Source organism: Furipterus horrens, unplaced genomic scaffold (genome assembly GCF_987537825.1).
Source record: "Furipterus horrens unplaced genomic scaffold, mFurHor1.1.pri manual_scaffold_4, whole genome shotgun sequence".
Lineage (NCBI taxonomy): Eukaryota > Metazoa > Chordata > Mammalia > Chiroptera > Furipteridae > Furipterus > Furipterus horrens.
The window spans coordinates 145,226,159-146,379,591 of NW_028327174.1; the positions used below are offsets into that span (position 1 = coordinate 145,226,159).

General features: G+C 34.8%; 2 long non-coding RNA genes and 4 pseudogenes across 2 annotated transcripts; 4 read left to right on the plus strand and 2 right to left on the minus strand.

The window, feature by feature from the left end:
• Positions 1-69,049: 69,049 nt before the first annotated feature.
• LOC150013006 (uncharacterized) lies at positions 69,050-370,482 on the plus strand. Its single transcript, XR_016510791.1, has 2 exons — positions 69,050-69,104; positions 370,435-370,482. It is a non-coding gene; the product is annotated as an uncharacterized LOC150013006 (long non-coding RNA).
• On the plus strand, positions 349,404-351,291 carry LOC150013007 (nucleolar protein 56 pseudogene; annotated as a pseudogene).
• A 65,945-nt stretch (positions 370,483-436,427) lies between the features above and the next one.
• LOC150013008 (uncharacterized) lies at positions 436,428-929,550 on the plus strand. The gene is made up of 5 exons (XR_016510792.1): positions 436,428-436,522; positions 583,616-583,657; positions 615,193-615,231; positions 759,135-759,184; positions 929,516-929,550. It is a non-coding gene; the product is annotated as an uncharacterized LOC150013008 (long non-coding RNA).
• Positions 600,900-601,724, minus strand: LOC150013009 (TIP41-like protein pseudogene; annotated as a pseudogene).
• LOC150013010 (peroxiredoxin-2 pseudogene) lies at positions 698,498-699,334 on the plus strand (annotated as a pseudogene).
• Positions 751,617-752,549, minus strand: LOC150013011 (small ribosomal subunit protein uS5 pseudogene; annotated as a pseudogene).
• Positions 929,551-1,153,433: the final 223,883 nt, after the last annotated feature.

The window sequence follows — 1,153,433 nt, forward strand, 5'->3', positions numbered from 1 at the left end:
AGTTGCTTGAAATAGGCCTATTACATTTGATTCTAAGCATCATGGAGGATTTTTTTTTTTTAAATCCTCACCCACGCACATTTTCTCATGGCTTTTAGAGAGAGAAAAATATCGATGTTAGAGAGAAACATCGATCAGTTGGCTGCCTCCCACACACCCAGACGAGGGATCAAATCTGGTTGTCCTCTCCCAGTGGAGTTATAACCATGTTCATTTCCCCTAGCAATGGCATATAACAATATACTTGGAGTATTGCCAACCAAGGAAGCTCACCCAAGCCCTGAGGTCCAGGGTTTTTATTGGGGCCTCATCACATCTGCCTGAAATTTCCAGCCCCTCCACAAATTGAACTGATATTTCCTGGCTCAAAGCTCCCACTGTAAGTCCCATTGTTAGCATAGACTATCCAGTGTTGTCTAAAGGTCCCAAAGATAAAAAGATATTCTTCAGGCAGGATGTTCTAAGACTTAGAGATTACCTCGTAGGAGCTGAGGGCAAAAGCCAGACCTCTCTTTGAAGCAAGCTTAACACTTTACTACACACTGTTGAAAAATAACTTTGAATTAATGAAACAGACTTTTGAGTATAGACAAGCAGAAAGAGAAAGAGAGAGAATCAGGTCTCCCAAGGCTTAACATTGACTTAAGGTTCCACCGATCTTGATAATAAGAGAGATTATTACAGGAGATAAAATAAGGCCGTGAATCCAAGAAGTTCTGTTTGTAAGTTATGTTTAATACTATGATAAATAAAGGACTTTTATATTAATAAATTGAGATTGAAAATGTTATCACAAATTAATAGTTTTTTTGTTTTGTTTTGTATCATTTTGTTTTTTGCAATCCTTGCAATGTTTTCTGTCAGCGTCACTAGGCTGATTCGTCTAAAGCACAAGAAATAGAGAACACGAGCCATGCCTGTGGCCCACTCTCCCTTACCGTCTCAGGCTGCAAGAAGAAAGCTGATGAAAACAGAAATGGAATTATGAATTGTGATGAACTGCTTACAAATTTTCCGGCTTGCCTCAGGGAACAATTCTGAAAGCCATTCTGAAAGCTCGATCCAACATCTCAGGGAAGATGGCTCTTAGGAGCCTCTGTTTTCACCTAATAACCTGGTTCTCCTCAAAACAGAATCAGAGAGAAGTTGAGAAGTCTGTTTTAATTTTCTCATTGACTAGAAGCTCACTTTTAAAAAAAAATACTTATTGTGAGCAACTATAAAAATACACAAATGTATAATGGTAATACATCGTGTATGTTTCTAGGCAAGCAGAGGACAGCCAGAGAAATGCTGTTTTGACTTGTGAGATGTTAGAATAATGTAAAATTTGTTCCAGTTCAGTGAATATTTAATTTTTTACCTGCTGTTAATTAATACATATAGTTTCAAAACTGCCAGTTATGATTAATTATGTATTAGTTTTTTCTTTGTTTGCTCTTCAATAACAAAAGAGCTGAGCTCAGAATTATAATAGGCTTTAGCAGCAAAAGTAATAATAATACTACTAGGTACCAAGTACAAAGCTTTCATGCCCTAGGTATTTGATGGGACATTTACAGCACCATAAATATGTGACATATGTACTGTTACCATATCCATTATGCAGCTGAGAATACTGCAATACAAAGAGAGTAACTTGAATTAAGTAACATAAAATATTAACTGGTAGAGCTAGGGTACATGGCAGTTCTTGTCAATCTTTTAATTTGTTTCTATTTATATTTGTGGCCTTGTATAGAAAGATAACAAGCTTTTATACCTGTAAGAGAGGGACATGTTCTGGACTACAGTCAGCCAATGCAGTATTGGGACAAGTGGTATACATTTCTAATCTACTTGCAAGGTTGCCCCATACTGAGCTGTGGTTTCCCCTGGCACATGCTAGATGTGTGACCTGCAATTGTCAGAGACATTATTTGGCTGTATGTATCAACATCCTTATTCTAGTGCCTCAAGTATGAAGGAGGTGCCTACAGGGATAGCTATGTAATTTTGTTCTCAGCTCCCTTCAATCTGTGCTTGCCTCCCCACTGGGCCAATTTATACTGCCGTGTAAAGTAATGAACAGTTACAGTATCCCTGGGGAAAATCAGCAAGTTTTACTCAGTATTGCATTACAGACAATTGCTATGTAAACTTTCCCATTAGTCAGGGTGAGCAGACGTAAATGAAATCCACAGATATTTCCCAAATTTCATTAAGACATCACTTTACGCTTATTTCCAGCAAATCTTTTACTAGGTGCTAAGAGATAACCATATACATTGATTTTAGTTTTACTGTCCTTGTAATTCTTTCTCCAGAATCTGGAAGAGGGATTAATAGGATTAAAGCTTATTTGGAAAGAATTGGCAGCTGAATGAAACTAGGGGACAAAAATAAAACATGATTAATAATTTAGATAATTAGATCTTAAATAATCAACATGTTTCACATTCTTCCCCAGAAGTTCAAATCCAGTAGTCTGAGGGATCTTGAAGAGTTAGTCATGTGGTCTATTGCTCAGCCGTCTTCCACAGCCTTCCCCAGCATCCTCTCTGTTCAAAGCAGTTAATTTCTCCATCTTACCTGTGATCATATAATTTCAGGGAAATTAAAATAATATTGCTATTTCTGGTATAAAGTTTAGAAGCTCTTGTGATTCTTATTAGATCACATTTATTTTAATTGAAACTATTGTTTGCAAGTTTTTGATTTTTTTTTTTTTTAAAAAGAAGACCTTGCATTACCTAGAGTGAAAAGGGAGGGGGATATAGCAATCTGAAAACTTTTCATGGATAAGGATCCTGTCATGCTCCTGAGAGACTGGAACGTACGCTCCAAAAAGTTTGGAGGGGCCAAGAAATTATTTACTTTTCCCCTTCTTTCTCTTCATCTTCATCTCCCTTTGCCTTTCTAGAACCATAGTGTTTCCAGATCCTGTTACTCAACAGATAGCCAGTCCATTGATTTCTCCTGGGTATTGCACAGTTTCTACTGTCTTCTTTGCCTTTTTCTTCTGTTACTAAGCTCATTTTAGATTGCGCATGTTACTGGTTCAGTGAACTGTTGGATAGGTTATCTAGTTTTGGAAATATATTAGCATCATGATTGTTCATGGTGCTCATTGCATTCAGTCTGTTCTGTGCACTCTCATTTACTTTGTGTGGCAGTGAGTTTTACTGATGATGGAAGTTAAGCTTAAGGGGGTCAGATGCCTTTGACAAGATTATGTAGTTACTAAGTAAGAGTGTTAACCTTGTATACTCTTAATTAATAAGAAATTATTCATTTTTTTCCCAGTTATTCAGGGTAGGTGGTTAAGTCAGTTATTGAAATATTATAAGTAATTAACTAAATCTGGCTTTTAAACTTTCATTTGAAGGTCAGTCAAATGAAAAGATAATTTTATTCATATAAGACAAATTAACAAGTTAATATCTATTCAACTGTATGCTATAGTCAAGTGAAATGATCAGATTTGTGTTTATAATAAATGCTCTGGAAACCGTGAGGAGAATAATTAAAAATTCCAAGATTGCAATATTACTGAAAAAAAAGGACCATGGTAAAGAGTGCATTCACTAGGAAATGTAGCCCATTAAAAAAAAAAAAAAAACACCCTATTTTATATGATATTTTAAATAGGGCATACTTGGTAACTCACTTAATCAAATCCATGATAATAGCTTATTCAACCTTCACATATGTCACCATCAAGGCCCACTTTCCTTACTGATGCAAATGTGGATGGAAAACCTGCATCTCTTTTACTGTGTTTTATATCTCCAAAGAATTCTTATTTTGTGGTAGTAACTATGAAAAAAATGAACTTGAAAACAATAGCGATCAAGAAAGAAATGGATTATGTAACTAATAAAAATATCAAAATAAGTACCGTTTAACATCTGCCTAAATTTAAATTTTTAATCCCAGGGAATTCTAGAAAAGCATCAGTTCATTAACTAATTAGTAAGATAAAACATAAGAAGGAAGGGTTGCTGAATGCAGCAATATTGATTAGGCTTTCTTTCTCAATCTCAGCCTGTGCTAGTGCTTACAAACACAGAAATAAACAAAAGAAAATAAGAAACTGACTTCATCAGTTTTTATTTTATACACTTGTCTTTTCCTTCTGCATTTTCTTTGAAATCAAAGAGAAAACAATATAATGAATACAAATCATAACCCTGAAAGAAATGGACCTAATTTATTAATCTTATTATTAAACAGATGATAAGAAATATATACATATACATAGCTTCTGCTCCCTGTGGTTCTGGCCAGAAAAAACCTGAAACATTTGTTATTTCTTCTTTAATATATGTTTAATGATCATACCTATTTTCCTAAATGCTTCACCTCTGAGAGACTATCTTCATATTTAAATATTTTGTAATGAGCATATTGAGCATAGAGATAGAATAGCTGGTTTCTAATGGACATTTATGTCATATTGTAAACTACAAACCCTGTTGTGAAAGTAAAAGGTGAGCATCAGGGGTCCAGCGTGGGAGCATTGATACATCTGGTATGTTACTCAGTGGAAGGCTCACATTCTTATAGCTCCAACAGTGCCGCACAATCCAGACCTCACTGTATTGCACATCAGGTCCTGTCTACTCCTTTGCTGTAGACCTTCGTAATCTGCTCCATAGCCAGGATTTGCCCTTCTACTTGATGGCATCTTCCCAATCCTTTGTCTATCTCTCTGGTGAACTCCTATTCATTGATAAAGCCTCAAATTAGATATCACATCCTGGATCAATTCAGAGAACCCTTCACTGACTACCATAAAACAATTTCTGTAGATCCATGAGGCCATGTTCTTTCTGTTGTATCTTTTGGATCTATGTTCAGTAATTATTTTCTTTGAAGGAAGAATTTGGCCCTACTCTTCTTTATATTCATTGTGCCTCACAGAGGGCAGAGGTGATAAATTCTAAATAAATGTTAAATGAAAGGGTGAGTAATTACTGGGGTAAAATTCATGTAGTAGAGATTTTGTTGCTCAAGTTGATCTGTTTTGAAGTGGGGCTGACTCCCTTTTACACATAGTAATAAGGAGTTCTTATCTATTGAGGTGATATGAAATGGCCAATATTTTACAATCTTGCTTGCAGAAAGTTATTTCAAATAGTTCAAATAATAACACTTAATCATAGAATTAACCTAATCCTTATGTGGTAGTGACCAAACACATACTGTAGATATAGATTTATTCATGATAAAATGTTAACTAATTGCTAGAAAATGTTGTAAGCTCTGGAGAATGCAATGGTGGCCAAATAATTGTAGTGCCAAGTCCCATAAAATTTGCATTTTAGGAGAGGAGACAGAAAGTAAACAGATACTCACATAAATAATTTAAATCCAGTAGTGAAAAATGCTATAAAGAAGAAAAAAAGGCATGGTAGGGGAAATAAGAAGTGGAGAGAATAGTTTTGAGGAAGACTTTCCCAGCAAGTGAAAATCTGAACAGAGATCTGCGTTTAGTAAGGGGATGAGCTTTTGGGATGACCTGGAGAAAATGCACTCTTGACAGAAGATACAGCAACAACACAAAACCCAAGATGGCTTGTGTGGCAGTGGAAAAAAAAGTCTGAGAAATAGCCAAGAGTGAGATCGTGGTAAGGATTTTGGATAGTGTCCTGAGGATGATGGGAAGCTGTGGAATTTTGTGCACAGGAGACTTACATGATCTAATTTATTTTGGAAGAGATCACTCCAGCTGTTAAGTGGCAACAAAGCATTAGGGGACAGGGAAACCCGTTACAAACAGAGAGCCAGGTTGTTGTAGCACGGAGAGGTTTAAGATATGGTCAGAATCAGGGTATATTTTAAAGGACTTGCTCACAGATATTTGCTATTGACTCTATAGGCATTCATATCTGTCTCAGCTGCAAAAGAAGGACTAGCTAGTGACAGAAGGAAACAGGTCTAGGACTGTCACCTATGCCTTAGTGAAACATGGAGTTTCCCTGATGGTCACGGCTAGGCAGATGTTTGCATGTTGAGCATAAACAAGGTAAGAGAAGACCCACATCACATTAGGGCATTCTATGCTTATGACTGATCAAGACAAAAGAAGACCATTCTTTGTTTTTATGTCTTACATTTATTTGTTTTGTATATTTAAGAGTTAGAAACAGCAGAAAAGCATCCAAGTGACACACTGATATACAAAGCATTTTGAAGCATATTTGGCATATTCTAAATTGAGAGTGGAAGAGAAAATCTTCCCAGTATGTATAATTTTTATTGGATTTATTGGGGTGACACATCCAAATGCAGATAAAAACAGGATATTGTCCAACCATTCAAATGACAAAATGTCCCCCAATTCTGCTGTGTTTCTACTTTAAGAGACATAGCTTTAGTCTTGCTTTGTTCCTTCTTCCCTGCAGATAAGAATTATTCAGATACCTAAGAATAGAATCACCTGTTTTCTGACTACATCTGATCCAAAGAAAAGGCTTATGCTTTCCCAAAATAGTTTAATACAAGCCCTGATACTATTGTAAGTTCATTTCCACAAGGCTCTTACTGAGATAGCCCACAGTTCCACATGGTGAACATTCTCCTCTATTGCAGAGGCAATAACCAAACTTAGCTCAACTATATTATTTCTGGTGGCCTTTGGCTTGGGGCTTTGAGAGATATTGATAGTAGACCAAATCATTTTATAACACTTTGGGAAATTTGATTTTCTGTTTGAAGCCTGGAAATTTACAGCAAGATCCATATTAAATCTCATAGAAAAATATTTAATTTCAGCCCTGGGCAGGTAGTTCAGTTGGTTATAGCATTACCTCGATACCCCACTGTTGTGGGTTAAAACCCTGGTCAGAGCACCTACAAGAATCAACCAATGAATTCAGAAATAGGTGGAACAATAAATTAATCTCTCTCTCTCTCTCTCTCTCTCTCTCTCTCTCTCTCTCTCTCTCTCTCTCTCTCTCTCTCTCTCATACACACACACACACACACACACACACAATCAAGAAATAAAAAGTAAAAAAAATTAATTCCATACTTAAGTCCAGATTCTGCAGACATGAATCGTATGAATATATCAGGTGGAAACAGGCCTGGGTACAAATATAGTCCAAGGAATTTGCTATATTCCTATAAGTATTTAGTCCCAAGAACCCCCCTTATTTTCATACCCTAAATAAATTATTTTTTCATCTCAGAGATCAGACCTAAAAAATAAGTATTCTTTAATTATTACTTTTCCATGGAATTTCCTTAAACTTCATAGTCAAAATTTCATTACTCTGTTAAGATTACCTTAGGTTTCACACACAGTGTTTGCATTCTCTAGAAAATGCCCATTGTGTTGGCAAATCCTTAGGCAGAGATGAAGCTCCTATGAATAGTTTTCTGTAAAGGGTGTTGTTCAATTGCTTTTACCCACCCATGAAACCAAAGTCTTCACAGGATAATCCAGAGAAGGAGAGAGGAAGCTGTTCTTTTCCAGCTGAGTCTAACACAGATACCAAATATGTCAGGATGTGATACACTGACTATATTTAAGTGGAGGTGATGTGGTGAAAGTCAAGGGCTCGACAGAGCGTAAGAGCATGTTCTGTGATTTTGGGTATGTCTTTCAACCATTATAAATGATGTCCTTATCTGTAATGCAAGATAATTAAATAAAGTATATAGCATATGAAATAATATATGAAATTATATAGTATTTAAGCTATACTGTATATGTGTCCCTTACAGTTAAAACTACACTTAGCTTTCATGTTTGTTCCTAATGGTTAATTTATCTAAAATATAATTATAATTGTGAGCCACATAAAGTTATCTAAAGGAAAAGAAGAATAATTAACTCAAGCTCAAAGAATATTAGCTGTGCATTGACTGCAAAATCTATGGGTCCTCTAAATTAATAATGAAATAATTAAATCAAAGTAGCCCTTGTGAGCAATGGTGAGCTCTACCTGTTCTGTTCTTCCAAAGATGTTTTCAAAGACAAATGAAATTAGACAAAAGATGGATCTGAAACAGTCCACTGATTTAAAGTTAGATAGGAAAACTGAAAAACTAATGTGCACATATAATTTTCCAAAGTATTCCTTGATGTATTAACTAGAATGATGTAGAGGTGAAAACAATGATGTGTGATGTAGTGAAAGTCAAGGGTGTGGAGTCAGAACAGATTCCAAAGCTCTGTGCTCTGATTTGGGTTCAAGTCTTTTAACCATCTGAATGTTGACTTCTTTATCTGTACTGAAGAGATAAGTAAATACAGTACAAAAGATTTTAAATAATATATGTGAAATATTTTGTTTGTAAGTATTTATAGAAGAGTTCTAGTCTATGTGCTAAAGGGAACAGCACGTGTGTTGCCAATTTGCTCTGTGTGGATTTGGCCAGTGAAATGTTTAGCTCAAAGAGATTTCAGTTGAATTGGATGTTTTGAAAAATAGTTTGTAATGTTATATTAAAATAGTACTCTGATAGAAAGTAAGAGATCTAATATTGAGAATGTTCAATCTATTTTTAAGGAATAGTTCACACACTGGGAGAATCTCATTGTGTCAGTAATATTTAAATGATTCACTGTTATTTGTAAGCCTTTCATTGTGATAGCTAGCACAAAACAATATGTGAAAAACATGATTATATGGTTATCGCTCAGTTTAATAGGGTTTACAGACTCTATGTTCACATAGCAGCTGCTGGAGCAAGCCTGCAATTAATTTTACATAACAGGAGCAATTTTACACAATTACTTGAAAATCCTTGGCCATGTTCCATTTCTCTGACATAAACATATGGGCCAAAATCACAGGAAATGATTACTCCAATGAGATCTCTTATGATAATATTTATATTTTGGTTAATATTTTCCAGGTTAAATCTTTCAATTTCTATACAATCTCCCATGATATTTAAAAGTTATATTCACATGGTTAATACTTATTATTGGTTATTATTAAAGCTAACCTTTATTGTGTGCTTACTAAATTCTATACTCTCTGCTAATCAGTGCAAGACCTACTTTAATCCTCAGGCTTCCTAAAGAATTGGTTCCAAAATTATACTTTCTGTTAGGAGGAAACACATTTAGCAAGGTTAAGTAGCTTGTCCAGAGCCACAGTGGCAATAAGAAAAATAGATAAAACTCTAACACCATGCTGGCTGATGTCTAAAACTAATTTTCATGACCACAGAGCATCTGTTTTCTTTTTGTCACTATTCAATATGCTATTTATCAAAGCTAAATTCAATACAAAAATTTTTTCTAACTATAATTACAAATTACTTCAAAATGTACATGCTTTAGCAGCAACAATTAGTAATATCATTTAGGTACCGCTAGCTATTTTTTTGCTAATTATCCATTTAGACCATGGTTCTCAACCTGTGGGTCATGACCCCTTTGGGTGTTGAATGACCCTTTCACAGGGATCACCTAAGACCATTGGAAAACACATATATAATTACATATTGTTTTTGTGATTAATCACTATACTTTCATTATGTTCAATTTGTAACAATGAAAATACATCCTGCATATCAGATATTTACATTATGGTTCATAACAGTAGCACAATTACAGTTATGAAGCAGCAATGAAAATAATTTTATGGTTGGCGGTCACCACAACGTGAAAAACTGTATTAAAGGGTCACGGCATTAGTAAGGTTGAGAACCACTGATTTAGACATTCATTCCACAAGTATATATTAAGCACCTCCTATAGTGAAGCCTCTGTGCTTGAGTTGACATATTTAATTGCTCCTCCTGCCAAGAAATGCAGACACATATTCTCTAGTCAGGAAGTATGGTTCTTTCTAATCATTTTATCTCATAATGCATTTCCTTCCCATTTGAAAAAAAGATTAATTTTAGTTGAGTCCAGATTGTATATATAGCTAACATCTGAGTCTTTTAATCATACTTTTTTGTGTTATCTTCCTATTACCTTACATGACAAATGACCATATTATAGCATATATCATATTACATTGTATTTTCTACTTATTTACCCATTTGCCCTTTTAATCTATGAACTTCTTGAGGAAGGATATATCTTATTTATTTTTATATTTTCAGCATGTAGTTTATAATCATGTGTTTTAAGAATTGAATTGTCTGAAAGAAGAAATGAATATACAAATGGATGCGTGAAATTCTAGTGTACACCAGAGAATTTAGGATCAATATCTAAGAGAATTCTAGGAAGAAGATACAATTCTTATATTACTGTATTCAGCAACAGCTAGCTCAGCTGGAAATGACATAAATTGCCTCAAATGTGCTTAAGTTGTCATGCAAGGTGAGTCCTCTTTGAGGCTTTCACCTGCTATGTGCCAGACTCAGAGTGAATTGCACAATAACACAAACTATGGTTAAAGTAATAGGCCTTACTGGGAAAATGTACTGCTCAAGGATCACTAAAAGGAGAAAGTCTGGTTACTCTAATCTTCAATATCACTTCCCAAGGAGGTAAGATGAGGCCAGGTGCCTCTGTGGAACACCTTTTCTTACTATGTACACAGCCAGCCCTAGTAAGGCTGACATGGGGAAGTAAATGAGAATAAGGGGACCCATGCCTTCTGCTCTGATTGAATCTTGCATGTACATTTTCTCAATATAGCCTGCTCCTTAACCCTAATTTAGCCATAGTGTCTAACTTGAAGACTACAACACACTAACCATAGACAATATAAGAAGAAGAAAAAAGTGTGGCTTATTTCACTAAAAAGATCATAGACATATTTGAGAATTTATACAGAGTTACAACATTGTATTTCTTATGGCTGCTGTTATAATTTACTCCAAATTTAGTGACTTAAGACAATGTAAATTTATTATCTTATCTATCTGGGCATCAGAGGTCCAAAATGGGTCTTACTAGGTTAAAATCAAATTGTAGGTTGTAGACAGGACTGTGTGTCTTTCTAGAGGCTCTTGGGAACCATCTGTGTTTTTCTTTTATTTATTTAAAAAATTTTTTTTGAAATTTTCTAGTTTGTGAAAGCCATCCACATTCCTTAGCTTGTTGTCCCTTCCATCTTCCAAACCAGCAATGGTTGATGAAGTCATCCCCATATTGCATCACTCTGAAACAGACTCTCCTGCATCCCACTTCCATCTTTTAAGGACCCTTCTAATTACATCGAGCCCACCAGGATAATCTCCCTAATTTAAGATCAACTGATGAACAATCTTAATTTCACATGCAACCTTAAATCACTCTTACACTAACATTACATATCCACTGGTTCCGGGATTTTAATATGGATATCTTCAGGGATCTATTTTCTACTTACCACAGAGATGTCTTTCTCTTATCATCTTCTTTTGCCTCTCTTTAATTGTTTTAGAGCTTATTATTAAATTCTACAAGGCAGCAAGATGGCTGCCATCAGCTAATAGGCTACAGAATTCTGGGTTTAGCTTCCTTCAGGAAAGGAGAAAATCTCCTCCCTCCACTAGAGTGAACTTGGTTCCTGAGCCTATGATTTTCTTATTGTTTTATGTGCATAGTCTCTGTGGGCAGAAAAATAAAATGTTCTTTCCTCCTGGACCTTAGTTACACCTTCACCCCTGTGTGATGTATACTTAGGATCTGAGGAAGGAAGACACAGGGAAGGGGACTTTCCCCAGTATGCCAGATAAACAAAAAAATAAGGAAACCAGGAAACCAAAATGTCTGCTTTATAGCAAAGCTAGGGAGGAAAATCCTGTTCCTATAGGAAAGTGACTACTTGGGGAAAATAACATTTCTCCACATGTCAATGTTGGGGATCTTCCCACCCACAATAACTCAGAAATATAGACTCACTATAAAATTTGGATCTTAGCATATGTCTATATGTTTCATCATATATAATATATTTTAAATTCTGCATAATAAAAGTCTTTTGCTAAAATTGAATTTCATGCTTTAAGATTTTTTAAAATATTTTTTTTTACTTTTTCTTTTTAGAGAGAGGGGAAGGGAGGGAGAAGAAAGGGGGAGAAACATCAATATGTGGTTGCCTCATGCATGGCCCCATCTGGGGACCTATTTGGAGACCTGGCCTACAACCAAGGCCTGTCCCCTGACTGAGAATCAAAGCAGCTACCCTTTGGTTTTCCGACTGGCACTCAATCCACCTAGCCACACCAGCCAGGGCAAGTTTTATAATTAAATCATAAAGTTCAAAAACTAGGTTAGTTTACTTTTGTATCTTTCAAAGAAAAATAAAAATGGATCCCAAAGGTAAATACTATGCTGACTTAGATGGGTAAATAATTGAAATGTATTATTTTAAGAAAATGAAATATGTGTTCTCCCTGTCAGTTTTCATGTGTAAAAACTTAATTTTCTCTTGTAATCATAAGAGAATATTGTCCTAGGGTTTACTTTAAAGAAAACAAACCAACGTTCACCTTATTGGCTATCAACCTATCACAACGGAATTTCATAATAACCATCTGTTTGAGGCACCAGGCTAACCACTTCTGATATATTGGCCGTTTGTTCTTTATAATAAACTGTAAGTTAAGTGTTATCTGTATTTTATAAGTGAATGAACTAAAGCTTGAAGAGATTAATTCCTTCACATTACATAGCATTTAAATGGAAGGGAAGTCTCTCTGACAAAAAATAAAAAAATACCCTCCATATTCTGTAATAACGATACTCCTTAATTTTAGGCAAAAGGATACATTGAATGCAAATTCAGAACTCAAAATCTTCTAATTTAAATCAATAGTCACTGAAATGTATTTATTTTACTTGGTCCCTCAGCTTATAGATATTTTCTGAGTAAATAAAAGGGATATGTTATGTTTCCATCACTCACAGATTTGAGTACCCCTCCATAGGACACATGCTAGAGGCTACAGGAGGAAATCACTATTAACTCAACTTTAATACTTTTTGAAGAGTTAAACTTCAGTGGAAATGATAAGACACACACACACACACACACACACACACACTACTGTTGCCAGAAAGTATGTATTCTATTTTCCCAGAGAGAAACACAGAGAACTTTGAAAGAGAGAATGAATCCACTTTTGACTGCAGTGATGCCCTTTTTGAAGAAAATAGTATTGGTTGTTAATTTTGAAGGACACCAAATACTCCGATGTGTAGAAATGTGAGAAGGGGATATGCAAGTTTGAAAATCAGCTCGCAAGACCAGGAATGGTGAACAATGCAGGTGAAGAAGGAGAAAGCATTGTGAGCCACAGTAAACAGAAGGAGGAGAAGCCAAGAAAGGAGGTCTTTGAGACAAGACTGATTTAAAAAATCAAGGAAGAGACCACATTTAAATTTAAAATAGAAGTTCAAATTGTGGTTTAAGAAACAAAAGCAGCACTTTAACACTTCAATCAAAAGATTATCTTTTAGAAATTTTTAAAATTATAATTTACCACTTTAAGAAGAAAAAGCAGCCCTTCTAACAAATTTAGAGGCTTTTACTCCATTTTGTCAAAAATAACAAATTTATGTCATGCATGCTTAGAAGGGCTTTGCTTTTCAATTTTACCTTGACAAAGTTTCCTATTTCTTTAAATTATTTGTTTACTAATTTATCTTTTGTTATTAATTTTTCCCCCAGAAAATGATGTAGTCCCCCATTCTATTGACTAGGATCAGAGCCTTCTTTTCTATCTTTTTAATTTCATAGGGATGTACAGTTCTCTATATTTTCCTTAAAATTATATTACAGTGTATTTCTGAGACTTGATTTTACTCAAAATATATATTATTGATTCTATTACCATTTTGTTTCTATCTTTTTAAATCATGTAGCATGAGAAGGCTTTAAGGAATCCTAGAAAATTACGTGATACAGAATAATAAGAGTGATATCCACCCGTTTTAATGAAGGTTTAGAAATGATATTTTAAAGCCTCCTTAGTAGGCTAAACCTGAGATTAATACTCTTAAGATAGATAAAGTCTCTCTTTTGCTTATGCTGTGATTATTATTTGTTGATGTTCCCATTTCAAAATCATAATAGCTAATGTGTATTCTTCTAATACAATCTTTTCTATTTTATTAACTTTTGATTACAGCCAGACAGTTGAATGCCTATGTATCTTTCAAAGTCTGTAGAATGACTATGTCCTCAGATCTTATTACTAAAGATTTTGTCTTCTCATTTTCAATGAATTATGACTCATAAGTAGTGCAGATGAAACACATTCAACACTGTAACTCTGTTATACTGTGCTTTGATTATCTGATGTCATCCATTTTCAACATGTGACAAAAAAGAAAAGTGACTTAAAATGAGAACAGATAAAGATATAGACTAAATTGTGTTACAGAAACATAGTTCTTCTCATATGAAGTGAAGCATTAGCCTTATGCATCATATAATTTACATGGCACTTATTGTCAAGAAACCCTGCAGAGGAAAGGAGTACAGGGAACATGAAGTGTACTCACATTCCTTAAATGCCTTCTATATGAGAAAAAAAATAGGGCATGAGCATATGAACATTAATAAAAATGAACTTATTGAAAAATCTCTTTCCTCTAAAATTGCTTAGTTTTCAGGAATATTAAGTCTTTTAAGTTTGACAAATGTTTTAAAAATGACAGTAACATTTTACCTGATAATGTCGTTTTTAAAACAGGCACACTTAAAGGCCTTAATTAACAGACATTTTACCTGATTAGAATGTCTTAAAATAACCGAATAAGCAGAGGGTATTTAGGTTGAGGATAATGTCTGGTGGCCAACATTATGAAGTCTATAGTTCCTACCATTTGTAATGTAACTAAATATATATAAATCTAAACTAAGTGAGTGTGTTCACAATATGTTTATATGCCCCTCTTTCATATGGCATGTATTTAAAAATATAACCTATACCTTGAGGCGCATCACCAGCCTGTGAATACAAATGAGATCATATTAATAGTACAGGTCCAAGTATCACTGTTACTTGCTGTCTCCAATTTATTCAAAAGATCATCATTTCTGGGAGAACTGAACAAACTTTTCCTCTCCCTATGTCACACAACATGTCCATACCAGGGACCCAGGTCAGATCCTCTTAGAGGCTTTCATGTATAAATAAATAAATAAATAAAATAAATAAATCATTATAACACTTGGCATTCTGTGCAGGGGCCATCATCCTTGACAAAAGGCCATTCTGGTTTTTGTATGAATGTTAATCAATAGCTAGAAATAGATATCCTAAAATTGCCTGAAATACTGACTCTCTCAGACATATTTGTCTCAATTTTGTTTCAATTTGAGATCTACTTTCTACTATGTATACTAGCATGATGGTTAAAAAATTTATTCTAATCAGAGTAAATGCTCAGTGACTGTCCCATGGTGTATTAGCCATGAGTATATGATGGTGAACAAGTCATAATCTCTACCTTATACTGTCTTACTGCATGAAAACAGCGATACCCTGTTCAGATTCTGGCTCAAGAATTCTTCATACACAGGTGATATTTCAGTTGTGGAATTAAAAATGGTAATGGCTATTCAGTTCTTGTGAAATCTGTAAGTTCTAGGTAGACAATTACAATGAAGAGACACTGGAGTGAGAAGGAAAGCATATAGTATTAAGGTAACTCAAAATAATTCAGTGCAGCTAGAATGATGTGTGTGTGTGTGTGTGTGTGTGTGTGTGTGTGTACTTCTTAGTCTACAGGAGGAAGAACACAGCCAAAGCTTGGCAGAGATGAGCTTTGACTATCTTATTAGAAATGTGAAGATTTATGTGGAGTCACTAAAATTAAATGACAGGGTCAGATTTTAGTTATTAGAAAGATCAATCTGCCATCATTGCTGGGAATTGAAGCAGCCCAAACAGAGACTTAAGAGTCCAAATAAATATCAGTTTTCAAAATGACAGTGGTATTGGAGTGAAGAGATTAGGTGATTTACTGAGTTTGAATGATGAAGAGACGGTGAAAACAAGTAATATTTAGGTTTCTTATTTGTGAACAAGGAAGATGGTGGCACTATTTTATGAGATAAAACATAGAAGGGATAAATTTATATAAATTAAATATATTATAGTAACCTTTGGATTTAGGCCTTATTTTCATCATATTCTATGTGGGAAAACCTAAGAGCAACAGAGATTAATTAAATTATTTCCCTATAATTCCACTGGCAAGATATCTAGCTTCCATAATAAATCACCTCTGTCTGACCTACAACCTACCATCTTTCCTCCAAACCAATGCTATACTGATGTAATAAATAAAAATCAAACAGTCATGGCATCTACAGAAGATTACTCTGTATATGATAAACAGTATCCTAGTTTCCTGAAAGAGTTAATTACTTACAAAAAGTGGGAAGAGAATAGTGATTCCTCTTCAGTGCTAATGTGTGCTTTTGTTAGAGAGATAACAGATTAGATTACCAGAACTGAAAATAGAGGCTTAGTTTCACAGACTTTAGAATCTCAAGGAAATGATGCCCTGGACCATATTGTAAGGATGATAATTCTGTGCTTTAATTCTCTGTAAATGTTTGGCCCATTTCACAATAATGAACATGTCATATATATGGTAACAATCTAGTTGACTGCAATTAATCATTCTGTTGAAGGCTTCTTTAATACAGCAATGATGAATTTGGTTTACAGAGGAAATTTTGTGGTTAAATGAATTCCTGCTTTTGCAGTAAAACCTATGTTTGTTTCCCATGAAGCTACATACTTTAGAAATTGTAGCGGTTTAAATGGGAAAGTGCTCTACAACTAAAAAAAAAACAAACAAAACAAAACAAACCTTTTTTTTTTTTTTTTTAGTGTGACATGTGGCCAAACAATATTAAAATGAAAAAAAGGAATTATTTTACTGAATGAGTAATTGTCCATAATATGCAATTAAAAGCATTATTAAAAATAGTACAGGATTAGGGTGACTTCATTTTATCTTTTAATTTTAATTCTTTTTTATGTAGTTGATTTGATATTCTGTGTTTCACAATTATCAAATTGATCTTTCTACCAATCTCTTTCTGTTTTAAGCAGCTTGTGAATTTTTAAAATTCTCTACCATATGTCAATTCTCTTCAGAGTAACTGTCAGAGTGTGAAATCTACCTGTGAAAAACTATTTTCAATGTGTGAAGTGCATCTTTCAAACTGATAAAGATGTTAAAACTATTCTGATCATAGCATAATGGATAGACCTGTCACAATTGAATTCAAATATACTTATCACAGAATATCTGGAAATTGAACTAGAGAAAAAAGGAAGGTTGTTGGATTATTTGAGCTGTGACAACAAGGGTCTTAGAAAAAAGTTTACCATATTTATGTTAATTTTTAAATCTTCAAATTTTTATCAGAAATTACCAGTGCAGTTTGTTTCAATAAATTTCAGAACATTACAGTAATTTCTCGATCTTATAAAAAGTCCTAAATTAAATTGGATAAAACACAACTTTCTTTTTGAATAAAGACTACGACACACATGATGGCATTTTTTCCTCTTAGGCGATAGTAGGGGCATATTGTGGTGATTGGTGAAGGGTATCTTTCTCAAGGTACTTTGGTTTAAGGAGCTGCTAAACCCTTGTATGCAAGGTAGCTAAAAATATGCCTGAAATTCAAGTGGGTACAACATATTTGAAAACCATATTCAAAACCATCTTTGTTTCATCTTTTAATCTTTGATGTTTATATTGACCCAAAACCCAGTATGTATATTTTGTCCTCATGGACCACTGAATTCCACAGAGTGTCCATTAAATCTCATGTTCGCAGAGCAAAGCTTTTTAAGAAAGACAGTGTTTACCCTATTGATACCATACTGTAAGAAGTGCAACATCTCTATATGTTTCTTTGTGGTTCTTTTTTAAAAAATAATAATTAAAAACCAAATTGGCAAAATAACTTTACCAAAAAAAAAAGAGGGAAAGCAAGAAAGAAAATGATTCTCATATTTTCTACCAATATTTTGCCAATATAAATAGAAGTACTGTGATTAAAAAACAATGAGGCATAAAATATGTTCTCTATAACAACACAAATGTTATTTGGAAATTTCTAGATGGATTTATGAGCAATTTATCACATAGTTTAAATCATATTGCATTCTTGTAACATTACTTTTAGTGAATGAGCTAGAAAAACATAGAAGAATTTTAATGAACAACTCTTAAAGTAATGCAAAAAATTATTTATCGTGTTTAAGCAAATTAATTTGAACTCAGTTGCACTTTTAATACAGCACCAATTGATTGGACATTAAAATATCTTAATTTCTATAAACATTTCAACTAGAATTTTATGCATGTAATATATTTGAAAGTTGGAATATTTGCTGGATGTTGACAAGTTTCTATCAAATAAGCCAAAAAATGAAACCTGACCTAGCTGAACCTCAAGAATAATCATTTTTGAGGATTTACATAATCAAACTAAATTTGAGTAACATCTTATCTGACAGAAACAGTACGTGGCCCTGCATTTAAATTGCATCAAAGAATAAATCACTTCATTAGGTCATGTTGCCCTGTCTAAGAAAATTAAGTGGAAATTTTCTGTCCATCTTAATGTCAATAATAGATGCTTCTCCCAATCAACTGGTTTATTTATATGTTATGGACACACTAGGTAACCGATTGAGTTTCTCTTTTACACTGACTTCTTAAAAATTCAGAATTAAGTTTGAGGCCTACCTGTACAAATAATTAGAGTATCAAGGCATACATTTAATGTATTAACATTGCTTCTTAAATAACCTTATTTGTTCTATATTTTTCCTTTTGCTTTGATTTTCTTACACAGTTTATGTTCGTTCCTATATTAATTAGGATAGTCTATAGTAGCTTCACTGTTCAGACCCAAGGCTTCCAAGACTGATGCAACAGTGAAAGAAAGAGCATATAGTAAATGACATGAGCAACGTGGCTGAGTAAGACATCCTCCTCATGTCTCTTCCTCAACAAAAATTTGGCATGCATCTACAGACAAAAGTGCCTTTGTGGCAGCTATGCGATCCAGCACCATATGCTAAGGTTCTGGGGAAGTCTCATTTGCCTGTGTGTTGAGTAATAGGCATGCAGAACTCAGTTCTAGCTTTAGACCCATGAAACACCTATAGCCCCTCTCAGCTGTGGTACAGGAGCCACTGGAAAATGTCATCTTAACAATTACCCACAGATAGGAGAGCCTTTGTACAAGTCCAGGTTTCCGGTGGAGAAGTTCCAACATACCTTTGGAAACAAACAAACAAACAAACAATGAATGTGGACATATTGAGAGAGTAAGACACATAATTCAACATTACCCCTCTCCCTAGAGCAGTATAGCTCAGGGCTAATATTGATCTTCTGGGCCCTGACTTCTCCAAGAGGTGTTAGTGAGAGCATGTGTGTGAGCACTCAGCTTCCCCAACTGCGAGTGATGCTACCAAAAAAGCCTATTTTTCTCTTACTCCTTCCAGAGTACTGAATCATGTGCTACATGGTGGGTGGGGAGGGAAATGGCTGGGTGAGAAGTAGATAGGACTCTCAGAGAGTTGAAGGGATACAGAGCCTACTAACTGTGTTGTGGAGTCCATAAAGAAGCCCACCTATGAGCTACTGAGGACAATTAACTTGTGGATTCCCCTCTTAGCTGGTGGGCACTCCCAGGGACACACACACACACATACACCTGTGGCTGGCTCCTTGCATGTACTCTTGATGGGAGTGAGAATGAGCTTTGGCAAGTGGCTAGTGGCTACTTCAGGGTGTGAGTGTACCTCAGCAGCCCCCACTAGTCCCCTGAACCTTCTCCAGGACAGAGCAGGTCTTGCCCTGTGAGGTTTTGACCAACCCTTTTCTGAATGAGGGTGTGAAAGGGTGTCTGTATCTAGTGATACCTACACCCCAGGGCAGCTCACCGAAATCCAACAAGAATATATGGGTTATATAGAGACCAAAGACCTGAACTTTAGTGCCACCCTTGGGAAAACAAAGAGGAGGCTGTCAGAACTCAGAATACTATGTTGCCCAATTAAGAAAAGATATACAAGCTTACAAATACTACCACAAAAGTGAGCAATAAGTGTACATCAGGTATATCAAGAGAAGACCTGAAAAGGCCTCAGAATCCTTAGCAGAACTGATGGAAGCTCTTTCTCCCTTGAAAGAAGTCAGTAGAGACAAGTGTAGGTGACTGCTACTTCAAATATAAGACAGAAATTCACAACCTCATAAAACATGAAAAATCAAGGAATCATGGCACTGCGAAGAAATCACAGTACTCTTCCAGTAACTGATTCCAATTACATGGATTTGTAATTTATCTATACAGAATTAAAAATAGTTAGTTTATGGAAGCCCAATAAGCTACAAGAAAAGAGGCAAATCTGGAAAATGATATATGACTGAAATGGGAAGTTTAACAAACAGATAAAGATCATAAACACAGAACCAAAAAGAAATTCTGGAACTGGAGAATACAACAAATAAAATAAAATAAAAAAAAAATAGAATCATCAACAGAAAAATGGATCAAGCTGAAGAAAAGAATTTGGGAGTCATACAATAGGACCTCTTAATTATCCAATCAGAGAAGATCAAAGAAAAAAGAATAAAACAAGAGAAAAGTCTAAGTGATATATGAGATACCATCTAAAGAAACAAAATGAAATTAAGTTCTAGAAGAAAAAGGGAGGGAGAAGGGGGAAGAAAGCCTATTAAAAAATTATGGCTAAGAATGTTCCAAACCCGGGGAGATTTGAAATCCAAGTTCATGAAGCTAATAGGTAACCAATCACATTTAACATGATTAAGTCCTCTCCGAGACATTATAAAAAAATCTGTCAATAATCAAAGACAAAGAACAAACTTTAAAAGTGAGAGAGAAGTTTATAATTTTTAAGGGACCCCTATAAGGATATCATTGAATTTATCAGAAAAAGCTTCACCAGCCAGGAGAGAATGTGATAATGTATTCAAAGTGCTGGGAAAAAAAAACAAAACAAAACAAAAAAAACCCTGCAGACAACGAATACTTTACCTTGCAAAGCTGTCCTTCACAGTGAGGGATAGGCATTCTAAGACAAACTAAAACTGATGGAATTTATCATTACTAGACCTGCCTTAAATGAAATACTAAAAGAAGCTTTTCAATTTGAAATGAAAGGACTCTAATTAGTAACATAAAACCATATGAAAAGATGCAACATCTGGTAGAGATAAGTATATAGTCAAATTCAAAATACCTTAATACTATAACAGGATGGTATGTTAATCACTTAACTCTAGAATAAGATTAGGCCAATAACGTAAAAAGTAACTATATCTGCAATAATTTGTTAATGAATACACAATATAAACAGATAAACTGTGACATCAAAATTTAAGAGGAGTGTAAGGGTGGAGTTTTTGTATATAATCAAAGTTTAGTTGTTATCAGGCTAAAACAGTGTTATATTTATAAAATCTTTTATGTTAGCCTCATGATAAACACAAAACAAAAACTGACAGTAGATTCACATACAATAAAGAGAAGGGAATCAAAGCACATTACTACAGAAAATCATCAGCTCACAAAGAAGGTAGAAAGAGTGAAAGGAACAGAGAACTACAAAACAGCCAGGAAGCGACTAAAAATGGTAAGTCCTTTCCAATCAATAATTATTCAAAATGTAAATGGCTTAAATTCTTCAATGAAAAGGTATAGAGTGGCTAAATGGATAAAAAACATCCAACTATATGCTGCCTACAAGAGACTCACTTTATCTGTAAGGACACACGTAAGCTCAAAGTGAAGAAAAGGGTAAGATATTTAATTCAAGGTAAAACCAAAAGAGAGCAAGAAGAGCTAACTTACAAAAGATAAAATAGACTTTAAGCTAAAAATTGTTATAAAGAGGTAAAAAGGGCCATTATATAATGATAAAGGGGCCAATCCATCATGAGGATATAACAATTGTAAGTATATATGCACCCAACATTCAAGGACCAAAATATATTAAATATTGACTGATCTGATGGGAGAAATAGGAAACAACACCGTAATGGTAGAAGACTTTAAAACCTTATTTTCAACAATTGATAAATTATCCAGACAGAAAATCAAAAGAGAATGTTGGACTTGAACTATGCTCTAGATTAAATGGACCCAAAAGGCATATATAGAAAATTTTATCCAACAACAGCAGAACAGATTCTTTTTATATTTACATGGAAAATTCTTCAGCTAGATTGTGTTAGGCCACAAAATAAGTTTTAATAAATCTAAGAAGAATGAAATGATATTAAGCATCCATTTCAGCTGCAATGGTGTGAAACTAGAGATGAATAACAGAAGGAAAGTTTTAAAATTCACATAAATGTGAAATTTTAAAAAATACCTGAACAACTAATGGGTCAAAGAAGAAATTTAAAAATCATAAATGATAATGACGAGATAACATACAAAGCACATGGAATACTGCAATGCCAGTTTTTAAGGGAAACAATTTCTAGCAATAATTGCCTACCTCAAAAATTCTCAAATAAACAATCTAACTTACACCTCAAGGAACTAGAAAAAGAAGGACAAGCTAAGCCCCAAGTTCTCAGAAGGAAGGAGTAACAAAGTTCAGAGTGAAAATTTATGCAATAGACACAGAAAAACAATGGAAAGTTCAACAAAACCAAGAACTGTCATACAGATTATATAATATTATATATATAGAAAATTTTAAAGACCAGCCCAAAACTGTTAGAATCAAACAACTAAAATTGTAAGATAAAAAATCAACATACAAAAATCAGTTGTATTTCTATGCAATAATACAAAAAAATATCTGAAAAAGCAATAAAGAGAACAATTCTAGCATCAAAACATTTAAACATTCAGGAATAAGTTTAAACAAGGTGAAAATCTGTCTACTGAAAAGTATAAGACTTTGATTTAAAAAACAAATGGATCAATATCTTGTATTCATGGATCAGAAGAACTGATATTGTTAAAATTTTCACACTGTCTGAAGTCATCTATGGATTCATTGCAATTTCTATGAGGATTACAATGGCATTTTTTTTTCAGTGAAAAAATTCTAAAATTTTAATGGAACCACAAAAGACCCTGAATAGCCAAAGCAATACTGAAAAAGAACAAAGCTGGAGGGATCACACTTTGTGATTTCAAATTATATAACAAAACTACAGTAATCAAAACAGCATGCCACTGGCACAAAAATAGACACATAGGCCAAAAGAATAAAATAGGGAGTGCAGAAATAAACTCTCATGTATACTGTCAATTAATATTTGATAAGGGAACCAGTGATACTCAAGGGGGAAAATATAGTCTCTTCAATAAATGGTGTTGGGAAAATTGGATAACCACATTCAAAAGAAATAAATTGGACTCCTAATTAACAACACACAAAATAATCTTGAAGTAGATTAAAAACTTAAATATAACACCCAAGGCCAAAAACCTACTGAAGAAAATGTACAGAGACACATTTCTTGATATTAGTCTTGGCAGTGTCTTTTTTAGATATAACAATGAAAGTACAAGGAACAAAAGCAAAAATCGACAAGTGGCATGACATCACAGCTTCTCTACAACAAAATAAACAATCAACAAAATGAAAAGACAACCTGTGAAATGAAAGAAAATGTTTGGAATCTGTATTTAGAAAAAGGTTTAATATCCAAATATATAAAAAGCTCATACGACTTACCTGAAAACCAGACAATCTAATTTAAAAATGGAAAAGAGAAATGAATATATATTTTTCCAAAAATGCCATTTTAAAAAATGGCAAACAGGTACATGAAAAGATGCTCAACATCACCACTTATTAGAAAATACAATTCAATACCACTGTGAGATACCACGTCATACCTGTTGGAATGTCTACCATCAAAAAGAGAAGAGTGTTGGCAAGGATGTGGGGAAAAAAGGACTGTCATGCACCTTTGGTGGGAATGTAAATTGGTACAGCTGCTATGGAAAATAGTGTGGTGATTCCTCAAGAAAGTAAAAAGAGAAATGCCATATGATCCAACAGTTTCACTTCTAGCTATATATCCAGAGAAAATAAAACCAGGATCTTGAAGATTATATTAAAATATACATACAAATATATACATACATACATACCCACAATGGAAAATTATTCAGACATGAGAAAGAAGAAAATCCAGCTATTTGTGTCAACATGGATGAATTTTGATGGCTTTGTGTTAAGGAAATTAGTTAGACAGAGAAGGACATGTACTATATGATATCATTTGTATATGGAATCTAAAGAAGCTGTACTCACAGGAACAGAGTAAAGTGGTGATTACCAGGGGCGGATGGGTGAGGGAAATAAAGAGAAGTTAGTTAAAGTGTACAATAAGGGTAATAAGATGAATACATTCTGGGTAACTAATGCAGCATGGTGATTACAGTTAACGATACTCTATTCTTGATATTTGCTGAGAGGACCTTTTAATTCTCCCAACAACAACAACAAAAAAGGTAATTATTATGGTGAGATAAGTATTAACTAAATGTACACTGATAATAAATTTGCAGTGCATAAGTGCATCAAACCAACACCTTTTACACCTTAAACTTACACAATGTTAATGGCAATTTTATTTTAGTAAAGCTAGAGAAAAACAGAGAATACAGGTATGTATCTGTAATCTGATAGGCATAATAAGAGATTAATAAAATTAACAATAAAATAGAAAAATTATAATAATGCACTATAATATAAGTCGTATGAATTGTTTGGGGGACATTATTAAGTAAAGTAAGGGTTCATTAAACACAGGCACTGAGATATCATGACTGTTAATATAAAAGACATTACTAAGAAATTAATTTTGGCTTATCACACATAAGCTATAACTAGCCTCAATACCTCTGCCTAATTGCAATTTATTCTGAGAAATGTAGGAAAGCAAATGCAATATTTGGTGAGCATTACCTTCTCTGCCAATAAAGTCTCAATAAAGGACTCAGTAAAGTCTTCGGTGAAAATGTGCAAATAAGAGTCTGTGACATTGTAACAAAAGGCAGAGAGCCAATGTTAATGAAGGAATCCTAGGGTCTTAAGGCTCGTTAGTATGCAACAGATTTGAAATAAATAAAAGGATAAAATGCAAATTCAAAAGAGGGTATGATAAACTAATCTCAATATTTAGAACATTTTGACAAATAGTTGTTTCACATTTTGAACACTATCTCTTAATATCCTGAGGAGAATACCCAAGATTTCCAGTCACTAGGTAGAGAATCTCAAAGGTTTTTGAGAGAGTCTGTCATCACGTATTACTTTACAAATTCTTCTCCTTCAAGGGAAAGTAACAAAGCAGAATTATTCATTGGGGATCATGGTGATAAAATATTCACAGTTCCTATTAAAGTAATAATGTGCTAGTTTTTAAATTACTGAACTATTCTGTTATATCCAAGGAAATCTTATTAGCAAAGATAAAAAACGCTAACATGGTTTTGCTTTGGGATTCGTTGCATGTCTAATCAGAGAGTATTTAAAAATACATTTTGGTTATCTTCTCAGTTGCAATAAACAGGCTGAGATGGCAATCAAGTAGTGTCAGGGTTATAAAATTTGGAGGACATGAAGGGACTTTGTAACTTGTAAAACTGCACCACAATGTACATAACAATGTAGGCAGTAAAAAGAAATAAAGGGGTCAGAATTATACTTTTGAAATTGTGTGTGCATTGACTTATCCCTAAAAGCATTCTGGAAATAATTTTAGCACACAGTATCACTTTGGTCCAACAACATGGTAATGCAAGTCCAGGGATCTACTTAGAATGAAAACTTAGTCACTTGTCCATGGAATACTGCAGTTAACTTTGATCTGGCAATATCTTATCTTGTCAAGCAGAAAAACATATATTATTCTTTTCTCAAATTTTTGAACTTCAGTTATTGATTCTGCCAATTTACATAAAGAACCCAATTGATATAAGCAACTCAGGTCTTTATATCTGTACTTCCAGACATTAAAAAAAATGGTTTAACTAGTTCAATATTTCTTTAGTTTAAAATAATTACATAAAATAAATTTCCCATGTTGCTTCATCCCATTTTTTCACAGCATTCTCTAATTGTGGGGCACAGAGTGAATTTTCAGATCTTAAAAATTTAGTAACTGTTTATACTTAGTAAGAGCTCACACATTACATTAGTATTGATTTCAGATAGTCATATATACTAAAAATAATATCAACTGATAGTAAAATATGACTGTTCTAGTTATGAACTGTGGAGAGGTTCCTTTTTTAATCAAATCGGACCTAACCCAAGGAATGTGGAACTGGCAAGTATTTGGGGGGTGGGGCACAACATATTACCACCTCCCTCTTCTTTAAAATGAACAGATAGGAGGGAGAGGGTTCTGAACTCTGGCAGGATTAAGACTCTCATGTCTTCCTAAGCCAAGTATTGATCTGGCAGTATGTAAGGCCCTGCGGAATCTGTGGCCCAGCTCATCTGGTCAAGAGAGCGGCGGCAGTCGTTCAATGGGCAGGTTTCAGCAGGTGGAGCAGCATGAGTATGGGCCAGAATGCTTGTCTTGAATTACTGTTTCTATGAAAGGGGCCCCTTTTATGTAGTTAAAACATCCATCCAGTCATGATGTTTATCAGTAGCAAGCACATATTTATATGCACAATCATCTCTGGATAAAGCAACATCACTGAAACCAACTGCAGTATAACTCATATTGCCTTTACCCACACATTTAAACATCTATATTCTAATAAAATTGCCACCTTGTTTATGACTTAGAGGAAATAGTATCAACTAGTTTAAGAATCTCTTTTTTTTTTTTTTCCTCAATCCCTCCACTCGCTAGCCCTCCTCCCCCCTTAGCTGTTATCCTTCTCTGAAAAGGAAAAAGGACCCATGGCCACGGACAACGGTGTGGTGATTGCAGGAGAGGTGGGGAGGGGGGTATAAGAGGAAAAACATATTTAAAAAAAGAAAGCCCTTCTGGTGACCAGAAAGGGAAACTCTTTTAGCTGCATAAGAGTTAGTTGTATTGAAATATATTGTAATCACCAAATTAGATGAAGGAGTCTGTAAAACTGCAGAAAACGGGAAAGTTATTTAAAAACATAAGTTTTGGGTAGAGACTAAATTCACATCAGTACTCCAAATGAAATTTCATATTTGCACCTGTGAAGTTGAGTGCTTCAATCAAGTTTACTCACAATCTAATTTAGTTAACCTCATTTTTAACTTAGTAGATATGTACTACTTTATATCAAATTTGTATAAAGTATATCAACTTTAAATGATGACACTAAACATGATGTACGCTTTCAGTTCTACCTGTAGGCCTATAGCTAGTCATTTTGTATAATGAGATTTTATGGCTATAAACATTAATGGTAACATAAGCTTATTGAAAATTCATGAAATGACTAAAACTTACATTCATTTATTTTGTAACATGCTGCCTGTGTATTCACCATGAGCAGGCCTGTGTTGGGAGCTGAGTATCTAATGGAATATGTGCAGTCTTACATTGTGCTCTGTATAGAGTCAAAGGATAGGCAGCAAAGCAAAAGACAAAAGGAAAATGGCACAGGGGTGAAAAGTGTTAATGGCAGACAAAGTTGAATTCAAGGTAGAAAGTAGAAACAGGAATAAGAAGGCTTCCTTTACTAATAAGTGGTATGACTAAAATTCAGATAGGTATCATTAACTAATGAAATTTAGATTTCATTAAAAATAGATAAAAGTTTCTAAAAACAAGAAAAATGAACAGAAACCTGAGGACATATGAGACACTTTACACACTTATCAATAGCTGTCAATAATGTAAACACTAAAAGCACTGAGGACAATGACCTGAATAGTTGAACATTCAACACATTGCTATTACTAATAAGAATACATGGGTATCTATAAGTAAGCAGATAACGTGTTCATTACATTTAAAAATTTGTTTATACATTAGGGCACAAAGAGGTCACCATAAAATTTCAAAAAGACAAACACTTTTAAATGTATTTTAAGAAAAACAAATATCAACTACTAAATGTTTTAAAATTTTAATAGGTTATTCTAAGCCTTTATTCAGTTTAATTAATTAATTAATTTAATAATTCATTCACAAGCTATCTAACAGAAATAAAAAATGCTACTACTCTATATCAAAGCTTCTAGGATGCAACCAAGGTTGGATACAAGCACATTATAGCTTAAGTACTTTTCAATACCAACCAAGGAAGAACAAAAATAAGCAAGTTTTTACTAAAGAAACCAAAAACTCAACTAAAGAAACCAAAAATAAGTGGGTAGGACTATTTGAATAAAGCAGACGCATTAGTGCATTTCAAAATGGAAAAAAATAAAAAACTGAGTAGATTGTATTAAGATCAGTTTTTCCAATAAATAGTAAATTTAAAAATAAAGCTCTAGGCAAATCTTAAACCCTGAATATTGAAAATGTAGGAGCTTTACATTTATGAAATAAATTGAATAGTTTTCTCTGAATGCACACAAATCCACACATATACATACCCCTCTACAATGAGTTTCCAAAAGCTGCCAAACAATCTCAATTGATTTTTACCCCAAATGTTCCACTTCTAGTAATTTCTCAAATACTTTCTTTTCTCATTAATTTGATAACTGTTAAGACTTTTTTTTCCCTCATGAAGGTGGCTTTCTTGTAAATTTCTGTTTAGTATGTCCTTAGATATTAATATAGGTTCTAGCACTCATCTGAAACTAGCTTAACTAATAACAAAAATGGGGAGAACACATCTGGGCTGGAAGGACTATATTCAGGACTCAAACATTTTGGTCATCATTTTCTCCTCCTTCTCCCACCTTCCTCCTTTCTTCTTCTTTCTCTCTTTCTCTCTCTCTTTCCTCTCTCTCAATTTTTTAGTTCTGCTTCTGAAAATATTCTGTTGCCCACATATTCTCCCATCACCATGAGCTTCCAAGCTCCTCTCCTAGACCACCATTCCTCACAGTGAAGGCGGTTCATAAATGGCTGCTAAGCCATGAGTGTCACATCCTCCAACTAAGAGATAGTTGGGTCCTATTTATAACCTAAGAGATATAGTAGATAACACAACAGGGTTGGTAAATGAAATGGAATCAGATGTTTCACCAGCAACACTGAGAGGTAGAAAGCAGCAGGTATATAATTCTGGAATGGGCACCACATACTCTGGAAATATTCCAAGGAAACATTTTCTATCTTAAAGTTATATTGTCAGCCAAGTTTTGAATTAAGTAAAATGACCACTTTTCTGTGTGCTGTATTTACAAAGTTTACTCATTGTGCACCTTTCTCAGGATGATGTTCTGAGGTGTCTTCCATAAAAAATAAAGAGTTGAAAACAGAGGGAGAGGTGAATTCAGGGAACAAGGTCTCCATCAGAGAAGAGAGGAAAAGAAAATTTCTCAATAGAGCTAGAGAAATAACTAGGTCAGATTGGAGAATAATAATATATTCCAAAGGGATATACATACAGGGGGAAAAGGTAGATAACCAAGGGACTTTTAAGTGGTATCAGAAATTTTGGGACCAATTTAGTTTTTTAAATAATTTTTAAAAAGCAGGAAGAAAAATGTATAAAAAAAATACAATTATAGTACAGTCTGGCTCAGTTGTAAGCAACACTAATAGCATAAATACTGAATAGTCACCTGACATTACATCATGATGTATTGGCTGAATGGGGGAGATATATATATATGGTTGAATGTCTGTAAGATGTTTAAATATTTGTTTTTTATGTAATTTAATATACAATAATTTTAACATTAAAAATTAAAAAGAAGACTATAAGCTTCTCACTTAGAAATATGGCGATATGGAGATATGTATATGTATATTTACATACATGTATATGTATGTTTATATATGCACTAAAAGCATTGAAAAGTATGATCACTGAGAAGCATGAATTATATTGTTAGCTTGGATGACTGCTCTTTTTCAGTATCATTTTTATTATAAATTTAACTTTTACATGTCTTTCCCTATTTTATTTTAATAAAGACAAGTTAATTAATGCATGTTTTAAAAAGAGGTCATTTTTCTGCTAGCTCCATCAGACAAAAACACTGCCAGCAAAGATCACATGCCCAACTCCTCTGAATGCACAATCTGACCAGGGGGAGGGGTTATTGATTAGAGAGAAACTCATTATATGTCTGCATTTGTGATCGAAGAAAAGTGGAAGGCTCTTTTATGGAAAAACAGCAGGAAGGTGGGAGATGAGTTCCTTAGACTAATTTGAAAAAGAAGAGCATATAGGTGGAATATGGTTAATATTGAAGAAAATATGCTAGCTTCTTAATATATTAAGTGTTATTTAAACATAGACTATTTTTGAGGATTTAGAAATATAGTTAGATAAGTGAACCTATTCTGTGTACAGAAATTTTAAAGACAGACCTCATTGTATATTGATCCTTGTTTAATTATTGGTTTGATTAGTCCAAATTCAATAATTTTATAATTCTGTATAAATGTTTACCAAGGCCAAACATGTAGAAGTTCAGTAAAGCACTATTTCTTTTTTAGGTTGACATGGAACAATAAGCATTGTAGTATGTCAGTGGGTAGTGACATGAAGAATAGCTCCAGGAAAGTATTGGGTTGGCCAAAAAGTTCCTTATTTTTTTTCCATACGATGCTTCTAGTAGTGCTTAGTTGTCTTTAACTTCATTCAAGACAATTTTGTTTGACTGTATTGTGGCAGCTGCTATATCAGCATGCATTTAAAAAAAAAAAACTACAATTGGTGAATTTTTGTGCAGCAATTTTAACATTGAATATGAAAGAAAATAAGCAACATTTTCAGCATATTATGGTTTATTGTTTCAAGAAAGGTAAAAACAAAACCGAAATGCAAAAAAGCAAGTTTTGTGCAGTGTATGAAGAAGGTGCTGTGACTGATCGAAGCATCAAAAGTGATTGGAAGATTGCTTGATACTATTAACATTTTGGCCAAATAATTCTTTGCTGTGGGCTGTCTTATGCATTGGAAGATGTTTAGCAGAAACCCTGGCCTCTACACACTAGAAGCCAATAATGGAAGAGAGTCAACATATATTCAAAATATCCAAATCAATAAAGTGATTGGTAAAAATAAAAAAAAATATGTTTTTATTTTATGGAAAAAAAATGTAACGGAATTTTTGGTCAACCCAATAAAACATATCATGGTATTAGCAGTTTCCATTAAAATTAAATTAAAACATTAACTCTCAGTTGAAATTTTTAGTGAAAACGGTTATGTATCTTACTAGTGAACATGTGTTGTTAATATTTCTCTCATTGATTATTCTTATTTTTTGTAATGCATAGAAAAAAATTAAGCCAGAGGGTATAGAACAATGAAAATAAAGAATGTTTTGAAACATGTGACTTGATAGCACTCTCCTGAGAGGCAGCGTGGCATTATTGTTGGAGTCTCTTGTTCTAGTCCTGTCTTTGCCATTCTGAGCTGTAGGATTCAGTCAATTTCCTTGATTTCTCTTCACTTACATTTCAACACATGCAAGTTAGGAATTATATTAGTGTCTCTCACAGTGTGACTATGAATATTTCAGGAAATAATATGTGTCAAGTGTTAGGACAGTTCTTGGCCTATAATTAAACCCTAGCTTACTAGTAGTTATTATTACTGCTCTTAATACTTTTCATATGACTTGCTAAGTGTACTTTCTTATATCTTAACACAATTTTTTGTTGTACTTTTGAAAAGTTTCTGAAGTACTCTATAGCTCACTTATGCTATTGTTTTGGGTGGTATTGATGATTAATTTTTCATCTTTAGTGTCTGATCCAGAACCCTTTATTCCTGTGAAATATTAAGTTCATACAACCAGAGACTGGGGATGGGTAGGCAGCAGTTAATTGTTCGCACTTAAAATAAGTAAATTAAAGGAGCTCAGAAGAGAGGTGTTGATATTAACTATCTGTCTTAAAACATCTACTAAGCATCTGGGTTAAAATATCATCCACAGTCATTTCCACTAGCGTTGTTCTTAGACATATCAGTAAACTTGGCTTTCAAAGGCATTTTTAGGTGCTTTTATTTATTTATCTATTTTACTATACATGCAGCTCTTCATAGAAATAACAGCTAAATATAACCTGCTTTCTTTATTTTTCTTTCTTTCTCTCAAATCAGCCTTCCTGCCCCTCCCTTCCCCACCCCCCAATTGTCAGCTCACCACTGGGACAAGGACATGAGATCCAGGCTACACAAACAGAAACATACCTGTCACTTCAAATATATGCAATTTGCTAATTAAATGCAGTAAAGAAGATAATGGGATCCTAAAATATTAAAATTGCTAAGAATTTAGGTAGTATTTGCTGATGCCCAAATGCTTTCCAACAGGCCAAGTAGTTTGCACAATCTTGAATACCTAGTAAATAACAAAATCAGAAATAGTCGATGGATCTTTTGAATCCAACCTGAGCACAGTTTTTACCATGTTGCATACCAAAGTTGAGATATATAATACTATGGCTTTAATTGTTTTAATTTTATTAAGTATAACAAAAATAATTCATATTCTCTGCAACAAATACTACTTATTTGAATAAGATAACCATGTCTTTTTGTATTTTACTATTTAATCATATCCTTCTGTCTACTTATTTCTTTCAATAATCAAGAAAAGCACCAATATAATTAGGTAACAATTTGGGTGAAAATTCCTTCCTTGATTACATGAATTTTTATATCATGTGTCACATAAATACTTTCCTTGTCATTTCATTCTAGGTCCAAATTATGTCCAAGCTTTGATCTATAATTTGAGCATGATCGTACATCAGTTTACAGATTAGTCTAAGCTTAACTATAATGGTCTTTTCAGTTTCTAAAAAGTGAAACTAATATCAAGGGATCACAATCTAACTTGAAGAGAGCAAAAAATTTACTACTGAATTATAGCACTTTTTGTTCTTTCTAATGTATCTCTGTCGTGAATTAAAACCATATTACTTTAATCATATTGCTTTCATAGAAGCACCTCTAATTGATTATTTTAAATAAAATCTGTTGGATTGGATTTATTCCTTGGAAAGGTGAGAGATCAGTTTGCTGTCAATCATGTTATTTCATTTAGGTAGTTGAACTTAGAAAAGAAATAGAGGGAATACTGATATATATTCATTGTTACTGCATCCACAGCGGACAAGCCATTTCTAAATCTCCCATTACATATTTGTAGTAGATATTGAACATCTGGTACTTCCAAGCCACGTGATTTCCTTTTGTATTATACGTACTGTTCTTCATCCTTAGTGAATTGTAAAATGAGTCATTATTAGCCATATACATTCATGGAACATTATGTACAGAAGAAAAGTCACATTTTTATCTTAAATACTTTAGAGAAGATTTATCAATGTGTCAAAGACAGCTTTTACAGACTCTAACTACATTTTTCTATAAAGCTGAAAATGTATTTATTAACACCTGTATTAAATGTTAAATGTATTTAATAACCTTTTGTTTATTTCCAGGTACAGAAATAATACTAACAAGTAAAATAATAATAATAATAATAATAATAATAACTGTTACTAGTTGAGTACCAGCAGTGTGCTTTCATGTTACATGTCTTATCTCTAATAATGGAAATAGCTCTTTAAAAGTCATTCTTAATCCCATTTTACAAATATGTGAGCTAAAGTAAGAAGGTTAGGTACTTTCCTCAAAGTGTTAGTTAAGATCTGTCAGAATTTAAAGCAGGTACTCCATTTACTCCATTATATCTTTCTTGACATATAATAATTATTTGAATAATCTGGATGTTTAGAGGAGGGGAGAATAAATGGAGTAGTAAAGGAAGGCTTCTGGGGTCAGTGAGAAAAGCTTCTTATATACTCTGATCTCCCCACCTTCTCATTTACTTTTTTTAAAAAAATTGATTTATCTCCTTTATCTCATCCTACTTTTTCAGTGATCACACTTTTATTTTTCTTTGGCTTATTACTTATTCTCCTTGTGGGTTTCCAAGAAGTGGAACTTTAATCATTACTTCACTTCATCCCATAAAGCTGCATATCACTCAGTGCAAGAGGCTGGCTCAAGGACTACCACAGTAGATAAAGGTGTAGGGAAGTGGGTGGGGATGCTCTTTCTTCATCTTCCCACATCTCCCACTTAAAGATCAAAATGATTACTTTCTGAACATTTAAGTGCTTTTCTTGAGGGAAATGTCAAGGATCTCTGTGTAGGCCTTTGGGGCAACTGAATTTTCTCCTTAATTTCTTCCTAAATCTTGAAATCCAATTAAATATTCCCATCGTTCCTCTGTGTGATTCCAATAGTCAATAAGGAGGAGCTACTCCATAGTCTTAAGTTTATTTCTGTCAAGAGGCCACAATTTGTAAGATCTGTTCCCCTTTGCGGCTTGTCTTTTTCCCCTTTCTTGAAAATAAAATATCCGTACAGAAAAATACACAAATTAAAAGTCTATAACTTGATGAATTATAGGCAAGTAATATCTATGTATTCATACTAAGGTCAAGAAATAGGTCCAAGAAGATACCCTCTTGCTTCTTACTATATAGTACATTTTTAGTCTTCCCTGCAAAGGTTAATATATGTATAAATTCTCTCACAAAATTATTTTGTTAAATTATAAGGCTTTTATATATTTATATACATGGCATCAAAACATGTCACAGGTCGGTAGTGGTAAACATGAACAAGATCAATCATGCATTACATCACATACTTTACTTTTGAAATTATTTGAATTTCCATGATTTTATTTATTAAAATATCAGGTATAAATTGTTATTATATGTTTTTTTAGCATATATCAATAACAACACCATTTTGTGTTATATAGGTATAGTCAATCACTAGTTTATATTACAGATCTCCACTTTGCTCATCTCAAAACATCTAATGGATTTTCTTCCACTTTGTCTGGAATAGGGGCTCATTATACAATGCTTGGCTGTCTTGGGGAACAATGGAGCTAAAGTAGTACACATGCCAAACTAGTGCTACATCCCCATCTAGAGGTCGAGATGATAACTGCAAACTTCCTCACTTCAATGAGCCTTGCAAATCAATCTGAATATACAGAGCTGTTTATGTAAATGTGGAAAATAATCTGTCTGCTATCGTTTTCTATCCAGTTGAGTATACGGAAAGAGATTATAGCAAAAAGCAGGAACCACCTGTATTTACAGGTGACATGGGGAGCATAAATCATGGAGTCATATATCAGCAGTACTATAGCTTGTTTCTACCAAAGATGAGCCTCCTGCATGTCAGACATGTCAGACAAGCCATCTACATGAGGACCATGGCAGTGGCAATGTTTTTAAGCACATTCTTGATAATGAAATCTATGTTGAAATGAACAGGAGTGACTTTTATTTTCTCTTGGCACTCAACATCCTACACCAATTTATATTTAACTATTTAGATTAGCCTCTTTTCTGGGGAAGCATGACTATGGGAATAGAGCAGAAAATATTCTTGGGATTTATGAGACTGTTTATGTATTTGTACTCCCACTGTTCTACTAGCAACAAACAACATCCTTTTCATCAAAAGGGAGAAATCATTGACATAAGGTGTGTAAGATGAAATGTTGCGCTATTAATTATAGTAATTAATATTACTTATGCTAATTATTCAATTATTTAATTAGGTCCAAAATTATGAAATATATTATTAATGTGAAATCATTGGTTAAGCCCAATTATTTGTTTTTACCTTTTTTTATTCAGTAAATGTATAATGAACTCCTCCTATGTACCAAAAACTATGAGAGATTTTCTTACCTAATAGAAAGCCATAATTTAGAGTGACTCATACAAAGTATATTTGAAGTATAATAGGAAATCAGAGTGATGGAGTTTATTCTTCTTGGGAAGGTAGGAAAAAGTTTTGCGTATAAGGCATCATCTTAAAAGATGAATAAACATTGTCAAGCTAAAATGTTGACAAGGACATCCTGGACAGAACAAAAACATATTTATTAAGGTTTTAAAGGCATTGTTTGTTGGAGTAAGAAGGTTAGGTAGCTTCTTGAAAAATAAATAATTGGTTGACTGGTCTGGCTCAGTAGATTGAGTACTGGTCAGTGAATCAAAGGTTGCCAGTTACATTCTTCGTCAGGGCACATGCCTGGGTTGACGGCCAGGTCCCCAGCTGGGGGAGTGTGAAAGGCAACCAATAAATGTGTCTCTTGTGTGTTTTTCTCTCTCTCTTTCTCCCTCCCTTCCCCTCTCTCTAAAAAATAAATAAATAAAAGCTTAAAAGAAAAACATAAAAAAATTAACAGTTGAGTCTGTGACCTGAATCAATAGGATTAAATTAGAATGGCTTTACATACCTCACTAAGTAGTTTGGGCTTAAGTCTATAGCAGAGTGTAGACAATATGGGTCTTTAAACTAGCAAGTCTCTAGACTGTTTATATGTGCTTTAGAAAAGTAGGTCTGAGGAGATTATCAAAGAAAATTAGAGAAGTGAAAGTCAATAATTAGAGAAGAATAATTAGAGAAGTTAGGAGGGTACTATATTAGTACAGAAAGGATGAAGACTTCAGTTGATACTGCATGCTAAGGTACAATTAATATTAATTGATGTACAATTAAATATACTATGGATAAAACAGAGGACTGTTGAGAATGTCTTTGAGGTTCCTAATATATTAATGAGAAGATGATAATATTATTATCCAACACAGGACTTCAGGAGAAGGAATATTTTTGTGCAGGATTTTGACATGTTTGTTTTTCATCACCATTGTACAAAGCTGGGTGGGAACGTCTAATATATAATTTCATATATATATGGGAAATTTCAGGGACCTACAAAATGTACAGATATCATCTGATACAGAGGTAATAGATTAGTTTATTATAGCAGAGTATGCTCAGTGCAAAATAATGTGAATCCAGGAGACTACGTTAAAGAAGAAAGGCAGCCCTCCTTTGCTCACACCATGCCTAGCCCCCTTGACATTCTGAAGCACTAATAATTCTATATTGTAATTGTGTATGTATTTGCTACTTTTCTGTTTGTGATACTGTAAGTCACTGATATAAGTCTGATTCTTGTAGATAATTGAAAATATAGTTGAATAAAATATTTTAAATCTTTGGAAATGTTATATATATTTTTTCCTTAGAAATTCATAATGAAAGGCAGTTTTATACAGTGGCTAAAAGCACAGATTTAGAGGCCAAACTGCCTGGGTTTGACCCTGGTTACTCAATCAATATATGAGACCTTAGGTGACAAATTTAGTTTAGCTATACTTTGAAAGAGATACTAATAGTACTTATTTATTGATATGTTTGCATATTCGGCAAGCTAATATTCATATAACACAGAACAGTGTCTGGAACAAATTAAATGTATTAAGGGATTTTGCTAAATAAATACTGAGTGTTTTATTGTAGTTTTCCATGGCTTCTGTCAACATGCATGAAAGGAAGGGAATCCATTCTGATATTTTCATTGCAAAAATATAAAGAATCATTTCTGTTATTAGTTTATTTTGACAACTGTTACATATTTAAATCCTGGAGTGGTAAATGAATCCCCCAAATAAAAAATCGCGTGATGTTTCTGCATTCTTCATTCTAATCTTAACTATATGATAGCTTGCCTTTTAAAATTGTTAAATTTGTGTTTATTTGTGTTTAATTCACAGGGAAGGTCATAATAAAAACATTGACAGTTGGAGACATCCAAACAAAGTGTCATAGTATGTCCCCCAGTAAAACTTGAAGAATTTAACATCCCATGTGACAATCACTTCGGTAGCAGTAAGAAATGTCACTTTTCAGTTTGTCCTAAAATAATAACAACTGTGTAAATGAGAAGGGGGATGTGTAAAAAAATAGAATCATGATACACATACTGTTTATATTCTTTATTACTTGTTATGACTTTTAAGTCACTTTACTGAAATCTGAAAGCCACACATACCAGATGCTTATAAGACGTAGGTACTCCAAGTGGTCCCTAGTCCCACAGTCTTGACCTAAACAGGCTTCTTCCCAGACCCTCTGAATTACAGTCTGCATTTTAGGAAGATTCCCAAGTGATTTTTATAAATGCTAAAATTTGAGAGTAACTGAATAAGGACACCTGGAAATCACTAATAGATTAACAATAAATAAAGTTGTTGGAGAAGAAACACAAAACAAACAACCCTCCTTCTAGCTCCACCTCACTGAATTTCTGAAACAAACCTACTTTATAAGTATAAAAATTATACTTAATTTTATTCCACAAACATTAATTAAGAACTTATTTTGTGCTAGCCACTTTTTATGGGTTCTAAAGATACAGTGTAGAACAACATCAGCAAAGTTCTTCATAATTGCGGTGTTAATATTTTAATGCTTTCTGAAAGAGTTAGAGGAAATTTTATATTTAAGAGCAAAAGCTCAAGTAGGCTCCTCTAGACATGTAGAATTTTCCCTGAAGAACTAAAATTTTGTTTCTTGTATAACATTGCTTAGATTTAGTTGCTGCTTAGATTCTGGGACCAGACTGCCTGCGTTCAAATCCTTGCTCTATGACTTATGACAAAACATTCATCCTTTCTGTTCCTCAGTTTTCTCATATGAAAAGCAGAGGAAATGGTAGTGTCTATAATACGATATTGTTGTGAAAACCAGTAGCATTAATGTACACACAGTACTCAGAGTGGTTCCTGACGATTGGGGAGAACTGTGTAAGTGTGAGGGACTGTTACTCTTGTTGTTGTTGGTGAAAAATCATTAGTGGCACATTTCTCTTCTCTGAAAATCAGTTTTAAGAAGTTAGTTCAAATTTTGGAATTGTGGAAAGTCTGTGGTAAAAACCCATCACCAATGGATTTTCAAACATTTCCATTAGTTAAGCAATGGTCGGTGCTGACTAGATGTTGATGGAGGAGACAAACTTCCACAGATTTTATCCTGGGCTGAAAACCTGAATAGATTTTCAGATACAAATATTCAAACTCTTATTTTTTTCCTGAATTGTTCACAGTTACAGCTAATTTATTTTTTTGTGCTCTGCACGAAAAAAGTGTATGTGCCCATTTGATTTTCTTGGAGCCTCACAGATACCTTCAAGCTCTTATTCTTTAAATCAGCTTCCCCACTATTACAGTTTCTTGGTAAATGATCAGGATGTTAATTGTTGCTTACCTTGGTTTCTTTTCTAATCTTCCCATATGTTTTAGTGAAATTTCTCTGAGTGATGACTTTTTCCTTTTAAGTAGTATAATAATCAAAACCTAACAAAACCAGTGAAGCCATTGAAGTGATGATACAGTATTTCCTCACTTATCATGGGTATTATGTTCTAGACACCCCTCCCCCATGATAGGTGAAAATCCGTGAACTAGAAACCTTACATTTATTTTAGTATTTATATATATTTTAAGGCTTTATAAATCCTTCTCACACACTTATAAACCATCCCCAGTCCCTTATTAACCTTTCCCACTCCCTTATTAACCATTTCAACACTTTTATAAACACTACTTATGTTCTTAAACATATTCTACACTCTTAAACCTACATAACTTTAACAACACACATATACAGTACCACAAAATCCTGTGATATAGTGAAAAATCCACAATAAATAATTAAATATAATATTTTTTAAAATCCTGTGATACAGTGAGGCTGCGATAAGTAAACTGCAATATAGAGAAGGACTACTGTATAATGATTCCATATATAGAAAATGCTTTTTCTTCTTGTACAAGTAGAAACAGGATTTCTGTCAATTAATTCATATGCCTTATTTATTCTTCAAATATTTGGAATATTTGTTTCTGATGTAGCTTTTGTTTGAAATTAGTAACTTAAAGAATAATATGAACCAGATATGTAGTATATACAACTGTATGTATACAAGTCCACCATGGCCAAGGTTTGGCCAGCCAGGCCTCTATTACCTGCCCCCCTTCCACCTGGTCACTGTGAAATTCAGAGCACAGCATTTTGTATCTTATCCCCATACCATTGTCTACACCAGCCATTCTCAAAAGTGTAGTTTGCGGATGAAACCTTTTGAGGATATCTGTGAGGTCAAACCATTTTCATAACACAAGGGAGCTTCATGCCTTTCTCAATCTCATTTTCTTTTGAGTGTATGGTTAAGTTTTGAAAAGGATACATGTCACAATAGATCAAGAGCCAATATGGGAATACACCTGAAAACCATTACATCGGACATAAGAGATTTTTAAAAATGTAAAATAGTGTCATTCTCATTTCTTTTGTCTTTAAAAAGTTTTTCAATGAAAAATGTTTCTATGTTAGCGTTTAATGAAATTATTAATGCGTTAATAAAAATAAATGTTTTAAAAATGTTCTTAGTTAGAATTTATAGTCCAGTAAATATCATTAGATAAAAACCACGTAAACAAAAGCTTTTTGGGGTTCTCAGGAATTTTTAAGAGTGTACAGGGGTCCTAAGAACAAAATGACTAAAAACTTCTGGTCTACACTATTTCCTTGGTGTGAGTAGGACAAGGGAGAAGGCAGAGTTTGGCATGTAGTCATTCGTCTTGCATACTCTCTGACAATTACTTACCCTACCCAATATTTTGCCTTTGCAGGGTAGAACGGAAGGAGAGCAATAGAGTGGGCCAAAAAAAAATATGGTATGCTATGTGGATACATTTCTTCTTTCTAGATAATCAGGTGCCTACAGTATGGCACACAATGACATGACATTTTTTCTTGATACAGTAAAATAAATAGAATACCTAAATGAATTCAGTGTGATTGTGACTGATTTTGTGAAGTACTTCAAGGAACCTCTTTGAATTTTAAGGAATCCAAGTCTATTGCATTTTATGGCAAAGAAACTGAGGCAGGTCTTGATGATAGGACCTGCCCTGAGTCACTGTTCTCTTAGTGACCAAATCAAGAATCACAAATCAAGTTTTTGGTCCCTAGTTTTATTATACTGCTATGTACCTCACAGAAGTGAATATTTATCCATTTTCCAATCAGGATAAATTATGTCTATAATTATATAGAACAATATGTATAATACTACTTCTCTGACTAAAAGACTAAAATATGAACTAATAAACCTGGAAAGGAACATTGAAAAAATATAAATGCTGGTATTTGTCAAAAGATTAGGTAGAGAGTTTCAACTTTAACTTTCAAAATAACATACAATTTTGGCGAATTATTCTATTAGCCTATAACACCTTTCATTTGGGGATTTTAAGGGGCTTACAATTATATCTCAACTTTTAAAACCATATCATTATCCATTCAGTTAATAGAGTGTATTGATAAAATCACAGCATCCCCCGTTGTACACTAAAATTGTGAAGCAGAATAATTTAAGCAAATTACTTATAGAGTTAATATATGTTAAATATGTTTAATTACATTGCAGAACTTAGTTCACTGCAGCACACACAGAATTACTTTTAATTATAAAAACAGAACTTTGGGAGATTTTTGTCCAACCCATTGCACTGCTAGTTAATGCTACTTTTTTTTCATTGCTTCCAGAAATAAACTAAAGAAAACATATTAATTATTTGTGCCAGAATAGTCCCCTTACTGAAAACATTATGTATATTTTAATGTTAACATCCTCCAAGATTTAAAAACTACCCAAATCTTGTTGAGCCTTATTTAAAATACATACATTTTACCAAGAGATAGTAAGGAAACTAACAAATAATCAGCTTAAGATTCAATAATATTTACTTCTCAGTAGCAAAACTAGCGAGATAAAAAGGAGGACAGCAGACTTCTGGCCAAGATGGAGGCAGAGACAGACATGCTGCATCTCCTTCCACAACTACTTCAAAACTAGAGACAACCAGAAGTTCTAGAAAATCAAACTGCATGGAAGTCCAGCAAACAAAGATATAAAGAAGAAATACTCATCCAGAGAGGCAGGAGAGCCTGGGCAGAGAGGATGCAGCAAGCATGGTGGTGGCACAGCGGTGGCAGTGGCAGGCTGGCAGAAAGTGCAGTCACATGTTTTAAAAAGTCAGGAGGGACACCTGGAGAGTGTTCCCAGGTCCTCACTGGACCTCGCAGCACATGGTCCCGGCACTGGGGAAAAATCGATCCTCATTGCCTCACTCTGGGAACGACGAACAAGGCAGTAGCGCCAGTCCCATGCGGAAGTGGGAGAGGTGCCTGGGAAAGGTGTGAGTGCTGGGCAGGAGGCATTGTTCCCTCTTGGACCTTCTCCCACATACAGCACCACAACGTGGTGAAACAGGTCACCCTGTACTGAAGAATCTCTAAGGCTCCACCCCTTATAATGTAACAGGAGCGACAACTCTACCTGAGACACAGAGGCAAACAAACACAGGAGCCTGTCAGAATGAGGAGACAGAGAAGTATGGCCCAAAAGGGGAAATGGATCAAGGTTCCAGTGGGAGAACTAAGCAACAAGGAGATAGCCAACCTAACAGATGAGGGGACAGACAACCTAACAGATGAAGATTTCGAAACACTGGTGATAAAGATGCTCACAGGCTTGACAGATATGTTTGAGTATGGCAAATGCATAAGAAGTGAAGGCTATGTAAGTGAAACAAAGGGGAATCCACACAAAACCAATGGTGAAGGGAAGGAAACCAGGTTTCAAATCAATGATTAGGAATATAAGGCAGAAAACAAAAAAATAAACAGTCAACCAGTGCAGAATGAGGAAGCAAGAATCAAAAAAAAAAAAAAAAAAAAGAAAAAAGAAAAAAGAGGAAAACTTCCCAAATTTTGCAAAGGAGATGTACATACAGGTCTGGGAAGCACGGAGGGTCCCAGGCAAGCTGGACCCAGAGGGGCCACACCAGGACACATCATGACTGAGATGCCAAAGGTGGAAAATAGAGTCCTGGGGGCAGCAAGAAAGACGCGAAGAGTTGCCTACAGGGGGGTGCCTATAGAACTATCAGCTGATTTCTCAGAGGACACTTTGTAGGCAGGAAGGGACTGGCAAGCAGTACCTGTATTCAATGTGATGAAAGGTAACCTGCAACCAGGATTACTGTATCCAACAAAACTATCATTTGGAATGAAAAGGCAGATGAAGTGCTTCCCAGAAAAGGTAAAGCTAAAGGAGTTCATCATCCCCAAGCGTATGAAATATCAGAGGGACTTACTTAAGAAAAAGAAGATCAAAATTATGAACACTAAAATGACAACAAACTCACAACTATCAACAACTGAATCTATAAAATAAAAACAAAATCCAACTAAGCAAACCAGAATAGGAACAGAATCATAGGTATGGGGGTCATTTGGAAGATTATCAGCTGGAATGGGGGAGGGGGAGAAATGGGGAAATGGTGCAGGGACTAAGAAGCATAATCAGTTGGTACAAAATAGACAGAGGGATGTTAAGAATAATATAGGAAAGGGTGAAGCCAAAGAACTTATATGCAGGATCCATGGACATGAACTAAGTGGGGTGGGATTGCTGGAGGGAAGGGGAGTACTGGGCACAGGGGAGCAAAGGGGAAAAATATTGGAACTACTGTAACAATATAATCAATAAAATATACTTTAAAAAAAAGAACAGCAACTTCTGTTTTAATTATAAACTTTTCTTTATTTTTTGCTTTTTATTCATATAATCATCACTTTGAATAAAAATTAAATGTAAGAAAATTCAAACATACATATGAAATAATAAAGAATAGTGCTCACCCATAATCTATCTAGTACAACATATTTGTTATTTTGATTTATGTATAGAAAATATAGCTGGATAGCGAATGTTCAAATATTGAAGACAGATCTAATAATATAAATAAGCATAAGCATTTCCAGGTTCTAGGAAAAAAACATTCTTTTCATTGGTATTATTTTTTCGCATTGTGATATTAAGTACTGACTTTATAATATATAAACACATATGGGCTACAAAATCATATCTTAGCCAACACATTTCAATAATAATGAAGTGGTGAAGTGACTGTTTATGGCAAAGTGTAAGTTTACCAGTGGCATATGCATCTGCCTGTATACACCAAACCTCAGTCCTTGAAGTTGCAAGTCTGAATACTATACTAATTCAGAAAACAATAGACCCTATGATAGGAAAATGCATTACCTAATGAAGCTCAAAAATATGTAATTTGGTGGACTTTATTTAGTGACTTTATCCTACTATTAAATAAATAATTTTTTTAGAGCATAGAATGCATATTTTAGTAAATAAAATGTCAGATTAAAGAAATTTGTTTATGAAGCATGTTGTACATTTCTTAGTGTATACTGTATCAATGGTGGAATATAATAATCAAATTAATTATAAGATATTTTTATAAGTTTTATGTAATAAAATTGGTAGTGCTTTCAGTGCTGGGAATATACCTGAAGAATCTCAAAACACCAGTTTAAAAGAATTTATGCACCCCCATGTTCATAGAAGCACTATTTATAATAGCCAAGGTTTGGAAACAGCCTAAGAGCCTATCAGTAGATGAGTGGGTAAAAAAAACTGTGGTATATCTATACAATGGAGTACTACAGAGCAGAAAGAAAGAAGGAATCCCTGCCTTTTGTGACAGCATGGGTGGAACTGGAGAGTATTATGCTAACTGAAGTAAGCCAGTCAGTGAATGACAAATACCATATGATCTCACTTATAAGAGGAATCTAATGGACAAAATAAACTAATGAGCAAAATAAAACCAGAGGCATAGAATCATGGAACAGATTTACAGCTGTAAGAGAGGAGGAGGAGGTGGGTACTGAGTAAAAGAAGGTGAAGGGACTAGTCAATGAACATATTTGAATGATCCATGAACATGGACAAGTGTGGGGATTGACTTTGGAAGTAGAGGGCAAGCTGGGTGGAGGAGGACAAAGAGGGAAACATTGGGAAAACAATAATAGCATAAACAATAAAATATTTTTAAAAAAGAAAAGAATACTGAGCTGAAAACTACTTGAAGAAATAATGGCTCAAACTCCTCAAATTTGGTGAAAGATATAAACCTATGGATTCAAGAAGCTGAGTACACCCCAAATAGAACAAATTTCTAAAAATGAAAAGGAAAGAGAAATTTTTGAAAACAGAGAAAAACAATTAATTATCAATTAGGGAATAATGATTCAAATTACAAGAAATTTCTTCTCAGAAACTTGAGGGACAGAAGAAAGAGACAAACATATTCCAAGTCCTGAAAGAAAAGTGTTGTCAACCCAGAATTCTTTATCCAGCAAAATGTATTTTTTCAGGAAAGAGGTGAAGAAATGCTAAGAGAATTTGTCACCAGCAGATCTTCCTAAAAAATGGATAAATGAAGTTCTTTAGACAGAAAATGATAACAAAAGGACATTTGGACTATCACAAATGCAAAAAAAAAACTTCAGTGAAATTATCGTCGGCAGCCGTCCGTCTCGAGAGACGATGGTGTAGCTTCTTAAGAGTCTATCTGCACCGCCGAGAATGGCTGTGCAGTCCAACTCGGGAGTGACACGGCATCCGTCCCCTCCCGTGTTGAATCGACATCTTGCGATGACGCTGGAGTGTCCTCTCCAGTGAAGCTGAAGCTACAGAGCCTGGGCAGGGTGATATGGAGGGTCTGCTGTTGCCCATGCAGCAGACCCCCCCTCTCTTCGCAGCTGAAGGATCCAAGGGAAAGACGGAGTCAATACAGCTTGGCTTCAGGTGCGCCGCAGGAGTTGCCGGTGTTGACTACAACGTCAAACCGCCTTAGGGACTCCGGCTCCGGATTTTCTGTCGGGGTTTACTCCCTTAGCCTTTCCCCTGAAGAGGTATGCCGCAAGGCAGCGGAGGTTTTTTGGAATCAGAGTTTTCCTTCTCTGATGTGCCCTGACTGGAAGATCGAACCAGCGACACTTAGCTCGCAGGCCGACGCTCAATCCACTGAGCCAAACCAGCCAGGGTTACAGTGAAATTATATAGATGACATATTGTATAAAATTATCGAAGTGATAAAATTATAGTAATGGAATATAGATCAGTGATTGCAAGGGGGTCAGGTTGAGAGTGAGTATGATTATTAAAATGTACCCCGAAGGAAAAAAGTTTAAAAAAATAAATCTGTCTTTTCAGATAGATTGCTGTATTAATCATGATGCTATACACACAAATTTCTTAAAATTAACCCACAAACATTGCAACCATTAACTAAGGAAGTTTTATATTTAAAAGAATTCCAACTAAAGTAAATGTGCAATTTAATTGGATGTTAAAGTGCTTAAAGATTCCTTCAGCGATCAATGAAATTATAATATCCTACAAGAAGGAGGTTGTAAAAATAATAAAACTAGAACATTATTTATTTGCTGTATGTATCCCCAAGTAGATTTACCCTGAATTCTATTTATTCTACTTTGTATGATTAAAGATAGTTGATTTTTCTGTTTGAAGAATTTTTAAACAAAAGTATGATCTTTTGATGAAGACAAATCTGTAATAATCTGTTATGTGAAATCTCATCATCCCACCATTCTCTTTTGTTTTCTTTCCTATTTATTGATTTGTTGAATTTTATATTTTTTAAGAGGATTTTCTCATCTAATCCTCCACTGTAGTTGGGGCTTTTGACTACAGAACACCTGGAAATGATTTATTATTGTTATTGTGTCAGTTGGTCAATATTACTATGAACCCGGTTTTGGCATGGAAGTGTCTTTCTGAATTCTCTTCACATGATTGTTTCTTTTTAAATATAATTAAACACTAAATATGAACTTCTGATTAATGAAAAAATCTCCAATGATATCATGGGCCTCTACTGAATTATGTTATTTTAATGTCAAGGGGCTTTCTTTTTATTCTTGCATGGATTAAATGTTTTTATTAGTGTTTTGTGCATAGTAGGCATTTTTAAATTATTTCAAAACAATGTCCTCTTTCCAATTGTCACAAAATTATGTAATAATCCCGTGATTAGTAATAACTGATAGATTTGCAGCACTTACTATGTACCAAGCTCTACCTTAAGCACTTTGCATATATGTTAGCTGATTTGATCCTCACAACAACTCCCTGATGTAGATATTAATCTTATCACATTTTACAGGACCTGAGCAAAGAGAATAATTTGCTCAGATCTAAACAAATAGCAGCAATGTTTTGAAATCAGGCCATTGGACACTACAATTTATCTTATATAATACTGCCAATTTTCATTGAGGAATGAATCCTCCTGAAAATACCTCTAGTGGAGAGTACTCAGAAACCTAGTTTTGTGATGGTTAAGTCAAGTCAAACACAGAAACAAAATAAAATATACACACCCTCTTAAAGCAGTGTTCTCAAAAATGACTGTTGTACACCACAGAGATACATAAGATGAACCACTAGAGATAGAGGAAGAATATTAGAATTTCTTTTTCTATTCCTTAGTTCTGCCTTTTTAATTTTGAGGGTATTTTCTGTCATTTTTAAAAATAGGTAAAATGTGATATAGTATAGTAGTATGTTTATATGACTCCTAAATAAGTAATACACAAGTATGTGGTAGCTTTATATATTTAAAACATTTTATTAGTATATTAGTTATACAGTTTGGAAATAATCATTTATAGAAACTACCCAGAATTTATAGAAAAATAACATTTATAGCAATAAGGCATACGTCAGTCAGTCTCTGTTAGAACATGTAAGAGTAATTTTTTTCTGAATCTCCATTTCTTATCCATATAATGAGAATATTAAGTATTTTATAGTTTTATTGTGATGACTAAATTAATAAAATGTACGTGAATTTTTTAAAAGCATAGATCTACACAATGCCCAATTACTCAATTATTACTCTCCAACACTTTGAAATGGCATTTTGAGTGTCTGGGACAAGCCCATATGAGCTACATTTTTGCACAAGGGTAGCTTCTGGGCCCCTTTATGGTAAAGTCAGACAATTTCTAGGAGACAAATAATCTCCTAGAGGTACTGTCTCCTCCACTTTACTTCCTAATGCTGGTTATTTCTGAAGTGCATTAATAGACTTTTAAGAAGCCATACTAGCCTCTGGCCAGACAGATTTGAGCCTGGTACAAAACAAACAAACAAACCCATTTTTTAAAAATTTGAAAAAGAATAAAATAGTTTTTTTGTTTAAAGGTCCACTTTTGAAAATCAAAAAGAAAAATCAATTCTATTAATAATTTGACATGTGACTATATCCAGGTAATTGATATTAATGTTTTTTCTGAAAGCGTCTACAGAATTCCCAATGCACTTTTTAATTTATTCTCTAATGCAACTTTAGATTTAGCTTAGTAAGCATAATCAGTAAATTTCTACTAATATTAACCTATACTTTAATATCTCAAATCTGCATAATAATAAAGTAGATATAGAATAGTTCCTCCTATTTTATACTTTCTATAATTAAGTATAAAATATGTTCATACTAGCATATTATTGAACCTGAAAAATATGAGTATTTTGAATATTTCCCAAATTTATTTGACTAAGAAAACATTTTGGATTTTACTTGTTTGCTAACATAGCAAGAGACTGAATTTTACTAAATAGGATGGAAAATATCAAGGTACAAATTTCTCATTCATAAATTCTTCAATAACTAAAATCAGGTTATTAGAAAATACAAAAATAGAAATAAAATTTTTGCAGGTGTGTATTTTGGAAAAAAATAACTAGTTATTTTACCAAAATTTACTACAATATAAATATATAACTATATATAATTCTAAGATGCCTGGAATTGTTTTATGGATTTTTTAACAAATAGAAATAATATAATATATTCATAAGCCTTTCAAGAGAAATGGTACATCGATTTAATTAACAAACTTTTAAAATTGATCTTACCATACCCCCACTACATAACAGCGATATGTTAAGGTCAAAGGAATATACCATAGCTACAGACAAAAGTATGACAAAATTATGACATATTCTATACATACAAATCACACACATCACTCCCATGTCCTCTACACCTCTACCCAAATTATTTGATGTACATCCCATTCCTCAGTAAAAATGACCTGAGGATGGGGTTGACAAAGGAAAGGAGACATAATGTCAAACTAGCTGTAGCCTCATATGTCATCATCTTCATGAGTCCTTCCAACAATATTATAGACTAGGCATCTCAAACCACCTTCCCAATACAAACTGTATGCAAAACAATTGCTGAATGAAGTACAATAAACATTCTCATCAACTCATAGTTGAGAGTCTAAGAGTTTAAGGAAAATATAGACAAAATCTTGACAGAATATGGTCAATACCAGAAACCTAGAGACTTTGGGTTCTAAAAGTTTTAAAGAGAGTGGGAGACAATACTGTGGTATTTGGGGATTTCTATCCTTAGCTAGATTGACTCTCATATATACTCATACAAAAATGTACACATGAATACATTAGCATTTTAATAGTCCAAATTGGAGACATTCTCATCATAGCAACTTGTTGGGAATTATAATAACCTGAGGGGCTAAGAAGATAATGTAGTTTGAGAACATAATACAGCCAGTTTCAATTTTATTGATAAGGCTTTATTTTCAAACTGGATTGTAAGTATATTGAAGTTCACTTTATTATTTTTTGTTATGCTTTAGATATTTAATAATAAGTAAGTACATAATTCAATTCATCCCTGAAAAAGTCTGGTTCATTTAATTTTAATAGGCATTGATTGTGTTTGGGGGGTAAATTTACAATATAATTTTTAAAAAGTTACCAAATCATATTTTCTAATAAGTGATTACAGTTTTCTATTTTGGACATGAGTTAAAAACAAATAAATTAAGAATTTGATAAATAAAATTATGACATCATAAGGTTGTCACAAACTTTAATTTTAACGAGTGTGCTCTTATATTGTGATAGGGGAAAAGTCTGGATTTTTAGAGTGTAAGTTTATTTGGACCTTTTATTCTTTTTTATTTATTTATTTTAAAATTTTTACTGTATTTTTTCCATTACCATTTAGTCCCCTTAAACCTCTTACACCCCTAGAAATCACCACACTGTTGTCCATGCCCACGAGTTCTTTTTCCTTTTTGCTCAATCCCTCCAGCCCCTGACCCCACCCTGTTACTGTCAGCCTGCTCTCTATCTATGAGTCTGTCTCTCTTTTGCTTGTTAGTTCAGTTTGTTCATTAGATTCCACATGTGAGTGAAATCATGTGGTATTTGTCTTTCTCTGACAGGCTTATTTCACTTAGCATAATGTTCTACAATTCTATTCAAGCCATTGCAAAGGGTAAATGTTTTTATTTTTTATGGCCAAGTACTATTCTATTGTGTAAATGTCCCATTGTGTTTTATCCACTCATTTACTGATGGGCCCTTGGACTGCTTCCACATATTAGCTAATTGTAAATAATGCTGCAGTGAACATGGGGGTGCTTATGTTCTTTTGAACAGCATTTTTTGTTTCTTCAGATATATTCCCAGAAGTGGGATTGCTGGGGAAATTATAATTTTTTGTTATCTGACTTTTTAATTTGAACTTCATGTTTTAGAATAGTTTCAGTTTCATAGGAAAATTGAGCACACTAGGTAGGAAAGAATGTTACCATTGACCAACCTACCTTGACACATCATTATAATCCAAAGTCCATAGTTAACTTTCACTCTTGGTGTCATACATTCTTTGATGTGGATAAGTGTATTATGGTATGTATGTGTGTACTATTATTATACAGTCCTAACACTCCTCTATGTTCTGTCTATTCAGCACTTCATCCTCTTAGGTTGCTTTTGCAACCAAAGATTTTTTTCTACTATTTTAAATAGCTTTGCCTCCCAGAATGTCATATAGTTGGAATCATACAATATGCTTTTCAGATGGGGTCCTTTCACTTAGTAATATGCATTTAAAATTTCTCATGTCTGTTTATGGCCTTCTAACCCATTTCATTTTAGTGTTAAATAATAGTCCATTATCTGGATATACTATGGTTTAGTTATCTATTCACTTACTGAAGGACATCTTGGTTGCTTCCAAGTGTGTGCAATTGTTAATAGAGCTGCTATAATCCTCTATGTGCAGGTTTTGAGTGGACATAAGTAAATGTACAGCTCCTTTGGATAAAAACCAAGGAGTTCAATTGCTGACTCATGTAATAACAATAGTTTTATAATAAACTGTCAGTTTTCCCGAGTGTCTGTACCATTTTGCTTTCCTATTGGCAATTAATTTGAGATTTTCTGTTGCTACACATTCTCATCTGGGATTTTGCTATTCTAATAGGTATGTAATAATACCTCATTGTTATTCTAATTCACATTTTCTGATGACATATGAAGTGGACCAATATATATATTGGCTTAAGAAAGGTTTTAATCGCTTCTAGACTGACAATTTCACTCCTGTTAATATTGATTTTTCTATAATCTTACTTTCTTTTTTACTCTTCTCAAGTATATTTTGGGTGGAGGGGGTTCTGAAAGTCTTTTTTTTAAACTACTATTTAGTCCCCTTATACCCTCTCCCCTCTGCCATCACCACACTGTTGTCCATGTCCACGTGTCCTTTTTCTGTTTTGCTCAGTCAATGGAACAAATTTCTTATGCTTATTTACCACATGCATACCATCTTTAGTGAAGTGTCTATTCAGGTCAAAGGTCCAACATTTTTCAATCATTTTTATTATGGTAAAATATATATAACATAAAATTTACCATTTAATAGGTTTTAAGTGTGAAGTACAGTGGTTAAATAAATTTGTCATGATGTACAACATTTGAGCAGAAAGCTAAAGGAACCATGGATATGGGCATCACTGTGGTGATTTGAGGCGGATATAAGAGGACTAAGTGATAATGAGGGAAAAACAATAAAAAGAAAAATAAATAAATAGAATCAAAGAGTATGTAAAATAAAAATCACTACCCATTGCCATAACTCTTTTCATCTTGTAAAACTGAAACTATATACCTATTAAACAATAACTACCCATTCTCCCTCAACCTATCCTTTGGCAACCACAATTCTACTTTCCATCTCTGCGATTTTGACTGTTCTAAGTACCTCTTATAAGGGGAATCATACCGTATTTGTCTTTTCGTGACTGACTTATTTCACTTAGCAAAATATCTTTAAGCTTCATCCATGTTGTAGCATAATTTTAGAAGTTCCTTATTAAGGTTAAATTAAATTGCAGAATTTATTTTATCATTATAGCTGAATGATATTTTATCATATGTATACAATGGGGATGCCTTCAGAAACTGGAATTTAGTATTGAAAAATTGTATACTTATTCTTACATGTTTAAACTCCAATTACCTTCAAAGTACTCTCCATTTAATGTAATAAACCTATCAAGCCATTTTTCCACTGCCCAAAACAGTTTTTGAACTCGCTGATTTTTATATCTTTTAGTGTTTTTTATAATATTTTACCTCTTCCATATCGGCAAAATGTTTCCCATTGAGGGTTTTTTATTTTTTTATCCAGGGAAACAAACAAAAAAAGTCACTCAAAGTGAGAGCGGGTGAATAGGGAGGGTAGGCAGGTGCATTCGTAAATCACCCATCATAAAATGGGAAAACTGGTTGAAGGAGTCTTCAAAAAAATTTACTAAAGCCAAATGCAGCCTCTCACAATAGCACCAGCTGATACACTGATACAAATGGGTTCCTAGAACACTCACCTAGCAGAGGAAGCCTGTACTACAAGGGGCTAACCCTCCAGAAGATAATTCTGGGGTTTTTTTTGGTCCCTCCTTATATAGCATATTTTGTTTACCTATTTATCTGTTGATAAACATATGGATAGTTGCTACATTTTGCTACTGGAAATAAAGCTGCTATGAAAATGGGTGTACAAATATTTCTTTGAGACTCTTCTTTTAATTATTTTAGGTATACACTCAGAAGAGGAATTGTTAGATCACATGGAAATTCTATTTTTAATGTTTTAAGTTACTGCTGTACTATTTTCAACATCCGTTACATTATTTTACATTCCCAACAGTGTTCAAGGGTTTCAGTTTCTCTACAACCTTGCCAGCAATTGTTTTAATTTTTTTAAAGTAGCCATCTTAATAGGACTGAGATGATAACTCATTATAGTTCAAAATTATATTTCCCTAATGATTAGTAATCTTTAAGCATCTTTTCCGTGCTTATTGCACATTTAAATATCTGTTGTATTAAAATGTTTATTTAAGTCCTTTGCCCATTTTTGTATTGAGTTTCTTTTTTGTTGTTGTTGTTGTTATTATTATTAACTTTTAGGATTTCTCTATATATTCTGGATATTAATTTCTTATTAGATAATGTGATTTGAAATACTTTCTCCCATCTGTGGGTTGCCTCTACTCTGCTACCAGTATCGTTTGATGCATAACACTTTCTAATTTAATGATATTAAGGAAAATGCTTTTAGTTTTTCCCCTATGAGCAAGATGTTGGCTATTTGTTTGTTGTATATGGCCTTTATTATGTTGAGGTATATTCCTCCTAGTCCCACTTTGCTGAGTGTTTATCATTAAGTGCATGCTAGAATTGATCAAGTGTTCTTCCTGCATTTATTGATATTATCATGTAATTTTTATCCTTCATTTTGTTTATGTGATGTATCACATTAATAGGTTTGCAGATAGTGTACCATCCTTACATCCCAGAAATAAATTCTACTTGATGATGATGTATGATCTTTTTAAAGTATTGCTGGATTCAGTTTGTTGATATTTTGTTAAGGATTTTTGCATCTATGTTCATCAGGGATATTAACCTATAATTTTCTTTCTTTATAATGTCTTTGTCTGGTTTAGTATTAGGATAATGCTGGTCTGGGAAAATGAGCTTGGGAGTCTTCCTACCTCTTGAATTTTTGTAATAGTCCTGCCTGGCTTCTGGCTCTGGGGTCACACTTAGCACAGTGGTCTCTACCCCAAGATTATTGATACACATACTAAAAAGGCTTATTTTTCTTTTTTTCCCTATGATTAATCTCTGATCAATGTGGGATTTCCATTTAAAATAATCAAAATGCTATTCCTGATAAAAATTAACAAAATTATGTGACCGGACACAAAAAGGCTTCCATTGTAAGATTCCAATTATAGCAAATGGACAGAAAGCAGATAAGGGGTTGCCAGGGACAGGAGGAGTCAGGAGTGAGTCCTTCTGGTGCAGGGTTTCCTTTCAGGATGACAGAACATCCTGCAACTACACAGTGGTGATGATGCTTGCACAGCATTTTGAATGTACGTCATGCTTAGGAATGGCACAGTTTCATTACAGCAATAACTTTTATTACTTAAAATGAAACATGCTGTGGAAAAACAAATGATAAAAAGAGAAAAAAGTAAAGAATACAAGAACAATCTCCCCCCCCCCAAAAAAATGGAATCACACCATGGAGAAAAGGAAAACATAACAATAAAAGAAAATAGAAGAAAAAAGTTAAAGAATTAAGGTAAAACAAATTTTGATTGGAGAGGGAGAACAGTAGATTCAACAGGCAGCTCAAGAGCTGACCCTGCTGCATCTTCCAGAGGCAGCTCCTCCTCTGAGGCAGCAGCCAGGGCAGGTTCGAGGGAGGGCTCATCAGACATGGGTGGTGGGGCCTCAGTCAAGTCAGGAGACACTGCAGAGTTGAGCCTTGACTCCAGAGCTGTGGCTGGAGGGGGCTGCTGGAGGTGGCATAACCAATGGAGGTGGACAACCCTCCAGGTCTGGAGTGGCCTCCTGGTCTGTCCCTGCATAGAGCTCCTCGGGTTGTATGATCTGGGAAGGAGCTGGCTCTGCCTTCTGGGCTGGTGCTGGAGTAGCAAGAAAAGCAAAGATCACCCACGTGCCTGCATTTCCACCCCCCCCCCCAAAGACAGAACACAGCCAGAGCCCAGGACCCACCTCAGGACGTCCTTACCATGGGCAGTGCAGCACATAGGTGGTACGAGGCCAGTTTGTCCCTGGCCAGCCTCTGAGGGTGTTCACCTCCACCCAGAGTAAATGAGATTCACCTCCAGGGCTCTGGACAAACCCCAGGCAGAGGGAGCCACCCACATTCCACGTTCACCCACCAGCCTTGACCTGGGTGTAAATGTGAGGGGCCCACCCAGCTTCTGACCCCATCTCAGCCTGTTCCTACTTGGGCAGGCTCTCCCCACATGAACCCCCTTACACATGCTTGTGCACATACACACACACATACATGGGGAGGGGACATAGGGCTGCTCAGATGGGATCTGAATGGTAGCCTGCCTTGAACAACACCCCCCCCCCCGGGCCTCCCTGTGTTACCTCTGGGTCCTGCCATGAAAAGGAACACTGGTGTCTGGGATGAGCACGGATCCAGTGGCAGAACATACTATCTTCTGTCTCTTTTGAGGCCACAGCCTCTGGACACTGGCAGACAACAAGAAAACATCCTGTTGAGGGCAAACATCTGTAGCAAAATGAGCTGGCAAGGGACAGATTTAGAATGTGGCTGCCAGGTTATGACAGTTCCAAGTTCTACTGGGCTCCTTCATCAGGAAGGGAGGGCACTACTGGCTCCCCTACCTTAAGCCTCTCCTCAGACAAGAGCAGTGATGTTGCTTCTTTATTTTATTTTTGCACCATATTTTTCATTATTTTTTCCATTACCATTTAGCCCCCTTTTACCACCCCCCCACAGTCACCACATTGTTGTTCATGTTCATGATTCCTTTTCCATTTTGCTCAATTCCTCTACCTACTAACCGGACCCCATGGCTGCAATCTGCTCTCTATCTATGAGTCTGTCTCTATTTTGCTTATTAGTTTATTTTGTTCATTAGATTCTGCATGTGAGTAAAATCATATGGTGTTTGTCTCTCTGACTGGCTTATTTCACTCAGCATAACGTTATCCAGGTCTATCCATGCTGTCACAATGGGTAAAATTTTCTTCTTTTTTATGACTGAGTAGTATTACATTGTGTAAATATCCCATGGTTTTATCCATTCATCTACTGATGGACTCTTGGGCTGCTTCCATCTCTTGGCTGCAATGAATATAGGGGGTGCTTATATAGTTCTTTTGAATTAGTGTTTTGAGTTTCTTAGAATAAGTCCAACAATTGGGACCACTGGGTCAAAAGACAGATCCACTTTTATTTTTTTGAGGTATCGCCATACTGCTTTCCACAGTGGCTGCACCAGTCTGTGTTCCCACCAACAGTGCAAAAGTGTTACCCTTTATCCACATCCTAGTTAGCACTTGTTGTTTGTTGATTTATTGATGATGGCCATTCTGACAGCTGTGAGATGATATCTCATTGTGGTTTTAATTTGAATTTCTCTGACAATTAGTGTCATTGACCATCTTTTCATATGTCTGTTGGCCATCTGTATGTCCTCTTTGGAGAAGTGTCTATTCAGGTTCTTGGCCCATTTGTTAATTGGGTTGTTTTTTTTTTTTTTGGTTTTGAGTTTTATAAGTCTTTTATAAATTTTAGATATTAACTGCTTATTAGATGTATCAAGAGGCTTTATATTAATGACCTTAGAATGCTTCCTCTGGAATTTTTCACTCATCCCCCATACTCTTCAAACCAGCTCTTCTCTGATGCTGAGGTTGAAGGAAGTGATGAGAGTTTGTAGTATTGTTGAAGACAGAAGATAGTGGAATTAAAATAGTGTTTATTATAATCATGCAAATAAAGTGTTTGTTCAATTAATATTAATGACTGAAAGTTTTGTTAGGGAGTTAACAAGCCTGGGGATGGTCAAATTTTAAGGAACTTTTATTCTCAAATGAGGGTTTATTGTTATCTCCCTGATTGAGATTCACTGATATAAGTGTTTTTTGATAGATCATTGTGAAGGGCTTTAATGTCTGTTTTGGTTTAGTAGTGTAAAAGCCTGTAGATTATTTTTTAAAGTTTACCAGTAAAATAAGTGGGTTCATATGTTTGTCATCTTTGCAAGAAAACAATTTTAAAGCTCTCTAATTAGCATCAGCCTAAGCTGGGACTTACACAGAGGTTGACAAGGACAGAAAGAATGAATAAATAGAGGGGAAGAGTAAATCCCAAAGGCTGTGATGGAAGGAATAACAGTCTCAGGTATGAAGGACGATGCTTGAGAGGCCTGGGGCTTCCTCCTGCAGGGAATGAGGAGCCATCCCATTTGGGAAAGAGAGTCAAATACACACACTTGCAGCACAAATAGTTGATAATTTTGTATTTGAAGCACTGTGCTGGCTAGCATGGCAATGAAGAAGAAAGGGGTGGCAGAGGACACCAGAAGGAAGACTAATGGCAGTTGGTCCTTATTTGGGTCTCAGAAAGATCTAGAGTTTCTTCTTTGAGAATTATCAGAACAGTGGTGCCTTTCAAGTGGTGCATTGAGCGTCGGCCTGCGAGCTAAGTGTCGCTGGTTCGATCTTCCAGTCAGGGCACATCAGAGAAGGAAAACTCGGACTCCAAAAAACCTCCGCTGCCTTGCGGCATACCTCTTCAGGGGAAAGGCTAAGGGAGTAAACCCCGACAGAAAATCCGGAGCCGGAGTCCCTAAGGCGGTTTGACGTTGTAGTCAACACCGGCAACTCCTGCGGCGCACCTGAAGCCAAGCTGTATTGACTCCGTCTTTCCCTTGGACCCTTCAGCTGCGAAGAGAGGGGGGTCTGCTGCATGGGCAACAGCAGACCCTCCATATCACCCTGCCCAGGCTCTGTAGCTTCAGCTTCACTGGAGAGGACACTCCAGCGTCATCGCAAGATGTCGATTCAACACGGGAGGAGACAGATACCGTGTCACTCCCGAGTCGGACTGCACAGCCATTCTCGGCGGTGCAGATAGACTCTTAAGAAGCTACACCATCGTCTCTCGAGACGGACGGCTGCCAACGAGGATGGTCAAATGCCTGGCAAGGAAAAGCATTAGGCTTTGTCAATAGTGGTCCCATCAGTGTCATTGGACTATTACTACAATATTTTTACACTGTGTTTGGCAAAAATTTTGGGACTACTTTAGCAACATTAACATGACCACTATTCCTAAACCCTTATTTTGAGGGAAAGTGTTTTAATAGAGATTTTAAAGGGAGAGTTTCAAGTATAAAGTTGTAACATAGCTCAGCTATTGGAAATTATTTTCTCAAAGATAATTATAAAATTTTGGATTAAGTTTAATGGGCTGATAAATTGGGTGCAAATTAGATTTTAGGATATGTTTAAGGGTCGTTTAAAGGAAAATTGCAGTATATGTCTTCTCTCACATATACACTCTGTGTGGCCTATCAACTTTTAGAATATTTGACTCAATTCTAAGCTATGTTGAATATAAGTTAATCTTTCATGATTCAAAAGCCACCAAAAGATATTACAGCATTTAAGAATAAGTATTATGGATATTGTACAAGGGAAGTAGAGAAACAAGAGTTAATATAAATTTCTCTAGTTAAAATACTACATAAAATAGTTTTATTCCATTTTGTAAACTCTGTACTTACCTTCAGTCACTTAGATAAGACATTAAATATAAACATTATAGTGACTATGGTAATAGAAATGTGTCATTATTGTATAAATCAAATACTAATACATTGTGAGAAAGGTTTATTTCTAACACCTCAAAGGCCTGAAGGTGCAGTACAATTAATTGCAGTACATATGCTCTTGGAATTATAAATCCACACACTCAACACATGTATAGCTATTATTTCTTGTGATCCATATTTCATTCATTTAACCTTACGTGTAAGACAATTGTCTGTTTTATATGCAGGACCTCAACTGCTCTGTCTACCAAGGTGATGTAAAATCTCTTCTTGAATAGCAATAAATCATGTTAATTCAGCTCTAGTGAAATGAAACATGGTAGAGAGGATGAAGAATGAATAAGAATGAGAATGGTCAAAACACTATAAGAAGTGGCCCAGTTGAAGTGATGCACTATAATATTGGGTTAAGTGCTTCCAGTTATGACAATAATCTATTCAGAGCAAAACAGGATAAACCAGTTTTGTGTATTTTGATATTAGTACAGTGTTTTCTAAGAAATTCAGTGACTACAACTCAATTTGTTTCAAAATGAGGTGAAAATTGACCACCTACCAAAGGTTAATGAGGAACAAATGGCTTTTTTTGGCACTACAAGCAGAGCCCACAAATTGATGAAATAAGAACCCACCTCATTCAGTCCTCTTTTCATCATATTCTATTCTTAAAGTGAGACTTAGTGAAATACATAAGCTGCTAGTAATATTCACCTAAAGAATTTCTGATCCATCTTTGCAGGTCTGCATTTTTGACTCTCTACATTCACTATCAAAGTGCCATCTGGAAAATGAACATGTATATTGTTTTGAATGTTTCTTTGCATTTTTATGTCCCCAAATATTTGTTCCTCAAAAGGCTTAAGAAATTAATAAACAAAGGGATAAATATGTTGCTTTTTTTGTGCAAATGTAAAACAAAATTTTAAGAATCCTCTACTTGACAAATTAAATTTCAAACACCTGGGAGATGCTAACCCCTAGTTTCCCTGTATTATGTCTTGAATAAATTATAGCTTTTGATCCAAGTTTCTACACAGTAAAAGGCTAAGGGTCCCAGCTATGACTGAAATGACTGAACGCAACACAGCTATTTCATGCCCTGTATCAGTTCATGGCTTCAACACAATATCCTTTTTTAGTGGTGAATAAGAGTTTCTATTTGAACAAATCCAGCACTTTATTTATAGAAGTTTTGTGTGTGACTCTTAATCTTCATCAAAGTGTAATTGGGCACTGAGAGAAATAGATTGGTTATTGTTGACTGTATGATAGACACTGCAGAGAGCCAGGAAAAGACATGATTCATTGGTTTTAATAATGTTCAGATAAACTATCCCAGAGAATATCATGTAAAATAAATATTATGTAATATAAAGGAAGCATTTTAGATAACAGAATTGTTTTTGGAATGCCTAATTCCAAGATAAATTGACTTGGTTTTGAATGTTACTTTTTAGTTTATTTGACTGTATTTTAGTGTAAAAGGAAATAATTTGCTGTTTAATTGCTGAAACATTTATAAACTTACAAAACTTTCAAGGTACAGTTTTCCTATGATAAAGTATAAAAAGGGAAATAAGTATAGTCTGTAGGCCTAATGTAATAGGCCTATTTATTAATCCATAAAGTATTGTCTAATCCAACAATTTTCTACTGGTCTGCCATAAGAGGCAAATAGATGTGCCACAAAAAAATGTTAAAACATTCAATACCTGACTGAAAGGCATTGACCTCTTTTCCCTTAAATTGACAAATTTAAAAAATGACAACAGCAAAAACAATAGTTTTCCATTGTGGATGGATCAAAATTATACCTATATTTTGACAAGTTGGCAAAATTTTTTTTTCTGGAGTGCAACAGAGTTTTAGTGGTTACTTTATGTGTGTCATGAGATAAAAAAAAAGTTGAAAACCTCTGGTCTAATCCATACTGTGCCATAGCCTATGAACTTGTCCCATCTGACAGCTAATTCTACTTGGCCACTGGCCTTAACAAGCATCATTAGCATTTCCCTTTTCATTATTTGAAAGGTAAAGGAGCTGAATGCTGAGCTCCTTTGTAGCAACATGATACTGGAAATTTTCCAGTCTTACCAGGGTAAATTTCTAATGACATCCAAATCTCACCCACTTTTTTTTCCTTCAAAGTCCTCACCCTATTAAAGATGCAAGGTCTGTCCAGAAGGTATCCAGCCATGTAATATGAAAAATAGAGATATTTAATGAAGAAGATACAAGAACCATTGTACATAGAACAGTGACAACTCAGTCCCCTTCAAGGTAGTCACCTTGGGACTCACATAGTTCTTCCAATCACCATTAGCTGCCATATCATATTTTCCTGAATCTCATCAATGGTCTGAAATCTCTTCCCTTTCAAAGGTGGTTTCAGTTTTGGGAAAAGCCAAAAGTCATAGGGTGCCAAATCTGGGCTATAGGGTGACTGAGTCACCTGGGTGATTGATGTTTCACCAGAAATACTGCACAAGACATGATGCATGAGCAGGAGCATTGTTGTGATGAAGCTGCCCATCACCAGCTGCCCAAAGCTGCAACCTTCTGAACCATCCAAATAGTTTCCACAAAGGAATGTTCCAGCTTAATGCAAAATTAGATGCAGATTTGTTGTTTTACTCCCTCAGTCATTTTGAATACGAAGTCCAAACAGTACGAATTCTCACTCAACAGCATCTACTGCCCCCACTGACTAGCACAGTGAAGTTGTCATTGTTCATGCATGCACATTCTAGTCTGCTTTCCTTGGCTGCTAGTTTACAATGATGTCATACAAAATGTTCTTGTTACATTAACAATGGCTGGCTTTTTCTCAGACAGACCTCCATATGCATATTTATTCTCTATGAATGAAAGAATTATATTAAATAATATTCCCTCCATGAAAAAAAATCGATAGACTTGACTTCATTAAAATTCAAACATTTTTGCTCTGTGAATGTGTCAAAAGAATAAAAGACTAGCCACAAACTGGAAGAAAATATTTGCAAAAGACATCACAGATAACTGATAATATTTTAGACAGTTCAGACTGCTATAAAAGAATAAAACAGACTAGGTGATTTAGGCAGCAAGCATTTTTTATCCACAGTTCTGAAAGCTGGGAAGTCTAAGGTTACGGATCTCTTCCAGATTTCAGAAGGCCAACTTCTTGTTGTATCCTCAGATGACAGAAGGAGAGCTAGAAAACTCCCTGGGTATCTTTTATAAGGGCACTAATACCATTTGTAAGGGATCCATCTTCATGAAGTAATTATCTCTCAAAGGCTCCATCTTCTAATATTATCATAGTAGGGGTTAGGATTTTAATATATTAATTTTGGAGGGACACAAGAGTTCAGTCATTTCAGACTATTATTCAAAATATACAAGAACTCTTGAAACTCAACAGTAAGGAAGCAACACTATTAAAATAAGTCAAAATCCTTAAAAGATATCTCACAGAAGAATATATGCAGTTGGCCAATAAACATATGAAAAGATGTACTACATTATATGTTATCAGGGAAATGCAAATTAAAACAATAAAGGAAAATAAAAGAAATACCACTACACACCTATAGAATGGCCAAAACCCAGAATACTCATTTTATCTAGTGCCTATGAGGATGTGGAGCAATGGGAACTCTATTTCCTTGCTGGTGTGAATGCAAAATGGTACAGTTACTTGGGAAGATAGTTTTGCAGTTTCTTACAAAACAAATCATACTTTTACCATACTATGATCCAGCAATCATGCTTATTGGTTATCTACCTAAAGGAGGTGAAACTTTTATGTCCATATAAAATATGGACATAAATGTTTATAGCAGTTGTATTAATACTTTCCAAAACATGGAAGCCTCCAAGGTGTTCTTCAGTATGTGAATGGATAAATAAACTGTGATACACCCAGACAATATAATTATATTTAGTGCCAAAAAGAAATGGACTATCAAATCAAGGAAAGACATGGAGGAACTTTACATTCATATTACTAAAGAAAGAAATCAAACTAAATAGACTATATACTGTATTATTTTACCTTCTGAAAAAGGCAAAACTATGTACATAATAAAAAGATCAGTGGTTGCCAGGGGCCAGAGGGAGGGAGGTTTGCATAAGCTAAGCACTAAGAATATGTACAGCAATGTATTTTCTACTAAATTTTGCTGTGTACTGAATACATGCTAAACAAATTAAAAGTCTAATAAAAATTATAAATAACCTCTTTAAAAGTAAATAGTTATTATTAACTATTTTTAAAAAGATACTGAAAAAAAACAATATAAATTAAATTTAAAAAGAAGATATTGAAAATTGATGGAGGATTTGAATAGACATTTTTTCCAAAGAAGGTAAGCTAATGGCCAGTAAACACATGGGAAGATGCTCACATTATTAACCATTAGAGAAGTGCAAATCAAAACCGCAATGGGATACAATTATAGACCCACTAAAATGTTTATCATTGAAAAGACAGACAATAACAAGTATTCTTGAGGATGTGGAGATATTGAAATCCTCATACATTTGTTTATGAGAATGTATGGTACATCCACTTTGTAAAACAATTTAACAGTTTCTCTAAATGAATAACATAGAGTTACCATGTGATCCAGTGGTTTTATTCCTAAATTTACTCATGAGAAATGAAAACATATGTCCACAAATGTTTATAGCTTGGCTGCATTTCTTTCTGGGAGCTCTAGAGTAAATCTGTTTCCTTGTCTCTTTTAGTTTCTATAGGCTGGCTAAATTTCAGATGCACAACTCTAGCCTCAAAGCCAATAAAGATAATGGCTAGTAGAGCCTTTATTATTCAGATTCATACTATTCTACCTCTCTTTCTCACTTAAAAGGGCCCTTATAATTGTACTGGACAAACCTGAGTAATTCAGGATCATCTCCACCATCTCAAGTCAGCTGATTAGAAATTTAGTTCATTCTTTGCCATGGAACATATATACTCACGAGTTCTGGGATTTAGAACATTGACATCTTTAGGGAGGAATCATTCTGCCTACCAGAAATGATTCAGCCCTGGCTGGTGTGGCTCAGTGGATTAAGTACCAGCCTGCAAACCAAAAGGTTGCCAGTTCGATTCCCAGTCAGGGCACATGCCTGGGTTGTGGGCCAGGTCTCCACTTAGGGGCAAGCAAGAGGCAACCAAATATTGATGTTTGTCTCCCTCTCCTTCTCCCTCCCTTCCCTTCTCTCTAAAAATGAATAAATAAAATATTTTAAAAAAACCAAGGATGATTTATTTTTTCCATTCATTTTTATACTGTTGAAATTATTATTTTAAAATTAAGCCTCAACTCAACAGATGTTATTAAATTTAAATAACCATTTTCACTTTTTCATGTATTCAAATATCCATAAATTAATTTTAAAATTAATGAGCCACTTAAAAGACAGTCTAAAAATAGTTAAGCACATGGAAAAAACCATAATATATCAATATATATGCATTGTGTATAAGTGTTTGTGAATATTACTACTTAGTAACTTATTTATTGAGAAATAACAGATAGGAACATAGACAATAATGTTAGGTGGGATGATTTGACTTCAGGAACTGAAATTAAAACTAGGAAATATGTGTGTGTATGCATATCTGTGTGAATATATGCACATGTATATGTATGCTTTTCTACATTTCAGTAATTGAATTTCACTCTTATTGTTAGAAAAAATATTCAAGAGATTTTGAAATTGAAAAAATAATGCACTGAATGCCATATACAAATGAAGGCGGTAACCAATTTGTGTTTCCAATAGCATTTGTGAGAGGTATATTTTTAGTAAGGGATAAATGTTTGGTCTTGTGTGATATAACCGACCAAGAACATATTATTAAGAAGGATTCAGAAACCCTGTTGTTGCTCAGAGGGAAAGAATTATGACTGTGGGGCCATATTTTAGCAATTGCAGCCTGTGCTCTTTACTTCAGTTTTGAATCAGGAGGGTTCTAATTTATACTCCAAACACTATTTTCTAACACTCCTTTTGCCTAAAATTAAATGGTGCTTTTAAAAACCTAGATAACATTTTACATTAAGAAAGAGGATCATAAACATATGTGATTGGCAATTTTAGTTACTTTACAGTTAGAAGCTCAGGCTGATCTTAATATTGCCTCATAAAAAGTAATCAAAGAAAAAAAAAAACCTAGATAAAAAACAAAATGCACTCACGAAAAGGCAGGATTGGTCTGGACTAGCCCCAGCAAAAGGCATAACAGTGTAAAGAGAGGCAGGAGCAAGGCAGAGAATCCAAAAGCAACCAGGGTGGTCTATGGCTCATGAAAATAAAAATGGACAGAGGTTTTTAGGGTGAGTATATGCTACAGTGAGGAGGAAGAGAATCGTCTTTTCCCCCATGGCTAGGATTTGGCCACCTATCAGATATAAGTATTTATGATTTTTCTTTATTTAGATGACATCACAGTTATGCAGCACACGAAACTATAACTCTATTGCAGGATTTTAAGCAAATTGATAATCAGAGAGATGGACATACCCAGTTCAATCAGAGTGCAACAGCTGCTGCATGGCATCTGCAAAAACACACATTCTGTGGAATTATAGTACCTCTTGATTTCAGGTCCACATGTGTTCATCCTTTTTCACTATTGATTTCAGCAAATGTAACCCCAGGACCTGAAAGCAAGATGCTCCCACCTTTCACCAGGTCAGCTTACAGAGACAGACAAAAAGTGCTCTTAGGAACTATCTTCAACTCTAATCCATATGACACAATTTTGAATGGAAAAGGATAATGATTTGTCATGGAATTTTTTTAAACCTATCTATTCAGCTATACTTTATATTTCTGGAGTTCTTATATCACTTGTAGTTAGTGTTATATCATCATCTAATAAAACTAACACCTATGCATCCAATGCCATATTAATTTAAATTACTATATCATACACTTCATACTTGTCCAATCTTTATTTTTTATATCTTATACACTATACATTTTTAGACATATTGGATAAAGTTATTGATTGATTGATTTAAAACATGAACTGAATATTCATAATTAACAAAGTATTGTGTTGAATCCTGGGGATAACAAGCTCAATAGGATATATTTTGCTTTCAAGGACAATTTTTTAATTTCAGATGACATGAGCTAAGAGCTAGGGAATGGATCTTGCTCCTAATTTGTCTCTTCATAGTTATTTTCATGGACTTTTACTAATTTTTACATTGAAACATTTGTTTCAATATTTGATCTTAGAATCCTATTTTGCTCGCTAACAAGCTATCATTGATTCTAGTATTTCATGTTTTTTTTGTAAAATTTCTTTAATTTAGTATAGTTTTGTATTGTCACATATAACAGCTATTAAAATATTAGTCAAAATATTCAAAACATAGCCCTGGCTGGGTGGCTCAGTTGGTTAAAGCATCATCCTATACACCAAAAGGTTATATACTGGATCCCAGTCAGGGTTCATATCTAAGTTGCTGGTTTGATCTCCAGTCAGGGTGCGTATGGGAGGCAACCGATTGATATTTCTCACATAGATGTTTCTCTCTCTCTTTCTTTCTCTCTCCCTCTAATATTAATAAATGTATCCTTGGGTGAGGATTTAAAAAATTCTCAAAATATATTTCGTGTGTAAAGTCAGAATATATTATCATTTATAACTTATAATAATAATTTTGATTAGTTTCTTAATCCAAAAAATACTTATTGAGCACTTGCCATGTGTCAGAAACTCTGGTGAGCAATTGGAATTCATCAGTGGACAAAGAAAACAAAATATTAGTCTTTTTGGCTTTAATCTTCATAAACTTTCCAGGAGAGGCAGAAAATGGTGAGTAGGGCTCAGAACCAGAAAATTACGTAATCGTACTATAATAAGTATAATGGGAGATTTAGTGGGTATAACAGCACCTAAAATAAATACGTAGCATAAATATGAGACAACAGACAAGGCATGGCATCAGGGAATTTTTTATATAATTCTGAATCTGCTTGCTTTTTAAAATGAAAATTGTGGCATTTACAAGACATGTGGGGTAGAGCTATTTAAATGAGAAGAATGCTTCACTTTAAGACAGTGATGCCATATATATAATTATGCCTTTTGAGGAAACATGCTATTTTCATTTGTTTTTAAAATAAATTTTTGTAATCTAGTAGAAAAAATGCTTGTGAGTAAATACCTAGTGGAGGAAAAGATGTACAGATTATATGCCTTAATGAAATTTACAATCCAAAGGACTACTTAGATTACTTTACTTTAGACTTTACAAGCCTCATTTTATATACAGACATGTGTTGAAATTTATTACAAATAAAATACCACATTGAATAAAAAAAACTTAAGAATAAACAAAATTATGCTTTAGGTAAGCATACTTCTTTATTTGAAGACAAAATTTTGGCTTTTTAATGTATTATTCAATGAATGTGTCAGGAAATATACCTATCCTGTGTTTTTCTATTTTATAAATTAATTGTTTATATGTACTTTTATTTTGCTGTAATAATCATCCTTCTTTACTATGTTGGTGCCTTTGCCATTTCTGAATTAATGCATATTTTCATCTTAAATATATAGAAATAGGAAGAGAAGGAGGTTGGCAACAATACTGAAATTTTTAGAACATTTGTGTGCTTATTTACAATCATATTAAATTTATTCTATATTCCACTTTATTAAAATGATGACTGTATTCTTCAATAACAAAATAAACAAGTAAAGAGGTTTTTTCATGTGTAAATGACACAGAACAAAATCAAAGGCACACCCATGATGTGGACTGAAGTCAGTATAATCTGGTGGTCTCCCAATGAAAAGCATGTGAAGTCCATACTAATTAACTTATAAATCAGACTGATACTTGAGTTTATTTGGTCCAGAAAGACTACCTACTGTCAAGCCATCGAGCACTACCCCTTTAATTGCAATTTATTCCAACAACCAGAATTTATTGATCCAAACATACCCTTATGTCACAGCAGTATCATTATTTGACTTTATTTTAACAGCTTCAAAAGGTTAGAAAGTTAGAAACCACTGTGAAAGAGATCATTAAAAAGTTGACTTGCTAACATTGCTTCACATTTTATGCTGAACAATGTTACTATATATATATGGAATTATATTGTATATAAGGAGAAGAAAAAAGGAACTAGTATTTATTAAGCAATTAACATGATCTATTGCTTTCTTATACAGAATTGTACTTGAATCAAAAAAGCAAAGAAGGTCAATATAGTTATTTGCATTTTACAAATAAGCTGCAGCTTAGGATAAGTACATTTCCCAGAACTGTATATTTAAATGTTAAAATCATTTAACTCCAAATTACATGTTGAATTTCTTATATAATTTCTTGTAAGATTTTGGCACACTGACCATTCTACAATATTGTGATCATCTTGAAACACACTATGTGATATTGAAAGTGTAAAGACAGCTCATGTACATGAGTTTTGTGCTCATCACAGTCTTTAAAATGCAATACCTCAATACCTGATCAATCTCATTTGTTACTTGTATTACTTTGCATAAGTCAAGATATTTTTTTCTTTATTTACACGAGAGTCGTAGAATTTCACAGATAAATAATGTACACAACATACTTCGCAAGCTATAACTTTGACAGCGTCAAAGAAATTTTAAGAAATGTTTAGTTAATATAAAGAGTAGCTTAAAGTTTGGTATTTCCTTTATTTTTCTCCAAATTAGAACAGCTATACAACTTAATTTTTAGCAACTCACAATTACATATATTTAAAGTTACAAATTGAGAACTTGAAATACATAGTGAAATATTTACCACAATCAAGCTAATTAACATGTCTTTCCATCACTTCATATAGGTAGCACTTGTGTGTGTGTGTGTGTGTGTGTGTGTGTGTGTATGTGTGTGTGTGTATTGAGAACATTTAAGATTTACCTTTTTTGACAACTTTCAAGTCAGTAATACAGTATTAATTATAGCCACATTGTTGTGCATCACATCTTTAGAACATATTTATATTGCAAAAGTGAAACTCTGTATCCCTTGTATTTCACTCCCCCCAGTCTCTGCTAGTCATTATTCTATTCTGTTTCTATTATTTTGACATTTTGGTTTTTATATATAATTCAGACCGTGCTCTTTTTGTCCTCTGTTTCTGGCTTATTTCACTTAGCATAAAGTCTCCAGGTTTATCCATGTTGTCACAAATGGCAGGATTTCCTTCTTATTTTTTTAATGCATTCATTTGTCATTACAGAAAACAGTATGGAGGTTCCTCAAAAAATTTAAATAGAACTAACTTGTTGTGATCCAGTACCTCAATTCTGTATGTATATCCAAAGGATGCGAAATCAGGAACTTGAAAAGATATCTGCACTCCCATGATCATTTCAGTATTTTTTACAATAGCAAAGATATAGAATCAATCTAAACATTCCTTGATGGATGAATGGATAAAAATTGTCATTTCCTTGAGTAGGCCCATGTGACTGAATAGCTATCAAAATTCTTCATGACTCCTCCTTAAATCCCTGACTAGATTTAAGCCTGGTGTACAGGAAGGGTCCAACATATGGAGGCCCCAAACCTCCTCTTTGTATCATCAAGAATAGCTCTGCTTTCACTTTATTACAGCTATAAATTTTCATTTGCATAATAAATAGATAAGTCAATAAAATTTTAAAAATTAATTAAATTAAAAATAATAGATCTATTTCAATGTCCTCATTTTTGCAGGTGAAGAAATGGAGAATCAAAGAAGTAAAGAACCTGTCTCTGAGTCACACTGCTAGTAAGTAATGTCTGCATATCTAGAATGAGATGCTGGACTATCTGACCAAAGTTTTATTCATTGCATAATAGTTTCTCATTTCAGGCACAATGTTGAAAATTCTGTATGAAACTCTGTTTCCATCCCTGATTAGACCACATGTGGCCAATGGCACTAGTTGCATGTCACCTGTGTTCACTTCTGCTTTATACTTTGGAAGATATTTAGAAAATGAGTTACAGTGTGTTCTTTTTAAGAAGAAAGAACGTAGTTCATGAAATAATATAGCAAAAGAAGAAAGCTGGGATTCATTTGAAAGCTCTCCATGTGCTATGTCCTTAACATGAGTCATCCCATTTAATCTTCACAAAAATATTATAAGAGAGTTGGTTTTATCCGTGTTTTAGAAATATGCTAAAGCTGTGAGATGGTTGATAGTTTGTCCAAGTACAGAGAGCAATTTAATTAATATCAGACTTAGTTTCAAATCTAAATCTCTCTGAATTCAAGATTCCCCCTTTTTGTAATATAAAATACTCTACTTAAGCAGAGGCAGGGATTAATATAAATAGCACATAATTTGAAACTAGCGTGACATAACCAGTTGTATGATACCACACATTATTCAAGGTGCTAAGAGAAAACTAAGTAGTGGAAATCGATTTAGGTCGACACTGCACAGATTGATATGCTCTTGCTATTGACTCCCAACTAGCAATTCTTTAAAAGCTTGTTACTATGTAGATACTAGAAATAATGATACCTATAAATGAGTGGGAAAATATTGGCAGCACATATACATAGTGACACTACTGGTAGAGACTGATACCTTGTCAAGATAAATAGAATGAGAGTTTAAGAAAGAGGGAGGTTTTACTTTAGCAGTCAGCATATGAGATAGTTGCTAAACAAAGTAAATGGCATTTTGAGTTGGATGGGATATAGATGTGTGGATGTTGGATGAAGTTTTCTTTCAAGAGGAGAATATGAGAAGCATGGATCTAGAAATGAGCAGGAACACTTTAGCGATAGGGCATAAGGCTAAATCATAGAATATGATCAGAAAGAGTGAAACATTATTTCAGAAAGGTAGACTGGGATTTTCAGAAGTCTTTGAAGTCTGATCTAAAAATATATATTTTACCATATGAACAATAACTAGGCATTGATAGTGTTGGTCTTTCATTATTATTTTATATTTGTTTATTGTTTTCATCTGTACAATGCTATAGTCAGAACTATGGCTTAGGAAAATTATGATAGCATTATAATGGGGGAACTTTGCCCTGGCTGGTTTAGCTCAGTGGATTGAGCGTCGGCCTGCGAGCTAAGTGTCGCTGGTTCGATCTTCCAGTCAGGGTACATCAGAGAAGGAAAACTCTGACTCCAAAAAACCTCCGCTGCCTTGCGGCATACCTCTTCAGGGGAAAGGCTAAGGGAGTAAACCCCGACAGAAAATCCGGAGCCGGAGTCCCTAAGGCGGTTTGACGTTGTAGTCAACACCGGCAACTCCTGCGGCGCACCTGAACCCAAGCTGTATCGACTCCGTCTTTCCCTTGGACCCTTCAGCTGCGAAGAGAGGGGGGGTCTGCTGCATGGGCAACAGCAGACCCTCCATATTACCCTGCCCAGGCTCTGTAGCTTCAGCGTCATCACAAGATGTCGATTCAACACGGGAGGAGACAGATACCATGTCACTCCCGAGTCGGACTGCACAGCCATTCTCGGCGGTGCAGATAGACTCTTAAGAAGCTACACCATCGTCTCTCGAGACGGACGGCTGCCGACGATAATGGGGGAACTACATAGCTGAAAGTCAGAAGTGAGGAGACCAAGTAGTGGGTATAAAAAAGTAATAATGGCAAATGCCCCTACTTAATTTTTATCTCTTAAAGATAATAAGACATCTCCCCTTCCCAGCAGCTGTAAGCACTCAGATTTCTATGGTAACTTTTAGGAGAAAATGTTACTGAATGGATATCTTATTCCAAATTTTAGGTCAGTCTTTCCTCAAAGAAACAAACATAAAATTCCATAGATCCAACATTGATTTTCCCCCAATAGCTCTTTTACTGATAAACATTTGTTGAATAAGTAAATGCCTTTTTTATAGCAAATTACTTTAGTTTTAAATTCAATTTATTGGAGGAGATATTGGTTTATAAAATTATATTGGTTTCAAGGATATAATTCTCAAGTACATCATCTGTATATTGTATAAATTTCTTTTCAATCCGCCTCTTCGCCTAAAAATTTACGTTATGTAAGGGAGAGAATAGATACCATGAAAGTAGTTTTGTTATTTTTATTAATATTATTATTATTTATTATTATTGAATCCTAACTCTACCTAGAAGAGAAGCCTTTTTGAGTGAACATTTTCTTTGTGCTTTGAAGATCCCTGTTTACCTAATATTTGCCCTCAGGTAGAGGAAGGATAATAGTGAGGGAGACTTGCTTTTCTCCTGAGGCCTATAAATAAATAGGAAGTAGCTCTTATCCTAAAGCATTTTGCTGGGATAACAAAGGAACATTAGCAATGAAAAACTCCTTATGCAAATTAAGAATCATTTTGCTTATTAAAGGTCAACTGCTTGGATTGAACACCCATAGAGGGAGGAAAGAGCCCGGAAAGCTCCCTGTTCCCCTGTTAGATAAATGACTTGGGGCAGCTCCTGCTCTCAATTCCATTTTAAACAGCACTTTCCTCATTTTAGAAACCTTCCTCTTCCAAGAATTAAGTGCATCCATTAATGAGCAAGAACGATAACACTCCATACCCTGCAGCTTCCTAACTATGATCTCTCAAGAAATGGCAACTATACTCTGAACAGTTTTCTTTCTTCTTGCTCATTTGAATCCATACCTATGAAACTGTCTTCGGAATTATTTTGTCCTGCATTATATTTTTCTTCTTAGACCCCTTTTAAGAATTTACTTCTTTTAATTTATATTAGTTTACCTTTATGTAATACATGTATATCTGTTAAATTTATCCCTTCTATATTGGATCTTTCCTTAGCTTTTTTAGAGGAAAAAAATATTTTTTCTCTTGTTCCAACTATGGACCATCCCTCTCAAAAGCAAAATCTCTTCCATTAGAGATCTTTTTTGCCAAACTGATACACTTTAATATTTCTGAACTTCTAGGAAAGCAGCACTTTGATGTAGGGGCTATTCAAGTCAATTCTATATATAAGATTTGACATTTTGTTTGGCCAGGTATTTGCAATGAAAAGGTGAGTTAGTGTTTTGGGTGGGAAAGAAAGTAGCACTACACTTTTATTATAGATGTAATAAAAGTCAAAATAGGCCAGACTTGTGAGCATTGAAATCAATAAGTTTGTGTCTGCCACACAAAATATCATTTGTTGAGTGAATAGTGTATTGCTGGCTTGCAGTCAACAGTTCTTTTGTCCGTTCACTTGTCTGTTTGTGAATATGGTCTATCAATTAAAGGTTATATCCCTATGGATACATATCTAGGATTAGATTTTAGGCAACTGTCTCAAGAATTAGTCCTCTGCTTCCTTGAATGTCATTCGTTAGCCAAAAAAGGTGAGTCTGTACAGGGACTGAGTCCAAGTAGCCAATGTGCTGAGAACTAGATATGAACATGGCATTCTCAGCATCGTTTCTTGGTTATGACTATAATACTGTTAGCAAGACATATTGGTATCCCATTTATAGTTTTCATATGTTCCAAATTGGTCTTTGAGCTAAAAATAGAATGAGATTCATATAGTAGAGGTAAAGTGTTATTTCCCGAGTCTGTACTATCTGGCATGAAGAAATGAGGGAAAACATTTGCTTTGTTCCCAAGATGATAAATTAATCAATTTTATGATACTATGAAAATTTTAAAGCAAAAGCATTGTTAAAAACTTTTTAAATATAAACTATAGATTATATTATGGGAGGTAATTTTTCACAGAGATCAAGAGTATAGATTATGGGGAAACATAATATGTGTAAAATTATGAGTTCCATGTTTAGTTATTTGTATGACCTTTGAGAAGTTTGCAAATATTTCTGTGCCTCAGTTTCTTTCCCTGCAAAAACATCTAACTCATACAGTTGTTCTTAGTATTAAATAAATTAATGCATGTAAAGTTTCTGACACATACGCATAAACTTTTGTTTTAAAACTGTTAAAAAGTTCTCAGACTTAGTATTATTTAAATTACATGTAAAGTTTAGGTTTCTTGAGTACATATACAAAGTCTTGTTTTATATTTAAGTTTACAAGAGCGCAGCGTTTTTATATTAAAATATTATTAATTTGCTTAATACATATTCATTTATAATTTGCCTGATATTTTCAACATAAATGTCCTATTCAAAATTCACAGTAAGTTGACAGATACATATCTTTGTAACTATCTCTAAATTCACTTGGAATATGATATTAAAAAAAGTAAGGCATGTTATGTTGGAAGTATATCTAGAAATTTACAAGTCTATATTTTTAACCTAACTTACTAAGAATCTTTGAATTCAATTTTTATTTGAATTTATAAACAAATGTATACACATATAATATAATATTGAGGGGAAATTCTGTCTTATAAATGGTATTTATTAAAGAGATAAAGAGATTTACAAATACTTTTAATACAGAACATTTGCCAACATTAATAAGCCAATGGTAGGGCAGTAAGTTTTAAATTTATAAGATTGGAAAAGAAAGATCTCTTGTTCATTAAAAGAATTAAATACTCCAGCAAAGTTCAGTATATTCCTATACTTGCTGCTATTGTACTTGCAAACCAATTAATTCACCCACCCTTCCATTCCAAACCTTCTGGGTTGAATTTCTTCATTTCACATCAGGAAACATTTCATCTCTGTTTCTATGGAGAAGGACCTTCATTTCTGTCTCCAAATTCCAAAGCTCCAATGTCTTTTACAGTCTGGTTCAGTATTACTTTCCTGATTTCATCACTGTGACTCATTGTCTTCCCTCCCCCAATGCCTTAGTGTCTGTGTCTGGTATAGCTCTTGTCTATGACTGCTCTATAGTTATTTGTCAACTTTTTTTTGCAGAGGGGGAGGGGAGGAGGTCATGAATGAAAAAGAAAGTCTCTCTTTTTTTAATTTTTAAAACCTGCTATCATCTGGGGTAGACATAAAGATTGTCTGGACATAATTTTCTTAATTACGCACCCATGCCCACTGACCCCAGTTCCTCTCCATATTAAGTTCTTACTGGGACTGGATTTTAGCCAGTTGTAGAGAGTTAAAGTTATGTGTCCAACTTCTAGCCCAACCTAACTTCCCACACACAGCCCTCTAATCACTTTCCCTTTCTGTGATAATTTTGGGAACCACATAAAATTAGTGCTCTTCCAAAATTCTCCTGCTTTTTGTTTCCTTTCTCTGACTACTACTAATCTCCTTCCATCCAGAGGCTGTTATTCAGTCTTGGTTTTGCCTATTTTTTGGCTTAAAATTGATTAAAATTCTACAATATCTAGTTAGCATTATACATACCCTTTTAAATTACAAAAGCAAGAACCAAAAACCAAAACACAAATAATGAATGATGTCTCGCTAGCCTTTTGCTGAGTGCAGCACTTGTTTATTTATGCTTGCCTATTATATTTCCATGGAATTTTTATATGTACTTTTGATAAACTAGTTTTCTAAGAAGAGGAATCTACTAAATACTAAGTTCAGATGATGTTTAAGTGAGACTTCCTGCAGGGACAAAATTGAGGCAAATAAAATCAGGCAATTAGAAAGAGAAGGAATACTGAAACAAAAGCTTTTGAGTCAATAGCTTTAAAAAGGAAGGACAGGGAAATGTAATACTAGATAAGTTAAAAAAAAAAGTTAGAAGCATTTTCTTCAGATTGGGAAAAGTTACCTTTTAAATTTTGATTTAAAATAAAGCTCTATTTGCCTATCATTTATAACCTCTTTTTATAATTTTTATTAACTAAATCAATGACCTAATTTCATACTTTCTCCAGTCTTTACGTTACACTGACTTTTGTATAATACTTAGCTTTAGCACTTGGGCATGAATAACACACTAGTTGGCCCATAACCTAGGCATGTGCCCTGGACCAGGAATCCAACTGGTGACCTCCCTGTTTGCAGGACAACGCCCAACTTACTGAACCATACCTGTCAAGGCACCATGTTTTTTATCACCATGTAAACTGGCTGCTTTAGAAATCTAGTACAGTGGTACCTCAGTACTCATCATGTGTCGCTAATTTGTTTCCTAAGTCATGACAAGAATCATGAGTCACTTTCCCCTTTCCGAGCAGGATCATGACTCATACAAACTCTAGCAAGTGCAGTGAGTCCTGAGCAAGCACCGAGTACCGAAACATTATTTTTTCCTCATCAAAATGCAAAAATTACAGGGTTTGACAAGTTCTGAAGCTGACAGGTACCAAGGTATGACTATTTTACAAGCTGAAAAATACCAAGACACGACTGTATTTTATTTTATATGTTAAAAATGAAAACCAGAAAAACTTGAGTCAACTTTGATATAACTTTGTAACACTTGGTGGAAAAAGAAAAAAAATTTTTGCAATAACATCAAATATAAATGTCCGTGTACTTAATGCATTAGTTCCAATATTGAGAAAGCAACAAGGCTCAGTCAAGTGCACAGATACAGGAGCTGATTGCATAGCAAGCACAGAAACCTGGACACAGCAACCTTCAACTGTGCAGGAGAAAGGCTCAGACATGTATAACAGTGTTATGCTTCTTGCTATGATTTATTAGGAATAGCAAACCACTTCAGAGTAAACCTGACATAAAATAATGTAGCATTCCTATGGCAAGTAAAATTCAATCGACTAAAAGGCAGGCTGAACTGGAAGATAAACAATTATAACAAAGCCTTTGCAGGGACTGAGTGATCTTCATAGGTACCCTAATATGTGCCATGGAAGTGGTGGATCTTAATTAGAGAGGCTGAGTTTAATATCCCTCTTGAAGATTTTACCTTTTTCAATGGAAGTAAATGTTATCTTTCTTCCAGCCTCTCTGTATCTTACACCCCTTAAAAATTAAATTATAAAATAGCAGATTCCACCTCATCAGGGCAGCCAATTAAATGGCTGAGGGTGTCTGTTTCTGTGTCATTTTCAGAAACAATTTTATCATTAAACTGCTAAAATTGTAGTGTCAGCAGTAAATAGAGCAAATAGCTGCCAAAGGGAGAAAAAATATGAACCATGCAGCTACTTTGATGTCATCCTGACCTCCTTTACAGTGTCTGTTGCTGAACAAGCTACAGTCAAAATGTGAGGGAGCAAAGGCTTGTGTGTAGGAGTCTGGGTGACTTCAACCTCCCTCTCTGGGAGGCTCACACTGATGTCTCCAGCTTATACCTTAGGCAAATGGCATTGATCAGTCTTTCAGAACACAACTTCCACCATTCTGCCTCTGTTTTTCTCCAATTGCTGTTCACTTACAGAACGCACTCTCTCATCTCCTTCTTTAAAAATCTATTCATTTATTTATTAAACAAATAACCTATTGAACTCTTACCTTGTAGTAGATACAAATCCAGGCTAAGATACATCAGTGAACAAAATAGGCAGAAACCCCTGCCTTTAAGGAGATTGTTTGGAGGTAGCAGAAACAGGCAGTAAATTATGTACATCATAAGTCTGTCAATTAAATAGTTGGGTCAGGGAAATCAAGATTCAGGAGTTGCAATTTTTAATTAGGTAGTCAAAAATGTGAAAAGAAGTGTTTTATGTGGTTCCGAGAGGCCCTCTTTTGCCAGATTGCTGGGGTCTTTAATCCATCCATCTCTGTCACTTATTAGTTGTGTAATCCAGGAAACTTACTTTATTCCCCGAGAGCTCAATATCCCCATCTCTAACACAGGGACAATGTTAGTACCTAATGAGCCTTATTGTATGTAAAGGGTTTGGAACATAGTAGGTGGTACACATTACATAGCACTTGCAGTAAGTACACTGTGAATTTTCTCATTAACTCCTGAAAAGTATATGCCTCAATTAAAAAACATCTGAGAGCAAAAACCCCAAAATTTTGTTGATTCTTCCCATCCAAGAACATGGTATTTGCTTCCACTTATTTGTATCTTCCTTAATTTCTTTCTTCAATGTTATGTAATTTTCAGAGTACAGGTCTTTTATCTCTTTCATTAAGTTTACTCCTAGGTACTTTATTTTTCTTGTTGCTATAGTCAGTGGTATTTTCTTTTTTGTTTCTGTCTCTGATATTTTATTGTTGGTGTACAGAAATGCCTTAGATTTCTGTATATTTATTTTGTACCCTGCTATTTTGCCAAATTCACTTATTATATCGAGTAGTCTTTTAGTGGAGTTTTTAGGATTTTCTAGGTATACTATCATGTCATCTGCATATAATGAAAGTTTTACTTCCTCTTTCCCAATTTGGATGCCTTTTATTTCTTTTTCTTGTCTGATTGCTGTGGCTAGGACTTCCAACACTATGTTCATTGCAGCACTGTTTACAATAGCTAAGTGCTGGAAACAACCTAAGTGCCCATCTGTAGATGAGTGGATCAAAAAACTGTGGTACATTTACACAATGGAATACTATGTAGCAGAAAGAAAGAAGGAAGTCCTGCCATTTGCAACAACATGGATGGAACTAGAAAGAATTTTGCTTAGTGAAATAAGCCAGGCAAAGAAAGAAAAATACCATATGATATCACCTAATACAGGAAACTAAAGAACAACACAAACAAAAGAACTAAATAGAACAAAGAGCAGAATAGCAGTCAATAGAGGGGAGGGGGGAGGGAGAGAAGGGGGATAAGTAAGGGAAGGGTTTAGTCAAAGAACATATATAAATGACTCATGGACATGGACAACAGGGAGGGATATGATTGCGGGAGAGGGGGTGGGTTGGGTGGGGGAGAGAAATTGGGAGAAAAGGGGACAACTGTAATTGAAAAACCAATAAATAAATAAATAAATAAATAAATAAATAAAAAGAAAAATAGTTCATGTAAAAAAAAAAACCCAAATTTTTCTCTTTAGTAATCTGAATGTCAATTTTATGAGCATGAAAATTAAAAGAATTCCTACAATTTAGAGCTGTTGTCAAGATTATAACAACATTTTTATTATATATTCATAGGAGATCTTTGTTAAATGTCATGTTTTCTCCTCTCCTAGACCCAGTTGAAATGCTTTGATGTCTTCTCATATTATTTCAGCTAGTGAAAATTTTAACTCTCCTAATATCACTCATGTTGGTTATCACATACTAGTTTGTGCTACATTGCATTTTTTTCCATTCTAAAATATCAGGGATAATTACCCTGTTGATTTAATAGCAACTTTTCAAGGTGGGGTAAAGAAACAATTTCACATTAAGTGTGCCCTGATTTCATAATGGGAAAAATTAATGCATTATGGAATCAAGAAAATGTGTTTGTTTTTGTTTATATATCTCATTACTGCTACTGTGTAATTTACCATTCAGAAGCTATGTAATTCTTCATATCATTCTCTTTTCTTAACTCACTACCTGGCACATTGAAAGAGTTCAATAAATATTTCCTAGATGATTGAATGGATGGCTATATAATTTCTTGAACAAATGAACTGATTTAAGTTCATATATAAATATTGAATGAAAGTGGAACATGGTTTCTCAAGTAGGGGACATTCTTCATTCAAAATTTTATATAAATAGTAAGAATACACACACACACACACAAACAAACATATATATATATATATACACACACATATATATATAGATAGATACACACACACACACACACACACACATATATATATATATATATATATATATATATGTATGTATGTATGTATATATACGAGATCTGTTCAGAAGGTATCTAGTCAGGCAATATAAAAAAATAGAGACATTTATTGAAGGAGATACAAGATACAAGAAATATTGTACACAGGACAATGATACCTCAATCCCCTTCATAGTAGGCACCTTGGGACCTCACACAGTTCTCCCAATTGCCATCAGCTGCCCCTTCATATTTTCTTGAATCTCATTGATGCTCTGAAATCTCTTCCCTTTCAAAGGTGATTTTAGTTTTGGGAAAAGCCAGAAGTCGCAGGGCACCGAATCTGGTCTGTAGGGGGCTGAGTCACGTGAGTGATTTAATGTTTGGCCAAAAAACTCTGCCTGAGACATGATGCATGAGTGGGCACACTGTCATGATGAAGCTGCCAATCACCAGGTGCCCATAGCTGTGGCCTTTGTAATCATCCAAATAGTTTCTGCAGAGGAATGTTCAAGCTTAACACAAAATTTGATGCCAATCCAAAGCTCTATTCACTCAGTTATTTTGAATGTGATGGCCACACAGTACACATGCTTGCTCAAGGATGTCAACTGCCCCTGCCGACTAGTACAGTCAAGTCGTCATTGTTTACACATGCACATTGCAGTCCACTCTCCTTGGCTGGCAGTTCACATCTATGTCATGTAAACTGTTCTTCTTATATTAACAATGGCTCGACTTTTTCTGGAAAGACCTCATCAAATATAGATATATAGATATATCCTTACTATTTATATATGCATATATACATATACATGGGGTGAGGGGTAATTTTTTGAAAGCAATATACATGACAAACTTTAGAAAGTGTTTATTTCTGTTGATTGTATGATTGGTTAGGGCTCTTTAATTGTAAGTTAGTGAAACAAATTGTACTAATGAGTATAAAGGGGAGGTTTCTTTAAGCATAGAGGATTCTAGAAGCATAGTATAAAACTCAAGAGCAGGAAAGCGGATGCAACTCTGCGCCTGTTTCAGCACCAGTTTTATTTTATGAATCATCCCTTACTGAGAACAAACCACTCCTATCTGAGTGGCATAAAACAGCCTGTGGATCAGGATTTCAGACAGAGCACCGAAGGGCTGGTCTGGTGGCTCTGCTCAGCAGTGTTAGGATTCTCAGCTGGAAGATTTGAGCAGCCTGGCTTTAATTCATCTAGCTAAGGGCTGGCCTCTCTTTAAAACCTCACTGACAGCCTTCTTCAGGCTAGACAGGCTTCTGCTAATGGTCTTTTCAAGGCCCTTCGAGCTCTCTTCATCACTGGGCCTGAAGACATCACCATGTGGTTTAGGTTTTTATTGTAATAGTACTCATGTTCTATACCAATGTCCGTATCAATTTGTGTTTGGTCAGAGAAGCAAAATCACTGTGATGATATGGGATAAGAAATTTATTATAGGGATATTATGGAAGTTTGGGAGCTTGTGGGATCACTTATAGAAGGCTGCTGAGCCTGATGTTGCTATGTGTTGGTTGGACTATTAGTCAGATGACTGTGGAGTAGCAGAGAACAAGGACAAAACTGGAAACCACGAGGATAAACTGGGACCTTTGAAGATAAATTGGAACTCATGTCTGTCTCTTACCATACGGATGTTGGTGATACCCACAGCCTGCAGGACAAGTCGGCAGGGCCATGCCGCATTTAACCAAGTACAGAGAACCTGAAGTCAGACAGTCAGCGTAAGGACCTGTATGCTTCAGTGCTGCCCTGTGCCAACAAGGTAAGTCAGACGACCGGGGCCTGCGCAAGCCGCCCCAGAGACTGACATCCTGCACCCGCCATTAAGGAGAAAAGTGGCTGTCACTTCTCTGCTTACCACATCATGTGCAGGTTTCTCTTGCAACCTAACTGGAAACCATACAAGGAATGAAATGATGGGCAACGTAGTTCCAGCTTAGCTAAGGTGACTCAATAAAAGACACGACAAGGAATGTGAATCAAAAACTTTTAAAGTGGTCGTTTCCACTTTATAATAAGCTCTTAAAGTTACAGAAACCCAGTCTAGACAAATAAGGGTGGGGGACGGGGACCAGGATAAGGAATGCAGCAGATTTGCCTCAGGAATGAATCTCTATGAAAGTCCATGTCATAGTCTTTCTCTCTGCTCTGTTGCTGCTTTTCTCTGTAATTTGTTTTTATTTTTCCCTCTAACACCATCGTGTTTCCTCTGTACACACAGTCCATATGTTGGAACATACTACAGTTAGTGCTTGAGATTTACACAGTGGTACCACCCAGAACAGAGTAAGGTCATTATTCTTCAGTCTCAGTTAAAATATTTCAATAAAATATTTAAGTTTACTGTGACACAAGTCAAGTTCATGTAATACATACTGCCAGTTGCCATCTCAAGTATGTGGATGAAATAAGGAAAAGGCAATTTCCCCCCAAAAAGGTACAGAAATAGAGTTCAATAGATGTCTTCTAGAGTCCAAATTTTGTCCCTAACTCACTGATCTAAAATTACAAATATATATATATATATATATCAAAAAGACAGAAAGTGTAAATATTCAGTAGTCACTTAAGTAAATTGTAAAACATATGATATACAATTTTATGGATATTAAAATAGTTATGAGTTTTTAAATGATATAAGAATGCAAATTATATCATATTAAATGAGAAGAGTATATAAAGTGGTATATTCTGTATAAAATCAGTGATTAAAACAATATCAGTATAGTATTTGTGTCTGCATTGTAAGATTATTCTCTTTTCTGTTTTTATAATTAAAAAAAACAAACATGTATATAAATGGCTTAACTACAAAACATTAGGTGTACAGTGTGCTTATTTAGTTGTTTCTGATCAAAGCCAAGAGAGAAAGATCTGATTACCTTACCAATCAAAAGTCTAAGTAGAGAGAAAATATTCATGGACTTTATGATTTTATATTCTATCCAAGAACAGGTCAAATGACTAGTTTAAAACATATAATACTATACTAAAGATCTGTTCCAAAATAGCAATACTACTTTTGACTAATTCTAATTCTTTGGAATATGCAACTTATAAAAATTTCTTTTAATCCCCTCTTGACTCTCTTGAAATGTCGTGTATTGAACAAATAGCAAAGAGGGCAATGACAACTAAAAGAAACTTTAACCAAGTCAGATAAAAAACAAGCAATATCTTTTCAATTTATTAAATGATAAATGATATAAAGACTACAGTAATAGATTTATGAATTTGACATGAGCATTAAAATATTTTGAAATATTAAGGATACATGGGTAAGAAGCAAACAAAGCTTATAGTCAACTTCCTTCTTCAACAGAAAGCAACTATTTATTCTAATTATTAGGCTAGTGTTCTAAAATTATTATTTGTTAAATACTAGTGAGATTAATAAAATTATGACTTAATTTTATTATCAAAAAGCAGTAATTTGACTCTGAAGAGATAATATAGCATTCATTTTCCACAATGAAGCCATATTCTGTAGAAGCTAGAAAAGAACTCAAGCTACATCGATGAAGATGCAAAAGAACTAGTCTAGTCTGAGAATATCTATTTACATGCCATTTGACCTGACTTACAAAAGAATAGGATGGAAAAAAAAGGATTACCTTCTGATTTTAAAATTCTGTTAAATTGAATCTCTGTCGTCATAAATTTACCCTTGTTTGAAGGCCAGCACTCACAGATCATATAATGTCTAACTTTGAAGCCACAATTTCTGGATACTTGATTATAAAAGTGGCAGAAAACTTACAGATCATATAATCAAGTATTTTTCCAGATGCCTAACTTTCTAAAGCCTTACATCTAAGCATGCCTTTTAAAGTCTCATAGTAAAACTCTTGACAATCACTATGCTGGCTTTTTTCCAGGAGGTAAAGAGGCTCCATGCTAGAGAATTTTTCCTCCTCTTTATGTACTTGTCTAACTTACTAACAACTTTCTCTGGACAGAGAGAAGTCTGTGCATCTGTTGTGCATTTTACAAATGAGAGTGTCGTACTCACAAATCTTGAAAATAAATGTAAAAAGCCTGCCTTCTTCCCTTCTTTCCTGTACGTCTTTCTTCTATTTTTCCAGTTCTACAGTCTCTTGTGCATAAGCATTTTAAATTGCCAGGTGTAATTCAATAGACATTATTAAGAAACTGAGTTTGTGCCTTAATAAATAGCAATATAGCTTCTGGAATGGCCCCAGGCTAAATAAGTCACTGATTAATATGTTTGGCTCTTAATATTCCTTAAGATTTCTATTTTTTTCCTAATCTGTATAGGACTAATTAAAGTCCTATTTTATTCTTTATTTTTTTAGGGTTGTTTTGCTTTTAAAATGGAAGCTAATCTACAGAGACAGAGAGCTTATGTCAGGGAATGTAGAGATCCTTTCCTCTATCTCAGCTTAGTGGCAGGAAACTGTTATAATCAAGACTCCAGAAATTGTGGCTTCAAAGTAATATGCTCCCTGTTGCAAGGATTCAAGAGTCATTCTTCGAAGAGCTGTCGAAGAGCAAAGAGCAGGGCTGCATCTCTGCAGGGGCCCTGAAACAATCAGTCAATCACCAGTGGGAACCTTGACAAGGCACTGGATATTCATGTATTGACATAAAAGGACAGAAAAAAAAAGATTGATTATTCTCTCTCAAATCCTTTCTCATGAGGTTTGGAAAGGGGAAATTTAGTTTCAGACAACAGCTTTGGTAAATTTCCTGAGGTTTTGCAAATAAAATGCTTTTGTTTTCCTTCAAGATATAAGAAATGCTATAGCAATAATTACTTTTTGCTTGTCCAGCAAATGGTCTCTGAACCTATTATCATGATACACAACATTCTAGAGATTAGTGCAAACTAGAGTTAATTTTATTAAGTCTATGTAGTATATGTAAATTGAAGACTTGAAAATAATTTGTTATTATAAATAATTAGGAAATGATAGAGAATAATATGTAGGCAAATATACATTTTATAATGATTTATATTACAGCTTTGAGTTAACCCACTTAATAATTAATGATCTGGCTGTTTTTTTTAAGATAAACCAACTTTCATAGTATTTTATTTTAGGGGAAATGGTCATGTTAGCTCTAAATGAAAATAAAAATATTTTTTATTTTTTATTTACTGGGCTGTGAGAATTAGAGAAAAGTAACATGGTATCTTTATATATAGAGATATTTTATATCTATATATTTATATATAATATGTCTACAATATCTTAGTAATATCTTACACAACACATGTAATATATATAACCTATGTATTAAAATATATATAACATATATATATATACACACACACACATTTGCATGTTTTCCATACCTGCCAAATTGCCTATTAGAAAAAAAAAAGTCATTCTAATGAATTAAACATTATCTACTGCCATCACAAAACTCTGGGGTCATTTGAACATGTATTGCCATATGTGCAGATGTTTCTTTCCAGAGCGCTTATTGATGTTTGAATTCCCATAGTTATAATAATGTATTCTAACAAAACTTTAGGTTGAATGAATGGACATTGCATTATGGAACTCATTTATTGATATTCTCGTTATAGCCTTTGAAGAAGGGAGAGAGAGACATTGATGTGAGAAATATCAATGGTTTGATGCCCATATGCTCCTTGAACTGGGATCAAACCCCCAATCTAGGTATATTCCCTGGTCAGGAATCAAACCTGCAACCTTTTGGTGTATAGGATGATGCTCTAACCAATTAAGTCACATTGTCCAAGGCTCCAGTTATAATCTTAAACAGGAAATTGGCCTGAATACATTTTAAAGTAAAAAAAAAAAAGAATTTTAGCAGTATAGAGTACATGCTTTTATTTAGAAATAATCTAACACCACACATATAATGAAAGTGATGTTCTTCAGACAGTATAATTTATAGCTGACTTTTTTCTTCATACTTTTCTACATTCCTAAAGTTTCAGAAAGTACTGTGTTTTACTTTACAATAAATATGCTAATAAGACCAAAATGAGAGACTGTTTGAAAACAAAGAGTGGGCAGGAAATAAATTGTGAATCCTGTTAAAGAATGAATATAAGCAAAGCCAGGCTGAGCTAAAATATTTCAATGATATAACATTGAATTTGTCTTTAATCATTAGTATATAAGTCAGTAGTGGGAAATTAGAGCTCTACAAAGAAGATTTATCTTTTTAATACCAGGATCTCAATACTATGGTTGTAAACTGGTTTTCTATAGACAGATATTGAGGCTTGCTACAGTATCAACCAATCTATAATGTGCTCTTGTGAATTTTTTTATGAGCTCTAATAACAACAAAAATTCAAATTTGAGATTTGTCTACATTAGCATATTTTATAATATCCTATTAATTTTTGTTATTTTTAACTCTAAGTTCTCTAATATGAGAGTACATTGAATGTTAATAAATTATTTTTTCACAAGTAGAACATCAGATAAATGCCTTACAAATATATCCTTAGGTCTGTACATAATCAGATCTCTAACTGGCCAAATAAGCACAGAGTGTCTCCTTTTGGGGTCTTAGCATTTTACCCAAATTATTTGGCAGCTTTTTATTATTTGAGTCCGGCTGACAGCTTTCTTACTTGGACTAAGATTTAAAAACAAAATTTACAATCAAACATGGTAGATTACTTTTATATTTGCTTTGTTTGGTGTTTTTAACTTAGAGAAATGAGAAACTTTAGGAAGGGAAGGAATGTGTTTACTTTAGAATTAATCAGTGAATCAAATTCCAGGGTTGGACAAACTTTGGAATATTTGTTATGATAACTTTCCTCAATGTGAAATAAAAATTACTTCAAAGCAGTTTCTATCTGTTGCCTAAAAATTATGAAATGCTATGTTGTGAATTTCATATTTGCTCTTCCCAGTTAAACTAATGAAAAATATACTTAATATTTCATGAGAGTGGTACCATACATCAATAGTCAGTCTTTTACCTACAACATCCTCTTTAGTCATTATGTCTGATTAGACAACAATTAACAGATTATTATTAATGTGAGATTAATCTTATAGGTTGAAAACAATATACTCAGCTAGGAGTTTTGGTTGTTTCAAAAGTGCTTAAAAATATTTTTTGATGTTTCTTTTCTTTTCTTCGAGTTTCTTGTAATGAAGCTTCGAAAGTAGCAAAGAATTTCAACAATGTAAAAATCTAGGCTATTGTTTAGCAAAGTGCATTTCCTCACTTATTGACACCTCACTTTAATAATGGGATAAGATTATAGGGTAAAATTATATATAGCATAAAATAAAACCATTAATGTATACTTACTAAGAATGTATCTCCCCTAAAACAAAAGAACTATGGCCAGAATAGAGATTTAAGTGCTATATAAGTACAACATATCATTTTTTTAAATTATTTAATGTGTATTATCCTTGCATGTTAAAATCTGGCTAGGAGTATTACAAATGCTATTATTGTCATCTGGGAGTTTGTTAGAAATTCAAAATCACAGGCCCTACCCCAGATCTTAGGAGTCATAATCTATATTTCAACAAGACCCTCAAATGATTGGTGTACATTAAAGTTTGAGAAGCCCTGTTCTAGAATATCTGTTTCTTCATTTGGCACTGAGTCCTAGCTTAGAGATGAAGAAAGTATATTTGGAATCTAGAACCACTCTGGCCTAAGTATTGATTTGAATGCATAGTACCTAAATGTCATGTCATTTAATTAATCTGAGTCTCCTAGATAAATGCATTAATAACAAAACCCACCACAAGTGGTTGTTATGAGTCTTATTTAAGTAAAACATAAAAAAGTATTTTGTATATTAAGATTATAGGTATCTTAGTATAATTTGCAATCCAGATGTATTGTTGAATTGGATATTTTATTTTTGAATACAGTTTTGAGTAGGCCACATTCAGAATTCTGGTATGTAGATCTTACAGTTGTACCAGTAATGTACAGTATTTCAAAAGCTAGAAATATAAGTTATGTTTTCAAAATCTAATAACGGTCTGACAAAAAGACATTGAGTGCTTCTTTGAAAACAAAAATTCTCAAAAAGGTAATCCTGATTGCAGCAGATTGTATATAGTATTCCCTTCACTTATGGTTATTACATTCTAGATGTCCCCCCCCGCCGCGAAAATCCATGAAGTAGGAACCTTACATTTATTTTAGTATTTATATATATTTTAAGGCTTTATAAACCCTCCCCACACACTTATAAACTGTTCCCAGTCCCTTATTAACCTTTCCCACTCCCTTATTAAACTTTTCCACACTTTTATAAACGCTACTTATGTCCTTAAACATATTCTACACTCTTAAACCTACATAACTTTAACAACATACATATACATTACTGTAAAATTTTATATAGGTACTCACCAGTGAAGTATACTACAACCTAATGATGAAGATGATTAATTAGCTGTGCAGTACTGATGACGATGAAGTTGATGAAGTTGAGATAAATGTACTGCACAGCAAAGAAGAGCACTACAGCTCTTCTAAAGGCACCACTTCATCAGGCACTTCTTCAGGTGGTGCAGTAGTATCTTCAGCCTCATCATAACTTCTACTTCTGCTAAAGGCATAGGCGTAACCGACCTATTCATTCAAGTGATGAACATAGTTATGGGAAGTTGCTGGAACTTCTTCTTCTGATTGAAAATGTTTTAGTAAACTGACATGGCACTGTCAATTGAATTTGCAAACTGCAATGAATGAACCATATGTGGGTCCCATTCTTCAGCCACTTGTTGAAGTTCTTTGGCCATTCTGACCATGGTTGCAAGACCATCAAGTGTTAGGCCAACCTCCTCCTCTTCTGCAACCCATTGTTTGTCTTGTTCCTCATCCTCTTCTTGACTTTGCTGACTTAGTCAGCTCCTCCAGGTCTTTGTCCATCAACAGTGGACAGTGCACATTGATCAGGGTATTTACATCTTCAGTAGTCATGTCACTGAAGCCCTTTCCTCCCAGTATTTTTGCCAGTTTCATGGCCTTATCCACCGCAGAGTTATGGATTTCATTAGGAGAGAATCCCTTGTAATCATGGACCACTTCTGGACACAATTTTTTCCAGCTGGCATTCAAAGTCTCACTCTTCATCTCCTTTATGGCCTTTTGAATATTTTGGAGACGTGATGCAATTGTGTACTCATGCCAGTATGCCTTTAGTAAGAAGTCTTCATCCGAGTCCATAGCTTTAACAAGGTTTTGCAGGGCATTTTGGGTGTAGAGCACCTTAAAAGCATGAATAATACCTTGATCCATTGGCTGAATGAGTGATATGGTGTTTGGTGGCAAGAAGTCTATCTGGATGCCATCATACATCAGGTCAACAGCTTGGACTGCAGCACTGCCCATTATCAGAAGCACTTTGAAATCAAGGCCTTTCTTTGCCAGATAAACTTTAACCTCTGGGATAAAACATTGATGAAACCAATCAGTTGTGAGGAGTTTTGTGGTCCAAGCCTTAGGGTTGTGCATCCAGTACACAGGCAACACATTCTTATTTTTGTTTTCTAGGGCCCTCGGGTTCTTGGACTTACTAATAAGCCCTGGCTTTATCATAAAGCCTGCAGTGTTCCCACACATGATTAAAGTTACCCTATCTTTTTGGGCCTTGAAACCAGGGGCTTTTGCTTCTTTCTTCATAATGAAAGTGCAAGACAGCATCTGTTTCCAGAATAAGCCCATTTCATTCATGTTGAAAACTTGTTCAGGCTTACAGCCTCCTTCCTTGATGATGTCTTTGAACATGTTGTTCACGTACTCCTCAGTTCTGGCTTTATCCGCAGAGGCAGCCTCTCCATGCAGAGAAATGCTCTTGAGTCCAAAGAGTTTCTGAAATTTGTCAAACCAGCCCTTGCTGGCACTGAATGGGGTTGGTTTGGTTGAAGAAGCACTTGAAGGTCTTGCTTCAGCGTCATCATCGTCATCCTCTTCTTCATACTCATCACCGTCGTGATCATCCCTTTTTGCTGCTAAACGATCATACAGTTGCTTTGCCTTCATCCAGATGGTGTTTGTATCCAGTGAGATATTCTTTTTTCTGCAATCGTTTATCCACACAGCTAACGCAGCCTCCATCTTCACAATGGGGGAAGTAACCACCCTCTTTGCTGTTTTGTTGAGAGTCACTGATGCCGTAGACCTGATATTCTTCTCGTCCTTCTTTATATAGTGAATTGTAGACTCGTTGATCCCGTAACGGTGGCTAACAGATGCATAGTTTCTCCCTTCCTTCAACATGTCAAGAAATTCCACCTTCTCTTTTATGGTAAACATCTTCCTCTGGCACTTGGGTTCACTGCCAGAATCCTTAGAAGATGCAGAACGTTTGGGTGGCATCATAGGGCTTGCAATAAATTCAGTCTTTAAGGTAAATTTCACAAAACACAACACCACAGAGCAAAACTACACACAGCAATAAGAGGTAGGAGTGAAGTGGACAAGGCGAGATGCTGAACGTATGTGCACAGTGCGGGATAGCAGACAGACTAATGTTATGGTTACTGAGCCAATCAGCACCCAGGATACACTAGAGAATGCTCTGGTTGGCCGCCTTCCATCAATCAACGAATCATGTGCCGTGTACAACCTCACGTAGGCAAATAGCTCGAGCATACATATTGTTTTCAGTGTAATGTATGTGTTTATCTGCAAAAAAAATACATATTGTAAACAGTGTGCAGTATTTTATTTTGATTTAATATTATTTTAATGTAAGAATCATTTATATTTCAATATATTTTTTGAAAATTTTAGGCAAAAATTATTAAAATCATAAATACTACGCATATAACTACATGTACAATACTGTGAAATCTTGTGATATAGCAAAAAATCTGTGATAAATAATTAAATATAATATTTTTAAAAATCCCGTGATACAGTGAGGCCACGCTAAGTGAACCACGATATAGAGAGGGACTACTGTATCAGAAAACGTGTTGCATTGGGCAGAATACACTGTACTTATAAAGCCACTGGAGAAAACAGGGCCATCTGACTAAACAACTCAATCAGCTCAATCAACCATGGAATCTGTGGAGTGACAGCTCTCAGAGAAGTTCTGCATATTCATTTAATGTTGCTGATATTAGCAATAATAAAAACCTACCTATTGACCAAGCAGGAAATACACCTTGTCTTTGAGTTTTTTCTTGCTGTGAAATCATATCCGCTTAATTATCACTGATTATTTTTTACATTAAAAGTGAATGATATTTCCTAAACCTGGCATGGTCAAAATATTTGTTCAAATTAGTGTCAATGAGACATTGTGAGATATTTTTTAAAATCTACATTGATGCTGGTTTAAAAGTTGATTGATTTTTTTTTGCAACTTAGAAGAGGACCTATCAGGTATCTAATAACTGAACATTCTACCTGTAAGGGACTGTGTATTGATAAACTCCTTTTTCTTCTCTTTAGAAAAGAATCCATGAATTCCTAGGATTATAGGAAGGCTCTCATATTTTCACCTAAAATCTTAGGAAAGTGAGAAGAGAGGCATTATAATTCATCAAGAGCTTGCTTTGTTTATAGAAAGACTTGAATATCTTCCCATTTAAATGATTCATTTTTTGCTAACTTAATTCAGTGAAAGGCAATCATTGAATTTATTTCAAATTTCTGTTAAAAATTTATTACAAATGCATTCCCTGGAAGGTTTTTCCTCCTTGAAGAATAGATACTATTCTGTCTACCCCTCTACATAGAGTCTTAAAATAATTTTTTTGGTGGTTAGCTACAAGGTCACTTGTAAACATGTGTGTTCTCTCTGCTTTTTGGTACAATATAAAGTCACTGTTTATACTATGTTTGAAAGATTGGCCTAGGACAATAAAGTAATCCTTATTTTGTATTTGAAATAGTATAATTTGAGTGTTAGTGTGTAACCCCCTGATTCAGCCTACAATGATATCTCCCAAATATGGCTTATTTGATAACTAACTTTAGCTCTCAATTTTTGTTCTATTGTTTTCATCACTTTTATTTTTACATGCAATTAGGATGTACCAAAATTGCACTACTTTATCATGCATAATCATTTTTATGGGTCTGTCATGCATTAAACTGTTTGCAAGATGTTCATAGTCATGGTTGTGAAGAGTACATACTGGTTTTGCATAAACTGGTCAAATATTTAATGGGGTTTTGGTTGAGCTTGTTGGGAATAGTGATGCAATAACCCTCACACAATTTTTTCAGAGCATAAAGTTCTCTCACTTTGTCTTTGATATGGATGTATTTTGATTTCTGGGACATAGTCTTTTCCATCATTATATTTAAGACTTCAGTTATAGTAATATGCATCTATAGCTGAAAAATGTTCTTTCTTAGATTTTTTTGACACATTTATTTTAAAGCTAAAATGATTTAAAAAGTAAAGGGAATTGATTCATCTTTAGAAAAACTTGGAACATTTAATGTATAGTATTGTGTAATGTTTTTGCTATGATCCTGTGAGTACCTTAGGGGTTAACCATTTTAGTCAGGTGGGTCTTGATTCTATTTATCTACTTTCTTGGATGTCAACCTCAAACATATTTAGTAAATGAATATCCCATCAAAATTCCTTTTAAATTATTTAATAAACAAAAATAAATAAGACTTGCATTACTTTACTAGTTAAATATTATGTTTCTTCATACTCAACCACCATTTCTAATTTCCCACAAAGTCCGCTAACTGCTCTGATTTGGGTTGAAATCTGTAGTCTTAACCTTCTATATTCAACATTCTGTTTGATATTGCTCTGTCTCCAACATAATCTTATATCTCTTGTTTTCTAAAAAATGTTAAGCTTTTCTCAGTTTCTTTGATGCCCTCAATTTCTTTCAGTCTCTTTGTAACTCTATTTTGTTTGTTGCATCTGTGGTTCAATCTGCTTCCATGATAATTTCTTCAACCATTCTCTCAGCTAGTCTTCTTCCCCCTCTTCATATTCCATATTAAATGTTATTTCCTCAGAGTGTTTTTACTTTGAATCTACAGATTCTGTTAGAACTATATAGAATGTAATTTTACAGCAGTTGCTATTTTCTCTGTGGTGCCATTGTTATCATTGTAATTAATTGTTCACTTAAGTGATTATTAGTATAAAATTCATTATCTGACTAAAGTTACATGAGGGCTGATGTTGTCTGCCTTTTTTTTCCATCCAATATCTGAATTTTAACCATTACTCTTACATATTTTGTAAGTGAATAGATGAATGGAAGAACCTTCAAATAGATAGCCTAAGTAGTAGTTTCTAAAAACCCATAAAGATAAAACAATGTAATTTGCATTTTAACAATGTTATTAATATATGAGATCTCTGTGGTTTTAGTGTTGAATGCCTTTGTTGGTAATAAGCTGAATTTCTGTGCTAATAAAGGGATGATGCTATATCAAAAGATCCATGTTTTTTTGCAAAAGGTGTCTACCAAGCACATGACAAAGCAGTTGCTTAAAAAAATTAATCTTAACCTTTTAGAGGGAAAATTGGCCAAGCTTTGCTAAATTTGTTATCCTTATATTAATAAGGTTTCGTGTGATTAAGAGAGAGGATTTTCAGGCTTATATAGTCAGCTCTTTTTTCCTCAGCCATAGGAGTTGCTGACTTAAGCAAATCTGAGACATTATTTATCAATATTAAGTGCAGAACTGTTCAATTGATAGTTTTTCACAATGCAGTGTACATGTGTAACTGAAACTGTTATTTATAATTGAACTTGATTTTTTAGACATCCCTTGCTAAATAGCTGCATTGAGATGTAAATTATTCTGTAGAAAGTCAAGAGTTAGAACATAAAGCAGAAATCCATACGCTGTAAAGATTTTTAGAATCACAATCGACAAGCTACTTAATGGTCCACTAAAATGTCAGATAATGCATATCAGCCATTTTTATTAGAATTTCCATGGAAAATAACATTTTGTTGCTGGAAATAATTCACTGGAAAGTATACCTTTTAGGTTAGTACCAATGAACTGAGTGGGTTGATAATACGATGAATGAAATTATAAGAGAAAGGAAAATATGTGATTGCCAAATATTTCATCTAGAACCCCTGCCCTCACATGTTATAGTTCTGAGTTTTTGCATATTTTAGCTCTCCTTCATGATATCTCTTTAAATATGTTTTATTATTATAAAATACTTATTTTTTAAATGTAAAAACTCTTTATAACAGTGACACATTTTATATTATGTGTGACTTTACAAAATAATTAAAGAAAAATATCTGAATTCTACAACATGTTCCCCCTTGAATAGAGCATAATCCAAAAACATTCTAAATTAATCTGTTAACTGAGCTTGTAAATTGAGGTTCTAGAGAACACCCATAGAAGCTGTCGTTCATATAGTACAGTAAATAGGGCCTCACATATAAGTTTCAGATATGTTTGCAAGTTAAGGGAATTTCAAATGTGAAATCTAATGTAGTAACAGACTGTAAACCACAGTATGAAATGATCACTAATTTATCCACAAAGGGGAAGGCTAAGTGCAGTTGTTTGCAAGCTTGAAGAGACAGAATGAGAAGGTAATTACAGTTTCAGAGACAGATTAATAATGCATTACAGTTTAGGTAGGCGCTGTCCCCTGCCCATCCTTTCGAATCATCTTACAGTAGCTCATGCTGGTAGTTTGCCAATAGAAACAGTGTGCTTTACCACCTTGATTTTCATTTTTCTCTAACGAGTAATTTCTTAAGAGTTCATTATGAAATTCTAAAAATATAAGAAGTTAGAAGAGAAGAAAAAGCAGCAATGTTAGCCTGACTGATAGCTCTTAGATGTCTTCTTGTAAACTCAGCCCCACATCCAGATGTAGGAGTAAAATAACCATGGCAGGCAGTTATTGATAGATGCCTGACAAGGATATGTTCTCTCTTGCTACAAAATTCTGTCTTGTTTGGGGCAGCAATGTCCCCTTCCCAGACTGTCATATACCAAGTTTGGTCCTATAACATAGTTTAGCTTACTAGAAATGAGGGGACATGTAGTACATAGGGGTCCTGGTAAAACAGTTGATTTCCTGACTAAAAGAGACTATAACAATGTCTATGCTAGATCTTTCATCTTACTTCCTAACATCTTTGCTTCATATCTGAGGTGAAGTCGCAGTGTTGTAGTCACAACAATTACAAATTAAGGATAGTCCAGCATGAAACCTGATATAGCCTAGACCTCTGGTGACTTTCTGAGAGAACTCTTACTGTACATCTTCTGACTCATTGTTATGTGAGAAAATTACCTGCCTCTATCTTTAGGCCACTGTGGTTGTCCTAACCAAATGTAGCTACTTGTAATCCCCAGGAATGCAAACATGAGGAATGGAAAAACAGCAAATGCAGCAAATGTGCCACCGTTTTTTCAAAGGTCATGACTTATAAGCAGACACCTATTTTGTCAAACAATATACCAAACTTCACAAGTTTGGTTTAGTTCACTTGGGGAAAAGCAAGAGCAACTTAATAGGTACTAGATATGTGAAATTAATAAAGGCTAAGTTTTAGATAGTTCACCAAGGAAGGGATTTTTAAACAATGATTCAAATGCTACAATATATTGAAAATTAGAAAACAAAGGAGGAATTTAGAATATATTAGCTGCACGATATTGAAAATCATTGTTATATGTATATGTCACGTGCATGAGCCAAAAGTTAATTTTATAAATTAAATGGTATAGTCAGAGACTGTACAGTACCAGCTTGAAGGTCAAAAAGTGATTTTTAACTGGTTACTAACTTGTTTGTTTTTCATGTCTGTTACTTTTAACTTTATGGGAATAAGTTACATTATTTAAAAATCAACAGATTATATAAATCCAGGTATTTAAATTTTCTCTCAAAATATTAAAAGAGTGAGCAACACTGGGCCCATTTCCCAGTAAAGTTTAGCTGCAACTAAGCAACTACTACTTGTTATTTTTAGTTTATTTTATATAGTATCTTATATGACCTATTACTGTAAACTCTCTCTTGGTTCTGGCTCTGGTTTCCTAGACTGTTTTATTCACCTTGTTGGTTTATACAGACATCTCAAGCTACAAATTGTGTTTGCCAGATTAACTTCTTGCTTAAATGCGCTATTACTGTTTTGGCCTACATGATAACATAAAATTGAAATATTTAATAGTATAATCTTCAAGTTTTCACATTATCATTAAAACAGAAACTTATTCAAATCTAATTTTATTTTATTTTTTTAATGTGTTTTATTGATTATAATATTACATTTGTGCCAATTTCCCTTCCCTCTGCTACCCTCCACCCGGTGGCCCCCCTCCCTCCAGTTGTCCCCCCCTTTTAGATCATGTCCATTAGTTGTGCATACAGTTCTTCTCAACCTCTGTCTATTCCATTCCCTCCTACCATGATCCTTAATGCCTATATCATCTCCCTCCCTCTCCCCATTCCCCCTCCCTGTTGACCTCCCCCCAATATGTTCCTCGTATCTATAGTTCTTTTTCCAGTCTCGTTGCCTGTTTAGTTTGCCTTTGTTTCAATTCCCTAGCTTCTGTTGTTTCTTGTGATGCAGTTTTCATTTTAGATTTCATTGTCTTGATCCTCCTTTTTCTAAACCAGTCCCTTTAACATCTCATATAACAGTGGTTTGGATCTAATGAACTCTTTCAGTTTTATTTTGTCCTGGAAACACTTTCTCTGTCCTTCTATTCTGAATGACAATTTCGCTGGATAGAGTATTCGTGGTTGTAGGTTTTGGATTTTCATTACTTTGAATATTTCTTGCCAGTCCCTTCTTGCATGCAGGGTCTCCCTTGAGAAGTCAGCTGATAGTCTAATTGGGACCCCTTTGTACATAATTCTTTTCTTCTCTCTTGCTGCTTTTAAGATTCTCTCTTTATCTTTAATTTTTGACATTTTGATTATAATGTGTCTTGGAGTGGTTCTCCCTGGGTCCAGTTTTTCTGGAACTCTCTGTGCTTCCTGGACCTGTAAGTCCACTTCCTTCCCCAAGTCTGGGAAGTTCTCCTTTATTATATTTTCACTCAATTTTTCAAGTTCTAGTTCATCTTCCTCGCTCTCTGGCAAACCAATGATTCTTATGTTGGGCCTTTTATAGCTGTCCCAGAGGTTTCTGATCCTCTCATCGTTGCTTCCCATTTCCTCTCGCTGCATTGTTTGACTGCTTGTTCCTTCTCCATATTCCGGTTTGTTGAAATGAACTCTGGATTTTATTTCCTCACCATCTGTCTCGTATGTGGTTTTGTTCCTTTCGTTATGAGTGTTTTTCACTTCTTTCTCATCTTTTTCCAAATCTTTTGTGAATTCTGTAAGCCACCTGATAACAATGGCCCAGAACTGATCATCTGACAGGTTTCTTATCTGTTCATCTGTCAGGTTCTCCATCTGTTGCCTGGTGAGCTGCGCCACCGGGATTTCTATAGTTGTCTGCCTCATTTTGACAGATGCGTTTTGTTTTCTTGGGCCGGCTGTAGGGGGCAGTGCCTGTGTACTCGTCACAATCCAGCGACCGGTGCCTGTCCACGACCTATTTCGCAGCCCTGTGGCGCTTTCTTTGGGGGCGGGGGTCCAAGATGGATTCACACAGTTATTCCGCTAGGAGACCGGGATCCGTCCTCCCGCCCCCCTGGGCCTCACTGTTCAAGGCGATGTGGTGGCTGCTTTCCCCAGCGTTGGGGTCGCGAGCTGCCGGGGGTTCGACTGCAGCCGAGGTTGTTCTCCCCGCCGCTGTCCCAGGTGCGACCGCAAACAGCACCGCCCCCTTTCTCTCGTCCTACCTGCCCAAAGGGCGCCGCTGGTTTATAACTTCATATGTTGGGCTTCCGTGTAGTTTTATTTTCTGGAATTTCTAGTTATCCTTTGTTTTGAAGTAGTTGTATTCCTCTCTAGTTGTAGAGGGAGACCTAGCACGTCCGTCTAAGCCTCCATCTTGGCCGGAAGTCCACCTTTATCTCAAATCTAATTTTAAATAACAGTATAAAATTTAACTTAATACATTAGGAAGATAATTTTTATTGGGTTGGTTTTCCCCTCTACTTGTCAAAGTGCTGTATATAGCCTAGCTTTTTGCATTGAATCTTCTAAACAGCTCAAAATGTGAATTTCTGTAGCTAGTGTCAACAGGGAAATAAACCCATAGTATATAGAATTACATTTTTAAGTTATGGATTAGTAAATTAACATGGATTTTGTACAGAAAATAAAATGTCCTTGTCTTATGAATACATGCATGTATTGTTTTTTGTTTTGTTTTTGTTTTCTTAGATAGTTAGGGTATCTATAAAAGCACCTGGGATTAGGTTTAAAGTATTTAATTAAGACATTCATCACAATGTAGATTGTTAGATTCTTATTCACCTGAGAAATTATTTTCCTGTTTTTGAATCTATACATATGTTGCCAAGATTGAAAATATTCTAACTGCAGCACTGAGATTTTTTATACATTTAGAGTAATGTATTACTCATAACTTTGGTAGGAATTGCTGTTATTAGTGTGTGTGTGTGTGTGTGTGTGTGTGTGTAGGAAAGATGCATTAAAAAAGGATCTAATATAACATTTTGAGAAATGTATTGATATAAGAAAATATAATCTAATATATAATGTAATGACCTAATATAATTTAATTTTAACACAAAACAGTAGTAAATTTTCTAGAAAAAATAGACTAAAATAAAATCTTTCACAATTAAAACAATGATAAATATGATGAAAGACATAATTCTTAGTTCTCTATATACTTTTCTCATTCATATAAACATACACAATCTCACTTCTTTTTTTTCTATTTATTTTATGTTAATCATCTATATTACTTCATCTGCAGTTATGAAACATAGTATGTAAACCACCCATGTGGGAACTATTCCATGTTGGTATTTTTTTAAGTTGTTTTCACTTTAAGTACTATTATTTTTATTACCATGGCATTTGTATTTTTCTAAATTCCAAATCCCTTAATATCTATTGTTGAAGGTAATATACTTGTTGGCTAAATTATTGGAAATACTATAGTATTACTTTCCTGTTTTGTAAAATAATTCACAATGAACATCATCATACAAATTTGCCAAGTAGTTCTGTCTCTCTGCCTGCCTGTCTCTCTCTCTCTCTCTCTCTCTCTCTCTCTCTCTCTCTCTCTCTCTCTCCCTCTCTCTCACTTCTATAGGTCTAAAGGTGCCCTGTCTCCTATTTTTGGAATTGACCTGGGTTGGGTCCTTTTACATAATTTAGACAGATATGTCTCTGACCTATAGAAAAAAATATTAATTATTCGAGCTTTTATTTCAAAATGAAGCTTACTTTGAAAGTCTGACAATTATATTGGAACAATTAAGAAGTGTGATTAACAGTGCTTTAAATCAATCATAAAATATATATCGCCATTGTAGATTCAAAACCCCAATATTATGTTCAGCACATTTTGCATTTGAAACTCTCTCTTATTTTTTTATAAATTTCAGAGTGGCTTATCTGGACCCAGAAGTGATTCTGATGACAGTATTGTAAGTTTAGGAAAATCTGAAGAGGGAAATATTATGAAACACATGCAGTGTGAAGTTGTCCTGAGAAAGAATCAGCTCTGTTAATAAATTTCTAAAAATGGCATAAGCCACCAGCTCACAGCTGAGCCACATTCTGGGGAACAACCAACTTAAGTGCAAAATTGGGAGAGGCTATAGGAGGAAGGATAGTTCTCTATATTTCCATGGGGCCTATTGCTGTAGCCTGCAGAAATGTAAAGGGCAAATAGAATAAGGTGTGTTATATTTTTACACACAAATTATTTGGATTCCCTTATGGGGTAAAATTTGATGTCAAAAGAAATGCTATGGTAGTAAGCTTAAAACATAGAAATAGAATGAACGTACATTTTGGAAAATTCCAGAAATTGGTTTTGAATTATTTCTCTTTTACGTATTATAATTAAAAAATAAAAACTCCTATACTTTTAACACTTTAATTAAGTATCTTATATCAATAACCCTAGTTCCATGTATACATTATGATTTCAGAAGACATGTGTTGGTGAGTGTAATGGAGTCAGGCCATTATGGTGCTTGCAGCTAGATTTTGCAAAAGTAAAATAATTTTATCCTGCTTTGTATTTAGGTTTATCTCATCTTAACTTGTATGCATGCCATACATCAGACTTCCCAAATAATAGTTATACAGTAGTGTCATCTCAATACACCAATGTTGTGGGTTTGATCCCTGATCAGGGCATGTACAAGAATCAACTAATGAATACATGAATAAGTGGAACAACAAATTGATGTTTCTCTCTCTTTCTCTCCCCACACCTTCTTTTCTCTTTCTCTCTTTCTGTAAAAATCAATAAAAATTTTAATAAATTAAAAAATAATAAAAATATTTAAAGACATATTCTTGGGATGAATTTAAAAAGCTTAAACAATACGATTAACAGAAACATAAAGCCATTTATTCTGGATGTTTCATATAAAAATGAATTATAATTATACAATTTATTGCCATGAAAATTAACTACATGTGCATATATTTGAATGCAAAGTTGGTATTAGTCTTTCTTTTCCATATGTTTTCAAATCTTCTCTACCTACTAACTCTCACATAATTTTCAGATACATAGAAATGGCAAAGAATCAGAGTTAGACTGTTTGAGTTTCCATTAACCTGTCTCAGTACTTAGAAGTCCTCAAATTCTGTGGCAAACCTACAATTCTGAAAGGTGGGTATGACATTGTACCATGGGGTATTGTCAAAAGACAGAGAGCTTGGAATTCAAAGAGACAAATTCTAATTCTCTTTTAACCATTTATTTAAAATATTTTATTAATAATGAATGGCACCTTGGTAATTGGATAGTATTAATTATAGCTGTGCTCCTGAAGGTCTTCTCCCATGGCTTCTGTTACACTGTATACTGTAGTTCTTCACCTATTTACATTTATATCCCTTTATCTCTCTCATCTCTTTATAATTTCTCATTGCCACTATGAAAACTGTAATCCAATATATGTATATATGCACACACATATAATTCATAGTTACTTTATAATATAATGTGTGTGTACATATGTATTTCAGCCTTGAGTTCTCTCCCAAACTTTTGGAATGCATTTCCAGTTGTGTCCCAGTCTTCTCTAATAGTGCATGCCACTATAAACTCAAAGTTTCATTGACAAGAACTAAATCTGTCATCTGTTTTCCTGCTCAGCAGTCCCTGATTTTAATTTTTTACTTGATTCTGATATATTGTTATTCATTCAGACTCAAAATAAAGTCATTTTCTCTACTCTTTTAATTTCACCCTTCACATTTATTAAGATAAAGCCCATTGATTAAGTCTCTAAAACCTCTGGAAATTTTACCACTTTTTACACACAAACACAATGATTTATTAAAAATAAAACATAAAAGTGATTTTTGTGCATGCATATCCAAATTTCAGGCAAGGGATCCAAGTAAATTTCATAGAAAATGCTGTAGCTGGGTATCAACTCCTTACAAAGAAGTATATTAATCCTTACCCCAACCCCAACCCAGGTTTTGCTACAGAATCATCAATTTCACTCCTTTCCTACCCAAATAATACAAACTAAAACAAGACATTTTTTCTGCTATAAAAAAATGACCAAAATCTAAGTAATATATTTTTACTGTAATATTGTAATAATTCTCTATCTGGTCTTCACACATAATATCCTTTCCTATACAAATGAATCTTGGATGCATTAATATCTGCACAGGATGGTTATGATTATCTTTCCTCACTTTATAACATTCAGATTTTTCCCCACTAACCTCAAGATTAAAATGCAAACTCAGTTGGCTGAAATAAAGCTTTTTTCAACCTTATCACTAACTCAGAGGGTTCTGTGTCTACCACTCTACCTTCATCTTCACTTATAAAATCACCACAGCTCAAAGACCTACTGCTCTATGAACTTGGACCAAAAGCCACAGAAGTAAGACATGATCTGTCTAATCCGAACCACCAGAAGGTTTTGCCTATATCTTTTATGGCAGCTATCACAATGGTCCTTGCATATTATTTATAAACTCCCTTGCAGTGTAGGAAGATAAAGTATTATGGAAGGATCCCATTGGGAGGTGTTACTTTAGCTGAACTTTGATTGGTGATGAATTCAACATACAAAGAACATTGGTAGAAGCATATTGGACACAGAGGAAGCAATACTTGCAAATGCATCAGAGTGGCATGTTCTGGGACCCGGAACTAGATTTTGATGGCTTAAGTATGTGGATATGGTGGGAGTTGGTACAAAACTCTAACCTAGTAGCTACAAAGAGACAGCCTTGCATCTCTTGCTAAGAAATGTCTATTTCAAGTTATGAGCTATTTGAGGGATTTTAAAATTTGAAGTCTCATGATTAATAGCTGTATTTGGGAATAAAGACCAATAGCTGTTGTATTTTTAGAATAACCATGCTAATGACAGTATAAAGGAAGGTAAGCAAAATAAGCATTTGATATTTTTCCCATTTGGGGAGAGGTATGTGTATACTGCCCTGCCCCCTGTCTCAGTGTAACAGAACCCCTGGGCAGCTCTGATTGAAACAGAACCCACAAGCTGTTTAGTTAGGAGCCCGATTGCCTGCCGCCAGAATTATAACTCTCAATACCAGAGTTTAGTGAAAAGAAAAAGAATTGTTTATTTGCACATAGTTCTGCCTCCCCCTCCCAGACGTGGACAGTCTTAGGAAAGTCAGAAACACCGTTTCCCTACTTCATAGGCACAGTTCAGCTTTACCAGTAGCTGCCAATCACTCAGTTCTTTTTTTTTTTTTTTTTGGTTTTTCAATTACAGTTGTCCCCTTCTCCCCTAATTTCTCTCCCCCACCCATCCCACCCCCTCTCCCGCAATCATATCCCTCCCCGTTGTCCATGTCCATGAGTCTTTTATGCAGGTTCTTTGACTAAACCCTTCCCTTACTTATCCCCCTTCTCTCCCTCTCCCCTCCCCCCTATTGACTGCTATTCTGCTCTTTGTTCTATTTAGTTCCTTTGTTTGTGTTGTTCTTTAGTTTCCTGTATTAGGCGATACCATATGGTATTTTTCTTTCTTTGCCTGGCTTATTTCACTAAGCATAATTCTCTCTAGTTCCATCCATGTTGTTGCAAATGGCAGGAGTTCCTTCTTTCTTTCTGCTACATAGTATTCCATTGTGTAAATGTACCACAGTGTGGTGCCCTCCAGCTCTCAATGCAGAACTGCCTGGATTCTCAGCCTCCTTGTAAACTGCCTTCTTCCTGCAAACCGCAGGGGAGAGCCTCTTAAAGCTTCCCGGAGGCCTCCCTTAAAGCAGCCTGGAGACTCCCTCCTCCAAGCCACATGAAGGGAGCCCACGAGCTAAAATGTCCGCAGCTGCTTATATATCCTTGACTGCGTCTGATGCAGTGGGTGTTACAAACAGTTCTGACCATTCACAGAACCCTACACAGGCTCTGTAGGCTCCTTCTGTACCATCCCACTGTCCAAGTCCCCTCCCATCTTCCTGAGCCTTGGAAGTTTCAAAGCAGATCTTTGTGCAACAAAGTTTGCAGCCACTAGTCCCAGGCTTGCAAAGGCATCCTGAAAGCTGCTTCCTTTTTCCTATTTCCCAGCTGCAAACTCTGGGGTTTGTTTTTGGACTCCCCTGTTTCTGTAACATCAGAACATGTTATACATTTATATTTCCAGGTTATATCCTCTCTGTTCTTCAAATCTCTAATTATTAGCTACAGTAATCTGCATGATTTGTGCGATGGAGATACTATCTAGGCTATTCCTGTGAAACTGTGTATAAGCATCAGGATGGTTTCCTGGACTGGATTGTATAATGATGAAAATTCTGCTACTTAGCCTCTTCTTGAAGCACCTCCTCAAAACCCTGTCCCAATTTCCAGTCCAGAAATTTTCACCTATGGAGATTACAAGCAGTATAGCCAGTATAGGAGATGGGGAGAATGTAGAGGACACATATCCAGTCTGTATATAAAATCACAATATGGCTGTTTATCTTCAACTACCATGTATCAATCAACACCATTGACAGACTAACAGATAGGCCTTTTTTAAAAGATTTTGTACAAAAGTAATAAAAATGACAAGAAATTTTTATTTCATAAAATTAATTATAAACCTTTTACATTTATTCCTGAACTTCAGCACAAATGCAAAAAAAGAAAAATTCCTTTGGCCAAGGCCAGTTGAATTGTACCTTTGATTCCTATCCTTAGGCTGTTTTCTTGGTAACTTTTTTTTTGTCTTTCTCTGACCATATTCTGTTTGTATTTTTCTCAAGCTTTTATATTTGAATTGTTATATACTAGGATAAGGATATATACAAATTAGTTACATAAATGTAGCAAATAAGAATGCTATTGGTCATTCATTTCCATACTAGGTAAAAGAGATATTGAATAGATGAAACTTTAAAACTTAAATTTATAAATTTAAAACTTCTAAAACTAAGTTGTTATAAAATGCCTACTTAGAGTTTCTCTTTTGAAAATCCATTTCTAATCCAACAAAACTAGAAGGCAACTATGTACTCTACTTCTATTAGCCATGATCAATACCACCTTATTCCTATAATACTAAAATGCTGTTTTAATTGTATATGTGCTTACTTTATCAAGAACAGAATTGATCTTTTAAGATCAATGTTCTTTACAAAATAGGCTCAAGTGGATGAGGAAGAATGAATGGCACAAATATGCATAAAGAATTGACTTTACCATTTTATATCAATGTTAGTACAGGAGTATGTAATGAAAAATCAATTATAACATAAAACCTCATAACAGGCATTCAAGTGTTTTCCCATCAAATGACAGTACAAAACCAAGTCTGATGGCTGACTACATTCCATATCACAAGACTTCAGTTATTTTTCATTCCTTTAAGTAGGAGCAGATGTCAGAGGTACATAATAACAATGAGGCACATAAGACCTTCTTGTTGGTCATTGTGTGAGATATCCAGGTAAGCCACTGTCACAACCAGATGTGTCTCTGCATGTGGGAGGAAGTCATTCAGAGAAAGGAATGGTGAAATTCTGTAATATCTTTCCCAGTGGCCATTCCTGACAAAAGCATTTTGTTGTATCAGTATTATTATGAGTGGTTAACAATAAGGACTGGGAAGCCCCTTATTGTTAGCCTCGTTGTCCTTACATGGTAAACTAATTCTACTATATTATCTGAAGTAATATCCTATTATATAAGGAATGATACAATGCAACTACTCTCAGTAGCCTCTCTCTGCTGTCTCTCTCTCTGTGTGTCTTTCCCTCTGTCTCACATTTTTTCAATAGTCGCACAGTGATGGTTGTATTAATGCCTATGGGCAAGAAGTTGTAGTTGTAGTAGCAATATCTGATAAATGCATAACTCTTCACAGTTTGTAAGTTATATATGTTTTATTTTTATGTGATCTTCATACTCACAACCAATTAATGTCTTTCACACAGTAGGTACTCATTAAATAAGTGATACATTTATAAATAAATAATGAAATGATCATAAAACTATCCCAATGAGATAGTGTAATTGCATTTATCTTCATTTTGCAGATGTGTTGAGAGCAAAATGAATAGCAAGGCCAAAACTAATATTTAGGTTTACATTTCTAGAGCTTATTTCATTTATATTTAGATTTTCACCAATTTTTAAACCGTCATTTATCTTTCAGGTACATGTATTTATAAACTTTAGTTCTTTCATAATTATTATGATGATTTGCATTGAGTTTAGAAGAAGTCACTCTGAAAGCTAAATATTTCCCGTCCAAGTTTAGAATATTAAGAAGGGAAAAGTCAAGACAGTATAAGAAAAACCATTACCATGCACTATGGGAAATGGAAAACTAAGGACTGCATGCCAAATTTCAAGTATAATATCATCTACATAAAGCTTAAGCAAAATAAAAAGTAAAAAAAAAAAAAAACCAGCATACATGTACTAAATTTGAATATCCAAAATTGGATCTTGCACCCAATTTTATGGGAAAGAGGCCAAATGGAGTTTGCAGTAGAAAATGGTTCCCATTTGCCACACATGCTTCTTCTGTGACAAAGAGAGATTTGAAAATGGATGTACAGCAGGTGATTGGAAAAAGCAGCTTATTCTCAAAGCTGTTTTGTACTCAGCTGTTCTTTGCCCAAAGCGATAACATATTAATGGAGAGGCCATCATCGCAGTCTTTTGTGTTTAAGAATTATTCAGAATTGTCAAAATTCCAGTGTAGTTGCCTCTTGCTTGAAAACAATGTTACTATGATGTCTGTTCTGGAATTCATAAATATCTCAATGGCTTATTGACAAATGAGAGAGAATGGAGCTTCAGCCAAAAGCTTTGGAGTCCATTGGGGGTTGTGGAAATATTTTCTCCAAACAACTGGGGAAGATACAAACTTCTATTATCCTCTCCCTTTATAGCAACCAACATTTTTTCTGTTTAATTATCAGTGAATATGTCATTTCCCTTTCTTTTTTGCCACAGACACATAACTTTCTTCCTTATCCTGTTTCCTAAACTTGTGATTTATTTCTGGAACTTTAACCAATTGTGGATAATAATCATATAACAGTGATTTGGGTCTGATGAACTCCTTCAGTTTTACTTTGTCCTGGAAGCACTTTCTCTGCCCTTCTATTCTGAATGACAACTTTTCTGGATAGAGTAATCATGGTTGTAGGTTTTTGCTTTTCATTATTTTGAATATTTCTTGCCAGTCCCTTCTTGCCTGCAGAGTTTCTTTTGAAAAATCAGCTGATAGTCTTATTGGGACCCCTATGTATGCAATTCCCTCCTTCTCTCCTGTGGCCCCTAAGATTCTCTCTTTATCCTGAATTTTTGACATTTTGGTTATAATGTGTCTTGGTGTGGTTCTCCCTGGGTCCAGTTCCCTTGGAACTCTCTGTGCTTCCTGGACCTGTAAGTCTATTTTCTTCCCCAGGTTAGGGAAGTTATGCTTCATTATTTTTTTCATATAATTTTTCAATTTCTAGTTCTTCTTCATCTTCCGACAGCCCCATGATTCGGATGTTGGCCCGCTTATAGCTGTCCAATAAGTCTCTGAGCCTCTCCTAATTTTCCTCACTTCTCGTTTCCTCTTTCTGCACTGGTTGACTACTTGTTCCTTTCCTATGTTCTGATTTGTTGATTTGATCCCTGGTTTTCTTGCCCTCACCACTAGTTTTGTATGTGTTTTTGTTAATTTCAGCAGGACGAGCCTTCATTCCTTCCCTGTCTTGTTTAAGATCTGCTGTTATGTCTGTAAGCATTTTTATAACCAAAGCTGTGAACTGAGCCTCAGAAAGATTTCCTATCTGCTGAGCCCTTAGATTAGATATTTGCTGTCTGGTCAACTGTGTCACCAGAATCTCTATCATGATCTGTGCCATCCTGCTCATTTTGTGTTTACCTTTGCTTCCTGGGCAGGGCTGTCACACCTCCTAGGCTATAGGGAGCAGAGCCCCATGCACTCGTCACAACTGAGCGACCCATCTCATCATGCTGTGGCATTTTCTGCAGGGGTGGGGGTCCAAGATGAATTCCTGCCATTCACTCTCTACTGAGAGACCAGGAGCCTCCTCCTCCATCCCCACCCGCTCTGGGCCTCACATCCAAGGCAATGGAGGTCTGCCTTTCCTGGCTTTGGAATCTCAAGCTGTCGGGTCTGATCTGCAGCCAGGGGTGCTCTCCAGGCACTTCTTGCCTCCTCCTAAATGTGGGTGTCTGTGCTTACCACTGTCCTGCCTCTGTCATTGCTGCTGCTGCTGCGGACAGCACAGCTTGAACTCTCCTCTGCGGCTTCGCCCCTCCTACCTGTCTGGACAAGCACCATATCTTTATAACGTCATACATTGGACTTCCATTTATTTTCTGGAACTTCTGGTTATTTCTGGTTTTGTGATAGTTGTATTCCTTCTTAGTTGTGGAGGGAGATGGAATGTGTCAGTCTAGGCCTCCATCTTGGCCGGAAGTCTCCTGTGTTTGTTTGCTTCCATGTCCCAGGGAGAGCTGTTGCTCCTACTACATTGTAAGAGGCAGAGCCTTAGGTATTCCTCAGTAACAGGCAACCTGCTTCACCACGTTGTGGCACTGTATGTGAGGGAGGGGTCTGAGAAGGAACAATGCCAATTGCCCAGCACTCACCCCTTTCCCAGGCATTTCTCCCACTTCCACACCAGACTGGTGTCCCTCTAGCTGCTGCCCTGACCGTCGTTCCCAGAGTGGGTGGGTCTGCAGATGTTCTAGGTCCATGGGGGCCCTTTAAACAAGCAGACTCTGCTGAGAGACCAGCAGTTTCTGCCTCCGTCTCAACCCCCACTGGTTTGCACAGTCAAAGCAATGAGGCTTGATTTTCCCTGGTGCTGGGACAGTGAGCTGCGTGGTCTGGTGAGGAACTGGGAACGCTCCCCAGGTGTCCCTCCTGACTTTTTAAAATGTGTAACTGCACTTTCCGCTGGCCTGCTGCTGTTGCCACTGCTGCCGCCACCACACCATGTCCTCTCTGCCCTGGCTCCACCCCTCCTACCTGTCTGGATGAGTATTTCTTCTTTATATTTGTTTGCTGGACTTCCATGCACTTTGATTTTGTGGAACTTCTGGTTGTTTCTAGTTTTGAGGTAGTTGTATTCCTTCTTTGTTGTGGAGGGAGATGCAGCATGTGTGTCTACACCTCCATCTTGGCCGGAAGTTCGACATACTTATAATTTTCGAATCATGTTTTCTCTCTGTTTTTGTTTCAGTTAGCAGGAATTTGGAGAAGGTGTATAATGTTTTAACATTTCCCTGACTACACATTAGTGAATAACAACTTTTTTACTGATTCTTCTCCTAAATTCTACATACCTTTCTTCTCATACCATTTTTAGATTCCTGGGATTGACTCTAAAACAAATTCAAATAAACTAGCATTGATTTTACTGATTTACACTATTCTTGCTTTATTTTGAGCCTCATACATACTACATTTATTTTTAAAAAGAGAATAATTTGTAAGTAAAAGACTATTTCACCAATTGTGAAAAATTCCAAGTCTTAATTGTGTGAAATATCAAGGTATCTCTGTTTATCTCATAAGTATTAGACTCTCAACCTAATATTTCATTAAAAGCTTTATGCCATGAAATATTTTTGGAACAAAAGAAAGGTGACAAAATTAATATTACCTAGTGATAAGGTGTTAGCACAGCTTCCCCCAAACTTGTCAAATACAGTACTATGTTAGCCTATAAAATTATATCATTCTTAGTTTAAGTTTCTTCTTTTTCTTTTAAAAGTATCCATTTCCAATATTTTATAGATAAAATTAATGTCACATGCGCGCACATACACACACACACACACGGGCGCGCGCAGATGCATTTGGTTGAAAAAGCCCTTGTCAGAAAGGTATCAGCTGAACTTTGAAGGAAATACTTATGAAGTGGCTTTTCTAGAAAATGAAGTAATAATTTCTTTTGCTGTATGAACTTAGCAATTTGACTTATCAATTCTACTGCTGGGAATATACCCTAAGAATCCTGAAACATCAATTCAAAAGAACCTGTGCACTCTTATGTTCATAGCAGTGCTATTTACAATAGTCAAGTACTAGAAACAGCATAAGTGCCCATCAGTAGATGAGTGGATCAAAAAACTTGGTACATTTCCACAATGGAATAGTATGCAGCAGAAAGAGAGAAAGAAGTCCTACCTTTTGCAACAGAATGGATGGAACTGGAGAATATTATGTTAAGTGAAATAAGCTAGTTGATAAAAGACAAATACCATATGATCTCACCTATAAGAGGACTCTAATGGGCCTCTCTGGGATTTTATCAAAATCTTTACATTTTATTTATTATGTGATGCTAAAAATTAAGCATGTTGTCTAAACATTATTACACTTGAGTGAAAATATAAAATAAATGAGTGCACATAAGCAGAAGGCAAAGTTGCATTTAAAAATTTAGGCTGTAGAAATCCTCTTTGAACTTAACTAACATATCCCTTTATCATTATTGAAAATTGAATGCATGGCTTGGCAAGGAACATATCTGTAATATAATTGCAACCAAAGAACTTTAATTTGGCAAATAGTATTCCTTGTTGAATAATGGATCTTCTAGAGTCTATTGCTATTGAAACCTATAATAGATTCTTTTTTTTTAAAGATTTTATTTATTTATTTTTAGAGAGAGGGGAAGGGAAGGAGAAAGAGAGGGAAAGAAACATCAATGTATAATTGCCTTCAAGTACCCCCTACTGGGGACCTGGCCCACAACCCAGGTATGTGCCTCAACTGGGAATTGAACCAGTGACCCTTTGGATTGCAGGCCAGCACTCAATCCACTGAGCCACACCAGCCAGGGCACTTTAATGGATTTTTAAGTTTAACTTTTTTTAGGAGAGGAAACTTGCCTTCTATTTTAGGGTAGAAGCAGTTACTTTAGATGTTAGGATAAAAATCTATTAAGAACTATCACAAACAAACCAACTAAATAAATAAATAAATAAATAAAATTGTTATTTGATTTACTAGTGATGACAAAATAGTTTCATGAAATGTTTTCATCACTTTATAGTTTTTCTCTTTAGTGTAAGAACCCCCAAATTAAAAACAACTTCAGGCTGCCTTTTTTATTGTTGTTCCTTGCCTATACTTTGTTACTTTGGGAACCATCCTTCTGCCTAATTTTTTAGATCATTGCATTTTTTCATGTCTGCATTCTTTAGTCCTGCCTGCTTTGGAACTGTGCCTTAGGAAATGGCAACTGTGGCAATGAAACATTTTAATATGAAGGATGACTTGGACATGCCATATTCTATGTCTGAAAGGTTTCCAAATCATTGGAGTAAAACCCACATAACCAGAAGTAAATATTCAAGGAGATACTTCCCGCATCAAGATTGCTCTGTCACTTTCTCACTGCTCTAATTAAACAGCTAAGGTTGAAAGTCTTGGTTTTACCCTTAAAGTATAACCAAGTATTAGTTACACTCCCCCATATAAATCCAATTTATTGTCTGTCAAATTGATTATTGATTTACTTATTTATTTATACCTGAATTACTCTGGAATGTGCATCAGCAGCTTTTAGAGAATAATGTTTATAGAAGTGGGCTATTTCCAAAGTTCAAGAGAATAGCTGTTTGCAGAAGTAGGTTATTTCCAAACTTTAAGCATCAGTATTACTCAAGCTCACCCTCATGAACTCACTTTCTTACTGGAAGAAAATGTTTCCTGGCAGGAAAATCTAGCCCAGATACTATATGTTTGCCCAATCTTGCTTTTCTCTTAGACTTATAGGGCAACTACAAGAACATAGTCTAAGTCTATGCTTTGCACACTGGTGTGAGAGGGAGTATATAAAGCTGAAAAACAAAATGGAGCTCATTTTGAAATTTATTTTTATTTATAACATTCAATAATTAAGAAAAATAAAATTAAGATAATCCCACAAACTTAAAAAAAATAAGAAATGAAATAATTTTTCTCATGTACACTATCTTGAGATGTGTCCCAGATATTATGGGGCCTCAAATTCTCCACATTTTATTATTATGAGTGTATCAGTCAAAATATCATGTACTATTGATCTAAGAGGGTGGGCATTATCATCACATATTATTCCAATGAGGATGGGAAATACTACCAGATTAAATAATATAAGTAAAATAGGTAAAGTCAGTGATTTAGGAGAATGTAAAGAGATTAAAAACAGTTTAAGAATAAAGAAAGAATCAAAAACAGGTCACAATATTTATGTTCTCACTACCTCAGCAGCAAAGCCAGAGAAGACCATGTTTGGAAGTTGACCATATTAAACTGCAAGTTCCACAGAGGCTGACCTGCTTGTGTGTCACTCCCGACACCTGGGAGCAGGGCTCCTTCCTGTGCTAACAATATTATCTAATTAAGTAAATAGAAATGTACAGAATCTGGAAGTGACTTTTTTTGAGCAAGAAAGAAAGAGTGAAGTTGAGGATGAAATAGTTTGAGTTTGTCTGCAAATGAAGTTAGTTGAGTATGTACACTTTCAATCATCTGCATAAAGCATGAACTTACTGTTTCTCTTCTGTGGTTCAAGTTCAGCAGAGATAATCAGGCATATGGTTGTGTATTTATGTTGCTATGAGGTTCCATCCTTTAGAATCATTGGTTATAAGAAATCTTAGATGGAGAAGCTGCTGATTATTCTATTGGTAAATGTGGAAAGTTAGTCTGGGATCAAAGCAAGATGCTGATGGTTCTCTCTGCCCCGAGAATCAGCCTTGAAAGGTAGTGGCAATAGACATGTTAACACACCCAAGGATTTTCTAAACATAATCTGTTTGTTAATTTTGGTAATCTGAACATCACAAATCCAAGCTGTATCACTCTGGCTCCACTTAGATGTGCTTATATTTTTAAACTGTCCAGTTGTAACTGGGGTCTGATATCAGAAATACAATTGTATGTTAGCTCTCTATTAAAAGGATAATGTTCATGATGATATTCAATGCTGTTTATAATGGACCCTGTGTAAAAACAAATAAGCATGTTTCTTAATGATTTGGATAGTTTCCTACTTATGGGTGGTGAAAAATGTATAAGAAATTGTATTTTCTTTTTTGTTTTCACTGATAGAATACTCATGATAAATTTGGATTCAAAAATTATAACTTGGTTTTTCAAGTTAGGAATATGCTGTTCTTTTTATCCCAGTTTATACTTTTGTGTTGTTTGTTTCCATCTTTGGGTCTTATTTTATGTTGCTTTTATTGTAAATTATGTTATATCCTCTTTGAAAATAGATTATAAATAAATCAACTTAAGATAATATCAAGGGGGTAGATAACAGAGCATTATATTCAATCAATAAAGTTTATTGACCATCTCCTATGTGAAAAACACTGAGAGAGACCAAGGATATTATCATGAGTAAGAAATTATCTCTAACCATAAAGAAATACATCTGCTGGTATTCAGTGGTTTTTTTTTTTTTTTTTTTTTTTTTTTTTTTTTTTTTTTTTTTTTGTAAAGCTAAAGCTGGTTTTCTATGCTAGCATAACAAATTACCACAATACAAACTTATTATTTCTCAATTCTCTAGGTCAGAAGTGCGTGTTGGTTTGACTAGTTAGTTCATTTCCTTTGGGCCTCACAAGGCCAACATTAAAGCATTTGCCTATCTGGGCTCTTATATGGTGACTGTTGAGGAGAATCATCTTTCAAGCTTATTCAGATTGTTGGCAGAAGTTCCTTGGGGCTTTTGACCTGAGTTCTTTATTTTCTTCTGGCCATCTGCATTCCTACCCTTATAGTTCCCGCTCCTTCTTCAAAAGAGAAAAGAAGTATAGCCCTTATCACAATTCATGTTTCTTTCACTTCTACATCTCTTCTGCTTCAGCCAGAGAAAGTTTTCTGTACTAAGGGCTCATGTGATTAGATTGAGCCCATTCAGCTAAAAATAGTACAGGACAATCTCCATATTTTAAGGTCTATAACTTTACATCGGCAAAATCTCTTTGCCCTGTAAAGTAGCACCTTTGCAGGGTTCAAGATTTAGGGCAGGGATATATTGAGGAGTCATCCTACCTATTATATTAAAGTAAATTCAGGAAAAAACGTGTAGAACTGAAATAGCTTAAAAGAGGCTCATGTACAGAATTATTCATCATAGTAAATAGTAAGTAAAACTTCTAAATCCTTATAATGACATGATATGACAAGAACCTATTCTTGTTTTGGAGTGAACCTAAGAAAAATCATCTCTCAGGCAAGCTGGGGACATTGGGACTGTTTTTATATTATTCTCTTACAATGGCTGTAGTTGATTTCCTTACTAATTTATCTGTGTCATAAAGGTAATTAGCACAATTTTCAATGAATCTGGACATCAACTAAAGCTTAAATGAAATTGGTATATGTATGTTATAACTCATGTTTTTTTATAGTTACAAAACTAATTTTACATCTTTAACTATATATGTGAAGCGATAATTGAAATCTTCAAATACCTAAATTTATACAATGTTCTTTTCCTCTTTTCCAAGTATATTAAATAATGATAAATTTTTAAATTAAAATTAATCCAACTAGAATAATAGGTGAAAATCATTCAATATACTTACATAGTGTTACAAATCATATTCTCCATTGTTTTTATTAATTTACAGTTAGTAAGTACAAATGCAATTTATTACTTACAAAATATCCTTGGCTTTAATCTGAAAACAGGAATTAAAACTATCTCATTTCTGATACGTTCTAACTCCTTGTAAGCAATCTGAACACAGTTATATAGCTCTATAAAAGAGAGCATTAAATTAAATAATTTCTCAAGTATTTTCATACTATAAATATTTAGGATTTTATAATACAATAATGAAATGTCCTGGGAAATGTATGCATAAAAGAAAAGCAACTTGTTAGCTAAAGGATTTTTTAAGAGTTCAACTATTTTTCAGTTAAAAATGCAAACTGTTTTCAAACAAGGCTTTTAGAGTGAATTGACTTTCAGCCATTTTCATAAATGGGGAAAACGCCACATAAAGTAATTGTTCTTAATGGTTATTATACTTTAGCTTGTAACCACCCCCCGATAATGAGACTTTTCTTCCTATCTTTCTGCCTCTTTCAAGTTAGATGCTTTATCTTAATGGGATTTTTTTTCTTCTTGTGTTTTCAATAGATGGACATCTCCGTATTTATAACCACTGAATGTTATCAAATTCATTTGAGGTTTAGCCTGCCTTATATTGTCTCTAACTCTCCCTGGATAAATATGGGAAAACAGGGAAAAAGTGAAGCATGGATAATTTATTATCATGGCACCAAATTTTGGTCAAACTTTTCACTTATTTTGCAACAATATTCAGAGAGTTTCATAGATTCCTGGATACTTACAAACTTGATACTTAAGATAATATGCCACAAGTAATGATTATCTGTGAGAATACATAATTTTTAAAAACTGTGTGTTTACAGAAAGCAGATCACCGAGCAACCACCGTGAGAATGGCAGAAATAAAAAATCACCACAATATTGATTCCATGCTGTTCTTAAGAATGCAGAATATTCAAGATTTGGCAGATCTGTTGATGCTGAGGAAATCATGATCAGAGAGGGGCAGACAAATGACTTGAAAGAAGAGGTCAATAAATTGATTCAAGATAGCATTGAAAAAGACATAGAAAAGGCTTATCAATCTATTTAGCCACATCATGATGTCTTTGTTAGAAAAGTCAAGATGCTGAAGGCCAAGTTTGAACTGGGAAAACTCATGGAGCTCCAGGTGAAGGGAGCAGTTCTGGAGGAGCTACTGGATTGAGACAGGTTCTCAAACAGAACAAGATGATGGATATGAGCCCCCTGTTTGAAATTCAGACATTTAACGATGACAAATAAAAAGGCCTATTTATGATATTAAAATAAAAGAATGTAGAATATTCTGACTAGGTTAATACTAAGAGCTGTCTACCTCCATGTATCACCTTGGTGTCTCTGAAAAAGTCATCCTTGTGATGTGTATGGTTGTTGTCTCTACTAAAAGGAACTAGAGTCATATCTCAAAACATTCTGAGTCATATAATTTTCAGTGAATTTTCTATAATTTTGAAAATGAATGTGTATCTCCATTAAATGCTAACTTTGAGGAAAGATTTGTAAAGCCACTGCCCATTTTATGACAGAATACTTCCTTTCATTTTAATGTTAGATTTTATAAACATTTAAGGAGTGTCCTTAACCTAATGATGGAGCAAGAGTGAGTCAAAAAAATTTATGTAACATATTTTAATATTCTTCAAGCTTAACTTTTCAGCTCTTTTGTTTATTTCTATCTGAGGAGTCTAAACTAACTCTCTGGTAAAATGCTAGCTCCTTTACCACCAGAACTTTGATAACTGTGTATACCTTGAAACAATTGCATTTTCATTATGTTTTAACTGAAATATAGAGGACAAAATGCTACATGTTAATCTAGGAAAAATGAATTTTTTTTACAAGGCATTATTTCACTTTCTACATGATCTTGGCTATGCTAATTAAATTCTAATATTTAAACCGAGATGGATGTTTTCATCGGTTTAGGCAGCTGTAACAAAAATGCCATACACTAGGTGGCTTTGACAAAACATATTTATCCCTCACAGTTCTGGAGGTTGAAAATCAGAGATTAGAGTGCCACCATGATCGGGTTCTTGATGAGGATCCTCTTTCTGGTTTACAGACAGCTGCTCTCTTGCTATGTCTTCACAGAGCAGGGAGAGAAATCATCTCTCTCATATCTCTCCTTATAAGAAAACTGATCTTATTCATAAGGATTCCACTCTCATAACTTAATTATTTCCTAAGCCCTACTTCCATATACCAACATGTGAATTTGGGAGAAACACAAACCTTCAGTCCACAGAAACAGAATTTTTATTATTATTTGTTTTATATGTGATTCATGTGTCTAATTTGTGAGAAATCATTCACTCAGCAAACATTAAAATTAAATGAACACTTCATTATAAGCAAGAATATGTGGACTACGAAAATGGGTAGTCACTTATTCTTTCATATAATAATTAATGTAACATTAGTTTATATACATGCATAGTTGCTCTCAATAAGTGTTCCTCATTCATGTAACATTAAATGATAAAGACTCCATATTAGGTGTGAGGACTCAACAGTGAACCAAAGACATTTATGGAGTTTATATGCATGGGGAGAAAACCAAATTAATGAATGTATAATGTTAGGTGCTAAAAATGACAATAAAAAGGAATATTTTTGCCATATTTCCCTGTGTTTTATTAGATTTTGCCAGATAGCAGCCAGTGTTAAAATTTTCCAAAAATGAAGGTGGTTTTCTCTCTTGTGTTTCATATATCTGTGGGCATTTTGGGTCAGTTTCAGCTTTAGGCTTGTTCCTTCTTTATTCTGAAATACAGGCTACACAGTTCATGTGAACTTTTAGCCAATTTTGGAGATTTTTCTTTTATTCCAAGAGAGATTGGAAGATATTAACATTTTTTTGAGAGGAGGAGTGATATGATCCATTGCATGTTTTTAAAAGGCTCATTCTGCTTTCTGTGTAATAAGAGCAGTAGCAGGATGAACAGTTGCCAAGCTAACAGTATAGTGTAGATGAGAACAAAGTAGTGAGGATTAGGATAGTAGCACTGATAGTGGGGAGAAACAGTGGTCTGGTTTTGGAGATACTGAAGGCAGAGCTAAAAAATGTGCTGCGCTGACATATTATATGTTGCGGGGGGCAGGTGAGGCAAAAAATTCATTCAAGATGGTTCCCTGGTATCTTTCACTTGAGCAATTGAAAATATGGCATTACCTTTTATTGTTGATAGGTTTTAATATTAGTTACATGAAATTGTGATAAATGTTTTAATTTTTCCTGGGCTGACATCAGTACCTTAGAACTTCCAATAACATACAACTTAAATTTATTTAAATTAACGGGGTGTTTACTCTAAGGCTACATTTGCATGAAAATTTAGGACAAGATTCAGTAAAGTCATCAAAAATGACAATCTATTAAACAAACATTTACCAAAGGAAATAGTCACCAATGCCACTCAGGTAATCTACACATATACAGTACCTGGCACTTTTGTGCTTAAATGGTTCCAACACAGATTAATTTAATGGCTCATTCAAATCTTTGTATTAAGTTTCTATGGCTGCTACAAAAATATTTCCACAAGTCTAGTGGCTTAAAAAAACACAAATTTAATATTTTACAGTTCTGGAGGCCAGAAGTCTGAAATCAGTGTCACTGAGTAAAGTGAAGACAACTATAGGGACACCTTTCCTTCTGAGACTCTGCAGGAGAATTGGTTTCCTGCTATTTCAAGACTCTTCAGCTGTGTTACTTGCATTTCTTAGCCCCTGACTCCTTCCTCCATGTTCAAAGCCAGCACTGTAACATGTTTAAATCTTTCTGTGCTTCCTTCATATCACATTCTCCTTTCTGTGAAAAGATCTCCTCTGCCTCCTTCTTATAAAGACTCTTGGGATTACCTTACAGTCGACCCACATACTTTAGGATCATCTCCCCATTTCAGGATCCTAAATTTAATCATAGTTGAAAACTTTTGTCATGTAAGGAAGGTAACATTGAAAGGTCACAGGGATTAGAATATTGATGCCTACGTTACAACATTTCTACTCTGCCTTCCGCAGTCCAGAGGCATCACCAATCGAATGCCATCCATTGTGGCTGCATGAGGGCTGCATGATCCAGGAGGGACATGCAGGCATCGGTCTTCAGGGGACCAGAAGAGGCTCCCTCTGTGTTAAGTGTCTCTATTTATCAGCAAGGAAACCTTTACCAGATGACCCCCAGGGGAAGTGTAACTCAAGAGTAATCTCACTACATACTCATTCCTAAATAAATCACTAACTGGGAGCAATTAATGCAGATTTCCTGAACAATTGCATTTGTTAGAAAAAACAGGTCAGACTGTTAGATGTTGTCAGCATTAGGTAAACAACCAACACTTCTCTTATCTTTCTCTAGCATTAGCTTAGCATATCTATACCAAGAGAGTTTATTTCATATGCAAATGTATCTATATGATTTCCTTTGCAGAGCTCAGATATCATGAATGTATTTAAAATATATTTTGAAATAACACATCTCACATCTTCCTATGGTCCCATTATTTAAAACCTGGCTCAAATTAAGAGTGTTAGAAAGATTAATCCAATATAGAAATCTATAGTATAACTTATTTTCTTCATTAATTTATAATCGTAATTTAGTGGAATCTGTCATTTTAAACATATGGAAGAATGCTAAAAGAAGGTCTACAACTTTTTCAGGAATGCCATAATCTCAAAAACAAATGTCTGACATTCCCTTTCTTAACTTGGAAGCTGATTTATGGGTTTATGCCTCCCTCAATGCCTTCTTTAGATCATTGCAGTTTGAAAAAGAGTAAACCATCCAGTTTAAGATTGTCTTTGTTACAAGTTCTGGAAAAATAATAACCGGCCTGTCCTATAAAAGAAATAAGAAAGAAGAGGTATTGGAGGAAGAAAAATCTTGACTTCTCTTGAATAAATTAACAGTAGTTGGGATGCTTTATAATGTAAAATTTGTTGCTAGCAGCAACTAGTACTCAGTGTTTACTATTGTCCTCACACAGTTTTGGGGAGGCTACTAGATTTGATTAGAATATTGCAAGTTCAGGAATGTAACATGGCCATTTCATCACAAGAAAATATATGAATAAAGAATTAATCTACATTAATTACCAGGGGTGAAATGGACTGTCCCTGCCAGATTCTTCCACTTTTTCTTCAGATTTCAAAACCAAGTAAATTTGGCATTATCATGACTAAAGATGTTGTTTCAAAGAAAAGATTTGTACCATCCCTGATGTTAGTCATATCAATGCAAGCAAGGTTTATTTCTGAGCTCACCTTCGCATCTCCAACACTTAAACTGGAACTTGCTCGCACTCCATAGGTGTGTACTGAATAGAAGTGTTTTTACACTTCATAACATGGACTCTCTTAAAAGATAAACTGAAGGATATTAAAAATTTTAAGTTTATTCAAGCAAAAATCAATTTGCTGTGAGCAGCACCAAACTGTAAGTGGTTAGGGGTGCTCCAAAAACAGGAGCTCAGTAAGAAGCTTTTTAAAAAAAAATTTTTTTTATTTAGCTTTAGAGAGAGGGGAAGAGAGGGAGAGAGAGAGAGAGAAACATCAATGTGTGGTTGCTTCTAACATACCCCCAGTTGGGGACCTGGCTGGAGACCTGGCCTACAACCCAGGCATGTGCCCTGACTGGAAATCAAACTGGTGACCCTTTGATTCGCAGGCTGGCTCTCAATCCATTGAACCACCCCATCCAGGGCAGGAAGAAGCTTTTATAGAGAGAAGGTGAAGGGAACTACTAATTGGCTAGAGCTTAAAGTGGCATTGCTGTTTTCAGTTGGTTGTCTGTAGGTTTTGATTTCAAAAGCTCAAGGCATTTACTGACTAAACGTTTTGTTTGCTTATGGAGTCCCCACAGTACTAGCAATGCTTCAGTCTAATAGAGTGTTTAATTATTCTAACTACTCTTAAACGAGTCACGTCCTGGCAACTTTTCTTCATATTTGAAGCTAGCCTTTGTTTTTCCAGAGACTACAATAAATCAAACAGAAGATAACAAAAAATGTCCATCTTGATTCAGAGTAAGTCAGTGAGCAATGTTTTGGTTATTCCACATCACACACTCCTGATTTGTGCTTCATTGATGCCTTATTATATGGTCAGTTTCACTGAGTACAGAAAAAAGCAAGATTGAACCCACTATTATATATTTTCTTACAACCATATTTTAGCATCTCTGAAATAAATTCCACAGGAAGAAAAAAATGTTTTTAATTTCCCATTTCTAATCTGGGTTGTTGCCATATCTATATTTTAGAAATTGTAAAGTGAATGAGGCAATGATGAAGCTTTCATGCCAGAGATACTTTTAAATACCAAGCACATGTCATTACTGCTGAGTTCTGTTTTCCTCCTAATTCTTTAATTATGATAAGAACTACATCTCTTAAGCAAATTCCCCCGCTATTCTTTTCTGGCCCCCAGAGGATCCTGTATTTGTATGCATCATATTTTATTTGTAATGGACTTTCATTAATTGTAGGCTTTGTTCTTTCATATTATCCTTGAATTAGAAGTGAGTTCTATTTTCTATATTCCTAAAAATATGTTAAGTTGTGTTGCCTTATTTTTTTTTACTTCTGTCAGTAAGTTAACAGATGTACTGATTTTTTAAAATTCTTTAGAAAAAATAGAAGAAATAATCTTGTAATGTATTTGAGAATGAGCAGTTTAGAATTGTTTTTAAAACTAATGACCTAGGAACTAACTGAGGCATTAGAGACGACGAACAGAAAATTTTACTTCTAAAATAGTTTTAATAAAATAGTACAAACGGGTTTTTGTTTTTCCTTAAAATTTTCATGAAAGTTTTAATGTAATTTGTTTATTTTTTCTCTTAAGATGATGAAGGCAAAGTCAACCACTTTTCTCCATACAATGTTTTTCTAAGTGGAGATAATTTTGTCTTTCCATGTCTTCTAATAGATGTTTATGGTCAAATTACTAAAAATATTCTAAAGTCTTGAATTCTTAATTGATTCATAATTGTCTTCTAACTTTGAATATAGGATTGCTCTAGTCAATGTTGAATTTGAGGTTTCATAAGTTATTTAAATTTCTAAAAATATAAAGCATGCATCATAGTAACAGAAGAATGAAACTGAGAGTCAGGAAAAGAATGTCTCTTAGGAGAAAAAAATTTCCTCTCTATTGCAGAACATCCTGTTTGTTGTTTTGTCTGAGGCCTGTAGGATATTATACAGTCATCTAGAAGTGACAAGAAAATAAAGTTTCTCTGCCTAAGCAATATTCCTAAACTGGAATAATCACTTGTAAACTCATAAAGAATCGAAGGAAGGAGATCAAAGGGGAGAGGGAGAGGGCACAGGCACTTGGCAGAAATCAGAGCCCAAACAAAGGGTCACCAACAAAGACCTGTCCAGTGGAAGGTAGGACGACCTCCACCAGCACAATGCAGCTTCTTACTTCTCCCTGTGTTACTGCAGTTCTCCTGGTTCCTGCCTGGTGCCCGTATATACTCCCAAGGGAAGTGTGAAGCCTGAGTTAGGACATGTGTAGTAGCAGTGGGGGCATCAGCATGTAAATTTTGTTTTAATGGTGCTTAGAATCTCAATAGGGCACATAATCATTTAACCAGAAACAATCTCTGTGGAGCGTTGGATGCATGAGGAATATGGCATATTTAGAGACAACTCATTTCTGCTGACTGTGCAGGTAGGTATGACTATGCAGAGACACCAACTGAGTGGTCAAGTGGTTGCAAAAGTCAGTTTCGTTCCACCCACCAAGCCTTGTAGCAAGACCTAGGACTCTCTGCCTAGGCTTTGGGACAATTTCATTTTTTAAAAGTATATTTTATTGATTATCTTGTTACAGTAGTCCCAATTTTTTTTCCGTTTGCTCTCCTCTTCTCAGTAGCCCCTCTTCCCTCCAGAATCACACCCCCCTTACTTCATGTTCATGGGTCGTGCATATAGGTTCTTTGGCTTCACCCTTTCCTATATTATTCTTAACTTCCCCTTGTCTATTTTGTACCAAACAATTATGCTTCTTAATCTCTGCACCGTTTCCCCATTTCACCCCTTTCCCCCTTCCAGCTGATAACCCTCCAAATGATCCCCATATCTATGATTCTGTTCCTATTCTGGTTTGCCTAGTTGGATTTTGTTTTTAATTTTTAGATTCAGTTGTTGATATTTGTGAGTTTGTTGTCATTTTAATGTTCATAATTTTGATCTTTTTCTTAAGTAAGTCCCTTTGACATTTCATATAATAATAGCTTGGTGATGATGAACTCCTTTAGTTTTTCCTTGTCTGGGAAACACTTTATCTTCCCTTCCATTCTAAATGATAGCTTTGCTGGATAGAGTAATCTTGGTTGTAAGCCCTTGTTTTTCATCATGTTGAATACTTCTTACCAGTCCCTTCTTGTCTGCAAAGTTTCTTTTGAGAAATCAGCTGATAGTCTTATAGGCACCCCTTTGTAGATAACTCCCTGCTTTTATCTTGCTGCTTTTAAGATTCTCTCTTTATCTTGAACCTTTGGCATTTTAATCATGATGTGTCTTTCTGTGGTCCTCCCTGGGTCTAGCTTGTTTGGGACTCTCTGTGCTTCCTGGACATGTATGTCTATTTCCTTTGTCAAATTTGGAGAGTTTTCCTTCATTATTTTCTCACATAAGTTTTCAAATTTTTGCTCTTCCTCTTCTCCTTCTGGCACCCCTGTGGTTCTGATCTTGGCATGTTTAAAGTTGTCCCAGAGGTTCCTAAGCCTCTCCTCCTTTTTTTCAATTCTTGTTTCCTCATTCTGTACTGGTTGGCTGTTTTTTTTCTTCCTTATGTTCCAAATCATTGATTTGAACCCCGGTTTCCTTCCCTTCACCATTGGGTTTGTGGGTATTTTCCTTTGTTTCATTTAGCATAGCCTTCACTTCTTCCCTTATTCGTCTGCCATACTTAAGCATATCTGTCAAGTCTGTGAGCATCTTTATCACCACTGTTTTGGACTCTGTCTGATAAGTTGGCTATCTCCTCATTTGTTAGGTTGGCTATCTCCTCATCGCTTAGTTCTCCCACTGGAACCTAGATCTGTTCCCTCTTTTGGGCCATACTTCTCTGTCTCCTCTTCTTGACAGGCTCCTGTGTTTGTTTGCCTTTGTTTCTTAGGTAGAGCTGATGCACCTGTGACATTGTAAGGGGTGGAGCCTTAGGTATTCCTCAGTAAAGGGCAACCTGTTTAACCATGTTGTGGCACTGTATGTGGGGGAGGGGTCTGAGAGGAAACAATGCCACTTACTCAGCACTTGCCCCTTTTCCAGGCACTTCTCCCACTTTGTATGGGACTGGCGCCTCTTTAGCTGTTGCCCTGGCCATTGTTTTCAGAGTGGGTGAGTCTGTGGACATTCTAGGACTATGGGGGCCTTTTAAACAAGTGGACACCACTGAGAGACTGGCAGTTTCTTCCTCCACCCCAACCCCCACTGGTTTGTAGTCAGAAGCAATGAAGCTCTACTTTCTCCAGTGCTGGGATCGTGAGCTGGTCTAGTGCTGGAAACACTCTCCAGGTGTCCCTCCCAACTTCTTAAAATGTGTGACTGTGCTTTCTGCCGGCCTGCCGCTGCCACTGCTGCTGCCACTGCACCACATCCTCTCTGCCCTGGCTCCGCCCCTCCTACCTGTCTGGATGAATATTTCTTTTTTATGTCTTTGTTTGTTGGACTTCCATGCAGCTTGATTTTCTGGAACTTCTGGTTGTTTCTAGTTTTGAGGTAGTTGTATTCCTTCTTAGTTTTGAAGGGAGATGTAGCATGTCTGTGTATGTCTCCATCTTGGACGGAAGTCCTTTGGGATACTTTTATCTAAAGGTAGCACACACCACACCAGACCACACAATGTGCTAATCATAGCCCTGCCCTTGTTAACTACTACCTTAGGCCCAAATAAGTAATTTTCAGGCCTGAACCATAGAATATATGCTGTGCAATGAACAATTTACAAGCTCCTTGATTATATCAGTAGGCTGGTGACTGGGGTAAACACCCCTGATATAAGTACTGTTCCCTATATTTTCTCCTTTTTCTGACTCTTTTTTTGATAGCTGGCTAGCTTTACATTGATATAGATAGCTTGATATGTATGTGTACATATGTGGATATATAGATATAGGCATATGTATACACATATAATGCATATATATTTGTGTATTATGTGTATTTATAATGGTACACATGGCACAAAATAAAATTGCATGGAAGTAGCATTCACCCCAACAATTCTCTACTACTTTCCACAGGCAAATTTTGGTTTTCATTTTTTTCATGAGTTGCCAGTAAATAATAAGTATATACCTCTATTTCTCAATTTATCATCTTGAAGTAATAACTTTTGACTTTCACCTATGAAAAATAACTGCTACGAAATTATATTATCCTACTAACCTTCCTCATTCCTCTCAATATTTGCTAGAGGAGTACTTTTTGTAATTATTCTCTTGATTAATTTAGCATATTTACATGCTTCATTTGAATTTTGGTTTTTTGCACTGTCAATTTTTGCAGCATATTGAGAATCCCCACTACATTAAGTGAGAATACTAGTGTCCTTACTTTTTTCAACACTTTCTTCACTTACTAATCTTTACTTGCTACCCTTTACTTATTTTCTGGAAAACTTAACTTTGCTTTTACATTTCAGGTTTATTAAATATATATTCTGTGTTTCTACAATGTTTGAGTCATTAGCATTTTGTGTATATATTGATCCTAAGCATTAAAACAAATGTTCAGAGTAGTATTATAACATGAATATTATTATTTGCAGTAGGGTGTTTGAATGTGTACCCTATTCCACAGTTTCAAGGCTGGTAACCTTTTGCCTCAAGAATTTAAAAATATATATATAGTCATTATTTTTGTTCCTCTGTACTTTAATACTTCTTTAGGGATTTCATGTATACACACAAGTCTAAAATATAAATGTATAATGTTATGTTAATATTGATTAAAATATTTATATATTTTACACACACCCACACACACACTCCTCATGCCAAGCTCTTCTACATATGTAGAAACAAATTAATTATCAAGTTTAATCCTCTCTATAAGCCTATTGAGCTTGACATCTATTATGAAGATAATGAGACCCTTGAATGATAGGTAATATTTCCAATATTACAGAGCTGGTGGGTTAGAGATGGCACTGTGATTCAAACCCAGATGTCTTGCTCCAAATACTGTGATTTTGTTGATTATCATATAATGTTTCCTTAAGAATAATTAAATTTAGATTCATGTTAAGATATTATTTCTGGGTATTTCATCATAAAGAAAGCAATTCAGGTGTGATTATTTAACATCTGGACATACTGAATGACTACAAAGTACTTTATATCTATAATACAAGGGGAAATAAATCAAAACAGTCATTTTGCAGATATTTTCTTTTGGCACTTTTAATCTTTTTTACTCTCTCATGTGAAAACAAATATCTCTTTTGCCAATTCTGAGTTTTAAAACATTACATTCTTGTAACATCGTGTAGAACTAATAACAAAAAATAAGTATATTTGCAACTAGGTTATATATTTTTTATTTGAAGGCCTATTTCAAGAGGTACATAGAGTTAATAACTGACAAAAGCTTTATTACAGTAATGAGCCCAATTAAAATTAAAATATTCTAGTAAGTAGTTAAAATTAAAGATTAATAACTTTCATAAGTTGTTTAGATTGACAATTAAAATTAAACATTAATATTATTTAAAATATGTCAAAAACAAAGCTTTTATATAGCAAATTATTCAGATTATGTTGTAGACTGTGTATGAATGTGGTATACAGAATTTTGAGATGAACCTCAGTGCCCCACACCTTGTATAATATACTTCTCCTTCAGGATAAGTTGGGCCTATGAATGCTTCAATCCATTGAAGATAGCAAAGTGAAGATATTTTTATATTGATTAAAGTTCCTAATCAATTGGCTTTAAGTTAATCAAAAGGAAGGGTACTGGACCTGATCAGTTGGGGTTTTTAAAGATTTTATTTAATTATTTAGTTAGTTGTTTTTAGAGAGAGGGGAGCAGAGGGAGAGGGGAAGGAAGAGAAACATTGATTGGCTGCCTCTCTCACATATACCCCATCCAGGAGCCAAACCTGCAACCCAGGCACATGTCCTGACTGGCAATATAACCAACAACCCTTCACCTTGTGGAATGATGTCCTTTCAACTAAGCCACAATGCTCAAGGCCTGATCCGTTGGGATTTTAAAAAGGGCTCAAAAGGTGATAGGCACCTTCTGTCTCTTGCTGACCTGGAGAAACTAGATTTTATGAGTTGTCCAGCTAAAATGAAATGAATTCTGCTAACAACCACATGAAACTAGAAGATCCTGAGCCTCAAATGAAACTGAAACCCCAGCCAACACTTGGTTCCAGCCTTTTGAGACCCTAAGTTGAGAACCCAACTAAGCTATGCCTGTATTTCTGATACATTGGAACTGAGGTTAAAAAATGAGTATTATTTTAAGCCATGTCGAAAACTAACACAGTGAACTTTTTGTTAGGGAAAAAGTAAAATATTTTTAATAAAACTCATTTCCAACTTTGATAATGGTTTATCACATGCACAGACACACAAGTGCATGCATACATGTCTGCAATATGAATACACCTAACCCCTCAGAATTTGTCAGAAAACATCCAGTCTCAGTAATTATATATAAATAATCCTAATAATATGGAGTGTTGGAATTAAGAAGTAGTTGAGAGTACATATGGCCTGAACCCTTTGTTTTTCAGTTAAAAAATAAGAGCTGCAAAAGGAAGATGAAGCACTTTCTCAGGGTCGCACAAGCCTGCAGAGGAATTGCTGGGATAAGAGCCCAGGCTGTGTCTCCAGAACCAGACCTAGTTTCCTCCTGGTAAAGTTGCCAGAGGTATCTCGCAAAATCTAGTGAAATCGCACCTGACCAATGCAGAATGGTAGATGACTCATCTTTAGGATCTGTAGAAATAAGATCCTATAATCTTTCAATGAATAGAATTGAAAGGATTTTACTTCACAACATATACAAACCTAAAGATGTTAGGTCAATCAGCTGGGTTTTTTATTTTTATTCCTATATGTCAGTTCTCAATGATTAACTGTACATTTTGACACAAAGAAAATAGTTTTAATCTCACTCATGTCAATCAACACCCAATCTCGGTCTTCAGATGAATACACTGCAGTAGGTAAATGAGTCAGGATGATTATACCATAGTGAAACTAATTCACAGAAGAAATGCGTAATACCAATAGACTCATGAAAAGATGCTCTGCGTAAATAAGTACAAAGTAAAAATAACAAAGAGTATTTTTACTTTTCACTATTCAACAATTATTTATTAAATGCTTATTGTGTATTAAACACTTTGTGTTGCTTCTGAAGATAAATAGCAAAAATATTTTCTTGCTGTTTTGAACCTCACATTCTAATATTGAACAACAGATCACACAAATAAACCTAAAAACGAATTCATATTAAGTCCCATGGAAGAAAGGACCAGGAATCTATGTACACATACAGCATGATTTCTAACCTAATATTTAGGAATTCAAAGGAGGCTTTCTGAATTAGTGACTTTTAAAGATGAGATAGAAATTGAGAGGCAGGGGGTGAGGGAGAGAGAGAAACTGAGAATGTAATGGAAGGAAAGGTTTTAAATTTCATGATGAGATTTTGATCTTGGGAATTTGGAAAATGGAGGCTTAACAGATATATAAAAACCATGCTAAAGAACAGGCACTAATGAATGGAAATGAATTCCATTTTGAACAAACTGGGTTTGAAGGGGTTATGTGATATACAGGCAGATGGAAATAAAAGAATAGATTTTGGGTGAGGTAACTGAATGGATTCTGTGAAGTACAGAGAATCCTTCGCTGGAAAACCATGGATTTTTTAAGAGAATCTTTAGCTTGGGGGAAAAATGGGTTCTTGCTAAATCTGCTTTTAACTTCCCTTATATCTGAAGCACTTATAAGATCCCTTTTAGGTGTTCGTTGAAAACTCTACCTACAAGGTGGATCACCATGCAACTTAAAAAAATAAAATAAAGAAAGAAAACATTGATATTCAGATGGTACTCCACAAAGATTCTGATTTATTTTTGGGGTGTAAGTATTTTTTAAAGGCAATTGATTCTAATATTGAGAGCCAGAATTGAGAGCCACAGCCTTTAGCAATCTATTAGCTAACATTAGGGTAATTCATCTGGTGCAGAATTTTAATATACTTTAAATTGAGAATTTCTTGAATCAGCTATTTAGAATATAATAGAATAATAAATAAGTGCCCTGGGAAATCATCCAATTCAATTCCTACAATTTATAAATGAGTCTAAAGGATCATCTTGTCTAAGTAACTTATGGAGAGTGGAAAAGTAGCCTTGTTTCTTTTCAGTTAAACCTATTTTAAGCGTAGTGTGCATATGAAAATTCCATATTGAACAATTAAAACACATTCCCCAAAACATAAGTCAGTGTTCAGTATGAGACAGATTGCTCTAGGTCAGTTAAATCTAACTAATCCTATAAGGGAATTGTTGTAACTTCCATGTCAGAGATTCAAGGACATTAAGTACATTTTCTAAATCATGGAGCCAGTAGGTGTCAGGATTCAAACCCAGTTCTACCAGATTTGATAGCCATGGTCTTTCAGTGACTGCTCACAGGGGCTTATCTAATATTTCCTCATATATCTGTAATTATCTACCAGTTATTTTAGCTAATTCCTTCAACTTTTCCTCAGGACTTATTTTGCAACTTTTTAATTATTTTAATTGCTTAGAGTCCCAACATCTTTGTATATGTGCAATCATAAAATATTGTGTCCTCAGGAGTTTCAAAGGACTCAATAGCTGTAAAAGAGTTTGTATTATAGAACAAATTCAATAGGATTTTGATCCTTGTTCTCAAAAAATTCATAATGTTCACTTAAACAAATCTTTTGAGTCATTTTAAAAATTGTAATCTTGACCTTTAGTAAGTATTAAAAAGGTTTGTTCAAAATTTAATGAGGATGAGTTTTCACATGATAGTCATTTTAATTCAGAGGATTATGAAGGATTCAACAATTTTAGTATAAAATAGCAGAACGTGTTACATATGTATGCTTGAAGACTAGCTCAAGCTAAATTTGCACATCTATGGAGTCGAAAATTCAATTGGGATTCCACCCAATTTTTTGTTTAAGTGTTATAAGTAAAAGAAAATATATAGTCTAAAAAGAATCATGGTTGGAAACTCCACTCTCTTCTCTGCCCCCTTTTCTTTTAGAGTGTCTTCCCAAGAGCAAATTGAACTACTGTATATTAGGTGAACTTTAGAAACTGTGACAAAACAAAGGGGACAGAGTGAGCTGGCTTCCTTTTACCTCATCTCATCTACTAAGTGTATAAAATGTATACACTTAATTTGTAAATATCATTATTTCAAGAAGCAGTAAATTAATTAAAATAGAACATTGGTATAAATATTAAGCTTAGAGTTAAGTTAGCATCTAAACCAGTCACCATTTGCCACTAAAATATGTATTTCATTGTCTCGGTAACTTTACCTGTTATTATACCTGACTTGTTTTTATTCATTCACAGATGCTCTAAACAGTTTTTATTTATTATTCATTCATCAGTATTTTATACTTTTAAAGGTTTTATTTATTTATTTTTAGAGCAAGGGGAAGGGAGGAAGAGAGGGAGAGAAGCATCAATGTGTATTCGCTTCTCACACTCCTCCAACTGGGGACCTGGCCTGCAAACCAGGCATGTGCCTGCCCTGCCTGGGAATCAAATGCTGACCCTTTGGTTTGAAAACAGGCATGCAACCACTAATCCCACCAGCCAGGACTAACCTAGTACTTTATAAATGCATGTACATATACATATATATGCACAGCAATATACATATATATTTACATGAAATCAGTTCTGAGTTGGGGCCACTCCATGGCCATCTTAAAAATTAAAAGCATCATAACGGGCATATTAATGAAATAAACACTAAAATGCTTAGTACATAAAATAGGAAAGAGTTTAAATTTTGAACCTCCAAGGTAAATATATAAGAATCACCTGACTTATAATTTATTTTATTTAAAGAATTCACCAACAGACTTTATTTTTTCTATTTGTAGAAGATACTAAATTGAGAACATCCTGGAGATATGAAAGCTTCCAGAAATTTACTTTCTTTGGGAAAATGAAGTACCATAAGTGAAGAAAAAACTACCAGACAAATATGCTAACTTATATGTATAGTATTTTTTTTTTCAGATTAGTGGTTCACAAGTGTGATTCCTAAGTTGGCAGCTTCAGCATCATCTGGGAACTTGTTATAAATACATACAAGGGGTGGACCAAAAATTGGAATTTATTTATTAGAAACTGTGTGTTTTTTCTTATGTGTCTAAACTTCAGTCACCTTAGAAGTATTCTCTGTTTAATGCAATACATCTATCAATATTTTTTTCCACTGCTTAAAACAGTTTTGAACTCGTTGATTTTGATACCTTTTAATGCTTCTGCCATTTTTGTTTCACCTTTTCCAGACTGGCAAAATGTTTCCCTTTGAGGACTTATTTTGTCCAGAGGTGGGAGTTGCCTGGAGTAAGATTGGGTGCATAGGGAGGGTGGGACATGGGAGTCATTCCATTGATGGTCAAAAACTGCTGAACAGTCAGCATGGTGTGGGCAGGTGTGCTTGTAAATCCACCATCATGATATGGGAAAGAAAATGTGTTGAAAGAGTCTTCAAAAGAAATTTACTGAAGTGAAATGCAGCCTCTCACAACAATGCCAGCTGGCACACTGATACAGAAGGGTTCCTAGAACACTCACCTAAGCAGAGGAAGCCTGTACTACCGTGGTTCTCAACCTTCTTAATGCCGCGACCCTTTAATACAGTTCCTCATGTTGTCGTGACCCCCAACCATAAAATTATTTTTGTTGCTACTTCATAACTGTAATTTTGCTGCTGTCATGAATCATAATGTAAATATCTGATATGCAGGATGTATTTTCACTGTTACAAATTGAACATAATTAAAACATAGTGATTAATCACAAACACAATATGTAATTATATATGTGTTTTCCAATGGTCTTAGGCGACCCCTGTGAAAGGGTCGTTCGACCCCCAAAGGGGTCGCAACCCACAGGTTGAGAACCGCTGCTGTACTACAAGGGGCCTGCCTTCCGGGAGATAATTCTGTTTTTTCAGGTCCCCCCTAGTATTTTTAACCCCAATCCAGTCCTACTGAATGAAAAATTCTGGCAGAGGGATTGAGGAGCAGTATCTCTAGGTGATTCTTAAATAATGAAAGTTTGGGAATTTTAGGTCTTAACTTTCTCATTTCTATTATTTTAATTGTTATGAACTAATTTTCTCTATTTTTGAAATTGGTGAAGACTTACTGTATGATTTTTACAGCTTTATTTAGATATAATTGACATACAACACTATAAATTAAAGGTGTATAGCATCATGATTTGACTTACATATATTTTGAAATCATTACCACAATATTTAGTTAACATTCAGCATCTCACATAGAAAAAAAAAAGAAACAAAATGTTCCATGTTATGAGAACTCTAAAGATTTATTCTTTTACCAATTTTCATATGTGCCATAAAGCAGTGTTAACTATATTCATCATGAAATACATTACTTCTCTAGGATTTATTTTTGCTATTAACTGGAAGTTTGTACCTTTTGATTGCCATCATACAATTTCTCACCCTAAACCCTCACCTCTAGTAACCACCAATCTGTTCATTTTTCCTTTGACTTTTTTGTTTGCTTTGTTCTAATTTGTTCTTTAAGATTATACATGTAAATGAGATTATGTACTATTTGTCTTTCTCTGACTTATTTCACTTAGCACAGTGCCCCCACAATCCATTCATATTGTTGAAAATGGCAGGATCTTGTTCCTTTTATGGCTGAATAATTTTTCATTGTATATATGCATCAACTTCTTTATCCATTAACCTGGCAGTGGACACTTAGGTTGCTTCCATGTCTTGGCTGTGGTAAACAGTGATGCTGTGGACATGGGCATGTACATACCTCTTTGGCATAGTGTTTTTATTTCCAGATTCCCCAAAGTGGAACCGCTAAGTCATATTGTAGTTTTATGTTTAACGTTTTGAAGAACCTTCATACTCTTTTCCATAGTGGTTATAACAGTATATAATCTTATTAACAGTGCATAAGGAAGCTTTTCCTACACAAGCAAGCCAGTATTTGTTAAGTATTTGATGCTAGCCATTTTAATAGTCATGAGGTGATATCTCATTGTAATTTGGGTTAGTATATCTCTAATGGTCAGTGAGGTTAAGCAATTTTTCCTATACCTTTTGGCATTGCTATATGATTTTAGGGTCTTAGAATATATAAATATGTTCTTCTGCTTTATTTCCTTCTCATTGTCTCAACTATGTGTCTGTGAAATATAAAAAATCCAAAATCTCAGTTAATTGATAACCAGTGGATTTAACTAAGTTTACTCTTCATTAGAAAAATTCTGTATAATTCTAAAAGAAAACTTTACCTGGAGATAACAAATTCAAGGATTTTTAATCAGGTCCTCCTGACTCATTATGTCTATGTAACTGGTCATCATAATAAACATATATGTAACAATAAAAATTATATTAATTATAGAATGTGGCCTTCATTCTCATATTATCATAAAACACTGAAATTCAGGATAAAAAAAAACTGAATAATTAGGTCAAAGGATGTGGTCAGCTGGAGGATTGTGGATGGGATGGAATTTCTCTGCACTTCAAAAGTTAAGACACTCCACAGCCAAAGATAAGAGAACATTCCTAGGAAAGGGCATAACAATAAACTTATAAAAGTATCAAAGAGGAACACTTGTGGTAAATTTTTCACACTTGTTGATTATGACTAAGATTAATATATATATAGGCAGATTAGTCTATTTACACCACTGCAACAGAAATCTGAGAGATAAAAGATGTGTTGTAATTAATTCCTCATATATATTTTAATAACTTTTATGATATTTTTGTTTAGGATCTATAAAGAGACCAAAATGCCCTTTTAAAGTACCTCTAAGGCACTTTGACTGAGGACCAGTTGCCAGAAATCTTCTTGGAGAGGGATGTAGATTTCATTTAACTTCACTATGTAGATAATTCTTGGAAGATCAAGCAAGGATAAACAAAGTACAAAAATATCAACAGAGTGTCTTTTAGTTTAATCATGAGTATTTTTCTGCAGTAGGAATGGAATATAAAATAGAGCAACAAAAATGGGCCTGCTGGGGCACAGTGCTGCTCCGCAGTTGTTTTAGTTCCATTAGGATGGTGCCCTCTTCTCATTCCTGACCTTCACACTCACCGTGTAGCCCAGAATTTTGCATAGTGGAGGCACTCAACAAATGATTTGGAGTTTAATGAAGTGTCACATAGCGCTTTCTTGAACGTTATAAATGTATAGCTCTTTTTTTTCTATTGAAATGATAAGTGCAAGATACTACTCTAAAATGTCCATTTATAGTTTATAGAAAATGTCACCTATATGTAAAATTCTGTTATGTCTCCCTATAGTTTTACAAATGTGAAAATATACACATATATCTCACCTTGAACAATGTATAGATTGCTAAAATTTTGGAGAACCGAAGTTTTGTAAATCAATTTAAATAGCTCCCTTTTGCAAAAGTTAGTAAAATTTCTTGCCTGGATGTAGTTGGGTAAAGAATATCTGGTGGAACATACATTATCTTACAAGTTTTGTACACCTTTGATTCTAGTATATCTTAAATATTCTTATATAATGCCCATTTCAGCATTTTATTGTAGCCGAAACTTAAAAAACTATAATAAATCCATTAAAATATTATGTTTTTATATTCGATGTACAAAAATTACCCTTTTACTGTGTGTGAAACCAGTTTAAGTGAAAGTTTTTGTCAAGATTTTTTTCCTAAAAGTTTGTTTGAGTATATTGTGTACGGTTTTTGAAACTATCTTTCTGGAAATATCTCTTACAAAATATGGGCACAAATGATTACTAGGACAGCTTCCCTAAAATTTACTTGTTCAGATATGTGAGAAAATAACCTGCAAGTTAGTCAAGTCAGCTTTATACTTGGGTGGTGAACACTCACTAACACAGTATGCACCCGACCCAGAATTTGGTTCAGGTGTTAAGACCGCTGACACGACACACACACACATGTGCGCGTACCAGGCGTGTATAAGAATATTTATTACTTACAGAATGAGGTGAGGTAGAGCAGGGCAGCTTCTTTGACCCCAAATGGCTTGAGAGAGCACATAGAAGACATCAGCTTGGGTTTTCATTGTGGTTGGGGGAGGGGTAAGGTGAGAGTTATTGCCTTTGTAAGTCATGGCTGTGTGATTTGAAACACCCTTTGGTGCCAAAGCATGGAACACCCACGCCTTTTCTTTTCTGTGTGCCCAGATTGGGAAAAAAGCAAACAAGAAACTGGTAAGCCTTGACTCTATCATGTGTAAAATATCACAAAATGATTTTGGACTATTATACTTTTTCCCCCTCCTTTTTAAAATGAATAAAGCAGAAGCTTGTTTCTCCTTAAATTCTTGGCATTGAAACTTTGAGAGTTTTTTCTGATTCTCCATAATGGGTAGGAAAGAAAATCTCAGGATAAGTTAGTGAAAATCTATAGGTAATTATGTCAGGAGCAAGTTGTGATCAGGAAAATTACATTAAACAAACTCAGACAGCAGCACCTGTACGAGAACGTGAGATTTTCTAACTCCTCTGTGTGATCATAGTGTTAGCTCGCATGTATTAAGCATTCTGTATCAGACACACAGCTAATTAGTTTATATCATTATTTTATTCAAATTTATATGTTAGGTTGTATGATTATTCCCAATCTACAAGGAAACTGGTACTTAGAGAAGTAAAGGGATTTTCTTAAAGCTCACAATTGTGGGACAGATTGTCCAGGCTGGCCTCACATGAGTGCTATTAATCACTTTAATTTTCTGCCTTCTTAAATTCTGAATTCTGATGGAAAATAAAGAAATGCAGAAACATGGATTTAACTACCAGTAGAAAGTTCATTGCTCTAAATTTCTGGGACTTAAGCTAAGATACAATTTTGAAGTGAGAGAAATCTCTGTTATTTTATATTGTTCAGTATATTTATGATTCAGGGTTTTGATTATGTTGCTTTTTAAGGTTTATATAAACTACTCCAAGAGTTCAGCTTTATAAAACTTAAAGTGACATGGTATGAGATACTAAGCTTTGGGTCAGTTATAAAAGGGTTAGGAATACAATGAAACAGAACCCTTTGAATAGTACCTGGTTGATGGATGGCTCTCTGCTTCTTTTCCTTTTCAGCCCTTCTTCTATGCCCATCCCTTGAATGTGCCATGCTGAAAGAATTAAGCGCGTTATAATTTGTTTATTCTGCATTCTACCACATCCCACTGATATATTCTTATATTACATTTAGATTCTGATAAGACCTAACTTTGTAAATAACAGAGAGGGAAGATAGAGCAAAGAAGAGCAGAGACAGTCATGGTGATCTGGCCAACAACTGTAACTTGAAATGTCCCCACCCCCAATTTTAAACAGACCTACTATTTCCAAAGATGAAAATACTTTACTTTCCAGACATATGCCTGATACAATATATGTGTTTTTCAATTAATACAGTAAGTGTATGATATACAAGAGTAAATTTTATAGGCTTAAAATTCATACCTTTATCTGCTATGGACTTCATATTAGATTATAGAAGTACCAAGAGGTTAATGCAATGAATGTGTCTAAAGATTTGTTGCTCAAATGAATTTTTTTACAATAATTTTAATGACTTTGTCTTGATTTACCTAGGTACTGTGCTTACAGAGATCTGATCATTTCCCAAATGGCTGAAATTATCACTTTCACCTATGTTCTCTTTTAATGAGAAAATTAACTACTCTTTTCTTGCTTTGTCCTTGGGTGTAAGTGAAAGGGGCATCGAAGGAAGGACGGGAAGTCCTGAATTGTGCATTTCTGTCATGTAGTTGTTAATGAGCTGATCCATGACAGTACCCAAGGAAAATTAAATATGTAAATGAAGCAATGGCTGAATTAAAGCCTTTCCATGTGTTTAACATGAAATCCTCTGTAGAAACATTTTTTTAATTACTGTTTTTTAATATATTTTTTACTGCTGTTACTCATCTAGATGGCATTGCTGCAAAAGATTATTCAGAAGTTTAGTTGTCCCCTGCAAGTCTGTGTACTAAGCATGGTGTAGGGTCCCTAGGTCCAGTTGAAAGTGATAAGATTACTGGAAATCTGTCAAATGTTGAGTATGTTGATAAACATGTTCAGCTCTACCACCAAAGAGACAGAATAAACCACTTAATTTCTGTGTACCCCAAATTATATTGTCCCCAAAGCCCTATGTGCCATATTGATTTTGATGTTCTCTTCTCTAATTATAATATCCTTCATGGATTTTCTCTACTTGAACTATTTCAAAATATTCCTGAATCATGTTATACTTGTGGCTTTACTGTGTTCTGGCTCCAAAATGAATCTCTCTGATTTGTTAATGGGGTGCTTGTAATGCTTCTACCAATCATCCCCTGTAATTCTGGGAGAGGTGACCTTGACCTAAATGCCAGCAGATGCTATAACCTCTATGTGACCTTGAAGGAGAGGGAAGGGATGCTGCCTTCTTTATGGCACTCAATCCCAATAGTAAGGTAGAATCTTACCTTTATTTGTTCTCCCAAAAGGATACAGATCATAACACTATTTATTACCAACACCAGATAATAAAACCATTTCTGAAATAGTTAATGTGTGCAGGCTATATGATTCAATCTTCGAATAAACCTATAGCATAAGAACATTAAAGTCTTAAAGAGGTTAAATGAATTGTCTAAAGATTTGTTGCTTGAAAATAATATATCTCAGATTAAGACCCACTTCTAATCCATATGGTATCTTTGTGCAAATAGGAAAAACAATATACCTTATTTACTCAAGATACTTTTGTCTTTCAAAAAGTTAGTGGTAAATAAATACATATTTTTAAAATAAAAAGACACTTCCCTACCATCTTCAGGAAAGTTTTTTTTTTGTAATCTATAATCTATGATGGCTACCACATAGTGGTGTCTCCCAAGATATGCTATCCTTGTGAAGTCAAGAATTTACACTAACATATGTGGCAGCCCTTTGGGGAGGTGAACACAAGTGCTCTGAGCTTAGAGATCTTCTGCTTAATTGTGCCATAAACTCAGAAATATCTAAGTAAGACCTAGTCACATTGTTATATGTAAACTTTCTAGGTAAAACTGTTTAATGCTTTCTGCTCACATCCCTGGTCACTACAGTGCACAGCTATTTGCTAGTCCTCCATGGGGGCACATGCCTGTTGTTGCCATCCACCTCCTGAACATTATGAGGACAAAAGAAATTGTAGGGGAGATGACAAAATCAAGGAAATTAAGGCAAAATGTAAATATGACTTCTAAGTTATTTTAAAACTTTTAAATGAAATACCTTTTCTTTTTTCAAAACTCAGCACAAAATAGGAGAAAATAAAAACAAAATCAAACTCCATTATTCTTTAATCTACTGAACACTTGTAACTCTGAACAATGATATTTAAATATAGAGAATTCTTAAAAGGGCGGTAAATGCAAGCCCAATATTCAGTTGATATGGCATGTTTGTGTTTCTGCCAGAGCCACACTTATTAACTAATTTGAATATCAATGTATGTCACTCTAGTTCAAACCATATTCTCCTGAATTTAACTTGAAGAAGGTACATAAACAGGTGGTCACCGGAAACTATTTGGAGAATGTTGGTTTTGAAAATGTTGGTTTTGAGACACTATGTTTTGTTATAGTCTTCTATTGTCATTGCTCCTCTGATTGGACTACAACCATGAAACAAGTCAGTCATATGTTAATCACAACCCTTCGCCTCAGTGGAAATTCCTAACAAGGCAGTCCACTTTCATTTCCCCCAACCCACGTGCAAAAGCTATTTATAAATAACTCATATTGTATTTCTGTCTGGAATGAACAAATCTTAATATGACTTACATACCATCCATTTTTATACCATGCTATTCCCTGTGATTGAAGTATATCAGAGTTGGATACTTTAGAAGTAAATTGGTGACTAGAGATCTCATTTTACCATTGAAAGAGCAAAAACTAAGAGAAATTTAATAAGTTTCTCAAGACTAAAGTTCTTATAGAAGGACACAACTAGAAGTAGAGATTTGTCTTGTAACTTAAAGCATAGAATTTAAAAAATTTTCATTTTAAATTATAGTTTACAGTCAATATTGTTTTATATTAGTTGCAGGTATACATCATAATTGTTAGGGATATACTTTACCAAGTGATCCCCAATATTTCAAGTACCCACCTGACACCATACATAGTTATTACAATATAATTGACTATATTATCTATGCTGTACTTTAGATACACAGGAAAATTATTTAACTACCAATTTGTACTACTTAAGCTCTTCACTTTTTTCACCCAGCCCCAAAGCTCCCTTGCCTCTAGCAACTCTCAGTCTGTTCTCTATGTCTATGAGTCTGTTTCTGTTTTATTCATTTATTTTGTTCTTTGGAGTCTACATATAAGTGAAATCATATGGTATTTGTCTTTTCTAACTAATCTCACTTAACATAATACCCTCTAGGTCCATCCATACTGTTGCAAATGGTAAGATTTTATTCTTCTAATGGCCAAGTAATGTTCCATTTTATATATGCACCACCCCTTCATTATCCAATTGTCTATTGATGGGCAATTGGGCTTTGTTCATATCTTGGCTATTTTAAATAACACTGCAATCAATTTGAGTCTTTGGTTTCTTTGGATATATACTTAAAAGTAGAATCGCTGGGTTATAAGGCAGTTTCATCTTTAATTTTTTGAAGAATCTTTATATTGTTTTCGATAGTGGCTACATCCCTATCAATAGTACATGAAGGTTCCCTTTTCACTACATCTTCACCAGCACTTGTTGTCTGTTGATTTATTAATTATAGCCATTCTGATTGGTGTGAGGTGATACTTCATTGTGGTTTTAACTTGTATTTCTCTGACAAATCATTACATTGAACATCTGTTGGCCATCAATACGTCCTTTATGTAGAAGTGTCTATTTAGTTCCTCTACCTACTTTTTAATTGAATTGTTTTTCTTTTCTTAGTGTTGAATTTATGAGTTCTTTATTAATTTGGGATATTAAACCCTATCAGATATGTTATTGGTAAATATATTAACTATTGATTAGATTGTATTTTTGTTTTGTTGATGGTTTTCTTAGCTGTGTAAAAGCTTTTTAGTTTGATGTAGTCCCATTTGTTTATTTATTTTTCTTTTGTTTCCCTTGCCTGAGCAAATATATCAGAAATAACTATATTGCTAAGAGAAGTGTCAGATATTTTACTGAAAGCACAGAATTTTTAAAATTATATTGCATAGTTTTGTTTTCTTTAATTTTTAAAAGGAGCACCCTACATTTCTAAATAAATAGTGATAGCTCTAATAATATTCTCTTACCTTAATGCACTATATCAACATAACTTGCCTTTGTGTAGTCCTTTATAGTATACTACTAACCAGTAGCCATTATTAGTGCTACCAAGGAATTTCATCTTGACAACACAGTCAATCACACAATCATTCCCACGCTAGATATCAGCAGCATGTGTGTGACAGCTTGGTACATCATTCTCTTCTTCGTGATTCTCTAGATAAAAGAGTCATCTGCATTTTGATCAGCTCACTAGAACTATTTGGTAATGGACCAGATACTGCGGATTGTATATGACCTTTGTAAAATTTGATTTAACCTAGGAGCCCCACCGAGATGGTTTTGACAAAATAAAAGCATTTATACTGAATCCAATTTTTTTTAATTTGAAATTCAGTGAGGTTAAACATTAATTTATATGCTTCTACTGTTCTGCTTTTAATTTTTATATACTTCTAATATATCATATTTAATGTTGTCTGTCACTTTAAAAGTTCTAATTTCTACTATTATATTAAAATAACTTTCTTATAAGATTATAAAAAAACACTATTCTCCACAGTAGTCAATCAATAGGTATTTATTGTACTTAAAATCTATATGTGTCCCATGGTGTGGCAATATTAAATCAGGAATGTATAAATCGATGATCCAAGAGGGACACAAATATATTCTAGCACTATATTTGGTCTCAAAAGGGCACTTCCAAGCTCTCATGTGCATCATAGTTCTTTAATGATGATTCCCTTGTGGAATTCTGTATTATTACATTATGGTACATCATCTGAGAAAGGTGAGTTCTTCTCTGAATATCAGAATTGTAAATTAAAATAAAACATCTGCACATAAATTGTGCCAATCATCAGAGTATTTCTGAGGAAAGACAATTTTTCCTATGGGCTTGCTCATCAAATCTTCTTGAGTATGTTTGACAGTGACATCAGGCATTTTTCATTTCTGCTGAATTGAAACAGAATACTGATGGGTAGAATTTCAACTGCCCGTCCTACAGAAGAAAGACACTATTAGAAGTTAAGATAGAAAGAGTTCAAAGATTTCACACATAATATGTAATACTCTCTCAGTTTCTTAACCATATGTTAAATTTTTAAATAGCCAATATTTCTGTTTATAAATGTCAGGTTGAATAGAAGCTTACTTAATTTACTGATGTTTAAAACAGGGTCTCAGATTAAAAAAGGAGCTAAGCCACTACTCATTTGAATTCAAATACTGAAAGGGTTTGTAAAATGGAAAGCAAAAGTTGTTATTTGAAGTTATCTCTTAGAAACTTCATAAGAACAAAGCATAGTGTTTTCTCTTTAAAACAATGCAATTTTTCTCAGCTATTAAGACAATAGAAATTACATGAAAATAATAGGATACAATGTGTTTATCAGTGCAATCTTTTGTTTAAAAGAAAAAGAAAAAGAAAGAAGTCCACTCCTGGATATATACCCACAGGAAATGAAACATGTCTACACAAAAATGTAGACATAAATGTTCTCAGTAGAACTAGTCACATTAGCTAAAAAGTCAAAACAACTCAAATATCAATTTAGCATATGAGTGAATAAATTAAATGTGGTATATTCATAAAATGGAATATAGTTTTTGGTAATAAAATAAAATGAAGTGTCAATACATGCTACAACATGAATAAATCTTGAAAATATTATGCTAAGTAAGAGGTTAGTCACAAAATACCACATATTGTGTAATTCTTTTTATATGAAATGTCCAAAAAAGGGAAATAAATATAGACAGTTTAGTAAATTAGTGGATGCTTCTGACTGGAAAGGGTTTAAGGAGAAATAATAGGCAATGGATAAAGAATACAGCCTTTCTTTTGGGGGATGAAACTATTATAAAATGGACTGTGGTGACAGTTGCATAATTCTGTGAATATAGTAGAAAATACTGAATTGTATACTTTAAACGGGGTGAATTGTATGGTATAGGAATTATATCTCAATCAAGCTGTTATGAAAAAATATTATAAACAAGGGCAAGTTCATAAAATTAAAAAAACAAAAATAAAAAATAAACTAAAGAGGTATTTAAAATCATAAGAAATATTTGAGTTTATCGTTATTGGCTAGTGACTGCTTATTTATTCAGGAACAAACATTTGAGGTAATAATTATTAATCATTTGATTTTTATTTTTGAGAAATTTATTATTCTTAGTAGTATTGGATTTTCATAAGTTATGAGAGATTCTTATTAAGTTGCTCTTTATATATACATACATATATAGGTGCGTGTGTGTGTGTATTTTCAATTACAGTTTACTTCCAATATTATTCTGTATTACTTTCAGTTGTACAGTAGAGTGGTTGGACTATCAAACACCTTACAAAGTGTTTCCTTTGATATTCCAAAGTGTACCTAACTAGCACCTACATAGTTATTACAATATTGTTGACTGTATTCCTTATGCTGCACTTTACATCCCCATGACTATTTTGTAGCTGTCAACCAGTACTTTTTAATCCTTTCACTTCTTTCACCCAGTTCCCCAAACCCCTCCCTCTCAGGCAACCAACAGCTCTCTGTGTCTTTGAAGCTGAAATATGAACCATTTGTGACAAATTGGATCAACCTAGAGGGCATTATGCACAGTGAAATAAGTCATTCAGAGAAAGATAAGTACCACATGATTTCACATATATGTGGAATCTAAAGAACAAAATAAATGAATAAACAAAGAAAAATAGAGCAGGCTTTTTATATTTTAATTACTCTTAGGTCAACAGTAGATTTAATGTACATCTTGGATACTTTTCCAAGTGTCAAATAGTAATTGTAACTAATAAAAATACAATGCATACTTAAAAATAATTATTTTTAGACCATATATGAAATGTATGAAATTATATTTGAAATAAATTAAAAATAGCAAATATTTAAAGAGTTTAAAGCAATATGTTGAAAAATATGACTCAAGTATTACTATTCATAGCTTTATCTACCAAAATATTAGGCCCAAGAACTAGAGCAACTTTAGAAAAGCTTTAAAATATAAATTTTTTGTGAATATTTCATGGGATCATAGTCTTCATTCTAGCAGTATTTGAAAAAAATGCATTCAAGATAGATTCAATATGCATTAAATACATATTTTTATGCTCAAACTATTTCCATTTAAGGTAATTTGTCATTTTTAAGACTGAAATGTTTCCCATAGAGTTCAAGATAAAAAGATATGTCTGATATGGAAGTCAGGTTCTTATTTTGGTTTTTGTATGGCAGTTCTGCATTTTACATCTATTCAAATTAACTTTTCTCAATACCTGGCACAGCCCTCTCTGACAGATAAAAATTGCTTTGTAAAATTATAGGAAGCAGAAAACATACATACAACAAGGTTCATTTAGCTTTCTTTCAAACTCTTGAAAATCTCATTTAAAGTTGTGTTTTCTTGACTTGAGATTCACATCCTTAACCTGAAGTCTATTGCTTTATCACATTCTACTTTTAAAAATATGATGTAGTGAAAGTGCTAGATCATCATAATAAATTTTATTTCCAAAGTGTTGTAAAAATTAAAAAATATATATGTATATATGTGTATCACATATATAAACCCTTATGGATAATCTGATTAGGGAAATAAATTGAAAAAAATTAAATATATGTATAATTATAAAACTCTTCATAGGTTTATCTATGTTGCCAGACATTTATCACTATTTAAAACATGAACACATGAACAAATATGCACAAATATGCACATATAGAAACAAAATACTACTCATTAGAAATATAATTTTTACCATATTACATATCAGCAAAATATTTACCATAAGACCAACATAATTTATTTTCTCAAAAGTTTATGTTTAGTCTTTTATTCTATATTTTTCTATTGTGCTTTATGGTTCTCTCATAAAAACAAAACAAACAAGCAAAACCAAAACAGATTCATAGACATAGGCAACAAACTGGTGGTTGCCAGATGGGAAGGGTTTGGGAAGGAGTGTGAAAAACACGAAGGGGAACAAATGGTGTACATTTCTAGTTATACAGCTAATAAGTCTAGGGATGTAAGGTACAGCCTATGGAGTATAGTCAATAATATCATCATAACCTTGCATGGTGTTAGATAATTACTGGACTTATCATGATCACTTCGGTAGGTATATAAATGTCGAGTATCTGTGGTGTAAACCTGTAACTAATGTAATATTGCATATTAACTATATTTATAAAAATAAAATAAAATGGAAAAATATCGGATCTAGATGGGAAATTTAATGTTCCCTGATATCAAATGCACAGGACGCAAAGGTTACAGCGAAACATATCAATAATGCTGAAGTTGAAAAAATCTTCCTGAAATGAGAAAACATATTAACTTCCCCCTCTTTTTTTTTCCCCTTTTTTAGAAGCTGGTTGAAACTGTAGTTCCCTCTAAAGCCTAACTTGACCTGCAATTTTTGATGGCTATAACCCACATCCAGCCCTGTCCTCTACTCCATGCATATATATGCACTCTTAATGATATCAGTTCACTCTTTCACTAAAATGTTTCAGTTAATGACATTCATTAGATTTCTTTTGAGATATATTCTGTATAAATTAAAAGTGACTTATTTGAATTAAAATTATTCTCACATAGTATTAAAGGACACAGAATTATTTTAGAACCACCATGTTCCTCAACATCATGCCTTCTGTTCACGCTCATACTTCAGTTACACTTACAACTAACACATCATACAAAGGACCACGTTTGACACTCTGTAGTACATAATACATATAATATGCATAAGAAGATACTTGCAAATATTTTTTTCTTAATTAATCCTTAACATTTCTTAGATCAGTGATTTTATAATTTTGTTTAGCAGTTGTTCTCTTTAAAGCATACTTAACTAGTGATTTTAAAATTTTTATTCTGTGTGTATGAATGCATATGTGACACAGTATTGATCTCACAGGGCAAAAAAAAAAAAAAAGTGAGAGGTATTGAGTGAAATTTCAGCTATATTTACATTTCTAGATAACGTATTTGTAGTACTATAGCCGAAGCTTTAAGCACTCACTTGCACAAAAAATTGATTTGATTTGAAGAAAAACACGCATTTTATGTTCTATTCAGTGGTAAAATCTTACTTTTGTAGCAAATTAATGCTGATTAACTTACAATGTAAATTTTATTTACAGAATTGATCGATTTTCTCATTACTAAGTTCATCTTAATCAAGGTATCAGCTATCTTTTCCTATATAACAAACTACCCCAAAATATATTGGTTTAAAAGGCAAACTACTGACTGAGGAGCCAAATTTAAGTGTGTTTTTTTTTTTTTTCTTTTCTTTCCTTCCTTTCTTTTTTTTTTTCTGCCTGTTTTGTAAGTTGAGTTTTATTGGAGGACAGCCATACCCATGTATTTATACTATGGCTGCCTTTGTGTTGCAGCAACAGACTTGAGTGATTGTGTTAGAGAATGTATGGCTCATAAAGCCTAAAACATTTATTGTCTGGCTCTATACAGAAAACTTTGCTGACCGTTGGCAGAACATAGCAATCATTTGTTAGCTTACAATTGTATCTGTCAGCAATAAGGGCTGAACGCATCTGAGCAATCCTTCTGATGGCATTTCCTGGAGTCACTCATGCTTCTACAATCTGCTGGCCTCTTTCATATGTCTGAGAGTTAAGGCTGGTTGTCAGTCAACTGAGGCAGTGAGGATGACTGGGCCACATGCTTTCAAGAGGCTACCCTGGGACTATGGATAGTGTTGTGGTTGCAAGACTCCCAGAAGCAGCAAATGAAAGTAAGTCGGACCACTTTGGGGGTTATCATTGCAAAAATAGGCCATGGTCAGCTTCCTGGTTTTACACATGAGGAAAATGAGGCCCACAGAAGTAAAGCAACTTGCCCATGCTCATATAGCCAGCCATTGTATTTGACCTCAAATCTCCTGATTTCCAGTAGCAATGCATCTATTTCTTTTATTTTTTTTGAAATGCCCTTCGGCTCATTAAACAATTTTGTAGCCCACAGAGATAGTATATGTTAACTTGGGTTTTAGGCTTCAGTTTTGATATTGGCTTCACTACTCTAGGAAATTATGAACAGTGAACCATATCTTCTAAACCTATTTTTCTCCCTACATAAAGATAACAGAGCCTACCTCATGGCATATTTGATGAGTGAGATGAACTATGTAAGGTATTACTATAGTATCAACTTGGTATAAGTGCTCAAAATGCTAATTACATTTATGTTATTATTCCATTTCATATTTCACTATGCCTTTTGTGTATCAAATATATTGTTTGAACTTTAAAGTTTTTCATCATTTCTTTCAAACTCCAAAATTGATTTCTCTTTACTTTTACCTTTCTGGACCACTGATTTTTAAGTAACTTGGATTTTAGTTTTTATAGCCTATTTTGTATGTATATAACAGGTGGCCTTGCCATAATAAGTAACTTTTTTGGCCTTTGAATGTCATCTCTATTTGATCATGGCACATTTTCTAGAGGGAAGACATTATTTGTTCGATAGATAAATTCTCTAAAGGTACATATTTAATCTCAATATATTCCAGTGCAGCTACTGAGTTTCCTGGATTCTCAGAAGTACAGCTTATTTATTTATTTCCAGCAGGCCAGTAAACCTCAAGCCTCCCCCACTTATTCTGATATCTGGTGAAGAGACAGATCTGTTTTGTTTTTTCTATATATTCACTATTGCATCACTGTTATTATCACTCACTTCTTATAAAGGAGAATTGAGTTCAAGTAGTGAATCTGATTCCTTTTTAAAATGTTAAACCCTATTATTAATATAACTATTTTAGATTCTCTGGTTTGGTTTATTTAACTCTAGAAATCACACCTACCATTATAACAGTTGGGTAATAAGTAAATATACTAGAATATCTTCATGATAGCTTAGATTGAATCAAGGTAAATATTTTTAGTTATTTTACTGAAATTGTATATTATTTTATTTTTGCAAAGTTATGGTGTAATGTTCTTTCTTGAGTCTATATCTGATTTGAATGCGCTAGTTTCAGTTCTCTACTGAGGAAAATCAGTTTCACGTGTTTATGAAATTAGTAATAACAGTCATTGAGATCACTGACATATTATTTCCATGACATTTGGCTTTTATGTATTTTTCTTCTATTTGAGTATGCATGTGACGTATGAGCTGCAAGATAAATTTGTAAGCACATGTCTAGTTTCTAGAACCTCTAGATGCTTCCACTTGTTTTGACTTGTTTGAAATTGGTCTTTAAAGACTTAGTTTCATTTTAATAACAGAGGCTATGGCTTATTTAGAAAAATGACCATATGTATACACTAAGTAATATAATTCCCTTGAATACCTAAAAATTAAAAAGAGAAGCAGGAAATCACACTTACATTTTTAGTTTATAGTCTAAACTGCTGGCAAGGGACAAACCAGGCTATATTAGTATAGACTTATAATCATATATAGGATAATGCTGACCTCAAAAGAAATTTCCAAGTGCAAGTACTACTTTCCTTTCATTAACTATCTTAATAGGAGCATAAATGCTCTTTCTCTCTTATGAAAATCTGAGGGATATAGAATATTCTCATATTCCCAGGGTAAGTGTCACATTGTAGTGACATTCTCAGATGCACTAATTCGTGAATTCAGACTCCAGCATTTTTTAAGATCTCAGCGCTTCATGTCATGAGAGTAAGAGATTCAGGGATTTAGGCTTATGTGATAAAACATGGATTTATATTTAGGAATGCTAGATTTGAGGGAGAAATAAATCTTAGTTTGGAATAGAGTTTTAGACTTAAAAGACACCTTTGAAACCATCTTGTTGAACTCTATGTCTGTTCATGAAAAAAAAAATATATTTTGAGTAAAGTCTTTCACTAAATGTCAGGGGTAGTTACTAGTAAAAGAGGGACTCTATTAGTAGGACTAACAAGACTGGGATTTGAATATCAAAGTGTTCTCTTGGGTTGAATTAGGTTTTGATACTTCGCAAGGGATTCTGTTTATTTGGTGCTGGTTTACACTCTAGACACCACAACCTCTTGTCATTAACAAATCAAATTAACAAATAGAATCACAGAGTACCTTGTTAAATTTGCATTTCAGATACATAATTTGTTAGTATAACTGTCCCAATATAGGTCATATTATAACAGGTAGCTTTGAGATATGTTAGCCCTGAGTGTCTGAAAAAGGGTGCCAACAGGAAGCAAGCATGAGGTCAGGACCCAGATTACAATGGACAGTTTTATAACTTAATCAACAGGAAAGTTTGATGGGGACACTGAGGTAGATACTCACTTTTTATACATTAGGTCAAAAGTATGACCATTTAAAGCAGAATTATAATGAAAAGCTGTGAATTAGTTGATTGAAATAAAAATCATCACCAGATGGCATCGTGGACTTCTGACACAGTTTCCTCCCAGTTTCAATGGATCAAGAACTGAATGGGGCTGTTTCTAAAGGTAGAAAACAACTTAGCTCCCTAAGTCTGGGAATCAAGATTGCAGCAGAGAATATTGAGGCCCTTATATATAAAAGGCATTGTCTATGGGTTCCAGATTGAGGACAAAGAATGTCAGTCTTACTCTGTTGTCCTACAGATATTTTCAGTAATCTAAAAACATAAAGCTGAGTTTATCCATTCTCCATCATCGAGTAAATACTTTAGTGAATTATAAATTAAATATTTAATTACATTTTCCTACACTTTGAGTTCTTAAGCACAGATTGTTTTTCCTAAGTGTATGAAAGAGAGGAGAAAGGAAGAAACCAAGGGTGCATTCAATTACATATTTGTATACTTTCTACAAATTTTGGAATAAAAAATGTAGGTACAGATAAATATCCTGGAGTGAATATCCAGATGATTGTTGGCTTGTCAATATGATGCATGAAAATTATTGCTTACTTTACTGATGATTTTATGACCATTGTTAAATGAAAGTGTGTGCATAAAAAAAACCTAGATTGTTTCATATACTGCATCATTTAATGATGATCTAAGTACATTTAGCGGCCAATGCTATTTGATCAATGGAGGATCTTACAACCTCATATTCCTCTATTCTTTTACCTTAAAATATTCTACCTTTAGGCTTTTTCATGGCTCAGTCTGGTGAAACTACTCACCCTTCTGCAAACCCTCGACTCCCATGAAACCTATACAGGGAACTAAGTAGCAGAGCTGCCTAAGCAGAAATTAATCAGACCTGGGTCTAAATTAGGCCTTCAATTAATATTTGTATCCCACTTTGGTCTTTCTTTTCTCTCTTAACCCAACTACAAGTTATTGTACTGGTTTGAGCAAGAAGGGAGTATGTCACTGGGTTCACATATCCAGTCCTTGGAAAAGGCAGACATGGAACAGACTGAAGCATGGATGGAATTATGAGCAATTACAATCTGTTCTCTCTCCCTCTCTCTTTATCTCTCTGTCTCTCTGTCTCCCTCTCCAGTCCCTTTATTTGCATTTTACACACACAAACACACACACACACACACACACACACACACACCCTTCCCCTTCTATGCTTATGTATTTTGTGACTTTCTACTATAGAAAGCAAAAAGTGTTTTTATTTGTTTGTTTTGTTAATGACCAGTCAAGGTGGTTAGGCACTTAAATACCAATGGCTGGTCCAGGTGATCTTTCAGCTATTCTAGCAGAGGAGAGCATAGGAAGAAAGAATATATTATGCTCCCAGGTAAATCATTTTGAACTAGGGAGTCAACTTAAACTGTAACCCCTGTAATTCTCAGGGATATTTCTATTATTTCTCTTTCTCAGATTTCTGTGCTTGTCTAACCAGTTGGATGTCACGCATGCTGTTTTCCTCCTGGCTATAAATTAATATCTCTGATCATGATCATTATTCCTTGCCTTGGTGATTTTGCCCTGCAGAATGCCCCTGGTTTGTGGTAGCTCCCTGGGGGCTCTTCTCCACCTTAGTTGGAGACTTAACACTTAGTTATGTAAAGAATTGGGGGGAACCAGCAAAGTAACATGGCGCTTTGTGCCTATATACTTTAGGCAAGGTATGAGAGGGGAACTTCTGTTCTTGTATCTCAGGCAGGTGATTGAGAAACCAAAACACATTTATGTTAATACTTTCAGTTAGTACAATTTATCTTTATTAATAATGTATTGATAGAAATTATTATTGATTTATTGTTGACTTTAATAACACTTAGCAAACATTATATCAGCCGCTCTAGTAAATGGACAAAAATTAGCATTTTTCCTGTCCTTCTGGAGCTTTTAGTTGTGAGGAGATAAATAATCACCATAATTCACTTAATATAGATGTTGTAATGTATGAAATTTACTGATATGTGAGTATATTATATGTATTTATCATACTGTGAGCATAATAAGGAAAAGTGGTTGAGGAAGGAATTGAGCAGAGAAGAGGCAAAGATAGCGCAAAGGACGTAATAAGAAACACTAGACAAAGTGCCATTAAAAGCATCACTTCATTTAAAGTAGCAACATTTTGAGGCTAGCAGGGCCAGATGGAAAAGTTCTTCCTTTTTTGTCTGGCAAATTAAAGAGTCTTACTAATTGTTGTTTCTCCTTCCTTTTTGTATTATGTCTACCAGGTCATGTTTTCTCAAGACATACTATAGCTGCCAAGATTTTAATAAAGGACTTGTTTATTAAATAACAGAGTATAGAAAAACAAATGAATTTTTTTTTCAAGTCATCAAAGAAGGACAAATGCTTGGTCCTTTTGATCACCAGAGACATTGGCGATTCTCCTCAGGAGTCTCCTGGGAGACAAGCACCTGCCAGAATAACACATGTCCTTTGCAGAAATTCTGCCCATATGTGGGTCCTTGTGACTCCAGACCCAGAGAGAAAATGTTGTTAAGTTATGTGCTCAAAGGGATATCTCTAACCTCATTATTGTCTTTCTACATCTGGCTGTCAAAAGGATCCCCATTTTTCTGGAAATCTTTTAGTCTATTTGTAATACAAGAACCATAAAAATCATTGAAAGTCCTCAGAGATCTTGATTGCCACCAAACAAAACTTTCGTGAAACAGAACACTGTTGGAGCTAAACTATCTGCTTTATTCACTTGCCATATAGTAGAGATGTTAAAACACACCCACAGAAACGGCCATCAGCCTGGCAACAGTAAAAATAGATGGAGTCTTGGCTATTTGACAAACTCAAAGAACCACCCCTGAATAATAAGAAATTGGGCCAACTATTAAACAAATATATTTTATTATGTAGTTCATATTGTATATCACTAGGGAAAAGATTCAAAACACTATGAAGCACATTTTGGTAAATCAGCACCTTACTGTTATTACGTATGGATTAAAAATGACTGATTTTACATTGGGTTACTTACTGTTTTGTTTTTATATGATCCAATGAATGATTTACCAGCATCAATAAATATCTACTCATAAAGTAGATAAATAATTAACAATTTAGAACAGTGTGTGAGGGGAAGTATATGACTGTGAGTTGGATTTTTTCTCTGTGGACAGTGTGATGATTAAATAGAACCTTTCTTTAATTTGCTCAGATAAGATGCTTTATTTAGCATTAAGCTCAAATGGCAACATTTTATTATCTTCAACATAATTACATTTCTATAGCTATATAATTAGACTTAATTTATCTTATTTAAAGTTCTATTTTCTTTCCTTTGACATCTTTTAAAGCCAAATTGCTGGCAGGGGTAATATTCTGTTTTATAGAGTTACCATGGACTTCTTTCCTGATGGAAAAGCATTTTCTCAAAGGGACAGGAGAATTAGCCAATTCATTTCCTGTAAAAATTACAGGGTTTGTATAACCCTATAGTCAAAAGAATATCTCCTCTTCTTTTTCTCACCAAAGTTTTTAATGCAGTAAGCTTCTCTTTTTATAGAAGTCCACTTACAGGGCCTGGTATTAGCCAAGTAGATGCCACTCTTTCAGAGATCTTTCTTTCTTTGTTCAACAGATTGCTCTTGAAACAGTTAAAACTTTTAGCTTTTATATATAAAGCTGGGTAATGAAACTGAAGTACAATTCAACAGTTTGAATTCAGATAACATTACCATGTTTACATTGAAAGAGAAGGATTGGCTTTAGTTTTATGTGTTAAGAGTTGGTTGGTTACATTTCCCTGAGCATCTGAGCTCCTAAAATAATTAACCTCAGTGTACCTGGGCAGTTTGGGGGCTACATGTTTTGTCCTCTTTAAAAGTCAGAAGGTTTTCAAGATAACCCCATAGGAGGAAGAACAACAAATTCCTGGTACTATAGTAATTGATAATGAATGTGATCTCCTTCTCTTGAGCTTAGGCTCAAGCCCCTTAGGATACGGGTTGGTCCTTTTTGTTAACTATCTTATGCCAGATCTTGCTTAGAGTAGTGCTGGGTCATCCCTTTTTTTCTGGAGAGTAGAAAAATGAAATTTTTTGTGAAATGTAACTGTGGCTCTATGTATCTGTATAAGATCTATTTATTTAGAAGAAACAACATGCTTCAGCTTCATAAGCAGATTCAAAAAACATCAAACACATTTAGGAACATGCTTACTTAGCATACTTTTAGTAAAAAATGAAAGAAACCTGGTTATCTCCTGCTGTATAATAAACCATCCACCAAACAGTGGCTGAAAACAATAATGAAGGCTTGTTTGTAACTCTCGTCATTTGGGAGTGACCGGGCTCAGCTTGGTGGTTGGTTTCTGCTCAGAGTACCTCTTAAAATGGAGTCAAATAGTTGCTGTGGCTGGTGTTATTTCAAAAGATTTCTCACGTGTCACAAAGTTGATAATGGCTGTTGATTTGGGATTTAGCTGAAGTTTTAGCTAGGGAATGTTCACATAATCTGTACATATGTCTGATACAGCCTGGTGACTGGATTCAAACAGGTAGCATAGACAGATAGAGACAGAGACAGAGACAAAGGCGGAGACAGGCAGAGGCAGACAGAGGCTGACACTCTATCACCTTTTATGATCTAACTTGGAAAGTCACATCATAACTTCATTTCTATCAAGTTCTGTTCCTGTTACTGTCTCCATATTTCACCCAGCTTCAAGGAAGAAGACAGATTCTTTGATGGCAAGGTCATAGTGTGAAATGAGCATGTGGATTATTGCTTCGGCCATTTTAGGAAAATATAATCTGCCACAGTGACTCCCTAAGGATCAAAGATTGAGTCACTAGTAATATTAGATAACTTCTATTGTATACTTACCATGTGCTCTGTGATACCCTACACAATTTACATGCATTGTCATTCAGCTCTTACAACATTTATTCATTAAATATGAGTACTATTGTTTCCCCCCATTTTAAAGATTAAGAAACAGAGCTAACTTATTTAAGATTACACAGCTTGAACTGAAAATACATATACTAGGCTGTTAACCCCTGTCCTATACTGGATTTCACCATTAACAATAGATTGGGAAAAGTTTAGTATCTGAATTTAGAGGACTTACAGTTTAGCCATATGACCTTGATTTATTTACTTTCCATCTCTGAACCTTAGAGATCCATGTCTAAAAATCTGAATAGAGATACTGAACTTAAATCAGTGTTAATTTATAATGTACAAAAACAACAACAAAAACAACAGCAACTGCCTAGTATAGTGCGGGCCACATTATTGTTACCCAAAATAGAATGTTATTTCATCAAATTTTTTCATCAAATTCCTTTTTTAAATTGTTTTTCTATTAGTTTCAAGTCATTTGATATAGATATGGACAGTACTAAATGCTTTCTTTTTTTTCAAGGCTTTCTATTAAACCCTGCTAATTGAATTACATTGTTATTAATAGATGTCATAAATGATAATATAACCACTTACACTTCTGACAAGTGAAAAAATATTTTAGCATTAAACTTCAGTAAATCATTTTATAATCATATTTTTAAGGAATCATAAGTGTATAACATTTTTGTCTCTTTATATAATTAAATAATTTAATATGTTATATTTTAGGTGAAGTAATTATATATAAATATAGATATATTTTACACATACACAGTTTTTTCTTTGCCTCTCTTTTACTAGCATGTGTCAGACTTGACTTGAAGATGAAGAAGTTCATTTTTTTTTCTTGACCTAGTTTTTCTATTCTCCTGTGTTGTGTGCTCAATAAGAATTTGTTGATTGATCAAAGGATTCTAGGCTTGAGATTAAGCTTAAAGAGGGATTATTTCTTAATTGTCTCTTTCTAAATATCAATTTGAGAAGTGTTTGAAAATAACCAAGCCCTATTTAAGACTGCAGTTTTGATCTGGTACTAATCTAAACCTTATAAGACTTTCTAGGCCTTTGACATTACGGAATTTAGTCCCAGTACATCTTGTCTTGACAGGAAACCAAAAGTGTAAGAACTGTTCAGATGTCTTATAAAATTATTGAGGTTAATTTAAAATTTGGTTATATAAATGAATGAGAGGTCAGAGAACATACATGGCAAACATTTTATTATCCATAATCTGAACTTTGAAGGAAATTACTTGCTTTTTTATTTTTTAATAGACTCTTTTATCAGGATCTTCATTTCCCATCTCATGATGTTAATGCTTTAAAACAATAAATGTTCACTTTATGCTGTACTTAAGCTACCATAATCCTCAAGTAATAGATAATAAGTACTTCTATTCAAATAGAGTTTGACAAGTAAAGTAACTATAGAACAGCTGAGGTGTCTTTTTTCTTTTATCCCCCAACAATAGTCCTTTTATCCAAATCTATGAAATATTTAAAGACAGCCTTTATTTATTACAATGCACAAAAATAATAAAAATCAGCATTTTTTCCCTGAATTATCAGGTATAAGCCTGTGTTTACAGGGAAATTATGTTTAGAGAAAAATATTTAAGCACTATTTTTCAAGTGTGGCAGCCAATTTCCATAGCATATTGTAGGCCCTATCATTTGTAGACTTTGATGCTGATCCTAAATGTACTTGAATTTTTAGTTAGCTAAAAATGATATTTGTTAGCAATCTCTAAAATGCAAGACAACTGTATTTGCAATGACACCACTTAAATATTGCCTAATTTTAGAAACAGAAGTCCTTCATGTTAGTACTTCTCATAGAACAAATAAAATATGTTTGAAATAATGTGATGAAAATTAAAAATAAAATATTAATTTTTTGGATGTTTTATTGATTATGCTGTTATGGTTGTCCCAATTATTTCCCTTTGGTCCCCTCCATGCAGCACTCCTCTTCCCTCCAACAGTCCCTTTCTCCCTTAGTTCATTTCCATGGGTCATGCATATAAGTTCTTTGACTTTATCCTTTCCTGTACTTTTCTTAACATCCCCTTCTATTCTCCACCCTCCAACTATGTTTCTTAATCCCTGTATCATTTTGCTCCTTCTCCCCCTCCCACCTCCCAACTGACATATCTCCGCCAGTTCCCCACACATATAATTCGGTTTCCACTCTGGTTGTCTGCTTAGTTTTTTTTTTTTTTTTTTTTAGATTCTGTTGTTAGTTGTGATTTTGTTGTCATTTTAATGTTCATAGTTTTGATCTTCTTCTTTTATTAAATAAGTCCCTTTAACATGTCATATAATAATAGCTTGGCAATTATATATTCCCTTAGCTTACCTTGTCTTGGGAGCACTGTATCTGCCCTTCCGTTCTAAATGATAACTTTTCTGGAAAGTGTATTCTTGGTTATAGGTCCTTGCTTTTCATCACTTTAAATATTTCTTGCTAGTCCCTTCTTGCCTGCAAAGTTTCTTTTGAGAAATCTGCTGATAATCTCATAGGTACCCCTTTATAGGTAACTCTCTTCTCCCTTTCTGCTTTTAAGGTTCTCTCTTTGTCCTTAATCTTTAGTATTTTAATTATGATGTGTCTTGGTGTGGTCCTCCCTGGGTCTAGTTTGTTTGGGATTCTCTGTGCTTCCTGGACTTGTATGTCTATTTCCTTCCCCAAATGAGGGAAGTTTTCCTTCATTACTTTTTCACATAATTTTTCAATTTCTTGTTCTTCCTCTTCTCCTGGCACCCTTGTGATTTGGATGCTGACACATTTAAAGTTGTCCCAGAGGTTCCTAAGCCTCTCCTCATTTTTTTTTTCAATTCTTGTTTTCTACTTCCGTACTAGTTGACTATTTATTTATTCCTTATGTTCCAATTTGTTGATCTGAATCCTGGTTTCCTTTCCTTCACCATTAGTTCTGTGTGGATTGTCCCTCATTTCACTTAGTATAGGCTTTATTTCTTCCCTGTCCTGCATAATATTTTCTGTCAAGTCTGTGAACATCTTTATCACCAGTGCCTTAAACTATGCATCTGTTAGGTTCATTCATCTCCTCATCACTTAGTTCTCTTCCTGGAACCTCGATCTGCCCCCACTTTGGGACCAAACTTCTCTGTCTCCTCATCTTGACAGATTTCTTTGTTTTCCTCTGTGATTTAGATAGAATTGTCACATCTGTTATAAGAGGCGGAGCCTTAGGTGTTTGTTAGTGCTGGTGATCTGTTTCAACGCTTTGTGGCTCTGTATGTGGGAGAGGGGTCTGAGGGGGAACAATGCCACTTGCTCAGCACTCACCCCTTTTCCAGGCACTTCTCCCCATTCCTGTTCTAAACAAACTGCCTCCACTGAGAGACTGGCAGTTTCTTCCTCTGCCCCAACCTCCATTGGCTTTCATAGTCGGAAGCAATGTGGGTATTCTCCCTGGCACTGGAACCATGCGCTACATAGGTCTTGTCTGGGGCTCGGATTGGTCTGGTCTGGTCTGGTGCTAGGATTGCTTCCCAGTTTAAAATGTATGACTGTGCTTTTTACCGCAGCTACAGTCCCTGTGCTGCTGCCACTGTCACCAACCTGCTGCAGCTGCCAAGCTTCACCCCCGCAGCTGCTGCCACAGCCCTGCACCCTCTTCTCTCCATCCTGGCTCTGCCCCTTCTACGTTTCTGGCTGAATATTTCTTCTTTCTTTATTTTTTTTTGTTAAACTTTTATGTAGTTGGATTTTCTGGATCTTCTGTTTTGTTTTGTTTTTTAAGTTTTGAAGAGGTTGTAAATTCTTTCTTAAGTGTGAGGGAGATGCAGTATGTCTACCTATGCCTTCATCTTGGCCGGAAGTCATAAAATACTAATTTTATCTCTAGATCATGAATTTGGTTTTAAGCAAGTTCCTCTACCTATGTTATGCTTAGCCAAGTGCCTGGTTTTCAAGAGATCATCCTTTTCTATTGAGAGAGTAATTACCTAGACAGCTTGTTCTTACCTAACAGTATCAAAACCAGCCTCAAGAAAAGAACATTTGGAAGTTCAATCTTGGCTCTTACCAGGTCAAAATTTAACCTTTTTTATTTTTATGGTTCCTGTAAATTTTGGAAAAAAAAATAGAAGATGAGAACTACCATAGCTATTATTCCCCTTTAAAAAAAAAATCAAGCATAACAATGTCTCTTTTTTTAATTGCAAAGAGATTTCTGATTACATAGGAAAGAAGTCATTTACTTTCCATAAGGGGACAATCACTTGATCTTTTCCTCAGTGCCTCACAGCTGTACAGTTTTCCCTGACCACTCTTAGTGCAACATAGCAGGAGAGAGAAGAGCAGAGAGGTCATAAAATCACTTTTAATCTTATTTCGTGGTGAACATTTTACATACAGGTTAATTTTTCTGACCTCTGGTGGGGGAAGGGAGTATAAGGGAACTAAATGGTAATGGGAAAAAAAAAACTACAATAAAAATAAATTAATTACTTAGAATTAAATTTTTTTAAAGAATTAAATGCTAAAATCAACAACAACAATAACAAAAAATGATTTGCAAGATTTGCACAAAAGTAGTGGGTTGCATTTATTCCATGATTCAAAGACCAAGTGTATAGGCTATCACACATTACTATTCCCTTAGGAGTACAAATTCCCTGTAATAGATTAAAAAATTGAATTTGAATGGAAATTGAGTGTTAGCACTGCTAAAGAAGATAACATATTTCTGATGGACAAAAGTCATGTTTTAGTTATCTTTTAATCCCCTGACACAAGCTTTCTGAGCTAACACAAACTCCCCCAAACAATCTCAGAGGCTGTGGTGGGGTATAAGCTTAATTCTTTATGCATGTTCATAAGTGTGGGACATAATTGTGTAAGTTACCTAAGACCACCCCAGGAAATTGAGACTCAGAGTCTCAGTCCTCTCCCTGCCTCTTCTTGATACTACATAACCCTTACTGCTAGGTCTCTACTCTGCTACTTCCCATAATCTCCTCATTTTATGTCTTTGCCATATTCCTTCCTCTACCATCTGGAATATATTCCTCTCTTCTCTCTTGCCCTCTCCTCTCTTTTCTCTAGCTTCCAGAGAAGGCAGCCAAGACAGAATGCAAATAAATGTGAAAAACAGTGAGATGTATTATTTTGAAAAAATTTCTACAACCCCATAAACTAATATTAAAGTCACAAACAATGTTAGATCGTTTAGGGGAAAATATCTGTGGAAATAACAAATGTGACAGCAACTATAACTGGGAGTAATGCTCAATCCATAAAATGCTGTCTCATAAAATGTTCAGGGTATATGGTAATGTGTATGTAAATGATGGAAATAAAAATTCCACCAAAACATCGTTTAAAAGTTACTTGATAAAAATAGATTTTGTGCCCAACTTATTGTTTTGTGATTAACTTTTTAGAGAATTAATAGAGTTTTAATAGGGATCTTATTATTTTAATTTATCTAGGAAAACTATGCATAGCTTTCCTTCAGTTTTCTGCAGCATGGATCTTAATCATTTCTGATTAGGATTAGGTTGCAACTTTATGAAGTCTAACTCAGACAATATAATTTAGACATGAAAATTTGAGATGCTATTGTCTGTCTAGGTATATAGGTTTTTCATTAATAAGGACAATTGAAAATAATGACTAATGAGGGTACTTTTAATTTGAGTAACACCTTTTAATCAAACACTAAAAATGTTCAAATTTTCTAGTAAAAGTTTAGTTACATTTTATGCCTGCAAAGAGAAAATATCCTCTTAGAACAGTCTTGTGTCCCTACAGAGTACCCATGCAATTAATGAGTATTTATTTTGTGCTCACAGTATATCTACCAGCATTAACTGCCTAAAGGTAAATATTTGAAATAGCTTTAACTCTGGCATAGTGCAAATAAACAACTAATAAAGAGCAGAAAGATTATTAATTGATGATAATAGAAGAAAAAGATGGAGGAAGAGAATGGGGAGGAAGAACAGGAGGAGGAGGAGGAGGGGAGGAGGAAAGAAGGAAAAGAAAGGGAAGGAAAAATGCAAAGTAGCTACATGTTTAAAAGCTTTAGTTTGTGTCAGGAATCATTCATATATTTTTTAGATAATCCTTTAAACAACTGAGTTAAGTATTAGTCTTCCATTTTACATACAAATAAGGAGACATGCTTAAACAGATTAAATAAACCTCCACAGCTTGTATGTCTAGTAATTTGCATAGCATGTTTTAAACTTAGGTTATTCTTTTAATTACTATTGTGGCCACATAATTGTTGGAAGCAAGATCAGAGAGAAAGATGCTTAGGAGACCAAAGGAAATATAAAATAGAGAGTATCGATTTCTAATGTGGTTAATATTTCTTTAATATTCAATGCTTGAACTTCCTTTACTTCAAGTGTTAAATCACTGCTTTGACTTGCAATATCTGTTAAAATTTGACCCCTCAACATATCTCAAAGTCTTTTTTAAAAAAATTTCTCTCTGCCTTATTTGAACTTCCTTCATTTTGGGCCCTTTATAGAAACGAGGTCTGTCCAGAAGGTACCCAGCCATGAAATATGAAAAATAGAGACATTTATTGGAGAAGATACAAGATACAAGAAACATTGTACAAAGGACAATAGCACCTCAGTCCCCTTCAAAGTAGTCACTTTGAGGCCTCACACAGTTCCTCCAATTGCCATTGAAGGTCTGAAATCTCTTTCCTTTCAAAGGTGGTTTTAGTTTTGGGAAAAGCCAGAAGTCACATGGCACCAAATCTGGGCTGCAGGGGGGCTGAGTCACCTGGGTGATTTGATGTTTCACCAAAAATCTCTGCATGAGACATGATGTATGAGAGATGCATTGTCGTGATGAAGCTGACAATCACCAGATGCCCATAGCTGCAGCCTTCTGAATCCTATGAATAGTTTCCATGAAGGAACATTCAACCTTAGTGCAAAATTTGATGTAGATTTTTTTATCTACCTGCTCAGTCATTTTGAATGTGACAGCCATACAGTACACATGCTCACTCCACAGTGGCTACTGCTTCCACTGACTAGTACAGTGAAGTCATCATTGTTCATACATGCCCATTCTATTCCACTCTCCTTAGCTGCCAGGTTACATCAATGATGCACAAACGGTTCTTCTTATATTAATAATAGCCGGAATTTTTTCAGACAGACATCATACTGTCTCATCTACTTGATCAATCTCCCTGGCTCATTTCAGTCTTCCCACTCAACCCCTCCCCTTATGAAGAAGATTAAATACCTTGGTAGAAGTACTATTTCTTATTCCATGGTTTGCTCATTTATTTTATTATTCATTTATTCTTTTGTCTAACAAATGTACTAGCCACATACCTTTAAAAATCAAATCAGTCCTTTTTCTAGCAAAGTGTGTAATGGGAGAAAAGGGCTAGTTCACCAGTATTTATAGTACCTTGTCTATATGGTCACTTAGCACATCTTTTACATAGAGGCTATTGATGATTGCAAATTGAATAATTAGTTATGCCTCTTGTAAGAAATAATTTCACTGAAAATGCTATTGTAATCATACTTGAAAATCATAGTAGCATGTGTGTTTAAATATTTTAAATTATTATTTTGATTGTTATATTAAATATGAATCATATAACTTTCATTATAACCTCAGGTAATCCTGTACTTAAAGGGATATATATTTATTTTCCTTAATGATATTTCTACTATTCACAGGGTTCTATGACATATAACTAATGTATTCTAGGAAGAAAATAGACCTAGAGTACATTGAAATTTATATTTTTCTCAGCTGGGTTATGATGGAATTGCATTTTATTTTTCACTATGTTTAGAGTAATATGTTTGTCAATAAAGTGAAAAATGGCAAACCATAAATTATGTCATTATTAAAAATAACATTTCTGTTTGGGGAGTCAGGTGCACTGCATTAATGTTCTAACATGCTCTCATTAATACACTGTTTCATTTTTATTATGAATTATTAAATAACAAGAGGATGAGAAGAGTATCTCAATATACTTATAATCAAAACAAATCGTAATGAATTGTCAAGCAGACTTAAAGCACACGTCTGGAGTCTAAAGATTATGCCTTGGGCTTAGACAAGTCAATATAGAATGAGCTAGAAAGGAGGAGATTGCTTATAGAAGTAGAGCCCTGATAAGAAAGTCAAGCCTTCTAAAATCATTGATCCATTAAAGGAGCAGCAAACATAATTTTTCTCCCTGTTTTAAACATTGTTTGAATTTCATTCTCTTCACCCAAACTTTAATCATGTGGACCATTACATTTTCGCTAGCAGCTCTACAGTGTGAACTAGTTTGAAACAAAGTTTCCATTTTGTCTTTTGATGGGATGACCTTATTTATATCCAGAATTCAAGAGGGATTTTTATTGCTGTTCAATCTAAAAACCAGATTTGGTAAGGAAAAGAAAATCTATATTTATCACTAACTCAGATCTCTGTGCCAATATTTCTTTAATGTACACAGAAACTTACTCATCTGTGCTCTCTTGACACACACATCACTGTATTTGTAAAGATGCATCAGAATCTTGTATCTAACAGACATTTATTAGCTGTCTACCATAAACAGGGCATGGTGATTGGCAGAAGGGGTGTAGAACTACATAAATCAATATCTTTACTCTGAGGGAGATTGCAGGTTAATGAAAATGCTTTGAAACATATATTAGAGCACAGTGAAGGGTTAATGAAGATGTAGGTGTGGTATACTTTAAAAATGCAAGAATTGCATGACTAACCCTCTAAGGAGGGACAAGTAGAGATTCACCACGGAGGTTGCTTCAGAACTGGGGCTGAAGACATGAGAGGGATACCACTGGTCTACAGCAACAGTTATTAGTACTCAGCGATGGCTGAGGGCTTTCTGTATGTCAGTCTCGTTTCATGCACTTTGCACATTGGCCACATCCAACCCTTCTGAAGCAATGAAATTGCATAATAATTATTCCAATTTAAAAATGAGCAAACTGCAGGGAGATTAAGTAATTTACCCAGTCATACAGCAACTGACTAAATGTTGGTGTAAACTAAAGTTTTGTCATTTTAAATTGGGCAGTTTGGTACAAGGGCCTGAATCCAGACAGGGAAAAAAATAAAAAATTTGACTGAGGACACAAAGATAGGCCTGCATGTACAATGTGTTTATCTTTGGGATTATACATTCACAGGCTGAATGATTGGCAAATATGGCAGGTCAAGTAAGAGGCTGAAATTAGAGGTTGAGACCACATTGTGAAGGGTATTATATTCCATGTATTTGTATTTATTACTATTACTGGGCATATATTCATTGATGGTAAAAAATATAGAGTGGTTTTTTTTTTGTATTTTATAAGATTTCTGAAGGGAACTGAGTCAAAAGTGTGGTTTGTGGGTCTTACAGGGAAGAGAGTAGAGCATGTTGGTTGAAATCAGTCAAGTGAAACTATTGCAATTGTACATGGGAGGATATCAATAAGGACTCAAATTAAAGCAGTAAGCACAGCTCTGGTATTATGGAATACAAGATCCATTTAATAGAATGTACCTATGATCAAACCTCCATAGTCAAGAGCAAATTTTGTGATATACAAAGTAAATAAAATAATAAACCTAAAAAACACTAAAGTTTAACATGAAAAGAAAATTAAACATGTCTCAAAAACACTAGCCATTTCAGCTGTGGTCAAATGAATATACAAGGCAGAACATCAATGTGGAAACCATTTAGTTTTCTTAACAGAGAAAGCTATTATCCTCAAAGCAGTAACTTCAGGAAGAAATAAGCTTGACATCAGAGAAGCCTCTCTTAAAATAAGTTACTCTCCCACACTGTTGTCCATATCCATGGGTCATGCATACATGTCCTTTGTCTAGTGTGGGAATTGACTGTGGGAGTGAGGACAGTGGATGGGCAGAGGAGGGCAAGGGGGAAAAAATGGGGCAACTGTAATAGAATAACAATAAACAATGGTTTAATGTAAGTAAGTAAATAAATAAATATGTTACTCTCCAAAAGTGAATACCCTTGGATTTTTGACAGGTATCAAGTAAAACTGTTCACAAAGAATGGTAGCACACGGGGGAGTAAATTGCCTCAGGCTGTGCAAACAGAAGCTGGAGTTTAGAGGCAGAAATTTGTATATTTGTATAAGCTTTTAAACTTTACAGTTTTGAAACATAAACGTTTTTTAAAATTTCTTTGACTGCCTCTCCCTTCTTATATATATATATATGCATGTGTGTGTATTTCATTCTTTCTTTTGTTTTCTTTCTTTCTTTCCTTTTTTTTTTTTTTTTTTTTTACTCTAGCAGAGACATGGTGATATTTTGCCTACTCTGGCAATTTTCTGCTAGAGAAATGTCATGTCAAATCTCCTGATCACATCCAAAGAGAAATAGTAAGGTTGTAAAATATACAATCATCCACTCACTTAATTAGAGGTAAACTATGCCGTTTCCTCAACCTCCAGAGAGAAAAATATCCATTGATCCTGCTCAAACACTAAATGAGATATTATTTTAAATCAGGTAAGTCATCAAGCTGATTAATTGTATATGACACTAAAGAGGCAGCATGTTATAATCTATACTCATCACTGTATCCCATGATCTAACAGAGTGCCTGACACATAGTAGGGACTCATATTTCTGTTGCTTAAATAAATTAACTAAGTCTCAGTATTTGAACCTGTTATAATAAGTGATTGATTGTACTTAAATATATCTAAAATGAGTCTTGGTGCTGCTCTATTCTAACCTCTCATTAGGCTTAATATAGTCAAATGACTTCAACATTTCAGTCTGACATGTGCCACGATGGAATTTTAAATAAATCAAACAAATGAAAAGCATCATATTTGTTATTGAAAGGAGGTTAGAGAACTAAATATGAGTCTGTTTTTTGCCCTAATTACACCACACCAGATGTAGGTTTCTGGGGGGAAAGAGCAATTTGAAAGTTAATAATAGGGCAACATTTATTCCAGATAGTGCCTTCTTCTTGCACTAATATATTATGATTTTCTTCTTCGCAGATTATAGTCTCAAAATCAGAACCTCTTTCTCCCTCTCTCATTAGTTTCTATTAGACTTAAACTACAGTGAGAACATGAAAACAGTGTTTAAATAAATTTCCAACAAGGTGAGACAATTTGCAAATGAGAAATATAGCTACAGTTACATTAACCAATAGTTATAATAAATAGCTGACTCTTATCAATTTACCTTCATAGATAATTTTATAGCTTTATTGTAGTGTACTTGACAAAATAAAATTCCCCTATTTAAGGTGTACAGTTGAAAGAGTTTTAGCTTATGTATTCATCTATGAACTGTGCCCACATTAAGATAATGAATATATCCATCACCCCCTAAAGTTTCCTTGTGATCGTTTATAATTTCCCTTCCTGCCAAACCATGGTCCCCAGGCAAACACTGATCTGTCTTTGCTTACCATAAAGTAGTTATTTTTTTCTAGAATTTTATATTAATTGGATGATGGAATATGCCCTATATTTCTGTATAGTTTTTTTCTCTCATTATTTTAATATTTACCTAGGTTGTTATGAATGTAAATAGTCTATTACTTTTTAATTGTTGAGTAGTAGTTCATTGTATGGCTATAATATACAATCTTGCACCACTTAATGAGGAGGATACCTTCTGAGAAATATATTGTAGGGTGATCTAGTTGTTGCATGAACATCATAGAGCATACTTAACACATACCTAGGTGTGTAATAGGCTATATCATACTATACTATATGGTATATCCCATTGCTTATAGACTACAAACCTGTACAGCATGTTGCTGTATTGAATACTGTAGGAAACTGTAATGCAAATCTAAGTAATTATGTAATGCGTTGTTATGACAGCTATGAAGTCACTACTAGGCAACAGGATGTTGTCAGCTCCATGATAATATTGTGGGAATGCTGTCATATATGTGGCCCATCCTTGATTGAGATGCCTGTTATGTGGACATGGATATCATTTGTATGTCTTTTGTTAAAGTTATCTATGGGCATTTCATTTTCTAATTCTTTAATTTTATTATTTTGCTGTTTCAATCCTGATTGTTCATTGCTAACATATAGAAGTAAAGTTGATTTTTGTATTTAGATCATGTATCATGAAACCTTTCTAAACTCACTTATTAGATGTAGCTGTCTTATAGATTATCTGAAATTTTACATAGATGATCATATTGTCTGAACAAAAAAGACACTTTTATATCTTCATTTTTAGCCTATATGCATTTTACTTTCTCTTGCCTTATTATCAGTCTTTCTTTGTTAAGCATGCTCTTTAGGTAAAGTTGTTGTTGTTGTTGTTTATATTTTGCTGAGAGTTTTTATTATTAATGGATAAATTTTTACTATGATTTTAATGTATATTTTGAGACAATATAATGATCTTTTGTCTGCTAATACGGTGAATTGCATTATGAACTATATGGTGAATTGGTGCATGCCAAAGCAACCTCACATTTTTGCCATAAATCCATTGGGTCATGATGTATTATTTTTTTCATATATTGTTTTATATACTGTTATAGAGTTTCTAAATTTTCCTTGATAATATTATACCTGTGTTCACAGGGGATGTTGATTTGTAGTTTACTTTTCTTGTCATATTAAGGGCATTATTCAATAGGTGATCTTTTTAAATGCACTTTTAAGTCCCAGGTTCTATTCTCTGGACTTTACACATTTGCCCTCACATTTCTTCCCTGAAGGTCTTTTTTATAACTATTGCTTTCTATATTCTTTGGAATCAAAAGCCAACCTATTTCTTGAAGACTCATACCACTAAATTCTCATCAATGATAATGCATAGCAAGACGTCCAAACTATTATTACTAATCTGCTATAACAGCTGTTCTAAACTCTATTAGACCTGATGCATTTTATTTTTAAACACATGTTCTGTACCTCCCTTTCACTATCTGGAAATAGAATATAAGTTCATGTTTATGATTAGAAGCCCATTATGAAAATTGAAAGGAGAAATAAAGGGTGATAAATATATAGTAAAAAAGTTTTATTTTATTAATATTTGGGCTATACTATTATAAAGACCTAATAAAATAATCAATTGTTGACACTTATACATAGAATGTCTGTAATGGGCCAGCTACAAATACAGATTTATTAGACTTCAACACAAACATCATGAGCAGTATTCCCATGTAGATAATATGATTATGCCTAATAGAAAAGAACCATAAGTAAAAATAGTTTTTCTAAGTTTAGCTTTCTTAAGGCAAAGGTTGCTTTTTGGAAATTCAGTGCATACTTAAAATGTGCAAAATGCTCTGTGTTCACATGCTGAGGAGTGTTAAGTATTAGGCTCAGGTAACTATATATTTTCTTTCTCTTGATACCTTGATGCCATGGTGCCAAGCAGGACATTCAAAACAACAAGGTGGGGACCAACTGTGGGAATGAGGGAGAGAGCAGGGCAGGGAGAACAAAGGGGGGAAAGAACGAGACAACTGTAATAGAACAAAAACAAACAAACAAACAAAAACATACAAACTGTGCAGTCTTCTTTGTTGTGCAACACTGCCCTGCACTTTCAAGACTTTTCTGATTCTCCTTACTAAAATGTTCATATTGCCCTAAATCATTCTGATAACCAAAATACCCTGTCCTCCAAGTTTCAAAATCCTGTCTAGGAGGAGGTACTTGTTCTGTGGATTGTCACCAGCATGAAGTTTAAATAAAAATTACATTTGAACCTACATTACCCAATTATCTCCTTTTAATCATTTCTTCAAAGCTCAAAATTAACAAATTGAGTTTGGAGAAGAGTATTTCTAGACATAACAACATAGTTTGCTATATATTGTCATCCACTATGTTTAGATAAATTTTAGTATCTCGTATTAGTTCTATGAATATAAGTGAATTTGCCTTTTTAGGGATCCTGATGAGTTTTTATCAATTTAAAGAAAAGTCAGTGCTTTCGATAATGTTAAAACAAGTCTGTGTCTCATGTGAAGAAATACAAAATTTCTCCAATACCAGTTGTTGTTATTTGAGATAAAGAAACTGCATTTTAAAAATAAAGGAGTATTTGGTTCCTTTTCTATAATTAATAGGTTGTAATGTTGTAAATGCAGAGTTTTGGAATATAATTTAAAAATCAAGATTTTGCTAAATGTGATGAACTCTCAAAGGCTCTTTAGAAAGTATCTATTGAGATACAATTTGAATCTATTTAGAAATCTGGTCCCATATGCAAACTCAGTCAGAATGACCAGGCTCTGTTGCATCACTTTATGACTAAACTTCATTCTCTTCTGGATTTTTTTTTCCTGAGGTTAAAAAATAATTAAGTTTTTAATAGTGAATCATTTAGGAATTTTTTTAAGGTTGATGATAGATTTTAAATAAAATTAACATTTAACTATTATGATATCACATATAATTACTGAGTTATGCAGTATCCTTACATGAAATATATTATGAAAAATTTTAACTAAAATGGGGAGGATTATTGCAAAAAGAGGCATTAACTAAGTTTGAGAGATGTCACAGTTGAGTTTAAAATGTAGCAATAGATTTTCATTATATTCCAAATGCCTAAAGCTTCCAACTGCTAGATTTTACAGGGAGGTCTACCTTGTAGGAACAATAATAACAATAAATGTGGTGGAAATTTTTTCAAAGTTAAGTTCTAAGGGAAACCAAATAGACTGCACATGTAATTGAATATGCTGGGAAATGCAATTAAGAAAATTGTGGTAGTCAAGTATGCAAATATGTTCATCTGTTGAATAAACCCTTGGGATAACATGGAATTGATGGAGAGAATTGAATCACTTTCCAAGCATTCCTGTCAGAAGTCATAAATTTTAAGCTTAACTGTGAAGAAAGGAACACCTTCAAAAGATTTCTTAGTAAGCTGGAAACTTTCTCTGGTCTGGATGACTTAACAAGTCCAAAAGTTATACCAAGATTTAGAATAAAGTCAGGCCCATTTGTTTCACTAAATCTGCTTCAAAATTGAACCAATCCAGCCTTTGAAATGGCCTTGCCTATGGCTTAGCTTCCTGGAATTCTTTGTAGAGTGCAGACCTATCTACCAGATAGAGGTTAGTTAGGACATAATATCGGTTGTAGTAAGAAACTCTGGAGTTTTTAAAATGCTGCATTTTGAAAATGACTTTCAGGGCAGTATTGGTTGTAGTAAAGTTTTTATGATAGTGGAAACTGATATTATATTATAACTTTCCTTTTCTTGTTGCAGGTAAGGCAGTTACTATAGTTACTATAGTTGATAAGAAATATAGACCCTGAAAATCTGGAATACACAAGGATAATATCAAAGGTACATGTCAGTACACTAGGATAAAGATTTCCTTATCTTTTAAGAAGCATCACTGTGGGAAATTCTTATATTGAATTTTCAAGAGTAATACTGTATTAACAACTTAAGTATTCATAAATTTTTGGGATGCATTTGTTGTTATATAAGCTATAAAGTAGATAAGAGGGTTTAATGACAAATGGTTTTTGTCACATGTAGGACATTTTATGAAACTCTTAAGAGCTCATGAATGTTGACTACCAGATCCAGCTGGTGTTTGCCTCTTTTGGTAGCTCTCTTTTGTGCCTGAATTTAATTTTCTGAGGAAGTTCAGAAATTGGCTTACGTAATATGACAGGTGTCTTCTAATTTTATATTTCTCTACTTGTGCTAGTTAATGCTCAAATGGGGATTCACTACCTTCCTGGTCACACCCATTTTGACATGAGCACCAAGCTGTACTTTCCAATGCACTAAATCTTTCTGATGTACAACATGGAAATTGTCATTATTGAATGCAGCACAGTGATGATTACTTATTAGTAGTCCCAATACATTTTGACTCACTTAAATTATTTTACACTAGATTTAACACTTTATGTTATATTACATTGTTAAACTAAGGTCATGGAAATTCAGAGGTTTTTAGAAGAAAAATGTAATCTATTAAGGTATAATTCTTCACTATTAATCTACAATTAAGTAAATTACAACTTGCAGTATTTTTATCATTGAAGTAATACATATTCATTGTTAAAATAGAGAATATAAAAGAGACGAAACAAGGGGTAGATAGAAAGTGTAAAAATATTATCTCTATATAAATGATTTATTTTAAGTATTCTATGATCGACTAAATGTTTTTATACATATACATGTATATTCATATACCTACATCTGTTTCTTTTTCTATATCTCAATCTATATATCTGTATCTGCACACATAATAAGTTGTATTAAAGTATTTTAATGATCTAATTGTAACTATTATAACCTTGTTTTCATAAATTAGAGAAATATATCAAAGATTCCATCTAATGATAATTTCAGACTTTCAATCGTGAGTTATTTGATCTCTATACTCTATATAGAAACTTGTAGTGATAATTAAAGTATATTTCAGTTTGAGTCTCATTATTACTAAGACATAAACAATTAGGATTCACTCCATTTTCCAGTGAACCCCATCTTCATCCAAATAGTAGAAGAAAAGATTTGATTATGTATTTATTTAAACAATTTCTATCATTTAACAGCAATTGTAAATTTGAAATTCAATGGTACATTTTCAATTAAATTTTTGGACTGATTGTGTAAAATTTTCATTTTTCCTTGCTAATAATTTTTGTTATTAAATTTTTAACAATTTTGACAAATTCACAATCTGATTTTAGGGGTACATGTAAACTTAATTCTCTAGATCAACAAGCTAAAAATAAAATTATATGTCAGATATAATCTAGATGATGGGAGACATACATATATTAAGAAAAAAACAAACAAAAAAATTGATTTTTTGGGACCAGCAAAACCTGTTGAAATATTCCCACAATATGTGTTCTGGATGTCCCTGCATGTGGTTTTTGTGTGTCCTTTTTAATAATAATTGTACAATATAATTATTTGAAAATTATTTATTTATTTTAGAGTTAATATGTTTTTCTCAATGGAAACATGTATTGTCTCTAACAAAGATGTTCATAGCCAGATATTACTCAACACATTTAGAAGTTTAGAAGTTAACATTTGGTACTTTTTGACAAAGACACTCCCCATGGCAGAGATTCAATGAAGACTATTAGTATAGAAAAAGCATAAACTTCATTTGCAGTCTTTTTCCTCAAGGGAGTCCTTTCTTAGGCCTATTAAAATAAAGGTGCATACTTTCATTCAGTTCCTATTTATTATGATTATTATTATCAAATAACTCAGCTTTATATTCACTTTCCATTTTATTCATGCTTTCATTTATAAATGTCAAAAACCTATGTCTCAGAATTACACTGGGAATACAATGATTAGCAATGATTAAAAAAAAAAAAAAACTATGCTAAAGTGGCTTTGCTTTTTTGTTACACACTAATCTCTAGATTTCAAATATTAAGTGAAGCAGAAGTTGAATGAACCTGACAACAAAGGGATGGTGGGTGGGACACCCCTTGTTATATATGCCCCTTAGATCTTGATTTTACCTCATGTGTCCAATATCCTACAACAACCCTAACATGTGTACCCAGAGTTATTATAATGTGTGACATCCTCTTTTTTGCTTAGTCTAGTCCAGTACTTCTGAAAGTGAGTACCTAAACTATGGGAATTCAAAGGCAGGAGAAAAATCTGATTTGGACCTTCAGAGTTGCTTTATGTTGAAGAGGCCATTTCAACAAAGGCCATTGAGCCTAAAGGTTGAATGTATTTTGAGAAGTATAACAGAGTAGAGAAGCATTTTCAAGAAGAGGAAACAGAATGAAAAAAGGAAAGGAGGGAATAAAGCCTAGCACCCTGTGTTTGGAGAAAATCTCAGAGTGGGGCTCATTACAAATACAAGTGTGTGTGTGAAACAGTTGGACTTATGCTTCAAAACTTGTTTTAAGACCCTTGATAAGATAATAAGGAAAAACAGTAGAAATGCATGGACTGGTGAGTTTGGAGAGGGAAAGCAAGCAAGACAATTAAATATAAACATACATCTATTAGAAGAGAAAGAAGTTTGAGTCAGGATGAATAATTGGAAATTATATTAATTCTGATCATAGAAGAAGAAGTTTGGCCCTGAGCAAGACAAATAAGAGGCCTAGGTGAGGGTGTAGGGAGGACAGCCTTAGTCAGAGTCACAGATGTAGCCTTCAAAAGTGAATGTAGCTGAAGCTTGGAAGAACGATGGAAACTAAAGAACACATGGGAATTGTGCTTTGGTATCCATTCACACTATGTGTTCACAAAACTGAATTTCTTTCCAGTTATGTTTTTAGTAACTAATCCATTACTTTATTCAATGATTATATATTAAAACCCCCACTATATGCAAGACACTATTCTGAGAAGTGCTGATACAGCAGTGAAGAGAACATTAGACCCTGCCTTCATGGTACTTACATTCTAGATGGTTATTAAGAAAAAGGGAAATCAGAAAAATGTATATAGGCATCATTTTAATTAAAGGTAAACATCTGATTTGTCTCTGAGACCTCTTTCTATAGCCACCTCTTTTCAGTAAGGGACACTGATTCAAATTATGCTATTCTTTAATGTCCAGTACTTAAAAGTAGTACATATATTAGGTTTTCATCTATACTAATTCCAAGACTAAATATTATCATCTGAAAAAGTGTCTTAAAATGTCCTAGCATTCTTTCACATTCATGACAGGACTAATAATGTCTATATACTGAACTGTCAATTTTATGGGTAGCAAAATTCTCCTTGGCAAGTAAAATGTAATGAAAAAGATCTGTCCATTTCTTGGTAAATTTTTGTTCATAGCTTGGCTTTGCCGAACAAAAATGTTCGTATTTTATTTAATGTGATTTTTTTTTAAAGGGATGAAACCAAAAAAGGAAGAGAGAGAGAGATTTCAATCTGTTGGACTTTGAAATTTTGGCAGAGAATTAGTTCCTCTGAAACAAATTTGTTGGATGAGAATTCAAAACATCTGCCTCTTTAGCCCTATTCAGACATCTATCATGCTGCCTTAGAAAACACAAAACAGTGAAGGGCCAGGCTTATCCTACTGGGAAAATCATTTTAAATGTTGGCATGGAAGCAGAGAGAATTCTGGTGACTTCTGTGTATATCAAACCACCCACTTTCATTCTTAGACTTCAATTACTATCATTTCTATGAAACCACCAGAATTCTCGGCATTGATATGCAAATGAATGCGCCAACAGTAGCCACAGTATTCATTGTCCGTGTGCTTTGCAAGCCAGAATTCTCAAAGGCTTCCAGCATTTAATACACAGCACCTTCCATGAATTCACCTAAACAGTCCACCAGCTTCATATATACTAGAGTAGACTGTAGACCTTGACATATTCCTGAGGATTCTTTTGTTTTAAGTTTGTTAAATGCCACTGAGGATTGTTTTTAATGGATAAAAGTAGTGAGCAAAAACAGAATATTTAAAATCTTTATTTCTATGTATACTCTTTCAAACCACATAAAACGTATGGCATAGTTGACATTTGAGCTGTAAGATCAAATGAAACAGGTTGGCCCTGTTTTCTGTGAGCTGAATTTCTCTTTTAGCAGAGCAATTAAATTGTCCCTCCAGTGCAGACTACTGAAAATTGAAATGGGATCTGGAATATGATAATATATCTAAAAAGGAGGGGAAGAAGAAGGAATTTGCTCCTCTTCTTTTCTATTTTACTTCTCCCAGTTCTTAATATAGTTAGAAGACTCTGGAGATATGAACAACTTTATAATCTATGCAAAACGCCATCTGGTGGAAGCATATTTTGTAAACCTGCAGGGCCTGAATATGGAAAAAAAAAGATTCAGTAAAAGTGATGCTTTTCATACTGTTTATTTCCTCAAGTGCCAGGCTTTTCTATGGTGTCCCAGGAGCACTGTTTGTAAGAAACTAAAAGGGAAGCATGAAACATCTAGAAAGAGATTTGATGTCATACAGCCTCACTCTCTTGATTACTTTTTACTAATGCTCTAGAGCAAAGTATTGTTTCTAGATTAATGGATCATTCCAGTTATCTCATTAAAGAGGTTTCTTGTGATAATTTGCAAATCAGAACAAATTGAGTAACTGTGAATGTCTAACAAGAGGTCATTCAAACAGCATTTATTAAGCACTTATTGTTTGTCAGGCCATTTGAGGGAAGATACAAAGAAGGAAACACACAGGCAGACACATGCAGGCCCAAATGTACACATCTGTACACACATTCTTCGCACGAACACACACACACACACACACACACACACCACCCCCTAGCTAAGCAGAGAGTATATAATAATCATCTGAAACATGCAACCAAAATAATAACTTGTGTATGTCCTATTATACTTAGCTTGAATTTTTGTAAATTTTGTTTTTTGGTTTTTTTTTTTGCTTTTTTTCTACCTTACTTGACCTCTATTTAGTTATCCTTTTCATATATATTTTTTCTCTGAGTGTTTTTTCCCCTCATCTGCTCTGTCTGTTACACTTGCTATTCGTGTTGCTTCCTTTCCTCCTTTTTCTTCTCTTCTTATCTCAACCTTATAATTCTCCTTTTTCACTTTACATGAAAGCATTCATTTCTAAATTACACCTGTTTTAGGAAATTAAAAAATCTGCATTAGATTCAACTCTTACTTTTACTTTATAATTGATCTTCTCCAGGGTCTTTGCAATTTATCAGATTTAGCTTTTAAAGTTTCTCTATCTTCCATAGTATTATCTCTCTTTCATGAGTGTTTTGTAAGGCAAATGACCACTAGCCCCAAGGCTTCTTTGTGATCATTTTAGAGAATCAAGGGCACCTTAAGCAGATTAGATCTCTGATTATCTACCAAGATATATGACAGCCTGGGGTTTCCACATAAATATGTAAAATAAGCTTTAAACACTAGAATTACTGTCTGCTAAACAGTGCCCTTCCACAACTGACCTAAATAAGTAAAAATGATAGAAACTGAAAGCTTCTGTTAAATTTTGGTACCCATATTGAAAATGGTTTTACATCCTATCATTTAACTTAAAAACAAAACAAAACAAACAAAATTTCAGAGTAAGCCTTTAAATAACCAAACTTTGTCTGGATTTCAAAACTGAAAATAATCTGGTTTCCCTTAGTATTTAGGACATATTTATGAGATGCAAAAGAAGTTTAAATCTCAAGTCACAATGAACTTCATATAACTCTCAGATCCCAATGCTTTATAAAGGTTTCTATGAGTAGAACCATGTTATTGTCAGGAAGGAGCAAGATTAGGATGGTTCTCAATGTTACAAATCATATTAGTTTGCTAAGGCTGCCATAATGAAGTACTACTACAAAGTGAGTGTCTTAAAAAATGTATTGTCACATAGTTCTGGAGGCTAGAAGTTTGAGATCAAGGTGTTAGCAAGCTTCTTTCGGAGGGCTGTGAGGGAGACTCTGTTACAAACCCCACTCCTGGCTTGTTTGTTTGCTGGAATCTCACAATCCTAAATTTCTGCTGCTTCACCCCAACTTTGGCCTTTATCTTCACATGCTATTCTTTCTGTGCATGCCTTTGTTCAGCTTTTTCCTTTTAAGACACCAGGCATATTGGATTTGGGCTTCATTCTATTCCAGCATAACCTCATCTTAACTAATTGAATTTGCAACAACTCTATTTCCAATAAAGTCACGTCTGAGGTACAGGGAATTAGGAATCCAACGTGAATTTTGCAGGACACAATTCAACCATGACACACTTAGATTCCTGTACACCAGTTAAAAAGTCTGGAGTGGTATACATTTGGTTACACTGAAGACCTCATCACTTAGTGGAGAGTAAAAGCATCCGAGGACTTGTATCTACTGAACACACTGATGTCTCACCTCGAAAGTATTATCTATCAGGACATTGACTAATACTTTGGTTTATAAACAAAAGCCATTATTATTAAGAGCATGACTGGAGAATTGAAATGCATTTTTATTGTACAAAATGGGTCACCAGCCATAGGCAAACCCAAAATTGTACACCAATAAGTTAATTAGACAATATCAGAGTTTGTGAAATGCAATTAAAATCATCTTTGTCTTTTTCTGATGTCACAGTCATTGCTTAAAACTGATTGGTACTGATCTCAAGTAGCTGCAAAATATCAAGTTTTATTCTTAGTCTTTCTGAAATGTCAGCTACTCAGGAAATCTGCAAGAAACAATGCCTCTCCTCTATTCCTGTGTTCAGATTCCCACAGCAGTCATTATTTAGTAATTATAGTTTGAAAACAGTCTGATGCAAACATAAAGTTAACAGCATTTTCATTTGGAAATACTTTATTTGAAGATAAAGTTATATATGTGTAACATACACATATATGTATGTATATTTTATTTATGTACTACATAAATGTGTATATGTGATATACATAGAAAATCTATGCATCATATGTTTACATTTATATATTATGCAATATATAAAATTTATGTTTAATATATAACATATAAAATGCATATAAATGTATAACACAGATTTTATATAAAAGTATATTATCTTTGTAGAGAATATACATATATATTTTATATAATTTTAGCTTTTTTAAATCACCCCTTTTAATCAAAAAGAAATACAAAGTTCATTATAATGACAATGAAAAATTCTACCTCTAAAAACACTGATGACAGATATTTACTGTGCTCTAGGAGTAGCTTTAATGGATTTTGATATATTTGAAAAGTTACTTTCTATCTAACATGGTTAGCTTCATGGTTAGAGCTAATTATAGTTATTGAAGTTCTATGACAAAGCAATAGACTAATGCCCATTACTATCCAGATAACAATCGATATTAAACCGAAAGGCTGGCTAATGCTGAGTGTTTAATATAAACAAATATGCTGTGGATGTAGGAACATACCTTCTCAATGCAGAATGTGTCTTCCCTAATTGATTTAATGTGAAAACAAAACATCCAGACATTAGCAGGAAAGCTTCCTTGAGGTTTAATGTGGGAAACAAGCCCATTATTTGAATGGCAATTTCCACAGATGCACAGATCTTTTTCCTTCCTTGTGAATGAGTCATATTCCAAGATTTTACTTGAATGTAAGTTATTTGGAACTTGCAATATTTTCTCTATTTTTTTAAGTTTTAGATGTAGATTAAGTTTTAGATGTATATTTTAAGGCACCCCAAATCTTATTTCATTACCACCGTACTAGAAGTACAGCAAATGACCACCTACGTTACAACCAGAATTGTTGTTCTAACCATAAGGGGTTGTGGCAATATGAACAATTTCTAGACTTCTCTGAATGACCAGGAGGGTTTACATTATTTCTCAATTGTGAAGATTTGATTATGTGTAAGGAAATAGCTTGTCAGTTCTCAACCATGCAGGCCCAGGCAAGTTTAGTATTAACACTGGCCTGAAACAGAAAAGACATGCCCATGTCTTTCTCTCTCATTCATTCGTTCATTCAGTGTTTAATGAGTGTTTTCCATTTCCCAGACATACTAATAAACACACATGAAACAGAAACAAGCAAGTAAACAAAAAAACAAAAGCCTCAGATTATCTTTTGCCTGAAGTTGCTGAAAGCCAGGAAGAAGAGAGGATAATTTACAATATCATATCGGGTGCCAATACTGAATCAAAGATATGCTCCCAGGCAGCATTGAGGAGAAGCACCTTACTTCTTCTGAAAGTGGAGAATTGTGGTTAAGCAAAGTAAAGAGAAAGTGATTTTTGAGCCAAATCGCAGAGACCTTTTACCATGGAGGAAATGTGTAAGAAATTAAAAAAGCTTTTTGAAGAAGAAAATAATATATATTTAATTATAAAGTTAAAACTATTTTGATATAAATATGAAATTTGCCATACAACTTGTTTAAATTATTTCTGTTACACTCCTCTGAGGAGTATTTGAACATTGCTTTGTCCATTTGTTTAATGTCTTACAACATGATTTTAATCCAACACTGCCCTTGACTTTTTACTACTTCAGTGACTCTTTAGAAGCTATAACTTTCTACTTATTATACCATTTTTCTGTGAATTCCTAGACATGAAATTTTACTTCTTTCTAATTATACTGGTACAGAGATGATGGATTTATGATTTTCAGCTGAAAATGTCTCTACAGGTATCATGCAAACATTTGACAAGTTAAAATATTAGCTTCCATCTTGTAACTTTCCCTGTAAACTTCTCATGGTAGTCAATACTGAGCTTGATAACCTATGAAAAATGGAAAAATCATTGCCTATTTGCTGCTATGGCAGAGTTTTAACAGGTTGGCCAAGTGTTTTTATGTTTTACTATTCTTCCAAAACAAACTATATTCTTTATATCTATTTCTTATCCTAATTCCTTTCTATTTACTCCAAATAAATGAGTTGTAAGAATACACTGTAAAATATCTTGCATTAATTTTGGGTGATGGAAAAAACTTTGAGAGTTTTAGCTACCCATCCCACCCCTATTCCTACACACACATCCATTTTATCTCATGCTGACAAATGTGACTAGATAATATTGCCATCTGTAAAATGGCAACAGGGCTGACTTTGTGGGCATATTATGTCTTAGGGGAAATGAACATGCTCTGTTCCAACTCCTGCAGCTTCCCATGACCCTGAACCCTGGGATGGCTTCTCAGCTACCTCATCTATACTTGCCCTCCCATTCTGTAGCCCCTGCTATGTAACTGTGATGGCAACTGAAGAGAAGTCCAGATTCCAGTGACTGCCCTCTTTTCTCATTGGGGATCTAGGCATGAGTGCAGAGCAGGGAGGGGTTGAGCACATGCTTCTTAATGTTTCAGAGCACTGCAAGGCTTTGGCCCCCCACTCCTAGGCCGGCAACAATAGTGGACCTCTCACCCATTCTTACCCAGGGACTGAGTGCATTCCAATTAAGAGGTTGCAATCCTTTTTGGAGGCATTAATCCACCATGGATTGGGGTGACAAGCCAGAAGGAAGGGGGCATTGACTGTCCACCATAGCTGGAGCACCACATTTTCATTTTGCCTGGGACCCACAAGTTATGTAGCAGTTCCTGAATAGAAATGCAAAACTTAAAATGTGGTTGGAATTAAATGAAATACATGTGTAGTACTTAGCATAATGACTGGCATAAAGAGGTTCTCAGTAAAGTCACTGTTTTTCCCTAAGTCCCATTCATTTTCTTATTTGCCTCCATTAACTACATTAGCTAGATCTGTAGTACATGGATATAAATTTTTTATTCCAATCCATCCAAACTCATTCCCTAAATTGAAAATTATGAATATTAGCTCTTAAAAGGAGAATTGCATTATTTATTGAATTTGGTTAATACCTAAGTTGAGAATTATGAATATTAGCTTTTAAAAGGAGAATTACATTATTTATTGAATGTAGTTATTATATAAGAAATACTCACCATGGAGCCGTGAATATGACAGTAATGAATGGCATGGTGTTACTCTTGTACCATATTTTCATTGCTTTTAGATTCCCATATTCAATACCTTTTGCAAAAGGAATAAGCAAAGAATTGAATCAGGTTTCAGTGAAACCAACCAAATGGGCAGATTGATGTCACAGCAATCTCTGTCCATGGGATGTCCATTCCTCTCAAGATCCATATCATAGCCAGCAAAAGCAGTGCCTGCTCTTTACCCTTATAGAATTCTCCTATGTATTACAACAGAAACACAAGATCACTCATCATTAGTTTATTATCTCTCAAGATAGTCATTATAAGTGGACTGCCAATTAATACGACCTCTTAGGAAAGCTATCTTTATTAAACCTGGGAAACAAATTATGGTGGTCAGCACTTTAGACCTGTATAAAGTAGCTTGTTTTGTTGTATTAGTATACTTGAAATGTATAATTATGACAATTATAAAATCAAATTCTTTTTTTTCCAAAAAAAATTTCCTAAAATGTCTATTGATTATATGCTATTATTAAAATTCAATTATATATGACTCAATCTGTTTTGAAAATAACAATACAAATTTAAAGTTAATTTTTGTGACTTTCTGTTACAGATTCATGCTATAAATAGTTACAGTATTTTTTCTAAAAAGAAAAAATTAAAATTATATGAAAAACAAGTTAAATACAGATTTTAAAATACCACAAATGGAGAGGTATGGCACAAGTTTGATTATTCAATGAATCTTGAAGTAGAGAAATCATAGGATAATCTAAACCATGATGCTTTGTAGAATTTTAAATTTTGAACCTTTCTCTTATTTACAAGTAAATTCTGGAATTAATCAGATATTGATATGCATCTGTCCTCTAACTCTCACAATCCATATAACAACACATTGTGCAAACTCTTTATTTAAACAACTTGTTTATCTGTTATATCTACCTCTGAGGAGTTTTGTAAATGGGATAATGTAGAGAGTGCTTGGTATAATGTGAGCATTCAAAAAATAGAACGAGGTATGAGATTGTTCCCGAGAGATAACTGAAAGCAGCATTGTAGATTTACCATATATGAGGATTTTGCCAGTTATACTTGCTCTGCTTCAGAAAAGATGACTTAACCTATATTAACATTCAAATCCAATAATATCATTAGCCATATGCTAATAAGTTCTGCAGTAAGAAGTCCCTGGTCTTCACAGAGCCATTGTAAAATCTGGATCAGTACATATTTACTGTGATTAAGACAAGTGTGGCTAGATTAAAACAAATTTTTTTTTTTTTGCTTTTAGCTCTTTCCAGGATTTGCAAGAACATAGAAAATGATTATTATTACAAATAAATTCCAATTTGCTTTTGCTTCTAGTATCTAGATTTTTATTGTTTGCTTTAAGGAATAAAGTTGATTAACTCCTATAATAACCAAGATGTACAATTGAAGAACACCAGGTGGTTATAATTTTCAGTCTGGTATTATTAGTTTAGTGCCAGTATATGGACCCAAAAAGAGCAAGGGGGATGGGAAATTAGGAAAAGGGCATTCAAAAAAAAAGAGGCCAGGATGTGGAGAAAGGGGAACCCTTTTGCACTCACTGTTGGTGGGAATGCAGACTGGTGCAGCCACTGTGGGAAGCAGTATGGAGATATATCAAAAAATTAAAAATGGATCTGCCTTTTGACTCAGTGATCCAACTTCTGGGAATATATCCTAAGGAACTATAAACATTAATTCAAAAGGACATAAGCACCCCTATGTTCATTGTAGCCAAGCTATGGAAGCAACCCAAATGTCCATCCATAGATGAGTGGATAAAACAACTGTGGAACATTTACACAATGGAATTCTACTCAGCCATAAAAAGAAGAAAATGTTACCCTTTGCAACAGCATGGATGGACCTGGAGAACATTATGCTAAGTGAAATAAGCCAGTCAGAGAAAGACAGATACCATATGATTTCACTCAAATGTGGAATCTAATGAACTGAACTAACAAGCAAAATAGACACAGACTCATAGAGAGCAAGATAACAGCTATAGCAGGGAGGGTATAGGGTGGAGGGACTGAACAAACAGGCAAAAAGACTCATGGACAATAGTGTGGTGATTGCTGGGGGAGAGGGGTATAAGGGGACTAAATGGTAATGGAAAAATGTATAATAAAAATTAAAGAAAAATAAAGATTAAATTAAAAAAGAAGAAATAGACTAGAGAGAATTCACATTAGGAAAATGATATATGAAAAGCAAACACTCCAGTTTATAAAGAACAACTTTTCTGTCTAAATAAAGACATGTAGATCAAGTAAAGATGAAATGTCCTGCAGCTTATCTCCATATATTTTTACTGATAATTCCTTAAAAACCATTGGGAATTTTTATGTTTTATATGATATGTTTTCACAATTATGGGAATTATTTATGATACTTCATAAATAATCTAAAGTTTTTTTTCTATAAATCTAATATATTGAGTTTATACTCTTAAAACATTTTGCCTTATTTTCAATTTTTAGTATGTTTTCAGTAGTTATTGAATCAAATATTATCTGAATTCCTGGTGGATCTGAAATGTATGAATAGCTGTAATCCATAGTTACCCAAAACCTTTTCATTTTTGTGCATAGTTTCACCACATATTAAAACTTAAGAAGAATAAAAATGTTGCCAGAGACCCAAATTTAGTATTTTAAAATTAAGTATTGCTGATATAATGTGCAGTCAAGTTGTAATGAATTTATAGGATCTAAAGTAAAGTATCTAAATGGAGCAGGAGAAGTAATCCAAGATATGAAAAATTCAAACAATATTAATTAGTTTGTGAATGCTCTAGAGTTGAGAGAATTAAGTCAAATCGCTCCATTTAGAATAAATACATATTTGCTAAATGCTGTGTCCAGGAAATAAATGATATTAGTGTGTGGATAATTTGGAGACTCTTTAGACTCCTAAAATGAAACCCAACTTTAGTAAATAATTAAAAATTAATTTAATTAACAATTCTGTATATTTCTTTCTCCTCCTTTGAAGTGAAAAATATTACTTTTGCATGTTTTGTCTTTTTTACACTTATTCTTTATTGTTTTAAGAAAAATCTTTTTGGATATTTTTTGGAAAACATTTTTTTCAACATTGTGGTTTTAGAGAATGGATTGATTTGTGTTTCATATCCCAGCATGAGAAGTGTTGCAATTCTTACATTGGCTGTTGGAGTCGCATTTTAAACATTGAGGTTTAGAAGCAGTGTGTATTTCATCTGATCTGGAATAGTGACATTTGGAGAAAATGGAAAGATGAACTCTAGACTATTAAAATACAGCCTTCAAGCCTTAGAGTTTTCTGCCATGGGCTAATCCCCTACTAAAATACAAGGTCATTACCAATGGCTACCTTGCTATTGACAGGATAGCTTTGGAGTGATGGAGCTGCCCCTGGCTACCAGGAATTCATTCGACTATTCTTGGCTGTGTGAATCCTCAAAGTCAACCAAGTATATTTTGATTGACTAAATCAATTTTTATTCATATGTTCAGTTATTCCAGAAACATTGATATAGTGCTTACCATGTGATCTCCCTTATGTTAAAACTAAGGATTCATACTGATGAACAACATGTCTCTTCTCAAGATGCTTTGAATCTAGTATCTGAGATGCATAAGAAAAGACATTAAGTGTTTTTTCCTAAGGGACTGTGAGATAACAGTGAAAGAAAAATTCAGTTGTGAGGGCAGGTAAAGTGGTAAAAGCCAGGAAATAGGAGAACAGGATAGAGTCCGTAAATGCTTTTGGAGGTTATATCTTGAGAAAACTCAGAGTAATGTAACCAGAAGGACTTCTGTGATAACTTAATTAAATTTGCCATCATGATCTTTATAATAAGGTATATTTGAATTATCTTCTGTGAAGACCCAGTGAACTGTAAAATAAATAAAAAATGTGTAAATTCTAAGTAGATTCCTGAGGACTGATGCCTACTGAGTTCATAGGACATACCTCTATTCAGAGTTTATATCCAGATTGCTGTATTAAAATTATTCTCTTTGTTTCTAATGAAAGGGCATTTTGATTTTACTCACCATTTTGTGGCTCCTGTGTGGCTGATAATTATTAGACACATAAGGTAAAATAAATGAAGTGAAGCGAACTTCTTAAAAAGTCAATTTAGCAAAAGTTTGTTTCTAAACAATGTAGTAAAGACATTAAAATATGACTAGGTAGAGATTTGGAATTATTTGTGGGTTTATATATGGAAAAAAACCCTAGAGAATTAGTTTTTTTAATTAAATATTTTAAAAATAAATTTTATTAATAATAAATACAGAACCAATTAAGGAAAACTTTTTCTAAAAGCTTGCTATATAACTCCCTGAAGGAGTTAACTCTAGACAAATATATTGCTCCTTCCTCCTAGAATTTAAATTATATTTATTTGCTGGCAGAGAAATGAGAAGGGGGTAAACTCAATTAATGCCAGTGATTTCAGCATAAATACAAATTAGGCCCACATCTGAGGCTGGAAAAAGGATTTCAACAGACTCATATCTAAGGAACATTCCTATAAGAGCAGGCACAAATAAATATATGCATACAGGAATGCATAATGATAATGTTTAGAAAATATGCTGTAAAATTAGGATAGAATACTTTAAATACCTTTTTTTTCTTAACCTTAGCTATAAATATTTACACAATATTGAGAGTTTTATTAATTGCAGAATTTACTTGGACAGCCTAGATCAATTTGTTTTAACCTCAGTCCTTTTTTTTTTTTTTTTTTTTTTGCACTTGAGAGATAAATGAAGATGCCTATTGGACTTCTCTTCATTCTTTTCTAAGATATCATTATTTGGAAACATCTTTGACTAAGGAGTTCAGCTTCTAATACAGATTTTAATTTGAGCCTTAATCTTGCATGTGGTACCCCAGTCTGTTATTTAGCACAAGGTTAGTGGGAAAATAAAAATGCAGTGATATTTTTTGCTTTATTTTTAATGTTCTCTTTGTATATGATTAACTATGTCAAATGCAGCATTCTTACTATATTGTTTAACTTCAAGTTTTGTTTCTTAACACATATTTTATTTTGTTTCATATGAATAACTATTGTTTTTATAATAAATGTGTAACCATTGTAAATAATTCAAGAAACACATAAAAACAAACAGGAAAACATGTTATAAAGCTCTAAGAATGCCTATCCATAAGCAAACAGTGCATTTGCACTATGGTCATCACTCCAGCCATTTCTATATTCATACAGAAAGATTACACCCTCTAATTATTTTGTGAATAGATTCAAACTTAAATATTCTAGTGATTCACTTTAATGCAAAGTTGTATACACCGTATCTCTAAACAGGATTGACCTTGCTTACAAAAACCCTCAGAACCTGGCAACTCTATTGAATAATGTTTATAAAATCCATTGCCTAATTTAAATAAATAAATAAAAGCTAGAAATTTAAAAGTGAAAAAATAACTGCTCCCCCCACCACACATACCACATTTTAAAACCTTTATTTTACAACCAAAATTTAAAAAATAAAGGTAACCAAACTATTTATTTCAAATTTTTTGATTAGTATTAAAAGGAGAGTAGGTACAGGTAAAATAAGGAAGTTCATAAAGACAAGGTCAATGTTTGGGTTTTTTGTTTGTTTGTTTGCTTATTTGATCGATTTACATATCTATTACATTGTTAATATTTTAAAAATAATCTTTTACAAACACGTTATATGTAAAAAGAGTTTCAGGGGTGTATGCAAAGGCTACTTTCAGAAGCATGAACTCTCTGTTTTCCTTCTTTTATAAGGAAAAAAAAGTCATTCCTGGGCACAATAGAAGCTTCTTTATAACAACTAAATCAGTGAATTTATATTTCATTTAAAAATTAAAAATAACAAAAAAACCCATAGAGTTGGTAATATTGACTTGGTCAGATAATAAACCTTATGAACACGATCATCTGTGGAAAGAGTCAGCTTTCAAACCACTACTGCTGCTGGGAAACTACTTCTGCTAAAAAAAAAAAAAAACACAACAAAATAAATAAATGAACAAACAAACATCTTGGAAGCTCTTTAAACTGCTCTACGTTCTTAATTACAGCATTTCCACCACCTATATTTCCCTTGTGTGCCCTTCATAAATGAAGGCCTGTTTTGGCTAGCTCCCACTGACCTGGAACATAATATATCATTTTAAATATATAATATAATTTCTTACATGATGACTACTATGAAGCTTTGACTTGACCTGATAGAGAGACTAAGGATACTTAGTTCAATAAAGTTACCATTTTTTCATTGGTCAGAGAAGTCAATTAGGCTCTGTCAGGCACTAACTCAGATGAATTGGTGGTGACCCCCTGCTGTGCTTTTTTGAGAAGGGTTTTGATGCATTTTCATGGCTAAATGGAAAGAGTGCTGTGATCAATTCACAATGTTTGCTATGCTGGCAAAAGGTTAGCAGAAATACACTTGCCTTATGTTTATATCGCTGTTCCAGGTCCTCCACTTTGGGAGCCACATACAACACTCACTAACGTGCTTTTAAGATTGGAGAATGAGGTTGGTTTGATGTACTAATTTGTTTTCAGATCTAGAAGCTAACCTTTGTGCAATGCGTGTGTGTGCACGTGTGCACACAAGCGCAGGCATGCATATTTTGGCATGGAAGAGAATAATAAAATACAATGCCAACCTCAGATATGCCAATAGCAGAGTGTAACAAATCCAACCAATTTAATTTTTTTTCAAAAACAAATACAATTTGTATTGACATTTGGAATAAAGCAAAGAATAATCTGGTGGAAAGCCAGTTCAGTAATGAAAATTCTTTCAATGCTACTGGATAACAGAAATAATAAGAATAGAAATAAGAAACAAGACAGTCAAGTAAATGAGAAAGAAAAGGCTATCCTATGTTGTGATAGTTATTTTCCAAATTGTAATATTACAATTGCATGGCCATTAACAATAAAGAAGAAATAACCATATTGTGAATGTCTCTTTGATTTTTGTTCTTTTACCTAGTGGGGAAAAGAATGCAAAGCCATGGCTGGAATATCCCCATGGAAGTCAGAAATTGAATGAATGAAAGAATTTCATCCCTCCAATGAACATGGTGATTGCTGAATTTTATAATGAAATAGAAGAAGAGATAGAAATATTATATTTACATGTCACTGCTTTCAAGAATTTAGGAATTAATAAATCCCCAGTTGGAGTAAATGCATTCCCTATATTTCTAATTCCATCAGAAAATTTAAAGGAGGTTCTATTTTGCACAGAAATATGTTGAGTGTTTGAACATATTTAGAATATCTGTAGATTTTAAGAGTAAGCATTACAGTATTATATGCCTTTATGTTAGTGTCCTCCTAATATTGACCCCAAAAATATATAGTTGATATGTTAGATAATAGCTTATACTAGTTAATATATACATACTAAGGAATAGATTTGTAATAATTTGTAAAGCATATTTATAGCATATGCTTTAACCATAATTAATTTTTTAAATTTGTTTTGATTTTAATATGCATAAAAACTGTATATGAGCTATATGAACAGCTCAAAGAAAACTGTATATGAGCTATATGAACAGCTCAAAGAAAAATAATAAACATAGCTATACCTATGGCTCAGTGTAAGACATAAAATATCAGTATTTTTTGAAGCTCAACATGCCCTTTCTTTTATCTGTGGACCTTCCCAGAGCTGGAGTAAAAGTGAAGCAATGAGTCATATTCTTTAGGCCAAAATTTAAGGTGACACCAAAAAACTCAGTAATCAATGTAAATAATATTTTAATGCGATGTATTAACATAATCAAACAATTTAAAAAATCCATGCTGAAAAATACAGCAACATTTCAATAGACAGTTTCAGTAAAATAAGAAGTTATGAGAAATTTTGTTTTATAGTCATTTATTTACTTAAAAATTTGTCCTAAAATTTGTATTAATCATGCTTTAACTTTCCTTTCGAGAATGTTTCTCAATCTCAGTACTATTGACATTTATATTAGAAAATTATTTGTGGTGAAGGCTGTCTCGTGCCTTGTAGGATGTTTAGCAGCATCCCAGACTTCTGTCATATTTTTGAAACAGATATACATAAGACCATACTATATATACTTTTTTTAAACTTCAAATGGTGCTTTTTCAATTAATGTATGTTCATATGTGTAGTATTAAACATATATGTCTCAATTTAATTAGACTTTCTGATATTGACAGCCAATTGGATTATTGCCATTATTTAGTACAAACAAGTTTACTTTGAACACTCTTACATGTTCCTTGATGCATTTGTGCAAACCCTTTGTAGGGATAATTTCTGGGTAAGAGTATGTGTTTATGTTGTAAATAGCTAGATAATATCAAGTTATTTTTCAAAGTTGTTATTTCAGTTTTCATTCTCAGTGACACTAAAAGAGTCATTTATTGTTCTCTATTCTTGAATTAATTTTGTCAGGCTTTGCAAAATTATACCAATCTAATAGACTTTATTTTATTTTATTTTATTTTATTTTCAATCTGATGGATTTTAAAATGCATCTCATTGTACATGTCCCTGATGTCTAATGAAACTGCATGTCTTTTCATCTTTTAGTGTCCATCTTGATTCTTTTTCTGTGAAGTGTCTGTTGTGCTGAACGTCTACCCTATTATTGAATTTGTTGCTTCTTTTTCATCACGAGTTTTTTTGCACTTCTTTTCATATTCACTTTGTTTTTATAGTCTCTTGTTCCTTTGTTGTATCTTCACTTTGGGAGTTTTGATTATGTAGTTTTATTTATATTTTACTGACTCTCACATGTGGTACTTTTATTTCCTCATCTGTTTTGTGATTTTTGATGATGATAATAACTGCCTTAGAGTTATTGTGATGATTAAATCGGAAGATATATGCATAGATCATTAATGACACAAGGATTACATAGATGTTCAATTAATGTCATTTTTCCTCTCCTTCCTTCCCACTTCCTCAATAATACCTTTAAAACATAAGTATTCTATTATGAATACTATATCTATAAACTTAAGATATTTTAATGTCTCTACATTATACATGTTTCTAGAAATCCCATTTGTTCAATATGATTTATTCTGTTTTAATTAATACAAGTTACATTTTTGTTACATGACATTTACAAATGTCTGGTTAAAGTTTCTGAAAACAAGGTGAGGTTAAAGTATAAAAGTTTCATGCATGGGGATGTTCTATAATATTTTTATCATTTATGATCCATGTACTGTTTACATCTATACCTTTTGCTGCAGATCTACATTGGAATTTTAAGGTACAAAAGGCTGTTGTGCATGGAGGCTTTCAGAACAGAGTGTGGAATCAGCTTCTACCCACATTGTGCAGTATACAATTCCAATGTTGGATCATAACATCTCGTCCAACACTTGGCTATTTCCCTAGAGTTCTCCAAAGCTTAAACTTCTATAGTCATCCCTGGGGTTGAAAAAGCAAGATGGGAGTCCTTTTAGAGGAAGCCATCTGACCAGGTCTCTTTCGTGTGCAGTGGAAGAATATCCACCCTTCTTTCCCAGAAGTAAGAGACTCAGTTTAACATATTAGGTATACATGTATGTTGGCAAAGAAACTAATAAGAAAAAGGATAATGAAGGAAATCTTGGTACAGAAATGTTGCATTCTGGCAGCTCTAAGATGTGATTTTTCCTAAAACCTGCTTTCTTGCTGTAGGACTGAAGGATTTTATATAGACAGGCCTTGTATTAGGTGATCAGTGTGTGACTGGAAAGCCACAGTTAGAGCCAATTTCCTTAAGTAGAAACAAATTTTCTAGAAAGAATTAATAGTAAATGAAGAAGGTAGCAGGATGTCATTGATATCAGTAGATGAGACTTCCTATATTCTCTAGCCTGATTTAGCAACATAATATATACACTTAAAGATTGCATAGGATAAATTATAAATCAAAATAATGTTAACTAAGAAAAGTCCTTCAAATTAAAAAATAAGAATGTATTTGTTAAAAAAATATGCCTTTTACAAATATGCAAGTCTTATTGATGGTATTGATGCAAGTGGGCTTTTTCAGCTGGTGGCGGAGAATTGTGCAGTTGACGCAGGGAAAGAGGAAGCCATGCAGACAACAGGCTGCATGGGTAAACACATGCTATGAAACCTGTAGAATTTCATGTATTCCAAGTATTATAAAAATAAAAGGGATAATTTAAGAACTCCTTAAGTATATGGAAGGAGATGCATGCCATAAGATATAAGAGTTTTACCTGCATTTTGTTAACAACAACATGTTCAGATTTGTGATGTGCTCCAGGGCTTATTATTTCAAAGAAAAACATACCTGAGTAAGTAATATGAAGTCTAAAACACAGAGGGGAAAACAACAACAGCAACAACAAAAACCTTCTGTTATTCTCTGGTAAAATCTAAAAATAACAGCATTAAGCCAGGTTTATTAGAGAGATCTAAACTGCTTTAGCAAATAAATTTCAATGCATTATGTTTCCATTTTTCATTTTTACTGTTCTCACCTTTCCCTTAGATATATTAAATATAGGAATAGTGAAAATCATATACTGCTCTCATAACAATCTTTATTAGCAGATGGCTTTCCTTGGACACATGATCTTGATTCAGCCGTCCTTTAAACTCGAAGGTTTTCTGCAAACTGGGAAGGAGAACATGAAAGAAGTACAGAGGCTTCTTAAAAGTAGTGGCCTGGAAAGGACACACATCACTTGTCTTCAGGCCTCAGCTCCTCTGAAGCCTGGCTTGAGCCTCCAGGGCCACAACGATCCCTATGCTCTTAGCTCTTCCCGAGTAGTTGCTCATCACTCTCGTTTGCCCTGCTGTATTGACTCGTGTACTTTGTTCTCATCTTGACATCTCTAGTTTCACCGCCTATCCAAGCACCTTCAAACAATTCTGTCAAAACAAATACATAAACAGTCAATTTGTTTTTATAATATTTGATTTGGATCATTTAGCTATATGTATGTTTGTCTATATAAAGTCTCATCTGACCCTGACAATGACACTTGAGGATAAAATTTTTATTATATAAATTTTAATCAACTTTTATATGTAGTGGAGACTAAATTTGAAGTCAGTAGACACTAAAGTCACAAAATAATTGAGTGGTCCAATGAAAACATTAAATATTGTCTAAAACACCACTTATGACCCCCTAAGTCTCTATTTCCACACACTTCTCACAGAGCTTTCTTAAACTATTAGGAAAGTAACTGCCAGCACCAGCAATATTATTTTGAATTTCCCTTCACTGATGGGGTTGTTAAGTGGATACGAAGACGTACACATATACCTTTACCCATAAATGGTACATATCAACTTATTTAAAAGGTTGTCTCAAAAACTGAAAGGGGAAATAGTGACTCTTTAAAAAAAAATACCACAGTCTCTGGAGATTTGCAGTTCTATAAGCTAATTTGGGATGTCTTGGTGTTTCAATGACATTTTTAAAGTATACTTTCAGGAGACAAATTTAGTGTTATGTATTTTTTGTAGTACATAGAAACCTAAATGCTATTCTTTAATACTAGGACATATTGTTGAGAGGCTTATGAATTTAGAAGTACTTTGATAGTGCCATCTAGTGAATATAATACAGAAATCCCAGTGAAAAGAAATCTGTTTTGTTAAAAACTGTACAGTAACATTTTTTGTGATATAAAGAATTTATCTCTCTTTGCTGCCAAAAATGTATTATCACTTGAAAACTCATGTTGCTTTAATATGTTTTTCTTTGTTATGCATTTAATAGATTTTTAAAAGCCAAACAACAATTTAAGGGGTGACTCTTACAAAACAGTCGTTGAGCTTACACATTGTGCAAAATTTTAGTAATAACTTCATGGCATTCCTGAGAGCTGTCTGAGATAAATAGCTGTGTCATACACATCTGCTGGCATTGCTTAATATTCTCAGACATGCAATGACTCAAATAACTCAAGCCATGTGGTAAAGGAAGAGCAGGTTACAAAACTAGGCTTGTTGATCCTGTGGGTTGAAGCCTGGTAGGACTCTAGCAAAGCTCAGCTCTGTCTGCCTCTTGACAAGAACAAAGCTGTAAAATGCTTTGAAAGAGATTATTGATGGTGACCTGGATAATAGGGAAAGGACTATAATACATATCCATAAAATGATGAGAAGGGATTGCAAAACTTTTTTTCATGCAGTAATGAGTGATAGTGTATCTAATTATTGTCTTTAGAGATTTGAAGTGTTTAAACTAAAAGGGAATTATGAGGATGAGTAGAAAATTCTGCCAGTGGAATCAAGGAGTCCCTATGAAAAATAAATACCACATTAAGTTTAAATTTTATCTTTAATGTCATTTTCATACTGACCTGATAATAATAAACATATATATTCTGTTTTTGTTGTGCTAACAGTCTTTTTCATTATTATTTACTTCTCATAGAGACCTTTGACCATATGTTTATGCTCACCTGCTACCACTAATAAATTAAGGTGCCCTGATATCAATTGCCATGTGTTCTATTCCTTCATTGCCTCCTTTCTCCAGTCCCTTGTTGCTTTGCCTACACAAACAACTTACACCTATATTAATCTATGAAGACTAGTTGATCAAGGACTTACGGACATATTAAGTGAGTGTCAGAGCTGTCAAAGCCTTGGAAGTCATCACTGAGAGAATAGTACCACGTACAAATTAAATACTGGCTACTAGATCGAAGAGGAAAGGTTATTCCACTGACTACTGTCTGCTAAATCATTTTTAGCTTTGCTTATCAATGTCTACTCCTTAAATTACATCCTAAGGTGCAATAATAGTATATGCCAAAGGCAGCCTGCTGCATCTTTAACAGGGTGCTCTGATATTTTCTGCATCATCTCTATTGGCAGAGAGGGAGCAAAAGACAATGTGACGGAGCTGTTTCTTTCAGCATATGGACTGGGTGACATTTGCCTGTGATGCCTTACTGCTTCATCCAGAATCCACTGTCAAGAATTGCAGGTCCCAGGTCAGCGCTACATGACCAGCTGCATATTTTGAATTTAGGAAATCATTTTTGAAAGGGGAATTCAGGCTAACTCATGCGTGAAATTTTTCATCATTATAGATTTGTGCTCAGAAGCATTTGCCCTTGAAGATGCATTATTTATCTTTGTTTGGAAACTTTAGGCTTTTGTCTTTGAAGCACTCTTCAGGCACTTCATCAAAAACAGTTATTTCTGTTACTATGAACTTCTGTTTCTTCCACATATGGCATTATAATAAAAATGAGGGAAATAAAGAAATTACTTACCCCAAGGCATTAACTGTTTCCATTTTTCATTTTCACAGTTCTCTCCTTTTCTTTAGATACATTAAATATAGAGATAATTATATTCATATAATAATTACAAGATTATAGTCAGTGTCTTTCAAATAAATTATGTCATTAAATTTTGTCATGTGTACCCTGCTGGTCATTTTTTGTTTCTTTGTTTGTTTGCTGGGTATATAGGTCAGTTAGCACTGGACTTATAAATCTGGAAACATACACCATGCATAAGTTCAACCACTCACCTCAAAGTGAAAGTTAGTTTCATATATATATAAACTTATTGAAATTGAGAGTCTCAAAATATCTTCATATAATTAAATGAACAGCTCTGTTGATGCTTGATAGTTAATGGAAATGTGTGAAAAATATACAGAAAGCCCCCCTTCTTGGCATTTTCCCCCATTTCCCAAGAGCTGGAAGGTATTGATATAGTCTTCTAACTGGTTGATATAGGGTCTACAAGGTGCTACCTTAATTATTAATTTATGGATAATCAATAGTTTGTCTCCTTATTTTATGAACATCTACTCAAATGCCTGAGATATGTTTTTATATCATTTCTCCATCTCTTCTTACTTTTACCTAAATTATCCAACTTTTTTCTCTCCCTTCTGTATGGTTTTGTGAAGCAATCCCTATAGATGAGATTCACTTATTATTATTACTCTCTTAAATGACAATTGATAAATTCTCAATAATACAAGTTGTAAAAGGTACACCGTAGTTTTCACAATCATATTTTAATGTCTGACATAAAGATTATCTGAATTAGTAATTTACTTGAAATTTATTTAAATTTTTAGAAATTTATATTCTTCCTTAATTTTATTATAGGTTTTGCACAGATACATTTTTCACATTTTGTAGTTTTTTAAGAACAAATTTACTAAAATGAGTATTTAAAAGGTAGGTTGATTCTTTTTTTTTTTAAATTTATTTATTTTGATTCAAGAATGATATGTTTCTAGTGAAAAATGGTTCAATGTCTACTAACAAGAATAAACCACCAGGTAAACTAATATCTCTAAGTCTCATTTTCTCCTACACATTGGAGATGACATTTTTTATAAGAGTTAACAGAGCTCTACTGCTGTGTCTTTCCCATAGGAAATAATCAATTATAGCACCTGTCCCATCTTGCTCAGTTCATGAGACCAAGAATCTTAAGTCTAGAAATTCTAGCTCCTGCATCTTCTTTCTTTTTTCTTTCTTTTTTTCTGTTGGCATCTTTCTTTATTAAAAAAGATATTGTATCTTTTTCCATTAACATTTAGGCCCTTATAACCCCCTCTTCCTGCAGCCACCACACTGTTGTCCTTGTCCACGAGTCTTTTCTCCTAAAAGGAAGGTTGATTTCTTGACACTGATTATTACACTGCTTTTCAGGGAAGTTATACTTATCTGCTCTCTTCAAAATAAAAGTGTCAGATTTATGTCAACATTGATGATCTTTCATATTCTCTAATTTAGAAATTTATAAATATAAAAATGCATAGTTGTAAAATTATTAAAAATATTAACATTTTATTTGCATTCTTATGACTGATATGGAAAATGATTAGTTCCTAATTGTATTTCTGCATTTTTTGTTGTGGTTCCTGGTCTTTAAATGAATAAAATAAGTGAAAGGTATGAAATCAAAGGCACTATGTGCAACTATAAAATTAAATCCCAGTAAAATCACTTAGTACAAAAAATAGAAGAGTTACAACAACTTAAAATATAACCAACCGACAAAGCACCAACTGTAATTGTTATTGAATACAGTTTTATGTGAGAATGCAGCAGCACAAGGGAAAAGAAGAATTGATTAGACTACCCTAATGGCTCATTATCAAATTGCATAGATGAAGAAATTCAGTTGCCACTAATCTGAGCAGAAATAAAAATTGAGAGTTGAAAGGATAGGTCATCACAATGTCTTATAAGAAGACTTTCAAGTTTTACTTTTTATTTTCAAAATTTGGTGTTATATAGATTGGGTATAAACAGCTAATCAATTTATCAGTGTTTTCGTGTTTCTCTCTCTAGATCTTTTACCTGAAAACTTGCTATTACTGTGGACTCTGTAAAAATAGTGTATTGGCATATTGTTTGCAAAAGAACTTCATAAATAATATTTTAGCCATGTAGTTTCTAGTGGAAAAAATATGAACTGGAGAATCCAGAACACTTTTAAACATGAATGCCAGATTATTCCTTAGAAGAGCAGGTAAAATGAAGTAGTGTTCAAAATGTGAAAAACTACAATTTTGTTTTGACACCTTTTCCAGTGCACAAAATGTCTGTTGCGTAATAAATAAATAGTCTGGTAGGATAAAAGTTGTCTCTATTCTTCAAAGTTGGTGCAATGTGCCATGGTGCCTTGTCATCACCGTGACACATAGCCCACACTTAATTACAAAACATCTATTTCCTTTTTATACTTACTCAAGATGCTTAATTGTGTATTCTTGATTTTCTACTTATTTCTGCTAATAAAGAAATATTTTCTCCTTTTTATTCCTTCTAAAACAGCTTATATTGACAAAAATTCAGGGCATGTTTGTTAAACTAATATGGGGAAACAGACAATGCCAAAGAGTTTTGTAGTGCTACAAATTAAAAGATGAAATCACTTTTGGATATAACAAAATTGAATTGGATTGGATTTTAACCATTCACAATTTCTGTTCCTGTTCAAGAGGTTTTATTTTTTATTACATTACTGGATAAAGTATATCAAAAAATAGGGTTTGTGATAAATTACAAGATAGCACAATTGTTTCCCAGAGAAGATTTTAACAGCAAAAGCCCCCATTAAATAGGTTTTGTGGTTGTTACTCCTGGGAACCAGGGACTTTGACAGCCTGGAGCTATATTTAAGCTAATGATTGACAGCTTCTGATTCTCTATTTGAGTTGTATGTATGAAGGTCCAATGGGGAAAATGTTAATAATACAAAGCTTTTCCAGGGAAACAATTCCAAATGTATGGAGATTGATTTACTGTTGAAAGTAGCAACATAGGTAATTTATTTTTAAAACTAAATATTTTATTTTTCTATAAAAGAAGTTAGAAAATTCTTTTGTTAACATTTACTAATTTGGGGAATTTTTAAAAAAACTTTGTACCCACTCTTCTGAATCAAGTAATTGTCAGTCATTCAGTAAAATATAGATTATTATTATAGAGCAAAATATAAGATATAAGTGACAAATTAGTTGCTCTTTATCGAAGACTAAATTTGTAAAATTATAACTTAAAACTACTACACATTTATATTTTATGTCAAGTAATGATTTTAATTGAGATATTTTCATTAGAACACTATTACTATTTAGTTACAACTGAGCTTTTATGATATTGTTTATAAATAAAAATATGAAAGTGTGATAAAAATTTTATATTCTTAAAATGTAATAACATGCCTCAGTCTGTAGTTGTGGGTGTTTCCTGAGTTTCTAGTCTCTACTGCCCTCAGTCTCACCTCTTGTGTCTTTTTTTTAAATGTATTTTCATTGTATTTTTTCCATTATTTCCATCATTTCCACCCCCCCTTAGGCTCCCTCCAATCTGAAATCACCACACTGTTGTCCATGTCCATGATTCATTTTTTCTTTTTGCTTGATTCCTCCAACACCTAATTTCCAACCCCAGATCTGTCAGCCTGCTTTCTATATGAGTCTGCGTCCATTTTTCTTGTTAGTTCATTTTGTTCATTGCATTCAACATGAGGGAAATGATATGGTATGTGTCTTTCTCCGACTGGGTTATTTAACTTAGTATATGTCCTCCAGGTCTATCCTTTCTACACAAAGGGTAAACTTTTCTTCTCTCTTACAGCCAAGTTGTATTCCGTTGCGTAAATGTCCAATAGTTGATTTATCCACTCATCCGCTGACGGACACTTGGACTGTTTCCATATCTTGGCAATTGTAAATAATGCTTCAGTGAACATAGCAGTGCTTGTATTCTTTCAGATTAATGTTTTGGGTTTTTTTGGATATATTTCCAGAAGTGGAATCGCTGGGTTATAAGGCTATCCCATTTTTAATATTTTAGTCATCTCCACACTGCTCTCCACAGTGGTTGCACCAGTCTGCACTCCCACCCACAGTGCAGAAGGGTTTCCCTTCCTCCACATTCTTGCCAGGACTCATTGTTTGTTGATTTATTAATAATAGCCATTCTGACTGATGTGAGGTGATATTTCATTATGGTTTTAATTTGCATTTAGTGATGTTGGACATTTTTTCATATGTCTATTGGCCATCTTTATGTTTTCTTTGGAGACATGTCTATTTAGGTTCTTTGCCCATTTTTAATAGGATTTTTTTATGGGGTGTTCAGTTTTATAGGTTCTTTATAAATTTTGGTTATTAACCTCTTATCACATGTAACAGTGAATATGTTCTATGAATTCTTGGGCTGTATTTTAATTTTGCTGATGGTTTCCTTCACTGTGCAATAACTTTTTAGTTTGATGTAGTCCCCTTTCTTTTATTTTTATCTGTTTGTTTCCTTTGCCTGAGGAGATATATTAGATAAATTATTGCTATAAGCAATGTTCAAGATTTTACTCCCTATGTTTTCTTCTAGGATTTTTAAGGTTTCAGGTCTAACATTAAAGCCTTTAATCCATTTTGAATTTATGTCTGTGTGTGGCATAATAAGGTGGTTTAATTTCTTTCTTTCTTTTTCTTTTTTTGGACATATCTGTCCAATTTTTCCAACACCATTTATTGAATAAACTGTCTTTAGTCCATTGGATGTGCTTGTTTCCTCTGTCAAATATTAATTGACTATAAAGGTATGGTTTTATTTCTAGGCTCTGTCTTCTCTCCCATTGACCTATGTATCTGTGTTTATGCCAGCACTATGCTATTTTGATTACTATGGCCTTATAGTTTTATATTAGGTAGCATGATTTCTCCAACTTTGTTCTTCTGTCTCAAGATTGTTATTGCTATTTGGGGCCTTTGTGATTTCATATAGATTTTTAAAATATTTGCTCTAGTTCTGTGAAATACATCATTTGTATCTTGATAGAATATTGTTGAATCTATAGATCCCTTTGGATAACATGGACATTTTAATAATGTCATATCTTTCTATCCACGAACATGGTATGTGCTACCACTTATTTTTGTCTTCTTCAATGTCTTTATTTGGTGTCTTATAATTTTCTAAGTACAGATCTTTTACATCCTTTCACCATTTTTTTCTATTTTTATACCTTGTTCCAAATCTGTATATTAACTAATGACTTCTACGGGTGTGTATCCAACTAGAACTCTGTTCTGCAATTAGGACCTCAACACATTGAACTATCCAGTAGAAAATCCTCTATGAATATTACACATATAATTTAACCTGTGGACCTAAAACTCAGATCAACTGTCTTTGCCTGTCTCTGTCTTAGTGAATCGATTTATAATTCTCCATGTCTCCACTAAAGAAAACTTAAAGATGTTTCTTAGGTTCACTTTTTTACCTGATTTATATAAGATTTTCTAAGTTGTAGTAATTTTAACTTCAATAATATATTTTTTATTTACTTTATATTTCATTCATATTCACAAGGACTATTTCAATAGCCACAAACCTAGATCAGATCTACTTCATTCTCACCCACTACATATTTTTAATAGTGTGATATTCTAAAAGGTAAGTCTATTGTGAGGTGGCTTTGCTTGAGAATTCTAGGTGGTTACCCAATGCCTTCAGTGAAAAGGCTCATGTGCATTACCATTGGGAGGGAGAATAGCCTTAGAGTCTGCCATTTACCAACATGTCCTGCGCCCTGTTCTACTTGGCTTTTATGAAACTTGCACCTGAGGAAAACAAAACCCCTTCCAGTTTTCCAAACATGCTGTGTTATTTCATTCCTCTATACACATGCTATCTCTCATCTTCACAGTGCTGCCTACTCTTGCCTGCTTACAAACTACTGCTTTCTCTTTAAGACAAATTCATAGCTTTGCATGCTCTGTGATATCCTTCCTGGAATCTCTGATACTTCTTTTTTATCATAAAGCTAATTAGTGGAAGTATTGATTTATATATGTGTTCCTTACTCGATTATAAGCTCACTGCAAGGAGGTCTGTGTCTGAGTCACCTTTGTTTTCTCAGTATCTAGGACAGGAAAAGCATGGGTAATTCAATTGATATTCCTTGAGAAATTGCTGGATAGAACAAAACAAGAATAATGCAATTAACCTTATTTTATAAATTATGCAATTACATTTCACTTCAGGTTGTTTAAAATAGTTTGTTTAAAATTTATAGATATCTACTGTGTCATAAATACTGGTGACTATATGATGATTTTTGTGTTAAAACATGAATTTTCAGTTAAATAGATAAAAGCAAAATGTGGCCACAAAAATTAATGTTTCACAAATGTGTTATTTTAAAATATCTGAACTTTACAAATTCTCAATGTTTATTTATACTATTTAAACTTGAAGGTGTTATTATATATTTTGCAGTTGTAGAAAAATAGAAAAACACTTTTTTTTGAAATAACCTTTCATGGTAATTTCTAGGTCATAGATCAGCAGACTTTAATATTAAAAATTCTATAAACTTGATAAAAGATGTAGTTACAGGTACAGAGAATATGTATGTAAATAAATAAAAACAATGATGAATAAATATAGCATATGGATAATGAGTTCTGTAAAACAAGTACAAAGGTTCTTGAAAATAATGCAAAGCTTCCCAGAACTTGTTAGAAGACATTTAGAATTTGTGACACTCAAAGTAATACTTTGTCACTCACTAACTGTTCATTATTTTAAATCATCATTCAGTAAAGTAATTATATTAGGGATGGAGCTTCCCAGTTTCTAGCTTTAGTAGCCAATAATTATGGAGACAAGTTCTGGAATTGTCAAATATTGTATTGTACTCTACAGTCTTGCTTAAATTTGCTGATAGACTGTCTGATAAAATTAAATGTATTAACTGTTAATTTTGCTGAATATACACTTCGTTCTTCTTGGATTGCAGAAATTATTGCAACTAGTTCTTCTTCCAGTAATATAGTCTTGAGTATTTATTTCTTTTGGGTTATCACCAGTCTTGCCTTTGTCATAGTCATGTACAACATTATTTAGCTGGAAAAGAAAATTGAGTCTAAAATTAAAAAATAAGAACAAATGCTATGTTCTCTGTATTTATTGTACCAAAATTTATCACCTTGCTCTGTCTTTTTAATCAACAAACAGGGTGGGGCAACAGTAGGTTTATAATTGTTGAAAATAATATAATAATAAATAAATAATAATAAAAGAATGAACTCTGTATTTTGAAACTCACAACTCTAAACCTACTTTGCCCCACCTGGTATTTAATACTAACCAAGTAGATGACAGACTCCAACTGAGGCACTGGAAACACAGCAGAAAACTATATACTTTCTCAGATGGAAATGATAAAACTTTAGTTTTCAGGTATATAGCTTTTCTTTGTAGTATTTTACAAGGTCATAGGGTGGAAGGGATACCCTGAAATGAATGGTCAGGACTCAGTTGGTTCTGTAGAACATATACAAGCGGACAAACAGCAAATCCAAACAGATATTCATGTGGAGGAAAAAATATTTATGTAGCTGCTGTACATACTGGAAAAAAAAAAAAAAAAAGGTCACTAAGAAAAACAGAAAAGAGCATCCAAATCTCAGAGTGGTCAAGTTCTACAAAATTAGGCATAGGGAGGTCCAGGAGAAGGTCTAGAAAGCCAGAGAGTCAGAAGCAATGGCATAAGCTGGCAAATTCAAGATTTGCTTCCCCTGATCTAGAAACAACATTTTTTCTTTGCTATTTTATATGGAATTGGGGGAGGAGGAGGATGCATTTGTGTTAAAAGATTTTGTCATCAAATTCTTCACACAATTGAGGCAGGAATATAAATAATAGGATTACCTTCAATTTAGCCTCTGTGAAGTTTTTCCTACTCTTTATAATTTATGAGTTAGCAAAATAGCAGTGAAATCTAATTACTTAAGGTGAACTCATCTATTTTAATTATATGTTATTACCAAACTAGACTGAGACATTTATAATATGGAATGGTTCTGTCCTGTCAAAGACACACACAAAGGCAATTTTTCCCCATTTTAGGTCATGTGCATGTACTAAAGATGATTGTTCACAGTGAGGCAGAATCTGCTCCCTATCAGGGATATACTGTATATTTCTTAACCTGGTAAATAAGTGATAGAATTCTGTATTCACAGAGCATGTCTGGTCTCTTGTCTATGAACAAATAGCTGTCAATAAAAGTGTTTTTTAAATTACAAGATAGTAAGAAGCATCGATGAAGCATTTAAAAATATAGATTCTTTAACCTCTGCATTGGAGCTTCTGTTTCAGAATGTGGGTGTGACCTTTTCATCAATGATACTTTACCAAAACCTACACCAGGTATCCTGGGGTATAGCCAAAGTCACAAACCTAGTATAAAATATGATAAAGCTGACATTAGCTGATGTTATGTTTATTTCCTTGTGAACTCCAGGAAAGCTAATTAATTTTAAAGCAGCTTTTAATTTATTCAATGATTTATTGAGTGCTTCCTATGTGCTGGCACCAAGCTGTCAGGCATAAACTAACAACACATAAACTCTTCTTTCCAGAAGCTCAGAATCAGCAAGTAGAAAAATGGAAGAGAGAAAGGAGAAACTAAAATTCTCAGTAACTCGCTTGGATTTGATTCAATGGTATCTCTTCACTATGGTATATTTAGCAAATTAGAAGCCATTATCCAAAATATCATTGAATATATAGTGAGGTATATGGCTACATTTCATTTCATAGTCATTGAAAACTATTTCTCTTTTAGGTTTTAGGTTAAATTGCCTATAGAGCATTTAAAAGTGTCCATATTAACTCCTCACTAGTGTGCACATATACCCACATGAATTCGTATATATTGGAAACCAGGTGCTGTAGGATTCAAAGTGCTCTTCAATGCAACCCCTTTAACTCCCCAAATGAACATTTTAATCATGCAATTAAAGGATGATTTGAAGAAGTGTACATGCTATAAAAAATATCATCCTAAAAGTTAAATAAAGGAGTTCCAGTCAAAATGGAGGCATAGGTAGATATGAGTCACCTCCCTGTGCAACAATTAGAAGAATAGCAAATAACTTCAAAACAAAAAACACCCTAAACTGCCAGAAAACAAACTGTATGGAAGTTTGAAAACCAAGGATTTAAAGAAGCCATTTTGATGTAGATGGGTAGGAGGGGCAGAGACAGGGATCCAAGACAGAGAGCACGCAGTGTGGTGGCGGCGAGGTGGCAGTGGCAGCAAGGCAGTGGTGGCGGATGGTGGAATGGATGGTTCCATATTCATGTGTAATGGATAAAATTTGAGAGGGATATCTGCAGGGCGAGCCATCCCAGCCCCAGGACAGATTGCATAGCCCAGGTATCCAGTGCTGGGAAAATAACCCTCATAACTTCTGTCTGTAAAAACCAATGGAGGTTGGGGCAGTGGAAGAAACTGCCTGTCTCTCAGGAGAGTCTGTTTAAAAGACTTACACAGCCCTAGAATATACACAAACCCACCCACTCTAGGAACCACCACCAGGACAACAGGTAAAAGGGTGCCACCAGTTGCATATGGGAAGGGGGTGAAATGACTGGAAATGGAGCAAGTGCTGAGCAAGCCTTTAGTAGCCAAACAGTGGCACTGTCCCCTCTCCAACCGTCTCCCCCATACAGAGTCACAAAGCATTGAAATGGGTTGCCTGGCCCTGGCGAAGACCTAAGGCTCCGGCCCATAAAACTTAACAGGTGTGGTAAGACAGGGAGTCAAATAAGCTCTACCTAATACACAGAAACAAACACAGAGAGGCTGCCAAATTGAGGAGACAAAGAAATATGGCCCAAATAAAAGAACAGAAAATAAAACAAAATAAAACAGAAAAAGAACTAAACAAATTGGAAATGGCCAACATATCACATGCAGAGTTCAAACACTGGTGATTAGGATGTTCAGATAACCCAATGAGTACAGCAAAAATATAAGGGAAGAAATGAAGCCTACACTGAGTGAAATAAAGGAAAATCCACAGGGAACCAATGGTGAAGGGAAGGAAGCTGGAGTTCAAATCAACAATTTGGAATATAAGGTAGAAATAAATGTTCAACCAAAACAAAATGAACAAATAAGAGTTCAAAAAAAAATGAGGAGAGAATAAGAAGACTCTGGGACATCTCCAAAAGTACCAACATCCAAATATTAGAAATGACAGAAGGAAAAGAGGAAGAGCAAGAAATTGAAATTTTATTTGAAAAAATAATGAAAGAAAACTACCCTGATTTGACAAATAAAATAGACATACAAGTCCAGGAAGTGTAGAGAATCCCAAACAAGTTGGACCTAAAGAGGACCACACCAAGACATGTCATAGTTAAAATGCCAAAGGTAAAGAGAGAATCGTAAAAGCAAGAGTAAAGCAGAGAGTTACCTACAAAGGAGTCCCCATAAAACTATCAGCTTATTTCTCAAAAGACATTTTTCAGGCAAGAGGAGGATGGCAAGAAATATTCATAGTGATGAAAAGCAAGGATCTACAACCAAGATTACTCTATCCAGCACAGCTATCATTTAGAATGGAAGAGCAGAAAAAGTGATTTCCAGACAAAGTAAAGCTAAAAGAGTTCATCATCACCAAGACATTATTATACAAAATGTTAAAGGGACTTATTTAAGAAAAGAGGAAGATCAAAACAATGAACATTAAAATGACTACAAACTTACAACTATCAATAACTGAAGCTAAAAATCACAAATAAAAATAAAAGCAAACTAAGGAAACAACCAGAACAGGAATAAAATCATAGGTATGGGGATCATTTGGAGGGTTATCAGCAGAGAGCAGGAAGGGGGAGAATGGGGGAAAACTTACTGGGATTAAGAAGCATAATTGGTAGGTACAAAGTAGACAGGGATGTTAAGATAGTATAGGAATTGGAGAAGCCGAAGAATTTATATGCATGACCCATGGACATGAACAGAGGGGGTGTTGCTGAAGGGAAGAAGGATAATGAACAGAGGGAGGCCAAGGAGGAAAACTGGCACAGCTGTAATAGCATAATCAACAGAACATACTTTAAAAAATAGATGCTCCATTGTCTCTTAATTTTATTTAATATCACTTCTAAAGTCAGGCCTGTACTTACTGTAACACCTGGAAGTGAAAAGGGAATCTAAAGGTTACCTAGATTCAACTCCCCACCGAAAGCTGGTATCTGTTCAATAATATGACTGGCATATGATCAACAGCCTCTCTTTGAAACTTGGGGTTGTAAGGGGACTACCTAATTTTTAGGAAAGCTGAAGATGCCCTGGCAAGTTTATTGGAACATTCTTTTTGTATTGAGCCAAAAATCTTTCCATAAACTGTCTGTGGAGGCCGTGTTTTTGTCTTTAGGACAAGCATATATGTCACTACATTTCTTGGCATATAAAAGCACTGAAGAAATTTGAAGACAGTTATCATTTTTCTTATGCATCTTCTTTTCTACTCTAAAAATCCTTCTATTATTTGAAAACATCTACTTTTCTCACTGTCATGGATGGCTATCATTTGTTCGAACTCTGTCAGAAAACATCTGCCCAACAATTGAATATAAGTATTGCTCCTTATTGGCTTCGACACTGAAGGAGTGCCATTTACTCTCCATGCTTAAATGTCAAATATTATCCACATCTGAAGAATGAGGAAAATAGCATATATAACTTCTGAGTTGGTTGTGATAATCAAATTAAATGACCTGTGATGAGCCCCTGTCTGTTGCCTGATGCTTCATGGATTATCATTATGGTTATTTACTGTTCTACCCTTGACTTGAAGATAAAATAATAGTAGCTGATACCTAAAGTTTTCTTGATAGACTAGAAAACAGAGGAAGACAGGATCCTGTGGGTAATGTCAGACCTTTCTAAATATTCATCTGTCAATATTGCTTGTTTATAAGGTTCTGCTACCATTATGTATCATTGATTGTGAGGGATGGGAAGAGTAAAATAAATTACATACTATAAATATCTTTTATTACAAACAACTAATTATATACTATATAATCTATGGTAGGAAATGGAGTGCCTAAAACCATATATTGCTTTTAACAAATAAACAAGGAAATATAAGATAAATAAGAACAAGTTCAAATACGTGAACAGTACATCTGCTCTTACACAGTTCTAGAACCTGACCTCTGCTCTAAACTCAAAGAGGACTTGAAGGGCTAAAGGAAAAAGAAAAAGAAGTTGGAAAGAATAGGAAAAGGGAAAAATCTGTGTAGATATAATAGTTTATTTCAACATAATGGATTCTCTTCACGTAATTCTAAACTTTTATTTAGCTAAAACTGAACCAAAGGAACAACTGTAAAATAGTTACACTTATGGTTATTTAACATGATTTTTTATTGCTAAATTATATACGAGGATCAATTGAGCATAAATCTCACATTGTGCATTACATTGACAATAATAACATCCAAACCAATTTTGGAAACAAACATGTCATAGGGTAAAAAAAATGTTATTGGATATAATGCACTCATATAATTTACTTTTTGCTACTTCGGCATCCAGTTTTCTACCTTTGAGAATGAAAGAGTCATATTAATTTACTGGTGAATAGATGTATTGTTAAGTAAACCTTTCCCATTATTTTTCTACTTCTGAAGTTTTGATTAAGCACCATCAGTGAAAATGAAATTTCATTTTATCCTTTCAATGTTTCCTTTGTCCTTGCCTCTAACAGTTCTGTAACCAATACTGTCTCTCTTTTTTTTTTTCCAATTATTCCCATAATGCTAATGCCTTTAGGCATCAACTATCCTGTGATTCTTTTCTGACCCGTCTCTTCAGGCAATCATTACAGCATTCAGCTTCTATTACTGTACATCATTTGTTAGAGCTGATCATACTTGGCCATTGGTTTTAAGGTGCTGCTTAACTCTGTCTGCCTCTCAGGCACTGCCGTTCATGCCTGACCACTTATTCCTTTTGTCCACAGCATATAGTCTGATAATCAGCATTGCTCTGCTTGAAATTATTATACTGTACCTCTTCTTTTCCACAACTATATAGTAATACATTCATGGGAAATGCCTTCTTCCTATCAGTCATTCTATTTTTTGTTTTAATATTTGCATGAGGTTAATTCTTCCAAATATTTTTATCTTTAAGAAAAATAATGTGTATCAATACAATATAAGATTAAGTAATTATTTTAATATAACATATTCATTGTTCAAATCATCATTTTTTATTCAATTGAGTAATTTAAAATGTGGATAGAAGATACAAATAATTTCAAAAGATTGAAATTTCTGTAGATGGGGAATAAATAATTCTAATTTTAAGGATTTTTTTGAGGTTATGAAGTATAACTTTTATTTCATATAAATTTCAAGTCACATTTTATTGACATGAGATATCTTTAAGCTTCTCTGTATGTTATTTTTGGTCTTTGCTTATTTGTGTTCTCCTCTCCAGTTATTGCTTCTCTGTCCACTTTTCCTCTATGCCTTCTTTACAGACCCATTCCTAATGAGGCCTATTGGGCCTCTGATAAAAAGTTATTTTCCATGTCTTAATTTACCACTTGATCTACCCTATAAGCATTCAATCCTCTACTCTTTCTGAAGTTTGTTCCAAAGCAAATACTATCTACAGTAGTCCCTCTCTATATCACGGTTCACTTATCACAACCTCACTGTATTGCGGGATTTTTAAAAATATTATATTTAATTATTTATCGTGGATTTTTCACTATATCGTGGGATTTTGCAGTACTGTATATGTATGTTTTTAAAATTACATAGGTTTAAGAGTGTAGAATATGTTTAAGAACATAAGTAGTGTTTATAAAAGTGTGGAAAAGGTTAATAAGGGAGTGGGAAAGGTTAATAAGGGAATGGGAACGGTTATAAGTGTATGGGAAGGGTTTATAAAGCCTTAAAATACATATAAATACTAAAATAAATGTAAGTTTCCTACTTTGCAGATTTCACCTATCACAGGGGGACCTAGAACATGATACCCACGATAAGTGAAGGAATACTGTAGTATAGGTTTAATACTAATTTTTCACCTTATTCTCATGGGTTAACATTTTGCTTTTTTTAAAAAAAGAAAGTGATAAGACATTAAATGTTATCCAGATTCTACATAGAGAAGTACTAGATCAAATTTTGTATTTAAGGAACATTCAGGTCACCTAAGAATGGATTTAAGAGTGATAGTTGCAACACCTAACACCTCTAGTTCTTGTTTTGTGCCAAGCATGCTCTAAGTGTTAACTAATTTAATTCATAAAATAGAATTTCATGAGTGAGGTGCTCTTTTAGCTCCATTTTCAAGTGAGGAAATTGAGGCACAGAAAGATTAGGTGCCTTTTCCAAGGTCCTAAGTACTAAATGAGGGAACCAGGGAGAATGAATGTTTATATGACGACTGTTTTCCAGAACCCCGAGCAGAATAAGATGATTCTAAAGTGTAGATGATGATGATGGTCATCATTATTATTTTGCTCTAAATTGTAACCAGTAACTACCATAAATAATGTGAGCCCTCTACAAAGGGACTAAGGTATCATCTTGTGTAAAGCCAATCTGAATCAAAAAAAGGTATGTAGAAACTAGAGTGAACTTACAAAATGGTACCTGACCAAATTTATGTTGACAAGACCCAGTTGCAATCAAGAACTTTGGCCCTTGAGTAGATAAGTTTATATGTACTTTCTTGTGCACTCAGACAAAGGATGTCACTCTCCAGAGTTCTGAGTATATTTAAGTATATGATTTTAGACTGCTCCGTATCAATGAGTGAACAACCAAGTTACTAGTTATTTCTGCTTGAATGTTGTACCTAAAATTTGTTATTCATGTAACTTATATTGTGAAATATTTAATGGAAGATTACCAACCTCTGATATATTAATATGAACTGTATTTTTTAAGAGACACTGTTTTAACACCACTTCATTTCACTCCTGCCCAGATTATTTCTCTTCAGAGTATTTTTAAAGACATAAGATAAGATCTTATAACTAATTATAGTTTAATCTCTAGACTGAGTTTATAAAACTAAGAGGCAAATTGTTATTTTTAGTTAACTAAGGCTGCATGATAGAGTATATATTTGCATAAGTCATGGTTTTTGAAGTATTATTTACATTTAGTAAAATTCACCTTTTTTAGTTATATATAAACATACTGTATGTATATGCATATATACATTTCAATTATTTTTGGTAAATATATAGACTCATGAAAAAAAACTACTACAGTCAAGATATAACATCTGTTTTATCTTCCCATAGAGTTCTTTCTAGCTTTTCTGTAGTCAATTCCTCTCGTCGACGCCCAGCCTTTGGCAACCACTGATCTGATTTGTATCACTGGATTGCCTTTGCAACAGTGTCATAAAAGTGAAGGCATACATTAGGTAGCCTTTTGTGTCTGCCTATTTTCATTTAACATAATGCTTTTGAGATTCTTGCACACATAAGTAGTCTACCCTTTTTCATTTCTGAGTAGAATTTTATTGTATAGAATCTAGCTTAATTTTGATAACTAAAGTATTCTTCGTTATTTTCCCCTTCCTCTTAACTTCTTCACTGCTTACTATTTTACCTTTTTTTGTACCATACCTGTTTCGCAAATGATCTTGAATTACTTTTAGTGCAGGACAAAGCATAGATGGTTGGATGATAAAGGGATAACTTAAATCTTATAGTAAAATTGAACTGTAACAAGCAGTTGTAACACAATAAATAAAAACAAGGGGAACAACTTATTGTATGACATTGGGCATGTTACTTGACATTTCTATACTTCATTTTCCTCGTTTGGGAAAGAAGAAGAATAATTCTGTCTATTTATTTAGAGACTCCTTGTTGTTTTCCTCAATATCCTTTGTCGTCATCTCCCCTTTTGATAGGCCCCCAAACTTTATTTTAGTCAATTAAATGGCCCCCTGTAATGCATACTGTATTTCTCAGCGTTTCTGCTACATTTGTCCATGTGACTATCTTGAGACTAATGATACACAGAAACTTCTGGAAGCTTGAGTCTTTGACATCATACCATTCCTAGACCTCCTATCTCGATATTCACTCAATAGAGAAATAAATTTCCACATTGTACAAACTTTTTAAAAATTGTTATCAGTCACTGCTGAATTCAAGTCTAACTAATAAGTCACCTCATTAGAGCTGTGACTGTTGAGGAAAATGACCCATAGAAAGTATAGAAGAGTGGTTGAAAGACTGAGACCTTAATAAATGTCAACAGTTATTATCAATGAAGATTTTTTAAAAAACATAGAGTACTTTAATATTCTTTTTTAATTTCCATATATTTTGAACACAGTAGCCAATATAATGGCATGAGGACATTTTTAGCATTAGCTTTACATAGAGGAAATAATTTAAGTGGTCCTTTAGGATATGTGATGTGGCTGACGTGGGTATGAGTTTGGTTCATCTGTTCACTGATTGAAACAAAATTAATTAGTTTTAACAAATATCAGTTGCACATGATTTTGGTAAAGAATCTAACATCTCTTAAAATCAGTTTCCTGATCAATAAACATGATTTTACAGAGTTTTTATTGGAAAGTATATAAATATGAAATATTAATATAATTATACATGTATAGTAGACTATCAGCCCTGGCTGGTTTAGCTCAGTGGATTGAGCGTCGGCCTGCAAGCTAAGTGTCGCTGGTTCGATCTTCCAGTCAGGGTACATCAGAGAAGGAAAACTCTGACTCCAAAAAAAAAAACCTCCGCTGCCTTGCGGCATACCTCTTCAGGGGAAAGGCTAAGGGAGTAAACCCCGACAGAAAATCCGGAGCCGGAGTCCCTAAGGCGGTTTGACGTTGTGGTCAACACCGGCAACTCCTGCGGCGCACCTGAAGCCAAGCTGTATTGACTCCGTCTTTCCCTTGGACCCTTCAGCTGCGAAGAGAGGGGGGGTCTGCTGCATGGGCAACAGCAGACCCTCCTTATCACCCTGCCCAGGCTCTGTAGCTTCAGCGTCATCGCAAGATGTCGATTCAACACGGGAGGAGACAGATACTACCATGTCACTCCCGAGTCGGACTGCACGGCCATTCTCGGTGGTGCGGATGGACTCTTAAGAAGCTACACCATCGTCTCTCGAGAGGGACGGCTGCCGACGACCGACGAGTAGACTATCAGTAAATGACAGTTAATCTTGTTGCTATGGGTTGATATATCTGATTTCTTAAAAATGATAGTTAAATAAGGAAAATTTTTGCCAGTCCAAATTGAAGAGAGTAATTTGAGAAGCACTAGGTAGAGGCAACAATGACAACAGTGTAGAGACATGATAATGATATTGCTTTTATTATTCCAAAACTATATTCTAGATAAATTCTTCCCTTGAATACTGATTATGTGCTATCATTTTGTTTTAGATAATTTTTGGTGAAAATTCAAAATAGATTGTGAATAAGAGAATTTTTAGCTTGTTTGACTTTGTTTTACACTTAAGCACAGTAGTAATTGATTGCTTTAACAATTGGTAAATATTTCAAAGCATCTGATTAAGCATGTGATTCTATTACTTTAAAGATATTTTAAATAGTTTTAATTTATCTTTATCTTCTTCTTTAGTGTACATAGTAGTGTCAAACTTTTATTGTAAAGTCATAGAAGAATGTTTCCTTTTTATCTAAAAAATCCATAAATCATTTTCCAAAAGTTTATTTCAGATAATCTGGAAATTATTCAAAATAACAGTTTCTCTGCTACACAAAGATATACTAAATAATTTTAAAAATAAATTCTGTATGCAATTATTGGCATCCCAAAAGGATTCTTTTCAACTGTATTCATAAACACAGTTTCTTGACATTTTAAAGCTAACAACTCCCATACTGTGTCCTGTCACAAAATGCTGCCAATATTCAAATGTATCCATATTTTTACCCTGCTTTACATTTGTTTGCTTTAGGATAGTTACAATACACACATGATAGTACTTTATTTAATTGTGTACATCTCCCAGGTAATCACCAAGCCCCAGCACCAATGCACACATGGTCCTTAGATTTTAAGTATAATTTTGGAGCAAGGTATCTGAGTAGTGTTTTTCCCCCAAGATCAAATTATAAAAGTCATAAGTGAAGTAAAAATTTTGCCAAAAACAGCAGTAAGTTATTTCAATTTTGAAAGGAAAAAAAAGGAGGAGGAAGGAAGGAAGGAATGAAGGAAAGAAGGAAGGAAGGTCTGAAGAACGGATAATGTTTACCAATGCAGGGGGTCAATAGAGGACAGAGTGGGAGACTGAAGAATATCCATGAAAATAGCCAAAGCTATTTTAATGAACTTTCATTCTGAATAAGAAACAAAAAAATTGGCCTGTTAAAAGAGTAATTTTAATTTTATTAAAGGGAGAATAATACTAGAGAACGGTTTTCATGATGCCTTTGGAGTCCACTTCCATGGAACTCTTGAGAAATAAGGTAGATGTCTCTCTGCTTAGGGAGATTTAAATTCTTATCCTTCCTGGAATCATTAAGTATAGAGTCACAGATCTCTGTTGTACCATTTTGGTCTCGTGATTGGGAAATCCTCATTAACATTGCTTTCAGGCTAAGCTTTTTTCTCTCTACTGGGATTCATAGAAAATGGTTATGTCCCTGTTGCTGAGCTATTCCTTCCCAAGCATTTGTTTTCATGATCTGAGAAGCAAGATGAGGATTCAGAAACTGGTAAGGAATAAAAAACACCAGGTTCAATGTCTCAAGTTGTCTTATGTAAAACTTAGCCAGTTTGAGAGTGCATATCATTTGAATACTACAGAAGACATTTTTCTCTAAGCAGTGTTACTTTCTTCCTATTGAAACTATTAAGTCATTGGTCTTTATATAAGACTTTATATCATTATTTGGGGAGGAAATGTATTACTTATTACTTTTTATTTTTATATTTTTTCTAAATCACAACCTTTACAACACCTTGATTTCATGCTAGTGACACTACTAATTCAGGTTCTGGCCTCCAAACTGTGAAAGAATAAATTTCTGTTGTAGTAAACTACACAAGTTGTGGGAATTTTTTGAAACAGCCATACAAAACTAATACAGTGTTGATACAGTAACATCACAGGTAATTACATGAGCTGGGTTTATTTAATGAAACATTCCACAAATCTTTACTTCTTTTTGGAACATATACCTGCCTATTAAAAAACAAAAAACACAAACAGCTTACCCAACATAAGGGTCATCATTACTGTTGATATTTTTTTTCACAAAGCCTACCTTTAGCAAGAAACTCTCTTTTTCTTCTCAATCAACAAAAATTTCAGTTATAATGAAATAGGTATTACATACCTCACCACATAAAATAATGGTCTAAATTGTTTATCAGTCTTAATCTAGTATTCACTTTATTACACACTAAATAATTTATAATAGCTCGACAAACAACTGTAATTAGCTAACTAACCACTACCATGGGTACAGTTTGGTGTATCTTTGTTGACATGCACTTCGATATTTCTTCTAGAAACCATTTTGAAAAAAAGACTGTAAGTAGTCTCAATGAAGTAGAGTAGAAAAGAAAAATAAGCAAATCATCATAGAACAGTATAATTAGTGCTACTGCAGTTGTACATGAAAAATGGTATGGGACCACTGAGAAAGCCACTATGAGCCTGGGGAAATCAGGAAAGAACTCCAAGAGGAAGGGCCATGGGGAGTGGAACTAGAAGGGCAAGTAAGCATCACTGAGATTAGATCAAGTACATCCTGATGGACAGAGAGAGAGTACAATGGACAGGTTTTGTGGGGAACTTGTTTTCAATTCTTAGAAAATTTGATCTTAGAGTGTATGGCAGGATGCAAGGGAGGATTAGAAGTTGCAGATTTTTTTGTGTGTGTGTCATTGTGCTCAATTACTTTTATGATTCCTTCTTTCAGTATTGAAATGTGTAAAGTAGTATTTGCTTCTTTAGTAAACATTTAAGTTCTATGTTTTATTAGTAGCTGTTGTGGCAGTCATTAATACCACAGATTATCTCTATTATTTGTATCAAAGTCATATAACATTTGTTTTATAAGAATGAAAATAAAAGGATGTCTTTTTGTTTTTAAGACTATAGATTTTCTGATATTAAGAAACTTATGAGGGTTGATTAGGTAAAAATTACATTTCCATTTATTCCTGGTTTTTGCTCCTTTGCTTTTTCTGTTGGTTCCCCAAATGAGTGAAGCATCTCCTCCCACCCTCTGGATGAGCATAGATAATGATAAATAGTCTCATAAACCTTCAGCATTATGTTATTAAAAATCTAAGTTCTAAGGTTTTCTTAAAATTGCCAGCATTCAAAGGATTGAGAGGTCAATTATTATTCAGATATTTCAATATCCTTGATTATTTTCTCTAACATGGATCTTCACTCAACTTGGCTTTGTCCACTAAATAAAAGGATCTCATACTCCGTCATTGCTTTTTCTTATTCCATATGATAAAATTGAGCTGGTTCATTATTAGAACAACATTTATTCAATGACTACTTGATGGCAAGTCTGCTGGTCAGAAAAACTTCATGTCCTCTCCATTACATGGCAGTCTCTATACTTTGCTTCGGGACTCATAATTCTTACTCCGTGCTGGTACTACATACACCCAGATGGTTTTTTCTAAATCGCCGATCTGAATATCACATTGATTTTTCTAACCTTTTAGTAGCTTTTTCATTATACTCAGAGTTAAACTCTTTAATATAATTGCCATTGCTCTTCAGATTCTTGTGTCCTTTTTCTTTCCCCTGCCTCTATGTTGTGATCCTCCTATAAGGAAACAGTATCCTCCAGAATTTTGTAGAGTCTTTTGCTTCCAGGCCTTTGTGCATGCCCTGCAGTTCCTTTAATGTGGAAGACTCCTGCTCCCATCCTCCTGTGTTTTACCAAACTCTTATTCATTCTTTAGGACTCATTCCTTAGGAGTCAGATTTATCTGAGGGCCCACCAGATGCGTGCCCTGGGCCCTGACTTTTGAAGGGCCCCACAAGTTTACAACTTGTATGTAATTAAAATTGCACATGTGAAACCAAACTTGGTGTCATTAGAAAAAAGTGTAAAGTTGGGGTTTTGCAGGGCCCTTCAGAAGTAGGGGCCCAGAGCACACACCTGGTGCTCCCCATGCACCCATTGTTATATCCGCCTCTGCTAAGAGTCTCAGTTTATATTTTACTTTTCTAGGAGGAAGTTTATGATTTCACACTGGTCTAGGGAGATCCCCTGCTATCTAGTCTTAGAGTTCCCTATAATTGCTGCTTCTGAAATATTTTGGATAGAAGTCGCTTCTTTGCTTGCCTTTCTTCCTCACTGACTTTGTGAGGGCATCATTCATATTTGTTGTTGTGTTGTAGAAGATTGCAAAAGATGCTAAAAATTTCTCCCATGAGAACCTGGAAAAAAAATATTCATAGACATGGAAACAGTGTGGTGATTGCTGGGGGAAAGGGTATATAAGGGGACTAAATAGTAATGGAAAAAACATACAGTAAAGATCAAATAAAAAAAAAAAAAAACCCAGAAAACCCTTTTTCAAAATAATACCTCCTTAATTTAAAAGGTGAAATCTATTTTTCTACCCCATTGAATCTGGACTGGACTTATGACATGGTTTAACTTAAAAAAAAAAAATGCTGCAGAGATTATCATGATAAACTTTTAAAACTTTTACATAATCCATTCTCAACATTTTCTAACCTGAGACCCCCATATACATAGAACCTGGGGCTAGTTTCCTAGAGGATGAAAGACTCAAGGAGAGAGAGACTCAGCCAGTACAAACTCCATACATATGTGACTGAGACCACCTAAGACTCTCCAGCCGTAATCCAGCTGCCAGATAATTGCTGCAGCCTGAATGACCCCAGGCAAGACCAGTTAAGATCACTGAAGAACAGAATGAGTGAATACACTTATTGCTGTTTTCAGTCCAAGTTGTTAGGTTGTTTTGCATCAATAGGTAACTGATGTAATTGTATTCATAGTACCTGTCATGATTTCCTATCACAGGGTAGGATAAAAATTAATCGGACTTTTCCATTTCTGAGGAACGTTCTATCTTCATTTCCTGAATAAATCATACTCTGCAATGGCAATAGCAATTGTACCTATTGAAGTATGTATTTTCCAAAATTAGCTGCATTATTATCAAACTTGTGGATCACAGTTTTACTTTTGAAAATACATTGTTTCTCTATATATTATATAAGATGTTAAAATCCGTGTGAAAAAAATAGTTATTTCTTTAAAAGCTAAGTTGAATGATTTAAAAAGTTAAAGTAAAATGTTTTAAAGATGCTATATATTATGTGTATGCATGGTGATTACAAAGGATTGAGGGAAAAAATCACAAAATTTTTGAAGAATTCTACATTTAGATTGCTTTACAAGTAATTTATCATTCCTTTTTAAACCAGAACATATAGAGAATTATTATGGGTGGTGTTTATGCAAGAAGGACAGCTCAAAAATCCTGTTCAAAAAGAAGTCCTGGTTTACATCAACAAAAGATTCTGATGTAAATATAGATATCGTCGGCAGCCGTCCGTCTCGAGAGACGATGGCGTAGCTTCTTGAGAGTCTATCTGCACCGCCGAGAATGGCTGTGCAGTCCGACTCGGGAGTGACAATCCCTGCCGCACTTGGTACAGGTGAAGGCAGATGGCTGTTGTTGCTGCTGCTGACGCTGCTTCCGCCTCGATCTTTTCTGGGCCGCCTCCTCGTTGCGTGCAGCCTCTGCGCGTGACGTACCTTGCCTGACCGCGAGCCTCCAGGCTAGGCGGTCGTCTGCTTGAACTTCCCATGTGTTGAGATTGATGGAGCATTGTGTCATGTCCTTTTTGCAGATGTCTTTGAACCGCAGTTTTGGGCGCCCTGTCATCCTCTTGCCTTCTGCTAGCTCGCCGTAGAGGAGGTCTTTGGGAATACGGCCTGCATCCATTCTTTTGACATGGCCGAGCCACCTGAGGCGTCTCTCGCTAAGAACTGCATGCAAACTGCTCATGTTGGCTTGCTTCAGCACCTCGGTGTTGGGGACCTTATCCTGCCAGGCGACATGCAGGACGCGTCGCAGGCACCTCATGTGGAAGCTGTTGAGTTTCCTTTCGTGCCTTGCGTAGGTGGTCCACGTCTCGCTGCCATAGAGGAGAGTGCTGAGTACGCAGGCTTGGTAGATGCGCAGTCTGGTTTTCTCAGTGAGGCTGGAATTGTTCCACGCTCGCCGGTTCAGTCTGGCCATAACTGTGGCTGCCCTGGCGATTCTCCGGTTGACCTCCAAGTCGACTGACAGAGAGCTCGAGATGGTGGACCCGAGGTAAGTGAAGTCGTTGACAACCTCCAGGGTGTATCCGTCGATGGTGATGCATGGGGGAGTCCCCGTGCCTTGAGCCATAACATTCGTCTTCGTCAGGCTGATGGCTAGTCCGAACTCCTTGCATGCGTGGGAAAGGCAAATGACTAGATGCTGGAGTCCCTCTTCGGAGTGTGATGTCAAAGCTGCGTCGTCGGTGAAGAGCATCTCACGGATGAGCACCTCTTTGACTTTGGTCTTGGCTCGTAGACGGGCCAGGTTGTAGAGCTTGCCATCGGATCTGGTGTGAATGAAGACACCCTCGCTGCAGTCCTTAAAGGCGTATTGGAGGAGCATGGAGAAGAAGATTCCGAACAGCGTAGGCGCGAGGACGCAGCCCTGCTTTACTCCGCTGCTGACTGGGAAGGCCTCAGAGGTTGCGCCGTTGTAGGACACCGTGCTGTGCATGTTGTCGTGAAAGGACATGACCACAGCAAGCAGATGTGGTGGACAGCCAATCTTCCGTAGCAAGCTGAAGAGTCCGCTTCGACTGACCAGATCAAACGCCTTCGTGAGGTCAATAAAGGCGAGGTAGAGTGGTTTATGCTGCTCGTGACACTTCTCCTGCAGCTGGCGTAGGGAGAAGATCATGTCCACTGTTGATCGGCCAGCTCTGAAGCCACACTGGGACTCTGGGTAGACGCGGGAAGCAAGGGTCTGCAGGCGGGCAAGAGCGACCCGGGCGAATACTTTGCCGACGACGCTGAGGAGAGAGATGCCCCGGTAGTTGTTGCAGTCGCTGCGGTCTCCTTTGTTCTTGTACATGGTGATAATGTTGGCGTCTCTCATATCCTGGGGGATGTAACCCTCCTTCCAGCAGAGACAGAGTAGATGGTGGAGCGGCTGTAGCAGGACTGGTTTCCCGCTCTTTAGGATTTCTGGAGGGATTCCGTCGCTTCCTGGTGCTTTCCCGCAAGCGAGGCGGTCGATGGCTTTGCTGAGCTCTGCCGCAGTAGGTGGGGTGTCTAGCTCCTCCATGACTGGTAGGTCTGGGATGGCGTTAAGAGCAGTGTCTGTTACGGTGTTCTTCGTTGCGTACAGCTCGAGGTAGTGCTCGGTCCACCGCCGCATTTGCTGTTCCTGGTCAGTGATGACCTCACCTGTCTTGGACTTAAGGGGGGCGATCTTGGAGGGGATTGGGCCTGTTGCCTTCTTGATACCCTCATACATTCCTCGTGCGTTGCCTATATCGGCGGCTTCCTGAATGCTTCTGCACAGGTTTAGCCAATAGGTGTTGGCACAGTGGCGGGCGGTCTTCTGGACTTTGTTCCTGGCAGCCCGTAGAGCTTGAAGTGTACTGGGAGTGGGCGTGACCTTGTAAGCCAGTAGGGCCTTCCTCTTAGCCTCGATCATGGGTTCCATTTCTTCCCAGTGAGCCTCGTACCAGTCAGCGTTCTTCCGCTCTTTCTTCCCGTAAGCAATAATGGTGGAGTTGTATATGGCGTCGCGGAGACGTGGCCAATTGGATTCGATAATGTCATCTGCCGCCACTCCCTCACCGAGTGCATCTTCCATCTTGTTGATGAATTGCTGGGTCTTAACTGGGTTGCTGGCACAACTGGTGTTGATGCGTGGGCGACCCTTCATCTTGGAGTGGTGCAACCTCTTCGGCATTATGCGCACCTTGCTTACCACGAGGGCATGGTCCGTGTCGCAGTCTGCACTGTGGTAGCTGCGGGTGAGGAGGGTGCTGCCAATATCCGTTCTTCTGGTGATGACAAGGTCAAGCTGGTGCCAATGACGGGAGCGGGGGTGCCTCCATGACACCTGGTGGATCTCTTTGCACTTGAAGAATGTGTTTGTCACGCACAGGCCGTGGTGACACAAAAGCTCAAGCAGTCGCTGACCATTCTCATTGATCTTTCCTCTCCCAAAGTTTCCAAGGCAGGTGGGCCAGGCCATGTGGTCGGCTCCTACTCTTGCGTTGAAGTCTCCAAGGAGATAGAGAGCGTTACTTCTGGGAATCTTGGATAACGCTTCGTCCAGTGCATGGTAGAACTGTTCTTTCTCTTCGGTGGTGGCGCAGAGGGTTGGGGCATACGCGCTAAGAATGCTGACTGGGCCGAAAGTTGTTGACAATCGGAGGGTAAGTAATCTCTCTGTGCCTCCTGTGGGTGGCTCTATGGAGTTAACAAGCGTGTTCTTCACAGCGAACCCAACACCGTGCTGTCTTGGTTGGTCCGGAGACTTCCCTTGCCAGTAGAAGGTGTAGTTGGTTTCTCTGATAGTTCTGTTGTCGGCCAACCGGGTCTCCTGTAGAGCCGCAATGTCGATGTTTAGTCGTGCCAGTTCCCTATCGATGACGGCAGTTTTCCTGGCATCATTGATCCACGGAAGGTCTGCAGTAAGTCCGGGGCACATGGTCCTGATGTTCCAGCTAGCGAGGCGAAGAGCCGGAGGCTTCTTTCTTGTTGTTTGCTTGGAATTAACTGGTGCGGGTGTTTTGTGGCCCACTTTTCGAGAGGCGCCTCTCTGATCCCCACGCACCCAGTGGGGCAGGCGAGCCATGGCGAGACGGTAGCTGTCCAGTGAGGTGCGATGACCTCTCCCACCGTCAGAGGAGACCCCTGGCGCTCGTTTCCTTCGCCAATCGGATGAGCTTATAACCGGTATCTGTCTCCTCCCGTGTTGAGTCGACATCTTGCGATGACGCTGGAGTGTCCTCTCCAGCGAAGCTGAAGCTACAGAGCCTGGGCAGGGTGATATGGAGGGTCTGCTGTTGCCCATGCAGCAGACCCAAATATAGATATATAAGCTTTAAAATGAAATAAAATGTTTAAGTATGCCAGTATCATGCTTTTATGAATTCTGCTTTAATAGTTTTTCAGTTAACCAATCAGTGAACATCCCTATCATGTCATCTAACACTTGACTTACACATATATACATATTTATAACATGAATTAATATAGAGAGAATAGAGGATAAAAGATTGAATAGATTTTTTGGGTTGGGACAAACTGCAAAAATGAAGAAACTTCAGCAGAAAATGCCATGGGATTCCAAAATAATGTTAAATAATGTTAGCCAGCAGGGATCTAGATGATGAGTAGAAAGAGAGTCATAAAATATTTTCAGGAGGATGTATCAGAGCTTTTCTATAGAGATCTCTCTATGTCAAACTAGGAAGTTTAAAAATGAATCCCTAAAAAAATCAGCTTTTACTGATTTTTTAAAAGAAAACCAAATTGTCCCTGCTACATTTTAGGGAGATAATTCTAGCCATATTGTAGAGCACAAACAGTAAAACCAGGAGAGACCAGTGGGAGACATTTGCCATGATACAAGTGAAAGATGATGAAAACAGTTACGAATAACTTTTTTCATAGATATGGTAGAAGGACCCATGAAATTGGAAGCACATTTTTCTAAGGCACAGGAGCTCTGCTGCTGCTGGCCTTACACCCTTACCCCCAAAGCACTGGAGGGAGAGAAGCTTCGGTATTTGAGGAGAGTGTAACAGCTCCCTTTACTGTATCTTTTGGAAATCTGATGTTAATGATGATGCAGAAGTAGAGACTCATTGTCAGTTAAAACTGGAGATTTGAGGAGTCAAGCCTAAGACACTCCATTCACATTTTATTAAGAAGTGTTTATACAAATGCCTAATTGATGACATATTAGAAATTCCCAATGAAATATAAAATCAGGATACTAAAGATTTTCAAGTAATAATCAGAAAATTAAGTAATATTGGTTAAGTTCTTTATAAATGGCAGAAACCAAAAGCCCTATTACATTGCTAGATTGAAAGGCAAATGATAAAAATGACTCATCATATATATATATATATCCTACTTCAATTTTAAAATATATACATATACAGATACATATACATGTCCTCTTCCAGAGATGGTGCTGTGATGGATGCACTATTTTCCATCATAAAAGAGAAATAAAACTTAGCCAATCATATTAAAAACAATTTTTAAATGACAAGTTATTATTAACAACAAAAGGTTATATAAATTAAGTCAAACATATTAGAATTTTTTTTTCACCGAAAAAGCAGAATATATTTTCTTTCCCAGTATGGGATGGGCTATTAGGATCATTACTTCTCTCAGAAACAATAATGGAGATTCTTTTTTTTTTTTTTAACTGGGTCTTTATATTGGTTTCTTTTTTTTTAAGTATATTTTATTAATTATATTGTTACAATAGTTCCAATTTTTTCCTCTTTGCTCCCCTCTGCCCAGCACCACCCCTCCCCCAGCATTCCCACCTCCCCGCCCCCAGTCCATGCCCATGGGTCATACATACAAGTTCTCCGGCTTCACCCTTTCCTATATTATTCTTTAAAAAAAAAAAAAAACAATTAATTAATTAGTTAATTTTTTTAACAATAAAAAATAACAATCCTCCCCTCTCAGACTTAAGACCCTTTTATAATCTTATAGAGGGCAATGGGCGAAGGTCTCGAGCTCCTCTAGTTGCTTCAAGCTGGACATGGTCATCGTCCTACCTACCCTTGGGTCCAGAAATCCTTAATAAGAGTGGGGGTGTGGAGGGGAAGGTGGCCTTTCCACATGGGGAAGGATCTTGCAAGAAATCAGTGAATTTGCTAATTATGGAGTTATTTAACACAGATGTTAGTATCTTAGAGTTGTTTTGAGCAGTGGTCTTTCTCAAATATCAAAATGATCTGAAAAGTCAATTATCTGTATTGTGACAATAAGCTGGATCCTATCATAGAAATGATCCACACACTTGAGGACACCATTTTGTGTAGTGTTCTTGATGTGATTCTCAGTACTATATTTTTATAACATTTAGTGATTTTATTTATTCTACCAATGTTCTTTATGCACCAAAGCCTTTGTTGGCAACACTAGTCATTTTAGAATCCTTTCTGGAAATGATTCAGTGTTAATTTTGTTTAGGTGAGTATTTGTAAAAAGTGATAAATATATTGTGATATAATAATATCATCCTTTCATCTACCATATTGTTAAATCAAATTGCAAGTTTTGTGTTAATGTGACAATGTTTTTTATTTTTTTTTACTTTTTCTTTTAGTCAGTTAAGAATGAAGTTCCAATGAAAAAAAAATGTTGGACCTGAGTAAATAAGATTGCAAAATGTTTAATCTATAGACTAATAAATTAAAAGCAAAAGAATTGATAATATATACTTGAAGTCTCAAATTATGAGAATTCTAATACTTTGCATATAGGTCAGCTACAGCAAAAACGATTGCCTCTCAGGTTGAATTTACTTATGCTGAACTTTTCTGATAGTATGGTTCTTCACTCCCAAATTTTCATCACTAACAATGGCTATTTTTTACTTACAACACCTCCATCTCACACCATTTACATTTTCTAGTAGACAAATGAAAGAATTATTACTACACTGAAAACCTGAACCATTAGTTTGGGGAAGTAGTATTCAAGTTTTGACAGATAAATGGATCTGGTAGAAATTCCTCTGGAAATTCTCACCCTTTATTCTGAAACCATTTTATTGAATACTTATCATCCCCACAGGGAACAGACGTGGGAGGTTTTATTATCAATTCTTGCATTGTAATTCTGATAGAATGTTATAATGCTTCATAGGAAATGTGTTTGGTCGTAACCCACATATATATAGTCCATGAGCAGCAACAACAACAAAGAAAGAAAATCCCCAGTTCTACAGTGGATTATTTTTAATACATTACTTATAATCTATAATGTAGATATAAAAAGATCTAACTGACATTTAAAAAGCATAAGTTTTAGAATCAAATTAGCATGTGTTCTAATTGTTGTTTGGAATGTGTTAGCTATATAACCTTAAACAAATTATCAAATCACCCTAAAGTGTTGGTTAAACTCAGATAAAATCATTTCATAAACCTTCTATGAAGATTAACTGAGATAATTAATATCTATGAAGTGCCTAGAATATAGCTTACTGTAAAGGAGACATGTAATTTTCTTTCTCCCATTTCCTTCAGAAGGAATTACAAGACTCCTCAGAGCAGAAAGTAAATCTCCCATTTTAATGGAAAATTATTCATTATTCCAAACTAGAAAATATCATTAAATTATTGTTTCATATATTTAATGTTTTTTGTTTTCTTCTTTTGGTCTGAATTATATCCTGAAAATTGAAAATCATCTTGTGTAATCTTTCATTAAATGTAGAAAATTATAGTAAATCAGAGTTCATGAAACAGCTAAGACCTCATAGAGAAAACATTTAAATTTTGTAAAGATTAACAGTGAGAACATTCTTAATGCTGTTCTGGTAATAGTGTAATGAAAGAGTTAGTAGAGATAAAAAGTGAAATATTTTACCACTTTCATTCTGTTTGTATAGCATTAATCTGCTTGTCTTAAAAGATAAGGTCTCTGCATGTACTCACAGTCTTAAGGGTTATGAATGAAGGAACCACATTCACAATTACTGCTGCAGTTATAGACCTTTATTATATGCACTTTAAATATCACTGCCATTCAGGTATGATACCTAGAAAGGAAAGAAAGGAGCTCTCTCAGATTATGAAGTATCTACTCTTGTGTCAGACAGGATGTCAAGGGTCTCACATTCTCTTATCTGATACTCAGAAAACCTCAACTTTTATCATTTTGACTGACTGAGGAGAAATTCCTGGCCTTGCCCCCATGCATCAGTGCTTTTATAAGCCTGAAGAAATGTGAAAGCAACAAGGAAAATGGGGAAAGAAACTGAGAGTATTCAGCAGGGAAAGGGATGGACATACTTCTACTGCATAACACAGTACCTTTTAGAAGTTCTACATTACTCTCCAACTTAGGCAAACATTTGCCAAGCATACTCCTGTGTTCTACTTACTGTGCTAGGGCCTGGGGATTTACACACAAATGCATCCAAATTCTCATCTTAGAATTCTAGGGTCAAGGTTAGAGGATTTTAACTAGGATTTCTTTTTAATTTAAACCAGTGAATCATCTCATTACTAAAGGTTTTAGAATAATTCTTATTTTATCTTATGATTTTTTCTTTAATAATAAAATAACTTTAGTTCTAAAGGAGCTTTGAGAGTGACATACACATGAATGTGACTATATGTGTTAAACTGTGTCAAGTGTGAATTAAAAATATTTGAAGGTACTCAGAATTATTACATATAGATGAAAAGTTATCTTTTCTATGAACACTTCATAGGAACACGCTTATTTATAATAATCTCCCCTTGCTGTTTTCAGATTTTTACTTTTTAATATACTTTTGCATTTTATTGTTTGCTTACTAGTTTATTTACAGTAAAACAAGACTGACAAAAATGGTTTTCTTGGAAGTTTAAACCTCTTTCTTCTTAAAAAACAAAACAAAACAAAACTTTACAATTGTTTTCTGTGTCCTCCCTTTGACTTATTCACTTTTTTAGATTTTTCATCTGTCCTTTTTTTCCTTTTGTTTGTTCATACCAAACCTAGATAATCTGAGTTCTTGAGGAAAGGTCTAGAAAAAAAATGAATAAACTAAAACAGTTGCAACATTTTCTTTGCACATATTAACTCTGTCTTAAATAATTTCTAATGTGTATTTGATCAGTTTTTCTTAAAGATAATGTAGAAGGATACATTTTTAAAACATTAAGAGTTTCTGCAGTTCCTGACCACTTTGAGCATTCAAAGATATTCAGTCCTAATTTTCTTTTCTTTCTTTCTTTTTCTTTCTTTCTTTCTTTCTTTCTTTCTTTCTTTCTTTCTTTCTTTCTTTCTTTCTTTCTTTCTTTCTTCCTTTCTTTCTTTCTTTCTTTCTTTCTTTCTTTCTTTCTTTCTTTTTTCTCATTTGAATACTTCAGTTGCACAAAAGATTATAAGAATGCACTGATCATGAACTTAGATCATGGAACATTGTCATCATCTGTCCATGCAAAACAATTCTTATTATTGTTATTTATTTTTCCTCTTCCCTCGTTCTCAATCCCAGTCCTCATGGCACCCACTGTAATGTATTTAGTATAACTTGTTTGTGTTCAGGGATGATAAAATGTCTGTTGTCTTTAAAATAAAATGGGGACTATGAATTGAGTGCTTGCTATGTGTTACAATCTGAAAATATTTCATAATTTAAAAGCTGAACAACGCTAACAAATAGTACTATTACTTTCTCATCACCATTATTTTATTTTACCATTTTTGATATAGACACTGAGAAATTACAGTACCAGACTAAGTTCAAAAGCTAATATATGAAAAATACAGTATATGAACCCAAACAATTTGGTTGAGGTCTCTATTTTTACCCAATTATGATGCACTGCCTATGCTCTCTTAATAGTTCATTGCATAACAGTGCTAGGAAGGGAATTGCTGGTGTGTTTATGAACAGAGTGTCGTGAATTCGGGCCGGGCTGTTTCTAGGATGGCTGCACCCGTTCGCAGTCCCATTTGCAGTGTTTGAGGCCTCACCGCATCCATACCCAGAACTTAATATTTTCCTGTTTTGTATTTTTTGCTAAATTGATGTGTATAAAGTAGAAATCTATAGTTTTAATTTGCATTTATCTGTTTTCTAGTGTGTATGTTTGGCTCCTCAAAATACATATTAGTCACTTGATTGTCCTTTCTGGGAATTTTCTATTAATATTATTTATTAAGTAAATAAGTAGCAATTATAGTCATTACTGATGAATTATAAGGTCAACATCTGATATCATTATTGTTATAATTTTTTATATTTTCTATTTGATTTTCTGTATTTTTCCAGAGGATTTGAAGAAGTTACAAATTCCTATATTTTTAGACATTCCAAATATATTTCCTCAATCTCTCACTCAACTGTTTTTTTTTTCTATGATGCCCTTTGATTAAAAGAAACTATAATCTCAATATATTTTACTTTTTATTTTTAGTATCTATAACATAGTCATATCTAAGATAGTATTTCCTCCTCGGAGTTCAAAAAATACTGTAATATTTTAATTTTTGTTATATATTTAAACTGTTTGAATTTAATTTTCATATATGCTTGAAATTGGGATTTTTTTTCTCTGTGTAATGAGACAGTTTTTCTGACACTATCAGTTAAATAACTCATCTTTTTTGCATATATAGATCATATGTGTCTAGGACATCAATCATGATATTCTATTATATTTGACAGTAACTGCAAGTGTACAATGCTACATTTACTATTGCTTTATAATATGCTTTAATGTTTGGCAGGATTATTTTTCCCAGTTTTTTTCTCTTATATTTCATAACTGCTTACCTATTTATGGTATTTTTAAAGAATTGATAATGTTTATAAGGCTTCCTAAAAATGTCTGAAGTTCAGATTGGAGCTGCATTAACTTATAAGTAAACTTAGAAGCAAGCTTTTTGCAATGTTAAATCATTTCATATATGAACACACGATTTCCCTCTATATTTGGTGAGTACTTTTATATAATTTCATAGAGTTTTAAACTTCCATATCTGTAATTCACATTTTTATTAGGTTAATATATTTTAAAAGATTTTTTATATTTTCTCTTGATATTGTAAATGGTATATTATATTTTCTGGTTGTTACCTGCTCATACAATCAATAATATTAAGATGAGTAACATCCTCTACTTAGCTATAATGATTAGGTGGTTACCTTGAATTGTCTATATAAAAAGTCTTATAAATTAATAAATGCTACACTTGTATCCCTTAATTCCCAAATTGTTTGGTGCTTTTTTTCCTGCATGTATACTGCATTATCTATGACCTCAGTTCTGTGCTAAATAGTAATGATGATAAAGGACAAGCCTTATGTTGTTGTTCATTTAAAAAATCTCTCTGAAGTTTATTCATTGAGTATAATATTTACTTAGCTTTATAGTAGTAATCTTTACCAGTTATGGAAATGTAATTCTAATTTTCTTTTTAAATTCTGAGTGTATTTTAACTTCATAAAATCATTTTTTTCCTGCACAAATAAGATGATCATATGATTTGTATCCTTTGACTCATTAATATTTACATTTACATTTGGCATCCATTTGATAATATTGTCATTAAAAATAAGTGACTTTCATCTTTCAAACTTCTGAGACAATTTGTCATATTATATTGAAAAATTTGTTGGTATTTATCGGTAAAATCATTCAGCCAGAGATGTATCCATTTTATCTAGATTTTCACATTTGTTTGAACTGGCATGGCTCAAGTTGACTAAGGGAGAGAGCAGAAGGAAAGAAAGCCAGAGGGGAAAAAGAAGGGATGTTGTATATCATGTGAGCTTATTTTCTTTTTAGTTATTACTTTCAGAACATAGGCTGTTTTCTTCTTGACCTATTGATTCTTTTAGTTATATATTTTTCCTCAATTTTCTCTTTTCTTTAAATAAAATGTCTATCATAATTTTTATTTGATTAAAATACTTAAATATTTCCTGGTATTTTTAAAAAATTATTAATTTCAAAGAGAGAGAGAGAGATTGGTTTGTTGTTTCTTTTATTTGTGCATTCATTGATTAATTTTTGTACATGCTCTGACAGGGGAACAAACCCACAACCTTGGCTTGTTGGGACGATGCTCTAACCAACTGACCTATCTGGCCAGGGCTCTGGTATTTCAAAGGGGCTTTATTTTCAAATATTCTATATGTTCATTAACCTAAATTTGTATTACAAACAATGCCTTATTAAATCATGATTTGGATTTTTAACTTTAATTGAAAAGTCTATGTTTTATCGTTAGTGAATTTAGCTTATTAATATTTATTCTAATTACTATCATGTTATTTCTGATATTCCACTTTATATTTTCTGTATTTATCACCTTTTTTTTTTTACTGTCTTTTAATTATGAACCCTAAACTATCAAATTTAATTTATCACACTTGGACTAAATTGTTTTTTTTTTTTTTTTTTCTTCTATCACTGTCTAAATCTAATTAATAGTAGCATCTTCTAGTCATCCATGTGTTTACTGCCAAAGAGTGTCAGCTCTGCGGACAAAGGGCCTGGGTTGAATCCTAACCCTGTGACTTCGGCCAAGTTAATCAGAGCCTCTCTGCATCAGCATCCTCATTTGTAAACACAAAATAATAAGAGAAGCTACTTCATTATACTTCAGTGAGAATTATCTAACTTAATAGAAGTAAAGTCTTACATTTGGGAAGGTGCCTAACATGCAATAAACCCACAATAAGTGAGTTATTATTATTATGTCCCAAACAGCCTAAGAACTTGAATGCGCTCTTACCTTCCTGCCTAACCGCTCTTCCTCCAAATACTCCTCTCCCCATACAAAATGCATATTTTGTGTTGATATCACCATTATGGATTTTTAGGGATATTCTTCATTGTTAATCTTGCTCACTTAGACAATAGCAAATTTAGTAACACCTTCATCCACCTTACTTTCCATATTGTATTGCTTCCTCTTAGATCAATTGTTCTTGATGCAGACAATACCTTCTAAGAGTTATTTGAAGAGGATCTCTGTTGTGTATGACTTCTAAGACCTTTTATACCAAAGCAGACATATGTTTGACCTCAAATTTAATTGTTTTTCAGCTGAAAATAACACCCCTAGCTCTAAGTTATTTCTCTTCACCACTAAAAATAGTGTTGTACTGTCTTCCTGAATCCATTGCAATTTATGATATGATTAATACCTAACTTTTTCTTTAATTCTAGAAAATTCTTATTTTTAATTCTGTGTTTTCTCACCTCTATTTTTTTCTTTTCTTTCCTTTTTTTTTTTTTAAGACTCACAAAGGGAAGCTATTTACATTTGTATTTCTCTTATCCAGTTAGTGGTTCTCCATTAGGGCATTCCCCACCCCCAACCCCCACCTGGAACATTTGGAAATGTCTGAAGATTTTTGGTTGTTCCAGTGAAGGGTACGTAGGCATCTAGTGATTAGAGACCAGAGATGTTGCTAAGTATTTTGTAATGCAATAGAAGTCTTCATAACAACAATTATCTAGCGCAAGTATAAATAGTGTCAAGGTTGAACAATTATGATATATCTGAATTCTTCACTTATTATTTTTATCTTGATTCTCTGAAAGGTCCACAGATTTATCTTCCAACTTAAAAGTTTGTTTCTGCATGAGTATATTCTACTCCCTTATCCATCTACTGAAATCTCTAGTTCATCAGTTACTTTTTTCATATCTGTTTTTTTTTTTTTTGTAATCCTCCTGAAGGAATTAATTGTGTCCTAAAATTTTTCATTCTGCCCTACCAATTTTTGCTGGCCTAAATACATTATTCTTTCTTTTATACCTTTTTACTTAACCAGAGTTCTCAGTACCTCAGATGCTTTATATTTTTTCTCTGTGATTCTATCTTGTATTTATTTTCTTAATAGTATCAGTTGCCTGGCCTGGCAGTATGTGGGTGGAGAAAGTAGTGGAAGAGGTACAAAACCCAGGGATCTAGCTTTCATTTTTCCAAATGCATGTGAGGACTGGAGGTTTCTCTTCCATTCCTTAGTTTACCCTGTCCTTCTTTGCTCCCCACTCTCTTCCAAGCCAAGTGTCTATTCCACTTTGTAAACTCATATGGAAGCCAGCTGCTTACCTCGTAACCATCCCCTCTTTAGTTGCTGTTGTTCACTAATGAGGTCAAGGGATACAACAGGGGAGGTACAAGGAGGAAATATTTAGGGGCTGGGAAGCCCCATGACACCCACAGAGCAAAAAGCCATCCAATAGAAAGGAAAGAGAAAGATTACTAGAAAGTATACATGTCTCCTCCTGTTCAGCTCACAGTATCCACCTAGCTCTTCTCCCTTCCCTGTTTTATTTGCAATATAAACATATCCTGTACCTTGATTGTAATAGAAATAACAATTTTCTTAAACATAGGAGGAACTGTATAGTAGGTAACTACTTTTTAAAAATGTTCAACAAAAAGATCTATTGACTTAAAATTTACAGTTGAGCCAATATTTAAATTTGAAACTTGGTACAACAGTCAGAGCTAAGGGAAGAAAGAATTATGGTCAGTGAGGTCATATCACAATCTAAGGTTAACAATAAATTATCAAGTCTTCTTAATTCTAAACTTTAAAAATATATCTTTAATCCATTCACATATTTTTATTCCCTTTACATTAACTAATTTAAGCTACCGTAATATTTTACTTGAAATATGGGCTAACTTTCCAAATCTTCTTCTTTCCTCTGATCTTGCTGTCCTCTACCTATCTGTTTCCCACGCAACTACCAATGAGATCGTTCAGATTTGCAAGTTTCATCATATCACTTCATTTTTTTAAATCCTTACCCACGGATATGTTCATTGATTTTAAAGAGAGAAGAAGAGAAAGAGAGAGAGAGAGAGAGATGAGACACATGTGAGAGAGAAACATCCACCTGTAGGCACATGGATCATGGACCAAATCCACAACCTAGGCATGTGACCTGACCAAGGATTAAACCCCCAACCTTTTGGCGAATGAAACGACACTCCAACCAACCGGGACACCTGGTTGGGGCTATCCATTTCTTAAAAGAAAAAGAAAAAAAGAACAAATTTTTTTAACTTTTATTTGTCCTGAAGTTCAAATTCAACATTCGTGCATACACAGCACTTACAGTTTCTTTGGTTATCTGCCTCTCCTGTATCTTTGTCCTCTTTATGTTTGCCAGTCTGGATTTCTTAATTTGTCATTCTCTCTCTTTCTTCCCTGGGCTTTCATATTTATATTTCTTTCCTTAAACACTTTGCCTTTCATCCATCTCCCTTTGCAATTTCTTACTTATCTCTTAAGTCTTAGTTTAAATATAGGAAGCAGTCCATGATGAAACCAAGTATATTGCCCCTTAATAATATTTATCACAATGTGAAGTATCATTCTATTTCCATTTTTTCTGTCCTCTTTTACAGTTACAGATTAGTGAAGGCAGGGACTTAGACTTCTGTTACTCCAAGCACCTAACATAGTGGTCACAATATGGCCAGGTTAAATGAATGATTAAAAAAAAACCTGCATAAGAGCGCCCTATCCAATAGACACACTGTGCTTTCCTGCTTATTTGTATTTCTAAAAACGTATGCTAGTGAATAAATGAGATACCAAGCCATTTTTGTCAGATATTAAATATTTTGTTCATATCATACTACATTATATTAGCTTTTCTATTCAGTTTATTTCTTCGAATACAGCACTTATATAGTTTATTCAACTAGAGTTTGTGTTTTATAGAAATGATGGTGTGGCTCATAAATGGTTGAGAACGCTCTCTGGAGGCTAAATTAGTTCACTTCCTAAGCCCCTGTCACCACACAGAGATAATTGTATGATTTATGTGTTTTCAAAGAGCCTTTGTTCACGATAACCTTTTCCAATCACTTTTATTATGTAACTGTCACAGTACCTTGAGATTTGAGATCTTCCGCTGCTTTCGTGGATCCTCTGGTTTATTTACAGGTCTGATAATAGATGTGATTGTTTTTACATATATAGTTCAAAATATTGGCGTTTTTCTTCCCTTGGTTCTGAACAATTTTATGGGTGATCTGAATGGTTGGTTTGGGTGCTTGAAAGGAAACTGTCTAGACGTGTTTTGTTTTTTTAAATGCTTAAAATGTTACATTTTGAAAACATAGTTAGATTCCCACCAAATTGTCAGTAGAAATTATTTTTAAATTTAAACTCGTGCTGAAAACATTTACATAAAAACTATATGAAAAATAAAAATGATGTTTAAATAAAAAATGTATTCACATGTAATATTCAAAGATTAATGCAAACCATTTTTCTTATTTTGACTTAGATGTATTTAAAGTAATAAAACAATTCATGCTCCTCAAAGGAAAAATCTTTGCTTTTATGACCATTTTCCACTAAATAAAAGAAAATGTCTGTAACAAATATTGTTTGCACTACACTGCATTTCAAAGGAGTAGTTGGAACAATAACAAGCCATTTGCAGTTTAGTTTCATGTGTATTATGACTCTATTTTGCAGCCAAATAATATAAAAACACATTGCAAAATTCTATTAAAAATAACATTTTTGTTATGTTTTGTATTATTGGTGTTAAGATTTTTTTCTTTATTTTATCATTAGTTTTTTTTTTTTCCTTTTCCAATCCCAGGAGTTGTGTTAATGTGTTGAGTATTATGTTATTTATGACAATCACTTTATATCAAGGCCATATGTAATCATATGTTGTCCCATATTTTAACTAACTTAATGGGTTGCTTTTAAAGAATGTTTTGCAAAAATTGGAAACTTAATAACATATATATTTAACTGAAATATGTTGGATTTATATCCTATTATGACATTAGTTCCTAAATGAACCTATAATCTTGATACAAAGAATTGCAAGGTTTCCTGCTACATTCAAAGGCAAGAAACAAAAATCTTAAACCTACAATACAGCATAGTGCCTACAGCTAATACTACTGTACCTTATATTTAAAACTTTACTAGTATGGTAGATTTTGTATTAAGTGTCCTTATCACAAAACTTAATAGTATTGCTAATGTTAAATGAAGAGGGCAAGAGGAATATTTTGGAGGTCATAGACATATTAATGGCATAGATTGTGGTGATGGTTTCATGAATGTATATTTATCTCCCAAATCATCAAATTGTATATATTAAATATATATAGCTTTTTTTAACGTCAATAACACCTCAATAAAGTCATTAAATATGTAAGGCCATCACTACCTATGTTTTGATATCCATTCTAGAAAATGGTTTTGTATTCTAAATTGTGGTATCATAAGATAACTATATTTGGTAATTGATTATTGAGTTACTTATTTTATGTTTGCTCTTGATAAATTATGTTTAATTTATTATCTTTTTGTGAATATGTAATATATTACCATGTATTGTATATATGTGAATTTAGGATTAGTTGCTTAGACTTCATTTTGGAAAGAAGTAAAATTAAAAATTGTAAAAGGATTCACTCGATTCTTTAAATTTCAAGCTTTTGGAAAGAAGTCTAAAAGAAAAAAATTATCTTTTGTTGATAACCAAAAGTTCAAAACGTTCTGAGTGACATTTTTTAACCTACCTCTGCCACATTATGAGAACAATCTTAATTTAGTAAATGATGCCAAATAAAAGCAAATGACTGCTAAGGCATATAGTTCTAAGTAGAGGATTTAATTTTGTACGCATACACATATGGCTCGCAGTTATTTTTGCTACTGGTGGGAAAGAATCTTCCCCAAAATGAGTACAGTAAGTGCTATCAGCACTATTATAGTACCAAGTTGAACCTTGGCAATCTTAAATTTAACATTCACAGTTTAACTGTTCATGTGAGACCACAAGGCTTGGGGTATGTTATTATTTGTCATTATGCTAAGACTCAGCTTTTAATCTAGTGTTTGATAAGCATATTAGGCACCAGCCAAGCCCTTACCTAAAGGATGAGTCGAGATAGCTGAATAGCATTAGCACAGGCCTTTCTGTGAGTCTTTGTTGTTTTCTACTTATTGTTAGGTGTGAGAACGTCTCTTGTGAAGTCCTAAAATTTTATTTCCTGTGTGGAGAAAAAAAATGACTTGATTCAAGTCCATTTTATTTGGGAATATTAAGATAAAAGAGAGTGTTTCTATGTAGATATAAATATTTGTAAATTTAAGGATGCATGAAAGTTTGAAAGCATTATTTTTGGGGAGTATGAAGGAGTTTAGTTTTGGTAAGATTGTAAAAGTATGTGATAGATAACCTGTGTGAGAGGCTCAACACAACATCTTACTAGGTATGAGTGAGCCTAGGCATGTCACTTAAACTTTCCTTCATTCAGTTCTTTGTTTTATAACTTTTAGTTCTTTGTAATATTTATATTGTTCTCATGTCTTCTCTAAGAACCCTGAAGGTCTTATTTCACACAAGATTTCTTTAAATACCAGAACATGTTAAAGAGCAAAATCCCACACTTCACATTAAATTATCCCAACACAAATGTATCTAATCACAATAAAATGTTAATATAAAACTCTGCCATCTGGAATCATTATGTAATTAATAAAGACAGAAAAATGGCCATACTCCATTTTATAATGTGAATTTTTGTCATGCAATGAATACTTACTAAGCAATGGCTTCACAGTTATAAGAGAAAAGGATGACTCTAGTGATATTCGTGTGATAGTAGAAACTAGACTCTTTTCCAATTTGTTTTATTTAAATATATTTTTACTTATGTTTTATATAAATTTACATTTTTTATTGAACTCCTCCCTAAAATACAGCCAGCCAGTCTTTTCCAGCTGATAAAGTTTGTCTTTGATACTACATAAATTTCATTTTACTTCACCTCGCATAGACATTAGGACTCAACATGAAATACTAGTTGCCCAGCTTTCACTAGCAGGCCTATCACAGGACTTAATAGTGAGTTTTAGCAGAATGCAGTTGCATCTCTACTATTAGACACTGTATTAGAAAAGGCCTCAACTTATGCCATAGCCACTTTTGTTCCTATATTTCTAATTCAGTTCAGCATTCAGTTCAGCATTAAGAGAGACATCAGCTATGTAGAGGCTAAAAAGACCCATCAAAGGTAACTAGAACTAGAATGGCTAGTCTCCCTAGAGGCTTAGTCATGGATGACTTAGAGAATTATAGATGGTGTTAGAAGTGATTCAAGTAAAAAGATCACTTTTAAGTAAATTCAGTAGGTAAGATTTTTAACAATTTATTTGTATATTTTATAACCTTCTATTACTAATGACATAATAGTAATATTTTAATTTTAGCACTCTTTAAGAAAACTAAAGCACTCTCTTATTCTTAGAGCATCTCTGCAAATTAGGTGGTGATATGAATATAGGAACATGTGGCCTGAAAGAGATTTGACTTGCCCTTGAAGTTAGATTTAAGGATTGATAGTTTACCAATAGCCAGATAATTACTTATTCTACTACTGTAAATAAAAATATGCCACTAGAACCAAATATTTTTTCATTATGTCAACATTTAGACTTTGACTCCTTAAATGACCACCATATAGATATTTGATGTCCAAGATAAACATATTTTACCACTCGATTGTTGAAATACTTTACCAACTGATTTTGGAACTTAAATTCTTATAAGGATAGAGCTGTGAATACTGCTGCCTGTTTAGAATAAATGAATTGACACATCTGATGTTCCAAGATTTCCATCATTCTCTGAAAGTTCCACCTGAATTCTGTGTTGCATGACAAATTTGACGAATTTCTCCCTAGCATTTTTTGGTAGAAGAGTATCATATTATACATATTTTACTATAGTCCTTTGACATTTTTTTTTTGCTTTCTTTTTTTCTTTCCTCCTTCCTTTCTGTCTTTTGTTCTTTCTCTTTCTTTCTTCCTTTCTTCCTTTCTTTCTTCTTTCTTTCCTTCTTTCTTTCTTTCTTTCTTTCTTTCTTTCTTTCTTTCTTTCTTTCTTTCTTTCTTTCTTTCTTTCTTTCTTCCTTCCTTCCTTCCTTCCTTCCTTCCTTCCTTCCTTCCTTCCTTCCTTCCTTCCTTCCTTTCATTAAATATTTTATTGTTTATGCTATAACAGTTGTCCCAATTTTTCCCCTTTGCTTCCCCTCTGCCCTCCACTTCCATAATCAATCTTCACATCATTGTCCATGTTCATGGATGGGTCCTTCATATATGTTCTTTGGCTAATCCCTTGACCTTCTTTCAATCAGTCCTTACCTCCCCTCTTACAGTAGTCAGTCTATTTCATGGTTCTATTTCTCTGATTCTATTTTGCTCATTAGTATATTTTTGTTCATTAGATTCCTCTTATAAGTGAGAACATATGTTATCTGCCTTTCACTGATGGGCTTATTTCACTTAGCATAATAGTCTCCAGTTCCATCCGTGCTGTTGCAAATGGCAGGAGTTCCTTCCTTCTTTCTGCTGTGTAGTATTCCATTGTGTAGATGTACCACATATTTTTTTTTTATCCACTCATCTACTCATGGGCACTTAAGTTTTTTTCCAAATCTGGACTATTGTAAATAGTGCTGCTATGAATGAACACAGGGGTGCATAAATTATTTTGAATTGGTGTTTCAGGATTCTTTGGGTATATTCCTGGCAGTGGAATGGCTGGGTCAAAGGCAATTTCATTCTCAGTTTTCTTGAGGGAATCGCATACTGTTTTCCATAGTGGCTGCAGCAGTCTGCATTCCTACCAACAGTGCACTAGGGTTCCCTTTTCTCCACATCCTCACCAGCACTTATTGTTTGTTGATTTATTAATCATGGTCATTCTGACCAGTATGAGGTAATATCTCATTGTGGTTTTAACTTGCATCTCTCTGATGACTGGATATGTTGAGCATATTTTCATAAGTTTATGTGCCATATATATGTTTTTTTGTTTTTTTTTTTTTTGAAAAGTGTTTACTCAGGTTCTTCACCCTATTTTAATTGGATTGTTGTCTTCCTGGTATTAAGTTGTATATGCTCTTTATATATTTTGGAGATTAAACTTTGGTCCAATGTTTCATTGACAAATATGTTCTCTCGCACAGTCAGTTCCCCTTTCATTTGATGATGGTTTCCTTAGCTGTGAAGCAAGCTTTTTAATTTGATATATTAGCATTTGTTTATTTTTTCCTTTATTTCCTTTGCCCTAGGAGATGTATTGGAAAAATATCTCTATTGTAGATATCTGAAATTTTACTGCCTGACTTCTATTTAAGTCTTTTACTCATTTTGAGTTTATTCTGGTGTATGGTGTAAGATGGTGGTCTAGTTTCTTTCTTTTTTTTTTCACAGAAGAGTCCAGTTCTCCCAACAACATTTATTGAACAGACTGTCTTTATTCCATTTTATGCTCTTGCCTCCTTTGTCAAATATTAATTGACAAGTATTCATCCTCTATTCCCACTTTGCTAAGTGCTTTTATCATAAATGGGTGCTGGATTTTATCAAGTACTTTTTCCATATCTATTGATATGATCATGTGACTTTTGTCTTTCATTTTGTTTATGGGATATATTACATTTATTAACTTGCAGGTATTGTACCATCCTTACATCCTTGGAATAAATCCTACTCAATCAAGGTGTATGATCTTTTTGATGTATCGCTGGATCCAGTTTGCTAATATTTTGTTGACAATTTTAGTATCTCAGATATATTGGCCTGTAATTTTCTTTCTTTGTTGCGTCTTTATCTGGTTTTGAAATTAGGATACTACTGGCCTCATACAAGGACTTTGGATGTTTTCATTCTTCCTGAATTTTTTGAACTTAGTTTGAGGATAGGAGTTAGTGCTTCTTTAAATGTTTGGTAGAATTAACCTGTGAAGCTATCTGGTCCAGGACTTTTGTGTGCCATAAATTTTCTGATTACTGCTTAATTTCAATAGTTGTTATCAATCTATTCAGGTTTTCTGCTTCCTCCTTTTTCAGTCTTGGAAGATTGTATATTTCTAGAAATTTATTCATTTCACCCAGACAGTCCAATTTCTCGGCATATATTTGTTCATATTAATTTATTACAATCCTTTGTATTTCTGTAGTATCAGATATTAGTTCTCCCTTTTCCTTTCTGACTTTATTTATTTGGGCTCTCTCTTTTTCTTGATGAGTCTGGTTCTTTTCCAAGAACAAGCTTCTGGATTCATTGATCCTTTGAGTTATATTTTTAGACTCTATGTCATTTATTTCTCCTCTGAATTTGATTATTTCCTTCCTTCTACCTGCTCCGTGCTTTGTTTGTCGTTTTTCTAGTTCTTGTTGGTGTAGTGTTAAGTTGTTTATTTGAGATTCTTCTATCCTTTTTAGGTGGGCCTGTAATGCGGTGAACTTCCTGCTCAGGACTGCCTTCACTGTGTCCCATAGGCTTTGGCTTGTTGTTTGTCTCTTTTCATTTTTTTTCTAGGTTCTTTTTTATTTCTTCCTTGATCTCATTATTAATCCATTCATTATTTAATAACATGTTATTTAGCCTCCATGTATTTGAATGTTTTATTTTTTCTCTTGTGGTTTATTTATTTAAGTGCATTTATTGTAGCTGCATTGATTTCTTTGGCATCTAAATCCAATAGCTGGATCCTTTTAAAACCACTTTCTATTTTTAATATGAATATAAATCTGACTTCCTGATTTTTTTGCATGTCTACTAATTTTTGCTTGAAAACTGTATAAATAATATATTTTGGAGATTTCCAGCCTGAAATTTGAGCTGTGTGTGACAACTTTTTCCAGCAAAGCTCTGGAGTTTTTCTAGTATTTTCTGCAGCTGTAGCCATGAAGGTTGGGCAGAATCCTTAGGCCAGAAAGCAACATGTATCTTTAAATAGTTGGGTTGCTTTAAAACATCATATCTAGTTTATAAGTGTTACTCGTAGAAAGCTCAGCCACCTCACTCCTCTGCCACAGTCCTACGCTTTCATTTGTATTCATTGGTTTTACTCTGTTAGGACTGAGACATGAACTCTTAGATTGGAGTGGTAGTATAGGGGTCAAAAGTAGTAACTGCTATTTTCAAAATCTTCCCCCATTCTGAGGCTATCTGTATATTTGAACCAGACATGTTTCCCAATATTTTGGGGATGATTTTTTTTTCTCATAAGTCACAATCATTCTTCTGCAATAAACTCCTGACAGGTAGGCCTGCTTCCTTCAGTCTGTTAGAAATAGCAAGACTTAGAGGAGAATAAACCAAGAATTAAACTGTAGTTACTCTACTTTACTTTCATATTTTACTTCTCTTAAGTCTTGATAAGCAAAGCTTTTTCAGATTTAATGCCTAGGTGGCTAAGATATACAGGGTCTTCCCAGAAAGTATCCAGCCATGTGCTATGAAAGCCAGAGTCATTTATTGAAGATACAAGGTATAAGGAACATTGTACATAGGACAATGATGCCTCAGTCCTCTTCAAAGAAGACACCTTGGGACCTCACATAGTTCTTCTGATTGCCATCAGCTGCCCCATCATACTTTGCTGAATCTAATTGACAGTCTGAATCTCTTTCCTTTTAAAGGTGATTTTAGTTTTGGGAAAAGCCAGAAGTCAGAGGCACCAAATCTGAGCAATAGGGGGGGCTGAATCACCTGAGTGATTTAATGTTTCTCTAAAAAACTCTGCACAAGATGTGATGCATAAGCAGGTGTGTTGTCGTGATGAAACTGCCAATCACCAGTTGCCCATAGCTGTGGGCTTCTGAATCATCCCAATTGTTTCCATGGAGGAATGTTCAAGCTTAACATGAAATTTGATGCAGATTTGTTGCTCTGCTCGCTCAGTCATTTTGGATATGAGGCCACACAATACACATGCTCACTCAAAGGTGTCTGCTGTCCCCACTAACTGGTACAGTGAGGTCAACATTGTTCACATATATGCATTCCAGTTCACTGTCCATGGCTGACAGGTTGCATTGATGTCACACAACCCATTCTCACTATATTAACAATGGTTGGATGTTTTCTCTCTCTCTCTCTGTTTGTGTGTGTATATGTAAATGGAGAGAGAGAGAGAGATTTTTTTTCTTTTCCTTTTTACTGAAAGAAAGCTTAAAATTCCAGGGTTTTTTTTTTTTATTTTTTAACTTTTATCTGTTAAGCATAGAAAAAGTAAGTTTTAAACCAATGTAGTTAGTCATGTAATTAGTGAGTGACAGATATGTTTTCTTTTAATAAATACCCTTTTGGGTAAAAGCTTTATATTGGAAAATGAAAGATTAAAACATTTTTCTTTCTTTTTAAAGTATGATAAGATACACTGCTGTTTCGGTATTTCCAGAGAAAGAGAAGCACAAAAGATGCTGTTCTTGTGATTTTTCTGTTGATCTCTATAGAGATTTGAAAAGGCAAATGTTAGGAATAAAAGCCCATGCAGAGGCAGGGTATCATAAAGGACATGGCTGACTCCAGGCATACAGCAGCCGTGAAAACATCATTTTGGCTACAGATAATAGTGAAGATCACTACACTAAGGTTTTAAACAGTACTCCCTTCTATAATGAACATTGAATTTTCAGAAACAACAAATTAGAAATCAAAGATTTTTTAAATCTCATGACCTAGTAAATAAACTTTGCAATTCAGTAAATGCCACAATATAAATTAAATTATTAAACAAAAGTATAATTGTAAAATATAGGCTTTATTACATCATTATATAAGATTTTAAATTTATATTATCAAACATAATACTTATTTTATATATTTTATAATATTTTTAAAAATTATCATATATAAATACAAATATTTCTTAGAACTTCATAATGGTCCACAAATTCTTTTGAAACATAGTTTCAAAAAATAAAAAATAAATTTTCTCCATTAGCTCTCCACTATCACTTCCAGGGAGAATAGCCACTGACTGAGCTACCATGAGCTCTGCTTGTCTGGACAGATTAATGCTCAAGTTACAATGCACCTCCTGCAAGCTCCTCACAGGTGGTAGCTCGGGACACATTTTTGTCTTCTGAATCACTTACACAGCACAACTCTTACAACAGTTTTAGAGAAAGTGAGTGGCCTTTATATATCTTCCCCTGAAGAAAAAATAATAGTCTTGAAGGCCTTTGAGGTAGGCCTAGGAGAATTATACAGAACACTTTATAATTAAAAAAATAACAACTAAGTACATCTATTTTTAACTAAAAGATATCTCATACTGTATGCAAAATACTTTCCTAAAAATTATAGTTCACAAAAGAGTCTGTTCCATAATAGCTAAACATATAATAAAAGTTTTTATTGTCTCACTTTGTAGACAATAGCTCTAACAATATACCCATTTATAACATTTTATATATCCTTAAATATACTTTGCCTTTCTAAATGAACACACACTCCACCAGTGTATCCAGTTTAAATGAAAGATTTGCTATTTTCAGCATATCCAAAGACTTACTTTTTAAAAGGAGCAGAATAACAGTTAAAAGAGGGGAGGAGGGAGGGAGAGAAGGGGGATAAGTAAGGGAAGGGTTTAGTCAAGGAACGTGTATGGATGACTCATGAACATGGACAATGGGGAGGGATGTGATTGGGAGAAGGGGTGGGATGGGTGGGGGGGAGCAATGGGGGAAAAAATGGGACAACTGTAATTGAAAAACCAAAAAATAAAATTAAAAAATAAAATAAAAGTATATTTTAAAATATACTTTTAAAAAGTATATTTTATTGATTATGTTGTTACAGTAGTCCCAATCTTTTCCCTTTGCTCCCCTCTTCCCAGTACCCCTTTTCCACCAGCAATCCCACCCCCCTTACTTAGTTCATGTCCGCGGGTTGTGCATATAAATTCTTTGGCTTCACCCTTTCCTATATTATTCTTAACTTCCCCCTGTCTATTTTGTACCAATCATTTATTCTTCTTAGTCTCTGCACCATTTCCCCATTTCTCCCCCATCCCCCTCCCAGCTGATAACCCTGCAAATGATCCCCACACCTATGATTCTATTCCTGTTCTGGTTGTTTGCTTATTTTGTTTTTGTTTTTATTTTTTAGGTTCAGTTGTTGATAGTTGTGAGTTTGTTGTCATTTTAATGTTCATAGTGTTGGTCATCTTTTTCTTGAATAAGTCCCTTTATTATTTCATATAATAATGGCTTGGTGATGATGAACTCCTTTAGCTTTACCTTTTCTGGGAAGCACTTTATCTGCCCTTCTGTTTTAAAGGATACCTTTTCTGGATAGAGTAATCTTGGTTGTAAGTCCTTGCTTTTCATCACCTTGAATACTTCTTGCCAGTCCCTTCTTGCCTGCAAAGTTTCTTTCTTGCTGCTTTTAAGATTCTCTCTTTATCTTGAGCCTTTGGCATTTTAATTATGATGTGTCTTGGTGTGGTCCTCTTTGGGTCTAGCTTTTTGGGACTCTCTGTGCTTCCTGGACTTGTATGTCTATTTCCTTCACCAAATTTGGTAAGTTTTTCTTCATTGTTTTCTTCACATAAGCTTTTAATTTCTTGCTCTTCCTCTTCTTCTTCTGGAACTCCTATGATTCGGACGTTGGTACGTTTAAAGTTTCCCCAGAAGTTCCTAAGCCTCTCCTCATTTTTTCAATTCTTGTATCCTTATTCTGTACTGGTTGACTGTTTTCTTTTTCTTTTTTTTCCTTCCTTATGTTCCAAATCATTGATTTGAACCCCAGTTTTCTTCTCTTCACCATTGGTTTTATGTGGATTTTCCTTTGTTTCATTTAGCATAGCCTTCACTTCTTCCCTTATGTGTTTGCCATACTTAAGCATATCTGCCAACCCTGTGAGCATCTTTATCACCAGTGTTTTGAATTCTGCATCCGTTAGGCTGTCTATCTCCTCATTTGTTAGGTTGGCTATCTCTTTGTCACTTAGTTCTCCCTCAGGAACCTTGATCCATCCTCTCTTTTGGGCCATACTTCTCTGTCTCCTCATCTTGACAGGTTCCTGTGTTTGTTTGCCTCTGTGTCCCAGGTAGAGCTGTCACTCCTGTTATGTTGTAAGGGGCGGAGCCTTAGGTATTCTTCAGTATAGGGTGACCCCTTTCACCACTTTGTGGCACTGTGTATGGGGGAGGGGTCTGAGAGGGAACAATGCTGCTTGCTCAGCACTTGCCCCTTTTCCAGCCACTTCTCCCACTCCCACTTCCAAATGGGACTGGCGCCTCTCTAGCTGTTGCCCTGGTCATCATTCCAAAAGTGGGTGAGTCTGTGGATGTTCTAGGATTGTGAGGGCTCTTTAAACAAGTGGACTCTGCTGAGAGACCAGCAGTTTCTGCCTCTACCCCAATCCCCTTTTGTCAGCACAGTCAGACTCAATGAGGCTTTATTTTCCCCAGTGCTGGAATCATGAGCTGTGTGGTCTGGTCTGGTGCTGGGAGCACTCTCCCTGCTTTTTAATACTTGCAACTGCACTTTCTGCCAGCCTGCTGCTGCCACTGATGCTGCCACCACCACACTGCATCCTTTCTGCCCTGGCTCTGCCCCTCCTCCCTGTCTGGATGAGTATTTCTTCTTTATATCTTTGTTTGTTGGATTTCCATGCAGCTTGATTTTCTGGAACTTCTGGTTGTCTCTAGTTTTGAGGTAGTTGTATTCCTTCTTAGTTGTGAAGGGAGATGCAGCATGTCTTTCTAGGCCTCTGTCTTGGCTGGAAGTCCAAAGATTTAATTTTTATTTTAAACCTTTTGTTTTTTAAATTCCTCTACTTTTGATCACTATTAAAAATTTTGACTTAATATTTTGACCTATTATGTGAAAAAATAAAAAGTAATGCATAAAGTATTCTAATTTTTCTGATGTTACTCTTTAAACAAAGGTGATGACACTGATAGTGAATTGCTGTTGTCTGGTTTACTGCACTGCAATGCAAGCTCATGGATCCATTGTTACTTCCCTTGTAAATGAAATGTGGGTAGATTTGGGATGTTTAACAATTCAGGGTCACCTGTGATATATCGTAGATATATAAAATTTTATAAGTTATATCCAAGTATTTTTGAGTCCTCATTAAGAATCAGTGAAATGGTTTGTGCGCTTTATCATTTCAATATATTCCCTTATTTCTTAATTGACTGATAATTAACTTATGCAAGTATTAAAGGGCTCAAAAATCTCCAGCTCCAAATGCAAGCTTATATTGCCATGATTTTAAAAAACATAGAAGTGGGCAAAGGTATGTTTACAGGTATTTGTATGGAAAAAGACATGCATGTTATGGTTATTGCAATAGCTCTATTGACTCAGTGTTTTGTGGACTCTCAATTGTAAACTTACCTTTGCCCACCCCTGTAGGTAAAGTTTAGTTTCATTGTTAGTAGAGAGGAGTCTCAAGAACTGTTTCTCAGCTCCTCCCTTAAATTCACACCAGCCTTCATCATATTGCATAGGCTACTGCTAGCTCTATGTTTATTATTTTTTAAGTCTAATTTTAAGTGACTAAGAACTTATAATATCCAAGAAGATAAATGCTAAACTTTAGATTTGCAGGACTGTTGGATTTGAATGCTTAGTAAAATTTCTAAAAATGAATAATTTGTTTTAAACCCTAATTCCATTTATATATCAAATATATTTATAAAAAGTACAATAAGCCCTGGCTGGTGTGGCTCAGGGGATTGAACACCAGCCTGAAAATGGAAAGGTTGCTGGTTCAATTCCCAGTCAGGGCACATGCCTGGGTTGTGGTCCAGGTCCCTGGTTACAGGCAACAGATTGATGTTTCTCTGGCACATTGATGTTTCTCTCCCTCTTTTTCCCCCTCCCTTCCCCACTCTCTCTAAATAGATAAAGTATAGAAAAAGAAAGGACAATAATAATCTTATACATTTTATGCATATTTTGAGGGTACTGACCATAACTGATTATTTCATACCTATAATGTGTAAAAGAAATCAGTATTATATGATTAAAATAGAACTACTAAAGTATTTCAGAAGCACGTAGTGAATGGACAAAGTCTCTGATATAGTGGAAATGCTTGATGCCTTGCCATATCTTTTTTATTTCAGTTAAACATATTAGCATCTTGAGTTTCTTAAAAGTGTGTTATTTTTATCCTTTTCCAAATGCTACAGGGGAAAGAGCAATTTTGCTTACTCCCAAGTGGTTTAAATTTGATTTGAACTCACAGCAGAGTTTACACTGATGAATAGCTTTTCATTGAACGTGAATAAATTGAGAAATTCAGAGTAGTCAGCCACTTTTTCTTTATAATTTATATTCCAGAGAAGAAGCATTTAGCAAAAATAGAACACAAAGGGCTGTGCAGTTGATGAATTGCACCTGATGACTAGCTGAATTAATAAAACTGTTAATAAACTAGACACCAAACCTTCTTTTTAGAATATCTATGAAAGTAATTGTTTTAAGTAAACAAATAAAAAAGAAGCATTGGCATAAAAAAGGGCACATATTTTGTTCAGTTATTTGCAGTCAGTTATATTAGAGACAGATGTAAGATTTCAAACACATTTTTCTCACATTATAAATGTTCTTTTGCATTTAAGTAACTTATCTACTAAATATCTAGAAATTAAACTCACATTCTCTCTGTATATATATGCATGTGTTTAAATGTCATGTACTTTTTACAAAGCTCATTCCTTTAAAAATTTCAGGTTTCTACAAATGCATAAGCATGATGTTATATTTATATGGGTGTAAATATTTAGGATGAACTATTTTTATTAGTGTTACACATGTTAGAGAAAATCTGTATCTGTAACAAGCATTTGAATTTATCCCTATTAATATGTTAATTATTCTAAGCCATTAGTATTGTGACATAAAAGTTGGTCACAATACATTAACTTGAAAGCATTGAATCTTTTAAGATATTAATCTTTTACTACTTACTAACTAAACAAAGCATTTTACTAGCCACACTTTAATACATATATAAACAATATGAGATTGTTTTAAAACAAGGCCACTTGGTTACTTTCCTCAGTTTTCTATATCTTATAATTCATTAATTATTCTTCCACAATTTTATTCCAATTTAACATAAAAAATCTTATATTTAATTTTAGTGATTTTTAGTTGGTTTCATGATTACTAAAATCCATGACAACAGACTCTCAATAGGGATAAAAACAGATTCAACATTCTTCACAATCATTCTTGGGAAATAAAAATAGGATCTTAAATGTAAAAGGATTACCTAATGTTACTTTCAAGCAAATAAAGATATAATATTCCAGGCACAGGGCTGTATTCTTTTGATCTGCATAAATAAAGCCTGTAGATCAGCACTGTGGGCTCCTCCATTTAGATTTCTGAGCTGAGTTTCTTATTTTGTAGGACCAGACTCTGAGAATTACTTTAGCTTTGCGATATTTCCTATGACTTCTAGCTACATATGTTTTTGACACCTTCAAAGATGAAGGACTTTTGTTCCTTCTTTTCTTATCCTTCGTCAGTTTTCGCCAGTTTGGGTTAAACTGTAGATCCATAGTCAAAATTTTAATTCAGATCTATGCTATCAGGTATTAATTTTTTCTAGGCCAACCTAATCCCATCCTAATCCCATGGAGCATATATTTTATATCTATCTATCTATCTATCTATCTCTATATCTATATCTATCTCTATATTTATATCTATATCTATCTATCCATCTAGCTATCATCTATCTACATATAGGGAGAGAATCTGTCTGGCAAATGTCCAGCCATTGTTAATGTAATGAGAAAGGTTTGCGTGACATTGATGTAACCTGGCAGCCAAGGACAGTGGACTATACAAAGACAGTAGACTGTAATCAGCATGCATGAACCATGATGATTTCCACTAGTCAATGGGGGCGGTAGATGCTGTTGAGTGAGCATGTGTATTGTGTGGACTCACATTCAAAATGACTGAGTGAATAGAACAAAAAATCATTATCAAATTTTGTGTTAAGCCTTAGCATTTCTCATGGAAGATATTCAAATGGTTCAGAAGATCACAGCTTAGGCAACTGGTGATTGGCAGCTTCATCATGACAGTATGTCCTCTCATGCATTATGTCTCATGCAGAGCTTTTTGGTGAAACATCAACCATGCAAAATTATGGTCAAGCTTATTGATTAGTTTAATAAAATGGCAGGCATTTCCATTTTTAAAGTGTTTAATGTCATAGGCCTGTTGAAGTCATTTAACTTGTGTTAAAATAGATTTGTTGGTTTGCTAAAAATGAAAACAAAGGAATGTGATTATAACTGCCCTTTTTTTCTATATTTTATAACCCCTCAAGATTCTGAAATAATAATCTGTTCCTTTTTATGCTCTGAAACCCACTTATTTGTTGATCATTGCTTTTGTACTATATTTCCCACTTGAAAGGATAAGTATAATATCATCCCATTCCATGCTTCAGGCCAAGCCATTTTTTAAGTTCTGTGTTGTGTATAAGTTAATTTATTGCCATATGAATTACAATATATATTTACTTTAGGCTAATATTATGAACAAACATGCATAAAGTACAAAATTAAGAAAACTATTCTAGTTACAAAAATGATAAACTCTAAATATTCCCTCAGAGAATGTCAATAGATTTTTCCTGTCATATGGTAAGCATGGTGATGACTTGGATATTTTAGCATTAACTCATATCAAAATAATAATCACCAGACATACTTGGGTTTAGATGTATTTTTGAAGAGGATTACTTTGAAGAATATTCTTCAAGAATATATTGTGTTTTGAGATGTTGACCTTGGTCAGCTCAAGTAAAATTTGTTGTTCTAAGTTGTCTACTATTTGAAAAATACAGAATTGATTTTCAAGCTTCCCTTTTGCTCCATATATGAAAAATAAACTATATACCTTGAATTTAGAAATGAAATATGCAATAAAAATATGTTTTGGTATATAAAAGTAACAGCAACTTTAATGGAATTGTGACTGATTGAACCATATTTATTCTAGTCATCTTAGAAACTCACTTTTAAAAGTGAATATATTCACATAGAAATACATTTAAGTGCAAATATTTTAAAATTTTATCATGGTTAAAAGATCTTTCTGTTTTATATTAATCTCAAAAGATGGTACAATATTTTCTAAGTAATATGTAAAATATGTTTGAAACTTTATTTAAAATCAAGTTGCAATGAAGAGTGGATTCAGGGTCTAGGAAGGGAATAGCAACAGTAAAAACTGGCATGGGTGACAAATTTACATATTTTGTAGGTAAATTAGAGTGGAATAAAATTCAAATCATTTTGTAATTATAAAAGTCAAAATTTGTAAAAAATATACTAGGATAAAGATGCTTTTGAATTGTAAAGAAATAAAATGTTATTATTTTATTTATTCATATTCTCTGTATTTCTTTGTCTAGATAGATAAAGTTTGGTATATATTTGCATTGTATATTTCCTTTGGAGTCGATCTAATTTATGACATTGAGCAATATATCTTGCATATTTTTTCCCTGACGTAACGGCTAACTAAGAAAAGAATACAAAAATAATGAAATAAAACAACCAAAAATTTTATCTATAGCATAGCTTAGTAAAGAAAAAATATATAGTATTGAAGGATATTAAGCCTTCAGGTTTCAGTGTGAGACTACTTGGGTTTACATAACATTTTTATCTACAGCATAGCTTAATAAAGAAAATATGTATAGTATTGAGGGGTGTTAAGCCTTCAGGTTTCAGTGCCAGACTCCCTGGGTTTAAATAACAACATTTTTACTCACTGAATATGTAGCCTTGACCAATAATTTTATACATCTAGGAAGCTTCAATAGAGATAATTGTGTGATTATATGATAGTATTTTCATTAGGGGGGTTTATTTTTAATATGCAATGAGATAGTGCATATATTTGGCCTTTTATATAGGAAGGGCTCAATAAGTGGTAGCTATTAGCAATTAGATCTGGTTTTAAAACATAAACATGCATTAGGTAATTGTGGGGAAAATTTTTATCTTTTGAATGTCAATATTTTAATTTTAAACTGAGATGTATACCTATTTCAGAAGTGTTAAAATATTAAAGTGATAGGTAAGTAGCTGATTTATATTACATGTTAAAATAATTTGGCTTATTCCTTTTCTTTTGCCCTCTTCTTCCTCCTCCTTCTGCTGCTTCTCATCCTTTTTCTTCTCCTTTATTATTATTTTTTTGTTATTTGGTTCTCCTCATTATTGTTATTAATAAAGATAATAGAAATGTCCCACAGAACATTGCTAAAAATGGTTCAATAGGGAATAATCTATTTCTAGATGTTAAAAATAAAAGATCAAGATTGAATAGAAGATGAAAAGTGCAGGTGAGTGTAATTATACCTTCTTAAAAACTAATAAAAAATTCAAAGGACAGTGATGTTAAGAGTAACAGATATGGAAAAAAGCTTCAAAACAGGGGTTTTAGAAAAAATGGGATCAAGAGAGCTATCATGTTGAAATTTGAAGTGGTAATGATAGTTCTTAAAATACAAGCAAGAACTTATCTAATAATCTAGCAAGTAGAATGGTCTCTTTAGTCATATCAATCAGCATAAAGACTGAAGATTTATGAGGCTCACATCAGAACCGCTGAAGTATTCAGTGTTTTGAATATCATGATAGCAGGTTAATAAGCACTGAAATAAAAATGTTAATGACTTATTCCTTGATTGGATAACCAAGAGAAATTAGTTTGATGAATCAATCATTATTTAATTTTTGTTTATTTGAATAAGTAGACAGGTAATAGTGAATGCTTATCATACAATAAATGCATATTTCTAAAAATCAAGGTACTTATAAATATGGATTTTATATAAAGTTAAGTTATATTTTAAAGTAATGTAAACTCATAATAAAAAAGTTATTCAGTAATATTAAAATCAAAAACTTTATATCCCAAGTCTCTGACTTGAATTATGATGTGTTGAATTGAGATTTTATGTAAATGAATTAACTTTAGAATAGAGCACATATTATTTTATATTTATTGTTGCAATTAAAAATCTCATAAATGCAGAGAAATTGGATTATATAAAATAGCCTTTACAGATTTTAGTAGTGGGCAAAAGGACCCCCATGGTATTGTACAATGGACAATGGACAGTTATTAAGACTGGCAATTCTGAGAGTTCAAAGGACTGTTCCTTCCCATCTTGTCAGGACAAGCTTTGCAATTGATGCTGGCAGTTGTCTTCTTCCTCCTTTCCTTCTTTGTTCTTAGGAATGTTTAATAACAGATCCTATCTAAGTCACATTTGTGGCAAATATAAATTCTTCTTTGTACTTATTTTAAGTGAAAGAGGTAGTATTTTGTGAATAATTTAATCGTATATGTTATTATTTTTCCCGCACTGAATTTTTTATTTCTACCTCACACATTATGCCTTTTTTTGTTGTTTTATTCCAAATGAGTACCTATTCAAATGTTTAACATATATGATATACTAAATAAATGCTTTTTGAATGGCTTGATGGATAGAAGAGTAATAGATAAAAAGTAGAACAAAGAGAATATTAATAAAATACAAAATTTATAGCTGAAAGAAATAATAGGAGACACAAATTACCATTATCAGAAATAAAGGGCATCACTACAGATCCTATAGATATTAATAGGATACTGAGTTGTATTATTAGTAACTTTATGCCAATAAATTCCAGTTTATTTGAATTTTGCAAATTCCTTGAATGGCAAAAGCCACCCAGAGCTCACTCAAGAAGAAATTGATAATCTAAATAACCCAGAGATATTAAAGAAAACAGTTCAAATGGCTTCACTAATTTTTTCAACTAAACCTGTAAAGGAAAAGAAATTAAAGCAGTTCTTCACTAAGTTTTTCAACTCACACAATTATGTGGCCTTTATTCTGGTACCAAAACCAGAAAAAAAAATCAATAAAACTATTGTGGAATATTCCTAATGAACAGAATTTTAGCAAAAAAACAAAAAAAGTATATTAAAAAAAAAGTGTATGACCAAGTGGTTTACCTCAAGAAGGCAGGACTTCTAGTCAAAGTAGCAATGTCGGTAAACACAGTACTCACCTTCCTACACAATCACATCAAAATTACAGCTAAACTCTAGAACAGCCATCATTCAGAACTACCAGAAATAGCTGAATGGAAGTCCTACAATTACAGAATTAAAGAAACTACATAGAAACTGGAAGGAAGGTTGGAGACAAGGAATACGATGGTTCCATACCTATGTGTCACAGATAAATATGGGAAGGGATATCTTGGAAACAAGAGGTCCGAGGTTCATACCAGGCTCCCAGACAAAGATTCCAGTGCCAGGAAGAGAAATCACCATAGCTTCTAGCTGTAAAACCAGCAGGGATTGAAGCTGAGGAAGACGTGAACTTCTGGAGTCCCAGGTAGTTCATCTTAAAGGACCTACACATAGACTGAGTCAGCAATGAGGCAGCTGCCTGAAAAGAACCTGATTCATACAGGGAATAACTGAATTGTCCTGCATCAGGGCAAGAGCAGTGGGGCACTTTCTCCCAGACAGAAATGCTGACAGCTGCCATTATTTCTTTGATGAGCCCTCCCCTCAAGGAGTCAGCAGGCTGACACCATATCTGACCCTCTTGTCAACCTGACTAACACTATTTGCCCCACCCTGATGATTCCCTGAGATCCTGCCCCACCAACTTTTTTGCCCACTGTTTGCCAAACTGTTTCCAATGGCTCTTCCATATGAATAGCCTGTCTTGGCTCATATTTCAGATTTTCCTAAATTCTCTCAAGCAAGTAACACCTAATCTCAATGAGTCCCATAACTCTTGATAGCTGGCTTTGGTTTATAGCTTGGCTTAGCCTGGGCACAAGCTCAGCACAAGTAAAAGCCATCTGCAGATCACATTGTAGCTTATGCCAGGTTGGCCCAGGAAGAACATAGGTGGTGGTTTCCTTGACCTTTACATCCCAGGAGGTCTCAGGGTCAGTGCATGCAGTGGACAGATTCAGACCACATCAGAGCACCACCACCCAGCCACCTTTACAAGCAACACACTCAAGGGGCAGACTCAATGGGCACCAGAGTCCTGCTAAAGTCCTGCTCTGTGTATTGGGCCTCTGAATAGCTGGTCCTCCATAGTGATTGGATGTTTGTGGTCAGTGGTCAAAGTCAGCCCTTGCAGATGATCAGCCTGGGTAAATCCTTCCCATTGACATGCCAAAAGCAATCAAGAATCAACTATAAGAGGAGGATGTACACAGCCCACACAATGACCACACCTCAAGTACCTTGCTTGAGCGATAAAGGAAGCTGTTCCACTGGACCCTACAGGACACCTATTATATTAGGCCACTCTATCAAACCAGGGAGACAGAGGAGCTCTACCTAATACATAGAAACCAATACAGGGTGGCTACCAAAATGAGGAGATAAAGAAGCATGGGTCAAATGAAAGAACAGAACAAAATTCTAGAGTTAAGAACTAAACAAAAAGAAGACAAGGAGTCTACTGGATCCAGAGTTCAAAACACTGGTTATAAGGATGCTTAATGAACTTAGTGGAAATCTTAACAGCACCAAAAAAGAACAGGTTATAAATGAAAGGTACAGTAATTGACATAAAAAATAATGTATGGGGAATTAACAGTAGAATGCATGAAGCCAAGAATAAAATCAGTGATTTGGAATATAAGAAATCAAAACACAACCAATAGAGCAACAACAACAAGAAAAAGAGGAATAAAAAAATGAGGATAGTGTAAGGAGCTTCTGAGACAGATTAAACTTTAACCCCAGGCTTAGGATCCCGCCTCCATCCCCACCTGACCCTACCAGCTATGCCAGTGGGGCCAGTCCCTGTCTTGGCACCAGGGAAAAGAGCTGGAGTGCTCAGAAAAACCCTTTCCAGTGAGGTGCCCTCTTCTCCCTCGGGCGCACAGATCATCCGTCAGGTCCAGGCCGTGTTCCCCTTCTTCAGGGACGACTACGAGGGCTGGAAGGATTCCATCCGCCACAACCTCTCCTCCAACCGGTGCTTCCGCAAGGTGCCCAAGGATCCTGCGAAGCCCAAGGCCAAGGGCAACTTCTGGACTGTCGACGTGAGCCTGATCCCAGCCGAGGCGCTGCGGCTGCAGAACACGGCCCTGTGCCGGCGCTGGCAGAGCAGGGGCGTACGGGGGGCCTTCGCCAAGGATCTGGGCCCCTACGTGCTCCATGGCCGACCCTACCGACCACCCAAGTTGCCCACTCCGCCCAATCCCCAGCTGCCGCCCAGCGAGGGCTTCAGCATAAAGTCTCTGCTGGGGGACCATGGGGAGGGAGCGCCATGGAGCAGCCCAGGTCCGGCAGGTTCCCTTCCAACATCTGAGGCTCCAGGGCTGGCCTCTCCCAGCACTACCCCCCTGCTGCCGTTGAGTCATTTTGAGAGGAACCAAGGCCACGAGGACGCTAGAAGTGTGGCCACAGTGGCCTTGAAACACCAGACACCAGCCATGCTGAGAGTCCACCGTGTTTACTGGAGTGGCCCACAAAGGGCTGTGTCCACTCGGCACCACCGCGGCCCTGATGGTCAGTCATCCCTCTCCTTCCTCCAGAAGTGAGGCTGGGAGGAGTGGAGCCACTTGGAGTAGCCTTCCCTGTCCCATTCCTGGTCCCACCTCCTCTGGCCCTCTGTCCATCCATCCATCACCATCTGACACCTCCCCTCTCCTGGCTGCTCTGTTGGGGGAGGGAGAACTTAATGGCGGCTCCAGCTTTAAGTCCTGTCCTCAACTGTCCGGGAAGGAGGTAGCACCTTTTCCGGGAAGTGCATAGGGAATGGGCCCTACCTGGGCTTGGTGGTGTAGTGGGCAAAGTAACGGTAAAGGAATCGACCACGTTTAAAAAAAAAAAACAAAAAACTTTAAGCATACCAGCATATCCATCATAGGGGTACTGGAAGGAGATAAGGCAGGGCAAGAAACTGAAAACATATTTGAAAAAATATAATGACAGAAAATATCCCTAACCTGGTGAAGGAAATAGACATACAAGTTCAGAAAGCACAGAGACTCCCAAACAAGATGAACCCAAAGATGTCCACACCAAGAAACATCATAATTAAAATGCCAAAAGTTAAAGACAAAGAAAGAACCTTAAAAGTAGCAAATAAAAAAACAGTTAGTTACCTACCAAGGGGCTCCCATAAGACTGTCAGCTGATTTCTCAACAGAAACGTTACAGGCCAGAAGGAAGTGGCAAGAAATTGATTTCCAATGCATTATGCTCAGTAAAAGAAGTCTGGGAGAAGAATAACCATAGCAACAGAAAACAGATCAGTGGTTCCCTCCCTGGACCTATGGATGAGAAGAGGGGATGACTGCAAATAGCTCAAGAAGCAAATTTTGGGAGTGATGGCACAGCTTATATCTTGAATTGGCAGTTATTATGCAGCTGTATGAATTTATCAAAACTTGCAGTACTTTACACTAAAAATACTGAACTTCATGGAAATTTAACCTTGATAGAAAAAAAATAGAGAAAAGTTAACCCCGAGAGTCTAGAAATTATATACATGTTCAGAAATATTTATTTCACACCTACACCCATCTTGAAAAATGTAGTACCGATGGATAAGTGACATCAAGATTCACCTTTTAAACTGATCACTTCTTATGTTCAAAAGCAAATTTAAAACTTGTAAAATAATTTAGGGACACAATATTTATTAGGCTTCATGAATGTGTTGAATGAATTTTATTTTTAAATAAATATCCCACCACCCACAATCAATGTTCTGAGGGAATCTTTCAGAAAGTCATTTTTTCTCATGAATACCCTGTATTCCATTATATTGATTTATCATAATTTATTTAACCATTTCTTATTTGTGAACATTTATATTATTTTCAGTTTGTCAGTATTGTAAATTTTTTGAGAATATTTTTAATGATAAATATTCTGAATTTTTCTATTTCTAAATGCTACATTTTAAAAATACAGCATGTAAGTTCAGAGTTTATAAGGTGGATTTTTTCAACCTGTTTTAATGGTAAGAGCAATGGACAAGATCTTGTGTCAGATTATTTACATTAATTATCTCATTTAATTGGTTTGGGGTTTTGCAGATAGTAAATAGTGAGATGAAATTATAGTCCACTCAGTCTATTCTTAAAGCCTGCTTCTGTAATCATTATTTCAAAAGCCTTGAACTCCACTGTGGAAACTAGAAAATTTATGTGGGTAGGTGGTACAATGGTGACCTGAAAGGCAGTACCTTTCCTAAACATGCTGTAAACTGTTCATCTAAAGCCAATTATCGTCATGTAAGAATACACCAGCCTATAAAAACCTGGATACTAGAGTCTGTTAATGTTTTAAAAGTTGAAAACCTTGTAAAACTTCGAATAGGCCAAACAAGACATATATGTCTTTGGGTATTTCTGTTGGGTAAAACTGGTCGAGAGTCCATCATTTATGCCTCCAGTGGCGAAGTTTGCAACATTGATTATGAAAGTTATATTTTCATAAAAATATTGAAGGAACAAATGGTAAGTGAAACGTTTTACAATATGACTGATGTAGAATTTATATCTTCATGGAAACATATTAATACAGTATCTAACTTCATTTTGGTGTTTCTAAATACATATTATGAACATTGCTCCTTACTTGTATTTGCTACCTGCTCATAATACTGTGATAGCTCTGATTCACTTGACTTTGAATTACATATTTTCATTCCCTTCCACTATGAATTAAATTAAATGCTTTTCTGAGCCAGCTGCAGGATGCACACTGAAATCTTATTAATTTCTGCGAGATGACATCTCTGTCCTCATTTACCAGTGTCTATTACTATTCAGCACTAGTGGTATGCAGAATAGCTAAGCATAGTCCCGATTTTCACAAATCTATATTCAATAAAGAATGCATATTTTAACATGTGTCTACTGTAGTAATGCTCAAACTTGACTGCACACTGGAAATACTTGAGGAGATGGGAAATACTAAGCCCTGGTTCCTAGCCCAGAGGCTGTGACTGAATTGATCTGGTATGGCTGGGGCATCAGAGTTGTTAAAAGCTCCCCAGGTGATTCTAGCGTGAAATAATAGTTTTATGTTTTACAACATAGCATTTGAAAAGTATTAACATAAATGAGTAGTGCCTCTTATAATTTAAAATTATTAAAAACAGCAGTATTTTGATCTCTCCATTTAATCAATGTCCTGTGTCATTATTTTTTCTCCAACCCTCCCAAGAACTGGTACACAGAATACAGTGATACCATTTTTTTAATAAAATCAGAGACCTGCTTAATTAGATTAAAATGATGAAGTTCTGTTTCTATTGTCTCACTTATTTTCTAGACAATAATCTCCTTGAAGGAAGGAAACATGCCTCTGTGTCTCTAACACTTAACATCATGCAAACATACATTATGTGCTTTAAGAACTGTTTGTTGAGAAAATTAGTAGATACATTCATTGATCATAAATGAGAAAAGAAAATTAGATTAAAAATAGAAACAACCATGGATGTGACATTCTTTCCATGCAAGCTGCTGAGAACTAGGAGAACAGGACCAGGAACATAAGCACCACCATCTGCTCCTTTGAATTGTTTTCCATAGTTGTCTCCTCTGCATGCATATTCTTTTCACAGTGTATTAAAAATAAAGAAAGGTGGTAAAGTGGGGCAGAATAACTAGTTCTAGGAAGATTGTCTCTTGATTTCAGGTATCTCTGAAAAAAGAAAATTTATGTTGAAGCCTTTGATCATACCCTTTGATATTTATAATGAGCTAAGGAGTTACTAACATTGTACTTAAATACAAAATGTAAAAGTGGCTTTTCAATCTTCTTCCTGGACCTTTCTTAAGGGTGATAAATAATAATATTTTGACGAATGGAATAAAACTCTATCTTATTTTATAAACTAAAGTGTTTCATTATGTAACTCAGTCTCTTAAAAGGAAATGTTTATATGTTAGATGTTTCTCCTCCTACTATGCTCTTCTTTGAGATGGCTTCTGAATTAATAGGCCAATTGACAACCAAGCAGAGGATAAGAAAGAGTACAGCTTTACCTGGAATCCTTTATATCCTTCCTAGTGTTTGCTGTAAGTATGTCTAGTTTCCACTTGTATTTGTGACTACGATGATGTTTATGGGTCCCTTTTGGCACTGGGTAGAATATCCTCTTGCCCTGGGGTCCCAGTCATTTTTTTCCAGACACAAATTCACCACCTACTTCTTTGAATATGAGGCCAGGCCTCTGCTTATCAGTTGGAATGGTCAGAAGCAGCACCTTGTTATACCCAGTGCTCTGTGGTTACCCCAAATGTAGTTTAAATTTGTAAAGACTTCCTGGCCCTCTCAAGGAATTGCTCCAAGTGGGGATCAGAAGTAACTAGGACTTTAGACTTTCAAATCATAATTCTTCCTAAGTCTTTCCTCTTCCACAATAAAACAAAGTTTGGGAGAGAAGCATTTTTAATAGTCAACTCCTTATCCTGACTTTTCTCTACCCAGCTGATCAGGACCAAAAAAGCTCTAGCTTTACATAACCTAAGGTAAAGAGCTTTAGGAAACTCTTCCTCTTCTACCCATCAAAAAACTAGCTTTCAAAACTATTTACTAGAGTACAATACTTATATATAATCTTTAGCTTTTAGGAAAGACTTGCCTTCTTTTTCTCTGAGGTCATTAACTCCAGACTCTTTTGGGAATTGCCATCTTCAGAGAAAATATCATCTGATAGTATTTTTATGTATTTCTTCATTTATTATTTGTCTCTCTTCCCAACAAACTGTAAACTAAATGAGGAAGCATACTTTATTGGTTTTATTAACTATTGTATCTCAATTACATAGGATAGTGGTTTTTGAAATAGACAGTATCATTAAACTGTTCATTGAGTACAGGTATGTTTGTATAGATGGATGGTTGGATGGATGGATGAATGGATGGACAGATAGATTAATGGATGGATGGGTGGATGATTATATGTTTGTATGTGTGTATAGATGGCTGTAAGGATGTATATATGAATGAATTTATTAATTAACATTTTAGCTTTGGTCTGAGAGGGAACTAAGAAAACATGGTATAGGCAGGAAATAAAAAGACAGATTTCAAAAATATCATCTCTGCATACATAAAAACAGTAGAAGATTTTATCTTTAAAGTTTGGAAAATTAATTGCATATATATTTGTATCTATAAACATGTGTACATATACCTATATAATTAGGGAGTATAATCAAAGTATTATGATTATATTTAGATGAAATTTTGAATATTTTTTATTTTTCCATTATGCTTTATCTATTTTTAATTTTTCTACTATGGCCATATTTTATTTTATGTATAAAGTAAAAAAACAAATCATATTATTTTGTAAACATATGTAGGCACACTTAATTTATCTGAAATTTTATGAGGTTTCATCAAGAAATTGAAGTTGTCCTAAATTAATTCATTTGAAAGGTAAAATATTAATTACTGGCAGTTTATCATAAAGTCTATAGTCATATTTTTGAAAGACAAAAAGAAAATATTATTAAAATGGGTGTGTTTATTTTTATAATTTCTTTAATAAAGCAGGATATTTCTATTTTTTCCCGAGATAGACAAGCTAGTCTTTACAGATTTTTCTTGTTAGTTAAGTTACAACACAGTGCTACAATTTAAAATACTGAAATTTTGCTGTTGAAAGAAAAAATCATGATTATCACAGAAATGTATTAATGACATGCTAAATTTCATTCTGAAGTGAAATTTTTGTGAGCATATTTTAATATATTAAAGAAAAAGATTTATAATAAGAATGCTTGACAGACTGCTTTTGTGCCGTATAAAGGCTTCCTTAGCTGAATCATTAATATCTAACGAAGTCGGGCCCGTGTCTTTTTACAAATCAAATTCTTCCTCCAGTGGAGACAGGTCAAAATATTGAAGAAGCCCTGTGCTCTCCAGTGGAAACAAAATAGACAATGCTGACATCTCCATTGGTTTAATAAGAGTGTTGCAGCAGTGCGCTACTGTGTGGAGCCTTTGTCAAAGTGGACTGAGGGCTATTTTTAGACTGTGTGGGTTGCCTTTTATATTTATCCCATCCAATAGCAGGGGGAATGCAGCCAGTTCCTGTGTAGAAATAGAAAAGCAGGAATAAAAGTAGCTCCAATTTGATCTCCACCTAAGTATACCTGACTAGCACTAATTCCTTGCCATTGCTGAGAAATTTCGTTCTTTTTTCTTTTACTTTTTCAGTTTGGAAACTCTCATTATCCCCAGAACTGTATCCAGTTAAAATATCCTGGTTTGTAACTTTTTCCCCTAGAGTTCCAAGTAGTTTGTAAGGAATACATGTTGGTTGACATTTTAAAAAGTACACTGTATATCTGTTCTGATAGAATTAGGTATGTCATCTGAAGGAGATTTTTTAACTGTTAAAAATCATGTTGCATTTTGGTTATATACTAATTTATATTTAATGGTAGGAACAACATTGAAGGTATACAATCAATATTCCTAGATTAGTCTTGCCTTTAATGGGGCAAGTGTTAATTTTTGAATCTGTGGATATATGTGCCATTTTAATTAATTTTATTTACAGACCTTTATTATGTTTAAGTGGGAAAACTAGATTCCAGAGTAGGATATCAGTATGTTTAAGTACATACACATAAGAGTGATGCTTCAGATTTAGCTAACTACTTATTAACTACGTGATCTCTTGCAAGTGACATCACCTCTCTTTGCCTTGTTTTCCTAATTGATAAAATGGCAGCAATAATAAATTAACACATGAAAGACGCTTCAGAGCAGTGCTTGTCTCATCACACATACTCAGTAAATTCTAGCTTTTAATTAAAAATGAATTTTATTATACCACTAAGTATATAAATTAATTAACTTTCAGAATGAATTTAATGAAGTTATTTTCACATAAAATTTAGTTTTCTATTTCTAATTAGCTAGCAGTTTAATGTTTTCATTATTTTAATAAACTAAAGCATCACAAAAAAATGGGACACTTTCTGTAATTATCCAATAAACTTCCTTCACATTTCCTCTGTCTCACTCATACCTGTGAGTGGTGTTTCAGGTCTCCGCTGTGTCACCTGCACATACGCCTCCACTCCCCCAGTGGCCCACTGATCCACTCCTCTTCCACCGAAATCTTTCTGAACTATGCACGTTGTGGTTTATAAACTTCACCAACGTAGAAAATGAAGGTCTTCAATGGTTGTATACTAGAGACTTCGTATATTTTGCTACAGGGACTTTTTTCTAGCTGCCTGAATGTCCTGACAGGGAGGGAAGGAGAGAGAAAGATTAGAGGGAGGGAGGGGGAGAGAGAGAGAAAGAGTGACAGAGAGAGAGAGCCAAACCTTTATTGCCAAACCTTTATTGCCTAACTTTGTGTGTGACAAATTATCACTTCTGCTGTATTCTGTTTGTCACATGGACCATGTGGGAGGGACTTTCACAAGGGAAGGCATATCTGTAGAAAGATATTGACTGCTGGAGGCCATCTTAGAGGTTGCCTACCACAGTCTGGCCTCTGGCCCACTGGGACATGGCTATATGTGCAGAATATACTCAATACATTTACCCCCTTGCAGGGTTAAAATAGGCAGAAGCATGACCTACTACACATCTCGTTCCACGCTACAGGCTTCCACTTAACTTATTTATTACTCCTGTACACACACCGTCACCCTCCTCAACGCACACTTTCTCTCTAAATTAACCAACAAATGTTTCCATTTATTTTGACCATAACAGAGCCATCTGTGCTATGGATCTGCCAAGGCCTTGTTTTTCTACTCCAAGTAGAGTTATCAAAAGTTTTCTCAACACAAGTAGTTATCTTAAGAGGGAGTCTACATCTTGCTATAGAAATAATTGGTTTCAATCTCAGTGCATTTGTCTTCTCTCATTCACATCTTTAACACAGTGCTGATTGTATGGCAAGTGAAGTTTTGCTAAATTAAAATAAATAATGATTTCCAAAAGAGAAATATGTACTTAAGTACATATACTTTTAAAGATCTTTTATTCATCCTATCCAAGAATCAAGGCAAATCAAGTCAGCATAAACATAATGAGAATCTAGGAAAACTCAACTGTTATATTGCTCAGTGATACATTAAAATGGAGTGGGGGTGGAAACATTATTTTGTAGCATGAAATCCATAACTTCTGAAAAGTTTCATGGAATTTCCTTTCTTTTATGTACAGAATCTTTCTTCAATTTCATAATCATTAAAAATAAAATGATAAATACCAAATTATTTGAGCAAAAAGAAAAAAAAAGACTCAGACATGGACAACAGTGTGGTGATTGCAGGGGGGAGATGGATATAAGGAAATTAAATGGTAATAAAAAATACAATAAATAAAATATATATATTTTTAAAGAGCATTACCACTACTGACCACTAAAATAAATGAGCTCAGCGATATCATTGCCTAAATTTTCTTTTTTTAAATTTCATTCAGCCTAGTCTTTTGTCACTGTAGCTTATTTATTTATTTATTTTTTAATTTCACCTATTCCCCCACTACCCAACTTTTGACAATTGGCTTATTCTTTATATCCCTGGATCTGTTTCTGTTTTAATTTTTTTTTTTTTTTTTTTTTTTTTAGCTTCACAGTAAGTGAATCACAGAGTTTTTTCTTTCTTTCTTTTTTTTTTTTTTTCTTTCTCTGTCTGAATTTGACTTAGCATACTGCCAGTCTAGGTCCATTCATGTTGTTGCAAATGGCAAGATTTTATTTTTTATTTGCTGAGTAATATTCCATTGTATATATGTACCTCATTTTCTGTATGCATTCATCTATGTTTGGACACCTAGTTTGCTTTCGTATCTTGTCTATTGAAATTAATGCTTCAATGCACACAGGGTGGCATATTTACTTTAAAATTAGTGTTTTTGTCTTCAGATAAATATCCAGATTGGAATTGATGTGTTACATAGAAGCTGTATTTTTTTTTTTAAGAATCTCCATACTGTTTTTCATAGTGACTGCACTAATTTACAATCTCACCAACAGTGCATGAGAGTTCCTTTTTATCCACATTTTTGCCAGGACTTGTTATTTGTTGATTTTTTATGATTGTCATTCTGACAAGTGTGAAGTGAAATCTCATTGTTATTCTGATTTGCATTTCGCAGATGATTAGTGATATTGAGTTTTCATGCCTGTTGGCCATCTGTATGTACTTTGGAAAAGTGTCTATTCACTCTTTCTTCCCATTTTTTAATTGATTTGGTTTGGGGGTTTTTTGGTGTTTAGTTGTATGAGTTCCTTATAGATTTTGGATATTAACCCCTTATCGGCTGTATCATTTGCAAATATTTTCTTCCATTCAATAGGCTGTCTTTTCGTTTTGTTGATGGTTTCCTTTGCTGGGCAAAAATTTTTAGTTTAATGTAGTCCCATTTGTTTATTTTTTTCTTTGGTTGCTCTTGCCAGAGGAAACAGCCAAAAAGATATTGCTAAGTCTGATGCCAAACAACCTACTACCTATGTTCTCTTCTAGAAGTTTTATGGCTTCAGGCAGAATTTTTCTTTAATAATCCATAAATTTTAGATAAAGTCACTAAAAATTAGTTTTAAAACTATAGTTATTTTAAATGAATAACAGAGGAGTGTAGAGTTGATGAGATGCCAATGCAGCATCCGGTAGAATCTTCCCTCTCTCTCTCTAGTAAAAGTATTCAATGTGGTCTGTAATCTTTCAGTGTATTTTTTATTTTCAGATTATTATCTGTATTTTTATGATACATGAACAATGCAAATATCCTCCATATGGTGTGAATGAGAAGGCTGATGATCAGATACACTTTCCTGCACACTAAAGCTAGTTTAACGAAATTGACGTAATGTCACGTGTCCTCCATGCCTTCCCACCATTGGTGTGCTTTTCCTTACCGTGCCTCACCTGGCCTCCCCCAACATAAACATTTCTATTCAGTTATGTCTCAGATAGCCAATTATGTAAAATATTGAGGGATAAGGAAAATGCCTAATAAAGTATACTCTTCTCCATATAGAATAAGAAAAGAATGGTAGGTATTTATAATACTATTTAATGGCAATCTAAGCATTTGTGAGAAAGTTCTGAATTTGGGGGCAGAGAAGACTTCCAGGAGTCTCTGAAGCGCAGCATGTTTTAAGGACCGAAAATAATACTTTACAATACAGGCTCTATGCTAAATGCTTAAAGGTTTCTTATTTTATCTTTCAAAAATGCTCAGAAGTACTACTATTGTTTCTCTTTTGTGAAAAAGGAACCTGATGCATAAGCAAGTTATATAAGGCCATCCAGCTCCTCAGGGACAGGATTGGAGAGGAGCCCAGTTATGCTTTTACCTCTGAGTTTTGACTCTGTCAACACTATTAGATACTGACACCAGATGACCAAAATGAAAACACAGCATTGTTTTCTTAGAGATTTGCTTTATTTTCACTCTCTCTCTTTCTCCCAAACAGCACAACGAGTCTTCTATGACCTCCTCTGCAGCCCAGCCTTCAACAAATGCAATCCTTCCTGTTCTTGCACTGTGCTGCACCTCATATGTCCTTCTTCTTATCCTAGTTTAAAGAACTTGAAGGGATCTATTCTTTCCTTTTTTTTCTAAATGTTCTGTGCTCTCAGTCTCCACTTTTCTAAGAAGCACTGACCTACTTCGTACAATTCTTTACAAAGGAAGGTCTGGGAATCTTGTTTCCCAGACTGCTTCAATTTCCATTTCCAGCCTCTCTGCCTACCTTAATGTATGGTTTGGCTCCAAAGAGATCATAAATTAGCTCTCTGTAGTTCAAGTTTATTTTTAAAAATTTTGTCTGCAATGTAATAACTTTTAATTCACATCTATTATTACTTGTATCATTTCTGTCAATTAAGAAAACATTAACTGAATGAACTTTTATTTATAATCACTCTATTTTCTTTTGTTTTTCATTTTTCAACTGTGTACACACAGAAGACAGATATTTGCAGCCAAATGCAGTACAAGTCTGCAAATACTAAGTGACATCTATGTGTTGTTCATTGTTTTCATTATGTCAGGTAGACTGGATACTTACCTCAAGAAACACACAGTTAAATAAGGAAAATATATTTACAATGATCTATAGATAAAACATGCTCTTATCATTGCTGTAAAAATAGGATAAATCTGACCTATACTGATAGGAAAACATTGATGAAAAAGTGGGCTTTGTGCTAAGGATAGGCAAGGTTTTTGATGGTAGAAAAGATAAGGGAAGAATGTTATTCCATGTGAAAGAAACATCTTTGCAAACCATCATAGACTCTGAGGTAGAATCTCAAATGTTTAAATGGGGGTTGAATAGGATGGCTCAATTAAAATGTGAGTTATTTGTCCCAGTGGAGGAGAAAGAACTGAAGAGATAGGTTTGGTTTTGTTTGTATAAGGCTGTTAATACTAGTCTAAGAAATCTATACAACAGGAATGGATAACCATCTAAAGTGTTTGAAGTCTCTGTATCCTTATCGAAATCTAAAACCAAATCAAAATACACTTTTAAGTGTACAGGCTTTAAATTAATCTTAATAATTGTATTTGTAAGTAAATATAGTGGAAAAGTCTTACTGTGAGAAAAGAGGTAAAATTTATCTGAAACTCATGGTTACTTCCACTAAAAAAGAACCAAAATCATGATTTTCATTATCAAATAATGCCCCCCCCCATAATTATGGCCTTTTACTCTAGTGAGAAATAATTGATGACTATTTATTAACAGTGATAAAATACAACCAATTTAGATATTCAAAGTAGGATACTGGAGCTGTTGGGTGCATAAGCGACTTTATACATGCAAAATAGTTTATTTTGCTACTGACAGAACAGTAGTTGTCATATGCCAACTTGTTTATAGACCAAAAATGATTGGAAATGTGTTTCTGGAGCAAATATGGAATCGCAGGTATATTCGGGTATCATCCACATTAATTTGGAAGTTGAATCCTCGAGAATGGGTGAGAAGGTAGAAATTAGAGGAGGAACCAACAAAAGTCAAGTAAATGTAAAGATTAGATAAGTAAGAAGAAAACCAGGAAAGAAAATAGAGAGCAAATGCTAAAGGAGATAATAAGTTAAAGTATGGAGAGTGGTCAACCATGGTCATTGCTTTATAAATGTCAGTAGAAACAGTAGTGAAAGAAGAATATTAGACATGGAAATTAAGAGGTCATTGGAGACTGTAAGAAGGGCACTAAACACATTATGATGATTAGAGTATTCTTAAAGTGCTCTTAAATAATCTGCACATGACATTAGTATGCTTAGATATTGTGAGGTCTGTCAACCATAATTATTTCTTCTTTGACTAGTACAATAAAAATAATTCATATGCAAAGAAAGATGAATATCACCAGAATGGTATGCTTTTAAATTTATGTACAAACAGTACATTAAAAAGTCAAACCACTTTCTGCTTCAATTCATATAAAAATAATTTGAAATAGATTACTATATTAGAAAGTGTTTTTCTACCCTTGTTGATACTAGCTATACTTTATTTTCATTCACCCTTATTTTTGTGTATCCCTAAAGCAAATTTATACACTCTAAGCTACTACATGTGTCCTGCATCAAAAATAGTAGTCACAATAACACTCCAATTTAACTTTATGTTTAAATAAATAACATTAAATTGAGAGTTTGTTTTTAACTATTCAATAAAGCAGGTTATAATTTTTTCCAAATGAATTATTAAGCGGTAGTAGGTTTTTCAAAAATTTAAAATTTTCCAAGAGATAAGGCAACTGCTAGAAAACAGTTTGTGAAGGTTGAAAAACTTGAGTTCGTTTTTAAAAGAAGAGAGAATCTCTAATGAAAGCATTATGGAAAGAACAAAGGCATGGAGGTGGAGAGGTGTTTAGTATGTTTAGAGATAATATTTATTTGCTAGGACTGCTGTAACAAAGTACCACTAACTGGGGTCCTTAAATAATAGAAATTTATCATCATAATTAAGGTGGCTAAAAGTCCAAGAACAAGGTGTAGGCAAAATTGGTTCTTTTAAGGGCTGAGAGAGAGAAATTAGTTCCATGTTTCTCTCCTAGCTTCTGGCAGTTTGCTGGAATCTGGCATTCCTTGGCTTCTGCAGTATCAAGCTGATCTCTGCCTTCATGTTTAATGGTTTCTACTGTGTGTGTGTGTCTGTGTCCAGATTACTTATTTTATAAGGATACAAATTATATTGGATTAGCGGTCCACCCCACTCTAGTATGACAATCTTAACTAAGTACATCTGCACATCTGCAATCAAATAATCTCATTAACAAATAACGTCCTTTTCTAAAGTATTTGGGGTTAAGAATTTAACATATGCATCTTGAGGGGACACAATTCAACCCATAACAAAGCTCAGTGAACAGGAATTTTGACCAAAGCAAAATGATTATATACATGAAAAGTGGTAGAGAACATTGGAGTGAAAGTTGAGACCAGACAGGGGAGAATCTGGAATTAAAAGAGATCTAACTTGATCCTAAAGAGAGCTAACAGTGGTTCCTTTAAAAACATTGTACCTACGAGGCCTTTCTCCAAATTTAAGGCCAAACAGAAGCACAATATATAGAATGGATAAAAAGCAGAACCTCTCTGATTGTAGCTGGATGTGAAATCTATCACTGTCCATCTTCCATTCGCTACTGAACTCTGTGAGAATCAGAGGAAATTTGGGGGCTCCCTAGAGAAAAATTAAAAAATATTTCACTATAGAAAATTAATCTAGAAAAATGTTTTAGAGAGGAATAGGAAACCAAAATAGATTATTGCACTAGTGTAGGAATGAGAAAATGAGGCCATATAGCAATGGCCCCAGTGAGAAAGAAGTTAATGAGTCTACCAATGCAAGTTATACAGTTTGTATAATATTTGAATCATAGTAGAATGTTAGAAGGATGAGGAAATAATAATAGTAATATGATTAACATTGTTCATCAATAAATAATTACAATGTATTATATTTCTAATATGTCAAGCTGTGCCCTACTTGCCCAAGTTCACTAAACTAACACATTGGGATTTGAATGTAGAGATGAAGCTCTTCTTTATTATACATCTTTACAATAGATATTGTTCTTTATTATAGAACTTTCTTGCTCTCAAAGATCACTCTAATATTTTGAATGCAAGAGCCCAGACTAAAGAATATTAATACCATTTGTAGAATATGAAGCATTTCTGTTTAAAGTAAAGGTGACCTTGTCTGCAGAGGTCCCATGAGAAGCAAGAGGTTCTAGCCTCACACCTGGCTTTCCAGCCCAGAATTCCAGTGCCAGGAAGAGAAGTTTTCAAAATGTCTGGTTGTAAAAACAAGATTGCACTGTGGCTGAGTGAAACAAAGGGCTTCCAGAATTCTAGGCAGTTTATCTAAAGGGCTGGCACACAGACTTTTTCTGACTCACTCCCTCTGGGCTCCAATGATGGGGAAGTACCTTGAAAGGAACCAGGGACATCGAGGGAGGAACTGAATTATCTGGCATCGGGGGCAGATCTGAGATACAACTTTCTGGCGAACAAAAGGGCTGGCAGAGGCTGTTGTTCCTTTTCTGAGCCCTCCCCTCCACAGAGCCAACAGGCATGCATCATATCTTAGACTCCATCAACCTGACCTACACTGGTAATTCCCTGAAACCCTGCCCCACCCAACTTGCAGACCCACCCAAACTCTTTCAAATGTTTTTCTTTTTTCTTTTTTTAAAATATATTTTATTGATTGTGCTGTTACAGTTGTCTCAATTTCTTTTCCCTCTGCTCCCCTGCTCCCAGTGACCCCACAACCCTCCAGTTGTCCCCCTCTTTTAGTCTATGTCCATTGTTTGTGCATAGTTCTTCTCAACCTCTTCCTGTCTACTCCATTTCCTCCTACTATGCTTCTTAATCCCTGCATCATCTCCCTCCCTTTTCCACCTTTCCCTTCTCTGCTGACCTCCCCACAAAATGTTCCCCATACCTATAATTCTTTTCTCACCCTCGCTGCCTACTTAGTTTGCCTTTGTTTCAATTCCCTAGCTTCTGCTGTTGGTTGTTGTAATACAGTTTTCATTTTACTGTTCATAGTTTTGATCATTCTTCTTTGAAACCAGTTCCTTTAACATCTCATATAACAGTGGTTTGGATTTGATGAACTCCTTCAGTTTTACTTTATCCTGGAAGCACTTTCTCTGCCCTTCTATTCTGAATGACAGCTTCACTGGATAGAGTATTCGTGGTTGTAGGTTTTTGATTTTCATTGCTTTGAATATTTCTTGCCAGTCCCTTCTTGCCTGCAGAGTCTCCTTTGAGAAATCAACTGATAGTCTAATTGGGACCCCTTTGTACATAATTCTTTTCTTTTCTCTTGCTGCTTTTAATACTCTCTCTTTATCTTTAATTTTTGACATTTTAATTATAATGTGTCTTGGAGTGGTTCTCTCTCTGGGTCCAGTTTTCTGGAACTCTCTGTGCTTCCTGGCCCCGTAAGTCTATTTCCTTCCCCAAGTTAGGGAAGTTCTGCTTCATTATTTTTTCACATAATTTTTCAATTTCTAGTTCTTCTTCTTCACCTTCTGGCAAATCTATAATTTGAATGTTTGTTTGCTTATAGCTGTCCCAGCGGTTTCTGAGCCTCTCCTCATATTCCTCACTTTTTGTTTCCTCTTTCTGCACTGGTTGACTATTATTTCCCTAAGTTTCGATTTGTTGATTTGATCTTTGGTTTTTGTTTCCTCACCACTTGTCTCGTATGTGTTTTTATTCATTTCGACAGGACTAGCCTTCATTCCTTCCCCATCTTGTTCAATATATTTCATTAATTCTGTAAGCTGCCTTATGACTATAGCTCTGAACTGAGCCTCAGAAAGATCTTCTATTTGTTCATCGATTAATTCCCGTATTTGCTTTTGATTAGCTGCATGATTGGTATTTTAATCATTATTCCTACCATCCTGACCATTTTCATTTATCTTTCCTTGTTGGATGGGGCGGTCACACTTCCTATGCTATTGGGTGCAGCACCCTGAGCACTCGTCACAACCAGGCGACACTTCTCACCACACTGTGGTGCTTTGTGTGGGGAAGGGGGTCCAAGATGGATTCCTGCCATTTCTCTCCACTGAGAGACCGCGAACCTCTTCTTACATCCCCGTGTCCTCTGCGCCTCACAGTCCAAGGCAATAGGGGTCTGCCTTCCCCAGCATTAGAATCGCAAGCTAATGAGTCTTGACTGCAGCTGGGACTGCTCCTCTGGCATTTCTTGCCATCCTGCCACTGTCGCTGCTGCCGCCACCGACAGCACAGTTTGGCCTTTCCGCCCTGGTTTCGCCTCCACTACCCATCAGGACGAGCACCACTTGTTTATAATTTCATACATTGGACTTCCATGTAGTTTTATTTTCTGGAACTTCTGGTTATTTCTGGTTTTGTGGTAGTTGTAGTCCTTCTTAGTTGTGGAGGGAGACAGAGCATGTCAGTCTAAGCCTCCATCTTGGCCAGAACTCCTCTCCACTGTTTTGTCTATATCAATGTTATGTCTTGGGTCATGCTCCAGGCTCTCCTAAAATCTCTCAAACAAACAGCATCTGGTTTTGGCCTGCCTTGTACCTCTACCTAGGCTCAGCACTGGCAGCAGCCAGCCTTGGTTCCCAACTTGGCCTTGCCTGGGCATCTCCAAGCCCAGTACCAGTATCAGCCATCCGCAGACTGCTTTGTAGCTCATGCCAGGTGGCCCAGGGACAAAACACAAGCAGTGGCTGACCTTCATCTGCACCTCCTGGGAGTCTCCAGAGCCAGTTTACCAGGTGGACAGCTTCAGACCATGTTAAAGCACCATTCAACAATCTACACAAGTGAAACACTCAAGCGGTAGACTCAGTGGGACCAGAACCCTGCTGAAGTAAGTCCTGCTCTGGGAGGCAGGCCTATGAAGAGCTGACCCTCCACTGTGGGTGGTGGTCAAGGCCAGTCCTTGAAGCCAGTATGTCTGGGAATAAATGGAATTTACCCTGCCATTGACTTACCAACAGCAGTCAAAGCTCAACTACAACAGGAGAGTATACACAGCCCCCATGAAGTCATACCAGAGTGCCCAGCTCTGATTATCATGGAAGCTATACCACTGGACTGTGTAGAACATCTGCTACATAGGCCACTCTACCAAGCCTGGGAGACATAGCAGCTGTGCCTAAAAGTAATGAAAAAAAAAAAGTCCTTGGATGAGGATAAAAAAATTTTAAAAGAACTAAACAAAATAGAAAGCAATCTACTAGATGAAGGTTTCAAAACATTGGTTATGTGGATGCTCAATGATCTCAGTGATAACTTGAATGAAGAGATGGGAAACATAAAAATGGAAATAGAAAACATATAAAATGAACCAGTCAGAGATAAAAATTACATTAGCTGAAATGAAGAATACATTACAGAGAATCAACACTGGAGTAGATGAAGCAGAGGATCAAATCAGAGATTTAGAGGATTAAGAAGCAGAGAATACTCAATTGGAATAGCAAAAAAAAAAAAAATGTCTAAAACAATGAAGACAGTGTAAGAGCCTCTGGGATAATATCAAGCATACCAACATTAACATTATGGGGATTCCAGAAGAAGAAGAGAGAGAGCAAGGAATTGAAAACTTATTTGAAAAATAATGATAGAAAACTTTCCTAACTTGCTGAAGGAAGCAGACATACAAGTTCAGGAAGCACAGAGTTCCAAACAAGAAGAAATCAAAGAGGCCCACAGTAAGGCACATCATAATTAAAATCCCAAAGGTTAAAGAAAATGAGAGAATCTTAAAAGGAGCAAGAGAAAAGCATGTATTTACCTACAAGGAAGCTACCATAAGACTGTCAACTGATTTCTCAACAGAAACTTTGTAGTTCAGAAGAGAGTGCCAAAAATATTCAAACTGATGAAAAGCAAGGACCTACAACCAAGATTACTCTACCAGTAAAGCTATAATTTTGAAGCAGAGGACATATAAAGAGCTTACCAAACAAGAAAACGCTAAAAGAGTTGGTTACCACCAAACCAGTATTACATGAAATGTTAAAAAGTCTACTTTAAGAAAAAGAAAAAAATATGAATAAAATTACAATAAATGCGTATCTATCAACTGAATCTAAAAAAACAAAAACAAAATAAATGAACAAATAGAAAAGAAACAGACTCACAGATACAGACAACATTTGATGGTTGCCAATTGGAAGAAGGGTTGAAGGGTTGGGTAAAAAATGTTAAAGGATTAAGAAGTATAGATTGGTTGTTACTTTAATAGTCATGGGGATGTAAAAGACAGCATAGGGAATATACTCAGTAATATTCTAATTATTATGTATGGTGTCAGAAAGGTACACGTTTTATTGGGGTGATCACTTAGTAAGCTATAGAATGATCACTGGGGAGTACACCTGAAACTAATATAATATTGTATGTCAACAGAAATTGAAAAATAAAAAGTGATTAAATCCAAAAATGAATAAATAAAGGTAAATTTTCTTTTACCATGTTAATTTGGTACAATGGTAAGACACCTATGAAGAAATGTCTTGGGGGTCATTACAGACATCAGAAATGTATTCATGACAGAGTTCTCATCGCCAGCCCATCTGACACCACTTTTGTCAGTAACCCCACTGTCGCCCAAGGTTTAATGCTTTGCCAGAAGAACTCACAGGGCTCAGCATAAGTAGCACTCACGGATGATGATTATTGCAGTAATACAGTAAGGATACACAGATGGGTAATTGAGGGGCAAAGATGTACCAGACAGCTTCTGGAGGAATTCACGTGCACTATTCTCTCTGTAGATGTCATATAGAGCGCACTGTCCCTCAGACATGAAATGAAATAATACACGTGCAGTGTTTCTGCCCAAGGAAGTCCGTATGGGACTCAGAGTTTAAAAATTTGGGGGATGGCCAGCCACATACACATAAGCAGCCCCTGCTTATCCACAGCTGTCAAATTCTGAAGTTTTCAGTAATAAAGCTGTTGTTCCCTATAAATCACATTGTTTGTATAGTCTACTCAAGTTTGTATGGTAAAAAATCTAATTAATGAATGATAGAGTAATTAGTGTAAAAGCCAGTTTCCTAGATGCCAGCCAATATTCGTCCCTGCCAGCTGGTCCTTCTAAAGTGCTAGACTGCCATGTTAACTTATTCCTACACATCTTGTAAAAAAAAAAAAACAGTCTGGAGTTACTCATGAAAGTTAAGTCATATGTGAGCTGTTAAATAAAAAATGTAGAATAGAATGAATTCTTGGGTTATGACCATGCTTAACTACCTACATAAAATTGGTAATACATTGTTTCTAAAGTTTGAGTTGATGAGGATATATAAAGCAGCATTATTTAAAAAATCAAATGTGTTCATGATCTAACTCCTGAAAATGAGGTAAAGACTGTGAGGTGTAAAAAAAAAGTTAAAAAATAATGGTGTTACAGGATATCTGACAGTAATGACCAACTGTAACAGGTACAAAATATAAATGGCAAATATTTATAAAACAAGTAGATTAAAAAGGTCAGGAAAGGTAAGTTCGATTTACCTTAACTTTCATAACCATATAAATACACCTACATTTTGCTTCACAGTCTAATTATTAAATTTTTGATTGATATATAAACAACTAATTTTGAATACATAACAAAGGCTACAGGTAAAATGACCTATCTGTATTGCTTTAAAAAATAAATATAAAAATTCTAGGTATAACCTCTTCACAAATTATGTTTCATAGATTCAAAAATAATAGCACATGTTTTACCACTTTACTCTTCCAGTAATTTTTGTAAGCATTTTTATTCTTCTTGGTCACAATGTATTTAAGTATCAAGAATTTTGCATACTAAGATCTGTATCTACATCTATATCCAAATTTATATCTATACTTTTATCAATACCAACATCTTATTTTCCTGTTGCTGATAGTTTTGCTAGGGATGTAAAAAGAAAAAAATGATTAACTGGTTTTCCTTTGATCCACCTCATTCACTCTCACAACCACTTTTTCTTTATCCTCACCCAAGTATATATGTATATATGTTTATTGATTTAACAGAGACAGGGAGAGAGAGAGAGAGAGAGAGAGAGAGAGAGAGAGAGAGAGAGAGAGAGAGAGAGAGAGAGATCAGTTGAAATATCAATCAGTTGCCTCCCATAAGGGCCCCAACCAGGGATCGAACCCATGATATATTTAGTGCTTGGGACAATGCTCCAATTAACTGAGCCACTTGTCCAAGGGCCTCACAGCCACTTTCATGGCAACACACACACACACACACACACACACACACACACACACACACACAGAGTTATGAGGCAATAAAATGCATTGAGAAAACAGGGACTTTGGTGATAAGAGTGTCCCAACAAAGGTAATTGATTATATTGCCTTTGACACTTTTTTTCTCACCTAGAGAATGGAGGAAACTCTAGTTTCTTTCAAATAAATTCTGCCTCAGAAAATCCTCAGCATATGTATAAAATGAAACCTTAAGTACTGTCCTGATGGTAGACGAACACACAACCACCTCCCCTCACAGGGATGACTACTTGGTGGCAGCTTTGATGTGTCTTTCCATTCTGTCCACTGGCTATTTGACTTCACAACATCTTGCTAGGGGCCTCTCTCATTTCTGAAAATGGATCCCTCAAGACCAGTGTGCCCTGCTGACACCATTGCCTTCAGATTGTAGCTCCTTTGTTTCATACTCCCTCATATATATTTATTTCTGCCATAACACCAAACAAGTTTCAGCAAGTCTTAGTAATCTGAAAAATTATATTCTGAATATCCATGTTTACTGAGAAAATGTGGATGACAGTTGAGCACTCAAAATCCATCCATGCAACTTTTTATCACAACATTAACAAAAGAAATAACAATTCTAGCAAAAAAAAGTACCATTCTTTAAAAGGCACACTAAATTCCTAATAACAAAAATTAAGTGTATAGAAAAAAAATTTGTTAAAAGCAGAGGAAAGATGTATATAGCTTGATAAGAAAGAGCTCTAAGGAAGCACTAAGGCCTCTAAACTATGGATCCAAGGAATAAATGTCCAAAATTTCAGAAAACTGCACAGGTGCTTCCAAGTTAGAACATGTAGCCAATCTGTGCTGAAAGAAGAATGAGAATGGTGTGCTACACTGCACCCTTCCACAGCTTACTGCATTTGTCTGGGTAGTGTACTCTGCCTTCAGAAACAATACTTAGTGGCACAAAATATTAATATGTTGAGAAACTTATATAATAAAATAATTCTTGTATGTGAACTAATTATTATTATAGAATTATGCAACTTCTAATTTGTGTTGCATGTTATATTAAAAATTCTGTTTACAGTACAACAAATTATACAACAAATTATCCCTGAATCCTGTGCTCTGTTTTATTTTGACTCAGTTTTTTAGATGCCTCCTACCTCAATCCTAATTTACAAAGGCTGGACAAAAAGCCTGTCTAATGACTATGTTCAAGATGAACTTTCTGCAACCAATTCTTGTTCTTTAACCAATTCTTACTCCCCAACCCTCTCTTCCATTAAAAATATGGTACTTGGTTCCTCAAATAAGTAAATGGGTTTCAAGTAAGTCTGACTAGCCCTCCAAATAAATCCTGGGTACATCTGAATTTACAGCATTACTTAATGGACATTCATTCTAGGATTTCCACACTACATTCAATATTATATAGTTCCACAATATTATGTGGAAAATTGTTATTATTAACACATGGTTTCTAGTAACATGGATATCATTCAAACTCACAGATACCACCAGACACCTGCTATGGTCTTGGCACTATAAATTCAACATTATATACACAGTAGGTGATTTTACAGCCAGCCCACCCAACTGTTTAAACCATAATGTGACTAAAATACAGCACTGGCAATAATGCATATCCTTATACCATGAATACAGTTTTTGAGGAAAGGCACATTTACTGTTCCAGATTAAAGTGATATGTGGTCATCTTCTCCATACCTATTCTCCAAAATAATGATATTCTTTTTTTTTTCTTATCTGCCTACAATTTCACCTCATCTTATTTTTTATCTTTTTTATTGAATTTATTGGGGTGATACTGGTTAATAAAACTATATAGCTCTCAGGTGTGAAATTCTATCAAACATCATCTATATATTGTTTTATTCGTTCATCACTCCAAATCTCTTTCTATCACCATTTATTCCCCCTTTATCCTCTTCTACCTCCTCACTACACCCTTTCCCTCTGGTAATCACCATGCTGTTTTCTATGTCTATGAGATTTTTAAGGTCAGATGAGTTGGTGAATTCTTTTTCAAAGTTCACTTTTTACAGTGGTCATATAACAAGACAGTGCATGAGTGACAGAGTTGGAGGTCACAGAATAACTGAGAGAAGCTTTGGAGAATCAACTTAAGACCACTGCAAGGACAAACCTTCACTGGTTTTCCTGCATCAAAAGAAAAGACAAATTAAATCAAATGTTATTGTTTGTAATTTGAGACTTCATAGAGATGATTGCAGGGCAGAATGCAAAAGAATGGATATTACAGTCTGGAAATTTCACATTTTTCTTCACCTTATAAACTCATATACATTAGCATAGCACTCATTAATCACTAGGTAATTTTTATAATTAGAGTCTATTCAGTCTAAAGGCGGCCATGTCCCTGAGGCAACATTAAACTACAGGAAGGAAAACTTGTGCAGCTTCAATTCACTGTGTGTCCTTACTCAATACCCCTGTTCTCTGGGGAATTTCTACTCTCAGGAGTAATCTCCTGTGGGATATGTCTCTGTTGTTGTCTTAAATGTCTGGCTTTTTACTATGCTTTTCCCAGACCAGGTGTTTGAATTTGGCCCTGACCCAGGGACACAGGCAACAGGCATACAATATCACCAAATGTCCATCATACACAAGCATGTTTGTTAATGAGAGAGAGCTGCTTAAACATGTCAGCTTGATACTTGCCACCATTCTCTGTAATCTACTGATTGCAGGCTGCTTCAGGCAAGGAAAGTTATCTTCAGGAACAAGCTTCACTTTCAAGTTGTTCTATAGTCTCTCTGGTGAGCCAACTGCCAGTGATGGGGGTGGGGGGTGGGGAGGCTGTGATGTGGAAACATCAGTGCAATTTAGGTTGTGAGTGTGGCTAAAGAGACTTAAGGCTATTTCTTGGACTTCTTTTTATAGAGAAAGTACCTGGCTATAGTCCACCCTTACACTTTAGTTCCAAACTTTAGCTTTGGTTTGGATGGAGAAATTATGAGGATGATGTAGAGAATGGAAGTTCCTCACCTACATTTAATTGAATTCAAGAGTCCACAATGTTTACCAAGTTCTAACTGATACTCTGATGTTTATTATGCAAACATAATTTCCAGTAGAGCGTGATATCTGCCAAAAGGATTTTTTTCATTGTTCTTTATAACCTTAAAATATTTCTCCAGCATCCCATTGTCCTCAATCAACTTAAATAAATCCATACTTTCCTTGGACACCCTTTGATATCTGGTAATTCCTAGATCTAACATAAAATCACTTTGACAGGATACATTATTTTGATAAACTCCCTTAATGTGGTATTAAAAATACTATAATTGTGTAATTGAAAGACCTTAACCTTTGTTTACAACAGCCCGGGGCTACTGTGAACACCTGATTTTAATGAAACTTAAAGACTAATGGAGGAAGACTATAATGAACACATTTAGCACCAAATTAAAATAAACTATTGGAAAATTTAGTACTCTTTTCTTGGAAAGAGAAACATCTCTCTACCAAAGACAGATCCAGGTTTGCTTGGCTCAGAAACTCATACAAGTTGTGTACCTTTGTAATAAAAGCAGACACAATTATGAATTCAAGTGTGACCCCAGTGTGTTGGAGGAACTCTTGTAGGTGGGAAGCCCTGATATGGTTTGATTAACTTCTTTCTCTGCTCTCTACTCATTTTAGCCCTTATCTCTCAATTTTAGGGTTTCCTAACATCCCCCACAGAACTAGTTGTTAAGGGAGAATTCTAAGGTTTCTTTTTTCTCTAGTATACAAAATTATTCTTGTCTCCAACTCTCCATTGAAACTAGGCCTTCCCTTTCATATGACAAGGGTTTTCAAAAAACTAAGTCCCAACTACTCTTGAAGTACTTTCACATCTTCATCCACATGGTTAAATCATGAAAAGTACATGCACTCAATTTTATTAAATGGCATAGAAAAGGTTAATGTGAATTCATCGACAGTTTCTGGAAAACAGTCCACACATGAGACACAATAAATGGTGGTGGTGATCACGTTGTTGGTAGTCATAACAGCAGCAGTAATGGTTACTATTTAATATCAGTAGTAATTAGTATTACATTTACAAAGCAGAGCTTTATTTCCTTTTTTTTCTCTACACCCCTATTCTAGGCCATGATAATATCTGCTTTTTTGCAGTTTTTATAGTTGACAATAGCAGGCAAACAGGAAGTATGTATAAACTTCTGCAAAAAGTTTGTACTCTCTGGTACACAAATCACTGCAGTAGCAAACATAGACACTTAAGAAATACACCCAGTGTGATTTATCTTGAGATTTTGTTACATGAGTTGTTGTTGCAAGAAGGTCATGGTGTTGGGGACAAAGTCAGAATGGGGCCTCTTTTAGAATCTGGTAGTAGAGGATGCATATTTTATCCTCAGTCTTTGTAGTTGAAGAGAAAAAAGTAATTCTTGAAGTTCCACCTGCAGTCAGTAAGACACCTAGTTTGGTCTACTTCATACTGAGGGAGACTTAATATTCAAGTTATAGACTTACTAGTTAATGCAGGATGTTGGACTTTTATGTAATAAAAAGCTATTGTATAAATATGAATAGGTGAAAATAGATTATTACAGGCAGAAACAACAGTAGCAGAGCAGGAATTAATGACAAATTAGAGCTAACGCTAACTGATGCTATAAGTTGGATAACTTTTAAAAATTTTTATTGAATTTATTGGTGTGACATTAATAAAGTTACATAGGTTTCAGGTGTACAATTCTACAATATACTATCTGTTTATTGTATTGTGTACTCACCATCCTAAGTCAAATCTCCTTCCATCAGCATTTATTCCCTGTTACCATGTTGTACCTCACCCTATCATCTCCCTTTCCCTCTGGTAACCACCATGCTGTTATGTGTCCATGAAGTTCTTTTTGTTTCTTAATCCCTTCACCTTTTTCACCCAGGCCCTGAGCCCTTATGATCCCACAATTCCACTTCTGAGAATATATCTGAAGAAACTCAAAACATTATGTTCATAGCAGCGCTATTTACAATAGCCAAAATTTGGAAGCAGCCTAAGTGCCCATCAGTAGATGAGTGGGTAAAAACAAGCTGGGGTATATTTACACAATGGAATACTTCTTGGCAGTGAAAAAGAAAGAAATCTTACCTTTTGTGACTGAATGGATGACCTGGAAGGTATTATGCTAAGTGAAATAAATCAGACATCCTTGAATAGGCGCCAAGTCTCCTTCTCAAGTCTCTTTTAGTGTTGATGTTATTCTGTTGTTTGTTGTGGTGGTTGTTTTAGCACTACATCCACGTGCCCGACAGGAGTGCCCTTATCCTTCACAACACTGTGGCCCATGCCACCTTCTTATTGAATAATATTTGCCTATTTTAATTTTAGCTTAAGCAAACTATAATTAGGAAATAAATCTGCTTACAAATTAAAATACATGCCAGAGCCAACTCTAAATGATTTTGAATCATTCAGTATTTAGGATTATCCACACCACTATTTCCTTCCAATTACATGGATAAACAAAGATAATTTAAAACACAATCTCTATAAATTGGGCATACTTAATCATTAAAGCAGGAGCTGGGTTGAATTACCATTGACAGTGAAAACTAATAATGTTCAAGCTAATAATTTAATGAGATTAATCAAGAATATTGCAAATATTGAAGGCCATTTAAAAGATATTTGACCACTTAAAATGATCTATCTTGGTAGAAATCATAGCACAATTCTACAACTCCTACTTAGTCAATGAAAACTATATTTTCTGAAATGTCAATAAATATTTACTGATGGTAATGTATTTTGCCTCTTTATTCTATTACTATCTGCCCTTTGTCTATTTTTCTTTTCCTAAAGAAACTATAAGAACTACTACTTTGGAAGGGGGCATGAGGGAAGTAGTAGGAGAGGGGGACAGGGTTTAATATTTGGTCTGTAATTATTCTTTAAGGTAAATGAATCAGAGAAAACCCTTTCCTTATGGTTTAAACATTGCCACTTTGAAAGAAAATCTTGAAGTATAAATTTTATATTTGATTGTGATTTCTTTTTAAAGTTTTATGTTTTTAAGCAAATTATTTTTGAACTACATATAGTCATTCATGCCTATTTAAAATAATATGAACTTTTCTGAAATACAAGTTTAATATTTATTTTTATGATTCTAGGAACATCATAAGGAAGTAATTTGTATTATAATAGTTTTACTTCAAAGTGCATTGATATTATGACCTATTAGAGTTTAGTTTAATAGTGTAATAATTACAACCACAGACTTTGTATTTAGAAATGTACATTGAATTATTCATTGTGTGACTTTAGCTAATTTATTGACCTTTCTAATTCCCAATTTTTTCACAAATCAAGTGAGAGTAATATTACTTAAATCATAGCAGTTGCTGTTAATATTAAAATAGGTAATACTTAGAACAAATACTTGACTTTCTGTAACTATTCAACTAAGCTAAGATGCCCTTATTATCATTTTTGTTATTTCTGATGCTGCTGTTGTGTTATCATCTTGACTAGTAGGAAAATTGCACTCCATAAAACTGCACCTACATCAATTAGCACAAACTCTGGCATGCAGAAAGCACTCAATAATTATTTGTTTGCTGTTTTTGGTGTCATAAAGCATAAAATGCTTAATATTGTAGGTGGTAAGTATTCAAGAAATGTCAGTCAGCTTCCTTTTGTTTGTCGGGGGAGGCTGTGTGGCCTATTACAGAGAGCTATCATCTTTCGTTTGTCGGGGGAGGCTGTGTGGCCTATTACAGAGAGCTATCATCTTTCATTTAAATAGACCTAAGTTTCTATCACTCCTCTGCTAATTCCCATCTATGTGCCTTGTGCAATAATAATAAGAAACACTTGAAGGAAACATTGTGAAAGACTTTAAAATTGCCCAAATAAATGCCTTCAATTAAAAAAAAATAGGTGTTTCCTAAGCATATCCTCCCAGTCTGCATCATTTTAATGCGCCTCTGCACCTGTCATTGTCTTGGAGCTAATTTACAACTCTGTACATTGTAGACATCTGATGACAATGCAAATGATTATTTTCCATAGGCATGAAAAGATACCTTGTTCTAATGAAATACAATTGATATCCCTCCCTCCCTATGAAGTGCATTGGTTTTGCAACTATTTGTAAATTTATCATTTGTTCATGTGGGAGGGTGAGAGTTGGGGGGGGGGCAGTGTTTAAATTCTTTAGGGAACAAGTTGTAATACCTCACTGGTTCCCTCATTATTTAATAACTTAAGTACAATTTTTGACAAATGTGTATTTTATATCTGTAAAAAGGTAGTATTATATTATTATCCTTGCTTCTAAAAATTACCCTTTTATATACACAATACATTTTAATCACTCTTGCTATCAAAACTTCTGTAAACAATTTTTTTTTTCATGTATTAACCTTAAAGTCAGATGTGCTACACTCTGGATGCATGAGGTTCTTTAAAAATATTCTTAACAGATGTGCTCAATCCAGTGTACCACAGAAGGCCAAGGCTATAAATGTGGTTAAAATAATAAGTTTAGAATTTCTAGTTGTTTGACCATGGGCAAATCGCTTATATTTTCTCTTCCAGGAAATGGAGATAATAACCTCTGACTCATAGAATGGTTGTTGAGATTGATTGCAATAGAAGAGAAATGCAGTTAGCTCAGGACCAAGCACTTCAATGAACATTAGTTATCTTATTATGGAAATTCAGCGTCTGGCCAGGCAGCGGATTTCACTCCTCAACAGTGCTCATACTTACCTGGTGTTTCTTAGACAGAATTCTAATCCTACCTGTTGCACACTGATTTCCTAGTTTGCTTTATTTTATTTTGTTTTATTGTTTCTAACAAGACTATAGTACAAGTGCTATTTTTATTCTGAGTATATTCTTCAAGCTAAATATCTCCTCTTCCTTCAACTGATTTTAAAATGGCACGTTTCCCAGAATCTTTACCTTCGTGGTTCTCCTATAGTTTGTAAAGGTCATCCTCAATATTTTGTACCTAGAACTTAATACCAAACCCTAGTTATGATCTGAACTAAAATGCAGTGCTAGAACACCATTAATCAAGGCACGTATTTTCAAGAATTGAATTCAAGAATATTCTAGGTTTGTTAACTGTGCTATTACATTTTGGCTCCATGTGACCTTATAGCCAACTAACACATTCAAGACTTTTTTCCACTTAATCTTTTTTATTTGCACATTTGACATTTTCAATCCAAAGTTAGAAATGTACCTGTATCACCTTTGCATTATGTAATACACTTAACACACAAAAAAGCAACCCTTTAACGTTGGCATTCTTATGGACTCATACCAAGGATATGAAACATATATTATTTCCTTTTGGCAAGTAGGAGGTTCTCAATAAACGTTACATGTTTCCTTTGGCCATTGAGCACTTAACCTCTAATGTAATGCTTTCCTAATCATTGCCATTGCAAATCTCACAGGAAGGTGACCCCAGTTGCACTCTAATGTCATTGGCTAGCCACAACTGTCCTATTGTGCCTGCAGGGAAAAAGCTGCATTTAGTCATTACACAGCCTATATTTTTTTATCCAGTGGGAAAAGTATCAAGTCATATTTCTTCATCTGTAGCTTGCTTTCAGCTTGAAAGCTAAAGGTCAATTTGCATTTAACTATGTAGAATGTTAAGAGTTCTGCTTTACAACACTACTTACTGCTTCTCCCAGTTAAACTTTTGAAAGCACTTTTAGTAATAAAAAACCATTTTAAAAAATTTTTATTTGTTCTCAGAGAGAGGGGAAGGGAGAGAGAAAGAGAAGGAGACAAACATCTATGAGCAAGAGAAACAGAAATAAATGTCAATCGGTTGCACCCCTCAACCAGGGACCTCGTTGCAACCTAGGCATGTGCCACAGGAACCAACCCAACCAGCGGCCCCCGGTTTCTAGGATGGTGCCCAACCTACTGAGCCACATCAGCTGGGCAAACCCTTTTTTGTTTTCTTTAAAATCAATTAGAAAATCCTATAGAATAATGAGACATGTAAATCTAGAAAATATTAAGAAGCCATAATGTCCTTCTCTGAGACAAGGTAAATAAAAAAATCTAGTTTTTTTGTTTGTTTGATTTGTTTGTTTGTTTGTTTTAGGCAAAAATTTCTGGAGCATTTTTTACCTCCTGTAGTAAATTGCGATTTAAAAAAAAAAAGATCTGCCATTGTCCAGGGATAGTCAATTGACCTGGAGTCCTCAAGGTCCTTTCCCATGTGGGAAGGCCACCCTCCCCTCAACACCCTCTGTCTTATTAGGTATTTCTGGACTGAAGTGTAGGTAGGATGACAACCATGTTCAGCTTGAAGCAGTTAGAGGAGCATGAGACTTTTACCCATTGTGCTTTATAAGATTATAAAGGGTCTTACATCTGAGAGGGGGGAATTGTTACAGAGCGAGAGTCCTCCTCCAAAAATAAATATATAAATAAATTAATTAATTTTAAAAATAAAGGGATAAACAACAAAATTATTTTTTAAAAAAAGATCTGTCCAAGTATTAATCTCTAGTATCTATGAATGTGACCTCACCTGGAAACAAGTGTTTCAGATATAATTAAGGTTCTCAGATGAAATCATCCTGAACTTAGAATAGGCTTTAAATCCAAGGACTGGTGTCGTTATAAAAGAAAGGAGCAGGACATTTGGTCATACAGGATAGAAGGTCACAAAGCGATGGAAACAGATTTGCCTTTTGCTGCTATTGTACAAACCAAGGAATGCCAGGAGCCACCAGACACTACAAGACGCAAAGAAGAAATTACCCATAGAGCCTTCCATGGGACTGTGACCCTGCCAACACCATAATTTTGGACTACTACCCTTCAGAAATAAAAGAGAAGAAATTCTTGTTGTTTTAAAAGCCACCAAATTTGTGGTAATTTGTGACAGCTCTAGAAAAGTATTAAGAGTAGCCCCACTCCCCATCTGCAGTGTTGCTTTCCACAAATTTAGTTACCTGCAGACTGCAGACAACTGTATTCAGATACTATTAAATGAAGAATTTCATAAGTAAACAATTCAGAAGTTTTGAGTTGTGCTGAGGAGAGTGATGAAATCTTGTGGACTCTGCCACATCCTGCCCGACACAAATCGTCCCTTTGTCCAGCATCTCCACACTGCTGGGTACATTCCCTGCCCATTAGTCACTCAATACCTGTTTCTTTTGTTTGAGATCCACAGTCACAGTATCACGGTGCTTGGGTTCAAATAACTCTTAGTTTACTTAATAATGGCCCTAAAACACAGCGGTTGTGCTGCAGGCAATTTGTCTATGCCAAAGACAAGCTGCCAAGTTTCTCCTTTAAGTGAAAAGGTGAAAGTTGTCAATGTAATAAAGAAAGAAAGAAAGAAAAAAAAAGATAATGATGAGGTTGCTGAGATCTATGGTAAGAATTTTATCTATGAAATTTTAAAGAAAAAGAAATGTGTCTGATGAGAGAGATACAATATTCATGACTTTTATTAAAGAATATTCTTACAATTGTTATCTTTTATTATTGTTGTTAATCACTTGCTGTGCCAAATTTATAAATTAAATTTTATTATAGGCATGTATGCATAGGAAAAAAAACATAGTACTTATATGTTTCAATGTTATCTGAGGTTTCAGGCATTGACTGGTGGTCATGGAATGTATCCCCTACAGATAAGGGAAATACTGAACACTTATAGACGTTCTTAGTCAACCAATATGGTAAAGGAGTAGTATCAACTTTCTAACTTCTCAGGTTCTACATTTAACCTTTGTTGAGGAAAGAAAGAAAGAAAGAAAGAAAGAAAGAAAGAAAGAAAGAAAGAAAGAAAGAAAGAAAGAAAGAAAGAAAGAAAGAAAGAAAGAAAAGAAAGGAAGAAAAGAAAGGAAGGAAAGAAAGGAAGAAAGAATGGATATATGAGGGTAATCTACAATGGTAGGGAAATTTACCCTGTTTTCCGATCGTACTGAAAGTGTCATTTATTTTTACATTTTATTCTTTCATTTCACAAAAATATATTGAGCACCTTAATACATTGTGATACTCTATTGAGTAGATCAGAAAATACACACACAAATCCCTGCTTCAAGGGAGTTTATATTCTAGGCAAGGTAAATGAAAAATAAATAGTAAATTACAGCGTATAATTAGCAGAGTAGGTAAAACAGGACTGCATGAATGGATGTGATTATAAATAAAATAGCATAGACTTGAATGAAATGACATTTGAAAAAAAAGTCTACAAGGAGTTGAGTGAATACAACATGATTTTATATGAAGGGAGATAAGTCTGGTCAGAGGGAACAGTCAGTGTAAAGGCTCTGAACTGGGGACATGATTAACATATTTGAGAAATGGAATTAGGCCAGAATGGTGGTGCTAACGAAAGGATTAGAGGGACTTCACTCTGAGGGAAATTTATTGCCATTGGGGAGTTTTCAAGACAAGAGTGACATCACCTGATTCATGCTAAAAACAGGTGTTTTTAATCAATTTGCACCATGAATTCCATTGGTGAATCATATGGACTTTTCAGAATTATTTAATGTTCATAACATTGAATGTATAGATAATACAAAGCAACTCACATCACAACTTTATGAGAGAGTAGAATATGTGATTCACAAAAACCTAGCAGTGTGTGCATTAATCACAAATTTTGAAATCATGATGAATACAAATAATATTTCAAGATATCTGTGGCAACTTAAATATGATATAAAAATACCTTTAATATTTTTGGTGACCAAAGCATAGATATTATTACTATTATTGTAGCTTGTTGCCTATATTCATAATTAGTGAATAGACTTCCTGAATTCTATCCAGGTTAATAACCATAGGTTAATATGTATTTTGTAGTGAATCAAGAAGCAGATACATGAATAATCCATGTGAGTTAAAATAGACTTCATTTTGTTACTTAGAAATATAGAGGTCTTTGTGAGGCATGACTATTATTTTATTATTTTTTCTCTTAATTTATTTTTTATTGTTGTTCTATTATAGTTTTCCCACTTTTAATATGTAACTGCAAACATGTGGCCTTAATGTTTAAATGTAGAAAAGAGAAAAAACAATTGTTTTAGTTTATATTGAACTTTGTCCCTCATGTCAAGTCTGACAGCTATAGATATGGAGAAAGTAAGATTTTGTTCCCCAATAAACCAGAATATAAGTCTATCCATATCTATAATTTCTAACTACCTTTTTCCTGTATGTGTTGGACATTTCAATAAACAACCAATTATTCCAGACTCAAGGTGATATATGACTTCATTTTACCGCAGAACATAATTATTTGGGAGATACACATACAAGCACACACATATTTTTAAGTATATTTTATTGATTATGCTGTTACAGTAGTTCCAATTTTTTTCCCCTTTGCTCCCTTCTGCCCAGTACCACCCTTCCCTCCAGCAATCCCACGCCCCTTAGTTCATGTCCATGGGTCATGCATATAAGTTCTTTGGCTTCACCCTTTCATATATTATTCTTAACTTCCCCCTGTCTATTTCATACCAACCAATTAAGCTTCTTAATCCCTGTTCCATTTCCCCACCTCGCCCCCTTCCCCCTCCCTGCTGATAACCCTCCAAATGATGCCCATACCTATGATTCAGCACCTATTCTGGTTTGCTTAGTTGGATTTTGTTTTTATTTTTTAGATTCAGTTGTTGATAGTTGTGAGTTTGTTGTCATTTTAGTGTTCATAGTTTTGATCTTCTTTTTCTTAAGTAAGTCCCTTTGACATTTCATATAATAATGGCTTGGTGATGATGAACTCTTTTAGCTTTACCTTGTCTGGGAAGCACTTCATCTGCCCTTCCATTCTAAATGATAGCTTTGCTGGATAGAGTAATCTTGGTTATTTCCCACTTTATGACACAGATTTTTTCTCCTATATTTAAAGGGACTCTACATAGAAAAAGTAACTCAAAAATTTAACTGTTGTCAATAACTCTGCTTTTGCTACATTATTCCAGTTATACTCGTATATCAAACCTATCATAGTTTAGTTTTCAAAAGGACATATACCTACACAAATTTACACTGAATCTTTCTCCTTATGTGAAAAAGAAAAAAACTCATAAAATATCATCAGATATTATTTAACTTTAAATACCTTACTCTCATGTAGGTCTTGTTTTAGAGGAAAGCGAACATAATCTTGTACCTTAAAAAAAAGAAAGTTTTGGGTTAATTTTCAGTGTCTTGATCAAATTGTTAAAAAGCAGAGGGATATACTTTTAAATTTAATGATCTAATAATTCAAAAATAATTTTAATTACCTATTTACCTATAGGCAATATAATCTTATAGACCTCATTTAAATGGTTCATTGTTTCAGAATGTGCTAAAACACACTATCCTTTATGCTTTACATTATAACCCTGTACAACTCAGTAAATACATAACCACATGTGTGCACAAAAAGGTTCTATTAAATATGTGACATTAAACATATGAAATGTATATTCACTTGATTGTGATTTGTATACTTGCACTGGTGTGTGTGCTTAATCCACATTTCCAAACATCTAGCTACACCAAAGGAAATATAGCTTATAGCTTTTCTTTCTCATCCACATATTTTGCTGCTTTTGCAAAAGGTGTCAACCTAAGCCTTGCCCTTGCCACAGGCTATGAAAGATAGTACTTTGAAGGTTATTTCTTTCTTTTTTTTTAATCCAATAAGGCATGGTCTTAGAAAGAAGCTGAAGACCCTTCTTCCTTTAAAAAAGTAAGAATCTTTCAGGCAAGGTTAAGACATAGTAATAATAGCAGGCTGCTATAATTTCTTAGAAAATTCTATATTAAAATTCCGTATCTTTCCATATTTCTATTGATATGCTAAGTAGGGCTTGAAATTTAAAGTTGGGAACATAACATATGAATCAGCTTAACATTTAAGAACATGCATTATTAAAAAGGTGTTGTTAAAATGTCATATTGTAGGAACTGCATTAGCATTGTATTAAAGGTTAATTATATTACATGTGTCTTTAGATTCTCAAGAAATCTATAAAATGTAGCTATATATGCACATGTGTATATTTCATATCTGCAAGCACATATATTATATATACAAGTATATGTATGCACATGTGCACACACATGTGTGTGTATATATATACATTTAGATTTGCTTATGTGTATCAAATACATACATATACATAACATACATACATATGTATGTATGTATGTATGTATATATGGAAAGAGAGAGAGAGAGACTGACTATCATTTTATAATAACAGAGAGGTATTGGCCCTGCCTAGACAGTGAGTGGATAGAGTAAATGTAGTGATTTGGTAAGTTACCTTTATAGCTTAATAATCAAGAAAATATAGGAAAGCTTTTCTGCTTCGTTGGCCAAAAAGTGGTTCTTTGTTGGATCCATATCCTATTTCTGTTGACCTCTTGACTAGAGTGGCTCAGCTGTTCTTTGCTTCTATGTCTTATCTCATTTTATCCTAACAACTCTCTAAAGGCACATATTATTCTCTCCAGGTTGTGAGTGATAAAACCAAGGGATTGAATGACTTCTGTAATGGTACACTGCTACACTTTCCACCTTTAGAGTGCTTTGATTTCCACAGAATTTTGAGTTTATCAATGGAAAATGGGATTGAGAACTATCTGTGTTAGAATCAAATCACTTGGGATTACTTGTTGAAAAGCAGACTCCTGATAACTATCTGCATCCTGTCAAATCAGAATCTATGAGAGTGGACAATGAAATTTGCATTTTGTACAAACAACCTATGTGATCATTCTGTTTAGTAAAAGGCCACGTTTATGGCTCACAGTAAATAAGCCCCAGATCTCAGACTGCTGAGTCACAGCCTGAACCTTGCTTCTCAAAATGTGGTCTATGCACCAACAGCATTGGCATAACCTAAAGGCTGGTTAGAAATGCAGAAAAGCAGGCCCATTAGCTTAAGTGCTAACATGATCTCCAGGTGACTCATGTGCATATTCAAGAGTGAGAAGCACTGCCTTAAGACTTTTTCATTATTCACTACATTTGGTGTTTTCCAAACTCTCCTTATAATAATGATCACCTGGGGGCACTTGTCATCCATATCTGTCCCCAGACTTCTCCATAAATATTGTTGTTCTAGGAGTGGGGAGGCGTCTGGAATATAAATGCATAAAAAGCTCCCCAAGTGATCATTGCCATTGGATAAGTTTGAAAAACACCACTTTCGTTATCTCTAATAAAATTCTGTGGTGTATGGTCTTTGACTGTTGCAGTTCGGGGGTTGGTGTTTTAGGGATTGGTCAGCACTTGCAGCAAATCATCCATGTGTGTGCATGGCAGCACGGGATGGGCAGGACGAGCACAGGCTCACAGCAGCTGGGCGGCCTGGGCGCGGATCCGGCAGTGTAGCTCCACTGTGTTTCTTAGTTTCCACACTTGTAAAACGAGGGCAATAATTATACATGTGTCATAGGTTATTGTGAAGAATCAGTAAATTTTTACAAAACAACAATGCAAACAGTTAGTACTGTTTACCTGCTATTACTGATACTGCACCTCCCTCACAAAGCCCTTTTTATAACTGGGCCCTTCATTTTGTACTCATTCCCTCTCCAAACACTGCAGTGTCTCTTTGCCATCTTTCCTTTCTGAGAGCAAAATTTGATTTTTGAATTTAGATTCCTAGGCTCTGAATTCATTTTCTTCTATTCTCCTTCTCCTCCCATGTAGGCAAAAAGTGCATGTTTGAAATATTGGACATAACAGTGATTTTCAGGCCTGCACCCCCAGATCAACTGCAGCTGTTTCAACTCTATCCCAAGTGAGGCAGGTGGCACAGTCCCCACCTTGTGACTGAAAGAAACTTCAAAAAACCAATGAGATAAGCAAAGATGCAGTGGGAGAATCAGCCAAATATTGAACAACACTGACATCAATTATTTTATTCATGTCAATAGCCTTGCAAAGACATTTTATAGGTAGGTTAACTGACAGGAAGATTGTATATATGCTCCAAGGACACACAGAGTAAGGGTACCCTGATTCCAAAGCCAGTTCTATTGGTTTCTAGAGCTAGTGCTTTTTCCATTAAAGTTATGCACTCTCCATATTCCAAAAAAGGAATAGAGGATGTATAGAGAATGAAGTACTATGAAAAATAAAACATTTTAGGAAAAAAAAAAGAGAAAGCTGAAAAATTAAAGAAGTTCTTAATATTATAACAATTTTGAATGTGGGTCAAGCTTTATGAATTTTACGTGTATTAACTCAACTAATATCTGAAGTATTATTCATTATTATTGTAGTCTGCATTCTGAAGAAAATGAACTTGAGGACCCTGAGAGTTAAGTAAATAGCCCAATAGTACACAATAAGGGTTGGTGCTGGCATTGGAAAGTAGGGAGCCCAAATCCAAGTCTGAGCTCTTAACCACTGTTCTACACAGCCTCCCCAGTCTGAAGTGCATTTTTAGCTTTAAACAACTGGCCAGTTAGGGGCAAATGGGAATCCATTAGATATTCAACTTTAGATTTTTTTTTTCTTTGCCAAGAGTAAATGTATCAATTTATCTGCAGAAATATTTTTCTAGGTCTCTGGATGGTGTGGCTGGGTGGCTTGAGCACCAGCCTACAAAACGAAAGGTCACTGGTTTGATTCCCAGTCAGGGCGCATGCCTGGGTTGTGAGCCCTGTCCCCAGTTGGGGGTGCACATGAGAGGCAACAGATCAATATTTCTTCCCTCTCTTTCTTCCTTTCATTCCTTCTCTTTAAACATAAATAAATAAAATCTATAAAAAGAAACATTTTTCTATGGTTACCTTTAAGCGAGGATTTTTAAAATATGATATGAACCATTTCCACCTGATTTAATTCTGCTTCCTAACTCTACCACTAATTTCTATTAGATATCCATGGACTTAGAAAGGAGTGACGGTGTATAGCTATAGGACTGACAGTCATGAGAAGATATTTTTTAAAAGACTGGAGTCAATTTTTAATATTTAAACATTGTAGAATACTTCAATTTCTGCAGGTTTAGTTTGAAGCAAGTGGGAGTTGAAACTAAAGGAACTTGGAGTGTGTCACAAAAAAGAAGTCCTTCCACAACTCCCAAAAACTGTTGGCAAGGGCAGAGTCAACCCTTCCAGTGTTTGGGCAGGATGAATCACCACTTTTGGCAAATGTCCCTTACACCTTCTTTCCAGTTTTTCAAATAAGCCATATGACTTAGAAGAAGGCTAGCTCTAAGATACCAGAACACTGATCTGTACCAGTTACACATTGGTGGGGGGTTATTTTAAGAGAAGGGGTGCCCCTTAGACCATGCTTGGGAATCCAGGAAGAGACAAAGGGGAAATTATTTGAGAGTCGTTCTGGTTCCTCATAGTAACTGAATTATCTTCTGGCTCATGAGAATATTGAAACCCAGCCCGTTTGCATTTTGTTTAATTTTAGCTTTCCTCTTCCCTTACTGTGACATGTATAATTTGGATCCAGACTTTCTCTGAAAAAGTCTGCTTCCTCCACAATGTGGGTAGGGTTAATTTTACCCTACTATGCTGCTAGGATTTATCATGACTATAAAATAGTCATTTGTGTATCTGTTCCTCTTTCGTTCTAAATTTGATATTCCTGGAAAGCAGTTACCTTGATTTTCTCAAAAAAAAAAAAAAAACAAACAAACAAAAAACCCAGTGTCAAGTATAGGGCTTAATTCACATAAATATGAGCATTATTAGTTGAATAAGTGCTTCATCAAATAAATCTGTAAAAATAGTATGCCCATTTTTTTCAGTTAGGTACACACAGTATCTGTAACTTGCCAGCTCAAGATAAGAAATTAGGCTGCTGTGACAAGTACAAGCTCCACATCAACTTGGGAGCTCAGCTGTGACCTGTTGTTTTCCTGGCTGTTCTGCTGTTGGCTGCACAAAGCAAGTTAAGCCCTCACAGCTGGTCATGCTGAAAAGGAAAATGGCTTCTCAATTTCAGAAACACCAAACTGCACTTAGGATGAAAGGGGAAATCTGGCATGCTCTTCTGCTTCAGAGGTACCTATGCTCTTCCCACCTTGTTTACTCATTGTCACTTTAACCCACTATAGGCAGGCAGGCCTGCCTTTAAAAATTACATAAGAGAAAGCATATCTGCTCTATGAGAGCTGGAATGCAAAACTGATAGAAACAAAGGAAAAAATACTGCAACTAATCTGAGTCTACCATTTTCTGAACATACATGATCTTTCTGAATTCTGTTTCTATTTTATACATGAAAAAAATGAGCTCAGAGAGGCTAAATGGCTTGCCCATGATGACACAGCTAGGAAGTGGCATCAGTAGAGATTTAATTGCAAATCACTTTTATTCTAAATCCTGCAGGTGAATTGATCCTTCTGTTATAAAAAATTTAGAATGAAAAGTAGAAACCCAGCAAAATGCATCTAATTCAGTTGTCAAAATACACCAGAGAAAGGAAAGATTAGAGAAGATGAAAATTCAAAAAAAAAATCACTGAAGTAAATAATAACATTATAATAATTAAGTTGATCCTTCTAGTGATATGAGAAACCAAATTGGAAGCACACAAATTATAACCACCATTTTTCTTTGCATAGAACTTTTCACACAACGCCGTTTTCACTAATTTCACCCATACAAAGATCTTAAAACATTGATAATTTCCATTTTACAGATAAGATAAAGACACAAAAAGTAAAGAAGTGTATGTAAGGCCGTATAAAAAGTAAATAACTAGAATGCAGGGCTTTCCCATGTGTAGAGTCCAGGATGACACATGATGCCCCAAGTAAAAATTTTCACAGGTCAAATCAAAATGAGTAGCATTTCAGTTTGTGAGGGTCTGTTTAAAGATTTCACTAAAATTAATTTTTTTAATGTAATCATATATTTTTATTTATTTTTATTTTTTAAATATGTTTTATTGAGTATGCTGTTATAGTTGTCTCAATATTTTTTTCCTCTGCTCCCCTCCTCCCAGTGAGCTCCCTCCCTCCAGTTGTCCCCCCCTTTTAGTCCATGTCCATTGGTTGTGCATATAGTTCTCCTCAACCTCTTCCTGTCTATTCCATTCCCTCCTACTATGCTTCTTAATTCCTGTACCCTCTCCCTCCCTTTTCCCTCTTCCCCCTCCCTGCTGACCTCCCCCCAAAATGTTCCCCATACCTATAGTTCTTTTTCCACTCTCGTTGCCTATTTAGTTTGCCTTTGTTGTGATTCCCTAGCTTCTATTGTTGGTTGTTGTGATACAGTGTTCATTTTAATGTTCATAGTTTTGATCCTCCTTTTCCTAACCAGTCCTTTTAACATCTCATATAACAGTGGTTTGGATCTAATGAACACCTTCAGTTTTACTTTGTCCTGGAAGCACTTTCTCTGCCCTTCTATTCTGAATGACAGTTTCACTGGATAGAGTATTTGTGGCTGTAGGTTTTTGATTTTCATTACTTTCAATATTTCTTACCTGTTCCTTCTTGCCTGCAGGGTCTCCTTTGAGAAATAAGCTGATAGTCTAATTGGGACCCCTTTGTACATAATTCTTTTCTTCTCTCTTGCTGCTTTTAAAATTCTCTCTTTATCTTTAATTTTTGACAGTTTGATTATAATATATCTTGGAGTGGTTCTCTCTCTGGGTCCAGTTTTTCTGGAACTCTCTGTGCTTCCCGGACCTGTAAGTCTATTTCCTTCCCCAAGTTCAGGAAGTTCTGCTTCATTATTTTTTCACATAATTTTTCCATTTCTAGTTCTTCTTCTTCACCTTCTGGCAATCCTATAATTTGAATGTTTGTTTGCTTATAGCTGTCCCAGAGGTTTCTGAGCCTTTTCTCATATTCCTCATTTTTTGTTTCCTCTTTCTGCACTGGTTGACTGGTTGTTCCTTCCCTATGTTCCAATTAGTTGATTTGATCCCTGATTTTCCTTTCCTCACCACTTGTCTCGTATGTGTTTTTGTTCATTTCAGCAGGGCTAGCCTTCATTCCTTCCCTGTTGAGTTCAATATCTTTTGTTAATTCTGTAAGCTGCCTTATGACTATAGCTCTGAACTGAGAATCAGAAAGATTTTCTATTTGTTCATTGGTTGATTCTTTTATTTGCTTTTTGGTTAGCTGCGTGATTGGTATTTTAATCATTATTCCTGTCATTCTGACCATTTTTGTTTTATCTTTCCTTCTTGGGTGGGGCTGTCACACCTCCTGTGCTATCAGGTTCAGTGCCCTGAGTACTTGTCACACCTGGCAACCTTTTTCACCACATTGTGGCACTTTGTGTGGGGGCAGGGGTCCAAGATGGATTTCTGCTGTTACTCTCTGCTGAGAGACCAGAAGCCTCTTCTTCCATCCCCACGCCCTCTGGGCCTCACTGTCCAAAGCAAGTGGGGTCTGCCTTCCCCAGCATTAGAATCGCAAGCTAACGAGTCTTGACTGCAGCTGGGACTGCTCCTCTGGCATTTCTTGCCATCCTGCCACTGTCGCTGCTGCTGCCACTGACAGCACAGTTTGGCCTTTCCGCCCTGGTTTCGCCTCCACTACCCATCAGGACGAGCACCACTTGTTTATAACTTCATACGTTGCACTTCCATGTAGTTTTATTTTCTGGAACTTCTGGTTATTTCTGTTTTTGTGGTAGTTGTAGTCCTTCTTAGTTGTGGAGGGACAGAGCATGTTAGTCTAAGCCTCCATCTTGGCTGGAAGTCTGATTTCACTAAAATTTTGGTTGTTTGCTTTGTCACAAGTCAACCATATGGGAAATTATAAAATTATATTTTCATGATAAAATTCTACTAGATATTTAAAGATAGGAGCTAGTCACTACTTTCTATTAGTACTTTTTCTCAAAATTAGCCAGGAATTATCTCTGTGTTAAGAGATTTTCTCACATAGATTTTTGCCAGCTTTTCATGATTTACACAGGCCAATGCTTATTCAGTAGGCTTATTTTGGTGGGGGGGAGAAATACTCTATACTTGACCTTGATTAATGTGGTAAACTGAGGCAAAATTGCTCATCTCCCCTCTTCCATTAAAAACTCAAGCAAGCATTATTTCTTGTTTTTAATTTTTTTCTCCTCTCATTGTCTTTTAAGCTTCTCCTTTTTCTCTCTCAGATTCACTCTTCCATTAATTAGGTTTTTGTTTTGTTTTGTTTTCTTGGGGTGTTTTCCCAAACATGGAAAACATGTTTGGAGAGTGAGAGACAGCTGCATTATAATGGAAAGCACATGTATTTCAATGTGTCCAGTAGATACAAAAGCACTGTAACACCACTTCATAGTCATGCGATGTTGAACAGAGGACTGAACCTCTCCTGAGATACTTTTCTCATCTGACAGAATGACAACAATAATAATAACCTTACAGGGTAGTTGTGGGAAGTAAAGTTTCAAGTTCTGTGCAAACTGAATATAGGAGGCACTTAATAATAGGACTTAATGCTATAAATGAAGAGTTGCATATACTGGCTTTTCAACTTTGTGTGAGTAAATACTTCATAGAAGGCTTGTGACCCTCCTAAAGGGAAATGTAATCTGTCCTTAAAGATTAAAAAAAAAATTGATGAACAATCCCATCTACCTCATTCGTTAGCCAACACACTAAATATGTTGATGTCATCTTTGAGAAAATAAACTTTTCTTCAATTTATTTTTCTTTTAGGCATAAGTCATTGTCATATATCAGGAAAGAAGCTGCAAGAATCCTAGGATTTTGACAGTTTGGGGCTGCTTGTCCTTGTTTTTTATTTTTTTTTTATTTTTTTTATTCTTATCACCATTATTCTTGAAAATAGTCTTGCAACAATGAAAAAATATATAACAAGTAGTTATTTTCCCTGCTCCTGTTTTCTCCATGAGTTTCATAAAAATGGACCCTAGAGGCCTGGCTTTATTAACCACAAGGAAACGTGCTGTAGAAATACTACCAGACAGCCCATCACTCAGCCATTTGTCAGATATCTGTAACAGCAGTGAACATATCCCCAGTTAAGTATGACTTGTGTCAGAGAAGATAATCATGTTCAATGGTAGTCAGAACCTCAGTAGAAAAATCTGAACTAAGTTGGTAAGTAAATGTAGGTTGTTTGCATTTTCCCTGGTCTATTCTTTTTTTAAACTTGGTTAAGACTTTCTTCAGCAGGAATTCATTTAGAATATGTGGTACCTGCTGGATATTTATTTAATGCAATGGGATTTGGTAATTTCAATAACACATGTGATTTTAGTTTATTACTTACAACAAAAGACATGAAAAGTATTATTGGGAAAATTATTTTATCCCCCAAAATATCTGTTAGCCTGACATTTTAACATTAACTGTACCCTTACTTACCATCAAATCAGCTCATTGTTCTCACCTGTCTTCTTCCTCCATCCCAGTGAGAATAAAATTGTCTTCTCTCAGTAACATAACGTTCCAGAGGCAAGAAAAAATATACAACACCAGAAAGGAGTTGCTTGTTGAAAATTACTTTTTAGCTTCCTGTTTAATTTCTTAAGGGCTCAGTTTTTGATATATCAGAGTCATCTCTCCATCATGAAAATGCAAATGCTATTCTAATCCTACTGGCACTGGTGGTACTGAGATTTTTAAGCTAGTGAATTGGAAGGGTCCCTTCCACCACTGAGTTAAATATATTATTCGAGATTAACTAAGTTATGTTGCAGTAACAACAACAGAAAAAAAAAACCTCATACTGGTTCAAATAACAAGGTTTATTTCCTGCTGGTGGTACATGTCCATGTGAGGTTGGTTTCACTCCAAGAATAGGCTGATTGAACACCCACTAATGTCACTTTTTCTTATAATGTACTGTCCTAATGGTCAAATATGCTCTCTCAACCACAAGGGAGAAAAAAAAAGTGTAATTCTACCACTTGCCTCAAAGTAGGGAGAAGCATGGAAGCTGAATGATTAGATTGATGACTACCACACTAAGGAAATTATTAATAATGCCAGATTTAAAAGGTAATGTTTGTGAGTAGGTTGAACTAAAGAAACTGAAAGTACATTTAGGCAATGGAGAAGATGTCTTCAAGGAAAATCGAGACTGAACAATGAGTTTACTTATATTGCAGTTGGCATTTCAGTCCCAATGTCTGTTTTTCTCCATCCTTAGTGCAACGTATGTAAATGCACATACTGCATTTAAGCCATTTACCAGATACTGTGCAGATAAATGGATTAGAATTCCATGGGCCTATATTCAACTTATGTTTAGTAAACATTTATTGTATTAAGACTTGTGCCAGATACTAGTATATGCATTTCCTTGTGTGTTTTCACTACAAATAAAGTTGATGTTATCATTCTTGTGGGACAGGTGAGAACCCACAGGCTTACATAGCTAGTAAGTGAGAGAGCTAATCCATACACCCTAGTTAGTATTTTTTCTTTATTTCTATTTTAGGCCAAGTCTACTTTTAGTTCCATTGTCCATTAACCTTAAAGTCTTAAGGTTAATTTATTTATTCTTTCTAAAAATCTGTATTTTCCTAATTTATATTTTCATTAGGAAATATTCTTTTTCCTTAGGTTCCACTACATTACCTCTTTGACCCCCCCCCACCTTTAATCAGTTAAAAGCTTATCCTTCACAATGATTCTTGCGATTTTTCCTTCCCCCTGTCAATCTCACTATGAAAATTTTATCTGTCATGACATCAATACCAAACTTTTCCTTTCTGCATGTCATTTCTAACAGTTTTGTTTAAGTATGTAGACATTTTATATGTAATAGCTGACATTCAAATGCCTCTTTATCTTGGCCCAACATTCCTCATCCTGCTCACTTTCCACTATGTTGTAAAACAAAAACAACTTTCATTCTATTTCAAATGGTCCATTAGTTTTTAATAAATGCACCTCAAACTTTGTTACCCTTGTCTCTTTGATATGCTATTCCTATCATCTAAATTGTTTTTTCATACCTCACCCATTGTGTTAGTGCAAGATAAAAATTCACTGTTTTTCTTTTTCTTTTTTAATATTATTTTCTGACTGTGTGTTACTGTACTTTTTACTCCATGCACTAATCAGTAAGCATGTTTTATTATATCTGGGACCCACAACTTTTAGATCTTATAGACTGACTTCTTGTACATAATACAATAGGTAGACTATAAACGTCAGCATGATCCAATTATTAAAGTGATAACTTTCTGAAAGCCAAGTAAACAATTAAAAAATTGTTGAAAAAAATGTTAAATGCGGGTCATTTTTAACATCAAAATTTTACTTCAAGGTGACCCTAGATTGTGACCAGTCTAATTTTCTGCATGAAGTAGTGGTAGAGAAGAAGCTTTGTGAGAACATTGGTGGTCTAGTCAAAAATTTATTGGAAACACTGTATAATTTATTTAATGCAATGGAATAATGTGCAAAGTTGAGGTTGGTGGAGGGGAAATGGGTTACCAAAAAATGCACTTTTTTTTTAAAAGAATGTGTGGTAGACCAAGATTCCTGTTTCTTTTCTAGGCACTCACCCCCTTATAGTTATTTATGGCTCTGAGATTTGCTATTATTATGTGAGTGAAGGTGACGTGTGTCATTTCTCTAAGATGGAGTGTAAGAATTTGTTTGCTCCCTTCTCTTGCTGGCAAGATTCCTTGAGAAACTTGTTCACATAGCAGTATCATAAAATTGTGGTGCAGCCATCAGATTGGGGCCCTGAGTGACTACTATTTTGCTTCTTGGTGTACAGTTTTTGTTATAAAAAATATTGGCACATATTTCTGGAGCTTCTCATGTAAGATAATAATTATGCAGTTAGCCTGCTAGTAATTCAGGTATCTTTTGATGTAAACAATGTAAAATTTTAGAAAATAACAAACTGGCCAAATGAAAGTTGTTAGAGTGAAAGCTGAGGAAATTACCAATTGTCAGAATCACAAAGCTGCAAAAACTAAGAAATCATGCAGATTATCTCCTTCATTTTACAGAGGAAGAAATGGGAAGCCATATAAAGTGTGGATAAAAATGGAAAGGCAAGACTCCCATGTTCTTTCTTTCTAATTCCATGTAGTAATTGGTATATAACACTTCCAATGAAGGAATGCCATTTCTCTCTTAATTGAGCTTTTGTCTAGCAATCTAGCTAATTTAATTAAAAGTTGTGTTGCAACCATCATCAAAACAGTGAAGTAAAATGGACTGCATACTTCAATAATAGATACCGACTGTTACTTCATGATTGTCATGTGGTTTTAAAATGGTGGGCCACTGACTACTTTATTCTGTCAAAACTATTTGAGTGACTAATTTTCATCAAGAAAAACATGAAATAAAAAAAAATTATAACCTTTATCCTCAAGGTATTATCAGTCCAATGGAAAATAGAAGAAGCTTCCATAATAAAACACTGTATGTAGTGATAGTTCAGAGTATATTCCAAGCATTTGGAGATTCAGAGAGGAGGCTGGTTCAGGAAATATATTTCAAAGGAGGCACTTACTGAATTAAATGTGATTGAGAGGAACGTTCCATATACACAGGGGAAGAAAATGTGTTCTGAAGTCCTTGCTTATGCAAAGACATTGAAAAGTTAGACTGTGTGATGCAGCTGCCGACTAAGGACTATGGCTGGAATTTGTTGCCAAATATGAGACAGGAGATTAAAACAGGAACATGGTTCATGCCAGGGCCCAGTGTAATAAGTGTTTGTCTCAGATTTTGAATGACCCTGACTACACATTGGACTTAAAAATACTTTTGAAAAAATAATTTTGAACATTTTTCTGTATTGACTTTGAGTTATAAAATAATGATTTGGGGGTAAGTAGACAAACGTGCAGGTGAATTTCAAAAATTTTGTGATAAAATATGTCTTAAGTGACATACATGAAAGAGAGTAGATCTTAAGTGGTATATAAATTGGTAATTATCTAAGATGCTGCATGTCCTGATTAACGTAATTGTGGTGATCATTTCATAATGTATTAATTGTCATGCTATACACCTTAAAAATATTTTTGTACAACCTGAATATATTCTTAAAAAAAACAAATATAAATAGATGAATGACATGCATGAGAAGAAAGGAAATGCTAATAAAAATTACATTTCTAAAATTACATGTTATATACACAACTACTATGGCAAACTAATCTCATTGCAGTTATTTTAATAGTTTTGGCTATAGTGAGTTGCATAAATGACATTGCATGAAATTTATAATTGTCACATACCAGATAAAATTTATGACATTATAACTCTTCATTGTGTGTGTGTACAATAAGCTAAAGTAGGTACTTTACTTATCTAGCCATTAAATTCCATAATCCCACTTTTATCTAGAACACCAAGCAAGGCCGTGATAAACTGCCCTGTGGAAGAAGGGCAGGCCAGTCCTGATTCTGAAGGATCAGCTTCCCCTGGACACCAGAACTCCATTTGGGGAAAGGAAGAAAATATCCATTAGAATTCAGTGTATGTGTTTTGAGGGGTTGGAGGGAAAAAAATCAAGGAGGGACAGTGAACCCTTAGACATTCAACTTGATATCTCAGAATGATGAATAAGATAAAAACACAACTGTGTAATCAGAGAGGAATTCTTAGAGATTAAATAGTATAATTCCCTGTCTCTATGAGGCAGTAAGTAATTTTATTTTACTCCAGATATTTGGAGTGAACTTTTGATACTATTTTTGACTAACTAAACCATAGTGCAAGAGTGCTTTTGTTCATTTACTTATTTCTAATATTTTCTCACTACAATGCTTTTGAAATATTTAAACATATTATAATGCTGCTTAAATATCATAATCCAATGACAATAATCTTGAAAATGTATCAGGAAATGTATATATATTGATGAAGAAGCAATTCGCTTTAGTTACAATTAAAAGGACAAGCTATAAAAAGTAACTAAAAGCATGTGCAGATATAGTGCTGGGTAAGTGAAAATTATTTGAACTCCATTCAAAGATGTCTGCTCCTTGTTCAACCTTTCTCCTCTCCCTGAGCTGTAATAGGTCTGTATTTTCTTTCAGCACTTTCTAATTTTTTTTATTATGACATTTACATTATTGAATTCTAATTTGTTGTTTAATTTCCTTCTAGAGGTAAGGTTCTACTCTTCTTGACATCTGACATAAAGTGTATTGAAAAAAAGGCTCTGACATAAAGTGTATTGAAAAAAAGGCTGTTGAAGAAATGCATGAAGAAATGAATGTATAATTATTACTAAATGGATGTAGAATGTTTGGAGTAAATTATTAGGAAAAAATTATAATTTACTTTATGAGTTGTTTCTCATTTATAAGAATAAAGTAGAATATAAGTATTATATTTTCTCCCTGATATTTTGTAGGTATAATTTTGAAGACTTTATATACAAAATAATTTTTCTTTTCTATTTATTTTGAAACACAGAAGAGATCATATGCCAAAATGAACTGCTATTAATACATAATATTACTAGAAATACACCTATATTGCTCATGGAAAATGCCAATAGGAACACTTGAAATCTGAGGATAAATTTATACATACAGTGTGGGCACAAGTAGGCTTACAGTTGTTCATATGGAAAATAATACCATAGTTAATAAATGATGCCACAAGAATAAACTCTGTTTCATGTGCTCACAACTATAAACCCCCTCACCCTGAATGTATTGGATTTTGTTTCTATTTTATTATTTAAATATTTTATTGCTATTAACAATTATAATAAACCAACAAAGAATGGTAGCTATTGTGACCTGTTTTGTCTATCTAACTTAATAAGCATCATAATCATATTTATATTAATTCTAGGGCTTTTTAGTTAGTAAAAAACTTAGTGTTCTTTTTATATCAATACCCTTCTAGCAATAATTTAAAGATTTCTGTGTCTGATTTTTGTTCACAATTGTTTTGTTTTTTCACTCATGAGAAATGTTTCATCAAATTCACTACCCCAGGCAGCAGAATATATTGAAGAGTCTATGAAAATTTTTGATGAAATAGCTTGATCCAGTGTGAATTTCAGAAAATAATGAGTATTGTAAAAATAAGATAAAGACTAAGTAAGGATTTTATAAGGCATGAAAGCAAACTTGTCATGTAATTAGTCTAGTGAAAACAATTGATTTAAAGTGACTCTAAAATATATTGTTATATGACTTGTATTTATTAAAACAACAGATTAAAATTCAATAATTTGATGATTAATTAACACTGAGATGTAAATTACAAAGGAGCCCCTTTTTAGCATATCTATAAAATGTAGCAGATGTATGGTCAGTTAAGTGATGTGGCTTGCCTGCCTTCCAGCTGGGTTTTGGCAGTGCTTCTTTAAATATCCATTTCCAAAGATGCCTTTTATAGCAGCTAAAACTATCCCCAGAATGGATTTGCAGTTGTGTACAGATGTACCGTGTAGTCTCTACACTGCAGCAGTGGCTTAGATTGATGATTTTATATAATGCTTACCGAGTACACTTGAGGTCATTTTTTCTAATGCACAATAAGTTTTCCAATATAAAAAGAGCTTTTATTTTTCATGCTGCCACTTTCACCCTTAAAATATATAATATAGGAGGGAGGAATAGAAAGCTGTGCAAAGCAGCTGTAGCAAGAGGTTTGCTATACGGTCAAAAACAAAGGCAAGTAAGAGGTCTGTTATGGAAGCTGATACTTCTATAGTTAAAACCTTGGGTTCACCTCTCAATATTAAGTTGGTTTCTCATGTCCAGGGACACTTCTTATGGTTGTTCAGTTTTCTTCTACTCAAAGGCTTTTAGCAGAGGTGGAAAGCTAAGAGGTACCACCTGCGCTCACCACGCCAGGCAGTGCATCCTGGGATGATGATGCCCCAACTATAGGAAAGAACTGTCATATTGCAATTTATCCCTCCAGATTGGATGTCATTTTACATTTTACATGTTTAAGGAGACTTTTTTTTTTTTTTTAGAAATGTAAACATTTTTAACATCCCTGTTCTTTACTTTCACTTGTTCCCGTTGGAAAATCTACTTGTACTTCCTTTGTAGGCTGATAACACTTACTCTGCTTCTTGGGGGTTTTCTCACTCATGAGTCAACCACTGTCTCCTACATACTTCACTTTCTCAGGCAGTGTTATAGGGGAAAATTTTCAATCAGTGTCATCTGAATTTAAAAGCTATCTATTTTTCTACTTTTTTATTTGATGCATTGGCTAGTTGCCTAATAGTTTTAAGTCTCAATTTTCTTTTCTAAAAAATAGCAGGAGAGTCTCTATCTTACAGGATTATGGGGTAAAGTGAGATAATTCATGCCACTGAAGAACAGGTGCATGCACTTAGGAGTTATCCAACATATATTTATCATTTTTCCTCCCTATTGCTACCTTACATACTAGTACATATTTTATTTTTTTAATGCTGTTTCCCACTAGTGTTAAAACTGCAAATAATAAATAAAGGTGTATCAGAGGTCTAAAAATTCTATTGAGTTCTCATTATGGTTTCATACTCCATGCTTCCTGACTTCCTTTCACGTAGCCAGCAGTGGCTCTGTGATCATCCTCAGAATCTGTAGTCCATCATAACATTTCTTCTCTTACCATTTGTCTACCCTACCTAAGGAAATAACAGACCTCAGAGTCCAAGAACATAGACTTTGCAGAGAGACAGCCCAAATTCATATCCTACTTCTTACTAGCCATCTGACTTTAGGATGAATATTTAAACTTTCTGTGTCCTAGTTTCTTTACGGATTGAGAATAATGATGGTACCTACATTTTGATTTGTTATGAATATTAAGTAAATCACTTAGTGAAATTCAATGCACTAAGGAAATTCAAATTTGTTGCTTTTTATTATTTTCTACCTCATTTTTCAGGAAAACCTATCTGCCCAATGGTAAAATTAAATCTAAACTAAGAAATATTTCCTAAGCTACATCCTTTAGAAGAGTAGTTAATAAATATTGAATTAAAGTTTATACACACATACTCACACACAACACACATATAACATTTGGGAAAAGCTGGTTCAAAAAAAAAGTTACACATGTTTGTATCCTAGATAAATTCTCAGAATCTTTAATATGCTAGTGTGCATTAGTAGATTACAGTGCACACATTATGTTCTAGACTAATTTACCTGCAGTACCACTTTTTTTCTTATAAATTAGACCTGATTATAAGTCCTCAATCTCTCTTTTTAGTCCTATTTCAACCCATCCTTCATTTAATAATCAGGAAATGGTAAACTTGACATCTTTATGACATTACATGAAAAAGTCTCCCAACTCTACAATCTTTCATTGCAAAAAAATAGAGAACTTACATGCTAAGATAAACAAAGAACTCTAAGGACTCTGAGCCTTGTTAAGTTGGCCTCCATTTTTGCTACTTTACCTGCTTACAACAGCCTTTTCCAGTGGGTGTTATAAGCAATATGAATTAAATTATCCAATGTTTTATTTGTTTTTAGAAGGCATGACTAGAAACCTCAAATAATTTTATTTAGCTGCAAATTTCACAAAATCAAAAATAATAATAGCAAACATTTTAACAGCATTTACTATACTCTAGGAGATTAACATGTATTAAATGATTTAATTACTACTAACTGTATTGGAGGATATTGTTTTATCCCCACTTAACAGATGAGAAAACAGAGGCACAGAGAAATTTGCTAAAGGTCACATTTATTCTACATAGTTTCTCTAGAATTTGAACCCAGAACTAAGTCTGATTTTGGATCCCATGCTCATAATTACTGTACTTATATTGGCTTTAAAAATATAATTTTGAAATTAAAATCATAATGAAATCTACTAGCCTCAACAAACTATCTTTGGAAATCAAGAACTAAAGCATTTATTAAATAAATTATGGCACTGATAGAATACATGTATATAACCAAATGTAGTTCTAATAGACGATCACAACAAAAGAGAAAGCACCCACTTTTTTGGCCTGGTGGTGTTTGCTGTCTATGGAATTTGACTCCTTGATTCCATGTTTTAACATGAAAAAAAAAAGGAGTAAGATACTATATAGTGAGTGCTGAAAGAGTGAAATGGAAGATCATTGATCTTTAACCATATAATTAAAATTTCGATTTTACATCCCAGTAACAACACTTCACTGCCTGCATGTCTTTGCATGAGTTATTTACTTTTGAAATGTGCAGTTTTTGCATTCATAACATCGGGATGATAGCTCAGTTCTCGGACACGCTAAGGGTTTAAATTTAGAATGTATAAAGTTTCTGAAGGAGAAAAGCTGCTTAAAGTGACAATGGTCTTTCTCCTAGAACAAAACTGTATTCTACCCTTTTATTCTGCAATTCTGGGAAGTACGTTCTATGGGGAGACCCTGCCCCACCATTGTTGTTGAGCTGTGACAGCGCATGCGCGAACAGAAGAAGTACTTTCTGTAAAGACCTTTTTCAGTCAATTAGAGAAAAGGGATGATGTATGGGGAATGTTTCCACCACTTTGGTTGCTTTTTGAGAAAGAAAGAGATGAAAGGGAATTATCGGATAATCCAAATGTCGAATCTATGTTTTAGTAACTTTTCCTGTTGCCCTACATATCTGACCAGTACCCAATTCCAGTGTTGCAGTCTATAAGAATCAACATTATTGCCTGCATGATATTTTCTCCATTTTTCAAAATGGTGTTTATGCTGTTATGTGTTCATAATGGCCAACTTACAATTCTACTGCCTAAGCCTACTAAATATCCATTGCTGTTCAAGGTCCTCTTGGTATGGAATGTAAGGGAAGGGGAGGTACAGAAGGCATGCAGATGGGATAACTGAGAGGACCCCGGGTGTGTCAACACTAAGCATGATAGACTGGGCACATTGGGAAGAAAAGAATTGCACATGACATTTGCTTTAATATATTTAAGTCCAGTGAGAAGAGTGGCTATTAAACTTGTGCCTGCAAGTGTGTACACATGTACTTATTAATGTGGGAGAAACATTTTGGTTATGTAAAATTTTTTTTATTTTTGATTTATGTGGACAACTAATTATACATAATTCATGCAGCACAAAATCACTGTGAATTTGGTTTTAAAATGTTCCATATTGACACTTTTATGTTTTGTGTATTAGACTAACAAAGACTATGCATGCAAGCAAGTTTTTGTTCTTACTCTAATATGTTTGTTATCAATGCCATTTTGTGTGTAGTGTAGTCATCACTGGCTAGTTATCTGTACTGAAATACATTGGGTGACAATGAGTAGTGAGAAGAGATAAGACTGTATTCATGGCACTACGGCTGATCTATATTTTCTAATGCTGTATTGCAAGTATCAGATGTAACATCCAGGTATGATGTGGATAAGGTATTCATAGGTTCTGAAGAAAAATATGGGATAATTATGGATTCCTGACAGACATTTTGAGTCTCCAGAATAAAGTGCTAAAATAGTACATTATGCTCTACTTATGGGATATTAGACACTTTTATCTTATATTTCAGTGCATTTTGCAGGTTTAGCACTGCAAAAAGAAAAAGAATATATTAAATCCATTCAAGTGCAAGCATTCCTTTTTTATGTGAAGTGTCAGAATGAGACTTCACACATGATTTTGTTTAGAACCAGAAAAATGACAGAATATCTCACCTATGACTGTTTTCTCTTTGTAGATTCTGTATAGTTTTCTATTTTCCTCAGTTTTTTAATTCTGACACTATAAGGCTTCCAATACACTGAAGTGTATTATTAAACTAGTCTATATGACACTGTGAAGTGTAAGGAGCCTTTATGTGATAACGGAAAACAAATCAGTGATGCTAATATTCTTGCATTTGAAGAAGTCCATGATTACAAATGTATAAAAATCTAGCATTTAGTGTAAGAGTGAAATAAGGATGAAAGCTTTACACTGCTGGTTGTCAAAACAATTTCTGAAATTCACAAGCCTGAAAAATTAGCTTACTGTCATCACAGCAGTCTTTTGCCATGAGAGCCATTATTTTAGTTTCTCGCTGCAATTCCTTTTGAGACCTCAAACCCTGCAGCCTCTTATTTTACATAAACCAAACATGATTATAGATATGATATGTCTCCATACAACAGCAGTGACTCATATCAGAAAGAGAAAAAGAGATAACATGTTTCCCTGGACAATTATCCTGCCCTATTTCAGAAAAAATAAACATTATCATTTATTTTTTCTACTAACTTTATTTTTGCTAGTTCTCTTAGATGGATTGGTCTAAGTCATAAACGATCATTTAAAAAAGAAAAAAGCATGAGATTGATTTTCACTGCCTCACCTTGAAGTTGTTCTAAGAATGGGAAAATCATGTCAAATTCTTCTGTTCTCACTTAATACCCAATGACTCTGCTTTAATTTTACATTAAAACCGTCATAACAAGTCTGTTAGGGGGTGAACTTACCAAGAATACGTATATAAAGAAAGAAGGAAAAAATATTTAAATAGGAATATAGTAGTAGTAAAATATTAAAATGAAGTCAGCTCTAGAGAAAACATTTAAAATAAACTTTAAAACTTGCATTTTTATGACACATTTTGATAAATAAGAATATTTTTTAAATCAGAGATTACAGTTATCTGTAACAATATTAGTGACTTAAACCAGAAAATCAATCCAGTGATGCTTTCAAATGAGTGCTTTTGGGTGGTTGTGGAATTGACTGGTCTACAAATTCCTGTCTAGTTACCTTTATCTTTTCTGGTTTCAAAAGCTACATGGGAAGTGCCTAAAATTTACTCAACAATAATGAAAAGAGACCAGCAATTTATATATTATCAATGATATTTTATGCAGACATATATGCTGGGTTTTGCTGGACACCAGCAAACCAGTGCTTCTTATATTAAAGTTTTACATGAAACACAGGTGGATGGTAGACGTGGCTATTTTCTTAAGCTCCACTGTAATATTCTTTACCACTTTGTAAGGCACTCTGGCAGTATATGCATTAGAAAGTTTGTTCCTCCATCATTTCTCCATAGACGAGAATCAAGTATAGGCCAAATGTATGATCTCATTATAGACCCTAGGTAATGTAGACTCATGTAAACCTTATACTATCATATTACTCTGAGGCCAAGGTACTCAGGAGTGATCAGTTAATAATTTCTATTCAACTTCTTTGAAATTGTCCCTTAATGATGATGCTACTTTGAATAAGCTGGATGCCTTGCCTGCTTCTCTAGGAAATGAGATATGTATTCTCTTTTATTAAGAGGATTTGGATTTATAATCATAATATGTAGTGGTCTTAATAATAAATGGCCCTGCTTTCTAATCACCCCAAGAAAGTCTATAAATCAATTATTTTAATAAAGTAATTATTTTGGTACACATTTTCTATCTTCTAATTGACCTATGGTTGACTGTTCCAAATCATGATTATTTTGAATGAAGCTGAACATATTTGCTGTCTATTTCAGGAAGAAATGTTTACAATCTAATTTGGAAGGTCTACTTTCCATCTCCTGCTTATAACTCTATTTGTCACTCTCTTCAAAACAATTTCAAAATTAGTTTGCAGTACTGAACATTTCAGTACTGAGTTGGTCAATAGAGGGATACATTTTAAATATAGTAACTAAAATAATTAACTCTCCTCAATGAAACACTTTTCTAATAGTTTTCTTTTTACTATTGGGACGTTCCAATTTTCCCAGTGAGACAAAAATAATTACTTCTGTTTTAAAAAAGGGAGAGGTTAAAAATTTCTCTCAGTCTATCCAGTAATTAATAACAGTACTTAAATATCTTCTATAGATCCTAAATTCCAGTCTATTCTTATATAATTTATGTCAATGCATTTATCATAAATCATTACATTTTTCTCATTAAGAAATCAAACTTTGCTGTCTCTTATTTTGTATATACTAAACATGGTAATAAAAATGGCATATGACAGCAGTTACTAATGTCAGACATGAAAATGCCCTACTATTTTAGAAAAAAATATAGTACTTCTATGTAGATTTGTGAAAGAAATAAATTATTGTTTAGGATAGAAAATTGTGATTATATGGTGTGACAATACTTTTTATTCCACTAAGAAAGACAAATACAATTAAACAAAACATCATTGATTGTAAAATGCAAACCTGTTTCAGAATTGTTGATGTGAAAAAAAATTGTATCTGAGAACCAATTAAATATAATATTGTAAAAGCCTGCTTTCTAAAATTTTTGTTATTTATTTAATCTAGATTTTGTGGATGTTTTGATGCATGTGTATACTTTAATCTTTGGGCTGCTTGTGAATATTTTGGTACTTTCTATAACACTGAAATGTTTTTTTGATGGTAGATGCAAAGAGATAACTAAAAACAATTAAAATAAGATTTTTAGTATCTGTTTCATGGCTTCATTTCCCCAAACAGTTAAAAGATTTACAATTACAAATTTTGCCCTGAATGACTTAGGTGCCTTGTGAACTCTCCTTGAATTCCCAAATAAGACAACTGAGCAATTTCTTTTACGGTCTTGTGGCTATTATCCTTCACTCTCAGCATGTGTTGGCATACCTTTCCATGTGAAAAAAGAGATCTAAATAATAGAATATTTCATCAATCACTTTTAATTTGAAATATTTTTGCAACATCTTTCAGATTCCTTTTCATTTTTTAAGCAGAAGGTCAGTAGCTCACACAGTCTAAAGTATGATGATTCTGCCCTTGAAGTATTATACTTAATGAGTTATTTCCCCCCTGTCTAGTCCGCACTTTATGTGGTACACCAAAAGAGAGGTCTTTTTATTTTTCTTCAAAGTTTGAAAGATATTAAAGCCATTCAGCCTCCTTCATCTAATTTCTGACAATAATAATCTGTCTGGGAGACACAAATTTAAAAAGTTCCATAAATTTTCTTTTCTTGTAACACTTTGGCCTCAATTAAAATTTTTGTAATGAAGAGTAACCGACTAAAAAAAAGAAGTAGAAAGAGTAACCTCTGTATCTCTCAAGGGGCAGTATGCTCCCCACAAACTTTGGTCAGAAATCAGAAAACTTGGTTCTAGTCTTCAATATTCTATTGGTGTATGGCACAAAAACTGTAATCAGTAAGTATTCATATAGTACATGAGTTAAATAATAACTAATATAGAAATGAGTACACCAAGTCTGTTCTCATGTTGCTCATAATGTGGTTGGGGTGGTAGACTGTTAGAATATAAAGTGGTTGAATATAAACTGGAAGAATGAATATACTATAGAGACTGGAAAATAATTAGGGTTTACCAAATGCATCTCAGGAAGCATACAAATTATAACCACATTTGACTAATCAAAAAAAAAAAAAAAAGAAAGAAAGAAAGAAAGAGGCATACTAAACCAATGCACTTTACCCAAGGTCATAGTTGAATGCAGTAATGTACCTCATAATGACATTTCACTTAATGACAAACTGCATGTATGATGGTGGTCCCACAAGATTACTATGAAGCTGAAAAATTTCCATCACCTAGTGACTTTGTAGCCCTTGACTTAATGTTTGGACAGGATGAGGAGATTATAAAAATCAACAAGGCTGTGGTTGAGGTGGCAAACAACTTTAATCTAGATGTGGATAAGACTGATTTTAAGGAGCTCCTACAATTGTTCCTGAGGAATTGACTAATTAAGAAATGCCTGAACTGGAACATGCATACATAGCTGGAGAAGAGGCAATAGAAAAGGAAATTTCAGAAGAACAAAAAGAAGAACCACCCCCAAAAAAAAATCACAGTGAAGGGATTAGTAGAAGTTCTTGCAGACCTCAACAAACTTTTTAAAAAGTTTGACATGGACCTCAATGCTGAAAGATTTTCATTAATAGAAGGGAATGCTCGTTATACATTATTCGCTTACAAGTAAATCTATAATGAAAAAATGAAATCAAACCACCATGGGTATATTTCTGAAAACAGTGACACCTTCTCAAGAAGAGCCCTAGGCAGGTCCTTCAGGAGGTAATTCCAGAAGAAGGCATTATTATCACAGGAAATGACAGCTCCATGCATGTTATTGCCCCTGAAGACCTTCCCATGGCACAAGTTGTAAAAGTGGAAGACAGTGGTATTAATGATCCTGACCTGTGTAGGCCTAGGCTAATGTGTGTGTCTGTGTCTTGTTTCTCCTTTAAAAAGTAAGTTTAAAAATTAAATCTCTCTCTCTCTCTCTCTCTATATATATATGTATATATATATATGTATATATACATATATATATTAGTAAAAAGCTCATGGAATAAGGATATAAAGAAATATTTTTGAGAGGTACTATGTTTTTGTGTTTAAACCTAAGCATTATTACAAAAGAAGTTTTAAAGTTTAAAAAAAATTGAAGTTTAAAAAGTAAAAAAAGTTACAGTAAGCTAAGCTGGTTAATTTATTATTTGAGAAAGAAAAACACTTTTGTAAACTTAGTGTAGCCTAAGTGAAAAGTGTTTGTAAAGTCAAAAATAGTGTATGAGAATGTGCTAAGCCTTCCCATTCACTTCTGCTTACTCACTGTCTCATCCAGAACAACTTCCAGTCCTGAAAGCTCCATTCATGGTAAATCGCCTATATCGGTATGCCAATTTTATCTGCACCTTTTCTATATTCAGATATGTTTGGATACAGAGATACTCACCATTATCTTACGGTTGCCTACCGTATTCAGCATACTAATATACTGTATACGTTTGTAGCCTGGGAGCAGTAGGCTACAGCATATAGACTAGGGATGAAGTAGACTATATCATCTAGGTTTCTATGTGTACCATCTGTGATGTTTACACAAGAAGATCATTTAAGGACACATTTCGTAGAATATATCCCTGCCATGAAGAAACACATAACTATGTATGTGAAGTTAGAATTTGGCTTGGTTAAAATCTAAATTAAAAATAATGGACATGATTGAATACTGAGTTTCCAGTACCTACTCCTCTAGTAATGGTTCCACTGGATTTGGATGTTATGCCATATACTATTTTATTCTCTTCAATAGTATCCACTTTTAGCCAAATGTATGTATACTTATTTACTATAATCATGAAAGGTCAGCAATTTTTTTAAATTCATTGACATCATCGCCTTTTATCCTTCCATTTTCTAACCCTTCCTGTGTCTTACCCCACCCACCATTCTATGTGATGGTATAACTAAAAGTCACTGTATAACTAAGACTTCAAGCTTATGCTAGCTATTACTGTATCACAATGTTTTTATAGACTTGGGTGCCATGTTATTTCAAGACAAAAGTAAACTATATATATATATATGTATTCTATGTACAAAATAATGTGTATTATAATAAATATAAGCATAGCTCATATTATTTTTATTTTAATTAAGATATAATTCACATAATAAAATATTACAATATCAAGTCAGTGCTTTTTAGTATCTTCACAAGGTTGTGCAACCATCACCATTACCCTATTCCAGAACATTTTATCGTCCCCCCAAAAATGCTCTACCCATTTATAGTTAAAATTTAATGAGTATATTCTGTGATTAACCACTGTGTGGAACATTTTATGTATTATGTATTATTTAATACTGACAACAGTCCAACGAGGTAGATAGGTAAATTTTTTCTATTTTATAAATGAGGAAACTAAATTTAAGAAAGGTTGATTAGCTTTACCATTTTCAGAAATGCTCCACTACCATCCCCAACTTACAGATTTCTTGAGTTCAGTATCACTACTTCTTTTCCCTTACTGAATATGAAGTTAATTTAAAGAGTTACTTTATTTTATATAGAAATAAAGGAAACAGACAAAATATGAGAATCATGTCTTCTTTTCTCCATCTTTATAATTAAATCTTGAAAAATATATGTGTATGTTGACTTTTCTAGGAGGATTCTGACTTCAAATCTTTTGTCCTATTGTCTGATCATAAGTCAAGGGGCGTGTACTTGAGGTTCACATACATGGAAGTCTCATATATTTTAGAATTACTTCTGGTAAAAGCAAACTCATTTTTTGCAGCACAGTTAAAAATTCCAATTACATTTTTTTTTTGTGGAAACCTATGGAGTTTAAATTGTCCTACTGAGACAATGCACTTTAATACATATAAAGTTCATTTTGAGGATTGTCATGGGGATGTAATCTTGCATAGCAACTATTTCTATAAAAAGACAAAAACAAAACAAATAAACAAACAAAAGGACTGTTCTAAATAGCAAGCTTGTAAATTATTTTTGCTTTACTACTTGCTAGTTACTTAATAAATATTGGTTGAGTAAGTAAAGCAATAAGTGGATTAATATATAAATCATAATTTGGGAATTGTCTATACTCTCTTAAAGAAATTCATCCTAAAGTGTTTCAAGAACATTATGACATATTGAAGTATATTTGTACCTTGGGAAGAATTTATACATTCCAAAAGAAGTAAACTATATTTGTAATTTGAAAAACACCACACTTATGAGAAGTTATATTAAAATCTTAAATTTATAAACTTTTTATACACTTTAGAAAAACTACCGTGATACTTCCTGATTTTCCTGAGCAGTAAATGCTTGTTTGTTTTTCCAGTGGTGCCAAGTGCTTATCTCATAATAATTGCTGCAATGCTAAGCAGTCATTTTCTACTAGTACATTCAGCTATAAAACAGTGAATCACTCATTTCTACCTACAAAGCAAGATGAGCACTTAATTTCCTCTGGGTGTTCTGGGAAAGGATATTTTGGAGAATTCTCATGGCACTCCAGATGATCAGTTATTATAATATTAGTTTTTTAGTGTTACTAGATTTCTTCCCCATCCCTTCGCTGCCTAACAACCCTCTACCCAGGTTTGATAGGAGGCTGTAGTTATAGTGTTAATAAAGATATAATGAATAAACTACACTCAAAAGGATCAATACTGAGAACAGAGTTTGCCCAGATCTTTAATAGATGCTGTAAAAAAGGGGGAGGTAGCATAATTGGAACGTCTAGTAATAATACTTGTAGGTATTACTTTTATGTAAATTCAAAATTTTAGTGGATTAAAATTCAGTCCTAATGCTATCTTTGAGCCACAGTGAAGATGAACATTTCCATTTGGGATAAGGATTTAAACATAAAAGGAGCACAATAGGTATACATATGTGTATAAAGTTTAGTTTTAAAAAAGTATAACATTTTGCTAACTATTATTGTGTACATTTTATTATTCTTTGGTTTCTAAAAAGAAATAACTCTAAAACTTTTCATAAACATTGTTTTATATTTTGCTGGTAGATTGTTTGTTTATTAAAGCTAGTTCTCCCATTAATTTTTAAAAGCTTACAGGACATTAGTTCACATGTCAGCAAATGATACTGTTGAAGCCTGAGTTAAGTTTGAGTGTTTTTGGAGTCAAAGACCAAAATCTTACTCTCCCAAAGAAGTGGAACCCACTGTAAGCTTTTATGTTTATTAATGTATTTCATCTCCCAATAAGACCTACTTTACTGATAAACTTATGCATAGAAATCCATTTAAATTATAAAGAGTAGAACCAAGATTTGAACCCAGACAACTTCCTAAATTGAAATTACATTTTCAAAGGAACAGTTGGAATAAGGTTGCATTATTTATTTTGTTTATTTGTCCTAAAGAAGATACAGTAAAAAATAGAGAGTCCTTTGAAGGGTTGCAGTTGAACATTTCAACGTAATATATATAGGAAGACGTTGGGCTTGCGCTTCTAATAAATTTTGCTTCAAGAAACTCTTTATCAGTCTAAGATGAGGACCCTAGCATCAGAAGTACTTATCCAAGCTCTGTCCTTGGAAAGGGATAGATATGGAGCCAACTACAGATCTATCTAATCTGAAATGGATGAATTTCCCTTCATGGAGACAGGCAATAGGTTGAACTACCACTACAGAACTGACCCCCAGAATATGGAGTTTCCTTCGGGGGCCATCAAAATGACTGAAAAGGAGAAGGTTGTTGATAGTTTCTGTTGCTGACAACTTTAAAGCCACTGTGGGAAACAAACTCTCAGACGTACTGAAGTTGGATCAGTCATATACTATTTTTATATAGTTACCAAATGTATCTAAAATTGCAAACCACTCTACGACATCTTTTTATACAAATGATATAGTTAGGTTTTTTTTAGTAATAGACTTCTCATTCATCAGTATGAAGTTCCATTTCTAGCCTTTATTAAGTTTCAAACCATTTTTACATTGTTTTTCAATGAGTCCAGCAACTGATTTCTGTGCATTGACTTGAGTCGATCATATAGGTATCAAATTAGAACACAAGGGATTGTTTAATATGCTTCTAGGATTTTCTACTTTTAATCCCATATACTAGAAACACTGTGTTCATTGTAACCAGAGGGATGAATGATGGAAAGCAGAGCTGGAGACTATTTAGCCACATCTCATTTTAGATTTAATGCAGTAGAGGCTTTTATAGAGTAGAGGCTGGCAATCCATCAGGTTGTTCTGAAGTACACTGGAGAACAATCCAAAATTACTAATAACCTCCAAAAAAACTGATAAAATATAATTTGTTTACCTTTAAATTAGAGGGCAAAATAATGCTTACACCTAATCGTTTCCCACCTGGGAAGCTGTTGCTAAGCACACAGCATGACGTTGGGGGTGTGTGGGGGGGTGGAGGGTGGAGGGGTGTGTGTGTGCATGTGGGCATTATTAGTCATTACCAGTCTTCCCCACTTTTCTACTCTGCCTCTTGCTCCCTGGGCCTTTAGCTCATGATCAGTATCATGTTCCCATTTCTACTTGGCTTTCTGATGACATTTTGTGCCATATGGAGTCTTTCATTTCTCAGCAAGAAAAGATTGAATGACCAAAAGAAACGCTGGCTTTCATTGCAAACTTAGTCTCCTGCATTCTACTCTTATTTTAGGGTGCATAAAAATATTGCCAGCAGTTATAGATAAATCCCATTACCTCCCACATGAAGAATAGTTTACCATTCGAAATTACGTAGACAAGGTTGACTATGAGGTGAATATTCTTCATGATTTTCCTATCACTCATATTAATCAGAAACTTCAAATTAATTGGTTGTTTAGCCTCCATTGACTCCAAATGTCCAAATGTGTGTGTGTGTATAGTAAATTACATAACTATAATGCATATCAGACTGTAATAAACATTATAATACACAAATGAATGAAAGAGAAGTTCTAATATTTTATAACTAATCTTAATGAATGATCATATACCAGCCTACCCAACCACACACCCAGAGGATGTAACCCTTACTTTGAAAATCATTGCTGTTAATTTTTCCAGGCTATTCCAAATCATTACTATAGTTTAGATCTGTGTGATTTTATCCAGGAAAGCTGAGGCTTTTATTATGTGTGAAAGTTTCTCTGAGTTTTATATAATGTGTTCTAAGTATATTGTAATTAATTAAACAATGGCCAGCAAACTACAGCCCATGGACCAAATTTATCCTACCACTGAATTCTGTAAATAAAGGTTTATTGTAACACAGCCATACCTATTTGTTACATAGTGTCTGTGGCTATTTTGACACCACCTGGAAGAATTGAGTAGTTGGGGCAAACTATGTAGCTTACAGAATTTAAAATATTTGTTATCTAGCCCTTTACAGAAAAAGTGTACTGACCATTGAACTAAATGATAATGTATTGTGTTTAGCTAATAATATAAAGAGATGAATATCACAATATAAAAATACCAGTAAATATTGCTATGCCTTTTAATGTAAAATTTATATGTGAGTGGATTATAACTCCAGTTCAATGTTAAATGAACATAAGATAAATAAAAATAGGCTTAATCGTGGACTTAAGTTTTACCCTACATCATTCTATTTACATTATATATATATTTTTTCTTCAGCTCCTCTTACAGCATGACAGAGGTACAATTTGGATTTGTTTATTATTTTATTGAAAGTGCAGTTATAGAGTTTCTAGTAAAGTATCTAGCATTCTACTAAACACTGGAAAACCAAAGATTAAAAAAAAAGTATTTTATGTAGTACAAACAGTGTAGCTATCCATGGAAAAGCCCTGCTGAAAGAATTACTAACCATATTTTTTTCTAAGTATCACAAAACAATCACCAAAACTACAGAATGTTATGGTTTATAAGTATTTTTATTTTATGTCACTTGGTACTTAAAACTTCAGGAGATAGGTAATGTGCTTATTATTATCTGTATTTTGCTATGTAGAGGCTAGAGGCTTATGAAATTTAAGTATCTCTCCAAAGTCACGTGATCATTAAATGATCAAGTATGATTTTGAGTCCAGTTCTCCAGGTGACTAAAGATTGGTATTGCCCTAGTGTTGACCTATTTGTGAGGGCTTCTTAATAAAATTATCTCCGATTCTTAATTAATTTGTATTCTTATTTACATTTTAAGTCTCCATTGAAACCCTATGCTGTTATTACAGTGTGCTGTATTAACTGCAATTTGCTGAAAAGAATTGGCTCCCTAAAGAGTTTGGCTCGAATTCAAGAAGCAAATGGTTCAGAAGCATAATCTATTCCTACTCACACAGATGTTATGCATTATATGATGTCCTTTTCAAACAGCCACAAGTGGGGAATCTAATTTGTGTGTGTGACAATCTACACAGGTATTGAGGGCAGCTAAGAAATACAAGATTAGACACCTGCCTGTAAGGGACTTCTGATCCAACTGGAGACCAAATTTAATCTGATAAAACATTCAAACTGTTATTATAAGATGACATATATAAGTGGGTTAGACAAAAGATTATTATAAAGATTCTGCAGAGGACAATTTCTGGGTCAGGGAAGACTTTAAAGCTAGTATGTAATTTACATGGGGAAGAGTATTGTCATTGCTAAAGAGGTAGAAAGTAAAGGGAAAATGTGTTTCAGATGTGGAATTTATTTATATAGGTTCATAATTTTAAATAAGAAAGAAAAAGGTAGGAGGTAAAAATTATACGTAATGTCTAAATCCAAGAGTCTTTGTGATACTGGGTTTTTTCTTCCCTTAAAGAAATGTTGTCATTATTTAGTTTTCTTTTGAATAATCACTAATGTAACTAAGTATTGAAATTTTACCACAAACAATCAAAAGTACATGGTATGTGTGTGCATGTGTGTGCACAAACTTGTGTTTGGAGTAAGAAGAGGTAGGCTTTGCTTTCTACTACAGATCCCTGGCTTGAGCTGAACAAATCCTGTCATAGTTAAATAAACATTTCTGTCAATCAACTAATCAGCTTTGCCCCCCTTATGTAAACACTTAGCATGGCTAGGTCTCAGGCACCATTTCTGAAAAACATTTGGCCCTATGATCTCTCAAGTGGTCAAACTTAAAATACACATGAAATTTCTTTTTTTTGTTATGATGTGATTTCCTGATAAGTCTAGTACCCACCTGACACCAAACATAGTTATTACTGACTATTGACTACATTCCGTAGTCTGTACACCCTCATGACTATTTTGTAAATGCCAATCTGTACTTCTGAGTCCCTTCATTTTTCACCCAGCCCTCTGAGTTCCCTCCAATCTGGCAACCATCAGTATGTTCTCTGTATCTATGAGTTTGTTTCTGTCTCATTTATTCATTTAATTTGTTTTTTAGATTCCACATATAAGTGAAATCATGTGGCATTTGTCTTTGTCTGACTTATTTCACTTAGCATAAAACCACGAAGGTCCATCCATATTGTCACAAATAGTAAAATTTTATTATTTGTACAGTAATATTGTATTGTATATATGTACCACATCTTTTTTTACCCAGCCATCTATCAATGACACTTAGTTTGCTTTTATACCTTTTCTCTCTCTCTCTCCCTCTCACCAGTCTCTGCCTCCCTCCCCCTCCATTCCTCTCTCTCTAATCTGGAATTCATAGTACTTGCTAGAAAACCTGACAGTAAATTTGCAGTTGATGAACTTAATTACTGTCAAGTCTTTGTAGCCATGAAAATCATCAGATCTGCACTTGGCAACATAATTGGTATATGCACCTTGTCAACAGAAAGCAACAGCTCTTGCATAGAGTCAGTGTCCACGTTATACATTTCACACCCAGACCACCTTGTGTTGTCCTCTAGTCACAGGTCAAACTCGTCAATCAACTTAGTAAGTGTGAGGATGATGAGAAGGGCTTCTAAACCTGTATAAAGTTATCAATCAAAGACAATGTTTACATTCTTTAATAGATATTATTCTGACTTAGTTAAATAATTAATTCCCAAAAAGGATACTTGTGAACATTTTTTAGAAGACTGATGAAATTATGAAATATTGGTTGAATAATGAAGAGGTTTGTTTTGTCTGGAGCCAACACATTTGCAAATGCCAAATCAAGTCAACCACACAGATTTATTGTTGTTTGGTGTTTTAAAGAGATACAAACTTTACATTTGACCCAATTAGACTTGGCTTTTGTCTGAATTCTATGTAACTAAAGTTTAAATTTTTCTAGTTATTACAAAACATTGATTATGCTTGCATTATAGTCTAAAATGGTTTATGAGAGGGTAGATTAATTAATAAGTACTCAGCTATTTTTGTGACTAAGGAAGAAACTGCATAAAAACATCTGTTTTAGAAACTCTATACAAAACTTTTAAAAGCAAACCCAGTAGTCACATGGGATTACAGGAAAGGATTTAAAAATTAAAAATAAAGGTCATAGCCAATGCTATATCCTTGTAAAAAAAATACTACCAGTATGACTATCATTTTCTTTTATTTTATAATAGATTTAAATCTTTAAAGGAAAATCATCAGTATCTACAGATGAATTTATTTAATGATATATATTAAAATCACAAACAAGTATATTACAGTAGTATTATTTTAAAGTTTGAGTTTGTAGTATTTAAAACATTTTTTAGAAATCTAAATACTTATATTGCTTTTAAAGGAAGACCCAGAATCATGCTTATTTATCCTTATACTCTGACCATAATTGAAAGACAGAAATAGAAGATTTTAAAAATAAAGATACAGAAATATTTTTAATGGTTATATGGATGTTCTAATAAAAAACATTGTACTCTCTTAAAATAAAAGATGATGGTTGCTAGTTAAAAAAAAAAAACTGATGTATTGCCATCATTTCAATTATTAGTATATCTAGTCATTTCAATATTTTTGTAATGTTTTTAGAATAGTCATGCCAATAACAATATGTTTAGATTCCTGGAAATAAATTTTCAGGATGTTAGTTTTGTAATTTTCTAGCACATAAAAATGGTAATTTTATCTTTTGTTTGTGCCTCCTTTGTTAAGGAAGAAGACCACTATTTCAAAAAAAAAAAAAAAGAAGAAGAAGAAATGGTGTAATTATCACTTTAAAAATTATATCTGTAACGTGTGTAATAGATTTCATCTATCATTATGTATTGAGATGAGCATAGCCTTTTACATGAGCTAGTCTGTTATTTGAATGTAAAGCACGTCTCCTCAGTGGTTTCAGAAGGATAACTATGAGTGTTCTGCAAGGGAAAGGTAGGAGTTCAAGCAGTTTAAACTTGTCATCTTTACATTCCCAATTCTTGCTGTTTCTTCTAATACATTCCTAATTTCTCTGCTTCTCTCCCTTGTGTCATGATTGGATTAAAGTGTGGTTATGACAAGTGGTTTGAATACCAATACTGTATCGCATGTGCTCTGCATAAGCAGAGTTAACATTCAGGTTTAGTCTATTAAAGGAGACACAGCACTTTGTCCTCTGGTAAAATTGTCATTATTTCTATTGCCGTTTTGGGTATTCCTGCTTCTGCCTGATTTTCCTTGAAACATTTTGGTACTCTGTGCCACCTGCTTTAATAGTGATGATTTGTAACTTTTTTTTTTCTTTCTTCTATTTATTGAGAATGTGCTGTCAAGCAGTTACAGAAAGCTTCCCTCACTTATCATTTAAATGTGTCCCATTCTTTTTGCTCTTAGGTTTTACGTACACCATTAGTGGCATTTTTTCTTTCTCTGTTTGTGTTTGCTCTCTTCGAATTACTGCTCTTTTCTGTCACACAGTTCCTCATTTGTCCTGCCCACACATTTGGCAATGTCATCTGTCAGGATAGGATTGTACACATCAAGCAGGAGAAGAAAAAATGGAGGATTGAATTTTTTTCTAGGCTCTGAAGTTTATTCATATATTTCTTGACAGTTATTTGTATTAAATGCCTAACTGTGTGTGCTTGTCCTTTGGGGATCAGCACAAGCACACCCATTTAGCAGTTGGTTTCAGAATGATTTTGCATTTGCTGAGTACACATCACCTCATGCGAGGGAAACCAACCTAAATTTAATCAAGGTGGATTCATGGAATGATTAAGGCAGGCACAGAGATTTACAGCTGGAAGTGATCTTTGAGTTTCACAGATAAAACAATTGATAGCAAAGGAGAGTAAGGTCTGTGGCAAGGTACCTATAATTAATCTAAAATCGCACAGTGAGCAGTAAGGCCGGAATTAAAATGTAAATCTCCGGTTTGATGTGTGTGCTCAAACAATGTGGCCATACAGTGGCCTGGTGGGGAAGAATAATGTATAAAACAAAGGCTCTTGATTCTGAATTGCCTCCTGCCTGGAGGAGCTGAAAAATAAATAAATAAAGAGCCTCAGGGTTGCCTCAGGATTTCATCCCAGCCAATTACCATTTGGATTTGAGAGGAGTAGTAGCATGTGTTACCATATCTTTTAGGGCAGCCCTGTATATGTGGCCAAGAGCAAATTCACCATCTGGAAGAGCAAAGCCACCAGGAATGCAGCAATGGCATGTCTACCTAGATCGGATCAATCCATATCAGGTAGTCAGGCACAACCTTAAGCTGGAAACTGGAGTTCAGAAGCTTTGCCAGTACCCTTTTATTCTTTCCAGAATTGGCATGTGGAAGGGTTTTGGAGGAAATACCAGTAAAATAGGTTATCTCTTAAGAGAACATTTTAAGATTTGGAACACAAGTAAGCCAGGACACAAAGGGCAAGGATCTCAAATTTTTCTGCATATGTTTGAATTTCAACAGCAACAAGAACAACAAAAAACCCACTCATATTGGTGACTGGAAGTAGATTTAAGCTGGATAACTTCAACCAGAAGAAGTTCAGAAAAAGCAGCCAGATGGTGAGGACTCAGAATCATGTCTTATAGTTAATGTTGTTAAAAGAAGTATAATGGGAAATAATAAAGCCATTTCTAAAATATTTTTTTTAAATATCAAGTAAAGGAAGAAGCAGATATTGTACAAAAGAAAGGGAAAAAAACTAAATATAAATTACTAGGAGACGAATGTTGACAAAGTAACCAGAAAATAATTATAGGAATTAGAGCTGTTGTTTTACAGACTATATTAAGAAATAGTTAAATAACAATTAACTCATCATCTGAAAAGTTAAGAAGAGACTAGATGACCAATAAGCTAACAGAGACTTTAACTGATGTTTTACAGGCTATAGGATTATATGGAAAAGGTCATTCTAAGAGTCTATAACTCTATACAAGCATTAGTATTAGTATAAGTTATTTGGTTATGTTTAGATTTGTTCTTTATGTCTAGGATGTCTAGGCTTTTTCTCTCTATTACTCTATAGGCATTTATTAAGGGATTTTCTAATATTTCTCAGGGTTCTTTGAATTATTTGATCTTAAGGTATTTTTCTGTGTATAATTCATTCTCATAAAAATCGAAAACATGCAATATGACAAGTATTGCATGTAAGGTGTTGGGGAGATACAAAACAAAAGAGATTTTGATTCCGTTTACGAGTTGCTTGGAGTCTATAGTAATTCTCGGGTTTTACTATGTTTAACTTTCAGCTATGGACATCAGAATTGTTTTTGTAGGGTGAAGGAAAATGAAGTTGAAGTCAGGTTGGATGTGGCACATGCCAGGCTATATTCCCAGACAATGAGAGAGCCATTGAGGCTGCAAGATTTACCCTACAGCAGTGGTCTTGGCATGAAATTGGCATTCATATTTATAGAGCACAACAGAATACAACCCATCCCAGGTTTGTTTCACTTAAGAGGAAGGACGTAGAATGGGACAGAGAACAGTCATTACATAACATTTCCTCACAATTCATACAGTAATCCATCCAGGTACTGCTTTCCAAATGTCACGAGGGGAATTCTCAGTTTTACAGGTTGAAACCACACGGTTGGGTGCAGGCCACCTCAGCATAAGGCAGCCTCTTCTGTTATAGCCTGTGAGTGTGTCTGACTGGCCTACTGAGGGCCATGCTTTTTCAGTTGGTGTAATGTATGGAGGCCAAAGCTTTCTATTTTTCTAGCAGGTTTTTGTATTCATTTTAGGGTCTATATGTTCATTCAGGGGCCTCCCAGTTACAGATGTAGTTCACCAGGGTTGATAAACAATAAACACAGTTCCTTATTGAAGCATTTTCGAATAAACAATGCTGAGGAAAGTGAACATGAGACCACCTTCACAAAGATCAAAAGCATAGCCTGCTGTTAATCTTTTCTCCCAACATGGTCTGTGAGTAGAAGAGGGTCATGATGAGCATTGTGGTTCGAGAAGATGAGCCTGTAGCAGATTTTAAAAAGAAGTACTGTCAGTGAAACCATCGTGAGCAGTGCATGGCTTAGAGTAGACTCTCCAATGTGGATAAAGCAATGAAAGAACCACTTACTGTAGATTAAGTGAAAAAATAATGAAGATATATCAAGAAATGTTGAAAATGAAAATGGGCAGAGGAGACAAATCAGATGACTGTTACGGAGACATTGAGGCCAGAATTTAAACCTTGATCAGGAACCTATGACAGATCATCAGTTCATCTGGCTCTGAGGTGTGAAGTGAGTAGACAGTGAATAAGAAGTTTTTTCTTACACAGAAAGAAAACATGAATGTGAGGATTTTAAAGCACATAGGTAGATGAAAATATATTAATTAGATATAGTTCATTAAGGATGATATAGACATCTTGGGTAGATAATAGGAATGGTCATCTCCCTTTTGTTAAATAAGTATAGTTAAAATCTAACAGACTCCTAAGCTTGAATTTTACATAGATCCTGGAATCAGCATGTCTTATAAGATATCTTACCTTTATCTTAAACACAACTCTCTCCTCAGTAAGTGAAACAGAGATAAAAAAAATAATTTATTTATTCAGTAAATTATTTACTGAGTGATTTCTATGCAACAAGCACTATCCAGGCACTTGTAAATGTCAATAAAAAATAAAAGAAAACTGATGGAAACCCCATTATGATAACAATAAGTAAAAGCATATAATGTTATAAGGTAGAAAGTGCTCTGAAAAATAAATGAATGAGTACATAATAAGATTCAAAATTTTAGTATGCTATTTTATCATGGGATTAGATTTATTTATAATCTTTTTAAAAATAAATACTTTTACTCTGCAGATTTTTAAAAGGAGAGAAAAAGCATAGTTCAAATTATATCCTGATTTTTTTGGTTTATAGTTAATGATTATGTAACTTCAAAGGCCCTTTTTTAACAGATACATTTTTAATAATATAAATAAATATATTATCACAAATATTCAAAAAAGAATCATATCTGGTTTTGCTCTATTTTTCTCTTGGTAGAAATCAATATATACTGGAATCACTGGAAATCTTAATGTTATTTCCATATCAAAAATTTGCATTAATAGCTTATTGCTACATTAAAACTTCTTAGTGTATATCCAGAGAATGAACTTACATATTTGGAATTTATTCTGACTTTTTCTCTATCCATCATCTTGTTTATGAAAAAGAATGGAAGTGAAACTTAAATTATTTGACTATGAAAAAATTTCTCAAAAATTCCTGAGGAAAATAAAAACATTCCCTAAAGTGATTTAGGGAGTCAAAGTTCCCATCATTATTGGAGGTCTTAGATGGTGGCTATATCACAGCATTTTGGATGACTTCAGATTAATGCTAGGTATACTGTGTGTGCTTTTAGCAAGGCTTATCAAATCTCTCCCACTACTGTGGGTCATAGATGTAAACTGGATTCATATGATATGTAGAGAACTCATGGAAGCCCACTCTTTCCTCTAAACCAGACCTAGTACAGAAGGATTTCTAAATAACCCCAAAGGCTGGCAACTTTAATTTGGCATCCATGGATTTAGTAGGATCTAAGAAAACATCATGAAATAGAATGGAAATGTAGGATGTCTGTGCATTCATTTTTTTCTGAAAAGAGAACTAAACATTCATCAGATTCTCAAAATTTTCCACAACTTTAAATACTATTTTTTTGTCAGTTTTAAAAGATCCTGAGATCCAAACTGAGTCAATGGCACTTTTAATAGACAGATGCACAAAGAGGGCCTAGAATTGAGCCACATTCTTTGATATTTATTTTATTTTATTTTTATTTATTTATTTTTTTGGCTGTGACACTGGCTTTGGGCTTGGCCTGAAAAATTCCATGCTATTTTGCATTTCTGTGGGTACTATTGTTATCTAAATGTTCACAGGCTACCATGTGAATGTGCAGAGCTGAGCAAGAAGCCAACTGGCCCATGGTGTCAAACAGTGTATATGCAAGCTGGTGAGAGAAGCCAGATACTTTCTCATGCCACAATTCAGTCCAGTGAACACAGGGCATAATTGAGTAGGCCATTTGAATACCTATAATTGTGGTGGATATTTGAAATACCTACACTGGCTCCTAAACACTAACTGGCAAATTCTGTGACAATTTATACAAGGTAAGTTTTACTCTGGGAGATACTTATTTGATGACTATAAAGAGGATTATAAGTATCACAATCTTTTATGTACACTTTATTTACCTTTTATTTAAAAATTTCAAGCTATTCCACTTCTAAAGAATATATGAGTCAGTCCATTAACATTTAAAAATAATATATAATTTCAAAAAAATCAGTCACTTGAAAAAATCTTTCAAAGTATCTAAACCCAATATAGTGTTTCACTTCTACCTTATTCAAAAAATCCAACACAGAAATGAAGGGAGAACAGACATAATTAAATCTTGTTGAAAAATCTGCCCCTTGTCAATAAGAAGCTTTTTAGTTCCTCAACTATTGACAGCTGACAATGACTGCAAATCTGAGGCTGTGGAATGCAGACTGATGACAGCTCTTCTCTCAAAGGGGAAAGAGCTCTGGACTCAAAGTAGGGAACTATTCTCCAACCAGTGCACTGCCACTTTCCACGTTAGGGATTTAGCAAATCACATAAATATTTATAACTTGATTTTTCTTTTAACTAAAGTGAACACTTATTTGCATTTCTTCTTCTTTGTTTTTAATGTCTTTTGTTTGTCCCATAATTCCATTTAGAATACCACATTTAGTTGTCATGTCTCCCAGGATGTGACGGTTCTTCAGACTTTCTTTATGTTTAATGCCCTTTATGATTTTGAGAAATGCTATTTAACTATTTTGTAAAATGTTCCTCAGTTGGTGTTTCTCTAATGGTTAGCTTGGGATTATAGATATGGGGAGGACAACCACAGAAGTAAAGCGTCATTTTGATCACATCATGTCAAAGGTACATACCATCAACATGAATTGTAACTGTTGATGTTAATCTCAGAATGTGGCTGAGGGAGCATCTCTCAGGCTTCTTCGCTCTGAAGTTACTTCATTTTAATAGGTACATAGGAATAGCTTATTGTTGTTTTAATTTGCCTTTCCTGGATGGGAAATACTGAGCATATTTTATTTAATTCTATATATCTCTTCTTTGGTGAGTTATGTGTTCAGAACTTTTGCCAGTGTTTTGAATGACTATTAATTTTTATTGTTGAGTTTCAAGACTTCTTTGTATATTTTGGATGCAAGTCCTTTTTTTAGATATGCATATTGCAAATATTTTCTTCCAGTCTGTGGATAACTTTTTAATTCTCTTTACAGTATCTTTCACAAGCATAGTGATCTAGTTTTAATAAAATACAACTTGCCAATTTCCCCATAGATTGTGCTATTGGCATTATATCTAAAACTTCATCACCAAATTAAAAGCCACATCAATTTTCTCCTGTTATATTTAGGCCTACAATCTTTTTGTGTTCATTTTTGTGAAAGTTTTGAGGTTTGTATCTAGGGGCTTTTTTATTTATTTTTTTTATTTTTTGGCATATGGACATTAACTTGTTCTACAATTATTTTTTGAAAATATAAATTTTCTCCATTGAAGTACCTTTACCCCTTTGTCAAAAATAGGGCTTTGTATCCTGTCCAATTGATATGTGTCTATTTGTTCATCAATACCACACTTTCAAGATTATTATAGCTTAACAGTACACCTTGAAATCAGATAGGGTGAGCCAACGAATTTTGTTCTTCTCCAGTATTGTGTTGACTATTATATATCTCTTTTGACTTTCCTTATAAATTTTAGAATCAGATTGTTGGTATATACAAAAATAGATTACTGAGATTTTGATGGAACTGCATTAAATCTATAATATTGAGTATTTCATCCATAAATGTGGAACCTCTCTCCATTTACTTAGATTTTCTTTTATTTATTTTATTAGTGTATTGTGGGTTTCCACATACAGATTCTGGACATCTTCGGTTATATCTATGTCTTGTATTTTATTTTTAGTGTGATTATATATGCTAATTTTTCACATTTGAAGTTCTAATTTTCCATTGCTCAGATTAGGACGGCAGCTGAGTGTTGCGTATTGACCATCTATCCTGCGACTTCTGTGTTCACTGTGAGTTCCAGGAGCTTGTTGTAGATGCACGGCTCTCTGTTTTACTCTGTAAGGCAAGAGTAATGATTCCTACCTGATACTCTCACTTAAAAATTAATGAAAATATCATACATGACTGGCCAATACAAAACCTCATACATAATAATAAGTTATTAGTAAGTATGATTTTAACTTCAACAAATAAAGTTGATATATAGACTCTCCTCCTAATTTGCTTGAAAACTCATAAGTAAAATTTTTTCTTTCACTGTTTATGGTATTAATTAAAAATTAAAGAAGCATATAGTATATGATTGTATGTTATCTGTAACTGATTATCTTTTTATTTTTAAATTTGAGACAAAGATAATATTGTTAATGCATGTGTTTTTAATTTTTTGTGGCACTTTCTATCACTGAAAGTCAGTTAAAAAATAAAATATTTCATACTTGTACACAGACATGCTAGTGTACTAGATTTTATCTATTATACTACAAAGATGCTGAATCCAGCTCAAAAAAAAATTACAATCTTTAATTTTATTGAGTGGGAAGTACTCATTAAGGTTAGAAAACCTTTGTAATTCTTTTTTGACCTTTTCTTTACATTGCAGTTTAATCAATTAAAGTAGTCAGCAGTGAGGGAATAGGAGAGCTTTAAAAACTATATGGGCCAGGGACTTCCGGCCAAGATGGAGGCTTAGACGGATGCGCTAGGTCTCCCTCTACAACTAGAGAGGAATACAACTACTTCAAAACAAAGGATAACTAGAAATTCCAGAAAATAAAACTACACAGAAGCCCAACATATGAAGTTATAAACCAGCGGCGCTCTTTGGGCAGGTAGGACGAGCGAAAGGGGGCGGAGCTGTTTGCGGTCGCACCTGGGACAGCGGCGGGGAGAACAACCCCGGCTGCAGTCGAACTCCTAGCAGCTCGCGACCCCAACGCTGGGGAAAGCAGCCACCACATCGCCTTGAACAGTGAGGCCCAGGGGGGCGGGAGGACGGATCCCGGTCTCCTAGCGGAATAACTGTGTAAATCCATCTTGGACCCCCGCCCCCAAAGAAAGCGCCACAGCGCAGCGAAATATGTCGCAGACAGGCAGGCGCCGGTCGCTGATTTGTGACGCGTACACAGGCACTGCCCCGGACAGCTGGCCCAAGAAAACAAAACGCATCTGTCAAAATGAGGCAGACAACTATAGAAATCCCGGTGGCACAACTCACCAGGCAACAGATGGAGAACCTGACAGATGAACAGATAAGAAACCTGTCAGATGCTCAGTTCTGGGCCATTGTTATCAGGTGGCTTACAGAATTCACAAAAGATTTAGAAAAAGATGAGAAAGAAGCAAAAAACACTCATAACGAAAGGAACAAAACCACATACGAGACAGATGGTGAGGAAATAAAATCCAGAGTTCATTTCAATAAACCAGAATATGGAGAAGGAACAAGCAGCCAAACAATGCAGCGAGAGGAAATGGCAAGCAACAATGAGAGGATCAGAAACCTCTGGGACAGCTATAAAAGGCCCAACATAAGAATAATTGGTTTGCCAGAGAATGAGGAAGATGAACTAGAACTTGAAAAATTGAGTGAAAATATAATAAAGGAGAACTTCCCAGACTTGGGGAAGGAAATAGACTTACAGGTCCAGGAAGCACAGAGAGTTCCAAAAAAACTGGACCCAGGGAGAACCACTCCAAGACACATTATAATCAAAATGTCAAAAATTAAAAATAAAGAGAGAATCTTAAAAGCAGCAAGAGAGAAGAAAAGAATTATGTACAAAGGGGTCCCAATTAGACTATCAGCTGACTTCTCAAGGGAGACCCTGCAGGCAAGAAGGGACTGGCAAGAAATATTCAAAGTAATGAAAATCCAAAACCTACAACCACGAATACTCTATCCAGCGAAATTGTCATTCAGAGTAGAGGGACAGAGAAAGTGTTTCCAGGACAAAATAAAACTGAAAGAGTTCATTAGATCTAAACCACTGTTGTATGAGATGTTAAAGGGACTGGTTTAGAAAAAGGAGGATCAAGACAATGAAATCTAAAATGAAAACTGCATCACAAGAAACAACAGAAGCTAGGGAATTGAAACAAAGGCAAACTAAACAGGCAACGAGACTGGAAAGAGAGCTATGGGTATGGGGAACATGTTGGGGGGAGGTCAACGGGGAGGGGGAATGGGGAGAGGGAGGGAGATGATATAGGAATTAAGGATCATGGTAGGAGGGAATGGAATAGATAGAGAGAGGTTGAGAAGAACTGTATGCACAACTAATGGACATGATCTAAAAGAGGGGGACAACTGGAGGGAGGGGGGCCACCGGGTGGAGGGGAGCAGAGGGAAAGGAAATTGGCACAAATGTAATATTATAATCAATAAAACATTTAAAAAAAATAAAAAAAAATAAAAAAAAATAAACTATATGGGCCAAACGTAGTACAATGGAGAAAAGTTTTGAAAGAAGAGGCAGTTTGGAACAAAGAGGCAGTGCGATGCCAGAACCAGAAAAGCCAATGTTCCATTTTCCATTTTTATTGAGCAAAAGAACCTTTTTGTTGTTGTTGTTATTAATATGTTACATTCCGAAGTTTTACACCAAAGTTTTTGATTTGTTAAAGCACAAAAATTCAATTGAATAAATTTGAAGCTCTTGTTGGCTTTATTGAACAATTCATCAACCAGGCAGCATCCCATCTAGCAAGGAGAGAGGAGCTCCAGGAGGCTGCACAATATGGACCCTATGGAAGGCTTTTATAGGTAGAAACTGGGCAGCACAAGAAAGTTACCAGCAAAAGAAAATAAAGGCTTGTTTCAAGCAATGTTACCTTCCCTTAGGGGAAGGTGGGAATGTTATCAGGCAGATTGCCTCAGCTTCTTTTGGGCGATGGAGAGGGATTAGGGGATAAATTACCTCATTGGAACTGACCAGAAAATTCCAGGCTGACCAATTAAGATTATACTCCTGGGAAAGATTGAAAACGTAATTAGGCCAAATATTAAGTCTAGGTTTGTTGCTATGGCTTTAATACAAGTAACTTCATTTGGGGCCTGTTGTTTTCTCTTTAACAGATTCAATGTCTTGATTTCAGTCCAAGAATCTGCATTTGAACAATAATCAGAGTAGTCTGTGGGACATATTTTGAGAAGCACTTAATGTGTACTGAATTGTGTTCTCCTCAAATTAATATGTTAATCCTAACCTCCAATGTAACCAACCCTAATAGTACAATGGGCCTTTAGGGAGATAATTAAGGTTAAGTGAGGTTATAATAGTAGTGGCATAATTCAACAGAACTGGTGTCCTTATTAGAAAAAGAAGAAATGCCTGGGATGTGTGTCACAGAGAAAAAGCCTTGGGAGAACACAGCGAGAAGGCAGCCATCTGCAAACTATAGAGAGAGGTTGCAGGAGAAACCAAACCTGCTAACACCTCAATCTCCAACTTCCTACCTCCATATCTATGGTAAAATAAACTTCTGGTTTTTAAGTCGTTCAGGCAGTAGTATTTTGTTAGGGCACCCCTAACAAACTGGTACAGTCTTCTAGGACATCATTTATGCTACACGTCTATAATATGCTAGGTATTTTTTATATGTATACTGAGTACTAAATATACAGGATTCCTTCCTTTATAGAACACATAATTTAATAGGTACTAATTATTTAAAAATAGAAAAAAAATTGAAGCCAACATGATACAGAAACATCACAACTTGTTCATTGCTCATGAGATGTCATAACTGTCAAGAGGTATTTTTTCAAGAAGTAATAGTTTTATTGGGAAAGCAGTATATATACACACATACATACATGAGTGGAAAAAAATGAATGGACACTGAGAATTGTAAAAGCTTATAGTTCTACTTATACTAATATTAGTTGTTGTTTTTTTACATCAATATTTTTCTGTGAGTTTCAGATGTACTGCATAATGGTTGGAGAATCATGTACTTGACAGGGTACATGATTCAATTAACCACAATACATTGTGGTTACAATATTATTGACTGTATTGCCTATGCTGTAATTTACATCTTGGTAACTATTCTGTAACCAGCAATTTGTACTTATTAATCCCTTCACCTTATTCACTCAGCCCCAATGTCCCTACCTTCTGTCAGTGATCAGTCTGCCCTCTGTATTCAGACTTGCACACTATAAGTCTGAATATCTGCATCTGGTTTTTGAGAAAACAGAAAGCATCATTTGCTCAAGAGAAATCCTGGAAGCAACTCTACTAGAGCATCTCTGCTATTTACAACTGAAAAATGGTCAGGGAGCTTGGAATTGGTATGTGGAAAAGAAAATCCAACTCCAATAGGAAGTCTGGCAAAATATCTCATCACAAACCAGGAAGGAGCTAATAATGTTCACAGCATGATTCCTGCAGGTGCCCACAGTTGTAGAATTGTAACTGAGTATGAAAAAAGGGGCTGTCTTTGCACTCTTGGTGACAAGCCTCATAAACCTTGCTGCCTTCTCAGGTTAATCTGGGTTCCTCCTCCTGTTACTATCTCCAACCTGTTTAAAGTCAGAAAGTTGGAGCATGTGTCCAATCTCCCTTTTCTTCCAGATACATGGACATTGCACATTATCCAGAGGGCTAGGCAGAAAACAATGAAAACCATTTTATGAAGAGTAGAAGAGTGTAAAATAGGGGTAATAGAACAAAACCAGCTGCCAAATCCAAATGGCTGAATGGGTACTGGCAGCCAAAACAGGACAAAGGAAACAACCAAAACAGTTTTGCTGATGAGCAGGGATTATACTAATAAACAAACTGGTTAATATAGTGGAAATATGATGAACCTGAAAGAAGGCTAAAAGTAGACTACAAATTCGCAGTATGTCTTCTGTATGGATATTCTGAGTATATTTAAGGGGCCCAGAATGCGAAAGCAGCATATATGTTAAACAAAAGTATGGAAAGGGGAGAGCATATCTTTGTGCTCATTCTTCCTGGCATATCATGCTGTTTACACTATGAGTTCCCTTCCTTCCTGCTTCAAGTTGGTAATAGAAATGTTTGTTCAATCCTAGTGGGATTAATATGCACAATGTGATTACCTTTCTTTCTAAGCATTGGCCTAGAGAAGCTGGAAGACATGAAGGAACATGGCTTTAGTGGTTGAACCCATAGGCACTGCTATCATATCCTTTGAATCTGTGGAGTCTGTATCATTTCTGATAAGCTCATATATTAGGTAGGTAAAATTAAGTAGTTAGTATGTGAAAGGGCATAGAGTGTGTGGCAGACAAATTCAAAGAGTAAAGAAATCATTAACATCAGTTATGCACTATACTATAAAATACTTTAGTTTGGGTAATCTTTTATGTTACTCATCCAGAAGGCAATTAAGATAGGGGTAACTATTCCCTTTGTCATGATCATAAAGCCAAGGTTCAGAAAGGTAAAATATTTTCACCTACCTTCCCCACATTCAACAAACAGCAAGTAGCAGATTTGGAACTTAAATTGGGTTGTTATTCCTTGTCTGGTGTGCCTTCTCCTGTACCTGATTGTCTTTCTCATAAAGCAGAAACAGCTCTATAAATAGATAGTGTTGCTGGAAAGAACTGTTAATTTCAATGGAGTAGTTGAATCCATTTCTGGTTACCACAGCTGGAAGATCTAGAACAAAGGACCCACAATTATAGCAGAAGTATCAATGGAAAAAAATTGCTTTGTGCTCCAGTTTGTTTAGAAGTCAGCTAGCACTGAATCACAGGAGCTAACTGTCAGCATCTCTTCACAAGTCCATGTTCACTAGCTTGAAACCGGTAGCTTAAAATTCGTTATGGTGGGAGTATTTACATCAGAGAAATAAGCAACTGCTACGAACAATCAGAGTTTTTTCATTTAGAGAGACAGTTAAATATTTATTAGCACATTGGAGTGGGAGGTACATTATGAGTAATGAGTACTAGAAAAGCATGGTGTTTGGAGTAAAAAGAACTTTGGTTTGAATTCTGTCTCTGCCATTAAACAATAGATGGGCTTTGGCAGCATTGCCTCTTTTCTCTGAGTCTTTCTTCTATGTACAAGCAACCTCCTTGCAGAACTATAGGATTACTGATCATGTATGTAAGTACTGATATACAAAAAGTAGTCAGTTTTAGGTGTTGTTATTACAAGTATTAGAACCTTGCTGCTTTTCCCTTTGGTGACAAGTTTCCACGTGAGTAAAGTTAAAATCATGGTAGTGCTCTGTGGAAGATGTGTGACATTGGAGAAAAGATTTTTAAAAATGGATAAAAATGATAAAATCTGTTAGGCTCTTTAGAAACAGGTACCATTATAATTCTCGCTATTTACTGTTAGGACACAATACAACACAATAAAAAATCTAGCTAAAAGGGAGCTACTTTTGCCAAATTGAAATAACAGGAGGTAAATGGGTCTGCTCTCCTCCAAAGGATCTGTGGATTTATAAATTGGTTGGTTGGAAGCATAGGGTTTTGGTTATTTTGTTTTATGTGATTCACAGCACCAAGCACTGCAGTCCTGATTTTATCCTGGGGCATCCATTCAATACTTACTTGGAGAGAATAGTACCACCAACTGCGTCCTCATAAGCACAGCCAAATATCCAAGTTTCTTTTTCCTGTTTGGGGAGGAATACACTCTAAAGAGCATCCATGAAGTCTAAACTAATTTTTTTTCAGGGTGACCACCCAACTCTTATGTCAAAGCAATAGTTCAGATGGGCAGTGAGCTTTCCATGAAAAGCATTTGACTCCAGCATTCAGGAGCTCAAGGAACACGAGAAAGTTACAAATATTGTCAAATCTTCAATATACTAGGCTGTAAACAAAGTAGTGATCAAACCAGCAACAACCAGAAGCAGAAACAAGCACACAACAAAAATAAGACAATGAAAACTTGCTTTTATTTAGTGGAAATGCTAAGGGGCTTCACTGCTCTGGGTATCTCAGACTCAGGGAAATCGGTGCCTTTTTGGTCCTTCAGGTGCACTGCATTGAAGGAGCTTAAAGAAAAACTACAATGCATGCTAATGCTGTCTACAAAAGCCACTCAGTAGGAAGTCCTCACACTGAAGCATGATTTCATGCTGAAAATAACATCTTTTGAACTACCTCATTTTCAGCTTATTCTATGAAAAGAGAGTTGTTAAATATCAAGCAGGCACCATGAGTCATATATGTGATCATGTGTATATTTTTGAAACCTGGTGATAAAGTATAATCAATGGCTTTCATTAAGGAAGTAGTTAAAAGGGTCTCTGCTCAAGAGAGAGTGAAATACAGAACCATGATTGTGGATCAAGAAGCCGTTGAAATGGGTGTAAAATTCACCACTGCTTTTTTGTATTCAAATGTGTAAACACATCTACAGGACAGAGGTTTAGGTTCTGAAATGTAAGGTTCTGTTGCCTCCTTTTTAAAGAGCTGTACCCAATTTGTTGGCATACTTTAAGAAGGGAAAGTAACTTCAATAACTGGCAAAATGACTAATAGTTCACTCAATATATCATTCCCATTATTGGGAACAAGTATTTCACTTTATGTTCCAAGAGAAATGAGACTTTCCTGGGAGATACTAGCATCAGAAAACTTGAGTAGTTTTGGATGAGGAAGTGTAGTTATTTATGTGCAATCTCCAAGATAATACCTATAAAATTTTGCATTTGTTTATTTGCTTTGTGATAGCATCAAATAGCATCAAAGGATTGCTAATAAATAAGAAATTGACCTGAAATAGAAACCAGCCTTCTCAGGTCCCTCAGTGGGATTGGTCATGATGGATTTATTTCCTCTCTTATTAATCATTGACAAGTGCTCCCCTTCCTCCATCCCAACTTTTCAGGGAAACTATTAAAATAAATGCAAACCTGCTTCATCCCTTTATGTCTTGGTTGGATTTTGCAATACTTCTTTCTGCAACTTTCAGTTCTTCCATATGTTAGCAGGTATTTAAGGTTTTCCTTTATAATTACAACAATCTATAAATTCCTTTAAAGGATATTTCATCTCAGGAACTAGGGGACTCAAATGTGTCAGACCAAAAACTTGATTTTATTTGTAGTGAAAATAGTAGAGCACTGTAACAAAAATCAAATGGTCTAGTGGTGCAAGCAAATAAAATAGGCCTTCTGCCAGGAAAAAACCTAATGGAGTTCTTGCTTCAAGCATGAAAAAGTAAGGCCATCTGACCATGACAAAGATGCATGGTATTTTGTTTTTTATTGAAAATTCTGACTTTTATAAGGCTGATGACCAGTGACAGAAAGCAACCGTGGATCCATTGACTAACACTTTGCAACTCTGTACCGGTATTTTGGATGAGAGTTGTGTTCTCAGGCAGTAAATATGTGCAAACTGGAAGTGATGAGTTTCTGGATCCCTGCAAAGTCATCTTTTTTTTTTTTTTTTTTTTAAATCCAATCACAGCAGCATATTAGGCAGAAGAATTTATTTGAAAATGTACAGAGACAGTGCTGCATTCTAGGGAAGGCATATTATTGTGTAGATTTGGAAACATCTTTTTATACCTAATTGGATTTCTGTGGTTCTTAATTAAATGTTACAATTCACGTCAGCTATTGGCTGCATAAGCTCTAAGTTTGAGGGAAGTAATTGTGGAGCTATAATTTCAGTTTAGCATTTGTCTTCAATATGTAGGACACTGGCCTAGAACTTGAAATAGCAGATCAGGCTTTTTGTCTCATAGTTTTTGTGGACTAATGCTTAATGTTGTTGAAGCTTATTTCTTCTTTTATAAGTGAGAAAATATTCAGAAGAATAATGAGACCAAACTTATTCTGAGCTTCTTGGAGAAAGTCAAGCTTGTAGGACTCCTGATGCTGGTGTTATTACTACCAGAAACTTGGTTCTTCTTGCCAACACAGTAAAGAATTACAGATCAGCAAGCCTATTGGCATACAAGTAAAGTTCATTAGTGCTAAATTCTAATGGGAAAGCAAAAACAAGGGTGACAAGAGTAAGGTGGCAAGAGCAAGGTGACCAGTACCTGGGTGACCAGGGGCCAACTGGCCAGAGGACCCCCTGTGTGTCAAGAAAGGGCCACGATAGCCAAGAGAGTGAGTCCTTTGTTCTGAGGACTTGTACAGCTTGCGGGATGGGGGTGAGGGAGGTACATACTGATTGATGGATGAATGTGGTTCTAGCTTCTCCTGGGGTGACTGAGTATCCAAATGTAGGTATGTGTGGATGTCCATTAGCCTGAATCCTCATCTTGCTCTAGACCCTATTTGTTCATTTATCAAGGATAAATGCATTTTCAGAGATATGTGAAAACAGGAAGGTACTCACACATGCGCCTACTCTCTCACTCCTGTGCACAAGCTCTCACTCTCTATTTATTTAATAATAATATTATCATAGTTTATGTTATTTTGAGGTTAGTTAAGTTTTATAATATCTATTATTTAAATTTAACAAACATTTATTGTACAACTAATTAAGGTTCAAGGACTCAATTTGGCACAAAAGTGATTTAGTACAGCATGGTCCCTCCTCTCAAAAGGCTCACAACAGAGACTCAGTAATAAATACTTAAACTGCTCACAGTCCTACAAGGCAGCATTAAATAACCACTTGAAGTATAACAAACTTTTAACACAAACAAAGAGGATTGATCTGTTGAGGATAAGCAGTAGACAAAGAAAACTTCCAAAAAACAATGTCTTTTAAGTTATACATTGAGGACTGAAAAAGAAAAAAAGAAATCTTCCAAGAAACACCCAAAAAAACTGATGAAGATTTAGGGAACACATATTTTCTTATTAACAGCTATGAAGGGATGCTTTTGTCATGAGATTGGCTAATAAAGACCCCTGTGAGCTTTCCATGTTGAGGACTATCCACTGGAAGCTGGAGCTTCTGAGGGCTTTTGTTTTGTTTTATTTTGTTTTTGTCATACTGCTACCTATTATTAGCAGTCCAATTTTCTCTTAACTAGATGGTATTGCTAGCTTGCAAAAAATATTAAATATTTTTCAGCTCCCTTCATATCTCATATTCAATATCTGAAAGTTATGGTGCTTTTCCACCCTAATTTGTCACACTTCATATGTTTATAATCAAGTGCAATGGGGTTTGGAACATGCTGCCCCCAAATATGGAAATATGGTACCTTGACATATTAAATATTTAAAGTGAAAGAATTTGAGAACTGGCAGGTGCAAGGAGTCTTACCTTCTACATCTCCCCTGAAGCAGGTCATAAGAGGTGTCCTCTGTATACCTAGAGGAAAGGAGCATTCCTGCCTGTGGAGACAGAGGGATGCCAATAAGTATCCTAATGGATAAGACTCTCTGCCAGTTTACTACCCTTCACTCATACTCTTTGGTTTTATCATATGTTTCTATGAGTTTTCATTCTTCATTAAGCCTAATATCAAAAAGTTTATGTTTAACAGTCTCTTTGAGACTTCATTTTTTAAAATAAAGTCTCCAGTATTGTAAAAAGTTATAATGAATATGTATGTTTTTCCTTTGTGACTTTGTCTTTCATCGATCCAGGCCTCGGTGGGAGAACATGGGAAAATAGCAGGAAAACTAATTTTTACCTCCCTTACATATCATGTGATCTTGACTTGTTTGGTGTTAGAGCTAATCATTGTTTGATTAAGTATGCAATATTCTGCCATACAGCAGAGATCTTCTCAATTCAAAGATAGGAGAAATTAAGACTAAAGGAAGTTAAAGGTTTTGTCAAAGTTTACCAGAGTAGCTAATAATAGATCTGGATCTAAATCCTCCAAATTTTCATTTTGTCTTTTATAACTCACTTATTTCTATTCTTGGGGAAAAAAATAAATTTTCTCCTGCCCTTCTAAGTTATTGGCTAAGGCTTACTCTGTAATAATCATAAGGAAAAAAAAAGATCAACAGGAGGAAAATAAACAGAAGTTTGATAACATGTATGCCTCCTGTATACATCAGAGATACCTAATAAACTGAGGAACTTCTAGAAATGGCCCAAGCAGAACATCTTCAGTATCTCCAGCTAAAGTCAAAACGTGGTGTTTAGGATTGGGAGAGTCAGTTAAGGGAGGTTTTCATGCCAAACACAGTATGCAAGATTTCTCCACTGATGATAGTTTCTAGGTACAAAGGGAGACACTATTTTGAATGGAGATGTCCTTTGCAAATGTAAATGTCTCTTATAATGAAAAGACAACTTCTACTTTATTTTTAGGGTTTCTCTTTTGTTTGCTATTAAAAATAACCAGTCTGAAATAACCCATATAGTTGTTCCCTCTAACAACTGTACTGTACTTCACTAAGCTTTCCTCTACAATAGGTGCTTTAAAGACATAATTAAAGCCAATTTGTTATTGCCAGCTACTACTAAATGGAACATTTATTTTTTCAGAAGACTGAAAAATACTTATTTTCTCTAGAGTTGACAGTTTCAATTTTATAATTTGAGTACCTCTGTCAGTATGGATTGTTTAAAACTTTGACAGAAGTGGAGCAATTGAATTTTGCTGAATTTACACAATTCTTTTCAGTCCTTGACCTTATTACATACAATAAAATATCAAGATACTTGTTTTTTTGCATAATTGCCTTTACATGCTAGATTCCTACTGCCCATTTAGCAGAATTTCCCTGCCCTACAGATAATTTGCAAATGATTAATTTAGTTGTATCAACCAAAATATGTTTTAAAAAGTAATAAAAAACTTAAAAGCATTTGTTTGAGCAAAAGGCGCTGCAGCCCAGACACAGATTCAGGAAGCAACCTAAACTTCATTCATTCCACTGAAATAGAAGGGGAGCCCCTTTTTATAGCAAAAGTTTGCACCCAAGTTATCAGTTAGGTCCGTTTTATGCAATAAACTATCCAAATTGTGCAGTTCTGATTGGACAGGGCAGATCTCAGACCATTGGTAGAGAGACAAAACCAGGGTTTCCCTGAAGTAGTTGACTCAGATGGTGTAAACAAGAAAAGCATATGATGTGGGAAGCGAAGAGTTCTCTGAATTTCTTCCTGGTGTACAAACTCATGAGAAGCCCCTGTCAGCAAATGGCCTCTATGCTCTTGTTATTTATGAAATGTGGGCTTTTGTTGAGCGTAAGGAGTCAGTCCATCGCAGCAGATACATTTCTTGTTAGGGTTCACATCAAACGAATCTTTCTTCTCTGGGTCCATAGTTGCTGCACTGAAATTTCAGGATACTGCATGGGATTCTGCTTCCACAAGTGTTTCTCAATATGTTTATTCACAGGGCATTAAAATGCTCAAATGGTACCTACAAAGAAGGCATTATTTAGCCTCTCACATTCCTACATTCTCTCAGAATTAAGTGATTAACAGGAGGTTAGTTGGGAGTAGATCTGAGCCAAGGATGGGCATGAAAATAGGCATTTTGAGTTGGGATGACTAAAAATCCCAAAATAAAGATATCTAAGCTTAAGAAAAGAACATGTGGACTAAACTCTAAGGAAAAGTAAGTATAAAAGTCTCTGAAATGAGAAAAAAAATACTAAGTGTCTTTACCGCGGTTAGGGTACCTTTCTCTAAGTGACTATGACTACTTTATTACCCTGTTATAGAAAACTGGTTGTAGAAAATCAATGTCAACCTAAAAATCTTGGAGGCAATAATAGAAAAAACAGTTTTTATTTGGGATCAAAGGAATCGACATAAGCCCACTTAATGCCACCCTCCAGCAGAAGAGGGGCTTTTAGGGTTTTAATGGGGAAAAAATGGGGAGGAAGACGACATCAGTTGAATTAAAGAATTTATTGTTGCCTGATGAAGAAAAGTTAGATTTGTGCCTCATAGATTGATTTGAAAATTGGTCATGAGACAAAAGGGTAGATTTGTACTTCGTCGTTTGGTTAGCAATTCAGTCATCAGCAAAGTCCATTTTCATTAGTCCTTACAAACAGGATATTTTCATTCTTTCTGACTTCTTGAAATGTTGGCAGTTTGGTCCAGTTTGGAAGATGAGGAAAGCAAGATTGGATGAAGAAAAGATGTGTAGGGAAGTTCCTCTGAAATAACTACTTTGGCTTTATTTTAATATCACTCCACTAATGTCAGATTTCACACCAACAATCATACAAATGATCATGGGAAAAGCAAGTGGATTGTGCTTGATGGAATGCAGTTAATTATTGTCCAGTAGATAGAACAGTCTTATATCATATGTACTGTAAATTTGTTTCACTATTTATCATTACCTAGATATTTGTAGTTATGTGAATTCTCTTTTTAACAGGTTATAACATCTTAGATAAGTTAAATAAATTGACAAATGATTATTTAATATTGTATGAGATTCATGATTTTATTTTATTTTTCAAAAATTCTTTAACAGTAATACTCACTGGTTCCAAATTCTGGTGTGCATTACACTCTCCTGGGGGTGGGTAGGTTCTTGTTCAGACACAAATCACTGGGCCCTCTTTCCAGAGTTTCTGAATCAGCATTCCGGGGTCTGGCCCAAGAATTTGCATTTCAGCAAATATAGGTGATATTGATGCTGCTGGTCCAGAGATTATACTGTCAGAACCACTGGCATGAATTGTAGCTACCCCTGCTGATTATAATTCTAAGAAAACTTCATTTTACCTAAACAGAAAGATATTCATTCTAAAACCTAATTTGCAGCTGTAAACTATTCGCAGATCCCTATATGAAAAGAATGATTTTAGTCCTTTCATTCCCGCCCCCCCACCCCCCATGGCTGGATAAATCAGCCTCTTGAATCTCCTGATTTGAACATTAGAAATAGTGGCAGCTTCTCTTAAGTGATGTGATGGGGAAAAGGAAGGTATCATAGGAGACAATATATGATTCACTCTAGACCAATTATGTAGTTAATTACTCTAGTGTGTAAACTTAGCCTTCAAAACAATCTCATTCAGCCTGAGCAAAAAGCTACTACAGACAATTTTGTGATATGTGTGTGTGTGTGATATTAGAAAGGGAAGCCAGAGTTCTTGTTGGAAGAATAGTATAAATGCTGAGCCATATAATCTGAACTAAATATAAGTGGAACTGTGTTTTCCCTGAGCTGTAGTCTTCATTGTATAATAGGCCCTTTCTATTCTAATTTCCATGATTTATTTGTTCATTGAGATGTTATATATTTTTTCCCCTTTCCTGTTGCAAGATATGCATTATCTACCCTTTTGTGGCTGTAGAATTCTGTATGTATTTTCATTGTCAGGAGGGTAACAAAAGTGAGTAATTTAAACGAGCAAACATTTTTTTTTTTTCTGTTTAAATGGAAAGGAAAAGCTGATACCACTGAGTGAATGCCATACACCTGACTTAAAGATATGACCACTGTTTCCTTTGTATTCTCACATTCTATAAAAAAAAGAAAGAAAAGTAAAAGTAAGCCCTGTCATAGGTATGCTGATAAAGACAAAATTACAGACAGAACTTTCAAATACTTGAATGTAGCTTTTAAAAAAGCCCTTTGTGATCCTATAAAAAATAAGATAAATTAAATCTAATATGCATGCAATTTGTCATGTATTTAGGGGTTGGTGGCAATTAAGAATTATAGCTTACTGTTTAACACTATGTTTTTTAGGTATTTTAAAAAACGCATTTCTGGTATATTCATGAAATTACAATAGTGCACTCTAGTGGACAAACTGAAAACTTGAAATTATACATTAAATTTTTGTAAGGTTTTCAGAGTTGTATACACGTGTATTTAATTCAAATAGAAACTCAGTAGTTGTACTTTGAGTAGGTAGAAGACGATGTGTTATTTTAGGGGGATGGAATTTATGGATGAGAAAATGTCTCTGAGTCACTTTGGATTTAGAAAGTAGGTTTCTTTTCCCCCAATTCCTTGCTGTTACTTCTCCTTTTCATTTTCTCTTAACCAGTAAACCCTGAATTCAACATTATAAAGCAAATGCAGAGTTGGGCCTTAAGCTGAGGTCATAAATGAAATGTGTTATTATCATCAATTTTATGGCCATTTTAGGGGTTTTTCACTTTGGTGGAAAGCCATTTTAGTAAAGCTATTACATTATGTAATGGTAGCTCTTCATAGTCATTGAATATGGGTTGTCAGGCAAACACAATATCAGCAGCATCTAATATAAAAATTTATAAATACTTTTCCACTGGATATTCAACATTAATATTGGAAGGAGTAAAACTTACTTAGGTTTTATTTTCCTGAACGCAGTGATATTTGGAGTAATATATACTATTTTGATATTAAACTTATTGCCTTTCTTATTCTGTTACCTAGTAATGATGCATACTTTAATGTGAGTCTTCTAAAGTAATTTTCATATTACCCATACTCTTTTAAAATGTCCACAGTAAAGTTTAGATATTTTTAAAATTTCTAACATTATCAGAGTCATTAACAGATAAGCTGTTTTTATATTTACATTGATACAAATACACATAATTTGCCCTGGCTGCTGTGGCTCAGTGGATTGAGCATCAGCCTGCGAGCCAAGTATCCCTGGTTTGATTTCCAGTCGGGGCACATGACTAGGTTGCATGTCAGGTCCCCAGTTGGGGGCGCGAGTGAGAGGCAACCACACAGTGATGTTTCTCTCCCTCTCTTTCTCCTTTCCCCTAACTCTAATAAAATAAAATAAAAATAAAATAAAGAAACAAATAAATAAATAAATAAATTTTAAAAATACACTTAATTTGGGAGACAGCAATACTTTATCCCCATATCCAATGTTGTACCCATAAGTAAAGTATTAAAAGAAAAAGGAAAAAGAAAAGGCAAGGGTGCAATCTTTTCAAATGATAAGCACCTAAACTCTCTAATTCAAAGTAAGGTCATACTTCTATGAATAAAACCATTTTTTCTTGACGTTTTATCAGTTAAGGAAGCTGTCAGATAAGAGGTTGGCAATTAATAAGAGCTATCCAAGAAACATACTATACCTTGAGTGACTTCGTGTATATTGTAGGGGACGGTTAGCATTAGCAACTGACCTGTTATATTGGAACGGCCTGATAGCTGCCTGCAATGGTAACTGTGTCTTCTTGGAGTACATGTCATGTGCTTCCTTTAAACTTACCCCAGGTTTGGTATGCAAATCCTTGAGAAGCCCCACAAGTATTCTTCAACGTGGAAGTTATGAATATCAGGAGGTTGTTGAACATGAGTAAGTGGAGAATATTTTAATATATTCTTGTACTTCAGTTCTGGCTCATTCATGAGGCTCAGCTGGCCCTTAAAATAATTTTAAATTTGGACTTACTGCTTCAAGACAACACATAATGCTATTAGGAAGATAAATGAGGCTAAAAAATTTGCCTTTATTCATTCTCTCTGATCCACTTAGGATTTTGTTAAATTCAATTGAGCATGTACATACCTGTCAAAGCAAATCAATTTATTTTACTTTATTTATTTTTTTTAAATTTTTTGTTGTTAAAACATTCTAATACTGAAACAGAAAAGAAGAACCACAGCATATTGTGAAACAGAGAGCCACACACTGTGCTAGATACTGTCTCATTTAAGTTCTTTTATTTCAAACAGCAAAATTAGCAGCAAAAACTTTGTATATCTAAAACCAAAATGAGATAGATGCTGGAGTAGCTCACAAACCTAGAAAAAGAGGTGCACAGTCAATGCCTGAGAACTACAGGTATTGTTCATGTGCAAGAGGAATCAGTATTATGAGAGTGTGACCCTTCTTTCCAATGCTCCGTCAGAGAACTTTGCATAAGAATATTTGACCAGTGGAAAATTGTAAATTCCCAAAGGCATGAAACTAATTATTCCATATATGGTCAAATACTAATCCTTTATTCAAATCCCTCTGACCCAGTTCATAGCAAGAACTATGATATTCAGCTTCATGAGAATCTCTTAGGAAAATTAATTTAAAAGGGATACTGTTAGCAGGAGGAGATAAGGGATGCTGAGTAGTACAATCAAATACTCATATTCTAACTCCTGTCTTCTTAGCACTGCTCACATACCCATATACTAAAATCTCATGAGTATAGTCTTTTAAAAAAATGCAATTATCTTATCTTTTCCCCAATGGAAACCAGACTGAAGTTTGGGTTATATGTAAGATATATCCATATCACTTTTGTCACAGAGGCAGACACCAAGAGATGTGAATAGGTATAGGGAAAAGACAGTCATCTACTAACCAAAAAACACCTGAGGCTACCAGAACTAAGAAGCCTGAAACAGATCATCCCCTGTGTCTTCAGAGGGAGCATGATTTTGGGCTCTGGCCTCCAGAAATGTGCTATAGTAAGTTTCTATTTAGTTAAGCCATCCATTTATTTATGGTCTTTGTTATGGCAGCGCTAAGAAATTAATACTGGTAGAATCTGCATGTGTTCTAATCAGGGCTCTGGTGCCATTTCCCTAAAGTTCCTTTGACTCTTCCATTTTTGTGGTTAGCAGCTTTGATTTTAGGCTAGCTATATCATGAGTTCACAAGAGAATTCCAGCAGGATTTGGGCCTTTTTATCCTTAGAAATGCAAGAAGAAAGAAAACTTCTCAATTATCAGGGGAAAAAAATTGTTTGATTTGGCTGATCATGTGACGCTTTTGGACTGATACAATGGCCTGGGATGCCAGGTGTTGATTGAATTAAGCCTTAGTTCCTGAACCAATAATCTGCCATTTGGGGAGGACATGAAGGGGTTTCTATACATATCTTTGCAGTATCTAACTCTGTGGAAGAAAGGGGCTACATACAAAACCTGACAAGCCCAGGGAAGGCCTGTGTGGCAGCCTTACAAACTCAGAGACCTAAAGCAACCACAAAGGATGATCTGAAATTAAAACATATTAACTAATAGCAGATCATGGTGGTTTAGAATCTTCCATGACAAAAAGTCTTTCTTTACCTTAATTGAGTCTGTCTGTTGTCTTTTTGCATCTATGATAGTTTCCCTTTAGAATGTCATGTAACTTCCCTTTTATCCAAACCCCTGAAGCACAATGTCCCACCTGAGCAGAGATCACTGGATTCCTCATTGTTATCTTGTTCTCCTGCATCCTATCTCTACGTGCCGTAAATGTTCATTATTAACTATGCTATACACACTCATGTAAAAGAAGTATGTGTCTTTCCATTTTACTTTTTATCCAATCCTAGAGATTTCTCCACTTGGCTTTCTCCTACCTCCATAATCTGTCACCAGGGGATTTCATTTAACCCCCTTATGTTTCCTCCTTTGATTGTAGAATATAAAATAAGGTATTAAACTGCCATTTTGGGGAGCACTTTTCAATCCCTTGAGATTTTACGTCCTGACAATTGTTATCAGTTTGACTTAAATAAACTCACAAAAATTCTCTACAAGTCTGACTGTTTTATACATTGACATTTGGAATTGGAATTAGCATCCAAAATTACATAAATTTTATGGACAGTGGGGTCTACCTGAAAAGTCAGGTGTTCTTTTAAGAAGAAACATAGAGGATGAGTCCATGGTTCTCCTGTGTCCCCCATCCTTCCACCATGGTGAGCGCTGGCATAGCTGGAGACTGTGGTTAAAGGCCTCATCTTCTAGTGACTATTCAATTAGATATAAATATTTGAGGATTCTAGGATCTCTATTAAATCTCTTTTTTAAAGTCTTGTCAACATACTCTTAGTAAATCTTTTTTTTTTTTAACAGTTCTCCAATCTTGTTCTCTGTAAGCCCCTGACCACATGTTAATCTTTGTCACTACCCAGGAGTCAATATAGATCCTGACCTTAGGCCGACTCTCTTTCCAAGCAAAGTAGAATGTAACATGTGATGCTCTAAGTGCTGTCCTTTCAGACTTTTTTCCTTTAATTTCCTTAGGACCACACAACAAGGAGTGTGATCATTTAGAAGTTCACTTCAGCTGATGCTGAAATAAAACAGCTAATGCTACAGCTAACATCTTGCCTGTCTTCCATTCCTTGGTTGGCTTTTCACCTTTTGAACCACTTTGTAACTATGTCCTACATTTAATGTCCTGTTAAACTGCCTATCATGCTCTCTGTGTTCCTGACTAGACCCAGACTGATATAGCAGTGATCAGTTATTTATCACATTTGTAGATAGTGTCTGATGTCAATGTGAATGTGCAGATTCTTTATAATTATTGTACAACCTTTAAGATCTTTCTGATTAAACCATAGCGTCTTAGAAATATGGACCCTAAATTCAAGAACATTGAAGATGCTCACTCAAGTAATATATCTGAGGATAAAGATGGAGCTAGGAACCAGCTCTCCCGACTTCCTACTGAGTGTCTTTTTATCTCTACATTACCTCATATTTTATAAATATTTCTGCTTATGCTTACAATTCTCCATCTGATACAAATTCACCTATTTTTATGACCAGAAGCCTTAATCCCAAAGTGAACAGCTAGGCAACATTTTCAAGGTTCGACAATTCATAAATTTTAAGACAGATTGTCTGCAAGGCACTGCTTCAGTGCACTAAATAATACTCAAGTGGCTTGAAATAGTTAATTCAGCTTGCAAAGAGCTTAATTCAGTCCCAAGACATAGCCCATGCACAGGGAGAATACAGCTCATTAAATCCCTTTCAAAGACTCCCAGTAGAGAAGTGTGTTTTTGGATCAATATTATGTTCCCGTGGACTTAACTGAATCACAATTACTCTTGGGAGGAAGCTAGCTTTTTCTTTCAGATATGGGACTTTTCAAAGATGGGTGTTTTACCTATAGTTATTCATAATTCTGTTACAAAGCAAACTGAGTTACTATTTTTTTAAAATAATTTATTTATTTGTTCCTTTATTTTATTTTTAGAGAGAGGGAAAAGGAGAAAGAGAGGGAGAGAAACATCACTGTGTGGTTGCCTCTCACTCGCGCCCCTAACTGGGGACCTGATGTGCAACCCAGTAATGTGCCCTGACTGGGAATCAAACCAGCGACACTTGGCTCTCAGGCCGACGCTCAATCCACAGAGCCACAGCAGTAAGGACACTATTTTTAAAGAATACTAATAATTAGGTAATTATTTAGTCAATAGTTCTTTTTCTTTCCAGCAGCTAATAAAATAGCTTACCCTTCTTTCTGTAGGTGTTTTGTTTTGTTGATGGACCTGCAAACTTCAGCTAGTCAGATTCTTTAATAAAACATAGTTCTTCATGATATACTCATATTAAGTACTTTTCAGAGGTCAGAAACTGCATAATAAGAACAAGTTTCCTTCACTCGGTGATTTTGCCTCCCAAGTTATACACATATTATAACATATGATTAATACGATTACAAAGTAAAATGGTGTCTATATGATGGTGGAAAGTTTGATGAAATCTCAGAAATTATAATAGTCGCCCCATATAAACAGTGAAGTGATTAAGAGTGAGGAAATTGAAAATCCCAGCTCCAATCATGTACTAGATTTGGGAACTCATGCATGTTATTTCACATCTCCAAGTCTCAGTTTCCTAATCTGTATACTGAGTACAAAGTATCTCTCTCATTAGAATATAGATGAGAGGACTAAATTAATGAAAAAGCAAATGTAAAAGTCTATTATTAGTAAGTATTCAGTAAATACTAGCTATAATTATTACATAATTATTTGTAAATATCTATTATCTTTAAATATTCAAGCAGAAGTTAAAATTATAGTTGGCAACTATTATAATAGCCTCATTTTTAAGAGCAAATCTTGCATATCTTATAGATTGCAGAGTCCATGTGAACAGAGAAACATAAAATATCTCTGCCAGCATCTCTCAACTATATGTTCATATTATAGAGATTACAAATATTATTTATAGATTATTAAGCACATCATTTCTATGTCATATATATCTATCAAGTATTTTTCTCTCACTGGTAGCTAGGAGAATTACTGTTGTAGTTCTCCTGACTGGTTTTAAGTGGAGTGGGCTGAGACAGGCTTATACTTCTGAAGAGTTTAATAAACCAAAAAAATTTGCATCTAAGTTATTTTTTGCTGTATGAAACTTGTCATATGTCCAGTATAAAGGTAGAAGTATTATAATAATGCAGCATTTCATTATGTATTCTGAGTCCTCTGCTAAGTTCATAAATAAAAGTGGTAAAAAGTCTCAGCAAAAGAAAACATCAGCAAGATGAAAAGGGAACCAACCATATGGGAAAACATATTTGCCAATGATACCTCAGACAAGGGATTGATCTCCAAAATATATAAAGAGCTTATATGACTCAACAGCAAGAAGACAGAGAGCCCAATTAAAAAATGGGTAAAGAACCTGAACAAACATTTCTCCAAGAAGGATATACAGAGGGTCCATCTTTTTTTTTTTTTTCATTCACACATAGTATATGCAAGTTTAATCAGCCAAAAGAGAAAGTCCCAAATGTACAAGTGAAAAAAATCCAAACTTTGACACAGGATTAACTAATATCAGTTACTTTTATGTACAGCTGTATAAGTTCAGAAAAGCTATCCTATATGTATATACAAAAATTGTTTATACACAAGTCTGTACATAAGGATCTATACATTTATTTCCTTAAAACCCCTAGGTGCCACCTCTTGGTGAAGACACCAACACGTCTTTCACATATGTTACAAAAAAAGAAACTTATTTCCGGTATTGACAACCCTGTGTGTCCTGTTCAGACCATGTAGGCTCCACTCAGCTGGTTAAGATCTTTCCATCATGCAGACTGCACTAGAGGCTCAGGCCGCCCTAATCAGCTTTGCACAGAGTGCTCCAAAGTAAAAGAGGGTCCATAGACACATGAAAGATTGTTCAACATCACTAGCCATCAGAGAGGTGCAAATAAAAACCACAATGAGATACCACTTTACACCAGTCAGAATGGTCATCATCAACAAATCAACAAGCAACAAGTGCTGGCGAGGATGTGGAGAAACGGGAACCCTACTGCACTGTTGGTGGGAATGCAGACTGGTGCGGCCACTATGGAGAACAGTATGGAATTACCTCAAAAGATTAAAAATGGAACTGCCTTTTGAACCAGCGATTCCATTGCTAAGATTATACTCAAAGAATTCTAAAACCCCAATTAAAAAGAACTTATGCACCCCTATGTTCATTGCAGCACTGTTTACAATAGCTAAGTGCTGGAAACAGCCTAAGTGCCCATCTGTAGATGAGTGGATCATAAAACAGTGGTACATTTACACAATGGAATACTATGTAGCAGAAAGAAAGAAGAAACTCCTGCCATTTGCAACAACATGGATGGAACTAGAGAGAATTATGCTTAGTGACATAAGCCAGGCAATGAAAGAAAAATACCATATGATATCACCAGATATAGGAGACTAAGGGACAACACAAACAAATGAACAAAATTGAACAAGGAACAGAATAACAGTTATCAGGGGGTTGAGAGGGAGGGAGCGAAGGAGGGTAAGTAGGGGAAAGGTTTAGTAAAGGAACTAGTATAAATAACCCGTGGACATGGACAACGGGGTGGGGAATGACTGTGGGAGAAGGGATGGGCTGCTGGGGAGCAATGGGGGAAAAATGGGACAACTGTAATAGAAAAACAATTTAAAAATGGTAAAAAGTGTCAAGTATACTGTGTTGACTAAAAGATATGAGATACTACCTAAAAACACTCAGTGAGCATTAAAAAAAGTTGCCAACACTGAATTGCCATTTATTTAAAGAAGCATTGTTTCTGGATAGAATCAATGATCTCTTTGGTGTACACAAGCAATTTTTCTTCCTATATTCACCCACTGAGAACATCCATGATTATACCCTCCTTTCAGTACAGCACACCACTTTCATCATGAGATAGTCAAACACCTGACCGGAAGCTTCAGTTCTTCCTTCTCACTTCTGAAAATCCACTGATGTAGCCTGAGAAGTAAGAATAGACCAGTAAGGCCTAAAGGAAAAATGATGGTAGAAGTAAGATATTGGGCTGCCTTGTTTCCTCTCTTGTGCAACTAAAACATTAAATGTCAAACACCTTTTAATGCTTATTGTATATTTGAAAGTTATTTCAGCTCTGGTTTATTAAAAACAAATCATTCATTTTAACCACACATAAGTCATAAGTCAACCACTTTTAAGATTTATGTAGTTTGTTTCTTTATATTTTGCTTAACCATCTTAAGAGTTAAACAATGTTTGCTTTATCTGTTTTCCTTATTAGAAAATTTGTTAATATATCATATAATTTCACTCATTAAGCACATTATACCCATCTTACATTGGTACACAATTTAGATAGTTATGTAGAACTTATCTGTAAAGTATGATTAAAATATAGTATGAAAAGCAAAGTATACTCTTCAAAGTTAGTAACATAATTTATGATTTTAGATATCTCACAGAGTAATTGGTACAGGGTAAATGCTGAGTATATTTATTAGAGGAAGGAAGAGAAGGAGAAAGACAAGGAGGGGAAAAGGAAGGATGAGTGGATGTTTGGGTAGTTGAATTAGGAGGAAAAGAAGAATTTGGAAGGAAATAAGAATGTCCATGATACTTAAATAGGAAAAACCTAGACTTTGGGTGAGAAATATTTGCTTTAGAGCCTAGATCTTTTTAGCTTTATTTTCACACCTGTAATAAAAGGCGGGAGGGGTGTGGATGAGAGGGTGCAAAGGACAGGTTATGAATTCATAACAACCTCTTGTTTTTCGAGAATTAAATCCAATAATGTGTGAAAAATGATCGCTCTTAAAACACCCAAAATATAATAGGTGCTCCATAAATGCCAGTCTCTTCTCTTTTGCATAGCTTGGCCTGATTTTACCTTAAAGGCAGGTTTTTCAGTGTTTTCCAGTTAGAGCTGAACAGATGATTTGAAGGTGGGGAATGACACCATTCCAACTCTCAGCACATCTCCCTCCTGTGCTACTTCTTTTGGGAGTTTGCCACTAAGCAGACTCTGTTTTTAACCTCACTATGAGTGAGCTCATCTTTAAAGAAAGTTTCCTTCTTGTACTTCACTTATTCCATCAATAGGAGCTATTGATCTGTAAGGCCAGGTGGGGCAGCCCTTGAGGCTTAGAATGATGCTATCTGAAGATTGCATTGCAGTGTAAATAATCACAGAAATAAACCTAAATAATTAACTAAGTAAAATATGTGCTTATAGTGGTATATCTTTAGGTTGTACGTGAATTTGAAAATTAAAGTATTTTTAGCATTTCGTGTGTGAATAAAAAGAGAATTAAAACAAATCATATCCAAAAGGGAAGAAAAATTGAATGTGTTCATTAATGGATAAAAGATTATTCTTCTTTGACTAGAGAAAAAGTATGTAAGATATCTGGTATGGAAGAGACAAGACTGTGTCCCTTAACATAGGAAAAGAAAGATTGTAACACCATTGACATTATGGAGTAAAAATCATATTATGAGTGAAAACAGGATAAGATGAATTAAAATGTATTAGCTGGGAGAAGACTCACAGTGGGAGATGGATGAGTACTGGTTAATATTTCTGATACATTAAGGGGAGTAGTACAGAATAATAATAACCAAAATTATAACTAAGCCATATTTTCCTGAAACAGATCTCTTTTCTTCAAAATTATAAAGATGTGTCTCTTTTTCTTCTCTAATATATAAAATGAACTCTTTATTTAAAAATATAAATGACTTCATTCTATGCTTGTAGAGAGTAATATATCAGGTACACAGTATTCAGTGGCTTTGGCATTTTTTCTTTTCCACATGGCTGTCAAATCTGTGAGAATATAACAATTGTATTATGCTTAAGGTACATTGATATGGCATGTGATAATTTACATTGATTTAGAAAGCTTTAATATTAATGAAAAATAAGCATTGCATATACTTTCCCTTTTCATAGAGTTGGAACAGGAAAGTGAATCAACATTTGACTTTATGTAATATAGTTAAAGCCGTTTTCAGAGTTTAGTATGCATGATAAACCACAACTCCCAAAATATTAAATGGAAAGTTTAGGCTTAAGACTGAGAGACAAAATAAAATAAAATAAAGCAAGAATATACATTTGAGAAGATTCCACAGAGATTTTTTTAAATTGTTGGTTTTTATGTAACTATTTATTGAAAACATAATTTTACTTATTCAAAACATTTCTGCAAGGTTTTGCCATGTTTATTGAACAAAGGCAAGTTAATTTTTACATTGACATAGAGTGATAGTTTCTTTAATGGCATTTTAACAACCCATAAGTGTGACCAAGAATATCCTCACCTCTTACCCACACAACATAGCCTGCCTTGTTTGCTTCTCTTCTTGTAATCTATCCTTATTCATGGGAACCCAGGTCAGACTTCATGCTATAGTCTTTTTGAATTCTTATTAGTCCTCTGATTGAACAGATATTTATTTGGAACCTGTTATTCCAGATACTTGAAATAATGACTGGACATGACTGATGTCTGTAAATCTTCACAGAACCTACATCCAGATAGAAAAGTAAATAAGTGTATAAATAAGAATTTGTAAGTGCTATCATCTGATTGTGATAAACACCAAAAGAATTTTCCTGATTCCTGAGATGGGTCATGCTATCATAAGATAAATCTTGATAAATTGGTTCACTTAAAAGTCTCTGTCAACTGTAAACATTATGCTATTTTAGGTAAATATATAGACTTGTTCAACCAGCCTTTCTATTCGTCTACAATAAAGGGGACAATAAGATATTTACATGTACTACTATAAAAAATACTTTATATAAAACCTACCCTACTTGGTATATATTGTTTTTTTCTTCCCTATTAGGAGTATCTGGGGATCCACAAATAACTGGAGAAAGTTACTGTTGGGAAACTGTGAGTATCCCTCACAGTATATAGTGACTTGACTTTCTCTTCAAAAGATTTCCCTCCCATCTCTGGCTATTAATATGTGACCCATAAGCTTTGGCAGCATTACATCACTTGATATAAAAAGGGAATCTCGCTTAAAGTGGAAAAGGGGACAGATGGCAAAGTGTATTCCACAGACACACACAGAGGTTTTTTGGGTTTTTTTTTTGTTTTTTTTTTTTTTTTTTTTGCCATGGAAGCTGCTTCTCCTTTTAATTCTGTTCAGTGTGTTCTAAGGCAGCTACTATTTCTGAAAGCATTGAACATGCAGGGCAAAAGTTTCTAAGCAGGGACCCATGAGAGGCAGGAAGGAAATGATGTATGATAAGCATCCTGGGAAAAGAAGGAGGCTGCAGTAGATGGTTTGCAGAAATCCTTTTCAGCTTTGACACCCTGTGATTCTGTTCTCTTCAAAGGCTGCATGGAAGTGGTACCAGAACCTGTGGCAGCTCCCAGTGAACATCACTGTAATGCTTTGCTTTTCTCATTTCTTTTTGCCACTTATATTTTATGCATTTGAACCTGCTTATTGCACCTCACCCATGTCCTGTTCCAGGTCTGCAGCTCTCTCTTGCTCTGGAACTAGTATCAGACCTCCTCCCTAATTACCCAAACTTTTTCCATTCTCAGTATAATTAAAGGCATCCTAATCCTAAGTAGCCATCCTGTGTCCATCTTTTGGCTTTCTGCTTACTGAATTTGACTCTTAAAAATTAAAGATATATTGCGAGCTGGGCCAGGAGCAGGCGCCATGGTGCTGTTGCACGTGCTGTTCGAGCACGCGGTCGGCTACGCGCTGCTGGCGCTGAAGGAGGTGGAGGAAATAAGCTTGCTGCAGCCGCAGGTGGAGGAGTGCGTGCTCAACCTGGGCAAGTTCCACAACATTGTTCGTCTCGTGGCCTTTTGTCCCTTTGCCTCATCCCAGGTTGCCTTGGAAAATGCCAACTCTGTGTCTGAAGGTGTTGTTCATGAGGACCTCCGCCTGTTCTTGGAGACTCACCTGCCATCCAAAAAGAAGAAAGTACTTTTGGGGGTTGGGGACCCCAAGATTGGTGCAGCTATACAAGAGGAGTTAGGATACAATTGCCAGACTGGAGGTGTGATAGCTGAGATTCTTCGAGGGGTTCGTCTGCACTTCCACAACTTGGTGAAGGGCCTGACTGATCTGTCTGCTTGTAAAGCCCAGCTGGGGTTGGGACACAGTTATTCTCGTGCCAAAGTTAAGTTTAATGTGAACCGGGTGGACAATATGATTATACAGTCCATCAGCCTCCTAGACCAGCTGGATAAGGACATCAATACTTTCTCCATGCGTGTCAGGGAGTGGTATGGGTATCATTTTCCCGAGCTGGTGAAGATCATCAATGACAATGCTACATACTGCCGCGTTGCTCAGTTCATTGGAAACCGAAGGGAGCTGAATGAAGAAAAGTTGGAGAAGCTGGAGGAGCTGATAATGGATGGAGCCAAGGCTAAGGCTATTCTCGACGCCTCGCGGTCCTCCATGGGCATGGACATATCAGCCATCGACTTGATAAACATTGAGAGCTTCTCCAGTCGTGTGGTGTCTTTGTCAGAGTACCGCCAGAGCCTGCACACTTACCTGCGGTCCAAGATGAGCCAAGTCGCCCCCAGCCTATCAGCCCTAATTGGGGAAGCGGTAGGCGCACGTCTCATTGCTCATGCTGGCAGCCTCACCAACCTGGCCAAGTATCCAGCATCCACAGTGCAGATCCTTGGGGCCGAAAAGGCCCTGTTCAGAGCCTTGAAGACAAGGGGTAACACCCCAAAATATGGACTCATTTTCCACTCCACTTTCATTGGCCGAGCAGCTGCCAAGAACAAAGGCCGCATCTCCCGTTACCTGGCAAACAAATGCAGTATTGCCTCACGAATTGACTGCTTCTCTGAGGTACCCACAAGTGTATTTGGGGAGAAGCTTCGAGAACAAGTGGAGGAGCGGCTCTCCTTCTATGAGACTGGAGAGATTCCACGAAAGAACCTGGAGGTCATGAAGGAGGCAATGGTTCAGGCAGAGGAAGCGGCTGCTGAGATTACTAGGAAGCTGGAGAAGCAGGAGAGAAAACGCTTAAAGAAGGAAAAGAAACGGCTGGCTGCAATTGCCCTCGCGTCTTCAGAAAACAGCAGTGCACTGGAGGAGTGTGAGGAGACGAGTGAAAAACCCAAAAAGAAGAAAAAGCAAAAACTCCAGGAGGTTCCTCAGGAGAATGGAATGGAAGACCCACCTGTCTCTTTATCCAAACCCAAGAAAAAGAAATCTTTTTCCAAGGAGGAGCTGGTTAGTAGTGATCTGGAGGAGACCACTGGCAGTGGGAATCTCCCCAAGAGGAAGAAATCTTTCTCCAGGGAGGAACCAGTCAGTGACCTTGAAGAGGCAGGAAACAGGAGAGTTCCCAAGAAAAAAAGGAAATTTTCTTCCAAAGAGGAGCCTCTCAGCAGCGGACCTGAAGAAGCTGCCAGCAGCAAGAGCAGCTCCAAGAAAAAGAAAAAGCTCCAAAAGCTCTCCAAGGAAGATTAGAACGGACAGTACCCTGGTGGGATGTAACCACCCAGTGACCCATCCCTTATATCCCAATAAAAACAAATTTACAAGAAAAAAAAAAAAAAAATTAAAGATATTTTGAGGGTTTACCATTTTATGTTATTATAAGTTGTTTACATTTTAGTGAAAGAAACACTTGGAAATAGGATTTTGGGGGCAAAAGGGTGGATTTTAATATGACTTTTGGTTCCCTGGGTGCCAAGGAGCTATTGAACAAAGAGGATTAAATATAAGAAATGATGGTTATGTGAAACTCCTTTACTCACCTTTGTAAATGCTTATCATCCTAGATCTCACCTTCCTATAGATTTCCTCCCACTTGTTTCCAGAGTGGTTATAGGTAGTAAGATTCTTAATAAAATTAGGAGTATAAAAAAAAGTAAGAATCAGTCAATGGTAGAGTGAGGATTCAAGATACGCAGTAAAACTGGAAGTCAAAATAAAGCCGTGGATGCAAAAACAGGAAGACACCTGCGATAATGCCAACTGGCAGGGGTCAGGCCAGAAGTGCAGGTGGAAGATTATACAAGAAGCCAGAACCCAGAGTACGTGTAACAATCAAAGGCCACCACAAGGCCAGGTGTGTAAAGTAGATAAGGAATCAGTCAGCAGTCCTGGAGTACTGAAGACCAGAGAATCCTGAGGGCTCGTTGAGCAGATGAAATGGAGGTTGTAATAATTTAAGAGGCCAAGGGCAGCAAACCAGGAAAAGGAGCACAAAGGAGACAAGGGCTGAGGTTAAGGAAAGCGGTACAACAAAGCTGAAGGTCAAGAAGGTAGCAGACACTAACAAATAGAAAACATGGCAATACGGCAATGTGGCAAACATCTGTCTCACACAGAAAACTTTTTTATATACTTCCTAATTTTAGCAAGAAATTGATCAATTTAGCAGAGCTAACACACAACCTGGAGGCAGCTAATGATCATGTTGGGAAACTAGGATGTTCACTTGGTTGTGATGGAAACAATAAGAAATGAGGATTACTTGGTAATCTTGCTGGGAAAACACAAGGTAAATATGATGAGGTAGGTGATTGAAGAAGCTCATATTTCTGTGCTAGTCTTCTTAACTATATTAGCCCACTTAACCTTCCTTGAAATAATTTGGGGAAATTGATAGTAATTTTTGATAAATGAAACAACTGAGTACAGTTAAATGAATTGCTTATGGTCAACCCAGTGATCAGGTACCCCGATCAAAATATACAAGTTGACAGTGCAGAATAAAGCCCAGTTGTCCAATGTTATCCTACTTTACATTAAAGTGGTGTGCCCCCCGAAAAATAAAATTTCAATGTTTTTATATTTTGAGGGTTGAAATAATATTTTGGCAGTGGTGTAAATGGGGGAGCTTCAATAGTAGGGAGAAAATTATGTGGGCAATGTTAACACAAAAGTCTAGAAATGCTAAATTGCAAACATGAGGAGGATACTTTCCTTGGCTACATTTTATAAAACCTGATTCGCTCTGAGGAACTTTATTTTCTCAAACTAATAATATATATTATATATAATTATTTCCTCAAACTAGTAATATATATCCAACAATCACTCTATGTAGTAGTAAATGCTCAGTGTACTAAAGTGTTTATAGACATAATCATATTATATATATATATATATATAATTTGCATAGGAACTTTATAAGGTAGTTACTCTTATTATCCTCATTTTATTTTATTGAGGATGAAACTAAGATACAGAGAGTTTGGTACATTAGCCTGGGACCATGTACTTATTAAAAATTAGGAGCAAAGATTCACACACAAATACCATTCTTTTATGTTTGTAGTCTTCAGACATTTTAATTTTATGTTCACAAAATAATATATTTAATTAACATGTGTTTTAGGTGGCTATATGCAAACTCTAGGTGTGCTCTCATGACATTATTATCTTCCTAAAAATTAAATTTCCTTTGTTATACAATGTAGCAAATGATGTTTGAGTAGTAAAACATTCATGGCGATAAAGCACCTATGACAATTGATATTGAATGATTAACTTTCATGTATATTTGACTGGCTTATTAACTGTAAAATATTTTAGTTTGGTTTTTATTGAATGTGCAAGACGGCTTTTTTTTATTGAGTTTATTGAGGTGACTTTGGTTCACAAAACCATACAGGTATCAAGAGTACAGCTCAACAAAACGGCATCTGCACACTGCATTGTGTGCCCATCACCCCAGGCAAAGTCTCTTTCCATCCTTCATACTCCAGGTGGAGTGGTGTTTTGAAACTAGCACAGTTTTTCTGGTATTTCCATTTTTAAACAAGGTGGGTGTTTAGTTAAACTATCTCGCTTTTGGTACAGAAACATTATCCATAATAACAGCCTATACTTGTTCATCTTCATTAATTGAATGGGGATATTAATTGTTCTCTAAATGTAATCATCCATCATATCTTTTCAGATAAATGGTGCATGTTTGATTGAATATATTTTTCTCTGATATAAATCATGGCACAGTTACAAGTAAATAATATCTATATTTAGGTCTACCTTCTTTTCTGAGAAACATTGAAGCATTCTGTGACAACTTCTCACCTGCTTTGACCTTTCTCATTTTGATTTTAAAACTGTCACGTACTTAGAAAAATCAATTTAGGGCATTTTGAAACAGTATTCAGTAAAAGTGCAGAGTTTACATTTCTTTTAGTTTAAAATGTCATTTTCTCCAAATCCTGAAATAATTTTGAGTGTTGGGGCTGTAATTTCACAGTTTTTCAAATTTCTCAGTGAAGTTTAAGAAACATATTGAATATAAAATGTTAAAAATGCAAAGATCTAATTGTGCTTTAACAAGTGAGACTAAAAACATTTATGGATAACAGAAAATAATTACATAAAATAGAATATAATATAAAAATATCACTAATGTATATTTAATGTATATTTATCTAAAATCACTAATGAAACTATCTAGAAACCTATTTGTGATAGTTTGTAATATGTGCAGGCAAATTACTCGATCATTAGTAAAATCCAGCTGCTAGAACACTTTTTGTAGCATACTGCTAGAACACTTTTTGTAGCATACATCAAATTAAAAGAAGCTATTATTTTGTAGCTTAATATACTTCATATTTCATAAATTATTAATATATTAATATTAAACATATTATGTCCTCTTGAACTTAGAGGGGAAACCATTGATAGATTTATACCATTTAAATCAAATATTTCCCCAGTATTGACTTGTCATGTAATATATTAAAGAAAATTGCAAGTATAAACCTGAGAGATCTGACACAGTTGTGTTTCTTAACACATATACAAAAAGAAGCTAGCTTCTTTTAGAAATAATTTAATGAAAATAGATATCTCTTATACAACAGCACAGACTAGTGGCCATGCCTTTAAAGCAAATGTTTGCCATACTCTGAGACATTTGAGATAGTTACTTGTATATATTATGAAATCTCATTAAATAAACTATATATTTAAATAGTAATTATAGTACAATATTGTTTAATGGAGCTTAAGAGTACATTATCCAAATCTATTTTAATTATTCTATTTTGCTTTTACTTCAAAATGCATAAACATTTTCTTAAAATGATAGATGAAAAAATATACACCAAAATGCTCTCAGAGATAATAAATTTAAAGAATAGCTAGTTGTTGAAATGGATATTTATGTGATCTCTATTTTTTGTTTTAAACTTACAATGTAATTAATCCTTTACAAGCAGGACTATTTTCATTTACAATATTGACATTAATAATACTGTAGTCACTTTTTACAAATGCCAAGTTGTCCGAAAACTCTCAGTTTATATGAATTCATTTAATAATATGATGTTCATGTAATATTTAAACCTTATTTCCTCATTTTTTTGCAATTATTAAAATGTTATTCAAAATTATACTTTTTTGTTTTAAAAAATCCTTAATAAATGTGTCTGTATAAAAATAAAGGAATGCTTCTTGGGTCAAAGAAAAGTAATGCTGCATATTTTCTGAACCATCTCTTAATGTGAGTATAAGAAAAGGATGAGAAAATTATTTTAAAACCTCATTTTTACATCTATATCTTGAATAGATTTACTTTCCCCAAATACATATTTAGACCTTCAAATTATTGTATACACCATCTGGAATGGTAGAGAAAGAAATAGAAACCTTCACAGTGACATATGCAGAAGGTTTTGGATACATAATTATCAGTTGACTATTACTGAATTGACTCATACTGATAGCAAAAGGGAGGTAGACTGTTGAATAACTCCAAATAATAACAATGAATAATAAGCCAGGGATAATTTAAAGGTGTGTCTATTCCCATAAAGGCATAAAATCGATCCTAAAACACCTGAAAGGTTTACATTGGCCTGTGATTAAAAAAAAAAAATCATTTTAATTTGGATTCCAGTCCTAGTTCTATTATTTAGTAGCTTTGCAAACTTTGAGAAAATTTTTCAGTTTCCGTGAGCTTTAATTATTTTAATCTATAAATTGAGTATACTATTAATGATCTAACAGAGTGATGGAGAAATGAGATAATATTTGTGAACACTGAGAAATGTAAATAACTAGATTATCAGCCTATATTTGTGGCTATGTCATTTGCTTATTTGTTCATACAACAATTTTTAAAAATTATTTCTCAATCTCCTTTTATGTGGAAAAGTCATAACTATCAACCAAATGTCACGGTAGTTTTATAACTAAAAAATATTCTCTTTGAATGTAGAGATAACAGAGTAAGTTAAAGAGACTTTATTATTGTGTTTTTTGTTTTTAAATATGAAGGAAAAGTTTAGTAGCATAATTTATATTATCTAAAGTATGATGATAATCTCTTATATCTTCTTTATTGTTCAATTAGAAGGAATTATTTTAAGGAAACACTCCTAGACACTGTTTTCCTTTTCTTTTTTTTTTTTTTTATTTGAAAAGTTTATTTTCTTTTTTTTTTAAGTATATTTTATTGATTATATTGTTACAATAGTTCCAATTTTTTCCCCTTTGCTCCCCTCCGCCCAGCACCCCCCTTCCCCAACAATCCCCTCCCTAAGTCCATGCCCATGGCTCACCCTTTCATATATTCTTCTTCTTTTTTAAAAAAATAATTAATTAATTAGTTAAATATTTTAACAATAAAAAATAACAATTCCTCCCTCTCAGACTTAAGACCCTTTACAATCTTATAAAGGACAATGGACGAAGGTCTCGAGCTCCTCTAGCTGCTTCAAGCTAGACATGGTCGTCGTCCTACCTACCCTTGGGTCAAGAAATCCCTAATAAGAGTGGGGATGTGGAGGGGAGGGTGGCCTTCCTACAAGGGGAAGGATTGTGCAGACTCCAGGTTGGTTGGCTGTCTCTGGACAACGGCATGCTTGGTTTAACAGGCTGGCATCCTTGTTGTATTCTGGGGGCAACAGGGTTAAAGGACATCATTCAATCCGTAACCACTAGATGACAAAAGACAGGTATTAATTTTTCAATGTCCCACATTAGGGAAAAGAAGGGCTTCTTTGGAGGAAGGTATGCCAGGTACATCTCACCTGTCCAAAACCCTTTTGCCCATTATACTTAGTTTGGACTGAGGGAAATATTTTAGGTTTCCCCCCTCTCGGGCCTCTGGGCTCTTTCTGTCCAAGCCATTAGGATAGAAAAGAGAAACCAGTTTTAAAGTGAAGCCCACAGACCACCCCGTTCTTCACCAACCCAGCCACTTAGTTCAGCCAAACCAGTGAGTCTCAGGAGGCAGCAATGCAGACAGGATTAAGTGAGGTCTATACGTACAGACAATCACTCAGGTAATGAGATCGTAGGCTTATGCCCTTTGAAAACAGAAAACACATGTTAATTTATGTAACATAACCCACACACAAGTTTATAGATCTGTAGGACTGTCTTATCGGAAAGACATCCAGTTGCAAGGCATTTGACATTCTTCTTGCCTGTAAATTAAACATCTTTGATAATGCCACAGACATAGTTTAACTTTCAAATGAAAACAAATTTTAAATGAAAAGAAACTTTAAAGACGGTTAGCTGCATTACTTTATAGTTTACCACTGGGCATTGTGATCTTCCTTGAATCTTGATTTTTCTCCCTAAGATTACCCTCCTTGTCATTAAAGGGACTGCATTAAGTTCATTTTTAATTTATCCTGTTCATTTGCATAAACACAACAAGAGCAGCAAATGATCACTTATGATCTTTAGTTCTGCTTTGCTGGAACTTACACAAGGAACATTTAGGGTGACCTTCAGTCTGCCCTTCAGGGCACAGAAGCTGAGCCACATACCTGGCATTCAGCCTTGCCTGTAAACACCTGTCTTTTCCAGGTCCTCCTGGTTTTCCATTGTGCCTTAAGGTCCCGTCTAGCCATCTTTCAGGAAAACAACCTTCGTTCCTTCCCTAGAAAGATTGCTATGGACCGCTCATCCATCCAAGGTACCAGGCCTTTTATCTCGTGGACTTTTATTACCTTTGAAAGTCAGTCCCAGTTGCTCAGGGCTTTTTGGTAACAACCAAAGCCCAAGCATGTCTCCTTTAGGCATGACATTCCAGTCAAAGTCTTAGTAAAAAAATCGTTATTAACAACTGGTCTTATTAGTTTTATGCAAAGAAACTTAGGTCATTACTTACTTCTTTAGCATGCCAAATTCTGGAGGGATCAGATAGGGAGAAAATATATACAGTGTGAAGGAAAATCCTTGTCCGTCTAATATTCACTGAACTTGCATTTCTATTCTTTATATTTTTATTTTTCCCCCCACTAAAAATTTTTCTGTTAGTTTGTTTTTCCATTACAGTTGTCTCACTTTTTCCCCCCTCTTGCTTCTCTGCACCCTGTCCCTCCCTTCTCCCACATTCAGTCCCCACCCAGCTGTCCATGTCCATGGATCATTTATACATGTTCTTTGACTAGACCCTTCCCCTTCTTACCACTTCTCTGCCTCCCATCTCCCCCTTTGTTACTGTTAGTTTATTCCTCGTTTACATAACTCTGGTTCAATTTTGCTCATTTGTTTGTGTTGTTCATTAGTTCCCTTTAACAGGTGATAGCATAAGGTAATTTTCTTTTGTTGCCTGGCTTATTGCGCTAAGCATAATTCTCTCTAGTTCCAATCACGTTGTTGCAAATGGTAGAAGTTCCTTCTTTCTTTCAGTACTTATTCATTGTCATTTTCCCCCTTTGTACTCATGTTCCTCTCTGTCTCTCTCTGTTTCTTCATCTTCTTAAAGCAGACCCTTTAGCTTCTCTTGCAATACTGGTTTGGTGGAGATGTATTCTTTTAACCTTCTTTTGTCTTGGAAACTCCTTATTTCACCTTCCATTTTGAATGAGAGCCTTGCTGGGTAGAGTATTCTTGGTTGTAGGCCTTTGTTTTTCATTACTTGGAATATACTTTGCCATTCCCTTCTGGCTTGTAGTGTTTCTGCTGAGAAATCTGATGATAGCCTTATTGGAGCTCCCTTGTATGTTATTAGTTGTTTCTCTCTTGCTGCTTTTAGGATTCTCTCTTTGTCTTTGAATGTTGGCATTTTAATTATGATGTGTCTTGAAGTGGGCCTGTTGGGGTTCATCTTCATTGGGACCCTCTGTACTTCCTGGACTTGCATGATTGTTTCTCTCTTCATGTTAGGGAAGTTTTCTGTCATTAGTTTTTCAAAGAGGTTTTCTATCCCTTGCTCTTCTTCTTCTCCTTCTGGAATTCCTATGATATGGATATTATTACGTTTCATGTTGTCCTGCAGCTGTCTTAGAGCCTCTTCAGTCTTGTTCAGTCTTTTTTCATTTTGTTGCACTGTCTGGGAGTTTTTGTCTACATTGTATTCCAGCTCGCTGATCCGATCTTCTGCTTCCTCTAGCCTGCTTTTAATTCCTTCTATTGTGTTCTTTAATTCAGAGATTGTATTCTTAATTTCCTCCTGGCTCTAATTGATAGCTTCTATGTCCTTTTTCATGCTGGTATAATTCTCAGTAAGTTCCTTGTAGTTTTTCTGGAGTTCCTTGTAGTTTCCCTGGAGTTCTTTATTAGTTTCTACTGAGCTCATTGAGCTTCTCCATAATCCATGCTTTCAATTCCATATCTGATAATTGGCTCCCCTCTATTTCATTTAGCACTCTTTCTGGGGATTCTACCTTTCCTTTTGATGGGGGGTTGTTTCTCTGTCTCCCCATTTTTGTGACTCCTATTGTTTGTTGGTGCTTCTTAGAATGATCTGCACTTCCTGGATCTGCCCCTGGTGGCGTCAGATCCTGTACCAGTCTGGGCCTAGGCAGCCTGTTGGAGACTTCCAGGAATCTACTGCCTTTGTCTGACTCCTTTAGTTGTTAATCTATTCAATCTGTGATTAGCTGTCAGGCTTAAGGACCGTGGGTGTGGCAGCTTAATTCCTGTAGGCAAGGCTTTTGCTTCCCCTCAGGCTGATGCCACTTGTGGGGGAGGGGGAATGGTCTGCCTGCAGTGTGGGGATGAGTCAGCACTGGGACCCGGCCGGCCGCTTCCTCAGCTCTCCCCTCAAAGCCACCACACCAAACTCTCCCCAAGCATTTCCTGTCCTCTCTGTCTTCCCTCTGCTTGTGCCCAGGGTAAGTGGGGGCAGAATATTTTCATATGTGATCCGCTTAAGAGCTCTTTTTCTCCAGCTGTTTCTCTCCGGCTAGCAAGAAACCCCATGGCTTTTCGCTTTTCTCAGCTGGATACTATTTTACTTTCCACTCTGTTGCTGTGGGCTGGGAAGTTCAGCTGGGGGTTTAGACCCTGCCCCTCTCAGGGGGAACCCCTGGCTGCTGAGCTGTTTCTCAGTCCCTTCAGCTGCCACCCGTGTGAGCCCAGCCAGCTCTTACGTGTCTCCGCACTCCCTACCGGTCACGTTGTGATGTAGCGGCCTTTTCTGTCTCTCCGTGGTTATAAGACTTCTCTCCAGCTGGTGTTCGGTTGGTTATTCCAGATGATTTCTCCAAAATTACGTTGTAAATCCAGACTAGTTCTGGAAGGAAGTTAGTATAGCTTCCACTTACTCCTCCGCCATCTTGTTTCCGACACTGTTTTCTTATTCCTGTTAAAATATACTCCCAAACACAATTATAAGGAGAATATTCAGTCCAAGTGTTATCATTTTGATGCATTATAAATGTCTTGAACAGTAGATGGAAGGGTTTTGAATAAGAGAGAAAGTTCCCTAGTATCTTCCATGACATTTCTGAGACTGAGCTTTGTTTTATATTAAGGGCTGTCTCTGAAGGGAAGATGGTAGCTTAAATAGTTGTTGTAAATTCTGAATCTGTGTCCCTTTGTTACAAAGCACAAGAAATAACCAGTCATCAAAATAGGAGAGTTAATTTAAGTCACAATTGTTATAGTTTATGATCAAAGTGTTTGTTTTATAGCTGCAATCCATTATACACAGTGGTTCAATTGATTATTTACCCTACTAAAGACTAAGTGGCCTTTGGAATTTTGCAGATGTAAGTAAGTAGATCCTATGTTCTTTATTTAGAATGCCTCCTTAGAAACATTACAATTTGTCTTGTCTCTTTATGCCATGTTGATCTTGAGGTGAGAACCATCTGCTCACCTTATTTCTGCATCATAACTAATTTGAATTGTAGATCTAAGCTATGAAACATCTCAGGACAATGTACATATGCGCTTCACATAAAATTTTACAGGCATTTTTTTAGAAAGCACATAGGAACCCTGAAGTTAACCCTTGCACTCCACAAATTCATTGAGAGGAATTAAAATCCCAATCCCAGTTATTGATAGCCAAGTTATGTTTTCTGCAATATTTTCCATGGATAAACAAGCACTTTGAAAGAAAGGATTTTGTGGTTGGAATATAAACACTACTTTCCTTCCTAAATATAATCTTGGTCTCTAAGTAAATCCCAAATGGTTTGAGTCACTGGTTGTATCAATATCATGCGTTAGTTTTGCATATAAATGACAAGTTATTACACAGAAAGAATCTGATATCCATTCCTACTAGAGAGTAGCAAAATTCTTGTTTTCTTTAATCCACAACCAGAAAATATTTCATGTTGTTCAGTCTTGTGTTTTTAGAGCTCTGTGGTGTCTCAGAGTGATTTGCATCTCCTGTCCTCTTTTGTGGAGATGAGAAACTAACTGAAACCTAGAAATATTTAAGAAATGCCCACATTTGGTACATGCCAAAACAGATTTGAATTAAAATGTCCTCAGTTCAAACTCAGTGTTTTTTCCCCCTGAATCTTTGATTAAGCTCTTCAACTGTTCATGTGTTTTGGGAATTGAAAGACTTTATCAGGACCACATTTGTATTAGGTAAAGCAATGAATTCTTGGAAATTTTATGCTTGTGCACAGTAAATATTGTGAAGAGTTTTAAAGTGCTGGGTGGTAACCTATTCTTTGGCTTTGCTAGAGTGCAGTTGGTACCAAGAGGAACAGTGTGCTCAGGGCAGGGTGGATGCCGAGGTGAGCATACCCGGCAGGCCTCTGCCTCCCTGTCCTCAGGTTCTCCCTGGTCTTGGTCGTTCTCTTCCGGTTCTCAGTTCTCTGCATTTTACCTTTCACAGACAGTACCAACAGTGCCAGATCCTTTATCAATATTAATATATTAGTAGTGCTGCTAATAGCCCCTCCCGTTACCTTTCCTAAGGCTAACAGCAGAAGGCAGCAGGTAAAAGTGCTGAGTATGGCATTCCACCCTGGAGCAGGTGTGGTCTGGCTAAACGGCTTCCTCCTGTGCGGCTTTATCGGGCTACTTTTAACTAAATTGGCAATCTAGATTAATAGATTACATTTAATTGATGAATATACTCCGGGGATTAATCTCTGAGTCTTCTATCTCCCCAAGCCCCTTTATGCTGATTCTTCAGACCTGTGTCAGGCAGAAATGGAATAAACTTTAAATTACACATAGAGAAATGACCCCTGTGGCAGCTGAACAGGTGAACGAGGGGTGGGGGTGGGGGGGATTAAATTCACTCTATCTTTTATATGCCTTCAGGGCCTTATTTGCTGGAGTTTAAATCTCTGGGAAAAAGCTGTCAGAACTTTAAGCATTTTGCTACCTCTGCTGCTGTGTTCCCGTGGGGGCAGTGCCCTATTTTTTACCATTATTCATGGTCGTTCTGCTTCTAAGTAGCAATACTTCTGAGGATGATAGTGCAGTACTGTGGATACTGCTTTACTTGAGCTAGGAAGACATTCTAAAATGCTGTCACTGAAGATGTGCTTCAAAGAGGAATGGTATTTTGCCAGGAGCAGATGAGATCATACGTTATATTTAGGATTCCTAGGGAAGGAAACTGCTAATGGGTTATAGCCTGGATTTAAACTTTATATTTTATTTAAGTTACATTACCTTTAAGAAACAACTCTTCTTTTTTTGTAGGTGATATAAATTTTTTAAGTGCATTTGATCTTGAAAAAAAAAAATATGTTCGATAAAATTAAACCAATTAGCGGCATTTTCATATCAGTGATACCCAGATTGCTGAGATTTTTAAAGCTATGATTCATGCTCATGTGGAATCTTTAGTCCTAGAGAGAATAACAAGAGCATTGGGAATGATTTAGCCCCTTCCTCACCCATCAATAGTATATAGCATTAAATAATGGGCTTAAAATAGTAGCTCCAGAATACAATATGCTTATTTTCATAGACCTGTCTTATTTTAGGTCCCTTAAAAGTGGGTTATTGAGCCACTGAGAAAACTGTTTTCTATTGATAAGATCTAAAAATCTGGTTCTTTGAAGTTTGACTTTCCTAGAATTCAATTCTATTGAATTTCACATCTCAATTTATTTTATTTCTAGCACAAAGTTAAACCTAAAAACTGTTCAATGATTTAGTGTCAGTCATTCACATAATTATAAACTAAGGATATAATTACTTTTTAAATTATAACTTTTTGTTTGTGAGCATTAAAATTTTAAATATTATTCATAATATTTATTTTTAAAAACTACTTATTTTCACTAATGACATAATTTGTCTTTGTTAGTTGTTTAAATATATTTTTTCTTCTAGAGAAACAATGAGCTTTTTAAAGAAAACACTATATATTTTTATATTCTTATTTTTTAAAAACATTGTAATGCATTTACTTTAAAAAAGAAGAAAAACATTTTTAAGTGCATCCCTCTCATAGAAACAACAAATAGAGGTTGTGAAAGCAACATAATCTCACCCACATTACAGTAAATTTGGTTAGCAGTAAGGTGGAGTTTTACAGTAATAGCTTTTAAGCAGATTATCTAATTTTAAAATAGTGCATATTGCACTCTGTGTGAAACTGAGATGGAAGAATACATTTCAATTTGTGTAAATGCCTTTAACAGTGAGGTTTATGAGTGCTCAATTTAATTTAGCATTTAATACCTTTTTGCTAAATTATGTCTTCATTTTTTCTTTATCTTATTTTTAATCTAATTTTTAAAAGAATCTTTCCTTGCTAGTGTAGAAAATATTTGTCATCTTAGCCTTTGGCCACAGATGCAGAAAGAAGTTAACTATGTGAGCCCCATAAACAAGTCTGCAGAAACCAATTTGCAGGCTCTGGTTGATAAGCAGTTTGCTGCTGGTTCTCCCAACAGCCCTGGACAGTTGCTAGATTGAGAGGCTCACTAATGCTTATTTGGGATAAACAAGGGTGGGAAAGCAGTGATTGCATCCCACATTTAGGGTAGTAGCAATTAGGTTATAGTGATCTGGCTGCCTGGATAATTGGAATTCTCAGTACATGATTTGGACAGAAGCACATCTGTTCCTAAGATTATCTATTGGATGTATCTTAAGTGTTTTGACCAACTGTGGAAAGTGTTGGATGGCTATTTATTCAGAGCTACATCCAGCATGCATAAAACTGGTGTGTGTTCCTAAGTAAATGATATCAGACTTGCAACGAAACGGGAATAAACTTGGGTTCTTCGGTCAGAAACATCCCCTCAGTGCATTTGTTTTTATCACTTCTTTGAACCAAAAATAGTTGTTCATCTTACTTTTTTCTCTATTTTGAACTCATTTTTCTGGACAGAATTTTTCTAATAACTAAGGTTGCTATTGTTGTTCACTATTTCTATTCCAAGTATACCCTCAGTGTGAAACAAAGCCATTTACTACTGAAAACAATGTATATGTCTTCATGATTCTGATCCAGTACATATTATCTAAAAGCAATTTTTCCCTTAGAAATTAAAATAATTCAAATTATGAAGCTCAAATTTTAAAACATACATGTCTCATATTCTTTCCTCTTCTGGCATAATGTCTTGCTTGGTGTTCAAATTTTGTCCTTTCTAATTACATGATGATACCAAAGAAATTTTATCCAACTTGAGAAATTGCCCTAATTAAAAGGTGGAACAGAAAAAGATCTTAAAATTACATAGTAAAATTCGCCCCCACCCTTTTTTCTCCCAGATAAGAAAATGAGACCACAGAAGCTTAGTGACTTTCCTTAGGATGTATAAAAATGACATTTTAACTCAGGAATGTAGTTTATTGTTCTTTATGTGAGAAAAATTTCTTTCAGCTAGAAATTGAAATAAAATATTCTTGAATTCATGAGAATAATATGGTTTACTTGTGCAATTTTCTTCAATTTTTAAATGCCATGTCAATTTAATTTCAGTATAGCCATGACTGTTGTGACTCAGCTGGTTGACTACTGTCCCACAAAGCAAACGGTCATCAGTTCAATCTGGATTGATTCCTGATCAGGACACATGCCTGGGTTGAGGTTTGATTCCAGGTTGGGACACATACTAGAAGCAACTGATTGATGTTTTTCTCTCACATTGATGTTTCTCTTCCTCTCTTTCTTCTTCCCTTCTGCTCTCTCTAATAATAAGTTTTTAAAGTAGTTCTAGAAATAATTTCAGTATAAACATATACAGAAGTAGATTCTTGTAACCCTTACACTTTGGTAGCCAAAACTCATATAAACCTTTATTTCCCATAATTTCTGAAAATTACTGGCTATGGGAACATGGACAATCTTCATGTCTTGGACTTTACATGAGAAAAAATTATATATTTTTAATTTATTTTCTATGGTTGCAAATATGATGTCAACATATCAATAGAATAGTGATTTTACTTAATCATTTTTATAGATTTTCAATTTCAGATAATCTCATAATTTTGGTGATAGAAACTTTTCTCCTTAGGAAACTAGGCTTGAGTTTTTTGCTTATCAAACCTGTGCACATGTGTTTGTTATATAAATCCAGTTGAAAACCTAGGTGGTATTTAAGTCAACCTTTTTTACAGTTATACACCTCCCACCCATTTACATGGACTAATCTTCAACAAGAGCAGAATAATGTGTTTGGACTCAAGACCAGAGATTAAAGCTTATTGTCAGTGTAGGAGTTGATATAAAGAACCATAATTACTAAAATAATCAAGGTGAGAATTAAAATCTAAATTAAAGTCAGAGACATAGGAATAGAGAGAAGGCAATAGGTACAATAAATACCATGTACCCGTATTCTAGAGAAGTGAGTGACTTCAGTTATTTGAGGTAAATAAAAAAGAAATCTAGACTGACTCTAAAGAGTCTAACATGTCCAACTGGAAAAATACCTTTTTGGTGTAATGGTTAACTGGGTAGGCAGTCTGTGTGAATTGAGGCAAGTAACTTTACCTTTTTGGGTATCATCTTCAAAATAGTGATAATATTAATACCTTATGAGGTTGTAAGGTCCTTAAATAAGATATCACAAATGTCAGGTTCAGAGTTAATGTTGAGTAAGTATTATGTATCAGTATTATTCAGTGAGATAGAGGAGGCAGGAACAGATTAATGGAAGGAAGGTTAATTGAACATTTTTACAAGTTGAGTTGGGGTGTCTTTGGGATATTCATTACATAATAATAGTAAGTGTGATATACTGATTTGAGGCATATACATTTGGGACTTACTGATAAGTTATTTTTGAAACTGTGGCTTTGTATGTAGCCATTGTGACAGATGGTACAGAATGAAATGGGCAACGTGACAAAGTCATAAAAATGAAGTCCATGAGACACACATACATGATCAATCAATTAAGAAGGAATAACCAGAGTGACAGGAACAAAACTAGATAAAAACAGTGTCATGGAAGTCAGAGGAGAAATTTTAGAGATAACAGAGTCAAGAAAACCAAATGTTAAATAAGACAGGCAAAATAACTAAAATTTAAATTTGTATTCTTCAGAATGTGCATCGTTTAGAGAAAAGAGCTGGTTAAGGGAAATATGAAGTTTATGGATATAAAAGTTCAAAATTATACTCGGTTCTTATGACTGCTGTATTTGTTAATGGGAATACAAAAATGCTTCAGATGTTCAAGAATAGAGAATCAAAGGTATGGATCAAATTTAAAAGTATTTTAAATCTTACCTAAAATTAAACCCTACACTTTAAATCTCAATGTATGATGTTTGATAATGTTGAATGCCCATGTAAATATCTAAAAAAAAATCATTTTTTTAAACTCCGAAATATACTCCTATATCTAGGTAATGGTTTTATAACTTTGGCTCATTTAAATGAAAACATTGATTCTAAAACTGCCTGGGGTTTATTGGGAAAGGGGTGTGAAGAGTAGAATCCTTTAGGAATTTGTACTGGCTTTTAAAATAATGTCAGTTATACATTTGACAATTTGTAAAATCTTTCTCATTCTTTCTTACTGCATTTTCTTCCCCTTTATCTAGTATATGTGATTTATAGACATGGATAGCATAGTATTGTAGTTACAGAATGAAAGATTCCAAGTCAGGCTGCATGCATTTAAATCCCATCTCTATCATTTGCTAACAGGACACTGTGGGGAAGTAACTCAAATTCTTTTTGCCTCAGTTCCTCATCTGAAAAGAATGGAACTCAACAGTGGTTTCTAACTCATTAGTTTGAATTTAATAATGCAGAAAAAAAATGAGGAACGTAATGTATGTAAGCCAAGTGGCACATAGTAACTACTCAATAAATGCTATTTTGCTTCAGTTCCATAGAACCTAGTTCTTTGTAAGTTCAGCAGAAGGTTATAGCAATACCTTTTAAGATTTTAACATTATTTATTAAAAGAGTGTGGAAGAAAGTAATTCTGATGTAGTTTTCTATTAGCCATGAGCAAGAACTGTTTTAGATAGAAGAGTAATTCCTTCCTTTCAAAACCAAAGTCAATTTTTTGAAGATTTATAACATTCAGCATTTCAGACATAGTATGTAATATTAAACTCTCCATCTCTCCATTTAACTAAGTAATGGACAGATCTATGTCCAGAAAAAGTCCAGCCATTGTTAATATACTGAGAATAGTTTGTGCAACATTGATGTAACCTGGCAGCCAAGGAGAGTGGACTGTAATGCACATGCATGAATGATGATGACTTCATTGTACTAGTCAGTGGGGATGATAGACACTGCTGAGTAAGCATGTGTACCGTATGTGCATCACAGTCAAATGACTAAACAAGTGGAGCAATGAATCTGCATCAAATTTTGCGCTAAGCTTGAGCACTCCTTTGCAGAAACTATTTGGATGATTCAAAGGCTTTCAGGGATGATGCAGTGAGTGCAACACAAATAAAAGTACAGCCCAAATGCTTCAAACATAGTTGAGAATCTTTTGAAAGTGATCTATATTCTGGAAGGCCTGAAGCTAGAACACCTGAGAATGTCGAACATGTACAGGCTGCAATCAGCAAAGATTGGTGACTGATAGTGCGAGAACTAGAAGCTGATCTGTGGATTCCAAAAACTACTGTGTCTGATATTTTGACATAAGATCTTGGTAAGAAATGTGTCTTGCCAAAATTAGTTCCATGGATTCTGCTACCGGAGCAGAAGAAGTAACATTGTGCTGCAGTTGTTAATAACTTGATTCAGACTGCTACCAATGAACCAGATTTGAAGCCCGGCAACTCCTAATTTTTCCCAAAACCAAAATCACCTTTGAAAGGAAAGACATTTCAGACTGTCAATGAGATTCGGGAAAATACAACAGGGCAGCTGATAGCCATTCCAACAAAGGTTTTGCAGAGTATTTTGAACAGTGAAAGAGATGCTGGGAAGCTGTGTGAGGTCCCAAGATGCCTCCTTTGAAGGGGACTGAGGCATTATTGTCTTGTGTACAATGTTTCTTATATCTTGTATCTCCTTCAATAAATGTTTCTATTTTTTATATTAGATGACTGGATACTTTATATACACACACACAATGTTTTAATCCAATCATGACCATGACTATATATATATATATATATATATATATATATATATATATATATGACTATATATATATACGACTATATATATATACGACTATATATATATACGACTATATATATATACGACTATATATATATATATATATATATATTCAAAATTCCCTGCTAAGTAGTCAAAATTCTACTGGATTCAGAATTTCTGAATATACACAGAACTCTTGATTGCTGTTACAATGAACTAAACATTTAGTTGAGGAAATAGGGCACATAAAAGAAATATATATGATAAATAGTACTATGCTATGACCCACCAATTTCACTTATGGGTCTTTATCTGAAGACAACAAAAACATTCATTTGAGAAGATACATGCACCTATCCTTATGTTCACTGCAACATTACTTATAATAGTCAAGACTTGGAAGCAACCTGTGTGTTCATCATTAGAAGGATGAATATTATATATAATATGTATAGTATTCCATATATAATGTGGAATATTACTTAACCATAAAAATAATGGAATCTTACCTAGAGGGTATTATGCAAGTGAAATAAGTCAGACAGAGAAAGACAAATACCATATGATCCCACTTATATGTAAAATCTAGAAAACAACATTATAGGACCAACAAAACAAAACAGAAACAGACTCATATATACAGAGAACTAACTAAGGGTTGCCAGAGGGGAGGGGTGTTGTGGGAAGGGCAAAAGAGATGAAGGAAATTGAGAGGTACAAACTTATAGTTACAAAATTAATAAGTCACGGAGGTAATGTACAGCATAAGGAATATAGTCAATATCATAACAATTTTTATAGGTTCAGATGGCTACTAGACATTGTAATAATTCTATTGTAATGTATATAGATTTGAATCAGTATGTTGTATACCTGAAATTAATATAATATTGTATGTCAACTATACTTTAATAATAATAAATAGATGATGGAGTGTGTGTTAGTATTAGAACAAGCCTGTGAATGCAATAGAAATCTATAAGAAATTATGGCTTCATAGATAGATGTGTTGAGAGTTTGGTTTAGAAAGAATGAATAATGTTTACTAGTTAGCATGGGGACACATAAAAGCTTGTGTGTTTGTGAAAGGGAGCATTTGGATCAGATGTGGGGAATCGTGATGAATCATAAATGCTCACTCTTGTGGTCAGTAAATGGCAGAAATTTTGTGTATTTGTCTTTGAACCCCAGGAATAAATAACAATTAAATATTTGATGGGACTAGTTGAACACTGTCACCAGTTTAATTGTATGCCATTAAACGTGTGATTTTAAATAAAATATTTAATTTTATTTGAGTTGTTCTCATTTAGTAAATATTCAGGTATTGATTTGCATATAAGTATTTTCTATCTTGACACATTAAAGGTTTTAATGTGCATTATTTATTGTAGTTATGACCTCAGATATTTTATGTTTAGTACTGCCCTGTTCATTTGGAAATTGTTGACTGTTTTAAAGTAGAGCAGTCACCTGGATGTGAGACACAGGCTCTATAGATAGTAAGCATAATTTAATAGGCAATGCGTCCTGAATCTATGAGAAATATATCTGAAGCACGAGTAGTATAACATTAGAAAAAATATAAGTGGTTCATTGTTTTATGCAACATGGAATAACATAAACAGATTTACTGTCTTCTGCATAAAATACAAATTATGTTTTAATAAATTAGATTAACATCTAATAAAAAATGGGTTTTTGATTAATTAACACATTAATGTCTCATAGCATGAATTTTATATTAGAGAAAATCATTAAGAATTGTATTTATTCTTTAAACATTATGGGGTATGATACTTTACATCAAAGAATTCATATAAAAACCCTTTTGATAGCATTATTTCTTAGAATTAATAAGGCAATTTTAGTAATCAGTAACATATCAATTATTGCTCTCTTTTTTCATCTGATCAATTGCTTTAGATTTAGCATCACATAATTGGCAAAACAAGTGAATATAAAATGTGTTTCCCATTTATATTCTTTCAGGGAAATCTTGAGGGGTTTGATGCTTTTCATCCTCCAGCTATACATTGGTGAGTCTTACTTATTCTAATTGTTCTTTTTGAAGGTCAGTTTTATAAAGTCTGTGACTTGATTGTAATATGTAATAAGTAGGATTAAAGATATGTCAACATCACTGTTTTGCTAATTAAATTATGACTTTTTCCAAACAAACTATATCTTTAGGATTTTGTTTTCATTTTTGTTACTCTTAATAAAAGTGCAATTAAAACCTATAGATGTAAAAATTAAATTATGTGGAGAATGTTAACTATTATTGTTTTAAGTCTAAGATTGTGGTAGTATTGCTTATAGGTAACTTTAAAGATATTTTATTCACCCTGACTAGTGTGACTCAGTGGATTGAGTGCCAGTCTGTGGACCAAAATGTTGCTAGTTCAATTCCCGGTCAGGCTGGGTTGCAGCCAGGTCCCTGGTTGGGAGCCTGTGAGAGGCGACCAATCGATGTTTCTCTCTCACATTAATTTTTCCCTCCATCTCTTCTTCCCTCCTTTCCCCTCTCACTAAAAATAAATAAATAAAATATTTTAAAAAAAGATATATTATTCATTGATATCATGGCCCACAAGCAGTATTTGAATGAGCATCATGAGATGTCTGAAGCTTTAATCAAAAAAGAAGCTAATAGATTCTATTAGTTCTGCTAATGCATACTACTTATTTTGTGTATTGAAATTTAACATTAAAGTTAAACAATTCTTATGCATTTTTATAGTATAAAATCAAATGCATGCTTTTTTGCTTCTGCTTAGTTTCTTCTCTGTTATCCATAAATAGCATTAGTGTATCCTGGTATCATGTTAATGAACAACCCTTCCCTCAATATGTCTCTCTCTCTCTCTATCTCTCTCTCTCTCTCACACACACACACATATACATGCCATCATTCATTCATTCATTAAGCACATTCGGGTCACAGTTAGTTAATTCAAACTTTCCTAAATTCTAGTTTTTGAGGCACTTCTCATGGGCTTAAACACTACGATCCCCATATGTTTTTGATGAAACATTTCATCATTAAAAGATTACTAATACAATAAAATATATGTACACTTTTATAAATTACATGTATATACTACTATTTTTATAGATAGATAAGAACAATAGTTAAATGTTTTAAAAGATACAATAGCAATATATGTGTATAAAAGTTCTAGTGAAACTTTGTGTACAACGGTTCTAGAAATCTTCTACTTTGAGTGTATTGGCTACTCAAACAACATTTAAAAAAACTAATTTTAAGTATTAGATTGAATATATACATTTACTGCATGTGCAAATTACCAAATGTGCTTATACATACATTTATATACAAAAATGTGTGTGTGCATATGGTTGATGTGAGTGGCATTAACTGAATCAAGAGTTTAAGTGGCTTAGAATGGCACCCAGTGATATAATCTGAATGTGCCACCTCTTGAAAGCATGAGGAGTAAAACAATTTTGTGGGATTGTTGTAGAGAACCAAGGACCAAATTGTTAGAAGGGACACTTTGTGTTACATGAAATACCTCCAAAGATACCTTTGATATCTTGGCAAAAGTAGATCTACACCACTTTGTAAATTCTATCTTCACTGTAGAATAGAATTCCCCAGTCATCTATATGCTTGCCAATTTTTTTTTCTCAACAGGGCCCTCAGTGCTGGGCCACAAGAAAAGAAGAGAGGAAGATTGAATAGTTACAGTAAAAATTATTTAACCCAAATTATTTCTGCCTGTGTGAACCAATAATCCTATAAGAATTGTTTTTCAGTGTTTTATCCTTTGAGCATAAAGAAGAGCTTCCCACCCCTATGCCTTATAATAGAAGCTCACATTTAACTGGAATAAAGGCTCAGTTCAAATTTGAAGCCAGTCAGGGAGGTGGTGAGTTGTTAAATGACAACTTTAGGACTTCAGACAAGCCCATCTTTATTAAATCTTTAATATAAAAGCCTTTGCGATTGCCGATTCCACTTATTTGAGCCCTTTTCTAATTCAATAACCTAATACTCACTGCTAAACCAATTAGGAATCAATTTAAATTATGTGTTATCCAAAGATAAATTCTCCATCTCTTGTCTTTAAAAATCTCATGTCAAATACTTTGCTGAAATACAGATACCATGCATCTACATCATTCCTTTAATCTATCAGTCTAGTAAACTCTATCGAAAATTTAAAAAATAACTAGAATAAAGTGATGCTTATCTGGCACAACTCAGTGAGTACCTAGTGACTCTTATTTATTATGGCTTTCTCAGTGGGCCATCCAGATGATAATTTATTTAAATTTAAGGATATTATGAGGATCAGTTTCTACTTTGCGAAGTTATAGCACACATAATCTAGCTTGTCTAAAAAAAAATAAAAGGAAAAATAAAAAACCCACAATATTACCTGACATACCTACCATTAAGTTCTCTATGCTTGGGTCCTAGAACTTGCCCTTGACTTTCTCTAGGGAAAGAAAAAGACAATCAGAGCAATCACATTTGCTGTTTCATTCTGGATAGACTATTTCCTTCTCTGTGTTTTGTAGAAACAACCATTTCGTAAACGTTTCTGAGTTGCCTGCTTTTACAACAACAACAACAAAAATTAGTTTGGTATCTTTATGGAACACATATGAAGATTTAAGCAGCTCTGTATATAAAGTTGTTGGTGAGAAATCACAAACCACAGAATCCAAAGATGAAGATGAGGCCAGCGTAGGTATAACAAGTTGGTTGGTTTGCCTCTTCATTGAGTAAATCTTGTGCTGTGTTATGACATAGAGACCCACTATTTACAGTCTCAAGATTTTCTGATTGAAATTTCTTTTATTGGATGGGGTTAACCAGGGGAACTCTCTTCCTTTTCTTAGCCATCACCAAGCTCTTAATATATTTACCTCTTTTTTTTGCTCTGTCTTTTCCCAGATAGCCCTCTCAAAAGTTAATGTTAGCCCCATAACATTAGAAACATAGAAGAATGTAGAAACAAAGAAGAATCTCTTTTTAGTTTATAGTTTCCATGGTTGAACTCAGCTACTCTTGTAGCTTCAAAGATTATTTTTAATAATATTCAACTTGATATGTCCTCTTAGGATCCTGTTGCTGAGAATCAAATTAGCATATCTATTTGATAATACATTAACTTCTCAGCCTCCAATGTATTAAATTTGATCTCAGAGTGTTTTCCCACAAAACTACTTTTGCCTTTCTCAATCTATTGAATAGACATTTCATCTATCCAGTTCCCCAAAAAGATATTTGGGAAATATGTTAGATTCCTTTCTTACCTTCTCACCCCTCTTATTATATCACTTATGAAATTTTATCAAGTCTACCTCCGGACAGATGGGAAATGTTATGGAAAATGAAAACTATTATATTTCCCAATAAGCCTGGCATATCTAATGTTACAAATTTTTCATTATGTAATAACATCAGTGGGAAAAAAAACAACTTGTACCACATATTCATATAACAAATGCTTCCAGATGTAGTGGTCAAACGTATATATTCTGTAATTCTTTTAAATTTAATGGAACATATGGCATACATTTGACTGAATATCAGCCATGTTTAAACACTCTTGCAGAGAAACTTAGAATAGCCAAAAGTATTGTTTGAAAGATGCACACGTACATCTCCCCACATTACTGGTCCACATTTTTGAACTAGGTAAATGTTGTTGTCCTCACAAGGTGCAGAAGGACACATTTCATCTATCTCTTTCTACCCCCAAATTTAATGCTTGTACTTTTATCTCAACTACTTTGAACACCATAATGAAAGATTTCATCCACTTGTTTAATTGTTTTCTTACTGGAAGAAAATAATGTTATTGACCTGAGGATATATAATAAAATTTATCACTTATATTGTGTTCCAACTTCTATTTAGTTATAGTAGGTTTTCCCTCAAGTGAAAGATTTTCAGGAATCTGACTCTATATTCCTATCAATGGCCTGAGTAAACTAAATTAATAGAAGGAATTGCTCCTTTTTATTTATTCTACCAAGGCTGAGTCTCCAGAGAAATGCTTCTTGTAGCAGACAACACATTCTCGGGTTGGCTGTCTGGACTTAATGGGATGTAAATATCGATTGGAGCAATTTCTCTGCCACCCGAGAAGCACTGTAGGTTTTGTGGTGTATCACAATTTTATATCCTTCTCATGTCTTTTTAATATTTTTACATCGCTAAACCAGTGTCTTCCTTTGCTTCTGAGACCACAGCTTCCTTTTTCTGAAGAAATGATTCTTGTAAATGTGTACTATACCTGGAATCCAGGCAGACCCACCACTGTGGCTGTATTACAGCCGCGACAGATAAGATTGCAAAAGGTAAGAACTGTATTGAAAGTGTGAGGAGGCATTTGCCGTTAGTAACAGTGCTGCTATACTGAGAAAACAGTGCCCCCTTGTGAAGGACTTCTCATACTTGTGACTACTGTTCCAATGTTTAAGCACAGACGGGAGATAAAATAAACACAAGCAACTTTCTTTCCGTTGACTATTGTCTGTTTTTGATCACTGTTAGAATAGTTATTGCCGTGCACCTTAAGAAACTCAGGCAGGCACCTCGACTTTCTGGTAACTCTATGATGGCAAAGCAGTCCACAATCACCTCACAACTTTAAAACACAGTGTCAGTTCATGTCCAGGCCCAGGTATTAATGATCTCTCCTCCTTGTCAGGTTTGTCCCTTTTTAGGCATTTTAGTTCAGGAAGCACAGAGTGACCAGTTTCTTTCTCTCTTTCTTCAAACCCTATGCATTCCTGCTCCAGCTTGCCAGAGGCAATGTTAAAATGCTTACCTTGGGGGCTTGGTGAGAGAGAACAGGTATGGTGATCCGTAAAGCTCTTAGTTAAATGATGCTGGTTTGAACTAGTAAGTATTTGAAGCTGCTTTTTTCTTGTTACCTCTAGTTATCTATTCATGTGCTCTGGTTTCCTGCCTGTTATGATCTTTATCTCCCCTCTTGTATTTTTCAAGTAGAGAAGTTGAATTGTCCCCCCAAACTATAGCACAGGCATTTTAAGCCCTAAATTGTTTCTTTAGAATTACTCTCTTGACTTAGAATTAGTAGGTTTTACCAGAAATTCCTGAAAAGTTAGTGGAGGGATATCAAAGAACTGCTCTCTCCAAGGTGAATCCTCTTCACTTATCATCCAATTCCTTATTTTCTCAATGTGGGTGAAGGATTTAAAACATACCTAAAATTTAAGTTACTTATAAACTATTTAAATTTTACATTATTTGGATGTGCTCAGTCAAGCATCCATTCTAATTTTCTGTTATATGTACAAAGAAAGTCTAATAGAAATATGAATTCTCCGATGACCAGTGTTGAGTCTTGAGAAAATCTAGTAAGGCAGTTTAAATCTGGCTGTCAAATGTTTGCATTATGGTTATTTTCAAACACATATATTTTCATACTTATTCTCACATGAAATTGCTTAATAATTATAAAATTTCTATAAAGAATGGAGAAAAATGGAAATCTGTGAGTGAATCAGAAATGAAATACTTAGAACTAGTGAACTGGGACATCTGATTGAAATGCTGAATATAATACAACATTTTATCATTTCTTTAAAGTATCGCATTATGAGAATTAATTATGTAATTACTGTGAAAGTGTTGTGGGTTTGTAGTCATAGAAGGTTTATATTCTAAAGGATGTTATTTTCTCAAAGCATCAGGCACTCATATGGAGCAATCAAACCACAAATAGAACTCTTCAGAGAAGAACTCCCTTCCTGGTTTGGAAACAGAATATATAAACCTCTATTTATAAAATCTTGTACATTATTTAAATGCAAATATTAATATGTTAAACAATAATGACAAATGCTTATCACAATTTAATTACATATTGCTGCAATAGCTTTCATCAATTATGTTTCATGACAGTGAAAATGCAAATGTTAATTTCACAAAACCTTTGAAAATTTATTTACAATAATCAAACACACATCAAGTTATCCATATAAAATTAAAGGAAGTATACATAACTGAGTATATATTCATTTTAGTTAAAACTAAAATAATTAGAGCATACAGGTTGAAGCTCTCATAATGAAAAGTGTATACTTGAAACAATTCCCAACCATTATTTTGCAATATTGCCTTATAGCATAAAACTAAAGAAATATTTTGCTGAGGAATGAACATGGGCAGTATTAACCCTCTGGCCCCCTTTTTAGGATTCAAGTACATCTTGAGCATTTTTACTTAGGTCCCAACTTGCAATGCAAGAGTGTAATTGAGTGGTAGTGGCTAATAAAGCAACCTTAGGACTTAAATAATAAGAACAAGCATACAGCTTTTAGATAATTCTCTAGTGACTTTCAGGAAAAAAAATTTGTTCAGCTTGAGGTCTGACAGTAAAATATATGAAGGGTCTCTTGAACGGGATGCAAAAAACAACAGCAATGAATATGATGGTTTGTGAAATATTTAAAGGTATAAAACAATAGAAGTTAGATTTATTCAGGGCTTTTGTTTCTTCAACTGCATGAGAGAAATTATGTGCCAATTTGATTTTGCTTCCACTGAGAATGAACAAGACTCTTTGCTTTTAAATGTACAACCCTCCTTGCCCAGGCTTCTATAGCAGGACTGGAGGGGCCCAGGCTTCTTTTCCATTGGAGGCCCAGAAGTCTCCTTTGCTAGACAAGTTTGTAGGAAGACTGGTATGTAGCGAAGTGTGGCTTTTGTTCTGTATGGAAGCCAAGAGATGAAATGATTGAGAATCCTCTTTTTTTTTTTATGGGATCAGTGAGTTTATTGACTTCTGTAATGAAACACAAAAATTTTAAGGTAAGGGAGAACTTTTGAAACATCGTGATTTCTGCTCTCTGAAGAAAATTTTGAAACTGAGTATATTACTTGCTATACGTTTAAAATGATTAATTATAATTACATTAGCCATAACAATAATACATTTACATATATTTAGTGATTTAGAAAAATATTAACTAGGGTTTCTTTTAGATTAATGTTATAAACTTTAATGAAGGAATTTCCTACATAAACGAATAGGTTGAATATTATTTTCATATTATTTTAACTTTAAATATTAGGCAAAGTATGTATACTTCTAGTGAAACATTATTTTCTAAGACAAAACACTATTCCATCCAAGAAGAGCTTTATATAAAGCCAGTATCAGATTTAGGGAGGAGGGATAAAAAATACTCAGGGATAAAACATGTTGAAGGAACAACCTAATTACAACCACATAATTCAATGGGCTCTCTGATATAACAATGACTTATTGAGAACAAAAAAAAACAAGGGAAGAATTAACTTTTGAAAAAGGAATTTGGTGTTTGGCTCTAGTTTATTGTATTTTATCCATTCTAGTAGCTAAAATAAACCTTAACTGCTGTGCAATCTACATAAACTGCAATAAATTAGTTTAATGATTTCACCTATAGTTTAAATGAAATATCCAGTGTGTAATATTTATTGGGGTGGTTTTACTCTGTGCAATACAAGTGCCTGTGGCCTTATTTCCTTCCAGTTATTTTCTGAAGCAGGTAGCAATATTCTTGTCAGGCAGCATCCAGATAGGAAAGCAAAAATAAGTCTTTGCTGCTTTCATTCAACAAACACTTATTCATTGTCCACCACACATATCAATAAATTAGAATGTCATATATGAGAATACCATAACAGAACCAAATAAGAGAATCTGAGACCAAAATTGCCTTAAGAGTAGGGGTTTGTCATCACACAGAGGAACAAGTAAGGAGGTACTCATTTCTAGGATTGTTTAATCCTGACACACATCATGGAAGATTCAGGAAAGTTCCTTTTTGTAGCTCTGCCTTCTTGAGTCCATGGGCTTTCATTCTCAAGTTCATACTTTTGAGAACGTAAGTTGACTTCTCTGTGCATGTCTGATTTTCTAATGCCTGAGACCTTCTTTAGAAACCTCCCTGTAGACTCTCTCAAGTGGCACTGACCATACTTGGCAAGCAGCATATAAGATCAAGTATCTCACTTTTTCATATTCTATAATGTGTGATGGATCTATCAGAATACATGTGCATATGTAGAAGACCAGTGGCTGTTAATGAGCAACAAGGTATGTTTAATACAACACGCATAAACAAATCGCTATGGTTAACAGCGTTTACGCACCATGCCGATGTGTATTAGCCTAGTAAAACTTCACAGAGGGAATATAACACTTGTGGCAGGGAGGATGATTAAGCTTTCAGATTAAGCAAGGGGTTCATAAGTAGGTAGTAATGACAAAAATCATGGGCTTCTGTAGTTATATTGATATTTAGTGACTAGTGTCTATATCTCAGCATATTATTATTATGCATTATAAAGCCAAGCTGTATTGACTTTGTCTTTCCCTTGGACCCTTCAGCTGCGAAGAGAGGGGGGGTCTGCTGCATGGGCAACAGCAGACCCTCCATATCACCCTGCCCAGGCTCTGTAGCTTCAGTTTCACTTGAGAGGACACTCCAGCGTCATCGCAAGATGTCGACTCAACACGGGAGGAGACAGATACCGGTTATAAGCTCATCCGATTGGCGAAGGAAACGAGCACCAGGGGTCTCCTCTGACGGTGGGAGAGGTCATCGCACCTCACTGGACAGCTACCGTCTTGCCATGGCTCGCCTGCCCCACTGGGTGCGTGGGGATCAGAGAGGCGCCTCTCGAAAAGTGGGCCACAAAACACCCGCACCAGTTAATTCCAAGCAAACAACAAGAAAGAAGCCTCCGGCTCTTCGCCTCGCTAGCTGGAACATCAGGACCATGTGCCCCGGACTTACTGCAGACCTTCCGTGGATCAAGGGTGCCAGGAAAACCGCTGTCATTGATAGGGAACTGGCACGACTAAACATCGACATTGCGGCTCTACAGGAGACCCGGTTGGCTGACAACGGAACTATCAGAGAAACCAACTACACCTTCTACTGGCAAGGGAAGTCTCCGGACCAACCAAGACAGCACGGTGTTGGGTTCGCTGTGAAGAACATGCTTGTTAACTCCATAGAGCCACCCACAGGAGGCACAGAGAGATTACTTACCCTCCGATTGTCAACAACTTTCGGCCCAGTCAGCATTCTTAGCGCGTATGCCCCAACCCTCTGCGCCACCACCGAAGAGAAAGAACAGTTCTACCATGCACTGGACGAAGCGTTATCCAAGATCCCCAGAAGTAACGCTCTCTATCTCCTTGGAGACTTCAACGCAAGAGTAGGAGCCGACCACGTGGCCTGGCCCACCTGCCTTGGAAACTTTGGGAGAGGAAAGATCAATGAGAATGGTCAGCGACTGCTTGAGCTTTTGTGTCACCACGGCCTGTGCGTGACAAACACATTCTTCAAGTGCAAAGAGATCCACCAGGTGTCATGGAGGCACCCCCGCTCCCGTCATTGGCACCAGCTTGACCTCGTCATCACCAGAAGAACGGATATTGGCAGCACCCTCCTCACCCGCAGCTACCACAGTGCAGACTGCGACACGGACCATGCCCTCGTGGTAAGCAAGGTGCGCATAATGCCGAAGAGGTTGCACCACTCCAAGATGAAGGGTCGCCCACGCATCAACACCAGTTGTGCCAGCAACCCAGTTAAGACCCAGCAATTCATCAACAAGATGGAAGATGCACTCGGCGAGGGAGTGGCGGCAGATGACATTATCGAATCCAATTGGCCACGTCTCCGCGACGCCATATACAACTCCGCCATTATTGCTTACGGGAAGAAAGAGCGGAAGAACGCTGACTGGTACGAGGCTCACTGGGAAGAAATGGAACCTGTGATCGAGGCTAAGAGGAAGGCCCTACTGGCTTACAAGGTCACGCCCACTCCCAGTACACTTCAAGCTCTACGGGCTGCCAGGAACAAAGTCCAGAAGACCGCCCGCCACTGTGCCAACACCTATTGGCTAAACCTGTGCAGAAGCATTCAGGAAGCTGCCGATGTAGGCAACGCACGAGGAATGTATGAGGGTATCAAGAAGGCAACAGGCCCAATCCCCTCCAAGATCGCCCCCCTTAAGTCCAAGACAGGTGAGGTCATCACTGACCAGGAACAGCAAATGCGGTGGTGGACTGAGCACTACCTCGAGCTGTACGCAACAAAGAACACCGTAACAGACGCTGCTCTTAACGCCATCCCAGACCTACCAGTCATGGAGGAGCTAGACACCCCACCTACTGCGGCAGAGCTCAGCAAAGCTATCGACCGCCTCGCTTGCGGGAAAGCACCAGGAAGCGACGGAATCCCTCCAGAAATCCTAAAGAGCGGGAAACCAGTCCTGCTACAGCCGCTCCACCATCTACTCTGTCTCTGCTGGAAGGAGGGTTACATCCCCCAGGATATGAGAGACGCCAACATTATCACCATGTACAAGAACAAAGGAGACCGCAGCGACTGCAACAACTACCGGGGCATCTCTCTCCTCAGCGTTGTCGGCAAAGTATTCGCCCGGGTCGCTCTTGCCCGCCTGCAGACCCTTGCTTCCCGCGTCTACCCAGAGTCCCAGTGTGGCTTCAGAGCTGGCCGCTCAACAGTGGACATGATCTTCTCCCTACGCCAGCTGCAGGAGAAGTGTCACGAGCAGCATAAACCACTCTACCTCGCCTTTATTGACCTCACGAAGGCGTTTGATCTGGTCAGTCGAAGCGGACTCTTCAGCTTGCTACGGAAGATTGGCTGTCCACCACATCTGCTTGCTGTGGTCATGTCCTTTCACGACAACATGCACAGCACGGTGTCCTACAACGGCGCAACCTCTGAGGCCTTCCCAGTCAGCAGCGGAGTAAAGCAGGGCTGCGTCCTCGCGCCTACGCTGTTCGGAATCTTCTTCTCCATGCTCCTCCAATACGCCTTTAAGGACTGCAGCGAGGGTGTCTTCATTCACACCAGATCCGATGGCAAGCTCTACAACCTGGCCCGTCTACGAGCCAAGACCAAAGTCAAAGAGGTGCTCATCTGTGAGATGCTCTTTGCCGACGACGCAGCTTTGACATCACACTCCGAAGAGGGACTCCAGCAGCTAGTCACTTGCCTTTCCCACGCATGCAAGGAGTTCGGACTAGCCATCAACCTGACGAAGACGAATGTTATGGCTCAAGGCACGGGGACTCCCCCATGCATCACCATCGACGGATACACCCTGGAGGTTGTCAACGACTTCACTTACCTCGGGTCCACCATCTCGAGCTCTCTGTCAGTCGACTTGGAGGTCAACCGGAGAATCGCCAGGGCAGCCACAGTTATGGCCAGACTGAACCGGCGAGCGTGGAACAATTCCAGCCTCACTGAGAAAACCAGACTGCGCATCTACCAAGCTTGCGTACTCAGCACTCTCCTCTATGGCAGCGAGACGTGGACCACCTACGCAAGGCACGAAAGGAAACTCAACAGCTTCCACATGAGGTGCCTGCGACGCGTCCTGCATGTCGCCTGGCAGGATAAGGTCCCCAACACCGAGGTGCTGAAGCGAGCCAACATGAGCAGTTTGCATGCAGTTCTTAGCGAGAGACGCCTCAGGTGGCTCGGCCATGTCAAAAGAATGGATGCAGGCCGTATCCCCAAAGACCTCCTCTACGGCGAGCTAGCAGAAGGCAAGAGGATGACAGGGCGCCCAAAACTGCGGTTCAAAGACATCTGCAAAAAGGACATGACACAATGCTCCATCAATCTCAACACATGGGAAGTTCAAGCAGACGACCGCCTAGCCTGGAGGCTCGCGGTCAGGCAAGGTACGTCACGCGCGGAGGCTGCGCGCAACGAGGAGGCGGCCCAGAAAAGATCGAGGCGGAAGCAGCGTCAGCAGCAGCAACAACAGCCATCTGCCTTCACCTGTACCAAGTGCGGCAGGGATTGTCACTCCCGAATCGGACTGCACAGCCATTCTCGGCGGTGCAGATAGACTCTCGGGAAGCTACGCCATCGTCTCTCGAGACGGACGGCTGCCGACGACGACGAAATGTTAAAATATTATAGATATGTTTCTAAGCTAGAAGAATTGGGCCAAAATCATTGTTTTATTTTAAGTAGAGAAAAAAATAAACCCCAAATAAAGTAGGAGCATTAAAAAAATTAATCATAAAATGCTTCCTCTTTCAGAACAGGAAGTATTTAATCTTATTTTCAACAAATCATTAACTTCTGCAAATCACAAAGTAAAAATGATTGTAACCTCAGCCTTTATATTCAACATCTGGAGCTGGACTCAATATAAACACATTAAAATTATTGCATCAAGCATTGTTAAAACTTTTTATATGCATTAAGCTTTATATGCATTAATTCATGATGATACTAAGAAAGTACTATTGTTTCTCCCATTCTACTGGCTAGAAATTTCAAGTACAAAACAGGACCTAACAGAATTTTGGCACTTTCAAATATTTAGTTTCTCATTTAAATCTTTCCCCTTAGAAAATAATACTGAGAGAAATCTGTGATTTGGAATAAAACCAACCTTACATTCTAAATGACTTTAATAGTATTTCCTTTAGGGAAATTATGTGATATTTCAAAAATATGTATAAAACCAAATGTTTTCATAAAAGTAATGCCCCTAACAATATGGTGGCTGCCAGAGGGAAAGGAGGGTGGGGGATGTGGAAGAGGGCAAAGGGGGGTGAGTGCTGGTGGTGAGACACTTTACCTTGGGTGGTGAGCACACGATGCCATGTGCAGAGGATGTGTTACAGAGCTGTACACCTGAAACCTGAATGATTTTATTGGCCGGGATCATCCCAATGGATTCAGTAGGAAATTTCAAATTAAAATTAAAATAATGCCTTCAAAGGGTTCTGCATATTAACTGTGTGTAATTTGGAAATATAATTCTTAAAAGTTATTTTCTCAAACTAGTGGAAATTGTAATAATAAACATTTTCAAAAACTTAGAAATATAAGCACTTTATCTGATGTTTTAGTCATATGAGCAACTCTCATTCATTGCTGGTGAGAATGAAAAATGATTCTAGCCACTTTGCATGACACTCTGGCATTTTCTTACAAGACTAATCATGCTCTTACATGATCCTTGATATTTTCCCAAAGGAGTTGAAAACATAAGCTAAAGACTTATATCTACATAAAAACCTATATGTGGATGTTTATAGCAGCTTTATTTATAATCCCCACAACTTGAAAACACCTAGATGTCAATTAGTGATGAATGGATAAATAAACTGTGGTATATCCAGAAAATAGAATATGTTTCAGCACACAAAATAAATCTAGTAAGCCATGAAAAGGCATGAGGAAACTTAAATTAATGTTACTAAGTGAAAGAAGCCAATCTGTAAAGGGTATTTATTGTATGATTTCAACTATATGACTTTCCAGAAAAGGCAGAACAATGGGGGCAGTGAAAATGTCAGCAGTTGCCAGGGGTTAGGAAGGAGAGAGGGTTGGCTAAGTGGAGTACAGGTGACTTTCAGAGCAGTGCAAATGTTCTTTGTGATAATGGCAGCTCTGCTGGCTTTTGGTATGCTTCTCCTCCTCTCTTCCCCACCTCCTCATCCTCCTTATTTTTTTCCTATTAATCATACTATTGAAATAATAATTTTAGCAGATGCTTAATATAAACCACTTAGTGTTCAGACACTGTACTATGTGCTTTTAGATATTATTTAATTTTGTTGATGTAAGAAACATCTAAACCTGTAGATAATTTTATAAGAGTTTATTTGAGCCAAACTGATCACCTATGCAAGGGAGCATGATCCCTAATGCTCTGGAGAATAACAGGACTGCAGCTTCATTTATGCATTTGAAATTAAGGAGGGAATGTAAGGAAGATTACTTGGAGGTGGGAAAGAGCAAAGAGGGTAGTTATGGCTTATTTCAAAGGTGTGTTAACCCAGGTGCACAGAACACAATGGACAGGGCTTGCTTAGGCAAAGATAAACCTTTTACTAAAGAAGTTATATGCCTGTGGCGTGACTACTCACTATGACCTGCCCGGTTAGGAATTTATGATCAGATCACCCTGTGAGGTTACCTTCCATAGAACCTTGTTTTTCATTCACAATTCAATGCTTACAGTTATCCTTATGATACATATTATTTTCAGCATTTTACAATTGAGAACAATTAAAATTTTTAAAAAGATTAAGTAACTTTACTGAAATCTGAATAAAATGTTTGCTTTCCATTAATTTATTACATTAATACTAACCACATGTCACTCTGATCTCAGAAATCTGTCTTTCCTCAAGTCATAGCTAATATATTCTGCTTGTCTTTTCAAGGCATTTTATCCACTGGGATTTTGTTATTTTTCCAGTTTTATCTCCTCCATCTCACTTCAAACTTTCCTAATTTCAGTCTTCTCCCTCTCTTATAAGTATGATAAGCTTAGTCCTTCCTCCAAATCTATCACCATACACTCATTGTTTATCTATAATGCTCATTATTTCATCTTTCTATCCAGAAATATCTTCTCTTTATATCAAGACTTTTACTTCTGTGGAATCTTCCTTTTTCTTCCAGACAGTTCCCTCTTCTGAAAATCTTTATCACTAAATACTGGTAGAAAAGAGAAGAGAACCAAAGCTTATAATTATTGAGTATATGTCATTATTTTGGTGTGATGTTTAATTGTGATATTTAAATCTGGAATCAAATACTTGAGGCAAACATACACACACAAGCAAACAAACAAAACATTACTTACTGTCAGTGTGAACTTGAGCAATAACCTCACCTCTCTATGCCTCAGTTTCTCTTCTGTAAAATAGACTAATAGTATTACATACCTTACAGAATTTAGTATTAAAAATATATGTAAAATATCTGGCATTATAATGTACACAAATTACATAGTGATCCTCTTTTTAGGGCGATGGCTAGGATTTACTTTACTTCTGTATTGACTATATATAAAAAAATCTAATTCCTTTTCCACTTCTTCTGTGTCCTGTTAAACCTCAAAGCTCAATTGTCAGTTGATTATTTTTTGTTTTTAATAGTTCCCAGAGGGTTTCTGTCACAAAGAAGCATGATTAATTTGAGTATGAAATATTTTTACATAGACACATTGACCTTGTGTGTTACTGTGTATGACTTTGTCCTATTGGCATTGTGTTCTTAACTACTTAAATATTTATCCAACATAATAACTATAATTATAAAATGTAATTCAGCAGCTGTTAGAACCCATATTTTTGTTGCTGACAAATTCAATTAGAGACATTACTAGTTAAACCGATCAAAAAGTGGGTAACTCTGAAAGGTCAATTCTAAATTATCATTACCCATAATCATTTCCCAAGCCATTATGCTTATAAAATCTGATTGAAACTGAAAGCCATAAAAGTAAGTTATGGAAAAGATGCAAAAGTAGGTCCTAAGAGTTCCATACATGTGAGCAAGACTCTTGTCTACATAAATCACTTCAACTGGATTACCCACAATAGGACTGCTCTAGTAACTGTTATGTAGCCATTACCATTTATAGACCCCATATCATAAAGGCATTTAATTAATCAACCCCAAACAACCCAATGAATAGGTAGCAAGTCTCTTGAATTATAAAGGGAAAATAACACAGTTAACTTTAGAAATAATTATACACTTAATCACATTAGATGTTTTTGTTACAATTGAGATGGATGTAAAAAATCAATCAACAATTAGAAAATAAGTCAATAGTATATCATTCTGATGGAGGATTAAAAACATAAAGTTAGTCCGAATCAAAGTTTTTCTCTCCTTCTTTATTCCACCCTTTATCGACTTCATGTCTTATTTCTTATCTGAAAAGCTAGATTTCTTTTGTCATTTATGATTTGTTGAGGCTGTCCCTTTCTAAGCAAAATATACTGAAACAATTTAGAAAACATGTAAATAAAATCTGATGTTGTAATCAATGTATTATTACTAGAGCAAATATTTTCTTATTATACTCCTAAGTTTTTAGAAAACCAATGTCTAAATACATCAGCAACTCTGAAAGTCAAAACTGAGATAGTATTATTTATGGCCAGTGGATTTGTTATACATAATTATGCAGTTAACAATTCATATAAAGAAGTGTGAAAAGTACATTCAGAGTTTGTTCTGGAAGACAATAGAAAAGTGAAAAGAAAATAGGGTTTGTAAACCTAAACACTCAAACTGGAATATCAGCCTTGGCTGATTACTTAGCCTCTCCAAGTCTTAATTTCCTTATCTGTGATGTGGGAACACAATTTTATAAAGATGAAGGGATAAATCCTTTAGGAAAATATAGCAACTATAAAATATATTCACCTAACAACAGAATACTAAAATGCATAAAGCAAAAACTGACAAAATGGAAGGGAAAAATGAACCTTTTGATATCAATAATTAAATATGTCAATGCCATATTTTCAATAATTAATAAAACAACTAGGAATAAAATCAACAAGGGTATAGAAGACTTGAATAACATTATAAACCACTAGCTTAACAATTATCTATATAAAACTACATCTAGTAATGGTAAAATAGAGGTGGGTAATATTTCATAGAATGAATTGATTAAATAGCAAAGGCAAGCTTCAGGTATTGGGTTGTGACCCATGTGTGAGCAGGACTTTTCAAAGTACAATGTAAACAAATTAGGTCTTAAATAACTATCAGTGATTTTTAATTACTGAAAGTAACATTTGAAGACCATAGAACATTTTAAAGCACCTAATAGCTTAAAAAATAAACATCACACATAATATAATTGTTAAGGATCTATGTGTTTTTTGATGCATGCTCTTTTTGTTATATTTTTCTTTACAGTTTGGACATACTTTTAGAAAAAAGTTCACTCTTAAAACATATGATAGACAATTTCCACATTATTAAATATATTTCTATAGCAAATTTCTATTAGTTTATAGTATCTTATCAATAATCCACTCATTGTTTAAACATTGTTTAACATATGTAAGTTGTTTTCACATTTACATAGTAGATTTTCTTGCTTGTCTTTTTATTGATTTAAATGATTTTATATAATTTTCAAGGTATCATGAAAGTGTTTAAAATTCAAATTCCTAATTAAAAATGATTTTAAAAAAACACTTAAAGGAGAAAAGTTAAGATAATCATGCATGTTTTGATAAGTTGAGAAATAACTATACAGATTTGGGAATTTCCTGTTGTACACTCATAAGCTTTCCATTTATTGAGTCATTAATTCAAAAAATTTTGAGACCTTTGATGTGTAAGGTAATCAGGTAGATGTCATCAGGGTACCAAAGTGAAGATCTGTCTGTCCTTAAGGAAGAAAGGAATATGGATAAAATGTATATTTAACAAAGAGATTTCATCATCATACAGAGAAGGGAATAGGTAATGGTGAAAAGCAATTCTCAAAAACAGAATAGTATTTGGATGCCAATGAAGTGAGTTTTGGAAGTACAAATTAAATAACATAGAATTGACAAAGAAGAAACCTGGTTCATCACCTGGGCTAGCCTCCTCTGACCTTAAATAAATCCTTGTGTCTCTCTTTCTTGAGAGCTGATCCCCTCAGCTGTAAGAGCCTGGAATTGGAATTCATGAGAAGATTCCTTCAGCTCAAAATGACACATAACTTTCACAGTAGAATTAATTATTTATGTATTTAACATTGGAGATTATAATTGCAAAAAAGAATCACTAAACCTACCTGAACAAATGTTGCTGTATTTTTTACTTTCTAAGTGTTTTGGGATGAAAAACTTTGATAGGCAGAGCTTTACATGTATAGTTTTGGGGAATGGATCTCTGAATTTTAGCAGCTGTGTATTAGCATATTAATTAATCAAAGCCATCTTCTCATCAACTGAAAAACATGGATAATAGCATTGGTGTTCCTAGTAAATTTACTGAAAGATTATGAGATATATTTCACACTTCTAACATTGGGTGGGCACATAGTAGGCTATAGTAAACATGTAAGCAGGTTCTCCTTTTTCTTGTAGTCCTCCCTTACCTTTCCTCTAAATTAAACGCAGATTTTTAAAATGAATTATGTATACACTAATCACATCAGATGTCTTTTGTTACAACTGAGATTACAAAATAGTATATCATAAATTCTACATGAACATCTTTATTTTTTGACTTACTATATATTTGTCAATTAAATTGTATATTCAAAAAACTACATTATTAAATAAGTTCAAAAGTAATTCTTTAAATTTCCAATGACACTACTGAAAAATTTTAGTTTTCTTAAAAATGTTAATTTTTTTTATTATTTATGAAGCAATAGAAACTATAAACAGTGTTTAACATATATTAGAGAGGTATACAAAAGGAAGAATAATCTTACTAGAACCACACTCTGTACCTCACACTGCTTTTAATGTAGTAGTGTGATTCAATATGGTAAGAAAGTAGCAGTTATGAGGTGTTTCACTTGCCTATTTAATTGTAATGAGAAATAAAGTTAAATTTTTGAAATATCAGAATGAGAAGTCCTCTGACAATCCACCTTTATTATTATTTCCTTTTAAGTAACTAATCTGTCTAAAACCAAGTGAAGAAAACTTATCAGAGCCCTAGTATGTGATCTTTTATTACACAGGACTGTAAAATAATGGAGAAATAAAATTTAATATGCAGCCTATGTAACTGTGCAGTCTTACTGTCTTACCTCTGGTAGAGTTAAGAAATAAACTAAATGCATCTGTACAACAACTATTTGGGAACAATGTTCTGAAGTTTTCTTATCCCCTCTGTTTACGTCTGAAACTTCTATAACACTTATTTGTGCAATTTATTAAGCATCTCTTATATGTTCTCTAATATAGTCAATGAACCATATTTTATACAAGGTTAATAAAAATTTGGTATCTACTATATTCTAAATGTTGGTGATATTAAGATGTAAGGACCCATACTTTTCCTTTTGGGAACTCAAAATCTAGTTGTCAACTGACTGACAAAAAAATATTTTAAAATGCAACTACTTGAGTACTACAAGAGACCTTTAAGGTAATAAAAAAAATGAGAAATTTTCCTAAAAAATTATATTTCCTGCATCAATATCAAAATATTGTAGAATCTTAGAGTGTAAGGCAGAAAGTGTTTAAAATTCAATTGAAAATAGGTGAGAAAAGTTCTTACTGTATATATGTTTGTCATTGTACCTCCAGTAATGTGTCTCGTTGGATGGTACATATTTAATAATTATGTGTTCTTTGATTGATTGTCAGTGATTTTCCTTGCATTCTTGCATTTGAGACTGAATTGCTGTGTAATTCTGAGCAAACAACTTTCATCTTTTATGTATTCTTTTTCCAGTTGGCAACTTAAAATGCATAATAAAAGAGGTGACTTAATGTGAAGAGTTATTCACTCAGAAACTCTAAATACTTTGGAGATAATTTTAGACTGGAAAATAAAATAATACATGGTTAGAATTATACTTTTGTCCTTTTTTTCTCTCCATGCTATTAAGCAGAAAAGTATGAATCTAACTTTTGAGAGCTGTATCCAATTCAAAAAACATACCCAAAAACCTATGAGATTACTATCCACATTAGACAAAAATATCAAATTCTAAAGCATCACAATATGAACCAAAATATAATATGGCTAGCATAATTTTAAAATATAAAAGTTGCATATATCTTTCATTGACATTAAAAATAATTCTGAAATTAAGTCATCCACATTTCTAAATTGTTTTTATTACAAATCCAATGAAGTGTTTCGTCTATGTGCAATGTAGTCTTTGTAGAATTTATTACACTTTTAGTAGTAATTGTTATCAAATATTTTTTGTATGTGGTGAATTTTTTTAACTATTTGGTTTCACCTGTAAAGGTGAAGGATTTCCTGCCATCCATGCAGACTTTGCTTCCAAGACTAATTGGCTAGAAATTTTTAAGGTGAATTTTTCTTTCCTGTCCCTTGCATATTGTGTGCCATAGAAGAAAAGGGATCTACTATGGGTCCTAAGGATTGAAAAACATTTTAAATAGCACAAATCAGGACAGAATATTATGTTTATAAAATGAATATTTATAACTGACTTTATTAATATGAATTTAATTTTATTATTTGGTTTCTGCAAAAATTGTCTTTTGTCAGAACCAGCAAAGTAAAGTGCTGTAAACTAGAGGTCAGGGTCCTGATATATCTTCTGGGCTATCCTAGTACTTGCAATACAAGACCTATCTAGGCAATTTGGTCCTTGGAACTCACAGTGTTTTCTTTTTATTTGCATTGAAGAGTTGCCCCACATATTGGAGCATTTGGTGCTCGTATCACGGATCTACAAACCTTATATTGAGGAATTATCTTGTGGAAATAACAGTACTAACCTTGAGAAATGAAATAGTGAGTGAAAGCTGATGTCCCTGCATTAATGAAACTTACTGTATGGTAGAGGAGGTGGGCACTGATAACAATTTTTTAAGTCATCTTATATATAAGTATGAAGTTGCAATTGTGATAGTGTAATCGAACAAAATGGAGGTTCAGCTGCCTGCCAGGCAGTTGCAGGTGCAAACAGGAAGAGGTTTTATTCAGGTGTCACACAACCTGGGAGAATGGTGAACTCCCATCTCAAAGACCATCACTTCTTCCTTTTCGAATTTGCAGTTCTTAATAGGGATAGGGAGGGGAGGGCTTTTTTCTGGTTCAATTATCTCACTGGCTTTTGGAGCGCTCAGGGCCCTATCCATTCATCTTTCTAGTTTTTTGCTTCCAGCTGCCTGTAAGAACTTCCTACTGTCGCCATCTTGGCCACTGAGGAAGACTCCTTGGCGCTCGGGCTGACTGTTCACAGTAACGATAGTACCTGAAGGAGCCAATGGAAACATAATGTTTTTTTATATCTGCTGTTGCTACAATATTTTTCTTTTGTCTGAATCTTTCCCTTTTTTAAAATCTCTGTGTTTATCCTATAATTAATTTCATTTTATTTTTGCCATTTTGAAGATATTTTATAGTTCTTCAAAATTCTTACACAAATTTTTATTTTTATACTTTTATAGTATTTGAAACCTTTGATTAGGTAAATAAATATTCAAAAATTAATTTAATGTATGACTAGATATTTAAGTACTCTAAAAAAATAATAATTATCTACAGATTACTTGTCAATATCAATATTTACCATTGGATAGAGTTCCAAGACCTAATTCCAATGTGGTGTTGCCCTCACACTGACAAACAATTCTTGGACACCATCAAAGGTGTCCAAAAATTCAACTCAGTTCTGACACTAGCTACCCAGAGGGAGCATCAGATTCCACAGGTAAAAGTTTCACTCATACAAGACTGCCCCCACCTTTTCCCACCAAACACACATTCTTCAGACACCAGCCTCAAGCCCAAATTCTTACCTGTGTTTCTGACCCACTGACTACAGATCGAAGGTTTCAACTCAGAATGCCAATCAAAATTGCAGGTTGCATTTTAATTCTGACAACCTTTCCTTGGGTTTGATTAATTCTAGAACATCTCACAGAACTCAGGAAAAACCATTTACTCACTAGATTGCCCACTTATTACAAAGGATATTAAAGAATACACATCAATAGCCAGATGAAGAGCTATAGGATAAGATGCAAAACAAAAAAAGCTTCTATCCACATAGAACTTGAAGCCCTGCACTGTGGAACCTGGAAGTATTCTGGTTCCCCAACTCAGAAGTTCTCTGAAAAAAGGGGCCAAGGAGCTGTCCTCCTGGGTGTTTATGGAGCCTCATAATGTAGTCAGGAGTCACTATGTCATTAGTCATTGGCAACTTCACTCAGCCTCCAGAACCTTTACCCTCCTTGGAAAATGAGGGTGGGACTGAAAATCCCAAACCTTTAATCCTGGCAGCCATTCCCCACTCTTGGCTGGGGTCCAAAAATCACCTCATTACCGTAACAAATACACTTCGATGACTTTCAATACTTAAGAAATTTCAAGAGCTATGAACCAGGACACCCTGACTGGTTTGGCTCAGTGGATTGAGCGTCGGCCTGTGAGCTAAGTGTCGCTGGTTCGATCTTCCAGTCAGGGCACATCAGAGAAGGAAAACTCTGACTCCAAAAAACCTCCGCTGCCTTGCGGCATACCTCTTCAGGGGTAAGGCTAAGGGAGTAAACCCCGACAGAAAATCCGGAGCCGGAGTCCCTAAGGCGGTTTGACGTTGTAGTCAACACCGGCAACTCCTGCGGCGCACCTGAAGCCAAGCTGTATTGACTCCGTCTTTCCCTTGGACCCTTCAGCTGCGAAGAGAGGGGGGGGTCTGCTGCATGGGCAACAGCAGACCCTCCATATCACCCTGCCCAGGCTCTATAGCTTCAGCTTCACTGGAGAGGACACTCCAGCGTCATCGCAAGATGTCGATTCAACACGGGAGGAGACAGATACCGTGTCACTCCCGAGTCGGACTGCACAGCCATTCTCGGCGGTGCAGATAGACTCTTAAGAAGCTACACCATTGTCTCTCATGACGGATGGCTGCCGATGAGAACAATACAATTCTTACATTGGTTTTAATGCAATGACATATGAAATATCTCTTGAATGTGAAAAAATATTAGTGCTGTATTAGTTTTGTATTGAATTTATTGAGGTGACATTAATAAGATCATATGAGTTTCAAATATAATTTTAATGCAGAAGTTTCAATAAGTAACTCTAAACTTCAAACAGCCATGAAGAGCCATTATTGAATATTTGAGAGGCAAAGTGAGCATATATAAACACATCAGAGTAATTATAGACATGCCATCTATATTTTTGATAAACATATTAGATAAATATGTTGCATGGTGTTTGGAGATGATTTATGTATCATAGTTCAAATGCTGTCTCTTCCGATTTCTAGTTGGGTGAAAGTGGGAGACTAAGTTTATTTCTTAAGTTGGGTTTCTTAATTCAAAATGAGGATAATAATATGAACGCATTATGTTGTTCCAAAGATTAAACAAATAGCATATTTCAAGTACCAACCTAAAAGTTGAAGACTCCAAAGACCCTCAAGGTTAATAGGACTGCATTTATTTAATTTTGTATGCTATAGTTTATCTTTTCAAAGCAAAATTTCACTAATAAGTATAAAGCCTTTATTTATTCTTTATTATTAGAAAACAGGTTTGGTTTGTTGATCAGTAATTGAAGAAGAAAGCATAAACATGAAATCCAACTAGCCATTATCTCCCATCGACTAATATTGATTAAGTACTGTTATTTATTACCAGTAGAGAGTTTATTCACACACTTGTTTTCAACCACATTATTTTTTTTTCAGATTTAATGTGTTTTATTGATTAAATTATTACATTTGTGCCAATTTCCCTTCCCTCTGCTCCCCTCCACCCGGTGGCCCCCCTCCCTCCAGTTGTCCCCCCCTTTTAGATTATGTCCATTAGTTGTGCATACAGTTCCTCCCAACCTCTCTTCGTCTATTCCATTCCCTCCTACCTTGATCCCCAATTCCTATATCATCTCCCTCCCTTTCCCCATTCCCCCTCCCTGTTGACCTCCCCCCAATATGCTTCCCGTACCCACAGTTCCTCTTCCACTCTCGTTGCCTATTTAGTTTGCCTTTGTTTCATCTTCCTAGCTTCTGTTTTTTTTTAAACCAGTCCCTTTAACATCTCATATAACAGTGGTTTGGATCTAATGAACTCTTTCAGTTTTATTTTGTCCTGGAAACACTTTCTCTGTCCTTCTATTCTGAATGACAATTTCGCTGGATAGAGTATTCGTGGTTGTAGGTTTTGGATTTTCATTACTTTGAATATTTCTTGCCAGTCTCTTCTTGCCTGCAGGGTCTCCCTTGAGAAGTCAGCTGATAGTCTAATTGGGACCCCTTTGTACATAATTCTTTTCTTCTCTCTTGCTGCTTTTAAGATTCTCTCTTTATCTTTAATTTTTGACATTTTGATTATAGTGTGTCTTGGAGTGGTTCTCCCTGGGTCCAGTCTCTTGGGAACTCTCCTTGCTTCCTGGACCTGCAGGTCTATTCCCTTCCCCAAGTCTGGGAAGTTCTCCTTTATTATATTTTCACTCAATTTTTCAAGTTCTAGTTCATCTTCCTCATTCTCTGGCAAACCAATTATTCTTATGTTGGGCCTTTTATAGCTGTCCCAGAGGTTTCTGATCCTCTCATTGTTGCTTCCCATTTCCTCTCGCTGCATTGGTTGACTGCTTGTTCCTTCTCCATATTCCAGTTTGTTGAAATGAACTCTGGATTTTATTTCCTTTCCTTCTGTCTCGTATGCGGTTTTGTTCCTTTCGTTATGAAAGTTTTTCGCTTCTTTCATATCTTTTTCCTGCTCTTTTGTGAATTCTGTAAGCCACCTGATAACAATGGCCCAGAACTGAGCCTCTGACAGGTTTCTTATCTGTTCATCTGTCAGGTTCTCTATCTGCTGTCTGGGGAGTTGTGTCACCGGGATTTCTATAGTTGCCTGCCTCATTTTGACAGATGCGTTTTGTTTTCTTGGGCCGGCTGTCGGGGGCAGTGCCTGTGTACGCGTCACAAATCAGCGACCGGCGCCTGCCTGTCTGCGACATATTTCGCAGCCCTGTGGTGCTTTCTTTGGGGGCGGGGGTCCAAGATGGATTCACACAGTTATTCAGCTAGGAGACCGGGATCCGTCCTCCCGCCCCCCTGGGCCTCACTGTTCAAGGCGATGCGGCGGCCGCTCTCCGCAGCGCCGGAGTCGCGCACCGCCAGGGGCTTGGCCGCCGGGATTCCTCGCTGCCCACCGCTCTGACCGCAAACAGCACTGCCCTCTTTAACTCTTACCTGCCCAAATGGCACCGCTGGTTTATAACTTCATATGTTGGACTTCCGTGTAGTTTTATTTTCTGGAATTTCTAGTTATCCTTTGTTTTGAAGTAGTTGTATTCCTCTATAGTTGTAGAGGGAGACCTAGCGTGTCCGTCTAAGCCTCCATCTTGGCCGGAAGTCCCCTCAACCACATTATTTTTTATTAGGGGCATGCGCCATCTTCATTTCGGTCTTTCTTGAATATGTCATAATACAGAATTACTGGTTAACTTGGAATTAATCTTTTATCAAATTGATAATTCTGTCTTCCCCCAGATTTGTGGTATTGCAATAAAAGTGTTATTTATAGCTAATTTACTACTTTCCTTATAGACTTACCAGGATTTATGAATCTTAGCTAGAATTAAAAATAAAAATATTATGAGAAGACAAATATATATTTGTTTATATATAGATAAGTATATGTTATATATAAATAAATATATATTAGCATAGTATTAACTTTAATAAATATATGTGTATATATTTTAGCATAGTACTAACCTTAAAATATCAACCAAATTTTGGTAAAGTAAATATTGGCTGACAAGTTTTGAGTATAGTGCACAGATTGTGTACAGACTTTATTTCTAACCATGTTTAATGTGGACAAAGAGCTAAGATATTAAGTATCAAAAAATATAATGAAAATCTTCATAACTTTTATATTCTAGCCAAAACATTTTTCATATGCATGGCCATTTAGATGGCTTACTAGGAGAAAATTTTGGCTGTGTGTTATGTCTCTGAAAAAAGCAATTTATACATGAAAGAGATGGATACCACTGGAATGGAACCCTGTTATCAAAAGCAATTCATGTGGTCATATGTTTCAGCTTTAATGCAATATAAACTAATGCCCCAACTGTCCAAACAGATGGCCTTCTGTTCTATTTACTGGTCGCCAAGGACAAATAATTAGACATCTCTCAGTAGCCTAGTCTCACTGTTATAATCAGAAAATTGTTTATTCCTTTCCAGTACTGCTTTTGTTCTAATTTAAGTCATTTTTCTTTATGAGATTATCTTTCATAGACACAGAGAGAAAAAATCCATCCATGTTTTTCTTCTATTTTCCTTGTATTTTTCCAAGAAGATATGCTAAATAATAATAATAATAATACAAGTAGAGTAAGCTGATGTGCTTGATGTCCATGCATTAAAAGTTTATATAGTCCAGTTCAGAAATATGAATTCCAGACAAACTTGCATTTGAATCCTGGACTAAGTCATGTCTGACGGTAAGTTTTCTTTGAACTACAATGTTTAAAGAAAATAAAAACAGAAATGATTACCTCCACCTTAGAATGATGTTGAGATAATTAAAACAAGATGACATTACCATTACAATGACTAATATATTGTGAGTATTTGTTATATTAAAACTATTGCAATGTTAGCTAATATATCAGCAATAATATCATTATTTTAAAAAATAATTTAGAAAGAAGTAATGACCACTAAAAACAAGAACACAACCTTTGGCAATAAAAAATTTCTAAATAAGTAACCTTGTTTTATTTCTTTTATGACTCTCACCAGTCAAAAGAATAGAAATATACAATCCAAAGTGTATATCTTGATTGCAGCAAGTCTTTAAGAAGTCTAGTCTGGTGTTTTGTGGATAGGATGGAGTTATACTAGATGAATGGGAGAAGATACAGAGGAATTTTTACTGAATTCAGTAAAAATATTACACTGATTATTAGTTCCATGAAAGGGGAAATAAATAGTGCCAGACATAGGGACCCACCCTTTGCAATTATTTGAATGAAATGCTAATTCTATTCTAATCGTATTCACGTATAGCACAAAGCTAGAGAAGTTCTGACACGATTTAATAAAACAGAAACATGATCCAAATATAGATCATTTTAACATTGGAAAGTTGTTTTGGACAGGATCATAAAGAATAAATTACAGTTTGAGGAGCTATAGATGAAAACTGAATTTTAAGGACTCTCGTGTTCTTTCTAAATAAATCTTGCTTAAGTCCAAATTCATGAAAGCATTTTATTATTCATGGTCTCTAGATTTTACTTTTATACTTACAAAGCTATTTTGATACAGAGACAATGCATTTCGCCTGAGGGCCCTCATAATGTGGACAATACTGACTGTGGTGGCATGTCCTCTAGAGTAACATGGTACAGAAGTGTCCCCCTTTCTGTGGTTCTAAGACCCTCAGTGGCTATCTAAAACCACAGATAACACAGAACCCTAAAACCTATCATAAAGTTTAATTTATAAATCAGGCACACTAAGAAGTTAACAACAATAATAAAATATAACAATTAAAACAATATACTATAATAAAATTATATAAATGGTTTAGTTGTCATTATTAAGTAAAATAAGGGTTATTTGAACACAAGTATTCAGCTACCTCAACAGTTGATCTGATAACTGACACAGCTACTAAGTGACTAATAGGTGGGTAGCATACATAGCATGGATTATGCTGGACAGAGGGATGATTCACATCCTGTGTGGACAGAGCAGAGCAGCACACGATTTCATCATGCTACTCAAAATGGTGCACACTGTAAAACTCATGAATTACTTCAGGAATTTTCTGTTTAATATTTTCATATCATGGTTGGCTGCAGCTAGCTGAAACCACAGAAAGCAAAACCACAACAGAGGGGGCACTACTATCATGTTTAATGGAGATATTTGTAGCAGCACTCCATGTAAGCAGATGCCATCTCACTAAGGTAAACTCTAAGAAAAGCAATGCTTCAGGGATGGGTTGATGGGCATCTTACACCAGATGCCTATCCCAGCCCTGGGCTAAACAACATTCCAAGCACAAGTCTACAGTTATATTACTCAAAGTTACCATAATATCAAAGTGAAGATTGTATATCACATTCATCATCCTACAGATATACAGTTCCATGTTGAAAATTGTTATAATTGACTTTGTAATTGAAATGGTTTTGGTTTACTCTAAAAGAATTCTAAAACATATGGTCAGAGGTAATTTTTACTTATTTACATACATAAGATGATGCAAACATTAACCTTTAAAAATGTCAATTCCTTTTCTTTCTCATCTTGTTTTTATACATAGTTTGATCTTGATCCCCATACCAGTTTGATCCTCATACTAGTTCGTCTGCATCTAGGATAAGTAAGCCAGTAAATAACAGAAGTACCTTGGCTAGCTCAGCTTGTATCATAGGAGAAATTCTATGATATTCAGTGATAAGAAACCCTTCATGATCTTCTTATAAGAAATAAGTCCAACACAATGACCTGAATGTACACAATTAGTGACAAAACAGTATTATTTGAAACTTAATTACCAGAGACAGAAATGACGCATTTAAAAAATATATACCCACATGTATATTTATATATGAATATAATATACATATACATATATATTTATATATAATATATACATATATACACATATATAAATATATACCCATATATTTTGTATATGTCATTTCTATCTCTAGTAATTAAGTTTCAAATAATACTATTTGCCACTGAAATATGATTGCTTTAATTATAGAATTAAATGTAACCTCAGTCTATAATTCCATTCTGAATATATTTTCTTTATTCTTCTATATTAATTACATATTCCATATACTGAAATGTGAAAGAAATAGGAGTGAAAATGTAGAATCTGCAACTGAACTTTTTAATTTTGGCAGAGGACATAGCTACTAGCTGGAACAACTCCTCTGGTGTAGCTGTGTGGGGTTATTTATTGCCAGCAAAACCAAGGAAGCAACAGCTTGGGCCCCATAAGTGTGTTTAGAGTGACATTTACTGAAAAGAGACCATCCTTATGTATGGGAGGAAGAACACAGTTAGCACCTTTATGAAATAGGTATTAGTGCAGAAAATAATTGGTTTTATTTTGGTTTTCTCTTGACTTCCCTAAATTTCAAAGAGCAGTCTTTCCTTTTCTCCTTAATGAAAACAGATTAAGATTTTTCTCCTTTTTATGTAAGGAAGATGTCCCTTATCCAATTCCTGACTTTAAAGACGAAAGTAAAAGCCTTTCTTTTATATCTGAGAAAATGAATCTCTGTATCTTAAAAAGTGTTTTAAATATGTATCTTAGTTTTAATAAACTAAGCTTGACTGTTTCTAGATATGTGAAGTAACAGTTCTTGTTATTAAAAAATCACCCTGGCATTATTTAATAAGAAAAACTCAGTGCTATCAAGGCTATAATACATTACTAGATGGGAAAAATAAATGTTTTAAGAAATAGGCACACATACAAGGGTGTATTTCAGACAGACAAATTCAGATTAGACACTTTAAGACTTAGGTTCTCTAGTTATTAAAATCAAATCCTAGAAGTACAGATACTGTATCTAATATAATAGAACATAACTTCCATCAGTTGACTTATGGAAACCAGTTTGATGTGAATGTTTAAGTTCAGGAAACTCTTGAACTAATCAGTTTACTTAAGACTGGAAAGTTGTATTATACACAGCAGTCACAGAGAAGGAAAACTCTGACTCCAAAAAACCTCCGCTGCCTTGCGGCATACCTCTTCAGGGGAAAGGCTAAGGGAGTAAACCCCGACAGAAAATCCGGAGCCGGAGTCCCTAAGGCGGTTTGACGTTGTAGTCAACACCGGCAACTCCTGCGGCGCACCTGAAGCCAAGCTGTATTGACTCCGTCTTTCCCTTGGATCCTTCAGCTGCGAAGAGAGGGGGGGTCTGCTGCATGGGCAACAGCAGACCCTCCATATCACCCTGCCCAGGCTCTGTAGCTTCAGCTTCACTGGAGAGGACACTCCAGCGTCATCGCAAGATGTCGATTCAACACGGGAGGAGACAGATACCGTGTCACTCCCGAGTCGGACTGCACAGCCATTCTCGGCGGTGCAGATAGACTCTTAAGAAGCTACACCATCGTCTCTCGAGACGGACGGCTGCCGACGACGACACAGCAGTCAGATCTTAGCTTCTGAGAGAGAAAATAAAAGATTAGGTAATAGACAAAGAGAATCAAAAGTAATTAACATAATTTAACAAAATACAGTTTTTCTGAAATAATTGATCAGTGTGCACAATGCATTCTAAAGTAAATTTGCTTTTCTCACCTTGGTGCTCAGAAGATGATTGTTTTTCTGTTTTTTTTTTTTTTTTACTGCTAGCAGAATTTAATCATCATGTTTGTGTAATCAATAAAGACAATTTACTTTTGGAATAAGATTAGTGATATATTCAGCTAAAATCACCAAAAATATATATATTTTTTTTTTATTTAGACGCCTGTTGTAAAATCAGATGATTGTCAAGATGCCTTATGGTTGACATCTCTCAGAAGTGTAGACATGATTATAATGAAACTGCTGTTACTACAGATCTGTCAGTTTAATGTCACTCTAGAGGCACCTTGTAGGATTTCATTACCAATTACAGTAAATATAATTTCTCTTGTGAAAAATGAGTTTCAGTGGACCCCCTATCTTTTCCCAGGGTGATATCAGTGTGCTGAAAACAAAATCCTACCTGAGAGGTAAAATTTATTCCATATATTTCTATACTGCTGGGCAGGCTGAGGATGGAAAATAATACTATGAGGTCTGTCCAAAAAAAAGTCCAGCTATTGTTAATGTACCGAAAACAGATTGTGCAACATCAATGTAACCTGTCTGACAAGTACAGTGGACTGGAATGTGCATGTGTGAACAATGATGACGTCACTGTACTAGTCAGTAGGGGTGGTAGATGCTATTGAGTGCGCATGTGTTTTGTGTGGCCGTTACATTAAAAATGATTGGAAAAGTAGAGCAAGGAATCTGCATCACATTTTGCATTAAGCTGGAAAATTCCTCCATGGAAACTACTTGGATGATTCAGAAGGCCACAGCACAACTTTGGGAGAATCCCACGGAGGTCAATTAAGTCTTTGTCACTGCCTTAGATCAAAAGCCTGACTCAGAAGTAATGTGCTCCAATGGGTTATGAGCCCTTGCTCAGGGGGCTTTCCAAACATGATGGCGGGTCTGGACTCACAGTAGAGACAGACACAGATTTCTTTACTTTTAGCTTCAAATGGTAAGTTTATTTCATATCCTAGAAAATAGGATGCCTTAAAGGAATCTTGGTTTTATGATCAGACTTGAAATCTCTTATTCTCAGATGAAATTTATTTTGTGATTGCAAGTACTACTGCTTATTTTGTCAGTCCTTGACAATTTACATGGAAAATCTCTAAGGAAAGTTCTATAGGAATGGAGTGAGCATAAACTCAGTAAGTCTGTCCTCATAATAAAATCTGCAAGTCTCTCCAGGAATCCATTGGGTACACATTTTCAAAACTTATAAGGACTTTCCTCGGGTGTCTTTTGATCTGATCTTTATAGTTATATCTATCTGGACTTGAGGAATTTGCAAGGTTCTTGATTGGTGATAGACAATCTGTTTGCAAATTTCTGAAGGCATTTTTGTATGGTCACCAATCTTTATGACTCTTAATTGTGATGTGCCATTCACATTTAGGTCTTTAATCCATAGGACATTTTTTTTTTAATATAAGAGCATGAAGTAAATACTTAATTTTACTCTTCTTCCATATGTATATTCGATTCTCCAAAACATTTATAAAAAGCTGTCTTTTCTCCTGACTGGCAATGTAATTTCTGTCAGATGTTGTGCCCATATATGTGTGGGTCAGTTTCTTGGCTTTCTTTTATGTTTATTTTTTTCTATTTGTCTAGTCCAAGACTATGACCATATTGTTCCAATTATATTTTTATAATAAGCCTTTAATACAATTCTCCCCACCTTGTTTATATTGCTAAATGCCTAACGATTCAGACTTCTTTCATTATTTTCTACATTAAAGAATAAACTTGTCACATTTGACCAAAAGAGTAAGAATTTTTATTTGGATGGCAATAAATCCATAAAATAATATGGGAGAAATTGACATTTTTACCATATTGGGTATTCCTGTTATAAACTTGGTATATGTGTTTATTAATGTCTCTCAATTAAATTTTATTTTCCTTTTATTTATTATTTATAAAAATATCTTTGTTTTGGGTGAGCATTATGATGCATCACAATTTAAAAAGTTGTTCAGTAAAATAACTGAAGATGGGATGGCTATAAAGTCTCCCTTTCTTTCCAAGATTACTTGCATAAATCAAGTTTCCCTCATCATAAATCAGTTATATGGATTGTGAACAAGCCTTTACATGTAGGCTCATCATTTCTGCCAGTAACTCTACTGCTGGCATGGCATTTATTTACGTATTCGAATACTTCTTGGAGAAGTAGTCTTCCAGAAAAGGATTATGGGAGATAATCACAGTACATTATTAATAGAAGAGTAAAACAGCATATCTAGCAGAGTGCTAATAGCTGTAGATAAATGTAGTAAAGGAATATACACAAATCATAACTGTAGTGTGTATTGCTGGTTACTAATTACTGCCTCTTAATTCTACATTAACCCCTCAATCTATGCTCAGCAATAATACAATTTCTTTAAGCAACCGTCCTTTACAGTGCATACAAGTTAAGCTTTCCCAACAGAGGACATGGATGCATTGCAGGAGGAAGGGGCTCTCCTGCAGTTTCTGGGTGCTGCATGGTGAGTCAGCAGCGTGGGTGTGAGGACAGCCAGTGATCTCTGCCTAGCTACACACCTAAGACTGTCCCTGTTGACATGGATGCCAGGCATTCCAGGTCTCCTGCCCTCACCAGGGCCTGTCCTGATTCTCTCTGGTCACTCCTTCACCTCCCACACAAGCTGGTCTCCCAAAGTCTCTACGTCCTCCATCCCTCATGAATGCGCATGTGCCCGAACATACGCTACAGCTCGCCTGACTCCACCTGTGCCCAAAGGGTGGTGACTGCTGCCCCTAATCCCTCTTCACAGCCACACACTTAGCCACATGTGACAGCTCACTTGCACTTTGGAGGACTGCTTTCTGCTTGTCGCATGTGTACAGACCATCAGAGAACTTCTCTGTCAGCCAGTGAATTTCAGCTGCACCTTCTCCAATGAGGTCTGCACTCCAGACTTGAGGGGGAGAGTTCCGTACTGTTCATCCTTCCTGGAGTTATAACCCAAATATCCTAGTTTTCACTAGTGCTATTAATATGTTTAAATTCTGTGTGGTGTTCAAATTGTGGATCACTTAGTGTGCTGTGGTCTTTTACTGTTCTTAAAAATTGAATGAAAGAATAGTAAGGATAACAATCATTTCGTGATATTTTTGTTTTCAGTTTGTATATACATATATACACACATGATGTATATGTTTGGGTTCTGATATGAAATGAATTTAAATAGCCACCACTAATAAAAGCCTTACTACCCTATTTCCCCAAAAATAACACATCTCCTGAAAATAAGACCTAGTGCAATTTTTTTCAAGCTTAGAAATATAAGGCCTCCCCTGAAAATAAGACCTAGTGGCAGTGATTGCTACAGCTCCCCCGCAATTCTTGATGGAATTCAGAGTTTGGCTGGTTATGCTGATGTTTGTGATGACATGACTACAGTATATTAATGAATGTTGATTTTTTTCAACAATAAATGTGAATTCTTGTTCATGGAAAAATTAAGACAGCCCCTGAAAATAAGACCTAGTGCATCTTTAGGAGCAAAAATTAATATAAGATACTGTCTTATTTTGGGGGAAACAGGGTATATAGCAAGCAGTAAGTGCTTTACTTATATTTTATTATTAACTGTAATAAAAAGTTAAAAATGTACTTACCTTTCGAGATTTAACTTTGCATAGTTTTACTATTCCATGTTTTCGTCCTATTTTTTTCTCAACAAATGAGGTTCAGGAATAAAATTTTTTGTATAACACATTAAAAGGATTTGATTTACACAGATCTATCAAAATGTGGAACATTCAACAGATATTAGGCATCATGAATGACCCTGTCTACTATATTCCTTGTTTTCCTACTTAGAAAAATTTCTGAGCCCCAACAACCGTACTGATGCCCTCTTTGTTAGAACATTTATTTAGTACATGAATCATCACCAACTTGATTTGTGAGGAATCTGAATAAAAGAGAAAAACCTTGTAAAGAAAAAGCTACAACCAAAAAGTGAAAATGTATCCTCCTTGGCATATTAAGACTTACTCTTTTTCATTTTTATGATCTTTACTCTGCAATCCTAATAGGTAGGTAGCATGAGTCATAAAACAAATAACAAAACAAAACAAAAAAAAATGCTAATGGTAGAAAAGCCTAGATATGGTTTTGGATTATTATATAACCTCCAAAAATACATGATACAAATGTGAGTGCTGAGTCTTACCTTAGAAAAAAATTTACCTAAAAAGGCACTTTTCTGTTATTACAATGAAGGTAACTGCAATTCATTGATGTTTTTATTCATATTTACCTATACAGTGGTGGGAAAAGTAGGTTAATAAAAATGATAAATAATATAATAATTAATATATTAATAATAATGCAAGAATAAACTCTGTTTTGTGTACTCAATAACTGTAAGCTTATTTTTGTCCACCCTTGTATATGGATATGAAAGTGAATTTTGATCATTTATTGACCAATAATGTGTATACCTTGTATATTTAGCACCATGAATCATATGTCACCAAAAATAAAAATACTATTTTAGCTTTAGGACAATGTGTTGCAAGGTGATAATATGGAGGTTGTTTGGACTGTATCATTCTAGTCAGTGATATGGCCAAAGATGATTATAAAGGCTCCTGGCTAGTATCTTCAAAAGCCTTGTCAAGCTTAGGAAGCCAGAGTTTTCCTGGCAGAAATGTGCATTTTGGCAACACACGTTGGATCGCAGGAAACATAGAGCCATGCTTCACCATATGTTCATCTCAGGAAGCTGTCCACCAAAGGGAGGCATTCTATTTCAACTGAGCATGCTCAGAATAAATAATTTGCTGAAGCAAATTATGAGCAAATTATTATCATTAAGTTACTGGTAATGCAAAAATAAATTTTAGCATTTACTGTGTGTCAAGCATTGTTGTATTTTAAAACACATTAGTGTTTGAGATACCTTGGACAAAAAAAGATCTGTCTGTCTTTATGGACCTTATATTCTAGCATGAAATAGATATTTTAAATAATAATCAAAATAAGTAAATTAAGTATTATATTAGAAGGTGATAGTCATTATGAAAATAAAGAGAATAGAGTATTGATAGGGGTCATAAAGACTCCTGTTACTTTTTCCCTACTTTATCCCAGATTCTAACTTCTGTTACCATTTCCCCACTAGCACAAATTTTAATATGCATGTATCCATGTAAATAATGTACTATTGTTTCATGAGTTTATATGTTTTTATTTTACCTAACTGGTGTTGGGCCTAAATTTAGGTCAGCTTCTTACAGTTTTAAAATTAAATGTGTTTGAATTTTATCCATCTTGTTGTATGTATATTCATTTATTTGCTTCTGATTGCTGCATAGATTTCAAAAGCATGCATACACTGCATTTTTATGTGTGCATTTCTCTAGTTCCATTCCCAGTTTCATAAAGAACAACATGATGTAGTTTCATTTGCCAGCTTCCTAAGAACTTCTTTAGTATATACATCTAGGAATGAGTTTGCTGGGCATAAAGATATTCAATTTTAGTAAATAGAATAAAATTGCTTTTCAGAATGGCTATATAGGTGCATGCTATTACCAGTAGCACATCAAATACCTTTTCCCTATACTGTATTTGGCTTATAATTGATATTATGCTCTCCCTAACTTGCCACTAAATGGATATAAAATGGTTTTAATTAGCATTTTTTGATTTTGAATTTGAACTTTCAGAACTCCTTTTTTTGTGAGTTTCCTATTAATATCTTTTGCATAGTCATCTATCAGTTTTCTTGCTATTTTTCCCTTGTTGATTTAAGAAAATTCTTTGTATATTCTATAATTAGTATTTTTCCTTTTTTTATTATCACTCCTCCTAAATAATTTTTTTAGATACATATTTTTTTCTAACAGCCTTCACCCATGAAATTTTAATAACACAGATGTATTTTATATGTTTATGTACTATAATATATCTCTGTTTATATGTTTAAAATTAACATTTGGTCACTCATAAAATAAACATTTTCTACTTTGCAGACAATATGACCCCTGTTGAGAATGCATGTGATAATTAATCACTTGTTTTCATTTTAAAAATATATATTGGTTTTGTAATCTGAGTAAATTTTTATTGATCTGAATAGCTAATTTTTAAAAATGTCTGCTAACATTTGTTGAACAGAAGACTTAATTTTGAGATACTGATCTTTTTAACCTCATGACTTAATCCTTTTTAGATTGTATTTAACATCGTTTCACAATTTTGGTTTACAATTTAACTTTGTATTTGCCCTTCTATTTGATATATACCAAATTATCCTTTCACATTTAATTATTAATACAACCAGAGTACATTATACCCAGGACACACTTTTATTTTAATTAATACCATAAGCAAATTTTCTCAATATCATTTATCAAGCAGCCTATTTTGGGCCTAACCTTTTATTTTATTTTTATATATACCATACATATATAATTGTAGATATATAATTATATATATAACATATGTATAAGTTATATATACATATATAATTATGTGTGTGTGTATATACATTTGCCCAGCCTTTTATTATATATAATATATATAATTATATATATATATATAATTTATACATATGTATAGTTTACTTATGTATATGGATTTATTTCTAAGTTATCTGAGGTTCTGGCCCCCATTAACCTACATTCTTTTAAATACTATTTTTGTACTATGTCTTAAAATCTGTTTTGGTAAATGCCCACTCCTAGCCAGAGCCTGATTAGTTATTCATAAGCTATATATTATTCCATATTTATGTTTTACAGAGTTTTTTGAGTTCTTAAAAAAAATCAGGTAAAGTTTTGATGCAGATTGCTTTGAATTTGAAAACTGATTTGCAATTTTTCTCCTTATATGTTATAAATACACCCCTGAATTTTATATATAATTTCATTTATATTTTAATTAAATTTTTATTTTAATTTTTTCCAAGTAGGTAATATTTAAACAAAATTCAAAAGGAAAAGAAAAGTATATTCAATAAATTTTTCCTTGTTTTTTTTTTAGCCATCCCTATTGGCAACTGCCACTATTGAAACTGAGTGTACTTTTCCAAAGGATATACTTTAGTTGTTGGATGCCATATTTTTAATGGAATATTACTGTTATTATTACATTTGTATGTCATCTGCAGATTAATTTTTGGAGTGTCAAATTTTGTCATGTTGAGTTTTTGATCCAGTAACACAGTATATGCTTTTTCTTTTGTTTAAATCTTCAAAGTTTTATGTCTTTAACAAATTCTATACATCTTAAGTTTGTTTCTAGATATTATCATGTCTATATCTATTGTAAAGGAGGTATTTCCTTCCATTATCTTTTCAAACATGAGGTTAGCAAATTCCTTTTCTGTGAAAGACCACATAGTAAATATTTAGACTTTGAAAACCAAACAGCCTCTGTTGCCCTTGTAGTGGAAAAAAGAGCCATAGATTCATCGTGTGTGAATGGGTGTGCTTGTGTCCTGATACAACTTTATTTACCAAAGAAAAAAAAGACAGCGTTCCAGATTTGGCCCTCAGGCCACATATTGTCCACTTATGTTATAGTGAGTTATTGTTTGAATATAAGAAAGATATTGATTTCTGGATATCAATTTTATACTTGGTCATCTCATTGAATTCTTTCATTATTGATACTACCTTTTTCTACATTCCTTGTGTTTGCCAGTTACATGGTTACATGATAGACAAATGGTGATAATTTTACCACCTTCTAAAAAGTTTTATTCCTTTAATTTTTTCTTTTATCTATTTGCAGTGGTTGAAATATGTGAAAAAAAAAAGGTTTATTTTGAGCAGTCTTGTTTTATATCTTTTCATAGTGGGACTACTGGTATTTCCAGTAAGTATGATGTTGGCTTTGGAAATGAAATATATGTTCATATTTGGAAGTTTATATCTATTCTTATTTTCTTAGGAGTATTAATGAAGAAGAGAGGAAGTAAAATTTGCCAACTCTCTCAGTATTCATACAGATAAAATATATATTTAAGTCTTGTAATATGATTAATTTTAGTAATGAATCCCCTACTATTGATTCATCCTTGCAGTCTTGGAATAAATCCCTTTTGAAGAAGTAATTTTCTTTTAATAGTGGCTGGATTTTTTTGCTAATTTATTTATGATTTTCACACTCATATAATAGCAAATGATCTATAATTTATCTGGTATTTTGTCATAAAATTATATTCAAATTATAAAAAATTGGAAAAATTTTGTCATTGTATCTAGAGAAAGCTTTAAATAGCTTTTTGAAATTATCTCTTCTTTAAAGATGTAATATAATTACTCTCTAAAAGCATTGCCACATAGTAATGTGTGGACACATTCTACATTTTGTTTTTTGCTTGTAACAGTCTTGAACATTTTTTATTATACTGATTTCCATGTAATTTATATACTCATTGTTTCATTGTAATATATACATTACATATATTTGTATATATGCATACATGTATATATGTAATATATATGTAGTATATATCTATATATATTATATATTGCTGCAAAGCTAATTTGTTCAAAACTCTGTATCTTAATATGACAACAAACATTTATTTTTTGTATTATTTCTTCATGTCAATAATTTAGGGGTGGCTTACAGGGTGGTTTTGGCTTGGAGTCTCATGAAGAAGTAGTCAAGATGTCAACCAGGACTGCTATATCTGAAGTCTTGACTGGAGCTGGAGGACACACTTCCAAGTTAGCTTATTCTCATGGCTGGCAAGTTGGTGCTGATTGTTGGCAGGAGGATAATTCCTCCCCACATGGACTTCTTCACAGGATGTTTGGTGTCCTCAGAACATGACAACCAACTTCTTCCAGTGTGGCTATGTGAGGGAACTCTGTAGAAGCTACTATTTTTTTATAACTTGGCCTCAGAATTTAAATCACATTTCCTCCATCATAGTTTATTCATTAGAAATGAATTTCTAATTCTGGCTCATATTCAAGAGGAAATAAATTAGTCTTTACTTTCTAAAGGTAAGGGGGTGAATGTTACAGGATTTGTAGGCATACATAAAACCATTATAGTATATCCTCTGTTCTGTAATTTGCTCAGTGTGTGCTGCTATAGAGCAAAGATGTTAAATTGTGTGACTTTATCTTGTATTCAGTCTTATGTTAATGATTTTAACAATTTGATGACTCAGTTCTATATAAAGTTAATTATAAAAACTGCAAAAAAATAGCAGTTTTACCTTTTTGCAATCAATTCTTACCTCATTTCCTTTATTAATATTTTCTAAAGTTAACCAGAACTTGGAATTTTATATTAATAACGGGGTAAAAGTGAGGATACTGTTGAATATATTATTGCTTGGATGCCTGTTTATTTTAATGTTTAGAAAAGCTTTCTGGAGAACTTTAAAGACTAAATTAATTCTAAAAGCCCAAATCATGCTTACATTAATGTTTCTGACAATCTCAGAAGGATACATTTCTTAGTAATAGAAAAAGATCTGCAGGGCAAATAATAATACAAAAACAAAATGTTCATCTATAAACAGCTTATAAAAATACTGAGTACAATTTGAAATAATGGAAAAAGTTATAAAGTACCACAATTATATATCATCAACTATAAAAACAATTATATACATATATAAATTAGAAATCTTCTGCTGCCATGATTTTTCTTTATTTACTGTGCCATGTGGGAAAGAAAGAAAACAATTAAAGCTAGTAGTTCACATTTTTATTAAAATGTTGTATGCAAAAACAGTTCTGATATGAGTATTTGGAGCATGCAAGGAACTTACACATTGTCTAGGTGCAGGAGACAAGGGCAGCAAGTCAGGGCTGTAAGCCTGAAGCTGTTGTTTGAACAATTTTGTGCTAGCAAGAGTGGTGGAGAAGAATAGTTGGAGGCTAAGGTCTTGAACATATCAGTGAAAAACATTTCATCGTTCCTGGGTTTTCACATACCATATCTTCTTACTTATTTCTAAGACATAATCACTAGCTAGGTATATATTCTAAAATAACAATTTTAGTAATATCATAAAGAAAAAAAGTAATTGTGAAGTAATTAAAATTATACAATTTATTTGAAAAGGAAGTAAAATTTTATATACAATTATGCATACTTATTTGGATTATTTCACAACAGATATATATGTAGTTGTGTAAGTTTATGTATAAGTTTAACATATTAAATAAATCATGAACCTGTAATGTGTCACCTACATAGTAAAATATATTTAAATTTCTGTTAAATGTTTAAGTTATTATCACTGTCTTACTCAGCGAATTTTATTCACTTAAAGAGAGGGATATATAATTTAATATAAAACTATTGAAAGTTTTTATTTTCAAATATTTGAAGCCCAACTCTTTTTCCCTTCCCCATCACACACACACACACACACACACACACACACACACACACACACACAATTTTTAAAACCTATTTCTTATGCACTTTCTCTTATCATAATATAATCCATTCCCATGGCTTTAAATTATGTTTGTTATTTTGATTAACACTTGTTATGTGTTAGTAAAGATCATATCTTTGAGCTCCAAACCCATCCAAACATCCAAATGTCTGACTCATGGATATGTTGCAGTCTTTTAATCTATATGTTCTCTGACTGTTTAGTATGTAGATTTCTTCATTTCTTTATGCTCTGTCACACTAGTTACTTACCTTCTATCATAGCTGACCATTGCTATTTTATTTATATAATTATTATACTTGTCTTCTATCTCCTTTAATGAAATGTAAGCTTTATAATAATAAGTATCATATTCACATTATTATTGCTTTTTAATAACCTGGCAGAGTAGTTACCCATTAGATGATTATTTTACATTTTAAAAATGGTAAAACTGGACTTCCAGTCAAGATGATAGAGTAGGCAGACATGGATTGCTTCTTCACACAACCACATCAAAATGACAACTAAAATATAGAGCAACCATCACTCAGAACCATTAGAAATTAAGTTGAATGGAAGTCTGACAACTACAGACTAAAGAAACCATTTCCATCTAGACTGAGTTGATAAGCTGGTGCCATATCTGAGACTATATCAACCTGGCTAACACTGTTTGACCTGCTTGTAGATCCCCTGAGACTCCACCCCACCCAATTTATAGGCCCACCTGAGCTGCTTTTCCATATGAATGACTGGTCTTGGCTCATGCTTCACAATTTCCTAAATCCTATCAAACAAGCAATCACTGGCCTCAGCAAGCCCCAGGCCCAGCACTAGCAGCAGCCAGCCTAGATTCACAGCTTGGCTTCGCCTGGGAATCTCTAAGCCCATTGAAGTAGCAGCCATCTCAGATTGTTTTAGAGCTCAGGCAGAGTGTTCTGGGAAAAACACAGTTGGGGGCTGACCTTGGCCTATATCAGCCCAGGGCCAGTGGACAGCTACAGACCATGTCAGAGCACTACCACCCTGCCCCTGCGCAGTTGACCCTCCAAGTAGGGTGGAGGTGGGTGGTTAGTGGTTACAGCCAGTCCTTGCAGCTGACTGGCCTGGGGTAATCCCTCCTATTGATCTGCCAACAGCAACCAAGGCTCAACTACAAAAGGAGGGTGTACTCAGCCCACATGAAGGGTTCACCTTGAGCACCCAGCTTAGGTGATAGGTGAGGCTGTGTCACTGGATCCTATAGCACACCTACTACATCATGCCATACTACCAAGACACAGAGTAAAAGTATCTCTACCTAATACATAGAAACAAACACAAGGAAGCAGCCAAAATTAGAGGACAAAGAAACATGGACTAAATAAAAGAATAGATCAAAACACCAGAAAAAGAGTTAAATGAAATGGAGATAAGCAATCTATTAGATGCCAAGTCCAAAATATTGGTTATAAGTGTACTCAAGGAACTTAGTGAGGACCCCAACAGCATAAAAAAAGACCTAGTAAGAAATGAAGGGTACACTAATTGAAATAAAGAACAATTTACAGGAAAACAACAATAGAGTGGATGAACTGAGAATCAAATCAATGATTTGGAACATAAGGCAGCAAAAAACAACCAATCAAAACAAGAAAATAAAAAGAATACAAAAAAATGAGGATAGTATAAGCAGTCTCTGGGACAACTTCAAGAGGTCCAACATTCACATCATAGGGTTGCCAGAAGGAGAAGAAGAGACAGAGAAAGAACTTGAGAATCTATTTTTTAAAATAGTGAAAGAAAAGTTTCCTAATTAGGTGAAGAAAATACACCACAAGTCCAGGAAGAGCAGAGTCCCACACAAGATGGATTCAAAGAGGCCTCTCCAAGACACATCATGATTAAAATGCCAAAGGATAAATTTAAAGAGAGAATCTTAAAAGCACTAAGAGAAAAGAGATTAGTTCCCATAAGACTGTCAGATGGTTTTACAAAAGAAACTTTGCAGGCTAGAAGGGACTGTCAAGACCTACTCAAAGACATGAAAAGCAGGGACCTACAGACAAGTTTGCTCTACCCAGCAAAACTATAATTTAGAATTGAAGGGCAGATAAAGAACTTCCCAGACAAAAAAAAAATCTAAAGAAGTCCATCATCACCAAACCATTATTGTATGAAATATTAAAGGGACTTATTTAAAAAAAGGAAGATCAAAACTATGTACAATAAAATGGCAAAAAACAAAAAACAAACAAACACAACAACAGCACACATCTATCAATAATTGAATCTAAAAAACAAACTAAGCAATCTAGAAGATCAGGGACAGACTCATAGATATGGAAAATGTTTTGATGGTTGCCAGATGGGAGGGGTTGTGGGGAACAATCGATAAAGAGGTGAAGGGATTAAAAAGTGCAAACATGTAGTTACAGAATAGCCATGGGGATATAAAGTACAGTGTAGGAAATGGAGCAGCCAAGGAACTTACATTCATGACCCATGGCCATGAACAATGGTGAGGGGATTGCCTGAGGGAGTGGGGAGTACTGGATGGAGGTGGGCAAAGGGAGAAAAATCAGGACAACTGTAATAGCAGAATCAATAAAATATAATAAAAAAATAAAAATGGTGGAGCTAATTTAATTGTTTTAAAGAAATGGGGCATAAAGCTCAGAGCCCTGTTGTCCTCCCTCTGAGGAAGGAGGCTACTGAGTTACTTGTATGGAACCATAATCTTTAGAATGATTAAAAATAATAAAACAGCTTTTGTATATCTTTATTTTTACCACTTCTGACACTATCTCTTTGTGTAAATTCCATATTATGTCTCATATCAACTTATTCTGCCTGAAGGTTGTCCTTTGACATTTCCTGTAGCACAAGTGTGCTTGTAGTGAATAAGCTTGCTTGACACCCATATCATTTTATAATCCATATAACCCTAATAAATTTAATTTAAAAATAAAATTTTTTAAATCATTTATTTTAAATAAATTTTTTCCATAGGATAAATTTATAAATTGACAATTTTGTTTTTTTTTCCTAAAATTTAAAGATGTCACTGCATGTTTCTTTTGTTCTTCTCGCTTGCATAGTTTCTGTTAAGAGTTTTGTAATAATTTCTGTTTTATTTATTTTTTAACTTGTGTATGTAGTGTGTCCTTTTTTCTCAGGATGTCTTAAAATACTTGGTGTTTTGTTTTGTTTTGTTTTGCTTCCATTAGTATGATTGAGATGTACCTCAGTGTGTACATGTGTTTTTCTTTTTGTTTTGCCTTTGATATTTAATGTGCTTAGGATCCTCAGGGCCTCTTGGTTCTGTGGTGTACTCTCATTAATTTCAGAAAGTTCTCACCCATTATCTATCTCTCTGTTTGTCTATCAATCTATCATCTATCTACTATATTCTTTTCCCTATTCTCTATTGCTTCTCTTCGTGGGATTGATTTGATATTGTGTCACAGCTCTTGATACTCTGTTCTTTTTTAAACATAATTTTACATTTTGTACTTCTTTTTGTTTATGTTTATGGGTAATTTTTTTTTAAGTTTTGATAATTTCTACTGATGCTTCATTGATTCTTTCCTTAGCTGTGTCAGTTGAAGATATTCTTCAATTCTTATATCATATTTGCATTTTTAGCATTTGACTCTTTCTTATAGCTTTCACCTCTCTGCTGAAATTCCTCACACATTGAAATAAGTTTTCCACCTTTTCTACTACATTTTAAAGAGTTTCTCAATAATTTTAAAGACCACACCCATAAATTTAATACTTAGGTCATCTAGAGTGTGGGGCAAAAGTAGGTTTTCAGTTGTTCATATGAAAAATAATACAATAATTTGTAAATAATAATATAAGAATAAATTCTGTTTTTGTGTACTCACAACTATAAACCTACTTTAGACCCACTCTGTATGAATCTCCTTTCACTGATTATCTTCTTGCTTGACAATGTTTTGTTTTCTTTTTAAAATATTTTCTAATTTTCTATATGTAGAAGAGCAGAGGCCACAGCAACTAGAATTTATGTTAGCAATGGACTTCCCTATAATTTTGACAGGCTGTAGGTATGAAGGGTTGACATAAGCTAGTCTAGAGTGAAGCTAACATGCCATTCCATACTTAATCTTCAGTAATCATTTTTCATTATTCTTCTAACCCCATGCAGGATTACAATGCCTTCCTTCTATGCTTGTCTGTTTTTGGAACTTGATATTATAAATGTATTAGGAGAGCAAAGCACACCTTGAGGTGAGAGCATGTACCACATGCTGTTACATTTTTCTCTTTTATTAACCCCAGATAAGCATTTGGCATTTCTAGCTGGAACTCCCAGTGCATTACAGAGCCTCATAAATGTTCAAGATGTGGAAATAAGTCCTTCTATCAAGGTCCTGAGCTGACATCACTTAAAAGAGTAATCTGCAAGCTTCAGAGAACTTGAAAAACTATGTCATGTCCATACAATTTTAAGTGGACATTTTGATTTTATTTTCCATTTTTTAATAATCATCTTTAGAAGTACTGTGTATATTTTGTGTGCTTAAATATATATTTGTCAAACCTTTTACCTTCAGGTATAGCTCATTCAATTTATGGAAAAATATTCTAATTAAGTGGCAATATTAATTCTCATCTCCAAACCAATCACTGAATCAAATTTACTGTCAGAAAAAAAAAAAAAAACTTATTTCATTTTTTAATTTAAATAAACTTGTTAATAGTCATCACATGGGCAGACCTTTATGTGTTCATTCAAGTATGAACTCATCTACTGTACGTAGAGAATGGATAGCTGGAAAACAGCTCAGTCTTGTTACTGAGAGTTTGTCACCTAGATGACACATGAAGCGTGACTTGGGTGCCGCAAAGTTGTTTTTTGCTTGTTTTTACACCCAAGGCAATGTATGGAGTAAAATTTTAAGTGGCTGAGAGTTAGGTTATGATTTTGTTAATTGGAGGGAGAAACTTTGAAGAGCAAGTTGAGAAAGAATAAAAAAAGAGAAGCAAGGCTCAGACAGTTCTGCGGGCATAACAGATTTTAATTTTAGATAAATTATAAATGGGTGCATATGGATGTTGAGGATCAGAAAGAGTGTTCTGCTGAAAGCTAATGGTTCTTCTGTTCCATCTGGCATGCCTTTTATTAACTTTAGGAGTTAATTATTCTAGTGGAAGCCTGTTGTTTTGTTGTTGTTGCTGTTGTTTTGTTTCTGTTTTTTGAGTGTTTTGTGTGTGTGTGTGTGTGTGTGTGTGTGTGTTTTTCGTTTAGTCCAAGGCTGATAATGACCAGAAAAGAATGTCTTGCACCAGTTTTTAGATCCAAGTTTACTTAATAGTAGTGACAATAACACATTTTACTGAGTAATGCTTACTCCGTGTCAAACAATATTATATGACTCAAGGCAAACTTATGGATTTAGTATTATCATTATATCCATTTTAGTATAGTAAACTGAAGTTTAGGCATAATGGTTGTTATGCAAAGAGCTGAGGTCCAAAAAATACTTAGTGTAATGTTTGTAGGTTTCAAATAAATAATCCAGAGGACAGGCCTATTAGAATGCACATGTGCAACGGTGGTGGCCAGCTGATGAAGTTGAACCCCAATTCAAACTTTCCCAGTGCAGGGTTATACAGAGTACGGAAAACAAAGCAAAGCAGGGCATCTGTGTGAAATTAAAGTACAAGCTGTTTCCCTGCAGTTCTTGACTCTCTGGGCTCACATTCAGAAGCTGTTTCTCCCTGGATGGAGAAGCTGGCCAGACTCCCAAGGTCTTACAACCCCGATACAGAAGGCCTTCACCATATTCCTGCAGGGAGCGTGGGGAGGGCCGTGTTCCCATATACCATACAACAAGTAACCCGATCAAGGTGACACACCTAAAAAGTGTTGGAAACCTGATGCCCACAGGTTATCATGCCTCCTTGAAAGTCCTATCCTGATTATGCGGTCAATGGAGTTCTCTCTCTTGTTTTGTATTTTGGTAGGTTGATGTAAAGGTAGAGAGGGAGAACTGAAACTTTAATGCATGTGTGAATCACATAAAGGATTTTGTTAAAATACAGATTTTTGTTTTCAGGAGGTTTTCTGCAAGGTACGAGATTCTACATGCCTGGCAAGTTCCAGCTGAGGCAGTGCTGCTGGTCCTAGTTCCCCACTCTGAGTTACTCTGTGGTTCTTAATTCTAAATGCACAGAAAAATCACCCAATGTTTAGTCCACTTCTGAAATTTGGGGATGGAGCCCAAGCAACTGAATTCTGTGAAGCTCCCACAGGTTATTCTGGGTAACAGAGTGAGGAACCACAGCTAAATGTGTATGTCTGATTTAAAAAACTTGTATTATACTTCACCTCACTGAAGGCCGTGGAAGATTCAAAATTTTAAACACGATCTGTGGTCAGAAGGAGGAAGCTAGAAGATTTGCCTTAAAACTAATCTGGGGATCTAGAAAAAAATGGAGGAGAGTTGATAGAGATGGTGAGACTAAAGCCCTCACTGTGACTGAGCCAAGGGGGCACGGTACTGAGCTGTGGATGGAACTGCAGTGCGCTCTGTCAGTGGGAGTGTGTGAGTGGAAAGACGGTGCAAAAAGGTGGTGTTAATGGGAGAGTCGGTTAGGAAGGAAACGTGCAGTTTGAGGAGATCTATGCAGGTGATTCTGGCATAAGTTTCTATTCCCGGAGAAGCACAAGTACAGAGAAAGAATTATGATTTCTTCTGAATTATATATAATGTTTTGGGATATTTTTTCAGTTTTGTTTCTCTTTACCCCCAAATAAACTATAAACATCTCAAAAATAAGACTCAAAAAATCTTCTCGTCTTCCTGACAAATGAAAGAATTCAGCAAAGTTTCATTGTGTGTTGCATTTATTAATGTGTACATTCAGCAAATACTTACTGTGCCAACAGATTTTTTTTTTTTTATGTTAAACAATATGATAGAAGATTACAGGTATGAGGCACAGTTCTTATCTTCAGAAAGCTCCCAGTTTAGTTAGGGTGGTATGGGGGATAGACATATATTTTCTCTAAGACTGTATGGAAGTATTCTGAAGAGGTTTTGAAAGGTTATCAGAGACTCCAGAAGCAAGCGCCCAGCTTAGCAAATTTATTCTGAAATTAATGAGTTAAGTAGATTTAGGTTCAGAGACAAAGTGTAGATTCATTTAAATAAGTCACCTTGAAACAGCTATTGAAAAAATAAAATTCCTTAAACCTATTGACCTTTTTGGACCAAAAGATGTGGAGCTATGTCAAAAGACCTCTATTAAAAATTACTAGTTAAGTGAATTTTATTAACTGTTCACAGGTGCCTGTAAGGCACCTTTTTTAATACAAAGGAGAAATATTCTTGGTAAACATTTCAGCATCATTACTTATAGACCACCTGTGCATATACTGTAGAAAAATAAAATGTTTTTAATTGGAAGTTTTATATTTAAACACCATTGGAGGCCTAAATAATTTTAAAAGAATACATTAAAGCTATACAGTCAGTACATATATTCTATAGATCATACAAAATAAAAGAAGACAAAAGATTCTGATATACAGAACAGAGATAATGAGGGTGATTTCTCCATTTTCTCTTCAACTTAAAGATATTGGGCAAGTCTACTTGTAGCTATTGTAGTGAAAGCTGCTTCATAATATAATTGGAAGTAACTTGTTCCAGCAGTAACTACTTCTAAATCCATCTGATGTAGAAAAATATGTTTATAGAGCATCAGGATATGTGCTCTCCTGTTGGGGACCCCTGACCTGCAGATATACCCTGGTGTCAGATGAAATGAAGACTTCCCGGGCAGCTTGTGCTAGGGGAGAGAAGGCCGGCAAATGTTTCAGAGACAAATGCCTTGATTGCCTTCCTCCAAGGTCTTTTATTGAGTGCAGTAAGCTTGATGGCATATAGCACGCTCATAAAGCTCATTAGTCAATGTTAAACAGTCGTCGTCGTCGTCGTCGGCAGCCGTCCGTCTCGAGAGACGATGGTGTAGCTTCTTAAGAGTCTATCTGCACCGCCGAGAATGGCTGTGCAGTCCGACTCGGGAGTGACACGGTATCTGTCTCCTCCCGTGTTGAATCGACATCTTGCGATGACGCTGGAGTGTCCTCTCCAGTGAAGCTGAAGCTACAGAGCCTGGGCAGGGTGATATGGAGGGTCTGCTGTTGCCCATGCAGCAGACTCCCCCCGCTCTTCGCAGCTGAAGGATCCAAGGGAAAGACGGAGTCAATACAGCTTGGCTTCAGGTGCGCCGCAGGAGTTGCCGGTGTTGACTACAACGTCAAACCGCCTTAGGGACTCCGGCTCTGGATTTTCTGTCGGGGTTTACTCCCTTAGCCTTTCCCCTGAAGAGGTATGCCGCAAGGCAGCGGAGGTTTTTTGGAGTCAGAGTTTTCCTTCTCTGATGTGCCCTGACTGGAAGATCGAACCAGCGACACTTAGCTCGCAGGCCGACGCTCAATCCACTGAGCCAAACCAGCCAGGGTATGTTAAACAGTGCTGATTACAGAAAACAGATGTTGCTCAGGGATAACAATGGGAGGAATGTTGAGAACTCCCTCAGGTCAGGGTGTGTTGGACACAAAGACTTCAGATGGCCATAAAATAAGGAGGGTAAGTTCATTTTGAGTTAAAGTTAAAACCGCTGCTGCTGGTGTAATAAAGCAATCAAGTGAGGTTAAAGCACAGGGAAAGCTTCAAAGGACATAAAGCATTTTCTCATGGTCCAATTCCTACCACGGACCACTGGCTATAGCGTTGAGGCACGTATGCACCCAGCTTTCCCAGTTTTCTGGTCAGGTCTTACAGACTTCATTTCCTTTGCCTTGCCTGCTCAGGGCTCCAAGTCTCGATACTTTCGCAGGAGGACCCCAACACTCTCCCTCTTTACAACTATCAAAGCAGTGTCAGAGGTATGGGAATCTTTGGTTACCCCTAAATATCTGGTGGACTCCCTTAAATCTTAATTATATTAAAGCACATTTGTAGTGAACGATGAACTAGAAAGTTGTCAAAAATAACAACTAAAATCTAAAAGCCCCTTTATACCTGGGAACATTTTTACGTCAATATATCAATGTGAAAAGCTTACACCTGCTCCTGTGATACAAAACTGCCACAGACTGTACCTAAGCTTTGCCTTATCTTTTGGAGCCCCAGGCACTGGGTCTCTACCAGCAGGAGAATGGAGCTTCTTCCTTTCTGGGTCAGGAAAGTTATGTCTACAATGATAAAAGTGAGGGAGTCCTGAAGGCAGTTTTTCTGAATAATTCAAACCAAATTAGTCTTTCTCCAGTTGTCATCAAAATACCTAACAATGTTTAACTTACTGTTTGAAAAAAATTCAACCATGTAGTATGTGTGGTCTTTCCTTCTAATAAGGGTGCCTGTGTGCTAGTCTTATTAGACTTTTTAAAGTCACTCTCTAATATCAGTTTTGAGTGTGTCCCCCTTTACTCTTCAGGCTGGGCTGTATTATGGCCCCCCGAAGATGTCCATGCCTTAATTCTAGAACCTATGGGTATGTTATCTTACATTGCAAAATGCACCTTGCAGATGTGATTAATTGAAGGTCTAATGATGAGGCAAGTACCCTGGATTAACCAGGTGGGTCCAATGCAATCACTAGACTATTTGTAGGAGAGAGGTAGAAGGGTCGACGCCGGCAGTGAGAGACCTGAGAAAGAAGCCAGAAGCAGGGGTAACAATCACCAGAAGCTGAGAAAGGCAAGGAAATTAATTGTCCCTCAGAGCCTCCAGAAAGAGCCAACCCTGCTGGCATTTGGACTTGAACACAGCAAAGCTGGTTTGGGGTTTCTTGCCTCCAGCAGTAAGGTAATAAAGAAGTGTTTTTTAAGTCACTAAGTTAGTGGTTACTTATTATAGCAGTAATAGGATGTTGCACAGTTATTCAAGTAATATATATTAAATGAAGTGAAAAAGTGATTTTAATATCAAGTAACAAATATAAAAGTAGCATGGGAATAACAATAAGTTTTATCATAGCCTAACTATAGCTGTTGCAGTAGCAATTGAAACAGGAAACAAAAATGTCCAAAGGGACTCTCCAAACCTCCCATTAATTTTTAAGTTAATCCTCTTGAGGGATGTAAAAATAGGGGTGAGGTTATGCTCATTACAAGAGAAGTAAGGGGGAAAAATGCGCATGTTAACACTGAATATTTACTATTTAGTACAGAATGAAGAAACTGGAAAAACTCCTGAAAATGTCAATACATATTTGATCTTTTTTCTCTGTGGATCACATCAGAATTTAGAGTAATGTTTTTGACTGACAAATTCTACATAATCAAGTAGCTTACAGTGTGATTCTGCATACTTCCAATGCTGCAAATGTGGCTGTATTACTCGAAAAAAGGCAACTCATTGAGATGAAACAAATGTTTACTGTGAAGAATTTAATAGGCTTATTAAAAAGTCCACTTTTTTTTTTTGCCCTGGCTCAATAGCTTAGTTATTTGGAGCATCACCCTGGGCACAAAACGGTTGTGGGTTTGATCCCTGGTCCTATCAAGGTGTATGGGTGACAACAGGTTGATGTTTCTCTCCCTCTCTCTTTTACCCCTTCTTCTTTCCTCCCTCCCTCCCTTCCTCTGTCTCTAAAATCAAACATATCCAGCTTGGGTGAGGATTTTAAAAATTCCACTCTTTTGTTCATTAATTTTATTTCTTAAGTTGATGTTCTAGTATATTAACAGCAACATTTCTAAAGATATTTTTATTTATGAAATATAACTTTTTAATACAAATTAGTAACTGAATTGGTGACCCATCCCAAATTTGCTCTAAAAGTACTATTTGCACTGTTTAAAAGTTAAATACACAGGGAATATAGGATATAACCTTAAATTCTAAAAAAATTATTCTCCTCAAATCATAGACTGTGCCTTCTCTCTAAACAAATCATTGAACAGCTTGGTGGTGCTATTTGCACAGCCACTAAACCAGCACAGGGTTCTTACTGAAGCATGTTGAATTCTTTGCATGTGCATTATATATATACACCAAAAAGCAGTTTTCCTCTTCTTACAGGATTCAATGCCAATTAATTAAACCTGATGTCATAATGTAACTCATTAGTTTATAAACCTGAAATTGTCAGAATTGAGAAGTCTTGATCTATTGCTTTTATTAAAACCTTTTTATGGAAAATTCAAAACATACAAAGGTGCAGTGTTCCAGCTCAAACAACTGTCAGCTTGTAGCCTGTCTTGTTTCATCTATTGTGCCCTCTGTGAAATACACCCAGCCCACCCACTAGATACCTGGTTTCCAGTCCAGACCTATTGAATTTTATTCAGTCTAATTAATTCAAACACCCTGGCTGGTTTGGCTCAGTGGATTGAGCGTCGGCCTGCGAGCTAAGTGTCGCTGGTTCGATCTTCCAGTCAGGGCACATCAGAGAAGGAAAACTCTGATTCCAAAAAACCTCCGCTGCCTTGCGGCATACCTCTTCAGGGGAAAGGCTAAGGGAGTAAACCCCGACAGAAAATCCGGAGCCGGAGTCCCTAAGGCGGTTTGACGTTTAGTCAACACTGGCAACTCCTGCGGCGCACCTGAAGCCAAGCTGTATTGACTCCGTCTTTCCCTTGGATCCTTCAGCTGCGAAGAGAGGGGGGGGGGGTCTGCTGCATGGGCAACAGCAGACCCTCCATATCACCCTGCCCAGGCTCTGTAGCTTCAGCTTCACTGGAGAGGACACTCCAGCGTCATCGCAAGATGTCGATTCAACACGGGAGGAGACAGATACCGTGTCACTCCCGAGTCGGACTGCACAGCCATTCTCGGCGGTGCAGATAGACTCTTAAGAAGCTACACCATCGTCTCTCGAGACGGACGGCTGCCGATGACGAATTAATTCAAAACTCTCCAGCTGACTCTGATAATCACTCAGATTTAAGAATTTTTTCATAAAAAAAAGAGCTTTATTGTCTTCTCTTTATACTTATTCTACTTTTTCAATTATTTTATTGTTAGCCATATGATCTTCATATTACTTAATTTCTTCTTTTGAATATCAAATCTGCATAAATCCTTTAGGGGGGATTACAAATACAACCAAAACCTATTAGAAATGTCCTATCCTTTGTAGGTTGGTGTCTTAACAGTATCAGCTCTTCTACTAAATAATAAACTGCTTAGATTTATGAATTGACACGTTATATTTGAAAAGATAATTCACTGAAGTAACTTAAGCAACACATTACTTTAAATTTAAAAACTTAAAATGTAGAACAGTTTGGCCAAGCCTAAGTGTTAGATTAGGTCAGGAGCTCTGTTCAGTCCAGCAGGACTGCCTTACAGATCCACACAAACCCTTTGTGAACTAACCTGTCTGCCTGTTTAGGGGGAGGGGAGCAGAACCCCCCTCCCCGCCCCCACCACTGGGTACACTCCTATTATACCTACAGCCATTTCTAAAGTGCCCTCCATTCAACCAGATGAGATACAGGTAATTCAACCTCCAGGATAATCCTCTTACTTTTAGACAATATATTCCTAAAATCAAATGATTTTGATGTCTTCTCATTATCTTTAGAACAAAACCTAAAATCCATAACGTGGCCTTGCGAATCCTGCATGAGCAGGGTGTCCTGTCTCTTGACCCTGCCCTCAGCCCTGGGACTTTTTGCACCAACCCACCACACTGCTTCCAGCTTCTGAAATAGCAAACGCTCTTTTTCACCTTAAGACCCACACTTCCGCCACTGTCCTCATGTACCACTTCCCCTCTGTCTTCTACTAAGTCAGTGGTTCTCAACCTTCCCAATGCTGCGACCCTTTCATACAGTTCCTCATGTTGTGGTGACCCCCAATCATAAAATTATTTCTGCTGCTACTTCATAACTGTAATTTTGCTACTGTTATGAATCATAATGTAAATATCTGTTATGCAGGATGTATTTCCATTGTTACAAATTGAACATAATTAAAGGATAGTGATTAATCACAAAACAATATGTAATTATATATGTGTTTTCCGATGGTCTTAGGCAACCCCTGTGAAAGGGTCGTGTGACCCCCAAAGGGGTCACGACCCACAGGTTGAGAACTGCTGTACTAAGTGATGGTCCTCCAGATGCACTTGAATTATAAAAGTGGGCAGCTGGAGGAAGAGGAGTAGAAATGCTAGGCAGAGACTGAGGAAAAATGTATTTATGTTCCCTGCTTCAGCTTTCTGCAGGCAATAAAACAGATGTGCAAGCAAAATTGTTGATGTAAAATGGTCTTCCTCTATCCATCTGATCAACAATCCAAAAGCCATCAGAGTCAATGATATGCATTCTTTATGTGAAAGTACCAAAGAAGACTACAGCATGGGTATACACAGTTCCCAAGCCTACCCCCAATAAATGATATAAACAATATAAAACTAGCTTTAAGTGCATTATTCTAACTTTTTGCTGAAACTAAACACACAGAAGAAAAGATTACACATAAATATAATTATTGATATGTTATCATTCAATATGCACACTAAAAATATAACTATGAAGTGGTAATACTTAAATTGAATTTATTATATACCTATTGTGTCAGGCTGTGTTAATTTTTTTAAGTGTTATAAATTTTATTTCACAACAACCCCTTATGAGACAGACTATTCCATTTAAAAGATGAGAAATCTGAAATTTGGAGGGACTTAAAACATTTATCCAAGTCACACAATCAAAAGTAGAAACCAGGTTTCTAATTCACACTTGTGTGTTTCCAGTGACTAAATCATTATGCTTTATGGACTCATAGGAAACCAGTCTTAGGTCAGAGGAGGAGAAGCAGCCAATGGGCATTAAAATGTCACTGGGTTTATGCTGTAAGAATCATAGTGTGGCTCTGAATCTCCTTAGCACGGCATGGGAGGTCCTTCTGTGCTAGTTTGTAGCCTACATATACAATCTCATCGCTGTAATATCATTTTCCTGTCCCTCACACAAACTAAGTTATACTACACTGTCCCTCTTCTGCCAATCCATGATTACATATCTTTACACCTGCTTCAATAATTTCTTCTTCCATAAACGTCATTTATATAAATGCCCCCTCCCCAAGTGGAAACCTAGGAGCACCACTTGTTTGTCTCTGGGATAAACAGAATCATTTCTAGATTAAGAATTTCAGTCTTAACCTAAAATGCTTACAATTCCAAGTGTTTAGGCTTTAATGTCGATAATGCAGTGTTAGCCCTCTAATTAACATTGATGAGGTTGCCCCAAGTACCCTCCAGGAACTAAACGGAAGCCACAGAATAATTTCTTTATCAGCTCCAAAGCTTCTGGTGATAACAGCTTTGTTTTTCTTGATCTGGACTTCTACTTTTCATTAACAAAAGGAGAAGACTCTTCCCTCACTTTCTCCTCTGTTACATACATGTGTCAAAGTCTAGCAGCTCTACTCATCACATATTTTGTGTTGCCTTTCTGGATGGCAATGGACTCTACACTGGTGACATGTCAATATCTGTGATGTCATTGCTTTAGCTACTGTCCTGATTTATTTAATGATACCACCATCTGGTTTCCATCACAATCCAATCATGCTCCGTGAAAGAATTAAAATGTCAAATATAAGAAATTGAGTAGAAGGCAGAGGTTAATTATTAAGGAGAAAACTATTTACACATAGAGGTATTTCTCTTTTCTCAGTGCCCACAGAATTCCCATTACTGTTAATGGGGCTAACAAAGACCTATTGAGCAGTAAATAGAATTATAGCATTAAATCTTGGTAATCAGCTGTAATGGAAAATGAAATCTAGTTGCATATAATTCAGTTTAATTCAATTTAGTAAGTTCTTTCATTCTTTTAAATGTGTCTGAATTTGACAAGGATTGTTTAAATTTCAGTATTATGTTAAAGGTTTACAAAACCACTTTAAAAATGACATTAAATATGTCTGACTTTTTTCTCTCCTAATTTTGTTCCTAAATTTGATTTCTCTGGTTTCAATAGGATACAAAGTTTTTATTATTTCCCTAGGGTTATCAGGGACCATTTAAATGCTTCACACTATTATGTTATGGTTATGGTGCATTAATGTTCCTTTCTAGTGGTGACATACGTTTATGCATCCTGAGTCAGCTGGTGTACTCAAGTTATGGTGCATTGTGTTTTGAAAAAATACATACTGATATTTTTTCTCTTTTAAATATTTCTGGTATTTATTGAGTTCTGATGTTTCCAGTAAAATTCTCAGTGAGTAAGACTAAACAGAAATAGGAAACCATTCAATGTACAGTTTCAGCTAATGAGAGATTCAGCTTTATCTGTGGTGATCAGATGTGGATACGTAAAACAGCTAAGGAAAGGGAAATATAATGTGTGGGCAGAAGGGTTAGAGAGAGAGAGGCTGTTCTAGGAACAGCAAGTCAGAGCAGCAGAGATTGTTTTTCAAAAGTCAGGGTTTAATCAGAAATATACATACATATATATATGTATATATATACATATATATACATATATACATACACACCCACATATATATATACACATATACACACACACACACACACACACACACATATATATACTATGTATTATACTATATTATAGTAAAATAATTTTGAGCATTTTCTTTTTCTGAAAACATTTGTCAGTCAAGTTGAGCAAGATCAAATGCATTAACTGTATACTTTGCATCTATTCACTTTTTCGTCATCATATTCAATACCTCTATTGAATGAGATAATAATATATGAAATTAAACTTGAGTGGCTCAAAATTATACAACTAATTACCTTCATCTTCAATTACAGTGACTAATTGACACAGCTCTGTTAGCATGACCCCTGGTGACAGCAGGAACAGCAGGCATGTCCTCAAGCTCTTATGAGCTAGCTAATTAGGGAAAGTGTGTTTTGGTTAAAAATACCAGGCAGGCTATATTTGCAAGGAAGTGAGCCATATTTAGCCCTGGGCCTCTTGTTGGACACTTGAGAGAAATTGAATGACTTAGACTTGTGGTTATTAAACTTTTTTTCCCCCTAGCTTCATATTATATACATGTAAAATGAATAACATATGCATTAATCGTATTGAGAAGACTGCTATTTGAGGGTTCATCACTTTCACTTCTCATTACCAGGTACCAGACATTTGTTCCACTCACCGTAGATAAGGAGGTGCAATGTTACTGTAGCCTCAGAAGTCAAGAGTCAGAAACGTTCAATAAAGAGCATTAAAGACCAACATACTTATCTTGAATGTAAGTTCACAATAATGAGTTTAGAATAACTAAACAATATTTAAAAGGCAGAGGTTCTACAATTATCTGTAAAATAGGTATACATATAAGTTTAAAAGGAGTGAATGACAGTGATGATCCATACTTATCTACATATAGATACACACACACACACACACACACACATAAAGAGAAATGTTTAAAACAATGATATTGTAAGGGGGGAATAAGTATAGTGCTAGCTGATTTTAATGTACATTACCCAACCCATGGGATCTATTGATTTATAAAACACATAATTTTTATATAGAAATAACACAGGAATTATGGGCTAAACTTATTTAGGAAATTAGTTTCAAGCAAGTTAGCCTGAATTTTTCTTTGTAGTATAAGATCCCCATGTTTCTTCATGCATCTAAGTGTAAGTTATAGTTGAAAATGTGAATAAAATGCTTATACAAATTAGCAAAATACTTTGTATAAATTTCTCTTCCCTGAGTTCCTTTCATTGTAATTGTTTTCATCTCAAAATGTAAATTGATCCAAGTTCATATTGGGGCTTCTGATGAGCTTTTTAAACCACAAAGCTTTTTGATTTTTGTATTTCACTTTGGATATTTTTCACAAATTCTTCATAATTATGTAAAGAACCTGCCATTATTTCACATTTCTGTACTTCCTAAATTATGAAGCTAAAACAAATTGGCAATACTTTTCCTTAATAATCAAAACATTGGAGATTTTCCCTTAAGGTAACAGAGTATTGTGTTATCAGATAAATAAACAGATCACTAAAGAGAAGCTAAAAGTGCATGACTACTTGACTTACCTCTAAATTTTATTTTATTGACCTTTACCTTTTATGTTTTTTCACATTTTCTTCCGTCAGTCATTTTTTCACTAAACATGCCATAAGACTTACTATTTCTAGGCATGTTGTTGGGCATGGGGGATGCAGTGGGTGAGGGCAGATGGGAAGACGAAAAGGCAGCAATAAAGGAGGCATGTCCCTTCTTGGAATATCTTGTTCTAGCAAGAGAGGATGGCCATATTTTTTTTAAAAGTAAACTACGGTAAGAGAAGCATTGCTAGAGAATAACATTGTAGTTTATAAATACATTAAATGAAACAACTAATTGTGGTTTGAGGAGTATAGACTCATCTTCACAAAGAAAGTGACTTTGAATAGGGTCTTGAATGATGAGGACAACCCAAGGGACAACTGTACCTCATTTTAGGACCATCAGTCAATGTCCTGGCCACTCCTTATGCTCTAAGCGCTATTTCTTTTCTTCTTCTTCTCTCTCTCTTTTTTTCTTTTTGGCCCATTCTCCATCTATTCCCCTTTCTTGATAAAGGAGAAAAGAATGGCATTTTAAGAGCAGGATCTTCCTCCAAAAGGGAAATGTATAGATTTCTTCCAGGTTAATGAAGTCCCCTAATGCTACCTTGATTTTTTTCTCTCTAGGGGTATCTTCCTCCCAGGGATGACCACTTTAATAAAATATTCTTGATAAGCACAGGATTCAAATCTATATATGTGCAAAGAACCTGTTTATTTCATTTCATAAATGTTATGGGAAGAAAAGCTCTCTCGCATGACGAACTATTTACAACAGTGTTAACTTTATGGATCTTCAGTACCAAGAATCAGGATGAAAATCTAACTTGGCCTCTCACTACCTATGTGCCATAGAATTTTCAAGTTTATTGTCATCTCTAGAGCACATGTTAAATGTAACGAGCAAAGGATTTAGACACCTAAATTTTACCATTGTATTCTAGGGTACCTTACTGAAAGTTAAATGAGGTATTCATGTAACTAAGAACTGTTCACCATACTGAATAAATTCCTATGTCAAGAAATACAAGATGAAGGGACGTGTCAACTTCTCAGTTCATCCAAGTCCTTTAAAAATATATATACTTCTTTTGTGGTATTTCTGGGTTCTTGGGCTAAAAATCTCACTTCATTTTTCAGACATTTTCTAGTTTTCACAAACAAATAGAATTGTATGCATGGCTTCCAGAATCAGGTCTTTAATACTGTATATAATCATTATGCATTCTGTCATTTGCATTATAAAAGGGAAAGAGTCAGCACATAGTCATAGTTCTGCTTCACAGAACAGTTTGCTACAATTAAAACATTGAGCTTCAGTGGAACTCCTATGAGTGTTTACTTCTGATATTATTGTGAAACTCTATGATGTTCTAGGCATGAGTTGAGAAAAACACAACATTGATGGCTTTAGAGTTAAATGTCTACTATGGCATTAGTGGATTTATGCATTTTGTGAGAAATTTCTGTTTTTCCACTGGTCAAACTACACTCCAGGAAGCCAGTATCTATGCTGGAGTTTGGGGGTTACAAGGATTGGAGACCTCTGATAGGAAAAAAGTGTGTTTTCTTTTTAAAATAGGAGTGTGTCTCAGTAAAAGCCAGGCAAAAGGTTACAGCCAACCTTAGGAGTGGATTCCTTACGGGGACTAAAAATCAGCCTTTGACCCAGAATTCTTGCTGTAGGTTTATTTTTGCAGATAGTTTGAAGAAACAGTTTTTTAAAGAAGTCACACGATTTAACTGGTGATCTTCTACATGCCACTCAATAATCTAGGTGTTCTCAGCCATACGAGTTACTTTGTACTTACCAAGTTTTAATAGTTAATACTCATCCATTTTGGCAAGTGCTAAAGATGATCAAGATGAGTAAATACTTTTCCTTAAATTGTCCACAGTCTAGTGAGGCAGGTAAGTGTACTGTCAGATTCTTAGAAATAGGGTACAAGATGATGATTTTGTTTGCATAGCAAATTCTGTAAGTTCTCCCCAAGAAGCAGTATTCAGCTATGAAAGAGGAACATAATGGGAGGGTAATGATCCAAAAGGCTTCTCAAGTTTTATGTAGTCGTTCTATTATCACTCAATTTATATTATATTTAACTTAAAATAAAATTTTCTTTATTTACAGATGAGTGTTTTACATTTCCATATGTATAGGTTGTAATTTTTTAGTGTTCATCATTTTGTTACTGATTTTCAACTTACTTCCATTGTGGTGAGATAACCGGGTCTGTAGAATTTCAGTCATTTGAAATTTATGAAGACTTACTATTTGACATAAATCAGGTCAACTTGAATAAACCTGTGTATGAAAGTAGTATACATGTTGTCTCCAATGTCTCCCTTCCAAACATGTCTTGATTCCTCTACTCTGGCTTCCTCTTCTAAACTTCACTGGAACATGTCCTGTGGTTACCCGCGATCTCTACATGGCAAGTGCAATGCACGATTCTGTCTTCATTTTGCATGACTTACCGGCGACAGTTAAACCTTCTCTCCTCTTTGGACCAGTGTTTTCACTTGGCTTTGGGAACCCCACTCCGACTCTCCTACAGAGCTCACTGGCAGCTCCTTTTCATGCTCCTTTGCTAGTTTCTCTTCATCTCCCAATCTCTAATAGTTGAAGTATCCAAGGCTTCAGTCCTTGGACTTCTTATCTTTTCTAGCCACACTCCTTTGATGTCATCTGATCTTAGGACTTTTTAATACCACCTGTGTTCTAATAATCTGTTTAGAACTCCTGTATTTTCTACCTTCAAATAAATCCACATTGTGATAATTTATTGCCACATCTGTGGCTTCTAGGGTACCTCACTCTAGTGCAAACTATATTCAACTGTTTTTTAGATCATTGCAATAGCCTTCTTAACTGTATTCCCTGCTTCTGACTTGAACCCCCTTAGTCTCTTTTCAACATTTAGCCAGCGTGGTCCTGTTGGTCTTTTACTCAGTAAACCTACATTCACTCTCCATCTCATCTGCAGGCAAAGCCATGTCTCCAACTCATGGAATAGCCAACCTGGCTTTCAACGATGTATCTCTTCATGACTCTCTGACCTCCTTCTCTCATCCACTCTCTCCATTCAATCTACCCCAAACAAACTGGACCTCTTGCTGTTTAATAAATAATCATGTCTCCTCGGTTGCTTTGCCATTCGTGTCGCCTGTACCTGGCATCCTTTCCCCCGAGTTATCCATGAGACTGACCCCTTCATTTATTTCAGGTTTCTACTCAACATTTCCTCAGTGAGGATGTGCCTCATGCCCATATCCTAATTTTCAACCCCCTCCCTCACATTTCTTACACTCTTTTGCTGATTATTTTTTTCTTTAGCTCTTATTGTTAGGCTATATAAGATGCATTTTGTTAACATTATTTAACTTTTGTCTCCACTATAATTTAATGTCCATATGAACAGGGAAACTTTGTGGGCTTTTCACTTCTGTATTCTAAGCTCCCAAAATAGTGCTAACATATAGTAGGTACTCAATAAATATTTATTAAAAGAATGAACAAGTGAATTCTCTCTCTAGTTGCTGGCCACATACTGGATACCTGGCTGCCCCTCTAACAAGCGGAATGAGACAGGTTAGCATGCAGGAGTTCTAGGCAATGACCTCTGTGGAAGAGAGGGGAAGAAAGCAGGAATGGGCAAACAGAAGATGGGTTGCAAGCACCATGCCAGTGAAGGTTCCAGCCAACTGCACGGGAGCCTATTTCACAGGGTGGCTAGGAGACCATGCCTTCCTACCCTACACTCACCCATCACTGGGTGCAGGATGCCTTGCACGAGGCCTTGGCCATTGGCGACGTAGCATGACCAACTTAGGGCAATTTCGAAGCACTCCAAACAGCTGGGTGAAAAGCTCCCTTAATCCCAAAAGAGTACCTTTCAGGCCTCCACTACATTTACCAAGTATGCTGTTACCTTAGGACTATTTCTACCTCCCAGAGGGCTCTTCTTCCTTAAAACTACATAGTTCTGGTACATTCTTGTAATCCTTACTCATATGCCGTCTTTTCAGAGAGGCCTACCCTTTTGCTCTCTATTTTAAATTGAAATATATTCCCCACACACATAAATTCATAGACCCATATAGCATATCATTTGCTTAATCATTCATTTACTGTTTTTGTCTGTCTCTTCCAACTAGTAGATCTGCTCCACGAGGACAGAGATTTCTGTCTCTTTTGTTCACTGAAAAATTAATGAGCACCGAGAACACTACATATATTTTCCAAATACTTGTGGAATGAATGGATGAATGAATTCAGGCTTTGACTGAGCTGACTTTGTGATACTTTTACTACTTGGATTTCTGGAGTGTGCTGATAGTCCTTTTGATTTCAGTAATGTACAGGGAGGGGTGAAGCAGAGCCTGACTACCTGGAACAAGCCTGCTTTGCAGCCCACTGACAAGATATTCAAGGGCCATCTTTTATAGCAACTAGGAAACAAACAAAAACCTAGAGAAGTAATGAATCCTGTTAGAATACTGACCAACTTTCAGGAACAAACCCGGTTACTTGAGAGCTGAAGTGGCAGCTCTAATGTCTCTTTGTTTTCAGGGTGGATGTAGTTTTATATTATCTGAGGCGTGAGGAGACTTGGGTAAATTTAGAGGGCAAGGAAGCCTCTAATACCAAACTGTATCTGTCTATAGATTTTGCCCCAAGAGTTAATGCAAGAAAGATGCGATGAAACAGATTGCCACCAGAGGGCACTGTGGTACCTCTTTGTGATGTTTTTAGCTTTCCATTGAAGGACTTAAATAAGCTTGGGGACAAAAGCTTTAAAAACAAAAACAAAAACACCTAAACATAGAGGAACATTTTGCTAATGTTGTTAATAACTTTGCTTTATTTCGAAAATACATAGGATAATAAAGAATGTGTTAAATTGTAGTTGGAGTAAAATATCACAAAGGATGTCAACAGAAATCTCACACAAAAAAAGAAAAAGAAATGCAATATCCCTTAAATGTTATGAAAGTGTATTAACCCTACCTCATAACTTTGGAAATGCTAATTAAAGTGACATTAAGATACAATTTTTTACCTATCAGATTTTTAAGAATCTAAAAGTCTGCCCACTCAAGCGGTCACACAGATTGTTGGTGGGAGCATTAATTTGGCTTGAGTCTCAAAGAGGGAACTTTGACAATATATTTTAAAGTTATAAATGCATTTATTTTTTACTTCCCTCCACATAGTCAAAGAGTGTATCCTATTGATATACCTCTTAGATACTAGATTACATATGCAAGGTTGTTTGCTTTTCTTTTTTCATTAAAGCCTCTTAATAATAGCAAAATTAAATTATATATATAAATGTTGGGGCTCTGGTTAGATAACTTATGGTATTTCATAACAATAGAAAATATGAAGCTAAATATAAGAAAGATGCTATTTACTGAGATGCAAAGCCTTTTAAATTACTTCAGGTGAATAAAAGCGAGGTCCATAATAATGAGTAAAGTATGCCATATATATATATTTGGACGGGTAAAGGGTAATAATATACATACATATCTGTATTTTCATGAATTTTGCAAGGACAGACACATGCCAATAAATGTGTTATTGAGGGTGGTGAGTGGAAAAAGGATGGAGGCAAGGGTGAGGGTGTCCTGTAGACCATTTTGTGAGGTATAGATTTGTGCAAAGTTTATTACCTATTCCCAAAACTATATATATATATATATATATATATATATATATATATATATATATATACATACATATATATATGTATGTGTGTGTGTGTGTATATATATATATATATATATATATATATATATATATAGTTGTATATAGTGTGTGTGTGTGTGTGTGTGTGTATTCTGTATGGGGAGAGTGCTTTGGGTTAGTCCTTTAAAAAGTATTGGCAAATCAACTGGTTTACCACTCAAATGCATCAGATATATGAGGTGCTTGTACTCTTAGGTACCTAATTAGTTTATAAGTTCCTAACTCCTTGGAATCAATTAGGAGGTGTCACTCTGGCAGCCTTGAAATGAATGAGGTGAATTTTCCAGCCAGGCTGTCCCAGGGAAAAGTTGCAGAGTTGTTTGGATTTTCCTTTGGGACCTCTTTTTCTTCTTCAGAGTCTTCTTGACTTTCCATGATAGTCCTACTCCCCACTTTGCACCATTTGTCACAGATTGGTCTTCCCTTTGGGCAAAGAGGAAATGTTATTGGTCCTGTTCCTTACTTTGTAATGAACTTATTCAAGCAATACATATTCATTTCTTCATATAATGGTTATTGAGTATCTATTATGAATCTGGCAATGAACCACCTTCTGAGGACACAAATCTCTCAGACATAACCTTTCCTTTCCATGAAAGTGATCACAGACAAATAGAAAGATGGCAGAGTCACGTTGCTTTGAAGAGTGGGTTCACCAAGGAAAACCAACAGAGTATGATCGCCTTTTTCTCAGAGAAAGTGAAAATTGTATCATTGCATGGATTATAAAATATGCATAGGAATTCTCTAAGCAAACAGAGTTTGGGATGGGTAAAAAAAAATTATTCTTAAGCAGAAGGAAAACACTTATGGAAGTCAGATATTTGAAAAGACGTAGTCTATTAGAACAAGTGCTAGAGAGTTTAGTCTGTTGATTTATTTTCACATTTTGAGAGAAATGACTGCCATTATTCTTACTATCATCATGTACTTCATAGTAGTATGGGCTCTAGGTAACTTATGCCATGTAATCATAACAGTAAAACTGAAGTATTTTTTGTGATCTCCATGGTAGAGATAATGGTACTGAAAAATAGAAAAGTGCAGTGATTTGTCCAGAATTACACATATGGGTAGAGCTAGAACTCAAATTAACAGCATATTGTCAATCCTGTGCTCCAAAGTATGAATAAGAGTGTTTGCTGGATCTCTTCTATGCTCCTTTCAGATTCACACTATACCTTTATCCATCCTATTCTCTAATGCTGAAAGTCAGCCTGGATGTAGTTCATCAACAGTCTCTCCTGCACCAGGGATTCCAGTATGGTTTGTCCTATAGGTATTGGAGGCAAACAACCGAGGGAATGGAGAAGATTTAAGTAGATTCTAGGGCTTCCTTCCATCCTGTCATCTGTGCTCCCTGGGACTCCCAAGCAAAGATCACTGCTGGTCTCCAGGAGGCCCTCTCACCCTGTCTGACTCCAGGATGGCAGACAGTTTCCAGCCCTTGTCTTTACAGACATAGGGGTGATAAAGGCTCTTGTGGTTTCTCTACATACAACCCACCATTTTGTAAATAAGTTATTTATTAAACTCTCCTCAATTTGTTTTTACTTCAAAGCGCCGTCTGTTTTCAGCTGGCACCAGATCAGCCTTTAAGAAGTCATTGTTATTATCTAAGTAAGGGTTGGTGAAAGTCTAGTGTGGCAGTAGCACAGATGTGAAGGGGATGAAATGGATTCCAAAATGATATGAAAGAAATCTGAATTATGAAAGAGGGCTGCAAGGAAAGAACAATATTCTTTATTAAGTTTGAGATCTGAAAAGGAGTTCAAATGGACCTTTATTGTACCTTTTACATTATAATGCATGGAGAAAAACAAACATAATTAACAGCAATATGGCATCAAATAGGTAGTTCCTACTTGACATCAAAACATGGTTAAGGTCTGCATGTGTTGAAATACATAAAGTGCATCATTCATGCACAGAGGGGGTGCCAAGTGTCTGGTGGTGATTCAAGCAAGTGATTAGTATCAAGTAGGTATGACAAGAAGTAAGAGGGTTCCTTGGCAGGTGGATCATGCAGTAGGGTGTATCAACCTGCCCAATCTTAGTTCCGAGGATTCAGGTAGGCAGTTAGCCTCAGGAGGAGTATCAGAAACTAGCAGAATTCTGACCATGAAATTCAGTGCAAAGTCTAACTCCAGATCCTGGGAAAGGACAAAGGTAAAAGCAAACAAGGGCTAGCTGAAAAAATGACATGATTTGAATATTGCTGTATCTCTTGCCTGTTTTCTTAAACCAGCCCATTGCACACCAGACTGGAGCAAGGCTGAGAGTGCTGAGGGTCAAGGGCTCTAATCGTTGGGAAGTGAAATTCCCTGACAATTGTATCCACACAGGCAGCCAGCTGTGAGGTTTTTGTCAAGCCTATGCTTTCATCACATGGTCAAAATGTCTGTTTCCTCTTATGTTCCAAAGCAGTGACATTGGTGCCTTTGAGGAAACCTCAGTGTTCTTCATCCGTTGAAGAATATAAAAAGGGGTGGGCATAAAACTAATGGAATTGCATTATTAAATTTTGTTTCCTGTGAGATTCCTTTTCATGGTAAAAGAAAAAAAAGGAACACAGAAAATGAAATATTTTCAACATTAGTTTCTTTCAAGGGTTTAAAAATGTATTTTGATTTACAGTCTCTTGGGCGATATAAAGAAAATGGCTTCTTAAATTAACACATCAATTACTTGAACCGAAAGGATAAGAATGATAACCTTTTATAAGGAACACTTTATAGGAGATAAAATATAGATGGCTCCTTTTACTTATACAGGTGCTGTATTAATCATTGAGGTGTAAATTATAGAGGTGAAGAGTTTACGCTTCTTTTCTTTGTGTTGAACATTCTGATAAACGAGTGTCTAATGTGACAGGAAAAGATAACATAATGAATATCTTATTATGCTTGAAGGAGTAGGAAAAAAACATGACTGACACTGTATTTTGTTCCTGATAGGAATAAAAAGCAAGAAGTTCCTGGCCTGTGGTACTCCAGCTAAGGGTGTCTGACTGACAGCATGTTGGCACCAGCATTGAGGGCAGCGACGGGCTTCAGCTCCAGGTGAGTTCCATTCTCCAAGACACAGTATGTTCATCCTTCTGACTGTTACCCACAGAGTGCATAAAATAACTCCATCAGGCCTTGTACCCTTTCAAAATACTGGACTACTGTATTTTTCTGAAAGATTCTAGTTTTTCAATTCTATGCTGCTTTAAAGTCAGTGTATCTTTTCTTCTTTTTCTTCTTGACTCTTAAGTCATAGAACATGTGACTATGACTGGGTTTCCTTCTGAACCAAGTGTCAAAACACCTGAACTACAAGTAGAGTGAAAGATGAAACTTCACACAGTATTCAGTGGTAAGGAGGAAAGGCAGTTTATAGAAGTGATCACGGTGAGAACTCAGAGGCATTAAGCATTTTGAAATTATGCATTATTTCTTCGTCTTCTTAATGGCAGGGACTGAGGGCTGAATTACTTTTGAGGATTGAAATTTTGTCACTTAAATAGTTAGACAATTAGAGCAGATAGGTAATTCCATAGCTCAAAAGACTCTTTGATTTCCGGTTTTCCCATTGTAAGAGATCAGAAGTGATGGTCAGATTCTAATTATGATCCTTCAGAGTCTCTCAGGAATCCATTAAGTCAGAATGTATGCATCACCTAGGAACCTTAATATGGAACTTTTGTAGACTGAATAGTGTAATAAACTATAAATTTAGAGATGAGAGATATGTTACATAACTTAATTTTTAAAAATAATTTTTTAAACTTTACAAGACCTACATACTAGATCTGCATGTATGTTTTATTGTAAATCACATAGTTTCAAAAATTAATAAAGAAGGTAAGCTAATCAAGACAAATAGGGAAAGTACTACAAAAAAATACAAGGAACATGCAATTAGATTTTGGTCTATTTATCAAATATGTTAATAATCTCCTTTTGGCACAGCAATTCTACATGTAGTAATTTAATGTTAGACAATATTTTGGATGCCTACATCTATCTTAAAAAAGATATTTCTCATAGTCTGTTTTAATAGCAGTGAAAAATGATAATCATCCTAAATAGTTAATTGTGTAAAATTCTATATACTTTTTCAAATAGAGAATTTCTATAGAACTATTAAAACAGATGCATTAGAATGATAATTATGATATAAATGAAGGCATAAGCACATTTTTAAATTTAAAATACCAGAGTGAAAAAATATCTTTATAAGATAACATTAATGTGTTTATGGAGAAAATAGATAAAAACAGACCTGTATTATGATTTTCATTGTTTATTTTAACTCACTATTTTCCTGATGTTTTTGCAATATTCTTACTATAATCAGAATGAAATAAATCTTAACTGTGAACATTAAATCATCGATTTTTATAATATAATAATAGGATTATAGAAGGATAAGATCATGAAAAAATAGTCACCTTGTTTTCCAGAGAGGTTAAAAATCAGGTCACAAAACAGAACTAGAGTGAAGTTCTGTGTGTGTAAGTTGAAGCATATTTATATGCTTTTTTTTTAATTATAAGAAAACATATAAAACTCCTCTGTTTAAGTAAATGAGAATTTGGGAGAGTGAAGATTATTTCTATTTAGTAAATGTGAAAGGTCCTAAAGAGGTAATGACACTTAAATAGGGGATTAAAGGCTAAATATACAGAAATGGGCTTTCATTTTTATGGATAATAACTAATGTTGACTGGTTGAAATGGATAAATGTACATATTATGTTCACTTATGATGTTCCACTTTTCATTTTGTAGATAATCATAGCTTAATTGCTACACATTGCACACATTTGAATATTAACATACTTCTTTAAAGCTTAGGACAAATAATTTGATAATACTAAATGCTATTTTTTTATCATACACTTACACTTGGTAAATATTTCTACATTTAAAACAAAAACTACATCATTGTATAAATAATTGCAATAAGAAAATGTTCATCAAATCTTTGAAGTTATTTGTTTCATTACCATAATCTACTGCAATTCTTAATTTTTCTGATTTTAGTAATGCATAAATACATTGTACATTTACTTATCAAAAAATCATAGATGAAGTAACTCAATTTTTCTATATCTTCCCCATCAACTGTGGGTTTCTAAGTTCACCTTTGCCCTTTTTATTTGTACTTTATATTCTGCTTAGGAAATCACACTGTCACCCATGGCTCTGGTGTTTTTAAATACATGAGGTCTGTCTGGAAGAAGTCCAGCCATTGTTAATATAAAGAGAATGGTTTGTACCACATTGATGAAACCGGGCAGCCTAGGAGAGTGGACTGAAATGCATGTGTGTGAACAATGACGACTCTGCTGTACTAATCAGTGGGGGTGGTAGACCTCATTGGGTGAGCACATGTACTCTGTACTCTGTAGCCCCCGTGTTCAAAATGACTGAGTAGAGAAATGGATATGCATCACATTTTGTGTTAAACTTCAACATTCCTCCATGGAAACTTATCTTAATGACTCAGGAGGCCACAGTTATGGGCAACTGGTGATTAGCAGCTTCATCAAGACAGCATACCTACTCATGTGTCACATCTCCTGTTGAGTTTTATGGCAAAATATCAAATCACCCAGATGACTCAGCCCCCTACAGCCCAGATTTGGTGTCCTGCAACTTCTGTCTTTTCCCAAAACTAAAATCACCTTTGAAAACAGAAGGGATTTCAGACCATTAACGAGATTCAGGAAAATACAATGGGGCAGCTGATGGTGACTGGGAGAGCTGTGTGAGGTCCCAAGGTGCCTCTTTTGAAGGGGACTGAGGTGCTGTTGTCCTGTGTACAATGTTTCTTGTATCTTGTATCTTGTTCAATAAATGTCTCCATTTTTTATTACATGGCTGGATATCTTCTGGAAGGCCTCATATAAATATATATATATATATATATATATATATCATCGTCGGCAGCTGTCCGTCTCGAGAGACGATGGTGTAGCTTCTTAAGAGTCTATCTGCACCGCCGAGAATGGCTGTGCAGTCCGACTCGGGAGTGACACGGTATCTGTCTCCTCCCGTGTTGAATCGACATCTTGCGATGATGCTGGAGTGTCCTCTCCAGTGAAGCTGAAGCTACAGAGCCTGGGTAGGGTGATATGGAGGGTCTGCTATTGCCCATGCAGCAGACCCCCCCCTCTCTTCGCAGCTGAAGGGTCCAAGAGAAAGACGGAGTCAATGCAGCTTGGCTTCAGGTGCGCCGCAGGAGTTGCCAGTGTTGACTACAACGTCAAACCGCCTTAGGGACTCCGGCTCCGGATTTTCTGTCGGGGTTTACTCCCTTAGCCTTTCCCCTGAAGAGGTATGCCGCAAGGCAGCGGAGGTTTTTTGGAGTCAGAGTTTTCCTTCTCTGATGTGCCCTGACAGGAAGATCGAACCAGCGACACTTAGCTCGCAGGCCGACGCTCAATCCACTGAGCCAAACCAGCCAGGGGCCATATATATATATATATATATATATATATATATATATATATATATATATATATATATATATATATTTAATGTAGGTAATATAGATGTATCTGAACTCACATTTTAATTATTCACTGAATAAATATATCAAATGAATCACATATATCAGCTTCACCTAGGCTATATTTTCTGCCTCTTTCCTTCAGATTCCTCTTTAGTAGAGTCTCCTCTTTCTACTCTCCCCAATATCAAATCCAAAAGAGCAAAGTCCTGCTTGATAGGGAAAGATGTATGTGAGACACTACTTAGATTGACTGAGTAAGCCTGAATTATCTCTAATGAACTGGAGAAAGGGGCAAATTTGTTAATAACTTTAATGCCATATTAATAAAATACATTAATTAAATTGTTTTTCTTCTGGTTTCTCTCATCAGTGATTTTATTCTTGGTAATTCTCCATCATTCTCTTTTCTCTGCTTTTCTTCCCAATAAGCACATCATCAATGTGTGAACTAACATGAAGTGGAAACTAGAAGTATGACAGAAAAAATGTACAATGGTAGTTTAGAGTTGTCCATATACCGACATTGTTGTGGGTGGACAGATTTTGCATTAGTTGACCTGGACTCAAATATTTATGCTGCCATGAATGAGCTAAGAATCCCAGAGCATAGTATTCTCTTCAAACCTCTGAGGCTTAACTGTTCCAAATTGTCCCAATTCTATGTCAACTAGTACAATGTTTGTAGAAGATTTTTAGAAATGTTTAAGCACCTTGCAGGTGTATTGACTGATGTATCTGACGATATATAACAGATACAACTTACCAAAAACATGCACATGTATATATGTGTGTATGTGTACATGCATCTAGGAGAGACTATTTCTACTAAAATAGAATTAATTGTTGTTCCTGTAGTGAAATATTAGTTCTGCTTTTCAGTAAAGTATGCTCAAGTAAGCATTTGCAGATAAACTTCTTTTCAGTTTAATGTATGTGGCTTGTCCATCAAATCAGCATGGTTCAGTAGTTCAGGAGGTGTTCTCTGCCCTTTGATCATAAAGAGAATTCAGCTCTGGACAAAATCCCAAGATAATAAGCTCAACAGCACAAAGAAGTGTCCTTTTATGAAATCCATTACAAAATAAATGTGGTAAGAAAATTAAGACAGAATATTAAGTTAGCACTGATTCACTGATTTGGAAACTATTTCAAGCCATATAATATCAATAATACTCCATGACCTGAAATTTAACCTGCAGCTAACATCACGCAACAAAAATTATTTAATATTGCCACCAACAACTCTAATAATGTTGAATTTTAACAATTGAATTTACATTTACTTAAAGTACTATAGTGATAACATTTTGCAAACTATAATTAAATATTGGAAATAATCAGAAGATAAAAATTTGTTCATACAAATTAGTATTCAATAGTCATTCAAAAATATATTCATAGAATAAATCAAAATGTATTTCATGTTGGCAGCACTGAAATCACTTAAGGATTCCAAATAATGTTCAGTAAAATCTGGCAGAATTGGGTCATCACCACCCAACTCTTAACTGATTTTTTTTTCTCTGTCCTTTATTTACATTTCTTAAATTCAGGTGAAATAAAATTAGACCAGAGCTGAGAAAGAGAGAGAGAGAGAGAGAGAGAGAGAGAGAGAGAGAGAGAGAGAGAGATACTTTCAAGATGATGGTATTCATTAAAAGTTGCAATCATTCGAAAACATGTTAAGCATTTACTACATACATTTTTCTAGACCTGTGGGGAATATAGATGTTAATAAACTATTTCTTCCTTCAAGTAAACATTGTCCACAAGAAGAGACAGGCTATATATACAGATGGTATATTAAATAGTACTATTAAGTAGTACTGACATACTATTTTATGCAGATATATATCTCATATATGTATTCAGATAACTATTTATTAGTATTAGATGCCAAACACTAAGGAGAGATTAAGAGCCAATTGTTTTCCAGAAGACAGACAACTTTTAACTTGTGTTACAGGAACTGAGAGGGCTTCTTGAGGGAAGTTGAATGATATCAATTAAACAGAAGTGATGCGCAGACTGCAAGTGACATTGTAGATGGAGGGGAAAAACCTGTGCACAAAAATGACTTCACCTGTGGAGAAGACAGCAAAGGACAGCTAGCAATTCTCTTTTTAGTAATGGGTAATAGTATTGAAAAGAAGAGGGTAGAGATTAATTTTGGTGGTCTTGAGTATTAGCCCAAGGAGTTTGTTCTTTATTTTATGATCCTCCTCCAGTGATCTGTAGACTTCACATTGTGTTGGACCCCAAACACATCACAAGTACCATCCTTTTAATTTTTTTTTTTCCTGGCGTCAGACATATTGTTACTCAATATTGGCATAGGAGGATGCCTTCACATGAAAAACGTATTTCCTGCTTTAAGGGGACAAAAAAGGGTCAGAGTGTTCTTGCACTAGCTGTCTCTCAAGTAATTTTAATTCAGAAAAATCGACATGGCAAAGTGACACTTCAGGGAGGTATATTCTGCTCCCTCCTGGTTCATCTGGTATTCTATTGAGCTGTTTTTTTTTTTGTTTTTTTTAACTATTTAGTTAGTTAATTACTTATTTAGAGGAGAAAGGAGAAAGAGAGGGAGAGAAATATCACTGTGTCATTGCCTCTTACATGCCCCCAACTGGGGACCTGACGTGCAACCTAGTCATGTGCCCTGATTGGGAATCGAACCAGAGACACTTGGTTCGCAGGCCAATGCTCAATCCACTGATCCACAGCAGCCAGGGCTTTCTATTGAGTTTTAGATTTTATTTATCATATTTTATTTTCTAGTAACATTCAAAAAATATTTTATTCATTTACTTTTAGAGAGAAGTAAAGGGAGGGAGAAAGAGGGAGAGAAACTTCAATGTGTGGTTGCCTCTCACGTGCCCCCAACTGAGGACCTGGTCCACAACCCAGGCACGTGCCCTGACTGGGAATTGAACCGGCGATCCTTTGGTTCACAGGCTGGGGTACAATCCACTGAGCCACACCAGCCAGGGCTCCAGTAACATTTTTATATTTTATTACAGCTTTCTGTTTTTCTTTTATAATTATAGCACATATTTATTTTTACTCCAATATTGCTTCCAGTATTTTTATTGTTCTTTAATTTTCTATAATTTATCTTGGGTTATGATTATAGGTCTTAGGTATATGTCTCAGTCAGGTTCCAGTTTTCCTCAAATGACTGATCTTTTGTTCCATTTAAATGTTAGAGTAGGGTTTTAGAGTAGGAACTGGGGGGATTTAATTGCCCGCTTTTGTTATGGAAACCAAGCAGGGGAAGGGAGTTAGGGGTTCCCTCATTAAGCATGTCAACTTCAAATAATAGCTCTGTCCAAAATAAAATGTACCAGGTTTATTTTCTCCAGAGAGAAAAACTTAGAATACAGAGTTTGGGGTGGGGAGGGGATAGAAAACAGAGAGGTAATTGTCAGCGGTGGGGGAATGAGAGAGCAACCACTTCAGAATTTTAGGAAATTTTATTTTTTCAGGACTGTAACTCACACCTGTCTTCTGCAGCGTTTAGCTTCTCCAAGTACTGGGCTGCTTGGGAGCTTCAGTGGGTGACGAGCGGATGTCTTGTGTGCGCTCCACACTGCAGAGACATGGGCAGTGCTATCTCCGCTCTGCTACATCAGTTGTCATTTCCCTCTTCTTCCTACTTTGCACAGTTTGTGGAAATATACAGCACATTGTTTAAGAGTATGACTGAAAGCAGACTGCCTTGGTTTGGACCTAGCTTTACCACGTACTCAGTATGCGATGATTTGCGAGCTGCTTAATGTTTCAGTGCCTCTATTTCCTCATCTGTAAAATGGAGATAATGATGGGGGTGTGATGAATACTAAATGAGTCAGAACAGTGCCTGGCACGCATTGTTGACTGCTTGTCAACCTTGCTGTATTGTCATTTCTCTTCCACTAGCATCTCCGCTTCAATTCTAAGCCCCTAAAAGCTGATTTTTAAAAAAAAAATTTTTGTGCGGTCATTTGCCTGAGGTTTTGGGAAAGAGAAGAAGTTAATACCTGTGGCCAAATAATCAGTTTTGTTTTGCTTTTAAGATTAAGACCTTTAATTTTATTTTCCTCATTCACCTGTCAATTTATTTTCCTGAACAATAATTTTTTTTGTGTAATTAATAAGTTCTCTTTTAGCATTCTCCTTAATTTCATTTTAAGAACAAGAAAGAATAACTTTGAAAACACCCAGCTTAATTTCAGAGTTTTATTTATCTACATGAAAAAAAATACTCATTCTACTCTACTTAAATCATTGACTGTTATTTTGAGACATTGCTGTTTGTGTGAGAAGTTATATACAGGATGATTTAAGGACACATCCCAATTAATATTATAATAAAAAATTTACAAAAAGGGAATTTTATTTTTCTGTGTGTGACCTATTAAACAGGCAATAAAATCCCTGTCTTCTGTGCAAAGATATTTATGTTCTAGAAATTCACAGATATTTAAATATTTATAAAATTAGAGTTGAGAGCAGCACTTTTGAAAAGCAGTTAATAATGAACAGACATCAAGGGAGCTGTCATAACAGCAAAGTGTTTTTCAACTTCAATAACTTCAGTGGTGCAGAAGCAGGCCATCAAATTTAATTAAAAGCAGTCAAAAATAAACTGAGAAATTGAACTGTAGAAAGCTGTCCTTTGCCAGGAGCAGAAGGCAAAAAGAAAGCAAGGGAGAGCCTTGAAAGTAGTAATGGATTGCTAAGCCCTACTGCCTGCAACTTGTAATGCTTTCTGTCAGATTTTAGTATCAGTTAAACTAGATTAATAGAGCAATCACTGATTCTCTATCTTAAATCCTTCTCTGTCGTTCCCCTATTATAGGCTCCCATGATAGATGGAAACCTTAGTGGGTCAAAATTTCCATTCATTTCTCTGCTCAGTCACTTTTTAAATAATGCTGGCATCTACATTTGCTGGACACCAGCATTCTCCGTGATATTTTAAAAGCAGAAATAAATTTAGTTATTGACAGGCTTGCAGCCTTTATTTCCAGAGAGGTTTATTTTCTTTTTATTCAACGGAGGGAAAAAAATCCCCCTGGAACGTGAGCAATTGACGTCTCTACCACTAGGGGCTACCATAGCGAAGTGTATGATAAAGAGGATCACAAATTTATTGTAGCTTTAAACGCTCAGATTAATGTGAATCCTCAGAAACAGGACCACAAGGACAAAAACAATTTGCCCTCGATCATTTTATTTTTATAACAATGTTCTTTAATGAAGTTAAAGCTTCCCTGCTGTGACCTTATTATGTTTTTCAACATCAATGAAAAATAGATTCCTATGAATTGTAAAAGAGCTCATGAAACAGCAGGGATATTGCAATAGAGGATCAATTACTTTTTTTGCAGTAATTTTGAACTCAAAATGGCTATAGCACAGCCTATGTAGACAAGAAGACAAACTGGCTTATTGAAAAGCTGTGTACAAATTGCACAGATCACAAAAGGCTGAAGTAAACCAACTGTTTTGTTTTCTAGTAACTTTCAGTATGATTTACAAGGTGTCCCTTTACAGCACAAGTGTTTAAGATTCGGAGGTAAAAGAAGCAAACAAAAGCCGAACATAGGATTTATTTGTCATCAATTTTAATGTAAAATTTAAAAATACATTTAAGAATCCTTCTGAGAATTGCTTACATCACTGCTTATGGGTTAAATCTTGCTCATCTTCACCTGAAGAAAGGATCTTGATTGTGATGGTAACTTAGAGGTCCAGATGAGGATGGAGACAGAAAAGAGTATAGAGGTTATAAATGTAATAGATAATTATTGCATTTATGAAATACTCTTAATTTGTTAAGTGCTTTCACATCCATTATGTCATTCAATTCAGGCAACAATCCTAGTAAAACATGAGATCAAATAGGCATGGGTAGCTTACAAGTGCTGCAGGAAAGAAGATGGAGACTCAGAAGGGTTCAATGACTGGCATCAGGTCCTACAACTACCTTCCTTGCAGCTGGCGCCTGCATCTAAGTAAGAGCCAGCACTCTTTCTTTCCCTTTAGTTTTTGTAAGAACTCCCAACTTTCAAAATGCAAATCATTTAGCTGTAATACTAATGGTACCAGAGTATATAATTTCCATTTCCATCTGCTACATTCAGGCAGGAACGTGTCATTTGTGCTGATATGCAAGTTCCAGGGATCAATGGGCCTTTAGAGAATGAAAACTCGTAAGTGTACATCATTCGAGAGATTGTCCTGCTGCACATTCAGGACGACGCCACAGCTGTCCAATGGATAGGAGACTGAGATAGCTGAAAAGGAGGATGTCTGAGACACCTCTTCGCAAAAGGGCACGTGATTGGAAAGCCACATTCTTTTTTGGGCAGTGACTTCCTGCCTGAAGGGAGGTCCAGGTGGGGGTTGAGCAAGAACATCAATTACCCTGGTCCATGAGATTAATTGAGAGTCTGCAGCGGATTAAGGTTAGAATCTGGAAACTATTTACAAGGAAGAGAAATGAACTTTCACGATTAAGATCACAAGAGACTAGACGAAGTAGATTTAAGGGGAACAGAGGAGTAAGAAAAAGGTGCTAATATATTAGGGTGAGGGGAAAGTACTGAGAAATTAGGAATAAAAGATAACTAAATTTCAAATAAGAAGCTTGTTCATATTAGTATAAATCAAACAATGTAATTGATTTGGGTATTTTAACTTAAAATTTTTTTTTCTAATTTTCATGTAAGTTTCTTAGAAGGCTGCTAGCTAACATTCTACCATCCCAACATAAGATTATTATCAATATTTATGATGATAAATGTAATTATGTTATTCATTAAGTTGTGACTATGTGACAGACACTTTTTTAAGAACTCTAAATATATTAACTATTGTATACCCTATAAATATATTATTACTTCTATTTTAAATATCAAGATGATAGTGTACAGCAAGTTTAAGTACCAATAGCTTGCCCAGGAAAATACCACAAGGATCTACTAAGTGGTAAGGTCAGGATATTTAGCTCTATAGCCTTCACTCTTACCACATTTCAGGTCATTCCTAAATAATAACAAATCTGCTTTCTCATTAGAACAGTTTCATTTTTATTTGCATTAAAAACATATCATTTTGGCAAAAGCAAAAATTTGTGTGAATTTCAGACCAGAATAATATTACTTGAATAGTCCTAGAATATTTTATGTTGAGTCAAAGTCAATTTTATTTTTCTATATCAGTTTTTTAAAATTTCAATATCAATTGACACGCAATATTATATTAGTTTCAGTGCTACAGCCCAGTGATTAGACATTATATAACTTATTAAGGGATCATCTCGATAAAACACAAACATGACACCATGCATAGTTATTAGAATATTATTGACTATATTCCTTATGCTGTACTTTACATCCCCATGACTATTCTGTAATTATCATGACTATTCTGTAATTACCAATTTGTATAATACTTCTCAATCCCTTCACCTTTTTTCACCCATCCCTCTAACCAACCCCTCTCTCCTATCTGGCAGCCATAAAAACATTCTCTATATCTATCAGTCTGTTTTTGTCCTCCTTGTTCATTTTTTTATTCAATTGTTGATAAGTATGTATTTATTGACATTTTGTTAATATTTTTTTCTTCTTAAAGAAGACCCTCTTAACATTTCATGTATAATGGTTTGATGATGATGAACTTCTTTAGCTTTTTCTTTCAGAGAAGCTTTTTATTTATTGTTTGATTTTAAATGATAGCTTTGCTAGATAGAACATTCTTGGTTGTAGGTTCTTGCTTTTCATCACTTTGAATACTTCCTGCCAATCCCTTCTGACTTGGAAAGTTTCTGTAGAGAAATCAGCTGACAACTTTATGGGAGCGTCCTTGTAGGTAACTAATTGTTTTTCTCTTGTGGCTTTTAAGATTCTCTCTTTGTCCATAACGTTTTCCATTTTAATCATAATGTGTCTTGGTGTGGGCCTCTTTGTGTTCATCTTGTTTGGACTCTCCATGCTTCCTGGACTTGGGTATTTATTTCCTTCACCAAATTAGGGAATTTTTCTGTCATTATTATTATTATTATTCATTTTAATAGCTTATTATTGTTGTATTTTTCCATTAACATTTATCTCCCTTTAGCATTTTCTACCTGTACTTACCCCTCCCCCATCTACAATCATGACACTATTGTTCATATCCATCAGTTATCTCATTTTTTGTTCAGTCCCTCCACCTCCCAACACTCTCCTGGGCTTTAGGCCTGCTCTCTACCTATGAGTCTGTCTCTATTTTGCCTGGTAGTTCAGTTTGGTCATTAGATTCCACATATGATTGAAATCATAGGGTGCTTGTCTTGGCTTCACGTTTGTTGCTCTCTCTCTTCTTCTGACACCCCTATGCTGTGATTGTTGGTATGCTTGTAGCTGTCCAAGAGGCTCCTTACACTATTCCCTTTTTTTTTTTCCTTTTTGCTGTTCTGACTGGCTGTTTTTTTGCTTCCTTATATTTCAAATTGATGATTTGATTCTTGGCTCACCTAGTCTTTTATTGGCTCCCTGCAAGTAAGTCTTCATTTCAGTTAGTGTATTTTTCACTTCTGAGTAGTTCTTTTTTATGCTGTTGAAGTTCTCACTAAGTTCATTGAGCATCCTTATAAACAGTGTTTTGAATGCTGCATCTAGTAGATTTCCTATCCCCATTTTGTTAAATTTTTTTTTTCTGGAGTTTTGTTCTGTTTTTACTTTGGACATATTTTTTTGTGTCTGTATTTTGCAGCCTCCCTGTGTTTGTGTGTGTGTTTTTGTTTTTTTTATATATATATATGTTAGGCATAGGTGCTGCATCTCTCAGGCTTGGTAGAGTGGCCTAATGTAATATATATTCTATAGGGTCCAGGGGCACAGTTTCTGCAATCACCTAATCTGGGCACTCAAGGGAGACGCCATGCCATATGGGTTGTGCACACCCTCCTTTTACAGTTGATTCTTGAATGCTGTTGGCATGTCAATGGGAGGGATTTATCCCAAAGCCAATCAGCTGCAAGAACTAGCTGTGACCACTGGCCACTGATCTCCAACCACCAACTACATGGAGGATCAACTGTTCAGGTGCCCACCTATAAAGCAGGACTTACTTAAGTGGTACTCTGGTGCCTGCTGAGTCACACCTTCAGTGTGTTGCTTGTGGAGTTGGTTGGATGGTATTGCTTCCACATTCTCTGAAGCAATCCACTGGGTTCACTGGCTCTGGGGCTTCTTGAGAGTTGCAGGCCAAGGTCAGCCATCACCTGTGTTCTGCCCAGGGCCACAAGCATGAGCTACAAAGCCATCTGAAGATGTCTGCTACTTATGCTGAGCTTGGAGGTGACCAGACAAGGCCAAGGTGTGAACCAAGGCCTGCTACTGCTAGTATCAGGCCTGAATTCACTTAGCAAGAGGAATGGGACACACTGAGGTCAGATGCTGTTGTTTGAGAGATTTTAGGAAAACCTGAAGCATGAGCTAAGATAGGCCATTTGTATGGGAAAAATAGTGGAAACAGCTGGGTAGGCCCAAAAGTTGGGTGGGATGAGACCTCAAGGAATCACCACATTGGGGCAAAGAGGTTAATGGATTCTTATATATGGTGCCTGCCTGCCAGCTCTGTGGGGGAAGGGCTCATCAAAGGAACAGTATTCTCTGCCAGCACTTCTGTCAGGAGACAGCTCCACCCCTGAACGGCTCTCACTCTCATGCCAGACAATTTAGTTCCTTTCTGTATGTCTCTGGTGCCTTTCAAGCTGCTGATCCAGCACTAGAACTTAGAGGGAGTGAATCTGAGTAACTTCATGCACAGGCCCTGTCAGAGATTCCAGAAGCCTCTGTCTTCCTTAGCCACAATCCCCACTGGTTTTTATAGTCAGAAGTTATGGATATTTCTCTTCCTGGCACTGAAACCCCAGGCTGAAGGGCTTGGTGTGGGCTGGGAGCTCTTTCTCCTCAGGGGGTCCTCTACAGCCAAGATATCCCTCCCAATTTTTTACCACCACATATGAATGTGAGACCATCCCTTTCTGCATCTCTGCCCTTCCTACCAGTTTTGATGTGGTTTCTTCTTTAAATCCCTAGTTGTAGGACTTCCATTCAGCAAGATTTCAGGCAGTTCTGAATGATAGTTGTTCTGTAGTTTAGTTGTAATTTTGATATAGTTGTGGGGGGAGAAGAATACCACATTTACCAATGTCAACATCTTGACCAGAAGTCTCCCCATTTTGCTTTTAAAGATAATAGAAAGGAAACAAATTTAATATTTTTTAAATAGTGTGATTATTTTAATTCTTTATGAAATACAAAAATCTAATAGCACTGTATAAACATATAAAAAAATGATTGTCACGATGCAGGAAGATATGCAATAAAGCCTAATGTCCAGTCAACATCTTTAAACATGGACTTGAGTTATAACCATCTTACTAGAACATGGTTTTTAGCATAATAGAATCTTGTTCCTGAAAATTTCATATATTGAATTGACCAAAATGTCTGTTTAGTTTTTTCTGTAAAATAAAGGACACATTTTTTAATTTTCACCAATAACTTTATTGATTTGGATATTTTGAGTAGTCGGATATCTCCTTCAATTAGCTTTTAGTGGGTAGAGGCCAGGGGAGCTGCTAAACATCTTCAAATGTATAAGACAGCCCCACAGCAAAGAATTACTTGGCCAAAATATCAATGATACCAAGAAACTTTGCAAACCACTTTTGACATGTTTGATCAGTCACAGCACCTTCTCCATAGATTGTACAAATTATTTTTTTTTGCATTTCAGCTGTATTTTTACCTTTTTTAAAATAATAAAGCATAATATTCAGAAAATGTTGCATATTTTCTTCCAATTTCAATATTAAAGTGGCTGCACAAAAATTCACCAGTTTTGATCAGTATTTTTAAAATTATGCTGACATGACAGCTGTCACTATACAACCTAACAAAGTTGTCTGGAACAAAATTAAAAATAACCAAGCACTTTTCAAGCCATCATATGGAAAAAAAATAAATGAACTATTTGGTCAACCCAAAAGATAAAATGCAGATACACACATATTTTTCATTTTATATTTGTGAATTTTCTACTTGATAAAATGTATTGGTAACCCCCAAATTGATGCTTATGTGACTCTTGTGGTCATTTACAGACATACAGAATGCTGTACAGATCCGTGTCACCTCACACACACCGTCCCTGTTAAAGTAGAATAAGAGGGTGCCCTGCCTTCTAGTTTCAGTTTCACATTTATAAACAAGTATTTTTTATGATGATGATGATGATCTAGAGTTACATGTTTTAGGATTTTTGTGGAGATTTTTTGCTATTATCACTGTTTAAAATAGCTCCTAAGTCTAATTCTGAAGTGCTGTCTTTGTTCCTATGTGCAAGATTTGCTTTGTGGAGAAAATGTGTTTTAGATGATCTTCATTCTTGCTGTTGGCTATATATCTAACATGAGTGAATGAACAATGTATATGAAATAAGGTATTTTTAAAGAGAAATACTTAAAGTTATATATTAATTGGTTAGTGAAAATATTGTAACTTAACTGAAGCTGGTAGGAACCTAAACCTGAATTTCCTCTAGGAGAAAACCTTCAAGTATTCACCAAGTTAGTATTTGTGGTGACTTAATAGAACCTAACTATTACAGATAATGTTTGTTCATCTTATTCTTATCCCGGACAGAGCAGAATAACTCATTACAATCCATTTTAATTCTTATGCCTTTCCAAATTTTTTCCAAGTCACTTCTATGACCAAGTCAAAACTGATTATTTTTACTCACTGGAATACCATATAAATTTATTTCTGAAAGAAATTCTGTTTTATATCACCTAAAATGATGGTGTTGTCTTCCAAATATTCCCACTTTAATTATATAATAACCCCTATATCTGTTCAACAAGAATTGTGGATATGTGCTGAATGAAAGGGTCATTTGTTTACAAAAATAACAAGTACTTTTTTGTAGCACCAACATTTTCAAGTATAGAAAGGAGAGAGAGGGAGGATAAAATAATTGTTATATAAGTACCTGGAAGAAATGACAGTGAATTGAATTTGAGGTGTATATGTAGGAGTTAGTCCCAGAAAGGAGCATAAAGAGATTTTTCCAAGAAGAGACAGAAAGGGAGAGATGAAAATGAAGGAAGGGATAGCAAATGATATAGAAAAAAAGCAACACAAAACATTGAGAGTAGGACACTTACATTAGGTTAAATTTAGTGATTATAATTTTCAAATTAAAATGTAGGCAAAGTCATTTGCAGATATAGTATTTCCTGAACACCCTGATAGGCATGCTCTCGCTTGGAACTGGAACTACAGCAAAGATGAATTAAACACAAGTGCAAACCCTTGTGAGATTACAGTCTCGTGTAAGAGAAAAGAAAATAGACAAAGTGTCGTATTGCATTATACACTATAACTAAATGCCAGAAAGGTGAATAAAAAGCTATGAAGGCTTTTCTAAAAAATATAAAATAAAATAAAACATTGCCTTTTCAGTACCATAGCTGAGAAGCACATAAGAGAAAACGGTTCTCCTTAACAAATTTGTAACTGAAAATGTGTGTTCAGGAAGCTAATTTCTTTATGATGGCTTATGTATATGATATCTTAAAATGTAAGCGTTGGGAAAGGTGTGTGCATTTTTTGTATCATTTGTAATTGATTCTATAATTATAAAACGATGATGAACATTGGGTATTATAAAGAAATGGGGGGGGAGCACTGAGTTTTATGAAAATTCCTTAGGGAAGTGTTTTTTCCCTCTTGTAGAGCCTATCCTTTGTAACTCACCATAGTGTATTTTAACTTAAAATACATACTTACAAATCAAATTTACTGGAATTATTTCAAAATATATTTTAGAAGAATGCATGTTTTATTACCTATTTTTATTAACACCCTTTAAAAATATATACATACCATTTTGGAAAAAGTAGAAAATACAAATTAATAATAGTAATAAATATAAAATAGCTTTTACTATTAGTACTTTGATAACTATGAATAATATTGATAATTTACATTAGGATGCTTTGTATATGTATCAATATGCCAATGTATATATGTGTTTTTATCATCATTGTCATTGCTAGCATTTCTTTAAATGTCTTTGGGAAGCTTACTCAGCATTATTTCACATAATTGTTTAATTGCCCTCATTTTATATATGACAAAATTAGACATAGAAAGGCTAGATAATTTATTCAAGGTCCTATGACAGTCATGGGTGGCAGAGCTGAGAATTAAACCCCAGGCTATCTGAAACCCATGAACTAACACAACACAGGCTTCCATACTGTTTTGTAAACCGCTTTTTTGAATAATAGTAGATGTGACCATATTTATATCTATTTTGGTTGTTTCTAATTTTTCTTTATTAGAAACAATGTTCTAATAAAGGAATTTGTATGAACACCTTTGATAAGTTGTCCCTTTATTTACTCAGGATAAATTATAAGAAGTATAAGTGGAACTGCTAAATCAAAGTCTAAATACCTCTTACTCCCGTGATTTTCACCCGGTGCCACAGCACACTGATGTGCACCAGGAATTTTAAAAACATGCACTACCTGATTGTTTGGTCAGAGGCACTGACCTCTTTTCCCTTAGACTGTCAAAGGAAAACATGCCATCAGCCAATACAGCAACAGCCATCTGGTGTGAACGAATCAAAATCATACCTATTTTTTTGTCAGAGAGGCAAAAACATAAAATATGTCTTTTGTGGTGCTGCAAAACCTTAGTAATGAGTTTATGTGTGCCATGGGGTGGTAAAGGTTGAAAAATCACTGTCATATCCTGTCTTATCGCCCTCCAGGCAACCATGTTGCTTTATGCTCTCACTAAAAGTCCATATAAGTACAGTATCCCCTCACTTATCGCGGGTATTACATTCTACACACACACACACACACACACACACACACACACACACCCGCGAAGTAGGAATCTTACATTTACTCTACACTCTTAAAGCTATGTAACTTTAACAACATATGTATACAGTACCACAAAATCCCACAGTATAGAAAAAAATTCACAAATAATTAAATATAATATTTTTTAAAATCCCACGATACAGTAAGGCCACAATATAGAGAGGGCTACTGTATCCCTGTCCCCTGTGTTGGCCAGCGCTGGACATAGGTTTCTTTTAAGTCTTTAGCAATTATATACTGTTCTATTTTTCTAAAAATAAAAATACAGTTTTCACTCTAAAATTTCAAGACCTTTTAGAGGAATTGTAGAAGCTGAATGAAGAATTACAGGAAATACCATTTCACACTGAGATTTGCCGTATGTTAGTAATTTTTCACCAGCACTGCAATAAATCCAAGCATTTCAGAATAAATCATTGTCATTTCCACCAGTTAGGAGTTCACACTAACAATACTGCATCCCTCTTTAGCTTATTAAATAAATGTTTAACCTCTTAATTTAAAGTTGACAAAGTTAGATTGACCAATTCAATTAAGAGACATTAATCATTGCTTATGATTTATCATTCCATAAGATTTTTTTCTTTTAATTTTTATTTAAGTTATGTCTTTTCAATGCCAGCATATAGAAAGGAATATTTGAAACATTTAGAGGTAGCTTAGGTTCTAAAATAAATTGAACTGTTCGAGTAATATTCTGAATCTGCAAAACAGTGAGAGCAAAGAAGAGAATTAATGAACTGGTTAGGATTACTGAATCATACAGGACTGGATCAACCTTGGCTGCCAGTGAACATGTATTTCCAAGACAGGGAATGAAAAATGAATTGCTTCTCATGTTTGCACAGTCCTGGCAATCATAACGCTGCTGCCAGCCATTATCACTGTAGTTCATTCCCTTCCATCTAATTTAAACATTAGTCAGATGTTGCTTTTATTACTTAGACTAGATTATTGATATGCTGGTCATGCATAGTTCACAAGTACCTTTAACTCCATTCCCTTTCAGGCAGAGAGATATACAGACTATAGGCTAACAGCAATGTGAGCTAAGAAGCAGGGTCTCCCAGAAATACATAGTCATGGAAAACCTTCGCAAATCCTCCTCAAAAGTTCATTTGTGAAGGAAAATATGAGTGAAGAAATGCTGTGAGACAGTGTCTGATCAATATCCCCTGGATACTCAATTTTATGTTTAAATAAAGCCTGTCTAGACATTTAACATTATAATAAGCTAGACTATTGAAATCCTTACCACGTTTTACTATAAAAATGAACTTGAACAGTTTCTACATAACACAAGGTATACTTTTTGTGAAAGCCAATGGGATTAAGTTCTCTCAAGCCTCATTGCCAGAGGGCGCTCATCTCTGTGAGAAACAGGTACTTTTATGTTATGACACCCTATAATACATAATTGGTGTTTCTCTTTTTGAGAAGGCTTTCAGGATGCCCCAAAACAAATTTAACAATGGTTTGGAAAAGCATCCAGGGCTTTTTGATATTGGTGAAATATGCAAACCTCAAATTGTATCTCTTCTATTCTTGTATATTGCTTTGCTCCCCCCCCGCCACCTTTATTCATGATTCTTTCTGGGAAGCCTCAAGTCCCATAGAAAATTAGTGGAATGTGAGTAGCTTTACAAATAAAATGATCATCTTATTTAAATTTTAACCATATGAAGTTAACATTTTTATGACTTTAAGTGGTTTTCTAGATAAAAGGGAAGACGATGATATCAATTTAGATAAAAACGGTAAATTTAGACAATAAAAACAGTAACCACTTAAATAGAAGATGGCATGGAAATTAAAAACAAAAACAAATGCAAAACTCTCTTTGCAGTGTGAGGCATATATGCAGCCCCAAAAAGGGAGGTGGGGGTGGAAGTAGAGGAAAACTTGCTGTTACTTACAATTAGGAAGAAAGACTCACATTTAAAATGAAGAGAGCAGGGGATTCTAGTGCCCTGACTCTGAGGAGACTCAGTCAGAGGAGAAGGTCTGATCTTATTTCCTAGAGCAGTGCTCTTCATGGCCAGCAGTTGACTTGAAACCTCCAGGTGTTGCACTTCCATTTGAATCTGTAGGGATGGGGACAGGGACAAATGACACAGAAAGCAAGGTGGGCAACAGAATTAAAGTTATTAGTGCACCGATAATAAATTATATTAGACGCTTACGATATTTGTTCTAGGGCAGCTTTGATAGGGTGGTAGAACGAAAAGTGTTTGTACTAAACCCCTCCATGGTGATCAGTAGGACTCCTAGTCTTTTCTTGCTTCCCCTTGAGCTACCCTTCCCCCATCTTGGAAAGGGGATCTTAGCAGAGGCAAGAGGTGGGTAGACTCCCAACTCCATCCCTGTAACATGATACAGAACAATGCAACCTAGTGCCTCCTCAGCTGCTGAAACATGATAATAGAGTGAGAGCTGGAACAGGGGAGTTTTCCCAGACTGTCTTCGGTGCTTGACAACCAAAGCAGTGTGGTCTAGCGGAAAAAATAAGTTATTAGTCTGATAAGAGTTTTTAGGGTGATTCTGTCACTCCATATTGGATGTCCTTAGTCACTTAACCTTTTTTGACCTCACATTCCTCATGGGTAGAGAGGAAGGCATGAAACATTCAGAAAGCATCAAGCACAATGCCCCGCAGAGACCATGACCATTAAGAAATGATCTTCATTCCTTTCAACTTCAGTCCATGATTCATTAGCTAACCAGATTTCCTAATTGGCTTTTACTTAAGAATATACTGCATTTAGGGAGATCATCCTACAATACCATAATTTTACCCCCCCAAATGGGATTTCATGGTTAATACATATATTTAGCAAATCTGAGGAATAGTCATTATAGTTTTTTAGTGCAGATTCCAAAACTACACAGATAGGTAGACTACTCTCTATAGTTAACAAGTTCTCTGGGTAGTGTCTGGGAGCAGTGCTTGGAATCGCTGATCCAGTGGAACATTTTCTATAACCTACTAGAACATACACACACACACACACACACACACACACACACACACACACACACATGCACACACTTTTGACTACTCTTCAAAAGCTGCAGACTGTCCAAACCTTACTTTTCTAACTGGTTTTCCTTCTTCCTTTTATGCTTCCCTTCTTTGTCTTCCTCACTGAACCTCCTCCTTCATCTGCTCCAAGTTTCTGTTCTGTCCTCTCAGCAGCTGTATCCACCTTTGCATCATTAGCTCATTATAGAAGCAGCCCTTCTGTTCCAACATTTCTCTAAAACCCAATCTTTACTGTGCATCCACGTTCCACCCTATGTCCTTGACGCCCCACCACCTTTTCAGACTTTAGAGGAAAACAAACTTTCAGGCTGCTATGCCCTCAAGTAACTGCTCTGTGCGATAGCAATGCAAAGGACTGAAGCTGTTGCCTGGGAGGGCCTGGAAGCAGCTTGGGGAGAGGGGATCGTCAAAGGTTCTGAGTGTAAGTCCAGACCAGCAGTATTCGGTTGATGGGCCTGAAAACCGAGCACATTTCTAGGGATGAGTGGGTGTAACTCAATGAACTGATGACACTGGCAAGGACATCTATAGGATAAAGTCATTCTGCCTGGCTGCTGTGGCTCAATGAATTGAGCGTCGGCCTGCGAGACAAGCATCGCTGGTTCAATTCCCAGTCAGCGCATGTGACCAGGTTGCACGTCAGGTCCCCAGTTGGGGGTGTGAGTGAGAGGCAATCACACAGTGATGTTTCTGTCCCTCTCTTTCTCCTTTCCCCTCTCTCTAAAAATAGAATAAATAAATAAATAAATTATAAAAAAAGAAAAAGTCATTCTGTTATTATACATTAAAAAAATATTAACTAAAATATCCTATTCATTGTTTTCCTTTTGAAAAATGCTTAAAATTTACTTAATGTGTAGTCAGAATAAAAACCTGAAGATTAAAGAAGGTACTAGAAAAAGCATTAAGTTTGTCTTCCATACCATAGTATATGGTAACCTGAAAACCTTGTGCTGTACTATTTTAGTCTTTCTACTCATATTTTACTTGAACATTGAAGTTTTTGTATTTCTATAATTCTGTTTCTGTGTTACAGTAAAAGTTCTCAGAGATGGATGCTAGATTTTCTCCAATGTGAATGTACCTCCTGGTACCCCTGGTTTCTGGGGAAGATGAGCTTCCCTGAAAGCTTTACCTTTTTCTTTTTTTTCCTTTTTCATCTTAACATTATAAGTAAAATTGGCTGTAACAGCAGGAATCTGAGACAGTGAGAGGAGAGAGAACACTGAAGAAAGTGGATATGGAGTGGAAAGATATAAAATGGACTGGAGAGTTAATTAGGAATCCAGAGAAAGCTAATTACCTTGTTCATAATGGTGAATAGCTTTTGTAGAATGGGCAGCCATAGAGGGAGCAGAAGGCAGCAGCAAGCTCTGAGTTTTAAAAACAGAGGGTCCATACAGGCAAGAAAAAAATAACCACAGAACACAGAAGTTTAAGGTTAGCTAATGATTATAAATTGTCCAAGTAGGGAAAATCGAGTGTTCAAGTTTATATTCTCTCTCTCAAAACTGTATATCACATATATTGGAAATAAGGACTAGAAAAAAAAATAAAATCTATCTATGTTATGTAAAAATGACATTTTTTAAGAAGACACAAAATAGGTTTATCTTTTCCTTTTCCAGAGCCACAATTGAGGAATTCTAACCTTTTGACCTAAGTAGCCAATCCCATGGCGCCACCTCGTGGCACCTATTGCAATACCAGTAATAAAGCCGAGCCTCCAAAAATATTCCGTTTTTGTAAAACGATGTGATTTTCAAACCAAACCTACAAAGTGATGGAAAATGTCAGGGAAACTGGAATAGGCTGGACAGTGGAAGTGTGTATGAGTAATGGCAGAGATTTCTAACATTCAAGTTGTGAGTGATGATAACCATGTCCTATCTGAATCCTAGGTGTAAGAAGTGCCTCTGGATGGTTTGCTTAAAATAGAAACTATTCTCATCAGCACAAAGAATATAGAGCAAGGCAAGGGTCAGATTTAACAAAACCAGGTTGTGTGTTAAATTGCCAGTACCTCAGAAGCGTAACTAATAATAATGTATTTAGTGTAATTTCTAAATTACGTGAAATATGTAGCACACATTTGAGAATGAAATAAAAGTAATGGCAATATCTAGGAACCTATCCATCACATAGTTATTTCTAGACCATTTTTTTTTTTTTGTAGGTTATAAACAGGAGAACTGAACCAAGGTCAAGGAGTCCTCTATTCCAATTGGGGATGTCCAAAAGCAAGACAGACAGGAAAGGGAATGAGGGAATCCAGAATACTAGAAAAGCCATCGTTGATGGATTGGACATGGAGTTCAGACTGGGCTGAGAAATCAGCGAGACCCGAATGGGCTCGAGCATAGATAGACTGCTCTTAATTGAATGTGAGAGTTCACAGGCATGAGAAAGGCAGCAGGATAAATAAATCTTTACAAAGTAGAGTTTGAGAGCTTCAGCATTTTAGAGGAGAACGTCTTGGCAATGAGGTCCAAGGCATGGCCACATTTTGAGAATTGTATGAGAGACAAAAACACACCATCTTATTTAATTTCGAGCTGTATTCTAGACACACATATCTGATCTCTTAATCTTTACAGAACTCCTCTGGGATATGTAGTGTTATCCCTATTTTATAGATGATATTTCCACCGAAGTTCAAGTGAAACCAGAGTTTAGGAAAGGTCTCAGTAGTATAACTAGTAACACTAGCCTATCCAAGATGCTCAACTGATAGTGATAATGGAATGTTAAGGCAGACAAATATATGTGCTCTCAACTTAAAGGGAGGTCGACATTAGATTTAGAGAATACTCAGTGAACAAGACAGGTGATATTTGAAAATAGGTCCTGAATTTAGGAATGAAGCTACTGCTTTTCATGTTTAACTTGTCCTTCAATAAATGGGAGTCTGTGATAAAATAAGATAAATGAGATATTCTAGTATTGACTTTTGAAGCTCAAATTTTGAAAACAACTTATTCTGTGAAAGAAAAAAAAAGGAATAATGTTTCTCAAAACATCACAAAACACAAGCTCTGGGGAATGTTATTAAGTATTCTGTGGTAAAATGTGTAAAGAGCTGGTAACTTGATATGGAGAGTTTTCTGAGTACCTCTACCCTTTTTAGCGACTCACAGTGCACCTTAGCTTGGTAAAGGCTCTGAGAGGGTCCATGGTAACATATCTGTCGAAATTGTATAAGCTGTTATTGACCAATTTCACTGACCTAAGGGTTATTCTTTCCTCCCTTGCAATACATGTAATATTAATTTATCAGTATTCTTTTACTTTGGGAAATATGATGCTGAATAAGATTCATTTCGCTTGACTAAAATAAAGTCTCTTTGTGGAAGGTTCTTTAACTTGAGGAAGCTCTAGTCATTTTTGCACTAAGCTAACCACATTAACAGTCAAATATTACATATATTAAACTATTTTGTAAAAAATATTAAATTTGTGCATCAATCACAGCTTAGTCTGTGATTGATTTTCCTTGTAAATATACTATCCCCTCTTGTTTTGATGGTCCAGGAAATTTGTAATTGATTACATATATTTGTAAGGTCTTGCAAGATGAGGTGATTGGCAGGTACTTATAATTTCATATGTTTAATAATTTTCACAGCAATCCTAAATATTATCCAATGCAGTTATCCTGATTTACATTTACAAAAGAAGGAATGAAATAAAGAAAGATGAAAAGAGTGTCAATATTTAAGAAATTATAAAGTGTATTGGTTGTACCCTATTTTTATATTTTCTGCTATGAGGAAGTTAGAATATTAGCAAGATTTAAAAGTTCTTGTGTATTTTCAGTGTTGTTGAGTCACATACATTTACAAAAAGAAAATATTTTTTATTTTTAAAAGTTAAATTCTAGACACTATTGAGGAGTGTCAATGTGATACCAAGCTTAAATTCATATGACAAGAACAGTATTTTATGCAATAATGCACTAAAATCCATGATAACCCCAGCAAGACAGTAGAATTTATAGCATAATCAAAGCTGATATCTGACAAGGGAGACCTTTTCCTCATAATAAGTGAGTTGAATCTCTCAATTTTAGACAAATGTGTTACTTGAACACCAGTTTGCACATTTTAATTTGGCAGACAACCACAAGTGTTTTTTTTTTTTCAATTTAAGTGGCAGATTTTCCAGAGGTGCTGACCTGCTCAAGTAAACTAAAATATAAAAACATTATTTGTATTCATCAACTTTCATTTATGCTTGTAAATACACTTGAAATTTACTGAATTTGAAGATAATGATGATAACGATTTTTTTTTTAGTTTTTTCCCCAACCTATAAAATATGTAATAGATATATCTGCAAGACTGTAGATTATTGGCATAATTTTTCTTATTTCTCTTGTCTGACCTTAAATTCTGACCTTAAATTCATAAAATGACATTAAAATCTTCATAAAATTGACAAGAAGAAAGATGTCAAGTAAAATCACTTAATTTTGAAAATTTAACATTCCAAATGTGCTTCTATTAAAAAATAATGTCTTAGCAAAATTTCAACAATGAGTTAGTTTATTAATTTCTCATCTTATTTATTGTCCTAGAAATTTTACTTAAAAGTAGATAATATTTTTTTCTGTTTTTTATAGAAATTCCATTCATTTTTTGCTACTTATATTCCACTATTCTTTTGTCTAGTTACTTGGCGTTTTGAATAATATAAAAGTTTATAACTAACTGGAAAAATTAAAGCAATACTTTTTGAAATCTGTTCATGAAATGTAAAATAAATTTGTTTTTTTTTTCCGCCCAGAACTTTATTAAACTTATCATAAAATTTTACATTGCATTTTATTTCAGCAGTGTAACTACGTGTATAGTAATTTGCTTGGGGTTTGTTATGGCGCAACACTCAACTCTGATTTAAGGATTGTGTGTGTTCTAAATGTCTTCTTTTATAATGTCAGTAATATTCATTTTTCATACACATTTGTTTCCAATCAAGTTTGAAAATTTTCTTTTTAGGTAGAATCAAATGGAGAGGTGTCACAAGCAAATGTTTTGCGATACAGTCTTTCCTGTAAGTCCACCCTCAACCCCGACTCAGGGTGTCTGACCCAGGCCTTAGGAATCGAAATGCCAGGCCACTTAAATGGCCACCAGCCCTACAGAAAACACTGGCATAGGAATAACAGTGAGTCAACACAGGTGCCTATGCTATTTATTCAGCTTTTATTAATGCGGGTTCAATCCAAATCTATAATAACCCAATAACAATAATAATAATAATAACAATCACTTAGAAACAATGAGCAGTAATGTCACAGAAGAGAACTGGGTGATAACAAAGTTGAATCCCAAGAGTCCAGATCAGAGTCTGGGGTCGGGAGGTGGCCAGTCAGCCTCTTGCAAGGCAGTCTGCAGTGCTTCGGAGTTGGCCAGGGCGGAGTTGACTGGAGCAGCATGGCGTCGCGCGGTCCCTTTCGGCTGTCTCAGCAGTCTGTCCCAATGCTCCGGCTACTATGCTCCTCTTCATTGCGACATTATCTCATTTTTGCACAGTATCTTGTACATGTTTTCCTGCGTTGTTTACGTCAGCTCTGATAGGCACATGTTGATTATTTCATTCTACTGCGCATGCTCTGAGAGGGTGGTGTTGCCCTTCAGTAAGCACATGTTGTTTACCATGCGGTACTGTGCAGGCTCGAGGGATTTGCATTGTCCCCCTGGGTCATTGCTCTACTGTGCATGCTCTAAACATGACTTCAGTCTTGCCCTCCAGAAGAAGCTATGTTTCAGTAAGTGAGACATTGTGCTTTCGACTATAAGAAATACTTCAATGCAGTATTTCATCAAAACAGCGATTCAATTGGTGTGCTGAAGAACTTTTAAAACATGCAATACCTGACTATTTAGTCAGGGTCACTTACCTCTTTTCCCTTAGATTGTCAAATTAAAAAAAAAAAAAATGACAACAGGCAACACAACAATAGCAGCTCAGTGTGAATGAATCAAAATTCTACCTATTTTTGTCAGATTGACAAAAAATAATATATTTTTGCTGTGCCACAGAATTTTAGTAATTAGTTTATGTGTGCCATGAATTGAAAAAGGTTGATGATTGCTGCATTAAACTATTGGTTTACTCAGCCTTTTAATTATTTTACTGACCAGGATAACAACGACTAACTACCTACCCCCCAAAACTAGGCCAAACTAGGGGCTGATTAGGGGAGAGGACGAAGCTGACTTCTATGATTCACAGGATGGAGCAATGAATAGTTAGGAGCAAAAACAGGGTTATGAGTCAGATAGGAGATGAAATAACATAATGTCAACAGAAAGGAGTTAGCTAATAGGCAAATGTAGACATGAAACCATAAAATGGAAACCAGAGACATGAAACCAAAGGAAACAATTCCCACTGGAATGAGAACTACTCAACTTAAATCCATTGTGTAATTTTTGTTGCTTAAAATACATTAAAATCATTACTGAAGCCATTAAATTTATTAGGCATTTACAGCTTTCAAAGTTTTATGTAGGTCATTGAAGGTTTCATGATTGGCCCTGACTAGCATGGCACAGGGGGTTGGACATTGTCCCAAAAACTGAAAGATTGCTGGTTCAATTCCCAGTCAGGGTACATGCTTGGGTTGTGGCCCTGGTTCTCAGTTGGTGGCAACCAAGAGATGTTTCTCTCACACTTGAATGTTTCCCTCTCTTTCTCTCTCTTTCCCCTCTATCTAAAAATAAGTAAATAGACTTTTTAAAAAAGTGTCATGGTTGTACACCAGAACTTTGAAAATTATTATCCATTTGATTGCTCCAACCAAGATTTTAAGCAACTAATGTTTCATATAAAGCAATGTTGTTTAAATTAATAAGAAAAAGACAAACATAATTAAGATAGACAAGAGACAGAATTAAACATATACAACAATGCCTAATTGCACAGGGAATTAAAGAAATGTTAAAGCTGAAGTAATGAATACATTTAAAATTTATTAACATAGAAAGAGGAGTGAGTTAAATGGCAATATTTTGTGCTGGTAAAAGTTAAGGCAAATGGTCATATGCATGTACTGTTTGGTAACAGGATGACATGTTTCAAAACATTTTTTAAAAGCATATCTTTCAATTTATTATATTTACTTTTAGGAATTCTAAAAAAAAGTTCAAACAGATGTGTAAACATACATGTATACAGATGTTCATTGCAAATTGCTATGCATCTTTTAAAAAAAATTGCACTTATTTATACATCTATATGATGAGAAAGATGATAGATTAAAAGTGCCAACACATTAAGAGGGGAAAAGGTTTATATACACTGCCAATTTTTGTAAAAATATTTGAGTTCACAGAAAAGTACAAAATAATAATGAAGTCCCTCTGGAAAAAGTCCTGCCTTTGTTGATATAATGAGAACAGTTTGCACAACGATGTAACCTGGCAGCCAAGGAAAGTGGAATAGAATGTGTGTGAGTGAACAATGATGACTTCACTATACTAGTTGGTGGTAGATGCCATTGAGTCAACTTGTGTACTGTGTGACTATTGCATTCAAAATGACTGAGCAAGTAGAGCAACAAATCTGCATCAAATTTTGCATTAATCCTGAATATTTCTCCATAGAATCTATTCACATGATTCAGAAGGCCACAGCTATAGGCAACTGGTGATCGGCAGTTTCATCACAACAACGCGCCACTCATACATTAAGTCTCATGCAGAGTTTTTTGGCAAAACATCAAATAACCCAGGTGACTCAGCCCCTTTCAGCCCAGATTTGGTGCCCTGTTAATTCTGGCTTTTCCCAAAACTGAAATCACCTTTGAAAGGGAAGAGATTTCAGACTGTTTATTAGTTTCAGGAAAATATTATGGAGCTGCTGATGGTGATAGGGAGAACAGTGTGAGGTTCCAAGGTGCCTACTTTGAAGGGGACAGAGGTGTCATTATCCTATGTACAGTGTTTCTTGTATCTTCTATCTTCTTAAATAAATATCTCTATTTCTCATATTACAAGGCTGGATACCTTCTGGACAGACCTCATTTATTTTCATCAGCATTATACTTATTCTATATAAGCAACTCTTCTAGGTACCTTATACCTGATAATTTATTTAATCAACACTATGAGAAAGATAGTATCATTACCTGCATTTAAAGATTTGGAAGCTGAGGTGAAAGTGCACTAAATCATTTGCCAAGATGTTAAGAAAGAAGTGAATTGCAGAGTCAGGATTTGAATCCAGACAGAAGGGGCAATTAATAGGTAATTTAGCAATAGCAGGCAAGAAAATTCTTGCCAGGAAACTCAGAAACAATGGGACACAGGAGATATCTGGCTAACAGGCACCTGTCTGAAACTCTCTTGTTTACTTAATTCAAATTAGGCTAAGGGGACATCCTAAGCTCTTTTTCCTGAAGCAGGTTTCTCTGTCAGAATCTCTTGTGCAGGAAAAGGCAAAAGTGGGTGTGGGAGTCAGAGGTTCTTTCTGAGCCTTTTGTTTCTTAATAAACAGCTTAAAATCAATATCCCCAAAACAGCTTCAGGGTGGCAGAATTTTGGTCCCTGCAATACATATCTTCTATATTCTGAAAATGTGTGTGCATTACTTTTCTATTAAGAAAAACATTATGGAGCTAACTATATGTCAGAAGAAAAAACAGTTGCACTTGCGGGGAAAGACAGATGTAGAGTCGGGTCTAGTGAATAGGGAATGCCCCGGACAAACAATGTAGAGCTGGCAAATAACAATGTCTCAGAGGTTTACATTTCTGTGCGTTCGAGTCAATTTAGTGAATTTCTTAATTAGTTCATTAAAGCATAAATGAACTATAAAGACAAGGAAGGCTGACAATATCAAATTTAGAAATTATAAAAGTAATTTTACATCTGGGCATGTTTATACCAATAAACTGCCTTGCATTTCAGACCACATTTACAGTGGTGTCTAAGGTAGTGCCTAATGTTCAATGCACATGTTGAATACATTAAACAGTAATGCATTTGGAGTGGAGAGGTAATGGCCTATATTGAACAAAATACTACACTGGGTTTTTTCAGTTGTCATTTTTAATAAATAAACCAGTATTTATAGATATATAAGCATATAAAAAACCCTTTCAATCTCATTTTGCAGTGCTAAGCAATTTTGGTAGTTAGTGAAAAAAGCATTAAAATCTTTTAAATTAAAACTCAAGCTAAAATACCATTCATCAGCATGTTATTCATCCATGGCAACATCACATGAAATGGGAAAAATACACACTAAGCACACAATTGACAAATATGCCATTTGAGGTAGAAATGTGCTGCTTCATTTATTTTTTGACGAACAAAATATATGTATCACCATTCAGTCAATTAATAAAACCCACCCCCTCCTCCGGAATAAAAAGGGAAACTTGAACATTATAGTTTGCATTTGCTTTTAATTAGTAAAAAATATGTTTAAAAATTCTTTGTTTACTTTACTGATATTCATAAAATATAATGTTAAGATATGGTCATTCATATTTGAATCAGCTTGTTATACAACATTTTTAGTTAGGTTAAGGAACACCTCTTGTCTCTTCTTTCTATATGATAATATTTTGTTTAACTGACTGCACAACCCCAAAGACACAGTTTTTACCTTGACACCAGTGATTATTATTTCAAGAGAGCTTTACTCTCTTAGACCTAGCATTTATATCAATAAACATTTACATCAGTTTCCAAAAGATAAATTTCATAGATTAATATAAGTTGGCATGTTTTCTCCTAGATAAACCTGATGTATCAGTTAAGAAGTCAACACAGAGAAATATAAGCAGTATAATTAACAGAAAACATATTAAATAGCAAAGTATACAGTTTTAGAATCTGCATGGGCAACTAAACTTTTTAAAACCCGCTCTCCTTACCCACAAACTTCATTTCTTCTCTGGGCTGCCATCCAAGAAATTATAAAGGCTAACAGGGCTGTGGGTGTCGCAGACTTCCCGTACAAAGGGTTTATTGCACCTATAATTTTCTTCCTTTCCAGGTTCACAATGCAAATGTCATCAACAAGGCATGGGGTCACTACTCTCCCAGCACTAGTCTTCTCTCCCACTACCAATTGAAATAGCCTCTATTTCCTCACCTCTTTATGTCAATTATTGATATGTTGTCTTCACTTTAAAGTTCTCAGGTAATGTGATAACCATTGCCAGGCTGGCTTGCTTGGGAGCTATAAAACCTATCACAGTGTCAGCAGAGGTAGATCCAAATTGGTTGCTCCTAAGCATTCTGTGGCCTGCAGGTTCTTGACCTACCACAGGAAAGAATACAAGAATGAGTACAACTGAAAGCAAAAGCAAGTTTTATTTAGGTTGAGAGAAAGAAACCAGGGTGTGGGGGCCTGGAGACAGGATTAGTGTGTATGCCTGGGTTCCAGCTGCCACTGCCCACTGCTCCCTTCGTGGCAAGTCTCACAGGGCACTGCTGTGAAAGAAGCAAGTGTGGGCAAACTCGTGAGTGAGTTGTGACCTGCGTTCATTCAGTTCTTGGGATTTTATGTGTTTCCAAGAATGGATTATTCCTTAAACTAGTGGCACCAAATTCTGTCTCCACCTCCTGGTTGGGAGGGGGTCTTGTTCCTAATATAGTCCCTTCCAGAAGTGTCATGGCATTTGTTCCCTTTCTCTTCCCTTCTACGTGTAGTATCAAGTTTTATTATAATAATGATATAATGGACTTTGGGATTATTTTCTGGTCAAATTTTTCTTCATCTTGGATTAATCTGGTTTTGGCCAGTTCTTGTTGTTGTTGACTTCTGCAACCACCACAGGGGTTTCTTGCCATAAATTGTTTCCCTTGGATCATGTGTGGAGGTAGGGGAACAGATTATTGCCCTGTGATGTTCATTCTTACTTCCTTATCCCATTTGTCAGAGCTTTCCTGACATTTTTCTGTCCCACCTCAACAAAAGTGCTCTATGTTCTAAATGCCAGAAAGGTGGTGAACTCAATTTCTTCCCCTGGCATTGTCTATTTTGTTTCTCTCACCCTTCATTGACTTTTTCTTTTCTCAGCTGGACAGTGCTGGCTTTTAATTTATTTTTTAGCCCCAGTTTTACGCAGTCTGTTCTCTGAGATTCCCTCTCCCCATGTTCCTTTTATCCTAACCTCTATGTATATATTCTTACATCATTATCTTATTACATACCATATGATCTTCAAAATGTATAAGATGTAATAGGTTATATATGAAATACATTAATTAAACTCTAATAATTACAATTGGGAAAGTTGCAGATATTATTATGACTCTTGTCCACTAAGTTTTGTAGTAATAATTTGTAATTCTGTGAAACATTTTATATGTTACTGATATGAGTGAAGAAAATGAATGCTATTGATTAAGTGATTCTTGGTTTTCATTATAAAATCAGAAGGGTTTATAAGAAGCACTTATGGTTAGTAGGATTTCATGGTTATTTGTAGAAGTGGGAGTTGGATTAGCAGGGATGACAACATTTTCTGAAACTGGTAAATTATAATAGTTATGGATTGAATGTATCTCTCCTAAAATTTATATTTTGAGCCCTAGTACCTAATGTGACTATATTTAAAAATAAGGCCTTTAATGAGACAATTAAGTTTTTCTGAAGTCATAAAAGTGGGGCTGTAATTCAATATAATTAGTGTTCTTATTAGAAGAGGAAGAGACACCAGCATCCAGAACTGTGAGAAAATAAATTTCTGTTGTTTGAGATACCCAGTCTGTGGTATTTTGTTATGGCATTACTAGAAGACAAGGTTATCATTATAGCATATTTCTTCAATGATGATTGTATGAGAACTCATAAAAAGATATCAGACTTTAAAATCTTCTGATAATCATAACCTATGAAATGACTGCCTATGAGCTAATGAAACTGCACTTGCCACTACAAACAAGACAATACAAAGTCTGGGGTAGGGGGTAAGTCAAGGTGGAACTCTTGTTTGGCAAGTGCTTGCTGAACTATTCCCTTAATTATCAGCTGACTATATAAGAACTTGGTGTGTGTGTGTGTGTGTGTACATACATGGGAGTGGGGTGGATAGGGAATGGGTGGGAGATTTAAAAATAAGAAAATATAAATTGTTGCATGAAAATTCATTATACTGAATTTAAATTAAGTTTTCTTAAGTGTCTTCTGTGTTGTTCTTCTCACATTGGTGCTTTTCCACTTGACTCAGAATGGCTAAAATCTTGGAGGGCCACAAATGCAGGAAGCTCAGAATACATTCCATGAATTACATCTCACATTAATATGTCAAGCAAATTTTCAATTGAGAAAGAATTCCTCTTATAAAATACAATATTTCTGTCTGGATACTTGAAAGAAAAATTTTGATGAATTTCTTTTTGAACTGAAAACTGGTAATGTTATGTAACAAAGAAAATTTATCCACATATTCTTTTGAAAAATAGGTTACAGTTTAATTATGAATACTGTTTTTTCCTTGCCTATTAACTGTCTAGATGGATACACCCTAGGCTTTGAGAAGTGCTGACTACATAATATGTGAGTTGAAACATCATAAAGGAATTCTCTGTGGAAATAGTTTAATATAAGATTTGACCCAGATGTGTCACAGAAATGTCTATCTGTGACTTAATTCCTTTATTAAACTTTTATTTAACACTAACAATGTAACTGCCGTATTATATAATAGAAATGAGAGAAATGAAAAGTATTAACCCTTAACATACTGATTATATAGACAACGAGTACAGGTTAATCTGTACAAGGCAAGCCATAAGTAATGATTATTTGTGTAGCTTAATCTATATAAATAACAAAAATGATAACAAATGAGTAGAAAGTGAAATTAGAATGTTTGGAAGAATCTGGATCTGTATTTCAAAAGCACATGTAAGCACCCTTCTCATTGTGCCCAAGACCAGAAACCTTGAGTGAATACTTCTTTCTTCTTCTACCTTCAAATCTGTCAAAAAATTGGTTGTATTTTGAAAAGATTCTCATATTCATCTTTTCCTTTTCCTTCCTAGTTAAGTCCAACACTCTCCTCTTTCCCATGTCTGGGTTACTGGAGTAAGTTGTCTCTACTAAGCTCCAGGAGTTGGCCTCCCATCCATGCTGCCTTGTTCTATTCTGTGTCCTCCTGAAGCTTTTCACCTGTACTTACAGTTAGGAGGACTTCTATGGCCTAGAGCATCTGGTTTAAAATTTGCCCTCTGACAACCAAACCTGTCCTATTCTCGTTTTATTTTACTTTTATGGTCTTTGAATTCCCAGCTCACTTGCTCATCCAGGGCAGGTTTCTCATGAGTTTGCACTCATACCCCAAACCCATGTGCTCCAGTTCTCACATTCATCCTTGTTTACATCCTTTTTCTTTATCGTAATAGCACCCATGCTCCTCTTTGCTTCTTCACCTATTCTTCTAACTTTGGTTCACTTCTACCCCTTAGCATCTGGAGTTCTTCTGGTTTATATTGGCCTCTTATTGCATATTTACTAAAAGTTATGGAGTTGAAATTTAATTTGATTGTTTCCATTATTATAAATGTCATAAGACCTCAGAGAAGAAGGACTATATATATAGTTATGTCATCCTTTGTCTTATTTAACAATTTTTTCTGACTCATTTGGTTATAATTAGCATATAAATACATGGTGCCAATTTTTTACATGTAACTTATATGCTTTGTATATAATGATGATGTATATTAGAATGTAGTTATTTGAAGACTTAGATTTACAGTACAGCCTTGATGACACAATGTTCATATGCTAGTCATTAATAACAATTGAGCTGATTATTTAAAACTTTACTTGAAATATAATTCTAGTTAAAGCAAATAGACTTGACTTTTAATAATTGAATACACTGCATTTAGGATGAGTACATATGTCCAAAGTAGATGAGGGGATACTAAAGATATACAACTATAAATACACACAAGCAAAAGCTTTTTTTATAATGAACTATTTAACTGTAGACTAAATTTGCTAAGTTCAAGCATAAGAAGGTGAGTTATGAGATGATATGCTCTCATTAGAAAGAAAAACCACTGAGTAGATCACAATGAATATTAAAGTCAGCATTGATAATGTATGCCTCGCTGATTTGAATCTTTAGGAAGGTGATTAAACACAGTAAAAACCCATGTTTATGCATGTTGTTCTTTAATGAACTGAATCAAAATATGTGGCAAAGGTACTTTCAGCATGAGAATTTAATGCCCACTTTGCTTTTTCCAATGTATATCATTTTCTGCTTACGAGTCCCCTGATTTTTATCTTGGGTGGGCAGAACTTTAATAAACCTCTTTTGCATCTATTTTTCAAATAAATTTGGATGTATCATTAAATTTTCTCAACTAAAAAAAAATACTTGGGCTTTCTTCTCTGACTTTTTATACCTGTACCATATCTTATGTTTATTTAGTGATTTGCCTTTTTTTCAGAGCATTTTTATATGCATTATTGCACTTAATTCTTTTGAGATAATGAAGGAAGGAGATTATTATATTCATACTGTAGGTGTGGAAGCTGAAGCTCAGAAAAATTAAATTACTTGTGAGCCTATATATAATGGTGCAGATTGTGACTTTTCCTTTTGAGTTCTTATAATCTAATTGAGAATTCAGAGTAATAAATAAATCAATAAGTAAATTAACATTAATTTATTAAGATAATAGTACAGACATTTCAGTTCTAAACCTGGTATAGAAGTTTTTTTAATTTTTTTCCTGCCCCAATCTTCAATTCTGAGTCCTTCTCAAAATAATCACTGTCATATTTAAGCAGCCAGTGAATGATGCCCTTAGAGAAGTGACCAGACTGATCTCAAGGAGCATCCAACTCCCCAGAGGTGATCTCACCACTTGTAACTCATCAAAGGTTTAGGCCTAAAACATAGTCATTATTTAGACAAGAAACAAATATCAATGTTTAGACCCAGACACAGTGTCTCACCCATCTTTGTTTGACACAGAGTAGTTCTTAATGATCAGGGAGAGAAGTGAATGTGATGATAAAAAAGCACAGAAGGTGCTTCAGGGAAATGGTTTTCACTCTAATCAGTGCACCTGGAGGACTGAGTGTGGCCAGGAATGACACTGGTGTACTGATGATCCCCAAACAGAAAGTAGGGACTTTCACCACAGGCAAAGGCTTATGTTCCCTCTATTTTCTGTAAGTTGTGAGTCAAAGACCCCATTAGTTGATTGACAGATTTTGAAAACAGTTTATTGTCATGATAAAATAAAACTTAGAAGGAAACCCTTCTGACACATTTAATGAGATGCATGGCGATGGGGGTGCTACATGGTAATTAGACAGAAAGAGTTAGAGAGGCAACAAGATCCCTGGAGAAGCTTTAGGTTCCTGAGAACTTCCTGCCATCCCTAAATTTCGGGTCAGATGGAGAAGAGGAGGAAGGAATGTTTTATAAATCTGGACTTTCACAGAGATCAAACATGTATTTTGTTTCATTATAACTTATTTTTAAATGTATTAAATTTTAAATCAGTTTTTTCAAAAATATTTTTTGAGCTTTTTTGTCTCATGGACTATTTTTGTGCTGGGTAAATAAAGTAAATGAAATGAACTATATGTGTCATAAGAGAAATAGTAGTTATTTACTGGGAGCCTGATCTGGGGCCACTTTAGTTCTATGTGCTTTGCCTATATTTTCTTGCAATCTTCTGAAGCTGCTTTTATGACTATTTCAATTTTACTTATGTGGCAGCAGCGACACAGAGATCTGAGATGGAATTTAACTCCAGAAGTTAGTTAAATGTGTTTGTAGTTCTAAGAACATAGCAAACAGTCTGGTACATTATGGCTATTAAATAAATAACAAAATAGTGCTCAATTAAAAAATGTTAAATTTGGCAAATTAAGGTATTGGATTGAGGGCTTTTGCTTCTGAAGCTCAAAACTAGCAGTGGCGCATACACAGACTTTTTGGAGTCAGAGTGTTTTGATTTTGTTTGTAGATAGTATATAACTTGAACAAGTTACAAAAACTGTCAAACTCAGTTTTCTCCTGTTAGTCATGATGTGTAATCTACACTTTGAAGAGTTGTTGTGAGGAATAATAAAGGATGATATAGACAGTGTTGTTGGTATAGACTAAGTAGATCTTCAACAAATACCAGCTATTATTTTTATTACATTAGAGTCACAAAAAGAAATTGTTAAATTTTTGAAAATTAAACATTTTATCTTGTTTATGCTGTTACAGTTGTCCCAATGTTTCTCCCTTTGCTGCCCTCCCGTCGGCACACACCCAACTCCCATAGTCAGTCCCACATCATTGTTCACGTCCATGGGTCATACATACGTTCTCTGTCTAATCCCTTCGCCTTTTCAGCTAGTCCCCCCACTACAGCTGTCAGTTTGTTCCATGCCTCTGATTCTATTTTGCTCGCTTATTTTGTTCATTAGGTTTCAGTTACAAGGGAGATCATATGGTATTTGTATTTTATTGACTGGCTTATTTCATTTAGCTAATAGTCTCCAGTTCCCTCCATGCTGTCTCAAAAAGTAAGAATTATTTCTTTTTTACTGCTGCATAGTATTGCATTGTGTAAATGTACCACAACTTCTTTATCCACTCATCTACTGATGGCCACTTAGGCTATTTACAAATCTTGGCTATTGCAAATAATGCTGCTATGAACATGGGGGTGCGTATGTTCTTTTGAATTGGTGTTTCGGGATTCTTTGAATATAGGATTCCCAGAAGTGAAAACATAGACAGTAAAATTTCAGATATCTCATGTAGAAATATTTTTGCCAGTATATTTCCTAGGGCAAGGGAAACAAATAATAAAGTAAACAAATTGGACTACATGAAATTGAAAAGCTTCTGCACAGCTAAAGAAGCCATCAGCAAAATGAGAAGGAGTCTATGGGAGAACATATGTGTCAATGATACACCAGAAAAGGGTTTAAAGATATATAAAGAGCTGATACGACTAAACATCAAGAAAACAAACAACCCAATTAAAAAATGGGCAAGGGACCTGAACAAGCACTTCTCCGAAGAGGACATACAGAAGGTCCATAGACACATGAAAAAATGCTCAACATCATTAGCCATCAGGGAGATGCAAATAAAAACCACAATGAGATACCATTTTACACCAGTCAGAATGGCCATCATCAACAAATCAACAAGCAACAAGTGCTGGTGAGGATATGGAGAAATGGGAACCCTACTGCACTGTTGGTGGGAATGCAGACTGGTGCAGCCACTGTGGAAAACAGTATGAAGTTTCCTCAAAAAATTAGAAATGAACTGCTTTTTGACCCAGCTATTCCAATTTTGTTAAATTTGATGCAGCCTAGACAAACCCAAGGTCAGGGTGTGTGCTCTCCAACCCATTTTGCTCATTTTCTTATTAATATGCTTCCTTCTATTTTTACTTAAATGGAGCCATTAGGATTGTGTAGTCAATAATTTTCATACCAAATACTCTATCCTCCAGATTATATCATATGAACTATTTGAGATACGCTTTCCTAAAATTTGCATAAGAGTTTAGGAAACATCTGTTGGCTTCCTTCTTCTACCATTACCAAGTAGTTCCTTTCTTCTGAGGTTCCCTGTTAGTCTCTATCTGTATTATGCACCAGCCTCATTTTTGGTTCCATTTCACAGTCCTAAGCTTTCTGGCTTTCATGCATGTGCACATGTGTGTATCTGTATTAACCCTCTCTTTGTCATCTACTTTTAATTTATGGTTGTCTTTTTAATGTATATTTGTAAGCTTCTTAAATGCTTTTTGTTTTAGAAAAATGAGTTGGGGTATATACAAAGGAAATGAAAAACTTTAGAGTTCTGTGCAGTAAATGGAATTGTTTTCATTTCCTAAGTTTTCTCCTTTTTCTTTAGTGCTTCAGTTTTGACTCAGTATTCATAGATCAATCACTTACTACAATGCAGGGGTCATGCGAATACAGTCATGTTGCTTGGACAACACAGTGTAGAAATGTGATCTTAAGGACAACACAGTATGTAAGTCATTAATTTTATATTTAAATAAAAGTAAATAGCATATTTGGAAAAATACTTATTAATTTTGGTCACCTAATTATATCACCTTTCTGCTTGTTTGCCTCATAGCTAGTGAAGTTATTTTTGATAATATATTCAAAATAGCGAGGTAACTTGATGACTTCAGATATAGCTAGGTAGGTAGGTAGGAAGAGAGGTAAATAGAGAACTCAGGTATTCTTGAAAATATCAAGATGAGTTAGAGCCATGTTCTTCCATTGACTTTTTCTAAGCAGGTTATAGTGAGTATAAAATACATTTGAAAACTGTAGGTGATAGAGATTTCTCAATACAAAGGACAATATTTTTAAAATCCTTTATCATGCATAGAAATCCAAAGTGTGAACTTGGCTTCCTGTGAAATGTATCTCTCTCTAATTCTGTCATAATGCCTCTTTTCTCTTCTTTTCTTTCCTTTTCTTTTCTTTTCTTTCTCCTTTCCTTTCCTTCCCTTCCCTTTTCTTTTCTATTTCCCTTTCTTTCTTTCTTTCTTTCTTTCTTTCTTTCTTTCTTTCTTTCTTTCTTTCTTTCTTTCTTTCTTTCTTTCTTTCTTTCTCTCTCTCTCTCCTTCCTTCCTTCCTTCCTTCCTTCCTTCCTTCCTTCCTTCCTTCCTTCCTTCCTTCCTTCCTTCCTTCCTTCCTTCCTTCCTTCCAGAAGTAGGACAGTTTTACATTCTGGTTTTCTTTCCTCAGGAAAACTTATTATGACCCCAACTTGCCACATAAACCTTATAAGTTAAGGGAGTTTTGCCTGAGTGAAGAGCATATAAGTTTTCAGAAAAATCGAGGGTTTTGCATTTGTACATATGTATTTGAGCTAAAGATGTATATACTTATTTAAACCTTTTTAACATAAAGTAAGACATCAAGTTAGGAAGAGGCAACTAATTTGTTCAATCAAATCATTTTCTTCCAATGATTAGTTATCTTCCATAGCACACAAATTACATACATATGAATGAATGCACATGATTAAGTTTATGCTCCCTTGCAATTTGAATCTGTATTCTTTTCTAATAGTTTTTCCTATATAAAAAAATGTATTTTCTTATATTTTATGCACAGATAAACTTGACTATGATTTAAGTTCTTACTGTATTTGCCATGGTTAGACATTACCACTCTGACAAAAATTGCTGTTTTATTTGTTTAATAGATGCTGTTAGGGCTAGATTGCTGACCCCTAAATTGTCCCAAATTGATGTAGAGCTGACAGTATTGAATGATGTTTTCAACTAATAAAATATTATGGTTATTAAAACCAATTAATGATCTTTAACATTATATTATTGTTAACATTAAAATGAGTTCTCATGTCCTATTTTCAGGTCAGCCACCTTTGGTTGGTTAACAACTATGTGTGGGGCTCAGGGAGTCTAAATCCGATTAAGATAGTTGCTTTCCTGGAGTACTTAGAGCACTCCACATATAAATCCTCCATGAACTCACCACTAGAGTTTATGAGAGGAAAAAAAAAGATTTCTGTTCTCTCTTTTATTAAGAATTCATTTGAGGTGTGTGAGGCATTTAACCTGTGGTTATCAATACCAAAAGCCCCATAACAGTTAATTCTTAAATATGTAATATATTGCCTTTATGATCAATCCTTATTCTACTCAATATAGCATCATTTTTTTTTTATAAAACTATGATGGGACTATCATTTTGCAATATTGATTTTTCTTAAAATTTACCCTCATCCATATTAACTTATTCTGTGAATTAGCCTCTAAGCTACTCCACAAGGTTGAACATTTAAATTCCAAGAACTTTACAGAAAACATTATGAAGAGCTCTGAAAATTGTTTCATAATAATGATTTATTCACACTTTAAGAATATCATAACTGCCCAGGCTAGTGTGGCTCAGCTGGTTGGAACATCGTTCCATAAACTGAAAGGTCATGGTTTGATTCCCTGTCAGGGCACAAGCCTAGGCTGTATTTTCAGTCTCTGGTCCGGGTGCATATGAGCGATAACTGATGTTTTTCTCTCACGTTGATGTTTCTCTCCCTTTCTCTGTGCTTCCTTCCCATCTCTCTAAAATCAACAAACATATCCTTGGGTAAGAGTTAAATATATATATATATATATATATATATATATATATATATATATATATATAAACTTATCTAAAACAGTGACTTCCAAAGACTAGTCAGAGAAATGGGACTGGGATGATTATGTCAGAAAATCCTAAATAAATGAATAAATAAATAAATAAATAAATAAATAAATAAATAAATTATATTACATATAATTATATAATATATGATATATGATATGTCTCTTTAAAAAGCCTGCAAAGCGATTTTAATAAAGTCTCAGGATCACATTTGAAAAAATAGGTCTAGTGAAATACACTATAGTACATGGTTTCCTAGGGTATGTTTAAGAATTTATGTTTAAGTTTGTTTATGCTAAGTATCTCAATCCATTTCTGCAGTTTATAGTGAGAATATTTGACTGTGAAACCACCAAATTTCAGTGTAATGACCACACACAAGAACCTTGATGTTATTCCCATTCTCTAAGATCTAGGAATTCCTCAAATTGAAATAGACTCAAATCTGGAGGGTCATTTCAAGATTCATATTAAATAGTCCTGGGTGTGGAGTCTTTTCCTGTAAAGTAAAAACTACAATATCTTTAAGCATGTGAAAAATGATTTTTGTCAGATTGGGGAAGTGTGAGTCCAGCCTTTATTGGTATTTTAATAATATTATTATATTAAGATATTTTTACTATATATTTAAGTAATTAATTAAAATACATACCTTTCATTAACTAAGGTATAATATCATTAAATAAAAACCATACTACCATCACCCCTCAGATGAAAGTTTTTTTTTTTAATTGATTGATTTTGAAATGTCATGATGCCATACATCTCTATTTCTGTGGCATTCCCTATTGTTAATATGACTTAGGCTATTGATCTTTAAGACACATTTAAGACTATAGACATTTTACACATTTGCATGAAAATATGTGGAATAGAAAAGTAGCATTTTTTCACATAGCTTATCTATGTTATTGATGGCATTCTTGTTACTTCATTATTTACATCAGGATTTGAAAAAGTACACCCATGTAGCAAAGCTACCTGTTGTAAATAAAGTTTTATTGAGTCACAGCCATGCTCACTTGTTTATCTGTTTTCTATGGCTGCTTTTACACAACCATGGCAGAGTTGAGTAGTAGCAACAGAGACCATATGACCTGCAAAACCTAGAATGTACTAATAGTTTCTTTAGAGGAAAATGTGCTGATGCTTAATTTAGACAGATAAGAGAACAAAAGTTAAGTATATATTATCTACATTACTAAATATCAGATTTAAAATAAAATATTACATATTTGGTTGTTTTAATATGTCAATTTTTAACAGAATATATACTGTATGTAATATTGCCATAATCTGTTTTTCAAGCTAACAAAATCTTGATAAATAGATAAATCAACACCTGTAATTTAAGTGGTACTTACTGTTGTTGTTAGAAATACTGACCAGGAAGTACTACTTTGATATTTTAATATGGGTAAAGATATACTCCCATTGAAGAAAAATGCAAATATAAAATAATTACTACATTGCAAATAAATATTTTTGGCTTTCTTAAAGATTCACTGTAGATTGTAGCTTTCACACAAATATATCATTTTTTGCTTTTAAAATATACTAGTGAATGCCTTAGTTTCCTTTTAAAAAATATTGTTGGAAGTGTGAGGTATACTGAGTCTCTTTGGTATAAATTTTAAGTAATCAGTAATTTGGAGAAAACTGTGGCCTATTTAGTTGAAAGCTCATTCCTCTATCTTTTGATTTGAGCAACAGATCTGAAGGAAGTGAGCATAGTTATCACCAACCCTCAGGGACATTTGAAAATGTGTATGTGCACATGTATGTGTGCATGTAAGAGATATTTTTGCTGTTTTAATTACTGGGAAGAGTTCAAGGTTTAGGAAGGAAGAATGTCAGAAGTCTTGTAAGACATAGCCAGCCCCAAAGAGGGAAGACTTGTTCACCCCAAGATACCTTTAAGGCCACATTGAGAAACACTGTAAAACCAGAGATTATTTATAAGAAATTGCAGAAAGCTTTGAGATTACAAATATAAATCTGCTCATGTTCCTGCATCAATTTTTATTATTGTCACTTAGTAAATGGATCTCCATTTAATGATTTTTCTAATGTGTTATTAAAAGTGTTTCCCATTATAACCTAAATAAATGGAAACTGATGTCAGATTTTCATTATACTTGTATTTGGAAATGTACTTAATTATGATAATTGCTAATATTTCAAATGATGCCCAAAGCAACTGCATTTTCTGATGTGTCATTTAAAATATTATTTTGTAATTCATAAGTCAGTTACTGTATCTCCTTAGGCTGATCCTCTTCAAAATTAATTCCTTAGATCTAATTAGTTAGTGGGAGCCCTTTTGTGAAGGAAATATAAATGTTCTAATGATTTTTATGTTCTGTTGCCAATCACTGCATATAATCCCTTTTTAAAAAATATTTAGCAAGTGAAATACACTAGACTATTTGCCCATGGTAATGGTAATACAATTGAAAGCACTATCTAAGAGTAAATAAGAGAGGCCTGTTCTAGTTTCTGTTGGTTAAAAAATTGCACAAGTGAAGAACTCTATCTCAAAATATTTAATGTGGAAAAAAATCCCAAAGATATAATATTCTTTCTGAATCCTAATATTTTTCTGTAACTCTGTTCTTTTCTTGTCTTTAAAACTGCCCAAAGTCTTCCTTTTTCTTCAATGAAATATTTGAACCAGGAGATCATAAAATTTTCACATCCTCTGTGTGTTTGTGACTTTCACATTGTGTGTGTGTGTGTGTGTGTATTTAGGGAAGACTTTAGTCTTTATTGTAAAGTAAGTTTCCAAAGAGAACATCAAAGATGGAAAAATTAATCTGTCTCTGTAAATAAATGGATGCCCCCTAAGCTTTGTAGCCATCTCGTTTGCAGCAGACGAACTATGACAAACAGACCCTTTAGCTATCCATCATTCATGTCATGAGTAAGTTTTGCCTCTACCTATGTGCCATATATCCTCAAGAAAGACAAGCTTTCCATTATAAATGAAAAATGACTTTATTCATCACTACTGTGATAGAGTCAATTTTTAAGTTATTAATCATAACCATAACAAAAGAATAGCAACTGTATAAATCAATGAGATTTTAAAGGAACTACATGTCATGAGTGCTGAATTGAAATTTAGCTGCTATTGGTACTTCACTTTACAATTTGCAAAAGTGAAAAATATCATTCATTCAGCTGAAATATTCAAATAATATTGAAGGCCTTGGGCTTGGGTATGTTTGTTTAGCCTACTCCTCAGCCCTCCCATTTTAGGAGTCCAGTAGGATTCATTCCCCTTCTCACTGGCTGCTACTTAAGACTAGTTGTTTTTTCTTCCTCCTCATCTTAATCTTTCTAGTGGTATCCAGAATCCCAGGTGTTTACTGTATCTATTTCTTGAGTGTTGGGCAAGATTGTCTTTTGGGACAGAAATAGGTACTCATGAGAAAAGGGGACAATTTCTGTCCTTGTCGTTTTCCCCCTCCCCAATACCAGTCAAAGCCTCCAATTGCTTCATAACCCATATCTTGCATCTTGATGAAATTTAAAAATATATACTTTTTAAAAAACCATTTTGTATATGGAGACTCAACTTTGCCTTTCTTTAGCAGGGCTTTATGGGAAGAAAATTAAAAAGAAAAAGTAAAAAGGTGTTTAGCAATCAAAAGAAAAATGGAAGCAACATTTGGCACTTTTAGCTTTTTAAAATTTCTCCCTTTGAGTTAAAATTACAGAAACATCTCAAAAAGAATCAGAAAAGTCAGAGGATAACATAACACAGCTTTATTCAAAAAATATTTATTGCCATGTATGTATCAGGCACTGGCACTGGGGTTACAAATCTAAGCAAAGATTAACTCTCTGAACCCATGTAATCCAAAATATGTATGTTACAGCAACCATGAGACTGTTCTTAAAAGAAAAGCCTGTGGTATGATTATATGAGAGTACCTCAGGCTTTACTGGAGTCAGTTGAAGAATCTTATGGGGAAAAAAAGGTGTGAGCTGCCAAGTAAAGAACAAGTAGAAGGTAGTTAAACCAATATGGGGGAAAAGGGAAGCTCTGTGGCGGAAGGAAGCGTATTGAGTATAAGTAAAAGAAAATGAAAAGTAAAAGTTAGTCTGCAAATCAAAGAGCTAAGTGCTATCAGGGAGATGATGAGGCTGAAAAGATGTAGCAGAGAGATCACTCAGGGCTTTGGGGTTTTGAGGAGTCTTTAAAGAGTGTGGGGAGTTAACATGATCTGAATCGTTGTCCCAAAAGGTCTGTTTGGGGCAGAGTGGAGAACAGCTTTGAAGGAATCATAACAGAGGCTGAGAAACCAGCCAGGAGGCTCTTACAGGACTTCAGGGGAGAAGCGATAGATGCTAGGTGGGGGGTAGAAAGATATGTGGAGGGTTATGTTAAATATCGAAAAGGAAGAGTAATGAGCAAAAGAAGAGGAGAACTTTGCTAGAAGAGGAAGCTCTATTGCATAACACAACATCTTATGTTGTTTTGTTGTTTTTAAAATCAGAAAATTGAACGTTCTTAAAAGTCATTGAGAAGGATCCCATTAAGAGAGAAGAGGAGATTCAAATACAAGAAAATAACAGGGTGAGATTCTTGAAAAAGCAAGAATTGGGGGGTAGAAGTGAATTCTGGGGGAGGATGGTGTTGCAGAATCCCCTAACCCCTCCCTCACCTCTGTCTCAACATTGCTGGGACCACATGCCACAGTTTAGGAACCACAGTGAGTGATTCAGAGATGGGAGAAGGTACTGCAACAGTAGATGTGGAAGCAAAATAGAGGGGGACTTTAGTCTCAGATCCAAGGCTGTATGTATTTTGGGGAAACTTCCAGAACACATTATCCAATAGAAATATTTGTATACAGCAAAGTACACTTGGGGTACACTTTATACATCAAAAATACTCTGGGTTACGTATACTGTGTTGGGCTTGCATTGGAAACTGCTTAATGGTATCGCCCATTCTCCTCTACTAGAAGCAAACTTACAAAGAACAGTACATTTTACAAAGCAACAAGTACACAGAGGTTACAGGGCAAAAACAACACCACACACGCAGTAACAGCAAGCACAAGTCTTGCACCTTCCGGTAACAGCTTTCGATGTCCCAGCCATTTTGCCCTTCAGATGTGTGCTGTCACAAGAGCTAAGCTAAACAGGTACAGGCAATTGTAGTTCAGAGAAGCTCTCGAGTTTATGTGACCAGCTAAATACGCAGCCCCTTCAGGTATCATGACTGCATTCTGCTGGGGCAGCAGCGTCTCGTCAACACTATTAACTTAGGACTCGATTATAACTGCTCGGTCTAGTATGTCTCCTTTGACCAGTTTCTCACTTACCTCAGATCTGGCAAAAGTAAATGCCTATCCTTTTCTTGAGAGAATATTGCAGGAGAATTCAGTATGTTTCAAATCCTCAGCATCCCTGAAGCCAGAAGAAAGCCTCAGAACTCTGCTACTTCTTTCCACTGCAGTTGTTAACATTATTAACCTTTTGCCTAATCATCTGTTAAAACAATTCATGGCAGTTTAGTTACTTTCAATTCACTTTTGCATTGTTTATAAGTAATCATTAAAAATTCTCTACAATATTAGGCAGTCACATATTTTTCACCTGTCTTGAATAATTACATACCAGCTTACACTAGTAGAAATTGCTAAGCAGTGATTAGTTATATACAAAATTTTATATTTCCTAGATACAAATATTTTAGGAACTTGACATATAACACTACTAAGCAGAAATAAGTCTATATATTAAAATATTTTAATAATTTTGATGTTAAAATATTTTTTTCTAAAATCCTATTCTTTTATTAGCACGTATCTATTTATTTATTCATTTATTCACACAAACAATTATTAAAGAACTACTTGTACCAAGGCTTGACAATGTCACACGTCCTCAAGAAGCTTTGCTCTAGAGGATTTAAATAATCATAATAAAATATCTGCAGTTTAATTCTCTTGGTGAATTGGAGGGAATATTTTTCTTTCTGCATGAGGTGTCAGGAATATGCAGATATTAAGTAATAATCCAAACTAACAGTGACCAAAAGTAGTTACTCTGCAGATAAAGGTCTTACTTTTCTCATCTAAGAAATGTATGGAGATATATGGTCCTGAGCTGATATGCCCACTAGGTAGCTAGTGCAGTGATTCAGCCATCCTTTGTCATCACGTTGCCTCATATTTGCAAAATGACAGTTGTTCCTCCAGCTTGCATTCCACAAAGGTAGAAGGGAATGAACAAAAAGTAAAATGTACAAAGGCATGTGCTAGCTATGTTTTCTACCTTTAACAAGCCTTAGAGCTATCCCCACTCAACAGCTTCTGTTTTTATCTCATTGGCTGATAACAGTGTCACATGACTACATCCACTACAAAGCATTGTGAGAATCTAACCATGTTGATATAGGTGCACTGGTATTCTTAACAAAACTGGGGATTTGTAAGGTGATTAGATAGACAACTCCAATTGACAGCTGTGCTTCATATTGTGTTATTTCACTGGACTCTTTTCTAAATCAGTACTGTTTAGGACATTATTTTGGACACAGAAATAAGCAACTCCTTATTTTATGTGTTCATGCCAAAATTTCTATTACCATAACAATTTAAAATATAGAAAATTAGAACTTAGATTATATTTATAAAGACAAAACACTTATTTTAAAATTTCTTTAATTGTGACTTCCAAATCTTAGTTATTTTATAACTTTCTCTTTTATTTAACTTTCCATTTAGAAGATTTGACACTTGATAATGTTGACTAAGATCACAAAATAATGGCAGGATATAATATTGATATGTATGAATTTACTCCAGTTAGGCAGAGTTACATACAATGATAATTTTTCTTTTCTTCATTAAAATACAGAAGACTAAAATTATTAGATGTGAGCTTTTTAAATAAATTTATATTTAAAAGACATAACAAGAAAGTCATTAGCAATCAATATTTTCATAATATTTCCATTTATTGCAATAAAATTAAATTTCTAAAAGCTCCTGATCAATTTTTTGTATGACTTACTCTTACCAGGATATTTTTGTTGCATGTACCAGGAACTGTCATTCTTGAAAGCTTATAGACTCTAGTAGAGATAAAATTTAAAAGTAGCAATTGATTTTATAAGTGCATTTATTGAGAGCATACATCTACATTTATATTTATATACACAAAAAACATAAATAGAATACATAATACATAAATAGGAACAAACGTCTTTGTTACTATCAATCCTTACCAATATGCACAAGCTCTAGAAAATAACTGATAGTGTGTAATGTAATGAGTTTGGGTCTGTTTTAAATTGTTATTTACTACAATAAGTTTCCAAAAATGCTGCCTATGTATTGAAATCTATATCTAGATTACTGATAGTTACCCCAAGGGAAGCAATAGGTAATTATTTTTAATTATCTCTAAGAAAGGCTTATAAAGTTTAGAGAAAACCAAAGAGATAGAATGCTAACATTTCCTAAAATGGGAGGAGGCAGAGCAATCAGAAATGGCTGGTTGGTGATGTTTACACCTAAATACTAGCGACCTTTCTACATCCAGGTAGGAGATAACATTCAATGCATTCACAGCAAGGAATGCAGCGTGCGTACACTGCCTGGAAGAATGGATTCTAATTTCAGGTACACCTTGGATTGAATACTACGCCTTCCATTAGTCTGTGAAAATTTATTTAATCTTTCTTAGCCTCAGTATTATTGCAAAATCAGTGTGAGGATTAAAGTAGAAGGACCTAACCCAGTGGTTCTCAATGTGTGGGTCGCAGCCCCTTTGGGGGTCGAACAACTCTTTCACAGGGGTCACCTAAAACCATCTGAAAACACATATATAATTACATATTGTTTTTGTGATTAATCACTATGCTTTAATTATGTTCAATTTGTAACAATGAAAACACATCCTGCATATCAGATATTTACATTATGATTCGTAACAGTAGAAAAATTACAGTTATGAAGTAACAACAAAAATAATTTTATGGTTGGGGGTCACCACAACATGAGGAACTGTATTAAAGGGTCACAGCATTAGGAAGGTTGGGAACCACTGACCTAACAGAATGGCCAACACATAATAGGCCTGATCAGCACTATCTACAGGGACTCATGTAGTCCCACAGCTCTAAAAGTCTATATGCTAAATATATATGATACTCTCTTCTGAACTGCACCCTCATACCTCCAACTACCTCTTCAACATGTTTACTTGGATGCCTGATGAGCAATTCAAATCTGTCATGTTCAAAACTGAATTTCTGATCTAACAGCCTTAACCAGATGTTTCCCAATATAAGCAATGGTAGGTTTACACTATTTGCTCTTTTAAAACAATCAGAGTGAGTAATCTTTAACTCCTTTTCTTTTCTTTTCTTTTTTTATCCAAAAACTAATGTCCCACTAAATCTTATTAACATTACCTTCTAATTTTACCCAGTTTTTTACCACTTCTCAACCTCTCTGTTGCTATTTTCAAACACAGATCACTATTATCTTTAATTGGCTACTATAACAACCTCCTCCCTGGCTCTTGCCCACCTACTCCCCTCCAAAGTCTGTTTGACCAGCAAGCACTCAAATCATGTCACAATTCTGCTTTGCCCTAAATACTTCAGTGCCTTTCCATCACACTTGCAGTAAAAGCCAATGTTATTACAAGTTCCCACAGTGTTCTAGAATATTTGACTTCTATGTTGGATCTCTGACTTTCTCTACTTCTACTTTCCCTCTGGCTTCACAATGTTCTAGACCTCTATTCTTCCTTGAGCACAGCAAGTGCACACACATCCTCAGGGTTTTTGTGTCTGCTGTCTACACTGCCCTGGATGGCTCCTCTTCCAAATGCCAGGATAGTCTGCCCCTTCACCTCTTGTAGTTAAAGGCCATCTCAGAGAGGCCTTCCATGGGTATTTAAATAAGTGTTCCTTCCCCTCTCCTTGATCTCCACACAGATTCCTTTTGCTGACTCATTTTTCTTCATAAAATATATCATCATGTGACCTAAAATATATTTTACTTACTTGCTTATTTACAAGGTCTTGCTCATGGAAGTCACTCAGTAATGCTCATGCCATAAATATACGTGTAAATAGAAGCAGTAAAAATAAGCTTCAGCTTAGTATTTCTCAATTATTTAATTTGATAAAGCAGAGATAAAGAGGTCATTTCTGTCTTCATGTTCAGCTTTAGAATATGGTAATAAGTAATAAAATTATGAGGTAAATCTTTTAATTTTAAAACTAAATTTATAGGCATTTAAATTCTATTTATTAAAAGGAGCCAGAATTATGTGCAATATACAATACATTGATGGAAATTTAAATATTATGACATCAAAGTTTTGAATGCTTCTAGTAATATTAAAGTTATATTTAGCCATTTATGGAAGATTTCTGTGCCTATGTACACAAAGCCCAGACATAAGATTTTTGAAACATCTAATTTTTTTCTAGACTCATAAAATGAAATCTTGTATATCTAACAGTGAGCTATGTTTAGAAGTCTCAGAAGAAAATCTTTTTCTAAATGACAATCAAAATTTAGTAGGTTAAATAGATCTCTATTAGCCTTCAAAAATGATTAGGTAAATCTGAATATGTTGTGAAGAAAAATAATATGTATAAATTACGAGTGAAAACATAAAGAACAAATACATAGCATTTAGCTAAAATAATAAATAATAGCCCATGTGTCAGTAATTGCTTTCTCTATGTGCTAAATGATAATTTGCTCAAACCCTCAGAGGATAATGTGACTATGCTTAAAAAGCCAATTTTTTTCTGATGTCATTTATTTAAGTATTGTCTCCTTCTTTAATTTTTAAGGTCCAAAAGTGTAACATAATGGGAAGTTTATGACCCATTTCACACCAGCTTCATCTTATCCCTATCCCCCTGCAACTGTAAAGCTTAATCAAGATTTCTTTAAACTATAGAGCAGGACATATACACACAGGCAGGCACATACTGTTGGCTGATTTCCACACTTCCTAGCCATTGTCCAATAATTGTACAAGACATGGCCATGTGACCTAGCTCTGTCAATGAGATACAGTCAATATCACTGGCTTCCATGGAAGATTTGGGGAGAGGACAAATTAAACTGGCATTTTCATTTTACCTTTTTATCCTTTCTACTTTTTACTGCCTGGAATATAGATATGATGCCCCAAATCAAATGTATTTTAGATTTTGCTACTTTGGTGCTCTCATGTAAAACTCAGCTTTGGAGCTAATTGGCATACGAAGGAAGAGAATCAGCAGTGTTTGAGGGGTATGCTATCTTGCATGGCAGCCTAGAAGACACTGAGTTTTGGATCATCAGCTGTTTCTCCTGTCTGGGATCCAAGCTTGGTGGAATGTTCTTGGAAAATGCCTCAGTAGCTTCCTGATTTCTCTCCTTGTGGCAGAGAGAGAAGCTCTTCTGTAGGCTGGTTCACAGCACTGTTCTGGAAGTCATTCCTTGAGCTACAATGGAGCTTGCTCTTCCATTTCTTCTCATGATGTTGTGAATAATTTCTAGCATATTTCATAAGTCAGGGCCTTACCAGGAGATAGAAATTTCACAGTAATTTGAACAGAAAAATGTTAGTATAAAGAATTATCAATTATAACAGGGGATTATAATAATAGTGATTGTCTAGTAAAGAATAAAGAGATCTCTAAAGAAATAATGACTAGAATATAAAAGCATCAGTTCCTACCCCTAGGGCCAAGATAGAATACCCAAGAAAGGAGCAGGTCTAAGAGAAGAACTCATTCCCTAGGATTAGCATCCAGCCCTCATTGAAAAGATGCAGCCATGGTTCACTGGATGGGGAAGTTTGTTAAGCTGCCATGCTAGCCAGACTTGCTGGTAATTCACACTCTGGGATTCCTTAGAAAACTGCCCACAGGAGGGCATCATGTGCAGTTGGCTCCAGTCACTGCGGTAGCTTGCACACACTTCAGGAGGCTGGCCTGCAGAAGCCCCATGCAATGAAGGAACTTGTTGAGAAGAGCCCACTGGAACCAGGAAGAGGACCCTGAACCCTGCCATGTGCCTCAGCTCCCGCTACTGAGACAGCAAAATTAGCATTGTGCCAGGTGGCAAAGGAGAAATCATGTAGAGCCCAGTTCTGTTATCACAGAATAGGCGATGAAAAGTACATTTCAGGCCGGGAGGCAATAAACGAATCACTAGCACACATATGCAACTGAATGCTGACTAAGTCGTCATCTCAGAGCCTTGCTACAGGCAGTTCTTCACCTGAGTCTGTGTTACCAACCTTCTTCTGCATTCCCCCTCTCACAGCTCAGGAGTTACCTCCTCAATGAAAACGTATGCACTTATTTCTCTTATGAGTTGAATTGTTTCCTCAAAATTCATTTGTTAAACTTCTAGCCCCCAGTGCCTCAGAAAGTGACCTTTGGAGACAGGGACTTTGCAGAGGTAATCAAGCTAATATGAGGTCACTAGGAGTGGCTCCTCATCCAAGCATAATTTCTGTTCTTATAAAAAGGGAAAGATTTAGACACAAAGAGACACATAAAAAGAAGATGTGAGAGACTGAGAGAAAGTGCCCTTCAGTATGCCAAGGAGAGAGGCCTAGAATAGATCTTTCTCTTACAGCCCTCAGAAGGAACCACCCTTCAGAACACCTTGATTTCAGACTTCTAGCTCAGAGAACAGTGAGAGAGTCGATTTAGTTTATTGTCTCCACAGTTTGTCATACTTTCTTACGGCAGCCCTAGGGAACTAACACATTGGCATGCTTTAGATTGCAGGTATCATAAATGTGGCTTAAACAATTACTGTTTGTTTTTCTCATACAATAGAAGAACTGAAATAGGTCATCCAAGGTTTGGTTCTGGCTCAAGGAAATCAAGCTCCTGGGGTGGCTTCTCTGCAGTATTCATTGCCTTGCCTTCCCTTCACACCACAAGGTGACTGCAGTAGTTCTACATAGCTTGTCCTCATGGGGAATGTTCAATGCAGGAAGTGAAGAGGGCACTGTCCTCATGATACTCTCTTCATCAGAGAGGAGGATCTTTCTTAGAAGTGCTAATGCTCTACTTCTACTGCTCAACAGGATTCTCCATAATGTTTCAATATTGTGCTCCATACACTGTAACTCTTGCTTATGTGGAGACATGGGCTCTTTCATTAAGTCTGAAAGGAGGGGAATGCCCTTCCCAGTCCTCCTAGCTAATGTTCCAAATCCCCCCAGCTACTGTCTCTCCCTTTGCCAGGTGTCATTTTTTTTCTCAACACTTCCATTTTCTGAATGTATGCTGCTTTGTTGGTTTATTGTGAGTTTATTGTCTCCCTTTGTTAGAATTAAATTTCCACGAACACTGGGACATATATGTCTTATTTGCCCCTACACCTACATTTTCTGAGACAATAGAGCATATGTTCCATAAAATATAATTGACTGAATGATTTTACTTAGGAGCATTTCAAAAGTATTATCCCCTTTATATCTCCCTACAAGTAAAATATATATCTCCTGCAAGGAGCATTTTCCCTTCTCTATTTTTTTTCCCATTTCCCAACAAATGTTTTAAGGAGCTGGAAGCTAGGTATCTCTTTGGAAACTATGTCAGTACCACCAGCTTGATCTCCAGATTTGGCTGTGTATTGAGTGATCAGTGAGGTTCTTACTCAAGGATCCTAAATTGGTCCCACAAGAAGCTGAACATCTAATATTGTTCTGCCTCTTGACTTCGGGATTTACCATAAGATCAGCTTCTTGCACTCTCCAAAAGTGCGGTCATATACAAGTATTATACATCATAGTTTGCTTTCTCATATGCATTTCCCCTTCTCTATTCTGTGGTTCAAAAATCTACAGTAAAGTTCCAATACCATTAAACAAACAAAAAGTCCCTCTTTACTTGTATTGTAAGGGTAGGAATCCCTTAAAGAGAATAAAAACCTCCTCCCTTTTTCCTCCACAGCAAAAATGATTTTTTTTAATAACTGTAACTCATTCATTTATATAACAGACCTATAGCCATTACCAATTATGTGTGTAGCCTTTGTGCTTTCATTTCAAGAGACATAAACTTGAATGATTGAGGGCCTTTTCCCTTGAGGATTTCATATCTTAGTGGAAAAAAAGTGAAAGATGTATAAATAATAAATATTCAGTATAGTAAGCAAAATCTTAAGAAACAAATTACAGTTTGGTGGTGGTAAATAAGGTGACATGAATACTCAGCTCTGTTAGGATGGCATTCAGGAAAGCTTTTTAATACAGGTAAAAGTACAAGAAGTAATTCACCCCTAATGTGTAAATAATTGAAACTAGGGTTTTCTTGTTTTGAGGACTTAGGGGAAGGCACTAGTTTGGTTATATTGTTTCATATTATATTTCCCCATAACTTATTGTGTTAAAAAAACAATTTTAGTATATCTCATGGTATCATCTGTGGGCCAAAAACTTGGGCATGCTTGGGAACAGTGGTGGGGATGTAGGTAGAAGTAGCTGGAGTTGGAGTGGGTGGGTGCTGGCTGGGCCTCTCTGTTCATGTACTTGACAGACTTTCCCATACAGTCTCTTCACATGGGCTACTTCGGGCCTTCTCAGAGCTTGGCAGCTTCAGGGCCAATGGACAACTTCCACAGTGACTTGGGCTCCAGCAAACAAGCTGGAGGTTACATCACCTTTTCTAACCTAGTCACCAAAGCTGGGCAGTGTCAATTCTTCCTCATTCGATCATTGAAAGAGTGTCACAAGCCTGCCTAGAGTCAAAGGGCTAGGAACACAGACCTCTCATTTCAATGGGAGAATTGTCAAGGGTCACATTGTAGATTTATTTTTGTGATTGGAGACATTGTTGCAGCCATTTTGGAAATCAAAATTTATATCCTTCCCCCAGACAACATGCACACAACCCCTTCTGTAGGCCATCTTCCTCTACCCCACTTTTTTTGGGGAAGAGTCTTAGGCTTGAGGTTTAACATCTTTGATTTAAATTATGTCCATATGTGGATAAAGTTATTTGCACACGGTTCTTAAGATCCAGCCCCTCAAGGATCATTTTTGTTCATCAGACCTCTAAATTACAGATTCATAAGATAACCAACATAGACAATTGGATTCAAACAGAGAAAACTGAAGACCCACAGCAATTGCTAGTATATAGCATTTCTGACATCCAGCTGGGCACATGTGGGCAGTTTCTTGATTGAGTCTCATTCCTTCTCTCTCTTCTGGCATCTCTTGGCAGCGTCCCTTGGGCCCCATTCTTATTCCATAAGGAATGGCTTGTGTGTATAGAGAGAACCTTCTCAGCCTGTTTCCTGACCACAAAGTTCGAAAGTCCAAAGGCCTCTTTTCATTTTGCACTATATCCTTTTCATTTCAACTTGGAATCATTCTTTTTGAAATGTGGTTTTGTGTAATGTATCAATTATATTCCACTACATCAGACAAAATGCCCATCCACAAATCTCTTTGAGGCAAGCCCTTCTCTATGTTGGGCTGTGCAGTAGTTTTCTATTGTAGCTAAAACCAGTTAGCCACAAATTTAAGGGCTTAAAATAACACAAAGTTGTTATCTTACAAACTCTGGAGGTCAGAAGTTAAAATGGGCTATGCTCCTTCTGGAGGCTCTGGTGGAAAATCCATTCCCTTGCCTTTTCCAGAGGCTGCCCACGTTTCTTTGTTAATGGCCCCAGATCAATGCAACCTCTGCTTCCTTTGCTGTAGTTCTCTAATTCTGAATCTCCTGCCTTCTTTTTCGCTTGTAAGGACTCCTCTAGTTTCACTGAGTTGCCCCAGATAAGGCAAGATTCTCTCTCCATCTCAAAACCCTTAACTTAATCAAATCTACAGAGTCTCTTTTGTCATGTAGGTAACATATCCACAAGCCTCCTGTGAGGCCACTGTAGGAAAACTCCCCTTAGAAGCCCTTTTATGTAATTTAGGGGAATCTGTGACACATGTCCTTAAAATGATCACAGATTTTTAGTGATTACGATGTGTCAATGTTTTCTGAGTGATGGGGAGGCTGAGAGGGACCCAGATAAATCTAACCTACTGCATAGTTTGGCAGAGGGTTGGCCATAGTCTCAGCTCTGAGTATTGAACATCCTTTAGTTTACTGTATTTAGGTTAATATTTGGAAATTATTCTAGATAATAGATATATCATCCAAATAAATATGCACTAACGAATAAAAGAATGAAGCTTCCAGGACTAGAAAAAAATGAACTAATGCCAAATGTTACTGAAGGCGTAAACTATTCAGCTTGGCTTCACAGGCGCTACTAACAGAATAATTCCACTGAACATTATTTCTGCTGCATCACATTGGAAATGCACTGTGGTACAGTTCTACTTCAATTGCTTTCTCTTGGGTATTGAAAAGTTTGCCCTGGAAAATGAGAAAACCAAGTGATGGAAAAATTTCACAGTGTATGGCTGAATGATAAATATATTTATTTTAATGCTGGAAATAAAAGCTGGCAGAGAAGTCAGACAGAGCACAGGTGAAACAGTGTTTATATGTCACGAAAATATATTTAGAATTGTTAGTGATTGCCTCATTTATAACAAAGCAGATACAGGGTTCTCTTAAATTGGTACATGCTGATCTTCTCTTAAAATTTATAACTGATGGAGGCACTGGGTAAGGTTGAGAGTGAAAGCCAGGTAGTACCTACAACATCTCTACACATACAGCATCCTATAATTATCAGATATCTATACTTTCCTATTCTATTCATTGAGTGTCAGTTTGTATAGACTTTTTTTTTCTCTAAAGCCTCTTTCGATTATAAAAAAATTCTAACTTTTCTCTAGAAATAAAGATGTGTTAGTGTCCATCAAAGAATGTGAAGTAATGGAATTTGTGTTTATATATTTTGCACCCACAAAGGAAGCTTAAAAAACAAATGTACCATGGGTCTGTCTTTTCTATGTGTTGTCTGTTAAAGGGTAAGCACTGGAAGGACAGGATTTGGGCTTTCTTGGAGTGTGTGTGTGTGTGTGTGTGCGCGTGTGTATGTGCAAGGCCTCCAGCTTAATAACCGAAGCCTAAAGGCATTTAATGCACAATCTTAAACAGAGAGTTTGCCAGTTGGCATACACTGCAATGGGCTCAAAGGTGATCACCAGAAACTGAAATGCCACCAACAAAATCCTAATTCTTTTCTTCATAAAAGTTCCTTAGTTTAGATCAGAATCCAATTCTATACCCAGAACTCCTGAACTAAAACTCTTTGTGGAAGGGAAAGTAAGTTGAAACCTCCCACCTTCTACTCTTAAAAAGGTGGTAATAGTCATTTCTCAACAGAAAAAAAACAAAACAAAAAAACAACTTAACCCTTTGGGTTACTGCTTTGGCTAAGCATTGGCCACATGTAGATGGTGAATAAAACAAGTAGATACAAGAAAATATAAGGGGAAAAAACCTTTTAAGCAATTCTTTCAAGGTCAACTCAGTCATTGCTTACCAAACTGCTGGAAAATGTGCCAACTTAGGCCCTTTTACTGACTATTAAGTTGAAAGAAATGAGAAACTAAATCAAAATGGTAAGAGAGGTGGGGAAAAATGCGGATGGCAGAAGGACGGATTGGAGGACTGAGGTCTAAATAAGTTTTCAAAATATTTGTAATACAAATACATATTAAATCTATAAGTACATAGTATTAAATAGTATAGAGCTATTGGGCATCACTTACCTTATACTACTTTGTCTATGTTCTTTCAACACCACACATGTTAAAGGACATGCAAATTACCTTTTTCTTAAAGAACATTGTGGAGTCCATGGTGGAGTTGGTGGAGCAATGGTTGTTTGGTGGGGCTCACAAGGTCATGGAGGTTGCCTGGATGACTTGACTCTGCACCAGAGATTGTTCACGTCTCTAGCAAGCTAGTCCAGATATGTTCCTTATGATGAATGTGGATGTATAAGAGCATGTAACCCTAACCTTTCAGGCATAGTTCGAATTTTTAGTTTCTCATGTGTGTTAATATCCAATTGATTAACACATGGCCCCTCTGAGACTCCAGTTGCTGGGCTCTGTATTATCACAGTGTGAGAAACAGGGAGAGAGAAAGAGAGGCTGTCAGTATAACCCACCTATAGCACACGTTGCTTAAATACCTCCAGCCATTTTCTATGGCCCCCAAGGTTAATTTCATTTCAAGAATAGAGTGGGAATTACTCCTAGTTGGAGATAGGCAAAATAATGATTATAAAAATATCAGTAGGGAGAAAAGTTGAGAGCAGAGAGTCTGATGTTAAAATAGCAGACATCAAGTCCTGGTTGTACTGGTAAATCTAAAAGATGATTGAGTGTCACAAAGTAATTGCTTCTGTTTGATATTTCTTTAAATGTCTAAATTTTGCAATATTAGCCTATTTTAATATACCTAACTCTTAATTTTCCCAATATAGAATTAATGGGTAAAAAACATAGTTGAATAAAGTTTGACTTTATTGCTCAAGGATTTCCATGCACCCTTCAAAACTGACTAATGAGAATTTTGCTGAGCATTCTCATACTCATAATGAAGGATCTTTGATGTGACTATAGAAAAATAGCTTTAGACTGCATAAAGATACCATTGGAAAGGAAGGATTGTTGTTCATTTAAACTATTTAGAGCATGTAGAAACCTCTGATTATTTTATTTAAAATTACCAGAAAACCTATTTTAGGCAGGAAAATAAATAAAAGTGAGCAGCAAAGGTCAAAGCAGTAGCAATCTAAGGAACTCTGTAGAGTTACTATATCAGCAGAAATACATGCTTGATTGACTTTAATAGTCTTGGCACAAAATAGCATCAGCCTAAAAAGATCCACCATGTTTCAAAAAGAAGTAATTATCACTGCACCACTGTAAAATTCTGCTTATCATACACAGGCACACATATGTACACACAAACACACGCAGTACCAAAGAATCAAATTAAATTGTTTTCTAGACATTGAAACCAAGGTAAAGTGTACTTGGGACTCAAATGTTATAGAAGGAACAGGTAAATACCAGAAAGATTATATATATGCTAATCTTAATTTGAATATAATTCTAGTACTGTTTAGGTTTATACTCAGTGGAAATGGTGAAATATGACTTGAAACTCTGGAATGTAAGCCAATTAGCATCTGAGGAGCACATACCATTTTCACTTAAATTCTAGCAATTAGCCCTATAGTCATTTTTTAGCATCCTAGAAAAGAAATTCAAGCATTTTTTTTTCTTCAATTATAAAAAATAGACTGCTTCAAGCTTCCAATAAAATTTTCTTGTCAATATCGACCCAACTGTCAGTGATTATTCTTGATCTTCAGGCTATATGAAGCAAGATGAACTGATAACTACAGCTGTTTTTCAATATTAACTTGATTATAGCAAACCAAGAGGCAAGGCATATTCTGTCCCTTCAAGCTGCTTACCTCCTGAGATTATCTTATTTCAGACATATTTTATCTCTTCATCTTGAGACTACTATTTCCTAAATCAAAAAACTTAACATATTCATCTATGTTACACATCAATTCAGCCAATTTGTTTCTGGTTTGACAGACTAAGTAGAGAACCAGCTACACTGGCAAAATGTAATTATTGCAGTGTTAACTATGTTAATCTTATTTTTTATTCTCAAGTTTTTAGAATGTACTTATTCTTAGTTAAGTTAAAAAAAATCAACAGCTTCCTCTATGATAAGTTATTTTTAATTGATAGTGTTGATAGTATAGATTTGTTTCTTTATGGCCAAGGAGGCTGCCCCCTAGGGTATACTTGGCTGTATCTGAAGATGTTTTTTCTTATCACAGTTAGGAATGGGGTAACAAAGACACTTAGTGGATGGAGGTCAGGGATGCTGCTAATCAACCTATAATGCACAGGATAGCCCCTAATAACACAGATATAACTGTTCTAATTGTTAAAAGTGCCCACATTGAGAAACTGCTATAAACAAAAGAAAAAAAGGCAAATACTGCTTACCTCAATTTCTTCAACCCCATATCCTCTGTCCCTTGAGAGAATGGAGCCTAAGGCTAAATCATACATGTTTATTTAGAAAAACAAATGTCATAGTCACCATAGAACTACAAAAGAGCATATAAAATACTGAATGAAAAGGTTGTGAAGGGTAAATAATCCATTCTGAGGGAAGATAGAATAACAAATCTATCACACAGGAGTATGTCTGGAGTACAGAATAGGGCCTGAGTGAAGGGGAAGGGTACAGTAGACACAGCAGTGAATTAGCCACAATAATTACCATCCATTGGTTGTTTGTGAAGGGAAGAATAAAGAGAAAAGAAAATAAGTTTGTCTAGTAGTGGAAATGCTAATAATCAATAAATGTGATGAAAGCTATGAATACAAAGGAATGAAGATTTAAAAAAGTAGACAGAAAGAATCTAACAATTATGAGAAACCTGTGCTCTATTTGCTAGGTTATATGAAATGTCATTTTATTCTTCTAATAATACTATTTGAATATGAGACAATAAGCTAAGAGAAGTTCTGTGATTCATCCAGGGATGTAGCTAGAGCTTACTACGTCTACACTTTTCTTCCAATCTCAAACATTCAAAGCTGACTTATATATAAGGTTATTTGTCTGCAATTACAATTCCTACCATTTCACCTTCTTTACCTGAATAATGCCCATTCATTCTTTAGGTCTCCATTTGGATGACTCTTTCCTGTATATTTCCTCTGCCAGCCTGAATAAAGCGCTTCTACAGATTGCTCCCTGTACGTCTACAACCACAGCTCTGTGTCGCAGTCCTGTGTCCTCTCCCTTTTCTAGAATATAAGCTCCTCCACTCTTTTATTCACATGAACTCTAAGTAATTAGCATATTACATAGCAAATAATATATGCTCCTATGTTATTAAATGAATGATTTTGTGGATGTGATCTTCCAAGGTATTTTAAGTGTATATAAACATATTTTAGAGGAAACAAGGAACAGACTGACAATGACCAGAGGGGAGAAGGGGGGAAAGAATGGAAAGGGTCTAGTCAAGGAACTAGTATACATGATCCGTGGACATGGACAACAGGGAGGGCGGGGGGGCCTGGCAAAGCAGAGCAACAGAAAATAGGGACAACTGTAATCGTCGGCAGCCATCCGTCTCGAGAGACGATGGTGTAGCTTCTTAAGAGTCTATCTGCACCGCCGAGAATGGCTGTGCAGTCCGACTCGGGAGTGACACGGTATCTGTCTCCTCCCGTGTTGAATCGACATCTTGTGATGACGCTGGAGTGTCCTCTCCAGTGAAGCTGAAGCTACAGAGCCTGGGCAGGGTGATATGGAGGGTCTGCTGTTGCCCATGCAGCAGGCCCCCCCTCTCTTCGCAGCTGAAGGGTCCAAGGGAAAGACGGAGTCAATACAGCTTGGCTTCAGGTGCGCCGCAGGAGTTGCCGGTGTTGACTACAACGTCAAACCGCCTTAGGGACTCGGGCTCCGGATTTTCTGTCGGGGTTTACTCCCTTAGCCTTTCCCCTGAAGAGGTATGCTGCAAGGCAGCGGAGGTTTTTTGGAATCAGAGTTTTCCTTCTCTGAGACAACTGTAATAGAACAACAATAATGAAATGAAACAAAATAAATAAATAAAGACACCCGTACAAAGAAGGATATTACTTATAAAGAAAGGCATCGTGTTGTGCTAGCTGGGTGACCTAAGAAGGAATTTCAGTCTTCCAGCTCTACCATAATTTGAAGGGGTCTTTATCTTATCTAACCACTAGTAAGGTTATGCTTGAATTCTGGAGATGGGAACCTCCAGATGGGAAAGGCAGCTATCTGTTCCTTCAAAAGCTTTTCTTTTAATCCAGATCTATTCTCCTATCTTGCTGTTCTAGAGTGTGCCTAGTAGAACATTCATCAACTCTTTACAACTTCTGTGTTAGAGCCTAGAGCAGAAAGTATCCTTATTCCCTTTTTTCCCTTGGGGTTTACTCACACTTTGATCACATGAATAAGCCATAAAGAAGAAAAAAATCTCTACTCCAATACAGTGGTTTGAACATATTAACTAAAAATTCTTGATTTCATCATTGGGCCATTTCTTAAATCAAAGTTTCTCCTCCAGGCTCAAGTGAAAAGAAAGGGGTTTGAACTCTTTGCCTGAAACATCCCTCCCTCATCCTCACCATGATGTTAAACTGTGGAAGAGTAGAATGTATTTATAATGCTAATATATATATATATTTTCCCCAAGAGAGTTGCCCTTGAATCATTGTGGCTTTTGCCAGAGAAATATAAACTTACCTGAATCACCTATCACTTGGGAGATGCATAAGTTGCTAGTTAACCAAATGCACTGCAACATCCAAAGAATTACCATGAAAGATTGTAAATTATAACAGAGACTCTCTGTGCTGTAATTAGATGCTTTGGTGCCTAGTACTGTGCCTCAATTCTGTACAACTATCTATACGTAGAGTAGAATACAGCTTAAACAAGTAGCTTGAGGATTGTAACTTCAACCCTAAACTGCTCACAAGGGGTAAATAATTTAACTTATTCATGCATGTAGCCTTTTATTTATTTATTTTTTTGTGTGTCTTAAGATTGACATATTTAAATGATGTCCTTGATATGATACAAATGAGCTGAAAACCTACAATTTGTTTTTTAAGGCTGATAATTTGACACAAAAACATGACTTTAAAACCATCCTTAATGGATGGCATGCCATTTATTTCGAATTTCTTAAGTAGGTTTGTGCCACCTCTATAGCATAACTTAGTATTATGTTATCTCAAAATTCTAATATACAATTTGTGTAAAGCAAGTTTGAAAAGGATCCCACCCCCTAAAATGGCAAATATCTATGACAAGACGATATCATCAAGAGGAAAAGTTTTCTGAAAATAGTACCACTGCACACATTCTCATATAATGAACTTTAAGAAACGCAGTGATCTCATATTTGTCTTACTGTTAAAACTGCAGAGGAGGTGGTTTAACAAGTTCTTTTTTTTTTTCCACATCATGTGTGCTCTGTTAGATGCTACAACAATTTTTTTAAGTGTCATAATTAAAATAGAATAGTAAGTGCCCTGGAGAGACATTCACAGCTCTGTTTAAATATAAGTGAAATTTCACAGATGTTAGCCAAAATTTCTAAACCGTACGCTTGCTTCTAAAGTCCTACTTGAAAAGAGGTTTTCAGATTATTTTCCCAGAACTTAGTCAGCGATTCTGTTTTATTTGATATATTTCTTCACTATAAAAAATATTTATTTTAATAAAGCAAGAAAAATCTGTTTGTGTAAGGCTACATTTCCTAAATTTTTATAGCATAGTGAATTCTAAAACCTCCACCATTACCTTTGAACCTCAGGTGCCCAGACTTGAGTTAATTATAATACTTGGTTCCAAACACGAGTATTATTGGTCAATGCATGACCAATCTTCTTCCCTCCCTTCCATCCTTCCTTCCCTAATGATAATAAAATAAGCACCTGCAAACTCAATGTGTGAAACAAAGCCAGGATCTTCAGATTATCCTACACTTAATCATCGGTCCCTCTTACTACTTCTCCCTGCCTCCCTCCACTAAAGAAAACTATTATCTTGGATTCTGTATTTATTATTCCTTGTATTTACTTTTATCTTATTTTATTGGTGTTTTGTCTTTCTATCAATTAATATTTATCACATTTGGCAAAAACTTTAGGATTAGCTGATATGGTGGACTGTTAGCATTTGGTCTTAAACCTGGAAGTTTTAAACTTATAAAGGACTAATATTGCAAACTTACACTTTAATTTAGCTGTCTAGAGCATGGATCCAGAGGACATATGTTATTACTGATCACTAGATTTCAAGCTGTATTTCCAACTCAAGAGACATTGTTAATCTTTACTAATATTAATGACAGTTGACTGATTCCAAGGTTCTGGATATAGAGCATGTACAAAATACAATAAGAAGGTAATAAATATTAGTCAGTCTTCAGCTGAATCTTACTTAAATTATTAACAAATATTCAACCTTGATGAAATAATTCAACCTTTAGAAACTCATTTGTTTCCTCAGCAATTTAATATATTGATACCTTACCTTATTAGCAACTCTTGATTTCTCATGGGACCTCAAAAACTATAGAATTTTAAGAAGTTATGTAGGGCACCCATGATAATAGATATATAAGCAATAGTTTACAGAATATGCAAAAAAAAAAAGAGAGAGAGGATAAGGGATCCAAAAAATACTTGGATTATTATAGTAAATACCTTATTGGTGTATAGGTTGATAATTTACTGGTTTTGTTCATTTGTGTAATCTAATGGTCTTCAGAGCCATTTGTGACAGAAAATACATCACCATGTTCTTTCTTCAAGTGATTTCACAGAAACTCAATGTTTCATATAATCTGTATATTATAAAACTTGGAATCATAACATTTTGTACCTGAAATATTTTAGATTTCTAGACTGTGAAGTACACTACCAGATGTTTTCTTACTAATCACAAATTCCCTGAACCCCAGGTATTAGGGTTCAGATTTATCTTGTATATCTTTCCAAGTTCCCCAGAATTTCACAAGTATATGTGAATTAAGCAACAATTCTATGCCTTAGGAAAACTATTTTGCTCTGATTAGTTAAAATATAATTTAATGTTTGACTGGAGTACTGTGTACATACATAGTCATTTTTTTTCTAGCTAGCGTTGGTAAATAAAATTGTAAGACAGTTTAAGTGTACATCATGGACATTTGATGTATGCATATATTGTGAAAAGATTTTCCCCACCTAGTTTACTAATGCATTATCACCTCATATATCTATTTTGTAGTTTTTGTACTTTATTATTTTTGTGTGTGTGAGAACACAAGTTCTCAGTATTTTTAATTATACAACACAGTATTTTCAACTATAGGCACTGGGCTTTACATTACATCCTCAGATTGTATTCACTTTATAGCTGAAAGTTTGTACCCTTTTACCAACCTTTCCATATTTCCCAAACCCCCAGCCCCTGACAACCATTTTTCAACTCAGTTTTTATGCATTATGCATTTAATTTTTAAAGACTCTTCATCTAAACAATACCATTCTTTTTCTCTTGTTTATTTCACTTAGCATAATGAAGGTACATCTTCCTTATTGAAAATGGCAAGATTTTCATTTTTCTTTCTCATGGCTGAATAACTTTTGTGTGTATGTAAACATATATACCACATTTTATTTATTTATTCGTTCATTGATGGGTACTAAGGTTAGTTCCAAATTGTGGATGTTTTGAATAATGCTGTAATAATGCAATTATTTCTTCAATATTATGTATTCATTTCTTTCTAATATGTTCTCAGAAGTGGAAATACTGGATAATTTGACAATTCTATTTATTTATTTATTTATTTATTTATTTATTTACTTTGGAAACTCCATACTCTTTTTTTTCTTGTAATGGCTGCACCCATTGACATTCTCAACAACAATGGATAAAGGTTCCCTTTTCTCCTTATCCTTGGCAACATTTATTATCTCTTGTTTTTTGATAATAGTGTGATTTGGTATCTCATTGTATTTTTTATTTGCATTCCTCTAATGACTAGTGACATTGATAATTTTTTCATGTGTCTATAGGCCATTTGTATGTCTTTTTTTTTTTTTTTTTCTTAATGTCTATTCAGTTTCTCTGCTCATTTTCTGGTAATACATTTGTTTTATTTGTTTTATTATTGGATATATTTTGTTCATTAACCCCTGATCAAACATATGATTGGCTAATAATTTCAGTTTCCTTTGCTGTGCAGAAGCTTTTTAGATAGATATAGTTCCACTTGCTTATTTTGTCTTTGTTGTAAAATTTTAAAAATCACTGCCAAGACAATTATCAAGAAGTTTTTCCCTTTGTGTTTTCTTCTAGAAGTTTAGTGATTTTAGATCTTATGTTCAAAACTTTAATTAATTTTGAGTTGATTTTTGTGTTTGGTGTGAGATGCTTTGAACACTATCTACCAGGAAGCAAAACATATTTATAAGCTTATTTTTTAAACAACAGAAAAAGAAGAATTTGAGGAGCTGGGATGATGTCAATAGGTTCTTCATTCTTTATTGTGAATTCAGATAAATTTAACTTAAACACAGTACTCCTATCAATATCTCCATGGATTTGGTGAAGAAGAGGCTCACATTTCATGCCATTAGTGATTCCTGTTTCTGCAGACCTTGCATTTCATCTGTTGCAATTGTTTCTTTTTATCTGACCCAAATTTATTCCATATTAATATTTTATACAACACCATTCACTTAAGTTGGTTGTTTTTAGGAGAATTTTAGTAATGATTTGGAGATTATGACTAGGGCTTAGAAAATCAGAGTAAATAAGTTTAAAATGAATAATGAACAGCTTTCCAAAGGGAGCTTCAATTATCCTCCCTCCAGGATAGAATGCTCAACTCATTCTCAATTCTATACTGTCTCCAGTCCCCTCTCTTATCTTCAGATTTTTTTAAATATGCTTTATTGTTTATGCTATTACAGTTGTCTCAGTTTCTTTTCCCTTTGTTCCCCTCCACCCAGTGACCCCCCTCCTTCCAGTTGCCCCCCCCTTAGTCCATGCCCATTGGTTGTGCATATAGTTCTTCTCAACCTCTTCCTGTCTATTCCATTCCTTCCTACTATGCTTCTTAATTCCTGTACTATCTTCCTCCCTCTCCCTCTTCCCCCTCCTTGCTGACCTCCCCCCAGTATGTTTCCTATACCTATAGTTCTTTTTCCACTCTCATTGCCTATTTAGTTTGCCTTTGTTTCAATTCCCTAGCTTCTGTTGTTGGTTCTTGTGATACAGTTTTCATTTTAATGTTCATAGTTTTGATCCTCCTTCTTCTAAACCAGTCCCTTTAACATCTCATATAATAGTGGTTTGGATCTAATGAACTCTTTCAGTTTTATTTTTCCTGGAAGAACTTTCTCTGACCTTCTATTCTGAATGACAGTTTCACTGGATAGAGTATTTGTGGCTGTAGGTTTTTGATTTTCATTATTTTGAATATTTCTCGCCAGTCCCTTCTTGCCTGCAGAGTTTCTTTTGAAAAATTAGCTGATAGTCTTATTGGGACCCCTTTGTATGTAATTCTCTTCTTCTCTCTTGCTGCTTTTAAGATTCTCTCTTTATTCTTAATTTTTGGCATTTTGATTCTAATGTGTCTTGGTATGGTTCTCTCTGGACCCAGTTGTTTTGGAACTTTCTGTGCTTCCTGGACCTGTAAATCTATTTCCTTCCCCAAGTTAGGGAAGTTCTGCTTCATTATTTTTTCACATAATTTTTCAATTTTTAGTTCTTCTTCACCATCTGGCTGCCCTATGATTCAGATGTTGGCCTGCTTATAGCTGTACCATAGTTTCTGAGCCTCTCCTCATTTTCCTCATTTCTCGTTCACTCTTTCTGCACTGGTTGACTGTTTGTTCCTTCCCCATCATCCGATTTGTTGATTTGATGTCTGATTTTCTTGCCCTCACCACTAGTTTCATATGTGTTTTTGTTCATTTCAGCAGGACTAGCCTTCATTCCTTTCTTGTCTTGTTTAAGATCTGCTGTTAGGTCTGTAAGCATTTTTATAACCAAAGCTGTGAACTGAGCCTCAGAAAGATTTCCTATCTGCTGAGCCTTTAGATTAGATATTTGCTGTCTAGTCAGCTGCATCACTAGGATCTCTATCATGATCTGTGCCATCTTGAACAGTTTTGTGTTTACCTTTGCTGCCTGGACAGAGCTATCACACCTCCTACACTATAGGGGGTAGAGCCCCGTGCACTCGTCACAACTGGGTGACTCGTCTCACCACACTGTGGTTTCCTTCGGGAGTGGGGGTCCAAGATGGATACCTGCCATTCACTCTCCGCTGAGAGACTGGGAGCCTCCTCCTCTGTCCTCACCCCCTCTGGGCCTCACAGTCCAAGGCAATGGAAGTCTGCCTTCACCAGCTATGGAATCACAACCTGATGGGTCTGGTCTGCAGCCAGGTTGCTCTTCAGGTGCTTCTCACCTCCCCTTAAATATGGGTGTCTGTGCTTACTGCCTCTGCCCCACCCCCCACTGGTCTGAAGTAATGAGGCTTGATTTTCCCTGGTCCTGGGACAGTGAGCTGCGAGGTTTGGTGGGGAGCTGGGAACACTCCCCAGGTGTCCCTGTTGACTTTTTAAAATGTGTAAATGTGCTTTTCGCCAGCTTGCTGCTGTTGCCACTGCTGGCACCACCACACCGTGTCCTCTCCGCCCCAGCTCCACCCCTCCTACCTGTCTGGATGAGTATTTCTTCTTTAAATCTTTGTTTGCTGGACTTCCATGCACTTTGATTTTTTGGAACTTGTGGTTGTTTCTAGTTTTGAGGTATTTGTATTCCTTCTTAGTTGTGGAGGGAGATGCAGCATGTCTGTCTACGCCTCCATCTTGGCCGGAAGTCCAGATTTTTTTCTAAAGCTCATGGCCAACTAGCAGTTCCATTTGGCAAATACCTGTTTTTATTATGCACAGTAATTTATCTCTTTTTTTGTATTACACTTGCTTATTCTAGATACCTCCTGATTATTCTGTAAAGGTAGGCCCTATAAGAAGTTTTTTTCTATTAAAAAAAAGTCATATTCTATAAAAAGTCTATATATCATATAATAACATGTATTACCTCTTCAACACGGGAGGAGACAGATACCGTGTCACTCCCGAGTCGGACTGCACAACCATTCTCGGCGGTGCAGATAGACTCTTAAGAAGCTACACCATCGTCTCTCGAGATGGACGGCTGCCGAACGAACCTCTTCAATACATATTAGCTGTTCTTTTATCTTAGTGAATGTTAAACCTATTAAAAATTTATTATGTTCAAACTTGGTTTTGTTCTCATAACTCTATTTCCCCTTAGGCTCTAATTTCTGCTTCTGAAAATTATTTTACTATGGGAACACTCAGAAATATGATCCTCAGTTTGGACACAGAATATTGTAGTTAAAAAGAATTAATAATGATTGTTTATACCCCCATTTTTTAATATTTACACAATTATTTTTAAAAACAGCAAAACTATATTCTAATTTGCTTCTATATTTTTAGATTCTTAAGATAACCTAAGGCATGGCATTAATGGAGATGTAGAATGTAGAAGGGGAGCAGTATTTCTATTAACTTAAATTATGTGCCCTTCTTCTCAGAACGTGTAGTAAAACACCCTGAGAAGTTCTTGTTACTTTACTTCTTATAAACTTCATTAAAAAAAAAAAATCTTGATCCAGGTTTTAGGTAGAGTTATGACTTTATGGATAATTACTCTTTGGTAAGTGGATGTGAAATATATTGATCATGCTTTGTGCTTTAAGGGTTATTTTATTCCTTAATTATCCTTTTGATAAAATAGGAAGGAGAGATGCAGGTAAGCCACCCACAGCTAATGTTTCTGCCACGGAAGGCAGAAAGCTCAGAAGAAAATGGGCTTTTTTACTTGACAGGTTAGAATAGTTGATCTTTCCATGTAAAATAGACAATTGCGAGTGCTCCCAACACTTCCCTAACCAAACTTTCTTTGATAATACTTCTTATGTCTGGTCTCCCTTTACTATGATAAGACATTTGGTGAGGGACACTCCATGAAATGATCTTGAATTGGATTTTTTTTTCTTTTTAATTCATAAATTCAAGATTAAGGTTAAACACTCGATATTTGATACTTTACTGCTATTTTTGAATTAATAAAATAATACTAATTTTCTAAATATTGAAAAATATCTGAGATGTTCTAAATTAACATCACAGGAGCCAGAAAGTGAAAAAGAGACAGAACAATCAGGTTGTTAATAGTTGTGGAACAGCTCTAACCAAAGACTGCTCAATTCCCATATATCTCTTGGAATTCAGGGTTAATTTCCAGGTGGCTATTTCCATGAATATCCAATAGAACAGCCAGGTGCCACAGAACCCAAGGAGCCCCCACTTTTTAGTAACACATGAGCTTCCCAACCTGCTGCCCACAGCGAACTCACAGGAGCAGACCCTTCTTCCTTGTGGGTTCTGCTGTGCCTGTTCAGGACTAGCTTGGCCTCACCATCTCCCATCCCCTCTTTCTACATCTGAGGTAAGTCCTTCCACAACAGCTAACATGTTTCTTCTTCTTACTTTATACATAAAAATGCTTGCAAAACTTTGGGATACGGACATGTTGTCTTTCCTGCTTGGCCATGCTGCTGGTGACTTAGACTCAAAGCCCCTTTATTTTCATTTTGCTAGCAATGGCCTAATAAACTCTTTCTTTTAGAAAGACTTTTAGCTATGGATGTTAAAATTTTTGTTGAACCATCTCTATCATAAAGCACTTAGATGTTAATTGCTTTTACATAATTATTTCATTTTACAAAACAATTTATTGCATTTATTGGGGTGACACTGGTTAACAAAATTATGTTTCAGATGCACAATTCCACAACACAGCATTGATAAAATGTATTGTGTGTTCACCATCCTAAGTTAAGTTTCCGTCAATCACTTTACACCCCCCCCCCCCCTTTTACCCTCTCCACTTTGTCCCACCCCGCTCCTCCTGGCAGTCACCACACAATTGTTCATGTCTACCAGTATTTCCTCCTTTTGTTGGTCAATCTCTCCATCACCCCCACCCAACCCTCCACCAACACCCCCAAAAGATGTCAGCCTGCTCTCTGTCTATAATTATGTCTCTATTTTGCTTGTTAGTTCATTTCGTTCATTAGATTCCACATATAAGTAAGATATGTACCACCACATCTTTTTTATCCAGTCATCTACTGATGGACACTTGGGCTGCTTCCAAATCTTCGCTCTTGTAAATAATGCTGCAGTAAACATGGGAGTGCAGATGTTAATTGCTAAATTCAATTACTTGACAAATGTTTCTCAGACTTATACTTAAGATTAAGTAGGTATTTTACATAGAGATATAATAGAATTTAGCCCTTCTAAATAACTGATCAGTGTTGCTACTTTTAGTACCTCTGTGTCTCCTTTTACTTCTTGAAGCTTTTTATTTTGGAACATACTCAGTTTTTCTCAAAACCATTTGAAGATGCTGCAGGGAGGAATGACTGCCCTCCCTGTTCTTTGCAATAATGATATCTAACATTTACTGGATACTTTTTATGTACCAGGCACTGTGTTGTGTTCTTTAAATGTACCTACCTTAAGTAATCCTGCAAACCTATGAAGCTATACAATCTCCATTTCACTGTTGAGGAAAACAAAGAACAATTGGCCTATGTCACACAGGTAGTAAATATTGGAATAGGAATTTACTTTGCAGATTGGCTGCCTTCAGAGCCTACATACTTAATTAGATTGAGGTAGACACTTCATTTATGGGGGCATGGTGACAGCAGCTCTGATGGATAAGGAAAAGCTAAAACTGATGAGTTATGATGTTGTGCATAATAATAAAGGGGAACAATCTTGACTCCACCACTTACCAGCCCATGGGACCACAGTAAAGTTGAAGGACAAGAGCACTTACTCATAAGATTTTGGTGAAGAATAAATGAGGTTATGCATGCAGTGAGTTGTTCATTGCCTGGCATTCGTAAATTGCCACTAAATATCTGCTTTTATTATCATGATAGTTTTGGTGTGTATAGACTCATGCATTCCTCTTGTTAAAATGTCAGTAAAGATCACATCAGCTCCTGCCCCCATGACCATTTGAAGAGGAAGATAAATATTTGTAAATGTAATTTTATATTTTTATTTCTCTTTGACTCAAGGGATCAAATTAATGTATTTCTTAATTTTCTAACTTGTTAAATTTTGTTTATTCAACTTTTTTATTGCTTTTATTTTAATTTTTCCCAACCCTCTACCATAATAAGCTTCATAAAAAAGGGGACCAAAGTTTTGCCTCACAGTTTATTTTATAGAGTATTGCTGTAAGAAAATGAAGTAAATTTAATGTCCTAAATATTTTGTTTTTGACTGAAAAAATAATTTAAAAGTCACCAGGATACCTGCAATATAATACACTAAGGAAAACTTAGTGGCATGTATGAAAATATACTTTCTTTAAAAGTCCAAAACAGATTTTGGGTAAGTGTTAGGGTTGATGAATCTCGAGAACCAATTGAGTTTCAGTTGGAGTTTAAACTCCTTAGATTCAGTGAAAGCTGCTTTGTATTTTTCTTTGGACAGAAATGTCTGCAGAGAGCTGGGGGAACTCAGCTTAATGCACCACAACAAATATTTTAAAATGCAAATGATTAAAACTCTGAGTGAGAATTTCTCATCTCTTATTTTCAACCAGAATAAGGTATTGATCTCCAGTCTGCAGCCCTTTTCACATCAGAAAATGAAAACAGTCATGAGAAAGGTTGGTCTTACAAGATTGCTCTCCGCTACACACATACTTAAGGTACTAATTGAAGGCTAGGTTGTCACCTCTGCTTCTGATAGACCAGCCATAGACTGAGGTTCCAATGACCACAACTTTGGGTATCAGACACTAGTCACAAGTCTGATTGTTACCCATACTTCTGAACAAGTGACTAAAAACTCCTCCTTGAACTTCATCGATTTGCTTGAGCTCACAAAAATCAGGAAAGCAATTTACTCACTAGTATACCAGTTTATTATAATAAGGCTCCAACTCAGGAATAGCCCTGAAACTGTGGGATCTGATGTTTTCTGCAGGCAGGTAATGTCAGAATTAAGCTGAATTGTAGGCCAGCCAGCTGGTATTTGAGAATTGCTTGGATGCTTGGTGGTGTAGGGGAACACACCCTCTCCCCACCTTGAAATTGGATCTCAGAATAAACTAAGAGATGGCCATCACATCATAATTTATAACAAAAACAAATTGGCAAAAACCACAAAATCCCTAGAATGGTAAATTCTTTAACTAGAACATCAGAGAAGATGTTACTATTGTAATCAAATTATGTCATCACAAACAACATACTATAATATGTGTCAGTATAGATGTTCCTCAATTTACAAAGGAATTACATCAGGGAAAAAAAACATTATAAACTGAAAATATCAGAGGTTGAAAATGTATTTAAGTCACCTGACCTACTAAACATCATAGCTTCGCCTAGCCTCCCTTAAATGTGCACAGGACACTTAGACATTCACCTACAGTTGTGCAAAGTCATATAACGCATTGGATACACTGTAGAGAGTATCAGTTGTTTGCCCTTGTGATCTGGCTGACTGGGAACTGCAACTCACTGACCCTGCCCAGAATCACAGCAGAGTATTGTTTTGTATGTATATCCCTAGCCTGGAAAAAAAATCAAATGTCAAGATTTAAAGTACAGTTTCTACTGAATGTTTTGCTTTTACATCTTATGAAGTCAAAAAAATCCTAATTTGAACAATTGTCAGTAGGGACTGTTTGTGATTGATAAACCATTTAAACATTCTTTCCATGAGCTGTAAGAATAAGAAATGACTATTTCAAGCCTAATTAGCCTCATAACATAAGAGTTTCATTGCAGTGAGTCTTACTGGAGTAATAAAAAATTTATTTCTCCCAATACACTCATGTGATTGGAATGGTAGTTAGAATTTCTTAGCAAAATTCCCTTCACTCTCCCTCCCTCCCTCCATCCCTATTCCCTCTTGTTCTCCCCTCTCCCTGCCTCTTCTTTTCCCAATTGCATACATTTACAATTATGTAATTTAAAAGTTGTTATACGGTAACATTAATTCATTATGTATATTACTGTAGGCTAGCAAAAAGACAACTGAGATTTCTTTTACTGTTGAAGAAATACAGTAAATATTTTTAAAAGCATTGTCTGATTATAAAAAATAAAAACTTTCAACTAGAGTATCCATTTTTATCAACAGTTATTTCTTGGTAATCCAGTATGTAATTTTAGTTTTTTTCCTCCAACACTGCATTTTTCTTGAAGAAGAAATGCCAATTTTCAGACCAGTACCACAAATGTAGCAATTTTGTGACGTTTGTTAAGGAAACTTGTAACAAAACTAACAACTTTATTTTCTGCCACAGTGATAAAAGCCACTGAGAAAGCTCACAAGACCATGGTGGTGTGGACAACAATTTACTACAATTGCTAGTGGTACTAGGAAAGCTTCCCAAATATATTTCTAAAATGAGGTAGTCAAAGTGACATTGATATATTCTGCCTCACACTTTAATCTATGCTTTTTCATGTTTTCCTTCAGGGTGTGAAATAGAAATGTGTTTTCCATAGTCTTAAACCCCTGTTCTCGTAACTTAGGCATAAGGAAGGCAATAGAAAGTAGGGGCACTGAAGGGTTATAGCAACCACCAGAAAGACCAGTAAACTATTACTAACATCTTTATATTCTTGTAAACATGTATGACAATCAATAAGAAACCATTAAAACTATATTATGCCTGTCCTTACCCTAAATAAGGCAAATACACCTACTTATTTACAGTTAAATACTTGTTCAGGAAAGAAATAAAATTCCTTGAAACTCAATTCAAGCTGTTCTTTAGTTGAGTTTTCAAAAATAAGTTGTTAACATTGATGTCTTTCCTAGCTGGCTCTGTAATCCTTTTCCTGCACCTGTTTTGCCTTTAGTGACTCCACAGTGGAATAGTGATAATGGCACTCTTCAAAAGCAGATCTTGTGAAATGCCATGTGCTGTAGGATTCTTAGAATCAGAAATAGTTCTACATTACCAATTATATGGCTTTTTTTCTAGTAGCAATCACTCATGGACATGTGAATATTACTTTATGCACTCAATCTATGCTACTGCAGAGTTATTTTTAAACAATTTGGGAAAATCAAATCTTATTTTAAATGTACCAAGAGAGTTTGTTATTATTAGGGACCTTGTGATAAACACTTATTTAAAGCAAAATATTCTAACTTATTTTCTAGGTTGTGATTTTCTACACCATTATCTAAAATTAGGTGCAAATATACTGGTTGTAGCTTTGAAGCCAACATTGTGTCCAATGTGAAAAAGCAGAGGCTTGTGAAAACAAGGAAGGCAGCTAGCCGGCTCTCCCGCAGATGGATTCGCATTACCTTGGTGATGCTACCATATTCCAGAGTTTGACCTTGAAACTTATAGCTCAGAAAATTTAATCTGTCAGTACTGTAAGACTCAATCTCAGGAACATTGACTATGTTCACAGAACTGCTGTAGTAAACCAGAATAGCAACTTAATTATAGCTATTGGGCAATATTACTTTCGAATAAACTAAGATAGTTACGCAAACACGAGAAAAGCATTCTCTCCTCAACAATGAAGGGCATTATTTGGGAATCCAGTCTTTAGCTTAAAGTTATTATGGTGCAATTGGGCTCAGAATAAGGGGGTCAAATAGGAATATCATATAACATGTGTTTGTTTTTTTTTTCCTGTCCTTTCCTACCCTCAAACCTCAGGGCATTGCTGATTAGTCATTGATAATTGATCAATGCTAATTGATCAACTGATCCATTAGGCTCAGATTCAACTTTAGAAATCTTTGCAATACAGTAGTCCAGGAAACCACCTCAACTGATTGAGGATGGCATAGGATTTGACAGCTTTCTTGGTCAAAATCTTTCTGCTCTGTGCCTCAATTCCGTTGTCCATAAAACTAATGTGTTGGACTAATTTTTTCCTCCTAGATTCTTTTCTGTGCTACACATCATTGTTGGTTTGCACAAATCACTTCACTGTGGTTGACCTTTATCCCTACATCTTTAAAATGAAGTTACACTATTAAAAATATTTTTAAAATTTTATCTGCAACCAGGTAATCCAGAGCTTTTGCCTACCTATCTGTGCTAATCATTAAGAAACTGAGGCACAAGGCAATTGCTAGTCACTGCCTTGCCTGTTCTTTTGAGTGGTCTGCATTCCAACATTGGGTTGGTGAAAGAGTGCCGTAACAAATAACAATGTCTGTTCCCTAGGGCAGAATGTGAGAGTTGTGGGCATTCTTGATCAACAGATTTATTACTATCCCAAGTATTTGTTTTACTAGAACAGTCATTATCTGTCAAATGTAAGAGTGGAGAAAACCAAAGCAAGTTTAAAGGCACATGTACTATTTTCTGTAAAATTTTTTGTCTCCACAAAATCAGGCACATTTCCATTATGTTGGCTAAATACAAAGCATGACTGTTTTGTATTATCATATTTATTGTCCATATGTGTCCACTAGTAGAAAAAAAATGCCTTTTAGTTTTAAAGCCTCTAGTGCATTGTGAAATAATCCACATTTTAATGAAATAAAGAGCTTTTATAATTCACGGCCTGTGGTTCTTTATTCACTAAAAATACTGCACAGACTATAGATCATATTTCTCTGAGTGGTTAAGAAGAAAAATATAAAATTCTGATTGGTGTTAAGGAGCAAATCTTTTGACGTAGATAATGGTTCAGTGTAGAATGATAACACATTCTTCACATTTTGGCATTCTTTTTATTCACTTAAAAGCATTTAATTCCATTTGATTTTTTATTTATTATAAGTGGGGTGTTCATTAGCCATGGTCATTTAAAATATATTACTAAATCTTCTGTTCTTCCTTTACCTTGACTTTTACTCTTGCACAAGACAGATACTGTATATGATTATAATAAATACCACCATATTAACTTATTAATAAATGTATGCATGGCCCATGAAGGGTATTTGCTCTGGAAAAGAACTTTCAGACATCTCTGCTCCCAAAGCAGCCAACCTCTGCTGCCTGACTGAGCTACAATTTACATTTTGTATAATATGGGCGGAAAGCAATTTTAATTTAATATATAAATGTAAAACTTCAGCTTCTACTTGCTGTAATATGCACTCCATGATTTTACTGACTTATTTATTTATTTATTTATTATTTTATATCAGCAAAGTCTGCATCCTGTGAGCTTCTGTGATGAAAATCCACTGTGTACAAGGAGTGACTCTATTAGGCATTGGGAAAGGATGAAAATGGTTTGAGATAAATAAAAAAGCTATTACCCAAGCCTGGGAAAGAGATAGTACACATTTATTCAGAAGGCATTTAAGTTACTCAGGGCACCATTCCAGGGGACTGTTGTTACCTTTTCTATTTCCCTAATATATGCCAAGTCAAATGTGAAGAAACAGAATGATGTTTTACACCCTAGTCATAAGGAGTCAGAAGTCTGAGGATTTGAGAAAGCTGTCAGTAGGGGAAAGAAAAAATCATGAAAATGTTTGTCATTCTATTTCTAGTGTTGGACACTGAGGGTAAACAATTGAAATTGTGACATAACCAACTGCAATAGCCACTAGGCAGATGGGCTGAAAGCTGATGATGAACATGCTTAAGGTTTAAAGACTGCAACCAAAATTCCTACGTCCAACACTTATAACAAATATTGAGGGATAAAAAAAGAATATATGGATTATTTAAAAATTACAATTGCTTTCATTTCTTATTCTTCCATGACCCACTTCACACTTTATTCTAACTTATTTCCCTTAATGTCTCATACATTTCAGCCTGGGTCACTCCTTTCCTTTCCATCGCTCGATGATTAATAGAACTTTCTCTGCCCTATTGAGCAATGCCATTATCCATATGGTTACCCATTCCGAAAGAAATGGAGAATATGGAGCAAATTGAGTGAAGAAAAGAGTAAAACTTTTCTGAGAAAGGTATTCCTGCAGCAACAGGGTCCCTCAGGATTTGGGACAGCCTAACATTATATAATCATTTTCCCACCAAAAGTTTTGAATATATATTTCTCTTTTTTTCTAAAATTTCCTCTTCTTAAAATTGCTGGGCACTGCCACTAATTTTTAAAAATCTATTGAGAATCCTTTTCCTCAGCCTTATTTCTCTTGCTGTCCATCCTAATAATCTTGGTGAATGAATTTTCATTCCTTTGACTTATACACACTGGATGTATTTCCAGTTGTGACTGTACTTCTTAAGTAGGTTTTGTGTCCTGGTACTTAAAATAGTGTTTTCTGTGTGGACTTCTAGCTTCTTTTTGTTTCTCATAATCAGTTATGATGTGGCAAGGTAGAGAGAAGCTTGCTGTTTTGAAACAATCCCCTGGCCTTTATTTTACTAGGCTTTACTGTGGGAATCAATTCAACAGTATGTGAGGATTTATTGATCTATAGAGCTTTGTAAAAAGGAAAGTCATAGTTTCCCTGGCTTTCTATTTTTGTTTTGTTTTTGTTTGTTTTCATAGTGGCTCTAATGTTAACAATCTAACGTTATAAGCCTTTCTCTGTAAAAGAAAAGAAGGGCTGCCTTAACTTACCAGAAATTCATCATTGCATGAATGGTGATAGTACTATGATCAGGACTTTCTGAATCATCAATCAGGTAAATGCCATACAGGAATTACTAGCAACAGAAAAATCTGGCAAATACTATGTTATTTACTAGAATGAAAATTTCTGAAATCTCATCCTGTAAAATGTACAATAATTTTACAAAATCTTTCCCCTTGATCCCAGAACTATGGTTAAGTTTTAATCTGGAAAATACTACTTAGTTTCAATGATGAGACAAGCTTTATATCTTGGTGTTTTTTTGTTTGTTTGTTTATTTGTTTTTTTTTTATGACATGACTAGGGATTACTTATGTTTTATGGGCATAAGTAAGTATAGCACTTCAAAGATGAATAGTACATTAAAATAATGCACCAAATGTTTTTTTAAGAGTTAACTTGAATAAAAACAGCAGAATACAGTTATACCAGATTTTATGAGCATGCAAATACCTAAGCCACTACCAGTCAGAACTTTAGACACTATAGAACAGAGGGTCAGAAAACTATAGCTTGCATGCAAAATTGCATTTACCATCTATTATTATATGATCCTAGAGCTTAGAATCATATGTGCTATTAATGGTTGAAAATAAATAACAAGAATATTTCATGACATGTGAATATGATATGAAATTCAGATTGTAATGTCCATAAATAAAATTTTATTGGAATACAGCAATGCTCATTAATTTCTGTGTTATCTATGGCTCCTTTTGTTCCATAACAACAGATTTTAGTAGTTGTGGTGGAGCCTGTCTGGCCCACAAAGCCTAAGATATTTACAACCTGGCCCTCTCAGGAAAAAAAAAAAAAATTGCCAATCTCTACTGTAGACACTACAGATCTGCTATATCAAAGGCTACATCAAGACTATATGTGATGAGTAATGTGTGGTATACTCATGCATCACATATTCTTAGGTCATGTAAAGTAATATACTTAATGCTGTACAGGTGATATCTATTTAGCATACTCACTACTGGGTAGTAAAATCTTGTCTGTAGGACTCACTCAGATAGTCACCTGATCTACTTAGGTATAGGGTTCATGCATTACTAGTGTTCTCCAGAAGTTTTATTATATCATCTGAAGACTAGGAAAATATAAGTATTTTGTAATAGCATTATCATTAATAATAGCAGCTTGAAAGGCTCCAGTGGCATACAGGGAGAAACTGAAGTGTCTGGCATCAAGGGTAAAGCTGAGAGACAGCTTTCTCCCAGACAGAAAGGTGGGCAGAGGTCATCGTCCTTTTCTAAATCCTTCCCTCACAACAGAGCTACAGAATGGTGAACTGGTGCCATTTCTGAGACTCCATCACCTGGCAAACTGTTTGCCCCACTCGGAGATCCAAGAGAATCAGTTCCACCCAACTTATGGGCCCACCAAAGCTGCTTTTCCATACAAATGGCTGGTCTTTGTTCATGCTTCACAACTTCCTAAATCTTCTCAAACAAGCCACAGCCAGCCTCAGTGAGCCTCTAGCCCCCATATATCTTGCTAAGTGACCCCACACTTGGCACTAGCAATAGCCAACCTAAATGTATAGTGTCGCTTTCCCTGGGAATCTCCAAGCCCAACACAAGTAACAACCACCTCAGATTGTTTTATAGCTCATGCAGGGTGGCCCCAGGGAGAACACAGGTGGGGGCGGACGTTGGCCTGCACCACTTGGGAAACTCCAAAGCCTGAATATCCAGTGGACAGCTATAGATCACATTGGAGGACCCCCACCCTGCCCCTGCACAGCTGATTTTCCATGGAGGGTGGAGGTTGGTGGACAGTGATCACAGCCAAGCCTTGAATCCAACTGGCATGGGTAAATCCCTCCTATTGACCTACCAACAGCAATCAAGACTCAACTACAAGAAGGAGGTATATTCAGCCCACATGGTTGGTACACCTTGAGTGCCCAGCTTGAGTGTCACTGGACTCTACAAGAACACCTACTACATTAGGCCATGCTACGAAGACAGGGAGTCATAGAAGCTCTACTTAATATGTAGAAACAAACACAGGGAGGATGCCAAAATGAGGAGACAAAGAGACATGGCCTAAATGAAAGAAAAGAACAAAACTTCAGAAAAAGAACTAAACAAAGTGTAGATAAACAATCTGTCAGATGCATAGTTCAAAACAATCATTATAAGTATGCTCAAGGAACTTAGGGAGGACCTCGACAGCATAAAAAAAGGTACACTAATTGAAATAAAAACAACAACAACAGCAATTTACAGAGGAACAACAGTAGAAAGGATGAGTCCAAGAATCAAGCTAATGATTTGGAACATAAGGAAGCAAATAACAACCAGTCAGAACTAGATGAAGAAAAAAGAACCCCCCAAAAATAAGGATAGTGTAAGCAACATCTGAGACAACTTCAAACTTTCCAACATTCACATCATAGGGGTGCCAGGAAAAGAGAAGGGGCAAGAAATTGAAAATCTATTTGTAAAAATAATAAAAGAAAATGTCTCTACTTTGGTGAAGGTAAGAGACATGCAAGTCCAGAAAGCCCAGAGAGTCCCAAACAAGGTGAACCCAAAGTGGTCCACACCAAGACACATCATAATTAAAATGCCAAAGATTAAAGATAAAGCTATGATCTTAAAGAAGTAGGAGAGAAGTAGTTAGGTACCTACATGGGAATTCCCATACGACTGTCAGCTGATTTCTCAAAAGAAACTTTGCAGGCTAGAAGGGATTGGCAAGAAATATTCAAAGTCATGAAAAGCAGGGACCTACAACCAAGATTTCCCTACCCAGCAAAGCTATGATTTAGACTGGAAGGGCAGATAAAGAGCTTCCCAGACAAGAAGAAACTAAAGGAGTCGATCATCACTAAACCATTATTATATGAAATGTTAAAGGGACTGGTTTAAGAAAAATAATAAGATTAAAACTATGAACAATAAAATGGCAATAAATACATATCTATAAACAATTAAAACTTAAAAAAAAAGTAAGCAAGAAAGAAGAACAGAGACAGAATCATGGGTATGGAGAGGGTTTTGATGGTTGCTGGATGGGAAGGGGCTATGGGGGAATGGGTGAAGAGGTGAGGGGATTAAGATGTGCAAGTAGGTAGTTACAGAACAGCCATGGGGATGTAAAGTACAGCATAGGAAATGGAGTAGCCAAAGAACATACACACATTACCCACGGACATGAACAATGGTGTGGGGACTGGGTGAGGGAGTGGGGGTGCAAGGTGGAGGGGGACAAAGGAGACAAAATTGGAACAACTGTAATAGCATAATCAACAGAAAATAATTTTAAGAAGACAACATAAATAAAATAAATAGATAAATAAAATAAAATAAAATCTTACCTCTATTTTGTCCCATTTCTGGTAAATAATGAATATTCAAAAACTTAGTTATTAACTCTTTTAAAAAAATCCTCTCCCAAGGATGTATTTATTGATTTTAGAGATAGAGGAAGGGAGGAGAGAGACAGGGAAACAGGGAATGAAGCCTTCCTATGCATCCTGAACTGGGATCAAACCTGAAATCTAGGTTTGTTCCCTGACCCGTAACCAAACCTGTGACCTTTTGATGTATGGCACTATACTCCAGTTAACTGAGCCACTCAGCCAAGGCAGTAATTATCATTTAAAAAAATGATAGACAACTATAAGCACATAGAAAGCATCTTTAACTTATGAATTTATGAAGACAATAAAAAGATTGCATGAAAATTGTCAAATTTGTGTAAAGAATAATTACATCTAGTTTTTATATAATTACCTTAAGTATATTTGTATATGACCATCTATTATTTGTATATGACTCTACATTATAGCGAATTTCTGATCTTAACTTTTAATGTCTTTTCATTTAGGGTCTGTTACAAAGGAAAAAGAATACTTCATTTGGTATTAATATCCTCTTTTTTCAGTATCTAATAAATCTTTACATGCTACTATTATTTTATCTTAGTTCTTCATTGATGAGAATAATTTTAAAACAATTTTCTGTCAGTGTCTTTGCCTTCATTAATTCAAAATTTTAACTTTAGTTGTACAGTCCTTATCAACTTTTTTTCGAGGGAAGAGTCTTCTATTTTTAGCTGTAAATTTAACTCATGCCTAAGTGATTTTTTAAGGTTCAATTCACTTGGTCTCATTTTTTTTCTCTGAAAATCTCCAAGCATAAATTTTTCCTCATTGTATACCTCTCAATGTTCTGTGGATAACAAGAGTTATACATGCTTATTTTATTTATCAGTAACAGACATTCCATTTTGAATCTGAAATTTAAGAAGTTTATGAAAGTTAATTTGCCAAGTATTACCATTTTAACTGGATATAAGTAGCTCATAGACTTTGAATTTTAATTATTTTATGACAATTGTGTAACCAGCATTGGCCATGATGAGCCCTCTTTCTTAGGAACATAAGTTTCAATAAGCAATACAAATATATGGCCATTAAAATTATAAAAGAATATATACTATTGATACCTCTTACAAAAGTACCTGTACTTTATGTGTTTTATTAAAGTCTCATTAAGCCTGCTATTTCTTCAACTGAACAAAGAAAAAGGGGACAGTGTTCAATTCTTTATCATATGCATTCTAGAATATATGATTGGCTCTCCCCTCCCATTGACTCTATGGAACAGCCGTAAGAGGGTGTCTAAATAGAAGCAGCCATGTTAAAGCTTGCCTGGTAGAGCATTTCACTTTAACCTTTTAATCTCATAGTCAGTTTCATGGTACTACAATAACCAAGCATGATGACTTTTGCTCTAAGATGCATTACGATGGTCTGTTATACTGATCCCATTTTTGCTCATGTAATTAGATATTTCTAGGAACATAAGGATAGAGAACAATACTGCAGTGTTTAGTGTATTCTAAATTCTGTAATCCAATTATGTCATTTCATTTTATCCTTATAAAGAAGGTGTTGAGTACCAATTTAAAGACAAAGTTACTGACTTCAGTTGTTAACTAATGTTGTCTTAAATCACATAGCTAATGGGTGGCATCTAAGATCTCTTTTATTCCAAAGAGGTATTTTTTAAACATTGTGCCTTATATATGTAAACCTTCTCCAAAGGATTTTTTCTTAAAATTTTCATTCCTTCATCCATTTAATTATTTAAGTTTTAAGTTTTCTGAAATTTATCACGTGATTGAGCAAACATTGCTAAGCCCTTGTACATTTGATATTTCAGTCATCTATTAAATCAGTGAACTGAATAACAAACCAGGATAATAGCAATGCCAATATAAATATTAAGAATTAAAATAACAACAAAAACAATTTACATTTGGACATTAGCTCTTCTTCTTTATCATACTATGAGCCAGTATTATTTCCTGCCTCCAGCATGATTCCTGATCTTCCAAGTCCCAAGACTTATTGCATATGAGTCCTACAAAGAATCACTGGAAAGACCGAAGATTGGTTCTCCCCCCCCCCAAAAAAAAAAGGTTAAGAATAAGATTTTTAATATTCTTGAAGAATTAAATACATCTCAATGGTATCTTTATATTCCAGAGTTAAATCTAAGTTGTTTGGGGATGGTGCTGGGATATGACAGGCTGGTGTTGGTTGCTTTGGATTATGTGAGTAGTTATCTGTTAGCAAGAGCTGACCAGCATACCATGCTCTGGTTCTGGGGCTTGTTTATTGATGTCATTTGTCTGTGCATTTATTTTCATATTATACTGATGGCTGCTCTTGATTAGAAGCTGAGGTGCTGAACAGATTTTACTCCATGGGGAACCATGCTCTTCTCTGACTTTACTACATTAAGATTTAAAGGGTAACTTACTATCCATCGTTTCAGTCCAATTCTGTGCTCAGAAAATGCATTTGAAGATTTTGATTTCATTGCTTGAGGCTGGATGATTTGGGATGGAGTATTAACTATAAGGAAGGGCTGGCTCTTAATTTAGCACACAACTAATATTTCTTTCACTGAGGGACTGACATGTGAAGATCATGAACTAAAATATCATAATGTCAGTCAAGAGTTTAGCAGTCATACCTGAGATAAATGTGCTTCTCCTTAAATTCTAGAATGGCTCACTATCTTAAACCTGGAGCTTCTTTTCCTTTCCTGTTTATTATTCTTTAAAAAATACAATAGACAATAGCATTACAGCCAGATTTCTGTATATACATTTAAGAAATATGAATATCTTTTTATTCTAATTTGTTCTAAAATCAGTGCATTTAGAGTCAATCAGCTGCCTTCGTGTCAAAACTTTGAAAGGGAACACTGCTATTCATAATCCTCATACTTTGATTTTGTATTTTGGTGCCTGGATTCATTGTTTCATTTCTTTTGTTCATTGCTTTTTAAAAAGTTACAATCTGGTCTATGTTTCTTTCCTGAATCCCTTATTATGAGAAAAACTGGTGTAGATCATACCTGTACAAGTTAATCCTTTGGGATCAGATGGAAATAACTAAATAGTCCAGGAGGCCTATTTCTCCAGTAAAAACTCTTATTTCCTCCATGGATAATTTTCCTGGTAAGTTCATCAATAACTCCATTTTTTAAGTGACCACTCTCCAAATACACAAACACATCCTGTTTTTCAGGTATTTGGATAAACCCAGACTTTTTTTTTTTTTTTTAATCTCAGTATAGAAAATAGCTAGGATTCTTGAATAAATAGATTATGGACTAAAAGTTACTAAAGTGTGCATTTTTAATTAATTGATTTTTTAGAAACATATTCAGTAGGTTATCAAGACAACTTATTTATTTTTAATACCTTGAAGATCCAAGAGCTATAACTTATTTTTAGTTTTCAAGAAAGGGAAATAAGGGTGTGTATGTATCAGTTCTGTTCAAATAAGCACCATTCTGAAAAAAAATATTGTGCTGTTGAAATGAAGATATAAGGATATACTTATTTGATATTATCTGTTTTGTGAGATATAGTTCCTTCTTAATGTCTTAAAACAAAGGTTAATGAATAGACAGAAATGTTGGTCAAAGCCATAGCCCCTGGGTTCAGCTAGCCAAGCTTTGAATGAAGCATGTCGTATTGGCCAAGATATTTACTCTTCTGTCCCTCTGTGTTCTTATCATTTGCCTCTTGTGTAGTTGTGATAAGTGAGATAAACTGTATAAACGTGTATTAATGTGACAGAGCATATCTCTGCTTTACTCTAGATACATCTAAACATTTACTATCATATATAATTTAGATACTACGTGTGACATGCCCATCTGGCCCCAAGGGAGCATATGGTCTAGTGGTCCTGTGTTGCTATATTTATTTACCACTCAAGCCATATACGTAGTTAATTGGTTATGGCAGCTGAGTGTGGTGAAGTAAGTAAACGTAAGAGAAAAGGCATTGAAGAGTCTTTGGCTCTGCAGCTATTGCTTCTGAAAACTGTAATGTAAAATCCGTGGGTTAAGTTGTGAGGTTAATATAGATCAGACTAAAAATAGAGTGAAGACTCCGAATTAGGTTGTAGCTTTTCTGAGGCCTTTTAAAGTTTTCTCTCCCTCCCACTTCTCTCAATTTGGCTTTCCATCTCATCTGATTTGTTCACAAGTTCTTCCTCATGAGAAAAGTACTCAATGCTGATTGTGAATCACGTGGGCCGCCGCTACCCTTGTGTGATTTTTGTTTCCTGGCATTTCTTGCTGGGGGCTGCTCTAGCAGGATGTGGCCGCATCACGTGGAGCTGCCTCTTTTAAAAAGTGTGATTTGCATCACCTACAGACAGGTAGCTCAGCTGGTTCAGGGAAAAGGCAGAGCAGTTTCATTTCTCAGCCTGAGGCCTCAGCTCTACTGACAGCCTTACAAGCTCCCCCTTTAACGCTCCAAGGTACTTCCCAAGCACCAGATGGTTCTGGTAAGTCTGGGATGATTAGCAGGGTTCCTGATCAAGAGCAGAACCTGGCAAGAGTTTAGCCCTTCTGGAGTGCTCTCCTAAAACAGAAAGAAGGAAACAGTGTTCTTTAAAGAGCACCTCGCTACCCTGTGAAGGAAGCCTGATATCTGTCTCTGTTTTTATGGTAAATGAGACAGAGCCCAATACTTCTGGGTGAAAATCCTATTCCATTACTTAAATAATCTGTGGGGTTTGTTTTGTTTTGTTTTGTTTTGTTTGTTTGTTTTTCTGTGAAGTGGCAGGGATTTGAGGGAGTACAGAGGGAGTACTGGTGAAGACGGTAGACTGCCCAAATTGGGGTCAGAGAACAGGGATATTATTTTCAAGAGTTAATGTAAGAAAAACTGGGTAAATATTTTATAATCAGTCATTGAAGCATTCTGAGAAAAAGATAACATCAATTATATAAAATTCCCTGAAGCATCAAAATATTTTACATGCTTGAAATCCTGCAGATGGTACTTACAAGTAAAAATACATTGTATTTATTTGCAAAATATCAGAGAGCACATTAGTAATTTGTTGTGGATGGTATATGTGTCCCATTGCATTGAAAATGACAAAGTAATCACTTCTTGGGTGTAGAGTCGAATGCGGTTTGGTCATTTCATTTATTTATTGTTAATCATGCATGGGGGCAGAGGAAAATAGATTTTGATTTTAACTACTCTGAAAGGACATTTAGGATTGCATTTAGATTTTATTCCTTCTACTTCACAGTTAAATGTAGCTTTTGCAGAAAATGTTATATTTTAAAACCAAAACTCTTTAGAAAACTAACCTAATTATTTGAATATATGAATGTTATTTTTTTCTGGCATATTTGGGGAGTTTTATATTTCATGGTGCGATAGCCTCTCTACTAGATTCACATATCACAGTGGCTCCATCAGTTTTGCCCAAGATAAAAGCTTTATCTATCATAATGTCCCATTTTCTTTAATTTCTCTGTGTGTACAATATGTGGCTTCCTTTAGAGATGATTTTGACAGGGTTTAGTCAAATCTTCCTTCCTCTGATCCTTAATATCCCCTTTCTACTGTCCAAACAGTGTCAGCCCTCAGAACTTCCAGCTTTGTTTTTCCTTTATCTCTGGTTTATTTGGTGTTTGGCAGAGTAATGATGTAGGTGACTTGTTTAAAAATAAGTTTCCAAGTTTTATCCTTAAACTACAACATCAGAGCCCCTTGACAGGGAGTCCAGACAGCCATAAACTTCCCTGGTAACTCCTATGCACAACATGTTTTAAGAGCTATATATCATATGTATTCAAATAATTATCTTATAACAATTCCATTGACTCAGCAAAAAATATTTAGTCTAGTTTTAAGGGAGTAATTTCAATAAAGATGAAGTTTCAAGAGAAAATAACTGTGTTTTCTATAATACCATTCTACCAAAGTTGCTTGATTTCTTACCTTAAACTTTGGATCAACTTTGTGAAAGATTAGAGCTTTGTTGAAGTCACTGAGAGCAATTTTGGTTGTAAATGCTGCTGGACACCACGGTTGTGAAATTCCTCTCTCAGCAGTGTTTCACGTGCAGGTGTCAAGATCAGCACTCTGGGGATGATTTGGGTGAGAACAAGGGTTTATAAATTGAGAAATTATATATCTTGCCTGAGGGGGTATATTATCATCTCTTTAACACTAAGTTAATTTCCAAATAGCAGATAGTAAAAGTAGAAAGTTATTTTTTTGCCTAGTTATGTGGTTTTTGTTATATGGGGTATTAGTTTTCAAGACGCATAGATTAATTTCCTGGGAGTGTTTGTTCTTCTCAGGTGCTGGTGCTGAAATGCATTAAACTGGGGCTTCTGTTTCTCCCTCCTTTGCCCTAAGAATATGAGATGGTCTATCCCGACAGATATGGAACTGAAAGCAGTTCTCTAGGTGGCCGCCTAGTTACTTATTTAATCGCCTCCTTATGCTAGCCTTTGCTATGTCTGCATAGCCATCCCAGTCCATAATATTGTTTTATGACATCCTCGTCTTTGCTAAGATTCTAGTTTGTCTTTGATCTAATTGACTTCATGTCCTCTTACTGAGAACCTTCTACCAAGCATTCATTGATAACTATTTTTTCACCTCAAGTTCATTACTTGGGCCTAACTCAATCCACTATGTCATAGAACACAGGACATAACTTTGACTATCACCACTGATTGAAAGTCCCTCCTATTTGGATCCTTCAGCCATGTTAGAAGTCTCTGGGTATTGAAAACAACTCAAATTTAACTTTAACTTACTTTCTCACCTCACATACATTTATGAGGTTTTGTATTGTGCCCTGAGGGGCACCCTCTGTAGGTCAGAAAGTCCATTTTTTCCCCCAGTCCTTGCCTCCATATTTGACATGAGTCCACTGCTAAATTTTACTGTGGACACGATCATTCAACTAACGATAGTTAAGAGCTTTTTATTTTGTAACATATCTACTTCTTTTCCATTTGAAAATACTGGACTACGGTAAAAAGGTAGGAAAATACAACTTTTTAATGGTTTATTAAAAAACTGTACTTCAAGTTAATAATGTTACTATATTAAGATAGATTATTCCAGCTATAATATAATACCTGCATTATAGATTTTCTATGCTAATAAGCCAGGTTCCCTTTCTTTTAATTTTTTTAAAAAGTAAATTAAAATCTCATAAATTTTAAAACCTTTTTTCTTTTTAATTTTCAACACTGAAAGACACCTCAAAACAGGTCTTGCATGTTCTAAAAATATTCTAGTTTTCCACTAGCAACTTGCATTGTGCATAAATTCTAGTTACCAAGATGAATTTGTTATGTATGTAACCTTTAAATTTAAAAGATAAATATTAGATTTAAAATATTTAAATTTTAAAAACACTTAGATTTTAAAAACTTAATACTACATAACTAGTAATTTATAGTAGTTAATACAACTAGTAATTTGTAGTAGTTATGAGGGATTCATTTTGTTCATTCTCAGCTATTCCTTCCAGTTACCATATAAATTCCTTTTATCTTTCATTTAGTGAGCAAATACTTGTTAAGAATTTAATATTTTCTAGTCACTTAGCTGGTTATTAGGAATGTAAAGATAGAAGTTCATGATCTTCCCATTAAGAACATTGATTTTGATGGACAAAATTCAAAATCTTGATTCAGGTCATAGGAAGACGGTTAAAATGAATCATACAATGCTAGAATAATCATATTTGAAAGCATCAAAATAATTTTATGCTTCTAATTAAACCACAAAATCCAGTAAAGCTCTACCCTACTTGGTTCTTAAATCCACATTCTGAGACTAATTGTCATAGTCCAACAATTAGATCACTGGCCAGAGTCTTAGCTAAATTTCATCAATCAACTTGTACTCATCAAACATCAGCATAATTTACCTATATACTTAATTTACATTTCTGCTCTTTAATGTTTATTTTTATTTCTTTTAGATATATAATTTGTAAAACAAACACACTTAAATGTATATGTGTGTGTGTATGTGTCTGTCTGTGTATATATAGTTGGCCAAAAAGTCTGTATGATTTTTTTCCTAAAATAAAAGACATATTTTTCATTTTCATCAATAACTTTATTGATTTGGATATTTTGGATATGCTGGCTATCTCCTACATATTATAATCTTGATTGTTCTCAATTAACTTCTCAATTTGATTGCTACCAATTTCAACTGGTGGAGCATCATCCAGTGAGAAATCTCCAACATGAAACTTCTCAAACCACTTTCGTCACATTTGGTCAGTCAGAGCACCTTCTCCATACACTGCACAAAACTTTTATTGTGTTGCAGTAGCATTTTTACCTTTCTTAAAATAATAAAACATAATATACCAGAAATGTTGCATATTTTCTTCCATCGTCAATATTAAAATGACTACACAAAAATTCACCAGTTTGATACAATATTTTTAATGCATGCTGATATGACAGCTTTCACAATACAGTCTAACAGAATAGTTTCAAGTGAATTGAAAGACAACTAAGTGCTACTAGAGCCACCTTACAGAAAAAAACAAACATATTTTTGGGCCAACCCAATATATATTCAAAGGTCAGTAAGGTCTTGTGTATCACTGTAACTTTATAGAGTCAACCCTATATGAGATATATTCTGTCAAAATATGTAGGAAGAAAAGCAATTATCATTTATTCAGTGCTCATTTGCCAAACCTGGAACAATTGCAGGCACATCATTTATAGAACCATATAAGATATTATAGTCCTTATTTTAATTTTATTTTTGTTGATGTACGTAAACCAAGGCTTAGAGAACATAAGTTCTATTGCCAAGGTCAGTCACCTTCCTTAGCAATGGAGAAAAAGGCTTATTTGAGGAAACAGATATAACATGTACTTAGCATTTATGGTGAAGAAAAAGTAACACAATGCTACCTTTTACTGTTAGCTGAGAAAATTCCAAGGTGTAACAACTCTTCATAAATTCTGGAACCATGTCCCTGAGAGATATTAAAATTCTCTCCTTGCTAGCAAACAAGTTTGACCTGAATTCTTATCTTTTTTTTTTCTCAAGAGAATGGTAAATGTTTTCTGTAAATGGCCAGAGGTGAAAATATTATTAGACTTTGAAAGCCATAGGTTTCTGTTGCAACAACTTTACTCTTCCATTATAATACCAAATCATTCACAGACAACATGCCAGCATGACTGTATTCCAATAAAATGTTATTTTAAAGTATGTTGACAACATACTTTGACTCACTGGCCAAACTCTGCTGACCTTTACTTGACAGTTTGGACTAGTCTTCACATACACTATCATTTAAAGTTTCATGTGCATTATTGAGATAAGTATTATTTTACTTATTTACAGGATTTCATAAGTACTACTCTCATATTTTTTTCAGCATGAAACATTCACAAAAATGTAGAATAAGGATCAAATAAAATATGTAAACAGAAGGGCCAATTTTATTTTACATCATGTGGGTTGCCCTACCTACCGCCATCTAGTGTGTAAGACACTCCACTGAAGAGCTCTGCTCTAGATACAGCCAATAAGGCAATGATTTTAAAAATATTTTTTTTACAAGTTTTTTAGCATTTAGTTGGTATGTTACATGAAAACATAGTGTCCTTCACAACAGGAGTACAGATTATAACAACGACACTACTTTTAGAATTAATACTGATGCCTAGTCTCTCCTTTTTGTTCCTGAATCTCCTCCCTTCCCAACCCCTCCCTTCCCCTTTTCCCTCCCTCTTGAACTTTAAGCTTTAGTTAATAGATGTCAATCTTAACATGGATTTAATTCCTTTTTTTTTTCACTTAAAAAGAGTTAAATGAAATGAAATAAATGAATAATCTTTCACTGTTTCTACTAAATTTTTGCTTCTTTCTTTCCATATACAGAAAAAGTGCTTTAGTTCATCTGAGTTTAGACTTTGAGTTTTTTTTTTTAATGTGTTTTATTGATTATAATATTACATTTGTGCCAATTTCCCTTCCCTCTGCTCCCCTCCACCCGGTGGCCCCCCTCCCTCCAGTTGTCCCCCCCTTTTAGATCATGTCCATTAGTTGTGCATACAGTTCTTCTCAACCTCTCTCCGTCTATTCCATTCCCTCCTACCATGATCCTTAATTCCTATATCATCTCCCTCCCTCTCCCTTCCCCCTCCCTATTGACCTCCCCCCAATATGTTCCCCATACCTATAGTTCTTTTTCCACTCTCATTGCCTGTTTAGTTTGCCTTTGTTTCAATTCCCTAGCTTCTGTTGTTTCTTGTGATGCAGTTTTCATTTTAGATTTCATTGTCTTGATCCTCCTTTTTCTAAACCAGTCCCTTTAACATCTCATATAACAGTGGTTTGGATCTAATGAACTCTTTCAGTTTTATTTTGTCCTGGAAGCACTTTCCCTGCCCTTCTATTCTGAATGACAATTTCGCTGGATAGAGTATTCGTGGTTGTAGGTTTTGGATTTTCATTACTTTGAATATTTCTTGCCAGTCCCTTCTTGCCTGCAGGGTCTCCCTTGAGAAGTCAGCTGATAGTCTAATTGGGACCCCTTTGTACATAATTCTTTTCTTCTCTCTTGCTGCTTTTAAGATTCTCTCTTTATCTTTAATTTTTGACATTTTGATTATAATGTGTCTTGGAGTGGTTCTCCCTGGGTCCAGTTTTTTTGGAACTCTCTGTGCTTCCTGGACCTGTAAGTCTATTTCCTTCCCCAAGTCTGGGAAGTTCTCCTTTATTATATTTTCACTCAATTTTTCAAGTTCTAGTTCATCTTCCTCGCTTTCTGGCAAACCAATGATTCTTATGTTGGGCCTTTTATAACTGTCCCAGAGGTTTCTGATCCTCTCATCGTTGCTTCCCATTTCCTCTCTCTGCATTGGTTGACTGCTTGTTCCTTCTCCATATTCCAGTTTGTTGAAATGAACTCTGGATTTTTTTTCCTCACCATCTGTCTCATATGTGGTTTTGTTCCTTTCATTATGAGTGTTTTTCGCTTCTTTCTCATCTTTTTCCAGATCTTTTGTGAATTCTGTAAGCCACCTGATAACAATGGCCCAGAACTGAGCATCTGACAGGTTTCTTATCTGTTCATCTGTCAGGTTCTCCATCTGTTGCCTGGTGAGCTGTGCCACCAGGATTTCTATAGCTGTCTGCCTCATTTTGACAGATGCGTTTTGTTTTCTTGGGCCGGCTGTCGGGGTCAGTGCCTGTGTACTCGTAATGACCCAGCGACCGGCGCCGTTCGGCAGCCTTTCTTGCTGTGCCGTGGTGCTTTGTCGTCACAATCCAGCGACCGGTGCCTGTCCGCGACCTATTTCGCAGCCCTGTGGCGCTTTCTTTGGGGGCGGGGGTCCAAGATGGATTCACACAGTTAATCCGCTAGGAGACCGGGATCCGTCCTCCCGCCCCCCTGGGCCTCACTGTTCAAGGCGATGTGGTGGCTGCTTTCCCCAGCGTTGGGGTCGCGAGCTGCCGGGGGTTCGACTGCAGCCGGGGTTGTTCTCCCCGCCGCTGTCCCTGGTGCGACCGCAAACAGCGCTGCCCTTTTTAACTCTTACCTGCCCAAAGGGCGCCGCTGGTTTATAACCTCATATGTTGGGCTTCCGTGTAGTTTTATTTTCTGGAATTTATAGTTATCCTTTGTTTTGAAGTAGTTGTATTCCTCCCTAGTTGTAGAGGGAGACCTAGCGCGTCCGTCTAAGCCTCCATCTTGGCCGGAAGTCTAGACTTTGAGTTTTTGTGTTTTAAGCTAATGCTATTTAAAAATTACTTGAAGCAGATAACACACATAGGTGTGTTGGTCAAAGAAATACAGATTATATAAAAGCCTTCTAACTCAAATTTCTTTCTTTTAAGCATAACTTCTGTCAATGTCCTTTATAATCAATGATTTAAAAATATATATGATTAAATGTGTATATATTTGTATGAAGTATCTCATTTTAGACAATTTAGAGAAAATACACATTTTTAATATTAAAATTGTATAGTTTTAATAAGCATATTAAATATTTATCTCAATTTTTTGTGCAAGTAAATATGAAACTGAACTGTTTTTAACATCAGTAGTTACATGTATTTCCTAATATACTTAAGAAACTGACAAATGTTAAAAGAAAAGTGCAACATGCCCTGGCTGCTGTGGTTTACTTGATTCGAGTATTGTCCCATGGCCAAAAGGTTGCTTGTTTGACGCCCCATCGTGGCACATGTGTAGGTTGTGGGTTTGATTCCTAGTCCGGGTGCGTACAGAGACAACATGTCCTCAACGCTTCTCTCTCCGTGGATGCTTTTTTAAAAAGTGCAACATATCTATCTTTAAATTTTACAAGTATAGTTTCTAAATATTTATGTTAGCAGATAACTTGTGGTACATACATATCTTTTTGTAAATGCGTATTAAGTATGTATTTATGTGTAGAATCTGAGAAGCTGTGAGATAGATCAGATAGAGAAAAGACTGTTAAATATCATGAAATTAGATTCTATTATTTTTGCCACTAAAATTCTATGTGACCTTAAGTAAATAATTACTGTCTCCAAGTTCTAGCTTCTACATTTATGAGTAGATTTGGTGGCATGAAACAACTGCTTTCTAAGGGCCATTCTATCATTGAATCCATGATCTAACATATATTCTAGCAGCAGTAGCAGCATATCAAAATAATGTCACCTAAAATTTATTGAGCACCTACTTTGTGCCAGGAACTGGGATATATACTCTTTTTATCCCAAGAAAACAAAATTTTATTGAGGTATAATTGACAGATAATAATATATTAGTTTTAGATATACAATGTAATAGTACACTATTTGTATATGTTGCAAGTTAATCACCATAATAAATTTAATTACTATTCATCACCATACATAATTACATTTTTTGTGTGATAAAAACTTTTAAGATATACACTCTTGCAACTTTCAAATAGACATTACAGTATTAAGTAGAGTTACTAGGTTGTACATTTCTTACACTGCTAATATTTATTGCATAATTGGAAGTGTGTACCTTTATCCCTCTTTCACTCATGTGCCTGATCTCCAGAAAATAATTTTTATACTTGCATTTGTGTTGTTATATAATTAGTAGATAACAATTAAATACTCTGTATCTACCCATACTTGGTTGAAACAAATATCACTTAGAAGATCTTTATGAAAGTCTTATCATTTTATATCGTTTTACTTGTTTTTAGTTTTCTGATGATGGATTACTAATTTAAATTTAGAAAGCCTTCTGGGATGATGGTAAAGTGGCTCCTCTATGATTTGGAAAGAAGGAAATCTATCAAGTGCAAGACACTACACTACACATGTTCATATATGTTATCTCATTAAGCTGAGATAGTTTAATTTGCCAAATTACCCCGTCAGTAAGCAATGGGATCATAATTATAAACACAGTCTATCCAGTTGAATTTTCTTATATTTGAGAAGGGAGGACAATTTATTTTCATAAAACTCTGTGAATTGTATCCAAAGTGATTCTACTCTATCATAGTTAATGTTTAAAAAAATCAATTTTTTAATGTTGAGGATATATAAGTCTATAAATTTCTATAACTCTGCTCCTCCAACTCCCATTGTTGCTACTTAAGAAATTTTTTAAAAATTATAGTTCACATACAATATTATATTAGCTTTAGATGTACACCATAGGGATCAGACATTTGTATACCTTACAAAATAATCACCCAGATAAGTCTATTACCCATCTGACATTATACATAGTTATTACAATATTATTGACTATATTACCAATGCCAGCAATTTTTAATCTTTTTTACCTCATGGCACACATAAACTAATTACTAAAATTATGTGGCATACCAAAAATATTATTTTTTTGCCACTATGACAAGAACATAGCTATAATTTTGATTCATTCACACTGGACAGTGATTGTTATGTTGGTTTTTTTTTTTTTTTTTTTTGAAAATCTAAGGGAAAAGAAGTCAGTGCTCCTAGCTAACCAGTCAGATATACCATGTTTTAAAAATTCTTGCAGCACGCCCATTGAAAATTACTGTCTTGTGCTATACTTTACATCTCCATGACTATTTTGTAACTATCAATCTATACTTTTTTTAACTTTAAATAATGTTTTATTTTTCAATTACAGTTGACATAAAATATTATATAAGTTATATAATGTCTAACCCAGTGATTAGATATTATAGAACTAAGTGATCACCCTGATAAATCGAGTACCCATCTGACACCATACATAGCTATTGCAATTTTATAGACTGTATTCACTATGCTGTACTTCCTTGTGACTAGTCTATAACTACAAATTTGTACTTCTTAATCCCTTTATCTTTTCCACCCATATCCCCAAACCCCCTCCCATCTGCCAGTCATCAAAATGTTCTCTATATCTAGGAATCTGTTTCTGTTTTGCTTTTCATGTTTTATATTCCATATATAAGTGAAATCTTGTGGCATTTGTCTTCTGTCTGACTTATTTCACTCAGCACAGTATCCTCTAGGTTCATTCATATTGTTGCAGATAGCAAGATTTTATTCTCTTTTTTTTTTTTTTTTATGGCTGAGTCATATTCTATTGCATATCTGCATCACTTTCTTCTTTATCTGTTTATCTATCATGCTTAAGTCATTCATTCTTCATAACAACACTGAAACATAAATAAGAACTTCCCATTTATTTTATAGTTAAGGAAATTAAGTTAACACAAAGTTTATGAATTGCCCAAATTCACAAAGCTAGTAATTATTGGAACCAGATGTTATTTGAACTAGCAGTCTATACTGTGTGAGAAAACATCCCATGGAATCTCCTATGTTTAATCTCCATTACATTCTATACTCTTGAAGAGGAACAATGTTACTTCCCTTTGATAGTTTAAATCCTGCCCTCCTCACCCCACAAACTTGGCAGGCCCAACACATATTAAAGAATGAAAGTTATTGACATGTACAGAGATGATCATCTTGTTTATCTGATAATTAAACATTTTCTATGTTCGGTAAGCATTCAGATGATCTTTAAAATTAGCATTCAGATGAAACATATATATTGTCTTACTCTAGAGTTACTTCAGGAGGTTCTTTCACGTCTTTTCAAAACTGCCTTATTATTAATCATTGACTCATTCTTTCCATTTTCCCAAACATCTGTCCAAACCATCTATTCATGAATGAGTACAGATTTTGACCTCAGCCTATCAGCCTTCCAAGAAAGATGTGGACAATGAGATGCACTGCTAAAGTTCCTCATGCTGTAAAGAGTAGCCTCTTGCATATTTTTTTCATTGATAGCTGGAATGGGAGTTAAAATCTGTAGCAGTAATCTCTAGCTAGTACTAGAATATCATTCAGCACTTATTCTGACTATGAGATCATAGTTGAGTATTGAAGAAGGGATTACAGTGTGGTTGGTGAGAAGGTAGCATGAAAGTGCACAGTTTGCTGATAGGGTGTTTTACTAGTCATTCTGAACTTGCAGTAAAATAGATCAGGTAAGACCTAGTTCAGTAAGTTTATGCGGCCACTTACTGTCTTATGGTTAGGTAGTCAGACTTTATCAAACTCTGGTACAGGTTAAGAGCTGTTTGTCTAAAGGAGATGAGTTACTTGCTGAAGAAGGCATGGATTTGTTCTAGACCCCATTGATCTCCACTGTGATTCTCATTTGAGGGCTTGCTCATCTCTGCATACTGCATATGCCAGTGTACCAATGATACTCTGAACACCATTGTGTCTGCTCAGTAGCAGAGATTCTTGTACGGCCACCTGCACAAATTAGATTCTTCTTTTGTTCTCAGTCATATCAAAAGCAGCACCCTTTCAGATAGCTGATTAATGGGTCAGAGCAGTATAAGTAAATATGCTGTTTATTGCATCCAAATAATAAGAACTGCTTAAGTGTTGTGCCTCTTAGCTAATGGAAGAAGGCACAAGTGTCCTTTACTTTGAAATGTACCAAAGCCGAGATCACTGGATCCCCAGAAATGTCACTGAAGTTGCAAGTACTGGTATTTTTTATTAACATGTATTATATTGAGATATCCAGAATACCTTCTCCTTGCTACCTTGGTCTTAGCAAATTGATGTCATCTATAGAACAGCTTATGTCCTGTGAAATGAATATGTAGCTGAGAAACAGTTTGTGACACAGCATTGAGAGGTTAGTGTAACAATAAAGGAAGGTGGTAAAATTGTGCTCTTACTACTAGATAAAAACATAGTATGGTGTTTTCTTGGTTGGAGAAAAACCAAGTATTTATTAGATTAATCTCTATATACTATGATCAGAGTCTATGTTTTGGCTCAAGGAAGAAAACCATAGCTGGAACTCTAACTGTAATTTGAATTACTAATCAGTTAAACATATGCTAATCCATATTCTTTTTCAAGATCTATCCATTTCTCCACTGACTAAACCAGAAATTTAAATGACAATGCAACAGAAATCTCCATTCTATGTTTTTAAAGTTTTGGATGGCTACACTAATCATGAGTTTTCCTCAGAGTTATAATACTGATCTTTATTCATTATTTGGATAGGAAAGGCGCCAGTGACTTTAAATTGGTTCTTCCTGCCAAAATACACTATCTTCTAAAACTAATGGGCTAGTGAAATACTTCTGCTGGTTTCTCAGTTATTTTTTCCCAATGCATACTTGAGAACTAATGGAATAAATACAGGATGGTCCTCGATGGATAGCTCAGTTGGATGGAACATCATCCATATCTATATGCCAATGCTGTGGGTTCAATTCCAGGTCAAGGCACATACAATAATTAACCAATGAATAAGTGCAATGGCAAATTGATGTCTCTCTCTTTTTCTCTATCTCCCCTCTCTCCCTCTCCCTTTTCCCCTTCCTGTCTCCCTTTCTCTAAAATCAATAATAATGATAAAAAAATAAACGGGATGATCTAGGAGTTTCATTAGGCTTATTATGAGCCAAATGAGGGGCAAAATTTCATTTATTACCTGAGCCCTACAAGTCTTCATTCTGATTGGTGAAGCTGTGGTGTTCTGAGTGGTCAACAATTAATATGTCAATCAGAGCTACTATCCATTAATACATGGCAAATCTGGGTGTTCTCCTTTTCTCACATTACAGATACTATGATAAATCCCTTCAAGGCCTCTCGGGAAGCCTAAAAGAATGATTTACATTATATGTCTGTATTTCTCTTCCATGGCATCACCTTTTCTTTATTAGAGAGATTCTGTGTTAATCAAGGGATTTTGTGAAGACCCATGAATCTCTATCATTTTAGCTATAGTAAAACATGCCTCTGTACCACAGGCCTTGGATTATAATTTTCAAAACTACAAAATAGTATGTTAAACTGTTTAAAACAAGAAGGACTTTGCTTTTTTCTTTGTGCCATATAAGAAGGAATCCAGAGATATAGGAGTCTTTACTTTGGTTAATTTTTGGTTAATTTAGTTCCTACTATACAGCTTGGTCTATAGGCCATTAGAGTTCCAGGGATTATCTAGAGAGAATTCTAGTCTGACATGAAGGAGTGGCTATGTGTTTGTTTTTAAAAGCAGAATGCTTTCCAGGCAGTCCCTAGAAGTCTTCCCTTCATGGCTCACAATCTCATCACTGTCCTTCAGGTTTAAATAAGTCATTAGCAGTATGAATGAGATAATCATACATTACTTAGATACAAGAAGGCATGCCTGAGTAGAACATAAAAATCATTTTTGTGAGTGTTGTGTACCTGAACAAAATTAGGATGCCATTAGCACAGAACATACAATGAATGATTATTACAGAGGACACCATAAGTACCTACTATTTAGGACTTTGATTGGATATTTATTTTGATTCTGAAGAATACACAATTAGTTCTAACCTTCCTATATCTGTGTAATTAGAAGTATTGTATTTTAACAGACACTCTCCTACTATGATAGCATGTCTACTTTGCATCTGGTGATTACATTGTTCTTTACCCTAGTACTCCAAGATCTATGCAGTTACAACCAAGTGTCTCTTTTTCACTAAGGTGTCTTTCACTGGTATGCTAATCTACAAAATAACATATAACACCAAACTGACACTGCTGATCTGTTCATTTCTCAAGACTTTAGTCAGCTGACAACCTTCATATACTGGAGAGTATTTTTAGAAGTGATTAAGTGGGTGACACATTAAAAAATTCCTCTACATTTCTGTTTATTCAATGGTTTGAATTTCTGCTCTATCATAAATCAAGCAATTTCTGGCATTGTAATGGCATTTGGTGAAGATGATGATCAGGTTTACATATTTCAAAACCAGCCAAGAGAACTATAGCAATCACCCACAGGTTCAGGTTAACATAATGGATATAGGAAGTCAGGCAATATTTTCTATATTTATATATTTAGCTTTATCTGAAAAGTTGTGCATCTTCTACTCTATTGGAGCAACATCAAAAGTCAATGACTTACTAATTTCCTAATTATAGATTAGAAAACATAACCCTTTTTATATATAAAATGTTTCATCCTGTAATCAGCCCTTTAGGTCATGCTTGAATCTAACAGTATAAGGAAAGAATAGTGAGGGTCGTGGAGTAGGAAGCATACAGATCATTGGCCTTTCCTTTTTCTTAAATCCTCACCTGTGAATATATTTATTGATTTGAGAAAGAGAAAGAGAGAGACAGACAGACAGACATTGATTTGTTGCCTCCTGAAAATGCTCGGTACTTGGACCAGGGATTGAACCCACTGCCTTTTGGTGTATGCATATGAGAAAGAGCCATAGCTATAGATGATGGTAGCATATCTCTATTCCAGTTTCTTGGGGTATAATTCTTTCCAGATTAATGCTCTCTCATTCAAAGACATTATCCTGTGAACTCAAATGACATTGGAAATCATGAATCATATGACTGAACTTTGCTTTTGTATTTTGACTACCTTTAACCAAGGCTACAGGAGATAGATGACATTGAGTTTCAGTCAATTCCTTTAGCCAAGAATTTAGAAATGTGGGTATATCATTTGCTTTTTTTCTGCTCCCACTACCCAATGCATTTTAAAGTTGCTACCCAACTATTCACCCTTCAAATTCTTTTTGACCTTTATTTCTCTACCCTGAAGCTCTGGTTCAATTGTGTGACCAAAGACTATAATGAATAAAACTTGCGCCTCTGATGCTAAAATGAATGCAGTTTAAGATTCTTTCTAAAAATGCTAATGAAATTCCCGTCTTCAACTATGATGTACTCAGCTATCAGTCCCAGAGTTCTTATGTTGCCTTTAGGCTAATATCTACAATTCATTTTCTGGTGTGTATTTTTTATTGTAAGCAACAGTATAAAACAGAACATTTAAAAGTTTAAAAGAGAAGGAATGTATCAGATGGCTTCTGATACAAGGCTACAAACTGAAAGAGTTGGTACTGGGAACATAAATAAGACCTGCCTCAAAAGTCTGCTGCTTAAGACTACTGCTGACACCACACCACTAGACTTAGTATTTCCACTGCCAGACTTCTCAGAGTGTACTTTAAATATGCTCTACTGATATATTCATGTCATGCCTTAATTTTTAAAGATTGTGAGCTGAACACGCTTGTGTTCTAGCTGCCAGTACACAGGAAGAAGAAACTGTCCCCTTTGTCATCTATAGATGAAAGTGGACTCTGCTTATGAGTAGTTTAAAATTAAGAGATGGTTACCATATGGAAGATGTTAGAATGCTAGCAAGCAGGAAAAGAAGCTCCTTCCCCTCTCCCATTTAGTAATTACTGCATCAGGCACATTTTCTATGCTGATAGAGATCTGTATTATTATTTTAAAAAATAGGATGCATACTAAAAAATTAAGTCAAATATTAAAAAACAGCATGAGGTAATAGTAATTTAAAAATAAAACAATATGTCAAATTTACATATAAAAGATAGCCCCTATCAGTAGTCATGAAACTTATTTTTTAGACTTTATTTATATTTTTTAATGTGAATTTATAAAAGCCACAGAAATATTTCCAAAGCTTTTAAGAGGTAAGATAAAAATGTAAAAGTGAATTTTATTTGTACATTATAATTCCAATAGTTATAGATTGAAATTTAAGAAAACATCTTGGAGGTTCATAGTTCATGCCATATGGGCTTATTAACCAAATTCCATATTTTAATAAATAATTGTGCAAAAGGAACAGAACTTGTTATAGGCACTCAATAAATATTTGTTAAATGAATAAATGTGAATTCTATTAATTATTACTTTTCTTTTAGATACTCATAACTGTAATAAATATAATAGAAATATTAAGAAGTTCCTAATAATAGCTTTCAAAACAATGGGTATCTTCAGAATGAAAATGATATACTAAATAATTATGATAATGTACATTTCTAGAGTTGAAATTAATTTCTATGTCTGTGGTGTGCCAGGATTACTTCCTGAGCTTAAAGGATAAGTAAAAAGAAAAAGGGAAAGAAAGAATTATAATTGTAACTTGCAACTGAAATACATAGTCATTAGCTCAGCACCTCATTAAAGGCAGTGGTTTCTTTAATATTATTGCATATATTAAAAACATGTCATATAAGTGTGATAGCTAATTTATTGTCAAAACTATCTAACACATCACTACATTGCTCTTTCTCTCTCTCCTCTCTCTCTCTCTCTCTCTCTCTCTCTCTCTCTCTCTCTCTCTCTGTCTCTCTCTCTCTATATATATAATTTATTTCTGACACATAGTTTACAAATCATATTTTAGAGACTTTTCTCTAGGAGCATAATTTGGTGACATTAAACCATAGAAATATGATTTTTTAGCAGAGCAATACAAATTCCATACCACTTGTGCTTTTGTACACTTACTACAGACTTTATTGTAAGTACTTATGATCCACTAAATAAATATGAGCTTCTTTTAGTTAGCATAAGTCAACTGTTCATAGATTAGTAGACATCAAAGAATTGTGATTTTTAGATTAGCTGTATTTTATGAAAATGAATAGCACTATGTTCTTATTTAAATAAATGTTACCAGTTTATAGAGATATGTGGTATAGAAATTGTCGATTTCAATTTAATCTTCACTAATATTTAATAAAATATTCTCATGATATATTTGTATACTATAAACATAAAGAACAATGCCATAAATTAATGCAAAATATTGTTTTCCATTTTCTTTCCCATAACATCTCATCCCTTTAAACATAACAATGAACTAGCAGTAAAATACATCAATAATTTTATTGACTTGTCTTAGATATATTAATAATAGTAGACCTAACAAATATGCAAATTATATTTTCTCATAACCTTATGTAAACATATTTTATAGAAAAAACTATTTTAAATCCCATTGCATTTGAAAACAGTTAAATATGTATACAAATGAGCATAATCAAATATATTTTGAGGTTATCATTTTTAATTTTTTGTTTTTTATTGTTTTTATTGTATAATTGCCTCTATTTTTCCCATTTCTGTCCCCTGTGCCAACCCCTAAACACCACCCCCACCCCCACCGTCAATTCCCACCCTTTTATCCATGCCCATGGGTCATTTATACATGTTCCTTGACTTGACCCTTACCCTTTTTTGCCCCTTTTTCCCCTCCCCTCTGGTCACTGTCAGTCCATTTGCCTGCATTTAATTCCTTCTACTGTTTTCTTCATTTCAGATATTGTATTCTTTATTTCCTTCTGGCTCTTATTAATAGTTTTCAGGCTGGTGTATTTCACAGTATGTTCTTTAGCTTCCCTGGAGTTCTTTTTAGTTCTCATGAGCTCCTTTAGGATCCTCATAACCATTGTTTTGAACTCAATGTCTGATAGTTTGCATGCCTCTGTTTCATTTAGCACTCTTTCCAGTGATTCTTCCTTTCCTTTCAGCTGGGGCTTGTTTTCTTTGTCTCCCCATTTTTGATAACTGCTCTTGTTTGTTTCTGCTTCTTAGATTGATCTGCTTTGACTCCCTCTCTTTATGGTATGAACTTCTGTGGTACTCGGTTATGCAGTCTCCTTGATCTCCTGATCTTAATGCCCCTGGGTTACCCTTTATGCTATTTATGTGGGCTCCCTGGTTGTAATTGGGGTTTAGTTGTTGTTGGGTAGTTCTTTGATGGGTCCTTCCTTCTGGATTGTTTACTAAGAGTCACTCTGCCTGCCACATCTTGTATATTGTTGTGCAAGTGCTGCCAGAACAAAACCAAACCACTCAGGAAAAAATCTAACACCTGCAAAAAATAACTTCCACTCACAACCACACTACCAACAGCAAATGAGCCAATATTAACAAAGGTATAAAGGTATAAAGGTATAAAGGGACTAAAACTATTATAAGAAGGAAAAATGGATATGAGATGACTAATATGAGAAAGAAAATTATTTTGACAGAGAAGAAGGAGAAGTAATATTAAGGGAATAGAGACAAGGCAAAGAGAGCAAGAAAATAAAATTCACATCGTAAACAAAAGAAGGGAGGGAAGAAGGTGGAATGGAGTAAAATATATATATATATATATATATATATATATATATATATATATATATATATAATGAGAGATAAAAAAGGGCAAAAAAGAATAAAAATAGGAACCAAATTAAGGAAAGTGATCCACCATAGCAATATCAACAACAGAGCAAAGAAAAAGAAAAAAGCTTAAGAGATGTATAGAGGAAAGAGAAATGATTTTGATAGGATAGAGAGGGAAGGAATACTAAGAGTGAGGAAGAGAAACCAAGATAAGACAGATAAAAATTTTAAATTTAAAAGGAAAAAAAGAAAAGGCAGGATAAAGGCAAAATGAAGTAGCCAAGGAAATGGTAAAGTTTGAGATTTGAAATATAGAAATAATGAAGATCTAGAAATAAAATTGAAGAAATGCAATAGCAACCACCATATCAACAACCAAAGAGCAAAGATTAATAAAGGTGGAGATAGAATAAGGGTATTTTAAGAACAGGAAAAAAGAATGTGAAATAACTAATGACAAGAAATGTTGTTTTAAGAGGCAGGAGGGGGGAGAGTTAGTAAGAGTGTAGGATAGAAACAAGCCATAGCAAGAGAGAAAATAAAATTTGAAATCAAAATAAGAGAAAAGAGGAAGATAAAATGGATGAAAGAAAAGGAGGAGCAAAATATATTGTTAGAAATAAACTATAATATAAAAACTAGTTACCTAATAGGCACAAACTTGAAGGATACAAAATGGATGTTAAAAGCCGTGAAGAGAAAATAATGCAAATCTCTAAGAGTACCAGGATGGATGTAATTCATCTCAGTAGAATCTAGTGTTTACCACTTTCTTCTCTTTATGAATCTGTTACTTGTACTGTCAGATGGTGTCCCAGTCTGGCCCTAGGCAGCCTGTTCAAGACTACTAGCGATCTGTCTGTCTCCTTCAGTCATTAATCTAGTCAGTATGTTATCAGCAGTCAGGCTTAAGGACCACAGGATGGGGCAGAGTAATTCCTGTGGGAGGAGCTATTGCTTTCTCTCATGCTAATGCCACTTGGAAGGGAGTGGTCTGCCTGGAAAAGATGGCCCCTGCAGTATGGGGGATAATTCTCAGTGTGGAGATCCCATTGGCCACTCCCTCAGTTCTCTCCCCAAAGCCTCCATCCCTAAACTCTCCCTAACATCTCTAGTCCACTCTGCTCCCTTTGCTGGAGCCTAGGGTAAGTGGCTGCAAACTAAAATTTGTGCATTGGCCTATTAAAAGGCTCTCCTTATCTTCATCCTTCTGTCTCTGGCAGGCAGAAAACCTACTACTTTTCACTGCTGGACGTTATCTGGATGCCTTTCTGGCTCTGGTGCTATAGGCTGTGGAGCTAAGCCTGGGATTTAGACACCATACTTCTTAGGGGGAAACTGCAGCCACTGAAATGTCCCTCCAGTACTTCAGCTGCCACCTATGGGAGCCCAGCCAGCCCTCTCATTTTTCCTTCACACTCCATACTAATTATGCTGTGAGGAAGTGGCTTCTTCTGTCTGTCATCTTCTTTTAAAGAGCTAAACATTTAAGCCATCAATAACTTTATAATGGTATAAGCATTACTGATTGCTGTGAGATATGATAACTACAAGAAAGATTTATTTTTTTTTTAATTCTTGACTAATTTCTTATTTTAAGACTCCCATTAACGGATCACTAATGAAAACATCTTTTAAAAATATTTTCAAATTTATGCATTTTGTCTAAAGTTTTACAATAGACTACCACTTAAGCACTAAGCATCCTAGAAGCACTAAGTAGTAGAACATTGTACTTATCTTTTGCATCCTTTTATAATCAATAATTGACTACTGAGGGAACTAAAAATATTTATTCACTAATTCAAATAAATTACTTTGTCACTGGCACTGTTTTTAGGTTAATTGAGTCCTCTATAAAACCCTGTGAATGAAAATAAAATTATTTCAATAAAATTTGCCCACAAAATGATGTAAAGCTGTAACATACTATATTTAAATAATCTAAAAGAAGTTGGGAGCATTACAAAAAAAAGTAAAGAACACTATTAAGCAGAACTAGAAATCTCCTAAATGAAGTGACAAAGTTCAGGAAAATATTTTAATAAAAGAAATGAAGACTGAACTAGAAAGAACATTAGAACAAATATACCTAACAGGTAAATCATTATGAAAAATAGTTAAAGGAAGACACGTTTTAGAAAATATAAAAAAGAAAGAGCTAAAGACTATTTAATATTAATAAATATTGAAGATACACAAAGAAGATTCTACATACAAATAATAGGAGACCCCGAAGAATACCAAAGGAAAAGAACAAATACTCAAAACTATAATCAAGAAGACCTTTCTGCTGATAACTGAACCTACATATTGAACTATAATCACTTTTACCTAAGTATATCACCCTGGAATTGCAAAAAAAGAAAAAAGATATATTTTTGTAAGATTCTGGACTCTAAAGGGAAAAGCACAAACATGGCATTTAGACACCTGTCAAAAATGACTAATAAGGGAAATAAAATAAGTTATCAGAAAGCAGAGACCTAATTTAGGAAGAAAATATGACAACATATTTACAATACACAGGACTCCTTCCCTGTGTATTATAAATATGAATATATGTGAATATGTTATATTCATAAATACTAAGTTTGAACTACAAAGAGTATAAAAAACTTATCATTTAAGAACTCAATTGTTTCCTTGAGGTTTTCATGAGGGATGAGAATCTTACATACAATATCCTTCAGACAGTTAAGTGACTAGGGATACAGTATTCCCTCACTTATCACAGGTATTATGTTCTAGACCCCCCCATAAAGTAGGAACCTAACATATATTCTACACTCTTAAACCTATGTAATTTTAACAGCATAGGTATACAGTACTGCAAAATCCTACGAAACAGTGAAAAATCCACAATAAATAATTAAATATAATATTTGTTAAAATCCCACGATACAATGAGGCCGCAATAAATGAACCGCGATATAGCAAGGGACTATTGTACATATAAAGATCAGTGTTAACCATTTAAAATACAGCTACTCATAGAACTAAAGCTAAGTGATGGTTCAAAAGGAGAGTGTATAGTATGTAGTATGTGTATGCATTGACTATAGATATATAGGTGACATATATATTTAGATGATGTAGACAGATATAGATGATGTTGATACAGATGTGTATATGTATATACACATATGTATATGTTTACTTTGTGCATATATGTGTGTGTTTTTATATAGTACAACTATAAAAATAGGGGCTTATGGGAGGGCCTAATTAAATTTAAAAATATTCTTATTAATCATATTTGTGGTGCTAATGTTAGTATTGATATTCTGAGACTATCTTCTGTATAAAGTTGATAATAAAGAAAACCAGTAATTATGATGAGATATATTTATTCTATCATCCTCTATATCCTCAATAAAAAGGATTTTTTTGTGTGTGGAAATGAGGAGAATGGTGCAATATGAAAGAGAGTTAGTAAAATCTCTGCAGTTTTTAATTATCACTGAAAGTATTAGTACTAATTTATTATGAGTTTTTTAATTGAAATATTCATTTATATATGTTTGAGTATGTGTCCATGAATGTCTGTGATTGTGTGTGTACACATGTGTGTACCCAGGTTCTGCCACTATAAAGACAGGAAAGCAACAACTGACCTAGCAGTAATGAATATAACACACAGATTGTGGTGTTATAGATATTGAAATGGCATTTCCCACTAAAGAAAACCATGGCTTCTTGGAGAAATGGCAGGTCTAGGACAAGATAAACCTGGGGTAGTTCTTTGAATCAAGTAGTAAATAAGCTATAAATAAACTTCAGGGTTACATCACAAGAATTCAGCAAGCAACTTAAAGGGGACTTTATTGGGTTAATTTACAATTAATAAATATAGTCATTGCAGTAAACTAAAATTTATCAAACACATATAAATTGGTGATTTCACAATTATATTTTAAAAATTAATTGATCTTCAGGGGATGTGAAGCAATTAAGTCATCTTGAAAATCAGTAGATGAAACAAAAAAATCAAGAATTCATTTTGCCTTTTCTATAATGAACTTTACTACTGGGCATCAAAATCAAAGAATAGGGGTCGTGTCTTGTTCTAAATGTATCCCAGCAAATAAATAAAATATGAATGATAGAAATAGATTATTACATTCTGCAACTATAAATTAAGTAGTGAATTTAAGAACTGAGTATCAATGGCTCCTAACAAATTAGGAAACTGAGGCTCAGATTGGTTAATACACTTATGCAATTGCTTACATCTAGTAAGTACATGAGTAGAGATTTAAATACAGATCATGTGATTCCAAAGCCCAGTTTAATCCATTTATTTTAATTCAAGGTTTACTCTGGGCCTTTTACTTTTGTGCCCAAGGTTGAATACTAGTATTATACAGTTTATATTTTATTACACACCTTGCTTTATCAGACAAGATTTTACACAATCATTAATATCAATGATTACTGTGTGAGGCATACAAAATTATCTCAGTAAATTAAAATCACATTGAGTAAGTTATTAGCTTTTTAGTTGTTTCAATCCTGATTTTTAAAGAGAAATACTTTTTTTAACCATTGTATTTTTGTATTTTAAACATATCAAGTAGTATTTCTAATAATTTTGTTTAGAACAAAGAATTTCATGTTCCAAAGGCAAAGATAGCTAACTAAAACTTAGTAGTATGCTTTTGTTTTTGCCATTTTTGTTTTTATAATTAATTAACAACAATGAAAATTTGCATTGTTTTTTTATTAGAGGAGCACTATAAAGTTCCTTTCATGTAATAAAAAGTCAGTTAAAACATCAGATAATTATAGTATAAATGGCAGGTACATGATAGGACAAACACTATGATTAGTTCTCTAATAAATGGCATTTGTAAATGCTATGCTAAGTCAAATTCTAATCTAAAAATATGTTCTTTAGTAAAAAAACAAATTTAAGCCATAAGAGATGAATAAAGTACTAACAGTATATTTGAGGATAGATGGAGGGTAAATAATATGCTTATATATATTCAGATTATCTGAAATGCTATCATGACATATATGTGAGTCATAATTTTAAAAATATTTAATGAGCCAAAATATCTTTTCCAATAAAGTTATACATAATTTATCAAAATTGAAGAAGAATGTCAGTCATAAATCAAGAAAAGCATGTACCCCCATATGCATATATACTCATGTTTCACATACATATCACTTATTTTTGTAATTGAGTAAAAACTTATGATTTTATTTAAATTCATATTTCTGCTTTACTACTTCCTAGATATGTTGTCTTGGTATTTACCTCTTAAAGTCATTAAGAAATGAGAATAATAATAGAAATAGAGAATTATTGGTGATGTTATATTACATGATGAATGTAAAATGCTTAAAATGCATGTGGTTACTAATAACTATTTTCATGCTTCAAAAAACGTATAAGCAGAGAGAACAATCTGTGTACAACCATTACAACAAGGGTAATTTTTTTTCTTCAACTCCTCTAAATCTTTGTACCAAACCTAATCATTTCTATATAGCAACATCTTTATGGAATAGTCAGAAAAGTTCCAGAAACCTCCCAAATACAATGGATGTGCTGGTTCAGAGATACAATGAACAGCTATGAGGAAACATACACATATATGTAAACAGACCCCTGTTTCCCCACCCCTATCTACCCACATGCACACTACTCACACAGAAAGTTAAATTACTCTTGGAATTTATTAAAGTATGTTCTAAAAATCTAAACAGAGGGAAGATACAGCAGCATAACAACAATATATACATGCAGCAGAAATTCGTGATCATTAGGCTTAAATCCTTAATCTAAGGGTAGAATCATATGGAATATGCAAAGTACAATTCTTGTTGAACTTCGGTCTAAAATCCACCTGGGGTTTCATCCCTCTTCTTGGGGAATTTACACTATGAGAGATATAGAAATCTGATCCCTGCTGGTTCTCCAGCCCAAATCAGCATCAGTGAAGATACTTCTCACATTGTGGAAAAGACATGAAGGGCAGGGAGAGGCAGAGTCAGTACCCAGGTGTCTCTTATCAGTGCTGCTGTTTCCAGCCCCTCAAAGCCAAGAAAGCTCATTTGATCACTATGTAGAGCTGCATTGTTCAACTGTGTTACCCATCAGGGAACATTCTGGCACTCCTTGAGGACTATAATGAGAAAATTGGGTCATAAGTGATGGTGAAGTACTTTGCAGTTTAATGAGTATACTATAATAAATCTTTGTCAGTTATTACAAAAAAAAATAAGCAAAAGACACCCTGATTAATTAGTGTTTTCATTTTTGGAATAATAATATTTGTAGTTTTTGTTTTAAAGTCAATTACAGTTACGATGTTGTCTTTCAAAATGATCTTTCTTTCTCCTTCCCTCCCTGTCTACAGGTCTACCAAATATATACAGGGTGGGACAAAAGTAGGTTTAGAGCTGTGAGTATGCAAACCACAGAGTTTATTCTTGTATTATTATTTATTAAGTATTGTGTCACTTTCTATACAAACTACTGTAAACCTACTTTTGCCTTTGTGTATATGTGTGTGCATGTGTGCATGTATACACACACACACTCAAGCACACATAAGGTCTGTCTGGACAAAGTCTAACCATTGTCAATATGACAAGAACAGCTTGTGTGACATCAATTTAACCTGGCAGCCAAGAAGAGTGGACTGGAATGTGCATGAATGAACAATGACAACTTCACTGTACTAGTCAGGGGGAGCAGTGGATTCTGTCGAGTGAGCATGGGTACTGTGTGGCTGTCACACAGTAGAGCAATGAATCTGCTTTGAATTTTGCATTGTTTAAACATTCCTCTATGGAAACTGTTCAGATGATTTAGAAGGCTTTCAGGGACAATGCAATGAGTGCAGTACAAATAAAAGTGTGGCACAAATGCTTCAAAGATGGTTGAGAATCTGTTGAAAGTGATGCATGTTCTGGAAGGCCTGCAACAAGCAGAACACCTGAGAATGATGAACATGTACAGGCTGCAATTAACAAATATCAGTGACCAACAGTGCAAGAACTAGAAGCTGATCTCAGGATTCCAAAAACTACTGTGTCTGAGATTTTGACACAGGATCTTGGCATGAAATGGGTCATGGCAAAATTCATTCTGCAGCTTCTGCTATCAGAGTGGAGGGAACAGCATGTGGCAATTGCTAATGACTTGATTCAAACCACTAAGAATGAGCAAGATTTCCTCAGAAAGGTCATAACCAGAGCTGCATTATAGGTCTACTGCTGCTATGATCTGTAAACCAAGGCCCAGTCATCTCTATGGAAGTCACCTGGTTCTCCATGCCTAAAGAAGGTACAGCAAAGTCACAGCGATATCGAGACCACAATAACTGTATTTTTGGATTGGGAAGGTGTTGTCCATCATGAGTACACCCCTCCAGGCCAAACAATTAATAAAAAGTACTACCTCAATGTTCTTTGTTGGTTGAGAGAAGCAATAGGATGAAAGTGGCCACAGCAATGGGCAACTGGTGATTGGCAGCTTCATCAGACAACACAACCGCTCATGTGTAACATCTCATGCAGGATTTCCTGGCAAAACATCAAGTTACCCAGGTGACTCAGCGCCACTACAGCCCAGATTTGGCACCCTGTGACTTCTGGATTTTCCCAAAACTAAAATTATGTTTGAAAGGGAACAGATTTCAGACCATCGGTGAGATTCAGGAAAATATGATGGGGCAGCAGACGGTGATTCCAACAAAGGATTTTGCAGTGTTTTGAACAGTGGAAGAGATGCTGAGAGAACTCTGTGAGGTCCCAAGGTGCCTACTTTGAAGGGACTGAGGCATCATTGTCCTATGTACCATGTTTCTTATATCTTGTATCCTCTTTATTAAATGTCTCTATTTTTCATGTTGCATGGCTGAATACAGTGACAGACCTCATATATATGTATATATAACTTTTATGACATCATTTATCTTATACAAGTAAATAATATTTCTAGAATCACTGTATTTAAGAGGGAAGATAAAGCATCTAGAACTTGAGTTCTCTGACCTGCCTTACTTGCTGGGATAATGAACAGGTGAAATATTAGTACATGGCTTAAATGCTCACCTGATAAGAGAGATGAGCTCTTTTTACCAAGCTTTATCCAGGGCTGATTGTACATGTTGATAGCTATGTCATGTGTTCTGGGGGATACAGAAAAGTGTACAGTATCTACCACAATACTGGACATCTCAACATTTAAAGATTTATTTATTTAGGTGTAAGTGACACTTTACTGGTAGAGATTTACATTAAAAAACACATTACATTTTTTTTGTTTTTCACTACCTCAGTGAGATTTAGAGGGTGGCTGGATGAGATTAACAACTAAAAAGGTAAGTCAAGCTGAGTCCCAGGATAAGCTAATAGGACATTGTGAGATAAACAGTTAAATGTAAGTAGACATTTATAGGATTCCTGAAGATGATAGTTTATAGTTGAGATATATCTTGTTAACTAACTCCACTATGGTAGGCACAACTTTACTGATTTTCTTGAGAGTCCAATGGCTAACTTTAAATTTGTTCACATATAAGAGGACTCTAATGAACAGAATATACTAATGAACAAAATAGAACCACAGGCATGGAATCATGGAGCAAACTGACAGTGACCAGAGGGGAGGGGCAAGGGGAATAATGGAAAGAAGGGGGAGAGACTAGACAAAGAAATGTGTGGATGACCAACAGACCTGAACAACAGTGTGGGAATTGACTGTTGGAGTCGGGGGTCAGAGGAGGGCAAAGGGGGAAAAATTGGAACAACTAATAGAATAATAGTAAAAAATGATTTAATAAAAAAAATTTGTTTCTCCTTCAGGTAGAACCCTGGACTTTTTGACACTGATACAGCAACCAATGTGCTTTCACGACCCCTTGTATATGGACTCTTTTTTTTTACCATAATCTTTACAAAATATTCCCTTACTCTTCAATCCATTCATTTTATTTTCTATGGATAATTGGTGGACTAAAATATTGTATATAATGAGAATAAATAAAGCAAAATTAGCTATCTTCAACAATTTACTTTTAATTTTGTTATGGACACATCTGAGTTAATAGTGGGCAAATAAATTTGGCAGATTTATCAGATAAACAAACAAACAAACAAATAAATAAATAAATAAATAAGTGTGTGTGTGTGTGTGTGTGTGTGTGTGTGTATGGTAGGTTTGGCCTCTTAAAGCATTCTTGAACTTTATTTTATTTGTTTTACTATTTAGCCAACGTAGCATTAAACAGTTGACTTCCAGTTAATGGAATACCTATAAATCATCAACTAGCTTTTATCTATCAGTGTTCATGTTGAAATTCACTTTTTAGTCTGACATATTGGATACCCATGTTTACTAGTCTTAATTTAAAAAGCATGAAATCAGACTTCATTAAGGAAGACTTAATCTGGCCTATAGTAGTCAGGCATCATTGCAGTTACTTTGCTGCTGAAAAACTTAGAAATGAATGTTAAGATTTATTTTTAAAGTTTGTGTACACAAAATTAATTTAAAATATTTTTATATATATGACTTGTCTCTCTCAAGATGCATTTTTGAGCTGGCCTGCAGGCAAAAGCAATGTTAGCTTGCTGAGGGAAGCTCATTTAATTTGATAGTGATAATTTTTTTTTGACAGCTGGTAATTTGCTTATTTACAGCTTCCTGATTAAGTCTTCTAACACAGCAGTTATTCATATAAACTAACAGTCTGCAGTTAAAGAATACTTATTTCCCATTAATTGTCTCACTAAGAGAAAACAAACTAACTTTTTAACTCTTTATTATCATTAGTATCCTGTGACTTTTCTCCTCTAAATAGTGACTGTTATTTCATGCATTGGATAACATGGATTCTCCTCATATTGTTGCAGGATTCTCTTCCAGTTCACCTGGAAATAGCTGTGCACCTTACAAGCTATCTCAATAATGATAGTGGTTTAGCCACTAGTAATATCTTGGGATGAAATATTCTAGAAAAGTTTAAACATTATATTTAGCTGCCTCCGAATATTCACAGGGTCTTTTCTTTTTTTTAGCTAATAAGGCAATTTGGGGGGAAATATTCCTTTAAATATCTTCATAGGAATGTATTAATGTATTGTGTTTTTTAAGTAGTCAGATTTATATAAATGTACTCAAGTACTTCAGAAATTATGTTGCATTAGGAAACTTATTTGCAGTAAATCATAAGGTGATTGATTAAATATGTTAAGTGGATGGTTTAGATGAAGATGTTTCCAATAAAATTAGATGAATTTTTGTCTCTTTTAATGTGGCGGTATCCATTAAGTTCTTATGAAAGCCAAATTCTTAAATTTTAATGTATTGCTTTGGACTTTTTAACAGAAAGTTTGTTTATAATAAAACCTGAAATTTGTCAGCTTCTTTCAGACTGGCTGAGGAAACAAATATCTTAATTATTTTTATAAGCTGAAATGATCCCTCTACAACAAATACCATGCTTTGAAAATAAATTCTTATATTAAAAGTGTTATCTCAATAGGTAGAAATTATATAGGCAATATAAAAATATTTAAATGAAGATCAGCATCATTGTATATTGACATAGCTTTTAGTTATCCATTTTGACTACAGTTTGCCTATCATTTATTGTGAACCAAGAGTAAGTAGGCCAGCTAATACACACATACACATATACACATACACATATACACACATATAGTCTCTAAGACTACTATGACAATTTTGAAGAATAGGAGAAATGTAATATCTCTATTTTAATAGAATAGTAAGAAAAGGATTAAAATACTTGTGTAGCTTGCCTAAGGCCAAAATCTAATAAGTAGAATATCCAAGATTATAAAGTGATTTGTTTTACTTCATAGTTTCATCTTTCTGCACAATTCCATGCTCCCTCAATGTCAGCGTTGTAAACTATTCCAGCCCAAACTGGACAGAGAAGTTGGGGAGGGACCATAGTGGTAACTACAAAGTTAAGAAAACTCCTCAGTCATTTCGTTCAGGAATACAATAGTAAACAAGACTAACCTGTTTCACTAAGGAGCTCATATATCCTTTGGAAAAACAAATAGACTTATACTGTTATAGTATAGTATAGTATAACCATGTATTAATACAAAAGGATCAATTTAAGAGTAAGCTTTCTAAAGTAATAGCTGATGAACAAGTGGTTCATTAGTAGCTGCAGTTGTAGGTAAAGTGAAAGAAAGAAATGGGGGATGTTCTAGATATGAGATAACATGACCTTTTTAGCCAGTTTCCTATGTCTTTGAAAATCTTTTTGCCAGCAATCTTTAGCACCATTGTTTGTTCCCATTGGTTTCCTAAAGATTGAATGGTACATTCATTGCAAATGACTGCTGATGATTTGGTCTCTACAAATATAACTGCACTTGCTAATTTGGCAGCCATATTCCAGGTACATTCATGCTATAGAAAAGAGTAAAATTTTCTTCTTTTTATGGCTGAGTAGTACTCCATTGTGTAAAAGTACTATTCATTGTTTTATCCAGTCATCTACTGATGGACACTTGGGCTGCTTACTTATCTTGGTGATTGTAAATAATGTTGCAATAACCATAAGGGTACTTATATTCTTTTGAATTAGTGTTTCAGGTTTCTTTGGATAAATTCCCAGAGTGGAATCACTGGATCATAAGGCAGTTCCATTTTTAATTTTTGGAGATAAGTCCATACTGTTTTCCATAATGGCTGTACCAATCTGCATTCCTACCAACAGTGCAAAAATTGTTTCCCTTTCTCCACATACTTGTCAGCACTTGTTTGTTTGTTTTTTAATAGTTTATTTTTATTGTATTTTTTTCATTCCCATGTATCTCCCCAGACCCTCTTCCACCTCTACCCAACCCCTGCAGACACCACACTGGTATCTCTATCCATGAAACTTTTTTCTTTGCTCTACCCTCTATACCCAAACACCCCTTCACCCCAAAGCTGTCAACCTGCTCTCTATCTTCTCTCTGAGTCTATCTATTTTACCTTTTAGTGTAGTTTGTTAATTAAATTTTATATATTACTGAAATCATTTGGTACTCATCTTTTATACTTCTTTTGCATTTTCTCTGAGATCTTCCCACAAGCTTTCTAGCATACTTACCATCATGTATGACTGACTATATCTTAATATCCTGATCACCTGTTCTTTGAAATCAAGATTTTTGGTCTTTATCAGAACAAAAATAGAGATGGGTTAGCAAGAAGAGGGGAGGAAATATGGAATGTATGTGTACAGGATGTCTGCTATAACACCAACAAGGGATCATTACCAGCTTGCTCCAAACCTTTAGTATCTCCTATAACTTTTCAAATAGGATCCATATTTTCTATCATCTTGTGACTCTACATATGTACCACCATCTCATTTGAATCCTTTACCCTGTGATCCTTTTATATCTAATGGCAGTTGTTGTATTGTGAACCTTGACTAGGGTAAGGATCACAGTTTCCTGTAAGAGTCAGTTCTATGAAAGTTACTCCACTATTTGTTGAGTGAATATATTAATTTGATTCACTTTAAGATTTGTTTTTTTTTTTTTTTTTTTTTTTTGGTACCTTTTCTTCTGTGTTATTTTTTCTCCTTATTCGTATTTTTCCTTACACACACCATTGACAATGGAGCTCCTATTTTTCATTCAATAAGAAAATACTTCTTTGAGTTCAAGACAAGCGTTAATGTTCATGAGCAAGAGGCTGATAAACACATTTGAAAGGTCATTCTTTCTTTTTAAATAGAGTAATTAGGTACCATTTTAACCAAATTGCTTTTAAGCTGAAAAAGTTAGTATCTTGTTTTCATGGATGAATAGCTTTTCTAGCACAAATAATGAATGCATAAAAGTGTACTGTAGGACATCTCAATATGTATAAACCCTGAGTTATAATAGATAAAAACAATTTAAAATTTTTAAATTATACTTTTCTATTTTGTGGAAATAGTCTGAAAGTATTCCTTCAGATAGCAAATTTTTACACTTAACTTGATATCCACTTAAATGAGCTGGTAGAGAATAAAATCTGTCAAGTCAGACTCTTGAGTTTAAAATGTGTTCACACTCTGTACCAATTCTGCTGTCCCTGTTCTATCAATGTTGTTGCCTAGTAAGTCACTTCCTGGTCCAACTCTTTATTAGCAATGACTAATACTAATGAGACATTATGTACAGTTAAGTGAAGAACCCTGGGCTAAGCACTTTATGCATAATCTCTTCCAAATCTTAATCTCTTCCAAATCTTAATGAACACACTAAGGTTGTTTATATCATTTACTTGACATTTGGAGATTTTGAGACATTTGCTCAAGGTCACAGTGTAAATGGTAGAATTGGGATTCAGCCCCAGGTAAGCTTGGCCCATAGCCTATACTCCTAACCACTATGGAATTTATTTCTCATTAAAACAGGAATATTAATACTTAACAGGGAAGTTTTTGTAAGGGTCAATATAAATATTACTTAATGACACTATATTGACTTTGTAATATTTAAAAAATGTAGATATTACCATTATTATTTTTAAAATATAATTTGTATATAAGAAACCTGAAACCAACATCATACTCAATGGGCAAAAAGTGAAAGCATTCCCCCTGAGACCAGAAACAAGACTAGGATGTCAGCTGTCTCAACTTCTATTCAACATATTCTTGGAAGTCCTAGCCACAGCAATCATACAAGAAAAAGAAATAAAAGACATCCAAATTAGAAAAGAGGAAGTAAACTTGTCATTATTTGCAGATGACATGATAGTGTACATAGAAAACCCTAAGACTCCACAAAAAAACTACTCAACCAAATAAGTGAATTTGGCAAAATTTCAATATTCAGAAATCGAAGGCATTTCTGTACACCAAAAATAACATATCAGAGATAGAAACTAGAAAAAATGCCATTTACTGTAGCAACAAGAAAAAAGTGCTTAGGAATAAACTTAACCAAGTAGGTAAAAGACCTGTACTTGGAAAACTACATAACACTGAAGAATGAAGTTAAGGAAGATACAAATAAATAGAAGCACATACCACGTTCATGGATGGAAATAATCAACATCATTACAATGTTTATGCAACCCAAAACAATTTATAGATTCAACGTAATCACTGTTAAAATACCAGTGACATATTTTACAGAACCAACACTTCAAAAATTTATATGGAACCAAAAAGACCCCAAATAACCACAGCAATCTTGAGACAAAAGAACACAGTAGGAGGAATCACAATACCTGACATCTAACTATATGACAAAGCCCCTGTAATCAAAACAGTCTGATACTGGAAGAAGAACAGGCATATAGATCAATGGAACAGAATAGAGAGCCCAGAAATAAACCCAGGCCTCTATGGTCAACTAATATTCAACAAAGGGGGGAGGAACATAAAATGAAATGAGAAGAGGCTCTTCAACAAATAGTGCTGGGAGAACTGGACAGGGACATGCAAAAAAATGAAACTAAACCACCAAGTTATGTCACACACCAGAATAGATTCAAGATAGATAAAAAATTTAAGTGTAAGCCATAGCACCATAAAATTCATAGAGGAAAACATAGGCAGAAAAATTTCAGATATCCCACATAACAATATTTTCACTGATATATCTCCTAAGGCAAGGGAAATAAAGGAAATAATAAACAAATGGGACTACATCAAACTAAAGAGTTTCTGCTCAGCAAGAGAAAACATCAGCAAGATGAAAAGGGAACCATATGGAAAAACATATTTGCCAATGATACCTCAGACAAGGGATTGATCTCCAAAGTATTAAAAAAAAATTACATGTCTCAACACCAAGAAGACAGACAGCCCAATTAAAAAAACGGGCAAAGGACCTGTACAAACAATTCTCCAAGGAGGATATACACAGGTTCCATAGGCAAATGAAAAAATTCTCAACATCACTAGCCATCAGAGATGCAAATAAAAACCACAATGAGCTACCACTTCACACCTGTCAGAATGGCCATCATCAACAAATCAATAAACAAATGCTGGTGAGGATGTGGAGAAATGGGACCTAGTACCCTGTTGGTGGGAATGCAGACTGGTGCAGCCACTATGGAAAACAGTATGGAATTTCCTCAAAAGACTAAAAATGGAACTGCCTTTTGATCCAGCAATTTCACTGCTAGAATTATTCCCAAAAACATCCTGAAACCCCAATTCAAAAGAACTATGCAGCCCTATGTTCATAGCAGCACTATCTACAAGAGCCAAGTGCTGGAAACAGCCTAAGTGCCCATCTGTAGATGAGTGGATCAAAAAACTGTGGTACATTTACACAATGGAATACTATGCAGCAGAAAGAAAGAAGGAACTCCTGCCATTTGCAACAACATGGATGGAACTGGAGAGTATTATGCTTAGTGAAATAAGCCAGGCAGTAAAATAAAAATACCATATGATATCACCTAATACAGGAAACTAAGGAACAACACAAACAAATGAGCAAAATTGAACCAGAGGCATGTAAACAAAAAGCGGACTAATAGTGACCAGGGGGGAGGGGGCAGGAGAGAAGGGAAGGTAGATAGAGGAATGGTCTAGTCAAGCAACTAATATAAATGACCCATGGACATGGACAAACATGGTGGGGATTGATTGTGGGAGAAGGGGTGGGCAGGGTGGTGGGGAGCAATGGGAAAAATAGGACAACTGTAATAGAAAAACAATTAAACAAACATAATTTGTACACAAGTATCATTTAGCCATTAGGACAGCAACATAAATCATAATTATCAAATAATTTCTTATATGTGTTAAATATTTCAAATGCATATGAAAATGGAAAAAAATAAATATAAGATTAAAAATTCTATTTTAATCAAAAATAATAAACAATTTATATATAAAAATACATCCAACTTTATTTATGCACTGATCTAATACTTACTGAGTACCTATATTGTGCCAACTACTGAGTGAGTAAAATTGACTATCTCCAAATAGAGTCAAGGGAAGGTGTGCCTTTTTGAGTGAAAAATTGTAATATTATTTAAAAGCCACATGAAATTTTTTATACTACAGGAATTGTAGAATAACTTCCTGAATTTACAATATCAGTAGATATCAAGTTTACCCCTTTTAAACATTTTTATGTATCAGTTACTTGTGTTGCAGAAACATTCATGTGTGGCTTTTGAGATGCTGATCCATATTCCCACAGGTGGTCTGTAGAAGTGGAGAATGCAGTACGTGTACTGTCATATTATGATATATTGCACAATTGCGTAATTATATTGTTCTGTTCTAGAGACAAGTCTTCTTTCCCCTAATATAGCTCTATGAGGGAGAATGAAAGGAACAGAGAGAGGTGAGATTGAACATAATTTATGGTACTTAATTCTAGTGAAAAAATAATTCTTTCTTAGAAGCTGATCAAAAACAACCATCAGATAAGTTAACCTTTGTACATAAAATAATGAACTCATACACTGTATTTCTGATGATGTAAATGTTAACATTGAAATGCAGCATGTATTTGTGTGTGTCCTAGTCCTATTTCCATTGTTCCAGTGAAAGAACTCAGTTAAGACAGGTGCCTGGAAACCTCTTCTGAGATGATTGTGGTGTGACACTAAATATATTCTAGATCTCCTGCCTTCTCTAATTCATAGTAGAACAACTGTGTCAAGCTCTTTTTCATATCCCAATGAAATAACTTCAAGCTCATAATCAGAACACTCAAGTTTCCCTTTAAATAAATTTCTGTTTTTCTAATTTGCTATGTGTTTTCACCTTTAATATGTATTAATGAGAGAAAAGCAGTCCTTTTCCTGACAGCCAAGAAAAAAATGCAATTGCAAGTTAAAGGTTGCCTTTGGTATAGTACATGTATATATGTATACACACATATATATGGAGAAAGAATGAGAGAATAAAAATATATGAGTCTGGTCCATTTTTTTAGTGGGGCAAGAGGTGGTTGACAGCATGTATTATATATCTTAAAAGAATGTATGAAGGAAGAGTGATGGGTATATTTATTCTACAAACACTTATTGAGAACCAAGTACAGGCCAGTCCCTATTGGAGATGTTGAGGTTACAGAGCTGAATAAAATAATGAATTCCTAATCTCCCGATCTTTATGTTTTAGTGAAGTGATTTATTGTATAGCTAGTCTAACATACACACACACACACAAAAAAAAAAACAGTCCCTGAACATACACATATAAGTGATCTCTAAATCCTAGAACAGAGGTATAAATATGTAGTGATGATCCAAATAATAGCACAAGAAGTTTTTCAGAACTGAAGCCCAAACATGAAGTTTGGGTTATGTAGCTAACTGGGAAGTAAATTATTGCTTTATATGGTGTAGTGAGTTGACTTCAGATTCTAAGGAGCAAACAGGTTTTTTTCTCTTCAATATCCAAAAATTTATTGTTCCATGTGCCTATATTTTAAAAATTACCCAAACTGACTTTATTCACATGTAAACTAAACCATAACCTGCAGTTCTTATCATTGTGCTCTTTTGGTTGTGAGTACTAAATGCTTGAGCTTTGTACCAAAATATATTCTTATGGAAATGCCATAAGAAGCATACATCTGTTTTATAAGGAATCCTGTAACAAGTCATGCAGTGGCCCAGCAAATTCTTGAGAGGCATCTAATTAGTCGATTTATGTTTGGTGAGTTTAACCTTCAGTAATCAGTAAGTTGAAATGTTTCCTACAGCAGTCAAGTGGAATTGTTAAACCTTATGAACTTAAAATGACTTTTGACCAGTCAGTAAAATGGAACTGGATTCTCAGAATTCCAAATGAAAGCACTATTTAAAATTCCACAAAAGTTTTGTTGACTTGCTTTCCAATAGTCACAGAGATGCCTTCTTTATTTACTTTGAGAAACTTGCCTTTCTACAAGTTATTTAAAATTAACAACCAATTGGATGTCACAAGAGCCACAGTGAGATTAGCATGATATTAAAATCTGAATAGATTATACAGAGAAGCCTTTGACAAAAGAAAAATGTCTTTGGAGTTTAGGTCTCATATTTTTATTTCTTTGGTATTTTGTAGAGACATTTTTTCCATCTTCTTTAGTATGCTTAGACTTGATAAAGCATAGAGAAAAGAGAGCCAGCTTCAAGCTGGTAGCTTTACTTCATCAGAGAGGACTTACTGTATGAAAGCTTTTTCCTTTCTATCAATGTATACCGGGAATTTACCATTAAAAAAATCCCTATTTCTATTTATCACGAAAGAGACTTTTAAAATGTTGAATTTTTAGGTGATGGAAATACCTAATATTTATTCTTGATAGAAGCTGACTTCTAAAAAGTGTCTAATGCTGTATTATTTCTCAAATGGGAAAAAAATCAGTCAAGAGGCTCTTTCATATCTAAATCTTTCTTATTTAAATGAATTCTAAACTATTATTATAGAACCAAGAAGTTATACTCCAGCAGGTGTCAAAAAGCACTCCTAATTATTTATCTTCTTGTATTAGGAATATTAATGTTTGTGTTGCACATCTCTTAAGATATGCTTATTAACTTTTTGAGGTACTATTAGTTACAAGATTTAAATTGATATATGTATCATTGTTAAGTATGTGGATGACTACATTTATTGGCACTTATACAGTGAGCATGGTCTTTTAAATACATCCTTGGTCCTTTCACCTTTACATAAACTGGGAAAATTATAATTAAATACCTAATATCAATGAAGTATTCAGCCAGTCAAAATACATTTAGTGAGTTTTTACTATGTGCTAGACTGAGCTACAAAGATCAGACAAGTGGTATTTGCATTTTAGGAACTCATGGTCTATATATAGTGGTTCTTCCTTCATCCATCCAATTTTAAGATCATGCATTCTTACTTTACAGGTTCATATTTCATATTATATATCAAGTGACCCTTTATTGTTGCCATTTTCTTCCAAAGAATATACAATTCAGAGTCACCCTATGTCTTTTTTTTCCAAATGGCTTCAAGCTCATATATGTTCAAGAAATGTTAAATAAAACTAAATTAAGTGAATTATTTTTTTCTAAACTGGATAATATCTGAGAAATTTTATAGCACAAATGGCCAGTAAGATCATCCAAAAGGGCTGTAGGAAGCAGTACTTACCGAATGTATTTTACTTTAAATTTTCATTCTGCTTATTTTGACAGAAGAGTCAGTAATAAGAACATAACCCATGAAGTAAAAAAGCCAACAATTTTACCAAATAAGAAACACAAATGGCAAATAAGCATATGAAAACATAATCCACATCATATGTCATTAGGGGAATACAAATTACAATGACAATGAGATATTACTACACACCTATTAGGTTGGGCAAAATCTGGAGCACTGACAATACCAGATGTTGATGAAGATGTGGAGCAGTAGGAACTCTCATTCATTGCTGATAGGAATGCAAAATGGTACAGCCACTCTAGAAGACAGTTTGGTGGTTTATTATGAAACTAAACATGTTTTTATAAGACAATACAGTAATCATGCTTCTTGGTATTTATCCAAAGGAGTTGAAAAGTTATGTCCACAGGAAACCTGCTCATGAATGTTTATAACAACTTTGTTTGTAATTTTCAATATTAGGAAGCAACTAACATGTCCTTCAGTAGCTGAATGGATAAATAAAGATGGCACATCAAGACAATGCAATGGTATTCAGCACTAAAAAAGAATTGAGCTATCAAGTCATGAAAAGACATAGAGGAAGTTTTATAGCAAATTACTAAGTGAAAAAAGCCAATCTCAGAAAGCTAAATATTGTGTTTCAAATTATATGACATTTGAGAAAACACAAAACTATGGAGACAGTACAAAGATCTGTGGTTGCCAAGTGTTTGGGTGGAGGGTTGAATAGGTGGAGCCCTGGGGATTTTTTAAGCAGTGAATATACTCTGTGCAATACCATAATGGTGGGTACATTTGTCCAAACCCATAAAATTACAAAGCCAAGAGTGAACTATAGTATAAACTGTGGATTTTGGGTGATTATGGTGTGTCAATGTAGATTTATGAATTGTAACAAATTTACCACTGTGGTTGCAAATGTTGATAGCTGGGAAGGCTATGTCTGTGTGAACGAAGGATGTATATTAAACATCTCTGTGCCATCTTAATTTTGCTGTGTGCCTAAAACTGCTGTACAAACATAAAGTCAAAATACTTTTATATGTCTACTTTCTATTCTCTCCTGAACACAAAAGCCATATATTTCTTGTATACCTTCCTGTATATTTCCTCCCCAATATTTTATTGATTCCTGGGATATAATATATACAGAGTATTAGCAAGTTTATCTTTAAAAAGCTTCTCAAATGGCCCATCCTCTTTTATTTCTTTTTTTATTTTCACTGAGGGATAGGTAGGTCCATGTTTCATAGGACAAAAGTGTAATATAATTTTGTGGGTCCCCTCAATAAATGACATATTTAAAAAAACTGACAAATACCTCAAATTTGGAAAAATAACATTATTTTCTCTTGATACAATTCCATAACATTTTTCTTTTAATTTTTTTGTTTGGCATATTCATCAATTAGCTCTTCACATAACAGCAACCCTATAATATTATTTTTTTATAGCAACAATGGAACCATAATAGTTTTTTCTCTAGTATGATCGTTTTGCTGTGTCAGTGGTGATTTCACTTGGTGTTCAGTCTTGAAGCACCAGACATTGTCAGAAGGCGTATCAGATGTAGTAAGACATGATCCATTACAATGGAAAACAAAACACTCAAGTTCACACACAGGCAGATCTGCTATTTGAAGTACTGCTGTAGGTGTAAGCCCTGCAACTCAGATATTGATTTCACTTGATTACCACCAAAAACTAAGAAAAAAATGGGGAGAGTGTCTTTATAATTGTATATCATTTATTATTACCTGGTAGAGTATATTTTCTTTTTGACATCCCTTCAGAGTATCAATGAGAATACAATACTCTGCTTAAAATCTACTTGCATAATGATTCACAATTTCTCTTAGACGTGTTTCTTGCTCCATTTGTTTCTCCTCCACTATCCACATATGTCCTGTGCTGTATGCCATTAGGCTTCCATATTATAATCACACCTCTGGCTTTATAGCTTTGTATCTCAAAGCTGAATGAATTGACAGACAACTTTTCCTGCAATGGTAAAGTTTTCCATAACTGCTTATGCAAGCACATTATTTCAGTGCATAAATAAACCCCATTACTCCTAAACTAACTAACTATATGCCAGAAGTATCTCTTTAGCCAGTTGGCAAATAAATACATGTGGTCACTCCAACACCATAGGATAGAAGCAAAAATGTGAAGGCAGAGTCAAAAAAACCAGCAGCCTTAACAATTGGTGGTTAATAGGTTTGAAAATATTACCAAGTTATACAACCATGGGAAGCCCTGATGGGGCTCTCCCAGGGCCTCAAGTAGCCTGTTCCAGTGAGGACCCTGAAGCTCAAGCTCCTTGGCTTCGAAGTAAAGCTGCCTCCCCTGCAACCACTCTGCACTCATTTAGACCTGAGATATTTCTGGTGTAGATTATTGCAACATATTCTTAATTGTTCTTGGCTCTTAGGGTCTGTTCTCTATTTTATTCTCACTCAACACTACCAGTAAAGTTATCTTTTAAAACACAAGTTGGTCAAGTCGGCAGTGTAGCAGAGTAGGTGAACGTAACTTCTAGAGAGAAATTTGGGTTGAGTCCCTCACTACATGTTTGATTCCACCAAAAAATTTATGTTATGTGGGTCTTGGCTCTATTTTTTGTCAAATGAGAAACACAGTATGTACTCAGTATTTTAGGGCTTGCTGTGAAGGTCAGATTAGATCTCACATATAAAATATTCAACAAATAATGTTATTTGTTAACTATCATCAAGACACATCCCCTCCTTTAAAGTTTTAATTCTCCTTATTGTCTCATTAGCTTAGTGTTCATTGTCCTTAACTTTTTTTTCTATGTGGTCTTCGTATGCATTCTCTGACACAGTCATACTGACAAGCTCACTGTCTCTATTATCCACCCACCAATTATCTCAACATTAAAGACCGAAACCCTTTAACTGTGCCACCATTGTTTCTTCGGATACCCACTCCTTTATCTGTCAAAATCTAAGCATCCTTTAAGTGTCAGTCCACATTTCTTATTCATCACAGGTGTAATTAATGAGTCATAATAGACATAAGTAATCGGTCCCTCATTTATACATCCATTCCGGATACTACATTCATACACTTACCCCATTGTGTAATAGATGTTTCCCTGTCTTACTCTCTTGGTAAACTCTGCATACCTTGAAAGCAGGAAACGTGCCACATACAGTTGGGTTTTAATCTAACATAGTGTCTGGCATAGAGCAGGAGATCAATACGTGTTGGTGGAATTAGATTCTCTCCCATTACTTCTGCCTCTTCTCATTATTCTCTAGCTCTCTTGATTATTCTTTCGTAACTAGTGGTAGGTTGCACTTCATAAAATATTTTCTGTGTCATAAAATTAAGTCAATGTCATTCTCATAAACTTTGTAGTGATGAAAGTTTTTTATCTTAACATTATTGTTCAGTTCATCTTTTACATTCATTTTCTTAAAGTTAACTGAAAATTGGGATTTAATCTGATAGAAATTCAGCAGGGACTAGTAACAAAAAAGAATAAATATATGTTTACTATTTACATAATTTTATTCTAAGGTGGCATTGAATTTGAATTTAAAAATTTTTAAACATTAAATAAAATTGTTAGTTTTTTTTTCCCTCTCTTTGGATTTAGGTTTAGGATGTGCTATCAGAGGAATGAATTTTGAGTGTAAAATTTATTTTGCTTTTTCCTGATAGCAATACATGTAACAACATAGAAAGTTTTAGTAAAGGCATATTGACAATTACATCTATCTATCAGATTATTTTTATAATGTATACATATTTTGAGGTGTTTTAATACATCTAGTTCAGCTAGTTGGCTGCTAATTAATACAAAGTCATGGATTTGACCCTGATGAGAATGTTACTACTTTTCTGTGTGTGGGTATTAAGAAAGACTCTCTTTTCACTATTGGAACAAAACAGTAGCCCCAAATGGATCAAACAGCCCATTTTATAAATAGAGATGTCTGCTTTATTCAGAGTAAAGCTATGGAATGATAGACTATCCATTCAATTGATATCTCTCTATCAGTGGATTATAACAACAATTTCTGTGACTATAGGAGACTGAGAAATAATTTTGTCATAGCAAAGTAATGACAGGAATTTCAGATTCTACAGTTTAGCAAACAGAATAGTCATTAACCATCTTAGTATAGTTTGATTCGCATAAATTCACATCATATCCCGCACTTACAAGGCCATTTCTGTGCCCACAACAAATGAGCCAATTTTACCATTTAAACTTGGCATATGCTCTCAGAGGTGTTGAATGTTCAAAATACCTGTTTTCCCAAGTCCATTAAGCTTAAAAACTACATTTTAATGGCCCCTTGTATTTAACCCTGTTTAATATGGCAAATGCTTGAGAGCTACTTACAAACATCATTAAATTTCATCACTAATTAACCAATAACAGGAATGAAATTAACACCTGTCTCTGCAGCTTCAGATTTTGGATTGCACCTAGTGAACAGTTAAGAAAATCCCCTGTTATTCAACATTTACTGGGGCCATTTGCATTCTGATTTTCAATGAGCTATTATGATTTATACTCTCCTATAGTCATCTAAAAAATAAGACTTGAAGACACTGTTCGTTATCTGAATTTGAAACTATGTAACATCTTACATTTTGAAATCAGTTTTCAGAGTGAGATATCAATTTGTATCATATATAAGTGATTTTGTCTTTTTCTTAAAAACTACTAAAATGAGAATACTAATGGAGTGAATGGGGAATTTTGCCAAAAAAAAAAAAGTTAATATTTGTTACATTAAACTAATACAAAAAGAAAGCTTTCAGGTTTCAATTATTCCTTAAAATGCAGAAGCATTTAACAATGTGAAACCTTGGCCTCTAACCTAACCTTTGTGGGCCTTTGGCCTGTGCGGTTGCTGTAGGGGCTGGCAGTTTTAGAGAGAAAACAAGGCAATTAAATTGGCAAAATGGTTCAGTGCTACCTGCAACACCATTCAATAGCATCACTAACTAATAATAAGAATTGTAGACTTGGGAAAGTTTCTTACTTACCAAATGTTTGTTCTTCTTTTGCTACAGTGAAAGGATGTGAGAATAATTACATAAAAAGTAATGAAATAGAAAAATCTCATGGAACATTATCATTAACATCTAACGTAAATATGTAGTCTTAAGATAAAACACTTTGTCTTTGGTTACTGTTGATTATTTATACTTAAATCCATGAAACATTGCCATTATTTTTATGATTTTAAACCAATTGAACTGTAGATATAGTGGCTCTAATCATTCATATAGTTGTTTTTGATTTAATACAGTTTTTTTTTCTGATATTTCAACATACATCAAGAGATATTTTTTAAGTTTATAAGCTTTAAAAAATTCTTATAAGATAACCAGAAGATGGCAGCATGGAACTATTTAGACATTTGATAGCTTGTAACTTCCATTAAAGAAAAAAGTTACTTGATTTTTACAAACGGTATTTGATATCTGATTTCCAATCACAAAATTTTCTCAATATAAGAAACATAATTTAAAAAAATACTAAGATCCAAATAATAGCTTGACTAAAGCAGAATTGCAGAAGAACAAAAATTGGTTCTTCTTTCCTGCAAAATAATGTAGAAAAAAGATGAAAGAGAGGTGGTAGAGCGAGAATGTTAAGGCTCTTTACAATGTGCTTTCAGAACATTTTAAATAGCTTAATAGAACCCATTATGGGAAAGAAGGGACTCTTAAAATTCCAAACAAGAGAAGCCCTGATACTGAACTAACCAATTAATTCCATCTACCCCATTAGGAAAGAATTAAAGGTCATTATTATAATTACACAGGTTCAAAACAAAGTCCTTAAATTTTCATCTTTCAAGTCCATTTCAGCTCTTAAAAATAAAAACCTATAATTCTATGATCTTATGAATCTTTTATAGACCAAATATGTGAAGAATATACAAAGAAACCCAGTACACCCTTTTTATTTTTAAAGGTGTAATTCCATTATAACACAACTAAAGACTTCTGTATAACAACAACAAAAATGTTTTAAATTGCAGCAGAGAATCCAAATGTTTATAGTAATATGGAACATAACAAAATGACAGTTCAAGAAAACATTTCTTAGATTCTCTGAAAAAAATTGTAACAAGATTTTACTACAGTAGAAATGTTGAGGAAAGTTCCTCAATACATTCTACTCTGTTGTTAAACACAAAACTTATAACATTCATTCATTACATTTTTCTGATCATTCTATAAATCTATTATATGTATTAAATCCTCATTCTTTTTCCCAAACACATTAGGACCTATTCAAACTGAAAAAGTTACCACACTTGTCATGAGAGTAGTTTGGGTTTCTATATGTATTAGTATATTAGTATAAATCTACTTATTCATTCAATGTTTATTTATTGCCTACTATAATACCTGATACCATTCTAAGCAATGATGAAAATACATTACAGGTTTTGGGTAGACCCATTAAACAATCATAGCTGGAAACTAGAAAATTTAAGAAGTGAATAGGAATACCAAATATTTAGTGTGAATGTCCAAACAGTCATTATAATTAACAACAGGCATAGTTGTTTACATGCATTGTTTAAGTCCCTGTGATTTTTCTTAGTTTGGAATACTTATATTTATACATATTGAAGTAGTAATGAATTAACAGGATGAAAATATCTATAAACAAGATTCTTCAAGTGATAAATCACAAAATAACCATCAAAACACTAGAGATAAGCCACTGAAAAAATCCAAAAAGGAGACAATTTCTCCTCATTTCCTCCTGCAGTGGGCAGCAAAGCCTTAGTTAGTTTTTAAGATTACTGAGAGAAAAGGAACAATGAACAATGGATCAAAACAGCTGCTGAAACAGCAGACAGGTGTTCTCAGAGCTCATAGGAAAGTGTTTGGAGGCAGGGAAAAATTTTGATGATGGTGATAATTATGATAAATACTTTATAATATGTTTTACATTTTCATTCTCAATTTTAAAAAAGTGTTCAGTACAGTAAGGCATAAAAATAGTCAGTGCTTACAACTGAGCAACTTGAGACACAGTTAAGTTAAATCTAAAGACAGAACCCTAACGAGCAGTAGAATCAGGATTCTGAGTCAGGTATTCCTGCCTGTGCATTAGTCAGAGGAAGAGAGGGGACAGATCAGAGAGAGGTTCAAGCGTGAGAACATCTTTGATCCTTTGGAGTTGAGAAATTATTTGAATTATTTTAGATAGTCCACAAACATAAATAAAATATCTATTCAAGTGCTTAAAATCCATGTCTGAAGGCAAAAATAGAATTGTAACCCATCCAGTTACTTGATACTTAAAGAGCGATTTCAGTAGTCCAGGTGATTTACTCACCTTAAATTTGATTCCCATTTGTCTTCATAAATTCCAATTTTAATTAAAAGGTTTTAATCCCATAGGTAAGGTGTTGCATTCCCCCCTCTCCCTACCCTCCATAGAGCATCTTGGCCTTGTAAACAGAGAAAACAATACAGATTACATTATTTTGGAGCAAACGACTTATTATTTGTGTGTGTTTACACCCTATGCACTTCACCTTGTATGACATCCAGCGCACTGAAAATCTCACTGGGTGACCATAAAAAAATGGAAACATGTCTATTGGCTTAGTCCCTCTGAGTTTTACCTTGGTTTTGTGTCAGAGTTTTCTTTTCCAGGGATTAGGGCTAGTTTTTGAAATGTCCAAATACACAATTTCCTTTTAGAAAGAATATACAAAGTGATAAAAACATAAATAAGAATACAAGTAGCCTACCTTAAATGCTAAATGTATGTAAAGGCAAGGAATGTTATAGCACCTAGCTAGTTAGCAAGAAAACATTTATTAAGTACCTGTTATGTGACAGATACTGTCCTAGGTGATGGAATATAGTAAATGTAGTGAAGGAACTTGAATACATTTCCGAGAGCATTAGAGAGACACTGAGACACTGAAGACTTTTCAGTTGAAGCCATCACTAAAGCAGAGGGTTCTGTGGTTGGTTCTACTTTACATTATTTTTCACTTTAGATGAAGAATATGAAAAGAGTTAAATATTGTTTAAACACCTCACTTCTTATTGTACATCAACCTCACGTGGAAAAAATAACATTTGTTTAAAATGAGACCAAGTTTGGCCACATTTCAAAATGCTTTAAAATAGTATAAACTGCATCGAGTCTGAGTGGTGACGATTTGGTATTTCTTATTATTGCTTGCCCTTAACTCAATGTTTTTTCTGTTGTGTAAAATTAATGTTCTATTTTGTATCTATGGAATTAAAACAAAATGTTATTGCCCCTTAATGAAGAAACTATTTTTAATACCTTATTTGTTTTCTGGAATGACTTTTCAAAATAGAAAATATTGCCAGGAACTGTTCTTCTATACATTGGGATGTGCATAAAATAATTTTAAAAAAACACATTTAAAAAAATTATAACTTCATGGTTTATTTTTACTTGGTGTTATGAATTTCTGCTAATTATAAGAAAAAGTTACATATTGTTCAGATTTAAATTTTCCTACTTTTTGCCTCTCTTTTAAAGCTTTGATTTTTCCCAGGTCTTTGCTTTGACCTTTTGTGATACTATTCATTTACCCTCTTTTCTTTTATACACACTATTAAGTATCCCAAATCCCTTTCACCTGCAATTTTTTTCAGACTCTTCCCAGATCTCCACCCCCCTCAATGCAGAATCTTATTAAACTTTCTCATTTCCTTACAAAATGTATATATTTAGGAGAGAGAATGTTAGATAAATTGTGACAAAAGAAAATTGACAGTGAAAACTAATTATATCAGTTAATTAAATGTTGGATAATAAAGGGCTTGATTCTTTTTTATTTATTTGAAATAATTACTAGATCCTTATATTTATTTGTAAATGCTTATGTCATTGCCTTTAGATCTTCACCAATAACACAGAAAAGTCACTGCATACCAGGTTCCAGTGCAGTTGGAACTGTTCGTCATCATATAGCAAAGGCCCATTCCCAAATCTCATAGCCAGATTTAGACTTTTACCTGACAGCAAAGAAATACATATTTTAAGTTCAGAGATGTGGATTCTCTACCACCCAGTCACTTACTACTGGAAGTGTCGTTATTATACAGCAATGTTTGTGCTTTATTGAAAGAAAATATTTTATTATGTAACTTATATTTGTAAACTATGTGAAATACAGAAAATAAATTTGTGATTAAAAGCACAAAGTTAATAAAATCATTGTTAAAATACTGATCTGGAACCGGTGACCAACTATATTTTTAAAATTAAAAAAAAATTCTTATTTTTTATCCCGGCAAGGGATTTTCCACTGTTTCTGTGACTTGGACATTCTATTGTGCTTCTCACATTCTCTTTCAGAGATTTAAAGTATATGTTACAAAATTTATGTTATATAGTAATATATTTCATTCCTTCCATTTATAAGACCTCATATCATTATATACAGATTGAATGATGGCCAAACTCTTCAGATTCTTGTTATTCTCTCATTGATTCTAACAAACTTGCTTTAAGAGTGTAACCATCAAATGCATGCAAATATATTAATCACATTCAAAATCATTTTAACTTATATGATAATGGTTTAGAGTAGGTATATAAGATTTAATTACATAAACTATTTTTCTATTTCTTGTTAACTTATGCAGGTAGGTACATTGTAATCATCTCATATCATTTCCATTACTTGGCATGTTGTGGCAATCAGTAAATACTTGTCTTGAATTTGATGAAATAAAATAGACAAGATAAGATTTTGGGATAGATAAATGCAATGATGAAAATAGAAAATGCAGACTTAAGCAATTAGTTTGGTTCATATTACTGATTTTCAACAATGAGGGAATAATATATTCTCATCAATTAGTTTGGAGGAAAAACACTTGGAAAATGAGTGATTATAAAATTTAGCCAAATAGTGACATTGAAATAATCTGGTAGCTACAAAGAAAGTTGTGAACTATGATTGCTTTATATGCATCATTACCTATCTAAAACTCTGTTATAATTAATTATAAAAGTTCTTGCAACATTTTTAAATATGCAGAAATGTTGGAAACATGGTACAAAGAGTTTGTATATACCTATCATCCAGCATCCCCTGTTAAAACATGGTATAGTCAAAACAAAATTCATTTGTAGAATTACACAATTAACATTGGTACAATAGTATTAAGTAAACCATGGTTCTTACTGAAATTTTACCAGTTTTTCCACAAATATCTTTTTCCTGTTCTAGTATGTAAACAGGGATCCCAGATTATATTTAGTTGCTATTTCCTTGATTTCTGTTCACCTTTGACAGTTGCTAAATCTTTCTTTGTTTTTCATGATCTTTAAACATTTGATAAGGATTGGTCAGTTATTTTGTAGACTAACTCTCGATTTGGGTTTATGTAATCATTTTGGCATAATTAGATTGAGATTATGCATTTTTAGCAATACTCCAGAAGTAATATTGTGTCCTTCTCAGTGTATCATGTTACAGGGTATATATTTTATTTCTCAGGATGTTCTGGAGTAAGTTAGCATGTGCTGAATCTTCCCACCACAAATTTGCTATATTCTCCCTTTGTAACTAATACACACACACACACACACACATATATATATATGGAGAGATATTTTGAGATTTTTGAATAACCTGCTTTACCTAATTACTTTAGCATCTACTGATAAATTTTAACTACAACAATTATTACTGCAATTTTTGCCAAATGGTGATTCTGTATGTTCCTTATTAATTTACTATTTATCATTACATAATATGCTTTTTGTTTCTTAAATATTAGTTGTTATTAATATTATACATTAATATTAAAGCAAATTATTTTTGCTTCCATTCATTAATTAGGACTTTTCTTGCATTTCTTCCAAAGATTCTAGCTCTATTAAACTATTATTTCTTCTTCAAAATATGTTTTCAGCTAAACTTTGCTAGTGTGAATAGTTACATTAACTCAAACACTGCCCACACCAAAAACTGCCCATACACTATATATAAAATGCTAATAATATATGTGGGCAAGACATACTGACATTGACATTTTTTTTTCAGTCTTTAAGCTAACACAGCTCCGTTAAAGAACCAATCTTTGTAATTGCTTTGAATGAGTCAGTATGGTCTCTGTTATATCATCGATCGGCTAATTAACAATTCTTAAAATAAGAAGTGCCATGATGATTTAATGATGATAAAGTGTCTGACTTGAGAGGTCCCTTATTAAAGTTTACCATAGCTTTGGAAGGAAATTTGAAAAGCAGGAACAATGCAAGCAGTACAGAAAATTGTAATTCTAGAATGTGAGATTAGATTTTAAAAATGAATTTTTCCTTAAATATAAATTGTAGATTATCTGGTGAAAAGTTCATTAATGCCAACTGACTCAAAAAAAAGAAAAAAAACTTGCAAGCTTACATATAAAGGGTGTCATTAAATTTCCCCCCAATACACACTTTAAATTTTTCCACAGTATATTCTGTAAATTCCAAACATTTCTCTGATATATCAGTGCTTCAATGTTGGCAAGAATATTTTTCTAGACATGCTAGCTTTCTGCTACGTACATTTATATCTAGAAAATGATCCTTAAAATTAAATGCATTATGTGTCAAAGAATAATAAGAAATTTTACTTTCAGATATATGAACAGTAAATGTGTTTTGGATCATCTTATAGGAAACTCTTCAAAGCTTTCTGTGAATTTGGCTGATGACATGTTAACACAAACTGCATTGTCTTATTTTGTGACTTCTGCAGTTATTCAGCATTATCACAGGCTCATCAAGAATGTTTCTCCCCACTATTTAAAATTGCTAATGGATTTGCAGCTAACCTCTGGCTTCAGCCATGGTCAGTTGCCTTCAGTACCACTTGTATATGCATTAAGCTGATAAGTACTGTGCTTCATTTTACCCTTGAGCAAACCAAGTTTAAAGGGGAAAACAAGAATGCAAGAAAAAACAGACAAATAATTACTTTAGCTTGAGATGAAGATGGTGAAAAGTCATGTAATTGTCTTCCAATTCTTGGCAAGATATAATGAACTAAGGTTTTGGAGGGGTAGTCGGTGAGAGGGGGCCCCAAAACAGAATCTAGCTGAGATAAGAGGTATAAGATAGCTTTCCTGTGCTCCGTATCATGGTTTTCTTAGATGCCTCAGACTGTATGTTATTCTGTATTATTAGCTTGATAACGTTTTAATTAAAATGTACATCTTGGGTTAATTGTGGATTTCTTCCCACGTAAGTGGCTATTCCTCAATATTCCCAGTGTTCTTGTTTCACATTACATTTTAATTTGTTAGTTCATCAGGGAGAACAGTGTACCCTAGCAAAGAAAGGATTACTTGTCATGACTCAGTAGGCTAGCAAAGCTCTTGTTGAAAGAGGAAGTCTAATGAAAAGAAAGATTTTAAGGTCAAATTATTAGCTCAGATATTTCATGGAAGAGAGAAATTGAAAATGTATTTTCTCATTGCACTGTACAATATGCTTACTTTAAAAATGTCCTTAATACATAAAATGTATGTCTCTTAAAATGCACAAGGAGATACTATTTAAGACAGGTAAACACACAATGCAATATACAGATGATGTTTTATAGAATTGTGCACTTGAAACCTATATAATTTTATTAACCAATGCCACCCCAATAAGTGTAATATGAAAAGAATATACTATATGCACAAAATCTGAAACGACTGTACTTTTAGAAATAATCCTTAAGAGTTATCATTGCATGAGAGAAAATTTTTGATATCATTTCCTTTATTTATTTTGAAAGAATGAAAATCATCCCTAGTAACCTGGTAAGAATTTAAACAAAAAGGTTAACTATAAAATAAGGGTGTAATAAGATACATAACAATTTAACTATTTTCCTTCACATAGTTGAATTTTATGACTATATTTTGGGCTTTTTTTTTTTACTCAGCTATTTTGACCCAAACATAATGTAAGATATTTATAATTTACTTACCAGAAGAATAGTATCAAATTAAAAAGTTTCAAAGAAGCAGATATACCAGCCACAAAATAAAATTTCTTTCACTTTAAGAATTTGCTGAGTGTTCAACATATTGAGTATTCAACATACAATTTCAACAATTTAAATTGAGCATTACTTGTTAAACAATGGAGTTTTATGATGACAACTCTGCAGACCCAATACAATAGTACAGTTAAGGACGTAAAACTCCCGAGTCAGCCTTCTGTGTCTTTATTTCATCTTCCCTGTGATTAACTCAATTAGGCAACAATTAAATATTGGTCGCTTTGATTTAAGTAATCTTATTTTCTTCTTCCAACCTCACCATTGTTTTTTAATGATGAATCACAGCAAGCCCTTATTCCTGTCCGTGGAGTACCCTCTTTGTTCAGGCTTTTCTAACATCTCTAATATTCAGATGGTATTTTAGTCAGTGGCTCATCTCCAATCCCTGTTTGGCTAATTGTGCTGAAGAATGTGATTTTTTCCCCCAATGACACTCTGATTCTTTTTTTTTTTTTTTTTTTTGGACTCTCAGATGTATGCATTTTACTTATACAATTATTTTACAAGACATAGAATGATCATTTTTTAAATTAATATAAAATATATTTTTAAAAATATATACTTATCTTTAAGAAATATATTTATTCTCTGAAAACTGTAACTTCAGCTGTGTGCATGCACACAGATATAGGAGTGCAGGTTTGTGTATGTATTGGGGATATTGTAGAAGAAATTGGTACCAGATATTTGTGGGACATTTTTCTGCTCCCAAATAAGAATTCCAAACTTAAATTTTAAAAAATCTATTTTGATCATCTTGTTTTATAGAAGATCTGAAACCCAAAAATAAGAGTGCATCTAGTTTTCCTACTTTCAGTTCCAAGTGCTTTTATTATAGTACAAGTTAGCCATGATAGCATACCCATTTCAAAAGTGAACTTGTATATGGCAAAGTATTTATTTATAAAACTACTCTTCAGTGGTGCCCAGACTATCATCACATGAATGCTCAATTTAAAATGTATTTTTAGAGGATGGCTAGAAACTTGATTCCCTGAATTTATGCCTTTCAATGCAGAAGATAGGAGAAAGCATGCACTGACAATTTGGAAAATGTGTGAATAAAATTAGCTGGTTATTATCTAGTTAACAAATAAGCTCCACTGTCTGGTGTGCTATGAAGTGGAAGTGAGAACTTCATAGTTGGAAAGAAGATATAAATGGTGTTTTGCAAGGTCGTATTGATCTTTCTTTTTGTTTTCAATTTAAGGTTTTGAAAAAAGTAATTTTAAAGGTAAGGAAAAGTCTAGTGAAAGTCACCATCTCTATTCTAACACGGTATATGACTGATTAGGTTATTAAAACTAGCATGTTCAGTTTTCTGTTCTAAGGCAAAAATGGTAGTAGATTATGGTTTGAATATACCTTATTGCATGTGAAAAAGATCAACTAATACAAAGTTATTCTATAAAACATACGGATAATTTTATACCCATTCACTCAACATGTTTTCTGAGTGCCTGTTATGTGCCAAGTGTTGGGATAGATGTTAAATAAGAGAAATCAAGAAGTGAAGTCCCTTCTGTTTAGAAACTAGCAAGTGTTTTAGAAGAGATACACCTTTAAAGCAATAATTGAAGTACAAGGTTATCATACAGGAACATGAGACAGAATGAGACACACGTAGTAGGGGCATATACCTAAGCCCAGGAAGAGGATGAAAAGGGGAATTATATGGGCCGAGCTCTAAAGAACTGTGCCTGGAGGAGAAACAGGCAGAGATAATCCAAGAAACAAGGAACAGAACATGAAAAATATGAGTAACGAGGAATAGAGTATAAAAAACACAAAAATGAAAGAGAACATAATGGCCTATTCTGAGAACAGCAAGTGTTTTTTTCTTCTGGGCCAGATGGGTGATATGGGTTAATGACCGTAGAGGAGACTGCTGAGCAAGACAGGAACTACCTGCTTTATGAATGCCAAACACAAGCTTATATACGGTCTTAGGGGATGGGAAGCTCTTTTAGGATGTTAGTGAGAGAATTACATACAAAAATTCACTTTTTGGATAATTTCCCTATAATAGAATAGAAGATGTATTGAATGGGGGTATAATTGAAGACAAAGAGATCAATTAGAAAAGTCTAGCTCCTTGACGCTGCATGAACCTCTCACCTACCACTCTTCTTCTCAAAGCAAGGTTTAGATATAGAACTATAGATATTCAAAAATGAGAGAATCCTTAATTGCAACACTAATCATTTCATTCTGCAATAAAGAAAAAGAGGTCAAACAGGTTAAATGAGTTGCACAGTGCCAGAAAATTTCCTTCACCACTGAAACTTAGGACCCTGATCTTCTTTCTCAGAACAAAACAAAACAAAAACAAAAACAAAACCATGAATTAGAATTCACAAGGAAGCAGTCCTTCAGCTTTAAAGAAATATTTTTAACTAAAATATTAATGATGATGTGTCTGTGTTAGCAGTGTCATAAAACAAGTGACCTTCCTGGATAAGACTCTCTGTGGTTAAAATTAAAAAGACAAAGGAAAATGAGGTCTGATTATTAGTGGAATTAGTTGATGATCCAGTAGGATGACAGAGCCATAAATGCCAGTTATTGACAGATGATAATGGAGTATTCAAATCTCCGAACTGGTGCTCAAGTCCAGCTCTTAGAAATAATGAGGGAGCTGCTCCCCACACCCTGCCTCCTTGCAAGGTGCTAATGCTATATTCTGAATACTGATGTGCAAACCCAGCATAATAGCAGTGCAGTGCTCGGCATTAATTCCACTATTATTTTGTTTTCTGTTGCTCTAGATTCTGAATTTTTGAAGATTAGGCACTTATGAAGTGCTTTCAAGAATATGATAAGGAAATAATATTGTGATAAACCCTTCTTGAGATTTGCTGGATTGGCAGTATGTTCACAAAACTTGAATAAAATAAATACCTTAAGAAGATAACACATTGTAGTGCTGAGTGTTTATGTAGATTTTTATTTTACATATTTATTTTTTCAATTTTATTTGTTGATTTTAGAGAGAGAAAAGGGAGAGAGAGAGAGGCACTGATTTATCAATTTGTTGTTGCACTTATTTATGCACTTATTGATTGCTTCTTTTATGTGCTCTGACTGGAGAATGAACCCACAACCTTGGCATATCAGGACGACACTCTAACCAACTGAGCAACCCGGCCAGTGTAGATTTTTTAAATAACCCTCTCAAGGCTTCTTATTAGGGTTTTTAAATAGCATTAAAAAGTATAATTTGTCAACCAGGATGATACTGGCTCCTTCACACTAAGGATTAGTGCCTGATAAACAGAACTCATAGCTCACAGAGAGAGAGAAACCACTTTACAACTACTGTTGAACTGAATAATATTTACTATAAGATTAGTCATATAATTATAATCCCCAGTGAAGATAAGTGATTTGCTCAAGAACACAGGTAAGGAAATGGGAGAACTAGTGCCTGAATCTTATTACCCTGACCTCACATCATCAGTGTAGCCACTGTGCCACAAGGTATTTGAGTCTTCAACACATTATTGTTTGAGTAGTGAAATAATAAAGGGTGCCAGTTTCCTAAAATGCATATGTGTATCAATATTCTCCCTTCCCCAGTGACTCTAAATTTAGAAAAATTGAATTTAGATAAAATTTAGTCCTCTGGGGATGTGAAATGGAAACCAATCTTCAAGTGTTTCAGTGATCACCGGGGGCCAGGTAGCACATGGTGCTTCCAAGTTGCTAGCTGCGGGGTGGCTGGAGCCTGCAACTCCTGACTCCTGGTGTGCATAGTGTTGCTGACACAAGTCACTCTGAGCCCCATGTCCTAGGAAGAGAGGCCTTAATCTGTAGGCAGAGTTGTCCACTTACCTCAGTGGCTGCGGCCCATTTCTCCTGTTTGCAGAATAGGAAATTAATGCATATCTTCAGCGAAATAAAACATTGCTTTTGCTTGTGAAGGAAATACCTGATCATAGCAGAAAATAATTAGAAAAATACAGAAAATATGTAGAAGAAAGTCAACACTCAGAGATAACCACAAAGCATTTTCTTCCATGCTTATCTCTATATGTACTACACCATAAGGACTCTACACGTGTCTTCACAGTTTATGGGAAGAATTGGGTGGCGAAATGTTCTAGGTAACCTGGTGGCAAGTTTGCCTCAGAAGAATGAATTGACATCCATGATCATATATGACACTTACAATGCTTTTTTCATTTCTGAAAATAAGAATTTGCTAAATGTCCACTCAGTGATCGTAGTACAACAAAGTTTAAACTGTTCCATTACAATCAAATAATATATGTACCTTAAAACAAGGGGTTAGAGTAAAATATGGAACAGTCTTAGTCTTTCCATCTTATGTCATGAGATATTTTGTGATATTTATTTTAGAAAATAAAGGAAAACTACCCTTTCTCCAAAGAAGGAAGCATTGTCAACTATTTTTAATGTACAAAAGTGATGCAGTTACCAGGTTATAATCACAGAGTGTAAATGTGGAAATTTTCTTTCTCCCTGTTCCTCTGAGATGGAGGAGGACCATGGCAGAAAAACCTTAGAATTTGTACCTGCTTCTTAGAATTCTGTTTACTAACTTTATAAAAAGAGATTTTTTTTTTTTTTTTTTTAGGGGAAGGAGAAGGCAAGGAGGTTGAGAGAGTAAAGGGGATTTCTGAATTCGAAGGTTGAGTTTTATACAATGGAATCCTACTGTGTCCTTATCTTTTCACCTAAAATTGTGAAATTCACTAAATAGTTCCATGCAATTAAATCGTATTTGAAAACATGATTACAAATAAAAGCACATTATTTCCTTACCTGTGGGGAAAAACTTGGTTCCTTTTACCTATTATAAGACTTTTATCTTGTTTCTTTGTGGGGGTTGGGGGGAGAGGCTGGTACACATAGTAGTGAAATGAATTATCAGAATACATAAATGTTTAATGGTATCTGTTAATATATCCTTTTGAGAGACTCCCCGTAAAAGAACTGAGTGAAAGGCAGCAAATATTTTTAAGGATCTGATAGGTACTGGCAAGTTGCTTTCCAATTTATACTACCACTACAATAGGTAAAGATAGCAATTTCATCACAGCTGCTCATGACTATCAACACAAAATAAAATAACACAAAAGGCTTGCTTTATTAAAATTGTATTTTTTTTTTTTGTATAGACAAATACCCTTAAAGACAGGCATAGGCCAAAGCTGTTCTCAGTAATTAAAATCTTAGTGATAGTCTCTTTAGGTCAGGAGAGGATCACTTTGAGAGTACACATGAAGAAGCAGAAAAGGAAAACTGTGTCCACTGATAGACCACCCCTCAAAATCTGGGAACATCAAGGGAGCATTAATTATACAGGAAGCCCATGAAAGAGAAAGATATAGTAAATGGAAAATGGGAGGACATTGAAGATAAAAATTTACCACCTACATGGTTGTGTAGAGCTATATTCAAATTTTGGAAATTACTGACTGTATTACTGTTCTTATCTGCCATAACAGAGTACCAGAGACTGGAGACTTGATAGAAAAAAATTCGCTTCTCATGATTCTAGAGAATAGATATCAAGTATGAAGGTGCCTGCAGGTCTAGTTTTTTCTGGGTCCTCTCTGCTTGGCTTGTAGATGGCCACCTTCTCTTTGAGTCTTCCAGTGACACTGAATTAGCACCCACCTTAATGACCTCTTTTTAACCTAATTACCCTTTACAAGACTATTTCCAAATACAGTTATATTATGAGGTACTAGGGGATGAAATTTCAACATATGAATTTTGGGGCACACAGAATTCATCCAATAACACTAATGTATTAAAGTTTCTAGTTTCTTCTTAATATACTATGTACAGTACACTATCCATGATGCCTACCTATTTGCTCAGTAATTGATATAGCATGATCACTAATTTTTATCAGAGAAAAATATGTTGCACACCATGATTGTTCTGAATATATGAATCTTTATGTTCATAAGCACTCTGGTTTTATAATAAGCAGGCACAAAAATGAGATTTAGTAATAGCTGTATTTGGTCTCTAAATTTCTGTTTGCATACTCTATATAACATCCTTTATTCAAATACAGCACATCTATTGAACTTGCTCCTTAAATTGATGGTCATACATCAGGAGTGAAATGAAAATGGAGTGACAATTTCCTCCAAGATAGGTTGAAAAGTAAGTTGCTTTAGGACTTAACATTTCAATAAGGTGATGTGGAGTAACTCTGCCAATATCCTTATGATCTTTTGACAGCTTTGACAGGGACAAATGATGTAGCCTGGAGAGCAGCTCTTTGGCTTATGCTTATAAATTTAACTTATGTGATACAGTTAGTTGTGTTTCAGTCAGGAAATGGATATATCCAATTTTGGCTATTAAAGATATAAAGTTATTGTGTATTTTACAATATGAATAAAGTATAGACAATACATTTTAAATGCAGCTTCTAAATACATGCATTTACTCATGCATAAATTAACAACTATTTACTTGGTATCTTTAAAAATAGAGATAGGCACAATTTAAAATAATTGACTTTAGTGTATCTAGAGATTGTATAGATATACTCAATACTTAGTTAATGGGTACTAATAGTTATTATATAATAAAGTCTGGAGGGACTCTAAAGCATTCATATTGAGCATAGAAGCATATATCATTGTGATATTCATTTAATTTATTTTGAAGTAATATAGTGATTAGTGAAATGATTGTTACTTAGATCTAATTTTCTAATAACATCACTCATACTCAAAACATAGGACGGATGTATATGTCCTATGGCATTGCATTGTTATTGACCATTTCCAAGTTAGCTCTGAATTGAAACACAGCAGTAACAACATAAACAACACTCCATGATTCTTTTTCTCCTCCTTTCCCTAATACATTGTTTTATCTGTAGAAATCCATCTGTGATTAAGTAACGGTTTTAAGGAATTATTTTTTTCCCCAGATTATTGGCCTTTTCAGAAAAGATCCTTGAAAGCAATCAACTAGTTGAAATATGACACATTTTTTGGGTTGTGAATCCCACTTAAAATCAAGGAAACATTCATACTTTACAGGTTAAATACTCTAAGCAACATGATAGTAATGAAAGTTCAAATGAGAAAAATGAGAATAATGCAAATTATACTTTATATTAAATAGTAACATTTATACTATTTATTACTATAAATATTATATATTTACTAAAATATTATACATTATACTAAATATTATACATTTATTTAGTTCAAATCACTGCATTACTACATCTTTAAATATTTAATAGAAATATATGTTAGTTTTGCTTAAAGTAATTCAGTTATTTTTGGAGTAAATGAAAAATAATTATCAAATTTCTCATAATAATAAGGCAAATGATCTGTCACTTAATATAACTAAATTATTTCAAACAGAATAATGCCTGGCTTTGAATTTAGTTCTCTTTAAAAGAGTGAAACTAAAAGAAGATAATTCACTGAAATGATTTCTGACAATGGAACACATTTACTAAAAGGAGTGGGATTACGATTACGTAAAGGGTTCATATTGGTGTAGTGTAAAAACTCAGTAACTAGAATCTGATCAGCCTGGATTTAATACATAGTTACATTAAGTATTACATGGGCAATGTTTATAGATAACTAACAACTAAAATATTATGTCAGGACCTGTGACCAAGGTCAGTTCTCTTTTTCCTGTAAGAGTCACTTGATGTAAATGGTGTGGTTTCATAATTTGGGAGAGTTTGTGAAGATCTAAGGTAGGAGGATCTCAAGTCCTCTGCTAAATCATATGGAGTCTCTGAACCTTGAATATCACCATTGATACTGATATTTTGGGCTGGATAATTGTTTCTTAGGGAAGGGGGCTACACTGTGAACTGCTGGGATTTATCGGCATCCCTGGCCTCTACCCTCTAGGTGGCACTTGCACAGCATCCCCAGTTGTTAACAACCAAAAATAAATGTCTGCAGAAATTGCTAAGTGTCCCCATCCGTGTTTGCATGTGTGTGTGTGTGTGTGTGTGTGTGTGTGTGTGTGTGTGTGTGGCAGATGGGGGAGCTGTAGAGGGGAATTACTGCTGGTAGAAGATCTTTGAGTTAAAACATTGAAACGATGTGGACAGATCACCGCCACCAACCCTTTCACCACAAGACCTATAAAATAGCTTCTGACCAGAAAACCAGAAAATAGTTTACAAAAATATAGCCCACTTTTCAGATTTGACATTTGAAATTTTTCTTATTGAGGCTATAGGTGTTCCATTGTTTTAATGATAATAATATTTTGTTCATTTTCTCTTCTCAAGTTATTTTTCTTCTAGCCTATACTTAGTTCAATTAAACCAATCTTTAAAAATAAGTGTATCTCCTCCTTCCTTTCTCTCTACTACTTTTCTCATTATAAGGTTTTGTGTTCCTAAGAAGAATCAGAACTAGCAAACCTATTCCTATGTTTAAAGCCCTAGCAATGGCTAAAGAAATTGAGATTCTAGAAGCTAGAGATTGCCTGGTTTCTCTGTAAGTCCAACTCTGACTTTGTTGATACCATGTCTTTCTGTAATAAATTTATTATAGCTTGGCAGTAATGCAGACTATCCAGAGTTTTGTACTTTCTCCTTTACCCCATAGTTTTACTCCCATGACTATTAGACAGTTGGTTTCTTACTCATTCTGTGGAAAATTTTTAGTGCCTGCCTGTCATTTAAGGAGATTTTTTTGTTGCTCTAAGTTATGACAGACCAGAAGTAAAACATAGGACATATAATTATAGCTATTAAATACCATTTAATATGCCTCATTCTAAATATATATATATATATAAAAACCCTGCCACTTTTACATTAATTTATCTGATGATTCTTGCATGAATAAAATTTGACATCTATGCATATGTTTCTTAATTATTTTGCATACAATTGTAATTGTGTGAACATAAATATAAGAAATATAAACTAATGTTTCACACTGAGAGATGAATAGTAGAGTACAAATATCAGTTAAAATATTTGCTTAAATATCAAAATTCGAATATTATTTTTGAGTAATTACTTTTTTTCCTTTTATTTTTTGGTTTTTCAATTACAGTTGTCTCATTTTCCCCCCATTGCTCCCCCCCCACCCAACCCACCCCTTCTCCCGCAATCATATCCCTCCCCGTTGTCCATGTCCATGAGTCATTTATACACGTTCCTTGACTAGACCCTTCCCTTACTTATCCCCCTTCTCTCCCTCCCCCCTCCCCCCTATTGACTACTATTCTGCTCTTTGTTCTATTTAGTTCATTTGTTTATGTTGTTCTTTATTTTCCTGTATTAGGTGATATCATATGGCATTTTTCTTTCTTTGCCTGGCTTATTTCACTAAGCATAATTTTCTCTAGTTCCATCCATGTTGTTGCAAATGGCAGGAGTTCCTTCTTTCTTTCTGCTACATAGTATTCCATTGTGTAAATGTACCACAGTTTTTTGATCCACTCATCTACAGATGGGCACTTAGGCTGTTTCCAGCACTTAGCTATTGTAAACAGTGCTGATATGAACATAGGGGTGCATAGGTTCTTTTGAATTAGGGTTTTAGGAGTTTTCAGGTATAATCCTAGCAGTGGTATCGCTGGTTCAAAAGGCAGTTCCATTTTTAGTTTTTTGAGGTAATTCCAAACTGTTTTCCATAGTGGCTGCACCAGTCTGCATTCCCACCAACAGTGCAGTAGGGTTCCCGTTTCTCCACATCCTCACCAGCACTTGTTGTTTGTTGATTTGTTGATGGTAGCCATTCTGACTGGTGTAAAGTGGTATCTCATTGTGGTTTTTATTTGCATCTCTTTGCTTTTCAGATTTTTTGTAGTTTTTAGTAGCTCACATTTATTGGCCACTTACTATCTCCCAGAAAGGGTTCTAGGCAGTCTGTTTGTATTAACTCATTTAATCTTTACAACAATTTCATTTGAAGTGAAAACAGGCTCAGAGAGTGTTATGTAAATTGTCTGATGTCCATGTTGGCTAGTAATCCAGGGACCAACATTTAAATACAGGATGTATGAAATATCTAGTTTGGACCGTACAATAAAGAATTGAGCCTGCATTTATAAATGTGTGTGTGTGTGTGTGTGTGTGTGTGTGTGTATTTAAAAACAACAAAACCCTGTCATTAAGCATTATCCTATGCAGACCCCTGCAGTCAGTGCACATACATCTGCTCTGCTTTAGCAATGGGTTTTCTCCCATTACCTGGGAACAATCAAGGCATGTTGGTATAAAAGTGGGAATCCCCTAACTCATAGTTTGAATCCAGCTTAGTTTATTATCCACCCAGGTGACTTCTAGAGCTAAGCTGTTTTGAGCTTGAAACCTTTAAATATGGAAGAAATATTTATTTTTATTTCTACTTTATGGCTGCTATTTATCATTGATACTAAAACTTCTATTCCAAACTATGGATAGAGATTAGAGAAAAAGTTTATTTCTTCTGATTCTTCCTGGCATGTGGAAATTTCAGTCAGATAGGATGTCAAAAAATATGAACAAAGTGAGTGAGTCTTTTATTCTATATTAATTGAAGTTCTTGAAATTAGTATTATTGCATTTGCAGTGAGAGTTCTTAGATTTAGATCTGAGCTTTTATGTAGGTGGGTTTCTGAACATATTTGGAAGTATGACATTGCATCTCATAGAATGGTAAATCAGAAAGAAATGAGAAATATTGGGTTTTAATGCAGCCATGTGTAATTCTTTGTCCTTTTGATTTTTAAAGCACTGACGTTCATGTGAACACTTAAATCTATTATCTGCACATACATTCTAGTTTGAAACATTATTGCTGTGTTAACTTTAATTGGTGCTCTGCTGCCACTTTTTTGATGAACATATATTATAAAGCTTTTATCACCATAAAAATCTATTTAAACCTACCTCTTCATTTTCCTGTTCTTAACCTAATAATTCATGTTACTTTTTGAAAAGTGATATCTGAGATTTTGCCTAAAATTGACCTCTGTATGCCAGGCACTGAATTTGTTTCTATATTACTTTCTGGGGAAAAAGTTTATTTCAAAACATAAAAGAATAAAGTTCCTTTGGAAGTTCAGATTAAGAAATATACAAGAATACTTTCTCCTTTCCTTTTTCTTTTCTTGATGAACTTTAGCCAATAAGACAAAAGATAGAACACCCTTTGAAGTTAATGGGCATATACACATGAGCAATGGTTGAGGTTTAAACTATATTCCTGTTTTAACTTCATGGATTGGTATTTCTCAATCTGTTTATTATACTAAGTATATTAATAAGAATATATATTTATTTCTTAGGTTCCTGTCCTGAGACCACAGCAGGATGTGCCTTGGACAAAGGTATGTACATTTTAAATGGATTTGAAATTTTCTCCATGAGTAAAGTGTAAAAATGTTACAATAATTACATTGCTGTCACATGCTTAGATATTTTGAATTATAGTACATATTCATGTAAATGATATACCCACTTTAATCTGGAAAAATATACTAGTGAGAAATTATCAGAATAAAAAATCTGATTATCAAATGCATAAGATTGCCTGGGCACTGAAAGCCTTAATCCATACAAACTATATTCAAATAACTACTACCATTAATGCCCTCAATAGTAAGACAATAAAACTACCTATTCAAAGGTTGACAGAAGGTGTTTATCATAGCCTTGAATGGCTCTGATGAATGCATTATTAAAATAGAATATATGTGAATTAAATTATCAGTCAACAACTAGAGTGGCTAGGATTTAGGTAACCAAACTGATTTATTTTAAATCAATTGAAAAAGAAAAAGAAACATATACAGCCAAGTAAGAAGCAGGATGGCACAAAGTCAATACCAAGAAGCCTATGATTTAAAAATGGAGTTCTATTTTAAAAAGAAAAAGTGTAAACAAAGATTATTATAAAGATCATGAATTGTAGTAACCTTGACTCCAAACAGGGAGCTGAAAAATATGATATATATGATGAATAAAAAGTACATAGTGGGAACTCTGAGTAGAACAAAGAAAGGAATTGAGATTTTTAGGGACTGTGGCGAAGAAAAGTAAAGACTGATAAAATGAATTTCACATATAGAAACTATTAAAACCAGTTCTCTTCTATGGGTGAAATAGCAAGAAGAAGAAAAAAATGCCTAAATTTGCACATTCGTAATTTAAGTGAGCTCTAGGATAGGGTATTGAGAGGTTTGATGTCATTTCTCTGGAGGTAGTTAAATATCAAATAGATTCAGAAAAATCTGCAAAGTTTCTCTCAAGCTTCTCAAGGTCATTTATCCTATTCAGAGCTCTTCCCACCCCATACAGAAATCAGTACTCTTTATTCTTCTGCATGATGCAGTAATTATATATTGAAAGGGAAGATGGGAGTTGCTTTATGGTTATAAGAACAATCTGGACATATATGCTATCATTAGTAATGATTCTATTTTATGTGAATGTAATATTTGGGGAAATACACTTACATATACAAATTAATAATTTTAAATTTGGCTCAAAAACCTACTTGTGTGTTATGCCATGTTACTCTTATATGAAAACATAAAGTATTTTATAAGCATTTTTTCATGCATATGTGGATAATTTTCTGAGATTTTAAAACTGAAACACACAGGAAAATATAAATGCAAACATACATACATACATACAACATAAATACATAAGTTAGAAACAACACTCCCAGCTTTTTTTCTTGATCTTATTTTTGAAATAATTTTGTTTTTCAGTCCCTATTTAGAGACTGGTATGACTTCTTGTATCCAAAGAAAATATGCCAGCTGATGTGCACTGGCAGACAGAGAATGGATGGCTCCGGGCACAGCTCTCTGTTGTGTCAAGGCTTTAGCATGACATTTGGCAGGAAACGAAATCAAACATAGCACAATGCAAATAATCTTGCCTTTGCATAGATGTTCAGCCTCAACCCTGAGCCTGCTGTTTCCTTGATATTCTGAGGAAACAACATTTCTAGAAATGAACTGAAAACTAGGTCATTTCCTAGGTGTTCTCATAATGTGAAGAAATGGGTGAATCATGGCTTTGAAACTGTACCTTCCTGGGATTGAAAGGCAACTCTGTCATTAAGGAACAATGGAATCCTAGGCAAGTTATGTCAAATATAAAATTAATTTACTAATAATAATCACAAGTGTTGTGTGGATATTAAAGTGACATACGGCATATTTATTATAGAGCACCTCTTATACCTATTACAGAATAGATACTGAAACAATATTTTATTTCTTTCAACTTCTGTAATGAGTTGGATTTTATGTTCAACTTAATAATCATCCTTCCCTGGCTGGTGTGGCTCAGCTGATTGAGTGCCAGCCTGTGAACCAAACGGTTGCCAATTTGATTCTCGGTCAGGGCACATGCCTGGGTTGCGGGCCAGATCCCCAGTCAAGGGTGCGCGAGAGGCAACCACACTTTGATATTTCTCTCCCTCTCTCTTTCCCTCCCCCTCTCTCTAAAAAAATAAATAAAATCTTTTAAAAATCATCTTGATCATTATTTGAATAGAAGAGGAATGACCATAATGTAGATTTGTAAGTTTTTGACTATGTGAGCATGTGCAATAACATTTGTCTTTATCTTTGTTTAGGTACTATTTTGGGAGAAAGAAGAGTTGTTTCAAATGTCTTGATCATTTTTTATATTTAGTTCTTTTTTTTTTTAAAGAGTTCCGTATGATACAAAGGGTCTTTATGTTGTACAAGAGTGTTTGAATGTATTTCACTTGATTTTAGGTTTTGTCAGTGTGCTCACAGATGGAAGATGACACTGTAAAACATCGATGGCTTAGAAAAATCACACTTCCATAGCATACCTAAAACATCCTAGTTTAGTTCAATAGTTTGGTTCAGTTTCCTTATTGGAAAATTACTGTGTCATATAGTGCATTTGGTGCTAAGGGTACAAAGAAGAAAAATATGTTCTCTACCTTCAAGGGAATTATGATCTTAGAATAAAGGAGACAATTGGCAGGGGACTGAATGTCTAAACTCATATTTTAACACAAGGTGGTGACATACTGCAATGGAGAAGTGCCAGTGAAGGAGCCATGAAGAAAAGTCATTTTAATCAGTCTGGCTTCCTGGTGGGCTGACCCTTCAGCCTTCTTGAAAGGAGGAAATATCTTAAGAATAAAGGCAGGGAAATGATTTAGAAATCTATTGTTTGAATAAAAACAGAGATGGTAGTAATAAAGGTATGGATTCAAAATTGGGTTGTGAAATCCTCCCACATTGTTCTCCAAGGTATAGATTTTAGGTGAATTTGGACTTAAGGTGAATTATTTTTACAGGATAGAGATCAATTGATGTATAACGGTGTTTAGCATAGTGTTAATTATAATATGAAAATGAGAAACAAATTAAATAATAGGGAATATTAAATTAAGTTTATATTTGTAAGATATTTTAATTATAAAAATTAATGATTTTGGAGAATTTTATTAAAAGAGATTGTGTTTCTAAAAATAGAAGCGAAACTGTGAAATAACATTATAGTACATTACCTCTTTATACATATGCTTTTAAACACACATTTGTATAAAATACAGAAACACACAGAGATATCTCGTCGTCGGCAGCCGTCCGTCTCGAGAGACGATGGTGTAGCTTCTTAAGAGTCTATCTGCACCGCCGAGAATGGCTGTGCAGTCCGACTCGGGAGTGACATGGTATCTGTCTCCTCCTGTGTTGAATCGACATCTTGCGATGACGCTGGAGTGTCCTCTCCAGTGAAGCTGAAGCTACAGAGCCTGGGCGGGGTGATATGGAGGGTCTGCTGTTGCCCATGCAGCAGACACCCCCTCTCTCCGCAGCTGAAGGGTCCAAGGGAAAGACGGAGTCAATACAGCTTGGCTTCAGGTGCGCCGCAGGAGTTGCCGGTGTTGACTACAACGTCAAACCGCCTTAGGGACTCCGGCTCCGGATTTTCTGTCAGGGTTTACTCCCTTAGCCTTTCCCCTGAAGAGGTATGCCGCAAGGCAGCGGAGGTTTTTTGGAGTCAGAGTTTTCCTTCTCTGATGTGCCCTGACTGGAAGATCGAACCAGCGACACTTAGCTCGCAGACCGACGCTCAATCCACTGAGCCAAACCAGCCAGGGGGTACAGAGATATCTATAAGTGTTTTTTTCTAGGAGACAGGGCTCAAGGAGAGCACATAGGAGAAGAATGGAAAGAAACACATCAGGATAATTAAAGGTGCTTATCTCTGTGTACTAGGTATATGTGGGATTTTTAGGTTTTCTTGAAACTTTGATGTGTGTTTTACACTATATATGATGAACATGGTGAACACATTCATATAGCTCCTACTCCTGATTTTCCTGACTCCTGATTTTCATATTTGTGTGGTTCCCTCCACTTGATTATGGGCAGGACCTCTGACTTGCTTCTAACCACTAGAATAGGGAGAAGGTAAGATGATATAACTCCTGTGATTATATCATGTTACATGGCAAGGTGATGGGATGAAAGTCCCACGGGTATAGTATACAAGGCTACATTGTGTTAGAAGACTAATTCTTGCTCTTATGCAGGCCTTGAAGAAGCAAGCTGCCCATAGTCCAAGAGGGTCTATGGAAAGGGCTATATAGCAAGAAAGTATGGTAGCCTCTATGAGTTCAGTGTTGTCACTAAAAGCTGAAAATGGCCTCTGCTGGAATACATCAAGAAGTCAAATACCTCAGTCCTACAGTCATAAGAGAATAAATTCTTCCCATAACTTAAGTATACTTGTATGAATTAAGTAAACATATACTTATCTGAACCAAGTTCATGACACAGAGCTTCTAAATCCATTGGAATTTGCTGGGCGATGTCCTTTATCTTAGTGAACTGACTTTTGGACAGAGACTGGTCACCAAAAGGACCAAGTCATGGTTAAAAGCTTGGAATTTTTTGCCCTGCTTCCCATCTTTCAGGAAGAAGAGATGGGTTGGAGATTGAATTAATAATCAGTCATGCCTACATGATAAAGTCTCCATTAAAATCTAAAAAATACAGGGTTTGGATGGCGTATGGTTTGGTGAATACATCAATATTCTGGGAGGGTGGCACACACAGCTCCTTGGGGCAGAAGCTCTTGTTTGAAGGACTCTTCTGGACCTCACCCTATATATCTCCTCATCTTGCTGTTTATTCATATCCTTTGTAATGAGCCAGTAATCTAGTAAGTAAACTTTTTCTGAGTTCTCTGAGCCACTCTGACAAATTAATAGAACTTGAGGAGATGGTCATGGGAACCTATGATTGATAGCTGGTTTGTTAGAAGCTCAGGTAACAACCTGGACTTGAGATTGACATCTGAAGTGTATGTGTGTGGATGCGGGGGGGGGGGGGGATTTTTATGAGACTGAGCCTTTAACCCATGGAACCATTGTTAACTCCATTAGTAGCAGAATTGGATTAAATTGTAGGACACTTACTTGGTATTTGAGAAATGCATAGTATAAACACACACACACACACACATACGCATGCATGCACACACACACACACACCTGGTGTCAGAAGTACTATGAATCTGAAAGTAAAAGAAGATACAGAAATATTTCCTCCATACAAGTTGGAAGTGAATGTATTGATAGTGAAGCTTCCATGTAACATAAGAACCCAGCCTCATCTTATATTTTGATTATAGTCTTGCAAAAAATAAAGCCAAGATGTACCTGGACCTACCCACAGAAACTATGATATAACAAATGTGTATTGTTTTGAGCTGCTAAATTTGTGTTACTTTGTTACAGAGCAGAGGAAACTGATTGCTATGAATGGGATTGTATCTTCCCCAAATTTATGTGTTGAAGCTTTAAGCCCCAATGTGAAATTTTATAGCAAGGGCTTTTAGGAGGTAATTAAGATTAAATGAAGACATAGGGTAGGTTCCTGATCTGAGGGTAATGGTGGTCTCATAAGATGAGTCTCCCTCTCCCTCCTCCTCTCCCTCTCCCTTTTTCTCTCTCTCTTTTACTTGCTCTTTCTCCATACACACACGAAGTCATGTGAGCACATTCAAGATAGTGGCTTACCACAAAACAATAGGCCTCAGAATGACACCTACATTCTCTCTCTGCATCCTTGACAACATATGGTGTTGTCACTATATATATATTTTTACTTTAGCCATTCTCATATGTGTGTACTGATATCTTATGTAGTTTTAAATTTTATTTCTCTAATGGCTAATTATTTTGAATATCTTTTCTTGTGCTTATGTGACATGTATGTATTCTCATCAGTGAAATGTCTTTTCACATATTTTGCATATTTCATAACTGGATTATTTTATATTATTGAGTTTTGAGAGCTCTTATGAATAATATTTTGACTATATTTGAATATGTTTCACATATATGCATGTATATGTATCAACATATATCTATTGTATGATTGCTGAGTGGAGATGGTAGAAAAGATGAAGAGGTTTATTTCGAAGTCCAGAAAGGTAAACAGTCAGGAAGCAGATGCACATATAAGTCTGAAGCCCTGGAGAAAAATCAAGGATAGAAATAAATATAATAAGATTCCATAGTCAAGAAAATATTGAAGCAGATCTTGGAGGATAACTTTAAGTCCTTAAAATAGAGAATTGAGCCCTGACTGCTGTGGCTCAGTAGATTGAGTATTGGCCTGTGAGCCAAGTGTCGCTGGTTCGATTCCCAGTCAGGGCACATGACTAGGTTGCACGTCAGGTCCCCAGTTGGGGGCGTGAGTGAGAGGCAACCACACAGTGATGTTTCTCTCTCTCTCTTTCTCCTTTCCCATCTCTCTCTAAAAATAAATAAATAAATATGCAAAGAAAAATGTATTAACAAAGATGCTCAGAAACAATGGACAAGACTTACTTAAGGCAAAGATAAACCTTAAAAAAAAAAAAAAAAACCTAAAAAATAAATTTAAAAAAAAGAGAGAGAATTGTCCCTGATCCTCAAAACTGTTACTGTACTGTTAATAAATAAATATTCTTCCACTCCCTGGACCTGAAATTGTATTTAAAACCCAAAAATTTTCTAATTTATCATAGATTCTCAACATTACTCAAATTTGAGTAGTTTCAGTAAGGTATATACATTTTTCCAGTGGGAAAACTAAAGTTATGTTTTGGTGTGTGATACAGACACAGGGAAAGAGGAAAGGCTTGGTTAGGCTGTGACCTGGAACTCGGGTTACCTACAGAAAATGGATAGATATTTTGTAAAGAGGTCTTTCTGGAGATGGCACTGTAAGAAAGTTCAGTTCAGAGGGCAAACCCGTTATCGGCAAAGTCCAGTGATACAACGATAGAAGTCCAGTTGAGCAGGCAATATTGGAAGTTTACCAGGAGCAAACATGGACAACACCAAGTGAAAGTAAAAGGAAAGGAAGCAATATCTGATGGTCTAATAGACCAGAGCATGCTTGTCAATAGAGGGCGTCCAGTGCTAAAGTAACAATTGATAATTCAGGAGAGGCATTCAATAGTTAGTCGTATCTCCCTGGTTTTCTGATCTTTTTGCTGTAGACTGGGTTTACAGTCAAAATTTAAAGTTAATGCAGTACTGGTACAAACCAAACTGAGGTCTACTCAATGGAACAGAGAACGAGAAGCTCCCATGCTAGACAAGCAGTGACCCTTTAGTTGCTGTGCTGTGGGGGCACCTGGAGGAGATGCCAAGACTGCAAGAGCAGTGGGGGTGATGGGATTTTGGTCAGTGCCAATTTACCAAGCGTATGTAAATACTCGGTATTTACAATAGTCAGCACAGCCAGTACCAGTACAGAAGGGCTGAATATCAACCTGGACTATATGCTTATTGCTAGAGAGCCTCAGTGGAGCTGACTGGGAATAGAAAGACTGAGCAAAAGGAGCAAGGAAGCTGCTTGCTCAAAAATATAAATTAAAAGAAGTTAGTTTTTAAAATTCGTTTACTATGAAGATTATGAAAATGGGTTTGGCAGAAGAATCTGAAATACTAAAGGTAGAAAATAATATGATTGTTCTTTATTTTTTTTATTTTTTTCATTAAACACTACCTGCTATGTTCTGGCAAACTCACTTCCCTACCAGGTGGTGTGCTTGCTACATGTATCACATATGGAGATTCCAAAGCTTTTCAGTCACTTTTTATTGCTAAAATGTCTTATTTTGGGTTATTAAAAAATGTACACCTCATATTTATTTCAGAGATCTTCTCCTTGCTTGACCACAGGCTAGCCTTGATGTCCTATTTGCTCTGAATATATTGGGGGTCGGGCTGAGTGGCAGTGAAAAAATCAGTAAAGGGACCATATTGCTGTGCTTTTTCAATCCCTTTCTCTTTTCATGTTTTTATTTCTGGGGGCTGGAGCAGAAGAGGGAGAAGGAATACAATATTTCACTGTATCACTCTCCTTGGCAGGTGGTTACCCACTCTCATTTGGTTGTAACTGCTGCTCTATCTTTGGTCTTCAGTATTTTATATAAACCTGAAGCCCACATGCTACAAAGCCATGCTTCTGGTGGTTCTTCAGAACACCTCTTAAAGGCTACTTTTATATAGTTACCTAATACACCAGATCTGACTTAGGCTTAGCCTCTTTCTGTCTATTCTTACTGCTCATTAACCTCCATCATAGGTCAGCACATCACAGACTTCACATATGAGAATATGCATGGTTTCCTGTAGCTCTCAATATGATAAGAATTGCCTTATTAAAAATAAATGTTAATAAAAACACACAGAAGTGAACTGATTGAAAGAGAGCCTACACTGAATGTCTGTTTCCTTATAAGAAAAAAAGTGGTGTTGTTTTCATGATGTAGGAAAGTTTTTTGGTGTGAGAGAGTGTGATACACACACACACACACACTCATAAATATAGACATTTTCCCACTTTTCCTCTTGACATGAGAATTGAATAGTTCAAATACAAACTAAGTGTATTAGGTTTTGTTTGCAGTGCACCCAGTTAGGATGCTAGAGGTTCAATAATGCTAGCGGTTCATTAAAGGAAATGGTAATGAAAATGATCCAAATGTAAACATTACCAAGTTGGTAATAATTATAACCAAAAGAGGTCAGTGATTACAGAATACATTTTTAAAAATCCAGGAAATGGCTTCACATGGGCTTCAGACTTTATAAGTAGGGAAGTGAAACTAAAATAATGATGACATAATTCTTGGTTATGAAGAGTGAGATGATTAAGAGGGTTTACATATTTTTTGAAGGATAGGTCTACATCTATGTCTTATTTACTTATGAAAATTCTACAAAGTAAGACTTCCCATGTTTAGAGTGGAAATGGATTCATAAAGCACATAAATAAATATGTGACAGACCAACTCAGTTTTGAATGATTCCAAATCCCACATTCTTTCTCTGAAATTATAGTGGATAATACAGAAAAAGGGAATAGTATTGGGTTATAAACTGGTTTCTATTAAAGATGAAATAAATATTTTTAGTAAGTCATTGCTCTAAATTTCCAACTGCTTTAACTTTTCTTGAAATTATGTCCTTCCTACAAAAAAAAAAACAACTGAACAAAAAAACAACATCAAAATTTATATAAAATATCTATTTTTTAAATTCAAGTTCAGAAAGTTACTGTTTCCAATTGCTTAAGAAAGCCTTTCTTAAGCCCAGAAGCTGTTGTGATAAAACTGCAGGATGCTGAAGCTACACATTCCTACATATTTTGTTTTATTATGAAATTTAAGGAGTCTTATGTACACATAGAAGAGCTACCATTTGCATAAAACTTAACTAAAAAGTAAATATTAAATGTTTTCAAATAGAATACAAAAGATGTGATTGCATGCTTCCTTTGGCCATTTTTTCTATTATGAACAAGTGCTAAGGAAATGATCATAAAGGGAATTCTAGTAAACTACCCTGTGTTTGCTATATTGCCTGAATTCCTGTGACGTTTTGCTGATTTGCTAAATAGACCATCCATGTGGAAATAATTCTGTAATAAACATTCTTTTGAGAGCTTTGAAGAAAACAGTGATTCCATAAAGATGTTTTATGAAACACATTTTTGTAGAAATACTCAAGGTAAAATGGTTCAATGGAAAATGTAATTTGAGAAACAATACTTACCACCCCCCTATACACCCCATTACTTTATGGGAGATTTAGCATGTTTATCAGCATGATGGAGACATTGAAATTTTATGCAGTAAAAAGCTATTAATTTTGTTAATTAAGAAAATTTTTGGAGCCAATATAGTCATATTGTGGGCAGTATTTTGTAATGGTTAAGGGCTTGGTGTCTGGGATCAGGCTGGATTTGATTCATGTCCCACTATTTTTTAATTGAGGTAAAAATTACATAATATAAAATTAATCATGTAAAGTGAACATTTCAGTGGAATTTATACCTTAGCAATGGATTCACAACCTCTATCAAGTTCTAAAACATTTAGTTGCACCCCATTTCTCCATCCCCTGCCTGCTACATGGTGATAAATTATGTAAACAGCCTACTTGCCCTCCTTGAGACTCAGTCTTTTCAGTATTACTATAAAAACAGGAATGCCTTTTACTTTATATACTGGCTGTAAGATTTCAACAAAATAACCTGTAAAGTGCACTTAGAACATTGTAAGTATTGAAATAAATAAAATGTCAAACTCATTTGGTTGTCTTTGCATCTAAGGGAAAATTGTTCAAGAAAGCACTCTCTAAGAAGTGCAGATAGAAGTCAACAGAATGTGAAAAGACTGAGAGAAGCCACATACCTTGTATTAGTTAGATGTTAATGAATCTTGCATAACTCTGGTACTCTGTAAGGCTTATAATAGCACCCATGTTTAGCTCTATCTTTCCATTTAAGGTTTGTGGTAAAATGGTTTCAAATTAGAAATTAAGGCAGAGAGGCGTTGAGAGAAGGAAGTTTCCAGGAATCCCTGATCTGAAAATAAGAGGAATATAGTGGTTTTATAAGTAGGGGATACTTTTCACCAAAACATGATCAAAGTAGATAAAACAGATGACAGGAGCTCTGACTTAAGTCTAATTATATTCCAGATGATACCATAGGTATTCATGATTATGAGATTTTTAAAAGTGTCATTGGCATTGAAAAGCAAATTGCAATACAATGTGTAAAAATACAATATACAATTATGTATAAGCATATATTTATACTCATCTATGCAAATATATGTAACTTTAATTATAGGTATAATTTGTATAAATAGAACCTGTGAGTGTATAGCTCTAGAAGAATTTTCACCAGAATGAGAAAAGTAATTGCCTCTCTATATTAGAACTTCAGGTGCTTTTCATTTGCCTCTGTATTCTTTTCTATAATTTGTTGAAATTTTCATATGGCTCTGTGCTATCTTACTCACAGAAACAAAGCAATAAAGATGTGTCTATTTAGTAATAGAGACACAACACATTGCAACCAATTTGTTTTGATAATTGCTGAAAGGACAAACACTTAAAAGCATATCAAAGTAACTGTGAACCTCAAGCAGGTAAGCTTGCCTCTAGGAGTCCACAGAAGAAAAACTAAAAAAGCTTTCTGGAATCCCCCTTTTCTCTATAAATACAAATTATTCTTGAACTTTGGTAACATATAGCAAACTGGAACTATCAACTCCCTCTTCCTCTCTTTTTAGCGTAACCTACCCAAAATTTCTCCAAATCTTTTTCCCCTAAATAGGATTAGAAAATAAATTTCGAATTATTTTCAAAATGTTACAAAAGATAGCATACTATGTGAATTTAAAGGGCAAGGAGAATTTATTACACCTTACTACACAAGGAAGTTTAATTCCCTGCTACTGATTTTCTGCAATCTATACTTTTCTTCATTTGCCTCCTGAAGCAAAGGATGTAAAATAAACTCTTGTAGTGGTTCTCAGTCCTGTGAATCATCACAGGAATCATCTGGAGACTTTATTTAACATGCAGATCTTGGATCCCACCCCAGAGTTACTTATTGTTTAAGTCTAGATTAAAATATGGGAATCTGCATGTTTCTGTATTCCAGATTACACTGACACATTTGATTCATAAATTTGACCTTGAGATACACTGGAAGCTTTATATCCCTCAATGTTTAAGCTGTTTGCAAACCCATGTTTAAAAAACAAATCATTTCTTACAGTCATTTTTTTTCTAAAAGCATCTGTAATTATTTTTGGCTCCTCTCCTTGAAAATGTTTTGTGATTCAGGTAGAACATGACTGCTTATCTATCATAATAATCATGTAGATCATCCTAAAATGCAGAAATGATGGAACAATCTACTTTTTATTCCATTTCTTGTAGAATGGATATAGTCCAACTGCTCAAGACAAGTAGAAGAATCAAATATTCTAATTATATTTTTGATTGGGCTAATTTGATTTCACCATTGCTTATAATGAGTTATTATTTAGTACATAGAATGCAATAGCAATATACAAATATTTAATTTATATAATATATTTAGTTTAGGTTTTTTCTTTAAACTATCTCTGATGTGCTAACACATTTTCCTACAAACATCCCTGAGAAGCAGACAAGAACTGATATGATTTATCATCATTTGAAGAGAGATTGAATCACTGAGCTTTTAAGTAACTTGAAGAGGGTCACAGAGTCAGTGACTAAGAACAGACACTTCATCTTCTAGCTCCTCAATCAGTAATTTTCTCAACAAATCCTGTTCCATATATTACTTCCTCCAAGAGTTTACAAGTCGCTCAGTTTTCTGGGATATTATTCATTATGGGGCATATGAGAATTTATACTATCTGGAAGGTTGAAAACTGAATGTGGGAAATCATATTAAAGGTAGTTCTTTTCAAAAATTACTTTTTCATCCCTTGGATGTTCTTGCCATAATTTCCACCATTCATCCATTCATTCAATCAATATTTATGGAACATTTTTAATATGTCTAGCACAGTGCTAATAAAACAAAATCTTTGTCCTCAGTTTGTGCGGTCTGATAAACATACACAGATAAATTATATCACATAATAATTGCTATATTGTGGATAGGTGTTAGGTGCAAAGTGACTTAGGGGAAAAACTTCTGAGTCTATTTGAGAAAATTGTAGTAGTCTCCTCATAAATTAGGAACTTTTCAATAGATATGGTAGTAAGGGCAAGATTTTACAGGGATTCATGATAAGGATAGAGGCATGGAAAAGGGAAAACACAGGGAAACCCTAAATATAATGTAGTCCTATCCCATCCAAGGTATAAAGGCAGGTCTCTGGATTTAAATTTTAGAGTCCTAATAAATACATCTACAACTTTTGGAGGGCAGTTGTCTCACACGGTAACCCTCAGTTTCTGAGCCTGGGCATCCTCTACACAGAATAATGTGGATTATACCCAGATATAAGACCTTTAGAACCAGGAGCTCACCACATTAGAACCACCATTATTCTGGCAGCCATATTCATTGAGAAAAATAGCTTCTCTTCGTTGTAAAATATATATAGGCTGTCCCAAATGGTAAGATTTCATTGTTTTTATAGCCAAGTAATATTTCATTGTATATATGTATCACAGCTTTTTTATTCACTAGTCTATTGATGGACACTTGGGTTGTTTCCATATCCTGGATACTGTAAATAATGCTGCAATGAATATAGGGGTGCATATTTTCTTTTGAATTAGTGTTTTTTTAAATATATATGTAGAAGTGGAATTTCTGGGTCATAAGACAGTTCCACTTTTAATTTTTTGAGAAATCTTTATACTGTTTTCCATAGTGGATCTGTACCAATCTGCATTTCTACCAATAGTGCATGAAGGTGTTTGGACCTAGAAGGTATTATGCTAAATAAAATAAGAGAAATGGAGAGAGAACAATACCATAGATTTAACTTATATGTGAAACCTAAAGAACAAAATAAATGACCAACAAAACTGAAGTAGAATAATATATACAGAAAACAGACTGATGTTTGACAGAGGGGAGGCAAGTTGGGGGACTCGATGAAAAAGGTGAAGGGATTAAGAAGTACAAATTGGCAGTTGAAAATAATCACAGGGATGAAAACTATAGCTTAGGGAATCTAATCAATAATATTGTAATAATTATGTATGGTGTCATATGGATATTAAAAATATCAGGGGGAAACTTTGTAAAGTATGTAGTCATCTAACTACTATGCTATACACCTGTAACTAATACAAAATAATGTGGAATGTAAACTAATTTTAAAATGAAATTTAAATTTAAAAAAATGTATACAAGTAGACCCAACAAAGAGCTAGTGTTTTTAAATAGTAAAACTAAACAAAGGGAGCCTCACCTCCTAGGATGGCCTTATACGCTTCAGCCTGAAGGACATTTTTGCAACCAAGTTAGAAGACCTCAGAATATAATGGAAACACTGACAGACACTTAACTATATGAGCTCTGGTGAGTATGGCCATAATTCATTTCATAATACAAATTGATATGTTGTCTAGAGGGATCCCTGCATTGGTGTTATTGAGTGTCTTGAAAAGTTCTGGTTCTGGGCTATGAAGCCACATTAGAAAACTGAATTTTTTTTTTTTTTTTTTTTTTTTTTTATGGATTAGATTTTGAACTGGGCTGCTCAATTACATACAGTACTGATATCCTTAAAGCAGGCAACATGAGATGTCTTATAAAGACTAGAAATATAAATAATAACCCAAAGTGAAAAAAAATGCAAACAATGAAGCAAAGTTTATTGTATGAAAAATCTAATATTTCTTCCTACTTAAAAGCTGAGCATAGCAGAGGTGAAAGAGGACAGCCTGTTTTAATTTAAGTGGGGTTAGTTATTTAGCAGGTTATGAGTACACTCTGTATTTGAAAAATCATATGAGGGGCCAAAGTTCAGCCATCCCAACAATATTAATGGTCAGAGTGCCCTATGTGCTTCATAATAGAATGCAAATGACTTCAGTCTGAGGTAGTCACATTTCCAAATACCATTTAGGGCTGTCATGACTTGTCCTAGAAAGGTCCTGCCAGGCCATGTTTAATGGATCTTCTAAACAATGTAAAATATTTCTCTAAATGTGTTATAGAGCTTATAATTTTAGTGTAAAAATAATTGCCCTCTGTCCCCAGTACTGTTCTCTTCCCCAAATGCAATTTTTGAGGCTTCTTTACTGAAAATGTTGTAAAGTTACTTTCTTCTCTGTGGATCTGAATTCCCACAGTCTTGCTTTTAAAGCTTCTGTGGGCAGTGTTGGGCTTCTGACAACTATAGGAGCTCTGAATAATTCTGATAATGACACTCACAAAATCCTCAAAGGCACACTTCATTTTCAACAGGAAGTTAGGAGACAGCGCCCCCCCCCCAATGTAAACTATCTAATCTTGAGTTTATTATCAACTCAGTGACCCTCAATTTGCTCATCTCCAAAATGAAGGTCACAGAGTAGCTCTGTGTCCTTTACTGTTGGTCCATGGCACCATTTAAGGCTGCTCATGAATTACTTAAATATGTAAGTCCACATTAAGCCTATGGAAAAGCATAACTGGCAAAATTTTCCTCTCAATTATTTGTGCTAATAGGGGCCAAAGTGGCATGGATTCTTTAAATTCACAGATAATCCCCAAACTTCAATTTAGCTAAGTGTTCTAACTTCATTTCCTGCCAAACCATTTATAGGGGATTCATATAATTAGCAAACACTGACATGAGATTTATCTTCTTTGTAATTTCATCTCTAATGTTGTTTCACCAGAATACTTTGATTTCTAAATTTCAAAAAATAAAAATGAAGAATAAATCAAATATAGTTTTTGCATAATCTGCTGACTGATTTCAAACTATCACAACACTGTTATAATTATTAATAATTTATTAAGGGCTTATCTTATGGCAGATGTTTTACAAATAATTTTATTTAAACCTCATAATAGCCTTGTTGGGTAGTGTATTAATTTCTTAGGGCTGCTATAACCAAGTACCACAAACTGGGTGACTTAAGCCACAAATTTATCGTGAGTTTCAGAGGCTAGATGTCTGAAACCAAGTGTCAGCAGTGCTCATTCCCCCTGAGGGCTGTGACCCAGAAGCACCCTCATGCCTCTTTCCCAGTTTCTGGTGTTTGGGGGGCAATTCTGGCACACCTCATCTTGTGGATGTGCCACTCTAATCTCCCCTTTATCTTCACGTGGTGTTCTGTCTGTGTCTCTGTCTTTTCATATGGTGTTCTTTCCATAAGAACACCAGTCATACCAGATTAGGGATCCATTCTACTTCAATAAGATCCCATTTTAACTTGATTACTTCTGCAAAATACCCTATTTTCAAATAAGGCCATAGTCTAAGATACAATGACTAGGTTTTTCAAATACAACATGTCCATGTTTGGTGCGACACAATATCATCTGTAACAGGTAGTTATTCTTATTTTATATGTGAGTTAACTAAGGTTATAATGTCTAATTAATTTCCCTAAGGGCAAGAAACCAGCCAGTGATGGAACTGGGTTTCACATCCACACTCGATGCCTTTATTTATTGTTTATAAAATAGTCTTGGTACTGAAAAAGAAAATAAGATATACTGTTCCCCTAGGACCAAAAATTTTGAACAAAGTCTTTTTGGTTACTTCAGTAGTGTAGTGAATTAAGCAACATTGCAGCATCCAAGTTTCGTTCATGGCACCGGGACTAAATCTCCACTTGTCAGACCTCATTCTTAGCTGGTTTCCAGGCTGGGGCAGGAATTAAAAAAACAAACACACAAACAAACAGACAAAAAAGCCTGGACCCAGGTTATTTTGGAGGATATCTATATACATAATAACTCTGAAAAATCTAATATTGGAGTGCCCTGTAAAAATATTCTTAAATGTTAAATATGCATTTAATGAGGAATTGGTAAGGAATACAAAGGAGTATTCTTTGTTTTATTTAGTGTGTGTATGTGTGTGTGTGTGTGTTTATATTTCATTCAAGTTCTATGGCACGAGTGGGACAATGAACATTCTGCAGATATATAATGAGTTTCATTGGAAGATCAAAATTAAAAGGCATCTTATTTCCATTTTTTCCCAAATTATGCATTAATGCATGGTCTCCAACATTTTTGACACCAGGGACTGGTTTTATGGAAGACAATTTTCGCATGGATCTTAGGGGAGCGGGGGAATATTTTCAAGATGATTCAAGCACATTACATTTACTGTGCTATTTATTTCTATTATTATTACATTGTAATATATCATGAAATAATTATACAACTCACCATAATGCAGAATCAGTGGAAGCCCTGAGATTGTTTTCCTGCAACGAGATGGTTCCATCTGGGGGTGATGAGACAGTGATGCCTAAAATGTGTGGCTTGTGTCCAGTCTCATTTTGGTTGCTGTCACTCCACAAAACCCTGTTCCACAAAGAGAGGATGTTGGAAATGGAAGCAGGCTTTTCAGGGCTTTTGTGGCAATCTCAGGATATTCTGCCTTGACTTTATTTTTATTTATTTGTTTTAGTTATTTGGTTTTTGCCTGCAAAAATATTTCATTTTATTTTTTCCTTTAGAGCTACTGAAAATCTGTATATAGACAAGGCAATTAATTCTCATAATAAAAATACCCCCATCTACATAGCCAAGGTCTCCATCAGATTCCACAGTGAGCATGTGGTATGACATTCTATTGCATAGGTGTATTTTCTTGTGGGATATGATCAATCCATTCTGGAAATTAGCTTCTCACATACTGCCTCCTTGATCAGTAAACACTGTGCTATTTCACTGGGCTCAGTGAAGAAGGAAGGCAGAACATGCATTCAATTAGCAATTTTTCTGTCTCATGATGTATATTCCTGTAATGTGTAGGTCTTGTCAGCCTCATGGTAAAGTCTTGTGCCATTCATTCTGATAGGCACTCCATCAATTCTAAAAAATAAAAATAAAAAAATAAAAAAGCAACAGCAGGAAAAAGCTGTAAAGAATTACTATAATTTTCACACCTAGGTGTAAAATTTCATGATCATGAAGTTCATCCTCAAACAGAACTTTTTCAAAAAAACAATCTGTTCCTGACTTTCAATTTCTCTGTATCTATATGACCTGTTGTAGATACAATCTTTAACTTGAGTGATTCCTCAAGTAATGTCCCCTTATAATCTGGTGTATGAGTCCAGTCTCTTGGTTTAATAACCTCCTTGGAGCATTCACCCTCCGTGTGCTTTCCTGCCACTCTACCGAACAGGCTACATTGAATATTCCTTGGGAGTTGTTTACACACCTTAAAGCATCTGTAGCATTGAATTTGATCCCAAAGCCAGAACAGTGCCGCATTCTTGAAACATTGCCTCCAACCATCATTTCAGGAAGTGACGGCATATGCAATTCATTGGCTAGCTTCTCACCGTCTGCTGACTTGATGTGGATCTTGGTAGCTGTCAAATTCCAGGGCCTGAAGGAGAAGTCACAGTGGCTGCTCTGGAAGCTTGCAGATCATCATGGCTGAAGCAGGGCTGCATGGGACAGGCTGCAGCAGTGAGCGGTGGTGGCAGTGGACACCATTCCCTGCCTCGCTGAAGCCCAGCCCCCCACACCACCCCTAGCCTTGACTTTAATCTACTTACCTTCTGCTGTGTGGTCCAGTCCTAACAGGCTACAGGCTGGTAGCAGTCCATGGCGCAGGGATTGGGGACCCCTACTCTAGTGTATTTAAACATCTAGTGTTTATGAAACTGACTGGCTGCCCATTAAGGTGTCCCTGCCTGAGCGCCTTGGTTTAATATCTTACACTGAAATGGATAAGGAAGAAAGTTGAGCCTTTGAAGAAAGCAGATGGATATCAGGAACTGGGGGAAGGAATACCTAAAATTAGAGAATGGGGTAAATAGGAAAGTTTCCATTAGTCCTTTGAATCCCAGGAGTTCTTAGGTTCCTCAACAAATAATCCTAGTTATTCCAACAGTTTATCAAAATGGCCTGTCACCTCAAAATAGCTTGGCACTGGTTGGAAATGTTTTACTTTTTAAAGAGTCCTGATATTTTTCTAAATGAGAACTTACTTGTAAATAAACATTTTCTAAATGCAAACCTCTGTGGGAAGTTAAGGGGTACTAGCTCTCCACATACTGAGTGTGAATCAGTTATGTTCACCCTTGGCTCTAAAGAACACAGATTGGGTACAGTGAAACAAGTGGAAGCCTTGATGCAAGAATGGGGAAAAAGAGGGTTAAGTACTTCAAGAATGTGTTTTCTCAGCAAAAATAATTTATGGTAGAGGCACCTTCGTTTGTCTGTGTGTGAGCCAGAGAGTCTATTTTCCTTTGTGTTGGTGCTATAGACTAGACATTTAATCTGTTTATTTCCAATCATATTTTTGTTTGCTTTTTAATCGAAGGAAAGAAGAAATAATGATTTTTAATTTTTTTTCTGAATGCAATTAACATTATTTTATTTATGAGCATTTCAATAATAGATACATGGAGTATATAATTGTTAGAATAAATTTAAACATCTAAATAATTATCACCTTTGACTTCACTTAGGATATACATTGGGGAGTTGAATAAAAGAATTGACATCATAGCAAAAACTTTGCAATTTGTATTAGTAATAGTTGGTAAACCAGGGGTAATGGTTAAGTAAAACAGGTTTACATTAATCATGCAAAAGTTGATTTTTTAATCATTGTTATTAATTAAAATACTCATTTCCCAAATCCCGTATGTTTTTTATAAAAGTGTTTTTCCCCACACATTCATCAGCCAATGAATAAACCTTATCATTCTTATATAGGTAGTAAGAAAAGATTGCTGGTTATTTGAAGTGACTTTAGTTGAATAGAGTTTTAACTAAATTCAGCTTCTCTTTATCCTTTCTTTTTAATGGCTGAGGGAGAGTAGTAGTAGGAGGGATTACTAAACAGAGATGTTCTAATAACTAGGCGCTCCTATCTTTTGCCTTATGAGGTTTCCAAATGTTCTATTTTAATATAAATCCTTTCCAGAGGTCTTCCTCCCTGCAAAAAAAAAAAAAAAAAAAAAAAAGGCAAGAAAAGAAAGAAAAACAACAACAAATAATTTAGAACACACAATAATGATTTATTATAAAAAAGACATACCTCCTCCACTAGCTGGGGTGTGTACACTCTGTAGTCCGTATGTAGAATATTGTTTTGTTATAGAGTCTTGAAAGGAATTAAGGCTGTTAAACCATGTTTGGGCTGATCATGCCAATACACGTTTTATTATGTTCACTGCTTTTAGGGTTTAGGGATCAGTAAATAATACCCTGTTCTTCCCCTCCTGAGTTTGGAATCAGTTCAGGACCATGACCCAATAAATGTACAAGTGGAGGTCAAATAGCCAGTTTTGTTATGAAGATGATTGGAAAATGTTGTTTTAAATATTTAGGCAAATAGGTTTAATATCCCACCACCAAGTTAAGGAGATTTTCTGGCTTAGTCATTGCCACATCAAAATAACAAATGGTCTCTCCCAAAAGGACCCAATTGACCCCTCTAAGCTTATTGTATGGTAACAGTGAACTTGGCAGAAATATAGAGACTAATAGGCAGTGAGAAAGGCAAAAGCCCAAAGTGGGCTGAGCTAGATGAGCTCTGTGCCTTTTGCCAGAATTCAGATCAAGGGAGCAGAGAGAAGGCTGTATGCGTTGCTCTAATGGACAGTTATCAAAACAAGAGGCATGAGGAGGAGAATTAGCTCAGCATCCTTCATCCAATGATTCTCTTTACCTGGGAATTTTTACACAAGCTGAATTCTCCCATCTCAAATTATTACTAGTTATGTTATAAATTAAAATATAAGTATACACACAATATAATGCCTTTGATATAATAAGCTTGTATATGAACAGTATAATTCCTTCATTGTCAAATACCCAGAGAATGACTAAAGTCCCTAAGTATTTCACCTTTCTCTGTAAAACTCCAAACAAATCAAAAGAAATTACACTCTGAAATCAAAGGTTTTTGCTCAGCAAGACTGCCAGTGGTAACTCTTCTATTTCTTGAAGAGTGCTGTGACTTCAGCACCTGTACTCAGTAAAATTGGTTTTAGTTCCTTCAGCCCTTCAGAAGTGCTTTCCCCACAGAGCTAGCCACACTTCTGATTTTCTGTGTAGTTTTAAATTATTTATGTATATATCACTTGCAATATATTATTTAGTTTCCCTCTTTCTGAACTTGAAATAAATTGAGTCATGCTGGACATAATCTTCTCTCTTCTTTCTGTTTCTGGTCCTGGTTCAGAATTCTCTATGTTAAAATAATATCTGACTGTAGTTTATGATAGTGTATGCTACAATTTATTTATTGCTTCATTTTTATTCATGCTATTTGCAATTTTTCTTCATTAACATTTGTTTTAATAACATGAAAATATTTAACAATGAACACTGAATAACACTCATGCAAATATTGAAGGAATCTTTTAGTATGGGGTCTTTTGATATTTATTTTCATTGTATTTTTTCCATTATCATTTATCTCCTTTATACCCACTACTGCAATCACCACACTGTTGTCCATTTCCAGAGTCCTTTTTGCTTAATCTTTCTATGCTCTAAGCCCCCTACCCATAGCTGTCATCCTGGTCTCTATCTATGAGTCTGTCTGTATTTGCTTGTTAGTTCATTTTGTTCATTAGATTCCATATATGGTTGAAATCATATGGTATTTGTCCTTCTCTGACTGGCTCATTTCACTTAGCATAATGTTCTCCGGGTCCATCCATGCTGTCACAAATGGTAGAATATTCTTCTTCTTTACAGCCAAGTAGTATTCCATTTTATAAATGTCCCATAATTGTTTCATCCACTCATCTACTGATGGACACTTGGGCTGCTTCCATATCTTGGCAATTTAAACAATGCTGCAATGAACATAGGGGTGATTCTTTCAAATGAGTGTTTTGGGTTAGACAGCCTTCTTATACCGTACACAAGAATAAACTCAAAATGGATTAAAGACTTAAATGGAAGAATCAATACTATGCAAATTCTAGAGGAAAATGTAGGCAATAAAGCCTCATACATTTCTCATAGCAATATTATTTTAATATATATCTCCTGGACAAGGGAAACAAACAAGAAATAAATGAATGGAAGTCAGTCAAGCTAAAGAGCATTTGCACAGCAAATGAAACCATTAACATAATAAAAATAACCCACTGAATGGGAGAACATATTAATGACACATCTGATAAAGGGTTAATGTTCAAAATTTATAAAGAACTTATAAAACCTAAATTAAAAAAATCTAATTAAAAAATTGGCAAAGGACCTGAAGAGATACTTCTACAAAGAGCACATGTAGATGGCTGAAAGACATGTGAAAGATGCTCAGTCACTAATCATCACAAAAATTCAAATTAGAACTACAATGAGATAGCACCTCACACCTGTCTAAGTGGATATCATCAATAAATCAACAAACAACAAGTGCTGGCAAGGATTTGAAGGAATGGAAACCCTTTTTCACTGTTGGCGGGAATACAGATTGGTGCAGTCACTTTGGAAAGCAGTGTGGAGTTTCTCAAATAATTAAAAATGAACCTGCCTTATGACCCAAATTTCCACTTTGTGGAATATATCTGAAGAAACCTGAAACACTAATTTTAATGAACACATGCACCCCTAATTCATTGCAGAGTTATTTGCAAAGCTAAGATTTGAAAGCAGCTCAAGTTTCAATCCGTAGATGAGTGGATAACTAAGCTGGGGTACATTTGCATCATGAGATAATACTCAGCCATACAAAAAGAAGGAAATCTTACCCTTAGCGAAAGCATAGGTGGATTTGATATATTATGCTCAGTGAAATAAGCCAGTCAGAGAAAGACAATTACCATATGATTTCACTTATATGTGGAATCTCATGAAGAAAGTAAACTAACAAGCAAAATAGAAACAGACACATAGACTGAGAGAACAGACTGACAGCTGTGAGAGTGCAGGGGTGTTTGGGCTTGGGTGAAAAATGCATAGGAATTAAGCAATAAAAAAGGAAAACTCACAAATACAAACAACAGTATGGTGATTGCCAGAGATAAAGGTGGATAGTGGGGTGGTTGAACAGGGTAAAGGGGGGTAATTATTGATGGAAGGAGATTGACTTGTGGTGCCTACACAATACAATATTTAGATGATGAATTATCATTATTTTTAATGGTTTATTTTATTGTATATTTCCACTACCATTTATTACCCTCTTAACCTCTGAATTGCATACCTGACACCTGTATAATTTTATTAACCAATGTCACCCCAATCAGTTCAATAAAGAAATAATAAAATAAAAATCCAAGACATAACTGAGGCCTAAAAAGGACATGTCAAGCCCACTCTTAGTTTTTTGAGGCAATTTATCCAGTCAGAAGAGTTATAGAACATATATTCAGTGAGCTAATTTTGGGATACAAGAAGCATGACTGTGAGGGTGGAATACCAGGTGTGACATTTAAATTCTTCTTTCAGTTACAACTCATGACTTTGAAATGGAAAATAAGAGGGGCTGTGGGCAGCTAACTACATGATGGTGTTGAGGAATAGAGCATTATTTAGGGTACCGAAGAAATGGACTCTTAGGAAGGTAAGACTGCATCTCAGTTTCAGGTATTTCTAAACTTATGAGCCCTCTGGCACAAACATGTTCACTGTTTTAGGTATCTTCATAAGAATACTTATCCACTACTTATAGCAATCCTATAAGAACTAGGTATTAAAATATCCTTTTTATAGGTTAGGAAACATATATAGATACATTTTCTGAATTAACAAAACTCAAAAGAGGTAGAGTCAGAACACAGACTTTGACCTTCCAGTTTTAGAGCTCACAGTTTTATGGCATGGCTACCTCCTCCTGAAGGACCTGAAGTATGCATTTGACAGGCAAACTTCCATTTATATACAATGGTTTTACTCATGCATGCATTAATTTTTAGTCATATTTGTTCATTTAAGAGATACCCTCTGAGGTTATATTGGGCATGAGATGTGCAGAGACGATGGAGAAGTAACCATATGTGGGTACTGAGTGTCCCAGAGGGCTTAAGAGAAAGGAAAATTACTTTATTTAAATAGACATGTAAAAACGACACGTTTGAAATAGTTGGAATAACAAAGAAAAAATGCAGTTATGTTTAATAGTTATCTAGAAAAAAATTAAAAATAGTAACAATAGAATTGATTTTGTGCTTCTATATACCAATACAATGAGTATGTACAACATAAAAAGAAAACTTAAAATTTTAGCAAATACAGTTGAATACAGTCCCACAGGTAACACTGAACATTATTTGAAGTACATACCTTGATCAAAAGAAACTAATAGAGGAGTGAAAAGAGTTGATACTTACAAGGTATATATTTAAATGGAAACCCAAGGGTCAAAGTATTGTGTAAAAGCTTTATGTTATGTATATGTGTGAGAAAAAAAGGAGAATCACATACAATGTCCTTATAAGCCTGCCAGGTTTTTAAAGGCTGACTGGGAATATGAGTGAGGTTCTATGATGATCCCATATTTTTGACGTAACTTGTACATAAACAAGAGCTAACATCTCTTAACCCCATCACCATGCCCAAACATGGTTTCTGTCCTTTTCTTATAATTAAAAAAAGAGAAAATCATACATATAGGAAAAGAATAAGACAGAAAATCAGTTATTAGTATCCATCTCAACACAAATGCAGACAAAAGAAAAATAGGGAAAAATCAAAAGTAATATAAGGAAAAATATTATATTGTTTATTGTACTAAACATACAATAGAGAAAATCAACAAACCAAAACTGCTTCTTTATATAAACTAATAGAAGAAAAAGATATTGATGTGCATGCCCAAATTTAAGAAAGGGGGGAGGCATGGAGAGTGGTGTCAATAATAACTAACATCAGAAATAAAAAGTTAAATCTCCACCAATCCAGAAGATACTAAAAGGATGTTGAGAGGATGTTAGAAATGACTTTTAAAAATAAAATTTTGAATAAAATAAATTTTTAGTAAAATATAACAAAACCGACAAAGAAAATACAATATAAATAATCATGTACCTATTACAGTAATTAATAATTAAAAAAACATATAATTAATACTCTTAGAAGAATCTTTCTCATTCTAATGATATCTACCAAACACCGATAACAAATACTGGACTTAATAGTAAAGTTTCCCTTTCAGATCAAGAGAAGAATGCCCAGGGTCACCATTTCTATTCACTATTATGAATATATTTAATATTTAACGTAGTAATATATTTTGTCATTTGCTCAATATTAAACCAATAGAAAATACCTTGTATTTCTATATACAAGTGACAAACAGAAAATAGAAATACTCTTCAATGTCATAAAAATGTAAAATAGAAATGAATATTGAAAGGTGTAAAACCTCTATATAGAAAATTGTGCTACATTATTGAAATAAATAAGACAATAGAATAAAAAGACAACCCATAGAAAGGGAGAAAATGTTTAAAAATATATATCTTATAAGGAATTGATAACCAGAATATAAAATGAATAGTGAAAACTTAACAATAAAAAAGGCAACCAAATTAAAAAGTGGATGAAGCATTCAAATATATATTTATATTTCTCCAAATAAGATATACTAATGGACAATGATCACACACACAAAAAAATCAACATCATTTGTCACTAGGGAAATGCCAATCCAAACCACAATGAGAAACAAAATCATAGATACAGAGAAGAAATTTATTTTTTCCAGATGGGAGGGAAGTTGGGGGAAATGAGTGGAAAGCTGAAGGGATTAGGAAGTACAAATTGTCAGTTATAAAAATAGTCACAGAGATATAAAATACAGCAGAGGGAATATAGTCAATAATACTGTAATAACTATGTATGGTGCCAGGTGAGTCCCAGTTTTATCAGGGTGATCACTTCATATGTTATATAAATGTCTAATCACTATCTTGTAAACCTGAAACTAATATAATATTTTATGTCTACTGTAATTATCTTTTTTTAATTAAAAAAAAAACAGTGAAATTGCACTCACTGACTGTAATGTCCACAGCATTTAAAAAAAAAAAATTATAACCCTCATGCATCGCTGGTAAGAATGTAAAATGTTGTATTCACTACGAAAAATAGTTTGATGTTTTTTCAACAGTTAAAAATAGAATTACCATATGACCTAGAAATTCTCCTAAATATGTACTGAAAAGGACCAAAAACATTTTACACAGGTTTTTACTAGCATTATTCATACTATCCTAAAAGTTAAACAATGGAAAACCCTCTGCTAATAACTGGATAAACAAAATGTGCTTTATTCAGCCATAAGAAGGAAATACTGTTATGTATGGAAACAAGCTGAGTAAAATAAGCGAGACACAAAACTCCACAAATTGTATAATTCCCCATTTGTATGAGATGTCCAGGCAAATCCATAGAAAAAGTATAGTGTTTTCCAGGGGAAGAGCTGATAAAAAAAATTGGGATTTGTTGTCAATAATAATTTCAGGTATTAGTAAGGTTCTAGAAATAGTGGTGATGTTTACACAAAATTGTGAACATACTATAAATCACCAAATTTTACTATTTAAAACAGTGGATTTTATATTATGTGAATTATATTCCAAACTCTTAATGAAGAAAGAGGTAGAAGGGCCTCCTCTACCAGATACCAGGGTATTTCAGGAAGTTACCTCAAATGTAAGAAACATTCAAACCTGTAGATGATTTTGTGAGTTTATTTGAACCAAATGGACCACAGTTGCTGGCAAGAAAAATCTCAGTGGATTGAGAAATGCTCTGAAGAATAGCAGTTCAGCACCTTGTTTGATATGATACATTACAATTCAAAGAGGAGGCATAACAGGGGTTACCAGAAGTCCACTGCTGATAGATTAGGGAGGTGGAAAAAGTGAAATGGTGGGGTTGGGTAGTGCAGAACCTCTGGGGTTGGATAAAATGTAAAATAGGCACTTTTACAAAAGTGGATACAGAATAGTTAACAGTCAACAATTAACATGATAACAGTAATAATGAGGGGATTTGAGGTCTTCATGTGGTGCAGTGCCTGCGTTTTGAGGGGTCAGAAAAAGGGTATTTGACATTTCAAAAATATGTTAACATAGATACTAAAAGAAAACAGACAGCCTCAGTTAAGGTAAAGACTGACCTTTGTTAGGGAAAAATGCAGATTTAGGTCATGACTACCTGACATGAACTGCTTTAAGAAAGTTTTACTTTTAGACCATCCTGTGTGGTTACTTTAGGTCTCTGAGTTTGTAAGGCCACCGTGCTGGCTTCCCCTGAGCTTGTCAGGGTTTGCAGGTGGCCTCTTTTCTTCCACATTGCTTAATGTAGGACAATATGGTGCAGACAAGTTGTTAAGTGGAATACATTGACATCTAGCAACAGAGCCTAACATCTATGGGCTTTTATTTTATGGGGAAAAAAAAGCATTGTAGAACAGGGAGGAAACTTCAAAAAGTTTTGTTGGGTCAGTTTGGATAATAATGAAATTATATCTCAACTCACACTAAGTAAACACAAATTTCAGGTAGATTTTTGGATTATACACGACAAGCTAACACTTCATAACATAAAGGTTTTAGAAGAAAATAGAAAAGAATATATATGATCATTTTATATGACAAACGGAACACAAAATAAAGATATGGCTACATTTGACTGTAGTAAAATTAAAAATTAATCTTCAGCAAAAGTCACAGTAAGTGAGTAAAATTTGAACTCTGCAATGGGAAACTTATTTTCACCACATATAAACAACAAAGGACATATATATAGAATACATAAAGCATTTCCACAAATCAATGAGAAGGCAACCTACAGAACATGGACAGAAAGCTGAATAGTATATTCTTAAATGAATATATATGACTAATATATAAAATGCAATAAAACTAATTATAGTTAAGGAAATATAAATTAAAATATGATTATATTCCACTACACAGTAAACTAATGACTAAAATTAAGCAGAATAAAAATAATTTCATGTGAATTTGGGCAATAAGGGCAACTTTGCTAAAGTAGAACATATGCACATTTTTTTGATCTAGCAATTTAGTCCCAGAAAATATCCAACAGAAATATATATACATATATAAAATGATGCTCATAGTAGAATTATTCATAATAACTGAAAAATAGAAATGATCCATATATCTGCCAATTAAGGATTGAACATGTAAATTGTATAATATTCATAGAGTGGAATACTACAGAGTAATGAAAATTAACTATAGTTAAAAACAAAAAGATAGATGAATCTTATAAAGATGATGTTAAGGGAAAGAGACTAGACATAGAAGAAAATAAGCATATGATTCCAATTATATAAGTTCAGAGCTAAGGCAAAATAAAACTATAAGATAACCAAAGACTTCCGGCCAAGATGGAGGCTTAGACAGACACGCTAGGTCTCCCTCTACAACTAGAGAGGAATACAACTACTTCAAAACAAAGGATAACTAGAAATTCCAGAAAATAAAACTACACGGAAGCCCAACATATGAAGTTATAAACCAGCGGTGCCATTTGGGCAGGTAAGAGTTAAAGAGGGCAGCGCTGTTTGCGATCGCACCTGAGACCGAGGCGGGACGGCAAGAAATCCCGGCTGCGGTCGGGCCCCTGGCGGTGCGCGACCCCAGCGCTGGGGAGAGCGGCCACCGCATCGCCTTGAACAGTGAGGCCCAGGGGGGCGGGAGGAAGGATCCCGGTCTCCTAGCTGAATAACTGTGTGAAACCATCTTGGACCCCCGCCCCCAAAGAAAGCACCACAGGGCTGCGAAATAGGTCGCGGACAGGCAGGCGCCGGCGGTCGCTGATTTGTGACGCGTACACAGGCACTGCCCCCGACAGCCGGCCCAAGAAAACAAAACGCATCTGTCAAAATGAGGCAGACAACTATAGAGATCCCGGTGGCACAACTCACCAGGCAGCAGATAGAGAACCTGACAGATGAACAGATAAGAAACCTGTCAGAGGCTCAGTTCTGGGCCATTGTTATCAGGTGGCTTACAGAATTCACAAAAGATCTGGAAAAAGATGAGAAAGAAGCGAAAAACATTCATAACGAAAGGAACAAAATCGCATACGAGACAGATGGTGAGGGAAAAAAATCCAGAGTTCATTTCAACAAACTGGAATATGGAGAAGGAACAAGCAGTCAACCAATGCAGAGAGAGGAAATGGGAAGCAACAATCAGAGGATCAGAAACCTCTGGGACAGCTATAAAAGGCCCAACATAAGAATCATTGGTTTGCCAGAGAGTGAGGAAGATGAACTAGAACTTGAAAAATTGAGTGAAAATATAATAAAGGAGAACTTCCCAGACTTGGGGAAGGGAATAGACTTGCAGGTCCAGGAAGCAAGGAGAGTTCCCAAGAGACTGGACCCAGGGAGAACCACTCCAAGACACATTATAATCAAAATGTCAAAAATTAAAGATAAAGAGAGAATCTTAAAAGCAGCAAGAGAGAAGAAAAGAATTATGTACAAAGGGGTCCCAATTAGACTATCAGCTGACTTCTCAAGGGAGACCCTGCAGGCAAGAAGGGACTGGCAAGAAATATTCAAAGTAATGAAAATCCAAAACCTACAACCACGAATACTCTATCCAGCGAAATTGTCATTCAGAATAGAAGGACAGAGAAAGTGTTTCCAGGACAAAATAAAACTGAAAGAGTTCATTAGATCCAAACCACTGTTATATGAGATGTTAAAGGGACTGGTTTAAAAAACAGAAGCTAGGGAGATGAAACAAAGGCAAACTAAACAGGCAACGAGAGTGGAAAAGGAACTGTGGGTATGGGAAGCATATTGGGGGGAGGTCAACAGGGAGGGGGAGTGGGGAGAGGGAGGGAGATGATATAGGAATTGGGGATCATGGTAGGAGGGAATGGAATAGACGGAGAGAGGTTGGGAGGAACTGTATGCACAACTAATGGACATAATCTAAAAGGGGGGGACAACTGGAGGAAGGGGGGCCACCGGGTGGAGGGGAGCAGAGGGAAGGGAAATTGGCACAAATGTAATATTTTAATCAATAAAACACATTAAATCTGAAAAAAAAAGCTCAACAAAGTTCGCTGCATAGATAAATAAATGAATAAATGGGTGAATAAAAAAAAAAAAAAAAAAAAAGATAACCAAAAAAATCTGAAGACATAAACAACTACATTCAATAACATTACATGATATGTTCAAAGGGCCGTCCCTCTCTGGTGATGCACAGTCAATAAGTCATGCTATGCTCAAGGATAATGAACGTGCAGCATTAATGAAGCATTTAGACAAATCCCTGTTTATGCATCTGTGTTGCCTAGTATGGTTTGTGTTTTTATTTGGACTTCGCTTTAGCACAACACACAAGAAGAAATCAAATCAATTCAAACTTTGCATGTATGTATATGCTTATATATGTGTTGTGTGTATGTATGGTATGTATATCTGTGTGTGTGTTCTGTGTATATATGTGGACAAGCTGTGGGCTTCTATGTGTTAGTGATGTTCTAGTTTTTGATCTAAGTGCTAATTGCATGAACATTCATTTTGCGATAGCTTTTTGTTATATACATTGGTACTTTTGCAAGTTTCTTGTGTGGTTTATAACTTATAACAGAAAAATAACTCAAATTATAAAAAAAGAAAATATACCAGACATTCTCTATAGCTCTCATGAACAGAACTAAGATCCAGGACAGAGGCTTCCAGGAGACAAACCATTCACTTAACACCTTTAAGGACAGGCTAGGGAATTCAACGAGCTGTATCAGAATGCAACAAAATTCATGCTCTTCTCAAATGAACTGCTAGTCTTCTCAAATAATTCAAGGCCCTAGAGAAGGAATTTTAAGATTCATTCTGGGCCATTTTTACCAATTAGTGTTCTAGTGTTATGTATATAATTTTTGTCAGAAACCTAATTTAAATGTTCAAAGAAAAAGATGCAGACACATGTTTATATGTACACACACACACACACACACACACACACATGGTCAACTCCTTCACATTTATTGCATTCCCCATTCTTTTTATGGAATGATAGGTATTTTAATATCCACACAGTATGTAGTTTCAAACTTGATTCCCAAGACAAAAAGAAAAGGTGATCATAGTAAATTTTTTTAAACCCTCTATTTTATAAAAATAAATGTTAGAAGTTCAATATTTCTGCTCAAATACACAGGCAGGCAGGCATATTTGCAAAAGTCCTCACAATGTTTGCCATTACAGTCACACAAGACAACATTTATAAAACCTTTGCATCCTGTGGCAGGTGCTGGGTCTTGGGGATGTGTACCGTTCAGATATTGCCTTTCCTTTGAATTTCAAATACCTTTTAAAAATAGAGTCTGCCTTTTAATATAATTTTTGGAAATTAAAACTTTTTATTTATATCATTATAAAATCTTACATAACTTTACTTTTCAAAAATTAATCAGTGTGGTGATTGCTGGGGGTGGGGGAGAGTGGGATATAAGGGGACTAAAATGAAAAAAATGAATCAAAGCAAAAGCTAATTACTGTCTTATAGCCATCAAAGGCAGAAAAAATGTGAAAAGTTTTTTTAATTGAAGCTTTGGTTGCCTCATCCATAAGAAAGTTAAATATATGTAATAGATGTTACAGGATTTCAAGTACATTTAATAATAATAGTCTCCCTTCTTTTGAGTACTTAAATATTTAAAATGAATAACTTTTTGTCACCTGAATAACTAGAACCATAATTTAAGGATCTAGACTATATTTCCTTTCTTTTTTTAATGATACAATATGAGATTAAATAAACAATTAAAATTAAAAATTATTTACCTGAAAATGGCATCCTAAAGCATCTGCATCAATCTGCAATGCTTCTAAATATGACAATATAGAATTTAAAAATTTCAGTGTATGTATTTTTAAAACAGGAAACTGAAACAACTTTTTGTTTTCCTTATTTGTTTTTTATTAGGCTTGGACTCCTGGATCATCTGGTGACTTCAGAAATCTGGTAAGATACATTCTTCTGCAGCTTTGTCAATATTTTTGTTTCCTTTGCCATGGGTCCTTGGAGGATAGCTTTCTTTCTATTTCAGGCTTAATCCTTGTTCTTAATTCTCCTCTCATTTCCATACTTTGAAGTTGAATCTCATAAGAACAACTGAATGTCAGTTTCATTTTAATCCATGTGGGATGATCTGATAAATCCAGTTACTTGAAGATTCAACTTGATGGGTCAGGAAAATAATCAAAAGAGGGGTGGCATGTGTAATAACAGCCACTGAAAGAGTCTGAGATAAGAAAGATTATTCAGGTAAGAGCAGAAATTATCAATTTGAGACATTTTATTTAAAAAAATATCAAATACCACAGCAAGACAAAAAACACAGAGGAGCTGAATATGATGACTGAATTTTTAAACACAGTTTTTATTGCTACATTATTGGTATTGTAGTTTACATATTATACACATAGAAATACACTGAAGGTGCTGCTCTTTTCTAAATGGAAACTTAAAATTCGGAAGTATTTGCCTGGTACATATATTATCAGCATGGGAAAGATACAGTATTTAATTTTTTAAAATAACACTGGTTGAGGTAGTCTATTCATTTTAGACTCCACCCAGTTCCTACTTTTTTCTCCAAATATTCTTGAAATATTGCTCACATTCAAATTATTACATTGGAATCCTATGTTCTGAACCTATGTACAATTATAGAACATAATTTATGTCATATTTTATCATATTTAATTTTCTAACAAATAGTCTAGCTTGGATTCTTATTCTCATGTAATCTAGGTGTCGCCAACTTCCTTCCTTCCTAGAATACCCAGCCAAGAGTAATATGAAACTTCACCTTGAAGGATTATGGTTTTACACACCGTTCTTGACTAACAATTGGGTATGGCTGTGTTAGAATGGGAGGGCTATGAGCTTTCAGCATGTCGCTACTTACTTACTGTACAGTGCCTCACAAACCAAATGCTCCTCAAGGTTTCTCAATTAATACATTACGGTCATCTTATCATAACTTTTCTGTGCTACTTCAGTCCCTTCCTTGAGTACATATCAAGACAACTCAAAGCTTATCTGTTTGGTCAGTTCTTTCTTCTCACAGTTCCCACTGCCACCGTTTCTGCGTCGTTTTCTATTCATTCCTCAATGCCACGTCCAATTCACATTTTCTCCCGGAAGTCTTCATTGTTTAAAATATTATAGTTTAATTCCTCTTCTCCCTGAATCCTGTATTTTCAGGATTATGAAGCGCATTATACTCACTATGAGACGTTCTAAGGTTCTTACGTTGTATGCATATTCTCTACTTAAAAATTTTTCAAGTGTTTTAAATGAGGTAACAATGGCCTCTGGTGCCGTTTATAGCAATATACCTTACATATTGCTCTTTGTTTAGTAGTGCCCCAAGAAATCTCAACTACACTTATAGTTTCTGTAATTGTTTGCTTCTACATAGAATTATATACACCTTATGATTTTTAAAGGAAACAATGATGTGAACATGGAGGATGTACAATAGTATTATCTGAAACAAATTCTGAATTGCATGATACACTTCATAAACTATTTTTAGGTGTAATTTAGATAAAAGAAAATAAAGATAAAATTCAAACCATAATAGTATTGTGATGCAAATGATATTATGTACACTATTACAAAATAAATAAAATATACTCTATTTTATTATCACACAACTCTCAAGCAAAAAGAAAATTACTCTAGAATTATATGCCAGCAATAAAAATGCACTTCAATATGAATAGCTAACACTGCTCACATTGAAGTAGAAAATATCTACCAAAAAAAAAAAAAACACCTTATTGCAGAATTTTTAACTTATATAAGATAGTGTGTTTAATGCTTACGATTCACTGAATTTTATATCTGTGTGTGCAATTTCAACAATCTATTCCAATTCATAAATTTTATTTTCTGCACCTGGAGTTTGGATTTTTTAAGAGGTCAAAATAATAACATATGCACAATTATGTACAGTTGAAGTGAGTGTATATTTTAAAATATTCACTATATACAGGTGCTGTGCTAAGTGTTTTTTTTTGTTTTTTTTTTTAATTTTCTGTGTAGTCTCATTTCAACCTTCCAGTCATATTTTGAGGCATGAATTTGTTCACCTCTTTAGAGATAAACCAACTAAGTGTCTGAGAGGTTAATTAGTTCATCTACAGTCACTTAGATAGTCATGACGCCGAGATTTCAATCTCATTCCTAATACTTCAAAGATTCTACTGAAATGCCTTCCTAAAGAAATGTTACTTCAGTATGCTTATAATAAAACCCAGTTCTACATGTACTAGAGCACTAACCCTGATCTTCACTCCTTAAGAAAATTAATACATAAGTGATTAAAGTAAGATTTAATCTTTGTACCTCAGTTATTTGAGAAGATGAAAAGCCTGTCATTATCAGTGTTAGTATGCTACCATCACATAAATTGTTATTCTGTGAACATAAATTACATATTCAGAGACCAAAGGAAGTAATTATACTCTCATCATTTAATTTATTCATTCATTTTCCTACAACTTATTGATTAACTTTTTTTTTGTGCAAACAATCTGATAGAGGTTGGGTAATAGAAATGATATTCAAGGACTGCCATTTTATGTGTTTTGCATAATTGTGGTGCTTTTAATTTTTTTTGAAAGTTACTGTTGATTAAAATTCTGAGCATTTGTTTTAGAGTTTTTGTTGTTTCCCTTTACCTTGCTGGGATAGCAGTTTACTGGAAATCATAAGAATAATACGAGAAACATTGTTAGAGTACATTAATATCTGGGTGTCCTTTCACTCTTGAGCATAAAGAAGGTTATAATTTCCCTCCACTTACAGCTAGATGGGGTCCTAGGATTACTTCTGACCAAGGAAAAGTGGAAGTGAAGTATATCACTTCTGGGCAGAGGAGGTGAAAGGCCTCCATGCTTTTCCAGTCTTTCTCTGCCTCTGCAGAGGGGGTATCAGTTGGAGACAACAAAGACCCAAGAGTAAATCACCCTGGATTCCTGAGTCACCTGATGGAAGATCGATGGTATGGCAAGTCACACCCTTCCACAGGCAACCTATAAACACAAGATGTAAATTCTTTTGTTTTAAGATAGTGAGTTGACTTTTGGGGGATGGAGTGTTTTGTTACAGCAGTGTAAACCTTGCCCAAACTAATGTAATGGTTCTTGGGGACATGGAAAATGTAGTGTTTAGGTCATTCTGAAATCTGGAATAATGTTCCCAAAAGCATATGTTCAAAATATTACTTTAATATTTATTTATTTATGACTGTAACATAGTTCTCTCTTGACTGTTTCCTAATAATCTGAGCTACTTGGCATAGGAGGCAACAAGGGTCCTCTAAATAAAAGCTTTGGGAAAAATCTGTACTAAAATTTTTAATAAAAATCAACTATTATTCACGTACCAAATATCTTTAGATGAAACAAAGAAAATAAAGTAGGAAAAAATGCAAGGCATGTATTTAAATTTAAAATAATACCTTTTCCAGTTGAAAAATGAACAGCATTCATGTAATAGTACTTTTAATCCTCTAACCTTAACTAGCATTAGATTAAATAGTCTATATTAAAGGCTATATAAAAATCATTTTCTTTTCCTAACTTAAGTCTCCATGTCTTAGATTATTTTATTTTTGTCTGGCGCTCAGAATCATCTATATTTAACAATATAACAATATTCTCTCCATGTCTGGTTCTTGTTCTCTAATTCTCTCCCTCTCTCTTTCTTTTTCTTTCTTTCTTTCTCTCTCTCACCTTTTAGAATGAAAATTTCTGTATGCTGTCTGTTTTTCACTTTTTAAGATATGTATTAATTTAAATGCCACCAAGATGCCGAAAACACCATTTCTACAACAGCTAATTAATTAAAAATAATATGTTTTCTTCACATATAGGACTGCAGATCAAAAATAATTACATACAATTACCTGGAACTAAAAAGATTAAAATACACTACTACAGAAGGGGCTACAACAAATTATGCATCATGAAGTATTTCATGCCAGTCATTAATAGTCTCTAAGTTAGTTATGGGACATTAAAATCTTCCTCTATAATATTTATTCAGATTTTAAGAATAGAATCCTTATATCTGTAATTCAATACAACTTGAGTGTTACATTCTTCAACAATTTTCGTTATCCTTTTATCTGCTGTTCCTCTCACCTAATTTCACCTTCAGGATAGAGTTAAAAAAAAACTCTGTAAGACAGCACATTCCATTTTGGTGAGACTACTAGTTTCTAAACATACTTCCTTGACATTGAGCAAAAATATTTTATGTCAGTGGTCACATATTAACTAATAACAATCCTTAGTTGAACTCCATGAGTTTCAATATTCAGACTACATGGAAAAGCGTCCTTTTAGTGGAAAGTTAAATAAACTACAATTTTTAAAAGCTGTTTTCACTTGATTTAAAATATTAATAAATGCTTTTATGAAAACAATTTAAATAGGGATTCTACTGAAGCATCTGATATTATGTATCTTAGTAATAATGTATTGAAAGGAAATCTTTTGGTTAATTAAGCACAGCATTCCCTGCTTGATATATTGCCTCCTGTCCTAAGTCAAGCAGTACTTCTCCAGGTCCTGGCTGGTTTGGCTCAGTGGATTGAGCGTCGGCCTGCGAGCTAAGTGTCGCTGGTTCGATCTTCCAGTCAGGGCACATCAGAGAAGGAAAACTCTGACTCCAAAAAACCTCCGCTGCCTTGCGGCATACCTCTTCAGGGGAAAGGCTAAGGGAGTAAACCCCAACAGAAAATCCGGAGCCGGAGTCCCTAAGGCGGTTTGACGTTGTAGTCAACACCGGCAACTCCTGCGGCGCACCTGAAGCCAAGCTGTATTGACTCCGTCTTTCCCTTGGATCCTTCAGCTGCGAAGAGAGGGGGGGTCTGCTGCATGGGCAACAGCAGACCCTCCATATCACCCTGCCCAGGCTCTGTAGCTTCATCGAGGCTCTGTGGCTTCAGCTTCACTGGAGAGTGCAGATAGACTCTTAAGAAGCTACACCATCGTCTCTCGAGACGGATGGCTGCCGACGACGACTTCTCCAGGTGTCCACCAAAATAAAAATACTACTCTGATAGTTTTTTTTGAAATAATTTTTTAAACTCCCTATTTATTGCTGTTTGTTCTTCTACATTACTTCCCATATCTTGTGTACTTAGACATCTAAGCTTACTGTTCAACAATATTATGTGATACCAGGAAACTCTGATTTGCAGCGGATGCCCTCTCAACTACTCTCTCCATTTGTTTTCGGGAACAGTGCTAGGACAATCATTCCCATTTTGGGGAATCATTCCTCAGTCTGAAACCCCTCCTGCAATACAAATTCTGATATAAAAAAGTATGTATTTTTTAAATTGCCTATAAACATATTAAGACACATAAAAGTGTTTTTTCATGTATCATTTCTGTTCTCTAGTCTCTAATAGTTGCGGGTCATTAAAATGTTTTGTGTTGTTTTCATGTTAGTGGGAGATGTCTTTCATAATTCCAGAAATAAAGGAGGAACAGGGAATACAAAAATGTCATTAAATGATTAAGGTTAAAGAAAGGCAATATTACACAATACGTTTAATTTTCCAGAAAAAGAAATTAGGCATAGATTTTGTTATTGACTTAAACACTTTTATTTATTATCATCCTCATAAAGAAGTTACTGATTCACTGTCAAATACATACCTTTTGCCTATTCTGTTTTTTTTTTTTTCCATTGCCAGAATATTTTGCCTTGTCTATGTCTGGCTACTTGTCGTTAGATTAATTAGTGCTAGAATATGAACTAATTTATTTATTTGTTTAAATCTTTCTACAAAAACGTGGTTCTATAAATAACACAGTGAAAGCATTATCCCTAAAATGACCACTAATTTTCAGAAATGCATGATATCATACATACATATTCATGATTTTGACATGCATATAGATAGCTTTTGCCATAATCAACAAAATCACTTTGAATTTTACCATGATTTTTATATGCTCCTTTAAGTAAAATTTAAAAATAAGCCCCATAGACACTAAAAATTATTTTAAAAAATCACACTTTAAGAAATCATAGCATCTTCCTGAAGGTACCAAGCAGTGATAAGGGCAAGATGAGTGGGCTTTATGAGAATTGGGTCTGTGCTGGTAGGAGTAAGTGTGGAGGATTTACACTGTCCTGTCAATGGCTATCTATTCCCAGGGTGAGGATCCCACTGAAGCTTCTATCTTTGCTCCTGAGATATGCTTCATAACCTGGAAATGTGCACTGCTTCCTAGATATAGAAGACGTATAAAGGCGTGGCACATGTGTGTGGCAATTGAAGTGTTATATGGATCTCTGAGAGTGAGGATTTTTTTTTTTTTAATGTAAAATGGACTGGAGAGATAACAAAGGAGGTTTATGAGAAAGATCACAATAGAAGATTAATTCTGGGATTTTTTTTTTTTTTTTTTTTTTTTTTTTTTGCTATACTATGACACACTAATGCTCTGTTAAGTAGACATGTGAACACACCATCAACCATAGTGTAGAATTTCTTTTTCTTACCCAAAATTAAAACAAGTAAAATAAATCATGTTTCATATATAGGTAGCTGTGTAGTTGCTATATTAGTCAAACCACTGTACTGGTAGCAAAATCTTATTATTTCATATATAATTATTTTGTTTTCACACTTTAAAAATTCTCTTATAAAATCAGACTGCAATATCTTGAAATATTATAATTTGTCATTAACTTTCATAGAAGGATTTGCCCCAGAAAGCTACTCAAATATTTTTTCTTGTCAAAGAAAAAAACATAGCCATTTTCTTCGATCAATATGTGTGTAAACAGTTATATATATTTTCTATCCTGAAGTAAAAATCAAGAAACCTGGGTAAAGGGACTACATTAAAACCTAGTGAGATAACTATACTGACAAGCCTCTCTCTCTACTATTTATGCATAAAAATAAGCAAAATCATGTTTGCTTAGTGTTCATAGAGTTTAGATTACATTGTTTGCTGTGTCTGTGTTCGTGACTTTTTATTCTACCTTCCAGTGTATTAAAATGAATTAGTCCTACAATTCTTAGTGCTAATTTGATTAATACATTCTTCCAATGAGCACAGAAATGACCTGAGTAACAAACAACTGAGAAGTGGCAGAAACTCATGCCAACCCGGTGTTCATCTTTTTAAAAACTCTATGAGGAGATTTGAAATGTATGAAATCATTATTCTAGAATCGTAAATTCAGACTTACAAAGATGTTAGCAAAGTTGAACATTTACCTTTCACAGTAGTATTATTGCACTTAGCAAAACAAAGGCTTTTTCTATTTGCTTGCCAAGTATAGACTATTAAGGTGAAAAATTCTGTGTGATAATGAAAGATAGATCATGTTTTATTGGTTGGGCATGTGTTTCCTTTAGAATAAAGATGCACATTTCACGTTTTGCTGTGGTATGGTTTTGTTCTCATTAAAGACCTTTTTTTCTCATTAAAAATAGTATAGTCCTATTTCCTCATTTTATCACATTTAGATAAATAAATAATAAGAACTTAAAACAACAAGACTTATTCTTGGTTTGAAAAAACATGTCTATGGAAATCGTACTTTGCTCCAGGACTGTCTATGGAAATGATATTGTGTTGCAAGAATGTCTGTGCACTGCTTGAGTTGTAGGCTTATTCGGCTGTTGACTTCTGTGACTTTTAACAATTTAAAGTCTCTAAGTCTCAGTTTTCTTATCTGTGAAATGAATCTCTGTATAAATGACTCCCAAAATTATTTCTAATTCTGATGATCTATTTTAAATAAAAAGGCTCACCTTCATCCCACCTTTGTATCTGGATAAACACTTACAGCGGCCTTCTTAAATTCTCGCGAAGTTAATGTAGAGTTGAGCATACAAATCCTGATGATGGGACGGCATTTGTCCTTAATGCTGATCTTCTTGTTTCATATTCATGTTTGCAATGCCATATTCTCTTATGAAAGAAAATATTTGGCATAGCATACTTTTTTAAGAGAATGTCAATGGATAACTCAAATATTTATTTTGTATTTATTTATATTCCTTGGCATACTAAAAAGCATTTTATGTTTGTAAGATATATACTACTATCTTTCATTCTAACAAAATTTTAAAAAAGGATAGAATTCCTTGAAGTAACAATGGTTTCCCATCACCACTTAATTTACCATAGTTATGTAAGGCAATTTTGCAGTGCATATTTTCTGGGAAGTTAGAAGTGATTAGAATTTATACTTAAGATTTACTTGGGGAAAAAATGGATCTTTTGTTCCAAGTATTTCCATTACTGGTTTTTTAATTTGTTTGTTTGTTTGTTTGTTTGTTTGTTTTAGTTCTACAATATTATTACAGAAGTATCAAGTGGTTTTTATTGTTCCCATGTTCTTTTATAAATGGAGTGTTGGACAATCATAAAGGAGGTGTTTACTATGCCCAGAATAATTGCTTTTGTTCACAGAAAACTGGCTGCTTATTTTCATTATCCCCTAAACTTCAAAGAATAAAGGGTCAGAGTTATGGAATAAGTGCAGCTGTTCCTTATTAATGGTAAAACTTTCCCTTGGGATCACAGGGCATCTTAGTTTTAAATTATTCCTTGTATTTCTTTTATTTTCAAAACTGAACTTGTAAAATCCAGGTTAAAATGGTCACCAAAGTAACAAAAAAATGAGTGTGCTTTATATATCTCTTTAATGAAAGAAAAACACATTAAAAAGTTGATTAGCTCTTATGTGATTATTAAACTTTTATTTTATATAGTATTACAAAATCTGTTCAGTTTGCTATTTATAACTGCCTTCAATCTTTCAATTCTCTGCTTAACATTTATTTGTAATAGGATTTTTAAAATATGCCCCTTACGATACTGAAGTGAAAGAGCTCATTGTTATAAATGAATACACTCTCTTAATTACTGTGATATAGTTTTTCTCCATTTACATATCAAGTATTGTATCTAAATTATTTCTGAAGTTGAGGGTTTTCATGTATAAAATTATTGTATATTCTATTGTTTTAGCTTTATCTGAGACAGGTATATGCCCTCTGACTCTAGAAATGAACCCAAACAGCCCAATCTATTTCACTTAGCATAACACCCTCAAGATCCATTCATATTGTCACAGATGGCAAGATTTCCTCCTTTCTCTGGCTGAATAATATTCCATGTGTGTGCATATAGATGATATCACATTTTCTTTATCCATGTGTCCACTGATGAACACTTAGGTTGTCCTCATATTTTGGCTATTGTAAGTAAAGCTGCAGTGAACATAGGGGTGAAGATGTCTTTTCAAGTTAATGTTTCATTTTCTTCTGATAAATACCTAGAAGTGGAATTGTTGGATTATATGGTAGTTCTATTTTTAATTTTTTGAGGAAACTCCATATTGTTTTTTATAGTGTCATACCAGTTCACATTCCCACCAATAGTACACATGGGTTCCCTCTTCTCCACACTTGTTATTTCTTTTCTTTTTGATCATAACTATTCTAACAGATGCAAGGTTATACCATCATGGTTCTGATGATTAGTGATGTTGATCACCTTTTCATGTACCTGTTGGCCATCTATATGTCTTCTATGGAAAAATTACAAACCCTTTGCCTATTTTAAATCATATTTTTAAAAAATTACTGTTGTTATACATGAGTTCTTTAAATATTTTGAATATTAACTCATCATATATATATGATTTGCAAGTATTTTCTCCTATTTAGTAGGGTGCCTTTTCATTTTGTTGATGGTTTTCTTTGCTGTGCAGAAGATGTTTAGATCAATATAGTCACACCTGTTTTTTGGTTTTGTTTGTTTGTTATTTTGCTTTTGTTCTATTTGCTTTTTGGCATCAAGCCCAAATTATCACTGCCAGAACTGATGTCACAAAGCTGACTGCCTGTTTTCTTCTAAGAGTTTTATGGTGTGAGGTCTTATACTCAAGTCTTCAATCCATTCTGAGTTAATTTTTGTATGTGGTACAGAAGAGGCTATAGTTTTATCCTTTTACATGCGGCTGCCTAACTTTTTTAGGCACCATGTATTGAAGTTACTAATTTTTTCCATTATATATTCTTGACTCCTTTATCATAAACAACTGACCTCATGTACGTAAGTTTATTTCTGGGCTCTCTGTTCTGTTCCATTGATTTATGTGTCTGTTTTATGCCAGTAACATGCTGTTTTGACTACTACAGATTAATATAGTTTGAAATTAGGAAGCATGATGCATTCATTCAGTCTTGCTCTTATTTCTCAAAATTACTTTGGCTATTCAGGGTCTCTTGTTCCATACAAATTTTAGAATTGTTTGTTTTGTTTCTGTGAAAAATTACATTGAATTTTGGTAGCGATTTTATTAAATCAGTAGATTGCTTTGTGTAGTATGACATTTTAGCAATATTAAATCTTCCAAACCACAATCATGGAATATCTTTCCATTTATTTCAATCTTTTCTAATTTCTTTCATCAATTCTTGTAATTTTCATTATACAGGTCTTTCACTACCTTGGGTATATTTATTCCTAGGTGTTTTGTTCTTTTGAGGTAATTGTAAATGAGAATGTTTTCTTATTTTCTCTTTCTGCTAGTTTTTTATAAGCGTGTGAAAATGCAACAGGTTTTGATAATTATTTTATATCTTGCAACTTTATGAAATTTATTGACTAGTTCTTAAAGTTTTTGGTGGAGTCTATGTATAATATTGGGTTGGCCAAAATGTCCCTTTAGTTTTTTTCATAAAATAAAAGACACATTTTTCATTTTCACCAATAGCTTTATTTTTTTTAATGTTTTTTATTGATTATATTGTTACAACAGTTCCAATTTTCTCCCCCTTGTTCCCCTCCCCCCAGCACCCCTCTCCCCCAGCAGTCCCCCCCAAGCCAATAGCTTTATTGATTTGGACATTTTGAGTATCTTGGCTATCTCCCAGATGGTATAATGATGATTGTTCTCAATTAACATCTCTATTTGATCTGCCCAACCATGGAGCATTGTCCAGCAAGAAATCTGTAGCACAAAACTTTGCAAACTGCTTTTGACATATTTGATCAGTTACAGCATCTTTTTATACACTGCACAAATCATTTTTTTAGCATTTCAGTTGTGTTTTTACCTTTCTTGAAATAATAAAACATAATATGTTGAAAATGTTGTGTGTTTTCTTCTATCTTCAATATTTAAATGGCTACACAAAAATTGACCAATTTTTATTTTTTTTAAACACACACTGATACCACAGCTGTCACAATATAATCTATCAAAATTTTTTCTAATGAAGTTAAAGACAACTAAATGCTACTAGAGTCATCTTATGGATAAGAAAAAAAAGAAAGAACTTTTTGGCCAACCCAATATTATGTCATCTTCAAATAATGACAGTTTCACTTCTTTTCTAGTTTCAATGCCTTTTATTGCTTGCCTAATTGCTGTGGTTTGGCCCTGGCTGGTTTGGCTCAGTGGATTGAGCGTCGGCCTGCGAGCTAAGTGTCGCTGGTTCGATCTTCCAGTCAGGGCACATCAGAGAAGGAAAACTCTGACTCCAAAAAACCTCCGCTGCCTTGCGGCATACCTCTTCAGGGGAAAGGCTAAGGGAGTAAACCCCGACAGAAAATCCGGAGCCGGAGTCCCTAAGGCGGTTTGACGTTGTAGTCAACACCGGCAACTCCTGCGGCGCACCTGAAGCCAAGCTGTATCGACTCCGTCTTTCCCTTGGACCCTTCAGCTGCGAAGAGAGGGGGGGTCTGCTGCATGGGCAACAGCAGACCCTCCATATCACCCTGCCCAGGCTCTGTAGCTTTAGCTTCACTGGAGAGGACACTCCAGCGTCATCGCAAGATGTCGATTCAACACGGGGGGGGGGGTGGACAGATGCCGTGTCACTCCCGAGTCGGACTGCACAGCCATTCTCGGCGGTGCAGATAGACTTTTAAGAAGCCACACCATCGTCTCTCGAGACGGACGGCTGCCGACGAAATTGCTGTGGTTTGCCCTGGCTTGTTTAGCTCAGTGGATTGAGCGTCGGCCTGCGAGCTAAGTGTCGCTGGTTCGATCTTCCAGTCAGGGTACATCAGAGAAGGAAAACTCTGACTCCAAAAAACCTCCGCTGCCTTGCGGCATACCTCTTCAGGGGAAAGGCTAAGGGAGTAAACCCCGACAGAAAATCTGGAGCCGGAGTCCCTAAGGCGGTTTGACGTTGTAGTCAACACCGGCAACTCCTGCGGCGCACCTGAACCCAAGCTGTATCGACTCCGTCTTTCCCTTGGACCCTTCAGCTGCGAAGAGAGGGGGGGTCTGCTGCATGGGCTACAGCAGACCCTCCATATCACCCTGCCCAGGCTCTGTAGCTTCAGCTTCACTGGAGAGGACACTCCAGCGTCACCGCAAGATGTCGATTCAACACGGGAGGAGACAGATACCGTGTCACTCCCGAGTCGGACTGCACAGCCATTCTCGGCGGTGCAGATAGACTCTTAAGAAGCTACACCATCGTCTCTCGAGACGGACGGCTGCCGAATTGCTGTGGTTAAGACTTCCAATAGTATACTGAACAAAAGTGGTAAGAGTAGACATCCTTTTCCTGTTTCTGAATTTTGAGGAAAAAAATTTAGGTCTTTACTTTTGAGTATGATGTTAGCTGTGGACTACTCATACATGGACTTCACTTTATTTCATTTATTTCTTTATTTTGGTACCCTATTCTCTTCTATCAAAACAAGTTCTGCCCTTGATACACAGTCTTTATTATGTTGAGGTGCATTTTCTCTATACCCACTTTATTGAGAGTTTTTTTCATAAACGGACATTGAACTTCATCAAACAACTTTTTGCATAAATTGAGATGATCATATGTGGTTGTTTTTTTCCCTTTCATTTGGTTAATGCGGTACATTACATTGATTTGTGGATATTAAACCATCCTTGCATTTTTGGAGTAAACATCACTTGATCATGGTATATGATCCTTGAACGTGTTATTGAATTTGGGTTGCTCATATTTTTTAAAGGATTTTTGCATATATGTGTTCATCAGGAATAATAGCATACATTTTTTCTTTCTTTCTTTCTTTCTTTCTTTCTTTCTTTCTTTCTTTCTTTCTTTCTTTCTTTCTTCTTTTCTTTCTTTCTCGTGTGTGTGTATGTTGCCCTTGTCTTTTTTGTTGATATCAAGGTAATTCTGTTTTTTTAAAATGAGTTAGAAAGTGTTTCATGCTCTTCAATTTTTTTTTTTTTTTTGGTGGAGTTTGAGAAGAATGAGTTTTAATTCTTTTTTAAATATACCATATTTTTCACACTATAAGACTCACCTGACTGTAAGATGTACCTAGGTTTAGAGAAGGAAAACAAGAAAAAAAAATCTGAACCAAATGGTGTACTAAAATATTAAAAAATATATAACAGAATAATATTTCAGCCATGTAAAGTGAACAGCAGTCAACAGTGGTATTAAGAACCATTATCACTGTCATTAACAAATGAGGAGATATTTTAAGATTCAAGTACTCTTCTAGTTTTCTGGGAACCCCAAGAACTCATCATCACTAGTGTCAGAATTTATGAAGCTCAGTTGCTCCCAATCACTATCACTTTCTTCACTATCTTCATGCTGACCAGGTGCCGTGAGATTCAGCAGTAAAGTGGGATATTTAAGCATCTCTGGGGGTTTCACGTGGGCCCACTGCTTCCTCTTCTAACAGCTGTTGCCACTGCTGACAGGTCAGGTAATACACATCACAGTTTGTGACACAATATTTTCTCCTAAGATGCACAGACATTTCATCTCCACTTTTTTGGGGGAAAAAAGTGCATCTTATGGAGTGAAAAATATGGTATATTAAAATTTACCAGTAAAGTCATCTGGTCATGGACTTTTATTTGTTGGGAGGTTTTTGATTACTGATTCAAACTCCTTACTATTATCTATCCGTTCAGATTTTCTGTTTTTCATGATTATGTCTTGGAAGTTTGTGTGTTTCTAGGAATTTACCCATTTTTTCTAGGTTGTTTCTTTGTAGGCATATAATTTTTTTTAAGAACCTCTTGATCCTTTGTGTTTCTGTGGAATCAATTGTATGTTCTCCTTTTTTATTTTTAATTTTATTTATTTGAGTCCTTTCTCTTTTATTCTGTTTGTATAGCTAAACTTTTGTTAACTTTGTTTACATTTTCAAGGAACCAGCTCTTAATGACATTGATCTTTTCTATTGTATTTTTTGTCTCTCACTTATTTCCACTCAGATCTTTATTTCCTTCCTTTTACTAACTTGAACTTCATTTGTTCTTCTTTTTCTAGGTCTTTGAGGTATAAAGTTAGCTCATTTGAGGTTTTTCTTGTTTTGTTTTGTTTGATAGTTATTTGTCACTATGAACTTCCTTATGAGAACCACCTCTGCTGTATTTCATATGTTTTAGTATGTTGTATTCCCCATTTCATTTGTCTCAATATATTTTTTAAATTTCTCTTTTGATTTGTTCAGTAGCATTTCATTTAAACTCCATATATTTGTGTATTTTCAAGTTTTCTCTTACAATTGATTTCCTGTTTTATAGAACTAAGGTCTGAAAATATACTTGATATGGTTTCGGTCTTTTTAAATTTATTAAAGCTTGTTTTGTGGCCTCTGAAGAATGTTCCATGTACACTTGAGAAGAATGTCTATTCTGTTGTGCTTGGATGAAATGTTCTGTATATATTTAAGTTCATTGGTTGTAATGTATTGTTTAAGGTCGATGTTTTCTCATTGATTTTCAATCTGGATGATTTATGCATTGATGAAAGTTGAGTATGAGAGTTCCCTATTATTTTTTTGGTGTTTATTTCTTTCTTTAGGTATAATATTTGCTTTATATATTTAGCTCCCTCACCCATTTTTCAACAAGATTTTTAATAAAATTCTTACTGAGTTGTAAAAGCTCTTATACATTAAAATATCTATTGTAAAAAACATTCAGGGATTTTTGACTTGTGTTTTAACTGCATTCATCATGTATTGTGTCAGTCAGAATTTTTATGTAGTTAAATTTGCTAGTGGTTTTCTGTATTGTTTCTGATTTTAATGTTATATTTAGAAAATGTTCCCATTTTAACTCACTATATTTTATTTTTGTATTTTTAGCAGTTTTACTTATTATATATTTATGTTGGATAAATATGAATTAATTTTGCCACAAATCATATCAAATTAATAAAGCTTTTTTTATTTTTTCCAAAGGACTAGCTAGTGATCTCAATTTCATTGCTGAGAAATATTTCATTCACTGGATTAAAGTAATGAAGTGGTATTCTCATTGCCATTATAATTTCCATTTTAACTTGTATGTACCAACATATAGTCAGGCCATGAGAGTTCTTAAAATTGTCACACATTCACCCAGAATGATATAACTATGGACAAAACCCAAGTCAATTCTTGCAACTTTCAATTTAATTTTGCATTAGTATTTAGTGTTGCAGTAATTGAGCAGAGCAGTTTCTCTTCTGAAAAATAATTATGGGGAGACAACATATGCTGTAGTCCTATGTTAAGACTAACATTTATGTCAATTAGGAGTAAAATATACAACTTCATATTAGCTTTATATACTGGAATCTTCGCTGAGAAACATATACCTTATTTCTATATACTAATTTGTATTCAATTTTTTTTTCTCAAATGGATCATCCATTTTAAAGGATATATCTTTCCTATTATACCATTATATGTCTGCCTAGGCTACTCCAGGTACAAGACATTCTATCACAAATATACAGTTTAGACAAGTAAAATTTCAGTTTTCTGGGGGCTAGAAGTAGGGAGGGTAATCTACCCCCCTGAAAGTTTTATGGAGAGTGCCCAGTACTCATAATCACACAACTTGGGAGAGGAAATCTTGATTAATGGGGAAGACTATAAAATTAAACCTCACCAAAGCCCTGAGTATTGGAGACATGTGGCCATAATTTTAGTGAAACCTGCCAACATCTTATTCTATCAATATTTTGGTTTTTTGTATCCTACTGTTTCCATGATGAAAGAGCATGAGTGGACCCTGGCAAGGTGGCGGCTACACAGGCCTATGGTGAGCCCTCCCCTGATTCTTCCAGGTGCTGATGCTTCTTTCACAGTTCTACTGTTTTTCCTGTGGCGGACCCTTAAATTTACAGCATTTGCACCCTATGGCTCAATCAACAGGTAATCTGGCCCCAATATAAACTTTCACAGTAGTTCCCAGTGCAGCAGAATATTCCAGAATTTCACATTATGAGAGGAAGTGTCTAAGCAAAGATTTGTGTAGCACAATTTTTTAGCAGTCTGTAGAGTACAGGGCCAATTTCCTGTGTCTATGGAAAACCTATCAATTAAAAAGAAAAAAAAAAAGAAAGAAAAATAACATGAATGGAATGGTTTATATAATATCCTCACCTTTCTTGAAACAGAGTGATTTAGAAAAGTTTGTATTTACTTTCCTAAAGTGAGCCATCCTTTCATGGGCCAGCTCAATTTTAGTTCTTTTACGATGCTTTAAAGTGCCACAAATTAATCTCTCTTGTCTTTAGACTACCATTAATTTATGGTTTGAACTTTGTATTTTGCACTTGGCATGATTTTATTCTCTAATTGTTTCCTGGTTGATTGTGACACCCATCCACTTCATTCACTGTAAGTAATCAAGAACTGAGTTATGGCTCATTTTCATTGCTCTCCTTCCTGATGTGTAGCATGAGATCTAGAGATCTAAGAAGACTGGTAATCTTCTTGATGCATCTTATCTTAGCATTTCTCATTGATCAGAACCCATGGTCTCCTTTCCTCACACTAAAATCTCTTGTTTGTTGTTTGTTTGTTTTCCTTCTGTCTTGTTTCAGGAACATACAAGAAACATTTGTCTTTAAGCTTTGTTATCAAAGGATATTAATAAACACTTCATGTCTGAGTGTATCCAGCAGAAATAGGATGCAAGACTATGAGTATTTTACTTCTAAAGTAGTGAATATGAACATCACTACAATGGGTCATTTACCAAGCAGAACAATATTTCCAATTTATAACTATTTTATTTAAAAGTTTGTGCTTGGCTTAATGAATGCTGAATATTAGGACTGTTTTTCAAGGATATGAACAAGTCAAGGTAAACAAGATTAAGTGACTAGTTTCATAAATTAGCGTTTTGTTTAGTGTAGTGCATATTCCGTATTCACCATAGGATTCCTCTTTTCACTTCTTTCTGTCACTATAGCAATCACATACCCTTCTATTAAAAACAATAAACACCCTAAAAGAATGTTTTGTAGAAGTTTTTAAAAGCTAGATTAGGTAACAGACTACTTTCAATGCATTTTTTAGGTCCTCCTGGTAAGTTAAGGGTTTTTAAGTACTCATATGGAGCAAAAAAATATGAATTATTTGGGGACAAACGGGACAAAGTAAAAAAAAGTTTTGTCAGACTAATTGGTATCCATTGCAGTGTTTGAAGAGTGTATTTTGAAAAATGGCAACACATTACAGAATAGCACAGATGTGCTGTCAATCATTCCAGTAATTTCAAATGCCTTTCTTGACAAGCTGAGGAGGAACATTTTTTTGTTTGTTTTTTAATGAAAAAAAGCAAATAATAACAAATAATTATGTTATTACATATATTTTTAGTCCAGATGTCTACAATTTTCATGTTCACCAATAACAGAAATCAGAATGAGAAAAAAAATTAAATGGATATTATGTTCGTAATTTTACTATATTATTTTGTATTTTGCTTCAAGTGCCATATAAAGTCAAAAGTAAGTTCTGCAGGTTAAAAGAAATGAAAAGCTTGTTTGAATTTTGTGTTTGCTAAGCTGATGAAAGATCTCAAAACACTAATGCTGGATTGGATTCTAAAGGAAAAATCATGTACATTCATACATCAAAATTGATAGTATTTGTGCCAAGGGAACTGTTACTGGTTTATTTTCCCAGTGAACTAACCTTTATATAGGTGAATATAGCTCTTTAGTTTGGAAATCACATAATGATTCTGAAGGAGTCCTAGTTATTTAGGCAATGTGAATCTATCTCACTTGTTACACACAATAAGAGAGCTGTTTGAGTAGACCAGGGTTTCTCAGCCTCTACACTAATAACATTTCAAACTATTCTGTGTATAGTAGTATGTTTACTGGCATCCGTGGCTTCTATCTACTACAAGCAATAGCAACCTGCCAGTTCTCACAACCATGATTGTCTGTAGACATTGTCACGTGCATGCTAGAATTTCCATTTTTCGAGAAGCCTTTGGAGTAAAGCTAATGCAACTAATACAGATCCTTTATTCTGACTCTAATATTGGGTTAGCCAAAAGGTCAATTACATTTTTCATTTTCTCAAATAACTTAATTGTTTTGGATATTTTGAGTATGTCAGCTATCTCTCACTATTCCTGCTAAACATCTTCCAATGCTTAAGACAGCCCCACAGCAAAGAATTTTTTGACCAAAAAGTCAATAGTACAAAGAAATTTCACAAACCGCTTTTGACATGTTCAATCAGTCACAGCACCTACTCCATACACTGCACAAAACTTTTTTTTTTTTTTGCATTTCAGTTGAGTTTTTACCTTTCTTGAAATAATAAAGCATAATATGCAGGAAATGTGCATTTTCTTCCATCTTCAGTATTAAAATGACTGCACAAAAATTCACCAATTTTGATTTTTTTTTTTTTTAATGCATGCTGATATGGCAGCTATCACAATACAATCTAAGAAAATTGTTTCACCTGGCAGCTGTGGCTCAGTGGATTGAGCGTTGGCCTGTGAACCAAGTGTCGCTGGTTTGATTCCCAGTCATGGCACTTGACTATGTTGCACGTCAGGTCCCCAGTTGGGGGCACGAGTGAGAGGCAACCACACAATGATGTTTCTCTCCCTCTCTTTCTCCTTTCCCCTCTCTCTAAAAATAAATAAACAGACAAATAAACAAATAAATAAATAATTTAAAAAAAGGAAAATTGTTGCAAATGAAGTTAAAGACAACTAAGCATTACTACAGTGATTGTACTACTACTACTACTACTACTACTACTACTACTAATAACAGTTGACAACTGTAATTGAAAAACCAAAAATAAAAAAAAAAGTAATAATAATAACAGTAATGGACTTTTTGGCCAAACCAATACAAGTCCTTTATTCTTACCATGTAGAACATCTCTGAGAATCACTCCTTGAACTAAGATAATAAGTAGACTAAATTATTACTTGAAATGTAATTATATTTTTATCTTTTTTGTTGCTATTGCTAGATTTTTATATTTATCCACTGAAAGTTACACAGTAGATAGAAACAATACCCTTGCATTGTATCAGCATACATATAGATTATACACATATTAGTTATATATAAATATATACATAGGTTAACATATGTATATACATGTATGTATATATACATATTAACTAAAATAGCTTTCTCTACATCAACTAATATACCTATATTAACTAATATATATTAGTGTGTGTGTGTGTATATATATATATATATATATATATATATATATATATATATATATATCCTGATAGGTATTAACTCATGACAATAATATAGGCAACTTCCTGAATGTTCTCAGATTAAAATGTATAGTTTTGTTTAATCTAAAAGATTGCAAAATAAAAGTTTTCTTATGTAAATAAAACTTTTAAGTTTTCCCGTGAGACCTTTAAATTAACAATAAAAACAAAACAATGCAAAAATCCTCATTAAAATGCAAAATATTAGAATGTAGGCAGAATAATCTGAGATAAAGAAGCAATGCTTTAAATTCACTGAGATGCTTCTCAATTCATAGTCAGGGGTCAAATACTTGGATCAAGTAATTCTATTTACTAAGAATTGAATTATGCTATTTTAGTCCTAAATCTTTAGTATATTTTTAAAATCACTCTCCCATTATAATTAACTCTTAGCGTATGGAATAACCTGAAATTTTATTTTTAGAGTTCTGGGTTAATCTGCTATTGATTAACTATTTAAATAAACTAAATTACTTAACCTTATTTAAAATAGAGTTTCCAAAAGGAAAATATGGAGTAACATGCTTTGCTATTTGCTCTATACCTTTGCATCAAAGACATTAAACTATAAGCACTAAAGTGTATTTGCTCTACAGATAAACTCAGCTAATTCTGACACTTTCTACTTATTAAAATGACATTTATAGTGCTGACACTAGAAAACTATTCTAGAGCCCTGGCTGCGTGGCTCAATGGATTGAGCATCAGCCTGCGAGCCAAGTGTCACTGGTTCGATTCCCAGTCAGGGCACATTACTAGGTTGCACGTCAGGTCCCCAGTTAGGGGCACGAGTGAGAGGCAACCACACAGTAAAAAAAAAAAAAAAAAAGAAAACTATTCTATACTTTTTTATGCAGAAGATAACAAAATCTACCTAGAAAAAGCTAATACATTCTGGATGCGATCAAAATCATTGTTCTCTACTGAACTACAGTGTCTCTAGTTTAGAAGATAGTTTCATAAATATTTGCACAAACCCATGTAAAATGTTGAAAACAACAATCAATTAATTGAATTCAATAATTAGTTCCGGAGCAAGCACATCCATCCATACATAAACATGGAAAAATCAACTTATGTAGGTAAATGTCTCTAAATCTCCCAAGTATGATTAACTGACTGCAACTGTATAAATGGTGATTACAGTACTGAGGGCAGTAACACAGAACAAACAGAACTTTTATTTCTAACCCTTAAAAATTGTTTAAGTTTTTTTTTTCTGCTAGATAGAAATGATGTTACATTGCCCAAATACTGTCTTCCCCTTTTAGAACAACCAAATGTGAAATGTACTACTTAATAAAGCAGATGTGAGGTTTTGTCTTATGTATTAAGATAGATTGCTTCTGTGAAATGGAAATGAATATCATAAATCAAAATAGCTCATTATGTTTCTTGTTTTATAGTAATTTATGAGTTTATATTTAGTTTTTTTTTGTTGTCGTTGTTGTGTTTTAGGCTACCTGAGTATAGGTCTCCATGCAGAATTTGGTTAGGTATAAGTCTTTGTCACAGTGAAAAAGTGCACACATAATTTTGCCATTGTAAATGTGAGATAAGAAATTATTGAGAAAGTTAGTCATACTAGTTCATGACCTCTTAAAAATGACATTTAGTAAAATACAGTTTGATATTTTATAAATAATGAGAAAAGTGCTTCAATATAAATAATACAAGCTACAAGATAAACAGGAATCTAGAAAGTTATTAAGAGAATATAAAGCATTCTTGATTAATCACTTCTTCTTAACATTATGTATTCTGTTTGTCTTTGGTATCTGAAACCTCTACAAAACCACATTTTTTTCCCCTTAGAACTTGTATGCCAATTTATTTAGAGTAAGAAAATATTTTGTAAGATCCTAAATGCTTCACATTTATTCACTCATGAAATTAAGACTACAAACTTGAGAAGATATAATTACTATTAACAAGAACCTCATGGTATAATTGATGCTGTATAATGTAATCTGGAGAGTCCCCCCCAAAATCATATGCAATTGGCAAAAATGAAGTAAAAGTTGAATTTAATATAATTTAATTTTTAAAACTTATAGTTTTTGTTACTTTTCAATAAAATTTCAACTGAATGAAATGTACCTTGTTGTCATTTTAGTAGCATCCTCAATTAGATTTTTGGAAAGTCATGTATCATTCAATTTTCTACCAAATTTTTAAGTGAATGTGCATCAGTGGAGGGTTATCCTGCAATTGACGGCTTCTTTCTTCCCTTCCCTTTCACTCTGGATGACGTGTATCGGCAAAAGTAGAGAAGCAGAGAATTGTAACTTGGAGTAGAACCTCTAGGTAAGGAAAAAAGTAAATTCAAGTGTGAGTGTATCAGTGAAAAGTGTCTTAAAATTAATAAAATGGGCCCAATAATTGCAAAGCTTTCTGAAACATATTTTTTTCCAGAAATCCCTTATGTCACTTTGACTACCTCAAACCCAATCAATAACCCCAAAGTAGGCAAAAATCTGTAGCTAAACAACAGCAACAACAACAACAACAAAAGCAAAACACCACCACAGTCCTTTCCATTAACGGTACCGGTTCTTACAGAGAAACCTCTCTCGGTGTCATTCATTCTCCCTGTTCTTACTTTTGAGCAAATCCTAATGAGCTTAGTTATATGTGTTTTTTTTCCATATGACTAATTAAAAAAGGGTACAATTGAGGGTGAGGAGAATTTTTATGGGCAGGCATTTGTCCCTGAGGACTAAAAACTGTCAATTAGAGAAAACTCTAATAAGGCAAAGGAATTTCAAAGCATAGCAATGTTGAGCCCTTAATGATTTGGGCAAATAAATTTTGATTTTGTAGTTTTTTTTTAAACAAAATGCAACCCAGTGGAATAGTGGTATTGATAACATCATCAAAAATAAGATGAAATTGTACAATGTGCCTATAAAAAATATAAATTAATAGTCAAGACGGCAGTGTAGGTAAACATGGCTTACTTCCTTGCACAAATACATAAAAATTACAACTAAACTATAGAACAACCATCATTCAGAACCATCAGAAATCAAGCTGAATGGATAGCCTAACAACTATGGAAGGGTGGAAATGCAGAATGAGTTGGTCATACACCCACTATAGAGGATAAAAATCAGGAGGGATATTTCAGGAGCAAGGGGTCCCAGCCCCACACCAGGCCCCTTTGCTCAGTGTTCCAGTGCCAGGAAGATAAGTTTCCATAATGTCTGACAGTGAAATTGAGACTATGGAAGACAGAAACTTTTGGAGTCCCTGGTAGTTCTTCATAAAGGGCCCATGCATGGACTTACTTGGACTCATTCCCTCTGAGCTCTAGCATGGGGACAGAAGATTTAAAGGCATCAGAGACATATGGGAAGGAACTGAATTGTCCAGCATTAGGGTGAGAGATGGGGGGGAAGATTTCCCCAGATAGAAGTTTTGATAGAAGCCTTTGTTCCTTTTCTAAGCCCTCACACCACAGAGCCACAGAGTTGGGAGCTGTGAACCATATCTGATACTCTGTCAGCCTGGCTCACACTATTTGGCCCACCCTGGTGATTCACTGAGGCCATGCCACACTCAACTTTTGGGCCCACCCAAGCTGTTTCCAGTAGCTTTTTCAAACAAATGGCTTGCCTTTGCTCAAGTTTCAGATTTTCCTGGATTATTTCCAACAAGTGACATCTGGCTTCAGAGAGGCCCATATCTCTCACTAACTTGCCCGAGGCCCAACACTAGCAGCAGTTGGCCTTGGTTCACAGCTTGGCATATTTGGGCAAGTCCAAGCCAGCACAAGTAGCAGCCATCTGCAGATCACTTCATAGCTTATGCTGTGTGACCCCAGACAGAAAACATGGTGGCTGAATTTGGATGTGACAACAGCAATCAAAGCTCAGCTACAACAGGAGGGTGTTCAAGCCAACATGGTGGGCACACCTTGAGCATGCACCTTGAGTATGTAGGGGAGGCTGTGCCATTAGACCCTACAGGACATCTACCACATTGGGCCACTCTACCAAGCCTTGGAGATATAGCATGCCTATTTAAAATATAGAAAGAAAGAAAAAGATAGAGAGAAATAAAATGGAAGGTAGTCAAAATGAAAAAACAAAGAAACATGGTCCAAATGAAAGAACAAAACAAAACTCCAGAAAAAGAACTAAGCAAAATGGAGACAAGCAATCTACTACATGAAGTATTCAAAACACTGGTTATAAGGATGCTCAACAAACTTAGCAAGAACCTTAACAGCATATAAAAGACCTGCAAAGGATATACTAATTGAAATAAAGAAAAAATTTATAGGGAATCAACAGTAGAGTGAATGAATCTGAGAATAAAATAATCAATCTGGAATTTAAGGGAACAAAAACAACCAATCAGAACAGCAAGTGATAAAAAAGAATCCCCCCCCACAAAAAATGAAGATGGCATAAGGAGCCTCTAGGATAACTTCAGGTATACCAACATTTGCATCATGGGGGTGCCAGAAAGAGAAGAGGGGAAACAAATATTGGAAATCTGCTCTGGCTGGTGAGGCTCAGTCAAGTGAGTGCTGGCCTGTGAACCAAAGAGGTGCCAGTTTAATTCCCAGTCAGGACATGTGTCTGGGTTGTGAGTCAGGTCCCCAGTTGGGGGGGGGTGTGTGAGAGGCAACCACGCCTTGCTGTTTCCTGCTGCCCTTCTCCTTTCTCTAAGAATAAATAAATAAAATAAAATAAAGAAAAGTAATTGGAAACCTATTTGAAAAGATGACATAAAATTTTCCTAACAGGGTAAAGAAAGTAGACATACAAGTCCAGGAAGCACAGAGAGTTCTTAACAAGATGAACCAAAAAAGGCCCACACCAAGATACACCATAATTAAAATACCAAAGTTTAAAGACAGAGAATCTTAAAAGCAGCAAGAAGAAAGCATTCAGTTACCAACAAGGGAGTTCCCATAAGACTGTCAGCTGATTTCTCAAAAGAAACTTTGTAGGCAGGAAGGAATTGGCAAGAAATATTCAAAGTGATGAAGAGCAAGGACCTACAATGAAGATTACTATACCCAGCAAAGTTATTTCGAACCAAAACACTGATAAAGAGCTTTCCAGGCAAGAAAAAGCTAAAGGAGTTCATCACCACCAAACCAGTATTATAGGAAATGTTAAGGGTAATTTTAAGAAGAAGAAGAAAAAATATGAACAATAAAACAGTAATAAATACAAAAAAGAAATTAAGCATTTAACATATGTTAGAAAATAATTATATTTTTAGGAAAAATAGCATTTTAAAATAATCTACATATAAAACTCTTTTACCCTGGATGATTTCAGAGAAAATGTGGTTTGTTGATTTTAGAAATAGTATATAGGATAATGTAAACACTAATCATATGGGTATGATTACAATAGGTATGGCAGCATTATTTATAAATGACTTATTTATACCATTTTATTGCACATTGAATGCTATTTTCTATCAAAACAAGGACCTTCAACTATTTTTTCTATATCAGGTTCTATAAGTAATGAACTGATATAAAATAGATTATGTCCTATTCATGACATATTGAACTGTATCTTGTGTAAAGTGAATAGCAAGTAAATGATATTTTCATGAGTATATTATCTCTAAAGACTGTGATATGAATGGTCTGCTGATAAAATAATTATTTCACTTTATTTTTTATTTTTACTTTTATTTTTATTGTATTTTTCTTTATCATTTATTCCCTATACTCTCTTCCACCGCCACCTGCCCACTTCCCTCCTGCAATCACCACACTGCTGTCTGTCATACAATGAGTTTAATTAACAATATTTATCATCATAATTTTTAGAATTATGGCATTCAATATGGACTTCAGAATACTGTATACTATATATATTTTAATTGGAAAAATAATACCAACTTACATAAGAATTCCTTTATGATATTTCAAAAATATTACATATATACATATATATATGTATATATATATATACACATATATGTGTGTGTATGTGTGTGTGTGTGTGTGTGTGTGTGCCATTGATGCTTTGGCAGCTAGTAGTTTCAAATAAAAATTAGATGTTAATTTATCTGTAATTATAGCTTCTACATAGTATGTTTAGTTTTCTTGCTAACAGGATATTTGGATACACAATTGAGTTTTTCAGAACTAGCAAATGTGTACTGATATGTAATAATGAAAGTAATAATTAATGTAATTTTTATCAATTATCTGATAATGCATAAGTCAGTGTATGCAAGAGTCTTGGTCATCTCAGTGATATATTTTAGAATAATAAGAATTATTTAGGAAAGCCATTTTTATCCAAAGCATAATACATGAATATGAATAAATAAAGGATCTCAAACAGAACAATTTATAGTTTTCTCATGCTACAACTCTATATTTTCCCAGATTAGTAATGGTTTCAAAACAAACTGTATGGTAATCAGAGTAGTTACAAGAGAAATAGTAGCATTCACAATAATAAATAGCTGTCATTTATTCAATATTCATGTGCCACTAACTTTGCTACATATTTCACTTAGATTATTTAACTCACTCCTGGAACTTGTAAGGAGATATTATTCTGCTTATTTTACAGGAGAAGAAATTATTGCTCAATGTAGTTAAGTAATTGGCCCAAGATCTGGGTAAACCATGGTCTGTTGCATTGGAAGCCTACTATATACTCTTTTCACTAAGTGTGCTTGCCTCCCTCCTTGTCCTTTCTGGCACCACTAGCAGAGAACAAAATAAATTATAACATGATTAACATATAGCACAATATCTTCCAGGCATACTTTCTCAGAAATGGTGCAAGTTGATAAAATACTTAATTGAAAAATTATTGTACAGATAAAGAAAAAACTGTTTTTGATATTTTAATACATTCATATGTATTACAAAACTGGTTAAAGTAGTTGAATTAACTTTTAATATTATAAATAGGTTTAATCTCAAAATATATTTTAATATAAACATTTTTATCAGCAGAGAAAAATTGATTATTTAATCATCATCACTATTATTATTATTTTATTATGTGTCCCTAAGACCATGGAGGGCAAAGACCTTAAGTACTTGAGAGAACAGTTTCTAGTTTAGATAATAGGAGTTATCTCATTCTTGGCAAATGTGAAGTAATATAGAAAAACACTTTGTTATATTAATGCCTTTTGTGAATATTTTCATATAAAAATATTGTATTTTTCAATATAACTATATTTAAAATTTTTGGATTTCATCTTCTGTATATTTTTTTGGTTTAATTCTGCATCTAATTAAATTAATCATAATGGAAATGTATAATTCTGTATTTCAAAATTCTCCTCAAATCCTAATTCATTTATAGTAATTCAGCAGCACAAAAACACCAGCATAACAATGAGGAAACCATTATGAAATATTACCTGTCATATGAAATTCTGTGAATATTTACTGAATATACTTGACCTGAGATGCAGCCAAGTATGTAATTTCTAGATACATAGGAAGTTTTGTGTTGATTAAAAATTGTTCATATTTAATTTACTAGAGAGAGAGAAAGAAGCTCATATATAAAACATGTACATACCTACAATTCATTTATCTATTAGTATTTAACCAATTACCCCAAACTCAGTGACTCAAATTGACAACCATTTTACAATATCTCATAGACTTTTGTGTCAAGACTTTGGACAAGCTTTTGTTGGGAGATTCTTCTGTTCCAGGTTGTAGCAACATATGTCACTCAGTGGTGTTCACCTGGAAGATGACTAATCTAGAGTGTACAAGATGGTTTCATTTATGTCTGGTGGTTTGATGTAGGTATGACTATTAAACTGGAGTTAGAATGGACTGTCAATGAAAGCACCTTCATGTGGACTTTCTATCATGATTGTCCTAGGTAGTCAGACATCATGCATGGTGGTGTATCAGTACTCCCAAAGAAAGTGATCCGAGGAACTCTGGCAGCAGCTGGAACAGTTCTTGTGAGCTAGCCTTGGAAGTCTCAGAATGTCACTTTGACTTCATTGTTTCCAAATCAATTTACTAATTCTACTCCAGAGTTAAAGTGGGAGGAATTTTATCCAACCTTCTAGTTGTAAGATAATTTTTCATCTTTCTTCCACCCTCCATGAGGCATCATAAACCAATTTCTCTCTCAATGTTTTATTTACCTTTTTTGAGTTGCCTTAGCTATAGATTCAGAGCACTCAAAATAATATATTGTGTATTTAATTATCTGACTAGGAATAAAGAGAAGTGAATAGACAGGGATATATTTCAGTGAGCTGCAATAAACTAGAATGGTATTTGATCACCGGAATCATCACTGCTAATCTGCTGGAATGTATGAGAGTGTACCATAGTTGAGTTCGAAGGGGATCCAGTGAAAGCGCTGTTGCAATATTATGTCTATGTAAATCACAGCTACATTTGAAAAGGCCATCTGATGTCAGTCATCTTGCACAACTGTTAGATAAAAACTAGAATTAATAAGTTAGTATTTATCAACCAGAGAAAAACTGCATTCTATCCATTTGAAAAATGGCTTTAAAACATGATATATATTTTTGTTCAAACTTTCTCTATGTCTTTAATATTATTTTATTGTTTTTTTAATCTCCCTGATTTCTAGGAACAAATTAAATGTGGGTTGGTTCTTAGCAAAAAATACTTATTAATTAACAGATATCCTTTCAAACAGATAGACTATGCTTTTCATAATAAATCAATAGTTAGCAAAATCATCAGCAACACATATGTAAATGGTGTCATATTATTTATCTTAATATGTTATACATTGAGGTTTCTCATATACTGCATATACTTTAAAAATACAGGTGATAATTCCTTAATTCTGGGTGGAACCTAAGTTTCTGCATTTCTAACAAGGTGTTTGATGATGCTAATGCTTCTGGTACATGAAGCACACTTTGAATACCAAAGCTTTAAATGTTAAAACAATATTAAAACAGAAGGATTTTGGATATTGTAAAAGTCTGAGTTTGGAGGATGTAAATCATCTTTTTAAAAAGAAAGCATTAATTTGGCTTTATGGTATACATCAAAATGGAATTGGAAACTTTGAGCCCTTGTCATTCTATAATCTTCTCATTCCACTTGGTTGCTTGTAAATTTTACAATAATCTAGTTACAAAGTATTCTAATCAATATCACCTTGGTTATTTTCTTCTTTTGCATCTTAACTCCTATAAACAATCATTACTATAACTTCAAGTAACCTGCTTTCTCCACATCCCCTCTATATGAGTAGAATAATGAAGTGGAGTTTGTACTTTAAGAAACACATTTCTCTGAAATACCTTATTCTTTTTCCTTTTTTCATCAGTGGTTTTCTCAAAAAGTGGTTTAAACCAACTAACTACATGTTCTTGCCTTCTCTCTATTAACTAGTCACGTGGACTCTATTCCCTCAAGCATCACTCCCGCCTGTGTAATGAAATTACTCCCTTGAAAGGTCACTAATAACCTCTAGCCATCCAATGCAAAAGTGTTCTTAGTCTGGCTGCCATCTTTGAACATCTGTTCTAAAAGAAGCCTGCTGTGAATCTCTGCGCTCCTTGATTCCCATAATAATCATATTTTTAACAGCTCTCTCTCTCTTGTCATTCTCTTTACATGCTTCTTTTCTGTGACTGACTCTAAATATAAACATGCTCCAAGTTTGCTTTTTAGATTATCCTCTCATTTATGAACTCTCTCCCGATATGAATTTGTTTTTTGTTTTGTTTTATTGAGATATAACTGACATGTAAAATTACACTAGTGTCAGGTATACAAAATAATAATTATATGCATAATATATATTTATATATGGTGAAATGATTGCCACAATAATTATAGCTAATTCCATCACCACTCATAGTTACAATTTGTATGTGTGTGTGATAAGAACTTTTAAAATATACTCTCTTAACATCTTTCAAATATGCAATGTAGTGTAGTCATCATGTTGTATGTTACACCTCCATGACTTATTTATTGTAGTACTGGAAGTTTGTACCTTTTGACCACTAATTTGTTCTCAGTCATGGTTCAACTATCTCTTCATTGAAATAACTACCATAAATATCCTCAGTACAAAACTTTAGTTTTTGACTAACTCCTGATCAGTATGTGTATAAAACAAAACCTATTTTCTTCCCTCTGAAAACTATTTTTGTGGACACCCAAATTGTATTAAAAAACATACTCATCCTCCTCATTTGAAAAGGAATTATTTGACTGATTTCAATCTTAATGAACTATCTTTCAGACATAATGAATTTCTAAATCCTGTCTACTCATCCTCTCCAAGGTCTCTCCTCTGTGTCTTCTATTCTTTGTCCCCACTCTACCATTTAGAAGGCTGGTGACTGGCTAAACACAAATTTGTCAACAACATCTTTGCCAAGGCCAAATAAAACCAGCACTCCAGTTTGTAATAAATTCAACTTTTGTAGCATTTAAAACCTCTGAGCACTTGCTCTTTGTTACAATCAAAGGTACTGACAGTCTCTAGATCATTCCCCTACGTTTCCAGGCTATTTGGTCTCTGTCTGTCTCTAGTTTCTTTGCTTCTCATCCATTCTGGGAATTCTTAGGGTGATTTTTCTATAATGCAAACCTGTGTTTGCACTAATAATTTTAGATTTCAATGGCTCCTATTGTAAAAAAGATATAACTACCATTATATTATAAAATATTCTTATTTTGGGCACTATGTTCTGGGACCCATCTGCGAATTTTCTCTTTATATATCTATGATCTATGCCAAATTCCTTAGTTCTTCTCAGAACAGGTAAAATGTATCTTTCAAAATCTATGTATAAGGAGCTTTCTATTTCTTAATGTTCTCTCAGCCTATTCTGCCTGAGCAGTATTACTCATTTTTCAAACTTCAGGACAGAGTATTTACAAAGCTATTCTGGCTTCTTATGTGGGAATGAGGTACTCCTTCCTCTCAGCTCCCATAACTCTTTGTATACACTTCTATTTTGCTGTCGACACTCAATATTGTAATTGTTTAATCTATAACTTTCTGTTAGTTATGTTATTTGACAGCAGAAACTATATTTTACTCATCTTTACAGTCTAACAACTTAGAATACTGCCTGATATCTACTGGAAGTTTTAGTAGGAGATGAAAATAGGATATAATCTCCACAATTTAGTTAAGGTCAGAAAAGAAGAACATTTTATAATAGTCATGATAGTCATGTCATATCTACAATGAGAATTGGTTGTATACTGTATAAATGAAAAGGAAATATTGTTTATTATTTTAATTCAATATTGTATATTAACTGAATTATTGAAATGTTCTACTTTTTAGTTAATTGTTCTCTTTAATGATCCTTATCATTTTAAATCTTACATTTTTATTTGTATAAACATGTTGTTTTCTCTATACATGTGTTTTTGATTGCAAAATTTAGATTTCACACACTCCTTCAAAGTCCTGTAGAGTGATTTGCATATATAAATTCTGGATAATGGGTATGTTATTATATTACAGACAGACACACATCAATATATGATTATTATCTTGTATATTATTATTCATTTTTATGCACTCAAAATAAACATTTCCCTACTTAAAAATGCACTGGAATCTCTGAGAAAGTAAAAAGAGATTTCAAGTAATTATTTAGAAGAATATTTTTAAAATAATTATAAAATAATTTTATTTTTGTAGGAGTTTAATGTATTTCCCAAGGCCAGTATTACAGCAAAATGGCAGTATATTCATCATAATTAGGCTCAATCAATATCAATCACAAGAAAAATATATGTTGTTCACTGTCTTTTCCACTTTAAGTATCATATTTATCCTAGATTCAAATGTGACATGATAGGGAATTTAACTTTTGAATGTCAATTTTTTTTACACTTCTAATTTATTTTTTTGTACATAAAACAAACATCAGCATACTAATGCCTCCTTGAAGTAATAAATAATTCTGAAGGATGTGTAGTTGGCAGATTTAAGCTCCTTCTGGAGGGTTATTTTGCAAGAAATAGAAAATACGGCAAGCCCAGATTAAATGAGCAGCTGGTAAGGTGACTCTGATTTGATCATGCTGCTTTTCCAGACAAATTGTTCTGCTTTATCGTTATCACCTATACTTCATGGTGTTGTTCTTGTAGCTCTAATTAATGGATACTTGTCAACTGCTGAAACTTTAATTGTCCCTCTGATTCAATGAGTGCAGAAAACAGGATTGTTAGCAAATCGAAGTCCTGCTCTTGTTACCTTTCCATGGCATGTAGTTGATCAAAAGGAATTTCAGATTCCTCCAAATCAGCATTTCCCAAGATGGGATAGTTTAAGTTGCTGGTATTGGAAAAAAGCCCCTAATAGAAAATATTCATTTTAGAGCTCTAATTTAATTTAACTCTTAAACAATCATAGGCACATAGACCTCAATGTCCTGAGGACGTGACAATGGAGACCCCAATTTTATGGTTCAGTCATTCCATTCCTAGGAAGGAAAAGGAACAAAAAATAATTGTAGATTAAGCATGAATTAAAGTTATTAAAATAGCTTATTGAAATATAAATCAATGGTGACTAATAATCTAGGGACAAAATGAGAATGGAACTATTTAGATTTTGATTATCAGCAAATCCTCACATGCTATTGCATTTGAAAACACAGGACTCAGCAGAAGCCATCTACACAGAACAAAAATGTTATACTTGCTTGTATTCCAGGTTGACAAAAATTCAAGAACCAGAACTAAACCTTACTGCTAACATGATAACCACACTCAAAATATGCAATTATGGGTTCTTTTATAAAGTACAAATTAGATTTTTTAGCTGTAGGAAATATCTTCTAGTCTTTTTTACAGGTAATCAATACAAATAGGAGATAATAGAAATTTTAATAGTAGCCAAAAGAAAGTCTTGCTAAAAATAAAAATAGGTTTTTGTATAAAACGAACACACATGGCAGTGAAGTATTAAATTTTTATCATTTCTCTGATTTTCACTTTTGGATAAGTCTGTAGCCAAAAAGTTAAATAAACTAAGTTACATTTACAAATAATCATTCGCATTGTGCAGCTTGCCTACAGTGGCTTTTCTCTCTTTTGTACTCACGGTTTATCACATTTTTTCTTTTCAATTCATTATTCTTCCGTCTACTTAAAAGCACATATATACTTAATTGACATTAACTTCACATACTATTTCAGACATTTATCATAGGAATTTTAAAGAAAATAGTATATTTCACTTATTTTGTATGAACTTATGTTGTATGATATTGCTCGTTTTGCAGATGAGGGAAGAAAGTCAGAGAAAAACATTAAACAAGTTGTGGATGATAATGAAACTTCGATCTACAACCATGCTGTCTGTCACTCCACAATTAATCAAAAAGACTCAAATAAGTGCATAGAAGCCATGTACTTTAATATAACATTTATTTTACTGTGTAAGAATTGAGTTGTACTTGACCAATTTGTATGATTATAGGCATTTAACATTTATTATTTTCACTTCACAGTTTTATTTTAAGGTTAGAGTATTATGTATGCATGTATCTATCTGTCTATCATCTATTTATCTACTATTTATCTATATTACCATCCACCACCTATCTATCAATATTCAGTATATAGCATCAAACACTTAAAACAGAAAACAATATATAGCTCCTTAGCCCAGTTTTAAATTACCTGTTGGATGAAATGTTTCTGAAGCTTAAAAAGTTTAAAATGTGTGCAAAACCCATGGAATCAGGTTTCTTTTTATTTTAATATCACCTATAGGCTGCATAATTATTTTTTTAAATCCTTCTTTCAACTAAGTACATTTAACTTTATGAAAAATTTCCTGCATTGTACAATGTTTTTCAATTCACTGAGGAGCAGAGAACACATAGGTAGCATCTGGCATTTGTGAACTACTATTTCCTACAGTCAAAGGCTGTTTACCCTCAGAAGCCCTACAAAGCAGCTTGAGAGGATAAAACCTTCTTTATGCAAGCTTCCACAAAGGGGTTCCACTTATCCTGTCATCTAAGCAAGTTATTTCTCCCACCTGTATAAAGTTTATTTTAGTAGACCACATTTCCTTGTTTTAGCAAAGTCTGTATTTTTGTAACATTTATGTCAACTAGTGTCTCAAGTTTTCAAATACAGCTTCTCCGTATTTCCTGAGAACTCATAGGTCTGATGGTATTGTTAAAGATGCGCTATGAAGATATGCGTGTTCATTTACATGTTTGGCCCACACTCTCTTTCTCTCCACTGGGTTCATTTATTATATGCTTACTTAATAACTGTTTTTTGAACACTGTTGTGCTAGGTGTTAGGATACATAAATTAATAAGACAGCCTGAACTCAATGAGTTCATGACCTAATAATGAAGTAGATTTGGGAAGGCAGGGTTTATGTCTTATTTTTTTACTTTTTTATTCTTATATCTTCCTGTCTCCTAAAAGGGCAGGTATGTTGGAAGAAGTCAGCATATGCATTGACTAAGAAGTGTTCATCTCAAAGTTTCATTTGTGTTGTCGGAGTAAAGTTTGATGACTTACTCCAAGAGAGCAGCTTCTTATTTATTATAGACATATGTATGCCTAGCCACTTCAACCCTTATAAATACATGTTATGTGCATATATTTTATTGTAAAAACTTCTTGTTGTAAAACATACATAAAGTGCACAAACCTGAAGTGTATTTAATAAATATTTACAAAGTTAAACGCCCATTTCCAGATAACAGAATTTTCCAACACCTCAGAAGCCTTCTAGTTGTTTCTCCAATGCAAAGGTAACAACTGTTTAGACTTTGATCGAGAATAGGCAGTAATCTATAGATTATCTAATGAATTTATTTAGATTGTCTGTTATACATCTTAGATCAGAGCAGACAATATTTGTTGGACTGAACCACCAAAGTGGTTATATGAACATCTTAACAACACTGTGAGTTATATTCTATTATTTTAGAAAGGTAGAAACTGATACAAAAAGAGTATATATTCTATGTTTTTTTCAGTGCTTCCAAAAAAGTTGGATTTTGACTTACAATTAAGTGGTGAATTTTTTGATCAGTTAAATAAAATAAAAGTAAACCTTTTTTACACCTTTTGAGAAAGAGAAAAAATTTAGTTACTAACAAATAGTAATGAAGAGCTGGAGAGCTGTAACTACTAAAATTTAACAATAATATATTTAAAAATAGCACTAATCATCCTCCTGAAACTACCTATCAAATTTTGCTGCTTAAGTATTCTAATCTACTTCACTAAAATTCCCCCCCTAGGCAAAGATGAAAGACTTAAAAGTCAACAATTCTAATCTAAAGCTAAGCTACAAGTAGACACAAAACATATTTTTCCTTATTCCTTTAATTCAATAAAAGTTTTAGCATATTTTGATTGGATATTTTTTAAATGTCATTTAAAAATATTTTTGAAATGTTACCAGAAGTAAACAGAGTTCAAAAATATATACTTAACTAAAAGAGGAGTTAAACACTAAAATCATATAAATAATGAAATGTGAAAATAATAGTTTTCTCTAAAGTAAAATATCTTTATTCTCAATTTTAAATCCACTTAACTATTATTGAATTTGCATTTGGGAAGCTTCTTCTTGTTTTAAGTAAGTGTTTATGTGTATGTCAGTATACGTGTGTGGATTATATTTTCATTCTTCTAAAAAAGTGAGAGCTAGAAAGTAAATATACTACAAACTACATATTATATAGCATATAAAAATAACTACACATTTAAGGGAGTTTGTACTTCGGAGCTAAAAGCTGGTTTTATTTTTACATTTTCTCATTAGTGGGTAAGAGCTAATCAACATGATTCAGTATCAAAATACAGGTAGAATTATATACCTAGCATTCTTTGTATACTTAAAAAAAATTAAAAATTGAAAAATTTTTGCAGAATAATGATAGATGTCTATCCTTAAGTTTTCACTGTGGTCCAAGGACATAGACTGCAAGTTATCACATCAAATCAGATTCTTAACACTATGAGTTAGAGTCCATTTTTTAAAGAGAAAGAAACTGATAACAAAGAGTTTAAATAACATGCCCAGGATTAATAGCTATTAAATGGCAGAGAAAAGATTAGAATCTCAATAATGTGATGTTAAATACCTAATTATAATCACTTATTTAAAACTGCTCTAAAAACACCAACACTTGTGAAGTACCTGAAGTTGAACAAATAACCCAACCTAGGAAAAAATAAGAAATTTATAAATATTGGTCTAATATTTAAATATAGATAAAATAATTTATAGATGTATCAATTGTTAAGAAAAAAGGTCAAAATATACATTTACTGAATATTTAAAGAGTGAGTTTAGGCCTATTTACTCTGCCTCATCCCAAGTGGTTTTTACTCAATAGCCAGCTTAAAAATAAGCAACTATGCCAGGCAGAAGGAAAGTCTTTCTTTGAGTGGGATTGGGTGGCAAAGAGAAATCACCTGAGGCAATGGAGAATAAATCCATCTCATATTTTTAGGAGTGTGCTGATTTAGCAAGTTAACATCTAATTTTCAAAATGTCTTTAGTCAAATGTTTTATGAGTGAAAATGTGTCCAACAATGAATGATGGGATCTGGATGCTGGACAGTGATAATATCTCACACATTATAGTGTCATGGGAATTAGGGCAGCAAAATGTGTTGAATCGTGTTGGATTACTTAGAGGCTTAGGTTTTAATCACTCTTGCTCTTTGAAAGAATACTTGATTACTGAATGATACAAAATAGTAAGTGGCCTTTTGTGGTTAACTCTGCATGTCTAACATTATGTATTCAGGTTGTCTTCTTGTTGAACTAGAAGTAAGTAGTCTCTTCAATGATGATTGTGGAAGCTGACCTTCATGCTTGTAGGATTGTGAAAACAGCTTTTTAGAGTTCTAAAAATCCCTTTTAAGCTACAAAGAATAAGTTTGCACTGTCATTTTCAGAGCATTTTTTTTCTCTATCCAAGAACATTAGAGTTGATCATTCTTGCATCTGTTAGCATAGGTTGCTGGAGTCATATAATTACTATTAAAATTAGAACAGTCTGTAACTTAGAACCCAAAGATGCTTGTGTAATTATAAATATTAATGTGTTAAAATGAGTAATTACTTTTGAATTTTCTATCATTTCTGTTTTGTGATTTTTATGCATAGAAGATGATATATTATATAATTATATCTCACACTACCATCTTTAAAAAGCACTAGGTGCATGCTTAGCTTCTGCTGTATGTGCTTTCTTATTTTTATTATAGATTCCCATTTCATGTGATTATGTAAATTTGATGCTAAAATATGGCAGACTAATAAATCTTATTTCTTGGAGTTTATATTCTGCTTTCTCCCCCAAGTGTTTGTTCTAAACTTATAGGCAAAAAAGTGTAGAGGAACAATATATCAGTTTTATCTATATGTCATTGTAAAGATATGCCTATCAATGAAAGTCTTATTAGCTGTCTTTATTTTTTTCAAAGGTAAACCAGGGTTGTTGTTCTTTTATGGGCATTGTTGCTCTTGAGTTGCTCTGCTAAGTAGGAAAACAACATATATTTTGTTGTTCTGTTTTTAGTTTTTTGTTGGTTATTATTCTTCTACTGCGTCTGTCCTCACTAGTGTCTTTCACCAGGGGCTGGTGTTGTCCCCAGATTTTAACCCTTATGACAGAATCCATGTTACTGGCTTGATGGAGTTCTTTGTTGCTGATAGCCTACTTATCTAGGCTTCCAAAGAAAATTAATCTACTCTTGAATGCCTAGTAATTTTTTCCTGTTCCCCTTCAACTCAGAAGCACTAATACTTCATGTTCATATTCTTAGTTATCAACAACCCATTTAACTTGTTGAATATAACTTTTATAATTTCAGTGACTACCTAATTTAGTGGTTCAAATCTTTCCACTAAATGGCAGAGAACATTAACAATTTTAAAAAGGAATCCAGGACCTTAGCTATAAAACTTGCTATTTAGAACATTATATTCTTTTCAAGTCTTAAGAGAATGTTTAATTTTATACTCTATTCCTAACATACCAATGTTGATTTGACTATAAACAGTAATTAGGCTGTCACTGATGTCTATCCATATCTTGCTCATCAATTAAGGTTGTTTTTTTCCAGTGCCCTTCCCCAGCACTGCCCACTAGAGTTCCAGACCAATCTCTCCCCAGAGTGACAACATCCTGGGGCTCTCCTGGACTAAACAAATGTGAAACAGATAGGTAGTATTCATACAGAATAGTCCCTAGGTTATGTACTTGTAGAATTATTTCTAAAAAGGTTTTGAGTGCTAAAGAGGAAAATTCTTGCTAGAGGGCAGGATAGGTAGCTACTAGACAATGCCTTAGCTTCTGAGCACATTCTGGGACACTCCATCATCGGTGGCTGGCAGTGGGCTTCTCTCTCCCCAAATACTTCCAAGTGTCACTCCCAATCTGGTAATCTCCTTCCCTGCCTTCTTCTCTTGCCTCAGTCCTCTGTGAGGTTCACGTGCCCCACCACCACACACACTCTTGTATTGATCTATCCTACCAGAAATAAATAAATAAATAAGTAAACTAGCAACTATCAAAACAAATAATTAAAAAATCACAATCTGTTATCTTTTTCCTTGAAAACCTCTTAAACAGAGATCCTGACAGCAACTGATAAAAAATGTAAGCACTCTCAATATAGAAAGAAGATATCAGGGAAAATCATTAGAAAAAACTACAAAGTATATCATTAGGAGTGCCGGGAAGAGGACCAGAGAAACCCAGGTTGTAAGAGTCTTAAAAGGTCATCTAATCTTATCCCTATCATCCTCTAATTTTACAGTGTTGCCACAAGCCAGCGCAGAATTCAGGGAGGATAACATGCTAACAAACAGGCTTATAAAACAAAATTTTTCATTAAGATCAGTGCCAGGTGTGTGTTAAACCATCGCTTTGCTGCTATCCAGAGGCTGGCAAGTTAGAGCCTCTGCAAATTATGTATTTGTCAGTTTAACGAGGTTGTCATGCTCATCAATTGTCAGAGACACAGAATGGGTAACGACGAGGAAGAAAGTTCAAGGTGATGTCTTTGCGAAGCTCTGGAATGCTAATAACTGGAAATAGACATAAATACAGCATCCTCTATATAAACATAAATGATTTCAGTGCACTACTTCTCTCTTGTCAAAAGATTCTGTGTCCTGAGCATCGTCCTTCTTGCTGGTTTTTGTGTGCCAATTACTTTCTGTTTGTAAGTCAACAAGGAGCTAGGAAATAAACCCTCTGGTGATCACCTTTTAATTACAGCAACTGCTAACCTCAACATTCCCTTTTCTTTTATTAAAATTGCTTGCCATACAGGGATAACATGGAACAGATTAATTTTCCTCAAGGAGATAATAGTTGTAAGGGGAGGGGAAGTAATCACTCCCATCCTCACGCTGTGTTTGCTTCTTTTCAGATGGTCTGATTAAAAGAGATATCAAAGTGTAAAAAAAGGTCACACAGGAGACAGTAGGGGCCAACATGTGGTGGCATGCTGAGTTTAGACAATATTTCAGTAGGGTTATGTATTGAGATCATATCTTTATAAACCATTTGTTTTAATACAACTGAAATATTACATGGGGGTAGGGTTTACCCAGGATGTTAAGAGACTACAAAAAAATTAAAAAGATAATGAAAGGGAAGAAACTAATAAGAACCATATTCATTTAGAAATTTAATGTCTTAAATTTTGAGATATTGATTCAGTTCAAATTAAGAACATGAAGTTGGTGAAGAAAAAAAAAAATCTGTGCTCCAAGAAAACAGGACTTCACACCTGAAAATAACACTACAGAAAGACACTTTGAAAATATATATAAAAGTCTTTATTAAATTAATTTTTATAAGTGTATTCCAGATTCAAATAAATAGAAAAATCAACTTTGATCAGTATTTCCATTTTTAGAATATATATTTGGCTCTCTATATTTATTTTTAAAAATATATTATAAATTTGAAAAGAAGGGTAAAGTAGTGGTTCTCAAATGCTGCTCTGTGGCAAAATTTTTACCACTTCATTATAAAAGAGCTAAATGTGAATAACATAGTGAGATACTTGGTTAATTTCAAGGGCTGATTTTTTTATTTGTTAGCAGTAACTCCTTTAAAAATTTTGGTGGCAAATTCTGTTATACAAACAATATAGTTCATATTTTAAAATATAAAATATATATATATTTTAAAAGTTTTCTTTAATATTTTTGATAATTGTGATAAACTTAGGTCATGAACTATATATATATTTTTTAACTGTGTAAAGATCTGGGATCCACTTCTTTAAGTCCATCACAAATCTACCTCTATGTTGTGACTTGCACTTAGTTGAAATGATGAAGATGGAGATAGATCAAAGGAGAAGGGAGATACAGCGATGGCTGTACCACTCTGTGAGTGGCATGTCCTTCTGTGAGTAAGCTAAGGCTTTGGAATGCATCAGGGAGCAGATGAACATCAAGCTATGTGTAAACACAAAGCTAAATCATTGTGGATAACTCTGTTATTTTGACTCTAATGAGGTTATTGAAAGAATCGTACCTTACAGTCATCAATCTCAGTAGATAATTTTTAACACCAAATCAATAGGTATACTTTTATTAGAATACAATAATATAAACTAGTGAAGTATTAAGTTGCACAAAAACATATTAATGTATATCCCAAATATACACACATATATACAGCTGTACAGTTCTTGGGTGCTGATCTGTACTAATCTTCATTTATTTTCACACACACACACGCACACACACACAAACTTAGGAAAGTCACAGCACTAAAGACATATTTCTGTTTTACCGATGACAATTCTGAGGCCCAAAGTTAAGTAATTTTCCACAAGTAATGCATTTATTATGTGGAGGAGCCCAGACTCTAACACAGGGCTTTCAAGCAACTTTCCTGATTCTCTATTATAGCATGCTATACAGGCCATGGTAACCTGGCTTACTTAATATCTATTAAACTTCAGTTTGTTGGTTATTTTGGTATTATCCTGAAAGCATTTGGATTTTTCTAGCTAATACATAACATTAACAGCCATTCAATCAAGGAAGAACTATGTTTAAGGTCTGCGAAACAGCTTAGGGATCAATTACTGTGCTATTAGTTTCACTCTTAGAGTAACAAATTTTTCCACCTCTGCCAACCCAACCAATATAGCTGACCACAATAGGGACCAGAGCTTAGCTTGGAGGACTGAAGGGTTTTGAAGTCCTATATCCTTTCCTCTCACACTTTATGGGCTATTAATCTGCAAGAAGCAAGAAACTGTACCATGATATTAATGCTAGAAAAGGATGAAAGACCTGCACTCCTTTAACTCACCCATGTGTGAGGAGTGTAGAGGGTCTACGTGGTCTGGCAGAGAGTCAGTCAGCTCAAGCTGCAAAATGCTTTCTTTATGCTTTATTTTCTCCTCTTCCTGCAAGAATTAACACCCAAATAGGTATTTACATTCCTCTCTCCTCTTGATCCCAGGAAGGGATGGTGGGTGTAATTCAAGATACCTGAGCATCCAGGTCTTCCAGTAATATGTTATTAGTAAGTAATGACCAGTTAGCTCTTCCAAATAACTCTAATAGTTTACCTACTTTTGTATTTACTTGTTTAAATTTAGTTTATTTAAGAGCATAATTTGTACAGATGTATGTTAATTGTTCTTGATCTATTTGCTTTGGTAAACTTTAATCAGATGATAATTCAGTTTATAAATGACCATAAAAAGAGACACATTCCATTTTAGCCAGTTATTTTCACTTTGAATGGTGTTTTCTGATTATTTTAACAGAACATTTTAATAATTGATAATAATTGGCCACATTGTTGTGGGTGAAATTTTCATAGTTTGTAAGCTACTTTTATAATAATAATTCTTACAGTTAATGATAGCCTTCAATCAAACTATCAGCTCCTCAGATTAAAAATATTTTGACAACAAGAGAATATATATGGTATATTTATCACAAATATGAAGAAAAGGTGGAAAATATGTAAATATCACTTATATAAATATGTGGTAAAATATTTTTCTACCTATTGAATTTATCGCTTTTGTGACTAAATATAAGATTATTTTGTATTAATAGAAATTCACCAAATGATTGTAACAAGACAATTTGTGTTATAAACTTTTTAAATCTAGAACTAGCAATAATACTAGCAATTTGTGAAAACAAATTAGTATTCCATAATTTCTGGTCTTGATGCACAAATGATACCAAAATGAGCCTTTCTGTTTATTTCCTAATATCCAAAGCAATGTACTTAATTGTGAATTAGGTACTTTGTAGTGTCATCTTTGAAACATTCCAAGCCTGAAAATCAGAAAATGTATCTATCTTTTTGTAGATTACAGAAGATAAAGCCTTTTTATCATCTTAAGTGAAAAAATAGTTGGGATGAAAAATTAGTTTGATAAAATTGTTTGAAATAAATTATCTTTGTCAGATTGAGAAGTTATGAAGAGGCACATAACTGTAAAATATAAGATAATCTTAGCACTATAGATTGTTTCCCTGATAACATACTTATCTTGAAAAAAATTGAAAGAATATTATTTCAAAAATTGTTTTTAACAGTAATAAACGTAAATTATTGTATATTCCAAAGCAAGAAATGTATTTAGATATTCTTGTGACAGTTTTGTATATCTTATATCAATTTTGTTATTTCAGTAAACACACTGTTTTACTCCTGTGTACTATTATTTTTATTCTGAAAATTATTGAGAAAATTCTTGATTTCTAGAAAAATTGACAGAAATAAATGTTTCTTACACTCCCATTTTTTAATTGTTATTCTATTATGGTTGTCCTGATTTTTCCCTTTTTGTGCTCCTCTGCCCAGCCCACCCTCTAGTTCCATAGTCAATCCTCACACCGTGGTCCATGTCCATGGGTCATTAATACATGTTTTTTAACTAATCCCTTCTTCTTTCCACCATTTCCTCCTCTGCCCTCACCTCTGTCAGTCTGTTTTCATTTTATTTTTAATCAAAATATCTTTGAGTCACTGAAGTACAATTGAATTGGCAAAGGAGGAGGAGGAGGAGGAGGGGGAGGGGGAGGAGTAGGGGGAGGGGAGGAGGAAGGGAGCGGAAGGGGAAGGGGAGGGGGAAGGGGAGGAGGAGGAGGAAGAGGAGGACTCTTTAATCAGTACAAGATTGGAGAATCTAGGCACCCAATTAGTTGGCCTGGCTTACCTTTGTTGAGTGCCTATTTTGTAAAAGTTCTCAGAGCTGGAATTTGCTGGTGCCATCCTGTGATGTTGTTTAAAATATTCCTCTGTAAATTGTTACTTAATCATAGAAGAATGACTCATGTAATTATAATTTTCAGCGAGATTGATTTATACTTGGAGTATATTCCCACTGGTGGCACATGGTCTCCATTTTTTAAGCTATGCTTTTAGATTATTTTTTCTATGGCTATTTTTTATTTATTGATTACATACTCAGCATCTTTGCCTAGCTTTTATCTTAGAGGTATGACTGTATCTGTATGTTGCAGGATTCCTAGATCAATGGTGCCCTCCTCTGTATATAGCACAGTATTAGTGCTTATATGTGTTTGGGGGGGGGGGGCGGAGGGGGGGAAAGGGGTGAGTAAAGAGAGAAAGGGAGAGAAAAAGAGAATGAGGCATATTTGCCTTATCTTTGGATTTTTTTTTAAATCAATCAGTTTCCCCTTTGGTTTCTTTCCCCCTTTAACATTTACTTGCCAAAAGGCAACTCTTCCTTTTGCAGCTTTGACTTTACAATAAACTTTGAAGACTACTTCTTTAAATTGTGCATGCTTTAATTCTCTCTTTCCTCACATCAGAATTCTCATCTACTAGGAACCTGATTTTGGGGGGAGGAGAGGGGCCCTTAGGGGATAGTATGTTTACACAAGGTGACTTTCTCTTTCTGGCATTGGTTTTTGAGCAATTTCAGACGTTATTTGAACACCTCTTCTCTTTGCTGGCAGTTTTGCCCAGAGCATCTGATCATCACAAAATTTTCTGGCAGGTCGTTTACTAGAATTTAGAGTATGTATATGTATTTTTAAAAATACACATACAGTTGTTTTAAAGTTGGGGACTCTTCTAGTTGTGAAAAGAGCATTTTTTATTTTTGGAGTTTTATTTATTTTTGTTGTTTTGTACTTTTATTTTGGAGGTTATATGGGGCAATGTGAACTGAGTAGCCACCACAGGTGTCAAATAATGCCTTTAAATTTCCCTGTTAATAGTGAAGACATCCTTAGGGTTTCTAATTAGAAACATAAAAGTCTCTTTTATATTCTAACTCTGCTAGAAAATTTTAAGAATGAAATACTGAATCACATAAAATGCTTTTACAACATATTTTGAAATAATGGCCTGCTTTTTATTATTTAATCTGTTCATGTGGTAAATGATATTTGCAGTTTTTAATGTAAAACAAACAAACAAAAATCTTGCAATAAGGTGATACACTTGTCCATGATGCCTTATCATTTTTATTTGTTGGATTTAATTGAGTAATATTTTTTTGGAATGTTTGTATGAATGAGCATAGGTATAATTGGATATAATTTTCCTCCCCTCATACTATTTTTTTTCTTCATATTAAGTTTATGTTAACTTCACAGAGTGAGTTGTGAAGTTATTTCTGTCTTCAATATCTGGAAGAATCTGTTTCTGTTGACAGACTTACCAGTAAAATTGTTTTTACCTGCCTATTTGTATTATTGTCTTTATGGTAAGATTCAGATTTTTTTCATTTATTCTTACGCAACTTTTATAAGTTACTTTACTTTAACTCTTTGACTATCAACCTACATTTTCAAATTACTAGAATAAATTCTGTGGTTTGATTTTTTAATTATTATTTTTAATCTGTGTTAGAGCTCTAATTGTATCGTTCAAAAAAGTCACTATCGTTAGGTATTTGTTCATTCTATTTTTATTCATAGTAAGCAATCTTTGTCATTTTCTTTATTTTTACTATATTTGTAAAGAACTAACTTTTACTTTTGTTGATTTCCTCTGTATTTTCATTGTTTTTCTATTCAATTGTTTTTTTAGGGGGGGCTATCCTGATACTCTCTCCACACTTCTAAACTGGTCATTGACTAATTAATTTCAGTCACTTTTTCCCCCATTATAAGCAGTAAAGCTATACTTTACTATGGGAATTTTTCTTTTACTGCATGGTACGGATTTTGATGCCAAGAAATTTGTTATTCAATTTGAAATGTCTTTAAATGTGTTCTTTAAGGACTCATGAAACATCTTAGAGTGATTATTTTCAAAATGTAGAGTTTTTATTTGTTTATCTTTCACAGTTGACTTGTAATTTATGTATTGGCATGGTATGGTTGTCAAAAATCTTTTAATTTTTTAGACTGGTTTTGTGGATAGAGTAGGGACAATTTTTATAAATGTTGAATATAATTTTGACCAGCGTTTTTTTTTTTTTTTTTTTTTGACTTTACTATACAGGTGTCTACATAGTCCACACATGTCCAAAAATAAAGCTTGTTTTTGTATTTTGCAAACCTTCTATGCCTTAACTATTTTTATTTTTATTGTAATAGTTGAAAGTAGTGTTTCTCACTAGTGTGGTAAGTTTGCCAATCCTCACATTACCCTAGCCACCGGTGACACAAAGCATATCACTTTATTATATAGGCATCAAAATCTGTTTTATTTTATGCATACTCCTAGTAATACTTATACTAAAATTTATCACCAAAAGAACCCTCCTTTTTTGTGTTTGTGTACTATCACTGTTTGCAGCTCTAATTTCTCTTCATAAATATGAAGGTTTGTTTTTGTAGCATTGGCAATTGGTAACATGTAAACCCAGCAATGCAACAAAAAGGGTGCATTATATGAGGTTGTTAATTGTTCCTAGTGGAAGGAACTCTCAGAGCTTCTAGTATGTCATTCTTCTTAAAGTAGAATTTTTATCTGGTAATAAGTTTCATTATGTCAACATTCATTAACAATTTTAACAATTTCTCTGAACTAAGCAACTTAATAGGCTATAAGTATATCTTGGCAGGTGAAACAAACAAGATCTTTTCCTCCTGCAGCTTACAGTCAAATGAGCAAATGATGGAAATTAGCAGGACAACAAATTAACACGTGATTAAATGGGCTACTAAGACTATTTAAATGCTTAAAGAATATGAACAAGATTGTGAAATGTATGGTGAAAAGGATAATGCTTGATATTCTCTAGTATTACATCTAAAATGAATAACTGTTTTTCAATCTTTTGAAATAATATTTAATTCACTATTTTAACAAACTTATGCAGTATTGGGGATGTGTACATAACTTCATATCATCATTCCAATTTTATTGTGTTATTATCACTAAGTACTCCTTTCCTGTGATTAACAAGGATTTTATTATCTATTTACCCTAAGTCTAGAACCAATGTCCATAAATATTCTAGATTGCATGAATGTGTGTATGTGTACATATATATATAGCCTTAGCACTTTTAGAATCTTCTTCCATATTTAGGCATTAGATTGAGGTTATATATCCAAACAACATTTATTAGTTCTGTAATCTTTGATTGGTAAATATTGTGTAGCTCTGTTTTCTCATTAGTGAAATTTAATGAATAATAAATTTCATGATTTCTATAAAAACAAACTGAAAGACTAAATAGATAAATAAACAGACAATTTTAAATATATTTTCATCCCCATTCTCTCTCTCAGGTAGCTAAATATAACAGTTCATATCATGAACTGTAGGATTAAACTGGTTAGGAATTCCATCTTTGTCATATATTAGTGGGTGATATCACGAAAGTTCTTTAACTTCTCTATGATTCTATTCCTCATATGTAAGATTAGAATAGAAATAGTGTATTCTTATAGGATTGGTTTGAGTATAAAATCAGTTTATATTTAATAAAGTACTTAAAATAGCAGTAGGTGCAAAATAAACAATATCTAAATGCAGAGAATATCATTACAGGAATCCACCCATATGGGTGATTTTAAAATTTAAAAATATTCTGCTCTTTGTAAATTATCAATATTTTCCAATTTATTAAGGATGGTCTTTAATCTAGATAATGAAATTCACTAAAAATTACACATATTTGGATTTGTCACAATTATTCTTAGATAATTATATTGTGGTTATAATATGGAATCATGGAGAATATTTGCTCTCCATTATTTCCATGTGAAAATAAATATTATTCATCTTGCTTTACCTTGTAACCTGTTAATAATAGCATCTCCTCCCCCATAGTGATCAGTTGATGTGATTGATTTCTCAGAGCCATTACACAGGCTGTAAAGGTTGTTTTGCCCTCTCAAATGTATCCCTGACAAGTTCTGATGGCTTTATGTACTGTGACAATTTTTATTCTTCCCATCAGATCTCATAAAAACTCCCTAATCACAGTCTTCTGTGGTTTGGATGGTTCATGCAGGCATATTTGTAACAATTGTGAGTCTCTCTGCTCAGCTACTCTGGTCTTGTTGCTTTTTAGTTCTTCCACATTAAACACACTTTTATGGTGTCTTATATTCATTTTTAGTTCAACACAAATTATTCTCAATTCTCTGTCAAATATTACTCTCATTTACTGTCAAATGATTGAAATTTTTAGTTCTCTGTATCTGATGAAATGTTGAAAATAAGCTAAAACAAAATGAAAGGACCGATATAACATTTATAAAGGACTGTGATGAATGAATTAATACTACTGCAGTTGATAATGGCTCGGGGTTACAAGTGTATCTTAATGGACACATGACTATAATAATAAATATATCCAATATTTAAATTGTTGATGACTTTAATATTCATATACATGATGCTCAAAATTCTTATCATAAAGTTTATTTCTGTTTCACCATTTTTAGATGAACATTTTTTAGTTAAAAAATGATATGGAAGAATACTAATGTTAATTGAATATGGCCAACTTTCTATAAAAATTAAGGTTTTAATTCTTACAAATATACAATAAAAAACTTTATATATTTTTAAATGTTCAACTAAGGCAAAGTTTATTTTCTGGTGGTTCAATAAGTTTGATATTGGACAAGTTTAAAAACTGTTTTCAATACTTCAAACATACATTAGAATTACATCATATATTGAAAATTACTTTTAAAATGACACCTTAAGAAGAATGTTAATCCATTTTTTTCTAAAGTATTTACATATGGTTTTCAGAACTCTTATGCACCACTTTGATATTTTTGCTCTTTTTATACTATCAATTCCTTAGCAATAGAAGGTAGATTACCTGCATTTGGTCCAAAACTAATTCCATACCAATCAGGAAGAATGGGTACTATCAACGGCACTAATAGAAACCCTAATTATTGTTTTCTGTCCATCTCAGAAGCTGTGGCAAGTTAAAATTCCCCTTATTGTCATTGTAGAAAGCAGGAAAAGAGAATAAATCTGCTACTAACTTACCGCTTCACTGTAATTTTGTGTTACAGCAGCTGAGGACTTAATTTAAAAGAAATACGTGAATCAAAATTTCATTCAAGACTTACTTTTAAGATTGGTCCCTAAAGTCACATTGCCTCCCAGAATAGATTCTTATAAGGTGGGAAATGCAGAAGAAAGTGAACATATGTATAGGAACCATTATTGACATTGGTGTCCTGGGTTTATAGAATTCTATCAACCTAAGAGGAAAAGAAAATAAGTAAACTGAACTAATTAAGGGCTTAGAAAATAATAAGTAAATAGGTACAAATGCCTTTAGAGTATTAACAAATGCCAGGGGCAAGTTAATGGTTTAGATTAGTATAGCTGAATTCCGCTGTATGCTGAATGAACAAATCTATTATAAGCAAAGAAGATAAGAGTTAGTTTATAATTTCAGAGGGAAAAAGCCAATCAAAATTTAATTGGATCCATTTAGAAGAAAAAGGATAAACAATGTATTAAAAAGGCAAAAGTAATTAAGAAGGCATTTAAGGATTAATACAATATACTGTAATATTGTATGTCTCAGGGTGACAAAATCAGACCTAATTGAGACTTTAAATATCGTAATTAGCAAAAATTTTCACCAATAAGCAAAATCCCCTGAAACTTTTTTTTTTTTAATTTCTAGAGAGGAAATGTGAAGTCTTACTGAAAACCATTCAGGTTGTCTGGTTCAGATGATTATTCAATAATGTTAAATAAGGGAAAAAAAAGTGACACTGGAATTTATTTCCTTTAGTATTCTTCTAATCAGTTCCTGTTCTAAGAGTTTTTTCTGCTTTTTCTGAGTGAGATCTGAGTGCTTGCTTTTCAGAAGCTATATGGGAATCATTTTGTTTTAGCTTTTATTACAAAGCAAACAATTATTTGAGTTTGAGGACCTGCGATTCTAGCCCTGATTTTGAAATGGAATAAAGGACAATAGTCTTCCCATTTCATAAGGTTTTTGTTTCACTGATGCTTGTTCTAATAATCTATGTAGGCCATAAGTCCTTATATAGAAATAATTGCAAGTATTCCACTTCTAAGGAATTTGCAAAGCAGTACCTCCAGAATCTTGCAGCAAAGTCCTATGAGATGCTTGACAAAACATAGATTACCTCTTACCCCTGCTGTTACCGAACAGCAAATGGGGTCTGCTGCTCACTGCCATCCTCTAGGAAAAATTCCAGAGGTAAAGATTTGGTGATAAAGGAAAGGAGTCTTGATTCAGAAGCTACACAATTTTGGAATAACAGCTTTCCATGCACATTAGTCACTTACAGCATTAATCGCTTAAGACTATCAATTAATCAACTCCTTAATACCTGAATTCTATCATTCCCCAGTTAGTTTTTAATTATGTTACTTCTCTAGGGTTAGTGTGCAAACAAAAAACAACATAAGAGGCAAAAGCTACACCATTTTGGAAGAATGGCAGAGTTCTGCCTCAGAGCTTGTCCCCTATAGCATACCCAAAGAAGAATAAACCTGCCACCCCCTGCCAGGCCGGCCTGATCCTAGACTCTGTCCACAGTTCCTTCCCATCCAAAACACCATCCTTTGGGAAATACAGGCAGCTGCAGCACAATCATACAAGCATCCTCAGAGGAAGAACCAGAGAGCCCGTCTTGGCCCTCTTTTATCTTAAATCTGGCCCATAATTCCATGCGCTCTGGAGGCATTCAGCTTCTCAGCCAGTCCATCCTAGACTGCTCACCTTGCCTCAGGCAACCTCCTCCTAGGGCCCCTCCCTTCCTCCTCCTCTTCTCCAGTGATCTGATCAGATCTTTCTGTATCACTCCCACCCCACAGACCTCTGAATAACTATTTATAGTTGATTCTGGAAATTACACTTTGATAAGCACCACAGATGATTCAGAGACACACTAATATTTGGCAATCTGCTCTCAGGGCACATGCTGGGATTTTCCAGATACTCCAACTGGCTGATTGTCCAGTTATTGCCTCTAGGTGATTGGCCTCTACTGTCAGCACTTGAATCACAGTGACAGTTTATATATATTTTTATATAAAATGAAAATAATCTACTTTGCTTTTTCACTAAGAAATATGCACTCTGATGTGATCTTGTTAGCAACTATTTTGAAAGTGTATGCAGCTCAAACAACAGATTGAATAGAAATGTTAATAAACAGTGAATAAATACTTTGTAGATCCATTGACCATTTATGGTTTATAAATAACCCATTTTAAAGCTTTTATCTATTATTGGAAAGTTGGCTATTCATCTTTTTGAGTCAGAATCCATTTTCTATAACTGTCATTTTCTGGATCATTCTTCCTCCCTTGCCCCTTCTGTCTCTCTCTCTCACCCACCCTATCTCCCTCCCTTTCTCCCAATCCTCACAATGCCCTTTCCTTTCCTCCTACTTAATATAAACAAATATGCATGGAGGAAGTGAACAACACCATTTCATTACTTGCACATGTATCAGAAATTGAGTACAAAAGCTGACAATCAAATATTAAATGTTCTAACTAATTGAAATAAATTGAATTTCAAAATATAGTTTTCTATACAAAAGACTGATGGGGAAAACTTTTTTGTGCTTACACAGCTCTAATATGCTCTAGTTTTAGGAAGCTAAATGTTACTAGTTCAGTAAAACTTTCTGGGATAGACGGTTTCTCATTAATATACAACAAAGGTAGAAAGTACTTGTTCACTGATTTTTAATCAGTTTATGACATGGACTGTGAGGCTCCTACAAAAGGAGATTCTGCTTGACTAATAATACATTAGCAGTAATCCAGTGATCTGTCCATGCATTAAGGATACAATTTATTTTTCTACCGATCAGTTCTTTTCTTAGTAAAACGAATTGTCTAACTTTTGATAGAACTGTCTAACAAAGGAGCTTTGTGGATGAAACTGACAGACCTTACAGGGTTCAATTTAGTTTGAATGCTTAAATTAGAAACCCTTGTATTAGGATTAAAATGGACAAAGAGCTGGCCTAATTGCATGTCCCAGCATATATGTCAAATCTGGTTTCTTATGAGCATTGAATTCTAGCATAGTTCATAAATGCAGTTAATATATGAGAAGAGAAGCGATTCTTAAAGGCTAAAGACATAAAAAGTAGATTCTTCTTGCTCTACACTTTAGAAAATATTCCTATATTTGTTTATCAATAATTATTCTTCAGTAGCAATTATCAAGCTTACAGATGGTTACCACTGTCAATAATAATTGCCGAATGTATTAATGTTTAGGACTTACATTTTAAAAGTGTTTTATTTTAATTTTAAACACAGGCTGTGCAGGAAACTCTTTACAAATAATTCATAGTTTTTCTTCTCAGGTTCACAGCTTGCCTTATCCTACATGTTCATGCATATACATAGTTTCCTTAAACTATTAGTTAACATAATCTAAATTAATCTAATTAAAACTTCTCATTCATTAATATTCATAATATAGTATCTTTAAAGGATAAATTTCTGTGAGAAAGTTTCTAAAATTTTATATTTAAAATTACCCAACTCCAGCTACCACTACAGTTACAAAATCAATTAATATTGCACTTTAAACTTTGCTTTTGACATCTCAAGTATGAATTCAATCAGCCGTTACAACTGTTAATTAAAAACATTAGAAGAGAATGCTAAGTATCATCTATCTATTATTATCTGTCTATCCATCTACAGTTCTGTGAAAATTTATCGTTATATCACTTTAACCAATGAAAAAATTCAAATCCAGGTGTTAGCAATGATTGTATGTGAAAGAGAAAAAAGAGAGAGAGATACAGTATATACAATAAACATATTTTTTTTTTTTTTACTTAAGCAAACAGGTTGGATGGTGACATTATTTATTAATGTGGGCAAGATTTGAATAGGAGCTGGTTAGGGTTGGGAATGTTATTCTGTTTGACTTATGTTTGTGCTGCCTTTGAGAAAATGGATAAACAAGTTAAGGGCATATTTGTTTCTTCCAATTTGGGCTGAATTTCTATTTAAAATCATCTTATTGAAATATCATTTTTATACTTACATCAAATTATAAATATATTACTATATATTTACTATGGAATTAAGCTTATCACTATAACTAATAATTTCATATCTAGTAATTTGTAATGGTTGTATTTTATTTCTATATATTATTCAACATTCAGCATAATTATCTAGACCTGTTTAAAAATAAGTACTTTCTTTTCATGACATTGCTGATCTTTATTCAGAGAGAACTGGACTAATGATATCAACCAACTCCAACATTTAATTTCAATTCTGAGCTTATAATTATCATAAAATTGTTATTATATCTACATGCATATAAAACACATGTGCTAGCTTCCATTTTTTAATATCAAGTTTTACTGTTTAGATATCTTCAAATGAGAAGCATATTGTAGTATGTAAATTTAAATACAAAATAATGTTTCAGTAAACTCACAAATAAAAGGAAAGAGTGAGTTCTGCTGTTGCTTTGGTCAATCCAATATGATTTATTGATCATTATAGAAAAGACTTCAGTGGAAATAAACACAACTAAAAGCCTTTGCTCTCGATTACTCTACAGACTAGCTGGGGATAAAGCATGTGTTCAACAAACTATGAAACAAGATAGATTAAAATGAGCATCATGCAAAAGACATTATACCCAAATGGTTTTAAATGCCTTGGAGCATCTGTGGATTAATTTAGGTATTCTAAAAAAAAGATACATTTTCAGTAGATATGTGTAATCTAACTATTTTTGGACATTTTACTTTTTCTTTTAGAAATCTTACTTTGGTGCATATTATCCTTACAAAATATCTATTGATGTGGTGATTGAAAATTTTTTTAGCCTTTGCATGCTGATATTATTCAGATATTTTAACAGAAGATGAAAACACTATTGCTGTATGTGGAAGGCAATAATAAGGTACACTATAGCAACACTCAGTTCTCATATTCTTGTTGATTGTTTTCACCATACATTATTGCTTCTTTATAGTGCACAATGTTTTAAGGAGAGACCTATCACTGTTGTAGCCATAGTGTGTTGCAAATAAAATTATCAAGATTACATTCCTTGGGGAATTTCAATTGCAGTTTTCCAATTTAACTACCTAAGGTATATATCTGAATTATTCTTTTTCTGCTACACAGAGTTGAATGTCACTTTCAGAGTAGATAATAAGTTTGTTATGATTCTCTACATAGAAGGTTCAGTAATAATATACATTAATACTAGAACTGAGACCTTGCCTTCCCAGGCTCTCAAGGTATTTTATAACTATATGAAGCACTAAGAGTGCTACAGTTCTTTACTCTCAGATAGAGGAATGTTACCTTGTATTTTCTTATGTAGAATGATGATATTTGAGTACCTTTGTAAAATTGAGCATTGATACATGTTATATTCAATCAAGAATTATAAATATTATATAGCATGCATGTTGTGTATATGTATGTGCATGTGTGTATATTGCTAATTCGTATTATGTATAATATATATTTTGATATTTATAGTTGTATAATATTTATTATGAATAATTTATATTTATATATAAATTACATGTAATTTTGTTTATTTATTTATTTGTTTTTAATGAACTGAAACAAACATTCAAATCTCGTGATTCCCACAGGGTCACCTTCTTCTTAACTTCTCTCTTTTCTTCCCTTCCTTTTCTTCCTTTCCTTTTTTGGTGTTTTCTTTCCTTCTCTCCTCTCATCTTCTTTCCTTAGATGATTAAAATGTAAATCATATCATATCACTACTCTTCTCCAAGTTCTGTTGTGTACTTAGTATCACGTGCAAGAACCTAGATGAATAGTGACAAGCAACTTAGACTTGTGTCCTTAATTTCATGAAGTGTGCAGTGCTGGAAAGGCAAATGTGACCAAATAACTCCACATATGTGAATCCCATATAGGTTGAATCAATAATAAGTATTGCACATCATCTAATGATAACATACCTTAATAGAATTGTTAAATAGTAGTCATATTCGTCCATAGAAAATAAAATTGATTTAGAATTGAAGCTTTAAGAAGGTACAATTTGAAAAATATATTTTAAATAATTTCTCTCAATTTAAGTTCACATACAATGTTATTAGTTTCAGGTATACAACATAGTGATTAGACATTTATATAACTTATGAAGTGATCACCCCATAAATCTAATACCCATTTGACCATACATAATTATTACAAAATTATTGATTGTATTCCCTGTGCTGTATTTTACATCCCCATGTTTATTTTGTAACTACTGATTTGTACTTCTTTTCTCTTCCCCTTTTTTATCCATCCCCCAACTCCCTTCCCATCTGGTAACTATATATATATATATCACTTCTTTTTTATCCAATCATCTGTTGAGAGACACCTAATTACTTCCATAACTTGGCTATTTTATATTATGCTGAATAAACACAGGGACGCATATACCTTTTCAAATAAGTGTGTTTTGAGTTTGAAAAAAGTGAGATGAGCCCTGGCTGGTGTGGCTCAATGTATTGAGTGCCAGCCTGCGAACCAAAGTGTCACTGGTTTAATTCCCAGTCAGGGCACTTGCCTGGGTTACAGGCCAGGTCCCCAGTTGGAGGCATGCAAAAGGCAACCACACATTGATGTTTCTCTCCCTCTCTTTCTCCTTCCCTTCTTATCTCTCTAAAAATGAATAAATAAAATATTTTTTAAAAAAGAGTGAGATGAGACTGAATACAAACTGAATATCAGTTTTCAAACTATACAGATAACTTAATTCATTCTAAAGCCTGAATTAAAACAGTAATTTTTATGTTAGATATGAGAAAGGGACAAGTCCTTCTTGATTCTTTATTAAACATCTGAGAAGCCTCCCATTGAAAATATATGGCACATATTTTTTATTTAATCTGGGCCTTACATATGTCAACCGATGGCCATGAGTGACAATTCAGCACCAACAGGAATCCCCAATTTGGGATGTGGTGAAAAAGGAAACTTTATTCAGTGCAGAACAGCTGAATTGTGATACAGCATGGCTGTGAGGCAGCTCTGGACCCAGGACGGCCTAGGGCCAGACCTCTCTCAGGATAAACAGCTCTGCTCTGCTCCCCAGTGATCTTCTCTGCTCCTTGCCAGTCTGTTTTGCACTAAGCTGATTTGTTCCGCTCTATGCCAGTCTGCTCTTCCCTGCACTGGTCTGCTCTGCTCTTCTCCAGCAAGACATCTTTGGTACTTCAGCCAGAAAGATGCTGTCTTCTGTCTTTGGTGGGAAGGAAAGGTACATTCTCTGAGCCAGATGGGAGCTGGCTTATATGGCTAGAAGTCCTCATCCCTGGTCCCCAACTGTCTGTCCTCATACAAGTGAGGTCTCCAGATCTTTGCAGTTTGATTGGTCCAAAAGGCACTGTCCTGATTGGTCAGAGTAGAGCTGCTCTGATTGATTGTAGCTGTGCAGCTCTGATCGGATGGGGAAAACTTCAGTTCTATTGCGTAAAATGGGATTCCTGGAACTCTTTTATGAGAGCTGGCTCAGATGGCAGAAACACAGTGCAGGCAGGTAGTTCAGTGCAGAGGCAAGCAGATTAGTACAGGCTCCTCCCTGAACTGCAGTTTGCACGAGAGCCCCTGTGTAGAAATGGCTGCTAGGCTCTGTTGTTTTTTTTTTGTTGTTGTTGTTGTTGTTGTTTTGTTTTGTTTTAGTTTGAGCTCAGTTAGCCAGCAGGAGACTTTCTTAGCAGGTGTCTTCTTTTGGGAAAGTTAGTAACAAAAAGGAACAAATCTGGACACTAGATAATTTCCTGAATAATCTAGTATTATTTCCCTATGAAGCTGAATATTAATTCTTTAAAATTCTTAGTTACTGAAAGTTGCTATTTAAACATGACACATAATGATAGCAAGATAATGAATCCCAGGATTGATGAAATTAGAACTTTTTAAATCAGGCTGTGTTTATTATAACAGAAAGTTGGGGAAAATCCTATGAGGTTATTTGAGTTGTTTTGAGATGTTGACTTTCTACACATAATGTATGTATATGTGGGAATATGAGTAATGTGAAGCACTGGAAACCACTTTGTTTATTATGTGTTTGAATGTCTGAAGCCCAAGAACTTGTGGATATTTTAAAGACCCAGATAAAGTGTTAACTTTTTAGAATGCATATGTAAATAATCATATTACTGCAACTCTCAGCTTCTAAAAGCATACTATATGTAATAGAGTTACACATTCACCTTGGCTTCTCTTTTTCCTACACCCCACATCCCAATCACAGCCTTCATCACATTTCACAGTGCTTGTGAAATACCGTCAGTTAAACTATATTCAAGATCTCACCATTTTCACTGTTTCTACTGTTCATCCAACCAGGCCACCATCATCACATGCTTGGGGACTGAAAAAACTTTTTAACCATGCTGCTGCTTCTATCTTCGCTTGTGCTATTCTTGTCTTTTGTAGTCTGTTCTCTACAGAGACAAGATGATTCTTTTAATATAGAAATTAAACCATTCCACTCTACACTCTACTATGGCTTAAATATGACTTAAATCCAAAATCTTATGTTCTTATGTGCCAGTACTTCTATAATTCCTCTGCTATTCTTCTCCCTTTGACCAGTTATAAATTACATGACATTTTTTGCAGGGCCAAAATATTGTTAGCACTAACAATTAGGCCATACAAATGAAAGGCAAATACTCATCAATTATTTTAAGATGAAATATTTTAAAAACTAAACATTTGGGGCCAGATTCTTTTATCGCCTTGCCTTGGATATTCTAATTTGGTTAGAGAGGTTTTTTCCTTTAAATACTGCTGAAGTTACCATCCACTAAATGAAAAGATGGCAGCACCTATAACATATAGAAGAATTGTGATCTTCTGTGACCTTTTGAAAAGCATTACTGGAATACTCCTGGAAGCAAATAACTCAGTAAGGTTCAAAAGCAAATTAAAAATTAAAGTCAAATGGTTCCACTTGCCTGGATTCAATATATAAGGGCAGTCAGGTCTCATCCTCTCTTTAGGGCAGGGAGAAACATCCCACCGTATGATGCTGCATTGCCCAATTGAGTGCTTTGTGTGGGGGTTATGGATTGCCTTACTGTGAAGCATACTGTGTCAGCCACTATCAAAGAGAAGATGACAGCCCATTGGTTTGTTGCATTGTGGAGAGCTATGGACCCAGGTCAATGTTTGCTCTATAGGTCTTTCACAGTGTATTATTACTGGGAGAAAAAAATATTCTGCCAATAAAAAGACAAGGATGAAGTTACAAACATCACACAGCATTGGTTGTTTTCTAGAGAGCAAAATTTGAAATCATGGATAATTTACCTTGTTTTTTATTATAAATGTTAAGTTTAATCTCATTTTACTTTTTTATATAAAAATAGCCAGAGATTAGATGATTTGTTCATTTACTTAGTCAAATTATTTTTCAAGCACCTGTTATATGTCAGACTCTCTGCTAGGTGTTTAGCCATCAATATTATTAAGTATTCAATATGTAACAGTTGCCATATAATAATTGTACACTAGACACAGACATTGTGATAAATTCTTGGTATAATAGTTTTGTTTAGTTGTTTTTTTATATTTTTATTTTTTATAATAGACAATTATTTTAGAGAATATTTAGGTTTACAGCAAAATTAACAGGAAATTTCAGAGTTTCCATATACTTTCTGCCCCTACACAGCCTTCCTCACTATTAACTTCCTTCACCAGAGTGGCACATTTATTGCAATTGATAAACCTACATTGACACATCATTACCAACCCTCTCGATCTTTTCATGGCTTGATAGCTCTTTCCTTTAGTGCTAAACTATATTTCATTGTATGAATGTACCACAGTTTATTCAGTCACCTACTGAAGGACATCCAAGTTTTGGCGAATATAAATGAAGCTACTTTAAACTGCTGTGTACAGGTTTTATGGGGACATAAGTTTTCAGATCATTTGAGTAAATACCCAGGAGGTCAGTTACTAGATCATGTATAATGATATATTTATAGTTTTGCAAGAAACTGTCACACTGGTTCTTCCAAAGTAGCTTTAAGTTTTGCACTCCCACCAACAATGAATGAGAATTCCTGTCGCTTCTTATCCTAACCAGCAGTTGGCATTGTCAGTGTTTCTCATTGTTTTAATTTGCTGTTACCTGATGACATGTGATGCTGAGCATCTTTTATATGCCTGTTTAATCTGTATATCTTCTTTGGTGGAGATGTCTGTTCATGAGTTTACACATTTTTTAATCAGGTTGTTCATGTGCTTATTGTTGAGTTTTAACAGTTCTTTGTATATTTTGGATAATAATCTGTTATCAGAAGTGTCTTTTGCAAATATCTTTCTTCCTTCCTATGGTTTGTCTTTTTATTATCTCAATCATATATTTTTTATAACAATGTTGGATGTGGGTGCTATGATCTCCATTAAAAGATAAGGAAAACTAGGCAAAGAATTTAGAATAACTATAATCCCTATTTCAGAAAGCCCTAAGAAAACATTTGAGATAACTAGAATATACATAAAGGCTTCCATTTTTTAGTAGTTATTTTTGATAAAGCGTCATTCTTAAATACATTGTGTACATATTCTCTGTATAAAGCAAATTTTATGAAATCACTTAAGGATATTTTAAAGTCATTGCTATGACCAATTTCTATTTTAGGCTTTATGATAAAGATGTATTTAGTGTTTGTTGAAGAGAATAAGCCAACAAACAAGCCTGATGTGTATGTGTGCAGGCTCCATATTTGTGTATCTGTAGATCTCAGTTGACAATGTCTTCTCTTTGACATTGTGCTGGTTTTAGCCTCATAATCAGATTATTTTAATCTGCTGAGGATGAAAAACAGAACATAAAACTTGAGGATGGAAAACTCTGCTATGAATATTTATTTTATTTAATGAATGAACTTTGCACATCTTATTTGGGATGCTCAGGTGTTGTTTTTGGTTAATTTTGTGTTCTTTTTTTCTTTTATTCTTTTTTTTTTAATAATTAATTAATTAGTTAAATATTTTAACAATAAAAAATAACAATCCCTCCCTCTCAGACTTGAGACCCTTTACAATCTTATAAAGGACAATGGACGAAGGTCTCGAGCTCCTCTAGCTGCTTCAAGATGGACATGGTCGTCGTCCTACCTACCCTTGGGTCAAGAAATCCCTAATAAGAGTGGGGGTGTGGAGGGGAGGGTGGCCTTCCCACAAGGGGAAGGATCGTGCAGACTCCAGGTTGGTTGGCTGTCTCTGGACAACGGCATGCTTGGTTTAACAGGCTGGCATCCTTGTTGTATTCTGGGGGCAACAGGGTTAAAGGACATCATTCAATCCGTAACCACTAGATGACAAAAGACAGGTATTAATTTTTCAATGTCCCACATTAGGGAAAATAAGGGCTTCTTTAAAGGAAGGTATGCCAGGTACATCTCACCTGTCCAAAACCCTTTTGCCCATTATACTTAGTTTGGACTGAGGGAAATATTTTAGGTATCCCCCCTCTCAGGCCTCTGGGCTCTTTCTGTCCAAGCCATTAGGATAGAAAAGAGAAACCAGTTTTAAATTGAAGCCCACAGACCACCCTGTTCTTCACCAACCCAGCCACTTAGTTCAGCCAAACCATTGAGTCTCAGGAGGCAGCAATGCAGACAGGATTAAGTGAGGCCTATACGTACAGACAATCACTCAGGTAATGAGATCGTAGGCTTATGCCCTCTGGTTCAATTTTGCTCATTTGTTTGTGTTGTTCATTAGTTTCCTTTAACAGGTGATAGCATAAGGTAATTTTCTTTTGTTGCCTGGCTTATTTCGCTAAGCATAATTCTCTCTAGTTCCAATCATGTTGTTGCAAATGGTAGAAGTTCCTTCTTTCTTTCAGTACTTATTCATTGTCATTTTCCCCCTTTGTACTCGCGTTCCTCTCTGTCTCTCTCTGTTTCTTCATCTTCTTAAAGCAGACCCTTTAGCATCTCTTGCAATACTGGTTTGGTGGAGATGTATTCTTTTAACCTTCTTTTGTCTTGGAAACTCCTTATTTCACCTTCCATTTTGAATGAGAGCCTTGCTGGGTAGAGTATTCTTGGTTGTAGGCCTTTGTTTTTCATTACTTGGAATATATTTTGCCATTCCCTTCTGGCTTGTAGTGTTTCTGCTGAGAAATCTGATGATAGCCTTATTGGAGCTCCCTTGTATGTTATTGGTTGTTTCTCTCTTGCTGCTTTTAAGATTCTCTCTTTGTCTTTGAATGTTGGCATTTTAATTATGATGTGTCTTGAAGTGGGCCTGTTGGGGTTCATCTTCATTGGGACCCTCTGTGCTTCCTGGACTTGCATGATTCTTTCCCTCTTCATGTTAGTGAAGTTTTCTGTCATTAGTTTTTCAAAGAGGTTTTCTATTCCTTGCTCTTCTTCTTCTCCTTCTGGAATTCCTATGATACGGATATTATTACGTTTCATGTTGTCCTGCAGCTGTCTTAGAGCCTCTTCAGTCTTGTTCAGTCTTTTTTCGTTTTGTTGCACTGTCTGGGAGTTTTTGTCTACATTGTCCTCCAGCTCGCTGATCCGATCTTCTGCTTCCTCTAGCCTGCTTTTAATTCCTTCTACTGTGTTCTTCAATTCAGAGATCGTATTCTTAATTTCCTCCTGGCTCTTATTGATAGCTTCCATGTCCTTTTTGATGCTGGTATAATTCTCAGTAAGTTCCTTATAGTTCTTCTGGAGTTCACTGTAGTTTTTCTGGAGTTCTTTGTAGTTTCCGCTGAGCTCATTGAGCTTCTCCATAATACATGCTTTCAATTCCATATCTGATAGTTGGCTCCCCTCTATTTCATTTAGCACTCTTTCTGGGGACTCTACCTTTCCTTTCGATGGGGGGTTGTTTCTCTGTCTCCCCATTTTTGTGACTCCTATTGTTTGTTGGTGCTTCTTAGAATGATCTGCACTTCCTGGATCTGCCCCTGGTGGTGTCAGATCCTGTACCAGTCTGGGCCTAGGCAGCCTGTTGGAGACTTTCAGGGATCTATTGCCTTTGTCTGGCTTGTTGTTAATCTATTCAATCTGTGATTAGCTGTCAGGCTTAAGGACCGTGGGTGTGGCAGCTTAATTCCTGTAGGCAGGGCCTTTGCTTCCCCTCAGGCTGATGCCACTTGGCCGGGAATGGTCTGCCTGCAGTGTGGGGATGAGTCAGCACTGGGACCCAGCCGGCCGCTTCCCCAGCTCTCCCCTCAAAGCCACCACACCAAACTTTCCCCAAGCATCTCCAGTCCTCTCTGCCTTTCCTCCGCTTGAGCCCAGGGTAAGTGGGGGCCAAAATATTTTTGTATGTGATCCGCTTAAGAGCTCTTTTTCTCCAGCTGTTTCTCTCTGGCTAGCAAGAAACCCTGTGGCTTTCCGCTTTTCTCAGTTGGATACTATTTTACTTTCCACTCTGTTGCTGTAGGCTGGGAAGCTCAGCTGGGGGTTTAGACCCTGCCCTTCTCAGGGGGAATCCCCGGCTGCTGAGCTGTTTCTCAGTCCCTTCAGCTGCCACCCGTGTGAGCCCAGCCAGCCCTTCCGCGTCTCCGCACTCCCTACCGGTCACGTTGTGATGTAGCGGCCTTTTCTGTCTCTCCGTGGTTATAAGACTTCTCTCCAGCTGGTGTTCGCTTGGTTATTCCAGATGATTTCTCCAAAATTACGTTGTAAATCCAGACTAGTTCTGGGAGGAAGTTAGTGTAGCTTCCACTTACTCCTCCGCCATCTTGTTTCTCTAATTCTGTGTTCTTAATAGTGTTTATATCATAAGTAATTGCCAGTTAAATATGGTGTTATTAGGAATTGCTTAATATATGTGTGCATGTGTGTATACATATATATGCATATTTATTTGCACATATGTAATTAAACATGCATATAGATATAATTTATGCATTTCTCATATTAAAATAATTACTTAAGGATTTAAAATTTTGAAGCATATTAAATATTTTACTACTTATGAAATTGTATATGCCACATATTAGTATTTCTATAAATTCTCACTCTTACTGAAGATATTAAGATTAGGGGACAATAGGGTTATTAAACATCTTTCAGTTCTGTTACTTGCCTAGTTACAAAAGATCACTAAGAAGTATTATAATGTAGCCTGGGGTTGTATAAAAAGTGCATTCCTTTGTAAGAGTGAATGATCAGAACCTAGTCCATTATTTTCAGCTGAAGTCTTTGATCTAAGAGAGTGGCCTTATGAGATTCCAATTTTGTAACCTTAACCTTCCTTTCATCATGTTCTAAGTGAGGTCTGCAATATCTTAGCTGCATCAAAGTAAAAATAAGGAGTCATATATAATAAAAATTACCAAAAACACCATTTAAATAAGTCTTCTATTGAAAATAATAATAGATTTCAAGACTTTGTAAAGGAGTGAGAAGTCTAATTTGTCTTTATCACTTCAGATACCATGTGTCCTTAGTTAATAGTCCATTAGCTGTGCTGTCATCTTTGGAAAAACTGTTCCAGTTGTACTATGTAGAGTTGGCATTGAACAGAAATTAATAGCCATACTGGTCTAGAAGCATTCAATGTGATTTTTTTTCATTTGTAAAGAGGTAACACACTGTTTTAAATATGTAAGGTCTTAATCTACATGGGTTTGATTACAGAAACTAATAAAGTATTCTCTAAGTAATGAAAATAAATAAGTAAATAAATAAAATCAAACACATATAACTTATAGAATAAAATGCGAACTGTAAGCTAAAATCTTCATCTTAACTCTAGGATATTTGACAGTAATTCTGATAGGATAATCAAATAAATACAATTATAATTGTGTGTTAACATGTGAATGTAATATATTACCTTGCTACAAGGTAGTATGTATTAATGAGTACAAAATTAATGGCTCTAATTATGAGAACTTCAGATGTGATAATAGATAACATAAGAAACATTTTAGTTCTCTAAGGTTATGATATGATTTAGTCTCAGTTAAACTAGAGTAAATATATATTTTGCTTCATTTCCTTTTTTTTAATATAGAATATCAATTCACTATCTTTATGGTTTCTGCTTAGAACTCTATCCACTTTAAGATTATATAATTGTCTAAGTTTCCTTTCTATACATTTATAGATAAATGAGTGCCATTAAACTAAACAGTTTATAATCTCTACTATCATTACAATGTTTTTTTCTTTTTCTTTTTTTTTTTTTGGTTTTGCAGATACACTACACATTCTTTTACCTCAAAGTTAAATATGTACTGTGAAAATAAATTTCTGTATTCTAGAAATACTTTTGTTGATATAGTGGAAATATGCAATATTGAAATTTCCAATGTATTCTGCTAATATATAATATGGATCAGAATGTAAGAAATGAGGAGTCTTTTAGAAATGTATTGATGTATGGTGAACTGGTATATAGTTGCAATTTATTATTTTCAGGCCCTAATACTTCAGTCCTGGGTTGTTTACTCCCTCCCAAACTGTTTCCCAATTCCCCTGGCTCATCCTTGGGACTTGGGAAATTCAGACCTTATAAGGTAGGGCCCTTTGCTTTGCAGGTCTTTCCCTATAATACTGTATTTGCTTCCTTTATGAACCTGTTTTTCTGCTGTTAGTTTTCATTGCTGTTACCTTTACTTTGCTTATTTGGTAGCTATCATAATACCCCCCTAAGGGATTTTACATTTCTATTTCCCACTTAAAGCTTAGCTGGGAGTTTGGGCTATTTATTTTGTTAGTTTGAATTTTTGTGAAGAGTTTAGAAATAGAGAAAAGTAAAAAATACAATATGGAAAAAATACCCTTTGATTTGGAGTTTGGTTTATACATAAAGAAACATAAAATGGACCTCATTAATCAATTCAGGCAATATTGAAGTCCAGTCCTAACTGGTACTATCAGGCAAACCTCTGTACTGCCCAAAGGTGCTTAGGTCTACACGCTTTCTATCTCTAAATATCTACATTTCAATATTTCACTCAATAATTGTCATCTATAAGAAATTTGTACATAGACTCATATAACTCAAAATGAAATTATTTTTATCATAAGTATATAAACATATTAAATATGTATATTTATATATTAAAATAAATATATAACTCAAAATTATTTCAGAATCAACATATTAACAATCAGGAAAAAAACATGCAACTCTCATATCTAGAAGGACAAAGCAGGTGGGGGAAAAATATCTGTAAAAAATTATTACAAAATAGATTTTGTGCTGAAACAATGATATGCAGAGGACACAACAGGAATCTAGGAGCCCTGAGAACTGAATTGTGTGTCAGAGAAACCCTTCAGCTTAGGGTTTTAGGATCCCTTCATTTGGGCTTCCTGCTTAAATTTCCCTTGGGAAATGGAAAATAGGATTTAAAATCGAGGGTTTGCCCGAGTTGAGGAGACTAATAGAAAATAAATTGAAAACTAAAGGACTCCTCTCACCATGAGAGTGAACAAGAAATTAACCCTTTACTCAGAGCATTCCTACAAGCAGACATGCGTGTCTTGACCTTGGCCTTGGGTGAAGGGGAAAACATGTCTCCAACTGAGAATTTATGACCACAAATCAAAGTTTGATTTCCGTCAACATTCACATTATATGTATAGGAAAAAATAATTTAAAGTTGTCTCCTATAGGTGATATGCATATAAGAATGGCAAAAATAAGCTTAAATGTTCTTAGGAGAATTCCATACTTAACCTGGGCTTCAAAATAAGGAAGCAGAATCAAACACAGTGGATCTTAATAAACATAAAAATTACACACACATCCAAATACATAGGTAAATCAGAAGAAAAATAAAAAGAGAAGATCTAAATAGTAACCAGAGGAAATAGGCAACTTTCTTGCAAATGACTGATACTCTGTTAAATGATCTTTCAACCCTTTCAAACAAAAGAAATTGTAAGGCAGTGAATAGTAATTTATTGTGCTGAGCAAAACAGACACACACACCCAGACACAGACACCAAAAATTGTCAACCTAGAAATCTGTACCCTAGTAGGACCCGGTAAAAATTTCTTTCAAGAACAGAGGCAAAATAAACAAACAAACTCACTACCAAAAGACCCTCCATAAATGAAATTTTAAATACATAATTTAGGTAGAATGAATATGATCCAGATTGAAGACCTAACAGGAAAAAACACATTGGTAAGTAAAAATATTTGTAAATATTGGGTCTAAATATTAATAAATATGAACTATATTCTAAAATAGCACTAACAACAGCAATAACAATGTCTCATTTATGAGGAAGGAAATGCTTTAGATAAAAATGCTGTACATGGCTTTTTTTGCTACAGGTTTTTGATTAGTGCTTTAATCCCTCTTGGTATATATAATACATCTATTCATATTCTCTGATTTTTCCTGATTTAGTATTGGAAGATTGTATGTTTCTAAGAAATGATCCATTATATCCAGGTTGTCCAATTTGTTGGCATATAGATGCTCATCATGCTTTGTTACAGTCCTTTCTTTGGTGTCAGTTGTTATTTATCCTCTTGTTACAGAACCCCTGGGCTGCTCCAACTGAAACAGAACCCACGGGCTGTTTAGTTAGGGGCCCGATTGCCCGCCGCCAAAATTACAAATTTCAATACCAGAGTTTAGTGAAAAGAAAAAGAATTGTTTATTTAATAGTTGTATAGATCTAATTATTTGCAGATTTCTGCTGTTAAGTCTTATGTTTTTTAAAACACCCATAAACACATATCCTTGCCCCCACCCCCCACGAAACCAGGCTAGTTTTAGAAAAGTTAGAGATACCATTTCCCTACTTTCTAAACACAGTTCAGCTTTACCAGTAGCTGCCAATTATTTAATTTTGATTGGGGAGACCTTGTCTGTGTTATGGTGTCCACCAGCTTTTAATCCAGAACCTGGTGGATTCTCAGCCTCCTTATAAACTGCATGGTTAGTCCTTTGTAATCCACATGGTGAGCCTTCCTTTTCAAAGCAGCAAGGTATGTCCCTTCCTTAAAACTGCATTGTCAGTTCCCCAAAACTGCATGGTCAGCCTCCTTAAAATGTCTGCCACTTACTTTTAAATCCTTGACTACATCCTCTGACGCAGTGGTTGTGGTAACCAGTTCTGACTATTCACAGGACCTCACGCAGGCTCTGCAAGCTTTCTGTATCATTCCCTGGTCCAAAACCCCCTTCCATTTGGCTGGGGCCTTGGAGGAACCAAAGTCATTTGCATAACAAAGATACTAGCCACTAGCCACAGGCATGTGAAGGCATTCTGAAAGCTGCTTCCTTCTCCCCATCCCCCAACCCGCAGGCTCTGGGGTTTTTTTGGACACCCCTGTTTCTGTAACACTCTTTTATTTCTGATTTTATTAATTTGAGTCCTTTCTTTTGTTCTTGATGAATGTGGTTAAAAGTTTGCCAATCTTGTTTATCTTTTCAAAGAACCAGTTATTGGAATCATTGACCTTTGATAATGTTTCTTTTTAGTTTCTATTTCATTTAGTTCTACTCTAATCTTTATTATTTTATTCCTTCTATTCAATTTGGACTTTGTTTGTTGTTCTTTTTCAAGTTCCTTTTATGTAAAGTCAAATTGTTTATTTGAGTTTTGTCTTTTTTTTGTTTGTTTGTTTTTTGTTTTTGTTTCTTGTTTTTGTTTGTGTTTTTTAGATAGGCCTGTAATGCTATGAATTTCTCTCTTTGTATTACTTTACCAGTGTTCCACAGATTTTGAGTTGTTGTGCTCTCATTTTCATTTGTTTCAAGGTATCTTTTGACATCTTCCTTGATCTTGTTGTTGATCCATTCATCATTTAATAACATGTTTTTTAGATTCCATGTCTTGGTGTAATTGTCAGAGCTGCCCTGCTCTGAAAAATCACCCAGAGACTGCTGTGGAAACAAATAACTGATTTATTGAGGGGCCAAAGGAAGGGGGAAGGAAGGGTCCTCCTCCTGGACTGACTCAAGGGCCCCTAAGAGCAAGGGAATAGGGGAGGGGTGATTCCCGGTCCTCCTTGTGGGCCCATAGGAATCACCACCTGCACTTCTGCAGGCACCTGTTTTTATACACCTTTTGGTAAGGGAGAGTTTGCTTATTAACATATTCAGTAGGTCATTTACATCTCATTGCTTTCCCCCTCCCACACCAGCTTAGCTAACATATCAGGCTAAGTCCATTAGCATTTTCTCTGGGAAAGTTTCAGTCCATCAACATATCTTTGGGAATGGCTAAGTACAGGGCCAGGTTAATTAGCATATACCAAAGTCCAGGTATACATGATCTGACAGTAATTTTCAGTTTCCTTCTTGTGACTGATTTCTAGTTTCATTGCATTATGGTCAGATAAGATGCTTGATATGATTTCAATCTCCATAAATTTATTGAGACTTGTTTTGTTTCCTAACATGTGGTCTATCCTAGAAAACATTCCATGGGCATTTGAAAAGTATGTATATTCTGCTCTTTTGGGGTGAAATGCTATGAAGATATCAATTAAATCTATTTGATAACAGTGTGTCATTTTAGTCCACTGTCTACTTGTTGGTTTTCTGTCTGGAAGATCTCTCCATTGAGGTCAATGAGGTGTTAAAATCCCATACTGTGTCTGTATTTTTGTTGACCTCTCCCTCATTTAGGTGTGCCTGTGTTGTATCTTCTTGTTGGATTGTTCCCTTTATCATTATGTAGTGTCCTTCTTTGTCTCTTGCTATAGCCTTTGTTTTAAAGTCTATTTTGTCTGATATAAGTATTACTACCCCAGCTTTTGTTTCTTTTCCATTGGCATGAAATATCTTTTTTCCAACCCTTTACTTTTAGACTGTGTGAATCTTTTGATCTGAGGTGGGTCTCTTGGAGGCAGCATATACATGGGTCTTGTTTTCTTATCCATTCAGCTCCCACATGACTTTAGGTTGAAGCATTTAAGCCATTTACATTTAAGGTGATAATTGATAGTTATGTATTTATTGCCACTTTATTTTTTAACTATTTTCCTCTTCTTTCTTTTTATTCTTCTTAAAGCAAGTCCTTTAACATTTGTTGCAGGACTGGTTTGGTGTTAACAATCTTTCAGCTTTTTCTTGTCTGGGAAGCTCCTTATTACTCCTTTGATTTTAAATGATAGTCTTGCTGGGCAAAGTAAGCCTTGGCTATAAGTCCTTGGTTTTCATCGCCTTGAATATTACATGCCACTCCCTTCTGACCTGAAATGTTTCTGTTGAGAAATCAAACAACAGTCAAATGAGAGCTCCCTTGTGGTAACTATCTGCTTTTCTCTTGTGGCTTTCAGGATTCTCTCCTGTTTTAAACTTTGCCATTTTAATTATGATGTGTGTTACTGTAGGCCACTTTGAATCCATCTTGTTTGGGACCCTCTGTGCTTTTTGGACTTGTGTGTTTTTTCCCTTCACCAGATTAAGGAAGTTTTTGGTCTGTATTTCTTCAAATAGGCTCGTGATCCCTTGCTCACTGTCCTTTCCTGTTATCCTCATGATGCAGATGTTGCTATGCTTCATTTGTCCCAATAGTTTCTTCAGCTCTCCTCATTTCTTCTAATTCTTTTTGCTGTTGTTGTTGTTGCTCTGCTTGGGTGTTTTTTCTTACCTTGTCTTCCAAATTGCTGATTCAATCTTCTGCTTCATCTAACCTGCTGTTTACTCCTTCCACTGTATTATTTACTTCACATATTGCATTCTTATTTCTAACTGGTCCTTTTTTATGGTTTCTATGTCTTTTTTCATGCTGTCAAGTATCCTTATAATCATTACTCTAAACTCTCTATCTGATAAATTGCTTGCCTCCATTTCATCTAGTTCTTATTCTGGAGAATTATATTGTTCTTTCATTTGGGGTATGTTTCTTTGTCTTTGTATTTTGGCTGCTTCTTTGTATTTGTTTCTATGTATTAGGTAGATCAGCAAAGACTCTAGTGTAGATCTCTGTCAGATGCTGCTCATGGCACCCTGGTCAACCTTCTTGTAGCCATCAGTGATCTACAGCATGTTGCGTTCTCTCCTGGACCAGTCTGTGTGCACATAGAACCAGGCAGTGCACCAAGGTTGGATTTGACCAACTCTGGGCCCAGGGGAGAGTCTGCTAAAGTCTCAAGCTCCTAGAGATCAGCCTTTGCTACTAGACTTAACCACTGAATAACAACATCCAGCTATACTCAGAAGCCTGGCTTAAGTTCCACAAGGTGGGGCAAGAGTGGTTCCTATGTTGGGGCTATTGCTTCCCCTCAGGCTGATGCTGTTCAGAGAGGAGTCTCTGCCTCAGAAAGATGACCCCTGCAGTATGGGGAATGACTCAGCACAGGAATCCTGGTAGCTTCCCCTTCAGTTTTTTCCCAAGAACCATTGACCCCAGACTCTCCTCATGTGTCTCTAGTCCACTCTGCCCTCTCCCTACCAGAATATAGGTAAGTGGCTGCAAATGAAGTTTTCTGTGTTGGCCCTTTAAGAGGCTCTCTGCTCTCTGAATCTCTAGCTATCTCCCCCTGGTGAACAGAAACTCCACTGTTTTTCATGCCCAGATGTTATTTGGATTCCTTTCGTAGTTCTGGTACTATAGTCTGCAGAACACAGCTTGAGATTTAGATCCCACACTTCTCAGTGAAAATACCCCAGCCTCTGAAATATTCCTCAGGCTCTTCAGCTGCCACCAATGGGATCCTAGCCTGTCCTCTAGCACCTTCTCTGCACTCTCTACCAGTCTCATTGTGGTGAAGTGCTTCTTCCCTATATTTTTGATGATAAGGCTTCTCCCCAGCTAGTGTTCAGTTGGTTACTCGACATGATTTTCCATTTATTTAATTGTAATGCCAGTTGGGTCCTGGGAGGAGGTTAGTGGAGCTTCCACAAGCACATACCATGGACTGAAATAGCTTATTCAATAAATGTTGGGAAAATTGGACACCACACACAATAATAAATTCAAATGGATTAAAGACTGAAATATTATACTTGAAATCATAAAAAATCATAGAAGAAAACATAGGCAGTAAAACCTTGGACATTGTTTATAGAAGTATTTTTACTGATATATCTCCTAAGGCAAAGGAAACAAAAGGAAAAATAAACAAATGGGACTTCATCAAACTAAAAAGTTTTTGCACAGCAAAGGAGACTATCAACAAAATAAAAAGACAACCCATGGAATAGGAGAACATATTTGCTGATAAGCAGTTAATATTCAACATTTTAAACAGGGTGGGGATTGACTGTGGGAGGATGGTGAACAGGGCAAAGGAGAGCAATGGAAAAAAAGTTGGAACAACTGTAATTAAACAACAATAAAATAAAATAATGTGAAAAAATCAATACAAAAAAAATAAATAAAGATAAAAAATAGGCAAAGGACCTTAATAGACACTTTTCCGAAGAGGACAGATAAATGGCCAACAGATATATGAAAATATGTTCAATGTCACTAACCATCAGAGAAATGCAAATTAAAACCACAAATAAATATTATCACACACCCGTCAGAATCGCTATCAATAAATTAACAAACAACACGTTCTGTTGAGGATGTGGAGAAAGGGGAACGCTTTTGCATTGCTGAAGAGAATGTAGATTTGTGGATTGGTGTGACCATAGTGGAAAGCAGTACGGAGATACCTCCAAAAATTAAAAATGGTCTGCCTTTTGACCCAGCAATACCATTTCTGGTAATTTATCAGTGGAAACCTGAAACATTATTTGGAAGAACATAAGCACCCCTTGCAGCATTATTTATAATCATCAAGATATGAAAGCAGCCCAAGTGTCTATCGGTAGATGAGTGGATAAAACAACTATGGGACATTTACACGGTGGAATACTGGTCAGCCATTAAAAAGAAGAAAATTTTAGTCTTTACAACAGCATGGATGGACTGGAGACCATTATGCTAAGTGAAATAAGCCAGTCAGAGAAAGGCAAACACCACATGATTTCACTCATATGGAATCTAATAAACAAACTGAACTAATAAGCAATATAGAGTCAGACTCATAGATGGAGAGCAGGATGACATCTAAGGGGACGGGAAAGAATTTAGTGGGTAAAGGGATCAAGCAAAAAGATAAAAGGACATGGACAAGAGTGTGGTGATTGCAAGGGAAAGGGGGGTCTGAGGGGGCTAAAGGGCAATAGCAGAAGTACAACATAAATAAATAAATAAATAAATAAATAAATAAATAAATAAATAAATAAAATAGTAAACATTTGAGACAGAAAATGCTGTAAAAAATGTACATGTAATTTTGATGAAAAATAGTTGCCATTAAAATATTGTTTATTTTTGAGGAAAAGGTAAAAATGTGAGTGTTAAAATAGCGCAGATTAACATTAAAAGATTAGTGATGGTAGAGAGTATAGTTTTCAGAAGTATATAGAAGGAGAAGTGAAAAAATAAAAAGGAAAGAAAATATCAACCAAAAAGATTTTTTAAAAGGCAAGAAAAGAGGGAATCTGGATGGCTCTGATTCTAAAGTTTATACTTTTTGTAACACCTTTTAAAGACACCCCAATTCTTAGGATATATTACAGCTTACATTCTTAAGCTAAAATACTGAAAAGTTAATGACAAATGTTTTTGATTTTTTGATATTTTATTTAAGCAAGTAAAAAATATACATGTAGCAACACCTGATAATTTTTATAATTCAAAAAAATAAAATCACCCTTCTCAAATTTTTAAAAAGAGAGTTTAATATGAATTAGGTGCTCTCAAATATTATATGTTTTTATCTCTAGAACACCTCTAAGAAATAATTATTATTCCTATCTTACAGGTGAGGGAACAAATTCAATGAAGTAATTCATACAAGATCCCACAGTGCAAAAGCCAAGATTCAAATCCTTTACAGAAAGCTACATTTGTTATTTTCACTACTCCATAACCATAATACAAGACAGAGAAGGTTGTTTTAGCTAGCTTGTAAATCTCTATTCAGACAAACTAATTTGAAAATTATAATTCTGAGAGTAGAAAAACCTAAGCACAGAGGCAGAAATTTGTACAAACATCATGAATGAGCATACTGGATATTTGATTTCTGTATTAAATCAAATAACACAGCCACCCAGACAACCCAAAAGCTTTGCTCTCCCCAGATTCCCTTCTTTCCCTCCCTACTCCAGCCAGTCCTCACTCCTTAAAACCTCCTCATTTCCTACATAAGGCAAATCTAAAATGTCCAAGAAGGTTTAGTAAGGCTCCAATAATACACAGTTTCTGCTATACCAAGGAGATATATATAATCATTTGTATGAATAAAAGTAATTATTAATAACAGATTTATATATCTTAAATAAAATGAAATATATTTATTTAGAAAAAAAATCCTTGGAGGACCAACATTTTGAAAAATCGTAACTTTGCAATTCATAAATTTCTTGTTAAATTTAATAATTTTAGCAGAATTGCTAAGTAGACAGAATTTTTACAATGATAATAGTAGAACATTGAAATGCATATGAATTTCACTGATATAATTTCTTAGCAGACAATGGTTAAAATTAAGGCAACATTTGTTCCAAAATAAAACATCTATTTTAGAAAACTAGCACTTATTGTGTTTGGAAACTCATGATATGAGTTTTGAGAAAAGCAGCTTTATATTTTACTAAAAAAGGACTATTCTGTAAGAACAATCACTTAAAGCTTCTGATTTGGCAGTGATCCAGTGATATCATGATAGACAAAGGAAGTGGAGCTTTTCAAGCTTTTTACTTTAGAAAAGTAAATTTTGTTAATTTTATTCCCCTTTCAATTTTTTGTAATATGTTTAGAAAGAGGACAGGATTAATTTGATAAGGCGAGAATGCAAAGGGAAGATCAGCTATCACATCCATCAGCCACAGCTGCCTAGTGCACCTCTTGCTTCCTTTATGAAGAAACCGATTTTCTTGTATTCAATCTGCACATACTATATTGAATCCTCTCCACTGGAACAAGTACAGATGAAAAAGCTGTTTTCCTAACAGTCCCAGAGTTACAAATCCAATTTGACTTTAGTGATCGTTCTTTTTTTTAACAGAATTTGACAAAGCCTAGAGCTTTCTATGTGAGTATTTCTGATTAAATATAAGTCTGTGATTTTACATGTTGCACTTCATTGTCAAGCTGCCATTAGAATCCTCATTGTGTGATTTCCCTGTGTAAAAATCTCCAGAATTCTTGTCACATACAGGTCTGCAACAGGCATTCTAGACTATGTGGCCTGCAGAATGCCTGTCTCAAAATCCCCTGATTAATAAGTTTAAAATTGCAAATTTCTTAGCTTCTTCCATAAACTACCAACTCAGCTCTCTCTCACATGAGAACCCACGTTTTAATAAGCTTCTCTATAATTCTTATTCATAGAGAAATTTGAGGACCAGCATTCTAAAGGTGTGAAGACAGTTCAAGGCAGCTTCTCCTAGGAACAAGACAATGGACTTGGAAGCCTCAAAGGTTCAGGTTTTGTCCTAGAGCAGTGATTTTCAACCTTTTTTATCTCATGGCACACATACATTAATTGTTAAACTTCTACAGCACACCAGAGAATACGTTTTTGCCAGCCTGACAAAAAATAGGTATAATTTTTATTCACTCACAGTGACTGGCTATTGTTGTCTTGGCTGTTGTCAGTTTTGTTTTGTTTTTTTCTTTGACAATGTAAGGGAAAATATGTCAGTGTTTCTGACTAGTCAGGTATTGCATGTTTTAGAATTTTTTTGCAGCACACAGGTTGAAAACCACTGTTCTAGAGCAAAGTACAGTGTGCTCCTACAGCATACTAGTTATGTGACCCTAAGTGAATTGCTTTAGTTCTCTGTCCCCTGATTATCTCATGTGTAAAATGGGGATAATACCTGTATTGAAAGGTTGTATCTAGGATTCAGAAAGCAAGTTCTATTTGTAGGCAGATTTTTGAGTTATTTAAAATGTGATGCTTATTATTTACCTTTGCGTATGTGTGTTTTTAAGAACCCATGCTTATCTTAGTAGTAACATAATCTATTCTCTTATCATTTCTAGTTGTGAAGCTGCTCAGTTAGTGGGGTTAAAAATGAATCCCTTTCCCATGTTTGCCTGCCTGTTATCTCATTTGAAGAAAGGTTTATGAAAACTTAATGATCTTTTATTTTCTTCTTTTGCAAAACACTAGGAAGGATTTGAGCCTCTCCTGTCATTTAGACAACTAATTAAACCATTATATGCTGCAATTACAATGAAAGATTTTCAGCTGATAAAAGGCATGTACACTGCATTCTCATTACCTGATATTTCCTTGCCAACACTCAGGAGTATCATGATTTTGATGAAACAAAAACAATTCAAGGAGCTATATTTGCTCAGTAACATCAACACAGTAGTTCAGGGACCCTATTGCAATTCCCTTCTACCCCATTGCATTTTTCCATCAAGCTATTTAAAGCTACAGTGCTTGTTATTACCTCACAGAACAGGTTGGCTGCCAAAATCATTAGTAATTTCTGCTGATCCAGCATTGTCTGTTAGGCACAGAGAGCTTTCTTCTGGCAGTGAGCCAGTTGGATTTGATCTTAAGTTGACTCAGACTAGATCAGTCAATTCAAATCACCGCATGCCAGCAGTGCTTGGCATATGATGTACTTGCCCTAAGTACCTATTATTTACAACAGCCTCTGAGCAGCAGCAGGATCAGACAGATGGCCCAGAGCCAAAGGACATCCCCTTAAGATCTGCTCCTTTTGACTTACTGCTGCCTTGGATCACCCCTGTTTCCCGGCCCCATAAATGTCATCAAGACCAATCACCATTCTAATCCTTGGTCTATTTTAAACCATCCCTTTCAAGTACTTGCCTAATGCTCGAATAAGAACTTTTCAATGGCGAGAAGCTTGATGTCTCATGAGGACCTACCTTCTGTGTGAATAAGTTTAATAATTTGAAAAGCCCTTCTTCATTATATCAATTATGACAAATTATGACTCTGCTTCAAGAAGCAGGAATCCTATCTAAGCTGTCTCAAGTGAAACAGTGATTTATTGCTTCAACTAAATGAAAAGTGCAAAGGCTTCGGGCATGACAGAATATAGAGATTAAAAACAATGTCATTGGACTTTGATTCCCCTCTCATGGTCTCAGTTCTGCCTCATTGCTTGTAGATAGGCTTTCTAGCCTAAATTTATAAAAGAGCCACACATATCCTAGAATCTCACATTAGCTTAGCTTCAAAAACAGAGAAAACAGTGTCAGCCACTGAGCATTGCTAGCATCATTCATATTACACTTCATTCATTGTTTTTAGGCCACATGCACCTCACTAAACCCATCATTCTGGAGAAAGAAATAGGGTTTTGTGATTTATTCTGACAAACACTACATAATTGCCTTGGGCCAAGGTTTGGTTATCTCTACTCCTACCACATGACTGAGAGTGTTGGAACAGTTTTCTAAGAAAAAACCAAGGTTCAGTTGCCAAGAAAAGGGGAACCAAGTAACAGAAGTAAATGTCTTTGTCCTTATAATCAAACAAGTTACCTTCTTAGAGGCTCCTGTCATTAAGCCAAGATTGATTCCTTACATTCTACAGAGCAAAGCCCTTTGCTCTTTTCTCTGCAACCTATTGTTTCTTGAAGAAACAATAATCTTGAAGAAACAATGATGTTGTTTCTCCAAGCTGTAATACATTCGGGATGAGTATTAATGTAATAGGATTTTTTAAGTTTTAATTCATATTTTAGTTGAATGAACAGAAGTTTAGCAAATAGAACTATGGACCTAGTTCCTGGAAGCATATCAGAATTACTTGATAGAGAATTGAAAAAGTAAAATGCCCGTCTATAAACCACACCTGATCTATCACCTGTGACTTGGAAGGATGCTGCCCAAGGTACATATATTTTTCAAAAGCTCAAAATACTTTTCCTGCACAATTTTATTTATAAAACACTAATCTCTATAGAATGAGAGAAATGATGTATCTATTACAGTATCCCCTCACTTATTATGGTTATTATGTTCTAGATGCCCCCGCGGTAGGTGAAAATTCATGAAGTAGGGACCTTACATTTATTTTAGTATTTATATATATTTTAAGGCTTTATAAACCCTTCCCACATACGTATAAACCATTCCCAGTCCCTTATTAACCTTTCCCACTCCCTTATTAACCTTTTCCACACTTTTATAAACACTACTTATGTTCTTAAACATATTCTGCATTCTTAAACTTATGTAACTTTAACGACATACATATACATACTGCAAAATCCCATGATATAGTAAAATATATGTGATAAATAATTAAATATAATATTTTTAAAAATCCCAGGATACAGTGAGGCTGCAATAAGTGAACCGCAATATAGAGAGGGACTACTGTATTCTCTATCTGGCCAAAGACTAGCAAAATGATTTTGCCTAGTAATAGATGTCATATTTCAGAAGGACAAGATAAACACAAGCTACTCATAGGGAAAGAACAGGGTCAAACTGCCTTTTGAGAAACATAAGTAACTGTTCACATAAATAAGATGGGACAGAAGCTAGAAGGAGAATAACAGTATCTTATGAGTTGTTTCAGAAAATTTTTGGTATTCATTCATCCGTCTATCTATTACTTCAAAAAATATTTACTGAATAAGAACAATATAGCAGGCACTGAACTGGATTCTAGTATTGAAATGATGAGAAAAAATAGTTATGGAGTCTGGATCTTATAGACTCCAAAGTGGTTTAATAATTAGGAAATTATTAAATCATAATACTCAGTATAGCTGTAGCAAAGGATTTGAGTTTAAATGATTAAATCACTCAGTGACATAACTAAGTATCTAGAAACGTTGTCTCTTTTTATTCTGCCTTTGGTGATGGCTTATCCTTAAGCAGGTTACAGTCTGTCTACTGTACTTTCAGAAAATACATCCAAACTCAATATGTCCAGAGGAAAAAAGAAGACTGTCTCTGCTCTTATCTCTATCACAGAAACAAAAACAAGTTTTCTAGAATTCTTCATGAGATTTCTTACATCTCATTGTCTATATTGAAGGTATATAGATATTCTTGCATTCATCATTGGGAAATAGAGAAGGAATTATTATGATTGGTTTAGATTACATTTAGATTGTACAAATGTTGAGAATCGACTGAAATGTCTTCTGCAGATGTTAGTCAATAAATTGCAGAGACAAATAACATTACAAATGTGAAAGTGTCCTATACCATGTTAGAAAGCCTCTACTAGGGAAATGTGATGTCTAGAAAGATTTTCTTGAGGAGGTTTAAGTTGAGACCAAGAAAATGAATAGAATCTCAATGAGTACGGAGCAGACAGGGGAGTATTTCAGATAGAGAGGAGAACTTGTGAAACATATACTATGTCTGGATGATGAAGTGTCATAGAACAATGGAGAGTCACAGAAATATCACTCCTGGAAATAGGACAAAATAAATAAGGGGAGAAAAATTAGATTATTTTTCCAGGTTAAAGATGGTAATACTTTGACTTGAGTACTAGTGGTGAAAACATGGAGAAATGGACTGACAGGTATTTAGAAGGCAAACCTGACTTGAGATGGATTTGGTATGATTTGGGGGAGTGTTTCAGGGAGCAAGGAAATAGAGGCTGTGACAATGACTTCTGGGTTTGGGACTTGCTAAAGTAACTTGTAGTGAAGGGAAGTGTTTCATGTTGTGACTGTAGAATAGGAAGTCATAGAGTATCAAAAGAGAAGTAGCCAACAGGTCAGCCAGGTTACGGAGGTAATGCTTCATTCTTCTCAAACCTGCCTGTGGCTCCAAAGCCTGGAGAATGCCTTTCCTTCTGTGAAAGCCTCACCAAGCAGCTCTTCACTGTCCCCAGAATTCAATGAATTTGGGTAAATAATCTCTCTTGGCCCAAATGAAAACATTAAGAGCCCACACAGGACACAGGAGCTGTTGCCATGCAAAGCACAGGACCTTATAATTAAGTTTGGGAGCACTCAGTGTAGGAAACATGAGCTACCCTGAGGCACTCTTAGCCAAAAAGAAAAAAAAAAAAAAGCTTCTTACTAGAGTGCATGCCATATCATTATTGGGCAGAATCTTCCATTAACAAATTGCTAGAAGACATTGTAATACTTACTAGGCCCTCAGTATAATTTGAAAGCATAAATTCCTCAAATATATCATAAGGATTTTTTTCTCCCTCATTTTCTATTAATGATTTAATATCTTAAAGAAAAAAAAAATACTTCCTTCCAATCTGCATGGCTGCAAATGTCATTCTTAGCTAAAGATAGATGAACACTGTTTAGTTAGTCTAATCCATTTTTTAGAAAAAGAATGTGTTCTCTTCTTCAGACACTAAATATCATTTACTCAATATATTGTTAAACATCAAACGTTATCTAATCCATCCATTTATCTGTGTTTCACATTTTCTCATTTCATTTTAAATCTCCTCTTTTTGTCCTACAGCTTTACACAGTCTCGCCTCCTAACGGGTGATCCCACAATGTAGCTAACATTCAAAATAGCACAAGTATTACACATAAAAGTAACCTGTAATCCCCACTCGCTGGTACTTAGAGTTCCTATTAACACAGTGGGAAGTTATACACTTAACTCTACACCTATTCAAAGGGGGGTATATATACAGTGCATACAGAAATCCACTCTAAAATCAAATATAATGATTTTTGAGCTTTTAGAATTAACTCTTTTTTAGATTATATCTTTTGACCAGATAGAAACTACTGCTGTGGAACTTATTTTATTATGTGTTCATATTTTGATGGTTGTATTATGAAACATGATTTTTTTTTATCTGGGAAATATGAATAATAATTTATTTCCTTTCTCTCATGGTAAAGCAATTGTGTGAATTTAAATAATTAACTGTTCAAACAGTCATAGTACAAACACACATACACACACTCTTATTTGATATGATCACAATGTTTTTATTACCATTGTTCTAATCCATTGCTTAAGACCTCTCAATGCTCAGATATTTCTAGCATTAAAATTAATATTACCAATGACCGCCTCTGTGCCTTATTTTTTTTTTCAAAAAGATGAAAGGTATATTAAGGCATCAAAAAAAAAATTATAGTGTCTTCTCTCCATGCTGAAGCTGTATTGAATTCTAGACATTTTTGTACACTTTTTCTTTTATTTTTTTATTCCTTCAAACCCTAACAATCAGTGTTCTAGGAGATGCCATTTGTAAGCATTTTGAGACTTCAAAAGTGGCAAGCAAGTTTTCTACCTGGAACTATTCTTACATTTGCCCAACAATTATTTATTGAACAACAACCAACCAGTGATGGTTCTGGGTGCTAAGGATATAGAAATAGAAATGAACAAAACAGAAAAAAAAGGAAACACATTTCATATTACAGAAAAAGAAAAGAAAATGGACAATATCAAGAATATGGAGCTCAGATATGTTAAAGTAAAGGAAACTTATTTTAATTAAATAATATATTATGTTAGCATTATTAAGAAAATAAAAAAGAAACACACTTATTGATTAGCTATTATTTATCAGAAATTATATTAGATGTTTTTACATACTTTAATACAGCAATTTCAATATAATCAGCCTAGATTTCTAATTCATTCATATGCAAATTTTGGCACATACTTATTTGATAAGCAGCATCATTCTATGATGCTCTAGATATTTTTGCTACACACTTGAAGCTGCTTTTGTCTAGGTGAATTCATTGCTGACTGGTAATATATAGCATTCTTTAAATAAGTGAAAATAAAATATCAAGATATGTTTAAAGGTTCACATTTAGATGAAGTGTTTTCTTCTTCAGAGACAATTAGGTAAAAGAAAAAAGGTAACAACCACGTAGACCCCAAATTTTGACTTAGTGATGTGTTTGTGAATGGTTGTTTGGGTAAGGAATGCTGTGTGTATACAACATGTATTTATGCTAATGATTTGCACTGGAGAAAACAGATTATTCTGAGAATATTCTTAAAGAAAATGGACTTCCTAAATGACAGGCAGACAGTCTTACACAAAAATGTGTCTGTGATTTGTGTGAGAGACTTCCTCCTGTTCTAAGTTCATGGAACCTTACCCCTTAACTATGCACAAGATAACTTCTAACCTACAGGAAGTATTTATAATAATTATTATTTTTTAGGAGAAAGATAACAAGTTCACATAAACCAGACTGTGCTCAGGAATTGGAGCAGAAATATCTATTAAGAAAGGGTGACGTACTTCTAAGTTTTGATGGTTTAAAATACATTATATCTTCCTTTATCTCTTTGAACTTTACTTTTACATGCTATTGGCAGTGACAATGAAGGACTTAATATATGTGTTATTTGAAGTAATGTATATTGGGAATACAGTAGTCCCTCTCTATATCACGGTTCACTTATCATGGCCTCACTGTATCGCGGGATTTTAAAAAATAATATATTTAATTATTTATCATGGATTTTTTTCTATATTGTGGGATTTTGCCATACTGTATACATATGTTGTTAAAGTTACATAGGTTGAAGAGTATAGAATATGTTTAAGAAAATAAGTAGTGTTTATAATAGTGTGGAAAAGGTTAATAACAGACTGGGAATGGTTTATAAGTCTGTGGGAAGGGTTTATGAAGCCTTAAAATATATATAAACACTAAAATAACTGTAAGGTTCTTACTTTGCGGATTTTCACCTATCGCGGGGGGGGGGGGGGGTGTCTAGAATGTAATACCCATGATAAGTGAGGAAATACTGTAGTTTGGAGGTGTTAAGAACATGTTACCCCAAAATATGTTGTTTTGACATATCAAATACTTTAAGGTGAAGACACCTAAGGAATTGCAGACACAGGAAAGTTTCTATGACTACCCCCTTTCTAATTAAAAGTAGGTCATAAAATTTCCCATGAGAAAGATGTACTCAGTGTGTGAGGAAGAGAACATTCTTATCACAAGAGACTGGGAGTGAACCTCTACAAATAAACCAGCTAAAATATCCGTTATCTTTCATTAGTTTCCCACATATATTTCCTAGTCATCATTCCACAATTTACTGCCCTAGCCCAAACTCTTGTCTTAGCACACCCTCACAATTTATTGTTCTATGTTTAAATAGGTAATAACTTTCTGAGTCTCACAGCTTCTTTGAGTCTTTGTTGTTTTTTTTTTTTTTTTTTTGAAGACTCCCATGTGCACATAAAAATATGAAATAAAATATGTACAAGTTTTCCTGTTAATATGTTTTATGTCAGTTTAATTTTGGGGCCCAGCCACAGAACTTTGGAGGATAAAATAATTTTTTTCCTTCCATCCATCTATATTTGATGAGATCTTTGGTAACTCTTAGCAATCTATGGAATAAAGCTCAAACTTCTCAGCAAAATTTGTTATTGGATTTCCTTATCCACTGATAATAACCTTTCTTTATACTTTCTTTTTTTTTTCTGCCATATCTTTTAGCTGTTTACATATCCTAATGACTCCCTCTGTTCCTTGGCTCTTCTTCCTTCTTCAAGAAATGTTTTCCTTCCTTTAAACCTAACAGTTTCTTCTCATTCATCAACACCTTGTTCAAAATCACATCTTCTGGAAGTCTTCCACAACCTTCTGTCTCCCATTTATATCTTCTATGTATACCTATACAACTGTCTCATTTACAGTTTAGCAGACATTCCTTTGAGCCTCCTGGTGAAACCCTTGAGGTCTGGGTTTATGTCCTACACAGTGGTTGTAGAGCTCCAATAATAGCAAAAGGTATGTCAAAGCAAAAAATGGGCATGCCAACATTTTTGTTAAAGTGTTAATTTGTTTCTAATATATTTTGGGGGGAACTGGGGGGATGACTGACTTGACATGTTTTCAGAAATTCCCTTTACTCTTGTAACAAATTCCATTTCTATTATAAACTTGAGGGTTTCTTTTTAAATATTTTATTTATTTATTTTTAGAAAGGGGATGGGAAGGAGGAAGAGAGGGAGAGAAATATCAATGTGTGGTTGCCACTTGAGTGCACTAACTGGGGACCTGGCCCACAACCCAGACATGTGCCCTGACTAGGAATCAAACTAGTGACCCTTTGGTTTGCAGGCTGGAGCTCAGTGCACTGAGCCACACCAGCCAGGGCTAAACTTGAGTTTTTATATCATTTTGATGAACTAAATTGCAGAGGATTAGTGTCAGCATTGGACTATGATTGAAGTGTAATAATTTATTTTTTCAAATTACTTATATTTCCCAGTAATTAAAAGTTTGTTTTAACTGCTCAGCAATTGGCTGAATCTGGCTATTTGATTTTTTGGTGTAAATTATGCTCCTTTGTTTTTTCCTCATTTTAGAAAGATGTTCCCTACTAATTTTTTATTATAGTGTTTATGCATTGCTGTGTCTAGTGTCATCAACACAGAGAAGAAGATGCACTTAGAATACACAGATAAAAACTTGCTCCTTTGGCTATGTTACTTGACATTGCTTGTCTCGGGAGTGAGGCTGAACCTACATGGCTTGCCTTTAATTTCTTAATATAAATCTAAATGCAGAATCTTACAAACTATTTTTAAAAAATAAGAAAAATAAAACAACATCCTAGAACATGAAATAAGAAGTGCTGCATAGAGAACACAGCCAAGGAAGACTGTTGCATTCTGCTTTTAACCCAAATGAATAAAACTTAACATTAGGAAGAATAACTTGTGTAACTTTTCTACATGCAATGGACCCATGCCTAGTAGAACCATTGTCTAAGATTATCCTATGACTGAGATCATTCCTACAGCTGCATCTTGCTGCATAATAATTTTTATGGATTTGCAGAATTTTATACCTGGGAGAAAAAAATACATAGATGTTATTCTACCTAGACTTTACTCTTTTTTTTAATGAATGAGGTGACTTGTTTAAGACCAATAGCTAAGGAGTAGCAGAGCTTGGATATAAACCCTTGCCCATATGATTACAAATGTCCAGTTATTAATGTTTTTAGCAGGTTTTTATTGCTTTGAAATGATGGCAAAGTCATATCTGTTTCTTTAGTCTGCTGCCCCTTTCATGAAAAATATAGAAAACAAAAAGGATTATATATGCTGTATCTATTTCTACTTGTATATTTTACTTTAATCATTTATTTTCTAATTATTTAGCTTTAATTCATTTTTCTTAATCTACAAATATACATTAAACACATTTTATATATAAATATACAAGGTTTGGCAAAAGTTTACAGTTGTGTGTACAAAAAACACTGCATTCATTCTTGTTTTATTACTTATTAATTATTGTATTATTTATTTGTATTACAATTGCAAACTAACTTTTTAGGTTCTACAGAGATAAAATTGTACAAAGTCTAATTCGTGACCTCAAGAAGTTTACAATCTTGAGAACGCGAGTCAGCTGGTCTCCTGGTCTGTGCGTCCCACCCTTCCCCACGCAGCTTTCAGTCATGGCCTCCGGATACGCTCACATCGGAAAGCCCGCCCCGAACTTCCAGGCCACAGCCGTGGTGGACGGCGCCTTCAAGGAGGTGAAGCTTTCAGACTGCAGAGGGAAATATGTGGTCCTCTTTTTCTACCAGTTGGACTTCACTTTTGTGTGCCCCACGGAGATCATCGCTCTCAGCGAGCATGCCGAGCGCTTCCGCAAGCTGGGCTGCGAGGTCCTTGGGGTCTCAGTAGCCTCGCAGTTCACCCCCCTGGCCTGGATTAATACCCCTCGGAAGGAGGGAGGCTTGTGCCCTCTGAACATCCCCCTGCTGGCTGATGTAACCAGAAGCTTGTCCCATGATTACGGTGTGCTGAAGGAAGATGAGGGTATTGGCTACAGGGGCCTCTTTATCATCGATAGCAAGGGTGTCCTTCGCCAGATCACTGTCAATGATTTGCCTGTGGGACGCTCAGTGGATGAGGCTCTGCGGCTGGTCCAGGCCTTTCAGTACACAGATGAGCATGGGGAAGTCTGTCCCGCTGGCTGGAAGCCAGGCAGTGACACGATCAAGCCCAATGTGGATGACAGCAAGGAATACTTCTCCAAACACAGCTAGGTTGACAGGCACCAAGCTTGGGCTCTTGGCCCCCACCTAGGTGCCATGTGCTGTCCCAGGAAAGGCCAGATCTATTTGCCCCTTCATATTTCACAGTTTGTGACCCTAAAGGGCTAGTCCCAGGCTTTCTCCTATTTCTAGCTGAGTGGTCAATGGTGACCTATCCCAGGAGCCGCCCAACCAGGCACAGGCCTAGAGATGACCAATAAAGTATTAGGGACAGATCAAAAAAAAAAAAAAAAAAAAAAAGTTCACAATCTTAAGGGAGATACTAGATATATATGCAAATAAGCATAATAAAGTGCAACATGTAAATCTTACAAAATACTTTTATTGAAAAAGCTCTACTGCTGGGAGTATGATAATGAAATGCCTTTAATTTCTGCTCACTATCTTTCTCCCAGGTTTTATATACTGACTCCCTCTTTTGCAACAGCTCTTTTAATGACATTTTCCCCAGAGTTCATAAACTGTTAGCCACTTTGGGTTAATAGAAGTTTCTTATTTGAGTGTTTGAGCCTAAACCCAGGGCATTTTGTTTCATTTTATTTTATCTTTATTGTATTTTAAAAAATTTCCTTTTAAGCCCCTTATACCACCCTCACCCCCCGCAATCACCACACTGAAATTCCAAGATCTTCTCCCCTCTTCTCACTGCATGCTGGTGTTAAAGCTCGGGTGACTTGGAGCAGAAGCTATGGAGAAAATGGGGCGTGGGCTGGAGCTTAGAGATCTTTTGTCCCTTGCCTTCTCTTCTCTGTTAAATGAAGGAAAAGAGGAAGCGTTTTCTTAGGAAATGGTTAAGGATGAATTCTTCTCCTTCACTCTCCAAAACAAGTGTCTAGCAAGTTGTCTACAACCTACATGAAAATGAGCGGCAATTTCCAACCTGTCCGCATGAAAGGAGCTCACCTCCACTTTGTTCCCTTCAGACTATGAGGCCCCTGCTTCTGCTCCTGGCTGACCTTTACCTTGTGCATTCTCCTTTGATGCCTGTGTCTTCTAGAAAGATGGTAGCCCCTGATTCCTAAAATAACTCTCAGATCCAGCGGCACACAGGAGCAATCTTCCTTTTTTTTCCCTGGAACTAGAAACTAAAGGCAGGCTTAACCACCTTCTTCCTGCAAGACCCTCACTTTGCCAGGCCCCAGTCATTCTCATTTTCCTCGCTTTTGTGCTATGTGAAGAGACAAGGACACTGCCTAATTAGACATCTACTGAGAAACAGAATGCTGTCTTCTTGGATGGTCCGGAATTGTTCTGAGTGATTCTCTCAAAGTGCCCTCTCTCCAATACTACGGACTTGGGGAGCAGCGCATTTCTTTTCCCAAAAGTCATTTTCCTCTTTCCTTTACCCTGTCAGCTGGGAGAGGGAGGGAAACGGGGTCAGGGAGTCTGTAGGAAGTATGTGCTAGAGCCAGTTCCCAGATATGTCGCCTCACAGTGAGCCCTTTGCAAAGTTGGCTGTCTCCCAGAATTAGGGAATCTTGTAAAATAAAAGGCAAATTATTCTGTCATTTTAATTTCTTGTCTGTAGACCTTAGCTGAGACTATAACACTCTTACAAAATTTCAATCAACATCCTAGAACAAGTGCATAATAAACATATAAAGGGAGTTGGAGTTATTCTGAATTTTATTGAAGAGGAAGCTTTCTATATATATTTGATCTCCATATATCTATGTACATGCAATGATTTTAGAATGTATATAAGTTTTATATAATCCTGGAAAAATCTGGAAAGATAGTTACTAAATCCTTATTAGTATTTACCTCTTTAGTGAAGATTGCTAAGAAGGATGTAGGAATCGGGGACTTTTGTTTCTTTATGTATTTCTTAAGGAAGGCAGTAATTTTTACTTTATTTTCTGTTCTTAAAAATTGTTCAGAGTACAATATTTTCAGAATAATAACATTTTTGTTCCTATTTTATTATGTCTCAGTTTTTTCCTTATATTTTTTGAATAAATTAATGTACTTTTTTGTCACATATTTTAAAATGTAATTAGTGGTTGTATCTCTGTCTCCAACAAATATTTTCCCCTCTAATCTCTCTTGGGAACCTCCCCCTCTCTCAGGGTCTCCTGCGGTCTCTATTGAAAGACATAGGTAGGGTTTAATTATTTGACAACAATATATAGCAATTTAGGTGTTGTTACTTGTTAAAATAGATTTTGTCTTTCACTTCACTAACAGTTACTTTACACTCCAACTCCATCTTTCTGAGAAGAGCTGAATAAGCTGTGAATTTCTACTGTTGCAAAATAGTGCTTACTTTCTAGAAAAAAAAAACTATCAACTGATTCAAATTGATTTCATTTTTCTTCAGCTATTTCATCACAGCAGCAAATAATAAATTATTAACACAAAGAGCAAATAAGTTGAATACAAATAAATCAGGCAAAGGAATGGACTAAAAGTCTATAACAAGCCTTGGCATTTCTTCTGTAAAGGAGAATTTAATTTTTTTTTGAATTGTGAAAAACTCTGAATCTTACAATAGTCTCCAGTTATGATGAAATTAATATTAAATTAATACTTGTTGTTGACAACTTTATGCCATTAAACTTGTTTCTCCCATCGATTCCTCTATCTTTACCCATTCAACTTCTATATAGTTATGATTTTGTAGAGAGAATAATGGATTTGCAGTAACAGTGTCAGAACTTACGTCCTTATGGGCACTTACTAGATAATTAGATTTGGGCAAATCATTTCATTTTACTTCCCAAAAGCTTTTCTTGTCTTGCTAGTGATGAAACAGCACCAGAATGTTACCAGCAAGTGGAACTCTATTCAACAACCATGGCACTTGTGTTATGGCTAAGAAAGAATCAAGAGTTAAGACTCAAAGAAGACTCAAAGACAAGCAAAAGTTTTATTTAGAAAGTCACAGAGGTAGAAAGAAGTGAGCCACCTGGGCTGGGTGGTTTCAGGAAACAAGTTACAGAGGCAAGAGAAGGGCCCTGGGACTTAGCAGAAAGAAAGCAAGCATATCCATGCCCTGAGGAGAGAAGGGGATGAGGAGAGAGAGAGAGAAGGGGGAAAGGAGTGCAAAAATGCTCTGGGCCCTTTATCCTTAGGGTTTTAAAGGCTTTTAGGGCAGGAAATTTAGGGGAGGTCCCATGGAAGGACCTCAGTAGAATATTTATCAGCTTTTCAGGTGTTTCATTTCAAGGTTGTGGTACAATTGATTTGTCAGTGCTAGGGTCAGGTGTCTTTAGTCATGACAGTTATTTCTGACATCAGCCTTGATAATACCCCACCTCGTCTTGCTCATTTTCTGGTCCTGGGATGAAACACAACTGAGGCCTAGATGTCATCTCTGTTTTGACCAAAACTCTGTCTCTGTGGTAAACAGACATGAGGCTTTGTTTCTAAGATTATTTGATTTGTGTCAGAACCTCATTCTCCTGATAGCTTTTTAACTCTGAATTAAGTTTGAGTAAACCGAACTCAAAAATTACAAACAATGACAGTAGTTAAAAATACCAGTAAATAGAATATAGAGTAATAGAAGCGGTCAGTTAGCAGAGGAGAATAGAGTAGTAGAGTCAATAGTATATATTTTAAATGTATTAGAAGCTAATGACCATCCATAATTCAATGAACTAAGATTTGCTTTCCCTATTACTGGTAATAAGTATTTTCCTTTTCTACATATGCATAGTTATGTAAGGGCACAATTACCATTGGTTTTATGACCCCCATATTATTAGTGGATCTCTGTCTGATTTTCTCTAATGATTAATGTTTTTCATGAAAATGTGTTTCTACAAGTGCAATTCTTTACAAAGTTTTAGACCCACTAAACTAGTTCACTGTTTACCTTGGTTTTGAACTTTCACTTACATGTTGTTCTTAGTCATTTCCATCAAATTTTAGTTTTACCATATTTATAAGTAAGAGAAAATATACAGGAAAAAGTTTTTAGAATGGTCATAAGCAGCACTGTTTCTTGAATATGATTTTTTAAATACATTGTTTTTTACAAAAAAATTGTCAACTTACTTTGCAGTGCTCTCCAAACTTCAGTATACATGAGATTTTAATCCAGTAAATTTGGGATGCAGCCTGCGAATTTAAGCCTTGAACAAGTTTCCAAATGGCACTGGCAGGTCATTGAACCTTTAGTTGAGTCAGTGACCTTTAGTTGATTTTTTCATCATTTGTATCCTAGAGTATGGCATAGTGCTGGTATTTACTAAGAAATTAATTAAATGGATAATCAGAAGTGCTAATAGAAATAGGGAAATGTAAGATATTCATTCATTTACCCAGTGATTCATTGTTTCAGCTGTCATGTACTGGACATTATCTATTTACCTATCCATCTATCTATCTATTATCTATCTATCTACCTATTTACGAACCTAGAAAAGACAGATACATAGATATACAGATGACCCTTGAACAACTTGAGGGTTAAAGGTGCCAAACCCCTCACAGTCTAAAATCAACATTTCACTTTTGACTCCACCCCCCCAAAAAATTTACTAATAGCCTACTTTTGACTGGAAGCCTTGCTGATAACATCAACAGTCAATTAATGCGTATTTTGTATATTGTACATATTAGATACTATATTCTTACTATAAAGTAAGCTAGAAAAAGAAAATGTTACTAAAAAAATTATAAGGAACAGAAATACATTTATAGTACTGTATTGTATTTATTGACACTGTAGATTTGTGTCATCTGTTTGCAAGATTTAAAAGGTCAACATATAAGTGAACCCCTACAGTTCAAACAGGTGTTGTTATGTCTATCTATATCTACATAATCTATCAAGGGGGTGGTAAGGATAGAGGAGAAAAGGGAGGGGAGAAAGGGATGGGCTGAAAGATGGCCAGACATTTATGGACATTATAATGGAAAAAGGCATTTTGTATATACTCCATGCTTCCAAAGAGCAAAAAGTCTAATAAGGGTGTTGGGAAAGTAAAAACATAATTTCAAGGTACTATTTAGATGTTTTTAGTGTGGTAAGTGCACAGAGAAGTGAGAACAATAAAATACAAAAATAATGTGTTGCCTCATAATGTGTTACTACATGGATGAGTTTTGTGAAAGTTGGTAAAATATTCAAGGCAACATACATGCAAATAATATAAATTGCTTCCTTCTTTATAAAGGTATCTAGGTCTACCCAGCCCCACTCAGTATGTTAAAACCCCAGGGTAGCAAACTGGATATCTTTGTCTGATTTTTCATAGAAGGAGGCATATGTTGTCTATCTTCGTGGCATAAAAGCTGTGGGGCCTGGGGCTATATGCTAATGACATTCTACTTGAGTTTTTAGAGTCTTTTTCATTTCAGCTGTAGTAGCTAATAAATAATTGGTGGATCTGCCAGAAGTAATCAAGACCCCTGTCCTGAGATGTCCAAGCAAAGTGAATCTTTTTATTCAACATGTAAAATGCATATTGTTGTAGAGTTATTCTTAAAAATTGCCTCACTATACACTTGTTATTTGAACACTATAAATATATTTTATTAATACTCAGAATGGACAGTATGTACTTTTTAATGGGTTCCTAGCAATCTCCAAACTTGATATTAACAGTGGACTTCAGGAATACAAGTTTCATGGAATGTGCAACATATCAAATTCAGTAATGAATAACTCAAAGCTTTTTTTTTTAAGATTTTATTTATTTTTAGAGAGAGATGAAGAAAAGGAGAAAGAGAGAAACATCAATGTGTGGTTGCCTCTTGCATGCCCCCAACTGGAACCTGGCCCACAAGTCAGGCATGTGCCTTGACTGGGAATCGAACTGGTGACCCTTTGGTTCACAGAGCAGTACTCAATCTACTGAGCCACACCGACAAGGGCAAAACTTTTTCTTTTCTTTTTTTTATTAATACTTCAGTACAGTTTTTTCCTGTAAGGTGTAGTGGTGCTTTATTTGTGTATTATGTATGATATAAAGCAATGAATAGCAAAAGAAAGAAATGTTAATCTACTCTAGATTAATCCAAGTTTCATCTAGACTATCTACTAATGGAGATATATTTAGTACGGCATTGTCCACACAATGTGTCCAGTTCTACATTACTATTTGACATCATGGTGTATGTGCCTTTGTGTGAGAAAATATGAAAAGCAGAAAATAAACCAATTTATCTTGCAGTCAGTACCTTGAATTTTGAATTTAATGAGTGCTAAACAGAATAAGAGTTGAATATAACAGTTCTAATAGTCTATTTGAAAACTATCAGCCCTTTTTGTTTCCTATCCTATAAATAAGTAACATTAAATTTTTCTTTGTTCCTGAGTACTTTACATGTAGAGTTTGTATTTTGAGACACATTTTGGATGGAAGATTTTAGAAGTCTTTAATAGGAATATGTTGTGAAAATAAAATGAATCCAAGTTAAGAAAATGATAAGAGACCATTCAAAGCACCATCGGCAGCACAAACAATGTTTACAGCACACTGTGCCATCTACACAGAGCTGCCTGCTGAGTCTGCTGCAGGAAAAAGCCACCTGGGCCAGCCATCCTCCACTTCAAAATTTAAATGTAGGGAAAAATATATAGTGCCTCTAAAAGTTCATGGCACTTTACGGTCTTCTTTCTCAAGGTATTTAAAACTGCCTTAAGAATGGGTGATGCCGGTTTGGAATTTATGATTATTACCCATGGGCTTTGGTGCTCATTCTGCTTACACACTGAAAACACACACACACACACACACACACACACACACACACACACACACACACACACACACACACACACACACACACACACACACACACACACACACACCCGAAAGCATCCAGGAGCAGGCTCATCACTTCAAGTTGTTTTGGTAATAATCTGACTCCACTTTTCTGCCTGTAACACATAGAACTTCTCTGGATCATCAAACATATTTATTGATAGGAGAAAATTGTGTCTTTATGAATGTTTCCATAATGAAATAGGATGAAGGATGTGGAAAGTCACTGGCAGTTTCAGTTCAAGAGGCACTCTTCGGGAAGAAATAAATGAGAGTATTTTTATGAAATGAAATAAAACACTAAAAATAGATGAGATGTTCTAATATCAACAGTTCAATATGTAATCATATTGTCCTTTGTGAATGAAGAGGACACTGAGGATTCTTTCTTGTTGCCAAAAGTGTTCATAGTTGAAAGATACAAACATTTTATACCTCGTGCTTCATATAATCAGAGCCAGAACAGTGATTACTCTCACAGATATTAAAACTTTTTCTGTGGTTGTTAGTAGGATACTGATTCCTGATTTACTGAGGGGTTCTTTATCATCTGTTGTACCCCAACCCCTGCCCTCCACAAACTTCAACACAAGAGGAACTAGGACTGCAATTTAATACTGGTGTCAAGATAACTATCATCTCTGGAACACTGGCTCGCAATAAAGGTTCTTACCTTGTTGACCACGTACCATATCATTTTGCTGTCTGCTAATGCCTTGCTCTTGTATCTTTTCTCTTTTAATTTGCATTTAGAAGAGCTGGCAACCTTACTTGGCAAAGCTGACTTCTGACATAGCTAATGGAAAAGCACTGTGTCATCTCTTGAATCTCAAAAATTAGAAGGAAACAAAGAGATAACATTTTTCTAAAACCAGAATCTATTTTAATTTTGTCAAAATTGTGAAAAAGAGTTATCCCAATGTGGGCTAGGGCAGAGTCTTCAAATGTATGTAGAAAGTTAGATTTGAAAAATACAGGAGGTGGGGAGGAGTTGACTAAATGAGAATAAAGACAGTAAAAAGACAGTGAGAAATATAAACACTTGGAACACTCAGTCATAATAAAGTTTAATATTTTATTTTCCTTAGTTTAAGATGGGAAGAAATCAGTTTAGGTAGATACAACTCATATAAAAGAAGGCATGGAAACCAAACCTCCTGGTACACTAGCTCAGGATGAATATAATTATCAAACTATCTAAGCACCTGCCTGTGTAAAATAATAGGTTAATTAATAGACAAAAGAGTGATCTAACATAGTTCTTTCCTTCAGTGAGCTTATAGAGTAACTGAATGTAGGTATCCATATGCTTTTATGTTGTAAAGTACGTGCGCCCTTCTTTCTCTATGATTTTGTCATTAAGACTATTCTGGTATAAATGTGTCTATGTATTTGCTAGCGTCTGCTACCTAGAGAACACCACATTAAGTAGGAAATCAGAAGTTCCAAAATCTGGGTTTATAGCTCCCAGACAACTGTAAATTTCTCTTAGTGAGACTTTAAAGCCAAGGGAGACCATACAGCATTAATGATGCTAACTGTACATTTTGAAAGTAAACAATTTCTTCACCCCCTTTCATATATATATAATTCAGGTAGCAGATTGGATCAGTCAAAATTAGTGAATGCCAAAGTTGATATAAAAATCTTCAAGACTAAAATTATTTTAGTCCAACCATCTTCTATACTGTTTGAAATGTCCTCTCTAAATTTCCTGTCTTCTTGTGAATTATATTTTATCATTTATTTCCTTTCTCCTGTATCTTAGATATTTAGTTCTCAAAACATCTCAACATTAACATTTTTAAGTTTCTCTCATCTTGTAATAAAAACAATTCAAAATACCTTCTTGGCCCTACATATCTTTATGAGGGTAATTTTACATTTCATAGTCAAGCATCTTGAAAGAGTTCTTTTGCTTAGAGGTTGTACCGCCTCATTTTTTGCACATTCAACTTAATATCATATGAAATTTACCTCCCCTGTTTCAAAGCACACAGTTTTCATTCTCTTTGTAATTTACTATGAGGTATTTGAATCCAAAAGTGTTCTCTCTCTGTTTCCCAGATAACTACTCTTTCCTTTTTTTAATTTTTTCTTTTTTTCTAGCTTTTTGGTGGAAACAGGTAATTATGTAGTCTCAGTTCCTTTTAGAGGTTTCTTTTCCTCTGTTTGTTCCTTAAATGACAGTGGTTCTCAGGGGCTTCCCAAGCCCTCTTTACTTTCTTTTTTGTTTTTGCTTTTTTTGCATATTTAAGTTGTGTGATTCTATTTACATTCATGGTTTCAAGTATAATCTGGAAAGTTATGACCTACAAATCTACATCTTCCTCCTAAAATTCTCTACTGAGTTTCAGAAATGTATAGTCAATACCTACTTGATATTTACATTTAACTACCCAATGGAAATACCATATAAATCATATTCCAAAGAGAACTTATTTCTTCACCTCCTTTCATTTTTTCTATTTTCTCTTAAGCAGAGCAGTTGACAAATATTAGAATGTTTTTCTTTATTTCCTACCCTTTCACATAAAGATCATTTGATTCTAATTTATTCTTTTATTTTATTGTATTTTTTCTATTCTGATTGATACCCCTTAAACCAACCTCTCCTACTTCTGCAGTCACCGCATTGTTGTCCATGTCCGTGAGTCCTTTTTTCTTTTTACTCAGTCCCTCTGCCTCCTAACCTCCCCAATAGCTGTTTCCTCTATCTATGAGTCTCTCTTTATTTTGCTTGTTAGTTCATTTTGTTCATTAGATTCCACATATGAGTAAAATTATATGGTATTTATCTTTACTGGGATATTTCACTTGGCATAATGTTCTCCAAGTCCATCCTTGCTGTTGCAAATGGTAAAATTTTCTTCTTTTTTATGGCTGAGTAGTATGCCATCATGTAAATGTTCCATAGTAGTTTTATCCATTCATCTACTGATGAACACCTGGGCTGTTTCTATATCTTGATCGTAAATAACACTGAAACGAATATAGGAGTGCTTACATTCTTTCAAATTAGTGTTTTAGGTTTCTTCCATTATATTTCCAGAAATGGGATCTCTGGGTCAAAAAACAGTTCTGTTTTTAATTTTTAGAGGTAATTGCCATACTGCTTTCCACAGTGGCTGCACCAGTCTGCATTCCCACCAACAGTGTGAAAGGGTTCCCTTTTCTTCACATTCTCACCAGCACTTGTTTGTTGATTTATTGATGACAGCCACTCTGACTGCTGTGAGATGATATCTCATTGTGATTTTAATGTGCCTTTCTCTGATAATTAGTGACACTGAGCATCTTTTTCATAAGTCTATTGACCATCTGTGTGTCCTCTTTGGAAAAGCATTTGTTCAGGTCCTTTGCCCATTTTTTTAATTGGATTTGTGTGTGTGTGTGTGTGTGTTGATTTTTTAAAGTTCTTTATACATTTTGGATATTAGCACCTTATCGAATGTATCGGTAAATATGTTCTCCCATTCCTTGGGCTGTCTTTTTATTTTGTTGATGGTTTCCTTTGCAGTGCAATAACTTTAGTTTCATGTAGTCCCCTTTCTTTTATTTGTTTGTCTGTTTGTTTCCCTTGCCTGAGGAGATATATCAGATAAATTATTGCTACAAGCAATGTCTGAGATTTTACTGCCTATGATTTCTTATAGGATTTTTAGGGTTTTGGGTCTACCATTTAGGTATTTAATTGATTTTAAATTTATTCTTTTGTGTGGCATAAGAAGGTGGTCTAGTATGATTTTTCTCATGCATCTGTCCAATTTTCCCAACACTATTTACTAAATAAACTATATTTATCCCATCGTATACACTTTCTTCTCTGTTGAATTTGTTGAGAATTAATAAACTGTAAAAGGGTGGGTTTATTTCTGGGCTCTCTACTCAGTTCCACTAATGTATGTGTCTGTTTTTATGCTAATACCATGCTGTTTTGATTACTATGGACTTATAGTATATTTTGATATTAGGTAGTGTGATTCCTCCAACTCTCTTCTTCTTTCCCAGGATAGTTATTCCTATGCATGGTCTATTTTGGTTCCATATATATTTTTGAAATATTTGTTCCAGTTCTGTGAAATACATCATTAAAATCTTGATATATATTGCATTGAGTCTACATATTGCTATGGATAGAATGAATATCTTAATGATGTTAATTCTTCCTATTCATGAACATGGTATGTTCCACTTATTTGAATCTTCTTCAACTTATTTTCCAGCATTTTATGACTTTCTAAATACAGATCTTTTACATCCTTCATTAGATTTATTCAAAGATGTTTTATTGTGTTTGAAGCAATTGTGAATGTGATTACTGTTTTAATGTCCCTTTCTGATAGTTCATTATTGGCATATAAAAATGCAATTAATTTCTGGATACTAATTTTGCATCATGCTACTTTGCAGAGTTCACTTATTGGTTCTAATATTTCGTGGTGAAATATTTAGGGTTCTCTATGTACAATATCATGCCATCTGCAAATAAAGACAGTTTTAGTTCTTCCTTTCCAATTTGAATTCCTTTTTTATGTCATCTTCTTGTGGTTGCTATTACTAGGATTTCCTGTACTATATTGAATAAGAGAGGTGAAAGCAGATGTCCCTGTCTTGTTCCCAATCTTAAGGGGAACACTTGTAGTTTTTGTCCATTGAGTATGATGTTACCAGTGGGTTTGTGATATATGGTCTTTATTATAGTTTGGTATGCTCTCTCTATTCTCACTTTGCTGAGAGTTGTCATAAATGTGTACTGGATTTAATCAAATGCTTTTTCTGCATTTATTGCTATAATTATTGCTATAATCATGTGGTTTTTATCTTCACTTTGTTTACACGGTGTATTGCATTTGTTAATTTGTGAATGTTGTATCTATCTTGCATTTGCAGAATAAACCCCATTTGATCATGGTATATGATCTCTTTGATCATATTGTTGGATTTGGTTTGCTAATATTTTGTTGATAGTTTTAGCATCTATGTTTATCAAGGAAATTGTTCAAATATTCTTTCTTTCTTTCTTTTTATAAACGCCTTCATCTGGTTTTGGAATTAAGATAAGATTGGCCTCGAAAAAAAGAGGTTGGGAGGTTTTCCCTCCTCTTCAATTGTTTGGTAAAATTCATGTGTGAAGCCCTCCCATCCAGAACTTTTTTTTTTTTGTTATTGTGAGGGTTTTTATTTTTTAATTTTTTTTATTACTGCTTCAATTTCACTAGGTGTAATCTGTCTGTTCAGATTCTCTGATTCTTCCTAATTTAGCTTTGGAAGATTGCATGTTCCTAGGAATTTATCCATTTCATCAAAGTTGTCCATTTCTTGGCATATTGTTGTTCATAATAGTTTTGTAGAAGCATTTGCATTTTTTGTGTGTGTCAGTTGTTATTTATCCTTCTTCACTTCTGATTTTATTTATTTAACCCCTTTCTTTTTTTTCTTAATGAGTCTAATTAAAAGTTTATCAACCTTGTTTATCTTTTCAAAGAATCAGCTCTTGGCTACATTGATCTTTTCTTTAATATTTTTAGACTCTATTTTGTTTATTTCTGCTCTGATCTTTACTATTACCTTCCTTCTACTCACTTTGGGCTTTGTTTATTGTTCTTTTTCAAGTTTTTTACATTAAAGTTAAATTGTTTATTCAAGTTTTTTCTTGTTTCTTGAGATAGATCTTCAATGCTAGAAATTTTCCTCTTAGGTTTGCTTTCTCTATGTCCACAAATTCTAAGTCATTGTGTTCCCATTTTCATTTGCTTTAAGGTATCTTGATTTCTTCATTAATCTCATTTTGATCCATTCACTGTTTAATAACATGTTATTTAGCTTCCATATCTTTGTGTATTCTTCAGTTTTCTTCTTGTAATTGATTTCTAGTTTCACAGAATTATAGTCAGAGAAGATGCTTGATATGTTTTCAATCTTCTTAAATTTATTGAGACTTGTTTTGTGTCCTAACATGGTCTAATCTAGAAAAATGTTTCATGTGCACTTGAAAGGTATATATATTCTGTTGCATTGTGGTGAACTGCTTTAAAGCTATCAACTAAATCCATTTGCTATAGTGTGTTGTTTAAGGCCATTGCCTCCTTGTTGATACTTTGTCTGGAAGATCCATCCATTGAAGTCAACAGTGTGTTAAAATCCCTGATTATAAATGTGTTTCTGTCAATCTCTCTCTTTATGTCCATCAATATTAGCTTTACATATATAGGTTCTCCTATGTTAGGTGTGTAAATGTTTCCTAGTTTTATATCCTCTTGTTGAATTGTACCCTTTGTCATTATGTAGTATCCTTCTTTGTCTCTTAATACAGCCTTGTTTTAAAGTCTATTTTGTCTCACATAAGTATTGCTACCTCAGCTTTTATTTACTTTCATTTGCATAAAATGTGTTTTTCTATCCCTTTACTTTTATTCTATGTATATCTTTGATCTGAGGTGGGTTTTGAGAGGCAGCATTTATATAGATCTTGTTTTCTTATTCATTCAGATACCATATGACTTTTATTTGAAGCATTTAAGCCATTTACATTTAAGATGATATTGAAAGATGTGTATTTATTGCCATTTATTTTTTAGCTATTTCCATCTTCTTTTTTTTTTTCCCCCTTCTTCTACTGCTTCTTAAAACAAACCCTTTAACATTCATTGCAGTTCTGGCTTGGTATAACAAACTCATTTACCCCTTTTTTGACTGGGAAGCTCTTTATACATCCTTCATTTTTAAATGATAGTCTTGCTGGGTAAAATAGCCTTCATTGTAGGTCCTTGCCTTTAGGATCTTAAACATTTCATGCCAAGTCTTAAAATGTTTCTGTTGAGAAATTAGATGACAGTCAAATGAGAGCTCCCTTGTAGGTAATATTGGTTTTTCTCTTGTGGCTTTCAGGATTCTCTCATTATCTTTAAACTTTGCCATTTTAATTATGATGTGTCTTGGATAAGCCTCTTTTGGTCCATCTTGTTTGGGACTCTCTGTGCTTTGCGAATGGTGCGTCTGTTTCCTTCACCAGATTAGGAAAGAGTTTGGTCATTATTTCTTCAGTTAGGTTCTCAAGCCCTTGCTCACTCTCTTCTACTTCTTGTATTCCCATGATGTGAATGTTGTTATGCTTCATGTTTTCCCAAAGTTTTCTAAAGCGTTCTTCACTTTTTTCATTTCCTTTTTCTTTTAGCTGCCCTGCCTGAGTGTTTTTTTCTTCTACTGTGTCCTCCAAATTGTTGGTTCAATCATCTTCTTCAACTAACTTACTGTTTTTTCCTTCCAGTGTATTATTTATTTCGGATATTACATTCTTTAATTCTGATATGTCCCTTTTTATGGTTTCTTTGTATGTTTTCATGCTGTTAAGTATCTTTATAAGCATTATTCTAAACTCTGTATCAATAAATTGCTTACTTCCATTTCATTTAGTCTTTCTTCTTAAGACTTATCTTGTTCTTTTATTTGGGCCCTGTTTCTTCGTCTTTCTATTTTGGCTGCGTCTTTTCACTTATTCTATTTATCATGTAGATCTGCAAAGACTCTGGTGAAGTCCTATCTCTGACACTGCCTGTGACTAGCCCTGGGCAACCTATTTGGAGGTATCAGTGATTCACAACCCTTGGCTCCCTCTGCTGGGTCTGGGTGTGTGCAGAAAGAACCAAGCTATGCACCAACAATGGCTCTTACCAGCACTTGTCCTGGGGAGGATCATCTAAAGTCTCAGAGCTCCTAGAGATTTGCCATTGCTCTTAGGCTTAATTGATACAACCTCCAGCTGTTCTCAGCAGCCTGGCTGAAGCTTCATACAATGGGGCTATTGATTCCCTTCAGGCTGATGCCATTTGGAAGGGTGTGTTCTGCCTAAGAAAGATGGCCTCTGCATTAGGAGGAATAATTCAGTACAGGGATCCTGGTGGTTGACCCTTCAGCTGTCTCTCCAGAGCCACCAAACACAGACTCTCCTCAAGTGTCTCTAGTCTGCTCTGTCTCCCTCTGCCAGAGCCCAGGGTAAGTGGCTTCAAACAAAATTGTGTGTGTTGTCCCTTTAAGAGGCTCTGCATCTCTAGTGATCTCTTCCTGGCAGACAGAAACCTTGCTCCTTTTCACCTCTGCATGCTATTTGGGTTCCTTTCCAGATGCTGCTGCTCTAGGCTGGGGCATCATTTGAGGTTTAGATCCCACACTTCTCAGGATAAACTCTCCCCACCACGCTGTTGAAATATTTCTTTTAGAAATTCAACTGCTGCCTGTAGGAACCCAGGCAGCCCTTTCATGCCTCTGGACTCCTGGCCAGTGTCATTGTGGTGAAGTGGTTTCTTCCATATACCCTTGGTTGTAAGGTATCTCTCAAGCTAGTTTCAATTGGTTATTCAGGATGATTTTAAATTTAGTTGTAATTCTAGTTTGGTCCTGGGAGAAGTTAGTGTAGCTCCCATTTTCTCCTCAACCATCTCATGTCTCCTTGAGTCTAACTTTCTAAGTAACATCTCTTTCATCTGTTCTTTATTCTGCAATCCCTGCCACTACTTAGCCATCTCCTCACCTATATTAATTGACAAAGCTATTTTCTGATGTAGCTAATAATAAAACACCATTCTATTGCATGAGATTCTGACTCTATAAATATAGAGTCAAAATAAACCTGGGTTAGAGTCTAGTTTCTAAATAGCTTGAGTAATCCCCTAATACTACTAAATTGCAAGGTGGGCTTGCGGTGATGAAAAGAGAGACACTACTTATTAAAATCTTAGGACATTATCTATAACAATAAAGGTATATAATATAGCTTGTCTTTTTATTAAGACATTTTTCCTCCACTCCATTATTGCCCGTTTGCAATCTATTCTCCAACCTTAATACAAAGTAGTAGTTCTAAAGCAGTTAAGAATGTGAAATTCTTTTCTAACATTTTTAAATATGTAAACATTTTACCAAAGCTTAGAAGGTCTTATCTCCATCTAAATCTCCTACTATAGTTGTTAGCCCACCCTGCCCCTCAAATGTTGCACTTTGGTTTTACAGAAATATTTAATGTAGCTCTGAAGTATCATGTTGTCTTGCCTCCACTTTTCTTCGTATAAGATTTTCAGATTACCATAACTCTTTCCTTCATTCAACAAAATATCTAATTAGTCTTCAGGATTTGAATTGCACACTTTTATGAACCTTTCCCTATTGTTCTGTTACGCAGTTTGTGCCCAGTACTCTCCTATTTATTACCATAACACCCTGTATACACTTGTATATAAACTCCTGTCAGTACACTACATTCTTGAATAGTATGTTTTTAATTAATAAAGGCAATCTGAATTAATTTTCACACTGGCTATGAGAAGTCTTATTTGCATTTCCATTGAGAAGTTTATCCATTCTGGTTCTTCTTTCACTGCCTATAAAGTCAGGAACTTTACTATTTCTAACTAAGCAAGTCTGGAAAATGAAAATGACAAAACTGCCAGATAAAGTGCTGCATCTTTTGAGATTAAGCTCAGCTTCATATAAAAACTAAAATAAGATTCACAATGGCTCAAGCAAAACAAATTTATTTCTCTCTTACATAGAAGATATTCAATAAAATCAGTCCAGTTTCCTTCTACCTTACTTTGTCACCATCCTGCACATGCTGCTTCATGATCTGAAAGGACTACTCAAGCTCTGATCATTACATCCTCATACCACCCAGTAGGAACAAAGAGACAAAGAAGGGTCTTCCCCCTCCTTTTAAGGACATCTTCATTTGCATCTCATGACTGACATTTGTTTTTTTGATCATATATAGTTGCAAGAAAGACTTGAGAAGCAGTCTGCTATCTGGGTGGTAATGTGTGACGTGATAAAAATGATGTTATTGTTTATGATTAGGAAGGTACTGTTAACTCACCATTAGTTGTTCCTGTTGATAAGTTTGAATTCAGGAGCTCATTTACAGGCTGATGTGAACAGGAACCTATGGATATGAGGTGACTGCTGAGTGGCAACAGCTGTATTGGAGAGTCCGTGGTGTTGCATGCAATTAAACATCTTTCTCAACACCTCTGCAACTTGTCAGGGAGGGTGTTTGTGGTTCTAACAAGGAAAAGTGTTAGGTGGCTAAGAATGACAATATTCATCCTAAATTTCCTGTCTGGTTTCTTACCTGATGAGGAATTATTTACATACTCATATATCAGCATATGAGGAGAAACCCACAATAACAGAATTTATCTGTAAAAAATTATGTGTTTACACTCATATGTTTAAACCTCAGATACCTTTAAAGTTCCCTCAGTATGATGCAATACAACTATCAAGACATATTTCTACTGCTCAAAACAGATTTTGTTGCCTTTTAGTGCTTCTGTCATTTTTTTGTTTCATCTGTTCCACATCATTAAAAATGTTTCTCTTTGAGAAACAAAAAGAAAGTCACTTGGGGCAAGATCAGGTTAATAACGAGGCTGGGGCATGGGGGATGGGTGAATGCATTGAACGAGTCTCCAGAAGAATCCACTAAAGCTGAATACAGCCTCTCACAAAATGCTAGCTGGTACACTGATACAGATGGGTTCCTAGAACACTCACCTGGAGGGGGAATCCTGTACTACAAGGGGCTTGCCCTCCAGAATATAATTCCAGTTTTGGGGGGCCTCCCCTCATATATTCCCAATAAGTTTTGACATCTCTTAAAAATTAACCAGCCCTAGTGGGTGAGATCAGAAGCTGTGACATGATGAATAAAAATGTCTTATTAGGGATCAACTTATATGTTACATTTTACTTAGGATTTACTAGAAACTTTAAAAACAAAGTACATTTCAACATTTTATGTTTAGAAAATGGGATACAATTCTAGATAAACTGTCTGGTTTGTAGCTCATTTAACTAGATAGGATTACAGAAATTTCTAGACAAAAACAGGTAAAAGGACCACTCTCTACCATATTTTACAAATAAAAGCACAGGTCACACAGTTAAATCTGAATTTCAGATAATCATATGTGTGTTTGCGCATGTGTGTGCGCCACACGTGTATGTATGTATGTGTCCATTCAATTTGGGACATGCTTTAATTTTTTTTTAATTGTTGTTTTCCTAAAATTAAATTTAATTGTGCATCATATATATTATATGACAGTTTTATTCTCCTCTGAGGCCAGCAATTTTATTTATTTTTTATTAAGACAAGGATAGCACCCTATCAACATGGAGAACCCATGAAAGCTCAGAAGGCAAAGATCATGTTCTATAAACTTAAAATGTATAATATAGGCTAGAAACATTTTAATTTCTGTCTGGATAATAAACCTATGTAAAATATTATTTTTATCAGTTATCCTAAAAGGGAAGTATTCTTATTCTTAGATATTTAGCTAAGTTTAGAGATGTGTATAAGATAAGATAGTAGTTATAAACACAACTATGCTATTAAGGGAAGACTGGTTTTGAAGCTTGACCATGATTAAACCACTTTAAGTGTAACCCTTAGTTTCTCAATTTATAAAATGATGTACAAACTTCATAATATATTTATGAGGATTAAATGAGATAATATTTGTGAAGAGCCTGGCATATAGTTCCCAATAAGTATTGAGTAGTCCTTTATTTATATCGTTGATACTATTACAAATGCCCACATTCTCTCCCCACCCTAAGCTCTCCTCCACACAAGCCCCACCCCCGTTCCTCCAGCCATCAACACACAGTTGTCTGTGTATATATGTATATAATCTCTAGAAGAATTTTCACTTCTAACTGTAGAAAACCAATTTAGCAGTTGTGTGTCCAATCAGAAGACAGATATCATACAGTAAGTTAAAGAAAGGCAGTTTAATACAAAGAATTATTAACTAGACTGAAGGACCACATCCTGGGCTTGAGTCTCCTGGGTGGTTCCTTATTCGATGTCCTCAACCCTACACCACTGACTCTCCTAGATTTTGCTTCAAAGTGTAGGAAGCCTCTGCCTCCTGAAGTATCCCCCTCACAACTTCCAATCAGAAACCTTAACACCATATTCCCTTTTAAGAAGAAATGCTTAAACAAATTCTGTTCTTATCACATCAAATGGTGCATTCAGAGCTGGAGGCAATAAATTGACTGACACAGTACATATCCCTAACAAATACAGTGATAATCTAGCAATCACAACACTAGAAGAATATGTGCAATGTTCTTCTACAGCTCCTTCGATTCTAAGGTTTTTTTTTTTAATATGAATAATTGGTTTACATAGATGTAAGGTAACTTTAGTTGATAATTTAAACATGAATATCCATTGGCATCATGGTAGCTATGTATATGCTGGAAAATAATTAATGAATTACAGCATAGCCCATCAAAGATGCTATGGTCTGTTGAATCAAAAATCCAGTTTTTGAAAACTGCCTAAACGTAATTTACCTATCCAATGTCAGTTTAAAATTTGCACAATAGGCCATAATGACTTTTTAAAATCTTGTAATGACTCACTTAGTATGTTTTGCTAAGATACATGTTTTAAAGTAGCAGTCCCCAACCGTTTTGGCACCAAAGACTGGCTTTGTTGAAGACAATTCTTCTACGGACAGTGGAGGCAAGGGGGCAGGGGGCAGAGCTTAGGTGGTGATTCAAGTGAAGCTTTGTGGGCTCCTGCCACTCACCTCCTGCTGTGCATCCTAGTTCCTAACAGGGCACAGGCCAGCACTGCTCCTTGGCCTCGGAGTTGGGGACCCCGGTTTTAAACAGTTTATTATATTACTTTGCCCTATTGTAAGAGGGGGCTCAGTTTTTCCCCATTACCTAAAATTGTTTCTCAGAGAAAATAATAAAAGAAAAGGTACTATGCTTAACATGTTGCCAGGGGAAAACTAAGAATCCTTAAAAATATAAAATTAGCTGAACTGCTGAAAATTGCTATAATATGACAAAGTCACATGGTATTACAGTGCCTCACCCTGATTATCAGGTCAGCTTTGATTCACAAAGATCTACAATGAATCACTTTGAATGTCAGGCAAGCACAACCTCTCATTCCTCTCATTTATTCTTCACTAATAATAATGATTTTTTATGAACAATTGATCCTTTACAGCATGCCATACTGTACTGAGTACTTCATATTTTCACGACAGTTTTTATTACAGCAATGAGGTATTGTTATTGCCATTTTACAGATGAAAAAATGGGAATTGTTGAGTTACCTACTAAAGAGAATCATCTCAGAACGAGAAGGGTTGGGACTTTAATAATTATCTGTTGGTTACCAGAGCTCCTACTAATTTTAACATATTTCTTACTCCACATCCAAAGTAGAGATTTATACTTCAGAGTCAGAGGTGTTAGCATTGACAGCACTGCCTCTCAAAATTGTATGTGCACACATATTGCCTGAGGATATTGAAAAAAGATAGGCTCTAATTTAGTAGATTTGACTGAGACTGAGATTCTAACAAGCTCTCATTTGGTGCCCACATTACCAGTCCATGAAACATACTTAGCATGGAAGAGTGTAAGAGAACAATGTGGTTGGAACAAATGAAAAAATTAGTGGGATCAAATAACTATGATTTCAATTCTGCAGCTAACTTAATAAAAAAAATTAGACATTATGAAAGAGATGATTTATAATTTCTGGGCTTGAAATGAAGAGGAGAATTTGGAAGACCCTGCTATAAACCTTATGAAGTAACTCATGACAAAGGCTAGAATGGACCAAAAATAGATGATCTTTCTAGTTCGTTCCAAGAGTCCAGCATTACTCTATTTCCAAAATCAGACAGAGGAAATACATAAAAGCAAAGCTACAGACCTATACCTATATTCATTCATGAATATAGGTATAATAGTCCTAAAAAATAATGGAAAATTGAATCAAGATAATTATATACACCACCACCAAGTAGGATTTATTCCATGTATTCAAGACTGGTTTAATATTTGAAAATCAATGAGTGTAATTTATCACATCAACAAACTAACAAAGAAAAATGACATGATTATATCAGTCAATGCCACAAAAACATTTGAGAAAATCCAGCACCCATTTATGATAACAGATCTTGGTAAACTAGAAATAAAGGGAATTTTTCTCAAATTGGTCAAGTCTATCTACAAAAACCTACAGCTAACATTATACTAAATGATAACAAACTTGAAGCTTTCCCATTAAGATAATTTAAAAAGTAAAAATAACTTCTCTCACCAATGTTTTTAGCATCATACTGAAAATTCTTACTACTGCAATATGACAAGAAAAGGGAATAAAAGGTACACAGATTGGGAAGTAAGATATAAAATTGTCTTTGTCCTCAGATGACGTAATATTCTATGTAGAAAATCAGAAAGTGTTGACCAAAGAAACCTCTTAGAACTAAACATTAAGTTATTATAGCAAAGATGTAGGATGCAAAATCAATCACTTTTCTATATACCAACAATGAACAATTTAAATTTAAATGAAGAGCATAATACCATTTACATTAGCACTAGCAAAATCGAATTCTTAGGTATAAATCTAACAAAATATATACAGGATCTATATGAAAAAAACTACAAAACTCTGATGAGTGAAATATAGGCGTACCACATTTTACTGTGATTCACCTATTGTGCTTCACAGATATTGTGCTTTGTACAAATTGAAGGTTTGTGGCAACCCTACAGAAAGCAAATCTGTCCACACCATTTTTCCAACAGCATTTTCTCACTTCCTGTCTCTGTTTCACATTTTGGTAAGTCTCTCTCACAATATTTAAAGCTTTTTTATTATTATTATTATAGCAGTTCTGGTGATCTGTAATCAGTGACTTTGATGCTACTAGGGCAAGATCCTCTACCAGCCAAAAAAGGATTATGGTTACCGTTAGCATTTTTAAGCAATAAAATATTTTTTGAATAAAGTATTTTTTGAAATATATATAATGCTATTGCACACTTAATAGACTACAGGATAGTGTAAACATAATTTTTTATATAGAGTTATACAGTAAGAAACAAACAAAAAAAAAGTGTAACTTGCATTATTGTGGTGGTCTAGAACCAAATTTACAGTATCTCTGAGGTATGCCTATAATTGGAGAAATATAAAAAGTTTGCAAATAGGAAGTCTTAATATTGTCAAGATGTCAGTTCTTTCTCAAGATGACTTATAGATTCAATGAAATCCCATACAAGATGCTGGCAAACTACTTTATGGATATGAAAACAATGACTTTAAAGTTTATATGGAGAAACGAAAGACTCAATAGCCAACACAGTGTTGATGGAGAAGCAAAAAGTTGGAGGAGTGATGCTACTCAACTGCAAGACTTACTATTTAAATTGCAGTAATCAAGGCAGTGTGGCATTGGGGAAAGAACAGGCAAACAGAGTCACATGAATGTAGTCAATTAATGTTTGACCAAAAAAGTGAAATCAGTACAATGGAGCAAAGATAGTCTTTTCAACAAAAGGTGCTAGAACAACTAGACATTCACATGTAAAAAATGAATGTAGACACAGACAGTATGCCCTTCACAAAAAATGAACCAAAAATGAATCACAGACATTAATGTAAAATGCAAAATATTAAAACTCCTAAAAAAAAGGCAAAGGATAAAACTTAAATGACCCTGTGTATGGTGATGACATTTTAGATATAACACCGAAGGCAGAATCTATGAAATAAATAATTGACAAGCTGGACTTTATTAAAATTTAAAAACTTCTGCTCTGTGAAGGAAAATTTTTCTATTGAATGAAAAGACAAGCTGCACATGGGGAGAAAATTTGTAAAAGACACATCTGATAAAGGACAATTATTTAAAACATACGAATAAATTTTAAAACACAACAATAAGGAAACAAACAATTAATTTAAAACGTGGGCCAAAGACCTTAACAGATACCTCACCAAAGAAGACACATAGATGTCAAATAAACATATGAAAAAATGCTCAATATCACATGTCATCCAATAAATAAAATTAAAACAAAAATGAGATATCATTACACACCTGTTACAATGGCCAATAACTAGAACACTGACAACACCAAATGCTGGCGAGGGTGTGGAGCAACAGGAAATCTCATAAATTGCTGCTGGAGATACAAAGCAGCACACCTACTTTGGAAAGTAATTTGGTAGTTTCTTACAAAATTAAGCATACTCTTACCATATAATGCAACAATCACACACATTGGTTTTTGCCCAAAGGAGTTGAAAACTCATGTCCATACAAAAAACTGAACACCGATGTCTATAGCAGCTTTTTTCATACTTGGCAAAACTTGAAAGCAATCAAGATGTGTTTCAGTGAGTGAATGAATTAATAAACTGAAACATTCAGACAAAATAATATTATTTAGTGCTAAAAAGAAATGAGCTATCAGACCATGGTTCTGGAAAAAACAGAACCATGCAGACAATAAAAAGATGAGTAAGTAGTTGAAAGGGCTGTGAGGGGGAGATGAATAGGGATCTTTTAGGGGTGTGAAAATACTCTGCATGACAATGTAACAATGGGTATACTGTATGCCATATATTTGTCCAAACCCACAGAATGTAAACACCAAGAAGAAAGTGTAATGTACTTTGGATGACTATAACATGTCTATGTAGGTTCACCCTTGGTAGAAAATGTAACATTCTGGTGAGTGAGGTTGATGATGGGGGAGGCTATGAATGTGTAGGACAGGTGTTTTATGCAAAATCTTTGTGCTTTCCTCTCAATTTTGCTCTAAACCTAAGACTGTTCTATTACAATGCAGTCTTTAAATATCAATTGGAAAAATAGATAACAAAAGAAAGGATTCTTATCCATTTACCATACCCAGGAAAAATGATCGTGAGGACAATTATCAGTAGAATTCAAGCCAATATTTTCTCACTGTAGGAAAATACTTCAAATACTAACACGATGATTTAATAACTGAAAAATAGCTTATGCTAAATTTTAGTTATCACTAATATAGTTACACTTATTACCTCTGTAAATCTACTTATAAAGATGTTAAAACTAAATTGTTTATATTAGAATTATTTATTAACAGTTTACAAAATTATTTAATGTTATGAAGTTAAATACATAAGGTCTGCAGCCTTGCTATTTAAAGTGTAGTGCATGGACCAGCAACATGGGCTGTATCTGAGAGCATGTTAGAAAGGTAAATCTCAGGTCCCAACTCAAATCTACAGAATCATACTCTGCGTTTTAACAAAGCAACAAATGTTTTTGTATGTAGAGCAAAGTTTGAGAATTACTACTCTGTAGAAGGTTTGAATTTTAAACTATAATCAGCCATTGAAAGATATAAGAAAAATATCTCTCAGTATTTTTAAGTATATTTAAACCAAATGTTTTGTGAAAAAAATGAAGTGCTCAGTATGTAATCACACAGTAGCAGTGTTTCCGTGACAGCAGAGTACCTTATATCAACATGAATCGATGTAGTCCAAGCAGAGGCTGCTCTTGAAGAGTAATTTACCCTTTTTTCCTTATGCTTTCAAATTTGTTTTTCTCATATTTCTATTTTTTTTAGATACTCTAGTGAAAAATTATGACAATTACTGTCTTAGGATAATTGGCTGAAGCAGATCGTGGGTTATTTCCTCAGCATCTTGACCCTTGAGGTGGAGGGAAAGGAAGAAAAACAGAAACAGGGATCATGAGTGAGGAAAAACGACTTACTTAATTTTGCTGTTGACTTGCCCTTTGAATTTTTACATTCACACCTCCATTCTGGTCTCAGCAAAACAACAGGTGCAAACTGCAGATGGATTAGATCACAATTGCATTCACACATCTGCTGCTGGTTTCAGGAGTCTCAATCAGAAAGAGGGCCAGCAGCATCCACATTTGTGTCCTGGGGTGGCAGGACAGAGGGCTTCTTTGAACAGTGAGGATACTTCCAGGCTGTGCTAAATCCACCCGAGCACTCAATCAAGCCCACCTTTACAACATCATTTCAAAAGCTTAAACACTGTTTCCCGACCCATCCCACTTCCTGCAGCTAGGTATAATTAAATATACTTCTCCAAGTTAAAAAAAAGAAACAATATCTTAAATAAATACATTAAAATAATCACATATCGTTATGTTTATTTACATGTATATTTACATTATATTTAGAAAATTTACCAAAATAACATAGATATATTATGCCTCCCAAAATGGAAAATTTTAAATATAACTTTTTTTTTCAATTTTGCTGTTGAAAATACTTGATATATTTAAGTTTTTGGGAAGAAGGTATTTAGTGTTTGTCAAGTTTTACATATATAAAATTACTAATCAGATATCATTGGGCTGGCCAAAAAGTTCGTTCTATTTTGATTTTTTTTTTTTTTTTTGGTAAAATGGCTCTAATGATGCTTAGTTGTCTTTAATGTCATTTGAAACTATTTTGTTATATTGTGACAGCTATCATATGAGCATGCATTAAAAAAAACAAATTAATGAATTTGTTGTAGCCATTTTAATATGGGAGATAAAAGAAAATACACAAAATTTTCAGCATATTATGTTTTATTATTTCAGAAAAGGTAAAAATGCAGTTGAAATGCAGAAAAAGGTTTGTGCAGTATATGGAGAAGAGACTGTGACTGATCAAACATGTCAAAGTGGTTTCCAAAGTTTCGTGCTGGAAATTTCTTGCTGGACGATTCTCCATGGTCGAGTACACCAGTTGAAGTTGATAGTGATCAAATCAAGACATTAATAATTGAGAACGATCAACATTATACTTCATGGGAGATAGCTGACATAATCAAAACATCCAAATAGATCAAGTTATTGGTGAAAATGAAAAATGTTTTTTCTTTTACAGAAAAACCACAGGGACTTTTTGGCCAAGTCATTTTGATTCTTTAATCAAATCATGTTACTACTGACTCTTTTAGTATAATACTGGGTGTGTAAGTACTAAAAACACTTGTTGATGTATAAAATATTTAGGGGGAAATGAGACACAGTTCTTGTCCTTAAGCAGCTCATTGTGTAGCAAGGGAAAGCCCAATTTTATAGGAAGCTTAAGTGAAAAAAAAAAAAAATTGGCTTCAGAAATATTTCACCAAGTTGAGTCCTGAAGGAAGATGTATTAGTTATCTATTGCTGCATAACAAATTAACCCATACCACAGCAGCTTAAAACAAATATTTATTATCTCAGATTCAGGAGGGAGTTAGCTCAATGGTTTTGTTTCAGGGTCTCTTATGAGGTTAGTTAAGCTGTTGTCTGAGGCTGGAGTCTGCTCAAGGAGCCCAAAGATTTGGTGAAAATGAAAAATGTGTATTTGGTTTTACAGAAAGAACTAAGTGGTCTTTTAGGCCAACCCAATAGTTAGCCAATTCAAAGTTTGTGTGTGTAAAAGTTATCTGAATGAGGCATAAATATATTTTGAAGTGTAAGATAGAATAGGAGTTAATATTCTATACTACTTCAAATGACTATACTAACATTAACATTTTTATTATTAAATAATTATACTTTAGTCAATTGGATATGTATGTATCAGACATTGAATATATATGCATGGGTTAATGAATGTATGATTGCTACAACAATGTGCATGTATATGCACATGCATATTCTAAAACCATGATGACCTAATGTACTATGAATATATAATATAAATTAGACTAAATATTTTATACATAGGATATTCTTTTTAACTGTTTAGATAAGTATTTCCAAATAAAGATAATTGCATATTCAGCATTATCAGTAATAAGGTAATGACATATCAAAACAAAGATACCATTTATTTTTCTATAAAATTTACAAAAGTTTAGTGATCAACATAAATACTCAGTTCACTCCTAGTGGAGGTAAATGTATTGCATATAGAGCAAACACCTTAAATAGTTTGTGCTGTGATCTGTATTTTTTCCTTTTGTCATTTATCTATCATGAACAGTTTGATATAACCATCTTTATGTGCAAACATGTTTATTGAAGCAATTTAAAACTGGTGATAATTTGGAGACAATTTAAATATTCAACAGTAGAAATTATGTATGGAATGTCATGTAGCCATTTTAAAAGATGCTTTGGTAGAACACTGAAAAACAGAAAAATGCTAGCAATATGCTGTTAATTATTTTAAAAAACCCACAAAATTCTAAATATAATAGAATTGCAGTTTTGAAATCACATGTTCAATCCATATCTTTGGAGTTCCTACTTGTTTGTTTGTTTTAGCAAGCACTGCTTATATATTTGAATATATTAGTGAGCAAAATAAAAGCCCCTGTTTCTCACATAGCTTATGTTTTAGCAGGAACAGGACTATATACAAAAGTTTCAAAAATTTTTATAGTAAAATCTTGATATTTGAATTTTCTTATTTGTACCTTTCTTTATTTCCAACCACTTATATTGAGAATTACTTTTATGGTAATAAAAGTACAGATACTTAAAAATGCAAAAATATATCAGAAAAAATAATTATGCTATTTAAAACGTTGTTTAAGTAGTACTCTGCTTATAAATCTTAGAAATAAACATACACTTTAGTCCTTTTCAAGTATTCAGCCAATATTTCTGGACCTTAAAATTCAGACAACACTTATAGAAAAGTCTTTTACTTTTCCCCTTTATTCCAAAGGAGCATACTGGTCTTACTAATTTGTTAAAACAAACAAACAAACAAACAAACAGCAAAATATAATTACTTGCAATTAATATGCAAATTAAAATCTTAGGCCTTAGTATTGTTTTCCCTGGCCCAATTCAGCACTAACATTTTAAGCAATTGTCCATCCATTGATAGTATAAATCCAGTGTGAATTTTCTTTTTAATATAACTCCTTTACCTGCAACTGTAGGATCTACCTGTGATTTTGTCATTTAACCAAATCATTTTCATATTTGCATGTCATTTTTTGAAATCATCATGTTTAATGAATGCATAATGTGTAGTTGTTCAAGTACTACGTGGGTAATTATTCTTAAGTGCATCATGGCTATTACTTTATTGAATAAGGTTATACACTGCTGATTGTCAGGTTCAGGCACATCTACCCTTGGCACCTCCAAGTCAATGGTCCCACACACAAATGCATACAGAGACTAGACTACTAACATGAATGAGAGGAGAAGGCTGGGAGGAAGGGGGCCAAGAAGCATTTGGAGAATATGTGCTATTAGTACTAGGGACAGCCAGTATTCAGCTATTACTTTTGCTAATCAGGAGTAGTAGCCTAATTTTCCTGACCTTTGGTTAAATTAAAAATCTACTTTTTAAATATAAAAGTTTCCTATTAAAAAAAAAAAATGCTGAGTTGACCAAACACACCAACCAACTGGATTTGGTTTTCTGGGATACCTAGAGACAATGAGACATAAAGAGGACTTTGATCAAAGAGGCCTTGCTTGGTTCTTCCCTATCTACCATGACTAATTTATGTTAAACTATAGTTATCTATGATACTGGCTCATTCAAGAACAGACCTTCTATATTAACTTTTTTTTTAAGTAGAAAGCCAATAAGAGATTAAAATAATCAGTTTTCCAATGAGGAATACTTATTTATTATTTGGGGTGGTATCTCTACTCCCCTTCAACAGTAAACAAAGGTGATTATGCAGATTTAAGTCTTTGTCTTCTCCATTGAGGACAGTTTCTAGAGATTTAGAGCTATTGTAGGCAGTTAGACTTGAACAAAGCAAGGATAATGAGCCAGGTACAGGTCACCAGGGCAGATATCTCTGGGTACCTAGCAAGGAGCAAAAGCAGAAAAACGAGGACCTTGCCCCAGGGTAACCTTTCTTCCCCTAGCATGTCACTGGTCATGAGATTCAGTCCTTGCCCTGACCTTTCCTCCCCTGGTATGTTGCTAATCCCGTGATCAGACCCCTTAGAGGTAGTGCAAACAAGGGGGGCCAGAAAATAGCCCTTAGGATTTAAGCCCCCAGGATAAGAAAGTTCTGACCTGAATCCAATACAACCAGGCCTCACTTGTGTTTTAGCTCCAGGCCCAGAAAAGCAGTAAAACCAGACAATGAACACATGACTGGGGGAAAAAAAAAAAAAAAAAAGAAAAAAAGAAAAAAGGACATAAACTATTGTTCTTTTGCCTTCTTAAGGACCATTTGACACAGTGGTCAGAATTAAAACTTTTAAATCCCAACTCACCATAAGGGTAAGACTTTGAGCTGGTTTCCCCATTTGTAGAATAGAGGGTGTCAAAAGCCAAAATTAAACCCAGTAAATTTCAAGAACTAATTGGCTTTATTAAGTCATGACTATGGCAGCATCCCACCTAGCAACTGGAAGGATAGCCTAGAAGTTTGTAGAAATGGAAGGTTTTTATAGGAAAAATGGGTGGGACTAGGGACTATTAAAAGAAAAAAAAAGGATTATTTGGGGGCTTGGAAAACCTTCGGGGGAAGAGAATGGGAAGGGTTTTTATTATACAGATTGCTTCTTCTTTCTGTGGGGAGATGAAGAGGGTCTAGGTGACAGATTATTTTATAGGTTTCTTGACCAGAAAATTTCAGACTGGTTGGTTAAGGTTGTGTTTGTGGGAGAGGTTAAAACTGAAATTAGATCATTGTTAAATCTAGTTTGGTGTCATGGGTATTTAGCAGGAATGATGCCATTTTGGGCCTGGGGTTTTCTCTCTAACAAGTATTAATAATTTATCTTTCAGAAATTTGTTTTGAGAATAAATTTACATAAATTCCTGTAGCATAGTGTTCAGTGCATAGTATGAACTAAAACATTTAAATATTATGATTTTCTCTATGTCTACATAAGGAACATCCAAACCTTTATTTTATAAATTACAGTCAGAGGAGAACATGTCGGTTACATGAAATCCATTGGTGGTAGATTAGGGAGGTGGGAGAAAGCAAAGCGTGGCAATCTCTGAGATTGGATAAAGAATGAAATGGGGAGACACATACTTCTTTTACATGGGTGGGTATAGAATAGTTAATAATTAACACTTACAGTACACGGAGATGGTATTTGCTTGCACAACAAGATAACAAGGGGTTCTGTGGTCTCCTGCTCTGGCGGAAGATTGTGCTGTGAGGTGTCTGACAAAAAGGGGATTACTCTAACATTCCAAAGCTATGTTATCTTAGATGCAAAAGGACAATAGACAGGCTTAGTTAACGTAAAGTTAGACCTTTGTCAAGAAAGATACTAGCCTAGAACATGACTACCCACCAGGACTTGCCTTTAGTTACGAAGTTTTAAGTTCATCCTATGTGGTTCCATTAGGCATCCATAATGGCCACCATGCAGGCCTCCCTTGAGCTTGTCAAGTGTAGTGTAGGGGGTCTTTTTCATCCACATCTACAATAAGTTTATTATTCAGATTAAAGACCCAAAAGTAAAAACAAATGCCCAGCAATCACCATAGGTTCCAGTGTGATTGAATTACTTATGATTGGTTCAATTTCTGGTCTAAATCACTAAAACGCTACTCTTTTAATTTTCACCTTCACAGAGCTTTAATGTGCACACATAAATAACCCATTATATTCAGCCTGTATAAAGCGTGTTAGGAGTCATGTGCTTTTCATTGGCGAGTTTTCAGTTGAGAGTAAATTCATCTGAATTATGCTTCTGTATGTGGCAGAAACACATCGTTTTTATAGTTGTGCGGAGGAATCAGATTTCTTCACCAAAATGAGCTTTCCCATTAGTTTAATCTGTCTTAACCATTGAAGAATACTTTTCTCGAAAGTATAGCCTGCAGGTTTGTGCTTGGAGAATGCTCAGACATAATTATGTGTGCTTGGCCTTAAGAAAAAATTTTTTTGTCTCTCTCAATCTATTGTTTTAGTAAGAACTTCAGTTGTTTTTTCTGATGTCAGACAGCCTTTATTTTAGAGGCTTTTATTAACCTCCAGGTGATAGATTTTATAAATATATAAGCCTTTCTGCAGGCTAAAATTCAGAAGTATTAGGGCATTTTCCCCTAAAATTTTTATGAGAGACTCTTTTATTTAACATATAGGTTCATAACATTTTTTTCTAAAATTAACAGACAGTTGAAGCATAACTTCTCAAATACTGGGAGATCTTTCTAATGGCCATGTGATACAACACTTTAGTAATGGATGATACAGGGATGGGCAGGGATAAAGGGAGCAAACACCTGAAAGCTATTTGTAGTTAAAAAGACAGAAGTCCCCAGATTTTATTCTAACATGCAATAAACTTTAAAGGAATTTCTGTTTCACTGAGACAAACTAATTATAATGAGACAGAATCAGACAATGATAGTGTGCTTTGATTTTAGAATGATATTCAAGAAATAGTTTTAGGGTCTGTTTTTAATGACATCTCTATTGATAAAGGATGTATAATTTTCCAAGTCTATTAGCTTGGAAAATTTAATAGTAAATTTGACCAAGTGTAATGACATCTATGTTTTCTTATGGTTATCTACATAGCAAATGGCAAATTGGAGATCTATATGTTATTTAAATTAGGTTACATCTAGGAAAATTTATTCCAGTTGACATGGAAAGCCCTCTTCTAAGAGACTTATGGACGTGTTTTAGATGGTTTTCTACAGTAACAAGAGGCATTGACATAACATCAGATTCTTTTTTAGCATAAGAGTTATTTAAATAGACAACTGGGCCATTGTAGTGCAAAACAGCAATACAGTAGCTTAATTTTGCACTTTGACCTTCACCTAGGACATAAAAAAGTCTCATAATGACAAGTCCCATTAAGGTAGGGGATATTTCTAATGCAGCTCATTCTTGCACCTAATCCAAGGTAGTTTAATTACCAGAAGCATTAATCACACTAATAATAATAACTAACACTTGTATGGACTTTGAAATTTACAAAAGGATTTTCACATATAGTTCTTCCCCTTAGATTATTGCTCTAACTTCCTAATTGTTCTCCCTAACTCCAGTCCCAACCCCTTCCAGTTTATTCTGCATATTGATAGCCAAAAACACAAATTTCATAATCTAATTTGAATAATTATACATCCGCTGTGGTTCCTTATTGCCTACACAGTACATGTAAAGTCTACATCATTAGCTAAACATACAGGATGGAATACACTGGCTTGGGGAATCAGGTTTTTTATAAAGTAAGCAACACACACACACACACACACATCGTCGGTAGCCGTCCGTCTCGAGAGACGATGGTGTAGCTTCTTAAGAGTCTATCTGCACCGCCGAGAATGGTTGTGCAGTCCGACTCGGGAGTGACACGGTATCTGTCTCCTCCCGTGTTGAATCGACATCTTGCGATGACGCTGGAGTGTCCTCTCCAGTGAAGCTGAAGCTACAGAGCCTGGGCAGGGTGATATGGAGGGTCTGCTGTTGCCCATGCAGCAGACCCCCCCCTCTCTTCGCAGCTGAAGGGCCCAAGGGAAAGACGGAGTCAATACAGCTTGGCTTCAGGTGCGCTGCAGGAGTTGCCGGTGTTGACGACAACGTCAAACCGCCTTAGGGACTCAGGCTCCGGATTTTCTGTCGGGGTTTACTCCCTCAGCCTTTCCCCTGAAGAGGTATGCCGCAAGGCAGCGGAGGTTTTTTGGAGTCAGAGTTTTCCTTCTCTGATGTGCCCTGACTGGAAGATCGAACCAGCGACACTTAGCTCGCAGGCCGACGCTCAATCCACTGAGCCAAACCAGCCAGGTGAACACACACACATACACACACAAATAAGCTAACATTTTATTTGAACAGTGACAATGTAGAGAGGAGCAGATGCTACAAATCTTTGCTAGGCATTTTTCCAAGGCTTTTTTTTTTTTTTTTTAATGTAGAGTTTATGGCTTCCAATGTCATTAGACTATACAGGTTAGGGACTGGACAGGTCTAGGAAAATTTTTTATAGTGTCCATTTTTGTAAGCATTTTCTTCCATTCTAGCATACTGGCTTTATACATAATAGGCACCCAACAATGATATTCTAAATTCTACTTTATTTCAATAAGGAAAGGATTGTATTATAACACATTGTCTAATGCGAAATTGCCGCAGAGTCTCCGAATGATATTATGGTAAGTTTCCAGTGTATAAACTGTGTGAATATACTGGGCAAAAATGAAGGAAATGTCTTGTTTGATGAAAACAGAATGCTGTGCAAGTTCCATTTGAATAGATTAAAAAAAATAAAACAACAATATGAATATGTGAGTGTACATTTTACAGTTGAAAATAAGCTCTGGGGTGGGGCAGAAAAAAAAAAAGAAAATAAGCTCTGGTCTGGTAGACTTTACCTAAATAATATCAGAGACAACCTCTTGTTGAAATAACATTGTGAAGTTTATAAGAAAGTAGGTATAATCTATCACTCCTTATCAATTCTTGTTCGTGTTTTTTAGTTTCTTTTGTAGTCTATATTTTTTCATGAATTATATGAGTATTTATTGGTCACCAAATGTTCTCCTGGGCTGTTTTAATTTGGTAGTACACTGAAGAACTGTGGGACATCTAATTAAACATAAGAAATATAACTCTGGCTGGTATGACCCAGTGGATTGAGCGATGGCCTGTGAACTTAAAGGTCACCGGTTTGATCCCCAGTTAGGGCACATGCCTCAGTTGTGGGCCAGGTCCCCAGTGGGGGGTGGGGGAAGGATATGAGAAGCAAATGATTGATATATCTGTTGCACATTGATAATTTCCTCCCACCTTCCTCCTTTCTCTGAAAGAAAAAAAAAAATTTAAAAAGGCCAGGAATGTTAATATTTTTCCCTGGAAATAGCTCTTTGACCTTGTCAAATATATGCTCTTGAAAATTTGTCACTCATACATATAGACATGATTTAAATTTCTAAGTAGAATAAGCTCTAAAAAAGGAGGCATGTGTTGGTAAAATTAAGTATGGAAGTAATGGGATTATAGGCAGCACTAGAGCAAAATTTCCAATTCAAAGAACACTTTGTAAAACATAATTAATTTTTATAGTTTTTTAAGAGTTAAAAATGATTTCTTATACTAAATGCTGAAACATCTTTCTTTAACAGAAAACATTCATTCTAAAACATATAAATGCATTTATGTGTTATAGTCAGACTAAAATTCCTCTGAGCTCTTTTACTCTATACATAAATCATTTAGATTACAGAAGACAAACATTCCCTTCAAAAAATCTAAATATCCCCTTGCTCAAATTGAATCTTAACTGACTTTGATAAATGAAATTTGATTTTCAAGGTTGTTCCTATTATATTTTAATAAATTAAAAGGAATGCACTTAATTTGGTTAATGGATTAATTCTGGGTTTCTGTGGTATGTGTTGTTACTGAAATAGTATTGAATTCACTGGAGGTATTTAGATTGTTTAATCAGGGCCTTACATATACCTACAATTTGGGACTTGTTGCTGAGATGGTGGTACATAATTTACACGTATTCACCAAGCAGTATAGTTTTTTACCTGAGTGCTAATGATTGAAAAGCTGGGACAAAATCTCAAATAACATACTTTCGTGTTTCCTAGCTTAAAAAAAAAAATTAGAAATTAAAGCATAGTTATATAAACGAAACTAATGATATGAAATTTTCAGTTTAAATAAATAGTTTACAGAAATTTTGTAATCACTCATATATCTTATTCAGTATCAGTTGCAAATGTTTACTCTTCTTAAAAGGTTTCTGAGATTGCTATATATTTTATAGGTTATATGACCTTTATTTTCTGTTTCTTCTTGTTTTTAAACGTGGGGCAGCAAAGCTGAGTATTAAAGCTGGTCCATTAACTTCTTACAGCTCTTCAGTATGTTTACTTCTGTTTATACTTTCTCTTACTTACCCAGTGTCGGCTACTCTTGTCCAATTCCTGCCTAATGAGACCACACAAAGGCATCCTGGTCCCAGCCCGTGGGACACGTTCAACCTGTTTACTTTTTCAGAAGTACCCCATCTCTGCACTCTCATCTCTGTTTGCCTCTTCCAATTTCCCTTTAACCAAATATTTGCAATTTTAACCGTAATCATTGTGCTCACAGATTAAGTTCAGTTATGAATTATTTCTTTAAGGAAACTAATCTATTTTTCCCTACTCTTTTTTTTTTTTTTCCATGTAGTTTGTAACACAAGCTAATCTTCCAAAACATAGCAGCCAAGTTGAGGACCTTTAGAAAAATAATTTTCTCCAGGATGGCACAATTATTATTCAAATTATTTAGAACTCTACCTGCTAATTCTTTCACACAAAGATGCATTGCAGGGAGAGATAAGAAACCAGTAATAATTGACTAGCAGTTTTGGTCTTCATTATGAAAAGGGAGGAGGAATACAGGGGAAAAGCAATATTATCTCAATAAACAAGCATTTCAAAGATTATCTAGAGAACATTAAGATACAGTAACACTGGAGAATCCACATGTCAAGGGAGACTCCATCATAGCAAAAAATTATTGTATGTATGTTTTTTGAAATAATTAGAAAACCATAGGGACACTTTACTTATAAAGAAAAAGAAGGAATCAGATATAGAATGAGTTTATGTATACAAGGTCTGTCCAGAAGTTATCCAGCCATGTAATATGAAAAATAGAGACATTTATAGAAGAAGATACAAGAAACATTCTACAAAGGACAGTGGCACCTCAGTCCCCTTCAAAGTAGGCACCTTGGGACCTCACACAGTTCTCCCAACCACCATCAGCTGCTCTGTTGTATTTTCTTGAATCTCACTGATGGTCAGAAATTGCTGTTCTTTGAAAGGTGATTTTAGTTTTTGGAAGAGCCAGAAGTCATAGGGCACCAAATCTGGGCTGTAGGGCGGCTGAGTCACCTGAGTGATTTGGTGTTTCTCAAAAAGCTCTGCAACAGGCATGATGTATGAGTGGCACATTGTCGTGATGAAGCTGCCAAGCACCAATTGCCCATAGCTGAGGCTTTCTGAATCATCCAAATAGTTTCTGCAGAAGACTGTTCAGGCTAAGTGCAAATTTTGATGTAGATTTGTTGTTCTACTAGCTCATTTTGAATGCAACAGCCACAGAGTGCACGCACTCACTCAACAGGGTCTACTGCCCCCACTGACTAGTTCAGTGAATGGTCATTGATCACACACGCACATTCCAGTCCACTCTCCTTGGCTGCCAGGTTATATTGATGTCATGCAAACTGTTCTCTTTATATGAACAATGTTGGACTTTTTCATATATTATCTCATTTAATTTCTATAACAATCTTTTGAGACGGGAATGATAATCTGTACTTTAGATATAAATAAGTGGAGCAATGTGATCTTACAAAGGATAAAATTACAGTTGTTCAGCATGCATTGTTGGCTATTGCTTCACCATGTCCTTAACATTTTCTAGATGCTATTTATAATTACTATTGGTTTAAATGTAGAAATTTAATATATTGTTGGGGTCAGTAATTGTGGTCACATTCAATATTTCTAAGTCCCTTTTATCTTTATATTGAATAAGGCTGAAATTTAAGAAGAAACCAGTATTATTTCAATCATTTAATTAGCTATTTTTTTCAGAGTGAACTGTTAATACATGTAATAATATAGTATTTTCCAGAAAAGCCTACCTCCCACAATTATTATTATTAAAACCATAAGTTATAGGAAGGAAATGAGCAATGTTATCTAGTTTTTGAAAAACAAAATATGAAAATGTCACTTTTTTAATTTTGGAAAACAATCTGTTCAATGGTATTATGAAAGTTATAGATTATCTCCCCAGAAGAAGATTCACATGTGTATGTCTACTAATTCTCCAACCCTCAACGTATTAAAGCCACATTTATGCATGTAGTGGTATGAAATATACAGGGTAGGGAAAAAGTAGGTTACAGTTCTTCATGTGGAAAATAATACAATAATTAATAAATAATAATGCAAGAATAAACTCTGTGTTTCATGTACTCACAACTGTAAACCTACTTTTGCCCCACTCTGTAGAATCCACAGATTTATAAGGACCAGAAATCCTATAATTATTTGTTCTCTACAATCTTTATAACCCAAGAATTCCAAATCCCCTTAAACCTCAAATATTTGTTTTTCCTAGCACTTTTTACCATCCACTATACTACATAATTTACTCATGTATTATATTTAGTATTTATTATCTGTTCTACTTGCTGTAGTACAGCATCCGCATAGACAGTGATCCTTGTCTGCTCTGTTCAACAATATATCTAAAACAGTTTCTGCCACAAAAGAGTCCTTGCTATTTCCTGAAACAATAGATAGATTTATGATGAATGGAAATTTTGTATCAAGAATAAGGTCTGAATTTTGAACTAAAACCCTTGCATTGAGTTGCCTAGCTAAATATCCCTAACATCACTCCTTCAAAAGTAATACAGTGTGCATAATTAAGTTTTAGAATGAAATAGTGAACCTGTGACCTTACGATAACTATATACTATTATTTATATGACTCCACAAACAGTTTCTAGATCATAGTTAACTGTAGAGTGTAGAGGTCAAGACCAACATTCCCTGGAAGATTATTAGCTATCAGTGTTAAGTATTAACTTGGACTGAAAGTTTCTTTAAGTGTAAATTGACTTTTTACAACTTCTTAATGAAAATTTTTTCAAAAGTAATTGTAACTCAAATATTATTATAGCAAGGAAATTATCAAATTCTGAATCATATATGGATACAAAGTTGCATATTTTTCCTCACTGTATTTACCCTGTGTAATACTCATATTTTGTCTTTGCTCTGTTGATAGGTTCTTACTGCTTATTTTATTTTGTTTTCCATTATTGTGCCCCTTTCATATTTTTGAGCCATTCCTCAATTAAAATATCTAGGTTTTATTACCAGTGGTTAGATGGCTTTAGATACACCATGAAACAGAGGGAAAAAAAGTCACCCTAAGAGCCAAATGTATGATGAAGTGGGAAAACGAATAGTTTGTAACATCACTAGCTGATATATCTTTATCACAGCTACTATTTGGAAGATAAACTGATAAAATGTGAAAAGAAAGTTCAGATTTTGTGAAGAAGGGAAAAATGTTCTGACACTAAGGGACTATTCATTAAATTTTAGTATGAAGGGGATTTTTTTATATAGTTATCAGCCAGTGACTAAGATAAGAAGAATGAACAGTTTCGCTGTAATTGTTATAGAGTACTAGCCATGCCTTGTGAGATTCAGCCTGAGGATAAGCAGGAAGGAATGATCAGTTAAAGTGAGCTCATCAAACAGTTGATATTCTATGTAGGAGAGGGTCTCTTAGTTGTCGGATAGGAGGAAGCAGGCAGATGTCAAAACGATGTTCATCACTCCTCCCTCTATAATGACACAGATCCTATTATACACTTCTCACACTGAAACAACTGACTCTCCTTATATAGCAGTATGCCACGCTAGAACATTTCTTCTCCATGATATGCCAAGTATTAAAACAGGAGCTGAGCAGCAGACAATAAAACAGTGAATTAATGAACGGTGATTTATAAGTGGTATTCTCAGAGGACGAGAGTTTATTACATTGGTGTCTTTTCATTGTTCAGAAAACAAACATACTGGGATATACGTTTTCTGTCTAAACTTGTCAGTTGTACTGCTGCCATTCTTCAGTCTCACCCTGAAAGTTCATTGTTATCTCCTCAGATAAGTTGTGTTTTAAAAAGACAACTAAAAATCTTCTTGTTCCAGTGCTTTGTCATACCTCTGTGATATCATTATATTTTTTGCTTGATTAGTTTGTGTATCCCACACACATATGAACACAGCATAAAAGCAGTTCTCAACTGACAAACCAGTTTTCCAAAAACTCACCTGGAGCTCATCTGCTTGGACTTAGAATGCATTTTACATATTATCAAAGATGCAAGCAGAGAGAGCAAAGGGGATAATATAGGGGCAATTAACAATGCTAAATAATTATTTCCTTTAATAGAACATATGTTTCCATTCCTTCACATATTTAATATTATTTTATAGAGTTTTATAATTATCTTCAGAAAGTCTATAAGTATTCTGGATTCAATTAACAACTAGATATTTCACAGCAATTTTTCTATGGTGAATAGTAGCATATATCCTATTTTATTTTCCAGCTGATTTTTTTCTAGTGTAGAGAAAATGCAGATGTTTTCAAGTTTATAGAAGGCCTAGAAATGCTGACTATAAAGACTGAAATTATAGAAATGTGGGTTAAAGCATAGAGAGTGAAACCTGAAGATAAAAATGGTAAATTAGAAGATAAATTTAAGGAAAAAACTGGTAAAGAAATTGCAAAGAAGAGGAAATTGAGGTACGTCCAGGATAAAACAGGGAGAACCAGTCTATGGTAAAAAGCTCCAGAGGGAAGAATACAGATAGTAGAGAAAGAGCTGCATCTAAACGTGGCCCAGAGAAGCTAGGGCTCTTGTGGTGGGCCGCAGGGAAGCCCAAGAGTGGGGCATTGAAACATCAACGTTGAGGGCATGGGCTTCAGGTTTGGAATGGATTCAGCTGAAGTTCCTCCTCAGACATTGACTAAAAGGGTGAGTGGCTTTGTATAAAATACGTGTTCTGTCTAAGAATCAGTCTCCCTGTCATCTAAATGGGCACCATATGAGTCCCTAATTTATTATATTGTCATGAGACACAATGAGTTTATACAAGGGTGGTGTTCAGCGTTGTGCCTGACACATAACCACTCAGGAATGTCACTATAGGATTCTAGAAGTGTAGTGCTAATTATATTAATATGTATTTTTCATTGTGTGGAGGTGGAAGTACTAAATAATGTTCAAAAACCGCACCACCATGTGATTATATGCAGTGTTCTCTGTGTGTGGAGGGCGGTTATTATGCATAACTAGCCTAATAGAAGACTGTTACTCTCATATATCAGTTCAAAGGATCAATAATTATAAGGAGCAAAATATTGGGTAGTGGGCCCTTTGGATCAGAATAGATTGAACCTGAGAAAAGACATTTGCCAAGATAACACAGCAGAGTAGGCTGAAGCCAAGATTAAAGCCCATGTTCGCTTCTGTACAAATCTCTTTATTTATAAGCTGCCACAATAAACAGTGAATCATTGGAATGTAGAATAAGTGATGGTGAGGCATTAAAAAGTATGTTTACCAATAATGTTAAAAAATATATACTATGAAAAAAATTAAAATAGGCTATAAATTTATATAGTTTATAAAAATGTGTCTTTAAAAAAGAGAAGTTTTAAAAGTTCTGGGAGAAAATTAATAAAAAGGTCTATATTAGTAGCCTCTAAAAATTATTCTTTATAACTTTCAATATTTTTATACCATAAACATTTTGTTATTTTTAATACTTTCATTGGAAATGACTTTTTAAAATATAGTACCTATGATACAGAAGGGCAAAAAGCCACATTTAGAGTTGGAATTTTGAAGGGATGCAATACTTTCTAATTATAATAAATTCAGGATAGAAAAAAATAATAAAAGAATAGGCTTTTCCCTCTCTTCTTTCCTCTCTTGCCTTTCATATTCTTCTCACACCATTTTCACTACTTTTTTCTCCTGCTGTTACTGAGCAAACTGAGGCTCAACCACCTGGTGCCTTTACATATAATCCAACAATTAGTGTTGAGGGAAATAGGTTTTTATTAATAGGGTTCCAACCTTGGAGGAGCTGAGAACACTCCTGCTCAGAGCCCTCTTCTCTCATGAGGCCCTGATCTTCCCTTGCTTCCCAAAAGGCTACCCACCAAAACCATGCCCAGAAATTCTCCATATACTTATCTGTCCATCAGCTAGAGATGCAAACAGATCTTCATCCTCTCTGGAATGTGCACTTACGTGTTTCAGAGTCGCCATCATCTCACACCAGCTCTCTCCTTCAGTATTTGGGGTGTGCTGTTCTCAACCTCCATGTAGTGGTTCAGGAAAACATGTGCCATGTTATTGGATCAGTGTGGAGTCCAGATTGGCACATGTCCCAAGATAGTGACTTCTCCATACATCTGTCAGAGAAGCAGAAGTCTGCAACTGAGCATTCCATTCACAGTTCATCTTCAAGCATCTCTCACGAGTCTGGGTGACTACGTAAGTCCCCACAGCTGTCAGCTGTTGCCACCTTCTCCTGGCAGGCTTCCAGGCCGACCTCCTCTCTTACTGCAGATCTCCTGGTGCTCTCTCTCTCTCTCTCTCCCCCCCTCTCTTCCCCCCTACCTTGCAGACCTCCTCTGAGCTTGTGACTCCCTTTCCCCTGACCTTTAGCTCACCCTACTTTCAATGCTCAGCCTGGAACTTCCTATATGATCTCATATCCAGCCTTTCCTATGATGCATTAGAGTCTACCATGTTTGTTAGCTCCCCAGTGTCTTTGATCCTCTTTTGTCTGCCATTTTTAGTCAGGATGAGAGTTTCCAGTGATGCGCAGGCATCCGGGGTGGGCATCCTCTCCCTGCTTCTCACACAGATGTTGTATGAACTTCCCCCTGGCTATGTCATGAGTCTCTGCAAGTTCTCAGAGTCATGTACACAATTCTGCAGCATCTCTGATCTTCCTTTCGGGAAGGCAAGGCTGTTAATCTTGTCTTTGTTATATAACATGCTTAAACACTGCACCTTCCTCTCTTCCCTTCCTCCAGTCCTGCCTGTGGGGTTGTTCCCCTACTTTCTGGAGACCTGTGCTCTGCACTCCATTACACTATCACACACAGTAATACAGGTTGTGTACTATGCAAGGAATCCTGTCCAGGAGGATGAAGAAGATGGTTCACTCAGCACTAAGGTGGGGCTGTGTCCAGCTGGAGGAAAGAGAGCCATTTTTAAATTGGAAATTGCTCCAGTCATATTCTTGCATGTCTCTGCCATGGTGGAATCAGAGGCCTTAGTTGTGTGACTCTTGGTATTGAGGGATTGATGGCGACAATGTAAGTACAAGTCCTAACAGCCAAGTGACACCTCAAGTTCTACACATGTGACAGAACTCTATTTTATTTCCCTTGCTCTTCCTTATTGCTTATACCATAAATTACTCAGGTTCTGAATCAGCAATCAGAAAATGACTGCTTCAAAACAAGTTCTAGCCCTTATTAAACCGATGACCTTGGGCACATTAGTTAACCTCTTGAGGTCTCCGTGATTTTTTTTCTTTTGAACCTGGATAAGGTTAGAATAAAAGATGCCTAGGTTCATTTTAATTTAATCGCAAGATTCTATGGCTTGACTTCCCACTTTTGCTTCCAATCATCAGAATTTCAGAAGGGGGTTGAGATGTGACTAAGTAAGGAGCAGTGCTGAGAAGGGGCCTTAAGAGAGAGGAGGTTCAGGGATAATCATGGTATAAGATTGATTATAGGTCCTAAGAATGAGAAGAAAGTGAAGAAATAGAGAGGAATGAGAAAGTCTTCATTATTATTATTTTTTTAATTAAGGAAGTTCTACTTGCTGATCAAAAATTTTGTTATTTATACTACCTTCATAATAAACATGAGACTTTTCAGAACCAGGATGCATCCTTAGTGGGAATGCTTTTCCTCATACAGTGGTGTTTTTGGTAGTGAAGCCTATTTTTAATGAGTATAAGATTCTGTTATTTGATCCTTAATAATTATCAAAGAGTGGTCAGTGAGATGTTAAAAGCAATGGAAGCATAATAATCCAAATCACTTTGAAAACAATTGAAAGTGGCTCAGTAAAGTAAAATATGTCATAATGTTGATTTAAAAAAATAATTTAATGAATTTTTTTGTGAGAATTTTCAGAGCTTTAAAGATATTAACATCTGTCAGTCATCCCCCAAGAAAATGTTCGGGTGTCTTGGGTTTCTCAAAGTTATTTAACCATTTTCCATGAATTATCTCATAGGGTTAATATTTTGTGAAACACATTTTGGGATGCTGTATAAAATGCGTTATTTTAAGATGGGAAAGTTGGAAAGTTCATGGAGAAATTCACCTGTGAAATTGACATAGGGGATTCTTTGCTGAAATCTCAGTGTAACAGAAACAGCAAAATGCAATGGTAAAGAGCAAAACCCTGAGGCCAAATTGGCTGGATAGAAATCCAGGCCCCACCATTCACTGTCTAGGTAATCTTGACAACATTAGTTAACCTGTCTTCTATGCCTCAGTATCGCATTTGTAAAACAAAAACACTAATAGTACTTAGCCCAGAGTTTATGTAAACGTTGGATGAAATAATATCTTCCAATAACTTAGAAATATGTTAGTACATAGTCTGTGCTGTGTAACTGTTAGATTAAATAATACGTAACCTGAGAATTGTAGGAAATGAGAATTTCCAAACTGTGAAAAAGGAACATAGCTATCCTTGAGTGCAAAAGAATTTTTCTATGATGGAATTTTGCCATGTAAATCAATGTGTCTTCGGAAATGTGTTCTTAGAGAGACGTGTGCTGTAGGAAACGTGTATGATGAAGAGGCAGTGTGTCTCCTGGAGGCCAGTGCTCCACTTGAGCATCTTCCCTCTTGCACATGCGTGCTCACTCGTTTTCAGAAACTCAGGACTTGTGTGTCACCTTTTCAAACTTTCCTGCCAGGCTTCACTTTCAGCTAAACAACCTGTGCCCCTAACTTCCTGCCACTTCCTAAGCATGTTACTTTTTCAGATTGCCATGCCTTACGTTTGAGTTTCCTACCCAGGAAACCACCTTTCTGCACCTGCAGTGATTCCAGTTTTTCTTCAAATGTTATACAATCCAAATGCCCTTTCCTGATTCTTCCTGACAGAGCTGATTTCTGATTTGTTTTTTCCCACTGTGTTGTTACAGTATCTTTGACATCACACAGGGGTGGGCAAAAGTAGGTTTACAGTTGTTTGTATAGAAAAATATATAATACAAGAATTAACTCTGTTTCATATGCAACTAAACCTACTTTTGCCCACCCCTGCATTGTAATTTTCTTTTGCTTGCCTTACCCTCTACTTTATATTAATTATTTATTTCTGTGCAACAAGTTACCCAAACTTGTTGACATAAAACAATAAAATTCTATAATTTCACACATTTCCTGATGATCAGAGATGCATGGTCAGCTTAGTTTGGTGGCTCTGGCTCAGGGTCTTTCATAAAGTTTTACTCAAGATGTTGACCATGGTGCAGTCACCTGAAGGCTTGACCAGGGCTAGAGAACCCACTTCTGAAGGGACTCACTCATAAGCTGGGCAATTTAGTGTTGCTTGTTGGTGAGAAGCCTGAGTGCCTTGTCATGTGGACCTGTGTTAGTGTCCTCATGATGTAGCAGCTAGTTTTTGTCTCAGAGGAAAGGATCTAAGAAAGAACAAAGCAAATGCACAATGTCATCCATGGCCTCGTTTTGGAAATGACACACCATCATTATAACCACATACTATTGGTTAGAAATGAGTCACTGAGTTCAGCCCACACTCAGGGATGGGTATATTAAGCTTGACCTTTGAAGGCAGGGGTATCAAAGAATTTGTGGACATATTTTAAAACCACCACTGTCTTCCCTGGCCAGGTAGCTCAGTTAGTTAGAGTGTCATCCAGATACACCAAGGTTGCTGGTTTGTTCCCTGGTCAGGGCACATACAAAAATCAACCAATCAACGCATACATAAGTGGTACAACAAATCACTGTCTCTCTCTAAAATCAATAAATAACAAGTTTATTTTTATATTTGCATATAAATCCATAGAAAATAAGAAAAATTATGTATAAAGAGATACTTTAAAGAATAATCAAACCCTTTAGTGTTTGAATGCAGAAGTGCAAGACTGTTAATTTGTATCGGTTAACATAGCATAGAAAAATATACATATGCTAGTTTTAAAACAGCTTCTCACTTAGAATGTCTTAGCTAAACTTTTCCAATTTATAATTTGGATTAAATATTGCTATGATACATTGAACATTTAACTTGTAATGTTCCTATATTAAGACTCCTGCAGAGTACCAGATTGCTACAGACTGTGTTGCTACCTATTTACATGAAAAAGTACATTTCAGAATGGGTTCAGGTATAATTACTGATATAGTGAGCCATATTGGATATTTAAATGGTTTCTATTCAGTAAGCAGAGAAAATTTGGTGTGTATTTAATTTATAATGACAAAATGAATCATTTCATAGACAACAAAATAAGCTTTCATAAAGTCTGATTTCTAAGAAAGCCAACTGAGATATCTTTAGAAATCTCTAAAGCTCTAAGTTTTAGTTTTTCAGAGAACACTGGGAATTTGTCATGTAAGTCAGTTCATCTCCATTCCTGCTAATTATTTACTTGCTTCTCTGTCCCAAAGTAAGTGTAAGTCCCAGTTTTCTTCAGAGCAGAAAAGTCATGCCAAAACAATGGACCAAATTTTGTTAATGATTAGGTTTGTATATTAACTTGTGTGGTCTGTGAATAACATTGTATGTTTGAATTAAAATTCTGAAAGGCATTTTACATTGAGGGCAGAATGTGTTTTATATTTTTATACCCAAATATTTAGAATGAACTTAAGCTAATAATAGTTCAATTCATTGTCCAATTCTTGTACATAATCCTATTTAGATACCAGTTTGAAAAATGCGTTTGGCACACACAATACAGCCTTTAATATTTAACCACATCCTAGATTACATTATTTTAGCTTTTTATTTGTCACTGTATCATCTAAAAGAAAGCTAGGAATCATTCAATTCTCATACATTTTGCTAGTCTTAGAATATTTAAGGCTAACATGACAGATGATATACTAGGTGATGGTAATTGTTTAAAAATGTTTGTGTATTAATAATAATTAATCTCAAAAAATATACTTTTCTATAAAGTTAACAATGGAAAAATATAGTATTATATTATCACTCCAAGAAACATTAAGGGAATACAAAGGATACCTCTATTTTATGGAACATATAAAGATGTAATACATGTGTAACATGTACAACACTCAGATAAGATTATTTTTCAGTAATTATTATATTGGCATACTATTTTTTTTTTTTTTTTTTTTTTTAAGTATATTTTATTGATTATATTGTTACAATAGTTCCAATTTTTTTTCCCCTTTGCTCCCCTCCGCCCAGCACCCCCCTTCCCCAACAATCCCCTCTCCAAGTCCATGCCCATGGGTCGTACATACAAGCTCTCCCGCCTCACCCTTTCATATATTCTTCTTCTTCTTTTTTTAAAATTAATTAATTAATTAGTTAAATATTTTAACAATAAAAAATAACAATTCCTCCCTCTCAGACTTAAGACCCTTTACAATCTTATAAAGGACAATGGATGAAGGTCTCGAGCTCCTCTAGCTGCTTCAAGCTGGACATGGTCGTCGTCCTACCTACCCGTGGGTCAAGAAATACCTAATAAGAGTGGGGATGTGGAGGGGAGGGTGGCCTTCCCGCAAGGGGAAGGATCGTGCAGACTCCAGGTTGGTTGGCTGTCTCTGGACAACGGCATGCTTGGTTTGACAGGCTGGCATCCTTGTTGTATTCTGGGGGCAACAGGGTTAAAGGACATCATTTAATCCGTAACCACTAGATGACAAAAGACAGGTATTAATTTTTCAATGTCCCACATTAGGGAAAAGAAGGGCTTCTTTGGAGGAAGGTGTGCCAGGTACATCTCACCTGTCCAAAACCCTTTTGCCCATTATACTTATTTTGGACTGAGGGAAATATTTTAGGTTTCCCCCATCTCAGGCCTCTGGGCTTTTTCTGTCCAAGCCATTAGGATAGAAAAGAGAAACCAGTTTTAAAGTGAAGCCCACAGACCACCCCGTTCTTCACCAACCCAGCCACTTAGTTCAGCCAAACCATTGAGTCTCAGGAGGCAGCAATGCAGACAGGATTAAGTGAGGCCTATGCATACAGATAATCACTCAGGTAATGAGATTGTAGGCTTATGCCCTTTGAAAACAGAAAACACATGTTAATTTATGTAACATAACCCACATACAAGTCTCTAAGTCTGTAGGATTGTCTTATCGGAAGGAAAATCCTTGTCCTTCTAATATTCACTGAACTTGCATTTCTATTCTTTATATTTTTATTCCCCCCCCACTAAAAAATTTTCTGTTTGTTTGTTTTTCCACTACAGTTGTCTCACTTTTTTTCCCCCTCTTGCTTCCCTGCACCCTGCCCCCCCCCACAGTCAGTCCCCACCCAGTTGTCCATGTCCATGGGTCATTCATACATGTTCTTTGACTAGACCCTTCCCCTTCTTACCCCTTCTCTCCCTCCCATCTCCCCCTTTGTTACTGTTAGTTTATTCCTTGTTTACATACCTCTGGTTCAATTTTGCTCATTTGTTTGTGTTGTTCATTAGTTTCCTGTAACAGGTGACAGCATAAGGTAATTTTCTTTTGTTGCCTGGCTTATTTCGCTAAGCATAATTCTCTCTAGTTCCAATCATGTTGTTGCAAATGGTAGAAGTTCCTTCTTTCTTTCAGTACTTATTCATTGTCATTTTCCCCCTTTGTACTCGTGTTCCTCTCTGTCTCTCTGTTTCTTCATCTTCTTAAAGCAGACCCTTTAGCATCTCTTGCAATGCTGGTTTGGTGGAGATGTATTCTTTTAGCCTTCTTTTGTCTTGGAAACTCCTTATTTCACCTTCCATTTTGAATGAAAGCCTTGCTGGGTAGAGTATTCTTGGTTGTAGGCCTTTGTTTTTCATTGCTTGGAATATTTTTTGCCATTCCCTTCTGGCTTGTAGTGTTTCTGCTGAGAAATCTGATGATAGCCTTATTGGAGCTCCCTTGTATGTTATTAGTTGTTTCTCTCTTGCTGCTTTTAGGATTCTCTCTTTGTCTTTGAATGTTGGCATTTTAATTATGATGTGTCTTGAAGTGGGCCTGTTGGGGTTCATCTTCATTGGGACCCTCTGTGCTTCCTGGACTTGCGTGACTCTTTCTCTCGTCATGTTAGGAAAGTTTTCTGTCATTAGTTTTTCAAAGAGGTTTTCTATCCCTTGCTCTTCTTCTTCTCCTTCTGGAATTCCTATGATACGGATATTATTACGTTTCATGTTGTCCTGCAGCTGTCTTAGAACCTCTTCAGTCTTGTTCAGTCTTTTTTCATTTTGTTGCATTGTCTGGGAGTTTTTGTGTAGGTTGTCCTCCAGCTCGCTGATCCGATCTTCTGCTTCCTCTAGCCTGCTTTTAATTCCTTCTACTGTGTTCTTCAATTCAGAGATCGTATTTTTCATTTCCTCCTGGCTCTTATTGATAGCTTCTATGTCCTTTTTCATGCTCACGTAATTTTCTGTGAGTTCCTTGTAGTTTTTCTGGAGTTCTTTGAAGTTTCCGCTGAGCTCATTCAGCTTCTCCATAATCCATGTTTTGAATTCCATATCTGATAGTTCGCTCCCCTCTATTTCATTTAGCACTCTTTCTGGGGATTCTACCTTTCCTTTTGATGGGAGGTTGTTTCTCTGTCTCCCCATTTTTTTGACTCCTATTGTTTGTTGGTGCTTCTTGGAATGATCTGCACTTCCTGGATCTGCCTCTGGTGGCGTCAGATCATGTACCAGTCTGGCCCTAGGCAGCCTGTTGGAGACTTCCAGGGATCTACTGCTGTTGTCTGTCTTCTTTGATTGTTAATCTATTCAATCTGTGATTAGCTGTCAGGCTTAAGGACTGTGGGTGTGGCAGCTTAATTCCTGTAGGCAGGGCTTTTGCTTCCCCTCAGGCTGACGCCACTTGGAGGGGAATGGTCTACCCGCAGTACTGGGGATGAGTCAGCACTGGGACCCAGTCAGCTGCTCCTCCAGTTCTCCCCTCAAAGCCACCGTGCCAAATTCTCCCCAAGTGTCTCCAGTCCTCTCTGCCTTCCCTCTGCTTGAGCCCAGGGTAAGTGGTGGCCAAAATATTTTCGTATGTGATCCACTTAAGAGCTCTTTTTCTCCTGCTGTTTCTCTCCGGCTAGCAAGAAAGCCTGTGGCTTTTCGCTTTTCACAGCTGATACTATTTTACTTTGCACTCTGTCGCTGTAGGCTGGGAAGCCCAGCTGGGGGTTTAGACCCTGCCCTTCTCAGGGGGAATCCCCGGCTGCTGAGCTGTTTCTCAGCCCCTTCAGCTGCCACCCGTGGGAGCCCAGCCAGCCCTTCCACGTCTCCGCACTCCCTACCGGTCACGTTGTGATGTAGCGGCCTTTTCTGTCTCTCCGTGGTTATAAGACTTCTCTCCAGCTGGTGTTCGGTTCGTTATTCCAGATGATTTCTCCAAAATTACATTGTAAATCCAGACTAGTTCTAGGAGGAAGTTAGTGTAGCTTCCACTTACTCCTCCGCCATCTTGTTTCGGCATACTATTTATTTTATCTGGCCTATCTGCTCAAAAAAATATTCACTAAGGATACTTTTAATATTACCTATTTTTTTAACTTGGCATTATGACTCAAATATTAGAACAAATACTATATATATATTTAAGTATAATGATAAATAATGTACACCTGTGTTCCTTTGCACATACATAAACATATATAATATGGTTATTCTTAAGTAAATATGTGTTTTCTTTGTTAAACATAAAGTCTTCTTATGCAGGGGTCCCCAACCTCCAGGCCTCAGACTGACCAGTACTTGTCTGGCCAAAATGAGCAGCTTCACTCACGTTACTACCTAAGCTCTACCTCGTGTTCAGTCCCTCCACACCCCACCCCATCCATGGAAAAATAGTCTCCTACAAAACTTGTCCCTGGTCCCAAAAATGTTGGGGGCCACTGTTCTAAAGGACATGTGTGCTCATAGGCTCACACACACTTTAAAGAGAAAAACACTGCCCTGGCTGGGTGGCTCAGTTGGTAGGAGCATCATTCATACATAAAATGTTGTGGTTTCAATTTCCAATCAGGGCGCATATCTAGGTTGTGAGTTTGATCCCCAGTCAGGGCACATATGGGAGGCAACCAATCAATGTTTCCCTCTCACATTGATGTCTCTCTTCCTCTCTCTCTCTCTCAAATCAATAAACATGTCTCCAGATGCAGATTAATAAAAGAGAAAGAGATAAGACTTAAAATAAATCTTTTGCAACTTATGCTAACAGGAACTGTGTTTGTATTAACTCCATTACATAGTCCATCTTGAGAACTAACAAAACACTTAACACTTATGTCTAAGGAAATTTTCCTGACTCATTTACCTTTAAATTCTTGTTTTTGTTTTCTTGTTCTATATTGTCAAGTGTTCTTTCTTTGTGTTCTAAAGTGATTCATACTGAACTGAACTGGCAGTTTTATTCAACAGGATACTATAGAACGGTAAAGAGTGCATCATTAATTAGGGTCCATTGTTCCATACTGATGCAATGGCACTATCCTATACTACTATGCTAATAGATAGCTATGGCTCCAACCACATTTTGACTCAGGCTGCTGGTATCCTAGGTCTTTGGGTACCAGATGCCTTCCTGGGTAATGAAAAGGTACTGAACTACGTCAGTGGGTGGGCGCTGTGCTGTGCTGTGGAAGCAAAAATTTCACCAGGTGACACTTGAATGAAAAGAGGTTTCCACTTGAACAAAAACTCATGAAACATGACTAAACTTCCTCAATTACCTTCATTTTGGTTCTATGTTAGGTGTTACTTTCAGGATGGAGGGTGCTCTGCCTTCTTTAAAAAAACTTCTCTTAGTTCTTGGGGTGTTCTCTGGGAATGACCCATGCTCAATCACTCGGCATTTCTCCTCCAACTTCTTGCAATGTGGAGCAACTCCCTCCCATATTTTCAGCATTTCCTTCAGTGGCAACCCTTTTTGCGTCAAAGCCCATTCTCTCATATTTTTTCACAGGAGTCCTTAATAGACTATTAAAATCAAGTGACAATAACAAAAACTTGTATCCTTTCTTCAAGGAGAAAGATTACTCAATATTCACAACTTTGCCAAAGAGAATATAGATATAATATTAGGTATACATGTATGTAGACATATACATACTTGCATTCTTTGCCCCTTTTGCAGCAGAGAGAAAGAAACTAATATATTTTTTCTACATATATGTTTACGAAGGTGGGCAATTATACCACTACTATTATGTATCCTTTGACTCTTGACTATACAAATAAAAGTGAAAACAGATAAAATCCAGAGTAGCTGCATATATGTACTTTCTAAATAGTTTAATCATCAACATCATCACCATTGCTGGATATTTGTTTAACCCTTACTGTGAGCCAAATGTTTCTACATGCTTTGCATGTATTATATCAGTTAATCCTTGTGATCAGTATGAACTCTTTGTACCTCCCTTTGATGAAACTGAGCCTTAGAAGAATTTTAACATTACATTTTTAATATTACATTCAAATAAGATACGTTCAATTTTGTGACAAAACCTTATCCATATTTTATTTTGGTGTATGTATTACTAATAAAGTTGATCATTTTATGATGTTTATTGGTCAGTTGAAACAATCCATGCAATTTCATCTTTCTTATTTATAGGTCATTAGATACAGAAATATTTGCCTCTAAAGATATTACATCTCAAAAACTATACAATAGTGAAACAGCATACAACAAAATTTTATCTGGTATATGATTAACTTTTAATATTTAAGAGTAAAAACAGCACAAAATAGCATGAGACAAATGAATTCAGGAAAATCCTCTTAAAGATATTATACATTTCTTCCATAAAAAAATTAGATTTTTGGTTGCATTTATATTAACTTTTTTTCGTGATTTCCTAATATATATTTTTATTTTCAAAAGGTTGTTGTTCATTTAAATCTGTATCTCTTTCTTCTACCTCTCTTAAATATAGGACAAATAATACTGATTTGTGCCAATTACAATAGGTCATGTGAGTTCTAAGTCCTCACTCAGCCCATGGAAAATAATGATTCGTGGCAAGTTAATCAGTGATATATGACAACATGAAGCACACATTGTTACAGTGATATTTCAAAATGTTTTAACAGCATTATATTGCTTTTGAAGTAATTATGACTAGTATTCACAAATATAGTATTAGGGTTTATGTGTCATTAGATTTTTCTTTTTTTGTAATTTGAATGCAGTGGATTGTAAGACAAACCATTATTTTATAGAGGTTTACAAAGGAAAAATAGAGCTAAATTACTCCATTGGGTATGCATCTTGATTTTAGAGATGCTAAAATTTGTAAAACAAAATATGGTAAGCACATGTAGCAGTGATCATTACCATTGGAAGAATCATGAAGTTGTTTTTATGAGTGAGGGAAATAAGCTCAAGCATGCAGGGCTGATGGGAGTAAAAACTGGTGCATTCTTTCTGGAGGTCATTTTGGTAATACCAATTCAAAGCTGTTAAATCATTCATCTTTTGATTCTGTAATTTCTCTTATCCAAAAGAAATAGTGAGAGACACACAAACATTAGGAGCCCCTTCTACATGTTAGGCTTTGTTCTAAGCACTCACTATATATTAGAAAAGGGAGCAAAAATCCATACACTTGGTGAAACTCACATACTAAAAGAATATAGAAAGTGACTTGGTATATTGCACCGTGGGGAAAAAAAAAGATTATAGAAGAGTATTTGAAGTAAGATTCTATTTTGTAATGTTGTAGAAATATTGTAAATACCCCATGGCAAGTAATTGGCCAATACGTTTAGCCAAATGAGTTTTTATTTACATTTGGGTTTTAATTCATAAATTTTATCCAGATTTTATTATTAAAAATGTGAATAACTCACATGGTCATGTTTCTAATTTACTAACTAATCTATGAGTCCTATTTTTACATTGTGCAAATCTTTACTTGTTCTCAAAACAGTCTTTGCTAGATTCTAAGCTTTGAGAGTCCAGTACTGGGTATGTGATTCTGTTGAGTGAGCACTGACTCAGTGGTTCTCAAATGGGGTGTTCAGATCAGCTCCATCAACATCCTCTAGAACTTGTCTGAAATGCAAATTTGGGGAATTTATTCTTCTATTGATTTGGAAACACAGAAGGGAGAACCCAAGCCCTTCAGGCATTCCTTTTTTTTTTTTTTTTTTTAACATGCTTAATTCACTTTATTTTCCTTGTACAAAATTATGTGGTGGCCACAGCTGGAGCCTGGGTCCTCTGCGCAGAAACTCTGGCGTGGGTCTTTACAAGATGATCAGTGAATTCCTGACAGGGAGACTTGGTGAACACAGTCTCTTTCCAGAGATCTGGGGTGAGATAGCTGTAAGTCTTAGAGATGGCATCAAAGGTGGCCTTGGCAAAGTTGCCCAGGGTGTCAGTGCAGCCCCTGGCTGAGGTATAGCAGTCATCGATACCAGCCATCATCAACAGCTTCTTGGGCACAGGGGCTGAGACAATACCAGTGCCCCTGGGGGCAGGAATGAGGCGCATCAGCACAGAGCCACAGCACCCAGTCACCTTTCAAGGGACGGTGTGGGGCTTGCCAATCTTGTTCCCCCAGGAGCCTCGCCGCACAGGGACAATAGAGAGCTTGGCCAGGACGATGGCCCCACGGATGGCAGTGGCTACTTCCTTTGAGCACTTAACACCCAGACCAACATGTCCATTGTAGTCCCCAATGGCGACAAATGCCTTGAACCGGGTCCTCTGACCTGCACGTGTCTGCTTTTGCACAGGCATAATCTTCAAAACCTCGTCCTTAGGGGATGCCTCCAAGAAAAAGTCAATGATCTCAGATTCCTTGGTGGGCAGAGAAAAAAGATAGATCTCTTCCAGGGACTTGATATTCATGTCCTTGACCAGGCGGCCCAGCTCGGTGAGGGGGATCCCCTCCTTGTCCTTGGCCTTACCTCCGCGAGCTCCACGGCCTCGACCCCGACCCCGGCCGCGACCTCGGCCCCGGATGCCGCTGCCAAATCCTCCTTGGAAACCGCCGCGGCCTCCCATTCCGGGGCCCCTGGGGCCTCCAGGCCCTCCCGCAGCACCAACATCATCCTCCATTTGGTGTTTCCTGGAGGGAAAAAAAAAAAAAAAAAGCCAGGCATTCTGATGTGCTCTGAAGTTTGAGAAGCAATGTAATATAATAACTCATACTCAGTTGGAAGGAGGCAAACTAATGTTTGCTAGGCAGCTAACAGGAATCAGTCACCACTGTGGGCACTTCAACTATATTACCTGATTTAAATTCTAATAGTGTATAAGACTGTCATTAGCATATTCCTCTCCTGACTAGATCTGTGCCCTTGGGCAAGTTAGTTAATTGCTGTTGCTCAGTTAATTTATCTATAAAATAGATATAATAGAAGTGCCTACCACTTAAGGTTGTTAGGAGAATTAACTTAAACTGACTAGCGTTTGAAAATCCTATAACACTTATAATCCTTACATGTGTTTGTGATCATTATTATTATTATAGTCAACAATCATTATTGAAAAGTTAAATAATTGGCCAGATGTAGTACAGTTAAAATTTGATCCTAGGTTTGATACAGCCTGAATTTGTTCCTAGTTTGGATGAAGATAGACATGCAGTTTTAAAGTGGAGAATATAAAAACTGAAGTTGTTAATATGAATATCTTTAAAACACAAATATATGAGCAGGTTATGTAGCACAGAGAGAGGAGCAGGTAAGAATGGTGTGGGACTGGGAATATTTAACTTTAGTGGCTAATATAATATAATGGAGAAATAATAATAATAATGAGACATGAGCAACACACAGGGCAAGCTGAGTGGTAACATAGCAAAGAAAGAAATGGGAGCAAAAAATTTAGTATACCAGCTTTTTTTTCTAAAGTTTATAAGCTTAAGAGCATTTTATGTAACATTTTCTAATTGAGGTTGGGGTGGGGGACTAGAGTGGAAGAGAGATTGCACAGAGACAGAGAGGTCTTGGGGTATTGCACATAACAAGATCTATGACTATCTTATGCTAAGGATAAAGAAACCGTGCCTTAGAAAGCTTTAAAAACCTTGTCAATATTGCTAACATGAAGATTCTGAGTCATATTTCCTCAACAGGGCATGAGGTCCGAACATGTCCAGAACTATCAATGATAATCTATAGTTTATTAAGTATCCCAGGTGATTTCTATGTGCATTTAGTTTGACATGTACTGCTGTATGTAATATTTTTGTCTCTGAGTTGGTAATTGCCAAGAAAGTGGTCAAAAGAAAAGAATAAGAATACAGGCTTTCAAGGCATTTAATAAATTAGCCAACCATGCAGAATAAGTAGGCCTAAATATGCTATATATTCTCAGACAAGGGAGGAATAACGATCTAATAGAAATAATGGTAGTCACAGAATTGAAGCTCCAAAGCTTATCTGAGCTCTTGCAACAGTTGAAGTGACATGAAAATGAATGTTGCTGTAGTAACCAATTAATTTACATGAAGGTTAAACCAATCCTGTGAACTTTTACACATTTTTACAGCTTTTCTGATATAACCATCTCTGGTAACTAAAGCATCATTATATTATGCTGAGAGTTACAATTTATAATTATAATTTTTTCTTAAATTTATAGGTAATTATAACATGGCAACTTCTATGATAAGCATTATTTGTTTAAAGAAGTACCAATTAGTTGAATGTCAATTTAAGAAAATTATGAAAATGTCACTCATAAAAAAGTTTGGAAGCTCTCTTTTTAATATAACCATTTATAGTTTGAGGCTCTTATTGCCCAGACATATCAACAGAGTAGAAAACATTTTTACAAGATTTCAATAGTTTGAATAATTTGGGGAGGCACGTTTCAGGAGGGCGATGTGTAAGGATCAAAATACCAAACACAAGGATCTATACATTTTATTTTTTATTTTTTAAATCTTTATTGTATTTTTTTTCCATTGCCATTTAATCCCCTTATACTCTTCCCCCCCAGCTATACATTTTATTTATTTTTTTCCCTTTTTAAGTATATTTTATTGATTATATTGTTACAATATTTCCAATTTTTCCCCTTTACTACCCTCGACCCAGCACCCCCATCCCCCAGCAATCCTCCCCAAATCCATGCCCATGGTTTGTACATACAAGCTCTCCCGCTTCACCCTTTAAATTAAGATGTAAATCCCCAACCCCAAAATGGATTATTTAATGTTGTTACTATATCTATTGGACACCAGAAATATTTGTAAAAATAACTTTCATTTTGTACCTCTTTACTGAGGGTAAAACTTTATTTAGGAGTTTTAACACTTTGGTGTTCTGTAAGCACAATTTCCATACAGCTATTCAGTTACAAAGATTTTAATGGCACCACTGCAAAACAGCAGAACACAATTTTCAGCTTATTATATATTTTTTGTTTTCTAAACATGCATTTTGTAATGTAGTAGTTTTCAAATAAATTTCAATTATATAATGAAATCCACACAAAAGACCTGGGAGGTTAATGGTTTGTCTTGATGTTAATTTACCAATGTCTTTTCTCAGCAGATTTTAAATTATGGAGAACAGTGATATTTTTATTACTTATATTTCCCCTAACATATCAAGCATGTCAATGCATAGTGGAAGATTAATAAATTCAGACAAATTTGAGTACCCAAAGAATATGTCACATAATTTTCTAGCACAGTAAAAATGTATGCAAATTATTTAACCTATCAAACCAATAGGGTGATATAAGGCACTTTTTTTCAATAGCAGCTTTATTGGGATATGATTCACATACAATAAAATTCACCTTTTTCTGCACAACCTTTTTAAGCGTACAATTCATTGGATTCAGTATATTCACCATTGTACAAGCAACATTTACTATCTAATATTAGAATGCTTCCATCACTCAAAAAGAAATCCTGTACTCATTCGCAGTCATTCCCATGCTCCCAGCTCTCAGTCCCTAAAAACGACTTAACTGCTCTCTGTAGAGTTTATTTCTTGCTCACAGTCAAGAGATAATCCATCCAAAGCTGAGATGACACTCCCTGTTGTCCAGGATTAAGTGTCTTCCTGTCTTATCACTCTACATAGAAGTTTCAGGGAACAAGGAGGGGAGCTCCAGGCATTAATTCTGCATTGTAGCCAAAAATTAATGGGGAAAATGGACAAAGGTGGGTATATTCCCTACATGCAGTGACACTTTCTAGATTTGTTCATTCTACTTCTACAAATATGCTTTTGCCAAAATTTAGTATCATGCTACAGAGAATAAGGACTGTAGCCTTTATTCCAAGTAGCCATGTACCTAGCTAAAAATCAGGCATCCTCTTTCTAAAAAAAAGGTAAAATGGATATTGGGCGATAACTAGAATTTTCTGCCATAGTGTTAAACCCACTTGAACTTATTTAAAACTTGTTAAGCTGAGTTTGAAATACCTTAAAGAACAATCCTTAGAAAAGATTACAGACAATTATGGCAGAATATCTACTGGCTTTTGATACTGGCAATACAACACAAAAACATTAAATATAATATCAGTAACCAGGACATAAAAATCTATGAGAGCAGACTATATTTATCTTGTTCATCACTTTAAACTCATATTCTAATACATTAGTGGGTGACACATAGTTGTTCGATAAATATTTGTTGAATAAATGAATTAATTACTAACCTAACATTATATAGTATGTTATAGTTACACAATAGATTTACATAGGTTACCTAATCATTGGATGAGTATAAGTCTCAAAACCCATCACTACCTTTCATTCCAACCTTCTGAGGGTTTATGATCTGCTTTGAAAAAAGAAACCTAGGTACTTAATAAGACATTGAGATAATCTGGGTGTATTGAGCTTAGGTAAAATCTATCATATATAGGTACCAGGACAGTTTTCTTCTCAAAGGCCTATCCAGAAATTTCTTTATTGTAACATTTAAGTATTCATTACTTATTTATTGAGAGTTTTCAATATGCCAGCTTTCACTGAAAGAGTCTTTTTTTTTTTTGCCTCTAAACATGTTGTCTACAATTTTAAGACTTTTATTTCTGAGCTGACAAGCTTGACAGTCTTGAAAGAAGAGTTCAGTTAATTTTTTTTTCTAAATGGATAGAAGGCTATCTGGTTTTCAAAAAAAAATTTTAAATAATCTATACCAAAATTGTGCATATGACATAAAATTTATGTATTTTGCAAAATTTTATGTATTCTAATGTATTGGCAGAAAATTCTAGAAATTGAGATGCCTGGTAAATAATGCATAGTTTCAACTAGGCATTTAATAAACTGGGCACTGTGAGGCTGGGGCTATCTAAAATTAATTATAATATATTGGAATTATAAGACCAGAAGGGTTTTAATTTGTTTACTATTCATGTAGATTTAGTCAAAGAAACTAAGAGTGTAGTCAAAGAAATGATTATCTGACATGATGATTCCATGAATTTCTCCAAATGCTAAGTCACATCCAATAAATTTATTCATTAATAGTATTAATTTATAAGAATAATAATTCATGTACAACTTTTCAAGTAATTTACAGTTAATATAAACATTACTCTGAAGCATTTCTTCTTTGACATGGTAGGTTCAGGATATTAGAATTCCAATATTATCATTCATTTTTCTGAGGTTTGTTTACTTGGCTTAGCGTAAGTTCTTACTGAGTTGTTATTCAACCAAAGATAAGTTGTACACATAAGAGAAGTATATCTAATAAAATTCATTTCTCTAGAATCTTATCATATGAAATAAAATTTCCTGAAATGCCTCAAGAATAAACTCTAACCCTGTGACAATATCATTGACTGTTTAATAACCTACCACAAATCTCTCCCATAAAAATAGTTCATCTTACCAATATCGTGTTATAATTGGACTTTCCTCTTTGAATATATCTTGGTACTCAGTATTCTTACTTGACCTAGGCCACATGTTGATTCTAACATTCAACCTTTTAACATTTGCCCCAAATTTAGCTTCATGCACCACTTGGTGAAATAGGAGAGCAGAGGGGCAGTGCACTATAATTCCTTGATTGAGTTTTTGAAGTATAGGTACTCAAATCACATTAGATTCTCAGAAAAGGCTCCCTCTTTAACAAATATTGGTAGGAAATAGATCTTCTGAAGTCATCTTCTTACTCAAGCAGGGAAAATGAAAGCAGAAAGCAATAGAAGAATAAACTTGTAAAAGGGCTGGGCAGTAGAGACCTCTACTAATACGAGTAAACTGTGTCTACCAACTTGAGAACAAGGAGACTTGGAGCAATGGCCAGTAATTGGAGTGAAGCACAGTAGACTGAAAATCAGAGACTCAGTCAAGTTTCTGCCACCAATTAGCTCAGTGACTTTGACCAAAAAAATCTGAGCATTCATTATTAAAGATTTTACTCTACAGCTGCACTTCAGTTTGCAGAATAAGAATAATAAATATGAATATGAACATTTAAACCTCAGTACTAGTGAAATCTTGTTTTCCTCTAACATTTCATCAAAATCATATTAGAAAAGTTTTATCTCACCCTGCAGGTAGATTTTTTCAATGTCAGAATCATTTTTACATATGATAATCTCGCCTAAGAGTTAAATACCATTTCTTTGTCAGATAAACTATGTTCTATAATGGTGTCTTTATTTAAAGTAGGAAAAAGTTGAAATAATTTAACACATAGATATCTGAGAAAAACATATCTAAACATCTTGTTTGGAGAAAAAAATTATTCATTAAGGTATTGACATAATAAATATCATCTAAATGTTATAGTTTCTCTCTTCTATTAACTTAAATTGCAATGTATTATGCAGTAGAACACCTTCCTATATACCAGCCATTCATGAGTTTTCTAAAGGGTTCATAAATACTACTAATTTCTTCAATAAGGATAGAGTTTATATCTTCAGTTGCCATCTTTTATTTATATAGAACAGTACCTGCCTAGAAATAAGCAAATGTATGGCTTAATAAGTGTTTTGATTAGTAAGTTACCACTGTATCAAAATGATTTTTTAAAGCACATTCACTGTTAAATATGATTATATGTGATAATAAATTGCTTGATTTAAACACAATAGTATTAACCAATGTCATGTAATGTTATGGTTAAACTAAATATTTTAAACAATTTAAGATGTAAACTAAATTATGTAGTACAATGCAGTCTTTAAAATTATGACAGGGTATTTATCTTTATTGTGAATTATATATTATCAATGATTAAAACCTATTAGACAAATATAAAATAGAATTATACTATGATAACCACATTTATGTTTGTGTGTGTGTACACACACTTGCATGTGTATATGAGTGTGTGTATATTTGATACTCAATGTAACTGAGAATCTTCTCTAAAATAATGTATGTGAAACACATTTTGCTTACAAATGTGCCATTCAACTACTGTAATCTCAAAGCAAAACAGACAATAAGAATTCTTGACTTGTTTGTCATCTCTGCATTAAAAACCCCAAATTAGAGTAACTAATCTTAAATCACAATAGTTTGATGTGAGTGGAATAACTGTACTGCTATTTCTGACAAATATTATAGTCGAAATTGTTGTGAAATTACATGTATACTAATTACACATAAGCTATAATTTTTCCATAATATTGAATGAATATTTAACATTTTATGGTGATTGAATTAAAATGCAATACCAGTACTAACAGAGAATGCTTTTGGTTGTATTTTCTAGGTCTCAGGGTGGCAATTTTCTTTTGTGAATTCCTAACCTGTGAGCTTATGGTAAGATTATAATTAATATACTAAATTTTAGAGCTTTTTTTCTTTATCTGCTCAATCGTGTTCAGTAAATGTAATAGTAAAAAAAGTGCATGATTCACCTGATACTCTACCATATGTTTTCATCAATATTGAAGAAACTATGTGATGATTTCTATTAAAATATTTATGTTCTTGGGTATATTATAGTAATAGAATCATTTGACATAGTCTTTGATAGGTTACTAAATGAATTTGAAGGCATCATTCTGAAAGGTGAAGATTTATAACATTGGAAAATGGTTTTTATACATGAATGACAATATTATATATTAAAAACTTGATAGTGAGTTCTATTTGATGCCAATGAATAGAGACAAAAAGTTATTGAAAGCAAAATTTATTTTATCCCTTGTCAAGATTTATCAAAATATGTTCTTCTACATGAGCTTGATGCTAGAACTTGAGAGATTTGGAGGTAAAGTACGTAAGTATGGAAATAGAAATGACACAAAATAACCAGTGACTTCTAAAGTAGCATTTTGGGCATTATGTATTTGTTAATTTCTATGGTTAAATGCGTTCAACATTAGTAAAAATGTAAATCTGGATAACACTTATGATTGAATACCACGGATTATAAGTAAATATAAATTTATTTATGTTGTGAAACTGATGAAGTTATTGTTTCATAAGACAATTTCCAGAGTTTATCTGTTCCATAATAGTAAACACGATAAAGATTTAGATTAACATAAAATACAGATAACATGGACATGTTTTTATTTTATATTTGGGGAAAAATATATCCATGGAAACAAAGGCAATTGACTAAAACTGCTGTTGATTTGGTCATACAGCCTTACTGAAATGTATCTTGAAGAAATAATTTAGTTGATGTCATGTAGGCAACTAACACCTCTGGTAACTCTAAGGTGTACTTTTTGGTTACATTTAGAGACTCTCAACAGTGATTATTAAAAACAAGTGTTATTAAAAGCAAGGGGAAATTTCTCTGCTCTACCATAAGGACTTTGCTGGTAATGGAATAATTTTTTTATGAAATATATTATCTGGATATGCATAAAACAATAATTTTATCCCCAAGAAATATTTTGAAATTTTAGCTTATATTTCACAAGTATACTTTACTGAATTTATCTCACAAATCATTTCAACTCGTAAAACATTACGGAATTGTTAGAAAACTTCCTATCATCTTCAATCTTTTTAATTTTCATATGTAAACAGTATACGTAGAGAAAATTGCTCATATCCTAAGTGTAGTATCAGTGAATTATCACAAAATGGATGTTCCCATATGACTTGTACTCACCACAAATTAAAAATCCAAAAGATAGGACATTGTAGTTCCACTCCCTTGCTGTTCTAGTGGCCTATACCCACAGAGGATAAGTATGACGGTGGCTTCCAGAAGGACAAATTCTTTGCCTCCTTTTTTACATTTTATGAATATAATCATAAAGTAAATACTGTTTTTGCTTCTTGGGTTTGATATTACATTTGCAAGATTATGTACAGTGGTAAATCATTTATTCTTACTGCTGTATAGTATTGAACTGTGTGAATATACCAAATTATAACTCTTTCTACTATTTATCAGCATCTGGGTAGCTTCCAGACTTTTTAGCTCTTATGAATAGTGGTCATAAAGACACTGGAAAATGTCTTTTAGGGAACACATGCATGTATTTTTTGGGTGTATAAGACATGTTCTGCTTTAATACAGACTGGCAGTTTACCAAAGTGATTTTATTAATTTTTTACAGCAGGATGTGAGAGTTTGTTGCTCCATGTACTCTCTAACACTTGGAATTTTTCATTCTTATATTTTAGCCATTCTAATCTTTGTGTTAGGATATTTTAATTTGAATATTTTGAAGGCTAATGGTATTAAACACCTATCTTTATGCTTATTTGTCATGATTAAAATGACTGTTTGTCATGTGAATATTCTCCTTTTTGACATATCTGTGTATTTTGATTTTTTTCTAATATATAATCTATTCTTTTAATTACATTTACCTACCCCTGTTTAATATATACTTAAATATATTATATATAAATAGATGTGTGTGTGTGTGTGTGTGTGTGTAATGGGAATTTAATCCTTTTTGGATATGTGCAGTGATATGTTTGGTCTGGCTCAGACTGATTCACATGAGCCAACTGTTGAAGCATCAAGAATTTTGAGAGCAACTTTGTACTTTGAGAATCTGCTGTGGTAGAAATATTTATACTACATACATTGACAAACAATAAACAACAGGGCTTTACTCTCTCTTATGGAGGTCTAACTGTTAAACATTTACTAGTACACAGCTGGATATTCAGTGGATTTTCTCATTAGTCTCCTGATGGTGTCTTTTGATGAATAGAAATTATTAATTTTAATTTACTCTAGTTTATTAGATTTATTACTTGGATGATTAAAGGTTATTTTTCTCTGTCCTAGTTAAGAAATATTTGCCTTTTCCATGGTTGTTAAGATGTTTTTCTTATGCTTTTCCTAAAAGTTTTGTTGTTTAAAATTTCACATGTGACTACCAGGTTTTAAAGATATTGTTCTATGCTGTTATCTTGTGCATTTAGTATAGTTAGCTGTACAGGTTTAATTGGAATAGTTATTGCTCTGTGTATATTTCATCATTTTATTATTAAACTAATTATAATGATGAAGTCACTGATATTTGTTTATTTAATAATTTAATGTTGCTATTACTAAGCAATTTATAGAATTTTATAAAGTTAGCATAGGTATTCATGCTTTTTATACTCCCAGTGTCACATACCACAATCACATATGTGGCCATTATTTTGAAATAAGTGTTCAGCAGCATAAAATATTAATATTTGACTCTATTCATAAATGCCTTATGAAAAGTTATTTTCATTATCTATTACTAAATAAATGCACAGTCTTCAGAATAATATTCTACAGAATCATTTAAAAACTCAGAATATTAGGCTAACCTTTAGGCATTCAATAGAATTATTTATTATTAAAATCTACTTAGTTACTTCCAAAATATTATGTTTAATAAATTGCATAAACATAACAACCATGATAAATACAGCCTATGGGATTAACTACATGATATTATCGTATGCACTTCATTAAGATTTCATTTGCCTTGTGATTTATGCATGCATGTGTGTATAATTTTCAATGAAAAACAAACAGCAGTGTATCACATGCCTGTTTAGTGCCTAATAGGAATGACAGTATAAAAATTTGTATTATTTCTTCCTTAAAAGTCTGAGTGAGTTATGCAAGTATGAATATGTTTGCCATGGACTATATTGTCTTAATATGCTTGCTTTTTGAATTGCATGTGCTTTTCCTCTCAAAGTAATCATCTTGATTTAAATACATTCAACTTTCTCCATAATGGCTGAAATATTTGAAAGATGTAATAAAATATGATGGAAATAAATAATCATTTTCAAATGGAAAATTCAATAGTTTCAATATGCATGTGTCAAATTTAGACTATTTTTTAAAACTCTGGCTCCTTAATCCAAGCCATTTCACTGACTTCAGAAATTTAATTCATAAATTAAACAATGTAAGTGCAATAGCCAACTAAATAATACTGGATTTGTATCAGAGCTATTTTTTTCTTTTAGACTTTTGTCTGTTTTAAGTAGCCATAGTGATGAAATATATAAAGTGTGTACTAATTTAAAGCTAATTAAGTAATTTTTTACTTTTATTAAAATACTACTCTCTGCATAATAAAGCAGAAAGAACAAAGGTAAAACACATAAAGGTGTCTTGAAGAGTAGCCCAAACATTTTATATAGCATTAATAGCTATCTCTAATACTCCACTGGCCATTTCAAAGAGCTAAATAACAAATTTATCTGTAAGATTCAACAGGCTCATACAGGTAAAAATTTCAAGATGTAATTCATGAAAGTGTTCCTGACTCTAAGTGATAGTTAAAGGGAAAAATATCCATTTATAGAGATCACAAATACAAGCAACTGATGTCACTTAAATATACTTTATTTTCAGAGATGACAAAACTTGGGGACATGTAACTAGCATATTATATGAAGGAAAATTGTAGAACATCAATCATTATAAACATGTAAAATATTTTATATGAACTATTTGAATCCAAAATTGAGACTAAAATGTGTAGTATAATAAAATTCTATTATGAGAGCATAAACACACTTTAAAAAGATAAAAAATAGTAAAATATAATCAGAAATAACATAAGTAAAATGTTTTGGTAATATAAATGAAGATTGAACTTGAAAATAAAATAATTGAACCCTCAAAATATTCTGTATATATTTTTAGTTCCTAATCAATGATTTTTTTTCATTGAACAATTAAAACTAGAGTGTTATTTTTTTTTGCTCCCTGAAAAATAGAAATATTTTTTAGTTCCTGTCACAGTCTGCCAATACAAGAGGTTCTATTTTTTTTTTTTCCTATCCAGAAAATCAATTTTACAGGAATTAGAAATTTTGGGTTTGTTTTGGTGAACCAAATATTTGTTTTCTCAAACACAACCCTTTTCCAATCTTCCTCCCTTCTTTCCTCCCTTTTTTCATTTTCCTTCATTTTCCTTCCTCTTTCTTTCTTTCTTTCTTTCTTTCTTTCTTTCTTTCTTTCTTTCTTTTTTTCTTTTTTTTTACTTTCACTAATAAACATTTATGAAGAACTTACTGTGTGCTAGGAAGATGGCTAACATATTACAATAGGGGAACAGACAGGATTTAAATCTTTCCTAACATCACAGTCTAATGAGAAAAATTGATTAAATAAAAACATAATGAAGAGCAATTTTGATAAATGTTACAAAGAAAACATTCTCAAATATAGAATACCTGGAACAAGAGTTGACATTTACGCTAATATTGGGTTGGCCAGAAAAGTCTCTGTTGTTTTTTTTTTCCCCCCGTAAAATAAAGGACGCAGTTTTCATTTCACCAAGAACTATTGATTTGGATATTTTGAGTACATTGGCTCTCTGTCTCATGGTATAACATTCCTTGTTCTCAATTGATGTCCCAATTTGATCGCTATTAATGCTATCAACTTCAACTGGTCTATCCAACCATGGAGCATCTTCCAACAAGAAATCTCCAGCACAGACTTCACAAACCACTTTTGACACATTTGCTCAGTCACAGCACTTTCTCCGTAAACTGCACAAATCTTTTTCTTTCTTTTTTTTTCTTTGTGTGTGTGTGTGTGTTTCAGTTGCTTTTTTACCTTTCTTGAAATATAAAGCATAATATGCTGAAAATGTGTATTTTATTCTACCTTCAATATTAAAATGGCTAAACAAAAATTCACCAATTGTAATATTTTAAAAAAATACATGCTGATGTGAGAGCTGTGAGAATACAATCTAACAAAATTGTTTTGAATGAAGTTAAGGACAATTAAGCACTAGTAGAGTCATCTTATGGAAAAAAAAAAAAAGAAATTCTTGGCCAACCCGATATTTTAAAGAAAAGATGTAGTTCATCACATAGGGGAATAGAGAAGGAAGGGAAGGAGTTTAAAGAGATTTCTAGGGTTTGAGGAAAAGGGGAACTTGGAATGTTCATGGAATTAAAAGAATATTCAGATAGCCTGAGCACAGGAAATGAAAAGGAGAGGGTCTTGAGATGAGGTAAGCCCTGTAGGCCTTAATAAGTATATTGGATTTTTAATAAATGCCATTGGAAGCCATTGAATGCTTTTAAGAAAAATTGTGTAATAACCCCTTTTATGTGTCGTGGAGAATGAATTAGTGGGAAGTAACGCTAGAGGTGGGAAGACAGTGTACGGGGAGACATTAGTAGAGTTCCCAGAGAGAGAGATGTGATAGTCTGGACCAGATGGGATCACTGAGATGGATTTATGATCTAATTTGGGGACAGAATGAAAAGAACTTAATAATTAACTGGATATAGAGGGTGAAAGAAAAAGAGACAACAAACATGAGTCCTAGATTTGAGCAATTGATTGTATAGCAAGACCATTTACAACTGAGTTGGTCAAAGTAAAATTGGGAGGCAAGCTCTAGTAAAAAAAATCAGTAAACTCCATATGAGACGAATGGGTGATGTATTGTCTTACCTCTATGCACTCAAGGTATGAATGCAATTGTCACCTCAGATAAAGACCACATTAGGAATAGGGAATGAGACTTCAATAGCGGACATTCTAAGAATTCATTTTAGCTATTGGTCTGGCAAACCAGGCTATTTGAGTTAACATCCCAGATTAATGTTTATAGACACATGTATGAATTGATGCTGTAAAGCATATGGTTATTGTAAGGACATAAGCATTCTACAGAATGAGGCTGAGATTATTTATTTAATACGAGAGACTCCAGCAATCTTTGGAATTTTAAAATGAGTCTATAGTGAGATCCAGATAGTACGCAGAAGAAAAGATGTAGCAGAGTGGGTTTTCTTTTTAAAGAAACACTGGGAAACATGGGAAAATATTAGTTCAATCACCTTAGAATTTCTAAATTTTACATGACCTTTTACAGTTGAACATAAATAAAAGTAGAAACAATGTGGGAGGACAAATTTACTGGAATAAGTGGAAATTGAAATATCTCTATAAATTTCTGTCATCACCATTATCTAGCTCTAGAAAATCACATCGCTCAACCTGAGTGATTCTTGTAGGTGAGAAATGAAAACAACATTTTCCATCATTTCATTAACTTTCAAAGAGGTGTCCATACATTCACATCTGACTGCCATGACAAAGTTGAAAGCATGGAAACCAAACCTTGCCTGCCGTTCCTTATAGCTTTTTGTGAAGGCGGGATGACGGGCTGTCATCCAACTGTCTTGGCAGCGTGCAATCCCTCTTGCCTTGTTTTACTTACTTAACAACATAAATATATCATAATTTACATCCATCTGCAATACCACAACCTGACCTATACTCTGACACATTTTACATGGCAATTTGATTTTTGATTTTAGAATTTTTTTTGCATTTAATTCAGGCAACCTCATGGCTCAGGAATGTATTTTATGATTGTACTATAGAGAGATCCGAATAATACCTTTAAAAGGAAGAGGAGGCAATCATGGGATCCTTACCACTGACAGATCTGAATTTAAGTCTGGTATATCCCTGACTATAATCTTGAAGTCAGCAAATAGCATTTAGCTATAATTAATAGATGAAGGAAAAACTTGGCATTTAATCATAGGGCTTCTCGTTTGAAAAGCTCCTCTTTACCCATGATAACCATAATTTATGCTGGCAGCAGCAGAATTAAGATATGATAAAAGCCAGAAAATTAAAACTTTAATTATCTCAGAATTTGATCTATCAGTTATATATAATAAATTTTCAATCTCAGATTCAAATAAATAGGCTAAGTATGTTTATTTAAAATATCTTGTTAGATATTATAATGACATATCCAGTCAGTTTATTTCAATATGTAATTATTATAAAACTAAAAATATATTCTCTTCAATGCCAAACACTCCAGACTATGCATTTATTTCAACTATTGCATCTTATTCCAATCTAGTGGGTTATAAGGAGGGATAATGCCAATATGAACACTTTGTTATCTTGAAAAAATGAGTAAAATATATTTTATTTATTTTACTGCATTCAAAAAGTAAATATATTTTAAGTCAATTTGATAAGTTTCTATTATCTGCCTAAAGCAAGGAAATGAGTATTTTAGCCCATAAGTAAATTATAACAAGAGATTATAAAGGTATCAATACAAATTTGACATAGAGATTCTGCTGGTTCCCTAGCACTGTTGTCAAGTGCTCTGTAATGGACAATAATCTGTATCATTGCAAGAGGAAATGGAATAATATGGAGGGTGGGGGAAATCCAAGGAAAGTTTATTATTGCTCCAAAATATATAGCAACTTTTAACAGACTGAGTAATTATTATTCTGTTGATATTTCTATTATACTGAGTATTTTTATTTATAGGAGTTAATGGAGTGTGTGTCTGTGACAGAGGAAGAGAGATTGTAAATTCTGCAAGTATTCTGAAACAGCATAATTGAGACCCACTTTTCCACTACCTTTGCCTCCACCTTAAAATACCACTTAATAATATCTTTAAAATAATGTCATTTTATAAGTATAGATTTGTAAAATGAGTTTTTATCCCAGCTATAAAACTTATAAAATGAATTTAGCTAACGTAGACTTTCTCCCTGGAAGTGTTATATAAAAAATATTAGCTAAGTGGGCTTTTTATTTTAGTAAGTCTTTGAAACCAAGACTTAAGATATTAAAGTGTACTTCTCTTATTATAAGTAATGATGTTTATAATCAACATATCTAAATTCAAACACTAATCTTTATGAGGTTTATCTCTAACTTCAAGAGATTCTAGCATGTCTTTTATTAATAAGATCATTTTTTATATTCATACGATCTGTGCCTCTTCTAGATTATAAATCTGTATAGAGATGGCATTACTATGCCATCATTATTTTAGTATGTTTGCCATAGCAAATGTTTATCATTGAGAACATTTTATTATTTTATTTCATAGATGTAGTATTCAAAATGGATAGTTCATTTTCATGCATACATATACTTTTACTATATTTAAATATACTTTTAGCTTTTAACACAATCATTGAAGTAATATTGTTCACTTCAATTTATTCATAAAATTTAATTTTATTCATAATCTTGTATTGTTTCTTAAAAATATTAAGTGAAGAAGTCAAATTTTCTTCTAATGTATATTTCAAGCATGTCATGTAAAATGTTTTATAAAAGGCTTACCATGCAAAATTGTTTTGAATACTATTGCTAGAACATTTGCCCACGCATGAAATGGAGATATAACTACAAAATTTTCAGGTCAGACTGCAGCATAAGGAAAAGGTTGAATATAAATTAAGGATGAAATCCAATATATTGAGAGGGACTTCATTTTCTTCTTGAGAAATCAACAAAGGACACACTTATAAAACTTGGTGTAAAATAAGTAATAAAAAAAATTAACTTTACCAAGGGCATATAACCAAAGCACTGACTTGTTTATTGTTTTATTTCAAACTTTTGGAAATTATTTTATTAATAATATATACACAAAGCATTAAAAAACACAGCATATATTCTGAAGGGCACATGGAGACAGAATTTCACCAGGGACCAAACATATGAAAATACTCATTCTCTAACGTGTTCAACAATGTCCTGTTGAAAGTAAGCCATGTGCACCATACAGTGCCAAACACTGGGCTACAGACTAAGAGCTCATTGTAACCTCCCAATCAACCTTCTGAGTAAATGCTGAAACATTTGAGACTTCTGCCCAAATACCACTGATTTTCCAGATAGAAGAAAAAATTATTTTACCCTGTGCATGGGAAAAACATAATCTATTCTATCCAAAGAGAGCTGGCTATAAGTAAGATAAAGAATAATGGAGGAAATATGATAGTGACAATGGGTAACAGACTTGCTAATCTGTGATAGTTAATAGCTCAGGATTCTATAGTCTATCATCATCTACTCCTAGGTGGGGCTCTCTTCCTTTGCTTTTTCCTGTAAATGTTTCTTAGTTACTTTAAGAAAACTTTGTGTTTTAGACAGAAGGATTTCCCACACTCAAGAGGGAAAAGCCATGATATTTATATCACCTAGAGAGATGTCACATGATTTTGATGGTGATAACTACTTAGAGTCCCAGGGAAAGCCAATATAGTTGGGAAAATGGCAAAGAAAACAAACAGAAATATGGCCGTAGTTGCACATTCTCTTCGACTTGTGTTTTTTCTTTACAGAATATTGGGTAAATAGAGTTAGGATGAATTTGTTACAAAGAGTTCCCAAAAGATTTGCAATATCATCTGTGATTATAAGACATTAGCATGATTTATTGACCAAGAAAAAAAATAGAAAGCTTCATTCTCATTTTAGGGAGAATTTTGAAAGAATGAAGTAAAGTTATAAAAGTTACCTAGGTGAATTAGAACTTTCAGGACCTTAGTAATTAGAAAAACTAATACATCCAGAGTGATTCTATTTATGTAAATATATCACATCTGCCTTGAAATAATTAGAGTCAAATAAATTAAGGCAATTGTGTATGTGAAGAGGAGAGGATGAGAACATTTCTGTATTGAGAATTATTACAAGAGTCAATGGGACACTCTTAGACATGTGAAACTGATGCCTTGGTATAAAGACTGCATATGTGCCTTTGGAACTCATGGTTTTGAGTGTTGTATTTGAGATCAGGTCACTGAGCAACTTTCATAATAGAAAGAAGAAAACCAATAGAACTTAGAACTTGAAGGAAAAACAGAGAAGTAGAGGGGAAAGAGTAGTTTCTCCAGCCAAGGGGCCTATATTCAGATTCCAGCTCAGCCATTTACTCTTTCGATAACCTGGGCAAGGTGTTTCTACTCTTGGCCTCATTTTATGATAATGATAACAATAATAGTAACAACATCAAAAAAAGACCATTGGATTTGACCAGAAAATAGTCATTAAAATATTTGTAATTTATCTACCAGGTTGACTTTTTTCCTTAAGTATTTTGACAAACTGATATATTGACTATGTCAATATATGTGACTATTTACTTACCTTTACAATTGGGTAATAAAGGTTATTTATATAATTATTCTGTCTCTGGTGGTAACATAATAGTAATAATATTAATAATAATAATACATATATAAAACTCTTAAATATTATTTTTAAAACCAAAAGAATTGTTAAAAAATGTCATCTGAATGTTTTTGTATCAAGTAGAAGAAGAAATAGAAACAATGAAAAAACACTAAATTCATTTTAAGACCCTTGGGTGTTCCTATTTTTATGTTCTCTGACAGATAACAGAGTCTTTAAATTTGGTTGTGAAACATTATAATTATACCAGAAAAGAAAACTGAAAACACTTTTAGCTATTTATAAAAGAGACCTGATTTTAAAAGGAAGTAGATATTAAAGAGTCCATTGGAAAAACTATGTATGAAACAAAATCATCTGAGAATAAAGCAGGAATGTAATGTAAGGGGAAGGTAATAGTTGCCTATTTGGTTTAGAATGACATAGGTTTAGCTAGTTGATGCTGACAGACAACATTTCAAATCAAAGAGTGCATCTCCAGGAACAACCAGTGCATTCTGGTGGACACACTGCCAGAATGGTAAGAGTTCAGACTTCTTTTATGGCCTGACTATGACCTTTCTCTTTAATCCAGGAATGGCCTAGTCAGTGAAGTAATCATTGTTTGCTAAAACTACATTGTGATGAAAATAATAATAATATAGTTGCTCACTTCTTAAAGGCTGTGGTACTCTCTGCTTAACGGTTAAAAAATCAAGATAAACTTATGTTCTCAGAGAATAGGGAGCTGGAAAATTAAAGGTAATATTATTTCTTCCAGCCAGTCTTGGTGAATTTATCTTTTAAAAAATGAGTTTAAAATACTGTTTAGCAAAGTGCTTTACATCCATTCAATCAAAATTTTGTATACTACCTAGCAAAAATAATTACATAACTGAAGATACAGACAATATTATTACATAATCTTAAAAGTTTTTCTTCTACGGAACTGTACACAATATATATATGTATGTGTGTGTGTGTGTGTGTGTATGTGTGTATTTTAATCTATTTCACTGAATCTGTAGTCTGAAATTTGTCACCTTTACATTAAATGTATGTTATATTAATTCTACCAAAGTAATTTTATCTTTCATCTATAAAAACATATATGAAAAATACTTATATTTGTTTGAATTTTCAAACAACTCTAAAAAATTTATTTCACTATACTATTGTTTTGTCATTTAAATACTCAAGTTTGCAGTGAACAGTGGCAAAAATGGTTTTCACCATGATTTTTTCTTTTATAATTTCTATGAATATTGATATGTTTTCTCCTAAAATTAGAACTTAAAAGAAAAAACTGAAAAGGAATATGTTTGTTAGTATTTAGTGACAAGGAATACAAAGAATTCAGAATGTAAGTCAAAAACTCATTAAAGGCAGACAGAATCAACCATAGGTTTCTAATTGAGTACTTTTTTCCAGAAAATAATCCCACCGTCATTTCCAACCAGGCAGCGTTGCTAAGTGAAATTAATTCCATGTTCCATTTTTATGTTTCCTTCTGTCAAATTTAGAAGGCAACCTGACAGTTATCATTAAGATTTTCTTGGAAAAGAAGTGCTAGAACATAAGAATACAAAACTATTAAAACCATTTTGAAAGCATAATGGTTTAGACAATTGTATGCAAGTTTAGTGTGTAGGACATTTCTCAGAGGAAGTTTGTTAAAGTACAGCTTTTCAGGTACCCTGCCATCAGGGTGTCTGATTCAGTGCATCTGAGGCAAAGCCTGGGAAGTGGCATTTTAATAAGAATTCTGAGGTGGTTCTGCTGCAGGTTGTTTTTAGATCACCTTCTGGGAAACTATTTTTGGAAGGAATGAAGGAGATAATTCTTTTCTGATATGAAAAGCAAAGTGAAGAGAAAAGTAATTTTAAAAAATAAAGAAGAGACAGTAATATGGGAGGAAGGGGAGCTCTAGCTTGAAATTTTAAAAATAGTGATTTTCCATTACCTGGATTTAGAAGTGGGGAAACTGAGACATTGTAACCATGAAAAGAACCACCCCCAGGTCTGGGCTGCCTGTTGGGGCAAAAGCCAACCTTGTGAGACAGGAGCTAAGGATAAGGACAGTGGTTTATTCAAGTTGCTGGTAATTTGTGAAGGTAGGGACACTTTTGTCTTTAAAAACTCATTTGCACAATCTCAGCAGGCAGAGGCTTTTAGAAGGATGGGAAGGGAAAGAAGAACAAAGATCAGGGGAGGGGGATGTGAAGTGCTGCTTCTCCCAAGAAGTGGGAGCATGGGAAAGTGGGGGCTGAGGTAGTGCAAATCTGCCCCTTCCTGAGCTTCCTCCTCTGTCTTCAAACAGGAATTTGTAGGTTTACTATGGATACACATGGATCCTCATAGCTGGCTCCACGCAGGCTTTTCTCCCCCCAAACAGACTTCTCTAAGCTGGAAAATTAAGACTAGATAAGAAATGAAAACACAGGGCTGTATTATATATGCTAAGAAAACAGAGGGTTTGCTGGGGCCTTGAGAAAAAGCAGAATACACACCCCTCGTTGTTTATTAAAATGTTAAGTCACGGTTGCAGCACAGAGTGACTGACTTCTATTTTTATTCTTCTTTTGAATTTCTAAAGATATTTTCCTTAGAAAGTTGTTAACTAGTATTACTACATAATGTTTTCTCCAAGGAATAGGAAAAATGCACATGCACTCACACTTTTAATTTTATAATAGTATCCAAAGAAAATTTCCTCTTTGGTGGTATTTTTACTTACCTCCTGGAGGCTCACTCTTCCTCTTCTCATGCACTCTTATCTGCTAGTAGGTGCTCAAATATCACAAACTGATGATTAATATTTGATTAGTATTTTGAATGAAAGAAATTCAAGTGTGATATCTCTCAAAAGCATTTATATTTTAATTGTGAAATGTTTAAAAATGCAAGTCTCGTTTGGAAAAGGGTTTCATCATGCAATTAAAAAAAAAACCTGAATTTAAAATTACAGACCTGGAATTAATAAAAAATATTTTAACTATGTGATGCATGAAAACTAGCACTCTAACTCAACACATTTACAAATCATGTGTTATATATATATTTTTTTTACTTGGCACACCAAATCCTAAATCAAAATCTCTGAACTCTGCTTAGTTAATTCTCTATCCAGCCATTTGACCTTTCTACCTACTGCTGGAGTAATTCACATGCTTTTTAGTCCATCTTTCCCCAAATCCTTAGCAGACTCTTGGAAGCCCAAGGATGACTTCAGTCATGTCAAATGCGTTAAGGCGATGACATAATCCTGGCCTAACAAGTTGGACAATACATAGAGAAATTTAAGTTCAACTTCTGATGGGCATTTTCAATTAATATTAGTAAGAAACTGGTTCAGTGATGTTTACTTTTTAAATGCCTCACTTAAGTGCTTTAGTCTGATTACTTATGGACTACCTTTTCTTTACACCTTTGAATAGATTGTCCCAATCAAACTAACTCACGCATAATTCTGATTAAATTATCTGTTTGTGAATTCCCTTAACTTTTAATACTTTATACTATTTCCACACTGGTGCCTTCTCTTACTCCCAACATGTCAGAAACAAGTAATTTAGTTGCTAAGACTTTTTCATTTGTCAAAAGACAAACTTATCAACCTCTATAAAAATGTGTATGTTATCTTGCTCCCTGTTTGATATACCATGAATATCTGGGGGAATCAAGATTAGACTTTTGTCAATATAACTTTTTGATAATAAGGTGGAAAGAAAAGCAGTAAATGTATTGGAAAAAAGAACTTTAAAGCACATTTAAGCTTACTAAAGCCTTTCAATAGAAAATATCTAATTCTGGTAGTAATAAAATGGCTGGAATTTTTTTGTAAAGCTGAACAGAATTCAGTGTCTTATATGTCAGCTTTACATGACATATTATTAATAAACTGCCATTGTTATCACTTGATAACAATCTTTGGTGACTGCCTATTTTTGAACTTGAAACTTAAATGTGTTTTCTTAAGTAATCTTTATTTTGTGAACCAGTTTCTCATTTCAAATACATTTTTTTCTGATCTGTAGAAATTACTGTGTTATTTAATTAATTATTTCAATTTCATTATACTAATATACCCTAAAAACCACTAAAGAATTCTGTAACTTCAGAAAGATAAATAAATCGAAACAGTTTTTTATGTAACTGAAGTAAGGGCAGAGTAAAAATTCAGAAAGGAAGTTTACTTTAAATGTAGTAACAAAATGAGGAAGTTGTTAAAATCCATTTTCTCAACTGCAGAGGTGACTTAAGGTCGGTTGAGGCCACACAGAAGAAAATATTGGGCCCCTTAAAACAAAAAAGAGACAAGGAAAATAAAAATATTTATTTATATGCACAGAAAACTACTTTAAAAACCATAAATGAAACAACTACATATCCACAAACTAATTTACATCCCTGCGTATTTGTGTATATTCATAAGTCTGCACTGCTGGAGAACCTTTGTAAGTACAAAGTGGCAAATACGATTCTATTGCTCTGATGAGGGGTAGCGCAGCTGCACAGGGCCTATGCAGCATAGTAAGTGTATAGTATGCAGCGTAGTAATGATATAATGAAAATAAGTGAATATAAACATACTATCAGGTTTTACCACTGATTGTAAACTTGTACATAATTAAAATTGCACATGTGAAACCAAACTTGGTGTCATTAGAAAAAAGTATAAAGTTGGGGTTTTGCAGGGCCCTTCAGAAATCGAGTCGGCGCCCAGGGCGTGCACCCGGTGCGCCTGCCATTAAATACGCCTCTGCTCATCTAATTCTTCACTCATGTATGCTGTTTTCTCTCTTTTGTTCACCCAACTCGGTCCTACATACCCATATGCTACTGCTCATACCATTATTAATTCAAGAAAACTCATTGGGCATCTCTGTGTAAAATAGGCATTGTGACAGTGTTAGAAAACAAAAACTTAAAACTAAGTTGACTGAGCCTGCAGGGAATTTGCTCACAGGCTCTAAGGTCATTCTCAAGGTGTGAAGGGGCCATGATTTAGGAAGTATTTCTGTGCTGTATGTGTCTTCATCACTCCATGAAAAGTAGCTGCTCATCAGAACTGTTAGAGCAACTTTGCAATAAGTTGGATTAAGAGACATAGCATCTGATAATGGTAAAGAAAGTGAGGATAATGTCATAAAGAGGGCAAAGCAACTCCAGAAACCTGTAAATCTATCAATGAAGATATCCCCGATTTATATGGAAGTGCATCTATTATCCTCATTGTCATAATTGGATGATTAATGTCAAAACTGTTTACAACTTGGGCCAAGCTGAGAATAAGAGTTCAAACTCTTAGTTGGGTATTCCCTAGTATCTACCAAGCACTTATTCATCATATACTACATTGCTGGATGAGTTTATACAATATAAGTAAGAGAGTACTATTTTTGAAGTAAAACTGAAATGTGTAGAAGACAAGTTAGTAGAATACTTGCTCATATATAAACAAGGAGGATATACACTGTTGTGAATTTTGAATCCTTTCAGGCTTTAAATTTAATTATTATTCTTGTGTGAGTTGGGATGTTTTTGACCGCGATTAACAAAAAACTAACTTGCTTAAAATCTAAAAAACATTTATTATCATATATTACAGGAATGTGAACATCTGTATAGTTCCATGAATGATCAATTCAGTGATTCATTGACATCATCATCAAGGACCATGATTCTTTCTATCTTTGTACTCTGTCCTGTCATAGGGTTGTCCCTGACCAGCCTCCTTCAGTATCAGAAGATATCTTCCATAGTGTCAGGTTTCACAACCAGACACAGGATACCCAGTGAAAGAAAAGAACTTTGCCTTCTGTCTTTGTCTTTTAATATTAAGGAAGCTATTTTGAAAAAAATCCCACCTGACTTCAAATAGCTGTACATGTCTCACTGATTCAATGTGTCATATGCCCCAGCCTAAAAGAACTAATTACTGTTGGCTTAGTCCAATTATGCTTACCCTCTAATTCTGAAAATGAGTCCTACTTCCACAGAAGCTCAAGGCTACACATAGAAGGAAGGAACTTAAAAATTCAAGTTCCTTAATAAGGAGGAATGGACCTTGGCCAGGCATTCAGGGGTAACTCTTATGATTATTATGCTTTGTTGGTATACAGTAGTCACTCCCTATATCACAGTTCACTTATCATGGCCTCACTGTATTGCGGGATTTTTAAAAATATTATATTTAATTATTGATCGTGGATTTTTCGCTATATCATGGGATTTTGCAGTACTGTATACATATGTTGTTAAAGTTATGTAGGTTTAAGAGTGCAGAATAAATGTAAGGTTCCTACTTCACAGGGGGGTCTAGAACATAATACCCACTATAAGTGAGGGAATACTGTATTACATTCTTTGTAGATGAATATTTTTATATTCCCTGGAGACCAAATAGATAAACTGTGGCTCTACTTTAGAACAGAGTGTCTCTACACAAATACTGAGTAGTCAATTATTACCGTTTACATTCTCATCCTTTCCTCAAATTCTTTAGTGACTACTCTGCTTTAGTAAAATAACTTAAAACGTTGGTCTCTCTCTGAGTTGCACAGCCCTGTTCCCATCCACAGCCTCCTGCAGACCTATTTCATTGGCTTTCAGGCCGCTGCCTGTGCCCACGCTGCTCTCTTAACACCACAGCATTCACACCCCCAGTGGCACCTGCTCCGTCCCCCTAACCAGTTCTCCCTGAACTGTCCCTTGCACCTGACTGGCTCATGCATATTTGATTGACAGAAAAGGAGCTACTCTTCCTTCACTTTTTAAAGTTGCTGCTATATACTTCACTGCCCCTTTGAAGTATTTAATGAGTCCTCAGGTGACCTATTGCTCTTCCATTTTCCCATTGAGTTTTTAGCATATTCCTATTAGATTGATGATATTATGGTCTTACTTTCACTTGATAATTTCTCTCTGCACTGAACTGTACACTGTTTGAGGGTAAAGTTGTTGTTCTTGTTGCTTTTATATTTGATCCTATAAAAATTGGCATGAGACAAGGTTTATTGTGTGTCTGATAAAGTGTGTGACTAAGCAACTGATGGTGTTAGAGTCAGTGTACATAAACCAAGCAAATAATTGGGTATTTCTTTTCTGTTTCCATAAGAGTCGCCTAGAAATAAGATAACCTGGAGAAATACTTCTCAAAATTTCCCACAAACATCAAAATATTTTCCTACCAAAAACTTGACCTACAAAGAGCAATCTACAGAAAATAGTTTGTATAGTATCTAATCTTTTTAAATCATGCTAATTTGTGTTTTATAGTGTTTAGTCTTAAACCTCTGATAAAAGTCTATCCTATGTCATAAATATATGTTTTGTGTAACATACAATGCTTATTTATCATTACATAAAATCAATTTCCAGGAAGAATCATGTTGTATATCTTGATACCATAGGCAGGCCATTATATAGTTTCTAAGGGGTTTAACTTTCTAATCAACAAGGATGGATTTAAGAGAATAGAAAGCAATCTATAAGATATAACATTTTATTCACAGCATCATTGCTAATTGCTGTGTTCCTGAGTAACTCATTTAACTTCAATATATAGTAAACAAACAAATAAAATTCTTATGGTTGTGTTGTTATAATTTATCTCAATATATATCACTGTTTCTGAAAAGGTTAACATGTGCAAATTATTTTATCTCCTTGAATTCAGACTCATGTGTATAATAGTCTTTAAAATATAAGACTAGTTTGATTTATGTTGTTCATTTATAAATGTAATTAGTAGATTATGATTTCTTTAGATAGCATTGGAAAAGAAAATATATCCCAAGATGAAATCAGTGGGGAAGGGAAAAAAATCTTCAGAAAAGAAAAGCAGTTCCTAACAGCATAACATTTGAGTTGTCACAAATGAGGAGGCAGCCAATAAATGATTCATTCTGTCTCCATCCTAGCATATTTATAAATCCATCTGACATCTCTGGCCTATTGGAGGGCTGAAAAATGAAATTATAGATTTCCTACTATAGATGACACCATCAACCAAGGGGTTTAGAAAGGGTTATTTGGTCATTTTCATTTATCTCATTTCTCTCCATTCCATCCTTGACAGCTCTAACCCGTAACACATAACACATAAATCCCAGGAAGCAGGGCCAAAGTGTAATCTCCTCTTTTGATTTCACCAAGGACATTTGGTTGTTTTCATAATTGCACGAAGAGATGAATAATATATACAATTCTGGGAATATGTTAAGGTAGAAAAAATATTAAAAAGTGAATTTAAAAAACAAAGAGGTCTATAATTTGTTTTTGATATCTGTGGATATTTCAAGCATTTTATCTTTATTTCTTATATGTAAAAGTGTTTTCATATCTTTATAAACATAGTTTGGCAAAATTAAGAACAAGTGTAAAAGTAAGAAAAAATAACAACACACACAAAAAAAGTAAAGGATCCTAATAATATCCTTCATTCTAAGGGGCAGATATTGAAGTATCAAGGTAAACAGGAATTTCATGCTTTCCTTTTCAGTGTTTGTACAGATTCATATGCAAATATAATTGTTCACAACATGCAGTTCTTCCCAATTTAAACTTGAGCATTTCACCCATAAGCAATATATCTCCATTTCTACAGTCTTCAAAATTGTAAATTTAAAACATTGCATATTTCTTCAATTCAGAAGGATTCCTAACTAAAACATATCAAGACAGAATTTAGTGGGCCTAAAATATAAGTTTTGAGTGTCAAAGAGAAAGGAAAATTAACAAAATACCGTTATTTTAAAGTTGCCAAGTTATACAATTTTTTACACTTTATGAAGCCATTTACTAGTGTTACTAATAAGTTTGAATAAATATTAGAGTATTACCTTTCATAATTTTTATGATATTCTATAATATTGAGATAGTTAATAGGAAACAGGAGATGCAAGATATAGGCAATGTGAAACCTGGAGGTCAGTCATTTAAATTTTTATTAAACAAGTACTACATATTATTTTTTAATTGAGATATAATTGACATTAATTTCAGGTGCATGATATAATGATCTGATATTTGTGTATATTGCAAAGTGATGACCACAGTAAATGTAGTTATCATCACCATGCTTTTGTGTGTGTATGTGATGAGAATTTTAAAGATCTACTCTCTCAGCAATGTTCAAATATGCAATGTGGTATTATTAACTATAGTCATTATGTTGTCTCTTACCTTCCCATACTTATTTATTTTATAACCAGAAGCTTGTACCTTTTGACCACCTTCATCCATTTTGTTCTCCCCTAACCTCTTCCTCTCACAGCCACTAATCTATTCTCTGTATCTATGAGTTTGGTTAGTTTTGTTTGTTTGTTTGTTTTAGATTACACATATAATAGCATATCATATTTGTTTTTCTCTTTCTGACTTATTTTACTTACCAAAATTATCTCAAGTTTTAGCCATGTCGTTGCAGGCAACAGATTTCCTTTTTTGTTATAGTTGAATAATATTTGTGTGTGTGTATCATATTTTCTTTATCCATTTATTTGTTGATGGGCACTTAGGTTGCTGTTATGTCTTGGCTATTGTAAATAATACTGCAATAAACATGGAAGTTTAGAAATCTATTTGAAATAGTGATTTCATTTTCTTTAGATATATCCCAGAAGTTGGATTGCTGGGTCATATGGTGGTTCTATTTTTAATTTGTTGAGGATCTTTAATACTGTTTTCCATATTGCCTATACCAGTTTTACTGCCCACCAACAATATACAGGGGTTTTCTTTTTTCCACATCCTTGGTTTCCCAAATCCTTGACACTGATTAATTGCATATGATCCAAAAGCCCAAACAACTAAAGGAAAAATGATCAAGTGGGATTACATTAAATTAAAAAGCTTCTGTACAGCAAAGGAAACCATCAACAAAATGAAAAGGCAACCTACAGAGTGGGAGACAGTATTTGAAAACTACATCTGATAAAGGGTTAATATTCAAAATTTATAAGAGACGTATTAAATTCAATAGCAAAAAAATAATAGTAATTTAATTTAAAAATGGGAAAAAGACCTAAATAGATAATTTTAAAAAATCCTTACTTGAGGATACATTAATTGTTTTAGAGAGAGAGGAAGAGAGAGGTAAAGAAAGATTGATGTGAGAAAGAAACATCAACTGGTTGCCTTCTGTTCGCACTGCAACTGGGATGGAACTACAACCTAAGTATGTGCTCTGACCAGGGATTAAACCCACAACCTTTGGGTGTACAGGATGACACTCCAACCAACAGATCTAACTGGCCAAGGTAAAATAGATGATTTTCCAAAGAGAATATACCAATGGCCAACAGATACATTGAAAAAGGTCCCTGACAGTAATTATTAATGAAATATCAATCCAAATCACAATAAGATGTTACCTCATACCTGCTGGAATGGCGATCAACTAAAAGACAAGTGTCAGAGAGGATATGAAGAAAAGAGAATCCTTGTACACTGTTGGTGAGAATGTAGATTGGTGAAGCCACTATGGAAAACAGTATGAAGATTTAAAATAAAGAATAGGATGACCATATGATTCATCTATTCCACTTCTGACTATTTACCTAAATATATATGTGCCCCTATTTTCATTAGCAACATTACATCCAACATATGAGTCATGGAACATGTGACACACACACACACACACACAATGGAACATTACTCAGTGTAAAAAGAATGAAATCTTGCCATTTGTGACAACATGGATGAAACGTAAGGGTATTATGCTCAATGAAATAATTCAGATGGACAAAGACAAATACTGTATGATTTCACTCATACTTGGAATTTTGAAAAAATCAAAAACAAGAAATCAAGCAAACAAAAACAAACTCATACATAACAGAGACCAGATTGGTGGTTACCAGAGAGGAAGAGGGCTAGAGATGGTGAAATGGGTGAGTGGGGTTAATTTTATGGTGAAAGATGGTGACTAAACTTGGTGATGATCACTTTGTAGTGTATAACACAATCTGACAGATGGCAAATTAAAATTTTGCACACCTAAAATTTATATATATTACATACCAATTTTATATCAACTAAAAAATGGTTATTTACAGTGTTATGCAAGGCACTAGGAAATAAAACTGGGACAAGTTACATTCAAAAAGTGAAACACAATCAAGCCCTCCAGGAGTTTTCAATCTATTCATAGTAGCTATGGGCATTAACAAGTACAAATCCATATGATTAAATTAATTAGTATTCAGAAATCAAATGTAATGGGAGACATTCTATTTATTTACTTTTCTACATGTAAACTTGCAGAGGTAGACAATCTGTTAAATGTTTGCAAACATTTCTTAGTTTTTACATTTACTTTTTTTTAATGTGATTTATTGATTACAGTGTTACATTTGTTCCAATTTCCCTTCCCTCTGCTCCCCTCCACCCGGTGGCCCCCCTCCCTCCCCTTGTCCCCCCCTTTTAGTCCATATCCATTGGTTGTGCATATAGTTCTTCTCAACCTCTCTCTGTCTATTCCATTCCCTCCTACGATGTTTCTTAATTCCTATACCATCTCCCTCCCTCTCCCCCTTCCCCCTCCCTGCTGACCTCCCCCCAATATGTTCCCCATACCTATAGTTCTTTTCCACTCTCATTGCCTATTTAGTTTGCCTTTGCTTCAATTCCCTAGCTTCTGTTGTTGGTTCTTGTGATACAGTTTTCATTTTAGTGTTCATAGTTTTGATCCTCCTTTTTCTAAACCAGTCCCTTTAACATCTCATATAACAGTGGTTTGGATCTAACAAACTCTTTCAGTTTTATTTTGTCCTGGAAACACTTTCTCTGCCCTTCTATTCTGAATGACAGCTTCACTGGATAAAGTATTTGTGGTTGTAGGTTTTGGATTTTATTACTTTGAATATTTCTTGCCAGTCCCTTCTTGCCTGCAGGGTCTCCCTTGAGAAGTCAGCTGATAGTCTAATTGGGACCCTTTTGTACATGATTCTTTTCTTCTCTCTTGCTGCTTTTAAGATTCTCTCTTTATCTTTAACTTTTGACATTTTGATTATAATGTGTCTTGGAGTGGTTCTCCCTGGGTCCAGTTGTTTTGGAACTCTCTGTGTTTCCTGGACCTGTACGTCTATTTCCTTCCCCAAGTTTGGGAAGTTCTGCTTTATTATATTTTCACTTAATTTTTCAATTTCTAGTTCTTCTTCTTCGCCCTCTAGCAATCCGATCACATGTATGTTGGGTCTCTTATATCTGTCCCAGAGGTTTCTGATCCTCTCATCATTTTCCTTGCTTCCCGTTTTTTCTCTCTGCACTGGTTGACTGTTTGTTCCTTCTCTATGTTCTGGTTTGTTGATTTGAACTATGGATTTTATTTCCTCACCATCTGTCTTGTATGTGGTTTTGTTCCTTTCAGTAAGAGTGTTTTTCAATTCTTTCTCATCTTTTTCCAGATCTTTTGTTAATTCTGTAAGCCACCTGATAACAATGGCCCTGAACTGAGCCTCTGACAGGTTTCTTATTTGTTCATCTGTCAGATTCTTCATCTGTTGCCTGGTGAGCTGCGCCACCGGGATTTCTATGGTTGTCTGCCTCATTTTGACAGATGCGTTTTGTTTTCTTGGGCCGGCTATAGGGGGCGGTGCCTGTGTACTCGTCACAACCCAGCGACCGGCGCCGATCTGCAACCTTTTTCGCTGCACTGTGGCACTTTGTGTGGGGGCGGGGGTCCAAGATGGATTCCTGCAGTTATTCCGCTAGGAGACTGGGATCCGTCCTCCCGCCCTCTGGGCCTCACCGTTCGAGGTGATGCGGTGGTTGCTTTTCCCAGCGTTGGGGTCGCAAGCTGCCGGGGTTCGACTGCAGCCGGGATTGCTCTCCCCGCCGCTGTCCCTGGTGCTACCGCAAACAGCACCGCCCCCTTTCGCTCTTCTTACCTGCCCAAAGGGCGCCGCTGGTTTATAACTTCAAATGTTGGGCTTCCGTGTAGTTTTATTTTCTGGAATTTCTAGTTATCTTTTGTTTTGAAGTAGTTGTATTCCTCTCTAGTTGTAGAAGGAGACCGAGCGTGTCCGTCTAAGCCTCCATCTTGGCCGGAAGTCTACATTTACTTTTAATATTATTTTTATTAAATATTAATGTTATATATTGTAAGACAATTAGATTTATATTTATTCTTTTATCATATACTGTAATGGAATATCATTTCATAACTAATGTTTTCTTTACTTCCATCTGTATAAATAAGAGCACATGAATTTGGGATATATTCTATAAGCTAAAAAACTACAAAACACTATTTCTTATATATACTAGGTCCACAAGATACTGAATTTAATCTGTTCCTAAAATATAAAGAAAATAGGGAAAAAATCAGTGAAAGATGTTCTTCATCCCACAGTGATGTTGAGCTATAGTTGCAGATACTATATGAAATATTATGTGACTGTGTGTGATTGTGTTTATGTGTATGTCAGCAGAGTTGATGAGACTACAGTACAATGAATCCCCAATTCAGGTATCGCTTGTTGGGGTTGTTTGGTTTTGTCTAAGTCTATAACAACCCACTTTCTCCCTCATACTAGTGAACCCATTTAATCATGTGTAATGTTACCTAGAAGGTGAACTAGGTCAATGAGTATGGGGAAAGCATAGGTTGACACAGGTAAACAATGCATAGAGTACACCCATATAACTGACTCGGTTAAATATTTTGTTGTATTAGAAATTGCTCTAGAAGCATAAGAAATTAGCAATGTCATATGTTGAATAGTTTATAGAAAATGAACACAATGCATATTGGCAGTGTCACATATGCCTTCTAAAAACTCACACTCAGAAATGTGAAATATATCACGTTAAACACAGTCTTCAAACAAAATCTAATTTTAGAATTGAGTCTAAATTTCCTGAGTATATTACTTTCCTCTGTATATAAACACTAAAAATTTCAAACTATGTTGGACTAGGATATAGATGCAAAAATAAAACATGTAATAGAGAATATGTTGAACTATAAACAAAAAAATTAAATTAAAATTATATTTTTTGAATTGATTTTATTTTATTGAATAGTGAAATATACTTAGTTTTTTGACTTGGACTTTATAACCTTGTTGATGTATAATCACTCCTTCATAATCTGTGTGTGATGGAGCAAATTGCATTAAACCTATATTCTCTACATAGATAAGAGGTGTTGTCACTTCCTCTGCAATTCTCTTTATCCCTATTTCTCAGCATCTGTGTAAAGATTCTTATTCATTTGAAGACACTGGAGCTGAATTGTAATGAGTCAAGCCCCAAGTGTTCATTTCATGGGTAATTTCTTCAGGTGCCAAACAGCGACCAACATTTTCAGGTGCCAAAGTGGGTATGAGTGTTCATTTTCTCTTGGGTGGTGCCAGAACACATTTCTTTCAAAATATTTAACCCTAACACTATTTGTGCTTGATATGTCCCTCTTAAAAATCATGTCAAGATTTTTTTCTAAATAGTTGCCAGTGTAATCTAAAAAAAAATGTGAGCCATATGAAAGAAAAATATTAAAAGACAACCATTTGTCACAGTGTGTACTAGTAAATAAATACTCTAGACTTAATAATGTTGGGGCAGGCAAATACATTAGTCTCTACTCATCCATAAAATGCTCAAATATTATTTAAATGGACATTCTCTAGCCTGTGTATTTAAAGAAGCCGCATCCTTATTGACACAACATTGAAGACTTTCCCATATTCCGTACACCAGTGTGAGCATATTAATGGAGTTTGCAATGAATATTTTTGAATTCTTGCCCACTTTCCTTTGAAATACTGTAATATGAAAAAAGTGGAAGATGTAGTTTGAATTTAGCTTCTCTACCTAATCTATAACAGAATGTTCAAAAGTGGCATTAATCATCAGTTATAATAATTCCCATTGGGGTCTAGTTCACTTCCTTAGAAAGGCAGGGTCAACAGCAGACATTCCCAATATAAGTCTGCTGTTGGGGGTCTGTGCTTGGAGCTATAAGTTTCCTTCCTCATTCACAGAAGGTCCAATAATCATCAATTAAGTAATTGATATTGAGAAATTATGAGCAATATTGAAATTTTTTTAGTCTAGACATAATTATTAAATTTTGAAACATATTAAGCTCCTGAAGCATCACTTTTCTAAAAATCTCCAGCCACTTATGGGTCACAACATGAATATTTTCATAGGAAGTTCCTTATTGCCCACAATATGGTCTGGCATGTTTGGACTAACTTGATAGTAAAGAAAAATTATATCCTCTCCTTACTAACCTCATAAATTATGTAAGTTTACAATATTAATAATGTAATTGAGAAGCTCTAAAACATAATGAAGGAGCATGATGTTTGGAATTCCAACCTGGGAAAGAATCTCTGTTTTCCAATTCCTATTTGGGCAATTGTTTTAATTTTTTGAATCTGAGTAGCCTCATCTTTTAAATTAAGTAATGTCATTTGTTACTACAGGACAGGATGTTTCTGGAAAATGTTACATTAATCATTTCGTACTATATTACAGAACCCGAATGGTATTTAGTAAGTGTTAGCAATGGGTTTCATTCTTAAGAAATTAGAAAATACATATAAACCTAATTAATTTACTTTTTAATACACATTAAAATATTCTATATACAAATAAGTATAATAATTTTTCAGAAACCAGCTTCTAGGGATTTAATATTAGTTCTTTTTCTAACAATCAATTGCTTTTAAATTATTAAAGGGAATTCTAAGAAGAGTAGAGTTGTAATAATCTGTTTTAAAATTATATTTCCAGACATTAGAAGTATTGGTATACTCTGCGGCCTTTGCATTTATATTTAATAAAGAAGAAATCTAATTAATTGTTGTATACCACAATGCAAATTTGACCTCAGTGTCCAGACTTCTTTTATTTTCTGAAATGTAAGAAGACAGTCCACACAAATTGGCTTTTGGAATTGGACCAAATGCTCCAGATGTTCTAGCACTGCCAGCAGAGCTTGTCTGTGATCCATGTCAGTACTGCAGCTGTCAACACGAAAGCACACCTGCCACTGGTTTACTGTTAGCAGATGACTTTTCAATTGTATTAGGAAGTGAAGCAAACTGCAGAATGAAGCATTCACCTTTGAAAAGAATCCATGTCACATCAAATCCTGCATCATAAAAATGCAGGAATCTCTAGAGCCTTCTTAAGCACTAACCTTGAGCTCAGGGAGCAATGCTGAAAATTAGTAGAGAAATCTCAGAGTGTTCTTAGGTCTAGAACAAGCTTGTGATAGGTTCACAACAGAGAAGCAAATATTTAAACATTAGCTAAGGAAGTCCTACTATAAATTAGGCAACTTAATAAGCAGAACTAAATTAAAAAAAGAACTAAGTAAACGTATTTGATATTTAATTTCTGAGAATTTGATTCAAAAACTCTCATTGTTTGAAGTAACAATACTTTAGAGATTTGGAGGTTAATGTTTTGAGATATAATGCATCTTGGAAAATGGCAAATGATAATGAAAATTTTACAAATGCCAAAGCAATGACTCTATGACTTCAAATTAAAATGATTTTCCTCTTTTTGCTATACTCCCTGCTTCCTATTCCTTTCTATTTTGTTTTGTTTTAGAGGTTTAGTGAAACAATAGAAGGGACTTGGATCCTGGAGTCAGACAGACTAGGCAAATTATTTAATCTCTCTGAGCTTTAGTTTCTTTATTTGTAAATATGAGATACTTGTCTTGTATCAAGAGTAGATGAGATTCTGCCCTGGCCTGGTGGCTCAGTTGATTGGAGTGTCATTCCATACACCAAAGAAGGTTGTAGGTTTGATCCCTAGTCAGAGCGCCATCAGGAGAGGTATGGGAAGCAACTGATCCATGTTTCCCTCTCATCATTGTCTCGCTCTCTTCGTTTCTTGCCATCTCCAAAATCACTAAAAAACATATCCTTGGGTGAGATCTGAAAAATTTTATTTGAAATGAGTAGACAAGATTCTGAATATTAATGACCCTAAAACTTAGGAAAGATTCTGAAGTAGAGCATCAGATCAGCATACTTAGAAAGCCTTCCAGGTAATGGTGATGAGTGTTAGGCTTATGCATCTTTTTTTCATTTCTGTGTTTGTTGCTTCTTTTGCCTCACGGCTTCAGTTTACTTACTTTTTTCTTGATTGATGATAGATTAGATAGATAATAGAAATAGATAGACAGATAGATAATAGAAATAGACAGATAGATAAGAGATAATAGATAAATTTGTTTTGACTTTCTGCCTCTGCCAACTATAAATGGACTCTTTCTGTGTGTCTTGAATTCAAACTCCCTGAGAAAAGGTCGCATTGTTGCACTTAGTCACTTTCTCTCTTTGGACTACCATTTAGCAACACCCCATTTTATTGACCACAGGCAGACACATAAGTTGGGTTGGATCATTGTGCTTAACTCCGGTACAGACTGCTGAGACATGGTTAGGGGAGTTAAGTTATATGGTCAGCATTTTGTCACCGGCCTTGTGTAGTAGGACTCATAAGTACTTATCTTTCAGTAAAATGGGGATCTAACTGAGTTAAAGAAGGCAAATAAAAGAAGGGCAGAGGTTATAATAAGAACTGCACAGGGCCAAACATGGATGTAATATCCTCAGCCTCTGTTCCCTAAATTCATATATAGTTTCATAGAAACCTGCCTCAGAACTCTTAATAGGTGGATGCACAGCAAATTTACTGACCTGATACATATTTGTGAAATTTTTTAATACATCACCAATCAAGTTATGTTTTAGATACATTTATTTTAATATATTATATACATAATTATACCTATTACAGTACCACTCTGCTTGTGTATTTATTAGGTATATAAGAAAACACTTGTACTGATGGCAGATAAATATAAACAATGTTGCCTATCACCACCATTGAAAAAGTGGAAATATTTTAACTTTACTGAATAATTAGAGAACTTTACTTTAAATATCTATTTCTAAATGTTGTAAGATTTTCATCTCAATTTGTCCGCTTTATAAAATTTCGCATGTAAGCATTTAATGCATCTTCCAATGTAATTGTAAATACATAGAATATTCCCATCAACCCAGAAAAGTTCCACACTTCCTTTCCCAGACAATCTCTGCTTCATCAGGAAGTTAACTACTGTTATGCTTTCTGTCACCATAGACTAGTTTTGTCTATGAAAGAACTTTATAGACATGAAATCTTTTGTGACTGGCTTTAGTTGCTCAGTACAATAGCTTTGTGATTTAAACATGTTTTATGTGTATTGTTAGTTTATAATGTTCATTTCTGAATAACATTTCTTTGGATGTATAACAATTTACATATCAATTACTATTTCTACTTTGTTTGCTTACTATGAAGAAAGCTTCTGTGGTCATTCTTATATGCTTTTTCATTGAAACTCTTGTTGAGATACTTGTAGATTTCACATTCATGTATAAGAAGTAATGCAGAAATCCCTTGTACATTTTGCCCAGTTTCCCCTATGTAACATTTTGTAAAACTATACCATAAAATTACAAACAAGAGATAAACATTGATACAATTTACTTATCACATTCATATTTTCCCAGTTTTACACGTACTCATGTGTGTATGTGTCTATATTAAGTTATATGCAACTATTTCACTTTTATAGGTTGTGACTACCACTAGTCAAGATACTTAATAGTCCAACACCATAAGCATGCCTCATGACCATAAGCATGCCTCATGTTGTTCTTACATAACCACACTTATATTCCTCTTCAATTCATCCTCCATTACTAACTTCTGGCAACTACCAATCTCTTCTCCATTTCTAAAATTTCATCACTTCAAATATTATATAAATGGAATCATGTCGTGGAAAAAAATTTAGGATTGGCTGTTTTCATTTAGCATAATTCTCTGGAGATATACCCAAGTTGTACATATCAAGGATTTATTTTTATTTTTATTTTTTGTTGCTGAAGAATGGTATGAATGTGCCACAATTTATTTAACTATTCACCTGTTTAAGTACATCTGGGCAGAATTCAGTTTGAGACTATTCCATATAAAGATGCTATGAACATTCATGTGCAGGTTTTAATGTGAACATAAGTTCTCATTTTCTGGGATATAGAAAGGTTTTATGTACTGAATAGAATTTCTGGGTTGTATTTGCATGATTAGTTTTATAAGAAAGTGCTAAACCAATCTCCAGATGACTATACTATTTTACATTCACACTAGCAAATGTGTGAGTGGTTTCTCTACTTCCTTGTCAGCATTTGGTGTTATCACTAATTTTTGTTTTACCCATTGGGTCAGTGTGTAGTGATATGTCATTGGATTGTAATTTACTAATTATATTAAATATCTTTTCATATCCACATTCAACATCTCTATACACTTTTTGGTGAATTGTTTGTTCATGCCTTTTGCTGTGTCTAAATGGATTGTTTTTTATTGATTTTGAAAGCTGTTTATTTATAGTAGATACTAGCTTTATGATAGATATGTGATTGACAAATAGTTCTCCCAGAATATAGCTTACCTTTGTATTTCATGTGGGAATTCAAAGAGCAAAAACTCTTTATGAAACCTGTATTATCAAGGTTCTCCATAGAAATTTTAAGTAATAATTATATATATAATAAATAAATAAATAAATAAATAAATATATATATATATATATATATATATATATATATATAGTCTTTGTTCTTAAATCTTTGTTCTTAAGACTGTCAACTGATCAACTGCTTGGATGAGATTCACCCACGTTATGGACAATAATGTGCTTTATTACAAATCTACCAAGTTAAATGTTAATCACCTCTAACAAATGCAACACTTAGACTAGTGTTTGACCAAGCAACTAGTCACCATAATTTAGTAAAGTTGACACAAAAGTATTAACCATCACAAGTTCAATTTGTCAATATTCTTTTCATCGGTCATGTTTTTGGTGTCTTCTTCAAGAATATTTGCCTAGCCCCAGATCTGCAAGGTATTGTGTTTTCACTAAAAATTGTTTTCTTTATGTTTTATATTTAAGTATATGCTTTACTGTGAGGTAATGTCATTATAAGTTACAAACTTCAGTTGAAGTTCAATTTATTTTTGCCTATAGATGTGAAATTGCTCCAGCACCATTTGTTGAATCAATCCTCTGTTAAATTAATTTTTACAGCTTTGTCAAAAGTCAGTACATCTTATATGTTTGGGTATGATTTGTAAAGGTATTGTTGTTACATGTTTTTATTTTAGAGGGTAAGTACCAACACAGGATTGCTGGATCCTATGATATGTTGACATTTAACACATTCCCACTAGTATCTGGTGATATATCTCGTTCAGTTTATTCATTGATATTGGATGCGTAGTGTCATCTCACCATGACTTCAACTTGCATTTTTCTGATGACTATTATTGCTGAAAATTATTTAATGTGCCAATGGGCTATTCAGAGAGTTTCCTTACTGAAGTATCTGTTCACCATTTTTGCCTATTTAAACAATCAGGTTGTTTGTATTTTGATTGGTTTTAGTAGTTATTTATATATTCTGGATGCTATTTCTCCCATCTTGTAGTCTATCCACTCACATTTCACCAGTCTCTTTTAATAAGCAGAATTTTACACATTTTTGATGAAGGCCAATTAAAAAAAATATTTTATATTTGCTTTCTGTATCTTATGTGATAACTTTTATTGCCTACTTTAAGATTGCAAAAATATTTACCTATGCTTTTCTTGAAAATAAGATATATCTGAAGTTATTTGGTATAGTGTTCTAAAAATATTGATTATGTCAAATTATTTGATAGTGTTGATCAAATCACCTATAAGTAAAATTTTAATTTTTTTGTTAATTACTGGAAACAAGCATATAAAATGAATAAATTAAGTGTGATTTTTTAAAATTTTTTCCCTACATTGTTGTCAATTTGTGCTCCATTTATTTTTAAAGCTCTTTGAAGTGTATATACATGTAGACTTGTTTATGTCTAAATGGTGAATTGACCATTTTATTATTATAAAATATCCTTCTGTGTCTCTGGTAATGTTCTTTTTCTTGTCAACTTTGTCTAGCACAGCATTTCAGATTTCTTATGAGTAGCAGTTGCAGTTGCAAGTTGCAATTTTTGCCATCATTTCGCTTTTAACCTATTTGTGCATTTATGTAACAGTATCTTACATAAACAGCAATTTGTTGCATCATGCTGTCATGTACTCTTACAACCTTTTCGTTTGAGGGCTTAACCTACATTTTAGTCTACTTTCATTTAATATAATTATTGATAAATTTGGGTTTGTGTTTATATATTTGCTGTTTGTTTTCTATTTTTCCTAAATGTTATTCATTATTTGCAGCCATTGTCTTCCTTCATGTAGATCCTAATTTCTGTCTGGTATTATCTCTAGTAGCCTGAAGAATTCTCTTTATTATTTCTTGAAGTACATATCTGTTGGTGACAAATTATATTTTGTTACTCAGTAAATATGTTTAATTTCACTTCCATTGTACCTATAAATCCTCAAAGCAGTGTAAAGTAGACTCTATAATTATTTGTGTTTTAAAGGTGATATTTCTTAGGTTTTAAGAAGTTTAATAACTTAGTCTCAGGTCTAATTCAGCCCTGGCATTAGGGTTCAAACAAAAAATTTACTGAATTCAGATTGTGAACTCTTATCATCTTACATCACTAACTGGTTAATAAGGTTCCCTTATTTATTTAGTGCATCCTATGCTCCTTCATTGTAGAACAATGTTTTCAAATATCTCCATGACATTTCTTTTGGAATATTCTCTATATCTCAAGAACTTTTAACTTTCATTGCAGGTTAAATAAGAAAATGAATACAAAACACCTAGAACAGTACTTAAAACATTATAAGTAGTCAATAAAACTTAACAATTATATTATTGCTAAAAACATACACTGTGGTGGTAAAAAGAAGTACTTTTAAATTTGGACATTGCTGATTTTAAATATAAAAAGGTGATTTGTAGAAAATAATTGGTAATGAAAAATAAGTGCTAAAAATAATATTGTCGAATAATATTAGGTTAAAAAAGTTTAATAAGAACAACATTACAATTAAATGAATGCCATAGTAATCTAAACAGCATGGTACTAGCATAAAAAGAGATACATAGATCAATGGAACAGAATAGAGAGCTCAGAAATAAACCCACACTTTTATAGTCAATTAATATTTGACAGAGGAAGCAAGCCCCTACAATGGGCTAAAGATAGTTTATTCAATAAATGGTGTTGGGAAAATTGTCAGACATGTGCAGAAAAATGAACTTAGACCACCTTCTTACACCACACACAAGAATAAATTCAAAATAGATTAAAGACTTAAATATAAGGCCTGAAACCATACAAATCCTAGAAGAGAACACAGGAAATAATATCTTAGACATAGCTCATAGCAATATTTTATCTACTATACCTCCTCAGGCAAGGGGAACTAAAGAAAATAAACAAATGGGACTATATTAAACTAAAAAGTTATTACACAGCAAAGGAAACCATCAGCAAAAGAAAAAGACAACCTAAGGAATGGGAGAACATATTCACCAATATATCTGATAAGGGGTTACTATTCAAAATTTATAAAGAACTGACAAAACTTAACACACACACACACAAAAAAAAAAAAAAGAAAGAAAAAGAAAAAAAGATCCAATTAAAAAATGGGCAAAGGACCTGAATAGACACTTCTGCAAAGAGAACATACAGATGGCCAATAGACATGTGAAGATGCTCAACATCACTAATCATCAGAGAAATGCAAATAAAAACCACAATGAGCTACCACCTCACACCTGTCAGAATGGCCATCATCAGTCAACAAACAACAAGTGCTGGTGAAGATATGGAGAAAGAGGGAACCCTTGTGTACTGTGGTGGGAATGCAGACTGGTGCAGCCACTGTGGAAAACAGTTTGGAGATACCTCAAGAAAATGAGAAATGGCTCTGCCTTTTGACCCAGCGATCCCACTTCTGGGAATATATACAAAGAAACCCGAAACACTAATTCAAAAGAACATAAGGACCCCTCTGTTTATTGCAGCATTATTTACAATCGCCAATATACGGAAGCAGCCCAAGTGTCCATCAGTAGATGAGTGGATAAAACAACTATGGGCATTTACACATGGAATACTACTCAGCCATAAAAAATTTGAAAAAAGAAGAAGAAAAATTTACCCTTTGCGACAGCATGGATGGACTTGGAGAATATTATATTAGGTTAAATACACCTGTCAGAGAAAGACAAACACCATATGATTTCACTCATATGTGGAATCTAATGAACAAACTGAACTAACAAGCAAAATAGAGACAGACTCATAGGGAGCAGGATGACTGCTATTGGTGGGGGAGGGTTCAAGCAAAAAGGAAAATGGACTCATGAATAATAGTGTGGTGTTTGAAGGGAGAGGAGGTGTAAGGGGGTTAAATGGTAATGGAAAATATAATAAAATTAAAAAAATAAAACTCATCTATAAGAGGAATCTAATGAACAAAATAAAGTAATGAACAAAATAGAATAATAGGCATGGAAACATGGAACAGATTGAATGTGACCAGAGGGAGGGGAAGGGGGGTAATGGTGGAAAGAAGGTGAAGAAAATAGACAAAGAATGTGAATGAATGACTCACGAACATGGACAAAGGTGGGAAGTGACTGAGGGAGTGGGGTGGGGTTGTTGGAATGGGCAGAGGAGGACAAAGGGGGAAAAATTGGGACAACTGTAATACAACAATAAAAAGTGAATGATTAAATAATTAAATGAATATAACAATTTCTAAATTGTCTAGGGAAAATTATAAAAGGCCATTAACTAGAAAAATTTTAAACATGATTGAAAAACAGAAAATAAAATGAGAAAAATACGTATGAATCCACACAAATGAAAAAGACCATAATTTTGCTTTAAATAACATGAGAATTAGGCTAACTAAAACTTCCAAAATTATTCAGAGTTTGTCAGAAACCTACCTTAACTAGAAACGTGAACTACGATCTAGAATGTACTGCATAGTTTGTAAGTTTCTGTTATAATTAAACTACAATACAATAAAATAAAATATCAATAGAATTTTTATAATAAAATGCATAATGTTATTCCTAGATGACTTGCTTCTGCAAAGTCTAATTTTTTAAGTGTGTTATTCAAGGAAAATTTTATTTGTATGCATATTCAAAGACCATATGGATCTAATTTGCATGGATGCAAAGAGTGTATCCAGATTAATATCATACTTTTGGTTAATTAAATTGTTATTTTTAAATTAGGTTCTTTGTGCTTCAAAATTGATCCGAAGGCAATTTCAAAAGTAGTCCTCAGAGTACTTTAGGCATCATGGCTGTAAGTATATAACCAGTCAAAATAGAGTATTTGAAAGAAATACTTCTTCATTGAAGATATAAACAATACAGTTAAGAAATTTGTGTCATGTAGTTAACAACTGCCAATGAGATCTAACTGAAAATATTTAAACAGAGTAAAGCTTTCGGAAACCTGTATTGAAAAAAAGATAGTTTCACATAAGTGACCTTAAAAATAAATATTTAATTCAATCAATTAAAATTGTCACACAAATTAATATTATTAATGGTTAATAACACTTTCTCATATATTTGAGTCTTAGGATAAAAACGTTGAGGAAAATAGTAAAACCTACAAGTTTAAATAAAATGAAGTGCAGTTTTATAAGAAACAGTTTGGTATTCATTTGATATTAAATAAGACTTGTAAATGCTCACCATTTATTCACAAGCTAAATTTACACTGTGGTTATTTTGAAGTATATCACAGAGATATGGACAGTAGCTTTAATACATTTCCTACAAGAGAACAGGTTAAGTCTAATTTCATGACATTTGAAATAGCTTTAAAAATTGGAGATAGAAGTTCTAATCTGAGAGTTGCTTGGTAATATTTGGACTCAAGGGAAATTTTAACAGCTCTGAAAAATGGTAGCTTCTAATAATATGCATTTAATAGACACAAATAATTTAAAAAATCGATATATATTCTGATTTCAGTATAGCAACTACTTTCATGTGTTAAAGTAATTAACCCTTTAGAAAAACAAAGTATACAATATTGTAGTAGGGACTGGATTACAAAGAAGAAGTTCAGGACCAAGACTCACTTATTCTCCAACTCATGTTTTCTTTGTTTCCTGTATGCTCAAGATTTTTGGCCTTTATCTTGGTCCTATCTGTGAAATAAGATGAGCTCTGAGATTTGCAAAAATTTCAGCAAAGTATTTGTATCTTTTTTATCTATCAGCTATGTATAGCCTTAAATATATTCTAGTTTTAGAAAAAGAGCTAAATTTGTCAACTAAATTTTAGGATACATAGCTCATCTTTGTTATGTCATAATTTGTATAAAGTAAAATAAAATTATATTTTGTTATGTTATTAAAGTATTAAGACAAATTAATTTGGTAATTGTACAATATATACGTTAAAAATAACAACCTGAAGCAAGATATAAAACATTTCACCCTCTAGAAAGATTTTTCTGCAAATTGACTAATCTACAACTCCAGCACCCACCAGTAGCAAAATTTTGATTTTTAGTTCAGTAATTAGTTTCACCTGTAACTGGAATCTTAAAATACACATTTCTGTATGTGTAGTTTGTAGTATATACATAATTTGTGTGTATTTATGTATAAACTTTATTTTGACACTATTACAGGTGTCCCCATTTTCCCCCTAGTTTGCCCACTTCCACCCAGCCTGTCCCCTTTCTTCTGGCCATCACCACACAGTTGTCTGTAACTATGGGTTATGCATATATATTCTTTGGCTAATCCCTTTACTTTCTTTCATCCGGTCCACTCTTCCTCCCTCCCCTCTGTCAGATGTCAGCTTGTTCCATGTGTGTATGACTCTGTTTCTATTTTTTGTCGGTTTATTTTGCTCATTAGGTTCTACATATAAATGAGCTTGTATGGTATTTGTGTTTCTCTGACTGGCTTATTTCATTTAGCATAGTAATCTTCAGGTTCATCCATGCTGCCACAAAAGGTAAGATTCCCTTCTTGTTGTGTCTGTGCAGTATTCCATCATGGAATACACCACAGCATTTTATTCACTCATCTACTGACAGACACTCTCCTAGCTCCACCTACACACACATCCAAGGCCATGAGCTCCACAGTGTAGAAATTTTCCCTCTCTACCTCACAGTTTTATCACCAGCACAAAGCACAGTGCCCAACACTCAGTGTGTATGCAATAAAAATATGTTAATATACAGATATGGGACTAACACATCTCCCATCTGATAATGTTACACCAGCGTGTTTCAAAATGTTGCTGAGAGATACTAGCCTCGTGATAAAGTAGTAAGCAGCCAAAGTTATAAAAACAGAGCTACCAGTGCCATAGTAAAAAAATAAGAAATTGTTTTAACTTACTAAGTTTTATTTAGTATAATTAATAACTTTAGATGATAGATTCTTGGGGAAGGATAATAAAAAGCAGGCACATTCCCTCAGGATGAATCTCATCAAAAAAAGAAAAAATTATGCATATGTCTTTGTGGGGGTAATACCTATTCCATCTTGATGAATATTACTAATGAGGATGTATATGAGAATGGTGTGACATTTGGAAAAAGGCTGAGAAGCATAGATTTAAAAAAATAGATTCCTAAGTGTGGATTGGTTTCTATATTCTATACGTGCTTAGAGTTTACCTATCTGGAAATGCTTTTCATACCCACTGAAGCAGAGCAGCAATCACTAAGTAGCATCCTAACATCCTAAAATAGTTTAATGCCATTTCCAAAAATGGACAGCACTCCCCTTTAACGGCAGTAAGCACTTAGGCAGAACTGATTTTACAAATACATTTTTTTCCAGTGCTTTAAAAATTCAGTGCACTACTTTCAGTAACTTTCAGTTACTGACTATGTATTTCTAAATGCCAGAAATAGTTAATGTGAATAAATTACAAAGAATAACTAGAACTCAAACCAAAAAAAAAAATGTACTTTAAGAGAAATATTTTAGAACTGGAGGCACTCCAGAAATCTTCTCATGACTTATGAGAAACATAAGGCCCAGCTAAGTCTTGCTAGTACAAGAGGGTACAAGAGACAAAAGCAGTTTGCAGCAGAAGCTATCCATTTGTCAAGATGTCTTTTCCTCTACCACCTCCTTCTTTCTATTCACCGTTCAAGCTACAGAAGCTTTCCTTCCACATGCAAACACTCTAAGCTTATTCCCACTTATGGGCATTTGTATCTGCTGGTGATTGATTCTGCAAGGGACGTTCTGTCCCCATATCTTCTCATAACTGACTCCTCCAATTCAAGTCTCAAGAAATGTGTCACTTTGAGTACTCAGCCTCAGCCAGCTTCTTCTCCTCCAGTCACTATTCTATTACAACACCCTGCATTGTTTTCTTCCTCATACTTACTTATAGTGTGCATTAATTCATTTTGTATTCTGTCTCCCTACTCATGAACCTAAGTACATAGCAGGAACACAGCTGGTTGACTTGCACTATCATCTGAGACTAGAACAGGATCTAGCACTAGGAAAAATTCAGTATTCGCTGAGTGATTGAATTATTTACTTATATAACATCTGTAATGCCAGTCTGGTTACTATGTTTCAAAAAAAAAAAAAAAAAGAATGTGCATTTAAATGTGTATTCAACTCTGGTTGACTTTTTTTTAACTAGAGCTTCTGTACCGTCTTTCTTGAGAGCATTTTTTTTTTTTTAGACATGAGAATGATTCTGTAACTGTTAATTGACATACATGTATCAATGTCAATTTAAAAGTGCATCCGTATTTGTATTCTTGTCTGCCTGTATTAATTCATACGTCACTATGCATTCTGCTTCTTGGCATCTGCTGATTCCAGATTCCAGTTTGCACCATAGTGTCATTGAGTTTGGTGCCATATGGCTGCTCTTCTTTGGTCCAAGTTTTGATCAATCAAGTGATGGCAGACTGACTCTTGCCACTTTAAAGAAAATAGGAATTTGATGTGGAGCCAATCCACTGAAATACTGTCTCCAAGAAAAATGTGTTTGAGCATCAAGGGGGCAGCAGAAGCTAGAAATAGATAGATGATAGATAGGTAATAGATAGAAATGGATAGAGATGATATAGATATAGACATGTAGATTAGAGATATACATAGAAATATAAATATAGATATAGATATAGTACTTAATTATTGTCTCAGAGGCATATTGACAGAAACTTGTTTTATTCCTAAAGGGAAATGCTTCTTCCAAAATTTTAGATGGTGCTGTGCTCATGTATTTGTCTAAAATTATTCTATATCAACAGTAGTGATGGTTTTTATCCCCTGAAGGAGGGTAGTCTATTCTTTCACTGATAGCAATCTGAAAACGCATTGTTTCAGTTTAGTGATTTGAAACGCCACCAAATATGAGAAAATACTTCAAGAGATACTCTGATTATGATCTAGTGGTGTAAAAAAAAAAAAAAAATGCACCTAGAAGTCTGGATCACAACCTTCCTATGACTCCAGTCCAAATTTGGTTAAGTTTATTATTAATTGATAACTCATATAATTTTCAAAAATCATCTTGATGATTATAAAAATATATATAACAGCATAGAATAAATAAGGATAAATGAATGATGAACAGAAAAATGTTAATTATTAAAATCAACCTAAAGATAAAGTTAAGAATAATAAACAAATTCTGGAAGGTTATAAAAATGGTTAATATACTTGGCCTTAAGATTATGAATGGCTGAAGGAGAAATGGGAGAAGATTTTTGCAGTTTCTATGAGATACATAATTTTCAAATATTATATTTTAAAAAAGCAAAGGTTTTTTTTGTTGTTGTTTAGCGTTGAGGGTTTGAGAGAAATATCTGTCATAAGGCTGTGTAAAGTGACATTGGTGATATCTGGTCATACCCTAACCGCATCTCTCCAGTTAATATTGGTAGTTATGTTGAACTATGCCTTGAAGTAAGAAAAGACACATGCAGCTTTCAAAAACAGATTCTAAGATGTGCCATAGACTCCTAATCAAACTTTGTAGTTTGCTAAGTTGAGCTAAAAGAAAGGCTGTTGGCTAAGTATTTTTCAAGAACTCCATTTAAGGAAAGTACAATTTGGAAGTGCCATTGAATAATTTAAGTTATGTCAATGTGTTAATGTTACACATAATTCTCCACTTCCAAATTTTTGAAGCATTTGTAGCTAATACAGAAGACTAATAGAACATGATGTACACTCATATTCCAACTCTATTACTTACTGTGTGAATACACAGAAGTTACTTAATTTCTTTGCTCATGGATTTCTTTTTTCTGTATTAAAAAAAATATATATATGAGCTAGTCATATCCCCATCATACACCTTAGAAGGAATTACATGAAATAGCGCAGCTCAAAACCTCCTCCCTCCTGGCCCCATACTGAGAGTACCTGGCACCTAGCAGGTACTCAGTAATTGATACATCATGTCTCATTTGCTGCCACATACACTGTATGTATCAGAAAAACATTCCTTGAAGAACAGTAATATTGAGAGAAAAGATTCTTTTAGCAACATGAGTTGTAAATAAAACTTTCACTGAACCATAGGAATTGCAATTAGAAGATAAAAAGGGCTGATATGTACTCCGCAGTTACTGGGCCATCTCTACTCTACATTATACTGTTCTTTCCACTTAATTCCATAACTGCCTCAAAAAGGAAAGGATATGCCAAACTTTTCTCTTGCTACAAGAAAGTTTTAATTGAAAACAAGAGTGCTGGGCTGAATACAGCTTCAGCAGATTCCCAGTTAAATTAGAAGGGGCTTTTCGTTTAAGTCCTAGTGTTGATATGTCACTATGCTCTGTCACTGTGAAAAGCGATAGTGCTTTGTTATCAGCACTGAGCCCTGGCAGGCTTCTGATGTAGACTTAGACTAAAATAGAATGCCAGAATGATGAAGGTGCTGCTTACCTTCAAAAACCTCCAGGCTGTGGATGGAGGCAAAGGTGCTGACATTATTGCTCTGTGTAGTTCAATGGGTTTGATAATCTTTGACTGATCATTTTCACATTTCAGACTGTAATTTGAAAGGGTTGACAAGCTTTCAACAGAAGCATGAATAGTACTCATTCCATTCAAGTTATGTCATCCAAAGACTTCATTTCTTAGGCAAATTATTAATGATTAGTTCTTGCCCTTTAGCAAATTTTAAAGAAAAAAAATACTATATGGAGGAAGGTGGCCTGCCAATAAACAGTCATATATTGAGCAAGCATTGTGTGCTAACCTTCTGAAAAGCACTGAGACAGGTACAGGGAATGGAAAGATAAACAAGAGTCCCTGTCCTAAAAATAAAACAAAACAAACAGAGAGACAGAATCCCTGTCCTCTAACTGGGAGGAACATACAGAAATAGGTAATTATAAAATAATGCAGCAAGTGAAATATTATGCATAGGATATCACTGAAGCACAAAAAGCAATTATCTTGATATCTCTTAGGAAGCAAGTAACAGAAATAGTGCATGAGTAACCAGTTTCCTTGTTCATAATTATCAGATCAGCAAATTTTATGTATGGTTGAATATTTATATTGAAATAGCATTTGCTTTCTTGACCAGGAACACAATTTTTCTTAGTAACAGTTTAGCAGGCATAATCAAATAGGGGATGTTATAGGAAAAGTGGGAGAGTTTTGTGGACTTGGAGGACTTAGAATTACTGTTCTTCATACTTCTATCACACTCCCCCAAACACACATAAATTTTAGCTCTCTCTACATATAAGTGTTTCATGTCTTTTGGTTGGTGACAATTTAGAAAGGAAATCCCTTCTGAAAATGGTTTCTTCTACCACTTTCAAGCTTTTTAAGGTGGGCTTTTTCTTTCTTTTATACTCAACATGTCTCTCCACATTAAACTATGATAAATATAATAAGCGATGAATGTTTAGAAGAGTTTATATTATAGAAGGAAACATACTCATATGTATATTCTACCAAGTTTTTGGCTTTTTCAAAAGAAATATGTTTTTAAATATATTTGTATAAGCTCTTCAAAGTCTGCACCTCTGGCAGGTAGTGTTTTGGAAACACAACAGTCCTCCTCTGAGCTTCAATCACTGGGCATTTGTTTTTCAGACTAATTTCAAACCACACACTGACATACAAGTTAAAGATGAAAATAGGTTCAGAGCCTATCAATTGAATTTCAAATGTCATACTATCTTTTCAGAGCATTTGGCAGTGTTTAACACCTTTGGGTAGTTTAAAACTTGGCTTTCTCTAATCCACCACCTCCAAAATACTTTGACTTGTACCTAAAAGCAAAAAAAAAAAAAAAAAAAAGAAAGAAAGAAAAGGAAAGGTAGAAAATCTCTTACATCTTCATCTTCAATAAAAGTTTTCAAAAATGCCTCAGCCACACATTTGGGTCTGATTTCTGTGGGTAAATCTCCAGAATAATTTATTCCTGGGCTAGGCTGAAGTCCACAGAAGAGTCCAGAGGACTGCATATGTGCAAATTAACCATTTGGAATGAAGAAAATACCTTTTAAAAATATTTATAGTTGCTGCCACTTATATTTTACATTTTATTTGACCTCTACTTGTCTATCTTTAGTCAGTTCATGAGGATGGAAATTTGTTAATCATATTTACAGTTGCATTTCACTACCAGGACCAATAAATACAGTAAACACCCAGCAAATACTTGCTGCACAAATAAATAGCTGTTTGCGGGGGCAATGAATCACAAAGGGAACTGGAATTATAGGCAGACTTTAAAGACAACATCATATATAGTGATTCCTAGCTTTAAAGGCAAAAATAAAAATGATAAGGAAGGCATAGAAAACTATGAGTGTTCCTAAATGAGGGGTCTCTAGAAACACTTTCTTCCACCTATTTTTTAACTGTTGTATTTGAGTGGGAATTAGAACTTTTTTTTTTCTTTTTCTTTAAGCAGCAAATTCAAAAGTATTGCTCAAGGACAAAACTCAGATAGCAAATCAAGTGAAATGTCTTGCGATGTTATTTAGAACCAACATTTAAAATTGAGCACTTGTTCCTAACTAATATACACCAGTAAGGATATCTTTATATATGATCTAAGTAATGCATATAGTATATGTGTTTATAATATTTGCATATTATACAAGCAATAGATATATAATGCAAATTTATTTCTTATGTACATCATAACCATCTTATTAAACTACTATTCCCTTTGTCAATGAATATTAGCTCTCTAAACAAAGTCAAATAGAAATTGCATTGATCCGACTGTGGAGGTAATTGAGGATGAGAAATTTTGGTAAATAAAGAACATGTGACTATTTTACTGTATCCCCATTCTTTCAGTATTATATAAATAATACTGCTCAAATGTCAAACATATCATAAGGATGCCCTACAATATTTTTAGTCACTTTTATAGAGAAATATTAACAAGTTGTAGCTGTCAAAATGATCCTCCTCACTAGGCAAAACAACTAGCATAGCAACAAGATGGATGAGGAGATCAGCAATTTATAAAGGAACTGCTTTTTGCTTCTAGTTTTAAATTCTTTGCTGGCTTAAAACTATGATTTTATGGCTATTTCTTTAATGCATGTTTGTGTGCATGTGTCTGTGATTTCTTTCTACTTACATTGAGAGTTTATTCAGTGATTTTATCACGATTTTGACAAAAATTATGAGTTTGAGACATTTTACAGAAGAATTATTTATCATAAATGAAGTTTCATCTTAAGTAACAATTTTAAAAGAGAGATGACTATAGATGAGCACACTTTAATCCCCCCCCCAAAAGAAGCACAAATACATAATTATTAAGACAAAATAAATGTCATGTTTTGTGTAGAGTTCACTTATGGCATTAATAACTTTATATAGTTAGTGGCTGAAGGATAGCATCATTATTAATATAAAGCCAAAGAAATAAAAGAAAATTGAATTAGATTTGGCAAATAATGGACTTAAGTTGTTTAAAGCATAGAATTTTTGTAAAATTGAAAATTATTTTATGTTATTCATTTTGTTCAAAGAAAAAGGTAACCCTGAATAATATATTTTTCAAATAGGAAACATTAATTAGAGAGCAAAAAATTAAAATAGGCAACAGAACAAACAAAATAAACAACCCAGAGAATGAAAATCAAAACAGGAAAAAACTGCAGCACAATAAGTTAATAAAATAATTTATTTGATCATTCTAATGAAAGGCTAACATCATTGTGATATAGAAGAGCCCATAATAGACAATGGTCATCTGAAAATGAAAAGAGGAGTTTAGATAGAGACTACCTGAAAGTCATCTCTGGAAATGATTAAAAAAATTAGAAATTCTACCTTTATTCTTTTTTTTTTTTTTTCCACAGTCACTTATCTATTGCTAGTAGGTTGAACTTGTGTTGAATGTTTAAGATAAAAAAATAATGAATATGGTATAGGCCCTCTTTTAAGAAACCTTCATCCTATCAAGAGAAAGAAAAATGTGAAGAATAACATTATCTGTACACATACAAAATGCTTATTCATACTACCTATTTATTATATACCAATGCCAGAGTTTGTAGACATAAATCAAGCAGAGATACTGACTGCCTCTTTGAAATTCTTCATCACCATTTCACCCAGCTTCTCATTTGATAGTTATTAAACGAGTGAAGGTTAAAGTGAAAAATAAACACTTCATTGGAAAATAGTATATATAAAAAAATTTAAAAGATGAAAAATAAATTTGAAGGGGTTACATAAAAGATTAAAGATTTTTTAAAATAGACAGTCATGTGTTAAAAAAAAAACAAACAATTTTAAGAAACGTAGAGCGACTCTGATAAGTGATTGGTAATCAAAGGAAGAAGTGTGTTCTGATTTTCTAAATCTTCAGCAAGTTTTTATTTAAAATTTTGAAAGGAATATTATTTTCCAATAAAGTTACAGTTGGTGTAAGACAGTTAGTGATTACTCACAATATAGTGACACAGTGACATGGTGCTACAACAAGTACTCATGGTTCAAATGGTGTCTAGACAGGAGAGAGCATTTTTTTAATTTATTTTTAATATGCTTTATTGATTATGCTGTTACAGTTGTCCCAATTTCTTTCCCTTTGTTCCCTTCCACCCAGTGATGCCCCTCCCTACAGTTGCCCCCCCCTTAGTATATGGCCATTGGTTGTGCATATAATTCTTCTCAACATCTTCCTATCTACTCCCCTCCCTCCTACTATGCTTCTTAATTCCTGTACCATCTCCCTCCCTTTCCCCGCTTCCTCCTCCTTGCTGACACTCCCCTATAATTTTCCCCATGCCTATAATTCTGTTCACACTCTCATTGCCTACTTAGTTTGTCTTTGTTTCGATTCCCCAGCTTCTGTTGTTGGTTGTGATACAGTTTTCATTTTAATGTTCATAGTTTTGATCCTCTTTCTCCTAAATAAGTCCCTTTAACATTTCATATAACAGTGGTTTGGATCTGATGAACTCCTTCAGTTTTACTTTGTCCTGGAAGCACTTTCTTTGCCCTTCTATTCTGAGTGACAGCTTTGCTGGAGAGAGTACTTGTGGTTGTAGGTTTTTGCTTTTCATTACTTTGAATATTTCTTGCCAGTCCTTTCTTTCCTGCAAAGTTTCTTTTGAGAAATCAGCTGATAGTCTTATTGGGGCCCCTTTGTATGTAATTATCTTCTTCTTTATTGCTGCTTTTAAGATTCTCTCTTTATCCTTAATTTTTGACATTTTGATTATAATGTGTCTTGGTGTGGTTCTCCCTGGATCCAGTTGTTTTGGAACTCTCTGAGCTTCCTGGACCTGTAAGTCTATTTCTTTCCCCAATTTATGGAAGTTCTGCTTCATTATTTTTTCACATAATTTTTTTCCATTTCTAGTTCTTCTTCACCTTCTGGAAGCCCTGTGATTTGGATGTTGGCCTGCTTATAGCTGTTTGATAAGTTTCTGAGCCTCTCCTCATTTTCCTCACTTCTCGTTCCCTGTTTCTGTACTGGTTGACTGTTTGTTCCTTCCCTATGTTCCGATTTGTTGATTTGATCCATGGTTTTCTTGCCCTCACCACTATTTCATTTGTGTTTTCATTCATTTCAGTAGGACTAGCCTTCATTCCTTCCCTGTCTTGTTTAAGATCTGCTGTTAGGTCTGTAAGCACTTTTATAACCGAAGCCCTGAACTGTACCTCAGAAAGTTTTCCTACCTGCCGCTTCATTAGATTAGAAATTTGCTGTCTGGTCAGCTGCATCACTGGAATCTCTATCATGATCTATGCCATCTTGAACAGTTTTGTGTTTACCTTTGCTTCCTGGGCAGGGCTGTCACATCTACGCTATAGAGGGTGGAGCCCCGTGCACTCATCACAACCAGGTGACCCGTCTCACCATGCTGTGGCATTTTCTGCGGGGGTGGGGGTCCAAGATGGATTCTTGCCATTCACTCTCCACTGAGAAACCTGGAGCCTCCTCCTCCATCCCCCGCCTTCCAGGCCTCACAGTTCAAGGCAATGGACGTCTGCCTTCCCTGGCTTTGGAATCACAAGTTGTCTGGTCTGGTCTGCAGCCAGGGGTGCTCTCCAGGCACTTCCCGCCTCCCCTTAAATACTGGTGTCTGTGCTTACCGCTGTCCTGCTGCCATCACTGTTGCTGCCATGGACAGCACAGCTTGAACTCTTCTCCCCGGCTTCACCCCTCCTATCTGTCCAGATGAGCACCACTTCTTTATAACTTCATATGTTGGACTTCCATTTATTTTCTGGAACTTCTGGTTATTTCTGGTTTTGCGATAGTTATATTCCTTCTTAGTTGTGGAGGGAGATGGAGTGTGTCAGTCTAACCCTCCATCTTGGCCGGAAGTCTCCTGTATTTGTTTGCTTCCATGTCCCAGGGAGAGTTGTTACTCCTGTTATGTTGTAAGGGGTGGAGCCTTCGGTATTCATCAGTAACAGGCGACCTGTTTCACCACATTGTGGTGCTGTATGTGGGGGAGGGGCTTGAGAAGGAACAATGCCACTTGCCCAGCACTAACCCCTTTTCCAGGCACTTCTCCCACTTATGCACTGGACTTGCACCTCTCTAGCTGCTGCCCTGCCCGTTGTTCCCAGAGTGGGTGGGTCTGTGGATGTTCTAGGACTGTGGGGACCCTTTAAACAAGTGGACTTTGTTGAGAGACTGGCAGTTTCTGCCTCTGTCTCAACCCCAACTGGTTTGCACAGTCAAAGCAATGAGGCTTGATTTTCCCCGGAGCGGACAGTGAGCTGCTCTGGTGAGGGGCTGGGAACACTCCCCAGTTGTCCCTCTTGACTTTTAAAAATGTGTGACTGCACTTTCCACTGGCCTGCTGCTGTTGTCACTGCTGCCACCACCACACCTTGTCCTCTCTGCCCAGGCTCCGCCCCTCCTACATGTCTGGATGAGTATTTCTTCTTTATATCTTTGTTTGCTGGACATCCATGCACTTTGATTTTCTGGAACTTCTGGTTGTTTATAGTTTTGAGGTTGTTGTATTTCTTCTTAGTTGTGGAGGGAGACACATTATGTCTGTCTACACCTCCATCTTGGTCAGAAGTCCAGGAGAGAGCATTTTAATTTTATTTTTCATTGTCCTTAAGTTCTGTATTATGAAGTGTGCCTTGTTTTATACATAATGATAAGCAGAGGTTTTACTTAAAAGTGCATATATGGGATAATACCATAGCATACTGTAAATAATTGTAGAAATCAGTTTATTCAAGTAGATTAGATGTTGTTCAAGAGATTAATCCATACTTTCATAATGGTTAAATTAAAACTTTGAACTGTTATTTAATTATTTTAATGTACACATGTGAACACATACACAAATGATTGACCTAATATACTAAATTAAATCAGCTATCAAGCCAAAATAAATTTTAATAGACTAATTCATTGAATATTTTATTTTATATAGCTAGCCAAAAATGTTGTTTAACAGATATACACCTGAAAACCTTAAGTCCTATATATTTTATTTGATTATTGATTGATAATTCACTGGAATATGAAGACATTTTTTGATAAAAATAAAAGTGATGACTTTTGGCCAAGATGTAGGCCTAGACAGACACGCTGCATCTCCCTCCACAACTAAGAAGGAATACAGCAATGGCAAAACTAGAGACAAACAGAAGTTCCAGAATATCAAGCTGCATGGAAGTCCAGCAAACAAAGATATAAAGAAAAAATACTCATCCAAACAGGTAGGAGGGGTGGAGCTGGGGTGGAGACATCTTGTTGTGGTGTCAGCAGCAGTGGCAGTAGTGGCAGGCTAGTGGAAAGTGCAGTCACATGTTTTAAAAAGTCAGGAGGGACACCTGAGGAGTGCTCTCAGCACCAGACCAGATAGCGCAGCTATGGTTCCAATGCCAGGGACATTAAAACCTCATTGCTTCTGACTGTGCAAACCAGTGGGGATTGGGGAGAAGGAAGAAACTGTCAGTCTCTCAGCAGAATCTGCTTGTTTAAAGGGCCTCCACTGTCATAGAACATCCACAGACCCACCCACTCCTGGGAACAATGACCAGGGCAACAGCTAGAGAGGTGCCAGTCCCATACGGAAGTGGGAGAAGTGACTGGAAAAGGGGTGAGTGCTGAACAAGCAGCATTGTTCCCTCTCAGACCCCTCTCTCACAGCACCACAACTGTGATGAAAAAGGTCACCAAGTACTGACAAATATCTAAGGCTCTGCCCCTTACAATGTAACAGGTGTGATAGCTCTACATAAGACATAGAGGCAAACAAACACAGGAGCTTGTTAAATTGTGGAGACAGAGAAATATAGCCCAAAACAGGGAACCAATCAAGGTTCCAGTTAGATAACTAAGTGATGAGGAGATAGCTAACCTAACAAATGAGGAGGTAGCCAGCCTAACAGATGCTGAATTCAAAACACTGGTGATAAAGATGCTCACAGACTTGACAGACATGCTTAAGTATGGCAAATGCATAAGAGAAGAAGTGAAGGCTATGCTAAATGAAACAAAGGAAAACCCACTCAAAACCAATGGTGAAGGAAAGGAAACCAGGGTTCAAATCAATGATTTGGAACATAAGGAAAAACAAAACAAAACAGTCAACCAGTACAGAATGAGGAAATAGGAATTGGAAAAGATTAGGAGGCTTGGGAACCTCTGGGACAACTTTAAACATGCCAATATCTGAACCATAGGGGTGTCAGAAGGAGAAGAGGAAGAGCAAGAAATTGAAAATTTATGTGAAAAAATAATGAAGGAAAACTCCCCAAATTTTGTGAAGGAAATAGACATACAAGTCCAAGAAGCACAGAGAGTCCCAAACAAGCTAAATCCATAAAGGACCACACCAAGACACATCATAATTAAAATGCCAAAGGTTCAAGATAAAGAGAGAATATTAAAAGCAGCAGGAGAAAAGCAGATAGTTACCCACAAAGGGGTGCCTATAAGACTATCAGCTGATTTCTCAAAAGAAACTTTGCAGGCAAGAAGGGGATGACAAGAAGTATTCAAGGTGATGAAAAGCAAGGACTTACAACCAAGATTACTCTATCCAGCAAAGCTACATTTAGAATGGAAGGGCAGATGAAGTGCTTCCCAGACAAGGTAAAGATAAAAGAGTTTATTATCACCAAGCCATTATTATATGAAATGTCAATGGGACTTATGTAAGAAAAAGAAAATCAAAACTATGAACATTAAAATGACAACAAACTCACAACTATCAACAACTGACTCTAAAAAATTAAAACAAAACCTAGTAAGCAAACCAGAATAGGAACAGAATCATAGGTATGGGGATCAATGGAGTGTTATCAGCTGGGAGGAGGAAGGGGGAGAAATGAGAAAATGGTGCAGGGATTAAGCAGCATAATCAGTTGGTACAAAATAGACAGGGGGAAGTTAAGAATAATATATGAAAGGGTAAAGCCAAAGAACTTATATGCACAAAACCCATGGACATGAACTAAGGGGGGGGGGTGGGATTTCTGGAGGGAATGGGAGTACTGGGCAGAGGGGAGAAAAAGGAAAAAACATTGAGACTACTGTAACAACATAATCAATAAAATATACTTAAAAATAAAAATTATAAAAGTGAAAATCTGAGTTCAAATAAAAACTACAGATTTCTGGAGCATTATAAATTATACTTAAATGGCCAAATTTCAAGTCATCAAGGATCAGATAGAATTATCATGTTAATCATTATGAAAGTGTTGAAAATTTATCCAGTTAAACCATTTGGAAATGTCACAGAGAAAGATATTTAGATTTTCTAAATAATTGATTACAGCTTTTGAAGGAGATTATGAGATTTCAGGTAAAAGTGTATCTCAAAAATATAAGAACAGCATCATTCTTTATTAATTTATTATAGAATTCAAGTTATGTCCAATTATAGGCCAACTTTGATTACACATTCCTGAGAACTGTCCACCATTTCTCAAAGTTAGATTTACTGATAGTAAAATATCTGCAGGAAAACTATAGTTTATATTTTTAAATCATTTTCTTAAATTATAATAGTTCTAGTTATAATACAAGAATCATTTTTTGTCATTAAATTTATAACGGCATGGTAAAGCCACTTTGGAAAATACTTCGGTCTTAATCTATGTAAAATCAGGAGAGGCACAAACTATGACTTAGCCTATGTTAATACTCTAGAGAAACTCATGTCAATGTACACTCAAATATATGAATAAAATATTTGTAAAAGTATTGTTAAAAGTTTGAAATGAGGGGGAAAAGAGTCCAAATGTTAAACAGCAATTGACTGTGTTATTGTCATTTCAATATGATATGATGGAGCAATAAAAATAATTTCACTACAATCACACCCAAAAACACAACTGTGTCTTAAAAATAAAAATTTCACTAATGAGGCAACATGTACAAATATATATAATGTGATTTACTTTTTAAGGTTCAAGAACATTCAAATCTAAACTCCATTTTTGGAGATGTGTACTTATATAAAAAAATGAAGAAAACAAAGTAATTATTACTCTGTAAGTTAAGATAAGGTTCCCAACAGGATGGATGAATGTGAGGCATGGTGCTTGAAAAGGGACACCGTGAGAGTTTCTAGAGTAAAAAGTGTTACCTTTTCTTGACCTAGATGGTATTTACATGGCTATATACTTTAAAATTATTTTTTAAACAGTAATGTGTTCAATACTTTTGTTTTTATGTATGTTTTTAAAATAACAATTTTGTTTTTCAGAACATATGGTCTAGCAATACTTTTTATATACAGCTCTTCAAGCTTTTTACAGGTCTCTATGATTGAATTTACCTCATTTTCACAATTTGCTGTGCAAATGTTAAGCATTTCTCTTTATATTTCTAAGCAGATTAACCTGTGATTTAATCTTTATTTGAACAAAATTTGTTAACAAATTCAGCTCTGTCAATTTCTCCATATGGTGCTTTCATATCTTACTATTAATAATTTCTAGCTCCCAAATTAATAGTGAAAACATGAACTTTATTAGGGATACACTTTCCATTTAACTTATGAAATATCACTAACATGGCTTTTGTGTTCTGTTATTTATTTATAATTTAATAAGTATTATATTTTGTAAAAAGCACATAGATCATATTTACTGCTTCTGATAATATATGATAGGCGCTAACATGCTTTGTGGATAAAGGAAGGAATGTAGGCTACAGATAGAAAAAGGACAAAATATCCAGGTCTATAAGATAATTAAAGATAAATGTTCTAGAGAGATCTTCCAAGGAACACTCCTATAAGATCTATTCACAGCATTCAATTTCTATAAGAATTCCTCTTCCTCAAGTTCAATCCAAACTTAGTAAATGATCGACAAGCTTGAAATTTTTTTGTGGGCAACTGACTTAAAATAAAAATAGTATAAAATCTAAAACCATTAAAACTGCAATAAAATAGCAAAGCTATTGCCATGAAGACAATAAAGACAAATGACTGAGTATAGGAGAGAAATTGTTCTCACACATCGGAGACCAATTTCGTAGTTTCTAGGACTCTCCAGGAACAGTACCTAATACTCCCAGTTTTTTGCAGAGAAGTATGATTACTAGTTGAGCTTGGATATTTTTAAATAAATGATTCAAAATCTATGGAATTTTTGTACAACTTAAATAATGTAGCCTATGAAATGCACTTAGAACATTGGCTGTCAGCCAAATTGTAAAACAATAAATATTAGTATCATTAGTATATTAGAACCATAATTTTATTGATTTTTTTGAAATAGATTTTCTAACTTTGTGGTTATCAAGAAACTTTAAAATGGTAATTTGATTTCTTTCTAAATCAGTGCTAAAAATAATGCTCTGGTTAGAAATTCCTGTGCTTAAAATAGTACTCCTGGCACAGAAACAGGGTAGATAAGACCATTAAAAAAAATGGAGACTAGAAGATGAGTGTGGGAAAAATGAAGTCAGTCAGGTTTCCTCACCCAGATGTCTGGGCATGAGCAACTTAGAGATAATAGTTGGAAACTCGCATGCACAAGGCATGCTGGTATGTAACCAATGATGTAATATTTTGGCAAGCAGCCAGCTTTGTCTATGCATAGTATATAGGGAGGGTGGGACCCCTGCTGGTAGGAGTGAGCAAGTGCGAATGCAGAGTGTCCCAGTATTAGGAATAAAGGCATATCAGATATCGCCTCGATTCCATGTCTTTTCTTCCAGCTGCCTGAATCCAGATTGAACCTGCCAGGCCTCAAGCATCTGCAGAGCAACGAGTATGTGAGAAAAAGGAGGGAACTCGTATTAGTTTGGGCTATATTGCATTTGAGAGACCGGTGGGAGATCCCACTAGAGTTTTGATAGGCAGAAATATACTTGAAATATATAAATTGGGAGAAAACTTGAGTTATCAGTATTAGACACTAGTTTAATTTCTGAGCATTCCAGAGAATATTTAAATAATCAAAATCGAACTGGAGAAGTAATGGCTAAGGATTGAATACAGGCATATTAGTTGAACTACTTTTATTTTTGAGATTGAGAACAAGAAAGGGGTTAAGGGGACAGAGGAAGGCAGAGAAGGAAGGAAAGGATTTTAAGCAAAAACCCTAATACAGCCATCAGGCACAGGTGGATCTAAGAGCTCCTATACTAACCTCTAAAAAACTGACTTTCTCCATCTCCCAGCCAGACTTTTCCACGCTGGCTCTATTTCCAAGCTGGCTCTTTCCTCCTCTTGACGCACAGTGGGCCTTCCCTGGCTTAGGTCCAGAGGAACCCAGAGTTCAGACACATATCCTGATCTTGTTTCACACTGACGACCCTGGGTCATTTGTCGATTCATGAATGATGGACCATTATGATTTAATAGATGTAATGCTCTAAGTGGCCCATCTTGGGTAACCTGCTCACTCCTGCAGTGAGTGGACCATCTAAAAGACATGGACTGAGGGTTCAGTTAAGACAGTTGCAAAAGAAAAGGCAAATTCCAGTCTCTTCTGAGAAATAACAGGATTTGAGGGATGAGAAGAGAAGGAAAATTCAGAAGATAGAGAAAACATGTGAGGTAAACCAGGAGAGAGATTGTCTCAGAAGTTGAAGAAGAAACATTTAAGAACAGTCATGGGTGTCAAGTGCCTCAAGTAAATAAGTCTAACTGGAAACAGTCCTTCAGAGCTTGCTTTGGGAAGTGAAGTCTTTTAAAAAGGGCAGTTTCAGTGAAGGCAGAAGCCAGAGAGCTGTGTGGAAAGGGAAAACCCTTGTGAATTGTTTGAGCGGAGAGATAGAGCAGTTGTTGGATAAATATGTTGTGTCACAGAAAGATTAAATGCCCCATAATCTAACATAAATGTATTTGCTACTAAAATGCCCCTAGCAAATTGCATTCAACTCATGAAACCAATAGATGTTATTGAATTAAATCAAACATCTCCCCTTTGATTTGCAGGGGACATAAATATTTAGCAATTGTAATGCTTCATATCCCTGCGGTAACTACTTTTTTAAAAACTAACATATAAGAGGATATCAGCCAAGAGACAGTAAAGAAAAATTACCAGTAATTATATGTATTTCCTTGCCTAAAGTAGCAATTATCCACATGTGTTATTTTATCGTAATATATTGTTCTCAGTAAAAAAAAAAAAAAGCCACATTTTCTTTTTAAAAAAGACAATTCAAACTGTAAAATGTACTGTTTTCCTGGATTTTTGCCAATTTTTATTTGGAAAGAGATTTTTGAGAGATGTGCCTTTAAAAACATGAAGACATTGTGGTTAATTTAGGTCACTTTTAAAAATAGTACAGGCATGCTTCAGGGATATTGTGGGCTTTGTTCCAGATAGTCACGATAAAGTGACTATTGCAATAAAGTCAGTCACAAGAATCTTTTGGTTTCCTAGTGCATATAAAAGTTATGTTTACACTATACAGTAATCTATTAAGTGTGCAATAGCATTATATCTTAAAAAACAATCTATATAGTTAATTAAAAATGTTTCATTACTAAGAAATGGTGACCATCATCTGAGCCCTCAGTGAGTCATAATCTTTTTGCTGGTGGAGGATTTTGCCTCAGTGTTGCTCGATGATCAGGTTGGTTACCGCTGAAGGCTGGGGTGGCCATGGCAATTTTTTTATAATAAGACTACTATGAAGTTTGCCACTTTCAATGACTCTTCCTTTCACTAGTAATTTCTCTGTAGCATGTGATTCTGTTTGATGTCATTTTATCCACAGTAGAAGTTCTTTCAAAATTGGAGTCAATTTTCTCAAACCCTGCCACTGCTTTATCAACTAAGGCTATATAATATTTTAAATCCTTTGTTGTTATTTCAACAATCTTCACAGCATCTTCACCAGGAGTAGATTTCATCTCAAGAAACCACCTCCTTTGCTAAATCATAAGAAGCAATTCCTCATCCATTAAAATTTTATCATGAGATTGCAACAATTCAGTCATATCTTCAGGCTCCACTTGCAATTCTAGTTCTCTTGCTGTTTCTTCCACATCTGCAGTTACTTCCTCCACTGAAGCCCCTCAAATTCATCCAGAGGGTTGCAATCAACTTCTTCCAGGCTTCTGTTAATGTTGATAATTTGACTTCTTCCCTTGGACCACTAAACATTCTAATGGTATATAGAATGGTGAATCCTGGGGACTGAATGAGGGAGAAGCAAGGGTGGGGCTGGGTAGAGTTGGGAAAAAGGAGAAGTGAAACAACTGTAATAGCATAAAAAAATTAAAAAAGAAAACAATGGTGAATCCTGATCCATCAGAGGTATCACTGTCTATGGCACCTATAGTCTTATAAAATGTATTTCTTAAATAATAAGCCTTGAAGGTCAAATTGCTCCATGGCTGAACAATTAATATTGTGTTAGCAGGCATGAAAATAACATCAACTTCATTGTACATCTCCCTCAGAGCTCTTGGGTGACTAGAAACACTGTCAATGAGCCATAACATTGATAGGGGAGCTCAAGAGTTAAAAACTTTAGCTTCAGTCATAGTTGATAGGCTTAAGTGATTAATGTATGTGGAAAGCTGTTATTCCAGGAACTAGAATTCATTACCTATGTGACTCCAGGTGGTCAACAAGCAATTCCACTTTGTGCTCCAGGAGTCTGCAAGTGATGCAGATGTTATCTGAGCCATTTGTTTCAGGGAGGGATAAAGAATTGTTGATCAGCAGATAAAGAAATACTAAAAAAATCACTGCTGGACTGAAACTCTTATCTGATTAAACATTTTTTTTTAAACCTTACATACCCATACCTTCTCCCTATAAAAAGGTCAGCTTAAAATGAGATATCAGGGCAGTTTTTTTAGGGTACACAACCTGCTGTCTTCTAAGATCTCTAGCATCAGAATAAAGCATGCATAAAGATTCAATCCTTGTTTCTACTTATTGGTCTGACAGTGATAAGCAATATAAAGGCTGACTTCCAGTTTCAATATTTAAATTATCTTTTTTTAGCAGTAGGTCTCAACAATGGGTTTAAAATATTCAGTAAACCATCTTGTAAACAGATGTGCTGTCATTCAGGCTTTGTTTTTTTCCATGTATAGAACACAGACAAAGTAGATTGAACACAATTCTTAAGTGCCCTAGGATTTTCCAAATGGTATAGGAGTATTGGCTTCTACTTAGAGTCACTGGCTGTGTTAGCCCCTAACAAGAGAGTCAGCCTGTCCTTTGAAGCTTTAAAGCCAGGCATTGATTCCTTCTCACTAGTTATGTAAATCCTAGATGGCACTTTCCCCCAATATAATGCTGCTTTCACCTACATTGAAAATATATTATGTTGTGTAACCACGTTTTAATTATCTTAGCTATATCTTCTGGATAGCTTGCTGCAGCTTCTACATTAGCATTTGCTGCTTCACTTCTATGTTATGGAGACAGTTGATTTTCTTATACTTCATGAAGCATCTTCCACTAGCTTCAAACTTTTCTTCTGCAGCTTCCACACCTTTCTCAGTCTTCATAGAATTGAAGAGAATTGGGGACTTGCTTTGAATTAGACTTTGGTTGAGGGAATGTCGTGGCTGGTTTGATCCTCTTTCCAGGCCACTAAAACTTTCTCCATATCAACAATGAGGCTCTTTCATGCTATTATTTATGGATTTCCTGAAATAACACTTTTAATTTCCTTAAAAAAACTTCTAATTTTACTTGAGTACTTAGAGGCCATTATAGTTATTAATTGGCCTAAATTTAATACTCCTGTGTCCTAAGGCATGGGGAGATCCAAGGAGAGGAAGATAAATAATTGGAAGGCTGGTTGGTGGACTATTCAGAACACATGCAATATTCATTAATTAAGTTCACCATCTTATATGGGCATGCTTTGCAGTGTCCCAAAACAATTACAATAATAACATCTAATAACTGATTATAAATCACCATAACAAATACAACATAAATGAAAATGTTTGAAATATTGAGAATTACCAAAATATGACACAGACATGATGTGAGTAAATATTGTGAAATGGCACTAATAAACTTGTTCAACACAGGGTTACCACAAACCTTCAATTTGTTAAAAAATGCAGTATCCGAAGCACAATAAAATATGGTATACCTCTAGTAGTTTTGCTTTTTGCCATGTATATGCTATCCTCCATAGATAGAAAGTTATGCACTTAAGCTTTTTCTCTCTCCCTAACAAATATTCTTTTGTAAGGTAGCTAAGTTTTCAGGTCCATATGTCAGGGAACTTGTTTGTTAGCCAGAGGGAGATAGCTTGGTGGGAGGCATTCCCCATTTCACAAATATTTTTCTGCTGTTCATCCTAGTTGCTTCAGAATCTGAAACACCTCAAATTTCAGAATTCAAAATATTCCACTGATTTTTTCGCATTTTCAATCCAGTTAAAACTTTATTTTTATTTTTATTTTTTAAATGAAAGAGGAAGATGAGAAATTACAACAACACACAAGAAGCTTTTTTTCTTTTTCTTTTTGTTGTTCAGGCACTAGGGTACATTTCAGATCCTGTTGTTTTCTAAGATAGTTAGTTACTGGGCGGAATCTGTTATTGTTTATTGATGGTGAAACTTGAAGCTTCTCAGGGGTTGCCTGGCAACACAATCAGCAGGTTCTTTTAGGCATTTACTGTAGCTGTACTTACCTGTTTTTCCTCTAACTGATTAAATGGGTTATATTTTTTCAAGTCTAGATATTTCCCTTTAGAAATGCTTCTAACGTACATATTATTATATTATTCCCCTCCGACCTATGAATTGTGGCTAAAGTTGAACCTTTATAATATGTATACTAATCAAATAGTGAATTAGCATAATTTAAAATAAAACAACTAAGATCTAACTCAGACACTGTCAACTGTACGGTAGACGGCGATGTCCCTGTATCTGTAGAAATGATTTATTCACTTTGCTCAACTTTCTATTTGAGTAGAGCAGTTTATTGCTCTGACCAGAAACTTTTGTGTCACTTTACAGATATAGTTCTCTCACTAAGGTTTTTCCCAGCTTCCAGATGCAGATGGCATAACTGGGAAGTTTTGATGCAACAATGTGACAGATTCTCTTGCCTTTGAATTTTCAGGGTCCTTTTCATTGTGGGTTGAAAAACAAATGGCTAAATGGTAGATGATTGGACTATCTATCAATGTTTACAAGTTAGCATCTAAACAGCAGAGGTGAAATGTCAAGTATCAAGAAGAGACTGATATATGCTGGATTTAGACATGAATTGAAAGCTAAGAGACAAAGTACCACTCCAAACCTTCACACTCACATCTGCTGTAGTGGGCTTCCTTGTTCGGGAAACAGAATCTTAACCAGGAACATCTCTCAAGCGGCCAGAGTACAGATTTTGGTTCTTGATTTCTTGAATAGTTATGAAGTTCTAAAGCACCCCTTAAACAGTATGAAACTCCAGATTCTATGAGTTGTAGACTGCTGTAATGAAATCCCGTATCTCTGTAACCTATGCTGACACTGAAAATTTTATTGACATTCAATTACTATTAGAGAAATCATTTGCTTATAAAACGTCTATCCAGCTGCCAGTTATTTTCAAGACAGTAGACTAGACCAAAAATTGAAAACAATTTGTATCTTGATAACTTTTTGTTGACCAGGTTTATTCAGAATTAGTCTGTGCCTCTGAAAGTTATTGTAGAGCAGACAAACAAGCATGAAATGTTAAGCAGCTGAGTTGAAAAAGACATTATTTCTCCAGGCAGGAAAATACAAAAGATGCATGATGCATGGATTATGTAAATTAAGTTTAAATCTGTCTTCCTTAGCTTAATGGAAATGTTTTCCATATGTTAACTGTTCATGTACTGTGCTCAAATAGGTTTAATTATATATAGAATCTTATAATAGTATTTTTATATGTCTAAAATTCATTCCCAGGTTTTTTTAATGCAATGTATATCATTCCTAGTTATTTATTTTTACATTTACATATAAAAAAAACTTCTGTGCTCTGGGGCAGAGAACGTTATATAAAAATAAATGTGAAGCATTACATTTCAACAGAAATTGTAACTATCTTGTAAAGTAGATAGAGGTGAGAACAAATACCTTTATTTCAATTTCTTTTCTTGTAAGGCTAGGTACAAAAATAAAAAATAAAGTACTTAATTTTGCTGAATGATTGATACCTTGCATGAGAAGAAATCACTTGCATTTAAGAAATTAAGGGCACACAAAACGTATAGCATTTGCCAATTATAAATGTAACTAATATATTTGAGAACTTGCATACGTACTTAGTATATCATGACATGACCATAAAGTCATGTTCTTATTCAATCTTCACATGAACACTGAAGTAGGCAGAATGATGTCCCCCATATAGAGAGTTAAACTATCAGTATAATAAAAAATTTTGAATAGTGGCTCCACGTTACATGGCTGGAAAATAAAAGTACTGACTTCAAGTATTTTTTACTCACTTTCTCTATTACAGTATGTGAGTAATAAATCTAATTTTAATAAGCTTCATTTCTGACTTGGATGTTCTTTTGTTTGTCTCCTAATGAACACATGCCTACATTTATGTTTGGGGAAGATTACTGGGGCATAGGATATACATATGTTTATTTCAGTAGATAATGTCAAATGGTTCTTCAAAAGGTTGATCCAGTTGACTAAGAGTGTTCTTATTGCTCCACACATTAAATAACATGCATATGGCTTGTTTTGTTTAAAATTTTAGACATTCTTGTGGGCAGGCAGTTGTATTTTAATGTGATTTTAATTTTTAGTTTCCTGATTACTAATAAGATTAAAACAATTTCAATGTACTTATTAGCCACTTGATTATCTTCTTTTGTGAACAATTTGCAAATAATTTTTCCATTTTTATTTGACATCTGTTTTTTTATGAATTGATGTTCCTAGATACAAACCCCTTAATATTTATAAGTGTAAATATATTTTCCCTTTCCTCATTTATTGTGTCTTTTGAAGTATATAATATCTGAATCCTATGATAGGCCAGTTATCCTTTCTCATCTGTATCTTTAGTTATTTTTTGTCTTGTTTATGAAATTTTTACTAAAACACCAACATCATGAAGAATTATTTTAATAAGATAATATGAAGCATAATTGTTTTGTCTTTCATATTTAAATCTACAGTAATCTGTGATTTAATAATTTTCTGTGTGATGATAGAGGCAACAAGTTTCTTTTTTTTAAATTCATGAATACATATTTTGTTCAGAATTATGTTTCTTCCCACTCTTCTGCAGTGCAATTCCTTCTAAATGAAGTGTCCAGGTATGCAAAGCTTATTTTCAGGCTCTGTATTTTTCATTATTTTTCTATTTAAGTGCAAATACTATAGTTTTTAAATTACAGTAACTTTATAATAAGTTATGATTATTAGTAAAACAAGTGCTCTCCCAGCCTTTTCCATTTCCATATAAATTACAGAAACCACTTGACCAGTTTCAAAAAATTATTTTTAGAATTTTGATTAGGTATTTTGGATGTATATAAAACTTTGAGATAAATAAACATCTTGGTAACTTTGAGTCTTTCAATCCATGAATCATATAATTCTATTATATATTTTTTAATTCCTTTCAATGTTTTATAGTTTTATTTGCAGTAATGTTGTATTCTTTTTATTATATTTATTCCTAGACAGTCTTAGTTTTGATATGTTGTAATTTTTCTAGGGATTTATTTCACCTAAGTTTTCAAGTTTCTTTGAATACACTTGTTCATAATATGCTTTTGTGTTCTTTCTAATGTCTGCATCTCAATAGCTATGGCTCCTTTTGTTCTGGATATTGTTTATTTGTGCCTTTATTCTTTTTTCTTTTGTCAGCTTTGAAAGTTTTTATCAATTTTATTAGTCTTTTCCGTGAATTGACCTGTACCTTTGTCATTTGTTACTCTGCTTTCCTATTTTATTTATGCTTTTATCTTCTACTTTCTTTGACTTCATTTTGCCTTTTTTCTTTCTTTTTTTTCTTTTTGATGGATTCTGAGGTAATTTATTTTTAGTCTTTCTTTTAGATATATTTTACATATTTAGCTAGGTACTATTTTATTATCATATAATTCAAAATATTTTTAAATATTTTTATTTTTTAAGTCAAGTTTATGTAGAGGTATGTAACTTTGCAAACACATGGGGACTATTTAGGAGTAGTTTATGTCTGGCTTATATGCACTATAATTATAGTTTATATGATTTTAATATTTTGAAATTTATTGCAAATAATTTATGATATATAAAGAACAATGCACTGTTTATGGTAGAATACATATGTAGGTCAAGTATGGTGAGGACATAGCAAATTAAGCAAGAAGGGGACATACTTTATAAAATTCTGTTTTAGCTCTAATGTAAGCAGGAAGACTTAGGAAGCAACTGCCTGACTCCCAAGTGAATTGTTTTGACATGTCTATACTCAAATGAATAGTATTTTTCTTAAACATTACTTAATTCTTAAAGTTCTGTCATTCTGCTATTCTGTTAAACTTGCACATATTATTCTAAAACTCTATCATACAAATCCACCATAATTAATTTTTTATCGTGGGAAACATGCCTTTCCTGATGAAAATATATAATGCCCCTTTGGTTTTTCAGTTTTTGGTATTTTACACTGTTGCAGAAAAATCAAGACAGTATTTTCCACATTTATTTGTATTGCTAGAATATACATTTTTGCATTGACCAACCCTACTATGCCTTATTAAAAAGTCACATTGTGAAATCATTATTCATTTCATTATGTAACTGAAATTAAAAAAAACTATCTCCTATTCATGTACATTTATAAATTATATCAACCTAAAATTTTTTGACAGTACTACTATATTTTTGTTAGTATGAATATATTCCTCAATCTAGGAAAGGATTATCTATATTATGAAGAAAATTTTTCCTCATTTTAAGAATAAATTTAAATCTTCACATTGTATAAAAAAGATTTTTATGATTTGCTTTGTCCCTAATTTATATTTATGATTTAGTGTTACAAATAGACAGTTGATGTCCACTTACTACCTAATTTGTTTCTATTAAGTATAAGTCCCAAATCAAGCCCTTGTAAGGAAAATTTTAATGTTGTACAAGCATAGTCACTAATTCTGGAATATTTAATTTGTAACTATAAAGGAATAAACCATCAAAAATTTTTAAAAACACATATATATATAGTTATATAATGACTATAAAAAGTAATACTTTATAAAATACTAACATTTAATAGAACTGATTAACTTTTAAAGTATTTTTCAACATACACAACTTATGTTAAAATTCCTACACTTATTGGAAGGAATTTGAATTGAAGACTTCTCTTCTGGGTAAATTTTTCTATAACAAGCGTAACTGTTATCTATTGAACCCAGGTGTTTTGAATTACTTTCAAAATTAGGGTCACATGTTTTGAATGTGTCATTACCAATTTATATGCACCAGTGGTTCTGGAAATCATTGCCTAGTAAACCCCATGGGGAAAAAATATATATGGTGATAATTCTAAATGATCTCTTGCTCCTTAGTTTCAATAAGATCTTTGCTACATTTTGCACGTGGAATTCTAACATTTCAATGGAGATCTCAAGCCACAAGTCAATGTTTCTAATACTCCAGGTGTTTTCACTGTTTCTTTGGATGTAGGAAGAAATTTAATAAAGTTTATTTATTAGCAGGGGTTTAAAAAGAGAGAGGTATAAACACTGAATTATTTTATTATAGGGGTCACCTTTCATTAACTCTAGCTTTTCTGTATCTCACTGGTTTCGCCTGGGTTTTTTGGTTGCCTGGACTATCTCATTTCTCTTGCCTGTCTGCACATAGCTAAGTTTATTCTACTACTAAGTTTAAAAATCAGCCACCACTATTACCGGAGAACTCTCCTACCCTATACAAAAATACTTATGTACTAATCATATATTATTGTGTCTATGTTTTCTCCAACTATACAATAAATTGGATAAGGGCTAGAGAAACTCCCTAAAACTCTTGGACTCTTCTTCCCCTCACCTGGCACAATACCCCATAAATTAGAAGAATAAATGAACAAATGTTTGAGTATTTCATAATACAGCAATCATAATTTAGCATAAATTAGCATTCTTAAAATGTGTAACATATTAATGCCTCTAATTATTGCACTAATATTTTTACCTACTTAACTGCTTTTAGGTTCTGACTCTTGATCCATTTAGTATTGTTTAATTTTATTTCAACTTATTTCAAGTTAGAGCATTTCTTTATTATATTTATATCATTTGTTTTCCTATTTTTTGGCCATTGTCTTGGTTGATGGAATGATAAAATAGCTTGTTACTATTTGATTTTGTTTGAGTCCATCAGTGTTCTTATTTATTGGTGTAGATTAAATGAACTGAAATAACTTAATTTCCAGGGACCTAAAAAGATATATTTCTTGAAACAAGTCCGTAGTCTTATAAATGACATCCCCCATGTAGTTAGTTTCCATTAGTGAATTTTAAAATCGTTTCTGTAGTGTTCTCATCGGTATGTTGTTTAACTCCAACTGTTCTTGATCAAGTTTATGCAAGGAAGTGATATTCATAGCTGCCTGTCTCTGGAGAGTTCTGGTCATTTTCTCACCAGAGAACAAAAACAAAACAGTGTCATTGCTCAAATTACTGTATTTTTTTTTTACTTATGTATAAGTGGGAGTTAAAAAATAGATTAAACATTAATATAGTTCCATGAACTTTAAAATTAATCTTTCTTCTGTTTATACTTGGGTATTCTTTTCTTCCTTTGGAATGATCTGAATAAGATGCAGTGGTGCAACGAGACTTAGAGGGAAAGTCAATTTTAAATTTGAAGATTACAGGAGAGTATTATCGTATTATCTCAGGAACCATGAAGGCCAAGCACAAAGCAAAAGTATTGTGCAGCAATTGAGTGCTTGCATTTGGGTGCAAAAAAAATTAATTTCCCATTTTCAGCATTCACCTAATTATTTGGAATTTGCTCTTCCAAAAGTCAAATATAGTAGGTATTCTCATTACAATTACCTGAGGTCAATATTTGACTTCCTCATAACATTTTTGCCTTTACTAAATTTTCATCAATTCTTAATTATCATACACATAGATTATAACAAAAACAGAGGACATAAGAGGGAGAAAAATTATCCTATCTCATTACTCCAGAATATCAATCTTTTTCATGTTTTCTGTCTGTAATAAATGTGTTGTGTGCCCATGGGTATGATTATTAAACCAAAATATATATAATTTTGTTATTTTTTAAAAGATTTACTATTACCGTATTCAGTTGTTCATGTTATTCTTTACCTTCTGATTAAAATTGTAGTATATGTGTAACTTAATTAATTTTACACCCCACTCCAAGAAAACCCTTTCCATCTCCACCGTTCTGTTTTACATATTGTGGTACATAAAACAACTTTGTGTATATAGATGTTTTTCTTCCTCATAACACATTTTAAAAACCTATCTATGAAGAAAGGAAAACCTGGAAACTAGAAATGAGTTACTCTCATGTTCTGCATGGGGCACTGAACCATTTTAAGATTAAATTAAATTGAATGTGTACATTTTTTCGTTGCTTTGATCAGCTTTTCATGGTTTTATCAATTTTATTAGGTAGACATTTTTAAAATCTGAGAGATGTTTGACGATATAGCTACTAAAAGTATGGGAAGTTAGATTGGACATTATAGGCAAACAAAGGAGGTAAGCAGTGTTAATGTGCTGGCGTGTCAGGTGGTGCCCACTCAGGAGAGCTGCAGGTGCAGTGAAGATTGCAGTACTTAGAAAATGCTTCTGCGCCAGCCCCTCACCACAAACAATAAAAACAAGCCACCAAACTGGTTAAGTGAGGCTGGAAGTGGGAGTATTTCAATAGTTCTCAGCATGACAGAAAAGAAAGCAGGTCAGACCCCGTCTTTGGTAAGAGTTATCCAATACGTGAATGCAATGTTGAGGCAGAAGGGAACAAATGACGAAATGGTTGTGATCATGTGTATCAATGAAGGTCGAGACAAGTAGACACGCCCCACGCTAGACCTTGATAATTAGACAATTTACAAAGAAGCATTTAGTTAAGTATGAGGCAAAGCCATTTCCGGAGAAGCCACTGATGGAGAGAACAAGGGGCCTATTTCTTGTTAGTTTCAAGATGGACCTATTTCTTGTGGTGGCACAAAGGCCTTTGGAACCTCAGAGTGTAAGACTTCCATGGGTCATGAGGAGCCGAACCAGATTAAGAAAGTCGTCAGAGAAAACTTACTAGCAAGGTACTGAGAAGGGACTTAATTTTTTAATTTTGTATTATCAGTGGAAAAATGAAAATTGAAGTAGGTAATTATATTTCATTTCTCCTTAAGAATAAGGTCTGTCCAGAAAATATCCAGCCACATACTATGAAAAAGAGAGACATTCATTGAAGAAGATCCAAGATACAAGAAACATTGTATATAGGACAAAGTAGGCACTTTGGGACGTCACACAGTTCTCCCAATTGCCATCTGCTACCCTGTCGTATTTTCCTGAATCTCATAGGTTGTGTAAAATCTCTTTCCTTTCAAAGGTGATTTTAGTTTTGGGAAAAAACAGAAGTTGCAGGGTACCAAATCTGGGCTGTAGGGAGGCTGAGTCAAACTCTGCACGAGATGTGATGCATGAGCAGGTGTGTTGTCCTAATGAAGCTACTAATCACCAGTTGCCCATAGCTTCGGCCTTCTGAGTCATACAACTAGTTTCTGTTGAAGAACGTTCAAGCTTAATGCAAGATACAGATCCATTGCTCAACTTAGTCATTTTGAATGTGATGGCCACACAGTATACATGCTCACTCAATGGCATCTACTGCCCCCACTCACTAGCACAGTGAAGTCATCATGATTCATGCATGCGCATTCTGGTCCTCTCTCCTTGGCTGACAGGTTACATTCATACTATGCAAATGGCTCTTGTTATATTAATAATGGTTGAATTTTTTCTGGACAGATCACATATGATGTGGCAATTTTTTCTAAAAATAGAACATAAAGAAGTTAATGGAACTTGGACATTATCACAGAATTCCTCCGATGGCAGTGATTTTTCTCCTGTTTGAAGTTTGGTGCACCCTGTACACTTGAAGGAGCAGTTTAATCACAATGTATGTAATTGAAAGTAGTTTTATAGTGTCTTAATCCTCATCTTCCTGTTTAGGATTTTACACGCTAGCTCTAAACATCCCACTTCCCAGGTCATTCTAACTATGCAGAGCCCCTGTGCATCAAAAGATTTCAGTTATGGGCCTCGTTATTCCTCATTCTAATCAAGTCTGTTAAATGTAGCCAGGCTTTAGTGAGTCTTATGTGACACCTCACCTGGAGGTAATTTTTATTCCAGAGGAGAGCAGTTCTTTCCTAGCCCAAAAATGGAATCTCTGTTTTGGTAATATACCAAAAACAGGCCGTGAGGAATTATGAGGACAACAGCCTTTTCATAATTTTCAAAACACCCGAAGGATCTACTGCTCTGGGTTGCTTATCACAGGCTTGAACTTGACAGAAAAACAGGGGTCTCATGAAAGGTGGTTTATTTATGCAACATAGAGGGCTACAGCTACTTTAAGTGCCCAGCTCCCATAATTTTAGCCTCACCCACAAAACTTTGTTTCTGCTCTCTTCTGCCTTCAAAATTCATCCACCCTTTGAAGAAGAAACTAACAGGAAACTGGCAGGTGAAATTTAATTCCTAAAATAGCAAGAGCAATTTGGTCTTTTGCTAACTATCAATAGGGTTTCATTCCTCTTTAACTTATTCATAGATAATACTCTCTTATGGACTTTTGATATTATCTATTAAATAAAATAATGTTTACTTACTCCAATTCGACATGTCTGTATGTGTTTCATGAAAGATTAGGGAAAGGAGATGTAGTAACATTACTCAGGAAAAACCCTAATCTTCCAGAAATAATGCTGTGAGTATTGGGGTTTTATTTTAGTTTTTGTTTTTATTATATATCTTTATCAGATTATTAATGGGTGCTTGGAGATTAAATGCAATATATGTGAATACCTTTTTACATTAAAAAAAGAAATTCTAATGTATGAAACTGGATTACATCAATCTGTTTCTCAAACACTTTGAGTAATAATATCTTCTTTTTCTCGCAAGTGGTTTTAATATGGTGAAATATATCAAAATACACAATAAAATAATCAATTTAGCAACACATGGAAGAAAACAAAATATTAAGGTATTAGCACAAACTGACAATTTAATTTTTCATCCTAGGTAAGATACTTTAGCACTTACATATTTTTACCTATATCTATCTTCACTTTGTTTAGTTTCCTGAAGCCCTGGTTAAAGTTTATATAGCATTATACATCTTGGCCATTTACTGATACTGTTTAAAGTAGATAAATCAGAAATACATTATTTTGTTATTTTTGTGGATTGAAAGGTCAGTCCATCTGCTAAGTTTCTGAGATAACTTATTAAAGGCCAGCAGTAGATGCACTGTCCAGTAACACATCTATGTTCCAAAAGAAAAAAAAAATTACTTGCTTAATAAAAAAATGTTTGTTTCCTGAATTGTTTTTACCATTGAACGAATGTGTGAAAACATCTTCTGTGTCTCATTAGTAATGATACTAGTGATTATTACTGAGTGTTTTTTTTTCCCACTATAAAAAGCAAGAGATCTGGCCTTACACTGTTAAATAGAATAACACAGAAATCCAAGTTTTAGTCTTAGAATGGACTTTTGGGTTCTGTTGAGTAAGTCCATTATATTATCTCTGTGCCCTCAAATATAGCCATGTCTAATCTCCGGTGCAGAGGAACAATGGAAGCTAATACATCGCCTAGCATTTAAAATGTTAAAAAAGAATCCCCTATGAATAAAATATGCAGTGATTTTTTATTGGCATTGTATACATTTGCCAAAAAGAAATTAATGAGATGAGAAAAGATAGCACTGACTTTTTTGATTGGATAGCAAATTGCATTTTTATCACTGAAACACCTTAGATGTTCTCTGTAAATGAAAAGAAATAGCGGCAGCTTAGTGGGAAGTAACACTCTTGATTAAAAGACTATTATTTTATGTGAGGATAACCCTTCTACTTTTCAGAAGAATATCTTATCTTTTTAAAAACATTATTTTTACCTTGCTAAGAAATCTTTTAAAAGTAACTGTTACCCCTTCATCCATGTCCCTGGAAAAATAGAAATAATCACCCACTCAATCATCTTTGATTTTTACATTTACTTTGTCACAAGAAAGACTGCATACTAATTGAAGTGATAGCTTTTGTGTTTTCAATAGCTAATCATGTAATTATGTCATTCATAGACACTGTTGGGCCTATTTGAATAAGAGAGATCATGAGTTCAGGAAGTCCTTAGCAGTTTCTCTTGTTAAACTTCTAGTGAGAGGAAACACACATCTCTATAGAAACTAGACTGAGAGATGCTTCTAAGATTTGTCATGATTTGTTCTCCTGGATGGGAGTTGCATGGAAGTTATGCGATTATGATCTGCATTCTAGATTATGTACCATATGTATGATAGAGAAGGGATGTTAATGGCGATATTACATCCTCCAGGTCTAATTTGATTGCTGACCATTGGAGAAAATTAAGAGTTTTTTAAAAAATGGTTTAACTTTGGCTTTATGTCAAATGTTTTTGAGCACTTAACCTACATTAGAGAAATATCTAAAATAATGGAATAGAGCATGGTATTAAATATAATCATCTAAATTATAGAGTATGGGAAATTTAAAAGTATAAGTATATGTTTAAAGATAAACATTTTAGAAAAATTTTAATAGATGAGTATATAATCCCTTATTTTTTCATGAGAGTTCAAATCATATTGATTTAAAGCAAAGGAAGGGATTTGTTGTTGCTGTATTTTAACTAATTTAACTTTCGACAATTGTAAATTTTCAGAAGAAAACTTTCACTTTATTATCAAAGAGTTATACCACGCTTGATATATTTTTTGTTAGGGAAACAATATGTATTAAATATTTCAATCAGCTTAGTTATTCATTATATGACACCAATTTATCTTGCCATTTGGCTATTGAAACTTTGGCATAGATTTATTGACCTAACATGAGCTATGTGATTCCAGGAAACAGCTATCTTAGACTTCTACTACGAGATTTTCTTTTCCATATCAACAACTTTGCATTATATGTTACCAGTTTGTAAAGGCCTGTGCAGTGCTTGTCATATTCACTTGTAACATAGAAGATGAGGGTACTTGGAGAACACCTCCACCTATTACACAGTCATACATATTTTTCAAGATGGGCAGTGTAATGTTTTTTAATTAAGTAAAAACAGTTCCAATCTTAGAAAAAGCCAAACACACAAAACATTGTCTCTGAAACACACACATTTTTTGAAAAAAGCATTTGCCATAACGTTTGTTAGTAAATTTTATTATACAAGAGCCTTGTTTACATTGGACATTTAGCTCTACTTTATTAATTTTGGCAGAAATATTGTTATCTGTAGTGTCTCCCAGAAGACCTGCTGCTTTCCTCTTCCATTTTTAATTAGAAAATAAAATGGAGATAATTAAAACCAAGCAGTATTTAACGTTTTTTTTTTTTTTTTTCCTTGCTCTGGGGAATTTTTGCCAATTAAATAAAATGAGTAAAAATTTTAGGGTATTTAGTTTGTTTTCAGGTTTAAAAATAAATATACTTGTTTGCCACTTTTTAATTTTATTGCTTAATGACGTGATAATTCAAACACACATAGTTGTGTCTGACGAGACAATGCCACAGATGCTGCTGCTCTAATGGGTGGGCAGTCAATGGGGGCAATGGATGGCAATTATTTTTTGTCTAGAAAAGGAAAAAAAAGTAGTTTTGTACTTTCTTAATGGATAGTAGTAAATTATTAAAAAAATAAAGGCCCAAATACTTATTAAAGCAGGACATTCTTTACGAAACTACATATTTTTAAATGACTGTGAAGTACTTTGACAGATACAATTATCATTTGAAACATCGAAGCAAGTAAAATCCCTCTTAATTTAAATACTTACATTCTTATTCAGAAGCTTATGTTTTATAAAACACTGTTTAATTCAACACATTTAGTGATCACTTAACATATTTGTGCTCATTGCTGAGAAGACTAAAAGAATAAAATATTTATTCTCTACTTTCAAAAAGTTTAGAGTTATATCTTTCAGGATTTAGTCAGGAAAGAGATACCATCCTAGGAATTTCCAACAAGAGGACCTTAATATAAGAACATGGTATAAAATAAAAGCACGGAGACAGGCATTGAAGAAGAACCTGAATAATGAAAACAGGAAGCTACTCCACCCCTAGGGGACCAATGTGAAGATGTTCTCAAAAGGTTGTAGGACCATTGAGGCAGAGGTGATCTCAGGGGAGACAGAGACACAGAGGAAATTCAGCAATTGCCAAAGACACCTGGCCACTGGAGGAAAAAAAGGCAGGGGGCAATCATCTGGTTTTAATTTCTTCTTTCTTTCTAATTAGTGAGTCTCAGGAAGGTAGTTAGTAAGGGACCCTGAAAAATACAGTTCCTATGATACAGAACACAGAAGAGACCTAAGGTCAAACAGGAAAATAATCTGGGAAATAATAGTTTAGTAGAACAAGACAGTATGTCAAAGAGGCAACTTTAATAAGCTGTGGTAAATGTATCAAAGGATCATATTCAGACTCTTTGAGATCACACGCGAGGACCACCCATTGATGCGTAGTCAATAAAGGTTTATTCATGGTAGGTTTCACAGAGGTAGTTACATCTTAAATTCTGAGGAACAGGATATAGCCAGGCAAAAAAAAGAGAGGTGAGAACAGGGCAAGTCTGTGAAGGATGCAAGTTATCCCAGGTAGAAGAACCGACTAGTAAAATGACTTGAGGGAAAACTACACATACAGACACAAGCTTTTTGGAGTTCAGAGAAGATTGAAAATGTGGCAGTAGAAAATGTTTGGTGATTAGGATATACAGCGCTAAGACCATAATCTTTGAGTACATCTTTTTAAAAAATTTTATTGATTATGTTAGAGGAAGGATGAGAGAAAAAAGAGAGGGAAAGGGAGAGAGAAACATGAGTTGTTGTTCCACTTATTTATGAATTCATTGGCTGATTCTTGTATGTGCCCTGACCTGAGATCAAACCCACAACTTTGAGTATTGGGTTGACACTCTAACCAAAAGCTACCCATCCAGGACCTGAGTATGTCCTTTAAATTAACTTTTAGAAGTAGAATGATGGGTTAGACAGCTAACTATTGTTTTAAAACAATTATTATTATTTCCCAACTCTTCCTCTTTGTTAACCAGTCTTGGTCTCAACTCACCTAGGTCCTGGGAATTTTCTGGTCAATTTTTTCTCAGGATCCAACTAAGAAATGCTTCCAAATAACACTAGTAGATACAGTCACAACCAGAGACATGAAACTTTCATTGCTCCAGACAATTTCTTAATGTGTCTTACTGCTAAAATATATGGATAGCCTCAACTTTTATCCATGTTAGTCTAAGCCATCTCAAGTTGTACATTCCTAATGTATGTATTTCTTTTAATTAATTAATTTGTTTGTTTATTTATTTTATTTTTAGAGGGGAAAGGAGAAAGAGAGGGAGAGAAACATCACTGTGTGGTTGCCTCTCACTTGCGTCCCCAACTGGGGACCTGACGTGCAACCTAGTAATGTGCCCTGACCTGGAATCAAACCAACAATACTTGGCTTGCAGGCCACATTCCTAATGTATTTAAAGGAAAAAAAAATTAAAAGGAATGTGCGGGAAAAGGTATCTGAAGACAATCTGACACATTTATCTCCAGTCCATTTATCATTAAGACATTATCTAAATAAAAACCTTCCCATTTTTTCTACATCATAAGATTATGCTCCTAATACGAGCATAATTTTAGAATCATACAGCTGGAAGAATGTAAATGCAGGCCTCTAAAGATTGAGGGACCCATCTCACTGGAACTAATCTCCATGGAATAAGCATCCTTATTCTTTGAAAGTCCTTCTAAACTGTGTAATAAGCACTGCTTTTCTGACATTCTCCCTTAAAAAAAAAAAAAAAAAAAAAACTCTAGTATTTCTAACTCAAATTAAAAGTATAAATCTCTTTTGTTTTTAGCATGAATGGAAAAAGTTAGAAACACCTTGCATAAAGCAATTTATAATAAGTACGTTGGCATTTGTTTTTCTTTTTAACATACGTAGGTTATATACTGTAGACATTTTGGAATCTGTCAAGCCAATTTTGAAAGTGTAGCAAGACTAGATTAATTTTTACCCAGTTCACCTTCATTTATAGAGTCTTTCTATATGAGCTTAAACCTTTATATTTTTACCATTTAAGCTCTTATGTCTTGAATCTGGAAAATCAGTCCTGTATCTTTAAACTATAAGATTGTCCTATTTCCCATCTTTTCCCTACCTGCTTAGATATAGGAAATATTACAGATTTAAGATTGATGTTTGTTCATAATTATCTCTTTGTATAATTATTGTGTTTTAAAGTCCTACATTAGAAAGAAAAACAGATTAGTTAGGTTTAGCCTGTAAATATGTCATTTCTTTGAATCCTAAAGATGCTTAGAATGCTAGTAACCGTTTTAACTACGTTTTCAGAAACATTTTTTAGCTTGATGAGCACGAATAAAAGTAATTTCCCTGAGGTAATGGTTCTATTTTTGTTTTGATTTCTTGTGGGAGCATGCCTGGATAAAACCTTGCCACAGTTATAGAATCCCATTTTAGAATCCAGTGTGACCATTTTCTTAAAAAGGGATGCATCTCTTATTTCTTGAAACATATTCAAAAAGAAGTTCATTGAAATATTCCATTACTACAGAAAAGAATAGCTGTAAATTTCTCTATGAAATACATTACAGAATGCTGAATACTTTGAAGTCAGGCTGAACATATCTTTGACCACCAAATTCCACCTACTTAGATTATGTATTGAACAATGACAGTGAACTGCTTTCGCAAGAGAAAAAAATTCCTATGACAAAATAAACTAAGATGACTGAAAAATTACATGATGGTGTAAAATGAGCCAATGAAGTGCAGAACTGGGAAATGACTTTACTGTTGACGAATTATACCATCTTTAAGGTCAGCTGCTCTAGCCTTGAATGAAGCCATTTTGCAAGTGCAGGCCCTCTGACAAAAGGCCAAAATGGGATTAAATTTGCAAAGATTTTATTAAGGGAAAATACTTCTGTGAAAGAAAATAGGAGAGAAGTCAGAAGCGTCAAGAAGAGGCATCAAACTCTGATACAAATCTGACTCTGGATGAAGAGTCTTAGAAATTTGCATGCAAGTGTCCTGGACTGCTGTCCAGTCTAAGGAGTCTTTGAACTGAAGTCTGTCGATAAGGAGTGTTGAATCTTCTAGAAATGGTTCTCTTTTAGAATCTTTGCTGCATTCAGTCATTGGTGGGGAGCAGCCTGTGAATGGTGTGTCTTCCTAGCAAATGAAACAATGGGTTGATTTCAAAGCACAGCAGATGGATCCCTTGGTCAAATGCATTTGTTTCACTCAGAGTCTGTAAGATGCATTGTCTGGCTATCACAGCAGCAATTCAAGTACCTCTCTAGGGTGTGCATGTCCGTGCGTATATGCAGGTGGCTGTGCATTCAGATGACAGAGTAAGGCAACACCCATCTTTGGGAAAGAAATTCAGAAGATGGACTGCGGTATTAACTCAGTGTGGTAGGGTAAGTAATGGAACAAGTTAGATCTCTATACTTTGTCTTCCCTTCTGTGACCCTGGAAGCCAGGTGTTGATAGGCTACCTTTACAAGTTGGTATGGCTTTTATCAGCCTGGACCCTTGAATGTCTATGTGAGCACAATCCCAAACCTTTACCCTTGTTTGATATGGATGGGATGTGTGGTATGTAAAACAAACCGTGTTTCACTAAAACCAATGAAAATGGTGGGTTAGGTTTTTACCATGCATAACCCATATCGTCGTCGTCGGCAGCCGTCCATCTCGAGAGACGATGGTGTAGCTTCTTAAGAGTCTATCTGCACCGCCAAGAATGGTTGTGCAGTCCGACTCGGGAGTGACACGGTATCTGTCTCCTCCCGTGTTGAATCGACATCTTGCGATGACGCTGGAGTGTCCTCTCCAGTGGAGCTGAAGCTACAGAGCCTGGGCAGGGTGATATGGAGGGTCTGCTGTTGCCCATGCAGCAGACCCCCCCTCTCTTCGCAGCTGAAGGATCCAAGGGAAAGACGGAGTCAATACAGCTTGGCTTCAGGTGCGCCGCAGGAGTTGCCGGTGTTGACTACAACGTCAAACCGCCTTAGGGACTCCGGCTCTGGATTTTCTGTCGGGGTTTACTCCCTTAGCCTTTCCCCTGAAGAGGTATGCCGCAAGGCAGCGGAGGTTTTTTGGAGTCAGAGTTTTCCTTCTCTGATGTGCCCTGACTGGAAGATCGAACCAGCGACACTTAGCTCGCAGGCCGACGCTCAATCCACTGAGCCAAACCAGCCAGGGTTTTTAAGGTAGTAATCACTTTATTATTTGTTATAATATATATTATTACTTTGTTATGTAATACATATCTTACAATAAAAGAAGAAAATTAGTTAAAAATTTATTGCCAAGTTAAAACACCATGGCACAGGGGGAAAGGGAAATAATTATCTTGATAGGTTTCTATAGGAAATAATCCACCATGAAAAGCTTATATTGTGAAATGAAGGAGAGAAATACATAATAATTGAACTTGTCCCCAGCTGTAGAATTTATGTAACAGATATTCCACACAAAATGTATTACTTCTACTTAATCCAAATCAAATTAGTAACTTGTGAAAATGTACATTTGGCAAGTTACAAATTCTATCTTTTAAAAAAGCATCATATGCAAAGCCCTATATAAATAACCAAATTTTCCAAATTGTTTTTATGAAACATGCTGAATACCTTTACAACAAAAGCTGAAAGATTAATAAAACAACAATAAAAATAAAAATGCATAACCCATATATCTCACCTAAAACGTGTGGTGTGCTTCAACACTTTTAATAATGAAGGAGATAGAAAAGAGGACCTTCTTTGTCTAGGCAGCATAAATGAAACCAGTCTAAATGAAACCCAATCCTGATATTACTGAGAGATAGTAACTAAAATAAGAATGGCCATCTACAGGAAATGACAAATCTGGCAAGATACATTTCAAATAACTACCACCCAAATCTCTCCTTTGACTTTTTAAATGTATATCTTTGTTTAAATTTACACTCAGTGAAATACAAATTTTTTAGGATATAATTTAATGAATTTTAACAAGTATATGCCTCTGATACCTACACCCCCAATCAAGACAGGAAATTTCTACCACCCAGGAAGTTCTCTTGAGCCCCTTCCTAGTCAAACCTTACCATCACAGGCAATTCAGTTTTAATTCCTATCATGATAGAATAGAAAAGTTTTACCTGTTCCAGAATGCTTTAATATGGAGTTATATATTGTGTATTATTTTATCTGTAGATTTTTTCCTTCAACATAATGTTTTTAGAATGCATACATGTTGCTATATCATCACTTGGCTCCTATTTTAATAAATATTACATGAGTAAACAACACGTCATTTAACCATCCTCTTGCAGATGGACATTTGGGTCTTTTACAGTTTGGGGTTATTATGAATAAAGCTGCGGTAAACATTCTTGTATAATTCTGTTTGTGAACATATGTTTTTATTTATATCGTTTAAACATCAAGTTGTGGAATTGTTGAGTCATACATATCATAAAAAGTGCCAGTTACTCACTCAAAATAGTTGTATAATTTTACGCTCCCAACAACAAAACCTAAGATTTCCTGCTGCTCCCTCTAAATTACCCCTTCAGAGTTATCCTACCAAATTTTCTGTGCTTTTTAAAAAGTTTTTTTTTGTGATTTCATCTTTGACTCAAGGATTATATGGAATTATGTTGTTTTATTTCCAAATATTTGGGTCCTTTCCAAATTCTTGCTTCATTCAGTTAGTATTTGGTGATATGAAATCATAAAAAATATTCAAAAAGATTCAGTCTTTTGTAATTTGTTGAGTTTTATTCCATATCCCAGTCTGTAGTCTATTTTGGTGAATAGTTCATGTTTAATTGTTGAGCATAGTATTATATATGTGTCAACTATAAAAATTATTTATATATTTACTGATTATTTAAGTAAGTATTTTTATAAATGCTGAGTAAAAGTTAAAAGCTTTTTTGTTGAGGAATTGTCTATTTCTCACTTTAATCTGGACATTTTTTGTATTATTTATGTTGTACAGTATATATGTTGAAACTATTATTAGGTGGATACATATCTGTGATTGTTTTGTCTTCCTGATGAATTGAATTGTTTATCATTAGTGTTATTTCCCCATTCATATTTCATAATAATCCTTGTTTTGAAGGCTATTTTCTTCTGATTCTACTTATTGTTGCATGCAATAACTTTTTGAATTCTGTTACTTTCAATCTATCTGTTTTGAAGTTTAAGTTGTTACTTTGTTACAAGAGAATGTTTTTAAATGTGACTTGTTTGTCCAATTTAATAGTCTTTGGCTTAAAATAAAAATGTTTCATCCATTCACATTTTATGTAATCTATACATATAGTTAAATCTAAACTTTTTATCTTGCTATTTATTGCTTTTCTTCCTTTAATTATCTGTTTCTCTGTTTTCCTCTTCTGTATGAGGTTGGTTAATTATAGATATTTTCAGTAATGCATTGTATTTCCTAACTAGCTTTTTAGCCAGTCCATTGGTTGTTTGTACTTTTTTAATGGTTTCTTTCATGATTATAATGTATATCCTTAACTTATCAATGCATACTTAGAATTATCTTGAACAACTTCACATAAACTATAAATACCATAAAACAGCATCAATTCATTCATTATCATCCCTTGTGCTGTGGTCAAATGTTTTAATGATACATCTATTATAACCCTCAAAAAACAGCTTTATTATTTTTGCTTTAAACAATTATTTGACTTTTAAAGAAACTAAAAAGAGAAAATTTGTCTTTTTTATTTACTCACATATATATGATCTTCTTATAGATCCACGTGTCCATTTGGAATGCTGCCCAATGAACTTCCTTTAGTCTTTCTAGTTGTGAGGGTCTGTTTATTTACTTACAGCCCAGGGACCAGTCATGAACGCTCCCACAAACTTCAGCGGTGCCGTCATCAGAGCTGTCTCTGATCTACTACCCTAGCCAACCACATCCAGCCACCTTAGCAGCATTAAACTTTGGTATGGTACCTGTCTTCTCAACTCAATTACACTACTGAGTTTGGGGGCTCTATCTCCCTCCCCTGCTGAAAAAAATACTCCCAGTAAATCTAAGAAAATATAGAATACCCATTTTGTTCTTCCTCAAAAATTATGGTCCTGAGCTGCTTATTGTCCAGTACCTTTAATATTATTTCATATGATTTGTGCAGTTTTATTATCATTCAGTTCAGGATGTCAAGCCCAGGATCACTTTCTCTATCATGGTTGGTAAAAGAGGTTACACTTTAATTTTAGAAGGTTGTATTGACTGTTTTATTTCTTTTCATAAAATAGCTCCTGAATGAAAGGTAGCTAAAAATAGCAGGAATGGGAAAACACCTGAGAAATGGAGGAAACATGAGTTTCTGCTAGTTTTTTAAAGCCCCATTGAAATAATAATTCTGCAAACCTCTTTTAAACAAAAGCTACACACATACGAATTAATATTCAAGGGAGAGGGCAACCATTTTTATTAATGTATACTTCTCCTGAGTGTGTATTGCTGCAGCATCACTTTTGCTTGGGGTGGATCAGTTTTCATTGCAGTATATTAGCAATCAGCAGTTATTATTTGGCTCTAGTGTTTACAAACTATAATTCATTACTTTCTTATCTTTTATTTATGAAATAGTGTCAGATGAAAGAAGGAAATAGTGTATTGTTTTTCATTGGGAAAGTCCTGTACACTAGAGTGTACTAACACTGTCAGTGTCAGTGTTTTGTTTAAATGCATTTTAGGACTCTTGAAAAAGAAGGTGCTGCGCTCTGAAAAAGACGAGGCTGTTTTTCTGAGTGCCTGCTGTGGGCAGTGTTTGCCTGTGCACCAGTCTGACTCGCTGATAAATGATAAATAATCATGTAAAACAAGGCTAATCTTACTCCAAAAACAATGTCCTATTTTTAGATATTTGAAGATAAATTAATTTTTTATACATATCAACACAACTCAAAAACGTGGTGTCATTTGGTCAAGATCCTAAGAACAATAGATTTTCATTTGATGAAATAGAAGCTAACTAATATATTTTTTTAATTGTGTTTAATAGCAGAAAATAGGAGAAAATATAGAGTGTAATAGTGAAAAATACACAGAACCAGGAGTCAGAATTTATGATCTTCCATTGCTGCTTACACAAATTCAAGCAGGTTATTCAATTTTTTAAAATTGTTTCTTCATCCAGTAAGAGGGGGATAATATCATACATTGCATCACGTGTTTCTGTCAGCATGATGACAAATACCTGAAGTACCATGGTTTATCATGGAAGAGAAACAGTAGGACTTTTCTTCTAGTTGGAGCATGTTATTGATTTACTAAGTTGCCTTGAGAAATAATTTAGCTCTATTTCCCCAAATCTTAAGGTATGGCTACAAAAGCTATTATTTTGAGCTTTCAGGGAAACAATTGATAAAGAGAGAGACAGACAAAACATAAACATAAGCTGTTTAAAGAAAAGTATGTATGGATCTGAAGGTATTGTTTTAGCTGTGTTAAGTGTGGATGTCTCTTATAACGGGCACTTTCAAATTAAGTACACAGATATGCTCTAATTGTGTAATCATTCTGTATTTACCACAAAGACAATTTCCTATGTATAATTATTCATTATATTTTAAAGTGCTCATATTCATTATTTTATTTCTGTATCACCTTATTGCTCAAATCAGTGCCATGATGTTCCTGAATGATGAATCCAATGATATTTAAATGTGTCCAAATAAATATTTATATAAAATTCTGCACCTCAAACTAATTTCCTCTTATACTATATTTGTTGTTTAAAGCTTTTTCTTTTCTCCCCCTCAGTAACTCTGACTGCCACTAAAGGCCCAATGAGGAGAATTTCATATCCACTTCTTAAATACTGTTTACCAAAATGTCAATGAAGGGAAAATGAAAGGCTCTGGAGGAAGTTCCCTGAGCTGAGATATGATAATTTATCAAATCTAAACCCCAGGTGAAACCCAAGTTTATAACCTGGACTAAAATTACAGCATGAATTTAATTTTTATCTTTCTGTATCCTTGGAAGTCACAGCTCTATCTGTGAAGCCTGTCTTGGGCAATAACTCATTTATGTCAACATTCAAACTGGTTTGCAAGATTTCATAATACAGGAGGGATTTTAAGCAATAAAAACAGTTATCTTCTAATGGAACACCACTTCAATAGCCTCCTTTTATTTATTTATTTTTTAAAGTATATTTTATTGATTATGTTGTTACAGTAGTACCAATATTTTTCCCTTTGCTCCCCTCTGCCCAGTACTCCCCTTTCCTCCAGCAATCCCATCCCACTTAGTTCATGTCCATGGGTCGTGCATATAAGTTCTTCGGCTTCACCCTTTTCTATATTATTCTTAACATACCCCTGTCTATTTTGTACCAACCAATTATGCTTCTTAGTCCCTGCACCATTTTCCCATTTCTCCCCCTCCCCCATCCCAGCTGATTACCTTCCAAATGATCCCCATACCTATGATTCTGTTCCTATTCTGGTTTGCTTAGTTGGATTTGGCTTTTTTTTTATTTTTTAGATTCAGTTGTTGATAGTTGTAAGTTTGTTGTCATTTTAGTGTTCATATTTTTAATCTTCTTTTTTCTTAAGTAAGTCCCTTTGACATTTCATATAATAATGGCCTGGTGATGATGAACACCTTTAGCTTTGCCTTGTCTGAGACGCACATCATCTGCTCTTCCATTCCAAATAATAGCTTTTCTGGATAGAGTAATCTTGGTTGTAGGTTGCTTTTCATCACATTGAATACTGATTGCCAGTCCCTTCCTGCATGCAAAGTGTCCTCCAAGAAATCAGCTGATAGTCCTATAGGCACCCCCTGTAGGAAACTCTCCACCTCTCTCTTGCTTTCCCCCAGACTCTGTCTTTATCTTTCACATTTGGCATTTAAATCATGAGGCATTCTGATGTGGTCCCCTCTAGGTCCAGCTCTCCTGGGACCCTTCGTGCTTCCCAGACTTGTATATTCATCTCCTTTGCAATGTTTGGGAAGTTTTTCTCCTTTTTTTTCAATTCTTGCTTCCTCATTCTGCCCTAGTTGACTGTATTATTATTATTTTTTTACTTATATTCCATATCATTTATTTGAACCCCGGTTTCCTTCCCTTCACATTGGTTTTGTGTGGATTTTCCTTCATTTCACTTAGTATAGCCTTTACTTCTCTTATGCGTTTGCCATACTCAAGCATATCTGTCAAGCCTGTGAACATCTTTATTACCATTGTTTTGAATTCTGCATCTATTAGGTTGTCTGTCTCCTCATCTGTTAGGTTGGCTATCTCCTTGTCACTTAGTTCTCCCACTGGAAACTTGATCCATTTCCTCTTTTGGGCTATACTTCTCTGTCTCCTCATTCTGATAGGCTCCTGTGTTTGTTGGCCTCCATGTCCCAGGAAGAGCTGTTGCTCCTGTTACATTGTAAGGGGCGGAGCCTTGGGGATTCATCAATACAGGGCCAGAACCTGTAACTAGGATAGTGATATTCTCAGTGAATGTTACAACTAGTGACACCTCTTATCTCCCTCAATGCCTGTTATTAAAGGTCCCCATGAATCCTGACACTAGCGATAATGAGTTCTTGGGGTTCCCAGAAAACTAGAAGAGTACTTGAGACTTCAAGTCTCTCCTCATTTGTTAATAACAGTGATAATGGTTCTTAATACTGCTGTTGACTGCTGTTCACCTTACATGGTTGAAATATTATTCTGTTATATTTCATTAAATATTTTAGTACACCATTTGGTTCAGTTTTTTTTTTTTCTTTCTTGTTTTCCTCCTCTAAACCAATGTTTGTACATCTTATGTTCAGGTGCATCTTATAATGTAAAAAAATATGGTAATTAGGACAACAAATTTAATAGTTGCATGGGTCAATGCATGTTGAAAGGGATGACAATCAGGTGTTCCTCAAAAATGTGTTATTGAAATATAACAAAAATAAATTAGAAAGCCTTTAATGCCAATTCTATTTCTAAAATGGGTTCTTTAATATCACCAAACTATAGACTAGACGGGTAATTTGGTATTCGAATGGTACCTACCAGATGTTTACATTAACTCCCACCAGTATCTCATATACATTTGTCAGCTGAAATATTTGGCTCATTGTGTTTATGTAAGATGAATTGCAGGTTAGTGATTCATCTTAGTTTGGGGATTTTATTGCCTCTGAACTAAGTTCAGAGCTGAGCTCAGGAGTATGAGATTATGATGGTCAAATAATACAAAAAATAAAATACCTCATGGGAAAACACATCTAGAAATACGAAGATGTTATTTAGTTGCAGAGAAAACCCAGGAGAAGGTAATGGATCTAAAACCTAAGAAAAAAAATTCAAGGAGGAAGTTGCCCACAAGCAGCAAGTAATGCTGAAAATCAGAAAGAAAATAAATGAAAAATGTCCATGGGAAGCAGTAAGAGAATTAATGCTTTGGGAATAATATTCCAGTTAAAACTTGGGGTGGAAAAGGAAATTGTAGAAGACTGAAAATAGATCCTTGTTTCAGAATGTGAGGATAAGGAATGTTGACAAGTACTCTAGATAGGCAGAGAAGGAAAACTCTGACTCCAAAAAACCTCCGCTGCCTTGCGGCATACCTCTTCAGGGGAAAGGCTAAGGGAGTAAACCCCGACAGAAAATCCGGAGCCGGAGTCCCTAAGGCGGTTTGACGTTGTAGTCAACACCGGCAACTCCTGCGGCGCACCTGAAGCCAAGCTGTATTGACTCCGTCTTTCCCTTGGATCCTTCAGCTGCGAAGAGAGGGGGGGTCTGCTGCATGGGCAACAGCAGACCCTCCATATCACCCTGCCCAGGCTCTGTAGCTTCAGCTTCACTGGAGAGGACACTCCAGCGTCATCACAAGATGTCAATTCAACACGGGAGGAGACAGATACCGTGTCACTCCCGAGTTGGACTGCACAGCCATTCTCGGCGGTGCAGATAGACTCTTAAGAAGCTACGCCATCGTCTCTCGAGACGGACGGCTGCCGACGACTCTAGATAGGGCAGAGGTCACACAGCAACTTGAATCCAAGGGGAAGTTTTCAGGAGAGAGGGATTAAGGCAGGTATAAATGCTAATGGGGAGGAGCAGGCAGAGAAAGGGAAGCAGGACATCTAGAATAGTAAACTGAGACTAGTCCATTGAGTGAGACAGACAGGCAGGACCAAACAGATCCAGAGTAAAGTTGGGGAAATGAATCTTACACCAGAATGGCACTACTTCAGGGGGAGGAAGAAGAAAATGAAGGCAGAAGAGTCAGAAAGTTTTGTGGAATTATGGCAGTAAATTGATCAAATTTTTATTTGATTTTTTTTTATTTCATTGTTAATTAAGAGACCAGATTATCTTCCAGGTAAGCAGGGGAGATGAAGTTTGGAGGAAAATGTAATAGATGTTATATAAATGTAGACTAAAAATTGGTGACTTCAAAGTGAAAAGATTGAAAAAAAGCCATTCAAAGTGTTCAAAATTATGAAGGCATAAACTACAAGAGCCAGATTTAGCTAATTCGGGTATCTGAATCCCAAGGGGTGCCCATTGAAGCAAACATTGGCGTGAATTTAACCTGAACAACATACTAATCCAAGGCCAACTACTTAACAAATTTAAGAATGGTACAAATAAATCTAGAGCTGATTTGTTCATAATTATTTAACTGACTATACTGGTGTGTATTATTTTTTTATTTCAAAAGATTTCTTTTGAATTTTAGTAAATTTAGTATTCTAAAATATAAAACTAATTTTTATTTAGAGCTATAGTGCCATATTATACTACTTTGTAAATCATGCTGAGAGATTAAGTGTTGGATAATGCAGTATGCTCCAGTTTTTTTTCCCTCACAATATATGTTTTCAGGACATGTAAAAGTGCTCTGGTAATGCAGTATAGGTTATTTTAAAAGTGGGTAGAAAAGTCCTGAAACAACAGCTGTTTGACACATTTTAACATCCATTGATTTTTCAAAAACTGCAACATGCAAATGGCTTATCTTGAATGCCCTTTGGGGAACAATGTGATATTTACAGTTAAAAGCATTACACATCTGTATGTATAATTCATAAACTGAAAGTTATTTAAAGCCCAGAAATGCACTGACTGACAGTTTTTGCTTTCCATTTCCATAGCTTTAATGCCTCTAATGATTATTTTTCTCGGCAACCCCATTGTTGTATTCTATTACATAAAGCTCCTCTATAAATTAAAACCAGATCTATAAAGACCTGCTGGAGAAAAATAGTATAGCTTGATGGTCAAGACTGTGGTCTCTGGAACCAGAAAGTTTGAACTCTGATCTTAGTTCTTCAATGGACTAGCTAGGAAACCTTGGAAAATTTTGTATCTTCCTTGTGCCTGGTGTCACCTCTAAAATTGGAATAACAGTGCCTTTTTTTTTTTTTTCACTTTTACAAGATATTTTTTTCTATATTTTTATTGTTTACACTATTATAGATGTCCCTATTTCCCCACCCTTTACCCATTTTCCCTTCCCCTAGCCCTCCCCTTCCTTCTCACCATCACCACACTATTGTCTGTGTCTGTGGGTTATGCATGTATCATCTTCATAGGGTTCTTGTAGAATTAAAGGAAGTAATGTAGGCAAATGGTGAATGAATGTTAACCAATGTAAGCCATAGTAGAAAGTTATTTTGTTCTTTTTTAAAATTAACTGAAATATAATTTACACTCAGCAAAATACATGAATCTTAAGTATAACTTGACTATTTTTTACATATGTACATATCTATGTAGCCACCACCCAGATCAAGATAAATTACATTTTCATATGCCAACGTGTTCCTATTCCTTTTCTGAAAATAGCCCAACACCCTTTCCTGATAACCACTAGACTGACCCTATCACCATAAATTAATATTTTATGTTTTTAAACTTCAGGTAACTGGAATCATTCAGTACCTATATTTTTGTGACTGGCTTTGTTTACTCAATGTGAAGGTTTTTGAGATTTATCAGGTTAATATATGTACCAGAAAGTTTTTCTATTTGTTACAAAATATTCTATTATATTAATGTGCCACATTTTAAAAATTAATTTACCTATTAATTGACATTCGGGTTGTTTAAATTAGACTTTTTAACCCATTATTTATTTCTAATGATTAAATACTTTTCTTCACTATAATATAAAATGTAGCTGGTATTCAGTTTTAAAAAGTGATAGAAAAATTGATCACTCATAGAAGATAGTAAAGACCATAAATTGTGTGTTTCTTAAACATAGATCTGTAACTAGGGAATTTAGAAAATAAAACATTTTAAAAATATGGTTATAATATAACATAAATGTAGCAACATGCATAAAAGGATTTTAGTGTCTTTTTTAAACCTCAGAGAAGTGGATGTTTTCTATATGTATGAATTAGAAAGCAAATCTCTACAGACAGGTTTGTAGCATGATTTAAAAATAAACATTGCTCTCTTCTTTTGCTATAATGCCATAAACCCAGAAAATGAGTTGCTGATTCCTTGGGTCCAGATTTTCTAGGGTGTCCTCAATTCTGGGGTTATAATTACAGCAAGTACCAGTCACTGAGGATTCCATAAGCCATCTAGCAGAGGAAAAGCACAACATGTCACGATTTTCTCCCCATCTGTCAACCAATGCCAACAAATAGCTTCCTCTGCCTAACTTGTCTCTCTAGACTACAGAGATTTTAGCAGTAACCATTAAATGAATGCTGCAAACTTCCATATTCTTGATTACCTCACTCATGCTGTTCCTCACCTCTAGGTTACAAAGATGACTGGGCATCTAATTTTCTAAGTTTAGTGACTCCCTTGGCAGTATTTACACAAAATGTGAAGCCTCTTGTCAATATACAAGCATCTTAAATAACTCTTAAGTTGTGTTCTGTAATGTCATAAAGGCAACATGCTTGCTGTATGAAGTTACTAGTGGCAGTTGATGGGGAAAACAATGTAGTGAGATAATTAAAAATGCACCTGTGATCACATTATCAATAAAAATTAAACTGGTCAGTCTCAGCTGACTCTCTCTGATGCCGTGTTCTGTGCACACATGCTAAAACAAAGAAGCGTTTATTGTACCACAATGCTTTTAGGGGATAATCTTACTATTAGCTATCCATATCTTGAAAAGCAGTTTTTTCCTTATCAGACAAATGCAGACTTTAAAATCATATTTAAATGGAGAAGAAAAATCAACATATAAATATGCAGTTTCCCAATAATCTTACTGATTTTCCTTAAGAAACTATTTAAATTGACTAGGGTACAAATTTTAGAGGCATCTGATTGTTAAACTTACTGTAAAGTAGTTTAACAGTTACTTGTACGTAAGTATAGGATTGCTAGTTAAATCCCTCCAGTAAAATATAGAATGAAACAAAATGCTGCCTTAAGAGTCAGCCTTTATTTTCCCTTCATAGATAGGTATTTGTAATTTCTATTTATAAACAAATATATGTTAAAAAATATAGAAGTGCTGTTTAAGCCCTAATTGGAACTATTGCCATTTAATAATTATAGCCAATGACATTAGGGGAAGAGAACGGGCACTGAAAACTTGAACTTTGGTCCTGTTTGTACTTCTGTGACAGGCTAAAACATACTTCATTTCGGTGCTTCTTAACACTATGCCCCCCCCCCCCCCCCCCAAGCATTTGGACAAGGAAGGAAAAGAGCGATACTGCAAATTCTCCAAAGAACTATCCCTGGAGAGCTGCTGGAGGCATAGACACCTGCTGAGTGGGGTTAATATGGCACCGGGAAGAGAGATGTAATGAAAGGACCAAGATGGTATAAGTAGGGTGGCAACAGTGAGAGCCTCTTGCAAGGTTTGAGGTTCTATCAAATAGTAATATATATGGATTTTAATAAGATTTCCTGTTTATCACATACCTGGGCATATCTTAAAATAACTACTTAGGCTGACTAATTTTAAATGTAAATCCTCTTTGAACCCAGTATCCTAGGCTCATGGTTTTCTAAGCATAATTTTGATCATACACAGCTATTTTTTTGTTTGTTGTTTTTATGCTGTATTTAATTGGATTAAAATGTTGACTGTACATTTCTGTTATGACAAAAGTGAAATGTTGTTGAGTTATACTTTTGATAATTAAGACAGATTTTATGAATAGTTGTTATATCAACTAGGATACTTAGGGTTGCAGAAAACAATGAAAATTGGATTAAATGATGATGAGCATGTTTTTATATAACTTTAAGAACAAGTGCTATCAGCTTTCAGGCATGGTTGGAGGAGAGCTCAAATTCTGTTTTTGTGATCCACTTGGTTCAGCCATCTCTAGCTGACTAAGGGCAAAATGGAATGAATAGAACTGAATAAAAAGCTGCATAATGACTTCTGTGGATTGTAGGTGTTTTGCCTGCAATGAGCATTTTCTCAATTAAAAACACTAAAAATTACATTTACAACTGCACTGGATCTATCTATCTATATCGATATATCCATATATATATATGGTCTGTCCAGAAAGTATCTAGTCATGTAATATGAAAAATAAAGACATTTATTGAAGAAGATAAAAGAAACATTGTACACAGGACAAAGATGCCTTATTCCCCTTCAAAGTAGGAGCCTTGGGACCTCACACAGTTTTCCCAGTTGCCATCAGCTGCCCTGTTGTATTTTCCTGAATCTCTTTGACAGTCTTAAATCTCTTCTCTTTCAAAGGTGATTTTAGTTTTGGGAAAAGCCAGAAGTCACAGGGCACCAAATCTGGGCTGTAGTGGGGCTGAGTCACCTGGGTGATTGACGTTTTGCAAAAAAAACTTTGCACGAGATGTGATGCGTGAGTGGGCACATTGTTGTGATGAAGCTGCCAGTCACCAGCTGCCCATAGATGCGGCCTTCTGCATCATCCAAACAGTTTCTGCGCAGGAATGTTCAAGCGTAATGCAAAACCTGATGCAGATTCATTGCTCTACTCAGTCATTTTGAATGCGACATTTATACAATACACACGCTCACTCATATCTACTGCCCACCCTGACTAGTTCAGTAAAGTTGTCATTGTTCGCACATGCACATTCCAGTGCATTCTCCTTGGCTGCCAGGGTACATCGATATCACACAAAGACTTCTCGTTATATTAACAATGGCTGGAATTTTTCCAGACAGACCTCGTGTGTGTGTGTGTGTGTGTGTGTGTGTGTGTGTGTGTGTGTACCAGGCTAAATTAATTGTTACCGCTTATTATGACTAAGTTTATTTTTCTTCTGGTTTTAGAAGACATCAAATTAAAATATTTTGTGTACCTCTAAATATACTGTGGACCCTAGGCACTATGCCTACTGTGCCTAATGGATAAATTAGCTTTACTGAACACAACATATATTTTTGCTGTTTTTTTTTATGATCTTCAAAAATAAAAACCTATAATGTAGGTATTCTTATTTCTGTTTTTCATGATGAGAATACTGAGGATCAGCAAAGTTATTTAAACCACTTGTAAAAAAACTAAGTGTTTTTATCATCATCTTCATCATCATGGAAGTATGTATTGATTACACATTTTAATTTATTCCAATTTATTTACTTTTAAAAATAAAATCTGTCATATAGCCATTCTTATATGTTTTCAAGTAAAGAAGCTAAGACCCAGAAAAGTAGAATAATTTGCCCAAGCTGACTTTGGTAGCAAGTACTAGACTCATTTAGTGACATATGAAGGCAGCCTGTAAATATCCTGAATAATCTTCTGGTTTTATCAACACTTTGAAGTCTTTTCTTTTCTCAAGTATTATGTTACATATAAACTGAGTACTTAAATGTTTTAGTATTTTGTTGTATGCTTTTTATTTTTCTATCTTTATTGGTGGATGTTAGACTTATCTCCTCAAAAAGACTATTAGCATTCTAAAGATGGGTTGGTCTTCTATAGCCATGGTACTATGCACACTAAAAACCACATGGCATATATTTACATGTATTATACAAAATGTCTGTTGAAGACAATATTTTACTATAGCTGAATTAATAGTGGGAAGTTTTAAAAAAGGAAAAAAAGGAATCCCTACAGACATCAATACAAACTTTGAAATTAACATTTGTTAAATTTCCTCTTTAAAAAGTTGCACCCTTTTGTTGATGTTTCAGCTCAGTACCATGGCCTTGCATAGGCATGGGTCCATGGACTTTTTTTGTGTGTTCTGAGATCTGAAAGAAAAATTCTTAAAATTTGTAAAGGGACTATTTCAATATACTTTTAGTTTTAACTGAGTACACATCTTCCTTTAACAGAACAATTCTGCCTTTTCCCCCCTCATGAACAATGTCTCAAGCAGAAAAACTTAAAAGAAAAAATACAGTTATTTTAATGTCATTGTATGATTTTAAAAAGGTGTGAATACCACCAACCACCATTTTCTTCAGTAAGAACATTTTGTTCATTCACCCTTTTTGGACTGATGAATTTAATCCCTGAAGCATATGAATGTTCTTCATTTCTCAATATGCCCAGGAGTTAATTTTGTGGGTAATATTTTTGATAGCAAAATTCTGTGGTAATATAATTGATTCCATATTCTTTTACCATCAAACTTTATCATTGTTTTTGATCATGAAAAGAGAAATAGTTATGTTTGTAGCAGTCCATGGTATAACAATATTTCTAGGTAGTTTGTCATATTTACTTTTATCATTTAAATTGTTTATCAAGTACTCATTGGGTATTAGTAATTTGTCTAATCTTGCAATAGTCTTCATGAGAAAATTGGTATTATACTTCCTGGGTGTTTAAAACTGCAATGCTTTCCGAAGGGGACAAATGGGGTGAAAACAGGGGTTTTATTTTCAATTTTGCTACTGACTCAATTTCTTACGGCTTTAAATCTATAAAACAACAGTAATTGCCATCCTTTGCCATCAAGCAAATAATTTCTGTTCTTTGGAAGAATTGTATATAATAATGTTTAATAATGTTGATTCCTCTGAATTCTATATAGACAAAGTAAATTAAATTCATTGGCTCATTTTTATAAAATTGATGTAATAACACTACGTACTTTTCCAGTGTCAGATAATTAAATGATGTTTGTAAAGAGTGAAGTCCTCAATAACCGATAACTAATATTTGGAAATAATTCTAAGTTAATTTTCATAAACTCCACTAAAAACATGAGTATATTTTTGTCAGTTACCACATTTTCTCAGGGGATTGAAATATTTTGGTTTGCTTTTTTAAAATGGGAATGAAATACACCAGAAATGTTTTATGATACTAAATGTGAGAAGGACGTGTCATATGTGTGTGTGTGACAGACTTTTATCTCTCATATAAGGAATATTTTAAATAATAAAAAATAGTCTTCCCTAGAAGTATGGTCTAAAGGCATTGAGCAAAGTACACATTCTGACTGAAAAAATAAGGAAAAATATAGATCTTATGCACCATTGTGTGAATATTTTCCCTAAATTCATGAAGCCACATCTGTGTCTTTATTGCTTTTTAGTAAACCATTTTTTTACATAGTACATTTTTGTCTTTGTCTTATAATTATCCTGCAAAGTTTATATTGTAGTCACTATGACAGACAAGGAGTTGAAAAATAATTTTCCTCCCAATATGTAAAAGTGAATCAAAAATGAACTGCATAAGCAAGCACCAGATAGAACTTCCCCACATTTTTGCTTTATTTATAACAGGGGCAAAATTCTGAGGATTACACTTAAGCAGAACCTTTTTTTTAACCAAAAAAACCAAAAAGCAAAAAAGAAATAAAAGAGAAACGTGAACTATTTTGAGTTTTAAAAAATTGTTTTTTAACCTTGCAGACCACAGAATTTTTAAAATATTATGTTTTTTGAACAAGTAGCTATTTGAGGTGGAGGAAGTAGGGGTGGGGATGGAAAATTAACTGTCAGACTTTAGGTCAAGGTCTGCTGTTTTCTAGCAGTGTAACCTTGGGACATTTACATACCACTCTCAGTCTCACTTTTCTCATTTTCAAAACGGAAGTTTGTTGTAAGAATTAGAGTTAATAAATGCAAAGTACCTTTTCTAATATATAATATGGGCTTCATAAATGATTAATGACATTGTTCTACTTTTTACTATTGTTGTTATTCAGCTATTAATGCCAGAAACTTAACACCTTAAAGGCATTTCCAGAGCTAAGAGGATGCTGTCCTTTTATTTCCTTTCTTATTGCCTGAACTCATTTAGTCCTTCATTACACATTGGTGTCTTTTTTTATACACATGCAGTTCATCTACAGAGCAAATCTCACCATAATAGAGAGGCCTAGACACAAATGTCTTGACTGTTTATGTTATTATCAAATCAGTTAACTCATTACTAAAATCATCACAGAACTAAAGAATGTTTACACATAATCTAACAATGAAATTCAAACTATTTTAGACAATTAAAATGAACTATTATAAACCTAAATTTTTTAGGTTGGTAAATATTTTAGGATGGATGCATAAATGATAAAACTGTAAATGTCATATGTTCATTACTGTGTTATCCATTTTTTTAGACCAATAGTGCTCATCAATTCTGGGAGCTTTTAGAAAACACACAAATGATTTCCTAACCTAAATCTTTGAGAACTATTAAAAAACAGGTTATAAAATCCAATTTGAGAATCACCAAAGACTGAGCAACATTATTCTTCCTGTACTATTGATTTGTTTTTCTGGTTTTTGAAGCATGTGTAATGAAAATATAGAATTCTAATAGCATCCCTTCCATAGTCTTCATTCATTTCGCTGTAGTCTTTGCATGCCATAAGTGGCCAAACCAATTTTGTTTATTTATTTTGGTACTCAGAAATAAATATATGTTTCCAAGTCTAATATGGGGGGAGGGACACAGAAAACTGGAATTTATTTATAGAAATTGTGTATTTATTCTTACATGTGTGAGTTCAGTCACCTTCAAAGTATCCCCCATTTGATGCAATACATTTATAAGGACGTTTTTTTCCACAATGCTCAAAACAGTTTTTGAACTCATCAATTTTGATGCCTTTTATTGCTTCCGCCATGTCAGTAAAATGGTTCCCTTTGAAGATATTTTTCATCCAGGGAAACAACACACACACACACACACACACACACACACACACAAAGTCAGTTAGGGCAGAGGTAGGGTGAACAGGGAAGGTGGGGCATGGGGGTAATGCCATTTTTGGTCATAAACTGCTGACCACTAAGTATAATGTGTGCAGATGCATTCATAAAATCACCCATCATGAAATGGCCAACACATTGAAAGAGTCTTCAAAAAAATTTCACTGTAGCCAAAAGCAGCCTCTCACAATAACACCAGCTGGTACACTAATACAGAGGGGTTTTCTAGAACACTTACCTAGTGAGGGATACCTGTATTATAAGGGACCTTCCCTCCACAAGATAATTCTGTGTTTTGGTGGTCTCCCCTTATATATCTTTGCACAAATACAAGTTGTCTTCATTTACTGATCATTGTCATACCTCTTTTGTGCCTTACTCTCCTCAAATTTGAAATGAAAATTAAAAATACCTGCCTCATATTATAAAAAAATGAATAGTAATGAAATAGTATGTGAAAAGCAACATTCAAAGTTTTAAAAAGCTTAACTTCTGTTGCTTTACCTCTGAGTAGGGTAAACGTACTTTTTCCTCCTTTGCTTAAGATCATCTTGATTTACTCCTATCATCACAGAAGGTCCCAATTTGTAAAATAAATTATGCAGTGATCCTACCTATGAGGGTCATGGGAATTCTCAGAAAGCTGTTATTAATCTCAACATAGGTTGTATTTCCATGACAAATTTCTACTTTTATGGTTAGAGATGAGTACATATCAGAACCAATGATAGTAGTGGCAACTATTTACATTTGACTAGCCTGATACTGAGGAATAATTTGCTTCAGTGCATAAATTGGAAACTGTGTAGTCAAAGGTCAAAGACTGTCTCTTCCAATAGTCTGTATTATTGAAGCATTGACCCAATGGCTCACTTTAAAATTACAGGTACATAATACATTTCTTATATTGCTATTGTATGGCTTTGAAATAATGTTACAAAGATTATCAAAAGTTGATTGTTATACCTTATACCTATATATTTTTATTAGCTAATGTCACCCCAATAAATTCAATAAAAGTTAATTTATAGTTGTTAATTAAATGCTTCTTATATAAAAAGTCAAATCTCATCAGTATACAAATTACTATGAGAAAAACAATTATATATATAGAGAGAAAATTCAACAAACATCTATACTTATCTGTTATATTCTAGAGACTACCTACTAGAGGTGTGGGAAACAAAGATAAATGTGTTTTGTTCCTTACTATCAATGAGCTCACTATCAAGCTGAGGAGACAAATATGTAAACTAAAATTAAATCTATTTAAACACCACCATACCCTCAGTTGTTCTTTTAATACATTATTTATTTATCTTATTACAAAACTGATTATAGTCATAGTTTATCCTGTTTATTCATTTATTTTTATGTGTATTGTCTCTCTCCCCTTCACTCCCCTGCCTTGACTTGTTCATACCATGTAAATCAACATTTGAGAACAAAGAAATGGACAAAGTAAATTAAAACATTTATTGGCTGAGCAAATAGAATTCTCAAGATCCAGTAAAAAATTATTTATACTTTTTCTCTTTTAAAATATATATATGGAATTTATGCATCATAAGAAATGAGAGATAGGCACAACAGGAATTAACAGACTACTAGATTGGAAATCTTTGTCCTGAGACCTAGCTCATTATGCAGCTTTGGGCAATCATGTCACATTACTCTGCCTGTTTTCATATTGAAAAATGACAGAGTTTGAATTGATATCCCTAAGTTATCTTGTGGTTCTAATTATAAGTTCTAATATTTATAAATATCCCTGTTGCTGTATTGGTAGGCAGAATATTCAACCAATGAGGCTCTACTTTTCTCTTTTTAATATATAGGAGTTGCACAGAGATTTCACTTAACAAAATGCTATTTAATGCTTTTAAAGGTGTAAAACTACCATTATGAAAGTAGCAATATATGTGTAGCATAGGCCACATCTATTTCTAGAGCAGCATGAACTGAATTGATCTTTATCAGAGAAACCTAGATTATTTGCTGAAACTTCAGATCCCCAAATCTCACTCAAAATCTAGTAAACCCAAATCTCCATGGAACCTTAGAACAGGCATTTTAAAGAAAACAAGCACTCTTACTATTCTAATGAAAACCAACATTTGGGCATTATTTGTCTAGAATCTGTTTTAAGTCAGAGATATGATATATATCATGAAAATGAGGTGACAGGATGACCACCATTTTGTGAGACCCTGTCTGTGCTTAGATTCAACAAAGCGGTGAGCAAGACTAGTAGAGAGAATAAAAGATTGAGTCTTGATGACATTGATTGATCCCTAAATCCAATCATATATATAAATCTAACATTATTCTAGGTTTTATAAGTAAATAAAAATTATTTTGTTTGATCTAAGTAACATTTCTGTCACTTGAAAATGTGTCTGCTAATGCAGAGTTTTAGTCCAAGGCATCTATAGAAGCTGCTATTCCTGTAAAGATATATGCAAAAAGAATAAAGCTATACAGTTTGTTATAGTCATTCTCTTTTATTGATAGTGTTCTTCTGGTATTTGCTTTGGATGATCACTGTCCATATCAGACTGTTTTTTAAATGTTTTGAGTGTTAACCCTACTAAAATTCAACTTTTATGTAAGTATAGCTATTGCTATCTCCTCTGGATGTTGAAAATGTAAAATTATGAGTACACATTGTATTATGTAACCAAGACATTTGGGAACTGAGTTAAGAGAATCATTGTCTGACTTGAGTTGGTGGGGTCACCCCTGGAGGCAGTAAGATTGATTGTGTAATATTTTTGCTGGAGTCTTAACCAAACAAAACTAAATATCAAAAGCTCATGTTTAATTTATGTTAATTGGTCTAAATCTTTTCCTGTTTAACAGTAAAAGGATGGATAAGATGAGATGAAAAGACCCCTTTCAGCTTAAAATTTCCAAGATTCTAAACTGGTTAGGAGCCTTTGAATTTAAAAAGCAGAATTCAAATAGATTTAAAATTGAATTATTTTTCAGGAGTGTGTAAAATAATGTTTAGCATCTTATTTACAATGAAAATTGGTCACAGTTAGCCATTATTCAACTTTATGAATCATTATTTTAATTAGAAATAATTAGATGTAGAACGTTTTGAAAAAATTCTCATTGAGTGATTAACATTGGTAATCTTAAGAGAGAACCAACTGAAAGTGGCTAGAGGGTGAGGTGTGGGGATAGAATATCAACTTGTTTATATGCCCATATATTATTTAACTTGCAAAAGAGACATGTACTTTTGTAATTAAACTAAAGAAAAAGAATAGAAAACTTAAATTAAAATCTAGGCATAGATCACTATCTTACCTCTGTCAGTCAAACATACATACATAGATATATTAATGGTCTTCATCTTATGAATAAAATTTTATGGTAATTGTACTATGCTTTTTATTTATAGGAAATGTGATTTTAGAAATAAAACTGTGATCAAAATACCATTACAATGTAAATCTCAAGATTAACTTGTCTTTTAAAACATAAACTATGACAATTTAAATGCTTAACAGTAAATGTATGACTGCCATAATGCTGTCTGACTGAATCAATTTTTCCATTAAATATAACTTGTCAGTGTCTGGAGAGCATTCCAATTAGTCTAAAAGTTTGGTAAAGAAAAAATAAAGTGGTTAAAATAAATGCAATTGTTCAAAGTCAGTCCATGGAAGCAATACATTTCCTGCAATGAAATTTGAAAATCAGAACCTAATGAAATTAGAAAACTTGGTCAGAAATATAAGGACATAATAAATAAGGGTAATTGTAAAATATAACAATTTTGACATTTCTTCTTTTATTGTGGCTCTTCTATTTAATAAGTTATTTAATATTCTTAAGGGAGTATTCATTTTTTCTTTAAAATGAGAAGAGTATTGATTTAGGTAAAATGTCAACAATTTGATTTATTATTTGAAGTTGAAATTTTATGATTCTTATTGTCATCAATGAAATATGATTGGTTTGTAGGTTGCTCTATGAGAAGTGCTCTCATTGTCATTGTCACTATTAGCACTATGATAAAGTCAGCTAAAGGAAAGAGCCAAATGTTTCCTTTGATCTTCATTAATATAAGTACAACACATATGCCCACACGTATGTATATGTTGACATACAAGTATATATAGTCAATTTGTGAATTGAAATATCTCCATGGTAATGACATGTTATTTTTCAACTATGAAAGCATGAAAAGATTAAACAATACAGAGACACTGAAGCACAAAGTACTTAAAGTTTTAAATGTTATAGACTTATCGATCCTCCTGCTAGATCCTGAGACCTACACATTACAACAAATAACTCATGGAAATAAGTAGATGACTATACCCATCTGATTTCTGATCTATAAGACATTTGTAAACTCCCATCCCAACAATCATTTTTGATAGAAGAATAAACCTTTTTACATTAAATCTAAACTGTTTGATCTTGTGTAATTGTAAACCTCATCTCAGGAACCATTTAGCTATGTGAGACAGCAGGGCACCATCACATTGATTCCAGTCCCTTTACACTAATGATGAATGAGACTTATGCATTTATTTCCAATTTATATCTTCTAAATATCAACCCAATCTACATGGAGAATGTAGCCATATCTTATTCTCCTTTTATTTGAATTGAAAATTTGACTCATATGGCTTCAATATGGAGCCAAATCAGACAGAAAAAGTTAAGAACCATATGATTTCACTCATATGTAGAATATGAAACTGAAAGCAACGAATGAATAAACAAGAAAAGCAAACAAAAAAACTCACAGATATTGACAACAGTATGGTGGCTACCAGATGGTAGGGAGGTTACAGGGTGGTATTGAGTAAAGGGAATCAAATATATGATGATGGAAGATTTTACTTTGGGTGGTGGGCACACAATGCAATGTACAGATAATGTATCATCAGATTTTACACTTGAAACCTATATAACCTTATTAAGCAAAGTCATCCCTATAAATTTAACTTAAAAATGTCTGTTAAAATTATAATTAAAAATCCTAATTATTTTGAATTAAAAACAAAAAACAAAAACACTGGAAGCATAAGCTAAAACAATAATTAAGGGATATCCATAAACTAAGTCCATGTTTATGAAATAAAAAGACTAAAAGTTAAGACTCTATGTGTTCTACTTTGTTAGAAAAATAATTAGTGTAAGACTAAAGAATGATAACGTTGAGAAATAGCAAAACATAAAAATCAGAATGAAGAGAAAAAGCACACGCACACGTAAATACACTCGTGTGAATGTGCACAGATATATTCATACACACATATAAACATCAATGCATCGAGAGAAAGCTCTAAATGTGTTAGAGATTTTTTTTGAAATTCAAGGAGAATATCATAAACCACTTTTGGACTACATATTTGAATGCCTAGAGAAAATGAAAAATTTAAATACATATAAATTGCTGAAGATTATTCCAGAAGAAATAAAAACCATTCCAGAATATAATTTGGGGAGTTTATTTTCTTTATGTGTTTTTTAAAGCTAGCAATATTTGATAGTAAAACTCAATAATTACTGAAAATAAGAAGTACAATCCAATTGCCTTATGACTATCTATAAAAAAAATTAAGTTAAAAATTGTCATTCCAAATATATCAATGCATGTTACAATGAATAGTTACCAAGTGGGGTTACAGGAAGTCAAGTGATTTAATTTTAGAAAATCTGTTGGTATTATTAACCACATAAACAGATGAAAGAAAAAATAATATATATCTTTTTAAATAAAGGCAGAAAAGTTGACACCTGTTCAAGATATTTTCAAAAGTAAATTAAGGAATTATTAGAAATTAAAAATAAAGGAGAAATTTTTTCTCCTATAGTGAAATAAAGGCTAACTGCCAAAATCTACAGCAAACATCAGAGTTATTTATGAGACATAAAAAATATTATCATTTCTGTTCAACTTTTTGATTGTTTTAGCCAAAGCAAAAAAGAAAAGGAACAAAGAAGGATTTGATTTGGAAAGGAAGACAAAAAACAACAACAAAGAACTGTCACTATCTGTAGATAATGTGATTGTCCAGGTACACAATTCAAGAGAAGTGGTGGACATAAGATCAATGTTCTCTACAATATTTAGCAGCATTATTTTATAGCCACATCAACCAACTGGAAATATAAATAAAAATAATAGGTACTGAGAAAAAAATTATGAAGAATCTAAGATACCATTATAACAAATTAAAATGTTATTAAAAGTTATATAAAATACTTTCTAAACTATTAAGTTTTGTGCTGTGAAAAGATATATCATTTAGATAGACAGGAATATTCAGGAATGTATAAATGCAATTCTTCTGCCAAGTTTATCTATAAATTCCATGCAACCTATTTATGTTGCAATAGGACTTCTTTTTCAGTACTTGATATGCTAATCCTAATATTTACATGCAAGATGAAAAATTGTAGATTAGCAAAGATCATGTTGAAGATAAAAGAGAATGAAGAGATGGAGAAGACAATGTAAATTGTAGCAATGTAAAATTGATGAAGTATTTGGCAAAAATAGACTGAAAGAGAAAAACAGCAACAACAGAAAAGCCAGAAAATGAAACTGGGGACAAAAATAAACACTTTCAAGACAAAGGTAGTATTTTCAATAGATAGACAATAGATGAACTGTTGAATAGGGAAGATCTCAGCCTCTTACCATATACGTTTCTTAAAGAGTTAAAATGGAAAGGGCTTGGTCACTCATTTGAAAAATACGTATGGAACCGAGGTTCTCTTTTAAATATAGTTTCTTAATTAAGTCAAAATAACTTATCAGTTTTTACCTGTGTTTCAATTAAATTATATAAGCCTTGTAATGCACTCTAAATGTCCTTTTATCTATACTGATTTGTACTCTGCAATTTCACTACAAATGAATGTTATTGAATAAGTGTGAGATACGATCAATATAAGTAATTTTATTTGGAACACTGACCTGGGAAGAAGAGAAGCTATTTTATGTCCTAGTGTGTAACCACTATTCCTGGTATGTAATTTAATTTTATCGTGAAGTCTTTGGGAAAAGAGTGTGATTTGTAGTCACTGTGGCTCATTTTCATTGCAATGGTTGTGGCCTAATGGGAGATCCAGGAGAAAGTTGCTAAAATCCAGTGTTCTGCTGACACCCAGCTGCCTAACTAATGACATTCTGCCTGATTCCCATAGAAATTCACTCTGGGATATAACAATACTGTTTTTGGTAAGAAATGACAACTTATAAAGACTTTCATCCAGCAAAATCTCACATTGCCAAATATTTGGTCTTGTTTTTAGGACCAGAACACTACAACCTGGATTTTAGAAGTGGAAGAAGGCAATATGTAGAGGATCAGGATTATTCTCAGGAATTAGGACTTTGGAAATGTGCTTTAAACTCTCCTGTAGAGAGTGAGAATTTCCTTTGTCTTTCATGTGGTTGGAATCCAGTGTGCATCCCATATAGACACTTTTTAAATTTATATTGGTCTTATTTATGTGTTACTAATAAGTATGGTCATATTTTGTACTTGACTAATTATCTAATTGGCCATAGTTTTCGGCTCGTATCCTTATTAAGCATCATGTTGCTTTACACCAAGGAAGGGCTTATTATATGCTCAAACAAATTCATTGTACATTTTTTATATCTTTAAAAAAGTATATGTTGTTTTATTGTGAAATTTGGAGGCTCTAAGTGTTGCACATTTTGTAAGTTATTGAGCTTTTCTTTTGTTGGAAGATGGACTGTGTCCTTCAATATTTTTTAAAGAAGTTTTAGCTAACATCCTGATGATCACCTGTAAAATTCTATATCTGGTTAAACTATATAGCTATATAGTTTAAGACCTAAACCATGCAGAGCATAAGGCAAACTGCAGAGGACATAAATGAAAATGAGCCAGAGCTTAGCTACTGGGGGAGAAGATCTATCTGTAGCCAGTAATATTTATAAACATTATGAAAAACACCATTAAAAATAACCAAAATGCTATCATCTCACAAGGAATTTAGATTTAATCTGTACTTTCTGCACCTACCCTAAAATAAAATAAACAAGTGACATTTGATGCACAGTTGCTCTAGATTCCAGCAATAGACATCTTATTTAACATCCCGTAAGGAAAACCCAAGCAAGTCAGGAGTGTAGGTCACATTTTGCTGCCTTCTTTAAGACCTGGGTAAGAAAGAATGCATTTAACATTGAAAGAATAATCGTGTTGAAACATACTCATTGCTAAAAATGCCTGTTTTCTGCCAATGGATTTTGTACATAGCTGGTTAATGTGATTCCCAGGGTAGGAATCAAGAAAAAGAATTTGTTAGGATCTCCAAAGTTGAGGTGATTATGCTTAAGACCTGGAGAAAGTGGGAACAACATGGAAACACTCATGACTTCAAATAATGAAACATACTAATAAATCTGCCTCTTGCCGTGTTAGACTTCAGGTAACTCATGCAAAGGACTTAATTTTAAACCCTGAGAAACATATATCCACAAAGTGCTGAATTGAACAACTCTGTTCCTATAATTCAACAGTTTGAAAATGAAGAATAATATATTTGGAAAATATAGATAAAAATAAGAAGTAGGAAGATTAAACACTATCTTTCACTATGTATTTTTCCTTTTAGTATATTTTCTTTCAATTGTAAATTTTCAATTTTCTCTCAAAAATTAAAGTAGATGATAGGAAAGAGACTCTAAACTCTTTTAGTAATGTATTCTGGTGGTTTCGTGTTGCTTTTGTTTTGGTCTGCCTTGCCTACCTCCCTGACCTCCAACACACACACACACACACACACACACCCTTACCACCCACTCTCATTGAGGGCAAAGAGAAAAATATATTAAAGAGTAAAGGAAATTCTGGACTTTGTAAATGCAGCTTCTCCTTTGGCTTTGTTTCTGTTGTTGTCATTGCTTTTTTTTTTTTGTCTCACTAATTTTAAACTCTAAGGATTTATTTATCTCCAGCTACTGGTTTTTAAAGCAAATTTCCCAAAGAATTTTGCTTTAATCCTTCAGCTTAATCACCCCACAGTTGAGAAAGCCAAGGCAGGAAGCTGAATTAATACCAGTACCTATGGATCAATCTGACAGGTCCATGAAGGTTCCATTCCCATTGAATAGCTGGGAAACTAGATGCCAGAAACAATGGTATTTATTTTTTAGTAGTCAGTTCCTTAAAGCATGGTGTCTGAAAAGCATATATAAATCCTTTAAATTGCACAAGGGATAACAAAAAAAATTGATACATTCATTTTTTTTTCTCTTTCCTGGGCAGCAGCTGGCAAGAACTATTGGTAAAGATGAGGTGGTTGAGAAAGAAGAATGTGTTTCTAAATGTTTAGCATTCACAAATCCCAGGAAAGTAGCAAAAGTTCCATCTGCGTTTGTCATCTGCTCTGTCAGTTGCTAGACTCCCAGTGTGAGGGTGCTGTTGTTGTTCCTATTAGGTTGTTACGGTTGCAAACCTATTAGTTCTTGAAAAGCTGAAGCAGTTCTTCATTTGGAGAGAGCAGAGGGAGGAGGGAAAGAAAGGTTTCAAACATACAGGGAAGGATCTGTAGAACAGACCGCTAGCAGAAGGCGCTGTGGCAGTCGTGTGCATCATTTTATTGCTGGGTTGTTTTTGTGTTGTTTCTACTTTTGATGAAATTAACAACTTTTTAAAAAGGTTCTGACTTAATTTACCAACGTATCTTAAGTTTAAAATAATTTGAAATGTATATTAGCTGCTTTAAGTATATACTTTTATAATAATGGTTTCTGGTGAAATTTTGTGCAAAATCTTTTAGTTACATACGTAAGTATGAATGACCAAGACTATGACAAATGAGGACTATTATTTCACATTTCAAATGAATGTCAGTTTCTTTCTTAGCTGAATAATTCACTGGCAGAAATTATGAAAATTCTAAATCTCTAGTTCTAAAATATTTTTTCCTTTTATAAATCCCAAAAGTTGCATGAAAATAAAATTATAATATAGAAGATATTTTGAAGTTCTTCATAGTTCTGTTATTCAGAGTCTAGCTACCCATTATCTTAAATTTAGTAGATATAATTTTTAGTCTACTATTTGCAGATCATTGCACCATGTATTGAAGATATTATAATAAACAAGATACAGGCATTGTAATTTAGGGGACAGACAATAAAGAAGTAACAAAGTTAATAAATTATAAGTATTATAAGGGATTAAAACAAAGTGATTTTATTCAGAACTACCCCGGGAAGGAGGAATGAGGTGAGGGTCCTAATTTAAATATGATGGACAGAAAGGCTGAAGAAATAATATTCAAACTAAGACCTGAAAGGTAAGAAATCAACCTAGAATTAGAATAGGAGCATATGGAAAGGCCCCAGGCTCCTTGTTGTGACTTTGTTAAAGTGGCATTTGTTAAGTAGAACCCTGTGGTGTCAGATGGTAAGCCAAGGTTCAACAGAAGATCACAAGGGAAAATCAAATGGAAAATGTATTACTCACAGGTCCTGGAGGAGATACAAGGCATGCTTACAGGGGCCACCCAGGGAGATCAAGGCAGTGTGCAGGCATAGAGAGAGCAAGTTTGGCAGAACCTGGCAGACAAGCCTATTTGGGGGGCTTTTTGTGGAGTCCTTTGGGGTTACTGGGGCAAGGCCAGAGTGGTCAATTCAAACCAAAATAAGCAGGGGCTTTTATAAGCTTAAATACATCCTGGAGTGTTTTGGAGGGACTAAGCACAGGGGTCTGGTCACTAGGAAAACTGCATCTGAGATAATGACATCTTTGTCCCTGTGTGATGGCATCCAATACCATTTTGCTTGCAAGGCCTGGGCTGCTGTCTTGGAGTTTTGTATGGGTATACTTGATCTGATAAATCTGGCTCCCTCGGTTGTACTATACAACAGGGTTGTGGTGTATAATAGGGCAGGGCTTATGAATAGGATGTGCAGAGAAGTGCAGGTAGCAATTTTGGGTATGAAAGAGGTGCTGGTAGCACTGGTGGGAGTAATGAGGGGAGTAGGGTCTGTGGTGAAAAGCAACTGGTGGAAAGTAAAGGCTGTAATTGTAATGTAGTATGCTGAGCAGCAGCCATAGCAATAAGAGATCCCTAACCTTGGGATCTAAGAAGGTCAAGGGAGGGGTATTGCCCCACTGTGGCTACTGTGACTTAGAATAAATGGTTTGGTTTACATAAAGGTAAAATGGTACCTAGTATTGCCAGGCAGTTGGCAGGGGACTTACTCAAGGTTTTTGCAAGCATTTTTACAGAGGCAAGGTTCACAAGGCAAGCAGTTAGCTATTTTATAAAAATAGTATTCTGTAGGATCCTCAGAGTCCATCAACTGGGGGGATTTTCCAGCTCAGCCTTGAGGTTGATGGTCACCACAGCCATTCATTCCCCTCCTAGTGCAGAGGAGATGTGGCCAGCCAGGGGAGGGTGGCCTTGCAGGTGGAGTTCCATGAAGGGTCAGAGTGTCTGGCTGGTGTTAGATTCTGAGGATATATGCCAGAAGCCTGGCTCAGAATGGAACTACACTATTTCTTCACTTATCACGGGTATTACGTTTTAGACTCCTCCGCGATAGGTGAAAATTGGCAAAGTAGGAACCTTACATTTATTTTAGTATTTATATATATATTTTAAGGCTTTATAAACCCTTCCCACACACTTATAAACCGTTATCAGTCACTTATTAACCTTTTCCACACTTTTATAAACACTACTATGTTCTTAAATATATTCTACACTCTTAAACCTACGTAACTTTAACAACATATGTATATAGTACCGCAAAATCCATGATATAATGAAAAATATGCAATAAATAATTAAATATAATATTTTTAAAAATCCTGCAATACAGTGAGGCCACAATAAGTGAACTGCGATATAGAAAAGGACTACTGTACAGCCATGGGCTTACTTCAATTTGTGTGAATCTCAGTGAGCTTCATTTAGATCATCTGACGTACACTTTGCAAAGGAGTGCACATGATCTGTGATCAAGCTTTGCGGGACTCCAGTCATAGTGCATAGGCCTTCTGGGCACACTGACCACCTAACTGGAGGGATATTTTGTAGACAGCAGCTTTACAATCCAGAAGTCACTCCATTGAGTCTGTAGTTAGATCATCAGAGCACAAACCTGCCAACCAGATAGGTCTCATTTGCTTACATTGGAAATGCAATTCTGTCTATAATAGAATTTGAGGCCCAGAATAAAGAAAAAGTGACTCAGTTAATCATGTCTTCTGTTGTTACCATTCATTGTAAAGGGGTGTGAGCCCTGGATCAGAATCTCCATTTTGTGGCACCCTGGCTGAAGCCCTTCTAACAGGGCCTTCCCGTGGTGTGGCTGTTCACCTGGCTGATTTTGCGCCAGCACACTTCTGGGGCAGTGGCAGGGGCAGGGGCAGGCCTGAGGGGTCTGCTGGCAGCCCTTATCCAGGCTGTACACAAAAAGAGCAATAGCCACGAAAAGGAGAGCATTTGCATTTTACTAGCTTATGTGGCCTCCTGAGTGCCAACAATCTGTAGACTGAGCAAGACGGAGTGTGGCTGCTTTGGAACAGAACACTTGCCTCTTTACCTGAAGTGGGGAAGAGGCTTGGCTTGCATCACTGGATAACAATTTCTGGATTCCAGGGTTACTTTTTTGGACTTTATTTCATAATATGGCTGGCATCACTAGGCAGTGGGCTTCTTTTTCTTTCTCCAAGATCCACACAGTTCCATTAGTGGGTCTTGGAGCTATAATTTTATTCTTCTGCAAAATTTTTGATGAATTTTGTTTAATTAACCAGCCATTATAACCCAAATAGTGAGGCAGAAATGGTATCCTTACCTTCATGGCTGACTGGGACATTGTCAGAGCCCATGAAATCTGCATAACCATGATTTCTAAGCAATTTGTTGGGGTTTGTTCCTTTGGGGTCTGTATTTTAAAAGGTTTGTCTTGCACACTCCTGTTTCCATACAGGTTAGCATCCTTAGAGTTTAACATCCATCTCTCACTCTAGGTCTGGATTATTGGTCTAAGTCAAGAATCCCTAACCTAGAGGATGAACAACTTTCATGAAGCTACACAACTCTCAAGAAATAACGCTGACATTTGCAATTTTACAGAACTTTTGGGAGTGGGGGTATAGATATTTTAGTGGATAGAGCTCTAGCTTTTGTCATGTTTTCAAGTTGTTCATATACCCTCAAAACAGTGAAAAACACCTGTAAACCAACCTTTCCCCTTCTGATTATACTTCATATGTTGTTGTTGTTGTTGTTTTTTTTTTATGTTTCTTGATTTACTTACTCTCATGGCATTTGATTTGAGAGTGGTTGATTTTTCAACATTAATTTAAAAGTTACAGTTTGGGAATAAAGAATACCCAACTTCTTTACACATAGAGTATTTAATAATTTTATTTAAAGATTTTATAATTCTCCCTCTCATTACAAAATATTTTTCATTTTTCTCATATATTATGAAATAAATGCATGTATACTTCATCATGCAAGTTAATCAGGAAAATAAAATCTTAAATCAACATATTTAAAGAATTTACAAAAAACATTTTTTGAGCAAATGCTTATGTCACTATCCTAGATTTATACAATGAATATGGCTAGGAAAAATAAGTCTCCCTATTTTATATATATTTAATTGTTCAGACATTTACTAAAGGGTCACAGTATTACTTTTTTTGTTTGTTTGTTTTCTCCCCACCCACCCCACCCCCCCCGGATCATAGGTAGATGGTATCTTAATGGAATTTTTGCATTATGAAAATATTGTAATAATTAAGGATTTATTTGGCTATATTTATTTATTTATTTCCATTACCATTTATCCCCCTTATACCTCCATCCCCACCTGTAATTATCACACTGTTTTTCATGTCCATGAATCCTTTGTCCTTTCTGCCTGATCCTTCTGTTGTTGAAAACTCAGTTCTTGCCAACACAGTAAAGAGTTACGGATCACCAAGCAAGCAGTATGCAAGTAGAATTTATTAGCATGTTCTCAAAGGAGAGAACAGGCCTTGCCAATGTTAGTGAGATAGGCCTCAGATTCCTTGTTCTGGAGACTTTTAAACAATTTGTGGGGTGGGGTGAAAATTAGTACTATGTTAGGAGATAGGAGTTCTATATCAACTGGCAGATAATGGTGGCACTGACCATGCATGCTTCCCTAATGCAGGACGTGACCAGAGGCAGTTAGTCAGAAGTATTTTGGGCTGCTTCTCTGTTAAAAACAATGAGCTCCCTCTCATCCTTCCTTCTTCTTCCACATTTTCTAACTTCTATCTAAAACCTCCAACACCTAACTCCCCCATAGCCGTCATCTTGCTCTCTATGACTCTGTCTCTATTTTGCTTGTTAGTTAAGTTTATTCATTAGATCCATGTATGAGTGAAATCACTTGGCATTTGTCTTTCTCTGCTGGTTTATTTCACTTAGCATAATGTTCTCCAGGTATATCCATGCTTTTGCAAAGGGTAAACTTTTCTTCTTTTTTGTGGCCGGGTAGTATCCCATTGTATAAATGTCCCATAATTGTTTTATACACTCATCTACTGATGGACCCTTAAGCTGCTACCATATCCTGGTGATTGTAAATAGTGCTGCTTATATACTTTCACATTAGTGTTTCAGGTTTCTTCAAATAAATTCCTAGAAGTGGAATCATGGGTCATAAGGTAGTTTCATTTTTATTTATTTATTTTTTTTGAGGTATCTCCATAATGCTTTCGAAAGTGGCTGAACCAATCTTCATTCCCACCAACAGTGCAAAAGTGTTTCCCTTTCTCCACATCCTGGCCAGCACTTGTTGTTTGTTGATTTATTGATGAAGGCTATTCTGACAGGTGTGGGGTGGTATCTCATTGTGGTTTCCGTGTGCATTTCTCTGATGATTGGTGACATTGAGCACCTTTTCATATGTCTATTAACCATCTGTGTGTTCTTGTTGGAGAAGTGTCTATTCAGGTCCTTTGCACATTTTTTAATTGGATTGTGTGTTTTGTTTTTGGTGTTGAGTTTTATAAGTTCTTTATAAATTCTGATTATTGACTCCTTATCAGATGTATCAGCAAATATCTTTCCATTTCCGTGAGTTGTCTTTTTATTTTGTTGATGGTTTCCTTTGCTGTTCAAAAACTTCTTAGTTTGATGTATTCCCATTGTTTTTTTTTTTTCTTTTATATCCCTTGCCTGAGAGGTATGTTAGAAAAAATATTGGTATGAGCAATGTCTGAGCTTTTACTGCCTATGTTTTCTTCTAGGATTTTTATGGTTTCAGATCTAACATTTATGTTTAATCCATTTTTAATTTATTCTTGTTTGTGGTATAAGAAGATAGTCTAGTTTCATTTTTTTCATGTATCTGTCCAATTTTCCCAACACCATTTATAGAATAAAGTATATTTAGCTCATTGTATATGCCTGCTTCCTCTGTCTGGGACTGACTAGAAAGGAGTGGGTTTATTTCTGGGCTCTGTATTCTGTTCCATTGATCATTGTTTCTATATTTATGACTATACTATGTTGATTTTATTTCTATGACCTTATAGTATAGTTTGTTATAAGGTAGTGTGATTCCTCCAACTTTGTTCTCCTTTCTCAGGATTGCTGGTGCTATGTGGGACCTTTTGTGGTTCCATGTAAACTTCTGAAATATTTGTTCTAGTTCTGTGACATACATCATTGGAATCTTGATAAGAATTGCATTAAATCTATAGATTGCTTTGGGTAGCATGGACATTTTAATCTGAATAAAATCTGGCTAAATCCACCAAATACCTTTAAAACACAGCATCTTACAGAATATTTTAGAATAAGTATCATATGTAATCATAATAAGATACAATGCTTGTTTGTCTATGATGTTTTTTCAAAACTAATTCATATTTACAATGATTTTTAAATAGATACTTCTTTGGAAACATTACCAATGATGGTGGTAGGGATATAATTGAAAGTAATAGTGTCCTGCTATCTCCCCCATGGGAAAAAAAATACTCTGGGCTGAGATAATGTTACCAAACAATGGGGTTCAGCTGCCTGCTGCTAACCAAAGACAAACACTAGAGGCAGAGGCTGGTGAGAAATGTAAACATTTTTAATTCTAATGATGAAGGGTCTCTCTATCATTTACCAGTATGTTGTGAGGAACTGAATTCTAAAACAATTTGTGTGGCTTTTTTAACCTATATTTTTAAATTCTAACTACTACCTTGAAGTGTGCAAATATTAAGAGCCTTTAACAATAAATGTCACATGTCATAATAAGATAAAAATTTAAACAATTTTTTAAAAATCAAACTTTTTGAAATATGTTTGTAAGTTTCAATAGTCGGGTCACTCTACTCCAATTCCTTTAGTTCATTGTTTGATTGAACCAAAGAGATGATTAAAACTGAGTTATGTTCTTACAGTGTAGTTACATGTGGACTATTTGTTATAGTTAAACTTCTAGTATATAATATATGCTTGATTTGGAATTAAATTTATTCCATTTTAATATTCAAAGGAAAATATAGTATTTTAGACTTTGATCATTATTTTCTTTAATAGTTGGTTGTTGGTAATTGAATTTTGCCAACATTTACTTAAGAAAGATACCAAGTAATAATAATGAGTTAAATGAATCAGGCAAGGTTGGCCTTGATCAGTTAGCCAAAGAGCACCCTCAGTAAGATCATCATTTTAAACCATGCCTACGTCACTTACTTCCCACATCTAGTAGCATCCACTTAACCTTATTTATTCTATTTGACCTTTATTGGAAATTATTTCACAGTAGTTTCCCATTTTTATAATATTTATTATAGTGAAATCAGATAGAAATTTTGTGTCTATACTATACCCATGACATGCTCTTTTACTTTTTTATATTGAAAAATCTAGTAACTCCAGGATTTACTTCTTCTTTGAGAAAACTTCATATTCCTGGTTCAGTTATTAAAATCTGTATTTATGTTTTCAGAATCTACCAACCCATAAACACAGCTGGCTAATGATAATATAAGCCTTTGGGGAGCATAGAGAAAGTACACTCCAGATTTTTGAAGTGATCCTAGTGCAATAAAATCACATATCTATTATTTAACTGGTCACTTCAAAGTATTGTTAAAGTTCTGCACTGTTGATATTGTTAAATATGGATAATATTGAACATAAAATCCAACATGAAATTATAACAACTTACAATTATTTACCATTATATCTGTGTGCAATTTTCACTCATTGAACACCTATTATATATTCTGTATATTAAGTTTCAACAAATTAATAAGGAGACATTTATTACATGAATGACAATGAAAGATCTAATTACATATATATGTGTGTATGTGTGTGTGTGTGTATATATATATATATATATATATATATATATATATATATAATCTCAAAGTCAGTCAGTGTAACTGGTAGACAGAAAAATTGTTACTTAGAATGTCAATTCTAAATTAACCACTTCTCCTAGTGCCAGATATTATTGCATTTATGGAAATGAACCTTTGAGAAGAACAAAACATAGATGTTTAACACTCTTATTTTTAGCATTGCACATTAAACCTCTTTCTAATCAATGGAGAAGAAATATGAAAAAATGAAATTTTTTTTTCTGTTGAGAGTGGAATAGATTGGTTTTGTAGGGATCTCGTCTTCAGATTCCTCACTTAGGCAATAACTATACAGATTTGGTTTAAACAATGAAACTTTTGCTCTCCATACATTTAACAACCAATAATTAGCATGCATAGGATATGTATTAGATTATTTATATGTTTCATTAATTTTTTGCCCAACATCTAGCACTGGACCTAACATATAGTTGATATTAAATAAATGTTTGTGAATTTTGAGTTTCACAACATGTTTATGATACAAAAATAGCAAAATAGCTATACAGATATACATGGGTAAAGATAAACTATATAACCTTACAGACGAATTGTATAAATATATTGTGTATATTTTTAGTTTCGATTTGCGACAACTTTTACTTGCCCATTTAACACATCTTGCAGTTATAAAATGCTTATCTTCCGCTTTCTTAGTGAAATAATAGAAACATCTGAATTTCTGATTAGCAGTGGGGAATTCAGTTTAATTATACCAGAGTTTAATTAAACCAGAGTTTAATTACAAAGTTTTATTCAAGACATAACTCAGTATTTATATATCACTGTTTTACTCTGGGAATCATCAGAACCATAACTATTTTATAACAAAACCCTGCAGGGGTGTGCTGGCGCTAGATCACACTGGATTGCAAGAAGGAGTTGCTCTCACCTCTCCTCAATTTCATGTTCTGAGACCTCAAATTGGTAGCTTCAAAATGACCACATTGAGAGTATTTTCTCATAGAAATGGGCAAAAACTATAAGTCAGGGTTTTTTCCCCCTGGCAAGCTAGCTCTGAAACATTGGCCAGCTCACCACTGCAAATATATAATAATTTAAAAAGATTCAATTTTGGATTTGCTCTTAAAAATAGATATTTTCATAGTTCACATAAACATTTCATACATAGTTGTGATTTCTGTAAGAATCTGTTGTATACTTTTTTTCAAAACATAGATAATAAAAACAAAAAAATGAGTGTAACTAAAATTTTAAGGAAAGAAAGATTACATTAAATTATGACAGAAAAATTGAGTACTAGAAAGACATTTTTAGCAGCGAGACTCATGTAGAATTTTACACCAACAAATGGAGCAGTGTTGGACTGAAGACTAACATGGCTCACACAGACTCACTCTTCTTTCTTTTAAAAGCCTTCGGGGCATTTATATTAAGGCTTTACTAAAAGAAATGCTTAAAATAAGTTTTTGAAACCTCCTTACTTTTGTTTAGATTTCAGATTAATTCAAAAGCCTTATGTTTTAATGTATATTAATGTTACTTATTAAGACATATCCTTATTTATTTAAGCTATTTGAAGAGAAAAGTAACCAAACATTCACCTCTCATATTCCTGCACTAGATTTGGATTTTAAATACAATTTTGTTTTGTTTTTTCTCCATGTTGGTAATTACTAACAGTTATCTTTGGTAGTAAGAGTCCCTTTGACTAGAATCTAATAAGGAAGGCTAGACTCTACATTTCTTTGAAATGGTTATTCTACAGGAATACCTCATCAAATATAAGTTTGCTCTCATGAAAACATTTTTAAAAAGGAAATGAGGGGTAGAATTGAGACAATGCATTTTTATTTTATAAACTTTAATATTTTCCAGATCATGTTTCATCTTGCTTTGTACTTTTAAAATTCACTTTTATAAGTACTGCATGAAGCAGAAATGGTTCTTCTATTGCTTTTGTAAAATATGATATTATGTTACCCTTTAGACTCCATAAATCATTTAGAAGTCTAAAGAATGCTGTTTTACTATTAATATTTACTTATTAACACATGTAATAGCCTTTAAATATGCAAACTAGTATAATGATCACAAGATGAGGTTGAACATGTAGCAGTATAAAATAAATGAGTTATAAAGATGCTTGAGCAGTTGCTTACACCAGCAAGTGTGCCCTACAAAGTATTATTAACTTTACAAGGCAATGCATTACAGAAGATTGGAAAATCTTGTTTTAATAGCAGGATTAGTGTCCATTTCATTTATACAGTTGTTAAGATGTATCAATAACTCAGACCTGGTATATTAAATTTACAATGGGTGCATAGAATAATAAAACTCAAAGAGGCTTCAGCTGATATTTTTCACGCAAAACTAAAGTTTATGTCAAAAACATTTGAAGTCCATATTCAAAACAAGGATTTTTATTCTTATAATATATTTAATTTTCAGCAGATAAAATGTGGGATATTCAGACTAGAAGTAGCTTAATGGTCTTCAAGAAATTTTATTATCTATTGTAAATATTAAATAAATGCTTATTTTTATTTTCTTTAGAGATATGTGAACTTCATATTAAAATCATGCCATATAGCTGATGATTGACTTTAGATCGTGCTAAGATAAATAATGTAGCTATCTATAACATATGTAAGAAGTATGTAATTCAAACATTGTTGTGGTGTAAGTGCATGAGGATGGAATTTTCTGACTTAGTTTTAGCTAAGGCTCAAGTCCTACTTCTTGAAAAATTAGCAAAAGAATCTTTGAGTCTCTAAATTCTTAGCAAATCAGTATCAAAATAATGAATCAGAGAAATGATTTACGAAGAGGAAAGTAACTTAAGAGTGATAATTTTGTTGAGAAAATGAATGCTGTCCACTCCTAATAGATTAAACCAAGTTTTTAGTTATTTAATTTTTTTCTATTTTTTATTTTACCCTAAATTTTACCATATTCATTACTAATGCATATTTTCATGATTACTAAGATATCCCCACATATTCACAAATGTTTTTGTTTATCCTTCATTCTTATATTTTAGACACTTAATTTGAAAGAGTTATTGCGACTTAAATTTTTTTTTAGTAAGAAATTGTTGGTAGTAAAAACTTTCATTATTATTTTTAAAAGATGCTTTTACTGGGTATATAATTCTGGGTTGAAAATTATCTTTTATCAGCAAATTCAAAATACTATGTTACTGTTGTCTGCTTTCCACTTTTTGCTGATAGTATGATAGCTATCTATTTAAATACCACATTTTGAGTGGATATTTTCTCCACTTTTAGGATCTCCTCTTTATTTTGGGTATTCAGCTTTATTATTATAATATTCTAGATGCTGTTTTTGTTATTGTTTTGTTTTTTAATTCTGCTAGGCACTTCTTGGGCTTCTGTGTCTGAGGTATTATGTCATCCAACAATTCTGTGATGTTTTTTTCTGTTGTATAATTAAATAATAACTCTATCTTTCTACTTCTTCCTAGAAATTTGAATAGATATAACATATTACTGTAATATGTGTTGCCATCTCATAAATGCTCCATCTCTTCTCTCTGGGGTGAATTTCTTTCCTAAAATTTCTAATATATTCAATTGTGTCCACACTGAAATTTAACCCATTTTACTGAATTTCTAAAATTGATTATTTTATATTTTTATTTCTAAAATATCCATTTATTTTAAGCGTACTTTATTGACTCAGTACTTTAGTTTCTTTCTTATTATTTCACATGTTTCATGAAACAACAATTGGTTTGTTAACTTGGCTTCTTAATTTTGATAAATCTTGATGACTTGGATGCTTCTATCTTTTATTTTTTCTTGTTTTCACTCATGCTGCTTTGTTCTCATATCCACTTGCAATTTTTCACTGCAGGTTCATTTTCCTGGGAAATTTTTTTCTGGGGAAATTATTTGAGGATTTATTGAAGGTGCATTGCTTCTGTGAAAAATTATCATTGATTTCACAGTTACCAATAAACCCCACCAAACTAGAATCACCTTTAAATTATTTTCATGATGTTTTATGCTCCATCAGGTATCATAAAAATTTAAATACAGACGGAAGAATTTCACGCATCCTAGTGTATGATTATGAAAATTTGAGGAATTATTTTGTTTGTTTCTATTTTAATTGTTTATTATTCTATTCATTGCTAAATTCAAGAGAGATGGATTTCCTTCTCATGGATTTATGTGTTTAGTTTGCATTTAACCTTATACTAAGTTGCTGTTCTTTAGGATGTAAGCTTTATTTGAGGTTTTTCTAATATACTCTCTGTATGTGGAAAAATTTAGGCTTTATCTTCGGTGTGTTGCAATTTGTCAAAACAGAAGCTCAAGTTTATCAAAAGTTGGACATATCAAGAGGGCAATGATGAATTTGGCATTTACTAACCTTTCAGGATTTCTGTTTTCATTTCATTTTTTACATCTGTAGATTCTTTAGTTCTTGCCAGCTTAGTGATGTATTCAAGTAGATATGCATGACTGTGTGTTTCTATGCATGCATTTAATATACATTTATATAAATGCATACGTTTACTATATGTGTGTGTGTGTGTGTGTGTATACTTCCCAACAATCTTTTTAGCTTTAAAGTTTTTTCCATTAAGAGAATCATAGAAGATAAAAGTCAGCCATACTACCAGAAACAAAACTCTGGGAGATGTTTTTGTAATATAAATGCTTACGCCTAATGCTACATCTACTGAATTATAATGTCCACAATTAGGATAAAAACTTACATATATATTTTTTATATCAAATAGTGAAAGTAATTCTGACATACCTTTTGTTAAGAAAAACCAGTAAAACAATAAAAGAGAGAGAAATTGAAAAGTATACATATATACTTATACACTGAATCAGCTTGAATATATGCATATATATTATACACATATGTACATATGTACACATATGTGTATATATAATATGTATACAAGCCCTGGCTGGTTTAGCTCAGTGGATTGAGCGTCGGCCTGCGAGCTAAGTGTCGCTGGTTCGATCTTCCAGTCAGGGTACATCAGAGAAGGAAAACTCTGACTCCAAAAAACCTCCGCTGCCTTGCGGCATACCTCTTCAGGGGAAAGGCTAAGGGAGTAAACCCCGACAGAAAATCCGGAGCCGGAGTCCCTAAGGCGGTTTGACGTTGTAGTCAACACCGGCAACTCCTGCGGCGCACCTGAAGCCAAGCTGTATTGACTCCGTCTTTCCCTTGGATCCTTCAGCTGCGAAGAGAGGGGGGGTCTGCTGCATGGGCAACAGCAGACCCTCCATATTACCCTGCCCAGGCTCTGTAGCTTCAGCGTCATCGCAAGATGTCGATTCAACACGGGAGGAGACAGATACTACCATGTCACTCCCGAGTCGGACTGCACAACCATTCTCGGCGGTGCAGATAGACTCTTGAGAAGCTACACCATCGTCTCTCAAGACGGACGGCTGCCGACGACGAATATGTATACATGCATTTATGAAGCATTTTAGCCTTAAGTTTCTAGACCATCGTAAATTATAAAATTTGGAATGCTTCTGCTTCTACCCTATATACTTGCAAGGACTCTGGTTCTAGATAAAGTGGTATTGGAGGACTTCATAGAAACTTGATGACCTCTCTACGCAAAGGCTATAGTCCATCAAAGCAGGTCCCTATATCCTCTCAGTTTCCCAGACAGTTATATTCTGCTGTTACACAGGTGACATCCGTATGACAGCTAGAGTTCAATACTGCTAGCTTGGAAAATTATAGCTTTTCCTGTTCCTCGCCAACATATTAAGTTTGGGATAATAAGTAATGTTGGGAATTATCTTTATTAGCAGATACTATAATTATATTGATAATCTTCAAAATAATCTTGGATTCTTTAAAATGAATCACTGAAAAGTTATGCACATGACCCCAAATCAAAATACAACAACAAAAGTATAATTCCATAATGGTAAGATATTTTCCTCCTGTGGTTGTACTTTTGTTTTGTTTTTATTGTTTTTGCTTTTAATCTAATGAAAAGAGAATTCATTGTTCCGGAATTCTTGAGAGAAGACAGTTATTGCCAGTGGCAGTATAGAAATAAAGATAATTTCAGACAACAGCAGGCTTTCTTGCACATTCTTTTCCATTTCATTAATAACATGGTCCATAAAGAGACATGCTTTGTGAAGCTGAAAGTGGGGATAGGAATTCCTCAGAAAGAGCAGACATCTGTGCAGATGATTAACATTTCTTTAGATACACCACCCCCTTTTTCATTGGCTTCTTATTGAAATGCTGATGGAAGATGAGACAATTATTAGCAACATCATCTACCAGCCACCCTGTTTTCTATGTCACCATGTGTTTGTGTTTTTTTATTCCGCTGCTGAAAGGAGTAAATGTTCTGCACATCTCTGAACTTTATTGAGAATGATATAGCAGCCCTACATCTTAAAAATATTCTCTCAAATATCAGACCATTGTAAGTAAGGGCTGAACTGTTTTCTTTCCTACTATATATGTCATTCTTAGAACAGTGCCTGGCATCTAATGTGTGCTTATTAAATGCTTTTTGAATAAATTAATAAATGTGGTTCAACCCATTTATTTTCCAGAATTTCACTACTTCTTACTACCTCCATTGCTACTACCCTTATTTGAATGCTAGGAGCTCCTACCTGGTTTCCATGCTTCTCTCTTTCTTCTTCATAACCCACTCCTATCACACAGAGTAATCCTCCTAAAATGCAAGTCAGCTCATATTACTGCTCTGCTTCAAATCTCTCAATGATAGCCTATCTGATAGAAATAAAAACAAATGCACCTGCCAGCCTCTATCTGGTCTTGATCCTGAGCACCTCCCTAACTTTATATTTTTCCATTCAGTTGACTTTTAAAAATATTTATTTTTATTAAATTTATTGGGGAGACATTAGTTAATAGGCTTATATAACTTTCAAGTGTACATTTCTATGGCACATGATTTATATATTGTGTGTCCACCATCCTAAGTAAAAATTATCCTCTGTCACGAAGTATTTGATTCCCTTTACCCCTCCCCCACCACTCTGGCATCCCCTTTCCTCTGGAAACCGCCATGCTGTTGTCTGTGTCTAAGAGTTCCAATTTTATATCCCTCATGTGAGTGAAATCATATTGTACTTAGTTTATTCTGACTGACTTATTTTGCTTACCATAATATTCTCATAGTTGGGGACCTTAATACACCATCGATATCTCTAGATAGATAATCCAAACAGTAAATCAATAAGGAAAAATTGGCCTTAAATGACACATCAAACCAAATGGATATAATTGACATTTACAGAGTCGTTCTTCCTGGAACGTCAGATTATACATTCTTCTCAACTGCACATGGAAGGTTCTCAAGGATAGACCATAATTTGGGTCACAAAACCAGCCTCAACAAATTCAAAAAAATTGAAGTTATGCCAACCATATTCTCTGACTACAATGCTTTGAAATTAGAACTCAATTGCAAAAAGTGAAGTAAATAAACCCATAATTATGTGCAGATTAAACAACATAAAAAATGGCTAGATCAAAAAAATAAAAGGTGAGATCAAAAGATATCTAGAGGCAAACAAGAGTGACAATACAACATATAACATTTCTGGGATGCAGCGAAAGCAGTCATAAGAAGGAAATTTATATCAGGATAGGCCTATTTCTAGAAACAAGAGAAATCCATGTAACAACCTAACATTACACCCTAAAGAGCCATAAAATGAAGACCATAGCATTCCAAAGTCAGCAAAAGAAAAGACATAAGAGCAGAATTTAATGAAATAGAGAACAAAAAAGCTATACAAAATATTAATACAACAAAAAAGCTGGTTCTTTGAAAAGATTAATAAATGGCAAACCTCTGCTAGCCTTACTAAGGAAAAAAGTAAATAAAAGATTCATAAAAAAAATCCAAAATGAAAGAGGAGAAGTTATCACAGACATACAATGAATCATAATAGAGTACTAAGAAAGACTATTGCCACCAAACTCAATAACCATGTAACAATTCTAGACTAAGTAATGAAGAACTAGAAAATCTAAATAGACCAAAAATCTAATAAAGGAAATTACCATAATCATCAAAAACTAACCCCCTCAAAAAAAAAAAAAAATGTCAAGAACCAGATGGCTTCACTGGTGAATTTTACCAAACATTCAAAGAAGATTTGATAGCTATCTTTCTCTAACTCTTCCAAAAAATTGAAGGGGAGGCATTACTTCCTAACACATTTTGTGAGGCAAACATAACCCTGATACTAAAACCTGGCAAGGATAACACACAAAAAAGGAAACTTCAGCCCATTCTTTCAATCAGCTCCATTAACGCTGACCTCCCTGCTGTTTCTTGAACAAGGCATGCACATTCTGATCTCACCTTTGGAACCTCTTCCCCTTTCTGGGGAATTCTTCCCCCACATTCCTGGCTCTCTCATTTTTTTTAAGGTCTTTGCTTCAAGGCTAATTTTTCAGTGAGGCCTTCCATGACAAGCATATTTAAAAGTGGATCCCTGCCGCATACCAACATTTCATAGAAATTGTCACCAAATTACATTTTTTCTAACTGTTTGACTGTTTTTTTTTCCCCAGAAGTCCTTTGAGTATTTTCATGCTCTGTCACCATTGACAATAACATTGTCTGAATGCTCAATAAAAATCTCTCAATAAAGGAATTGAAGCAATAAATTAATGAAAAATAGAGGCCCGGGAGGATTGAGTGATTTTCCAAAGGCCACTTTGATTGCTAATGTTAAAACCTCAGGAAAATCTCTTGAGGGTTTGAAGCAGATTGGACACAGACCCAGTTTAGCATCTTGAGAGTAAAGTGTCTTTCAGATATTCTAAGTGTGCCACAGGGATGAAGTACAATGGGAAGATAAAATACACTGCGCTCTTCTCTATTTTATCAGGAAAGGAGATGTTCTGTTTACAACACTGTTAGAACTTCAACACCAGGGAAGGATGCTGCTCATAAGTAGTTCTTCAGAAATTTGAGTCCATCTGAACTTGACTGTCACTCTATCAGAGAATTTTAAGGATAATACTCCCATAATTTGACTTGTGGAGATAGTGTTCTATTTTGTTTTGTTTGTTTTGTTTGGGGGAACCATGTTAGAGGTGCCATATGCCAATATCAAAAATATGTATATATACCAGCGGGACCAAAAGTAAACAGAATTATCTTATGGAGGGCAGGCCCATTATAGCACAGGCTTCTCCCACTAGGTGAGCGTTCTAGGAACCCATATGTATCAGTATACCAGCACGCACGCATTGTTGTGAGATGCTGCATTTGGCTTACTTCAGTGAATTTTTTTTTGAAGACTCTTTCAATGTGTTTGCCCATTTCATGATGGGTGATGTACGAACACCTCTGCCCACAACACACTGAGTGTTCAGCTGATTTTGATAAAAAAAGGCATGACCCCTGTGCCCCATCCTCCTTATTTATCCAATATTGCCCCAAGCTACTTATTTTGTTTCCCTGGATGAAGAAAGTCCTTAAAGGGAACATTTTGCCAATGTGGAAGAGGTGAAACAAAAAATGGCAGAAACACTAAAATGCATCAAAATCGACGAGTTCAAAAATCATTTTGAGCAATGGGAAAACAAGTCTCGATAGGTGCATTGCATTGAATAAAAAGTACTTTGAAGGTGACTGAATTTAAAAATGTAAGAATAAGTACACAATTTTATAAATAAATTCTGATTTTATTTGGGTACCCCCTTGTATATAATATATATAAAATATACACATAACAAAATATATTCTACCATACTTTATAATCTTCTTTTCAGAAAATAATATTTTAAACCCCTAAATAAATTAATGAATAAATAAATAAATAGAAAGGACAACATCTAAAATAAATGGGTAGTTTCTTATTCATTTATTTCTGTGGTACACTGTTTGCCAGCTCTGTGAGACATAATTGACACTTAACATCATGTAGGTTTAAGGTGTATAGTGTGTAGGAAAGACATATATCACAAAATGATTATCATCATGTCATTATCTAACATGACTATCACATCACATAATTATCTTTTTTCATCATGAAAACATTTAAGATCTATTCTCTTAGCAACTTTCAAGTATATAATAAAGTATGATTAGCCATGATCACCATCCTTTACATTAGGTTCTCAGAACTTATCCTATAATTTGACTTTGTACCTTTGGATGAACATCGCCCCATTTCCCCCACCCTCTACCCCTGGTAACCACCACTATACTCTGCCTTTGTATTAGAGCTATCATACAATATTTGCCTTTCATTTGCTGACTTATTTCACTGGGCTTAATGGCCTCAAGGTTCATACATGTGTTGCATGTGGCAGGCTTTCACTCTTTCTCATTGCTGAATAGTATTCTATGGTAAATATTTATCTATAGTACATTTTATTTATCCATTCATCTGTTGATAGACACTTAGATTGTTTCCACTTGTTGGCTATTGTGAATATGCTACAATGAACATGAGAGTGCAGATGTTTCTTTTAGATCCTGTTTTCATTTTCTTTTAGATATATACCCAGAAGTCAAAATGTTGGGGAAACTGTACCAGTTTACATTGAAACCAACAGTATGCAAGGGTTCCCTCTTCTCCACATCCTCACCAGCACTTTTTAGCTCTTGTCTTTTTGATTCTAACAAATGTGAGGTACTATCTCTTTGTGACTTTGACTTGCATTTCCCGGATAATTAGTGATGTTGAGTTTTTTTCATGTGCCTGTTGGCTACATGTATGCCTTCTTTGGAAAAACACCTCTTCAGTTCCTCTCCTCATTTTTAATTAGAATGTTTGGCTCTTGGCTATTGAGTTGTGTAAGTTCCTTATGCATCTTGGATATTAGCCTCTTATCTGATACATAATTTACAATCATTTAATTGTTTTTGATGTTATTTTGAATGATGTGGATTTGTTATTACTTCTTTTTCAGAAAGTTTGTTTTACTGTATAGAATTTTTACATATTGATTTTGAATTCTTCAACTTCACTGAATTTGTTGATTAGTGCTAACATTTTTTTCCCCCGGTGGACTCTTTTAAGACTTTCTACATATAAAATCATACCATTTTCAATCAAAGACAATCAGTTTTACCTCATTCCCAATTTGGGTAACTTTTAGTTACTTTTTTTTTTTTTTGGCCTGATTTTTCTATCTAGGATGTCTTGTACTATGTTGAATAGTAGTGAGAGTATGCACCATCGCCTTGTTCCTGATCTTTTAATCTTTCACTGTTGATTATAATATTGGCTGAGGGTTTACTATATATAGCATTTATTGTGTTTAGGTGTGTTCCCTGTGAACCCAATGTTGATCTTTTTTAGCATGAAAAAATATTATATTTTTTCAAATGCTTTTTTCTGCATCTATTGATATGGTCATATAATTTTTGTCTCTCTAGTAATACAGTACGTAACATTTATGGATATGCATACATAAAAGCTTCCTTGCATTCCAGGATTAAATCTTTATTGATCTTTTTAATGTGCTGTTAAATTTGGTTTGCTAATATTCTGTTGAGAATTTTCATATCTATATTTATCAGGTATATTCATCTATAGTTTTCTCATAGTTCCTAAAGTGTAAGTCTTTAAATTCAGTGGATGCTACTTCATGGAAAAGTTTGCCATATTGAACTCATTTTTCTTATTTTCTTATCTCCAAACAGTGGTCTGTATACCTATGTTAAGGACTCACTTCATACACATTGGAACTTATATCAGCTTTGGAGTTTCTGACACCAAAAATAATTTTTCACTATACCTTTCTGCTGCCTAAGACCTGAAGAAACTACATGATGGCAAGTTAGAATGCTGCGTCTAAGGATTAAACATCAATGAGATGAAAATGTAAAAAGGGAGAACCACCTTTTCTAGATTTTAAAGTCACTAATTTCTCAATGACATACAAAAAAGACTAACTTTAATTAGTATTGTCCATATGCAGTGATAAATGTGGGGCATACAAGCTAAGTATGGTTAAGAGACATTATATATAGTTCTAAGGTTGTCACATAGGCAGAGGTCAATGGGCTACATTTTGACTTAACTCATGTTCATCCAGAAAAATCTCTAGCCCAGGCTGGTGTGGCTCAGTGGATTGAGCACTGCCCTGTGAACCAAATGGTTGCTGGTTTCATTCCCACTCAGAGCACATGCCTGGGTTGCCAGCCATGTCCCTAGTTGGGGTCAGAGAAGAGAGAACCACACATTGATGTTTCTCTTCCTCTCTCCCTCTCCCTTCCCTTCTGTCTAAAAATAAAATAAATAAAATCTAAAAATAAAAAAGAATAATCTCTAATTGAAAAGATAATCCCAATTAGTTATTATCAACTAAACTTATAAAATATTAACAAGTATAAAAACTTATGAAATCACCATAGTAAAGAGCAATTTATTTCTTTGTTTGTTTTTCTCATTTATTAATTTTAAAAATAGTATTACAAATAGATATAATAGAGCAAAAATTTAACTTAAAGTTGTGTTGTCAACTAATGTAAGTAAAGGAGAAAGAAAATAAGGTCACAAAAATAAGAATAAGAATGTAGGATCAATTTGTATTTAATCTCCAACTCCAGTCCTTAAATGATCAATCCAACATTTGTGTGGCTCAAATATTTGTTACATGGGGCATAATTTGCAAACATCATAAATCAATATATAATATTAAAATATATATAACTATAAAATAAATAGTAATTATTATTTTATAAGTGAATTCTCTTTTATGCTATAAAATAATTATATAATATATAATTATAAAATGATATATATTATAAAATAATTTATATAAATACAAATAAAATTATTAATAATGTCCAGTCACATGCAAATTTAGTGAAACCCAGCAACACATAGTAATAAGTCTCAAATGGATAATTTCCTTATTTCCTTTTCTTAGAATACTTTGTGTATTGTAAGAACAATGTGGTATAACATATAGAGACTCTGAAGAGATATACTATTTCTAAAATTAAATATTTAATCTCTTAGAGTAGTGAGAAAAGAAAAAAAGGCTATTCTATTTTTTATCACCTATAACTTCTATTCCTATCTTACTTGAAGACAGAAGTCTCCTTAGAATATCTAGAAAGGATAGTTGTTAATGATGAAAGTACTGTCATGTCTACCAAAACATCTGTATTCACTATAGTATAGACTGTCAATTGAATCAAGTTAATTCTTACTACCAGTTTGTTGAGCATCTGCTAATTCTGAAGTTGAATACTAGACACAAAACCTAAGATCATTGCTTTAGTCCTTTGGATCTGGGAGTTAAACATGGGAAAATATAGAAGGGACTATGTTTTGAAGGATTTATATTTAATAACATAGGCAAAAGTCTTAGAAAAAATTAAAACATGGGTGGACCTAGAAGGTGTTATACTAAGTAAAATAAGTTAGACAGAGAAAGAAAACTACTATATGATTTCACTTACATGTGAAATTTCAAAAACAAAATAAATTCTCAAACAAAACTAATAAACTCGTAGATATAGAGAATAAATTGATGGTCTCCAGATAGGAGGTGGGGGCGGGGTGGGTGAAAAAGGAGAAGGGACTGAGACACACAAATTGACAGTTACAATATAGTCACAAGGATGTAAAGTACAGCATGGGGAATTATAATCAATAATATTTTAATAACTATGTACAGTGTCAGACGAGTACTAATCTTAGGATGATCACTTCGTAAGGTATATAAATATTTAATCTCTGTTTTACACCTGCAACTAATATAATGTATGTCGGCTGTAACTGGAAAATAAAAATGCTAAGTTAGTTGAAAAAATAACTATGAGTACTTTTAATATTCACTTGATAAATTTTATTAGCATTCCCTTTGCTATAAGGTCTCCGATTTTAAAAAATGAAACAAATATTTGAATAAATAAAAACAATATTATAGCATACTTTCACATCAAATTAATTGTTCAGAAAACAAAAGCAGGCACACAAAAGAAAAGACCATGTTGAGTGGCACATAGTATAAATTGGCAGCAAAGCACCATAAATATTGAATAGTGTTAATATTTTCAGTATTTGACAAATTAGGGTTACTTAGTCAAAATGTAGTCAAATCAGTATGGCATTATTTTGTCAGGATAATTAGAGAAATCGCCATAATGTGGAGTTAACCAAAAAGTTACTATAAATTCAGAAATCAATAATAGATGCATGTTCTATCTTCTAAGATTATTTTAGTTATGTACTGTTGTACAACAAAATACTCTAATATTTAATGACTTAAAACAACATTTTTTCTTCTAATATCATGGGCCAGAACCCCAGAATTAGCTCAACTTGGCACTTTTTCTAATCCATGGATGGCATCTAGTACCAGCTGGGAACGGGGCTGGTCCAGAAGACTCAAGATGGCTTTATTAACATCTTTGGCACCTTGGTGAGTCTTCATAACACAGTAGTCAGACTTCTTACATGGCAGCTCAGGGCTCAAGAGACCAAAGCAGAAGCTTCCAGTTCCATTAAAAGCTAGGCCTTGGTCTGGTATAGCATCGCCTGTGCCACATTCTATGAATCAAAGCCATCACGGGACAACTCAGGTGCAAAGGCAAGGAAAATAGACCCCACTTTCACTATGAGGAATATCAAACAATTGTGACCATATTTAACCCTCTACAAAATTGTAGTTTGTGTTTAGTCCCTGAAGTGATTTACTGATTCTAATTATACTGATTCTAATTATAAGTGGGGGACAGAATAAAAAAGTAAAAGAAGTTGACCCTATGAGACCTTCTCTATGCCCGTTATTTGTTCATTATGCCATAAAATTTGTTGTAGTATAGCTAACCCATGTGACATTTTTACCATGTTTTAATAATAGGTAAAGTTTCCTTGATTATTGAAGATTAAAGTACATAAAGTAGTCATATTATTAGAATCTATGGCTACTGAGTTCAGTTTTCTCTTATGATACATATTTTTGAATCATAATCCTACTGGTGGCACATTTTGGAGTTTTATTTTTAAAACCACGTTAATAAAGAATACTGGTCACTAATTAGAAAAATTCACATGTATATGTGTATGCACACATGCACACCCATATGTATAGCTATGGATAAACACATGCATATATTATACATGGGTCAGATGGGTTAGGGCCTTGAGGACAGAGAATCAAGAAAATCTCAAATCTGGAGAATCTAAAAAATTTAGATGTCTTGGACCTCCATGGAAATCAGATCACCAAGATCGAAAATGTCAGTCATTTATGTGATTTGAGAGTTTTAAACCTTGCCAGGAACCTTTTATGTCACGTTGATAATCTTAACGGGCTGGATTCACTTACTGAACTTAACCTGCGACACAATCAAATCACTTTTGTGAGAGATGTGGAGAATTTGCCCTGCCTCCAACGTCTGTTTCTCAGCTTCAACAATATATCTAAGAGAAGAAAAGGTTAACAATTAACAATGTAGCACGGCAGTGGGACTTGCAACAACATCGAGTAACCAATATTGCTACAAATCAAGAGAGAAAAGACCCTGATTCTCCTTCTCAGGACCCCTGTCAGATGGATAGAAGCACCATCTCTGCATTTCCAGAGGAAACAGGGTATGCAATGCTGTTCTTTCCAGATACTAGTCTTTGGAGAACTAATTGAGGCAGAAATGGGAAGTCATCTTACATATAATTATTTAACAATAGTGTTCTTAGGAAAACCTACTGAAATGAGAATTTCAAATTTAAAAGTTAAGATGAAATTATTGAAAAAATAACTAACTCCTAGTTTTAAAACCCTTCATTGCTTTTCTATTTGTCATAGAAAAAAATGTAGATTACTTAATATAGCCTATGAGACCCACCCTCTATCCACCTCAACTATTTTATCCTCTTCCCCTGCTGCACCCTGGGTGACTTTCAGTTCAGTTACTTCCAGTCTTTCTGCTGCAAACAGTTGTATTCTTCCCTGACACTACTTCCCTGCCCTACTTCCCTTACCTTGCCCTAGCTTTAACTCCAGCTCAGCCTGGAGGTCTTAAATTTAGACTTCATATCCCCTGAAAAGCCTTCTCTATTTCCCAGAGACTACATTACGTCAGATACCCTTTTTATCTCTTTGTACTCTGCATGTTAGCCCTGGCTGGTTTGGCTCAGTGGATTGAGCGTCGGCCTGCGAGCTAAGTGTCGCTGGTTCGATCTTCCAGTCAGGGCACATCAGGGAAGGAAAACTCTGACTCCAAAAAACCTCCGCTGCCTTGCGGCATACCTCTTCAGGGGAAAGAAAGGCTAAGGGAGTAAACCCCGACAGAAAATCCGGAGCCGGAGTCCCTAAGGCGGTTTGACGTTGTAGTCAACACCGGCAACTCCTGCGGCGCACCTGAAGCCAAGCTGTATTGACTCTGTCTTTCCCTTGGACCCTTCAGCTGCGAAGAGAGGGGGGGTCTGCTGCATGGGCAACAGCAGACCCTCCATATCACCCTGCCCAGGCTCTGTAGCTTCAGCTTCACTGGAGAGGACACTCCAGCGTCATCGCAAGATGTCGATTCAACACGGGAGGAGACAGATACCGTGTCACTCCCGAGTTGGACTGCACAGCCATTCTCGGCGGTGCAGATAGACTCTTAAGAAGCTACACCATCGTCTCTCGAGACGGACGGCTGCCGACGACGACGACGACGATTATACATGGATATATATAGAATAACACACATCATGCAATAGCTAAAAAAATCTTTAAAGAAACAGTTACACCAACAATATTTTATTCTATTTTTATATTCACATATAGGATAAAACACTAAATGGAAACATTAAAGTCATCTCAAAGGAGTACTTTTCCAATACGGCTAGAGATCCAGTTTTTGATCAGTGGCAACATCCTCTGTTATAGCAGCTCTTGATTTACAGCTAAAATAGGCTTTAAAAATGTAATAGAACACCTTCAATTAAATCCCCCCAAATTCACATTCATGGATAAATAATAATCCATCAGCTATTTTATTCACTAACAGTACCCCAGAGAACTTGACAGTCTTGATTACTTCAGTCATTTATACCTTCATTTTGGCTTTATTTTAGTTAAGCCATTTAGTGGAGTTTATCTAAATTACTGTATCTTTTTTCTTATCACACATTCAGGGCTGTAACACAGAAACTAATTTCAGCTGCAAAGTAGAATATCACAGAAGCCCAGACATCAATAGTACAGGCACATTAGAATGAAAAGTTGCCTGTCACTAACAGATATTTGTCTCTGTAATGAGCTGAGGCAAAAGGAACTGTGGCTGTAATAAAATTAGAAGACATCAGTGGCACTGCAGAATCCTAACTGTCAGAGAAAATACAGATCCTGGTGTGCAGGTTCTGGGAGTAAGCATATGTCCAACAAAATATATTTTGAAATATATCCCACTACTTATTTCAAATAATTGGTAAAGAGAATCCCAAACAAAAGAAAACACCCTATTACTGTTAAAATACCATAATATGTAGGAGATTGATTCAGTAGAAAAATTTTATCACTTACAAAAATATTTCTCTAACAAGATACTTTCCAAAGGTTGAACGATAGCTTAATAGCAATGCATGTGTGTGTGTGTGTGTGTGTGTATACATTTAGGCACATATATTTAAAAGCATTATTGAGGCCAAATTTATTCGGTTTGGAAAAGTGGGCTTTTTTCCCCTAATTTACCTCTAAATTGTTCTAAAATGGTCACTTTGGTTCATATCTTAGTGTAAACTGTAACATAGATACCCTTTTACATATGTCATCATGGAAAGAGCAGTTTGGTTGTTCCTGGAACTAGTGTCTCATATGTAGACAGCAGAAATGACTCACTCACCTTGCCAGTAGCTTCTCTTTCCAGCATCTCTTGCATTTTGAACACCTTGTACACTGTGCCCCAGCTAAATCAAATACTTTGTATTCCTTTAATATGGAGCATTATCATCCATTTATTTTTTTAATTTTTGTATTTTTCTAGTACCATTTATCCCCTATACCCTCTTCCACCTCCACCCACCCTACCCTCATGCAATCACCACACTGTTATCAGTGTCCATGGATACTTTTTCTTTTGTCTGAAAGTTTATCTCCTCCTCTTTTACCTGACTTCTTCTTATTTATCTTTCTAGTTTAAGCTTCATTCCTTCAAAGAAGACATTATTTTCTAACTCCTGGCCTCCTACACTTAGCCCTCTTAAAAGCTGGTGTGATGGACATAGCAATGTGTCACCTGGATCTCTGTCAAGGGAGCACTTGTTGCAAGATGCTTAGAGTCCTGCTGTCAGCAGCCAGGCTTCAACTGGAAGCATCTTCAGTATCACTTTAGCTCCAGAGAGCCATCTCACTCTAGTTCAAACTTCCCAAGGTGAAGTGACCCATAAATAAGGCTCGACTAAGAGGGAAGTGCAGCAGTCCCTCTCTATATCGTGGTTCACTTATCATGGCCTCACTGTATCACGGGATTTTTTTAAATATTATATTTAATTATTTATTGCGGGTTTTTTGCTATATCACAGGATTTTGCAGTACTGTATATGTATGTTTTTAAATTTACGTAGGTTTAAGAGTGTAGAATATGTTTAAGAACGTAAGCAGTGTTTATAAAATGTGTGGAAAATGTTAATAAGGGACTGGGAACAGTTTATAAGTGTGTGGGAAGGGTTTATAAAGCCTTAAAATATATATAAATACTAAAATAAACGTAAGGTTCCTACTTCGCAGATTTTCATCTATTGCAGGGGGGTCTAGAATGTAATACCCACGATAAGTGAAGGAATATTGTGTACAGGTCCAGAGATTTTGATCCAATGAGGACAAATCTGACAGAACATTTTAGCTCCCGAGCTCCCTCTAGGGTTGGCTGAGGTGATGTCAGACTGGCAAAACAGCCTGACTTCACTCTGCCTATTCCTATAATATTTCCTTTTCTCACTTCTAGAGTCCCAATCCCCAGGGTGGACCCCAATAAATATTCTGCTCTCTAGTCTCTGACTCAGAGAAACCAACATGCTAAAACATATTTATGAATTGTTTTACCATACTCTTAAAAATTATTGGAATTAAAACACAATATTGTGATTATCTGTCTCTACTTCCCAGAAGATAAGCTTGAAGAAACCCAACACATAATAGATGCTCAGTAAATACTGAATTTATGGAATGATTAGTGTATATATGAATATCTTAAAGACATATTGGGGGATATGCTGTTTTAAAGATGAATAAATTTCTCTTTGATAAGTAGATTTTGCTGAATGCATCATTCCCTGGTGGCTTTTAAAAAATCTATCTGAAGTTATTTTATCAATGGCAATTTCTGTCCTGGAATATACTCACTACCTAAAGGACAAGTATGAACTATTGACATTGTTTTTTGCAAATTTCATAGACTCTCTTGCATATCCTCTTTGAACCTGGGTCATTGACTATTTTTCCTTGAGAATTAATTGCTCCTTCTCCCTTTCCACTTCCCTGTGAAGCACTTTACTATGTGTAAATAACCCTGAAATATAGAGAAGGAAACAAATCAAAACAAAACAAAACAAAACAACTGAGCAAACCAAAGGAGAAATAAACTAAGTAAAATTTTATGTGTCTACAAATTGGATAAAGATTCAAGCTAAATCTGCATAAGTTAAGAGAAAGATGGTAACATGTTAGGGTCTAAACTAATTACATTACTTCTACTTTTTGTGAGGTTAGACGGAGGATTTTGATTTAATATTTATACATAATGATGATGTCATTAAGCTACATTGTAGTGCACAATTTGATTAAATGAAGTCAAAGGAATTGTATGATTGCTAGACTGCATGATAAGATAACTCTTTTTGGGAGAGATTGAGAGTGTAGACTTTAACTTACAGTGACTTTATTGTGTCAGGAGCGTGATGGTTAACAGGCTGGGCTCTGGCCCTGAAGTACTAGGTTTGAATCCTTTTCTGCCACTCACTAGCTGAATGACTTTGGGCAAAGTATTTAGCCACTCTGGGGCATAGTTTTCTCATACATAAAATGGACTAATTGTACCAATTTCATAAATTATGGGGATGGTAAAGTGAAATTATACAGACAAATTAGCAGCATTTATGGTTACCAGTAATGCTCTTCACCTTTATAGTTATAGCCTCTGGGTGGTGGAAGTATCTCTGCTGTTTTACCAAAGTAGCCCTGTACAAAAGTTGATGTTATCAAACACTGAAGGAAATTATCTGAGTGCATTCAACTTTTCTTGCTTCTAAAGAAATTCAAGAGTTCTTCATTTGAGGAGTAGGAAGGGTTGATCAGCCATCTCCTGTTGTGTTTACTCACATGCTGTTGACAAGCTTGCTAGATATGGCCTTTTGCTAGCAATCTTCTATCAGTAGGTTTTTCCCCACATTGAAATGAAAGCAGAAATTGAGACTCAGGAGTTTATCTTATGTTCTACCTTATCAGTCGCCCTTCCTGGCAAATTATCAGTGAGTGAAAACAAGAAAGACTCCTCATCTTCATTGTCCTGTGACTGTTTGTTTGCCCCTGGCATCAAGATTGCTTCATCAGTGTGCTATTTCTTGTTTGAATTTTCCATTAAGTGGAGTGGCTTGAAAAATTATTGTATTTGTGAAGTGGTACTTACGAACTTCTGTCTTATGCTTTAAATTTCTACTGATTTGACAAATGTGTTTATAGTGCTTGTTTATATTTAGAGAAATCACATTATTTCCTCTTCTGGAGCCTTATGTAGTTTATTGCTGATTTATAGTTTTATGAGTTTTTTTCTCTTTGGAGAAAAGTAGAAAATGAGATAAGGGCTTTATGAAATGACCATTGAATGTTTCAGAGAAATATTCTTTTATGTTTTATTTGGATGTGTCATTTCATATGGGATGTACACTAAGTTACATATTTAATTAAAACAAGACTAATAATTATGGAGCTAAAATTTAAATACTGTCTTACAACATCCCCATCTTGTGTTTGACACATGGCAATGTTATATATATATTTACATTTATAAGTATATAATATATTTTAATCATAAGTAGAACATTGCATTTAAATTTTAAAAGGAATTGTCACTCATTTATATCCATTACCTAATAACACAAGAATATTGATGTCGATATTACTATATAACTTTCTTTTCAATTGCAGTTTAGGAAGACCCATAAAATTTAATATTTTTAATGCTAATTTAAAATACCCACTAGTGGTGGTAATAGAGAATGCAAGATCAGTTTTCTTTATTTGAATCATTTTTTATTTTTAATTGTAGTTGACATACAATATTATATTAGTTTCAGGTGTACACCCTAGTGATTAGACCATACATAACTTATTAAGTGGTCATCTCAATAAATCTCACCACCAAAGATATTTATTAGAATATTATTGACTATATTTCCTAGGCTGTACTTTACATCCCTATGACTACTATGTAACAACCAAGTTTTACTTCTTAATCTCTTCACCTTTATCACCCATTCCCTTAACCCCCCTCCCATGTGGCAACCATTAAAATTTTCACTGTATCTGTGTGTCTCTTTCTGTTCTGCTTGTTTATTTATTATAATTTTCTTGTTCATATGTTTTTCTTGTTCATATGTTTTATCTTTTTTTCTTTTTAAAGAATACCTTTTTACATTTCATGCAATATTGATTTGGTGACAATGAATTTCTTTAGCTTTTTCTTGTCTGGGAAGCTCTTTATCTGTCCTTTGATTCTAAATGATAGCTTTGCTGGGTAATCTTGGTTGTAGGTCCTTGCTTTTCATTACTTGCCAATCTTTTCTGGCCTGCAAGTTTCTATTGAGAAATCAACTGAAAGTCTTATGGGACATCCATTGTAGGTAACTAACTGCTTTACTTTTGCTGCTTGTAAGATTCTTTCTTTGTCTTAAACATTTTGCATTTTAATTGTGATATGTCTTGGTGTGGGTTTCTTTGGGTTCATATTGTTTGGGACTCTTTGCATGTCCTGGTCTTGTATATCTATTTCCTTCACCAGTATTGGGAAATTTTCTATTGTGGTTTCAAGTAGGTTTTCAATTTCTTGCTCTCTTCTCCTTCCCACACCCCCATGATGCAAATGTTGGTATGCTTGCTTGAAGTTGTTCCAGTGGCTCCTTACACTATCTCCTATTTTGGATTTTGTTTGCTTTTTGCTGTTCTGATTAGTTTTTGCTTCTTTATATTGCAAATTGCAGATTTGATCCTCAGCTTCATCTATTCTACTATTGATTCCCTGTAAATTCTTCTTCTTTTTCATTAGTATTTCCTTCATTTTTGACCTTTTTAATGGTTTTTATGTCCATTTTTATATTTTTGAAGTTCTAAGTTCATTGAGCAGCCTTATAATCAGTGTTTTAAACTCTCTATCTCCATTTTGTTTAGTTCTTTCTGGAGTTTTGTTCTGTACTTTCATTTTGGACATGTTTCTTTGTCTTCTCATTTTCATAGCTGCTCTCTTTTTTCTTCTTCTATGAATTAGGTAGAGCTACTACATCTCCAGGGCTTATTAGAGTGCTGTTATATAATAGGTGTCTGTAGAGTCCAGTGGCACAGCCTCTCCAATCATCCAAGTTGGACATTCCAGGTGTACCACTGCCCCCAACCATGAGGGCTGTGTATACCCCCCCTGTAGTAGTTGGGCCTTGAATACTATTGGTATATCAATGGGAGAAATTTACCCCCAGGTTAATCTGCTGCCAGGACTGTCTGCAACCACTGATCACTGTGGAGCTTCTGCTGTGCAGGGGTTCACCCCACAGAGCAGGACTTACTTCAGCAGGGCTCCGGTGCCTGCCAAATCTGCCCCGTGAGTGTGTCCCTTGTGGAAGTAGTTGGATGGTGCTTCAGTGTGGCCTGAACCCATACAACGTGTTCACTTACTCTGGGGCCTCCTAGGAGCTGCAGGCCAAGGTCAGACGTCACCTGTGCTCTGCCCTGGGCCACTCAGCATAAACTACAAGTGATCTACAGATGGATGCTACTTGTGCTGGGCTTAGAGGTGCCCAGGAGAGGTCAAGCTGTGAACCAAGGCCAGCTGCTGCTAGTGCCACGCCCGGGGATCCTTAGCGAGAGGTATGGGGCTTGCAAAGGTCAGTTACTGCATGTCTGAGAGATTTTTAGGAAAGCCTGACATGTGAGCCAAGATGGCATTTGTATGGAAAAGTCACTGGAAAAATCATTTCATAAGAGCCATGCATCACATTTCCAGAGGCTCAGGAATAGAGATGCTTTGGCTAAACAAGTACAAGACAAAATTATTCATACAATTTATTAACACCTTTATTTAGACTTGTTTGTGAACTCCTTGCAGATATATTAATTATTCTTATGTTAGTGAAGCTCCACAGATAATATCATGATAATAACATAGTGCAGATTTGCAAAGAATATAGAATATAGAATATTTCAGTAAATATTTTATAACTGAATGAAATTGCATGTTCCTCATGCATAGAGCATGTCATCTTCACGGTTTTATCTCTGGTTCTAGCATGATGCCAGAATAAATTATTTTGAAAAAAAATGTGTTAAATGAGTAGTTGCCTTTGGCTTTAGGTACTTGTTATAGTTTGAATTGTGTGCTAACTCATAGTTCCTCAAAAGGTGGCCTTATTTAGAGATAGGGTCTGTACAGAGGTAATCAAATTAAAATTATTTTATTAGGGTGAGTCCTATTCCAATATGATTAATGGCCTTATAAGAACAGGAAATCTGAACACATACAGGGTGAATTTCATGAAAGCAGCCATCTAAAAAGTGACAAAGAGAGGCCTGAAATAATTCCTTCTGTTATAGCCTTCACAAGACATGGATCCTGCCAACACCTTGATTTGGGACTTTTACCTTCCTAAAACATGAGACAATAAATTTTTCTTGTGTAGGCCTCCCAGTTTGTGGTAGTTTATTATGACAGCATTAGCAAACCAATAGAACACTTTAAAAAGTAGAAGCAACACTTGCAATAGGTAAACCAATAATCAAGTTCTTGTTTACTGATAGGCATTTGATAAGTTAGAGGACCAGCCTCTTATCACAGGTTAGCTATGAAGTTTTCATTCAGAATAGCAGGTCTCAGTCCTATATCATATCACATTGTCATGTTATCTTGGTTGTAAGAGATATTACAATCTACTTTTATTAAAAATATAAGTCAGAAGTTGGTGAACAATTTACATTTTAAAATTAGTTCAGCAGATTCCAAAAAACATAAAACTCTAATTGCCAAGATGGAAGAAAATCCAGTAGGACTAGTGAAACATAAAAATACCCCTGATAATCAATAAACTAATGGAATGTGAAAATTTGGTATGTATCTATTTAAAAAGCCAACTCTCAGACCATTAGATATAGGGATAAAAGAACCTGACACACCTCATTAGTCTCTGAAGATATCACTGTGATTACAATCATCTAGTCGATAATTTCTAGTGATACTGACATCAAAAATTATAAATTGTATTCTGATTTTTTTGTGTGTGTGAAAGACATCAGTAAAATCAGAATTAATACTTTTTGAAGAGATTTCCAAAAATGGTGGCTAAATGTAAAAATATAGACTTTCAAAGAGTAATCTATAGTTATGTGACGAAATGCGGTAGATCTAATTTCCTGATATTTTAAGGTTTGTCTTTCACTTTTAACATTTTCCTTTAAGCCCTTTGCTAACTAAAGACAGAATGTGCACCAGGATACAGAGTTCCAATGAATATGGCTGTCCTAAAAAATAGAGTTGATTACTTTGTTTTTAAGAAAGATAATATTTCGAATGAAAAAGTCTTTATCCTACTCCATAGTACAATACACAAAATGGACAGAAGGATGAAGAAAGTGTCAAAAGGGATAGCTGTTTTCCTGTAATTTTTTTCTTTTTCTATGCTGTCATCTTGACTTAGATGCCACAGATAGTTTTTTTCCCCTGTTTTAGTGCATTTATTGGGTATACAGGCGGCAAGGGGCAGGTTCACCAGCCCAAAGGTTGTGGGAACCAGCATGAAAAATACTGCTACATAGATTTGCTTGACTAAAAATGTATGCATATTTGCTATATAAAATTAATGACTCTTCTAAATATTTTAATGTTCATAAACTATTTCACATCTGCTTCACACATACAGAGTTTTGTAAAACTTCCTGAAATCCAGTATTTTGGACAAAGGGATGACAACATACACATACTTTTTCTTATAAGGGATCTCATTATTAACATATGTTAATACATTTTTAGTTATTAAAATAGTTGTATCTTACCAAGAAAATTAAGTGAAATTCTTTAAAAATGCTTCTATAATCTCCATCCAAGATCAAGGGTGAAGTTAGGGAGAGTTTTCTACCAGTGAGTAGTATCTAACAAGTATTAGCTAAAAACCCTCACTGAAGGATTCAACCCATGTAGTGGCTTAATCTGTTTCCCTTGAAAAACAGGACCTATGAATGGGCTTACGTGCAGGTATTTTATTTTGGGACGTGGTCCCAGATAATAGAGGTGGCATATTGGAAGGAGTAAAACCAGGAAGGAATGAAAACCTACTGAATGGTAGTTAAATAGTTGGCCACCATAAGAACAACTGTGCCTTATTACACTGAGACCTTTTAAAGGTGAAACACACCTCAGAATTGTACACTTAAGGAATAGAAGAAGAAACTTTTACTTACCAACTACTGACAACCTCTGATGTAAGTGAAAGAAGAATGTGCCAAAGCAAGACTGAATTTGAACATTAGAAGGCAAAAATTATGTATTACCACAGAAGGAACAACACGACTTTAACGCAAACAATTAAGACATTGAAATTGTTAAAGATTTTGCTTACCTTGATTGAGTCACTAATTTAAATAGAGACTGCAGCCAAGAAATTTAGAGAAGGCTGAGACTCGGCAGGGCAGCAATGGAAGAATTAGGAAAGGTCACTAAGAAAAAAGATGGGCTACAGGAGGCCAGGGCTAAAATAATCCATACTCTGTATTCCCAGATGCTGACTGTTCTTATTTGTATTTTTAATACCATTTATACTAAGTTAGTTTATTTCAGAGATGAAATATGTTGACTAGATTTTGAAAACACAATTATTGCATAATATTTCTCATGCTCAATATTTCCTAGAGTCAGATAGGTAATATAAATATGATGGGTAGGGAACTAAGACAACAGGGATTAGTGAAAATTGTGGCAAATCAAAAAGTACCTGCTCTAAGGGTGTTAACTGCTTCTCAGTTTTGATCATTGCTAGGTAAGGGCACCTGCCTTGTACTGTTACATTATCTGATTGTTAAGCTATATTTACTCCTAGTTCTTATTGATTTAATTCTTCAAAACCCCTATTTCAGCATATACAACCAACTGTTGAGCATATGCAGAACCAAAGACTGCCAAAATTCCTTCTGTAAAGCAATATTCTAAAATTTTACAATTATAATTTTCATTGTCTAGGCAAATAATTCTTGTGTTTTCTCTCAGTTTAGTTGACCCATGTCAAAAAAGGAAAGGAAAGTACTTTTTTGATCCTATTAGAAAGAAAAGACCACACCTTTTGCCAAATTAGATTGTGGGAATTTCAGAAACTGACATCTACCAGATCCAATTTTGTTTGACAGCACAATTTCCAGGAAGATTTTCTAGTTTGGTGACTTGACATGTGGCCTCAGATACAGTGCATATTTTGGTACTAAAATTAAAGGGAATGTTTTTATTTTGCCTTTCATAAATATTCAATAATAATCAAGGTATTTTTCAGATATTTACCTGTCGGTTTAAAGATGTTTTGTGAGGTATTATAGCTTTTGCCTCAAAGGGTTACACATATGTACTTTTCTTCCTGACTCTTTGAACATTAGGGGCTAGTATAGGAGAGGTGAGAAGTACAATTTCAGAGAAAAATTGCATTTTTCCTTATTAATTTCCCACTTTTTACCTAATTATTTTGGGAGAAAGTAAAACCAAACAAAAAGAAAATTTTATCAGGGTCCCTTGTGAATTTCTTTGAATGAGTAATCTGTGTGTAAGCCTTTTTATTAAAGCTACCTTGAACTTAAACAGTTTCTTAAAAAGTGGATCTGCTTTACCCCTTATAAATCCTCACCATAATTCATATCCAACTGCAGTTCAGTTCTGAAAAGAAAACTGATTTCCTACTGTTCAGGGTCAACAATTCAATAAGCCCCAGTAAGCCTCTGCCTGCTGAGATTCAAACATGTTTTAAGCAATATAGGCATCTGAAGTCCTTCCAGAAGCATGTCTGTAGGATACCTGGCAATGGAATGTATCTCTAAGGATAATGAGTGTGTTTGCTTTGGAGATTCTCCTTCTCTCTCTCTCTCTTTTCTTTCTTTTTTTTTTTTTTTTCTTTTCATTTTTTCCTCTTTCCCTATGCCCCTGTCTACATTGTCCTAACTTTTGTGTGTCTTCCCCAAAACATATACATACATGTATTCTCTCTCTCTCTGACACACACACACACAGGCTTGTCATTGTGCACAAACATACATTATGCTTCTCCGATGCTACTCCAGTGATGATTTCAATTGTCTGTGAATCTGAGGAATGCTCTTAATGAATATTTCAAAGCAAAATACTGTTTACAACTGTGGAATTATAGTGATTTCCTGATCCCTCTAAAACTATACTTTCTCTCTTCAATGTTAGCTGTAATCCTTTCTTTGTCCTACTACAGGAAATATAAGAAATCAAAATAAGCTGATTCTTTGAAATGTTTAAAGGATTATTCTTTTCTTAGTTATTAAGGGTTACATCAGTCATTAAAGAATATTTTAGAAAGTTCATACATATTACCTCGCTTTGTGAAATCCTAAATATGATAGCTAATTTCTCTTTCAACAAAGGACTTCCCCCTTAAGCAGAGGCATGGGTTTGCTCTGTTGTGTTTATTTTTCAACATTATTTAAAATAATAAAAGCCCCTCAAAAAATGTCTGCAAACTAAATTTAAAAAAGCTCCTCAGTAAATCTCAAAATTATGCTCTTTTCTGTAAGATCAATATTGCCCTTTTTCAAACTGAGGTATTGAACTACAAATAATATGCCCAGCCGAGTGGTTTGCAAATCATTTTTTAAAATGTTTTTCTTTTCGCTCCTTCGGTCCACTGTGTTAACTAGGCACATGAAGTACATTTTAACCTTAAAGGAAAAATGGTCAAACACTTGGTCAATTAAAACTGTATAAATTAGAAACCAATCTGCCTCAGAAATGGTAAGCCATTGCCTGTCTCTGAAAGTCTCCTTTTTTCTAATGGTAGATTGCTAGATTTCTAACCCCATTCCACCTCTACTTTGATTCAGAATTAATTTAATAAACACTGATCATAATGAAAGTAGTTTGTACAATATATGATATATACCACTTGCCCCATATTTGTTTCAATCTTTCTCTCTCTTTCAGTTTTCTTGGGTGTGTTATTTTTCTTTCCATTAAGATTGCATAAAGATCAACTGAACACCATTTTTTTATATTTGTTTCTAAATTTAGTGGTGAAGAAATTCCAGTTTTATTATTAATTCAAGATAATGATTTTCATAACCAAATGAAATATAATTTTTTTTAAAGAAATACTCCAGGAAGCATTCTTTGCTAAAAATTATATATGCATCCCTGGCCGGATGGCTCAGTTGCTCATTTGGTTGGAGTGTCATCCCATGCCCCCAAATGTATGGGTTTGATTCCTTGTCAGGGCACATAACTCTGTTATGAGTTTGATACCTGGTTGAGGTGCATGCAGAAGGCAATTAATTAATGTTTCTCATGTCTATGTTTCTCTCTCCCATTGGTGTCTGTCTGTCTGTCTCTCCCTTATTATCTCTATACAAAAGCAAAAAACATATCCTTGGATAAGGATTAAGAAAATATTATATATTAAAATTGTTCAAGGTAATTTAAAATACAAAATTTAGCAATATAAGTTTATGTCATGGTTTACTCTTATCTGTATCTCTTTTAACATACCTTTTTCACACACCTGCTTCCATATTTTGAGGGTCAGTTTCTGAATTTTCTGTTCTGTTCCACTGATATCATACATTCATACACACACACACACACACACACAAACATACATGCTCACACTTAGTGGCTTATAAAACAGGTATTTTATTCTCAGTATTCTGTTGGTTAGGACTTTTGACAAGGCTTAGCACATTGGGATTGTCTCTTCCTCAGAGGTCAATGACAGTGGTTCTCGGGGATCCAAAATGACTTAATGGGGCCTAGATGCCGGCTGTCCTTGAGGATGCATTGATTCTCCTCCGCATGACATCTCATTCTCTCCATGCAGCCTGTCATCATTAAGAAGTTTAGAACAAGAGTCTGGACTCAGTAGCTTATATCCGAGAAGGAATGCAGCAATGTAAGGCTTTGTAAGGCTTAAGCTCAAAATCTTGTAAAAACACTTCCACTGCATTCTCTTGGTCAAAGCAAAGCAAGTCATAGACCCAGCCAAAATTTAAGTGGAAGGCAAAAAAGAATCTACATTTTTTTTTAATTAACCATTTTGTTTTATTTTGGGGGATGGAAGTATCTATTTTTAAAGTACAGTTTATATTCAATATTATTGTGTATTAGTTTCAGGTATAAAACATAGTGGTTAGAAAATCATATAATTTACTAACTATTTACCCCAATATTTCCAGTACCCATTGGGCACCATACATAGTTATTACAATATTAGTGACTATGTTCTCTATACTTTACATTTCTGTGACTAGTTTGTAACAACCAATTTGTACTTCTTAATCTTTTCACTTTTTTACCCAGTCCCCCAAATCCCTTTCCCTCTAGCAACCATCAGTCTGTTCTCTGTACCTCTGAGTCTGTTTCTACTTTGTGTGCTCTTATTTTTTTTCATTAGATTCCATGTATGAGTAAAGCTATATGATATTTGTCTTTCTCTTACTGACTTACTTCATTTAGCATAATACCCTCTAGGTCCATCCATGCTATTACAAATGGTAAGATTTCACTCTTTCTTATGGCAAAGAAATATTCCAAAACTTTTCATCTGCGTGTATATTGATGGGCACTTGGTTTGCTTCCATATCTTGGCTGTTGTAAATAACACTGCAATGAACAGTATAGGGGTTTCTGAAAAACTTGAAAATGGAACTGCCTTATGACCCAGCAATTCTACTTCTGGGTATATGTCTGAAGGAACCCAAAACACTAATTCAAAAGATTAGATATACCCCTATGTTCAAGAATCCACATCTCAGTAGGCAGAGAGGCATATGTATACAGGAAAGAGGAAATTGTTAGTTGCCAGCCTTGTAGTATATATGTGAGTATTTGTGTGTGTGTGTGTGTGTGTGTGTGTGTGTGTATCTTTTATATTGACTTTATATCTAGTAAACTTGATAAACTTACTACTTAATTCTAATACCTTGTCCATATATTCATTAGGCCAGATAGACAATCATGTTGTTCAAAACAGAAAGTATGCTGTTAAAGAAGACCTCTGACTTTAATATTTGATTAATTGGTGATTAATCTTTCTCTTCCTTCATTTTCCTCCATTGCATTATTGATACTTAGCAAAAAACCTTCCTACTCTGTTGTCTTTTTAATTAGTAGTTCCTCCAAACTCTCAGAACCCTGAAGTACTGCATACTAGCAATGGCATTCTCTTCTCCTGGCTCCCAGCCCAGCTCACCACAGGGAACCATTCCACTGCTATGCCATACCTGGACTGTCCTGCATTTCACCTTCTTCCAGGGGTGGGTTTCTCACTGCCAACCAGCTGGTAGGTGATCCAACTCCATAATGTTGTTTTAGTGTCTGTTTCCTGGCAAAATTTAGGCACCAACTGTCTTTGGGCAAGTTCTTCAAGAAGTAGACTCTGAAGTGAGGAGTATCTTCAGGGTCAGTGGCTGTGTGAGTGTTACAAAGGAAGTAAGAATGGGAGGAAGGAGGAGTTGGGCTGTGATAAAGAGCAAAAAAGGTCAATTCCAAGTGGGGGTGGTTCTGGAACTGGGATGTCCCTTCCCTTTGTCAGACATTTATGACTTTGCATCAGAAAGACATTGGATAAGGGCAGCTGTCAAAAAGTAGCAGTGACCTTTGGAATGATTATGTCTCTATGGCTCAGAAAAGTTTGGAGGGCAGGATGTAGCTAAGAGGCCTGGGTTGTCAGTATTTCCAGCACCTGGAACAATGAGTGCCTGGTCCTTGAAGGAGAGGAATGACTGGTGCACTATTACCCACTTCCCTAGGATTCCAGTTATAAGTGTGTTAGAACTTTTCATTGTGTCTCATTTGTCTTTTTTATTCTTCAATATTTTTTTCTTTTTCTTTTTTTTTGTCCAGTATATCAGGATTTTTCAAATGACTCATTTTTTAAGCCACCAACCCCTCTTCCATTCATTTCAGTCAACCTATATAGTGAGCTCTTAATTTTAGTTATTGCATTTTTATATTTTAGAATTTTTATCTTATTGTTTTTAACTCAGTTTCTCTGATGCAATTCTATTTATTGTTATCTTAAACAACTTGATTATATTTAGTTTAAATATATGTCTTAAAACTTCAATATGTGGATTCCTATGAGTCTGTTTCTGCTGTTTTCCTTTTCTCATGCTACTTTTCCTTGATATGTCCAATAATATCTTATTTAATACAGGCTGTATAAACCAGCATAGGCTGTCATAACAAAATATCATAGACTGGGTGGCCTAAACAATAGAAATCTATTTCTCACATTCCAAAGGCTGAAAAGTCAAAAACGAGGGTGTCAGCTGACCGATGAGGGCTTTCACACTCCAAGGACCACCTTCTTGCTGTGTGTCCCCATATGTTGGAGAAAAAGAGTCTGCTCTTTCTTCCTCTACTTCTAAGGATGATAGTAATCCCATTATGTGGGACTGTACCCTCATAACCTCATCTAACCTAATTACCTTCTAGAGGCCCTACCTCCATCCAAACGGAGACTTCACAATTAGGGCATGGCATTCAGATTTTATGTCTCAGCTTACCTCTGGTTTTGTTTTTTTATGTTTTGTTTTGTTTTTCACTTTGTAGTACATGCTAAGAGGACCCCAACTGACAGCCTCAGGTGTTTATCAAGTTCTTTCTTTCCTAATGGGTTCTCAAATTCAATTTTTAGTCCTTAGCAATGTAAAGCTGCAAACATCTTTATTAAACTTTTCAGCTATTTATTTGTTTGCCTTATTAGGAATTGCAAAGACCTCAAAAACAAAACTGTCTTAGAGTGCTAGGTTCACTCCTCTGTCCCTCTCTTCTATTCAGAATCTTGACTCCTGAATTCATAGCTGCCTTATTTGATATAAACTCCAATTTTTATCTCCCTACCTGTTTGACACTGTCTAGGGCACTGCTAGGTTCTGTTGGTTGCCACGGACATCACAATCTCAAGCTGGTAGGTACTTAACAAATTAGCAAATGCCGTCACATATTTGTCTTACTTCCAATGAGCTTCCCTACTCTCCAAGATGTTGGCCCTAATGTCCTAGAAATCTCAGAGATCTTCAGTGCCTTTAAGATGATGCTTTCTTGTGTGTATAAATTTTTTTATATCAATTTTCTAATAAATCTCAGCAGGAGACTGGGTCTATTCCAAGCAGCAACTCTGTCATGGCTAGAAAAAGAAATGATTCAACTTATATTGTGATACAGCCTCACACCCCTTTGCTCCAGTAGTTTAATGTCTAAGAACCAAGAATCTGAAATCCTACAGAACTAGAAACTTAGCTGTGTGATCTGAGGCAAACTACTTATACTCTTTGTACCTGATTCCTCCTCTGTAAAATTAAGAAAGTAAATTAACTTATCTCACAGACTCATGAGTACTGAATAAAACAATGGTTTCAGAGATATTACTACAGTGCCAAGCAACCAACACATACTCAATAAAATTTTACAAACATTGCTCTGAAATAGGTGATTTAAATGCTTATTCTTAATTATCAAAATATTTCATTATTTTTTCACATTTTCTACTGTTTTTATTTTGCTTTAATTCTGGTGCCTTCTACATTTTTTTTGTTTGTTTGTTTGTTTGTTTTCCCCATAGACCAGTATCCAAAATGTTACAAGAATGTTTCTTGATGGCTTGGTGGCCAGTGTCAAATCCTATTAGCTGCTATATCAACTGAAACTTTTAATAGGAGTACAAGTGATAGTATGTTATGAATGTTTTCTTTTGGTTAGCATCATTTTTACCTTTGGCCAGTTCAATGTTCACTATAAAATGATGTGACAAAATCTCTATGAAAAAGAATTTCAAATCCCAAGTGATATATTTCTGAGCCAGAGGCATGGGTTATATTTCTGATCTCAAATTATCTTTTCCCTGGAAAAAAGAATGAGAAAACATTTTTTGTGGCATTTGAAATTGGTGTGCCACAGGTGAGGAACACGATGACATTTTAAGCAATTAAAGTTTTAGCTACTCATGTTCAGATATATTTTATGGCTTACCCAGTTTTTGAGTCTTTCTCCTGATTCCTAAAAGAAAAGGAGAAAGAAAAGATTCAGAATCATATATTTAATGCTTTGTTATTGTTATTTCAACATTATTCTCATGCTTACTATTTGCTTATATCTTATACTAAAACAGTATACATTTATTGACAGAGAAAATAGTAATCTACTGCTTAGATTTTTTTTAGAATAAAATATTTTTATCGTAGAAAAAACATGTTTATAACTTCTTAAACATATAATGGAGAAACCCAGTTTTCTTTTTTCTGTGTAGGAAAAAAATCCATTCTTCCCTACTGTGTGTTTCTTCCCTGTATGTCTCCCTTACTATTCACACAGCACACTTCACTTCTGACACTCTGGTCACCAAATAAACACATAGAGGTTTTCTCCACACCAAGCAATTCTCTGTAACACCAGCTGGGTCCTACAATTTAAGTCAATTCTGACACTATCTTCCTGGAGACAGCAGGAGACAGCATCAGACCCCACAGGTTAAGGACAATCCCCTGAGATTCCCCCATAATGGACTTCAGGTCCTAGTTACAGCTGAGGTTATCACCTGTGGTTTTGACCAAAGAACTATAGGTCAGAGGTTCCAAGGACTCTGTCCCTTGGTTCAATTAATTTTCTAAACCATTTCACAGAAATCAGAGAATCACATTTGTTAGTTTATTAAAGACATGAGAAAGGACACAGATGAGTAGCCAGATGGAAAGATACACAGGACAAGACCTGGGAGAGTCCAGAGTAGAGTTCTGTCCCTGCGGAGTTGGAGTGTGTCATGCTCCCAGTGTGGATACGTTTACCCATCTGGAAGCTCTCTCAATCCAGGCTTTTGGGGTTTTTATGAAGGCTTCATTATATAAGCATAATTGATTAAATTATTGATCATTGGTGATTGGTTTAATATCCTGGCTTTCTTCCCTACCATAGGTGGGGGAGGGAGAGGTGAATGAAAGTTCCAACCCTCTAATCACATGGTTGGCTCCACTGGCAACTCATCCTTAGGTGCTCTCCAATAGTCAAATCATTAACATAAAAAAAGATACCTTTATTACTCTCAACACCTAAGAAATTCCTAGAAGTTTGGAAGCTGTGAATCAGGAACTGTAGACAAAGACCAAATATGTATTTCTTATAAATCATGATATTGCAAAAAGCAATAGATACAGCAGGGCCATTGTGGATGGCTGTGTAGGTTATGCATGGATCAACTCTAGGCTGTATCATCAACTGTGTACACAAAATTAGTTTATTTACAAATATTCAATTGCCCATTAAATATGACAGTTTCCAATGGATGTAGAATGTTAGAAGAAGTTATACTTTTTACCTACGATGGGAAAAAACTTGTATTACTAAACGGCAGCCTTTGAAAGGCATTAATTATTAAAGAGATACCAAAAAAATTACACCATTAATAAAAAACATCACTGTAAAAGATTCCTTGCATATTTCATCCACCCTGCATATATGAAAGGGTATTTTATACTATATACAAACACATAAATACATAAATAAAATCACTACACTTTGATATACTAAATTTTTTTCCTTAATGTATTGTAAGTCTCTTTTCATGTCATAAAGATTGAGCTGCGCCATAGTTTTAGTAGTTATGCTGCATGTCATCATACACGTGCTGAGTTGCGCTCACTATTTGCTCAGTCTCTCCTTAAGAGATATTTGGTTGTTTCCAACTTTCAGTGATATGAATAAACTTGCACTGAATATCAGTATATGCACATATCTGCATAATTATCTGGTTGTTTCCTAATGAAAATATTAGATCCAAAGTTAATAGCATATATAAGATTTTTTTAACGTAAATGGTGGAACTTCATCTTTATTTACAGGACACTGTAAGATATGAAATTCTACATAGAAAAAAGAAGTCCATTGAGAGGAGAAGTTTCATACAGTATGTACAGTTTGGAACTGTTCAAGTATAGTTTCATTGTAAAAAATGCTACAATAACAAGCCACATTTAAAAAGAGTTCTTAGTAGAGAAATAGTAAGACAAACTTGCACATGTAAGATTTTTAGCTTATATTGCCAAGTGTCACAGTAAGTACTTTAAAATATAATGACAATGGTCTAGAAATACTACTTTAAGAACTATCACCAAATGTGATAGAGCCCATTATGATAACAGAGGATATAGTACTAGTTAGTTGCTCACAAAATTGGAATATTTTATTTCTCATTTTTAATAATGAAGAAATATATTTTATTTTAAAAGAGTTTACTAAATATTTTGGTTTATTAAATAAAGCTAAAATAGTTCACATGTCAGATCTACTAAGCAATATCAGTTAACGTTTTTATTATGTCTGTAACTAATAAATATTGTAATTATTTTTTAAAATACTGTTAAACATAATGGTGATTAAACTACCCCTTTGTCTAAACTTGGGTGAGAAGAAATGTTATTGCTCTTTGGATTTTACATATAAAATCACAATCTTTATTATAATATTTTATAGTCATTAAACCATATGTATTTAAAGGAGAAATTAAGCCTGGTTGTGGAAAGACTTACTACAATAAAAATATTTTTTTTTCAGTAACTGTTTTCCCTTGCCATCAACATTTAGATTTTACCTATGCAAGTTCAATATCTGTCCTAGATTAGTGTTAGCATTATTTTAGTGCTATGTGGTCTTCAATGGTATTTATAACTATATTGTTGAAAAATAAAGCAAAATGCTTTCTTCACCAATAAAACACTATTTTTCTTACATTTAAATTTTACTAATAAGTGTTTCATAACTTTTGATTACAAATTACAAACATTCTGAAGGTTAAGCTTTATTTTCCTTACAGTCATCTTTATAAAGTGTTTTTGTTGTTGTTGTTGTGAATGAACTCATCTGTGACAATAAAGTATCATTTTACTAACTGTGATGATATTGACCTATTCACAAAAATTTCACTAATTAATAAATTGGTCCTTACATTTGTTATACCACCAAAACCAGGAAGAGAGAAGGGATAATACACTGCTGTTGTTAAAGTTTTTAAACAATATCCTTATTTTTCCTAAATTATTAATTTCTAAGCAAAAGTATAGGCTTCTTGAATCTTCCCAGTTTGGGGGCCTTCTTTTACGTTGATTCTTATTTTTGACATTGATAAGATACTATCACTTTTACTTATCAAGTAACTAGAAAATAACTATTGAAAAGTCATTAAAATAACTCTGCAAAATTTTAATTAATTATGAGTGGAGAACCAGATCATAAATTATTTTACAACCAACTACTCCTATTTTATTGTTCATGAATAGCTTCATAAAATCTGATAGAGTTTTTAATTATCTGAATATATAACATTTTGACAATAAGACCAGTCTTCATTTTCAATGTGTATGTCATATGTTATAGATGAGTGATAAAGACAATATTTGGTTATATATATATTTACATAATCAGTGTATTAAAAAAGGGTCCTATTATTAGAATTAATAAAGATGAGCTTACCTAGTTTTACAATTGAATGTTCTTGCTGCATATTCGTATGTGTATTCTCATTAGATTTTTTGCACAAAACATTCTGTAAAGTCAAACCCAAGTACTCATTAATTGCTTATCTACAAATTTCTTTTCTCTTCCACCACACTCTTTCTACTTACTAGAACAGTCTTGCTCACCAAGCAAAAGCCCAAATGAAATGGCTCTTTTTCTTTCATACCTCCTTTCTGAGTTCCATGCATAACTAAAAATTTCTTACCCCATACTCATACACTCAAATTATAGACTTGATTTCACTTTGAGTCCTAAAAAGGAGGGGTATATTTAATCAATATATGTAAGTGGATAGATGAATGAGTCGCTCAGTACTCTTTGATGTAAACATTAATAACACATAGCTAGTGATATATGCACTATCTCATTTGTATTAACATCCCTTTTTTATGCATAAGGACATTGAGGCACAAAATAACTTTCAAAATTGCATGGTTTATAACTAGAAAATGTCAGATATTAACCTAGGTTAGTTTAACGATAGGCTCCACATTTATGAATGTCTCTCATTGCAGATCAATCTTCAGATAAGTTCTCTTATTGTTAGATAGTACACCAGAAACTTGAACAATTATATAACCAGCAAGATATGTGCGTTTTCTCTGGTATGAGTTAATTTCCACGTGCGTACCTTTAGCCAAGGTTTATTTTAGGCAAAACAAATGATATCTCATGAATAACCAACAAGGTGGGTAAATAGAAAATCCAGTCATCCTTTCAAGAGTAGATCCTTGTGCTCAGCACCATACCTTGAACCTGGAGGCAATGCAAAAACACTTGTAGATTATTCTATCCAGCAAAGCCCTCGCTTAGAATCTAAGGGTGGATAAAGTGCTTCCCAGACAAGGTAAAGCTAAAGGAGTTCATCATCACCAAGCCATTAATATATGAAATGTTAAAGGGACATACTTAAGAAAAAGAAGGTCAAAACAATGAGCATTAAAATGGCAATAAATTCACAACTATCAACAATTGAATCTACAAAACAAACTAGTGGGGGGGGGCAGTTAGGAGGTGGAGGGACTGAGCAAGAAGGAAAAAGGACTCACGGACACGGACAACAGTGTGGTGATTGCTGCGGGGAGGGGGTTATAAGGGGACTAATGGTAATGGAAAAAATTCAATAAAGATTAAATTAAAAAAAGAAAATTAAAATTAAAAAGAAGCTAAGCAAACAAGCAGAACAAAAGCATAATCAAAAATATGGAGGTCATTTGGAGGGTTACAGTTGGGTGGGGGAAAGAAATTGGGGAAAAAGATGCAGAGATTATGAAGTAAAAATTGTTAAGTATGGAAGAGGCAGGGGGATGTTAAGAACAGTATAGGAAATGGAGTAGCCAAAGAACGTATACACATGACCCACGGACATGAACAATGGTGGGGAGATTACTGGAGGGAATGAATGGTACTGGGATATATGAAGCAAAGGGGGAAAAATTGGGACAATTGTAACAGCATTATGGATAAAATATATTACAAATTAAATTAAGTTAATAAAAGAAAACTTGCAAACTGGATGCAAATGGCAAGACTAACACATAACATGAATATAAAAGGATTATCTTATCCAAATTTAATATAAGGAGTTTTCAATGAGAGGGAGATAATCAAGAACTTTGGTCTCAGGGAACATTTCATGGAGGAAGTAGAATTTTAGAGAATTTTTTGTGGAGAGGATAAAAAAGAATATTTAAAGCTAGGCAACAAATTCAAGTGACAAAGAAAGGACCTAAGGGAATTGAAAGTTGAAGGATTTATGTCTCTTTCCCAATATGAAATGATGTCACATTATATTTGATTAGTATATACATCTTCGAAGTGCTTTCATACTGACTATTTCATGTAATCCTCACACAAATTCTGTAGACTGGCAAGACTGACATTGTTGTTCTCATTTTATAGATGATAAACTTGAGTTTTGCAGAGATTAAGTGACCTCCTAAATTCCATTGCCTTTTTTTAAGGTAGAGGAGCATGTTACATAGCATTATAAATATATGCCACTTCCCAATAGTTTTATGTGCTTTTAATCAGGGTTCCTGGCCTGTATAATTGTTTTAATCCAATTTTTCCTCAGGATCCATTTTTCTCCTCCTGTGAGTCTCTAAATGCTAACTGTTTGCAAGAGCTAATGAGAATGTATGAACTGGAATTCTTTTCCTTTTTAGCAAGAACATGCAGCTGCTTTTTTGCAGAGATACAAGCCAAGTATGTTTGTAACTGACTCTAAATTTCTGAGGTTTTTACTTGAATATGCAGTTTTCATGTCAAATTGGGATTGATTTTAACATAATGGAAAATTATTGATGTTTGTGGATTGAATATATATCAATCTGAATTTATTTTAGCTCAGATTTTAAGATTAAAACTTTAACTTTACCAAGTAGATTGACATTCTATTTAAGTTGTTTTCTGTGACTGCTTTCCTGAAGGACAGTGTTGATTTTATGGTTGAAGCAAGTGATACTTGAACATAACTGTCTCACTTTGCTTCCCCAAGATGGGCAGTAACCCCATTAAACCCAAAACTGAAGACTACTCTTGTAAAGTGTTGGGCATGTCAGATTTGCGTTTATTTATTTGCCTGCTTTCTGGGATCCTATTTGAAATAAGTAAGATGTTAGTGAAAATTCATCAATTCTCAATAAAGAGAAAACTATAAGGGTAACAAACTACATATTTTGTGAACAACTGTACTGAGAAAAAATAAATAAATCTTTTCCCAGAGAATATCGGAAATTTGTGAGACAAAAAACAAACAAACAGGAAATGAACACCAGATCTGAACTAATATCAGCTGGTTTAGGACCTTGGTCTGCTACTCACTGTGTGACTTGGAAAAAGTCACTGGACTAATCAGGGTCTGAGTTTTCATGTTGATCATACAGGAATGAAATAGATGAAATGATTGAGAGAAATAGGTCAAGGAAGAGAAGCATTCCTGGGAGAAGACAGCATGTAAACATCCTGGAGAAAATGGAGAACACGCCAGGTAGTTGAGTATTGTGGACATAAAAAAAGGTCAAGGGCTGTAACCAGGCAGGACCAGAAGCCAGCTAATTTGGGGCCTTAAACATCACACAAAGAAATTTGACTTTATCCTGACAGCAATTACATTTATTGAGTGCTCTTTATGTTAACCAGGCAGTGTTTTCACTTCACCTGTATTATTTTACTTAATTATTATAACCTTACTTATCCACGTGCACAGCTGGTAAGTGGGGGGGCTCAGATTCAGATCCTGTTCTGCCTGATTTCAGAATCAAGACTTATACACACACAACTCTGCATAGAAAGCTTTCAAACCCAACCATAGCATGGTCTGATTTTCATTTTAGAGAGGGCCCTCTGATTGCATAGGAGAGCTGATCTGAGAAGGCAGCCTGATTGGAGACAGAGAAACCAGTTGGAAAGCCGCTACAGTCACCTGGAAATGAGATGACAGTCAGACATGCGTTCAGGAGATTGAGAAGATAGAATTAATAGGACTTCAAAATTTATTAGGTAAAAGGAAAAAGGGAAAAAAAAAGCAGGAGAGAAAGGGGAGGTGGGCCGGGCAGAGGAGAGTCATGGGGGAAAAATGGGACAACTGTAATAGAAAAACAATTTTAAAAAAATACACCAGGTTTCTTTTTCTTTTCTTATTTTCCTCCTTCCTTCCTTTTATTTTTCCCTTTCTTCCTTCTTTCCTTTTTCCTTCCACTTTTCTTTCAACAGTTCTATACATCCATCCTGTACCGTAGCTGCACTTAAACATACACACCTGCTGGTCTTCTGAGGTTCAATTACACTGTTTTTTTCTGCCTAGAAAAGAAGTCTCCCCACCAACTTTGCCAAAGAAATTCTACTCCCTCTAGTTGAAAAGGTTTCTCTTAGTGTCCCAGAAGTTTGTAATATATCCCAATTCTGGAATAATCCTCGTATTTCTGAGTAACTCTCCTGAAGAGCATATTGAGAACTGTGTGTGTACCTTATTTTTCCAATCTTCCAGTCCCAATTTACCGGAGACAAGAATTGTGTCCTACTAGTCTGTAGAGAGTAATATGACGGCTTCTGGCACAGAATAGGTGTTAAATCAATACCTGTTAAATTTGTTTAAACAAATACAGTCTTGTCAGGGAAAGAGGTGCACTAACTTAGTAAATATGGTTATTTATGGCTCACAGGTCACCTCAGAAGAAAGGTATCTTTATTTTTATTTCTTTCCAAAGTAGCTTTGTTACTACAGTCCCTATCTTTCTCTATCTCATTAGTTTTATTTCTTCATAGCACTCTGAATAAACAGGCTACATAATTGGCAGAGTCCAGTGTAAAATGAAAACACAGTCCCCTCGTTAAAAAAAAAAAAAAACAACTAAGAATTTTAGGAAGGTAGTTGTCACCATTTAAATCAAGTTAGAAGCCCTTTGAAAGGAGGCTCTGTGTGACTACACATCACATGCCCAGGAGGCCACCCTTAGGTCTGTAATTTTTAAAAATTTTTGCATGTTCTTTTGTTTCACATTTTCCCCTTTACACTAAACTCCAGGGAAGCAGGGATCATAACTGGTTATTCCTAGTGCCTAGAGGGAAAACAATTGGCATTTAAGTATTAATTGAATAAAAGAGTGGCTTTAGACTAGAATTCCATGTTTTAAAACTTTTAAGGATCATTGTCTTGGCAAAACTTTTTCCTTCATGTAATTTAACACAGTGGTTCCAATTTCTCCTATATGATGTATCCAAGAGATGAGGACAGTGATTTAAAAAAACAAATTAGAAAACAACACTCACCACACTGAATAGCTTTAATTATCATCCCTAGAATGTGTCCGTGGACTGAATGGACCAGGAAGACTCAATTACCACCACTCCCTTAGGCAGTCCTTCCCTAAATGTATTTGAGATTCTGTAATAGCCCACAATTCTAAGAATATTGCTATTCATTCTAGTCAGTACCTATTTTGTGACGTAAAGACCTTAATTTGCCATTCTTGCCAATCTTGCTTCTTTCAAAAGCATTAAATTAACTTTTATAAAGGAAAAGAAAGAACCTGACTGAAGGCAATAAGAGGTTAATTTGAGCTATTGTTTCTGTGACATGGTGCTACTCCACAAGGTATAATAACTTCATCAGATGGAATTCAAAATTTTAGGGAAAAAGTGTTATGGCTTTTCAGGCACTCAAAGTAGTTTTCCTGATGTATTTGAAAAAGATAAATGAAGAGTTTGGATTGTCTCTTAAGAACATGTCAGAATATGCTTTGAATCCAATCAAACGTTGCTTTAAATAAAAGGAGGTGAATTCTCAATTGGACTATACAATAATGATTTTGAAGTAGGAGAAAAAAAAGCATTTTAAGGAAAAATTATGCTCTTTCCCTGAAAATTCTTTTTCAGTTTCATAAATGGGTATTAGACTCCTAAATTCCAAAATCACATTGATATTAGTGATTATATTATTACTTGTAAAGGACAAACTCATAACTAAAATATAATAAAAGCTGTCATTTGTTAAGTGACCATAACGTGCCAGACAGTGTGCTTAACTACTTTCAAAATGTCATTTAGTTTAATTATCATAAAAATCTTAGAGACAGATATCCTCTCCCTACTTTTCCCATTTACAAACAAAGAAATCAAAGCTCAAAGAAATTGAATACATTGACTAAGGTCACAAAGTGAAAAAAGGACAGAGACAAGATTGCAATCAAATTTCAGTTAGAAAACAAATAGGTAATACGGCCATAATTATTTTCTTTTCTTTATTGAATTTATTGGGGTAATATTGGTTAATAGCATTATCTAGGTTCCAAGTTTACACCTCTATGATACAAGACCTTCATATCCCATTGTGTACCAGTCACCCAGAGTCAAATCTTCCATCACCATATATTTGACCCCCTTTACCTTTTCCTCCACCCCCATTCTCTCTGGTAACCAGCATACTGTTGTCTGTGTCTATGAGTTTTTGTTTTCTTGTTTGTTCATCTGTTGCTTTCAATTTTATATCCTATGTATGAGTGAAATCATATGGTTCTTAACATTTTCCTGTCTAACTTTTATTTCAATTAGCATGATATTCTCGAGGTCCACCTGTGATGTCACAAATGGTAGTATTTCATCTTTTCTTATGGTTGAATGTATTCCATAGTACCAATCATCCGTCAAAAGACACTTTGGTTGTTTCCATGTCTTGGCCACCGTGAATAATGCTGCAATGAATATAGGGGTCCATATGTCTTTGTGAATAAATGTTTTCAGATTTTTTGGGTAGATACCCAGAAGAGGGGTTGCTGGGTCATATGGTAACTCTATTCTTAATTTTTTGAGTAATCTCCATACTGTTTTTCATAGTGGCTGTACCAGTTTACATCCCTACCAGAAGGCAGGGAATAACTGTTTGTTTTTCTTCACAACCTCTCCAACATTTGTTATTATTATTTTGTTGATAATAGCCATTTTAACAGGTGTGAGGTAGTATTTCATTGAAGTTTTGATTTTCATTTCCCTAAGAGCTAATGAAGTTGAGCATCTTTTCATATATCTGTTGACCATTTGTACATCTTCTTTGGAGAAGTATCTGCTCAGGTCCTCTGCTAATTGGATACCCCCCCTTTTTTTTTTTTTGGTGTTGAGTTTTGTTTTTATCTGTACAGATAGACTTTGAGATAATTTGATTTTTTTTTTTTTTTTTTTAGGAGGAATGCATAGCCTTGTCATACCTAAAATTCTGACAGCATAATACGGTTTTGTTTCATTTTATTTGTGAAAATATTTTTTAGGCGAGTAACCAACTGAATAGGGAAACGACCTAAAATTAACTGCTTCCAGGCATTTTATAACTTGTTTGCTAAAAATGACCCTCTCCATCATAAATGGCTGAACAAAATTGTCATCCCTATATCCAAATGAATTATCTGATCATTTAAAGTGCATTGCTAAGCCCCACTGCCAAAACCATATCCTTCAACAGATCTTTTCTCTTCTGAAACATCCTTAAATGAGGTTTATTTCTCTGACTTGAGGTGCTATGTTCAGCATGTCTTGAGAGAGTGCAGAATGGTCCCAGACATTGCTAACACATTTCTCCATCAGACTCTATGTGTTTATTTTATTTCTAAAACTTCAAAGTATGGGGAAAAATATATATACTATTTTGGGAATGGTATATAACAACCAAGAAGTCTGTGAGGTTCTCCGAGAGGAATAAATGTAAGAAAAAAAATATATTTTCACAGGAGCAGATGGGTGTGGATGAAGATAAATCAGAGGGTGGATGTGAGACATAATGGTGAGAAAGAGGCTAACTAGCTTTCTGAGGTGGCTAGGATATGATAGGGGCTTCAACGAAACTGACACAAGGCTGTGAGAAATGTGAAAAAAATGTGTAAATGACTAAAGAAGAGAATGGGTGGAAAGAGTAATAATTGCATTAGGGAAATGAGAGTCTGTATCTGTACCCAGACCAGTGGGAACTGGATTCTGGGAAGGCAGCCAAAGTGGCTATGTTCTTGGCAGTGCAAAGCAAAGTGATGGGAAGCCATATACACATTAAATTAAGCACTGACTGCAATGGACCAGGGTGTTTGAGATGCTGAGTGGTATCATATGATACCTGTCCCCTGACACAAAGCCACAAATTTTAAATTTAGAAAAAAAGAATCTGTTTAAAATGAAATAAGGTGTATTCATTAACATATACAAAAGTGGGTTGAATTTCTATTTATAAAACAGAAATTAATTCTAGGTAATTCTGGTCTCCCCCCAAAACAAATAACAAATTGGAAAAAAAAAAAAAAAGCAAACAACTAGTAGTAACTGCATGATTTGGGAATAAAATTAAATTAGAGCTGAAATTTTGCTGTAATAGCTCCTCTTCCTGTAGTCTTTGATTTTAGGAACACCCAGATATAGCAGATAGAACACTCTATTGTCAGCAGACATGGATTCACTATATGGCCCTTTTATAGTTTACTTACCTTCTGTTGGTTTAGTTTCCTCACCTGTAAAATGACAGTCAGTGATTTTCAACTGGTGTGCCACAAGAATTTTTAAAACATCCAATACCTGACTATTCAGTCAGGGCGCTGACCTCTTTTCCCTTAGATTGACACATAAAAAGTGACCACAGCCAACACAACAATAGCCATTTGGTGTGGATGAATCAAAATTATACCTTTTTTTGTCAGATTGGCAAAAAATATATTTTGGTGTGCTGCAAAATTTTAGTAATTAGTTTATGTGTGTCATGGGATGAAAAAGGTTGACAATTGCTGCTCCAAATGATTTCATATGTCTCTTTTCCTGTAAGGTCATCAACTCATTAAAATTTTAGTATTTTATTTTTTGCCTAGAAAACCTTTACAAACACGCACATTTAATTACCTGATTCTTTTTCCGCATACTATTAAAATTCTTTGTGTTGTGAATCCCTTGTTTCATTTAAAATATTAAAAGAAACATCATCCATCTAACATGCAGGCACTCTCACCATCTACCACTCTAAAGGCCATAAAGTTGTCTGCTTGACTCCTTTCCTCTGGCCTCAGAGGCAAACACTCCCTTTCAGCTTGGCAATAGGAGATGACCTCATTCTCATTTTAGGAAAGTTAGCAATAGGCCCTTTCCACTTCAGGCGTAAAGATCTCAGTGGTACCCATGCAGTGAGTAACATTATGTGATTTCCCACTATACTTTAGAGAAAAAATGTAATTTGGCTGCTTTTGTTTAGACAGTTCTAGACATTGAAGATAATATTCTTGGGGATTAATTCTACACAAACCCACAAGCATAAAGAAAATAATACCTTTGTTAGCTTAGCAATTATTTTTCATTTTGAATTTAATATAGGAGGCATACTTCTCTATGAGACAGAAGTCTTTGTTCTCATGCCTGCCCTGATTATCATGGGAAGGACAAGCACTGCCATGTCTCCTCAGGGACTGTGTATCTGAATGCATTATTGGGAAATGAAAAGAACGCATATATTCCAGTCTGGAGTTTAATTTTTAACCTCTTTCATGTGTATTTTGATAGAAATTTACCTTATGGTCCATCTCTTTTTTAAGTTAATTATATATTTATTTTTATAGTCATACACACACACACAAGGTTTCTCAGCTGTGGTAAAAACAAGGAAATGCATATATTTGGCCTATTTTTCATTTGATTAAGGTATACATGCACCTACACTTATTCTAAGGCACCATTTAGATCAATGGATGTTATTCAGTTCATCACAGAAGCTTCTCATAAAATGATTGTGGGTACAGAACTCTGCTGAACATGTCCCTTATGTGTATGCACATGCACATGTATGCAAGCATGCATTTGGGGGGATGGTCCATGAAGTATGGCAATGATAGTTTTAATAAACAATGGTATCATATTTGTAAATACACAAGTCTAGAGTAGTGAATATTAATGTTTGTGTGTATGTACTTCAATTAATTATAATCACAGTTGTTCATGGTGATTTTTCTATGAGAAATCCCTAACGCTTCCTGTTTTCCTCCTACCCTGTCACGTCTAAACTGTTCTACCTGACCATTTAGGTCATAGCTTATCCAGTCCCATCCTAACTTAATCCTACCTTTCCCAGTATATATCAATACCTGCAGCTATCTACAAGTCAGGCAAATTTATTCCCATGCCACAGTAAAAGATAAGTTTGTAACATAGTAATCTAATCATTGTTTTACATGTTTGTTGTTGTTGTTGTTGTTGTTGTCAGACCAGTCCAGCCTTTGTGGGTAGAAACAGGTTTTCTTCCTAACTCTATCCCCAGAATGTTGTATAGGGGCTTAGTAATTATTTGTAGAAGAAAGAAAAGAGAAAGAAGAGAGGAAGAGAGAGAGAGAAGGTGGTAAGAAGGGAAGGAATACCTTTTCCTGTTTCTATCTTTTCTTTTTTGTATGGACTAGATAATTTTAGATTGTTTTATTCCCTGAGATAATATTCATTCCTTTATCTATAGTAATCTCTGCATAAAAATCTTTCTGATTTCCTTGCTATCTCTTAATATTCTATTCCTCCTTCATGCTCCTAACAAGGTCCCACTTACATCAAGAATTTTTTTTTTCAGTATTACCTCCTCAAAAGTAGCTGTTCCACTTCCAGTCAAGATGGAGGCATAGGTAGATAAGCTCTGCCTCCTTGCACAGCCATAAGAAGGATCACAACTAACCTAAAAGCCAAAAAAACAAAAAACAAAAAACAGAATTACCAGAAAATCAAACTGTATGAAAGTTCAACAACCAAGGATTTAAAGAAGCCATATTCATCCAAATGGGTAGGAGGGGTAGAGACAGGAAGCCAGGGTGGAGAGGATGCAGTATGGCAGCAAAGAGGCAGCTATGGCAGTGGCCAACAAAGCAGGCAGTCCCATTTATGTGTAGTGGAATGAACAATCCCAGACCCAGACCAGACCACTCAGCCAGGGTTCTAGCACCACGAAAATAAAGCCTCATACATTCTGGCTGTAAAAACCAATAGGGGTTGGGGTGGTGGAAGAAACTGTGGGTCTCAGGAGACTCTGTTTGAAGGGCCCATATAGTCTTAGAATGTATGTAAACCCATCCACTCTGGGAACCACCACCAGGGCAACAGCTAGAGAAGTACCAGTCACATATGGGGAGTGGATAAAGTGACTAGAAATGTGGTGAGTGCAGAGCAAGCCTCCAGCAGCCAGGCAGCAGCATTATCTCCTCTCCAACCCCTCCCCCACATACAGAGACACAAAATGGTGAAGAGAGTTGTCCAGTTCAGGCAATCACCTAAGGCTCCACTCCATAAAATGTAACAGGTGCACCAAGACAGGTAGTTGAAGCAGCTCTACTTAATAAACAGACACAAACAAGGGAGGCTGCCAAACTGAAGAGACAAAGAAATATGGCTCAAATTAAAGAACAGAACAAAACCCCAGAAAAGGAACTAAACAAAATGGAGATAGCTAACCTATCGGACAGAGAGTTCAAAACATTGGTGATAAAGATACTCAGAGAATTCATTGAGTATGACAAAAACATAAGGGATGAAATGAAGTCTACACTAAGTGAAATGAAGAAAAATTCACAGGGAACCAACACGGAAGGGAAGGAAGCTGGGGTTCAAATCAATGATTTGGAACATAAGGAAAAATAACCAGTCAACCAGAACAGAATGAAGAAACAAAAATAAAAAAATAAAATAAAAATAAAAATAAAAAATGAGGAGAGAATGAGAAGACTCTAAGATATCTCCAAAAGAGCTAACATCTGAATCATAAGAATGCTGGAAAGAGAGGAGGAAGAGCAAGACATTGAGAACTTATTTGAAAAAATAATGAAAGAAACCTTCCCTAATTGGATGAAGGAACTAGACATACAAGTCTAGGAAACACAGAGTCCAAACAAATTGGACCCAAGGAGGAGCACACCAAGACACATCATATTTAAAATGCAAAAGGTTAAAGATAAAGAGAGAATCTTAAATCAGCAAGAAAACCAGTTACCTACCAAAGTGTTCCTATAAGACTGTCAGCTGATTTCTCAAAAGAAACTTTGAAGGCAAGAAGAGACTGACAAGAAGTATTCAAAATGATGAAAAGCATAGGACTTACTACCTAGATTACTCTATCCAGCAAAACTATCATTTAAAATGGAAGAGCAGAAAAAGTGCTTCCCAGACAAGGTAAAGCTAAAGGACTTCATTATCACCAAGCCTTTATTATATGAAATGTTAAAGGGATTTATTTAAGAAAAAGAAGATCAAAACTATGAAGAGTAAAAAGACAACAAAATCACAAGTATCAACAACTGAATCTAAAAAGCAAAAACAAACTAAGCAAAGGACTAGAACAGGAACAGAATCATACATATGGAGATCATTTGGATAGTTAGGAATGGGGAGGTGGGGAAGGATGGGGGAAATGTACAGGGATTAAGAAGCATAACTGGTAGGTACAAAATAGACAGATGTTAAGAACAGTATAGGAAATGGAGAAGTCAAAGAATTTATAAACATGACACAAGGACATGAACTAAGCAGGGGGAGAGAAAGGGGAATTGCTGGAGAGAAGGGGGTTACTGGGTGAAGGAGGGCAAAGAGGGAAAAATTGGGACAGCTGTAACAGCATAATCAATAAAATATACATAAAAGAAAAGAAGTAGCTATTTCTTCTCTGATTTCCAGTAGTGAACATTTTGTGTGAGTGAGTGTGCGCATGTGCACACATATGCATGTGTGCATATTGTTTAGGCTATATGGGCATGTGTATGTGAGTCTGCATTTATTTGTCTTCTGCAAATGAGCTTCCATTAATACTGTCTTTTTCCAAAAAGTAGTTTTCATTTCTCCATTCTGCAATACCTCCCTATCAAGTTGAAGGTTCTATTTTCAATTTTGCTCGTCTTACATTTTTAATAAGGATTACACATGTGGATTTCTTCCCAGTGTAGAATGTTTGTGAACATTAAACTTTTCAGTGCCAGAAAAGGGGCACATGAAAAAACAACTTAAACTGGACATAGGGAACAAAAATATGAATTATAAATGACAATGACACTAATAACTTTTCTTTTGACATATATAGCTAAATGTATCTTATTTTTATTGTACATTTCTATTGATTTCAGAGTACAGATTACAGAACTTTCTTTTAATATAATTTTTGCCTGTGATTTATAGTGAAGCTGTGTGCTGAATTTCAAGAACCTTATGGATTGACAGCATAATTCAGTGTAATGATTTATGCCAGTAACCTCTGGCCTAGAAGCGCACTTCATTTATCTAAACAACTGATGTAGTCTTTAAAGAAATTGAGCACTTACTGAATTTGTATAAGGCCGCCTAGTGAACCTTACTGTAATTTCCATGGTGTTATATTACCTGACTAATATGCTTGACAACAGATTTTTTAAAATGAGTTATTTACATTTTAATATTTTCTTATCACAGGTAGCAAAAGATGGTAGTCAGTAAGACCAAAACATTGCATTTTAATCACTTCTCATACATTTGAATAAAATATTTGATTTGGAACAAAACTAAGCAAATGTGTTTCTTTTTATTTTAACTGTACTACATATGCTGATAATAAAATATTTGAAATCTTAGGATTTTTAATCTGAAATATGATTTTAGATATGGAATAAAATATCTGAGACCCAGCCATTCAGTTAACTTGAAAATTAACTGCTTCCCTGGGACAATATTAAGACTTAAAGTGATCAGTCCTGGACTTATCTATTATTTCTTGAAATGCAAATATGTCTACTTTGTGCACATGCTGATGCTTCCTTTGACTCTTACTCCTGTGGTTTGTAATTTTTATATTTTGAGTTCATCCTCAGTGAAGGGTCATTTTCTATCGTTTTATGTGTTCTCAGTTGTGGTAGTCTCCTTTTAAATCTCTTTGAAATGTGCTTCCATTAAGTCTCAAAATGTTACTGGTCTTGAATTAGTTTCACATGATTTTTATGATTCTAAAAAATTATACTTAATTTAGTATTGCTGCACATTTGAATTGGTAAAGGATTTCCACATAGCTTTGTGGGCCATATTGCTAATTGTGGCCCAAGCATAGAGTTCCAGGTTTGGAAAAGCTCATACGATAGCCAAACATTCAATTAGATGAATAATTACCTAAAGTCCAATATGATAAGTCAATGATGAATTGTAAATTATAAAATTCTATTGTATATTACTATAGATGCCTATATCTATGACAGGAATCGATAGGTATATGAAACACTAATAGTTATAATAATCCTAACTTTATAGAAATACTGTGAAATAACCTATGAAGACAAGTTCAGTGCATGTATTAAAATCAAAAGCCTCATATGAGAATAATGCTGTCTAGCTTTGTCAGGTAGGACTATTCTGTAGAGGAGTAAAGATACATTTTAGAAAAGTGATAATAACTGTATCTGTTATGCTTAAGCAATTTATAGACTCCTGCTTTCTTGGTGAATATTGATTTAAAAGTCCTTAATATATTTTGTGATATACTGAGTGATACAAAAAGTATCTAATGAATCAAATAAAATAACAAAAATGGTAAATTTCTATTAATTAGAGTAAAATATTTTAAGAATAGATCATAAATGACAAAAAAACATAATGTTATGAAAAACTCATTTTATAACAGATGCTATGAGGGTGTTTTATAGTCATTATCTTTTCTAATACTCACAATCACCTCTTTTTAAAGATGAGAAAACTAACCCAAGGTCAAATATTAATAAACAGTAGTGTTGATTTTCAAATTAGGCTTTTTCTAAAACCTAAAATCTCTGTTTTTTCTTTAATATAATGCTTCTTAATATAATGTTTTGCTTTTTACATTTTATCACAGCATTTACTAAGAAATAAGTAGCAGTTGATGAAAATTACTCTTATATTTTCTTTTTCTTAATTGAAACGAACCCCCAAATTGAGAGTGATGTTAAGTTTTCATTTTATTATAATATCCTGGGTTTCTGAACAAACAATGTAGGTATGACTCTCAATAAAAACACATTTGTAAGCAGAACACATACATTTTAGAATCATAGATGAGAAATATGAGTTAGAAAAATTGTTTGTCATACTTGTGATTTTTTAATGCTTTTTGATAAATGATGTTTTATTTGTTTTAGATTTTTCTGGTTCAGTTTGTATAGTCCCCAGATGATCCAACATTTTAAGAAAGTGACACCCAATTTGCACATATAATAATTTCCTTATGAATGTTAAAAAACAGAAACAGAAATATGAGAAACATTGGTAATGATTCAGTCAGTACACTGATGCAGTAAATTTCCTGTATTTTTCTTCTCTCTATTGCCAATGTCACTTGGATGGCTTCGGTTCACATTTTACAACCCTACCTCCAGGTAGTTTATCCTATAGATAGTTTGCTACCCTGTGCTTATAATGTCAATAAAAATCAAATGTTTTTCTGATTCCTCTAGTATTTAAATTATTATACTATACATTCTTCCATATAGTCACCCAGATTTTATAAGACAAAAGTTAGGTGAGGGAAAACAGTGTTTTTTGTTTATTTGTTTGTTTTTTTAATCACAAATGCAATAATATAATTTTTTAAAAATTTGTATTGAATGGCTGGGTTAGCCAGATAGCAGACTGAGTTTGCATGTAATAGGTAATTTATTCCTTGCAACAATCCTGTGAAGGAGATACTCTGGTTCCCTAATTTTACAGATGAACAAATGAAGAAACTGAGCCTCAGCAAAATTAAGTACTTAAAATCAAAAAGCAATGAAATTAACAAAATATAAGTAAAATAGGAAGGAATGAGTAGTGGCACTAGAATTTGAATCAGGCTTTTTGATGTCAGAACTCATATTTTAAATAACAGTGGTATACCAATTTCCAAATTTTGTTTTTATTGTGAATAACTTAGAATAAAGTGAAATTTTTCTATATCTCACCACTTGGAAGTAACCAGTCTTATTTAGATAAAGATGTATTTTCTGTGTATTTGATACTTGTGACTTCTTGTGTATATATATACAGAACTGTGTATCACCACAAAATGTGTACAAGTGTGTTTATAGAACCATTATTCATAATCATTGTAAAGTAGAACTAGCCTAAATATCATCAACAGTAGAATGGATGAATAAGTTGTTATGCAATATATTCATATATTGGAATCCCAGTATATGAAAATGTATATTTTCATATATATATGAAAATAAGACAAATTATTGCTATATGCATTATCATACTTGATTCTCACAAATACAGTTTTGAACAGAAAAATTCAGATGCAGAATCAGATATATCCTATGATTTAAATTTCAGAAACAGACAAGTATAGTCTGTGGTTTTTGCAGTCAGGTAAAGAGGGCTTGAGCCAAAATCATGATGGTGAACCTGAAAAGGATAGAGAGAGAGACAGAGTAAAGATTAAAAAAGAACATGAAACTAATTAATTTTGTATGGTAGCACCAAAAGAGAAAGTGAAGTTCATGCTGACATTAAAATTTAAATTGGAGGGTGACAGGAGCTGTAAAAGTAGGGCAAACTGAGGTTGACTTATGAGTAATGGGACTCAGTGGCAGCAGTTGAATGTCTAGATAGAGAAGCCCCCTAGGAGTTGAAAATAAAATTGGGAAATAAGTTTTGGTGAAAGTTATGTGTAATATAAAGTCTTGTCTTTGTAAATGGTAGTATGGTAATGGATACAATTATCAAAGAAAAGTCAGACAGAATGGTAACAAGATGAATGCAAGATCTTGGGCAGTTCTTGTTTTCTGAGTTGGGAGGGATAGAGGTGAAAAAAAAGAGAGAGAGAATAAAAGAGATACTAGAGACATATTAGAAATAATAACTGGAAGAAGGAAGAGGAAAAGTAGGAGTGGTTGACTGAGGAGCAGCTTTGTGCAAAGTTCATTACACTGCTCATGTGCTGACTCTGTGCTAAGCTTATCTAAACACACAAATAATTGTGAAATAAGCATCATTATTCCCATTGGTGAAAACGTATGCCCACAGAGGTTAAGTAATTTGCTAATTTTCTCAAGAGCACACAGCTAGCGGCAAAGCCTTGATTCAAATCTAATCTTTCTAGCAGCAGAGCTCAAGATTTTATCATTAAAACAAAGAAGAAGCAGAAAAATACCTTTGCTTTGAAAGGCAATAAATAAAAGACCTGAAAGGAGAAAGTATTTGCAATCACTGAAAATTTTCAAAATCAAGGCACATTAATTGAGACTTTGCAATCAGTCATAAGTTTGTTAGGCATCAAAATGTCCTAAAGCTTCCTGGGCAACAGATGTAAGAAAAAGAACAATGAGTGATAATGGGGACATTTTGAAATGGAGAAGAAAGAGTTTATATCAAACATTTTTTCAGCATCACTGTTCCTCAACCCTTTCCCACCTTATCTCCCCTAAGAACTTGCACATTAATCATTCTCCCTCCTCATGGACTCCTTTCTTAAGTATTCCACTTTGGCAAAGTCTCTCTTACAACAAAACATTCTCTTTTCAATTCTGTTCCCTGCTCTGTGCTCTCACAGACTTGCTTTAATCCTCTTACTTCCAAGAATGGTATTGAAAAGTCAAAAAGCTCTTCCTCTTTTCTTATCCTCTTAGAATTGTGGAGGTTGTGGGAGAGAGACTGCCAATGGAAAAATGAGTAATGTTTTGAGTTGAAGTCTTAATTTTAGTGAAAGATTAGAACTTTAGAGAAAATTTGGGTTTATTCACAGTAGAACAGAGGATATACCAAGAACCTGAAACAAATTCTATGGGAAACATTGTGCTATAGACCAGAACACCCACTGTTGAGTAGAAATTAGGGAAACAAGGGGTAAAGAGAACAAACTTTTCATTTGGAGGGCAAACATGTATTGATTGTGAGGAACATACTGGGAAAATAGATCAGAACTGTAGACTGAGATTCCAGTGGGAATATTTACATATTAGTAACACTTCCTCAAACTCCCACCAAGAGATCAGATTCTACAGCTCTAATATGGGCAAACTGAAGAAACAGACCTACGGACAAAACCAGGGTTATAGGACACCAGGGATGTATATATTTGAAAACTATTGATTTATTTACTATAGATTTTCTTGTTTTAAGAATCACAATTTTCTTAATATTAAGAGACTTATATTTCTTTATAACAGAGCTTTCTTGTCCCATCTCTTACTTATTCTATTCATTCAGTTTATTTACTATTGAATAGAACCATTGCTCAGTGTTTACTTCAAGATTAATGTTCTAAGGCCTCTATTTCAGAGTAAAAGACAACAAAGGACTGGTTTTAGCTGTTCCTACCCCCAATCAAAGCAATGACCTGAACAATGATCAACTCTTTCTTTGTAATGTCAATTTTCAGAGGATAATTTTAATATGTGAACATTCTCCTTCAAACCCTATTTTAGCTATATGATTTTCTTAATATATTTCATTTCTCTAAATAGAGTGCTAAGGTAAAATTTACAGTAACACTTCATATTCCAAGCAAAGTTATCCAAAGAATATAGTCTTAATGTACCAGAAAAGTGCTAGCAAAATTAATGACAAATTTGTTATTTAAGACCGATTAAACATGCAAAAAATATGCAAAGCTGTAGTGTTTTCAATGTGTTAGCAAATTAAAAATTATCTCAAGAGAGAGAAAAGCCAAAGGATAAACATCAGTATGATTTCCAAAGGCTACATAAAAATGATTTCAGTATTGGAAAAAATAATTTAGACAGAGACATGGATGAAAATGGGGGGAAATGCATTTTGTCAAGCAACTGTCTCCCCAGAGTTATAGGATAAAAATTCAGTTCTGCACAACCATATTAAAGTCTTGCAGAGAACATGTGTTGTTTACAGTTTTATTTTGCCTAAACAAAGAATAGTTTCATGTTGCACAAACTTGAACTATAACTTGCTAAAACATAACTCCTGAATTTCCAATTTTATTAATTGAAGCTGAAGTAAAGTTCTTTAGGTTAACGTTATAATCCACGCCCTGGAACAGGACACCGTTTGTGAAATATGTTTCTAGTCTTGTGTACCTCCATATTCCTTAGGATTAAAGGGTTCTAATGATTGTATTTTTTTTTCACTTTTACTTTGTTTATTCTACTGGTATCAAATGTACATTATTGCTTTGCCTATAACTTCTGTAGTTACTTGTAACACTCAAGGAATCTGAAAGTCTATCACCTTGATCATTCTTTTTGAAGGAGTCATTGCAACGTTTCATGTTGCTGAGTTATAACTTGCAAAAAAAAAGATGGGGTGATCAAATAAAGTAAAAAGAACAATATTAAGCTGCAACTACATTGTAAATTTGTTATATCTCCTTTTCCAGAAACGTGTAGTTCAAGGAAAAACAATGTCATGATGTTATTTTTTTTCCTACTGAAGTAATCTTTGGGTTTTAGATTTTAAAAGGAATTGGGAGGAAATGAAAGTGGTTAGAAATGCTAAGCACTGGAATAGAAAACTGGTTGAAACTGACAAATCGTTTGAGTGACACTGGAATGTTATCATAACTCCAGAAGTGCTGGAGAAACATAATTTTATGGAATCTAAACCATAAACCAGATAAGGTATAACTCAATTCTGTTCACTAGGTCAGCTAGCACAGAAAGTGATATTAAGTAAGGATTCGGTAAAAACTAAATTAAATATTACTCTCTAGATAAACCCCACAGAACGTCAGTGTGATCTGTCTTCAGTTGTAACTCTTAATATTGGGATTCCCTAGGCTAAGGTCTAAGCCTTCCATTCTTTGTTTAGAGACACTCTTCAATCTGAATGCCTTTAAATAACCTCACTATGATAATGATTCCCAATGTGCAACCTCCCACTGAACTACAGATTTCCACATCCAACTTCCTACTTGACATTAGTCCTCACATGACTTAGAAACACCTCAGCCTAATATAGAATCGCCGCAGCTGATACACACATACTAAACCTATATTCTCCACCAGTCTTGCTCATCTAAGTAAATGTGGCCACCAGTTACTAAAATCCCAATTTTCTTTTATCTCTCTCTCTTTAACTCAATACCCACAACCAATTCACCACCAAATCCTGTTGTCTCTACCTCTGAAATGTATCCCAGATCCACCCAGATCTATCCACTTTCCTCCATCTCCAAATATACTTCAGTCTAAATCACCATAAGCTCCTGCTGGGAGTTTCCAAACTGATCTGTCCGTGCTTACTCCAGCCTCTGCTTTCCATTTTCCAGAGTAGCCACAGGCATGTTTAAAACAAAACCAGATAAGGTCACTCTACTTCTCACAGCTGTCTGTGAATTCCATTGTCCTTAGAATATAATCCAAACTTCTTAGCAATGACCGACCTTGCATTCTAAGATCTGGCCCCCTCCTTCCTCTCTTACTTTATCTTCCACACTGTCTTCCTGCTTGCTTGATCCTAGTGATGTTGGCCTTTCTATTGCTTGAATATGAGTTTGCACAAGGCCTTCTGTGTTCACTATTCCTTTACATAAACATTCTGTCCTCTCGTTTGTCTCTCTTGTTTTATGTTATACAGGCCTGAGCATGTTTTTATAGTCATTGATTTTTTTAGATTTACCTACTTGCGTCAGTGATTTCCTCACCATTTTTTCTTTCTGAATGGTTTCTTTTTTCTAAGTTATATCCTTTATTTATTTTTATAGTCCTCACCCAAGGATATGTTTATTGAGTTGAGAGAGGCAGAAAGAGAGAAAACATTGATTGTTTGCACCCTGACTGGGATTGAGCCCACAACCTAGGTATGTGCCTTGACTGGGAATCGAGCCCACATCAAAGGCATTCAGCCAGGGATAAATTATATCTTTTAGATTACTCTCAATATAAATATGTAGTAGAAACAAGTGCTGCTGTTGTTATTGTTTTTTTTGTCTGAAAATATATTTTTAACCTTCATTAATAAATTAGTACATAGCCAGGTAATGTTATTAATATACTACTGTAAGTTATTTTCTCTTAGCACTTTTGAGTTATGATTCTTGTCTTACATCTTTTGCTATTGTTGAAAAGTTTGCTGTAAGCCTAATTTGCTTCAGTTTAAATACCTATTTTGTCCTCTAGCTATTTTTAAATTTCTCTTTATGTTTGTTTGTGAGGTATATTTATTGTACTTATCTTGTTTGAGATTTATTTAGCTTCCTGAAAAGAGAGAGAGAAAGAGAGAGAGAGATGCACATAGATTTATGTAAATATATAGGTACATATCATATAATAACTTGTATATGTGATATCACAATTCTTGAACTTTTTCATATATTATTCTTTCCTATTAGACAAATGTTGGATTATCTCATTCAATCTTTATGTCTCATAGGCTCTCTCTTGTAATTGTTTTCATCTTTGTTTCTCTGGCAATATGGATAATTTCTTTAGTTCTATATTTCTCTTAACTTTTGTTAGTTGTGTCCAATATATCTGTTTATTTACTTAGTTTCATGATTATATTTTATTTTAAAAATTATAAGCAGTACTCATTGAAAACTATCTTGTTCTTTTTATAACATCTTGTTTTTTCAAATATTTTCTCTCCCATTTTTTTATTCTTAAAGATGTTAAAGAATTATGATCTGTGTTTAGACATGCAATTATATGAATGCTTTTGCTGTTTCTAATCCTGCTCTTTGATTCTTATACCGACTCTCACTCAAGATTCCCTCTTGTGTTTTCTAATTATGGATTTCAGCTCCTGCTTAGCAAGGCTTTATATTTTAAATTTCTGAATGTCCTTTGTTGAGTGTCTACTCTTCCTGAGTGGTACAGACCCAGGAATACTATTTTGTTAAATATTCTCTGTGGAGTTTCTCTGATCTTATCAATAGTATTATGCCCCAAACCTATATAGTATTTTCAGGAGAAACTTTAAATTTCTTGTTCTTGAAATTCCAAGGCTCTTTGTTAAGACTGATAAATATCATGTAGAACCAAAAGATTAGTAAATCTATATGTTATTTCTACTTTAGCTTCAATTTTGACCACTGAAAATTCTCTTAATATATTTCATGCAGTTTTGAATTTCAAATAATATTTATTATGTTGTATCCAGTTTTCAAAAATATTTGTAGTAAGATTGTTGTTGGTTTACAATATTTGATGCATCTTCTTTACTGACATGGAGCTACTTTACTTTGTGTTTTTATTTTAGCTCTGTGAGTAAAGATAAGGAGCTCACAACTTATTATGACTGAAGTTGAGAGTTATTTGTTCAGGTGAGGAAAAACTAAGACCTCATGTTTAGCCTTCCCTTTTTGTTTACAAAGAAACTATTCTAGGCTCCAGGCTGTTTATGGACTATATGTAGTTAGGCTTAGTCATAACAATTCCCTTTCATTTCCTTTTTTTTCCTATTACCATTCATCGTCTGCCTCTTCAGCCCAAGCCCTGGATTTGTTCATGACTGATATGAGAAGAAAAAGTACTGAAGTTTAGATATGAAAAAAAAAAAAAAAAAAGAAAATCTAATAACATTAGAAAAGAAAAGAATTCCTCTGACCACCTATGTGTATTCTCTATTTCTACATGTGTATATGTGTATGTGCCCTGGCTGGTTTAGCTCAGTGGATTGAGCGTCGGCCTGCGAGCTAAGTGTCGCTGGTTCGATCTTCCAGTCAGGGTACATCAGAGAAGGAAAACTCTGACTCCAAAAAACCTCCGCTGCCTTGCGGCATACCTCTTCAGGGGAAAGGCTAAGGGAGTAAACCCCGACAGAAAATCCGGAGCCGGAGTCCCTAAGGCGGTTTGACGTTGTAGTCAACACCGGCAACTCCTGCGGCGCACCTGAACCCAAGCTGTATCGACTCCGTCTTTCCCTTGGACCCTTCAGCTGCGAAGAGAGGGGGGGTCTGCTGCATGGGCAACAGCAGACCCTCCATATTACCCTGCCCAGGCTCTGTAGCTTCAGCGTCATCGCAAGATGTCGATTCAACACGGGAGGAGACAGATACCATGTCACTCCCGAGTCGGACTGCACAGCCATTCTTGGCGGTGCAGATAGACTCTGAAGAAGCTACACCATCGTCTCTCGAGACGGACGGCTGCCGACGACGATATGTGTATGTGTCAGAACAATAGGAAGTGAGATAGAATTCATATAATATTTATGTACCATATATTCATGTATGTATTTCAATGATATTATTGGTACTTAAGAATTTCATTGCTAAAGTAACCAAGAGTGATTACCTACTTGCATTTATTTTCCATAATTATTTTTTATAATTGGTTCCACAAGTAAATATAGAAATAGCTGGGTTTTTACTATCACCTGCCTAATACAGATATACAAAGAAGGCAATAATACATATTTAATTTCTTCTTCATTTTATTTTCTAACAAATCATAACATCACAATAACAGAATAATATCCAACTTAATATTCTGTTCCTGCATTCAAACACCATAGTTCTTTTATAGAAAATTGACACTTTATGCAAATTAAATGGTCAAATATGAGGAGGTGAATGGCTAATTGTAACTATTATTTGAATCAATTTGCATATAAAAGGTCTACATAAAACTTCTTTTAAGAGAAAATTTTTGTTGGTGCATGTGCTATCCATAAATCATTTTATTTGGGATGACTTTATTCCCACACTCATGCCAGCATTTCTGGGTCAAAACAAAAGCTTCAAAGTTTTTAATAGGATCTTCTTTCTTCTCTCAATCCATTAGTTGTCTATTTAGTAAGTTGTCTGTTTTATATGGAAGGACTTTCATATTTTGTAATATCATTCTGAGGACTTACTCAAAATGCAAAAGAAAAAAAGGCATGAAAAATATTTGGCAAAATAATAAAGAAATAAAACTCAGATTGATAAATGTAGTGAATTAGATTAATTGCTGGAAATAACAAATCATTGAAAATATGGTACTAAGAACTAGAGTGTTTGATTGGTCCTCTTATTTGGCAGTTCCAATCACATGTAAGTAAAGCTCCATTTTTTAAAAATAATTGATTTAAGAGACAGAAAAAAGGTGGGGGAGAAGGAGAGAGAGACCAATTTGTTGTTCCGCTTATTTATGCATTTATTGGTCAATTCTTCTATGTGCTCTGACAGGGGATGAAACCCACAACCTTGAGGTATCAGGATGATGCTCTAACCAACTATTATTGAAATATTTATTATTTAATTAAATAATAATATCTCTTGATATTTAAAATATTGCATGAAAATAACAAGGAAACCTTTAGTAAAATGAATGATTAGATAGCCAATTCATAAATATCTGAGAAAATTTTTGAACCCTTAAGTGATTATGGACCCAGAAGGAAACTAAAAGATGAGGGTTTGTGAGTGTGTGATACAGCTGCGTGCTTCTTATTGTCAGTCTGGTCTGGCATAGATAACTTGTCCAGGAGTACACAATTAACAACAAAGCAGTTATAATTTTATTTTGTATAAAAAGATAGATTCTATGTTTTAAAATTATGCTATTAATTCCATTCTTGCTGCTGGGGTTATTGTGTTAATGGTTCAAGGCAAATATATCATTTTTCCTCAAAACAACTAATTTCAAACACATGCTGTGCTACTAGAGGTCCACTAAATATTGTCACCTTTCTGTGCAACATTCAAGCCTATAAAAATCTTAACTCTAAAGTAATGTATTTCCATATGATACAACAATCTTTAAGAACTTGTATAAAAAGTCATTTATCAAAAGAAGAAAATTCTAACTTTAATTCCTTGATTTATTTTTATGAAACTAAAAATGTTTCCTTCATAATGGATATTGCTATTTCTTTAAAATTCAGTGTTTATTCAGCAAAAAAAAGCTGCAATGAAACTATACTGTTCTCTTAAAAGATGGTCGATGAACATAAGAAAAATGTACACAACATGTTATCTCTCTGTATTAAATGCATTGTTTCCTTTAGTTCAACCAGCATCTTCTGGACCTCTCCCATGCCAAAGCATAGCAGGTAGTCTTCTTCATCAGCAAAAATGAACAGGGTCAAGGCATAAGCACTTAAATCTATAATTTAAGATAGTTTCTGATGAGTACTGTGGTAGAGGTACAAAATATGGTGGGGACATCTAAAAAGAGAAGAGTAATTCCTTCTCTGGATATCAAGATAGCTTCATTGAGAAGCTGTTAATTGATCTGGCCCCCAAATATGAGTAGAATGAAGTCACTGAACACTATGCTGAATACTTTAGCTTTAGGCGGGAGGTAAGTATAGAAAACAGCAGTTTTGAGTTCAGTAAGGTGGTTTATACGGCATTATTAAAACTGTTAGAATAAGTATTTCACAGTTGTATTCATGCCAGGACCAAGATTATATTCTACAGTAGCGCTGTATTTTATTATATTATACAGTAGCCCTGTATTTCTGCCTATCTTTGAAACTTGAGAACTAGAAGAAAATATTGGTATGATATATGACATTGAAAAAACAACCAGTTATCTAACTTGGGCCTAAGATGGTGGAGATGAAACACTTTCATCTGAAGTGATGAAATAATTGAGATAAGACGAGCTTTTTTATTGCTTATTTAATTTTGTTTCTGTAGATATATTGAAAAAATGTGTTTGAAGACAATTTGAACATTTTTGGTGGTTTTATGATTATGATATCAATATAATATTTTTGCTGTTTCAGATGATGGTGCCTGTCAATTAACTGAATAATTGTGGTAAGTTAGTTTTTCTCTTCACAAATTTGCATAGAATGTTTTTTCATTCTAAGATTCAAAAGGATTTTTGTTGCCTACAAAACCTAATAAAAATGTGAACACTTAAATGGACTGAAAGTTGGGCATGTCCTGTAGGCTGAATTTTTTTCTGGGATGCAACACTTTTCTTTTCTCCTCCCTCCCTCGCTCCACCCCTTTCCCTCTCTCCCCTCTCCTTCCCTTCCCTTCCCTTCCTTTCTTTTTTCTTTCTTTCTTTCTTCTTTCTCTCTCTCTCTCCCTTTCTCTTCCTTCCTTCCTTCCTTCCTTTCTCTTTCTTCCTTCCTTTCTTTTTTGTCTCTTTCTTCCTTTCTTTCTTTCCTTTCTTTCTCTTTCTTTCTTTCTTTCTTTCTTTCTTTCTTTCTTTCTTCCTTTCTTCCTTTCTTTCTTCCTTTCTTTCCTTCTTTCAACTGAGGCAAATGGGAAATTATCTTTCCTTCTTTCAACTGAGGCAAATGGGAAATTAGAAAGTCTCCTGTACATGTAAACCAGGAGTCTAAGAAAGGTTATTCTTTTCCAAATGTTCTCCATGTAACATGTACCATCTGCTTGCCCATGGATGACCCTGAGAAAACACCCAAATGGTCACACCAACAAAGGGAGCAGAGTATCTTTGTAAAATAATTTAGAGTTATTTAGACTTCTGGTAAAAAGAAGCAGATGTTTCTCTCTTTGCTCTCCTTATTTTATGGAGGTATGAATGATCATGGTCATGATGTACACCCAGGTTGATTTTCATTTTCTAGTTTCATAGCTAATTAAATTCAACTTTATTTTAATTGAATTATCATATGGAGAAGCAGAAATTTAAAGGCAGTTTTCTTTTCCTTGTAATGAAAGTGCTGTGGCTGTGTTCCTTTTGGGGACTTATATTGGTTCATTTTCCATGTAGGAGAAGAAAATATGTTATTAGATATTGTGGAAAAACATAATAATTGTAGTAATATTTCTGGTGAAATGACTTCTTCTGTGGTGTTGAGAGAAAATAATTTCAAATGGCACATGTGTGAAGTTTAAACATAGTGGCAAGATTTTATTGGGGTTAAGGGAAATAATACACCCTCGGGGTCATAGAGGGCAGGCAGGCTCTAGTAGCAACTGCCCTGATTCATCCTCCATATATTTACTTTATTCCCAGTAATAATCAAGGTGACATTCAAACAATTCAACCCAACTTCCAGATTCTTCCCAGAATTGATTCGGGCCCTGCTCCTGCCCAGTCCCTTTCTGGTACCTACTGGGGTTCCACACCCTCTATCCAATCAGGTTACCCTTTCCAATTTTTCCCAATCTATTCTCTAACCCTTTATGTTGCCATTTTGGCTCTCACTGCACTTGTCCAAAGGTAAATACACTCCCCTTGTGCCATGTTAATTTCTATTGCACATGTCAAAATGTTCTATTACATCATCTGGTTTCTACTGCACATGTGCCCAGCAGAGGAATTTTCTTCTCCTTCTCCCTTCATAATCTGGTAGTGGACCAGCAACACCCCTTGGGAGATTTCCTGACTCCACTCTGAGGATTAAATCTCCTTGGCAGCAGTCCCTTGGAGTGTGTGAGTAAAGCTGTAAATGCTATAGCTTCCTAGTAAGCCTAATGGAATGCTGCCCTAATATCTGATTTCGCATCCCAGTTTATTAAGTTAAATATCTAATTCCCTTGGCACCCTTCTTATCAATAACTAACTACCTATGCTTCAGTAATAGAATATATGCTGCGATGGTGTATTGGTGGAAGGAAGAAAGGAAGACTTTTCCCTGGCAATACGTTGGGATTTTAGGGTGTTCTGCTTCTTCTCTTTTTTAATTAAAAAAGAAAGGTAATTAAGTTTTCAATGAGATTATGTCAATGGAGATATTTGTTTTGTTTTCACAAATGTTTCACTTATTCAAACACCCAATCAAGATTGTTATCAATTCAAAGAGTAATATTTTGTTGTTACAGTTTAAGTAGTTACAAGAAATAAATTTAGTTGATAGTGAAATACCCATTACTTACTGGCATAAATAATTTTTTAATATTATTTTTATAAGAAGCAAGAGAAGAAAAAGGATTTATGTCTTAGCCTACATAATTGCCTTTGGTTATTATAATTATTCATTGAAGGCTGTTTACAATACTTGGAACTGGTATTTTCATCGACTCTCTTTACATTGTCAGACTTATAAGGAAACTACATCAGGTTGTTACTCATTTTACTTCCTGGAGATTTTTCCAGTTTAGAGTAGATTGAGAGAAATTGTTATCATTTTCCTCTCTTATTCAACCACAATAAGGGAAAAGTAATGAAAGAGTGGCTTTATATAACATAGATTAGACTCCTAGGTAAAACAAGATATGACCAGAGTGGGAGATGGTTAGTAAGAGGATAAGAAAAAGTTGCTGGTGTTAGAAAAGTTTACAAAGAGTTTGATTAGAAAAGAGGCATGGACAACTGTATGGGATGTTATATGAGATGTTATTTAGGAAAGAGAAAATGTTGGAGAAAAAAATAGAGTTTTAATGCATATTATATTAGTGCTTATCAAACTTTAATGTGCCTATGAATCACCTGGTTGTTTTGTTAAAATGCATTTTCTAATTCAGCAAGTCTGCAGCATGGCTCTAGAATCTGGATTTCGATAAGCTTTTAAGTGATGTCAAAACTGCTGGTCCATGGACTGCACTGTGAATAACAAGACACTATACAAATAATCCTCTCTTTTTGCAACCTACTGAAGGAGTTTCAGGCAAGATGTTTCAAGCATTCGATTTGGATTTGATTTACTGTGTAAAGATTGATCTTAAGATTAGAGAAAAAATTGCCCAGCTGTAGTTCAGCCACACACACACAAAAGAAGTAGGTCTTGCTAGTTCCCAAGGTCTGCTTTCCCTCTCATTAACTGATTAATCCAGGATAAATGTGAAGGATCAAAGCAAGTCAACCTGTTTGCATCAAATTTTTAAAAAATGAGATGTAAGATTTTACAAAAAAATAACTGCTTTTCTAAGATTGCAGTATATTCAAAGACAATCGTATCATTATCTTGCAGTAGTCAAATTATTAAAAGCATCAATGGGCATGGGACTTTTTAACCTAAAAATAAAAGGCCATAGTGAAAGGCAACAAACTTTCTTTGAGGTCCAAATGATAGCTATTTAGCAAGTACTGCTTCAGTCAGAACCCCAAATAGTATTGGATTGGGCAAGGGGTATATATGAGAAAGGGAAGGGGAATGATTACATGAATAGAATAGAAGAGTTTCTTTAGGTGTTAATAAGCTAAGAAAGGAATTTTTATTGGTGCAGATAAGCTAACAAAGTGATGCTAATTTTAAAGAATGTCTTCACTTTTCATCCCTGTAGTCATGTCTCCTCTCCTGTCTACTTTGCAAATAGTTGTTTGGGATACATTGCTGCTTTAGGCCCAGGCCAAAGATTATTTTACCTTACCATTCCAAAGTTTCAAGGAGTAAGAGATGCAAAGCAGTTCCTCACACTCTGTTCTGAAGTGACTCCAGTTATATTATCTTTCACAAGTTAGAGAGTCCTAACCATAAGTAGACATTATCATCTTTGTTATGACTGAAAGTACTTTACTTCTGCCTTGAAAATATAATAAAATGCCATTAGTTTTTTTTTTAGCACATTCCTACTGACATCAAGAATGTCTTCTCGTCTAATTGTTAAGCTTATTCAGATTCCAAGGAGATTATGAAGAAAGCACGGTAGAAGTTAGACAGGCAGGGTAGGTCAGTAAACATAAATAATGAAGCCAAGAGGACCAAGTTCAGTGGTATAAGGAAATGAGTAGGACTTTCAGGAACCTGGATTCCCCTAGAAGCCTGGAGAAAGCCAAGGAAGTATACGTTCTAAAATCATTCTGAAGTTTTCTGTTCAAACTCTTTTTTCTTAATGAATGTTTCTTCACTCAAAATTTATGTCAGAATCATCTGGGGAGTCAGAAAGATAGTTTACACTTGGACCCCATCCAGACCAATTAACGCAGAATCTCAGGGTGGAGCCTGATATCCCAAGGTTGATGCCTCAGCTAGCTCCCCGGTGCTTACATAGAAAACTGGAGAATCATTTTTTAGATCACATACTACCTTCTTTCCTGGCCTTTTTTCAATAGGCGTATGTATTTGCCTTTTTTAACATTTATATATGCTATTCCATATGTCAATAGAGCTCAATATAACAACAAAATAATAGCTAACCATTATATAGTGCTTACTATTTGTCAGTGTTCTGAGTGTTTCATATGCACTAAAACAATCCTAGATAATATGCACTATTCTTATCCTCTTTACATATAAGAAAACTGGGACACAGAAATACTAACATGCCCAAGCTCACATGGCTGGTAAGTCATTGCATTGGAATTCAGACTCAGGCTTTATGGCTCCACAGCCCATGTTCTGCTAAACTACCAACTAATTGTCAGTTGATTAATGTACTTAAAAAGTATTTCTGGAGCAACTTCTATACACAAGGTGTTAGGAACAGAGCATAAGCACAACAAAACGTCTGCCTTTTTGAAGATTTCTTTCTTACAGGACACAAAACAGTCAGAATTTGTTTAAAAAACATTAGAATGCATAGCAGAAAGATATGGGATTCAAATATGACCTTTCCATTTGCATTCTGAATGATCTTAGCAAATCTCTTTAGTTCTTTAGTAATATAAAGAACTAATCTGAAGAGACATCTAAATGAGTTATTTTTATTCCTTTACTTTATCACTAACAATAATGAAAGAAGTTTTCTGTATATGTGTGAAAACATATTAATTAAAAAAAAAAAAAAAAAGATTTTCCCCATGGAAGAATACACTAAGGGCACTGTGAACGCACTAGATTTCAGGAAGGTGTTGACGATGTTAGTTACGCTGGTGTTGGCATTGGTGATGGTGCTGGTGATGATTGTCATAATGGTGGTGGGGGCTGAGATTATGATGTTAACAGTAAAAACTACTATGCCACAGGCATTGTTCTAAATTCTTTATATTTATTATTTTATTTAATTCATTTCACAATTCTATGGGTAGTATAAATTATCACCTATATGTAGAGCTAGAGCATTAGAAATCTTAAACTCACCCAAGTCACATAAATTAAAAAATGCTACATTTGATCCAGTGTGTACTGATTACACTGTGGAACACAATTTGTGTTGAGTTAGATATGACACTTGGTTTTGACTAACTTTTGGCATATGAATCCAAAAAATGACCCCAGTTTTTCTCTATCACATCAACTTTCTAAGGTACAGAATACCCTCCCTTTGTCCCCCAAATCACACAAAATTTACGTACAAAGGAAAATAAAGAAAAAAGTTACCTTAATATACTGTTACTTAGAGTTATTTTATTCATATAAAGGCTATATATTGTTACTGTAAGTCAAATTGTGTACAAGAAGTAAAGTTCTGCTACCAAACATACATATTGAGGTATTTTATCTTTTCAAACAACAGGCTAGGAGATGCCAAAATGAGATATTTGAAACAGTCTCCTTCAGTTGGCAAAGCTTTCACAAATTGCTTCATGAGACCCAGTTTTATGTGCAGAGGTGGGAACGTAATGTTCTTTCTGTCAACAAGTGGCTCATGTAGAATGTTTGGATCACCACGTTTGAGGTCAGATCTTGGAGGCCAATTCGACTCCACCCAATGCTTCTCACGAGCTCTGCTGTCCCACGTACACAGAAAACAGGCATACTTGGTGTGCCCACATTGCTGACCAAAAAGTAAGCAGACCATTTTAAGGTCAACACAGATGATCCAATTGTGCTTGTGATATTGCAATAGATCTATGGCTCTCTTTATGTCTTCACATTCTGCATGGAAACAAACTGAATGGCCAGTTGGGACTGCAGCAAATAAATTGTCATTGTGGAGGAGGACACACTTCAAGCTCTTCTTTGAGCTGTCAATGAACAGTTGCCATTCAGTTGCATCATAGATTGGAATTCCCAATTCCTCCATTAAACCATGTATGTTATGGCAATACACAAAGCCACAGTCACTTTGAAAATACTGCAGAAATGCACTTTATCTTGATCAAAAGTAGGATACCTTTGCTCCTTTTTCAAGCAAGTTTTTCTCATGCAATATTGGTGCCAGGACTTCTGAAGCGTTTTTGGATAGACCCCAATCTCATGCCAAATCATTCAACTCATGCTGATCAAATCCCTAATTAACTAAGTCATCTTCAATGTCAAAATCTTCATAGTTACTGTCACTTAGTTCTTCACCATACTCCTGTTTTTTGAAAGACGGTAGTTCAATGAAAACTGGCACTGGGATTTCAGCTGAGTGAGGCACTGGGCATATAGCTGATGATAGACTAGGATACTCTATTTTTACATTTATTTTTCTTGTTATATATCCTGACATTTTCACTATACAAAAGTAAGTCACTTGAATGATCTCTGGGCTCTCGCCAAACCATAGGTAAACCAAATGGCAATTGATCATGTGTTTTCTTTGTCCACATCCATAACTCTTGACACACTGCTTGCACACCTTGTAAAAGGTCCAAGACTTATCTTGATCACCAAGTTTTACTTTAAAATGTACAAAATAGGCTTGCATGACAAATGCGCTTATGTTTGTCCTTTGACTGGGAATGGTGAAACTGCCACAGATAGAACAAAACAAATCAGGGTTGTTTAGGCACCTATGATGAGAAATAGCAGAGGCAGACATGATCTGAAGGAAAGGAAATAAGTACTTATGTAAATAAAAAAATAAATTCTGCTTACTCCTTGTATATAGACAAGAACTCAGACTACACTTGGGAATATAATTCACTATATAGAGCAGCACACAACCTCTCACCACGCTGTCTCATGTATAACTGAATAGCCTAGACAAATATGAACCTGTTGCTGGTATCCAAGGTCATCCCTACCCCTCCCCACTCGAGGGAGGTTTGCTCTCAGTCAATAGGAGAGCACTAGTGCTTCCCTAGATCCAGGCTCTATCCAGCCTAGAGTGGTTGCATTAAGATAAGCTCTAGAGAAAAACTTGATGTGACAGAAGAAAACTAACTGCAGTTTTGAAATCAGCATGCCTATTTAAGTTTAAAACATCTGAAAAATCAAACTCAACAGGAATTATGTTAAAAATTGTTCCCCTGTGTTATACAAAGGTAGGCAGAAGTAGTGAGTATACAGTTTGAGCACACAAAACAGTTTATTCTTGTATTATTATTTAATTATTATATTATTTTCCATATGAACACCTGTAAACCTACTTTTGCCCAGTCCTGTATATTGCTGTGTAACACATCATCCCACATCTCAGTGGCTTAAAACAACCATTTGCTATTCTTCATGATTCTATAGGTTGACTGGGCTGTAGTTCTGCTCTACTTGATGTTGGCTGGGGTCAGTTATGTGGCTACATTCAACAAGGAGCTTAACTGGAGGTCTCAGTTCTCCTGTGGTCTCTCTTTCTACAAAGTGAGTCATCATCATATAGGCTGTCTACATGATTTTTTTTTTTTTTCTCTAGAAGACTACCTTGCACTTACAGAAATTATCCAGCCCAGGTTCAAGGAGTATTCCAAGGGATAGTCCTCACTTCAAGTGCCTCATCTTGCAACATGCTTGCTAAAGTCCCATTGGTAAAAATGAGTTAAATATTCAAGTCCAGAGTCAATGTAGGAAGGAACCAAACACGGGGGAGAATACCTAGATGCATGGTTCAATCTCTTGTACCAGATATTGCTGATGCCAAGACCCACTGTGCTCTTACTTTCTAGAGTATAATCCCTCCCCAGAGACAATGAAAGTGAACACTGGAAGGACACAAGCCAGATAGTATTGTTGAGGGGACACCATAGACAGAATTGACCTGAGGTTATTTTAAAGACAGGAAGCACATCTAAGTACTCAAGAGGAAGTTTATTATAGAAAATTCAATATTGAGGTGGATGGCAAGGTTCAAACTTCAGACCTCCTGAAAGGATCTCTTTGTAGTCTAATTATCAAACAGAATCAAGGAATAGTTGGCAAAATTATGACTATTTACACATTGGGTGTCCTAATGTATGATCCCATTTCACAAGAATACGTCTGCATGCCGATGAACTATAGGAAGGATAGTGATGATGTTATCTACCTAGACTACCAGAGTGAATCTCAGTAGAATCCTCAAGCCTGACCCCAAAAGCATTCAGAAAAAAACCTAAGTCTGAAGGATTCAGAAGACAGAAAGTTCTTACTATTGCCAATGACCCATCTACATATAGATAAACCTATTAATAAGAGTTTGTGAATGACTTTGGATTTTGAATGGCCTTGTGTCCAATGGGCCTATCAAATGAATTATTTAGAAAACAAACAATCCACTTACCCAGAACTTTTTTATGGTAGTCATCGATTTTCTCAGGCTACTTAGGGCCAAGAAGGAGAAACTTCATTGTCCAACAAGACAATAAGAACCTGAGTTTTGCCTCACTTCTTTTTAGGCAATTTTATTTCCTGGAGCTCCACAGAGAATGTTAGTCTCTAGGACTATAAATTTTGTACTTTTTACTACCTCTAAATTTTCTCTATTGCTTAAGAGTAGTAGCGGTCGACATCCTACTCTGATTATTTAAGGGATTAACAATGTGGAAGTTGAATGAACTCAACATGATCACCACTCAAGGGTTCTCCCTGTGGATCAGTTACTTTACATTTTGAATAACTTCTAAGTAAGAAGACAGAAAGGAACAAAAGTGTTTGTGAGGAAACATGATTTTTTGTTTGTTTGTTTTTTCTTTGCATAGGGTAGAAATATAGTAGCATTCCCCTCTGTTTTACTAGAAACAGGATCCATTACCCACATTTTTCCAGGGAGTCCTGTTTTACTAGTCAATAAATATTGAGTCTTTATTGCTATAAATGGAGAAGAATTAATGTCCTAATTTATCAAATAGGGATTTCTAAGTTGCACCAATGAAATAATTGGATACATGTACAAACTAGGATTCATATGTACAGAATAATATTATATATATGCAAAACAGATAAGTATGCATTCAAATGGATACCTTTAATTAAAATCATTGTATATGCAAATACATCATTTGCCAAAGCGGTCATATTTTGGCCCACATATCCATAATTTGTGGTTTCTAATTCAAGGTGGTTTTATGACACAAATAATCTTATTTATTGGATTCATGTTTACCTGTAAACCAAACACTATTTTTTTCCACTTATTTTATCTTCAGTAATCACATTACTGTCATTTTAAAGGTGAACTTTCCCCTGCATCAATATCATTTAAAATCAGAGTATTTTTAGCCTATTGTTTGGAAAGCTGGTTACACAAATCCTTTTGTAGAAAACACTGATGTTTTGTATGTTGAATCACCTTTGATTCTGAGGTTTGTTCTAAGAGGGAAAGCAACAAAATAAATAAAAATAAAATGATGGCATGTATAGAATATTGCTGATTATAAACTTTCCATCTATTTCCTACTTTTATTAGCATTTTAACATTTCTAAAAATTAGATGCACTTAAAAATCAGTTGGTACATTTAATGTAGTCTCTTATTTATGATAAGATAGTATTGCAATCAATTCTATCTTATTATAAATCCCTTTATGTTATTATTAACAATAACAACACTTATATTTGCTTATTATATGTTAGGCAGCTACTTTTCAGCACCAGCCTGAGAGACAGATTTACCATATTTGACAGATGAAGAAACTGAGGGACAGATCACGTGATTCTCCTAGGGTCACATAGCAACTACATGACAAAGCTAGGAAATTTAGCACTTGATAAGACTATGCCTGCTGTTCTCCTTAGCTGCAACATGACTCTGTTTACTAATTAAGTTGCTTCTTTAAGGCAGCTGTGACTGTCTGAGAAGCTGTAATGAGACCTACTTTTCCAGAAATTACCTCTTTTTCTTCTGTCTTTTACCTGTCCTAAGGCAAGAGACATATAAAAGAATAAAAACTCAAAACCTTCCCTCCTTGCTTTTCACCAAGCCTCTTTCTTATCTTTTTTATCTGTCCTCTGACAACCAAGACAGTAGAAAACTGGTTTGAAAGCCTGAAGAACCTGGAGGATGGAATCCACCATTGACTGATAGTGGGCTGGAGTTTCAGGGAGCTTAAGAATTTGTTTTTCTTTGTCTCAATAACAGTTTTAAAAGCAAAAATCTAAGCACCACTGTGTTCCAAATTCATGGAATCTTTGCTCAAAACCCCGCAATGGCTGCTTAATCTTACTCAGAATGGAAGCCAAAGTCGTTACAATGGCCTTTAAGGTTGCCCAAGGTCTGGCCTTCTCTCTGATGACATGGTCTTTAATGGCATTCCCCCTGTCACTTATTCGAGCTAATCTGGATTCCCTGCTGGTTCTGGAATTTGCTAAGCAATCTCAGGTCTGAGGTCTTTTGTACTTGTTTACTCTCCTTGAAATTCATGTGTTTCTCCTTGTGACCTTCAAGTCTCTGCTCAAATGTTATCTTACCACAGTGCTCTTTCTCCCATCTCTGTGTCTTCTTATCCCACTCCATCTTTTTTCTTTTGTCCCCAGAGTACTTACCATCATGCATATTATAAACTTGTTTATTTGTCCAATTTTCCTGCTACAATCTGTATAATCTATAGTAAGGCAGTGACTTTGACTGGAATGTTTTCTGCTGTAACCCCAAACTTGGCACAGTGTAGATGCTCAGTAACTAATTGTTGCACAGAAGAAAGAACAATCAAATAAAGGAAACAAACAAATTAATTAATATTCTCAACTTCTTATCCAAGGATTTCCTTCTTAGCTGTTAGAATGATTGCATGCTAGGTACAGCACAAAATAATGATCTTTACAGCATTAATACACAGAAAGATATATTAAAGTTTTTGCCGGTGGTTGCTAAATGTCATTTTATATGAGGCAAGCAAAAGAAGGTGAAATTGAAAGTTATTGCAATTAAAGATAAATTATTGAAAAATATGGTCTGAGTTTTATTATTTTAGAGAACAAAATTAAAGCAATAGTCCAGCATTATACATACTTATTATGTATCATTCCTATTTTATATGTTTAACATATGTTGCATAGTTTATCCTCACAGCTTTATAATAAAGGTACTATTATATACCAATTTCATAAATGACATAATTGAGACATAGAGTTTGTTACTTGCCCAAAGTCATGGAGAAAACTATAGACTCACATTACAAACTAAATATATATGTGTGTGTGTGTGTGTGTGTGTGTGTATACATATACACACACACACATTTTTTCACACTAAGATCTATTGTTCAATACTAACTCTCCCTAATGATCCTAGTTAAGTTCCCCACTTTGAAATCTTTTTTCCACAAGTGTGGCATTCCTTTATAGTCATTATTTCAGAAAACCCATTTTTAATTTACTCTTTCTGGGTATTTCAGAAATTATCTTGGAGAAATTCACAAATTAATTAGTATGCATATGCTACACACTTTCCTGGACTAATTCCTATAATTAAGAAAATTTTAAAAAGTATTTTATTTTTTTCTTATGTCAGTTTTAGCATGGTATATTTAAGACCTTCCTGTTAAAATGCAATTTTTGAATCTTGTTTCTTCGTAACCCTGTATATGAGAACATACCTATGGTTGAAAACTAGTTATGCAATAAGTCCTTGGAGTTAGTTACCATTGCCTTTCTTTACTATCTGGTTGATGCTTAAAACTAAGGAAACTATGCATCTTGGTTTACTTTGAAAGTGACAGTTCATGTCTATTTTCCCAGTGTTATTATTAATGCATGAAGATATATTAATACAGTATGTGTTTTCACTTTCAAAAGTTTCTCAAAAGTGTTTAGCATGGACAATATATTTTAGGTTCACCTACTTAAAGCAGATATGTGATATTTACAGAAAGTCTTTACTCTTTAGTGTAAAGGAGAGAAAGATAAAATGTCCTCAATAATTTTAATTTTAAAATAAATCAATTAAAATCTGTGGTGGGGAGGGGGGAATAATACATGCTCACCAACATTAGACACAGGCTCAAACTGTTCTTCCACTTGCTTAATAGAAATTCACTCAACAAATCTGTAAAACACATTTGAATTACTAAAATAATCTTCACTAGAAAGAGTAAAACCTTCACCTTAGTAACTCTAGGTCTTTACTAGATTGCTCATAAACACATTCTGAAAGTATTAGAGAAACAGTAGCTGGTATGCTGTGTTCCATTTATTGTACTATTCCACCATATTCATTCGAATGTAAGCCTTGTCTTTGGCTATGCTAGTTAGAAAAAGAAAAGCCAAACACTTCCAATCAGCCTTACAACTTACACTCACAAAGTCCTTGGTACCTCCTGACATTGAACAAGCACACAGTCGGAATGTTCTGCTAGCTCTTAGTTTAGTTCTCTTGGGGCACAAATCCATGAAAGGCCCAGCCTGTGGATGTCACATGAAGAGTTTTTTGTTTGTTTGTTTGTTTATTTGTCTGTTTTTTCTTTATCCCTTTTGATGAAGAAAATCTCTGTGTTGGGACTCAGGAGCCAGAGACAGCCCCTCAGTTCCCTTTTACTTCATAATATCCTGAAGAATAGAGCCAACTGTCCATGAAACATCAGACCTATAACCTACCTGCTGGCTCTGTTTTTTCCGTGTGTGTATTTGTCTCTTCAGTTTGCTGGGGTCACCTCTACTATATTACATTCCAACATCTGCGTGGGAAATTTGGATACATTGCTTCAGTGCTGCAGCTCTTTGTTTAAATGTGAGGCGGACTAGCAGGTCTGCAACCTAGATGATAAATATCTATGTGCCACCTAAGCCACTAAAGTGTTAGGTTGGTCAAAAAGTTCACTACTTTTTTTCTGGAAAATGAAAGACATATTTTTCATTTTCGTCAACAACTTTATTGATCTGGATATTTTGAGTATGTCGGCTGTCTCCTGCTTTTGGCTTCTAGTGGGTGGAGGCCAGGGGTGCTGCTGAACATCTTCCAATGCATAAGACAGCTCCACAGCAAGGAATTATTTGGCCAAAATATCAATAGTACTAAGAAACTTCACAAACCACTTTTGAGACATTCCATCAGTCAGCACACCTTCTCCATACACTGCAAAATCTTTTTTTGCATTTCAATTGCATTTTTACCTTTCTTGAAATAATAAAACACAATACGCCACATTTTGTGTTTTCATCCATATTCAATAGTAAAATGGCTGCACAAAAACGTTTTTAATTCACACTGATCTGATTGCTGTCAAAAATACAATGCAACGAAATTGTTTCTAATGAAGTTAAAGACAACTAAGTGCTACTAGAGCCATCCTATGGAAAAAAAACAAACTTTTTGGCCAACCCAATACCTGCCAGAGTCTCACAGATTTCATGTCACTTAGACAGGATTAAGGAAATCTAGAAGGTGCCTGGCATTCCAAATGAAGATTGGAAAGTATCTTTGTAGTTAAACTTATATACTAGGGCCCATATAAATCAATTGCAACTAAGCTCAGAGTGGACCAGTACCTCACCCCCTTTTTTTAGCTGGAAGTCTAAACTTTTCCCTGAGATAACTTTTTTCTTATAAGGCAAAGAAGGCCACATTGGACTTCTGAAATGTCTTAAGACAGCTGTTTTACAAGCTAATGGATATATATGCTATAAGGCCCCTAGCAGGTGGTCATAATTGTCATATTTGACAGCATAATATAAAGGATCATATCACTGGAATCACGGGTTAAAACTGCACCTCTGCCATTTATTTTCTGTGTATCTCTGGACTATTCATTTTAATCAAGAGTCTGAAACTTCAAATGGAAAATGGATATCAAAAGTGATATTCTCCCTAAATTTGTTAAATGGGTCAATGTAAATAAAATGCATAGAAAGGTGCCTTACTTATTAATGACTGTTCCTTCAGCTCACAGGCTGGGAATCATCATTCCCTTTGTCTGTATTCACTTTAACTAAATTTTGTCAAATATGGGCACACATACACACACACAGCATAGTTAGAAGTGAGAAGCCCTGTGGGCTGAAATATGTGCTCAACTGAAAGAAATTACAACCTTTTTTCACATGCTTTCCTAAAAATATGTATAAAAATATTGGTTTGCTATGATTACTGATCTATATTAGACTTAAAGCAAAGACAGAATCTGCAAGCATTTTGAGCTATTTGTATAAGATCATCTAGAATGTCTCTTTTCTCTCTATTTTATTTTATTTTTATTTTTTTGCTTCCCCCTCATTTATTTTACTCTCTTGGACTATGTCTGAAGGCTGTTGATCAAACAGAGAAAAAATATCTATACCCTGGGGAAAATTTGTGGAGAATAAATGTTTGACTGAAGTATCTGACTGTCTTTATGAGTACAAATGAAAATGGGTGAAAATGCCAAACAATTTTAAAGGCTTACAGACATGGGGATGCTTGCTAAATGAAGATAGAACATGTGGATTCATTATTCTTTTTTATGTCAATATTATGTCTATCCCATGGCATTATGTTGGAATACCTGTATTGGAAGAAACAGCTTAAGTCAGGAAATAAAATTCCAATCATCCAAATAGCACCTAAGGGGAAAAAAAGGAATAAATGCTTCAAAATTTGAAATGCTGTGTTTAGAAAAATGATACATTGAATGCATGCATGTTCAATAAATTTTAAGGGATACTGTGATCAGCTTTTAAAAATATTTGAGAGTTCCAGGATTCAGTTGTTTAACAGGATGTTATTTTTTTAATGTCACATCCAATGCAGAAATTGTTTTCCAACATCTTCCAATAGAAACACACTGAATCTGAAATAATATAGTGAAGTATGAAGAAATTAGTGATGGCAAAATTAATCATACTGGGAAGTCCCAACAGTAGTACTTAGTGAAAAAGGAGTTCATTTTATTGTACAGTATTGGCAAACAACCTACACTACACATTACAAGAAATAGTAACAACCAAGGTGAAAAAGTAATCAATTTAAAAATGTCAAAGAAACCACTTATTTATTTTCAAGGAGTTGCTTAATTAGAAAAGCTGTTACAAGTGCCAAGACCCTAGAAGGTACATATCTTACGTGTTAAGTGGCAATGGTGTGGATTCTTACTATAAGAACTCAAAGATTCAGCTTCAACATTCCTGGGTGATCAGTGTTGGAGTCATTTACAGATGATGTTTTTATATTGGGTAAGCTCTTTGCAGAAAGCTGTTTGAGCCACAGAAATGCCTTCTCTATCAGTCTTGGTCCTTGAGTGACCGTGGTGAGCTTACAAAGTTTGCTGACTGACTCTGGGATTGTAGAATTGTAACATGAGGCAAATATAAACATTTATTTCAGATTTGGACTCAATTATTACTGTAGCATAATTTAGCATATCTTGACTAACAAACACAATTAATGTTCCTTCTAAAAGCTTTTGATAACTTCTTCATAAAAATAAATCTAAGCACAAATATAAAAAATGGCAATATCTGATTTTGCAACTTCCACTTAGCCAGGTCATTTGACTTTAACAGTGTTTTTTCTAAGATTTTAAGAAGCCATGCCCAGAATAGAAGAAATCTTAGTTGTATCTTTTTTTCTTTTTTTCTGTAGTTATCTATTCCATAAATACAATACTTCTATTGTTCAGTTCCTCAGAGTGGACTGTTAGAATCCACAGCGCATTTTGTGAGGGTTAGCTTGTTTAATACCAGGTAATGTATTCCATATACCCACTTTATGTAAATGATGATATGTGGCAATATTTCTAAAGCAATCTCCCAGTGCAGGTACCACTATCAACCTCTTCACTTGCTCTTCAACAGGTACTTCCTTTTTTATTAAAGTATATTTTATTGATTATGTAGTTACAGTAGTTCCAATGTTTTCCCCCTTTGCTCCCCTCTGCCCAGTACCCACTTCCATCCAGCAATCCCACCCCACTTAGTTCACATCCATGGGTCGTGCATATAAGTTCTTTGGCTTCACCCTTTCCTATATTATTCTTAACTTCCCACTGTCTGTTTTGTATCAACCAATTATGCTTCTTAGTCCCTGCACCATTTCCCCATTTCTCCCCCTCCCCACTCCCAGCTGATAATCCTCCACATGATGCCCATACCTATGATTCTGTTCCTGTTCTGGTTTTCTTAGTTGGATTTTGTTTTTATTTTTTAGATTCAGTAGTTGATAGTTGTGAGTTTGTTGTCATTTAGTGTTCATAGTTTTGATCTTCTTTTTCTTAAGTAAGTCCCATTGACATTTCATATAATAATGACTTGGTGATGATGAACTCCTTTAGCTTCACCTTGTCTGGGAAGCATTTCATCTGCCCTTCCATTCTAAATGATAGCCTTGCTGGATAGAGTAATCTTGGTTGTGGGTTGCTTTTCAACACATTGAATACTGCTTTCCAGTCCCTTCCTGCCTGCAAAGTGTCCTCTGAGAAATCCTATAGGCACCCCCCTGTAGGCACCTCTCCGCCTTTCTCTTGCTGCCCTCAGGACTCTGTCTTTATCTTTCACCTTTGGCATCTCAGTCATGATGTGTCCTGGTGTGGTCCCCTCTGGGTCCAGCTCGCCCAGGGTTCTTTGTGCTTCCAGGACCTGTATGTATGTCTGTCTCCTTCACAAAATTTGGGAAGTTTTCCTCATTTTTTCAATTCTTGCTTTCTCATTCTGCACTGGTTGACTATTTCTTTTTTTTTTTTTTCCTTATGTTCCAAATCACTGATTTGAACTCTGGTTTCCTTCCCTTCACCATGGACTTTGTGTGGATTTTCCTTCGTTTCACTTAGCATAGCCTTCACTTCTTCTCTTAGGTGTTTGCTGTACTTAAGCATATCTGCCAAACCTGTGAGCATCTTTACCACCAGTGTTTTGAATTCTACATCTGTTAGATTGTCTATCTCCTCATTTGTTAGATTGACTATCTCCTCATTGCTTAGTTCTCCCTCTGGAACCTTGATCCATTCCCCTTTTTGGGCCATACTTCTCTGTCTCCTCATTCTGACAGGCTCCTGTGTTTGTTTGTCTCTGCATCCAAGATAGAGCTGTAGCTCCTGTTACGTTGTAAGGGGTGAAGCCTTAGGGATTTGTCAGTACAGGGTGACCTTTTTCACCACATTGTTGCGCTGCATGTGGGGGAGGGGTCCAACAGGGAACAATACCACCTGCCCATCACTCATGCCTTTTACAGGCACCTCTCCCACTTCTGCACTGTACTGGAACCCCTCTAGCTGCTGTCCTTGCCATCGTTCCCAAACAATTGGACTCTGCTGAGACCGACAGTTTCTACCTCTACCCCAACCCCCACTGGTCTGCACAGTCAGAAGCAATGAGTCTTGACTTTCCCTGGTGCTGGGATCATGGGCTGCAAGGTCAGGTGAGGAGCTGAGAATGCTCCCCAGGTGTCCCTCCTGGCTTTTTAAAATGTGTGACTGTGCTTTTTGCCAGCCTGCCACTGCTGCTGCTGCTGCCACCACCACACCACATCCTCTCCGCCCTGGCTCCGTCCCTCCTACCTGTCTGGATGAGTATTTCTTCTTTACATCTTTGTTTGCTGGACTTCCATGCAGTTTGATTTTCTGAAACTTCTGGTTGTTTCTAGTTTTGAGGTAGTTTTATTCCTCCTTAGTTGTGGAGGGAGACAAAGAGCATCTGTCTATGCCTCCATCTTGGCTGGAAGTCTCAATAGGTACTTCTTTTACTGGCATACAGCCTATGGGCCCAGACTAGAGGCTTATCTCAATCTGAATATTGAATATTAGTATTCCCTTCAATTCTTTGCATATTAAAAAATAAAAGTTCTCATAGTCATTCCCCCTCCAACAACAACAAAAAGTTTATGAACATGGCAGTGCCTCCTTCAAATGCTCAGGGTGATAAAGAGTGAATTATTTAAGTTCACTGGGCTTAGCCAAAATTTCCTGAGTTACGTTGGTATTTCTTTTTTTTTTTAAATCATTTCATAAGGTGGTGAACTTGTGTCTTCAGGATACACACTCAGGTTTGAGAAGACTCTTTTTGTTCTTTTAATTCTGCCTTTTATTTAATTATTTTGTAATAAAAATCTCAAATATTAACAATATCATGTGCTTAACATGTATGAAGCATTAGTCAATTTGGAGCTATTAAAAAAATTACGAATTTTTTTTTTTATTCAGAACATTTATAATCTGGTTGGGATCATACCAGAAACACATGAAAGTTATGTACTAGCACAAGATTCTAAATCCTATTAAATCACAAAAGAAAAGATATTAGCACTGTGTAAAAAGTTATTTTGGCCCAAAGTGCAATTTTCAGATTCTAAAAATATAGAAACAGAGTCTGGCGATGACTTGGAAGAGAAATATAAGAGCATACTCAACTATTAGAGAAGCACTGTTCTTGATGACTTCTAAGTACGTGTCTCTTTGAAGTGAAGGAGGTGCACTGTTCGTAGAGGTTAAATTTTTTTTTTAATTGTGCCTAATAGACCCTCTCCCACTGACTGTTATCTATAACCACTTCTCTCATTTTTTAAAGTTAGTTTTATCTCCTCCTTATCCTTCCTTTTTTATCTGCCCATAATAGTTGTTCCTTTAGCTGAGCTGCTATTAAATCAATAGTGAGGCAATATCTGAAGACATTCTGATAGTCGTCAATATCAAAATCTCTAGAATCATAGAAAGTTGGAATTTGAATCCTTGCTCTGATGTACATTTAACTATAATCAAAACTCTCAATCTCCCTGAACTTCTCTCTCCTCATTATTGTATGCCATAGGGCTAATATTAGTGCTGTGCTTACAGAGTTGTGTTTTGACTTTAGATATACTTAGCATGTATTGCATGCTCAACAAATTAGCTAATAACATTATACTTTTTTCTCAGATCTTCACTAGCAGATATTTACATTTTAATATAAGGTGCTGGCTTGATGCATGTAATTTGTTGTGATTTTTTGGAAAACATCTGGGGCATTTATGACATCAGGAAAAGTTAGCAAGGGAAGTATTTTTTGTTTATGGAGGATTACTATTTACTCATATAGCACTTCTGCTATCTATAATGAATGCACAAAGACATTGAGTTCATATATGTGTGTATACAAATATGTATGTGTGTAAGATTTGTTTACACAATAATAATGTATAATTAGACCAGGTTTCCATAAGTTTTAGCTCCTTTTGAAATTAAAAAACCATGTTAAAATAGTACAGCTTCACTTTTCTGGTTAAACTCTTCTTTTAGCTTGAGACTTAGAAAAAACAATATTATATTTAGTTTTTCCTAGCATGTAGGTCTGAACTTTGCTTTCCTTGCCTGTATTTTGCAATTTGCCTAATACCTATTGAGGTGAGGTTGCTCAAGTCACTACTAAATACTAAAGAATGCATTTATCTATACATGATGTTCCGTGTATAATGTGGTGTTTCACTGGAGCCAGGCTTTCTTTTTCCACCCCCAAGTCTGTGAGCAAAATTATACATTACTTCATAATGAGAAATGCAAAGCATTCTTTTAGGCCTATTAAAAGACTTTGAACATGACTCTATTAACTTTTTTTTTTAAGACTGCATTCACTTTCAAGACTGCATTCACTTTCAAGACATAGACTATTTCATTTCATATCATAAAGCTTTTGAGTGTTTAAGAAATGTTTATCTTTATTGAATGCCAATTTCATTATGATATCTGTAAATAAATACCTACTATTAAATTTATTCTAAGCTATACAATGGGCTTGGGCTCATAGGTGAAATTTCATTCCTAGTCTAACCACTATTTAAGTCAATGCATTTCATGATATAATTGCATACACATATTGTATTTAAGAATATAACTTGATTAATGGAGGAAGGTTTGGTTTTTAGTAGTCACAAATTAAGTTGTCTATAACTGAAGTCAAATTTTATAGCAGGGTGAAACTGAGGCAGCTCAAGCTTCAACCAAAACTCCTTCAACAGTGGTTATTTGCCCATTAGACTGTTGCGAAGAAAACAATCTGACATACCTTATACATATAGATTCTAACAGAAAAATAGTTTTGAATATAGACTTCTTTCAAACCTATGTACCAAACAGAGTTTATTTAAGGGTTTTCAGCAATGAAATATGTGATGTAATCAAGAGGAATCACAGTTTAATAAAATGTTAAGATCTAATAAGATGTTCTTCCATTAAACAAATTCTCCTTCCTCATTCATTACATTGTGAAAATAATTTAATACCTTTTTTTTTTACAAGGAGAATCTCTTCTCAGTTCTCAGACATTTGATTTATCTTTCTTTATGATAAAGTATACATAACATAAAATTTACTATTTCTGCCATTTTTAAGTATACTATTTAGTGGTGTTTAGTACATTCACATTATCATGCTACCATCGTCACTGTGCATCTTCAGAACTTTTTCATCCTCCCAAACTGAATCCTTATATACAAAATAATAGCTTCTCATTACCCTCTTCTTCCATCCCCAGTACCCAATATTCTATTGTCTGTCTCTATGGATTTGAGTGTTCTATTATAGATAGCTAATATAAGTCAAGTCATAAAATATTTGCCGTGTGGTTCTGGCTTATTTCACTTTGCATAATGTTTTGAAGGTTCATCTATATCATTCCTTTCTATTATTAATGAATATTCCACATTCACATTTTGTTTATCCCTCCATCCACTGATGGACATTTTGGTTGTTTCTACATTTTGACTATTGTGAATAATGCTAGTATGAGCTTTGGTGGACCATGGACCAGACATGTTAATTTTTTGTCAGTGTGATGTTGTAGACTGCTATTTACCAAAATGTTTGTTTATTTAAATTTTATTTAAAACACACATGCATATGACATTTGGCTTTCTCTGTCTTATTTCACTTAGAATAATATTCTCCAGGTCCATCCATCCTGTCATAAGGAGTAAGATTTTATTCTTTTTCACAGCCAAGTAGAATTTCATTGTGTAAATGTCCCATAGTTGTTTTATCTGCTCATCTACTGATAGACACAGGCTGCTTTCAAATCTTAGCAATTGTAAATAATGCTGCAAAGGACATAGGGGTGCTTATGTTCTTTTGAGTTAGTGTTTTTTATTTCTTTGGATATATCCCAAGAAGCAGAATCACTGGATCATAAGACAGATTAATTTTTAATTTTGAGGGGTAACTCCATACTGCTTTCTACGGTGGCTGCCCCAGTCTGCATTCCCTCCAATAATGAGAAGGGTTGTTCTTTCTCCATATATGTGGAATCTAATGAAAAAACTGAACTAAGATGCAAAATAGAGACAGACTCATAGAAGGAGAGCAGGATGACAGTTCTTGGAGGCGGGAGTTAGGGGTTGGAGAGTTTGAGCACAAAATAAAAAGGACTCATTGACATGGACAACAGTATAACAATTACAGGAAGTGAGGGGCATGGAGGTGGAAAAAGGTGTAAGGGGAATAAATGATAATAAAAAATACAATAAAATGTTTAAAAAATAAATAAAACACACAAATACACACACACTAAGTACAGGGTTATGTTTGGTTATAGGCCTGTATCTATCCTGTGCTATTATCTTTTAAAATTTCTAGAAACTGAAAGCATCACTACATCTCTCTCTGGATATGATATTTCTGCTCATAATATTCAATTTAAAAAATATTTTCTTTCAAGACAAATTTCTTTAGCATCTGTATTATTGTTTTTTGATAGCCAGTCAGCATATACATAACATTTTCTTTTCATGGTTAGTCTTAAGATGATAAGAATATTTAGGAGACTTGGAAGATAATTATACCTGAAGTAACATGAAAATTACCCCAGATGGGACTTCTCATGCCCGTGTCTTATTTTTATTTATGTATGGATCACCTTACAGACTGTAGGTAAGTTTGGCTATACTCAAAACAGTCAGTGACTTTCCACAAGTTGCTAGGCTTTGAGGTCCTTAACCTGGGAAGAATAACTCTAAATCCTCTTTTACCTGAAAGCTTTCTAAGATTTTGTGCAAATGAACTATTTTATTATTACTTATTCTTACTTCCCTAACTATTGCCCTCTGTAGTAGTCAGAATTCTCCAGAGAAAATAACCAATAGAAGATTTTATATATAGATATAAAATTGGTTCACATGGAGGCTTAAAAATTCTACTCTCTGTCCTCTGCAAGATAGGGAACCAAGAAAGCCTGTGTTATAATTTAATTTGAGTTCTCATTCCTGAGAACCAGGGGAATTGTTGGCATAATTCTCAGAGTCTGAACACCTGAGAACCAGGAACTCCCATGTCCAATGGCAGAAGATGCACATCTTCGCTAGTGGATAAAGAGAGAAAATTTGCCCTGACTTCAACTTTTTGTTTTATTTGGGCCTTCAACAGATTGGTTGATGACTATCCACACTGGTAAGGGCAAATCTTCTTTATTCAGTCCACTGATGTAAATTCTTTCTGCAATACCTTCACAAACATATCCAGAAATAATGTTTTACTGGCTGCTGGATCTTCTTAGCCTAGTTCAGTGAACACATAGGATTAACCATCACACCTTCACTCAGCTCTCTTCCTATTAAATTAAATTACCTTCTGGAACACACTTTTATTGTGTTGCATGATCAAATCTCTTGTTTTTCTTTCTCAAATGTTGCCTCTTTAAATTCTCCCGGGGGGGGGGGGGGGGAGTTATCTTCTTCCTCTAAAATTCTATAGCAATTTCAATCTACTTGTCTTTTGACTTTAATATCCCTGCTTCAAATTCAATTATATAAAAATATATAATGGTATTTAGTGTTTAAAAGTTTAAACAGAATTAATATAAAGTAAAAAAGTGATTTATTTATCTTGCCTTCTAATCCTTCCTCTCCTTGGCAAATAGTAAGATATATGGAGTACATTATTCAGAGCCTTTCATATGCATGATGAAACTTTCCATTATATAAAATATATGACTTACCTTTATCACTTAATACTTATGGGATATTATTGTGGGTTAATATATATTAGATCTACTTAATTTTGTAATATTATATAACATGGAATTCCAGTTTTCTTTATTTCTTTCTGATGGAGATCTTAAAAATCATAAATGATATACTCATTAAAATTTTTGTATTATGAAAATTATGGGGAAGAAGATGGCGGAGGAGTGAGGGGAGGCTGCACTCTCAGGCTCCCGAGACCCATCTGTAGTTTGGACTAATTGCAGACAGAACATCTCAGTGAGCAGCTGGACACTGGCAGGAGTCGAGCCTTGGCACTGCTGGATTAGAGAAAATCCATCTGGGAACAACCTGTTTAGTGAAGATAGTGAAAGAAGAAAAAGGGACAAAACGGGATTCCTGACTGGGGTGGCTGCCCAAGCTGCGGCTGAAAGGACACAAAGGCTTTTTGGCGACCACAGGCTTCCCCAGAGGGAAGTCAGGAGGAAAGCGGATCTCTACCGCTGGCAGAGACAGGACTTGACCAGGCGGCATAGGCGCTGAAAGACGGGAGACAGCGTGCTGCTGAGCAAGTGAAATTGTAATTTTTTTCTTTATATTTTTCTCTTGTGAACTACGGGGTGGGGGGGGAGTTTGGGGGTGAAAGTACATTCTTGAGGAGCGCAGGCACAGAGGTGCACGTGCTCACTCCCCAACCCTCCCCTGGGTCGCGGGCGTGCATAGGGAAGTGCCATCATTCACTGGCCCAAGTGCAGGGCCAAGAGCCCAGGGGCCCCTTAGACACACCCCAACAGACATAAGATCAGTGCCTAAGTGGGTGCAGGGAGGGACCTCTGGATACACAGAAGACTGTGTGCAGTTGCCCCTGGCCAGCTCCAGTGGGAGCCAGGCCCGAGTGCCAGGCCAGAACGCAGAGCATTCACTCAGGCTCGGCGCATACCTGCCCAGGCGGTGTGGGAACGGTGGGCGGCTGTAGCGCCGGAACAGCAGGCAGCAGCGACTCACAGACACTCAGAGCGCTGCGCTGAGGCTAGATCCCCGGCTGCCTTGGGCAAGCAGGGGCGCACAAGTGCCAAAATACCTTGCCGATATCAGTAGGCACCAATCGCTCACTTCCACTGTACACGAGTGTCTGGGGCCCAGCACTGGAAGGCAAGAGACCATCTCCTGGAGCACAGTGAGGCAGACCTGAGGATAACTCCCTGGCCACCTTGGGAAACTCCCGGAGCGCTACACGACAGGCCTGAGGCAGGCTCTCGGGCCACCTTACCCGCTCACAGGTGTGCCTGCAAAGACACCTTGGTTAGCTCCAACAGACACCAAAGGAATGCGCAGTGCGGGGGCCCACTGCTGCAAGGAACAGGAACCTCTGACCCACCTCATTAGACCAGCTGTGGATACAGAAAAACAAGACAACACACAAAGACTGAACTGGCATCTCCACAAAAGAATTCAAGATAAAGTGGATAGAGTGACTCTCAATCAACTAGCCAGAACAAAGATCCTAGCAAAAAGCATCTGAAATATAACCAGACAGCATAAACAAACGATATAAAAGATACCCCAAGAACATCAGGCTCAGGAGATCAAAGAGACAGCACCACTGAAACCCCCAGATCTACCATAAAGAATCTCATACCACAAAGGTGGGACGGCAAAGCAGACAGATCCAAATAACAAAAACAAACAAGAAGAATCCAACATGGTAAGACACAGAAACAACCTCTCAATGAAAAGAAAAGCGGAATCCCCAGAAAGAGAGGTAGATGGAATAGACATAGCCCAAATGTCAGACATGGAATTCAAAACTATGGTGGTGAAGAAGCTCAATATGCTCGAAAACCTCAAAAACAACTATGACAACCTCCAAGGAAGTTACCAACAGCTCCAAGAAAATTACAGGGAACTTGCAGAGAACTACACCAGCATAAAAACAGACATAGAAACTATCAACAAGAACCAAGAAGAAATGAAGAATGCAATCTCTGAACTGAAAAACACAGTAGAATCAGTCAAAAGCACACTAAATGAAGCAGAGGATCATATTAGTGAGTTAGAGGATAATGTAGGAAATAATTCTCAAACGATACAGCAAAATGAAAAAAGATTGAAAAAATATGAACAAGATGTAAGGGAATTACAGGATAGCATTAGGAAAAATAATTTAAGGATCATCGGAGTAAGAGAGGGAGAAGAAAAGAAGCATGGAATTGAAAAACTGATAGGAGAAATAGTGATGAGAGAAAAAGTTATGCAAGTCCAAGAAGCACTGAGAGTTCCAATAAAGAGGAGCCCCAAAAACCCACTCCAAGGCACATCATAGTTAAAATGGCAACATTCCAAGACAAAGAGAGAATCTTAAAAGCAGCAAGAGAAAAACAGCAAATAACTTACAAGGGAGCTCCAATAAGGCTATCGACCGATTTCTCAACAGAAACATTACAAGCCAGAAGGGAATGGTCAAAAATATTTCAAGCAATGAAAAACAAAGGCCTACAACCAAGAATACTCTACCCAGCAAGGCTCTCATTCAAAATAGAAGGTGAAATAAGGAGTTTCTCAGACAAAGGAAGACTAAAAGAATACATCTCCACAAAACCAGCATTGCAAGAGATGCTAAAGGGATATTCTAAGAAAAAGGAAGAGAAAAAACAAAAAAAGAGTAGAGTAACAGAGATACAAAGGAAAATGAATAAATACATGTCAATAATAACCTTAAATGTAAATGGATTAAATGCTCCAATTAAAAGACATAGGGTAATGGAATGGATAAGAAAACAGGAACCACATATTTGCTGTCTACAAGAAACACACCTCAAAACAAAAGATTTACATAGACTGAAAGTAAAGGGATATAAAAAAATATTTCAAGCAAATGGACCTGAATAAAAAGCTGAGGTAGCAGTCCTCATATCAGACAAAACAGATTTCAAAGCAAGGGCAATAAAGAGAGACAAAGAATGGCATTCCCTAATACTTAAAGGAACAATCCATCAAGAAGATATAACACTGATAAACACATAAGCGCCCAACATAGGAGCACCCAAATACATAAAGCAAATACTAGAAGACCACAAGAAGGATATTAACAACAACACACTCATAGTAGGGGACTTCAACACTCCATTATCAACAATAGACAGATCATCCAAGCAAAGAAACGCCAAAGATATACAGGCATTGAACAACACACTAAACCACATGGATTTAACTGATATATATAGAACTTTTCACCCCAAAGAAGTAAAATATACATTCTTTTCAAAGGCACATGGGACATTTTCAAAGATAGACCACATAATAGGACACAAAACAAGCCTCAACAAATTCAAGAAAATTTAAATCATATCAAGCATCTTTTCAGACCACAATGCCTTGAAACTAAAAATCAACCTCAGGGAAAAAAATCAAAGACACCCAAACTCATGGAGAATGAATAACACGCTATTAAATAATGAATGGGTTAACAATGACATCAAAGAGGAAATCAAGAAATTTCTAGAAACTAATGACAATGAACACACAACAGCCAAAGACCTATGGGGCACAGCAAAAGCAGTCCTAAGAGGGAAGTTCATAGCAATACAGGCATATCTGAAAAGACTAGAAGAATCTCAAATAAAAAATCGAATCCTAAAGCTACAAGAACTAGAACAACAACAACAAACAAAGCCTAGGGCAAAAAGAAGAAAGGAAATCATCAAGATCAAAGCAGAATTAAATGACATAGAAACTAAACGAACAGTCCAAAAAATCAACAAAACTAGGAGCTCGTTCTTTGAAAAAATAAACAAAATCGACAAGCCTCTAGCCAGACTCATCAAGAAAAAAAGAGAGAAGACCCAAATAAACAAAATCAGAAATGAAAGAGGAGAAATCATGACTGATACCTCAGAAATACAAACAATTATAAGAAATTACTACAAACAACTATATGGCAAGAAATTTGACAACCTAGTAGAAATGGACAGATTTCTAGAAACATATAACCTTCCAAAACTGAATCAAGAAGAAGTAGAAAGTCTCAACAGACCAACAACAAAGAAGGAAATTGAAACAGTAATCAAAAATCTCCCTGCACACAAAAGCCCTGGACCAGATAGCTTCACAGGCAAATTTCACAAAACATTTAGGGAAGAACTAACTCCTACCCTCCTCAAACTATTCCAAAAAATCCAAGAAGAGGGAAAAGTCCCAAACTCTTTCTATGAAGTCAGTATTATCCTAATCCCAAAACCAGGTCAAGACACAGCAAAGAAAGAAAACTACAGGCCAATATCACTGATGAACATAGATGCTAAAATCCTCAATAAAATATTGACAAACAGGATCCAGCAATACATCAAAAAGATCATACAACACGATCAAGTGGTATTCATCCCAGGGATGCAAGGATGGTTTAATATTCGCAAATCAATAAATATAATACATCACCTAAACAAAATGAAAGACAAAAATCACATGATCATATCTATAGATGCAGAGAAAGCATTTGATAAAGTACAACACCCATTTGTGATGAAAACACTCAGCAAAATGGGAATAGAAGGAGCATACCTTAACATAATTAAGGCTATATATGAGAAGCCTGAAGCCAACATCATACTCAATGGACAAAAACTGAAAGCATTCCCCCTGAAATCAGGAACTAGACAAGACTGTCCACTCTCTCCACTTATATTCAACATAGTGTTGGAAGTCCTAGCCACAGCAATCAGACAAGACAAAGAAATAAAAGGCATCCAAATTAGAAAAGAAGAAGTAGAACTATCACTATTTGCAGATGACATGATAGTATTCCTAGAAAACCCTATAAACTCCACTAAAAGACTACTCGATATAATAAATAATTTGGCAAAATAGCAGGGTACACAATAAATATACAGAAATCTAAGGCTTTTCTGTACACTAACAATAAAATATCAGCAACAAGAAAAATAAAGTACCTAGGAATAAACTTAACCAAAGAGATAAAAGATCTGTACACTGAAAATTATGCAACATTGAAGAAAGAAATTAAGGAAGATACAAATAAATGGAAGCAAATACCATGTTTTTGGATGGGAAGAATCAACATCATCAAAATGGCCATACTTCCCAAAGCAATTTACAGATTCAATGCAATCCTTATTAAAATACCAATGACATATTTCACTGACCTAGAACAAATCCTCCAAAAATTCATATGGAACCAAAAAAGACCCCGAATAGCAAAAGCAATCTTGAAACAGAAGAACACAGCAGGAGGAATCACGATGCCAGACATCAAACAATACTACAAAGCCACTGTGATCAAAACAGTCTGGTACTGGCATAAGAACAGACATATAGATCAGTGGAACAGAATTGAAAGCCCAGAAATAAATCCAGGCCTCTATGGTCAACTAATCTTTGATAAAAGAGGAAGGAACATAAAATGGAATGAGAAGAGCCTCTTTAACAAATGGTGCTGGGAGAATTGGACAGGGACATGCAAAAAAATGAAAATAGACCACCAACTTACCGTGACACCATAAAAGTCCTAGAGGAAAACATAGGCAGGAAAATTTCAGATATCCCACGTAACAATATCTTCACGGATACATCTCCTAAAGCAAGAGAAATAAAGGAAAAAATAAACAAATGGGACTACATCAAACTAAAAAGTTTCTGCTCATCAAAAGAAAACATCAGCAAGATGAAAAGGAAAACCAACCATATGGGAAAACATATTTGTCAATGACATCTCAGACAGGGGACTGATCTCCAAAATATATAAAGAACTTATATGACTCAACATCAAGTAAACAAACAACCCAATTAAAAAATGGGCAAAGGACCTGAACAAACACTTCTCCGAAGAGGACATACAGAAGGTCCATAGGTACATGAAAAAATGCTCAACATCACTAGTCATCAGAGAGATGCAAGTAAAAACCACAATGAGATACCACTTTACACCAGTCAGAATGGGCATCATCAACACATCAACAAACAACAAGAGCTGGCGAGGATGTGGAGAAACAGGAACCCTACTGCACTGTTGGTGGGAATGCAGACTGGTGCAGCCACTATGGAAAACAGTATGGAATTACCTCAAAAAACTAAAAGTGGAACTGCCTTTTGAACCAGCGATTCCACTGCTAGGATTATACCTGAAAAATCCTAAAACCCTAATTCAAAAAATCCTATGCACCCCTATGTTCATAGCAGCCCTGTTTACAATAGCTAAGTGCTGGAAACAGCCTAAGTGCCCATCTGTAGATGAGTGGATCAAAAAACAGTGGTACATCTACACAATGGAATACTATGTAGCAGAAAGAAAGAAGGAACTCCTGCCATTTGCGACAACATGGATGAAACTAGAGAGAATTATGCTTAGTGAAATAAGCCAGGCAAAGAAAGCAAAATACCATATGATATCACCTAATACAGGAAACTAAAGAGCAACACAAACAAACGAACTAAATAGGCAAAGACTAGAATAGTAGTCAGTAGGGGGGAGGGGGGAGGGAGAGAAGGGGGATAATTAAGGGAAGGGTCTAGTCAAGGAATGTGTATGAATGACTCATGGACATGGACAACGGGGAGGGATATGATTGTGGGAGAAGGTATGGGCTGGGAGGAGGGAGCAATGGGGGATAAATGGGACAACTGTAATTGAAAAACAAAAAAATATAATTAAAAAAAAAAAAAAAGAAAATTACCATGACCAAAATTTAAAAGACAAAAGACCAACTGGGACAAAATATTTGTCTTATGTCTAACTAGTATGATATAATGTCCATAGCATATAATTAACAAATAGATAAGAAATATGCAAGCTTTCCAATATAAAATTTTAAAAAACACTATTGTAAGTAAGCTAAGTGAAACCCCCAGAGATAGCCATAGAATCTGTGAATGTTACCTTATATGGCCAAAAAGTCCTTGCAGATGTGATTAAAGTTAAATATGTTGTGATAGAGATATTACCCTGCATTACCTTAGCGGGCCCCACATGTATTCACTTGGGCCCTTATAAGAGTCAGGAAGAGGAAGATTTTATTACAGAAGAAGATGAGTCAGTGTGACACCAGATACAGAGAGTGTCCATAGACTAAGGAATGCTGGCAGTCACCAGAGGTTGGAAGAGACAAAAATATATATATTTATATTTTGTAGAGTTTCCAGAAGGAACTAGCCCTGATGGCCCCTTGATTTAGTCCTCATAGAATAATTCACACTTCCAGCCTCTAGAATTGTAACAATATTTTTTGTTGATTTAAACCACTAATTTGTAGTAATCTGTTACAGTGGTAATAGGAAAGTAATATAAATACTGATAATAAACACTTCTATAAGGATTTCTAGGTGTTAGGCACTATTTTTTACATATAAATTAACAAACTTGTTAAAAATAAATTGTTACACCAATCCTTGCAGGATTCCGAAGCACCAGGAATCATGGTCACACCTCCAGGAAGTAGGAAAGTAAGAATTTGAGACGAGGTAGCCCAGGTCCTGAGTTCACATTTTTAACCATTGCACTAATCAGCCTCTCTGGGAACTATTGATCCCAGAAATAGAAGTTGATGGCAAAAGGACATAAGTGGTCCGATTGAGGGAGGGGTGGCGGTGGTTGTGGTGGAGGTTGTGGTGGCAATTAAAAATAGATAACAATAAGTACTGACGAAGATGTAGAGGGAAAAAGAATATCATGGTTGGGTCTATAAACTGGTGTTTCTTTTTGTAGTGGCGGTGAACAATTTTTAAAAGTTTATCAAAATGGACAATGTGCATCACTGTTTAGTCAAGCAATTCCACTTACAAATGAATCCATCACAGTATTGTTTGTAATACCCTAAACATGTGAACCTCTTTTCTAGCTAACATTAATTATACTTATTTCTAAACAGAATGTTATTACTTTGAGCTTAAGCTAGTCCACTAGTATTATTTCTAGTTCCTCCTTCATCCTTTAGTGGGATGCATAAGAATAATCTTTTGTATTTTTTCAAAGCACCATGTTTATTTTTTCAACTACTCTCCCTCCAAGACTAATATTTCTCACTATGAACATGAGTCTCAAGTTCTCACTGTGCAAATCACTGCCACAGTGAGGGGCTCGGTTGACAGCAATATGCTACATCCCTTAGTAGATGAAAGGATGAGAATCAACAAGGGATGAAAGGACTACTAATATCTTCTGTGGCTTTTCTCTGCCAGATCTATGCTTGTACCTTCTACACATCAGTGCATTTAAGCTTCACAACATACCAGAATGTCAAAGCCATGTCTTCCATTGTAAAAATGAAGAAGCTGCAGCTCAGTGAAATTAAACAAATTTATGAGGTCACACAGTCAGCAAATGAGAGAAGTAGGATATAAATGCAGATCTGAATTTTCATTGCATGGACCTTGATCAGTTTTTAAAATATTAAAGTCCAATTTGGCAGAGTTTTGCAAATCAAACATATAAAGTGAAACAGGATTCATACTGAATAGGTTTCAGGTTCCAAATGATCACTAATATGTGTTCAGTGCTTTAATCATGCCAAGGTGATCTCTCTTTTAGGTCTATGTAGACACTGAGTTGTTCTTCATATGGCTTACTGGGCATTCAAGCATGCTAGTAGTTCTTTTCTGGAAAAGGTGAGAGAAACAAGACAGACAGACAGACAGAAAGAGAGAGATTGAGAAAGAGAGAGGGAGAGAATGGAACCCTGTTATTCTACTCTAGGCACACACAAAAAATAATACTGTGGTACAAATGTCACCTTTTCTCATAACTGCAATTTAGTGTTTCTCAAATTGCTTTGCAAAAACAGTTAGGCTGCTATATGTGAGCCTCTGATACCCCCTCTGCACCTAAGAAATTGGAGCTATTCTTTTGTCTGAACATTTCTCCAGAGATATTGATGAGAACAGTTCCCATCTGTTAACCAAGGACAGTTTTGGGATTCAAATTCTGACTATCTACAATGTCTTTCTAATGCCCAGAACTTCAATGATAATTACTCATTCAAAAATATTGCTTTAGACTTTTAATAGATAATATAGAAGTCGTACTAGGTAATGCAGTGTGAAAACATTATTTGAAATTGCTAGCAGAATGGCATGTTATTGGTAACTTACTTATAATTGAGAGATAGTTTATAGAACTGAGGATAATATAATTTCAGGCTAAAGTGTTGATGGTGCTAAATATGATTATATCCTCTTCTGCCCCTTAGCAATCTTTTACATTTTTGTTGTGGCCTTATGATTCCCCATTTTGAATGACAAAGGCGGAAACAAAAAACATGTTTTATACCCAGTTCTAACATGGCTACAGGCGCAGAAATAACAATGGCAACAAACAGATTGATTTACTGATGATAATTGTTCCCTTCAGCCAAGACTCCTGAGAAAAAGAAAGTAAAATGGGAGGTTGAATAACATTTAGTAAACTAGAGCTATCTCTTTTTAATTTGAAAACTTTTAAAACATTTTATCAAAAAGGCTTACCATCATTGACCACTTTGCACATCCAATAAGAAATGTTTCCTTATAATTACTTAATCTATTATTTTTTTTCACAAGTAAATTATTCATTAAATTTTATATCAGCTTTATACCATTCCTTTAAAAAAGCAGTAAATTAAGCCTGATAATTAAGAACACATTCATTATCCTATCAAGCAAATCCTAATTTATGGACTTCAGAAGTATTATAGATTTAAAAAATAATGAAGAAAGATATTATTGATAAGCAGTGAGCCCATAATGACTCACTGAGAAACTCCTAAAAATTGTTCCTGGGGTAAGTGAATTTAAGAACAGAGAATATGCCCCTTTTTATTCATATGAGACAGATACATCTTTTAGAAGTTAAGTTATAGAGGATATATTAGTTGATGTTTCTCTGACAATGTTGACAATAAAGTACCATGAGGGACCCCATTCTTGCTTTCACACATGTCATCCTTGAACTGTATCATCCATGAACTGTAGATATCACACTCTGTTGTTTGTAGTTGGTTGATATTTTAGAATATAGTCTTGGTTCCTTATAAAGTGGAAAGAAAAACCATAAATATGTTTTCTAGGATGCAAGTCCAACTCCCGAGTCGGACTGCACAGCCATTCTCGGCGGTGCAGATAGACTCTTAAGAAGCTACACCATCGTCTCTCGAGACGGACGGCTGCCGATGATATGCCTGTATACTTATTAATGCTAAAGGAAGACTTCAGTACTATATCTCTCAAATTCATGAAAGGAAGCTTTTGAGGAAAAACTGTAGAAATGCTATATATAAATATTTAATATGTGTTTACTTCCCAATTAAATGTCTCCCTTCATCTGTATGTAATATAAAAGAGAAAGTTTTTCAAGTGACTCAATACTAGTTGTTTAATTCCGTTCAATCATAAAAAATAATAGCTATCATTTTAACATGTACTGTGTCCTCAGGTCAACTATTTGTTGCTGGACTCGAGAATGACAAATGTTGGCTCATTCAAAGGGAGTTTATGACTTATTAAGGTAGATGTGTAAGTATCCAACATATACAACAAAAATCCAGGAGAGTTAGATGGTCACTCCTGTATGCCAGTTTCTAGAAGAGTGTCCCAAGATGCTGGGAACTTAATAAATAGTTGTGTAAAATGTAGTTGATATACCAGTTATTACATAAACCAAAAATACTAAGAGAGAAATGAAATTTTCCATCTAAATGTAAAGTTTTTTTATACTTATGTTCAAAGATCAGCATTAAGTTTAAATTCAGGAGTCATAAAATAAAATACCATTTAGAAAACAATATTTAAAAGTAATTAGTTATAAAATTTAGGAATTCCAGGAAGGACAAAACATAGGTCCTGTAAAAGGACCTATAGTCTAAAACAAAGTTTTAAGCCTTTAAGTATTATAATAAGGAATTACTAAACATTAATATAAATATTAATAAGCAGCAATATAACATAAGCAAATAGATATTTTTGAAAGATATGTCTGGTGATTATGTGGAGGATGAATTGAAAGGAAGACTGGGCATTTTCAGTTGTAAGGATCATATGAAAAAAGGACACTAAAAGCCTCTAAGTTCCCACCAAAATTTAATTGTAAACCTTTTGACCTATAGCATAGCCCTCAAATAATCTGTCTTTCCAATGAAAGACAATAAAATGTATTTAAACATGTAAAATTATACTTTTTTTCTGGAAATCATCCCTTTATATAAAATAAGTTGAGAACCTTAAGACTAAAAACATTTAGTCCTATAACAGGATATCAACAGATCATCTTTGTTTTGCATTGCAGTTCTTCCTGGTTACTTCATTTTATAGAATTTAAGGTAATTTCTGACAATGATTTATATACGTTACCTTAGTGCTTTGTCTTAATCTGTATTTCTCTTCAAGTGAAAGATTTTAATAAACAATAGCTTATCAAATCTGCATCCTCACATAACACAACTAGAAATCTTTTCCTATTATTATATCTATTGTTAAACTTATGAAGCTATTCATAATCAAGCAGTAATTTACCATTATTTAAAGAGAACATACAGACTAATAAAATAACCTTTAATTGCAAAATAACATTTATTTTTATATTAATTGCAATATCTGGTTATTTAGTGCTGCACTAAAACCTTATTGCATTATATTAATTTACATATTATATATTTATATTGCTAATTTTGAAAAGTTTTTTCATCATTCATTTTACTTCAAGATTTCTTCCCAATTTACATATTTCAAAGATGCAGGCAAACTTGCCCAAACACAACCTTGGCCTTGTCAAATCAATGATTGATCCTTCAAATAGTCATTATTTAAAAAAACAATTTGATATAAATTTTCAAAAACTTTATACATCTTACTTTAGGAAATGAGATCTTATTTGCCTAATCTTTCCTAATTCTAAGCTAAAATGTTTCATCAACTCAGATTTTTTTTTTTCTTTTATTTGTTCCTGTTATACTGAGATAGAAGACTGCCCAGGTTTTAAATTTTTTCTCTGTGGTATAGTTAGTCATTACTGTGCCCCAACACCCCCATCATATAACTGTCAGTCTACAGGAAATAGTCATCAGCTGTCTAATGCCCATAAGGAAAATTATCAAACTGTCAGATTTTTAGAATCATTTGCATTAGAGGATAATTTAAACTGTGTATACCTACGATAAATAGTACATTTGTGAATATAATGATTTTTGTTATGAAACCTGACTCCCACAAGGAAAGCACAGAATTTTTAGTTCCTATAATGTACTATATTTTTAACCTTATAATAACCAAATCTCTGAAGCTTCCTTACCAGAGACTATCTGCAAAGATAAGAAAAACATGGATAGGAAGTTGTGATTGTGTTAAGAGCTGTGAATGTAAGGGTCTGATTCCTCTCCCACTGTTTCTCCAGAGCCCAGCAGACTGCCACTACATAGTAGGCACTCCATTTATAGTTGTTGAATAAATAAGTGAATGGATACATGAAGATCAAACCGAGTCAAATGGCTTTTAAGCCATTACCAACATACAATGGAGTCTGATTGGTAAAGTCATCTGAAAAAATGAGCTTAGAAGCAAGTTGGAAGAAGATATTAATTTCACAAAAAGCTGACTAGGCTCAGGAATTCATTGCACATTTCCACGTGAATAGTGATTATGTTTAGTGGAATTCAAGTTCAATTTAACTTTGGGAGGTAATAGTTGCGGCATCCCATTCATACTGCAGAACTGTTATATAGCTGTGTCTTTGCCAATTTAGCTTTATATTTGCAAACAGTGTTTCTATGAAGATCAGGACATAAATGAAAAGGGAGATATTGTCACAAATCTTCACAACCTTTTATGAAAGACTACTTTTATAGAAACTGAATGTGAAGTCATGCATACCATTAAATCATTTTTTTGTAGTCCTCAAAGTGTCCTTTCCTCTCCTTTAGAGAAATCATAAATAGCTTTAGCTAATACAAATAACCCAAAGCCACATTTAGCCTAATGCAGCTTAAATGAGATTTTAACCCTAGACCTTTCTCTTTAAAAAGCTTACTTTCTAATTGGATAGTGCATTTTATAGAAAACTGAAGAATATAATGCTGATTAGGTTCGTACAATGAATGAAAAGTTGCCACCCTAAGGTCAACATCTGTTGACTCTGAAAATGACAACCAGTATTCACAGTTTGAGATAATGACAGGGGTTATTAGCAATCCTACCTCATAATTTCCAGAAAATTCAGAATAAATGCAAGGGTAGCAAAATCTGAAGGAGACATTTTTCCTCACGAAGTGCTTTTTGTAAGTCCTACCTGCACAGCTTGTGGGTTAATAGAGGTGCAACGGTAAGGTTAAACGCAATCAACTTTGATTGTGGGCTTTTCAGAGCTGGTTCATTTTTGCCTGGAGTTCCCTACACAAGAATGCAATTAAAAAACAAGCAGCTTAATGATGCTAATGAGTGGTACTCAGAATGCAAAGGTGTGCGATTAATCACAAAGTCTGAATCTGATTCAGGCACAGGTCCTTCTCAATATGTACTTTTTAGTTATACCAGTCTTGTCGGGTCTTTGCAGTGACTCATGAGATATAGAATAACTAAGCTGTGAACAAATCACTTTCTGCATCATGAGAGCCAATCAGTTCCTTTGTGACTATTGGCATGTTTGCAGGCATGTATGTATGTTTGCAACTCTAAATGTTCTCTACAAGGGCAAAGGTTAACATTTATTTTAATTCTGACCTTCTTAGTATCTGCCTTTCCAAGTTCTTGGATAAACTGAAGCTGAAGTGTTCCTAAGAATATTTATTAAAATATTATAGTGGGGATAAGTGATAATGAAAAAAATACAATATAAATAATAATAATTATTATTATAAAGATAGATACAGATATAAACATATCTATATGAATTCTTTTTCTGGTTTTATTATATCATGCTATTATGTTTTTTATAATACATGCTATTTGAAATAAAATTATTTTAATGCATGGAAAACTAATAAGTACACAGTATAATGTAAATGAGTTTGGTCTATATCTAAATAGCCAATAGACTGATTATAATCAATTCAAAACTAAATGAAGAAAAAATAAACATGACCATTTGATGTATTTTTCACAATATTGCAAATGCCTTTGAGCAGCAATGCAAAGAATAAAAGCATATACTATTTCAGCAGGCTCTTTGGACAATAGATCTTCTAGTAGATGTGGTCAGAAATCTGTTTTAATTCTTTACTTATAAAATTACAAAAATAAATTCTTACAGAAAATTTCATTATTCTGTATATAGTCTGCTCAGAAAAGAAGGAAAAAGTTCAGATAAACAGCAAAGCAGTAGTTTATCTCTTAGGAAAGTATATGTTTCATAGAATCACGGAATAAAAATTTAAAAATAAATAGAGAAGTGGTTGTATTAGGTAAAGATGTTACCTGAAAAAGAAAATACATTATCAAGTCCAATCAATAAATATATTTATTATACCTTTATATTGTCAAATATATTCCTATTGCTTGAGACAGGGTCATTCTAAAATAGTCTGCACTATTGCCCTCTTAATGCTACAATTTTTTTTTTTTTAATTTAAAAACTATTGAGCGGCACAACCTCTGATTTATTATATTGAAGTTCCTTTGGCCAAAATAACTGTATTTAACCACTTTGTTTCTTTTCTTCAGTAATTTGCTACTTAGAATGTCCACTGCTTACTCTACTGTCTTTTAATATTATTATCCACGTTTTATGTATCTGGAGGCTGCAAAGAAACCTATATGTGATTTCCCAGGCATAGTTACTAAAGCCATTTGAAGCATTAACAAGCCCTACAGCTTGCCTCATTTCAGACCTTCCCTATAACAGAAGGTCACTGGAAGTCTGCAAACCTTTTTTAAAAAAAAAGAAAAGAAATGAGTAAACTAAAATGAATTTTATCTGTTTTAAATTCAGAGCTTCATGGGTAGAAACAAGAACTTAAATTTCAACATAAGTTTAATATCTGACATCCCACAAATCCTCATAGAGAGAAAACAATTCATTCACATCAGCCTGAATTCCAGTTCTCCGTATATTCTCACAGTATTTATGAAACCAGATTTTGTCGGTGTATAAATAAGCCATTTACTGGAAAACTGTTAAAATAAGAGACTACCTAATTCCAAATCTCTCAAATATATAATCAGAAAGGAATTCAGGCACAAGAGCATGGAGAGCAAATGAGGAGGAAAGAGAGAACAAGAAGGAGGGAGAACAGTGAACAATGCATTTAAGAGTCACATTTCCTTTGGATGCCTTATACTTCTTACTTGACTCTGTGTTATATATAGATTTATGTTTCTCTCATTTTCTTTAATTAATTTAAACTCCATCTTTCTCATGAGCTGCAAATTATCAGCTTTATATTTACCTCTTACTCATAGCATGATTTCAGGGAATGTTTTTGTATTGAATTTATTAGAATGGGACTTGGAGGTCATCTAGCAAAATTTTTTGTCTGTTTGCTTGTTTGTTTTTAGTGATGAAAATGAAACGCAGAGAGAGAATTAACTTTGCAAATGTAGAAGAGCTAGTCAGTGGCACTTGAAGCCCAAATCTGAGTTTTCTAGATCTCGCACAAGGCTTCTTTGAGAGCATGTCCTGATTAACATAATTAGCTCTACTTATCCACTTCTTCTGCCCCTCACTACTCCTATCAATACAATTTACTTCCTCTAAATGTGACTGAAATAGAGAAAATGATAGCTTGAAGTCAGAGTATTTAATAAAATCTATGTACAAAGTGTGGGAAGCACCATGTGATTCATAATAAAAATTCTGTGAGAATTTAAAATATATTTTAAATTAAATTGGTTTATTATAACATAGGCTGTGGTGGCCTTTATAGACATGAAACACAATAAGGCCATCATTATCCAATAGGAATAATCCTCATTAGATGCTCCTGGCCACTTGATTAATGATATCACTCTAACAATTCTGTCTGTCCTGTGTCAGCTTTTCACTTCTTCTAGACCATTTCCATAACCATGAATACATACCATTACTTTTCTAAGATTTAAAAAAACCTCCACTGACCCCATTTTCTCTGCCAGCTTCCCCATCCCCATTTCTTGACTTCTTTCAGCAGTGAAATTCCTGAAATTATTGGTACTCATTTTTTTTCATTTTCAGCCATTTATCTTCTCATTTTCTCTCCTAAAACTGCGCAAGTCAGGCTTTTTACACCATCACTCCATCAAAACATGTCAATGTCACCACTATCCTCCTCCAAATTGTTAAATCCAGTGATCCAGTCTCAGAGCCCACTTTAGCTAATCTTATCAGTGGCCTTTGACACAGTCAATCACTCCTTTCTAATACCATTTTCTTCCTGGCTTCTGTGACGCTTTGAGTTTCCTTCCTTTTCTCTGGTTTCTCTTTTGTCATCTCCTTTACTTCTTTTTCATCTTCTTCTGACCTCTTAATGTCGAAGTGCTCCAGGGCTCAATCATTGGTTCTCTTCTCTTTTATGCCCTGACTCACTCCCTTGTGTTGTTACCCGTCTCGCTGCACTTTGGGTAGTCTTCGAAATGACTCCCAGATTTCTATTTTCAATCCAGGTCTCTCTCATGAACTCCAAACTTATGTATCTAACTGCCTGCTTAATTTATCCACATGGACATCTAACAGCCATCTCAAATGCAGCACATCCGTATAGTAAGTCTCTCACCTTTCTCACCTTCTCCATCATCATCATCAAATGGTAACAGTTCTGTCTATTCAGCCATTCAGACTAAAAACTTGTCAGTTATTCTTAGCTCCTTTCTTTATTTTATATGTCACAATTGAACATAATAGAAATGTTTTTAGCTCTACCTTGAACATATATTCAGAATCTAATTTTTTACTACCTCCACTCCTGAAACCCTGGTCCAAACCATTGTATCTCTAGCCTAACTTTCAGCAGTAGGCTTTTACTAGCTCTCCCTGCTTTTACTCTTACTCCTTTTCAATTATGTGTAACACAGTAGCCAGAGTAGTCCTTCTAAATCTTAGGTCACGTGTATCATCCTCCTGCAATGGCATTTCGTTTTATCCAGACTCTGCAATGACATCATAACGTGTGGTTCCTCATCTCTTGACCTTGCGTCTCTTTTTTCCTTCCTCATTGCATTGCAGTCCTGTATCCCTCCTTGCTGTGTTTTGAATTGTCGGGCAGGATCTTGCCTTCGGGCCATTGCACTAGCTGTTCCTTCTGCCTGGATTACTTCTCCCCCAGATATCTTCATGAACAACTCCCTCACTTCCTTTAGGTCCTTGTCAAATCTCAACTTCTCAATAATGAACACTCTTGATATCCTACTTAACTATTCATTTCCTGATACTCGGACTTTTTCTTACCCTGATCTCTGATCTCTTTTACTTTTATTCCACAGCACTTTTCATCTCCTAATATATTAGATGGTTTACTTATTGATTATATTTACCACTTATTATTTCTTTATTTTCATTGGAATATAAATCCCATAAAAGCAGGAATCTTCAAAAATTCATTAGATAAGTTAATACAGTTAAAAGAGTATATTTTAATATTGTAAGACTATTAGTGCATAGCCTCTGTTGTAATGCTAAATTATATGTTGTGATCATGGAAGAATCATGACAACTGCAAAAGGAAGTAAAGCTTCCCTTTCATCCCTTTCACTGAGGTGTGCCTTAGTAAGAAAACTTCATCTTGTTGTGGTAGACAGAGTTCTAAAATGCCCCTCAAGATGTACACGCCCATACATGTGCTGTTCAATCCCAGAACTTGTGAATATGATGGTGTAACCGCTCCCGTGACTAGATTATGTTGTATGGAACAATTGTCTTTAATGAAGAGATTATTATGGGAGATACTGACCTACAAAAAGCCCTCTGAACATAAACAATTCTTTTTTCTTCCTTTCTTTCTTTCTTTTTTTTTTTTTTTTTGGTCAGTCAACAATGATTTATTGATTGTCATTTCTAGGAAGATATTTAAATATTTTTTCTCTGGGAAGTTTTCCAGTAGTAAGATTCTTCTGTGAAAAAGAAGTCAATTTTTCTTTAAAAAAAATATTTTTATTGTTTACACTATTACAGAAATTTCTTAAAAGAAGCCAGGCACTTCCTAAAAGTGAGAGTCATGTGTGATGGTTGATGGTTTTAATAAAAGGAGAGTCTCTATTGCTGGCTTTTTATATGGAGAGGGGCATGTGGCAAGGAACTAAGAACAGCCTCTAGAAGCTGAGAGCAACACCTTAGCCAAAAGAAGGATCTCAATCCCACAACCATAGGAACAGAATTTAGTCAACAAGCTGAATAGGTTGGAAACAGATTCTTCCCTAGAGCTTCCAGATGACATGAAACCCAGCTACCACCTTGATCTCAGTCCTGTGCATCCCTGAGCAGAGGACAGGCATGCCATGCCTCAACTTGTGACCTACAGAATCATGAGCTGCTAAATATTGTTGTAAACTGCTACCTTTCTGGTAATCTATTATACAGCAAAAGAAAACAAATGTATTTCTTGTCTTTTTTTGTTTTTGCTTTTCATCCCTCAACCTTACTTTTAAATTACAAATCACTTAGTGCTCATGTCTTGAGCTGGAAATACTTTCAGAAGCAAGAATTAAAAATAAAATTTGTGCAAAGAAAGCTAAAGTAAACAGAAGTAAAAATCCCATGAAAAAGGACTGGAAAATAAATTGAAGCAGAGTTTAATGACCACATTTTTTAGTGTATTTTACATTGTAACATAGATAGGAACTCTAGCCAATGAACTCAGCATTCCCAATAATTACTCTATGGCTATATGCAAAGTATTTAACCTACCTTGATTTTATTTTCCTTATTCATTAAATAAAGGATTTTACTGAATTAACTCTAAGATTTATTCCTACTATAAAATTATATGATTCAATGATATTATGGATCTGAGATAATCCATAAGTCTCTATATTCATATAGAATATAAATTTATATCCAATATAAAAATATTGTATAATATTTTATACAATTTAAATAATTATGTATGTGAAATATTATGAATTTGGTGACAGACATTAAAATACATTGGCAATTTGTATCTTACCAATTAAATCAATATGCTAAAAGTATAGCAATATGAATTAGATGTCAAATATGTTTTATAATTTCAAAGAGAATTTTTCTCTGACAAAGCCTGAACTCAAGTGAAAATTTAATAGCATTGTTTTGGCCACCAGAGGGCTCCCATGTGATTTATCCTTGCATTAAAATTTTGAAAAATTGGGAACTGTAGGATACATTAATATATTAAATAAAGATACAATAATACATCACCAAGAAATGTAAGTAAAAAAGTTCATTTTAGTTTTATGTACATAAGAATTATAGTAATTTTCTTCTGTGAAAAAAATAGTTTGTATAAAATCATTGAGTAAAGACTCAAATCATAAAGTAACAGAATTGCTTCTACCCTTTACATGCATGGCTTATTCTCAATTCCTTTCCTACAAATTTAGAGTGAGATGCCTCTCCCTAACATTTACAGTTATTAAAACACTGAAAAATCAAGATATTTCTATAGACTGTGATATTCAAATATGAAATATATAGGCATGCTTTATAGTAATCATTAATCTACCAGCTCATAATAAAGTTCCTACATTTAAATTTGGAGATTTATTACAAGTTGGCTATATTTTTCTTTAAATGTGTTAGAAGCCTACAGAGATTCACAAATAAAAACTAACCAGCCATTTTGTATGAAGGCAACAGAGTGAAGAGTTTGTCTCCTGATTCCAGAAACTGAATAAATGCAGAATTTAATGAAAATAAACGAGTTTCTTTTTTATATTGCAGAAGAAAATTTTAGTAAATTTTCTTTAGGTATTAAATATAGATTATTAGGGAAACTTAATGGGTAACCTCCAATTTTAGAAATCTGTTTGATCCATTGAGAGAGACACATACAATATCACTTATTCATGTATTGGCTTTTATCTTATGTTGGCAATGGTTTAGTACACCAGAAAATTTGCTAAATCCTTAACCTATTAGGTTTCCTTTAAATAGTATATCTTCTTGGGATAATATTCACTGAAGTAGCTGTGCTCTCTTTCTTGATAATTGAGGGTTTCCTGTGTACATCTGTGTGTGTGTCTGTAGTTGTGTCTCTCTGTGTGTGTATTTACCCTAGAAAGAAAGAAATATTTTGAAAGTAATAGGGAAAACAGTTTCTATATTCAGGATGGAAAGTTTTTGACCATAAAAATCTCATACGATAGGGAAATGATACTCGAAAATTCTTCTATGGATAGAAATAAAAACATCCAATTTTATAATAACTATAACTTCATCATGCTTATATTTTTATGAAAATGACAATAAAACAAAATATTTTGTAGTCAAAACATTGCTTTTTGTAAGCCAGCATAGAAAAATCAAGTTACAATGCTAATCAGCCTTAATAAACTTTTACATAACTAGATTGTAAAAATTTAAAGCTTGGATAATTCCCAGGACAAAACTTCTCAGATGCTATTGAGAGTGTGCATGAGCTTAACTCCTGTTACAACTTTGGAATACACTTTTAAAATATCATATTTTAAGAAGTCCATGTTCTTGATTGAAAATTTCACTGCTATGATTATATGCCTTAAGAATTTAAAAAAAATTCTACATAATATATAAGTAATTCTTGATATACTATTTGTATTTATCAGCAATCAAAAGAAGCTAAATTTACAACAATAAAGAGTTGCTTAGATAAATTATTTTACATCTATACTGTGGAATATTATGCAGCTGTTAAAGTGAGAGTGCACAGTCTGTGCCCACAGGGAAAGACCTCAAAGATATATTATTATATAGGGTACAAAAATCTAGGTGTAAAAAATGTGTATAATTGGGCATGTGGTCACTTTTGTATAAATAGTGAAAAGAATTCGCAATAGATATTTATGTACTTTTATGAAATACCTCATAAGAAACTCTTGACAAAGGAAGAAAAAGATGGAAGGACAGATTTTACTTTTTAATTTTATTTCACAGTTATGGCTTGCATTTTTATACTAAGAGCATATATATGTAAAGGTTTTTATTGTTTGAATGATTTGGTTATTTTTGTTTTATTATCAAGGATTATCTTGTCAGCAGCATTATTGGATATCTTCTCCTAAGATAACATTCTTATATGAATAATATGGCTCTTACTTATTGAACTCTAATGACATGCCAGACTAACTTATTTAATTTTCACATAGCCTATTTGACAGGTACATAAATGGAGTCACAAAATTTAACCAAGTAGCCCAAAGTGATAAGTAGAGCCATACCACGAACCCAGCTAACCAGCTCCGCAGCCTTCACGCTTAACCCTTAGAGTCTGTTGCCCATTCATACATGAGAATACATTTTTGAGACATTAGTAACCCACAAGCCCTTTCTAAATTGAAAAGAGAAAGTACGACAAGTTCTTCAGTGTACTTTATTTTCCAACCAACCTGTGTTTTTCCAAGGTTGCTTGGCTTGGTCAACTGATTCTATTTTTTACAATGTTCCTGGACTTAAAATTTTGCTTCCCTGATTGATAATGCCTCTCATCTAGTGAGGTTCACTTAGCACCTTAAAGGAGGTTTAGATAGTGTACCCTTTGGTATTTGAGAACTTAGATACTTAAAATGCATAGTTACTGTCTTCCTTCCCAAGCACTTTTATTTGTTTCTTTTCTTTCTTTCTAGGGAAGCTCAACAAATTTTTATTAATCATTTTGAATTCTTCCGGTGCATGTCTCAGTGCAGGCTATACTGTGCTTGGTTTATCTCTTTCCTCTCTTCATCTTTGATTTTCTGCAAGATATAGTTAGAAATTGCAGTTTCCTCTACAAGCTTGCTGTGAAATGAGGCACAACTCAAATCTGTACATCTTGCTTCTTGTTAGCAGCTCCTCTGAGAAAACCTTGGTGATGGGAGATATTGAGAGAATTGATTGAGGGGTGTCTGGAAATTGTCAACAAATGTCCACATAACCAACCCGATCTCCCATGCCAAACATATTTGAGAAATGAATGTAGGGTACCAGTTGTCCTGTGAGCCTTCACAGAAGTGACTTTGTAAGCCTAAAAAAATTGCCCAAAACACTGAAATTGAAAGATCAAGTCCTTTGCCCATTTTTTAATTGGGTTGTCTGTCTTCTTGGTGTTGGTTCATATAAGTTCTTTATATATTTTGGAGATCAATTCCTTGTCTGAGGTATCATTGGCAAATATAGTTTTCCATACGGTTGGTTCTCTTTTCATCTTGCTGATGTTTTCTTTTGCTGAGCTGACACTCTTTAGTTTGATGTAGTCCCATTTTTGTATTCTTTTCTTTATTTCCCTTGCCTTAGGAGATATATCAGTGAAAATGTTGCTATATGGGATATCTGAAATTTTACTTGCTATGTTTTCCTCTAGGACTTTTATGGTGTCACAGCTTACATTTAAGTCTTTGATCCATCTTGAGTTTATTTTGGTGTGTGGTGTAAGTTGGTGGTCTAGTTTCATTTTTTTGCATGTCCCTGTCCAAGACTCCCAACACTATTTGTTGAAGATGCTCTTCTCACTCTATTTTAAGTTCCTTCCCCCTTTGTCAAATATTAGTTCACCATATAGACCTGGGTTTATTTCTGGGCTCTCTATTCTGAACAAACACTTCTCCAAAGAGGACATACAGAGGGTCCACAGACACATGAAAGAATGCTCAACATGACTAGCCATCAGAGAGATGCAAATAAAAACCACAATGAGATACCACCTTACACCTGTCAGAATGGCCATCATCAACAAATCAACAAACAACTTGTGCTGGTGAGGATGTGGAGAAAAGGGAACCCTAGTGCACTGTTGGTGGGAATGCAGACTGGTGCAACCACTATGGAAAACAGTTTGGAATTACCTCAAAAAACTAAAAATGGAACTGCCTTTTGAACCAGCAAGTCCATTACTAGGATTATATCTGAAAAATCCTAAAACCCTAATTCAAAAGAACCTATGCACCCCTATGTTCATAGCAGCCCTGTTTACAATAACCAAGTGCTGGAAACAACCTAATTGCCTGTCTGTAGATGAGTGGATCAAAAAACTGTGGTACATTTACACAATGGAATACTATGTAGCAGAAAGAAAGAAGGAACTTCTACCATTTGCGAAAACATGGATGGAACTAGAGAGAATTAGGCTTAATAAAATAAGTCAGGCAACGAAAGAAAAATACCTTATGCTGTCACCTATTACAGGAAACTAATGAACAACACAAACAAATGAGCAAAATTGAACCAGAGGTATGTAAACAAAGAGTAGACTAACAGTAACAAGGGGGGCGGGGGGGGAGGGAGAGAAGTGGTAAGAAGGGGAAGGTTCTAGTCAAAGAACAGTATAAATGACCCACGAACATGGACAACTTGGCAGGGACTGACTGGGAGAAGGGGTGGGCAGGGTGCGGGAAAGCAAGAGGGGAAAAAAAAAAAGAAAAATCATCAGCATTCATTTTTTGGTGATAGCTGCACACTGTCAGTTAAAAAAACAATCTTAAAAGTTTGAGATTGGCTAACCCCATTACCTAAAGAATATTTCCTTTTGTTATTTTAATATGACATATATCATTTTTAAGTTGATGATTTCTGCTCAATTTAGATGATACTGTAGTGTTTTGTTTAAAAATTCGTTTCAAGTCTGGTATTTTCAATTTTACATTCAAACTGAAACAGTCGTAATCAAAGCACTGGGCAGGTGTCCTACTGGTTCTTCTCTGAGGCAAATACATGAGGATTTTTATCACCAGAGATATTTATAACCAAATATATTAGAATTAAAATAGAAGAATGAGACCATGATACTTTTTTTTTTTTTTTTCAGACAGAAGAAATTAGACTGTTGACATAAAGCAGGAAGCAAATGATTTGGGATTATGCTATTTGTATCCTAGGTCATTACACGAAGGGTTTGGAGAATCATACAGAAGCGTTCATATAGTAAAAAGGGATGTAAAAAACTATTCAGATAGTCAGAGGAGGGGGCCATAAGTACAAAAATAAAGCCAGAACTAAACTTAGAATCGTACTTACAAGAGTCACTGCCCATTTGCTTCAGAGCTTTGTCATTGTCCAAGAACAGATCGTAATATTTAAGACTTCAGTCTAAGATTTATTTCCAAAATAAGAGATATTTTCCAAGGGTTCTCACAGGAATTCTTATGCATTCTATGGTGGCCATTACACATGGAAGTATCTTTGCAATAATACCTAATGAATTTAATAGGCTAATTCTTATATTTTAATATAAGCCTATGTTTTGGGGAATAATATTTCTTCATTTGTGATGTTGATTGCGTCAACTTTCATTAGATAATTTCTTTATGTCTTATTGTATCTTTGAGAATTTTTAAACTTAAAAATAAAATACATTTGGCATCTTATCTGATCAACCTTGATTTACTAACTCCTATCACTGGACTGTTTACAAAATCAAGAGTGACAGTACCTGAGAAGATATGGCTATGGTTTGCTTCCCAATTTATTTCTAAAAGTTCTTTCCATAGTGACTTGTCCTAGAAATATGGCAACCTGAGAGCTACCTTCCTGACTGTAAGAATGAATGTGGGTCTTTATAGATTAACATACACTTGACCACCATTCTTCAGCATAGCTCCTGGGCCCCTTTTTATCTATAGATTCTTATGAATTTGTATGACTGAAAGGAGACTTCTGAAAAAAAGTTGCAAGAAACAAGGTCACACCTCTATTGGTGCTGGGTATCCCAGACTTTGGGATATCCTTATAGTTTCAATGTTGAACATAGATAATGCTGCCATTTTATTTTTCTATGATTGTGAAATGGCTTCCTACAATTTGCCGGACTCTAGGCAGAGTATGGAAAAAATGCTAACATATGAGAGATGCTGATCCCATGTCTAAAGATGATCAGACATATTTGTAAATAAATATAGCACAGAGAAGTATGTGATAGGTGTCACTTAAGTGGTATAAAAATTGGTCTAGAAATCAGGAAACAAAAAGACCATTACTACTGAGGTGATGAGTAAAGGCTCCATAAAGGGGGGTGGGGATGAGCAGAGATATGAAGCAATGATTTTCAAACTTTTGTATGCTAAATAAATAAGTAAGTAAACTTACAACTTTAGGGCTCAACCTACAGAAAGTTAAATTTACTATGCTGGCAAATGAGGTTCTAAATCCACAAATATAAGTTAGGTCATACTTCTATGTTATTTGAACAGGGGCAGCAGCCTTGTTGAGAGACAGGAGAACTTGTCTTAAAGCTATTTGCAATATTCCCTATGTTAGACAGAAAAATAACAGCTTATGGTCCCTGTCCAAGATGAGGGGTGGGAGTAAGGTAGCTCACCAAGTGAGAGAGCTTTGCCAAAGAAGGGGTAGGCTGGTAAATTTAAGCTAGCCTTTGATACTTCTTGTTATTCTATGTTAAGCAGCACCTCGCCATTCTATATTAAGGAGCTCAGTAGTTAACAGATGGCAGGGTGTTCATTAAGTAAAATATTTTAGCAGAAGAGTGATATAATCTGATCTGTGTCTAGGAACATGTGTTTTTCTTAAATGTATCTCTGTCCCCATTGATGTATTGATTTTTCAGAATGGTTTTCTTTTCCTTAAGGGTACAATGATGCCTCCATTGTAATAGTGATTGGCCACAAATTACAGACAAAAATCTGCTCATCTCAGCAACCACTTCCTATTAAAATAAGTTTAGCTAGCTGAATTGATTAAAATTTAGGGATACCTAAATCTCCATTGATTTTTTGGAAGAATAGAAGCAATACACAAGTTCTTATATTATGAAGGAAGTTTCATAAAGAAAGCACTTTAGTTAGGATAACTGTGAGTCCTTAGCACCAGCACAAAGCACATAAATGTCCATCATACACTGTTCAAGAGAGGCCATGAAAAGCACCAGATACCTCAGAGATTAAATTATGCAAACATAATTTTATCTAGAAAATGCTAGAATAGTCATTTCCTAGGTCTTTTACTTGGTCAAACTCTTTACCACTATCCCCAATAAACAGTGTGTCTGAACAGAAGAAACCGTGCCTTTTCCATTTCAGATGACAATTTAAAAAGTGATTTTTACCCACAGATTTGTTCACCCACCCTTCATACTAACATACTCTTTTAATCAGCAAGTCCTTTATTCTTAACATTACAGTTTTACTTAAGAGATAATGTCAAGGGATTAAACATTGTGACTGGGTAATGGTCTCCTGCTACAAGATAAATGCTTAGGCATATATTGAAAATAAATGTTGAAATGAAGCCAAGACATTTATTTTTAAGTAGAAAACTATTTTCTAGTCACAACTTTCACTGCCTGAGACATTATAGCTATCTTACTAGATGATTTTTTAAGTAAATTGAGATCACCCAAAGAGAGCAACATAATACTTTATTTGTTCTCACCTATATAATACATAATATTCTTGTTTCCCTTCTACAAATACCATCAGATTCATATATGTTATTTGTTTGGTGGAGAGCATTGGAAGAGTGCATTAACAACATATTCAATCAACTCTCTAGCTTGATTATCTGGGTTTTTGCTTTTTTAAACCAAGCAAATTTGAATATGTATGCTGAAACAGAAGTAAAAAAATGATGATACATTATTGGGGAAAAAAATTGCCAATGTATAGGCAGGAATGGTTACTGGTATTATTATGTGTGTTTAAAAGGTAAACAGTAACTTAGGGAGTTTTAGTAGCAATGCTAGTGAGCTGGGATCCAATGTAGTAATAACTTTTATTCTACCTGCACAGAGTAAGAGAACTCTTAAGTGATTTTCTATAAATATGACTCACATTTAACTCAATATCTGAAATTCAGAAGAATGCCACTGTAATCTGACCAGTTAATAATGGAATTTAGATGGACCATGAATCAAATCCTTACCCTTTCCCCAATAACTAATGCTATATGTTTACCTTCTAGTCACATTTTTCTAGTGATATAACTTCATAGATAATGCCTGTTTCTTTCCTTGCCAATATCTGTGATAGCTAAAGAAAAATAAAACTTATAGTTGAAACAGATTTAACTGAAATACAACCTCTGTATCAATGTGAACAGTAAAGGCCACTCAGCAAATGTTTTCTTTGAGGGATAAAAAAAATAAATAAAAACGTAATTTCATAATGTTGAAGTGAATAGAAATTGTTATTCTTTATTTTGAAGTCTTTGTTACAAGAATGCCATCTAAGACAAATATTTATATGTGCACTTATGTGTATATGTATGTATATATGTGATACATATATATAGTGTCGCTGGTTCGATCTTCCAGTCAGGGCACATCAGAGAAGGAAAACTCTGACTCCAAAAAACCTCCGCTGCCTTGCAGCATACCTCTTCAGGGGAAAGGCTAAGGGAGTAAACCCCGACAGAAAATCCGGAGCCGGAGTCCCTAAGGCGGTTTGACGTTGTAGTCAACACCGGCAACTCCTGCGGCGCACCTGAAGCCAAGCTGTATTGACTCCGTCTTTCCCTTGGACCCTTCAGCTGCGAAGAGAGGGGGGGTCTGCTGCATGGGCAACAGCAGACCCTCCATATCACCCTGCCCAGGCTCTGTAGCTTCAGCTTCACTGGAGAGGACACTCCAGCGTCATCGCAAGATGTCGATTCAACACGGGAGGAGACAGATACCGTGTCACTCCCGAGTCGGACTGCACAGCCATTCTCGGCGGTGCAGATAGACTCTTAAGAAGCTACACCATCGTCTCTCAAGACGGACGGCTGCCGACGACAACGATATATATAGAGAGAGAATATATATGGAGAGAGAGAAAAAAAGAGAGACTAAACTTAGAAGAGTAAGGTTTATACAGATACAAATAGACATATAAATAATATATACAATAGAAGTTTATTTGTAAATAAAATCATAACCATTTTTGCCTGTTCATGAAGGGAATGTATGTTAAGATTAAAGATTTAAAAACATTTGATAAAATATTATCAATAAAGAAAATAAGTAAACACAATTAAAGAGCATAAAGTTCTTTATAGGTATATGAGGGGGGACCAAAAAAAAACGTATCTTCTGGAGGGTTTGTCCCCCTGTAGTACAGGCTCCCTTTTTAGGTGAGTTTTCTAGACACCCATCTGTATCAGTGTACCAACTGGCATTGTTGTGAAAGGCTGCATTTGGTTTCAGTGATTTTTTTTGGACAACCCTTTCAACATGTTTGCCCAGTTCATGGTGGGTGATTTACGAGTGTACCTGCCCATACACTGAGTTTTCAGCCATTTTTGACCAAAAATGGCATGACCCCCGTGCTCTACCCTCCCTATTCATCAGATTGCACCCTGAGTAACATTTTTTTGTTTCCTGGGACAAAATAAAGTTCTCAAAGGGAAAGGTTTTGCTGATGTTAAAAAGGTGAAACAAACAAACAAACAAACAAACAAAAACAGCAGAAGCACTGAAAGGCACCAAAATCAACGAGTTCAAAAACTGTTTTAAGCAGTGAAACAAATGCCTTGATAGGTATGTTGCATCAAATGGATAGTACTTTGAAGGTGACTGAAGTCTAAACCTGTAAAAATAAATATACAATTTTTTATAAATAAATTCCATTTTGAGGGTAGTCCCCTCTCGTAAATATATGTTTAAGAACAACCAGAGAATTACACACTTATACTGAACATTTTAAGTGACTTTAAAGAAGTCTTCCATCTTTCAAATTTTAGAAATAAACAACACTAACAAGTAATTATATTTTATTATAGATTTGCTTAATGGTGTTAGTTACTTTTTTATAATTAGTATGGCAATAACATTGTATGGTTTTTATACATCTCTATCAATAATTAATATTTGGTTGCTTTTTAAACAATTACTTCTCAGGATTGAACTTTATTATATGTGAGTCAAGTGATTATTGACTGTCCCATGTTGCTATTTCTTTTAAGCTTGTGTCTGCTATGTAATATTCTTTCTTAAATATTTAGATGAGTGTTTCCTTAATTAAAATATCATCTATATAGTCACCATGTTAATGAATATTGGACTCCATTAGCCACCTCAAGACATTATAAATCAGGAAATATGTTCTACATTTTAGATTTGTTTTTAAGAACTTTCTTCTCTACTTGTGCTCTGGGAAGCCAGGGGATTTCATGGCAATAGATGAAGTTTCCAAACAATAGCCCCTATTCTATCCTCTTCAAAAAAATAATTTTCTTTCTGTGTTGAACTTTCACCTGAAATTTAACTTCAAGAAGAAGTTCCACTGTTAATATCATAAATGAATTTAATGAATATAGAAATACATTGAAATATTATAAAGCCACTGTGTAGGAAAATAGTAGAAATACTTATGTAATGTTTTATTTACCAGGTTTTTATCAACTTATATCATCCTTATAATAACCATTTAAAGTTGGTCTCATTATTGTTCCCATTTTATAGAGAAGAAAACTGAGGAACAGAGACTTTAAATAACTTGCAAACATCATACAACTGGAAGTTATAAAGATCGGGATTTGCATCTAGATAATACACCTGCCAAATCCGTGATAATTTTAGCCTCAATGCTAATCTAGCCACATAGGGTTAAAATTTGATATATAGACCAGCAATTTCTAAGAAAGCAATTTTCATCATAATTAAAATTAGATATAGATATATTACTGTTTAGATTTATTTTTTTAATTTTTAATGTTTTCAATTATAGTTTACATTCAATATTCAGTATTAGTTTCGGGTGTACAATACAGTGTTCAGACAATCACATACTTTACAAAGTGTTCCCCCTGATATTTCCAGTACATACCTGGCACCATACATAGTTATCACAATGTCATTGGCTGTAATTACTTATGCTGTACTTTACATTTTCGTGACTATTTTGTAACTGCCAATCTGTACTTCTCAATCTCTTCACCTTTTACAATCCGTCCCCTAACCCCCATTCAAATGGCAGCCATCAGTCTGTTCTGCATATCGATGAGTCTCTTTATGTTCTGTTTGTTTGCCCATCTATATTGTACTTTAGATTCCAAATATAAATAAAAATCATAAGACATTTGTTTTTCTTTGACTGACTAATTTCACTTAGCATAATACCTTGTAGGTCCATCCATTATTACTTGGCAAAACAATTATATAAATAAATAAATGCATAAATAAATAAATCTTACCATTGTCACAAATGGTAAGATTCATTTTTTATGGCAAAATAATATTTTATTATATATATGTACCACAGTTTTTTTTTATTATCCAGTTATCTATTGATAGACACTTGAGTTGCTTCCATACCTCCTTAGCTATTGTAAATACTGCTGCAATGAACATAGGGGTGCATATATTCTTTTGAATTAGTGGTTTGGGTTTCATTGGCTAGATACCCAGAAGTGCAATTGCTGGGTCATAAGGCAGTTCCCTTTTTAATATTTTGAGGACCCTCCTTATTGCTTTCCACAGTGGCTGCACCGTAGGAAAACAATTTTTAAAAATCTGTATAATAAAAGCATTAAATCAAAAATTTATTTTGTGAGGAAATTTGTAAGTCAAAATCACAGCCCAAAGTGCATGTCTAGTGTGTGACCTCTGAGCCATCACCTAGACTTGAGCCTTTGCCTCTATGCCTTCTCTGCCCGAGACTCATATTGCTTAGCTTAACATACACCTAGTACAGCAACCTCTGAAGGGATAGGTGCAGAGGAGGGAGACTGAGCTCTTGGAGATAGCACATGGATTAGAGAGTATATTATTATGAATTAATTGAGTCCAAAATTTAAATAATTAAGAAAAAGTATATCTAAATGCAAGTTTTTATCATTATTGAAAAATACCCAGATGGTAGTTCACATGAATATCTTTACCTGAAATTAGCTTTTGTAAAACTCCACTTTAAGAGTCAAAACTCTCAAGAGACTTCTTTGAGAAACCACTTTTGTGTCTGAAAAATCAGTAGTTGCTTGGGATTCCTAGTGGGTGGTTTCTCATTTTTACCAATTTCAAATATATGAATCTTAGAATGTAATTTTATCCCTTAGCATATATTCCCCACCAGTCCCCCAAGTCCATTATCAATAACAAAGTAGTTTTCTTTGGAGTATCCTCTGGATTTCCAGTTAATTCTCACATAGATTTTTCTCATTGGTAGAACTAACAATATAAAATATTTCCTGTAAATAATAACCATATGTATAATATATCTCATTTTTTTCCTAATTATAGTGTGGCTCAAATATATATATTAATATATTTGTTTAATAAGACTGATTCTTGAATAAAATGTAAAACCTTATCAGAATGAAACATATTAAATATACTTAGGTAACTCATTGGCCCTATTTTTTATTGTGTCTAGCATATAAAATGTTGAACTTTTTAATTTTTAAAATCTTAAGCTGTATTTTTAAGTATATTTTATTGGTTATGTTGTTACAGTAGTCTCAATTTTTACCCCTTTTTCTCCTCTATGCCCAGTACTGCCTTCCCTCCAGCAATCCCACCCCACTTAGTTCATGTCCATGGGTCATGCATATAAGTTCTTTGGCTTCACCCTTTTCTATATTATTCTTAACTCCCCCCTGTCTATTTTGTATCAATCAATTATACTTAATCCCTGCACCATTTCCCCATTTCTCCCCCTTCCCCCTTCCAGCTGATAATCCTCCAAATGGTCCCCATACCTTTGATTCTGTTCCTATTCTGGTTTTCTTAGTTGGGTTTTGTTTTTATTTTTTAGATTCAGCTATTGATAGTTGTGTTTGTTGTAATTTTAATGTTTATAATTTTGATCTTTTTCTTAAGTCCCTTTGACATTTCATATAATAATAGCTTGGTGTTGATGAACTCCTTTAGCTTTATCTTGTCTGGGAAGCACTTTATCTGTCCTTCCATTCTGAACGATAGCTTTGCTGGATAGAGTAATCTTGGTTGTAGGCCCTTGCTTTTCATCACATTGAATACTTCGTGCCATCCCCTTCTTGCCTGCAAAGTTTCTTTTGAGAAATCAGCTGATAGTCTTATAGGCACCCCTTTGTAGGTAACTCTATGCTTTTCAGATTCCTTTTTGGGTCTAGCTTGTTTGGGACTCTCTGTGCTTCCTGAACTTGTATATCTATTTCCTTTGCCAAAATTGGGGAGTTTTGCCTCATTATGTTCTCACATATAAGCTTTCAATTTCTTGCTCTTTCTCTTCTCTTTCTGGCACCCCTAAAGTTCAGATGTTGGCACGTTTAAAGTTGTCCCAGAGGTTCCTAAGCCTCTCCTCATTTTTTTTTTTTTCAATTCTTGTTTCCCCATTCTGCACTGGTTGACTATTTTTTCTCTTCCTTATGTTCCAAATCATTGGTTTGAACCCCGGTTTCCTTCCCTTCACCATTGGTTTTATGTGGATTTTCCTTCATTTCATTTAACATAGCCTTCACTTCTTCCCTTGTGCATTTGCCATACTTAAGCATATCTGTCAACCCTGTGAGCATCTTCATCACCAGTGTTTTGAACTCTGTGTCAGTTAGGTTGGCTACCTCCTTGTTTGGTAGGTTGGCTATCTCCTCGACACTTAGTTCTCCCACTGGAACCTTGATCCATTCCCCCTTTTGGACCATACTTCTCTGCCTCCTCATCTTGACAGGCTCCTATGTCTGTTTGCCTCTGTGTCTTAGGTAGAGCTGTTGCACCTGTTACATTGTAAGGGGCGGAGCCACAGATATTCATCAGTACAGGTCAACGCATTTCATCACATTGTGGTGCTGTGTGGGGGAGAGGGGTCTGAGAGGGAACAATGCCACTTGCTCAGCACTTTCCCCTTTTCTAGGCACTTCTCCCACTTCCGTGTGGACCTGGCGCCCCTCTAGCTATTGCCCTGGATGCCATTTCCAGAGTGGGTGGGTCTGCAGATGTTCTAGGACCATGGAGACCCTTTAAACAAGCAGACTCTACTGAGAGATCAGCAGTTTCTTCCTCTGCCCCAACCCCCAATGGTTTGCTCAGTAGGAAGCAATGAGGCTTCATTCTCCCCCAGCACTTGTGCTGTGAGCTGCATGGTCTGGTCTGGTGTTGGGAGGGCTCCTCAGGTGTCCCGCCTGACTTTTTAAAACATGTGATTTTGCTTTCTGCTGTCCTGCCCCTTTCTCCTTCTCCTTTCTGCAATCATGTATATCCTTTGCTTGCTTTCTTCTAAGTTTCAAGGGCCCTTCGTTTGCCTCTGTAACTTGTTTCCTAAGACCACACAGCCCAGCTGGGTCACTTCTACCTTGGCTCACTTCCGCCTCTGTGACTTTCTAAATAAACTGTTGCTTGTATTTGAGTGTTGGCTCTGAATTTTTTTCTTAGCCAGAACTCAAGTGCCAAGGTTCAATCATCAGTAATATCCTGGTGACTTTTTGCCACCAACATAATGAATTGTGTTTCTTCTACTTCATTGACCAAATTAAAAAGCATAGAGATGAAGTGTGCATTAAACGTCCTCCCCTGGAATAGATTTTCTTTACTAATATTGCTCTTTTTTGCATTTTTTCCCTGCTTTTCTCTTCAACCAACACCATCTTATAAAATAAATTTATTTTCACCATCTTTCTAAGTTTCAAGTAACAGGCCATAAAATAAGCTAAGACCTAACAGCACACTACATAGAAGAATATATTATAATATATTGAGTGTGGGAGTTCTAAAAATCAGCTTAGTATTACTTGTCTACCATATGGCTATGATATCTCCCAATCTTTTTCCTTCCTTCCTCCCTCCCTCCCTTCCTCCCTCTCTCCTTCTTCCTTCCTTCCTTCCTTCCTTCCTTCCTTCCTTCCTTCCTTCCTTCCTTCCTTCCTTCCTTCCTTCCCTTTCTTTCTTTCGTTCTTTCTTTCTTTCTTTCCTTCTTCCTTTCTTTCTTCTTTCTTTCTTTCTTATTCTAACCAGAGGACATTTTTTCATTGCTTTTAGTGAGAGAGGAAGGGGAGGGAGAGAGGTGGGACAGAGAGAGAGAGTGAAAGAAACAACAATGTGAGAGAGAAACATTGACTGGTTGCCTTCTTGTGCATGTCCCAACTGGGGATCAAACCTACACCTGGGTATGTGCTCTGATCAGGAATTGAACCCATGACCTAACAGTCTATGGGATGACGCTCCAACAACTAAACCACACCAATTAGGGTTCTTTTCATTATTAATAAGCATTTTTTTCTTTTCTTTTTATTTTATTTTGGTTTTTCAATTACAGTTGTCCCTTTTCCCCTAATTTCTCTCCCCCGCACAACCCACCCCCTCTCCCGCAATCATATCCCTCCCCGTTGTCCATGTCCATGAGTCTTTTATATAGGTTCTTTGACTAATCCCTTCCCTTACTTATCCCCCTTCTCTCCCTCTCCCCTCCCCCCTATTGACTGCTATTCTGCTCTTTGTTCTATTTAGTTCCTTTGTTTGTGTTGTTCTTTAGTTTCCTGTATTAGGTGATATCATATGGTATTTTTCTTTCTTTGCCTGGCTTATTTCACTAAGCATAATTCTCTCTAGTTCCATCCATGTTGTTGCAAATGGCAGGAGTTCCTTCTTTCTTTCTGCTGCATAGTATTCCATTGTGTAAATGTACCACCGTTTTTTGATCCACTCATCTACAGATGGGCACTTAGGTTGTTTCCAGCACTTAGCTATTGTAAACAGTGCTGCAATGAACATAGGGGTGCATAAGTTCTTTTAAACTGGTGTTTCAAGATTCTTCGGGTATAATCCTAGTAGTGGAGTCGCTGGTTCAAAAGGCAGTTCCATTTTTAATCTTTTGAGGTAATTCCATACTGTTCTCCATAGTGGCTGCACCAGTCTGCATTCCCACCAACAGTGCAGTAGGGTTCCCGTTTCTCCACATCCTTGCCAGCACTTGTTGCTTGTTGATTTGTTGATGATGGCCATTCTGACTGGTGTAAAATGGTATCTCATTGTGGTTTTTATTTGCATCTCCCTGATGGCTAATGATGTTGAGCATTTTTTCATGTGTCTATGGACCTTCTGTATGTCCTCTTCGGAGAAGTGTTTGTTCAGGTCCCTTGCCCATTTTTTAATTGGGTTGTTTGTTTTCTTGATGTTTAGTCGTATCAGCTCCTTATATATTTTGGAAATCAGTCCCCTGTCTGTGATGTCATTGGCAAATATGTTTTCCCATATGGTTAGTTTCCTTTTCATCTTGCTGATGTTTTCTTTTGCTGAGCAGAAACTCTTCAGTTTGATGTAATCCCATTTATTTATTTTTTCCTTTATTTCTCTTGCTTTAGGAGATGTTTCCCTGAAGAGATTGTTACGTGAGATATCTGATATTTTCTTGCCTATGTTTTCCTCTAGGACTTTTATGGTGTCACGGCTTACATTTAAGTCTTTGATCCATCTTGAGTTTATTCTCGTGTGTGGTGTAAGTTGGTGGTCTAGTTTCATTTTCTTGCAGGTCCCTATCCAGTTCTCCCAGCACCATTTGTTAAAGAGGCTCTTCTCACTCCATTTTATGTTCCTTCCTCCTTTATCAAAGATTAGTTGACCATAGAGGCCTGGGTTTATTTCTGGACTCTCTATTCTGTTTCACTGATCTATATGTCTGTTCTTATGCCAGTACCATACTGTTTTGATTACAGTGGCTTTGTAGTATTGTTTGATATCTGGTGTTGTGATTCCTCCTGCTGTGTTCTTCTGTCTCAAGATTGCTTTTGCTATTCGGGGTCTTTTTTGGTTCCATATGAATTTATGGAGTATTTGTTCTAGGTCTGTGAAATATGTCATTGGTATTTTAATAGGGATTGCATTGAATCTGTAAATTGCTTTGGGTAGTATGGCCATTTTGATGATGTTGATTCTTCCCATCCAAGAACATGGTATTTGCTTCCATTTATTTGTTTCTTCCTTAATTTCTTTCTTCAATGTTATGTAATTTTCAGAATACAGGTCTTTTATCTCTTTGGTTAAGTTTACTCCTAGGTGCTTTATTTTTCTTGTTGCTATAGTAAATGGTATTTTCTTTTTTGTCTCTGTCTCTGCTATTTTATTGTTGGTGTACAGAAATGCCTTAGATTTCTGTATATTTATTTTGTACCCTGCGATTTTGCCAAATTCACTTATTATATCAAGTAGTCTTTTAGTGGAGTTTATAGGATTTTCTAGGTATACTATCATGTCATCTGCATATAATGAAAGTTTTACTTCCTCTTTCCCAATTTGGATGCCTTTTATTTCTTTTTCTTGTCTGATTGCTGTGGCTAGGACTTCCAACACTATGTTGAAAAGGAGTGGAGAGAGTGGACAACCTTGTCTAGTTCCTGAGTTCAGGGGAAATGCTTTCAGTTTTTGTCCATTGAGTATGATGTTGGCCTCAGGCTTCTCATATATAGCCTTAATTATGTTAAGATATGCTCCCTTTATTCCCATTTTGTTGAGTGTTTTCATCATAAATGGGTGTTGTACTTTATCAAATGCTTTTTCTGCATCTATTGAAATGATCATGTGATTTTTGTCTTTCATTCTGTTTAGGTGATGTATTATTAAATTTATTGATTTGCGAATATTAAACCATCCTTGCATCCCTGGAATGAAGCCCACTTGATCATGATGTATGATCTTTTTGATGTATTGCTGGATCCTGTTTGTCAATATTTTATTGAGGATTTTAGCATCGATGTTCATCAGTGATATTGGCCTGTAGTTTACTTTCTTTGTTGTGTCTTGACCTGGTTTGGGGATTAGGATAATACTGGCTTCATAGAAAGAGTTTGGGATTTTCCTCTCTTCTTGGATTTTTTGGAACAGTTTGAGGAGGATAGGAGTTAGTTCTTCCCTGAATGTTTTGTAGAATTCGCCTGTGAAGCCATCCGGTCCAGGGCTTTTGTGTGCCGGGAGATTTTGGATTACTGTTTCAATTTCCTTCTTTGTTATTGGTCTGTTGAGACTTTCCACTTCTTCTTGATTCAGTTTTGGAAGGTTGTATGTTTCTAGAAATTTGTCCATTTCTTCTAGATTGTCAAATTTCTTGTCATACAGTTGTCTGAAGTAATTTCTAACTATCATTTGTATTTCTGAGGTATCAGTCGTGATTTCTCCTCTTTCATTTCTGATTTTGTTTATTAGTGTCTTCTCTCTTTTTTTCTTGATTAGACTGGCTAGAGGCTTGTCGATTTTGTTGATTTTTTCGAAGAACCAGCTCCTAGTTTTGTTGATCTTTTGGATTATTTGTTTAGTCTCTATGTCATTTAGTTCTGCTCTGATCTTGATGATTTCATTCCTTCTTCTTGCCCTAGGCTTTGTTTGTTGTTGTTGTTCTAGTTCTTGTAGCATTGTGGTTAGGTTTTTTATTTGAGATTCTTCTAGCCTTTTCAGATATGCCTGTATTGCTATAAACTTCCCTCTCAGGACTGCTTTTGCTGTGTCCCACAGGTTTTGGGTTGTTGTGTGCTCATTATCATTAGTTTCTAGAAATTTCTTGATTTCTTCTTTGATGTCATTGTTAACCCATTCATTATTTAATAGCATGTTATTCAATCTCCATGAGTTTGGGTGTCTTTGATTTTTTTCTCTGAGGTTTATTTCTAGTTTCAGGGCATTGTGATCTGAAAAGATGCTTGATATGATTTCAATTTTCTTGAATTTGTTGAGGCTTGTTTTGTGACCTATCATGTGGTCTATCTTTGAAAATGTCCCATGTGCACTTGAAAAGAATGTATATTTTGCTTCTTTGGGGTGAAAAGTTCTATATATATCAGTTAGATCCATGTGGTTTAGTGTGTTGTTCAATGCCTGTATATCCTTGTTGTTTCTTTGCTTTGATGATCTGTCTGTTGTTGATAATGGAGTGTTGAAGTCCCCTACTATGAGTGTGTTGTTGTTGATATCCTTTTTGTGGTCTTCTAGTATTTGCTTTATGTATTTGGGTGCTCCTATGTTGGGTGCATGTATGTTTATCAAAGTCATATCTTCTTGATGGATTGTTCCTTTAAGTATTATGAAGTGTCCTTCTTTGTCTCTTTTTATTGTCCTTGCTTTGAAATCCATTTTGTCTGATATGAGAACTGCTACCCCGGCTTTTTTTTTCTGGTCCGTTTGCTTGGAATATTTTTTTATATCCCTTTACTTTCAGTCTGTGTAAATCTTTTGTTTTGAGGTGTGTTTCTTGTAGACAGCAAATATGTGGGTCCTGTTTTCTTATCCATTCCGTTACCCTATGTCTTTTAATTGGAGCATTTAATCCATTTACATTTAAGGTTATTATTGACGTGTATTTATTCATTTCCCTTTGTACCTCTGTTCCTCTCCTCTCTTGTTTTTTTCTTCTTTTTTTCTTAGAACAGTCCCTTTAGCATCTCTTGCAATGCTGGTTTGGTGGGGATGTATTCTTTCAGTCTTCCTTTGTCTGAGAAACTCCTTATTTCACCTTCTATTTTGAATGAGAGCCTTGCTGGGTAGAGTATTCTTGGTTGTATGCCTTTGTTTTTCATTGCTTGAAATATTTTTGACCATTCCCTTCTGGCTTGTAATGTTTCTGTTGAGAAATCAGTTGATAGCCTTATCGGAGCTCCCTTGTATGTTATTTGCTGCTTTTCTCTTGCTGCTTTTAGGATTCTCTCTTTGTCTTGGAATGTTGCCATTTTAACTATGATGTGCCTTGGAGTGGGTTTTTGGGGGTTCCTCTTGATTGGAACTCTCATTGCTTCTTGGACTTGCATAGCTTTTTCTCTCATCAGGTTCGGAAAATTTTCTGTCACTATTTCTCCTATCAGATTTTCAATTCCATGTTCCTTTTCTTCTTCTTCTCGTATTCTGATGATCCTTAAATTATTTTTCTTAATGCTATCCTGTAATTCCCTTACATCTTGTTCATATTTTTTCAATCGTTTTTATTTTTGCTGTATTGTCTGGGAGTTTTTCTCTACATTATCTTCTAACTCACTAATCCGATCCTCTGCTTCATTTAGTCTGCTTTTGACTGATTCTACTGTGTTTTTCAGTTCAGAGATTGTATTCTTAAGTTCTTCCTGGTTCTTGTTAACAATTTCTATGTCTTTTTTTTTTATGCTGGTGTAGTTCTCTGCAAGTTCCCTGTAATTTTCTTGGAGCTGTTGGTAACTTCCTTGAAGGTTGTCATAGTTGATTTTAAGGATGTCGAGTATATTGAGCTTCTTTACCACCATTGTTTTGAATTCCATGTCTGACATTTGGGCTATGTCTATTTCATCTATCTCTCTTTCTGAGGATTCCTCTTTTCTTTTCATTGAGGGGTTATTTTTGCGTCTTACCATGTTGGATTCTTTTTGTTTTTATTTATTTATTTATTTATTTTGGGGGGGTAGTCTGCTTTGACTTCCCTCCTTTGTGGTGTAATATTCTTTATCGAAGGTCTGGGAGTTTCAGTGGTGCAGTCTCTTTGATATCCTGAGCCTGATGTTCTTGAGTTACCCTTTATGTCGTTTGTTTATGCTGTTTGGTTATATTTCAGATGTTCTTTGATAGGATCTTCCTTCTGGCTAGTTGGTTGAGAATCACTCTATCCGCTTTGTCTTGAGTTCTTTTGTGGATATGCTTTTAAAGACAAAAACACACAGCCCAGGCAGGAGACCCACACCCTCAAAAAGTATCCCCAACTCTATCCTGCTATCGTTAGCCAACTAGCCCGTATTAATATAAATGTAAAGAGATTTGAGCTTTTATACTATAAGAAGAATAGATAAGAGTTGTTTTTGGGGAGGAAAAATATAATTTTTGATAGAGGGGGTGATAGATTAGTAATATTTGAGATTGTGCAAGCCAGTTAGTAATATTTACATTGTATGTTAATAAAATAGCCCTGGCTGGTTTGGCTCAGTGGATTGAGCGTCGGCCTGCGAGCTAAGTGTCGCTGGTTCGATCTTCCAGTCAGGGCACATCAGAGAAGGAAAACTCTGACTCCAAAAAAACCTCCGATGCCTTGCGGCATACCTCTTCAGGGGAAAGGCTAAGGGAGTAAACCCCGACAGAAAATCCGGAGCCGGAGTCCCTAAGGCGGTTTGACGTTGTAGTCAACACCGGCAACTCCTGCGGCGCACCTGTAACCAAGCTGTATTGACTCCGTCTTTCCCTTGGACCCTTCAGCTGTGAAGAGAGGGGGGGTCTGCTGCATGGGCAACAGCAGACCCTCCATATCACCCTGCCCAGGCTCTGTAGCTTCAGCTTCACTGGAGAGGACACTCCAGCGTCATCACAAGATGTCGATTCAACACAGGAGGAGACAGATACCGTGTCACTCCCGAGTCGGACTTCACAACCATTCTCGGCGGTGCAGATAGACTCTTAAGAAGCTACACCATCATCTCTCGAGACGGACGGCTGCCGCCGCCGACGACAACGATGTTAATAAAAACAGAAGAAAAGGATAGAAAAATACATAATATAGTAAGAAAGTGGGATTGTATTGTATTTGGGTTTATGTAGTAATTATATTATATTATTTAGAGTGATAGGGGGGCTAAGCTAGACACACAAATGAATAAACAACGATTAAAGAGAAAGGATGAGAAGGAGAGGTTATATGCAACACGTTAGAGATAAAGTTTGTTATTATTGGAAGAGGTGAAGGAAAAACACCCCCCCAAAAAATCCCCAAGAAAATAGAAGAAAAGAAGAAAGAGAGAAAGAGAAGAAAATAAAAAATTTACCACAAACCCCCTCCAAAAACCCCAAAAGGTAAGAAAGAAAGGAACAGAGAAAGATAGAAAAGAAAGAATGAAGAAGAAAGAAAGAAAGAAAAAAGAGAGAGGAAAAAAAATATTGAAAAAAATATATATATATACCCCCAAAAAACCCCAGGAAAAGAATAAAGAAAGAAGGAAAGAAAAGAAATGATTAAGAAGAAAGAAAGAACAAGGGAGAAAAAATTTGGGAGAAAAATTTGGAAAAAAAATTTAAAAAAAGCGATGTTTTTACTCCGTTTTAGCCTTGGTGTGTTGCCTTCTTTTTCTGGGTCCGCAGCTGGTCTAGTGTGGCAGGTCAGAGGTTCTTGTTTTTTGCAGGACTGGTGTGCGCCCCCGGTTGCTGCTATGGTGCGCGCCCGCAGTTGCCGGCATGGCGCGCTCCCTTGCTGCCCGCTGGAGCCAGTTGAGGTGCCCTTGCGCTCGAGCCCTTGCGCGCGAGCCCCTGTGCGCTCAGGCGGCCCAAGAGTTTGCCCCGCGGTTGGAGCCCACTGCTGCCGGGCGCAGTGGTTCCCCGTTCGCGCCCAGGTGTCCCTGCCCGCTCGGGCGGCCCGAGCGCTTTCCCCGGGATTGGCGCCCCCTGACCCCGGGCTGAGGTGATTTCTCGCTCGCACGCTGCCCCGTGCCCTCAGTCCCGCTGAGCCGAGCTCCCGGAGTTGGTCTCTGGCCTCTTAGGGCAGGGCCGGGGACACTTGTGCTCAGTGGAAGCGAGCGTCCGTGGGTCGCCTCCTCCCGCTGTTCCCGTGCTGCAGCCGCCCGCCTTCCCTCACCCGTCTGGGCGGGCCCAAACAGAGCCTGCGCTAGTGGTCTGCTTTCCGGCTTGGGGCCCTGCGCCCACGGGAGCTGTCTAGGGGTGTCTGTGCACCGTTCTCTGCCTGTTCAGTGGGCCCTCCCTGTGCCCGTAGGGGCACTGATCTTATGTCCGTTGGGGAGTGTCCGAGGGACGCCTGGACTCACGGCCCCACGCACCTGGGCCAGTGAGTGAGAGCACTTCCCTATGCGCGCCCCGCGACCCAAGGGTAGGGTTGGGGAGTGGTTGAGCGCGCCTCTGCACCTGGGCTCCTCCAGAACGGCCTACCACCCCCAAACTTTCCTCCCCTCTCCACCGTCCACTAGAGAAAAATATAAAGGAGAATTATGTTCTCACTTGCCCGGCAGCACGCTGTCTCCTGTCCTTCAGCGCCAATGCCACTTGGTCAAGTCCCGTCTCTGCCAGTGGGCAGAGATCCGCTCTCTGCCTGACTCCTCTCCGGGCAGCCTGTGGTCGCCAAAAATCCTTTGTGTGCTTCCTGCCACAGCTCGGGCAGCCGCCCCAGTCAGGAATCCCGTTTCGTCCCCTTTTTCTCCGCTATCCTCACTAAACAGGTTGTTCCCAGATGGATTTTCTCTAATCCAACAGTGCCTTGGCTCAACTCCCGCCAATGTCCAGCTGCTCACTGAGAGGTTCTGTCTGCAATTAGCCCAAACTGCAGACGGGTCTCCGGAGCCTAAAACCGCAACCTCCAATAAGCATTTTTTAACATTACTTTCATCTTCAAGCTACTGAAATTCATCCTTTTTTTAAAATGTTGAAATATTTCCCAGAGAATTCTTTTAGTCCACATATTATTTTCCTTTTGTAAGTACAATCCAGGAAAGAGTAAAACTATTGATTACTCCTGAGATTATTTTCCAAATCAGACCCATTCAAGGTCGAGTTGGGAATGAGTGCTATTACCTAAGGTCTAAACTCAACATCCCAACCTAGAATGTGCATTCACATGGGTAAGCAGAGCAGTAAGTGGAAGTCCAGACTCCTACAATTGACAAATGGCCATCTGGCATCAGCTGGCCAAGTGCTAATGGCTATTGGGAGCATGAGCACTGAATGGGAATGTAGTTAGGACTGGGGTTCACAAGGAAAGACATGAGATACTATCTGATGTCTGAGCCCTGGAGAGATAATGAGTTCACAGTGGAACAGCAAGTGAGTGAAGAGTTTCTGACAAAGGGCTTCTTTTTAGAGGCCCATCTGCCTAAAGTGACACTCATCTCAGAGTCCTGAGTGAAGCTGAACCCACAGATGGAGGGAAGAGGTTAAATGGGACAGCTGCAAGGGTAAAAGGCCTGTGGGACGAGGAAGAAAGCCTTCTTTTCCTTAGATGACCATAATCTACAAATGTAGTATGTTGTGTGATACTGTTATTCTCCCTTTCTTGATTTGAAAAACAATGGACAAAGAATTTTATGTTTTTCTTTAAAAACTTGTTTAGGTACATCTGTTAATAGGAAAAGATTTCATACACATTTTTCATTCTCTACTGAACATAATAAAACTTATAAACAGTATGTTGCTAGAAAAAGTGAATGTGTTGAGCCTCAAAAATTTTCTAGATATCACCATCTTTGTCACTAGTGATTCACTCTCATAGGTAGGTGTTTATTGTTGTTGTTCTTGTTTTTTCCAGGAATCTATTAACTAAAGAAAAATCATTTATTTGCCAAAGAAGTTGCTTTGAGTGTCTACAATAATTTTATGTTTATTATGTTGGTATTAGTTCCTATTAGTAAGGAAGTATTATCATTTTCCCATGATATGTCTATCAGCTTTCCAGCTGAGGCCAACCCTATTTAATTCATAGCTCTTTAGTCCTAAGAGATACTAAATTCTGTACACTGTTTATACTCACAGTATGATCAGACACCCACCAAGTTTTTAGCAGTAATTAAGGTATTACATGGGGGTTGATCCCATTTACTGAACAACTCTGAATAATTTCTGCTTAACTACTACTTGCAGCATCCTGGGCATTCTTACATTTGAACCATTTCTTTGTGATGCATAATAAGTATAATTAAAAGGTTAAAGAGAGATTAATATTGTCAAAAAATATAACTCCCTTCTAAAATGATCTTCAATATTCTGAGGAAATAAATTAGTGTCTTCATATCATATTCTTGGTTTTTCATACCCTTTCTTCTATACATGTATTCATAGACTGATGTAACATCTACTTTCTTCTTTTGAGTGGGAGGCATTTATTCATATATAGAATAACATATTAATAATATATATTGGCTGGTAATTTTCTTCCATTTTGATCAATCATCCCAGTTGGTCAGTATTACTTTATCTTAGTAATATTTTAGAATTTTAGTGCAAATTAAATCTGTTATCCTGATTCCTTCCTAGAGTGCCATTTATCTTTCTTACTGAGACTTTGTATTACTAATGACTTCTCACAGTTACTCTCTTCTTCAAATATACTCATATATAATACAATTTATCTAATTAAAGTTTGTTAGTTGCTGATAAAAGACTTCCAAATAGATTAGCAATTTTTAAAATTTTCATATTTATAGTTATATATATTGATATAAACTGACCTAAAACAAATAATATCATTATACTCACTGTACTCTAATTTGGCACTAAAGGTTTTTATGAAGATGTTACATTGCTATAGCCTCAAAGTGGTTAGCATTTTTCATTCTGCAGTTATTAACTGGGGTGACAGTCAATGATCTTAAACTATTGGGGAAACAATCAATCAATTAAATAAGCCAATATTCATTGGGTATTTAAAGTGCTTCTTACCAATCAAGTTGTTATAACTAATTGAATAAAACTGCTGGACTATTCAATACATACCTTTTATTTATTTATTCAATAAAAATGTATTAAACAGCAACTTCATGACAGGACTATATCAGGCACTAATTGTAGAATATAAAATGGATATGGCTATTCCTCAAGTTAATACCAGCTTAAGTAATTCAAAAGTATGTGTTCAAGAGTAGAATGGAAAAAGAGGAGGGGGAAGGGGAACCTAAAAAATTGAATTATTAGATAATACAGAAGAAATTCTGATCAATTGATTACTTAGTGGTATTTGACCAATTGCTCACCTGTCAAATTGTTTTCATTGGTAGATAAGCCAGCTGATTGCAATAAAAATTATAATTCTAAACTAATTAAAGGCATTGCATGTATAGTTATGATAACCATAATATGCTATAAATCATAATTTCAAAATCAAAATACAATTGTTTAAAATGATGACTTTAGGATCCTTTAGTTTCTTTTATCTAAAAGTAAAGTCATCATGAAATTGACATATGTTATGGAAAAATATAAAAACATCTGAAAATTATATTCAGTTGGCTGTACTTTTCACTAATGCCTAAAACCAGAAGTTCTAAAAACTTTTTACTTCTCATTTGTTATGTACAGTGAGCATTTTGAAATCAGAAAAGAGTGTTGTCCTTGCATAGACTCACTACTTTTTTCTATTTTAAGGAGATTTAAACACTGAAAAATAAAGGTCCTTTAAGGGTAGAAGTTCTTCAATTAAAAGTGATCAAATAAAGACTCCTTCATGTGTATAAACTTTTAGTATATTCCTGAATACTAAACTATTGATATCTAGCTCTTGACTTGCTGACCTCAATAACAAGGAAGCATCTTTTCATTTATTTTCAGCTCCAGTTCATGGTTTTCATGCCTGTAGAAAAGCACCTCTCAGTGTCACGTTGCATTTAAAGCTCGAAAGAAGAGGTGATCATTTGTCTTTAACTTAGTACAGTATGTCATCCTTAAAGATACAGGAAAATTGCCATTTTTCTCACTTAATATTTTTGGTATAAAAAACCTTGAATAGGAAGTTTTGAAAACAAGTATTCAAATAATAAGTTTTCAGATGTTAAAAATTTGAAAGAAATGCTGAAAAACTAGGAAATTTAATTTTTTACTAACATTTTTGCTTAGAAACTTTATGCAATTTGACTTTTCTACAATGTTCTCCTAGTTTGATCAAAAAAAGTAGACTATTTTCCAAAATTAAAATAGCAAAGTGTAGGAACAAAAACAAAAATCTTTTTCCTAAAGACCTAAAGTAGTTTCATTTAGTGTTTGGGCATCAATATTCAAATTGAATCAATGTCTAGATATTATTTTTCAACACCTATTTGAAATACCCATTTTGCTACATTCTGAATTAGAACATAGCACCAGAGGGACAACATATTAGCAATGGAATTCTTAACAAAGAATAGACAACTAAGCCCGAATGCTATTGAACCTCATCTTCTGAATACGGTGCATCAAGAAATTTAACATAAAATTAACTCATTGCACTCTTTCTGAGTATTATTCAGGAGGCTCCGATTAACACTAAATAAACAGGAAATTAGCAGATTATCTTTAATGACCCTTTGTTATTGTATGAAAGTATAATGTGTGCATGAAACAAAGTAGTCACTCTGAATAAACATATAGGATGCGATTTTGGTCAAAGTATGTGCTCTTAATACATCTTTCTTTGGGAAAAAATATACAGGGGTAAGCAAAAGTAGGTTTGCAGTTGTTCGTATGGAAAAAATATAAATAGTAAATAATAATACAAGAATAAACTCTGTTTTGTGTACTCAATACTGTAAATCTACTGTTTCCCACCCCATACAATAAAATAAAATCTTGCAGCTTTAGAGTTATTTATGTTTGTATCTTATTACATCATAAGAATTCCTAGCTATTTAGTACCTGTTAGGGTCAGAAACACAAATTATGAGGGAGGCAGTCTCTACCTTTGATAGAGAAGCGTCTCATATTCTTGGTGAGGGATGTCCTAAATGGACCAATTTGAATGAAAAGGGACATTGTTTAGTAAGCGGCTTGTCCTTAACGAAAGCCAATTGACTGCTCAGAAAGTTCTATGAAGTGATTTTTTTTTTTTTTTTTTTTTTGCCAAGTCACCATAGGACAAATCCTGGCTCTCCAAGTTGTGCGTCCAGACATTTCATTTGTCAGGTTTTCCATCAGTTATAAATTGGTTCAGATTAAGCAAGTTCACAGAGACTAGTACATAAAACCAATACTTTAATTCATTAATTTAAAATGAGATATGAAACTGTAAGGAAATATTTCAGGCTACCTGTCAATAAAATTGTAACTGGGAGTGTTCTCTGTGTGTGCATAAAGATAGAATAAGAGGAATTAGATAATCTGAATGGCCCCTGTTATTGCTCTGTACAATATCCTCGTGGAAGAAAGGCCTAGGGCAGATCACCCTCTACTTTCATGAAGAAAAAATGCACTGCTGAGACCTGTATCAGAATCTCCCTTTTCTCCACGCTCACTGATGACCAAACCTTGATAGTAATATTGTTTCTATAGTTATGTTGGTTGGAAGATGATATGACATTTGGTCATTCAATGGTGGATCACGTATTTCTGTCCTAATTCCTTATTTACTTACTTCATAATTTTATTCTCACAAAACACTTATCTTTTCCTATTTCTAGGTTCTTTGGGAAAGAGGCCATGAGGTATCTCACAGGGCTGCTTACTGTATTCCATTTAATAGATATTTTGGGTAGTATGTTTTCTTTAAAAAAATATATGAAAATGACTCATAGGTAGATACTGTTATCAAAGAACTATTGGTTCATATAAGGATATTTGAAAAAATAATATATTATGAGTGTCAATGAACAGACTAATGATGGCTGTAGTAGTTCACAACAGGAAGCTGTCATTGAAAAATGTTTCACTAAAACAACTTTAATATTAAGATGAGACTCATACTCAAGTGACTTAATAGTCATGATTTATGACATAACAATTATTTAAAATATATATTTCAAGGGTTTTTTTAAAGAGCTTACTTTTAAAAATTAGCAGGCATATATGGAAGGCAAACAATTATTATATTATATCTCATTGATATTTATTATTTCAGAAAATTTGGCATATTTCTATCTGTGTATACAGCATGATTATCTTCATCCACTAACCATTACTAGCTGCCTGCCAGCGTGTAATGTAGGCTGCTTAATGCAGGCTGAAACAGTTATCCGTACTTTTTAGGGCTATGGAAAAGGTATAGCAGTTCGTGCTGAAGTAAAGAACTATGCAGGCAGCCTATCTCTCATCATCACCTGGATAGACACCAAGGGGCAAGGTGATCTCAGGCCACATTCCCTGTGAAAAGTTTGTAATTCACAGTTCCTCTTTAGGAGTCCAAAGGTTGACAGAGTGACATCCTTCCCTAAGTACCAGAGCACATGGGCAAAGGATTCTGCCCTTGAAATATGTGTGCTATTTTCATATTCATTCCAGAAGAGCATTTAAGCCAGACATTTGTAAATCTCTCTGGAGGAAAGATATATTAAAACTCTGAACTTAGTTTCTCTAATAAAGAAGTTACAGAGGTTTTATCTTTACATTTCTTCTGTGATAATGAAATTCACAGAAAATGCATGTGTGTGTGGTAGCTTTAATGTGTTTTTATATATGCATTCTCATACTAAAAACTTAGAAAATAAAATTACTATGACATTTATGTATTTTCTGTATACAAGTTGAAATTTCAAAACTAGGTACAAGTAGCTCTCTACACTTAAATTTGTAAGTTTTCTCTTCAATATCTTGTTTTTGAGTTTCTGCATTCTTCCCCAAATTTCCAAATTCTTTGGTACATCGTTATTTTTTATGAAAGGAATTTTACCCAAGCTTAAAGGATCCCTTATTATTATAATAAAATATTATAACACTCTGGTTAATATGGATTTGGACACATTAGATTTTATTGGACACTTAGTTGTATCTTTTGTCAAAAAACAAAATCCAATTTGCCTTCAAGTTTAAGGATTTACTTTTTTTCAAGTTTCTGGGTTCTGATTTGTTTAATAAAAAAAAAAAAAACAGCATTGAATTAAGGTGTCTCCAAGGTCTAATTCACCTCTATGTTTTTTATGCTAAAAATTAATGAGGGAGGGATAGAAAAGTAAAAGAAACACTGAATATGTAATTGCTATGCATAAGTTTTGGTAAAAATAATTTAGTATTTTACTTTATGTTAAATTCCTAGGGCCTCTGTATTGACTATTCAAAATAAATACCACACTGAAGAAACTATTTCAAGGAAGAACAATTCAAGAAGACTTAGTAGAAAAATATCTTAACTAATTATAACAAGTGACAAGATGACTTTGTTGCTATCTATTGTAAATACACTGTTTATACATAATAAGGAACAATTTCCCTTTATGACTATAAAGCTAAAAACCTTAATGATGGAATCCAAAATTGCCTTCCATATTGTTCTTGTTTTAGTATTATTATTCAGAATTTATCCTTTACCAGAAAGTCTAATTATGGAGGAATGATCAGATTGGTGATGAGTAATTCGACTGGGAATACAATTATACAGGTAATTTAATATAAACTGCAATCAGGAATGACAATGATTTTTCGAGGCTTTTTCAAACTGCTTATATGAATCTAAAATAGCAAAGCTAACCAAGAATATCAGGCAAAAAACAAATTTTCAGTTGATGCTATTTTTTTTTAATTGGGAGAATATTAATATTAGTCTAGAACTGCAGTTGACTATAAGATGGGCATATTTTGAAAGCATATAGACTAGTGAAGTTATTGTTTTTTATAGCTTACTTTTGTTGTATTTTTTCCATTACCATGTATGCCCCTCATACCCCAAAAGATTCTTTTTACTCATTATTAAGCTGAGTCATATGGTTACTTTCAATTTTCCAATTATCCTACCTTGACAAGGGTTTCTTTTAAAATGACTATGGCTACCTTTTGTTGCATATGCCCATATTGATAGGCATCTAATGTTGATTTCTCACCTAGTGTCACTTAAGTACCCTAAAAGTACCTTCAAAAACCTGTGTTTTCTTTGCAAATATGAATCAACATATCCAGGAGCAGAGGTCAAATCAGGCTGTCAAACATAGGAGTTTTCTGAACTCCCTTTCTCCCAGGGACACACCCACGTACAGCTAACCATGGCGCAATTCTTTCTAAAAGAAATCCAGAAAACAACTGAGCACCTCCTGCACACTGAGATAATATACAAATCAAAACTGCTAGGAAAGACTGAGATACATGCTTGCTGTAAACCCCAGCACAACCACAATGCCAAACAATCAGGAGGGAACTCCCAATTCCTTGCTTCTCCCTAAGGAGTGAAGAGTTTGGGCTCCACACTTAGCAGCCTTAATATTGAGACATTCACCCACAGGGTGCGTGCCCCAAACACATTGAAAGCCAACAAGAAACTCACAAGACTATAGCAAACAAAACAACAGTTGTGAACAGGTATATTAACACTGACCATACTTATTTTTTAGCCACATCAACAGCTTAGTGTTTTGCTTTAGTGTTGTTTTTGACATCATATGGATGTATAAAAATATAGTGGTAAATATTAAAATTGCAAGTTTCCATCAACTGTGAGCAAAGTTAAGAAATCAAGTTACATATTTACAATATACAGCATGTTAGTCAGACAGTTGGAATCAAGTCCTGGGTTTTCTTTATGTTAACCGACTAGTGGTTTTTAACTGTGTGACGAGTTCTGCTCCCCCACCCTCTGCCTCCCTCACTATGTGCCCACTTGTAATTGCATTACAGAATTTTATATATATCTCCTGATTTCCAGGTAGCCTATATATTGTAGAATCAAAGCTCTCTTTGTAGTTTTCTCCAAACAATCAATGGGACACCTCAATTTCTGCTGGGTCCCATTTCTTACTCTCCTCTAAAAAAGCCATGCTTTTCCTGTCTTTACTCCAGCCTCTTCCCCTACTCCACACCTGTTCCCATTCTTGCCGTGTGAATTTAATACACACATGCCCCTAAAATGCCTTCTTTCTGTCTGAGTGTTGCCTTACATCACTATTTCAAGCCTTTATTTTATCTTATCTGTCAAGCCTTTTCTTATTATTTCAGCCCCACTAACCTTTCTCTTCTGATTATCTGCATATTATTTATCATCTCTCTTTCATATGTGCTAAGCTTGCCTTCCCAAGTACATTTTAACATCGTGGTAACCAGAAATATGGTCTTTTCTTGTATCCCTGCCCAAGAATACATACATTTAATAAATGCATGAGGGGCACCATGTTGCATTGATCCGGCATCTTATACTTTTATGATAGAAAAATATCAAAAAATCACTTAATGTCACTTTTGCTTCCTTAACACAAAACTTTTGAATAATATAAGAGTTAGTTTTAGAAATATAGCACCTGTAACCATGCAATAAAAGTATCAGGAATTTAATTTCCACACGTAATTAATTTTACTTATAGCAGTTCGGGTTTAATTTCACAACTACCTCATTGTAACTATCCCCTTCACCTCCCCCCAACATGTCTTCCTCTGTGCAAATGTATTTCCATATTTCCATCTCAGAATATGCACAGCTGTGAAGCAATTCAAAGTTCTAGAGCTGGTTGCTCCTATCCTTAGAATTGCTAAAAAATGTTGAATGTCATACTGAAGAAAGACTCCCAGACTCACTATAAAGAAGTTTCTTTTCTTAATTTTTATTTTCTTATTTTGATTTTATATCCAGCACAATCAAAACATGCTTCCTTTACTTTACAATGACATTTATTGTCTATATTTGGTACAGGGTGATAATAGGTATCTGTTTTGTATATTTATTTGAATATCTTATGTGGTTGTTTTCAGTTATTGATAGTAAATAGATAAAAGAATACACTATGTGGCATATAGATCAACCTGTTTATCTGAAGAATAAGTACTTCTTCAAGCCATCTGCATTGGGAGTGTATGTGAATATGAAAAACAAATAAGCATGCTTTTCCTACCCTTTCTGGAATTAATTACACTCTGACCCTCTCCCCAACTGCCTAATTGGCTTTCATTATCTCAGAGAAAGGAGAACAAATAAAAGACTGATACAAAAGATACCAACATCCAAACTAGTTTTTAGCATGAACTTATCCTCTGCATATTGCTCTCTCATTTTCTTTACCAGACCCCCTGGTCTCTACATGTGAACAGACTAGCTGTCAGGCAAACTCCATAGAGAGGGAACAAATATGTAATTAGCATAGCCTTTTATCCCCTCCATTGGCAGACAAAGAGCTGTTCTCTAAGCAACAACTAAAGGTCATATTAATTTTCCTTAAACTCTCCCTCTTGTTTCCCCAGGAGAAATTGCTATGAGATCGAGCATATCAAAATGAACTAATTATTATGCATGTCCAACCCGATGGATGGTCTCCTAAATCATAGCACAGCCCCTATTGTGCAAGCCCCTCTTACGCTGTGTCCCTGTCCCTACTTACCTGAGATTATTTGATTCAGTGACTGGCAGTAAGCGTGAGAGAGGTGGGCAGTAGGGAACAAGCAGAGAATTCTAGTTAATGAAAGTTATCCACATGTGTTAGATAGCCGTGGTTATTTCTGGAGTTAAAAATTTTAGCAAGAGTCCTCTGGTTTCTGATTTGTAAAGCATACCCCTATTATTGATCAGTTATTAATCTATAGCTCTTTTCTCCTGCCTGTTCTGACAGCATTCCCTTTTAGGGGAGCTTTTCTGACAAAGCATGTGCTCTACTTCTCTAGTCTCAACTGATGGGATTAGGCAGCATCTAGCCAAGGAAATAAAATCTATGCATGGCCCTGCCAATGATGCATGACCTATGAATTACACACACACACACACACACACACACACGCACACACGCACACACGCACGCACACACACACACACAGAGTCAGGCAATCATGTTAATATTTAAGAAAATTTTAATTAGAAAATAAATAACTCAGTCAGTTGGAAGCAGGATAGAGGAGGGCAGGATGCATCACGATTGCTATAAAATATAGAGCCTGAGAAATGGTAGTAAGCCAAAGCCAGGTGTAAACTAGTTACAAGGGAGTAGCAACTACATGGAAGCTTTGTTGGAAAGACAGAAACAGAATATATGTAAAGGAATATTATGTGGCTATGGGAGAGAAAGAGCTGTTTCACACATGACAATATTCCAGCCCAAATCCTGGTCTTTGTGTTTTTTTAGGCTGATATCTTAGACCAGGTTATCTGTTCCATGCCACCAAACATCCCATTCACTAACATTTACTTAACACCTAGTACAGGAAAAACTCTCCATTAATTGCTACAAGGAAATCAAAGATTGATATTTAAAGTGCCTCTCACCTCCAAAAATGATCCTGTTTGAGATTTTCTATAAATCAATATTACCAAAATATCCTCATGTCTTTTTCTATAAAAAAAGTAAATTAGTATTTTTCAAAATTCAGGTTATGGATAATTGTACTTTTTCCCCTAAGCAAAAATTTAATGACTTTTCCCTCCCTAGAAATCAATACCATATATGAGTTTGGTTCCATTTAAGGGTATTGATTATACTAGGACAAAATTAATTTCTTGTCAACATTTAAAAAAAATGGATCAATATGTGTTATTAATAGCCTCGACATGCATTTATTTAATTAAAGAGTAAAGATGTACTGACTAAATTTTTAATAATATTATATTATATTTACTATTTGACTATTAGTTTTCATATTGAATACATGTTTCCTCCTTAATATGGCCATATATTAAACTTGCTTGATGTGAAGTCACTATTTCAATTACATGTGTAGAATATAAATCACCAAACATTACTATAGTTGATTTCATTGATAAAAAGTTTTTAGTATCTGAAGCAGGAGGAGAGGAAAAAATGGAACTATACTATTAATGTTCCCCCTAGAAATGAAATTTTATTTTTTAGGAAAATAATTTGGGAATAGAAAGAATAGATTAAGCTGCATTAATAAAGCTTTAGCCTGAAACATGATGTTGTTTTAGAAAATGAAACAGCTACCAAGGACCAAGCCTCTACACCATAGTGGAATACTGCACATTTATCCAATTTGTTATAGAAATCATGTAGTAAGTATCATTTTGCCACACACATGCTTGCTCCATTTTTGCTCATTCTCTAATTAAAGATAGAATGATTTTTTCTTTAAGTTCAAAAATAAACGGGCTGTGGTGTGGAGGTGAGGGAATTTGCCTTTAATAACCCCCACTTCTTGGCTTGTGAATATCCAGCCAGAGAACAGCAACAATTGTTAATAACTTGCAATAGGTGTTAAACTTATTTTAGCTAAATCCCAATATCATCACCCAAAATGTCTTTTAAGGATATAATCTGCTATCTACTGTTATCTCAGCATGAAGAACATGAAATCTACGTTCTCCTAGCCTTAAGAAAGTAAAAATAAAAAATCGTGGATGTGAAAAGATGAGGGAAAGCAGATTTTCATCAATGAATGAATCCTTTCTTTGGGAAAAGTGAAGATTTTTCTAGGCATGAACTTGCAAACAAAGAGCAAGTAGCCAGCCTTATTATTCTGCCTCTATAATTCTAGCTGGGCGAACTCTTCTTGTTGTTACCAGGCATTGTGCAGAGATTTTTCTTAACAATTGAGGGGACAGTTTAAGAAGATAGCTAAATTTTCCCAGAGCCACTATTGATTCTTATCTGAGGAATGAATGGCCTGGAAAAAAAAAAAAGAAAAAAAATGTGTGTTGTCCTCTTAGTGTCACCATTTACTCATCTTCACCCGTCACCCCTCATCACTTTAGCCAAAGTGATGAAAAATAAAATTTGAACCAGTTTTGCTCATAATTTTTCTGGTATTTCAATATGAAACCATATGCTTAATTGACAGGTATAACAACAAATCCATGTTCAAGTACCTGGAACATAGAAGAGAAATTTAATTTTTAAAGAAATATAATTAGAACATGAATGCAAGAAAAAATTTTTTTTACATTTAAATACATTAAGCTGACTATATCTTGAAGAACCTGATGAAAATTAGTAGATACAAAATATATCTGAGAATGGATCACATAAGTGGAACATCTTTCTGTTTACCATTTTGATAAATAAAACTTTACATACTAATGTATGATCCTGTATTCTGTTATTTGGTAGCATTCCCCTCCTCTTCAAAATTTCATAATCCTACCTATTTATGATTAGTTTTGGTAAATAGAATATAAAAGTCAAGTTTAAAAACTCAATTATGTTTTCTCATTTCTTCATTTTTAATTGGTCATGTTGGAATCATATTCATCTAATCTAAAATTCATACACTTTTGAGAACTATTGTCTAGGAGCACCAAAAATAGCATTGTTCTGACACTATACTACAAACACTATGTTCATACTAGCATACATTCTATACTGTAAAAGTGACTTAGTTGAAATATAATATTATCTGGTGAAAAAATAAGACTACTCAAATATTTTTCTTGGGTTACACAACCACATGAATTACTATTATCACCCTAGTTTCTCATTTTCTGCCTAATCTTAAAGTAAAACTCTTGCAATAGAAACAAAATTAGAATATAAGATAGCATTACTATACATCATGGATACAGCTATTTTAAAGTGTTTTCTTTCATATTCTGAGTTATGCTACATATATTTTCATGTAATTCTTCCAGATTTCTGTGAAAACATTCATAGATTTGCTATTTAGTTTCTTGGGTTGTCCTACAAATATAAATGATTTAATGAGAAAGCAAGATGGAAAAATAATTACTGGAGAAAAGTCAAATAACTGTTTCCATTATGGTTACTTTAGATTCTCTGGCAAGCACATTTATTATTCTGATTGCTTATCAAGAAAAATAGACCAGAACAGGGAATATCCCTAAAGAAGTAGCATTGACGGAATCTGCTACAGGCAGATTTAATCTACATTCTTGCTGTGTATATGTGGAGCCTCTTTTTTAATCTTTTTGCTTCTACTCAACATAAATGAGTCTATGCCAAGTGTTTAATAATTTAAACTGCAGAATAGCTTCATGCTTTAAAATAAATTGACATCTTCAGTAAACACAGGGCCAGTCAGTCCCTTTTACTTTACCATTTAGCTTTGTGAGTTATTCTCAAAGCCATGTTCCCCTCCCAACCTAATTGTGACTGAGCCACTGCTACTTGGTGACAGGCCTTTTTGCAAAGGTAATTAGTTTCTCAGACAAGATGGGCTGCCCATGGCTATTAACTCCTTTTAAACCAAAGGCTCAATGTCTTTACATCTTTATAAGATAGAATAGGGTCTTAAAGTAAGTCACTTATGAAAAATATTTTTGTTATTTTCTTTATCTTTTGCATATTAATCCTTTAGGTTTTCCTACTTCCCCTGCCCCCAGCATGTATTTTATAATTACCTTATTTCAAGATTCATTTTGTCTTTTTCACATCATTTCACTTTTTTAGTACTTACAATGCTTTTAAGTTTTTCCCCTTTTCCAAACTTTGCTTCTATAATAATTTATATCCTCTTTATTGTTTTTCTTGATTTTATATTTAGATGATTAAAGTTCCAAATATGTGTTTTCTAATCTTGATTTTCTTCCCTACTTATTAGTTTTGCAATCTTAGGAAAATTACTCAGTCTCTCTGAATCTCAGTTTCCTAATTAATAAAATGAGCATAAAGGTAAAACTATATCATGGTAAATATTATACTTTGAGGGTTTTATAATTTTCTAACCACTAAAAAATATTTTCTTAATGCATTAAGTAATTTTAGAATTATATAATCTAGCCCATTCTCTGTTATCCAAATTAATTATTAGATATTACTATTTTCAATAAAGAGATACTTAGAGTGGGAAGATCACATTATCCAGAGCTAAAATATATGGCTTCCTAAATAGACTCCTCTCTTTGCCTTCATTAGGACACATTTCCTCTGTGCTTCATTTTCTTCAGCCTTAATAATTATATTAAAGTTATTGAGAAATTCACTTAGAAAAGTATGTATGGAATTGCTAATATGAAGTCAGATGTCTTCATAATCATCATTACAACCAGTATTAACAAAGTAGATTTGGGTAAGATAAGAGTAATGCAGTGGTTCTTGATTAGGTTGCAAATATCAATATGGGCTACAATCTTTAAAATAAATCTTAGTAAAGTAAATCGTTGAAATGAAAGCACAAAATTTGGAGTTAGATTACCTGATCTGAATCAGATTTAGTTTATCAGAACTAAGCATGTTACTTTAGTCTCAAAGTTAGGATAATTATAATTCCACCTATCTCACATGGCTGTTTCAAGAATGAAATTAAATGATATATTGATATAGATACAGCTATATCTGGTTAAACTATAAATCTCAGTGTAGTCTGAAAGCATTGTTTTTATTATTGACTTGATTAACTATATAAGGTTTTCTCTTTTTTAAAAAATAAAACAGATTATCATTTCTCATTTTGTTAACAGAGTAACCATTTGAACTCTATAATTATGAAATCTGACTCAAATCTTAATCTACAATATGCCAACAGTTTCATAAGAATGATCCATTCAGATCTATTCAAAATAACAAAATGTTAAAAAAAATACAATAAAAGGTAATTGAAAAATTTGAGTGATTCTTTTTTTTTAAATTTGTTTATTTATTTTTAGGGAGAGGGGAAAGGAGAAAGAGAGGGAGAGAAACATCACTGTGTGGTTGCCTCTCACTCGTGCCCCCAACTGGGGACCTGACATGCAACCTAGTCATGTGCCCTGGCTGGGAATCGAACCAGCGACACTTGGCTTGCAGGCCGACGCTCAATCCACTGATCCACAGCAGCCAGAGCTTGAGTGATTCTTTCAGATCAGCTTTTTGTTTTCTTCACAGAGTAGTTTTTTATTTTAAAAAATTTAAAATAATAGAAATTGTTTTAAAAAAACCACTTTGTGAACGTAAACTCCACAGAAATACTGTGAAATAATATGTAAAAATGCAGACACTGTCTCAGCTAGGTCTCCGCACTTTCTAAATGAGTCACATACTATTGTGGCAGTATATGTTCAAATTGCCACCTCAACAACATTACCATATTATTAGAGTCTGTGAACCCTTGAAATCTATATAAAATAAATAAAACCATAAATGCTAAATTTTCTAACACCAAGAACCTACAGGGTGCATTTAGCTTTGTACAGCTTTACTCACTGATAAAACAGAGCAGTGATCCAAGTCACATGGCTGAGGTCCTGCTAGGCACATGTGCGACTCAGAAACTTTTTTTTCTCTATACTCATACATATGCCAGCTATGCAAGATGACACAAGAATGATCTCTTTAGTAAGGAATAGGTATTTGTGGGGTAGCATGGTACAATGACATGTCTAAATTATAAATTACCATTAACTTTCAGCCTTAGAAATATATCATTTAAGCTCTATGGACTTCAGCTTCCTTATGTGTAAAATAATGATTACACTCCTCTTATAGAAAAATTGTGAATTAAATGCAGCCAGGTGCCTAAAGCATTAGGACAATTCCTGGCCCAAAATAAACACCTTGTAACTGGCAGCTTTTATCACTTTGAATTCTAGTAGTATATGAAGGCCACAGATTTCATTGATGAAAGCCATGGGACTTTTTACAGGCATGCAATATTTCAAAACATCTTTAAGTTATAGTATCTTTCATATCATTTATTGACTGAACTCAGAAGCATCTCCATCTTCCAGGTCAGGAGTCTGTACCCTTAGAGACTTGCATAATTAAAATAACTGCTTAACTATTCAAGCCTCAAGAAGCCACATTTACAAGGATCTGATAATTCTTTATGGCAAATAATTTTGAGTTTACACTATTTATCAAAGTGCCAGGCCCAAAAATAATTAAATAATGAGTTAATGTATATTTTAATAAGAGCTGTAAAGTGTCTCAATCAAAATCAAGTTAATTAACTATTACCATAAAGTTGGTAAAATAGATGGCATATATTCAGCATTTACTGTGTGGAAAGCACCTCACATGAATTCTCTCACTTAATCCTTTTAACAACTACATGAGATAGACCCCACTATTATTCCCATTGTACAAATGCATAAACTGAGAAAGAGAAAATAAATTACTTTGCTAATGTCACATAGCTACTAAATACCTAGAAAACTAAAATGTGAATGCAGTGGAGCTGAAGATTTTAACCACTATATTTTATTTTTAACTGTGATTTTATGAAAGAATCATATACTCAGACTGCACTGTAACAAAAACAAAAACTTTATTTCAGTGAATTCTGAGCTTTAAACATATGCTTTAAATTCTTTTAGGGTCCAAATACTATATGTGCCACACATAGTCAGAACTGTGAGAAAAAGACAATCCATACAAGTTTTTATAAGAAGATATCTAATGAATAAAGTGATGTCAATTTGTAACTCAATGTTGGGCTCTTAGGAATTACCGTTAAATACTTTCCACAGTCTGTAATCATTGGCTTGAATTTCTTGAAAAATCATGGTCCATCTTGTTAATTAACAGGTATTGAAAGCTTGAAGTGTCTCAACTGTCTTATTTAAAGGAAAAGCCTGTTTGGGTCATTCAGGTGGACAGAATATTTCTGGCTTTCCAACAAAATAAAACTTCTCAGTCTAATTAAAATGTGGGTTGTTGAAGAGAAACAGGAACTTTCCCATGGCCCTTCACAACTGTGAAGCAAGGTAACATAATAGCAGAAAATCTTAGAGGCAAAAGGAAGTGGAGCGGGATGAAAATGTTTCCTGGAGATGCTGACTGGACTAAGAAGGTGAATAATAAAATACAAGAAGTTTAGGTCTCTGCTTTGGCTGTCTTGTTAGAGTCAATAAATGACATAACTCCTCCAGAAGCCTCATAATAAATAAACTCTTTGTGGCATACCTTCAAGCCCATATATTGCATTTATATGCATGAACATTTATACTTCTGCACTTTGAAAATATTTTCAATAGAAATTTTACACTGTAAATAATTTAAATTCACTATACTTAGTAATTGCCACATATCTACCACCCTGCTGTAACCTGAACATACAAGGATAAATAACATACATGTATATGGTCTGGAGTTACACTTGCTCATCGGCTACCAGGAAGTTCTCCCTAACCCATGCAGTGTAATAAGGTCAGGAAGGTCATGCATGAAGGGTGGTGATGGTGGAATCCCCCCGTGTAAAGGACCAGTGTATATTAAAAATGTCATTGAAGGGGCCAGGAAAACTAACCAAACATTTATAACAAGGTTTGATTTTTTTTCTTCTGCTTTTACCTCTATTTTATTTTAATAACTAGATGATTTTTAAATGGAGATTCTCATAAATAGACTTGATTCTTTATAAGTCTCATTCCTACTGCATGATGGAGGCTCTCACCATACATCAATTTTAAGTAAAAATACAATATGCAATCTCATCTCTGTTTTTCCCACATTGTCTATGATAATGTATGTAGGTGAAGGAAAGTAGGTCATGAAGAAGCGGTCTTTTTAATGATTTGAAAAAAAGTAGAACAAAAGGAAGAAGAAAAAATGACAAGATATCTTCTTTAAATCCTAAATATAACACTTTTTAAGATAAAGAAAATAAAAAACCCTATTTACCTAAGTTTGAGTCAATTTCTATTCTGTTTCAAAAAAACTCTATTATTTGGATAAACATAAAGGCACATTCTCAAAAGTTTGCAAAAATTAGTTATATTTCCCACCTATTATTATTTAGAAATTTCCTTTATACTATCAGCAAATGATACTAAAATTCCACTACCATTCTTTTATTTAAGGACTTAGTAAAACCATGCAGTTACTTAATTCAATTGTTTCAGAAAAAATATTATTACAGTGTCAAATTAAATGTAAATAGTCACAAAATGCTTGTAATACCAGACAATTGTTTTTTGTTTTTTAAATCATTTTTTTTCTTGTCTTAATAATCACTAATGCTAGAAAAATTTTAAGAATCATTTTATGATTGTTGAAGCTGATGTGCTTCCTTTCTGGAATTACTGAATACATTAATGACAGACTTCTGAGCTTCCTAAGAGGTCTGCATAAGAAGAGGAATTTAAAATCTATTGTATCTTTATTAAATGACGAAGAGTAGATGACATGTGGGGAATTGAGTCTGTGTGTTTTAATTTCACTCTTCAGTAGGCTTTACCAAGCTAATTGCCAAATATTTAAATTCACAATATTTTTACTAATTCTGAACCCAAGGAGGACTGTGTGTCACTTTGGAACAAAATATTCTCCACATCTCTCTTCCAAGGTGATGGTCACATCCTGTGTGTTTTCACCATTTATTTATTTATTTATTTATTTATTTGGCCAGCTAAAGAATGTTTTAGTTTTAACATTCTCATTACATAAGAAAGAAAACAAGTGTTAAAATAACACTCAGCAGATCAACGTTCTCTCACCGACTTGATTTATGGAGAAACCAGGCTGATCCCAGGCACTTCGAAGCATTGGAGTTTAGCAAGTAATCCAAGCAAAGCAAAAAACACAATTGCAGTCTGAGTGTATTAAAGAAAGGAAGAAAGGCAGCTTTGCTTCAATCTGTTTTCAAGGGTGAGTCATTCACCCTGTACCACTGCTGAAGTGAAACATTTTTATTGATTTGCAGATTAAGAATCTAGTTAAAAGTGATAAATCAAACCTTCTCATCAAGCTTACCACAGCGTGTTCAGGAACTTGAAAGTAATCACTGCTGTTTGAGAAAAGCTTACTGAACTTGTGTTTCTTCTAATGATAGAGAAAACTATAGTTCATAATGAAGCTTCTGTCTATTGAACATTTTGATGAAAAGTCAGAAGATTGAGCTGGTGTAAATCAACACCTGAATCTATAAACCATCAGGTGGGATGAAGAGCAGAGTTTACCTACCTTAATTATCATTGCATTTGAAAGTCAACTAGAAACTCACCTCCATCCTGAACTTCTGCACACATGTAACTGCTGTTCACAATTTTATCTTATATTATGATAAAGAGTACATTAGATCAAGAATTAAAACTATCTGGATACTGTTGGTGTTGTATTAGAATAGTAGACCACAATCAGAGATCAGAAGCTTTTATCAAATCTTACAATTTAAGTCTGTATTTATAAAGAATTATTTCAAATCCTTTAAATTTGTTTGCCAGCAAAAATAAAAGAAAAAATAAAAGGTAGTGTTTTTCAAACAAATATGAAATATTTACATACTAGTATTATTACATTTCTATAATGTCTTGTTCTTTTTACATCAATTAGTGCTTAACTAAGAAAAGACAAAATAATGTTACACTATAAAACAGTGATTATGTCTTGGGAATTTTAGAATCTCACTTGTCAGCTTTATTTGACTTCAGTAAATATTATAGTAAATTCAGATATTGAAAGAAAATCTACTCCCTAGGCTCTAATGACACATTGGAAAACTGATTTGAATATATATATATAGTGGCAAACTTTTTATAACAAGTATTATGTCAAAATCACTTTTTTTAACCCCAAACCATGGACCACCTCTGGTATAACATGTAAATGATCAAAATTAGTGAACTTAATAATATTTTTCTTACCTAGAGGATAATCATTATGAAATTGACTTAGGTTTATTTCAGTAACTAGAAGGTGTTTATAAGATACTATAGCTCAGTTTTTAAAACACCGCATCATTTTTGTTCTATTAAATAAAAATGATTCTTTAATTTTTATATCAATGTTACAGTCTTTAATAACCAACTTCCTAGAATCAGTCAAACTTCCAACTCAGAGATATGTTCATGAATCAGGCTTTTATAGTGGATCAAACCATAGTTTCAAAATTCATCTAAATCTTTTAACCTTTGATCAGCAATTCTATTCAAGGGAATTAGACTGTGGAAATAACATAGAAAAAGAAAAATATACCCAAAGCTATTAATCATTGTTTTATGCCATTGTGAAAAGTTAGGAATGAAATGTCTGATATTAAGAAATGAATAAATGATGATCTGTACTCTATGTGTAATATTATACAACTATTAGAAATTATATTGACTAACGACATTACATGAAAGTATTGTACAACTAAACTGAGAGCTTCTAAATGCCAGGGATTCAACTTTACTTGGCTCATTTTGTCTCCTGTATTACTAGGGTTACACTAAGTGTTGTAATAAATATGGCATAACATGTTAGTAGTCTATTACCACAGGCATTTATATCTGCCTCAACTAACAGTCCAATGTGGATGATCCCTTCGTAGCAAACAGCTTTCTCCATGCAGGATCTCAGAAGTCAGCCTTCTTTCACCTTATGGCTTTGCCTTCCCCGAGGAACGCATTGTTCTCTGTAGATGGGCAGGGAAAGAGAAAATGCATAGAGAGGACACAATGGTCCTTTAATGATCTGACTCAAAAGTGGCATACACCAATTGATGGGTACTGTGACATGGTCAAACTAAATGCAAGGTGATTTTCCAGGGATAACTCTGTGCTAGAGAAGAGAAAACACATATTTTCGTAGCCAATTTTTGGTTTCTGCCACATTTTATTTGTATAGGATCACTGGGAAAATAATATGAAGACATAAAATAGTTTATTTTGGGGGGGAGTCTTTCTTGAAAAATGAGCTAAAGACTAAGGCAGAGGCCAATGTATATAAAGCTTCATGAATCAGGTGAATGAGTTTACTCTTTATTTTCTATAAAATAAAGAGGTATCAAAGAGTTTATGAATGGAGAATAAGATGATTAGAATTGAAATTTTCCTAAATATATTATGAAGAGCAATATGCAGCATAAACTTTAGAGCAGCAAGACTGGCTGTAGAGAGACAAACTAGAAGACAGATGGTGCAGATTGATAAAGATGATTGCAATGAGGTGAAAGCAGATGTGAGACTTAGGTGGTGGGATGGACAGAACTTCAGAACTTCACCCTTGACTATGGAAAGGAGGTAACATAAAAGACACATATGGGGATTACTTCCTTGTTTAAAGCTTGCCAGGCTGCATTTACCAACATGAAAATTCAGAGAGAATAACAGGGTTTTATGGAAGAGTAATAAGTTGTGTTTTGGAAATACTGAGTATGACATACATGTGAACCATTCAAGAGAAAGGAGATATTCTGCTTATGGTTGATTTAAGGGGTCTTTAGCTCCAGCCACTAGACTAGAAGTTATCGGTAAATAGGTACAGGTTGAACATGGGCAGGAATGATACCATCCTTACAAAGTCTATAGAGTGAGTAGAGGAAAGAACCTGTGTGATTACTAGTTTTGAAAGGGTAAGAAATGTTAGGTGCTAAAGTAAAAAATGAAGTAGTAAAAAGGGAGACACTGAAATTACCACTGATATAGAAAATAAGCTAATTTGTAGACTAATTTATGTGAATAAGAAAAGGTCAAGAACAGTGGGGCGATTTGTCTTAAAAGAGAAATATTTTTGTGAACATTGTAAAAATGAAGACAGATTCAGATGTAAATGGGTTTTTAATTTTAGAGACAGAGCGTGTATTCTTGATGACTTCAACATGCTCAATGTGAGACAAAATTACTTAAGGAACCATAGAAGTCACTCCCTGAAGACTCATAAGGACCACTGTGTGATTCCTGAGAGTCCTGGCAAAATTGTTGACTATACACTGGCTGTAATTTGGTAAATACATCTATGATTGGTTTTGCTATCTCATTTAATGTTATTTTATGCAGATATGAGTCTATGCATCATTCCAGAGATTAAACTTTTTTTTAATTTCATATTACAATTCTTGGGAGACTACTGGTATAATTGACTGTGTTATATTACTGTTAACATATTCCTCCCCTACAAAACCACGTTGGAAGATTCATGCATGGGTAAAACTCGCTTTGTTTATATACATGTCACAAAGAGTTATTTCACTAACAATCTCTTCAGTTTTTATGTTTAAAAAAAATTGGATCAAACAATATCTTGTTTAACTTATCTATAAATCACCTTAATAAAAGTCTTCTTTTAACCTGAGAATAATTTTGTTTCAGAAGCTCTACATGTGTTGTAAAATAGATTTTCTAATAACAGAGTTTCAAATCTTTCTAACCTGAAAAATTTATCTGCAATCGTGAGTTTATATCTGTGAAATTCTTTGCTCGTCAGGTGTTATACAGGGTAGTAATGGTGAGTATCACAGACAAAGATAGGGAGGTGTTTATTCATGTGAGAATCTGATGGACCAAATATTTCATGCAAAAACGTGCTTGAGTAGTATAAAATTATAAATGAAGGATATTTCCAAGTAAACACATTGTAATTGACTGTCAATATGTAACATTTTCTTCAGGATTCTTAGAGACTTAGGCATATGTACCAAACATAAAGTTTCGTGGTATAAGCTGTATGTTGATAAACTTTGTGAGAACATCTATAAGATTCAACAGGCACATATACATGTCAATTAATTAGAATATATTTTGAGGAAATTTACTAAGAAAACTCTCTGTATCTTAAGTTCCGTGTGTTGTGATTCTTCATGTGACTTTCAGTAACAAGCAAAATATGTCTGTTACTATGATTAAAAAATTATCTACAAGAGAATAAATAACTTAAGAATTCCACTCCAGATTCAGTTTGTTCTTAGAGATGTTTTTTTGTTTGTTTGTTTGCTTTTTACTTATGTTTATCAGACAGTTAAGGACTAGAAAGACATATTCTATAGTGATAAATGTTTATGATTACAACAGGATGAAAGAAAAATGTATCTCGTATAACCTATAAGTCAATGTAATCATTGTGTTTGAGGAATCAAAAATTCATTGACCAAAAAGTGGATTTACCAGATTAGGTTCCCATTTGACCTTATTATAAAACAATATTTTGAATTATAATCTGGAATGTTAGAAAGAACACAGGCTTTGGAACTGGATGGGAACACTTCTAAAATTTCAATTATACATTTTGTTTGTCTGGTAATCCAAGACAAATATTTAACGTAGTTTAATTTTCTGGGATAGTAATATGTGCTTCATAGAGATATTCTGAATACCTCGAATGGGCAAAAATAGGTTTACAGCTGTGAGTATGAAAAACATATAATTTATTCTTGTATTATTATGCATTAATTATTATAGTTTTCCATACAAACAACTGCAAACCTGCTTTTCCCCCACCCTGTATATAATCATTGTACCATTTAACAAATTCAGTGAAGTGCAGTCCCTTTTTAATTTATCTGCATATTTAAAAGCAGAAAATAGTGTAGGTGAAGATACAAGAAGCTGCAGGAGATATATCCTATAATTAGGCAAGCTTGGTGTAGTTAAGTTTCTATAATTTTGCTGCTAAAGAGAAATACAAAGTAGAAAAAAATAAGTTTCACTGTAGAATAATGTGGTACAACATTAACAAAACTCTAAAAGTCAACTTAAGTTTAGTTGGCCTCACTTAAAATTTAGATATAAAAATAAACACAATCTAGGTGAGTTATAAATATTAATTTGTAAGAGTCTACATGGAGCTGGAATGAGCAGAGACAAAAGGTCAGGAAGCTGAGCTTGACAAAGTAAACTACCATAATAAGTATGACTGGGGCCTGTAGAATCAAATAAAAGCAAAAACAGAAGATTGTTGTGGTTCTTTGTGCTTACTGTATCTCATCGGTTATTTCAAACATATTTAAAAATTAATAAAACAGTAAATTGCTCTGGAGATGTTTTGGTAAATTAGATAATGAAAATAAAAACCATCTATTTTGACACTGGTTCAGAGTTTATGGACAAATTGATCCATCACACTGTAACTCAGTTCCATTGCACTTCAAATTCTTTTGCTTGAATTAAACAGGCATTTATCATATGTCTACCCTAAGCAAAACACTACACTGGGCACTAAATAAGTGAGTGAAAAACTAGGAAGCATTTTAAATCTTTAAAATGTTAGCTGCTCCTCCGCACTTATTTGATAAAATGTTGTCAAGCTGGAACATGTGCCATGAAATCATGAATTATCAGAAACTGCAGAAAAAAATCACCTGCATTCTTTGATGGAGCATTTGCTATTAATTTATATTCATTTAAATTCCATCCATGAGTTTGATACGACAAAACTGAATTTTTCATATACCACCACCTCATTACAAGTGATGTAAGAATAGAGTTTGTTTCTTGAACTCATTCAGCATTCTAATGAACAGAACACAAATTTGGTTTCATTAAAAATAATGGAATCTCACTATCCTACAGCCATTTGAATGCTTTAAAATAGAGCAGTTCTCTTTTTATTCCAAGAGGCGTATACAATAAATCTCATTATGAAAATTACCATACTCAGTCTATCTTAATAATGCACATGCCAATAACCCTACCACCTTCAAACAAACAAATAATGGTGAAAATTATGCTAGTACTGACAAAGGTTAAGAAATATTATTGAGAACTAAACTATTTTCCCTTATTTGTAAAACAGTTTTTTTGCTTATTTAACTCTCTAAAGGATGTCTAGATTTTGAACATTCAAATATACTGAGAATGTAAGAAAAAGTCTGTAGAGAGACATTGATAGGTGTCTTGTTTTCACACATGCATGCCTGTGTGCCAGCACCCATAAAGAAATCAACACATAAAATCAAATCCTAAGAAATTTTGAATGAGGATTAAAAAGATATAGAACTCTTCTTAGAATGTCATAAACACCATTCCAATGGACCATCCAGGCTGATATTCCATTGCTGTTCTCTGTAGATTAAGGCACCAGTTTGGTACCTCCGAGATAAGTAATCTAAACCAGTCCTAGGCCTGCCCCACTATCAGCACAGCACTCATTTCCTGATTCCTACACCTCATTGGTGCCTACCACTATCCCCCTTAAGAAAGACTTAAGGTGTTAACATTGTGCACTGAGCAGCAAGATTGGAACTTCTAACACAACTAGAGCAGAAGCTACAGACTAGATTATAGATTGACCCTATTTCCCTGACCTCTCTGGGAAAAATCAGAAGTCAGGGTCCCTGTTCTGTACTTTCTACTTATACTAATGCTTTGTTTCCAGATACAGTGATACAGTAGTGTCACTGGAAAGGGACAAGGCCCGGAGTGGGTCAGCCTCAGGCCAGCTGCAGTGTGTGGCTTCTTGACTTCATGCAGGAAAGATTTCACAATATGAGTCCAGGTGCTTTTGAGAGTACATTTGTTAAAGCCGGGGACAGTGAAACAAAGAAAGGGTGTAGGGTAAAACAAGTAACGAGAGAGCCAAGAAGGTGCTCAGCTTTGGCTCCCTAGAAACATCATAGGAAAGAAGTAAGAGGTCCTTAGAGTTCAGGAGAGAAAAGTAAAGACGTGCACCTGAAAGGGAAGAGAGGTGTAGGCATGCTCCAGAGAGAGCCGGAGCTGGTATCCTTTGTCTTTAGGCTTTTTATCTCTTTTCTACTTTGGGGAGGTCTTAGTGGAGAGTTTCTACAGAATATTTATCTGCTTTCTAGGTGCATTCTTTAATATGCTAATGAATTACAATGAGCATATAGGGGAGTTAAGAATCATTCTCTGCTCAGCTTCACTATTTACTTCTATCTTGAGTCTGTCTGTTCTCCTATTTGTTCTTCTGACTTCATCCGTCCTTGGGTTGGCTGACAAAAATGGCACTAATTGGGTATCTGTTACCTATCTCCCCGACCAGCATGATTTGAGCTATTTATTATCTGATTAGGGAGAAGAGGTATAAACCATTTGCTCTCAAGTGTCATTGGTTAGGTAAGATAAGGTCTTGCAATACACTAGGTGGCTATAAATTGTTCAAATAGCTTGGCTTTTTAAAATTATCTTGTCTTAGTTTTCCCATTCCACTTGCCAAGGAATTTTCTTAGCTTCTTACTATCCTGCCTCAACTGTACAGCCACCAAGTTTTCCTCTGAATTTGCTCTACTCCTTCCCCAAAGTGCTCCAAAAGAGAGATCATCTATGCACATTTCTGTTGAAGTATTGTATTCCTCTCTTTTCAAATACAATGTAGAGATCAATCTCTATGCTGGCTAAGCGACTTCTAAATTATCAGGAATCTGGAATTTTCTTGATCTTATGCATTGAATCCACATGGTTTTGGAGTTAGAGAAACTCAAGTTGCAATTCTGAATGCTCTAGCATTCTAGCTTGATTATTTAAACTCTCATATCCTCAACTTCTACAATTTTTAAGTGGGTATAGTAAAGCTGGTCTTCTATGTCTCATTTATCTGTTTTAAGGCTAAGGATCAAATGTAATCTTTTGAATTAAATGAAATCAAATTTAATTTTTGTTATAGGAGACACTGAGTAAATGTAAGGGATTTAAATTTTTTTAATTGGAAAACACATTTTTAGGCTATTAAACTTACACTTCCTTTGTTGAGAATAAATGGGCAGCAAAGTAAAATTCTAATTTATTTTACTATAATTAGCTGTAATTCATAATGTGTCTTAGAACCTATTATTGACATTGGAATAAAAAGCTAATGTGCAAAGTTATGATTATTGTTTACTGATTATAGTTTACTTAATTACTTCATACATTCTATTTTTATCTACCTAAGGTACAGTCAATGAGGACAATCGATTGCAAAGTATAGGTCAATTGGTATCAGTGATTTTTCAAATGGAGAATGATAGTGTTGATTCTGTATTCTATTTAAAACAATGGTGGATCTTCAAGCTTTAATTTTTTATAAGGATTGCAGTTTAGATTAAGGAACAATTTGGTTGTCAGAGATAGGAGTTTCTAATCTCATTGTTACAGCTAATTATGGGGTAAGTTTAGAAAATCACATGCAAGAAAGAGCATCCTTCTTCTAAATTCTCTTTAAGTAAAATGATAATAATCTTTCCTTATTTTGTCTACATCAGAGGTTTTGGTGGTATCTTGTTAATTGTAATTTAGAATTAGAGAGCTTCTGAAACTGAGCAAAGAGAAAGACACTAGAGCAATTGCGTTGTTTTTGAAGTATTTGGGTGATTTTGTTCAGTTTGTTTAATATTTTTTCAGTGTTTTTTTTTTTTTAACATGCCAGTAGCTGTGCATATTTACACTCTTCTGAAGTTCTATACATTCTTTGTTATATAGCAGAATAACAGTTTAGTGTTTCACATGGGATTAAATGCCTACTCATTTAATGCTTTGTGACCTTATACAAGTTATTTAGTCTCTCTGAAGCTTTACTTTCTTTTTGAAATTGGAAATGAAAATATCCACTTCATAGTATTGTTTGAGATATTTTAATGAAAGCAACCAAAATATGCAGTAAATTGTAATAATTACTGGTATTTGCCTTTTCCCATCTTTCCCTGTGCAAACTTGGACTCAAATAGGCAAGGATTTGAGTTCTGTTACTACCGTTTATTTGCTAAGTTTACTAAATTATTTACCTTCTTTGATTATTCATTTTTTTAAATCAAATGTGGACCTATGGCCAAAAAGTAAATGTGATACCATGTGTGAAAGTGCTTTACACATAGTAGATATACAAAACTGGTCATTAAATAGGCTTCAAATTTGAACTTTTTTTTTTTTTTTCTGCCAAAGACCTTGTTGAGCAAGGATTCCGGATTTTCTTCAAAGAAAGTTGATCCACAGAGTATGATTATCTTCAGTGAATTTGACCTGAAGATAATACAGGTCAGAGAAGAGACAAGTGGTAAAGAGCAAGGAGAGAAGCAACATGAAATTTTTCATGCTGAGAGTCTGCGGTTGGTGATAGGGCAGGTGTGCAAGCAAGATAAAGGTTTCAGTTCTGCAAGGTGTGCATCTGCAGTCATACTCTTTTGAAACCTGCCCTTACTATGGCACATCCCACCATGCTTTGTCATTAAATCCCCAAATGCTTTCTCTGTTCTTCTATTTTCCCTCCAAGCACCACTTCGCAAACATCTGCAGAACCAAAACAGTAACCAACTGTGTGAAGTTGCCTTGGTATATCCAGGCTGGAAGAAATGAGAGCTACAGGGAACCTAGATGAGAGTTGTTGTTCTTGTTTTTTGTTTGTTTGTTTTGTTTTTATAATAGTTTTTTATTTTTCCAATCAATTTGTAGCATGCTGTGACAGTAGAGAAAGTTTCAGATAAGCATCCAAACTCCATAATATAATGCTAAATTATATTCTACATAGTATAAAAATAAACATTGTCACACCACTGTAAGGGGGAAATCTGTGGTCCATCTCAAGCAGACAAATCCCTATTTAATCACTCCATATTAAATTTGAACTGAATTAAGAACAGAAAATACTATTCCCAGATTGGAGAAAAGGAACAAGTTGGAAAATTCTTTTTACAATACACTATGAAAGTTTACTTAATATTTTTGATCACTTACTCTATAAGTTAATGTGGCAGTACAAAGGAGAGGGTGGATGAAATGAACAATCATGTGCTGTGCTTTGTCTTCAAGGATCCTTTGTAAAAATTTTACAAAACTGCATAGACAATATTGAGTGTCAGATTCCATTTTGTGGTGGATCCTGTTCTTTCAGACGCCCTCTTTGATATGCTAAAAGTTCACTATAATTCTCTAGCCTCAGAAATAGGGTCCTTGCTCTATGAGACCAGTAAAGAGGAATATTTGGTCTGAGGACTTGTTAAATAAAAAAAGTAAGCCCTGGCTGCTGTGGCTCAGTGGATTGAGCGTCGGCCTGCGAGCCAAGTGTCACTGGTTTGATTCCCAGTCAGGGCACATGACTAGGTTGCACATCAGGTCCCCAGTTGGGGGCGCAAGTGAGAGGTAACCACACAGTGATGTTTCTCTCCCTCTCTTCCTCTCTCCTTTCCCCTCTCTCTAAAAATAAATAAATAATTAAACAAACAAACAAATAAATAAATTATTAAAAAAAAGATAAAAGTATTCATGACTCTTGGTACAGATGGGAAGGCAGACTTTATTCTAGGGGAGCTACTACAATGGGATCTCTTAGTAGGGGAGATAAAATGGACACAAATCAATTCCAGCTAGGACTGTGGGGCTTTGTAACTAAGGAGTAGGGTAGGGGTTCATGAATGAAAATATACTAAGAAGGAACATCAGGGTAAGGGGGATTCTTGCTTGATATACTCAACAGAATTCTTGCTGAAGGCAGGCCAGGGGATAGATATTGAGGGGAGGAGATGAAATTCTCTCAGATATCTAGGATAGTCAGATGTCAAGGGAAGGAGATTATCATTAAAATGACTTAGGAGGATTCTTGCTCAATTCGGATTCCATAAGCACAAAACAGAAGCTTAAAGCCAGGCCTAGCCTAGTAGAGGATTCAGAGGAGCCTGATTAAATTCCACTCAAGATGGAGTCTTTATCAGAACCAAGAGATATGAATATTAGAATATATGTGGTTAGGCGTGCAGGTGGATGTAAGGGATAAGGGACGGTGGATGATTCCAGCTGCTGGCAAGCTTTTGCTTTATTGCTACCACCTAACATTGGCTTGTGACATTCTTCTGAAACCTGGCATTCTGTTATTTTTTTGTTTTTAGAGCAGAAATATGAACAATTGCTCCTTGAACATCCATCTACACCTCTTGGGGAAGTTGAGTGTTTGTGTTCAGTTTGGGTTTGCGGGGAGAATGGAAACGTACAGCAGATATACATACAGTACAGACAGGAGGAGGGCACCAAGCTGTCTTAGGGCTACATCTCAAAAACATGGACTTCATGACAAAATAAGTTTCTGTTAAAAAAAAAAAAGACTTTAAAATAAATGATTACTTTTTCCTTTTGTGCTTTCCAGAAAATCTAAGAAAAATCAACTGCCTTATTTTATGATTCTACTTATATCATGTAGTAATAGTAAATCATTTCTAGAAAATGTGCTAGTGCATAAATTACATAAAAATAGTTTGAAGACTCTACTTTATATTTAAAGTAATGATATTTTTGCTATCTAATTAACCCAGCATGCTTCACAGTTTTTGAGAATTTTGTAGTTTAAGTAAATTCATGTGATAAAAATTCAACACAAAATATTATTTCATCCATAGGATATATTATGTTTTTAATTGTATCAAATACCCATTTTAATAACTCTTTAACCTACAAAAAATAAACTTTGAGTTAAATGTGTATTTTAATCAGTTGCAACTAAACAGAAGAAAAAATTACTCTTAATTTATTCCTTGGATTCTTTATGCTGATAAAGCTAAGACAGCAAATAACAACCAGGTAGCAAATAGTGATCTCTAATAGATTGGCTCTATTCCTGGGAAGAGCAAGTGGGAAATTACAAAAACAGAATCTCACCACAAAGTCCATCTCTTGTCTCTCTTTCCAACAGTTTATTTTCAAGAAATGATGCTTCAATAAGCAGCATAACATTTGATGGGGCTGAGTTTTATTAGCATTTTTGCCATCCAAAGATTGTTATAGCAGATATTTAACATACCAAAGCAGTATTCTCTTAATTCTCATTATGTATGATCTAGACTGACTATATGTACATATAAACCTATTTCCTTTTAGATATAGTCCTGGAATGTACATCATGAAATCATGAATGATCTGAAAATGAATATGTGCTCTGTGTTATCAGTTGGTGGCATTATTTTATGCAATATGATGCTCAGAGAAATATTTGCCCAGAATCACACAGCCTGCAAATGGTAGTACTAGAGTCTGAACACAGGATATATGGTTGGTTCCAGAGGCCATGCTCTTAAACATTACTTTTAGCTACTATGCATCAAGTATTGCATTAAAAATAATTTAACAGAAATTAGATTATATATGATAAGAGTAAAGTTTACTTAAAGACACCATAATCATAAATTCTAATATTCTTAATTTGTTCGCATGCTGAAAGCTCAGATGTTAAGCTAACTGACTAGACTAAAACTAGATAGCTAACAAACCCACCAAGAAGATGACATTTGAATTAAGTTTTGCAGGATAACTCCTCATCAGGTTATCATAAATGGTGAGGACGGGTAGCCCCAGGTTAAGGAGAGACCCTGGTCAAAGATCTGGTGCAGACAAACAGAATGTCCCCAGCTTTTGATCTGGTGGTTTCATGCACTGAGGTTTGGGGAAATCATGCTGAACTATTCCCAAGTGATATATCACAAGGGCCTTTGTGCTAAGCAAAGGAGTGTGGATTTTATTCTGAGTTATGAGGAGCACTGAAGGATTTTAAGCAAGGATTAACTTGATCTGATTTGTAATACAGAATGATCATACTGGCAGCAGTGCAAAGAATTGCCTAGGAGAGATTGCCAGGGAGATTACAAGGGTAATTTTGTCAGAGGTCATGGAATCGTACCTGGAACACTGGTGGTTAGAATAGAGAACAAAGTTAGTGGTTTAAGGACTCAGCCACTGATTGTTTATTAGGAATGAATGAGAGTTAGGGAGGACTTCCGGTTCTATCGCAGCATTTGCATAGTTTAATTTACTCATAAAGAGAATCCAGAAGACACAGGTCAGGAAGTAAGCTAAAATTTACTTTTGGATGAGGCTATGGGATTTTAGAAGAAAATTTTCAAAAAACAAAAACTTTCCACTTCCTAAGCTTGAGAGAAAGTATTGCTAGTATGCACTTGGCTTCCAAAAAAACAACTGAACCAAACTGTTTTATTGTGTTATATATTGTGAGTCACTCAAGTGGAAATGTTCAGTCTTACAAGTGATGAATGAAATAGTTTTCTTTTCTATGGGAACAATTTTCAACTAACTGCCATATGTTTGCAACCGTAGCTGGTTTCCCTGGTACATCTTCCTTAAAGATTTTGGTTAAATTTTTAAAATTAGATTGCAAAGCTTACTTGAAAATCTCATGAGCATCAATTCTCTATTGATGGGCTGGTTAATGCATATGTAATTGCTGAACAAGTGTTAACAGTTTGAATCTTACATCACCAACAATTTTCAGTTTGTAATGTCTTTAGAATTTGTCAAACAAGATTTGTCTGTTTCTAGACTTTAGTTTCTTAAATATTCATCTCCACTTCCACAAAATTCACATATATATGCCAAAAATAATTACTCCTGCTTTAACCAAGATAATCTTGGTAACAATTTGGATTATAAGAGTAAAATTAAGTATTCTTTAAAAGTTATTTTTCAATGATAATAAGGTTAGAAAGCTTTTCAAAAAATAACAAGGCCATATTTATTGATATGAAGGAAATTCATGTGCCAAGAATGCCTTGTAATGGCATCCAACTTTCTTTAAGAAATAATGATTACATGATGTTAAATGTGTGTGATTTTATTTTCTCAAATATATTCAGAAGTTATCCATGACTGTTTTTGAGAAAAGATGTGATTTTCTTAATGTAAATGTGTAGATGTGTTTAAATCCTCATTTCAGCAACTATCACTGAAGAATCAGACCTTAAATAACCAAGAACTTCTGCATATAGTTTACTAATGTCAAACACATTTTAACTTGTGGAATTCCACCTGACCTAAAGTAAATGCAGAGGTTTTGAGCTTCCCAATATTTTTATGTGGTGAGCTGTGTACTGCTTGCCTTCTCCTCTTTCACTTTGTGCTGCGTTATGATGTACACATTTCCTGGAGCTGCCATAACAAAATACCAAAAGCTGGGTGGCTTAAAAGCAACAGAAATTTCTTCTCTCACATTCTGAGACTAGAAGCAGGAAATCAAGTCTCAGCAGGACCTTGTTCCCTCTGATGGCTCTAGAGAAGAATCCTCCCTTACCTCTTCCATCTTCTGTGGTCCCAGGAGTTCTTTGTTTTGTAGCTGTGGCACTTCAATCTCTGACTTCATCATCACATAGCTCTTTTCCATGCATCTCTTCTGTGTCTCTATATCCAAGTCTCCCTCTCCTTTGTCTTGTAAGGACACAAGTTATTGGATTTGGGGCCCATTCTAATTCATTCAGACGTCATCTTAACTTGATATATCTGCAAAACCTTCTTTCCAAATAAGGCTGTGTACTCAGGTTCTCGGTAGACTTGAATCTTGGAGGGAACAGTTCAACCCAGTACATGGTATTTATTAATATGGTATGAATTAGAGCAGTGTAAGAGTGTATATTTCTCCCACACTAAGTTCTGAGCCTTTGCAGCATAGAAGTCCTGTTTTAATAATTTATGTATTACCAACAACACCTTGCACAATGCTTCAGACTAAATAGAGTCCATATAAATATTTATTTAATTGAACTTTATTTAATTGACTTCTGGTTAAACGTGGTAGATTGAACACATGCCTATTGTTGTTCCATCAGGGAACCCTGCAGATACTACTATAAAATAATGTTTAATATATTAGCATCTGTAAGGACAGAATAGAAAATGAAACTACAGCTGGACAAGATATGAACACACTTTTGGAAGATGGAACTCAGTCTGAGAAATGTTAACTGAATTAGTGAAACAAAAGAATCTGAAATGTGCCAGGAGAGTAGGTAAAGATGAGAAGCAAGTTGATTTGCCAGCAGATTTGCAGAAAGACTCAGGAATTCAAAGGACCAGAGATCCTGGAAAGGGAGAGTAAAGTATGGGACTGAAAATGAGAATAGTGGACAAATCTGTTTATGGCCCAGCTAGATGCCTAGAATATAAAATCCTTTCCCATACAGCCAAATGACTTCTCCAACCAAGATCTATAAGAGACAGTGGATTCTCTCCTCCCCTCATAGAAAATTATTGAGGAAGGCTGCAAGTGCAAGGACACCAGGAATATTGAAGGGTATAGATTAAATAGGTTTGTAGATAAACAGTAGAGCTCTTAGTTCTATTCCCTTGTCCATTAGAATGCCAACAGCCATGCTCATGCCAAGGCTGGGAATATATATATAGAGAGATTTTTTTTTCTCTAAGGAAACCAAACCACCCTACAAAAAATAAATTAAATACTAATATGTGGGCTCTCCAATAGAAATGATGTCGTCGTCGTCGTCGGCAGCCGTCCGTCTCGAGAGACGATGGTGTAGCTTCTTAAGAGTCTATCTGCACCGCCGAGAATGGCTGTGCAGTCCGACTCGGGAGTGACACGGTATCTGTCTCCTCCCGTGTTGAATCGACATCTTGCGATGACGCTGAAGCTACAGAGCCTGGGCAGGGTAATATGGAGGGTCTGCTGTTGCCCATGCAGCAGACCCCCCCTCTCTTCGCAGCTGAAGGGTCCAAGGGAAAGACGGAGTCAATACAGCTTGGCTTCAGGTGCGCCGCAGGAGTTGCCGGTGTTGACTACAACGTCAAACCGCCTTAGGGACTCCGGCTCCGGATTTTCTGTCGGGGTTTACTCCCTTAGCCTTTCCCCTGAAGAGGTATGCCACAAGGCAGCGGAGGTTTTTTGGAGTCAGAGTTTTCCTTCTCTGATGTGCCCTGACTGGAAGATCGAACCAGCGACACTTAGCTCGCAGGCCGACACTCAATTCACTGAGCTAAACCAGCCAGGGACATAGAAATGATGAGCTACTGCTTTATCACACTAAAATGAATTATACCAATCAGCAAGCCTTATCCCTGTACACGGAGCATTTAAATGCTTTAAGTGTCACACTTTTAAATTTAAATAATTTTTTCAAGATCAACAGATATGTTTAAAAAGTCTAAAATAGGAAAAACAGGATAAAAATAGCAAATGTACAGAACACAGGAAGAGCGCTCAGGAAACATTCCAATGACAACTCGCTCACCTCCTCAAGTCTTGCTCAAATGTCATCTTTTGTGAAAGGTTACCTTGATCACTGTATTCAGAATTGCATACTCCTTTTTTCCTTATGTACTCTTTACACATTTAGCCCTATTCTTTTTTTAAAATAACAATCATTTTCTACAATAAACCATTAATTAAATCTACTAATTTACCAAAACTCTTGCTTGTAGCCCTTTAGATTAAAAGCTCATGAGGGCAGGTGTCTTTGTTTATTTGTTTGCTGATATGTCCCAAGTACCTAATTGTCTCTGGCACACTGTAGACATGAACTATTTGTTTAATAATTCAATTACATTGATTAATTTTAAACCATGAAGCAATAGCTAAAACAATTGAAAAGGTTTGCCACCTTGAGCACAATTTGGGAGTAGAAAGAAGTGGACCAAATGTAATTGCTCTAAGACCTATGGTATTATCTGTCATTTTAGCTGTTAGACAGTATTTCTGATAGAAATACTAGAGTGAATCATTAAATTTGAGGAAAATTGAATTCTATTTTTAGTACATAATCTACAAATGAGGGCCATGAAGTAGCCAATGTTTGTTTCTTCATTTGTTTTATCATGGAATGCATTCTCACTCCACCTGAGACCATGTGAGTGAATACTGTATATTTGATTTACTTTGGGATTCTGTCGGGTACTACCATGTGCTGAGGAAACATGGTTATGTACTTCTAACTTTTCCCTCTTCCGTTTCCATTAAAATCTAATTTCTAATCTATATAGTAGACTGTTCTCATTTTTCTTGAATCTAATGCAAATGAAAAACTTATTCATAACATTTAGTAAAATTCACATAATCACACCACAGCAGATTTTTTTTTATTTTGTAAGAAGACTATTTAAATATGATGATAATGTATTGAAAGGGTTAAAAGAGCCATCATTATTGCAATATAGTTTTCTTACAGACATGAATTGTTGAGAAAGTAAGAAAATTAAACGCATATATATAACATACGTATGGCCTATTTCAATAAACAGTATATTCCTATGGCCAAGCCTATTTAATTTCCCCCCATAAATCATTGTAAAGTTTCAAATCTTGAATAAAACCAATTAAGTGTCTTTCAGGATTTGAGAAAGGTATCCCAAACCAAGTTAATTATTATTATCATCATTAATAGTTTATATTGGTGTATAAAAATAGGAAAACAGGGCCATGGACTAAATACAAAGAGAATCTATTTATTTTAATAGTAGGTTGTACTTTGGCTTCCTTTAGAGTTTACTTCCAGGTAATCTAGTTTATTGTTTTAGTTATAAACTTTGTGCTAACAATATTGCAATTACACTTAAAAAATAGAAAAAACAGTGTTTTCTTTTGTCAAGCCAATGAATATTTAAAGCCATGAAGTATGGTAGGCCATGACTGTGGATAGCATATCATCTAAAGAAAACAGCAGATGTGTAAACTAACAATGCCAATTCAGTGTGCCAAGTTCAGTGATAGTGTTTGCATGGGCTACTAGATATTTACAGAGAAGTTGCTTCACACTGCTATAAGAAATTAGGGATGGTTTCTGAGGGAAAAGACAATGCCTGAGCTGAGTAATAAATGGCAAATAGAAATTAACCAATTGGGAAAAAAAGGGAAGTCCTTGGAAGAATGTTAAGGCAAAGTATAGAGCACATGGAAAGATACCAGCTTACAAATCAACAAGATGGATCAATAGTACTAGAACGTGAAATGGAATTTAGAGAGTAGAGAAGGATACAACTGGAAAAATAATCAGAAATTAGTTTACAGTAGACTTGTGTGCAATAAATTTATGAACTCTGGTCCCATAAGCTACATCCATGGTTTGCATAAGGAATTGGGGAAGAACAAAAGGAAAATAGATCACCTCTTTCAAAGACAGATGTCTGTCAACAACAGGTGACTGTATGGTATGGCACCAGGGGTGCAATAGGAAAATCATTTATCTTCCAAGTTCTTTCTAGCTTGCCAAAGATCATATGAGACAATTCCTGGCAGCTAGAGACATAAGGAAATACCATGACATATTTTCATAAAACAAAACAAGCAAACAACAACAACAGAAATGGGATTAAAGAATAAATTCTTAGCAATTGCTATGTAGATCAGCCCTCCTTGTATCTCAACTTGATGACTTCTAGGACAATAACATTGCTCTAAATAACCATATAGATGACACTTGGAATTTATAAGCTATGCGTAAGTAATTCAAAAGAGCATGGTAATTAATAATGTATCGGTTTTTTAAAGATAGATTTTTAGTTATGGCCCATGGTAGGCTGACGTAAAGTAGCTAGACCTTAAATAGTGAATGAATCAATGTAAAAAAAAAAAGAAAAAAATATATATATATGTAGTTTCAACTCAGCTTCTATTCTTGTTGTCATTTCCTCCTAGATGTTGCCTAGCTATTAATGATTATTCTTTTAGTGCTAAGAAAAATTAGAGATTGGGGAAAGTGCTTGGAGCACATCTCTTATGAATAAAAGTGCCTACAGAACCCAAGAGAGCAGATCCTTTCTTCAACTAGATGAGAGTCTTATCTTTAGCAAATCCTATACCCAATTCATTAAACAATTGAGACAAATTAGGCTCCAAGGCAGGAAGAGCAAAGTTGGTGTCATTGTGACATCATAAACTGAGAAGGAACTTGAGACACAAAGTAGTGCTAGAGAAGTAGGTATCAGTCATTTAATTGACACTGTTTGTCATTTTAAGTAGCTTGAATTTTATCCCAAGTACAATGGGAATCACTTGGTAAATTTAAGCAGAATGGCATGCACAAGTATATTTAAAGGTCATTCAAGATGCTGTGTGACACATGAAGTAATGGAAGGCTTGATGTGAATCAAATCTAGTTGGGAAGATGTTGTACAATGTCCACAGAGGTGAACAGAAATAAACAGATCCATACATAACCAGTGCTAAAGTAAAGAAGAAGAATCAGGTGTCAGTTAAAAAAAAAAAAGACAAGAAAATGTTTGTTTTTAGTTTGAGATACATGAATAAAGCATCATTAGTAAACTATGTGTATATTGTGGAGGAATATTTAGACCTAAATCTGTCAAATAAAATGACAATGAATAAACAGGGTCAGATTTGAGTTTTCTAGTTAGGCTGGTGAATGAACAGTTACTGCTCGAGGACATGAAGACACAGGTTGTCCTCACTACAGGTAGGTGTCTATTGCAGATACTATCCTAGCTTGTTTTAAATGTGAAGTGGAGAAAATAGGGCAAACTAATGGCAATTCATCTTTAAGCAAAATATTTTGGACATTAAGCCACCGTGGTCATCATTTTATAATTATTAGGCCTGTAAGCACGGTCTTGTTCATGTGACCTTTAAAAAGAGGAAAGGGAAGTGTTAGGGGCACTTTTGAGAGTTATTAGATACAATCAGAAGTTCATGGTAATATATAAATGATCCCAAATAAGGAAAATTAAATGACAAAGAGCCATAAAAAATACATGCTGGAAATCAGAGTTTTTCAACCCCAGCACTACTGACATTTGGGACTCAACAATTATTTCTTATGGAAGCTGACCTGTGCATTATTATACCTACTAGATAACAGTAACAACACACATTTCCCCAAGTTGTGACAATCATCAAAAATGTCTCTAGACATTGGCAAAGGTCCCTGGAGGCAAAATTACCCTTGATTGATAAGTATTGCTGTAAATCTACCTTTCTGCATATTTGCATTTTCACTCATTAACTAATACTGAAATAATAAAATATGCATTCATTACTAATATTAATATACTATAGAGGTGATCAATCAATTTACTATTTTAATTAGATTTACTGCATACCTCCTTTATATTTGCTGGAGACGCAATTAGTTTTTCTCACCATACATAATCTTCATCTGCCAATAGTCATGATCTACATTATAATTATAGTAGAACATGAAATGATTTGGGTAATAATGAATTTGGCACAAAAACTGTGAAGCTTAGTCAAAGTATATTAATTAGCAAACGCAGTTAAGTCTTTTTATTAAGAAAAATAGGCTACTTTCTATTTCGTACTCATTGAAATGGAAACATTTTTTAAGATGGTATTGCTGGCAGGATTAACAACTGCCTTTTTGTCTAATCATATATTATAAGTTTTTATTATATTCAAATTTATCATGGATGTCTATTCAACAGCTAATGGATTGGTTTCTAATTATTCAATATGTAAATAATTCAGCACAATTTAGAAACAGAGAGGAATTAAATATAGACAGTTCAGTGCTAAGGGAATTTTCTCCTGTCTTCCCTTCAATAATCCTTATCTTTCCCCTCCTGCTTTAGCTACTTTATTGCTCCTCTACTGATTTGGTTATCATAATCTTTGCAGTACTGCAAAACACTTTAAGTTCCCTTTGCAACCATCCAAAAAAGTCAATGAAAGTGGCTATTATACATTTTATAATTAAATATTCCTTTAGCTTTTCTGTCACATTTAAACCAGTATCTTGCACTATTATAAAATTTGAATTTTTCTATGTATGTTCTATACACCATAAATGTTATAATCCATGTACAGAAGAAATTAAATCTGTCTTAAAAATGAAATGTTATGAAGAAAAGGTAAGTCCCTGAGTATCAGAAAGAAGCAATCCCAGTAATCAGCATATACCCCAATCTCCTCATCTGTGAGGGATTTTTAATATTTTATGAGATGCCATTAAGAACCAAAAATTAAAGGACAAAACCCTACTTGCATTTGTTATTCCTTAAACTCTCTTTCTTTTTTTCATTAATAACTTGTGTAATACCAAATGTATCAATTTCCCAATTTTAAACTTTTTTTCAGTCCTTCTATCAGTAAGATTGCTACTCTCCCAGTTTCCCAAGATTACAAACTTGGAGTGGTCTTATACTCATCTATTGTCTCTCACATACTAAGTCACTGATTCATTTGATTATATTTACTAAGCATCTACTATGTGCTAGACTTATGCTAGGATCTACCTATACCAAACTTAAAATAGTTCTTAAATTCTATAAAATGGAAGAGTACTTACCGGGCTAGTCCAGGCTTATATGACTTACTACATGTGCAAAGCTCTCCAAACTGTAACTGATGCAAGTTAGTTCTATGTCTCACTGCCAATACCCTATGTTAACCTTAATTATCCAATGCTCATATTAATCCTTTATTCTCATCTCTCTACTTTGAATTGTCTAATATTTCTTCCTGTTCTATATATCAATGAAATGAAATTTTATAAAATTTCTTATCCAGACAATAATATAGAGATTTATTATCTTTTATGATAATGAAATAGTCTGGTGACTTATACAGTAATTAGCAATAATGAATATCTAGCTCTTACTTAAAACTTATTTTATTAGGATTATTCAATTCTATATATTTCTGGATAAACTCACTGAAATAATTCTCTCCCAATCTACAGTCCTTTTTGGCAGGCAATAAAGTATATTAAGTGTGAACACTTGATTAGCTTTGACTGTGTGTATCTGGATATTTGTACACCTGCTGTTTAACCTTTTCAACCCATGCCATGGACTGAAAAGCACTCATCCTGGAATGCTGGGAGAAAGCGAGTCTTACACTCTTCCAATTTTTCATTCATCTCATTCTACTTCTATATGTTCATAACACGCCAAACCATATGCCTATTTCTGCATTTTCTCTCCTGTAAAGATGGCAAAAAGATGAAAACAGATTTTTTAAATTATTTTTTTCCACAATCCTAGTCTGACTCCAGACTTGCAATTAGCCGTGGATTTCTGAATCTTGTGTAAGAAACCAAGAGTCTTTGGAGGTGAAGGGCAACTTCTGGAGAAAGGTGGAGAGACTGTCACTGAGTCTTGTCCACACCATTACAGTCAAAACCAAGAAGAGCTACTAATGTAAAGTGTATTTGAACTCTTGCAGAAATAGACATCCTCTAAGTCAGCATGCTTAGAAGTGCAGAGGTTTGAATGTCTATGAAAGTCTTAAGACCTGCTGCCTATTAAAGATCTTAACTCCAGATGCTTTAGACAGAGTTGTCTCATGCTACACTCTAATACCTTCTAGAACCTTCCACATCACTTAGCACGGGCTTTGCTTTAGGACTCCTGCTACAGCCATCAAAGGCAACGTAAAATTGGTTCAAATTCTTTTCTGTATCTTTCTGATTCATCTGCATGAGCCTGTTAGGAAGCAACAGGATAACACAAAAACTCTATGTAAAATGTCAAAAGCAATCAGAGCTAGATTTTAAAAGCATAGTCCTCTTCATTCCATGCTCCTCTATTTACTGACATAGGCATAAATCCCAGGTGATGAATGCAAAGTAGATCCATAACACTGATCTGAAACTGACTTAAACCCCACTCTCACCCAATCATCATCACCTGCCTAAGGTATAGTAGAGGAGGAGGAAATAACCATACTTTGTGTGCATATGCATTTTTAAATTAAAACAATGCATTTTTAATTGCATAGATCTGAACATATGGTCAACTCAATTATAAAAACATTCTAATTTGTCAAAAGGTAAAGAGAAATAATGACAGAGCAATTATCCCTCTGAACTTATTTCTTAATTATCCAGGCAAGCCTGCTAATGATGTCTGTTTCCTAGGTTCCATGGGCAGTACAGTAATTAAAGGTCATGCAAGAACATTTGTCCCAAGGAGACATAAAGTCAAAATGGTAAACTCAGAATATAAAGCTGAAATCTAATATGAGTACAAATTCATGGTGCAGAACCAGCAGCCTAGAGATTTTTATAGCCATTTTGTTAATCATAGAATTTATTTTGTTTCATAACTCTAAACCCCATTAACTGGTCATGATTGGTCGTCTAATACTCTAGGTATTAAACTCAAAGCTGAGAATGTATCTGATGAGATCATCTGAGTCTTTATTACCAACAAAACAAAAATAGAAATAAATAAACAAGAACAAAAACTGAGGTACAATCTAATGTTAGGAAACTTTTAAGTTTAATTTCCAGACTCTCAATCCAATCTCATGAGCAGTAAAAGCATAAACATTTATGTGCTAGTAAGAGAGGCTTTCCAACATAAAAATGAGGCTATATACAGTTCTTAGAGAGAGGAGCATTGCCTTTGAATCACCTTCTGGAACCACGGCCTATGTCCTATCACGTGCAAGAAGTACCCACAAGCTTGCGTGCTCTAAACTCTGTAACGAAATGTTTCTAAGAATCAGCCTCCATCTAAAGTAACTGAATGCTTTTCTATTTTATTTCATGATACACAGTACCATTTGGTTATACAATAAAATATAACTATTCCTGAGAGAAAAGTAATTTTTTCTCTTTAGGAGAATACAAGAAAGACAGAAATTCGTTCAAGACTCTGGAAATTCACCTTTATTGTTTGAGCATAGCTACTCTAATAAAAGTATATAATTCAAAGTTATTTGGTTGTTCATATACTTCTAAAATAACTGTTTTCTTCTCAAAAGCTATCATTTTAAAATACCTAGAACTACATTGTATATTTCTTTAAATAATAATAATAGATTAAATTCTTATGTGAGAAAACTGACAGCATTTTATTTTTTCAGAAAAAAAATTACAGAAAACATGGAGTAAATTTGAAAGATACACTCATCTTATTTCTTATGTTATTTTTAGTATATACACTATTCTTCTTCTGATATAATTTAACTTCCAGCTTTATAAATAGTTAAAAAATTGTTTTCAATTAGAATAGGAGCAACCTTTGCTTTATTTATTTATACAAAATTTATAAGGTTTTCTCTAAAATCTGCTTTGAAGGACATATTATCTTTTTATGCTTATTCAGTGTACCACTGTGAACCACAAAGTTCATATTTACAAAATTTAAAATTTTGATCACTTTTTCCACCTATATAAATTAACTTTGATTTTAATAATATATTATTTACCCTCTTAAGGTTCACTTATAGAAGTGCTTACTAATTAGAATTGGTTTTCTTTATTCACTATTATTTAATTTAAAACTATTTTGGTGATGGGAAAAAAAGAGTATTCAGATACAGGATGGCCTTATTTTACCATACTTTTAAAATATAAACTTATGCAATAGAACATGGTTCATATAAAAATTACCTCTTCAAATATAAACTTAGGTTTATCTTAATATAAATACAGGTGATTGCATACAGAAATATGTACAGGCATGTGTGTTGCACGGGTTAGTATATACAAATATATTTCCTTTCTCTGACAGTGGACAGATCCTAAGAAACAACACCGCCCCGTAACAATGAGCACTCCTAGCTTCCAGATCGGGTTTCTAATAGCATTTTTTCAGTAAAAAGATCTACTTGGAAAAATGGACAATTCTTGGACTGGGGCAGGAAATATACAAGACGAATTTGGGGCACGTTGTAGTATAAGCAAGTGAGGAAGCGCTCAAACCCCCCCCAAGGATGGGCGTGTCGAGGGAACAAAAGGCGCAGCAGAACAGTGTCCCCATGACCAACGCTGGGACCCACAATATGTTCAACGGAGTAAGTAGAATAGCATGAATTTATAATCTAAAGTACAAAATAAATTTTGATAAATCCTTGCTAATATGAATAAAATATTAAACAGATAAGTTGAAGAGAATAGATAAATCTCCTATGTAAAGGAATTCTAAAAATTTTACCGACGTTCTCTGCTTTCAAGGAAGTGAAGCATAACTCCTCACTTCCTTTGTGTGGGCTGTTCATGGTGACTTCTTTCTAAAGTGTACATTAGGCAAAGGGGGAATCAAAACATAACTTTATAATGGCGAAAGTCAACAAACTCCAATAAAGAGGCATACAGTGGTCCCTCTCTATATCACAGTTCACTTATTGTAGCCTCACTGTAGGATTTTTAAAAATATTATATTTAATTATTTATCATGGATTTTTCACTGTATCGCAGGATTTTGCGGTACTGTATACATATGTTGTTAAATTTACATAGGTTTAAGAGGTTCAAGAGTGTAGAATATGTTTAAGAACATAAGTAGTGTTTATAAAAGTGTGGAAAAGGTTAATAAGGGAGTGGAGAAGGTTAATAAGGGACTGGGAATGGTTTATAAGTGTGTGGGTTTATAAAGCCTTAAAATATATATAAATACTAAAATAAATGTAAGGTCCCTACTTCGCGGATTTTCACCTATCTTGGGGTGGTCTAGAACATAATATCCCGAATAAGTGAGGGAATACTATACTACATTATACCTGATCAATACTCCTCTGAACTGTCAAGGTCTTCTAAACAAGGTTAGAGTGAGAAATTCTCAGCCAAGAGGAGCCTAAGAATATATCACTACTAAATGTAGTGTGGTGTCTTGGATGAAATCCTGGAATAGAAAAAGGACTTTTTTATGGACTTTGTTTAATAATAATGTATCAACATTGGTTCATTAATTGTGACAAGTGGACCATATTAATGTAAGATTATAATAATAGGAGACAATGGACATAAGATATATGGGGACTCTTTGTACTATCTGTAGTTTTGTGTAAATCTAAAACTATTTTAAAATTAAAAGATTTCAAATGCCCCCTATATAAACTAAAAGACAATTGGCTCTAAGAATGGGAGAAAAGAAAAAAAAAAAAAATAAACTAAAAGAAGAAAACTTCTTACATGTTACTTATTCTCAGTCACTGAGTAGTGCATTTGAAGGCCTCCTACACTCTGGGAAAAGTGACAGAGATGACCCTGAACAAATGGTTTTAATTTCTTGACCTTGAAGCCTTCTCTTATAGCATAGAGATAAAGAAAAAGTTATGCCTCAATTAACTTGGAGGTACCTCAAGTGAATAAGGTGATGTTGAGTGAGAGATGTAAGGTATATAAAATAGAGGACAATGTGTGATCATGACTGGATACCTAAGTAGCAGGAATTTTTTTTTTTAAGACATTTCTATAGCATTATGTTTTCATCTGTTCTGGCTTAGAAATAGGCCCCCTATCTCATAGGTAAGGCAAAGCTTCATGAGTCTTCAGTGACAATGGAGTAGGGATTTAAGTTATGTATTTCATTTTATTCATTTTACCTAATAGACTGGAAAACCTCTACAAAAAAGAAAACATAGAGTATAGGAAGTAATCATAGAGGGTACCTTAGGTTAAGTAAATTAATTTAAAATCAAGAAATTTAGAGTACATCACTTAACTATATACATATATTATATTTTATAATATACCCACACATCACACAAGCAAAATCCTCTTTGAGACAGGGTTCTTCAATCTGTAATTCTAAAAATATAAAAACTGAGGAGGAATACTATAAAAATCTTCAACTGTTATTTTTCCCAAACAAGAAACATTTTCTGACTTCTGAAAAGGTAATTATAGTAAATAAACTTTGACTCCAAATTACCCTTGAGATAATAAACCAATGAAAGAGATAGTTTATATGAATTATATAAACAATATCATTTACTCTAATGTATCCCAAATTTTATAATATGATATTAACAAATTAATAGCATACTATAAAGTCAGGTCTCCCAAGGAACACTGTGAAATGCTGGTTTATGTTATTGATATGCTAAAATCTAATAAAAATCTCTAATGTATTTCCAGAGTAAAAGGTTAAGATGTTTTCCAGTAATTATTTAAGGAAGCAAGTTACTTACACATCTGTTGGTGGCATGTTCGTTAAGGGCAGGAAATTCTGAAACACCTTTATGTCTGCATTTAATTGTAAGGAAAACAGTCACTTAAATTAAGGGCCATCTTTGATGAGGGTCCATATTTTGAAGAAAAGTATAAGGTTCCTTTTCTAAAGACTTTACTATATAATAAAAAAATACCACTATAATGATTCAGGGTCATCATATTACTGTCATAAGTGATTATATATATTTAAAACTTAATGTATATGCCTCAGAAAATCAACAGTACATATTAACCTTTTATGTTATCTGTTAATATTTTTAAGAAATTGGTACCAACTGTATTTTAGGGAGAAATAATACACTTTGTAGCTACAGAGAATAACATGTTAATTCATCTTTGCTACTCTTTGTGTGATGGCATGTAACTAAGACTTTCTTGGTTTTCAATTTTCTACAGTGTACAAAGTAGAAGCACTAGATTATTTCTATGAGCACTTCTTAATTTAAAACATTATGATATAAACTCAGTGATTGCAAACACTAAGCTTTGTAGCTGTCACAGAGAAGTGCTTGTCACACTACATAAATTATTTCTTGACTGACTGAATGAATGATCGTATAACATTTATCATGGGGAAAATAAGTTATCAAACTAATCTTCCATGTTTATGGATCACTTCTAAATGTTAACTTTTATTGTTCATGATAATCATAGTACTTTGATTCAAGGAGTTTTCATAAAAAGTTGTTAACTGATATTGGTACCCTAACATGATAATTAAGAACTGCAGTAGTTAAGCATAATTATAAAATGTAAGTAGTTAATAAATAGTTAATGAGTTTAATAATCTATAAATGGTTAAAAAGGTCTAATAGTTTTGCTATGTGACACATGAAAAATAAGTTGCTAACTATTCAACTGTGTTATCAAGTTATCTTTGCCATGCATATCTATCTGGGTATATATTTGCAGGACAATTTTACAAATTTATAATAGAAGGTGTTAAATTAATGAATAACAGAAAATATGTACCACTTTAAAATTAAAACTTAATTTGTATTTGTGTTCTAGAGAGTAACTATTTGCTAGTCCAGTGCACCTGTCAGTGAACTCTACTTGCATAATATAACTACCAGGAAATACAAAGCATCCATTTAACTAGCCTATGAAATTCAAGTATATTATGTCTTATTGTCAGACAATAATTTTGGTTATTAAAGACTCCTTAATCAATTACAAATAACGATGACAATGTAATTGTCATACTGTTTGATAATTTTATTGCTTATAAATATTTTCTCAAGTTTTTCTGATGTATACAAATATACTATAGTAAGGACCAAATATTAGATAATGACTATAGAGATACTCAGGTTTGTACATAATTTTAAAGTATTCATTATGACAATTGTCCTGGAAAAGTTTATATCAAAATGTTTAAGAAAGTATAACTATAGAGATATTGTGACCAAAGAAGGTCCAGAATGGGAGTAGGATAGAGTGATTTTACATGTTTTATAGCACAGAATGATATAATACAATTGCACACACACATGTATAAATTATACACACATACAAACATAATTTATTTCAAGATAGGATTTTTTCCAAATGGGCGTCTAAATGGTAAAATATGGAATATTGTAAAATGGAATATTGTAAAAATTTATAAATTTACAATTTTTGCAAAGAAAAACATTTCTTACATTTTTAAAATGTAATCATAGCATATAAACTTTGATTTTGAATTACCCTTTAGATAGAAGACCAGTGGGGAAAGTGGAAGAATTCAAATCAGAGTATAAACAAGTTTGCATATGTTCACAAATTACTCCAGAAAATCAAATACTGCAGAAAATGTACAATTGTTGAAGATGTAATGATAAAAATAGTATAACTTCATAAGACAGAATACTAACAAGAGAAGAAGCACTGATTTGACCTAACTCTTCAAATCATGTTCTATATTAAGCTAAGAGTTGCTGAGCAATAGCTAGAAAGTCTTAATGGGAAATTTTGTGCTGTATTTAACCAGTACAGCTTTCTACTAGGAAGCCTTACTTTGCCTCCTAACATTTCACTTTAGAGTTTGGAAAGAAGATGGGAAAGTTAAAATTGAGACCTAAGTAAGTAAATAAAGCCATGCTTCAAAGCATTAGAGAACAAATAAATGACCTCATTTTACCAGTGCTCTAACACCTTCTGCCTAGAGAGATATGTCAAGGTGGTTTCCTAAACTCTAGTTTACTGGCTGAATTTGAAATACACTTTAGGGCACATCTTGATGTGAAAAACAGACTTGTACAAATCTGTTTCTCAGGAATATCTTCAAAACTACATGTTAGTTTATTGATTCTTTCAAAATTACTGTAAATAAAAATTCTTTAGATAAAAAATTTGTTCCACGATGGCTCCTTTGATCACCCCTTTCATTAATGTAATTTATACTTAATCACACTTTCGGTCCAGGATTTTAGACTCACAGAATAACTGAGAAAATTTTCAAAGCCTTGAATGTTAAACATAAGTCTGCCACAAATGATAACGTTCTGAATAATTTCCCCTGTATGTCCAATATAACTAGTCCTCATGAAGGTTGGCTGGATGCAGAAATTATAAAGTAGGCTACAAGGCTGCAAACTTTAGCCACACTCCATGATTTAACACTAAAATTTCATAGTGATAATTATACATTTTATAACAATTTTTGAGGAGGAAAATGTAGTGTTGAAATAATAAAAAGACACGTGGTGACTGGGTCATTTTAAAATGAGAATGATGTATAAACATTTTTTTGCCAATGTCTCTACACTAAAAAACTAAAAATATCAAACAAATTTTTAGTAGCTACCAGTTTCTGTTCAGTCACTTTGTTTTCCCATTTGTTCAGAATTGTTGAGCATTTATTGTCCAGGCACTGTGCTAGACGCAGAGAGATCAAACATAAATGAGACTCAGTCTCTTCCCATAAGTTTTTCACAGTTTTGAAGGCGGATATAGATGTACAGAATGATAGTTATCATAAAATGTGATTATGATTAAAATAAGAGAATGAAAAAAAAGCCAATGGGGCAAAGAAATGTGAGCAACCTTATTGGCCTGGAGAGTCAGGAAAGGCTCAACAGAGCATGTTACATTTGAATAATCTTGAGAAATAGATAAGAATTTTTCAAGTGGAAAAAATCATTGGGATAATCCATGTCCAACAAAAGAAGTAACATGTAAAGACTTAATTGTGAATGGGCATTATGATTTCTGTGATAAATTTTTGTAGAAATGGAGTTTAGGATATATAGTGGGAATAAGTGATAGAGTTGAGATTATAATGCTGGTAATGGCAAAATTATAAACAGAGGGCCATGTGAATGATGCTGAGGAGGATGTTCTTTGTTCTCTTATTAATGGTATAATTGATGGTTTAACTAGGACTTATCTGATGACAAAAGTAAGTGCAACAGCTGAGACAACAGACTTATGACAAGATTATCATGAACAAACCCGAGTATATGCTTACCAACACAAGAGAGAACAGAAGTTTTAGAAATGCTGGGAACCTAATAAGACCTGTTTATTTATTTCAATAATTCTTATAGAAGTGAGAATGATAACTGGAATAAAAAAAAAAAAAAAAAAAAAAACCCTTTTGGAGCCCATAGTAATAGTTGCAATAATGATGTAAGTCCATAGTAATGGACATGGTAAAGAAACAGAATTCAGGAGACATGCCTGGAGTAGAATGTGTATGCTGATGTGACCAATTAGATGTGAAGTAGAGGGAAGAGAAAAGAGAATGCCCACCATGTCTCAAAAGAATTTACCACAGAGAATATGTGTATAGTGACAACATTATTTAGAATAAAGAATTCTGTAGGAGGGAAAGTATTGGCAGGTGGGGGAGTGAGGATAGAAAGGTCATATCATGACTTCAGTTTTGAGCATGTTAAGTGTAAAATTCCTGTAATAGACCTGGAAATGGAAAATACACTGTGGTCTGAGAAGAGAGGTTAATTTATAGATATATAGCATTTTATGGTTATCTACATACAAAGAGTAATAGAGGACATTATAGCAGATGAGGTCACTCATTTCATTTAAGAGATAGAGAGAAAAAAGAGGATTAAACTAAGTGTGATAAGTAACACTAACATTTAGTGGTTCCCCATAAAAGGAGAAGTCTGTGATCAAGATAAAGAGGGAATGGCTAGAGTTATGAGGAGTATTTGCCGCACATGCTGTGCTGGAAAACAGACAGATCGAACTAAACAGTAGTCAGCAGAGTCAAGTGCTTCAGAGATAAACAGAGTGAGGTAAGAGTAAAAGTGACCAAAGGATTTAGCAGTTGCAGTTACTAGTGACTTACCAAGGGCAGATGCAGCAGGATGGCTGGGGAAGAAGTCAGACTGTGGTGGCATTTAGGAATACCTGGAGAGCACAAGTGTGTGAAGCCATCAAGTGATTATTCTTCCAATTAGTGATGAAGAAGAGAAAAAAAGGCTGGGTGGTAGTTTGAGAAAAACATATATTTATAGGATAGGTGAGTCATGATTATTCTTTGTGAACGGAAGAGAAGTCAGAGTAGAAGAAATCGTTAGCATGATAGGAAATAAAGGTTAAGTTAATGTAGCAATATATGAGGCAGGTGGGATGGTTTAAGTTGGAAGAAAAATGAGACATGTCTTTCTTTATGACTGGAGATAAAGTGACAAGACCAGGACTATTTTCAGAACATAGAGAGGAAAAGAGAAAAGAAGATGAAAAGGTTGAAAGATTTCCATTACTAACGAGTACATTTAAACAATGAAATATCTTATTCAGTAAACAAATTCAAAGCTATTTATGGCAAACATGTGAAGTTTTATATTAAACTTTAAATAGTGAAAAATGGAAGTGGAATATTATTTTTATGGAAAACTAAACATTTATTTTCTCATCTGCCTCAGGATGATAGTCATATGTGACAGATACTGCTTTGTGAGCTTACTGTTGTTGATACTTGTTTTAACAAAGAGCAGATAAAGAACTGATTCTTGCTGAGCTTATCTTCTGCAACACATACTATTGGTTATGTTCTTCAAAAGCCTTTTTATAAGAACATCATCCATATTAGAAGAAAATGCAATCAAGTCTCAAAGAGGTTACGATTAAGTGGTCATGTAACTAGTTAATATTGGAGTCAAGATCCTATCACTGAAATCTATAAGCTTTCCATTCTCTGTAAAACTGTCTGCATTTTTAGTATTACCTTTAAATTAAAATTCTAAAAGATATGTTCTTGAGAAATGACTAAACATATCAGTTTAAGAATTTTCTCTTCAAAAACTTGTGAACTGATGGAGAAAGTATTGAAGAAGATGTTGGGGGAATGCAACTGTGACATTTCTTCAACGGTGAGATAAGGAGTGTAACAAATGTGGAGAATGTTAATATTGGTTTATTATCTCTGTCAGGCTAATTAGTTCTGGAGGCAAATGACTGCAAAACAATTATAACATTAAGAAAGGAAAGGTAAAAATAAAACTTGTCACTATGGCAGGAGCTTATTTATGACTCTAGCATCATGTTAGGATCAAAAAGTTTTAAGGGTGTCTTGAAATTGAGATCTCCATAGGACTAGAACTAATCAGCTTTATCACCTGCACTGTGGTGCTTTGGCTAAGCTAAGCCTGTGGGACAAGTGTTGCCCCTGCTGTGAGGAACATGCATATGTAGACCTGAAAGTTAGGATGAAATCCCAACAAAAGAATTATTTTAGATTTACTTATATTGAATACTATGCATTCATTAACCTAATCCAGTGCATTACTTGCAAAAGTATGGACACCAAAAATGTTTAGGTTAATTACTATTAGAGATATCACATTTGTTTTTAAATGCCAAGCAATCTGGTAGGGCGTGCTAGTAAAACTCTATCATAGTTGTCATTTTTCCAGATGCAAAGCCTGTTTGTTTATGAAAAGTCACAAAACCTACAAAAAATTGACTATAGTAAAGCAGGTTCTAATTATTGCTTGCTTATCAGTTTCCCTCTATGTAAGTATATTGATAAAGGAATCATGAGGTACTAAGAATTCTTCAGTATGGGCTGTTTATCACACAGAGTCAATATACTTCCAGTATATTCACTATGATTAATGCAATACAATTACAGACATGTATGTATGTATAGGCAGAGGCAAGACCCGTTTTACGGTAGAGATAAACCATTTTTTTATTTATTTTCAAATCTCAGTCAAAAATGTTTCTTTGTTCAATAATGAATTTAAAGTGATGCTCACTTAATTGAACCAAATGGTCACAAGGAAAAGGCAGCTGCAAAGTTATAACTAATCAGATAGTTTTGAAGAACACTGTCATTTTTCTGTTTGTTCTGTCACTAGTGATAATTGAGCTTACTTCTTAGCAGTTAGATACTTTCTGTATAAAGGAAAATATAAAACTAAATTAGGAACATTATGTTGAGCCTCAGAAAGAAAAGAAATGAGAAGACATAATTGAACCCGTAAAGGGTTCACTTGTAGATGGGACATTTCCTCCTGGGAAATGAAAGATCTCACAGCAATACAATGAATATGCTTCTGATTTATGGTAATTAATTCTGAATGTGAATTATCTACCACATTACTCACTATAGAAGATGAAGTGTACAACTAAATTATCAGGGTCTTGGAAGTAAAATTAGCATAACCTTAGCAAAAAGTGATGTTTTGTACTTCATCTTCACACTGAAAGCATAGATCAAGCCATCCTATTTTATTTCACTACCCAGAGGTCCAATTATAAAGAGGAAATGAAGCAAAGAAGGAACACCTTTCCTATGTATTCTTCCGTAACACAAGATTTTGGATGTCATACCAAGTTTAGAAGAAGATTGAGACACCTTCACCCCATTAATTCTAACCTCAAGATAAGAGTCAGATAGTAGATATTGTTCCCTGTGAAAGAATGTGTCTTCAGTTTTGAAATGGAATAGTATAGTCAATATTGCTGAAAAGTATACTAACTTGCCTCTACTAAAATGACATAACTAGAATGTGTTCCTAGAAGAAAGTTAAAACCACCTTACTTGAATTTGTATGTTACATAATCTTGAGCAGTTTATTTGAGCTTTAACTATAATCACTGACTGTATGAAGGCTGTCACATTCAACATTGACATTTGGTCTTCAACTATTCCTAAAAGAAAACAAATAATGGGCCATACTTATTATCTCTTTGAACTGCTAATTGGGAAGATAGTTAAATCAAAATTTTAAAATTAGTTAGATTTAAAGAATAAATTATATCATATCATGTAATAAATACCATATACTCAGGAGAACAAACTGTGGGGTAATTTGCACACTAAGATTCAGATATAGGAACTGAATTTACAAAAATTCAAATAGTTACATAGAAGTGGAAAACTGTAAGCCACTTGAATATTTCCAGATATCCCCAAGATTTAGTTTACTATAGAATAATTTCTGAATTTTAAGTTGTCATTTTCTGTTATCTAACTTTTTAAATTGAACTTTATGTTTTAGAGCAGTTTTAGTTTCGTAAGAAAATTGAGCACACCAGAGGAAAACCAATGTTACCATCAATCAACCTACCTTGACACATCATTATCATCCAAATCCATAGTTAACTTTCACTCTTGGTGTCATTCTTTGGGTTTGGATAAATGTATTATGGTATGTATGTACCATTACACTATTATACAATCCTAGCACTCCTCTGTGATCTGTCTATTCATCCCTCCTTCCCCTTAAGCCTTCGCAACTAAAGACTTTTTAATTTTTTTTATAGCTTTGCCTCCCAGAATATCACATATCTGGAATTATACAATATAATTTTTGGACTGGGTCCTTTCACTTAGTAAAATGCATTTAAGGTTTCTCATGTCTTTTCAGGGTCTTCTCCTAATTCTTTTTAGCGCTGAATAATATTCCATTATCTAGATATCCATTCACTTACTGAAGGACATCTCATTTGCTTCCAAGTTTGGACAGTTATTAATAAAGCTACTATAAACCTCGGTGTGTGGGTTTTGAGTGGACGTAAGTTTGCAGCTACTTTAGGTAAACACCAAGGAGTTCAATTGCTGAATCATATAATAACGTCGGCAGCCGTCCGTCTCGAGAGACGATGGTGTAGCTTCTTAAGAGTCTATCTGCACCGCCGAGAATGGCTGTGCAGTCCGACTCGGGAGTGACACGGTATCTGTCTCCTCCCGTGTTGAATCGACATCTTGCGATGACGCTGGAGTGTCCTCTCCAGTGAAGCTGAAGCTACTATATATATATATATAGTTTTATACGAAGCTGTCGGTTGTCCCAAGTGGTGTACCATTTTGCTTTCCTGCCACCAATTTATGAGATTCCCTGTTGCTAAACATTCTCATCAGCACTTGATCTATTCTGGAATTTGGTCGTTCTAATAGGTATGTGATACTATCTCACTGTTGTTTTAATTCACATTTCCTAATAACATATGTTGTAGAGCTTATTTCTTTTTTGTTTTTTGTTTTTGTTTTTCATTTTTTTGGATAGAGACGGTTTTGGGTGTTTTTGTTTTTTTTTTTTTTTTTTGCTTCTAGACTTGCAATTTCACTCTTGTTAATATTGATTTTGCTATAATCTCTTTCCCTTTTTTTACATTTCACAAGTTATTTCTTTTTTTGTTGTTTGTTTCTAAAAGTTTATTTTTTTCTCCATTACAGTTTAGTTTCTTGTATCCTCTCCCCCCTCAATCACCACACTGTTGTCCATGTCCACGTGTCCTTTTTCCTTTTTGCTCAGTCAATGGAGCATATTTCTTATGCTTACTTACCATGCGTGTATCTTCTTTGGTGAGGTGTCTATTCAGGTCTTAGACCCATTTTTTTTCAGTGATTTTTGTTATGGTAAAATATATGTAACATAAAATTTACTATTTAAAAATTGTTACTTGTGAGGTCTAGTGGTTAAATACAATTGTCATGTTGTACAAAAAACTGAGCAAAAAGGAAACAGGACTCATGGACACGGACAACAGTGTGGTGATTGTTGGGAAGAGAGAGGAGAGTATAAGAGGACTAAGTAGTAATGGGAATAAAAACAATTTTAAAAAATACCAAAGAAATGGAGTCATATAGTAAATTTTAAAAATCACCACTACCCATCGCCATAACTCTTTTCATCTTGTAAAACTGAAATTATATACCTTTTAAACAATAACTACCCATTCTCCCTCAACCTATCCTTTGGCAACCACAATTCTACTTTCCATCTCTGCGATTTTGACTGTTCTAAGTACCTCTTATAAGGGGAATCATACAATATTTGTCTTTTTGTGACTGATTTATTTCATTTAGGAAAATATCCTTAAGTTTCATTCATGTCATAGCATAATCTCAGAATTTCCTTCCTTATTACAGCTGAATTAAATTTCAGAATGTCTTTCCTTATTATAGCTGGATAATATTTCATTGCATGCATACAAGGGGAGATCAAAAAACCTGGAATTTATTTATTAAAAATTAAGTGTTTGTTCTTACATGTTTAAACTCCAATCACCTTCAAAGTATCCTACTTTTGATGCAATACCTATTGAGACTTTTTTCCACTGCTCAAAACAGTTTTTGAACTAGTTGATTTTGATGACTTTTACTGCTTTTGCCATTTATGTTTCACCTCTTCCACATCAGCAAAACGTTTCCCTTTGAGGACTTTTTTTCTTCTGGGGAAACAAACAAACAAAAAATGTCTGTCTCTCAGAGTGAGATCGGGTGAATAGGGAGAGTGGCACATGGGGGTCATGCCCTTTTTGGTCAAAAACTGCTGGACACTCAGCATGGCATGGGCAGGTGTGCTCTAAATCACCCATCATGAAGTGGGAAAACAGGTTGAAGGAGTCTTCAAAAATATTTACTGAAGCCAAAGGCAGCTTCTCGCAACAACACCAGCTGATACACTGATACAGATGGGTTCCTAGAATACTTGCCAAGTGGAGGAGGAAGCCTGTGCTACAAATGGATATGCCCTCCATAAAATAATTCTGGTTTTTTTGGGTCCTTCCTCATATAACATACTTTGTTTATGCATATGTCAATGAACATGTGAATTGCTACCACATTTTGTTACTGTGAATAAAGCTGCTATGAAAATTGGTGTGCAAATATTTCTTTGAGACTCTTCTTTTCATTCTTTTGGGCATATACTCAGAAAAGGAATAGTTGGATCATATGGGAATTTTATTTTTAATTTTAAAAATTACATCTATACTATTTTCCACATCTCCACCAATAGTGAGTAAGGGTTCCAGTTTATCTACATCCTTGTCAACACTTGTTTTACTTTTTTTTAAGTAGCCATTTAATAGGACAAAGATGGTATCTTATTATAGTTCCAAATTATATTTCCTTAATGATCAATGATGTTAAACATCTTTTCTGTGCTTATTGGACATTTACATATCTGTTTTATTAAAACATCTAAGTCCTTTACTGATTTTTGTATTGTTTTTTTTTATTAAGTTTTATGCTTTCTCAATATATTTTGGATATTAATATCTTACCAGATATGTGATTTGCAAGTATTTTCTCACATTCTCTGGGGTTGCCTTTACTTTGTTGTCAGTATCTTTTAACAAACAATATTTTCTACTTTTCATGACCTTAAGAAAAATGCTTTTAGTTTTTCCCAGTTGAGTATGATGTTGGCTGTGGGTTTGTCATATATGGCCTTTATCATGTTGAGACATGTTCATTCTATTCCCACTTTGCTGAGTTTTTATCATAAGTGCATGCTAGATTTTATCAAATGTTCTTTCTGCATCTATTGATATGATAATATAATTTTTATTCTTCATTTTGTTTATGTGGTGTATCACGTTATTAATTTGCAGATATTGTACCAATCTTGTGTTAAGGAATAAATCCCATTTGGTCATGGCGTATGATCATTTTAATGTATTGCTGGATTCAGTTAGCTAATGTTTTGTTGAGGATTTTTTCATCTATGTTCATCAGGGATAGTGGCATATAATTTTCTTTGTAGTGTCTTTATCTGGTCTTAGTATTAGGATAATGCTGAGCTGGTAAAATGAGGTTGAGAGTCTTCCCTCCTCTTGAATTTTTTGAATAGTCCTGGCTGGCTTCTGCCCCAGGGGTCACACTTAGCAGGTGATCACTACCCCCAAGATTATTGACTCTCTTACTAAAAGGGTTTCTTTTTTTAACCTATGATTGATCTCTGATACATCTGGAATTTCCCTTTGAAATAATCAAAATGCTATTTCAGGTAAAAACAAACAAAAATATGTGGACAGACCCAAAAAGGCACTTCATTGTAAGATTTCATTTATAGGAAACATCCAGAAGAGATTAAGGAACAGAGACAGAAAGCAGATCAATGATTGCCAAGGGCAGGAGGAATGGGGAGTGAGTACCTTGGGGTGACAGAACATCCTCCAACTAGACAGCAATGATGATTCTTGCACAGCATCATGAATGCATGTCATGCTCAGGAATGGCACAATTTAAATACAACAATAACTTATCTTTTACTTCAATCACACCGTGGAAAAATGAAGGCTAAAAGATAAAAAATAAAAGAATACAAGAACAAACCCTAAAAAAACCTACATAATAAAAACAATGAAAATAATAAACTGAATCATGCCATGGAGAATAGAAAAACATAATAAGAGAAAATAGAAGAAAAAGTTCAAACAATGAAGATAAAACAAATTCTTCTGATGGGAGAGCGAGAGCTGCAACTGGAGGGGCCGCCTCCTGGTCTGTCCCTACATAGAGCTCCTCGGGATGTACGATAAGTGTTGAACCAGGAACTGGCTCTGCTTCCTGGGCTGGTGCTGGAGTTGCAAGAGGAGAAAAGATCACCCATGTGACCCCCAGAGACAGAACACAGCCAGAGCCCAGGACCCACCCCAGGATATTCTCCCCACAGGCAGTCTAGCACATGGGTGGCCTGAGGCCAGTTTGCTCCTGGCCAGCCTTTTGGGTGCTCCCTGTGTGTCTGGCACCAACCCCAACCCATAAGCTCGCATGTATGTCAACCCCCATTTCTTTCCCAACCTCTCCCACCTTCTCACCCTTGGGCTCTGCCTCCTTGGGTTCCAGGTCCTCCAGCCTGGTTTGTTTTATGTGGGCACCTTGCTCCAGGTTAGAGATGAAGACTGTGAGCTAGCTGTGGGGCTTGGGTGGCTTCAGGGGTAGTGTCCTTCTCTGGCCATCCAAGGGACCTGAGTCCCCAGACCCCTAGGTGGCCACAGTCACCTGTGTCCTTCTCTGGCCCTTGGTGATGTGATATACTTGGCCCTCACTGGTAGACACAAGGCAAAAGTCTTCATCCATCAGCTGCTGCTGTTCCTCCATGACCCGGGCTGAACTCTGTAATGACAGTGACCATCAGCACATCCAGAGGCCTCAATCCCTGCCCTGCCCTAGTCATGGTTGCTTCTGGCCACCAGTCCTTCTGCTCCCTGATCAGGCCCAGCCCTGTGTCTGCACAGACCTCCACTCACAGGGAATGACGTTCACCTCCAGGGCTCAGGATAAACCTAGGACAGAGGACACCACCCACTCCCCACATCTACCCAGCCAGCCTTGACCTGGGGTGTCAACATGGCCTGCCCACCAGGCTTTAGACACCCCCTCAGCCTGTTCCTGATCAGGCAGGCCCTCCCCACATGAATTCCTTTCAGACACACAGACAGTGAGGAGCCATAGGGCTACCCAGGTGGGATTTGAGTAGTGGCCTGGCCCAAACAAAACCGCACTGGGCCTTCCTATGTTACCTCTGGGCCACAGGCATCTGGAGTGAGTGCAGACCCAGTGGCGGCCACAGTAGAACATATTATCATCACTGCCTCTTTTGAGGCCACAGCCACTGGACACCAGCAGGCAACAAGAACACACCCTGTTGGGAGCAAATTTTTCTTGCCAAATGAACTGGCCAGGGGCAGTTTTAGGATGTGGCTGCCTGGTTAGCAGGGTTACAAGTTCTGTTGGGCTGTATCATCAGGAAATGAGGTCACTACTCAGTGTAGTGAGGTCATTGCCTTTGTCCCCTACCCTGAGTATCTCCTCTGACAAGAGCAGTGACTTCACTTTTTCTTTTTTGCACAGTATTTTTTACTCTATTTTTCCATTACCATTTATTTCCCTTATACCCCGCAGTCACCAAACTGTTGTCCTTTTACCTCAATCCCTCCACCCTCTAACTCCACTACATAGCTGTCATCCTGTGCTCCATCTATGAGTCTGTCTCTATTTTGCTTGTTAGTTCAGTTTGTTCATTAGATTCCACATATAAGTGAAATCATATGGTACTGGCTTATTTCACTTAGCATAGTGTTCTCCAGGTCCATCCATGCTATAGCAAAGGGTAAAATTTTCTTCTTTTTTATGACTGAGTAAAATTCCATTGTGTAAATGTCCTGTAGTTATTTTATCCACTCATGTACTGATGGACACTTGGGCTGCTTCCATATTTTCGTGATTGTAAATAATGCTGCAATGAACATAGGGGGTGCTTATGTTCTCTTAAATTAGTGTTTTGGGTTTCTTTAGATAATTCCCAGAAATGGGATCGCTGGGTCAAAAGGCAGATCCATTTTTAATTTTTTGAGTTATTTCCACACTGCTCTCCACAGTGGCTGCACCAATGTGCATTCCTACCAACAGTGCAAAAGGGTTCCTCTTTCTCCTCATCTTTGCCATCATTTGTTTGCTGAATTGTTGAGGATTGCCATTCTGAAATGTGTGAGGTGTTAGTTAACTCATTATGGTTTTAATTTGCATTTCTCTAATGATTTGTGATGTTCAGCATCTTTTCATGTCTCTACTGACATCTATATGTGCTCTTCATAGAAGTATCTTTCAGGACCTTGGTCCAATTTTTAATTGAATTATTTGGAGGGTTTTGGTGTTGAGATTTATAAGTTCTTTATAAATTTTGGATATTAATCCCTTAACAGATGTACCATTAAAAAAATATGCTCAACCACTCAGTGTTTTTTTTTTTTCTTTTCTTCATTTTGTTGATGATTTCCCTTGCTGTGCAAAACCTTTTTAGTTTGATGTAGTTCCATTTATTTATATATTTTTTGTTTGTTTCCCTTGACCAGGATATATATCAGAAAAATATTGCTATGAGAAACATTCCAGATTTTACTGCCTATATTTCCTCATGAATTTTTATGGTTTTGAGGCTTCCATTTAAATCTTTAACCTATTTTTAGTTCATTCCTGTGTATGGTGTAAGAAGGGGGTCTATTTTCATTTCTTTTTTGCACATATCTGTCCAATTTTCCCATCACTGTTTAATGAGTAGACTTTCTTTACCCCATTTTATGTTCTTCCCACCTTGTCAAGTATTATGAGCCACAAAGCTATTTGCTTATTTCTGGGCTTTGCAGTCTGTTTCATTGATTTATATGTCTGTTTTTATACCAGTACCATGCTGTTTTAATTATTATGACCCTGTAGTATACTTTAATATCAGATAGCATGATTCTTCCAACTATGTTCTTTTTTGTCAATATTACTGTGGCTCTTTGGGATCTTTTGTGGTTCCATATAAATGTTTGGAATATTTTTTTTAAGTTCTGTAAAATACTTTACTGATAGGAATTTGCATTGAATCTATAGATTGCTTTTGGTAATATGGACATTTTAATGATATTAATTCTTTCTATCTGTAAACATGGTACAGTATTCCCTCACTTATCACGAATATTACATTCTAGAACCCCCTGTGATAGGTGAAATCTGTGAAGTAGGAACCTTACTAATGTATAATATATATATATATATACATTAGTATATATATATATATATATATATATTTTTAAGACTTTATAAACCCTTCTCACACACTTATGAACCATTCCCAGTCCCTTATTAACCTTTACCGCTCTCTTATTAACCTTTTCCACACTTTTATAAGCACTACTTATGTTCTTAAACATATTCTACACTCTTAAACCTACATAACTTTAACAACATACATATACAGTACCGCAAAATCCCACAATATAGCAAAAAAAATTCGCAATAAATAATTAAATATAATATTTTATAAAATCCCACAATACAGTGAGGCCATGATAAGTGAACCACAATAGAGAGAGGGACTACTGTATATATTTCCACTTATTTGTATTTTCTTCAATTTCTTTCTTCAATGTCTTATACTTTCCAAGTACTGGTATTTCACCTTCTTGGTTAATCATATTTCAAGGTATTTTATTTTCATTTTTTAAATTCAATTGTAAATGGAATGGTTTTCTCAGTTTCCCTTTCTGAAGGTTCAGATAAAAATGCAACTAATTTTTGGATATTTATTTAGTACCCTGCTACTTCACTCAATTCATTTATCAGGTCTAATGGTTTTTGATTAAATCTTTAGGGTTCTATATACCATATAATATCACTGTAATTAATGACAATTTTATCACTCCATTCCAACTTGGATGCCTTTTATTTACTCTTTTTGTCTGACTGCTGTTCCCCAACTAAGTGAGCCACAATACCCGGGTTAAAGTTCTAATATATTTTTTGAGGATTTTAGCATCTATGTTCTCCAGGGATATCAGCCTATAATTTTCTTTCTCTTTAGTGTCTTTATCTAGTTTTGGAATTAGTTAATGCTGACCTCATTAAATGACTTTTGGAGTCCTCCATCCTCTTGAATTTTTTTAGTAAAAATTTGAGAAAGATATGTCTTAGTTCTTTGAATGTTTTGTAAAATTCTCTTGTGAAGTCATCAGTCCAGATATTTTATTTGTAGGGAATTTTTTTTTAATGCTACAATTTCACTTGTTGTACTTTGTCTATTTGGATCTCTAATTCTTCCTGGTTCAGTTTTGGAAAATTATATGTTTCTAGAAATGTATTAATTTCTTCCAGATTGTACAATCTGTTGGCATATAGTTAATCTTACAACCTCTTATTTTTTTTATGGAGCCAGTTTTTACTTCTCCTTTTCCATTTCTGATTTATTTATTTGGGTCCTCTCTATTTTTTTCTAGATTAGTCTAGTTTAAAATTTGTCAATCTTATTTATCTTTTCAAAGAACCAGCTCTTTGTTTTACTGATCTTTTGTACTTTTTTTTTTTTACTCTTTTGTTTATTTTTACTCTGACCTTTGTTATTTCCTTTCTTCTACTCACATTTTTCTTTGTTAGTTATCCTTTCTTAGTTCCTTTAAATGTAAGATTAATTGAGTTGTTTCCTTGTTTCCTGAGGTAGGCTCATAATGCTATGTATTTCCCTCTCAGGACTAATTTCACTGTGCCCTGTAGATTTTTGAATTGTTGTCTTTTCTTTTTTTTTTTTTCAAGATTTCTCTTGATATTTTCCTTTATCTCATTGTTGACCCATTCAGTGTTTAGTAACATATTACTTAGCACCCATGTGTGTGTTGTTTTTCAGTTTTCTTCTTGTGAATGATTTTTAGTTTTATACCATTTGTCAGAGTGTTTGATATTATTTCAATCTTCTTAAGTTTATTGAGACTTTTTTGTGTCCTAATGTGGTCTATCCTAGAAAATGTTCTGTGTGTACTTAAAGAGAATGTATAGTCTGATTCTTTGGGATGAAATTCTCTCAAAATATCAATTAAATTAATCTAATCTTGTGTCACTTAAAGCCACTCTTCCCTTATTGAATTTATGTCTGGAAGATCTATCCATTGATGTCAATGGGGTGCTGGGGTCCCCTGCTATGATTGTTTCACTGTCAATCTCTCCCTTTATGTCCAAAATTTTTGCTTTATATATTTAGGTGTTGCTGTGTTGGGTGCATAAATATTTACAGGGGTTATATCCTCTTGTTGGATGACTCCTTTTATCATTATGTAGTGTCCTTCTTTGTCTCTTACTATAACCCTTTTTTAAAGTCCATTTTGTCAGATATATGTATTGCTACTCCAGCTTTTATTTTTATTTCAGTTTTCATGAAATATCTTTTTCATCCCTGTACTCTTAGTCTGTGTGTATCTTTTGTTCTGAGGTGGGTCTCTCATAAACAGCACACACATATATATATCTTGTTTTCTCATGCATTCAGCTGCCCTATGTCTGTTGATTGAGGCATTTAAGCCATTTACATTAAAGTGATTATTCATAGGTCCATATTTATTGCCATTTTATTCTTTAAAACTATGTTACTCTTTCTCCTCCTCCTTCTTCTAGTTCTTGTTTTTCTTCCTCTTCTCTTTCTCCTCCTCCTTGTTTTTCTTCTTAAAGAAGACCCTTTAATGTTCCTTATAATACTGATTTGGTGGTAACAACTCCTTTAGCTCTGGAAAGCTCTTTATTTCTCCTTCAAATTTAAATGATAAGCTTTCTGGTAAAGTGGTCTTGGTTGTAGGTCTGTGCTTTTCATCACTTTGAATATTTCATACCACTTGCCTCTGGCCTGAAATGTTTTTGGTGAGAAATCATCTGACAGATTAATGGGATCTTTCTTATAGGTAACTGTCTTTCTCTTGGTGCTTTAAATATTCTCTCTTTGTCCTTTACTTTTGCCATTTTATTTATGATGTGTCTTGGTTTTGGCCTCTTTGGCTTCATCTTGCTTGGGACTCTCTGTGCTTCCTAGACTTGTATGTCTTTTTGCTTCACCAGATTAGGAAATGTTTTAGTCATTATTTCTTCAAATATGTTCCCATCCCCCGTTCACAGTCTTCTCCTGGTATCCTTATGACAGGGTTGTTGTTATGCTTTATATTATTCCAAATTCTCCTTAAACTATCTTTATTTCTTTTAATTATTTTGTTTGTTTGTTTTTGCTGCTTTTATTGAGTGTTTTCTTCTACCTTGCTTCCAAATTGCTGATTCAGTCCTCCGCTTCATCTAACCTACTAATTATTCCTTCCAATGTATTCTTCATTTCAGATATTGTATTCTTCATTCCTGACTGTTTTTTTTTTTTTTTTCATGGATTCTATGTCTTTTTTAATGTTTAATATTTCTTTGGTTAAGTTCTCACTGAGCTCATTCGTTCTTCCCCTAATTTCCTTAAGCATTCTTACAACCATTGTTTGGAGCTCTATATCATCTGGTAAATTCCTTGCCTCCATTTCATTTAGATCTTTTTCTAGAGATTTCTCCTGTTCCCTCATTTGCAGCATGTGTCTTTGCTCCCCATTTTGGCTGCTTTTTTGTGTTTGTTTCTATGTGTTAGGTAGATCTGCTAAAACTCCTGGACTTGGCAGGGTGGCCTTATGTAGTAGGAGTCCTATGGGAACCCCATTGCACAGTCTCCTGGTCATCTGCTCTGATTACTCCAGGCATGTCTCCTGTGTGGGTTATGTGGGCTCTCCTGTTGTAACTAAGACTTGATTTCTATTGGTCCATTTGTGTGTGGGGTCTGACCACAGCTGGCTTACTCTTAAGATCAATACTGACCACAGTATATGAGCAGCTTTGCAGGTGCTGACCACTTAGTGGAATTTGCCTCGGCAGGGTTTGGTGCCTACCAAAATCTCTCTTTGGATATTCCTCTTGTGAAGCTAATCGGATCCTGCTCTAATGTTGTCTGAAGCTGGCCACTGGGTTTTCTGATTTTGAGGCCTCTTGGGATGGACTCTGATGTAGATCAGACATTGCCTATGACTTTCCCTGGGAAACCTTTTTGGAGCTACAAAACGATCTACAGTTTGTGCACAGCATGGATCAGTTTGTACATCAAAGCTCACTTTTACCAGCACAGATCTGGGGGCAGGTCAGAAAAAGTCTCTAGGAACCCTGAGGTCTGCCTCTGCCTCCCTCTGCCTGCCAGCTGCCTGTTAGGCTCAGTCATTGAAAGAGCCCCTGGTGATACTCGATCTGAATGCAATAGATTCTCAATGAGTCACCAGGTAGGAGTGAGAGGTGTCTCTAGATTTATATGGGTTCAATTTTTCAATTAGTGTTGGATCTAAGACCACTCAGGAAATGTCCATGGGTGTACCAAGACTAGGTTCCACCCACTGGGTACTCACACACCATGTGGTGGGGCAGTGAATTTTCAGAGTGAGGCCACCAGAGTTTATCAAACCTAAACAGAATATGATCTGACCATGTGAAAGGAAGGCTCTGCACTATTTGGGCATGTGAGGGAAAAATTTTTTTGTCCTAGAGCCATGCAACTCAGTCCGTCCCAGATTTCCCAGAAACCCAATCTCAGCTGGGAGGGGCCCCTGGAAGTATGAGTCGAGGAGGTGCCTGTCAGATTTGAGGAAATTTGAGAGGTGTGGCCCCTGCCCCAGAGCCACACAACTCAGACTTCCCCAGATTCTTCCCAGACCTTGGCAGGGTGGAGCCACCAAGAGTCAAGAGATTGGATCTTGGAGAGTGGGGCTAGCATATCTGTCATGTAGGGTAGGTACAAGTCAGGATCACAGAAGAGTGGGAGGAGCTGGCCTCTCCCCTGAGCCACACAATTCAGTTACTGGCATCCCTGGAGTCTGCCCAGACTTCTATACCCCAGTTGAGGCCACTGACTCCTCAGCAGAGTGGAAGCTCTGCAGGGTGGGTCAACAGTAAGACCGGAGGTTGAGGCAATTGCTTTCCCCCAAGCTGATGTCCCATGGAGGGGTGTACTCCACCCAAGAATGATGGTGTCTTTGGTGAGGTAGAGTGACTCAGCACAGAAAGTCCCAGCGATTGTCCCCTCAGCTCTTTCTCCAGAGCTACAAATCTAGTGTGTCCTTGCACAACTATAATCTTCTCCACACTCCTGCCTCTGGGGACCAGGATGAGTGGCTGCAAAAGAGATTTTGTGCATTGGCCCTTTAAAAGGGTGCCTGGGTTTCTAACAGACTCTGTTTCTCTGGTAGACAAAAGCCCTGCTGCTTTTCACAGCCAGTTATTAATGGATGTCTCTTCCATGCTCTGGGGCTTTGGGTTGGGGAGCTTGGCTTGGGATTGAGATCCTATTATCAGGGGGAACCCCTTCCACAGCTGAGATACTTCTTCAGAACCTCAACTGCTGCCCATGGAAGCATAGCCAGCCTATTTCAAGCCTCTGCACTTTCTACCAGTCCCCATGTGACTTCTGTAAAGCTTTGGTTATAAGACTTCTCTTAAGCTAGTCTTTAGTTGGTTATTTAAGTTGATTGTTCCATATTTTAGTTGTAACTCCAGTTTGGTCCTGGGAGGAGGAGGGTGTAGCTTCCATCTACTCCATAGTCATCTTGGATTCCACTCATTTTTAATTTTAATGAAGTCTAGGTTATCAAAAAAAATTTTAATGGATTTTTGCCTGTGATGTTGTATCTAAAAAGTAGTTGCCATACCCAAGGTCATTTAGGAATTGTCCTATCTTATCCTCTGGGAGTTTTATAGTTTTGTATTTTACATTTAGATCTGTGCTTGATTTTGAGTAAATGTTCAAGACATAGGTCTGTTTCTAGTTTTATTTTTTGTATGTGGTTGTTCATCCAGCACCATTTGTTGAAAAAAATTATATTTCCTTCATTTTATTGCCTTTGCTACTTTGTCAAAGATTATACTTATGTGGGCATGTTGTTTGTTCTCTCTCCTGTTCTATTAATCTGTACATTATATTACCAATATCACACTATTTTGATTGCTATAGCTTTATAGTGAGTCTTAAAGTTCGGTAGTGTCAATTCTCCAAAATCTTTTCTCCTTTAATATTGCATTGGCTATATTGGATCTTTTGCATCTCCACATAACTTTAAAATTATTCACAAAATAACTTGTTAGGACTTTGATTAGGATTTCATTGAATCTATAAACTAAAATAGGAGGAACTGAAATCTTCACAATTTTGAGTCTTCCTATTCATGAACATGAAATCTCTCTCCATTTTTAAAATTTCTATTTGATAATCATCACCAGCCTTTTCCTCATATAGATTGTGTACATATTTTTTTTAGATTACTACTTAACTATTTCAGTTTGGGAGAATGGTAATATAAGTAATAGTATCATTCTATGTCAAATCACTTGTTCATTGTTGGTATATAGGAAAGCAATTAACTTTTTTATATTAGCATTATATCCTGCAACATTGTTATAATATTACTAATTAAGCCAAGGAGGTGTTTGGGTTGTTTTTTGTTTTGTTCTGTTTATTCAGACATTCTGAATTATCATTTTTAGTCTGCTTTAATTTTATTTATCTGTTTGTTTGTTTTCTGATACAGTCAGCATCAGAAACTAGCTTGTTGGGTCCCAGGTCACCTACTCTGCAAGTCACCCTCTCTTGGTGTATGCTTCCACAACTAGGATCCTATGTTTAAGGCCCACACTCAATTCTGCTGAAATAATTGGCTCTCATAAGACTCATGAGGAAGTTCCATGTGCAGATTTTTTTAGACTCCCTATGAGAGCAAACTGTCTCTACTCACCCAGCCCCTTATAGTACTATCTTTTCTAAAGGATCTCCTGCCATGTTAAAGCATTGTATATAATGGTAGCATATTGGATACACCCAACACTCTAACAATACAGAACGAGCCAATTAAATCTTTGAGTATCCACATAATTAAAAAAAAAAGTTACTGTTACAAAAGAATATGCATGGCCCATAGACATGAACTAAGGGGGGATTTCTGGAGGCAAAGGGGGGTACCAGGCGGGGGGGGGGGGTTGGGGACAACTGTAATAGCATAGTCAATAAAATATATTTTTAAAAATTTGCAAATAAAATAAAATAATAAAGAATGAGACAAAGCTATATAATCTGAACATTATTTAAAAGCAGAATGCCAAAAATATTGAAGTGAATTCTAATTCTTATACTGAATGACCAAATTTTGAAAAACAAAAAGGTAATATATTAATATTTATTAAACTACATAGAAAAATATATCTGGAGAGCAGTATAGCATGCTGTTAAATATGACCACTTCAGAGTTAGATAGGAGTGGACAGAGGGAAAATGGAAAAATGAGGGGAATTTTCAGTATCATATAAAAGGGTAGTAGTTGGGTTTTTAAATGTCTTCTTACAGGTAGAAGAAAAACGCTTTAGGGCCCTTTCATTTACTATTAGTAAAATCTCATTCTTTGTAATGCTGTCTATGACAGAAATACTGAGGTTTACAGAAGGAAACCAACAAAGGGAATGTATAAATTAAGTTTATGAGCATGTTATATCTTTTAAATTGTTTTTGTGTGTTTTCTAGATCATTACTAAAGGGAAAATGAGGATGTGTAACTGGCTTTATCTTCTAAAATTATATCAATAAAATAAAATGCATTTTTTGAAATAAATTGCTGCTGCTTGCTACATGTATATGTATGTATTTAATCATATATACATACATATATACATGCAAAATAATTTTAATATCACCTTAAAATTTGAAAATAGAATTTACATCTGTCCTTATGATCATGGCCCAAAATATGGTCAAAATGTAAACTTCTGTATTAAACATTAACCTCTTAGGCAACTACCTGGTGTGATATAATATTTCCTAGACTTTATAAATGAGTGAATATATATTTTTCCTGCTATGTTGTTGTTTAAGTACAAACTAGAGTTTATTTTGTGTCAACAAACAATAAAACCACAAAGGGCTATAACAAAGAGTACCTGACCTGGTAGGCTGTTCTGCAAATAACTTTCTCTGCCCCAATCAAAATTCAGTGTGTGTGTGTGTGTGTGTGTGTGTGTGTGTGTGTGTGTGTGTGTGTGTAAGAGAGAGGAAAATACAATACTAGGTGTGCCTTCCAGTTCTTGGAGAGTTATTTAATCCTTACAATAATAATTTAAGGTAAATGTTATCATCTTCATGTAATAAGAGAAATGAAAACTCAGAGAAGCCAGATCTGGTTGATGCTAAACCATATGGACCTTTCATGACACTTACTAGTTTTTTACTTTATAGCCTTCTGCAGGGCAACCATTTACCACATACTTCCCCCCTACTTGCTGAAGTCACAGCCCTTACCTCTGGTGGGATCCTGATCGTCTATGCTCCTGACTTCCTAAATCTATCATCCTACATTAAAACATACATACCTTGATTTGGTACAATATTCTATTTGTACTAAATTTTAATAAAATTTTTAAAGTTTACAAATAATACAGGGGTGGGGAAAAGTAGGTTAATAATAATAAAGAATAGAATAATTAATAGAATAAACTGTTTTGCACACTCACAACTGCAAACCTGCTTTTGCTCACCCCTGTATAGGGTTATGCTGTAATGCTAGGGTTTTCTTTTTCTATAACATCTTTACAATTTGAACAGGCAGTGTAATGCATTTGCCGCCATCTGTAAAAATACTGTCAGCTGCATTTCTAAAAGTAGCATAGCATGCAGTTAATAGCCATGATAAGAGCAAAATTCTAAAGATGCTAAAGCTTTATTAAAAGGAATAAGTACAAAATCGCAAGATTTCAGACATGCGAGCAAACTGATTGGATAAATAATTTAGGACATGATATCTTACTTGGCTGCCCTTGAATCATTGTATTTGGTTAGTACTTGATAATTATTTATCATCTATTTGTTTAGTATTTGTATAAAACACCTAATTGTGTAACAAACTGTGGAAAGCACAGAACCACCTTTATTGACATATATTGTAGCAAAATAAATATTTAACAGCCACATTAACACTTAGTAAGAATTAAACAAGTTAATTCTGTGAATTTGGGCTGAGATTTTCTCCCCACCTGTTTGACCTGAAATTATCTTTTCAGTGAAAAACACTTTATCACTGGAATCTGGCAGAGAAGAAATGTGTCTTTATAATTTTTGTGAAAGATTTTAAGTTCTTAAGAAACATAGATCTCTGGATGGTAGTATTTCTTGGCAGTTAATAAGGATGAGTTTGAGAACTCACAGTGGTATAGTTCCAAAAATGTTGGTAACCTAAAGTAATCAAACATGTCTGGGATATTCTTCAAAGGTTGGTTAAACATCTTATAAAATTCATTAGCAAATCCATCTGGATCAGAGTCTTTTCCAGATGGGAAATTTCATTACCACCCATCATTTTTCATGTTTTATTATATGTATGATTTTATATGGGGAGGGCTACAGATAGATGTGTATATAAAAAAGCAACAAAGTTGTTTAATATTTATCAATGTTTAATATTCAATATTAATTAATTTGTTGAAATTCATGCTGTATAACTACATATACACAATAAGGAATGCCATATTTTTTCAGTTTTTCTTCTTTAATTTACTGATGTGTTTATATTAATTTGAATATATTTTTTAGACTTGAACCCTTAAATTTATTTATAGAATAAAATTTTAAATTTTCATTTTATTGTTTATGCTATTACAGTCCTCCCAATTTTTCCCCTTTACCCCTCTCTACCTAGCACCCCTTCCAACTCTCTCAGGCAATCCCCACACTGTTTTCCATGTCCTTGGATCATACATACATGTTCTTTGATTATCCTATTTCATATGTTGTACTTTACATGCTCATGACTTTTCTGTAACTGCCAATTTGTATTTCCTAATGCCTTCATCCTTTTTGCCCATCCTGTGACCCCCTTCCATCAGCAACTATCAAAACATTATCTGTATCTATGATTTTGTTTCTGTTTTGCTTGTTTATTTTGTTTTTTAGAATCAATTGTTGATAGATATGTATTTGTTGCCACTTTGTTGTTCATATTTATGATGTTCTTCTTACAGAAGACCCTGTAATATTTTGTATAATACTGGTTTGGTGGTGATAAACTCCTTTAGCTCTTTCTTGTCTGGGAAGTTCTTTATCTGTCCTTTAATTTTAAATGATAGCTTTGCTGGGTAGAGTAATCTTGGTTGTAGGTCTTTGTTATTTATCACTTTGATATTTCTTGCTGATCTTTTCTGGCTGGCAAAATTTCTTTTGAGAAATCAGCTGACAGACTTATGGGTTTTCTCTATGGGTAACTAACTGCTTTTCTCTTGCTGCTTTTAAGATTCTCTCTTTTGGTTTAAACTTTGGCATTGTAATTATGATGTGTCTTGGTGTGGGCCGCTTTGTATTCATCTTGTTTGGGACTCTTCATGCTTCCTAGGTTTGTATGTGTATATCCTTAATGAAGTTACAGAAGTTTTCTGTCATTACTTATAGGTTTCAGTTTATTACTCTTTCTCTTCTTTCTGAAGCCCCATGATGTGAATGTTGGTACTTTTAAAGTTGTTGCAGAGGCTCCTTACATTATCCTTATTCTTTTTTATTCTTGCTGTTCTGATTGGTCATTTTTTCTTCCTTATATTCCAAATCACTGATTTGATTCTTAGCTTCATCCATTCTACTGTTGATTCCCTGTAAATTGTTCTTTATTTCAAATAGTGTATTCTTCACTGCTGAGTGGATCTTTTTTATGCTATTGAGGTCCTCACTAAGTTCACTGAGCATCCTTGTAACCAGTGTTTTGAATCCTGCTTCAGATAGATTGCTTATCTCCATTTCATTTAGCTCTTTTTCTAGAGTTTTGATTTGTTCTTTCATTTGGATCATATTTATTTGTCTCTTGGTTTTGACAGCCTCTTTGTATTTATTTCAATGTATTAGGTAGAGCTGCTATGTCTCCCAGGCTTGGTCATGTGGCCTAATGTAGTAGGTGTTCTGTAGAGTCCAGTGGTACGGCCTCCCTATTACCCATTCTGGGTACTGAAGGTTTGCCCACCATGTGGGCTGTGTACACCCTCATGTTGTAGTTGAGCTTTGATTGCTATTGGCATGTCCAAGGTCAGCCACCAACTCATTCCATCTGGGTCACACAGCATAAGCTACAGAGTGACCTACATGTGGCAGCTACTTGTGCTGGGCTTAGAGGTACCTAGGTGAGGCCAAGCTGTGAACCAAGGCTTGCTGCTGCTAGTGCCAGGTGTAGGGCAACTTCACAGGAGGTACATGGCTCACTGAAGCCAGATGCTGCTTGTTTGAGAGAATTTAGGAAAATCTTAAGCATGAACCAAGGCAACCATTTGTATGGAAAAGCCACTGGAAACAGATTGGGTGGGTTCAAAATTTGGGTGGGACAGGGTCTCAGGGAATCACCAGGGTGAGGCAAATAAGAATAAGTTTGAAAAATATTTGTGAATACTTATTAAGCCAGGCAATGTCATTAGTACTAAAAATAAATATAAAATATATAAAATATAATTAAGAGTTTAGGAGGAGAGATAGAAATGTAGGCAAGAAATTAACTTATTATTTGATAAGTGAGGTAAAAGAGCATGTGCTAAGTATAGTGAAGGCAAAAGCAGGGTGCTTAGTTCTCCTTGGATATTATAAAAAGTTCCAAAGATGCAGAGGTATTAAAAATGCTCTTCTGGATTATGTGAGGGGAAGACCACTACAAGCAGAAGAAACTGTATATACAGAAATACAGACCATGGCACATCCAGGGACTTGCAAGTAGTCTCTTTTTCTTTACAGTGACTGTGAAATATTGGTTTGACTTTTTTTTTTCCCCCACATAGTTAGTGAAATAGTAGAATTAGGTATTAAAAAAACACATCCTATTTCCCTTGCACTAAGGAAGAGAATGTGCCTTGAAGGAGAGACAAGCACATTAGAGGTGTATGATCTGAAAATGACTGATGTGAGTATTCTCTGATAAGTTCACAAATATATTTAAATCAATACTCCTCATAAAATTACTAAATAGGCCAAAATGTCCCACTGGTGGGACTTTACTTAGAGCAACATTAGACAAGGGAATTTAGCTGAGCTATAACCTATTTTCCCTCCAGAGTTGAGCTTATGTCTTTTATTATCCCAAGAAATTTGTTATAATAAATTGAGTTGAGGTGTTCTCTTCCTCATTATCCACCGCCCCCCATAGAACATCAGTCATGGTTGGTTTACACAGCCCAATCCCTTCACAGGCAGGAGACATTCTAGTGTAGTGATCATTCTTTCTTTATAGATACGAACATTCAACATACATACACACATGCACACACACAGCTTTCTCATTCACTGTGGTCAGGAGCAACTAGTTCTAAAGGGAAGTAATTTATTCTAAAGAGAGGAGGTGAGTAATGAGTGCCTGCACTAATTCACACTTTAGAGAGGACACAGATGGGTCATTTGATTACATATTAGAATTGATCTTCAAGCATACCCAGAGGTTGGAAAATGATATTCATGGGGGCAGCAGCTCTTATCTTGGTAACCACATCCATTCTACTGTTGGGGCTAATGAGCAAGACCAACCCAGCTCAGGGAAGGTAATGTAGGTTCTTAGAAGCATGTGTTGTCTATTGGAACCTCATAAAGAACATTCAGATGTGTGTTTCAAGCCTAAGACAAGTAAGAGCAAAAGAACCATTTCACCCTCTTCAGTGTGGGTCCAGAAATATTTTTAGTCTCATAAGGCCCTCTATCACTGGATGTGGGCAACTCTAAGCCATTCTTGGGGAAAATACACACTCCACATTTTGTAATAGAAGTTTTATCCTGTTTTTTTTTCTTTCTTTTTTTGTTTTGTTTTGTTTTGTTTTTATTTATTTTGGTTTTTCAATTACAGCTGTCCCATTTTTTCCCCTTTGCTCCCCGCCACCCATCCCACCCCTTCTCCCACAATCATATTTCTCCCCGTTGTCCATGTCCATGAGTCATTTATACACATTCCTTCACTAAACCCTTTCCTTACTTACCCCCCTCTCTCCCTCCCCCCTAATAACTGTTATTCTGCTCCTTGTTCTACTTAGTTCATTTGTTAGTATTGTTCCTTATTTTCCTATATTCGGTGATATCATATGGTATTTTTCTTTCTTTGCCTGGCTTATTTCACTAAGCACAATTCTCTCTAGTTCCATCCATGTTGTTGCAAATGGCAGGAGTTTCTTCTTTCTCTATGCTACATAATATTCCATAGTGTAAAAGTACCACAGTTTTTTAATCCACTCATCTAAAGATGGGCACTTAGGTTGTTTCCAGCATTTAGCTGTTGTAAACAGGGCTGCTATGAACATAGGGGTGCATAAGTTCTTTTGAATTAGGGTTTTAGGATTTTTCAGGTATAATCCTAGCAGTGGAATTGGTGGTTCAAAAGGCAGTTCCATTTTTAGTTTTTTTGAGGTAATTCCATACTGTTTTCCATAGTGGCTGCACCAGTCTGCATTCCCACCAACAGTGCAGTAGGGTTCTCGTTTCTACACATCCTCACCAGCACTTGTTTGTTGATTTGTTGATGGTGGCCATTCTGACTGGTGTAAAGTGGTATCTCATTGTGGTTTTTACTTGCATCTCTCTGATGGCCAATGATGTTGAGCATTTTTTCATTTGTCTATGCACCTTCTGTATGTCCTCTTCGGAGAAGTGTTTGTTCAGGTCTTTTGCCCATTTTTTAATTGGGTTGTCTGTTTTCTTGATGTTGAGTCGTATAAGCTCTTTATATATTTTGGAAATCAGTTCTTTGTCTGAGGTATCATTGGCAAATATGTTTTCCCATGTGGTTGGTTTGCTTTTCAACTTGCTGATGTTTTCTTTTGATGAGCAGAAACTCTTTAGTGTGATGAAGTCCCATTTGCTTATTTTTTTCTTTATTTCTTTTGCCTTAGGAGATGTATCCTAGATGATATTGTTATGTGGTATATCTGAAATTTTTCTGACCATGTTTCCTTCTAGGACTTTTATGGTTTCATGGTTTACATTTAAATCTTTGATCCACCTTGAGTTTATTCTCGTGTGTGGTGTAAGTTGGTGGTCTAGTTTCATTGTTTTGCACGTCCCTGTCTAGTTCTCCCAGCACCATTTGTTGAAGAGGCTCTTCTCATTCCATTTTATCAGATATTAGTTGACCATAGACCATAAAGGCCTGGGTTTATTTCTGGGCTCTCTATTCTGTTCTACTGATCTATATGTCTATTCTTATACCAGTACCAGACTGTTTTGATCACAGTGGCTTTGTAGTATAATTTGATGTCTGGTATTGTAATTCCTCCTGCTGTGTTCTTCTGTCGCAAGATTGCTTTGGCTATTCGGGGTCTTTTTTTGGCTCCATATCAATATTTGAAGTATTTGTTCTAGGTTTGTGAAATATGTCATTGGTATTTTAATAGGGATTACATTGAATCTGTAAAGTGTTTTGGGTAGTATAACCATTTTGATGATGTTGATTCTTCCCATCCAAGAACACGGTATTTGCTTCCATTTATTTGTATCTTCCTTAATTTCTTTCTTCAATGTTATGTAATTTTCTGAGTACAGGTCTTTTATCTCTTTGGTTAAGTTTATCCCTAGATACTTTATTTTTCTTGTTGCTATAGTAAATGGTATTTTCCTTTTTGTTTCTGTCTCTGATATTTTATTGTTGGTATATAGAAATGCCTTAGATTTCTGTATATTTATTTTGTACCCTGCTATTTTGCCAAATTCTCTTATTATATCGAATAGTTTATTCATGGAGTCTATAGGGTTTTTTATGTACACTATCATGTAATCTGCATATAATGATACTTTTACTTTTTTTCCCGCAATTTGGAGGCATTTTATTTCTTTTTCTTGTCTGATTGCTATGGCTAGGACTTCCAACACTATGTTGAATAGGAGTGGAGAGAGTGGACAGCCTTGTCTTCTTCCTGATTTCAGGAGGAATGCTTTCAGTTTTTGTTCGTTGAGTATGATGTTGGCTTCTGGTTTCTCATATATAGCCTTAATTATGTTAAGGTATGCTCCCTCTATTCCCATTTTGCTGAGTGTTTTCATCATAAATGGGTGTTTTACTTTATAAAATGCTTTTTTTGCATCTATTGATATGATCATGTAATTTTTGTCTTTCATTTTATTAAGGTGATGTATTATATTTATTGATTTGTGAATATTAAACCATCCTTGCATACCTGGGATGAATCCCACTTGATCGTGGTGTATGATCTTTTTAATGTGTTGCTGGATCCTGTTTGCCAATATTTTGTTGAGGATTTTAGCATCTATGTTCATCAGTGATATTGGCCTGTAGTTTCTTTCTTTGTTGTGTCTTGACCTGGTTTTGGAATTAGGGTAATACTGGCTTCATAGAAAGAGTTTGGGACTTTTCCCTCTTTTTAGATTTCTTGAAATAGTTTGATGAGGGTAGGAGTTAGTTCTTCCCTAAATGTTTTGTAAAATTCACCTGTGAAGCCATCCGGTCCAAGGCTTTTGTGTGCTGAGAGATTATTGATTACTGTTTCAACTTCATTCTTTGTTATTGGTCTGTTGAGACTTTCTACTTTTTCTTGATTCAGTTTTGGAAGATTATATGTTTCTAGAAATTTTCCCATTTCATCCGGGTTTTCGAATTTCTTGCCATACAGTTGTTTGTAGTAATTTCTTACAATGCCTTGTATTTCTGTGGTTTCAGTCATGATTACTCCTCCTTCATTTCTAATTTTGTTTATTTGAGTCTTCTCTCTTTTTCTCTTGATGATCCTGGCTAATTGTTTTTCAATTTTATTTATTTTTTCAAAGAACCAGCTCCTAGTTTTGTTGATCATTTGAATTGTTTGTTTGGTCTCTATGACATTTAATTCTGCTCTGATCCTGATGATTTCCTTCCTTCTTCTTGCCCCAGGCTTTGTTTGTTGTTGCTGTTCTAGTTCTTGTAGCTTTAGGTTAGATTTTTTATTTGAGATTCTTTTATCCTTTTCAGATATGCCTGTATTGCTATGAACTCCCCTCTTAGGACTGCTTTTGCTGTGTCCCATAGGTTTTGGGCTGTTATGTGTTCATTATCATTAGTTTCCAGAAACTTTTTTATTTCTTCCTTGATTTTATTGTTAGCCCATTCATTATTTATTTTTAAGTATATTTTATTGATTATATTGTTACAATAGTTCCAATTGTTTCCCCTTTGCTCCCCTCTTCCCAGAACCCCCCTCCCTCAACAACCTCACCCCCACCAAGTCCATGCCCATGGGTCGTACATACAAGCTCTCCTGCCTCACCCTTTCATATATTCTTCTTCTTTTTCTAAATAAATAAAAAATTAATTATTTTAACAATAAAAAATAACAATCCCTCCCTCTCAGACTTAAGACCCTTTATAATCTCATAAAGAACAATGGGTGAAGGTCTCGAGCTCCTCTAGCTGCTTCAAGCTGGACATGGTCATCGTCCTACCTACCCTTGGGTCCAGAAATCCCTAATAAGAGTGGGGATGTGGAGGAGAGAGTGGCCTTCCCACATGGGGTAGGATCGTGCAGACTCCAGGTTGGTTGGCTGTCCCCAGACAATGGCATGCTTGATTTAACAGGCTGGCATCCTTATTGTATTCTGGAGGCAACAGGGTTAGAGGACATCATTCAATCCATAACCACTAGAGGACAAAAGACAGGTATTAATTTTCCAATGTCCTACATTAGGGAAAATAAGGGCTTCTTTGGAGGAAGGTGTGCCAGGTACATCTCACCTGTCCAAAACCCTTTTGCCCATTATAGTTAGTTTGGGCTGAGGGAAATATTTTAGGTTTCCCCCCTCCAAGGCTTCTGGGCTCTTTCTGTCCAAGCCTTTAGGACAAAAAAGAGAAACCAGTTTTAAAGTGAAGCCCACAGACCACCCCATTCTTCACCAACCCAGCCACTTAGTTCAGCCAAACCATTGAGTCTCAGGAGGCAGTGATGCAGACAGGATTAAGTGAGGCCTATACATATAGACAATCACTCAGGTAATGAGATCGTAGGCTTATATCCTTTGAAAACAGAAGAGAGATGTTAATTTATGTAACATAACCCACATACAAGTCTCTAAATCTGTAGGACTGTCTTATCAGAAAGACATCCAGTTGCAAGGCATTTGACATTCTTCTTGCCTGTAAACTAAACATCTTTGATAATGCCACAGACATAGTTTAACTTTCAAATGAAAACAAATTTTAAATGAAAAGAAACTTTAAAGACGGTTAGCTGCACTACTTTATAGTCTACCACTGAGCATTGTGATTTTCCTTGAATCGCGATTTTCCCCCCTAAGATTACCCTCCTTGTCATTAAAGGGACTGCATTAAGTCCATTTTTAATTTATCCTGTTAATTTGCATAAACATAAGAGCTGAAAATGATCACCTATGATCTTTAGTTGTGCTTTGCTGGAACTTACACAAGGAACTTTTAGGGTGACCTTCAGTCTGCCCTTCAAGGCACAGAAGCAGAACCACATACCTGGCATTCAGCCTTGCCTGTAAACACCTGTCTTTTCCAAGTCCTTCTGGTTTTCCATTGTGCCTTAAGGTCCCATCTAGCCATGTTTCAGGAGAACAACTTTCATTCCTTCCCTGGAAAGATTGCCATGGACCGCGCATCCATCCAAGGTACCAGGCCTTTTATCTTGTGGACTTTTATTACATTTGAAAGTCAATCCCAGTTCCTCAGGGCTTTTTGGTAACAACCAAAGCCCAAGCATGTCTCCTTTAGGCATGACATTCCAGTCAAAGTCTTAGTTAAAACACACACACACACACACACACACACACACAAAACCTCTATTAATAACTGGTCTTATTAGTTTTATGCAAAGAAACTTATGTCATTACTTACTTGTTTAGAATGTCAAACTCTGGAGGGATCAGATAGGGAGAAAAATATACATTGTGAAGGAAAATCCTTGTCCTTCCAATATTCACTGAACTTGCATTTCCATTCTTTATATTTTTATTTTTCCCCCCACTAAAAATATTTTTTGTTTTTCATTACAGTTGTCCCACTTTTTTCCCCCTCTTGCTTCCCTGCACCCTGCCCCCCACCTCCCACATTCAATTCCCACTCAGTTGTCCATGGGTCATTTATACACGTTCTTTGTACTCGTGTTCCTCTCTGTCTCTCTCTGTTTCTTCATCTTCTTAAAGCAGACCCTTTAGCATTTCTTGCAATGCTGGTTTGGTGGAGATGCATCCTTTTAGCCTTATTTTGTCTTGGAAACTCCTTATTTCACCTTCCATTTTAAATGAGAGTCTTGCTGGGTAGAGTATTCTTGGTTGTAGGCCTTTGTTTTTCATTGCTTGGAATATTTTTTGCCATTCCCTTCTGGCTTGTAGTTTTTCTGCTGAGAAATCTGAAGATAGCCTTATTGGAATTCCCTTGTATGTTATTAGTTGTTTCTCTCTTGCTGCCTTTACGATTCTCTCTTTGTCTTTGTCCCACTATCAGTAGCCAATGAGCCAGTGTTAATATAAATGTAGAGAGGTTAGGACTATTATATTATAGGAGAAATAGGTAAGAGTTGTTTGAAATGAAGAGAGAGATGATTTTTGAGAAGGGGGATGATAGAATTGTAATAGTAGCAGGTAGTGTCAAGACTATGCAAGACAGTAAATAATATTTACATTGTATGTTAATAAAACAATAAAATAAAATAAAAATAAAAATAAAGAGAGAGATGGAAGAATGCAGGATAAAGTAAGAAAGTGGTAGTGTATAGTATTAGATTTATATAGTAGTTGTATGCTATATATTTAGTGTGAAAGGGAGGCTAAACAAAACTAACAAACAACAATTAAAGATGAAGGATGGGAGGGAGAGATGGTATGAAACAGATTAAAGAGATAGTTTAAAGAGAAAAAAAATATTTTTCCCTTCTCCTATCTTTCTTCTTTAAAAAAAATGTTTTTCCTTCCTTCTTTCACTTAAATTTTAAATTAAAAAGAAAGTTTAACTCAGCTCAGTCTTTGTATGCAGTCTTTTTTTTTTCTGGATCCACACCTGGCCAAAATTCCATGAGTTTCAATTTTTTTTTCCTGGTTGGCTGGCTCTGAGGAGCTCTGGCTGGTTTCTGAGGCTGCTTTTCTCTCACTCAGGGGCCTGCTGTAACTATCTGCTGTGAGCCGCAGCATTGGGTCTCTCCCCACTTGTCCTGCGATGCCCTCCAGCTATCCTCAAGCTTCTCTAGTAACTGTTCTGTTGGCAAGCCAGTGCCCATGATCCTAGTCCCCGCCCTGCCTTGGATCCTGCCTTTGCTCCTCCTCCCAAGAAGGGAGCTGTGTCCATCCTTGGCAGGCAGCGCCTCTCCGTTTCCTTGCCCATTCTGCCCTCCTGCTTTGGGCCCTGACTGAGAAGTGTTTCTGATGCAGTTTTCCCAGCCCAATTCCACTTTTTTCTGATCAGTGGCGCAGCGATGGATGCACTCACCCTGTAAGTGCTGCTGTCTGCACCAATCTCAGTTCACACAGCTTCCCATATTCTGGGTCGCTTGCCGGCTCCCTGTTCACCTGCATGCCTTGCCCGCCAGTCTGGAGCTCTGACCCAGACCATGTTTCTAACATAGCTCTCCCAGCCCAGTTCTGCTTCTCTCTTTTAAGTGACACCGCAATGCATGCACCCAGGGCATGGGGTTGCCGGCCCAGACCTGCATGTCTGAAGGATCTCCACCCAGATTCAGATCATACAGCTTCCCACAGTCTGGGCCACTCGCTGTCCTCCCACACCTCTGGCCACTTCACGGAAACCTTTCTATTGTTTCCCTTCGGGACTCCGCTGGTCCCTGCGCCCACGGTAGGCTGCAATCTCCAAGCAGATTCTGGGCGGTGAGCCGGTCTGCAGCTGTCCCTCTGGGGTGCGGTCTGGTAGGAGCATGGGGCCTGGTGGGTCCCGCAACTCTTCCTGAGAGCGCTGGTGAGCCTTCTGCCCTTTTCCACTATGCTCTCGCTCTCCCTTCCCCACTCGAGCTGTTGAAAGTTTGTACTCACTCACTCATCTCCCTGTCCGTCTCCCAAGCTTTCCACGATAGGAGCAAGCAGACGACACTGCTACTTACTCCGCCGCCATCTTCCCTCCAGTATTTCTTATCCAGATTTTGTTTTTCAACTGATCCTCCCTCACTATTTGAAATTGCCAAAATCCATGATTAAAAGGGATCAAAGGCAAATACTTCCCAAATTCAATTTTGCTGAGCATGGCATGTCAATAGCTATATTTTGGTAAACAAAATAGCTCTCTTTGATAGCCCAACTGGTTTGAGGAAAGTCTGAGTAAGATTAAATAAGTTAGCTTAGAGGACTTCTCATAGATTTATTTTACATGTTTATATAAATTCTGAATCTCTAAGAAAGATAGATAATATTGAGTATTCCCAAAATTATTTAAAAGTAGAATTTTTTTTTTTTACATAAAGAATATTATGAACATCTCCCTTGAAACTGGTGTGGATTGAGAAATACTAGTTTAATTATAACAATATTAATAGCCAATATTGAGTCACAAAGTTTGGATTCTGTATAACTCAAATCATCCCAGGAATATGTATTTTAAGACACTCACCAAATAGTCTATTTGGCCATACTACAGATTCAAACCATGAACCACCTCTTAGACTAAATAATTTATTCAAGTTTTTTCAAGTGAGGGTCAGAAGGTAAAAGGGAAAGGTTAGACATGCCTGAGAATTCTCCAAATCTGAAAAAAAAGGAAAGGATAATAGAAAAAGTTGGGATAAACAGATAACCGCTGTAAGGGTCTGTATTAAATCAGAATGATTCCTGGAGATCTAACACCTTAAGTCTTTATAAGTCATCGCGTTGGTTATAGCATACTCTGTTGCAATGTAATCTAATAAGAATTGGTTGAGCATCTACTCTATGCAGTCATTTACCACAAGTGATTTAAAGTTGGGGATGGTGGAGGCTGTGAGGTCAGTGAAGCTAGTATGGGTTGAAAGGATAAATCAAATATAAAACATCAAAGGGGAGCATAAAGTCACATGGTGAAGCAAACATAATAAAAAACAGACTGTGTATAGTCTATACCATGTGCAAGGGGAAAGAATGAAAGGAGATTTAGAGTCTGACAGGGAAAAAGGAGAAAGGCTTTGTAAATGAGGATTAGAGCACAGCTTTGAAGAAGCAGGACATTGTTTGAAGAAAGGCATCCTAGATGGAAGAAACAATTTTTAAAAATTGTGTATAAGGAGAGAGGTGGGGACCTGTACAGAAAAGACATAGCTTCATTTCATTGAACTATGGGATTGTTGGAGGGTGTGACAGGATGTAAAGTGAGAAAAATAGGTTGATGTCAGATCATGGAAGATCTTGAATGCCATATTAAAGAATACAAAATGTCTTTTATAGGTATTGATAAACTTCTGAAGGTTTGGAGAATGTTCTTATAAGGATATAATAAGGAAATTTAGAGAGGAGATAAACAGGAACAGATTAAAACTCCTAAGATTTATAGTATAAGATGAAACTACATTGCACCCTCTTGCTTCCATGTGTGAGTTATTAGCAAACAGCTCAAGTGAGAATCCATGTTAGGTCACTTCAAGATGTGTTAAGCCATTGGATTATATAGAAACTTTATCTGGAAGACAGTCAGCCTGAGTAATTGGTCTTGTTTATATGCTGCATATTTTGAAGACCTCTGATATCTGCACTGATAAAAGCATTAAAGTAATTTCACAGGTCTGTAAGAAAATTGTATTTGCATAGTATATAGATGCCAACTTTTTCTTCTACATTCAATTGACACTACAAGAAAGAGAAAAAGAAGTTTATCACTTTTTAAGTTTTGCTAAATATGCATATGTATGCATTCAGTTACCTCAAGAAGTCGTTATTGCACAACAACACAATTTCGATCACAGTTTTCTTGCCATGCCAGAGTGCAGAGGATCCAAACTGTTCCTTGATGTCTCAGTGGTTGTTTCACAGCATCACGAGGCCAAGAGAAAGACCTAACAGTTCTATTTATTTAGTAGTCAGGTCCCAGCAATTCAATGAATATTTACTCCCTAAAAGCTTGGAAGGTGTTTACAAAAAGAGTATCTGTATATTGACAGAATAATATTTTCATTTTATTCTTAAGCAGTTACCAATGGGATGTGTACACCTCTTGGGTATTGCACTTCCTCGACAGTACAAAACTTGAGTTCAAACTGGATGCTGCTACTCACATTTCCTGTTCCACTTTGAGATTCATGCAGTGTTTGCTTTTGATCATGGCAATCACAGGTCCAGCTACACAAAAATATCGACATTATCAAAAGGCATGTAGCACTGTCTCATGTTGAAACTATGGATTACCTCTAGTTTATTAGATTGTACAGGGTCTCCGTGTTTCCCTGAAAATGTGAAATTTCTCAGAGCAGCTCTGAGAGCTCGCCTAGCAGGTGTTGCGGCACAAAGTTTGAGGACCATGACCAGTATGTTTACTCTTGCTAGAATGTGAAAGCTTTTGCTAGCCAGGTAAGATCGGATAAGGAGAATATGAGTTTTAAGGTGCAGGAAACTGATTTGTGAGCAGGCAGTGATAGAAGGAGGCAGCCTGGTGATCGGTAAGGTGGAAGCTCAAAAATATTATAGTGAAAACATTTGAGACTCATATACCTCCAGGTAATATTTTCCACTGACTGAGCACCATAGCAAGGTTAATGGCTTTGGGCAACTACCTCTCACCATTCAAGGTTGCCCTTAAGTACTTTTATTACTCCAACAAGTTTGACTTGGTCTCAGTGACCAGAATTAGGATATCTTTGCTTAAGAGGCCTTAGTGGTCTCCCACTAATATTGTTAGTACTCAAATAACACTGCTTTTAGTTAAATAGGAGTTTTGAAATAGTGGGACTATTTTGGATTGTACAAGATTTTCATCGTCCACTTTATTTTTCCTGCGGGAGGTTAATTTTCTGGCAGCCCTCACTCAGACATTTGGAATTAATGTGTGTCTGTGTGCCAGCCCCTCAGTGACGGCCTCCAGTGCTTGCCTGATGAAAATGATTTTTAAAAACCCATTCCTTCCATTTGCAAAAACTACCCTCTGGGGTATGAATAGTTTCAAGTACAATTTTCTTGGGTACATTGCAGACTTTTAAAACTTGTGACCAACATTTAATTCTCTGACAGTTTGAAAAAACAGATTTACTCTCAAAAGAAATTTTGACTTTAGAAAACTATATCTTTTGTTAAATGGTCTCTGTTGTATAGTGCTACAACATTGATGAAATAAATATTAAAACAGAATAATGGATTTTTATCACTATATTTAATCTTGATGGAGCCTCTAAACAACTGTTACCATTCTTCCCTGTATATTTCCTAATTTTTACTTTTGGACTTTTGAACTCCCCACACATAACCTTTGACGATGTGAAGTAACCCAATCAAATCCTAAATTTTCTCTTTTTTTAACCCAGGACTTCCATTTAATATAGGCCTCAGAAACACGTTTTCATGGATTAAGGACATATTTAATTACAAAAGACCAAGTCAAAATGCCAGCCTATTTAACCAATGTAGTTTTGCAGACTGTTTACAGAAATTCTGAGTTGCATAGCAACAGTCTTTTTAATTACTACTTGCAATCCAGATTTTAATAATTTAATTAGTATTTTTGCTTCATTAAATTGCTACACCCAATAGATTTAATGAATTTAATTCATAGCATGTATTCAAAGGTTTTTTTTTTTTTTATCACAAGTTGCTGGGAAAGTTAGACTATGAACCATATTTATCTTCTATTTATAATTGGTATACAAATCTGAAAAACAAAGAGTTAATTAGAAATTTGGAAAAGATGAATATTCTTTTAAAATTACACCATGTTCACAAAAATGAGAAAGTTCACAGATGGGAGTTTTCCTCTTTTTTTTAACATAATAAAAATAAATTTGAAGAATAAAATATTCCTTCAATTCTTTGAAGTAAAGTTTCGAAAGTTGCTCTTGTGAAGTACTCAGGGAATTACTATAAATTGAGCTGCAAGATTAATGTTTGAATACCTGCTTTCCTCTTCCTTACTTCAACTGTGTTTATAGAACATAACGATTTACAAGTCTGTGCTTTGAATCTTAGTGCCCACAACGTTCCTCTTTATATCTCCACCTGGAAGTCTCATAACCTCCTTAAACTTAATCTGGTCAAAACTGATTGTTTGCCCCTCAACACTCAAAGCTTTTATCTCACAGTCTTCCTTATATTAGTCAATTACTTCAGTGTCCATGCAAGTACTCAAGTCAATAAGCCAAGAATATTCTTTGATTCCTAATTTTCCTGTGCCTCCTATATCTATTCCACTAATAACATCTATTGGCTCTACCTCCAAAACATATCTCAAATATGGTAACTTTTCTCTCCATCTTTTCCATCACCTACCTACACTAAGACACTGTCATATCAAGACACTGTCATCTCAAAGTGGTGTCTCTGAATCCACATGTTGCTCTACATTTCAGTCTATATGAGTGGCTAATGGAATCTTTATAAAGTATATTAGATCATGCAATCTCCCCTGATTAAACCTCTTCTATGGCTTTCTTTTGCTCTTAAAATCAAATTCTCCCTTTAGCTCTTGTCCTGACCTGGCCCTTCCTAAGTCTCCAATGTCAGCTGATCACACTTTCTCTAGTTCACCACCTCAGGATTTTTGTATTTGCTCTTCTCACTGCCTGGCACACTCTTCCTGCCCTTCTTTCCAGTGCTCACTTGTTATTATACCCCATAGCTTCTGCTTAAATGCCACCTTTTCAGAGAGGACTTCCCTGACAGCCTCATCTAAACATTTTTACTTCCTCTCCCTGATTATTTCCCTCCCAATTTATAGATGTCTTGTTTATTCATTTACTTTTTTATTACAGGCTTCTTCCACTGGAATTTGTAGTTATCACAATTTGTGGGTATCTTCTTTATTTATTTACTTGTTTATTACATGCTTCTCCCACTAGAATATAAATATCCTTAAGCTGGAAACCTTAACTGATTGTTTTGCTATTGTATCTTCAGTATCTAAACAAAGATTGAAAATGGGAGTAGATGAATTCTTGACAGATAAATTATACTCCAGAGGGTCCTTAGGAAAAATAAACCACAAAGTTACAGAACTGTAACTGGTAGATGAGAAGTTCAATATAACAGCTTTAAACACAACTGGATACATTTAAATGACAAAGCATATTAACTCGGGATAATTCATACTTACTGGTTGCTAAATAGTATGCTAAATACCAAGAGAATAATGCTTTTATGAAGTTGCAGAATATAAAAATAACTACACAAACACTTTCCAAGGGTTGCCTGGAAGTGGAATATGTGATTAGGTATTCAAAATGGTTCTGTTACACTATTGACTGAAGGCAGAAAAATGTGCCGTAGTTGTGTAGTTGTTTCTTTACATTCATCCATCCAATCTTTCCTTCAATCCATCTAAATTAACAGACTACTTTGCTGTGTGTTTGAGGTCAGAGTAAGGGGGGAAAGACATGGTATGTTTCCTCAAATTTCCTGTGGAAGGTACACATATTTTTAAAAACAGAAAATGACTGAAATTAATATGTACCTATAAAACCAAATCGGGAGACACACTGAAAAAAAGGTGAAATTATAATGATAACTAAAATCATTTCTTGGTGCCATTTAAGACAATATTATTACATGAGTCCATCAAAATATAATAGAGTCCATAGACCTTTTGACTATACTTTATCGAAGTTCAGTCTTCAAAAGATTATAATTCATTTTTCTTCCATATATGATAAGTCATTTCCTTTAATCTGATCATCAGAATTTCAATGAACCCCCTGAAATTATATAAAAGTGAAATTACAGATAAAATTTTAGTATCACATATATATGCATTTTCTGGGGAGAGGATACAAGGTTTAAGTCTATGACTCCACAATAAAGAACTCTAAGCTAGATAATTATTAAAAGTAGAATTATCTCAATGAAGAAGGCGGAAATTAATCAATGAATAGATTTTGTTTTGATAATTCAAAAGAGTAGCTATGAGGCTCAATACTGAATGGATTTTTTTGTGTGTTCTTATATGAAGTAAGATTACAATAGGAAATATGCCATTAAATACAAGCAAACAAATATTTAGATTCTGTTATAAAAGTTCCTCTGATTTTTCTGTATATATCTTAGCTCTAGAAATTATTGACTTAGTGAGTAATGACACCAGGAATTCATTGATTTCTACAGTGTGGCAATTTTTCACTGATATATATTGATGCCCATTTCACAGCTCATTTCTCTACAGAAAGGCATATTTTGGACAATCTATGGCTGCACTGCCTAATATCATAGCTGCTAGTTTGACTCAAATTGAGATGTGCTGTACATATAAAATAAACATCAGATTTCAAAGACTTTGTATGAAAAAAGTGTGTAAATTATTGCTTCAATAATTTGAAGTGGATTACATATTGAAATAATATTATTTTGGGGTATACTTGGTTAAATTAAATATATGATTAAAACCGATTGCCCCATTATTTTACTCTTTTTGTTGTGATACTAGAAAAAATTAAATTACATCTGTGACTCTCACTATATTTCTACTGAATAACACTAATCTATAGGCTATTTTAAGAAGCAGATTTTTCTTATACAGAAATTATTTCCATGGTCCAGTCATTGCTAGAATATACATTAAATCATCATCAAGGAATTACACTATGGGATACTATAGTATATCTCTTCCCAGTTTTAATCTCTCTTTTGTTCACATGCGAGGATTTTATATTTTCTGTGAGAAGTCTTTGTAAAGTTCTACAGTCTGTGTTGTCTGAAGTTATCCCTTCCTTTAGTATATGATTTGCTTTCCTTTATCTACAAGTAGGTCCAGTTATTAATAGCACGAATTCCCAGAAAAAAATAGAAATAATCATAATTTCATAAGCAATGATACTAACCTTCCTGAAAAGTTCATTCATGGAGCTTCCGGGTTAGTAAACACTGAAGAGATTTGGAAAGAGCAGAGCACTGGGATTCAGCACGAAAGCTGCGCGCCCCTGCTCCCTCCTTTGACCTGCGCATCTCTTCCATTCGGCTGTCCCTGAGTTACATCCATTATAATAAACTGGTGATACATAATTCCAGTGGTCTTCAATCAATTTCTTTTTTACTACTCTTGTTTCCTTTTCTTTTCTCTTTTTCTTTTTCTTTTTTTCTGTGAGCTAAGACCTATGAGCAACAAAGGCCCAGAGAATTTAAATAACTTACCATAAGTTTGTGCAAGTCACAAACATTGGGTGACAGTTGTTCTTCCTCAGTATTTGTAAGTTCCAAGTGATCTGTTGAAATAAATGTTTTCATATTTTTTTTTAAAGAAAAGGTTATTGATTCTCATTTTCACCTCTCAAGGAGATAATGAAAATTAGTGGAAAAATTAAGGAACCACACTTTGCTGAAAACAGATATATTTGGACTTTTGCAATGGTTTTACTAAATTTCTGCAAAACTGAGTTACATTATTGCCATTACAGTATCACAGAGAGACACACACAAACTCATTGTTGTTTGAGTTTTGTAGTTCACAAACGACTACCCTACCTCATATGATCACAGGTAGTTTCTAAATATGAAAACCGTTCCTTCTGGCAAAGACCAGTTCTTTTATTATGCAAAGAGAAAATGTTCACTTTTATTGTCTCTGTCATTATGGTACATTTATCTAAATGAAATTAATATAGTACCTACCACAGGTTTTCTTAGCTGATTGCTTACAAGTTTGAAAATGTTAATATTCAAGGACATTAAAACCAGAATAAAAGAAATTAGATCTTTTCAAATAGGAGATATTTTAATGTGTGGTCCCATAAAATAAAATAAACATTTTAAGAAGTGAAGCCTATAAACATCAGGAAGATGGATAAGTTGACACCTCATTCTGCATATCTCTGTTTAATAATATTATATTTCATTTCCCATGCTAAGAAAACAGCCATTACCCAAAGCAGCCACTCGTAAACAGGACTTGTGAACAGATTGCATCCTTGTTGGTGGTATGATAATTGAAATAAGTTTTTCAGTCTTTTATGAGAAAATACCAGATGTATAAAATACCTATTAATCAATTCACTTGCTTTTGCAAACATAAGTTTTGGAACTGATGGCTATTAAAGAATCAATTCTGCATGCAAAAGAGAATTGTGAGAAATACCAAAGAATTAGCTAAGTGATTCATCTGTGGGCTGCTTCTGGGTTTCTGCTGATTGCAGTGTGATCATAATACCTCAGGGGCAGACTTAGAAGCATCATGCCTGGAATTTCTCCACTGTTTATCCTACAGAAAGGAGAATAGGGGGGAAAAAAGTGACTGTCATCAAGTACATGAAATAAGTAGTCTACTCACAGTTTCACCCATGATAGTGTACTTTATTCATTGATGTTTCTAATAAATTTTCCTTTTTCTATCTACTTTTAAAGATGTACTATCCAGTCAGCACTTCACAATGCCATTAAACCAAGTCGTTCTAAGCTTCAACAATGATATCTTTGCACCATACCCCAACCTCATTCATTCAAGTACAAAGAAGGAAACAATAAAGATTGGAGAAAGAATAAAGGTCATGGGAAGGATAGCAGGGGAGCTAGCCTAAAAGGAAACATTAAAATGATGTGAGTTTTCCCTGAAGTACTATTTGACATATTGGCATTTTTGGCTAAAACTGTCTTGAACTGTTTTCTCCCTCATGCAAGAGATAAAAGCAGTTGCCTTCCTAGAAGAAGAAATAAGTAACTTTAGGAAACATTATATTCTTTCTCTGTTTGAATCGTGATTTTCAATATATTCCCTTGGCAGCAGTCTCTAGGGTCCGGATCACAGGCCTCACTCTGGTATGCTTGTGTTTTCGTATTTCGAGTTCAGGGCTTTAGTTGACCGAGTCTGCTTTTCTCAGCCCAGTATTCTGGATTTAACTGCTGATTTCTTTTACCCTTTTCCACTTTTGAAAGTCAAGAGGCAGATGATCTTATCTACTTACCTAATTTGTATGTATAACATTTATGTAAAATATATTTTACAATGTCATCTCAAGCTCAGGAAATAGCTTCTCTCACAGGCTTCTCTTTTACTATTCCCTCCATCCTCTGTCTGTTCAAATCTGAATATTTAGGGCAAATATTGGGGACCATTTATGAGGCCTGCTCTGCAAAAGTCACTAACACATGGGGTAGCCAAAGCTATAGGTTGGTGATATTTTTTCTTCAACTCTCCTCACGTCACTTTTCTAATGTCATCTTCCCAAGACACTCAGTGACCTTTGACGGACTGTTCTCTTTTGGAACATTAGGCCCAGATCTCTATCCCCCGAAAGTCTATGTTTGCTAGTCAGCATCCAGTTCTTTGAACAATTTTTCTCCTCTTCATCGGATCAAAATATTTTGCTAGTGGTTGCTTATTGGTGATACTCATCTGGAGTTTAGATTTGGATTCAAAGAGGAAAGCTCTACTGGCAAAACCATTAAGTTTCTCAGAAAATGAAGGTCATACTGTCCTAAGGATTTTAGAGTTTTTGAATTGTTCAATGAGATATACAAGGTCAGGTGGACTTCCTTCAATTCGATCATGTAAAAGGTCACCTATATTAGGCCAGATTAACTCTGAACATATAGTACAATATCTCCACTTTCATTTCCAGTTTTCTGAGGCCTTATATTTACACATGTAGATATATTCATTGAGTCAAGGAGGAAAAAAAGTGGGTACATCATAACAGCAAAGAATCTCCAGAAAAATGCCTATTAAGCCTATGTCTGAATCGTCTTCTAAACAAAACCGTATCGCCCTCTGTCCTGTGTTTTCCTGTACCTGTGTCTTTTCTGCTATGTCTAATTGAATTGCCTCTATGAGTCTTTTGGTTCCTCACATAGTTTCTTATAATAGAAAGAGTCTGGGCTGTGAGACAAGAAGCCCAGGTTCTAGTCCCAGACCTGGCAATCAATTATTATTTTGCCAAGTCATTTTCATCTGCCTGATCCTCAAGGGTTGGGGGAGGCTTTTTAAAATCTCTTGTGGTGGGCATGAGAAAGGACTATATGGTTTGATAAATCCTTTCTCTCTCTACCAGATGACTCTAATGTTCATGTCTAAGGGATTTGTGTCCTTCTTATCCAATCCCAAGCACTGAACTAATAAAAACTTCTCATTTATTGAAATACCATGAGGAATTTTTATTAGTTCCTTTGAAAATCACAGCTGCAATGAATGAGATCCATAAACTTTTTGGAAAATGGGCCCTTATGAACATATATATATCCACCTCCAAAAATCCATTTATTCACAAAATATTGGAAATATTTTTTAAAGTTCACAGATGCTTAACATCTCCTCCACAACAATGAACTTCTTGTGGTCTTATTACAGTATATTTGGTTGAGCTTGCTGCTGAATAACACAAGCCCATTACTAAAAGCAAGAGGTCTTACTGTTATTCCACCATTGCACAGTTTTAGCCAAGAAACATTTTAAAAAGGAAAAGTGAGTCAGAAAACCTCCCAGAACTATAATCATTGACTGCAAAAATGCTTAAATTATTGTACCTTTCAATATAATTCTGACCTCTTAATTCTTCTCCAGTATAAACAGCATGCTCAACAGCTGCTGATTGCTTTTATTTTTTTTTAATAGAAACTTGCAATGAATTAAATGAAAAAACTAACTAGAACAGCAATACAGATTACTAACCACAATAGCCAGCTTAAAATGTATATCCTGGGGTTTCAGATGATGTCATAAACTACTCTTGCAAATTTAATAGTATTGTTTCCCGGAAGCTAAGCTATTATAGTATGTTTAATTTCACTAAGATCTAAATTCCATGCTTCAGCCTATTGTTATTGGCTACTGTCACTTTCAGTTCTTATTCTTGCAGCTGTCAGGCATTATAATGTTTATGGCTGTTTTGTTTTTCTAGAAGGCTTATGCAGCTATGATTTTTTTAAATATATGCATATATGTGTGCACATATGTACTATAAATTAATTCATATGTTACTTTATCTCATACCCTGACTCACTCCTTAAATGTTTATTAACACTGTTGCCAAAAGCCAAACTATTTTAAGAGTAAGAGTAAATGCTTCTATGCTAGCATTGTGTGTGTATGTGTGTGTGTGTGTGTGTATTTTTAAATACAGAAGTTCCCTCTACTACAAAATGGACAATTTCAGAAAAACTTTTTAGACCACCTATCCTTAATGCCCCTGCCAATTTGCCATCTTCTTTGCCCTGCCACATATATATTTTAAAATATCATGTATAAAACAACTTTGGGTTTTTTAGTTTATTTTGTTTTGTTTTAGCTTTACGTCATTCTTCAAATTAAGGAGAAATCACTTTACAGTATTCACTTATCACGGGTATTACATTCTAGACCCCCCCCCCCCCGCGCGATAGGTGAAAACCTGCAAAGTAGGAACCTTACATTTATTTTAGTATATATATATATATATATATATATATATATATATACACACACATACGCACATATATATATATATATATATATATATTTTAAGGCTTTATAAACCCTTCCCACACACTTATAAACCATTCCCAGTCCCTTATTAATCTTTTCCACACTTTTAGAAACACTACTGATGTTCTTAAACATATTATACACTCTTAAACCTACATAACTTTAACAACATACATATACAGTACCGCAAAATCCTGCGCGATAGCGAAAAATCCGCAATAAATAATTAGATATAATATTTTTTAAAATCCTGCAATACAGTGAGGCTGCGATAAGTGAACCACAATATAGAGAGGGACTACTGTAATGATTTAAGAACTTGGGCTTTGGAAATAAAAACCAAACCCTCCCTCCTAAATTATGTTCATACAGTTTATTTTGCTTCCATATCCTCAATATATGAAACAGATATACAACTATGTACTGTCTGTAATCTACTGGTCATATAAAGGAATTTTCCTTCCTTTCTATTTCTTCCTTCCCCTCTTCATAGCTGGAAGTCTTGACAAAGTCACTTATCTCCTCCAGAATTCTGTTTCGGTCTATCAAAAAAAGATTTAACTAAATCATCTCCATTGTCCTTTCATTATGACAACATATGCTTCCTCAATTGAGATAGTAATAAATTTTTTTACTGGATATGTAAGCTATTCAATATATTACACAGAGAGAGATTGATTTAAACAATACTTTGTTATTTTGTGTGAGAATTGGGACATGAGCAAGAGTAAGAATTGGGGCGTGAGCAAGAGTAAAGAGTTTGTTCTGGGGGTGGTAAATAAACCATCTTGGTCCTGAAAGGGAACTATAGAAGATCCACTGAATGTAGAAGTCAACAAAAGTTAGACAAATTTGTCAATGAAGATGTTAATTGGGTGAACTGAAATATCTTTCTAAAGTACAAGAAGCTGAGTTTTTGCCCTGGGGGAGACTTTGCCCCTAGCAAAACCTCTTCAAGCCTTTTCAATCCAAAGAACAAAGGAGCAAAGCACACCTTCCTTGAACCTTACCAAGTTACAAAATTCTTTGAAGCGGAAGTTTGGACATTTCTAACTGAATCATGGAATCAAAAAGGGGTTCAAGACCAACAAAGGAGGTTTGGACCAGACAAGTGGGATGTTAGGTTTTCTAGCTGAAGATCATTAATGGGAGGCTGAACTGTTTTTGAAAAATGGTGTACTCTCTGCCAGAACCAGTGACTTTTACTGCAGAATAAATGTGTATATCTCATTACTCTCAAGTTTAACACTTTAAAATATTTATTTAACAAATACTTGAAAGAAATTTTACATATGCCAGGAATTGTTCCGTGTACTAGGGGTATAGTAGTGAACAAAATGGGCAAAATCCTGGCCCTCATGGCATTTTTCTCCTAATAGTGGACAGCTGGATTACATTTTACAGTTAACCTTAACATTGCTCTGTTAAAAAACTTTAATTTGGTGACAGATTATAATGTTTTACACTATTTGCGTAAATAAAATCCTTTGAGCTAATTACTCTCACCTTCTCTTTATAAACCCGTCATTGTGATCCAACCATTATATTTACACTATTGCTCATAAGACAGGACAGACAGTTGCCCAATATTGTGACCACTCTCTCCATTAGCATCACAATGAGGGTTTTCAATGTCATTGAAATGGTTTCATAAAACTATCTTGGAGCATTGTCTGGTTATTGAAAACAGATCTTAATCCTTTGGCCATAGGAAAGTATTCTTATTATCTTTACCTACCCTCAGTTGAGCAATAAGTAAGAAAAAAAAATTAAATATTGTCTAGTTAGTTTAAAAAGAAAGTGTTTTGCTTTTTTTTTTTTTCTTTTAAATGATTGATGCAGACTAGTCAGTTCTTGGGATGAGGGGACATAAATCAGCATTAATGAGAAGTAAATTTGAATACATTCATAATCAAAGTAAACATATTTTTATTCTTTTTGTACACCTACAAGCTAATTAATGCCCTAGTGGCATTGAACTACAAACGTTCATTGTTTTTCTTTTGGGTATGTTTGCACACAGCAAAGCCTTGTCTATATTTGACTTGAGCTTTGTTTATTTACTTAGTGCAGTTGAATCATTTGACTAAATTGTGCCCTTTTTCTTTATGTAGCAAGAAAATTCATTTTTATCATGAAAGTGTCAGAAAGAGATTGTTGTTAGAATTTTACAACTTTTAAAAAAAGAAACGCATATTGTAGAGTAGATGTAGCACCACAGTAAATCAGAATTTTTTTTAACAACAGCCATGAAAAGTGTGGAAATTAAAATCTCAGGAACATTTGTTTGCTTGGGCGTCTCCCACTGGAAGAATTCAAATTCAGAAATTGTACATACAGACAAAGGGTAAAAGGAATAAGAGTGTGCAGGTTTTTATGAGATGGTTAGAAGAAAAGCAGTGAATTATTTTCAAATGTTTGTATGGTTCTTCCATTGAGATTTATCCAACAAGAAACATGTGCTGATATTTCTCCTAAGTCACTTCTAAGGTTTCCAGATGTTAATCATGAGTGTTAGTGAAACCAACTGCAAATCCCCTTCATCTTTGGGATTCTTCCCTTTCACTATTGAGAGACATATTATATAAACTGACACATAATTTATGGCAGAAATGAAAAAGAATCTTCCATTAGGGCCATCGCTACATGTTAAAAACATGTCTATCTACAAATAATACAATTAATTATGAATAAAACTATAACTCTCCCTTAGGTAGCTAACTAAAAACACAACAAAAAAGACAGAAATTAAAAGCTTCTCACTAAAATGAATTTATTTCTAAAACCAGTCCCAAATGTAGCCTAAAAACATATTCAAATAATATAACTACAAAGCCCAAATAAAAATAGGAAGATAGAAAATACGCAGACTTACTTTATTTAAAAAGGATTCTCTTTTTTACAGAATTTCTAAAGAAAAGGTGAATGGTTGCACACACACACACAAACTTGTCCTTGGAACCTAAAATTGTTACCTAGGTTCAGGTATTTGTAGATATAATTAAAGATCATGAGACAAGAAAATAATCCTAGACTATCCAGGTGGACCCCAATCCTAGTGTCAAGTGCCATTATAAAAGACACACAAAAGAGAAGGCTGTGTGAAGACAGAAACAGAGACTAGAGTCATGTGGCCACAAATCATCAAAACCCAGGAGAAACACAAAGCAAATTCTCCCCTAATGCCTCTATAAGGAGTGTGGTTTTGCCAATACCCTAATTTTTGACTTCTGACATCCAGAATGGTGAAATAATAAATTTCAATTGTTTTAAGTCATCAAGTTTGTGATAATTTGTTAGAGAAATCCTAGGAAAGAAATACAGCATGACTTCAGTCTATTGCTGAAGCTCAACAAGAGTAGGATCACTTCATCAGAGGAAAGAGTGCCAAAGTTACAGTTCCTCATTTAAAATTTTTCAAATTATCCCTAATATTTTGGCATAAATCAGGACCCCAGCAGACTCTAAACCCAAATTTCAAACATATCAAAGCGACTCAAACTGTAACAGTTTGAGGGGTTCATTAAAGGATAGAAAGGTTATATACTTACATATTTTTAAAACACATTCAGTTGAGCTAAAAAAATATGATCCAATAAAATAATGAAATGCCAGCTTACAGTTGTAACAAATGTTAATGAGGAATTATGCATTAATTAATAAAATAACATTTCATCAATAATTTCTAAACTCAATGCCAGCAACTTAGAACTTTAAAAAAGTCAAGTAATAAAGATTTCAGCTCTTATCAATTAACTTTATATTGAATGCCTATGGAACTGATAAGTACTTTACATCTTTAGGGGGAATCATAGGCCATGACTCTGGCTTTCTAAAAGCATCTACTCCAGGAGAAGGCACACCTGAATATCAATAAATCATTGTGTTCTCTAAAAATTAAGAATGTGAGTTCTGGAATATTGCTGCTGGACATTCTCAAATCTTTCTCTTACTTTGGAAATCTCACAACAGTTTTTTTTTAGAAATTTTATACTTACTCTACTTGTTTTCAGTCTCAAAAATCCGATTTTCCTTGATAAGCATCTTATGCCAATGTTCTCATTTTTGTTTAATGTCCTTACATTAGCTTTCTAAATGATTTCAGATTCGTGTCATTTTTCTTCCTAAAAGACAAGGTCCTCTAAGAGAAATGTGGCAGCATAAAATATCCTAGAGTCCAGATTTAGTGGCAAGCAAAGACCCCATGGCAAACTTAACTTCCAGAAAAACAAATTTCAGCTACAGTATTTCTGGAAAGCATTGTATAGCTTGTGAAGATAATGGGCAGGTTCAACTGGTTTTTTTGTGAAGGCCTTCTGAGTAGAGCTTTGTATTTCATTGGGGAAAAGAAGACAAAAAATGGCATCAATTTGGCCCAGACATGGCTGAAACTACAGCAGTGTTTGTGACATATTTCTAGAAAAGCTGCCTCCAGACTGCTTATTTATTTCAATATTTTATTTAACAATTACTTTTTTGAGCATTTAAAATGTATAAGGTGGCTAATGATGCTATTTATTGAGAATACAGATGAAGAGGACACACTTCTTACCTCAGAGAACTCTCAGTCTGTGTGGAGAGAGACAAGAAAAATATACACAGCAATTTAGTGTGACAAAATCTATAACAACAGAATATACAAGATACAGTATTTGCCCAAAGGAAAAACTGCATTCAACTCTAGTTCAATTCATAGAGAAACAGAACCTTGAACTCGTTCTTAAAAATTAATAGTAGCAGTTTTCAAAATGAAGGAAGAGAAGGAGTTACAAGATAGTAGGAACAGCATGTGCAAAGGTATAGAACTGTGAAACTTGCTAGCACCAGCAAGCAGCTGTTCCTGCCTGGAGATGTGCAACTCTGACCTGGACAGGAGGGAAGATATTGATAGAAAAGTAGGCAGAAGTCATGTTATGAGATAATCTCATATCTTGAGAAGAATTTGAACTTGATCCTGCGGGTAACAGGACGTCACCGGAGGCCCTTTTACATGCTGCTGGGTTCAGATGCCAATCCCTCTCACAGTGACACTCAGCAGGGCTGCCTGATAGGGATCTAAAATGGAATCACAATCCTGGATTCCATGATTGACAATACCCAGGCTGGATTTTGATATATCCCTGATATAGTGCCCAGCATATTAGCCCCCAGCCCCAAATCTGGCTAAATTTAGGTTTTCTAATTCTAGATTTCTATTTATTTTCCAAACACAAATAGTAAAAAGATAAAATAGCATTGCAGAGCCCTTTGGATATGGTGAAGGAAGAGAGGAGATCAATTTTAAATAATTAATCTCCTAAACTGGTTTACATTTCCTGACCAGAAAACTTGATTTGTCTCCTACAGGCTGAGTTTTCATCTACATGTGCTCCAACAATAAAAATCAATGATTTAAATAAATAGATGATAGACTTTTTACAAGGCTCTGTCATAGAAATTGGCACTTGTTTTATTGCCAATGATGTATTTATTGTTGTTATTATTATTTTTCTTTTGTTTTTTTGCTGCTTTTTAAGTTTTCATTTCCCTAAATGCAGAATTCCCAAAAGATCAGGAGTTCCTGAGTCAATTCAAGAGATAGGCCTAATTTTATAACTTTGAAATGCAAATCATTAGTGCATAGTAGAAAGATTTTAAATAAACTCCAGGAAAATGAAAATCATCTCTCCACCTGCTGTTTAAGGAGACCCCAGGTCATGAATGTTAACCTTTGTTTAGTTGGGGGTATTTGTTAAAATCTGGAGAGTTGAGAAACAAGGTAATGGCAGAGCATTTGCAGTCCTCATCTGACCTAATTATAACAGCTTGTGGTCAAACCAAGTGACTTACACCCTCAGAGATTTACTGGGCTAATAAGGTTGGGTTGTTATTAGTATTTGCATGCAAACAATTCAAAGAACACTCATTCCTTCACAGGTGAGGTGTTCTTGCTCTTGGGGTCAGCAAGCTCTATTAGTACTAGTACATGATGGGTGAAAACAACTCTTCAGAAAAGAGAAAAATATGAAGTCACATGTGCACTTGCTTGTGGCCAGTGCCCTAGAGCCTTCTGTAATTGTAAGGATGTAAACTCAGCATTGTGACCATGTATTAAAGAAGTTGTTTACACAGCTGTTAACTGTGTGCTTAGGATTTCTTCTGGGAGAAGGTAAGCTGCAAGGAAAAATGTTGGCCATGATAAAAACGATGTCCCTTAATTGGATTGTAATTATTCAAATAATACTTCATTTAAAATGAATCCAAAAATGCTTTGCCTCTCAATTTTTTCCTATTTGTTTATTTACTTTTATTAAGATAAAACATGTTTTTAATTCAAAAGAACTATAATTTGATTACCTGAAACTATTGAAGTTTAAAAGAATATTTGATCTTTTCCTTTGATGCTGTAGTTCAGTTTTTTTTCTTTTACTTTAAGATCTGTATAAGGTATGGAGATTCATCACCTTCAAACAAAATAGCCAACAAAGGGCTATTTGAAGCTGTCTTTTCTGGGACAAAGACAGCGACAGGAGTCTACCCTGAAGATTCCTCTATTAAAAATACAGAATTAAAACTTTAGCAATTGATTTTAAAGGTTGAAATCACTTTGGACAATATGTGGGGGGGGGGCGAAAGAGAGAGAACTAGAGATAAGCAGAGACAGAGAGATAGGGAAAGAGAAAGAATCCAAATAAGTTTATGAGGTGTAATAAGCTGACATTTTTTAAAATTTGGCCTGGACAATATTTTTTTGAAAATTGAATTGGTTGTCAACATTTGGAAATCAGGAGATTTACTCAAGGTTCCTAATATCTGATAACACTGAATTTGTAGATTTGTAATACAATTGGCCAGCCAACTCTGAGTGCTTGATAGCTCTGGATTTCCCTCCAGTTAGCCCAGTCCCCTCCTGAGCTGCTTTAGTGGTGTTTACCTGCACGGTCTCTAAAGGCATTTAAATCTGTGATTTCTGATAGAATTGTGCTCTTGTCTCTTAAAGAAATAAAGGTGGCACAGTCCCAGCACACATAACATGACTAGCATGCATGCAAAATGGTGCACAGGACTATTTTACACTGAATTGATACACAGCCTCAGAATCTTTCTCAACACAGAGTACCAGGTAACTACTAATAACGAGATATGAATATAAGATAAATTCTACTTTTTATAACCACTGTAGGACCAAATTAAAATATGAGTAGCATTAGCCATCAAGTGGTTGTTAACTTATATCTGTTTCATTGCTTATTATCTTTGGCCTTAATATTAGAAAACGTCTAAGCAACTTGTAAAATTATTATTTACAAGATAATTTAAAGTGTTATGAAATGTAACTTTGGTGATGTTAAAAATCACCAAGGAACTCATTTATTCCTCCATTTACTCAACACCTTTATTCAACATATTAGCTCAGAATCTGTGTGCTGTAAGAGACATAATAAGAAAGAAGATTTCACCCCCAAGAGTTACCTTTAATAGATCAAAAATAAATAGTGTAAATAATCATAATCCAGACCTAAGTGAGATAAGAGAAATGCAAATAAAATATATGGAAATGGTCTAACTCTACATGGCCATATAGTGTTAGAACAAGGGCATTCTAGACAAAGAAATCAGGAGCAGTATATAGAAAGTAATAAAAATCAGTTGGGTTGATCTAACTATATTGTTAATAAATATATAAAACTAGAAAAAAGGAATTTTAAGAAAACAAAGTCAAACATATGACAAATACAATTTATTGGCTAGTGTATCTATTATAATATTTACAAAAAAAGGATTGTATTATGCAAATGCCAGAATAAACATTATAAAATAGCAAAGTATTTTATATTTTGCCACAAAGGAATTCTTTCATAACTGATAAAAACCTGTAATTGTAGGCTTTCTTATGGTGAATTGGTTAAACTTTAATGAAATTGAGCCCTCTCTCTCTCTCTCTCTCTCTCTCTCTCTCTCTCTCTATATATATATATATATATATATATATATAGCTAATTGAACATTGCTAGCTTAACTAAAAATATTTGTAATGATTGTACATAGTAGAAGAGTCATAGTTCTCTAGTACTTGAGTATTCTAATACTGAATAGTTCTGCTGCATATAATTGAGGGACAATAGCTGATGTTCCATGGGTTCATTCTTAATAGTTGATTTTGTGAACTCTGCTAACACTTCTTTCCAGCAGTTTAAAGGACAAGATGAACATAATTCACTATATGTCCTAGAGAATTTAGTTTTTCAAGCTCAGCATACAAAAGGGTCTCAACCTATTTATCCTAGATAGCAACATTTGTTCCACTGTACAATAATGTGCAGGTAAATGGTGACATTGCTGCAACAATATACTTTTTTAAAAAACTGTGAAATAAAATTGTAAAAAGTGTGAAATAAAAAAGGAGATGCGGCTTTGGACAGTTTGATTTTTTTTTTTAATTTTTTAAAAAAAATTTTTTAAAGTATATTTTATTGATCATGCTATTACAATTGTCCCAGTTTTTTTCCCTTTGCCCCCCCTCTATGTAGTACACTCTTTCACTTCAGCAATCCCCTTCCTTAGTTCTTGTCCCTGGGTTGTGCATGTAAGTTATTTGGCTTCTCCATTTCCTTTACTATTCTTAACATCCCCCTGTTTATTTTGTACCTAAAAATTATACTTCTTAATCCCTGTATCTTTTCCCCCATTTTTCCCTTCCCCCTGCCTGCTGATAACCCTCCATATGATCTCCATATCTATAATTCTGTTCCTGTTCTAGTTGTTTGTGTAGTTTGTTTTTGTTTTTTAGATTCAGTTGTTGATAGTTGTGAATTTGTTGTCATTTTACTATTAATAGTTTTGATCTTCTTTTTCTTAAACAAGTCCTTTTAACATTTCATATAATAAGGCCTTGGTGACAATGAACTCCTTGTCTGGGAAGCACTTTATCTCCTCTTCCATTCTAAAGGATGGCTTTGCTGGATAGAGTAATTGAGGTTGTAGGTCCTTGATTTTCATCACTTTGAATATTTCTTGTCAGCCCCTTCTTGCCTGCAAAGTTTCTCTTGAAAAATCAGCTTATAGTTTTATGGGAACTCCTTTGTAGGTAACTCTGCTTTTCTCTTGCTGCTTTGAAGATCCTCTCTTTATATTTAACCTTTGGCATTTTAATTATGATGTGTCTTGGTGTAGTCTTTTTTTTTTTTAGCATAATTTTCTCTAGTTCCATCCATGTTGTTGCAAATGGTAGAAGTTCGTTCTTTCTTTCAGCACTTATTCATTGTCATTTTCCCCCTTTGTACTCGTGTTCCTCTCTGTCTCTCTCTGTTCCTTCATCTTCTTAAAGCAGACCCTTTAGCATCTCTTGCAATGCTGGTTTGGTGGAGATGTATTCTTTTAACCTTCTTTTGTCTGGGAAACTCCTTATTTCACCTTCTATTTTGAATGAGAGCCTTGATGGATAGAGTATTCTTGGTTGTAGGTCTTTGTTTTTCATTGCTTGGAATATATTTTGCCATTCCCTTCTGGCTTGTAGTGTTACTGCTGAGAAATCTAATGATAGCCTTATTGGAGCTCCCTTGTATGTTATTAATTGTTTCTCTCTTGCTGCTTTTAGGATCCTCTCTTTGTCTTTGAATGTTGCCATTTTAATTATGATGTGTCTTGAAGTGGGTCTGTTGGGGTTCATCTTCATTGGGACCCTCTGTGCTTCCTGGACTTGCGTGACTCTTTCTCTCCTCATGTTATGGAAGTTTTCTGTCATTAGTTTTTCAAAGAGGTTTTCTATCCCTTGCTCTTCTTCTTATCCTTCTGGAATTCCTATGATATGGATATTATTATGTTTCATGTTGTCCTGCAGCTGTCTTAGAACCTCTTCAGTCTTGTTCAATCTTTTTTCATTTTGTTTCACTGTCTGGGAGTTTTTGTCTACATTGTCCTCCAGCTCGCTGATCCGAACTTCTGCTTCCTCTAGCCTGCTTTTAATTCCTTCTACTGTGTTCTTCAATTCAGAGATCGTATTCTTCATTTCCTCCTGGCTCTTATTGATAGCTTCCATGTTTTTTTTATGCTGGTGTAATTCTCAGTAAGTTCCTTGTAGTTTTTCTGGAGTTCTTTGTAGTTTCCTCTGAGCTCATTGAGCTTCTTCATAATCCATGTTTTGAATTCCATATCTGATAGTTTGCTCTCCTCTATTTCATTTAACACTCTTTCTGGGGATTCTACCTTTCCTTTCAATGGGGGGTTGTTTCTCTGTCTCCCCATTTTTGTGACTCCTATTGTTTGTTGGTGCTTCTTAGAATGATCTACACTTCCTCGGTGTAGTCTTCTTTGCGTCCAATTTATTTGGGAGTCTCTCTGCTTCCTGGGGTTGTATATTTATTTATTTTGCAAAATTATGGAAATTTTCTTTCATTATTTTTTCATCTAGATTTCCAATTTTTTGCTCTTCCTCCTCTCTTTCTGGCTTCCATTTGATTCAGATCTTGGCACTTTTGGAGATGACCCAGAGTCTTCTTATTCTCTCCTCGGTTTTTTGAATTCTTCATTTTGTGCTGGTTGTGTACTTCTTCCTTATGTTCCAATTTATTGATTTGAACCACATATTCCTTCCCTTTGTTATTGGTTCCCTGTGGGTTTTTCTTTATTTCACTTAGCTTATCATTCATTCTTCCCTTATATGTTTGCTGTATTCAGTGAGTTCTCTGAGCATCCTTATCACCAGTATTTTGAACTCTGTGTCTGATAGGTTGGCTATTTCCTTTTTGCTTAGTTCTTTTCTGGTGTTTTAATCTGCTCTTTCATTTGGGCCATCTCTCTCTTTCTCCTTAATTTGGCAGCCTCCTTGTGTTTGTTTCTGCATATTAGGGAGAGCTACTTTGACTCCATGTCTTTGTGTACCTGATACATTGTAAGGGGTGGAGTCTTATGTATTAATAAGTGTGGGGTGACCCATTTTACAGCTTTGTGGCACTGTATGTGTGGAAGGGGTCAGAGAGGGAACAATCCCACTTTCTTGGCACTGTCCCCTTTTCCAGTCACTTCACCTACATCTTGAATGTGATTGGCACCCTCCAACTACCACTCTGATGGTGGTTCTTAGAGTGGGTGGGTTTGCATATGTTCTAGGGCCATGGAGGAACTCTAAATGGACTCTCCTGAGAGATGGGTAGTTTCCTCCACCATCCCAACCCCCACTGGTTTTCACAGCTAGAAGCTGTGAGGCTTTATTTTCTAGTATTCAAACCATAAGTTGAGTGGTCTGGCCTGGGGCTGGGTTAGCTCCCCAGGTGTCCTGCCCAGCTATTATCTACTACACAGGGATGTGGGGCTGCCCATTCCACTGTCCACTGCTGCCTTGCCACTGCCACCTTGCCACCGCCACACTGCATCCTATCCACCCTGGCTCCACTTCTCCTACCACTCTGGATGAATAGTTCTTCTTTACCTCATTGGCTGACAAACTTTCATAAAGTTCAATTTTCTGGCAGTCCTGGTTATTTTTGTTTTAAAGTTAGTTATGATCCTTCTTATGGTTGTGCAAGGTGGCAAAGTCTGTCTAACTACGCCTCCATCTTGAACAGAAGGAGATCTAATGTTATTTAACATATCACCAGTTTTCTTGACAGAAACAGTGATAAAAGAAAGGAAGAAGAGAGAAGTAATGGCTTGATTATCAGAAATAAGAAGTATTTCTTAGATTTAATCTGGTATGTGTGATTCCTCACTAAACTTAATAGAGATAATAAGTAATGGAAAAAATACATACAAGAAAGACAAAACAAATCTAATTTAGGTACTACCTAATTGTATATGTCACATAGAATGTTATTGTTTGGCAACTAGATAACTTCAAAATGCTAAGGAGTAGTTACTATTTTAATTATATACAATTGTATAATTTATACACACACACACACACACAAAGAAAATACATATTCTGTATATATAAATACTCAAAATCTTATTAATCTTTTTATTCTCCATTTTTTTATATCATTTCCAGGAGTCAGGTTTGTAAAATTGCTGATTTTATCAGAAATAAACTTCAGTCAGTAGTATACTGTAGTCATTCATAAGACAGTATTATGTTTCTAATTTGGTTATTCCAGCCAAAGAGTTTAAGATACTAAATTAGGTATATATAATTTCCACATGTTACAATGCTTTGTGGGTAAATAAAGTGTAGAATTCTCTCTGTGTGTTTAAAAACAACTAATTGACATCTGTAATAAAACTATCTTTTTTTACTCTTTTCCTCTCTCCTATATTAGCAGATAGTAAAGATATAAGCCTGTCACCAAAACAAGAAAACCAGCATTTTAACTGTTTCTGACATGTTAGATCACCACCCACGACCTCATGGATAAGAATCAAGGATATAAGGATTTTCAAGTTTTAACTCACCTAGTAGATTAATCAAGTGTAAGATTGGCTATTTGAAGTATTCACATTTGGGCTGAACACTATAAAGTGATAAAAATCTGTTTGCCTTACCTCCCAAGATTAATTGTTTGAGAGTGGGTTGCTTTTAATTAGATTATTTACCAAAAGATGGTAATCTTAAGGCTACACTTCCTAGGTCATAAACTTTTATAAGATAAAAGATACAGATTTGTCCCCTTTAGTATTTTCAACCAGTTGATTATAGATAGCATCTCTTAATCATCACTTAACATGTACAGTAGATAAATATATTGCTATTGATTAAATACATTTCATTTACATAACAAGGATATTTTTAATAAAATAAATTTCAAAAAGATACCATTATTTCTAGTCATCTTATGTTCTCATTGTCTATCTTAATTTAAAATGTCTGTAATTTGTATATTTAATGTTATTAATAGTGTTTGAATCAAACATGAGGTGTCTATAATCCTATAATTTTACAACCTTACCTTCACATCTATTCATGATCCCTTCCCATTTCAATAGCTTCATTGGCATGTGAAAATTTCTTTCTTTCAAAAGAGTCAATCAAGACACAACTTAAGGATATTAGTCATTTTTGCCAGCCAAGCTACCTTTGTCTCTCTTAATATAATGCCTTTTGATTTCAGGGAATTTTTTCTCTCCATAATGTGTAACTATGCTATGATATTTAACTCAATTATTTGCCAACTATTATTGTAGTCTAAGGGGCCATGTTCTTTCTACCACCATCCTGGTATCAACAAGAAAGAACACATGACCTACACTTGGCTAAAAGATGTTTGTTGGGCTTTGAGATTTGGTTGGGAGTGACATAATGTAAGAAAAGGCTACAAATTATCCATCACAGGAGGAACAGTCACCAGACTTTCTGCTATGAGCCACTGCTATTCTTCCTATTCTCATCTCACATGGTCTCCTATCACCATTCATTTTCTGAGTTCTCAGTAGCCTTCCAATAATTAAACTTGTCTTGGCTTAAGACAGAGAGATTCTTGATTAAAATCCAGAACCTTATCAGTTATAGGACTGTTTCTTTGCTTTATCCAATGTGAGTAAATATATTTTTAAAAAATAAAAGAGTGGTCCCTTTAAGTTGAATATTATCAATTTTTTTGCAGATTCCTATATTCAAAATAAAAGTATAGCAACAAAATGTGGTATCACTCTACTGGAACACTTGTGTAGGGTATTATATTACAGAAAAACAGAAGAGTCACCCCATGTTAACATTTCATTTCTGGACTTGACTACTCATATACCACACACACACACACACACACACACACACACACATATACACACACACACACACACACACATACTGTATCTTCATATATATGTGTATAATTCAATAAGATGTACTTAGAAAAATGAGTTTACATTCTTTTCTTGATTTTTATTCCCCTGGGATCTTCTTCAGTGACACTCTGAAAGAAACATGACCATATACTATTTAAATGAATTTAAAACTTATGAATATCTGAAATTGAAGAATCAATGTATTTTGTTAAGCATTCAGAGTTTTGTGATTACCAATTATTCAAACAACTGAACAAATGTATAAGCAAATGATACATTAAAATATAGACAGGTTGATATATATACATTTAAAAATTAATTCTGCTATATATTTATGAGTTGAGCATTTTACTGTGTACTCTATTGTACTCAGAAATTTCAGTCATTTTGCCCAAATGACATGATATAAACAACCCACTTTTTTTTCACTACAGAAACAGAAATGCTTGAAAAAATATGTCATTAGTTACCTATTACTGAGTAATGAATTTCTCCAAAGATATGTCATCATTTCATGGTCCTGGAATTCAAAAGCAATTTAGCTGGGTGGATCTAGCTCAAGGTCTCTCATTAAGTTGCGTTCAAGTGTTGGCTTGGGCTGCCTATATCTGAAGGCTTGAGTGGAGCTGGAGGATCCACTACCTGAATGACTCACTTACATGTCTATTGGCAGGAGTCCTCAGTTTCTAGTCATATAAGCCTTTCCATTGGTAATCTAGCTCACCTCAGAACAAGTAATTCAAAAGAGATAAGTGACCAGGAAGGAAGCAGTGGTCCATTTTTAAGACGTATTCTCCTCAAGTCACACATAATCATTTGTGCTTTATTCTGTTTATCAGAAGCAAATCACTAAGTTTAGCCTACACTCAAGCTTCCATGTCTTGAAGAGAAGAGTATTAAATAGGTTGTGGACAGAATATTTTTAAACCAACACAATTACCACAAAAAGTAAAAGATCAAACCAGTAGGAGGAAGCTAGGGACAGGGAGTCAATGGGATTTCACAGCAAGATACAGTGGTACCTCAGTATTCGTCATTAATTCGTACCAAATGATGAAGCATTTTCTCCTGTGCGGTAATGTAGTGACTCATACAAGTTCTAGCAAGTGTGACATGTCCTGAGTAAGCACCCAATACTGAAACATTTTTTCTCATCAAAATGCAATGAGTGCAGGGTTTGACAAGTTCTGAAGCTGACAAGTACTATGGTATAACTGTAGATAGCTCCAGGCTGAGGTTTTAATTTTCATGTTGGAGTAGAAAATAAACAAACGACTCAGTCTTTTCTTATGCCATTCATATACTGCTACTGACTCCACTATATAAAAATAGGATCTTAGAAAGGTTGTGACATATATCGAAATAGGAATGGAAAAACTTACTTAAGAGCCTGTTAACCATACAAGGAAGTTTTCCATATGACTGTGGTTGTACTGCAGTGAGGGGTGACAGAGGAATTCTTTGATCAAGTTTTATTATCAAAATTCACTTCAAATGGAAATTAACAGTAGTTTCCTAATCTACCATATTTTTCACACTATAAGATGCACCTAGGTTTCAAGGAGAAAAACAAACAAAAAGAAATATGAACCAAATTGTGTACTAAAATGCTTAATGAAATACAACAGAATAATATTTCAACCACGTAAAGTGAACAGCAGTCAACAGCAGTATTAGGAACCATCATCACTGTCATTAACAAATGAGGAGAGACTTTAAGGTTCAAGTACTCTTCTAGTTTTCTGGGAACCCCAAGAACTCATCATCGCTAGTGTCAGAATTTATGGGGACCTTTAATAACAGGCATTGAGAGAGTTAAGAGGTGTCACTAGTTGTAACAGTCACTGAGAGTATCACTATCCTAGTTACAGGTTCTGGCAGAGTACCCCCAGTGCCTGTTCTGGCTAGTGATACCCCTTAATCCCCTCAGTGCCTGTGTTACTACTAGAATAGTGACCCCACCATAACTCCCTTTATCTACTACAAAATTCAGCATTTATGGCTGCTCACCCAGGTACTGCTGGCCTCCTCACACAGAAATCTGGTGTGCACTGGAAACAGTATGGAGGTAGACAAGACAGCTGTAGCATCTAATGGAGCCAGTAGCCAGCAGAGAACATGTTACTTCAGCTCCACCCATCTGCCTCTCATGATTGGCAGAGCTTAAGAGACAGTGATTGGTGATTGAAGGCAGTTCTACTGACTCAGACCCCACCCACTGTCAAAGACAATTGGCAATTGGCACTGTGCTTCATACTTGTTACTAGCCTCAGCTGATTCATTCGACAGGTTAGCAGTTGTAGCTGGGAGTGTCAGGCAGCTCTCTGCACTCTCCCAGGTCCCGGGTGATGGGCAGAGGCGTACAGCAACTGATCAGATGCCCTGAGATTCAGCAGTAAAGTGGGGCAATTAAGCATCCCCATGGGTTTTGCGTGGGCCCACTGCTTCCTCTTCTAACAGCTGTCACCACTGCTGACAGGTCAGGTAATACACATCATGGTCTGTGATGCAATATTTGCTCCATAAGATGTACAGACATTCCCCCCCCACTTTTGGGAGAAAAGAACTGTGTCTTATGGAGTGAAAAATATGGTACTTTACAGAAGTTTTATAAGAGTTAAAAACATTATGATGAGATTACTTTGAAAAAAATAATATGCTATACAAATATGAAGTATAAGAAATGCCTAAAAGGGTCTAGCTTCTCTGTGAAAAAACTGCTCATTTACTATCTTGGAGTCAAAATTAAATATATTAATTTTATTATCTAGTGTAGCTCTCAATTCAAACTAGTTGATAGCTCTACTGTCATTTGATTGTGAAATGTGTCTTTTGTTCACTATATACTTAGTAATGCCTAAAATATGATATATATGTTAAGTAAAGGATTCACTAAGAAACAGGTTAAGTAAAGGGGTCACATCCATCATGGAGCTAACAGGTCAGCTCAGCTGTTCTGCATGACAACCCCATGATATGGTTAAAGCACTTATCATCTGCATAGATGGGAAAGTAAGGCTCATTCCAAGTGCTTCATCCAAGATCTAACTACTCCCCTGTAAACGGGGGGAAAAAAATCCTAAAAACAGCCCAGCGTTCTCTCCTCTTGGCTAGGCTTTATCTATTTTTGCCTCCATTTTTATTCAACTCTCCCACTAATTCCCTCTGCTGAGTTTTATCATTCCAACTGATTTGGTATCATCCATAGTGTAAGAATAAATATTTGTGAGCCAAATAACAATAATAGCAAACTAAAAAAGTCTTCTGAGACAGCTAGGGATGCCAAAAGAGATGTCTATATAAAATAGACAGTTTTTAAATAAAATTAAAAATTGCCGTAATGCCCTGATATAAGATTTTTCATCCAAATCACAGCTTAGATCTGAGGCCAATAAACATTTCCTACCAGAGTAACCCTTTGCACACAGACACAGACTGCTACCTGCTAGATTTCTCTGAAGGTGTCTTCTAATCCCAAAAAGGGACTGTGAAAGCACCCGAAATGACCAGCATTCTTTTCCACTTTAATTATCTCATATAAAGCAGCCATTACAATGCTCATAATATCTTATAAAGCTAATGTCAGTTCATTTTTAGATATAGACAGACTTCACCAAATGGCTTATAATTTTCCTATGTAGGGTAGGATCCTAGAATTCCGCAAGAGGGAATCATAAACTTTCCTCAGCAATAAGCCCCTGAGGTAGAAAAAAATGTCATGTGTGCCTGCTGCTGTTGGGCCTGGGAAGGAAAGGAGGTGTCAATGCCCATTTCTGGATGGCAAGCCTGAGTGTAGTGCACAGATATGCCGCCGTAGCGTGGCTTCCTACATAACCAAGGCAGTCTACTTTTGTCTGAATAGACACAATTAAAACTTTCTAATTCTCCCCTCTGCTTCTCTTCTGTGATCTGCATCCACAGGACAGAATTCTCTGTCGATTTCCCTAGAGGCTATCCTTTTTCCCCCATCTTCCTTTTATGAAAATGATTCAAAGGTCAGAATCTAGAATTCTTTATTGCTCTATCACCTAACTAGGAAGATGACTTCTCAAAATAAGCCTCTGAGCTAATGATATCTTAATAAGAGCTTTGATTTGTGGGAAGCACCACCTTTGATGCAGGACACCGACAGCATTGACTGATGTATGGGGAAGCAGGGAGCTGTGGATAAATGAAAGAGGGAACTTAGTCTTTGCATCTGTGTATTTGCCATGAAGCAGTTGTTTTCCTCCTAGATGTGAGAGATTTTTCACTCATCATGTTCATCCTCTTATATAGTGTCCCTTGAAAAAAAAAAAAGGCTCTGTATTTTTTAGTGGATGGTTTTTGATAAGGGCACCAAGGTTAGTCCAGTGTATGATTTACTTAACCTGGTCAGGTGATTTCCCTCATGACAGAGTACCATTCTCTGAAGATGACATGTAAATAAATCAGATGAGTTAATCATATACATAAGAAAGAAGTGAAACCTGTAGGGAGGGTTCCCCAAAGCTCCATCTTAGTACAGCTTTCCCCTTTTTTGCTATCTAATGATAACTTAATAAAGCTATATATTCCATATCAAGAAGATTCATTATATTAATCAAGGTCTTTCTTAGAAGAAGAACAAGACAAAATATTTCCTGTGGATATGAGTTAACATAGCTGTCACTATACATGTATAAATGAGTTTAACTGATTCAACAAATCAAGTCAATGTTAAAAGGCAATCAAATCTAGCTAACCGATTTTAGGGAAGGAATATCTTTGAGAAATTTTAGTCCATAGGCAGCACAAAGGGATCTGCAATTAACACATAAATTTGTTATTAGTTTATTGTGATAGATAATCACTTTAAGAAAAATTGTATGGGTTCCAGAAACTCATGCTATAAAATAATGTCGTTTTCTTTAGAAAACATAAAAAAAAAAGCACATACTTAGAAAATGTGTCATATCTGTTAAAATAGTTGTTAATGAATATAATAAATTAGGTAAGCCAGTCTAAACAAGTTGTTCTAAGTTACAATGAAATATACATATAATCATAATTAATAGATGTATGTTAATAATTATTAATGACTTATTTTACGTGCCCTAATTTTCACTGTGAAATAGATCATTGGAACGTCTGAAACACAGCAGAGATATTTCATTGCCCCCATTTCCAATTTTTGTTTCAAAATTACAAATGCAAACCATACTTAAATGTCAATAACTGAGCCAAGTCAGAGGCAGTCCTGAAAAGTAGGTGCCAAATGAGAATAAATGTTAGAAATATAGTTTGCACAATGAGAACCACCTACTGAAAACTGAAAAGGTCACTTGAAATGCCCTTTGCCTCCTTTTCCCACACACAATGTCCAACAACCATAATGATTTTCTTTTATTTGATACTGATAGGTAGTTTGTATCTATAAACTGTACTGAAACAGGAACCATGTGTCTAAGCTTCTTCCTGATTTTATCACAGTTAAGGGTAGGACTTGTGTTGGAGTCACTGACTACAGCTGCCACCCGCCACCTCAACTCCCCCTGCACACACACTTCCTCTTCTTTAAGAGGGACGGTCTTGAGGGACTCTTCAATTCTTTCCAAATTTAATATTTCAATAGCTATTATAGACTGCTTTGCTGTTGTACAAAACCAAAACAATCTACTAATCAAATGAAAATATGCAGATTAGTATAAATAAACTTGTTATGTATAATAGTTTTGTTGCCTTTTAATATATATAAACATAATATTTTGAATACAAAATATCCACTTCAGTCATGGAGTCACAATGCCAGGTGTGTAGGAGAGAGGTTTGGACATTTAGTGAATAAAAATGGAATGCTAATTAATATGTAATGTACACAGACGAACTCTTCACTAGAAACACATCATTTATAATCCCTAGTTCTTCAGTTAATGCACAATTATAATTAAACCGTGCGCATTTGATTTGCATTGTCAATGCACTTTGCCTCATAATGTTTTGGTTTTATTCCGCTTTTCTTGAGTACCAAGTTTTTTAATAATACCAATTTTGCTTTAGTGGGCTTGAGTCAGCTTTCATAGAGAGATGTTCTTTGATAGTAACAGAATTCATAAAATACTTTAAAAAAAAAACTAATGAAGGCATTCTCCAGGCACAGGCTGTTTCATCAGAATGTACCTAGTTTATTTTACAATGGCAAAATTGCCGAGACTTAGCATTCTGATTGAATCATGAATATTCCAAAGGGGTAGATTAATCTGTGTGAACTACAGAACTCTGCTGAAACTGCTGTTTAACATTCTAAAGTGCGGAATTCATCTTCTTACAGCACAAAAGAGCTTCCTATAATAAAGAATTTTTATAACAGCAAAAAGGCAGCTCAGTGGGGTGTGGTTTTCATGAAATAATCACACTTCTGAGGGATTAGACATGGTGCCTCGTGCACTACAATTGCCTGAAGTATCTGATGACGCATTGATGCCACCCACCCTGGCTGGTTTGGCTCAGTGGATTGAGCATCGGCCTGCGAGCTAAGTGTCGCTGGTTCGATCTTCCAGTCAGGGCACATCAGAGAAGGAAAACTCTGACTCCAAAAAACCTCCGCTGCCTTGCGGCATACCTCTTCAGGGGAAAGGCTAAGGGAGTAAACCCCGACAGAAAATCCGGAGCCGGAGTCCCTAAGGCGGTTTGACGTTGTAGTCAACACCGGCAACTCCTGCAGCGCACCTGAAGCCAAGCTGTATTGACTCCGTCTTTCCCTTGGACCCTTCAGCTGCGAAGAGAGGGGGGGTCTGCTGCATGGGCAACAGCAGACCCTCCATATCACCCTGCCCAGGCTCTGTAGCTTCAGCTTCACTGGAGAGGACACTCCAGCGTCATCGCAAGATGTCGATTCAACACGGGAGGAGACAGATACCGTGTCACTCCTGAGTCGGACTGCACAGCCATTCTCGGCGGTGCAGATAGACTCTTAAGAAGCTACACTATCGTCTCTCGAGACGGACGGCTGCCGACGACGACGACGATTGATGCCACCTCCACACACAGATCTATTGCTCAGTTACTCCCCCCTAAAAATATCTGCTGTGTTAGGGTTATGTTATAGATAAGCTGGGAGAACTATAACAGTATCCATGCTTTATCACATCACAGTATTCTTTATGGTTCTTGTGAATAAAATCATTCTAGCTTTCATTGAGCTCAGGTGTAAAACAAACAAGCCAAAATATATATGAATTAAGGAAAAGTCATGATTTAGCAGCATAGACTATATACTTGTTGAAGTTTAGCTAATCATTATGTAAGTCATACCATTACTAATCTACGATGCTTTTTTCATGACACATTCTTTAAGAGTTCAGGCAAAAATTTAAATATTGTACTATAAAATTAATCTAGAATATATGCTAACATTAAAGTAATCCCTTTAAATTCTCATAAATTATGGGAGCAGTTTGCTTTCATCTGTTATTTACCTCAAACTCTAATCTAAAGAATATTTGTTGATATTTTCAGTGATCTCTTAATGTTAACATTTTAAAGAATGATAGTCGGGTGTATCTTTTATAGTATTTCTTATTGGTAAAGAAAACTTTATTCTCTTGCATATTTCATTCATTTTAGTGGTTAGGCAGAATACTATGGAAATATATGGTAGGAGCCTATAAATGTCAGCTGTAAGAAGGGCTTTTGATTTATTAAACACTTGTCTAGGACTGTGCCAAAATATTAAGCTTTGCAGGCATAATTCTACATTTTTGACATTATGGAACATTATGGAATAAATTTTTAAAAGTTACTTTAAAATGGTACATAATTGAAAATTCCATTATAAATAATGTCTCACTCTCTGCATTGTAGAAAATATATGCCTACTTTAAAGTGTTATTTATTTTTAAAATAATGCCATTTTTAACCATAAAGCACTTGTAAGAGACAAATAACATGTTTTTAAGCTAATGATATAATTAACCAAGGTTTTAGTTTATGTCTAAGCTTGGACGTTTTTTCTAAATTTTCTTGTCAGGGAATTTAATGGTCTATCATAGATTATGTTCACAAAATGTCAATCTTTGAAATTAAATCAACAGATTAATTTTACCTACAATAGTGAAAATAATACTAATTAATTTTCTGACCAAGTTTTTCCTATTAATGTTGTTACAATAATTATTTTGCCAGTTCTAGTATGGGAGAAATTCTAACAAAATGGACAATTAACTCTTGCTTTATTATGAATTTGGTACCTATGTTTTTCAAACTTTAATCTTCTGGAGATGTTGTTAATATGTAGATTCTGCATCAGTAGGGAGAGTGTAAGGTTCTGTGTCTGTAACAAGCTCCCAGGTGATGAAAACCTTTCTGGATCAAGGAAAGCCTTTGAGTAGCACTAACCTAGAATCTCATATTACTTTACTTTTCCTTTATGATGCACATGACAGATATTTTATAGGTTTGGGTTGGAATTATGGACTCAATTTTGTCCCTCCAATATTCTAGGTTGAAACCTCATCCCCCAATATAACTGTATTTGAAGATAGGGCCATCACATAGGTAATTAAGGTTAAATGAAGTCCTAAGGAAGGGTAAGACCATGATATGTTAAGTTTAGTGCTCTCGTAAGAAGAGAAATACCTCTCTATTTTGATGGATGACACAGCAGAAGGAGGCTGTCAGCAAGTCAAGAAAAAGCTCTTTGAACCAAATAGGCTGACACCATGATCTTGGAATTTCCAGTCTCCAGAACCATGAGAAATAAATATGTAAGTCACACAGTCAATGGTATTTTGTTATGGGGATCTGAGTAGACTAATGCAGTTGGTGTTTGTGCTTTTCCTTGTTTTGTTTTCTTAACTCCCACATATCACCTGAAGAAGTAAAATGAATGAGATTAGGAAGCTGGTATAACTTGGGCAGAAGCAAGTTTTCAACTGTTGCTACAAATTCTAGCCTGGCTGCATCAACATCAATTGGATTAAACATGATGCTTTTCTCACCTTAACAAGGAATGCATTTAATTTTCTCTAGTTACTACACTATTCGTGTTATTGAAGGTCAATACTCAAAATAGCCTCCTAAAACCCAGAGTAGGGATTCCAAGATGATTGAAGAGTTCCACCTGGCTGATTTGACAGCAACAGTCTCTTCCATGTCTTCCTTCCATCCCATATTTTGACCAGGGAGAGGGATAACTAGAGGCTGTTACCATGGCTCTTTCATCTCTTGAAATATGGAGGTAGCCACCCTGGCTGCTGCCAATGTTCACCTCCCCCACCTTTCCTGCTCATAGACAAGGTCATCAATCTGCAAGTGTTAGGAAAATAAATCATGGTTCCTCCTCAGAAAAAAAGTTGGAGGAATCTGTTAAATAACATGGCTATAAAAAATATCTTACATCTAAGCCCTTTAAATTCTAAGCTTTTCAAGAGTATTTCAAATATGATTTTTTAATTTAAATATGAGTTTATATACCACTTTGAAAAGTGCACATCAAGTAGATGAAAAAATTGCAGAATGCATATTCTGTTAACTAATGAAGAACCAAAACCTTTCCTTCCCCATAGTATCAGTCATTTGCCGAAAATGAGGCAGGTGCCCATTTCCCACGGAGAATCATAGAACTGGAACAGGCAGCTGCTAGTCAGACTCTGTGCAAGTGCAGAACTCTTACGTCCCTTGGGGTGGAGGTTAGAATTCAGATCTACCTTCTTCTTTCAGAGAAAAATCTTCCAAAGGTGTACTTGTGCCCAGTGTCCAGTTTTCCTATCAGAGAGTCAAGGCCATCATTTTTCTTCATAATTATTTATGAATTTATTTTTTAGAGAGAGGGGAAGAGAGGAAGAAAGAGAGAGAGAAAAACATTGATAAAAAGAAAAACGTCTGGCATGTGCCCTACCAGAGGGCAAACGCACAACACAGGCATGTGTCCTGACTGGGAATGAAAGGGTGACCTTCTGTTTTTCAGGACAGGGCCCACCCAACTGAGCCACACCAGTCAGGGTCCAAGTTTATTATTGATCCAACTTTTGCTCTTTATAAATTCAAGTAGTTTTCCTTTGTTTGATAACACATATCTTTTGCCTGGTCCAATGTAAATAGGTTTATTCTACCGTGAAAAAATCATTGGGAAGAATTTTCAAGTTTATCTCTATGACTTCTCTTGAATGTAGACTGAACATCTACTTTAAACATTTAAGGAATTATTATCTATGGGCCAAATGTTCAAGAACAAGTTTTTGATATTAGTTTCCTAGTTATCAAGTTCTTTAATTTAATAAACATCAGAAAATGCATTATCATTATGGACTAAATCATCTGTGAAATTTGATATTTATTGAATGAAACAGTTTCTGAAATATAATCCTTTCTTTTTCTTTTGAAGTCAGAATAATCTCTGATAACAAAATCAAATGTACAATGTTGGTCTGTACATCTGGAGACTTATTTTTCTAAAACTAATTTTGGACAGTATTTTAAAACCCTTAAAAAATTTTAATGCCTTATATCAGCCCAGGAACTTTTATTATCTGCAATTCTGTCATTCAATATTTTACTTACAAATACATCTAAATTGGAATTAAATGGGAATATTCACACATGCGCATGAATGTTTAATAATATAATGTATTTTAATTGGCACACAAGATATGAAAAGAGATGCCCTGTTTCGTGGAAAAACTGTGTACTGAAGTGTCCCTTCCTTCCCTTGTGGTATTTTCATTTGACAAGGTTTATGCTTCTCACTTTGCTATTTAACAGCTGGGTTACACAAATAACACATAGCTAAAAGCCACGTTTGGCTTCGTGTATTAAGGGAGTGCCAAAATGATGCCCCAGCAAGGTTGCAGTGTTGCCTCTGGAGAATGTCGGGTGGGATTTTCTGCTGGTGATTGGCCAGCATTCATGACAGTGAAGAAAGCCCTTCTTTGTTTGTTTTCCCAGACCAGGACAATAATGCCAGTAACACCACCACAGACAAATGTCCTTGCTGTTATTGCAAATAAAATGCTTGCCAGCCTTATCTGTCCCATTATGCATGTTACCTGAGCACTTAGCTTTAGTTTGGCTGATCGAACAACCTTCCATTGAGGAAGACAAACACCAGTGTCCTTTTGTGCCCAAGATTATCAGATGTGCTCATACTGGAAAGACTCCTCATTTGATCTTTCATGTCAGATTGAGACTAAAATATATTTTGTTACTGAAGAAGAGAAGTGAAGGATTAAAGGCATTGATGAGATTTTAAACTCATGGCTACAACTCTTGTCTCAGTGTGGAAACTTCTTTTGAAAATGAAGTATAACAGGGAGAAACAAGTTAAATTGAGCACCAGGCAATATTCTAGGCCCATCTTCACCACACCTGGGTCTGTGAATCACACAGGAGTGATCTTAAAAAGTTAATTGAAACCAAAAAATGACAGAAATGTGACATTTTGAGACTATTGACAATGGCCAATAGAGCTAGAAAATGAAACAATTGACTTCCCAGAGATACTTTATATTCTTTACTCAGAACAATGCAACAAATGTTTATTAAGCTTCTGTTGTGTTTGAGGTCTGGAGTCAGGTTTTCCATAAACAGATCTATGTATGTTTCATTCCCAGAACCCAGAGTGTTCAGATACAGAGGGAATATGCAAGGAATAACTCATACACTGGAATGCGTGCTTTGTGAGCAACATGAAGGAAGAGTTATTACACTCAAGAAATAAGAATCAATTTATGTATTAATTCTATAATAAAGAAAGGGACCAGAAAATCTTCAGAAAGAGATCTGTTTCTGAAGTATTTTGTCAGACAGAAAACATATAAAGACAGTACAAACCAAACACAAGCAAAGGGGAAATTGGCTTCGATGCTAGGATGGGGTTTTGGTCAGAATGAGTTTTTATAGTGGAGTAGAAGTGATTCTAAAAACGGTTGTCAGGATTGACTGAGGCTAGATTTTGAAGAGCCTTGAACATTTGAATAAGGAGTTCAGATTTTATAAGGCCTTTGGAAATGAGAAAATGCTTTTTAATAGGTTTGTGTTTTAGAAAGATAACTATGCATATGGAGCCTGTAACAGACAGAAGAAAGGTTAGAGATAGCGCACTCATTCCCAAATGAGAGGATAATGGCTGAGCTAAGGCAATGACTGGATTATTGAGGAGCAATATCAGGGTATATTCCAAAGGTTACTAGCTTATAGTGATGTGCCTTGAAAGGAGATTTGGAAAATGTATACACTTTGGAAATATTGAATTCTGTTTTATTTATAACCCATTTTTTATTGAGATACAATTGACATGCAACATATTAGCTTCAGATGTACAACTTAATAATCCAATATCTGTACATATTATGAAATGATCACCACAATAGGTCTAGTTAACATCCATTACCATGTACAAGGTCTGTCCAGAAAGTGTCCAGTCACATAACATGAAAAAGAGACATTTATTGAAGAAGATACAAGAAACATTGTACGACAATGACACCTCAGTCCCCTTCAATGCAGGCACCTTGGGACCTCACACAGTTCTCCCAACCACCATCAGCTGCCCTGTCATATTTTCCTGAATCTCATCAATGGTCTGAAATCTCTTCCCTTCCAAAGGTGATTTTAGTTTTTGGAAAAGCCAAAAGTTGCAGGGCACCAAATCTGGACTGTAGGGAGGCTGAGTCACCTGGGTGATTTGATGTTTCACCAAAAAACTGCATGAGACATGATTCATGAGCAGGCATGTTGTCATGATGAAGCTGCCAATCACCAGTTGCCCACAGCTGCAGTTGTTTTCAACATATTGCATCTCTCAACCAGCGCAGAACATTGAAGTAGTTACATGTTATTAATTGTTTGGCCTGGAGGAGTGTACTCATGATGGGCAACACCTTCCCAATCCAGAAACACAATTAATGTGGTTTTGATCTTGCTGCAACTTTGCCACACCTTCTTCAGGCATGGAGAACCAGGCAACTTCCATGGGGATGTTGGGCCTTGGTTTCCAGATTATAACCATAGACCCACTATTCATCTCTGGTTATGACCTTTTTGAGGAAATCTGGTTCATTGGTAGCAGTTTAACTCAAGTCATTAGCAAATACATGCCAATGTCCCTTCTGCTCTGGTAGCAGAAACCGTGAAACGAACTTTGCCATGATACATTTCATGCCAAGGTCCTGTGTCAGAATTTCAGACAAAGTAGTTTTTGGAATCCTGAGATTAACTTCTATTTCTCACATGTCAGTCACTGATCCTTGTTGATTGCAGCCCATACACATTCAACATTCTCATGTGTTCTGCTGTTGCTGGCCTTCCAGAACATAGGTTGCTTTCAACAGATTCTTGACCATCTTTGAAGCTTTTGTGCCACACATTTATTTGCACTGTACTCATTACACCATCCCCAAAAGCCTTCTAAATCAACCAAATAGTTTCTGTGGAGGAATGTTCAAGCTTAATGTAAAATTTGATGCCGTTCATTGCTCTACTTAGTCATTTTGAATGGAATGGCCACACAGTACATCTGCTCAATGGCATCTACCACCCCCACTGACTAGTACTGTGAAATCATCATTATTAATACATGTGCATTCCATTCCACTCTCCTTGGCTTCCAGGTAATACCAATGTCATGAAAACCATTCTTGTTATATTCACAATGGCTGGACTTTTTCAAAACAGACTAGTATATATAATATATATCTCACATTTTCTTTGTCCATTCATCCATTGATGGACGCTAAGGTTGTTTTCATATCTTGGTTGTTGTGAATAATGCCCCAATGAACAGAGAGAGTACAGACATCTCTTGGAGACAGTGTTTTCATCTGCTTCGAATATATACCCAGAATTGGGATTGTTGAATCATATAGCCATTATATTTTCAATATTTGAATGAACCTCCATACTGTTTTCCATAGTAGCTCTAATAATTTACATTCCCACAGCAATGAGCAAGGGTTCCCTTTTCTCCACAGCCTTACCAACTCTTATTGTTTCTTGTCTTTTGGATAACAGCCATTCTAACAAGTGTGAGGAGGTAACTAATTGTGGTTTTCAATTGCATATTCTTAGTGATAAGTGATGTTGAGGATCTTTTCATGTACCTGTTGGCTATTTGTAAGTCTTCTTTTGAAAAATATATCTCTTCAGATTCTGTGCCCATTTTATGATTGGATTGTGTGTTTTTTGTTAGTTTGTTTTGTTTTTGCTATTGAGTTGTAGAAGTTCTTTATATAATTTGGATACTAACTCCTTATCAGATAAATAATTTGCAAATTTCTTTCCATTCAGTTGTTGCTGTTGCTTTTCTTTCTCTGCAAAGGCTTTTAAATTTTATATAGTCCCTCTTGTTTACTTATCCTTTTGTTGCCTTTATTATTTGGTTTCAAATCCAAAAAATCCTTACCAAGACCAGTGTCAAGGAACTTACTATGTATGTTTGTCTCTAGGGAGTTTTTTTTCTTAATATTTCAATAAAGAAGAAAAGGTTGCTTTATTCTAAAATAAAAGTTAAAAAGTCAGAAGAAAATGAAAGATAAAGCACAAATAGAAAAGGAAATCAAGCTATTTTCCTAGACCTAAGTCTTCAGTTAGGCTGAAGTTTTATAAGGACTTCCATCATTTCCATGTTTGCTCTTAGAGTTTCTTTCAATCCTATTTGATTGTTCTCAGCTATCTTTCCTTTCACTCTTACCTACTCAACCATCACTCTGAACAGGGAAAATGATGGCAGTGTGGTTAATCAGGTTTATTATTTCTTTGAGGTTGGGGAAGGAAGAGATGAGGCAGGAAGAGCAGGTAGAAAGTTGACTCTACATAGCATTTGAAATTCCTAAACTCATAATTATATATTTGATTATACATTTTTCCTAGCAAACCTGTGAGGTAAATATTAATATTAGCACCATATCACAGAGGAGGAAACTGAGTTTGAGAGCAATAAATAGCTAGGACTTTTCAGCAGGTGACTCTCAATAGTATGCCATCACTGTCATAACAGTTAACATTTGTTGACCACTTCTATTTTCCAAGTATTGTACTAAACCCTTTACATGCACAAGCACATGTAATTTTCACAACTCTATTAAGGAAGCTCTAATATAATCCCCATTGCAAACATGAATAAAATAAACTTAGAAGGTTAGTAACTCTCCCAGCTTCACAGAGCTAGGAAGGAATGGAATGAGGATTCTAATTCACTGAGGCTGACACCAGGGTGCATATTTTTAACCACTCCATGATGTACTGCCCATATGTAATACAGGTAACAGTCAAGGCAGAGGAAAAGGTGTTACCTAAAAGTTTGTAAAAGTGCTTGTCTCACCCTAAGAGAGTGTACAGTGCTTTTCCATTTACTAATCTGTCTCCTCCACTATGCTGTGTGCTCCACCAGGGTAGATGCTGTGCTATTTTCCTGCTGTGGTGGTCTGACCCCCTAGCACAATTCTTGATACATAGATTCATGAAAGGTTCTTGAATGAATCAATGAGTCAATGAATGATTGAATGAAGAAAACCATTAGCAGCTACATGTGTTAATTGCCAGTTGTAAAGAAGAGTTTTAACTTAATTGTATTAAATTAACCTCCTGGGTTGTACAAGCCCCTGAGGAGTTGCCTCCTTTATTTTAACTCTCTACTTCACAGTCCCTCTGCTACATATTGAGTTATCTAGTTCCTACAGAAGTAGGGGAAATTTCCCCCACATTTCCCCAAGTCTGTCTAGCCCATTGGAGTTTAACTTCCCCACCCACTGTGATGCCTAACATTTTGTAATATACTTTTACATGTTATCACAATTGAGTCTTATGGCAAATACGTAGTAGACAGGATATTCTTATTTCTCTCTAGGACTCAGGAAAGAGATTGTCAGTAAGAGGCTGAGTGGTAAATCCAATTCTCATGTAGCTTCATAACTTTGCTACTAACAAGTATAAGTAAGTAACTGCTCCGTTGCATATGATGGGTGAACTCCTATCAGGCATGACTTCCACAGCTAATGAGCCAATGAAGAGACACACGAAAGCAGGCATTAAACATTTCCAAGCAGTGAATTATTTTAAGAGAACTCCTTTCTTTTACAATGAACCAGTTACACTCATCATTAATACATAACAAATCATCAAATGGATTCTGCACTGAAACTCTTATTCTCAAGAAAGTGGGCCAAACAGTAATACTCTATTTGAACAAATATCAAAGTAGTGTGAGTTCAAGAGGTAGCAGACTATACTGATCAATAGCACAGACTCTGAATACTGAAGGGTTGGGTTAAATTCTGGTTCTGCCATGTATTAGTGTGCATTCTTGGTTAAGTTACTTAACGTCTTTGGACCTTAGTTCCTTCCTCTGTAAAAAATAATGACATTACTATGTATAAGAGGCCCACTGGGTGAACACATGCCTATAGTGCCAACCCCACAGTAAGTATTATGTGAATGCATTATTAATTTTTTTTTTTTTTTTTTTTTTTTTGCTATAGTGCAGCTTTACACAGGACTTTGAAAAAAATGAATGCACTATATAAAATACTGGATTTTCTTTCTCTCCAAATTTAAAATTTAAAAAAAAAAAGTGCACAAAAGACTTATGGAGTGGTCTCATCGACAGATTTCACCATGGCGAAGATGTTAAATGGCCTCACTTGCTTTCTTCTAATTGAGCAGCTCTAATAAGCTTGATAGGCTTTCCCTCTTCCACCCCCCTGCCTTGTTGTAGAAGTTAAAAGAAAAAAAATTCCTTCTCCTTTAACTGCTTTAACATTTAACAATCATCAACAGAAACTGTTCTATCATGATGTCTTCTGAGTTAGCGGACTAGAACAAATTCAGCCCATTTAATCGTGTGGCATCAGGCAGTGCTGAAAATGCAATTTGTTGTGAAATTTGTTTTTGCATTTGCTATTAGAAGCCAAGTGTTCAGCTCTTTGCAGCTCTCCACTGGACCTTATCAGGGAACACAGTCGCTGGAGGGCATCTGTAGCACTGATCACTCAGAAGGAAACCCAACAGCTGTGCTTTTGACAGCTGGAACAGGCCTGATGTCCATCAACAAATATCTCGGACACCTTGCCTTCTCCTTAAAGGGAGGCAGCAACACTCTTCCTTTGGGAAGGAGAGTTCTTTTATAGTTGCCATTTTGTTTGGGGGGTAGTAAGCATTGGAATATGTTTACATTGATCTATTGTCCTCCTAGACATTTGCTGTTATTATTCTTATAAAAGAAAGAATAAAGGGAGATGAAAATGTTCCAGGAATGTGATGAGGCCTTTAACAAATAAAAATATAAATAAGACTGCACCTAGTTAGAAAACAAAGCAAAACAAGGAACAGGCTATGCTATAGAAAATGGGAAGAAACCCCTTAGAATCAACATGTTGCATTTTTCATGTTCCTGTATTGTCTTATATGGACACATTGTTTTAATTGTAAGCTGTGCTGTGGAGGGAAACATGATCAGTTCTCCCTCAGTGTCCTCTAGCCTAGCACTTCACCTTCATCTTGTCTGGTTTGAAAGTGGGCCTCTACACAGGGACATTAGTGACACTCAGCTGGATGTGAAGTGCCTTTCATAAATGATGTGTCATTATATCTGAATACAGAGGAAATAAGGTCCCTACCTTCCTGACATGTTTGTAATAAATGCAACTTAATTTCTCAAATCATTTGGACCTAATCAATGATGGTCTCTTACAAAACAAGATAGGAAAACAGCAGCATTTGGTTTTTCAAGTGAAGTTTTAAATTAAATTATTTTAAGTGAATTAAAACATAATACATTTAATTTAGAACAGAGTACTTCCAAATACCCATAACTGTGTACAACTATCGGGGCCACCCTGTGTTTTGTGTAAACATTTGTCTATATCTCTGCATTAAAATAGACAAATCTTCCCTGTTGCCTTAAAATAACACCGTCTTTCCCAGAGCACCCCACCCCCAACTACTTTTTAGTTAATGATACTTAAAGGATTCACTCCTCTCAGTTAATGAGTTTAGCTAAAAAGATGTAAAGTTAATCCTCTGTAATAAGATCTCTAACAGAATCTGAAACCACTGTGTACAGCAGTTTATTAAACTGCTTTGAAAAAAATAAGTTTAAAACTTTCTCTTAAGCATCTCTTTAGGATTTTGAGGATGATGTTTCATCTTTATTTATAAATAAAAATGTTGTAATAATTAACATTGTAACTGGCATCTTAATCTGACCTAAAATGATAGGTCACAGTAACAGAAATTAGAACCTATGGAATCTTACAGACCCACAGACTAATCCTTCATTTTACAGTGAAAATGGGAAGCTGGAGGTTAAGTGACTTATGTCAAAGCACATGATATAGAAGGAAAGCCAGATCTAACCCCTTTTCCAGTGTCGTTTTCACCACACACACTTCCTAAAAGCAAAGTGGAAACTATGTCCAGATGTTATGGTTGAAATATTTTGTCACACAGAAATATACCTACCAACTGCTTTCTCAGTAGGATTGATAACCAGTATAGTAGCTCTTGTGTGTATCTGTTCCTTAACTGATAGTCATATCGTGCTCCTTAAGTCTGTGAGTGGCCTTGGCTAAGTTTGCAAAATACTGATATCTCTCAATAGGCTATGTTTCCTGCTCCCTCTTACATTTTTCTCTCAACTTGCTATTGATTGGCTGTGGAGGGTATTTTTAAAATGGAATGAGCAAGCAAGCAGTTAATACAAATATTTGCTTTGCTGCTCAATTGATTTGGCCCAAGTACTTTTGCAAAATTATACCACCGATAGATTTAACATCACAGATTGTAAACAAACAGACCAAACCACAAAGAGGAAGAATAGGAAAGTGTAAAGAGTGGCTAAAAAAAAGTACGAAGTAGCATAAATAACTGCTTGGGCATACAGGAAAATCATGGAGAGACTTAGGGGTGTCAGGGAACATTTCATATGTGTTAGTGATACGACATTATTTGTCTTAGCTTTTGGCAATAATTTTTGGCAGTTTAAATACTTTTTCTCCTACAAATGAACTAATGAATATTATAAATAATAACATTGCTAACAGCATGAGATTCACCAAATAAATGATAGGTATTATTAAAGTGAAAACATTTTTATCCCTCTCAATGGTGGATGTCACCCTTATCACTTAAAACAGAAAATAATTATTTGGTTTTCAGGCAGAATGCATCTTTGGTGCTATTTTTTTTAAATTAAGAACCATAATTAGTATTTTAAGAAGCAAAAACGTGTGCTTCTAAAATTGTATGGTTCGTTAAACTTGAGGAGGCAGCATCAAACACTAGAAAGAGCAGTGATATTAAAATGTTGTAGCACTAGTTTCAAATCCTGCTGACTGCAACACTCAAATAGTTGCATAACCTAGGCTAAGTTTGTTAGCCTGCTTAGAAATAAGGTTCTTTATTTTAAAAATCAAATAATTAATACCTTCTATGGTAGCTGTGAGGGTTTAATGAGATAATACATGCAAAAGACAGCAAAGAGTCTTTGAGAAAGTAAGTACCAAAAATTATTATTTTTCTTATTCTACATTGCTACATGTAATTATTAATTATTAAGAATCTAATTACTAAGACTTTGATATATGTCAAAAATTCTGTAGCTTTAGGACCTTGTAGTTCAACTTTTTAATATTCCTGATTAGGAGACAGCTTCAAAGAGTTTAAATATTACTTAGTGCCAATTTTTAGAGTAATTTTAGGAATTATTAAATTAAATTTAACTTCTTAATTACATAAAATACATATTTTCAAAGTGGAAAAATCAAAGCAAACTGGTAAATAAAAGGAACAGATCGAACATTTATCTAATTTATTGTCTATCAGTTAAAATATAGAAATAAGTTTAATTTATATTTCTATTCTCTCTACCCTTTCTCCTCTACCCTACCTTTCTCCATTAGGAACTTCAAAAGCCTGATTTATGGTTTATTCTCCAAGGTCTTTTTTTCTTATATGAACAATAGAACATGATGTACTTCCTTGCCTTTTCCACACTACAGTATATACCATGAACATGGCTCCATAGCAGCACATCGAGATATTTCTCATCCTTTACACATTTACATGATTTCCCACTATGCACACCAGAATTTATTCAACCAATTCCCTACTAGTAGACATTTGAGTTGTTTCAGTATTTTACTACTACAAATATTCTTACAATAAATAGCTTTGTGTATATATTGTTAGGTATTATATATATATATACACACACACATCATTAGGTACAATAAATAGCTATGTGTATATATCGCCAGTGTATTTTGGGATAGATTTCTAGAATTGGGATTTCTGAGTCAATGTGGCTAGATGTTGCCAATTTTTTCCTCTATATTAGTTGTAACATTTTGAATTCCTACCAGCAAGGTAACAGAGAGCATGTCTTTTCACAAAGTACATCTTCACAAAGCTCACAAATATTGTATATTGTCAATTTTTTGGATTTTTGTCAATCTAATAGCTTTAGTTAATGGTTTCCTTATTATGAGCAAGATCTTGCATTTTTACATATGGTAAAAACCCATTTGTATATTTTTCTGTGAACTATTTACTTCTCTAACCCATTTTTTTAATAGAATGGTTTACTTTTCAGGGGGTATTTTAGGAGGTATTTATATTTTAGAGAAATAGAATCTATTTACTGACACCTCCCATATTAATACCATTGACCCTGACTTCTACATAGACCCCAAGACTCGTAGGTCCAGCTATCTACTCCATGTGTTCACATGGTTGTTGAATATCTAAAATTTAGCAAGTTCAAAATGGAACTCCTGATATCTCACCACACACTAACTCTTCCCTCTAGACTGCCCCCCACTCAGTACCAGCAGTTCCATCATTTTAGGATTTTCAGGCCAAAAAGCATAGTGTCATCCCTAACTCATCTCTGTTTTTTAGTAGCACATGAGCTTTGTCACCAATTCCTTTCTAAATATATCCAGAATCCTACTACTTCTCTTCAAATCCATTACTTCAACTCTGATCTGAGCTAGTCTCTCTCACAGGCATGATTGTAATTGTCTCTTAACTGATCTTTCTTGCTTCACCCTACCTTCACCCCAGTACAATCTTCACAAAATAGCCAGAGCGTTCTTTGATTGTATTATAACTCTGCTCACAAGTCTGAAATTCCCCTTATTGTGAAAGACAAAGTCCTGTGTTTGTTCTATGAAGTTGTACATCATCTGACCCACCACCGTCCAACCCTGCTTCCTCTCCCGGCACTCACTCAGTTCCAACACCACCAGACTCCTGTTGTTCTATGAGGAAGCTCCCCTTGTTCTAGCCACAAGGCTATTAATTTGCCAGCCCCTGTATCTGGAATGCTCTTCCCCAAGATAGTTCTATGGCTCACTCCCTCACTTTCTCCTAGAAAGAAAATATCACTAAGGCCTTCCATGAAAGCCCAAGATAAAATAATAAGCCCACCTTCCACCACACTCACTATTCACCTTTATCACACTTTCTTCCCTTGAGGCACTTAGGACCAACTGACATAATGATTTGTTTATTGGGTTGATTGTTTGCTTCACGAATCAAAAAGTCGTTGCCAGGAAGGTGTGAACTCTATCTAATTCACAGCTGTATATGCAAGTTTCCAGAACAAAGGGGGTACTCTGTAATTTTCTTTTTGTAATAAATGAGTAAATGAATGAATAAAAGAATGGATGAATATAAAATTACATTTTATTGACTTTACAATTACATCAGACAGAAATATCTGTGAGTCAGCATAATGATAGAAACTCAAGTTCATAATAAAGGTTTAAAAATGTACAGTTGGTATTAGAAAAATTGATTGTGTCACCTTGGGCAATATAAAGAAAAGAAAAAAAATCTCTTAATCATGCTTTGCTTTACAGGTTTCTATAGAGTAATAATTTTTTCCAAATCTGAATTTTGCAATATTTTTATAGTTAGATTATTATTATCATAAATAATTGTGCATGAATCCTGTGCAAAGTATGCCAAGTATTTAGAATTAAGCACACATGATCCCTGATCATCTAGAATAAAAAATGGAAGTCAGTGCATAGTTCAGTGCAAACTGGTAAAGTGCCTAGCTCGTATTTACAGTATTACATGATTATATGAAAGGCACTGGTTTGAGTTGTCTAAATTAAGTATGTTTATTTAATGGTCTTACATGAATACAAAATTTGATTGGAATTTTTTGGAAGCAACAATATTGTCCCTACTTGCCATTTTTTAGTGAAAGAAAATTCAAATTCAATTTAAGAAGATATTATTTTTTTCTTTAATAAGTGATTTATAATTTCACTGGTTCTAATTTACTGTAAGCAAAGCATCAGATTAATAATGTGTTTAATATGAGTTATTAAATTCCCATTAGACTAAATTACCACCTCTAGAGATCTACAAAGCTATTCTGAATTAATTTGCATTCTTCAACAGATGCACACAGTTCACCTTTTCTTAAATGACACAGATGCTCCTCCAAGAACAATAAGTCATCTTATGAACTCTGAAATCCCCAGTTCTATATATTGTTTTGCAATAATAATAATAATAACATTTTAGAAATGGTTCTTGAAGGTTTCTTTTGGTTGCTTTATATATTAGCACAGTTTCCCGGTAATCCATATCCAAATCCATTTTCCCTAAGATATAACAGAGCAAAAACCTTATTGACTGCTTATATTTTTCCAACTGCACTTAAAGCTACCATTGTAAAACCATCTTCTAATTGACTGGTTTAATATTTGGTTCTAAATATCTTACACAAAGGTACACAACATAATGTTTCATCTGTGGATCTTATCAAAATTGAACCAGAACTCTGTAGGGCTTCCCTGCTCTGTAGTTGGAAGCAAGGGCCATGTGATTGTTACCCATGGAACTAAAACCACAGTAATAGTTAGAGGCGAGGAAACATTTTAAAGTGTCTGAACTAAGCTTTGTCAAATATAAATGAATTGAACTACTTGATTCCATCTTCTCAATAGCAGTTTAACATTATCGATAGATGTATGGACTTGATTTTGTGGTGATAATGAAGAGAACTCTAAGAAAGGAGGAAAAACTCCAATAACTATATATAGAGAGATGTGTTTGCAGTGAAAAGTGTGGTCACTGGAAGCATCAGTCATATTAACTAATGAAACTGGGCCTATGCATATTTACTAACCACATTTCTGCAAAGCAGATTTACTAACTCAATTCCCCAGAGCTAAACAGGGTATCAGGCTGGATTAGAAATCAAAAGGCCCTATTCTTGAGCTCACATGATGAACTCACATCTGTTCCCTAGTGCACAGCATTAATTTTAGCAGTAATGCAATCAGTATTAGTCTGTGTTGACCCAGAAAGGTACTGGATCACTCAGGGCAACAGCTTCAGTGTTCTCAATTTAATCTGATCCCCAAATCAGAGACATATCGTCCCTGTCTTTATCCACATGTAAATGCTAAGAGTTTAGTGAGCAAAGAATACCAGGTTCTATGGCTTCATTTCCTTTTTCTTCTAATTCTTCTTATACTCTACTGCCAAATTAATATTTCTAAAGCACTACTCCAAAAGAGTCATATTCCTTTATAAAAATTTCAATTCTTTCCATAGACCTTCCTCTTTGTTTTAAAGCATGTATTATTTGTCCAAGTTCATAAAAAGTGCCTGCTGAACGCATTGGAAACTGCAACATATGCGAAGAAGAAATTTTTAAATTCCAATATGGATTTTTAAGGAAGTATAACTGTGGTAGAGATGGAGAGAATAGGTTAAAGGGAGGAAGTTCTTGGGGACAGAAAGAATGCTTGGAAGGCTTTTGCTGGAGTCCAAGAAAGATGTACTAAAATTGAGAGGGGAATTAAAATGATATTTAATAGACTGAAATAAAGACTTACAGAGGGATGGGAAGAAATGTTTTCAAGTTTTCTGCTTTGAGAGAGTTTATAGATAATGATGTGAAAAACAAAACTGTTGCAATTCCTGTGGGATGTGTGATAAAGCATAATGCAAAGTGCATGGCTTTAAATGTGTCGGACTAGAATGGAATCAAATCCAATGCTTACCATGTACCAGCTGGGTGACTTTGAGTGAATGACCTAACCTCTCTGAGTTTCAGATAAAAGGGGAAAAATATATCTGACTTTTCAGAATTGTTTTGAACTTTAAATTGGATGAAGTATCTAAATATACTTCAGTATACTTGGTATGGGCTTAATCGTCGGCAGCCGTCCGTCTCGAGAGACGATGGTGTAGCTTCTTAAGAGTCTATCTGCACCGCCGAGAATGGTTGTGCAGTCCGACTCGGGAGTGACACGGTATCTGTCTCCTCCCGTGTTGAATCGACATCTTGCGATGACGCTGGAGTGTCCTCTCCAGTGAAGCTGAAGCTACAGAGTCTGGGCAGGGTGATATGGAGGGTCTGCTGTTGCCCATGCAGCAGACCCCCCCCTCTCTTCGCAGCTGAAGGGCCCAAGGGAAAGACGGAGTCAATACAGCTTGGCTTCAGGTGCGCCGCAGGAGTTGCCGGTGTTGACTACAACGTCAAACCGCCTTAGGGACTCCAGCTCCGGATTTTCTGTCAGGGTTTACTCCCTTAGCCTTTCCCCTGAAGAGGTATGCCGCAAGGCATTGGAGGTTTTTTGGAGTCAGAGTTTTCCTTCTCTGATGTGCCCTGACTGGAAGATCGAACCAGAGACACTTAGCTCGCAGGCCGACGCTCAATCCACTGAGCCAAACCAGCCAGGGTATATGGGCTTAATAAAGCATAGCTATTAGTATAATTATTGTTTCTAGATGGACTAAGTAGAAAACTAAAAAACAGCTGTCAGGCACAGCTTTAATGTTTTCTACTTAATATGGAAGGTGTCCAGAAGAAAATGGAAAATGATTAAATATATAGGGCTGTTAAAGGGAAATATATAGTTAATTTCTAACAAGCTTGCATGGAGACTTTTGACTAATCTGTAGAAAGATAAGAGAGCAACATATCTGACAACAATATTCATGTTGTAGTAGAAAACAAAGAGTGAAGAAATTCCACCAAAAATTGTCTAGGATTTTCTAGCCTTGGTGTCTTCACAAATGGGTATTCATTTATGCATGTCTTACCCAACACACTGTTCAAAGTCCGTCCAAAGGGCATTTCTTGCATGAAGCCGTTTCTGATCTTCCAGTGGAAAATGAGCACTTCTTGTGCCAGAATCCACCGAAAATTTGTGTATATCTCCCTTAGTACATCCAATGCATTCTGTTTCTTTATGTAATCACATGTCTAAGGGTTTCATAGTAAAAAGAAAAGTCCCTGAGAGTAAAGACCAAGCCTCTTTCTAGTCTTTTTGCTGTGTGCCACAGTGGCTGATCCTATGTTTTCCACACAATTATGAGGAAACATTTAGTGACTATCATTAAAATGATTTAATGACTGTACTATGATTATCCCTCAAAATCTGCCCCTTCCTCAAACAATCAGTTTTTTATATTAAATTAATCAGGATTATTTGCTATGGTATTTTTCAGTTAACAGAACATTATTTTCACCTTTTAAATGCATTGCTTGCATTGTAAGGCTTTTGCTAATTCTTTTTGTTAGAAATATATATATGTTAAAGTCTTTTAGAGAAGTTTGATGTTTTGGCCTAATCACAACCCTATAATAACAAATCAATGTTTTTTATTTGTTTGTTTTTAATCTCAAAAACTCCAGTATTGCACTCTATTAACCTGTGTTTTCTATGCTATTAGATTATTACTTAAATATGATAATTAATATTTATATTGTTCTTAAAAAGATTTATCCAAATTAAATTGGAAGTAACAAAATTATTGATTTTAAAAGTTGCTACACCTTTACCACATATACATTGTCTAAGCAAACATATTCCGTGCTTTTCGTCAATATGATAAAAATAAGTAGGGACTTAACACCAAAAGGGCACAAGAGTTTGTTTCCATTTCCTATCTTTCTGTTTCCTTCCACTCAGCTCAGCATTGCTTTTCATGCTCCCCATTTTCAACATTTATTTTAGTTTTCTTTTTGCTCCTGATGTATATGTGGTAGAATATGACAATTTTATAAGTTGCTTACAAAAGAAGAGAAGAATGCTTTCCTGAGAATGTCACTGTTTGGAGTTAAAGAAGCCACTTTTGTGATAAGAATTTTCTTATATTTATTCAGAGGCTTCTTTTCTTTTCCCTTATGATTTGATAATAGTCCTGTTATTCCGACCCTTTGGTGAAACCATGTTTAGTACACAATTTGAGATATTTGCAGCATACACTCTTCTTCGCGTAGGAAGAGATTAGCTTTTTAATAATAGGTTCTTTTGAATTGGGAATTTCCACAATAGGAAAGACACATGGGGAAATGTAATCAATGATGGTTTTGTGTAGGCTTCAATAACTTCTTTGTTCTGCAGGTTTTTGCAGTTTTTGGTTAGAATGATAAAGGAACTGCCACCCTTCTTTAGTCATTACTTCATTTAATGCAAAAGCATTGATAACTATCCAGGACATTTCTTGATACCTTATTAAAAATTCATTTTTAGCAGACCTCTACCAGCTAGAGATATCACCCATAAAGATTTATAATGGCTTTGCTCGGTGATATAATAAAAAAATTAAAAACTTATGAAATTTGTGACCAGACGATCTTGATTGGAATCCTGTGTTATCTTAGGCAAATCACTTCATTCTCTGAGCTTTTGATTCCCTTATCTGTAAAGTGAGAAGATTTGTAAACTTAAATATGATTACACATGTTAAATATTGACTCCTGTCTTGCCCATAAAAAGACCTAATAAGTATAAACTGGCTGCATTTTTAGAGATTTACAGCCTGCTTGATCCAGATAAAGAGGATAGTGCTCATTTTGGAAATGTAAGAAGATGCAACAAATAAAGTCTATCACATTCACACTTGATTAAGTGATAAGGAAATGCTTTTTCTCGTGAAACAAAAAGTCTAAAGAACAGAAAGACTACCAATTTTGGATATCGAGGTTTCTGCTCAAATACTGTGTTATTCCTTCCTCCTATCTTTCTCCTCATGTTGGCTTTTTGCCTAGCTACCTCCCTCAGAGTCTGAAGATGGCTGCCTACAGGATCAAGGGCAACTCATTGTTTTTGCTCACAAGAGTGGGAGTTGAAATTGTCCCTTAACCATGGCCTATTACACTGTCCTTTTGATTGGATTAAGACATCGGATCTTGTGGTAAATATTGTGTAGGTAAATAGGTATTGTCATTTTTTTTTTATGTTGCCAAGAAGACACATACTATATTTATTTATTTATTTACTTATTTATTTTTAACCCATAACTACTGGGGAGGAGTTTAGTCAAGGTATTGCCAATTTACAACCAGAAACTAAGTGATAAAGGAGAATTGCAATCAGAAAGCAAATTTCCTAATGCCATATCCAGTGATCACAGGAGAGCCATACAGTTTTATTACTAGGCTTAAGAATCAGATATATGAGATGATAGATGAGACAAAGATAGACAGATATATGATAGATAGTTGATAAATAGACATAAGTATGTATCTATAAGTATATGTATATAAATTACATCAACATTATTTGTAATAAAATCATTGTTGAGACCTTAAGTTGCATTTAATTTGCTTTACCTTTTCTTAAGAACTTGGCCTATATAGCTTAAATGCTCTGCAGTTCTTTAGTCTTCACATTTTTTTTTAAAATTTTAAATTCTATTTAACTCATTCATAGTCACCTTTTCAACAAAGTAATCCGTGGTTAAACATTTCTCCAGGTTTAAGTTGATCTGAGTCTTTATGATACTCTTGTGTTTGTTCTCACAATTTATATTTGGGTCTGGTCTTCTTGTCTTCATTCCTCTAATAAATACTTTATAGCAGCAAAACACTGCAGATGAATTCCATTAGTATGCATGTATTTTACCACCTCTGAGCTTTCTGGATGGGGACCAAGGTACATGTCATAGTAATACAGGAATAGCAATTGAATTAGTGATTTTATTAAAGTAATTAATGGGTATTTTCTACTATGAAATGTTATGCTACATCCCTAAATAATGGGATGCGTTTAAAGGTTTTGTTTTGCTTTTTTCTAAAATCACTCCCTATCCCAGCAGTAATACTAGCACAGCACACAGAGCCCTTCCTTGAGGAACCAACTTCATTTTATACAATTTTCAGAGTATTCTAGATACAACAAACAATTATCACCTGCTTTTTCTCTTCTTATCTGAAAGGGTGATATTATGTCTTCTTCTTCACTCATTATCAGGGAAACCCTTCAGGTTTAACTAACTTTCAATATATGCCTTCTAGATAACACTTGACCTGCTGCCCAACACATACCTTAGGTGCTCTGTAAATAATTAACCATAAGTTATATCCTCCTTCCATGGCTGAGAAGTTCTCTAAAATACACACAATGTATGATGAATCTGGAGGCCAGAGGCTTGATCTTAGAATCAAAGGCAGACCTCCCATAATAGAATGCAGATAAGAAGCTATTAAGAAGTTCTACCTCCAGGCTTTTGAAGCTAAACTGTAGCCATCTAAACAGAGGGGCAAATCAGATACTTTCCGCTAAGATAAGACTGATTATGGATACCCACAGCCCAATAGTATCATAAGGTTTCTGTTCAGTTTATTTTTATTTTAGAACATGCAGAAATTTGAGACTAGGTTAAAACAAACCCCAAATGTTTGCATTTGAGTTCATTTCCTTCAGTAACTCTATCCCATTGAAGTACAAAATGTTAGGCATTCCAAGTTGAGTCACCAAAAATATTTATGGAGAAGAAATTAACTAAAATTCTCAAGACTGACTTTATTTAGAGTATGAGAAAACTAAAATGGTTTGCTTTCTCATCTCATGTGTCTACCAGCAGCTTTGTCTATCCTAAAAAATCTTAACTTCTAAGTGGTTTCATGTTTACTAAATGAATAAAAGAAAAGAACATTTTAAAAAGTAATTTAAAGCCATTTGACAAAGTGCTACAAAACTCCCCACATGAGAGCTAATTTCTAGTGAAATTTTATATGACTACCCAGGGTAGGGTAGAAGAATTAACAAAATTTACATTTTAAGTTCACTGTGATTTTATGGTGTATATTTTCAACCCAGTTAATTGGCATGTGTGTATTTATGACCTAAAAATCACCCACTGGAAACTATGAAAGAATGAAGAAATACAAAGCCACTTATCTAAGTGAAATTAAAATAATGAGTAAGCTCAACCAGATTTAAGAAAAATAAGATTTATAACTAAAATATAAACAGATATAAATGAATAATATTACTCCCTTGTATGAAGTCAGAAATCCCTTGTAGTCTCCCTGTGTTCTTGCACAGTGTAGCACAAAGTTGAAATTATTCTTTTCCTAGATTGGTCATTGCTTGAGTTTAAGAGATCATGATGCCATGCAGTTCCCTGATCCCTGTCTTAATAGATTCTTTTTTTCCTGAAGCTTGTCTGGTCTTCAGCTCTATTTAAAAAAAAAGAAGGAGGAGGAGGAGGAAGAGAAAGGAAAGAAGGAAGGAAGGAAGGAAGGAAGGAAGGAAGGAAGGAAGGAAGGAAGGAAGGAAGGAAGGAAAAAAAGGAGTGCAGAGGGAAACAAGTAGATATATAGAAAGGGAACATTCATTCAAATATATAGAACATTCATTCATGCAATAACCGTAAAAGGAGTGATGACAGGAAATGAAGTCAAAGAAGAATATAAAATTAGTTAGAGAAAAAATATAATGACATGAAGAGACAAGAGAGGTGTCATGTGGTTAGGGGTATCATCACACCCAGCCAAAGACTCCCAGGAACACACCTGTAGTTGAAAAGTTGGGTTTCCTGCTTCTTGTAACATGAGAGCACACATGCTGTGGGGAGTTATGGGGGATTTCACTAAGAGGGTGTTAGGATTTTATACAGGATTTGGGTTTGTGTTAAGTGCTTTGGGGAAGAGTATAAGGATATGGGGCTTTGCCCTGGATTAGATGCTGCCAGAAAGTAGGTGTAACTCTACAACTGGCTATCTTATTCTTATCTAGAAGGAGGTAAGACCAAGTAAGGCTAAAGCTGTCACTAGTAAAGAAGTGGGAGTCCAGTCACTTATATTAGTCAGCATGGGGGAATGTTTGGTCATTTTTCAATTTTGACCATGTTCACATTTTTATCTATTTTTTAGACATGATTATGAAGTGGTCTTGTACTGAGTAGTTCTGTCTTGGTCAAAGAGTGACCTTGTCTGATGTTTATGTCCTATGAAATGGTTTACATTCAACATAACTTAGCTGTGACAATCAAGGCAGCTGGTAGCAACACCAGGGTCTGAAGGTGATAGCAGCAGGCCAGCTCCTAGACATCAGATGTCAGACAATATTTGTTTATTTAACACATTACATGCCAGACACTATGCTAATTGTTTTATGTGTGTGATTTAATATTCCTAAGAATCCTATGAAGAGCTACTTTAGTATACATGTTTCTAATGAGGAAAATAAGGCTTAAAGAAATAGAAGTCACTTCTTAAGATGGCTTAATGCGTAAAATGTTGGGATTAGAATCCTAGGCCTGTCTGACATAAGAGTCAATGTGCCTTATAAAAGAATGTGAGTATGAACATAACATTGGTATTTTAAGAGATGAGCTTCTCTATCAAACTGTAGGGTACAGTTTGCCCTCATGCGAGGGCAGAGATACTGCATTTTTCATTTCTGATTTTTTCAGATCAACCAGATCAATGGCTTGCCTACAGTGGTGCTTAATAAATATTGAATGATCAGTGAAATGGATGATGGATGAACTGATGGAAGGAATCAAAAGTTCACACTTGATCAAGGTCATAACTATTTTATAAAATTGTATTCTGTGTCCCATAAAGTAGAAAGAAATCTTAGAATGTAATAAAGTAATAGCAATTATTCGGCTTTGAATTGCATTTGAGTTTTACAACAACTTTCATATATATGTTCCTAAAAGTAGGCTGTTATCTTAATTTCCATATGAGAAGATGGAATTTCAGGTATGTTAAGCCTCACCCAAGATTATATAACTAGCAAATGACCAATCCTGGCTTTGACTCTTGGCCTCTATCCTTTCAGACCAGTGTACTATGCTGCAAGCTATAAGCCAAATGTCCAGATGCCCACTGAAGCATTCTGTTCGCTATCCCCCTTTAATAATACGTAAGATATGTGGAATAATGGAAAATACTATACAAATTCTTTTAGAACCACTGTCCCACTATGACTCTGGAATCCCACTCCCTTCTTCTCACTGGTTGAAACCCAACCCATACAAGTCAGTTGATGAGCTGCTCACTTCTAGTTTGTCTTCACACATTTCTCTTATCTGTACATATTTGATAGAGCAATATTTAAATATTTATATGCATTTACAAAACTAGAAGAAATTATATGTTATGTTGTCCTCATTTTAAATGAGACTTCAAATAACATAATTATCATTTTCATGTTTGGATTTTCCCTATGGATATGATTTTTAAAGCTTGTATCTGACCTTGAATAAAGCCATATTCATGATATTAATCTGTTACTGCAAATGTCAGTCATATTTATCAGGTTGTGGATTTTAATTTAAGAGCAATAAAAATCATTAAAAATGAGCTGGCCACTCATGATCATTTATTTACATCTAATGGAAGGTTATCTATGGAATTTTCTGGTCAGGTCATATGTCTTTAAATAGGCAAAACAGAGAAATAGAATGTTGTATTGACAGGTAAATGTGAATCAATCTGGTTTCACTCAAGAAAATAATCAAGATCTTTTTCAAACAATATAAAATGCAAAATGATTGCCTGTTGGAGAGGAGGGGGCTCTATCAGCTTCTCTTCGAGAAATTATTGCCCTGTTTGAGCTGGAGGAACACATGCTGCTGCTTATCTCGTGACTTCCCTGCAGTCTCCAATATTTATTACCAGTTGATTTTCTGCTGTCGTTCTTTTTCCCTTTTTACCTCCTCCAGGGTAAATTAGTTTTCCCAAATCTACATCTAGCCTTCATTTTCTTATCAGTCTTGCAAAAGGATGATTATTTCATTATTGGTTTTGAAGAGTCTTTCATATTAAGTGGAGCAGCTCTGATTTCAGGCAGACATTTAACAGACTCCTTATTTGTTTTATTCTTTTTCTCATCATCTTAATGAAAGCCCCCTGAGACTGAGTCTTTTGTAGTAACAAACAAGAATAAATGAAAATTATGAATTGTTGCTTCCATAGAAAGAGCAATATGCATCAGGAATTCCTGGTGAGATTCTAACAGGGTAGACTTCCAACACATGAAAACAATTGTATTCACCCATGAAAAACCTTTTCATCACTTGTGCACCTGTCTTTTAAGTTTCTCATAAGGATAAAACCTAAGTAGTATCTCTTTTGGGGTGTATAAACTTTACTGTATTATCCTAATGTCCAATTTTCCAGCATATGAGTTTATTTTTTCATGAGAGAATTGAAGTCTTGCTGTCTCTCAAATACTTTCTAATTTGTTCTTGCAGTTTTTTCCATCTTTGCTATATAGAATTTAATATTAACTCCCTTATTTACTGAACAGACACTGTCCTGGATTCCTGATATTGAATAGCAATGGGAAAAGAATAGGTGTCATGCCCTCATTTTTAGATTGAGATGATTCAAAATAGGCTGAAAGCCCTAGTCTCACACTGGTCCTGTGCTCCTTTGGTCATATTTTGATAGTTTTTTTTTTTTTTCAGAAAAAGTACAAGAATTGGGTTAACTCTTTAAGTAAAAGTCAGTTTATATTGGGGCAACATAAAATGGTCTAATATAAGCCTAGTTTCTCCTTAATGTACAAATCAAGTTTTCTGTTATCTATAAAAATCAGAGAGATACAAAATACCTAATTTCCTAAAATCCTAAATACTGATCACTGTTTTATGTTTAATTATAACCTATTAGATTTAGAAATTCATTCCCATATCTACACAGCTTTGATATAATAAATTGATTCAAACAACTAAAATATAAATTTGATTCTTATATGGCTTTGGATTCATATACCCACTCATAATGTATAACCATATTGCAACACTTCATTAAAGAAAAAGCTATCATGTTGCCTTCAGCTTCAGCTACAGTTATCATCTGGCATATCTGACATAATGTTAAATGTGTTTGTCCTATCAGTATATAATTCTTACATAGGGAAATACAAAACATGTCCATCATCTATTGTTCTGTAACAAATCATCACAAAACATAGCAGTCTGAAACAATGAATTATTATCTCATAATCCCTATGGGTTATGAAGCATGGTGGTGTAGTTGTGTGCCTTTTTTCAAATTAATTAATTAATTAATTTGGGGTGGGACCCCCACTCTGTAACAATTCCCCCCTTTCAGACTTAAGACCCTTTATAATCTTAAAAGGGACAATGAGCAAAGGTCTTGTGCTCCTCTAGCTGCTTCAGGCTGGACATGGTCATCATCCTAACTACCCTTGGGTCCAGAAATCCCTAATAAGAATGGGGGTGTCGAGGGGAGGGTGGCCTTCCCACATGGGGAAGGATCGTGCAGACTCCAGGTCATTTGGCTGTCCCTGGGCAATGGCACGCTCAATTTAACAGGCTGGCATCCTTGTTGTATTCTGGGGGCAACAGATTTGGCAACAGGGTTAAAAGGCATCATTCAATCCGTAACCACTAGATGACAAAAGGCTGGGATTAATTTTTCAATGTCCCACATTAGGGAAAAAAAAGGCTTCTTTGGAGGAAGTTGTGCAAGGCATATCACACCAGTCTAAAGTCCTTTTGCCTACTATACTTACTTGGGACTGAGGGGAATATTTTATGTTTCACCCCTCTCAGACCTCTGGGCCCTTTCTGTCCAAGACATTAGTAGAGAAGAGAGACACCAGTTTTAAAGTGAAGCCCACAGACCACCCCATACTTTACCAACCCAACCACTTAGTTCAGCCAAACTGTAGAATCTCAGGAGGCAGTGATGCACACAGGATTAAGTGAGGCCTATATGAACAGACAATCACTCAGGTAATGAGATCATAGGCTTATGCACTATGAAAACAGAACACACATGTTAATTTACACAACATAACCCACAAACCAGTTTCTAAATCTGTGAGATGGTCTTATTGGGAAGACATCCAGTTGCAAGGCATTTGACATTCTTCTTGCCTGTAAATTAAGCATCTTTGATGATGTCACAGACATAGTTTAACTTTCAAATGAAAACAAACTCTAAATGAAAATAAACATTAAAGACGGTTAGCTGCACTAGTTTATAGTCTACCACTGAGCACTGTGATTTTCCTTGAATTGTGATTTTTCTTCTTAAGATTACCCTATTTGTCATTACAGGGACCACATTAAGTCCAGTTTTCATTTATCCTGTTCATTTGCATAAAAACAAAAAAGAGTGGCAAATGATCACATATGATCTTTAAGTCTGCTTTGCTAAAACTTACACAAGGAACCTTTAGGCTGACCTTCAGTCTGCCCTCCAGGGCACAGAAGCTGAGCCACACACCTGCCATCTGGCATTGCCTGTAAAACCCATGCATTTTCCAAGTCTTTCAGGTTTTCTATTTTGCCTTAATGTTCCTTCTAACCATCTTTCAGGAAAGCAACTTTTGTTCCTTCCCTGGAAAGAACTGCACAACCAACCAAGGTACCAGGCCTTTTTTCTCATCAGTTTTTATTACCTTTGCAATCAATCCCAGTTCCTCAGGGCTTTTTGGTAACAACCAGAGCCCAGGCATGCCTCCTTTAGACATGATGTTCCAGTCAAAGTCTTAGTTAACAGAACCTCTATTAACAACTGGTCTTATTAGTTTTATGCAAAGAACCTTATGTCATTACTTACTTCTGCAGAATGCCAAATTCTGGAAGGATCAGGCAGGGAGAAAAATATACAGTGTGAAGGAAAAATTTTATCCTTCCACTATTCACTAAAATTGCATTTCCATACTTTACACTTTCTTTTGTTTACTTTCCTACATGTGAAGTTTTTTATTTTGTTTTTTTTGTTTTTTTGGGGGTGGTGGTGATTTGCTGGCTCATTTATTTATTCATTTTTTACCCCGCTAAAATTTTTGTTTGTTTGTTTTTCTATTGCAGTTGTCCCACTTTTTTTTCCCATTGCTTCCTCCCACATTGTGAACCCCTTCTCTCAGAGTTTATCTCCACCCCATTGTCCATGTCCATGAGTCATCTATACATGTTTCTTGACTAGACCCTTCCCCTTCTTACACCCTCTCTGCCTAGCCCCCCATCTTTACATTTAAGGTTATGATTGATAGGTACTTATTCATTGTCATTTTCCCCCTTTGTACCTGTGTTCCTCTCTGTCTCTCTCTCTGTTTCTTCATCTTCTTAAAGCAGACCCTTTAGCATCTCTTGCAGTGCTGCTTTTGTGGAGTTGAATTCTTTTAGCCTTCTTTTGTCTGGGAAACTCCTTATTTCACCTTCCATTTTGAATGAGAGCCTTGCTGGATAGAGTATTTTTGGTTGTAGGCCTTTGTTTTCCACTGCTTGAAATACTTTTTGCCATTCCCTTCTGGCTTGTAGTGTTTCTGTTGAGAAATCTGATGATAGCCTTATCGGAGCTCCCTTGTATATTATTAGCTGTTTTTCTCTTGCTGCTTTTAGGATTCTCTCTTTGTCTTTCAGTGTTGCCATTTTAATTATGATGTTTCTTGAAGTGGGCCTGTTGGGGTTCATCTTCATTGGGACCCTCTGTGCTTCCTGGACTTGCGTGACTCTTTCTCTCATCAAGTTAGGAAAGTTTTCTGTCATTACTTTTTCAAAAACGTTTTCTAAGCCTTGCTCCTCTTCTTCCCTTTCTGATATTTCTATGATACAGATATTATTACATTTCATTTTGTCCTGTAACTCTCTTAAAACCTCTTCATTCTTTTCCATTCTTTTTTCATTTTGTTGCACTGTCTGGGAATTTTTTTCTACATTGTCCTCCAGCTTGCTGATCCGACCTTCTGCTTCTTCTAGCCTGCTTTTTATTCCTTCTACTGTGTTCTTCAATTTAGAAATTGTATTTTTCATTTCCTGCTGGCTCTTATTGATAACTTCTATGTCCTTTTTCATGCTGGTGTAATTCTCAGTAAGTCCCTTATAGTTTCCCTGGAGTTCTTTGTAGTTTTCTTTGAGTTCACTGAGCTCATTGAGCTTCCCTTAATCCATATTTTAAATTCAATATCTGGTAGTTTGCTTTCCTCTCTTACATTAAGGACTCTTTCTGGGAATGACTCCTTTCCTTTCAATGGGCATTAATTCTCTGTATCCCAATTTTTTGTGACTCTTCTTGTTTGTTGCTCCTTTTTAGATCTGCACTTCCTGGATCTGTCCTTGGTGGTGTCAGATCATGTAGCAGTCTGGGTCTACATAGCCTGTTGGAGACTACCAGAGATCTACTGCCTTTGTCTGTATCCTTTAGTTGTTAGTCTATTTGATCTGTGATCAGTCACCAGGTTTAAGCAACATGGGTGGGGCAGAGTAATTCTTGTGGACGGGGCTTTTTTTTCCCCTCAGGCTGATGCCACTTGGAGGGGAATGGTCTGACTGCAGTATGGGGAGTGAGTCAGCATTGGGACCTGGTTGGCTGTTCCCTCAGTTCTCTCCTCAAAGCCACCACCCCGATTTCTCCCCAGGTGTCTCTTGTCCTCTCTGCCCTCCCTTTGCTTGAGCCCAGGGTAAGTGGGTGCCAAAATACTTTTGTACATGATCCGTTTAAGAGCTCTTTGTCTCCAGCTGTTTCTTTCAGGCCAGGAAAAAAACCCTGTGGCTTTTCGCTTTTCACAACTGGATGCTATTTTACTTTCTGCTCTGTTGCTATAGGCTGGGAAACCCAGCTAGGGTTTAGATCCTGCCCTTCTCAGGGGGAACCCCTGGATGCTGAGCTGTTTCTCAGTCCCTTCAGCTGCCATCCATGGGAGCCCAGCCAGACCTTTCACATCTCTGCACTTCCTACTGGTCATATTGTGATGAAGCGGCCTTTTCTGTCTTCTGTGGTTATAAGACTTCTCTCCAGCTAGTATTCAGTTGGTTATTCCAGATGATTTCTTCACAATTAAGTTGTAATTCCAGATTGGTCCTGGGAGGAGGTTAGTGTAGCTTCCACTTACTCTTCTGCCATCTTGGATCTCAGTTGTGTGCCTTTTGAACAGACTATCTCATGAGACAGCGATCAGGGTGTCAGTCAGGACTCAGTCATTTCAAGGCCTAAACAGAAGATGATACACTTCCAAATATACTAACATGGCTTTTGGTAGGGCTCAGAAGATACATTTTCTAGCTCCTTCACTGACTGTTGACAAGCCTCAGGTACTCTTATATAAGCCAGAGACATCAATACTTGCCACATAGGTCTTTCCATAGGTCTACTTACCACATGGCAGTTCACTTTCCCCAGACCAAGTGCACTAAGAATGAATGAGTGAGAGGATGAGCAAAAGGAAACCACAATCTTTTTAAAATCTAATTTCATAAGCAACCCTCCATCCCCTTTTCAGCATTCTTTTTGGTAGAAACAAGTTACTAGGTCTAACCCACATTCAAGGAGAGGGAATTACACAAGTCCATAAATGCCAGGAGATAGGCTCTATGAGATCCATTTCAGAAGCTTTATAGCACAGTCCACCCTGTGTACCCAGATAGTTCATGTCCATCCCACATCTAGTCCCCAAAGTCTCATCCATTTGTAGTAAGTCAGGAAATGCTAGGTTATGTTGTTGCAATAACAACTCTAAAAAGTGGTGAAGTAAAACAGCATAGTTTTACTTCTCAGTCATGCTACATATTGATCATGAGTTGGCTAAGGATTCTTCTTGTGTTATCCTCACTCAGGAAGTCCCCAAGATCACTGGGCTTGGACAGAAGAAAGAAGAAATTGATCACTGGCTATTAAAGTGTTCTACATGGAAGTGACATGTGCTACTGCTATTAAAATAGCAGAGCCACACTAATTCTAAGGGAACAAGAAAGTATATCAGGTACCTGATCAATGAATAGCCCCAAACACTAACAAAATGGGCAAAGTTATATATTTCAGCTCTACCTAAGTACATACCAAAATGATTATAGGCCATATTTTGATGCTTAACTCATTCCATAAATATTTACCAACTACCGTTATATACAAGGCTTATGCAAATTGCTAAAAACTAAAAGCAGAGAATAAAGCAGTTCCTCCTTACCTTCTGATTTCTCAATATAGTGGGTAAAGTGATAAGTATATAGATAAATGCAAAATAGAAATTATTACAAAAATGTTATTTAAGACATACTAGAGGCATCTCACACAGACTTGAAGAGAAAAATTAGAGAGTACATCTTGGAGGAGATGGACTCCAATGAGTTCTGATAGAAATAGGCCAAGTACAGAAAGTCAAGACAAATTTTTAATTAAAAAAAATAATAAGATGAATGTATGTTGATTATCTTCCCAGTCACAGGGCCTGATTCTTCTGCATCTGTGGTTAACTACTTCCTTACCTAATCAAGTAACTGGGCAACTGTGCACCTAGACCTCCTCATCTGTGAAATTAGGTTTAATTAGATGTTGTCCAAGATCTCTTCCAACTATAAAATGTTATGATTATTTCTGGCTCTAGAGGATACTTTTTCAAAGCCACCTTTTAGAGGATAATTACAAAATAATTATCTTATAAAACATTCTCTTACTAAAAAAGTTCAGTAAACACCTATGGGAAATTGCCCAATGTGAAAATAGTGGAACTGTATTTTCATCTCTTCTGAGATACATGTTTAAAATTGATCACAAAAAGAATTGAGACATAGTTTAGAATTACTGATATGAAATGGTTATTGATGGCAAACTTCTACTCCTGTGATATGTTTCATTTTTAATCTTCTACCCTAGACATTTCTAATAATTCTCATATATAAAGACAGTATTTATATTCTATGTGTTGGTTTTGTTGATTTGCTTGTGAAAAGACTCCAGTTGCCTCCCTCCCCTCCAACACACACACAACATTTATTTTGCACTGAAACTCTGTTGCTAAGTTAATTTTCACCCTCCTAATTTCACTGAATGGCATGCTCTTCATTAGACTCCTCAATCCTTCAGGGATATTCCTATTTCAGTGAAAATCTTGGGCAGTAACATTCAAGTCAACAGCACTCACAGAGCAACCATCATTTTCTACCAGTCAACTGAGTCCTAGCTCAGAATTTTTCCATTTTTCACTTCAAATCTTCATTCCCAATCTCCTCTTTCTCTGCTCTAACCTAGACATTCAAAGCAATTATCCCTACCAAGTATTGGCAAAGACGTGATATAACAGGAATGCTTATGTTTCAGGGGAGTATAATTGCTACAGCCACTTTGGAAAACAGTTTGGCATTATCTACTGAAGTTAAACATATGTGTACCAGATGATCCAGCAATTTCACTTCTCATTATATACAACATGTGTACCAAGAAATATCTACAAGAATGTTTATTGCAGCCTTAATTGTAATTGCTCTAAACTGGATATGACCCAATGTCCATCAGCAATAGAATGGATATATAAAGTGTGCTATATTCAGATGATATTTGACAAACTGCAACATGAATAAAGCCAATAAGCATAATGTTAAGTAAGAAGCCAGACACAAAATAATGTAATACGTGATTATACAGTGGTTGGCAAAAGTAGGTTTACAGTTGTGAGTATGTGAAACAGTTTATTCTTGTTTTATTTGTTTATTTATTATATTATTTATTATTATTTTAAATCTGTTTCTCACCAATGTATTTATGTAATGTACAAGGCAGTTCTAAAATTATAGGGTTAAAAATCAATATAATTCTTGTATATTACTGATGAAGGGGAGACAACAGATTGGGAGGGAGCATGGGAATTCTGTAGCACTGGAAATATTCTATAATTTGAGCTGGGTGGAGGAAACCCTGACATTTGTTTTTGTATTTCATTGTTTATGTGCTTTTATGTAGGTTCACTATACTTTGATTTAAAAAAATAATAAAAAGGACTTGAGCTTCCAAGAATTCCTGCTCATTTTTTTTAAAGAGACCATATGGAAACATGCAAATCTTTAAAAAAAAAGCCTTTTTATTTTTAGTGATGAGAGGCACAATTGATTTCCCAGTTTTATATCCTGCCATATGTGTTATGAAAATCTTATACTTCAGTAACCTCCATCATTGTAGAATATTTTTTGTAAGTTCCTTTGTGAGTTGCAACATGGTTTAAAGTAGGAATTGTTGTTATTTAGTTAACAAAACTCCAAACCACTTAATCTATTAAATACACACACACACGCACGCACACACAAACACATAAGGTATGACATTAGAAGACAAGCAGAAGAAAAGATGTGGGCAGGGAGAAAGAAAGGAAAAGAAGAAAGGTATGAAAACTATGTTACTTAGGATGTCTAATGTGTCTGACCAAACAAAGTTTAAATACATACTCTCTTCCCTATCTATCCTGGCTTTCTACTGTACTATTTACATATGAAATAGGGACTTGACAATTTTGTAATATAGGTACTTTCAGGTATTTCAAATGTTATATTCTCCTTGCTATTTACTTACCAAATGTTGCTTATCTAGTATAAACCTGAATCTATGAAAATTTAAGAACATGACTAAAGTAAAACATGCAAAAATTTTAAAATAAAGGAGAATGAAATTTCTTTAATATACAAATTTAAACTACTTTAAAGGGTCACAGTTGCTTGTACTAATGTAGAACCTATTTTAAACTGACATGCTCTTTTGATAATCCAGATTTTCTTTTTTCTTTTCTTTTTTTTTTTTTAAATTTAGTGCTTTAGATAGGGTTAGTAACAGGAAGAAATGCCATATAAAGAAAACTTTTTTCCTAATTTAAATAGAATTGTAAAAAAAAACAAAAACAAAACACTATAGCATATAAACTGAAGTTCAGCTTTTCTGTGAAAATACTTTTTGTTTGAAGTATTTTAATTAAAATGTATCTATTGCATATAATATTTTATGCATTTTCACACTATAACAGAGGAGATGCCACAGAGCAAAGATAAAAATTATAGCGAAGAGGTCCTAAGTATTTTTTTATGAGTTGAAATGTAAAATATAGATGGTTTGACTCAAGCTAATACCATTTGTAAAATAAAATAAAAGATTATAGTTTTCTGACATAAAACATACTAAATAAAATGCTACTTATGATATTTTCATTGGGGGGCTGGGTTTATGACTAAAGTAAATGGAAACCTTCAAAATTTCTGTAAATACAGGCATACGTCATTCTATTGTGCTTCACAGATATTGCTATTTTATTATTTTATTTAAAAATTGTAGGTTTGTGTCAACCCTGCATTAGACAAGTCTATTGACACTTTTTTCCCAACAACATTTATTCACATTGTATCTCTTTGTCACACTTTGGCAATTTTCACAATATTTCAACCTTTTTATCATTATTATATTTGTTTTGGTGATCTGCAATCAGTGATTTTTGATGTTATCATTGTAATTGTTTTGGGAGCCACAAACTGTTCCCAAATAAAACAGCAAAATTAATCAATTAATGTATGTTCGAACTACTCTATGGACCAGCCATTCCACTGTCACTCTCATTCTCCTTGTGCCTCCCCATTCCCTGACACACAATGTTGAAATTAGGTGAATTAATAACCCTCCAATGGCCTCTACGTGCTGAAGTGAAAGGAAGAGTCACATATTTCTCACCTTAAATCAGAAGTTAGAAATGATTAAGCTTAAAGAAGAAGGCATGATGAAAGCCAAAACAGACTGAAAACTAAGCCTCTTGTGCCAAACGACCAAGTTGTGAATGCAAAGGAAGACATTTTGAAGGAAATTAATAGTGGTACTCAAATGAACAAAGAAATGATATGAAAGTGAAACAGCCTTACTTATTGCTGATATGGAGAAAGTTCTAATGATCTGTATAGATGATAAAGCAACCACAACACCCCTTTAAGCCAAAGCCTAATGCAGAGCAAGCCTCTAAATCCCTTCATATCTATGAAGACCAAAAGAGGTGAGGAAGCTGCATAGAAGTTTAAAGCTAGCAGATGTTTAAGGAAAGAAACCATCTCCATTACAAAAATGAAAGGCGAAGCTGCAAGTCCTGGTATGTAAAAGCTGCAATAAGTTACTCAGAATATTTAGCTAAGATAGTTAACAAAGGTGGCTACACTAAACAGCAGATTTTCAATCTATTCAATAGATGAAATAGCCTTATATTGAAAGAAGATGCCATGTAAAGTTTTCATAGCTAGAGAGGAAAAGTCAAAGTCTGGCTTTTAGGCTCCAAAGGACAGGCTGACTCTCTTTTTAGGAACTAACACAGCTGGTGACTCTAAGTAGAAGCCAGTGTTCATTTACCATTCTGAAAATCATGGGGCTCTAAAGAATTGTGTTCAATCTATTCTTCATCTGCTCTTTGAAAAAATAAAGCCTGAATGAAAGCACATCTGTTTATAATATGATTTGCTATATATTTGCCCATTGTTAAGAGTTACTGCTCAGGAAAAAAAAAAAAAAAAAAGAAAGAAGAGAAAAGAATTCTTTAAAAATATTACTGCTCATTAACAGTGCATCTTGTCACTCAAGATCTCTGATGGAGATACACAAGGAGATTAATGTTGTTTTTATGCCTGCATAACATCTATTCTGCAGCCCATGTACCAAGGAATAATTTCAACTTTCAAGTGTTAAGAGATAGATGCATTTTGTAAGGCTACAGATGTCATACATAGATCCTTTTGATGGATCCAGATAAAGAAAATTGAAAACCTTCCAGAAAAGATTCATCATTTCAGATGCCTTAAAAACATTCATGATACATGGGGAAAAGTCCAAATATAAGCATTAACAGGAGCTTGAAAGATGTTGATTTACAACCCCCATGAAAGGTTCAAGACTTAAATGAAGGATGTGGCTGCAGATTTGGAAAAAATAAAGAACTGAAATTAGAAATGCAGCCTGAAGATGTGACTGAATTGCTGCAACCTCATGATAAAATATTAACACATAGTAAGTTGTTTCTTATGGATAAGCAAAGAAAGTTATTTCTTGAGATGGAATCTATTCCTGGCAAATATGCTGTAAGGGTTGTTGAAATGACAAGAAAAGATTTAGAATATTACATAAACTGAATTAATAAAGCAGTGATAGGGCTTGAGAAGAGGGCCTGCAAGTTTGAAAGAGGTTCTGCTGTGGGTGAAATGCCATCAAACAGCATCACATACTACAGGGAAATCATTCGTGAAGGGAAGGGTCAGTCAAAGTAGCAAACTTCATTGTTGTCTTATTTTAAGAAATGCCATAGCCACCCCAGTCTCCACTAACTACCAATCTGCTGAATCAGTAGCCATCAAAATCAAGGCAGGATCTTCCACCAGTAAAAATTATGACTCACTGAAGGCTCAGATGATGGTTAGCATTTTTTAGCAATAAAGTATTTTTTTAATGAAGGTAAGTACATGGTTTTTTATAGGCATAAATTTACTGAACACTTAATAGACTGTGGTGTAGTATAAAAAAATAACTTTTATGTGTACTGGGAAACCAAAAAATTTATTTCACTCACTTTATTGTTATATTCACTTTATTTCAGTGGTCTGGAACCAAACCAGCACTATCTCCTAGGTATGCCTATCCTGTAATATATATCAGGCCATATTACATATCACCATGGATCATTCTGCTCCCAAAAGTTTCTGACTTTAGCTCTGACAGTTTTCCCAACCACATCAAGTAGTCAAAACTTTGGCATAAATCATGGAGGTGAAAGAACCCATACTATTACAACAGTTTTCTTTTCTTTTTCTTTTTTTTTTTTTTATTTTGGTTTTTCAATTACAGTTGTCCCCCTTTCCCCTAATTTCTCTCCCCCACCCAACCCACCCCCTCTCCCGCAATCATATCCCTCCCCGTTGTCCATGTCCATGAGTCTTTTATACGGGTTCCTTGACTAAACCCTTTCCTTACTTATCCCCCTTCTCTCCCTCTCCCCTCCCCCCTATTGACTGCTATTCTGCTCTTTGTTCTATTTAGTTCCTTTGTTTGTGTTGTTCTTTAGTTTCCTGTATTAGGTGATATCATATGGTATTTTTCTTTCTTTGCCTGGCTTATTTCACTAAGCATAATTCTCTCTAGTTCCATCCATGTTGTTGCAAATGGCAGGAGTTCCTTCTTTCTTTCTGCTGCATAGTATTCCATTGTGTAAATGTACCACCGTTTTTTGATCCACTCATCTACAGATGGGCACTTAGGTTGTTTCCAGTACTTAGCTATTGTAAACAGCGCTGCAATGAACATAGGAGTGCATAAGTTCTTTTGAATTGGTGTTTCAAGATTCTTCAGGTATAATCCTAGTAGTGGAGTTGCTGGTTCAAAAGGCAGTTCCATTTTTAATCTTTTGAGGTAATTCCATACTGTTCTCCATAGTGGCTGCACCAGTCTGCATTCCCACCAACAGTGCAGTAGGGTTCCCGTTTCTCCACATCCTCGCCAGCACTTGTTGCTTGTTGATTTGTTGATGATGGCCATTCTGACTGGTGTAAAATGGTATCTCATTGTGGTTTTTATTTGCATCTCCCTGATGGCTAATGATGTTGAGCATTTTTTCATGTGTCTATGGACCTTCTGTATGTCCTCTTCGGAGAAGTGTTTGTTCAGGTCCCTTGCCCATTTTTTAATTGGGTTGTTTGTTTTCTTGATGTTTAGTCGTATCAGCTCTTTATATATTTTGGAAATCAGTCCCCTGTCTGTGATGTCATTGGCAAATATGTTTTCCCATATGGTTGGTTTCCTTTTCATCTTGCTGATGTTTTCTTTTGCTGAGCAGAAACTCTTCAGTTTGATGTAATCCCATTTATTTATTTTTTCCTTTATTTCTCTTGCTTTAGGAGATGTATCCGTGAAGAGATTGTTACGTGAGATATCTGATATTTTCTTGCCTATGTTTTCCTCTAGGACTTTTATGGTGTCACGGCTTACATTTAAGTCTTTGATCCATCTTGAGTTTATTCTTGTGTGTGGTGTAAGTTGGTGGTCTAGTTTCATTTTTTTGCAGGTCCCTATCCAGTTCTCCCAGCACCATTTGTTAAAGAGGCTCTTCTCACTCCATTTTATGTTCCTTCCTCCTTTATCAAAGATTAGTTGACCATAGAGGCCTGGGTTTATTTCTGGACTCTCTATTCTGTTCCACTGATCTATATGTCTGTTCTTATGCCAGTACCATACTGTTTTGATTACAGTGACAACAGTTTTCTTATTGTTTGTTTTATTCTCTCACCCACATCAGGCATACAACATTATTCTATTAGCTGGAGCACACTCACTTGGCTAAATCAATTTCCAAAAATCCATTTTCTCCTTCTTATAAGAATTTATTATTTCTTTTTCCCCTTCAGAAAAGAAAACAAAATTGAAACATGATAATTTTACTTGAACCACAGCAGAAAGCTCAGTTGACCTAAATATTAAGGATGATATAGATAAAATTGAATTTTTAAATATTTCTTGCTGCTATTAAATACTTTCTGTTGTTTCCTCTCCTACACCAACAGGTCATAAGATTGATATTTGTACTCAGAAAGGAAAGATAGCTTTGTGAGGAACTCAGAAGTAGAAGAATTGTCCTAATGTTTTGAACAGTTTAAGAAATGTCTTCAAGTGGAAAATCCACTATGCATTTGTATTATACTAAAGGGACAAGTGCTTTGCCAAGGAAAATTGTATGTTACATTGATGAGAGTGAACTACAAATGTAATACGACCGTAAAATCTAGCCTAAAGGTGCCATTCAGTATAAATCTAAGTTAGAACCATAGTTGAGGATATTTACTTTAGGTTAAAAGGCAGCTACATACCCTATAGAAGACTCTTCCTTTAAATAAGAGGAAACAGCTCTGGCTGGTGTGGCTCAGTGGATTGAGCGTGGGCCTGTGAACCAAAGGGTTGCTGGTTCCACTCCCAGTCAGGGAGCATGCCTGGGTTGTGGGCCAGATGCTCATTTGAGGGTGCATGAGAGATAACCACACATTGATGTTTCTCTCCCTCTCTTTTGCCTTCCCTTCCCCTCTCTTTAAAAAATAAATAAACAAAGTCTTTAAAAAAAATTTAAAGAAAGAAAACTTTTAAAAATAAATAAATAGTAAGAGGAAACAAAAAGATCTGACCATCCCCATATGTGTTTTACTTAAATGGGGCTCAAACCATGTGTTTGAAAGTTAAATTCTACAAAAAAAAAAAAAAAAAAAAAAAAAGGATTAAATTTAATGAACACATGGATGATAGTAAAAAGACCTATAGGTGAGATTCATGAAGAGTCTTTTTGGAGGTCACTACCTCAGACAGGTGGTTGCCCCTGTGGTATCATCTGTAGGAATGATGGGAAAAAGAGTTGTATCTGCAATGAATACATGCAGTCAGGCTGACTGAGACTTGATACTGCTTGTTGGATGTTTCTATGTTTGTCTAAACTTCAAAAACAATTTCATTGTACTATGAGAAGAGCAGAAGGTCCTGAATTCTGTGATTGGTTATTGTTTTGAAAAGGAAAGTAAATTACCTTTCATTTTCTCTCCTTGGCATTAAATATCCAGTGGAGATTGGAAGGACATTTCAAATCACAGCGACTGGATCAAGGAAATTTTAAGTCTGTTACTTCTAACTAATGTTTTACAATGTTCTTACTATCTTACTAAAAATGGCAAGTAGAAGTCTACAAAAAGAATTTTGCAAAAATAGTTTGATGTTTCCACTGGCTTTGACCTCCTAAGCAAACTCAGTATCTACCTTTAAGGTAGAGATCAAACTGTCACAATCTAGGTAGGTTAAGTGCTGTAACAAACATCCAACATTTTTAATGGCATAAATAAATGAAATTTAATTCTCATTTACATAAAACTCCAGTGCCAGTACATGTTCCTAATCAGAATGGGGTTATGGATGGCCATCTTATTAACACTGTAGTATGAATAGGCTTTATTAGTGGGGATGAAGGGTGATACTGAGAGCTGTAGCTAAAGGACCAGGCTGTTGCTATTATATGCACCTTTTCTCCTCTAGGTCCTCAGGGATTCTACCTATAGATAGGGACCATCAAAGGAACAATCATGTATAAAATGGTTTTAAGCCAGGCCTGATAGTGGCATGACTTGTATCTAGCTGTGCTGCATTGTGAAGAATTTAGTCACAGGCTCACTATTACCTACAAAATGTAGTCAGGCTCAGTAACAGGAAGAAAAGCGAAACAGTTCGATGAACAACTAGCAAGTTTCCATGACACAAGCTAATATGGTAATGTGTGATAAGGAAGTACACAGAGATGTCGCAGCATCGGAGAGCTATGCCTAAGTAAGACATGGAAGGGACAAGATGTCAAGGAAGGCTTTCCCCATGAGGTGTTAACCTCCCTGGGGACTGAAAGAGCAATGCATTGAATGTGGGAGAAGAGTTGACAAAAAGGAGGTCTAAACAGAAGGAAACAATTCTGGAAACAAACAACTATCAGGATAGGCTTTAAACTTTGTGAGACAATTTTACGGAGGAATTAAGACAGTGCCTTCCTGTATGTTTCAGGGGTTTGGATTTTAAAAAATTACTAATGAGATTTTTTACCTAAATATAATACTTTAGGATTTAAAGACGTAAATCAGGAGAGGTGAGACTGACAAGGATTTGCTTTAGCCTGGCTGCCAGTAGTTTAAGTGATTCCCTTAACACCTTACAGAGCATCAAGTTCCATAAAGATGAAAAAATGGAATTTTTGAAATGCATTGGGTAATTTCAGGAAGCAACAAATCAAGGTATTCAGTAGACTTGATGAAATATATGTTGTAATAAGGCAATTTAGCCACTTTTGCTAGACATAAAAGCCTGAATTTAAAATCTAAATGAATAGTCAATATCCATAGCTTTGTAGCATGTGAAGAAATGTCTACATTGATTTTTGACATTTCACCATTTCAATTAGAGATTGTATCACATAAAATTTATACCAGTTTCTCTTTAACCTTCTTGCTTTTCCTTCTTTCTGTCTCATTCCCCCATAAAAAAAGGGAGGATTGCAGAAATGCAATATCTTGAAGAAAATTTAGTGTTGGAATACTTTTTACAATAATTTTTTTTTTTTCTAATTAGGCTCTGAGCTTCCCGAGGCCAGGGACTGTATCTGAAAGTACCTACAGTAGCTAATACAAGGTAAGTCTACAACACATTTTAACCCCTTCCTCCTATGGGTCCTAGCATCTAATAATATAGTGCCTGATATATAGTTGGCACTCAACAAATACCAGTTAGGATGTTTGGACAGATGCATAGAATATCCAAACACATTCTCTTCACCTGGTATTCCTCTTATAAAGTATATATTAAGAATGACTTCTTAAGAATGGATGACCAGTTTTTCTTTTATAAATACAATTAACATATACTCAAACCAATGGTCTGTCAATGCGAGATATATTTTTCAATTCTGAATCACGAATGTATGGGAAATTTCACAATGGGTTAAAGTTTTGAACTGCAGTAGCAGATGTCTATAGATTTAAATGTTGATTGAATTTAGCTGCGGCTGCTATGAAACTATTAGCCCTCGGCAGTGGTCTCGTCTACATATTTTATTTTGGTTCTTCTGGAAGCTACAAAGCTATTTATTGTTAATGAGGGAATAAAGTGAGAAAACAGATTAGCAAACAGATTAGCAAATTTTTAAATGTTTAATATCTGTTAAACAGTAATAGTTGTGTTATGCATTTAGTTCTCACTACTTTGCAACAAATATTTTGCTATTAACACAGCTTTGTTACTTTACATATCCTTTCTCTAAGATAAAGATTTCCTCAAGCATAATAATACTTTTTGATAAAAATCTATACAAAGTGTATTTTTTCTTGCTTATTGCAACTTAATAGTGTGCTTCTAATCTTAAAATGATAATTCCTTGAAATAAGCAACTCCTATGCTCCCTAGGATATTTGATCTATTTCCTCACCGCTATCTAGTAAAAAAAAAAAAACAAAAAAAAAAACCTGTGAAGAATTATAAAATAAACTCAAGTTACTTTTAACTGATGTTTCTAAATACAAATTTTGTAAATAAAGTTGACAAAGTTTAAAAGTTCCTAGCTTATTCAAATACAGCTATTTGCTTAAAATGTTACATTTTTAGCTTAATGGAAAGAGTACCACCACTAATATTTTGGGTTGATGCTTCTTATGACTCTAAGGGGGAATAAAAGGAAATATCTGTATATAGAGAAGGTACACAAAGTTACTTAAGAAACCAAGCTTCTTTTGAAATCAAATTAGATAAGAATTAAACAAACAAACACGAGAGATAAAGCAAATAAAGTAAATTTACTTTAGGCTCTCAGGCTATTTCCCCTCAGTCTCTCATTGTTTCTATTTTATATATTGTCATTCAGCTTGCCATCATCATAAAGCTTTCTTAGATGCTTCCAGTCAAAATGATATCTTCTTCTGAACTCCTATGTGTCTTGCTCATAACTCCCTTAAGAATTTAATCATGCTGCTGTATGGCTCAGCAATTTATATAGCATCAGTTTCCATTTTCTGAGCACATTACATTCCAGAGTTAATTTAAAAACAAGTATTTATTTTTTTGAAATCCAAAGTGCTTATTCCCATAGAACTAATAATACAAATGATGGCTCTATTTTATTTTAAGTTCTATTGCTGTCTGATCTGGTGCCTATAGAAATATTTTAAATATATCTCCATTGATGAGATTGCTTCTTCAAAACAAATTGATTCTATGATAAGGGGAACGTTACATAGATTCTAAACATGGACTTATCTGGATTCTCTGCTACTTACTAGCTGTTTTATCTAAGGCAAATTATTTAAATATGTTTGTCTGAAATTTCTCAAATTGGAAATGGAGATAATAATACTACCTACCTCCTATGTGTGTTGTGAAGACTTAATGTATTCACCTATGAAGGTACTTTAGAACAGTACCCTACATATACTAGGGAATATATAGGTTAGTCTATTGATTTTATCATTATTGTTTTGTTAAAACTTGTAGTATGAGGAGCCTGACTGGCCATATATAAGCATGTTTGAAAGTAGAAATATGCAACATATTTTAGAAGTTCATCTTCTAGACATAGACAAATGTTTGAATCATAGAACACTGTCTCTCATGATCTTAAAAAGCATTAACTACCCCTTCCATAAAGTACATATCAAGTGCTTTTCTGTCTACTTATATTTCCATGATAAGTAAAAATAGAAACAAAATACTATAACTATTTAAGAAAATTAAATGAAAGTAAAAGTAAAAATGATTATTATTGATATTATCCCATTATTGATGAAGAAACTGATGGTCAAGGAGACAAAGGTCTCTCACAGATGATGAGCATTAGAGCAAGAATCTCAAATTCAACTTTTATAAGTTTTAAATCTTATATTTTCACTCTACTAAATGCAATGCTCTTAATCAGATCCAAAATTATTTTTTCAGGTTAATAATTGCACATTTCAATGTCTTTAGAGGTTGCTCTGCCACTTAACAAATCTATTTAGTTCTTTCTAATCCTGTCTTCTCTGTGTTGTCTACAAAAATATCATAAGACATATTGTCAAACAATTGGGTAGAGCCTAGAATAATTTTCTTTTTCCTTGTACACTTTTATTCAGTGCATAGTATTTGGTAAATATTCCCCAAACTGTCTTCTCCATTTGTCTGAGATCACCAGCTCACTTTGTGGTGTTGCTTTTGTACACTACATGAGAAATTCCTTTTTCCCTTTGTAGTTCATGAATGTTGCATCATAAGCCATGAATGCAGGCATCTAACTCTAACATAAGACAAAATGTTTAACTTTTAATCTTGCTAAAGAAAAGACAGTTTTCTTATTTAGCACATCCTTTATCCCTTCAGTAAACTTAACCTTTATTTTTGGTATGTGTATTATGCGCACAGCACATTGCACACATAATTACATTTATTCTCTATAGTAAATTTCTGAAGTTTATACTTTAATTACTTCATGTTAGGATGAAGGGCCTGGGGATAAGGGAAACTAAATATTTTTGCCTGGATTCACACAACTAGTAGTAGAATCAGGATTTGAACCCAGGTAGAACTTCAGTTATCACAATTGTCCCTGTTCTGATATGATTTTTGATTGTTTGTAGTTGAGGGGATCAATACCATCTAAGTAGATTGGAAAAGCATAAGGCTTCTACTTTCCATACAGTTTCTTCTTAAGTGTCTGGATCGTAAACTTTTTGAAAGAAGCATCTGTGTCTTCTTACTCTTCTTAATATTCCTCACAACGTCTAAAAGAGTGCTTTGACACCATGGACAATTAATAAGTGAACAAATGGGATCATTATGAGATATCTAAGACACTGTTAATGATGAATATACTAATCTATAATTAAAGGCTCAAACATTTTACCTTCGGCCTATTGACCAAATTTACTTAATTTAGTTAAATGAGCTGTCTCTTTCATTTATTGTCATCATCACTTTTCATAATTAGATCAAGCTAATGCTAGCCAGAAACTGCTAAAATATCTGAATTTTGAAATTCACTAATATGTGGAGTGACGATGCTGTTTTCATAGCCTAGTGTTTTGCACATTTTGGCAAGTGCAATTTCATTTCTTGTGTATGATGATATTTGATTGTATGTTATATAGTTATGTTTTAATGTAAGGATCAATGCCAATGACTATAAATAGTTCACATTAAGTGTACACTTCTAGAATTGTGGTTACTGCTTGGAACTTCATCAATTAAGAGAGGCAGAAATACTAAGTTTTCTTTACCTGATTTAAGAATTGTTTATGAAGTTTTGACTAGCAATATTTTTAAGAAACGAACCAGTTTGCTTACTAAGGCACCCTGATTTCAGTTATTTTTAGTAATTAATAGTTCACATAGAAAAGACATAATCACTTCTGTACTAGAGATTTTTGATTACAGTATTAATTTGACAATTCCAGGTAAGTAACAAGTTAATCTAATTAAAGGAAGGTTAATTATGTGTGCAGACTATAAGGCCAGAAGAAAATTCAGCAGGATATTCTCTGAATATTTCTGCTTGAGAGAATTATGTTTTTTTCATTCAGGAGCAGTAACCAAAATTTTCATATTACATACATAGCATTTAAAAGACTTATTAAAATAATTTACTAGCAAGGGTAGGAAAGATAATGTGCGTAGTCTAATGACTTGTATGGGGGTTGACTAAATGCTTTTCAATTTCAAAAGCTTATGATTGTAACAATTTTTTTGCTATAAGTAGACTTAGAGGTTGATTCAGTATGTCTACATTAGTATGGTCAGAGAACATTAGAATTAAAATATACCTTCAAGACTCCAGGCCATCTATTGTGCATGGCAAATTTAGACCCAGAGAAGATAAATGACCTGCCTAAGATCCAAAAGATATTTGGCAGTACATCTGTTATTCATGTGTTTTTACTCTGCATTTAAAACATATCATCCTCCAATGGAAGAAAGGAAAGGGAGGAAGGAAGGAAGGGAGGAAGGAAGGGAGGAAGGAAGGAAAAGAAAGAAAGAAAAAGAAAGAAAAGAAAAAAGAAAAGGAAAGGAAAGAAAAGAGAAAAAAAAGTGAGGGAGGAAAAGAATAGAAAAGAAATTAAGACATAAGGATTAGGGAAGTTCACATAGTTCAGTCCTCTATTAGAAACTTCTTCATGATGGATGGACAGACAAATGATGATGATAGACAGGCAGACAGACAGATAGATAGATGATAGATAGGTAAAAAGTGGTTCTTTCTGTGTGTGTATGATCTCCAGAATTTGGGACCTAAGCTATACCCACTGTGTTTGGCTCTGTATTTCTAAATGATATGAGTTTTGGCTAGAATCTCACCTACTTCTTAAACATTCAGTGGATGACGACAGGGGCCTAGGGTAGACTGTGCTGAACATAAGAGTTGCCTGGGCCAATATATAATAAGGAAGTAACAGAACAAGAGCAGGCAAGAAGGGTAGTGTTCCCTAAAGTAGGCAGGAAATATATTTTGAGTCCTAAGTTTACAAGAATTGTTAAGGCTATCTTTTTTTTACATTTTAAAAATGTGCCTTATATGATCTTATATAGTTTATTAACAAAGATTTTAGGGGTTAATTACTCTTACGGTGTATGGTGTAGACCTAAGAAGAATATTTTATAAAAATCTCATTTTTACAAACCTTGAGCACATGAAATGGTTCCAAACATTTTTTAAAAAACCATACTCTTGAATCTAATTCCAGGTTTAGCTATGCAGAATCATATTTTTTAAATCATATTTTAAAAGATCAAAATTTATCTTTGGTTATTGAATGAAAATATAAAATCTCTTATGTAATATCTTCTGCTGGAAACAGCTGTCTGCAATTTACCTGAGATCTTAATATTACTGCAAATTAAAACCACAGTAATGCCAAGAGAGGACTGTGTGCATATAATATTTTCTTCTCAATCACAAGGATTACGCTCCTGAAAATCCTTGAGGCAGATAGATACACACATTAGAAATATGTAATTTATAAAGTTATACTTGCACCAATAAAAGTTGTATAAATAATTTTATCTTTATTAAAAGTAAGTATAATAAACACATAATTGTGAAAATTTGTATATCTTAAATAACTAATTGTAGGTATGTACAAAGTCCTTTTTTCATTCATCTATTTATTGAATTAACCAGTCACATATAATTAACCCTAGATGATGGAGATACAAAGATGAAAATAATAAAGGCTACCATCCCTCAAGGAGTTCACAATCTATTACATAGAGAAAACATAAAAGCAAATAAGTATAGCAATATTTCATAGTACCCTTTAAGGTAGAAACTTGCAAAGGCTAATATAGGGGCATATAGGTTGAGTACTTATAG